Source organism: Urocampus carinirostris, chromosome 18 (genome assembly GCF_059441175.1).
Source record: "Urocampus carinirostris isolate Australia breed hairy pipefish chromosome 18, RoL_Ucar_1.0, whole genome shotgun sequence".
In the NCBI taxonomy this organism is placed as follows: Eukaryota; Metazoa; Chordata; class Actinopteri; order Syngnathiformes; family Syngnathidae; genus Urocampus; species Urocampus carinirostris.
Window position 1 is genome coordinate 21,232,511 of NC_142366.1, and position 995,713 is coordinate 22,228,223.

Here is a 995,713-nt window from a genome sequence, read left to right on the forward strand (position 1 = left end):
GTTGGGGTTAACCTAACACAACCCCTGCTCTATATTTGAGAACAGTGAAATGTGAAGGTTTTCCTGTAGCCCAACCAAGACCCTAGCTCTGGCGGCCCCCAGGTAAATTAAGTTCTAGACCCCCTCCTTTAAAGTGAAGCCCTTACCAAACATGCTTACAAAGCTAAAATTGAGCTTTTTCTGAAGGTCATTTCGAAGCCAGAAGCTCGTGAAACAGCAAGGCGTCTGCTCGCAGTCAGTTCTACGTTATAGCGCGGCAAAATGAGTTTTGATTTGTGCACAGTTTGACATTTATTGGCATTGCTGGAGGGGGCAGTGTGGATATTTGTTGTATGTTTTCAGTCTGTTGAGGGTTGCTCAAGGGCCGGGTGGAAAATAAGACATATCTGGATCTTAATTGCTACTGTGCAGGTTCAGAGGCCCAACCACAAAGCAGCATTTGTCAGCATGTTTTTACGGGTGAAGAAATGTGTTTGTGCATAGGTGTGTATTAAAATACAGATTTTTCTCTTAGCAGACCTCCATCCATCCATTATCTGCACCGCTTATCCTCAGTAGGGTCACGGGGGTGCTGGAGCCCATCTTCGGGCAGTTGGCAGGAGACACCCTGAAGTGGTTGCCAGCCAGTCTCAGGGCACACAGTAAAGGACAACCATTCACTTGCTCATTCACACCTAGGGAATATGAGGAAACCCATGCAGGCACAGGGGAGAACATGCAAACTCCACACGGGGCGGCTGCGGTAGCTGGACTTGAACCCTGAACCTCTGCACCATGGGGCTGTGCGCTAACCACCCACCCGCCGTGCCGCCCTGAGCAGACCTGTACTACAAAAAAATCGAATTCTAATTCAAATACCAATAAATAGTAAAAGGTAAAAAAGTAAATTGTTCTTAGTATTTTTCCTCATATACATTATTGATTCATTTATTGATTACTATATTTTAAAATGTGTCAGATTTCCCCCTCTGAATTTTATATTTCAATGCTTGTAATGTGTTGATCTAAATGGCACCTCGTAACATTTGAGCGCTAAATGTCGCTGTATTGTGTAGTGCAATCAAAAACGAGTGCTACAAAACAAGTGTTTTTTTCCAGCCATCCTTTCACAAGGTTTATGGGGTTACCCGTTGCAGCAAGATGGCAGACAATCACGAGTATTTTAAGCACATTTACACGATTATATGATAGTTCATGTATTTTTGCTTATTATTCAAATCAATATTCAGATTCAGATTCAGATATACTTTTTTGTCATTCTTGTACACGTGTCTACAGAACGAAATGTCGATACATCCGACCCGTAAAGTTTCCTTGAATGTACAGATATAAATAAAATGTTGTATTGGGTTGGAGTATTGAAATACTAATAATATACTAAATAATTATAGCTATGAGTATCATACAGTAGTGCAAAGAGTGCGAGAGGAGCAGCTAACCAGATGTGCAAAATGGGCAGTCAGGTAAACAAGTCACTATACAATAACAATAACACTGGAGTACGATAGTGCAGAGGAGAACAGATGTGCAAATATAATAATAAATAATATATTAAATAAACAAATAATAAATAAAAATAAATATAAAAATAAATACATTTTAATGGAGTTTTTTACCAATGGGTGCGCTAAAAAAATACACATTGTCTCTGTAAGGATGTTCAACAAAAAATGAAAATATATTTTAAAATATATTTTACCACTTTCACAGTTCAAACTTAAAAAAGATTAAAAAGCAAAAATAAGTCACAATGTTGCTATTAATAATGTTCATCTAAATATAGTAGGGGCAATAAAGGTTCTTCTCCCCCCTCTTGCCTCTCTCCATTTCCTATTTTGATATGCTTTTAACATTTGCATAACTGTCTTTTTGCAGATAACGCCAAGCCGTTTAATATGCAAATTTAGTGTTTTTATCGTATTATTTTATGAAAAACATTGTCTTGTACAGGTACACCTGTCATGATTACTGATGCGGGGCCCCTGAGACTGCTCCTTTGGCGCCAAGGGCCTTGGACGCTGATTGGCCGCTCATCTCTATTTAAACCCCCGTCTTACTGTCAACAAGTGTCAGTCCGTCTGCAAATCTCAGCCCCACCCTAGGCAAGCACTTTGCGACTCCTGACTCAATTCTGTCCTGATTCCCCGTTTGATTCCCGGCGCCGACCCTGTTTCTAAACCCGATTACGTTTCTGCTCCACCGTCCCGGCCAATGACCTGTTCTTTCTCCGTTTTCGACACTGCCTTCGCCCGCCACTTCAGCGTTCCAAGCGATCAGCTACACGTGACTGATGATCACCGGATCTAAAAAATCTGAGTAAAACGAATGCAAGTGGGACCTGTCTCCGTTTCTGGTCTCTGACAACACCTGAGTTATAGTATTAATTTATAAAGGAAAAAAAATGGTATACAGTGGTACGAGATGCTCACTGGGTACGTTTCGGAAGCGGTGAAGTAGAAATGAATGATATTGATTTTGAGATACACTTAAAAATATCAGTTTTTCAGTCAGTGCAAAGGCAATAGAGGTGTTTGTAGTTGTTCTTGTTGTCGTTTATTCTGAATATGCATAATAAGTACTGCAAGGCTTCCTGATTATTGTCAATTCATCAAAACAAAAACGTAACATGGAAAACAAATGAGGAAGCTACATATGCCAGAAATACCATGAACCGGAACAGGATCAGGACCCAAACGCGTGACGTTTCTCACTCAAGCCTTTTATTTTACAGGGAATGGGGAGTCTTGTACATTAGGCAGCAGTCTGGCGTGAAATGTTAGGAAGCCAGAGGCTGACGAGATCGATACCAATTGCTCGAGTAGATATTGGACAGATGCGGTCGATGCCGGACAGGACGGGACAGACAGGATTGATAATGAAACAGGATATCGAAATTAAACAGGACAAACTAGACGGGAACAAAAACTGGAGAGAATAATAAACAGGACAAAAATAGACTGGTACGAAACTGGAAACCGATATTAAACAGGACAAAATAAACGGGAACAATACCGAACAGGAAATACCAACAGGAAAACAGGAACGAGTCAGAACCCACGTCTTGCGAGGCAGAGGTCCGTTGACGGACTGACAAAGGAAGAATGAAAGCACCGAAGTAGTTTTTCACCAGGTTTGGACACACTGCGGGAGGGATCTTGGCCTATTCCTCCACAAAGATCGTTTCTAGATCAGTCAGGTTTCTGGGTTGTCGCTGAGAAACATGGAGTTTTTTTAAACATGGAGCCAAAAAGTGCAACAACAAAATAAAAATGTTTAAAGCTCAAGGAAGAATACAAACTACGGAGACTCAAAATGACCAAACCGCATCATTTTATCACTAGTAAGCGCCATATAATTCACACGCCAGGGGACGCGTTTGGCCCCAGGGTTGCGAGGTTCAGCTCCCTAGATATCTACTTTCAGAGTAACGTGCTATTTTTTCATACCTGTCAACCTGTACGTTTTTCCCGTACAAAATATGTCTATTATGCATTTTACGACGTGTACGACATACAAGAAAATCTGTACGGAAAAACGCAAATTTGTCAATTTTGGGTACCTTCCGGTATACACCGACAATCACGAAACGGCAAATCAATCAAGTCAAACGAGTTCGCCGCGGAAGCCTCTATCTCGGTATCGTTTTTTTCATTGCAAACGAAGCGAGCGGTTTGATGTAGTGAAAGGAAGTCCGTCTCTTTTTAGAGACCCGGCTTTTTGGGCTCAACTCATTAAAGAGAGCCGGCTCTCAAACGGCTCACTTGCTTTTTATGCATTATATTACGAACGATTATGTTGTATAAAGAAGTTAAAAAAAAAGGAAGTATAAAATGAAAAAAAATAAAAAAGACAGGTTTGTAGTTATCCTTTAAATCAGTATACTACCAACAATAATTTAATGCGGAAAATGAATTCATAATTTGAATAAGAATATGTATTATTCTACTTAATTACATTTGCATGTATTTTTTCCTTCTACAGTGAACGTCCAAGCGACTTCATTTTTGAACTTTTTTTTATAAAAAACCTCATTCATGTCGAGCAACTCACTATCTCACAACAAAATGTTAATTAACAATATATATGATATCACGAAAACATGTTCAACATAACATGTTAAACGACATAATAAAATATAGTGTAAGATTATTTTGTATTTTGTAAAGGAAAATACAACAGTTTGTAAGGGCATGGAGCCCTGGAGATTGACAGGGATGCTTTTTGGTGTCAGTTAATCGGGCGGATCACTGAATTAGATGAAGTAACTAGTAACTGATTACTCTTTTGATTATCAGGAACTACCGCAGAACTGTTAACATGACACCACATGGGAGGCGTTCCTTCTCTCTCTCTTTTTTTTCCCCATTTACGAGCTTTAGCACGCGTGCTCCCCACAGAAGGCGTGGGTAAGTCAGAGAAAGAAGAAGGAAAGGAGAGAAAAAGAAGAAGGAAGGTGCAAGAATGCCCCGTGGCACTGAGTGCACATTGGGACCTGAGTGATTTTTCCCAGTTTGTTCTCATCAGACCGCAGCAGATATGGAATGTACTTTTCCTTCAAGGTGGATATTCCCTTGTTTGATGGCATGCATCCTGGTTGCTCTCCATGCACAGGCAAGATACTTTTTTTTATCGATAATGTATTCTTCTAAATCTGTGGAGTCGAAACCTTCTTTTGTGCAATTATCAAACAATTAAATTCTTTTTACTCAATGAAACCAGAGAACAAAACTCTTCACAGGTTCAAGAATTTGTTTAACTACTAAAAATACTGTATTCATGTTTTTTAAGTACAAAAAACTACTGTATAAGTCAAGTCATGTTTATGTGTATAGCCCTTAATCACAAGGATTCTCAAAGCACAGATCACAGTCTATTACAGACTATAATGACACCCTCCCCTGATCTTAAACCTACATGAGGGCAAGGAAAAACTCAAAAACCTCAGCATGAGGAAAATGAAGAAACCTTGAGAAGGGACCAAATAAGAGGTCATCCCCCTTCCAGGATGACCAGGCTGCAATGGATGTTGCATTAACAAACAATACAATTGTAAATACAGTACAAAATAATTAAAGTATAATAAAAAATAAGATTTTTTAGCCAATCAGCTTGCAGAACACACTGCACAATGCAAATTCTTGAATTAACGAAACCGAGAAAAGCAAACCACGCTACAGCGAGGGACTACTGCAAACAAAATGTTGGCTTATACATTTTTTTACATAGTCATCTATATTCCAAAAATAACTATTTTTATTTTGGCTTTTTTCATTGTAAACCTTTAATTCATGCAAAAAACTGACAAAAGGGCAGAATAGTGAAGAGGGAGAATAGCAGCACCCATGTGCATTTATGAATAATAATAATAATAATAATTTCCTTTGTATTGTCATTCTTTGTAACAATGTACACAGAACGAAATGTCGATACACCTGACCCGTTGTAGCGAGCCGATGCAGCCGCAGCCAACAGAGGGCGCCGCCATTTTACCAATGTTATAAGTCTTAGGTATGACTCGAATATAAATATATTATGTATATATACATCTATATATAATTTTTTGTTCTTTAAAAAGATAAAACAACAATTTAATTCATTTCTTCTACAGTTTTTTTAACTCAAGGAAATTGATATAGTCCAGAAAGTGAAAAAAATAGCATCTAACATCTAATTTCAATGATTGATTTAATTATTAAAAAATATTCGGCTTTTAATTTTCATCTTTTAAGGAAAATGTTGACCTAAATATGATAACTTCGCTGTTAGATCACCTATCTATTATAACAAAGGGACTAAAGCTTCTTTAAACTTCTGCAAAGACCCCTATGTGCTATATTTGTTTTATTTTTGAGATTTTTCATATTGCCTTAAATACAGGGTTGGGTAGGGTTACTTTAATTGGATTACTTTCAATTACTTTTGGATTACTCCAATACCAAATATGCTAATAGAAGACAAAATAAACTAAATATGAATAAAATTACTACATTTTGTGCAGGCTTGGAATACATGGAACGGCAAAAATGATGTTGGCAGGCTGTTTGGATTCATTTTCATTTTGTTTCTGTGGCATTTTATGTTAGTTTTGCCGGAGATCAAAGAGATCAAAGCAGGAAAGAAAGCTTACCACGTGTTGTGAGTCATCATTTCATTCATATTTAGTTTCTTTTGTCTTTTATTAGCATATTTGGTATTGGAGTAATCCAAAAGTAATTGAAAGTAATCCAGTTAAAGTAACCCTACCCAACCGTGCTTAAATAGCACAAGTGTGACTTTAATATTAATTGAAATGATATCGGGATGGGTTTCTCTGGTTGATTAATGAAATCAGCAAATATAGCTACAGGGAATGCTTTGCACATGGAACTTGGTAACATCCAGTTTCTTATTCTTATTCAGTCATATATATATATATATATATATATATATATATATATATATATATATATATATATATATATATATATATATATATATATATATATATATATACATCTACAGTGAAGAAAATAAGTATTTAAAGACACTGCTATGTTGCTATTTCTTCCAGTTAGAAATTATAGAGGGGTCTGAAATTGTCATTGTATGTGCATGTCCACTGTGCGGAAGATAAACTGAAAAGAAAAATCCAGAAATCACAATGCATGATTTTTTTTAACGATTTGTCTAATATAGCTGCAAATAAGTATTTGGACACCTGAGAAAATGAGTGCACTTGTTGTGTCCCATGTGCAGAAAAACACCCCCAAAGCATGATGCTACAACCCCCATGCTTCACAGTAAGGATGGTGTTCTTCTGATTGGTGTATTTTATATAGCTTATATAAGAATAGAGGGATGCTGGTTACTAGGCACCCGTTATCAATTATTGCGTTCCAGTATCCAACGTCATTATGACTGTTTGGTGACCACAGTTCCGTACACTCCCTCAAATTCCTCCACAGCATCTTTGTAAGAACAGTTTTTGAGTAAGTCACACAATTTGGAATTCAAAAACATCCCGGGAAAAAAACAAAACGAATTAGTGGTGCGGGGAACGCTTTCTGGAGAGTTGTTTTTGCCTGTGTTTTGCAGTGACGCTGCAAAGTTTTGGCTTTGGGTTTTTTCTCACCATAGTCGTGCAATCACTGACTCACAGGATCCCCGAAGAATTCCCCTTCGTTTTTTGGGTTATTTCAGCCGCTTCGTGCAATTTGTTCCGTCTTGATTCGGGGCCACATTTGGAAGACCTAGAAAATGCGGAGAGGAATTTTAAATGCTCCTGACTACAAGCCACCAGGCTCTTTAATCCTGCACGCTGGACAAAAATGTTAAAAATAAAATGATAATATATATAAAGTGGGATCTTTTGACTAGTTTTAAGTAAAAAAAAACACTCAAAATAAGTTGTAAGAACAGGGGAGAGAGTTGAAGTGGATCTTCCGTAGCGATGGCGGTGTCAGGGCTGGAAAAACTGGTCAGTAGCCGGGACTGGGACAGCAGAGCGTGGTTGGGGTCAGAAACTGGTCGTAAGCCAGGATGGGAGAGTAGAGGTAGTCGGATCAAAAATGGGTCGTAAGCCAGGACGGGAGAGCAGACGTGGAGCAAAAACGGGACAGGCGGGAGTCAGGGTCGAAAAAGGCTTGCCTTGTATAAACAGAGGTTCGCAGACGGAATGACAACAGGGGATTGACAGGACAGGGTTTAAGTCGAGACAGGGAGCCAATCAGAGACCGCACCGGTTGGCGCCAAATGAGCGGGCACAGGTGGTTCACATCGGTAATCATGACATCAAGAGGTCCTCCTCCGTGGTAAAAAGTGGCCGAAAAAAAGCGTTCTGTCCATTTTCTCAACCGGATCAAGCTTTCTTATTCCACTTTCGTTTCAAAAGAAACGGCTCGCCTCTTTACACTTTACACCAACCATACTGAATGGATGAACGAAATATTAAACAATAAACACGTCAAACTTCTTAGCATCCTAGAGATACAGTGCAGTGTGTACACACACAAACCAGGAAGCAGAAGCTAGATTTATTCTTCGGGGGTGGATTCTGGGTGACCTCCCACAGCGCCACACGGCGGTAGTGGCGGAAAGAAGAACTACAGTAATGTCGTAAGTAGGGGAGCGTCTGAACTAACTTTCTCCCCATAAATTGTGAGGTATAAGCTCAAGACTTGTATCAGGTTGAGACTTGGTATCAGCAGATACAAAAAAAATGCTATCAATCGGTTAATTTTTCTCCTGGTCCGCCCCTCTGCGTTATCTTTTAACCTGATGTGGTCCATTACTCAAAAAATTGGCTAATCCCTATACTAGAATTTCTGTCACGGTTGCCCTGGCGCCCAATTGCTGCAGCTTGTTGACGGATTGGCTCCCTGTCAGTATTTAAACACTGTCCTGTCAGTCCCCTTTTGTCAGTCCGTCTGCGAATCTCTGTTTTTACACGGCAGGTCCTTTTTTGCCTGTTTTTTTGTTCCTGTTTTGTTTCCTGTACGTCATTGTTGTGATCTCGACCACGTCTGTTCTCCCGTTTCGAATAACGATTCGTTTTTGTTCTCGACCACGTCTACTCTCTTCTCCTGGCTTTTGACTTTTTCCGTTCCCGACATCGCCATCGCTCGCCACGGAAGACCCAAGACTCCCCGCGACCAGCAATCTCCGAATCATATGTGCATTCCTTTTACTTCTTCCCCAAAAAACCTTGAGAAACGTTACGCGAGTGGGTTCTGTCTCCTTTCTGGTCCTGTCAATTTCACCAATTCAACATATAAAAATGCAGGGTGAAAAAACACTGTTTCCGTTCATTTTTGTTTTTTTTAAATCGTAGGTGTGATGTTTAAAAATATAGACCCAATGAGTCAGGTTTACTCTTCAAGGTGTTGATTTTCCCGCAGCCTCAAGAATCTCAAAGAGGGCAAAAAGTCAAAGAGTGTTTTTGTTGGCTCCCAACACGGATCGCTCAGGCCGTTATGCAAATCCTCCACTGGCTTTGCTCTGATGCTATCGCAAATGAAGGCTGTGTTTGGTATTTTGCACAAAGCTGTCAGAAAGGTGTTCAAAGTCTTTTTATGTGTTCTTATTTGTATTTTTTGGGGCTCGTTCGTTCCAACAGTTCTCACGGTGCGTGACCACACAGAGGTAAAATTGAACTCTGAGGTCGGCCCCATAAATGTTAAATATAATCATACGAGCTGACAAACTACTTACAGAAGTGTGCGGTGTATTTAGTGTGTCCAAACAAACCACCTGGTTCATGTACAGTTATGCAACTGTATGGCTTTTCTTCTTTCAATCATGCTATTTCCAGGATTCCTTCCTTTGTGCCTTCCTTCCTTCCTTCCTTCCTTCCCTCCACCCTTCATTTCTTCCTTCAATTTTTCTTCCTTCCTTCCTTCTTTCCATTCCTACTTCCTTCCTTCTATCCTGCTTTCGTTCTTTCTTTCTTTCTTTTTTTTATTCTTTCCTTATATCATTCCTTCTTTCCTTCCTTCCTTCCCTTCCTTCCACTCTCTTTCTTTTTCTTTCTTTTTTCTTTATTTTATTCTTTCTTTATGTCATTCTTTCTTTCCATCCTTCTTTCTTTCCTTCCTCCCCTCCCACTCTCTCTCTTTTTCTATTTCTTTCTTTCTTCCCTCCTCACTCACTCACTCACTCACTCACTCACTCACTCACTTCCTTCCCCCTTCCTTCTTTCCATTCCTACTTCCTTCCTTCTATCCTGCTTTTTTTCTTTCTTTCTTTCTTTATTTAATTATTTATTTATTTTATTCTTTCCTTATAGAATTCCTTCTTTCCATCATTCTTTCTTTCTTTCTTTTCTTCCCTTCCTCCCTCCCTCTCTCTCTCTCTTTCTTTCTTTCATTCTTTCATTCTTTCCTTGTATCATTCCTTCTTTCCATCTTCCTTTCTTTCTTTCTTTCTTTCTTTCTTTCTTTCTTTCCTTCCTTTCCTCCCACTCTCTCTCTTTTTCTTTGATTTCTTTCTTTCTGTCTTTATTTTATTCGTTCCTTATATCATTCCTTCTTTCCAGCCTTCTTCCTTTCTTTCTTTCTTTCTTTCTTTCTTTCTTTCTTTCTTTCTTTCTTTCTTTCTTTCTTTCTTTCTTTCTTTCTTTCTTTCCTTCCTTCCTTCCTTACCTTCCTCCCATTCTCTCTCTTTTTTGTCCCTCCGTCCTTCCGTCCTTTCTTTTGTCTATCCGTCTGTCCTTTGTTTCTTTCGTCCGTTCTTTCTTTCCTTTGTCCGTCCGTGCTTCCGTCCTTCCGTCCTTTCTTTCTTTCGTCCTTCTGTCCTTTCATTCTTTTGTCCGTCCGTCCTTCTATCCATCCGTCCATCCGTCCTTCTGTCCTTCCTTTCTTTCTTTCGTTCTTTCTTTCTTTCTTTCTTTCTTTCTTTCTTTCGTCCGTTCTTTCTTTCTTTTGTCCATCCGTGCTTCCGTCCTTCCGTCCTTTCTTTCTTTCGTCCTTCTGTCCTTTCATTCTTTTGTCCGTCCGTCCTTCTATCCATCCGTCCATCCGTCCTTCTGTCCTTCCTTTCTTTCTTTCGTTCTTTCTTTCTTTCTTTCTTTCTTTCTTTCTTTCGTCCGTTCTTTCTTTCTTTTGTCCATCCGTGCTTCCGTCCTTCCGTCCTTTCTTTCTTTCGTCCTTCTGTCCTTTCATTCTTTTGTCCGTCCGTCCTTCTATCCATCCGTCCATCCGTCCTTCTGTCCTTCCTTTCTTTCTTTCGTTCTTTCTTTCTTTCTTTCTTTCTTTCTTTCTTTCGTCCGTTCTTTCTTTCTTTTGTCCGTCCGTGCTTCCGTCCTTCCGTCCTTTCTTTCTTTCTATCTTTCATCCATCTGTCCTTCCATATTTCTGTCCTTTCTTTCTTTCTTTTGTCCATCTGTCCTTCCGTCTGTCCTTCCGTCTGTTCTTTCTTTCTTTCTTTCTTTCTTTCTTTCTTTCTTTCTTTCTTTCTTTCTTTCTTTCTTTCTTTCTTTCTTTCTTTCTTTCTTTCTTTTTTCTTTCTTTCTTTCCTTCCTTCCTTTCATCCTTCCTTCCTTTCACCCTTACCTATTTCTTTCATTTATCACCCGGTCCTTCCCGCGGGCTACACGTGGCTGGCCCAAACATGAAAAGGAAGACAGCCAAAAGAAAACTATATATCTTTTATTGTGACTTTTATAAGCAAGAATATTCATGCGAAAGACGAACTTTTTGAAGCAGTAGTGTGAAAAGCTGGCTATAGCTTGTATTTTTACACTGTTTGGATCTGCCTTTGTGGTTTTGGCATGGCTAGCGTAAAAACAAAGAGACTCAGCGCTTCAGCAATGCAGCAAAGAATTCACCGCCGGCACCAAAGTATATGTTTTCGTGTGTGAGACGGGGGCCCTGGTTTTTTTTACATCTCGCCGTTTGTCTTCCTCAATGAGGAAATGTGTGTACGCTAGCCTATTTTATTCTTTCCTTCTATTCTTCCTTCCTTCCATCCTTCTTTCTTTCTTTTGTCCCTTTCTTCCCTTCCTCCCACTCTCCGTCTCTTTTTCTTTCTTACTTTATCTCTTTCTTTCTTTCTTCTGTCCTTCTTTCTTTCTTTCCTTCCGTCCATCCTTCCTTTTATCCTTTCTTCCATCTTTTTATCCTTCCTTCCTTCCTTTCATCCTTCTTTCCTTCCTTCCTTCAATTATTCTTTCTTCCTTCATTCCTTCCTTCCCTCCTTCCTTCCTTACTTCCTTTCCTCCTACCTTCCTTCTTTCCTGCTTTATTTATTTGTTTATTTATGTATGTATTTATTTATTTAATTCTTTCCTTCTATCCTTTCTTCCATCCTTCTTTTTTTCTTTCTTTCCTCACTTCCTTCCCTTCCTCCCACTCTCTCTCTCTTTGTCCTTCTTTCTTTCATTCCTTCCATCCATCTTTCCTTTTATCCTTCCTTCCTTCCTTCCATCCTTCTTTCTTTCTCTCTTTCCTCCCTTCCTTCACTTCCTCCCACTCTCTCTCTTTTTGTGTTTCTTTCTTTCTTTCTTTCCGTTTGTCCATCCTTCCTTTCTTCCTTCCTTCCTTTCTTCCTTCCTTCCTTCCTTCCATCCTTCTTTCTTTCTTTCTGTCTGTCTGTCTGTCTGTCTGTCTGTCTGTCTGTCTGTCTGTCTGTCTGTCTGTCTGTCTGTCTTTCTTTCTTTCTTTCTTTCTTTCTTTCTTTCTTTCTTTCTTTCTTTCTTTCTTTCTTTCTTTTTTCTTTCCTTCCTTCCTTCCTTCCTTCCTTCCTTCCTTCCTTCTTTCCTTCCTCCCTTCCTTACTTCCTTATTTCCTCCCTCACTCACCCACTCACTCACTCACTCACTCACTCACTCACTCACTCACTCACTCACTCACTCACTCATTCACTCACTCACTCACTCACTCACTCACTCACTCACTCACTCACTTGACAAAAGGACAATCAAGAAAAATGACCGAATGCGGTGAGATGCCGATACTTTTACGCCGAAGTATGAAAAATGAGAGTGTTGAAAGCGAGACTGGATCGTGGCCCCGTGCTACATGGCGGTAAGCGTTCCTGCAGATTATTCATTGTTCCCGACACAAAATGGCAACGCTTCACCTCAAATATGAATGTGAACCCGGGTCGTCTCCAATAACCGAAAAAACTCTCCTCACCGCAAATACTTCGGCGATTGACGCCTTGAATCAATTAATCTGTGTCACAAAACGAATTCATTGTAAACTTTAAAAGAGAAACTTCTTTAGTGTACCCTAGAGGACAGGAGACATAAAGGGAAACGTTATTTTTATCACACTGAGAAAATATTTCCCACTATGCAGTGAAGAAAACAAGTATTTGAACACCCTGCTATTTTGCTATTTCTCCCACTTAGAAATCATGGAGGGGTGGGAAATTTTCATCGTAGGTGCATGACTACTATGAGAGAGATAAACTAAAAAGAAAAATTCTGAAATCACAATGCATGAATTTGTAACGATTTATTTGTGTGATATAGCTGCAAATAAGTATTTGAACACCTGAGAAAATGAATGTTAATATTTGTTACAGTAGCCTTTGTTTGCTATTACAGAGGTCCAACGTTTCCTGTAGTCTTTCACCAGGTTTGCACACACTGCCAGAGGGATCTTGGCCTACTCCTCCACACAGATCTTTCCTAGATCAGTCAGGTTTCTGGGCTGTTGCTAAAAAACACAGAGTTTGAGCTCCCTCTTAAGATTTTCGATTGGGTTCAGGTCTGGAGACTGGTTTGGCCATGTTAGAACCTTGATATGCTTCTTACGGAGCCGCTCCTTGGTTTTCCTGGCTGTGTGCTTCAGGTCGTTGTTGTGTTAAAATCTCAGCCATGACCCTTTTTTAATGCGCTGACTGGGGGAAGGAGGGTTGTTCCCCATAATCTCACAATACTCTGCCCCAGTCATCCTCTTTTTAATGCAGTGCACTCGTCCTGTCCCATGTGCAGAAAAACACCCCCAAAGCATGATGCTACCACCCCCATGCTTCACAGTAGGGATGGGGTTCTTCGGATTGTACTCTTCATTCTTCTTCCTCTAAACATGCTTAGTGGAATTATGACCAAAAAGTTTTATTTTGGTCTCATCCGACCACAAAACTTGACTCCTCTGTATCATCCAAATGGTCATATGCAAACTTAAAACGGGCTTTAACATATGCTGGTTTAAGCAGGGATACCTTTCGTGCTATGCATGATTTTAAACCATGACGTCTTAGTGTATTACCTACAGTAACCTTGGAAACGGTGGTCCTATCTCTTTATGGGTCATTGACCAACTCCTGTTGTGTAGTTCTGGGCTGATTCCTTAGCTTTCTTAGAATCATTGAGACCCCATGAGGTGATATCTTGCATAATGTGCCACTCGAATTGAGGTTGACCGTCATGTTCAGCTTCTTCCATTTTCCAATGATTGCTCCAACAGTGGACCTTTTTTCACCAAGCTGCTTGGCAATTGCTCTGTAGCCCTTTCCAGCCTTGTGGAGGTGTACAAGTTTGTCTCTGGTGTCTTTGGACAGCTCTTTGGTCTTCGCCATGTTACAAGTTCAAATCTTACTGATTGTATAGGGTGGACAGGTGTCTTTTTGCAGCTAATCTCATCATCGTTCTATATTTTACTCGCGGTACCAGAGACAAATGTCAGAATGAAAAAGGGAAATGTAGTGAAAGATATAAAATAATGTATAAAAGCAGACTTTGAAGAACATTAAACTAATACAATGTAAATCCCATTTTGTTTCCGTGTTTACTTTGTCAATACACTTTTTAATCGTGGCCCCACATATTCAATAAAGCTGTACCATGTTTAAAAATAATGTGATGATTAGATCAAATTAATGTTTTCCTATGTCGATTACATCCCTAGAGATCTAGTGGCGCTTTCCTTCCTCGTGGTCCGGGTTCAAGTCAAGTCAAGACATTTTTATTTGTATAGCCCTTAATCACAAAGAGTCTCAAAGGTTCAATTTCTGTTGCATTAAATGTGGTCATCAATAGTCTTCAACCGATCAATTATTGCTCAAATATTGTATTATATAAAACTACTATAAAAACCTGTACCCAAACTTTAGGTCCAGAATAAGCTTAAACTAAGCTAACTTTTTTTCGCTTTCTGTGCAGCGGACTGGTGTTTTTGTGGATCATCGCTATAAAACACCCTCTGTTTTTTTTTTAAACAAACCCAGAAAATTGGGTCAAATTGACCCAAATATGTTCATTTTTAACCCAGTTGTTTAAGAAGTGCAGGAACACAATGAACAGAATTTCTGTTCAATTGACTTTGACGGCATATGAGAGGAAAGAAATCATAAATGCCTGAGAAGAATCCCTTTCCGTCATTGAAGCCAAATTGAGTTTTTCTTTTTTGTCCGATACCAGATGGCTCCTCTTCTAAGTGGGTGCCACTAGTTTGGTTTGATGGTCTGGATTCTGGTCAGGTACTTCTGGAAATAATTCCATGTCTCGGAAAAAAACAAAAAAAAACTTTTGTCCTCTTCCTCTCATTACTCACCGCCATATCCAATGATCATGAATTTAGAGAAAGAAGCCTTTAAAATAAAAAAAATGTCATCTCGCATTGGCATGATTTGAATTCTTTTTATTGAAGCGTCTAGACGGGAGAGTGGAAAAGCTGACATTTTGGCTGTTCTGATGTCTGCAGGACGGAACCTCCAAAGTTCTTCAATGTGGCGAACAGCAGTACCTAAAAGGAGCCAGGTGCTGCAATAAGTGCAAACCAGGTAACCTGTCATATGTTTTTACAACAATTCTTTCACAAGATTTTCATTTTTTTCCCCCTGGTATCTTTTGACGCATAATACTAACATTTTGGGGGGCTTATTTAGTCGGTTGCACGATACAGAACTGTATTTGATCACATTTTTTTAGTGGAAGAACAATGTTGGCAACAAGATTGACTTGGTATAATTGGAAATTATTTGAATGCAACACAAACTTTTTCATCTTTTTCACAGTTTTTTTTCTATTCTTTTTAAATTCCTTTAAAAAAATCTAATTGTGTTTATTTTTTACTAGCTGTTACTTTTTTCCTTTGTTTCTTTCTCTTCCCTTTTCTGGCTTTTTTTCCTGAATTTTTCCTTCTTTTTTCTCTTCCTTTTGTATCTTTTTTCTCAGCTTTTCACTACTTTTTCATTTTGGTATTTTTTTCTTTTTTGTTCTATTTCCTCCCCTCCCTTTAAGTCATTTGGTGCATAATTTTACGTCGTGTAGGGATTAAAGAAGCAAAAACAACCTGACGAGCCGTTTGGGACCCGAAAGAGCCGGTTCCTTTTAGTGACCCGAGCCGAAGAAGCCGGTTCTCGAAAAACTCTATTGATTTTACTCAACTTCGTTCTACTTCGACCTTGACTTCGAAATACCGCATTTAGAACACAACGTCAGGGGAACCCGTGTATTTTTACCTTCATGCACTGTAACTTTGACTTAAGTCGCCTCTTAATAAGTAATTTTGAGCCCTCATTTTTGTGCGCTGGCTAGATTTTCTTGTGCGCTGAGAATGTGCAGGCTGTGCGCGATTGCGCACGCACGCAGCTTAGAGGGAACATTGGCCATAACCTATAAATGCGTTTTTTGGGTTTTATTTTAAAAAACAAGGCGCCTCTGATCAGTTGCTATCAAGCCTCTAGGAATGATTTCAGTATGATAAATCGCTACTATAGGGCAGGAAGAGCTTTGATGAGATCTTTGTCCGCACATCGAGGAGCCCCCACTTCTTGGTGTTGTTTTTGCTTACTCTATCCAGCGATTAAGATGTCTGGGTGATTGAAAACCGTGTCATAACGTCACCAGAAACATCGGGCGCTGAAAAGATCTGGCAAATTTCATGCATCATTCATTTTAAGGAACTTAAAGTTCAACTGTTGTTTGCTAAATGATGATCATAAACTAGAAACTGTCAAGAACCAGGAACGGAGACGGAACCCAATTGCATTCGTTTTACTCAGCTTTATTTAGAAGCAGGACAGGACTTGCACTCACGATCCGATGATCGTCGGTCACGGGTAGAAGATAGATTGGAACGCAGAAGTAGCATTTCCGTGTGGCGCGAAGGCAGTGTCGAAAGCGAAAAAAAAACGTGTCGAAGGCCGGGACGGAGGAGCAAAAACAAAAACGGGTCCAGAAAAGAGGTCGGGAATCAGACGGAAAACAGGGCAGGATAGAGTCAGGAGTCACAAAAGCTTGCCTAGCGTGTAGCGTAGGTTCGCAGACGATCTGACGAATGTCGTCAGGAAGACGGGGGTTTTAAAAAGAGTACGGCATAAATGATCTGGGTCTTCCCATTTGAGAGAAACATCTGACATTGAATGAGTTAATGGCACTGAATGTTTTTAAGCAATATCATCGAAATGAGCTCACATTCACATGAGTAATTTTTTTTCTCTTTTCTCTCCCCGGCAGGTCTTCGTGTATTTGCAGATTGCAATGAATCCCATCAGACAAAATGTGTAAAATGCGGACATGGGGAGTACCAGCCTTACTGGACCGAAGAGACGCGCTGCCTCCAGCAGAGAATATGTGATGCAGGTATGGAAAGCGAAAATCTATGGAGGATACACACCCATGTGTTTTATATGGTGTGCTTTAGAGAATCCACCCCCAAAGAAAGAACGAAAGAGAGAAAGAATTAAGCGAAGGAGAGTGAGGGGGAGAGAAGAAAAGATAGAATGAAAGAGAGGCAGAGACAGAGGGAGACAGAGGTAGAGTAAGGGAGAGTGAAAGAGAGCGTGATAGAGAGAGGGAAGTATAGAGAGAGGTAAAGGGTCTGTCTTCTTCTCACCTTTTGCTTCTCCTCTTCTTCTTCTGATCCTATTCTTATTTTCTTTCTTTCTATTATTATGTTCTTCTAATCCTTTTTTCTTCTTCATTTTCTTCTTCTCCTCTCTTACTCTTTTTTTCCTTCTTAGTTTTTTTTCTTCCTTTCTTCTTTCCTTCTTTCATTCCTTCCTTCCTTCCTTCGTTCCTTCCTCCCTCCCTCCCTCCCTCCCTCACTCACTCACTCACTCACTCCCTTCCTTCCTTCCTTCCTTCCTTCCTCACTCACTCACTTGCTCACTCCCTTCCTTCCTTCCTTCCCTCCTTCCTTCTGTCCTTCCTCACTCACTCACTCACTCACTCACTCACTTCCTTCCTTCCTTCAATTCCACTCACTCACTCACTCACTGCCTTCCTCACTCACTCACTCACTCACTCACTCACTCACTCACTCACTCACTCACTCACTTCCTTCCTTCACTTCCACTCACTCACTCACTCACTCACTCACTCACTCACTCACTCACTCACTCACTCACTCACTCACTCACTCACTCACTCATTCACTCACTCATTCACTCACTCACTTCCTTCCTTCAATTCCACTCACTCACTAACTCACTCACTCACTCACTAACTCACTCACTCACTCCTTCCTTCCTTCCGCCTCTCCTCCTCCTTTAGGTCTTCTCTTCTTCTCCCCTTTTGCTTCCCCTCTTCTTCTTCCCATCATATTCTTATTTTCCGTCTTCTCATAATGTTTTTCCTCTTCTTTATCTCGTCCTCATTTCTTCTTCTTCCTTTTCTTCTTCTTCTCCTCTTCTTTTTTGTCTCCTTCCTCTTATTAAGGATCTTCAGCATCATTTTTATACCAATACTGGAATCTTGAGGATACACATACCACATACTGTACCAAAACCATTATTATATTAAATTGCCTTTCTTTGCAGAAAATCACCTGCTTTTGAAAATAAATATCTTGAAGCATAATATATATATTTTTATGTATATTATATATTTATATATGTATATTTGCATTTATTCAAAGGCAATTCACTGTTCCTTTAATTTCAATTTCCTAATAGTTGAATGGTCACTAGATTCGGCTGCAATCGTGAGTACCGATAAACCCATCATAAAGCTACGACATGCCAACTTATTATTATCATTATTATTATTTTTTCTTTTTTCAAAGCTTTATTGAACAAACACAGATACATTTCTATACATTTCCACTCTCTCTCTTTTTCTTTCTTTTTTTCTTTATTTTATTCTGTCTTTATATCATTCTTTCTTTCCATCCTTCTTTCTTTCTTTCCTTCCTCCCCTCCCACTCTCTCTCTTTTTCTTTTTTTTCTTTCTTTCTTTCCTCCTTGCTTCCTTCCTCACTCACTCACTCACTCACTTTCTTCCCCCTTCCTTCTTTCCATTCCTACTTCCTTCCTTCTATCCTGCTTTTTTTCTTTCTTTCTTTCTTTCTTTAATTATTTATTTTATTCTTTCCTTATAGAATTCCTTCTTTCCATCCTTCTTTCTTTCTTTCTTTCTTTCTTTCCTTCCCTTCCTCCCTCTCTCTCTCTCTTTCTTTCTTTCTTTCTTTTATTCTTTCCTTGTATCATTCCTCCTTTCCATCTTCCTTCCTTTCTTTCTTTCTTTCTTTCCTTCCTTTCCTCCCACTCTCTCTCTTTTTCTTTGATTTCTTTCTTTCTGTCTTTATTTTATTCGTTCCTTATATCATTCCTTCTTTCCAGCCTTCTTCCTTTCTTTCTTTCTTTCTTTCCTTCCTTCCTTCCAAACAGTGCATTCAAATTGTGCAACAATTCCAAATACCAATAAAGAAAAACATTTAAAATAAACAAAACAAAAAACAGCAACATAAAACATGCCAGGGCGGGAACAGAAAGTTACATAAAAGTGCCAAAATCTTTGCAAATATTATTTGTGTTAATCGAGATTCAAACCCTCACCACAAAACACCAAAACAACCAGAACCAGGCAAAATCTAGAATCAATTCAGGAACCATATACTGTACTAAATCTCAAAATGTCTGACATCTCTCCTTTATCACAAATTCCAGGTAAAGGTTTTATGTCAAGGCCTGAAAATCTGGAAGCGGAGGAGCCTTGTCGCTGTCTTCCAAACTTTCAGTGCTCTCCCATCAACTGCGAATTCTGCGAGAAGATTCCCACATGCCGACCCGGATACGGACTAGAGGTAGAACCAGGTAAAGAAAAACCGCCTACTTTGGAAAATATGAATAGTGTAGGCAAAAACATTAACTCATTCTCCTCTAGAAAGGCGTCATACATTTTTCAGACGTCAGAGTTTAGTTCTTAGAGCAAATGCCTATGTAAATGAGCAGCTCGCCCAAGGGTGATCCATTATCACATTTTTTGTCTTTTCCTCTTATAAATACTACATTTTTCTGGACCAGAACACATAGCTGTTGTGTATGTAGTCGGGTTGCAGTCGGATTCAGAGACAGGCACGGACGGTACAGTCATAGAGTGTTTACTCAACTTCTTCTTCGGTAGTTCTCTAGCACAAGTACAAGGCTGCGCATAAGTATACAGTGACACCGCAGGAAGGGGAGTGTATTACACGACACCACATATTCCCTTTTTGTTAGCATAGGACACAACAGTAGCATTAATCTAAAATACGCAATAACTCTTCGGTAAGTATGAGCTTGTAGAAAACATACATTTCAATATTCATTACCAGATTAGAGGTAAATATTTATCAGAGGTAAGCAATAACGTAAGGAACTATACTGTCAATATCGGTAAGCAAAAGTGTGTAAACCTTGTAAACTTAAGCAGACTGTATGAAGATCACATCATAAACAAACATGACAATTTTTTTTAACAATGAACATTCATCATGTCTTTTTTTTTTTTTTTTTTTTTTTTTTTTTTTTTTTTACATCATCACATCTTTTCTGTATTTTTTTTTTTTTTTTTTAAGTCACATAATCTTGAAGCCATGCAGGAGCATGTCGTATTCTCGGTGCACTAGGAGAGGGATGTGTTGAGGGCACAGTTTCAGTTTCGGGTGGCTCAGCAACTTGGTCGCTTGGCAGGAGGCAAGCATCATTATCAGGAGACTGTGGCGCTGAAACAGCAGCACAGGTGGAAGAATGGGCAAGGTGGAAAGCATTCCACACCTTTCCATCAGACAGCAGATAAGTGGCTGGACCCTTTTGAGCTACCACTGTCAGTGGCTTGGTGAACCTTGAGTGTCCTTTCGCAATGATTCCAGGTTTGCGGATGCGAACCGCAGAGCCAATCTGGAAGCTGGGTGATTTTGCACCGCGACGTTTGTCGGTGTATCGTTTGGACTTCCGTTGTTTGTTTTGTATGTTTTGTAGCATGTTGCCTTTGTCAGCAGTGGGACGCATGGAGTGAAGACCTGTGATGTGAAGCTTTGTATTCAGTGGTCTACCATGCAACAGTTCAGCGGGGGATACTGAAGTCACAGCATGTGGTGTGGCTCTGTAAGTCTGTAAAAACTCAGTGAAGAAGGCTTTCAGTGGTTTACCTTCGATGTTGGCTGTTTGTAGACAGTCCTTGAAGACTCTGTTGAAACGCTCAATTTCACCGTTGGCTTGGGGGTAGTACACAGAGCTGCGACGGTGTGTGATGTTCCTGTCACTAAGGAATGCTTCAAACTCGGTCGACACGAACTGAGGGCCATTGTCAGTAACAATTTCCTGTGGATTACCTTCTCTGCTAAACACAATAGAAAGAAAAGTCATAACAGAGGCAGAAGTAACATTTGAGCAGAAGGCAATCTCAGGCCATCGGCTGTAATAGTCAATGAGGGTGATGGCGAAGCGGCAATCAGCAGGCGCAGAGTGAATAGGACCAACAATGTCCACAGCAACTTTTTCCCAGGCAGCAGTTGGGGTAGGCACAGGCTGTAATGGTGCAGTACGCGTGGTTGCGGTTTTGTCATGCTGCAAGCAGGTGGTGCATGATTTGATGGCGAGCTCAACGTGAGAATCCATTCCAGGCCACCAGTACAAGTCTCTCAGTCTTTGTTTTGTGCGAACTATCCCTTGGTGTGTAGCATGAGCAAGTTGGATCATTTTCCCCTGTAGCTGTTGTGGTATCACAACACGATGAGTGCCACGCACAATGACACTGTTCTGCAAGGCAAGCTCATTTTGCACACGGAAGTATGGCACGATGAGGGGGTCAAGGCCTTTTGCAGTACGAGGCCATCCCTTCTGCATGTACTGTCGCACCTTCTGTAGCACTGGACATTCCTCACATGCACTGGAGAGCTCATCAGCAGTGACTGCAGCAAAATCAGGAGACACAGCAGCCACCATCTCCAACTCCATCTCCTCGTGGTCGTCTGTGATGGGTAGAGGCAAACGTGACAAGCAATCTGCAGTAACATTCTCATGTCCCGGTTTGTATTCGATTGTGTAGTTAAAACACAGCAGTCGGGCAGACCAGCGAGCTACCCTCATACCTGCACGTCCAAGGCCTTTGGATGTGAGTAGAGTGGTCAAAGGGCTATGATCAGTCCGTAAAGTGAAGTGATGGCCCCAGAGGTAAGTACGCCACTTTTCAGTCGCCCAGACGCATGCCAAAGCCTCTTTTTCGACTGTTGAGTAATTTCGCTCGCATGCAGTCAGCGTCCTGGAAGCAAATGCAATGGTCTGCTCTATGTCACCTTTCGTTTGTGTCAACGCAGCACCGATGCCATAGTCTGATGCATCTGTTGTCACGACAGTTGGCAGGGAAGGGTCGAACAAGGCGAGTGCAGAGCTAGTAGCGATGATCTCCTTCACTTTGGAAAAGTTTGCTTGCACCTCTTCAGACCAGTGAAATGTAGCAGACTGTCTGAGTAGAGCACGGAGGGGTTCCACAAGCATGGCGTAGTTGGGGATGAACTTTGAGTACCACGCAGTCAGGCCTAGGAAAGATCGCAGAGATTGAGCGTCGTGTGGAGGTGGAGCTTCAACCACAGCCCGTACATGGCCAGGATCTGGATGTATACCAGAGGCAGAGATGAGATGCCCAAGGAAGGACAACTCTGTTTTCCTGAAGTGGCATTTTGCAGCATTGAGCTTCAGCCCACTCTCCTGTAAACGTTTGAGGACATCGTTCAATCTGGCGTCATGTATTTCAGGCGTCTCCCCACTAACAATGATGTCGTCCAAATAGCACTGTACACCCTTTTGACCAGCCAGGATCTGAGACATCATGCGTTGAAAGGCACTGGGTGCTGATGCCAGGCCGAAAGGCACTCGTGTGAAACGAAACAGTCCATCTTGTGTTATAAACGCTGTAAGATCTCTGCTGCTTGGATGTAGCTGCACTTGGTGGTATGCATTTTGTAGGTCAATCGTGGAAAACATTGTAGCGCCACGGAGCTCAGTGAACACTTCCTCAATGTGTGGCAGCGGATGACTGTCGATCACCACAGCCTTGTTTGGTTCACGTAAGTCCACACACACACGAAGGCCACCTGTTTTCTTGCTCACGACCACCAGAGGCGACACCCAGGCAGACGCGTCGACTCTCTCGATGATGCCATCATTTTCCAGTTTTTCCAGCTCCTCCGACACCTTGTCACGCACGGCATATGGGAGTCTGCGTAGCTTTTGCTGGACTGGAGGGACGTCTGCACGCACTTTAACTTTGTGTATAAAACCTGTAGCAACGCCTAGAGCATTTGTAGTGTTGACAGTGTAACTCATCTCCGATGCGGCAGGTGTTGCAATCTGCCCATCTTGTATGTGGAGGCGAAGTGCAGTGAACAGGTCCATTCCCAGTAGTGGAGTACCGTCAGGAACTATGTAGAAGTCAGTATGTGCACTCTGGTTGCAGTATGTAGCAGTAAGTTGAAGACAGCCCAACACTGGAATTGGCTTCTTCATGTAGGTCACCAGACGCACAGTAGGCTTTGAGAGAGGCAAGTGCATGAATGACTGTCTGTAAATTCTCTCTGGCAGAATTGAAACTGCTGAACCAGTGTCCACAAGCAGGTCAGTAGTAATTGACTGTTCATCATTCGCATGGAGAGCAACTGTACACGTAAGGCGCTTTGGGACTGCAGCTGTAGGGGCTACATGACACACAGTAAGTTCTGGGACAGTAACTTCTCTTACTGATCGAGTAGGAATTGCGCTGCGGCACACTTTACTAAAATGTCCAATTTTTCCACATTGGTTGCATTTTGCATTTTTAGCAGGGCATTTGGGGTCATTTGCTAGATGAGAGTTGGATCCACAACGGTAGCAGGTTTTGTGTTGATTCCTTTTATCTCTCGAGCGCTGTGTATGTGTACTGCTCTGATTCCTTTTATCTCTTTGTTGCACAAACTTCACAGGAGTGTCGGACACGTGCACATGAGTAATAGCATTAGCTTCTGAAATAGCAGATTCGACTTGTGTAGCAATAGCGATCGCTTTGTCAAGCTTTAAGTCCGTTTCCAGCAGCAAGCGCTCTCTGATTCTCGAAGAGGACATCTTCTCAATGAATTGATCCCTAATCATATCATCAGCAAACGTGCCAAAGTCACAGTTAGCAATTAATTCCCTCAATGCGGCAATGAACTGAGCAGTGGTCTCGCCCGGTCTCTGAGCACGCTGACGGAACTTGGTACGCTGAGCAACGACATTAATCTTCGGTACAAAGAAAATTTCTAGCGCATCACAGGCGGATTTGTAAGAAGTGCCAGTGTCAGGAAGGGAAAGAAAAATTCTCTGCCCTTCTGTGCCTAAACAGTGCAGCAGTAGTGCGCGCTTTCGTTTGTCCGGCATTTCGTTAGCAGTCAATGCTAGCAGGTAATTTTCGAACATCTGAATCCACGTGGAGTACAACATCGTAGGCTCACCCGGGGTTTCAAGCAAAGCAGGGGGTTGTGAAATTCCGATCCAAGTCATCCTCGTCGCCAATATGTTGTGTATGTAGTCGGGTTGCAGTCGGATTCAGAGACAGGCACGGACGGTACAGTCATAGAGTGTTTACTCAACTTCTTCTTCGGTAGTTCTCTAGCACAAGTACAAGGCTGCGCATAAGTATACAGTGACACCGCAGGAAGGGGAGTGTATTACACGACACCACAATAGCGGTGAGTGATATGAACAAAATTAATTTGCAGCGTATTTTTCAAATAATCTCTGTTGAATTTATTTGTTTATGTATTTATTTTTAATCTTTAATTGTATTTATTTTAATTTCTGTATTTATTTTAAAATAAATTTACATTTGCTTGTTACCGTTCCTTAAGAATTAAAGGAAACTTCAACAATCAAGATCGAGAATTAATACATAATTATTTAATAAAACTAAATTAATTGAAATATTTTATATTTCATTCAGATTTATGTTATTTCGCTACTTCTACCAAATACCATCACAAATGTGACTTTTTGGAGCAAATTTTCCTGCAAAAATAAAAAAAAGATACTTGAAATTCACGATTTTTGATCTTGTTTTTATTCCTTAAATTCTCTTGAAATTTAATAGAATTTTGTTTTTTAAATATAATTTTGTATTTGTGATATCTTCCACTGCTATTCAATTAAGGATGAATCAAGGACTTGAATTTTTCGAGAGTTCAAATATCGTGAGTATGTTGTAAAAATTGAATAAAGTACTGTCAAACATTTGGTTTCGCTACTTTGATGATCTCATCTCATTAGCTGCACCGCTTATCCTCAGTAGGGTCGCGGGGGTGCTGGAGCCCATTCCAGCACACATTGGGCAGTGGGCAGTGGGCAGGGGACACCCTGAACTGGTTGCCAGCCAATCGCAGGACACACGGGGACAGACAACTCACTCGCTCATTTGCACTTAGGGACAATTTGGACCGGCCAATTTACCTGAAATGCATGTTTTTGGAATGTGGGAGGAAACCGGAGTGCCCGGAGGAAACCCACGCAAGCACGGGGAGAACATACAAACTCCGCACAGGAAGTCTGGAGCCTGAATTGAACCCACGCAGGAGGTTCCCAAGACATGAACTGTGCCGCACATGCGCTAACCACTGCCCTTTGATGATTTCATTAATAATTTTGGGAAATTCATGGACTAATTCAGATGGTTCCAAATCTCACTGTGGGGTTTTGCATTTAAAACACATGCATTGTGGAAAAGAGCAGCTTGCTGTTTTCCTTGTTAAAAATGCAACAAAAAGTAGCAGTTTGTAACTCATAATGTATGCTGTTTTTCTATTCCAGATTCCATAAACGGAAGGAAAATTTGTCTTCCGTGTAGGAAAGGATTCTTTTCTCCAGACCACGACAGCAAAATATGCAAACGCTGGACCGAGTAAGTGCACAACGGCCATCTTGCTTCAAACTTCCATAAGGAAATATAGATTTTTTGGGGGGAGTGTGCTCAACCAACACGCACACATATGTTGTAACTCCTCTGGTACCCTGAATCACACATGCATCACTTTCCACTTGTGTTCTTGTCCAAAAGTAGAATTTTTTCCCTCCGTTAATCTCCGCACAGCTGGCTAGCGACATAGTGACACATGGACAAGTAGTAAAATTTTATGAACTGCCCACACATTATTTATTTTTCGACTTTGAACCACGTCGAGGTTGGTTTCAAACGGAAAAAGGAATTAAATTAGCGAGTAAGCGAGCGTAACATTTTGAGAAAGATGCAGTTCTGGGTTTCGTATTACATGGTATTAACGACATGTACCATTATTGAGTAAAAATACGTGGGGTGAGGTTTGTTTCTGGTGAGGCACAGTCAGATTTACGAATACATGAATGTCCATCTTATTCACCATTGATGGACTGAGCAAGAAAGCAATATATAAACTGTAGCATTGTAAAAAGAAAGTATATGGCTCTTCTCATGAGTACATATGACTCAGAGAGTCTGCTCAGCACACAAGAAAATCTAGCCAGCGCACAAAAATGAGGGCTCAAAATTACTAATTAAGAAGCGACTTCAGTCAAAGTTACAGTGCATACACGTGTTTCCCTGACGTTGTGTCCTAAATGCGGTATTTTGAAGTCAATGTCGAACGAAGTTGAAAATTAAAGTCAGTAGAGTTTGTCGAGAACCGGCTTCTTCGGCTCGGCTCACTAAAAGGAACCGGCTCTTTCGGGTCCTAAACGGCTCTTCAGGTTGTTTTTGCTTCTTTAATCCCAACATGACCGAATATTATGTAAAATTATGCACAAAATGACTTGAAGGAAGGGGGGAATAGAACAAAAAAGAAAAAAAATACCAAAATGAAAAAGTAGTGAAAAGCTGAGAAAAAAAAGAAACAAAAGGAAGAGAAAAAAAGAAGGAAAAATTTAGAAAAAAGCCAGAAAAAAGAGAAGAAAGAAATGTAGGAAAAAAGTAAATAGAGAACAAAAAGAATTAAGTAACACAATGAGATGTTTTTTAAAGGAATTTTTTAAAAAGTAGAAAAAAAAACCACGGAAAAAAGAAGAAAAAGTTTATGTTGCATTCAAATAATTTCCAATTATATCAAGTGAATCTTGTTGCCAACATTGTACTAAAAAAAATGTGGTTAAGTACAGTTCTGTATCTTACAACCGACTAAATAACCCCCAAAAATGTTAATATTATGCGACAAAATATATCAGGAAAAAAAAAGAAATGGATATCTTGTGAAAGAATTGTAAGAAAAAACGGCGTTTGTAGGCCGTACAACCTTTGCAATAGTACATGAGTCAATTCATTCAAAAGAGAAAAATAATTTTGCATTGCCGGAAACTCAGCAAAATGTAACTTGATGTCAAGTTTTGGGCCTGTTTGATAATGAATTATCTTGCCACACTAGGGATTATGGTTGCTCACTGTTGTTTCAAGCGTTGCTCACCGACTTTGCGTGAACGCTCAGACCCGAGGAAAATTACAGGGAACATTGCTCAGAGATACATTTGTATTCATTTTTTTGCCTATTATAACTTAAAATCGGCAAAATTATACTTTTGTCTTCTGTATTGCATCCTTTTGCTCATTTTAAAGGTGTTCTTATTTAACAAAAAATAAGTGAAGGAAATATATCAAACACCCCAAAAAAAAATAGGGTACTTTGTCGAAAATAAGGTTAAACGTCAGTAAAATAAGGGACTGTAAAAACATACTTGAGAAAAGAAAGAAAATCTGTCATTTTAAAAAGAATTTTTTTTGTCATTGTTCATATACTTATTGAAAAATAATAGCCGTTCATGTATAACACACAGTAGATTTTATGTATAGTACAAAAAGTCACGTACCTAAAATAATTTCAAAATTCAAATAATAACACTTACATTTATTTTCATGCAAATTATTTTTTTAGGATTTTTTGTTTGTATTCACGTACCCCCAAATCTTTCAGGGGTACATGGACCTTCCATTAGAAAACTACTCTTTTATAACAATGCCATATTAATATGTTTTTTTATAGAGTTTCTGGTGGTAGGAAAAATGAATCAATAAAATAATACAGAAACAAAAAAATGTGGAAGTTTTATATACATTTGGTTTTTTTTTTTAATCTGAATTTTGGCTGTTTTTGTCAGTAACAAAATGTATATAAATATATACAAACAGCATAAATTATGAATGATAAACTGCTACTTTTTGCTACATTTTAAACACTACGGCGTATTCTTATATTCTTATATATATATATATATATATATATATATATATTGTTACTGACAAAAACAGCTAAGATTCTGAGGGAAGATAAAAGTTTTTAGGTACCAAAGTCCTTTCTCATCTTTAAATTCCACAGCACATTTTTGTATGTATTTTCGTATTTAGGTATTGACTTAGTGAGGTCCCATTTTTTACGGTAAAACGAGAATGATGTAACTATGTTTACGGGTACCAGGTACTGGAGATACAGGAAAAATGTGTCATTTTCTTGGATAAAGGTAACATCATATAGTTACTACATACACATGAAATGAAATGATCTGCATTTATATAGCGCTTTTCAAGTCAATGACTTCCCAAAGCGCTTTACAATGTGCTCCACATTTTCCCAATAGCGGCCTTGCAGCCATGTATTAGGGGTTCAGTGTCTTGCCCAAGGACACTTCGACATGGAACGCGGACGAGCCGAGATACGAACAGGGATCCCTTGATCCCAGGACGAGCGCTCTACCTCCTGAGCTACTGCCGCCCTATAGCTAGTATTTTTGTGGCACTTTAGTCACAATAGCATCTCGACGCCACAACAGCAATTTTATAGCATTACGTAGTATTTTGGAAACCTAAAAAAGTATCAGTTTGCATTTTTGTGTGCATCCCTGCATTTTGGGGGCTGTGCATAGCATTTTAATAACTTAATAACACAGTTTTGTGGTATCGCTGGTGTTTCTGAGACTATTGGTATTTTAGAGCAGAATAACATTTTTTGGTCATGCCGAATGTCATTCTTTTTAAGCAATACTGTCTTTGAAATATTTTACAAATAAAAGCTGTTTGTAGTGGATTATGTTTTATCGATCGATTGAGTGTTCGGTTTTAGTAATTCATGGCACTCTTGGTAATCGACTGAGCGAAAAAGACCGAATGTTTTTTGAACCATCGCCTTGGAAAATGTTGCTTTTTTATCTAAACAGTGTTATTTCATGGGAAATATATGTTTATGATGAATCACATAGCAAAGATTTTTCCATTCTCATTTTATTCTGGAAATAACATTTTTTTCTAGAAATACATTATACCTTATTTTACGGATCTACAAAAAACTGAAAATTTGCCAATACTCCAAAGGTGCACCCTGTAGTCCGAAGCCTTATATACAAAACTATCATTCGCAAAAGACTGCTTTTTGAAGATGTGCCTTTTATTTTTGTACACCTTACAAAGTGGAAAATACGACGGATAAAATTGGAAATGCATACCTGTAGTAACAATTAAATCATTCTACAAATTGTAACTACTCATAAAGAAGTAATCTTCATGGTTTATATTTCATGAAATCCTATTTTTTTTGAGGTTTTTTGATCCAGCCCTAGCTCTTAAGCAATGTTCCCTGTAATTTTCCACGGGTCTGAGCGTTCACACAATGTCGGTGAGCAGCGCTTGAAACAACAGTGAGCAACCATAATCCCAAGTGTGGCAAGATAATTCATTATCAAACATGTCCAAAACTTGACATCAAGTTACATTTTGCTGAGTTTCCGGCAACGCAAAATTATTTTTCTCTTTTGAATGAATTGACTCATGTACTTTTGCAAAGGTTGTACGGCCTACAAACGCCGTTTGTTTTTACAATTCTTTCACAAGATATCCATTTATTTTTATTTCCTGATATATTTTGTTGCATAATATTAACATTTTTGGGGGCTTATTTAATCGGTTGTAAGATACAGAACTATACTTAATCACATTTTTTAGTGGAAGTACAATGTTGGCAACAAGTTTCACTTGATATAATTGGAAATTATTTGAGATGCAACACAAACTTTTTCTTCTTTTTTCTGTGTTTTTTTTACTACTTTTTTTTTAAATTCCTTTAAAAAAAATCTCATTGTGTTTATTTTTTCAGAGCTGTTACTTTTTTCTTTTTGTTCTCCATTTACTTTTTTCCTACATTTCTTTCTTTTCTTTTTTTCTGGCTTTTTTTCTAAATTTTTCCTTCTTTTTTCTCTTCTTTTTGTTTCTTTTTTCTCGGCATTTCACTACTTTTTCATTTTGGTATTTTTTTCTTTTTTGTTCTATTCCTCCCTTCCTTTAAGTCATTTTGCGCATAATGTTACATAATATTTGGTCATGTTGGGATTAGAGAAGCTGTCATGATTACCCAAGTGGAGTCACCTGGGGTAATCATGTGGCGCGCTGGAATGTGCTTCCTGATTGGTCAATGCTCCCCTTTTAAACGCGTTACGCGGAGAACTCCTTGTCGGAGGAGTAACATCTGTACCCCGTATGACGCTCCCGATTACCTGTGCCTTGTTTACCTGATTCTGCCTCCCTCCGATCCGACCTGCTTCCGTTCCACGCTACGATCTTCTCTTCAGTCCCGGTAAACTCGACCTGCTTCCGTCCCACGCTACGATTGGCTACGTGTCCCGAAGCTGTCTTCACGGCGTTGCTGCTGACGTTCGACGGTCATCGCGTCTCCCGCTAACCCTGTACGCTTCCCCAAATAAAAGTATTGTACGAACGCTCTGGGGTCTCCTGCTCTGTTCTGGTAATCCCCGTGACAGAAGCAAAAACAACCCGTAGAGCCGTTTAGGACCTGAAAGAGCCGGTCCCTTTTAGTGAGCCGAACCCAAGAAGCCGGTTCCCTGACAAACTCTACTAACTTTACTCAACTTCGTTCTCCTTCGACTCGACTTCAAAATACCGCATTTAGGACACAACGTCAGGGGAACCCGTGTATTTTTACCTTCATGCACTGTAACTTTGACTTGAGTCGCTTCTTAATTAGTCATTTTGAGCCCTCATTTTTGTGCGCTGGCTAGATTTTCTTGTGCGCTGAGAATGTGCGAGCAGTGCGCAATTGCGCACGCGCGCAATTGCGCACGCGCACACCGTAGAGGGAACACTGCTCTTAAGGTAGTTTTAATTCAATGTGTCTTATTGTCCGGTGGACCTTATATATCAAAATGTTTTGCCAGAGATTTCTTTAAAGTGAACCTTATATTTCGGTGCATTTATAGCAGTGTTTTGAGTGTTTCTCTAGTTCAAGACCTGTTTTCAGGTCAGTTACATTCCCAACAGTACTGATAATGCCCCACAAAGGCAAATTGGCACACACCATTTTACACCACATAGAAAGACCGATAAAGTTTGTTTTGACGTGTTAAGCATGGCAAAACCCACAAACTATAATCTGTTTATTATGGTTAAAGGGGACCAGAACCCCTGGCGACATATGTACATTTCACCAAGTAGCCCCCAACATGCACTCTGCCGGCCACCGCTCGCATCAATAGTCGACAGGAGATAACGGATCGCAGCCACTTGGGTGCTGTTAATTTTAAGCAGAAAAAAAAACTGGAAAAATGGTTCTCATTGAACATGTGTACAACACAGTTGGTTAATAGTTGTATTTTTTTCTCCAGTTTCATGAACATAAGAGACGTTTGTTTCGAATTCCCGAATAGAACAACAACAATGTTTTGAAATCTTTCTTTGTCATTTACCGTATTTTCCGCACTATAAGGCGCACCTAAAAGCCTTTATTTTTTTTCAAAAGATGACCATGCGCCTTATAATACAGTGCGCCTTATATATGGATCAATATTAAGTCGCAAAGTCTTGCAACTAAGGCAAGCGGCCGCCGACTAGATTTTCCCCCGAAGGCAAAGTCGTCCGCGGTGTATGCTGGGATTTATATACCGGCGTTTCATTTCCTAACCAATGTGTCAATCATCATTTGAATCAGTCACTATTGGCTAAAGTTATTAGGAGGTAAAGGGGGTGGATCTTTTTTATCATTTACAGGCTCGCATAGGCTGAAGGGGCAAAACAAAGCTTGCAATTGGCCGAAAAAGATGAATGTGAATCACACGTTGGGTTGCACTACGGCATAGAGAAAACATTTCTTACTATTCTGTACTTGTAAATATTTTACTCTCCTGGATTTACTCACGGTTGAAAGAACACCATGGTTACATATCATTATTGAACGTGATGGCTGCAAGAGAACTTAGGTGAGCTATGCGGCTTTGTATTTTCCCGGTATCTTGTTTTAGAACGATCTTGATGTTTCTGTGATGAGTCTATTTTCAAACTAAATTCAATTCAAAGTGTTTATAGTCATATGCACAGTAAAGAACCCTGTTTTCCTGCACAATAAAATTCTTACTTTGCTGTCCACACAGTTGCCAGCAAACAATAAAATGGAAACTAAGAAATGTTTGGCATTTCTTGAATCCCAAGACTTTAACCTTCCGAATGATATTTGCAACGATGCATTTGAGTGATTGGTGACATCGTACAGACACTGTTTCCGTACATGTCTGAGACACGTATTTGCTTCTTTCGGAATGTTAAGGTGATAATAAGTTTGAGTGAACTATCTGACTGTTTTGTCGACGTTCCCATTGTAGCGCCTTATAGTCCGGTGCACCTTATGTATGGAAAATATAGGACCAAAAAACTTTTGGGAGGAGGTGCGCCCTATAACCCGGTGCGCCTTATAGTGCGGAAAATACGGTACTTAAAGCAGCTCCTTCTAAGAAAGACTTACTAGTAGAAATCCGTAACACTCGCTGGCAATTTGCAACGCTCAGCTTTATTTTCTGTATTATACGACTCAAAATTCTGATAATCTACGTACTCTGATACTATAACGTCAAGTGGTCCTTAATCTTTCACTTCATTGTCCTTTTCTAAGTTGCAAGGCAGAGGGCAGAAGTGAGACCAGACCTGGCAGTGTACAGGCAGACGCCGAGTGCGGACCTCCTGTCTCCAGTAAGAACCATTACATCAATTAATGCCTAAAATGTAATACATCAAGTAATTCAGTATTTACATTGTGGTCATCACTCCTGCAGGTACTGCCCCCTCCTGGGTGATAGTGTCGGTGCTTTCAGCTATCACAGTTCTTTGTCTCCTCATCCTGGTCCTCTTTTGCTACAAAGACAAACTCAAGTTACTCTCTTGTAAGTTGCAACTGTGTAAGCTTTGGAAAATGTCCATTATCGCTGTGTTTCTCTACTGTTTTTGAGCCAAGGAATACTTTTTTTCATTGTGGTATATGGTCTGGATTTGTATAGCGCTTTTCAAGTTATTGAAGACCGCCCAAAGTGCGTTACAATGTGCTTCACACTTACCCATTCACACACACCCAAACACCGATAGCAGCGTCAGCCATGCAAGGCAACTACCCGCTTATTGGGGGCATTAGGGATTCAGTGTCTTGCCCAAGGACACTGACAGTGTCTCAAATCCGATATTTCTGTGTTATATGACTATGGTAAGAACCATACACAGGGTAGGATATTGGTATCATACTAATATTTTATTCCTGCAGTCCAAATTATTAAAATTGACTGATTTAGTAACTTTTCTCACTTCACAACTGCTATTAAAGGTCAACAAAAACATCCAAAAATGATTCATTCAGAAAGAGGGAAATTATTACTTAAGGGGCTGTAGTGAATTCATAATCCCAAAGGTGAGAACAACTAGGAAAAGTATGTGTGTGTCTGTGTGTGGAGTCAAACTTTGGAACAATTTACAAGATAAGATCAACTATTCACTTGTTTAAATTTAAATACAAAAAAACATTACTGGCGGAATACAGAGATGAAGAAAATGGGGTATGAGTGATACGAGAGATTGAGATAAGTGCATCTACAACTATGGTTAACTTTGTTGTTATTGTTGCTATTGTTATATTATAACTGTTATTATTATTAATATTATTACTAATGTTGTTATTATCATTGGTGTATTTAATAGGGAAGATAAAGGGGTAGGGAAAATAGGCATCTTCTTACTACCCCTTTTCGAACAATTTAGGTAACATTATTTTGTTGTTGAGTTATTGTTTTTGTTCTGTTTTTATTTTAATGTTCGAAATAAAGTTTTCATTCATTCATTCAGGAACAACGGGGACAACAGTAGCTCCAAAACAACTTTTTAAATTGTTTTAATAATAGTACTTTTTTTACTATTATAAGTATTGCCAGGATAATTTTACCATTTACCTTTAGCAGGTCGGATTACCAAGCCTGCAGTGGTTTGCCCACCCCTGTTTTTGAACAATAATTCCAATAATACTCTAAAATTAGCAACAATTATCTGCCACTGGACCAAAAAATCTGTTTACCATGTTTTCGTTTTTTTTTTTTGGCGAGATACGATAATAATAAACTTTCAACATTCCGTTCAGAATCTAAATGTCTTTGTTTCTTTATAGTTTATTTGCTGATTCATCAAAAAAAATATGCTAATGAATATATTTTCTCTATATTTATTTAATGTACTCATCAGTGGAAACTGCAATGTCTTTAAGTGATAGCTTAAATTGTTTGACCACATGCTGTCCGCTACCAAAATGTTCAACATAGCAAACACATCGCTCTTTGCTTGTACGCTTCGTCAAACTTCCTTGTCTTTGCGGGGTAGACTTTTGTCTGTTTCTTTAATGCCTGACCCCCTATTGGTTTGTGAGTGTTTGTGTGAATGGGTAAGTGTGAAGCACATTGTAAAGCGCTTTGGGAGGTCTTCATTGACTTGAAAAGCGCTATATAAATGCAGACCATTTACCATTTACCAGCAGACATTTTCTATTTAAGTTGACCTACTCTTTTACGGATTTTTTTTGCCAATCAGAATGCAGAACAGAATTATGAAAATTTGTGGAGCCAAAAGACTGTGAAAAGCGAGGGATTACTGTATAAAGTAATCTGCTGCCACCTACTGATATGTATAAATCTTACAGTTACTTAGCTGAGCATCGGAAGAAAGCAAAGATACTGAACAATGTTTTTTTATTTTATTTTATTACTTTAATAATACCAACCAACCACCCATCCAACCAACCAATCATCTATCCTACCATATTACCAACCAATTATGTATCCAACCAACCATATGTCATGTCATGTCATCAGCCGTACCGCTTATCCTCATTAGGGTCGCGGGGGGGCTGGAGCCCATCCCAGCCATCTCCGGGCAGTGGGCAGGGGACACCCTCAACTGGTTGCCAGCCAATCGCAGGGCACACAGGGACAGACAACTCATTCGCTCATTCACACCTAGGGACAATTTGGACCGGCCAATTCACCTGAAATGTATGTTTTTGGAACGCGGGAGGAAACCGGAGTGCCCGGAGGAAACCCACGCAAGCACAGGGAGAACATACAAACTCCGCACAGGAAGTCTGGAGCTGGATTTGAACCCACGACAGGTTCCCATGACATGAACTGTGCCGCACAAGCGCTAACCACTGCGCCGCCGTGCTGCCCCAACCAACCATATATCCAACCATATTACCAACTAATATACCATATCTTCAGACATATTACCAACCAACCAGCCAGCTAGCCAACCATGTGCCTATTATCAATCATCCTACCATTCTATGATTCATGATTTTAATTTAAATTTGTGCAATTTTCTGCAGCATACGAGAAAAACTCTCACGGCACACTAGTGTACCGAGGCACAGTGGTTAAAAAACACTGCACTATCCTGTGTAATATGTATTTTTTTCCTTTTTTAGTCAATTTGCGGTCATGTGTTCAGAATCTGAAAAGGACAAGAATCCAGCAGGTAGGATGGAATTACTATTACGAAATGATCCTTTTTAAAACCAAGATAAACTGAGTTTGATCTATTTGCTGGTTTAGGAGACCTTGGCCCCCCTTTACCACAGCGGGGTAGGTGGTGGTCTCAAACACATCCCATGTGAGACCACCAAACTCTTCTGCCAACCTCCTCACACCAACAATGGCAACCATTCCCCATGCACTCCAACGGTTCAGACCTTGGAAACAACCATGAAACAAAGTCTGATGTCAAAGGAACAGAGAGAAGCTTCCGGCGGGCCAGAAGAAGTCTCTGAAGAGGACGGGCTTACCAGCGTCTCTCCACTGTTACCGGTTTCCTGCGTGTGCAGCGTCCAAGTCCAGGAGCCTCTGGAAGTCGGGGAGAACGAGGACTGCAGCCAAGCTGTCAGTCCGGCAACCTCCAGGACTTGCTCCTGTGGTGGTCTATCTACTGAGAGTAGTAGTCCACAGGAGATCAGAAACGCAACCGTGACAAGGAGCGAAACAAGCATCGCGTCTCTCGTCTCCTTTTCGCCTCCTCTCCTCCGCTCTACATCGGTTAGTCCGGCGTCTGGCCCGGTTCCTGAGCTCTGCTTACCTTTGAGCAAGGCGAGTACAGAGTTCAAAGATCACCTCAGAGACATGTCACCGGCCAAGCAGAAGGGATATCACAGACTGGATAGCGCAGATTCCTCGTCACCGGACGGCAGTGGACCCTCGATTAGTCCTTTAAAGACTCCGTCGTCGGTGGGACATCTCTATTCAGAAATGCCTCGGGAGAAGCAGAATCTCGAAGGTTGCTGGGGCAACAACGGAGGAAAAACGCTACTGTCAGCCGAATCGGAGCTTGAGTGCACTCCAGGAAGTCTACAAAGTCAGCTTGCGGAGCCAACTCTTACCTCAGGTATGTACAAAGAACAAGAATGTCCAATAAATTAGATTAAATTAAATTATCATTACCCACAAAAAAATAAAGATCAGGCTTCCAAAAGGAAAACATTCTCAAAACAGAACAAAACTCAGAGGCCCATACAATTAAAACAGCCTGTACAGCATACATGCTGAGCCATGCGACTAATCTTAAGCTCTTTACAAAACGTCTCTCTACAAAACGCCTCCCCCCGGGTGGCCAACAACTTTTTCAAGGGAAAAAAAAAAAAAAGATATTTTTTTCAAATCAAACGTTTGCTTTTTTTTCCGATTTCGATATCTTCGTTCGATTTGGAAATTTCGGAATTTCGGTTCGTTTGGCAATTTGAATACTCGGCAGCCGATCAGAAGCCTGCATCGAATAATTTCGTGCTTCCGGACTTTCCTGAGCGTTATAAGAACGTGCATTTGCATATTGTTTTCCAAAGTAGACGCACAGAGAACAAAAGAAAAATGGATTAGTGGTTAGGAATCAAGCCACAACCTCAGCCCCAGAAGAAAGATTCAAAAGAAGCGAACAAAATGTATGACGCTACAAAACGTAAACTTACATTAGAAGCATCGTGGAAAGAGGAGTTCACGTGGCTTGTATCAGACGACGCAACGCAAACATTGCATGAATGAAGATGAGTAAATACAGGTACATACATATATATACATATATATATATATATATATATATATATATATATATATATATATATATATATATATATATATATATATATATATATATATATATATATATATATATATATATATATATATATGAGTATATGCGTATATATATGTTACATAAAATGCGTTTTCAAAATACCACTTTATAATGCTATAATACAAAACACTACCAGAAAAATAGTACTACATATGTATTGCTACAGAAATACTGCAAAACTACAGCAATACTATAACAATTCTACTATAGAAACACAACAAAAACACTCCAAAATAATACTACTGTAATATTTTATGACAGAAATACTACAGATATAAATAACATTTTTTACTATGGAAATACTACAAAATACAACAGAAATAGTGCAAAAATACAAAACAATAATAATGGAGTATTACTAAACAAACACCAAAACTATAATAGTCCTGTAATACTACAAAAATACTACAAACATAATTAAACATCTACTATCGTAATACAACAAAATACTACAGAAATACTAAGAATTTACTCCTATGGAAAAAATCCTAAAAAAAACTACTGCAGAAATAGTACAAAAATAAAACTAGAGTAATACTACAAAAAACACTGAACTTCAACAAAAATCAGACTATGGAAATACTAAAAAAAATATTTTCAGAACATTACAACTACTATAACGCTTGAAAACTAAATATCAAATGAAGTGCTTAAAACTGGGACCTTATATATTATTTTGCTTTAATTGGGATAGTTTTAAAACCAATTCGACGAGACTAATCTACTTCAAAATAACTATACCATGCAAATATCTGCATGTATATTTATTCTCTTTCCAAGATTGGCCCCTTGGCCAAAACTTTTGAACCTGATGCTGCCCCCGACTCCAAATTTTTGCCCACCCCTGGAGTAGAGCATGGAATGAATTCTTGTCGGTATGCAAAACAACAAAGTGAGAGCTTATGTATTTAAGGTTGAGGCTCCGATCTGTTTTTGTAGGCCACCTTACTTTGCTGCCACGCGGTCGCACTTGCACACAACCTAGATACACTCACAGTTTTGAATTTCCACGGGGGAAAAATAGAAGAGGCCAGACAGGAAATGTATGTTGGGCTTTACTGGAAAGTTGCAGCGTCACACCAAGCCGCTGTTGAATATTTCTCACTGAAACCAAAAACACATTTGGGATCACACAGAATGGTCGTAGTAGTTTTCAAATATGAGTACAGCATGTGTAAGGCTACGGAATTTTACTGCACATTTAGATAGATGACGGTTTTCAATACTTGGGGTGCGAAACAAGGACAGTTTAAATGGAAAGACAAAAAATGTCCAGACTACAGACTATTATTAAACCATTCCTTGATCTAAACTAAAAGAGGTTTTCTTCTTCCTATGGGGGTAATAATAAAAAATAATTGAAAAGCACTGGTTTAAAGGGACGGCACAGTCTTGGTAGGTTTGCAGTTGTTTTATGCTCTCTCCATTTTGACATTGTTGCTAGCACAGTGCTCCAGGAGACGTGTAAATGTTGCATAATCTTCTTGAATCTCATTCTTTTTCATAACTCCATCCTGGAACTTCCTGGTGTGTTCTTTGGTCTTTATAATGCCTTGTGTTCTCCAGTGTCTTCTTTCACCGACTCCTGAACCCGTCACTAAGCAGGTGCATTTAAACTAAGCTATAGTTCTTTTTGGTCATTGATTAGTCATTTAGGTTGACGTTGGATCATTCAGAAGACATCAGGGAATTTTTGGAGTCAGTTGGCTGCTGTGAGAGTCACCTCTTTTTGTAGGCGGTGAACCAGATATTAAAAAATAGGACGGCCAAAGCAGGGGTTTCAAATTCGGCCTGGAGGCCAATTGCGGCCATCAGGATGAGTTTGAGGCCCATGCCTGAATATCACAAACGAATGAAAAAGGTAAAAGAAAAGGGAAAAATGAAGAAAAAAAGAAAAATACCAGTGAACACATTGAAAGAAAGAAAATAAAAACAAGAAAATACATAGGGAAAAACTAAAAAAAAGAGAAAGAAAAAAGAAGATAGGAAAAATGAACAGATAAGAAGGAAAGGTTAAAAAAAGAAGAAAAAGATCAAATAAAAAACAATAATGTTGCAAAATCTTCTTGTATCCAATTCTTTCACATAACTCTATCCCAGAACTGCCTGGTGTGTTCTTTGGTCTTTATAATGCCGTGCGTTCTCCAGTGTCTCCTTTCACCGACTTCTGAACCTGTCACAGAGCAGGTGCATTTAAACATAGCTATAATTCTTTTGGTCATTGATTAGTCATTTAGGTTGACATTGGATCATTCAGAAGACATCAGGTAATTTTTGGAGTCAATTGCCTGAGCTGAGAGAACAGGGGGGCAATATTTTTTCATTGTAAATATAATGTAAGGGCCCGGTCACACAGCCGTTTACGCCTTTCTCCCCGTATATACAGCGCGATTTGCCGAGCACACGTCAGTTGTGCTCGAGACTTCAAGGGGTGAACATGGATCCCCGTCACCGTAGTGACCTCGTCTTAATCCATTTTTATTTCTTGACATTTCTTTTCATTTCATAACAAGATAATAAAATAAAAATGAAAAACTATTACAATAATAACATATTGGCTTCTTCGGTGCCATAGCTTGAAATTTTGATCTTCACGGGACTGTGTCTTGAGCGGTTATGATTTCTACAGCCCGGTGTTATGCCGAGAAATACATCCCTGCCGAGATTTGCATCCCCTCGCTACTACAACCACTTTTACCTCGTTTTATCTCACTTTTAGGGAATGTAATGGCGAACATATAACCAAAACCACTTCGTCTTGCATTTGTTGGGAATGTAATACAACTTAAACCATTACGTCTTTGTTTTTTTTTTTTTTGTTTTTTGGGGGGGTTGCGTAGTAGTCGGATTTGGGCACAACACCGGCTCGGGAGCTTTTATACCCGTGGTCCACACGAGAAAATGACGCAGAAATGACGCGATGAGGAAGCGGAACAGTCGCCGGCGTCTGTTTTGCGGGCATACCACCGATGAACAGCGGGTTGGCCAATTTTGCGCATTTTCCATCGCGGGCAACCGCGGGCAAAAAAAAAAACGCAAAATTTTAGCCGTGATTCAGCCGCAAACGGCTGTGTGACCGGCCCCTAAAATGTTGAAATAATTTGTTTCCGTTTTAGGATTGTGTTCATTCTTAGAAAAAATGTTTATTTTTTAGCTTTAATAAAGTTCGAAGCCTGAAATGTGGCAAAATGATAAACAGTTCTTAGGGAGGGGGGGGCAATACTTTCACTTGTCACAGTGTTCGAAGTGTGCAACTCATACTCCAGCTTCGGCAAATGCTAACATAGCAGCTGAGTTGTCTTGAATGGCGTCCAACAATATCTTGCAACGCAAATGTTTAAATAAAGTTGGACTTCCATTTTGAACAGCGGGCGACCATTTTATTAAAGGGGAAAATATTTTGTGTTTGTTTAAATAGAGATTCCTTGTAAGACAATGTCAAACACCTACAGGGAATAAAATAGGGGTTACGTTCCAAAAGTAGCTTTTCTTCACAGTATGTTGCTCAAAAGTAATGAGGGTTGGCCCTTACAGAATATTATATGATTTTCTTCTTATTTTAATTTTTTTGTGGACCACCAGAACCTTACCCAGACCCACAACGTTGTGTGTGTTGGTCTGAGCAGTGCCATTGACGGAGTTCCTGTTTATCCAGCCTTTAATAAGCTAGCGTGAAGTTACCGCAGCTTTAATTGTAACAAGATGTGCTCAGCTTGAGTAATCCTTTTTTAACGTCAACCATCCGAACCACATATGGACGCTGAAAAATGTGAAACTCTCGCTGATGATGGGACCCCGTAGTTACTCATTTGAAACTCATACCAATTCCCATCACGCTTGCATTAAATGGGATTCCCGTAAATGCTATTGGAAGTCCGAGGTCACTTGTCTGCTCCGTATAAATCGCGGATCTTATGTTTTATGGAGGCGGACCCAGGCGCAGACACACACGCTGAGTGGTGAGCAGGGTTGGGTAGGGTTACTCTAACTGGATTACTTTCAATTACTTTTGGATTACTCCAATACCAAATATGCTAATAAAAGACAAAAGAAACTAAATATGAATAAAATTATGACTCACAACACGTGGTAAGCTTTCTCTCCTGGCTTTGATCTCCGGCAAAACTAACATAAAATGGGACAGAAACAAAATGAAAACAAATCCAAACAGCTTGCCAACATCATTTTTGCCGTTCCATATATTCCGTTACTCCCCAAGCCTGCACAAAATTTAGTAATAGTATCCATATTTAGTTTCTTTTGTCTTTTATTAGCATATTTGATATTGGAGTAATCCAAAAGTAATTGAAAGTAATCCAGTTAAAGTAACCCTGCCCAACCCTGGTGGTGAGACTATTCTGGGGGAAAATGTATTGCCCTAAAGAACGGATTACAGAGCGCAACTGATTAAATGTTGTAAATTTAAGGAAGAAACTTAAGTTTGTTTTCGTACAAACTACACAAACGAATTCTTGTCAATTTCCTATATCTGAAAAAAAAATCAACGGGGTAATGTCGAATACAGTAAAGTAACACATTGTGCTGCTCTATCCGCAGCAGTCCATATTAATTGAATTGGCATTAACATATACACAGGAGTGTGACAAAAAACATTATACATAAATGCACCAAATCTTCCAAACAAGTAATGTCGATTGATTTAATATTTTAGTGTGGCAGCAGGTGACCGATTTTTGTGTATATTTTTTCGATAGGGCCGAAAACTTTGATGTTAAATTAGGCTGTTATCAGTTCGATAACTGTCAACCTGATAATTATCCTGTACCCCCTCTTATTTAGTAACTAGTATCAGCATGTATAACAATTTTTATGTAGTCATGTGTGCCAAGGATGGGAGAGCTTAAGGTAACCGGCATGGCTCATCATGTGTACAGGTTGTTGTGATTGTACGTGCTTCTGAATTTGAGTAAGTACAGTACAATGAGTTTTCTTTTGGGATGTTTTTGTCGCATTCCTGCGTATACAGACGCTCCCCTACTCACGACCATTCGACTTACGTAAAATGGTAGATACGAACATTTTTTCAGGATGTCGAAAAATATCCGGACATTGCTGTAAGTTAGATTTTGTATTTTTTGCACCTTTTTCTGAGTAGAGGACATTACTGTAGTGCTTCTTTCTGCCAGTACGGCTCTGAGAGGTCACCCAGCATCCACACCGAAGAAAAAAATCGGGCTTCTACTTCCTGGTTCCTTTGTAAACATGGCAACATGTACCGTATTGCTAGCACGCTAAGGACTTTGGCGTTTTTATTGTTTAGTATCTCGTGCATCCATTCAAGATGGTTGGTATTAAGTGTAAAGAAGAGGCGAGCCGTTTCCTTTGAATTGAAAGTGGAATAAGAAAGCTTGATGCGGTTGAGAAAGGTCGAAACGCTTTTTTTCGGCCACTTTTTATCACGGGGGAGGATTTCTTGAAGCGCATCTTCCAAAAGTAAGTTAAACTCAACTTGATTTACCTTTATAGAGCACATAATTGTATTAAATGTTTATATTTTAGTACACAACAGTACAGGTTACTTATACAAGCCTTAAACATACTTATATAAACCTTAAACATACAAAATATTGCACTGAAGCAACTTACGAACAAATTCAACTTACGAACGATCGTCCGGAACCTCGTTCGTAAGTAGGGCAGCGTCTGTATGCGAATACCAATTTAATCAACTTTTGCTTTCAATGGCAGCGAACGTGTTAAAAACATGTTGCGATCTCTTTAAAAAATAAAAGAAGAGTAAAAACTGGTTTAAAATGACAGTTTGTTGCTTTTGATGGGCATCCAGAGAAAATCAGTCAGATATTGGAAAAAGTGAGGACAGGCGGATTCCAGCGAGCTTTGTTTTCAAACTTGTGGTTTAAAGGACATATTTTCTAGTAAAACTTCTCACGCTACTCTTCCAGGAAAAAAGAATGTTATTTGTCTGCGTTGGTCTGTGTTTTTTTGCTTTTTGTGTCGATGCATTTAAGTGCATCCTTGTGAGAGTCACCTCTTTTTGTTGGTGGTGAACCAGATATAAAAAAATAGGACGGCCAAAGCAGGGGTCTCAAATTCTGCCTGGAGGCCCATTGCGGCCCTCAGGGTGATCAGTTTGAGGATCATTACTAAATATCACAAACGAAAGAAAAAGATAAAGAAAAGGGAAAAGAGAAAAATAAAAACGAAGAAAAAAAGAAGATTATCAGTGAACACATTGAAAGAAAGAAAATACAAGCAAGAAAATACATAAGGAAAAACGAGAGACTGAAAAACAAAAGAGAAAGAAAAAAAAGAAAGGAAAATGAACAGATAAGAAGGAAAGGGGGAAATGCAAGGTTAAATAAAGAAGAAAAATAGAAAAGAAATAACAATAAATAGGAAAAAGGAAGGTTTTGGTCTTTGGTAGCAGCAAGATGACTATGTCATATCCCTCTTAGTGGGTTTCACGGTATATTAAAAAATACTTATTCCTCCACCTCTGAGTACACAAAACTTGGACATTCATATAATAGTTTATGTTATTTTTTTGCTCATTATTTCACTGATTCATTGACTTATTGATTTTCATATTAATTCTCCACATTTACATTTTTATTTTTCAATCTTATGCTGATAAAGGAATTATACAGGCGATATTTTAGAACAGTTCAATGCTTTCATCAGAACTTTTCTGTGGCGAACCTGATTTAGCACAACCTTACTTAGACCCTAACGCCAGGGCCCCCCCAAGACCATAATTTTCAGACCACTGCCTTAAAGTGAGAAAAAAAGCTTCCAAATAGTCAATTCAAGTCATTTTTATTTGTATAGCCCTTAATCTCAAAGGGCTGTACAGACTATAGACTATTATTACACCATCCCCTGATCTAAAACCTACACAAGGGTAAGGAAAAATTCAAAAACCTCACCATGAGGAAAATAAGAAACCTTGAGGTAATCCCTGTTCAAGGATGACCAAGTTGCAATGGATGTTGCATTAACAAACAATAAACAGAAACTGTGAACATGAATTATAGATCATTCATAAGCTATAGAATATAAGTGTGTTCCAAGCCGAGATTTAAACTGTTCCACTGAGATTGCAGATCGAATCTCAGAGGGCAAAAATTCCACAGCACCGGGGCCCGAATGGAGAATGTTTTCGACAGCATCAAACAGATTAGCTAAAGAAAAATTCCACCCGGTAGTGGGGACCTATCAGGGGGGGAATTAGGTTGGGGAGTGATAATAATAATATTCTGTACGAAAATAATCACAATGATTTAGTATAGATATACCAGTATGTGTTTAAGCCCTTTTGGTTAAATATTTGCAGGGTTGGGTATGGTTACTTTAACTTGATTACTTTCAATTTCTTTTGGATTACTCCAATACCAAATATGCTAATAAAAGACAAAAGAAACTAAATATGAATAAAATGACTAAATTTGGTGCAGGCTTGGGGAGTAACGGAACACATGGAATGGCAAAAATGATGTTGGCAAGCTGTTTGGATTTATTTTCATTTTCTTTCTGTCGCATTTTATGTTAGTTTTGCCGGAGATCAAAGAGATCAAAGCCAGGAGAGAAAGCTTACCGCGTGTTGTGAGTCATCATTTTATTCATATTTAGTTTCTTTTGTCTTTTATTAGCATATTTGGTATTGGAGTAATCCAAAAGTAATTGAAAGTAATCCAGTTAAAATAACCTTACCCAACCCTGAATATTTGTTAGCAAATATAACGAGTGTCATTACTGAGTCTTTTTTTTTCCATTATTTTTTTATTTATTATTATTGTTCAGCCATCAACATGATATCTACCGGAAATCATTTTTGTCACGCGAAGCTATCGACGTGACTCGTCGCCTTCGATCGGCGCCGGGTTTTTAGACCCAACTGCTGTGTTGGGAGTCATTAGCCTAGATGGTAGTGTGCCCGCTTTGAGACTGGGAGGTCGCTGGTTCGCGCCTCAGCCGAGTCATACCTAATTGGTAAAATGGCGGCGCCCTCTGTTGGCTGCGGCTGCATCGGCTCGCTACAACGGATCAGGTGTATCGACATTTCGTTCTGTGTACATTGTTACAAAGAATGACAATACAAAGGAAATTATTATTATTATTATTATTAGGTGAGCAAACCCCCCAATTCCAACCCTTATTGCCGAGCGCCAAGCAGGGAGGCAATGGGTACCAATGTTGTAAGTCGACCTCCCAGTCTCGGAGCGGGCGCCCTACCATCTAGGCTACCGAGCTGGTAGCCTGAGTCGGCTCCTTTGGTGCAAACTGCCTCGGACGCCGATTGGCTGCTGGTCTCTTTTTAAACCCCCGTCTACCTGTCAACCGTTGTCAGTCCGTCTGCAAACCTCACCTCCAGCTAGGCAAGCCTTTTCGACCCTGACTCTCTCCTTTCCTGATTCCTGTTTGATTCCCGGCTCCGACCCCTTTTTCTGAACTTGACTACGTTTTTGCTCCCCGTCCTGGCCATAGATCTGTTTTTCCCCGCTCTCGACACTGCCTTTGCCCGCCACGGGAATACCACTTCCGCATCTGAGTAACCTGCGACCTACGCATCCTGTATACTACCCTTTCCCTTCTTCCTAATAAAACGAAGAGAAACTCACGCAAGTGGGTCCTGTATTCGTTTTGGTCCTGACAAAGAGTGGAAAACATACAGAGACACTTAAGAAAACAAGTTGTAATTATAATTGTATCCATCCTTGAGCTCAACCACCATGTATTTCTTAGTCTCAAACATATAAGTGTTGTAATAAAATCATAAAAACATGGAAAATAGGTTTTACATATTTTTTTATTTTTTTTTTCCCAAAAATCATGACACCGAAATGTTGCTGCGAAAAAAGAATCACTCATGTAACAGTATTTGCTGTTCGGATAAAACAAATTGTGTTTGTCTGTTCGGATGCAGCCGCCAGTTGTGTAAAAATCTGTTTTGGATTGAAGTTTCATCAAACGGAACAATTTGGCGGACATTTTTAGACATCTCGCGAGGCTCATTTGAAAAGTTGGTGAAATGTTTTGTTGCTGGAGGTCTTCGATTTCCCTAACCTTAATCAAGCACATCTGTCATAATAACTGCTAAGCGCCAAGGATATCGAGTACAGCGGGGTAAATTTGGCTATTTAGCTATTTTCTCAATGCTCAGTGACCAAAATATTACAGTAGGGGGTATGATTGATAATTGCATGAAAAAAACTTAAATAAATATTATTTCTTTCTCATAGAAAATATACATGTTAGGACCAGAACGGAAACAGGACCCAATTGCGTAACGTTTACCACAAGTTGTATTGAAGGAAAGAGGAAGGACTGCGCCTACGATCTGGTGTTCGCTAGACGGGGAAAGCAAGTTGCTCTCACACTTGTTATCCGAACACGGGAGAGGGTCTACCGTAGCGAGCGATGGCGATGTCAGGGACGGAAAACCTGGTCGGTAGCCGGGACTGGGAGAGCAAAGCGTGGTCGGGGTCGGAAACGAGTCGTAAGCCAGGATGGGAGAGTAGACTTAGTCAGGATCAAAAATGGGTCGTAAGCCGGGACGGGAGAGCAGACATGGTCGGGATCAGAAATGGGTCTTAAGCCAGAGACAAACGGGAGCAAAAACGGGAAAGGCGGGATTCAGGGTCAAAAAAGGCTTGCCTTGTATGAACAGAGGTTTGCAGACAGACTGACAACTTGGGAATGACAGGACAGGGTTTGAATAGGGACAGGGAGCCAATCAGAGCCCACAGCAGTTGGCGCCAAATGAGCGGGCACAGATGATTCACATTGGTAATCATGACAATACAGGGTTACCAAATACTAAGACTCCTCTGTACTCTATTACTACTTGTAAATGCGTTACCATATTTTTACAATTAATAATTGTGAATAAACAAAATGGATAACAATGGTGAGAACGCCGCATCCTAACTACCAGATCACTAAAACTTGGGATGCAACGGAAATCGAGCGCGGATTGCGGTAGGGAGAGTGGCGCATCCTATCTACCAGACCACTAGGGATACAGACAATATATGAAAAGGTGTTGTTAGTTTGCATATCATTATCCCACTATTCTTAATCACAGTACCAGGTATGCTACAGAAAGGAGTAAACAGAAAGTAATTAACATTTGGTTTCACGTTTTCTAAGCTCAACTTAACCATTGTAAGCGACAAATGTTTTGAATAGGAGTGGCCATGTGTTTCAGGACGACTGAAGTATTTCCCACAATGCCTTTCTCTTCATTCAGTTCAGAATCTCAAGCTTCTTCATAAAGACTTTGCGAGTCTGCGATAGAATACGGACATGTTTAACATCCGACAATATTCCCGAGGCCTGTCCCAATAATAATATCAGAAATTTGGTTGGATGACTAAAAATAGAGTGAAGATAAGATATAACCTAATGCCTCTTCATATGTCGTTTGCTTCCCTAGTGTCCGAGTGGATATGATTTGACGTGTTCCCTGCTCCAATTTACATTCGATTTTCGTTGCTTCAAATGTTATACAATTGTGATCAGTAATCTATTTTAACTGATAAATCATTTAACAAATACTTTGTTATCTTCTGTGCAACTCTAGCCCTTAATTCCATGCACCTTGTAGTTTGGTGCGCCTTTTATATGACACAAAAAAAAATCACAAAAGATTATTTCAGAGTTCAAACAGGTACTTAAAATCCTTAAAAATGCTTGGATTTTAATGCTGTGTTTTCACAGAATTAAAAAGTGCTTGAATTTTGGGTGAATTTCGTGTAAATGCTTGAAATTGTTGCCATTTTTCTCAACAAGTCTGCTTTAAAATGATGCAGACACTGCTCTTTGTTGGCTTTACCATTGCATACATTTTCCCCTCATAATTTACTGCACCTGGCATTAATTTATACAGCAATGTTCTATGGAGCGTCATCGCCCTCTATGGGTCGTACCGAGAGGACAAACGCATGCTACACCTAAACAGAGCTCTATGAAATGTGTACTAGTGCAAGGATTAGGTATCAATTATGTATATTTATCATGGGCAATGCAAAATATGAAGGTAGTGTTTCCCGGCGACAAACTGTAATGGGAAGAAGTTACTACATATTACTCGTTTCCACCCAACACCTATATGGGGAGAGGTTTGTCTCAAAAACAAATATATTCCAGCTTTACTCAATATCTGAAATTTCTTGACATCTTGAATTGAAAAATCTTGATAAATGCAAGATTAAAAATTGCATATGTAAATCACAAGTATATTTGTGCCTCTAAAAATACATGGTTCTCACGAGGAAAAAATGGCAAATTGGCCTTAAAAGTCCTTAAAAAGTGCTTGAATTATGTCATTAAAACGTGAAAGAAAGGAGTGTGCAGCGTTCCCTCCAAGCTGCGCGCGTGCGCAATTGCGCACTGCTCGAGCAATTTGAGCACACAAGAAAATCTAGCCAGCGCACAAAAATGAGGGCTCAAAATTACTCATTAAGAAGCGACTTAAGTCAAAGTTACAGTTCATGAAGGTAAAAATACACGGGTTCCCCTGACGTTGTGTCCTAAATGCGGTATTTTGAAGTCGAGTCGAATTAGAACGAAGTTGAGTAAAGTTAGTAGAGTTTGTCGAGAACCGGCTCTTTCAGGTCCTAAACGGCTCTTCGGGTTATTTTTGCTTCTTTAATCCCAACATGACCAAATATTATGTAAAATTATGCACAAAATGACTTAAAGGGAGGGGGGAATAGAACAAAAAAGAAAAGAATACCAAAATGAAAAAGTAGTGAAAAGCTGAGAACAAAAAGAAACAAAAGGAAGAGAAAAAAATCCAGAAAAAAAAAGAAAGAAATGTAGGGGAAAAATTAAATAGAGAACAAAAAGAAAAAAGTAACAGCTTGGAAAAAATAAACACAATAAAATCTTTTTTTAAAGGAATTTTTTAAAAAGTAAAAAAAAAACACGGAAAAAGAAGAAAAAGTTTGCGTTGCATTCAAATAATTTCCAATTATATCAAGTGAATCTTGTTGCCAACATTGTACTTCCACTGAAAAATGTGATTAAGTACAGTTCTGTATCTTACAACCGACTAAATAAGCCCCCAAAAATGTTAATATTATGCGACAAAATCAGGAAATAAAAAGAAATAGATATCTTGTGAAAGAATTGTAAGAACAAACGACGTTTGTAGGCCGTACGACCTTTGCAATAGTACATGAGTCAATTCATTCAAAAGAGAAAAATAATTTTGCATTGCTGGAAACTCAGCAAAATGTAACTTGATGTCAAGTTTTGGACATGTTTGATAATTAGTTATCTTGCCACACTTGGGATTATGGTTGCTCACTGTTGTTTCAAGCGTTGCTCACCGACTTTGGAAAATTAGAAGGAACATTGGGAGTGTGCTTTATCAGCCAATGCACCTTAATTTTACCATTCATCAAACCTAGAACTAGTCCAGTATATTTTCTTCCCCCCTGCTTAATAGCAAAGGTGCTAAACGATCGAACTGATCCAATTCATGTAATGTAACCATTAACCAACAATTTTTTTTTACCCCAATTTTTGTCCACCAGGTCAAGTGTCGGGAAATCACAACACCACCTTCATTTCCAGCGGCCAAGTTGTGAACTTCAGCGGTGATGTCATTGTGGTTTACGTGGGTTCTACATCCAGCGAAAACGACGAACCGCCGCCATTGGACGACGATTTTTCCAGGCCGGTGCAAGAGCAAGCCAACCAGACCGCCTTATTTTGTCAGACGTCATCCAGGGACTCCGTTACCCAGGAGTCTTTGCGGGAAGATCCAGCGCCAGCTAAAGAATTGAAGGCATGAACGTCATTGATGAAACCAAAGCAGTAGAACACTAGTCCTGGTTTTAAGCGGGGAGGCGGAGCTTCCCCTTCCTTGGTCCAATTGCCAATCCTGAAGTTATTTCAGACTGACAACATTTCATTTGTGTTTTCGAAAGGATTATTTGACATTCAGGAAACTGAACATGGAGGACTTTTGTGGGAAATGTAGGACATTTAATCTGCCAGTGCAGGCATGTAAAACTCAGTTTGCCTTGATGGCCGGATCCAGATCGGTAGAAAAATGTCAAGACCAAATATTTAGATTTGTTTTTTTAGTACCAGGCTTTATCATTCAGCCTACCTCACATATTATAACCATGGATGAACATTGATATTTTCGAAGCACAACACATGTATTCACAAGCAATGGAACAAACAATTTTCACGCTAGTCCAAAAGTTCGACGTCCCTGCAGCAGGTGGAAATCTTTGTGCCCAGGGTTACACCACCTCGTGTTCACGTAGATAGCGAGTTCGCATCCTCTCCGCTTCCCGCAGGCTTTCGTGTCTCTGTCTAACAGCGCTGAAGCCAGGTAGCTCCGGTAGCTCCGGGCAGCTCCGGGTTGCTCAACGTTAGCGTCCGGGATGCTAGACGTGATCCACGTTTCCGTAAAACACTGCAAACTGCACTCCATGTACACTTTGATGTTTTTCACCAGCACAGCCAGTTTGTCGGTCTTATTTGGTAGAGAGTTCACATTTACCATGATTACAGACAGTACCGAAGACGTATAACGCCACTAGCCGCTTAGCCAGAATAGGGCCCCCTCATCACGCCGGCACGAGAATTCTTCAGGGCAAGGAGCTGATTCCTCGAATAAACGCATTTTTGTGCGTGAAAACCCATAACGATAGGATAGAAAGTAATCCAAAGTAGTTGTCAATTGGGACGAAAAACACTCAAGATAGAAGCGTCGCTTTGATCTAGCAGTGAGAAGGAGCATTTCACTTGTATTTATTAAACAAAAAATCATAACGGCAGTAGCTCAGGAGGTAGAGTGCTCGTCTTGGGATCAAGGGATCCCAGTTCGAATCCCGTCTTGTCCTTGTTACATGTTGAAGTGTCCTTGGGTAAGACACTGAACCTCTAATACCCCCAATAAGCAGGTTAGCGCCTTACATGGCTGCAAGGCCGCTATTGGGAAATGTGGAGCACATTGTAAAGCGCTTTGGGAAGTCATTGACTTGAAAAGCACTATATAAATGCAGATCATTTCATTTAATTTCATTTCATTTCATTTCATAACTTCTGATACAAATGAGCCAGAAACTAGCTTAATTCCTTGACATACTCATGAAATATACAGATGGCTGGATTAAATAATCAGATCCAAAGTTTAACATGCCTGTACTTGTGGTATTTAAGGTGACGTGACGACTTGTTGAAGAAAAAAAACCCTCACATTTCTAAGAGTTACTTCAGAAGTGTTTTTAATGGGTAGAATAAAGAGACATGTCCAGTTTTGGTACGAATCTTTTTTTTTTTGTATTTTTCTTTTTCATACTGCATTATTAGTGCAGTTTCTCTTGGAAAATGCTATGCATTTGATACGCTATTCTTATTCTGAGTATGTTTAAACATGCAGCCTTTGTCAAAATGGACAGTGTGTATTATTTAGCACCTCCAAGTGGTAAAGAAAAGGTAATTCGTTAAAAAAACATTTATTTAAATCATGAAGTATGTTATAAACATGCTTTGTTTAAAATGATCGCAGGTCAAGAAATTTAAATTTATTATAGATACTATGAACCTCACATAAAGGGGTACCCTAAAACCTCAAAATGGCTGGGCAAAAAACAAGTAAATTGGTGCGGTTTGGCGAGTATTCTTCCTTGTGTTTTTTACGATACGTTTTCAGTTGCACTGACCCGCACAGTGACATTTGGTCAAATAAAACACACTGTCCCTTTAAAGAAAATGAATTTGTGTTTGTAAAGAACGGTGTACTGCATTTACTTAGGTCGTTTATTTTTTTTCAAGAGTATTTTTGTATTGTTTTTAATGTTCCTTTTTATTGGATTTGTGGGTTCCTAATCTTAAAAAAAATGTTTTTTTATTTTTCAAAATATATTTTGAAAAAATTTGGGAAGATATAACTGGAGCTGGAGGTTCTGGAGTTTTTCTGTGTTTACTTTATTTCCAATAAATTAATTACAGACTCACAAATACCCGAAATTCCACACGATACTGCAATCATGAAAGTAGCTGTCATAAAGTATTAATGCACTGCTCAAAACGAAAAAAAAATAAAATAAAACAATCGCCAGGTCAAAAGGACAAATTTCCTGAAAAACAGTAAATAATAGGAGAAATGAGGAAAATGTTAGCAAAAATTGTAAAAACAGAACCTAAGATAATCAGAAAAACAGTGTTAACAGTTTAGTAGACACTCAAAATAAGGAGAAAAGACAACAATGGGTTTTGAACTTGCAAGGAGAACAGGGAAAGCCAAAACCTTAGATAAGATATTTAAACCTGCTCTAAAGGCCTTCCCCTCAGACGTTCTTTTTATTAAATTTACTAGGTTACAAAAAACAAATCCGCCCTAATGGGTGTGAAATTCCAAGCAACATGATTGGCCGATATTCACAGTGATGTAAAAAGTGCACAATAGTCCAAACAATAGTGTGCAATAATAGTCGAAATAACAGAGTGGAATCCTATGCAATCTCTTTTGCAGGTGTTAAATACTAAAAACAGAACATTGGGAAAACATTTCCAAAAAAACAAAACAAAAAATAGATTTCATCAGAATGAAAAAAAAAAAATATTACAACATTGAAAAAAAAAACAGCCCTACCCACTAAAGTGAAAATTCTCTTTTATTTTTTTCGCCCCTCAGGTGAATGCAGTACACTATCACAATGAAGAATTTGTTTGAAACAAATGCTAAAAGTATTGTTTATATTTCTTTTTTACTACAAAAAAGTATATTGTATATGTGAAGAATGAAGCCATCTATGTTTGCAGCAGGGACAATCGTAATCATTGTTACGGGTGATGAAATGAAACATTTTGCCTGAAATGATGGCTGACGCCCATCGTGTGTCGTGTGGCTTCTTTTTGCTATTCCGGGACTGGCAAATGACTAGCAGGGGCACATTTAGCGCGGGCAAATATTTTGGTAGGCTGTTAAATTATACGTTTTTGAGGATTTTGAGCAGCTGCGGTGCGCTGGCTAGCATCGCAAAGGGGACCACATGAGAGAACAGCTGGGCTGCTTTCATGCGTGACACTATAATGCTGCACCCTCGTATAATGAAGGTAATTGTGGGAAAACTTCAGAATTCTTATTATGTAAAGAAAATACAGTATATGAAAGTCAAGGTCCAGGATGAGCTCAATTCATTATTGTATCATAAGCCAGGAACCTTATTTTTTTTTTTAGTAGCACGTTATTGGTTGCATTACACAATACAGTGACACCTAGTGGTTGAATATTACACAGTGTCCATTGAAATGTTTTTCATGATTACTGATGTGACTCAGCTCTTTTGGCGCCAACTGCCGCGGATTCTGATTGGCTCCCTGTCAGTATTTGAACCCAGTCCTGTCTGTCCCCTGTTGTCAGTCCGTCAGCAGACCTCAGTGAACACTTGGCAAGCCTTTTTCGACCCGGACTCCCACCTGTCCCATTTTTTGCTCTAGTCTTTCTCCGGCTTCGACACGTTTTGATCCTGACCATGCCTGCTCTCTCGTCTCGGCTTACAACCTCTTTTTATCCCCGTCTACGTCTACTCTCCCGTTCTGGCTTACGACTCGTTTCCGACCCCGACCACGCATTGCTCTCCCAGAGTGACCTGTTTTTTTCCGTCCCTGACACCGCCATCCCTCGCTACGGAAGATCCACTTCCGCGTTCGGAGCACCATCCGAGTACAAGAACGACTTGCTTCCCGGGTCCAGCGAATACCGGATCGTCGGCGCAGCCCTTTCTCTTTCCTCCAATAAAACTTGTGAGAAACGTAACGCAATTGGGTCCTGTTTCCGTTCTGGTCCTGACAATGTTATTCGTTTTCTGGATGACTTATCTTCACTAGGGTTGCCGAGATTGTGGGAGTAACCTGGAATGTCCAGGTAAAACCTATACAGTCCAGTGGGCTGGAATTAAACAAGGGACTAACCAGTCTTTCACCGTGCCACTACTTCTACTTACGCTTATAACTAACTTTTCTGGAACCAGTTCAAATGGGCATAAAATGCAGAAAAAGGCAATAAAACACATTAAAATGGGATGTGGTCCCCTTACATTTCAATCAGGACTGCCATGATTGACTAAACAAGAAAAAGAGATCGGGCATGAGGAATACACTGTGTGGCAATGCCTATTTGTGTTTATTTTGTTTATGTGCATTTTGACCTTTTGCACTCGTGTGACTTAACCACGTGTCGGCACCATGACGGACGGCAATAAACCATAGTAAACATGACGCCCTGTGGGTGAGGCCAGTAGACAGGGGACCATAACGACAAAAAATCTTCATTATTCAACACCATCGGCAATGATTAGGCAAACGAATATTGTGCAGCTGTCGGATGAGGGGGGTCACCATGTTGGAAAGCACAAAGAGCTCTATTTAGAGAAACTGATGATAGCATCAGACGTGCTAGCTACCGACCCATTCCTCATTTTCCTGACATATTCATATATCTAAAAAAGTAATAAAAATATAAATATTGCATTTAATCATAGTTAATATTTCAGTGTCTGACATGCAGTCAGGCGAGGCAATGGAGACTGTGCCTCGCCTGGCATCACGGAAAGAGAACATTTAAATATATATTAAATTGTTACATTATTAGTTTTAAAATTGTTTCTTAATCAACTTTTGGGGTTTAATTTTCAAAATCAATGAATTTTAATATACTATTATAGATATCATTAAGATAGATAGATAGATGGATAGATAGATAGATAGATACTTTATTCATCCCCGTAGGGAAATTCACACTTCCAGCAGTATCCTTGTGTTGAAAAATAAAATGATAAAATAAAATAAAATATATAGAATACAAAAATACCCAAAATAACGTGTTGATATAGAGTATTAAAATAGTGCTACTTAAAATACACACTGTAATTAAAAATAGGGTAATATGCAAGTGTAGCGGTGGGTTTTAATGTGGGCGTTTACTCCCACGGGTGGAGTTAAAGAGCCTCATGGCATGAGGAAGAAATGATCTCCTTAATACAATAAATGTGAAATATGTTCGTGATGCAGAGTGAGGCACACAATCCTCTTGCCTCATGGCAGAGGACGATAATGAAACCGAGGATTAAGACAGTAAAAGGTAATATTTTTACGGTACTTTATGTATTACTTTCTTACTGTTCCAATCAAATAATGAATGAATTGTCACGACCCAGAAATCGAATCTCGGACCCAATTGCGTTCGTTTTAAAAGGAATCTTTATTGGATTGAGCTGACAGAGCTGGCTTTGGGAGCCTGATGGTTGTCGGTCGCTAGCAGCGTTGGACGGAATGGCAGTTCCGTGACAGGTAGGCAGAATCGCTTAGCGGGCAGGTCGATGGCCAGGGCAGGATAGCAGGTCGCAAACGTGGGACAGAAACAGGTCGAAACCGAAGACCGGCAGGAATCAAACAGAAGAAGTCTTTGGTACTGGAATTTGGCAAAATACACAGAGAGACACAAGTACGGTCTGACACTCTCCTCTGGGCGCTGACAGCTTGAGAGGAGAGTGCCGGCCAATCAGAGACGATTGCCCCAGGTGTCTTCATTTTGTCAATCATGACATGAATAACATTTATGCTTTTTTGTAAAACTGACCGTGCCTCACCAGAAACAAACTTCACTGCACGTCACTGGTAACTAAGTTGGCAGTAAATGGGTTAAAATGTAAAACCTTCGTAGTAAGAGACATCTTTTAACCTTCCTTTCTGACGATTTTATTGCAAGAATGTGTTACATAGTACTTAGTCAACATGAGTATCAAGCGTCTCATTGAGGCTTGGATTTATGTGCACCAGCATTACTTCCTGGCACCCAAAGGATGCACTGCAAAGCACTTTTTTGCATATTTGGGGTCTTGAGCAATGAGAAGAAGCACGTCCAACACCACAAGATCTGTTTAGATCATCATCAAGTTCACCGAATGTCTTCTTGTTTTGTTCCATCAGCATGTCAAGCTTTTTTGTGATTTAACTCTACGTTAGGAGTCGCCAACTCAGTTTAACTGGGGTCTGAAAGAGCTAGGGTCTGTTCGAATCGTGTTTTCCTAAAAGAAATATCAGATAAATTATAAATAAAGTATTAATTTTTCTAAATTCCCTACATAAAATATATAAAACTAAAAAAAAAAACATTAAGGTTTTGTATGAAAATAAATCAATCAGTAATAAAATACCATATTTACCACAATATAAGGTACAGGATTATATAAGCCACACTAGACTATAAAACAGAAAGCGCCTGTACTTCCTGCGGAGGGTGAGGAGAGCCCACCTGCCCCCACCCTCCCTCATCACATTCTACAGGGGCACCATAGAGAGTATCCTGACCAGCTGTATCTCTGTGTGGTGTGGAGGCTGCAGCGCTACCGACTGGGGTAGTGTGAGGAGGGTAACGAGGACAGCAGAGAAAATAATCGGGACTACACTTCCCTCCATTCAGGACATTGGCCAGAAGCGCTGCCTATCCCATGCTAAGAACATTACCGGGGACCCCTCTCACCCCCATCATGGACTGTTCACTCTGCTAGCCTCTGGGAAGAGGTTCTGCAGTGTGCGGTGCAGGACCACCAGGCTCCGCAATAGTCTAGTCCCCCTGGCCATTAGACTGTTAAATGGTCAATCTAACATATAGTTAACTTAAATCTAAACGGCTGCTAATCTGTCTTTTTGCACTACTGGCAGTTTTTATAGCTTGCCACTCATTGCACATTGCTCTCTGCACTATGGTAATTACAGCGTTATTGTTACAGTGTTAATGTTACTGTGTACCTGACTTGTTAACCTGGCTGCCCATTTTGCACATCTGGTTAGCTACTCTTCTTGCACTATCGGCACTATGGTAAAATACTATACGTAGCCAATTACAATACAACTTTATTTATATCTGTACATTCAAGGAAACTGTGGGGGTCAGATGCATCGACATTTCGTTCTGTATACACGTGTACTAGAATGACAATAAAGTAGATCTGAATCTGAATCTGAATCTGAATCTGGTATCATTTCCGTCTATCTCGTCCTGGACTCCAGTCTCCAGTGCCTGATATCAATCCTGTCTGTCCCGTCCTGTCCGGTATCGACTCCTTCTGTCCGATATCTGCTCGTGCAATTGGTACATTAGATCTGTGGGTACACAGTCCCTTCATTATCATCATCATCACTACTTCCATCACTTTTTTTTAACCATCATCATTATCATCATTCCTATTTCCATATACAGCATATTGTCAAATTACAGTATTATGATAACAGAGTTCTCTTGGGTGCTGCTATGTGGTGCGTGTTGTCCGTCATACAAGTATCTTTGGACCTGCTACCATAGGGGGTCCGCCTCCAGGTAGCCGGACCACCATTCTTGAGTGTCCTGATCCGTGCATTAAAAAGACAAGATACGGGAGCTTGAGCGGATGCCTCCAGTATCAAACTCCCACTTGTCTGCCCTAACTCTGAGATGTGAAGCTTAAGTCTGTTTTGTGTTCTTTTTTAGATGTATTTCTATGTTATTGAATCCCCATTTATTTAGTTTTTGTTTGTTTTTCACCATCCAGGTCCAGATTTTCATTCTTACTTGTGATTTTCAGCACTCGTTTTCGGCTGCACGACATAATACTACCACTAGTGGTCAAATAACACACTCTGGTCCTTTCATTTTTTTATCAAGGCCTCGAATTATCATCCCGAGGGTCGCAAATTGCCCTTGGGCAGCAAGTTTGAGACCCCAGCTCTATGTGCTTACACATATTTAAACCAGGAGCATATGAATAGTTCTCTGTTTTTCAGGCTTCTTATGAAAAACTCATGTGACTATTCCTCTCGATATCCCGATCGAATCGATTCGTTTTAATCACAACGAAGCAGTCTTAAAAAAGCGGTTCAGTCTCATTTTTTTGTCTGCCGTTCATCTCCTAGTGAATCACTTTATCTTTGCATTTCAAGAGCATCAGGATGCAAGCGATAAGGTAAGAAACTACACACTCAAACACAAGTAAAAAAGACTGAAAATCAGTCCATAAAAGTGGAGGAAAAACAGAATAACATTTTTTTTAAATGCAGAAGTCAAGTGGGGAACCATTTTCCAAGTAAGAATGTAATGTTCGATTGGCTGGTATTTTTGTTCATTTTTAATTATATTTTTCCTATCTACTAAATTTTTCACAATTACTCAAAATACTTCAGTTTTTGCACTATTTTGGGAGTACCACATGAAAAAAAACAAGTTGAAAATAAAATACATATATGCATGCACAATAAAATCAATCTAGATTCTAGAATGTAGTAAAAAGCGTTTTTGTTCCAACGGCAAGTAATTTTGTAGAAAATCTAGATACGAATTTAGTAAAACGCGAAACAATAGTTAAAAATCCAAAGTTACTTGTACCCAAATGAATAACCTGTATTATGTATTACCCCCCATGCCACAGTGAGCACAATTCATGATGGGAAAAACTTTATATTGTCAGTTAAGGCAACATGATAATTTAAGCTTTTAAAAAAGGATATGAAATATCGTAATTTCAAATAAATTTAATGAAGTAAAAATGTTGCGCTTGATTTCACTGATTTTGATGATCACAAAAAAAACAATAAAAGGTTATAAGGTAGCAAAAACATTTTCTGTTCCACTGGCATGTAATTTTTTTCGTTATTTTTGTAGAAAAAAACAAGATAAAAATATAGTATAACAGAAAAGGGGTTAAATATATAGCATTTAAAAATAAATATAATCAATTCAAACTGTTTTACTTAATTTAACTTATTTTAAGAATTTTCTTATTTCGCGGAATCACTAGCGTTTGTGTTCACGCGCATGACTTCCCCATTTCCGTGAAATAAAGTTTGTGTGAAAACGTTACGCGTCTGGGTCCTCCGTCTGTTCAGGTTCTGACACCACTGGCAGGTAATTTTAGCTCATTTTAAGTAATGTTCTTGTTTTTTGTAGGAAAACGGGATAAAATATGGTAAGCCTGAAAAAAATGTTTTAAAATAGAACTAATGGAGCAAAAATGTTGCAACTAGATTTTCTGATTCGAATAATTATTTTTCATATATTTCTTAACAACAAAGAAAAAAGAGTCAAGAGTAAGAACACACTAGAAACACTTTTGTTTCACTGGCAGGTAATTATTTGCTAATTTCAACTTACATGATTATTTTTGTGGAAAAAAAACCAAGATAAAATATAGTAAAAGGTGAAAATAAGTGAAAATGTATTAAAATCCAAAATAACAGCATAATCATGAACCAAAATGAATAAGCTGTATTACCACCTGACCACCAGTAATGATAGGAAAAATCAATATTGTTATTTTCGAAAACATGATCATTTAAGCTTTAAAAATGATAGTATTTAATTAAAAAACACATGAAAAATGATCCTGGAATTAATTTTTAAACAATTGCTTTGAGGTTGAGAAGGACCTGTAAATCTATGCCTTTTCTCCGTATTTTATATAATGCGATTTTTTTGGATCATTTTTGTAACCATTTTGGTTTGAAACATTTAAAAATATATATATATTTCGGCTCTAATCCAGATCGTCTTGGTCACTGGTGGCAGACGACAACATCACCATAAATTGCTTGTTTTTTTCGTGGTATTCTGCATAGTCTGTCTTGTTGTGGGTAAATAGGTGCCGCGTTGTTTTTGTATGGTTTATTATTGTTTAATAAGGAGAATTGCAACCATTAATACAGGGATCAATTGGCTACTGGTATGTCCTAGACTAAAAAAAAAAGTTATGAAACTGTCATGATTACCGATTGGGTTCCGCTCATTTGGCGCCAGCCGCTGCGGGCTATTTGATTGGCTCCCTGTCCCTTTTTAAGCCCAGTCCTGTCACTCTCCTTTTGTCAGTCCGTCTGCAAACCTCTGTTGTTACAAGGCAAGCCTTTTTGACCCTGACTCCCGCCTGTCCCGTTTTTGCACCCGTTTTTCCACCTGTCCGTTCCTGATCTCCCTGTCTGTCTCCGGCTACGACCTGTTTTTTGATACTGACCAGATCTGCTCTCCCGTCCCGGCTAACGACCTGTTTTTGATCCGGACCACGTATTTGCTCTCCTGTCCCGTCTATCGACCTATTTTTCCGTCCTTGACACCACCATCTCCCGCTACGGAAGATCTCCCTCTGTATTCGGATCAAGATCCAGCGAGCACCGGCTCGCGGGCGCTGCCGTTTTGAATAAAACTTTATTTCAATAAAACTTGTGGTTAAACATTACGCAATTGGGTCCTGATTTGGTCCTGGTCATGACAGAAACACTGCTTTTGTGCAAACAGTGTTCAAAACGTGTATTTTCTCTACCCCTCAGGTCTTTTTTTATCCCGAAATGGTCGTCAGATGCCCGTCTCGACGGAAAGACAGCCGTCATAACGGGTGCCAACACGGGAATCGGCAAAGAGACGGCAAAAGATTTGGCAGCCAGAGGCAAGATAGTGTTTAGGATTCATGATTTAGGGAACAGGTGTGAAACTCATGGCCCGCGGGGCAAATCTGGCCACATGGTCCAAGTTAACACTAGATAGCTCTAAAACACACATCTTCCTGGTCACTAAAAACACACTGAAATAGTAAGTGAACATAAAAATACATTAATACAATAAATAGGATGATAATAATATGACATTAAAGCCCTGGTCTCTAGTGGTAACGTCTGGAAATTCTTGTAACTTGGATCTTCACTTGTATATCAGGCAGAATTTTTGCTGGAAGAACATCTCAGAATTCCTCTTGATATGTAAGGATATCACTGTATTCAATTTAGAACAGTATTATACTGTAAAGTGTAGTAACATTTTTTTAACGCAGGTTTGTGGCTTGAACATTTAATAAATATGAAGTCGAGTCAATTCGTGTTTATTTGTGAGGCCCTTAATCACAAGGAGTCTCAAAGGGCTGCACAGAATGCAAATTATTGCAAACTACAGACTATTATTACACCATCCCCTGATCTAAAACCTACATGAGGGCAAGGAAAAACCCAAAAAACCTCAACTCTAGGAAATGAAGAAACCTTGAGAAAGTACCGCACATGAGGTAATCCTTCCAGGATGACCAGGCTGCAATGGATGTTGCATTAACGAACAATAAAATAAAAAATACAATATAAAATAATTTCAGTATAATATAGAATAAAAATGAAATAAAAAGGATGACCACGCTGCAATGAAAGTAGCATGAACAAACAATACACAGAAATATAGGCCAATTATAAGCTATAGAATAGAAGTGTGCTTTAAGCCTTGGTTTAAACAGTTCCACTGAGTTGCAGAGCATTCCACAATCTATCTATCTCTTCTTGGCTCTTGGGATCACTAGTAGACCAGCATTTTCGGACCGTAACATAGGGAGAAATTAAATCTGAAAGATATAACGGAAGCAAGTCCATGTATGATTTTGTTTAATACCAACAGAACCTTAAACTCACATCTAAAGCTAACAAGGGAGCCAATGCAGGTTGGCTTGAATCAGGGTTATGTGATCAAACGTTCTTGTACCAGCTGCAGGCCCTTGATTTTTCGGGAGACCAGGGAGTGGGGCATTACAGTAATCGAGACGGGAGGTAATAAGCGCATGAATTCGAACCAGAATGGGATAGCGTAGGGTGAATTTTTGCAATGTTGCGAAGATGGAAAAAAGCTGTTCTAGCATCAGACATGTCAAATATACGGCCTGTGGACTGAGACTGGCCCATTGGATGATTTATTCCAACTCAGCATACATTTCTGAGTATGTCAAAAAGGGAAGCGAGACTCCAGGTCATTGTTATCAAAGGTTAAATGGTAAATGGTCCATATATGGTAAATGGTAAATGACATTTATATAGCACTTTTCAAGTCAATAGACTTCACAAAGCGCTTCACAATGTGCTTCATACTTAACCATTCACACACACTCACACACCAATAGCGGCTGTGCAGCCATGGGGGCATTGCCCAGTGTCTTGCCCAAGGACACTTCGACATATAACACGGAGGAGCCGGGAATCGAACCTGCAATCTCTTGATCCCAAGACGAGCGCTCTAACTTCTGAGCTAATGCAGGTTAGAGGGCGGTGTTGAGTTTGTATAGAATGCTGTGTTGTACTGAGTTGGTTCAGGTGTAAAACTGCTAAAATAAACCAGTTAACACTGCCAAACATGAGAATCATTTTCCCCATTGTTTGTGAATAAATGTGTTGTGTTTAGAAAAGATCTGTCATCCATAATTATGATATGTGAGTTAGGCTACCAATGTAGGCTGAATGATAAAGCATAATACTGACAAACCAAGCTAAAAATTTGGAGTTGACGTTTTACAGAAGATCTGGATGCAGCCCAAGAGCCAAACTGAGTTTGACATCCCAGCTTTACATGAATGAGAAGTTACATTTATTTTACATACCAGTTACATTTAATTACATTAATAAGACACAACAGACCTTTTGAGGACAGCCATGACGCCGATGTCTCCCTGGGTGAAAATGAGTTTGACACCCCTGCCTTGGAGCCATCAGATTTTAACGCGAAATGAAAATCTATCTCTTCATGGAACATTTTCCAGGTGCCAAAGTGATTCTGGCTTGCCGGGATATGGCAAAGGGAGAGCAGGCGGCCCGAGATATTTTTAGAGAGGTGCCGGGCGCCAAAATTGTCGCCCGGCAGTTGGACCTGGCCGACACCAAATCCATCTGCCAATTTGCCGAGAACATCTATAACAGTAGGTGACAGGCTAGCTCCGAAGTAGATGTTGTGAACGGTGATAAAAATGAATTGTTTTTTCAGCGGAGAAGGTTCTGCACTACCTGATCAACAACGCCGGTGTGGCTCTTTGCCCTTATGCTACCACAGTGGACGGATTTGAGACACACTTTGGTGTCAATCACCTCGGTAGGAAAATTGCTGTTGGTCTATTTTCTTGACACGAATGCAAGACATATTACACTGCTGACATTAAAGTAGTCCCTCATTTTTCACGGGGGTTACGTTTGAAAATGTTCCAGCAATAGTCGAAACCCACGAAGTAGAAACCATTAATTCATTTATTTATTTGTTAAATACTCGATACTTTAAATACAGTGGAACCATGGTTCTCGACCATAATCCGTTCCAGAACCCTGTTCGAAAACCGATTTGTTCAATCACCGAAATCGTTTTTCCCATTAAAAGTAATGTAAAATCGTTTTAATCCGTTCCAACACCCTGAATGTTTACCATGAACGTAAACATGAAGCTAACCCAGGCTAATCGTACGCTCCGTACGAAAGATTACGCTAACATGAACGTGTAAAAATAAAAACTAAGGATTATGAATAGGATTTCTTACTTTTGTGGTGGACGGTGGGGAGAGAAAAATCATCAAAAGTTTTTCAACCTCTTCCAAAACTTGCGGCAGTTGCTTGCTTATAGCGCTAACTTCCTTAGCCGCATCACTCGATTTCACAGCCTCCTTATTCTTTACTATCCTACTGATAGTATATTTAGCCATGCTGTAATCGCTAGCAAGATCGGAAATTCGTACACCTCTTTCATATTTAGCTATTATGTCTTTCTTAAAGGCAATAGTTGGACAAACAACTTGTTTTTTTTTCACCTGTCCTGCGTGCACCGACCTTCTTCGGAGGCATAATTAGGCGCTAAAACACCCGTACGCCGCTCAGCATCGCACCCTAGCGTACCGGCGTTCGAACTCCGATTTTTTGACCGAACAGCGATGCAAGAATTTCTCGAAATTTTTGGTCGAACACCGATTTGTCCGAACTGAGAGAACGTTCGAAAACCGAGGTTCCACTGTACATTAAAACAAGAGAATAAATCCAATTTATAGATTCAAGCTTTTATTTTACAAATAACTTTACAAAATTAAAAACGATCTTGCTACTTTATTGCACTACTGTACTGATTCAGGACACGATCTGCTTTACTTCAGATACTATTCTATCGCCATTGTGTGGACATTATCGGAAAACTAATATGTAGCGTGAAACAAACATACTAAAGTCAAGTCATGTTTATTTGTATAGTCCTTTATCACAAGGAGTCTCAAAGGGCTGCACAGACCACAGAATATTAATAAACCACCCCCTGATCTAAAACCTACATGAGGGCAAGGAACAACTCAAAACCTCAACATGGGGTGAATGAATATGAATGAATACTTATTTACAGCTATATCACACACATGAATTGTTAACAAAAAAATTGCATTGTTAATTCTGGATTTTTCTTTTTAGTTTATCTCTCTCACAGTGAACATGCACCTACAATGACAATTTCATGGTTTTTAAGTGGGAGAAATAGCAAAATAGCAGTGTGTTCAAATACTAATTTTCTTCACTGTATACATATATTCTTCTGTGCATAAAACTAGCATATTCATCTTCTATGCTGAAAACTAGTGTCTTCTTTTACGATGAAAACGTGCATTTTCTCCCAAGCGGAAATCAAGTGGACTGTCACTTGTTATTCTGCATCAAAATTTAATATGATGCAGAATAACCAGTGACAGACCAAAAACGGGACAGGCGGGAGTCAGGGTCAAAAAGGCTTGCCTTGTAACAACAGAGGTTCGCAGACGGACTGACGGATGGGAATATGGTAGATTGCTAACCAGCAAACTCAAATAAGGAGGGCCATGTTTTGACTATTTATGTTATGTTATGACTATTTTTGACACTCTCGCAGGTCATTTTTTCCTAACCTTCCTGCTGCTGGACTTGCTGAAGCACTCGGCCCCGTCCCGGGTCATAAATCTCTCGTCCGTCACACACTCCATGGGGAGAATCGATTTCAATGACCTGTGCGGGGAGAAAAATTACCACCCTGCACGGGCCTACGCTCAAAGCAAGCTAGCCAACGTTCTGTTTACCCGAGAGCTAGCCAAGAGGACCGAGGGTAAGAAACCTGTGCGGCTTTTGAAATCTCTCTGTGTGCCTCATGGCCTCGTTCGCTTGCTTGAAAGGAAAATAAAAATTGAAAAAATAAAAAGGGTGAGCTTGTTTTCCAACGTGAGCGTCTCATGCGTCGACCGCAAAGACTTTTGGCGAGGAGAAGGACTCAAGCAGCCTTTGAGGATACAATGTTTGTCTTTGACTGGGGACACTGTAAACGTTTTAGGGAAATTATGTGAGGAAAAGGGTTCCCTTGTTTTATGTGCTTTTACGGGGCAGAAGAGTGTGATTGAAGGGGATGGGAGCAATGTTCCCTCTATTTTTCCACGGGTCTGAGCGTTCACACAAAGTCAGTGAGCAACGCTTGAAAGAACAGTGAGCCACCACAATCCCAAGTGTGGCAAGATAATTAATTATCAAACATGTCCAAAACTTGACATCAAGTTACATTTTGCTGAGTACAGAAATCTGTACGGAAAAACGCAAATTTGTCAATGATGGATACCGTCCGGTATACACCGACTATCACGAAACGGCAAATCAATCAAGTCAAACGGTTTCGCCGCGTTAGCCTCTATCTCGGTATCGTTTTTTCCGTTGCAAACGAAGCGAGCGGTTTGATGCTACTGCGCGCATGCATCTGCCGCCTAGGATTTCATGTGGTAGTTATGTAGTGAAAGGAAGTCCGTCTCTTTTTAGAGAACCGGCTTTTTCGGCTCAACTCATTAAAGAGAGCCAGCTCACAAACGGTTCACTTGCTTCGATGCATTATATTACGAATTATGATGTTGTATAAAGAAGTTTAAAAAAAAGTATTAAAGGAGAAAATGAAAAAAGACAGGTTTGTGGTTATCCCTTTAACCAGTATATTACCAACAATAATTTAATGCAGATAATGAATTTATAATTTGAATAAGAAAACTCTACTTAATTCTCATCTCATCAGCTGCACCGCTTATCCTCAGTAGGGTCGCGGGGGTGCTGGAGCCCATCCCAGCAGTCATCGGGCAGTGGGCAGGGGGATACCCTGAACTGGTTGCCAGCCAATCGCAGGGCACACAGGGACAGACAACTCCCTCGCTCATTCACACCTAGGGACAATTTGGACCGGCCAATTCACCTGAAATGCATGTTTTTGGAACGTGGGAGGAAACCGGAGTGCCCGGAGGAAACCCACGCAAGCACGGGGAGAACATACAAACTCCGCACCCACGTAGGAGGTTCCCAAGACATGAACTGTGCCGCACATGCGCTAACCACTGCGCCGCCGTGCTCTACTTAATTCTATTTGCATGTATTTTTTCCTTCTACAGTGAACGTCCAAGCTGGTTAATTTTTGAACTTTTTTTTTATAATAAACCTCATTCATGTCGAGCAACTCAGTATCTCACAACAAAATGTTAATTAACAAGATATATAACGAAACACATGTACAATATAACATGTTTAACTACATATATAAACATGTTTGAAAAAAAAAATGTGGTGTAAGATTATTTTGTATTTTGTAAGGGAAAATACAACATTTTGTAAGGGCATGGAGCTGTGGAGCTTGACAGGTATGTTTGTTACCTGACTTAAACGCAGAAAATCTTTCGCCCTCCAGCCCTCGGAGTGACGGCTTACTCGGTGGACCCCGGCATTGTCAAAACAGACATAACGCGGCACGTCGGGTGGCCGTTGGCGAACATCATCCCAACAATTTCCAGCCTGATGAAAACGTCGGCCGAGGGGGCCTACACTACAGTTTACTGCGTGGTCACCCCTGAGAATGAGCTGCCCAACGGGGGCCACTACAGGTGAGTTACGTGCCATGGATCACGCTAACTGTTAGCGGCTAACATATCGGATGTCTCCTGGCAGGGACTGTGCCTATTCCAAGTCTTGCAGGGCTGGCCGGGATGACGGCACCGCTTTGAAGCTGTGGGCTGCCAGCTGCCATTTGCTCAGCATCCGCTGGAGATAAACACGTGCGGAGAAATGATCATAATTGAATGCTAATGAAGGCTGACGTTGTAGAAGACTTCAATTATTAAAAGATCATACGGCGAAAAAGTTCTGTCTGTCTGTCAGTCCATCTATCTATCTATCTATCTATCGATCTATCGATCTATCGATCTATCGATCTATCGATCTATCTATCTATCTATCTACCTGACTGTCGGTCTATCTATCTATCTTTCTATCTATCTACCTGACTGTCGGTCTATCTATCTATCTTTCTATCTATCTACCTGACTGTCGGTCTATCTATCTATCTATCTATCGATCGATCGATCGATCGATCGATCTATCGATCGATCGATCGATCAATCGATCGATCTATCTATCTATCTATCTATCTATCTATCTATCTATCTATCTATCTATCTATCTATCTATCTATCTATCTATCTATCTATCTATCTATCTATCTATCTATCTATCTATCTATCTATCTATCTATCTATCTATCTATCTATCTATCTGACTGTCGGTCGGTCGGTATTTCTATCTATCTATCTATCTATCTGACTGTCGGTCGGTCGGTATTTCTATCTATCTATCTATCTATCTGACTGTCGGTCGGTCTATCTATCTATCTATCTATCTATCTATCTATCTATCTATATATCTATCTATCTATCTATCTATCTATCTATCTATCTGACTGTCGGTCGGTATATCTATCTATCTATCTATCTATCTATCTATCTATCTATCTATCTATCTATCTATCTATCTATCTATCTATCTATCTATCTATCTATCTATCTATTTATGTCTACTTCCTGATTGTGAAACAGACACTAAAAAGCAGTCAATACAGGTATCAGGCAACATTTACAACTCTTTCAAAATGTCTACAACATTGGCCAAAGTAAAATACACAGTTGCAGAGTTTTTATAGCTGTAAACTGGTTGTTTCCAAATGGCCACTTTAGGAAATGCCTAGACCTACTCTCAGGAAAATGTGTATGTTTCAGATTGTGATGATTAAGCGACTGTCTTCCCATATTTTAACTTTTCTTATCGAACAAAACACTAGTTAGAGTGTTGTTTTTGCTATTTTGCATTAAATGAGATTGGAAAAAAGGAAAATACGAGAAAAACGTACTTTAAAATAAGTTTTATTTTACTGGAAAATATCTCACTGTCTTTCTCTCTCTCTCTCTTTCTATCTATCTATCTATCTATCTATCTATCTATCTATCTATCTATCTATCTATCTATCTATCTATCTATCTATCTATCTATCTATCTATCTATCTATCTATCTATCTATCTATCTATCTATCTATCTATCTATCTATCTATCTATCTATCTATCTATCTATCTATCTATCTATCTATCTATCTATCTCTCTGTCTCTCTTGGCTGAGGCTGACCTCAAGCGGCGAAAAGGCGTACTGTTATTTCATCGAGCAGTGACAGTACAATTAAACTGAGTGTAGCATAAAATTAAATTTCGAAACACGTTTAGAAATAAGTCATTCACTTGGAATCACTCAGACGGAACTAATAAAGAAGGTTGGGTGTGAAATCTGCAGGAATTAAAAAGCGTCTGCTTCACAATTTGGAGTTTGGGAAATGGAGTGGAGTGGTGATGGATAATTCGCGAACAAACGGTTCTGTGAGCCAACTCTTTGAAGTGAGAGAGACAGAGACGGTTTCCACAATTCTCCGACTCTTTTGAAGGCTCACTCGCTCTCTTTCTGTGTCCTCCCTCTCTCTGTCTCTCTCTCGCTCTGCCCCTCTCTTTCTCACTTTTACTCTTGCTTTCTCTCTCTCTCTCTCTCTCTCTCTCTCTCCCCCTCTCTCCCCTTCCCTCTCTGTCTCTCTGTTCCTCACTCTTTTTGCACTGTGTCTTTTTTCTCTTTCTCAATCTTTCTACTGCTCTCTCTCTCTCTCCTTCCCTCACTCCCTCTGACTTTATTGCCCCCTCTCTCTTTCTCACTGTCTCTCTTTTACTTAACCTCTCTTTCTGTCATTCTTTATATTCTTTCTCTAACATTCTTTTTGCCCCTGTTTCTCCCCCCCTCTCTCTTTCTCCTCTCTCTCTATCTCTCTCCTATCTCTCTTTCTCACTCCGTCCCCTGCTCTCTCTAATTCTCCCTCTTTTTCTCTGTTTTTCTCACTCTATCTCTTTCTTATTCATGCTCTCTTTATGTCATTTTTTATCTTTCTCCATTTCCCTCCTTTTTTTGTCTGTTTCTCACGCTCTCTTGTCCTCTCCCTTTCTGTATCTTGTTGTATCTTTTCATTGTCGCCCTGTTTTTCTTTTTTCTCTCTCTTTCTCTTGTTTTCCCATTGTCTTTTTTCTCTTTCTCATTTTGCTCTTATCCTCTCTCTCTCCTTTCCTCCCTCTCTTTTTCTTTTTTGTTCTCTCCTTTTTTCTATATTTCCCTGTGACACTTTCTCTTTCACTCTCACTTTCTATCATTCTATTTTCGTCTCTCTCACACAGTTTCTTTTTCTCTCTCCCCTCTCTCTTTCTCTCTCTCTCTCTTTTTTGACTGGTCAACTTAAATAGCGTATTGTTTTCCCATTATAAACAATATGAAAGTTTGAATGAGGTACATGTTCTCGTATTTCGAAACAAAATAGCCAATCATAATACAGGAGCATAAAACTAATTAATTTGGAGCATAATGTTTCATTAATAATGGTAATATTTTATTAAAAACAACAAAAACGTCAAGTGCCAATTGGGGGCCGAAAAAGCCGGTTCTTTAAAGTCAGCCGAGCCAATTTTCTTAAAAAAAAAAAAAAAAAAAAGCCGTAATTCAAATCATCATAGCTCGCTAACAATTGGCTGAGAAATGATGACGCAAAAGAGTAGGCGGGGCTATGAGGAGCTAGAAGGATGATGAGGAGGATGATGCTGTTGCAAAGTGCAAGAGGACCGATTGTTGCTTTCTCCTTCAAGTTTCGCCAATCGGTAGCAATTGGAAAGATGAACTGCAGGTAGGTCAACATATTTACAAATTGACAAGAGTAGATTTAAAAAAAAAATGAAAAAAAGAGAGAAAAAGAATCAGAAGTATTTAACACTGCTTGATCCTGAGCTATGTGCTTATTAAGTACTTTAGAGCTAAAGCCTGGAGTTGATTTCTCGCAAGTCTTTTGGAATAACAGTGTGATTCATACATTTTATCATGGTCAAATTTAGTTATAAACGTGTTTTAACTCATCTACATGGATTCCAGCCATATTTTTACCGTATTCATTTGTGTACAAAGCGCACTAGTGTATAAGACGCACCCCTGATGTTTGATCATGTACTAAAAAAAGTTTGTTGTGTAAGGGAAATTTTGGTTTAAATGTGTCTTTTATACTATATTCTATTTAACATATACTTTTATAGTATTCTTATATCTCTACGGGGCGGCAGTAGCTCAGGAGAAGTGCTCGTCTTGGGATCTAGGGATCCCAGTTCGAATCCCCGGCTCATCCGTGTTACATGTCGAAGTGTCCTTGGGTAAGACACTGAACCCCTAATACCCCCAATAAGCAGGTTAGCGCCTTACATGGCTGCAAGGCCGCTATTGGGAAATGTAGAGCACATTGTTAAGCGCTTTGGGAAGTCATTGACTTGAAAAGCGCTATATAAATGCAGAGCATTTCATTTTCATTTCATATCTTTATACATTTATATTTATTTGGCAGACGTCTTCAGGGTCGGGATAGTAGGTTTCCCAAGCCAAAGGAACTTTGTCTCTACAACTTGGAGGCCACCGGTGGGGTTCCTATCTGTTTTTAAACAGCTGCAAAACCCGTACAACTTGAAGGCCACTGTAGGGCCTGCTGGGTAGCTCATCAAGATGACCTTAATACTGCCGAATTTCATGCCGAGAGCTTGCATTGTGTTTAGAAAGTTTCCTCATTTATTATACTTGCACGCCATCTAGCGAACAACATTATACACTGCATTTAAATATGCTTTCTCTGTCTAAACCAATCAGATTCATTTCCTGTGTTCATATAAACTAATCAGATGTGTAGTTTCCTTTTTGTGTTCTACAATAAATTTCATGAACCGGAATAGGAGAAGAACCCAAATGCTTGACGTTTCCCACACAAGCCTTTTATTTTACGGTAAATGGGGCACTCATGCACGTTAGGCAGCAGTCTGGCGTGGAATGACAGGAACCCAGAGGCCGACGAGAATGATACCAAATGCCTGAGCAGATATCGGACAGGTGGGGTCGATACCGGACACAACGGGAGAGACAGGATTGATATCAAAACAGGATATCGAAATTAAACAGGACAAACTAAACAGGAACGAAACTGGAAACCGATATTAAACGGGACAAAATAAACAGGAACAATACCGGACAGGAAATCTCATTAGCTGCACCGCTTTTCCTCAGTAGGGTCGTGGGGGTGCTGGAGCCCATCCCAGCAATCATTGGGCAGTGGGCAGGGGACGCCCTGAACTGGTTGCCAGCCAATCGCAGGGCAGACAGGGACAGACAACCCGTTCGCTCATTCACACCTAGTGACAATTTGGACCGGCCAATCCACCTGAAATGCATGTCTTTGGAATATGGGAGGAAACCGGAGTGCCCGGAGGAAACCCAAGCAAGCACGGGGAGAACATACAAACTCCGCACAGGAAGTCCGGTAGCTGGATTTGAACCCACGCAGCAGGTTCCCAAGACCTTAGAACTGTGCCGCACACGCGCCGGACAGGAAATACCAACAGGAAACAGGACAGAGTCAAAACACAAGTATTGCAGGGCAGAGGTTCGTTGACGGACTGATAAAGGGTGGGTGAGAGCACTGGGCCTAAATAGAAGGGAAGCCAATCTGTCAACGAGCCACAGCTGGCGCCACATGGGCGGGGCCAATTGGGCGCCCCGGCGACAATGACAATAAGAGGAGGAGTGTGTTCTTCTGCCTTGAGTCGATTCTGGAAGCACGTACCTCCGATGGAAGGGGCTTTCAAAAACATAAGTTTCTGGCTCGGAGTGTATTCTTTTCTTCTTTCCACTACAATCTCACGTTTTAACCTTGACAGGTTTTTAGATATAATGTCATGCCTTTTCATATGTCATCTGGTGGTCTAGTGGATACGATGACTCAGGTTTGATTCCTGTTGTATGCAATGTTTTGCCATTGTGGTAAGTGATATTTTGAGTTTAGTTTTTAGTCGTTTTTTATCTGAAACATTATGCGTTATACATGAATAAATACAGTAATTGTTCATATTTTTAAATATATTCAATGGGTATTTTATTTGCTTGTGGCCCAGAACCATGTGCTGTAACCGTTGGTCATCTGATGAGAGGCTTGACAACAAAACAGTGATCATCACAGGAGCCAACACCGGCATAGGCAAAGAAACAGCCCGGGACCTGGCAGCAAGAGGTACAAATAAATTGAGCCTGTCGTTTAAATTGTCCAAAACAAAAGCAAACTTCCAAAGCTTTCAGTATTGATACCAGGTATCTTGGTAAATTGCTTGACATTGGTAGAGACACGACATCTCCATGCCAAATCTTAGCCTTTCGTCACATTTTCGCAGGAGAAATCCTTTAGCTTGATTGGTACGGCAGGAGACTTTTGTTAGTCTCTTTGCCTGCATGTCTGTGCATCTGTGTTAAATGTTTTCATGGGGTCACTGAAGGGCCTGCTACACTTTATGTCTACACTTCATACTCAATGCTTATACTCTGTGTTGAATACACTGCATGGAGGCAAAATATAAAAAAAACAGTCTGCCACTGCCCCCTAGTGTAGTGGAGGTTCAATTGCACTTAATTAGTTATAAATGATAGTTCGCTGAAGTTAAATGTGACCCGCCTTCCTATTTGAGGACCAAGGGCATCGACAGTCCGTTTCTCGCTGCATGTTAAATTCCGGGATTCTGACCAGAGTATTTGGACGAAGAAATAAGCGCCGAAAAGAGCAGTTTATGAGTTTTATTATCAATGAACAAAATAAGAGATAAACAGAATATTCTGTGCTTGGGGCATCAGGACAAGGTCCTTCCTAGACAAGTATCGACTACTGGTTGACCATTGTTTCTAAAGGAAAGGGGAGAGGATTGACAAAAACAAAACGTAGTTGGAAAATGAAACTTACTAATATGGGATTTTTCAATCAGTAAGAGAGTCACATCTTTCACAATAGCCTGAAACTGGTAAAAGTAAGTAATGTTGTTCTTGAACCGTTTGGAGAATATGGACGGTTTGGGTCTCTTTTGAAAGGAAACACTGAAGTTTCAATCAGTGCTACTAGCATTGAGTAACCAGAGTTGGAACACAAAAAAATGGATTCTCTCCTAAATTTAGTTTTCCTAATAAATGTCTCCATCTTATCTGGAAACGGGTGAAACGGTAGCTTGATTGGTACCTTGTCAAAATTGATCACAATCTGAAAAAAAACCCATTGTATTTTACATATTTTCCTGAGAGTAGGTGTCGGCGTTTCCACAAGTGGCCATTTGGAGACAACCAGTTTACAGCTATAGAACCTCTGAAAATGTGTATTTTACTTTGGCTAAATTTTTAGACATTTTGGAAGAGTTGTAAATGATGCCTGATGCCAGAATTTGCTGCTTTTTAGTGGCTGTTTCACAATCAGGAAGTAGACAGATAGATAGATAGATAGATAGATAGATAGATAGATAGATAGATAGATAGATAGATAGATAGATAGATAGATAGATAGATAGATAGATAGATAGTGTCATGATGATGACAGATTTGAATCACCTGTGCCTGCTCATCTGGCGCCAACCGCCGCGGGTTCTGATTGGCTCCCTGTCACTACTTGAACCCAGTCCTGTCTGTCCCCTGTTGTCAGTCCGTCTGCGAACCTCAGTGTATACTAGCAAGCCTTTTCCGTCCCTGACTCCCACCTGTCCCGTTTTTGCTCCCGTCTGTCTTCGGCTACGACCTATTTTGCTCCTGACTACGTCTGCTCTTCCGTCCTGGCTTACGACTCATTTCCGATTTTGACCACGCCCGCTACCGACCAGTTTTTCCGTCCCTGACACCGCCATCGCTCGCTACTGAAGATCCACTTACGTGTTCGGATCCCAGTCCGAATCCAAAAGCGACTTGCTTCCCGCGTACAGCGAACACCGGGTCGTGGGCGCAGCCCTTCCTCTTTCTTTCAATAAAACTTGTGGTAAACGTCACGCAATTGGGTCCTGTTTCCGTTCTGGTCCTGACAGATAGATTAGATAGAGTGGATCATTTTTATTACCTAGTAGATTTAGTCAAAAGAAAGGGTTCAGTGGAGAGACATTAGGTTGGAATTTCTTATCTTGGGTTCTCCTGTTCAAAATATATTGATGTCTTCTCTCCTTACTTTAAATGTCTACTAAACGTTAAACTTATCAGATGCATGAATCATTTTACTTCCTGGACACGAATGACTATGCGTTCTCATTTATGAGCTTTTTTTTGTCAAACACATCCTAAACAATTCACACAGATATAGCAGTCATGGGCAGTAATTATGAAAATGTAAAGCGATGACTCAGTGGCTGGTTTTTGTTTCCCTCTTACCGGTGCCGTGTGGGAAAACCCAGTTCCTCCCACCCGGTCCCGGAGGCCAAGTTCACTTCATTAAAATCAAGCAGACAACAACAAGCCGTTGTCACCGTGTTAAATGCACCAAAGGCTCCATATTCAAAGACTAATGACTCGCTGAGATTTTCCTGTTGCATTTCAAGAGGCACGAAATAAGGGGTCGCCGGATGGACATAGAATGCAAAACGGTACACAAATGAAAACCAAGCGATGGAAGAGAGAACTTCCCCTCTAAATTTTTAGATGCCACTCTTGTATGTGTGTGTGTTTTGGGTTCATTCTCCCATCTTTCCTTTGTGTCCTGTCTCCGGAAGGGAACAGTACCTCACAATGGTCCCTCTGTCATGCAACCCCCTATCTCCCCCATCCCCTCATCATCTGTTTTTTGTCACCCGACTGGCAAAGTTGCATGCTTATTTTGGCCAAAAAAGAGGGGGAAATGAATATAAATCATGTGGTAATAAAGAGTAATTTAGTGTGGCGTACGGGGGGGGGGGGGGGGGGGGGGGGGATTAAACCCCTTCGGGTGGCTGAGAATGAGGGTCATGCTTTTTAGCTTTAAATCTGCTTACGTTGTGCAGAACTTGATTCATGACTGGAATGTAGAAGTCTCGCATTAGTTTGTGTGTTCATGTGAGTTTGTCATATAGGCTTTAAAAAGAAGAAATAGGTTGCAAAACAAAACTCAGATTGGCTCGCAAAACTCTGGACTTTGTACAGTCGTAAAATGAAGTCCCTTGGCTCGACCTTGGTGAATATTTACCGAATAGGTTCCTCCCAAAATGCAATGATATTGTCAGGACCAGAACAGAGACAGGACCCACTTGCGTACGTTTCTCTCAGTTTTATTGGGAAGAAGGGAGAGGATTGCACACACGATCCAGTGATCGAAGGCGCTGGAAGCCGGTTGCTCTGAACGTGAAAGTGGCACTTCCGTGGCGAGCGATGGCGGTGTCAGGAGCGGGGACAGGAGAGCAAAAAACGTGGTCAGGATCAGCAACGAGTTGAAAGCCAGGAGAGGGGAGTAGATGTGGTCAAGATCAAAAAACGGGTCGAAGACGGGAAACAGGAGTGAGTCCGGGTCGAAAAGCTTGCCTAGAATAAACTGAGGTTCGCAGACGGACTGACAACAGGTGACAGATAGACGTGGGTTTAAATAGCGACAGGGAGCCAATCAGAATAAATGTATAGAATAGATAAAAGATTACCCACGTACATTTATGGCATAATATATTCCATTTGAATAACTGATCATGGAAATAAATGCACTTTATGTCATATACAGTGTCAGGACCAGAACGGAGACAGGAGCCAGTTGCGGGGTCAGAAACGAGTCGTAAGCCAGAACGGGAGAATAGACGTAGTCGGGGTCAAACAGACGTCGTAAGCCAGGACGGGAGAGCAGACATGGTCGGAAGAAAAACAGGTCGTAGCCGGAGACAGGTGGGAGCAGAAATGGGACAGGTGTCGAAAAGCTTGCCTAGAGTAAACTGAGGTTCGCAGACGGACTGACAGCAGGTGACAGATAGACATGGGTTTAAATAGTGACAGGGAGCCAATCAGAATCTGAGGCAGTTGGCGCCAAACAAGCGGGCACAGGTGCTTCACATCAGTAATCACGATATATCTAATCCATTTCATCTAACTACATTTATCCAAACTACTTCATAAATCCCAATTCGTGTGTTTGTGTCTGTGTTTGTATGTGACTTATAGGCTCTGAAATCGCCGAACCGATTTTAGTGAAAATGTACACATTTGTACTTTAGGCCTCTGCAGGTGTATTAAGCTAGGTTTTGTGTCAAAGGACCCCCAATAAATAACAACAAAATAGATATACATCTTTTTTTGTGTGATCTGCTTTTGTAGGGTCTCTACTGCCACCTGGTGGCCTAATTACATACTGCAGATTCCGGCCACCGACTACTCTTAGCAGCTGATTGCAGTCTCCAATTGGCATGGCGATGCCAGGCCATTTTACCCGTCATATACATGAGCATTTTTTAAATTACTCGTAAGTTGAGAAATTTGCATTTATCTTACAGTACATGAAACTCATCCAAAAGAAATTGTCCACCATCTTGCTGCTACTGGTATCCAAAAACCTTAAAAAGGCTGGGCAAGGAAAGATTAGTAAAATTGTGCGATTTAGTCACCTTGAGTCTCCGTAGTTTATATTTTCCCCTGTCATTTGTAGCAGTCATTTTGGTTGCAGAAGACAATACAGTGACATCTTGTGGTCATGTATTACACAGTGTCCTTTTAGGGCAGATGTCTCAAACGTTGGGCCCGCAGGCACTATGCAGTCCCCTAAGACCACCTAAGTAGCTTGCGGACTGGTTCAGAGAACATATCATTTGTCATTGTGATTTTCTTGGAAATTTGATTTCTAACTGGTGTAGATTTATTCTCTGACTGGCTACAATACCCCCCCCCCTCTCTTTTTCTTCCTGCTACAGTAACTTCTTTCCCTTTTGCATTCTGTCTATAGACTCAAATGCCACACCCTACCCCCATCTCCAGGCTTAAAGTTATCAACGTTGAAGGGATTTTCAAGCTTTTATTTTGAAAATCGTGAGGGGCTAAAAGGAATTATTCTTTACTGCAATCAGTAAACAAATTTGCCTCTAGGTGTTGCTTGTGCGCCACCATAAATCTTTTTTTTCTCTGAAGGATGCTAAAATTTCCTACACTGATAAAAAAATAGACAAACAACATCATTCAAGTTCTTTGATTTCTGATATTAATTACTAATCCTAAGAAAATTGAATCAATGAAGCAGGCCGATTGAAATAGAACACACAATTCATTAACACAGAGAATTAATGATATAAAAAAAGAGGAGGGGAAGGTGCCACAGATTACGGGAGTTTTTGGCCGCTGAAAGTCTGCAAGTTAGAAGCACAAAAAGAAAGTTTCCGCTATAATGCTAGTTTTGGGGAGATTCTTTTGTACAGAAAAAAAACGTTCATTTCCCAAAACCGGCAAACAAGGAGTTAAATCTGAAGCCGTCACCTTACTTGCGTTGTGGAGGGGATTTGCAATGTATGGCTCACGTGCTGAACTCTAGGCCGCACTGCAGGTCGATGTGTGATGAGTCAGGTAGGTTAGAAAAAAGAGGACGGCTATCACTCAGCCAATCCTTTTTATATGGACCAGGGACACTCGACCAGATCATGCCTCTATGGGCGTTGTCTCAGATATCTGATACTCTCAGTATCAGGTGACGGTGTTTGAAATTGAAAAAATTGTTAGAAAGACAAAGAAGTGAGAAATTTGCGTAATGTTCCGCGTAATGCATACGGTGAGAACATTATTTTATCAATACATAGCCGTGGATGTTTTAATTACATTCAAAGCTTCATGTTATCAGGTTTCACTGTGATGCATGGCGAATTGGCACGGTACAGTTTAATCCATTTATATTTTGTTGATTTATTTTAGGTGCCCGCATAATTATGGCATGCAGGGATTTGGAAAGAGCAGATGAGGCCAAGGCGGATATTGTTGAAGATACCGGTAACGAAAATGTGGTTGTCCGCAAGCTGGATCTTTCTGACAGCATGTCCATTCGAGCCTTTGCCGAGCTTATTAACAAAGGTGGGTCTGATTCTTCAAAGATATTGTTTTAAAATTGTATTAATATATGGCTGAATTCCTTTACCAAGTATTAGTATCGGGCTGATTCTCGATATTAGTTTAAGCAGAGTTCGTACACCTTCTTCATGGTCAAATTCAAGCACTTTTTAGGGACTTTCAAAGCTAATTTCCCAATTTCTTCAGTATCATTAGAAAAGAAAATCCAGTGTGAATCATTTATAAATTTGTGATTTCCATATGCAATATTTAAATTTGAGTAAATTGGGAAAATATCTTTTTTTAGACAAATCTTTCCCATATAGGTATTGGGTAAAAAATGGCTCCTAATAAATGTCCATAATGTATACGTAATTCTTGCACTAATAAACATTTAATAGTGCCCTGTTTAGGTGTAGCATCCACCTGTCCTTTTATCAATGATGCTTCATAGGACAATGACATACAAACTAATTCCAGCTGCTGTTAATCACGAGGGAAGAAGAAATGCAATGGCAAAGTGACACTGGAGAGCAGTGTCAGTCTCCTTTTTAAGCAGTTTAGAAATATTGCAACAATTTAAAACTTTTACAAGCATTTTACTCAAAATTCAATCATTTTTATATCTTTGAGAACACAACATTAAAATGAAGAGTTTTAAAGGATTTCGAGCATCCATACAAACCCTCTTTATGGTATGGTACTGGACGGTGAGCGATACAGATACTCTAAGGTCAAATTTGCCAATTTTCCATGAGCTAAACTCTCAGTAAATACAACCAAACAATAATCCCAAAGGTTAAATAACCAAAGATCAAATCCATTTGCATTATGCTAGTTGTTCGACGACACTAATTATTTATTCATTATTATAAAATGTTGATGAATTGGCTAAAGCAGTGTTTTCATTTACCCATTTTTGCCAAGGCACACTTTTAATAAATTGTTTTAAAGACTTTAGAATTCATCCATGGAACCAGTCCACATGTTTTTGACTTCATTTATATTTTTGTTATATTGACAGTACGTGTACAGTTTTCGTATTTAATCTGTTTACATTAAAATCTATTTTTTTTCACATATTAATGAATCGGCTAACGCAGTGTTTTTAGCCAAGGCACACTTTATTTCCCATTATAAAATACAGTATCTTGAAGCAAACTGTCTGTGGAAACTGTTTGAAAAGTATTACCGGCACCAATTTTTTTTTTTGCGCTTAATGTATAATTTGACTACATTGACAGTATATGTCAGGGATTTTTTCTTGGCCGGTCCAAATTGTCCCTAGGTGTGAATGAGCGAGTAAGTTGTCTGTCTCCGGAGATAGCTGGGATGGGCTCCAGCACCCCTGCGACCCTACTGAGGATAAGTGGTGCAGATAATGGATGAATAATATAATATAATAGAGTAAAGTAGAGTAGAGTAGAGTAGAGTAGAGTAGAGTAAAATAGAATAGAATAGAATAGAATAGAATAGAATAGAATAGAATAGAATAGAATAGAATAGAATAGAATAGAATAAAATAGAAAAGTGTTTATTGCCTTTGATATCAATGTGGTGAAACATAGTATTCAATGAGATATGACATGGCACTACAGGGTAAACGTATGATAAAGACTCTAAAGAGAAAAATAAGATAGGCAAAAATATTTATAATGTAGACCAAGTGGAAACATATGTTAGCCTGGAAAAGGATGGGCGCCACCAGGCTGTGTTTGCCCAGAACACACCACAGGAAATCATGCCCCTAAAACCCTAGTGGTTAAAAGTTCCAAGCAACTATGCAACCAAGCAACCAACCAAGCAACTATGCAACCAAGCAACCAACCAAGCAACCAACCAACCAACCATCCAGCCATTCAAACAAGCGACCAAGCAAACAACCAAACAACCAACCAAGCAACCAACCAACCAAATAACCAACCAAGCAACCCACCAACCCACCAACCAAGCAAACCACCCACCCACCAACCAACCAACCAACCAACCAACCAACCAACCAACCAACCAACCAACCAACCAACCAACCAACCAACCAACCAGAGCTAAGACACTGCCCTGAGTTATAATAACAGTGCAATGAAAAATACAGCGCATATTAGTCCAATAAGTTAAAGGTACAATGACTAATATTTAGTGCCTCCTAGTGGTATAAAAAACCTTTCATTCAGTAAAAAGTAAACAAATATTGACTTGAATAATAGGCACAAATACTTCAACCATCATTCCAATGTTAATTTTTGAACAAAAGAATCATAAGTTGAGAACTTTCTATTTCTTTTTCACCGTGGAGTCCCCAGAAAACACAGTGCCATCTAGTGGTCAAATATTACTCATTGAGGCTTTAGGAGACGAGTCTTGTTATCTATTTAAAAAAGCGGCTTCAAAAAAATTACAAAAGTGGTAAACAGGGGTTTCGTTTTAGGAATAAAATTTTAAAAAATATGTGTCTGTTGATGCAGGATCTAAATCTTTTTCCTGGATTTTGCTTTTATTCCAGAGGAGAAACAAGTCAACATTTTGATAAACAACGCCGGAATCATGATGTGCCCATACTCCAAAACGGTCGATGGCTTTGAAATGCAATTTGGAGTCAACCATTTGGGTGAGTCTGAAAAACTGTCAACAAGCATGAAAAAAAATCCACTTATTCTCCCTATTTTAAATGGATGTATGGTAATAGGAAGCGTAAATGGGTCATTTAATGGAATATACCATGAGTTCGGTATTGTGTTGTGTGTGTGCTCATTAACTATGCATCAGTGGCATGTGTCAAGAACCGGAACAGGAGGAGAACCCAAATGCGTGACGTTTCTCAATCAAGCTTTTATTTTACGGGAAATGGGGCAGTCATGCACGTTAACACAAAATGCCAGTGTTTCGGCGATCGCTGGCCGAAAGAAGAAAGACAGAAGTCCGGCGTGGAAAAACAAAGCAACAGACTAACGAGATCGGTACCAGTTACACCAGCCAATACCGGACAGAACGGGATTGAAAGGATTGATAACAGATATAAGAGACTGGGGACAGATATCAGACAGGACGAGAATGACGGGCACGATACCAGACACTGGGGATCGGAGACCAAAATCAAAACAGGACAAAACAGACGGAATCCATACCGGACAGGATACACAAACGGGATACTGGACGGAGACAAAACCCACGTTTTGTGGGTACAAAGGTTCGTTGACGGACTGACAAAGGGTGAGTGAGAGTACAGAGCTTAATAGAATGGAAGCCAATCTGTCAACGAGCCGCAGCTGGCACCAATTTGGCGCCATGGCAACCGTGACAGCATGCAGTCAGGGGAGGCAAGTGAGCCAGTGCCTCACCTGTCATCATGGAAATATGAAATTTAAAACAGGTGAAAAGGGTTGAGAAAAACACTTACTCACAAAAATACTAAGCACATTTTATCGACCTAATAACAGCTCGGATAAATCTAGGCCTTGCACCAGAAATACAATTTTTTGCGCGAGACTGCCGAGCTACCATGTGTCATGAAGACTGATTTGGATCACCTGTGCCCACTCGTTTGGTGTCAGCGGCTGCGGGCTACCTGATTGGATCCCTGTCCTATTTAAGCCCAGTCCTTTTACTCGCAGGTTGTTAGTCCGTCAGCGAACCTCTGTTCTACAAGGCAAGCATTTTCACTCTGACTCCCGTCGGTCCCGCTTTTCGCACCCGTTTCTCCACCCGTCCGTTCCTGATCTCCCAGTTTGTCTCCGACTACGACCTGTTTCTGACCCAGACCACGTTTGCTCTCCCGTCCCGGCTTACGACCTGTTTTTTGATCCCGACCATGTTTTTGTTCTCATGTCCCGCCTATCAACCTGTTTTTTCCGTACTTCCGTATTCAGGTCACGGTCCGATTGTGTGAGCAGCTTGCTTCCCGCGTTCAGCGAGCACAGGATCGCGGGCGCTGCCCTTCCTCTTTCTATCAATAAACTTGTGGTTAACGCAACGCATTTGGGTCCTGATTGCGTTCTGGTCGTGACACCGTGTAATATTTTGTTTCAAAGAATGCATCTTAATTTCTGTGCCACCATAATATGATATTTACCAAAAAGGTTATTTTTGAGTGACATGTAGTCAAGGGAGGCACATGTAAAAGAAAACTATGTATTAAATGGTTACATTTATTCAGTATTACAGTATTTTTTTATACAACTTCACAATTTGTATTTCTCAAAATCAAATGAATATTATTAATGCAATTAATATGAGATTCATGACTGTGCTCAGCGTCTGCAGATGCTAAGTGAGGCACGGAGTTATTCTGCCTCAAAACAGAGAGCTATACCCCCACATTATACAATTAGCGATAATGTTAGCAGGCTAACAGTAATCAAAGTCAAGTTGGTTTTATTTTGTTACACGAATGTTTTTCATAAGGGAAGTTTACCTATTTATTTATACTTTTACTCAAGGGAGCAGTTTTTCACATTTTACTTTGCTGAGCGTCCGCAGATACAGAGGGAGGCGCGCAATTCTTTTGCCTCATGGAAGAGGGCGACACTGAGACCACGAATTCTGATTTGGCGCACACCTCAGCCCTAAATAGTAGATTTGATGATCGTATTCGCAAGGAACCAGCGATGGAGGATTACCTAACTATTGATGCTTTGTATTCAAATTAGCAACGCATAAACTTCATTTAGAAATTAAGCTAACATAATAAAATCTATTTTTTCAATATTACCGTTTATATATTCTTTCCAAGCTCACCAGACAACATATGGCATATCATGGCACCCCTCCGTCATAGCGCTTTTGGTATTTTTAACTCAAGATGATGAGCGCAAGAACAGGCTGTTCTTCACAAGTCAGCCTACATGCATATGCAAATCCAAAGATCCATTTGATGTAAGATAGAGCCGAACATAGCGAATTTCAAAATAAAGGTTTGCTTGTCAGTTAACTGCAAACCATTCAAACTTAAATGATCATTTAATGCGGCCCCTCTGGATTTTATTTATTATGACAATATATGTGTGTATATATATGTATATACAGGGTTGGGTAGGGTTACTTTAACTTGATTACTTTCAATTACTTTTGGATTACTCCAATACCAAATATGCTAATAAAAGACAAAAGAAACTAAATATGAATAAAATTACTATATTTTGTGCATGCTTGGGGAGTAACGGAATACATGGAACGGCAAAAATGATGTTGGCAAGCTGTTTGGATTTATTTTAATTTTATGTTAGTTTTGCCGGAGATCAAAGAGATCAAAGCCAGGAGAGAAAGCTTACCACTTGTTGTGAGTCATCATTTTATTCATATTTAGTTTCTTTTGTCTTTTATTAGCATATTTGGTATTGGAGTAATCCAAAAGTAATCGAAAGTCATCAGTAATACCACAATAAAGTATTGGAAATATCAATATCAGACTGCAGATATGCTATAAAATACTCAAAGAAAAATACAAGTACAGTGATACTACAAAACTACATATCAAATGAAGTGTTTTCAAACGGGAACCTTATGTCACAGTTGCCCATTGCCCTCACTTGGGCCCGTACATTTGGTGCCAGCTGCTGCCTGATTGGCTTCCCTCCTATTTATACTCAGTGCTCTCATTCACTCCTTGTCAGTCCATCAACGAACCTCTGCACTTGCAAGACGTGTATTTTGGCTCTGTCCGGTATCCTGCTTGTGTATGGTATCCTGCTTGTGTATCGAACCCGTCTGTCCTGTCCTATCCGGTATCTTGCTCCAGTCTCCAATATCGGTTATCGATCCCGTCTGTCGTCGTGTCCAGTATCTTGCTCCAGTCTCCAGTATTCGGATCGATCCCGTCTGTCTCGTCCTGTTGGGAATCTTGCTCCAGCCTCCAGTGTCCGGTATCTATTTTGTCAGTCCTGCCCTGTCTGGTATCTTGATTTTGTATCTGGTATCGATTCCGTCTGTCCTGCCCTGTCCGGTATCTTGATTTTGTTTCTGGTATCGATTCAGTCTGTCCTGCTCTGTCCGGTATCTAGCTCATATATCCGGTATTGATCCTGTCTGTCCCGTCCTCTCCTGTATCTTGCTCGTGTATCCGGTATCTGGTATCAATCCTGTCTGTCCTGTCCTCTCCAGTATCAATCCAGTCTGTCCGGTATCTTGCTGTAGTATCCAGTACCCTGTATCGATCCCGTCCTGTCATGTATCTTGCTCGTGTATCCAGTATCAGGTATCGATCCCGTCTATTCCGTCCTGTCCGGTATCTGGTATCGATCCTGTCTGTCCAGTATCTGGTATCGATCCCGCCTGTACGTTCCTGTTTCGCTCTCGTCTATCTCTGGCTTCCTGTTTTTCTGCGCCTGACTTCTCCGTCTCACTTCCACTCAGCGATTGCCGAATGACTGGCGATTGTGTTCCCACGCATAACTGCCCCATTCCCGTAAGATAAAGCTTGTGTGAAAACGTTACGCGTCTGGGTCCAATGTCTGTTCATGTTCTGACACCTTAGACCACAGGTGTCAAACAGGCGGCCCGCGGGCCAGATCAGGCCCGCTAAGGTATTGAATCCGGCCCGCGAGACAACACTCAGAGAAGCGCAATAGGAAAACGAGCTGCAGGTTGAAATATGTCAACTTGATGTTGCCAAAGCCAGGTGCCTCTCACAAAGACACTGTACTTGTCTTTATCTCTCTCTCTCTCTCTCTCTCCCCCCCTCTCTCTCTCTTTCTCTCTCTGTTTCTTTTCCACCCCTTTTCTCCCACTCTGTCTCGGTCTCTTTCACTCTCTGTGTCTCTTTTTCTCATCCTTTGTTGCTCTCTGTCTCTTTCTCTCTGTGTCTTTTAACCTCTTTTGCTCTAACTTCCTTTTTTCTTTTTCTCTCTTTTCTCTTTCTCTCTTCACACCCTTCGCGCTTTCTTTTCTTTTTTCTCTCCTTCTATCTTTCTATTTCTCTTTGGATTTCTTTCTTCTTCTCCCTTTCTTTTCCCCCTCTCTCACAACTTTTTATCTTTTGTTGCTCACGCTCTCTCCCTCTCTCTCTTTTTCTTTCTTTGTCCTGCCCTCTCTCCTTTAACTTCCCTTTTCCTTTTTCTTTCTCTTTAATCTACTAGTCCGGCCCCCGAGTTAAAATGAGTTTGACACCCCTGCCTTAGACTGTATATTATATTATTCTGCTTTGAATTTGGGTGTTTCAAAACCAATTTGATGACACTGTTTAAAAACAAATGAAAAGAAATATAACAGAGCTGTTTGCATGTATATTTATTCATGAAATCACACAATAGATAAGTGTCCTAGACTGGCCCCTTGGCCACATGTTTTAACCCAATACAGCCCGCCACTCCTAACACTTGTCCCACCCTGCTTTAGAAGCATTTTTTTAAAATAATGTGTCTCTCGTGTGCAAGCACTGCATCCTTTTCCTGCCCTTGCTTCCACTGGAAACAATAACCTCTGAGATTATGAACAATGGTATGGAAACTATACCATTGTTCCTAATTTCCTCTATACTATAGAAGAATTATGTCCAGGATGTGAGGTGAAGCTATATATATATAAAGCAACCCTAGAATAAATATTTACATTGTGTGACAGTCACCAAAATCCCGAAATGCACGAAAACTAAACCGGCCAATCATTTTTGAGTTATAATTATAATATTGAAATGATGTGTACACTGATAAATACATTCAATTGAAGTAAAATGGTGCATTTTGGTCACTCTGAGTCTCCGTAGTTAGTATTCTCCCCTGTGCTTTTTAGCATTCGTTTTCGGGTGCTACGCCGTATGATCCAGAGCGGCCATCTAGTGATGGAATACTACACACTGTCCCTTTAATCATTTCGTGTAATAGCTAATGTACTTATTCACTTTTTGTTTTATTCACTTGTCTTCACAATATATAAATTTGGTCGTTATAAAGTCTCTATCAGGGGTGTCAAACTCATTTTAACTCGGCCACACGGTGGTACAAACATTCTCTTGGGGGTCGGACTAGTTGATTAGAGGGAAAGAAAAAGAGAGAGAGAGAAATAAGGGAAAGAGAGGGAGAGAAAAAGAGAGAGTGTGGGACAAAGAAAGAGAGAAAGGGAGAAAGAGAGAGAGAGAAAAGAGAGAGAGAATGCGAGAAACAAAAGAGATAAAAAGAGAAATAGTGAGAGTGGGGGAAAGAAAGAGAGAAAGAAAGAAATCCCAAGAGAAATAAAAAGAGAGATAGAGAGGAGAGAAAAGAGAAGGAGAGAAAGAGAGAAGGGGAAAAGAAAAGAGAGAGAGAGAAAGAGAGGAAAGAGAGTGTAAATGAAAAGAGGAAGAGAGCGCAAAAAAAGGTAAAAAGACACAGAAAGAGAAAGAGACAAAGGAACAAAAAAGAAAGACTAAAAGAGAGACAGAGAGAGTGAAAGAGAGGGATAGAGAGTGAGAGAGAAATACAACTACAGTGTCTTAGTGAGAGGCACCTGGCTTTGGCAACATCAAGTGGACATATTTCAACCTGCAGCTCGTATTTTTCTTGCACTTTTCTGTATGTTTATTTTTTTTGCAGGGGAGAATGTTTTTGTCGTTCTCTTGTGTATATGCAAATGCCAATTTCATTAATATTCACTGCTGCGCTGGTTAATTAAGTTTGACCGGTGCGCAAACGAGTGTCTTAATCACGGCACACTGTGTTACTCTCTGTACTAGACATTTCCCCGCTGATTTTGAAAAAATTGTAATGTTGTATCAGTGTCTGAAATTCATGACAAAAAGTTACGGGACACCAGGGCAGACAACTCTGAAAAGTTGCCTGCCCAGCCATAAAGTTGCCTGCACCATTTTTCACTACTTGAAACGGAATAAATTTAAATTTAAGTTTATTATAAATCTACTTATAACATTCATTGCATGTGTATGACATCGCTGTTTTCCATCTGCCATCAATATGTACCCGTATTTACTCATCTTTATTATTGCAATGTTTGCGTTGCGTCATCTGCTACAAGCCACGTGAACTCTTCTTTCCACGATGCTTTTAATGTCTCATCTCATCTCTTCTCAATAGCTGCACCGCTTATCCTCAGTAGGGTCGCGGGGGTGCTGGAGCCCATCCCAGCAATCATCGGGCAGTGGGCAGGGGACACCCTGAACTGGTTGCCAGCCAATGGCAGGGCACACAGGGACAGACAACTCGCTCGCTCATTCACACCTAGGGACAATTTGGACCGGCCAATCCACCTGAGTGCCCGGAGGAAACCCACGCAATCACGGGGAGAACATACAAACTCCACACAGGAAGTCCGTTAGCTGGATTTGAACCCACACAGGAGGTTCCCAAGACCTTAGAACTGTGCCGCACACGCGCTAACCACTGCGCCACCGTGCTGCCCTACTTTTAATGTACGTTTACGTTTTGTAGCGTCATACATTTTGTTAGCTTCTTTTGAATTTTTCTTCTGTGCTGAGGTTTTGGCTTGATTCCTAACCACTTATCCAATTTTCTTGTGTTCTCTGTGCGTTTACTTTGGAAAATGATATGTAAATGCACGGCCTTATAAGGCTCGGGAAAGTCCGGAAGCATGAAGTTATTCAATGCTGGCTTATGATTGGCTGCTGAGTATGTGAGTTACCTAACAAACTGAAATTCCGAAATTTCCAAACCAAACAAAGATTTCGAAATCGGAATAAAGCAAACTTTTGATTTGAAAAAAAATAAAAATAAAAATGAAAGATTTTTTTTTTCTTGAAAAAGTTGTCGGTCACCCGGGCAGAGACATTGCGTAAGTTGTACGCCCGACATAAAAGATGCATGCCCCGTGCGTCCGGGCAGACATTATTTCAGACACTAGTTGTATGTTGTCCGTATACAACTTAGGCCGCAACGTTTTTGACGCACAGGCAGGCACAGGCAAGAAAGGGGCGGGGCGACTGTTTAGCCAATCAGAATGCAGAACAAAATCCACGATTAAAAATCCGAAGTATCGATTTCTTGAAAACTGAACGACTAGGGGTTATTGAAAATATCGTGGTTATAAAATTCCTTTTTATCGGTTGCTTTCATTTTGAAATGATTCGAATATATATTTGAGTGTCTTTGGAATGTCTCCACATCGAGACAACAGGTCACTTCCTGTTGACGTACCTGCTACTGGACCTGATCAAGGTATCGGCCCCGGCTCGGGTGGTGGTGGTGGCGTCGGTGGCTCACACTTGGACCGGCCTTCGATTGGACGACCTCAACAGCGAGAACGGCTACGACACCATGAAGGCCTACGGGCAGAGCAAATTGGCTAACGTCCTCTTTGCAAGAGCGCTAGCCAAAAAATTACAAGGTGAGTCTCTTTAGTATATGAGGTACAATTGAAAATCAATAACAGTTACTACATCTTAAACCAGCTAAAGCAACTATTGTTGGGAATTAAATATCAAAATGTACCGTTTACCAAATTTTTCGAATTAGTCATCTATCATCCAAAAACAACCTACATTCACCCAACAATTTATGCGCGCTCGTTTCTTGAGGGAAAAGATGAACAGGAAGCCGACATTTCCACACAGGGGCAGATTTAATTTCCCTAAAAATTTAACTAAGTGTTCTCTATCGAAAACAGCCGAATGGCGACGTTTGAGTCTGTGTGAAGCCTTCTTCTGAAGTCCTTTAGCTCTCTCCTATTGGCTATCTTCTCCCCGCATAATGGCGTGCCGACTCCTCCCATGGGCGTGCCAAGGAAGCACAAAAAATACACAAGAATATTTACATGACGAAATGCACGAAAAAAAGAGAATAAAATACACGACAAAATGAATGTTGAAATACAGTAAACCACAAGAAAACAAAAAAAAACCCACGACAAATTAAATGACTAAATACTCAAGAAATTAAATTACAAAGTAATTGATAAAATACAAGGCAGCACAGCGGCTGAGTGGTTAGAACGTGTGTGGCACATTTTGGAGGTCATGAGATCAAACCTCCCTGTTTGGAGTTTGCATGTGCTCGCCGTGCTTGCATGGGTTTCTTCCGAGCACTCCAGTTTCCTTCCACATTACAAAAACATGTCAGGTGGATTAGCCAATTCAAATCGTCCCTAGGTGTAAATGAGAGTGAGTTGTTTGCTCTGGTAACCAGTTCTGGGTGTCCCCTGCCCACTGCCCGAAGATAGCTGGGATGGACTCCAGCACTCCCGGGACCCTACTGAGGATAAGCCATGCAGATAATGGATAGATGAATCATAAAATACATGACAAAATATACTCCAAAATACGCAACAAAGGACGATGAAAAACACGACAAAGTACACAAAATACACGACAAGAAACACGGCAAAACCATGGCCAAAAAAACTATGAAGCACATGACAGAATACGTGATAAAAAAACACGAAATAATACACAGCAAAATAAATATCAAAAACATATTGAATTAAATGGCCAATTAAGTGACAAAATGCATAACTACTGTATGTCATGATTACTGATTGGCTCCCTGTCCCTATTTATACCCACTCCTGTCTGTCGCCTTCAGTCAGTCCATCTGCGAACCTCAGTTTACTCTAGGCAAACCTTTTTCGACCCTGACTCCCCCCTGTTTTATCGTCCCGTCCGACCCGCTTTTTGATCCTGACCACTCTCCCCTCCTGGCTTTCGACTCGTTTCCGACCCCGACCACGTTTTTGCTCTCCTGTCCCGGCTTCTGACACGTTTTTCTGCTCTCGTCACCGCCATCGTTCGCCGCAGAAGTCCCACTTCAGAGCGACCTGCTTCCCTGCACCCAGTGATCACCGGATCGTGGGTGCAAACCTTTCTTTTTTTCCAATAAAACTGAGAGAAACGTAACGCAAGCGGGTCCAGTCTCCATTCTGGTCCTGACACTGGATATGACATAAATTGCATTTATTTACATGATCAGTTATTCAAATGGAATATATTAATCGTATATTAATCCTGTTGCAGGAAGTGGAGTAAGCGTGTTTTCTCTCCACCCCGGAGTGGTGCAGTCGGACCTGTGGAGGCACCAGCACCAATGCATCCAAGTGGCTGTGAAGATCTTCGGGATCTTCACTAAGACCACCGTGGAGGGAGCCCAGACCACCATCTACTGTGCTGTGCAACCTGGCCTGGAAAGCCGGAGCGGAGACTACTTTAGGTTTCATTTCTTTGCTGATTTTGTTACCAGTGTTGAGCGCGTTATTGTAAAAAAGAAATTAGTTATAGCTGGGGTGGGGAACCTAAGGCTCGCGAGCCATATATGGCTATTTCTATGACTACATGTGGATCAGAGACAAATTTGATAGCATGCACATTTTCTCCATCTCGTTCAAAAATGTAGCCATTATTCCTGTCCAGATACACGCAAAGACAAACCAAAAATGTATTACAAAGCAGTACTTCGCAGAAGATATAGGGCACGTTTTTCACTACAATTTACAGTCAAGGTGTCACACCCAAAAAAACCTTGTTTTGGCTGTACAATGCTAAAGAATCCTTTATATAAAAGCTATATGATATGTGTTCAGTGTTCAGATACCTTATGATGAAATCCACAGAACAAACTGTAAATACGCCAAAACACCGGAAGAGAACTTAAAGTTATTTGATTTGGTGAGTGGGAGGGAGCTATGCAAAAAGTGCAAGCTCTCCCTCTCATCTCTCGCCCTACACCGTCTGCGCCAAAGGTAAGCACATCAGGCTCCCTGTTTGCAGAATGTTGTGACGTTTTTATAAAATAACTGCTTGCATCTGGTTTTGAAACCAATATGTATGAAAAAAAGGGTCAAAATGAGTTTAACCGATCTTGAGTAATTGCAAGAAAGGACAAGTTTAAAGTGGTACATTTGTTGATTTTGGGACACGGGCTCTGGCATTATTCTCTTTCCATAATTTTTATCAAATCATCAAAAATAAATGTGCTGAAGACTAAGATTTTGTCTGGGGCGCGGGTTTAGCAATTTAGTAAATTTGTCTCATAATATATGGTGTGGCTCTTTCCCAAAATAAAATTAATATATTTTGCTTTTATGGCTTTTTGAGTCAAAAAGGTTCCCGACCCCTGAGTTATAGTAACGAGTTACTTAATTTGAAAAGTAATCCTGTTACCCCCCGGGGAATACCAACAGCAGAAGTATCACTTTACTCAGAAAATAACTGTTTAGTCAAAAATTGTAATCGCATATAGGCCCACCCCCTAAAACTGCTTAGAAACAGCAAGATAATGAAATAGATAACAGAAAATGTGTACCACGACCTGAGGAAGCAGTGAGCCCTTCATGTTTCTTGGCTTGTGCAGACTTAAAGTTTAGACGAGATGCTCCATATCCATTTTGTCTTTAAACTACTCGAAGATTTCCTTCTCCGTTTCAGGGTAATGTCCAAGACGTTTTCTTTTCCCTTTCAGGCAGCGTGCATTTTAAAAATAGTTTTACAAATAAAAAGACACAGTACACTTTCTGTGCTAGGGTTTGCCTATTTGATTTCCTGTTCGTTTTTTATTCCTGTATAACTATTCGCTACCAGTGACACACAACCAAATATCCACAAGTAAACAGACTCCCCTGGTTTCAAAATTTGTAATTTGGCTTGGATGCAAGTATATGAACCTTATTTATTCGTGTGTAACGCCGATTCCCTCTAACTTTTGATTAAAAATCAGAAGATAATTTTGTTTCACTTTTTTTCAACTCAATATTGTAAATAGAGGTAAGATCAGGCCCGAACAATAATTCATTTGTGAGGACTCGGAAGGAGGAAGAGGGTTTTTTGGCCGAAAAATGTTCGTATTTACCGTTTTTTGTAACTCGAATCTTTGTAAGTAGGGGAGCGTCTGTTTCTCGCAGTTGAAGTCTATTTTTTTGTGGTTTCAGTGACTGCGCCCCAGCAAGGTGCTCCAGAAATGCATCGGATGAAGATTTGGCCCAGCAACTGTGGGAGAGAAGTTGCAAAATGCTTGGCATCACCTGGCAGTAAAATATGAATCCATTCTAAGCAATGCCAGGAAAGACTTTGTGTTAAGTGGGTATTTTTGTTTGTTTACCGTTGCTGGGAAGTTATGTCTACAATAATATACACAGGGTTGGGTAGGGTTACTCTAACTGGATTACTTTCAATTACTTTTGGATTACTCCAATACCAAATATGCTAATAAAAGACAAAAGAAACTAAATATGAATAAAATGATGACTCGCAACACGTGGTAAGCTTTCTCTCCTGGCTTTGATCTCTTTGATCTCCGGCAAAACTAACATAAAATGCCACAGAAGCAAAATGAAAATAAATCCAAACAGCTTGCCAACATCATTTTTGCCGTTCCATGTGTTCCGTTACTCCCCAAGCCTGCACAAAATTTAGTCATTTTATTCATATTTAGTTTCTTTTGTCTTTTATTAGCATATTTGGTATTGGAGTAATCCAAAAGTAATTGAAAGTAATTCAGTTAAAGTAACCCTACCCAACCCTGATTTATATACATCAATGTATTTACCAGTGTTCTGAATTGGTCTCCCATTCATTTACAGAAAGTGTGATACAAAATATAACACGTACACTTTAATGCAGTGACATAAAGATAGGGGATGCAGTTGAGGCGAATAAACTAAATTAAACAGTTGTATTTATTCAGTCATTTCTTGTTTAACTTCACAATGTTGGGAGTTTCTTTTTCAAAATTGCTGAATTTTCACGTTGTATTATGAATATCCTTTATGCAATTCGTATGTGATGTAGTACTGTGCTGAGCGTTCATAGAGGCAATGAGGCACGCCATTCTCTTGCCTCGTGGCAGAGGGCGATAGTGAGACTAAGGATTCGGAATAGGCGAACTCTGCCTCAAACAACAGAATAAGTGATAGCGTAGCAAGCTTAAGTCAAACCATCCAGTTATTTTTGTTGTTGTTGCATGGACTTTTTTCATGATAAAGGATTACCGTAATTATTGGTGTATAGCGCGCACCCAGAATGTTTTTTTTTTTTAATTAAAATTAATTCATTATTAAAAACGTGCATACAAATTTTCTCTTCAACTCGGCTCAAACTAATCATTGTGAGTGACAAACATTAAATATGTCCTGTCATGATAAAAATAATTTACAGACGCTGCCCTACTCACAAAAGAGGTTCAGGACGATCATTCGTAAGTTGAATTTGTTCGTAAGTTGCTTCAATGCTATATTTTGTATGTTTAAGGTTTATATACGTATGTTTAAAGCTTGTATAAGTAACCTGTATTTTTTTGTATGAAAAACATTTCATAAAATAATATGCTCTACAAAGATAAATAAAGTTGGGTTTAACTTACTTTTGGAAGATGCGCTTCAAGAAGTCGTCTTCCATGGTAAAAAGTGGCTGAAAAAAAGCATTCCTGTCTTAAACCGGAACAGGATCAGGACCCAAATGCGTGACTTTTCTCACACAAGCTTTTTATTTTACGGGAAATGGGTAGTCATGCACGTTAGGCAGCAGTCTGGCGTGGAAAGGCAGAAAGCCAGAGATCGTCAAGAACAATACCAATTGCTCACCAAACAATAAGGTGCCTATCTAAAGATGCTTTTATTCCAAAACACCAGCTCGTAGTGTCACTCCTGGTCAGTCCGTCAGCGAACCTTTGCATACGCAAGGCAAGCACTTTGACTCTGGCTCCCGTCTGTCCCGTCCTCATCTGTATCCTGCTTGTCTGTCCCTGATTTTCTGTTCGTCTCCGACTCCCTGACTTTTCCTTCCTTCGATAATGCTCCGATCTTCCGCTCCGGCTACTTGACCCATTTTTGCACATCGACCACGCTCCGATCTCCCGCTCCGGCTACTTGACCTGTTGTGGCACTTGCCTGGCGTTTTTTTCCCTGCACCTGACTTCCTCGATATCCCAATAAACTTTTGTGTGAAACATTACGCGTTTGGGTCTACCATCTGTTTTGGCTCTACCTTAACTTCATATATTAGTTAAGGTAGACTTAACTACTTCATATATTAGTTAAGGTAGACAATAAAACATGTTTTTTACATGCTTCAGTTTATAAATTGCCTTTTTGCTCTGGCTGCAGAAAAAACAACAACGAAACAAAAAAAGAAGAAGAACAAAACTGTTGTAATCTTAATCACATGAGAGATTAAAACTGTTGGAATGTGGTACTCGCAAAATGAGTTACCCCACAAACATATCTCCAATTACTCCAATTTAGAGTACATCTATAGTAATGAGCCAAGAGACATTTTTCCTACAAACGGAAAAAAATAAAACAATAAATCACAAGGCACGGTGTTTATTGAAAATTCTTAAAAAATAATTCCAGGCACCAGTTTTATGTTTATTTAAAAAAAGAATAAAACTTGAATTATCATGTTGCCTAAATTGACATATTAAATAACATGGTTTTATTATTTGTGGTCAACGTGGCTCAGGGGGTAATAGAGCTACAGGTTATTCATTTTGGTTCATTATTTTGCTGTCGTTTTGGATTTTTTGTAATGTGTTTTTGAAGTTTTCATCGTTTTTATGTCGTTTTTCGAGAACAAACAAAACAAAATCATACTTACAATGAGCAAAAATGTTCTGCTAGTAGTCAAGTAGAACATTTTTCCCTACGTTCTTACTTTTTCCAGTCTTTTTCTCTAGTAAAATAAGAACATACATTAAACCAGCAAAAGTACGTGCAAGATTTCGACCTTACTTGTTGATCTTTTTATGTTTTTGCAGTCCAATCTTAAAAAGCTTCATCGAAACAAATACGTAAATAAATATATCAACCTGTATTGCCTCTTGAGCAGATACTGATACTATAAAATAGTAATCTGCTGCCACCATCTGGAAGAAAGCAAATATACTAAAAGATGGCTTTTTTTACCAACCCAATTTTACCAAATTGAAAATCTATTGCGATGGTAGGAGCGGTTTATTGAGCGCAGAAGTCTCGCTTCAAATTAAAGCAGTTGTAGACAAATATAAATTATAAATTAATATATTTTGTCTATTTCAAATAAAATACAGTATTAGTCTAGTGTCAGGATTTGTTTTTAGTTTTAAATTTAAATAAATTGACGATTTATTTGTTCTAAAAAGAGGCAGCAAATATGTTTAAGGGGTAAAAGGTCCAACGCGAAAAATGATAGCGTTAGTTTTTTGGTTTTGCAAAGAAATCTATAGAACGAAGTACCGTGAGTATTCATCTATTTTGCAAACAAAGTACTGTGATGGGAATTTTGCATTAGAATAAAATAAATGCACCGGTAACCTACTCAGCCCTTTGTGAATTATTTTGCTTAAGGGCTATAGAAATAAACATGACTTGATTGGACAACAATACCCCATTACATTTTAGACTACTCACTTTTTCATCTTAAAAAATGCCTACTGAACCTTTATTTGTATCTTATTTTAAAATTGCGGGTTTTTTTTAGATAAAAAAAAACTTGACTGAGACTAAATCGTTGTTCAACTTTATTTTGAAGCGAGACCCGTTTTGGTGAAAGTTTGCCACTTCCGGTTTTTAACACGCAAATATTGTTTTTTTTATATACATGAGAGATATTATGTTTCATGAATAAAAACAGAGTGCCCGATAAAATATACTGCTTTTGAATCTCAAAAAGATTGGTGAGTATGAGTAAACAGAAAAAAATAATAAGAAAAAGATTTATTTATCAAGGCCTCATAGACGAGAGATTTCTCCAAGCTACTAGGTGGCAGTGTGTACAATGTGTGACTTTAGAGGATGAACGAAAAACAAAGTTTGCGCATGCGCGTGTTATGTATACGTCAGCCTTCTAACATATCCACAGAGCTACGTGGCTTCTCTTCGCTTCGTTCCTCTCAGTAAAATCCACTTTAACAAGGTAAGAGGTGAAATATTATATTATTTAGAACAGAAAAATACTTTCTAGAAATTACATGTTTCATTAGAAGAATTTGGGTCCTTTGATATTCTTTTTAAGGTTTATATATTTTTTAGTTTACGTCGATGCTATCGTTGTATTCACAGTGCTCGAAAATCAGACGATTCAAGAAATCGCTAAACTGCAAGTTTTTCTCCCTTAAAGACTGCAGATGAATAAAAACAGTATATAGTAGTTTCGTATTGTATGAAGTATGAATAAAAGTACACAGTTTATGTCAACGTAAGCACTCGATCGTTTTGTTAGCTTTGGTTTCGGCAACCCAAAATGTTGAAATGGCCATAACGAACCAAAACAAAGTATGTCTGGAGCATTTTTGACCAAAAGAGCCATTGTCGCAAAATCTTGAATTTAATATTCAATATTCTGAATATTTATAAACATTGAATATAGTTAAGAATGTTAGTGTCCCCCCCAAAAATAAATAAACATACGTATATAAATTTATATATTTTCCTTAATCATTTTCTAATTTCAACTTCAAACGCAGCTCTATTACGGACAATCGTTCGTAAGTTGAATTTGTTTGTAAGTTGCTTCAGTGCTATATTTTGAAATGGTAAATGGCCTGCATTTATATAGCGCTTTTCTAGTCAATGACCTCCCAAAGCACTTACCCATTCACACACACTCACACACCAATAGCGGCCTGGCAAAGCACCGACCAGCAAATTGGTGGCATTAGGGATTCAGTGTCTTGCCCAAGGACACTTCGACATACAACACGGAGGAGCCAGGAATCGAACCTGCGACCTCTTGATCCCAAGACTGGTGCTTAAGGTTTATATAAGTATGTTTAAGGCTTGTATCTGTAACCTGTATTGTTCTGTCCTGAAAAAATAAACATTTCATAAAATAATATGCTCCATAAAGATAAACAAAGTTGAATTTAATTTACTTTTGGAAGATGCGCTTCAAGAGGTCCTCCTCCGTGGTAAAAAGTGGCTGAAAAAAATGCGTTCTGACCATTTTCTCAACCGCATCAAGCTTTCTTATCCCACTTTCATTTCCAAAGAAGCGGCATGCCTTTTCTTTACACTTTGCACCAAACATACTGTATGGATGCACGAGATATATAACAATAAAAACGTGAAGTTTTTAGCGTGCTAGCGATACTGTACACGTTGTTATGATTACAAGAAGTAGAAGCGAGAAGAACTAAGCTTTCAGCCAAGCAATGCTTTTCTTTTTTCAGCCAAAAATGGATCAAGTCATGCAGTTTGTGGAGCCCAGTCGGCAGTTTGTTAAAGACTCCATCAGGCTGGTGAAAAGATGCACAAAACCCGACAGGAAAGGTCTGTGCAGCTTCTTGCTGTTGTCAGGACATTTGTTAGTTTGTGTGAAAGTGAATTCAACTTGTGCTTGTTTTTTCCTAGAATTCCAGAAAATTGCAATGGCCACTGCGATCGGATTCGCCATCATGGGCTTCATTGGGTTTTTCGTTAAACTCATTCATATCCCCATCAACAACATCATTGTGTAAGTCATATACATTTCCAACCAAGTGTTTTTATCGAGGTTTTTTGTTTTTATTTGTGGAAAAGAACATTGTTATGTACCATAATTTCTGGACTATAAGGCACATCTAAAACACAACCTGTCCAGAAATTTTAGCCTGGTGCACCATATATATAGATTACCAATGTGAATTGGAAATGTACTACACCAGTTTTTACGGAATACCACCGTATTATATAGATAGATGCTTTATTTATCCCCGTAGGGAAATTCACTCTTCCAGCAGTATCCTTGTGTTGAAAATAAAATGATAAAATATAAGATATAGAATACAAAAATACCCAATATAACGTGTTTATATAGAGTATTTAAATAGTGCTACGGAATATACACACTGTAATAAGAATAGGGTAATATGCAAATGTAGGGGTGGGGTTTAATGTGGGCTTTTACTCCCCTGGGTGGAGTTAAAGAGCCTCATGGCATGAGGAAGAAATGATCTCAGTCTGTAGCAGCAGTCTGTCGCTGAAGCAATGATTGATTAATGAAAAAAAGGGGCGGACCAAAATAACAAAACATTGTATGCAACAGGAATTGAACCTTGGTCGCTATAGCGCTGCAACTTAACCACGAAACTGTTGGTAATACAAATACAAATTTTAGAGAAATGTTAGAGATATAAATATATGAGCAAACATAAAGTCTGATTCATCATCAGATACACAGGAGTATCTTGTGTGCTGTGCTGTTTTGCGTATATTTATATCTTTCAGGTCGACTTTCTGTTTTCTTCATTTTCTGATATCTGTCCCTGGCACCATGGGTAAAAAATACTGTGACGATGAGATGATAATGCCTCTTCATGTGTAATCTGTATCACCAGTAGTCTAGTGCAGTGTTTTTCAACCTTTTTTTCCAGCTAGGGTATGTTTTTTTTTTTACAGTGGAAAATTTTTGCGGCACACCACTAAGCAAAAATGTTATAAAATGACACTGAACAATATGTTTAATTACAATATAATTTATAATACCCCCATTTTTTACATTAGACACTTGACAATGACATATGTGCAGAAAATGATTCATAAATGTTTTATAAAACTTTTTGATTTTAAAAAGAGACATTGGATAATTTCTCACGGCACACTCGTGTGTCGCGGCACATTGGTTGAAAATCACTGGTCTAGTGGTTGGGTTTTGACGCTCTCGTCTCAGCGACATGGGTTCGATTCCCCGTGCAAGCAATGTTTTGCATTTTGCTCCGTGACATTTTTCAACGGATCAATCATTGCTGTAATCTACAACATAAATGCGTAAAAAGCAGTAATACACAAATCCAGTAGCTCTTACTCTAGTTTTAATTCCATGCACCCTTATATATATTAAACATGTATCACAAAAGACGTGTCTCGGTCCAGGTTTTTGTTTTGTTATATTATTTTCTGTCAGAATTTTCTTTTTTTTTTGATAACAATGTAGTGAACATTGTTTAAAACAAGATGAGACATGGAACTTCTAAATATACATGCAATAAAGGCTTAAAAGATAAAAATAACACAAATATTTACAAGACCCTAGTTGTCAGTGCATCAGAAGATCTTTGATCTGATTCGATCAAAACTATTAGGATACAAGTGTGTGGCTCCTTTAATACAATTTAGTGGGACACTACAACAAAAATGTACCAAAAGTATTTTTCGTACCTGCTGCCATTTGATCAAGCTTTCACCTCCAACTGCACTTTAATCATTTCTTTCTCTTCTTTTAGTGGCGGTTAGATGCCCTAAATACCCAGGACCAGGAGATTGCAGCGCAGCAAAGTTGTGATGGAGGGAACTGAAAGGAGGACATTTTTACATTTCTGTTGACATTTCTCTCTCACTTTGTAAATAAAACTCATACAAATGCAGACGACTTTATTTTTAAAAACAATCATGAATGATAAAGATTATTGGTAACATTCTCCATAGCCAATGCAGAGCTTTAAAATACTACAAATCTTCTGTAGATTACTGTTCCAGTTTATGGCAAATTACAAAAAAGACGTTTTCTATGAAAATAAAGAAAATGGTCAAGAAAAAAATCAGGCAATGTTCATTTTTCTCCTAGGTTGTGCTCTTGGTTTAAACTAGGGGTTCTCAAATAGTGGGCTGGGCCACTCTTGGGGGGCGTGAGGCTCTGTCAAAAAGAGAGAAATATATATATATGGAGAAAGACAAATATAGAGAGGTAGAGAAAGATAGAGAGATGGATACAAATAGACAACGAAAGAGAATGAGTGCAAGAAAGTTACAGAGAGATAGGGAAAGAGAGAGAAACAGAAAGAGCAAGTAATGTAAAAAGAGAACTAAAAACACAAAGACATAGAGGGGAAAATAGAGAACATTAAGAAAGAGAAAAAGCAAAAGAGATAGAGGGAGAGAGAAAGAAGACACAGAGAGATTGAGACAGAAGGGGAGAGAGGTGGAGATAGTACAAGAGAGAGAGACAGAAAGACAAACCGAGAGATCGAATCAAATACAGAAAAAGAAATATAGAGAGGAGAGAAAGAGATACAAATAGAAAGAGAATGGGTGAGAGTAAACGATAGAAAGATAGAGATAGATAGTCAAGTCATGTTAAAAAGCAAGAAAAAGAGGCACAGAGAGTGGGGTGGATAAAAGAGAGTGAGAGGTAAAGAAAGATAGAGAAAGTTGGGTTGTGTTTGACCTCTATTTTTTAAACCGTCTTAGAATAACATGCATCTGCACCTCCACTACACTAGGCGGCAGTGGCACTCTCTTGGGGTACATGAGAGGTTTTCTTCCTAGGAGGGCATCTTTAGTCAAAGAGTGCCATCTAGAGGAAACACTTATCATCACAAGAGGTTTTCAAACCAGTTGTTAGTCACTATATTTTAACCACTAAAAATTGTTTTATTTGTATTTTTCAGTTATTTTAAGGCTATATTGTCTTAGAGGCACTTTTAACTTAAAATGCTCACAGGATTCTCTTTTCCAAATTTTCTTTTTTTTTTTATCCATTCTGAAATACAAGTTTCGGTATTAGACACCTCTTCCTGTGTGTGGTCAGTTAAGAGCAGGGGTCTTAAACTCATAATCATAATTAATTTTTTTGCTTCTCCCTATACCATTAAACGGTGAAAGCAAGTGTAGGTGTGTTTCAAGTACAGTCCAAAAATAGTTCATTCGAGCGTGTCTAAGACATGCACGTGCAAAATTGTGAGCTTGACAGAGGCTGCAATGAGGATACATGCCAAAAGATGACATCATCTGGTAAATCAGTTCCAAATTCCGTACAGCACCTTTAAAAATAAATAATTGTTTACATTGATTTGCAAAATGCATTTATGCTAGCTTTACCTACTACAGTGGAACCTCGGTTTTCGAACGCCTCTCAGTTCGGACAAATCTGTGTTCGACCAAAAATTTCGAGAAATTCTTCGCTGTTCGGTCAAAAAATCGGAGTTCGAACGCCGGTACGCTAGGGTGCGATGCTGAGCGGCGTACGGGTGTTTTAGACCCTAATTATGCCTCCGAAGAAGGTCGGTGCAAGCAGGACAGGTGACAAAAAAAACTAGTTGTTCATACAAATATTGCCTTAAAGAAAGACATAATAGCTAAATATGAAAGAGGTGTACGAATTTCCGATCTTGTTAGTGAATACAGCATGGCTAAATCTACTATCAGTACGATAGTAAAGAATAAGGAGGCAGTGAAATCGAGTGATGCGGCTAAGGAAGTGAGCGCTATAAGCAAGCAACTGCCGCAAGTTTTGGAAGAGGTTGAAAAACTTTAGATGATTTTTCTCTCCCCACCGTCCACCACAAAGGTAAGAAATCCTATTCATAATCCTTTTTCTTAATTTTTACACGTGCATGTTAGCGTAATCTTTCGTAAGGAAGATTACGCTAACGCGAACAAACGATTAGCCTGGGTTAGCTTCATGTTTACGTTCTTGGTAAACATTTAGGGTGTTGGAACGGATTAAAACGATTTTACATTACTTTTAATAGGAAAAACGATTTTCTGTGATGGACCAAATCGGTTTTCGAACAGGGTTCTGGAACAGATTATGGTCGAGAACCGAGGTTCCACTGTATTAGAAATCAATTCCAACTAGTTTGTTGACTACCAATGTCTATAGCCAGACTATACAAATAAATGTTACATTAAAAAATGACATCTCCATGAATCATTAACAAACACACTGCATGATATTAAATATTGATACAAAAATCTATTTCACTAAAAGAAAAAATGATAGCACCTGACCACATGAGGATTTCAAACTATTTAAAAGTAATAAGATGGTTCTCTCATCGCAGTCCTTTAAGGATGCCCATGCTCCAAAGCAAAGGCTGGTCATTGCTGACTGTTACGCACTTCCTGGCTTGTCCAGGAGAAACCGTCTCGTAAGTGTTGGATGTGCTCACCAGCTTCCCGAATTGCAGAATCTGATTATCTGAAAGACGGACACGAGGAAATGAAAGAAGCTTCAACTCAAAAGCATTTCGATTTAGACAAACATCTGAAAAACAGTGACCTCAAGTGGTAGAGATTGGAATGCCGGCTCTTTAGAGATGGGCTCGCTAAAAATAGCCGGGTTTTTCGGCTCCCTAACGGCTCTTGAGATTGTTTTTCTTCCTCTGCTTTAATGCAGGGGTGGGGAACCTTTTTGAACCGGAGAGCCATAAAAGCAAATTATTTAGATTTTTTTCGATGGAGCCAAACCATTTATCCATCCATCCATTTTTTTGCACCGCTTATCCTCAGAAGGGTCGCGGGGGTGCTGGAGCCCATCCCAGCTAACTCCGGGCAGTGGGTAGGGGACACTCGAACTGTTTGCCAGCCAGTCACAGGGCACAAAGAGACAGACGACTCATTCGCTCATTCAGACCTAGGGACAATTTGGACCAAAAACGGGGAGAACATGCAAACTCTGCACGGGGAGGCTACAGTAGCTAGACTTGAACCCTGACCTCTGCACTGTGGGGCTGTGCGCTAACCACCCTTCCAGCGTGCCTCCCCCAAACCACCAATTTAAGACAAAACTTCCGAACCTGTTCTCCAGACAAAATCTAATTATTCAGCGCATTTTATTTCACTGTGAGACATTTAACGATTTGATTAATATTATGAAATGATAATAATGCCAAAGCCTTTGTCCCATATCGATATAAATATACCACGTACAATATGTCTCCCTCCCACAGTAACTTAAGAGTGTTGAGGCTCATTTTTCATTTTCGTCCTAAATAATAGTTTCAAAACAAGTTGCAAGCAAAGTTCTATTGTAAAAATGTCACAGAGTACTGCAAAATAGGATTCCTACATATTTAGAGAGGAGCGAGTGCTTGCGCTATGTGTACATATCTCCACACATCTTTCTTTACCTTTCACCCAATCAAATTGCTCTAAGTGTGTTGCTGGCTTTTATGGGTATTGACATTTACAGTTTGTTCTTTGGGTTTTCATCATAAAGTGTAAATATTTATTGTTTAATGAGCTTCCATTTAAACGATTCCTTAGAAATGTACAGCCACAATAGGGTATGTTGGTGTAACACCGTGATTGGTAACTGTAGTTGGAACGGACCCTGATTATTATCAGTGTTATTATGGCTTTGCATGGTTAACAATCATTGTTGCCATATTCATATTTGGAACGATGCAAGACAATAACGAAGGTCTCATTTTTATATCCGAGCCGTATCTGGCTTGCGAGCCATAGGTTTCCGACCCCCGCTTTAATTCATCCATTCATTTTTTCAAATGACAGAAATTGAGCAGGGAGCCAAAAATTCACTGTACCAGAGACAAATGTTAGAGAATGGAGAAAACGTTAAGTTGCCTAAAAAGATGTAAATAAAAACCCCCAAAAGCACCATGTTAAAAACGGTTTGATATATATCTGATGATAAATCTAACTTTGAAAAACATTAAATAAATGTTAGAATAGTGTTCATATTTTACGTTGCCAATACATTTTTTTTTCATCCTGGCCGCCTGTATTCAACTACGTTTGTCATGTACTTAGTTGGAGGCAAGAAAAAGTGCTACAAATTTATAAACCAATTTCTAATCAGAAATAAGGGTTGCATGATATACACAGTGCACGAATAAATATGCAAATTTAAACTTTGAACCTTCATATACTGAGCCACTTTAAAATCAGGCAACACAGAATCTCTGAAAAACACACGACACAACCAAATGTAAATTGAAAACGTTCACTTTTCAGTCCAACAACAAATAAACTATGAAATATAAGCAAAATCTTGAATTTTGCATGGGAAAAAGCTAATCATGAAATACATTATCCATGAAAAACACAGGAAACATCCATCCATCCATTCAGATTCAGATATACTTTATTGTCATTCTTGTACTCGTGTATACAGAACGAAATGTCTATACATCTGACCCACACAGTTTTCTTGAATGTACAGAAATAAACAAATATTGTACTGAGTTAGAGCATTGGAGTACTGATAATATGCTAAATAATTTATAGCTATGTATAGTATTACACAGTAGTGCAAAGAGTGCAAGAGGAGCAGCTAAACAGATGTGCAAAATGGGCTATCAGGTAAACAAGTCATTATACAATAACAATAACATTATCTGCACCACTTATCCTCAGTAGGGTCGCGGGCGCGCTAGAGCCCCTCCCAGCTATCTTCAGGCAGTGAGCAGGGGACACCCTGAACTGGTTGCCAGTCGGTTGCAGGGCATACGCTCATTCACACCTAGGGACAATTTGGACAGACCAATTAACCTGAACTGCATGTTCTTGGAATGTGGGAGGAAACTGGAGTGCCCAAGCAAGCACGGGGAGAACATGCAAACTCCACACAGAAAGTTTCGATCTCATGACCTCAGAAGTGTGCCGCACAAGTGCTAACCACTGCGCCACCATGCTGCCACCCACAGAAAACATAAATACGAATATTGACAGATATATAAAAAATACATTAAAAACAAAGAAATTTTAATCTTTTAATTACTCAATATATATATAGTAAAAAAAAAACAAACAGAATTCATGGAAAGAATGCATATCCAACAATCGCACGAGGAAAAAAAAAGCGTCTCGAAGGGAATCGGCTCTTGATTGTTGGGGAGCCGACTTACAAAAACCGGCACATAAAGCTTGCAACAGCCGTTTCTAAGGCGAAGATTATTTCCAACAAATGTCGGAAATAACAGCGGATGTCCTTCACCGTGAGAGTAAATGGTGAAATATGAATTTGCACGTCAACATTCCATTTAGCATTCCATTTGTTCACGCATCATTTGCAACTAACAACTTGAGCAGAAAAAGTGGATGTGTTGGACTGTGTCTAATAGAACAAGGGCGAAACTCGGGAGACGATCGCTTTCATTAACTTTTTCGCCGTCTGCTGCAAATTGGCCGTCGAATAAATCATATCGAAGCTTAGTTGTGACCCCTGCAGTTCGACTGTTGAGTCAAATTAAATGCCGGGATCGGGAAGCGTTTAGGTTTAGTGGTCCAGATGATTCACTACGGGTGGACGGGCCATGGATTTAGCGCCAGTGTTTACCCGACTTAAGCCAAAGCCTAATGCTACCTCCATCAAATTGCAATTATAAAACCATCAATACAGTACAAAAATGCATTGTCGGGCTTTTCTGGAAAAGTCCATTTGTATTCTTACGTCAGCCGATTCAGGCATAACAACTTAAACATATGTGTAGATTGCTACAGTGAGGCAAAAGTAAAACAGTCAATGTTGAATATTAGCAAAAATCCCCTTTGTTGGTCCAAATTTGTCTTAATTTCAGAGGTGTCCAACCTGAATCCTCAAGAGTTGATAGCCAAAGCAGCGTTTGGAGCCTCACCTCCTTCAACATACCTTATTGTAAATATTAGTAGGACATACTGTGTTAAATATGGCGAAATGACATCTGAGCCCTTTAGTGTTACTTGTGGTGTTCTGCAGGGTTCAGTACTTGGCTCCTTTTTTTTCAGCATTTACGTGCTTCCATTAGGTGATAATATTCGTATGTAAAATATCAGTTTTCATTGCTACGCAGATGACACTCGACTATATCTTCCGATGGAGGAATCTTCCACGCTAAACAGTGGAAATTTGGAGGCCTGCCTCACTGAGGTAAAAGAATAGATGTCACTCAACTTCTTGCGCCTTAACTCTGAAAAGACTGAAATGCTAGTTATTGGTCCATCTAAATGCCGTGACTTGTTCTCAAAAACGGCTCTGAACATTGACCAATGTAATATCACCCACAGTGACTCAGTCAAAAATTTAGGTGTCATATTTGACCCCGATCCGTCCTTTCAAACACATATTAATATTACTACAACGGCTTTTTTCCATCTTCGCAACATTGCTAAAACTCGCCCTATGCTGTCTCAGTCGGATGCGGAGATTATAATTAATGCGTTTGTTACCTCCCGTCTCGATTACTGTAATGCACTACTCTCCGGTCTCCCGAAGTCCAAAATCAAGAGCCTTCAGCTGGTACAAAATGCTGCAGCGAGGCTTTTAACAAAGACAAGAAAGTTTGATCACATTACCCCAATTTTAACTAACCTGCATTGCCTCCCTGTTAGGTTAAGATGTGATTTTAAGGTTCTGTGAGTATTCTAAAAAATCATGCATGGACTTGCTCCATCTTATCTTTCAGATTTAATTTCCCCCTATGTCTCGGTCCGGTGTCTTCGCTCTGAAAATGCTGGTCTACGAGTGATCCCAAGAGCCAAGAAGAGATCCGCAGGTTCGATAAGCGTTCTCCATTTGGGCCTCGGTGCTGTTGAATGCTCTTCCCCCTAAGGGGCCGGTCACACAGACATTTGCGGCTGAATCACGGCCAGAAATTTCTGCCTTTGAGGCGGACGCCATTGGACGCATTAAGATCGTAATTCAGACGAGAAACAGCGGTGCTTAACACGCAGTCGGAAATTCGCGCGCGGGTGGCAGCGCGAAATTATTTAGCGCTGCTCAATTCTTCAGAGCGCGGGCACACAGCCCTTCACGAGCGTTTTGAGGCTGAACCACGGCCAGAAATTTCTGGCAGTGAAGCAGATGCCGTTGAGCGCTGTTGGACGTTTTGAGACCGCCATATAGACGAGATAGAGCAGTGCTTTACTCGCGGTCGGAAATTTTCACGTGATTGGCCGCGTTCAAAACTTTTGAGCTGCTCAAAAGTTTGAGCACGTGTTAAACCGCGTGCCGCACACGTGGTCAACACGAGGTAATGACGCGGAACGACGTGCTCTGGCCGCGGCCAGAGCGTGGTTACACATGGGCAGGACGGGAAATTTCAGCGGGTAATCGTGGGTGGAGCATGGTAATAGCATGTTCTGCGCCTGTATCGCGGTGTTATTACGTGAAATTAGCGTGTTACGCGTGTGACAGTCAACGCCTTTCTCCGCGTATAAACAGCGCGTATGCCGAGCACACGTCATTTGTGCTCGTGACGTCAAGGGGGTGAACATGGATCCCCGTCAGCGTAGTTTCTCTTCATTTCGAATAAATCTTTCGGTGCATTCGCAGCAAGACTTTAAATCTGGGACCTTAGCTTGGCCTTTTGGTTGAGAGTAAGAGTCCCGGCTCTTAAGCTTTGTAGCGTATTATGAACTGATCGATAATGGATAATGAATAAAGAAGATAGAACAATCTCCCCTAAACACCCTCCCCCGTCAGCTTAGTGTTCTCGACTTAATCCATATCTAATTCTAGGCATTTCTTCTCAGGATAACAAAATAAAATTGGTGCCATAGCTTGAAATCTTGATCCTTACGGGACTGTGTCTTGTGCGATTAAGATTGCTACAGCCCGGTGCCGTGATTTGCATCCTCTCGCTAATACAACTACCTTTACCTCGTTTTATCTCACTTTTAAGAAATGTAATGGCGTACATATAACTAAAACCACATCGTCTTGCATTTGTTGGAAATGTAATACAACTTAATCCATTCCGTCTTTGTTTTTGTTGTGAACGTAAACGAACAGTAATGCACACCGTATATAAAATCCTCCCCCCCTCGCGTGAACGCGCATTCTGCTGCGCTTCCAACGAAAGCGATCGTATTCTATATAAAACGCTTATTAAAACTATAAAGCGAGCTAATTATAACAATTGGGAGATCCTAGTCTATATAACGCGTTTATTTAAACAATAAAGTGCGATCGTATTCTACAAAATGCGTTTGTTAACGTGGATGAAAAAGTCACGCGGGGGGGTGGGGCGGTGTGGTTGTTGCGTAGGAGTCGGATTTGGGCACAACACCGGCTCGGGAGCTTTTACACCCGTGGCCCACACGAGAAAATGACGCAGAAATGACGCGATGAGGAAGCGGAACAGTCGCCGGCGTCTTTTTTCCGGCCATACCACAGATGAACAGCGGGTTGGCCAAATTTGCGCATTTTCCATCCCGGGCAACCACGGGCAAAAAAACCCCGCAAAATTTTAGCCGTGATTCAGCCGCAAACGGCTGTGTGACCGGCCCCTAAGATTCGATCTGCAACCTCAGTGGAAATGTTTAAATCTAAGCTTAAAACACACTTCTATTCTACAGCATATATTTCAAAGAATTGTTTTCCAATCAGTCGGTTGTAATTATTATAATAATTATAACTGTTGATAATATGCAAAATTTCATTTAGACATGCAGTGAACTAATTCCTGGCATGAACATGACACAAATATGCAGATCATTAATGTTTTGATTACATATAAATGGTAAATGGTCTGCATTTATATAGCGCTTTTCAAGTCAATGAAGACCTCCCAAAGCGCTTTACAATGTGCTTCACACACACACTCACACACCCATAGGGAGTCATATGAACACTTTAGGGCAGGGGTGTCAAACTCATTTTAACTCGGGGGCCACATTATAGAACAAACATTCTGTCGGGGGGCCGGACTAGTAGATTAAAGAGAAAGAAAAAGAGAGATAAAGGTATAAGAGAAAGAGGGAGGGAAAAGGAGTGAGGGCGGGACAAAGAAAGAGAGAGAGGGAGAGAGGGTGAGAAACAAAAGATAAAAAATCATGAGAGAGGGGGAAAAGAAAGGGAGAGAAAGAAAAGAAAAAAATCCAAAGAGAAATAGAAAGACAGAAGGAGAGAAAAGAGAAAAGAAAGCGCGAAGGGTATGAAGAGAGAAAGAGAAAAGAGAGAAAAGGAAAAAAGGAAGTTAGAGCAAAATAGGTTAAAAGACACAGAGAGAGAGAGAGAGACAAATAGCAACAAAGAAAGAGAAAAAGAGACACAGAGAGTGAAAGAGACAGAGTGGGAGAAAAGGGGTGGAAAAGAAAGAGATAGAGATAGAGAGAGAGACAGAGAGAGAGAGAGAGAGAGAAACAAATACAAGTACAGTGTCTTTGTGAGAGGCACCTAGCCTTGGCAACATCAACATATTTCAACCTGCAGCTTGTTTTTCTCCTGCGCTTCTCTGAGTGTTGTCTCGCGGGCCGGATTCAATCCCTTAGCGGGCCTGATATGGCCCGCGGGCCGCCTGTTTGACACCTATGCTTTAGGGTTTCAAATCTTTATTATACAGCTAGAGAGTCTGGTCATTTCATGCGAATGGATTGTTTTTTTGGGGGGAGTGGGCTGGGGGCATCATTCCTATAACCTTCTCCAACACATCTAATACTTATAATCAGGATCATTATTAGGCTTTTGCAGTCTTGTTTTGATTATTCAGGGTCAATATCAGACAGCGTTTTACAGCTTCCCCTCCTTTAAGATTCCTAACATTGAGATGAGTTGGGTTATTCGCATCTGCAAACACATCTGATAAGAATGATCTGGATAATCATCTGCCTGCTACAGTCTTAAAGATTTCCTGATTTTAAAATTATGATCCCGTTCATGATTCAGTAGATTTGGAGTTTCCCATTTTGCAGCATACCTTATCTTAATAATCAGAATAAGACTGTGTTGTTTTGTAGCATCCCCTCCTCCAAACCACCTGATTTTAACATCAGGACTGGAAGCAAACATTCAAAGTTTGTGAGCATTGCATCCTCCACCAAAGCTGATACAAATGATCAGGATCAGACTTCTCTGATTTTAGAATCAGGACTCTGATTAGACTTCCACAGATGTTTTTCTTTAACCAGCATAAAACTGATTCTAATAATTAGACTAACTATGGACAGTTTTGGAGCATCCACTCCTCCAACACACCTGATTTTGAAATCAGGATTAAAATCACTAGTACACATTTGGAGTTTCCCTTTCTTCATCATACCTGATTCTAAAAATATGACTCAGGATGTTCAGTTCTCTGGTTCCACCCCCTCCTTCCAACTCCCCTTATCCTTATGGTGAAAGTTACCATCATGTTTTCATAGTTTTGGAGCTTCCTTTTCTCCACCATACCCGATTCTCGTAATCAGACTCAGAAGGTGTGATTTGGTAGCGTCCCCTCCTCCAACTCACCTGATTCTAATGGTTGGAAGTCATAATCAGGCTTCCACTTTGGCAGCCTTCCATCCACTCTCAAAGCTAACAATACATCATAAATAATCAGATTCGGTTTCTCTTATTTCAAAATCAAAATCAAATGAACTTCAGCACATTTTGATCTTCTCTTCCTATAGGATACCTGATCAAGACAACAATACAGTGGAACCTCGGTTTTCGAACGCCTCTCAGTTCGAACAAATCTGTGTCCGACCAAAAATGTAGATAAATTCTTGCTTCGCTGTTCGGTCAAAAAAACGGAGTTCGAACGCCGGTAATGCGTGAGTGCGTACGCTAGGGTGCGATGCTGAGCGGCGTACGGGTGTTTTAGCCCCTTATTATGCCTCCGAAGAAAGTCAGTACAAGCAGCAAAGTTGCTACGGGTGAAAAAAGAAAAGTAGTGCGTACAACTATTGCATTTAAGAAAGAAATAATAGCCAAATATGAAGGAGGTGTGCGAGCGCCTTGCCTTCTGCTGACCACCACAAAGGTCAGAAATCCTATTCGTAAGATTACGCTAACGTACGATTAGCTTGGGTTAGCTTTAAGTTTACGTTAAACATTCAGGGTGTTGGAACGGAGCCCAACATTGAGGGTGTTGGAACAGAGCCCCCTTTCTAATGAACCGCTCACCACTTGTTGTGGAGACCCGGGTGCTAAATGACTTGTAAATGACCTGATTTTTTTATTTTTACACGTTAATGTTAGGGGAATCTTTCGTACGGAAGATTACGATAACGCGAATGTACGATTAGCCTGGGTTAGCTTTATGTTTACGTTAAACATTCAAGGTAAACATTCAGGGTGTTGGAACGGACTAAAACGATTTACATTATTTTTAATGGGAAAAATGATTTCGGTGATCGAACAAATCGGTGTTCGAACAGGGTTCTGGAACGGATTATGGTCGAGAACCGAGGTTCCACAGTACATAGATTTGGAGTTTCTCCCCCACCACCTAACACATTTAAGGAGCTTTCCATCCTCCAACACACCTAACTCAAATGATCAGACTAACAATATATGTCATTGCCAAAACAGAAAACTTAATCCAAAACCCCAATAATTCGATTAATAATCCAAACAAGACAAAAAAACTTTAATGGGTCATCAAATATTACAGCAGCCAACCTATTAGTAAACAAGCTTTCCATAACATTTACATGCTACTCGGAGGACTCAAAACAACGCTGGCTAATTCCATTATTTCCCTGTTCATGCATTGCATTGAACCAGACAAATTGTCGAGAATGATTAGGGCCCACTTGCGTGTTTCCTTCAACGCAGTAATAAAAAAAAAATAGAACAAAGTTAGCAAACAACAAAGACAATTTCTTGTTCACAGGCGTCTGAGCACCCATCAAACAGCCACAAGAACAGCTTCTTCTGCTTCAAAGGCTGCAAAACAAGCAACTGGAGCAGATTGACACAGCACGCAAAGAAAACAAAAAGAGAAAGTGCTACTCCGGGAGCTGCTTAATAATTGAACGAGCCAGGAAACGGAATCAAAAAGTGTAGCAGGGGAAATATTAAAACTGCTGGTGTCAAGGGAAACAGACCCTCGGCTGCATTGGGCCGAGATGGTTGCAATACTCCCAAAGACCACTAGGTGCGGCATTGCACCATCAAATAATGATAGCTCTCCCTCCCACTCCTGTACAAACCCTCTTCTCATGTCCATGCATACCTGCCAACACTACTGCTTTACACGTTAGACTTCTGCTTTTCACCCGTTAAAAACAGCTTAAAATGCTTTTTCAAATGTAAAATAAAAAAAGATATATATCTTGACTTAAACTAGTATACTAGTCTTTGTGCATAAATAAGACACTCCAATTAATGATGGGAAAATTGTCTCTTTTTAGAGAACTGGCTCTGTATTATGAAAAATGATGCACAAATTGGCTTTAAAAAGGAAAAAAAAAGGGAAAAAAGTAGAAAGAGAAAAAAAAAGAATTTTTTTGGGGGGGTCCCTTTAATTGGTGTGTTACTAATATTAATGTAACATAATGCACATGATTAGAATACTTTTAAAGAAATCTATAATTCTACTAAATTATACTAGCATTTATTTTCTCACTTTTCAGTGAAGTCTAATCTAATTTAAACTCATTTTTTCTACTAAGCAACTTTAAAGTGCAAAAACCAATAAACTATGAAATACAAGATACAAGGATCCTGATAAACCACAAGACATATACATTTGAAGGTAGGGTAGGTGCGGCAACGTTTGAAGTGTCCTTGAAAAGATGACTATCTGCTTTGGTCCTCTAACCTTTAGCAACGCTGTTTGGAACGCGCAACACATTAGATAGAAGGTAATTCAGGGTGGGGTGGGGCGAGGTTGAAGGTTGCAGAGTGACTTTACACTCATCATCACAGTTAGCATGAAAATGGTAAATTCCAGACATTAACCCAAACCCTGAAAAGATGGAGAGTTCGTTTGATCGTGTCTAAGAAATGCAGGTACTTGATAAATGAGCTGATCCTGACTTTAAGCCAGGAGATGGCAGCAGAGACAAACAAAGTTTCAGGTTATGCACTACTCCTTTAATCCCAATAGAAGAAAGCGTCTTGAGGGGAACCGGTTCTTGACTGGTGGGGAGCCGGCTCATTGAGTCGTTACATTCACAGATGACACATTATTATGCCAAGGGCACCAAACTTTCCTCCGAGGGACACATAATCTTTCCCTTCTCCGATGAGGGCTGGGGTAAGTTTGTAACAAAGCTGACTCGGCACTTTTGGTTTTGTTGACTCAGCATTTCCCCCCAGAAAGACATTCTACTCTTCTAGACCAAAATGACATTGAATACAACACCATATTTTACAGGCAGTTAAATAAGTTACCCGAGATGTGAAAATGCCCAAAAAGCTGACTCGGCATTTAGTCTGTGGTCTGTGCAGCCCTTTGAGATTCCTTGTTATTAAGGGCTATACAAATAAATATGACTTGACTTGAAAGTGTGTGTTTTCCAACATGTTAATGAACAATATGTTACGTTATATGCATGGGTGAAAAAAGTTATTAATTATTAACTAAGAATGAAAATAGTTCATAACTAAGGAAGATTTGATTGCATAAGTAAAACTTTATGATGAAATACACAAATGCAGCACAAAATTAAAAATGCTCTGTGGTATTTTCAGCAGGCAGGACCAAACGGAGAGGCGAGCCATAGTTTTGGGACCACTGCCTTGTGCTTTATTTTTCAGGGCACCTATCTGTCACAAGCCAGAAACGGAGACAGGACCCAATAGCGTTCGTTTTTACTCAGTTTTATTGAGAAAGAGAGCAGTGCTTGCTTCCACGATCCGATGATCGTCGGACACGGGTAGCTGCTGGCAGGAACGCGGAAGTAGCACTTCCGTGTTGCTTGAGGATAGTCTAGGCAGCGGGAAAACTGGTCGATAGCCGGGACGGAGGAGCAAGGGCAGTAACGAGTCCAGAAAAGAGGTCGGCAACAGGTATCAGGCAGGAAACAGGGCAAAATGGGTCGATGGCAGGGACGGAGGAGCAAGGCAGAAACGGGTCCAGAAACAGGTCGGCAACAGGTATCAGGCAGGAGAAAACAGGGCAGGAGAATGTCGGATAGCGCAGAGCTTGCATAGGTTCGCAGACGGTCTGACTGCTTCCTCTTGGAAGACGGGGGTTTAAAAAGAGTCAGGGAACCAATCAGCAATCAGGGCTGTTGGCGCCAACGGGGCAGCCGCAGGTTCCCCGAATCGGTAATCATGACACTATCTGCTTTTATCTTACACTTATCAGAGCTGTTCGCGGCGGAACACATTGAGTTTGAGTAAAGAAGGCTGGGGAATGCTCAAGAGTGACGTCATGACCCTAAGGTTATTTTTTCCGGTGCAGAATAAAAATGGTGAAAGTAAGAAAAGGGCTGATCTAGTAAAGTCCAAACATCAACCCAAACCCAGCAAATGATTAAATAAAAAGAAAAAACAAGTTTATTCGAGCGCGTCTAGGAAATGCACATCCTCGCATGCGCATCATGAACAAGCTGACCAAAGCTGCAATGTGGACAGAAGCCAGGAGATGGCAGCAGAGAGTAACAGAGATCCAAATTCCGTACAACTCCTTTAATATCAAAAGCTTGGCACATATGACACATGTCGGAGAGAAAATAAATCAAATACACCTAACGGAAACTTATTTATTGAGGTCAGGTAGATTTCAAATAGCTTCATTAGTAATCCCACCCCTGCCCCTTATGATCTGCATTTAGCTGATACCGATCAATAGCCACAGGGGGCGGAGAATGAGCGTCTCGCTCTCTAGTGATAACAATGGGGGTGTTTGCTGCCTGTAATTGAATTTCCTAGCGTGCCACAGCTGAAGGCGCACGCCGGCTGTACAGGGAGGGGGCGTATTTACACAACAAATTACCCAGAGGAGGACCGACTTTGCAGACGCTCCAAATGTCAAGAACGTATTATATTTTGGTGTTTTGATATCATTCCTATCAACTTATACATGTATTTATTATATTGTTCTCTAGGTAGGGTTATTTTAACTTGATTACTTTCAATTACTTTTGGATTACTCCAATACCAAATATGCTAATAAAAGACAAAATAAACTAAATATGAATAAAATGATGACTCACAACACGTGGTAAGCTTTCTCTCCTGGCTTTGATCTCTTTGATCTCCGGCAAAACTAACATAAAATGCGTCAGAAACAAAATGAAAATAAATCCAAACAGCTTGCCAACATCATTTTTGCCGTTCCATGTATTCCGTTACTCCCCAAGCCTGCACAAAATTGAGTGATTTTATTCATATTTAGTTTCTTTTGTCTTTTATTAGCATATTTTGTATTGGAGTAATCCAAAAGTAATTGAAAGTAATCAAGTTAAAGTAACCCTACCCAATCCTGCTTAACATATTGTGCAGAAGTCTGGGGCAATAATTACAAAAGTTCACTACAGCCCCTTTTTATCCTCCAAAAACGTGCAATTAGAAGCATACACAGGGTAGGGTATCGAGATCATACTAATATTTTATCCTGCAGTCCAAATTATTAAAATTAGATGATTTAGTAAAAATTTTTACTGCACAACTGCTATTTAAGGTCAACAAAAACATAGTACCAGAAAACATCCATAAATTATTCATTCGGAAAGAGGGAAATTATAACTTAAGGGGCTGTAGTGAATTCATAATCCCAAAGGTGAGAACCACCAGGAAAAGTATGTGTGTGTCTGTGTGAGGAGTCAAGCTTTGGAACAATTTGCAAGATGAGATCAAACGGTGTCCAACTATTCACTTGTTCAGGTTTAGATACAAAGAAACATTCCAGGCGGAATACAGAGATAAGGAGGGTGGGGTATGACTGATACGAGAGATTGGGAATAATGCGTCTATTTAACTTTGTGGTGTTGCTGCTATTCTTATATCATAACTGTTATTATTCATTACAATTGTTGTTATATCATTTGTGTATTTGGTGGGAGAGATGAAGGGGTAGGGAATATAAGCATTTGCTTCTTGCTGCCCCTTTTCGAACATATTATGTAGCGTTGTTTTGTTGTTGAGTTGTTGTTTTTGTTCTGTTTTTATTTTGATGTTTGAATAAAGTTTTCATTCATTCATTCATACATTTGCCCTGTATTTTATTTTTGCTTGTTTCAAATTGTGCTCGGTACCTGATACATAATTTTATGTGGCTAGCGAGAAAATGCAGAGAGATGCACAAGAGAACAATGAGCTGCATCTCATCAAACAATGACTTGTCGTTTTAAGCATCGTCACTGGATGTCACGTAAGCCTGGTGCCACTGGCAAAGCACCTACTAAAGACGCTCTCCTTACTTAACAACATTCGAGTTACGAAAAACGGTAGATAGGAACATTTTTTTCGGGATGTTGAAAAATACTTGGACATTGCTGTAAGTTAGATTTTGTATTGTTCACCTTTTCCGAGTAAAGGACAGTACTGCAGTGGTTCTCTCTGCCACTACCGGCGTGTGGCGCTGTGAGTGCTCACCCAGCATCCACCCCAAAGAGGAAATCCGGCTTCCTCTTCCTAGTTGGTGTGTAAACATACTATACTGTATCTCCAGCGTGCCAAGAACTTTGACATTTTTATTGTTTAGTATCAACAATCAACTGTTTGGAACCTTTATCAAACCATCACTGATTTTTACTTGTAATCCATTACCAGTAATGCTAAAATTTACACAATTATTTCTTGGTGGTGAAATAACACAATGTAAACGAAATTACTTGGCATCAATTCAATTAACTAGCTTAGCTTTAAAACAGTTAAAACTGTTTACAACCTTTCAGAAACCTGATAAAAATATTTTATATTAGGAGTATTAGTTGCTAGTAGATTAGCATTGAAATTTATATTTCAATTTTCAGAGTTCTAATTTTTTTGTATTAGCATTTAAGAGTGTCATTTTTAGGTCGAAAGCAGTTCGCGCACTCAGCCTGCTTTTACCGCAAGTGTCCAACAGATGGCACTAATGCGCAATAAATAAACAGTAGTTTTTCTAGAAATGCATATTTCGTATTTTTTTCTACACTGGATTATTAAACTATGGAAGATTAGAGTTAATTGGTTGCAACGTATAAGAAAATTGACTAAAATCCTGTTTTAGGATTATGAACTTGTAAGTAGAATTGTCATGATTACCAATTTGAATCACCCATGCCCGCTCATTTGGCGCCAGCCGCTTCGGGCTGTCTGATTGGCTCCCTATCCCTATTCAAACCCTGTCCTCTCACTCTCCTGTTGTCAGTCCGTCTGCGAACCTCTGTTGATACAAGGCAAGCCTTTTTGACCCCGACTCTCGCTTGTCTGTTTTTGCTCCCGTTTTTCCACCTGTCCGTTCCTGATCTCCCCGTCTGTCTACGGCTACGGCCTGTTTTTTGATCCCGACAACGTCTGCTCTCCCGTCCCGGCTTACGACCCATTCCTGACTCCGACCATGTTTTTGCTTTCTTGTCTCGGCTATCTACCTGATTTTTCATCCCTGACACCACCATTGCCCGCTACGGAAGATCTAATTCCGTACTCGAATTACTCTCCGATTGCGAGAGCGACTTGTTTTCCGCATCTAGCGAGCACCAGAACGCGGGCGCTGCCCTTCTTCTCTCTTTCTCAATAAACTTGTGAGAAATGTTGCGCAATTGGGTCTACCTTTTGTTCTAGACGTGACAAGAATTGTGCTTAGAATGAGACCTAACTTCTAAATTTGAATGTTGTTAGTGAGTAAATAATCACTTATTTCTTAATTGTGTTAAAAAAATCCATATTAATCTTAAGGAAAATCGCTCTGAAGTTAAATGAAATCCTGGCTTTTGGCACTATAACATTTTGAAAATCAGTTTCCTGGAAAATAATAGCATGCTTGTCATGGAGCAAAAGAATAACCCCTACAGGTCTTAAAATACTCTGATAACCTCAAAGCCAACAGACCTCCCTGGATTAAAGTGCTATTTTCATTATATAAAGAAATATTTCTCCCCTAGAACTCATAAACCAATAAACTGTAGCTTACATTTGTATGCGGTTTGCAGATGGCAGGGAAGCAAAATGTAAATGCACCGCCTCGCATTATTCACATGAGTCGAAATCATATTGAGGGAGAACAAATCTGGTTTGCATTTCTTTCTTCTTGAGTAAAAACATTTGGGTAGTTTTGAGATTCCATACTGTAAGTAATACATGGTAAATATTAGCCTAGAGCTAGCACTGGGATTAGCTGGTATTGAGTGACATCAATTCATACATAAAAGGATTTTGTAATACATTCAAAGGCCAAAAGTAGTAATATTTTAATAAAAAAATAATACTTTTAATTCACCACAAGTCTGTGTTGCATTTTTTAATAATTAAATGGAGAGTTTGTATTATTATTTGACCACTAGATGTTGCTGTGTTGTGTCATGCGACCAAAACAAGTGCTAAACAGCACAAGAATAAAACCTACAGAGATTAAAAGTAACCAAGACGCATCGGTTCACTTGTCATTTTTTTGCCCAGCCTTTTTGAAATTTTTGTGTACCTGTAGCAGCAAGGTGGCGGACAAATATGTCAGCTCGCTTTAAGTGAGACTTATGTCAGGGAAAATACATGCTAAGGGCATTTCCAGCAGCATCCCTGAGCTGAGAACAATACAATAATGAAGCAAAAAGAATACAATATACAAATACCCAGTGTGACGTGTAAATGCCCTCTGTAGCATGTTATATAGAATATCTAAATAGTGCTACACAGAATACATATTGCAATGAAATTCGGTAATATGCATTGTAGGTGGGGTGGTTTAATGTGGGCTTTTACTCTGCCGGGTAGAGTTAAAGAGCCTCATGGCATGAGGAAGAAAAGATCTCTTCAGTCTGTCCGTAGAACAAGACAGTGACAACAGTCTGTCGCCGAAACTGCTCTTCTGTCTGGAGATAATGCTGTGTAGTGGATGCGATAGATTGTCCATGATTGACCGCAGCTTTTCCAGTGCCCGTCTCTCAGCTACTGTTGTTAGGCTGTCCAGCTCTTTGCCCACAACAGAGCTCGCTTTCCTAGCCAGTTTATTGAGACGAGAGGCATCCTTCTTCTTGACGCTGCCTCCCCAACACGCTGTCGCATAGAAGAGGGCGCTTGCCACTACTGTCTCATAGAATATTTTCAGGAGCTTTTTGCAGATGTTGAAAGAGGCCAGCCTTCTGAGGAAGTAAAGTCGGCTTTGCCCTTTCCTACATAGAGCTTCTGTGTTGGCAGTCCAGTCCAGTTTGTTGTCCAGCTGCAAACCCAGGTATTTGTAGGTCTGGACAAATTCTACACATTCTCCTTTGATGGTTACAGGAACCGGGTGAGTTCTGGTTCTCCTGAAGTCCACCACCATCTCCCTGGTCTTGGTGGTGTTCAGGTGCAGGGGGTTTGCGTCGCTCCATCGGACAAAGTCCTGAATCAATTTCCTGTACTCCTCCTCCTGCCCATTTCTGATACATCCCACGATCGCAGTGTCGTCGGCAAACTTTTGCACATGGCAGGACTCAGAGTTGTACTTAAAGTCCGATGTATATAGAGTGAATAGGAACGGAGAGAGCACGGTCCCCTGCGGAGATCCTGTGCTGCTAACCACAGTGTCCGATGTACAGCCCCCCTGTTTCACATACTGGGGTCTGCCTGTCAGGTAGTCAGTAATCCATTCTATAAGGTGTGAGCTAACTCCCATCTCTGTCAGTTTCCTACTCAGTAGCAGAGGCTGTATGGCATTGAAGGCACTGGAGAAGTCCAAGAATGTAATCCTCACAGCCCCCTTAGCCCTATCCAGGTGAGAGAGGGATTGGTGTAACATGTACAGGTATACTATAGCATCCTCCACTCCCACCTTCTCCTGGTAAGCAAATTGCAGTGGGTCGATGGCGTGACGGACCTGTAGCCTCAGGTGGTGCGGCAGCAACCGCTCCATGGTTTTCATCACATGTGATGTCAGGGCGACCGGCCTGAAGTCGTTGAGTTCCTCAGGTCTTGATTTCTTTGGGACTGGGATGATGCAGGATGTTTTCCACAGATGACAGAAGAACTCAAAATGACCTGGAAGAGTTTTTTCTTGAACAAAAATTTCCTTTTAAAGGTTTCAATGTTTGTTAAGATGTTGTATCAACTATATTAAGTGATACCTCTTTCTTTTTGGTGGTCATGAGTTAGAACCCAGGTCAAACTTGACTCCCTTAGTAGTGCCAATCTATAACAAAACTTGAGGGTTAAGTATGAGATTCTTATTTGATTAAAATAGAATAGGAAATAAAATATGAAAAAAATAAACTTTAGAAAGAAAAAAAGTTAATAATACGGCAGTTGGAAGATTTTTTTTCCCATTTTTTAGTGTGTACAGCTTTGCTTATTTAAAGTGTGATTTATTTGGATTAAGTAAGAAAATAGTAATAAAATACAGTTAAAAAAATACACTAATGAAAAAAAACATATCTTAAATAGCAGATAGAACATCATTCCTTTGAGTGTATACATTATTGTCATGATTTGTCAATTGCCCTCACCTGCTCACTCTTTCAGCCCCAGCTACCACTCGTTCACTAATTAGTCCTCCTCCTATTTAAGCACGTCATTCTCATTCACTCCTTGTCAGTCCGTCAGCGAACCTCAGCACATGCAAGACAAGCACTTTTTGACTTTGGCTACCGTCTGTCCCGAACTGTTCCTGTATCCCGTTTGATTCCGTCCCCTGTTTCCTGTTCCAATCTCTGACCACGCTCCGTTCTCCCGGCTACCTTACTTGTTCGGATCTACGACCACGTTCTGTTTGCCTGTCCTGGCTACCTTACTTATTCCAGTCTCGACTACGCTCCGTTCTCCCGTCCCGGCTACCTTACTTGTTCCAATCTCCGACCAAGCTCCGTCTCCCGTCCCAGCTACCCGGTTTACTTCTGATCCCGGACCACGCTTTATTTGCAAGGGGTTCCTGCTCCTCCTGCCCAGCGAGCACCGGACCGCTGTTGTTTTTTCTTCTCACCCTGACTTCCCTGTTCCTTTAATAAAGCATTGTGTGGACCGTTATGCATTTGGTTCCACTGCTTGTTCTGGTTGTGACAATTAGTGCTTATTTTGAAGGGACAAAGTGTATTATTTAGAGGCACTTATTGGTAAAACAAACTCTATTAAATATATATATTTATTCGAGTAATAAGCAAGAATACTATCATAAATAACTATCATATAAACATCCATGATTTAAAACAGTCAAAAGTCGAGGAATTTTATTTTATTTTACATATCATGAGGGTCACCTACAAGAGGCTGACAACGCACCCCACCCCAACAACGCAGACAATTTTTTCTTGCTGCAACAGATTCCCCCCAAAAACACAAAACTTTTGAATAGCTGGGGTAAAAAGAGAAGAAAAATGGTGCAACCTCAGTGGAAATGTTTAAATCTAAGCTTAAGACTCCCTTCTACGCTATAGCATATGAATAACCTATACTTTTCGTGGACAATATCTCTTTATTATTTGTGATTGCAACATCCTTTGCTGTCTGGTAATCCTGGAAGGGGGATACCACATGTGCGGTCCCTTCTTAAGGTTTCCTCATTTTCCTCATGTTGAGGTTTTTTGAGGTTTTCCTTGCCCTCATGTTGGTTCCAGATCAGGGGATGGTGTAATAATTGTCTAAAACAATAGTCTGTGTAATAACCTGTGAAGCCCTTTGAGACTCTTTGTCATTAAGGGCTATACAAATAAAAATTACTTGACTTGACTTTGTGTTGCCACTTTTTGTATTCTTTGTGCTTTGTAGCACTCGTAATCGGTTGCACTACAAAATAAAGTGAAATCTTGTGGGCAAATATAACTCACTAAGTATGATTTTTCTTTTCAAACACAATTTTAAAATTGAGGATTAAATAAATGTCAATAAATAGGTTTTTCTTCCCGCGATAGGTAACTAAGATCTGATTTATAACCTCACAGGCTCAACTGACTGCAGGCTATATATTAAAAAAATCTGGTGAGGATCACATCATCAGCTTGACGCTGATACTTCCTCCCTTTATGTATTGTTATTTATTGTCCGTGACATATGCCGACACTGGCGCTTGCACCGTCAGCACCATCTGCTTCTGCAGGATATCCACTTCTATTAAATGTTTATGATGCTGCCACTGGATTTGTCCAAGAGTGTTGGGTGGATAACCGCACATTAAGTTGACCTTCGAGACGGGAAAAGTTTTTCGGTGTTGGGGCGGGGCTTCCGTCCGGCGGGTACGCTTGAAAATGATGTGGTGCGAGTGGGGGCGGCACTGAGAAAATGTCCTTGTGTTGCGCTTAATGGAGGGTTTTGAACATGGAGCGAGAGGACAAGGTCACAGCTAACAGGCACTCCGCTTCAAAATATATTTACATACACGACCGTTCGAAAGTTTGGGGTTGCTTTACTTGCATTTTTGCAGGTGACACTTAACTATAGCTTCCGATGGAGGAATCTGCCACAATAAACTGTGAAAATTTGGATGCCTGCCTCACTGAGATAAAAGAATGGCTGTCACTCAACTCCTTGCACCTAAACTCTGAAAAGACCGATATGTTAGTCATTGGTCCAGCTAAATGCCGTGACTTGTTCTCAAAAACGGCTCTGAACAGGGACAAATGTAATATCACCCAGAGTGACTCAGTTAAAAATGTAGGTGTCATATTTGAATATTTGACCCCAATCTGTCCTTTAAAACACATGTTAAGAATATTACTAGAACAGCTTCCTTTCGATCTTCACAACATTGCGAAAATTCGCCCTATGCTGACTCAGTCAAATGCGGAGATTATAATTCATGCATTTGTTACCTCGCGTTTCGATTACTGTAATGCACTACTCTCCGGTCTCCCAAAGTCCAAAATCAAGAGCCTTCAGCTGGTACAAAATGCTGCAGCGAGGCTTTTAACTAAGAAAAGAAAGTTTGATCACATTACTCTGATTTTAGCTAAACTGCATTGGCTCCCTGTTAGCTTAAGATGTGATTTTAAGGTTCTGTTGGTTGTATACAAAATCATGCATGGACTTGCGCCCTCATATCTTTCGGATTTAATTTTTCCCTATTCTATAGCATATAAATAGCCTATTTTTTAAAATGACAATATCTGTGTATTATTTGCCCTCATGTAGACTTTAGATCAGGGGAAGTGTCATAATAGTCTGTGGTTTGCAATAATCTGCGGTCTGTGCAGCCCTTTGAGGACTCTGTGATTAAGGGCTATACAAATAAATATGACTTGACTTAACTCTGCTCAACCCAAGAATCATTTTCTTCTTTGGAGAAGAAAGGTTCCAGTCCATAAATCTTATTAAGTCCATGAATGACTATTTTAGCTCCAAATGTATGTTTTAATGCATTATTTACGAAGTTGAATAGAGACCTATTTCCAGAATCCAGCACTCCAGTGTTCTAATTGTACATTGTGTTTGCTAATTGCTTGGATGATTAGAAAACCCTTGTGCGATGATGTTGCCAGAAAACAGTTTATCAAGTTGAAGAAGCTGTACAACTGATCTGACCTTGAGCTAATCCAGAATCTGGAGCATCACACTTAGTGATCAAACCTTTAGTATGGACAGAAAAAAAGAACTTTCATGTGAAAACCAAAAACATTTCTTTTTTCGAAGAAATGAAGGCTATTCCATGGAAGAAGCAGCAGGAAACTGAAAATCTCTCACAACGGGGTGTATTACTCCCTTCAGACAACATCACAAACAGGCTCAAACCAGAGTACAAAGAGTAGTGGTAAGTCCCGCTGCACAATCAAGGCAAGTGGGCAAGTAGACCAGAGTCTCTAGTTTGAGAAATAGATGCTTTACAGGCCATTAACAAGAAATTACGTTAAATAGTACTACAAAACACAAGTATTAACATCTACAGCAAAAGGTGACTCTAAGACGCTGGCCTTCAACGTAGCGTTGCAAAGAAAAAGCCACATCTGAGATTTGCCAAAAAAAGGAAAAGGTTCGTATTGACAAAAGAACATGGAAATTATTTAAAAACAGCAAAGAATAAATAATACTACATTGAAAAAAAAGTATCTTAAAAAGGTGGGGTGGCATTGTTTGGGTGTCCTTAAAATTAAATATTTTAAGTATGTGCCCAGCTGAGTTCAAAGAACCCCTATGACTCTTTTTGCACAGAACCTATCTGCTCTTACTTTCAGCAGAGCTATGTCTGTCAGGACCAGAACGGAAACAGGACCCAATTGCGTTACGTTTCTCACAAGTTTTAGTGAAGGAAAGGGGAAGGACCATGACCCGGTGTTCACTGGACGCGGGAAGCAAGTCGCTCTCGTACTCAGATTGTGATCCGAACACGGAAGTGGATCTTCTGTAGCGAGCGATGGCGGTGTCAGGGATGGAAAAAAGGGTCGGTAGCCGAGAATGGGAGAGCAAGGCGTGGTCGGGGTTGGAAACGAGTCGTAAGCCAGAACAGGAGAGCAGACGTAGTCAGGATCAAAACAGGTCGTAGCCAGAGACAGACGGGAGCAAAAACGGAACAGGTGGGAGTCAGGGTCAAAAAAGGCTTGCCTAGTATACATTGAGGTTTGTAGACGGACTGACTAGAGGGTACTGACAGGAATGGGTTCCAATAGTGACTGGGAGCGAATCAGAACCGGCGGTGGTTGGAGCCAAATGAGTGGGCACAGGTGAGTCACATCAGTAATCATGACACGGAAGACATAAGGGGAGGAAGAATGGGGGAGTGGGGGACGACTGACGAATGACGTCATGCTTGTCCCTGCAGGTTTTTGAAAAACTTCAATTTGTAAGTGCAGTATTAAATTACACTAAGAAAAATGAATAAAGAAGAGTTCATTCGGGAACGTCTAAGAAATTCACAAACTTGTATTATGAATAAGCTGACTAAGGCTGCAATGATGACAGAAGCCAGGAGATGGTGGCAGTGAGTAAGAAAGTTCCAAATTCCCTACAGCTCCATTAACAAAGCCATTTTTTTTGCGGTGTACACCTGAAAACAATATCTTGAATTTTGTCAATCCAAGTCGAGACACGGGGCGGCATTGCCTCAGGAGGTAAAGCGCTCGTTTTGGGATCAAGATGTCACAGGTTCGATTAACGGCTCCTCTGAGTTACATGTCAAAGTGTCCTTGGGCACACTGAATCCCTAATGCCCCCGATAGCAAGTAGTTGCCTTGCATGGTTGACGCTGCTTTTGGTTAGTTAGTGTGTAAAAGGGAAAAGTGTGAAGCGCATTGTAAAGCGCTTTGGGAGGTCTTCATTGACTTGAAAAGCGCGATTTACATTTACTTGCAAAGCCTTTAATCACCGAGTCTCAGAGCCCACAATCAAAACATCCCCTGAAATGAAACACGAGTTTTGCTGTTCTAATTGTGTAAAAGTTTTTCTACTTTGCTGCTTCAGGATCAGGACTTGCTGTGATTGAAAAAATCAGGAGTTCAGCTTTCACCCCCCCTCAGAGTTCTGAGGGAAAGTGTTCGGCCATAGTTTCGTGACCTTAAGCAGTAGCGAGGTCCAGTCTTGCGGCAGGACTACAATCAAAAACACGGCGGCATGTCAACTCTGAACGGCTTTGAAAATGAAGGTTCTTGGAGTGCCCTACTCCAAGGCGGCACTTGAATCCCATTGAAATGCTGTGGCATGACCTTGTAAATACTGCTGGATTAGAGCCATTCCACTTGGAACAATGGTTCGAAATATCTCCACTGAGACTCTTAGAAAAAAGGAGCGAGTCGAGGTTTTTTCGGCCTAATTAACACATCAACTTTCCCCTGAAATAGCATTAAGATAACTGATTTATAATAGTAATTATAATTCTAAGAATTTGCCCATCTGAAGGATGACCTTTCTTGCTTTTTTTATTTGAAACTTTTAATAGAAGATATATAACAAAGTTTCCCTTAAAATGAGAATAATATCTGATGGATGATGATTTTAATTATTTATAACTATATACAATTAAGTTGAGCCAAATTGTTGTTAATTGCCAAATTCATCCATCAATCCATCCATCCATCCATTATCTGCACCGCTTATCCTCAGTAGGGTCACGGGGTGCTGGAGCCCCATCGCAGCCATCCTCGGGCAGTGGGCAGGGGACACCCTGAACCGGTTGCCAGGCAGTTGCAGGGCACGCAGGGACAGACAATTCGCTCGCTCATTCACACCAAGGGACAATTTGGATCGGCCAATTAGCCCGACATGCATGTTTTTGGGATGTGGGAGGAAACCGGAGTGCCCGGAGGAAACCACCCCCGCAAGCACGGGGAGAACATGAAAACTCCACACAGGAAGTTCGATCTCAAGACCTCAGAACTGTGCCGCAGAAGTGCTAACAGGGTTGGGTAGGGTTACTTTAACTTGATTACTTTCAATTACTTTTGGATTACTCCAATACCAAATATGCTAATAAAAGACAAAATAAACTAAATATGAATAAAATTATGACTCACAACACGTGGTAAGCTTTCTCTCCTGGCTTTGATCCCCGGCAAAGCTAACATAAAATGCGACAGAAACGAAATTAAAATAAATCAAAACAGCTTGCCAACATCATTTTTGCCGTTCCATGTATTCTGTTACGCCCCAAGCCTGCACAAAATTTAGTAATTCTATTCATATTTAGTTTCTTTTGTCTTTTATTAGCATATTTGGTATTGGAGTAATCCAAAAGTAATTGAAAGTAATCCAGTTAAAGTAACCCTACCCAACCCTGCGTGCTAACCACTGCCGCCGTGCTGCCCTGGTTATACAATTATATTCCGATATATTTATTGATTTAGAAGTGATACCTTAGTTTTTCTGGGAATTGAATAACTTAGTTAAAAATGTGACACACAAAAAAACAAGTAGAAAATGATTTAGCTAGACGAATCCAAGACTTTTATGCTGCAGATAATAACTCTCAATTCAATACACCCATCATGATGATAAAAGGTTGCAGCTGGTGAGAGTCAAAACGGCAAATCCGGACAAAACAACAACCTTGGGGCACATGCTGGCCGTTTCAACTGCAGCTGCCACCGTTTTGACGGTGCGCCACATTGTGATTTGACGCCACTGGAAAATCCGGCAAGTTCATTTGGATGACGTAATTACCCGTTTTTGTCAGTCACAAAAACTGTTATTCACGATGACTGCTTTCGGAGGCACTCACTTGTAACTGATGGAGCCGTTTAGGCAATCAGAGCTATCGGAAACACGATAAAGCACGTGTACTTTAGGTCCGATAAAATGAATACAAATCCTGTAGGATTAGAAGTTCAGATGGAAGGAGAATTGTCGTGATTAATGATGTGACTCACCTGTGCCCGCTCATTTGCCGCCAACCGCAGCGGGTTCTGATTGGCTCCCTGTCACTATTTGAACCCAGTCCTGTCAGTCCCTTGTTGTCAGTCCGTCTGTGAACCTCAGTGTATACTAGGCAAGCCTTTTTCGAGGGGCGGCAGTGGCTCAGGAGGTAGAGCGCTCATCTTGGGATCAAGAGATCGCAGTTCGAATTCCGGCTCCTCCGTGTTACATGTCGAAGTGTCCTTGGGTAAGACACTGAACCCCTATGCCCCCAATAAGCAGAAAAGCTGTATATAAATGCAGATCATTTAATTTCATTTCATTTCATTTCATGACCCTGACTCCCACCTGTCCCGTTTTTGCTCCCCTCTGTCTCCAGCTACGACCTCTTTTGTCCCCGACTACGTCTACTATCCCCTTCTGGCTTACGACTCGTTTTCGACCCCGACCACGCTTTGCTCTCCCAGTCCCGGCTACCGACCAGTTTTTTCCGTCCCTGACACCGCCATCGCTCACTACGGAAGACCTCGGATGTGGTTCAGGTGAACCTTTTACCTCTAAGGGCTTTGAGGAAGACTTTTGAAATTTGGCGCTGCAAAGCTTTTTTGTGTAGTCCTTTCCTGTTCTCCTTGCCTGTTTAAAATGTATTGTTGTCTCTCCTTATTTGAAGTGTCTACTAAACTTTAAACTTATTAGCACCTTTATTTAAATTCCTTTTGAACACACACAACCACACGAATAGATTTTAAAAAAAGTACAGCTAGTGCAAAACAAAGACATGAGCAAGACCTTGAAAATCCGAGAGTGTAACCTCTATATTAGTTTGTTATGACGCAATGCTTTTGGTCATGGATGCATGTAACTGTTTGACAGGACCGTTATTCTAAAGCTCAAGACTCAGTGTCATCCAATGTCACAAGCACATGCTGGTGGATGATTGCAACGGCACTTGGTTGCGGGGTACATAAAGGGCAACGGAATTCACAATGAGGAGGAAAATGAGGCAGGCAAAAGCTTATTTCGCAAATAAATTGGCAGGGGTCTAAAAATGTTACTGTAGGCAGGGCCAATTAAACATGTGGAAAGAGGCCTGGAGGATTTTGTGCGGGTTCATGGCTGCCGTCTCGACTAATCAAGAGTGCAGAGAACTCAGCCAGGGTGTGCATAATCATTGGCATTAGCGGCAAAGTTTTAGCTGCAAAATAATTGAATTAAGTCAGTGTAAGTCCATTATGAAATAAATTATTAGTTTTCAATGTGGGATATAATTGGAAACATTAATTTCTTTTACAATTGTTCCTTTCTGCAAGACACATGAAAACAGGTCTGAAACCATTATGAATATCGTAAATTCCGGACTATAAGCCGCTACTTTTTTCCCTAACTTTCAACCCTGCGGCTTATTCAGTAATGCGGCCAAGTTATGTAATGTTTCTAACGGCCGCTAGCGGCGCTCGAGTGTTGCTACCATTAACTGCCCTGTCAAAACTATATTATTATTTTAAAAGCTTTGAAAACTCTCTCGGTGTACCGTCTTTCTTTGTAAATATGTGTAACCCATGTATAATATGTATTCGCAACTGTATATTTTTGTAATGTATTTATTTGTATTTATTTTAGACACTTATTCTGATATGTTTTGCACGTGTGAACGAAAAATGAGGGGCGGAACAAACGTGGGGTGCCGAGTTTAAGTGGGGACCACTAAAGAAGAGGGGGTAAAAAGTTGGTTAAAGAAAAAGGAGTTGCGTGAGCAAATGTGTTCATCTGATATATTTTTCCCACCCTTACCTTTGGAAAAATACACTTTTTTCCTTGGATTACTTTCAACGGGACCCGGACTCTGCAGGTCTGCATCCAACCTTAAGTACCGGTATCATTTTCCATTCATTTTGCCGGCTGTGATTTTTGGACTGTAGACTTTAATGAAGAACATTTAATTTCAATCGCGGGACTTGAAGTCGGATTAGGGTTAATTTTGTGTTTGTGTTACATGTTTAAATGTGGGCGCATGCGGCTTATATACAGGTGCGGCTTGTGTATGTTTAAAATCGGTTTACCTCTTAAAATGTGGTGGGTGCGGCTAATAATCAGGTGCGTGCTATAGTCCGGAATTTACGGTACACACATACACAAACACACACATAGTTTATATGTATATAACTTATATAATATAGAAGTGGGGGAGCAAACCCGTACCCCCAAAAATGGCCTGAAGAGGGATGTGTGCTGCCAGGCTGTACTTGCCCAAGACGCACCACGGGAAGTGGTGCCCCGACGGCCCTGGCTCTAAACTTTGGTGCTTCTTTTTTGGCATTTGGTATACCTCCACTATCTAAACCATGCTGTCCATTAACACAAGAAAATATTGCTGGCAAAAATGTCTTTTATAGCAAGAACACTGAACTGAGGAATGAACGATGCATGAACCTATGGTCACCATGGTGATTGCATTCACTCGGGCAACCGCGTTCCTGTGGATGTACATGAAAGGTCATCCCTCTCTGCCCGTGGGACTTTGTCATCTTTTTTTGAAAGAAATAAGCTCAGTTGAGGAGTTAACTGTCTCTTCCTATTTGTCCATATCACACGAATATAACTACACTGCTTCACTATGCTTACTCGCATTATAGAGCAGCTTACACACACTCATTCGCCGCTAAAAGGAAGCAACACTAGGACGTTGGGCTTCCTCGATGTGTGGAAAAAGACCTGATCAAAGCCACTCCTGTCATCTAATTGTGATTTTTCATATGGAAATACTTCTCAGAAGATTGATACTTACCAACGAGCAGGGCCAAGCCTTTTATAATATTTTTTTTTAAATAAAACAAGAAAAATGTATACTTTACGTTATGGCAGACCTGGGCCCTCCGGTCCTTTAGGGCCACATGTCCTGCATGGTTTTTGAGGTTTCTTTCCTTTTACTAAGGCAATACAGATCATCAGCCATCTAGCAGGAGCTTGTTAAGAATCTTTGTGATGGGAATCACCTGTATTGGAACAGGGAAACTCCTAAAATCTGGCAGGACATGCAGCCTTCGAGAACAGGAGGCCTGCGTTATGCCCAGGTCTGTGTTTTAGCATGGAATGAGTTAAGATAAACGATTACCGTAAATTCCGGACTATAAGCCGCTACTTTTCCCCCAAACTTTCAACCCTGCGGCTTATTCAGTGATGCGGCCAATTTATGTAATTTTTCTAACGGCCGCCAGCAGCGCTCGAGTAAAAAGGTAAGATTTAGACCGGTGGAATATATGCGCCGAGGAAGACTGCACCTTCTTGGCTTGTGCATACAGTAAATTAAATTAGCGTAAACATACCCTCATCATGCAAAATGCAAAAAGAAAGGGACATGACTCAGCTTTCAAGCTAAAAGCAATCGAGCAGTCCGATAAAGAAGGAGCGAGCGTGTTGCCAGCGTGTTTTGGAATAAGGGAGCGTGGGACGACGTCTATGTGACGAAGTTTCTTTCCGACACTTAGGAAGACAACTTTGACGGCTTCAGTTCTAAGGAGGAAGATGAGGACGGTTTACCGTGATTTTTACAAGTACGGTATGGTTTTTTTACCAGACCCGTTTACTGTGTTGCGAGCGTGTTGCTAGCGTGTTTTGGAATAAGGGAGCGTGGGACGATGTCTATATGACAGTTGCTTTTCGATGGCTTCAGTTCTAGGGAGGAAGATGAGGACGGTTTACTGTGATTTTTACAAGTACGGTATGTTTTTTTAACAGACCCGTTTAGTGTGTTGCTTGCGTGTTGCTCGCGTGTTGCTACGTGTCACAGGCACCGTTTGGGATGAAAGTTATTATTATTAAAGCTTTGAAAACTCTCTCGGTGTACCGTCTTTCTTTGTAAATATGTGTAACCATGTATAATATGTATTTGCAACTGTATATTTTTGTAATGTCTTTATTTCAGACACTTATTCTGATATGTTTCCCACGGGCAAATAAAAAAGAAGGGGCGAAAAAAAAGCGGGCTGACGGGAAATGGGGACCGGTAAAGGTGAGTGTTTGTGGACGAGGCGGACAATAGTGGATATATATACTTCCCACCCTTACCTTTGGAAATATGCACTTTTTTCCTTGGATTACTTTCAACGGGACCCGGACTCTGCAGGTCTGCATCAAACCTTAAGTACCGGTATTATTTTCCGTTCATTTTGCCGGCTGTGATTTTCTGACTGTGTACTTTTATGAAGGAAACTCAGTTTCAATCGCGGGACTTAGTCAGGTTTGGGTTAATTTTGTGTTTGTGTTACATTTTTTAATATGGGCGCATGCGGCTTATATACAGGTGAGGCTTGTATAAGTAAAAAATCGGTTTTCCTCTTAAAATGTGGTGGGTGCGGCTTATAATCAGGTGCGCTCTATAGTCCGGAATTTACGGTATACTCTCAACCCTCACTAACGTTGCCCTTCTTATTATCCGACATATCTACTTTGCCACAGTCTAATCTCTTCATTATTTAGTACGTTATTTCCTCCTTGCAGTCATTACTGCAGCGCAGTCCTTCTGTCATACAGCTGTCTCAACAAATCCCTTTGAGCCAAGTCAATCTCTGAGCTCTTGAAATGTCTGCTCTGCCCTCCCTCTTCTTTCTGCCCATCAGGCTTGATTCAACAAGTCAGACGTACCGGCTTGAACTTTGAGGTCAACAGACATAAAAGGTGCAATATGACCTGTTATATTTAAAGCTGTGTAACTACCTACTCCATTTGGCTAATTTCAAGTGCTATTTTATTCAAAATAAGAAAATAAAGGGGAACAAAACAGCTGCTAAATATTTTAAATATTGTTTTAGAATTAATGAAGACGATTTTCAGTTACTATTGTTTTTCCCTGGTAGTATTTAAGAGTATCCTTTTAGGTTGTTCCACCTGAACTTTTCTGGAGTGGAAGATCAGATTTTGAGACTGCAAGCTTACATTGAGCAGAAGTCCGGGGCTTGTGGAGAGTTTTGGGACTTACTCACAGAGAAAAGGTACCCTAGTATGAGGAAATGTGCTACCTACTTGACTGCATTATTATTCAGGTGAGTCAGCCTTCTCCCACAATAAGATTATTAGGTCCAAAAAACGTTCTACCATAATTCATGGTCATTTAGAAGCGTGCTCGAAACTGGCTTTCAGCAGCTACCGTCCAGACTGTGCTTTCCTGGCTGATTCCATTCAGTGGAAGGAATAACAGTAAGGTTGTGACAAAAATGTACTGTGTTGATTTGCAAAATATGGGCTTATGCAGTAGTACAAGATACATCAACATTTATGGTACAAATAAACAATAGTCAATGGGCTACATTTGTTAATAAATACGTTTTGCATTTTTATAGTAGTAGGTAGATCATTTTGACATGGCCATTTCATAATTCCCTCACATGCACAGGAGGTTCGTGCATCCATCGTTGTCAGTAAACTCCCCAAATATGTTAACCCACAAAAATATATGTTGTCAGTTTTTTCCCCCTACTACTAGTAACCATTGAAACTAGTAATACCTGTCATGATTACTGATGTGATGGACCTGTGCCCGCTCCTTTGGCGCCAAATGCCTCAGACTGATTGGCTTCCTGTCCCTATTTAAACTCACTCCTTTCTGTCACCTGTTGTCAGTCCGTCTACGAACCTCAGTTTACGCTAGGCAAGCTTTTCGACCCTGACTCACTCCTGTTTTGGCTACCGTCTGTTTCCCGGCACCGACCCATTTTCTGATCTCGGTCACGTTTTTTGCTCTCCTCTCCCGGCTACTGACCTGCTTTTTTCGCTCCCGACACCGCCATCGCTCGCCAGGGAAGTACCACTTCCGTGTTCAGAGCAACCTGCTCCCTGCGACCAGCGATCACCGGGTCTCGTGTGCAATCCTTTCCCTTCTTCCCAATAAAACTGAGAGAAACGTACGCAAGTGGGTCCTTTCTCTGTTCTGGTCTTGACAATATCTATTTCACGTGGGGGAGCAAACACTGTCCTGCCCAACTACGGTCTGGAAAAGGGATGGGCGCTGAAAGGCTGTACTTGCCCAATAGTTGGTGCTCTTACTACTCATGGGTCCAAGTGTGAACTATGAACAACCAAAATCAATTAAATGTAAACCGTCCTTCAACGCCTTCTCAGCCTTGAGAGTCAAATCTAGGCAAGTTTAAAACTGTAATTCCTTTATTTTACTTTATTCCACTTAAGTATTCACTAAATTTCATGTGTTTATATATTTCTATACTGTAAGTGAAGCATCATAAAGACCCAGATATGCATCTTGGACCAAAAGGCAAACAGATATTTAATTGTGCTATTTGGATACAGAGATGATAACAGCAAAATTATATAAAAGAAAGTAAGTTAAGAGGAAAAAAAATGAAATAAATAGTGGGACAAAAAAAACAAATCTTAATCAGAGATACACAGCAGCAACTTTAACAAAAATTTGAGCTGACGTTTTGCATCCTCAGAGCGGGAGCTGAGCTTCGTTCCATCATCGTTCTGGGTCTAATCTAAGTCTGCAACGATTTGAATTATTAAGGGAGGATGTCAAAAAGTGGACTGACTATAAAGTCACTGTGGTGTAAGAGTAATTCAGCAACTCGTGCACCAACAACTGCAAAAAAAACCTAAGAATCTAAACTCAAACTGAAGGTTTGACTGACAACATGATCTCATGCTGAACTTGATATTCTTAAAGCAAGGGTTTTTAATGAGTTCTTGATGTAAGCGGTCACAACATATCCGTGGGCCCGTCGAGGCTGTGATGAGAAAACCAAAACTCATGTATTTTTAATTGGCCAGACTTTGATCCAATGTCTAAATGATATCTTTAAAGGAGAAATTATGTATATGTGTCACGCACAGGTTTTAGAGAGATTCTAGACAAAACCACCAATAATACATCCACCAATGACATAACAGGAGTCTTGAAAAGCAGCATCCTGTTTCTCTCTATGCAATCAAAGCACCTAAACTAGAAGTAATATTTTCTTGAATTGTTTCACTCGGATCGAAGATCATCTCACAATTATACATTTTTAAAGATATTTAAAAAATGCACCGAAATAGAATACAATTTGAAGAACACATGATGTAGGATGTAGATTACTGGCAGTGGCACATGCTTGAGAGTATGTGTGTATTGGCGTTGTTGGCTGCATTGTAATTTGGGACATATTGCCAGTAGTATCACCCTGGGTCACCTGGGTCACTGGGCGTTTCCGCCCACTCTACGGGTGACTAGCCACTGGGTGATCAGCTGGGGCTTGGGTCTATCTTGTCATAAGAGAGTCTGTGTGTTGGGGAGCACACTTGTCATGGGACTATGCCTAAGCTGGCCACATACCTCCTGGCCTGCTACTTGGGGGCCCAGGACAGGTTTTTACTTATGATGAACAGCCATTGGGTGCTTTTTTGTGTGCCTCTGATGCAGCTTTGATGACTGCGCAGGGTTTGACCCCAGATTGCCGGGTCAACCAACAGTTTGGTGGCAGATCCTGCCACAAGGGTTCTCCAGCCCAACACACCAATGTTCCAGCCACAATTTTGTGCTTCAGCTGCTACTTGGCATACCATAGGTGTCTATGCTCAGAATCCCTATCCACAGAGTCCTTCCAAGGTACTATGAGCTAGATTATGAACACCTTTTTCGGTGAAGGGGACCAGAGCACCAAATCCGGTCTCAGGGTGGTTGTGGCAGTCTGTGGAATCACAAGCTGCTGGCCAAGATCAGCCAGCATCCTCCAGTCCCGTGTAGCTGGCCTTGCTCAGTTGGTATGGAGCTGACTTTGGCTATCTTAGCCCCTTCACGGACAAGAGTGCTTGCCTTCTGGTGGTTGAGTGGTTGTGGTGGTAGGGAGTTGGTGGCTGCTTGCTTGTCCTCAATGGTGGACGCAAGGAATTTTAAGACTTGGTTGTGATGCAATGTGTTATGCCCTTGGGTGAGACCGTTTTTTTCACCCTATGATAATGTGTTTGAGGGTGGTGGCATGGGACAAATGGCACACGCCGGGTCTTCATCAAACTGTGTTGCAGGAGCGTCATAAGTTAGCTTTGATAACAAACTCAACGGCCTTGCTTCCATGACCCACGTGTCCTTCCAGGTTATGTTTTTCCTTTCCACAATGTCCCATCTTATCATCTGACCCTGTTTGCCCCGAGAGACTGCATAGAATACTTAATATTACAGCAGACCAACATTAATCCTTTCCGGGGTGGGGACCACAAAGTGAAATTACTTTATAGCAGGGGGTCAAAACCGAAAGTAGTTGGCCATAATTTCCAGTCATTACAGGAAAAATCATTTGAGACAGTTTGTATGAACATCTGACCATTTGATGTAGCTTTACAGTGTGGTGCAACTGAAAACATGTGCTAAAGAGCACAAGGAAAAAAACAAACTATGGAGACTAAAGATGAGAATATGAACATAGAAAATAGCATTCAGTAAATACAACTTACAGAAGGTGTAACATATATACTTGTGATTAACTACCTTGATAAAAAAATATACATGCAAAGGAAATATTCAATTGTATCTAACTTTGGTATGACGTCACACACCGCCTAAAACGCCTGATTCACTCTGGGAAATCTCTCAATATCCTTCTCTCACCTCAAAACATTTTCTCCTCGGATCTTTACAATTCATGTAGGTCACCCTCTTTAACTTCAAAACAGTGAATTTCCCCTAAAAGTGAGGGATACTCATGCCTGTATTTAAGTGTCTTGCACTCCAATTCATAGACATAAGATGCACAAAGAAAAAAATATTTCGTAAAAATTCTGAAGAAAAACACTATTGTTATACCACGGCTTCTTCAACCACAAACAATAATGAACTAAAAAGAAGCTCTCAGACACCAATTCAAACATGTATACTGTGCAAACATGTCCAAGGACACACACAGCAGGCTTGCACAAGCGCGTAGATGCTCCGAAACGTAATCACAATATGAAGCATGCTGCAGACTCACAATCCCTTGACAGACGGCCCAGGTTCCCCTCAGGCGGCAGTGTGTTTCGTTTGTGCCAACTCATTAAGAACCCAGCTGGTTATGAGGCGAGGTCTGGGGATAAGTCCACAGGGCTCCTCAGATGAACATCTGATTGCATTTCCAGTGCTTAATAATTTGCTGCGTAATTTGCGCATGCAACCTTTCATATGAGCACATTTTCTATCCGGTGGAAACATACAAACCACTTGTTTGAAGACGTTTAGAGCGAGCCATGTTTTCCACTTTCATATTTTATTTGTGAGGACTCGGTAGGATGAGGGGTGAAATTCGGTTTGTTGTTAGGATATTAAATCTTATCTCTAATGAGGGGCCACATCGGTTTGTATTGGGTTTCTTTGAGCAACAGATAATGGAACTCAATTAAAAATTAGGCTCATTATAAAGGCCGCTACACATCTATGGTGATTAATGGTTCTTGATTTGACTATCAATCCATCCATCCATTATCTGCACCGCTTATCCTCAGAAAGGTCACGGGGGTGCTGGAGCCCATCCAAGCCATCTTCGGGAAGTGGGCAGAGGACACCCTGAACTGGTTGCCAGCCAATCGCAGGGCAAAAAGGGACAGACAACTCTCTCGCTCATTCACACCTAGGGACAATTTGGACCGGCCAATTAACCTGACATGCATGTTTTTGGAATTTGGGAGGAAACCCACGCAAGTACGGGGAGAACATGCAAACTCCGCACAGGAAGGTTGGTAGCTGGATTTGAACCCATGACCTCAGAACTGTGCCGTACACGCGCTAACCACCGCGCCGCCGTGCTGCCCATTGCTGGTTTGACTATGGAACGACTACCGTAAATTCCCAAACTTGCAACCCTGCGGCTTATTCAGTGATGCGGCCAATTCATGTAATTTTTCTAACAGCCGCCAGCGGCGCTCGAGTTCAAGGCACATGACGCAGCTTACAAGCTAAACGCAATCGAGCAGTCCAATAAAGAAGGGAACAGAGCTACTGCACGCATACTTTACCTTGCGAGCGTGTTGCTAGCGTGTTTTTGAATAAGGGAGCGTGGGACAAAGTCTATATGATAAACTCTCTTGCCCATACTGGGGAAGACGACTTTGATGACGTCGGTTGTAAGGAGGAAGATAAGAACGGTTTACCGTTGTTTCTGCAAGTATGGTGTGTTTTTTTTTAACAGACCGGTTCACTGTGCTGCCAGCTTGTTCCGAGTAGCGTTTTGCTACCCTTCACAGGCACGGTTTGGGATGAAAGTTATAATATTATTATTAAAGCTTTGAAAACTCTCTGGGTGTACCGTCTTTCTTTGTAAGTATGTGTAACCATGTAGAGGATAAGCGGTGCAGCTGATGAGATGAGATGACATGTATAATATGTATTTGCAACTGTATATTTTTGTAATGTATTTATTTGTATTTATTTTGGACACTTATTCTGATAAGTCTTGCACTGACCAATTAAAAAGAAGGGGCGTAACAGACGCGGGGGATCACGGGAAGTGGGGACCGGTAAAGGTGAGTGTTTGTGGACACGGCAGACAATAGTGGATATATATTTTTCCCACCCTTACCTTTGGAAATATACACTTTTTTTCCTTGGATTACTTTTAACGGGACCCGGACTCTGCAGGTCTGCAACCAATGTTAAGTACCGGTATCATTTTCCGTCATTTGCCGGCTGTGGTTTCTGAACTGCGTACTTTATGTTTAGTTAAGATCGCGGGACTCAAAGTAGGGTTTGGGTTAATTTTGTGATCATGTTACATGTTTTAATGTGGGCGCATGCGGCTTATATGCAGGTGTGGCTTGTGTAAGTACAAAAGCGACTATCCCCTTAAAATGTGGTGGGCGCGGCTTATAATCAGGTGCGCTCTGTAGTCCGGAATTTACGGTAATTCAATAAAGTAGACAAACATTGAATGATGGTATGGAATTAATACTGTTTATTTAAATTCATATCAATTATATAAACCTTCAATGTGAAAATAAGCATGTTTCTATTCCCAAAAACTTAAGGAGTAATGTAAATGTAGAGTGGAACAGTGTGGGATAACATAAATAAGTGGAAGGAATTCGGAAAGAATGAAAACAGGACAACCATAATTATTTTATTGGAGTGTATTTCCACCCCTTTTATATTATTATCTAGCCATGATGCTGATATTTATCAGCAAGAATAGCATAGTGTTTTTTGGACTTACTCAGGTTCCATTTGAGTCCAGTAGTGGTTGTTAAGCAGGGTCCCCCAATTGGAATAAGGCTGCACCAATCCCCTTCCAAGCCCGAGTTCACCTGGAGTTTATGGTTTCCCTGCAAACAGAATCCAGACATTTTCTATTTTGATGCATGTGCTCTTATCACGTGTGCGCGTCTTTCTATACACACATAAACCATACAAAAGAAAAAGACTATGACATGTCATGCATTTCTGCAGCTACTACTGCTCTCCCATTGGCACCAGTTCTCTCTGCAGTCAGGTTGAAAAAAGGTTAGTATAATGTTTTGGAGCAGATTAAATTCTATTAATGTCAATGGGAAATTATACTACGACTAAGTCATTATACAAACTAGATCAACGAATCATTTTTTTAAGTTTAAGTCTCTTGAACTCTGTGAAAAAAATGTATTTTAGTGCAGTGTAAGCATTCTGTAGGATAGCTGCCAAGGGTAAAGACCCAAAACACATGAACTGGAAATGGAACTAAAATAAGGGTGAAAGGGTGACCAACAGTGAAGCAGGTGAGGGTGTGGTCTGAGGGGGCTATGGAGGCACTACAAGACTGCTTTGAGTGCACTGATTGGGACATGTTTAAATCGGCTGCCACTTACAACAACAAAATAAATATAGATGAGTACGCCATTTCTGTGTCAGCCTACATCAGTAAATGCGCAGAAGACGTCAGCAATAACAAAACTATATGCACCCGTGCCAATCAGAAGCCCTGGATGACTGCTGAAATACGCAATCAACTAAAAGTACGTAACCTTGCCTTTAGATCTGGTGACAAGGAGGCGCTGTTATCAGCGAGGGCTAACCTGAACCGTGCCATCAGACTAGCAAAGCGAACGTACAGTCAAAAGATTCAGGAACGTTTCCTCAGCACAACCAACACCAGGGATATGTGGAAAGGCATCCAGGCCATCACCAGTTACAAGCCAAACACCACCCCAGTGCAGAACACTAGCATGGACTTTCTGAATGACCTCAACAATTTCTTTGGTAGGTTCGAGGCACAAAACAGCACCCCTGCAGTGAAAGCGGCTCCAAATCAGGACGAAAGAGCACTCCACCTGGACTCATCTGACGTGAGGAAGACCCTGAGAAGGGTCAACACAAGGAAGGCTCCAGGCCCGGACAACATTCCGGGGCGGGTACTTAGGGAGTGCGCTGATCAGCTGGCTTGTGTACTAACAGACATTTTCAACACCTCGCTAGACCAAGCCAAAGTACCATCATGCTTCAAATTTGCCAACATCATCCCAGTGCCAAAGAAAACCCAGATCTTATCACTCAACGATTACCGGCCCGTTGCACTGACTCCTATCATAATGAAGTGCTTCGAGAGACTGGTTAAAGAGCACATCACCTCCAGTCTCCCCTCTTCATTCGACCCCTTTCAGTTTGCCTACAGGACAAACCGCTCCACCAGGGATGCCATCTCCTCTGCGCTTCACCTGAGCCTGACACACCTAGAGGAGAAGAACACCCATGTGCGGATGCTGTTCCTGGACTTCAGTTCAGCATTCAACACCATCATCCCACAACATCTGGTAGACAAAATGGGGCTTCTGGGTTTCAACACCCCCCTGCGGAACTGGCTGCTGGACTTCCTCTGTGACAGACCCCAATCTGTGCGGATAGGTCAGAACAGTTCAGATGTCATCTACCTCAGCACGGGCTCCCCCCAAGGCTGCGTCCTAAGCCCCTTGCTGTTCACCTTGATGACACACGACTGCGTCCCTAGGTCCGCCACAAACCACATCGTGAAGTATGCTGACGACACAACGGTGGTGGGCCTCATCAGGGATGACAACGACCTGGCCTACAGAGAGGAAGTGGAGCAGTTGGTGGGCTGGTGCAAGGACAACAGCCTGGTCCTGAATGTTGACAAGACTAAAGAGATCATTGTCGACTTTAGGAAAAACCAGCCCAACCATGCCCCACTTTGCATCAACAACAAGGCTGTGGAGGTTGTCAGCAGTATCAAGTTCCTAGGGGTGCACATCACAAACAAACTCACCTGGTCCGTGAACACTGCATCTCTGGTTAAGAGGGCACAGCAGCGCCTGTACTTCCTGCGGAGGATGAGGAGAGCCCACCTGCCCCCACCATCCCTCATCACATTCTACAGGGGCACCATAGAGAGTATCCTGACCAGCTGTATCTCTGTGTGGTGTGGAGGCTGCAGCGCTACCGACTGGGGTAGTGTGAGGAGGGTAACGAGGACAGCGGAGAAAATAATCGGGACTACACTTCCCTCCATTCAGGACATTGGCCAGAAGCGCTGCTTATCCCATGCTAAGAACATTACCGGGGACCCCTCTCACCCCCATCATGGACTATTCACTCTGCTAGCCTCTGGGAAGAGGTACTGCAGTGTGCGGTGCAGGACCACCAGGCTCCGCAATAGTCTAGTCCCCCTGGCCATTAGACTGTTAAATGGTCAATCTAACATATAGTTAACTTAAATCTAAACGGCTGCTAATTTGACTTTTGCACTAGTGGCAGTTTTTTTTATAGCTTGCCACTCCTTGCACATTTGATCTCTGCACTATTGTTACTTACAGTGTTATTACTTACAGTGTTATTGTTTACAATATAATGGTACTGTGTACCTGACTTGTTAACCTGACTGCCCATCTTGCACATCTGGTTAGCGTCTCTTCTTGCACTATCGGCACTATGGTAAATAACACAATACAGCTTTATTTATATCTGTACACTGAAGGACACTGAGGGAAACTGTGGGAGTCAGATCCATCGACATTTCGTTCTGTATACACGTGTACTAGAATGACAATAAAGTAGATCTGAATCTGAATCTGAATCTGAAAGGAAAATGAAACCTCGTAAAATGATACAAAATATTTTTGCAACGATTGTTTGTTTTAAGATGCAATAGAATGAACCGTCAATTGAATGCAGTTCACCTTTAATGGTCTCACTACTTCATTGATTTGCATCGTGCGTTGTGTTCTGAATTTTGATTGGCTAAACTTTCTCCTCTTCTTCTTCTTGTGTATCAATAACATTGCAGTTTAACATGTCCTTGGTTCCTTAACTGACTTAAAACCGTACCCCAAAAACAAAAAACTTACAAAAGGCTGGGTAAAAAAAGAAAAAAAAAAGAAGACAAATGGTGCAGAATTGTCACTGTGAGTCTCCATAGTTTGTTTTCTTCCTTGTGCTTTTTAGCACATGTTTTCAGTTGCACCACACTATAAAGCTACATCAAATGGTCAGATGTTCATACAAACTGTCTCAAATGATTTTCCCTGTAATGACTGGAAATTACGGCCAATAAAATTTGATATACATATATATAATGGAATCCTAGGGTAGCCATTTATAAATAAACTAATTTGTTTTAATAGTGAAACAATATTCCAAAGTGATGTCATTTAATACATTTTCATTTTCTGATTTTTTTTTTTTTTAAATGCAACCCTGAGAGTAGGTTTAATTTCATGCGGTTTATAGTCCAGTACACCTTATGTATGACAATATTTTGCCAAAGACATATTTTGAGGATGCGCTTAAAAATAGTTTTACAGGATGGAAAATACATTTTTACTCCAAAACATTCCTTTATTGGTTGGATTCTATTAATTTGTCAATATGCTCAATATGTTTCCACAGGAAAATGAGTTGCACTCTGTGAATATTGCCGTACTGTGTACAGGTACGTAATAAACCTTGAAAAATATGCAAATTCTCTTGCAATTTCAAGTTTCCCTAAAACTCAACTTTGAAATTGTCTGCACTTATAAGTGTATTTAATTGTATAATGGTAACAAAAAATTTATATTTTTTTTACTTCACCAATTTCACCCATCACTGATTCTTTTGGAACGAACCCCTACAATAAACGAGGGTTCGAGGTACAAGTTGATAAAGTTTCAGCTACATCAGTAAAACAGGATAAGGCTTGATGAAGCTTCATTTTTCCAACGGAAAAATACAAGCACCTTTTGAAATATTTTCCTTAGTCTGACATCAGATTAGCCACTGAACATATTGTAAATCGAAATCCGAACAAAAGGAAGCAAGTAATTAGCCTTTTATGGTAAATTGGCGAGCATGTTGACTTCCAACTGGGAACCACTTCCATTACAAATGTAAACTCGCAAAATAGGTCTAGGCTTTTCAAAGGTCACACTCACCTTCATGTACAGGCACTTGCGTTCATCAGTTGCCGGCAAATTGGCATTGTGTTGACAAATGAGCTTAATTTACCCTAGCTGGAGTAAGATTAATTGGAGGTGTCGAGATATAAAGCAGCAAATGACAACCCGCCTTTGGAATAATGACAAGAAGTAGCAAGAGAGCACATGCGAGGCAATTACGTCAACTATAATACGGTTTTACCGAAAACGGGCAGCAGCCTTGCATGAAGATCTTAAGAATAAACAAAACGGGAGAAAATGGAAAGGGGATAGAGGCAAACAAAGGGGAAGTGTGCCGCAAATGTCGGCAGCGGGGCCTACTTGTGAAGGCAATCAAGGGCAGGGACACCAGCACGTGCCTGGCATTGAGGAAATTCAATTCGGGAAGCATCAAACAAGGCTCACTTTATCTCATACGGAGCAGCAAAGTGGGGCATCATAAGCGCACACAAGTGTGAATGCTTTTGATTATTTAGGGGGAGAGAAAAAGGTGGATGCTGGCAGTGAGACGGAAATGGATTTTTTGGACAGTCCGTCAACTTGGGTTTTTGAATTTCAGACGGAAACATACTTCAACTGTAAAGTCATTTGTTTGGTTAACATACTTTCTGGACTGTTTGTCACAATAGTTTTCAATGACAGCATTGTATATCGTGTAAAATCAAAATACGTTTTCTCCTTAGAACACGTTTTTTGCACCCTTTTTGGTGTTTGATATGTTTATTCTGCTTGCTTACAATAAAAGCTGTAGTTCTGTTTGAACACCTGGAGATTGCTTAGGAGTCCAAGGTTGTTTGTTATTTAGACAATTATGCACTGTTTACACCATTATCAGTTTTGGCAAATCATGTTGCTGTTCTTTGGATACTACACCCTTCAGGGCGCGTATGCTTTTGGTGACCTAGGACAGTGTTTTTCAACCCTTTTTGAACCAAGGTACACTTTTATTAATAAAAAAGTTCCGAGGCACACTGTCCGTCGAAAATGTTTGAAAATGTCAAATATTTTACTGTACTACCTCATAAGTAGGTAATTAGTATATAAAAATAAGAAAATAATCTCTCATCTCATCTCATCTCATTAGCTGCACAGCTTACCCTCAGTAGGGTCACGGGGGTGCTGGAGCCCATCCCAGCAATCATCGGGCAGGGGACACCCTGAACTGGTTGCCAGGCAATCGCAGGGCACACAGGGACAGACAACTCGCTCGCTCATTCACACCTAGGGACAATTTGCTACCTCATGAGCAGATAATTAATATATAAAACATATATAAAAATCTACTGCCACCTACTGATATAGATGACTATTACAGTTCCTCGTCTGAAGATAGCAAAAATACTGAATAAAGGCCTGATTTTTTGGAAGGATAAAATTGGGCAAATTCCAGCGGCACACTAGATAGGGTCTCACGGCTCACTGACCTAGGAGATTTAATGAGACTGAAGGGCTTAGGAGAGGACTTTTAAAACGATTTGAATTTTTGCATCAGCTGGTTTTTGTGCAGTCCTCTCCTGTTCTCCTTGCATGGTCAAAATTCATTGATGGCTTCGCTTTAATTTTGAGTACTAAACTATGTACTTATCAGTGTTGCATCCTCCAACTTGTATGGATTAATTATCATCTTAATTTTTGATGTAAACTACGCATCCCCCTCAGTTTACCATGTACCTAGCAAGCAAAAAAAAATGTTTTGTGCTTGAATTGCGTGCTGTGTCATGCTTTAGGCGCACTGAAAAACAAGCTGCATTTTCTTCTATGACCAGAAAAAGCTTCTCTGCATACAATAAGAAATTCAGAAATAAAAACACAATTTTGTGTTTGCTTTTCATGTGATGTTATGTTTTTAGCGCACCAATAACTGGCATTGTTTTCATCTACTGTGAAACAAGCTTGAAATTAACATATTTGCACAAAACTAGTATATGTAAATTAACATATTTTCTATCTGTCTGCCATACTATGTTAAACTTCACGTGCAACAAAAAAACGTCCTTTTCTTCTATGCTTGAAGAAAATACACACACCATACAACAAGCCTATCTGGTAAAAAGTAAAATAATATTTCAAGTTTGTGTTTTGTACTACATCATGTTTTCAAGTTTTATCCATCGATTAATGATACTAAAAACAAGCATCTTTGTACAGAACTCACATAGTGTCGCGGTTGTGAGGGAAAGACATCTCCAAAATTTGTTTTTCAGGGGGATGAAAAAAAACGCTTATTCATTAAAGCCCTAATGTGTCATATTTGACCACTAGGTGTTACTGTTGTCTAATGCTGCTACACTCTGCTCTGTGGCACTGGTTTTAGTTCTCAAGCTTTCAGATAAACATGGCGTTGACCTCTAGATATGGATTTCACTATGGGAAATAAATACAAATTTCTCAACCTACGATTTTTTAACATTGGTATGATAGTTCATGTATCATTGCCTAATATTCAAATCATTTTTGTACCACTAGGAGGCACAAAATAGTACACATTGTCCCATTAATATTAGCATTATTAATTAAAAATCCAGATATGTTCGTTTTTACATAGAAGCAACAATATTTGTAATGTTGACAAAATAATTATTCTTTAAATACCTCATTAATAAACCAATGAAGGATGATTTAGAGAATACACAAACAAAAACCCAATCCTGAGATAGTTTGACCAGCATTTTTTTCTTCTACACTTAAATAAAAAAAGTCTTCTACCAGGTGGAAACATGTGTTGGCCCTGAAAGGGAAGGGCGCCACCAGGCAGTACTTGCCTAAGACACACCACAGAAAATGGTGCCCTCGCGTTCCTGGGGGTGGCAGTAGCTCAGGAGGTAGAGCGCTCGTCTTGGGATTAAGGGATCCCAGTTCGAATCCCGGCTTGTCCGTGTTACATGTCGAAGTGTCCTTAGGTAAGACACTGAACCCCTAATACCTCCAATAAGCAGGTTAGCGTCTTACATGGCTGCAATACACGGCCGCTATTGGGAAATGTGAAGCCCACTGTAAAGCGCTTTGGGAAGTCATTGACTTGAAAAGCGCTATATAAATCATTTCATTTCCTAGTGGTTAAGAGATGAAAAAATCCACCCACCCACCATCTTCTTCTACAGTCTAAACTAGCATTTTTAAACAAAGCTAGCAAATGGAAACTATGTGTAGTGCTTTGTTTGTAGTGCTTTTTGAGAAGTGAAAACTAGCGTTGTTTATTGTACTAAAAGAAAAAAAACCCTCTGTGTTTCTATACTGTAAAGAAGAATCTTTGCTGAAAACCAGCATTGTCATCTTAAGCGCCTAAACTAGTGCTCTACTCCTACACAGGAAAAAAAACACATTATAACAAAGTCAAACATAATGAAAAATAAAGTATATCGATTCAGATAAGAAATAATAAAACTCACAGGTCTGAGTAGACAAGCCATGTTTGTCTCCTGGATGACTAATAGTGGGAGCTGTGTCATAGACAAAGCGTGATGGAGTGTTTCAATAGTAGCCATCGTCTGGTCAAATCTTCCCCCCAAACCGCCGAGGGTCACGATAGCATCCACCTGCATTAAAAGTATTTGAAGTTCACTTGGCTTGGTAACATTTTTAGTTGCTTGCACCAAAGAAATGTTGAAACAATAAGACTTTGACATTAGTGTTAGGACTAACACGATTACCTTTCTCTGTAACAGGAACCGTAATGCGTTAATTACACTTTTTGACTCTACTTTCATTATTACTGGGTTTTAAATGCAGATATTTAGTTAAAATGTAATGTTATAATTGAGTGCTCTTGCTCCACTTACTGGACACCCCCTTGACCAGAACAGTAATCACTGAAGTGTGAATATAGTTAGATCTTGAAGGGTTTGAAGAGCAGGGACAAAATGGATGGAGTGTCTCGGCTAAGAGTTTGTTTACAAGCTGTCAAGATTGAAAATCCAATGAGTATGAAGGCTTTACACGTTTTCTTCTATTTATTGTATAATGTGGGTATTTTAAAGCAGTTTAAGATAGCTTCTTATGACTTTATACCGTGTTTGTAAGAGGATAGTTACTTTCAGAGTAACACTCTACTTTTTGGTGTCAGTAATCAGGTTGGTAACTCAAATACTTTTTAGACAAAGTAACTTAAATCATTACATTTTTTTCAGGAATGCGTTCAACAATACTTTTAAGCAATTGTTTTCTTTGTAACTTAAAGCCGGGTTGCATTTCTCCCACCTCTTAGCAATTACAGCTTTATGCAAATTTCCAGCGTGGCTTAGTCACACCATTGCTGACAGCCTTGAAAACCCAAAAGAGTTAAGAGGGCAGAGGCGCTGTCAGAGGCTGACAGCTGCACTAGCACTCCAACTCTCCTCAAATACCGCCAGGATTTCTTATTGACTTAGTTTCTTGAGTTTTCCCTCCAAACACTGACCAAAGACAATGTGAAAACATACTTGTGTGTTCACTTAAATCTAAAGTTTATTTTACCTTTCTTAAGATAGCAGCACTGTGCATACATGACATTTCCAGCAGTACAATTTACAATTCAAAATAAGAAAAATGGAAACAAAACTAATGGCATAACAATATAAAGAAAAACATTGAAAACTGTGATAACGTTCTATATTTACTGTAATGCAATTAAAAAACAAAATGTCATTAAAACAATGGAAATATTGCAAGCGTTTTATTATTTTTGTATTGACAATGATGGCTAACAGTCTACTATCATACTTTTCCATGATATTCTAATATTTTGAGGGGGGATATATACAAAAAGTAAAGCACTTTATCACAAGAATGTAATGATCTGAACATTGACAGAGTTGCTTTAGGTTGTCTTACAATTATCAACCTATAGGTGAAAAATTGTAGGAAAAGGGTGGACAAACATGGCCTGCGGGCCACATGCGGCCTGGCAGGCTTTTTAATCCACCTTAAAAATGATCCTGAAAGGCACAGGGAGCCAATGCAGTGATTTTAAAACTGGTGTAATATGATCCCTCCTCTCAGTCTCCGGACGCAAACATGCTGCTGAGTTTTGTAATACTTGCAAGCTAGCAATGGTTTTTTGGGAAGAACAAAGAGCAGGGAATTACAATAATCTAAACGAGAATATATAGAAGCATGCATCAGTACATCCGTGTTTGCACAAGACAGAAATGGGCGAACTCTGGCTATATTCTTAAAATGATAAAATGTTTTAGTTCTAGTTTTGATATGTGGAATAAATTTTTTGTGGGTTTTCTCCGGGCACCCTGGTTTCCTCCCACATTCCAAAAACTTGCATGCTAGGTTAATTGGCCGTTCCAAATTGTCCCTAGGTGTGAGTCGTCTGTCTCAGTCTCTGCTCTGCGATTGGCTGCCAACCAGTTCAGGGTGTCCCCTGCCCACTGCCCGAAGATAGCTAGGCTGGGCTCCAGCACCCCTGCGACCCTACTGAGGATAAGTTGTGCAGATAATGGATGGATGGATGGATGGAATTAAATTGAGCTCAATGAGCCTGGAGTAGAAAATAAAGCCCACATTTTTATTGGAATCAAAAGGTCTAAATTCTTGAAGTTTTGGTAAAAGTATCACTCTCTAACTCCCTGGACCAATGACTAAGACCTCTGTTTTGTCCTGGTTGAGCTGTCGGAAGTTCTCTGCCATCCATGACTTCATATCTGAAATGCACTTTAAAAGGGTATCTGTAGGACTTGTGTCATCAGGGGACTCGGCATTGTAGAGCTGTGTGTTGTCAGCATAACTATGTAAGTTGACTGATGACAAGGGGAAGCATATACAGAAACAGAAAACCATGTATACCCTTACTCATACCTAGGGAAAATTTGGAGTCACCAATTCACCTGAATTTAGAAAGAATCTTTATCAAAAATGTAAGGGTGCATGCCATTTGTGTAGCACGCCGTTTGGACACTCCATGGTGGTTAGTTTTTTTCCGGTATAACTGAACTTTAATTGGGAATGTTTTGGCCAGGGCAATTGATATCACTACCATAAACCAGTGACACCAGACTATTTTTAATCATCTTAAATATCACTAGTCATTTTTGTTAAGTAGAGATGTGTGGAGAGGTGTTGTAAAAGGATAGTGGGATGTTTAGACGTGTTCTAAGGGATGGGCAGGGCACCCGTATCATGCGGCAGGGGTAAACAAGTGAAAGCTGTCGGGCCCTGCTGTTGAACAGAAAAGCGTGTTGTGTCACTCTGACCCGACCAAATTGGGTGCCGATGTGCTTAACTTGTTTGGGTGTTTGGGCATTTGGGTTGGCCATGGTCCAAAAAAATTTGTGTGTGTTTTTTGCTCCTTTTTTTCCTTTTTATTTTCTTTGTTTTTGTTTGTGTTTGTCTTGCTGTTGGTCACCCCTCTTGAGGGATATGACCAGGGTAGATAGATAGGATTTTTTGTTATGTAAACAAACACAGAGCTTCATTCAAAACTGCATAGTGAGTTTTGTTAGTTTGGCAAACTGTAGTGTAAATTGTTAAAACAAACATAATAGAAATTACCTATCGGATCGTTTAAAAGTAATTGATACACACATTCAGGAACATTTTAAAAATCCTGGGAAAAGCCGGGTGAGAAAAAAATGTTCCTGAGCTAATAGGATGAATCTTTTAACAGCCCAAACAACCTATAAATCACCTTGCTACGATTGAATCTTAGTGTTTAATCCGTTTTAACTGGCTGCAGGGATGCAAATTTACATGACCGTGCGTGAGGACAAAGGAAATAAAACTTTTGTTTTGATGTTGTGTCTTAGTTACAGACAGTTGAAAGGCACACAAAATCAGTGGGGGATACAGGCTGATAAAGACAAGCCGAAAAATCCTGACAAACAACGGAAGAGGTCGGTGTCAACGGCTATCAGAACAGCTTCAAAAAATGGATTGTTAGACTCCTATCTCTACCAAACAGACGGACTGACAAATACTCAGCAGAGATTCAAAAGCAGCTTTAAAAATCAGGGACAAAAAGCCATTGAGAGGAAGGGCAGAAGTGTATCTTATATTACAGCCCTGACACCTACAAAGAAAACTGAACATAAAATGTGTCGTTATTGATCAGAGCTACACTCACACGCAACAGGGACTCCAAAAAAAGAAGAAAAAAAACACACACACACAAAAAACATGTGGTATGCTTTTAAAAGGAAAACTGGTAAACAAACTTTTCTGATTTTGCTTTTCAAATAAAATCAAATCTAAATGACACATTTTCACAAAATACCTCATTTTAATATTGTATATTTTGGTGTAGACATGTAAACGGTCAATGGTCTGCATTTATATAGTGCTCTACAATGTGCTTCACACTTACCCATTCACACACACACACTCACACAGCTAAGCAAGGCACCTACCCTTATTGGGGGCATTAGGGATTCAGTGTCTTGCCCAAGGACACTTCGACATATAACACGGAGGAGCCGGGAATCGAACTTGCGACCTCATGATCCCTAGACGAGCGCTCTACCTCCCGAGCTAATGCCATGTAAAATACATTCACACATAAACTCGAAATCCAAAGCACTTTGGACACATAAAACCTAGAGAAATTGAATAAAGCAATTTGTGGACAAACAAACCTTAAGTTATACTTCAAAATGTTTCAAGAGAATATTCAGATTGTGAAACTGTTTTTGTAGTAGCGCCATTTTTAAGTAGAAAGTGGTTCAAAACCAAACCCCATACTAAACCTGCGCTTAATGCAAGTGTCCAGCAGATGGCACTAATGCACCGTAAATAACCAAGGAGCAATCAACATTGTCAATAGAAAAATGAACATTTCAATTTTTTTTCCAATTGTCGCAGTTTTCATAGAAAATGTGTATTTTGTAGTCTGTTATAAACTGGCGTTGTAAACTACAGATGACTCATATTTAGTAGCACTGAATGGATGAAGCTAAATGTTTTCAGAATTGAGGCTCACCCCCAAAAAGCCAGAATAACATGGTTACCATAATTATAATTAATAGTGTTTCATTATACTTACTGTACTAGGGACACACCATTTTACATTTTAGTTTTTGAAAACAGAATAACTCAAAAACACCACTGAAAATATCACATTGTGATGACTTCATAGTCAAACAAGAGCCAAGCCTGGCAAAGTTCACTTTCACCCAGAGGGAATTTTAGGTGGGCCTGGCTGCATATTTTTTTCTATTTTGCACATGAGAAAGATAAATATGGAGATCCCTATCAAAATGCAAGATCTGCCAAACGTATCCAAAAATACATTCTCTCCAAAGTTACGTTTGTCTCTGCCCTTAAAGTTTTGTTAGCCGCTAGCTGGACTTTGGCAAATGTTAAGACTGAAGAGCTTACTGACTACAATTAAGCCGTTTTTATTCAGAAGCAAGTACTTTTTGTGTGGCATTCAGTCAGTTTTTCCCAAAAGTCGATTGACTGGCGCTAAGAGTTTTATTTACTATTAATATTTTTTTATACGCACAAGTGCGTCTCGTTTGTTCAATTATCAATATCTTTAGTTCCATCCTCCTCCTGCTTTCTTGCCACTATTCACTCTCCTGGTAATGAATAAGCTAAAATGCACAAAGCATACTGTATTTACATAAAAAAGGGTGTGATATACTGTTCAGTGGTGCAGTTATAAGCTATTTACAGCATGTTTCATTGTGACTTTATTCAAAGTAGAACAAACTTACTCTTTTTATTCGGATGTAGATCTCTCACAAGTTTTACTTCTTTCGTATCAGTGTCTATAATGAATTATTTTAAGTACTCTGATGCCCTTTTTATTTAATGAGATTTTAATAAAATAAGTATTGATTGTCACGACTGTAAGGCACACCAAAAAGCCTTATTTTTTTTTAAAAGCTGACCTTGCACCTTATGTATGGATCCATATTGAGTCACAAGGTCTCGCAACTAAGGCAAGCAGCCGCCGCCGAGATTTTCCCCTGTAGGGGAAGTAGTCCGCGGTGTATGCTGGGATACATATACCGGCGTTTCATTTCCTAACCAATGTGTCAATCATCATTTGAATCAGTCACTATTGGCTACAGTTATTCGGAGGTAGGCGGGTCCATTTTAGCATTTACAGGCTCGCATAGGCTAAAGCGGGGCAAAACAAAGCCTGCAATTGGCTGAAAAAGATGAAAGTGAATCACACATTGCTACGGAGACTCAAAAAAAACACAAAAACATGTTTTACTAGTCTGTATTTGAATTATAGGGCTAAACAGACAGCTAACAACAAGCAACGTCCATCGATGCAGATGCTTCTCGGCAGATTTTTTTCTTCTATTTGTCTGCATTATTGCGTGTGTTGGAGTGTGTAAATATTTTACATGTTTGGATTTACTACACTCACGGATGTAAGAGGATCATGGTTGCGTATTATTATTGAACGTGATGGCTGCAAGATGACTTTGGTGAGCTATCACGGTTTTATATTTTCCCAGTATCTTATTTCAGACTGATCTTGATGTTTCTGTGATGAGTTTATTTTTAAATTCATTTCAATCCAAAGGGTTTATTGTCATATGCACAGTAAAAAAACATGTTTCCCTGCACAATGAAATTCTTTTTTTGCTTTCCACACAGTTGTCGGCTTGATGTGCAATTCAGATGCTCGAAGTTTCAAATTTTGCACATAACCAGGCTTGAGTATTTTTTATTGTTATTTACTTAACTCTGCTTTTCTGTGATTTATGAGAATGACTGTGATTAGTCAAAACACAGTATTTAATCTAGGGAGGTAGGTTAAACTGACTTGGCTGCTTTCATGCAAACATATCTGCGGCCAGTCAGTGTCAAGGCATCTTCAAACATCTTTGGGAGCTGTTATAAGATTGCCTCAATCTTTTAATATATTTTTGATAAACAGCCTGATTATTGTTTGTTTCTTTTGGTCACCATATGTAAACTTTAACTGGTGATGTTTTGGAGCAATTTCCTTTACTCAACATAGTTCTGATGAAGTACCGTAAATTCCGGACTATAAGCCGCTACTTTTTTCCCAAACGTTCAACCCTGCGGCTTATTCAGTGATGCGGCCAATTTATGTAATTTTTCTAATGGCCGCCAGCGGTGCTCGAGTACAAAAGGTAAGATTTAGACCGGTGGAATATATGCGCCGAGGAAGACTGCAACTTCTTGGCTTGTGCATACAGTGGAACCTCGGTTCTCGACCATAATCCGTTCCAGAACCCTGTTCGAAAATCGATTTGTTCGATCACCGAAATCATTTTTCCCATTAAAAATGATGTAAATCGTTTTAATCCGTTCCAACACCCTGAATGTTTACCTTGAATCTTTAACGTACGAAAGATTACGCTAACATGAACGTGTAAAAATAAAAAAAAGGGCTAAAACACTTTGTACACCTATGTTAAAAGCGAAAGCAAAACAAAGCACGTTATATTATTATTATTAAAGCTTTGAAAACTCTCTCGGTGTACCGTCTTTCTTTGTAAATTTGTGTAACCATGTATAATATGTATTTGCAACTGTATATTTTTGTAATGTATTTATTTCAGACACTTATTCTGATATGTTTTGCCCGGGCGTATAAAAAAGAAGGGGCGAAAAAAACGCGGCCTGGCGGGAAGTGGGGACCGGTAAAGGTGAGTGCGGACAAAAGTGGATATATATTCTTCCCACCCTTACCTTTGGAAATATACACTATTTTCCTTGGATTACTTTTAACGGGACCCGGACTCTGCAGGTCTGCATCAAACCTTAAGTACCGATATCATTTTCCGTTCATTTTGCCGGCTGTGATTTTTGGACTGTGTACTTTTATGAAGGACATTCAGTTTCAATCGCGGGACTTAAAGTCGGGTTTGGGTTAATTATGTGTTTGTGTTACATTTTTTCAATGTGAGCGCATGCGGCTTATATACAGGTGCGGCTTGTGTAAGTACAAAATCGTTTTCCTCTTAAAATGTGGTGGGTGCGGCTTATAATCAGGTGCGCTCTATAGTCTGGAATTTACGGTAATTGATGGTTTCAGGAATTCTTTGACATGAACCTCAACCCATGTCTCGTTTCTGAATAGCGGGGAGGACTTTACCTTACTTACTTTTATCAATAAAACTGTTAATGAATTGCTCAACACAGGTCCTGAGTATTTTCGACAGGTGTTTTATTGGAATTGGAGTTCATATTTTGTATTTTGAAGTCAATATCCACAATGTTTGTTCGCCTATCCATCGATATTGGGTTCAACAGTCCACAGCCCTTAGTGTACTTAGGAGGTGAGGAAATTGATTGAACTAAGTTGGAAAGGATGGAGAAAATGTTGTTGTCAGGGTTGATGACAGGTGATTGATTAGTCTCCGCTAAGATGAAGGGGAACTTTTATAAAGCAAGGCTGACCATGATGAACAGATTAGAGACATTGCAACTGAAAATGAAATGAAATGAAAATGAAATGATCTGCATTTATATAGCGCTTTTCAAGTCAATGACTTCCCAAAGCGCTTTACAATGTGCTCCACATTTCCCAATAGCGGCCTTGCAGCCATGTAAGGCGCTAACCTGCTTATTGGGAGTATTAGGGGTTCAGTGTCTTACCCAAGGACACTTCGACATGTAACACGGATGAGCCGGGATTCGAACTGGGATCCCTTGATCCCAAGACGAGCGCTCTACCTCAAAAAAAGCGACAGGAAGCAGATATGGAGGTAGAATTATAATATAAGTGTGGAAGTTTTCTTTAAGAGTTCCAGGTTAGATAGGGTAAGAAATGAACTCATCAAATGGGAGAAAGTTAGTGAGAGCCGACAGATGGTTTGGACAGGGGAGAGATAGTGAGCATATCAGTCGAAAATTGATGAGGATAGAGATGCCAGGGAAGCGAGAAGAGGAAGATCCTAAGGGAAGGACGATGGATGAAGGGAGGGAAGGTATGAGGCAGTCAGTGTAAGGAAGAGAGAGATGCACAACATAGACTTTGATGAATAAAAAAATGAAGAAAAATCAACAAAATTTGTTTGTCAAGTTAAATGCAGGTTACTTCCTTAAACATTTTAAATGCATTTTTCTCGCTAAATCATCAAATTGTCACCTACAGTTTTAAGGTAACAAACTCTGACATTGACATTGGAGAGCTATGCAAAGTCATTGGAAACAGGACCGCTGCATAAATAGTCTTACTCCTTTGGGTTTATCTTTTGTACATTAACTTGGAGTTGGTGCCAGGAAAAGGTTGGCTCAGTTTAGCATTGCACACAGTGGAAGACTGGAGGCGGGAAAAAGCCCAAAATCGATGAAGACAGGCAAAGTGCACTTTTCACATAACTCTAGCTATTTATGGTAACGTGTTCACTTTTGCATTCCGTGCACAGGCAAGCCGGTTTAAGAAATATATAAATAGTGATATATTTCAATGCATTTTTGTCATGAAGTTCAAGTCATTATCACCACATATTTACAACAAAAAGGAAAACCATTTTAAAGCACTAATTCACGGAAAAACGTTTTTTGTTAGGAGGTTTTGGTACCCTCAATGAACAACATATAATATTGACAGGAAGTAATTATTTAGTCAATTGAGGTTTGCGCTAGACTTGTTCGATTACGTTAAAACCCAATTTGTCCGCCAGCTTGGCTGTGTCCCAGTAAACAAAACAATGTCTATAAATGTGACTGGCTCTGGGTAAGTGGTCCTCACTGGTCACATACATTAATAAAGAGAAGCCTTAGAAACAAACTTAGAGTTGGTAAGGGATAAGGTGAAAGCAGCTAAGAGCATTGCATGTAAAGAATGTATTCAGCTCGCATGTTCTATATCCAATTATTTGTAGAGCTGCAACTGCTTACTGCTGTTTTGAGGAAGGCAATAGGGCTACATGATTTTAGAAACATGGATAAGCTTCGCTTGGTTTTCCAGGAAAATCCAACTCTTTCTAAATGAAAATAAATCTTCACCTTTGAAATGGCCATTTACTAATCGAACATGGACAAAGATAACTCAACATTTGCCAAAATATTGTTAACTAAGATTGTGCTATTACAGTCACCTGCAGATTTTTTTGTTGAATCTCCTCCAACATGATGACCAGACACTTTGTATAGTCTGTAAGATCCTGGTCACTTGTTTCGATCAGCCGGCACCCCTGCATCCAAACAAAAAATATAACCGATCAGGGGTTCAACAAAATATGTTTTTAAATAACCAATTCATCTCTTGCTTGCTTGCTCCCTGGAGAGTGATGGGTGCCATCAGGCTGTACTTGCCCAAGGCACACCACAGAAAATAGTACCCTACGATCTTAATCGTTAAGGGATCCACCAACCAATGCTAATGTGTTGCCGCTAAATAGCATTGTGTCCCTACAGAAAACAAAGCAATGAAAACAGCGAACAGTGATCTACCAATACTACTTCTGGGATTTACTAGTAGATCGCGATCTACATACTGGGCACCTCCAACCTACAGGAAGCTTACATGAATGTCTGCCATTGTGCTTCTAAGGGTACCCCCCAAAACCTTGGAAAAAAAGAAAAAGAGAAGAAAAATTGTGTTGTTTTTTTTCTGAGTCTCCGTAGCACTCATTTATTGTTGCACTACAGAATACAGCGACATTTAGTGGTCAAATACAACAAGGTGGCCCTTTTAAGCTTCTTTGACTCATGGGTTAATGCTTTGAAACTGCTTTAATACTTTTATCCCATCAATGTAAAGCTTTTCCAGTCTAAAAGTGTATTTTCAACTTTATCTTCGATTTGAAGCTTACAGATTTGAATTCTTGACAACATTAGCAAATACATGTTGGGAATAAGTGGAAGTCTTGTGCTCTGAATAATTCGGGGGATGTTACTATGGTTAGCCATAAGTACCCTATAGCCTGACTTGCCAACTTTCAACCTAAATTGTTCCAAATTACTCACTAAGAGATTAAGTTTATAAAAATGAGGCGAGCTTCGCTCATTGATTATAGATCAACAGGTTAATGTCAATATCTGTCTCAATAGTGTAGCATATTTATGTTCATTTCTACCCACCTTACTCGAATAGAAATCTCGAACTTCTGCGGTAATGGAATCAAAATCACCACTGATGTAGTCGGGGCATAAACTGGATGGAGGGAAAACCGAAGAGAAAAAAGGTTGCAAATATTTCAAGAAAAACAGTGATAGCAAGTACAGTATGTGAGAGCAAGACAAGCAGAATAGGGAACAGACTTTCCATATTCCATAAATATTTTCATAGGTATGTAGCCAGTACTGTGTGCTCTTTAAGATGATAATGTATTTCAAACTCAAACAATTTCATCTCCCATCTCATCTTTTTATTTATTTTTATTTTTTTTTTTGCTACAATGTTATCACTCATGATGCAGATGTTATTGTTTTGGAGTTTGTATAATTCTACGTGCATTATTGTCACGTAAATTGTATGTTGTCACATACATCATTATTCTGTTATCTAGAACACTGCACTACCCTATACAGTACAGACGCTGCCCTACTTAAGAATGAGATCCAGACGATCGTTTGTAAGTTGAATTTGTTTGTAAGTTGCTTCAGTGGTATATTTTGTATGTTTAAGGTTAATACAAGTATATTGAGGCTTGAATAAGTAACCTGTATTGTTTTGTACTACGAAATATACATTTGATGAAATAATATGCTTCTCTAAAGATAAATAAAGTTGAGTTTAACTTACTTTTGGAAGATGCGCTTCAAGACCACCTCTGTGGGAAAAATGGCGGAAAAAAAGCGTTCGGACTATTTTTTCAAGCTCATCAAGCTTTCTTATTCCACTTTAATTTCAAAAGAAACTGCCCGCCTCTTCTTTACACCTTACACCAACCACATAGACGAGATATTAAACAATAAAAATGTCAAAGTTCTTAGAGCGCTGGAGATAGTATAGACATAGACAGTATAGAATGTTTACACACGAACTTATTTTTCCGGGTGGATGCTGGGTGACCTCTCACAGTGCCACACGCCAGTAGCGACGGAAAGAAGCATTACATTAATATTCTCAGTAAAAGGTGCACACAATAGAAAATCTAACTTATAGCAATGTCCGGATATTGTTCCACATCCCGAAAAAAAAGTTCGTATCTACCGTTTTACGTAAGTCGAATGGTTGTAAGTAGGGTAGCTACTGTAATCGAATTACATTACCCCTCATCCATACTCTTCAATGTAATTTTTTCAATTTGAACAATTTCATTATATCATATTCTAACAATATGAGGTTTGAACAATTTTCATCTTTCTTCAAGTTTCACATGTTCTTTTTTGCAAGCATCTTGCTCTCTCTGCTCTTTCAATTAAGGTTTCTTGACATCAAACCCGCTCAAGGTTGTACATCAAGGTTCTTCGTCAAGGTTTTCTGGCTCTGTTGAGCATTCCTTATGGGTAAAGTCGCACTTTTCTAAAATGAGGATAATAATTTTAAAAGGATCAGTACTATATGAAATCGGCAAATGTTATAAGGGTGTTTGAAAAAATGATATCCATTGAATATCAATAAATAATTGTTAAAATAATTAGATGTACTTCCCTGTACTAGCCCAAGACAGAAATGGGCTATATATATATATATATATATATATATATATATATATATATATATATAGTATATTAATATATATAAACAGTTTTCTGCTGGAGACAGTTACCCTTAATATGCTTAAGTGTGTTTGGCAGGAGCTGGATTACCGATTTGACTTATGCCATATATCAGGCGGTGCACATTTTGATTCCATTTGTGAAATTGTTAACATAACCCACGTAATATTGAATTCCTCATTCAGATTTGGAAAAATACATTTTATGATCTTCAACTTTTTAATTTAATCTGCCTTACTTATGTACTTTCTGTGATATTTATATTTCAATGGATATCACAGTTTTCTGTCATCTTATTACGAAAAAAACCCAAAACAATGGAATATAAATAAAGCTAAAAATATTTAAATATAAATCTAAAATATAGAAAAATACTTAAGGACAGGAATAAAAAATCTAGTTTGCAGAATAACGTTACGAGAAAAATATAGTAAAATAATAATGAATTGACTTTAACATGTATGATAATGATGTATGGTTCTTAATATGAACAAATACATTTCAGATGAAAAAAGACATACAGTTTTGTTTAATAAATGTTTATTTCTGTTAATTTTCCTTTTTTTCCAGGGTAACATTTTTATTTATTTGTAGTCAAGTCATGTTTATTTGTATAGCCCTTAATCACAAAGGGCTGTGTTTTCCCTTATTCTCGTAAAAACCAACAACAATTATTTCTAATCAAAAGATAACTTTGCTCATTTTGCAGCTCTTCTTTAACTTAAAATAAAAATCAATAAATGTGATAAAAGAAAATACAAAACTGATCAGAGTAATTAAAATAAAAACGATTATCCAAAAGCATAACATTTTTCCTCAATTATTTATGTTCTTCTTCTGAAAACAAACTTGAAGTTATGGTCAAATGAAAAGAAATAATAGAACAGAGTTCATTTTACTTCTGAAAAGTGATGGGTCCCGGGGACTCGCATGCTCAAAAATCTATGGGTCCCAACAGAGATCTATGGGTCCCCAACATTTAGTGTTATCGCGGTTGAAATTGTAAATCGGCGACAAATATATAATATAAATCCATATATTCATTCGGTTTTAATCATCACAGTTAATTGGTAATACAAAGCAGTTATCACTTCAGATTTTTCAGTTCACAAAAATATTGTACATCGTACAAAATACTATTGCTGAAATATTTGTCTATATATTCATGCACTTTTAATCATCACAGTTAATTGGTAATACAAAGCAGTTATCACTTCAGATTTTACAGTTCATATATTCTTCGTGGTTTGTTATCCCGCCTCAGTTGTAATGCCTTCTCAAGGTCCAATCCATTATCATCATCCTCATAGCGTCACCAGGAATATAATTTAGTCCATTTTGGCATAAAAGTCCTTTTCTTGCTAGGAGTATTCTTATGTTTATTTTCTGTCGTCGAATCGTTCGCTTCAACACACGTGTTTTCCTTGCCTCCGCGATCTTCCGAATAATTTCTCTGCCGTTTTTTCGTGCCGGAATTATTGCCGTTGTATCACTTCCTGCATCATGTTTCTACTTATTACTGACACTGAAGAAATTACCAATTTTGTGTTGATTTTCACCTAATACTAACTGTTTTTTCGGGGGCATACTCATACCTGTCAACCTCCACGGCTCCATGCCCTTTTCAACTGTCGTATTTTCCCTTACAAAATACAAAAAAATCTTACATGATATTTTTTTTTCAAACGTGTTTATTTAAGTACTTTAACATGTTATATTATACATGTGTTCCCGTATATCACACTGAGTTGCTCAACATGAATGAGGTTTATTATAAAAAAAAGTCAGCTTGGACGTTCACTGTAGAAGGAAAAAATACATGCATATATAATTAAGTAGAATACTACATTTTCTTATTCAAATTATTAATTCATTTTCTGCATTAAATTATTGTCGGTAATATACTGATTAAAGGGATAACCACAAACCTGTCTTTTTTTTCATTTTCTTCTTTTTTAATCCTTTTTTTCTTAACTTCTTTATACAACATCATAATTCGTAATATAATGCATTAAAGCAAGTGAGCCGTTTGAGAGCCAGCTCTCTTCAATGAGTTGAGCCTAAAAAGCCGGTTCTCCAAAAAGAGACGGACTTTCACTACACAACTCGAACTCGTTTAACTTGATTGATTTGCCGTTTCGTGATAGTCGGTGTATACCAGATGGTACCCATAATTGACAAATTTGCGTTTTTCCGAACAGATTTTATTCTACGTCGTACACATCTTAAAATGCATAATAAATGTACTTTGTACAGCAAAAACGTACAGGTTGACAGGTATGCATACTTAACCTTCCCTCAACGACAAGCACCACAACAACGACGTAGTCTCAAAGCAACGAGATCTCGTTTGCCGAGATCGGCGAAAACTCGAACCGCAAGACCAAAAGAACAATGGCGGATCTGGCTGACGAAAAGTTTGGAGTGCGGTAAATCTTCGGGTATGCACGTTGATTTGACACGACACGTCCCCAGCAAAAATCATGCGTCTAGGACGCAGGGACACGGGCAAACGAGAACACTGATACAAGAAATTATTTTTCTCCAGATTCGACATCAAAGGTAGTCCAAAGTTCAATTCCAGGACCTCCTTTGTGTTGAATGTAAATATGTCTTTGTTTGTTTGTGTTTTTCTTTTCATTTAGGCACATCACACCCTGTTATTTTCTGTTCATAATGGAACTCCTTCCAATTTTCAAAACATGCACCGTGGGTCAATTCACAATTGTACCTGCGAAATGAAACAACCTTAATGCTATCAACCTAGCTGTAAAATCAACTTCCCCTTTTCATTTCAGATAACAATTTAAATAGAGAGAATTGTAACAAACGGAAGCAATATATGTTTAGTACACCAAGTTTTTTCTTTTTAGTACATACAATAAAGAGAATTACAACTGGTAATTAAATCAGGCAGGAGGCTTGGGCGCAGACGTGTACTTTGGTGTTGTGCTCTGTATATTAATTTGATTCAACAAACTCCAACAATGTTTCTTGACAAGATTCATTTCCATGGTATACAAATTGCCAATGCTTAAAGCGAATATCAGTCAAAAAACAGAACCAGCAGAGTGGAATATTTGTCACACAAACACAGATAACACGTCTGTTCATTACGTTTAAGGGTGTGTGTATTTGAACAAAGCAAGCCCACCCAAGAATGCTATTGCTGCTATCTCGAGCTCTGCACAAACGATATGATTTCATGGCTGGTTGGATAGCACGTGTACACATATTTGTACAGCTATTCTCCCGGGGTCCAATTTCGGTTTGACATCTGTAAACTCCATGAGCAGAAGGGATACCTTATTTCAGGTCCTCTTCTTTTTGAGAACCCTCAGTGACAATTTACTCATGGAATTTAGTTAAAATTTAAACATTTTGACATTTTCCTGTTATGATTCGTGTGGGATTGGGGACCCCTTTGATTGACAAAAGCATTAACAATTACTGTCATGTTATATCTTAAATGAGATGACCATTACAGCAATTTCTACTTAAGAGTGTTCACCATGAGCCAAAGAAAGTCTCATTCCTCCACAAAGCATAGTGTAAGGTGGAGGAGTGAGAGACAAAATCCCTATTTTACTGAGGTCAGGAGTTCCCTAGCTTCTCCCTAGCCACGCCCCCATGGAATTACTATCAAGCAATAAACAATCATAAGGGAGTTAGAATTAGGATTAGAATTGTCTTTATTGTCATTAATAACTATGTAGTGAACATTGTTTACAATAAGATTATACAGGGCACTCCAGAATAAATAAATAAGAAAGACTTTAGAAAAGGGATAAAAGACTATGAGGATAAAGCAGAAAAATTAGCATTAAATGATATGGTGTCACTAGAAATCGTTAGAGTATGGCTGTTCATTATTTTATCCGAATATACTCTACAATTTTCGGTTTATCCTGCAACCCTAGTGAGAATAAGTGGGTCGGAAAACGGATGGATGGATCTCTGCACCTACAGTGCTGTTCAAAATAATAGCAGAGCAATGTGACTAACATGATTATTTTGGGTTTTAGTATATTTTTTATCGTTACATGTCAAACAAATTACAAGTAGGTGCAGTAGATTCTCAGAAAATAAACAAGACACAGCATTCATAATAGGCATGTTCCGAAGGCTGTACAATTGGGCAATTGTTCATGGGGTGTGTTAAAAAAATAGCAGTCTGCTGTTGACATTTCTTGTTTTCGCTTCACAAACAGCATTTTTGATATCACCGCACAAGTTCTCAGAAGAGTGAGGTGTGGGGATTGGGCTCACCACTCCAAACCATTAGTTACATTGGTTTGGAACCAAGACTTTGCTCGTCTACTGGTGTGCCTTGGGTCATTGTTTTGTTGAAAAACCAATTTTAAGGCCATGAACTCTTTAGCATAAGTCAACATAACCTCTTCAAGTATCTTGACATACACACTGATCCTTGATCCCTGGTATGCAATAAATGGGCCCAATACCAGATTAGGAGAAACATGCCCAGAACATAATACTTGCACCACCATGCTTCAGTGTTTAAATTCAGTTTGGCGGTCGTCTCATAATTCGGTCGGTAGACATAAATCCGTTAATAAACCTCTGCCCTGTTAGATTAGGCCTCTCACAGATTAGATAGAAGACTTGAGCTGTTCAGCTAGGTTGCTGTGACCTCCCTTCTTTTTGGCAGCTTCCTATCTGAAAACACTCTTGCACACGTAATCCAGTTTGAACCAGTTAAGACAATTGATTCATGTCGCGACCTGTTTGAACAACTGACATTTCTTCTTTGCACTGCATGCATTTCAAATATATTTGTCAGGCACAGTCTGGAATTATGCTCAAGCTCTCTTTTATGGATAAAAGTATATAAAATGTATTTTGCATGTCATCAAAACCATATTGGCTTGAACGTTACTTGAATCTTACAGATGCGAGTCAGACTCCGTTTTGTACAAATGTCCCATGTGCCCTTTAAGTGTTCATGCGTCAACAAGCTACTGCTAAGCTATGCAAGATCTGCTTTGCAAACTTTGCATGTAGTCTTTTTAATTGCTGTATCCAGGCTAAAACGCTCCCAAAACTTATTGGATGTTGATGCCATCATTTTTGTAAGTTACTGCTCGAGACAGAGACGCTATTGCACATGAGCAACTCTCAGTAGTGATTATATTCATTTAGAAATATCTCACTCCACTGGTGGTAATAGTTGACATATATTCTATTGTTGACTATTTCTTTAAGCGTTTTTTTTTATGTCGACCTTGTCGACAACCTTAATTGTTGCAACCCTACTAAGAGTAAACTGGACTCTGTAAAACCAGGTCTCATGAACAGTACAGGTTACCGGTGGTAATCATTGCAATTTCCTTGAAATATTGTTCTGAGGTTGGGTAGAGATAGAAATAAAATTGGATTGGTCCCAACTAAGAAGTATTTCAATCAAAGTAATTATATGTAATAACAGATTTGTGAAGTTTATTTGATCACATTTGCCCAGATTGCGCATGACTTTTTTGTCTTTAATTGTATTTTCCTGCAAAATCACCGTTGAAAAATAGCGATGCAGGACCTAGGCCTGGCATTTGCTCTTATCCGAATTCTCAGTTAGTGTTGCTAAGCAACTTAGCACTCCATTTATGAAGCAAGGCCTGTAAGTGCTCGTCTTAATTTGCTAAAAAGGTCTTTTAATTGCAAACATATCAATTAAACAATCCAGTAGTTATAGCCCACATAAACAATTCCTGATCGCCAGCCAATTCAACACCTCGTGCTGGGCAAAATATGAACGTGAGAAAAAATTGAAAATCGATTTATGCATACTTTTTCCACGTTGTTGTTAAATTTATTCTTCAAAAAAGATAACCCAAGTAAAACTATTTTACTTCCCTTTTGAATTAGATAGAAACAGTCTGACAGAATCATGACTGTTCATGGCATTGACAAACACATGTCTAATTACATGATGTTCTACATTTTCACACATAACCTGATTTCTTATACTCACTTTGAGGGTTTGATCGAACACACTGGTCACTTATATTCAATTTTCCAATGACTAATTAGGACAGATACAATGCTTGAGTCATATAAGCACCGCAGGCATCAAGGATAGACTATTCTGAAAATACCTGATGCCCCATAAAAAAAGTTTTATTACAGCAATATTATAACAATTTACCAGTTTACGATACTGGGGGAAACGTTTAGTGTATGTTCCAGTTGTTGATTGCACCATTTGTAGTCAAGCTCAAAGCATTCAAAGGTATCCAACAGAATGTTTGGTGTATTATTATTATACTATTTTCACTTTTGAGCAGCTCTATGACAAAAGACTGGGAAAGTGTGGTCGTGATGACGATAACAAATAAAAAAACATACTCTTTGGAACATGGCATAATGGTGTTTCAATCACATTTGGAAGATGTAGTGCACTGAGCTAAAGGTATTATAGATGAAAATTATATTCTCTATCAGTACAGAAAATGAGCAGATTCTGAAACCAAGATCTGAGTGTTAGAAGGCTAGAGGATGAGACATATTTGCATAGACATATGGAAAAACCTTCATGCAAATACTGCACTAAGCATACACGAGAATCTGTTTAGAAGAAAAAATAAACAGTGAGATGAAAAAAAGGATAGTTTGATGTGCTGCATGTACACTACATAATTTAAATGATGCTCAACATTAGTGTTTTCATTTATTCATTTAATTGCTGTGTCACCAATGCCATTTAGTTTTCAGCCAAGTACCTCCCTTTACCAGTGCGTCATTCAATAGATACTATAGATCTCTATCTATCTATCTATCTATCTATCTATCTATCTATCTATCTATCTATCTATCTATCTATCTATCTATCTATCTATCTATCTATCTATCTATCTATCTATCTATCTATCTATCTATCTATCTATCTATCTATCTATCTATCTATCTATCTATCTATCTATCTATCTATCTATCTATCTATCTATCCATCCATCCATCCATCCATCTATCTATCTATCTATTTATATACCCTGGTCATATGCTCAGTAGCCTAGATGGTAAGGCGCCCGCTTTGAGACTGGGAGGTCGGTGGTTCGCGCCCCGGCCGAGTCATTCCTAAGACTTAAAAAGTGGTCGGCGGCGCCCTCTGTTGGCTGCGGCTGCATCGGCTCGCTACAACGGGTCAGGTGCAATCGACATTTCGTTCTGTGTACATTGTTACACAGAATGACAATACAAGGAAATTATTATTATTATTATTATTATTATCCCACGAGAGGGATGACCGACAGCAAGACAAACACATACACATAAATAAAGAAAATTAAAAAAAGAAAAAAAGAGACCGCAATGGACAGGTAAAATAATAAAAATCTGTTCCACTGGTAAATATTATAATCATTACATTTCTTAATTTACAATATGTTTACTTGCTTTATAGTGTTTTTTTATATTTTATGTTTTACCTATACTTCCATTAAAAAACATTTGAAAATATCCTTTTGTATTTTACTATATTTTTTCACCTTTTGCCTAGCATTAGAAGAAAACATATTGTAAAGGAGCGTTTTCTTTTACTACAAAATTTAGTTAAATATAGTAGTATCCTGTCCTAGACTATTATATCAATTCCGATTGCATGCGTGTGTAGGTGATTATATGTGGCCTATAGTCTCCGAAACGGCTGAACTGATTTGCGTGGAAATGTACGCAGTAGTACTTTAAGACGTTGGGAGTGTCTTTATCTAGTTTTTGTGTCAAGGCGCCCCGATAATACCCCAAAACAATCGATAAACATCTGCTTTCGTGTACAAGCAGCTCTGGAACTGCATGCGGTCATACTGGTCTTTGGCACTTCCTAGTGCAGGGGTGTCCAAACTTTTCAGAAAGCGGGCCAGATTTGGTAAACTGAAAATTTGTGAGGGCCGAACATTTAGCCTGGCATTCTTTGAACAGTCTTTAATAAATCTACTCCCCGTCAAAGATTTGCAGTGCTTGGCGATCAGCCCAGCGGCCTCGTAACTCGCCTTGGTAGCATCTTCATCTGACTCACAGAGTAGCGTGAAAAAGCACTGCTGTGTCGTTAAAACAGTCTCGTTGCTTCAACTTTTCACTGCGTTCGTTTCCAGTAAGCTTATTAAAGCCGGCATGGTTTCTCTGGCAGTGCCTCTTGATATTTGTTGAAAACAGCCACAGTCTCTTTGCAAATTAGGCAAATGCAGTTGTTACAGATTTCGGTGCAAAACATACTCCAATTTCCACTTGTCCTGGAGGTCGGCGGCCCTCACCATCAACTTTCCTTTTTTTTTTTTTTTTTTTGGTTACAGTAGCCATGTCGGAAATGGGGTGGGCAAACATTCTCACAGAAAGCTAAGAGCAAGGTGGCCAATGGGCTACCGCCATCATCTGGTAAAATGGTGATTTTTTTTGTACAAATTAATTTTATATTCTTGTTAAAATTACTGCAGGGTCCCATATATTATTCATTTTTCAACATTAAAAACATGATCACAGGCTATAACTAGGCCCTGGTCCTGACTTCGGACATGCCTGCCCTCGTGGCTCCCTGGCTCTTTTTTCAACAAACCACTGCCCCAACAACCTTGCTGAAGTAGAATGCTCCAAACGCCAAGCCTTTCGACGCCGGGCCATTTCGCTTGTACTGTATCTATTTCTAACCTTATTTTTGTAGTAAAATAGAATTAAAATGACTGTTTTATCTGACGGGCAACTTGGCGGCTGGCTGGTTAGTGCGGAGGCCCACGGTGAGGCGGTCCAGGGTTTGATTCCAGCTACCCCAGCCTGCCTGTGCGGAGTTTTGCATGTACAAATTAACTGTCCATGTAGGTTATGTAAAATAAAACAAAACAATGAAAAACGTAGCAATATTGTGCGTTAGTGATATCATTTTAACTTAAATGCTTCAACTTTTGGAGGTCATGAAACTGTCTTGGCAAACTGTGTTAATTTCACTGTATAAGTTCCACATAAATGCAACTTTAAAGGATATAGCTCCTGCGGAATGAGTGATTGTGATTTGCATTTCACAGAAATATCCATTCATGTTTGTCCTTCAGAACGCAATATTGCAGGTGTTGTATTTCAGTGGGCAATTGAAATGCCATAAGTCCAGCAAATATGCAACATAACGTCTATCCTCCCCAGCATAGATGCAGCACTTCTTACGCAGAGAGCGTAATTTTCTCAGCTATTGACTTGCTTGCTAGGATTTTGCAGCATACTCATTTCTGACATACTTTGTGTGCAAGCGAACATTTAGAGCCTCACAGGTGATTTGTGTCAACCATAGGACACTTGCAACTCCAAGATTAGTTGGGTTTCGCTAAAAACACTAAATATGACAAAATAAGGTATCTCAGCACAAATTCAACCCAGAATTAGCATTTATAGCTTTGTGATACAAGCTAGTAAAACAGCTGGCAAAAATATAAATATATTTTCGATATTATAACAGTTGGTTTAGCGTTATGTTTATTAAGTCTTAAATAACTACCACATTTTTCTTTAAAGTACCAGGATCTCTTTGCATTGAACCGCTGCACAACTACCCTGTGACTTTTCTTTGACGATAACGATTTTCATGCACTTCAATTTCGAGAAAACTCTTAATCCCTGCCCCCAAGCAAAGTTTGTCCATTAATGTTTTACTTTTAACCTTTCACAGCAAATGCACCTGCAGCTTGTCTAATGTGTCTTTGAACACTTTGCTTGGTTGCTGTAGATTTGAAAGGAAGAGTGTCACTTAACTGTTAACAGTGGAATACATTATCTAATTAACACGTAATACTTATAAACTAAACTGTCCCTGGATTTTAGCCGAGTATTTATATAATGAATCACAGTTTGGTGTTAGATTCATAAGTATACACAAATATTTTTTTCTAAAACGGTTGGTAATGCATCAAACCTGATGTAGAAAACATTTACCGAAACGGAAATCTAAAATGAGCGTTGGAGCGGTTTATCCGGGCATAAAGACTTCAAAATAAAGTAGCCATTAACTAAGATACTAGTCTTAGGTCGAGATTTGTTTTTGTTGATTCTATTTGAAAAATCGGAAGATTCAAAGTAATTAATTAGACGAACCCGCAGCCGTTTTTAAAGGAAGTAACTTATGAAGCGGTAGTGTTTCTTCATATTTGCGGAAAACAAACGTCCTCTTTATGTACAACAAAATAACTAGCTTCTTTGCTGAAAACTAGCCATTGGCTTTTTCTGTTCTACGGATAGCTCGGCTTATCTATTTTTACTCTGAAATAGAGCAAAATACTTCTTTCACACTAAATAATTACTTGGGATTTTTTAATATTTCAATGCATTATTACATATGCTGCTTGAAAAGCAGACCAATCTCTTGGGATTCTTATTTGTTTTTTGTATCGTTATGCATTTTGACCTCTTTTCTAAGGAGACACTTAAAATTGGGTAAACAAAAAACTGATTAGACTGATCTAGAGTAGTCTATTTTTCACCCAAACGACGAAGACAATAATATATATTTTTGTTTTTCTTAATCAAATTTCTCTGAAAGGATGAATCTTATTGTTCCCACTACAGTACCAATGTTTCAGACCTCAAAGGACACAACAGCTCGTGGTACGATATTTTCTCAAATATTTGATCACATGAGCTCCACACCCAATACAATCATGACATTCATACATCCGAATCATACATGTTAATTACGTTTAAAATGACTCACTTAATCCTGCGATTGCAGATCTTATTCTAAATGTTTCAGGTACAAATTGTACTTAAAAATTGTTGCAGATTTTTGAAATGATTCCCTTCTGAAAACTGTCTTTTCCAGTCCTCAAGTACCAATTTAAAAAAAAATAATGATGATCTTTAAATGTATTAGATAAACTAATCAGCTCCCATTCATTTTTGCACTTCTAATCCTCACTAGGGTTGCGGGGGTGCTGGAGCACATCCCAGGTATCTTTGTGTAGTGGGCAGGGGACACCCTAATCTTGTTGCCAGCCAGTCACAGGACACCCAGAGACATTCAACTCACTTGCTCATTCACACGTAGGGACAATTTAGAGCCGGCCATGCAGGCACGGGGAGAACACGCAAACTCCACAACCGGAGGCAACAGTAGCTGGAATTTAACCTGTAGGGCTGCGCACTAACTACCCAGCCCATTTTCTTTCTTATTTAAGGGGTCTGGTCCTATGTCGACTTAACTATAAGTAGATCACTGCTGCTTAATCTATTTTAGTCATGCTGTGGAAACATCAGTAAATCTGGGTGCGTTGGTTTATAATGATAATGTAGATGATTGAATAAAGGATACAACTGACCTTGATTCCTAAAATGAGCCCTAAAATGACTTGTTTCCCATTGCAATTTCAGAAAACGAAAGGTCAAATCCTCATTTTCAGGCTTAAAAAAGACGCTCTCATGTTCATACTCTAAGTGTTAATGTGAAAGCCTGAACACTTCAGGGACCACAGAGCCCCCAGATCTATCTCAGTGGTAACAGCAGTTTTCCATTAGCAAAGTATTCATAAAGCATTTGGGTGCAAAATGCACAAAAATGCTTTGGTCTCATTTTCTTGGGTACACATACTGGTAAGTGCACTAGTGGGGTGCATTCTATTTTTAACATTGGACACGGAGTTAAACCAAAAAGAAACCCAAGGTCACTCTTAATGGTGCATTTTCTAAGTGAAGTGTTTCGGCTAGCTGAAGCCAGCGACACGTGGATAACTCAAGTTTTATTTCATCTTGTATCCTGTTTATTTCGGTCTCATACTATTGAGTATACAGATAAATGAGGTCAATGGAGGGCGTGAAATGATTCCTGCTGTTGTTTGACTGTCATGTTTTGCATAGAAATGCAATAAAGCCCTGGTAAGTGTATAAACATTGTTTACACTTTCATTGACAAGCAGTGTTACGGGTAAGACGTTACAAAGAAACATGTTATTGTTCTCAATAATGAAAACTGACATGCATTATTTATTACATTTTGTAACTTAAATATTGTTAAGACATAGTGCAATTCTTTTTAAAAGTTATAATAAACTACAATGATATCTTGTATTCGACGGTTCCACTTTAGCTTAAGTAGTTGACTACAATCCACGGTCCACCAGCAGCACAACGCCGCATACTAATGATGGGTAACGTGGCATGTTTATAAATACAGTATCAACAAAATAAAACTAAATACAGTAGCGGTGGCACCATTCTAAGCGCAAAGTATGAGAGAATGTAATTTATCCTGACTCATATTGTGATATTCTCCCTACCCAAGTCACCCAAGTCGTATTTACAGCTTAAAAAAAACCACTGAAATAAGGAGGTCAGCTTATATCAGCATCACCAGTAGCAAATGGCAGCAGCACATGGGGATTGGGTGTGGCTTATACAGGAACAACAAAATCAATGAGCTTGTAACACAGTTTCGTTTCAAATAAAATAACTTGTAACTTTGAACTACCACTTTTTTAATAACGCGTCAAAACTCGTGATAAGTGTAATTTTTGTATTTTTTATAAAACAGCTAAAATGATGCATCTTCAGTGTCAGTTTTATTGCTATTGTATATGTTTAATTCATTCCAAGGAGAACATTCTTATAATTCAGCAGGTTTTCTTCAAACCCTTTAAGAATAATGTCCACCAAGCTACTATCAAATATAGTTTGGCTGGGAGAGACACTAAGTTATTCAATGTGTAAGGGCAGATCCGATTGTTATTACATACAGCAGTACACAGGAGGGAGTTATCAAATACAGATGAAAAAAAAGGCCGACTGACCTGTCACTATTTCCAGTGATGTTATACAGATGATTGGCAGCGCCGTCAGCACATGCCGTCAAAAGAGCTATGAAAAGACAGAAAGATAAAGATAGATATGAGAAAGAAACAGATAATTTGATGTAAACAGGACCCAAGTGTGTCATGATATCACATAGTTAATGTCACATGCCTTACAATGGATGATGAAATATACTGTATGGTATTACTGGTGGATATATTGCAATGCGATATGGGCAATATGTATGTAGCATATGTTAGTCCAAGGCTTTGATGTATCTTCCAGCATTAATGGTGTCTTCACAGATATGCATATTATCCCTGCTACAGTTACCAACACATACCATCATAGATCGTGGTGTTTGATATTTGCAATAACATTTTCTTCTTTTGGACAGATGTTTCCCCCAGAATTACAATATTAGAAAATTAGAAAAACTAATCAGACTTAGCTGTGCCTGCTCATTTGGCGCCAACCGCCGTGGGTTCTGATTGGCTATCTGTCAATATTTGAACCCAGTCATGTCCCTCCCCTGTTGTCAGTCCGTCTGCGAATCTCAGTGTATACTAGGCAAGCCTTTTTTCTACCCTGACTCCAACCTGTCCTGTTTTTGCTCCCGTCTGTCTCCGGCTATGACCTTTTTTGCTCCTGACCACGTCTGTTCTCCCGTCCCGGCTTACAACCCTTTTTTTGTCCCCGACTATGTCCACTCTCCCGTTTTGGCTTACGACTCGTTTCTGACCCCGACCCCGCCTTGCTCTCCCAGTCCCAGCTACAGACCAGTTTTTCCGATCCTGACACCGCTATCGCTCGCTATGGAAGATCCACTTCCCTGTTCCGATCCCAGTCCGAATCCGAAAGCGACTTGCTTCCCACGTCCAGCGAACACCGGATCGTGGGCGCAGCCCTTCCTGTTTCTTTCAATAAGACTTGGTAAACGTCAAGCATTTGGGTCCGCTTTCCGTTCTGGAAATAGTGGTCATGTCTGAAAAAAGTAAATTTTCTTATCTCATAGAAAGAGAGATTTAAAGTATAGTAAAAAATAAGATACTTTAAATTAAAAAAAACAAAACATTTTCAGAGGATGAAAAATGTGATTTTTTTTATCTTTGGACATTAAACCCAATCATTTAAGAATATACAATTCCACATAAACCATTCTTATGATTAAAATTAACATTATTTGTATGTTAATTAAAAATAGTCGGTGGGCCGCGACTGACCCACAGGCCATATTTTGGGCGCAACTGGTTTTGACCTTTGTGATTATCCTGACCAGAGAAGTAAATAAAAATAATTCAAATCCTACTTTTTGTTTAAAATATTTGCACTTCCCATTATAAGAGTGAGGTATTTTCCGGGCTTAGAAGCCCAAAAAAAATTATATTTTATGGGGCAAAGTTCCATTAACGCGTTGTTTGGAATCCACCTAAAACACAATTCAACCATAAGAAGTCAGACATATTTAGCTGTAAAGGTCTCGTTTTTTTTAACATAATGGACTTTTACTTTTAAAAGCAGAGAAACATGTTTGTTTGCTGCTGTTGTTTTCTTTTTAATGAATGATATGCAGCTCCTCAAATGAGATGCAAAGCATTTGCTAATGTATTCTCTTTCATGGCTTCTATTCAATTCAAACTGAAGAGGCAGACGATTTTAAGAGCCCTTTTATGTTTGGGGCCGTTAAGGTGCACACAAGGGAACGACTTCAAAGGTCTAGAACTGCTTTTTCCACTTGTACCTTGTGCAAGTAACTGTGGCCCGAACCAAAGAGAGGGTGTAACGCTTGTTCGTCTGTCTGCTTCAGTTCGTACTTTGCTTTGCCCATTACTATATCCGGCTAGAAGAAGGGGCACATTTTACAAGAGGTAAAAGTGTAGACTTAGTAACAGTTCAAGGATTAAACATTGAAATTTGAAAGTTATATTTATTTGTATAGCGCTTTCTCACAAGGAGTCTTAAAGGGCTGTACAGACTATATACTATTGCAAACTGCAGACTAATAATATACCATCCCCTGATCTAAAACCTACATGAGGGCAAGGAATAACTCAAAAACCTCACCATGAAGAAACTGAAGAATTAAGCCTATTCTCCAAGTCTGCAACTATTTGAATCAGATTGTTATTTCATTTACTGGTTTCATAATCTTGTTAGAATGATCCACTATCTGAAAACTAGAGAACATACTGTCCCTTTAAAATACATTAATATTTTCTTTAAAATGTAAAGGGGATCATATTTTTCACTCATTTTCAACCTAGTTCATGATTTTATATATATATATATATATTTTTATATATATATATATATATATATATTGGGTCATCAAGGCCTTCTCTGTTGGCTTAAAAAACATTTGACTCATGTAAAATAAATAGTTCCAAAAAATTATCAGCATTGCTTTGTCCCTGGTTGCTTCCAGATTTGTACTTTCGTATTTTTGTATTAAACCAATCACAAATCAGGCATTAGTTTATACCAGGTTCAGAAATCTAACAGCAGGCCTTCACAACAGTTCTGCATTCTGCAGGCCCTAAAGCATAAAATTGGTGTAGATAGAGGTGTTGGTTTAGCCAATCAGCTTTCGAGTTGGCGCAGCCAGGGCCTTCTAGCTGGCGTAGGGAAAGGTGAGTGGTTTCACAAACTATGATTGGCTAGGCTGCTGTAACAGAAGTATCGCAAAATTACAAAAGCAAAAAGGTGAAGAAAGACATTCCTGTGTCCACTGTTTCTGTCGAAAGATATTTTGAGCCCTAAATCAGATGAAAATGTATATTAGAAATACGCCAGGACAGACTCAGCATTAAATTTGATGGCGACAGAAAATAACTTCTTGGTGGAACTGAAACGCACGGATAATCTGTACGACAAAGTAATTTTCTTGAGGGAAGAAGGGTGGATGATTTCATACACAAAATGCTAATAAGCGTGTAAATGTGGCTACATTCCTAAATAGTGCTCTAATTTTAGGAGGTTGTTATCGATGCTTTTTAAATGTGTCGCAGCTGTAGTAAATATTTTATAGCCATAAAATAGTTATTGAGGGTTGGGATAAGCCAGACGTAGGACCACTGAAGGGTATGAGTGAAATGCACACCGATACACACACACTCTCTCTCCTCTCTCTCTCTCTCGCTCTCTCTCTCTATATATATATATATATATATATATATGTATATATATATATATATATATATATATATACACAAAACATGTAGAAGGCATGGGAAATAAATTAGACTAAATCCGCAATTGTACCTAGCCATTATTGATAACAAGCTCAAGCTTTGTTGCTCTGATTAAATGGAGGGTTCATCCACAATTTTGATCTAATTCATGGTGTCATCAGACCCGACTGTCTCATTAAGTTGCTGTGCCGTGTCTGACTGAAAGTAAGTCAATGGGTGAGTGATTGAAGTAGAAAGAGGGTGACTGATGGACTAGATGCAGGTAAGAAGGTGCGAGAGTGAGATAAGCAGGAGCTTCCACTTCACATCACTCCCGGCACCTGTTTTGAGTTTCCCTTTGATCGCTATTCCGCACTCTACCTTTCCGTAGCTTTATGGAACCCTGATGCTCGATACCTCCCTGGGGTGATGAGGGTAGCTAAGGGGCAGCACATCACAAGATGAAATGTATTCAGTGAGTGTGTGTGTCATCAGGTCGGTGAGATTTGCGGTAAAAAGCATGTGAACTACCACCTAAAGAGTGACACACACGCACCCACCCTATCATATGTTCAGCCTATAAACACTTTTAAAAATCCTTGCTGGGACTGACACATTACAAGTCAAGTCAAGTCCGGTTCATTTGTGACGCCCTTAATCACAAGGAGTCTCAAAGGGCTACACAGAACACAGATTAATGCAAACCACAGACCATTATGACACCATACCCTGATCTAAAACCTACATGAGGGCAAGGAAACTCAACAACCTCAACTTGAGGAAAATTAAGAAACCTTGAGAAGGGACAAAGGAACATGTTCCTGGAACAGAATTACTTTTTTCGGTAATGCGTCATCAACCTGTTTAGTGCCAGACGTTAGTGTCAAATGGGAAGCGCTGGTGCCCGACATTTTTTCCCACTTTTACTAGTTTTTGAAGGGCTACAGAGAATTAGGCTCTGTAGTAATATAGTCATATGACATATCAAAATAAAGGTTGAACCCTCATCTTGCATTAGAAAAACAAGTATGTACCATTGTGTAGCAAATAGCAGTTGAACATTGCAAAGTTTCTTGAAAATACTCATTTTCAAACTTGAGAGAAAAACGAATGCATTTCAAGCAGAAATTTTACTTTTGTGCTTTTAATACACTCACATATACACAACTAGATAAAGTGGCTTGCAAAACTATTTGGCTCCCTTGAACTTTGTGACCTTTCGCCAAATTTCAGACTTCAAACATAAATATATAACACTGTAATTACGTGTGAAGCAATAACAATAAGTGGGACACAGTCATGAAGTGGAACACACTTTTTTGGATATTTTAAACTTTTTTAACAAATAAAAAAATAAAAAGTGGGTGTGGAAAATGATTCAGTTGAGTTAATACTTTGTAGTGCCACCATTTGCTGCATTTACAGCTGCAATTACAGCTGCAAGTCTCTTGGGGTATGTCTCTCAGTTTTGCACATCAAGTAACTGATATTTTTGCCCATTCCTCCTTGCAAAACAGCTCGAGCTCAGTAAGGTTGGATGGAAAGTGTTTGTGAACAGCAGTTTTCAGTTCTTTCCACAGATTCTCAATTGGATATAGGTTTGGACTTTGACTTGGCCATTCTAACACCTTACTTTGTTTTTTTGGTGAACCATTTCATTGTAGCTTTTACTTTATGTTTTGGATCATTGTCATGTTGGAAGACAAATCTCCTTCCCAGTCTCTTCAGTTTCTTCCATAATGGTCCTGTATTTGGCTCCATCCATCTACCGGGTAGATTCTACCCTGTCCCTGCTGAAGAAAAGCAGGCCCAAACCATGATGCTGCCACCACCATGTTTGACTGTGGGGATGGTGTATTGAGGGTGATGAGCTGTGCGGCTTTTACGCCAAACATAACGTCTCACATTGTTGCCAAAATATTCGATTTTAGTCTCATTTGACCAGAGCACCTTCTTCCACATGTTTGGTGTGTCTCCTAGGTGGCTTGTGGCAAACTTTAAACAACACTTTTTATGGATATCTTTAAGAAATGGCTTCCTTCTTGCCACTCTTCCACAAAGGCCAGATTTGTGCAGTATCTCATCTCATCTCATTAGCTGCACCGCTTATCCTCAGTACGGTCGCGGGGGCGCTGGAGCCCATCCCAGCAATCATCGGGCAGTGGGCAGGGGACACCCCGAACTGGTTGCCAGCCAATCGCAGTTGAGCAGTATACGACTGATTATATGTATATAAACTTTTGGGTTTTAGTAGTCTGGGTGGTAACTGAATTACGTTTTAAATTAAGTATCTAGTAACTGTAACTAATAACTGAATTTCAGTAATGCGCCCATCACTGTTGAGCCATCACCTGAATAGTGACACACAGACACCCTAACATCTGCTTAGCCCATAAACACCATTAAAAATACATCCTCTGTCGTGATAGAGGTTTTCACTTTCAAGCTACAAAAGAAATGTGATCTGTCGTCGGTCTCATCAAACCATCTTGTGGTCCCACGAGCAACAACAAGCCAGCGGCAAAATTGACAAGAAAAGCTTCAACTTCAGCATCGCTCATGGCACTTCAAAATCACACCCCAACATTCCCACAAACTTTATTAGAAAAGATGACTTATCTTCGAGGAGATAAATCTCCAAACTTGACACATTCCGACATCAAGCCGCTTTGCAAGTTTGATGGGTTTAATCTATCCCACTGTGGTCCTGATTGTATACAAATTTAATCTTCTGTGACTGGCAGTATTATTTTAATTACATCAAGAGTACTGCTTTCATCCGAGCTTTGCCTAAATTAGGAATTCAAAGATGAGGAACAGATGCTAGAAATAATATGTCATTGTGTGAAATTGTGAAAAATGACGGTGGACTGACAAAATATGATTTTAGTTTAATAACATGACTGGTATAGCTGGGAACAAGGGATACACCAACAATGTTTAGGCCAAAAATGATCAAAAAGTACATTTTTGGTTTCTGAGGAAAGAAAACCGGAGAATATGCAATAGAAAAATGTTGTGCGGACATCACATCAAACATTAGGCGAGCTTGCTTTTATTCTGCGGGGAGTTTGAAATTGACACCGTGCAGTTTTTTCATTTTAGACACAAGATGGAAGGAGATGCGCCATCAAAACGGGAGCTCTGACAAGATTTTACCAGCAAGATATTTTTTCTGAAGTTTGCGTTTCCATCAGCTTTCTCATTTCAAGAACCTTTCAGCTGAACTGCGGCTATTGTTTTGAATTAGAACTGTCTTTATTGTCATTGATAACAAAATAATGATCATTGATTGCAAGATTAAACACGGCACTCTATTGAAATAATAATTAAAGACTTAAAGGAGAAAACTAAGGTCCAAAGTCAGGAGAAATAGGCAAAAATATTTACAAAGTAGTGCTTGGAGACACAACATTCTACATGATACAAGCTAACACCTCAAAGCTATCTTACTACAGTTCAACAGTTTTAATTGGGCCTACGTTTTGTATGCGGGATTCGTACATGTTTTTGAACGCCAAATAAAGCCCTTTTTAATGACTTTCAAAGTCAATTTTCCAGAGCCACGAATATGTCTGTGATTTGCATATTTGATTTAGAATCTTATGTCTACATTTATTAGGAAATATAATTTTTCAAATTTAGAGTAAATTAGAGTAAATAATAGTGGATCCGAACAATATGTGCGTAAATGTTTTTGAGACAAAACTATGTACTATGTAGCATACATTTTCAGGAAGTACTTCCCGTTAGAAGTGACCACTGGGAAATGCTACCTTTATGTTTGCATGGCCCATGGCAAATCTCCATGATTTCTACGTAATCCTTGCACTAATACACGTTTTAAAGCATCCTGTTTAGGTGTACAATACACCTGCCCTCCTGGGCACGACCTGTAGGTGGCGATGTCACTTCATGGGACAATGTCATACAAACTAAAAAAAGCTGCCGTTTATTAAGAGGGAAGACCAAACACTTCATTCATACCCTTTTTATTATTTAAGACATTTTCAACTTCTTTATCTATTTTGTCGTAATTAATTAACCCTAATCATGTAACATTAATTTCGTTGTAATAACATGAGTTCCAGATTATTCATTTATTTGGCCATTATTATTCAGCTCTTCCAGTCACCGGTTGTTAGTCTGTCTGCGAACCTCAGCTTACGCTATGCAAGCTTTTTGACCCTGACGCTCCCCTGTTCTGATTTCCTTCTGTTTCCCGGTTTCGACCCCTTTTCTGTTCTAGTCAAGTCAAGTCATTTTTATTTGTATAGCCCTTAATCACAAATAGTCTCTAAGGGCTTCACAAGTTATTACATATAAGAAGTTTAGGTTATTCGTATGCTATAGAGTAGAAGTGAGTTTTAAGCTTAGATTTAAACATTTCCACTGAGGTTGCAGATCGGATGTCAGGGGGAAGAGCATTCCACAACACCTCGACTACGATTTTTGATCCCCCGTACTGATCTGTTTTTTTCCGCTCTCGACACCGCCATCGCTCGCCATGGAAATGCTACTTCCGCGTCTGAGCAACCTGCTCCCCGCGACCAGCGATCTACGAAAGGTGTGTACTATCCTTTCCCCTCATCCAAATAAAACTAAGATAAACACACGCAAGTGGGTCCTGACTCCGTTCTGGTCTTGACACTTCCATTATTTCATCTGTGGGTTTTTTTTTGGCACCAGAAAGTGGCCATCAATGTTGTCGGTACAGGTTTGGACAAATTTATTGTTTGAGGATTTTTCACTTCCGCTATTAATGTTTTGTTTTTATTTATGGACCGCCCTCCCAGTATAGAAGTACAGAATTGTCTCCAGTATAAGGCACACCAAATTATAGGGCGCACCCCCAAAAAATAGTCTTTTGTCATATATTTTGCATGGATAATGCGCACCAAACTATAGGGCGCTACAGTAGGAACGTCAACAAAACAGTCAGACAGGTCAGTCAAACCTTATTAACCCCTTGACGACCGGAGGGCCTGCCGACAGGCCAGCTTACTGTTGAGAAGCAAATACGTGTTGAAGGATTTTATACATTTTACTATAAAGGATTTTATACGATTAAACACAAGTTACATTTATCGAGTGCAATGAAAATTTTCACTGAGTGGGCTTCAGGTCAAGCTGTTCCAAATTCGGAATGTTTTGGCTGAGGAATTTTGATAACAGGACTCAGACGAAGGACGTCAGGCATTGTTTTGATAAACGCTCTGTGTTGTTTTTAGTTTCTCCAGACATCGAGGCGAGGGGGTGGACCCCACGTGGGGGCTTTCATTGGCACGCCCATGGGAAGAGCCGGCACACCAGCTTGCGGAAAAAACGTGGGCAGAGGAAGGAAGCAGGAGATTGAGAGTGGAGGCTTGAAGGAGACTCGTGCGACACTAATTCGGCTAATTCGGCCATATATTCGATTGAGTTCACTTAGTTAAATTGTTTAAGAAATTAAATCTGCCCCCGTGTGGAAATGCCAGTCTCTTGTTCATTTTTCCATCAAGAAACAAGCACATTGTTAGGAGAATGCAGGTTGTGTTTGGTTAATGGAGTCAGATAACTAATTCGAATAATTTGGTAAACGGTACATTTTAATATGTAATTCCTAACAGTGTCTCAGACACGTACAGGCACCGTGTCTATACATTGTCACCAGTCACTGAAATATGTCAAGGCACATCTTATTGGAAAGCCTTAACACTTGGGATTTTATATTCTGACCATTTAAAAAAATACTCATTACAGAAACATCATGATCAGTCTGAAACAAGATAACTGAAAAATATAAAGCGGGAGTAGCTCATTAAAGATGCCGTCTTGCAGCCATCACATTCGATGAGAATAAGCAAACATGGTCTCCTTACATTCATAAGTGTAAAGAATCCAACCACATAAAATATTTACGTCCTCCAAAACACGGGATAATGCCGACAGATTAAAAAATTCCGCAGAAAAACAGCTCTGCACCCATGGATGTTGCTTGTTGCTAGCTGTTTGTTTAGCCCCATAATTCCCGTTCAAAAATAGACCAGGCTGTAGACCAACTTAACTTGTTATTCAGATCTTTTTCAATTGCAGGCTTTGTTTTACACCGCTTTAGCCTATACGAGCCTGTGAATGCTAAAAAGGACGCGCACTCGTTACCTCTGAATAACTTTAGCCTATAATGACCAATTAAAATAAAGATTGACGCATTGGTTAGGAAATAAAAGGCCGGTATATATTTCCCAGCATGCATCGCACACTAAATCTTCTATGGGGGAAATCAAATCGGCAGCTGCTTACCGTAGTTGCAACACCTGTTGTGACTCAATATTGAGCCATATATAAGGTGGACCGTATTATAAGGCGCATGGTCAGCTTTTAAATCACTTGAAGGCTTTTAGGTGCACCCTATACTGTGGACAATACGGTAATTGTCAACAATGTTAACGTTGCACCTGTGAATTTAACAGTAGCTCATTTGTGCCTGTAATATTCTCTAATAAAACCTCAATGGGAGTGGTCAATTTTACTTCTTATTTTGACTGACCTGTCATCATATAACCAGGATATAGACAAACACGCATGGTAAGGAAAAAGTCGTTCCTCAGCAGGGCCCAACAGCTTTCACTGGTTTACCCCTGCCGCATCATACGGGTGCCCAGCCCATCCTTAAGAACGCGTCCAGAATCCCACTATCCTTTCACAACAAAAGACACACCTAAATTATATAAAATAGAAAAAAACAAATACATAAAATAACAACATGCAGGGCTCTAACATAAAAATGATAATCGATAATGATACAAATTTTCTTATAAATATTCAAATATGCAATGTGCATCTTTTTTCAAGAAAGTCGCGGTAGAACTGTGTCTCAAGGCAAGCTAGTAATGCTGAATATTCAGCCAATGTCAGCACAGGGGGATTTCATATTGTATCAAATTAGCACTGTTTTGAATATGATAATTGTTGCCGTCGAGGAGGCACAGAAGTATTAAAAAAAGTTTACCATGTAGAAAGGTGGGTTATTTACGATGAATATATCATGAAAAGGTTTCACAAAGAGAATACAATCAGTGGCCAGGGAAGGGGTCATGTTCAGTGACAAGTTAGCACATTTTGCACAACAGACTTTGAAAAAGCTTCAGAGAACGTTTGAGCAAAAGCAACAAGGGAGCACAACCTCAGCACTAATGAATGCAGAGGACTGAAGTGAGGCGGCGTGCAAATAAAGAAAATTCAGATCAAACTGAGCATCAGAGCAGAGACAAAGTCAATTTACTTTGACTTTTGAATGGAGAGCAACAGTGACACTTGATGCAAAAATCTTGACACAACAAGAAGTGTTGGTTGCAGTCCTTTAGAACAGTGTCCCGCATTTTTCTTTAAATAAATCTCAGATAATTATTTGTATTCAGATAATGTTAAGATAATTATAAACTCATGTCTGTGATTAGCTATTAACCAGTACGGGGTGTCTCCTGCCCACGTCCCAGAGTCAGCTGAGCTTAGCTCCAGCGGCACACATGAAGATAAGGTATTGGACTCTGAATGAACAAATGAATAATAAATGTCATTATTTTAGAAAAAAATGGTAATGCACATAAAATGAATGTTACAGTGCTGTGAAATATTTTTTGCCCCTTTCCTGGATTCTGTGCTATTTGCAAATGTATCACTTGCAAAGGTTTCATATCATCAAGCTAATTTGAATATCACACAGAGACAACCCAAGGAAATACAAAATGTTTTGAAATGTTGATTCCATTTATTGAGGCACAAAAACTAGACCTATCTGGCCCCTTCCTGTGTTGAATTAAAGAATGACTTACATTGAAACTGTTAGGCAAAGTGAGGGAGGCTGCAAAATCTTAAAAACACAATTGTAATGCAACGATCCATAAAAATTCCAGAAGAAATTTGAAAAAAAGTGACAGAAATGTATTAGTCCGGAAAAGGTCACAAAGCCATTTCCAAGGCTTAGGTAGGGCTCCAGCAAATCACTACAAGAGCCCTTATCCACAAATAGGGAAACTTGGGAACAGTGGCAAACCTTGGTTAGGAAATCTTTGTTCGTGTGACGACGGCTGAAATTAGAAAAGAAGCTCAAAAAACATCTAAGGAACTGCAGGCATCGCTGGCCTCAGTTGAGGTCAGTGTTCATGACTACACTAAAAGAAAGACAGGCTAAAAATTGTATCCATGGGAGGGTTCCCAGGCAAAGAGTACAGTCGCTTTTTTCAGAAAATCTGATTTCAAATTTCATTTTTCCATTCAAATAAAATAATTTGAGCGGTATAAATATGCTACAAAAATACCTCATGCTGTTAGAGGATAATATTGCTCATTTTAATTATTTTATTCCTCATTTTAAACATTTTGCTAAACTCTTTCTCTTTATTTTATTTTACTAAAGCTATTGATAATAATGATAATTTGACATTTTTGGGGGGTAAAATGAGAAGAAATATGTCAGACATATAATGACCATTATAATGGTGTCATAATCATTAATATACATTATTCCTATTTTCATAAAGAATTGAACAAAAAATACTATGAAACAAGTTAAATGATATTACAAATCATGTTATCAAGTGTATGATTTAATATTTTACATTTGGCTAAAATGTTTATTGAAGAAACATGTAAAACAAGTGAAACATAATTAAGGATTTCCGAACATAACAAGAGCATCCAATAAAAAGAAAAACTCGGATACTAATGAAACAAATCGATTTGAATCAGGTCAATTACAATAATTTGTTTTATAATAATATTTTTTGATATCCCCAACACGAAAACTCGGGCTGCTAAGTGAACATTCACAAAGAGTTAATGACTAAAAATCGTTTGTGAATTACTGCTTTAGATCAAATGGCAAAGGGCTGCAAAGTCTGGTAAAAAAATTTAAAATCTGACAAAAACGATACCTTTATTAATATCAATGTACATTGAAATACTATACCTTTACTCCACAATATGTGAAGGTAGTCCTTGTCTAAAGGCTGGTTCAGGATGATCAGGCCAATCCTCTGTTTACCTGAAGTCAGACAAAGTGAAGAGCATGAATATGAAAATGCTACATTGATAAAATAGAATAGAATTGTCTTTATTATCATTGATATCAATGTGATGAAACAGTGTATGCAACGGGATTGCACTCCAGGGTAAACATGTAAAAAAAAGACTTTAAAGAGGAAAAAAAGAAAAAATACTGTCAGAATAAAAAGGCACAAATATTTACAACATAATGCTTAGCGACTGGCTTAAGTTATAATACTGAAAAAATAGAGCATCGTAGCAAGAGCACAATTAAAGGGAATGCAATATCATTGGCAGCAACAAACATTTACTAATAAGTTGCAAGACATACACTAATGTTCAAAAATTATAGTTTTGCATTCTTGATGATGGCCTGGAGGAAGAAACTGCATGTGAGGCTGTTTGTCCTTGTTTTAAGGGGCCTGTAGCGCCATGCATCCCTATTTAACTGATTAGCCACACTATTTTAAAACACCGGGGTAGTGTTCATTTGTTTCCGATCTGCTTTATCAACACACGCACAAAAAAGGCTTCTAAACCCGAGAGTCAATCGTCCACCGGCTTTTGATGCTTTTGTGTCGCACAATAATGTGTATGACCCTCATGGCCTGTCAGTGCCAAGAACTTGTAATACCATGACCTTGTGTGGTACACCATCTCCTACTTTAAAAGCACCACGAAAACAACAAACACAACAGACATGTCAGCTTGTCGTCTCCCTTTTTCCTAGCTGAAAATGTCCATGCTTCACTGTCAAAGTCCCTGTCCTGGGATTAATCATTTCACAAATCTAGTTCGCCTCCTTCCCCGAAATCCCATCCATCTTTTTCCTCTACTCGTTTTTTTTCCCTAGTACTTTTGCTCCACTGCTAATGCAGATCTCCCCACTGCTACTTTGCAATTGCCATTTTTCTATCTGCAGGAGAGCAAAGAAATTATGGGAAAGTCTGCATCCTTGACAAAGTAAAACTCAAACTGTTCCAAAAGTATTAATGGGCCAAAGATTACAGCACCAGCTCTGCTCTCACTTTTACATTGCTTTCCATTTATCTTCCACCTTTGTGTTTTCCTCTATAAATCATTTTCCATGCATTTTTAATATTGCTCGTTGTGTTAAAATAAAGAATTATTGAAAAACGTTTTGTGATAGCCATTTTTCTCTTACCTATATGAACGTTGGGTGAGTTGTGAGTTTTTTTTTCTAATATTTGGAATACATTGTACGAACAGACTTATAATGGAATCGGTTAGCTTTCATGATTGGAATATGCAAAGCAATGCCTTTGCCATGTGTTTTGAAAATCAAAATAGTCTGATATTATACACACTAACTCTGTGACACCTTTCTTCTAGAGCAAATTGAAAATTAACAAGAAAAACCTTGAAAATTGATAAAATCCTGCATGTAAAACTTTTACGGGTTAAATCTACTAGTGTCCGGACAAAAGTGAGCACCAAATTCAGTGACTCATAGGTTGAATCATTGGTAAACTAGTAACTGCTGGTTTAGGGGTATAGGTTTAGAGGAGGGGTCTCAAATTCAAAGCCAGGGGCAAATTGCGGCCCATGGGATGATAATTTGAGGCACCCGCTTTATTATCAAAAGTTCAACGGGATAGTGTGTATTTCTAACACCTCCTAGTGGTAGAAAAAAAGAATCATCATAGAATACAATATATATTTATTTTAAAAATCATATTATATATTAAACTATAATACAAACATGCTTTCAAAAAATACTCGTACGTCAAGGAATTTGTATTTATCTGACACAATGCAAACCTCTGCCATCTTACTACTACGGGTACCCCCCCCCAAAAAAAAAAACATCACGACACAAAAAGATTAAAAGAACAATGGTACAGTGATGCAGTAGAGTAGTTTGTATGCTTCCTTGTTCTTTGTAGCACTTGATTATAGTTGCACTCCATATTACCGTAACATCAATTGGTCAAAAGATACACACTTTTATTGATTGATTGGTTATTTTTCCAATTCATTCTTAATGTTTTTCTTAATCTTTTACATATTATTTTGAGTAACAATTTGGCGCATACCTAAGCCCCAAAGAATGAAACTGATTATAGTATTAGCAAACTAACCCTAAGTTGAGCCATCCAGTAATTTATTTTCTCGTTGCATGGACTTTTTTTATAATATCGATTTTATTTTTAGTTGATGCCTTCATTAAACATTTGCAGTAACATATTACTGTGCTGAGCATTGCCTTTTTCCATCTGCCATCAGTATGTACCTGTATTTATTCATCTTCATTCATGCAATGTTTGCGTTGCGTCGTCTGCTACAAGCCACGTGAACTCGTTCCACAATGCTTTTAATGTACGTTTACGTTTTGTAGCGTCATCAATTTTGTTAGCTTCTTTTGAATCTTTCTTCTGGGGCTGAGGTTTTGACTTGATTCCTAACCACTTATCATTTTAATTTGTGTTCTCTGTGCGTCTATTTTGGAAAATGACATGCAAATGCACGAACTTTTAACACTCGGGAAAGTCCGGAAGCACGAAGTCATTCGATGCAGGCTTCTGATCGGCTGCAGAGTATGCAAATTGCCAAACAAACCGAAATTCCAAAATTTCCGAACGGAACGAAGATTTCAACATCGGAATAAAGCAAACGTTTGATTTGCAAATAAATCTTTCGGATTTTTTTTGTTTTTTTGGGGGGGAAAAGTTGTCGGCCACCCAGGCAGAGACGTTTTGTAAGTTGTACGCTCGACGTAAAAGATGCACGCCCCGTGCGCCCGGGCAGACGTTATTTCAGACACTGCATGCACACATATACCCTCTCACACAACCTTCTTTTGTGCAAGAGACCAAAACGTCAAGACAAAAGAAAAACAATGACAGTTATCACTTTTTTGTGTGTAAAATAAGTAGCTGGGTAAATCTTGAGTTCCAAAATAAGCACCAGAGCCAGAGAAAGAAAAAAATAAAACTGTTCTAAGATGAAACTTTTTGGCTTCATGTTTACTATACTAAAGTTCATTCAAGAACAAAAAGTTTGCGCCTACAGAGGAAATGCGGATGGAGGACAAGCAGTAATAAATATATGACAAGAAAAAAAAACTAGGTGAAGGTAGAACAGAGAAGTATATTTTTTCAGCCTTGTTTCTTAATTAGCAAAAGGTCTGCGCATAAGGGCAAACAAAATTAAAAACACTCAACCTGCCATGACTTCACCAATAAGTTTTTGAAAATGCACAAGAAGTAGCACAGCCCACCCTTGCGCTGTTACCTTAAGAAGACCGAGATAGCATTAACACCACAAATGCACATGCACAAATTCACAGCTGGAGTGTCGACTTTAAGAATCGGCGTTCATAGCTAAATTGGTGAATTTATAGGTCTAGCGCTCCACACCAGGGATTTTAAAATTCATTCGGGGAGCTTCTTTTATATTCTCCACCAGGAGTCCCAACGACGATATCCTTAGAGAGATTAAACTAAGAAAGCAACAGAAATGCATTTTATTTAGAAAAACGTCTCAATCCAGAGTGTGAGTGAGAAGGGGGAGTTGGTAGACTGTCGTAGGAACACAACATAATCTCACATGAGAGCAAGTTACAAACCTTGCATGTTTGCGAGGGGACAACAGTCCTGATTTTTGAATCTTTCAAGAGATTTCTAGCACACATACACATTAGCAATTCCAAAGGGTATTAGAAAGCCTCTCATAAAGTGTTCTCATATTTGAATAAAATCTATAGTCCTTCCGCCAAAAGATACAATGGGCAACTACATACAATATCGAAAAGCCTATTTTAAAAATATGTATCTTGAGTTAATAATAAGAATCGATCATGTATGTCACGTGTCAGAATTCCACCCACAAGGATATGTTTACATTATTTCCTCATTAAAATCAAGTGGATCACACAAACACTATTTCTAGTCAGGTTTCTGCAGAGCTTGCAAGAGTGTGTGGACAGGGTAATGATTTGTGATAAAGTGATGAAGTGATTTTAGCCCACTTTTGCCAGGTTATAAAATATAGGCTACCAATGGTGTCTGAATAATAATGGCTTTTTTTCATTCAATGTTCATGTAATGGATATGTTTATATTAAGGAAATGTGTATTTGATGCTTGTTTAAAATGAAGTTTACTGACAGTCATAAAAAAAACGGTTGCTTTATTCATCTGAACATATTGGGATATATTCTCATCTCATCAGCCGTACCGCTTATCCTCATCAGGGTCGCGGGGGGGCTGGAGCCCATCCCAGCCATCTCCGGGCAGTGGGCAGGGGACACCCTGAACTGGTTGCCAGCCAATCGCAGGGCACACAGGGACAGACAACTCATTCGCTCATTCACACCTAGGGACAATTTGGACCGGCCAATTCACCTGAAATGCATGTTTTTGGAACGTGGGAGGAAACCGGAGTGCCCGGAGGAATCCCACGCAAGCACGGGGAGAACATACAAACTCCGCACAGGAAGTCTGGAGCTGGATTTGAACCCACAACATATTGGGATATATTTAGCTTTTCAATTAGGTTCACTAGACAATTAGGTTCTCGAAGGGTCTGATTTGAGGACCCACTATTCCAACGTAATGACATGGTACAACCCAAATTAAGAAAAAAATCCACTTTTCAAATGTATTTAATAAAAAGTTTGTGCCGTGTGAATCAGAGATAAGAGAATATATTCTCCTTTTTTTATGAAAACAAAATGACCAGCCAAACGACTTCAAGCACAGTATATACTCACATATAAGCCCAGATAGCATGTAAGCAAATGCCTAAAACTGCTTTAATATAGCCATGTACTTAAAGAAATATGTGCCCAAAATATAAATAAAATGTGTGCTTAAACACAATACTTATTGAATTTTGTAAATAAGGATTAATATAGTGTTCAAAAAAGCTGAAAAAAACCATTTGAAACCATTTACTGTACTTTCAAGCAGGGCTTCGAAAGCAGACAATTATACAAAAACTTGTATTTCTCAATCATTTCCCTCATCATCGACTCGAACACTGTTGCTGTTTTCCACTTTTTCCTCCGATTTTCACCATTTTTTGGGGGCCTATTATTATAGGCAAATAAAGCATTTGAACATACAGTGGAACCTCGGTTCTCGCCCATAATCCGTTCCATTTCTTTGTACGAAAACCGATTTGTACGATCACCGAAGCCGTTTTTTCCCATTAAAAATTCTTTTAATCCGTTTCAACACCTTGAATGTTTATCTTGAATATTTAACGTAAAGCTAACCCAGGCTAATCGTACGTTCCGTACGAAAGATTACGCTAACATGAACGTGTAAAAATAAAAAAATCAGGTGGTTTACACGTCATTTAGCACCCGGGTCTCCACAACAAGTGGTGAGCATTTTAAGGATAAAGAAAAGAATTATGAATAGGATTTCTTACCGGTTGGCAGAAGCCATGCTGTATTCCTGAAAGAAGGGAAACTCGCACCCCTTCTTCATATTTTGCTATTATTTCTTTCTTAAATGCAATAGTTGTACGCACTACTCCTCTTTTTTCACCTGTAGCAACTTTGCTGCTTGCACCAACCTTCTCCCGAGGCATAATTAGGGGTTAAAACACTCCCTTCACCGCTTTTGAAAAACGAAAACAGAAAAGGAGTGCGCGTTGCCGTGACAACAGTTCTTCACGAGGGGTGGGGGCAATCTACACTCGTACGCCGCTCAGCGTCGCCCCTAGCGTACCGGCGTTCGAACTCCGATTTTTTGAACGAAAAGCGAAGCAAGAATTTCTCGAAATTTTTGGTCGAGAACCGATTTGTTCGAACTGAGAGGCGTTCAAAAACCGAGGTTCCACTGTACTAGAAAACAATACAATAAGATGCGGTCCCTCTTGAACACAACTGGGACAGCTCAGATTGACTGAACAGGAAGAACAGATCGAGCAGGGTTGTATCAAGTCAAGTCAGGTCATGTTTATTTGTATAGCTCTTAATCACAAGGAGTCTCAAAGGGCTGCACACAACACAGACTATTGCAAACGATCGAATATTATGACACCATCCCCCGATCTAAAACCTACATGAGGGCAAAGAAAAACTCAAAAACCTCAACATGAGAAAAATGAAGAAGCCTTGAGAAGGGACCGCACATGAGGTAACCCCCCTTCCAGGATGAGCAGGCTTCAATAGATGTTGCAATATCAAATAATACACATATATTGTCAACAGGAAATATAAGCCATTCATAAGCTAGAGAATATAAGTGTGTTTTAAGCCTAGATTTAAACAGTTCCACTGAGGTTGCAGATCGAATCTAGGTTAAAAAAATTGAATATATTTTGTTTGTATATAATCCAATATTGATTCATAAAATTATGGATTATTTAGCTAAATATGCATCCTCAATATATTTCAGAGGAAAATGTATTTCTACAGGATTACATATTTGGTATTGTGCAATTTTCTGAAGTTTATGGTTGACAAAATGTTATAGTATTTTATTACATTAATTAAAGAACTAAGATACTGCACTTGACTACAGTTAGAAAAAAAATCATGAATCAAATGGAGGTTTTACTTAGGTTGCACACACCACACGAACTAACTTGCAAATATGTCGCAGCGGCCGATTGCTTTCCAAAGTGTACCAATGAGACGGCGGTTTTGAAATGAAGCACCTGAAGGCAGAAGAAACTCTAAAGGGGACAGCTCTTCATCCATGACCGCAGGAAAACGTCTTCAATCAGGCAACTCGCCGCGACCTGAGAAAAGGAGTAAAATTCTTGTATTTACTTTTGTATTTCTTGTCTTTTGATTTAATGCTTTTGGTATCGGAAAGATAAAACTGACAAATTGAACATCTCAAATTTGAATAAAAAAAAAAACAATTTGATGTATTGCCTTGTTGGTCCAACCATAATGTCAACATAAAAAAATATATATATATTTAATTTCCTACTGCCACTGTGCTGTAAAGGCCCTTTACATTTGTGGCGCAGGCGCAGGTTGAAGGCGAAGTGTACGTGATTGCCTGTAACAGTATTTTTTAGACCAGTGTTTCGTGAGACCTTGATTAGTGTGCTGCAAGAAATAGGCAAATTTTATCTTTGCAAAAAAAGCATGCCAATTTTTTAGAACCTTGGCTTTTTTCCAATGATCTGCTGAGTAACTAACATGCACCCATTTCAGTGTGTGGTCGCAGATTACCATTATTTTTCTTCTGAAGGTAGTACAGGGAAATATATTAAATAACTTATTTTATTTAAAGGGACATTGTGTATTATTTTGCTACTCCTAGTAGTAATGAAAACTTTATTTGTTAAAAAAACAATACTGATTTGAATAACATGCAAAAACATCAAATAAACACAAATTGACATAAACTGTGTAGGTTAGAACCATCTATCCATCAATTATCTGCGCCACTTATCCTCAGTAGGGTCGCGGGGGTGCTGGAGCCCATCCCAGCTATCTTCGGGCAGTGGGCAGAGGACACCCTGAACTGGTTGCCAGCCAGTCACAGGGCACACAGGGACAAACAATTCGCTCGCTCATTCACACCTAGGGACAATTTGGCTAGGCCAATTAACCTAACATGCATGTTTTTGGAATGTGGGAGGAAACCAGAGTGCCCAGGGGAAACCCACGCAAGCACGGGGAGAATATGCAAACTCCACACAGGAGGTTCAATCTCATGACCTCAGAACTGTGCCGCACACGCGCTAACCACTGCGCTGTGCTGCCCAGGTTAGAACCCAAAAAGCTTAAATATTGGCTGCGTACAACGCTATTTATTATTTTCAGCCAGGGAAGATAAGCATGTAAGCAGAAAAATTGTTGAAAAGCCAGCGGGAGTCTGTCTTTTTTATGCTCCTAAAGAGCTCTCCCACATTGCACATTTGGAAATAGAATGTGTAATGAATTAAAACTGACAGACTAATTTTGTGTACTGCACACATCTGTTGCATCAACCGGCTCTGCCTTTTTCTTTAGTAGAGTTACAAAATCTGAAAAGCATTGCAACCTCATATTGATGGATGGATGGATGGATGGATGGATGGACAGAAGGCCGGACGGACATGCAATTCAAACACAGCAACACAGAAAATGATGAAAATTTGATGAACAGAATTTCAGCCAATGGATGTGAATTGTATTATGTTGGATATAGATGTAGTATAGAACAAGGATTCTCAAATTGGGGTTGAAAACACTTGAAGAGGTATTTGAGATCTGTACAATATTGTTTTTAAAAAGTAGTGTCATTGAAATGATGCAGCACTTAGGACCTAACTGCACAAAGCCTGCAAAAAAAAAACAATCCGACATGCTTGTTTTCATGTCGATTCTTGTTTCCCTATTTTTAAGGTCAAAATCAAAATCAACAATTTTATGCAACAATTAAGAAAGACATTAAGAAAAAAAGGACGAATAGGAAAAAGCCACAGCTTATCTGTCCCCTATACATTCTAAACACTTTTCACAATAATACATTTGGGAAACAAATTGATTATAAGAGAATATAACATTAAAAAAATGAATTATATCTAATCATCATAGTTATAAATACTCATGATTCACATCAACAAAGTCACTCAACAATTTTGGGCGCGAGGAAAGTAAAACAAAATGAATGAATGGCGTAGTGTGAAAACAGATAAAATATGTAAAGATGGTACTTTTCTCAACACACAATCTGATTCAATATAATCACACACAAAGACAAAAAAGCAATTTGATATATCGGTATTTTTCCCAGTTTTTGTTTCCCCCTGCTTTCACATATAAACTTATATAATTATTAGAAGAAAATTAACACAATTATCATAAAATGTACCTTTTGTTGGACTATGTATTTTTGTGTTAGAGTTGCTGTTTTTTACCATCAACAATTTAATCAAGTAAAATGATAAAAATAAAATAATCTTGAAAATGAATGCTTATTTTACAAAAAAAAATGATAATAGTTTAAGGATAAAAAAGAAAATACTCTCAATAGGTCTGAACACGGAAAAAATACATTTCAGGTCTGTTAAGATAATTTTGCTCAAGAGTATTTTTGTTATACTATTTAAAAAAAAACAATAAGAAGAAAACATATTTAATATGACCTTTGTTTATTTAAAGCATTGCTATTTTTCCTTTTCTAAAAAGTAAGTCATATTATATGTCAGAAATCTTTTAAAAAATCAATTAAAAAGAAAAAATACAACAGCTGCCAACCAGACAAAAACAATTGAATGCTTTTACTTGTTTTCCAACGTATTTTCCAGACTAGTGTGAGCGGACTTTCTGCCGAGTACAGAGTCAAATTGTTGAAATTTTATTGTTTCCAAAATACAGTAGTTGAATAAGCATTCAAACAAAGGTAAATACTTCAAATTTAATAGCTTTCTCGGTCATATTTAATGTGGTTCATGGAATTATTGTTTTAACTGTAAGTGCATAAACTTGAAAAAAAAGGAAATCGGGAATTACTGTAGTAGAAAAATACTACCAGAATGAAACCTGAATAACAACTGTATGGCTTTAGTAAATTGCTATTGCAGGATGTGCCCAAGAAGCTGTTTAATACTCTTAATAAGATTGTTATCCTTAAATAAAAAAAAGTAATACTCACAAATTATAATATGTCCACTTTTCCAGCTATCGTGTTGGTACGTAAACTATCTCTCAGGTAGTCCCTCTGCCACATGTAAAACGCCACCTTGAAATTGATCAATCATTAAGCATATATGTTACCTATTACAAGACCAGTGGGCAAGTGGTGAGGTTACAAATGAATGAACCTACATCCATCCATCCATTATCCGCACAGCTTATCCTCAGTAGGGTTGCGGGGGTGCTGGAGCCCATCCCAGCTATCTTCGGGCAGTGGGCAGGGGACACCCTGAACCGGTTGCCAGCCAGTCACAGGGCACACAGGGACAGACAACTCAATCGCTAAATCTAACCTAGGGACATTTTGGACCGGACAATTAACCTCACACGCATATTTTTGGAATGTCGGAGGAAACTGGAGTGCCTGGAGGAAACCCACGCAAGCACAGGGAGAACATGCAAACTCCACACAGGAGGTCCGATCTCATGACCTCAGAACTGTGCCGCACACGCGCTGACCACTGCGCCGCCGTGCTGCCCTTGAACCGACATCTTATTCATCTATTGAGTGGCAGAGCAAGAAAGGATGTATAAGCTGTAGTATAGAAACACGTTTTATTGGCTTATCTCCCCTTAGAAATTAGGTAAATAAATATAAATGTAAATGCTCTGTGTTTCATTAGCCCTTTTCAAGTCAATGAAGACCTCCCAAGGCACTTTACAATGTGCTTCACACATACCCATTCACATACACACTCACACACCCATAACAGTGTCAGCCATGCAAGGCCTACTACCTGCTTATCAAAGGCATTAGGGATTCAGTGTCTTGCCCAAGAACACTATGACATATGACACTGAGGACTCGGGAATCGAACCTGCGACCTCTTGATGAGCACTATACCTCCTGAGCTACTGCCGCCTACTCTTTTTAAATTAAATCATCAAAAGATAAGTCAGAGGAAGAATTTCTGTAGTATTTCCATACAAATATATTTGTAGTATTTCTTTAGTATTTTGTAATATTACGTTGGTTGTATTTGGTAGTATTAATTTATTTTTTTGTCGTATTTACATAGTTCTATTTTCTAGTCTTTCTGTGTTATCATCCTAGTAAGTCTAATGTAAAGTTTTTGTGTAGTATTTTTGTACCGTTACATTTGTAGCATTTCTTTTGTTGCAGTATTTTTGTAGTATTTCGAACGGAATATTTCTGTAGAAGTATTTTTCTATTATAGGATTATTATATAGTCCCCTGCCTACTGCCCGTAGATAGCTGGGATGGGCTCCAGCACCCCCGCGACCCTACTGAGGATAAGCGGTGCAGCTAATGGCTGGATGGATGTTGTTGTTTTTTTAAACGTTTAATCCTTTTGGTGATCTTAAACTTTTAAATTGGTTTTACTTGCACTTAAAGGAGAAGCCGTCCAATTTTAGTGTTCTATAAGTATAATAATGGCCATTCACATTCATTGGTTCATTGATTCATTCGCTTATTCATTCAAATTGGTTTACACATACCGTAGTGACAATTAATCGTACAACCAGTAAAACTATTTAAACCGGTTGACAAACAAATTACCCAAGACTTTTAACTAATTAAACGGGTAGTATATGCCCCAAAATGTACTTCGGACTTTGGGGCAACCCACTACTCGCGTGCACTGCCGCGTTTGATATATGACATGCGCGTGCACGCTGGCACGTGAACTTTAAAAACAAAATGTATTCATTTATCAAATTAAACTCAATACTACTTATTTTTAAATAAACTAAAACTAAATCGCAAAAACGAATTTTATCATATGGAAAATACGAACTTACTTTTGAGACACTTCCGCCATTGTTGACGTCACTAGTCAACGAGTACAAGCGAGGAAGGCTCTCAGTGGACGGAAAAGTGGTGGTATTGTTCTGTAGTGATATCTACAGGACAAATAGAGAACTACATGTTTCCTTGTCCTCAATAGTGCGGTTTGATAGTGTGTCCAAACCATCGATTTTTTTTTTTTAATAAAAACACATCGTTGGACACACTGACCCTCAAACAAGTTTGAAAAAATAATTTATAGCACCAGGTTTACAATTATTTTACAGCTTATATGACCATGTCCCCTAAATTGGCAATATAACGTTTTATCTTATCAATTGTGATCAACATTGCTCATATGATTTAATTGATTTACTATGATTTTGTGTTTCACTATAATTTTAGATGTTTTTTCTTCCAAGGTTAACTCTATTGCTATCCTGTTTTTCGAGAAAAATAGCATTTTACAAAAGCCCAATGGGCAAACATGATAACAAAACAACCAAAATTAAAGAAAAAACACACCAAAAATAAAATCAATGTAAAAATAATAATAATAAAAATAATGATAATACTAAAATGGGCAGTGCGGCAGCGCAGTGGTTAGCGTGTCCGCGGCACAGTTCTGAGGTCATGAGATCAAACTTTCCTGTGTGGAGTTTGCATGTTCTCCCTGTGCTTGCGTGGGGGTCCTCCGGGCACTCCGTTTTCCTCCCACATTCCAAAAACATGCATGTCAGGTGAATTGGCCAGTTCAAATTGTCCCTAGGTCTGAACGAGCGAGTGAGTTGTCCGTCTCTGTGTGCTCTGCGACTGGCTGGCAACCGGTTCAGGGTGTCCCTTGCCCACTGCCCGAAGACGGCTGGGATGGGCTCCAGCACCCCTGTGACCCTACTGAGGACAAGCGATGCAGATAATGGGTCGATGGATGGATAATAAAAATCATAATAATAATAGACGCCCTCCTTGTTGCTGTCGCTATAAGTTCCATAAAGAAAAAACACAAACTGATTTACTGCACAAAGTGTGTTCTATTTTATTTTTATAATTTCAAAACTAGTCTTTTTTTATTAATTTATTTTAAATCTAATGTTAATAAAACATGTATTTGTGCCATTTTGGCAGTGTAGGGAAAGTATCTCCCATAGGCGCAATGGCTGATTAGTAAGGTTTAATGTTATTTCGTCATCAATCTGAAATAACATGAATCAGACTCCCATACAGGAAGTTTTGTTTAAATATACAGTCTGTATTATTTGACCACTTGATGTCGCTGTATGGTGAGGTCATTTATGTTAAATGTTGTCGATTGTCATTCAATTTCCGACTTTTGTTCAAATTAATTTTGACTTTCTTGTTTCAACTTTTAATATTGCAACTCACCAAACTGATTCAGAGAACTGATTCAGAAGTGTTTCTTCCCTCTGCCTAACAGCATAGGTGCTACACTTGCTTGACTTTAAAAATAATTCTTATAAAAACTTGAACTTTAAATCAGGTGTGAGCTCACGGTAGATTATAAAATAAAGGCTATTGGGATATAGCAACTTAATACATTTTAAAAAGCATCCAGCCATCCATTATCTGCACCGCTTATCCTCAGTAGGGTCGTGGGGGTGCTGGAGCTCATCCCAGCTATCTTTAGTCAGTGGGCACCCTGAACTGGTTGCCAGCCTGTCTCAGGGAACACTCAGACAACTAACTCTCTCATTCACACCTAAGGACAATTTGAAATGGCCAATTCACCTGACATGTATGTTTTTGGAATGTGGAAGGAAACCGGAGTGCTCGGAGGAAACCCACTCTAGCACGGGGAGAACATGCAAACTCCGCACAGGAAGGCTGATAGCTGGATTTTAACTCATGTCATCAGAACTGTGTCACAATCGCGGTAACCACTTAACTGCTGTGCCGCCCCGTTTTAAAAAGCAATTATTAATTGATTGTAGTCATGATATTTATGAGAAGGAAATTAAATGTTTTTGAGATGAAGTGTTTGAGGAGTATGTTAGGAGTGACAAGATTGGATAGATTGAGAAATAAAATTGTGAGAGAGAGAGCTGGAGTAGTAGCGGAAAAGAGCAAGCGTGTGGATAAGAGAGTACCCGGTTGGTTTGGACACATGGAGAGGATGGATGAAGAGCGAATGTTGAAGAGGATCTACAGAGCAGTAGTAAATGGAAGGAGACCAAGAGGAAGGCTGCGATTGACTTAGATGGATGGTGTTACGAGTGCACTGCAGGAAAGAGGTCTAAATCTAATGGAAGCTAGAGCTCTTGTTGGTGATCGGAATGAGTGGAGAGGTGTAAAAGGAGAGTGGGATGTTTGGAAGCATTCTAAGGGATGGGCTGGGCACCTGTATGATGCGGCAGGGGTAAACCAGTGAAAGCTGTCGGGCCCTGCTGTTGAACAGAAGAGTGTGTTGTGTCACCTTGACCTGAGTGACATGGCCGCTTTCTTGTGTCCCGTTTCATCTGGAGGGACGAAAGGATGACCAACTTAGGTGCCGAGGTGCCTAACTTGGGTGTTTGGGCATTTTGGTTGGCCATGGTCCAAAAATGTTTGTGTGAGTTTTTTGCTATTTTTTCCCCTTTTTTATTTTCTTTATTACTGTATATATTGTGTCTTGCTGTCGGTCACCCCTCTTGAGGGATATCACCAAGGTAGATATATAGATAAATATATAGTTATGATATTTCATCATCATTCGTGATATATAACAAAAAAAAAATCTCAAGAGCCCTTTCAGAACCGAAAGATCCTGCTTGTTTTATGGGCCGTCCCAAAAGATAAAGTTCTCCGAAAAGAGGCGAAATTCCCAATACTAGTAAACAAACAGCAGGAGCAGACAGATGCACTGTGGTGATGGTGCGCAGTTTAAATAAGTCGAAAAACGTTGAAAGCACGCAAAGTGTGGAACCAAATCCCTCTCAGGGTGAATCTACCGTTGGGGCTAGTTAAAACAAACTCTATCATCAATCAGCAGTTCTGGTTTCCTGACACACTGCACATGGAAGGTGGAGTGGCTTTAGGGGGGGGGGGTCAATACACACACAGGCAAGCATGCTCAAAGATGCACAAGGAGTCATTCATCCTTTAGCCATGCATTATAGATGTATCTATGAATAAATTCCCATCTGGCTGGATTAATCATTGCGGGTCATGTTTTTTTTTTCCCTCAAAGGTTTACCCCCTGCGGCTATTAGATCAGATCTTTTTCCCCTCCCATACATTTTTATGCCCTTCACTTAACAGTAATGATAGTGATTATTTTTTTCTTTGCATTTTTTGCATTCAACACAAATCTACATTTATTCTACTCAATATAATACATAATTAAACCTTCAGAATGGGTTCATGAATACATGGTGTATCAAATACAATCTGATTTGATGCCTCGATTTTTTTCCACAATTTGTTGGTGGATACGTAAGGATAATTATTAAGCAGCTAGGTCTCAGAGAATACCTTGGTTAATGAAGGCTCCCCGGAATATTTCACATAAAACACTTAAAAGGTCAAGCACAGTAAATATAGTCTGAAGTAGTCATCTTCAATAAGACTTTCTTAAATACTTAGAGACCCTTTTATTTCAAAGGTCACAATGGAGTATTTCAGTGGACTGAATGTACTCGAAAAAAAATATTTTGAAGTGAATTTAATTGTCTTTATTTTCATTAATATCAATGTTGTGAAACAATGTATGCAATGAGATTAGACATGGCACCCAAGGGTAAACATGCAATATAGACTTTAATGAGACTGTCAAGATAAATAGGTAAAACATATTTACAGCCTAGTGCTTGGAGTCTGTTCTAAAAATAATAACAATGAAAAAGAAAAAAAAATGTATATATATATATATGTATATATATACATATATACATTTTTTTTTCTTACAAGTACATTAAAAAAAACTTTGCATTATGTCCGATTCTCTTGAAATTTCCTGTTTTGTTAACTTCAGTTAATAGCTTAAGAATAGGACCCCGAATAGCAGTTTATTAGAGTTCTCCAACGTAATCAATGGTGACATTTCGATGTATAAGGTTCTTTTTCCAAGAAAAAAAAGAGGAAAAACAACTGCCTATCACTCTGTTTTTCTCTCATTGTACACCCCATCCTTTTCCATTACACGATGTTCCAAATACACATCCAAACCTTTGTTTTCATTTCATGCTTCCACCCTCACTCTTTTCCCTGCTAATAAAAACTGAATGTCATCTTTAATACATCTTTTCAATTTTCCTTTTGATGTGAGTTCCTTTTGCCATTACTAGGTTTTAAGATTGCATGTATGGTTGAACTCGGGGGACTAAGTAGGCCATTTTTCTCGTCCACTTTCCAGCAGTGACCCATTTAAGCTTGGCCTGAACAAGATTGAAGTTGAACGGAGTTGTTTTCAGCCCCTCTGTGCACGGCGTGTCGTTTGGAAGGCAATTTCCAAACCTAACAAATCGTCCAGAGTCTGAAAATATGGAAGCAAAATTACTCTCTGCATTTCAGAAGGTTTTGAAAAGTGGTCACAAGAATGACGAGAACATGATATGTGATTGAATATGTCAAGTTGGACATGGCAGGTCTTATCCAGTCATTTACTGCCACTGGATATTTGCTGTCTATAACCATCAATAACAGTGAATGTGTTAAGTCCCTGAGTAAGGCAAAGGGTGTGATAATATTCATACTGTCACGTAATATCTCCAAAGGATTTTTGTCACACATCCGGTGGATTTTTAGAGCTTCACAAATAAAAGATTACTCGGCTGGCATCCCTCATTTGTCCAGCAGCAGGGGTGCAGTGTGACCTTGATGAGCCCAACGGTGTCCCGATAGAATGAGACCGCAGGACTCTAATCTCAGGGTAGGATATATGGTTTGTTAATACCCAAGGCAAGGCCTGTGGATATGTACCCATGACCTAGCAAGAACAGAGGTGCACATTAAAAAATGATGTAATGAAGCCAGGGTGCATGAAACAGAGCAATACTGTAGAAGATAAAGCAGAAAATGAACACCTCTTGTGTGGATTACAACCCAAGGGAAGATATATGTGGCGGTCAGTAATACCTTGGAGATCACGGAACTGGACTGACATCTAAAAGGTTGGTGATGAGCTTCCAGGGGGGACAGTCAAATGGAAATGAGGAAATTTGGGGCAGGAGAGGGTGTATTTTTCGGGTTAAAAAGACCATTCACTTACTCGGTTGTTTAATCCATCCACCTATCTATCCATCTATCCATGCATCCAAACATTTTCCACCTCGCTCATCACTAAGGTTGCGGGCGGTGGCGGAACTCATCCCAGCCATCTTTGGGCAGTCAGCAGGGGACACCCTAAACTGGTCGCCAGTCTGTCACAGGGCAAAGAGAGACATACAACCATTCACATGCTCACTCATAACTAGGCACAATTTACATGTCAATCAATATGCCATACCTGTTTCTGAAGTGTGTAAGGAAACCAGAGTGCCCAGAGGGAACCCATGCGAGCATGGGGAGAACATGAATCTACCGAGGGCTGGTAGCTGGAAGGGCACCCTGGACCTCTGCACAGTTGGGCCGACGTGCTAACCACTCAGCCGCTGTGCTGTCTTGTTGAATTAGCATGATAATAAAGATATTCATTTGAAATAATCGGAAATGGATTTGTCTCCATGGTGAATGCAGTGTTCTCGTTTGCCCGCGTCCCCGCGTCCTAGTCGCATCATTTTTGCTGGGGATGCATAGTGTCGAATCAACGTGCGTCTCCGGGACGCAACTTTTTTGACACAAATATGACATAATTACCCGATTACTTTTTTTTTTTTTAAGAAAGATTTATCGCACTCCAAACTTTTCGTCAGGCAGATCCGCCATTGTTGTTTTGGTCTCGCGGTTCGAGATTTCGTCTGCACGGCGATCTCGGCAAACGAGATTTCGTTGCTTCGAGATTACGTCATTGTTGTGGTGCTTGTCGTCGAGTGAAGGTTAAGTATGCCTCCAAAAAAACAGTACAGTATTAGGTAAAAATCAACACAAAATTAGTCATTTATCAGTCTCAGTAATAAGTCGAAACATAATGCAGATAGCGATAACAACGGCAATAATTCCGGCAAAGAAAGCACGTGTGTTGAAGCGAACGATTCGACGAAAGAAAATAAACAAAAGAATACTCCTAGCAAGAAAATGACTTTTCTGCCAAAATGGACTCAATTATATTCCTTGTTATGCTATGAGGAGGATGATAATGGAGGCTACATGTTCTGTGATGCGTGTACCCAGCGTGACAAAAAACTGGATTGCATAAATCATTTCGCAATACGAACTTTCAGAAGAGCACATTCAATCGGCACCACGACAATGAAAACAACAAATTAGCTATGGAAATTCCGTTGCTGCAATTGGACCTTGAGAAGGCATTACAACAGTGGCGGGACAGCAAACCACGAAGAATATATGAACTGAAAACCTGAAGTGATAACTGCCTTGTATTACCAATTAACTGTGATGATTAAAACTGCATGAATATATAGACTAATATTTCAGCAATATTATTTTGTATAATGTACAATATTGTGAACTGAAAAATCTGAAGTGATAACTGCTTTGTATTACCAATTAACTGTGATGATTAAAACTGAATGAAAATACACATTAATATAATTATTTCAGCAATATTATTTTGTATAATGTACAATATTGTTGTGAACTGAAAACTTGAATTGATAACTGATTTGTATTATCAATATACGGTGATGATTAAAACTGAATGAATATATATATTCATATTTTATATTTGTCGCCGATTTACAATTTCAATTTAACACTATATTTTGGGGACCCATAATATCTGTTGGGACCCATAGATTTTTGAACATGCGAGTCCCCGGGACCCATCACTTTTCAGAGGTAAAATGAACACTGTGAATGTAGTGAATACGTTTTAGAATGAGATTAAACGGCTAAACATGTATTAAAATACTTGTTTTCACCCTGGCCACAAGCTCTTGGACCTGTTGCCCTCTGGTGGGCGCTAGAGGTCCCTTACGACAAGGACAAACAGGAATAAAGAAAGGCAATCTAGACCCCAGATATATTATAAAAATCCAGGAGAAACAAATTTTATTTTTTCAAACAATATAATCAGAAGGCAATATCTGGAGAGGAAACTAAATATAGAGTGTATAATTGCATACTATATTAGTGGCCAAAGAGATGCGGCACATCTTGATTTCCAGTGATTTTTTTGACAGTGTAATTTCTACCCTCTGTGTCATATTAATGTCATTGTAGGGGAATGTAGTGCGTTGAAAGTATTTTTTGTTTACGATTTCCAATGCCACTGAGATGGAGGCATCGGTGACCATTAAGAGTGCAAATCAAGCTCAAAATCACCCTCTGGGGCACTTTGCTGGCGTAGCAGGACCAGGATATGTTCTTGTATGCATGTAAAGGGACATAAGGCCGTTTTCAATCCCCGGTTTTTGACACAATGAATGGATCACTGACTCTGGCTCTGACTCTGAGCATACTTTATTGTCAATTAAAATACAACCAAGGGTTGAATATCCATTTGTAACAAACCTGTGTTGCAAGTTGATGAAAAAAAGGAAGATAAACATTAGATCGGAGTTTTGTGTTTACAGTTCGGGCCCCGGTGCTGTGGTAGGCTCTTCCCCCTGAGATTCGATCTGCAACCTCAGTGGAAATGTTTAAATCTATATTACCAAACCAGAACAGACCAGTGGACCCCAGAGCATTCGTTTTAGTTCTTTTATTAAGGAAGCGTTCAGGGCTTGCTGGAGACGTGATGGCCGTCAGACGTCAGCAGCGGCGCCGGGAGATAGCTTCGGATCGAGTGGTCAATCGGAGTGCGGAATTAGGCAGGTTGTGTTTACCGGGGCTGGAGAAGAGATCAAAACGTGGGACGGAAACAGGTCGGATCGGAGGCAGACAGAATCGGGTAAGCAGAGTTCTAAACGAACAGGATAACGGGAGAAACATACAGAGTTACAAGAATGTACACTGCTCTCTGGACGCAGGGCGCTTAAGAGAGAAGTGCCAGCCAATCAGAAGGCACCCACACATGCGCCACAAGATTGCTCCACAATATCTGTGTATTATTTGCCCTCATGTAGGTTTTAGATCAGGGGGTGGCATCATAATAGTGTGTGGTTTGCAATAATCTGTGTTCTGTGCAGTCCTTTGAGACTCTTTGTGATTAAGGGCTATGCAAATAAACATGACTTGACTTGACATGACAGTTTGATATGCACAGGTACTCAAAAGGAAAGGCCTTGAAACTCACTATACAAGTTTTGTGTTGTTATTCAGCCTAATCCTTCTCAAGGTTAACTGAATTGATGTACTTGGAAGGCCAGAGTTATTTGTAACGAAATGTGCTTTGAAACTTCAAAACTATACATACATTATACATCAATTTCAAAGCAAAACAGTAAGTCTGTTAGCACAGAATCTGCGCTTTAGTATTTTCATAAAACATATTCAGAGATTAATAAAATGCCATTTAAGATATGATTTTTTTTTTTGCATACTGTGATGCGTTCCTTCATTTTGAACATTTTGTGCCTTCTAAAGTCAACTTGATAATGTCACCACTTAGATGAGAGCAATGTTTCCTCTAATTTTCCACGGGTCTGAGCGTTCACACAAAGTTGGTGAGCAACGCTTGAAACAACAGTGAGCAACAGCAATCCCAGGTTTGGCAACTAAGTCATTATCAAACATGTCCAAAACTTTACATTTTGCTGAGTTTCCGGCAATGCAAAATTATTTTTCTCTTTTGAATGAATTGACTCATGTACAATTGCAAAGGTTGCAGGGCCTACAAACGTCGTTTGTTCTTACAATTCTTTCACAAGATATCCATTTCTTTTTATTTCCTGATATATTTTGGCGCATAATATTAACATTTTGTGGGGTTTATTTAGTCGGTTGCACGATACACAACTGTATTTAATCACATTTTTTAGTGGAAGTACAATGTTGGCAACAAGATTGACTTGGTATAATTGGAAATTATTTAAATGCAACACAAACTTTTTCTTCTTTTTCCTTGTTTTGTTCCATTTTTTTTAATTCCTTTAAAAAAAATCTCACTGTGTTTATTTTTTCCCAACTGTTACTTTTTTTCTTTTTGTTCTCTATTTACTTTTTTTCTTTGTTTATTTTTCTTTTCTTTTTTTCTGGCTTTTTTCTGAATTTTTCCTTCTTTTTTCTCTTCCGTTTCTTCCTTTTTTTCTCAGCTTTTCATTACTTTTTCATTTTGGTATTTTTTTCTTTATTGTTCTATTCCCCCTTCCTTTGAGTCATTTTGTGCATATTCTTACATAATATTTGGTCATATAGGGATGAAAGGAGCAAAAACAACCTGAAGAGCCGTTTAGGACCCGAAAGAGCCGGTTCCTTTTAGTGAGCCGAGCCGAAGAATCCGGTTCTCGAAAAACTCTACTGACTTTACTCAACTTCGTTCTACTTCGACCTTGACTTCCAAATATCGCATTTAGAAGACAACGTCAATGGAACCCTTGTATTTTCACCTTCATGCACTGTAACTTTGACTTAATCTGTTCTTAATTAGCAATTTTGAGCCCTGATTTTTGTGAGCTGGCTAGAGTTTCTTGTGCGCGGAAAAGCTCTGGGTAGCTCGCAATTACGCACACACGCAGCTTAGAGGGAACATTGCGTTGGATAGATTTTCTTGTGCTCTGAGAATGAGCGCGCAGAGCTTAGAGGGAACATTGGATGAGAGGATGGTGCAATGGTAGTCAGTCGTCCGTAGTCTCTACTGCACTTTGAGACTCCTTGTGATTCAGGGATATACAAATAAACATGACTGGACTACTCTTCTTTGATGCATGCATATTGTTAAGTCTTGCTGAAGTAGTGACAAGAGTGACGCTCTCAGGCGCTCCACTTTAACTCTTTTGTTGGGTGTAGTTGACTCGGTTTGGTAGTTCTTATATTTCTGTGTGAATTATTTTCTTGAAACAGTTTTACTTCAGTGCCAAAGTAAACTCAAATCTCTACTGGTTCCGTGTATACTTCGGCTTGGACGTGTGTGTTGTGGCTGAAGTACGCAGCTTCGGGTTTGCTTCGGGCCTGGTCAAGTTTGCACTTCGAACTGCTCCGCCTAAATCAGGGATGTCAAACTCATTTTAACTCGGGGGCCACACGATAGAACGAACATTCTGTCGGGGGCCGGACTTGTAGATTAAAGAGAAAGAAAAAGAAAGATCAAGAAATAAGAGAGAGGGAGGGAAAAGAAGAGAGAAGACGGACAAAGAGAGAGAAGGAGAGAGCGTGAGACAAAAGAAATAAAAAGAGAAGTCGTGAGAGAGGGGGGAAAAGAAAAGGAGGGGAGTAAAAAAATCCAAAGAGAAATAGAAAGACAGAAGGAGAGAAAAGAAAGGGTAGGAAGAGAGAAAGAGAAAAGGAAAAAATGAGGTTAGAGCAAAAGAGGTTAAAAGACACAGAGAGAGAAAGAAACAAAGAGCAACAAAATAAGAGAAAAAGAGAGACACAGAGAGTGAAAGAGACCGATTGGGAGAAAAGCGGTGGAAAAGAGAGAGAGAGAGAGAGAGAGAGAGAGAGAGAGAAAGAGAGAGAGGGAGAGAGAGAAATAAATACAAGTACAGTGTCTTTGTGAGAGGCACCTGGCTTTGGCAACTTCAATTTGACATATTTCAACCTGCAGCTTGTTTTTCTCTTGCGCTTCTTTGAGTGTTGTCTCGCGGGCCGGATTCAATCGCTTAGTGGGCCTGATCTGGCCCGCGGGCCGCCTGTTTGTCTCCACTGGCCTAAATGAACACTTTCAGCAGCAGCGAAATGAAGGTCTATTTTTGTCCTGTTTATTATTCTCTCCAGTCTTAGTTCCCTTCTATTTTGTCCTGTTTTATATCGATATCCTGTTTCATTATCATTCCTGTCTGTCCCGTCCTGTCCGGTATCGACCCCATCCATCCGATATCTACTCGGGCATTTGGTATCGATCTCGTTGGCCTCTGGCTTCCTATCATTTCACGCCAGACTGCTACCGAACGTGCATGACTTCCGTAAAATTAAAGGCTTGAGTGAGAAACGACACGCGTTTGGGTCCTGATCCAGTTCTGGTTCATGACAATATCAGTAATTAGCTCATCCTTGTGGTCCTTCTGAGTAAAAGGTCTGCACATAAAATTTGTCCTGGTTAGACCTTTGACATTTGTTTACCCTGCTTCCAAATAAAATCTTTTTTGGGGGTATTAAATGTTACTTCACTTGATTTTGCATATTTTAGTTACCCAAGGTTGAGACAGGAATTTTATATGTGTATTAGTGGTGTAAAAAAAAAGCTTTAACTTAAAGCTTTAGAGCATAGAGCAAATATATCATTCTTACCTAAAAAAACACAACATCTTGGACATCATTGGATAATTTCCAAAGTGATTCAACCTCGGTTCCCAAGGTCATGGTAACCATCTTTTACTTAGCTTAGCGCTGTCCAAATGTAATAGACAAAGGTATTAAGGGGGCAAATAGCATAGACCCGCAGACTGATTTTTCTCTCTTCAGTTTGGAACTTTTCTTTGCACATCGGCAAGAATATCTGTTTTCACTTGATACCCACACCCTGTGATATTGTTAAATCTCACATTCCAGGAATTACAAACTGATTCATGCTTTATTTTTACCCTTCGGTGGGTATTACACCCCAAAAAGGGGATTGGAACCCTACAAGCTGCCTCTAAATGTTTAATCGTGCTCCATTGCAATGACTTTGCTCCAGATGCTCAACAGTTGTACAATGATTTTGCCTCTAAGGTGTTTAGACACAACAAACACATGAAAAAAATAATTACTTGGATTCTCTCTGTGGCGCGGCAGATGCTTTTTGTTTATGCCTCTGATATCTGATGCTAATTAGGAAGACAATGACACAAGAAAATAGTTGGGGTGAGTAGTTGGAAAGTTGATTACTGTTTGCCGATACAACATGCGTCAGGTTCAATTGGGACCATACAAGCGAATCCCCTAAATGCAAAGACAAAGTAAGATTTTATCAAAGGATTTCTTTAGAGGACGAAAATTGGTGTTGGATTTTCAGAAAAAGAACAACAATGACGATGAGGATGATGATTATGATGATTATTATTATTGTCATGATTACCGATGTGAATCACCTGTGCCCGCTTGTTTGGCGCCAACTGCCGGGGGTTCTGATTCGCTCCCTGTCAGTATTTGAACCGAGTCCTGTCAATCCCCTGTTGTCAGTGCGTCTGGAAAACCTCTGTGTATACAAGGCAAGCCGTTTTGACCCTGACTCCCACCTGTCCCGTTTTTGCTCCTGTTTGTCTCCCACAACCTGTTTTGATCCCGACCATTTCTGCTCCCCCGTCCCGGCTTACGACTCGTTTCCGACCCCGACTACGTCTTGCTCTCCCAGTCCAGGCTACAGACCAGTTTTCCGCCCCTGACACCGCCATTGCTACTACGGAAGATCCACGTCCGTGTTCAGATCACAATCCGAGTACGAGAGCGATTCGCTTCCTGCGTCCAGCGAACACCGGATCGTGGATGCAGCCCTTCCTCTTTCTTTCAATAAAACTTGTGGTAAACGTCACGCAATTAGGTCCTGTTTCCGTTCTGGTCCTGACAATTTTTTTTTTTTTTTTATCAGATGATTCCAATATAATTTACCACCTCCTTCCCTTTAGATGGTGTATACAGGATTACGCCATTTTGCCGTGAATTTGTTAAAGATTCAATTGACTGCAAACGTTATTGTGACACTGCCGGCTTAACAAAATTCCATATCCCACTATACTAAGTATTCATCTTATCTGCAGAGGAAGGGCTGCCCCTTTTTTGGGATTCAGGATGGAAATAAAACACTTCTGAAATAGACTTACTATGGATTCCAGTTCTAGTTCACTCATGGCGTGTCATGATTGCCAAAATTAAGACACCTGGGGCAATCGTTTGGCGCGCAGTAGCGCGCTCTCTGATTGGTTGGCACTCCCCTCTTAAGCTGTCAGCACCCAGAGGGGAGTGTCAGACCGTACTTGTGTCTCTCTGTGTGTTTCGCCAGATTACCAATACCAAAGACTTTTCCTGCTTGATTCCTACCTGCCTCCCGTATTGACCTGTTTCTGTCCCACGTTTACGATCTACTGTTCTGCCCTGGCCACCGACCTCCCCGCTAAGCTGTATCGATTCTGCCTACCTGTCACGGAACTGCCATTCCGTCCGACGCTGCTGATGACCGACAAACACCGGCGTCCAGAGCAAGCTCTGACAACTCATTCCAATAAAATATCCTTTAAAACGAACGTAATTGGGTCCGAGATTACGTCCTGGTTCCTGACATGGCGGCTCATCAGCGATGTGTCAGCAACATGATTTTTCCATCCAATTCGGTCAAAATAGCTGACGATGACTCCTGAATAATTTAGCTCTTTAGAATTCTTCTCAAAATGATGTATTCACGAGATGTGACTTTGGGTTCTTTGTCAGGCGGAAACAATTACCGTTCATTGTGGGCTTCCTCAGTGCTGCAGCCTCATTGTCACTACGGTAGCTTTACTTGATATCGGTTCAGTCAGCGGGCAGATTTGTCCCAGGATTTTGTGAATGTTATGACCACATATTACATGTGCAATATAGTTACTATTAAATATGAACTGTATTAGATATGGCTTAAATACGTAATAATTCAAAGCTATTTGAAAACTGATTGGATGTAATGCGTGGAAATGTCAATTTGGCAATGTAAATAGATGTGTAAGTAGGTTCGTAGGTCGGGAGGTAGATGGACTGACGTACGGACAGATAGTCAGAAGGACGGATGGACGAACTGACAGACACACAGACTGAAGGACGGACGGATGGACGGATAGATAGATAAATGGAAAGAGGGAGAGATAGCGGTGGGTGCATCGTTAAGGTAGGTAGGTAGATAGATAGATACTGAAGGATTTCATTCATTTGACTATAAAGGATTTTATACGATTGAATACAAGTTACATTTATTGAGTTTAATGCCGTAGTTGTTTACTGACTGTGTTTTTATTCAATGAGCAGTGAAAGTTCAGGGCACCCTGGTAGGAAATGTTGTTTACAGGAATGGCGGGAACGGGACGTAAGGCTGATAAGATAATCAGCACATCCAGACGCGGAAAGGCCCTGATGACGTAGAAACGCTCGGCGTTGTTTTGAGAACAAGGCGCTGTGTTGTGAAAACGATGGGCACAAAAAATTCCTTGGCACGCCCATGGGAGGAGTAGAGACGCCATCTTACGGAAGACATGGGCCAAGGATAAAAGAGAAAAAGGACTTTAGAGAAGGCTTCCCAGAGACTCCAACGACACTAATTCAGCCATTTTCAATGGAGTACACTTGGTTAAATTGGCAATGAAATTAAGTCTGCCCTCGTGTGAAAATGTTGGCTTCCTTGTTCATCTTTTCCATCAAGAAACGAGCGCGCATGAATTGTTGAATGTAGGTTGTGTTTGGTTAATGGAGTCAGATAACTAATTCGAACAATTTGGTAAACGGTACAATTTGATATTTAATTCCCAACAATACTTACACATTTTGAATTTACCTTCCTTCTCTGCTTACTTTCTTCCTTCCTTTCTTTTTTAATTCTTTCCCTCCAATATCTTGAACAAAATAAATAAAAATGCTGACAGCAGTACCCTACCTGATTCATCTCTATTTGACTGTAGGCAATAATGCATACATTATACATCATCGACCACCAAAAAGAATCACTTCTTTTCCATTTTGAATTCCTCCTTGAGGCTTTTCCAGTTTGTCCCCCCCCATTTTGCTCCAGACTTGATATACAGCATCATGATTGGCCAAGAGGAACGGTCATCGAAATACTTGAACAATAAAAGGAAATAATTTCATAACAGCCACAGAAATAGGACAGAAAACAAGACAAATAAGCAATGAAAAAAGATGATTTGATGTTTAAAATATTAAGCTTTGCTGCTGTCAGTGGCACACATATATCATGGCTGTAAGGAGAAGAGAATTATACAAATATATTGCACTGAGAACAATCCCCAACCAATAAGAGATTTCTTTCTGGTATCTTGCTACTAACAGATGGCATATTGGGAGAGCACAAGAGATAGCAGGTGCTCAATTTAATTATATGAGATTTAAAAGACACACATGGGAGGCAAACATATCAGGCCATTGCATAGGTCATACTTCTCAGAGAGGATGCATTTTGTTAGGTGATGTGAAATTGTCACGACCAGAGCGGAATCAGGCCCCAAATGCGTAGCGTTAACCACAAGTTTATTGAATACAAAGAGGAAAGGCTCGCTGGACGCGGGAAGCAAGTCGCTCTCGCAATCGGATCTTGATCCGAATACGGGAGTGGATCTTCCGTAGCGGGAGATGGTGGTGTCAGGGACGGAAAACAGGTCGATAGCCAGGACAGGAGAGCAAAAACGTGGTCGGGATCAAAAACGGGTCGTAAGCCCGGACGGGAGAGCAGACTTGGTCGGGATAAAAAACGGGTTGTAATCCGGGATGGTGGATCAGATGTGGTCGGAATCAAAAACAGGTCGTAGCCAGAGACAAACAGGGAGATCAGGAATGGACAGGTGGAAAAACGGGTGCATAACGGGACAGGCGGGAGTCAGGGTCAAAATGCTTGCCTTGTAACAATAGAGGTTCTCTGACGGACTGACAACCGTAGAGTGACAGGACTGGGCTTGAAAAAGGACAGGGAACCAATCAGGAAGCCCGCAGTGGATGGCGCCAAATGAGCGGGCACAGGTGATACAAATCAGTAATCATGACAGAAATGACCTCTGAGCCTTTTGGTGTTACCTGTGGCGTTCCGCTGGGCTTAATCTTGACCCCCCTCATTTTCAGTATTTATATAGTTCCGCTTGAAATTAGTATAATATTAATTTCCATTGCTATGAAGATGACACTGTATCTACCAATGGAGGAAACTGCTCCGTGAAGTTGTGGACATGTTGGAGGCCTAGCTCATTGAGAAAATAATGAAATAATCACTTTATTTCTTGCGTCTTAACCTCGAGAAAACTGACAGGTTAATTAATAGTCCAGGTCATTGTCATTCTCAAACCCTGCTCTGAACCTTGAAAAATGTAATATCACCCAGAGTGACTCGGTCGAACATTTTGGTGTCACATTTCACCCTAATCTGTCTTGTCAGTTTCACGTTGAGAATATTACTAGAATGTTTTTTTTTTACATCTTCGCGAAATTGCAGATTTGCCAGGTGGTGTCCCAGTCTTATGCTGTAATTATAATACATGTTTCCTTTTTCTTTTTTTTTTAAACTGTTTTTTTACTGTAATGTAGAAGAAGGCAATTGACTAGGACAAGAACATTTGATTATATCACCCCAATGTTAGCTAACCTGCACTGGTTACATATAAATTTAAGATCTGATTTTAAGGTTATGTTGCTAAAAATGTTTGCATGTACTAACTACCTCTTATCTTTTTGATTGGATTGCAGAGTTCTGAGGTCATGGGATCAAACCTTCCTTTGTGGAGTTTGCATGTTCTTCCTGTGCTTGAGTGGGTTTCCTACTGGCACTGAGGTTTTCTTCCACATTCCCAAAAACATGCAGTATTAAAGCTGGCATGATTACTATGCGGGGCACCTGAGCCGCAGAAGAGGGCACCCGTGCCCTATTGTGCAATACGCCCTGTATAGTGTTGAATACAGAAATAAAACTGTCATGATTATTGATGCAGGGCACCTGAGTCTGCTCCTTTGGCGTCAACTGCCTCGGACGCTGATTGGCTCCCTGTCACTTTTTAAACCCCCGTCTTCCTGATGCTCATTTCCGGTTCCGGGTTATCGAGTGGCGGGAATTTTGTGTTGCTCACGTCGTCGCGTCTACGAGATTGTTTCAGATTCCTACTATACCAGAATTCTGGATTGAGACTTTTTATCTTGAAAAGTTTCGGGTAAGTATCTCGGACGATTGGCGCAAGGTAAGTGCCGCGCACAATTGTTTTACAGTCGGAAGCTGCTGCCGATCGTTGTTGAAGGCTATCCCCTCCCACGGCTGCTAGGACGCTCTTGGCATCCGACGCTTACAAGTGAGTATGGGTTGCTGTAAAGGTTGCTCCCGTGTCCGTAGGCAGGTTGCCCTTCTAGAGGGACGTGTCCGTGAGCTAGAGCAGTTTAAACGGAAAATGTTAGGTGCCTCGGACAAAACTGTTAGCGTGGGTTGTAGCGAACCTGCTAGTCCGGTTAGCATTAGCCCTAAACGGCATGCTAATCGCGGTGAGCCAATTCAGACGCATAACAAGTTCAGCCCCCTAGCTAGTCCCACTCCACCCCGGTCTACTGGCTCCCGCACCCTAGTTATAGGTGACTCCATCACCCGTAACATAAAGCTTAGCACCCCAGCCACGGTTATGTGTATTTCTGGGGCCAGAGCACCCGACATTGAGGCTAATTTGAGGGAGCTGACGAGCAAACCTAGACACCAGGACAGGGCTAGCTACACCGATATAGTCATTCACGTCGGCTCCAATGATACTAGAATGAGACAATCTGAGATTACAAAGAAAAATATTGCTAGGACCTGTAATCTCGCCAGAAAGATGAGTCGGCATCGAGTAATTGTCTCTGGCCCCTTGCCTGCGAGAGGCAATGATGAGAGGTTTAGCAGACTAGTCTCGCTAAACCGATGGCTGGCAAGTTTTTGCAATCAGAAGGGATTTAGGTTTGTGGATAACTGGCCTGATTTCTGGGGCCGACCTGACCTGCTGAGGAGAGACGGCCTTCACCCTAACTGGGAAGGTGCTCTCACTCTTTCTAAAAATATAGATTACTGTTTAAGCCTTCCATGACAGGATACACTAGTGCAGGCCAGGTCACAGGTGATTAGTGAACCTGTTACCATGGGTGTGGAGTCTGTAACGCTAGAGCTAACTAGCGCTATGCTAGATTCATGCAATTCACATAGTTTTTCTAGTTTAGAGTGTTCTACTGACTGCACCATACACCCTGATCTATACTATTCTATAGCATCTTCTTCTGTGCCTCTTACCTCTGTTTCTCCCTTGTTAGGTGAGGAGGGAGAAGAAATAACATTATTTTCTACCAATAGTCATCCTGCTACTCCACCGGTCAACAATATTCCTGTGGTATGGAATTCGGGCCGCATCTGCCGTCATGCAAGGCACAAGACCCGGGACCGGCAGTCGAATCCTGTGGTGGTTACCACTAAGGTGCAAAACTCGCGAAAGGTTTCAGCTCAGTCCACAGTGCTGAAGCTTGGCCTTCTTAATATTAGATCACTAGCCTCCAAAGCTTTACTTGTTAATGACCTTATTAATGAACACAATCTTAACCTTATTGGCCTTTGTGAGACCTGGTTGAAACCAAATGAGTTTGTAGTGTTAAATGAGGCTTCTCCCCCTAACTTTGTGAGTGCGCACTTGGCACGACCATGCAAAAAAGGTGGAGGTGTTGCTCTTATATCGGAAAATAGGTTGAAATTTACTTCTAATACCCCTACTAGCTTTAAAACGTTTGAAGCACTTGTTATGAGGTCCTTAATGTCAACACCAATTTATGTAGTTGTTGTGTATCGCCCACCTGGACCATACTCAAATTTTTTTGGAAGAATTTTCTGATTTGTTAACAGACTTAGTTACGTATGCGGACAATGTTGTAATTATTGGTGATTTTAATGTTCACATAAACTCCCCATCAAATTCACTTGCAATTGCATTTAAGTCACTGATGGATACATTTGGTTTCAATCAAATAGTTGATGTGCCAACTCATAAAGATGGGAACACTCTAGATCTTGTCCTGACCCGTGGCGTAGTAGCCTCAAATGTTACAGTGTTACCGTATCCTAATGCCATCTCTGATCCCTATTTTGTTAAATGTGAGGTGTTGTTTAATGTTTACTGTGATAAGGAAAATATAGGCTTTAGCAGTCGCAATATCCGCCCTAAAACGGTGTTAGCCTTAAAAGAATTATTACCTATGGTAACTGCAGCCTTCCCTTCGTACACTGGGTCTGTTGACTCACTTACAAACAACTTCAATACTGCTTTGGTAAATGTTCTTGATTCTGTGGCGCCCCTAAAGTATAAATTCCGACCCAAGAAGAATACACCTTGGTTTACTGAAGAAACTAGGTTACTCAAACAAAGTTGCAGAAAAATTGAACGAAAATGGCGCACTACTAAGCTGGAGGTTTTTCGACTGGCCTGGTGTGACAGTTTGCTGAAATATAAAGTAGCTCTTGCCTCAGCTAAAGCTTCGTATTTTTCTAAGATTATTGTTGAACATAAGAATAATCCAAAATTTTTATTTGACACAGTGGCGAAACTTACCAGACAACAACTTAACCCAAATGGTTGCACTCATTCTGCTAATGACATTATGGAATTTTTTAATAAAAAGATTCAACTAATCAGGAATGAAATTTTAAAAGAACGCTCTGTTTCCTCCTCCTATATCAAAGATGTGGAGGTGCTAGGTATGGACTGTGTCAGCGGTTGTTTAGAAACATTCTCCAGTTTCAATGAATTGTCCCTTGATAATCTAACACAGATGGTCAGTAGGGCCAAACAAACTACGTGCCTGCTTGATCCGTTTCCAGCTTCACTGGTGAAGGATCTGTTTGAGATCTTAGGACCATCAGTTTTAAATATTATTAATATATCGCTATCCTCGGGTATTGTTCCTGTAGCCTTCAAGTCTGCCGTCATTAAACCCACGCTTAAGCGACCTAACCTTGACCCAGAAAGCCTAGGTAATTATAGGCCAGTGTCAAATCTGCCATTTCTTGCGAAATTACTTGAAAAGGTCGTTGCACAGCAGCTAAATGACTTCATGTCAGAAAATAACCTTTTTGAAACTGTCCAGTCAGCATTTAGAGCAAATCATTCTACTGAGACAGCCCTTGCAAAAGTAACCAATGATCTCCTTTTAACAATAGATTCTGGTGCCTCATCAATGTTACTGCTGCTGGATCTCAGCGCTGCTTTTGATACGGTCGACCACAACATATTATTGATTCGTCTAGAACGCATTGGTATCTCAGGAACTGTACTCTCGTGGTTTAGGTCCTACCTGTCTGACAGGATGCAATGTGTTAACTATGGCAATATGACCTCTAAACAATCTAATGTCCCTTGTGGTGTTCCTCAAGGCTCTGTACTTGGCCCCCTTCTTTTTAGTATTTATATGATCCCGCTTGGTGACATTATCCGCAAGTATAATATTAGTTTCCATTGCTATGCAGATGACACTCAACTGTATGTGCCACTGGAAAAAACTGGACATTTAAGTTTTAGAAATCTGGAGGATTGCCTTACTGAGATTCAAAGATGGATGTCAAATAATTTTTTACGCCTTAACCCAGAAAAAACTGAAATGTTGATTATTGGTCCAGCTCACTGTCGTCATTTGTTTTCAAACATTACCCTGAACCTAGACAAATGTAATATCACCCATAGTGACTCGGTCAAAAATCTAGGTGTTATATTTGATCCTAACCTGTCGTTTCAGTTACATGTGAAAAATATTACTAGAATAGCTTTCTACCACCTCCGTAATATTGCGAAGATTCGTTCAATGCTGTCCCAATCAGATGCAGAGATTTTAATTCATGCGTTTATTACTTCTCGGCTTGATTACTGTAATGTATTGCTTTCTGGTCTCCCGATGTCTAGCATTAAAAGTTTGCAGCTGGTTCAGAATGCGGCAGCTAGACTTTTGACTAAGACTAAAAAGTTTGAGCATATTACACCTGTATTGGCCAACTTGCACTGGCTCCCAGTCCACTTAAGATGTGACTTTAAGGTTCTCTTATTAACATATAAATGTTTGCATGGGCTTGCACCCTCTTATCTCTCCGATTTGATTTCCCCCTATGTTCCTGCACGGAGTCTGCGCTCGGAAAATGCCGGTCTACTTGTGACTCCGAGAGCCAAGAAGTCTGCTGGCTCGAGAGCGTTCTCCATCCGGGCCCCGGTGTTGTGGAACGCCCTGCCTCTGGAGATAAGATCTGCAACCTCAACGGAAGTTTTTAAATTGAGGCTTAAGACACACTTCTATTCCAAAGCATATGATTGATGCCCACCTTGTATTCTGTTTTGTCCTGTCTTTTTCTGAGGCCTGCCTGGCTGATACGAAGGAGAAGGATGATCTGGGATGGGTCAACGGACCGGGGTCTGACCTGCAGCATGTCAACCCCTGCATTTACCAGCTGGCGTCGTCGTTGATGTCATGCTCTTTCCGGACATTTTCAACATTTTACCTAGTGTTTACTATTCTGAATACAGTAATGCTAATTGTAATTCACCCTGTTCAATCCTGGAAGGGGGATTACCACATGTGAGGTCCTTTCTCAAGGTTTCTCTTTTCTCCCCACACTGAGGTTTTTGAGTTTTTCCTTGCCCGCATGCTGGTTTGCTGGTTTAAGATGAGGTAATTGTGTAATTTTGTAACTGTAATCCTGTGCAGTCCTTTGAGACATTTTTGTGATTAAGGGCTATATAAATAAATTTGACTTGACTTGACTTGACTTCCTGTCACCAGTTGTCAGTCTGTCTGCGAACCTCAGCTCACGCTAGGCAAGCCTTTAAACCCTGACTCTCTCCTGTTCTGATTCCCGCCTGTTTCCCAGCTCCGACCCATTTTCTGAACTTGACTATGATTTTTGCTCCCCCGTCCGGGTCACAGATCTGTTTTTTCCTGTTCTCGACACTGCCTTCGCTCGCCACGGATATACCACTTCCGCATCTGAGCAACCTGCTCCCCGCGACCGGATCATGTGTACTATCCTTTCCCTTCTTCCAAATAAAACTGAGAGAAACGCACGCAAGGGGGTCCTGTCTTCGCTCTGGTCCTGACAAAAGCAAAGTCTGTGCTGTACAAATACAAATCAAAATACAATACAATACAGGGAGTGCAGAATTATTAGGCAAATGAGTATTTTGACCACATCATCCTCTTAATGCATGTTGTCTTACTCCAAGCTGTATAGGCTCGAAAGCCTACAACCAATTAAGCATATCAGGTGATGTGCATCTCTGTAATGAGAAGGGGTGTGGTCTAATGACATCAACACCCTATATCAGGTGTGCATAATTATTAGGCAACTTCCTTTCCTTTGGCAAAATGGGTCAGAAGGGGGACTTGACAGGCTCTGAAAAGTCAAAAATAGTGAGATATCTTGCAGAGGGATGCAGCACTCTTAAAATTGCCAAGCTTCTGAAGCGTGATCATCGAACAATCAAGCGTTACATTCAAAATAGTCAACAGGGTCTTAAGAAGCGTGTAGAAAAACCAAGGCGCAAAATAACTGCCCGTGAACTGAGAAAAGTCAAGCGTACAGCTGCCAAGATGCCACTTGCCACCAGTTTTGCCATATTTCAGAGCTGCAACATCACTGGAGTGCCCAAAAGCACAAGGTGTGCAATACTCAGAGACATGGCCAAGGTAAGAAAGGCTGAAAAACGACCACCACTGAACAAGACACACAAGCTGAAACGTCAAGACTGGGCCAAGAAAAATCTCAAGACGGATTTTTCTAAGGTTTTATGGACTGATGAAATGAGAGTGAGTCTTGATGGGCCAGATGGATGGGCCTGTGGCTGGATCGGTAAAGGGCAGAGAGCTCCAGTCCGCCTCAGACGCCAGCAAGGTGGAGGTGGGGTACTGGTATGGGCTGGTATCATCAAAGATGAGCTTGTGGGGCCTTTTCGGGTTGAGGATGGACTCAAGCTCAACTCCCAGTCCTACTGCCAGTTTCTGGAAGACACCTTCTTCAAGCAGTGGTACAGGAAGAAGTCCGCATCCTTCAAGAAAAACATGATTTTCATGCAGGACAACGCTCCATCACACGCATCCAAGTACTCCACAGCGTGGCTGGCAAGAAAGGGTCTAAAAGAAGAAAAACTAATGACATGGCCTTCTTGTTCACCTGATCTGAACCCCATAGAGAACCTGTGGTCCCTCATCAAATGTGAGATTTACAAGGAGGGAAAACAGTACACCTCTCTGAACAGTGTCTGGGAGGCTGTGGTTGCTGCTGCACGCAATGTTGATCGTGAACAGATCAAAGCACTGACAGAATCCATGGATGGCAGGCTTTTGAGTGTCCTTGCAAAGAAAGGTGGCTATATTGGTCACTGATTTGTTTTTGTTTTGTTTTTGAATGTCAGAAATGTATATTTGTGAATGTTGAGCTGTTATATTGGTTTCCCTGATGAAAATAAATAATTGAAATGGGTATACATTTGTTTTTTGTTAAGTTGCCTAATAATTATGCACAGGAATAGTCACCTGCACACACAAATATCCTCCTAAAATAGCTATAACTAAAAAAGCCCCACTCCAACTTCCAAAATATTCAGCTTTGATATTAATGAGACTTTTGGGTTCATTAAGAACATGGTTGTTGTTCAATAATAAAATTAATCCTCAAAAATACAACTTGCCTAATAATTCTGCACTCCCTGTACTATACAAATTAGTCTGACCGTGGAACAAGACTGTGACAGCACTGGGGAGATCATTTCTTCCTACTTTAACTCCACCCGGGGTCTGTCAATCTATCTAGCTAAAAATAAAACCTTCTTTATATTTGTACCCCAAGATTTCTTAAAGGAAAAAGCATGGTTTAGCTCAAAAAGGGTTAAACAACACAAATACAATAGGGAATGGTTTGAGAGGAATTGGAGTGAACAAGTGAAAAATGATGTGAACTTGCCACGGGTGGTCCCGTCTGCAAGGTATTCATATATTGCATTAAGCACTAAGCCGTGGCCCCTCCATCTCGATGCTTTTTTTAGTCCCTTGTTCCTTAGAAACTATATGGGGGTCATCCTGGCGTAGACACTAAGCCCTGGAATCTCTCTCCGTGTCCCCTCTCTGCTTTTGTCTGCTTGCTGCTGAGGCAGCACCAATCCCTCCTTCCTGGAAATGGAAGGACATTATAAAGCATTAAAGAAAAAGTCCAAACGGGAATTGGAAAAGATAAAAGTTGAAAGTTTACACGCCGAGCTCCTTGCTATCTTTCCCCCATGTAAGGGATTAATCAAATGGGGTCGCGGATGCAGAAGCGTGTCATAATTCTTGCAGAGATATGATTTGATTGTCAAATGCAGTTTTACGACCATTTCCATGGAGTCGGTTGTGCCTCACCGATTTTTATGAAGACCCGAAGGGAGTTTAAGGGAGTGTTATACATGTCATGAAGAACAAACAACATCCCATAAATGATAATAAAGGAGAGGGACATATACTGTTGTTCGTGGAAAAATAATATCACGGATGGTTCAGACTCAGATTCAGATTCAGATATACTTTATTGTCATTCTTGTACACGTGTATACAGAACGAAATGTCGATACATCTGACCCGCACAGTTTCCTTGAATGTACAGATATAAATAAAATGTTGTACTGAGTTAGAGTATTGAAGTACTAATAATATACTAAATAATTATAGCTATGTATAGTATTATACAGTAGTGCAAAGAGTGCAAGAGGAGCATCTAACCAGATGTGCAAAATGGGCAGTCAGGTAAATCAGTCAGGATGGTTGAATCATTTGTGGTGAATTTAGGTTGTCAATACATTTTTTTCCAAAGTAACCCCTAAATGCCCTTTGTTTCACAAAAAAATATAATATCTAACAAACTTTCACGCCTTTCAAATACTTGAATTCAAGGTATCATTCTTTCTTTTTTTTTAACATTGCGATCATGTATTATTTCAGTGATACGTTCTTCTTGTGTTACCAGTGGTGTGAAAATAGAGAGAAAGAGAGAGAGAGAGAAACAGAAAGAGAAAGAAAGACAGAGAAAAAAAGAAAGATATAGAGAGAAAGAGAAATAAAGAGAGGGAGAGGGATAAATAGAGAGAGGCAGAGAGCAAAAGAAAGAGAAACATAAAGAGAAAAGAAGAAACAGTAAGAATGAGAGAGATAATCAGAATGAGAGAGAGAAACAAAAAAAAGAGTGAGAGAGAGAGAGAGAGAGAGAGAGAGAGAGAGAGAGAGAGAGAGAGAGAGAGAGAGAGAGAGAGAGAGAGAGAGAGAGAGAGAGAGAGAGAGAGAGAGAGGCATGAGCTGGTTTAAGCACGGGAACCTTTCATGCCATGCATGATTTCAAATCATGACGTCTTACTGCATTACCTACAGTAACCTTGGAAACGGTAGTACCAGCTCTTCTCAGGTCATTGACAAACTCATGTCGTGTAGTTCTGGGCTGATTCCTTACCTTTCTTAGAATCATTGAAACCCCACGAGGTGGTATCTTGCATGGGGCTCCTCTCCGTTTGAGATTGACTGTTTTGTTTAGCTTCTTCCATTTTCTAGTGATTGCTCCAACAGTGAACCTTTGTTCACCAATCTGCTTGGCAATTCATCCGTAGCCCTTTCCAGCCTTGTGGAGGTATACAATTTTGTTTCTGGTGTTTTTGAACAGCTTTTTGGTCTTCGCCATGTTACAAGTTCTTACTGATTATATGGGGTGGACAGGTGTCTTTATGCAGCGACCTCAAACAGGAGCATCTGATTCAGAATGATGCAAGGAGTGGAGATGGACCTCTAATGGGTGGACCAACTGGTGTTTCAGGGTCAGAATTCTAGATGATACACAGGTGATCCAATACTTATTTGCAGCTGTATCACATAAATATGATACAGCTGCAAATAAATAAATATGTGATACAGCTGCAATGGAAAGTAATATTATACTATTATACTATAGCAATGGAAAGTAATATTATACTTGTGAATATTAATTTCAAGCGGAAGTATATAAATACTGAAAATGAGGGGGGTCAAGATTAAGCCCAGGGGAACGCCTCAGGTAACACCAAAAAGCTCAGAGGTCATTTCTGTCATGATGACTGATTTGGATCACCTGTGCCTGCTCATTTGGCGCCATCCATAATATGTTTTCTTTTTAGTTTATCTTTCTCACAGTGAACATGCACCTACGATAAAAACTTCAGACCCCTCCATGATTTTTAAGTGGGGGAAATAGCAAAATAGCAGGGTGTTCAAATACTTATGTTCTTCACTGTAGGTGGTTGGGTCATTCAGGGACAGGAACAATACACATACATTCTCTCTTGAAAGATGAATTTATTGCTGGAATCAGAGTCATAGTCATTGTCTGGATGCACCTTAAATCATGCAGGACACTTGAACAACAAATGCAGGGATACACATTCTTGACATTAGTCCCTTTCTGGTGAGATTTACTATATGCCCACCAGCAACCTTGCCCTTCCACAAGACGACTAAAGAGATTTATAACATCTGTCAAATCCAGTATTTTCTCACCAGGGATCCAGATCCTGTCCAAGCCGCTGGCATTACCCTGTTGATGGTCCATGCACTTGTTATATGCTGCAGTTTAACAGCAATCAACCTTTCACGATACCTTCTTGTCACCCATAGTGCTGACAACGATATAAAGGATCCAGCAGGAGCATCACATCCCACCCTTAGGTGATGATGGCACATTATATTCCAGTTTTGCACTCTGTAGTCAATAGATACTGCGCTTTTTAGACCCTGCGGTGATCGGGCTATCAACAGTATGCTGGATCTTTCTCGTTTCCGGCCCCTTCTGTGATTAAATGATCTTTTCTGGCAGTTGCAAGACAGGGTTATTTGTCCATCCCTTCAAATGGTAAATTTTAAATTTGACGTTTGACATTGACATCACATCAGAGGTGGGTAGAGTAGCTAACATTTTTTATCGAGTAAAAGTATTGTTACTTCAGAATTAGATGAGTCAAGTATAGTTGTACCTCTACTTACAAATTTAATTTGTTCCGGGAGTAGATTTGTAACCTAAAATAGAGGCGCATTTTCAATTTATTATTTTTTTTAAAAGCATCAGAACATGAAACAAATATGTGTTGAAATTACAATACCACACAAAAGACCTAAAATGAGAGGCACAAAATGTAAAAAATGAAAAAATAACGTAAATAATAAAAATACTTTCTGACTTTTAACTTTTTCAGGGCTTCCTTCTGTTTAATACAGTAATTATGGCGATCATAGATGTATTACGGCCATACATTTGGCGACATCACAAATACGCATCCCCTTTCATATCGTTCAATTATTTCCTGCTTTGTTGTCCAGAAAAACTCTTATCTGTTCCTTTTCTCCTTGCTGCTCACTTTTCCGAATGTCGTTTTTGTTGTCCATCGTTGATGTTTCGTATCGCTAGCATATAGTAGAGTACAGTATCGTTTACAGAGCAGGGCTGGGACCGAAAGCAGACACAAAGAATAAGCGGTAAACACAAGAGCATGCTGACGCTAATGCATATGAATCGGGTTGCCAGGTACGGTACTGCGTATCCTGAAAAAAATATCGTACCTCGAGGAAATTATTTTACGCTCAGTTCACTCGTAACGGGAAAAAAACGTATGTAGGGACGTTCGTAGGTAGATGTATGACCATAGAAGTAAGAATAGTCATCCAAATACTTACTTGAGTAAAAGTAAAAAAGTACTTAGTGAAAAAAATACTCAAGTACAGAGTAAATGTAGCAACGTCGTATTTCTTTGATTTTCTTTACACAACCAATCAGATCATCAAATTATCAAAGTCCATCCGTTCAACTAAAAAATACATTTAATTTAAAAGTAGATAAAATTAATCAATGTAAATTCAAGTCTTTTTATAGATAATAAAATGAAAATAAGATAAATCAAACACATGATGAGGTTGCTAGGCTTAATTGGCGGAGTTCTGCGTCAAAATAAATGTGCCTTAGCGGAGACAGACAGACGCATACTCACATGGAAGGGATTTAATAAGTAACAAAGTAACAACTTTAATGTTGCCCAATGTAGCCGAGTAAAAGTAGAGTTCTTTTTTTCACAAATTGACTCAAGTAAAAGTAAAAGTATAGGGATTTAAATATACTCCTAGAAGAACAACATTTCCAAAACATACTCAAGTAAATGTACTCCGTTCCTACCCGACTCTGCTTATAGCTTACTGCATATCCCTCGCTAAAGTCGAATATGGTCACGTGACGAGGCTGCTACGTTTGATTGGTTAACATGGTAGAGCCTGCTGGAGGTCTCTGTCATGATGAAGACATAGGCGTACTTGCGCGGAGGGAAATTATTAAGTAACAAAGTAACAACTTCAATGTTGCCTGAAGTAGAGGAGTTAAAATAATGTTTGTCTTCACAAATTTACTCAAGGGAATAGTATTGGGATTAAAGGATTTTATACGATTGACTACAAGTTACATGTATTCAGTTTAATGCAATAAAGATATTCACTGACTGTGCTTTAGTTCAATGTACAATAAAAGGTCAGGGCAGGCTCTATGGAAGATGTTTTGTCTAAAACCTTTCTGATAACAGGAGGCCTGGGGGTGCTGACGCAGGACGACCTGAGATTTCTGGGCACAAAACAACTACCTTGGCACAAAACAACATTAAAGTTGTTACTTTGTTACTTATTAAATCCCTTCATGAAGCTTGGATGTGTTAGGAATTCACTGTTTGTGTCATGTCAAGTCAAGTCAAGTTTATTTGTGACGCCCTTAATCACAAAAAGTCTCAAAGGGCTGCACCACAGATTATTGCAAACGACAGACCATTATTACATGTCAAAACTTTAGTTTGTTGATTCAGATTAAGATTAAGATTAAGATTCAGATTCAGATTCAGATTCAGATATACGTTATTGTCATTCTTGTACACGTGCATACAGCACGAAATGTCGATACATCTGACCCGCACAGTTTCCTTGAATGTACAGATATAAATAAAATGTTGTATTGAGTTGGAGTATTCAAATACTAATAATATACTAAATAATTATAGCTATAAGTATTATACATTAGTGCAAAGAGTGCGAGGGGAGCAGCTAACCAGATGTGCAAAATGGGCAGTCAGGTAAACAAGTCACTATACAATAACAACAACAACACTGGAGTACAATAGTGGAGAGGAGAACAGATGTGCAAATTAGTGGCTAGGTATAAGAGAACAAAAGGACAAACAACAAAAAAACAAAAACAGATGTACAGATTAGCAGCTGTGCAGGCTGTGATGCCACTTAGAAGGAATTGGTGAACCAGAGATGGCGTTCACCTCCCTGCCTGGTTCCATTTCAAAGACGACGGGAAAACAATCAGACAAAGCCGTCACCCCGGGTTGAACTGTGAAAGTGACGCGTTCTTTTTTAGTTGTTGTCAATCACAAGCACTGTTTATTAACTGTCAACCGCTTGGTGTCTACACAAATTCTTTTTTGATACAGCTGCTATATGTGTGTCTATACAGAGATTTATATTTAGCAAGAGAACCGGTTTATAGCAAGCAGCTTTGGATTGAAGGAGGAGAAGAAGGGCCATGTGTTGCATAGAGTGGTCCTGGCGGCAAAAGTAGCAGAGAAATAGGTCAAGCTTTCGATTTGCCAGTCTTTTATCTCCCCGCCCTTACCTATTAGGCAGGGGTGTCAACCTAATTTTCACCGAGGGCCGAATCAGCGTAATGACTACCCTCAAGGGGCTTAATGTAACTTGGTAAGTAAAATATATGTAGTTAGTCCTTCATGAAACCTGATTATAAACTTAAGTCATGTTTCAAGTCATGTTTATTTGTGACGGCCTTAATCACAAGGAGTCTCGAAGAGCAGCAAAGGCCACAGATTATTGCAAACCACAGTCTATTATTACAACATCCCCTGATCTAAAACCTACATGAGGGCAAGGAAATACTTGAAAACCTCAACATGAGGAAAATGAAGAAACCTTGAGAAGAGACCGCACATGAAGTAATCCCCCTTCCAGGATGACCAGGCTGCAATGAATGTTGCAATAACAAATAATATACAGATATTGTCAACAGGAAATATAGAACATTTATAGGATAGAGAATACAAGTTTGTTTTAAGCCTATATATCCATTGGCACCGCCCGTTTGGCGTCAGCTGCGGCTTGTTGACTGATTGGCTTCCCTCCTATTTAAGCTCAGCGCTCTCACTCACCCTTTCTCAGTCCGTCAACAACCCTCTGCACCCACAAGAGATGTGCTTTGACTCTGTCCGGTATCCTGTTTGTGTGTCGTGTCCGGTATTGACCCGTCTATTTCGTCCTGTTTTGATATCGTTCTCTGGTCCCCAGTGTCTGGTATCGTTCCCGTCTATCTCCATCAGTCTGATCACTGTCTCCAGTCTCCTATATCTGTTATCAATCCTGTCAGTACCATACTGTCCGGTATCGACACCATCTGTCGGGTATCGGCTTGTGTAACTGGTATCGATCTCATCGTTCCCTGGCTTCCTGTTGTTCCACGCCAGGCTTCTGTCTTTCTTCTTCCGCCCAGCGATTTCTGAATCGCCCATTTTATAATAAAATGAATAAAAAATGGGCGGCAGTAGCTCAGGAGGTAGAGCGCTCGTCTTGGGATCAAGAGATCCCAGTTCGAATCCCGGCTCGTCCGTGTTACATGTCGAAGTGTCCTTGGGTAAGACACTGAACCCCTAATACCCCCAATAAGCAGGTTAGCGCCTTACATGGCTGCAAGGCCGCTATTGGGAAATGTGGAGCACATTGTAAAGCGCTTTGGGAAGTCATTGACTTGAAAAGCGCTATATAAATGCAGATCATTTCATTTAATTTCATAATAATGTACATGACTGCCACCTTCCCGTAAAATAAAGCTTGTGTGAGAAACGTTACGCATCTGGGTCCTCCTCCTGTTCTGGACTATATATATATATATATATATATATATATAGTAGTGTTTGTGAATGGATATAACATTGTCTGTATAAGGGAATAGATGTGCATGTGTGAGAGTATGAACTTCATGCGAGAGCAAGTACTAATTGTTTCTCTAACGGACTCTCATAATAAACCTAACTACTCCCTCGCTTTCGGCAGACATCAGCCACAAAGGTACTCTTAACACGGATTTCCTCTGGTGCTGCACTCGCCTGGTAATTTTTCGTTACTAAAACAGTATTTGCTCTTAATGCCTTGGCCGTAATTGTTTTGTAGTATAATGTCCCCTACAGCACACAACTAATTAGTCAACTGAATACTAGTCTGTCTGCTAGTTTAAGCTTGTGCACCAAATACATAATAGATCACGTACATTTCAACTCATTTTAACTGTTTAGCACCTTTTAGAGGTCCCATTTTCTTATTGATTAGCTCCTCCGCACGCCCTTCAAAATGACTTTAATTGTGATTCTGCACAAAGTGGTGCACTGGTGCAAAAAACATTATAAGTTAGAATCTTTACTCCAATTTTACCGTTTATTTTGCTTTCACGTGCGAGAAAAGAATGCTTGTTAAAAGGAAAATGCATTGATACTGTATATACAGGGGGTGGGCGGACTATGGCCCTTGAATCCGGCCCAAAAAATGAAAAAAATAAAAATGAAAAAAATCATAATACTTATTTAAAATGTTTTTTTCCTTCCTCACAATAATATGATTACAATTGAAAATAATAATAATAATAATAATAATAACATATATACACGTAAAATATTTAAAAATTACTACAAGTAAAACAAGTTGAATTGGTGCCACTATTGTGCCTAGAGTGTCAGGACCAGAACGGAGACAGGACCCACTTGCGTTGCTTTTCTCACAAGTTTTATTGTAAGAAAAAGCACTGCTCTCTTTTTCAATAAAACTGAGTAAAACGAACGCTATTGGGTCCTATCTCCGTTTCTTGTGACACTGACAGAAAAGGGGCGGTACAAAACTTCAGCCAATCAAATTGAAAGACACAATGCTAGATGAAAATCCGCGAAGTAGCAAAATCGCAAAAAGGGATGACTGTAAATAAAATCCCAAACTGAAATGGAGTCATAACTAATATAGACAAATTGCACAGTATAGGCATGGATTACAATAATCACTCTCTCTATACACTCGCACAAAGAGACCCTTGAGCTAAAGCTCTGTGCAAACACACTCACAAACACACACACGCCAGCACAGATTGAATTTCTTCTCTGTGTAGAGATAATTACTGCGGTTTGAAGCGTAGTGCAGTTTAGCAGAGGGAGGAAGAAACGTGACGTGGCCTGCAGTGCTACCTGGCTTTCATTCCTCTCAATAGAGCTTATGAAGACATTAGGCAGAAGTCATTAACTACAGCACAGATAAGGAGAGATGAGGACACGACCATCACACTCGCTAGGCTATAAAAGAACTGGAGCGTTGAGAAGTGGGGAGGGGGTGCGTTTTTACCATGTCCAGTGTATGGGTTTTGGCAGAGCAGTATTTATACGTGTGTAATGTCCATCTTTTATAGAAATAATGCAAAGTCGGGTTTCACACAAGGGTCCACAGTAAAATATTACTGTATTTCTTATTATTGAACAGTCTGTCACGGTTGCCCATTGCCCTCACTTGGGCCCGCCAGTTTGGCGCCACCTTCTGCTTGTTGCCTGATTGGCTTCCCTCCTATTTAAATTCTGCTCTCATTCACTCCTTGTCAGTCCGTCAACGAACCTCTGCACTTGCAAAAAAACTTGTATTTTGACTCTGTCCGGTATCTTGCTCGTGTATTAGGAATCCGGTATCGATCCCGCCTGTCTCGTCCTGTCCAGTACCTTGGTCGAGTTTCCAGTATCCAGTATCAATCCCACCTGCCTCGTCCTGTCTGGGATCTTGCTCCAGTCTACAGTATCCGGTATCGATCCCGTCTGTCTCGTCCTGTACCGTGTCTTACTCCAGTCTCCAGTATCCGGTATCGATTCCGTTTGTCCCATCCTGTCCGATATCTTGCCCCAGTATCCGGTATCGAGTCTGTCTGTCCTGCACTGTCCGGTATCTGCTCGTGTCTCACTTATCTGGTATCGATCCCCTCTGTCCTATCCTGTTTCGATCTTTTCTGTCCAGCGATTGCCGAATCGCTGGGATTTGTGCCTCGTTCCCGTAAAATAAAGCGTGTGTGAAACATTACGCGTCTGGGTCCACCGTCTGTTCGGGTTCTGACACAGTCGAAGAATATTGATTCCACAAGTGAAACATTGGATGCAATGGGAATCAAACCCAGGTACCGGTGGTGAGAGTGCCAAATCCTCACTAGACCAATGGTCGGCACACACCAGCTGCAGACCGGAACCAAACCGTGGTTAATTTTTTACCAAGCTGCAGAAAAACAAATATAAGTTCCATTAATGTTTACTGTAAGGGAAATTATAGTTTGATTTTCGTATGATTTTATCCTCAAAAGTCCCTTAACGAAGCCAATGATTATATCCAGGTGCTGTTTGTCTTCCTAAAACAATTTGATCATCTTGGGGTCCGCTAACTCTTAATAAAGATGTCCTTCACTTTAGTGCTGGGAAGCTTGCCTCCCCTAGTATACTCCCTTGAATTAACAGTAACACATTGTTCTTTTATCTTACAACATTTTTACTTTTCTTACTGTTCATTGTGCTCGCACGCCATTAAGCGACCAGCATTATATCGCTCATTTAATCATGTGATTTTGTTTAATCCAATCAGAAATCTGTCATGTATTCATGTTATCTTGTTTAAGCCAATCAGATGGGTTGTTTCACGCCTGAAGTTTGAATAAATGGGCTAGTAGTTATCTGATTTTTGGGGTCTTTTATCTCTGAGCCGATCTTGGAAGCAGATCTAGAGGAAAACTCAGGTGGGATGCGCCTCTGATTAAAGAGCGGCCCAAAATCAATCTCCGACTCAGAGTGTGTTGCCTTCTTTACTTTAATACAATCTGAAGTTTTAACCTTAACATTTACCTGTTTTTATTTTTCTGACACTGTTACCTCTCAGACTGATCTTGAACTGGGGCTTTAAAGGGGGTATGTTTAAATTAAAATCAGCGTAGTTTGCACGGGCGGGGGCAGCTGCCTGTCGAGCGGTGCAACTGTTATGTTGGAAACAAGGATTGCTGCCTGCCCAAGATACAGTGAAGGATAAATCAAACCAAACTTCAACGTTTTTAGCCAATCAGCATGAAGAATGGTCAACTGCAGTAACACTACATCATGCTACAAACTTGCCGCTATAAAAGAACTTGCATGGATCCCTAAGTCAAGGCCAACACAGGAAAACATAACACGAACAAACTTCTTGAGGTGTTCATTCATTTGTTGAATTTATGTGACATTTTGTGTTATACGTCACGGCAGAAACCAGAGTGTTTTGTTATTAGCACATCTGCCTCATGATTCAATTCCAGTGTTGGGACTAAACTATGAATTGAATATGTTTACACATAATGCTTTAGGATTAGTATTTTTGTCACGGTTGCCAGGGCGCCCGATTGGCCCCGCCCATGGACACCAGCTGAGACTCGTTGACAGATTGCTCCCTGTCACTACTTAAACGCTGTCCTGTGAGTCGCCTTTGGTCGGAGCGTCTGCGAAACTCTTTTTGACACGTCATGCCCTGAGAATCTCTATTTTTCCTGTGTTTTTGCTCCTGTTTGATTTTGAACACTTCCGCGTTCCGAGCAATCTACTCCCGTGACCAACGATCTCCAGATCGAGTGTGCGCTCCTTTCTCTTCTCACCGAAAAAACTGTGAGTAACGTTACGCGAGTGGGTTCTGCTTCCTGTCCTGGTCCTGACAATTTTAGTATCGACCTATTTTTCCACAGTTGTATGCAATCGTGTGAATAATAATTCAATGCTTTATATGTCTTATTTCATATTTAGTCCTTAATCACTTAAATTATAATTTTTTTTAGTGACCCTCTAATGACTTAGAACAGCGATAATGGGCTTTCCTTCCTGGGCTATAGGCATCACTGACAGAAGCAAGAGAACGCAAAGCCAAAATCATTTGGCTCATTAGTTTCAATGTTCGTTGCCATGTTTAGGACATGATGGGACATTGCGTCATTGACAGGCTGTCACTTGCAGCCATTAGTTACCAGTGAGTGACTTTGCCTTTGGACGCCAGCCCGTCATCCAAAATCGATAATTTTTTTATTATTATGTCGTTGAACAGAAATGATATGAACTGACCACCTTCTGTAAGAAAACACTGAAAAAAACACAGAAATTCATGAAAACACATAGTTTGCTTTCATCCAATTATCAACTTTAAAAATTGACTTTTTAGAGGTTGGCTCTTGAGAGAAGAACATAGCTGTTTAATTGGGGCTGGTGGGCTCCGATGCTGGTGTCACATAGGTGTCATGGCGTTTACACAAAAAGAATAAACGTTTTTCAATCTACTCAGAATTGTCATGATTACTGATGCGAGGCACCTGTGCCCGTTCCTTGGCGCCAACAGCCCTGGGCGCTGATTGGCTCCCTGCCTAATTTTAAACCCCCACCTTCCCGTCATCATTTTTTCGGATCGTCTGCGAACTTACGCTACACGCTAGGCAAGCTTTTGTGACTCCCTGACCCTATCATGCCCTGTTTTCCGTCTGATTCCCGTTGCCGACCTCTTTTCTGGACCCATTTATGTTTTTGCTCCTCTGCTCCGGCCATCGACCTGTTTTTGCCACTTCCGTGTTCCCAGCTATCTGCTACCCGTGACCTACGATCATCAGATCGTGGGTGCAAGTCCTTTCCTCCTTCTAAATAAAGCTGAGTAAAACAAACGCAATTGGGTCCCGTCTTTGTTCCTGGTTTGTGACAAGAATCTCAAAAGACATTCCTTCTCCTGACCATCAATGTTACATTATGTGACGCGCATCCCTGTACAGTCCTGTCATTGTTTACATGCCTTTTTTCTTACACGAATCATATTTTCATTTAACGTATGATTTTTGTTACCTACAATGCAGATACAGTATCCCCGCTCTTAAACATGCAGTGCCTCTGAGAGACAACTCAATGATATCACTGCTTTTCCTTTTAAGGGACGCTGTGTAATATGTGAACACTGGATATCACTGTTTATGCAACTGAAAAGGCGTGCTTCAAAGCACAAGGAAGATTCAACACTCCAGTTGACCAAACAGCACCATTTTTTTTCCATTTTTTTCCCAGCCTTTTAAAAAAAAAGACAAAGGGGGAAAATAGGAGTGAGAAACAATTAAAAGGGAAAAATAAAAATATGGGAGGAAAAGAAAGAAAAAATGAAGGAAAAAAGGTAAACAAGTGGAAAAATTACATTAAAAATGGGAGTTAGGAAAGATAAAGAAAAACGAAAGGGAAAAAGGAAAGAAGAGGAACTGTCACGATTGCCAAAGTGAAGTCACCTGGGGGCAATCGTTTGGCGCTCTCTCTGATTGGCTGACGTCCTCCTTTTAAGCGGTCAGTGTTCAGAGGAGGACGTCAGACCGTAGTTCTGTATTCCTGTGTGTTTTGTCAGATTACTAATTACCAAAGACTACTCTTGCTTGATTCCTGCCTGCCTTCTGTTTTTGACCTGTTTCCGTTCCACGTTTTCGACCTGCTTTCCCGGCCTGGCCATCGACCTGCCTGCTAAGCTGTACAGATTCCACCTACGTGTCACAGAACTGACCGGAGCGGCTGATGACCGACAAACGCCGGCGTCCAAAGCCAGTTCCGACCACTCTCTCTAATAAAGATTCCTTTGAAACAAACGCAATTGGGTCCGGGATTCCGTCCTGGTTCATGACAGGAACATGTGAAAAAGAAAGGTATCGATATTATTGATATCGATCTGCCCACTTTTATTTCAATCTGGATGAAGGACTAGTGTGAAGCCGGTGCCTTGGGGGTTTTCCACTAATATCTGTGTTCTACACCTTTGTTATGTCCATAAACGATTCTCAGGCATTTAGAAAGCGCACCATCACAGCCATGTTCTGAACTTACAAGTCCAGAATATTCTGTTTTATTTATTTCTGTTTTATTCGAATAACAACCTAAAACTACTCACTCTAGTGCTGTTTTGCCTCACAAACTTGAAGTGGATTCAATAACTTGGATTAAAAAGTCCATCCCCCTTCATATTTTTTGCAAGACTGATAACTTTTCAGTCGCAGAGTTTTTTCCAATACTGTATTTTGGGGGTGGTTAATCTCCTTCAATGCAAAGGGGGAACATTGCTTTCTTTGGTGGTCTGAATATCAAATGTGGTGTTAAAGCTGATCCTGTCAGCTAAAGGGGAATCTATAAGAGGCTTTATTTGTGCTTTGGATCTGTTGTCAACTGGTTCATTTTTCCGTTAAAGGCTGAAGGAAAGACCGCCAAAGTATGTCAGATAAAAAATTATTCTTCTGTCAAATAAAAAAAGAGCATCAAATATGATTTGATTTTTTCGTTTGATACCAGGATTATGAGAGCGTCGAAGGACCATGGGGAGGGCGGCTCAATGTTGATTTACTAACCAAACAGTTGCATCTTCTCCACTTTGTTTCATTTGTTTAGCTTAAAGATGGGTGGTCAAGTGTGTGTCTGTGTGTGTTTTGTGTGTATGTGTGTGAGTATAAACGCCCTCATTGGAAACTGGTTCCAAGCTGTGTGACAGATTGTCCAGACAATTGCTTTTAACATGCTCGAGGGGAAACTAGGCCGAAAAAACTAATGTCTCGCCTCACTGATCCATTCCAACTCAATACGTATTAGTTTCTCTTGCGACCATTTATAAGTAAAAATGTGTCACATGGACTCATCTTGGCCACCATGGACAGAGTTTTTGTTTTATTTTCTTTAATTCGTGAGAGGGGGTTGCATTGAATGAATGTCCCTGGTGGAAAACAAAGTTTTACACCGTTGATGTGCGGGGATTTTTCTAGCTTTAACTTTGAAAATTGTTAGGAGTGAAGTGAATTATTCTTGACTGCAATCAGTAAACAAATTTGCCTCTAGGTGTTGCTTGTGATATACCATGTCTTTTTTTTCTCTGAAGGATGCTAACATTTTCTACACCGATAAAAAATACAATTACGTTATTACTTTGAGTTCTTTGAGTTCTGATATCAATTACTGATCTCAAGAAAATGGATTCAATGAACCAGGCTGATTGAAAGAGCACACACATTTTTTTAACACAGAGATTTATGATAGGGAAAAAAAAGGGGAGGGGAAGGTGCCAGAGATTATGGGAGTTTTTGACCGCTGAATGTCTAGAAGTTACTCGCACAAAAAGAACATTTTTCGCTACAGAAAAAAATGCTCATTCCCAAGAACCAGCAAGCGTGGTGTTAAATCTGAAACCATACTTTGATTTGTTGTTGCGGAGAGATTTGGTCATGTACTCACACGGTCGTAACGTGTGGCCCATGTGCAAAAGTTCGCAGTGCAGGTCCGCGTGCAATGAGTCAGTCAGGTAGGTTAAAAAGAAGAGGTGCTATCGACAGCTACTCTTTTTATATAGACCAGGGACGCTTGACCAGATCATGCCTCTTTAGACATGGTCTTAGATATCTGAGACCATCAGGATCGGGTGACGGTGTTTGAAAGTAAGACATTTGCGTAATGTTCTGTACTTGAGAATGTCCCTCCAACCAAGATAAAAACAACAGTGAGAACATTATTTTATCAAACATTGCCTTGGACGTTTACATTAAATTTAAAACTTCATGTTATCAGATTTCATTATGGTACATGGTGAATTGGTACGTCTGGGAACAGTCCAAAAGGGCACGCAGTCGTTCCATCCATTTCAAAGTTTTGAGTTACTTGAAACAAAGAATGTGGAAGTCATTTTTTTGCTGGGCTTATTTGCTCTACAGATGTGTGGTGGGGTTCTTGTGAGGCACAGTCAGATTCACAAAAATATGAACCTACATCTTATACAGCATTTGATTGACAGAACCAGAGCACAGTATAAACACTGTAGCATAAAAAACCCAATGTCTTAATTTAACTTACACATGATATATATGCACTGCTCCTTTTGGATAAAATCATCAATAATTAGGTACGCCTCTGTTATTAAAAAAAGTCTATGGAACCAGACAACAAGCACCCAATGGCTTGATGTGCTGTTAGCTTGCTAATACTCAATAATAATAGTAATAATCAATAAACCCACCTCCCCCTGGACAGTTTTATTATGTTTTTTTTTTGAATAATTTCCTGCAAAACACTAGACAAAGTTTCACTGTCATGATTATCGATGTGAATCATCTGTGCCCGCTCATTTGGCGCCAACCGCTGCGGGCTCTGATTTGCTCCGTGTCCCTATTTAAACCCAGTCCTGTCACTCTCCTGTGGTCAGACCGTCTGCGAACCTCTGTTGATACAAGGCAAGCCGTTTTTTACCCAGACTCCCGCCTGTCCCGTTTGTCTTCGGCTACGACCTGTTTTGATCCCGTCCACGTCTGCTCTCCCTTCCCGGCTAACGACCCATTTTGGATCCCGACTACGTCAACTCTTCCATCCTGGCTTACAACTTGTTTCCGACCCTGACCACGTTTTCGCTCTCCCTGTCGCGGCTACCGACCAGTTTTTCCGTCCCTGACACCGCCATGGCTCGCTCCGGAAGATCCACTTCCGTGTTCGGATCACAATCCGAGTTCGAGAGCGACTTGCTTCCCGCGTCCAGCGAACACCGGGTCGTAGGCGCAGCCCTTCCTCTTCCTTTCAATAAAACTTGTGGTAATTGTTACGCAATTGGGTCCTGATTCCGTTCTGGTAGTGACATTCACAGTACACAAATGTGGCACACTGGTTGGGAAACATTATTTTCGGTATGTTTGATTCCCAGCCACTGAAAAACTTAATTTTGATATTACTTAGTTACTTTAAAAACCAAGTCATCAGTGACAAAATATTTATTATTTTTACAAGAAAATAATCAGTCACTATTTCCAAAGTAGCAGTGCCAAAGCTGATTACACATTCTCTTCATCAGAATACAATTTTTATATTCCAATTCCTGAGTTTTCCATCAGCCTAATGATAATGCAAAAGGCTGCCAGTGAATGGCTGCAAAATGATTCTCATAATGAAACACAAAAGCAACTTCAGCAGAGGCTATTCATGGATCACATTTTGTCTACCACCTTGTATGAAAAAAGCTAATGCAATCTGTTTTATTGAAAAAGCAGTAATGGAGTACGAAGTCCACAGGTAAGCTCATTTGGTGCAAAGCAACTGTGACCATCAATAACTACTTTGTGCCAAGAAAAACTATTGAAAAGATTTGCCCCCCAAAAAATTTTGAAAGTAAGGGGAAATTACCCAATTTTCTACCATGGTTATTGGAAAAAACGAAGAAAAAAAAACAACATGGATGTTTGGTACAGCGTTTTCTCAGACTGAGAACGATATTGCTACCCCTAATTTACGAAATAAAATTTAAAAAATGGCTGCACTCTACCCATTCTGGAGAGTATTGCTGTCTTGCAATACCGCAACAGAGCCAACAACCTTAATGAGGGCTCTTCTCACCCCGGCCACCACCTGTAGTACCGACAGGGCTCTTAAAACAAGGACTAATAGGCTTGGAGAAAGTTTCTTCCCCAGAGCCACCACCACCCTAAACATGGTTGCAAAACTGTGAAACCTATTTATTTTGTCAGTTGCATTGAAAAATGTGTGCTCATAACGTTACCTATCGACCCTACTTTTCATTGCGTCATTGATATTATGAACTATTTTTCATATAACTATTGTTGCTATGGGTTGCCGATAGAGGGATTTCAGGTATCAATCTGATCCAAGTAAATACAGGATAGAATCAATCAATACCGATTCTTAAATGATACTTTTTCCCTGGAAATGCCATAATCTTTGAATAATTGACAAAACCTTGGGTTATCTTACATTTTTTATGAACACTGCACAAATACTTTGGCAATATATATATATATATATATATATATATATATATATATATATATATATATATATAGATCCAACTTAGAAATCATGGAGGGGTCTGAATTTTTCATTGTAGATGCATGTCCAACGTGAGTGAGATAAACTAAAAAGAAAAATCCAGAAATCACAATGCATCATTTTTAACAACTTATTTACTGTTTCAGAACAAAAGTGAATAGGGTCAAAATCAAAAGAAGCAGCAATATAACAAACATACAATGTCAACAGGACACCAAAAGTACCTTCCATTGCACAATAATTTCAAAATAAAGTCAACAACATAAACATCAAAATACCTCTACCATGTACATGACTACAATGCAAATTTTAACCCTTTCCAAAAGTATATAAATATTACTGTTTCAGGACAAAAATAAACTAAGTCAAACACATAACCGTAAGAAATGTAACAAAACTACAAATACTGTGTAACAATGTCAACCACCCCTCTAAAATACCTTCCATTGCACAATATTTTCAAAATCTGTGCAAATCAAGTGTGAACACAAATTGGATCTAGTTAAAATTTAGGTGTACATTATAGTTTTTTTTAACTAGATCCACTAACAACAGTTTAAATGGGAGGAAAGTATCTTTCCCAGAACAATAGTGTCACTTGATCCATGTACTATCTCAGTATTGCTAACATCTACATTTGTATCGATAAGCCCACCCTTAATTATTTAAGCCAGTGTCCAAGCACTACCTTGTAAATATTTGTATTTTAATTTAAATGACAATTTACCTTTCCTTTGTTTTTAGGTTCCTGATTTTTAAATAACTGCTAAAAAGGCAGCACTGGTATCTGCTAGAAAACTGGTATCGGCACAAATATTGGTACTTAATCATCTTCAACAAAAAGTAATACTCCAACAACAAAACTTTACAATCACTTATGAAAGACAATAACCTTTTTTTTTAACAATTTTGCAGAAAAATATGCTGACATTAGTAATACGTGGATGGATTGTAAAAACAGAAGAGAGAAGAGAGAAGATAACTGGCTTCAAAGACCAGACACTTTGAAATTGTAATTAGTCACAGGGCCTTCTTATTAAAATGTGACTAACTATAAGATGGTTAAAGCACTGCCTGAGTTCATGACTTGCTATTGGCTACAATTTTGAATTTAATTAGGCTGAATCAGTGTTTTTTAACCAGTGCGCAGGGGCAAATCAGTGTGCTGTAAGACCTTGTCTAGTGTTGCCCACTTTTATCTTTGCAAAAAAAGGAACACAATTGTTAAGTATCTCTACTTTCGTCCATCAATTAACCGATTATTTGTACTATTAGTGTCAGCTGATTATTATTATTTTTTTCTTTTTATAAACCAACTATCTGATGATGACAATTTGGACTAAGAAACCAGAGCTGAGGAGAGTATTTGTTCTGTTTTCTAAATATCACAAAACCAGAACAGACCAGTGGACCCCAGAGCATTCGTTTTAGTTCTTTTATTAAGGAAGCGTTCAGGGCTTGCTGGAGACGTGATGGCCGTCAGACGTCAGCAGCGGCGCCGGGGAGACAGCTTCGGATCGAGTGGGCAATCGGAGTGCGGAAATCAGGCAGGTCGTGTTTACCGGGGCTGGAGAGGAGATCGAAGCGTGGGACGGAAACAGGTCGGATCGGAGGCAGGCAGAAACGGGTAAGCAGAGTTCTTAAATGAACGGGTTATCAGGAGAAACACACAGAGCTACACATGTACACTCTGACACTGAACTCTGGGCGCAGCGCGCTTAAGAGAGAAGTGCCAGCCAATCAGAAGGCGCCCACATGATTGCTCCAGGTGATCAGAGTTAGTAATCATGACACTAAACGGTTGCACCCCCGAATGCAAAGAGGTGAGCCTGAAGCAAGAACTGTTGTGGAAAATAGACTTGCATTTGTAGAATAGAGTTGCATACATTTAGAAATGTAGAAAGACTTGCTTACATTGCTTACAGTAGTGAGGGAATGTTGACATCATTCGAGAAGATCCTTGGCAAGACAGTTGAGTTTCCCTAAAAGGGCATGAGACCTGCAAGGCCCCTCTTCAAGGACCCTCTGAGCAAACTGAGGCGAACAACATGTCCTAATAAGGGTACGACAGCATCTTCCTGTTGTTACTGTGGACTAGGGCCGCCTTTTGTGTTGTACTCAAACTGAAGCTATAAAAGCATTGTTATGTCTGGAGTTCTCTGAATTTCTTTGGGATGACGAAATAAAGAGCTCCCCCTCATGGCAAGCCCTGGTGTACTTTATTAAATCACGTAAGAAGACTTAAAAGATTATCGAACCTACATTTTCTCCTACAGAACATAACATCAATTCCGTTGAGGACAATTACAATGTCAAAAAAAAAAAAAAAAGAGAAATAAACAGAATATTCTGGGCTGGTCTACATTAAAAAGTCCTTCCCAAATAAGAATCAACAAAATGGCTGATTAATTTTTTAGGAAAAGGGCGTGGTTTGATAAGAATGAACCTTAAGGGAAGGGGTATGTTCCAGACGAAGTCAGGAAGACCAAGCTTCACAACAGACCTTTGTTAAGACTTGATCTAAAAGGATTTTGCAGGTGGTATGAAAAGATCAGGGCAGACTCAAGGCCTCACTGTCTTAAACACTTGAAACAATGTTGGAAAAGTATAACCAATGAAAGAAAGGAGCCAGACGCTGCCCTACTTACGAACAAGATAAGGTCCGGATGATGGTTCGTAAGATGAATTTGTTCGTAAGTTGCTTCAGTGCTATATTTTGTTTGTTTAAGGCTTGTATAAGTAACCTGTATTGTTTTGTACTAAAAAAAAATCTCATAAAATAATATGCTCGATGAAGATAAATAAGGTTTAACTTACTTTCAGAAGATGAGCTTCAACAGTTAGGAGACTTCCTCCTCCGTGGTAGAAAGTGGCCGAAAGAAAGCGATATAACCATTTTATTAACCGCATCAAGCTTCCTTATTCCACTTTCATTTCAAATGTAGCAGCTCGCCTCTTCTTTACACTTTACACCAACCATATTTAATCGATGCACGAGATGTTAAACAATAAAAATGTTAAATTTCTTAGCGCGCTGGAGATACGGTATAGAATGTCTACACATGAACTAGGAGGAGGATTTTTTCTTCGGGGTGGATGCTGGGTGACCTTTCACGGTGCCACACGCCGATAGCGGTGGAAAGAAGCACAACAGTACTGTCTACTCGGAAAAAGGTGCACACAATACAAAATCTAACTTACAGCAATGTCCGGATATTTTTCGACATCCCGATTTTTTTTCTTTCTTATCTGTCACGGTTGCCATGGCGCCCAATTGGCCCCGCGCTTGTGGCGCCAGCTGCGGCTCATTGACAGATTGGCTTTCCGTCTTTTTAAGCTCGGTGCTCTCATTTTTCCTTTCTCAGTCCGCCAACGAACTTCTGCCCCGCAAGACGTGGGTTTCGACTCGGTCCTGTCCCTGCTGGTATTTCCTGTCCGGAATTGTTCCGGTTTATTTTGTCCTGATAAATATCAATTTCCTGTTTCGCTCCCATCTATTTTAGTCCTGTTTGTTATTCTCTCCAGTTTTCGTTCCTGTGTAGTTTTTCCTGTTTATTTCGATCTCCTGTTTCAATATCAATCCTGTCTGTCCCTTCTGTCCGGTATCGACCCCATCTGTCCGATATCTGCTCGGGCAATTGGAATCAATCTCGTCGGTCTCTGGCTTCCTGTCTTTCCACGCCAGACCGCTGCCTAATGTGCACGACTCCCCATTTCCCGTAAAATGAAAGGCTTGTGTGAGAACGTCACGCGTTTGGGTCCTGATCGGGTTCTGGTTCTTGACATCATCTCCCATTCTTCGTAAGTTGAATGGTCCTGAGTACGGGAGTGTCTGTACATTGAAATGTCAAGTGAATAGAACAGGAACTAGAACAGGAACTACCGTTAATTCTGGACTATAGAGCACACCTGATTATAAGCCGCACCCACCACATTTCAAGAGGATAACCACTTTTGTACTTACACAAGCCGCACCTGTATATAAGCCGCATGCGCCCACATTAAAACATGCAACACAATCACAAAATCAACCCAAACCCGACTTTGAGTCCCGCGATTGTAACTGAATGTAAAACACACAGTCCAAATACTACAGCTGGCAAAATGAAACGGGAAATGATACCTGTACTTAAAGTTTGATGCAGACCTGCAGAGTCCGAGTCCTGTTGAAAATCTCATCTCATCTCATCTCATCTCATTAGCCGTACCGCTTATCCTCATTAGGGTCGCGGGGGGGCTGGAGCCCATCCCAGCCATTTCCGGGCAGTGGGCAGGGGACACCCTGAACTGGTTGCCAGCCAATCGCAGGGCACACAGGGACAGACAACTCATTCGCTCATTCACACCTAGGGACAATTTGGACCGGCCAATTCACCTGAAATGCATGTTTTTGGATCGTGGGAGGAAACCGGAGTGCCCGGAGGAAACCCACGCAAGCACGGGGAGAACATAAAAACTCCGCACAGGAAGTCCGGAGCTGGATTTGAACCCACGACAGGTTCCCATGACATGAACCGTGCCGCACAAGCGCTAACCACTGCGCCGCCGTGCTGCCCCCCCTGTTGAAAATAATCCAAGGAAAAAAAATGTATATTTCCAAAGGTAAGGGTGAGAAAAATATATATCCACTGTTGTCAGTCGGAACAACAAACTCGTCTCACCTTTACTTCACTTCCCGTCAGCCCGCGTTTGCTCTGCCCCTTCTTTCTTATTCGCCTGTGGAAAACATTACAGAATAAGTCTCTAAAATAAATACATTACACAAATATACAGTTGCAAATACATGTTATACATGGTTACACATATTTACAAAGAAAGACGGTACACCCAGAGAGTTTTCAAAGCTTTAATAATAATATTATAACTTTCATCCCAAAACGTGCCCGTGAAGGGTAGCAAAACGCTACTAGCAACATTACATAAATTGGCCGCATCACTGAATAAGCCGCAGTGTTGAACGTTTGGGAAAAAAGCAGCGGCTTATAGTCCGGAATTTACGGTATATACTTCATGGATACAACAAATGAAGATGATGCTCAAAATAAGGATGTCACATTTAAATAATAACACAAATATATCTGTAAAACCCATGTAATCAAGAACCTGTGTTCATATACATGTAAAACAACCCAATCCAACATATTGTATCCAAACTATCAATAACGAAACTGCTCTGAGCTAATTTTGTGTGCTTATTTTGTGTAAAAAATGCATGACTAAGCTTCACTCCTCCACAATATGTCTAACAAACATAACTGCAACACTATCTGTAGCCAACCTTGTTATTATTGTTTGTAATAATCCCCAAAATAAGCATATGTGGCGCGGTTAGTAAATACAGCAAAAATAATCACCAATTAAAGTTGCTGGCGAGTGACATCTGCGGCAACACCTGCAGTTGTAATGCAGAAATACAAAGTGCATCATAAAGCGTTACAATGCCTTAAGCTTCCACGACACAAAATCCAAATATCATTCTAATTTATTTTTATACATTTTATTGCTGGTCTGTGAAGTTCTTATTTCCTCTTATAACATTTGTAAATCAAATCCCGGGAAATGAAGCGGCCTGACTCGAGGAATTAATGACTAATGCAGTTTAAATATTGCTGTTTATTGGCTCATAGAACTCTATGATGAATAGTTCAATTTGATTTTCTCTTCTGTTTGAATAACTATAAGAAATTATAGTACTAGTGCGTATTCATTGATTATGTTTTCATCCCGGCGCAGTCATTTAATGCATCTTGAATACCGTGACTGGGCTCATATGTGTTTCTCTCCAAAGGGTTGGGGAAACTTTTGGTAAATAGAAAAGTATAAATATGTCTAAAAAGTCAAGTGAGTCAAATCAAAAAAGCAGCACTGTGATGATAATACATGGTAAATGGGAAAAGGTCTGCATTTATACAGCGCTTTTCAAGTCAATGAAGACCTCCCAAAGTGCTCTACAATGTACTTCACACTTGCCCATTCACACGCACACTCACACACCAATAGGGAGTCAGCCGTGCGAGGCAACTACCTGCTTATTGGGGGCACTAGGGATTCAGTGTCTTGCCCAAGGAGACTTCGACATACAACACGGATCATATACAAATACAGTACAAGAATGTCAACTAAACAACTGAAATATTGTGTTTTTATGACCACAGGGCACACTGTGTTAAAAGGTGCAGTGTCCGTAGCTGGTTTCATTTCTGTATTTAACACTACACACGGCGCAACGCACAATAGGGCGCGGGTGCCTTCTTCTGTGGCCGCGTTGCAACAACACAGACAAGCATACGAGTGTGCGTGTTTAAAAATACAACGGAAGCAAAACTGAATTTCGTAGTGGTTTATGTAAGTGTTGATAAAAAAGTAAAACACACAAATAAAACAAAACTAAAAAAAAAAAAAAAATGGTGCATAACAGTTTGGTGCTCACATTTTCTTTTATGGGTAATTCATACCAAACAAAACTGTCTAAATAATTGTCCCCTGATTCTGATCAGAACGGCTATACTAGATATGTATTAAAAGGTTCACTTTCAGAGTCAGAGTCCCTTTTTGAAAGCTTGAAGAACAGTCCTGGCAGACGCGTTAGCCTATGCCCCGGCAATCCATTCTTTTTATTATTAATTTTCCTAGTTCTGGTGGAAAAACGACACAGTTTCATGAATCAAAAGCACCAAGACGATAACAATAAGTTTCAAATTGCTGGATAAATGACGATCCATGAGTACTTCCGCAGACAAAGCATTGTAGGATGTGGTTCCGTTAACATAGGAGACACATAGAAGTCCCTGGAGATCCCATACTATCTATCTATCTATCTATCTATCTATCTATCTATCTATCTATCTATCTATCTATCTATCTATCTATCTATCTATCTATCTATCTATCTATCTATCTATCTATCTATCTATCTATCTATCTATCTATCTATCTATCTATCTATCTATCTATCTATCTATCTATCTATCTATCTATCTATCTATCTATCTATCTATCTATCTATCTATCTATCTATCTATCCCCAGCGCGCAAAGAACTTTGACATTTTTGTTGTTTAATATCTCGTGCATCCATTCAATATGGTTGGTGTAAAGAAGAGGTGAGCTGTTTCTTTTGAAATAAAAGTGGAATAAGAAAGCTTGATGTGGTTGAGAAAATGGTGGGAACCCTTTTTCGGCCACTTTCTACCACGGTGGATGAAGTCTTGAAGCTCATCTTCCAAAAGTAAGTTAAACTTAACTTTAATTATTTTTATTGAGCATATTATTTTATGAAATGTTTATGTTTTTGTACGGAACAATACAGGTTACTTATACAAGCCTTAAACATACAAAATATAGGACTGAAGCAACTTAACTACAAATTCTTTACTGTAAGGAGGGCAGCGTCTGTAAAACATATTAAAAACTTAAAAGTAAATTGTCACTCTATAGTAGCAAGCTGCAAAGTAGGAAAACGAGTTGATAAAGTTTCTTTTCAACTTCATTGGTAAACTCTTCTCGGTTTGACCTTCTCCGGCGCCTTGAATTTTTTGCTAGACAGTAGAATAAGACTGCAAATTTACTCCGGTCTCTCGCCTGACCGACGAATAAAAGTGTTACTTCCCATTATATATTGGTTTCTGTGTGGATATATAGAATATGATGCACTTTCACCTCAGAAATAATTGCAAAGGCCTTCATCTTCTCTCACTTTTCCATTAGCCCTATGCTGGATTGACTCCTCAGACCTTTAATGTGGAAGCACAGAGGACAAACAAATTACTTTCTTCACTTTAAATATTCCGAATAATAAAACGATGTGCGAGCAAGGTGGATATGACGGGGCGCGGTGTTATTATAAGAAAAAGTGTAGGGTGATTTTGGGCACCTGGTTGAAATAATGAGGACGTGAATGAATATTTCGGGCTTGGGTGAGCATTTGAATGTGGGAGCGACCATGTAAAAAATTCCTTCCTTGGAAATGTCTGCGTATATACAATAGAATGTACAGTATAATAGTGTGACAGCTTACTTGTGGAGAATAGAGATTATTATAATGTGATGTCTACAATTCTTGGGCTTTTTCCATTCTGCACATTTGGGGGCGGAATTCCTTGTCTTTTGCACTCTATCAATGTCAAAAATTGTCCTTTTAACCCAATTATCCTACCAGTATTATGTATCTCCAGTATCCTCTGTGATGTTGTGTCCTATTAGGTGGTTGTACCTAAATTTTTCTCGCCCAATATCCGATGAGTCTTGTCTCTGATATAGCAAATAAATTCAGGGCTCAATCTATTACAGTGGAACCTCGGTTCTCGACCATAATCCGTTCCAGAACCCTGTTCGAAAATTTGTTCAATCACCGAAATCGTTTTTCCCATTAAAAGTAATGTAAAATCGTTTTAATCCGTTCCAACACCCTGAATGTTTACCATGAACGTAAACATGAAGCTAACCCAGGCTAATCGTACGTTTGCGTTAGCGTAATCTTCCGTACGAAAGATTACGCTAACATGAACGTGTAAAAATTAAAAAATCAGGTCGTTTACACGTCATTTAGCACAAAAAGTGGTGAGCGGTTAAAGGATAAAGAACATAATTATGAATTGGATTTCTTACCTTTGTGGTGGTCTGCAGAAGCCATGCTCTATTCCCTCGAAAGAAGGGAAACTTGCACACCTTCATATTTTGCCATTATTTCTTTCTTAAATACAATAGTTGTACGCACTACTCTTCTTTTTTCACCTGTAACAACTTTGCTGCTTGCACCGACCTTCTTCGGAGGCATGATAAGGGGCTAAAACACTCCGTTCACTGGTATTAAAAGCGAAAGCGAAAAGAAGCAAGTGCGCACGTGATAACAGTTGGTCACAAGGGGTGGGGGCAATCTACACGATCTACACCCGTACGCCGCTCAGCATCGCACCCTAGCGTACCGGCGTTCCAACTCCGATCTTTTGAACGAAAAGCGAAGCAAGAATTTCTCGAAATTTGGGGTCGAGAACCGATTTGTTCAAACTGAGAGGGGTTCGAGAACCAAGGTTCCACTGTACTTGAATACATCATCAATTGACTAATCAGTGAAAGTATTGCTCCCCCCAATAACTTTTTGTCATATTCCCACATTTCAGGCTTCAAGCTTCAAACTAAAACTGAAAATACTTTCTAAGACTCGACAGTATATAAGACACAGTTGCAATGTTCTCGTTTGCCTGCGTCCCTGCGTCCTAGACGCATCATTTTTGCTGGGGACGCATTGGGTCAAATCAGCGTGCGTCCCCGGGACGCAACGTTTTTGACCCCAAATTGTCATTATTAGCCGATTACTTTTTAAAAAAAAATTTTAACAAAGATTTACCGCACTCTAAACTTTTCGTCAGGCAGATCCGCCATCTGCCATTGTTGTTTTGGTCTCGTGAGATCTCGTTGCTCCGAGATGACGTCATTGTTGTGGCGGTTGTCGAGTGAAAGAGAAGTATGCCTTGGAAAAAACAGTTGGTATTAGGTGCAAATCAACAAAAAATTGGTAATTTCTTCAGTGTCGGTAATAAGTCGAAACATAACACAGAAAGTGGTAAAAACGGCAATAATTCCGGCACGAAAAAACGGCGGCGAAATTCTTCAGAAGACCGCGAAGGCAAGGAAAACACGTATTTTGAAGTGAACGATTCAACGAAAGAAAATAAGCAAAAGAATACTCAGAGCAAGAAAAGGACTTTTCTGCCAAAATGGACTCAATTATATTCCTGGTGACGCTATGAGAAGGATGATAATGGATTGGACCTTGAGAAGGCATTACAACTATGGCGGGACAGCAAACCACAAAGAATATATGAACTGAAAAATTTGAAGTGATAACTGCTTTGTATTACCAATTAACTGTGATGATTAAAACTGAAAGAATATATAAATATTTCAGCAATATTATTTTGTATAGTGTACAATATTGTGAACTGAAAAATCTGAAGTGATAACTGATTTGTATTACCAATTAACTGTGATGATTAAAACTGAATGAAAATATAGATTAATATAACTATTTCAGCAATAATATTTTGTATAATGTACAATATTGTTGTGAAGTGAAAAATCTTGAAGTGATAACTGGTTTGTATTACCAATAATTGTGATGATTAAAACTGAATGAATATATAGATTTATATTATATATTTGTCGCTGATTTACAATTTCAACCGCAATAACAATTTTCAGAGGTAAAATGAACACTGCAGTTGTGAACTGGAACCAAATTATTTCAACATTTCATATCATATTTGCAACCAAAAAACTGAAAAGTAGGTGATCCAACTGGCCTCGGAAGTTCCCTGATGACTTCTGAATGATCCAATGTTGACCTAAATGATTAACAGAGTCCACCTGTGTGTTATTAAGTCTCATTTTAAATGCACCGGATCGGACACCATTATGAAGCGTGATGAATACCAAAGATTACACAAGGCATTTCCTGGATAAAGTTGTGGAAAAGTTTAAAGATGGTACATTTACTCTTCTCCCAGAGCACTGTGCAAGCTATACTATCAAAATGGAGAGAGTCTTTTTGTGTGTTTGTTTATCTATGCCAGTGCATTTCAGAAGATGCAGGGTTAAGAAGGTGGGGATCATAGACTTGATAGCTTTTGATGCTCAGGGTCAAGACAGGCTCCTGCCCATGTTTGCTAGTAGCAGCTAGGAAGCTAATAAGGATGGATTATGAAGCATCACGACCTCCAGAATCAAGTTGAAATTACAGTCTTTGTAAAGACAGCAATAAGAAAGTGCAAATAAACAGACCAGTGAGAGATCTCACTTGCGACTGAAAGGCCACCTTCTGAATTGCTTACACCGGGTACGAGAAATGAAAATCAGATGAATATTATATGAATAGGAAAGTGCAAAATGAAATAAATGCATAGATCAGTGTCACCAGGGAGCTTTGGGGAAAAAATGAATCCAATTTCTTTTTATTCACAAAGGAGCAAAATCTGAACTTTCATTCCTGTGTGTGAGTGTTTGTGTGTTTACACTGATATTAACATTTCAGCAAAAAACGCCACTTTTTAACTAAAAAAAAAACATTTTACTTTGTTGCTAAACTTCCGTTGTGTTATTTAGTTTTTCTTCGTGGTAAAGAAAACCTCCTTTGTTGATTTACTGATTTGAATAATACTTGAACTATCTATTGCATAATTATGCATTTTTTAAAATACTCATACATAAAAAAAAAATGTATTTACATGTTTTTTGCGATCTTAGTGTTAAGAGTACCGTATTTTCCGCACTATAAGGCGCACCTAAAAGTCTTAATTTTTTTCAAAAGCTGACCATGCGCCTTATAATACAGTGCGCCTTATATATGGCTCAATATTAAATAGCAAGGTCTCGCAACTTACCAACAGCCGCCGACTCGATTTTCCCCCGAACGTGGAGTAGTTTGCGGTGTATGCTGGGATTTATATACCGGCGTTTCATTGGCTAACCAATGTGTCAATAATCATTTGAATCGATCGCTATTGGCTAAAGTTATTCGGAGCCTCAGATAGGCTAGAGGGCCGAAACAAACCCTGCAATTGGCCGAAAAAGATGCGTCAATCATCAGTTAAATCGATCGCTATTGGCTGAAGTTATTTGGAGCCTCGGATTGGCTAGAGGGCCAAAACAAACCCTGCAATTGGCCGAAAAAGATGTGTCAATCATCCGTTAAATCGATCGCTATTGGCTGAAGTTATTCGGAGCCTCGGATTGGCTAGAGGGCCAAAACAAACCCTGCAATTGGCCGAAAAAGATGTGTCAATCATCCGTTAAATCGATCGCTATTGGCTGAAGTTATTCGGAGCCTCGGATAGGCTGGAGGCCCAAAACAAACCCTGCAATTGGCCGAAAAAGATGACTGAATAGCAAGCTTGCTAAACTACGCCATAAAGAAACATGTTTCATTAGTCTGTATTTGTAAATATTTTACTCTCCTGGATTTACTATACTCACGGTTGTAAGAAGACCATGATTGCGTATCATTATTGAACGTGAGAACTTAGGTGAGCTATGCGGCTTTATATTTTCCCGGTATCTTGTTTTACAACGATCTTGATGTTGCTGTAATGAGTTGAGTGAATTAAACTCAATTCCAAGTGTTTATTGTCATATGCACAGTAAAGTTGCGAGAGAAAAGAAAATAGAAACTAAGGAATGGTTGGCATTTCTTGAATCCCAAGACTTTAACCTTCTGAATGATATTTGAAATGATGCATTTGAGTGACATCGTACGGACACCGCATCCGCACGTGTCTACGACACGTATTTGCTTCTTTGCAAGCTTTGGGAATGTTAAGGGGGTAATCAGTTTGACTGAATCATCTGTTTTGTCGACGTTCCCATTGTAGCGCCTTATAATCCGGTGTGCCTTATCTATGGAAGATATAGGACCAAAAACTATTTTTTGGGGGTGCGCCCTATTACCCGGTGCGCCCAATAGTGCGGAAAATACGGTACCCCCCAAATTTTGTTAAAGGCTCAGGAAAAATTGAAAAAATAAAATAAAATTGGGGTTTTTAGTTTTTATTCTTCCTTGTGCTTTGCAATCTTTATTTTCAATTGCGTGACACAATACGAAGACATGTACTGGGCCAATATTACACAATTTCCCTTTCAAAGTTTCAACAACAAAACATTCCAATATTTTTAAATAGATTTTTTAGACTCCTTCAGATTCAGATTAAGATATACTTTATTGTCATTCTTGTACACGTGTATACAGAATGAAATGTCGATACATCCGACCCGCACAGTTTCCTTGAATGTACAGATATAAATAAAATGTTGTATTGAGTTAGAGTGTTGAAGTACTAATAATATACTAAATAATTATAGCTATGTATAGTATTATACAGTAGTGCAAAGAGTGCAAGAGGAGCAGCTAACCAGATGTGCAAAATGGGCAGTCAGGTAAACAAGTCACTATACAATAACAATAACACTGGAGTACGATAGTAGAATATCATGAAATATCATCTATAAATAAAATGAAAATAAATCAATCAGAAATAATTTAATCCATAATCTGCTACTGCTTGGGCTCACACAGATCTTCTCACACAGGAAACACGGTAGGGAAAAAAATCCTTGAAGAGATACGCCATTGTTTTGCATTAAAGATAAGTTCTCCATTCAGGAGTTTATGCCTGAGAGCCACGACTTAACATCATATTTTATGACTGATGCGTTTAAAGTATCCTGTATCCTGTGTTTTTACAACCTGATACCAATAAGAGAGCAGCAGTCATACCTCTCACTTCCCACCCGTGAACTCGTACCAGCTGATCTTCCCTCTTGTCTGATAGTTACAAGGTTACACCCCTACTTGAAATGTAATATTTATTCTCCCTTTTTTTTCCCGCATCGGAAAATGTTCAAAGTGGTTGGGTCATGTTTGTCTTTATACATAAACGATGTTAGGACAAAGAATTGTTTCCCTTCCCTATCTTGTATACATTTTTGGAAAACCGCAAGGAAGCCACTGTGCAGGTCAAAACCCTTGTTTTAGGCTTTGGAGGACAGTGGGATAAATGACTTATTATATCCAGCTTATTTCAAAGGAGTGACTCCGTTAGTGGTTAGCGCATGTGTGGCACAGTTCTGAGGTCTTGAGATCGAACCTCATGTGTGGAGTTTGCATGTTCTCACCGTGCTTGCTTGGGTTTCCTCCGAGCACTCTGGTGTCCTTCCACATTCCGGTTAATTGGCCGGTCCAAGGTGTGAATGAGCGAGTGGATTGTCTGTCCCTGTGTGCCCTGCGATTGGCTGGCAACCAGCCTACTGCCTGAATATAGCTGGTATGGGCTCCAGTACCCCCGAGACCCTACTGAGGATAAGCGGTGATAATGGATGCATGGATGGACTCTATTTTGATTATTTTACCTAACGATATGTCAAGTTTTCTGGGGTGTCTGTTTCCAATACCAGTACAAAGTGTTGTTGCCTAAAAGAAGAATCCCCAGCAGGTATTCTTTGAGAACATAGCAAAATAAGATTACAGGGTCAACCAGAAGTCCTTGTCCACATGAGACTTTGTGTCAGCGCATTTTCACAGTTGTCCTTTAATCAAATTAACATTTTGTCGACTGAGCCGACAATCTGAGTGTCTGAAAATAAATATGTGGATTATGGCAATTAAACGACTTGGGAATGGATGGGAAGTACAAAGAGCTGGTAGAGAAATTCATGGATAGACCAGAAATTGTACTCAGGAGTACTCTTGAACGATAGATTGGAATTGTAAATGAATGGAGTGTCTTCCCTCAGGAAGTACATTGCAAGCACCGTACAGTATTGGAGATCCCCTATGGTTAGAAAGTGCAATCCACTTTGCTGATGCATGCTAAAGGGAGCAATACATTTGTCAAGGATGCAAAAAGAGACATACATTATAATCAATGAACTCATTAAGAAGACTGCTGATACCAAGGGACCAAAAATGGAGTTGTTTGTATCAGTTTAGGACCAGAGATCACCTAGCCAACGTCTCACCATCACAAAGAATCCTTCAGAATCTCAATTCAGTATATATATTTTAAACATTTTTTTCATTTATCGGCCATTCACAGCACCAAATATCTGTTAGACAACGAAGTATACAATTTACGAGGAGAAAATCTTAATTAAAAAAATAAACAGGAGAATGAAATATGGATGAACAAAGGGAGGAAAGTAAAGAAAACCAAATAAAGCAAAAGCAAAAGAGAAAAAGAGGGAAAAAAAGAAAAGCCAAAGGGCTGCAAAGGAAAGAAAAAAGACATCAAAAAACAATGCAAAGAAGACAAAAAATAAAGAGAATGAAAGTAGAATTAAAGGAAAAGAGTCAATTAAAGAAGAAAAAAATAGTAGAGAACATGAAAGCGAAGAAAATAAAATTGAAAAAAAAACAGTGAACATAAAAAAAACGTAAAAGTAAGGTAGAAATAGAAATAAACAAGGAGAAAAAAAAACAAAAAAGGGGGAAAACACAAAAGAGAAGTATAAAAGACGAAAAAAATAAATGGGAAACAGACAAAGTAGAAAGAGAATAAAAGAAGAAATGGAGTACAAAAGAAGAACAAAGGGAAAAAAGGAAAAGGCAAAGAAGAACTAGAAGAAAAAACAAAATTTTTGGGCGGGTTAACCTTGGAAGCAAGCTGGCTGACAAATATCTAAGCACCCTATATGTGACACCAACGCAAAATCAATGTAAATTTCTCAACCTACTGCTGATTTTTTAAAAATGAACATATCTGTCAAAGTTTTTATTTTTGCTTGTTATTATGGTTTTCTTATAAATGCATGAAGTTGTTTTTACCACTGGGAGGCACTAAATAACACACGCTGTCCCTTTAAGTGATGCATGCAAAATTTTTCACATTTCTAGTTTTCTTCAGTCCTTGTTAGAGGGCAGAGTGAGTAAGCAATATGAGTCTTTAATGGGGACTGCAATCTGCAGTCAGATGTCTAATTCCATTTTGATTACCTGATCCTTAATGGCTCTTCCACACTTGCTTGGACAGTATCACCATACACATTAAAGTGAGAATATTCTGTCATCAACGAGATGCTCCGGTCATCATAGTGACCCAGTAACGCATCCCCTAAATATTTCATCAAGCAGTAGCACATGTGGATCATTATATGACTACTCATCAATTACAAAGCAATGTGATTTTCTGGGTGTGGGGTCACTGTGGCACTTGAAATGATGAAGGCTGTTCTTTGATGCGACCGCCTATTATCAAGGATGTAGGCAGCGGAGATAAAAAACACAGACCATTATTGCCATATATCAGGGAAGTGGAATTTAGTCTGGCCCTGGGGCTGGATTCAGACTCTCTGTTCTCAGACGGGCCAAATTAGTAAAAGAAATTCCTCTTTTCTAAAATACGTCGCACAGCAGTTGAATGACTTTCGGTTTGAGAATAATCTTACTGAATTTATGCAGTCAGGATTCAGGGCAAATTGCTCATTGAGATAACTGGTTAATGTAACCAATAGTCTTCTCCTGGCAAGGGACTCTGTTGCTGCTGCTGTCTGTCTCCAAGGTGAGGAGAAAGCTCCTTGGCTGGTTCTTGTCTCAGCGGCGAGGAAATAAGCCCCTCGGCCGGTTCCTGTCTCTGCGGGGAGGAGAAAGCCCCTCTGCCGGTTCCTGTCTTGGCAGCGACGAGAAGGCCCCTTGACCAATTCTGGTTCCTTTCTCGGCAGCTTCTGGTTTTTGTCTCACCTGCGAGAAGCAATCCTTCTGCCGTTTGGTTCCTGTTTCAGCAACGAGAAGCAAGGACCATTTAGTAAGGGATATATGAAGATCCTGCATGCCACTTTCCATCCGAAGAGGCAAAATAGTGACACCTGAGTTAAATTTCCAAACACCCGACCCTCTTCAAAAACATGACAGAAGAACCCAACCACAGATAAACTCAGCAGGACGCGTCCATCCCCTCTGTTCCTGCTTCACTTACTCAGGTACACTTATGAAAACCTTAACAAAACCAGTCCACTGTGTCCTTTACCTAAACCCTGAAATCAGCTGGAATAGACTCCAGACTCCCTTTCCAATTAGCAATTGAACTACGAATCAATGAAAAGCCTAAAATATGATATCATATAAAGGCAAATGCTTAAGTGACTGATTTTCAGGCCGACAATGGCATTAGCGCCGATATTGATCAAAGTTATCGGTAAACACAGCTTTGATAGTAATCAGACCTCCCAAGTTTTAAATCCGTTTTGGTGAGTTGGCAGTGAATGCATGAAATCATTCAGAAACATTCTAGACATAAAATATTTTTGAATATTTTGATTCTGAAATAAAGGATTTTGAAAGCCATCTATTTCCCCAGACAATTTATTCTCAATTTTCTGACAATAACAGTTTTCTTTGTGGGGTGTTCTGTTTCATCACAGACTAACAGTGCAATATGTTTTTCAAGAGATGTTTCTCAGGAAATGCACTATGACCACAATCAAATAGAAAATAATACATTTTTATATTCATATCCAACACATTCAATATATTGAAAAAAGCAGATGAGATGGATAAAATCATGTGCAAAATTCCAGAGCTATATCACTGGCTGAGTCGTGGTGCAGACTATCATTGTGCAGCTCGAGTGGGATTGATTCCCACTAAGTGAAAATATAGTGGGTGTAGTCTTGTGTAATGTAACTGGAAGCGATAGAACATACATCTTGATAGAAAACAACTGATTGGATTTGAAAAATACCAAAAATGACCTTAAAAAACAGTTTTGGTCAAGTCAAGTCATATTTATTTATATAGCCCTTAATCATAAAAATGTCTCAAAGGACTGCACAGGATTACAATGACACGATTACCTGATCTTAAACCAACATGCGGGCAAGGAACAACTCAAAGCCTCAACGTGAGGAAAAAAAGAAACCTTGAGAAAGGACCTCACAAGTGGTAATCCCCCTTCCAGGATGACCAGGGTGAATCATAATTAGCATAACTATACACAAGCATAGTAAACATGTTGAATATTTGTCTGGAAAGTGCATGACAGCAGCGACGCCCCCGACCTGTAAATTAGTCCAGAAAGTCTATGACGGCCACGACGCAGTTTCCCATCTCTGCCAGCTGGTCCATGCAGGCGTTCACATGCTTCAGGTCAAACGCTAGTCCGCTGACTCATCTCCAAATCGTCCTTCTCCTTCGTATCACCACCAGGCAGGCAGTCGGAAAAGGACAGGACAATACAGAAGATGAGGTGGGTATCAATCATAAGCTTTGGAATAGAAGTGTGTCTTAAGCCTTGATTTAAAAACTTCCATTGAGGTTGCAGATCTTATCTCTCTCTGGTATATCTGATATCAAATGTTTCTTCACTAACATCTTAGGTGAGTGCTGATACTGGGCATTGGTGGTGCCACTGTCCTCCAGAGAGCTCTCCTGGAGGACCCCCACACTTACCTCTCAACTCCCCACCTGACCTTCATTAAGAACCATCTACATAACGACTGTGCCAAGCGCAGAAGCCGTTAAATTGTTACTTTCAATTCTGATATCCCGTCTAAGGTTGTTTCCTGACATCTTGATGCTGTATATGCCTGACTCGGGGCTTACTGTATCCAGCCAGCTGTGATTTTGTTCCGGACTGTGTTCTTTGTTTCACGTTTTGTGCTGAGAGCTTTTTGTTAAATCCTTTGACCCCCTCAATAAACATGTTACTCAGCTTGTTTGTCTGCGCCTGAGTCTGCCTATGGAAGCATGACAATTGAGCCTTATCTCAACGTTTTCCTTTAAAAACTTCGAGCAGCATTGTACTTGTAATCCATCTGAAACACACAGTTTAGGTTTTAATTCTTAAGACAATAAAATATTTTAAATTAAAGGTGTTTTTATGACACACTGATGCTTTCTTTGAAATTCTTTTAATAATTTTAAATAAATAAATTCCTACAAATTATGCCATATCAATAATGAACACATGATACAAAAATATATGACATAATTAAATTAATTTATTTTTTCATGCATAATGCCATTTATGGTCATTTATTTATTTTGGTGTGTATTTTGTCACAACAAATTATTATTCAAATTAGTTTGCCTGAGCTTTTCACCAATTGGTTCATCAGTGATGAAAGTATCGGATGTAGGTAAAAAGTTCAGCCAGTTTAAGAAAAGTACAAGACAAAATAGATAAAATAGGACACAAAAATACACAGAAAATACACAATAAATAAAATAGAAAGTAAAAGAAAAAAAGACAAAATCAATTTTAGATTAAAAGTAAAATGCATAAATATATAAAATAAATGCATTGATGTCATATATTTGTCATGATTACCGATGCGAATCACCTGTGCCCGCTCATTTGGCGCCAACCACTGTCAGTCCGTCTGCGAACCTCTGTTTTTACAAGGCAAGACTTTTTTGACCCTGACTCCCGCCTGTCCCGTTTTTGCAACCATTTGTCTCCGGCTACGACCCGTTTTGATCCTGACCACGCCTGCTCTCCCGTCCCGATTTACGACCCGTTTCTGACCCCGACCCCGTTTTTGCTCTCCTGTCCCGGCTACCAGGAAGTTTTTCCATCCCTGACATTGCCATCGCTTGCTACGGAAGATCCACTTCTGTGTTCAGATCACAATCCGAGTACGAGAGCGTCTTGCTTCCCGCGTCCAGCGAACACTTCCCGATCGTGGGCGCAGCCCTTCCTCTTTGCTTTTATATAACTGGTGAGAAACGTAACGCAATTGGGTCCTGTTTCTGTCCTGGTCTTGACAATATTTAGTTATTAAATCATTTAGTTATCTGTTCATTTATATGTATTGCATATATTTGTAGGTATTTATTCATTAATACATTTATCTATTTATTTTTTCCTCCATATAACATAATCTGACTCATATATCACAATGCTAAGAGTTTGAAAATGTTAAGGGCGTTTAAAGTGCGCCTCACTTTTAACAAAAAAGGTCTAACCCTCTTAGTCAGCAAGTGATAAAGGAGGTTAATCAAATTTGTGTTAAAAAATCTATTCATTGGGAGTAAAGAAAAGAATGCAGGACACTCCCGAATTATGGTCTCACTGGAGAGCGAAGGTGTGAAAGGGGAATGTTTTTTCTCCTATTCTTTCTCTGCCTGGACTTTTCTTCTTTTTTCAGTTTTCAATTCCCCGAGGCTCTTTGGGTTAAGTCCACCGAATGCTCCGTTAAGCAGTGACATTATTAAAAGGCCAGACTTGCTTGTAAGAGGAGATTGTGTCTCCTCGGTTTTTCCAAGAGAATTCAAATTTGAACAGGTGTCCTAAAACATGATATTCATTTAGGCTTTAGATGAAATAACGTCTCAAACCGGGATTTTTTATTTTATTTTCTCAAATGAATAACATTCAAAGAAGTGGACTCACTCTCAATAAGGTCTCTTTTCAATCTAGAACATGTAATGGGATTGACTTATATACTATCCTGTAGCGAATGTGGGTGGTAAATTTATTTTTCTAACAATTTATTGTCACAAAGTGGGTCGGGAAGCAGGAAGTTAGAACTCATTTGCGTAGACGATCTGTCACTTTAAGTGAGAAAGAAAAGTTGTCCAACACACAAACGGACCAAAAACAAAACAAAGCAGGCTCAAATGCAGGCAAAACTACAGACTAGGCATTTAACGGGATTAAACAGAACTTGCAGGAATCTCTCAGAATGGTACACCGGAGTGCAACAATGTCCAACAAGCAAAACAAGAATAAACAGGTATCAACAAGTTTTCAACAAGGGTAAACAACGATCTGGCCAAGGGCAGTTCCAAAAGGCGTTTAAGTTTTCCTGATTACCCCTATGGGTATAGGGGTAATCAGGAAATGCATGTCAGCCGGTGTCAAGGGGCGGGGCCAGCTGGGCGCCATGACAACCATGCAGGTCATGACATTTATTGCCCTATTTGATTAAAGAGCGGAGTTTATTATTTTCAAAACTCACCACATACATTTTTAGATCATTTTTTTCAGGAAAACGGATTAAAAACCTTGTTTAGTTGTTCTGAAATGGTGGCTACACACACTTTACCGTTTTGATCAAGACACACACTATTTTGGATTTATGGACTTTTCTTTTACATCTACTGAAGAAGGTTAAATAGAACATAAAACAATAATAGGAAAATAAAACAAAACAAAACAAGAAGTTGAGAACTTAAATTGGCACCATTCGGATGGACAACAACGTTGGCTTGATTACTACGTGATTGTATTTTGATAGAATCCCCCCTTTTACGTCACAACAATACCAAAACCTAGCAACAACGAGATGTTCTGCAAAGTTCTGCGTCGATGAAGATGACGGGCCAGTCTTTATGCTGAAGCGCGATGAGGAATCCTCATAGGCTTGAGACCCCGTTGGGTTGAGGACCACAGAATGCAGGGCGTTGAAGCAGAGGTTGACTGCTGGTGGCTTGAGGCTTCTCTGAGGTCGCTGGATTCGTCCCACCGGTTTGGACGCTAGCTTAATTTGCACGGTTCTTTGGCTGCTTGTTGAGCTGAGACTTAGTCAGGAACAGCCAGGGTTTTGGTCCAGTTCTTGTTAGGAAACACCCTCTTGCCCTCTGGCTGGGCAAATTCAGACTGCCCCTGTGAGGTGAGACGTGTACCAGCTCTGGGTTCCGGTCTCCTGGGAAGGGTGGACTCCCTGTGGTGGAGTTGTCAAGGCAACTTTTTATGTGGAAATGCAATGTAACGCCCCCCCTCTCCGACCTCACATTCCACCAGTATCAGTCAGATAACATATCTGTGTGATCGACTTAAAACACAGCGTTAACTTTACATGTTTGATCATTTTCTGACATTACAAAACGTAATACAGACCGAACGTTCAATATTCTACAATTCTTATGATTTTAAAATTTGGAAAACCATCTTGTCAGTCATTCTATTTTTAATTTTGGACAACTGTTTAAAAAATTGCACAGAATGCAAGTTTGTTTTTTTGACTGTTATAACTTACTGTTGTTTGTTGTTTTGACTGTGAAGCACTGTTTATATCATTATCACTATTGGCCAATCATGTTGCTGTTCTTTGAATTCCACACCCTTTAGTGTAGATCTACTTTTGGAATCCGGGACATTTCATTAAAAAAGAGCTCAGGGAAGCTCTATACTGATTAGAAGAGGTGGGAATTTATTTAGATTTGGGTGCTCTCCTGTCCTCCTTGCAAGTTCAGGTCTTCTCTTCTTTTATTTGAGTGTCTACAAAATTATGATTTTTCACTATCCCAATGGTTTTCAACCAGTGTTCCAGGGTACATTAATGTGCAGTGAGACCTTGTCTAATATGTTGCAAGAAATTGCCCAATTTTGTGTTTGCAAAAAAGGATGCCATTGCTCAGTTTAGTAACTGTAACATTCATTCATATCAGTAGGTAAGAACAGATTTTGACTTTTTTTTTTTTAATAATGATTTGCTCATGAGGTCGTAAAGGGAAATCTATTACATAACTTATTTTGTTTGATGAAGCTGTTTAAGATTGCACTGCAAAAAATCTGAATCAGAACCCGCGGCAGCTGAGTCATATCAGTCATCATGACAACATCACTCATTCGATGGCACAATTAATTCTAAAAAGAATGCTCCTTTAGTCCAGAAGACAATGCAATCCTCATTTTAGTGCGTTATACCGGCATGGCTATGATGTCAAAGAGTGTTGTTTATTCACACTGAGCCATCAAGATCTTCTTTCAAGTTACTGTATATAAAAAAAACAACAACCTTGAAACAAACCATGATAACATTTTATCATAGTATGAGGTAAACATCCTCTATGACATAGAATTGTTGTTTTGACTGTGAAGTCTATGTAATCATACCATTGGTAGTTTATCAGAACAGATTTTGGACAGGAGTGTTGATCAGCGATCCCTTCGCTGTCGTATAATGTCATCTTACCCAGTTTGGTGTTCCTGTCTGTGTTTTCCCTTTAAAGGATTTGTAGCTTCTGAGAGAACATTGACCCGTTTGAACAAATCTGCATATGCACTATGTTGGGATTTGCATGCCAAGAGGCGTTTCCCCGAGAGGTTTGAGATCCGTCAGATCAAAACATAGCAGTTTCTACACAGACAGAACCCAAAGAAACTTTCCCATGTTAATGAACATGCTGCATAAGTCATAGTGATTTGTTAAAGATGCGCTGCGTTTGTTTTTTAAATCACATAACACAATATTTGTTTGAGGATGAATATTTACCCGACAGTGTTCTCTTTCGAGTGCATGCAAATGTTCTCTGCAACAATTGACAACAGAGGTGGTTAATTAACACAAGGTTTTTTCTTTTGTTCATCTTATCACATGTACAACTGAATATGTATGTTTCATGAGGCTGGAATAATTCAGTTCGCGAAACCCCTGACACCAAACCAACGTTAGGGTAAGAAAAACAAATGAAAAAAACAAAAACAAAATTACATTCAGGACTGCAAAGTACGTTTAATTAAAAGCCTCATGAACACATTTAAAGGGACATTGTGTCAAATCAAGTCAAGTCATGTTTTTTGTGACACTCTTAATCACAAAGAGTCTCGGAGTGCTGCAAAGATCACAGACTCTTGCAAACTAAAGACCATTATGACACCATCACTTGATCTAATGTAACGGGTGTAATAATAACTTTTGTTTTATTGAAATTCCTGCTGAAATATGTTGTATAGTTTCTGTATAAGTGTCCTGCAACGATGAGTCCAACAGTGCCACCTGCTGGTATGTGGTAAGGTTTGGTTTGGCTTCAGACTTTGCAACAGGAAGGGGAGGATTTTTGGCAGTCAACAAAGAGCTGCCAACGGTAAGACGCAATCTTTTGGTGCTGCGCAAAAAGTTAATTTTAATAATTAAAACCACAGCTGACAAATGTCTCAACATGCACAGTAATGTGATCGATGTTGTCAAGCTGTTTGGATTTATTTTCGTTTTGTTTCTGTTGCCTTCTATGTTGGTTTTGCCGGACGTTGCATATTGGCTAAAATGTTAATTACCCTTATAAAGCCAGCAGAGAAGCTTACCACTTGTTGTGTTGTGACTCAATCACTTGCAGGTAAATTGTACCCGTTTTTATACTCATTATTGTTATTATTTCTATTTTCTCATATATACAAAAAGGATGATGTTAGTTAAAATTCAGACTAAAGAAAAATATGTTGAATTCATTATAAACGTTAAAAAAGCCACTGTACGATCTCTTGTTAAAAGTATCTTGTTAAAATGGATGTAAACATGTATTGTGATGGTTGATATTCTAAAATTTATTTTATGTAAACTGAAAATCCCTTCAATTGTGGACTCCCAAATCTACTAATTGTGGACTGAGCGATTCGGAGGAACGCTGGACTGTGTAATGTAAGATCAAACATCCGGGAACTCTGTTTGACCCTCACAAGAGCCATACCCCCACCTTTGGAAGGGACCGCACAGGATGACCAGGCTGCAGCGAATGTTGTAATAACAAGTAATAGACATATATCGTCAACAGGAAATATAAGTCATTCATGAGGTATAGAATAGAAGTGTTTTAAGCCTAAATTAAAACAGTTCCACTGAGGTTGCAAATCATATCTCAGGGGGCAGAGCATTCCACAACACCGGGGCCCGAATGGAGAACACTATCGAATATATATATATATATATATATATATATATATATATATATATATATATATATATATATATATATATATATATATATATATATATATATATATATATATATATATATATATATATATATATATATATATATATATATATATATATATATATATATATATATATATATATATATATATATATATATATATATATATATACCCTAACCCATTTAGATCATTTTTTGGCCAGCCTTTCACAAGTTTTTACATGTTTATATCAAGGACCAGAACAGGAGGAGAACTCAAATGCGTGACGTTTCTCACACAAGCTTTTATTTTACGGGAAATGGGGCAGTCATGCACGTTAACCCAAACGCAAGATATTCGGCGATCATTGGGCGGAAGACGTGAGGCACCAGTCTGGCGTGGAATGACAGGAAGCCAGAGGCTGACGAGATCGGTACCATTTGCACAAGCAGACATCGGACAGATGGGGTGGATATCGGACAGAACAGGACAGACGGGATGAATATCAAAACTAGATATCAAAATTAAACAGGACAAACTAGACGGGAACGGAAATGGAGATCGATATTAAACAGGACAAAATAGACAGGAACAATACCGGACAGGAAACACAAGCAGGAGTCTAATCCCACGTCTTGTGGGTGCAGAGGTTTGTTGACGGACTGACAAAGGGTGTGAGAGAGCACTGAGTTTATATAGAAGGGAAGCCAGTCTGTCAACGAGCTGCAGCTGGCACCACATGGGCGGGACCAATTGGGCGCCATGGCAACTGTGACAGTTAATGGGCAACTGTAGCAGCAAGATGTTGGACAATTTAGGTCGGCTCTCTCTAGTTATGAAAAATAAACTCAAATTTCTCAACCTATGACTATTCTAAATCAAAGTAAGTCTATATGACAATTCATGTGTTTTTGCCTATTATCCAAATGATATTGTTTTTCTAATGTAGTGGTCTTTTCAACACTATGAGGCGCAAAATGATACAAAAAGTCCATTTAAGCCTTTCAACTGGTGCTCATTACCTGCACTGATGTCATTCCGCTTACAGCATTTTTTTTTTCGTCAACACTAAAGTTTCATTTTGTGTATTTTTTTTTCCCTGTGGGGAATTGCGTTGTTTGAGTCTTATTCCCCTTTTCATGTCTGCCTCTTAATCGCTAATAGTTTGCCACTCAAGTGTGCGTTTTCAGTTTTATTTGAAGTGTTTCTTTTTGTTTCTCATATAGTTTGCTTTACCTCCCTGTGATTTTCTCTTTATTTGTCCTGCCCACCCATGCCTCTTTAGTTAATGCCCCCCTGTGTAAATTTGTTATGTGTATATTGTTTGTTGTTGCAGCTTTGTGAGCTGGCGGGGACTCTGTATTTTAACTTTCAGAGGATTGGAGCAGTTTTATTTGGATTATCGCCTCCCCATTGGAGACTTGTTTACTGGACTTGGGTGTGCTGCTTGAGCGGGTGCAAGTTGTGGTTTATTTCTTTCCAAATAAGAAACCTTCTTCATGGGTGCTTTGGGGATAACCACTTTATACAGTATACAGTCAAAATCACAGTAAATTACCCAATAACCCAAGATGTGGTGCCAAACAATGATAATACTTTAAACTGAAAAAACAAAGGAAGACCTTAATTGGAGTCAATACTGCCTCTGCTGGTTGCGGTAAGGAAGTTTACCCCATCTTTTTTTTTATCAGTCAAACATCTTTGAATGAGAAAAAAAGGGTCATTCCTTGATATGTTGACTATGTTGACTATTTTCTTTGCACTATGATGACTATTTTTTGCACCAAATGCATATGTTGACTATTTTTTGCACTATGATGACTATTTTTGCACCAAATGTATAATTGCACAAACCCTTACGATACCAAACTGTATTACGATACCAAACTGTATGTAACATCCCACATGCCGACATTTCTTGTGTAAATATTGTGTAAATTATAATTATAACCTTATCCTCCTTGTTTTATAACCTTATCTTCTCTGTTCCTTTCTCTTCTTGGCTTTTTTACCTCACTGTGAATGTGTGAAACTGGAGTGTCATGCCCAATTTCATTGTCACAATATGTTAACCCATTTTGTAACAATGACAATAAAGGTATATTCTATTCTATATTCTATTCTATATGTTTATTTCGTTTTGATAAAGGACACCTGCATAGGATATCAGTTCGTTAACTTTGACTATTATTATTGTTTACGTCATTGTCACTATCGGCCAATCGTGCTACTGTTCTTTGATTTCCAGACCCTTCAAAACAGATCTGACTTTGTAACCTAGATGATTAAATGTCAAGAAAGGAGGAAGTTGGAATTTGTTATCAGAAATGTTGGCTCCCCTGTTCGTGTCCTCTCTCTTTATTTTGAATGTCTATAAAACATTATGCGTATAATTAATACATAACATTCTCTCTGTATAATACTTCCTAGCTGTGATGTTGGGTTTATAGATTGGTGAGTACTTATACAGGAATGATGTTAGGATGATAACGATAAGAGTTTTTGCAAAGAACAGGATGCCCAGGAAGTCTCTTTACCACTTCAAATGTATTAAAAATGAAATCGATTAGGTATCTTTATCTCTTATTCAGATTGTTGTTCGGATTGCAAGTGTTTATTAAGGTTTTTTTGATTCAAGATTCAGGAGATGGCACAGTATGTCTCATGGTTTATTGAAACAAAATTGGATATTTAGATTAAGAAAAACTGGAATAGATTCACTATCACGTCGGTCAAGAAAAGTGAGGTTAATTTGTTTAAATAATTGAATTTGTCGTCTAATGCCACGTTTTTACACATTTACCAACCCCCACAAGTGAGTCTTTATCTGGAGAAATGAAAGGTATATTGTAGTCATATGTTTAGTATGTAGTCAACTCAGGAGAGCATAACAATTTTTGTATAATAATGTGTGGTGGTCATTTTTGGTAGTATTCATGAATTCGATCGATCTGTTATACCTCTTCAGGCCTTTTTTTCTTGTTCAATACATTTTATTGATCATCAAGGAGCGCAATTTCTTCTAAAATAGCTTCTTGATTCCTTTTTGTTGCAAGCCACTACTTGTCGATCAGACGACTTCAGGGCAGCATTTACTTATTTATTTATTTTTCTTCAAAGTGTATTCATGAAATATCCATTCACTCATGGGAAAACAGGTATTTAGGGGAGCATTATTGATAGTAATAGTAGTTCCAGTAGTAATGCTGTTATGCATTTGTCCATTATCTGCACCGCTTATCTTCTGTAGTGTCGCCGGGGTGCTGGAGCCCATCCCAACTATCTTTGGACAGTGGGCAGAGGACACCCTGAACTGGTTGAAAGCCAGTCGCAGGGCACACAGGGACAGACAATTTACTTGCTCATTCACACCTAGGGATAATTTGGACCAGCATATCAACCTGAAACACATGTTTTTTGGAATGTGGGAGGAAACCCACACAAGCACAGGAAGAACATGCAAACGCCACACAGGAAAGTTTGATTTCCACTGTGCTGCTGTGCTGCCCTGCATTTGTACATCTTTTTTTTTTACATTAAAATTGAATATATATATATATATATATATATATATATATATATATATATATATATATATATATATATATATATATATATATATATATATATATATATATATATAGGGCAGCACGGCGGCACAGTGGTTAGCGCATGTGTGGCACAGTTCTGAGGTCGTGGGAACCTCCTGCGTGGGTTCAAATCCAGCTCCAGACTTCCTGTGTGGAGTTTGTATGTTCTCTCTGTGCTTGCGTGGGTTCCCTCCGGGCACTCCGGTTTCCTCCCACATTCCAAAAACATGCATTTCAGGTGAATTGGCCGGTCCAAATTGTCCCTAGGTGTGAATGAGCGAGTGAGTTGTCTGTCCCCCGTGTGCCCTGTGATTGGCTGGCAACCAGTTCAGGGTGTCCCCTGCCCACTGCCAGATGATTGCTGGGATGGGCTCCAGCACCCCCGCGACCCTACTGAGGATAAGCGGTGTAGCAAATGAGATGAGATGATATATATATATATATATATATATATATATATATATATATATATATATATATATATATATATATATATATATATATATATATATATATATATATATATATATATATATATATATATATATAGTTTTTTTTTTGTTTGTTTTGTTTTTTTTGTTCTTTGTTTCTGTCAGGGACCCGCTCGCGGTGGCATGAAAGCAAAATGCAAAAACACGGATCGTACAATGTTTTTTATTTCAAGCACCGAAGTAGAATCTTCACCACCAGAGGCAGCTGCCGTGGTAGAGAAAGGAGGCAAAGATTTGGTACACTGGAAATAAACAAAAAACAAATAAACCTAGGTACGAGATTAACAAGAAGGCTTTGAACGTTGTAAAAGAGGCAACAAACCAGCACCGAGCCCAAAAAGAGGAGTGTAGTGAGCAGCGGAGGTAATGAGGGAGCAAGGTGTGAGTGGAAATTAGACCCAAGGAGGAAGTGACCAAAAAAGACAAGGGGCAGCAAAAGGGTGAGGGAGAGAGAAAACCAAAACTGACAGCTTGACTGTGACAGTTTCAGTCTATATAATAAAGAAAGAAAGGTGCAAAATACAAAGTGGGCTCTAAAATATTTTGTTTCTTGAATTTGAATGCATTCTAGACTATTTCAATACCAAATATTTGTAAAAAAAACAAAAAACGAAGGCTTCTACTTCACGCATTTTTCCTATCAAAGGGTTATTTTTGGAACCGGTTCTAAAGGAGAGATTGTGGTACAATGATTTGCAGTATATATGTATATAATCATAGTATTAGAATGGCGGTTGTTCTCGAGGTGTCCTATTCTAACCAGCTACCACCGCTTGAGGGAGGGGACGGGGGGCTGCACTATGAGGCTGGAAGCGGAGGTATTTGAGTGAGAGAGGAAAAGGAGGGCGGCGGGGAAAAAGGAGGGAGGGAGATAAGTTCAGCACCACGGACAGCGCACCGGAGCGCCGCTATCAGCCGCCAGCCGACACGCTTCCTCGAAGCACTGAAGCTGACGCGTCTTAACTCTTCTTCGCCTCAGTTTCTTCCCTTTTTTCAGCATTCTTGCTTGTTTTTTCATCGGAAAGTCGGGAGGGAAGCAGTTCAGGGAAAGCATCACTCTCCTCCAGTCTGCAACTGCAGATCCGGACGGACCAGGCAAGACAAGAGCCAAGAGTGGCAGTGCCGAGTGCATTTCCCCTCCTTACCTCCGCGTCCACGCCGCCAGGGAAGATGCACCGTCTCGCTAGAGGACCGATATTGCTTCTGCAGACCGTTTTGTGGATTTTCTGCAACGTCAACTGCGCGCAGGGAGCTTTGTCAACAAGCCGTAAGTTGAGCTTTTTATTCGGGAGTTGCAGTGATGGATCGTGTTGGAGATTGGAGTCAATCGGCGCATTTATTTATGCATTGCCACTGATTGACTTGTTCTTGCATGCCTTTTTCATACTTGTCAACCTCAGACAATGTCTACCTTTAGTAATGATTGCACTTCTCCTTATTAAGTGAGGATAACACAAACAAAACGCAAGGAGTCATTCACTCACAGCAAGGCAGACTATGTATAAAACATTTCTCAAACTGGATTTTTGGGTAATGCTGTTGGACCGTGGTTCTCGTTGAGCTTGGGCTTTATCAGGTTTCATTAAAATATACCAATCTCATATATATTTTAGGAAAAAATATCTAAACAAAAACTTTGAATATTAAAAATAACTTGTTATGACTTTCACATCTATCAAATTCAGCAAATGCCCTCCTTATTACTATTGATATTCCACTTATTAAGCGATAATACACCTAATAAACACGACTCCGCACCAATTTACTCACAGCAAGACATACTATGTTGAAAGGGGTCTCAAAGTTGATTTTCCTTTGGGGCTGCTGGACCTTGGGTTCGGGTCGTGATGAGGCACATCAAGTATGATACAAGTATACCAATATCAGATGTATTTTAGGGGAAAAGATCTATACAAAACACGTTCCAAAACTAAAAACTTAAAGATTAACTTTTTTCGTGACTTTTTTATACAGCCAATGTCTCCCCTTATTAATGATTAAAATTCTCCTGATTAAGCGATAATAAGCAATGCAGCACAAAAAGACTGACAATGTAGAATTGTAGTCTCAAACTTTATCTTCTTAGGGTCTTGTAGACCTTGGGTCTGGGTGATGTTGGAACACATCAAGTTTGATAAAACATATACCAATTTTACAGACTTTTTAGGAAAACAATGCATACAAAAATACTAAAAATACAAAAATCATGTGGTTTGATAAACATATATAACCTCAAATATATTTTAGTGACAAAAATCTAAAGAAAATAAAAAAATAAGTGATCAATAAATCATCAATCATGGAAGACTAGGTATGTGAGTGGAAAAATCCAAAATCCAACTATTGCAATTCAGATTCCAATGCAGGGGTGGCTAACCCAGTCCTGGAGAGCCGCATGTCCTGCATGTTTTGGAGGTTTCTCTGCCCCAATAAAGGGGAATTCCAATCACCTGAATCGTTCTCAAGCTCTAACCAAGCCTGCTAACAAGCTGAAAATTGATGTCACCTGTTTTGGAGCAGAGAAACCTCCAAAACATGCAGGACGTGCGGCTCTTCAGGACCAGGTTAGCCACCCTATGTTCTAATATATGTCTCTAGACTTCAATCTCTTTCACACAAACTGTTCTGAATATGGATTCTTGCAAAACAACTTAACATTCAACTGTGACGTATGAGAAAACAAATACAGCCATATTGTATTTAAAGACCATGGGCAAGCAGATAAAATGCGTTACACATACGGCAGAAACTCACACTTATTTGCAAGGTGCATCCACTGTCCTTTAAGCTTAATTCCAACAGCAGATGCAAACTACTCTCTGAAGAGTGAACATCCATATTGTAACCCTTACTTGAAACCTTTATATTAAGGTTGGTGCTTCAGAGTATCATCTCGCGGCTTTGGGGGACATGTTTAAGACCCTTAATATAAAATTAAAAACAAAGATACTCTGTGCAAATAAATTCATTTTATTTACTGATTAAGCAGCATATACAGTTATTTCAGTTCTTTTCCAACTTGCAGTAAATGTTACACTTGTTTTTATTCCCATAAAACAATTGTTGTACAACATATAGAATTTGAAACGATTGAAAAAACATTTGACCAATGGGAAAAACATTTGAATTGATGTGTATGCTTTTAATTGAGCCAGAACAATGTCAATATAGATCAGAGCATGCCGATTTATGCAACCCTCTACCACCGCCTCCATGCATGTATTTTTTGTGTTAATTTGCATTCTCATCTCCATATGACACGTTTTTTTAATGCGTGTGCGTGCTAATCCTGGTGCGCGCGTCAGTTTTTGGATGCTTTTTCCCGTCACTTAATTGGCTCCTTCAAGTTTATCAATTGTGCAATCGGTTGCGCTCCATCAACGCTAGTCTACATGCTTCAGTGTACACATCTTGTTAAAAGTGTGCAAGAGGTGGGTGGAAAATATTGAAGAGTCTCACGAAACGCAATACCCGGGGTCTTTTGAACTCCGCTCATTACTTATAGCGAGTTGGTGAGTTGTCATTGTGGATCACGGTTTATTCAGAACACTTGTCCGTGAAATAAAAACACAGCTCTCATTAAAAAAATATGCATGCGAAAACCTTCACTCTTGAAAAGAATGAATCAATTTTCCTTTTAAGTTTTTTTTGTCAAACAAGATGTAACCGCAATGTCTAGGCTTGCTAGAACTGCATGCCAAACATAAGACCCAGCAGTCCCTCAGTAAATTCTATCAAAAATTATGAAATGAATGAAATGAAATGAAATGAAATGATCTGCATTTTATATAGCGCTTTTCAAGTCAATGACTTCCCAAAGCGCTTTACAATGTACTTCACATTTCCCAATAGCGGCCTTGCAGCCATGTAAGGCGCTAACCTGCTTATTGGGGGTATTAGGGGTTCAGTGTCTTACCCAAGGACACTTCGACATGTAACACGGACGAGCCGGGATTCGAACTGGGATCCCTTGATCCCAAGACGAGCGCTCTACCTCCTGAGCTACTGCCGCCCCAATGAATTTATGAATTTTGAAAATAAATACAAACCGAATGCTCCCTCTGGCCACTAGAGGACAGTAAATTATGCTTTCTCAGGTGTAGTAGGCCTAGCCTAGTGGATTGGTCGGACATAGCCTCATCATAATACCCATACAATGCTAAAACTTTCATTTTGTGTTTGTGTGTCTATCAATTTCAAATCTGTACGAGAATTAAGGCAAATATTATTCCTTTTCAGTACTCCCACTTGAGTATGTGTAGCTATGTATAGCTTGAGTTGGTCCAGGTGTAAGACTGCATTTACTCAACTGTCAATGATTATCCTCAGACATATTTGCACTTTAATATTGACTTATTGATTTATGCTGGTGTTAAGTTTTTATGGTACCATGTCTGCACTTTTAATGTTCATATCAGGTTATGTATGGGTCTTGGGGGTTTTACGGATAGTTACACCGGTTATCTATTCTGTAATTTTGTATTTTCTTTTGGTTATTGGAGGAATTGATTCTTCAAATGTTTGGGCTGTTGTAAATACAATGAACCAATCTGATTTGATTTTTTTTCAACCAATATATCCTGTGTTAAGCAGCAGATATATCCATCCATCCATCCATTATCCGTACCGCTTATCCTCAGTAGGGTCACGGGGGTGCCAAAGCCCATCCCCGCCATCTTCGGGCAGTGGGCAGGGGACACCCTGAACTGGTTGCCAGCCAGTCGCAGGGCACACAGGGACAGACAATTTGCTCGCTTAGTCACACCTAGGGACAATTTTGACCGGCCAATTAACCTGACATGCATGTTTTCGGAATGTGGGAGGAAACTGAAGTGTCCGGAGGAAACCCACACAAGCACGGGGAGAACATGCAAACTCCACACAAGAGGTTTGATCTCACCACCTCAGAACTGTGACGCGCATGCGCTAACCACTGCGCTGCCGTGCTGCCCGCAGCACATATATATATTTTTATTTTTCATTATATTTTTTTCTCCATTTTGCGCCTGTGAGTGACATTTAAAGTTAATTCAATACAGTATTTCCTTGTTTATCGCAGGTGTTACATTCAACAAAACAAACTGGGATAGACGAAATCTTTGAGGAACAAACTTTTGTTTTGATTTTTATTTTTTAAAAATTATTAAACAAAATATTCTATTATAAACTGAAACATGAACAAACGTTTTTTTTTAAATTTTGCATTGTTTTGCAAATAACTATGTACCATCAAATAATTAAAAGCGGGGAGACTATATTAATTCATTATGCAGAACAAAATGTCACGAACCAGAATGGAATCTCGGACCCAATTGCGTTCGTTTTAAAGGAATCTTTATTGAATTGAGCTGACAGAGCTTGCTTTGGAAGCCGATGGTTGTTGGTCACTAGCAGTGTTGGACGGAATGGCAACTCCGTGACAGGTAGGCAGAATCGATACAGCTTAGCGGGCAGATCGGTGGCCAGGGCACGGGAGTAGATCATAAACGTGGGACAGAAACAGGAGGCAGGCAGGAATCAAGCAGGAGAAGTCTTTGGTACTGGTAATCTTGCAAAACACAAGGAGAGACACAAGTACGGTCTGACACTCCCCTCTGGGTGCTGATTGCTTAAGAGGGGAGTGCCAGCCAATCAGAGAGCGCGCTCTTTAGCACCAAACGATTGCCCCAGGTGTCATGAGTTTGGCAATCATGACACAAAATGCACGATGCATATCCCTGAAGTAGCATAACCATGGAAATCAAACCACGTTAAATAAGGGATTACCTTATCCTAATTTTGCATATTGTCACTGTTTAAACATCAACAGGGAATTTTATCCCGCAACCACTACATTTGGGGAGTCTGTGTGCGCGTGGGATTATGTGTTTGTCATTGGTTTCTATTGCAAAATGGCAGGATTAAGATCTGGGTTATTTGGGTAAATCTTTATGAAAATGTCCATTGCCGAATGCATTAAAAAAACAATTGTATATTCCATTTGGGTTAAATACTCAATTTTTTAATTGAGAAGACTCCTCCACCCCTTTTTTTTTACCCCACAAAAAATGTTTTTTTGGTGAAATTGCCACTGGTCTGTGGAGTAGAATACGTCGGTGTGCTGGCAGCTCAGTGGGTGGCTAAATAGGATGCCCCTAGCGCCTGTCTGATATAGAATCAGATTAGCCTTTTCTCATCCCATTAAGCATGCCAGGTCATTTGACAAAGACATCAGTCTGCTGGTACCTCCAGGGCAAGCCTTCTTCTGTAATATTCATTTTATGTGCTGTCAAACTAAATGAGATTATTTAGTGGCATCCTGTCGCCCGTTTTAGTACCAAGTATGTTTTTTGTCTTATTTAACTGGCTGCTCTCTGGATGTTTTAATTGGTTGCAGGAAGAGCTGAGATCGGAGTGGTGTAGATTTCTAAAACATACAATTGTGAACCTTGTTGCGGGGATTCTAACAGTTCTTTTTTATGAGGCAGAGGATTAGAGTGGAAAACAGCCTGGTTAGTGTCAGATTAAATTGAACCAATACATGCTGCTTAGGCACTATTTGCATATACAGTGGAACCTCGGTTCTCGACCATAATCCGTTCCAGAACCCTGTTCAGAAAACGATTTGTTCAATCACCGAAATCGTTTTTCCCATTAAAAGTAATGTAAAATCAATTTAATCCGTTCCAACACCCTGAATGTTTACCATGGACGTAAACATGAATCGTACACTCGCGTTAGCATAATCTTCCTAACATGATTGTATAAAAATAAAAACAAGGATTATGAATAGGATTTCTTACCTTTGTGGTGGACGGTGGGGAGAGAAAACTCATCAAAAGTTTTTCAACCTCTTCCAAAACTTGCGGCAGTTGCTTGCTTATAGCGCTAACTTCCTTAGCCGCATCACTCGATTTGACAGCCTCCTTATTCTTTACTATCGTACTGATAGTAGATTTAGCCACGCTGTATTCACTAGCAAGATCGGAAATTCGTACACCTCTTTCATATTTAGCTATTATGTCTTTCTTAAAGGCAATAGTTGTACGAACAACTTGTCTTTTTTCACCTGTCCTGCTTGCACTGACCTTCTTCTGAGGCATAATTAGGGGCTAAAACACCCGCACGCCGCTCAGCATCGCACCCTAAAGTACCGGCGTCCGAACGCCGAACAGCAAAGCAAGAATTTCTCGAAATTTTGGGTCGAACACCGAATTGACCGAACTGAGAGGCGTTTGAAAACCAAGGTTTGTCATGTCCAGCATGGTCGCCGTGGCGACCGGCTGGCCCTGGCTGGAGCAGATCGTCTAATTTGCGTGTGGGTTTCTTAAGAGTGGGTTGTGGGTATTGCGGGTTGCTGGTTCATTGCATTTTCTGTTCTGCATTTTCTGTTCTGTTTTGCTCTGTCCTGTTTTGTTTGATTCGGAGGAAAACTGTGTTTGCACGTTTTGAGTAAAAGCCTGTTTTGTGAGTATCCCTAGTCTTAGTTCCTGTTTGCCTGTAAGCCTGTTTTTGTTTTGTTTTGTCCCTAAGTGTTGGACGACTTTTATTTCTTAATAAAAGTATCTGATCGTTCACGCGAATGAGTTCTCCCTTCCTGCCTCCTGCCTCCGAACTGTTCCGGTACCCTGACAAGGTTCCACTGTAGGTGTAATCGTGTGAGGTTTTGGTGCGAGAGTGAATCAGTGTTTGGATTTACAAGGTTAAGTTGTTAGTTGTGCTGCTTTATAGATAACGTATAACACTTTCATTTACTCACTCCATGTTCAACTGATGATGATTACCTTATTGGGTACAGAAGCCCATTAATGGAGGATCACGTCTAATTTTGTGCCCTATTTAGTCTAGCAGTCCTTGAGTTTTGTCATCAATGAACCCTGATGATCACTTTTCTCCCCTGCCATTCCCTGTGCCCTCATTACACAGCCCCTGCCAGTCTGTTTCCCTCAGACTCATAGGAATTAGTGTCGCCCGCCAACACTTCTTTCAAAAGAACCAATCTTTTTGTTAAAGGCGAATGAACAGATCAATTCTTTAAGTGGTTTGTTCCTTTTTCAGTTCCTCTGAGCTCAGCTTTGCACATCGTCCATTTTCACAAATGGCCAATCCGTAGCCAGGATGTGATGAGATATAACTGTAATCATTGACGGTAAAAATGACAAAAAACGAGTTGACATTTCTGATTCTGTAAGTGATTGGGCTGACATTTCTGGTTTAATTTTGTAAAAAAACAAAACAAAAAAAAACCTTTTTCATTTATTTTGGCTCACTAAAAAGAGACAACTCTTCCAGCACCCAAAAGGCTCTTCAGGTTTTTGTTGTTGTTTGAATCTATATATTATCAATAAAAATCTAACATTATACACAAAATGAATTCACGATTCATTAAAAAAAATCTACTACTGTTTTTTCATAACCTGTTTTTACTCAACATTGAACCTTTAAAAAAAGAACTTTTTGTCATGAACCGGAACAGGAGGAGGACCCAGATGCGTGACGTTTCTCACACAAGCTTTATTTTACGGGAAATGGGGTAGTCATGCACGTTAACCTAAATGCCGGTGATTTGGCGATCGTTGGGCGTAAGACGTAAGGCAGCTGTCTGACGTGCAATGACAGGAAGCCAGAGGCTGACGAGATCGATACCAATTGCACGAGACAGATGGGGTCGACACCGGACAGGACGGGACAGACAGGATTGATATCAGGTACTGGAGCCTGGCGTCCGATAACGAGCAGGCCAAGATAGACGGAAATGATACCAGACACTGGAGATCGAAATTAAACAGGACAAACTAGACGGGAACACTACCAGACACTGGAAATCGATATCAAACAGAACAAAATAGCAGGAACGAAACTGGAGATCGATATTATAAAGGACAAAAATAGATTGGAATGATACCGGACAGGAAACACAGGCAGGAAACCAGACAGAGTCAAAGCCCACGTCTTGCGGGTGCAGAGGTTTGTTGACGGACTGACAAAGGGTGAATGAGAGCACTGAGCTTGAATAGGAGGGAGGCAAATTAGTCAACGAGCCGCACCTGGCGCCAAACGGGTGGGGCCAATTGGGCGCCATGGGCAACCGTGACATTTTTGTCCAAACAAGAAAACAATATCTCTGATAAACACACAAAACATGTACATTAAAATATTTAGATTACAGTTCATCAAAGAACAATAAAATACAGGAATACTCCTTTTTTATACATAACAAATTTAAAGTGAAGTGTCCCTATGACTAAAAAATGCAAATATAAATGAAATGACTAAAAATGTCTAGACCAGAACGGACACAGAACACACTTGCGTTACGTTTCCTTCAGTTTTATTTGAAAAGGAAAGGGTTGCACCCACGATCCGGTGGGCGCGGGAAAATGGTCGCTCTGATGGCGGAAGTGGGACTGTCAGGAACGGGAAACGGGTCAGTAGCTAGGACGGGAGATCATAAACGTGGTCGGGGTCGGAAACGAGTCGAAAAGGAGAGGAGAGCAGACAAGGTCAGGATAAAAAAAACTGGTCGAAGCCGGGGAACAGACGGGCGCAAAAACAGGTGAGAGTCAGGTTCGAAAAAGGCTTGCCTAGAGTAAACTGAGGTTCGCAGACGGACTGACCACAGGTGACAGAAAGGAGTGGGTTTAAATGGGGACTGGGAGCCAATCAGAGTCCGAGGCAGTTGGAACCAAAGGAGCGGGCACAGGTGCATCACATCAGTAATCATGACAGAAAATCGACAAAAAAAGCAAAATATTTTTGCTTTTTACATATTTGATACATTTGAAGTTAAACACAGTATCCTGAAAAATTGGCAAAGTACCAAAATATCTAAATGATTAACTCTTTGGTGCTATAAATAAACTATAAAAATACAAAACGTTTCAATCATTGCAATTCAACATTTAACCAATATAGACCGAATCAACACATACCAACTAAAAACATGGACAAATAGATTAAAATGTGTAAAACACGAATGAAAAGATCAGCTATTTTTAATGAATATTTTATAAGTGACTCAGCTTTTCGGGACTGATACGGCTTATTTTCCTACTTTGACAAACTTGTCTCTATTCACTCTTCTTTGGTCCTCCCTAGATGATGCCGTCCTTTTTGACCAATCACATAGTATACAAAAATGGAGAAAAAAGATGTCTAGAAAGGAGCCGGCTCCTGATTGGTGAGGAGCCACTTCTCGTCTTTCACTTAAAAGAGCTGTCTCAAAGAGCCGTTGCGTTAGCAAACAACACATCACCAATGTCAATGCTGCCATTTCCAATTTGTGGACAGATCAGGGAGCGAACGCGCCGACAATCATGGCTTGCAAACGATTCAGTGATTGAAAGATTCAGTGAGTGAATGTGCTGACACATCCAGAAAATGCAGTGAGAGTTGATGTTGAAAATTTCTGTGATTGAACGATTCATTAAATGAACCCAATGCTTTTTTAAAAATGATTCAGTGATTGAACAACCTCAAATATCCGGCCCAATTACATTTCTATGAACGAAGCATTCATTGAATTAATGAGCTTCCATTCCCCGATGTTTTGTTGAGAGAACATGCTGACATTCCTCATTCAAAGACAATCCAGTGAGTGAACAGACAGCGAATAAATGTGCTGCCATTTCCTGACATTGCGATACAGTACATGAACATCCTGAAACTGTTCAATGGATATTTTATTATGATCGATTCAGTGAATGAATGAATAACTGCCTTTAGAGGAAAATACCTAATATTTTCAGACCATGGATGATTCAGTAAGTGGACAGTAAATGATGCTCCTTTGGCGCCAACTGCTGCGGGTTCTGATTGGCTACCGATCAGTATTTGTACCCAGTGCTGTCTGTCCCCTTTTGTCAGTCCGTCTGCGAACCTAAGTAAACACTAGGCAAGCCTCTTTTGACCCTGACTCCCACCTGTTCCGTTTTTTGCTCCCGTCTGTCCCCGGCTTCGACCAGATTTTTGAACCTGACCACGTCTGCTCTCCCGTCCTGGCTTTCGACTTCTTTTTGTCCCCGACAACATCTTCTCTCCTATTCTGGTTTATGACTCGCTTCCGACCCCAACCACGTTTTTGCTCTCTGTCCCAGCTACTGACACGCTTTTTCCGTCCCCGACACCGCCATCGCTCGCCACGGAAGATCCACTTCCGCTTATCCGAGTATCAGAGCGACCTGCTTCCCCCGTCCAGCGAACACCGGATCGTGGGCGCAACCCTGTCTCTTTCTTCCAATAAAACTTGTAAGAAACGCAACGCTAGTGCATACCTGTCAACCTGTACAGTTTTGACGTACAAAGTACGTTTTTTATGCATTTTAAGATGAGTTCGACGTACAAGGAAATCTGTACGGAAAAACGCTAATTTGTCAGTTATGGGTACCATACGGTATGCACTAACTATCACGAAACGGCAAATCATTCAAGTCTAACGAGTTCGCCGCGGAAGCCTCTCTCGGTATCGTTTTTTTCGTTGCAAACGAAGCGAGCGGTTGATGCTAATGTGCACCTGCGTCTGCCGCCTGGGGATTTCCCATCATGCATCATTCCGAAAAATAAAAAATACGGTGTACGGTAATCTTGTATTTTGTACAGGAAAATATCACAGTTTGTACAGGCATGAAGCCTTGGAGGTTGACAGGTATGCTAGTGGGTCCTGTTTCCGTTCTGGTCCTGAAAGGAAAATTCATTGACATTTTTTAGATGATTCAGTGAATAAACATCCTGAAATCGTAGGTTTAAAGATGACTAAATGAGTGAATGATTCATGGAATGAATGTCCTACTTTTTTTCTGACAATTCAGTGAGTGAGCATGTTGAAGGTTTAGGTCTGCTGAGGATCTAGTCAGTGAATGGTTCAGTGAATGAATTTTCTGTTACTTCTAGATTATTCAATAAGTAAACATTCTTCTGATTCATGGAAATAATCAGTGTGTGAAATAACTGAAATTTCTGCTTCATTTCTTTTTGATTAATGATGATACTGATTTGATTTACTCAAATTTACTGTCATTTATAGGAATGGTCAACTTTGCATCCCCTTGCAGGGAACACAGCCAACCTGACACAGCACCACTACTGCACTTTCGTCTTTCAGTTCCTCATATTTTTTAAATTTAGCTAGCTTCTCTCATTATCATATGAATATTTTACCCCACCAAAATCTTTGAACGCTGCTTGGGGCACACAAATACTTGACTTATACGTTTCCTCTTTGAAAAAAGATAACACTCTGTTATTATTATCGAGCAAATACTTTATTTAGACACTGACTGTCAGGACTGGAACGGAAACAGGACCCAATTGCGTGACGTTTACCACAAGTTTTATTGAAAGAAAGAAGAAGGGCTGCGCCCATGATCCGGTGTTCGCTGGACGCTGGAAGCAAGTTGCTCTCGGATTCGGATTGTGATCCGAACACGGAGGTGGATCTTCCGTAGCAAGTGATGGTGGTGTCAGGGACAGAAAAAGCGGTCGGTAGCCGGGACTGGGAGAGCAAAGCTTGGTCAGGGTTGAAAACGAGTCGTAAGCCAGAACGGGACAGTAGACGTAGTCGGGGACAAAATGAGGTCGTAAGCCCAGACGGGAGATAAAACGTGGTCAGGAGCAAAACAGGTCATAGCCGGTGACAAACGGGAGCAAAAACGGGACAGGTGGGAGTCAGGGTCAAAAAAGGCTTGCCTAGTATACACTGAGGTTTGCAGACGGACTGACAACTGTCACAAAGAGTGACAGGGAGCCAATCAGAACCCGCGGCAGTTGGTGCCAAATCAACGGGCAGAGGTGAGTCACGTCAGTAATCATGACACTGTCTATGCTTAATAGATATGAATTTCACTTTTAAGGAATATAAAGATGATGGAATGAACTAATGCCTGAAACTGATGCCTCCTTTGGAGAGGAGAAAGTCATTAGCGATTAAAATGTAATCACTTACTGTCATCCAAAATTAGATCAAAGAGACTGATGATGTTTACTGTGGTTTGTCTATTGGTGCCCATAGATCCATTGCGGCCTGGTCAACGCCGAAAAGGGATTACCTCATTTGTGACCCTCTTTTCCAGGTTTCTTAATTTTCCTCATTCTCAGGTTTTTGTCACAAGCCAGAAACGGAGACAGGACCCAATAGCGTTCATTTTACTTAGTTTTATTAAGAAAGAGAGCAGTGGTTGCTTCCAGGATCCGATGATCGTCAGTCACGGGTAGCTGATGGCAGGAACACGGAAGTTGCACTTCCGTGTCGAGCGAGTGTAGTCGTAGGCAGCGGGAAAACCGTTCGATGGCCCGGACGGAGGAGCAAGGGTAGTAACGAGTCCAGAAAAGAGGTCGGCAACAGGTATCAGGCAGGGAACAGGGTAAAACAGGTCGATGGCCGGGAGGAGAAAAACAGAACCGGGTCCAGAAACAGGTCGGCAACAGGTAACAGGCAGGAAAAAACAGGGTAGGAGAATGTCGGATAGTACAGAGCTTGCCTAGCTGAAAGCATAGGTTTGCAGACGGTATGACAGGTTCCTCTTGGGTTAAAAAAGAGTCAGGGAGCCAATCAGCGACCAGGGCTGTTGTCTCCAACGGGGCAGTCGCAGGTGCCTCAAATCAGCAATCATGACAGTTTTTGAGTTTTTCCTTGCCGCAATGTAGGTTTCAAATCAGGTGATAAACTGTTGGTTTGTGCAGCTCTTTCCTGATTAAGGGCAAGAACGTGACTTGACTTGACAAACATTGGTGTTGCAGTTCTTGTTATTTGCTTGGCTTTGTTCCGTAAATATTGCAGAACACAAGCAATTCTTAGATGTTTTAAAATATAGATATACAGACATGACATATTTACCAAGCACTCATGGTATCCCTCCTGACATCAGATGACAGACTCAAGCAAAAATCTGTAAAATCAATATTGGCCCAAAACTTTTCTGCTGAGCTGAGTGTTAGCACTGCGGTGGAAAATTGTTGAAGCTGTAATATCACTTTAGCACACACAGCACAGTGAGATTTTACTTTAATACATTTGCGTGGAAATTACCCTCTTAACTGGTGTGCTGCAGCGAGGCTATCCATGTTTCATTGTGGGGACAGGGCTGTGTTGATTTAAATAGGAACTGGCAAGTTGTGCTGCAATATTAACCAGACAATGTTGGCTCTGGAACATACAAGTCTTTTTTTTAATTGGCACTGGGCCACACGATAGAACAAACATTCTGTCTGGGGCCGGACTAGTAGATTAAAGGGAAATAAAAAGAGAAAGAGGGAAGGAAAAGGAGAGAGGACAAGACAAAGAAAGAATAAGAGAGAGGGGGAGAGAGCATGAGAAACAAATGATAAAAAGTCGTAAGAGAGGGGGAAAAGAAAGGGAGAGGAAGAAAGAAATCCAAAGAGAAATAGAAAGACAGAAGGAGAGAAAAGAGAAAAGAAAGCACGAAGGTTATGAAGAGAAAAAGAGAAAAGAGAAAAGGAATAAAGGAAGTTAGGGCAAAAGAGACAGAGAGAGAAAGAGACAAAGAGCAACAAAGGAAGAGAAAAAGAGAGACACAGAGAGTGAAAGAGACTGAGATAGAGTGGGAGAAAAGGAGTGAGAGAGAGAGAGAGAGATAGAGAGAGATAAAAGTACAGTGTCTTTGTGAGAGGCACCTGGCTTTGGCAACATCAAGTTGACATATTTCAACCTACAGCTTGTTTTTCTCTTGCGCTTCTCTGAGTGTTGTCTCGCGGGCCGGATTCAATCCCTTAGCGGGCCTGATCTGGCCCGCGGCCGCCTGTTTGGCACCTGTGGTTTAAGGGGTGTTTGGGTTTTTGGGCTCCCTCATTCTTTTAAAATTCCGTTCCATACTACGCCCTTGCTTTCAGATATCTGACAATGTCAGGGTTGTAAGGATTGAAGTAAGAGAAATAAGAAGGAAGAAAACAAGGAAAATATCATATAAAGAAGTAAAAGAGGGGATGCAGGAAGAAATGAATTAACACAGGAAGTTAGGAGATAAAAAAAGTAAGATGAAAGGGAGGCAGGGAGGAAGGGAGAGAGGGAGGGAGGGAGAGAGGACTGAAAATTATGCCAAGAGGTAAAAATAAGGAATGCAAGAAGGAAAAAATAAAGGAAGGGGAGCTAGAGGTGAGGACAGAGAAAAGAAACAAGGAAGAAGTAAAGGATGGAAGAAGAGAAAGAAAGAGGGGATGAAGGATGAAGGGATTCATTTAAGGGTTGAAGTTCGGAGGGATACATTGAAGGAAGGAAAGTCATAGAAATGCTATACAAAATTAAGTAAAACACAAGGGGTGAGCGGAAGGAGTGATGCGAGGAAACAATTGATGTAGCAAGGACGTAAGAAAGAAGGAGGGAATGAAGGAAGTAAAGAAGGGTGTAAGGAAGGAAAGAAAGGAGGAGAGAAGGAAGGGTGGAAGGAAAGGTGGAAGTAAAGAAGGGTGGAAGGAAATGAGAGAAGGAAGGGTGGAAGGAAAGAAGGAAGGAGAGAAGGGAAGGAAGGAATAATATACAACATTAATTGAGAGGAGAGGAAGGAGTGTTTCATGGAAACAACACGGGTAGGAGGGATGAAGTAAGGAAGCAAGAAAAGATGAGGAAGAAGAAAGGGCATGCAGAGGGAATTGAGTAACGAAGGAAGAGAAGAGATCCGGGCCCCGGTGCTGTGGAATGCTCTTCCCCCTGAGATTCGATCCGCAACCGCAGTGGAACTGTTTAAATCTCGGCTTAAAACACACTTACATTTTATAGCTTATGAATGGCAATATCTGTGTATGGTCTGTTAATGCTACATCCATTGCAACCAGGTCATCCTTTTTATTGTATTTATATTATATTTTGATTTTTTCATATATTTTTTGTTAATGCAACATCTATTGCATCCTTTGAGGTCCCTTCTCAAGGTTTCTTCATTTTCCTCATGTTGAGCTTATTGGGGTTTTCCTTGCCCTGGTGTAGGTTTTAGATCAGGGGATGGTGTCTTAAAAGTCTGTAGTTCGCAATATTATGTGGTCTGTGCAGCCCTTAGAGACTCTTTGTGATTAAGGGTTATGCAAATAAACATGACTTGATTTGACTTGATAAATGTCAGGGTTTTTTTAACCACTAGTAGGCGCTAAATAATACTCAATGCCACTTTGAACCAGCCCTGTGATATATTTTTTATTTATTTATCAGTATTTAACATCCTGCTCACGAGTTACAAAGAACAGATTGTATATCAGGGAGCCTCGGTCTTCATTAATATTATTGTTGAAAACAAATAATCCCAAATGCAATTTCTGCATGTCTCAATCGAAAGTGTTCGTGCTATTTTGTTCAGAATCATTCATTATTATTGAGCGTGCGGCGTTAACAACTTTGTACCGCAAACAGGTTTGACCTTTACGGCTAATTTAACAAAAGTAAGTATAAAGCAATATACAAGATAACTTCATCGGACGGTGTCGAAATGCAACTCAGCGTTTATTAAAAAAAACATTTATAAGCGCTCTTTAAATGATTTATAGACGTTTAAAAAAACAAAACAAAAGATGGATTTAAATCCAAATCAATGACAATGGAACAACTTCAATCAGGGGTGGTCAAAAGTTTTCAGCATGCTGCCCACGTACAAGATGATCAAATCCTGTCATGATTACTGATTAGCATCACCTTATTGGTTCCCTGTCCCTTATTAAACCCAGTCCTTTCACTCTCCGGTTGTCAGTCCATCAGCGAACCTCTGTTGTTACAAGGCAAGCATTTTGACCCCGACTCCCATCTGTCACCTTTTTGCACCAGTTTTTCCACCTGTCCGTTCCTGATCTCGTCGTTTGTCTCCAGCTACGACCCGTTTTTGATCCTGACCACGTCTGCTCTCCCGTCCAGGCTTACGACCCATTTTTGATCCAGACCACATTTTTGCTCTGCTGTCCCGGCTATCGACCTCTTTTTCCGTCCTTGACACCGCTATGTCCCGCTACGGAAGATCCACTTCCGTATTCAGATCCTGATCCGATTGCATGAGCAGCTTTCCTCCTGCGTCCAGCGAGCACCGGATCGCAGGCGCTGCCCTTCCTCTTTCTATTAATAAACTTGTGGTTAGCGCTACGCATTTGGGTCCTGATTCCGTCCTGGCCGTGACAAATCCTAATTATCCCATCCACCCAAAAAATAATATATGTGTGTTATACATAATAAGATCTGAAAAAAAAAAAAACTTAACAATTTAAATGAAACAAATGAATCAAATAGTGAAAGGTGTGATTTAACTGTATTGCATATCACAACTTAAAATAAGTGATACAAAGCACAGAGAAGGATACAGACTATGGAGACTCAAAGTGGCAAAAACGCAGTGCAAAAATGAAACAAAATGTGAAAAGGAAAATCGAAAGGAAGAGGAAAAAAAGGAAAAGAGGACGAAAAGCAAGCGGAAAAAACAACAGAAATACAAGGAACAAAACAGAAAAAGGAAATTTAATGAAAGATAATAAAACATGAAAAGGGGAAATCAAGAAAAAAATCAAGAACAGAGAAAATAAAAGTACCAAAGAAATAAGAAAAATATGATTAAAAAGGGAAAAGAATAAAGAAAACAATAACGAGAAAAAATAAAGAAAAGGACTAGGGAGAAAAAGGTTTTGGCAGTAGCTGCAGCAGCAAGATGAAAAACAATCATGTTAGCTCCCTCGGCTAAGCCTCATCTTATACCTAAAAAATTAAAAAAATAAAATAGTAAAACAAATAAATAAATTTTTTCGACTTAAATATTTTTTTTAAAAGTACATTTACTTATATTTACATTATAGTTCATGTATTGTAGTTTCTCAATCAATGTTGCACTAGGAGCAGGAAATAATACACATTGTCCCCTAAAACTTTTGTATTAAGGGAAAAGCCTCAAATAATCGTAATACGGGCTGACTCTAACCCCTTCATTTCTTCTCATTTTCCCCCCCAACATTTTTTAGGTATTTGGATACCCGTAGTAGCAAGATGGCGGACAATCATGTTGGCTACCTCTAAGTGAGGCTCATGTTATGTAAAATAATGTCAGGACGAAAACAGGACCCAATTGCGTTACATTTCTTACAAGTTTTATTGGATGAAAAAGAAAGGGCTGTACCCACGATCCGGTGTTCGCTGGACGCGGGAAGCAAGTCACTCTTGTACTCGGATTGTGCTCCGAACACCGAAGTGGATCTTCCATAGCGAGCGATGGCGATGTCAGGGACGGAAAAACGGGTCGATAGCCAGGACTGGGAGAGCAATGCGTGGTCGAGGACGGAAACAAGTCGTAAGCCAGAACGGGAGAGTAGACGTAGTCGGGGACAAAATAAGTGTTGTAAGCCAGGACGGAAGAGCAGACATGGTCAGGATCAAAACAGGTGGTAGCTGGAGACGGACAGGAGCAAAAAACGGGACAGGTGAGAGTCAGGGTCAAAAAAGGCTTGCCTAGTAATCACTGAGGTTCACAGACGGACTGACAAAAGGGGAAAGACGGGACGGGGTTCAAATACTGACAGGGAGCCAATCAGAACTCACGGCAGTTGGCGCCACAGGAGCGGGCACAGCTGTAATATGTAATCAGTAATCATGACAAATAAAGAAAACAAAACGAATGTCTAGCTATGAGTATTTAAACAAATCCACATTTATATGATAGGTTGTGTATTTTTGCCTTTTATTAAAAAAAAAAAAATATATATATATATATATATATCTCATCTCATTAGCCGTACCGCTTATCCTCATTAGGGTCGCGGGGGGGCTGGAGCCCATCCCAGCCATCTCCGGGCAGTGGGCAGGGGACACCCTGAACTGGTTGCCAGCCAATCGCAGGGCACACAGGGACAGACAACTCATTCGCTCATTCACACCTAGGGACAATTTGGACCGGCCAATTCACCTGAAATGCATGTTTTTGGAATGTGGGAGGAAACCGGAGTGCCCGGAGGAAACCCACGCAAGCACGGGGAGAACATACAAACTCCGCACAGGAAGTCTGGAGCTGGATTTGAACCCACGACAGGTTCCCATGACATGAACTGTGCCGCACAAGCTCTAACCACTGCGCCGCCGTGCTGCCTATATATATATATATATATATATATATATATATATATTTACGAAGTTTTCCCTCACCTGCTAAATATTACGTAATGCCACTTTGAAAAATGATGCATGTATTATTAAGATATCATTCTCAACAGCATTGCTTATTAAATGACATAAAATACTATCACAAAGGAAATCGTGTTTGGGTGTAACCTAAATTCAGTATTGTTAGCCCGGGCGTAGCCCCCGCCGGATGGGATTACGGGTAAAAAGCGGGGGCGCAACATCTGTTCAACTCGTATCGCAAAACCTCGCTAATTCCCACCATACAATGACCTTACTGTCAGGACATCACAAATTGTAACCAATGAGAGTGTTTGAAAAAAAATAAAGAAATCAGGTGTGTTGGAGGCAATGTTCCCTGTAATTTTCCACGGGTCTGAGCGTTCACACAAAGTCGGTGAGCAATGCTTGAAACAACAGTGAGCAACCATAATCCCAAGTATGGCAAGATAATTAATTATCAAACATGTCCAAAACTTGACATCAAGTGACATTTTGCTGAGTTTCCGGCAATGCCAAATTATTTTTCTCTTTTGAATGAATTGACTCATGTACTATTGCAAAGGTTGTACGGCCTACAAACGCCGTTTGTTCTTACAATTCTTTCACAAGATATACATTTCTTTTTTTTTTCTGATATATTTTGTCGCATAATATTAACATTTTTGGGGGCTTATTTAGTTGGTTGTAAGATACAGAACTGTACTTAATCACATTTTTTAGTGGAAGTAAATGTTGGCAACAATATTAACTTGATATAATTGGAAATTATTTGAATGCAACACAAACTTTTTCTTTTTTCCCCCGTGTTTTTTTCTACTTTTTAAAAATTCCTTTAAAAAAAAATCTCATTGTGTTTATTTTTTCCAAACTGATACTTTTTTCTTTTTGTTCTCTATTTACTTTTTACTTACATTTCTTTATTTTCTTTTTTTCTGGCTTTTTTCAAAATGTTTCCTTTTTTTCCTCTTCCTTTTGTTTCTTTTTTTCTCAGCTTTTCACTACTTTTTCATTTTGGTATTTTTTTCTTTTTTGTTCTATTACAGCCTTCATTTAAGTCATTTTGTGCATAATTTTACATAATATTTGGTCATGTTGGGATTGAAGAAGTAAAAACAACCTGGGGACCCGAAAGAGCCGGTTCCTTTTAGTGAGCCGAGCCGAAGAAGCCGGTTCTCGACAAACTCTACTAACTTTACTCAAATTTGTTCTACTTCGACTCGACTTCAAAATACCGCATTTAGGACACAACGTCAGGGGAACCCGTGTATTTTTACCTTTATGCACTGTAACTTTGACTTAAGTCGCTTCTTAATTAGTAATTTTGAGTCCTCATTTTTGTGCGCTGGCTAGATTTTCTTGTGCGCTGAGAATGTGCGAGCAGTGCGCAGGTGATTACTGATGTGACTCAGCTGTGCCCGCTCATTTGGCGCCAACAGCCATGGATTCTGATTGGCTCCCTGTCAGTATTCGAACCCACTCCTGACTGTCACCTGTTGTCAGTCCGTCAGCGAACCTCAGTGTATCCCAGGCAAGCCTTTTTCGACCCTGACTCCCACTTGTCCCAATTTTGCTCCCGTCTGTCTCCGGCTATGACCTGTTTTGATCCTGACCACGTCTGCTCTCTCCCGTCCCTGCTTACGACCCTTTTTGTCCCTGAGTACGTCTACTCTCCCGTTCTGGCTTACCACTCGTTTCCGACCCCGACCATGCCTTGCCCTCCCCTTCATTTGTCCCGGCTACCGACCCGTTTTTTCGTCCCTGACACCCTCATCGCTTGCTACGGAAGATCCACTTCCGTGTTCGGATCACGATCAGAGTACGAGAGCGACTTGCTTACCTCGTCTAACGAACACCGGATCTTGGGCGCTGCCCTTCCCCTCTCTTTCAATAAAATAGTGAGAAGGTTTACCCTGTGTGCTGGTTGTGACAACTTAAAATAGCCACATCATCAAATACATTCCTATCAATATAATAATCCAAGTTGTACCTCAGAATCATTGATTATTTAAAGGTGTTGATAATATTGACTAGTATACTGCTAAAAAAATTAAAAACATGTTTACTGTACCTTTAAGAGGCTTATCAATATGTTCATTGATTAAGTATTTCACAGTGATTTCCTTCTTTGATTAGATGATTGTTGTCGAAAAAATCTATTCACAGTGGAACCTCGGTTCTCGAACGCCTCTCAGTTCGAACAAATCTGAGTCCGACCCAAAATTTCGAGAAATTCTTGCTTCGCTGTTCGGTAAAAAAAATCGGAGTTCGAACGCCGGTAATGAATGAGTGCGTACGCTAGGGGGCGATGCTGAGCGGCGTACGGGTGTAGAACACTCTTTTCCTGACCAACTGTTATCGCGTGCAGACGGGCTTCGTTTTGCTTTTGCTTTTAATATAGGTGTACGAAGTGTTCTAGCCCTTCTTTTTAAATTTTTCACGTTCATGTTAGCGTAATACGTACGGAAGATTACGATAACGCGAACGTACGATTAGCCTAGGTTAGCTTTATGTTTACGTTAAACATTCAAGGTAAACATTCAGGGTGTTGGAACGGAGCCCCCTTTCCAATGAACCGCTCACCACTTGTTGTGGAGACCCGGGTGCTAAATGACTTGTAAACGACCTGATTTTTTTATTTTTACACATTCATGTTAGCGTAATCTTTTGCACAGAAGATTACAATAACGCGAATGTACGATTAGCCTGGGTTAGCTTCATGTTTATGTTAAACATTCAAGGTAAAAATTCAGGGTGTTGGAACGGATTAAAACGATTTACATTATTTTTAATGGGAAAAATGATTTCGGTAATTGAACAAATCGGTTTTCGAACAGGGTTCTGGAACGGATTATGGTCGAGAACCGAGGTTCCACTGTATTCAAGTTTGTTCACTGGACAATATCCATCATTTTAAATGTTGTTCCCATTCAATCAGGCTAGACCTCAGCTCAGAGTTTAATTTTTGATTCGGCCCTTCCATCCGTTTGACTTTGACACCCTAGTTATAAATAATACAGGCGTAAACATATTCCTTCCTGATCCCTCACCGCTTTAGTCCTAGTCTTTTCATGTCGAGTATGCTCGAAAGTGTGCCCAAGGTGAATGTTGACATATGTTGACATGCAAATCATCCATTTTCCTTCGATGGCGTGTTGTGTTTTTGTTTGGCAAAGAAATGTCGCCTATAACCTGTACATAAGATAACCTTGGATTGAGACCCAGCGGGATTTATGTGCAGGTGTCAGTAAAGAAATCGGAATATGTTTGAATCTCTATGAAGGAGGAATGAAAGAAGGTACTTGAATTTGAATGTGACACAGACTATCTCTATGTACATCGGTTCCTCTTTCTACGGGCACCTCCATACCCGAGTATTTCAAAATATGAGTTTTATTTGGAAAAAACAATCTTGCTTGCCTTACAAAGGAAAATCCAGGTCATGAACAGTCCCAGAGACAACCACTAGACACCACTCAAGACCATTCCCCTCCAGCGTCAGCTCATCCAGTTTGCGCGTGAAAAGGCCGAGGAGATCGATAGCAGATATCGGACAGGACGGGACAGGAATGATATCAGGCACTGGAGACTTGAGTCCGATAACAAGCAGGACGAGATGGACGGAAACGATACCAGACACTTGAAATCGGAATTAAACAGGACAAACTTGAGGGGAACGCTACCAGACACTGGAGATCGCTAACAAACAGAACAAAATCACCGGGAACGAAACTGAGGATCGGTATTATACAGGACAATAATAGATGGGAATGATACCGGGCAGGAAACCGGACATAGTCAAAACCCACGTCTTGTGGGTGCAGAGGTTAATCGACGGACTGACAAAGGGTGTGTGAGAGCGCAGAACTTAAATAGGAGGGAAGCAAATCAGTTAACGAGCCGCAGCTGCCGCCAAACGGGCGGGGCCTTTTGGGCGCCATGGGCAAAAGTGACAGACTACAATTTCAAGCATTTACAAGCACTTCACCTAAAATCCAAGCACTTTTCGTCTTTGAAACATACAACATTAAAATTCAAGCATTTTCAAGGATGTTAAGCACCCATACAAACCCTGTTTGTCACACCTTTTTTACCTTTATTACAGTGACTCCCACCTCAATAAGTGCTCATAGTAAACTCACATTTTACTCTGTTAATATCATCCCATTTATTTTATCACGGTACTTTTTATGTTTGATTACAAATTGAATGTGTTTTTAGTGATTAGGAGAATGTGTTTTATAGTTATTCAGTGTACACTTAGATGCTTTTAGGAATACGGAAGCGGACCACTTAGTTATTCATGAGGAAAATACGCTTGTTACACGAACAATTCAAACTACTCTCATGAAGATGTACTACTGTATATTGTAAAAAATGATGTGAGAGAGTGTTAACAGTGGGGGTTTTAAATTGCTATTGCTCCATACGTACGGGCAAAAGCCTTGACATGGATTTGGTGTGGTCCATAAAGCTCGGTTCCAAGGTAGCACGTCCCAGTCAGACACGGGTCAGCGGCTCTTCTCTTAACCCTTCCCCATCGTGCTCGCTCTCAACAGTCAAGCCTGTGTTGTTTTAATTCAGTGTTTACTCCGTGTCTTCCCCCCTCTATTGGTCCCCATTTGTCTTCAGCAGTGGGTATGTGTGAGGACTTCATGAAGGTCTGCCTCCTGCTCCTTTTCTCTCCTTAATGTCACCAAAGGATTTATTCACTCGGGTTTGTGCTCAATTTCTCCTTGTTCATGTTTTTTCCCAGCTTTGTCACTGTAAAAACAATTGGCTGAAAAATAACTCCATTTGGAACAACAGTGAACCAATTCACTGCTTGGATCAAATTGGATCCACGTATCTAGGAGGTTTTGTTGAAACCAACATGTTTTGGTGGTGTAACCACCAAGAACAGAGATGCTCATTTATTTTAACTAACATCACAATTTGCATGCTCAGAATGACTGTTTATGGTATTCTTATGTTTATCTTTCACAGAAATAGAAGCCTCTTTTGTTGGACAGTAAGAGGGGCTCTCAGATAAGAGAATTCCATACCTTCCTAAAGCCATCAGAGCCTGTTTTTTATTAAATCTTCAAGTTTACACAAAAAAAAAACATGATGAGAATAAAGGGTGTGGGATTTCAACGAACAGCAACATTATTGGCCCATAGTGACAATGATTTAAGAGTCAAAACAACAAACAATGGTCAAAATAAAGAACTAGCATGCTATGAAATATCCTTAATTGTCAGGACCAAAACGGAGACAGGTTCCACTTGCATGCGTTTCTCTTAGTTTTATTGGGAAGAAGGGAAAGGATATCACACATGATCCGTAGATCGCTGGTTGCTGGGAGCAGGTTGCTTAGATGCGGATGTGGTATTTCTGCGGCGAGTGATGGCGGTGTCGAGAGCGGAAAAAACAGGTCAGTAGCCGGGACGGGGGAGGAAAAATCGTGGCCAAGATCAGAAAAAGGGTTGGAGCCAGGAAACAGACAGGAACCGGAACAGGAGGGAGTCAGGGTCGAAAAGCTTGCCTAGCGTAAGCTGAGGTTAGCAGACGGACTGACAACCGTAGGACAGGAAGACGGAGGTTTAAAAGTGACAGGGAGCCAATCAAAGTCCAAGGCGGTTGGCGCCAAAGGAGTGGGCTCAGGTGCCTCACCTCAGTAATCATGACATTAATGTTAAAAACAGAAAAAAACAATAATGCTCATTTATGCACCGGGGCCTAGTACCCCTCGTGAAAGGTGACTTGAGTCAAGTATACACTCACATTATTGAACATTTCTGGGAGATTTGTACAGAAAAGTGGATTCCCAGCCTACTCTCTCAAACCAACAAATGTGTTGCAAGATCAACTATATACCATATAGTTGGGCATCATTAGGTGACCAAGCACCCCTGTTTCCAACCCCCAATGCTAAGCAGGTACCAATGTTGTAAGTCTTAATTATGACTCAGTCGATGTCCAAAACCAGCGTCTTCTCAGTTTCAGGGCAGTGGTCCTACCCCTGTGGACACCAAACTGTTTAAAAGTTTACAAAATAGGCAAATGGAGAGTTATTTGAGAAGTCATTAGATGAACACACAAGGAGAACAAGAAAGAGAAGCCGTCTGATATGAAAGTCCAACCTGTTCTAAAGGCCCTCCCCTGAATCCTTTGATTTTATTAAATCTCCTAGATAACAAAAGCAGATCCGCCACAAAGTGTGTGGAAATCAAAGTACAGCAATGATGTAATAGTCAAAACAACGGACAACAGTGCACACAAATTTTCCAAGATCATTTTCCAAAAAACAAACTGGCATCCGATGTAATTTCCTTTGTATGTCTTAAATGTTAAAAAACGAATAAACCTAACACTATCCAACTGATTTGTCCCACACAAATGCTACAACTACTATCAATCTCCATTCCTTGCGACTCATTTATCTTGAACTTTCCTCTCCGGTCTGTAATAATCCTGGTTAATCCTGACCTTTTTTGAAAAGAGGTCAAACATTTAATTAGTAAAAGCTGTATTAACAATCAGATCAATTTGTAGATTCTGGAAAGGCAACGTAGAAAATATTGAAGTCGACGGCACCGACACCCAGGCGGGTCAATCCTTCGGCAGTGCAGTTGATTAATTTGAAATTGAATTAGTTCTTAATTAAAGTTACGGTTAATCTGTGTTGGGCATCTTAATGCGGGCTATACTTGACATTTCCAAACGGGAATTCCGAGTTTGCTTCAATATCATTGGTTTCTTTTCAAATTCACGTCCTGTCCGCCAGGATCGTAAATGAAACGATGACAGCCAACATGCAGAGGAACGCAACACGGCTGAGCATGGATCTGTTGCGCCTCTTTAATCTGTGTTGGACAAGAACAGGCACACTAACATGCACACCATTTACCATTGCGGACGGGAAACATCACATTCGATTTATAGATTTATTGAGTCAGTCAGCACCCTGTCAGAGTTGAGGGAACAATCTGTTAATTTGTGTTGTGAGCAGTGTTGGGCGTGTTACTGGAAAACAGGAATTAGTTACGATCACTGGTTACATTAATAGTATTTCAGCTAATACCCAGATGACTGACATCAAAGATTAGCACGTTACTCTGGAGTTGTATTTAGTTACAAATGACCGTAAATACTCGCTTTAAAATCGCCACATGCTTAAATGAATGGTAGATAATATGTTTAACAGCTCGTGTAAGCAGATAACCCTTCATATTTGTTGTGTAATCTTGAGAGCTTGCAAAGGAACACTTAGATGAGACACTCCGTATCAATGTTGCCTCTGGGATTAAGACCACTCGAATATGTCAAGTCAAGTCATGTTTATTTGTATAGCCCTAATAACAAAGAGTCTCAAAGGGCTGCACAGACCACAGATTATTGCAAACCCCAGACTATTACTACACCATCCCCTGATCTAAAACCTACATGAGGGCAAATACTACACATATATTGTCAACATAAAATATCGGTTATTCATATATAGAATAGAAGTGTGTTTTAAGCTTAGATTTAAACATTTCCACTGAGCTTGCAGATCGAATCTCAGGGGGAAGGGCATTCCACAACACCAGGGCCCGAATGGAGAATAATGCTCTGGAACCTGTGGATCTCTTCTTGGCTCTTGGGATCACTAGTAGACTAGGATTTTCAGAGCGAAGGCTCCGGACTGGAACATAGGGGGAAAATAATTCTGAAATATATGAGGGAGCAAGTCCATGCATGATTTTATATACTACCAACAGAACCTTAAACTCACATCTTAAACTAACAGGGAGCCAATGCAGGTTAGCTAAAATTGTGGTAACTTTCTTGTCTTAGTTAAAAGTCTCTCTGTGGCATTTTGCACCAGCTGCAGGCTCTTGATTTTGGACTTTGGGAGACCGGAGAGTAGTGCATTACAGTAATCGAGACGAGAGGTAACATGAATTATAATCTCCGCATCCGACTGAGACAGCATAGGGCAAATTTTAGCAATGTCCTTCTCCATTTCTGTTTTTAGTAGACGCTATAAATAAGGAGCACAAACATCGACACTTCTTGAACTGAATATAGCTTTATATTTTTATATTCAACTTCACATTATATTTTCTATTTAATATATTTTCCATAGGGCAGCACGGCGGCACAGTGGTTAGCGCGTGTGCGACACAGTTCTGTGGTCGTGAGATCAAACCTCCTGTGTGGGTTTCCTCTGGGCACTCCGGTTTCCTCCCACATTCCAAAAAACATGTATGTCAGGTTAATTGGCCGGTCCAAATTGTCCCTAGGTGTGAATGAGCGAGCGAATTGTCTGTCCCTGTGTGCCCTGCGACTGGCTGGCAACCAATTCAGGGTGTCCCCTGCCCACTGTTCGAAGATAGCTGGGATGGGCTCCAGCACCCAACACGACCCTACCGAGTGTAACGGTACAGATAATGGATGGATGGATATTTTACATTCACATATTTTGCCAATTGTAGTAAAACTCTAATTTCCCCATTGCAACACAATGATAGCAAATGTGATTCTAATTCTGAACTTGCAAGTAGAACAGAAGAGGTCTATACAAAATTCCTCGAAATAAGAACATTCCAGTCTGGTCTGAAGGGCCTATCCTGAGCCCTTTTTATCAAATCTTCAAGGTATCAAATCTTGAAGGGTGTAGTAATCAAAGAACAGCAACATTATCGGCCAATGGTGGCACTATATAAACAGTGAATAATAGTCGAAATAATGAACACAAATGAGGAATAAAAGTCAAAATGATGAAGAGCCCTGGCTGTAAATACACTTATCATAAATGTTTAGATAATTCACTATCATTTTTCAATGGAATTCACTTAATAAATGCAGTGTGTATCACTATAAAGAGCATGGCTGAGAAAAAAAAAATATTTGAAATGAAATGATCTGACATGATCTGCATTTATATAGCGCTTTTCAAGTCAATGACTTCCCAAAGCGCTTTACAGTGTGCTTCACATTTCCCAATAGCGGCCTTGTATTGCAGCCATGTAAGACGCTAACGTGCTTATTGGAGGTATTAGGGGTTCAGTGTCTTACCTAAGGACACTTCGACATGTAACACGACAAGCCGGGATTCGAACTGGGATCCCTTGATCCCAAGACGAGCGCTCTACCTCCTGAGCTACTGCCGCCCCTATATATATATATAGCGTAGGGCCAAAATTGTGGACCCTGTTGGCGGTGATTGGAAACAAATCACCACACTGATTGTATTTGTTTGTGTAAAGTTAGCATTGTAAAGGCCACACACTCCCAAAAACTGACATAACTGTTGTTTCGTTAAGATACCATACATTAAAAACAAAAAATCAAAAAACAAAAAAATATATCTATATGGGTTGGACAAAACAGGGACGGATGAATCCCAATACGACACATTCGTACTTGCGATGGCAGCTGATACTAATATCAGCTTCCCAAAATAGGCATTTTCCAACCAGGAAGTAAAAATTACAGAAATACTAAATGGTCAAACTGAAACACGTAAATGGTGTGGCTCATTAAACAGTTTAAATGTGATATGATACAACCATGTTCGTGAGACGTACATACCTTCCCCCCCCCTTCTCTGCCATTTTCTCCAGTTGCATCCTATCCATAATTTATAACTGCTAGGGGCGTCACAAACGTAGTCAGTAAGGACTTTTTCCTTGGAATCCAAGGGCATGGTTCAAATTCCCCTGTGGACAAAAAAGGTAAAATACAATATAGAAACTGGAGGGAAATGCTAGCATTCTTCAGTGATGGCTACTGTTTCAGTGAGCACGGATTATTTAATGGTGTGAGTAGCCATTTTGTTGGAAAATACAAAGACAGCAGACAGGCTCATTCGTTGTATTTTTTCTGCCAGAAGAATGTGTTAGTCAGCTAATGGACAGCCAGGCCAAAGACCAACCCTGGATGGTATCCAAGGCCATTAGCACCATATGAACTTCGAGGGTCTGGTAATGGGTTCTACTGCTAAGGTACGTTAATGCAGAGTAAGGGCTGTTATTTACCACTGGAGGACATATTGTGAAACTTGGGATCAAGATATCACAAGTTCGATTCCTGGCTCCTCTGTGTTATATGTCGAAGTGTCCTTGGGCAAGACACTGAATCCCTAATGCCCCCAATAAGCAGGTCGGTGCCTTTCATGGCTGACTCCCTATTGGTGTGTGAGTGTGTGTGTGAATGGGTAGTTGTGAAGCACATTGTAAAAGCTCTTTGGGAGGGCTTCATTGGCTTGAGAAGTGCTATATCAATGCAGACTATTTACATTTACTGTCTGTTACTGTTAAAGAGGAGTACCATAACAAGTAGGACAATAAACACACGTGAGACATAACAATTCATAGCCAAACTAAATTAGCTGATTCAAAGTATTCCCAAATTCTTAAACATACACGATGCAAGGAAATAGTACATCGTTTTTTAATAAAATCCTTATATTTATCGGCATATTCCAATTATTTTCCAAGATAAAGCATTTTGAAGACAGCATGTCGTGTCAATGGCATCCTGAGGTGTGACCAATGTTCCCCCTAATTTTCCACGGGTCTGAGCGTTCACACAAAGTCGGTGAGCAACGCTTGAAACAACAGTGAGCAACAGCAATCCCAAGTGTGGCAACTGAATCATTATCAATTAGTCCAAAACTTGACATAAAGTTACATTTTGTTTCCGGCAATGCAAAATTATTTTTCTCTTTTGAATGAATTGACTCATGTATTATTGCAAAGGTTGTACGGCCTACAAACGCCGTTTGTTTTCAGTAATTCTTTTTTTCCTGATATATTTTGTTGCATAATACTAACATTTTTGGAGGCTTATTTAGTCGGTTGCAAGATACAGAACTGTACTTAATCACATTTTTTAGTGGAAGTACAATGTTGGCAACAAGATTCACTTGATATAATTGGAAATTATTTGAATGATACACACTTTTTCTTCTTTTCCCGTGTTTTTTCTCCTTTTTTTTTAATTCCTTTAGGAAAATCTCATTGTGTTTATTTTTTCCTAGCTGTTACTTTTTGTTCTCTATTTACTTTTTTTCTTTGTTTCTTTCTTTTCTTTTTTTCTGGCTTTTTTCTAAATTTTTCCTTCTTTTTCTTCTCTTCCTTTTGTTTCTTTTTTCTCAGCTTTTCACTACTTTTTCATTTTTTTTTCTTTTTTGTTCTATTCCCCCTTCCTTTAAGTCATTTTGTGCATAATTTCACATAATATTTGGTCATTTTGGGATTAAAGAAGCAAATAAAACCTGAAGAGCCGTTTAGGACCCTTTTAGTGAGCCGAGCCGAAGAAGCCTGTTCTCGAAAAACTACTGACTTTACTCAACTTTGTTCTACTTGGACCTTGACTTCAAAATACCGCATTTAAACACAGCGTCAGTGTAACCCGTGTATTTTTACCTTCATGCGCTGTAACTTTGACTTAATTCGCTTCTTAATTAGCAATTTTGAGCCCTCTTTTTTGTGAGCTGGCTAGATTTTCTTGTGCACGGAAAAGCTCTGGGTAGCTCGCAATTAAGCAGACACGCAGCTTACAGGGAACATTGGCTGTGACGTCATTGATTGAAAACCAGAACCCTAGCAAGAACCCCCATTATGCTGTATATGTTAATTACTCGAAGACGTTTTGAGTTTTTTCAGCCAAGTTTTTGGTAGTTTTGTGGAGAATGCCCAGGTAATGTGCAGGTGGACACAGTAATGGTATATCAAAGGGCGACCAGCCAAACAAGGGCTAACCGGGAAAAATGCCACACAATGAATTGCCAACAGAGGCTAAGCTAGGCGGATCAATGAAAGGAGTCCACAGGTCGGCGAGAAAAATTCGAGGCTGGCCAAACAAAAAAAAAAACGCAGTGAGAAGCCAGGCCAACCAGGAACCAACAATGGAAAGCAGCAACGGCTGCATACGTCGAGACGGCAGGGAATGAATCAAGGGACACAGCAAAATCGGCAACCGGGAGCAAACAAAACAAGAAATCCCTCAGCAACCACAACTCAGCTAGCCAAACAAAATTATACCAACTGTGACACCCACTGCGAAAACCCACAATCACCTACCTAAAAGAAGGCAAGACAAACAAAGAATCCATGGTTGGGCTGAGAGAAGTCCTTTATATAGTTAAAAAAACTGATCGTGATTTCCCAAATTAAATTCCCTTCCATTTCACACAAGAGACTTGAACACAGATTACTAATTCAATTATGCAGTCCCCAAGACAAGACAAGATACTAAAATGTGAGCGATGTTGCCAGTTTCTGTGAGATACTAAGGATCTGACATATCCCTTATCCTCTTTGGATCTATAAATATTGTTGAACAATAATAACAAAAAGACCTGTCGGGATTCCTTCTATCTGAAATGTTAAATGTCATGTCAGAGTCCATTTTTGCCACCTAGAATCCCACAGGCAATCTTAAGGGAGAGTTAGCTAAGTATTAATATGAATCTCCCTCATGCCCCTGGTCACCTTGTAATCATTTTAGAACCTGTCACTGCCTCTTTTATAATTTTATGGCTTTAATAATTACTCCTCCCTGTGCATTCTCGACTATGCACCCTGTTTCAATTTCCATTTTCAAACTAAATCAGGAGCTGTATCGAATATGGACCTTTGCCGCAGTTATTGTACCTCATCATGCGGTTTATCACATCTCTGTCACGAAGCGGAGCGGGAAGCAGGAAGTAAGAACTCATTTGCGTGGACTTACTCACACAATTTATTGGAGAAAGCAAAGTTGTCCAAAAAAACAAATGGACCGGACCAAAAAACAAAGCAGGGTCAAACGCAGGCAAAATTACAAACTAGGCACTTCTCAGAATTAAACAGGACTTTGAGGAATCTCACAGAAGGGTTACCCAAAGTTTAACAAAGCTTAACAAGTATAACAAACACTCCGGCAAAGCACAGTTCAAAGGAGCGCGTTTAAGTACCCAAAGAAGCAATCAGTCAATGCGAGTCAGCCGGTGTCCATGGGCGGGGCCAACTGGGTGCCATGGCAACCGCGCAAGACGTGACAATCTCATCGCGACCGTCATTTTTAGGGCGCAAGTTCTATGAAGCTGTCGTCAACATTTGCTTTTCGGAGTGATTGGCATGCCTGTCGCCATGCACTGCATCCACTTGGCACATGCAGCCCTTGATCCGTCTGCTCTGTCGCTTTTCTTTCAAATTCTTTTTGGCTTCAGGAAGTCAGAGAGTAGAATAGCATAGCGCACAATAAATGTCACATATCTATAATAGTCCCAACTCCTGAGGGATAGAGTTTGGTAGTAACAAATTACATTGACTCTGTTACATTTACCTGAGTAAATTTTGGGACATTTTGTATGTTTGGGAGTATTTTGAAATCAGTATACAAATCAGTGTGTTTAAGGATTGTATAAGAAAGCTGTATTGTTTTGTACTAAGGCGGACCAGAAGGTCGCAGGTTCGATTCCCGGCTCCTCTGTTTTATATGCCGAAGTGTCCTTGGGCAAGACACTGAATCCCTGATGCAACCGATAGCTGGTAGTTGCCTTAAATGGCTAACGCTGCTGTGAGTGTGTTTGAATGGGTAAGTGTGAAGAACATTGTAAAAACTCTTTGGGAGGTCTTTAATGACTTGGAAAGCGCTATATAAATGCAGACCATTTACATTTACTGGCTTGGTTATTTAGTGTGTAAAAGGGAAAAGTGTGAAGCACATTGTAAAGCGCTTTGGGAGTTCTTAATTGACTTGAAAAGCGCTATATAAATGCAGACCATTCATTCATTCCATTCACTAAAAAATATATATATTTCTTAAAATAATATGCCCAATGATGATAAATAAAGGTGAGTTTAGCTTACTTTTGGATGATGCGCTTCAAAAGGTCCTCCTCTGTTTTAAAAAGTGGATGAAAAAAAGTGTTACGACCATTTTCTCAACCGCATCAATCTTTCGTATTCCACTTTCATTTCAAAAGAAAAGGCTCTCCTGTTCTTTACACTTTCGACCAGCCATATTGAATGGATGACGAGATATTAAACAATTACAATTTTAAAGTAGTTAGCGTGCTGGAGATAGTATAGACATAGGCAGTATAGAATGTTTACACACACACTAGGAAGGGGAAGCAGATATTTTTTTTTCGGGGTGGATGCTGCGTGAACTTTCACAGTGCCACACGCCGGTAACGGCACTACAGTGCCATCCTGTTCTCGGAAAGAGGTGCACAATACAAAATCTAACTTCGAGCAATGTCAAAGTATTTTCCGACATTCCCAAAAAATTGTTCTGCTGCTTTACATACATGTACAACTGTGTCTGCAACGTTAATGGCGAACAGGCAGACACAGGTAGAAAAAGGTAGGGATGACTGTACGTAAACTGAATGCAATACATCAGGGGTGTCAAACTCATTTGAACTCAGGGGCCACACGATAGAACAAACATTCTTTCGGGGGCCGGACTAGTAGATTAAAGAGAAAGAAAAAGAGATATAAAGAAATAAGAGAAAGAGGGAGGGAAAAGGAGAGAGAGCGGGATAAAGAAAGAAAAAGAGAGAGAGGGAGAGAGCGTGAGAAACGAGAGATAAAAAGTCGTGAGTGAGGGAGGAAAGAGAAAGGGAGAGGAAGAAAGAAATCCAAAGAAAAATAGAAAGACAGAAGGAGAGAAAAGAGAAAGGAAAGCGCAAAGGGTAGGAAGAGAGAAGGAGAAAAGAGAGAAAAAGAAAAAAGGAAGTGAGAGCAAAAGAGGTTAAAAGAAACAGAGAGAAAGAGACAAAAAGGAACAAAGGAAGAGAAAACGAGACACAGAGAGTGAAAGAGACAGAGTGGGAGAAAAGGGGTGGAAGAGAGAGAGAGAAAGAGAGAGAAAAAGAGAGAAAGAGAGAGAGAAAGAGAAAGAGAGAAAGAGAAAAAGAGAGAGAAAGAGAGAGAGAGAAATAAATACATAAATCAATAAATACCAGTAAAGTGTCTTTGTGAGAGGCACCTGGCTTTGGCAACATCAAGTTGACACATTTCAACCTGCAGCTTGTTTTTCTCTTGCGCTTCTCTGAGTGTTGTCTCTGTTTGACACCTGTGCAATACATGATGAAAATCTGTGGAAAGTAATCTGCGATACAGCGAAGGATTGCTGTTTTCTCTTTAATTGTTTTATGTGGTATTATCATAATAAAACCATCAAAGAAACTGCATCACTCTGGCGTCTGTAACATCCATCACCTCTCCCAACCCTGATGTTGATCTGAACATGCAGAGGAAAACAACTGTTCTCCTTCACTCATAAATCTATATTATGATCGTATTGTGTTATGCAAGCCTCGTCCGCAGCTGCAAACCATACAATAAAAATGCAGACAGACCCGCCCCGTCTTGAGTTTTCCCCACGTTTTAGATCGAGCCTGAAGATCCAGCAGGGGGTAATGAAGCACATGAATGAGGAGGAGTACACTTGTTTTGAAGATAATTGTCCTTGGGATAAAATGTAGGGAAGTAAATTATTGAGTGTGCAACATGGGAGTATGCTGGTTACAGACAAGAGCAATGAGCAAGAAGAAGCAAGGGCATTGCAATGAAATCCAACTTTGGGTATTGGAGTACCGTAAATTTTGTACCACAAGCCTCTACCTGTTGCTACATTTAAACAGTTTGGCTTTAAATAATTATTGATAATAATTTCTCTTTTTTGTACAGGCACCAAGGACAATGGTGATCTGCCCTTTTCCAAAATGCATGCATTGTCAAAACACCGCAATGACATCTGTAATCATTCATGAGGCCCTTCTAGAGTAAAATTCACTCCATGGTTTTACCAACACTATTCCTATAATACAAAACAGGAACAAAGCGGGACAGAGGAGCAGGAGCAGAAACGAGTCCAGAAAAAAGGTCGGCGACAGGTATCAGGCAGGAAACAGGACAAAACATGTCGATTACTGGGACGGAGGAGCAAAACAGAAACGGGTCCAGAAACAGGTCAGCAACAGGTATCAGGCAGGAAAAAACAGGGCAGGAGAATGTCGGACAGTACATAGCTTGTCTAGCTGAGAACATAGGTTTGCAGACGGTCTGACCGCTTCCTCTTGGAAGACGGGGGTTTGAAAAGAGTCAGCAACCAGGGCTGTTGGCGCCAACGGGGCAGTCGCAGATGCCCCAAATCAGCAATCATGACAAGCTTATTAAAATTGAATTTTTATATAGCCTTGCATTTAAAAGTTCAGTGTTCCTAAAGCTTGAAATGTCTTTCACTTCAAAGCGAGTCTTTGCCTGCAAGCCCAGAAAGCCTTGTCCAAACTCAGGCTTTATAGTCACCTAAAAGTGTCTAAACAACCTTTTTTTCTACCCCCCTCTGTCGGTTTTAGTTTACCATCAAGGCCAATCTTGCCTGAAACCAGTTTCTTTAAATGCGCTCACGTAAGTCAGCCTGTTGCTCGGTGTATCCATCATTCCCGGCTTTGAACTCCGGTAATGCGTTGCCCTGGCGCTCAAATTGAAGGGTCAAGGTTGATGGACAGAGATTGTCGCCGGTTCGCATGAGTGTGAGTTGCGAGGATAATTGTTTGGGGAGCAAAGAGGGGAGTATTTTGATCCGGAGCTGGGAATAACATCCAAGCGATCGTTGCTTTTGTTCGTCTGTCAACTTTGGAGCCTTTGGCGTTCGATCACGAAGTGACAAGCTCATCCGTCTCATCGCTTATAGCTGTCCTTGTCTCCTCCTTAGTCGTTCATCTGCTTCCCATCACCCGGACTCAACTTTGTTCAGGAGAGGCAAGGAAGAAACAGACTTATTTTAGTAAAATAAAAATAGATATGACACTAATACCATATATAAATACAGTTATACATTCCTGTATTGCGGTTTGCTTTTTGCTGTTTTGCTATAAAATGTTCAATGTCAACAAGACAACTAACATATCTTCCATCAGACAATATTTTTAAAATAATACATTTTAATTGGACTTTTTATCTGATCCTGACTGTAGACTCATGAACTTTGAGAAACCAGTGATACCAATGGATTTGGAATACCCTAATTCATTACTACTGAAACTGTCATGAACCAGAACTGGATCAGAACCCAAACGCGTGACGTTTCTCACACAAGCCTTTTATTTTACAGGAAATGGGGAGTTATGCACATTAGGCAGCAGTCTGGCGTGAAATGCTAGAAAGCCAGAGGCCGACGAGATCGATACTAATCGCCCGAGTTGCTATCGGACGGATGGGGTCGATACCGGACATAACGGGACAGACAGATAATGAAACAGGATATCGAAAATCAACAGGACAAACTAGACAGGAACAAAACTGGACATAATATTAAACAGGACAAAAATGAACGGGAAATGTATGGACAGGATATTCCAACAATAATGGGACTGAGTCAAAACCCACCTCTTGCAGGGCAGAGGTTCGTTGACGGACTGACAAAGGAAGAGAGAGCACTGAGCTCATATAGACGGAAAGCCAATCTGTCAATGAGACGCAGCTGGCGCCACATGAGCGGGGCCATGGCAACCGTGACAGATATGTGTTTTCCATGCTAATTTGATGAAAATCTGTCTTTCTCTGCGTATTTGATGAATTTTCACGTCATTCATATGAATAGTCATTGACATTTGATGTGTATTATTGTGTGACTTCAAATTTTTAAAGATTTAGAGTGTGCATTTATGAATAAACTGCGATTGGCTGGCAACCAGTTCAGGGTGTCCCCTGCCCACTGCCCGATGATTGCCGGGATGGGCTCTAGCACCCCCGCGACCCTACTGAGAATAAGCAGTGCAGTTAATGAGATGAGATGAGATGAGATTGATGAATAAATCTTCTCAATTCCACTGAAAGCCCAATTTAATTGTTCCATTTTGGTGGTCTTGTTGTAGGAGCAGTGATGGTTCAGGCACAATATTCTGAGTTATGCATCGTGCTCAGCACCAAAGGAGTGATGTACTTACATAGTGATAACAAGTTGTTAGTTTACTAAATGCATATCAATCTGGGTGCCCTTTGTGATAACTAGTACAAAAAAGTAGCTCACGTCTTGAAAAAGTTTGAGGACCCCTGGCCTAATGTAATGGACTTTTTGAGTCCAGTTCTTACCTCTAGCACTCCAAGCAAACAAACTCCTCTTCTTAACAGTGTTCCAGCGCAGTCAAGAAACTCATGGAGAGAGGTCAAAACCCAAACACACTACGCTTACTTTTTCCCCTCCTGACACATATTTTTTTTTAACTTTTTGTTTTCACAGTTCTGCAGTCTGGAGTAACATTGACGTACTTGTATGACCTACTGAACAGGAGGATTAAGTCCATCATCTGCATGCAGCCTGGGTTTAAGTTGCCACGCACTTAGCCAGCTGTCGAGCCCTCCCCCACATATCATATGCAGCCACAAAATCAAACCAGATAGGATGAGGTCAAGCTGTGTTAAACTCGCCATTCATGAGCTGTCATTTAGACCGAAGCATTAGCATTATGAACGTGTATCCGAAGGCTTTTGGGGCTTCGCTTCCCTGCCGCAAAAGCATCTTAGAGTCCCCATGCAAATTGCAGGAAGTTATCTATGAAAGGGGTCCTTTTTTTCTAGCCCTCTGCATAACACTATCCTGAATACCATGTAAGAAAAAACAGTAAATAAAAAAAGAGTACAGTATTAAAAAACATGAATATATATAATGTATTTAGTGCAGGTTGCTTTTAATCAAAAATATTGTCTGTATTATTGGCTGCAATGAGTACGTTTTGCATTACGTATAAACAGGGTTGGGTAGGGTTACTTTAACTTGATTACTTTCAATTACTTTTGATTTACTCCAATACCAAATATGCTAATAAATGACAAAATAAACTAATTCTGAATAATATTATGACTCACAGCACGTGGTAAGCTTTCTCTCCTGGCTTTGATCTCTTTGATCAAAACTAACATAAAATGCGACAGAAACAAAATGAAAATAAATCCAAACAGCTTGCCAACATCATTTTTGCCGTTCCATGTATTCCGTTACTCCCCAAGCCTGCACAAAATTTAGTCATTTTATTCATATTTAGTTTTTTTTGTTGTCATGTCCAGCATGGTCGCCGTGGCGACCGGCTGGCCCCGCCCCCTTGGCACCGGCTGTAGCAGATTTTCTAATTTGCGTGTGTGCTTCTTAAAGGCGGGTTTTGGGGATTGCCGGTTGCGGGTTGATTGCTTTACTTTGCATTATTCTGTTCTGTTTGACTTGAGGAAACCTGTACTTGCCCGTTCTGAATAAAAGCCTGTTTTGTGAGTATTCCTAGTCTGAGTTCCTGTTTGCCTGTAAGCCTGTTTTTGTTTTTGTCCCTGAGTGTTGGACGAATTTCCTTAATAAAAGTAACTGATCGTTAAGGTGAATGAGTTCACCCTTTCTGCCTCCTGCCTCCAATCTGATCAGGTCTCGTGACACTTTTGTCTTTTATTAGCATATTTGGTATTGGAGTAATCCAAAAGTAATTGAAAGTAATCCAGTAAAAGTAACCCTACCCAACCCTGCATATAAAGCTTTTTGAAATGAAAATTGCGCCAGGATATCATTCCTCTACCATTTCTTTAACCTCGGTCTTTGATTGTCAATGGCCACTAAAGGACAACCATTACTTATATTGGGTACCATCCCAAAAACAGGTACCAGAAAAAAAAAACACTTTTATCAACCCCTGGTTTCTTTATAGCCCTAATTAAAAACATAAAAAGGCACTATATAGGACTTAACACACCCTAAGGGCTAACTATAGTACATCTTGAAATTTGGAATTTCTCTGCATCCCTATGGAAGATAATTTTGGTTGGAACGAAACACAAACTGTCTTAAAACTAGATGTATACTTAAATATAAAAATAAGAAAATGGAACTACCAATCAGATAAACACTTTGCAGAGTAGTTGCTAAGCAATACTATTCACATTAGTGGCACTTGATCTGCCGTTAAACACAATTTTAATGCAATTAAGTCGTTTTTTTTAGCATCCATAATTATTGATTGTTTTTAAGATGAATCTCTTCCTAACAGCGAACACCAATTTACTCATTTGTACAATGCCGCTGCTCTTAGACTATTTGTGACCAGTGTTGAGACTGAAGCCTTACAAACAAACCTGTTCCTGGAACACAATTACTTTTTTAGTTACAGGTACTGCATTTTTTGTAAATCTACTGTCATTACTACATAGTGCGGTGCAGTGTTATCTCGGATACTGATTAAATGTTTGATGATACGGATTAAATAAGCATGGATTACAATGTATTCTGATTGTTAAATACAGTCAGTTACAGCTCTTTATTTATCAGTGGGGTAGGCCTGTTTATTATTACCTACCAAGTACAACTCAATACAGTTTTGTTGGCGCTGTTTCAAGCACATAGTACAAGGAATCTGAGTCTCCCCTCAAGGATATATTTTCCCTACAGTATGTACTTGCATCAAAGAGAACTGTAGATTTAAATAATAAAATCAGGGGGTCAGCTTATATGTGCTTACTTGGTTGTGTGCCACCAGAAGTGAATGTTATGGAGCATGTGGGGAGGGCAGAATTGCTTATAAAGTAACAATAAATTAACAGTAAATCAAATGTGAGTAAACAATATCTGTAAAAGTGTGCTTGATTTTGGTATTTTTATTTGCAAAATTATTTTTTTTAATGCACCATGTCCAGAGGAAAAAAAAAATAAGAAGAACGTCTTGGAATGGAGAAGGACCTCTAGTTGTTTTGAAGCCCAGGTACAAAATGGATATGGAGTGTATTGGCTTAGTTTTTATTTGCAAGCTCTAAAGATTGTACATGCCAGGAAATATGAAGGGTTCACTGTTTCCACAGGAAGTAATACACCATTTTTTCGATGTATTTTATTATGTGGGTATTTTAAAGCAGTTTTAAGGGGCATGCTTCAATGCTAGACTATACGGTAATTTGCAACTAGATTGTTACAGTAGTTTCGGAGTAAGGTGGTACATTTTGGCATCAGTAATCTGGTTGGAAAATGAGTTACCTTTTAAATTAAGTAACTAGGTACTGTAAATACTATTTTTCATTAACATCTTTACCTTTCTTGTTATAACATAGTTTCTACAGTTTCTGTTATGATCATTTGTTTTATGAGCGAAAGATAAATTGGCCCAAGTGTTAATTTTTCCAACTTCCTTTTAGACGTGGCACCGGAACCACCGTATTTGGCGGCACTCTGAAATTGTTACTGATGTTTCATATCAAAGAAAAGGTTGGTGCACATGCTGTTTCCTGTCACAGAGTAGTGCAGCATTGGAGATGTGCCAAGAACAAAAACAAAAAAAAATCCAGGGAAAGGAAAGCAAACTCAAATGTCTTCAAGCTTTTTAAAGCTCTTTAATGAGTCATTCAGTGCCAACAACATAATATTCGACTTTCGTAGGAAATATTTCTTGATATTTGTGTCATGATTACCCAAGTGGAGTCACCTGGGGTAATCATGTGGCGCGCTGGAATGTGCTTCCTGATTGGTCAATGCTCCCCTTTTAAACGCGTTACGCGGAGAACTCCTGGTCGGAGGATTAACATCTGTACCCAGTATGACGCTCCCGATTACCTGTGCCTTGTTTACCTGATTCTGCCTGCCTGCCTCCGATCCGACCTGCTTTCGTTCCACGCTACGATCTTCTCTTCAGTCCCGGTAAACTCGACCTGCTTCAGTCCCACGCTACGATTGGCTACGTGTCCCGAAGCTGTCTTCACGGCGTTGCTGCTGACGTTCGACGGTCATCGCGTCTCCCGCTAACCCTGTACGCTTCCCCCAAATAAAGAATTGTACGAACGCTCTGGGGTCTCCTGCATTGTTCTGGTCCTCCCTGACAGAATCCTCAGACCAGAATGGACCCCGCGTTCGTACATTTGCCCCCTGACCACTATCAAAGCCTGAATCAGCGGCGCAATTCCCCTTCAGAATGCGCAGTTCGGCAAGTCCTTTCCGACATGGCGGAATTGGCTGAGGCACCTCCGGCCGTATGACTGCGCAATGACTCCCATGCCTGCCTGTTCGACTCCCATGCCTGCCTGTTCGACTCCCATGCCTGCCTGCTCGACTCCCATGCCTGCCTGCTCGACTCCCATGCCTGCCTGCTCGACTCCCATGCCTGCCTGCTCGACTCCCATGCCTGCCTTGAGTCTGCCTGTACTGATTTTGTCCCGTCTTTCCTCTCCTGTCTTGTCTGTTCCCTTTCCGCTCCCCAGAGTCTGGACTCTTCTGAATCTGACCCCCCCCCCTGAGTCTGGACTCTTCTGAATCTGACCCCCCCCCCTGAGTCTGGACTCTTCTGAATCCGACCCCCCCCTGAGTCTGGACTCTTCTGAATCCGACCCCCCCCTGAGTCTGGACTCTTCTGAATCCGACCCCCCCTGTCTGATTCTTCCTGTCCTGAGTTGACTCTCCTGATTTTCCTGTGTTACTCTGTGATGTGTCGTGGGTTTATTTTTATTTTTTTTCCTGGGGAACTTCTGGAGCCGTTCCTTGAGGGGGGGGTTCTGTCATGATTACCCAAGTGGAGTCACCTGGGGTAATCATGTGGCGCGCTGGAATGTGCTTCCTGATTGGTCAATGCTCCCCTTTTAAACGCGTTACGCGGAGAACTCCTGGTCGGAGGATTAACATCTGTACCCCGTATGACGCTCCCGATTACCTGTGCCTTGTTTACCTGATTCTGCCTGCCTGCCTCCGATCCGACCTGCTTTCGTTCCACGCTACGATCTTCTCTTCAGTCCCGGTAAACTCGACCTGCTTCCGTCCCACGCTACGATTGGCTACGTGTCCCGAAGCTGTCTTCACGGCGTTGCTGCTGACGTTCGACGGTCATCGCGTCTCCCGCTAACCCTGTACGCTTCCCCCAAATAAAGAATTGTACGAACGCTCTGGGGTCTCCTGCATTGTTCTGGTCCTCCCTGACAATTTGAAAATCCAAACCATTTTCCGGATAAAATATCTTTACTTTTCTTGTTTTTTTAATTCTATGTTGTTTACTTCATGATAATAAGAAAATAGAATAGCTAAAAAACATAGAAACATTTCTCTGGCATTGGGTAAATTTAGACATATTTGATATATTTTTAGATACACATCTCTATAACGTTTCACAAAAAGCTTTATTAAGGGATTGGGGAAGTCAGGGCGAGAGGAAAAATACAGCGATCTGGTGCTCACAGGACAGGAGGAGCGGGAAGCCCTCGCGAACGAAGCGTGGTTAAGGATTAGAAGCAAGTCGGGCAGCCGGGACGGGAGAACGAGCGTGGTCGGAGATCGGAACGAGTTGAGTAGGCGGAGCAAGATAATGGAGCGTAGTCGGAGACTACAATAGGTCGGGTAGCCGGGACAGGAGAACGGAGCGTGGTCGGAGATCGGAACAGGAGACAGGGGGCGGAATCAGGCATGATACAGGAACAGGTCGGGAACAGAATGGCAGCCAGAGTCAAAAAGTGCTTGTCCTGCATGTGCTGAGGTTTGCTGACGGTCTGACAAGGAGTGAACGAGAATGACGTGCTTAAATGGAGAGAGGGCTAATTAGGGAACGAGTGGCAGCTGGGGCTGAAAGCGTTAGTGCGGGTGAGGACAATTAGCGGGCAAGTGACAGAATTGTGACATTGGTAGCGTGTGTATGGGGTATAGTAGTTAGTATGTGTAAAACAGTATATCCATGTGTGTATGAGGGCATAGTAGTAGGTGTAGGAGTTTAAATTAGTGCATATGAGAAAGTACAGTAGTGGTTGTGCGTGGGTGTGACTGTGTCTGTAAGAATACAGTTCTGCATGTGTAAGAGTATATGTCACAGACCAGAAGCGGACACAGGACCCAATAGAGCTTGTTTTCTCAGTTTTTATTAATAAAGAGGGAGGGCTTGCTTCCACAATCCGATAGCTGACGGATAAGGGGAGCGGGTGATGCAGAAGTGTCACTTCCGTGTCAAGCAAGGAGGATCGGAGACAGGCGGGAATTACAAGTCGCTGGCTGGGACTGGAGAGCAAAGGTTGTGTCAAGTTTGGAAATGAGGTCGGCAACGGGAGGTAGGCAGGTAACAGGGCAAAACAGATCAGGTTAACGGCAGGCAGAACGGGGCAGGGTAAGGTCCGGAAACAGGTTGGCAGCGGAGATCAGGCAGAGAAAAGCAGGGCTGGAACAGAATCGGACGTAAAGGCTTACTGAGCTGGTGGCAAACAGTTCGCATAACGATCTGACTGCTTCCAGGGAAGCCAGGGGTTTAAAAAGAGACCATCAGCCAATCAGCTGACCAGGTTGTTGGCGCCAATTAACAGTCACAGGTGCTCTCAAATGGTAATCATGACAGTATAATATTATATGTGAGAGCAAGTACGATTTACCTCTCAAACGGCCTCTCATACAATTCACTTAGAAGTGCAACATAAGGAGCTTGAAATAAGCTGCACGATGACACAAGCCGAAAAATGGCATCAAATAGTACAAAAAGTTACAAATTCTATACACCACGTTTAACTCAATTCAATAATTTCTTGAAGGGTGATAGTGCTAGGACATTTTCACTCATCGCTTCATTAGACCAGTAAGAAAAACTCAAACATCCTAATCATACATTGAGATAAAACTCAAAGTCTTGCCACTGCCTTTTACCACTGCCACCCACCGACCTACTCTAATCCCCCAGCCGACTCGCTCTCGCTGGGATGTGATTAGACTCGTCCCCCCTGCAGTCGAGCTCGCCCTGAGGACACGCGAGTAAAAGACGAACGAGTGAGAACTACAAGCGGCAGTGAGCAGGGCGCAGGGAGCAAGAAAGAGGCAGAAGTGTGCTGTTATAAATCACTTGAGCGTACGTGTCAAAAAGAAGAGGAAAACATCACCTGCAGCCCCCAGGGGAAAGGAAGTGAACGCTTGATGCAATGTGGTGATGAGAAAGATGAGTGTAGAGACATAAAACATATTCCAGAGATATAAAACGTATTCAGATACAATATATTCAAACATATCATAGGCACTCTATGTATACAGACATCAAAATACACCATTGAAATGCCGAAATCGTGCAACAAGATTGTTATGATACTTATTGCCTAATTAACTCATTTATGAACCATTTCCATACCCACCCTTGCTCAGTGACCTGTGGTGAGGTTCCTGTTATAGATAGATACCGTAAATTCCGGACTATAAGCCGCTACTTTTTCCCCAAACTTTCAACCCTGCGGCTTATTCAGTGATGCGGCCAATTTATGTAATTTTTCTAACGGCCACCAGTGGCTCTTGAGTACAAAAGGTAAGATTTAGACCGCTGGAATACTGTATATGCGCCGAGGAAGACTACAACTTCTTAGCTTGTGCACAAATTAAATTAGCGTAGACATATCCTCATCATGCAAATTACAAAAAGAAAGGCACACGCAATCAATCAGTCCGAAAAGGAAGGAAACAGAGCTACTGCACGTGAACTTTCCTTTGCGAGCGAGTTGCTAGCGTGTATTTGAATAGGGGAGCGTGGGACGACGCCTATATGACAAAGTCTCTTTCCCATTCTGAAGGAAGATGACTTTGATGACGCCAGTTATAATGAGGAAGACGAGGACGGTTTACCGTGGTTTCTACATGTACGGATTGTTTATCTTAACAGACCCGTCTACTGAGTCGCGAGCGTGTTGCTACTAGCGTTTTGCTACCCTTCACAGGCACGTTTTGGGATGAAAGTTATGATATTATTATTAAAGCTTTGAAAACTCTCTCGGTGTAGCGTCTTTCTTTGTAAATATGTGTAACCATGTATAATATGTATTTGCAACTGTATATTTTTGTAATGTATTTATTTTAGAAACTTATTCTGATATGTTTTGCACATTCAAATGGGAAAGAAGGGGCGGGGCAAACGCGGGCTGACGGGAAGTGGAGTAAAGGTGAGACGTGTTTGTGGACGCGGCCGACAATAGTGGATATATATTTTTCCCACCCTTACCTTTGGATATATACACTTTTTTCCTTGAATTGCTTTCAACCGGCGCTCGGACTCTGCAGGTCTGCATCCAATCTTAAGTACCGGTATCATTTTCCGTTCATTTTGCCGGCTGTGATTTTTGGACTGTGTCGGGTATGGGTTAATTTTGTGTTTGGGTTGCATTTTCTGAATGTGGGCACATGCGGCTAATATACAGGTGCGCCTTGTGAATGTACAAAATCAGTTTTCCTCCCAAAATGTGGTGGGTGCGGCTTATAATCAGGTGCGCTCTATAGTCCGGAATTTACGGTAGATACTTTATTCATCCCCGTAGGGAGATTCACACTATGGGAGAAACAGCCAGATTTACAAGTAAATGAACCTACATTATCTATCATTTGATTGGCAGAGAAGACAAGCAATATATAAACTGTAGCTTACAATAAGAAATTCCATGCAACAAGAAAAAACAAAAATAAAAAACACTGGTTGGCATGACTTGTTTTGATGACTACCGGACATATGGTAGTTAGCCCATCCATTTATATTGACACCTTTTCCATGATGAGGGTCTGATTATGCTAGTTTTATTTATGCACAAAGAGCAAAGTTACATTAATCTTCCTTGAAACATATATTCCACATGTCTTACTCTTACTTTTACTGCTTGGACGTCCCTCGTGGCCATTAGAAAAAATGCATACATTAGCCGCATCATTGGATAAGCCGCAGGGTTGAAAGCTTGGGAAAAAAAGTTACAAGTTATAGTTCCACTGTGGGTTTCTAGAAAAAAAAATATGAATAGCAAAGGGCAGCACGGCGGCACAATGGTTAGCACGTGTGCGGCACAGCTCTGAGGTCATGAGATCGAACCTTCCTGTGTGGAGTTTGCATGTTCTCCCCGTGCTTGTGTGGGTTTCCTACAGGCACTCCGGTTTCCTCCCACATTCCAAAAACATGCATGTCAGGGTAATTGGCTGGTCCAAATTGTCCGTAGGTGTGAATGAGCCAGCGGATGGTCTGTCCCTGTGTGCCCTGCTGGCGACCAGTTCGGGGTGTCCCCTGCCTGCTGCCCGAAGATAGCTGACCCTACTGAGAATAAGCGGTGCAGATAAGGGATGAGTAGAGAGATGTATAGCAGAACTTAAAAAACAGGTTGAAAATGTAGTAAAAAAATAAAATAAAAATAAAGTAAAAATATACCAACATGAATCCCCCGTATTCTTTCCTGAGTCACCGTGACCATAGATAAGAAAAATGTTATGTTGTTATCTTAGACACAAATACACAATAATCTGGTGCTGAGAATTAATTTTTTAACACTATCAATAGACAATGGGCCCCAGGATTTTTCGATAAAAAAAGTGTGCCTTGGTTGCAAAAAGTTTGGGAAATGATGACATAATACACACTGTCCCTTTAAGTACTTTTTGTCTTAAAATAGTATATTTTGACCTTACTAAAACATACTAGCAAAATCACATAAAGTTGCAGTAACATACAACAATACTACTCAAATCAAGTTTATATTGAGGCGATACATTTAAAAGTTTGGTCACTTTGAGTCTCTGGTGTTTGATTTCAGTTGCACAACACGATACAGCGACATCTAGTGGTTAAATGACACACACCCTCCTTTTAACTTGTCTGTAGCAAAAGGGAAATTTTATCAATTCAAAACTCCTGTCAGCCAAATATAATGCATTGAAAGCAAAATGTTTTGCTGGCGCTGTCGTATCGGTTAGGCTGTAGGATGATTCCTGACCGTAGAGAACCTTTCTGTTTTAATTGCATTATTAAATACGCATTAATGCCGAACCCCCATTTGCTGTCCTGATCCTCCAAAGTGTGCTGACTTGCTGGACAAATCCATCATTAGCATAAATAAAACAACTAGAAGCGCTGCACAGTGGATAATAACAAGGACAGGTAAAAATTGCACCGCCATGGCTATTTAATCGTCAGGCCTTTTGGGCTTCTCTGAACTCAGTTTAAATGGACAGGAAACTTTAAACATCACATCACTCTCAAGTGAATTCTGATGACCTACAATCAAATAGGTGAGGCCTGCATTGACATTTTGGGAGTAATGCCATTCCCCACTTGCTCATTTTTTATCCAAAAAATGACTTAGAAACCTGGTAGGGAGCAGTGTTCCCTCTAAGCTGCACGTACTGCTCGCACATTCTCAAAAATGAGGGCTCAAAATTACTAATTAAGAAGCGACTTAAGTCAAAGTTACAGTGCATGAAGGTAAAAATACACGGGTTCCCCTGACGTTGTGTCCTAAATGCGGTATTTTGAAGTCGAGTCGAAGTAGAACGAAGTTGAGTAAAGTTAGTAGAGTTTGTCAAGAACTGGCTTCTTCAGCTCGGCTCACTAAAAGGAACCGGCTCTTTCGGGTCCTAACCGCTCTTCAGATTGTTTTTGCTTCTTTAATCCCAACATGACTAAATATTATGTAAAATTATGCACACAATGACTTAAACGAAGGGGGGGATAGAACAAAAAAGAAAATAATACCAAAAAGAAAAAGTAGTGAAAAGCTGAGAAAAAAAGAAACAAAAGGAAGAGAAAAAAAGAAGGTAACATTTAGAAAACAAGCCAGGAAAAAAAGAAAAGAAAGAAACGTAGGAAAAAAGTAAATAGAGAACAAAAATAAAAAAGTAACAGCTCGGAAAAAATAAACACAATGAGACTTTTGTTAAAATAATTTAAAAAAAGGTAGAAAAAAAAAAGAAAAATTTTGTGTTGCATTCAAATAATTTCCAATTATACCAAGTGAATCTTGTTGCCAACATTGTACTTCCACTAAAAAATGTGATTAAGTACAGTTCTGTATCTTGCAACCGACTAAATAAGCCCCCCAAAATGTTAATATTATGCGACAAAATATATCAGGGAAAAAAAAAGAAATGGATATCTTGTGAACGAATTGTAAGAACAAACGACGTTTGTAGGCCGTACAACCTTTGCAATAGTACATGAGTCAATTCATTCAAAAGAGAAAAATCATTTTGCATTGCCGGAAACTCAGCAAAATGTAACTTGATGTCAAGTTTTGGACATGTTTGATAATGAATTATCTTGCCACACTTGGGATTATGGTTGCTCACTGATTTTGTGTGAACGCTCAGACCCGTGGAAAATTAGAGGGAACATTGGTGGGGAGTGCTTGTACTTTTTTTTTTTCGTACCTCAAGACCAACGTTTCTTACTAGATATGGATGCATGTTCCTTCAGAACCCATGGAGTTTAATGTGGGTCTACCCAAAGTTCAAATGCTTTTTAATCTGTAGATGCTTTCCCTTGAGGATGTCATGAGGAGACACGGCATCAGTTTCCATGTTTAGGCAGATGACACCCAACCTTGTTCCCTGATGACACAAATCCTATGGATACTTTTTTAAAATGCATTTTGGATATTAAGTTATGGATAGCAGATAACTTCCTACTCCTCAACCGGAACACATTTCAGGGTAATAGCTGAAAATCCTTTCCTTGAGGCCATACGCTGCCATCCCTATCTGTGTGGATGAGGCTCCCTCATGTCCCCTTCCTCACCTGGTTGGTGTGTGCCTTGCCATCATTTTTATTATATGCATATTAATTTTGATTTTATTTAACTGTTGTGTTTATTGCATGTTCCTGGTTCTTTGGTGGTGAGTAACATTGGAATTGGATTGTTTTATTGTACATGCACACTAAAGGTTTTAAGACAGGACATTGAGTGGTAAAAAGTTCTAAAAAGCTAAATAAAGACCAAAAATAGAGTTGCTCTAAGTATCCAAACTTTGTTCAGTCAAACCTTTTACAACGTTTCTTTGTATTTTTCTCTGTACTTACTAGTTTTTGGTTGCACGACACAACAAAGTGACATATAGTGGTAAAAAAATACACACTGCCCTTTATATACTTTTGTCACGGTTGCCCATGGCGCTCAATCGGCCCTGCCCGTTTGGCGTCAGCTGCGGCTCGTTGACTGATTGGCTTCCCTCCTATTTAAGCTCAGGGCTCTCACTCACCGTTTGTCAGCAAGACATGTGTTTTGACTCAGTCCGGTGTCCTGTTTGTCTATCCTGTCCGGTATCAATCCTGTCTATTTCGTCCTGTTTTGACATCGGTATCCGGTCTCCAGTGTTTGGTATCGTTCCCGTCTATCTCGTTCTGTCTCATCTCTGTCTCCCGCTCTTATATCTGTTATCAATCCTGTCAGTCCCGTTCTGTCCGGTATCGACACCATCTGTCCGGTATCGGCTCTTGTAACTGGTATTTGGCTTCCTGTTGTTCCATGCCAGACTTCTGTTTTTCATCTTCCACTCAGCGATCGCTGGGAATGTGCATGACTGCCCCAAAGCTTGAGTGAAAAACGTTACGCATCTGGGTCCTTCTCCTGTTTCGGTTCTTGACAAAATTGTTTGCCATTTATTTGAACATTTTTTATTAAGTAATTTAATTCCTGGAACACTCCACACAACAATAGAACAAAAACGTTGGAAAATTATTTTATGTATACCAGGCCTTTAACTTTTACTGTGAAACATTTTTAAATATGAAGTTTAACATTCATGATTATTCCTTATTTTCAATGGATAAGCTGTCACTATTTTTGACTGGAGCAGGAGTAGAGGCAGGCATGCTCAAATCAGGTTTGGCATTTAAATGTGGGGTTTGTTGTGTCAGGTGTCCTTAAAAACTTGGGAATATAATACTTTCTATTTTAACTAGGTGTTAACGATGCCCAACTGAGTTCAAAAAGCTTAATACTTTATCGTACTTCTACAATGTTGTTTGGGATGCTAACACATTAGAGTGCATGAATGGGAGATGAGGGGAATGCATAACGATGTCATGCTCGTCTCTGTGTTCTTTTGTTTGTTTTTTGTTAGTGTAGCATAAAAAGCCTGTTTTGAAATCTGTCCAAACGCTAACCCATGAAAAACAAAGATGCATTTGACCGAGCACATTGAAGAAATGCACATAGTTACAGTACATGTGCTACATAAGGAGCTGTACAAAAGCTGCATTTAGATAGATAGATAAATAGATACTTTATTCATCCCCGCAGGAAAATTCACATTTCCAGCAGCATACCTGTGCTGAGAACAATACAATAATAAAGCAAAAAGAATACAATATACAAATGCCCAATGTGACGTGCTAATACCCACTGTAGCGTGTTATATAGAGTATCTAGATAGTGCTACACAGAATACACATTGCAATAAAATACAGTAATATGCAATGTAGAGGGTGTGGTTTAATGTGGGCCTTTACTCCGCGGGGTGGAGTTAAAGAGCCTCATGGCATGAGGAAGAAAATATCTCTTCAGTCTGTCCGTGGTACAAGACTGTGACAGCAGTCTGTCGCTGAAGCTGCTCTTCTGTCCGGATATAATGCTGTGTAGTGGATGTGATGAATTGTCCATGATTGACCGCAGCTTTTCCAGTGCCCGTCTCGCAGCTACTGTTGTCAGGCTGTCCAGCTCTGTGCCCATTTATGACTAAAGCTTAAAGATGGCATCTGCAAGGAGAACATTTTTAAATCCCAGACAGCGCCTTTTAGAACAAAACCCACAGAGTAACAAAAAATCGGAGATTTCAAAACCGCTAACACAATATCTAAAACAAAACCATCAAACAAAGTAAAGAACACATGACATAATAGCAGTGAAGGTCAATATAAAGGATTAGGGTGATGAGAGTCAAGAGATTGGAAAGAGGTGTGCGCAGTATAGCCCACCTACCTGCAAGTTCGCACACTCTGGGGGAAGGTGACATGCCTAATCCTGAAAGTCCCGACATAAGCAGGTTTCAAGTTTTGTGCCAATGACCCACACAGATAAAAATACTTAAAACATTGTTGCAAATTTGATTTTAAAGGGGTCGCTTCCATTATTTTAGAATCAAGTCCCAAACAAGTCAATTCTACTTTGCTCTTTCTGAGTTCCTCTTTTCTTCTCACACCCGCCCTTCCTCAGCATCCATCTTTACGTGAAGTTCCAACTATTGACTCAGCAGTATCTACTCTCTGCCTGAAGATCTATCTCATGCTCTCAGATTGGCTACAGGAAGTTAAAGCCACTGATCAATAAGCCAGCTTCTCCGTTATCATGTTTCATGAGAGTTTGTGAGCTACCACAGCAACCACAACTGTTTGAATTCTTCGTTAGCCCGTCTTCTCAATTTTTGTGCTGGCTGCACTCATGGAAACTAGCGTATATTTAGAAGTGCCCTGTTGATAACACAGGTGGCCATGCTTCTGTCCTACTATGCGCTGTCGTAGGCCACCTAGTCTTCCTCTTTGCAAGCCAGAAAAATAATCAAGACACTTTAAGGGCCAACACATGCCTATGTAATGTGCCACGAACTGTAAAAGGTGGTTATAAATTTGCTTAACACAAATAATTTTTTTCACACACTCTAAGGCAGACTGGATGATGATGTGCTCTCGGAAATATTATTTTCAGAATAGAATAGAATATAATAGAATAGAATATACCTTTATTGACATTGTTACAGAAAGGGTTAACATATTGTGCCAACAAAATTGGGCATGGCACTTCAGTTTCACACATTCACAGTGAGGCAAAAAACCCAAGAAGATAAAGGAACAGAAGATAAGGTTATAAAACAAGGAGGATAAGGTTATAGTTATAATTTACACAAAATTTACGCAAGAAATGTCTCCATGTAGGATGTGACATACAGTTTGGTATCGTAAGGGTTTGTGTAATATGCATAAGGCACATGGAATTGAGACCAAAAGATGATTTTCTGTGTCTATCAATGTTGGAATTTATATACACTTACTGTACCTGTGTTGCATATATATGAGTGGCGCTGACCATCATCACATAACATTGTATGGAATGGAGTCGAACTCAAGGAGGATAACGAGGACAGCAGAGAAAATAATCGGGACTACACTTCCCTCCATTCAGGACATTGGCCAGAAGCACTGCCTATCCCATGCTAAAAACATTACCGGGGACCCCTCTCACCCCCATCATGGACTGTTCACTCTGCTAGCCTCTGGGAAGAGGTACTGCAGTGTGCGGTGCAGGACCACCAGGCTCCGCAATAGTCTAGTCCCCCTGGCCATTAGACTGTTAAATGGTCAATCTAACATATAGTTAACTTAAATCTAAACGGCTGCTAATCTGACTTTTTGCACTACTGGCAGTTTTTTTTATAGCTTGCCACTCCTTGCACATTGCTCTCTGCACTATTGTAATTACAGCGTTATTGTTACAGTGTTAATGTTACTGTGTACCTGACTTGTTAACCTGACTGCCCATTTTGCACATCTGGTTAGCTACTCTTCTTGCACTATCGGCACTATGGTAAAATACTATACGTAGCCAAAATACAATACAACATTATTTATATCTGTACATTCAAGGAAACTGTGGGGGTCAGATGCATCGACATTTCGTTCTGTATACACGTGTACTAGAATGACAATAAAGTAGATCTGAATCTGAATCTGAATCTGAAAGTAGACTCTCGACCACTTGACAGCCAGTGATTGTAGGTGACACTCTGTTTCTATGGTGCATTCTGCTAGGTAAAACAGGCCTTTGACTTCTTCACATGTGCGTCAATAACCTCTTGGTATAGTATGTATGTGTACGTAAAAAAGCTTGAATAGTCTCATCTCATATCATTAGCTGCACCGCTTATCCTCAGAAGGGTCGCGCCGCAGTAGGGTCGCGATTAAATTGGACTCTAAGGAACATCATAAAAATGCAAAGTAATGATGACCAACATTGGGTGCTTCGTGGATTATTATCAGGTTGCAGAAGCAACTTTTGGTGTTTATTACTTGCTTGTTTTATTGTTGTTTTATTGTTGCTTGTTGCAGCGACCTTGGGATGTCCTGTGAGGTGCTTCGTACAAGTAGAATGTGTTTTAATATTAAGCTTGTATAATATTTTGCTGAGGGCAGCACGGCGGCGCAGTGGTTAGTGCGTGTGCGGCACACTTCTGTCTTGGGAACCTCCTGTGTGGGTTCAAATCCAGCTAACGGACTTACTGTGCGGAGTTTGTATGTTCTCCCCGTGCTTGCGTGGATTTCCTGCAGTCACTCCGGTTCCCTCCCACATTCCAAAGATATGCATTTCAGGTGGATTGGCCTGTCCAAATTGTCCCTAGGTGTGAATGAGCGAGCGAGTTGTCTGTCCCTGTGTGCCCTGGGATTGGCTGGCAACCAGTTCAGGGTGTCCCCTGCCCACTGCCCGATGATTGCTGAGATGGGCTCCAGCACCCCCGCGACCCTACTGAGGATAAGCAGTGCAGCTAATGAAATGAGATGAGTATTTTGCTGAAATACTCTCTGTTGTCTCCATTCGCGACTATTTGTTGGTGAAGAGGTGGAGAGTTTTTTGAACTAATCAGAATGTATAATACAAAACAGTTTTCCTGCCACGGCAAAAATGTGATAATGGGATAAGCTCTAATGTCTTACCACATTTCATCGGTACCACTGGTGGAGTAGTGGTAACGTGTCTGTGCTCTCACCGCCTTTACTTGAGTTTGATTCTCGTTGCATGCAATGTGAGTCATTAATGTTTATTGATTTCAGCACTTTCTTCTTAGAATAGAATAGAATATACCTTTATTGTCATTGTTACAACATGGGTTGAGTATATTGTGACAACGAAATTGGACGTGGCACTCCAGCTCCACATTTTAGGGTGAGGATAAAGAAAACAAAGAGATAAAGGAACAAAGAAGATGATTGTACTGTCCTTGATTGCATAGGCTTTGTTTTCCTCCGGAGGGGTGTGTGTGAGGGGGTGAGGGACAGACAGAGATGGCCGGATCCAACTATATGTTTTATCTTACTGTACCCACGGTCCAGTATTTTTTCCCCAATTGTCAGTCCACGTATTGAATGAATTTGGGAAGTACAGTTCTTAATTTTTTTTTTATTATTATTCAGCCAGTATCAACTACAACATGATATCTACCGTCACGCGAAGCTATCGACGTGACTCGTCGCCTTCGATCGGCGCCGGGTTTTTAGACCCAACTGCTGTGTTGGGTGTCATTAGGTGACCAAACCCCCCAATTCCAACCCTTAATGCCGAGCGCCAAGCAGGGAGGCGATGGGTACCAATGTTGTAAGTCGTAGGTATGACTCGGCCGAGGCTTGAACCAGCGACCTCCCAGTCTCGGAGCAGGCACCCTATCATCTAGGCTACCGAGCATGCCCGATTTCAGTCGCCGGCGACAATAAAAGCTCCGTCGGGGTGTGCGAGCTGCTGTTTATTGATAGCAGCGGGCAGGAGATTTAGCGCTATGCTAACGTTAGCATCCGGTGGAACGTAAACAGCAACCACAATGACCATGGTTAGCTCGCTCAGTAGATAGAAGGGTTTACACGACACTGCTAAAAACTCTATATCGGGTGAGCAGTGTGTGTAAATGATTCGGCGGTTATTTTAGCGCATAGTCCCCCACCCCTGTTTTTACCGGAGTCTCCGTCTCATTTGTTACGGTGAAGCGTGCGTCCTGCTAGTTGCACTGCGACGTCGGGGAAGCCAAGACTCCGTGATGACAAAAAAAACCTCCAATTTCGGACGAAGCTGTTGGTGGCAATCCGCAGCTCAATTTCACTTATTTTGTGGACGATGGATCTGCCGTTGGTTACGGACATGCTTGGGAGCACTGGTCCATGTTGTCATCTTCTTGGCCTAGGCCCGACCGGACGAACTGGAGCCCCTGAAGCCGCTGCACTCGCGCGCGCCGCCATCTTGGAAAAAAGATGGCGGCCTGTGAGAGTTCATGAGAGTTTGTGAGCTACCACAGCAACCACAACTGTTTGAATTCTTCGTTAGCCCGTCTTTTCAATTTCTGTGCTGCCAGCACACATGGAAACTAGCGTATATTTAGAAGTGCCCTGTTGATAACACAGGTGGCCATGCTTCTGTCCTACTATGCGCTGTCGTAGGCCACCTAGTCTTCCTTTTTGCAAGCAAGAAAAATAATCAAGACAATTTAGGGGCCAACACATGCCTATGTAATATCCCACAAACTGTAAAAGGTGGTTTTAAATTTGCTTACCACAAACAATTGATAAGCCTTTTTACGTACACATACATAAAAGAGGTTATTGACGCACAAGTGAAGAAGTCGAAGGCCTGTTTAACCTGGCAGAATGCACCATAGAAACAGAGTGTCACCCACAATCACTGGCTGTCAACTAATAGTCAACAGTACTCACTTTGAATGAGAGTGAAATAGTACGCTTTGTTTTCCTCCGGAGGGGGGTGTATGAGGGGGTGAGGGACAGACAGAGATGGCCGGATCCAACTAGATGTTTGATCTTACTGTACACACGGGAATTCTTAATAGGTTCCCTAGGTTAGAAAAAACACAGTAATGCCCCAAAGGCTCTGGGAGTCAAAGAACAGCAACGTATAATCCGATAGAGAAAATGATGTGAACAGAGCACAATAATAAAAATAACAAACAACAATGAGCAATAATCGTCAAAATATCCAACATCCTTAAAGAATCGCCTTTGCAGATCTCCCATGGTAAAAAAACTGTAATCCATTCTTTCTTTTAAGCAAACAGAATAAACGTATCAAAAAACTCAGTTTTCATCTTAACTGGCATTAAGTGTGCCCTGTTTTTGGTCCAAATATTAATTGATCATGGTGGCATGACTTTATTCATCCTCAGTTCTGAGGTCAACAGTATTCACTTTGAATGAGAGTGAAAAGTGTTCCGGTTGTAACCTTCAAAAGGAAAACAGTGGGTTGGAAATAGACCAAATGTAAAAAAAAAAGTCAATTTTGGAGAGGAGAATAAGCAGCGAAAGGAGCTCAGGGAAGTGAAAATTTCTCAGTGAGAGGAGCAGAATTTTGCAAGAAGGCGAATAGGAGAAGAATGTTTACAGAATCCAGAATGGTTATCCCCTTCAAAATTATCATCAATGTTTTGGAGAAATGCTATTTTCTCTGATTACAACATGAACATTGGTTGCAAAGACTTTAGATATACGGCTCCAGGATAAACATGTAATATAGACTTATTACATAAAAAAATAATGTCAGGATCAATAGAAAACATAATTATGTAGGATAACCTAATTAGAATGCAACTTTGCAATAACAATGCAACGATAATGTTTTTTCTATTGAATGTTGAGGCAAAAAGCTTAGACTAATTATGCAACTTGGTCCGAGAAAATATGACTTTGTCTAAAGGGCTTTTAGTCTGCTATATGATTATACACCCAAAAAAGTTCCTGTGGGCTTATTTATAATGATGTCCTCCACGCTAGATGATACCATCATTCTCAGAGGGCACCTCTTGAGAACTGTGGCTTGAGACAAGAAACGAGCACAAAGATATAACTTGCAGAAATAATCACGCAGGGGACCCAGTGTGAAACTTTTGCCCAAGCACTCCGACTTAATGTCAAACCATTACACACATAGACATTGTTTTTATATTAGTGTGGTTTTATGATTTGAAGACTCTACCTATAATCTAAGTAATCATTATTTGGTGAAAGCCAGGATAATACAGTAATCCCTCGGTTATCGCGGTTAGTGGGGACCAAGACCACCCGCCAAAACTGAAAATCCGCGAGGTAGCGGCGCCCCTTCAAAAATGCTTAAAAAAACGTATACAGGTATACAGTATTACCCCCCTGTATACAGTACACCATATAGAATATGGGAAGAGAGATAAAGCGCGAACTAGCGAGGTTCCACTGTATGTATTGTATGCTTCTGATTTGGTACACACCTCACACCCAAACAATTGAAATAGCGATATTGTAAGAAAGTTAACGGCAAGTCAAGGCATTCAGTATTTTTTTTCATAGCTTGGACTGAGAAAACAGAGTCATATAGACGTCGTCCCACGCTCCCGCAGCCTCACTCGCGCGGTCACTGTCACTGGTGTGCCCTCCTCTCCGTCACGCCTTTTCGCAACCCGTTGGTGATGGTGGATTTTTTGATGCTGCCCCACGCTGTCAAGATCCACTAGCGGACTTGCGAAAAGGTTGTCTTTCGCATGCGGCCAGTTTTAGTGAAAGATTTATCGCCGCTAGTCAAGCCAAGAAGTTGCAGTCTTCCTCTGCGCATATATTCCACGGTCTAAATCTTACCTTTGGTACTCGAGCGCCGCTGGCGGCCGTTAGAAAAATTACATAAATTGGCCGCATCACTGAATAAGCCGCAGGGTTGAAAGTTTGGGGAAAAAGTAGCGGCTTATAGTCCGGAATTTACGGTAGTAATACGTTATGTATTGCAATCAATTGATGAATAGGAATTGCCTCACCTGACACGAACCTCATCCCACGTCACCGGAATGAACATTTTAGTCTTTCAAAATGGGCACCAACTGAAACTAAAATTCAGACAGGAAAAGTAAATCCTTTGAAAGCAAACTTTAAAGAAATGTGAGGGAGACTGTACCAGCGCAAGGTCAAGTTCTGATTGCATGGGTGTGAAGAGGTTCTGTAGAGAGACGGCGTCTTGGATGATGGCCAGAGTGAAATAGCTATGATATTTTGAATAGAAGTGAGAATTAACCAATTCCTTGTACCAAGGCCATTAAAGTCTCTTTAATTCCATCACACCATTTTCCTTTCACGTTTTCACACTTGAGTGCCTGTTAGACTGCAGTGCTTAAGTTTTGATTCGGGCTTGTACAAATCAAAAATATAACAGTGTGATTGCAAACACAAACAAATCTGGAACCTTATCCAACCTGAATGTCGTCTTCAGAAAGAGTAAAATTGCAGACTATCATGATTACTGATGCGGGGCACCTGAGCCTGCCCCGTTGGCGCCAACAGACACGGACCCTGATTGGCTGTTGGACTCTTAAACTCCCGCATTCGTGAAGACACTCGTCAGATCTTCTGCAAACCTATGCTACCTGCTAGGCAAGCTTTTGTGAGTCTCTGACTCTCTCCTGCCCTGTTTTCTGTCTGATTACCGTTGCCGATCTTTTTTCTGGTTCCGTTTATCCAACTCTCTGATACCCTGCGTGTCATGTCCAGCATGGTCGCCGTGGCGACAGGCTGGCCCCGCCCCCTGGGCACCGGCTGTAGCAGATCGTCTAATTTGCGTGTGTGCTTCTCAAAGGCAGGTTTTGGGGATTGCCGGTTGCTGGTTCATTGCGTTTTCTGTTCTGTATTAATCTGTTCTGTTTGACTTAAGGAGACCTGTGTTTGCCCGTTCTGAGTAAAAGCCTATTTTGTGAGTATTCTTAGTCTGAGTTCCTGTTTGCCTGTAAGCCTGTTTTTGTTTTGTTTTGTCCCTGAGTGTTGGACAACTTTTATTTTGCTAAATAAAAGTAACTGGTCGTTACGCGATTGAGTTCATCCTTCCTGCCTCCTGCTTCCGATCTGGTCCGGTCTCGTGACACTGTGTTCTGTCTGATTCCCGTTGCCAACCTCTTTTCTGGACACGTTTACGCTTTGTTCCTCCGCCCCGCCATCGACCTGTTCTTCTCGCTTTCAACAAGTACCTTCGCCCGACACGGAAGTGCCACTTCCGCCTCCCAGCTACCTGCTATCCGTGACTGACGATCGTCGGATCGTGGATGCAAGTCCCTTCATCGTTTTAAATAAAGCTGAGTAAAAGGAACGCAATTGGGTCCTGTTTCCGTTCCTGGTCTGTGACACAGACAGTTTTAGTCGGCTTGCCATGGAATGAGTATTAGCAACGGGTTGTATTTGGCAAGCGCAACATGAAGAATGAACATGTTTGTTTCTGTTTTGGAGTCTACTTAGATCAACACAACACACCAACCCGTATTGATTTCTTAATCAAAGACGAGATGACAACATTACACTCGGATAAACAAGTGAGGTGCATAAATGTGCTGCAGGGCAACCAGAACCAAAATAAACAAAAACAGGAAGCTGTCAAAATCATTTTTTTTGTTAGTCTTGTTTGTCAAACACCCTTTCAACATTTTGATGGTTTGGCTCCTATGACAATTGAACTGTCAATGTGTAAACATTCCGTGAGTACCGGATATACGTTTTCTTGCATACATTTTCGACTATAATACCACTTAAGTCTATTTTTATCTTTATTTTTAATATGTTCAAGATGTATGCACATTTATTCTTGGTGTATTTGGAAGTATTTTGAAAGATATTGTAATTGTGTAATTTCCACAAATTGCAGTGAAAAAAATAAGTATTTGAAAACCCTGCTCTGCTATTTCTCCCGCTTAGAAATCATGGAGGGGTCTGAAAATGTCATTGTGGGTGCATGTCCACTATGAGAGAGATAAACTAAAAAGAAAAATCCAGAAATTACAATGCATGATTTGTGTGATAGAGCTGCAATTAAGTATTTGAACACCTGAGAAAATGAATGTTAGTATTTTGTACAGTAGCCTTTGTATGCTATTACAGAGGTGAAACCTTTCCTGTAGTGTTTCACCTGGTTTGGACACAAGGCAGGAGGGATCTTGGCCCTACTCCTCCACACATATCTTCTTTCGATCAGTCAGATTTCTGGGCTTTCGCTGAGAAACATGGAGTTTGAGCTTCCTCCAAAGATTTTCGATGGGGTTTAGGTCTGGGGACTGGCTAGGCCATGCGAGAACCTTGATATGCTTCTTACGGAGCCACTACTCGGTTTTCCTTGCTGTGTGATCTGGGTCGTCTATTCTATTCAGTTTTTTGGAGTGTTGGAGGAAACCGGAGTGCCTGGGGAGAACATGCAAACTCCACCCAGGAATGCTGCAAGCTGGATTTGCCATATATATATATATATCATAACATAAACTGGGGTTGCCCTATTGGATGATAAAAACTGCAAAGTTCAAAGGGGTTATACGACGAAAATTAAAACAAGACACATTTGCAATTTTCTTATCAAGCCCGTTGTACTTTAAATGGTTGAGCTTGAAAGGCGTATTAAGTAGTTAAAGAGAATCTAATCTTTTGTGGTATGGTCACAGGCAGTCTATGCTTTGCCTTTTGAACCGTATCATTGCTATTGATTATATGTGTTAAAATTCTTACTCTTCACTGAGTTTCCAGTATATGTGTTTGTCTTTTTTACTTTAAATCTGAGGGATTTGGCAGCTTTTTCTCAAGCGAGGCAAAGGTGACCGGCAGCATTAATGACTTCAACAAAAGCTGTTAGTAGTTAGCATTTATTTTCACTCTTACCTGATACTTTGCCCTCTTTATTCACATGGGTTGGGATAAGTGAGATTAAAGCAGTGCTTCTCTATTATTTTCTGTCACACCCCCCCCTCTGAAGAAGAAGTCAAGTCAAGTCATTTTAATTTGTATAGCCCTTAATCACAGAGAGTCTCAAAGGGCTTCACAGGATTACGCAGACTATTTTTTCAGACTATTATTACAACATCCCCTGATCTGGAACCAACATTAGGGCAAGGATAAACTCAAAAAACCTCAACATGAGGAAAATAAAGAAACCTTGAGAAGGGACCGCACATGAGGTATCCCCCTTCCAGGATTACCAGACAGCAGATGATGTTGCAATCGCAAATAATACAGAGATATTGTCCACGAAAAGTTTAGGTTATTCATATGCTATAGAGTAGACGTGAGTTTTATGCTTGGATTTAAACATTTCCACTGAGGTTACAGATCGGATCTAAGGGGGAAGGGCATTCCACATTACCGGTGCCCAGATAGAGAACACTCTCGAACTAGCGGAACACTTCTTGGCTCTTGGGATCACCAGAAGACCGGGGCTCTCAGAATGAAGGCTTCGGAACGGAACATATGGGGAAATCAGATCTGAAAGATATGAGGGGGCAAGTCCATGTATGATTTTGTATAATACTAAGAGAACCTTGAAATCACATCTTAGGCTAACAGGGAGCCAATGCAGGTTAGCCAAAATCGGGGTGATGTGATCGTACTTTTTTGTCCTAGTTAAAAGCCTCGCTGCAGCATTTTGTTCCAGCTGAAGACTCTTGATTCTGGTCATCGGAAGACCGGAGAGTAGTGCATTACAGTAATCGAGACGGGAGGTAACAAACGCGTGAATTATAATCCCCGCATCCGACTGAGACAGTTTAGGACGAATTTTAGCAATGTTACAAAGAAATCCTGTCGCTCCCCCTTTCTATGGCTTTGGCACAATTTTGCTGAAAAAAAATTCTCAGTGTGCCCCCCTTGACGAAGAACCCCTGTACTATATAAGAACCACTTGGTTAAAGTAACACATATTATATTATCACAGCTTACTATTTCCACACTTGCTCTAAATACTGTTTTGTATCCTTGGCTTTTAGCAAGGCATCTTCAGTGTTATCCCTATTTGACTGAAGGACGCATTTTTCTTCCTATGCACGCACAAATTAACATCCTATTTGCATGATATCGGGTAAAAAAACAACACTGGAGTGAACAGTCAAAAGTGTCCACGACAATAAAGCAAATACAATAAATAAAACTGAATATTCTGGTCTCATGATTACAAAACAAAACTGAAATCGTTTTACAAACGCACTTTCAAAACAACTGACATACACCTATTTAAAAAAGGGTTGGGACACAGAATTTGGTGAAAAAAGCTCAAAGCACCTTCTTCTTGACCAGGGATGGGCACACACTTCAAGTTGCAGGCCATATTTGCTTACAAAAAGAATAATCTGAGTGGCAGGTTTGTGAAGAAAAACATTATTGACTGATTGGATTTTTGTGTGTCTGCCAATGCAGAATCTCAAATACAATACATAGGCCAGGGGTTGGCAACTCTTTAATGTTGCAGAGTGGTTTTCTGGCGCTTTACCAAAAATGTTTGTTTCCTTCTCTCCCGTGTATCCTGTGTTAGAGGCTTCAACTTGAAGCTAAGCGTAGAACAACTATCGACTCTTTTAAAGGGGCGGTATCACATTTTTTGTTAACTACTCACTATAGCCCAATTTAAAAATAGAAGTCAACCTTAACAATGGCACTTTTCAGTAACAAAATACATGTCTTTAGTAAGTGATTTCTGGTTTTGGCAGATTATATCTTGAATTACTTAAGGATAATATTTTTGTTTTGTTGTTTAGGCCCAAGAATAGATGCATTGATTTGGTATCAAAAGAAAGAGAAGAGGATGCTGCTGCGTTATACCCATGCACCTACTTGTTACATCTGCCCAAATATCAATTTCAATTCATCAAGCTTTTCAAAAAGCTGCTGCTTTAGTGTTATGCATCCATGCTGCATTTTATTGCACTCTCTATGTTTCTGAGATAAGCAGAATTTAATAAACGTTCCATTGTGTTGTTTTTTTCCAATCCTCCCAAATAAAATGACATAAAAAAATTTGGTCACTTTTTTGTATTTCTTTAATTTTATCAAAGCAATAAACAATTATTTAATTCAGTAATATCGTAATAAAGGTTTATATGGATACATACAGATTTGTTGTTTTCATTAAAAGGCTCATATAAGGGTTTGCTTTTTTGCAACTCAGGAGGAATTTGATTTTTGTAGTTTTTTTTTTTTTTGTCCAACCTGACTCTTTCAACATTTTGGATTGGTTGGTAACCAGTTCAGGGTTCCCCCTGCCCACTGACCAAAGGTGGTTGGAATGGGCTCCAGGAGATTATGAATAATAGTATTTTTAAATTTTAGACAATTTTCCATACAAAAATCCCACCCCAAGCAAACTCAAAACAAGGGTAATATACATTTACATATGCACAGTGACACAGTTTGTATCCAAAATGGATTTTGTAAATGGATAGAAATCTAGCACTCCTGCCCTAAAGCTGCACATTTCAACCAATAGCGAATATCCAACCTTTACAATATAACTAGGTCAACGAGACAATGATGCAATTTAAGTCCCCTACTATTTACTATATTTTTAGAAGCTTGGGCCACTGATCAGAGCTGAGCCATAATAAAGGGAATCATCTGAGGAGGCAGAGAACATGAGTTATTACTAAATGCAAGAACCAGCAAGTTCTGTACCAGCTCTGTTTAATGTAATTTCCACCTTCTCCAAAGTCTCCAGTTAATGCATCAATTGGCAAGAATCTGAAGTTATGCTGATTAAAAACCTGGTAGGGTGTATAGAATTTCTGTTGATCCATCCATTATCTGCAAATGGAGACAACAGAGAGTATTTCAACAAAATTCTCATCTCATCTCATTTCATTAGCTGCACCGCTTATCCTCAATAGGGTCGCGGGGGCGCTGGAGCCCATCCCAGCTATCTTCGTGCAGTGGGCAGGGGACACCCTGAACTGGTTGCCAGCCAATCGCAGCGCACACAGGGACGGACAATTTGCTCGCTCATTCACATCTAGGGACAATTTGGACTGGCCAATTAACCTGAAATGCATGTTTTTGGAATGTGGGAGGAAACTGGTGTGCCCAGAGGAAACCCACGCAAGCACGGGGAGAACAAACAAACTCCACACAGGAGGTTCGATCTCTTGACCTCAGAACTGTGCCGCACACGCGCTAACCACTGCTCCGCCGTGCTGCGCCAACTCTGTTGATAAATACGCAAAATAGTTTGGAACCAAATCCTTTTGGACCATTTCTGATGCATATTTAAGCAAACCCATCCATCCATCCATTATCTACACCGAATATCCTCAGTAGGGTCGCGGGGGTGCTGGAGCCCATCCAAGCTATCTTCGGGAAAACCTTCAACTGACTTGCAACTTGTTCAGGGTGCCCCCTATCCACTGCCCAAGGACAACTGAGATGGGCTCCAGCACCCCTGGCCTATAGAGGAATGGGTGCCGCCAGGCTGTACTTGCCCAAGCCAGAGCACAGGAAGTAGTGCTCCGACGCTGCTGGTTGGTGAGGGATGTGGTTGTATTTGTATCATTTTTATTTGGTGAATAAAAAGGCAGACGGACGGCTTGTGGCCATAGTTTGTCCACCCCTAGTCTAGACTGAATCATGCATGTGGCAAGGCCTCCCAACATTAAATCAGAATGAATTGAAATTATCTGCATTTATATAGCGCTTTTCAAGTCAAGACTTCCCAAAGCGCTTTACAGTGTGCTTCACATTTCCCAATAGCGGCCGTGTAGCCTAGTATGGCGCTAACCTGCTTATTGGGAGTATTAAGGGTTCAGTGTCTTACCCAAGGACACTTCGACATGTAACACGAGGACCTGGGATTCGAACTACGATCTCTTGATCCCAAGACGAGCTCTCTACCTCCTGAGCCACTGCCGCTCCAACTTGGAACATACAGTAGAGATTGGAAAACAATTAGATACGTAAATGTATTGTGGCGGTCACACATTTCAATATTGAGACACAGCCTTAACATTAAGTTCAGTTGATGGTATATTTAACACTTTTTACCGACAGATGGGCAACAGAAGTTGTGCCACTTGGAGGAAAACGCTTGCATCAACTCTCAACACTTCATTTACTTTGATTGCTGCATAACAGCTGGAGGGTATTAACCTGTTAAACCCTTGTTTGCCACTGAATGACCGTACAACCCACTTTTTTGGTGACCTGAACACATAGTGTACCTCTGGCACTTTAGCAATGTACCATGTAATTGAGTGGACTTTAACTTCTAAACGGAGAGCTGTCATAAAATGTAACATTGCAGAGCTGGCTAACAGTAACAATAAAAAATGATGGTCTATAGCCTCAACATCCATGCCTGCGAGTACTCATGCTCGATGTCCACTATTTCAGACCAATCCCAGTTTTGACATTTTTGAATCAGTGATATTGATGTCAATTGGCATGTGCAGATATTCTGGCGGGCAAGTGCTCAAACAAAGAATAGGTGCATGTGTGCATTTACTTTAGCATATGGTATGAATGATTGATTTGCTTGTTGTAAAATGCTCAGAAGTTTTTTTAAGATGGAACGCATCAAGTTTACATGAGAGATGCCTGTCAACCTCAGCCTATGGCTTCTTTTATTATTGCAATTCCAATTATTAAGCGATAATAAACAGAACGCAGGACCCATTTACCCAACGCGACAATATTAGCAATCAACGATGACTTTTACAGAACATTCTCAAACATCTTATCTGTGGGATTGGGTTGTATGTCTTTAAGTGACAGCTATATGTATTTGGCTTTGTGCTGTCTGCTGCCAATATTTTTGACATAGCAAGCATACAGTCTGTGTTCATCTCCCTCTGTTGTCGCAGTGACGTGTAATCATCTTAGCTTTTGAGATACAGTAATACTTTAGTTTGACTCTTTACCCTGTCTCTCTTTGCCCGTCCCTGCATTTGTGTTAAATATTTATTTTATCGTGTTGCTTGAGAGTCTGCTACACTTTGTTTCACACTTCATACTCAATCCATATACTCTGTGTTTAATGCACAGCTTGGAGGCCAAATGTAAATACATACTCTGCTAAGAAGAACACCACTGCACCCTAGTGTAGTGGAGGTACAATTACAATTTATCCTGGGATAGTAAATAGATAATAATAGATAATTTCCTCAAGTGAATTTACCTGTGGCCCCCTTGACAGAAAACCACTGTACTATTTGAGAACCACTTGGTTAAAGTAACACGTTTAATTTTATTTACAGCTTACTATTTCCGCACTACAAGTTAAAAACCCTTTGCTTTTGATTCAAATACTGTTTTGTATCCTTGGCTGTTGGCAAGGCAACCTTCAGTGTTATCCTTATTCAACGCTGGACCCATTTACCCAATGCGACAATATTAGCAATCTACGATGACATTTCCATCTGGATTCGAGCTGGAATGGGCAAGATGAGATTTGTCTAACAAATAATGTTTTTTTTCCTCTATAAATTTGTTAAACAGCATACACAATATAAAATGGTCAAAATGTGGATAAAATATGGGGAAAATGTGTAAATTGGCGGGTAAGATATATATATAAAGGACATTGTGTAATATTAAGCGTTTCCTGGTGGTAAAAAAAACTTAATTAATTGAACAATAACAATATTTAATTGTATAATAAGAAAATATTAAATAAACAGGCCTTATTAAAATACACAGTTTGATTTTTTTTAAATGTATTTTACGTATTATGAGGCTCACATAGAGGGAGCTCACTTAATAGTCTGTATTCTCGCTGCAACATATACCCCCAAAAAACAGAAAAACAGACGAAAAACTGTGAAAGGCAGGGCAAAAAGATGAGAGGAAAAGTGATGTAGTTTGGTCACTTTGAGACTCCGTAGTTGGTGTTCTTCCTTGTGCTTTGAAGCACTCATTTTTGGTAATACTATGCAATACAGCGAAATCTGGTGGTCAACAAATACACAGTTTCCATTTAAGGAAATACAAATTGAATCAGTAAACTTTGTAATTTAACTGCAGTCTTCCAACATAATTTCATTTTATTTTCCTTCTTTAAGTGATTAATCCAAATTCTGATGCAAGCTAAACAAAACAACAAATGATCTCTTGTGTTTGATCTTAGTCCAGAATAAAAATGAATACAGCTTAATAGTCAATTAGTCTCTGTACACCAATGTAGGATTTTTTAATGGATTGCAATGTAACTGGACCGTTTCAACAGCCAACAAAGGCTAACTATATAAACGTAAAACAATGGGGGGAAAACCCAAGGGAATGCAGATCACAGTCCTTGTTTTTCCCTTCCCTGCAGATTCTTTAGTTAATAATGTTGGACTACTAAATTTCTTGGAAGGAAGCAGGTCAGATACACTGAGGGGATTTTTAAGTGGGATTTTTCAGCTCAATAAGATACCTCTTCGAGACATCATTTCATAAGATGCATACGTAGTAATAAATAAAGAAATATTCCATTCGAGTTAACATGAGGAGCTTGGGGTGGCCTCTCTATATGATGCGGAAAATAGTGACTGCACAACATCTGTAAGAGCATATAGTCCAGGGGTGTAAGGGTAAAATGGCCCAAGGGGCAAATCCAAAATGTGACTGCAAGACAAAGGCCAGACTGGTGGAATTTTGAATACACTTCAAATAATGCATGAAGACTGGTAACCCTAATTAAACCTACATTCAACTTTGTTTTAAAAAAAACAAAATGACCAGCAAAAGCAAAAGTACTTCTAGTACATTGCAAACAGGGCAGCACGGCGGAGCAGTGGTTGGCGCATGTGCGGCACAGTTCAAGTCATGGGAACCTCCTGCGTGGGTTCAAATCCAGCTCCAGACTTCCTGTGCGGAGTTTGTATGTTCTCCTCGTGCTTGCGTGGGTTTCCTCCGGGCACTCCGGCTTCCTCCCACATTCCAAAAACATGCATTTCAGGTGAATTGGCCGGTCCAAATTGTCCCTAGGTGTGAATGAGCGAGTGAGTTGTCTGGTCCCCGTGTGGCCTGCGATTGGCTGGCAACCAGTTCAGGGTGTCCCCTGCCCACTGCCCGATGATTGCTGGGATGGGCTCCAGCACCCCCGCGACCCTACTGAGGATAAGCAGTGCAGCTAATGAGATAAGATGAGACATTGCAAGCAACCCCCTAAAACTGCTCGAAAAAGTCCACATACTAAAATAAGTTCGGACCTAAGATTTTAAAAAAGTGTGCACCTAAAAACAATAAGTACCTAATTGTGTCAAGTAAACTCAGGTAATATTTATTTGTAAAGCCTTTAATGGCAAGCAGTCTCAAAGGGCTTTACAGACCACATACTTTTACAAACTACAGACTATTTTTACACTATCCCTTGATCTAAATCTTAGATAATAAAGATGTATATACTGATGGAAAAAAAGCTAGAAATACAATATTTTTAAAACCATTTACTTTAACTTAAAGCAGTGGTTCAACTCATACAATACATTTCACCATCTTTTTCGTTTTTGACTCGCTGTTGTCCGTTGTTCTTCCCCTTATCACTAACATTCTTAGAACCAATTACTATGGGACAATTTGGACCGGCCAATCAACCTGACATGCATGTTTTTGGAATGTGGGAGGAAACCGGTGTGCCTGGAGGAAACCCACGCAAGCACGGGGAGAACATTCAAACTCCGCACAGGAAGTCTGGAGCTGGATTTGAACCCATGATGGAGGTTCCCATGACATGAACTGTGCCGCACATGCGCTAACCACTGCGCCGCCGTGGGACGCGACCTGTTGACTGAAAATCAAGAAGAGATGCAACAGGGCATTATTGCATCTAATGCATAGTTCATCCTCCATTTTTTTTTTTTTCTTCATAGTGTTATTTTGCCAGGGCAAAGGCCCACAGCCCAATGAAAACTGGTCCATGACCCATTTTTTGGGTCCGGACCCTCCAATTGAGAAATACTAAAATAGGAAAGTAGAGTTATTGATAGAACACCATAAGAACTTCATAGTAGCGGCATAACAACTATTAGAAATGAATAATAAGTAATATGACATGAATAATGGAATACCATAGCAAATCAAAGGCGTTATCATAGTCAGAATATTCATAACAACAGGAAACTAAGAGCGGCTAATACAAAATGGACAAAAAAAAGTTACAAGATTCAACTCAAACATCTTTCAAAATATAATAGCTTTTAATGTGATGAAAGCTATAACCTTGACCAAATGTGTTAAAGTGAAAGAAGAGAAATAATAACTGAATATTTTTTGCCCGCAAGACATTTGAAAAACTAAAAAAGAAGGGCCACCGGTGTATTGGATTTAATTTGAAGTTTGGAGGTTAAATTGAAAATTGACGTATACATTACAGTTGGTCTCTGTCGTAAAGGGCTTAAGTGCCAATCCTGTCTTTTATATTTAATGACGGCACGGCTGAGGTGCTGATTCTGATTCCGACTGAGACAACATTGATCACATGAATCAATATTTTGAAAAAGAAAATCAAATTAAATAAAAATGAGTGAGGCAGACGGCACAGCGGCCGGGAGTAAGGGCTAACCCCACAGTGTGGAGGTGCAGGGTTTGAATCCAGCTACCGCTGCCTCCTTATGCAGAGTTTGCATGTTCTCCCTGTGCCTGCATGGGTTTCCTCCAGGAACATGCATGTCAGGTTATTAAATCGGTGACAAATATATAATGTGTGACTAAGGGAGAGAGTTGTTTATCTCTGTGTGCCTTGCGACTGTCTGGCAACCAGTTTGGGGTGTTCCCTGCCTACTGCCCGAAGATAGCTTGGATGGTAAGCGGTACAGAAAATGGATGGATGGATGGATGGATGAGGGTGGCACAATAACTTAGAAGTCGAAATCCTAATTGGGAAGATTGACAACTTTTTAACATTAGCATGCACATCCACGATCGGCATACAATGAGCACACAAATAGGGATTTGATCAATGAGCAATAATAAAAAAGTATTATAATTCATGTCATACACTGGAATCCATTTTCACATAAATATAGGATGGATATTGAGTTTCATATTTCCATTTAAAAAACACATTTGCTGAAGCCTTTATTATATCCCACCTATTTGTCATGATTACTGATTCGGGGCACCTGCGGCCGCCCCGTTGGCGCCAAAAGCCCTGCTCGCTGATTGGCTCCTTGCCACTTTTTAAACACCCCGACTCCCTGTTACTGTTGTCAGACTGTTTGCGAACCTATGCTCCCAGCTAGGCAAGCTCATACCTTCCGACATTTTCCTGCCCTGTTTTCTCCTGCCTGATACCTGTTGCTGATCAGTTTCTATAATTTGTAACTAGATAATTACTTTCGGGGTAACATGTTACCTATGGTGTCAGTAATCTTGGTGGTAACTGTGGTACATATTAAGCAGTTCCTGTAACTACTTAGTTTGAGTAACCCAACATTGACCTAGTCTCCTATATATTTAACAACATCTACTGGAACGTCCCTCATCATTGATTCATTTTAGCTACACATTTCACATGACAGCAGATTCATAAGATGTTATTTTGACTTTCCTGGTTTCTCTCAACCTTGTGGTAGGATGCATATTAAGAGAACGGCGGCTTCAGTCATGTACAACACGTGTGTAAGGAAAGGGAACCGAGGGAATTATGCCGGAACCTTCCTCTTCTATCTGGCCTCCGGCAAGGCACAATGTAATGAAGACAGGCGTGAATACAACTGGATGCAACAAGCACAAACGCATATTTTCCTTACTAGGTGATTATATTGTATCCAAGTGGGATGCAGGACTTGATTATATGACGTTATAGAAGATATAAGATGGGGAGTAGTAATGTGTCTTTCTGAGCTGACACCCAACAAATAAAGAGCCGAATCAGGACCTCAAAACTGAAGCACTTGGTGATCTTAAATACCATCTTTTAGTCTACTGTTGATCTTTTAGTTTTACATGTTTACATTTATATTTTCTCTGTTTTTCAAGGGGTTTTGTGTTGTTTTATTTTAAATTAGTTAAAGGTTGTATTGTAAATAGTCAAAAGTTCTTGTTTTTTATAGTTTATGCATAGCACTCAAGGGTTAATAATTCGAATTAGATTGTATTGTTTTGCATTGTTTCAGGGATTCTGCGTTGTTGTCTGACTTTGAAAAAACTGTTTTGTCTTTTTTTGTTTTTTTGGGCCTGCATTTTTGTGGTCTCCAACGTGGTGCCCACAGGCACGAGTGTTGTCAGGACCAGAACAGAAACAGGACCCAATTGTGTTACGTTTCTCACAAGTTTTATTGAAGGAAAGAGGAAGAGCTGCGCCCACGATCTGGTGTTCGCTGGGTGCAGGAAGCAAGTCACTCTCGTACTCGGATTGTGATCCGAACACGGAAGTGGATCCCTGCCATTGCTCGTAGCGAGCAATGTCGAGAGCCGGGACTGGTCAGGGTCGGAAACGAGTTGTAAGCCAGAACAGGAGAGTAGACATAGTCGGGAACAAAAAGGGTCTTAAGCTGGGACGGGAGAGCAGACATGGTCAGGATCAAAACAGGTCGAAGCCAGAGACAGACGGGAGCAAAAACGGTGACAGGGAGCCAATCAGAATTCGCGGCGGTTGGCGCCAAATGTGCGGGCACAGGTGAGTCAATTCAGTAATTATGACAGAATTTTCATAAGTAGGGAAGCGTCTGTATATTTTTTTTTAACTTATTGCCTGCATAATGTTGAATTTTAATTGTCAATATATATCAGTTTAAATAACAAAATAACCTGAAGAGTCCTTCGGGAACCGAAAGAGTCAACTTTTTTTAGTGAGCCCGGCCAAAGGAGCGAATCTTCAAAACGTTGGATTCACAAAATGCTGTCTGTATTAAGAATTAGGGAACATCAAGTACAGACACAAGGTATTGGCGCCCATACCATGATTTTGTACTAGGTATTTGTACTTGCTATGGTAGCAAATATCAGTGTTGTTTTTTTGGGGGGGGGCCACTTCATGAGAAACTGGATATCAAAGAAATGCCATATTGTTGAATTTCCACTACATTATAGTATAATAAATCAATTAGTAATGGCAGTCCAGGATAAACACGACGAAAGACTTAAATAAATACATTAAAAAATGTATAAAAATAGTATTTACAATGTAGTGCTTGTACACTTGCTTGATTTGTAAGTGCGGAAGAAAATAGTATAAAGAAAAACAGCAGCAACATTGTGCAAAAATAAACATGAATCCAATATACATATTAAATGTTCAATGCACAGGCAAAGACATATACTTTCACTGTGTGTACTTGTTTAGGGCACTAATGCCTCTGAGGAAGAAACTGTCTTCTGTTTTTCTGCTCATATAATTGTTCAGGTTCACCTCAAAGGTTTTCACTGATTTAGGTGCCCGTTTGAGTAATAGGGGATCAGGACTGATTTATGCACCTTACTTAGTCTCATAAGACTCCTCTAATTCCAGGTTAAGTCAGGGCCTAAGCTTCTGTGGATGGTGAGCAATTTCAAAGTGGAACAAATATATACCGGTACTTTTACGGACAGTTCTATTTCCTTTATTGCAGTGATTAGGAAAACAAAAGTAGGCCTACTTTTCTATCCCATAACATTATAAATAAATCAGGTGTGACAGTGATCATTCAACACGATAATAACTGCTCAATTTGATTCGGTTAAGCAGCAACAAATGTTAAAAAAAAGTGGGGAGGAAAGGAACAAATAACACACACGAGTTTAAAAAGTAGAATCTGTGTAAGATATGAAAGAAAACCCCCTGACTATTAACTACCGTGTAGAAAAACATTGTGAGTTAAGTGTCTTATTCACTTCAAAGTGATTGCTGTCAAGTCAATGGTTTCCCTACGAAGTAATACATGAACATATGTATTTTTTATCATACTTTTTAAGTACATTTTACGAATGGAAATACTCAGTGATCTCACTCACCCTTTGTCTGTCCGTCAATGAACCTCTGCACCCGCAAGACGTGGGTTTTGACTCTGTCCAGTTTCCTGCTTGCGTTTCCTGTCCGGTATCGTTACCGTCTAATTTGTGCTGTTTAATATCGATCTCCAGTTTCGTTCCCGGCTATTTTGTTCTGTTTGAAATCAGACTCCAGTGTCTGGTAGCGTTCCCGTCTAGTTTGTCCTGTTTAATTTCGATCTCCATTGTCTAGTAGTGTTTCCGTCTATCTCGTCCTGCTGTTATCGGACTCCAGTCTCCAGTGCCTGATATAAATCCTTTCTGTCCCGTCCTGTCCGGTTTCGACTCCATCTGTCCGATATCTGCTTGTGCAATTGATATTGATCTTGTTGTCCTCTGGCTTCCGGTCAGTCCACGCCAGACTGCTGAATTACGTGTTCCGCCCAACGATCGCCAAATCACTGGCGTTTGGGTTAACGTGCATTACTGCCCCAGTTCCCTTATAGTAAAGCTTGTGTGAGAAACGTCACGCATCTGGGTCCTCCTGTTCCAGTTCTTGACAGCCCACCGTTACTAAACACCAAAACAGGATTATAACTATCCTCTTTTTCCCGCATCATATCCGAGTTTTAAATCATCAGTTATTAGGTTACAATCTATTTACTTCTCTGTGAAGTTATCAAGCAACAGCCATAGTATACTTTGATAAGCTTTGTTCAAATAATTCATCCGCTCATTCATTTGCTCACCTAGACTCCTAACACATTTTCTTCCAGGCAGTTCTGGAACGCCAGAAAACAGCAGAAGAGTCGAAAACATGTCATTAAGTGAGATTGAGTTTCTGTCACATTGTTGGCCAGAGTCTTGTTTTTACATCTTCCCCCGCCTTGCTGTTGTAGGTCGCCCTTCTCATCAGCATCCCATCATTTCTACAAAAGTGTGAAATTGTGTGTACATGCTCTACCAAATCCAACAAAGGAACTCTTCGCACTTTCCCAGATGAACTTCTACTTTCCCCTGTGACATGACAAAGCTTTTCATACATGCAAAGATGTCCTCGTTTGTCTTTTTCATTATTTTTCTTTTCTTTTAAAATGATATTTCCTCTCAAATAAAAGATCATAATTCTTGGTCACTGATTAAATTGGAAACTAACGCATGGATGGGTGTAGAGATACATAATTGAGTTGTTACGGAACAGTGAAATGCAGTCAGGATAGGCAGGTGAGCTGTGTCTCACCTGTCATCAAAATATCAACTTAAAATATATTATATCGATCACATCCCTCAAGAAGGGTGACCGACAGCAAGACAAAGAAAATAAAAAAGGGAAGAAGTGGCAAAAAAGACACACAAAAAATGTTGGACCATGGCCAACCCAAATGCCTAAACACCCGAACAAGTTAAGCACCTCGGCACCCAAGTTGGTCATGCTTTCGTCCCTCAGGATGAAACGGGACACAAGAAAGCGGCCTTGTCACTCGGGTCAGGGTGACACAACACACTCTTCTGTTCAACAGCAGGGCCAGACAGCTTTCACTGGTTTACCCCTGCCGCATCATACAGAACACGTCTAAACATTCCACTATCCTTTTACAACACCTTTCCACTCATTCCTATCACCAACTGCCGTTTGTAGCTCAGGATATTTAATAGAAGAAAGGACTTGAGGAGGACGTTTAGAACAGGTTGGAATTTCTGCATCTTGAGGGTTTTTAAGAGTCCCTGCATGTTCTCTTTGCAAGTTCAAAATTCATTGAGGTCGTCTGTCCTTAATTATAATATCTACTAAACTTTAAACGTCTCATCGCCCAATTATGCCTGACCATCAAATCACTAAAATGAAGAAAACTCCATCAACACACGTATTTGATTTATGTATAAATGACAATCACACCCTGTGTACGAGCACTTGCGTGTTTTTCCTGTTGTGGTTTCGCTATGACTTAACAAAAAGTTACTTTTATTTTGTAAATGTTAACAAAATAGTATGATACTAGAGTAATCAATTAATTAAACAATGGTCATTTATGTCTTACGGATATTTTTCAAATATAGAAGGGGAGAGTTTTCACTGAACCACAAGTTGTCTGGTTTCCATCCCTCAAAGTCTCATAATGGTGGAAAACAACCAATCCTAGCTGCACTAATAAAATAACTAAATAAATACCTTCAACTACACACACATTCAAACCACATTGGATGTGACAATCAGATGCAATTGCCACCTCTTTCGTCTAAAGGCAAACTGCAGTCAAGACTATTTGTTATCTTGGTAATTGATGTGTGTGGCCCAGCAGGATGCAAGGTTTAATTCCTCTGCGTTAACGAACGATAAATCACAGTGCACACCAACTTACAGTGAAAAAATAAAAAAACTAAATCAAAGACTTAAGGATTTGCCACTGTAATAGTGTCACACTCTGTCATGAAACGGACCGGGAAGCAGGAAGTCGGAACTTATATGCGTAGATGATCCGTCACTTTAATTAGGAAATAAAAGTTGTCCAACACACAAACGGACCAAAGACAAAACAAAACCGGTTTAAAGGCAATCAAAATTACAAACTAGGTATTACTCAGCTCAAACAGGCATGAACAGGTCTTCAACAAGGTAAAGCAATGGTCTGGCCATGGGCAGTCCCAAAAGGGGCGTTTAAGTACTCCATGTTCTAGAAGGGCAAGCAGAAATTTGGTATACTGGGAGAACAAAAAGCTGGGGCAAGAGGGCTTGGGATGTAACGAGTAAGACAACTAACTAGCATGAAACCATGGGAACAGGGTCATGATAAAGGAAGAGGACAAGTTGTGATAGGAGGAAAAACTGAGGGCAAATTACGACAAGTGACCAAAAGCTAAAAATTGAACCCATAAGTGAGTGGCCCAAGAAGAAAGGTCAAGGGAGGTGAGAGAGAGGAGAGAGAAAGGGAGGGAACCCACAGAGAAACAGGATCGTGACACTTACAGTATACTCTAATATAGTGTTTAAACCTGTGTGATACACTATGGTGCCGCGAGACTTTGGTGTTGTTATGGGAATTTTGCGATTTGTTCTAACTAGTGATAACAAATTGATGATTATTCTAGAAAAGCATTTACATTGTTGATTATTTTAGCCTTATCTTAGTAACTAACTGAATTGCTAAGTTTTGGGAATGATGGATGATGGAGAAAGCAAAAACTGGAAGCTAGCGTGCTATAAAAGAGGGAGGGTATTTAATAACAAAAGCAGGTACAAAGTGACAAACAAACAAGGTTTCACCGAAAAAAAAGAAAAAAAAAGAAAAATAATGTCCCAACCTGACAAAGTGAAATACCAGAAAAGAACACCAAAAACTGGAATTAAAAAATGCAAGTAATAAAGTAACAAACTAAGAAGTGGGAAATAAATCACGAACACAATTTCCAAACAAGAAACCGGAAACCAAAAAAAAAAAAACAGACCTAACATAGCAACAAAATGCAAATGACACGACAACATTTCCTGTCCAAAATATGTTGGTAGAAGGCGCACCAAATCCTAAAATGAGTAACTCTAATATTCTTCTGTATTGATAGTTGACGGCAGATCTGTAATATTTCGGATTGATAGCAGGAATTAACGGTAACATTTCGCGCATTGTTCAGCAGAACATGAAAAAGGTCCCTAGGTCCGAGAACGGGTGGGAGCATTTGTTGGCCTGGAGAGGAATACTTGCCCAAGACACACCACAGGAAATTGTGTTCCTACCACCTTTGTGGTTGAGGGATCCAACCACCATGCATACATACAATTTGGAACTAGAGAAATCCTTTAAAAGAAGCAAAAGACAGGAAAACCCGAACGCTTCGGTGCTGGCATTGAGACGGTTTAATGGTAAGTGATGGACCCATGTGGGGGAGGCGGGAACTGGAGGGGTTCTCAAACAGATGTATGGTATTTATTAACATAAGAAGGAACCGAGTCCCCAAAACAAACACGGGTTTATTGTATGAGGAAATGTCTAAATCAGGAAAAAAGACCAAAATCTGGAACTGGAAAATACATAGATCCAATTCAAGTCAAGTCAAGTCATTTTTATTTGTATAGCCCTAAATCACGAAGAGTCTCAAAGGGCTTCACAGCTTATTACACTATATTACACAGACTATTTTTCAGCCGACGAGAAGAGTAGGTTATTCATATGCTATGGAGTAGAAGTGAGTTTTAAGCTTAGATTTAAAATTTCCACTGAGGTTGCAGATCGGATCTCAGGGGGAAGAGCATTCCACAGCACCGGTGCCCGGATGGAGAACGCTCTCGAACCAGCAGAACACTTCTTTGCTCTTGGGATCACCAGAAGACCGGCACTCTCAGATCGTAGGCTTCGGACCGGGACATAGGGGCAAATCAGATCTGAAAGATAAGAGGGAGCAAGTCCATGTATGATTTTGTATAATACTAAGAGAGCCTTGAAATCACATCTAAGGCTAACTGGGAGCCAATGCAGGTTAGCCAAAATCGGTGTTATGTGATCGTACTTTTTTGTCCTAGTTAAAAGCCTCGCTGCGGCATTTTGTACCAGCTGAAGGGACTTGATTCTTCTGAGTTAGTAAAGAAACCAGAAACTATCACAAACAAACCTAGCGTGGCAGTGAAAGTGAAAATGACACATACCCAACAGTGTGCTTTTTTTATTTCCAGTTTTGGTCGTTGTTTCTAGTTTAACCATTGCCAGGTTTGGTTTTTGTTTATGGTTTATTTTGGGGACATTATATTATTTGTTTCATAGCCACTTCCTTATTTGCTACTTTGATCCGAGTGTTTGAATAAATACCACCTTGTTTCGAGCACCTCTGCCTCTAGTTTTCACCTCCGCAGCATAGGTCCATCCTCCACAACCAGAACGTAACCGGCGTGAGGCAATATAGTGAAAAATATTGCAATCTCTATTAACTTTAACTGGGGATGCAATAAAAACAACTTTGTCTTGTTTGGTTGGTTGTGGAAAGCTAGCCTTCAGTGTAATAACAAAATACTGCAATATGTCAAGTTGGAGAAACAAAGGGAAAGCATACATAGCCATTTTTTAGGATAGTAGGTTAAATAGCCATTTAAATTAGCACATATATATATATATATATATATATATATATATATATATATATATATATATATATATTAAGGAAGCAAGTAGTATTTGTGGTAGCTACTTTTATTTTGAAAGGGGGGTTTGGCATGAAAAGCAAAACAAAATCTTATCAGTTTTGTTATTTTTTTCAAAAACATGTACATGAAAACAATAATTCTGTGAGACCAGAACAGAGACAGGACCCACTTGCGTTGCGTTTCTTACAAGTTTTATTGGAAGAAAGAGAAAGGGTTGTGCCCACAATTCGGTTATTTCTGGATGCGGGAAGCAGGTCGCTCTGATACTCTGATTGTACTCCGAACGTGGAAGAGCGATGGCGGTGTCTGGGATGAAAAAACCGGCTCAGTAGTGTTGTGGCAAATACACTTGCAAATGTAGAATAGACTTGCTTACAGGTAGAAATGTAGAATAGAATTGCTTACATGTAGAAATTTGGAAGGACTGCTTACGGGTGTGGGAAACGGCTGTGGGAAAAGGCTGGGTAGACATCCTTGAAGATACTCTTGGCAGACATTAAGTTTCCTTGAAGATAGCGTGCAAGGGACGGGACGCTCTGTACTTGATACGTGATACAGGACCGCCTTTTGGGGTGTACTCAATCGAAGCCTAATCGTCACTACCAGCTTTAAATACATTGTCATTTTCCCTGCTCTGTGAGATCTTTATTGACGCATCAATAAAGTGACATCTCCCTCCATAACGAAGCTGGCTCCTGTCTATTTCTTTTATCCACTTATGAGAAGACTTTCTCTCGATTATCGGACCTCCAATTTCTACAACAGTAGCCGGGACATGAGAGCAAAAACGTGATCGGGGTCGGAAGCGAGTCGTAAGCCAGAATAGAAGAGAAGATGTGGTCGGGGACAAAAAGAGGTTGAAAGCCCGGACGGGAGAGAAGACGTGGTCAGGATCAAAAACGGGTCGAAGCCGGGGAACAGACGGGACCAAAAAACGGGACAGGTAGGAGTCAGAGATGAAAAATACTTGCCTAGTGTTAACTGAGGTTCGCAGACGGACTGACAAAAGGGGACAGACAGGACTGGGTACAAATACTGATCGGGAGCCAATCAGAACCCGCGGCAGTCGGCAAAGGAGCGGGAGCAGCCGAGTCACATCAGTAATCATGACAAATTATCTGAGTAATGTATGACTCAAATGAAGGGAAGCTAAAGACAGTGAGCTCAAAAGGAGGTTTAAAAGTGAAAAATGCGAACAAACTGCAAATGTAAAACAATATAATCCAAAAACAAGGTACAAAGTAACAAACAAAACCCTTAAATGCCTCACGTGACTTAAACGACAAGTAGTAACATGAAAGCAACAACCTAATATAAAGAAACCAAGAAAAAAAGACATCAAAGGGATAACAGGCCAACATAAAAGAGACTGTAGAGCTGATTTGCTCACACACAGAGAAATAACAAGATACGGGTGGAAAAGATGAAGTTTTTTATAGATATATACATATAGATAGATATAAATCATTTCATTTGAACTCCCTAGAGAACAGTTGATACTGGAATTGGCTACAATACCCAGTACGATATCTTAATTAAGGTTGGTATCAGCGCTGATATCTAGTAATGTTACTTCTGGAAATCAAGTCAAAGAGGAACTGGTGATCAAATTTAGTTTTTTTCGTTAAAGCATGAATGTTAAAGGGACATTATGTATTATTTAGCGCTCCTTTGTGATTTTAAAAAAATATATTGATTAATTGAAAATAACTATATTTTTCTACCAATTATTACAAAGTATATGTACTATATAAACAGATACTCTACATATTAACGTGCCTCATCTTAATAAGATTGATATATTTGCATTTGTGTAAGATATCTCACCTCGAGGTAGCTGATATGATTGGCCGCCATCTTGCTGGGGAGGATATCCCCAATATTAAAATACAAACTTGTGAAAGGCTGGGCAAAAAAGGAAAAAAAAAGAAAATAGAAAAATGGTACAGTATCGTCTCTTTGAGTTTCCATTGATTGCACTCTGCCTTGTGCTTTGTAGCACTCGTTTTCAGTTGTACTAATAAAGCGACTAATACGGTTAAAATATTACACAGTGTCCCTGTATAAAAAACAAAATGTCGGAAATTGCACATAAACAGTGATGACTGTCATGATTATCAATTGGAATTACCTGTGCCCGCTCATTTGCTCCCTGTCCCTATTTAGACCCAGTCCTGTCAATCCCCTGTTGTCAGTCCGTCAACGAACCTCTGCGCCACAAGATGTGGGTTTTGACTCGGTCCTGTTTCCTGTTGGTATTTCCTGTCTGGTATTGTTCCCGTTTATTTTGTCCTGTTTAATATCGGTTTCCAGTTTCGTTCCCGTCTAGTTTTTCCTGTTTAATTTCGATATCCAGTTTTGATATCAATCCTGTCTGTCCCGTCCTTTCCGGTATCGACCCCATCTGTCCGAAATCTGCTCAGGCAATTGGTATCTATCTCGTCGGCCTCTGGCTTCCTAACATTCCACGCCAGACTGCTGCCTAACATGCATGACTCCCCATTTCCCGTAAAATAAAAGGCTGGTGTGAGAAACGTCACGCATTTGGGTCCTGATCCTGTTTCGGTTCATGACAATGAGAAGTCTTGGGGTCTTTGTTCTTGTACATGTAATGTCTTTAACTTAATTTTCATCTTCCCTTTAATTGATATGTAGAATCCACTCTCCCACACCGCATACTAATCTCAAAAGGTGCATAGCACGCAACGTTCCACATTGCACACCTGCAGAGTCCTCATCTAGATCTTTACATGCCGTGCAACGCAATATATAATTAAGCGTGTAAATTGAATTTCCCCTCGGGTGATTATAATCGGCATAATAAATTAAACATGAACATTTAATTTAAAAACAAATGGTGGCACTGAAAGAAAGAGAGAAGAGGTCACTGTTTTAAAACACCTTAAACTACTCATGAAACGGAAAGCTGATTGGTGAATGATTTTGAAAATGTCTGCTTTATTGTTTTATGCAACTGAAAAAGAGTGCTAAAAAGTGTGAGGAGGAAAAAACAAAAAAACTACAGGGACTCAAATCAGCCAAAACACAACATTAATTTTCTTATCTTTCCCCCTTGTTTTTGTCAGGGTTTTTGTTTTTTACCCAAGGAGGCAAGATGGCCACAGTGTCAGCTCTCTCTTGATGAGCTTCATGTTATATACTATAAATACAAATGTCTTGTGTCATGTCCTGCACGATTGTCATGGCGCCCAGCTGGCCCCGCCCCTTGACACCGGCTGACCTGCATTTCCTGATTACTCCTATGGGTACTTAAACGAGCCTTTTGGAACTGCCCTTTGCCAGATCGTTGTCTACCCTTGTCGAAAACTTGTTGATACCAGTTTATTCTTGTTTTGCTTGTTGGACTTTGTTGCACTCCGGTGTACCATTCTGAGAGATTCCTGCAAGTTCTGTTTAATCCCGTTAAATGCCTAGTCTGTAGTTTTGCCTGCATTTGAGCCTGCTTTGTTTTTTTTGGTCCGTTTGTGTGTTGGACAACTTTTCTTTCTCAATTAAAGTGACAGATCGTCTACGCAAATGAGTTCCAACTTCCTGCTTCCCGACCCGCTCCGTGACAGTCTTGACCTATGAGTATTTAAAAATATGCACAATTATATGGAAATCCATGTTTATTTTCCTATTATATAAATAAATCTCATCTCATCTCATTAGCCGTACCGCTTGTCCTCAGTAGGGTCGCGGGGGCTGGAGCCCATCCCAGCAATCATCGGGCAGTGGGCAGGGGACACCCTGAACTGGTCGCCAGCCAATCGCAGGGCACACAGGGACAGACAACTCATTCGCTCATTCACACCTAGGGACAATTTGGACCGGCCAATTCACCTGAAATGCATGTTTTTGGAATGTGGGAGGAAACCGGAGTGCCCGGAGGAAACCCACGCAAGCACGGGGAGAACATACAAACTCCGCACAGAAAGTCTGGAGCTGGATTTGAACCCACGACAGGTTCCCATGACATGAACTGTGCCGCACAAGCGCTAACCACTGCGCCGCCGTGCTGCATAAATAAATATATATATATATATTTTTTAATAATGAACAAAGTATTTGTTACTACTAAGAGGTGCTATATAATGCATACCGTCCCTTCATTTTTTTTTTTTTTTTTTTTTTTATTGTATTGTTTAAAGAAACATCCACAATTTTTTTTTTTCCAAACTCATTGTGTCAGGAACAGAATGGAAATAGGACCCTATTGCGTTACGTTTCTCACGAGTTTTATTGAAGGAAAGAGGAAGGGCTGCGCCCACGATTCGGTGTTCACTAGGCGTGGGAAGCAAGTCGCTCTCGTACTCGGATTGTGATCCGAACACGGAAGTTGATCTTCCGTAGCGATGGTGGTGTCAAGGATGGAAAAAGAGGTCGATAGCCAGGACAGGAGAGCAAAAATGTGGTCAGGGTCAGAAACGGGTCGTAAGTCGGGACGGGAGAGCAGACGTGGTCCGGATCAAAAGATGGATTATAAGTCGGGACGGGAGAGCAGACGTAGTCTTGATCAAAATGGGTCGTAGCCGGAGACAGACGGGAGCAAAAACGGGACAGGTGGGAGTCAGGGTCGAAAAAGGCTTGCTTAGTATTCACTGAGGTTCGCAGACTGACTGACAAAAGGGGACAGACAGGACTGGGTTCAAATACTGACCGGGGGCCAATCAGAACCCGTGAAAGTTGGTGCGAAAAGAGCTCGCACAGCTGAGTCATATCAGTAATCATGACAAATTGTCTCTATCTTTTTACATTCCTTTTAAAGTTTTGATTGGGTGCTTCTAATGGATTTACACACATTTTTGTTTTGTTTTTTCTTAAAATGTTTGCAAACTGTTATGTAAAAAATAAAAGGAGAAAAACATTGACATTTTATTTATTATTAATTATATTTTAGTGAAAAAAAACTAAATTGGTAGGTAATTAATAAAAACAAATGAGTTTTTTTTTCTGCACTTGACTCATAAACTAGCAGTTTTTTTTTAGCAGACTCTAGCAGTATCGTGTACACCCTTCTATCTACCGAGAGAGCTAACCATGGTCATTGTGCTTGCTGTTACGTTCCACCGGATGCTAACGTTAGCATAGTGCTAAATCTCCTGCCCGCTGCTATCAATAAATAGCAGCTTGCACACCCCGATGGAGCTTTTATCGTCGCCGGCGACTTTAATCGGGCATGTTTAAGGACTGTACTTCCCAAATTCATTTAACACGTGGACTGAGCAATTAGGGAAAAAACACTGGACCGTGTGTACAGTAAGATCAAACATCTAGTTGGATCCGCCCATCTCTGTCTGTCCCTCACCCCCTCATTCACCCCCCCCTCCGTAGGAAAACAAAGCCTATACAACAAAGACAGTTAAAACATATTCTTTGTTCCTTTATCTCTTTGTTTTCCTTATCCTCACTGTAAAATGTGGCACTGGAGTGCCACGTCCAATTTCGTTGTCACAATATATCCCATGTTGTAACAATGACAATTAAGGTATATTTTATTCTATTCTATTCTTCTATTCTAAACGGCAGCCAATGGGTCTATCGAAGTGGCGGTCCAGATGTGGAAAATGAAACAGGTTTGGTGTCATTTTTCATTTTCAGATAGCTAATCACCTGCTTTGCGGTCTGGGCATATATCACCTACAAGGGTATGATGGATAAGATGGAGCACGGGGTAATAAACAAACAATAGCCTCAGGTGTACTGGGAGAGCTATTTGAACGCATAGAGAGATTCCATGTTGCAAGTTTAAATGTTACTAGGCAGGGCCTGCTAAAAATGATTCATCCCAGGTAATAAACTCATGATTCATGGTTCAAGGTTTTAAGCAGTGTATGAGGACGAAGCAATCATTTTTTTTGAAGGCTGTGGCACTGAGTGGAGGTGGGATAAAGGACTAATGCAAAGAAAACTACTTTGGTTTAACCAGCAAGTCTCAAATGAAGGAAATAATTCGCAGAATAGAAATTCAGCTGAGATGGGCTCCATCACCCTCGTGACCCTACTGAGGGTAACCGGTGCAGATAATGGATGAATGGATAACAAACCCCCATTGATGTCTTCTTATAAAAGATACATTAATGTAGCATGCATACAAGATTGAGAGGACTAGCAAAAACAATTAGAAAACAGGGAGACAGAAAGAAAACTGGAGTAGAACTATATCCGAGCATCCCTTCATCATGCATCTATTTTTGCTAAGGATTCAAATCAACATTGTTTTTTGTTTTAATTGATTAAATTTATATTACTCTAGGAGACACTAAATAAAACAGAATGTCCTCATACATACTTGTATTCTGCATAAATAAAACTTTGCTAAATGAATACTGTCTGTATTGCATTTCCTTCCCCTTCTTTCTCTGCTCTATAAATCCAACAAGCTGCAATTAGGCCTTTCAAAGGTATTCAATAGTTTATGATGTCCAGATTATTTTTCTGCAGAAAATCCTGTCAGCATCGATCCGGCACAGTTGTGCCGTGTCCCGATCCAAACACGGGACTGGAACCTCAAGCTGAACATTGGCAAATTGACAGAATATTCATAGCTGAGCTTGGTTTTATTATCCACCAGAAGAAGGTTGTGATATTTTGGAACTGAATGACAAAAGCTGTATGTTTACTCAGCTAAAATGGTGGTGTTTTTTATCACAATATAGTTGTTTTTATTACTCATTTATATATTTTAATTGCATGGAATCAATATATTTAGTTGGGGCTGGCTTTGCAAGGTCTGAGTCATTCCCACTAGTGCTGTAAGCGCTGAGTTGAATGGGCCCATTGAAAATGTTCTTACACGGTGTAATAACACTGTTATTACTCTGTTATTACTATGCATGTGTTTTTTTTTAATACTGCCCCTGAATGCAACTCCTTATTGCTAACACCTACATGCCAGCGACTACATGCTAACAACTTTATGCTACCGGTTTCATGCTAACATCTTCCAGATCAAGCCCCAACTCTCACAATTTTCGAGGAGATTGTTTATTGGCTGTTTAATGCCCTGTGCCCAGTGATGTATGAGATGCAATAGTTTGTATACTAGGAAATGGGTGTATTATCACTTTTCTAAAGTAACTTGTTTGTAATATGCAGATTTGTGCATATTAATGAAACAAATAACTAGGAAGTTAGTTGGTTCATTTGAAAGGTATTGCAGTAACACACCGGATTACTGACATTAAAAAAGTAGAGCGTTATTATCAAAATAACTCGTAACAAATTAAAGCATATACCTGGATTGAAGTCGACAATTTAAACTGTTGTAAAAAGACACAAACAATAGAAGAAAAGGTGTACAACGACCTGTGTAAGCAGTGAACCCTTCATATGTCTTGGCTGGTGAAATTCTGAGAGTTTCCAAGTGAACACTTATTCGAGACACTTCACATCCATTTTGTCTCTGGGCTTCAAATTGTCAAGACCAGAACGGAGACAGGACCCACTTGCGTTACGTTTCTCTCAGTTTTATTGGAAGAAAGGAAAAGGGTTGCCGCCACAATCCGGTGATAGCTGGGCGTGGGAAGCAGGTTGCTCTGAACGCGGAAGTGGGACTTCCGTGGCGAGCGATGGTGGTGTCGGGAATGGAAAAACGGGTCGTAGCCAGGACAGGAGAGCAACAACGCGGTCGGGGTCTTAAGCGAGTCGTAAGCCAGGAAGGGAGAGTAGACGTGGTCGGGGACGAAAAAGTCAAAAGCCGGGACGGGAGAGTAGACCCGGTCGGGATCAAAAACGGGTCGAAGCCGGGGGACGGACAGGAGCAAAAACAGGTTGAGTCAGAGTCGAAAAAAGGCTTGCCTAGCATTATCAGGAAACCAGAACAGACCAGGAAACGCCAGAGCATTCGTTTTAGTTCATTATTTAAGGAAGTGTTCAGGGCTTGCGGGAGACGTGATGGCCGCCAGACGTCAGCAGCGGCGCCTCGGAGAACACTTCGGAACGAGTCCGGAATCGAAGTGCGGAAGTCAGGCAGGTCGTGTTTACCGGGACTGGAGAGGAGATTGAAGCGTGGGACGGAAACAGGTCGGATCGGAGGCACGCAGAAACGGTTAAGCAGAGTTCTTAAATAAACGGGATATCAGGAGAAACACACAGATATACCAAATGTACACTCTGACACTGAACTCTGGGCGCAGCGCGCTTAAGAGAGAAGTGCCAGCCAATCAGAAGGCGCACACATAATTGCTCCAGGTGATCAGCGTTAATAATCATGACAAGTATAAACTGAGGTTCACAGACGGACTGAAAACCGGGGACAGGAGTGGGTTTAAATAGGGACAGAGAGCCAATCAGAGTCCGAGTCAGTTGGCGCCAAATGAGCGTGCAAAGGTGAAGCATATCGGTAATCATGACCTTAATATCCCCTTCTCTATTTTGGGGTACTTTCCAAGACATATCATTTTATTTCTCCAGGTATAGTATATTCCAAAAATAATTTTACAAATGAGCACATTTTGAGTGTAAATTCTGTGCCTAAGTAAGCCCCTTTTCGTCCCTCCGGACTGCCTTCCATTCGCTACTGGTGACACAAACCCACATATGGTATGTGCATATAAACTGACCCCAATATTTTGAGTTTTTTTTATCCTACGTGTGTAACTGATTACAATTTTCAGCTACACAACCAACACAGTTACTATTTTTTCATCATTAGCACGAGCAAATTAAAATTCAGCGCACTGGGCGCAAAAACCTTCACGTTCACACAAAACAACTTTTCACCCACGTTCCTTTGCTCCTCGTCACACTATTCTTAATTGCACTCGACCCCGTCGCTGTTCATTTTTCGCTGTCTGGGGTCCATCCTGATGGAGCTGAGGGCAATGGCGCGGCATTCCAATGCGTCCAATTAAAATGCACAGAATGGCAGGCAGGGGAGGTGACATCTAAGACAGCTTCCACTATGCTGGTTTCTGTCTTGTATGTTTTTATAACACAGCACAGCAGGGGTGTCAAAAGCCGAAGGACGATAGGGACAATTCGGAAATTTGACAAAAAAGCGGAGGGCTTGACTGATCAAATGTTGAAAATGACAGAAGCTGCTAATGCTAGTTGCTAATGTGCAAGTTGCAGCTAGTGAGCCCCATGGGATTGCTAGACAATACTAAAGCTAAAAGCTAACCGCTAAAGCTAAGTATGTGATTAGTTTAGGCTGAACACATTCAATGCCAGATATTTTTCTCAGATGGGAATAGCCAATTTTTCCATTTTGACTATTTTTTGAAGGCCTACAGAAAATGTAGTTATGTTGTTGTATAGGAATAGTACATATATATACATAATCCAGTTAAGGTAACCCTACCCAACCCTGGTCTCAAGATCATCTCAGGGACCGTAAAATATATTTGTTGAGGGCCACACATAGCCCATGAACCTTGACTTTGATATGCATACGAAGTACATGCAAAAGAATTCTAAAAATGGCCGGACTAATTGTAACCAAGAGCACACAATTGGATACTGCGGCACACAAGCAGAATACAAGTATTGCTTGCGTCTGACTCACTCAATGCAATTATTTTCACCCATTGTGAAAACTTGGCTGCGATAATAAATGTGAAATTGAATTAACACTTCCTGGAAATGTCAATTAAATGGAAGATGACTTTTATGAAGGCAGTGTTTTGAAATGTAAGTTTTCATTACCAATAGTTTAAAGAACTGTACATTTAATTGTGTTTGACTTGTATCGAATAGTATACAACAACAGTGAAGATCCTATCCCACTGGAAGAACATTTTCATTGTTTTAAGAGCATTTTTCCTGTAATTTCTTAAAAGAAATAATGAAAAATATGAGTAAAATAACCAAAATGCCACAGATGATGAATGAGTTTATTCATTTTTGTCTGAACCAGAACAGACGGAGGACCCAGACACGCAACGTTTCCACACACGCTTTATTTTACGGGAACGCCAGTGATTCGGCGATCGCAGCTCATTTTTCTCTTGTGCTTTCCTCAGCGTTGTCTCGCGGGCCGGATTCAATCCCTCAGCGGGCCTGATCCGGCTCGTGGGCTGCCTGTTTGACACCTGTGCGCTAAGGGGTGTGTTAATACAAAAGCAGCAACATAAATGGTTCATAATGGTAGGTGTAAACAGTGTAAACTAGTCAACACAATGAACACCAAGGAATACCGTAAATTCCGGACTATAGAGCGCACCTGATTATAAGCCGCACCCACCACATTTTAAGAGGAAAACCGATTTTGTACATACACAAGCCGCACCTGTATGTAAGCCGCATGCGCCCACATTTAAACATGTAACACAAACACAAAATTAACCCAAACCTGACTTCAAGTCCCCCGATTGAAACTAAATGTCCTTCCTTAAAATCCAAAAATCACAGCCGGCAAAATGAACGGAAAATGATACCGGTACTTAAGGTTTGATGCAGACCTGCAGAGTCCAGGTCCCGTTGAAAGTAATCCAAGGAAAAAAGTGTATATTTCCAAAGGTAAGGGTGGGAAAAATATATCAGATGAACACATTTACTCACGTTACTCCTTTTTCTTGAACAAACTTTTTACCCCCTCTTCTTTCCTCGTCTATGAAATGATCTGCATTTGAATGAAATGAAATGATCTGCATTTATATAGCGCTTTTCAAGTCAATGACTTCCCAAAGCGCTTTATATTGTGCTTCACATTTCCCAAAAGCGGCCGTGATCTGTGCAGCCATGTAAGGCGCTAAACCTGCTTATTGGGGGTAATTGGGGGTTCAATGTCTTACCCAAGGACACTTCGACATGTAACACGGACAAGCCGGGATTCGAACTGGGATCCCTTAATCCTAAAACGATCGCTCTACCTCCTGAGCTACTGCCACCTTTAGCGGTACACACCCCGCGTTTGTTCCGCCCCTCATTTTTCGTTCACCCGTGCAAAACATCAGAATAGGTGTCTAAAATAAATACAAATAAATAAGTTACAAAAATATACAGTTGCAAATACATATTATACATGGGTTACACATATTTACAAAGAAAGACGTTACACCGAGAGAGTTTTCAAAGCTTTAATAATAATAATATAGCTTTGCCAGGGCAGTTAATAGTAGCAACACTCGAGCGCCGCTAGCGGCCGTTAGAAAAATTACATAAATTGGCCGCATCACTGAATAAGCCGCAGGGTTGAAAGTTATAGTTCGGAATTTACAGTAATCTCATTTGCAGGTGTTCAATATAAAAAAAAAAACAGGCAGAATTCACCTACCCGCAGTAGTATATATTTAGTGAAATACACTGGGATTTTTTGCAAGAGCTTCATTCTTTTAGTTAAAAAAAATAGTAGTCAGCTCCATCCACTTGTTTCTGTGTGTGGGCTTTTCTCCACACTTTCCAAATCCCATGGCCCTCCTTTCCCGCAAAAGCACTCGTGTAGGAAGGTTTCCAACAGTCCTAACCCACCTTCGGCACCCATCCATAGGGATTCTCGCTCTCCATTTGCAGGGGGCTTGCATCATGCGGCTCCTTGTAACCCATAGGTCTTTGCAGTGCCTGATTCACAGCAGGGGGCAGACATGATGAGAAGCCACTAGCCTTTAAGAGCTTAAGTTTGAGGAGAAAGACCAGACCTAATTGGAAAAGTTAAGACTTTGAAATCCTGTTGGCTTCGCTCTCATAAAAGAAGCAATTGTTTGAGTGTACTCTGGCTAGTTTGGATGCCTTCAAGGTTCAAGTCGGGGCTAGCTGGTAATAGCTAATTCGAACACATATTTGGATTTTTCTAAACAGGTATGGACAGAACGATAACTCTGTACAGAAAATGATTGTAATTAAAACTTACTACCAGAACCAGAGTTATGAAAAGCCCTTGAAAATGACATTATATGGCCACTCAATGCTAACTTTAAAGGGACATTGTGTATTATTTAGCGCCTCTCAGTGGTAAAAAAGCTTTAATTTACAAATAATATTGATTTACCGTAAATTCCGGACTATAAGCCGCTACTTTTTCCCCAAACGTTCAACCCTGCGGCTTATTCAGTGATGCGGCCAATTTATGTAATTTTTCTAACAGCGGCCAGCGGCGCTCGAGTACAAAAGGTAAGATTTAGACCGGTGGAATATATGCCATGAGAAAGACTGCAACTTCTTAGCTTGTGCGCAAATTAAATTAGCGTAGACATATCCTCATCATGCAAATTGCAAAAAGAAAGGCATATGACGCAGCTTTCAAGCTAAACGCAATCGAGCAGTCCGATAAAGAAGGAAACAGAGCTACTGCAGCGGACAATAGTGGATATATATTTTTCCCACCCTTACCTTTGGAAATATGCATTTTTTTTCCTTGGATTATTTTCAACGGGACCCGGACTCTGCAGGTCTGCGTCAAACCTTAAGCACCGGTATCATTTTCCAATCATTTTGCCGGCTGTGGTTTTTGGACCGTGTACTTTATATTCAGTAACAGTCGCGGGACTCAAAGTCGGGTTTGGGTTAATTTTGTGATTGTGTTACATGTTTTAATGTGGGCGCATGCGGCTTATATACAGGTGTGGCTTGTATACAAAAGTACAAAAGCAGTTATCCTCTTAAAATGTGGTGGGTACGGCATATAATCAGGTGCGCTCTATAGTCTGAAATTCACGGTAAGCACTTCTCCTGGGACCGAGAGGTCGGAGATTTAATTCCCGGGTCCTCCGAGTTAATTTCAAAGTGTCCTTGGGCGAGACACTGAATCCCAGATATGCAGGTAGGCACCTTGCATCGCTACTTCGAACCACTGGTATGTGAGTGTGTGTGTGAATGGGTAAGTGTGAAGCGCATTGTGAAGCACTTTGTGAGGTCTTCAATGACTTAAAAAGCTGTATTGTCACAGTTGCCCATGGTGTCCAATTCGCCCCGCCCGTGTGGCGCCAGCTGTGGCTCGTTGACGGATTGGCTTCCCTCCTATTTAAGCTCAGTGCTCTCACTCACCTTGTGTCAGTCCGTCAACAAACCTCTGCATCCGCAAGATGTGGGTTTTGACTCTGTGCGGTCTCCTGCTTGTGTTTCCTGTCCGGTATTGTTTTCGTCTATTTTGTCCTGTTTAATATCGATCTCCAGTTTCGTTCCCGTCTAGTTTGTCCTGTTTAATCTCGTTCTCCAGTGTTTGGTATCGTTCCCGTCTATCTCTTCCTGCTTGTTATCGGACTCCGTTCTCCAGTGCCTGATATCAATCCTGTCTGTCCCGTCTTGTCCGGTATCCACCCCATCTGTCCAATATCTGCTCATGCAATTGGTATCGATCTTGTAGGCCTCTGGCTTCCTGTCATTCCACCCCAGACTGCTGCCTTATGTCTTCCGCCCAACGATCGCCGAATCCCGTAAAATAAAGCTTGTGTGAGAAACGTCACGCTTCTGGGTCCTCCTCCTGTTCCGGTTCTTGACATATATAAATATAGACCGTTTACCGTTTGAATAATTCGCAAAACGACATGAGCAATAATATATAAGTGTAATTTTAAATACCTATAAATCGATACCTATGTATTTATTTTACATAACATGAGAACTCAACATGGGCAGCACGGCGGGGCAGTGGTTAGCGCGTGTGCGACACATTTCTAAGGTCTGTGGGTTCAAATCCAGCTACCGGACTTCCTGTGCGGAGTTTGTATGTTCTCCCCATGCTTGCGTGGGTTTCTTCCGGGCACTCCGGTTTCCTCCCACATTCCAAAGACATGCATTTCAGGTGGATTGGCCGGTCCAAGTTGTCCCTAGGTGTGAATGAGCGAGGGCGAGTTGTCTGTCCCTGTGTGCCCTGCGATTGGCTGGCAACCAGTTCAGGGTGTCCGCTGCCCACTGCCCGAAGATTGCTGGGATGGGCTCCAGCTCCTCCGCGACCCTACTGGGGATAAGCGGTACAGCTAAGAAGATGAGATGAGAACTCAACATGATTGCCCCCCATTTTGCTGATACCAATACTCACAAAAAACATTTTGCTAGGCTTAACGAGAAAAAGAGGAGAAAAGTCATGCTGTCTCGTCACCTTGAGCCTTCATAGTTCATAATATTCCTTCTGATTTGTAGCACTCATTACATAATGCAGCGACATGTAGCAGTCAACAAAAGGTCCCAACTTCCTGTCAGGTGACAGGAACTTCCTGATAGACAGCCTTCAAACCCAAAATGTGCTTGAGTTACAATGCAGCAAATGTTAGTCATGAAGAATCTACCACCACAATCTTCAGGTTGATGGTCAAACTGAACTGGTAGGACATTGACTTTATTAAAATACTTGCCTTGTTGATGAATGGAGAAATTAAGAGATTGTATTTAGCTTTTGATCTCTGATGTGGAAGATGTGTGTTCAGTGTTTGTTTGCAATTGGTTACTTGAGTTTAATACTATAAATAGTTCACTTATCTTTGGTTTGCAGTTTTACTGACATGTTTAGTTTAAAGAACTGGTACTACTTGACTGATGGCTCTGATTTTTTAAGATTCTTGAAAGTTGTGGTCAGCGAGTAGTTATGTATATAATATATAATCAATTGAGTTGCTTTTATGTCATTTCAGTAGATTAATGATGCTTATGTTTAATTGTTATTTGCTTTCAAGTTTAGTTCAATCTCAATCCTCACATGTCCGTCATGAGCCCACTTGATGGTAAGCTGTGGATATTAAGCTGTTAGTTTTTTTTTTTTTGTAATGACAATAATTAGTAATTTATTTGTTTTTATAAAACCTAAAGCTATTCGTAATATTTAACACAGTTGGTTTTCCGCTCTTGTGTTTAAGGTTTTCAACCTGATAACTGCTAACTCCCTGTTAACCTGCTGATAAATCTGTCAATTACTCTAAACCTAGAACCCCTTCATCACCACCTTGGATTTCAATTAAAAACAAAGGAAAGACGAGTAGTCACTTGTACGAACAAAACTCTTGCAATATGGAGCACAAACTGAGGTCAAAACTAAACCAAACCATAACAATTTGTCAGACGCTATTGGCTTAAGTTATTCGGACGTAATGGAGGCATGTTTTAATCTGGACAGTACAGGCCCAGAAGGGCAAATCTGGGCTGTGGACTGTGAAACAACGCTTGCAATTGGCCAAACAAGATGTCAATCAGGAGTTCAGAGGGTAAAGACATATAGGAAACAATTTAGTACATTTATCAACAGGAAGTATGGGGCAAAATGGACAAATAACAACAAGCAACACCGATTGATTCAGAGATACTTTTTGGCAGTTTTTTTTTTTTTTTTTTTTTTTAATCTGTCTGTATTACCGTGTGTTTTGGGGTAATATTTTCCTCAGTAGCATTCTATGGATTATTTGTGATGTAACAAATACATTTAAATAAGTTATACAGGTGAGTCACCTCGGCTTTATAGTTTTTGAGTATCTTGATTCAGATTGAATCCGATAGTTGTGAGGTCATTTTTAAATGGTCAGCATATCTTGAATCCCAGGAGTTTAATGATATGTGACACGACACATTTCAGTGACTGGTGACATCGTGCAGAAAATGTTAGGGGTTAAAATATGGAAACGTTCTTATTTATCAGCTGGTAGATAATTTTCCGGTAGTTTTTGCCATTTTGGTGGAAAATAATCTTCAAAATACTGGATTATTTTTCTCATTTTAAGGAGGAATTATGTTTGTTAAAATGTTCTATAATATAAATGTTTTTTTTTTTACATTTCATGAATGTTTGCAATCTTGCTGCTACCAGTTACCCCAAAAAACATGTTAAAGGCTGGGAAAATAAATATGAAAAGAAATCCTGTGCTTGAGTCACTTTCACTTTTCTCTGTATTACTCGCTTTCAGTTGTACTACACAATTTTGCGACATCTAGTAGACAAATATTACACAGTATTACTTTCAAAAAAAGTTTGTCAAGCTGGATAGGCTGGTCAGGTTTTTCTTATGTTTATGTTGACGTGTCCTCTAAAACGAACTGTGATTCAGAGCTTTGTTGGCGTCTGGGGATGTTTAGCTTCCTGCGCAAGTAGATTGAGAGATCACAATGAGAAAAAAGATCCAAGGTCGACAAAGGGCTAAAAAATATGACTGAGGATTTTTTTCTCGGATGAACCGACTCAAGCACATCTGAGTATAAAGACTAGGGGAGAATCAAGAGCTTTTGAAGTGAGGCTCACAGATGTAATTTTCCAGCAATCGAGACCATTAGGCCGTCTCATTCTTATATATTGTAGGTGCTGATCCGGGAAGAGTGGAGCCTTTTTTGCCCCCTTTGATTAATGAAGGGCAACTTCTTTAGTTGGAGAGGCTACCTCAGTTTTGTATGGTGCATAACCACTTCATCCAGGAATAATAAGTGATGAATCCCTTTGAGAAGAATATTGTCTAACTTAATTAGGGACCAATCATTTGAGGACAAGAAAACGGCGTAATGTTAATGAAGATATTTATTTTATTCTTCATTGTATCAACAAAATGACCAATTCACTTGGCAATTTTGCACTGCTTTACTTGTCATTGAACAAAGCTGACGATAGTCCGTTCATTCAGCTAATGTATTCATCTCATGAGTGAGTCATAATTCACCCAATCGATAATAAGTTGTGTTAACATAAAAGCAGCAGTACGACAAAAAGATTAATGATAGGTTGTCGTTTTGGTTGTAATATTTCTCAGAATTCACTGTGTGAATATAACTTGTTTTTATATTTCCAAATATAAAAACAATCTTTCACACACACACACACTTGAAGTAACGTTTCAATAATCAGTCTAATTGCATCTCTTGAACGTTTATCAGTCTTGTACTCTTTTATTTTGAAGTCACATTTCCGTTGTATTTTTCTGTTTCCTGTGTGAATAAAGTTAGCTTCACACACGGGAGGAGTCAGTGCTGCCGAAGTCCTGGCCCGGAAGGGCTACCCGACAGTGCTCTCCTGCTTGGGAATGTTATTTACCTTAATGCTTGTTCTTATTTGAGTAATTCTGCCAACATAGAGTTTATATAAGTATTAACTTTAACAATTATCCAAACAAAACTATGTAGTTCACGTAGTAGTAGCAATACTTAGTTCCGTTTTTGTCACTTTGTCATGTGCACAAAAGATGGGAGAGCTTAAGATCAGTCGAATGGCTCTGCTTGTACACAGGCTGCTGTGACTGAACAGCCTTCTGAATTTTAGTTAGTACAATACAGAGGGAGAATGTTTTTGTCATACTCTAGCATGAATGGTAATGGAGATTTATTTACTACTGACTTATGCGCTAGTTTGTTAGACTTGACAGCAGTAAACACAGTTTGCAAATCAATGTCATGATTGTGTTACTTTTCTGTACTAGACATTTCCCCGCTGATTGATTACATGTGTTTTTAGTGACGAAGTGTTTTAAAGCTATTTAGAGTTAACTTAGGTGATTTTGGGAAGCCAGGATGGATTAATTGGTGACAGCTATTTCTGAAGGTATGTGTCTCAAACTCATGGATGGCGGGCCAAATTTGGCCCTGTCATTGTATGTCGCTTCAAATGTCTGAGCGTTTGTGAATAAACGGGTCTTTTGCTAAAAAACATATTTTCCACAATGCCTGTTGACGATGCCAGTATATCCGTATCGATGAATGGAATTCAGAAAAAAGGGATCTGAAATATGTCCACGAAAATGTTGTTTTTTGACATGTATTTGTTCCCCGATTGTGCTTATATCTAGAATTGCTCGTATTTTGAACACATTTTCCTGAAACAAAAAAATAACAGCCATTTAACTTATTCCCAGCCTCCCAAAAGCATCTAAGTTAACCCTAAATAGCTCTAAAACGCACCTCGGTGATCATTAAAAACATATTAAAATAGTAATTGGACATAAGAATACAGTAATGAGAACGATGTGATAATGAAAATAATTCAAGCCTGGGCTTCTTAGGTTAACGTGTGGAAATTCTCGTAATTTTAATTCCCCCTCGCATCTCAGGCAAAATCTTTTCTTGAAAGACATCATTTCTCGAATTTCTTGCACAATAAAGAAGCTAAGGTATCACTGTATTTGATAACAACATATATGTGTATTGACATTTTTTCAAAGCAGCGATTTTGTGACTTGACTATCCAATTAATTCAGAGTTACTTTCCATATAGCATGCATTTATATTACATACCAATTACAGTTAGTAGCATTAATAGGTTGCATAGGGCCCTTTGAGGTCAGCCATTAATTTGACGTGACCTTCAGAGACAATTACCGTAAATTCCGGACTATAGAGCGCACCTGATTATAAGCCGCACCCACCACATTGTAAGAGGAAAACCGATTTCGTACATACACAAGCCGCACCTGTATATAAGCCGCATGCGCCCACATTTAAACATGTAACACAAACACAAAATTAACCCAAACCCGACTTCAAGTCACGCGATTGAAAATGTGTGTGTGTGGGGGGGGATTTTGTAAGGTTTATTGTTCTATATTCTTTATCATTTATCATCGATTATCGGTCAAATCTTAATGCGCTGCAAAGTCAAGGGGCCGAGACACTTGCTCTCAGCCAAGAGGCCGAGTCAAGATCCTAGCCACAGAGCCATGCAGCGATCAGTTTGAATGCACCGTTCCCGGAGGTACTGCAATACCGGGCCGATGCGTGGAGTGGACAGAGCAAGCTCTTATTCCATTTCCAGATTGCAAAAATCAAACGTCACAGTGACCGTCACAAGCCGACATATCTAGATTCTCGTGATCCACATGCCGACACTTTTAAAATCTTACATGCCGACACTTTTAGAATGTCACAGTCCTTCATTAAAGTCCACAGTCCAAAAATCACAGCCGGCAAAATGAACGGAAAATGATACCAGTACTTATGGTTTGATGCAGACGCGCAGAGTCCGGGTCCCTTTGAAAGTAATCCAAGGAAAAAAGTGTATATTTCCAAAGGTAAGGGTGGGAAAAATATATCGGATGGACACATTTACTCACGCAACTCCTTTTTCTTTAACCAACTTTTTACCCCCTCTTCTTTCCTTGTCTGTCCCTCACCTTTAGCGGCCCCCACTTAAACTCGCCACCGCGCATTTGTTCCGCCTCTCATTTTTCGTTCACCCGTGCAAAACATATCTGAATAAGTGTCTAAAACAAATACAAATAAATACATTACAAAAATATACAGTTGCAAATACATATTATACATGAGTTACACATATTTACAAAGAATGACGGTACACCAAGAGTTTTCAATGCTTTAATAATAATAATATAGCTTTGACAGGGCAGTTAATGGTTGCAACACTCGAGCGCCGCTAGCGGCCGTTACAAAAATTACATAAATTGGACGCATCACTGAATAATAATAATAATAATAATAGCCGCAGGGTTGAAAGTTGGGGAAAAAAGTAGCGGCTTATAGTCAGGAATTTACGGTAGTCTGACACCACTGTCTTATCGGGAAAATGTTTTCAACATGAGATGAATTCAAGATACGAACAAATCAATCTCGTTTTTAGAGAGGCCACTGTATACCAGAATGCACAAAAATGTCTTTCCCTCGAAAATAATTTTTTCGACCGTGTATTCTACTGCCTTCTCTTGACTTACTGACAATTGGATAGATCTCTACCATTAGATCACCTTAAACTTTATTTTACCTCAATCAAAAGTCGCCCAAAGCTGTCAAAGAATGACAAATTGTCTTCATAAAAGGGAAATGCCCTCTTCACCCTATGAAGTTTGTCACTAGGCTGTTGTCTTATTATCATTTTCCCCAGAGAGTCTGACTCTCAGGAAAAAAAAATCCCTGTTTTAACGCAATGCTCATACTTTATCTCTGCTGGCCAGCACAAGGCGGGAATATCACCAACAGGTAGCATTTACTAAGGTCAGCCTCAATGGTTGGCTACTTACCGCATTTACATATGACATTTCGAGTGATGCAATAACATTATTTTACTGAATAAGCGTCCGATGAAATTGAAGATATTTGGCAGCCCTTTTTAATTAAAGTTGCTCTGTCTGTTCCATAAAGGTTATTACCAGCGGTTTCATATTGATGCCTGAGATTAGAATTTAACAAGCAGGTATGATGTGTCATAATTCTTGAAAGCCAATTATATTAACTGTTTCACGTGTAGAAAAAAAATGCAGTTCAATTATTACTTATGATTCACCAATTTTCCGTTTACTTTGTCAGTTCCAAGAGGATTTCAGTGTGTAAATGGTACAACTGAGATTGATTAGCGGCACCGTACAGTGATGTATATATCAGGAGACCAGAACAGACCAGGAAACCCCAGAGCATTCGTTTCAGTTCTTTATTTAAGGAAGCGTTCAGGGCTTGCGGGAGACGTGATGGCCGTCAGACGTCAGCAGCGGCGCCGGGAAGAACACCTCGGAACGAGTCCAGAGTCGAAGTGCGGAAGTCAGGCGGGTCGGGTTTATCGGGGCTGGAGAGGAGATCGAAGCGTGGGACGGAAACAGGTCGGATCGGAGGCAGGCAGAAACAGGTAAGCAGAGTTCTTTGACGAAGGGGAAATCGGGAGAGTCACACAGAGTTACAAATGTACACTCTGACGAGGAGGTCTGGGCGCAGCGCGCTTAAGAGCGAAGTGCCAGCCAATCAGAAGGCGCCCACATGATTGCTCCAGGTGATCAGAGTTAGTGATATGCCTGACATAAAGACGAACACTGGAAGAAAAAAACACTTTCTTCCATAGCTTGTATCCAAAAATTGTCGTTTCTTCATCCGAAACAACAGCGTGAGAGGTAAAACTTTCACAATCTCTCGTTTCTGGCAGAAATCCGATTAAACACTTTGATCGCCCCGCTGTTTTTAAAATAAGATCCATAACATTTTGTTTGAGAGATCAAAGAGGCTACACGGCTTATTAATATAGCTGTCGGAACGGCCAAGATGCACTGTATGAACTTTCAAATCAGTATGCGGTTTGAAAAATCCATCATGCTGCGATGATGGTCTCACGTGGCTTCAGTAGTTTTGTCTCTGTCAAACTAGATTTGGTCAGGAACTCATTTTTTACCTTGTGCCTCAAACCGTAAGAGGGGAGCAATTTTTCAGTTTAGGTTCGGTGTGCGAGTGAGGGAGCATGACGTGTAAAATCCCACTAGCCTATTCCCAAAGCAATTTAGAATGTACTTTCCGAGTAGGTATGGTTAGACTAAAATATGGTGGACAACACACATAAAAATTGTCCTTCAATAGAAAAGACCAGACTTGATTTTTAGGTCGTGGCGCGTGATAGGGGAGTAATTATGCATTATGCATATAATTGACGGTAGGTATTTACTTATGTACTTCCTGTTTCATTTTCAGTCTCTGTTGTTCAAAGTAGTGTAGTAATTTACTAATTAAAGGGTCTTGCCTTGAGTCTTGTCACACCACTTGCAGGATTTTATCCGGACACAATATTGGTGTGAAGGAATGCAGCAAATACAAGTAATTTTAAAACAAGAGAAACATGATCAAATACAGTGATGTGCTTAACCTACATTTGTTTCCTTTTTTTCACTGCTCCTGGTGCATGGAAAAACTAGGAATAACAGGCTAACAGGTCTTTCAGGGTCCGAATTTTGGATGATACATAGGTATTCAAATTCTTATTTGAAGCTGTATCACACAAATCAATTGTTAAAAAATCATGCATTATGATTTATGGATTTTTCTTTTTAGTTTATCTTTCACAGTGGACATAAACCTGCGATGAAGATTTCCGACCACTCAGTGATTTCTAATTGGGAAAATAGCAAAATAGCAGGGTGATCAAATTGAGTACTAATGTTGAGCTGGACGGAGAATCTAGACAATTTTGGTCTCTTTTGAAGGGTAACACTAAAGTGTTGTCCCCAACTGAAATATATACTGCAATTGCTACTAACATTGAATAATCTAAGTAAAAAAACATAGAAACACATGCATTAGTATAGCATGGGCAGCCTAGCTGAAAAGGAGCTGGAACAATAGCATGAAGCCTTACCTGATCACAATCTGAACAAACTAAACATTAGTATTTGACATTTTCCGAAGACGTTTTCAAAAGAGGCCGTTTGGAGACTGCAAAAAGACCAATGACTGGTGACATCACACAAACACGTCTTGCTTTTTCACGGTCTTGACGGTCCGCTAGCAGGCTGTTGGAACGTTAATGGGTTGAAGGAGGACAGACACCTTTTTTTCCCCCCACACATTTTCGTTTAGCATTCGTGTTGGGAGAGTGAAGCAGTATCGTTGAAGATTTTATTTGAATAAAACAAATACCGTAAATCCCGGACTATTAGCCACTACTCTTTTCCCAAACTTTCAACCCTGCGGCTAATTCAGTGATGCGGCCAATTTATGTAATTTTTCTAACGGCCGCCAGTTCGAGTACAAAAGGTAAGATTTAGACCGGTGAAATATATGCGCCGAGGAAGACTGCAACTTCTTGGCTTGTGCATAATTTAGATTAGCGTAAACATACCCTCATCATGCAAAATGCAAAAAGAAAGGCACATCAAAAAAATCCACCATCACCAACGGGTTCCAAAAAGCCGGTCTGCTGCGTGACGGAGAGGAGGGCACAGAATCAGGAGTGGATGAGGGTTCCAGCGACAGTGACAGCGCGAGTGAGGCTGTGGAGCGTGGGACGACGTCTATATTACACTGTTTCTTTCCGACACTGAGGAAGACGACTTTGATGGCTTCAGTTCTAAGGAGGAAGATGAGGACGGTTTACTGTGATTTTTACAAGTACGGTATATTTTTTTACCAGATCTGTTTACTGTGTTGCGAGCGTGTTGCTACCATTAACTGCCCTGTCACAGGCACCGTTTGGGATGAAAGTTATATTATTATTATTAAAGCTTTGAAAACTCTCTCTGTGTACCGTCTTTCTTTGTAAATATGTGTAACCATGTATACATGTATTTGCAACTGTATATTTTTGAAATGTATTTGTATTTATTTTAGATACTTATTCTGATACGTTTTGCACAGGCGAATGAAAAAGAAGGGGCGGAACAAACGCGGGGTGACGGAAAGTGGGTTAAAGCGGAGACCTGTTTGTGGACGCGGCGAACAATAGTGGATATATATTTTTCCCACCCTTACCTTTTGGAAATATACACTTTTTTTCCTTGGATTACTTTCAATGGGACCCGGACTCTGCCGGTCTGCATCAAACCTTAAGTACCGGTATCATTTCCGGTTCATTTTGCCGGCTGTTATTTTTGGACTGTGTACTTTAATGAAGGACATTCAGTTTCAATCGCGGGACTTAAAGTCGGGTTTGGGTTAATTTTGTGTTTGTGTTACATTTTTTAATGTGGGCGCATGCGGCTTATATACAGGTGCGGCTTGTGTAAATACAAAATCGGTTTTCCTCTTAAAGTGTGCTGGGTGCGGCTTATAATCAGGTGCGCTCTATAGTCCGGAATTTACAGTAACAACAAGTAAAACATAATATTTTGGGTTTGTAAGTGCTAATCAAAGACTGTAATAGGTTCACAAACACGGTTTCAAAATTGCTGACAATAATTTATATAAACGAGGTAGGGCATCTCCTGGGCTATAACAAAAATAAAGAATAATTCAACGCAAAATACCCTAATCCCAGCTTCACACCAATCTTGAATCCTGCAAGTGGGGTCATAAAAAAAAAAAAAAATTCAAGGCAAGACCCTTCAAATAGTAAATCACAACACTACTTTAAACCATGTAGAGACTGTATAATGCCTAGATTAATGGATACATTTAGATGGCAAATGAATGAAACAGGTAGTAAATAAGTAAACACCTACCTTTAATTATATGCATAACCATTTGGTGCATTGACTAAATAAGTGAAGGAGATGTAAACAACTGAAATAATATAAATGTTACAACTGATACCTCATACACGCACAAGTTTAAATGCAGTGACATATTTCAATTTTACAACATTGTATAGCCCTTGATCACAAACTCTCTCAATGGGCGACACAAGCCTCACATATGGTAAATACAACATCCCCTAATCTCAAAACTCTTTGACGGCGAAGAAAAACAACTTCTTCTGAATATAAACAAATCACTGAATTACAGTAACTTCAATTGCTTTGACAACAATAAAGAAATCCATCACAGGCAGTCAAGTATTCTGCGCTTAATGTCTTTGACTTGCTGTGTTTCGCTTGCAATTTTAACTCCCCATTACTTTTTTACTGGAGAGAGGCATGTATTCATTTATCTCCAGTATTTAAGTTTTTTTATTGAAGTCTGCAAATATGTGTTCTGATATCTTGAGTGATTATTTTGTGTGGTCACCATCTGTGAACAGTTTTCCCTGTTTACAGGGTTGGTAGGGTTACTTTAACTGGATTACTCTCAATTACTTTTGGATTACTCCATTACCAAATGTGTTAATAAAAAAACAAAATAAACTAAATATGAATAAATTATGACTCACAACACGTGGCAAGCTTTCTCTCCTGGCTTTAATGTCTTTGATCTCCGGCAAAACTAACATAAAATGCGACAGAAACAAAATGAAAATAAATCCAAACAGCTTGCCAACATCATTTTTGCCGTTCCATGTATTCCGTTACTCCCCAAGCCTGCACAAAATTTAGTAATTTTATTCATATTTAGTTTATTTTGTCTTTTATTAGCATATTTTGGTATTGGAGCAATCCAAAAGTAATTGAAAGTAATCCAGGTAAATTAACCCTACCCAACCCTGCCTGTTTATCACCTGGGTTTCAACAAAATTTGCGGCATCAGTGTCGTTTGGATATGGAGTCCACTTTGTGAATCTATTTTTGCACTTTTTGTGGACAATATCTCTGTATTATTTGTAATTGCAACATCCTTTGCTGTCTGGTAATCCTGAAAGGGGGATACCACATGTGCGGCCCCTTCCTTAAGGTTTCTTCATTTTCCTCACGCTGAGATTTTTGAGTTTTTCCCTTGCCCTCATGTTGGTTCCAGATCAGGGGATGGTGTAATAATAGTCTGAAATAATAGTCTGTGCAATAACCTGTGCAGCCCTTTGAGACTCTTTATGATTAAGGGCTATACAAATAAAAAATGACTTGACTTGTCTAATTTCTACAGAGGTGATGCAATCACACTTTTCTCACTTCCGACTTTGTATTCCCCCTGCAAATGTAACATGATTTCCCTGAAATGTTCGAAAGTTTTCTCTAGGGCGGCACGGCAACTATGTGGTTTGGGCGTCTAGCGCACAGTTCGCAGGCAATGGTTTCAAATCCTGTGAGGAGTTTGAATGTTCTACCCGTGCTTGCGTGGGTTGCCTCCGTGCACTCCAGCATGTTAGGTTAATTGGCCAGTCCAAAATTGTCCCTACGTGTTTTCTGTCTCTGTGGGGCCTATGACTGTCTGGCAACCAGTTCAGGGTATCTCCTGCCGCGCATTTTTTTGAAAAATTGATCCAATGATGTCTTCTTTTTCCGGCTTTTGACAATACGTCGGAATTATGCAAAGCAGAGATCATAATAAAGCATAGCCCAATTTGTGAACACTTAATCCAGGTGATTTATTTCCATCAATTCCCGAAACTTCATGGACTTTGGCTAAATTGTCTTTGATATGGGCCGATTGAATGATGGCTGCGTCCTCCTTCCCGCGGTTTCGCTTGAACCCCTCTTCCCCCTCGTCTCTGATCCCTGAAAAGTGATGGTGACACAAAGAGTATTCTTGGATACACCCATTTGTCAACGTTCGTAAAACTCTCACAGCGGATAATAGCAGTGCGCACTGTTCTGAATTGTTGACTTTGTATCCTGAAACACCTTTGTAACTAGAGGCAATGTTTTCCCATTCAGGTACTTTGTTACCTGAAACTTTTATATGTAGAGAAATTTGTTAGTAGAGCTGCCACTGTAATTTGGTCCAATGAACGTCAAATCCTCTGTTTTTCTCAGGTATATTTATCTTCATACTTTTGCGATTGAAAACAGCCGCCTGCCTTGCTGGTGATGCTTCCCCTTTAAAAGGGGTGGAGTTTGGGCTACACAGCCACAAGAGATAGTGGAGAGAGAGAGTAGAGCAGTGGGTAAATACCCCGGAGTTCAGAACTCGTATTAGCTCCTCACTGAAATATAATATCCATTCCACACATTTTTTTACAGCACTGGGAAATGATAAGTGTTTGTATTGCATTTATTCTTCTACAGAAACCATATTAAAATACAAATATATTTCTTCCCCAATTTTTACATTTTTAAAAAAGCGCTCCTTAGCGACATGTTGCCGGCCCCGGATTTAACGTCTTGAACACATTTTTTTGCTAGATGGGATTACAGTTTAATTCAGCTTCACATAAACAATGAACTCATAATGAAAGTAAAGTAATGAGAGTAAGGATGCTCATGACTAAAGCCAGCAAACATTTAGAAAAATCCCATTTGAATTACTTTGTTTCTTTGAACTGAGACACCGATTTTAAGGTCACACATTTTCAGAGAACAATTACAAGACAGAATTCCCTGCAAACAAATCAGACGGCCTATTGAAGAAATGCCCAGTGTTTTGCCCTTGTTTTACTTCAGGTTGTTCTTTTCTGAAGAGTAAGCACCCAATTAGCACTCATTTAGCTGTTTAGATTATAAATGGAGTCTTAAAGTGGGACGGAGGACTTATTCAGCTGTAGCATGTAGGCAGGATTCTGCAAAACTCCAACTAAATGGATTTTCTAAAACCCATTTAGCACTAAAACATAAATAAATTGGAAGTGTCAAACACTATAATTCACTTTGGCTCATATGATGGGTGCATTTAAGGTAATAATGACTGTTGACTCTGGAACTTATTTGCAAACAATTTAACTCATATTAGTAGGTGAATGCAACTTTTCTAATACAAAAACAACAATCATTGATATTTTGATTTTTTTTTTTTAGGTCAGCATTTTATTCCAGGAAGAAAACAGTACAATGTATGCAATATTTATAGAATAGTCAAGTCATATTTGTTTGTCTAGCCCTTAATCACATGGAGTCTCATACGGCTGCACAGACTATTGAAAACTAGAGAAAAGACAAATGATTCAAAAACAAAAAAAGGGAAAATCTTATTATTCTTTAAAAATTGACTTTGATCATTGCACGATGAGTAGTTTTTTTCTGAATGATATGGTAGGGAAACAGCACAAAACCTTATATTGAATATTGTTGTTCCGATTTGTGTTCCATAATGCACAGGGCTACAATTCAATACAAAATGGTCCAAAACACATGTGGAATTTTTTTGTTTGATTTTCATTCGTGATTTTACTCTTCATTTTCCTCATACCAACGTTTTTTGAGTTTTTCCTTCCCTTCGTTTAGGTTTTAAACTATAGGCAAAACATGTCTAAATTGGATGTTTGACCATGAATGCAATCGTCAATAACAGGTTCAGTGATGCTTGTGAAATCCTCAGATTGTTTAATTTACACCTGGCACTCCTCCACAATGCTAAGGGGTCCTCTTTTGTAGCGTTTTACGCCAAGCAGCTAAAGGGCCCTAAAAAGGGGATGAATTGAGTCCTTAAAGGAAATATGACATGGTTGCCAACAACGCATTGCAATAGGAGTACTATCCAAGCTAATAATGATTGAACTCATTTGACACCTTCTGTATATTCTATGCCCCAACCCGAAAAATTTGAAGCCTGATGATTGTTCTGACCATGTCTGTATCATGAGTCCTAAACCATCAGCGATGGAGTGCCCCTAAAGGGGTTGTGTCAAACTAACCTGGGCTCAAATGGGGAAATAGAGTAAACAGTTTGACTACTGGAACATCAATGTGTGCTAGCATTGAAATGTATGCTACTTGGTTCAGAATATCTTTTAGCAGTAATTCTTTACTGTATTGCTGTTTAGCTACATTGCGGATTTTCATCGTGGACTGTTTTCTGCATTTGGATTTGCTTAAAAGTCGCCCCCCCCCTTGTTTGCCTGTGCGCCAAAAACGTCGATGTACATAAAACAATTGGGCAGACCTACTAAACTTGCACAAATTTGAACTCCTAGTACTGTTTAACGGAAGGTCAAAGCCTTTTGTAATAATTACCGGTGAAAATCACCTGTGCCCGCTCTTTTGGCGCCAACCGCCGCGGGTTCTGATTGGCTCCCTGTCCCTTCTTAAACCCAGTCCTGTCAATCCCGTTGTCAGTCCATCTGCGAACCTCTGTGTATACTAGGCAAGCCTTTTTCGACCCTGACTCCCACCTGTCCCGTTTTTGCTCCCGTCTGTCTCTGGCTACGACCTGTTTTGATCCTGACCAGGTCTGCACTCCCATCCCGGCTTACGACCTCTTTTTGTCCCTGACTACGTCTACTCTCCCGTTTCTGGCTTACGACTCGTTTCCGACCCCTGACCCGGCTACCGACCAGTTTTCATCGCTCGCTACGGATTATCCACTTCCGTGTTCGGATCACAATCCGAGTACGAGAGCGACTTGCTTCCCGCGTCCAATGAACACCGGATCGTGGGCGCAGCCCTTCCTCTTTCCTTCAATAAAACTTGTAAATAAAACGCAATTGGGTCCTGTTTCCATTCTGGTCCTGACACCTTTTTTCACCAGATTCTTGTTTTTCAATAACATCCACTTGACGGCGACAAAATATGATCTGAAGTAAAACGTAGTGTCTAGTTATAATATCCACCACTTTTTGGAACCTATTATGCAATATAGTATATCACATGCGTCAGGTACATTTTTTTTCTTTAAAGAGCCATCCAAGCAAAATATAAAATATAAATAAAATAATAGTTGGAGCCACACCATATATTTCCAGATAAATTTAAAATCACAAAAAACACTTCCCACACAAAAGCTAGTTCTTCAGCGCATTTTATCCAACTTTTGACGTTTGATGGTTTGATACAATCTTTGAAAGCATACTATTGCGAGAGCCCGTGTAACATATCAGTGGATATACCACTTAACAATTGTCTCCCTCCCTTCTCACGTTCCCGGAGGTAAACCCAAACGCTGGGAAGTTGGGCTGGCGGCAGATACGCTCAACAAAGGATGATATTGTTAAACAAAAACCATGATCAAACAAAAACAAGCCAGACCTTAAACCGATGAGCAAAGTGTCCAAACCAGAAACAAGAACCAAACCTGACATGGAAACAAAAGATTGGATGAAAGTAGCAAGGAAGCAGTGCCCTTTATGGGGCGGCAGTGGCTCAGGAGGTAGAGAGCTCGTCTTGGGATTGCAGGTTCGATTCCCGGCTCCTCCGTGTTACATGTCGAAGTGTCCTTGGATAAGACACTGAACCCCTAATACCCCCAATAAGCAGGTTAGCGCCTTACACGGCTGCACGGCCGCTATTGGGAAATGTGAAGCACACTGTAAAGCGCTTTGGGAAGTCTTGACTTGAAAAACGCTATATAAATGAAATCATTTCATCATTTCATTTCATTTATCGAATGCAACCCCTGCCAAAAACGAATGATCACTGTACATGTCAATACCAGTCCCGCACAGGGAGTTAAATCAACATTCTTCATTAAGTTCTATTGTTATTTTAGAGGTGCCATATTTCATTTAATTGCAGTGTGTCTGCTGCAGAAAAAAAAATGATTGATTTGACAGTACATCACTGTTAAATGGTTTTTGTTGATGTTTTTTTTCTTTGTATTCTTTTTTGAGGTGTGAGACAGAAAACGCATTTGACAGCAAAATAAATGTAATTACACTTATTGGCTTTTTTAGGAAATACAACTCTGCAGCTAGGGTAAGGCAGCCTTTTTCTGTGAGCCTGTCCAATTTGAAAAGCCGACATTGAAATAATAGAAGAGTTAAAGTGGTAAATTCTGCTTCCAATCTACTTTGGAAAATACAAATGTGAGTCACCTGTCATCTTTTGACTTCTATTAATTTGGTTTTGATATTTTGTTTTTTCCTCCTGAGCACATTCATCATTATAATTCCGTTCCGTATTTTGAAATCCATCAATAACATTCATAAATGCTTCCTCAATAAACAGTCGGCTAATTATAAGATCATTACCAGTAGAGAAGTAAGGCTTCTAATTAAGAAAAACAAAAACATGGAAATAAATAACTGAACTCGGAAGGTGAAGCAACAGTAAATCAAATGCCATTGAACACTTAGTCCAATTCAATACTTGTTGATTTTTGAAGTCAATATAAATAAAGGTTGACAAGAGGGAGAATAATTAGTACCTAAGTGATCAGTTCCTGTAGGCTAATAGATTGAAATTTCAGAAGTTGCATTACTTTTTGAGCAATCTTTGTTTATTTTGAAAAAAAAAGACAACTATTTTGACTTCTTCTGTGGTCGCGGTTTTACACGATCCTCTTTCTCGAGCTTCTTCACCTCGTGCCTGATGATCTTCTTCCTCATCCTCCTGGCTTTCATCACCTTGTAGCGGTCAAAGTCGGACATTTTGGCCCTCTTCTCTCGTGCCACAATCTTCTTGGCCCAACTACTTCCCACTTCTGATTGACCTCAGCCTTCTCCCAGGCACGGCGCACAAATTTCTGACGGGCACCGTGAGGAAATTTGATGACATAATCAGTGAGCTGCATGCACTTGAATGGCATGGATTGCCTATTCACACCCGTGCATGGACCATCAACAATAGCCCTATTTTGGTCGATGACATCTACAATGGCCACCAGTTTGCCGGAATAAGGAGCGAAACCGATGTAGGCAACACGGCCGATCTCAACAAAGCGTTTGAACACCGCAGGCCGTGAGCAATAATTGTGATGTTTTATATTAGTGGTATCCAAATGATGACCTTGGGGACATTAGTGGATCATCGTCCAGTTTTGAGATCATACATTTAGTTTGTCAACTTTTTCTAAAAATGCAAAATACATGTTCATCCTTAAAATTACCGTGCGTTATTCTTCTTAAAAGCAACCTCCTACAGTGATATCATCTTACACGCCAAAACCCATCGTTTTCTATGCCAGTGTTTCTTAACTGGTAGGTCGTGACCCAAAAGTGGACCCACTTTCAGTGAGTCGCTGGCCTTTCCGACACATATTTCAGGCTTCAAATTTACAGATTCAAAAAAAAAAAAAAAACTGCCCCCAAAAATCTAAGAATCAACAACATGTAAAGCTCTATCTTGAAAATGAATAAAAGCAAATGTATTCAACTCATTATGTTGTTCCTGTAAAGGGAAATATGAAAAGTGGTTGCATATTGGGCCCTCTTGAGTTTATACTTTGTACAACGTCCCTTTTTTGCAAACACCACCACGAGTTTTTTTGGGTGTGTCTCTAACTTTTGCACATCTTGAAACAGATATGTTAGCCCACTCTTCCCTACAAATCAATTTTCCTCAAGTATTGGTTGTGATAATTTATGCAGAGCATTGTTCAGATATTTCCACAAATGCCCTTCAGGATTGATGTCTGGACTTCCCATTGTATATTTTTCCTATAGCTTTAGGGTACCTGTTCAGTTAGAGGTAAACTTCCGCCCATGCTCAGATCTCCTGCAGATTCCATTGGATTTTCTGCCAGAATTGACTGATATTTGGCCCCATCCGTCTTACTATTAACTCCAACAATCTTCCTAGTGCCTGCTGAAGAAAAAGCAATCCCGGAGCATGATGCTTCTACCACCATGTTTGACAGTGAAGGTGTTTTCAAGGTTGTGTGCAGTGTTTCGCTATACATTCAGCCCATAAAGTTCAAGTCCCATCTGACCAGAGCACCTTGTTCCACATATGTGTCTCCCATGTGGCTTCTTTTTTCATGGAAATCATTTATAAATGGCTTTCTTCTTGCCACTCTACCCGAAAATACATATGTATTCATAGTATGGCTAATAGTTGTCTTATGCGCACAGTGTCCCACCTCAGCTTTGTATGCCTGCACATCATCCAATGTGATCACAGATCCCTTGGTTGCTTCGCTGATTAGTTTTATCCTTGTTCGTTCGCAAAGTTTAGAGGAACGGCAAGGTCTTGAAAAGTTTGCAGTGGATTTTTTGCGCTCTCCTTTTTGATATTATTGCTTGCATAGTGCTCTGGGAGATGTGTAACGTTGCAAAATCTTCTTGTATGTCATTCCTGTTTTAAACTTGTTCACTACTTTATTCCAGACCTGCCTGGTCTGTTCTTTGGTCTTCATAATGCTGTCTCCTTTCATAGACCTCTGAGCCTATCACATAGCAGGTTCATTTAAACTAGGACTTAATAAGGGACTTTTCAAGTTTGCGTCTCTCATGTTGTTGATTCTTAAACATATATTTTTAGCTTTGGTTACTTTTGATAGGCACTGTATGTAAGGCTCTTCAAGCAAATTAAACACTAGGTAGTTAACCAAGTTTCCTCTCCGTCAAAATGTCCTTGATTGAATCTGGCATCGAGTTAAGTTCAACACATTGAGGTATATTAAAGGCTTTGATTTTTACCCTCTTTACCATTGCTCTGTTGGTGTCCATACACCTTCACTTACACTCAAAGCAATTCAGGTGCCTCTAGTTTCAAACGCCAGAGTTGACATTTTCTTCACTATCACCTTTCTTGACATGAACACTCTACACCCCAAGTGAGCTTTTAAGAATTCAAAATGACACAGGAAAATCTATAATTCATATAGGACAACAAGAAACACATCTCAGGATACTGGCAAGTAATTCAACCCGTTTGATGATAATCGACACACACCATGCAAGGCGTGTTTGAAAAATAAAAGGGAATTATGCAAAACATTTAGAATGTCACCTTGTTAAATCACATATCTGCAGGCATGTTTCCTGCTGTGGCAGAAGAGGAAGAAGCATGAATATTATGGGTGGGCGATACTGGTACTTTGGTACCGATCCAATCCAGTTGAAAACAGTATAGAATAACTTAATACCGATCTGATGCTAAAACTTTTTGCGTGGAAATCAAATGTTTATTGATCGATTGAGCTCCGTCTTTAAGGGTATACTAAATAATTATACATATTTGCATTACAACTTTTTGGGAACAAAAGTCAAGTGATAGAAACAAAATAAACACTGATATAATGAAAATACAAATATACCTATAATGCCTTCCATGTTCACAATATTTTGAAAATGAAGTCAATATGCCAGAAGGTTGGGTAGGGTTACTTAAACTGGATTACTTTCAATTACTTTTGGATTACTCCAATACCAAATATGCTAATAAAAGACAAAATAAACAAAATATGAATAAAATTATGCCTCACAACACGTGGTAAGCTTTCTCTCCTGGCTTTGATCTCTTTGATCTCCGGCAAAACTAACATAAAATGCGACAGAAACAAAATGGAAATAAATCCAAACAGCTTGCCAACATCATTTTTCCCGTTCCATGTATTCCGTTACTCCCCAAGCCTGCACAAAATTTAGTAATTTTATTCATTTTTAGTTTCTTTTGTCTTTTATTAGCATATTTGGTATTGGAGTAATCCAAAAGTAATTGAAAGTAATCCAGTTAAAGTAACCCTATCCAACCCTGCAGAAGTGTAAACAATACGGCGTAAAAACCCTAAAAGTGTAAAGGACAAAGTTATTTAACAGAATAAGAGTCAAGAGGGTCAAACACCAAAAGCAGTATTGTAACAAAAATACTAATTCTGGCAGATTTGATGGATACCACATCTCATTTTGTTATGATTTAGTTGGTGTTATTTCCTTTTTCTGTCCATAACATGGAAGGATAAGTGGACTGATTAGTCAAAAATTTAACTTTTTGGTACAGCCCGTTGGAGTAGCGAAGTCAAAGTCCTTATTTGATTCCAAATGCTGTGGTGTGACCTGAAATGGGCAGCTCATGTTAGAAAACCCTCATTTATGGCAGATTTGAAATAGTTTTGTAAAAAGTTGGGCATATTTTCTCCACAGCGTTGTGAAAGACTCATTACCAATTATCGTACATTTGATTCATGTTATCGCTGCCAAAGGTGGCCATCTTCTCTAATAAGTTCAGGGGGCAATCACTTTTCAAATTTGGCTGGATAGGTATTATTTTGTGTCTTAGATGAAATCAACATTTAAATACTGCATTTTGTATTTTCTTGGGTTGTCGTTGTGTGATATTAAAAGTGGCTTGATGATCGGAAACATTTGTGAGTGATGGGTATGAAAAAACAAAAACATAGACAACAGGATGGGGGCAAATATTTTATACACAGTGCAGGGTTATTTGCATACTTGAAGATATTTTTGTTTGCTAATAGTTTTCACTATTGTTTTTTGTTTGGGAAAATATATTCTATTTCTACTTGAAGCTGAACAATCAATTATTTGGATTCATTTGAGGAATGATCATGTTTTTGTCAGGACCAGATTGGAAACAGGACCCACTTGCGTGACATTTACCACAAGTTTTATTGAAGCAAAGAGGAATGGCTGCGCCCACGATCCGGTGTTCGCTGGAGGCGGGACGAAAATCGTTCTCGTACTTTGATTGTGATCCGAACGTGGAAGTGGATCTTCCGTAGCGAGCAATGGTGGTGTCAGGGACAGAAAACCGGTCGATTGCTGGGACAGGAGTGCAAAAACGTGGTTGGAATCACAAAATGGGTCTTAAGTAGGGACGGGAGAGCAGACGTGGTCGGCATCAAAACGGGTCGTCGCCGGAGACAAACGAGAGCAAAAACGGGACAGGCGGGAGTCAGGGGTCAAAAGAAGCTTTCCTTGAAAAACAGAGGTACGTAGACAGACTGACAATGGGGGATTGGCAGGACTCGGTTCAAATACTGACAGGGAGCCAATCAGAACCCGCAGCAGTTGGCGCCAAATGAGCGGGCACAGGTGATTCACATTGGTAATCATGAGTTTTCTTGATTTGAGTCGCAGCTTGTCATAAGGATGGAATGGTGAGTCCTGAAGTCAGACTGTTTGAGAACCACTGTACTAATAACCTTCAACGTATCCTTTCTTTATCAAAAGGGAAACCAAATACTACATTTGAATATTGTTATACACCAATAGATACAACCATACTTTCGTCAAGGAAATTCAAACAACACGCTTGCATTCAAAAGGGTTCTAAATTGTGCCAAATTCTGTCTCATTACGTATTGGAACTAGTCTTAAGAGCTCCAGGGGAACGTGACTCAAGTATTGAATCGTGTCCATGTTTTAAGATCAAGTGGCAAATCTGTGCTCGGCAGCTATCAACTTTTTCTGGCAAGCGCATTTTGCAAGATGAGTGTCTTTCAAGTCGGTGAGACCCATCGATGTTAAATGATCTTATTAATGCAAAGGAAGATTCCCCATTAATGCCAAGACTCTTGATAGTGCTGCAGCCTCTGGGTAGAGATGAATGGCACTCATATTTTAGCACTGCCCTGACAAGCGGCCCCTCACATATCTGTGACATTTCCACCAGATAAGGCAGTAATTTCCAGAGTGACATACCACATCCCTCACTCTCTTATCTGTACTGCATTTTTTTTTCACCCAATCATTCATTACTTACTAGTTTTTTTGTTTTTTGTTTTTCTCCAGCATTGCCCTTTTCCCAAGTTTTCCCTCTCAGGTTCTAATTTTGTCCATCATCATTTCCCCCGACCTTTTTTCCTGTCTATTTGCTATTTTTGCTTTTCCTCCACTTTTCTTTGATTGTTGCATTCTCACGCAAGAATGACCTCAGCTAAGGGCGTACGATAACTGTTTTTCCATGCCGAAACCCGTAACTATCCCTGCTTCTCGAAAGCAATAGCAATACGGATTACAATTATAGGCTGTGTCCATATGTATGTAGACATATATAAATGTTTCACACAATACACTGTAATATGGATGATTATCCATAGCAGACTAAAAAACAAGAAAAAAACAGAAGGCCGGAGATGTTAAAACATTACAAGCCTTTGTAATTCAAGACAAAAAGAGAAAATCCATCAAATAAATTACATACTAAAAATGAGCAATATTTGTTCCCTAGGCGTGCAAGTGTATTTTTTTGCTATTAAAAAAAATGTATTATTGTTATTAATTGTGTCTTTAGTTTTATATACATATTAATATAATTTCAAATCTCGAGTCATATCTCCCATTGAATATATACCATAGCAGACAGTTTTGCCAAACCTGTATATCATTTTTTTCTTTGTTGAACAATAATACTGTTACTTAAAAGTCCATTACTAGGGCAATACAACATGATAAAATAAGATCTATCTACCCTGCTCATATCCCTCGAGAGGGGTAATACATGCTTAAAACGAGTAGAATCTTCTGCCAAGGGGTGAAAGAAAATGTAGGATAATGTCATGAACTCTCCGCGGATGGTTCATAAGGACAATGCAAAATCCCAGATTAATACAATCAAACTATTCTTTATTTGGGCAGTGTTTGTCACAAGGAAAGTCAGGCGGCAAGGGAACAGTGTCCAGAGCACCAGAGGCAAACACGCATAAAGTTTCCATATTTACAGGCAGAAGGTTCTTGGATCTGGTTAGGCCAAGCAGTGAAGTCAACAGTCTAAAGATTCATCAGGCGGTATTTCAAGCACGTAAGGTCAGGCAGGGGTTTGGTACAATCCATTGACAAGAGTGCTGTGACATGGTTGCTTGGAATGTGACACAAAAGGTACCGGACTAGTAAGCAACCAAGGGGACTGAAACAATAAAAAGGTAAAGAAGACGAGTTGTGACAGGTGGAAAAAAAAAAAAAAAAAAAAAAAAAAAAAAAAAAAAAAAAAAAAAAAAAAAAAGTGAGTGACCAAATGAGCTAAGTTTGTGCAAAAGAGAGGAAGAGAGGGAGGTACAGCAGAAAAACAAAACTCAAGAATGCAGGAATGTGCAATATTGTTATGTGTTTATTTTTGTTTGCATGTATAATAACATTGTAAAATTCAGGAACAATCTCCAAGTGACCAGTTTTTGGCACTTTTCTGTAATTGGACCCATATTATAACCCTTTTCATTACATTTTGATAATATAATACCCTATCTCATATCGCTCACCAATCCGCATATCCTTTCCACCTGTCATGATCCGCACGCAAGCGTCACCTCAAACTCTCGTCGGGGGTCACTTGACTTCATCTCTCCATTTTCCGGCCACGCGAGTGCTCTCCTCGCCGTTCAGCTTTGTTTAGCACCCGGCATACAAGGCTGCTGACAAAGGTGAGCGAGAGCAGATTTAAAATGTCACTGGCAAAGTAGCAAAAGGTCACGTGGAAAGTAAGAGACTCCCAAAAGTGTTGGGGCTGACTGCTAAACAGGCATTCGCAGTTTGGTTGAGTGCACTCATGAGCTTGCAGGCCAGTATACACGAATTATGCATGGGTGCATCCATCCATCCATTTTCTGCGCCGCTTATACTCACTAGGGTCACGGGGGGGCCGGAGCCCATCTCAGCCATCTTTGGGCAGTGGGAAAGGGACACCAGGACCTGGTTTCCGTTTAGTTGCAGGGCACACAGACACTGACAATTTACTCCCTCAGTCACACCTAGGGACAATTTTGGACTGGCCAATTAACCTGACATGCATGTTTTTGGAATGTGGGGGGGAAACTGGAGTGCCGGGAGGAAAGCCACGCAGGCATGGGAGAGCATGCATACACCACATGGGGTGTCTGTGTTAGCTGGAAATAAATCATGGACCTCACCACCGTGTCGCTGAGAGCTAACCACCCAGCCGCCGAGCAACCTGCATGGGTGCGCCCATGTCTTGTTTTCAGTATTGTGATTCACGCGTTGTGAAAATGATATCCTGATACGCAATACATTTTTTCAGTAATGAGTGGCGAAACGCATTTTTAAAAACATTTTGTTGTAACTCTCTCCATTACTAGGTGCATTCATATGTTAGTCTGAGACTATAAATTCAGAACAGCAATTCCCGTGTCCACTGATTGTTGAATACTCTTGCTTATTTGCACTGTCACTTCCATCCCTCGATCTGTTGGGGACCATGCCCTGAAAGTGTTTATAATTACCTAGAAATGACAACTAAATACCGGACAGCCCAAAAGAAAAAAAAAGGGACAGCTGAAGGTCCTTGCCGGAACAGGAAGCCCGAGTGGTCAGGGACTCACCTCTCAGCCAGGGGCCTTCCTCTCAGGGAGCCCAAGTGACTGGGGACTCTTATTCTTTGTGTTTAACTGCTCTAATAAATTCGCCAACAATGAGGTACCAAGTCCTTTTAGTAAAGTTTGTGCGAGTGACATATGATAGGGGTGGAATACAAGATGACTTGTGTTATTTTGCAATTGGACTTTATCAGATGAACCCCTGACCAAAATGCAACTTATACTCCAGTGCGACTGATGTGACTTTTTAAATTAATTATGCATGATTTTTCTGGAGCGATTTATAATCCGCAGTGATTAATAGTTAAAGAAAACGGTAGTTTCTTGTTTTGGTAACACACACATCGCAGGTTGTGTGAGCAACTAAGAAAAGGACAATGAATGGTACTCAAGGTTTACTGCATATGTTGATGATTGTAGTGTGTGTGTGGGGTTGCCTGATATTTGTGTGTAATTGTGGTCATGTTTATGCGGCTTTTACTTGAGTGCTGCTATCCGCCTGGGGTGAAGCCTTGAGCACCTGTCAGTCTGATGAAGCTGCTTCCAGAAAGAGAAAAAAATACGGTTCCAAGCCCACCACACAGTAGAATTTTAAGTATGAGATTCTATGAATGTGCATGGTTGACCGAGAGTGTTGCGAGGATATCAACATAGGAATACTGTTGTAACGTATAGCTCATACTAAAATCACGAGGTGAAATTGTATGGACCCTCATCATCTAACTGAATATAGAAACTTATTAGATCATTGAATTACCTTATATACACGCATACGAGCCAAATTTACAACTATAAAATGCAATAATGATATCAATGGTTTGGCTTTTATGTTCCTGAAACAAAAAAAAAACCCAGGTGGGTAAGACAGGAATAGCCAACAGACGTGCAATATCCATACCCTTCTTCCTGTTCAGTAATTTTGGCACAGTCTGAATTCCAGTGTATTTTATTCCCTTTTGGCCAATTATACTGGGTTCAAAGGAACTTGGTGACAATGGGAAAGAGCAGTGGGAAAACAGAACAAAGATCGAGTGAAAGAAGGAAACAAATATGAAATACAAAACTGGTATACACGTGACACCATCGAAGCACTGTTTAATGGTACAGTAAATAGTTTAAAATGGTTTCATTTATATCCATCCATCCATCCATTATCTGCACCGCTTATCCTCAGTAGGCTCACGGGGTTCATTTATATCTTCACATTTAAATGGTCATTATTGTACACATTTCATTAATAATTTGGATACATATTTCTTGTAGTATGTGGTCATTTACAGCAGTTTTAGGGGGTCAGATTGTATGCAATCCAGGCTTCTATGCGAGCATGTACAGTGCAAATAATTCGACCTAAAATATAACACTGGTAGACAGCGATGATCGTTTATTTAGCGTCTCAATGTGTTTTTTTTTTTTTCAAATGAGGCTTCTTTGTGTGTTGAACAATTCAACTTTATTATTTACAAGACAAATAGTTCCATCCATCCATTATCTGCCCCGCTTATCCTCATTAGGGTCGCGGGGGAGCTGGAGCCCATTCCAGCTTCGGGCTGTGGACAGGGGAAGCCCTAAACTGGTTGCAAGCCAGGGGCAGGGCACACAGAGAGAGACAACTCACTCACTCATTCACATTTAAACAATTTGGACCGGCCAATTAACATGAAATGCATGTTTTTGGAATATGGGAGGAAACCGGAGTGCCCGGAGGAAACCCACGCGAGCACGGGGAGAACATGCAAACTCCACACAAAAAGGTTTTATCCCATGACCTCAGAACTGTGCGGCACACGCGCTAACCACTGTGCTGCCATGCTGCAAGACGAATAGAATCGATTAGCATTATTTTTGTTTTTATGAGTAGCAATATTATTATTAAAATTATTATTTCTATTATTATCAATGATCAATTATATAATTTTTCACAATTAATTATTCCTCTAAACTGTAATTTGAAATTGTTAAATCAGCTGATACATGTATCAGTATTCTGGATTCCTTTTTTATCATTACCTACTATAAATTCCTTACTACAAGCCATTTTTTTCTCAAAATTTCAAACCATGTTTTCTATAAGATGCACCTACAATTTATCATATTATTTTTTTTATTTTTTCGCAAGGCATATGGATATAGCGTTGATGTAAGATCAGTATACTTGCCCACACGAGTTACTAATTAAGGAAGGACACACAATAATCATCAGGGTGACAATTTTCAGACTGATAACAATGCAATATGACGTCATAGATTTCGGCCTGATGGGAAAAATATTCCTGATACTTTGTCACCTGTTCCTAGACTAAATTTTTCAGTCGACACTACGTATTAGAAAGATTCCAAGTTTTTATGTATAAGGGTTGTTTTAATGTAGTAGTTACAATACTTGGTCTCCTTTCTTTGTCGTGTGCGCAAAGGATGGGAGATCTTAAGATAATGGATCCGCTTATATACAGGCAGATGTGATTGTACAGGCTTATACATTTTAGTCAGTTCAGTACATTGAGTTTTTGTTTGAGAATGTTTTTTGTCAAACTCCTGCGTACATGTTATTTATAATTTAGGTATAATTAACAGACTGCTGCAAGGACAGGTTTTTTTACTCCCGGCTCTATGTGTCATTTTAATTGTCTTTACTAGACATTTACCCTTCTGATTGCTTTTAAAATGAAAAAAAATGATGTGAATGAGTTCATTTTCCTGACTGTTCCATTGTTGTTTGTACAAAAACAAAGTTGATTGTGTTTTCCTTAATTTTCCACATGCACTCTTAATCAAGGATGCTCTTTAGTACAGAATATACTCTACTGGACGTATTACTTTTGGTCTTATGTTTTATGTTCACATTAAACTGCCCTGATCGGATGCAGCATGGTCTCGCATGCATATCTGTATTGGATGCCTTTTAATACCAGACCAGTTTTCCTGCGCATCAGGGGAGCTTGAAATACTCCCACTGAGCTTGTGTGTATTGCGCTATTTAGAAGAAACGCAGCCAGCCAGAACAAGATTTGTGAGGGCACCGGCAGAGAGAGCAGAGCAGAAATTATTAAACATACACACACACAAGCAGCGTATTGTGGTGTATCAGCAATATTGCATTGAAGTTGGTATCTGTGAAGGAAGGACAAACCCGTGAGGAAGGGATCCAATCACTAATAGGAGAAGACAGGACAGGACATGGGTAGTGACCCAGGAACTGTTACTGGTGTTTGGTAGGAGTAGCTGTGCGGTGCCAGAACACCTGCATGGACTCTTCAGTGCAAAACGCAAGGCAAGATGTAAATTGTAATACAGTGCGTGTCATTGTATTGTCATTGTCATTCAGCGGCAGACTGCTGTCACTGTCTTGTACCATGGACAGACTGAAGAGATATTTTCTTCCTCATGCCATGAGGCTCTTTAACTCCACCCAGCAGAGTAAAGGCCCACATTAAACCACACCCCCTACATTGCATATTACCGTATTTTATTGCAATGTGTATTCTGTGTAGCACTATCTAGATACACTATATAACACGCTACAGTGGGTATTAGCACGTCACATTGGGTATTTGTATATTGTATTATTTTTGCTTTATTATTGTATCATTCTCAGCGCAGGGATGCTGCTGGAAATGTGAATTTCCCTGCGGGGATGAATAAAGTATCTATCTTTTGGTCTATCGGTCTATCTATCTATTGTGGGTGGCCAAACGTCTTGCAGCAGTGTTTATCAACCGCCTGCTATTGATAAGAGTGAAGAGTGGACCAATCTATATCAAAATGTTGATGTTGTCGATACTAGGTGAGTTCTTTTTTTGGATCTATACAATATGAAATGGAATGAAATTAAATTATCTGCATTTATATAGCGCTTTTCAATTCAAGACTTCCCAAAGCGCTTTACAGTGTGCTTCACATTTCCCAATAGCGGCCATGCAGCCATGTAAGGCGCTAGCCTGCTTATTAGGGGTATTAAGGGTTCAGTGTCTTACCCAAGGACACTTCGACATGTAACACGAAGGAGCCGGGATTCGAACTGCGATCTCTTGATCCCAAGACGAGCGCCCACTGCCGCCAATCGTCTTGGGATCAATACAGACGCTGCCCAACTTGCAGACGATCGTTCGTATCATGATTACTGATGCGGCACCTGGGCTTGCTCCTTCTTCTTATGCCCCCGTCTTCCTGTTACCGGTTGTCAGTCCGTCTGCGGACTTCAGGTTACGCTAGGCAAGCCTTTCGACACTAAGTCTCTGCTGTTCTGATTCCCGTCTGTTTCTCGGCTCCGACCCCTTTTCTGATCTCGACCACGATTCTTGCTCCCCCGTCCCGGCTACTGATCTGTTTTTTCCACTCTTGACACCACCATCGCTAGCCGCGTCTTAGCAACCTGCTCCCCGCGATCAGCAGTCTACAGATCGTGTGTACTATCCTTTCCCTTCTTCCCAAGAAACGTACGCAAGTGGGTCCTGTTTCCGTTCTGGTCCTGACAGTCCGTAAGTTGCTTCAGTGTTATATTTGTATGTTTATGGTTTATATAAGTATGTTTAAGGCTTGTTATTATTTGCTTATTTTATTTTGTGCATAAAGAAAACACATTACTATAACACAAGACAAACAAAAACAATAGTTAAAATGAGACTAGCATGCAAATAAGCTCATGTAAGGATGAAAAAAATCTAAAAGAAAAGTGAATGTAATGGGCTTGTTTGTGATATAATGCTTTCTTTTTCTGTAGTATTCTGCCAATTTAACAATGATTTATTCCTCCATTTTTTTTGAATAGTTGGAAAGGATTGAGTTGAGATTTATGCTTCATTAGAGGAAGCATATTATTACCTACTATTACTACTTACTATTACAGCTCAGGAGGTAGAGCGCTCGTCTTGGGATCAAGAGATCGCAGGTTCGATTCCCGGCTCCTCCGTGTTATATGTCGAAGTGTCCTTGGGCAAGACACTGAATCCCTAATGCCACCAATAAGCAGGTCGGCGGCTTTGCATGGCTGCATGGCCGCGATTGGTGTGTTTTAGTGTGTGTGTGTGTGAATGGGTAAGTGTGAAGCACATTGTAAAGCGCTTTGGGAGGTCTTCATTGACTTGAAAAGCGCTATATAAATGCAGACCATTTAACATTTACCATGTATCTGTTTTAAAAGGTGGTATTTGTACCCCCTTGTTTAAAACTAATGTCTGATAGAATATGATTTTGAAGTAGATTTATGACTGACCTAAAACTATCAATATCTCTTCACTCAAAAATATTTATTTTTTAATTGTTGCATGCCTTGATCACGATATGTAACAACAAAGTATATTTTTACCTGGCGGGTGTTTCGAACCCCAAAATAGATATTTACATTCACACCTAATCCACTGTGTCATGCAGAGCATTTATTTCATCTTTCCACTGATAGAAGTAAGATGCTGTTAAATATTTAAATACGCCGAGTTCAAAGAACTCACTGAAGAGGGTAAAAGCAGTAACTCCCGCATAGTTCTTCAGGAAAATTGTATCCAATTGACTTTGATATGGACTGCATGAAAAAGGAAATTGTACTTTGGGTGTTGCTCTGGAAGAAACAAATGCATCAATTCCTGTAAAATTATGTCTTCTGATGATGCCTTGAATTGTGCAAAGTTGAACATTAACATGGGAAAGCTGGTTATGCTGCATCAGCGAGAAAAATACTGGCTAGCTAACATCTCTTATTTTTAATTTAGACACTGTAACTGTAAACAAAAACTAGCTTGAGCAAAATGTAGATAAAAAAGGATGGAATGAAAATTGATAGAAATAAAGAAAACCGGAACAAGAAAACACGTGACAAATAAAGAACCAAAAAGGAAATATAATGAGTAGAAATAAATGAGTAAAAGAGGAAAGACAGAAAGGAGAAAACGAACAAAAAAAAACAGAGAAAAATAGAATAACTGAAAAATAAAAAGAAGAAACCCGAAAAAGATAACAAAAAAGAAGAACCAAGAATATATAAAAAAGAAGTGGGAGGAATAAAGAACGAAAAATAAAAATAAAACATAATTATAGGTGGCTCAAATGTGGCCATAATCAATGCAGAATATTCTTGGGATTTATTTTAAATGACTCCAAAATGAAATTCACAATTTAACAGCGTCAAAATAAAAAGAAAAAGGAAAAAGAACGAAAAAAGAACAAGAACCAAAAATATATAAAAAAGAAAAGGGGGAAATAGAGAAATAACAAAAATAATAATACAATATAATTTAAGGTGGCTCAAATGTGTCTATAATCAATGCAGAATATTTTGGGGGATTTATTTTGAATAACTCCAAAAGGAAATTCGCCATTTTACAGTGTCAGATCTAAAGTGTTAATGAGTCATTTTATTGAATTGACTGGTTTAATGTCCGTCCAATTATTGATAATATGCATTTGGGACAATCATCAATTTTGGCTATCTATTGTGTTAAAATTTTAAAGGTCACACACATTTTTAGGCTGCTACAGTGTGAGAAGACTGTGCCTCCTTCGTGTGTTTGAAACAACATCCAGGTATCTACATTATGGGTAAAATCCAGCACGAGAGAGAAGTTCTGTTAAGCTTTTTATTACAAGAAAATAAAACTAAATTTTCTCTGCTTGTGAGTCCATAATAAGGCTGTTACGGTTTCACAAGTTTGCATTCAACATTGCTGACAACAGAGAGATGGTTCCTGGTGGGCTACTACCAAAATGAAGCATCCCTAAATCCCGACTTAAACATGCAAGTGGTTTCATAAGACCCGAGGCAAAATCCCTCCCACAGTATATCAGAACACCACTTATAAAAATGTAGACACTGTATGAGGATTAATATATGGATGCATTCAGAATTAAGAGAATAAAACAGACATCTGCAGACACTCAACACAGTGACATCTTACATACAATATAGGATATACTTGGAAAAAGCATATATTTATGAATATACACTACCATTAAAACAATCGGGGTTACATTTTGGGGTTGCAAATCATTTTTTTAAGGAAAAACACAGTTGTCTTTTCAAATAAATATAATATTAAATTAATCAGAAATACACGCCATACATCGGTAACATAGCAAATGACTGCTTTAGCTCCAACCAACCATGAATAATATTTTTATTGTGAAAATACACAAGTTCCAAAAGAGAACATCTAACAATCCCAACGGAAATTGAGAAAGAACTCCTAGACTGAATATATATTACCTCATAATATTGTTTTTTATTTTATATTTCCATGATGTCACCAGGCTTGGCCTCACATGCTTCCTCTGAATGCAGTTAGGTGCAGTTAACAGTGTTCTCGTTTGCCCGCGTCCCTGCGTCCTAGACTCATCATTTTTGCTGGGGACGCATCGTCTCAAATCAACGTGCGTCCCCGGGACGCAACTTTTTGGTCACAAAGTTGTCATTATTACCCGTTTACTTTTATTTTTAACAAGGATTTACCGCACTCCAAACTTTTCGTCAGGCAGATCAGCCATTGTTGTTTTGGTCTCGCGGTTCGAGTTTTCGTCTGCACGCCGATCTCGGCAAACGAGATCTCGTTGCTTCGAGATTTACCTCATTGTTGTGGTGGTTGTCGTCAATTTAAGGTGAAAATCAACACAAAATTGGTAATAATAAGTCGAAACATAATGCAGAAAGTGATAACAACGGCAATAATTCCGGCATGAAAAAACGGCGAAGAAATTCTTCGGAAGATCACGGAGGCAAGGAAAACACGTGTGTTGAAGCGAACGATTCGAACAAAAGATAATAAACAAAAGAATACTCCTAGCAAGAAAAGGACTTTTCTGCCAAAATTGACTAAATTATATTCCTGGTGACGCAATGAGGAGGATTATAATGGATTGGACCTTGAGAAGGCATTACAACTATGGCGGGACAGCAAACCACGAAGAATATATGAACTGAAAAATCTGAAGTGATAACTGCTTTGCATTACCAATTAACTGTGATGATTAAAAGTGAATGAAAATACTGGACTGTCTCAGAAAATTAGAATATTGTGATAAAGTTCTTTATTTTCTGTAATGCAATTAAAAAAACAAAAATGTCATACATTCTGGATTCATTACACATCAACTGAACTATTTCAAGCCTTTTATTATTTGAATATTGCTGATTTTGGCTTACAGCTGAAAAAAACTCAAAAGTCCTATCTCAAAATATTAGAATACTTCCTCAGACCAAGTAAAAAAATAATTTTATAACAGCAAAACTAAATCAAACATTTGAAAATGTCCATTGATGCACTCAGTACTTGGTTGGGAATCCTTTTGCACGGATTACTGCATCAATCCGGCGTGGCATGGAGGCAATCAGCCTGTGGCATTGCTGAGGTGTTTTTGATGCCCAGGATGCTTCGATAGCGGCCTTCAGCTCATTTGCATTTGTAGGTCTGGTGTCTTTCATCTTCTTCTTAACTATACCCCACAAATTCTCGATGGGGTTCAGGTCAGGGGAATTAGCAGGCCAATCAAGGACAGTGATGCCATGGTCAGTGCACCAGTTACTGGTGGTTTTGGCACTGTGGGCAGGTGCCAGATCATGCTGGAAAATGAAATCCTCATCTCCATAGAGCTTTTCAGCAGATGGAAGCATGTAGTGCTCTAATATCTCTTGGTACACAGTTGCATTTACTCTGGACTTGATGAAACACAGTGGACCAACACCAGCAGCTGACATGGCTCCCCAAACCATTGCTGACTGTGGGAACTTCACACTGGATTTCAAGCAACTTGGATTTTGCTCTTCTCCAGCCTTTCTCCAGACTCTGGCGCCTTGACTTCCAAATGAAATGCAAAACTTGCTTTCGTCTGAAAAGAGGACTTTGGACCACTCTGCAACTGTCCAGTGCTTCTTCTCCATAGCCCAAGTCAGACGCTTCTTCCGTTGTCTTGAGTTCAGAAGTGGCTTGACCATGGGAATACGGCTATTGTAGCCCATTTCCCGGACACGTCTGTGAACTGTGGCTTTTGATACCTGGACTCCAGCTTCAGCCCACTGTCTTTGAAGCTCCCCCAAATTCTGGAAGCGGCTCTTCTTCACAATTTTGTTAAGGCTGCGGTCATCTCTCTTGGTTGTGCAGCGTTTCCGGCCACATTTTTCCCTTCCAACAGACTTTTTGTGGATATGCTTTGAAACTGCACTCTGTGAACAGCCTGCTCTTTGAGAAATTTATTTTTGTGTCTTACCCTCCATCAGGAGGGTATCAGTGATGGTCCTCTGGACAGCAGTCAGATCAGCAGTCTTCCCCATACTTGTGATTTAGTTTACTGAACCAAGCTGAGTGTTTTAAGGCTCAGGAAACCCTCGCAAGGTGTTTCGAGTTAATTAGATGATTCAGGTGATTAGTTGAATAGCCTACTTGTATACTTTTTCATGATATTCTAATATTTTGAGATAGGATTTTTGAGTTTTCTTAAGCTGTAAGCCAAATTCAGCAATATTAAAATAATAAAAGGCTTGAAATAGTTCAGTTGATGTGTAATGAATCCAGAATGTATGACATTTTTGTTTTTTTAATTGCATTACAGAAAATAAAGAACTTTATCACAATATTCTAATTTTCTGAGACAGTCCAGTATAGACTAACATTTCAGCAATATTATTTTGTATAATGTAAAATATTTTTGTGAACTGAAAAATCTGAAGGTCTAACTGCTTTGTATTACCAATTATCCGTGATGATTAAAACTGAATGAAAATATAGATTAATATGATTATTTCAGCAATATTAATTTGTACAATATAAAATATAGTTGTGAACTGAAAAATCTTGAAGTGATAACTGATTTGTGTTCCCAATAATTGTAATGATTAAAACTGAATTAATAAATAGATTTATATTATATATTTGTCACCGATTTACAATATCAACCTCAATAGCACTATATTTTGGGGACCCATAGATTTCTGTTGGGACCCATACATTTTTGAGCATGCGAGTCCCCGGTACCCATCACTTTTCAGAGGTAAAATGAACACCGAGTTACAGTTGAAAAGTCAGTTTTTTTTTTAAATCATAGACTTTAATCTCTTTCGTTTCTTCATATCTTACTACGCGATTTCTCATCTTCTCTCTGACGGGATTCTGTATTTGAACGTCTACGTTAGACAGATTTGCTGACAAATGAAGGCAGGGAGAGACTGAAATATGGCAAGGATGGATGGATGGGCGCGAGGGACAATGTGGGGCGACGGGGGACGCTGAGGCAGAGGCGGGAAGTACAAGAGAGCTGACTCAGCACAGGGAAAGAGAGGCCGACGCATATCCTTCCCATCGCTCTTCCCTATCCATCTCTCTGTACTTTCCATCTATCTGGTGTCACTGTCAGTTAATCCCGCTGAGGTTGGGACATGACATGACATTCAGAATAAAGGGGGCTTCCTTTGCAGTTTCCTTCTTTTCCTTTGGGATATTTTCAAAGCAAAGTTTGTACCTTTGCATAATTTCCACTTTATAAACCATTCACTGGACCTCTATTGGAAGCCATCCAATAGCTAATCATGTATAAATTGATGGTTATTCGGTTGATATGTATTACTCCGAAAATTGTAAAAAATATGATGTCATAACATAGATAGATAGATAAATACTTTATTCATCCCTGCAGGGAAATTCACATTTCCAGCAGCATCCCTGTGCTGAGAAACAATACAATAATAAAGCAAAAGGAATACAATATACAAATACCCAATGTGACGTGCTAATGCCCACTGTAGCGTGTTCTATAATAGAGTATCTAGATAGTGCTACACAGAATACATATTGCAATAAAATTCGGTAATATGCAATGTAGGGGGTGTGGTTTAATGTGGGCCTTTACTCTGCCGGGTGGAGTTAAAGAGCCTCATGCCATGAGGAAGAAAAGATCTCTTCAATCTGTCCGTGGTACAAGACAGTGACAGCAGTCTGTCGCTGAAGCTGCTCTTCTGTCTGGAGATAATGCTGTGTAGTGGATGTGATGGATTGTCCATGATTGACCGCAGCTTTTTCAGTACCCGTCTCTCAGCTACTGTTGTCAGGCTGTCCAGCTCTGTGCCCACAACAGAGCTCGCTTTCCCTGCCAGTTTATTGAGACGAAAGGCATCCTTCTTCACGACGCTGCCTCCCCAACACGCTGCCGCATAGAAGAGGGCGCTTGCCACAACAGTCTCATAGAATATTTTCAGGAGCTTTTTCAACAAAAACAACAAATACAGCAATGATAATTACACTTGGAGCAATAGCATCTAGTTCCTCACAGTGACGTGCAGTCACAGGAGGCAGGTGAGGTTGTGCTAATTTAAATACTCAAACATATTTAATTGGAAAACAACTATATTCGTAAAGTTACACTACCCCTCAAAGGTTTTGGGTTGATTTGGGGATTCAAATTCCCTTTGTATTAAGAGAAACAACATATTTTTCTTTTTCAACAAGGATAGTATTAAACTAATCAGAAATACAACGGTAAAGTTGCTAATGACTGTTAGCTGCAAATGTATTTTTCTTTAATGCAATATCTAAACACCATAAAATGTGGACTATAGAGCACATCTGATTATAAGCTGCACTGAGTACATTTTTAAACAAAAATAACATTGTGTACATACATACGCCGCACATGACTATAAGCCACATGTGCTCACATTGAAACATGAGATATTTAAAAAGACGCTACACAGAAGGAGAAAGAGGAAGAGGTGGACTCGCTATCTACATGAACACGAGGTGGTGTAACCCTAGGTACAAAGGTTTCCATCTGCTGCAGGGACGTCGAACTTTTGGACTAGCGTGTCACGTCATCCACTCCGCTGTTGCTAAACTACAACACAGCACCCCGAGGCCATCCTGTTAATACATAACAAAGGATACTACTGGAAGTGTGAATTTCCCTACAGGGATGAATAAAGTATCTATCTATCATAATAATACATAGTACCTTAACCCCTTAACGTTCTACCAGTGGGCTGCCAGACTTTTGATAAACACATACTTGTCCGTACGATGTTACCAGTTGATGAAATATGCCACATATCATAGGGAATTCAAGATATAACTATTTCAGAATATACTTATCAGAGAAACATAACATTTAGTCTGAAAAGAGATACACAAAAACTATAAAGCCGGCGTAACTCAACATTCCGTCCTCAGGCCGTCTTCAACTTCTTTGGATGACCGTGGAAATGGCTTTGTTATGCCAAGCACAAGCCATAGGATGCAAGCGTGTAATATATTTACTCTGAAACACACAGTAGCGTGGACGGATACATTTGAAATGCCTTCAACATGTCTACTTCGTCGGACGTTGTTCCTTGTAATCAATGTTTTCCCCACATTATGTCCGTTTACAAATAAACAGACACGTAAAATGATTCCCAATATGGTAGTTAGCCCTCTCCTTCCAATTGCCATTAAACTTGTGTCTTCCTCGACACAAAAATTCCACATGTCTCACTATTACTGCCCCTTGCAATCGTTCAAAAATTCAAAAAATAGCCGCATCATTGCTTAAGCCCCAGGGTTGAAAGCTTGGGAAAGAAGGTGGGGCTCATAGTCTGAAATTTACAATAGGTGTTTGGATGCCCATTATCAGCAACTGTCACTCCAGTGTTCTAATAATACATTGTGTTTGCTGACGTTCCTTCGAGATAGTAGAGTACCTGGAGTATTACATTTTTGGGTGTAATTACATTTTGACAATGGCCTGTTTATATGAAACGCGACGGACGATTCTTGTCAGGGAAATGAAAGCTATTCCATGCGAGAAATTATCAAGAAACTGAAGATACCTGTCAAGGTTAAAACTTGAGATTGGGGTAGAATGAAGAAAAGAACACACTCGCAGTCGGAGATTTAGGTTTTGATGGCCACTTCCAGGATTGACTTAAGGAAGAACACGCGCCTCCTTTTTCAGGAGGCTTATTTATTATAAAACTTGAGAAGAAAACTGCACCTATGATTTGTTTTTATGAACACAGGAAATTAATCTGATTTGTACAGACAGGAATCACATATCTAAATGCAGTGTATAATCTTGTTTGCTAGATAGCGTGCGAGTATAATAAATGCGAAATAGGGATAGTGAAACTTTGTAAACGCAATGCATCCCTGAGAAAAAAGGCAAGCTCTCGGCTTGGAATTTGGAAGTGTCAAGGTCATCTTGATTAGCCAGCTAGCAGTGTGGCTTTCAAGTTGTAACTTTTTAATCAGAGGCACATCACTTGGTGCCTGAAACTTATTCTCCTGACCACGGAGGTGTTTGCGAAATCATAAAACCACACACTTATTTAGCACTATAGAAATCTCATTAGCTGCACCGCTTATCCTCAGTAGGGTCGCGGGGGTGCTGGAGCCCATCCCAGCAATATTTGGGCAGTGGGCAGGGGACACCCTGAACTGGTTGCCAGCCAATCGCAGGGCACACAGGGACAGACAACTCGCTCGCTCATTCACACCTAGGGACAATCTGGACCGGCCAATCCACCTGAAATGCATGTCTTTGGAATGTGGGAGGAAACCGGAGTGCCCGGAGGAAACCCACACAAGCACGGGGAGAACATACAAACTCCGCACAGGAAGTCCGGTAGCTGGATTTTGACCCACACAGGATGTTCCCAAGACCTTAGAACTGTGCCGCACATGCGCTAACCACTGCGCCGCCGTGCTCTATAGAAATATAAACGTATAAAGATATGAGGTATAAAAGTATATATTGGGTATATAGTATAAAAGACACATTTAGACAGACATGGGACCAAGTCACACATGTGCAAGTCTCAAGTAAGTCTCAAGTCTTCACCTTCAAGTCCCAAGTAAGTCCCAAGTATTTTTTTCTTGGGCAAGTCAAGTCACAAGTCAAGTCCCGAGTCTTAGATTGCCAAGTCCAAGTCAAGTCACAAGTCATAAAAACAGCGACTCGAGTCGACTCGAGTCCAAGTCACTAAGTCTCAAGTCCCCATGTCTGCATTTAGACCATAATTTCTCCTATAATACTGACAACTGACTCCCTTTGGAGAACATAATATAAAGGCTCTAACCAGAGTAGAAAGAGAAGTGGGAAGCTCTGTTTCAGAACAAAGCAATATGACAAGTACTTCAGTCTCTATTTCTCAAAATAGATGCCTTGCAGATCTTCAACTGGCAGCTTTGTTAAATAGTTACCAGGAAAACCCCAGTGTCAACGTATTCTCTGGGACGCTGGCCTTCAAGGCAGAGTTTTAAAGACGACGTCAGATCTGATGAGAAGGATAAGACTGAGGTCAATCATGGACAATCCATCGCATCCACTACACAGCATTATCTCCAGACAGAAGAGCAGTTTCAGCGACAGACTGCTGTCACTGTCTTGTACTACGGACAGACTGAAGAGATCTTTTCTTCCTCATGCCATGAGGCTCTTTAACTCCACCCGGCAGAGTAAAGGCCCACATTAAACCAAACCACCTACATTGGATATTACCGAATCTTACTGCAATATGTATTCTGTGTAGCACTATTTAGTTACTCTATATAACACGCTACAGTGGGCATTTGCACGTCACACTGGGTATTTGTATATTGTATTCTTTTGGCTTTATTATTGTACTGTTCTCAGCTCAGGGATGCTGCTGGAAATGTGAATTTCCCTTAGGGGATGAATAAAGTATCTATCTATCTATCTATCTAAGACTAATATTGGCTAAAGAACACAGACATTGGACATCTCATTTAATAAGAGAAAGTGCTTAATTGTAAAATGGAAAACACAAAATATTCTGGGTGACCCCAAAGTTTTTAACCATAGTGTATATGAAGCGGCGTTTGACTGCACTATAACGAAACCATCATTTTTTCAATAAAAAGCTGTCTTAGAGAACGCCACAGACTTGTATGTTGCTCTTTAATTGGTCCCTGGGGACAAACATAAAATCCAAGCAGTTATGATTGGGTAACCCGCTGGTTGTCAGAGACATTGTTTGTCCGTGACTCTGATCGCTTAGCGCATGGAGGCGGCGGTTCCAAATTGGCTCTGACTGGCGAGTTTTCATGTGGGTTAGCGCTGCCTATGTTGATCCCGCTGTTTTGCTGACCGATAAAACAACAGAAAAACACCCTCAACTACCCTTCATGCTCCAGAGAGCTGCAGCAAACGGACACAAGGCTCGTTTTATTTATTTTTATTTTTTTTTTAATTCTGGAGAGAACAAAATCCAGCAATACTCAACACTGACTTATTTTTCCTAGAGCCAATGGCGTCTCACTATGGTTAACCCAGCCCAGATTTCTAAACGTGTTTCCTAGACCGCAATTGTTTTTTCTAGTCAGCAGTTGGAATTCTTGGGAGATGCCATGTTTGATAAACCGCTATTTCTGTAGGAGGTGGCACGATGAATGATGAATGGGACTTTGAAACAGTGCTCACTTTTACAAATTGCTCGCGCCAGTGGTTGCACAACTGCCATCACAATCTGTTACTCAGATCCTAAACAGGATATTTTACAAGGGCAACTATAAAAGTATTATTTTGAAATTGGACCTGTTGATTACTTTGTAAATCATTTAATGAATCTTCCATTTGGTTACACTAAAGGGACAGTGTTTATGATTTGACCAAAACATGTGCCTGTATGGTGTCGTTCGACCAAAAATGAGAACAAAAAGCACAAGGTAGAATGGAAACTACAGCGACGCAGAGAGACCACTAGTCATTGTTTTGCCCAGCCTTTTTGAGAGTTTTGGGTACCCATAGCAGCAAGATGACAGAAAATTATCTCCCTGTCTGTCTCTGTGCACGACCTGTTTTTGATCCCGACCACGTCTGCTCTCCCGTCCCGGCTTATGACCTGTTTCTGACACCAACCAGGTTTTTGCTCTCCTGTCCCGGCTATTGACCTGTCAGTTCCCTCTAGGTTAGGCTCATGTTATGTTTAATAAAAACACATTTCTCAACCAATGTGATAGTTCATGTATTTTTGACCAATATATAATTCAATATTGTTTTTTTTTTCCTATGAAGGAAGTGTTTGTAGCACTAAAAACCGCCAAATGATACATGTCCCTTTTAAAATAAGCAACCATTGCTAACAGGGCCAAAATTGCATTTTTTGCAGTGTGATGTGTGCAACATTTAAATTCTTACCTCTTTTTTTTTTCAATGGTTGCTAGTTTTGAGTGATTTTTGATATTTTATCATGTTTTGAGAAAAAAATAGAAAAACAACTCATCCTTGGTATTGGCTAAGTTGATTTGTCAATTGGATAGTATACTGGTTTGCCCATTCGAAGAAAATACTCAAAAAAAATTATTGTCATGGTTGCCATGGCGCCCAATTGGCCCCGCTCGTGTGGCGCCAGCGGCGGCTCGTTGACAGATTGGCTTCCCTTCTTTTTAAGCTCAGTGCTCTCACTCACCCTTTGTCAGTCCATCGACAAACCTTTGCACCCGCAAGACGTGGGTTTTGACTCTGTCCAGTTCCCTGCTTGTGTTTCCTGTCTGGTATTGTCACCCGTCTATTTTGTCCTGTTTAATAACGACCTCCAGTTTCGTTCCAGTCTAGTTTGTCCTGTTTAATCTTCATTTCCCTCATGTTGAGGTTTTTTTGAGTTTTCCTTGCCCTCATGTTGGTTCCAGATCAGGGGATGGTGTAATAATACTCTGAAAAAATAGTCTTTGTAATAACCTTTGAAGCCCTTTGAGACTCTTTGTGATTAAGGGCTATACAAATAAAAATGACTTGACTTGATATTCAGTTTTGATATCAATCCTGTCTGTCCCGTCCTGTCCAGTATCGACCCCATCTGTCCGATATCTGCTTGTGCAATTGGTATCGATCTCGTCAGCCTCAATCACTGGCATTTGGCTTAACATGCATGACTGCCCCATTTCCCGTAAAATAAGAAATTGTGTGAGAAACGTCCCGCATTTGGGTTCTCCTCCTGTTAGGGTTCTTGACAATTATACAAAATACAAAAGATATTTCTTAACATTCATAAGAATAGGGTGGTCAAACCAGTTGAAGGATAATTATATTTTTTAAATACAAATATTTTTTCCATCCCTCTCAATGTATCGACTATACATTTTTTGTATTTCGTTATTTATTTTTCATTCGATTCATCAAAAAAGGCTGACTTTTCATGGAAGACTCAATATTGTCTAGGTGACCACAAACTTTTGAACGATGGTGTATCAATAATCAGGGTCGGGTAGGGTTACTTTAACTTGATTACTTTCAATTACTTTTGGATTACTCCAATACCAAATATGCTAATAAAAGACAAAAGAAACTAAATATGAATACAATTATGACTCACAACACGTGGTAAGCTTTCTCTCCTGACTTTGATCTCCGGTAAAACTCACATAAAATGCGACAGAAACAAAATGAAAATAAATCCAAACAGATTGCCAACATCATTTTTGCCATTCCATGTATTCCGTCACTCCCCAAGCCGTCACAAAATTTAGCCATTTTATTCATATTTAGTTTATTTTGTCTTTTATTAGCATATTTGGTATTGGAGTAATCCAAAAGAAATTGAAAGTAATCCAGTTAAAGTAACCCTACCCAACCATGTCAATAATGTATAGCATCTTGTCTACATATAGTGTCATACATAGCTTACTTACATATAAAATGAGCCTTGGCTAAAATAGTATATGTGTTAAAAGGGAGAAGCATTGACCGGAATGGTGTGAAGTACCTTCAAGGGTTAGCAATCCACATTTTACTGTTTGTTCAATTATCTGATGATAATCATAATGGTCTTTGAAATGCTAACAAAGAATTATGATCTGTTTAAAATAATTGGAGGACCACTGCTAGGCTATTTTAGGACCATCTTCCATCCGGTCTTAGTGTTTGTTTAACAAACTGGATCCATCTCCTTCTTGACAGTTTCCTGAAACCTCGCTTCAAGCTGAGAGAGAGTGCAACCTCCGAGATATATATATATAAATATCAGTGTTCATTTTACCTCTGAAAAGTGATGGGTCCCGGGAACTCTCATGCTCAAAAATGTATGGGTCCCAACAGAAATCTATGGGTCCCTAAAATTTAGTGTTATCGAGGTTGAAATTGTAAATCAGCGACAAATATATAATATACATTTATATATTAATTCTGTTTTAATCATCACAGTGTATTGGTAATAAAAATCAGTTATCACTTCAAGATTTTTCAGTTCACAACAATATTGTACATTATACAAAATAATATTGCTGAAATAATTATATTAATCTATATTTTCATTTAGTTTTAATCATCACAGTTAATTGGTAATACAAAGCAGTTATATCTTTAGATTTTTCAGTTCATATATTCTTTGTGGTTTGCTGTCCCGCCACAGTTGTAATGCCTTCTCATGGTCCAATCCATTATCATGCTCCTCATAGCGTCACCAGGAATATAATTTAGTCCATTTTGGTTGAAAAGTCCTTTTCTTGCTAGGAGTATTATTTTTTTTATTATCTTCCGTCGAATCGTTCGCTTCAACACATATGTTTTCCTTGCCTCCTGGGATCTTCCGAAGACTTTCTCCGCCGTTTTTTCATGCCGGAATTATTGCCGTTGTTATTACTTTCTGCATTATGTTTCGACTTATTACTGAGACTGAAGAAATTACCAATTTTGTGTTGATTTTCACCTTAAATCGATTACAACCACCACAACAATGACATAATCTCGAAGCAACGAGATCTCGTTTGCTGAGATCGGCGTGCAGGCGAAAAATCGAACCGCGAGATCAAAACGACAATGGCGGATCTGCCCAACGAAAAGTTTGGAGTGCTGTAAATCTTTGTTAAAAAAAAAAAAAGGTAATCGGGTAAAAATGACAATTTTGTGTCAAAAAAGTTGCGTCCCGGGGACGCATGTTGATTTGAGACAATGCATCCCCAGCAAAAATGATGCGTCTAGAACCCAGGGACGCGGGCAAACGAGAACACTGATATCTATATATATATATATATATATATATATATATATATATAGCACGGCGGCGCAGTGGTTAGCGCATGTGCGGCACAGTTCATGTCTTGGGAACCTCCTGCGTGGGTTCAAATCCAGCTCCAGACTTCCTGTGCGGAGTTTGTATGTTCTCCCCGTGCTTGCGTGGGTTTCCTCCGGGCACTCCGGTTTCTTCCCACATTCCAAAAACATGCATTTCAGGTGAATTGGCCGGTCCAAATTGTCCCTAGGTGTGAATGAGCGAGTGAGTCGTCTGTCCCTGTGTGCCCTGTGATTGGCTGGCAACCGGTTCAGGGTGTCCCCTGCCCACTGCCAGATAATTGCTGGGATGGGCTCCAGCACCCCCGCGACCCTACTGAGGATAAGCGGTGTAGCTAATGAGATGAGATGAGATATATATATATATATATATATATATGAAATTAGCAGTTCGTTTTTGCAATGAACATAGTGTTTATCCTCTATATTTTTAAATATAATTATAATAATATAAATATTTTTTTTAAATGAACATTTCTACCATAGTCCATGTATTTTTGCATGTCATCTAAATTATTTGTATTGTTTCCTTTATGAGTGATTTTTAACCAATAAGACAGACTAATTAATGCACACTGTCTCTTTAAGTGCAGATGACACAGTTTCTAAACTAATTTTTTACTGATTGATTTTCATATATATGGGGCAGCATGTTAGCGCAGTGATTAGCGCGTGTGCGGCACAGTTCTGAGGTCATGAGATCGAACCTTCCTGTGCGGAGTTTTCATGTTCTCCCCCGCGTTAGCGTGGGTTTCCTCCGGGCACTCCGGTTTCCTCCCACATTCCAAAAAAGTGCATTTCAGGGCAATTGGCCGGTCCAAATTGTCCCTAGGAGTGAATGAGCAAGTGGGTTGTCTGTCTTTGTGTGCCCTGCGACTGGCTGGCAATCAGTTCAGGGTGTCCCCTGCCCACTGCCCAAAGACAGTTGGGATGGGCTCCAGCACCTCCGTGACCCTACTGAGGATAAGCGGTGCAAATAATGGATGGATAGATATTTTCATATAATTATTCATAATTCAAAACAGGAACATTGTTATCCCTGCTTTGTTTTTAGAACACCCCATTCGGCCCAACCTCACCCAGACCCTAGCTCCAGCGGTCCCAAAGAAAATTAAGTACAAGACCCCTCATTTTGATTAACCAGATTAATATGTGTCACTTTTTAGATAATGATTGATTGATTTAATGACCGTGTTTTCAAAAACTGGAAGCCGAACCTCCGCCCAAATCCCCTCCAAAAATATACTTGGTTTACAGTGCCATCCATAAAAATGAGAACCTTGAATGGACACGGACATCATTGATAGATAGCGCCACGTCTAATAAATATCGCTTCCATTAATCTTCTGTCAGTGAAAAATGAGCGGTGATATTCAAACCCCGCCCTTTCGTGCCTTCTCAAATGTGTACTTAGCATTTTTGTGAACAGTTTGAGCTGGATCTTAAAAGGTCTGTCATTTTTTGGAAACCCAAGCACGGTCTAGCAAGGTGATCATTGGGGAGTTCATAGAAAGCCTCTATTAAAGCTTGTGGGGCAGTAACAATTACTGATTTGGGTTCCTGCCTGCAGAAAATGCAAATACACTTTTTGGTTTTTAGCAGGGAATTTCTTAAATTTTGTGGTATTAAATTGAATTTCTTTTTTTTGCATGCTCCCATTGGATTGAAAACTCCATGTCCTCTGCAGGTAAGTTTATTTTATCTTCATGTGCGTGTGTCATTGAGGTTGGCTGCACTTGCTGACATTATGTGTTTTTGTTTATATAGCTAGAGGTCTTTATTTGGAAATAGACTATTGAGTCTCTTTGATTGAAGCGATTCGTGTTAAACTGACCTTAATACACAATAATATACAATAACGAACTCAATTGGGTCCAAAATTACAAACACATTACAGTGGAACCTCGGTTCTCGACCATAATCCGTTCCAGAACCCTGTTCGAAAACCGATTTGTTCGATCACCGAAATCATTTTTCCCATTAAAAATAATGTAAATCGTTTTAATCCGTTCCAACACCCTGAATGTTTACCTTGAATGTTTAACGTAAACATGAAGCTAACCCAGGCTAATCGTATGTTCGCGTTATCGTAATCTTCCGTACGAAAGATTACGCCAACATGAACGTGTAAAAAAAAAAAAAAAAAAGAAAATAATTATCAATAGGATTTCTTACCTTTTGTGGTGGTCAGCAGAAGGCGCAGGCAAGATCAGACACTCGCACACCTCCTTCATATTTTGCTATTATTTCTTTCTTAAATGCAATAGTTGTACGCACTACTTTTCTTTTTTCACCTGTAGCAACTTTGCAGCTTGCACTGACTTTCTTCAAAGGCATAATTAGGGGCTAAAACATTTTGTACACCTATATTAAAAGCGAAAGCAAAACGAAGCACGTCCGCACGCGATAACAGTTGGTCACGAAAAGAGCGATCTACACCCGTACGCCGCTCAGCATCGCACCCTAGCGTACGCACTCACGCATTACCGACGTTCGAAATCTGATTTTTTGACCAAACAGCGAAGCAAGACTTTCTCAAAACGTTTGGTCGGACTCCGATTTGTTCGAACTGAGAGTCGTTCGAAAACCGAGGTTCCACTGTACTAGAAAATACCCATGACCCATTTTCAAAACAGGCTTGTGAGCACCTCTTCTGTCCTGAAGGGGCACAATGCTGTAGACCCCCGATGTAGAATTTAACATGCAAAAGAAAATATGCCACTAAATGAGCACTGCCCTTCACTCTTGTTTATTCCTCTTCATCTTCCCTGCAACTGGTTCTTCTTGTCTCGTGTGCCATTTGTAGATATTCACATTCCATACCATAATGCAAAATAAATGCATATAAGGGATTAATTCACCCAATTGGAGAGAAACTAGGGCACTCTCAAATGGACTTGGTGAAACCGAGCCTGTGACCCTCACTCTTCTAACTCCCTATGCTTTGTAAATGGATGGGTTCGGTTTGAACAATTTTATTGACACTAGTAACAGCAAATAAACAATGTGAGGTTTGAACAATTTTTCTCCACAATCTTAACAGCAATTAAGCATGTTCACAATTTCGTTATTCACAATTTCGTTATATCTGACAATATGACGTTTTAACAATTTTTTTAACAGCAATTCAACACACAATTTCATTAAATCATATCCCAACAATATGACTTTGTATCGACACTTTTAACAGCAATTAAATACTTCTTTTTTTTTTTTTGGGGGGGGGGGGGGTTTAGCAAACAAACAATGTGAGGTTTGAACAATTTTTCCGACAATCTCAACAGCAATTAAGCATATTTACAATTTTGTGACGTTTTAACAATTTTTTCAGACATTTTTAACAGCAATTAAACACACAATTTCATTATATAGGGTAAACTGCTGGAAGTGTGAATTTCCCTACGGGGATGAATAAAGTATCTATCTTATCTATCTTATCTATCTTATCTATCTTATCTATCTTATCTATCTTATCTATCTTATCTATCTTATCTATCTTATCTATCTGCATATCTTAACTAGCTGCCTATCTTAACTAGCTGCCTATCTATCTTATCTATCTTATCTATCTTATCTATCTTATCTATCTGCATATCTTAACTAGCTGCCTATCTTAACTAGCTGCCTATCTATCTTATCTATCTTATCTATCTTATCTATCTTATCTATCTTATCTATCTTATCTATCTTATCTATCTTATCTATCTTATCTATCTTGTCTATCTATGTCTATCTATGTCTATCTATGTCTATCTATGTCTATCTATGTCTATCTATGTCTATCTATCTAGACATCTATCTAGACATCTATCTAGACATCTATCTAGACATCTATCTCATATCCCAACAATATGAGTTTTTATCGACACTTTTAACAGCAATTAAACACATTCACAACTTCACCACATCAGATTTTAACAACATGAGACTTATTTTTGCCTTGTCCTGAACACACTTTCCTAGATTAAGGGACAAGATTGAAGGGAAGAGGGAGTAATGGGATTGAGCCTTATTCTGATGGTTGCAAGCCTGGCAAGCCACCAACCTATTAAACGTAGGCTGGAAAACTCAATGTTTCTCCCCTCGGATTTTATATGCACACCTTGTTGCTTAATTGTTGTCTGAACATGCCTGCTTTGTCCTAATACTTGTCCTCCATGTTCCATGAAACTCCTTGAGCTTGTCTCCACACTCCCTGAACGACATTATACATTTACGGGTGTCAACTCGTCTGCAACTGATTAGCCAGATCGCAAGTGCATATATTGGTGTATGACCCTATCACCTTCCCCGCCTTCTTCCCTATTAATGAGCCTCATTCGGTACACACCACACTCTGCCATCTGGTCGAAGAATAAAGTGAGGTTTTGAAGATGAGTGAATGAAAGAGTTGTGGATGAAGAAAGCACCCAAGGTGAAAAGCATCAGCAAGAACTTTTCACACAAAAGGATCAAGTGCTATTCGTTCTGCAGCCCATTCACACGTTCTATCAATGAGCCTTGAAAATCTCCAATGATGGCACAAGGCGAAAAGAGCCACACAATACAATGTAATGTAGCCCCAGAGGTTGGATAGCTTCATAGATATATTCAACTTAACCAATGTTCCCTGTGATTTTCCACGGGTCTGAGCGTTCACACAAAATCAATGAGCAACGCTTGAAACAACAGTGAGCAACAGAAATCCCAAGTGTGGCAACTAAGTCATTTATAAACATGTCCAAAACTTTACATTTTGCTGAGTTTCCGGCAATGCAAAAAAAAAAAAATCACTTTTGAATGAATTGACTAATGTATTATTGCAAAGGTTGTACGGCCTAAAAACTTCATTTGTTTTTAAAACACTTCTTTCACAAAATTTTCATTTAATTTTATTCCTGGTATCTTTTGTGGCATAATACTAACATTTTGGGGGGTTTATTTAGTCGGTTGCACGATACACAACTGTGTTTAATCACATGTACAATGTTGGCAACAAGATTGACTTGGTATAATTGGAAATCATTTGAATGCAACACAAACTTTTTCTTTTTCCCTGTTTTTTTTTTCATTTTATTTAATCCCTTTAAAAAAAATCTCATTGTTTTTATTTTTCCCTAGCTGTTTTTTCTTCTTGTTCTCTACTTTTTTTCCCTTTGTTTCTTTTCTTTTCTTTTTTTCTGGCTTTTTTCTGAATTGTTCCTTCTTTTTTCTCTTCCTTTTTTTCCTCAGCTTTACACTACTTTATCATTTTGGTATTTTTTTCTTTTTTGTTCTATTCCCCCTTCCTTTAAGTCATTTTGTGCATACATATTATTTGGTCATATAGGGGTGAAAGAAGCAAAAACAACCTGAAGAGCCGTTTAGGTTCCGAAAGAACCGGTTCCTTTTAGTGAGCCGAGCCGAAGAAGCCGGCTCTCGAAAAACTTTAAAAACTCACACACGCAGTTTAGAGGGAACTTTGCGCTGGCTGAGAATGTGCAGGCAGTGCGCGATTGCGCACGCGCACAGTTTAGAGGGAACACTGAACTTAACCTACATATAGTACATTTTTTGGGGGCCCAATGGTCTCAAATTCACAGCCCGCGAGCCAATCTGAGGCCCCCACCTTAAAATAAATGTTAGAGGGGTAATGCAATGTGTATTTTTTGACCACTCGAGGTCACCGTCTTGTGTAACACAACTGATAACCAGTGCTAAATAGCACAAGGGGTATTACAAACTAGAGACTCAAAGTGACTAATATGCAATATGCATCATTTTTATTTACATTTTCACCCAAAAAAAGGAAACAAGGAAACGAGTAAAGAAAAAAGGATTAAAATGAAAACAAAAGAGGGAGAAAGACACATTTTGAGGTTTTTGGGGGTACCTGTGGCAGCAAAAGAGAAGACAATCATGTGAGCCTCTTGTTATATAAATTAAATGGAAATGTTTCAAACTACGAGTGTTTGGAAGAAAATGCATTACTATGATAGCTCATGCTTTTGCTTATAATTCATATCACTATGTATTTTTAATGAATGCCATGTTAATAAGAAGTGTTTTTTATTCGACTATAAAGCACCAAATTGGCAATGTGTCTATAAGTCTCTATTTGATTTAGAAATGCAACATAATAATTGTAATAGAATCATGTAGTGTTTAAAACATTTCTTTTTAGTCCATGCATTTCTCTATTTTACTTTGAAATACTTCTTTATGCTCCTGATAGAAAAAAAATGCCCAGTTTCGGATTACTCTTCTTAGTGGTATTAAAAAAATCCTTATCCAACTGACAATTTTTTTTTTTCTCATGTTATCCATCATTTTCAACCAAGATTTGAAACAATGTACCATATTGAGTTATTGTGTCTTGAAAAAAAAAAGAAAGAAACCATCTCAGTTTGTAGAAAGTAGGTGATTTTGCAAATTTTTTTAAGAAATATTTTGCAAAAATATACTTCAAATCAACACAACGGTTGATCACTGGACAAAACAGTTTTTCTTAAAGTTTAAAGTAGATGTTGTTGTTTCCTTGAAATATAGTAATAATTCATAATTTAAGAAATACTGTACAGCTAAAACAAGCAAAATGGTCCGCACGTGGGATCAGATTCTGGTGTCGCATTTAAGTTCTTATTTTACCCAAAAATAAGTCTTTATATCATAAACAAATCCACTAAAAATAGCCAATTATTTTGCAGAGCATATCAACAAAATGCAAATCTAGTACTTGATCTGAAGGGATGCAATTCATATGCATAATGGAAGGTTGAGATATGTGTTGGACATAAAGGATATAAACTAGTCGGCTGATGCTTAAAAACTGGAAACATTATTCCAGAATTCCTTTTCCGGGCGTAAACAAGGATAATTACACTTTAGAACATGGTTGATATTTGCATAAGAACAAAGCACTGAGGTACTTCTGAAACGTGACTGCATTGTTTACCTAATAAGTTTGCATCATTTAGCATTAAATCTTCCCTTAGAGAATGTCAAGAAATAGTTTGTCCATGCAAATATTGTATATGTATTTTGAATCTGCATACAGTCAAAGCTTTTTAAGTTTCGTAAATCACAGACTACAAGCTGCTAATTTTTTGCTGCATTTTAAACACTGCACTTTTAAATACGGTGCGGCTTCGTCTTATTTTTCTCATGGCCGCACCAAGGAAAACAGAAATGTGCTCTTTTCTACAACACTTGCGCTCTAACTTTAAAACACTGCAGTGACATCTCTGAACATTTATGCTCTTTGAGAGAAATCAGTCCAAGTTTTTGCTGACTACAATCATATAATGCATATCACACGCGAAACAGGAAGTCTAGCAGCTCCTTAATCAATATTCACTGTATACTTGTGTAACGGGTGTAATAATAACTTTTGTTTTATTGAAATTCCTGCTGAAATATGTGTATAGTTTTTGTTAAGTGTCCTGCAATGATGAGTCACAACATTAGCTTCTCTGCTGGCTTTGATCTCTTTGATCTCTAGAAGGGGAATTAACATTTTAGCACAACATAAACAAAACGAAAATAAATCCAAACAGCTTGACAACAGCAATCACATTACTGTGCATGTTGAGAGATTTGTCAGCTGTGGTAATAATGTTTAAAATTAACTTTAACAAGAAAGCGTTAGTTAGCTCAGTAACAAAGCATTTTGATGAATAGTGACGCAGATGGGTGCCAAAGCTAACCTTTATCCATACACGATTCATTAAAACACACCAACTACCCAATAGGAAATAACAGCAGGAATTTCAATAGAACAAAAGTTATTATTACACCCGTTACACTTACGATATTTCAACCATAAATAAAGTCCTCATTGTATTAATCTGAAATAAACAGCAGTACAATTTATCCATCAAAAACGCAAAAACACAAGAATGAAACAACACGTCTGATTGGTTCAAATGAGATTATATGAAAAGAGGAAACAAATCTGATTGGTTTAGACAGGAATCACATGTTTAAATGCAGTGTATAAGGTTGGTTGCAAGATGGCGTGCGAGTATAATAAATAACCAATAAGGAAAGTGAAACTTTGTAACACAATGAGTCAAACATGTAGGGAGGCAAGCTCTCGAGCGGGCTTGGAATGTGGGGAAACTAGTTCTCGAGCTGGATTCCCTGCACAAAAAATGAAGGCCATTTCGATTAATAGTTTTCAGGCCCAGAGAGGGTACAATTTTAGCAAGATTACAAGTAGCACCTGGATATAATATTAGGTTTTGTTAAGCCACTTTTGAGGATAACTACATACAAAGGCACATTCAAACAATAATCAAACTATAATTCCCCTAACATTATTTATTTTTACACAAAAGTAATATCCCTATGCCTACCTACAAAACATGATGCTGTCCAAAGTCCATGTACTTTTTACAAAATATAGGGCTTACATTTTACGCAACAGCCCTCATTCGCAGTTTCTTTCGGTGCAGTAGAACATATGCGCTCGTCTTTGTAGAGTTGTTTGGAATGGTCACATGATCCGAAAACACCTGATGTAAACAAATGATGTGAAAAAATAAATGGACGTGATTTAGTTACATTTTTGTGAGAGATATACAAGATATAAACTCTCTGTTGGCAGAATTACTCAGATGAAAACACTCATTTAGGTTTTAACCTCCCTCGCGAATGGAGCGAGCATGACAGAGCAGCCATCTTCCCAGAATCCCCGGCCGTATTGACTACATCCAGTCAGGAGGCGTGGTTTATTGACTTGACACATAAACAGGAAATTAAGTCACACATAAGCGCGACTTGACAAGAAAATGAAATAAAATTGAGGAACGTATTTACAAAAAAAAATGAATTAGACTGATCTTTGAAACGTGACCATGTGTATGTGTGTGATGATGGTTTTTATATTCCTAAATATAAAAACAGGTTAATTTCATAGAATGGAAGTCTGAGAAATACACATCCAAAAACAGTCAAGTTTACAATTGTATGGCTGTTTGAGCCTGTAGCTTAAAATCCTGTGGTAATTACACAGACAAAATAGAGTTTACTTTACTTTGGTTTATACGGATCAATTCAATTTTGCCCCAACCGGCATTTTTTTTCCAAAAGTTAAGTTCAAACAGAAACCAAAAGACCATAAGTATATGCGAGAAAACATATGGGAATAATGGTGTGAAGGGAAATGACGGCTGACTGGGTGATGGTGAAGCGAAAAGGGTGAAAAGTGGCTGTAGAGACACCAGGCAACCAGCAAATTATAAAACAAAGCAGAAAGGTGAAAATTGAAATAAGGGAGGGTTGGGATGTTTCGAGGGGATCGGTGTTGGGTGTGTTACTGAAAATCAGTTACTTCATCTAAAAAGTAATTGCATTACCTAACTGATTACTGACAACCAAAAAGTAATACATTACTGCAAAAGTGACTTTCTAGTTACTAATTTTATATTCACATGGAAGCCGGCCTCAATAACCGCTTCAAAATAGCCACATAATAAAAAGAAATATAATAAAAAGAAGCAATAAACCCTTCATATTTGTGTGCTTGATCAATCTTGAGATTTTGCAAATGAAGTATCTGATACACTACTTATTTTGTATCTGGGCTCTAAATTACTCAAAGATCGAGTTTTCCAATTCTGGGTATGTTCTGGGTAAGTTTTCCTCCAGGCATGGTGTATTGCACCCTTTCAGCACCCTTTTACTGTTAAATCCGTGTCCATTGATTTCACGTTGGCTTGCCCTTTTATAGGCCACGCCCCCTCCCAACATGCTGCTTACCATTTCTCATTGGTGACACACAACATACGCGCATAAAAACTGATACCGATATCAGTTGTGCATTTTGCAGTGTAGGGGTGGCATTAGCTCAGGAGGTAAAATGCTTGTTTTTAGGACCAAGCGGTCACAGGTTCAATTCCGGGTGTGTGTGTGTGTGTGTGAATGGGTAAGAATGAAGTGCATTACAAAGCGATTGGGGAGGACTTTAGTGATTGCTTGAAAACATCATATAATTTTTCTCAATTTTCCATTCTACCATCCATATATGATGGGGAGAATATATCCATTAGGAGAAATTCAACACCTCTGTCCATTTAGTTGTATTCTGAATGTGCAGAGTGAATGAATGGCATCTATCATCATTATACAAATATAACTAAATTTGGAGGGCTTCTCCTTTCATGTTAACTGAAACAAATTAAAAAGGTATACAAATGCAAATTAATACAAATATATATGATTGTTATATCATAAATATGTGCAAATTTACAGTGCAGTTGTAGAGATCCCTCAGTTATCGCGCTCAAAGGGGACTAGAATCCCCTGTGAAAAGTAAAAATCCACCCAGTAGCGTCGAACCTTCATTAAAACCTCCGAGGGTCAAACTTACATCGAGATGGCGTCCTTACCGAATGGGAATATACAACTGTAACAAAATAAAAACAAATATAAACACAGAATTGCTGTTCGATGAATGTCGTTTTTTGTCATGATACAAGAGTACAACTGAATTTGAGGGCTTTTCCTTTCAGTGCAAGAAAGCAATTTAGAGAGCGCCTGGCTAGCTGCACGCCAGCCTCGGGTGTCGTTGAATTGAATCAGGTTCCAGCGATGATTAAATACAACCGTCCCGAATTATAGCGGTTTCCAAGTCCAAGTTGCAAGTCTAGGTCATCTGTTTTCATGAGTATGGCATTTGTGTGATACAAACTCAGAAGGGGTAGCTTGGTAGCAGTAGGCTGGACCTGCAGCCCCGCTACTGCCTTCTTTCTCAACGCAGTCTCAGTCTCTTCCCGAACCCGATAATAATCCATGGAGCACCCACTGGTGATCGCCATTTCTTTGATTTAATGGAGGAATTTATTTTAATGTAACAGGCAGCTAACAGCTAGTGGTCACACTACTTTCTACAGACCGGCTCGAGACTTTCCAGTTCGTTTTGGTATGTAGAAATTCTCTTGGGGGCCCACCCCAGCAAACACCAACCTCACACACACACATACAACCTGCTCCTTGTGATAGCATGTGCTATGCGCTCTATCTAACCACAATGCATAATATATTGATCAATTACAATAAAGACTGTTCAAAACCTGTGAACCAGCGATAACTGCGGAGTAGGAAGGGGTCTATGTACATTATGTAGGTACAAATAAACATGACCACCTTCCGATTTGATGTTACCCAGGATTGAGAGTTGAAAAAGACTCATTGAGTGATGCTTGAGTAATCATAAATGAGGGGACACTTGTCACGGACCAGGAACGGAAACGGGACCCAATAGCATTCGTTTTACTCAGCTTTTTTTAGAAGGAGGAAAGGGCTTGCACCCACGATCCGGTGATCGTCGGTCACGGGTAGCAGAACACTGGGAACGGGAAGTGGCACCTCTGTGTCAATCGAAGGCAATGTCGAGAGCGAGAAAAAACAGGTCAATGGCCGGGATGGAGGAGCAAAAACGTAAACGGGTTCATAAAAGAGGTCGGCAATGGGAATCAGACAAAGTAAAAAAAGCTTGCCTTGTATGTAGCGTAGGTTCGCAGACGATCTGACAAATGTTGACAGGAAGGCGGGGGCTTAAAAAGAGGTCACCAGCCAATCAGCGTTCGTGGCTGTTGGCGCTAACGGAGCAGACTCAGGTGCCCCCATCAGTAATCATGACAACACTGTAATTTGTCATTTCCGTTTAATATGTAGTGGACAGGGTTGGGTAGGGTTACTTTAACTGGATTACTTTCAATTACTTTTGGAATACTCCAATACCAAATATGCTGATAAAAGACAAAAGAAAAACTAAATATGAATAAAATTACAAAATTTTGTGCAGGCTTGGGGAGTAACGTTATACATGGAACGGCAAAAAATTGTGTTGGTAAGCTGTTTGGATTTATTTTCATTTTGTTTCTGTCGCATTTCATGTTAGTTTTGCCGGAGATCAAAGAGATCAAAGCCAGGAGAGAAAGCTTACCACGTGTTGTGAGTCATCATTTTAATCTTATTTAGTTTCTTTTGTCTTGTATTAGCATATTTGGTATGGAGGAATCCAAAAGTAATTGAAAGTAATCAAGTTAAAGTAACCCTACCCAGCCCTGGTAGTGGAACAGTGCACCTTATAGTCACGACAGTAGAGTTACAGTTCATTACAGAGAAAAGTAATGCGTTCCAGGAAAGGGAACCTATGCAACTCGTTAGTCCGAACACTGGAAGAGAGATACAAGGCGGGTTTAGGTATCTTGCTTTAAAAAGACATCCGGGACAAAACCGGATTAAAAAAATGTAGTTTTTCCTCTGGCAAAGATTGTTCCATTTAAAAGAAAGTACGCTGCCTAAAGCCAAGCAACCTACATACTTCAAGGTAAATCAACAAAGTGGGATTGTTTGAGCTTCCATTCCCACTGAAAATGAACATTGTAATACCCACGCTGAGAGAAGCGCCCAGCAAAAAACAAACATCTCTTTCTTTACTCACATCAATTGATAATCTGTGTCGGGAAATGTCTCTGAGCGCTGCTCTCACCGTTTGAGCCGGCTGTTAAATTACATTTGGGAGAAAAATAATGGGATGTTTAACCTCCAGAAAATAGCCAGGCAAATTAAAGCTTGAAAACTAATAAGGAGTTGTTTTTTTTTTGCTTGTATTACAGATTAGGTTCGTTTCACCTGGATGAGCCAGTTTTGTTTATTTGCAATTGGTCTTTGCTCTATTTTGGCTGATATATGATGTACTATCCATGTTTTTTACGTGTCATGATCAGGGTTGGGAAGGGTTACTTTAACTTGATTACTTTCAATTTCTTTTGGATGACTCCAATACCAAATATGCTAATAAAAGACAAAATAAACTAAATATGAATAAAATTATGACTCTCAACACGTGGTAAGCTTTCTCTCCTGGCTTTGATCTCTTTGATCTGCGGCAAAACTAACATAAAATGTGACAGAAACAAAATGAAAATAAATCCAAACAGCTTGCCAACATCATGTTTGCCGTTCCATGTATTCCGTTACTCCCCAAGCCTGCACAAAATGTATTAATTTTATTCATATTTAGTTAATTTTGTCTTTTATTAGCATATTTGGTATTAGAGTAATCCAAAAGTAATTGAAAGTAATCAAGTTAAAGTAACCTACCCAACCCTGGTCATGATTACCGATGTGATTCACCTGTGCCCGCTCATTTGGTGGCAACCGCTGCGGGCTCTGATTGGCTCTCTGTCACTATCTGAAACCAGTCCTGTCAGTCCCCTGTTGTCAGTCCGTCTGCGGACCTCTGTTTTTACAAGGCAAGCCATTTTCGACCCTGACTCTCGTCTGTCTCCGGCTACGACCTGTTTTGATCCCGACCACGTTTTTGCTCTCCCAATCCGGCTACCGACCAGTTTTTTCCATTCCTGACACCGCCGTCGCTCGCTACGGAAGATCCACTTTTGTGGTCGGATCACAATCAGAGTACGAGAGCGACTTGCTTCCCGCATCCAGCGAACATCGGATCGCGGCTGCAGCGCTTCATCTTCCTTTCAATAAAACTGTGAGAAAACGTTACACGATTGGGTCTACCCTGTGTGCTGGTCGTGACATTATGCACTTATCTTATTTGTTTAGACAGGTAATTTTGCAGTTACTAATCATGTGATCAGTCGTTATTAGGGATGTAAAGATATGCCCGAAAAATAACAATATACCGATACTTGTATTTACAGCAAAGGTCTATTATTGATCCATTTACTTTTTTTTGTTTTTTAAATCTTATCGTGTATAATTTAAAAAATCTATTTGAGAACAGTTGAATATTTTCTTGAGGAAAACTCAATTCAGCCCAACATTACTGGGACCCTAGTTCCAACGGCCCCCAAGTCAATTGAGTTTCAGACCCCTGATTTAGAGTAGTGCTCTTTAGCATCTGGTTCGGGACCAAAAAGTGGCTCAGAGACACCTCTACAGTGGGTCATTGTCTTTGCTAACTAATGCTAAGAAGAAGAAACGGAGGATCAATTACTCCTTACCAGTAGATGGCGATAATGCATTGCTCTTCTTCCTGTTTAGCCCAATTGTGTTTAAAGTGACCACATCAAATTTTATTGTGATTTTTGGGGGTTTAACTTCCTTTTCAAGCCCATAATTATGGGTCCCAAACATGTTTGTGATACGTGAAAGAAAAAGTGGAAAACGTTGACAACAAAAGAAACATTTTTGAGATCTGGAAATGGTTTACGAGTGTCTGCCATTGAAGTGCTACTGGAAGGTATAGTAAATGGTTTAAACATTATCTATGTTCAGCTTTTTACCAGTATATGTCACGGTTGCTCATTTCCCTCACTTGGGCCAGCCGCTGCTCGTTGCCTGATTGGCTTCCCTCCTATTTAAACTAAGTGCTCATTCACTCCTGGTCAGTCGGTCAACAAACTTTTGCACTTGCAAGACTTGTGTTTTGACTCCGTGCGGTGTCCTGGTCGTGTATCCAGTATCCAGTATCAATCCCATCTGTCTCGTCCTGTCCGGTATCTTGCTCAAGTATCCAGTATCTGTTATTGATCCCATCTGTCTTATCCTGTCCGGTATCCTGCTCGTGTAACCAGTATCCGGTGTCGATCCCGTCCTGTATAGTGTCTTGCTGCTGTATCCAGTATCGATTCCGTCTGTCCTGTCCGGTATCTTGCTCGTGTATCCAGTATCAATCCGGTATCTCCTAGTGTATCCTGTATCTGGATTCGATCCCGTCTGTCCTGTCCGGTTTTGATCTCTTCTGCCCAGCGATCGCAGAATCGCTGGCATTTGTGTTCCTGCGCATGACTGACCCGTTCCTGTAAAATAAAGCTTGTGTGAAAACGTTACGGGTCCACTGTATGTTCAGTTTCTGACAGTATATGAATCAGTATTATCTAGAAAAATAAAACATAAATGTTTAGGTCCACATTTTAATAAAATTTAGTACGTGGCTATAGTAGTTTAAGGAGAGGCATAGTTCTGGCTTATTTGAGAGCACTTTGATTACAGATTACAAAACTTGAACTCATTTTGTTCTTGCTCGTCTGTTTTTTTTTTTTCTTAATCGATGAAGGATTACATTGTGTTTGAAGCAAAACAGAGACCAATACTTTGCTGCAACAGGTAGCCATGATCATGATTCTGTCGCACCTTAATGTGTTATAAATGTATGAATGAAACACATATTATTCATCATAATACTCCGTGTCATTAAACCTTTCGTTTTTCTCATGAATTCCCTTTTTCTCATTTCCCCTAGTTTTCCGTTGCTGCTGTTCTTGCATCAGCCTTAAAAGACAGTAGGCAGTGCCATCCTCTTTACTGTGATTGATTACTGTTATCAGCAATTTTTCCCCATGCAGAACAACAGAAGGTTGCCGAACACACGCACAAACATCCTACACAACAGCAACCTACAATAAAGCTTCTCAAATTGGAGGCAATTAAGAAGATTGTGGACTTTTTTTACACTTAAAAAAGAAGCATGATGAGTTCAATTTTTAGGTGACTCTCAAAATAAAGCGTGAAAATATCAATGGATTTTGAACTTGCGAGGAGAAAAGGAAAGCGAGCTTTCAGGAAGGAAATGCCAACCTGTTCTAAAGGCTTTCCCCTGAGCACTTTTTTATTAAATCTCCCCGTTACAACAAATCCACCCTAAAGGTTGTGGATATCAAAGAACGGCAACACAATGACAACAGTTACAATCAAATTAAAGCAACAAACAACAGTGCCCAATAATGGTCAAAATAACAAAATGGCATTCTATAAAACGTTTTACAGGTGTCCAAAATTAAAAACAGAATACAATGATCACACTCATATTAAAATGAAAAAGTCATTATCAGATTGTCAAGACGGGAACGGAAACAGGACCCAATTGCATTTTATTGGAGGGAAGAGAAAGGGCTGCACCCACGATCCGGTGTTCCCTGGACGTGGGAAGCAGGTCGCTCTTGTACTCTGATGGTGCTCCGAACGCAGAAGTGGATCTTCCATAGCGAGCGATGGCGGTGTCAGGGAAAGAAAAAATGGGTCGATAGCCGGGACTTGGGGAGCAAGGCGTGTTAGGGGACAGAAGCAAGTCGTAAGCCAGAACGGGAGAGCAGACGTGGTCAGGATCAAAACGGGTCAAAGCCGGAGAGAGACAGGAGCAAAAAAAACGGGACAGGTTGGAGTCAGGGTCGAAAAAGGCTTGCCTAGTGTTCACTGAGGTTCGCAGACGGACTGACAACAGGGGACACACAGGACTGGGTTCAAATAGTGACAGGGAGCCAATCATAACCCGCGGCGTTTGGCGCCAAATGAGCAGGCACAGCAGTAATCATGACACAGATGGTAATATACAATACTTTAATTATAAATTATATTAATTATATACAACTAGATTCTAAAAAAATCTTATCTTAAAAGGTTTTATTTTTTTATTTTAGTTTCCACTTATTTTCCTTCTAAAACAAGAAAACAATTGGAAAATGAGCCTTATAATAAGATGTGGCAAATTGGATGAAGCATTTTTTTTTATGTGAGAAGGATATATAATACTCACACACAGACATATATATATATATATATATATATATATATATATATATATATATATACATTACCGTTCATAAGATTTGGGTTGCTCAGAAATGTACTTTTTTCAAAGAAAGCAAAGTTTGATGGTCGAAGCCGTTTTTTCCAAATAAGAAATATTTAGTTCTAACCTTCTAAATGTTGCAACTATTTTTTATTTCTTCATTTTATTATATTATTTTTTTGCTGCTCATTTGATTAATTAAAAAAGGGTGACTTGTCATGAAAAACACAATATTTTTTTTCGGTGACTGCAAACATTTGAACAGTGTATATATACGCTATATACATATGTTGTATATAAATAATAATAATAATAATAATTTCCTTTGTATTGTCATTCTTTGTAGCAATGTACACAGAACGAAATGTCGATACACCTGACCTGTTGTAGCGAGCCGATGCAGCCGCAGCCAACAGAGGGCGCCGCCATTTTACCAATTAGGTATGACTCGGCCGAGGCGCGAACCAGCGACCTCCCAGTTTCAAAGCGGGCACACTACCATCTAGGCTACTGAGCTTACTTGCTTATATAAATTGCAGTATTAATGTATGTGTTCATTTATTTATTACAAAAATAGATGGTGTGAATGAGTGAGTGAGTTGGCAACCAGTTACTTGCTTATATAAATTGCAGTATTAATGTATGTGTTCATTTATTTATTACAAAAATAGATGGTGTGAATGAGTGAGTGAGTTGGCAACCAGTTCAGGGTGTCCACTGCCCGATGATTGCTGGGATGGGCTCCAGCACCCCCGCGACCCTACTGAGGATAAGCGGTGTAGCTAATGAGATGAGATGAGATGAGATTTGTGCTGGTTTGGGGTGCTTGGCAATAGCTCAGGAGGTAAAGCGCTCGTCTTGGGATCAAGGGATCCCAGTTCGAATCCCGGCTTGTCCGTGTTACATGTCGAAGTGTCCTTGGGTAAGACACTGAACCCCCAATACCCCCAATAAGCAGGTTAGCGCCTTACATGGCTGCACAGATCACGGCCGCTATTGGGAAATGTGGAGCACATTGTAAAGCGCTTTGGGAAGCCATTGACTTGAAAAGCGCTATATAAATGCAGATCATTTCATTTCATTTCATTGTCTGATATATTATATGTGGTACATTACTATATAAAGTACCTTTTAAGGGTTTGCAATCAATATACTGTTAGTTCAATTATCTGTTAATAATCCTAATGAAATGAAAAATGAAATGATGGGCGTTGCAAATATGGACAGATGATGTGTTTAGAATGATTGGATGACCACTGATAGGCTCAATTCAAATTATCTTTCATCCGCTCTTATTGTTTGTTTAACAAACTTGTACCATCTCCCTCTTGACAGTTTTCTGAAACCTCACTTCAGGTTGAAAGACAGTACACGGTCTCCCACTTTGTTGAGAAGCCTCCCAAGGATCCATTCTCATCTCTGTTTTATTCTACCTCAAAATCCCTTTTGATGTTCTTCCCAATCCATTTTGCCCTCGGAGAAGGATTCAAACATCATTCATTTCAAGTGAAATCGTATTTGTTTCAGTTTTCATATAAGGAAGTCTATTCCATCCATCATACATTTTTCATTTAACTGCACCTAAAAACCGCTATGTCAGGGACTACGATTGGAATCGCTTTTTTAGGCAATTTGCGAGTTTGCAAAGAAGCCTTGGTTTAATAAAGACTGGCATTTTAATGTGATAAGGTCAAAGAGTGATCCAACTCATTCAAAATGTATTTTTGTAGTTCACTGAAGACAAAAACCTTGCAAGCCTTCCAACCTATATACAAAAACACAATAATTTTGGTGTATGCTTTGATAGCTCAGTTGATAGAGCGGAGGGAATGATGTCAAGTACAGAGATTCCTGTCTTTGTGGGTAATGGTTGCCAAAATCAACCATGAAAAGTAAAAATACGTGAAGTTGTGTCACCACGTGTTCATTTTTGGCGGCATTCTTCGGGGAAACCTATTGACAGAGAGGTTGAGAGATAGAGAGGGAGAGAGAGAGAAAACAAAGAGTTTTGCAGATGCACAATTTAGGCAGCATGACAAAAGAAACGAGACACACTCTTCTCAGCAATATGCAGGAGAATGCAGAGTAGGTGTCCAGAAACGGTACAGTGCTGAAATGACATCTGAGCCCTTTGGTATTTCCTGTGGTGTTCCGCAGGGTTCAGCACTTGGCCTCCTTCTTTTCAGCATTTACATGCTTTTATTAGGTGATATTATTCGGAAGCATAATATCAGTTTCCATTGCTACGCAAATGACATTCAACTATTTCTTCCGATGGAGGAATCTGCCACACTAAACTGTGGAAATTTGGAGGCCTGCCTCACTGAGATAAAAGAATGGATGTTACTCAACTACTTGCGTCTTAACTCTGAAAAGACCGAAATGTTAGTTATTGGTCCATCTAAATGTCGTGACTTGTTCTCAAAAACGGCCCTGAACATTGACAAATGTAATATCACTCAGAGTGACTCAGTCAAAAATTTAGGTGTCATATTTGACCCCAATCTGTCCCTTCAAACACACGTTAAGAATATTAATAGAACAGCTTTCTTCCATCTTCGCAACATTGCTAAAATGTGTCCTATGCTGTCTCAGTCAGGTGCGGTGATTAGAATTCACACGTTTGTTACTTCACGTCTCGATTACTGTAATGCACTACTCTCGGGTCTCCCGAAGTCTTCAATCAAGAGCCTTCAGCTGGTAGAAAAGGCTGCTGCAAGGCTTTTAACTAAGAGAAGAATGTTTGATCACATTACCCCGATTTTAGCTAACCTGCATTGGCTCCCTGTTAGCTTAAGATGTGATTTTAAGGTTCTGTTGGTATTTTACAAAATTGTGCATGGACTTGCTACCTCATATCTTTCGGATTTAAAAGATTCGATCTGCAACCTCAGTGGAAATGTTTAAATCTAAGCTTAAAACACACTTCTACTCTATAGCACATGAATAACCTATATTTTATGTTGATAATATGTGTATTATTTGCCCTCATGTAGGTTTTAGATGAGGAGATGGTGTCATTATAGTCTGTAGTTTGCAATAGTCTTTGATCTGTGCAGCCCTTTGAGACTCTTTGTGATAAAGGGCTTTACAAATAAACATGACTTGACTACAGTATGAAACACTATGAAATAAATTGGCCAATCTGCCCTGGATATCTTAAGTCAAGAGGTACTGGCCAATCAGCTTCAATATCAGCTACCTGAAACGTTCCTCGGTCGCATAGGAAGCATCCATTATTTTTTAATTCAATATTTTTTTAATTGAATATTTTGTTTACTGCAAAGAAGTGAGTCAGCGATAACTGATGCAGGAAGTAGCGAGCAGTAGCTGTACTGAAATCCTTAGGACGTTGATTCAAGACACCTCTAACGACACGACCCACCTTTAGGCTTTTAACGATGCGTGTGCATAAAAAGTCTTATCTATTGGTTGTCATTACCATTATGTCACTCATCCCTTTGTAACAAGGCCCAAAGCCTATGTGAGCGTTTATGAATAAACCAACGAGACAAAATGTGACACACTATATTAAGCAGACCATGAACAGCATGTTTAAGAAGCTTCAATGTGTTCCTCTTTGGTGAGGAACAGCATCGAATCAGTGCAAATTTCCTGATGTCATTGATGACTACGCAGGTGGTAAAGTCAGAAGATGATAAGGATTTTGTCTTTCGTCCCGTAAAATTTGCCCGATACGAGTCGACGCATGTGGGTGAAAACGTTTTGGCTTTAATCCGTGCGTTGGTTGGTTTCTATGTTTCTCTATTTATTTCTTCTTTTTGAGCACATTTTCGTGCTGAGTCTGTCCCTTGCTCGCGTTTGCTCGTTCTGAAGCCGGCTGTAATAAAAGAAGCTGTCCTGCAGCACCCGTTTGCTGTTTGTTGCCGGAAAGCTGTCATAAACGATCTGCTTCAGCGAGCACGGCAGTGGCGGGGGCTCTATAGGCACCAAACCCACCCGCGCTAAATACGTCAGCCCATCTGTTTGAGACGCTCGAGTCGAAATGAGCATCGGATATTCCGTGTGACATTTGGAGAGAGTATGGGAAGGAAAACTGACCCTGGCAGGATTTGTTTTTGACACCCTATAGCAAAACATGTAGAGGAATTATTTGTAACTTTCAAAAAGCCGTTAAAGCCAGGTAATGCTTTGTTGTGTTCTTTCCATCTTTTATTGTTTTGTCACTTACAGGACTCCTACAGTCTTTTAGTTCTTGGTGAGTCAAAAATGCCGCCCTAGGCTTCCCCGATGCAATCGTGATTTCTCTAATTGGAGCTGTAGGGTAAATTAAACTATAAATACGTGTCTTTATGTCATGTGCTGAGGGTGATGTGACCTTATATTCAACCCATTAAAACAATGTAAGGTCTCCCTGACCGTCTGCTGATAAAACCCAAGGCCCGAACATATCTTGTTTCACACACTGTCTGAATGTCACCATTGTTCATTGTGTTAAAACTCATGATCCAGCCATTTTCAATGATTGATTGTCTGGTCATATTCTGCTTCGCACTCTCATGACTAGAACTGGATAAAAAGGCGAAACAACTGGTGACCAACACGCATTCGGCAGCAGGAATTCTGCCAGGGTGTCCTTCTAGCAAGAAGAGATGATAAAGTGTCACTCCGATCTGAACTTAGACTTCAGTCTTTTTATTTCACATGTGGGGTTTTTAAGGGTTATTGTTCTATCTCCGTTATTCATTATCCATTATCCGTTATCGGTCAGTTCATTATACGCTACAAAGCCTAGGAGCCGGGACACTTACTCTCAGCCAAAAGGCTAAGCTAAGGTCCTAGCCCTAAAGCCTTGTTGCGATCATTGCGAATGCACCGTTCCCGGAGGTACTGCAATACCGGGCCGATGCGTGGAGTGGACAGAGCAAGCTCTTATTCCATCTCCGGAATGCAAAAATCAAAAGGCCAAGCTAAGGCCAAGCTAAGGCCAAGCTAAGGACCTAGCATCAGGCCAAGCTAAGGACCTAGCATCAAAAGGCCAAGCTAAGGACTTTGCATCAAAGCCTTGCTAAAAGGCCAAGCTAAGGACCTAGCATCAAAGCCTTGACCTAGCATCAAAGCCTTGCTATTTCACATGTGGGTGGACTGAACCAATGTAATAGAAGTTTAGATCCCACAAGAGCTCCATTGCTGTTGTCTTTATATAGCACCGTGCTCTGTCTCTCTCAAGGTGACACAAATCAGAGATCAGTTCTTGTGGAATGGAATACTGTTCACCAACATACCTTGTCATTGTATGAATTGCCAAACCCAGCCAGTAACAAACTCGGCTGACAAAACGGATTTGTTAAAGAAATAAGCTTGCTCGTGGGTTGTATAATCGGTAACAAGAAAAACAAATCCGAACTGTTTTCAATCTGTCAGACATCAGTCACACAGTAAAAGTGGATAGTCAAAAGTTGCTGGTCCATTGTTGGCAAGCCATATTTATCTGCAACCATCAGTCCTTTGTTATATCTTATTAGTTCCATCATCACTTAGAAGAAACGTTTTCAATACCGGATTTTCTGTACTTATAGTCACAACTCTTTTGTACGTTCGCTAATGTCTTGACGTGTATACCCCTCTTCTTGTGTTAGCTTTAAGGTGGCACACCCCATGTTAGCGGGCCGGTGGCAATCTGTGTATTAAACCAGCTGTAAAATACACTGGAAAAACAATAATATATGATCCACTAGTTCTGTCATCTGTTGGTCATGTTGTTGTGCTTCCTTTTTAATGCAATTACTTTTTTTGGGAACTAGAAGATGTATGCTCGAATTAAAAAAATATATAATAAAATAAATAAATAAACAAGCTTAGGAGACAAATATTTGAGCTGAACAATCACCACTGACCATAAAGAACATTCCACTGAGTAGGTCTTTCTTAGTTTAAATTTTAAAGGCAAGATAAAGTATCTCAAAACAAAATAAAAATACACTTGAAATAAGGATATATTTCATGTAGTTTTATTTTTTAATGTTGTTTACCAGTACAAACAATATTGGTGTAATATTACTACTCATTGTACTGCTTCTGCATCCCTTAATGTGTACTATATGTTTTTATTTTTATTTTTTTTAGTATCCCTACATTAAATCAATGGTTCAAGGATTTAGACACTTGCTTGTAAATTGTTGACAAATTGGCAATATTTAAAGTCCAAGAAAAAGAGAAGAGGCAGCAGAACATTATATTTTCTACCAAACGATATCTGTGACACTGACAATCAATATTCTCCTTGAACGTTGCTGGATAAATGCTGGAGGGATTTTTGGTGGATCATTTAACATTGGTAATATGAATCAAGAAAGGTTTCACTTTGAATAAATCGTTGCTGCCTGGCTTATTCCCTTGCTAGAATGAGTTGATTTCAAAAAGACAATTGTGTGTGATATGTAAGGTGTTGCTGGGTAAAAATGAATGAACAAGACATGTAGAAAGATACAAAAAAGCAAACCATTGCCAAAGGATACTGTACAAAGAGTGCATTCAGAGATGTTGCCTATTGGATTATTTTAAATGAAATAAGTCCAAGGTAACAATGACAAGCAAGTTCCAAAGGTAGTTTATCACATGTGTTAATTTATTATGAAGAAGAAAAATTCAACCAACAAACACTCATGAGTCCCCACGCTACACTCAGGTTTCGTCGCTCTTTCCATTCACTGTCAACACAGACAAACTAAACTACCAACCAACCCAGCAACTCTTGAGAGTCCCCTTGATGCACCCAGGTTTTGTTGCTCTATACATTTACTACCAACACCAACTAACACACCTACCAACCAACCAACTCCCAAGAATCCCCACACTGCATTCAGGTTTTGTTGCTCTATCCATTGACTGGCAACGTCAACCAACCAACCCCAAGAGTCCCCACGCTGCACTCAGGTTTTGGCGTTTTTTTCCATTCACTGCCAAAACCAACCAACCAACCAACCTACTACTCTCTCTCTCCCTCTGTCCTTCTGCCTCTGTCTCTCTGTGTCTCTCTGTGTCTCTCTATGTCTCTGTGTCTCTCTCTGTCGATGTGTCTCTCTCTGTTGATGTGTCTCTCTCTGTTGATGTGTCTCTCTCTGTCTCTTTGTCGCTGTGTCTCTCTGTCGCTGTGTCTCTCTGTGTCTGTGTCTCTGTGTCTGTCCGTGTCTCTGTGCCTCTGTCTGTCTCTGTCCGTCTCTGTCTGTGTCTCTGTCTCTGTTTCTCTGTGTCTCTGTGTCTCTGTCTATGTGTCTCTGTCTGTCTCTTTCTCTGTCTCTCTGTCTCCCTCTCTCTCTCTCTCTCTCTCTCTCTCTCTCTCTCTCTCTCTCTCTCTCTCTCTCTCTCTCTCTCTGTGTGTTTCTCTGTGTGTGTCTCTCTGTCTCTGTCCATATACCATATCTAACACAATTAATAACAAATGTATTCTATTTTGATCCCATTTTAATGCTTTGCCTTATAATAATAATAATAACAACAGATCAGGTCAGGTTAGTGACCAGTTTGGTGAAAAGGGGCCATTTATTGTTTCAAAGGCAACTAATCTAACACATTTTCTTGCACAAACTACCGTATTTAGTCCAGAAAATATTCCAAGCAAAACAATGATAAGATTGATTTTACAGTCATATTTAACTGGAATTGTAGGCATGACATACATCGATTGGTTGATTCCAGGTAGCGAGGAGGTAGGTTTTCCAATTAAAGCTGAGAGACGAGCAGTCCCTTCGAAGTTTTTATCCAGATATTTTGGTCATAAATGATCTTTAGACTATAGCCGTAACAGTTCATCCATACATAGACTTACTGTAGGTAATTTAATATCACGCTAATGAAAAAAGGTCCATAAAGTGATTGTAAATCAATCACAAAGTTAAAACTTAAATCATTTAAAAAGGTTCCACAGTTAAAATACTGTTCTACTGATAATAGCCTTATAATCATTGGGGAAATATTGCTCAAACCCCTCAACATTTGCCTGTGGAAATCAAATGTATTTTTTCAATCAGGGGAAAAAGCTGGATTTCACTTAATGTGAGTTCATACATTAGCACTCAGGAATGTGCTTTTTACAAATCTAATGAGCTGTAATTGAGCTGCCCTGTCTCTTAATCTCTATTTCACTCATACAAGTAAGATGATAGACCTATCAATGGCGCTAGAAGCCACTTTTGACGACAGAATAAAACACAACTGAAGTAACATAATTACAACTAAATAAACCGAGGTATAAATGAATAAGTTATACAAGAATGACTCAATACGGGCGTAATAATCTGTGAAGCCCTTTGAGACTCTTCGTGATTTAGGGCTATACAAATAAAGATGACTTGACTTGACTTGTGTTATCACAATGTCAAGCCCTTTCTTACACACATTTTACCCAAACAGCAATGTCACCGTATGATACCATGCGACTAGTGTTGTGTAAAAAAGGATCTACTTGTGAGATTAACCTGCATGTCGTCCAATAATATTCAGTTTGATTTGCAAAACGTGTTTCTAACAAGAATATTAGAGGTTTTTTTTTTCTTTCCAAGTCTCTTTCAGAGCCTTTTTTTGTTTGTATTGTATAAAAAAAAGAATGTTTTGCCAAAGACTCCCAAGAGTCCCCACGCTGCACTCAGGTTTTGTCGCTCTTCCTATTCACTGACAGGAACACACACTCGCTATTTTCTCTTTTTTTGCCCCTCATTTGACATTTCGTATTCTGAAGAGTCTGCAAAATGCATTGAATGCAAAAACTGTGATGTGATGAAAAAGTCACATCTATATAGTCTTTTCTTCACTTCCCAACATAGGTCACTAAAATATTCTTTTGATGCTTACTAGAAACAATAAGTCTTATTTTATTTATTATTTATAGCACTGATGTTGCATCTTCATTTGAAGCATTTGTGATAAACAATAATAATATTAATATAAAACAAGAGGAAGAAAGAACATTATTGCTTTGGAAAACATACCTTTGATCGCAACGAGTTTGACATTTCAAATGTAATTTCCGTGTTTAATAATTCTCTCATATTTTCCATGCCTCAAATTCCAATTATGACTCTTTTTATGGAAATGGTATCACTGTGTGGACAAATGATCAAAGTGAACTTAATGATGACTCTTATTTTAATTAAACATAAAATCTGTCTTTATTATTTCAATGCTTTTACCTGGAATATTGAGAATTGCAGTTTTCAAGTCTAGCAGGAAGCATTGTTTTTCAATGTTTTTTTAAATGGGAATGCACAGAAATATGAGATTTGTATTCATAAATGTCAACAATGAAAAATTTAAAATCATATCAAAAAAATATAATTTTAAATGTCTGTTAACTTTTACACATGATTAGTAAGTTATAATAAAGTGCAAATATGTATAGAAATACTGGAATAAACATACTGGGAGGTCGCTGGTTCGCGCCTCGGCCGAGTCATACCTAAGACTTATAACATTGGTAAAATGGCGGCGCCCTCTGTTGGCTGCGGCTGCATCGGCTCGCTACAACGGGTCAGGTGTAGATAGATAGATAGATAGATAGATACTTTGTTCATCCCCGAAGGGAAATTCGACATTTCGTTCTGTGTACATTGTTACAAAGAATGACAATACAAAGGAAATTATTATTATTATATATGACCCACGGCTGATTTCTATATACTGATTATTTTTATGTATAATCTGAGGTGGCACGGCAGCTGAGTGGTTAGTAAGTCTGTGGTACAGTTCTGAGGTCATAGGATCAAATCTAGCTACCAGCCTTCCTCTGCAGAGTTTGCATGTTCCCCCAGTGCTTGCCTGGGTTTCCTCCGGGAACTCCGGTTTCCTCCCACATTCCAAAAACATGCATGTCAGATTAATTTGCTTAGGTATGAGTGACAGTATGAATAGTTGTCGGTTTGTGTTCCCTGCGACTGGCTGGCAACCAGTTCCCCTGCCCCAGGGATGGGCTACAGCACCCCTGCAACCCTACTGTGGATAAGCGGTACAGATAATTGATGGATATATAATGTGTTTTATCCCTTATTCTAGTAAAATTAGATTTTAAAAAAATCCCTAAAACGAGCATGGTGTGTGACCTTAAAATAACGGTACGTCCCCTGGTCGTCTTCAACAACTTTGAATTTCCATGAAAATGATTTTGTTTCATCAAAGACAATCCATATAATCCAACCCTTTTAAATATTTACTCCAAAACACATAATAATGCTGACAGATGAATAGGAATCTGTCTCTAACATTTATGCTTTGTTGGACGTTGCTTCTTGTAATCTATTTATATGGTCACATTAAGTTTGTTTATTCGTCAACGGATATAAATTATTCCCATTATGGTAGTTAGTGCTCTTTTTTTCGATTGGAACCATTTCCATGATGATGGTCTGTTCAGGCTAATTTCATTCATGCACAAAGTGCAAAATTATATGAAACTTGTGTGTTCCTCAACACAGACATTGTTTCTGCTCGGGCAACCCTGGCTGCTGTTAGAAAAAATGCACGAATCGTCCGCATCATAGCATAAGCCGCAGTGTTGAATAGTTGGGAAAGAAAATGTTCAATTTTACGGTAATCTTTATTATCGGTACTTTACACAACTAGTGTTGCTTTGGTACACGTTTAATCCAAATTTTGGTTGTGTATTTCATTTAGGATGAGGATATTTGAAAGTAAATTTAAGTGGTTTGCTCCCTTGTGATGTAGGCTTATATGCGAGTAATACGTAAAACAAAGTAAATAGGTTGGATATTGTTTTTTTTGTATTGTAGTAAAGATTGATTTGAAAGTAGTTTGGTTACTTCAAAAGCCAACCTCAAACTTAGGTGAATATGATTTCATTTGAAATATGACACCCCTGAAAAATGGCTGAAAATATATTGTGTGCGCGAAAGACTTTTCCTAGACTTTCAGTTTTACATCAATGCAGTTTTGCCTGGTCAAATTGTCGTGTCCAGGAAATTTTCCTGACGTGTTTATTAAACTTTGGACAAATGTCAAATGTTGAGCGTGTCACAAAGATGAAGAACACCATCAACTGTGCCCTTTCAGCCATGTGGGCAATTAATCATGCACCACTTGATCACAGTTGGTAATATTTGTGCCCAAGCCGTTGTCAACTTGAAGCCTCGTGTTGTCCAATAAACTGTTTCTCTTTCTGACAACTATTTTTTTCCCCATTAAATTTGACCCTGTTATTATGGGATAACGCTTGATAAGTAGTTTGTCAGGCAGAAATATTTTAATCCTTGAAAAAAAAAATACAGAATGCCCATTCATTTCACCAAAGATTATTGCTCAAAATCCCATTATCACAATAATTAATTTTAACTCAATTTCAGTGGTTGGTTCAATAGTCGTACTCCATGCAAAAACCTACTAAGAGCTGGCAACAAATCCCCCCACAATTAACAAGTTGACAATTGCTACAATCAGTAAGAATCCAAATTGCCTTCAGGTCTCAGCCAGGACTGTTGCAGACCGTGAAACGATCACCGCAAGAAACCAACGGAGTTTTAAATTTTAAAGTGGAATCCTATTAAGTAATCATTTTAGTTAATTCAATCATTTTTCATCTGTCCTTGTCCCAAGAAGAAGACTGAACCATGCTGCAAGACAAGACAGTTTTGAGTTGCAATTTTACATACCAAATGGTATAAATTGATGCAAAATGGGTTTTTGAGTGGTCCCCCCCACTCTCACATTGCTTTTTTAGGAAGCTTTTTAGTGATTCAGGTTCAAGTAAGTGTTGTTTGTTCATTAACTTATTTCTACTCTTATGTTTACTTAATTCTACATATTAACTTTAGTTACGCAACTCAACTTAAATGTTGTCAAATATGCCATATGAACACTGTAGGGATGTTTCTGGCTATAATTTCGAATATTGTTAGGATTGAAACCAATTATTCTTCACTGCATTCAGTTAAAACAATTGCCTTTTCTGCTCCACCATAAAGCTTTTTTTTTCTCTGAAGGATACTAAAATTTCCTAGACTGATAAAATGAAATAAAATACGCTATTACTTTGAGTTCTGATATGAATTACTAATCCCAAGAAAATCAATGAACCAGGGCGTTTGAAATAGGACACACAATTTATTAACACGTAGAATCAATGATCCAAAAAAATGGAGGAGGGGGCGGTGCTGGAGATTATGGGAGTTCGACCCCTGAAAGTCTGGAAGTTACTAGCACAAAAAGAAAGTTTTCGCTATAATGCCAGTCGATTTGGGTAAATTCCCTTGTACAGAAACAACACGTATTCCCAAGAACCCGCAAACATGGAGTTAAACCGTGGTGTAGATGTCCAGGAGCTGTGTTAGGGGAACACCAATGACCTTTTCCGCTGTTCACACGATGCGCTAAAGGGTCTTTTGGCAGGGCACAGTGGAGGCGCCAAACCACACGATGATGCAGCTGGTCAGAATGCTCTCGAGGGGGCCTCTGTAGAATGAGAGCATGATGGGGGTCAGGGCACTAGCTCTCCTGCGGTGAAAGTATATGCTTTGATGGGCTTTTTTGGGCCAGGGATGTGATATTATGGCTCCATTATAGATCCTCATTATTTGCACAATCAGGAACTTGATCATATTCACCCTATACACATGAGCTCAGTCAACGTGAGTGGGGCATGCTTGGTGTGTTCCTTCCTGCTCCCCTGCGTCTAATGGACATTCAGGTGGAGGTTGTTGTCTTTACACTACTGGGCAAGCCAGCTGACTTAATTCCTCTAGGTTTCCTCATCGCCATTGTTGAGGAGACCCACCACAGTTGTGTCGTATGCAACCTCAATGAAGAGGTTGTGATGAAGGTGTTGCTGCCGACTTGAACTGCCTGTGGTCTTCAAGTTCTAATTGTTCCATTTTCATAAATTCCCTTAGTACTAAACTCACACATGATTCCAAACTAATTGAGTACTTTTTGTTTGTGAGAGAGTCAATGAAAATGACATAGACTGCTAAAAGTGTACAAGGAACTCCCCTATATTGAGCCACGTCAAGATTAATGACTGACTACAAGGGTTTCTCATCATGAAACTGCCAAGGTCATGGTGAGTCTCCATAGTTTGTATTATTCCTTGTGCTTTCTAGCATCTTTTTTCTGTATCAATGCACAATACAGTTACCCCTGGTGGTCCAATATTACCTATTGTCCCTTTAATGACTGATTACGATGTGTTTCATCTGTTCTCCTGATAGAACTGATGTAGTGTTCTGAAAGGCAGGACGACCATCATAGAAATATAATAAACTCCTTCAGAAGAAGTATTCAATCAAAAAGTTATTTAACAACTACATGGACCTGAATATCCACCACAGTATTAACTATTGTCTCGTCACTAGCTCCAGTTTTGAGAATTTCCAATTTTTTCTTTTTTTTTTTCCTAGCTTTTTTTTAATTTTCTTCACTTTCTTTTTCTTCCTATTTTCTTTTTTCTCTTTACATTTTTAACTTGTTTTTATTTATTTAATCTTTATTCTTTATTTTTCCTTTTGTTTTTATTTTTGTCCAAGCTTTTCTTCTTTTACTTTTCATCTTTCTCCTTTCACATTTTCTTTCATTTTTTTTCTTTTTTTTTTTACATTCTTATTTTCCCCATATTTTAAAATGTTTTCCTTGTTTTCACAGTGTGTAATAATTAGCATATCCTGGTGATAAAAAAGAAAAACGTTTTTCATTATATACAAATAATCAAAGTACGTGGATTATCATACGAGTGTGTATTACTTTAAATACCTGTAAGTTGCATTTATATTACAAAACATACGCCTCTCTCAGAAAAATAAAACAACAAACTAGCAAATGGCCGGGCAAAAACATTAGAAGAAAATAAAACGTGCAAATTGGTCATGTTGAGTCTCGGTAGTTAGTCTTCTTCGTTATGCTTTTTAGAACTATTTTCTGTTCCACTACACTATACAGCGACAACTAGTGGTTAAAAAATGCACTCTGTCTGTTCTGCTCTACTTGTGTGTATCGTTAACAATATAACAGCAACTTAACCTCTCTTAGGACAATGTGGCAAGTCAAATCTTGCGTCCAAGCTCCATTGTATTCAAAAACAGAGTAAAACTGAATTACACAATACTGCAACATCTAGTGGTGACGGTACATACTGTCCCTTTAAAGATAATGTAGACATTTCTAAGAAGAAAACAACAGTGCATCCGTTCACGCCATTCTCTAATCCTCTACTTTGCTAGGAAAAGCAATAATCCAGACACAGCTCGTGTTAACATCGCTCGCTCCTGAAACATTTGCTAATAAGGGAGAAGCAAACACGCTAACTGCCACATCGCAAACAAAGGCAGCCGCCATAATCCTCATTTGGTATGTCCTGGCCATGAGCCCTTCTAATTCCTGCTACAAGCAGCCAGGTATTACTGACTCGAAGAACAATACTAAATCCTTGTCTGCAAACCCCTGTCACTGCGGAGCTTTAGTGAAGCTTGTGTTCCTATTAGCTAAGTGCTATACAGATGCAAACACAAATACACATTTAGTGACTCTCATTAACCTGCGGGAGCCCCTGCTCGGCTTCTGGAGAGAGGGCTAATTTGTCAGCCTGCTGTGGATCTTTAGCAAGTGGAGTTCACCTCTAATTACTTTTGGACTCTGCAAAGCAAAACAATTGTTACGGTTTATATTTGTGCACTTATCCGATAAGTACTCCGGTATGTGTCGTTGTGCACGTTCAAGCGTAAAACTGCACTTGTACACTGTACAAAACTTAGAGAAAGGTTTGCAGTGGTTTCACGCTTTCTAGCAAGACCTGGCCGTCCCTCCAAACCTTTGGCCCAAAGAAGGAGAAAACTAGTCTGGGAAGAACCAAGAGGCCCATTATCACATTGGATGACATGCAAGCTTACACAGCTGAAGAGGTACGGTTTATACATAAGACAACTATCAGTCATACTCTTAATTGAATATTCCCTTTATAGAAGTGGGGCAAGAAGAAATAATCTGAAAGAATACCGTAAAAAGGCCTGTTTAGTGTTTTAAGAAGCCACATAGGAGGCACAAATAACATATGGAACAAGGTTCTCTGGTCAGATGAGACCAAAGATTGAACTTTTTGGGCTGAATGCCAAGCTTTATGGTTTGGATAGGAGTAACATTGCACAGCACCCTGGAAACCACATTCCCATTGTCAAACATGGTGGTGGAATCATCGAGAGTTGATGGAAAGATTGATTGAGCGAAATAAAGGGTGATTCTGTCAGAAAATCCATTGGAGTCTGCAGAGACCTAAGAATGGGGCGCAGGTTGACCTTCCAACAGGACAGCGAACTTGAACATAAGGCGAATTATACACTTAACTTATAACGGCCCAATATTTTTACCCTCTTTTCAATGTTTAATTTATTTACCGCAATTTAATACGTTGAATGTGTTTATATTCCTACCACGATTGTTTATCACATGTTGATGATTCTTACAAAATATTTCGTGTGTTTTTATCTATAAATTTGAAGCATGAGATATGGCAACATATCATATAACTGGGGGGGGGGCAATAGTTTTGCAGGGCACTGCATACTAAATGCAATATTTTTTTTTCTCGTGGGGTTTGCTATCCAAAAAGGTCCCTTGGCAGTCAAAACTTAATTTTAATTACTTAGCTTTACATTTTTATACTTTTATTTCTGTTTTACTGCTGACTTTTCATTAGTTCTTAGAAATCGTTTAGTGCTTTTCATACCTTCAGTACTGTACTGTAGTACTTTTAATACGTTTATGTACTTATTGCACTTTTCAGTACTTTTTAGTATTTTTTTACTTTTCATAAACTTCCAGGACTTCCCACTAATTTTCACATAATGTCCATCTGCACTAGTCATTGTCAGGATCATATACTCTTCATTACTTTTCAATGCTTTTTTTAGAATCTTACTTTTTAGTGCAGACACTGCCCAACCTACGAACGAGTTAGGTTCCGGACGATCGTTCCTAAGTTGAATATTTTCGTAAGTTGCTGCAGTGCAATATTTTGTATGTTTAAGGTATATATAAGTATGCTTAAGGCTTGTATAAGTAACCTGTATTGTTTTGTACTAAACAATAAGCATTTCATAATATAAAGTGCTATATAAAGATCAGTTTAACCTACTTTTAAGGAGGCCCTCCTCCGTGGTAAAAAGTGGCCAAAAAAAAGCGTTTCAACCATTTTCTCAACCGCATCAAGCTTTCTTATTCCACCTTTGTTTCAAAAGAATCGACTCGCCTCTTCTTTAAACTGTACACCAACCATATTGAATGGATGCACGAGTTATTAAACAGTAAAAACATCAAAGTTTTTTACATGTCATTACTTCTCGTAAGTATTTCCATACTTTTTCAAACTTTTTTTGTACCGTAAATTCCGGACTATAAGCCGATACTTTTTTCCCTAACTTTCAACCCTGCGGCTTATTCAGCGATGCGGACAATTTTTGTATTTTTTTCTAACGGCCGCTGGCGGCGCTCGAGTGTTGCTACCATTAACTGCCCTGTCAAAGCTATATTATTATCATTAAAGCTTTGAAAACTCTCTCGGTGTACCCTCTTTCTTTGTAAATATGTGTAACCCATGAATAATATGTATTTGCAACTGTATATTTTTGTAATGTATTTATTTGTATTTATTACAGACACTTATTCTGATATGTTTTGCACGGGTGAACAAAAAATGATGGGCGGAACAAACGCGGGGTGCCGAGTTTAAGTAGGGACCGCTAAAGGTGAGGGACAGACAAGGAAAGAAGAGGGGGTAAAAAGTTGGTTAAAGAAAAAGGAGTTGCGTGACTAAATGTGTTCATCTGATATATTTTTCCCACCCTTACCTTTAGAAATATACACATTTTTCCTTGGATTGCTTTCAACGGGTCCTGGACTCAGGTCTGCATCAAATCTTAAGTACCGGTATCATTTTCCGTTCATTTTGCCGGCTGTGATTTTTGGACTGTGGACTGTAATGAAGGACATTTAGTTTCAATCGCGGGACTTGAAGTCGGGTTTGGGTTGATTTTGTGTTTGTGTTACATGTTTAAATGTGGGCACATGCGGCTTATATACAGGTGCGGCTTGTGTATGTACAAATCGGTTTTCCTCTTAAAATGTGGTGGTTTGCGGCTTATAATCAGGTGCGCTCTATAGTCCAGAATTTACGGTACTAATTTACTAAAAGGGAGAGGTGCTGAAGGTGTAGCGCCACAAGGTGTCCATCTGTCCTCACTACTGTCAGGATCATATGCTTGTCATTACTTTTCATACTTTTAAATCCTATGTCCATACTTTTACATAATTTTTAGTACTTTTCAATTATTGTGCTGGAGCTCTAGAATCACGTAGTGTCCATCTGAGCTCACCACTGTCGCGATCAAATGCAGCCGATCCTTCACAGCCAAAACGCTGACGGGCAACACATCGCCAAATAGTTGATCGGGTTCCGTTAAACCGCAGTTACACTTCGAGATCTTAACAGAGACAGCATGTCACAGTTTTTATTTCTCCCTGTGTGTCTCCGAGCATATTCCTGTCACATCCCTCGCTCTGTCGGCTTCAAAGTGCCATTCAGAACATATTGTCTCTCAGCATGACAGAGTTTAGAGCTGACGAAGGGGTTGGAGGGCAGGGAAGGGAGTGATATTATGGGCTTCTGTTGCCAGATTGGCAGCAAATCATCTTTACGAGTGTGGAACCAAGGCAAGAGATGGAGGCTCATGATTTCTTTCCCGACGTCTACAGGGGGAAATGACTAAAACCCGTCCACGCTCCTCCAACAACTCGTGATTCACCGATTGTTCCGTGACCGACCCGCAGTGCAGACGAGTCACAATGAAGAAAACATAAACTCCCCGGGCCTTTTTATTATGCGCCGTTTGGCCATGTTTTATCGTCCCTCTTTCTCGATCTGTTGCTCTATAAAAAGATGATGTGCGTGTAAAATGCATACATATGCATTTTTTGCACAACATACTCAGCGTATGAAACATGTAAGGGAAATATGATTGTCAATGTGTTTTTTTTAGTCTCTAAGAGTAGACAATACTGTATTTTCCAAGCTATTAGGTGCAGCCAAAACCCTAAATTGGGAAGAAATGGGAACTTAATAATCAAATGTGATAAGAATAGGAAATGTGTTCCTACACATGCTACCACAAATCCATAATACTAGTGGCATTGGGGATCCAACCGGTAGTAATGGTAAGAGTACCGTATCCCAACTACTAGTTTACTAGGGACAAGGATAGTCGTTCACAGTTGCAAAACATTGAATACAACAGGAATCAAAGCCAGATTGCAGCAGGTGGAATTTCACGTTCTATGCATTAGAAGTGGATGGGGTCAGGAATCTATAGCTTCATGAGAACACATGGCCCAGAGATAAAATTTGTACTGTGCAAATTTGTTCTAAAACATCTAATTCTGATAAGCACACAGTTGAGTCTTGTGCATACATAACTGGGATAACATAACTGTGATAACACTAGTATCAAAAGCAGCTCAGTTTAGTACAGAAAGGGCACAGTCCCAACTACAGTCAACGTGTCACACCAACAGACCCTGTTTTGGTTCTAGTACTCTTACAAAAGTCCCTGATATAGAAGCTCATCTATATTATTCTATATTATCTGCTGAGATACTTAATGATGAAAACCTACAGAACAAACCACAAACACCCGAAACATTAGCCAAGCACAGAGAACAATATGATTAGATGAGCAATACGGGTTTCTGGAGCTATGCACACAGTGTCCATACTCATTTCTCGATGCTCAGCGCTATCTGCACTGACATATGTCAGTATCCTTGTTGGCAGTATGTTGTGACATATTTACAAAAAAAAGCTTTGTTTTTAAACCATTATTTGTAAAAAAAAAATGAAGGTCAAAATGAGCCTCAATTATCTTAAGTTACTATGGGAGGAAGAGCCGTGTAAATAGGTGGTCAACAGTACTTGTTTATATGGGACACATGCTCTGGCATTATTCTTGTTGCATATATTTTATCAAATCATCACACTCTGCAAGTTTGGCGGTTTTGCTGAAATGTGTCTATTTTTATTTTTATTTTTATTTTTTTTTATACCAAAAGCAAAACAAATAATGACAATTAAAATAGTTTGTTATTATGGCTGTGTTCGACAAAAAGCTTTCCAACCACCTTGATAGGGTATTGGGTGTTATCTCACATTATTTTTAGTCACAGTACCAGATATGTTAGCGTACAGAGAATGTAGTTTCACTTTTTCACATTTTAAACGAACAATTGTAAATGGCCATGTGTTTATTTACATATTTTAAGATAAACAGATTACTTCCCACAATGCCGTTCTTCTCTTTCAATACAGAAGGAACTAATTACTTCCCACAATGTCCTTATGGCCAGTTCCCTTTTGGTATCGTTGGAGTCATTGTCCAGTCGCTGGAGTTCCCTTTATTCCTAGAGGAACAATGACAGGCAAATGGCAACCACCAATGACAGCGCCAGGAAAAAAAAGATTTCTCACTTCCCTTTTTTTAAACCAGTGTGCTATGGCACACTGTTTGAGTTAACACTCTGCTAATGTATTTAACATTATATTATTTTTAAAATGGAATCCAACCTGTTTGGCTGCGTTGGTTTGAGAATATAATAAACAATTGCTTTCATTTTGTTTTCCATTTATTATTTAGCACACATACATTAAATTCTGTCGTAGTAAATCTTTTATTGTGTTTATTTGTGACAATAATCTCATATAGAAATTTCAAAATGCATGTGCGCAACCTGTTTACGACTATCGTCAGCTGACCCATTAGTCTATGTGTAAAGCATACATAATGTCATGCTGGGACTACTGTGTTCCAGTTGCTTTTCACTAAAAATACAGTACACACTTACCACATATGTCAATAATTCTACCAAAAAAGCAACATGAATGTTATTTTATTAGAAAAACAAATGATTCCCACCGGATTAACCAATTAAAATGAATAAAATGTCACTAATTACATTACCTTTGGTAGAAACTCGAGACCTTCAACACAAGCTATTACCCTCTTCTTGGGGAAGAGGGAAACCAACAATGTGGAAAAGTATTCATCAAGGAAAAATCATTTTAATTATTTAATCTCTAATCAGAACATTTCATTCTGCGTTCTTGCAAGCGTTAATCTCTTGAACTCTTTGGTCCCGGTCGCTGATTGCTCAATGAGCTGCAGCATTGGTAAAAAATCAGCAGCTAATTGCATTCAGATTCTCAGTGCAAATTATTAAATGAAAGAGGTTTGTTGTGACATAGTCTCCTAACACCACTGAACATTTTTTTATAAGGCTTCCATGAGTTTTTCATCAATGGGATTCAAATTTTACTGACCAGGTGGAGTACAAATGGGGTTTAAAAAAAAAACATTACTTTCTCAGGTTTAGGACGCTCCTGGTGCGTAAAATACAATATCATGTCCAGCATGGTCGCCGTGGTGACCGGCTGGCCCCGCCCCGTTGGCACCGGCTGTAGCAGATTTTCTAATTTGCGGGTGTGCTTCTTAAGGGCAGGTTTTGGGGGTTGCGGGTTCATTGCATTACTTCGCATTATTCTGTTCTGTTTGACTTGAGGAAACCTGTACTTGCCCGTTCTGAGTAAAAGCTTGTTTTGTGAGTATTCCTAGTCTGAGTTCCTGTTTGCCTGTAAGCCTGTTTTGTTTTTGTCCCTGAGTGTTGGACGACTTTTATTTCCTTAATAAAAGTAACTGATCGTTAACGCGAATGAGTTCACCCTTCCTGCCTCCTGCCTCCGATCTGGTCCGGTCTCGTGACATACAAGCTTGTAAACAGTAACACAAATGCTCTCAATTCAAAATGCATGAAAGAGTGGAGGCTTATGATCCATGCTGTTTTGAACAGATTTATTGTAGTCTCGTCTGAGGCTTCACTGACTAATGCTGTTATAAATGGCGCGGCCCTGAGTGCAGTCTACAGGTCAACAGGTAGATAAAATAGAAGATGTGAATGCATACGGTAGTGAGAATATCTCCATTAGGAGGAAATTTGGGTTTTTGTAAATAATTAGATTCAATTCTACTACCTCTACCCTTCCTACTCATTTGGTGGCAGAATGAAGGCTGTGGGAGTGAAGAGGATTAGTTAGCAAATAAGTCGATTATAACTCATGATCTTCTTGTAACACATCCAGTGCCAGCCTTGCTGGAATGGATTTTTGATGTCTATAGTTGTCAATGGCAGTTAAGCTGGAATGGATTTTTTGACATCTACGGCAGACTACGGAGAATGTATCTTATGACATCTTTAGCCTTTAATGGCAGGATACCAAGAATGGACCTTTGTCGTTTATAGCCGTCTAAAGCAGTCTCTGGAATGGATTTTTGACGTCAGAAACTGTCAATGGTAGCCTACCCATAATGAATCGGCATCGTCTATAGGTGGCAATGGCAGCCTAGCTACAATAATTCTTTGTCTGTAGCAGCCGAGCGAGGATAAATCTTAGACGTTTAAAGCAGCCTATGGCAGCATACAGAGAATGGATCTTTGATGTCTATAGCTGCCTATGGCAGTCTAGCCATAATTCATATTTGACATATGTAGCCCTTATGAGCAGCTAGTTGTAATGGATATTTGATGTCCAAAGCCAACAATAACAGCCTACCTATAATTAATTTGCAACATCTATAGGTGCCAATCGCAGCCTAGCTGCAATAAATATGTCAATAGCAGCCAAGCTAAAATAAGTCTTAGATGTCCGAAAGCCTTCTATGGCAGCCTACCTAGAATGGATCTTTGACGTCAACTCGTCAATGGCTGCTAACCATAGTTGTATAGTTGTCAATTGCATCTTAGTATTAATCTTTTCCCATTGCAGCCTACCTGAAATTGATCTTTGACGTCAAAAGTAGTCAATGGCTGTCATCCATAATTGCATAGTCGTCGATTGCAGCTTAGAGTTAATATTGTCCTCCTGCAGCCTACCTAGACTGGAATTTGACAACTTTAACCGTCTATGGCAGCCTACCTGTAAATAGATCTTCGACTTCTAAATCAGTCTTTTACAGCCAATGAGTTAATAAGTAGCAAACTTGCGAACCATGTTGTAACAACCTTTGTGTTACATATCTGTATTAACCACACAAAGTACTCGTTACAGAGACAAGTAATTCCGTACCAGGAACATGTTCCTTTGTAACCCGTCAGCTGGTTCGGGAATGCATGTAATGGAGTTAACTAATTAGATTACAATAAATAATAATAATAATTCTAAATAATAAACTGATACTTAACTACAATCCGTTAGTTACAGAAAAAAACACACACACATTTACATTTCAGGTATATTTAGACAAAATAAAGAATACTTTTTATGATTTTAAACTATATTTTGTGTTCATAATGTGCTGATAGACAAATGTTGTCACGGTTCACAGAGAGAGATTAGGTGGATACATGTTGTCTGCAAGCTGTATCTGTTGCCTTATCCACCAATGGATGTTTGTCGGAACGTGTTGCAGGTAAAAACACATTTATTTTTGTCTGTATTTTATTTCCCCTACAATATAGCACTCATTTGGTTGAATTGGCACTCACCTGCAGTTTCTTGAGGCTGTTAACGCATGTGTAGGCAGCAAAGTTTCTTGCTAGTGATGCACTCAGGGACATTTAGTAAATGTGATTGATTATCTTTCTTTTTGGATTTTGTAGTCAATTGTTGTTCAAAATTTGCTATTTGATCACCTGGTTATGTTGTGAGAATTATTTATTTAGCCTGGTAAGCCTGAAGAGTTCCGCAGGTTCGAGAGCGTTCGCCATCCGGGCCTCGGTGCTGTTGAATGCTCTTCCCCCTGAGATCCGATCTACAACCTCAGTGGAAATGTTTAAATCTAAGCTTAAAACACACTTCTACTCTATAGCATATGATTAACCTACATTTTTGTTGACAATATATCTGTATTATTTGTAATTGCAACATCCATTGCAGCCTGGTCATCCTGAAAGGGGGATTACCACATGTGCGTCCCCTTCTCAAGGTTTCTTCATGTTCCTCATGTTGAGGTTTTTGAGTTTTTCCTTGCCCTCATGTTGGTTTCAGATCAGGGGATGGTGTCATAATAGTCTGAAATAATAGTCTGAAATAATAGTCTGTGCAATAACCTGTGCAGCCCTTTTAGACTCTTTGTGATTAAGGGCTATACAAATAAAAATGACTTGACTTGAAAATGACTTGAATACCTTCAAGGGGTTCGGCATCCCCACTTCAAACAAGTAAAACACACTCGGTGTGTTTAAAACAATATTGGGTTCCTAATGTCCTCTGAATACATACTTAAACAGAGCATATATTGTCTACCATGTGAAAGAAAAAGTTTCCCTAGTAAACTGTGCTAGTTGGTCCTCCATTTATTTTTCAGGGTTTCATCCTTGATGTCAAACAACATTCATTGATATATATTGTCAAGACCAGAACGAAGACAGGAAACCTCTTGCGTTGCGTTTCTCACAAGTTTTATTGGAAGAAAGAGAAAGGGTTGCGCCCACGATCTGATGACTGCTGGACATGGGAAGCAGGTCGCTCGGATACTCAGATCGTGCTCAAAATGCGGAAGCGGATCTTCCGTGACGGGGTCAAAAGCGAATCGTAAACCAGAATAGAGGAGAAGACTTAGTCGGGGACTAAAAGAGGTGGGAAGCCGGGACGGGAGAGCAAACGTGGTCAGTATCCAAAACAGGTCGAAGACAGACGGGAGCAAAACGGGACAGGTGGTAGTCGGGGTCGGAAAATACTTGCCTGGAGTTAACTGAGGTTCGCAGACGGACTGACAACAGGGGATTGACAGGACTGGTTTTAAATAAGGACAGGGAGCCAATCAGAGCCCGCAGCGGTTGGCGCCAAAAGAGCAGGCACAGGTGATTCACATCGGTAATACAGTAATGACATATCGATTATTTTGTCTCTTATTAACATATTTGGTATTGGAGTAAACCAAAAGTAATTGAAAGTAATCCAGCTGCATTACGCCAATATTATAGTATTTAGATTACTTAACTGGTTTCGTGTTTCAACAGGTAACTAGTTAATGTATCTGATAACATTTTTAAAGGTAATCTAACCATGCCTGTTAGTCCCAACGCTGTGTATAACCCGCATAGACATCGGTGCAGTAATTGCACTGCATTTAGATAAGTATTGATAAACACCACTAGGTGGTGATAACATCAAATGTAATCTTATAGATAGATAGATAGATAGATACTTTATTCATCCCCCTAGGGAAATTCACACTTCCAGCAGTCTACCCCGTTGTTTATTAACAGATTAACATGATGCCCTAGGGGTGCTTGTAGCGAAGTGGATGACGTCACGCCAGTCAAAAAGTTCGACATCCCTGCGGCAGATGGAAAACTTTTCAGGGATACACCACCTCGTGTTAGCAAGTCCGCCTCCTCTCCGATTCCCCCCGGCTTTTCTTTTAGCGGCGTTGAAGCCGGATAGCTCCGGGTAGCTCCGAGTGGCTACACGTTAGCGTCCGGAATGCTAAACGTGAGCCACGTTACAATCAAAACAGTTTTCAACTTAACTGTGATAATACTTAAAAGCAGCATAGGCCTCAACCAGCTAGCGTGAAGAAAATGCTGAGGAAAGTACTTTGATTTTAATAAATTAATCTTCCATATGGCTACAAAGACGTTGAACAAGAGATAGTAGAGACATATGGAGAGGTTTTTCCAATGTACAAGAGAGATGTATCGATAGAGGAAATAATAATGCAGTATTTCACCCTCGGGCTTGCAAAGATGGATTCCACTTGTACGCCATACGTCTTCGGACAGCAGCCGCGAGTTAGTGGGTGTAACTTATCGTTGTCTGGGAGACCCTTTGAAAAACAACTCATTTTTAGATCCAACCTTTCGGGGTAAAAAAAAAAAAAATCTAGAGATGAAAACATTAAATGGTCTATGTGGCTAGAATTCATCTCACTGGTGCATCTAGCATTGCATTTTCACACAACTCATTTCAAATTTAGGGAAAAAAATATATAAAATTTGGCACCTTATCATTGAGATAAATTGTCATTTTTGCCACCACGGGAGGTAGTGCGTGAATTGAAATTGGATAGTCGGCGCCTTCCATCCTTCCTGATGGATCCATTTGGGCAAAGATTCAGAATGTAACACTGTGGTACACAACCAGATGGACACACACTTGCAGGCCATAACATTAGATAGATAGATAGATAGATAGATACTTTATTCATCCCCTAAGGGAAATTCACATTTCCAGCAGCATCCCTGAGCTGAGAACAATACAATAATAAAGCCAAAAGAAAACAATATACAAATACCCAGTGTGACGTGCAAATGCCCACTTTAGCATGTTATATAGATTAACTAAATAGTGCTACACATAATGCAGTAAGATCCAATGTAGGTGGTGTGGTTTAATGTGGGCCTTTACTCTGCCGGGTGGAGTTAAAGAGCCTCATGGCATGAGGAAGAAAAGAACTCTTCAGTCTGTCCGTAGTACAAGACAGTGACAGCAGTCTGTCACTGAAACTGCTCTTCTGTCCGGAGATAATGCTGTGAAGCGGATGCGATGGATTGTCCATGATTGACCTCAGCTTTTTCAGTGCCTGTCTCTCAGCTGCTGTTGTTAGGCTGTCCAGCTCTTTGCCCACAACAGAGCTCGCTTTCCTAGCCAGTTTATTGAGACGAGAGGCATCCTTCTTCTTGATGCTGCCTCCCCAACACGCTGCCGCATAGAAGAGGGCGCTTGCCACTACTGTCTCATAGAATATTTTCAGGAGCTTTTTGCAGATGTTGAAGGAGGCCAGCCTTCTGAGGAAGTAAAGTCGGCTTTGCCCTTTCCTACATAGAGCTTCTGTGTTGGCAGTCCAGTCCAGTTTGTTGTCCAGCTGCACACCCAGGTATTTGTAGGTCTGGACAAATTCTACACATTCTCCCTTGATGGTTACAGGAACCGGGTGAGTTCTGGTTCTCCTGAAGTCCACCACCATCTCTCTGGTCTTGGTGGTGTTTAGGTGCAGGTGGTTTGCGTCGCTCCATCGGACAAAGTCCTGAATCAATTTCCTGTACTCCTCCTCCTGCCCGTTTCTGATACATCCCACGATCGCAGTGTCATCGGCAAACTTTTGCACATGGCAGGACTCAGAGTTGTACTTAAAGTCCGATGTATATAGAATGAATAGGAACGGAGAGAGAACGGTCCCCTGCGGAGATCCTGTGCTGCTAACCACGGTGTCCGATGTACAGCCCCCCTGTTTCACATACTGCGGTCTGCCTGTCAGGTAGTCAGTAATCCATTCTACAAGGTGTGAGCTAACTCCCATCTCTGTCAATTTCCTACTCAGTAGCAGAGGCTGTATGGTATTGAAGGCACTAGAGAAGTCCAAAAATGTAATCCTCACAGCCCCCTTCGCCCTATCCAGGTGAGAGAGGGATCGGTGTAACATGTATAATATAGCATCCTCCACTCCCACCTTCTCCTGGTAAGCAAATTGCAGTGGGTCGATGGCGTGACGGACCTGTAGCCTCAGGTGGTGCAGCAGCAGCCGCTCCATGGTCTTCATCACATGTGATGTCAGGGCGACTGGCCTGAAGTCGTTGAGGCAATATCAAATCTAGGACAAGACACCAGAGAAACTGAGAAACATGTACAGTATTCCTTTGTTTTCCATGGGGGTTGCTTTCCAAAAAGGCCGTGCACAAGTCAAAACCCATAAAATAGAAACCTTTATTAATTTATAAACGTCTTTATTATACATTGAAACCAAAGATCAAGCATAATTAAAAGGCTCTAACACAGACCTGGGCACTCCGGTCCTGGAGGGCCGCATGTTCTGCATGATTTTTGAGGTTTCTCTGATCCAGTACAGGTGATTCCAATCACCAGTATCGTTAACGAGCACTTGCTAGCTTGCTAACGAGGTTATAATATGTATCACCTGAGTTAAAGAAGAGCAAACTTCAAAATCTGGCAGGACGTGCAGCCCTCCAGGACCGGAGTGCCCAGTTCTACTCTAACAGTTGTTTAACAAATAAAAGTACTGTACTTTATATACATTTTACAAATAACATCTGTACTGTCAAATTATCAATATCAAATACAATTGTTACTAAATTGCACTATTGATTAAGGACATAATCTACTTTCCAAACCGATTCCGTAAACCAAATAATACTACTGTACTATAAAAAAGTTTTCTTTACGAATAATCTTAGTAATGTCTGTCAAATAAGAATAACCACATACGATGTTGCTGCCATGTTATACTATTAATTGGTTATCTAAAATGTGATTGGTTGACTGGCTTTGGCACTTGTAAAGATAAAGCAGCGTTCTTTGGGAACCTTATTCAGGCAAAAATCTCAATTTGGCCCCAATAAGTGAGTTATGTATTAATTGTATTGGCTTGACGATATATTATCCATATATTATTGGCATTTTTGTTCAGTATGCTATGTTAAAAATGTATTAAAAATGATTTTCCGAACAATTCAAGACTGCCCACTTTATTTCAGATAGTAATGTTTCACAATAATGTGGATTTTTGGGAAAAAACATAGGTGGCGTGAAAGTGCTTTTATTGTGCTTTAGCCAAGGAGTAAGGAACCTACAGCTCACTAGCCAGATATGAGTCAGAGACAACATTCTGGTCATGCAATATTTGTTCTATAGCATTCCTTCCACCTACAGTTTACAGTCAAGGTGTCATACCAACAGAACCCATTTTGGCTGTGCGTTGCTAAGGAATCCTTTTTATGGAAGCTCAATGAACAATGCATGTTTACAGTTGAGACACTTTAGGATGAAAACCCACAGAACTAACTGTAAACACCCAAATATACCCACCATGAACACTTTGCAATTTGATTGGGTGAGCGGTAGGAGTGGGCGAAGATTTGCACTCAGACTCACTTCGCAATGCCCGGGGCCATCTGCACCAAAGGAAAATGTATCAGAATCCTCGTCTGCAGTATTTTATGACATTTTTTACAAAATAACTGTCAAATTGATCCTCAACGATATTAAGTGACTGCGGGAAGGTGGCAAGAGTGGTATAGTTGTTGATATGGGACACAAGCTCTGGCAATATTCTAATTGCATACATTTTCTTAAATGTTCTAACATCACACAGTGAAATAAAAAAGTGCAGAAATTTAGATGCTGTCTGGAGAACCTGTCTGCTGAATTTTGTCGCAAAATATATTATATGGCGCTCTCTCTCAAAAAAGAAAACAGATCTAAATATTTTGCTCTTATAGCTTTTTGGGGCCTGGCCCCAGCACTTTTAGCATGTCCAGAAGTCCAACTTTGTCAACGATAGCAAGCATCTTCCTTTGCCCTTTGGTGCTTTTACTGGTCCGGAGCATTTTGTTGACATAATGGCTTTTAAATAAAGTCGACATTGAAAAAGATTTGCACATTCTTAATGTAGGTTTGACAATCTATTGAATGTGTGTGTACAACTAAGACCACAAGAGTATTATCACAAAGGCAGTCACGGGCAGAAAAAAATGATTGGTTAATGTTTAGCCAATCAGAATCCAGAACACAATGCACAAGAACAATACGCGAAGTAGCAAGACTGGAAAAAGTAAATCGCAATACTGCGAGGGATGATGTTCATGAAGTGTCTATTAATGTCAAAACTTGAAGCCTGAAAAAAACATGAGCAGTACTGTGAAAATGTCTCACCAGTGTAGGTAGGACTCCAAATCTTGATTCTTATTTACTTACCAGTGCATCTTAACTATATGTTTATGTTTTTGAACATTATACAGTACTTGAAATACGGTATGGTCTTGCATAGCTATATATATCTGCATTAGCAATTCGGAGAGCTCTCTAGATGCGGTGGACCATCTGTTAAATTGATGTGCTGTTCTTTGAAGTCTACCTAAGAGTTGCTGTCCTGCCACCCAAGTGCACAGGTTAGCATTCCTGTGTGGCGTATTGCTAATTAGCAAGTTTCTCTTTGCATACATATCTCGTGAAAAAAGTTCAAACTGCTTTTGAAAGTCAGCGTGGAATCCAATAAAAGTCCATCTTTTTGGCATTGCATCAGTAGCTGGAAAGGGGATGTCAAAGGAGTTCAGACCTGTGCAAAATTACTGAGGCATCTGCACGCCGGGTAGAGTTTGGCTGACGCTCTTGAGTGGCGTTATTTAACCATAAGTGACTGAGGAGATAATTATTGTTGACACTGAATGATCTAAAGTAAGGACGCTTGAAGTAACTAAAACAATTGTCTTTCTTCTACTCAATGGCCTTCACACGGCATATACAGTATAATTCCAAGAAATAATGAACAAGCCCGGTTAGTGTAGCGTTCTAGCTCAATGGTAAAGCAGTTAAAACTGTTCATATAGCTGCCTGACCACACAAATGTTCCTACCTTTAGACGAATAAATGTGCGCCACCCCATTGAGTAAACTACAATAACATCCACAACATCCCGAGGGATATAAAGAGACCACCGGATCTCCCTGGGTGATCTGCCTGCCGACAACGACGGAGCAAAAGAAAAAGGCTGCCGGTCGGCCCTGGGCTAAGAAGGCGACCACACAGACCAGCGCTCCCAAGCATGTTCCTAACCCACGCCAGATCCATCGTCCACAAAATGAGTGAATTTGAGCTGCGGATCGCCACCAACAGCGTCCGAAATTGGAGTATTTTTGTCATCACGGAGTCTTGGCTTTCCCGACGCAGCAGTCCAACTAGCAGGAACGCACGCTTCACCGGCACGAACGAGACGGAGACTGTGGTAAAAACAGGGGTTGAGGACTATGCGCTACAATAACAGCCGAATCATTGACACACACTGCTCACTCGATATAGAGTTTCTAGCAGTATTGTGTTAGCTCTCTTCTACCGAGAGAGCTAACTGCTGTCATTTTGCTTGCTGTTTACGTTCCACCGGATGCTAACGTTCCACCGGATGCTAACGTTAGCATAGCGCTAAATCTCCTGCCCGCTGCTATCAATAAACAGCAGCTTGCACACCCCAACGGAGCTTTTATCATCGTCGGCGACTTTAATCGGGCATGTTTAAGGACTGTACTTCCCAAATCCATTCAATACGTGGACTGAGCAATTAGGGAAACAAACACTGGACCGTGTGTACAGTAAGATCAAACATCTAGTTGGATCCGCCCATCTCTGTCTGTCCCTCACCGCCTCATACACCCCCGCTCCGGAGGAAAACAAAGCCTATACAACAAGGACAGTACAAACATCTTCTTTGTTCCTTTCTCTTTGTTCTCCTTATATCCTCACTGTAAATGTGGAACTGGAGTGCCACGTCCAATTTAGCTGTCACAATATATCCCATGTTGTAACAATGACAATAAAGGTATATTTTATTCTATTCTATTCTAAACAAGAATAACATTCAATGACAGAAGTACATTTTGGCTTCTACAGGAGAGATGTGTCCAGGCAGTGAGGGCATTATCCTAGTTAAATAATGAAATATCAATAAAAAGGCAAAACTGTCTTCTTCTTGCACCAGAATACGCAGATGGAGGAACTCGCCCACTCTTTGAGAAAGTCTGCATGTACTTTGATGGAGCCGATGGTGCTTTTGACAAGTTTCACTGTGTTCATGGACAGAGTCCAGAAAAAAACAAGGTCCTCAAATTTCAGCGGTCCTGTGTAATATCAGAATTGGAGTTTGAATGGTGGGCCGGAAGAGAACATTGAAAATGCTGCCCCGTGTTCCCGCTAAACTGCGCGCGTGCGCAATTGCGCATTGCTCGCACATTCTTGGCGCACAAGAAAATCTAGCCAGCGCACAAAAATGAGGGCTCAAAATTACTAATTAAAAAGCGACTCAAGTCAAAGTTACAGTGCATGAAGGTAAAAATACACGGGTTCCCCTGACGTTGTGTCCTAAATGCAGTATTTTGAAGTCGAGTCGAGGTGGAACGAAGTTGAGTAAAGTTAGTAGAGAACCGGCTTCTTCGGCTCGGCTCACTAAAAAGGGTCCTAAACGGCTCTTCAGGTTGTTTTTGCTTCTTTAATCCCAACATGACCAAATATTAAGTAAACTTATGCACAAAATGACTTAAAGGGAGGGGGGATAGAACAAAAAAGAAAAAAATACCAAAATGAAAAAGTAGTGAAAAGCTGAGAAAAAAAGAAACAAAAGGAAGAGAAAAAAAAGGACAAATTTAGAAAAAAGCCAGAAAAAAAGAAAAATAAATGTAGGAAAAAGTAAATAGAGAACAAAAAGAAAAAAGTAACAGCTGGGAAAAATAAACACAATGAGATTTTTTTTAAAGGAATTAAAAAAAAAAAAGTTTGGGTTGCATTTAAATCATTTCCAATTATATCAAGTGAATTGTGTTGCCAACATTGTACTTTTCACTAAAGTACAGTTCTGTATCTTACAAGCGACTAAATAAGCCCCCAAAAATATGAATATTATGCGACAAAATATATCAGGAAATAAAAAGAAATGGATATCTTGTGAAAGAATTGTAAGAACAAACGAGGTTTGTAGGCCGTACAACCTTTGCAAAAATACGCGAGTCAATTCATTCAAAAGAGAAAAATCATTTTGCATTGCCGGAAACTTGATGTCAAGTTTTGAACATGTTTGATAATAAATTATCTTGCCACACTTGGGATTATGGTGGCTCACTGTTGTTTCAAGCGTTGCTCACCGACTTTGTGTGAACGCTCAGACACGTAAGGAAAATTAGAGGGAACATTGATGCTGACCTTCTAATCCACACATGCTCGTTTAACACATTCTCAGCGTGCCATTTGTGAATTATGCATCTCTTGATGCATTTATGCATGGAAGTTGTGAACCTTTGCAGCAAAAACACATAGACGTTAGGTCAGTTCGGCCCGAGCCGACTTTTTATTGAGCGGATGCCATTCGCTTGATGTGCCAAACTGATTTTAGTCTCCTATTACATTCCGACTCTAGAGAGAGCCGGAGATGTTCCATGAACGAAAAGCCATTTGAGAAGTAGCCAATTGTTGGCAGGCAGCTCCAAGCAGTTTCCCGCTTTCTATTTTGCCACGTCTTAATTATTTACCTGACTCAAAGTGTCAACATGAAGATGTTGGTCCCCGGCCATTTTCATTTGCTCCTTGCATCTGCTTCCATTCTCTCTCCCTCTTTCTTCATGTTCATTCATGTTTTATTCCACTCTGTCCTTTTTGTTACTGCCTTTTGTGTCCCCCTCTTCTTTGTTCAATCAGACAATTGTCTATAAAATACCTGTGTGCTGGCTTTTTTTGGAAAAGGATGACATCTGCTGAGCCAAAAGTGCCTGAACATACTAAATCTTTCTTTGCACTTCACAACAATCACGTAAGAACCTGAGCTCCAAGAACCATTTGTACAATGCCTTTGGAGGTAAATGTGTTAACATTGAGAATGCAGATAAACTGTAATTTATTTTGTTCACGCTTTACCTGTAAAACAATATAAAATATCTTAAAGTACTATCAATTTAGTGAGAATGGGCAAAATGATCAGCCATCAGCTGGAAAATGCTTTTTTTGCAGATATTTTTTTCACATTTCAGTTGGAAAACAAGATATTTTATCTTAAAAAGAAAAAAAAAAAATAAGTTGAAATGGGCAAAACAACCTGCCATCTGCTGGATAAAATATATTTTGCTGATTTTTCTATCACATTTCACTTGTAAAACAAGATTAAATATATGAAAATGCGTTAAAATACAGTTGAAATAGGCCGAAAAATCTGCCGTCTGCTGTGTCAGGACCAGAACGGAGACAGGACCTAATTGCGTTGCGTTTCTCACAAGTTTTATTGGAAGAAAGGGAAAGGGTTGAGCCCACGATCCAGTGATAGCCGGACACGGGAAGAAGGTCGCTCTGAACACAGAAGTGGATCTTCTGTGGCGATCGATCGCGGTGTCGGGAGCGGATAAACGGGTCAGGAGAACAGGAGAGCAAAAACGTGGTCGGAAACGAGTCGTAAGCCAGGAAAAGAGAGTTGACGTGGTCGGGGACAAAAAGAGGTCAAAAGCCGGGACGAGAGAGTAGACGTGGTCAGGATCAAAAACGGGTTGAAGCCAGGGAACAGACAGGAGCACAAAACGGGACAGGCGGGGATCACGGTCGAAAAAGGCTTGCCTAGTGTTAACTGAGGTTTGCAGATGGTCTGACAAAAGGGGATAGACAGGAGTGGGTATAAGTACTGATTGGGAGCCAATCAGAGTCCGGGGCAGTCGGCGCCAAAGGAGCGGGCACAGGTGATTAACATCAGTAATCATGACATGCTGTAAAATATATTAAATTATGATTTTTTGCAAATTAAATGAGTCATTGAGAAATTTGGAAAAAACATTTCTATTCGAGAAAAAAAAAGTCATCCTTCAAACTTTCTTTTTGACAAAAAAATGGAAATTTCTATGCGAAGCAAACCTTCAAATGGTAGTCATACATTTTTAGATAGCCCTGGTATGAGAAAAAAAAAATGATGCACCGGATTGCCAACCGTATTGGTAGATACAAACAACGTCAAATCCATATACTTTTTTTTCCTTTTGTCCGGGTCTTACTGCGAATTTTTTTAACCCCATGTGGCCCACCAATCACAAAATTTACCTAACCCTGTTCCAATGTTTTTGATCCTGCAGTGAGTTATCCCCAAAAGTATAGATCTGGGGTTACATAAAGTAGAATTCTAATGGTTAATGCTTTCAATTGTGCAGCACTCAACTTACCCCGGTCTAAGCAAAGCAATTTATTAATCGCTTAGCTGATGAAATCTTTAATCCTAGAACAACATCTTTTGTATTGCAAATCTTATTTTAATAAAATATAAGATATAGCCCATGAATATATTCGACTGTTCCTGATACCTCCTTGCTATGTATGCACACTTGTGTGTGTATCACAAAGCTCTAACCAATGGAAAAAAAAAGTATATATATAGTGTATACACTTGCTCGCCATGAAGGACACTGCAGGCTATTTCCCTAGCAGAAAAACACACAACTTATTGAGCCTTGCCGCTGTTTATTTATTTATTTTGCTACTCTGTTGGGTGCACTTTTGACACTGCATAATATGTCTTACCAGCCAACTGACCGAGCTCTCTCTACGCCGTTGTAAACATTAACTCATGCACAATGCACAAAATAAAAATAAATAACCCTAACCCTAAATAAAAACGGTACCCAATTTTAATTTGACTCTCACACATTGGTGCACCTAGCCAATGACAGAGAGCTTCATCTACTTGGCCTGACGGACCACATTTCTCTTGGCATGAAAGCTAATCTACTGGAAGAAATGAGTGTGTTTGTTGCTTTATGTATGTTTGTATCATCATGATAAGGTTCTTACTGTCCTTGTATGGGGAGTTGTTTTGGTCTCATTTAAGAGCAAAAAAATGTGTTTTTTATCTGTTTTTTTTTTATGTATGGAGAGGTGTATTGATCATTTTAAAGATTACTACAGTGTTTGGAAACCTAAAGGCTGGGTCATTTGGTATCTGGTCGCACAGAGAGAATACAAATAAAGCGTTTTTTTTCCTAAGACCTTATTTTGTCACGGTTGCCCATTGCCCTCACTTGGGCCTGCCCATTTGGCACCAGCTGCTGCTTGTTGCTGTATTGGCTTACCTCATATTTAAACTCAGTGCTCTCATTCGCTCCTTGTCAGTCCGTCAAGGAACCTCTGCACTCGCAAGACTTGTGTATTGACTCTGTCAGGTATCCTGCTCGTGTATCCGGGATCAATCCCGCCTGTCTCGTCCTGTCCGGTATCTTGCTCCATTCTCCAGTATCCGGTATCGATCCCGTCTGTCCTGCCATGTCCGGTATCTTGCTCGTGTATCCAGTATCTGGTATCGGTTCCTTCTGGCCTGCCCTGTCCGGTATCTTGCTACAGTATCCGGTATTGATCCGTGTGTCCCATCCTGTCTGGTATCTTGCTCGTGTATCCTGTATCTGGTATCGATCCCCTCTGGCTTCCTGCTTTGCCACGCCTGACTTCTCTGTCTCACTTCTTCCGCCCAGCGATCGCCGAATGTCTGGTGTTTGTGTTCACGCGCATGACTGCCCCATTCCCCTAAAATAAAGCTTGTGTGAAAACGTTACGCGTTTGGGTCCTCCGTCTGTTCGGGTTCTGACATATTTAGCCGTGTAAAAACACATTTTTTGTGTGGGTTGCCAAGGTTTTATGGTCCTATATCATCGTAACTGAGCTTGTATTGATTAATGGACAAATGTCACTGACCTCATTTGGTCAGCATTGGATGCTACAGGAGTCAAACCCGGATTGCGGCGGTGAGAGCGCCTGACTACTAGGCTCCCAGGATTGGAGATGACCGGAGAGAAGGCATTCCAGTTCATCTCATCATTACACTATTTCTTTTTACTCCTGGTTCCATATCGTACAAAAATGTAATGGATCATTATGGCAAATAGTTTTGATGAAACAATGTTGTACAATGCAGTTGGTGGGTTGTTTGAATCCCTTAACCACTAGGGTTGTAGGGGGCACAATTTATTGCGCTGTGTCTTGTGCAAGTACAGCCTGGTGGTGCCCATCCCTCTTCAGGGCAACATATGTGTCCACCCATACTCAAACCGGGGACCTTTCGCGTGTCAGGCAAACGTGTTAACCGCTGCACTACGGACATGCAACTGTCTTTTTTTTTCAGTAATGTTGGTGTCAATAGTTTCCATACTACAAGCAAATATTTTACAGTTGAGTAATGCACAACTAGCATCACTTTGTTCAGGTAACTACTGAATGATTCATTAGCTGATTGGTGACTGATAAAGGGGAATCTCTAATGACATGTGAAAAGTAAAAGTTGGCAGATTGATTGTATTATTGATATTATCGATAATAAGCAAGTACTGTATCAGATTGATATTACTGTCCTGGGATTGATAGTTTGCTTTGCCACCATTTTCCTCAAAGTGCCTCTTATCTACAGTATGTAGATGGAGCAGCCCCTCTCTCACACCCTGCACCCTCAGCCACTTTACGTAAATGTCTGAGTGTGTAACTGACAGGCACACTTTTAGCAACTCTCCCTACCTGGCCTGCTGATGCATCCTGCCTGCTAGGGTTAAATCTATACGTTTATCCTGACAAAAAAGTAAAAACGACCGAGGGAAACTGGAAGCGGAGATCGATGTGGTGTTTTTTTTTTTTTCAATTGCATTGCCAGGTGTAATGTTGGAGGTAAAGTGGTCTGTTACTGTGGCTGCACCATACATTTACATAAACACCTAAAAAAGAGAGGGACGTGTTGCAATCAAAAACATCTTAATGTTCCTGACTGAACTTGTAAATCTGTTGTCACAAAGGCAACAGTAGCAATGAAAGACAATTAAAACTTTATTTATATTTGTATTTCTCTTTTTTTTTTCCTTTTCAGTCATGTTGCAACAAACATCACATCTCAACATGAACAAATTACCTGAAAATAAAAACGTGATAACAGGTTGAAATCAAAGGTTTAGAAAAGCCCCATCCCTAAAATAACCCTTCTTCAATCATATAACAAAATCATATTTTACATCATCGTACCAATTGTCTGTCAATCAATTATTATTGAATCAAAATATTTGCAGTATTCTACCGTTTTCTTAACATTTAATTCTCCTCTTGACTCTCTTACAACAATAAAATGTGTAAAACTGGATACAAATCTGCATTTTCTCATGAAAATAATGACGTGCATTAAGAGTTAGCCAAACCAGGTGACAGCCTGTGCCTAGGTCCCATTGACTTTATTTCAAAAAAAAAAATCCCCTGGAAGGTGTTATAGTTGTCTAGTTGCAATGTTACGCAGTATTTGCATTTTGGTCGCCTATTTAGTTTGAGTGTCTTGGCTTTTTTTCTGTAAAAGTTGAGACTCTCAAGGCTGTTCTATCATGCTCCCCCAGTCATTGTTCTTTCCATTGGGTCATTGTGTCATTTCTCTCTCCACAGCAAAATGTGATGAGGCCTTGGCCTCCCCTCTGCCGCACACCGCCTTCTCCAGCTCATCTGTCCACTCCAACGGCTATGCTCCCGGGTATGCCAAACTCAACAGGCGAGGAGGTAAGGTGGCACATTAGCTCACTGAGACTTGCAACACAGAGAAAGTGAAAACGAGTGGTAATAGAGCTGTTTAATTATGATTCCATGATTTGTTTTTCATAATTTTTTGATTCATATAAAAGCAAAGCCGAAAATTGAATGTGTACCATATATTCCCGGCTACAAGCCTGTGCCTTTTTTTGCTACATTTTAATTACCGTAAAATCCGGACTATAGAGCGCACCTGATTATAAGCCGCACCCACCACATTTAAAGAGGAAAACCGATTTTGTAAATACGCAAGCCGCACCTGCCCACATTTAAACATTTAACACAAACACAATATTAACCCAACCCGACTTCAAGTCCCGCGATTGAAACGTAATGGGGGGGGGGATTTTTTAAGGGTTATTGTTCTATCTTCTTTATTCATTATTCATTATTCATTATCCGTTATCGGTCAGTTCATAATACGCTACAAAGCCTAGGAGCCGGGACTCTTACTCTCAGCCAAAAGGCCAAGCTAAGTTCCTAGCCTTAAAGCCTTGCTGCGATCATTGCGAATGCACCGTTCCCGGAGGTACTGGAATACCGGGCCGATGCGTGGAGTATCAAGGTACTGACCTGACCAACACATGCCGACACTTTCAAAAATCACAGCCGGCCAAATGAACGGAAAATGATACCGGTACTTAAGGTTTGATGCAGACCTGCGGAGTCCAGGTCCTGTTGAAAGTAATCCAAGGAAAAAAGTGTATGGTGGGAAAAATATATCAGATGAACACATTTACTCATGCAACTCCTTTTTCTTTAACCAACTTTTTACCCCCTCTTCTTTCCTTGTCTGTTCCTCACCTTTAGCGGTCCCCACTTAAACTCGGCACCCCGCGTTTGTTCCGCCCCTCATTTTTTGTTCATCCGTGCAAAACATTTCAGAATAAGTGTCTAAAATAAATACAAATAAACACATTACAAAAAATATACAGTTGCAAATACATATTATACATGGGCAACACATATTTACAAAGAAAGACGGTACACCGAGAGAGTTTTCAAAGCTTTAATAATAATAATATAGCTTTGACAGGGCAGTTAATGGTAGCAACACTCGAGCGCCGCTAGCGGCCATTGGAAAAATTACGTAAATTGTCCGCATCACTGAATAAGCCGCAGGGTTGAAAGTTAGGGAACAAAGTAGCAGCTTATAGTCTGGAATTTACGGTATATCCACAAATGCAAAACACCGCGTGACATCTGAAATAATTTATGATGCCCTTCGAGAGAAATGAGTCCATGTTTTTTCAACGTTATTCATATAACACATAATAAAAGCACAACTGGAGTTTGACAGTATTATATTCATTATTAGTAACCTACACACAATATTTCACTCATCTTCCCTCAAATCAAGTCCTTAATTTAGACACCCGAATTGAACACTAATGGAAGGTATCCTTCAAAAATGTTACATTTCTTTTTCCGAATCACCGGCGTCATTCTCAGGTTGCTGAATTTTTCTTTAATACTCAAGGATGGACTACAAGGAATGCAATTCATACATCTGACAAAGAGCGCTACACCACGCTCACCCTGGCTACAGTATCCATGTAACCAAGGAAATATGGTTGCTTGAATAACAGACTCATTAGTTTATATTCCTGATAGCATAACTATATAATTGATCTCGGATTATGCACATTTATTTTAAAAGTCAGTAAAAATTGGTCTCAATTATTATATTCACGGCATCAAGGTGTACAAAGTCGCTAACCTTGTTAGGGTGAATGCAAAATGTTGGAGATCTATGAGGAAGTCAGAATTCCTGTACCAACTACACATAGATTCAGATTTGTGAGCTCTGAAAGACTTTCTAACAGACCTTCATGAGTTTTATGTCACCTCACTCTTATTTGTTGGCACATCTAATCCTATAAAAGAAGTACCGTATTTTCCGCACTATAAGGCGCACCTAAAAGTCTTGTTTTTTTTCAAAAGCTGACCATGCGCCTTATAACACAGTGCGCCTTATATATGGCTCAATATTAAATTCGCAAGGTCTCGCAACTACGAGAAACAGCCGCCGACTCCATTTTTCGCGCTGTGCATACTGGGAAATATTAAACGATTGGTAGTTGCCGGGGCTCGTGTTGTATTTGTTTACTAAGTGGCAAAATGGCTACCCCATTAAACTGCTTAATTCATATTCAACAAATACAGTATTTGTCTGAATCCAGGGTTATGACTGGTGAAGATGTAAAGCACAATTTACCTTAAACAAACGCAGAATTATTCAGAATGTCACGTTTGAGAGAGAGAGAGAGCGAGAGAGAGAGAGAGAGAGCGAGATTCTCTTTCATACGTGCATTTGTATAAGAAAATGGCTCCTGTTAAGAGACACGCGTACAACGCCGAGTTTAAACTCAAAGCGATCAGTCACGCAGCACAACACGGCAATAGAGCGGCAGCGAGAGAGTTAAACTTAAATGAATCGATGGTACGGAAGTGGAGAAAGGATGAAGATAAGCTCCGCCAAGTAAGGAAAACTCAACAAAGTTTCCGTGGCAATAAAGCAAGATGGCCAGAGTTAGAGGAGACACTTGAACAGTGGGTTGTTCAACAAAGAGCGGCAAGCAGAAGTGTCAGTACGATAACTATACGTATGAAGGCAACAGCGCTGGCACAAAAACACCGGACGTGTTGTATGGCCCATTCACTGAGATATGGTCAATTCGAACACAGCAGAAGAAGAATTCGAGGGATTCGTCGATGAGGAGCTTATAGAGTGATCTTTGTTTTTCTTTTGTGTGTTTACGTTTTACATTTTACAGTTATTATGTTATTGCTTTGCACTCGTTGTTTTTGCACATTACGAGTGTCACTTTATTGCGATTGCACTAACGTTTCATTTAAAATAACAGTATCAGACGTATTTTTCTTTGCGTGTTGACTAAATGGACAAAAAATAAAATGATATGTCGATGTTGTTCAAAGATGTGTCACGAAAATGCTTTACCTCAGAGAAAATAATAAAACGGCTGTTTATTTATTTTGGGAGTGAATGGAGTTGTGGAAAGCTTGTTTGTTAATAAAGTTTGACCTTTTTGAATATTTTGTTGACATTCCCTTGAGCGTGGCAACATCTAGAGGTTGCATAAAGTAACTACATTCTCTACTGTAGTCAAGTCGTCACATTTATTTACCGTAAATAGCCCTTAATCCCAAAAATGTCTCGAAGGACTGTACAGGATTACAATTACAAAATTGCACAATTACCTGATCTTAAACCAGCATGCACTTATAGCGCCTTATAATGGGGTGCGTCTTATGTATGGCATAAGTTTTAAAATATATCATTCATTGAAGGTGCGCCTTATAACATGGTGCGCCATATAGTGCGGAAAATACGGTAAAGTTGACTTTAGGCTGTTTTTGCAGATAACTATGGATTCATAATCAGAACAAACCCATTCTGGGCATTTTTAAGACGTTTTCAGGTTTGTATTTAACAGTAATATACCAAATTAAGAGCTACTTGTCATGCTTTGAGGCTGATAAGGTTCTGTGTTATAAGGGATTATTTGGTATGACAACTGATGTTCCCATATTGTTACTGTTAATATAGTATATAATGCGAACGTTCAGTTTGTTCTGTCTGTGGTAACAAGAAAAAAAAAAACACGCACAACCAAAAAGGGTGGACGGAAAAATAAAAAGGGGAAAACATGATCCCGACGAAACGGGCGTACATACGTGGTCTGATAATCCAGAAGGAAAAGATAAGAAGGATATTCTTTGAAAAGAAAAAGGGGAAAGGTCTTGGAGGTAAGGATGTGTCTTTCGGGTCTGCAGCCAAACATAAAAAGGGAGAAAAAGAATGGAGTAGTCGTTGTGATGGGCTTATTTGCCCTACGACGCATTACTGAGAAGAGAAACTAGCTGACTCCCTAAAAGTGCTTTAAAATAGCCAACTAATAAGACAAATAGGAGACAATGTGTATTGTACACCAACCTGTGGACGCAACGAACCCTTCATATTTCTTGGCTCGTTCAATCCTGAAAGATTGCAAATGAACATGTACCTGAGACACTCCATATCAATTTTGTCTCAGGGCTTTAAACCACTTAAAGATCTCTTTTTATTTCTGGGTACTGTCCAAGACATGTTTTTTTCCTAAAGGCGTGGCCTATTGCAAAACTATTTTACAAATAAAAAGACCAAAATTCAGCACACTTTTACCTTTCCTTCTATACTCAAGTTTCCCCCGTTCAACTACCATTTGCTGTTTGTTCCAGTTTAAGCCACACCCCCATCGTATGCTTATTTTCTATTGGTGACACACAATCAAATGTACCACTGATTTCAGTCTTTTATAGTTGCAAAATTGTCTCTGATGTGAGTGTATATACGGTCGGGGGAATATCACCATAAGAAAATTGGCACTTTCTGGTTGAAACAGCACCACCATAACTGTACTTAGTGGTACATTGTAGGTAAATCTAAACATGCTTTGGTAATTGTCGTTGGTGGATGAGTCGTGTTGACGTGAGTAATGGATATTTTAGCATTATTACTTGTATCAGTACTATTTACAGAGAAAGCACTGAACTTCTGAACTGTAAGCCACACACAAAAACTCAAATTAGCCAACAATTCTAACATGGGCCTTATCGTCCTGTGTGCCTTATATATAGACAAAATTAGAAATGCAATACCCTGTTTCTATTTATAGCAATGGTAAGATCTCGACACATTATTCACCAGGCCAATAGAGTCATTGATGTTGATCACAATTATAGAATATTCATTCCAACAGGAATCGAACCTAAAATGTGCCATTAAGATTGCCAAAACTGTAAAATAGACCACTAGAGAAATGACACATCAAAATGTATTGGGGCTTATCTCATCACTACTTTAACTCATGATTGAGGAGAATGTTGTTTCACTTTTCCACAGCTCAAACTAAGCATCGTAAGGAATAAGCGTTTTAAATATGTGTGGATATGCAATTAGTCATATATTTCAGGATGACCCAATAACTTCCCACAATGCCTTTTTCGTCATTCTGTGCGCTCCGGAGATACTTTGCGGGATGGCTGTACCACGGACTGGTTTTATGTCTGACAATATCCTTATGGGCCAGCCAAATAATAACACTTTGGTACTGTGGCTAAAAATGGAGTGACAATGAAATACGTCCTGTTTATGTGTTGACATCCCCGAAAAAATGTTTGTATCTACCGTTTTTCGTAACTCGAATGTTCGTAAGTAGGGGAGCTTTTTTAAATCACCAAAGGACAATATTTAGGGGGTGCGCCTTATAAAGTGGTGAGCCTTATATATGAGTTCAGGAACGCTTGCCTTTATAACACTTTAGTCCAAACACTGGCTCTCACTTATCAACAATCATGAACAATTCACCACATCCACTACACAGCATCATCTCCAAACGGAAGAGCACTTTCAGTGACAGACTGCTGTTACAGTCTTGTTCCATGGACAGACTGAGGAGATAATTTCTTCCTCATGCCATGAGACTCTTTAACTCCACCCGAGGGTGTAAAAGCTCACATTATACCACCCCCCCACATTTGCATATTAGCCTGTTTTTATTACAGTGTGTATTTTATGTAGCACTATTAAAATACTCTATATAAACACCAATGTTCCCTCTAATTTTCCACGGGTCTGAGCGTTCACACAAAGTCGGTGAGCAACGCTTGAAACAACAGTGAGCAACCATAATCCCAAGTGTGGCAAGATAATGAATTATCAAACATGTCCAAAACTAGACATTTTGCTCAGTTTTCGGCAATGCAAAATTAGTTTTCTCTTTTGAATATATTGACTCATGTACTATTACAAGATTCATTTGATATAATTGGAAATTATTTGAATGCAACACAAACTTTTTCTTTTTTTCCATGTTTTTTTCTACTTTTTTGTTACTTTTTTCTTTTTGTTCTCTATTTACCTTTTTCCTGCATTTCCTTCTTTTCTTTTTTCTGGCTTTTTTTTCTAAATTTTTCCTTTTTTTCTCTTCCTTTTGTTTCTTTTTTCTCAGCTTTTCACTAATTTTTATTTTGGTATTTTTTCTTTTTGTTCTATTCTATCCCCTTCCTTTAAGTAATGTTGTGCATAATATTACATATTTGGTGATGTTGGGATTAAAGAAGCAAAAACAACCTGAAGAGCCGTTTAGGACCCGAAAGAGCCGGTTCCTTTTAGTGCGCCGAGCCAAAGTAGCCGGTTCTCTACTAACTTCGTTCCACTTCGACTCGACTTCAAAATACCGTATTTAGGACACAACGTCAGGAGAACCCGTGTATTTCTACCTTCATCCACTGTAACTTTGACTGAAGTTGCTTCTTAATTAGTAATTTTGAGCCCTCATTTTTTTGCACTGGCTAGATTTTCTTGTGCGCTGAGAATGTAAGAGCAGTGCGCAATTGCGCACGCGCGCAGCTTAGAGGGAACACTGATCAACATGTTACATTGGGTATTTATGTATTCTGTTTATTTTGTTATTATTTTATTTTCAACACAAGGATACTGCTGGAAGTGTGATTTTTTTCCTAGGGGATGAATAAAGTATCTAACAAATATCGCTCTCTATCCGTCTTCTGTGAAGCCTTTTTCATGTCTTGCTTGCCCTCTTCAAGAGTTGTTTGATGTCTTGAGCCATAGCACTCATCCATCGATAATGACGGGCCACTTCTAATTGAATGACGCCGTTTCCATGTGCTGTGTGTGGTCCGTGACACAAAGATGAAGTGCTGACAGAGGGCAAAGCAGCTGTTAACTCTCTGCTGAATTTCAATGCAATTTATTTCCCATGATGACTCCGTTTTAATATTGATATGCGTGGAACTTTCGGAAATACATTATTTTTCCCCGCCGAAACAAATGAAAAGAATCTTACCGGCACAAAAACATTTTACATGCTCGCCCACTCTCCCATTTTTTATTGCACAGACAGTGGAGGTCTGCTTCTCGATGAAATGACAGAATATGAATTACTCACCTGTGAATATTTTGGATGAGTGTATTTCTTCAACAGAGATAGAAATACAAGATTTTTTTAATAATACATTCGGGGAAACTCATTATTGCCAAGCCTCACAAAGAGCTACCAATTACGACAAATTTGGTGCGATTTACCGTAAATTCCGGACTATAAACCGCTACTTTTTTCCCAAACTTTCAACCCTGCAGCTTATTCAGTGATGCAGCCAATTTATGTAATTTTTCTAGCGGCCGCCAGCGGCGCTCGAGTACAAAAGGTAAGATTTAGATTGCAACTTCTTAGATTGTGCACAATTTAATTTAGCGTAGACATATCCTCATCATGCAAATTGCAAAAAGAAAGGCACATGACGCAGATTTCAAGCTAAATGCAATCGAACAGTCCAATATAGAAGGAGACAGAGCTACCGCACGTAAACTGTACCTTATAAATGAGGGAGCGTGGGACGACGTCTACATGACAAAGTCTCTTTCCCAGAAGAAGACGACTTTGATGGCGTCTGTTAAAAGGGGGAAGATGAGGGCGGTTAACCGTGCTTACTGCGTGTACGGTATGTTTTCTTAACATAGCTGATTACAGTGTTGCGAGCGTGTTTCTACTAGCGTTTTGCTACCCTTCACAGGCACGGTTTGGGATGAAAGTTATAATATTATTATTAAAGCTTTGAAAACTCTCTTGGTGTACCGTCTTTCTTTGTAAATATGTGTAACCATGTATAGTATGTATTTGCAACTGTATATTTTTGTAATGTATTTATTTTAGAACCTTATTCTGATATGTTTTGTACAAGCAAATGAGAAAGAAGGGGCGGGGAAAACGCGGGCTGACGGGAAGTGGAGTATAGGTGAGAGGTGTTTGTGGACACGGCCGACAAATGTGGATACATATGTTTCCCACCCTTACCTTTGGAAATATACACTTTTTTTTCATGGATTACTTTCAACGGGCACCCGGACTCTGCAGGTCTGCATTCAATCTTAAGTACCGGTATCATTTTCCGTTCATTTTGCCGGCTGTGGTTTTTGGACTGTATCGGGTATGGGACTTTGGCCTGGACAGATCTATTGACACTAACAGAGATGTTAAAAATGTCAGAAAAAAATATTAAATCGTCATATTGTCAGACATAACGAAATTGTGAATATTGTTGATTGCTGTTAAGATTGTCGAGAGGGGTCGTTCAAACCTCACATTGTTTGTTTGTTGTTATTAGTGTCAATAAATTAGTTCAAACCATGAGTTAATTTCGAGTTTGTATTGCGCTTTTTTCAATGTGGGCGCATGCAGGTGCGGCTTGTGTATGTACAAAATCGGTTTTCCTCCCGAAATGTGGTGGGTGCGCTCTATAGTCCGGAATTTACGGCACTTCACCAGTTTAAAGGAGATTACACATAATAATTATTATAATTATATTATAATTGGAATAAATCAAGATGCTGCCCTTGGTTGAAAAAAAAGCTAGGTTATTTAATTTCTATGATATTTTCTGTCAAAACGAGCAATCAAGCAAAATCAGTTCTCCATCACGATTTGCATTTTAATCATTAAATCCACCGGTTGTTACAAATATAAACCCTTATGTTGTGTTAGCATCTCCAGTGACTCGTTTCAGTTTGATCAAAGGTAATAACTGATGTTTATCAGGGGCCATAAAATGAAATTGCAATGGGGATACATGGTTATGGATGCATACTATGCAACTATAATGAGCAATGCTTCTTGCTTTTTGGTGATCAGGACTAAGTTAGCTACAAATTGACCTGCTAAAAACCGATAGTGGTAAATTAAGTGGTTAATAGTTGCTTCTTTGTTATTTGCAGTTTTTAGGTGATAACATTGTGTAATAAGCATGTTCCACCTAAAATGGCTCTCTTTAATGCTACTAGGATTTTTTTTTTCTCAGAATCAGAAAACTTGTTTCATTAAATCAACCACTATCAATGTATGGCAGCTCTGCTGTTGTCATACTACCCAGGACTGTTAACGGATCACTGATGATTACCTTGTCGTCGAGGCACCATTTCTTGTGGTGTGTATTGGGCAAGTACAGCCTGGTGGCGCACATCCCACTCCAGGCCGTATTTTTCTGATGGAGATGAGTTTCCCCCCCGATAAAACCGATACTGGTTTCCATGGTTACCAGTAGCAAGAGAAGCCTCCTGTTCTGACTAGATACAGCGTCTTTATCATATGGTCACTGGTGTTTTTCAGAGTAAAGCCTTATCCCGCTCAACCAAAAAAAAGAGTACTGGAGAGTACTGACTAGTGTAAATATAAACAGAGGTGGGAAGAGCAGCCGAAAATGTTACTCAAGTAAAAGTACTGTTCTATCTATCTAACTATTGTATTTGTCCGTCTTTGTCTTTGGGTCCCTGTGTCTCTGTGTCTCTGTCTTGATCATATCCCTCAAGAGGGGTGACCGACAGCAAGACAAACACATACAATAACAAATAAAAAAGGGAAAAAAGTAGCAAAAAACACACACAAACCTTTTTGGACCACGGCCAACCCAAATGCCCAAACACCCAAACAAGTTAGGCACCTAAGTTGGTCATGCTTTCGTCCCTCCAGATGAAATGGGACACAAGAAAGCGGCCATGTCACTCATGTCAGGGTGACACCACACACTCTTCTGTTCAACAGCAGGGCCCGACAGCTTTCACTGGTTTACCCCTACCGCATCATACAGGTGCCCTGACCATCCCTTAGAAAACGTCTAAACATCCCACTATCCTTTTACAACACCTCTCCACTCCTTTCTATCACCAACAAGAGCTTTAGCTTCGACTAGATTTAGATCCCTTTCCTGCAGTGCACTCATAACACCATCCATCCACGTCAATTGCGGACTTCCTCTTGGTCTCCTTCCATTGACTTCTGCTCTGTAGATCCTCTTTAACATTCTTTCCTCATCCATACTCTCCATGTGTCCAAACCAACTGAGTATTCTCTTATCCACACACTCGCTCAGTTCCACTACTACTCCAGTACTGTCCCTCACAATTTCATTTCTCAATCTATCCAATCTTGTCACTCCTAACATACTCATCAAACACCTTATCTCAAAAACATTTACAAAAACATGTGTACCCAAAATATTGATAAAACATGTACCTAAAAGACAATAATTATCTTAACGTGCCCAAACCAACAGAGTACTCTCATCCATACGGTTGCTCAAAAGTACTGTTACTTCAGAATAATATTACTGAAGTAGAAGTAGGCATCCAAATACTTAATTGGGTAAAAAGACTTGGTGAAAACTATTTCAAAAACTATTCTAAAATGCAAACTTTTTTTGGGTGAAAAATGTTCCCAACCCATTCTCTATCGATCGAGAGTGACAGAAATCATGTCACTGGATACATCAGGTGGTGAGAAGTTCCTGCAAATCTCATGCATACGTTTAGTGTTCTTGCAACAAAATAGTACATTGCAAGGAAAGTGCCCTTGTGTTTATGGAAAGCATTGCTTAGATATTGGATGCATCAGAAATGCATTGAGAAAATAAAATAAAAGGAAAGAAAGCACCAAAGTGAAAGCTCTTCTTGAGAAAGCTCTTCCTATTTACAAAAAGCTATTTTCATAGAAGTTTTCTTGTAATTGAGTGTTTTTATAAAAAAAACTTGTTCAATTGTTGTTTAATAAACAATGGTAAATCTTTGGGTTCAACCTTTCCTATGCCTCTATACTGTAGCTACAAACCTAAATTTTCTGTAAGCACTTCCCATTTGAGAGAAACTGTAATGAACCAGAACAGGATCAGGACCCAAACGCGTGACGTTCTCACCCAGGCCTTTTATTTATGGTAAATGGGGAGTCATGCACGTTAGGCAGGGGTCTGGTGTGGAAAGACAGGAAGCCGGACCAACCAACGAGGTTGATTCAAATTGCCCGAGTTAATATGGAACAGTTGGGGTTGATACCGGACAGGACGGACAGACAGGATTGATAATGAAACAGGATATTGAAAATAAACAGGACAAACACGACGGGAACAAAAACTGGAGGTAATTATAAACAGGACAAAAATAGACGGGAACGAAACTTGAAATCAATATTAAACAGGACAATAATAAGCGGGGACAATGCCTGACTGGAAATACCAACAGGAAAACAGGAATGAAACATAACCCACGTCTTGCCGGGCAGAAGTTTGTTGACAAACTGACAAAGAGAGAGCGCACTGAGCTTAAAAAGACGGAAAACCAATCTGTTAATGAGCAGCAGCTGGCGCCACATGGGCGGGGCCAATTGGGCGCCGAGGCAACCGTGACAGAAACGTCTGACATTGAATGAGTTAATGGCAATTTTTACCAAGAGGAGAGTAACTGGAATCGAACCCATGCCCTCTGCACTGAACTAAATCAAATTGTAACACATTTAACTCATCTCCACGCGTCTGCTGACCGCCAGATCAGGTTTCAGCTGATGCCTTCCAAGTTCCATGCTCTTGAAAAAAACATGTTGTTTTCCTCACTGTGGAGTCCGATAATTAAAGGACACATGTGAAAAAACTTCACAATTGGACTTGCCCTATTTAATCAATGCTCTTTTACCTCATTCTTCTCTGCCGGAAGCTTTTTCTGCTCTGTGATTTGTTGTTTTGGGTTCGCTCCGGTCATTTCTCTCACACAAGAACAAAAAAGAAGGGAGTCGGTTTGACAGCCTAACAAGAGATGAACAAAGGCAAGAAAAGCCGGTGGTGAAACACGCCGAGGCAATGGAACGCTGTTTGATTCCAGTTGAAAGGGAGCAAAGGCAGCTTTCATAGCTTTCCTTGAGGTCGGCTCTAATGACATAGCCGAGGGTTTATTGAACGCTCCGAATTGAGATATAATCATGGCGGATGTGGCCTCGCTCTCTTGGCTGTCAATTTTTGGGATGATCCCGTAGAATTCCGCTTTAATAATCAAACCTCATCTGTATTTTTTTTAAAGTCTAATCCGTCAATTTCGCATTTTCACTTTTGCATTGCTGTGATCTTCAGTGATAAGCAACTGATGTTGTTCGTATTGGTAGTTAGGAGCTTGTGGACCGAACCCAATATTGGTATTATCGAAACTAAGGTACTTGCTTCAATCGGATTGATACTATTGTGTCACAGTTGCCCATTGCCTCTAATTGGCCCTGTCCGTTTTGAGCCAGCTGGTGCTAGTTACCTGATTGGTTCCCCCTCCTATTTAAGTTCAGCGCTCTCACTCGCCCTTTGTCAGTCCGTCAACAAACCTCTGCACCCACAAGACGTGTGTTTTGACCCTGTCCGGTATCCTGCTTGTATATCCTGTCCGGTATCGATCTCGTCTATCTCGCCCTGTTTGATATCTGACTCCAGTCTCCAGTGTTTGGTATCAATCGCGTAGTTCTCGTCCTGTCTGATACCTTGCTACAATCTCCACTATCGGGTATCGTTCTGTCTGATATCTGTCTCCAGTCTCCTGTATCTGATATCAATCCTGTCTGTCCCGTCCTGTCCGGTATCAACCCCATCTGCCCGGTATCTGCTCGTACGTGTAACTGGTATCAATCTCGTCGGCCTCTGGCTTCCTGTTGTTCCACGCCAGACTTCTGCCCTACTCCTTCCGCCCAGAGAGAGCCGAATCACTGGAGTTTGTTTTAACGTGTATGACTGCCCCATTCCCGTAAAGTAAAGCTTGTGTGAGAAACGTTACGCATCTGGGTCCTCCTCCTGTTCTCGTTCTTGACAGATTACAAGAATTACCATATGAGTTTATACTTCAGTATGCATTCAAAATATCCATATTTTTTTTCTAAAAATATATAATTGGATGATCAACTTTCCAGGCTAACAGGAGAGGACCCACCTTCAAATCAAGGATATTCCAAACTGCTCTAAACGGTGCTTCCACAAGACTTTTATTCTCATTAAATATCAGAGAGCATATGTTGTCATGATTACGGATTGGAATCACCTTTGTGGCCAACCGCTGCAGGTTTTGATTGGCTCCCTGTCCCTACTTAAACCCAGTCCTGTCAATCCTTAGTTGTCAGTCTATCAACGATCCTCTGCCTCGCAAAACGTGGGTTTTGATGCGGTCCTGTTTTCTGTTGGTATTCCTTGTCCGGTATTGCTCCCGTCTATGTTTGTCCTGTTTATTATTCTCTCCAGTTTTCGTTCCCTTCCAGTTTGTCCTGTTTATTTTCAAAATCCTGTTTCATTATCTATCCTGTCCGTCCCGTCCTGTCCGGTATCGACCCCATCTGTCCGATATCATCTCAGGCAATTGGTATCGATCCCGTCGGTCTCTGCCTTCTTATTATTTCACGCCAGACTGCTGCCTAACGTGCATGACTCCCCATTTCCCGTAAAATAAAAGACTTGTGTGAGTATTGTGACACGCTTGGGTCCTGATCCTCTTCTGTTACATGACATATGTGCCCTAAAGAATGAAGAAATCAAAGAAAAGTTTTTGGGCCTGTTGTAACAATGATTGAAAAACATAATAGTCATAAATAACGTTCAACAGTGAGAAATAATAGTCCAAATAATGAACTATGCAATCTCTTTTGCAGGTGCCTAATATCAAAAAAATAATAAACTTATCACCTTACTTTAAGGTCTCATCTCATCTCATTAGCTGCACCGCTTATCCTCAGTAGGGTCGCGGGGGTGCTGGAGCCCATCCCAGCAAGCATCGGGCAGTGGGCAGGGGACACTCTGAACTGGTTGCCAGCCAATCGCAGGGCACTCAGGGACAGACAACTCACTCGCTCATTCACACCTAGGGACAATTTGGACCGACCAATCCACCTGAAATGCATGTCTTTGGAATGTGGGAGGAAACCCACGCAAGCACAGGGAGAACATACAAACTCCGCACAGGAAGTCCAGTAGCTGGATTTGAACCCACACAGGAGGTTCCCAAGACCTTAGAACTGTGCTGCACATGCGCTAACCCTACTTTAAGGTCATTCAGTGTAATTACTTTTTCTTCTGTGCGTTGTTTATTTTATTTTTTTATTGATCTTTTGTATTTTTTTTCTCTCGACGAAATCTTAGTCATTGTCGCCTTAAAGGCTTACACACATTGCCGGTGTCATTCCACAAGAAAACAAGCCTCAATCACAACCGTTTTTTTCTGCGGCAATTTCACATTTTCCATCTCTATGGTTAAAATGCTTCATCATATATTTATAAATACATTGCGCTAGTATGTGCTTGTGTTGCGTCACGCACTGGGAATATTGTAGAGAAGAAGTAAACACACATGATTACACAGCAAGGAGACATAATGTTGGACACAAAGGAGAAGTAAGCAGAACTCGGCAACCGGATCAAAATGTTGCACTCAATGAATTTCACTTTCAAATGACCGTATATTTTTAAACACTAAATGAAAGTGTCAAATAATTTAATGTTTGTTCATAAATGTTTATATTTTTTTTAGCTTACCATGAAGAATGTTGTCACGACCAGTACAAAGGGCAGACCCAATTGTGTAACGTTTACTCACAAGTTTATTGAGATAGAGGGGAAAGGCAGCACCTGCGATCCGGTGCTCGGTGGATGCGGGAAGCAAGCCGCGCACAGAATCGGAGTTCGGAATGCGGAAGTGTCAATCTTCCGAAGCGGGAGATCGTGGTGTCGAGGACGGGGGGAAATAGGTCGATAGCCGGGACAGGAGAGCAAAACGTGGTTGGGATAAAAAACGTGTGAGAACCGGAGACAAACGGGAAAATCCGGAACGGACCGGTAGAAAACTGGTGCAAAAAAGTGGGACCGACTGGAGTCAGAGTCAAAGTGATTGCCTTGTAGAAACAGAGGTTTGCTGACGGACTGACAACCGGAGAGTGACAGGACTGGGCTTAAAAAGGGACATGGAACCAATCAGGTAGCCCGCAGCGGCTGGCAAAGGTGATACTAATCGGTAATCATGACAAATGTGGTTCTGATTTTACTAAATGACACCTGCAAAGTAGATTGCTTATAGTGATGGAACAAAAAAGCTAGATGAGCCAGCTCTACATGGTCTCTCTCGCTCTCTCTCGCTCTCTCTATCTCTGTGTCTCTGTTTCTCTGTGTATCTGTCTCTGTGTCTGTCTGTATCTGTCTGTTTCTGTCTGTTTCTGTCTGTCTCTCTGTCTGTCTGTCTCTCTGTCTCTGTCTGTCTTTCTCTGTCTGTCTTTCTCTCTGTCTTTCTCTCTCTGTGTCTCTCTCTCTCTCTTTCTTTCTCTTTCTTTCTCTCTCTCTCTTTCTTTCTCTCTCTCTTTCTTTCTCTCTCTGTCTTTCTCTTTCTCGCTTTCTTTCCTTCTCTCTCTTTTTTTCTTTCTTTCCTCCTCCTCCTCCCATCGCTTGAGACTGGTGAAAATGAGTCGCGTCGTCTGAGGTTTTTGCCTAGTATGAAAACATTGAAAGTGTAAATGAGATACAAGTGCACTGTAGATTGTAACATAATAGCATAATACATTTTCAAAACGAATTAATTAGGTGGATAATGTTTCATTATTATTGGTGATAAACAATCTGAAGAACCATTCGGGAGCCAAAATAATAATAATAATAATAATAATAATAATAATAATAATTTCCTTTGTATTGTCATTCTTTGTAACAATGTACACAGAACGAAATGTCGATACACCTGACCTGTTGTAGCGAGTCGATGCAGCCGCAGCCAGAGGGCGCCGCCATTATACCAATTAGGTATGTCTCGGCAGAGGCGCGAACCAGCGACCTCCCAGTCTCAAAGCGGGCACACTACCATCTAGGCTACTGAGAGACGGTTCTCTAAAAATATCTGGAATTTCCATGACTCATGACTTAGGATTCCAGATTTGTTCAAAATTATAATTATCATTGCACGCTGTTTCTCATTATTTTGGCTCACAGTTGTTAATTTGTTATCTGCTGTAATGCACCGTTTGCATCATTGTCACTATTGGCCAATCAATTTGACTTGGTAGAAAAAGTTATTTTCCGCATGTTTTTAATTTTCTCCTAACCGCGTCTCGCATCAACAGTGGGGCAAATAAGCATTTAGTCAACCACCATTTGTGCAAGTTCCCCTACTTGAAAAGATTAGAGAGGCCAGTCATTTTCAACATAGGTTAACATCAACCATGAGAGACATGATTTGAAAAAAAAAGAAAAAAAAACGTAAATCACATTAATTTTGAAAGAAATAATTCCAAATTAGAGTGGGAAATAAGTATTTGGACACTTATGAACAAGCAATGTTTGTGGCTGTCAAAGAGGTCCAACTTCGTCTAATGAGGTCTACTTGTTTTAACTCATTATTGATATAAAAGACACTTGTAAGCAACTTCAGTCAGTCACACTCCAGATTCCACCTATGGCCAAGACCCAAGTGCAGTCGAAAGGGACAGAGACAGATTTGTAAACCTGCACCAGGCTGGGAAGACTGAATCTGCAATAGGTAAGGAATCAATTGTTGGAGCGATTATTAAAACATGGAAAACAAACATGATCATTGGTATCCCTCAATTTGGGGCCCTATGCAAGATCTCACCCTATAGCGTCAAAATGATAACAAGAATGGTGAGAAAAAATCCCAGAACCGCAGGGTGGGACCTAGTGAATAACCTACAGAGAGGTGGGACCACAGTAACAAAGGCTTACTGGTAACACTATTCGCCTTCAGGCTGCACTGGCTGAATTGTCCCCCTGCTGAAGCCAGTACATGTCCAGGCCCATCTGCATTGGCTAGAGAGCAATTGGATGATCCAGAACAGGACGGGGAGAAAGTGTTACGGTCAGATGAAACCTAGTTAGGACTTTTTGGTAGAAACACAGATTCTTGTTTTTGGAGGTGAAATAATGCTGAATTGCACCCGAAGAACACCATACTCAATGTGAAGCATGGGGGTGGAAACACTGAGCCAGTTTTTCTGCAAAAGGACAAGGATGATTGGTCTGTGTAAGGGAAATAATGAATGGGAGCATTTATCGAGATATATAAAATGAAAATATCCTTCCAGCATGGGCATTTAAGATAAGATGTGGCTGGGTTTTCCAGTATCCCAAACACACAACCAGGACAACTAAGGGGCGGCTTTGTAAGAAGCATTTCAAGGTCCTGAAGTGGCCTAGCTAGGCTCTAGATTTCAACCCGATAGAAAATCTGTAGAAGGAGTTTAAAGTTCGTGTTTCCCAACAAAAACACCAAAACATCACTGTTCTACAGGAGATATGCATGAGGGAATGGGCCAAAGTACCAGCAACATGGTGTAAACAGCTTGTGAAGAGTTATCAAAAGGTTTTTGTCAACAAAGTATACATTGACAAAGTACTTATTTTTGACCATGATTTGCGAATAAATTAATAAATATGATTTTCAGTTTTTCTGCGTTCGGTCTCACATTGCCATACTTTGCCCATAATGACAATTACAGGCCTCTGTAGTATTTTCAAGTGGGAGAACTTGCACCATTAGTGGTTGACCAAATACTTATTTACCCCGCTATATGTACAAACGCTGTTGCTGGAGCAGAATACTTGTGTTGAATGTGTTCACCACAATAAATCCAAGTACAACAAAAAACACATAATGTAGACAAAAATACATTTTTTTCTGGACTTGATCAGGAGAGCATGCCTACCCCCAAAATATCCGGGAAACTCACGGGCAGGTATTTTATAAAACATGGGCGTGTTTTGTAAGCTGAGCCTCTGTGCATAGTAAATGAGCCTCTGTGTATAGTGGAAGTTTACCGAGATCAGTTTATGTCCAACCATTGGCAGAACAGTCATTCAGTACATAAATAATCATGAGCTCACTCGAATACATTGATAATCATAAAGTATATAAACTGCAACAAAATGAATAATGTGACAATTTGAATATTCAACTATTATGTGCGGTCCTTCTCAAAGTTTCTTCATTTTCCTCATGTTGAGGTTTTTGAGTTTTTCCTTGCCCTCATGTTGGTTCCAGATCAGGGGGTGGTGTAATGATAGTCTGAAAAACACTCTTTGTAATAACCTGTGCAGCCCTTTGAGACTCTTTGTGATTAAGGGGCCGGTCACACAGCCGTTTGCGGCTGAATCACGGCTAAAATGTTGTTGTTTTTTTTTTGCCCGTGGTTGCCCGCGATGGAAAATGCGCAAAATTGGCCAACCCGCTGTTCATCGGTGGTATGCCCGCAAAACAGACGCCGGCGACTGTTCCGCTTCCTCATCGCATAATTTCTGCGTCATTTTCTCGTGTGGACCACGGGTATAAAAGCTCCCGAGCCGGTGTTGTGCCCAAATCCGACTCCTACGCAACACATCCACCCCCCCACCCCCTCGCGTGAACGCGCATTCTGCTGCGATCGCTTTTGTTGTAAGCGTGCATTGACGTTGGTGACTTTTTCATCCGCGTTAACAAACGCATTTTGTAGAATACGATCGCACTTTGTTTAAATAAACGCGTTATATAGACTAGGATCTCCCAATTGTTATAATTAGCTCGCTTTATAGTTTTAATAAGCGTTTTATATAGAATACGATCGCTTTCGTTGGAAGCGCAGCAGAATGCGCGTTCACGCGAGGGGGGGGAGGATTTACCGTTCGATTACGTTCACAACAAAAACAAAGACGGAATGGTTTAAGTTGTACTACATTTCCAACAAATGCAAGACGAAGTGGTTTTGGTTATATGTTCGCCATTACATTCCCTAAAAGTGAGATAAAACGAGGTAAAAGTGGTTGTAGTAGCGAGGGGATGCAAATCTCGGCAGGGATGCATTTCTCGGATAACACCAGGCTGTAGAAATCATAACCGCTCAAGACACAGTCCCGTGAAGATCAAGATTTCAAGCTATGGCATCATTTTTATTTTATTATCTTGAAAAGAAATGTCAAGAAATAAAAATGGATTAAGACGAGGTCACTACGCTAACGGGGATCCATGTTCACCCCCTTGACGTCTCGAGCACAACTGACGTGTGCTCGGCAAATCGCGCTGTATATACGCGTAGAAAGGCGTTTGACTGTCACACGCGTAACACGCCGAATTCACGTAATAACACCGCGATACAGGCGCAGAACATGCTATTACCATGCTCCACCCACGATTACCCGCTGAAATTTCCCGTCCTACCCATGTGTAACCACGCCCTGGCCGCGGCCAGAGCACGTCGTTCCGCGTCATTTCCACGTCATTACCTCGTGTTGACCACGTGTGCGGCACGCGGTTTAACACGTGCTCAAACTTTTGAGCAGCTCAAAAGTTTTGCGCGCGGCCAAACACGTGTGAATTTCCGACCGCGAGTAAAGCACTGCTGTATCTCGTCTATATGGCGGTCTCAAAACGTCCAACAGCGCCCTACAGCATCCGCCAGAAATTTCTGGCCGTGGTTCAGCCTTGATACGCTCGTGAAAGGCTGTGTTCCCGCGCAAAACTTTTTTGCGCTGCCACCCGCGCGCGAATTTCCGACCGCGTGTTAAGCACTGCTGTATCTCGTCTGCATTGCGATCTCAAAGCGTCCAATAGCGTCCACCTCACAGGCAGAAATTTCTGGCCGTGATTCAGCCGCAAATGCCTGTGTGACCGGCCCCTAAGGGCTATACAAATAAAAATGACTTGACTTGACTATTATTGCTGTATATGCACTGTCAATAACAATCTAGCATTGTCCACAGCTTTCCTGGATAATCTGCATTTTGTAACATAGGGTATGAAATTAAGTCTCAGGAGAGGACCTTAAGAACACGTTGACATTTTTGTATATTGGAGGTTTTTGTACAGTCATCTCCTGTTCTCCTGGCTTGCTCAAAATACATCAACTTATCTCACCTTATTTAGAGTGTCTACTAAACTATAAACTCATCAGAAAACATAAAGGCAAACTATGTACAGAAAGGTCTTTCATTCAAGAACTTATTAATCTTTCTTCACTAATTAGTAGGTGCACATAACACGGTTGACCTTTCCAGAGCTGTCGGGGATGTAAAAATATCCACAGGTGGCGGTATGACACCTAAGAACTGTCTTGATACACTAATTATCACCATACAGTATTGTGCATAATCAAAGTTATTTTATTTATTCAAACGTTTCCCATCATGCTACTGATTTACTGAGTTACCTGATTAAAATGCAATTTTCTGTACGAGTGTTTAACTGGGTTTTTTTCCCAGGACAGATACATAGCAGATGTGTTAAAGTCAAATAGACCGAGGGCCAAATGACCAAGTGTTGACATTTTTCAAAATGACTTAGGTAGTCTAGCGGAGTGGTTGAAAAACACTGATCTAGTGAACCTAATTGAACCTACTAAAGACCTAACAAATACAGTGTGTCCCGACAAAACTATACAAACTGAGAAAAAAATAGCCTTTTGTTTTTTGTATTTGAAATTTGATTTTGGCTTATTTTTTCTCCCAAATAAAATTGTTTTGAAAACATCCTGAACACAACAAAATACAGCTGTCACAAGCCAGAATTGGAGACAGGACCCAATAGCGTTCGTTTTACTCAGTTTTTATTGAGAAAGAGAACAGTGCTTGATTCTACGATAGCGATGATCGTCTGTCACGGATAGCTGATGGCACTTCCGTGTCGAGTGAGGGTAGTCGTAGACAGCGAGAAAACAGGTTGATGGCCGGGACGGAGGAGCAAAGGCAGTAACGAGTCCAGAAAATAGGTCGGCAACAGGTATCAGGCAGGAAACAGGGCCAAACGGGTCGATGGCCGGGACGGAGGAGCAAAAGCAGAAACTGGTCCAGAAACAGGTCGGCAACAGGTATCAGGCAGGAAAAAACAGGGCAGGATAATGTTGGATAATACAAAGCTTGCCTAGCTTAGAGCATAGGTTTGCAGATGGTCTGACAGCCTCCTCTTGGAAGACGGGTGTTTAAAAAGAGTCAGGGAGCCAATCAGCCACCAGGGCTGTTGGCGCCAACGGGGCAGTCGCAGGTGCCCCGAATCAGCAATCATGACAAAAGATGAGATGCAAATAGTTTTGCATACAGGATACCCTAACATTCCGTTGCGTAAATTGCACATATAAAATAGAAAAGTATTTTGGCTCGAGTAAAAAAAAATAAGTATATTGGCTATTGAAAGTCAAACATGGACACGGTATTGGGACACCCTTTTATAGCACATGTATTGAATATGGGTGGTAAATAAATTATTCTAACAAATGTATTGACCAATTGAATTAAATAACAGAGTTTGTTATTTAAAAAAATCTTGACTCACCTTTATGGAGCACCACATTTCGTTTTTAGATCATTATGTCTGGAAAATGGATTACAACCCCTGCTTAGTTTGTCATGGTTGCCATGGCGCCCAATTGGTCCCTGCCGTGTGGCGCCATGTTCTGTCACGGTTGCCACGGCGCCCAATTGGTCCCCGCCCACTGACACCAGCTGAAACGCGTTGACAGATTGCTGCTGGACTACTTAAACGCGGTCTTGAGAATTGCCCGGTGCGAAACTTCTGCTAGACTCTGTGTGATATGCCAAGTCCTGTGAAATTGCCTGATTTTGATCCTGTTTTATATTTGGTCCGATCTGTTTGATTTCAATCTACTTCCGCGACCATCGATCTCCGGATCGAGTGTGTGCGCATTCCTCTTCTCCCCAATGAACTGTGAGTAACGTTACGCAATTGGGTTCTCATTCCTGTTTCCTGACCTGGTTTGTGACATAGTTATTCTGAAGGGTGCTTACACACACGTTAGGTGAATTATTTTTCCTGTTTTGGCAGTTCAATGTACTTTAATCAACACACACACACGCACACCCTTGGGTTATGGAATTTTCTTTTACTAATTATCTAGTCAAGTCAAATTTATTTATATAGCCCTTAATCACAAAAATGTCTCAAAGGACTGCACAGGATTACAATGACACAATTACCTGATCTTAAACCAACATGCGGGCAAGGAACAACTCAAAACCTCAGCGTGAGGAAAAAGAGAAACCTTGAGAAAGGACCTCACAAGTGATATCCCCCTTTCAGGATGACCAGGGTGAATTTAGCGTTATAGTACACAAACATAGTAAACACTAGGTAACATGTTGAAAATTTGTCCAGAAAGTTCATGAAAGCAGCCTGCCTGTAAACTAGTCCAGAAAGTCTATGCCGGCCACGACGCAGCTTCCCATCTCTGCCAGCTGGTCCACGCAGGCGTTCAGATGCTTCAGGTCAAACGCTGGTCCGCTGACTCATCTCAAATCTGAAGATGGCGCTGCACCTATTGGTCCATCGATATTCCGTCCACCCTATCCCCACCCGTGAACAACACCCTGATATATTTGAACTCCTCCATTTAGGGCAAGATCTCATACGGAACCCCGAAGGGGCATGCCACCCTTTTCTGGTTGAAAACCATGGTCTCAGACTTGTAGGGGCTGATCTTAACCCTGGCTGATTCATACTCGTCTGCAAACCGCTCCAGTGAGAGCTGAAGAGCATGCTTGAGGAAGCCAATAGCATCACATCATATGCAAAAAGTAGAGATAAAATGCTAAGGCTTCCAAGTCCGACGCCTTCCCAGCCAAGGCTGTGCATAGAAATTATGTCCATAAGTTATGAACAGAATCAGTGACAAAGGTCAGCCTTAGCGGAGTCCAACTCCCGCTGGACACTAATCTGACTTAGCCGGCAATGCAGCCCAAACTCTGGCACTGGCCATACAGAAACAGCACAGCCTAGTGTATGATTGATACGTTTATTTCAAGTCAAGTTGTGTTTATTTGTATAGCCCTTAATCACAAAGAGTCTCAAAGCTGACCAGCTGTATCTCTGTGTGGTGTGGAGGCTGCAGCGCTTCCGACTGGGGTAGTGTGAAGAGGGTGACGAGGACAGCAGAGAAAATCATCGGGACTTCTCTCCCCTCCATTCAGGACATTGGCCAGAAGCGCTGCCTATCCCAAGCTAAGAACATTATCAGGGACCCCTCTCACCCCCATCGTGGACTGTTCACTCTGCTAGCCTCTGGGAAGAGGTACTGCAGTGTGCGGTGCAGGACCACCAGGTTCCACAATAGTCTTGTCCCCCTGGCCATTAGACTGTTAAATGGTCAATCAAACACATAGTGAATCTAAACTGCTGCTAATCTGTACACCTGTTGGTTTTGTTTGACTTTTTGCACTACTGGCAGTTCTTTATAGCTAGCCACTCCTTGCACATCTGTTTCTCTGCACTATTGTACTTACAGCGTTATTGTTACAGTGTTATTGTTACTGTTTACCTGACTTGTTTACCTGACTGCCCATTTTGCACATCTGGTTAGCTGCTCCTCTTGCACTATTTGCGCTACTGTAAAATACTATACATAGCCATAATTATTTAGTATATTATTAGTACTCAATACTCCAACTCAATACAACATTTTATTTAGATCTGTACATTCAAGGAAACTGTGCGGGTCAGATGTATCGACATTTCGTTCTGTATACACGAGTACTAGAATGACAATAAAGTAGATCTGAATCTGAATCTGAAAGGGCTGCACAGATCAAAGACTATTGCAAACTACACACTATTATGACACCATCCCCTTATATTGTCAATATAAAATATAGGTTATTCATATGCTGTGGAATAGAATTGTGTTTTAAGCTTGGATTTAAACATTTCCACTGAGGTTGCAGATCGAATCTCAGGGGGAAGAGCATTCCACAGCACCGGGGTCCGAATGGAGAACGCTCTTGAACCTGCGGATCTCTTCTTGGCTCTTGGGATCACTAGTAGACCAGCATTTTCAGAGCGAAGAAAATAGGGGGTTGATTAAATCTGAAAGACATGAGGGAGCAAGTCCATGCATGATTTTGTATACTACCAACAGAACCTTAAAATAACATTGTAAGCTAACAGGGAGCCAATTCAATTTAGCTAAATGTGATCAAACTTTTATGTCTTGGTTAAAAGCCTCGCTCTAGCATTTTGTACCAGCAGGCTCTTGATTTTGGACTTCGCGGGAATTTCCCAGGATTTTATTTTTACTTGTGTTGCGCATTGTTATTTAGAAGAGGTTGGGATTTGTTATCTCTTATCTGAAGGTTTCTTTCCCCTGTTTTACTTGCATATCCAAAATCCATTAAGTTTTAATCTCCTTATTTTGAGTGTCTCTTACAATTCAAACCCAACATTAATAAATCAAATACCGTATTTTCCGCACTATAAGGCACACCGGGTTATAGGCCGCACCCCCAAAAAATAGTTTTTGGTCCTATATTTTCCATACATAAGGCGCACCGGATTATAAGGCGCTACAATGGGAACGCAAAGAAGCAAATACGTGTCTCAGATATGTACGGAAACGGTGTCTGTACGATGTCACCAATAACTCAAATGCATCGTTCAAAATATAATTCGGAAGGTTAAAGTCTTGGGATTCAAGAAATGCCAAACATTTCTTAGTTTCCATTTTATTTTTTGCTGGCAACTGTGTGAACAGCAAAGTAAGAATTTTATTGTGCAGGGAAACGGGGTTCTTTACTGTGCATATGACAATAAACACTTTGAATTGAATTTAGTTTAAAAATAGACTCATCACAGAAACATCAAGATCGTTCTAAAACAAGATACCGGGAAAATACAAAGCCGCATAGCTCACCTAAGCTCTCTTGCAGCCATCACGTTCAATAATGATACGTAACCATGGTCTTCTTACAACCGTGAGTGTAGGAAATCGAGGAGAGTAAAATATTTACAAATACAGAATCGTAAAAAATGTATTCTCCATGCCGTAGTGCAACCCAACGTGTGATTCACAATTATCTTTTTCGGCCAATTGCAGGCTTTGTTTCGCCCCTTTAGCCTATGCGAGCCTGTAAATGATAAAAAGGATCCGCCCCTTTTACCTCCGAATAACTTTAGCCAATAGTGACTGATTCAAATGATGATTGACACATTGGTTAGGAAATTAAACGCCTGTGTATAAATCCCAGCATACACCGCGGGCAATTTCGCCTTCGGGGGGAAATCTAGTCGCCGTCTGCTTGCCTTAGTTGCAAGACTTTGCGACTTAATATTGATCCATATATAAGGCGCACTGTATTATAAGGCGCATGGTCAGCTTTTGAACAAAAATAACGGCTTTTAGGTGCGCCTTATAGTGCGGAAAATACAGTACATCAAAGGGGCCATGGAAAATATTATCATGGGCCGGATGTGGCCCTCTGGCCTTTACTTTGAAAACAATGTATAGTTAAGATTTCATTTTTGTTGTTGCTCCCTCTCATATTCTAAGATCTTACCATCCGGTCCTCTCCTTGATCTTACCCAGCCAAACTAGTTTCTCTAACCTTCTCTGCTCTGTCTTTTTCACACCCCATCGTCCTCATCCTTCAGGCCCCGAACATCTGTGCATGTGACAGGCGGGGGCCGATGGTGACAGCGGTCCCCGGTTGCTCCTTCAATCCTGTGCTCTCTCTCGCCTTGTACCCGTACCTCAGCTTCCACCCTCCTTCTTTTACAAGCCTCCTGTATCTCCCCTTTAGTCTGTCAACTTCTTGTCACTTCCCTCTAACCTCCCCGTGGCGCTCGCCTTTGACCGTGCCTTTTGGCTTTTCTTTATCTAGACCTTTTTTTTCTTTTTTCTCATGACAGTATTTGCCCATCCTATTCTGCAGTGCTTGATTTTGTGTGGATTTTATGTCTCCTACACATCCCTCAAAATGTCTTTCTTGCGTGACCTAGCGGTCAATACCTCTTCCCTATCCAGGTTTTGACTTACAGTACATAGTCTTTCTTTTTTGCTCTATAGGTCACTCTTCAAACTGCTATATATGAATTTCCCTGCGGGGATGAATAAAGTATCTATCCATCTATCTATCTATTTATCTATCCATCTATTCATCTACCTATCTCCTTACCCCTCTATCCATATATATATATATATATATATCCCTCTATCTATCTATCTATCTATCTATTATGTTTATCTGTGTTTATCTATCTATTATGTTTATCAATCTATCTATCTCTATCTATGTTTATCTATCTATCTATCTCTATCTATGTTTGTCTATCTATTTATCTCTATCAATGTTTATCTATCTATCTATCTCTATCTATGTTTATCTATCTATATGTCTATTTATCTCTATCCATATATCCATATGTCTATCTACCTATCTATCTCTATCTGTGTTATTCTATCCATATATCTCTATCTATCTATCTCTGTCTATCTATCTATCTATCTCTATCTATCTGTGTTTATCAATCTATCTATCTGTGTTTATCTATCTATCTATCTCTATCTATCTGTGTTTATCAATCTATCTATCTCTATCTATCTGTGTTTATCAATCTATCTATCCATCTATCTCTATCTGTGTTTATCTATCTATCTATCCTTCTATCTATCTCTATCTGTGTTTATCTATCTATCTATCCTTCCATCTATCTCTATCTGTGTTTATCTATCTATCTATCCTTCCATCTATCTCTATCTGTGTTTATCTATCTATCTATCCTTCCATCTATCTCTCTGTGTTTATCTATCTATCTATCCTTCCATCTATCTCTATCTGTGTTTATCTATCTATCTATCCTTCCATCTATCTATCTATCTATCTGTGTTTATCTATCTATCTATCTCTATCTATCTATCTATCTGTGTTTATCAATCCATCTATCTTTCAGTTTGTCTATCTATCTATCTCTATCTATCTATCTATAACCCAAGCATGTAAAATAGAAAGTAGAATCTGATACCAAAATATACAAAAACTCCCCAAGATGTTTCAATTCAACTCAACTGACCTTTGTTTAGAAAGCACCTAAAGGGATGTTGTGTATCATTTGACCACTAAGTGTCGCTTTATTGTGTTGTTCAACTAGAAACGAGAGCAGCAAATCACAAATTCTATAAACTACGGAGACTCAAGGTGACCAAACAGCACATTTTTTTCTCACATTTTCGCTCGCTCTAACCTTGTAGCTTTGTAGCCCTAGCAGCATGATGACAGACAATCGTGTCAGCTCCCTCTAGGTGCAATTTAAATACATGTTTCTTAACATACAAGACCTTAAAAATGCAAGGGGTGCTAAATAATACACACTTAAGGCAACCATCACTGTGTGTTAAGTGCTAGTCCAATCGTAGAAATAGAGATGGGTGATTGAGCACTGATACAGGGTATCAATCCTGATAATAAACCTTACTTTGAAGTATTTGTACTGACAACAACCAGTGATAATATTGTGAAAATATAACATTACTTAATAGTGGTATTGATACCAGCTATTGATAATGATCATTTCTATATGTGGTATCGTGCATCTCCAAAATAAACAGTACATACAATCGGTCAATTTGAAGTTAGATACTAAAAAAAGCAGAATGAATAAAACATGCTACATCAGCCGTAAGCAAATACATTTTAAAGCCCCAATGTTTGGCATTCGACCACTAGATGAGCTTGCTTTTGTACTTTGTATTTATTTTACGTCGGGAAAAAAAACTACAACCAATAAACAAAAGTAACAACAAAAATGGGAGAGAAACACAAAGCAAAACAAAAATAGGTAAAATAAAATGAAAACAACATGGATCATCTTTTTTATACATCTTTTATTTATTTGCCATTACAGAAAATACAGCCTTCTAAATTATTTGTTTTGCTTTGGTATATAGTGGAACTTAATTATATTCTTACAGGGGCTTATTGTAATATAAAATAACCAATTTTCCAAATCCCTCACTGTTTAAAATAAAGTAAAGGAAACCAAGTTTTACTGTGATCCAGTCAGGGTTGGGTAGGGTTACTTTAACTGGATTACTTTCAATTACTTTTGGATTACTCCAATACCAAATATGCTAATAAAAGACAAAAGAAACTAAATATGAATAAAATGACAACATTTTGTGCAGGCTTGGGAAGTAACGGAATACATGGAACGGCGAAAACGATGTTGGCAAGCTGTTTGGATTTATTTTCATTTTTTTCTGTCGCATTTTATGTTCGTTTTGCCGGAGATCAAAGAGATCAAAGCCAGGAGAGAAAGCTTACCACGTGTTGTGAGTCATCATTTTATTCATATTTAGTTTCTTTTGTCTTTTATTAGCATGTTTGGTATTGGAGTAATCCAAAAGTAATTGAAAGTAATCAAGTTAAAGTAACCCTACCCAACCCTGGATCCAGTGTTTGTTTACCACTGAGGCGCATTTACAGAAAGACCCCATGTTGACAACACATACTGCATGAAAACAATGTCTGGCACCCCCTTGAGCTAACACTGTGTGCTGCAATATTATGTGAGTTTGACAGCGGTTATCCATATTTTAAAAGACAATCGATACAATCTGTGTCAAAGTATGTCCGTACAGATGGAAACAAAAGTAACAACAAAAATGGGAGAGAAACACAAAGCAAAACAAAAATAATTAAGATAAAATGAAAACAACATGGAGCATCTTTTTTTATATAGTATGTTAGTTTGCAATCTTTAATTCATTTGGCGGCAGTAGCTCAGGAGGTAGAGCGTTCGTCTTGGGATCAAGGGATCCCAGTTCGAATCCCGGCTCGTCCGTTTTACATGTCGAAGTGTCCTTGGGTAAGACACTGAACCCCTAATACCCCCAATAAGCAGGTTAGCGTCTTACATGGCTGCAATACAAGGCCGCTAGTGGGAAATGTGGAGCACATTGTAAAGCACTTTGGGAAGTGATTGACTTGAAAAGCGCTATATAAATGCAGATCATTTCATTTCATTGTCAACAAGAAAAATGACGGGAAATGTATCAGTGGCTGCTAAAAAAAACCCACTGTAAATTCCAGACTACAAGCCACTACTTTTTTGCAAACATTATTTATTTCATACATAGCAGGAGTTGTTAGAGTACTTGTCATGTCCTGCACGGTTGTCATGGCATCCAGCTAGCCCCGCCCCTTGACACCGGCTGAGACGCATTGAACTGATTGCTTGTGGAGTACTTAAAAGCTCCTTTTGCCAAAAAGTTTCCATGAAAGTAAGCTCAACATTGAATGAAAAGGCTTTAAACTCTTGCCGCAGCCCTCCATTTATCATCACCTTTTATTGAACAGTGAGCAGTCACGCTTTATGATTTTCTGCTTCTGTCTTTTGTCCTGACTCATAGCAAAAACGGACGGTGTTTTTTGTACAGCGTTTCATACGATTAGAAGCAAATGTCTCCTCTTCGACGTAAGAGTTTCGGTCCTTCTCATTCACCTTCTCGTTCTTTCATTTTTCTTTTCACCCTCTCTCCACTTTTGCTCTCATCCATCACTTTACCATAACAACGCTCCTTTCTTTGCCCCTTCTACACTATCCCCTTGCTATCTCATCTTTAAACCAAAGCCATTAAACCTGCTCCCATCCCTCCCTCTTTCCCAGCACTCCTCATTCATCTTTCTTAGTCTTCCGTGTCTTGGGCTTCCTCAACCATGCAACATCTTGTCATTCACACAAACACTCTTCCTAGCCCCAAAGTGTCGCATTGCCTCCCCCAATGTCCACTTTGCTTGTTTACTCTGTCAACCCACCTCTGTTTTGATACGGGTTGATCTCAATGGAACAGCTCTGCTGCAAAGGGGTTTAGAGGTGCTGCATTGACATTCCACAGATCCTGGTCCGGTTTATCTGTCTGGGTTTGTCTGTCAGCCGGAGCATAATACCCGTGCAGAGGGATAAGCTGTCAAATTGTTGTCAGGAGGGTGGAATACAGTAATCCCTCGGTAACCACTTTAGTTGAGACTAGAACAACGCGAAAAAAGTGAAAATCCATAAAGTTGCGCCCTGATGGGTCAAACTTACCTCAAGATGTCCTAACCGACTAAGAGTAAAAAACTGTTGGAAAATAACTTGATACACAAATAAAATGAATGTTCTTTAGTGTCATTCTACAAAAGTACAATGGAAATGGAAGGCTTTTACTTACAGTGCAAAAAACAATTTAGAGATTGGCTGGCTAGCTGCACGCTAACATCAGGTCTCTTCGGACTGTGCCAGGCCTCCGCAGTGATTAAAATATCACCAGCCCGAATGTAGAGGTTTCCCATGAGTTGTAGCTCCAGGTCATCTGTTTCATGGTTAGTGGATCTAGCGTTGGTGAGATACAGGCTCAGCAGGGGAGAATTAAGAGAGTTGTTAGCCTATATGTAGCAGTAGGCCGGGTTTGCAGCCTCGCTGCCTTCTCTCGCATGGCCGCCTCAGTTGCTTCCCAAATCCAATAACAATCCATAGAGGACCCGCTGTGATCACTATTTCTTTGCATGCTTCTAACTTTCCTCAGAGTGATTTGCATACATCAATTTTGTCCACCACTTATCCTAACTAGGGTCGTGTGGGTGCTGGAGCCCATCCCAGCTATCTTCGGCCAGTGGGCAGGGGACACCCTGAACTGGTTGCCAGCCAGTTGCAGGGCACGCAGAGACAGACAACCACTCGTTCATTCACACCTAGGGGCAATTTGATTCCACCAATTAAACTGACATGCAATGTGAGAAGAAACAAGAGGGCTCAGATAAATCCCACACAGCACGGGGAGAACATGCAAACTCCAAATGAGGAGGCTGCGGTCGTTGGAATTTAACCCTGGACCTCTAAACCGTGGGGCTGCGGGCTATCTACTCAGGTGCCGTGCTGTAGAGTCTGATTTAATTGAATTTGATTTGAATGTAACGAGCCGCTAAAAAACAGCTATAGCTGTGTGTTTGCAGTTTGTTTTAGGTGGTTGTACATATTGACTTGTGCAGCAAACATCAGCCTCTCAGTCGCACACTTGTACAGTCACAGGCACCCAACACACAAAGCCCTCCCTAACCTGCCTGTGTAATGGCATATGCTGTGTGCAGTCTCGGAACACAATGCAAGATACGTTGATATCAATGACAATAAAGACAATTCTATTCACAATCCACAAACTAGTGAACCAGCGATAACCGTAGTACTAAGTATTAAGGTGTACACAGGGTTGGGTAGGGTTATTTTAACTGAATTACTTTCAACTACTTTTAGATTACTCCAATACCAAACATGCTAATAAAAGACAAAATAAACTAAATATGAATAAAATGATGACTCTCGACACGTGGTAAGCTTTCTCTCCTGGCTTTGATCTCTTTGATCTCCGGCAAAACTAACATAAAATGCGACAGAAACAAAATGAAAATAAATCCAAACAGCTTGCCAACATCATTTTTGCCGTTCCATGTATTCCGTTACTCCCCAAGCCTGCACACAATTTAGTCATTTTATTCATATTTAGTTTATTTTGTCTTTTATTGGCATATTTGGTATTGGAGTAATCCAAAAGTAATTGAAAGTAATCAAGTTAAAGTAACCCTACCCAACCCTGGGTGTACATCACTAACAGTATTTCATCATGTCTTATCATCACTCAGGCCAACATGTGCCATGCTTAAGAGTTACTCCATTCCCTGTATTCTCTTTGCCACCTTTTTAATTTCACAAACACCCTTTTAAATGTTTTTGGTTTGTTTCAAAACTGGTACATTGTTTTTATGACAACATTTTTTACAAAGCAAAATCCATCCCCAAAGAATTGAGGTGATACGGACCAGCTTGTAGTGTATCCACTTCTCACTTATGTGTCTCCTGATGTTGTGCCTGTTAATCTCTGTACCCATTCTTGTATATTCCCTATTTGGTCTAATTCACTTATTGGCTAAGAACCAAACCCAGAGGCGCCCATCTGTTGGTCCAACCTACGTAAATTAAACAGTAGTCCAAATATACAGAGAGCACATTGGTTCACAAAAATAAAATAAACATAGGTTGAGACTTATAACATTGGTAAAATGGCGGCGCCCTCTGTTGGCTGCGGCTGCATCGGCTCGCTACAACGGGTCAGGTGTATCGACATTTCGTTCTGTGTACATTGTTACAAAGAATGACAATACAAAGGAAATTATTATTATTATTATTAGATAGTAGAGAGGGAATAACGGATAACTTTTAAATTAAATGGAATACTTAGGCCAGGGGTGTCGAACTCAATTTACCTTGTGGGCCACAAGATAGCACAAACATTCTCTCGGGGGCCGGACTAGTAGATTAGAGAGAAAGAAATAGAGAAAGAAATAAGACAAAGCAAAGGAGAGAAAAAGAGGGTGGGACAAAGAATGAGAGAGAGAGAGAGAGAGAGAGAGAGAGAGAGAGAGAGAGAGAGAGAGAGAGAGAGAGAGAGAGAGAGAGAGAGAGAGAGAGAGAGAGAGAGAGAGAGAGAGAGAGAGAGAGAGAGAGAGAGAGAGAGAGAGAGAGAACGTGAGAAAAACGAGATACCAATAATGAGAGAGGGGGAAAGAAAGATATCCAAAGAGAAATGGAAAGAGAGAAGGAGAGAAAAAAAGGAGATGAAGATATAATAGGAGAAGAAGAGAATGGGAAAGCAAGAGAGAGAGAAAGAGACAGGAGAGAGAAGGAAAAATGGAAGAGAGAGCAAAATAAGGTAAAAAGACAAAGAGAGATAGAGAAAAAGACAATTAGAAACAAAGAAAAAGAAAAAGAGAGACACAGAAAGTGAAAGAGACAGCGAGAGACAAAAAGGGAGGGGAAAAAAGAGTGAGTGAGTGTGAGAGTGAGTGTGAGAGTGAGTGTGAGAGTGAGTGTGAGTGTGAGTGTGAGAGTGAGAGTGAGAGAGAGAGAGAGAGTGAGAGTGAGAGAGAGAGAGAGAGAGAGAGAGAGAGGGAACGTGAGAAAAACAAGATACCAATAATGAGAGAGGGGGAAAGAAAGATATCCAAAGAGAAATGGAAAGAGAGAAGGAGAGAAAAAAAGGAGATGAAGATATAATAGGAGAAGAAGAGAATGGGAAAGCAAGAGAGAGAGAAAGAGACAGGAGAGAGAAGGAAAAATGGAAGAGAGAGCAAAATAAGGTAAAAAGACAAAGAGAGATAGAGAAAAAGACAATTAGAAACAAAGAAAAAGAAAAAGAGAGACACAGAAAGTGAAAGAGACAGCGAGAGACAAAAAGGGAGGGGAAAAAAGAGTGAGTGTGAGTGTGAGTGTGAGAGTGAGTGAGAGAGAGAGAGAGAGAGAGAGAGAGAAATAAATACATACAAATACAGTGTCTTTGTTCGAGGCACCTGGCTTTGGCAACATCAAGTGGACATATTTCAACCTGCAGCTCGTTTTTCTCTTGCGCTTCTCTGAGCCTTGTCTTGCGGGCCGGATTCAATCCCTTGGCGGGCCTGATCTGGCCCCCGGGTCGCATGTTTGACGCCCCTGACTTAGGCTATTGATTTCACCTTAAAAACCTTTGCTGGTCTAGAAATTCAGTCAACTGGAAACGGAGCATAATTGTTAATATTTGTGTCTAATACATTTAGCAACCTACACGAGTTGGCTACACATTTTAGAGTGTTCAAGTTTTGCAATTTAAGCTTTAAGGAACTATTACAGCTGCCACCACTTCACTTTTTAAATACTTAATATAAATAACATTTATATTATGTATAAAATATTTGAAAAAAAAATGTCGCTAACATGGGTGATTTTTTTTTTTATTTAAATGGTGTTATCTATAAATGTGTTAGTAAATTTCACACATTAATATTTGGGATACAATATATGCACAGTAAGTAAACCGTGACATAAAAGTTGATCACTGTATTTAAATATCCATTTTTGTAGTCTTTTTACATGACTTACAAAGTTGATTTGTGTCCAAGGTAGACATGGATGAGTGAATAAGAAGGACTCAAAATGGTGCCCCCACGTTCTAAAATTGCTATCCAGCGTTGTATTTTATAATGTACCCCTGTTTATTTATTATTAGAGTGGAACCTCGGTTCTCGACCATAATCCGTTCCAGAACCCTGTTCGAAAACCGATTTGTTCAATCACTGAAATCGTTTTTCCCATTAAAAGTAATGTAAAATCATTGTAATCCGTTCCAACGCCCTGAATGTTTACCATGAACGTAAACATGAAGCTAATCGTACGTTTGCGTTGAGATTGCGCTAACATGAACGTGTAATGAAAAAAAAAAAGGATTATGAACAGGATTTCGTACATTTGTTGTGGACGGTGGGGAGAGAAAAATCATCAAAAGTATTTCAACCTCTTCCAAAACTTGCGGCAGTTGCTTGCTTATAGCGCTCACTTCCTTAGCCGCATCACTCGATTTCACAGCCTCCTTATTCTTTACTATCGTACCGATAGTAGATTTAGCCACGCTGTATTCACTAGCAAGATCGGAAATTCGTACACCTCTTTCATATTTAGCTATTGTCTTTCTTAAAGGCAATAGTTGGACGAACAACTTGTCTTTTTTCACCTGTCCTGCTTGCACCGACCTTCTTCGGAGGCATAATTAGGGGCTTAAACACCCGTACGCCGCTCAGCATCGCACCCCAGCGTACCGGCGTTCGAACTCCGATTTTTTTGACCTAACAGCGGAGCAAGAATTTCTCGAAATTTTTGGTCGAACACCGATTTGTCCGAACTGAGAGGCGTTCGAAAACCGAGGTTCCACTGTACTAGTTTGTGGTCATATTCTAAAGAATAGATCAGATCTAAAAACATCTTTCAAAAACGAGGTTAAGGATGTAAGGTGTGTTACAGGATAGTCTTTTCTTTTCCTTTCTTGTCCTTTACGTGTTCATCTAATGTCAGGTGATATGAATGTTGGAAAAAACTGAGGCTGGAAATGAACTTGTTCTTGCGAAATTTAATGGCAGAATATACCGAACACAATTGTGATATAGACAAAGGCTGCATTCTGACAAAGTGTCTAATTAACATTAAAGCACGCTTTTTATACATATTCTGAGTTCTCGCCGATAGTTTCACAAAGCATTATCAAGCAGCTGTTGCAGTTCCGGTTTATTATTAGTATTATATTTTTATTGTTGCTTTTCAACCTGTTGCAGACCATTTAGGGGCGGCAGTAGCTCAGGAGGTAGAGCGCTCGTCTTGGGATCAAGGGATCCCAGTTCGAATCCCGGCTTGTCCGTGTTACATGCCGAAGTGTCCTTGGGTAAGACACTGAACCCCTAAGACCCCCAATAAGCAGGTTAGCGCCTTACATGGCTGCACGGCCGCTATTGGGAAATGTGAAGCACATTGTAAAGCGCTTTGGGAAGTCATTGACTTGAAAAGCGCTATAGAAATGCAGATCATTTCATTTCATTTCATTTAAACAGCGTGTGGATAAAAGTACTCGGGTGGTTTGGGCACATGGAGAGGATCTACAGAGCAGAAGTAAATGGAAAAATACCAAGAGTAAAGCTGCGATTGACGTGGATGGATGGTATTATGACGGCACTGCAGGAAAGGGGTCTAAATATCGTGGAAGCTAGAGATCTTGTTGGTGATAGGAATGAGTGGAGATGTGTTGTAAAAGGAAAGTGGGATGTTTACCTGTATGATGCAGCAGGGGTAAACCAGTGAAAGCTGTCGGGCCCTGCTGTTGAACAGAAGAGTGTGTTGTGTGACCCTGACCCGGGTGACATGGCCGCTTTCTTGTGTCCCGTTTCATCTGGAGGGACGAAAGCATGACCAACTTGAGTGCCGAGGTCCATAACTCGTTTGGGTGTTTGGGCATTTGGGTTGACCATGGTCCAAACATTTTTGTGTGTGTTTTTTTGCTACGTATTCCCTTTTTTTATTTTCTTTGTTTTTGTATGTATCTGTCCTGCTGTCGGTCACCCCTCTCGAGGGATATGACCAGGGTAGATAGATAGATCGATATATTTTTAAGGTTTCACTTTGAGTGTGCTCCCACTTTTCTGTGGTCTTAAACTCCGTTGAATCTCATGCCTTGATTTGCAGTCACGAGGCACTCTGGCAGTTTGCACAGTTAGTCCAACTTACTGTTTGTCAAAGTGCCTTGCAGTTTGCACACAATTATCCATTGATACAAAAGCTCGATATACTTCATGTATAGTACAGTTTTCAAGTGCAAATAAATACATACATACTGAAAGACGTGTTTTGCAGCCTAATATCCCCTTCTGACAACCAAAGGAAGACCCATTTATCGCAAGTCATATTAGGTGTTTTAGGCCTGTGACACCGTAGCATATAAATTAAACCAAACAACCATATTAAATAGGTCAATTGCAAGATGTTGAATGTATTTACAACTTAAAATGTGTATCTGACAGCCAGTACTTCACCTTCAGTACTCTAGAAGTAGCTCTCAATTTGTGTTTTTGGGAGGCTAGTCCTTAGTGAACAGTGATTCCTGCATCCCAAGGATATTTTCAACTAGCACCCACTTGTGATAATTGACAATCACAATAGATTTGCTACAACTTACTATGTCATTTTATATTGCTAGATGGCATTGTGTTTTAAGCTATGAGCTGATGACTGTATTAAAACTATTTCTGTATCTGATTTCAAATTTAGTACAACTGGAAGCAACTGGTATACTCCTGCACAATACATATATTGTTTGCTGTCTCTAAAATTCGTAGTATTATTGAGTTTTGTGCAAATGTGTTATAGTGGCCCTTTTGCAAATTGCTGTGATTTAGTTAAGTTTTATATATATATATATATATATATATATATATATATATATATATATATATATATACCGCAGCCATATCCCCGAGTGGGAGGTGGCTAGAGTCATTTCTGACTCTTTTTGTGAGATTGATAAAGAGGAGGGGATTCCCAGCCCCCTCGCTCAACCCAACTGAGGTGTTGGGAGTCATTAGGTGACCAAACCCCCCAATTCCAACCCCTAATGCTGAACGCCAAGCAGGGTACCAATGTTTAAGTCTTAGGTATGACTCGGCCGAGGCTTGAACCACAACCTCCCAGACTCGGGGCGAGCGCAATACCCCATAGGCTAAGTTTTATAAGTATCCTAATTTCCATGAGTGACGCATCTTTCAGCCAAATATGACAAAATCAATAACAACAGTATCTTCTGCATGCATTGAATGAAATGTGCTTTGTGGTAATTCTCTATAAATAAGTACATATATCAAGCCCTACTAAGAAGTTTTCTGCATTTTATGTTATTTAGAATGTCGCCGTAAATGAAATGGATGCTCTCTATTTTATAATGAATGGACACAATGGGAGGGCAATGTGTTCACACATGCTGTGTGGCTGACAGTGGCAGAACCTTCCATATGTCACTGAGCTATGAATGCAAATATCAGAAAGGAATCCATTCTAAAATGTCTTGCATACTAATGCCGTTCTCCAAGATGTACAGGTATAGGCCTCACAGCCCTCACCTATGCATTATTACATATCATTTAAGCAGAAACAGCACTACTCACCACAATGGAGCCAGAAGGCTCTGCATGTAAGAGCTAAATAAAACATGACTTAGCCCACACTTTGCCGCTGTCTGTCTTGGTGGAGAAACTAGCTTCTGGACACTGACCAAGAATAAAACGACACTGTATAACTTTGGAAAAGCACACACTCAATATGAAATGGTATTATGAGAATATTAAGTTCCTTCTCAGGTAGTCCTCAGGTGGTGTTGGGGGATTTGGAACTGAGCTCATCTGCTTTTTAAAATTTAAATTCCCACTGCCTTATCTCTCTACATATATATTTTTAACTACAGGTAAGTAGGAAGGTAGGTAAATGGATAGATAAATGGGTAAATGTCATTCAGGACCCACTCCTTCGTTTGAATAATATTTGATTGACAAAATATACAACAAAATCCATAGAAAACAAATGACAAAATACAAGACCAAGTAGACAACAAGATACATGACAAAAAATGACAAATTGCATAAATATATGAAACCATTGCTTTTATGCCATAAATCCAGGCGTTGCATTATTTATTTATGTGCTGACTTATTTAAATGACATGCACTTGTAGGTGTTTACTTATTAATACAGTTATTTTTACATATGTCAGGAATGGTCCTCCATATTCTTCATCACTGCCATAATCCTTTACACAAAATAACAATGACATTCTACCTACCTACATACCTACCTACCTACCTACCAAAAGCCCTAACACCCAAACAAGTTAAGCACCTCGGGACCCATGTTGGTCATGCTTTCGTCCCTCCAGATGAAACGGGACACAAGAAAGCAGCCATGTCACTCGGGTCAGGGTGACGCAACACACTCTTCTGTTCAACACCAGGGCCTGACAGCTTTCACTGGTTTACCCCTGCCACATCATACAGGTGCCCTGCCCATCCCTTAGAACGCAAGTGTAGGCTTTGCAGATGATCTGACAAAGGTAGGCTGTAAGGCAGGGCTTTAAATACAGAGCTTTGGTAGGAAATTCAAAACAGCTGGTGGTAAACAGGAACAGCCAGGTGGAACAGATCAGGTTGCGGTGACAGAATAGGGAGGTGATTGGTGCTGGTTACCGGTAGAGAGAGAGCTCATGACAAACTTACCTTGAGATGACATCCTTACCGACTGAGAGTATATGATCGTAACTAAGTAATGACTATACATCTACAATCAAGAAAAACAAAACACGTAATTTTAGTTGATTGGATGCTCTTTATTGTCATTATGCAAAAGTACAACACAATCTGAAGGCTTCTCCTTTCAGTGAGAGAAAGTTATTGCCTGGTTTATTGACATTTTAGAGTGTTCCCTGCCCACTGCCTGAAGACAGTGGGATGGGCTCCAGCACCCCTGCGATCCTAGCGAGGATAACCGGTGCAGAAAATGGATGATTACATTTGAGAGTTCTTGCAAACTTCAACTTTTTGTTTGTTTTCAGGTGCCGGTGGATGGTCTCCGCTCGACAGCGATCACTACCAGTGGCTGCAGGTGGACCTGGGCTCCAGAAAGCAACTGAGCGGCATTGCCACACAAGGTCGCTACAGCAGCTCTGACTGGACAACACGGTACCGTCTTCTCTACAGCGACACGGGGAGGAATTGGAAACCTTATCACCAAGATGGCAACATTTGGGTGAGTGCCACATTGTTTGTTTGTGTCATTTTGGTCCAAGAAGTCGTTTCCAATAGTTGTCATTTTCCTGGCAGTGTTTGCACTGCAAACTGGGCTGCTTGCCTTTGCAGCTTCGGGGATGTTTTAGCTAAGCCAAGTCTTGGTCGGAATCCCAAACGGTTATTGTCGATTTTTGTATAAAATCATAGTAAATGAATAAACAGAACGGACATGAATCAGTCACTAGGGGACTTTAGTTAGTGTAAAATAAAAAGTCCTAGTATATTTAAAACGAAACGTTTATACACCCTAAATTCTGCACTATTAGATGCATAGGAGCATTCAATTGAAACTTGGTTTTCAAATCTGGCACTTTTTACCAATGTTACCAAATCTGGCCCGCTTTATGTAAAGTGTGGACACCACTGATAGCAACCAACGGTTTTACTAATGTAATTTGTATCTCTATATGCGGTGCCTTCCCTACGTGATCTGGATTTAATTGCCATTACATCCAATGCAATTAAAACCTAAGCAGCTATTCGGTGTTCTTACCAATGGTATTCAGCTCGATCCCCGTTGCCCACAATGCAATACAAATGTGGTCAGCAAATTTTATAGACTGATTACCGTAAATTCCGGACTATAGAGCACACCTGATTATAAGCCGCACCCACCACATTTGAAGAGGAAAACTGATTTTGTACATACACAAGTCGCAACTGTATATAAGCCGCATGCGCCCACATTCAAACATTTAACACAAACACAAAATTAACCCAAACCCGACTTCAAGTCCCGCGATTGAAACTAAATGTCCTTCATTAAAGTCCACAGTTCAAAAATCACAGCCGGCAAAATGAACGGAAAATGATAACGGTACTTAAGGTTTGATGCAGACTTGCAGAGTCCAGGTCCCGTTGAAAGTAATCCAAGGAAAAAGTGTATATTTCCAAAGGTAAGGGTGGGAAAAATTTATCAGATGAACACATTTACTCACGCAACTCCTTTTTCTTTAACCAACTTTTTACCCCCTCTTCTTTCCTTGTCCGTCCCTCACCTTTAGCGGTCCCCACTTAAACTCGGCACCCCGCGTTTGTTCCGCCCCTCATTTTTCGTTCACCCGTACAAAACATATCAGAATAATTGCCTAAAATAAATACAAATAAATACATTACAAAAATATACAGTTGCAAATACATATTATACATAGGTTACTCATATTTACAAAGAAAGACGGTACACCGAGAGAGTTTTCAAAGCTTTAATAATAATAATAATATAGCTCTGACAGGGCAGTTAATGGTAGCAACACTCAAGCGCCACTAGCGGCCGTTAGAAAAATTACATAAATTGGCCGCATCACTGACTAAGCCGCAGGGTTGAAAGTTAGGGAAAAAAGTAGTGGCTTATAGTCCGGAATTTACAGTAATTGCACAAATATGGTAATGCAGATCCAGTTCTGTCTGCATATAAGGTGCGCTGCATGATAAGGCGCACGATCAAATTTCTGGCAAATGTTTTTTTTTTTTTTTTTTGGGGGTGAGCCTTACACTCCAGAAAATACAGTAATTGAGCAATGCCACTGTCAACTCGTTTACTATGGAAATGTTTGTACCATGAGAGACTTCTTTACTTTACTATGTGTTACGTTCTTAAAGTCTAGGACACAACAAATAAAAATACATTTTGCTTGCTGGTGAGAGAGCATCAGCGATATGTTTTGTTTTTTTCTTTTGTAATGGTTACTGTAAGCTCCGGTCGTGGCCTCTCAGGTTATATCAGGATGGAACTTTAAAGGAGCAAAAATAAATGAAGCTGTTGTTTATGAGTCCTGCTTCATAACTATTAGTCGTGATTATATATTTCAGTGTTTGTGTTTTCGTATTAACCCTGATTCATTGCCTCTCTCATTTCTGCAAACGGTCCAAAACACATTATTCTCCCAGGTGTTTGCGGGAACTACCACATACTTTTATGGAATGGCACATCACACAATGAATGTACACGTTGCTTTTTATACGTATTTCCTCCTACATCTGAGAAAATGTATTTAATATAAGAAGTAAAGCGTGATACGCACCCAGAACCACACACACTTTACCTTAGCACTAGTTGGGATACAACACCAATGTCTCTCTGAAATTAACAAGCAAAACATCAATTCATTTCTTGATGCATTCATTCATTCATTTCCCCAACGTCCTCTGTTTATCTGGGACACCAGGCTTTGCAGGGTAGCCCAAACACCTTTATTTCAAGCCACTCCGCCCAGCTCATCTGAAAGGATCCTAGAGACGTGGTCTTACCATTGTGTACTGGGTTATCCCTGGGGCCCCCTGCTGGTGGAACTTGCCCGAAACACCTCCTGAGGGACACTTCCAGGAGCGGCAGTACTTATTCCCTGCCGGATGACTAAGTTTCTTGCCTTATCTCCAAGGGATAGCAAAGACACTCATTTTCAGACACATGTAATTGGGGTATATTTTCTGTCATAATCCAGAGTTATTGATCAAAGGTTAGGTGTAGAACATAGATTGTCTACTAAATCAAGCACTTTCCCTTTTTCCTCTGCTTGTTCACCACAATGGATGGGTACAGGGTCAGATTGATTAGTTGCACTGATTCCCGTTTCGATCTACTGCTCTAGCCTGCCCTAACACATGAAGGAGACCGCTGATTTTTGATCTCCTACACTTGGGGGCTGATCTCACCCCCGATCGGAAGTGGACCTTACACCCTTTTCTGGCCGGGGACCATGGTATCAGACTTGGAGGTGCTGATTTTCAAGCCAACAGCTTCACATTCGGCTCTGAACTGCTCCAGTAAGAGCTGAAGGCCAGAGTGAGGAAACTAACACTACCACATCACCTGATTAAGAGAGACTGAATGGTAAGGCCTGAAACCGGGCCTTTCTATGCCTCGAAGCACATAGATTCTAGTTATAAAGGTTATGAAAATAATAGCGACCTCATTGGCAGAGTCCAACCCTCATTGGAACGGCCTGTATCTGACTGTCTAGTACCCCATACAAAGAGCACACGCCACAGGTCTCCCTACGGACCTTGGTTGAATACCTTTTCTGAGTCCACAAAACACATGTAGACTGGATCGGCAAACTCCCATGCACCTTGCAGAGGTTTTGAAACTGGTCAACTGTATAATGCCCAGGACCAAAACCACTAAAGATTTGATTTCCTGACGGAATTTCATCTCCAGTACCCCTGAATAGACCTCAACAGGGTAAACTGAGAAATGCGATTCAGCTGTAGTTGGAACACACTCCCCAGTTCCCTTTCTTAAAAAAAGGGACCACCACCTCGTTCTGCCAATCCAAAAGTACTGTTCCTATGTCAACACAATGATGCTTAGGCCTATCAACACCAACAGCCTAAACACAAGTAAAACACAACGGATTGTACTGTTTGCAAGGATATGAGATCCTGGAGGGTGAAGTAAGCGTGTTTAACCTGAAAAGAGAAACTTAGCATAAATCAGCGCTGATGCATTAATGTGGCGTATAATAACCCAGCTTGGTGGCCTTGGGGGTGTGGCATCCGCCCCGAGACTGTGAGGTTGTGGTTCAAGCCTCGGCCGAGTCATACCTAAGACTTAAACATTGGTACCCGTTGCCTTCCTGCTTGGCGTTCATCATTAGGGGTTGGAATTGGGGGGTTTGTTCACCTAATGACTGCCAACACCTCAGTTGGGTTGATCGAGGGGGCTGGGAATCCCCTCCTCTGAATCAATCTCCCAAAAAGAGTCAGAAATGACTCTAGCCACCTTCCACTAGGGGGATATGGCTGTGGTGTGTATATATATATATATATATATATATATATATATATATATATATAAATGGCAAGATGAATGGCACCATTAAGAACAATAAACATGCTAACTACTACTGTGAACTACTGCAACCTCAATCACTACACTACACAGTCAATCATGCCACTCTACACAATTTATTTTGTTATATTGCTATAAGTTGGTGACCCACTTAACTTGTTGCACATGTAGTGTTTGCATACAAATTGAGGGAGGGGGGTCTGTTTAATTACCATGCTAACCCAGACCATGTGTCTCCCCCTCTGCCAATCAGAAGTGAACCAGATAAGGAAGCTTTCCTCCCAAGGAATGATTGTCCTTTCCTAAAAACAATGTCACTGTATTCGCTCAGTGATTCCCTCAGGAAGATCACTGATAAACAGTTTATAATTGGTTTTGTGAAACTGCAGTCATAATGACATTGACGGATGTGTGTGGTAATTTAAACACCATTTGCAACATTGAGTAGGTTGTCAAGGCCTTACAGTTATCATTTTGCTTGATGAGAAACTAAATTTCAGCTAAGCGCAATACGAAAAAGGTTGGCTAGAAGCATATACATATTTTGCCGTGCTCAAAATATCGTAAACCAAAAAGCACCATACACCATTGATTGCCCTCTTATACTACCTTACATAATTCGCAATAAAAACAATTTATAGAACCAGCTAGAGAGCACATACAGCTACAAATTCCAATCACCCGGATCATTATCCAGCTTCCATGCAGCTTACTAACAACTGAATATTTGCATCACCTATGTTGGAGCAGAGAAACCTCCGAAACATGCAGGACATGCGTCTCTCGAGGACCGGGTTGGCCCCCCCTGAGCGAGAGAGAGAAAGAAAGAGAGGGCGGATAAGAAAGTGACACCAAGAGATGTCGCATGAGAGAGAGCTCGAGAGTAAAATAACGAGAAGGCAAGTGAGAGAGAGAGAAATAGAGAATGGCATAGAGGATGAGGGAGAGAGATAGAGAGTGACATAGAGGGCAAGTGAGAAAGAGCAAAAGAGTGACAGAAAGAGAGGGCAGGTGAGAGCAAGCGAGAGAGTGACGGAATGAGAGGGAGAGAGAGAAGAGAGAGAAAGTAAGATTAAGAGAATCTAAGAGAGAGGGAAAAAGAGTAATGCAGAAAGATAAAGAGAAACAGAGTAAAAAAAACGAGAGAGCGAGAGAGCGAGAGAGCGAGAGAGCGAGAGAGAGAGAGCGAGAGAGCGAGAGAGCGAGAGAGCGAGAGAGCGAGAGAGCGAGAGAGAGAGAGAGAGAGAGAGAGAGCTAGCGAGTGACAGAAATAGATGGCGAATGAGAGAGCGTTAGAGTGTGACAGAAAGAGAGGGAGAGAGAGAAGAGAGCGATAGTAAAATTAAGAGTGTAAGAGCGAAAGGCAAAAAGAGTAATACAGAAAGAGATGGAGAGAAACAGAGTAAACTAATAACAACATAGAGATAATGAGAGTGAGAGCGAGAGAGAAAGGCTGCGTCCCATTCTTCGCACTTTCACTCGCTATGTGCCCTAGTCACTCGGTTTGCGCGTTCACGTGAAAATGGGGTGTGTCCCGATACTCTCAAGACCGAGGCAGAAGTGCCCTCAAACCAAGTCGTAACCACTTCAAGACCGAGGGGGCTCTCGACCTCACTTGGCAGCGAAGTGACTACCCAGAAGGCTTTGCGAATTCTCAATATCAACAAAGATGCCCGAAAAGGAACCACACAAATGTAAGTAGTTTTCCACAACCACGCATGTATTTGCAATAAAATGTATTGAGATATCTTAGTTAGACGTAAATGCAATAGAAAATCGTATTTTCGCGTTAAAACACGAACATTGCAAAATCGCTACTTTACGAAGTGCACTAATCTACCAAGGGAGCTGGCAAAAAAAAAACCTTCACGCTACAAACTGTAAAGTAGGATAACTGTGCAGAAAATCACGGTTCAGCCCATCCCTGTTTTTATCTTAAACGAGTCGTGCTTTTCATGTACATGGCCAGTCGCTAAAGGAGCATAGTCAGAATACCGTTCTGGACATAAGCGCTTGTTTACTGCACACAATTTCGGGTGTCGTGTTTTATTTACAATATGATTCTTTCATGTGAGATCAGAATGCATTAGTTTTCATCATGCATTACGAGTAATGTCTCCGAATTTCACGTGGAAATACAGTTGAAACAAACTACTATCACATAGTTCACTGTCTTCTCTGTAAACACATATTAAGTGAACGAATTACCTTCTCAAAATGTTGTCCAAATGTGGAGACAATTCTAAAGCATATGTGATGCTGGCCAATAGAAGGCTCATACAGCCATAAGAATAACATGTCAATTTCATGTCTCACATCAACTAGTTGAGCATCGTATACACAGTTGTTTTTGTACAATACATCAGCATTAAGTAATTCTTGTTTTTTCCACCCAACCTAAAGGCCATTGTAGAACGTCCCGTGGAAGAGCTGGTCACCATCACAGCTACCACGCCATCCACACCACCGGGCACGTCGTTGGCACCTTCTAATCCGGCGCCAAACCCCAAATCACCCAGAAAAAAAAGGAAGCACGATACACTCCTTGACTTTTTGAAAGTGGAGTCTGCCGGAGTGAGGATAAGTCTCGAAGAAACTGTGGCCAAAACTGAGCGGTTCCCGTCCTTTTTGGGAAGCTCGTGGACAAATTTCCAGAACAGTGACATCTCTGCAATGTTTCCCTTTGTTTTATAAAAGGAAAATATTTTTTTTTATTAAGAACTCAATGAAGTTCCAGTTTGTGTTTTCCAGCTTCATGGAAGTATTGGTATATTTTTGTTAAAATTTGTGACACATTATTTATTTACTATTATGTATTTTGGCCCAATGTGAGTTTGTTTTTCTGAAAGTAAAGTATTATTTAAGCTGGAGTGATTTGTAGTTGTTTTCTGTCCAACAGTCACATAGTTCACACGCAGTATCTCACATCATTATGAAATAAACCACCAAGGTGTTACTCAAAATGAAGATGTTTATTGAATAGTAATGCAGAAAAGCACATAATGCAAATGTGGGTCTGACTTAAAGAGCCTAAAATATGGCTTTTGGGCAATTTATTCCATATTAACTGTGGACAATTCTTTGTACGGTGGACCTGGGAACCCTGAAGACCCGTGACACCACACGGTAGGACAGAGCGTGGGCCAGCCAGTACACGTAGATCAGGACCTCCAGCCATGGCCCTGTTCCCTCTTTAGCAGCTCCTGCAGGGCCCACATAACCTTCTTGCTCAACCTTAAGTCCTGAATGAGTTCTGACTCCACATTCAACCATAAGCACAGGATGGGAACATTCCTGTCCAACCTGTCCATGCTTATGGGACAGCCACTCTGGAACACAATAGAAAACAAACATTTTAGACATAAATGTGGGCATAGAAAAGAAAAAGACCGCTTTAACTGTGATGTAAGCATCATGAAAAAATGTTGAAATTTTTTTGGTTTGAACAAATTTATTGACACTAATAACAAAAAAAAACAATCATGACAATCACAACAGCAATCAAGCACATTCACAATATTATATTCCGATATGATGTTATTAACAGCAAACACAATGTGAGGGTTTGAACAACCCTTCTCGAAAATCCTATTTGCAATCAAGCATATTCACAATTTCATTATATGATATCTTTGTTAGTGTCAATAGATCTGTCCAAGCCAAAGTCGATTGTCTTTTTTGGTCTGAACAAATCCCTTGACACCAACAACAGAAAACAATCATGACCAAACAACAGCAATCAAGCACCTTTTTTATATCCAATGACAACTCTTTTGAATTAAATTCCTTATGAACTAAGGTTTTTGGGTCGTACAGGGAAGTTTGGTGACGATATTATGTCAGCTTAAGGGTCAGGTGGACTGTTCTTGTGTTTGTTTACTTTTCGTCATGTCACACATTCAAGACCCCTACTATGTGTCATAAAATGGCATTAAGATACTAATAAGTAGATTGCCATTTATGTCTACACAAACATAGGGTATTATGTGAACGTGCATTGTATGTTTACTCTTACTGTATTTGACCGAACGGGTCATTTTTTTACTGAGTGTACGTACCTTGTAAAGGTGAATCAGCACTACATAGCGCCGAAGCTGTCTTCAGTATAGCACATTTCTCCTCCGTTGATTGGAGACACGGAAAAGATGATGAGCTTTCAGGCAATCGGTAATAACACAGCTGTAGCGGGCATTTTTAACGTTGCACGAAATCTCCAACTGACACACTACTGAACACGCCTCAGGTTGAGACTCGAGTTGTTTACATGTGACGTAGGCCTATACGTCACTAAGGTCTACAGCCAATTAATATTACCGCCATCTCCTGGACAGGGGTGGAACCTTGCAAGTCTTGTCCAAACCTTTTCCACTTTGCACTCGACTCGATGAGGGCACTCCTCTATCGAGGGACCTCACTGGAGGGTTCTCGGGGCCGAGTGAGAGAAATGGGATTGGGCCAAAGAGTCAAACAAAGAGAAAGCGAGTGAGAGAGAGCTAGAGATTGACATAAAAAGTGGGCAAGTGAGAGAGCAGAAAAAAGTGACAGAAAGAGAGGGTAAGAGAGAGTTAGCGAGGGAGTGACAGAAAGAGAGTGAGAGAGAGAAGAGAGCGAGAGTAAGATTAAGAGTGTAAGAGAGAAAGGGAAAAAGTAATACAGAAATAGATAAAGAGAAACAGAATAAACTAATAACAAAATAGAGGTAATGAGACGGAGAGCGAGAGAGAAAGAGTCAAACGAAGAGAAAGCGAGTGAGAGAGAGCTAGAGAGTGACATAAAAAGTGGGCAAGTGAGAGAGGGTAAAAGAGTGCGAGAAAGAGAGGACGAGTGAGCGAGAACTAGCGAGTGACAAAACTAGAAGGCGAATGAGAGAGATTTAGAGAGTGACAGAATGAGAGGGCGAGTGAGAGAGAGCTAGAGTGTGACAGAGAGAGTGGGCGAGTGAGAGATAATTAAAGAGTGACCGGAATAGAGGGCGAGTGAGAGCGATCTAGAGCATGACAGAAAGAGAAGGGATAGTGAGAGAGAGCTAGAAAGTGAAAGAGAGGGTAGGTAAGAGAGAGCTAGTCAGTGTCAGAAAGAGCGGGCGAGTGAGAGAGTTGAAAAGTGACAGAAAGAGAGGGCAAGTGTCAAAGAGCTAGAGAGTGACATAAAGAGAGAGAGAGACTGAGAAAGAAGTGAAGTTACTAAAAATAAATCAGAAAAAATAGCGCAGGAGACAGACAGATGGAGGGAGGGAGAGAGATAAGAGACAGACAGCAATGTAGGGTGTAAGAGTAAAAGAGAAAAAAGAGAGAGAAAAAGAAGGATATAGAAAAAGATAGAGAGAAAACCAGAGTAAGAAAGATAGCGGAACAGTAAACATGAGAGAGGGAGAGACGGAGAAAACGAAAGAGTGAGAAGCAGAGAGCGAGAAAGGGGTGGGGGGCTGTTTGGATAGGAGTTAGCTCTTGATTCATGTGGAGCCGCTGCGGGCTACCTGATTGGTTCCCTGTTTTTTTTTAAGCCCAGTCCTCTCACTCTCTGGTTGTCAGTCCGTCAGCGAACCTCATTTGTTACAAAGCAAGCATTTTGACTCTGAGTCCCGCCTTTCCCGTTCTTGAACCCGTTTTTCCACTTGTCAATTCTTGATCTCCCCGTTTGTCTCCGGCTCCGACCTGTTTTTTGATTCAGACCACGTTTGCTCTCCTGTCCCGGATTACGACCAGTTTTTTGATCCTGACCACGTTTTTGCTCTCCTGTCCTGGCTATCAACCTGTTTTTCCGTCCTTAGCACCGCTGTCTCCTGCTCCAGAATATCCGCTTCCGTATTCGGATAATGATCAGATTGCGTGAGCGAGCACCGGATCGCAGGCGCTGCCCGTCCTCTTTCTATCAATAAACTTGTGGTTAAGGCTACGCATTTGGGTCCTGATTCCGTTCTGGTCATGACAATTACTTCTTTGAGATGCACAAATAACTATACCGGTAGAAAGTTTCAGGCATCTGAGTGTCCTTGTTTATCTTGTCAGCAGGCCCCTGATCCATTTGACCACGCTATAAAATAAACAGCGCAAAAAGCAAGTGAATAATAGTTAGCATGAAATCTCTCAGCATTTTCCAAACAAGCTTCAGTGCAACTAATGTGTGTGCCGTTGCTAGATGCACACTGTAATTTCCACTAATTCACAGGTGGTCCATAAACTGCGTCCCTGAATCCATAAGTGTTAGCGTTTATGTAAGAACTCCAGAGGCACAGCAACAAAGTAATCCTTCTTTGTATTGTCATGACATGAAGATGCTTTGTGTACTTTTGTGTATACTGTATATTTTTATTTCCCTAAACATATTGTACTGCATTTTAAATCAATGTGGATCTTTGATTTGATTGGTTTGCAGTTTGCATGACCAGGTGTGAACACAATATACACATTTTACATCTCCCACTGTACCTTTTTAATGAAAAACTTTACATACCGTAAATTCCGGACTATAGAGCGCACCTGATTATAAGCCGCACCCACCACATTTTGAGAGGAAAACCGATTTTGTACATACACAAGCCGCACCTGTATATAAGCCGCATGCGCCTACATTTAAACATGTAAGACAAACACAAAATTAACCAGAACCCGACTTCAAGTCCCGCGATTGAAACTAAATGTCCTTCATCAAAGTCCACAGTCCAAACATCACAGCCGGCAAAATGAACGGAAAATGATACCGGTACTTAAGGTTTGATGCAGACCTGCAGAGTCCAGTAATTCAAGAAAAAAAGTGTATATTCCCAAAGGTAAGGGTGGGAAAAATATATCAGATGAACACATTTACTCACGCAACTCCTTTTTCTTTAACCACCTTTTTACCCCCTCTTCTTTCCTTGTCCGTCCCTCACCTTTACCGGTCCCCACTTCCCGTCAGCCCGCGTTTGTTCCGCCCCTCATTTTTCGTTCACCCGTGCAAAATATATCAGAATAAGTGTCTAAAATAAATATAAATAAATACATTACAAAAATATACAGTTGCAAATACATATTATATATGGGTTACACATATTTACAAAGAAAGACGGTACACCGAGAGAGTTTTCAAAGCTTTAATAATAATAATATAGCTTTGACAGGGCAGTAAATGGTAGCAACACTCGAGCCCCGCTAGCGGCCGTTAGAAAAATTACATAAATCGGCCGTATCACTGAATAAGCCGCAGGGTTGAAAGTTAGGGGAAAAAGTAGTGGCTTATTGTCCGGAATTTACGGTACTTTAATTTCTAATTCAGTTGTCAATCTATTCCAGCTTCTAAAAATGAGGTAATGGTAGTTAAAGATAAACAAAACATGAAGTACTAGTTTGCTAAAGGTGTACTGTGTTTTATTTGACCACTGGACATTGCTCTATTGTGTGGTGCAACCAGAAACAAGAACTACAAACTTTGGAAACTCAAGTTACCCAACTGCTCCGTTTTTCTTCTGATTTTTTTTTTTTTTTTGCCCCTTCTTTCACAGGGTTTTTGTTTTTATGGGTTTCCGTAGCAAGGAGATTGGGGACTATCATGTTATGTAATAGAAACAAAAATAATTATCAATCCAGAACATGCACGCTGGTATGATGTTTTTTTGTTTTTTTCCATTCAAATCAATACTTTTTTTTTTTTAATTGAGTTTTTTTTAACTACTAGGTTATGCTGAATAATACACAATGTGCTTTTAAGATGATACCCTTTTAATATTGTAAAGAAATATTTTGAACTATCACCAACTCTTCTAGTTGACTCGTCCATTTGTACAGACAAACAACATTTATATTGATTTCCTCACTCAGAAAACTGTTTTTGGATTAAACTTGGATGTATAATTATTGTTTCAAAATCTTAAATGGCCTCTTTGTATTGCCTTAGACAGCACATCAGTTACCTTATTTTGAATTAAATGACGGAAATTTAATTCAATTTTCTCTGGTTAATGATTAATTGTCAGAAAATACAACTACAGCGGGTGCTTTAAGATTGATGTTTAGCTTTTGCAATATATAGTGAACATTTTTCACTTCAAGTCATTGTTTGAGTTATTTTTCTCTTGTACTTTTCTCAGTATTCTCTCGCAGGCCAGATAACATAATTTGGCTTGCAAACAAGAAGTTTGACATGCGTGCCATTTGGTGTCCTAAAAGACCAGAACTAGTTGACTGAAGAGAGTAGAATTTGGCTCTTAAATATGGAATTACCAATGTTTGTCCCATTTTCTTTGCACAACATAACCTACAAAGCCATGCTCGGAGCTTCACAAAAACAGCAATTTCTTCTATGGCCCCTGCTTTGTGCTGTACACTTGTCGATAAAAACAAAAGACCAGACCAGGCCACCTTGATTTCCCCTGGCACGGTTGGGGAAGGTTACACACAATAGGCGCTTGTCCGTTGCGCTCTAGAGCGGTTGGCTGGTTCAACAACAACAATCAAATGCCAGGAAAGGACGTTCAGTCTTGTTTTTCTGCTTCGGCTTTGAGAATCGGTCTTACTTTAAATGAAAACACACCAAAATTTAACTTTTTACGCACACACACACACATTTATAAATTGAAATCTTGTTGAAGAGCAAGGGTAAGTTAGAACGGGAGATCGACATGAAAAAGGTGTAATAATAACTTTTGTTTTGTTGAAATTCTTGCTGAAATATGTTGTATAGTTTTTGTGTAAGTGTCCTGCAATGATGAGTCCAACAGTGCCACCTGCTGGTATGGAGTAAGGTTTGATTTGGCTTTTGACATGTGACCAGAAGGCGGGGTTTATTGACGGTCTGACAGCGAGCTGTCAACGGTAAGACACGATTTCTTGGTGCTCCGAAAAAAAGTTAATTTAAAACATTAAAACCACAGCTGACAAATCTCTCAACATGCACAGTAATGTGTTTGATGATTTATTTTCGTTTTGTTTCTGTCGCCTTTTATGTCAGTTTTGCCGGACGTTGCATGTGGTGCTAAAATGCTAATTCCCCTTATAGATTAAAGAGATCAAAGCCAGCAGAGAAGGCTAACCACGTGTTGTGTTGTGTCTCATCATTGCAGGACACTTACAGAAAAACTATACAACATATGTCAGCAGGAATTTCAATAAAACAAAAGTTATTATTACACCCGTTACAGACAGACTGATCGGCGTCTACAAACCCTGTTGCAGTATGTTGTGGTGAAGACAGAGATTAGCTGAAAGGAAAAGCTTTCAATTTACTGGTCGATCTACGTTCCTACCCTCACCTTAGGTCATGAACTGTAGGACATGAAGGACGGATCAAAATCCTGGATACAAGTGGCTGAAATAGGATTGTTCCGCAAGGTGGCCGGGCTCCCCCTTAGAAATAAGGTGAGAAGCTCGGTCATCCAGGTGGGACTTCCGCTGGTCTTCCGCATTGAGAGGAGCCAGCATAGGTGGCTCGGGCATCTGGTAAGCATTCCTCCTGGATAGTGGCTCGGGCATTTAATAAGGATGCCTTCAGGCATGACCTACCAGCAGAAGGCCCCGGGGACAATCCAAGACACCATGGAGAGACTACGTCTCTAGGCTGGCCTGGGAACGCCTCGGGATCCTGTCAGATGAGTTGGATGAGGTAACTAAGGATAGGGACGTCTTGGCTTCACTGCTTAGGCTGCTGCCTCTGTGTCCTGAATCCAGATAAATGAAAGATGATGGATGACTTGATCCAATAGATACAACAGGTATCGAGCCTGAGTAGTGGTGGTGAGCGTGCCAACACCTTATCACCAGTGGAACAAATTATATTCTACGAGGCAATGGAAATTATCTCATTGTCACATGATTTTACCCATGGTGCCTGGAACATTGATTTTTATAGTGCATGCTGATCGGTTAGACAGACTCTTCACTTTTTCACCAGCGATTGTTAAATAATTGAGAAAACGGAAAATGTCCTTGGGCGAGAAACCCCTAATGCCCCTGATGTGCGTCTTGGATGGCTTTCATCGCTATCAGTGTGTGAGTGTGTGTGAATGAGTGTGAAGAACATTGTAAAGCACAGAGGAATCTGGACATTGACCTTTGAACATAATGCTCTACAAGCTATGTTACCTACGTAGTGCAGTTGTTCGCACATTTGCCTGACACACAAAATGTCCCCGGTTCGAGTGAAAACATATGTTTACCTGAAGATAGATGGGCGCCACCAGAATGTATTTGTTTAAGACACACCACAGGAAATGGTGCCCCTACAACCCAAGTGGTTGAGGGATCTAAAACCAACACACATGCATATTAAAACCAAGAGGTTTACCCAAAGGTGAAGAAGTGAAGAGACTGTTCAGAATTCACTGTGCAAATCTGTGTTGCTAGCACCGTTAACAAAAAAACAAACCAAAAAAAAAAAAAAAGTGTAATCATTAAATAAGCTGTATTCGTTTTTTAAGTGTCACCTGTACCACTGGTAGCCTTATTGTAAAGTGTCAGCAGTCACATCGCCACGACTTGGGTTTGATTCTCATTGCATACGATGTTAGGTGGTTATAGTAGGACAATCTATGTATTAATAGTAAGAGTTTTATGTCATGATCACTGTTGCGGGGAACCTGAGTCTGCTCCGTTGGCGCCAACAGCCACGAACGCTGATTGGCTGCTTCCTCTTATTTAAACCCCTGCTTTCCTGTCAACATTTGTCGGATCGTCTGTGAACCTACGCTACACGCTAGGCAAACTCGTGTGACTCCTGACTCTATCCTGCCCCGTTCTCCGTCTGATTCCCGTTGCCGACCTTTTTCTGAACTCGTTTGTTTTTGCTCCTCCGCCCCGGCCATCGACCTGTTTTTTTTTTTTTTTGCTTTTAACACTGCCTTCGCTCGACACGGAAGTGCCACTTCCGCGTTCCTAGCGATCTGCTACCCGTGACCGACGCTCCCCGGATTGTGGGTGCAAGCCCTTTCCTTCTTCTAAATAAAGCTGAGTAAAACAAACGCAATTGGGTCCCGTCTCCGTTCCTGGTTTGTGACTGTTTTACACAGATGATAGCTGTTACTGTAGTCTCAATTTCAGAGGAAGGTGCACCTTATGGATGAAAAATATGGGGGTTCACCATATAGAGTCAACTCTTTTGACTAGTTGTGTAGATATCCATTTGTTTTATATGAGCACACAGAGAACAAGAGCTTCCTTGGGTGTGCTTTGTGCTGCAAGGCATTTATTTTTTTATTATTTTTAACAGGTTCTCATGGTTGACAAACCAATTCCTTACGTTTAGAAAGTGTTGGTAAATGATTCGACTTTGGAGCAAGAGCAATTAAACGGCTCACTAAGCACACTTTCCTGAAAAAGTGACTTCTCTCCTTTTTCTCATCTTCATCATCCCACTCCTCAGTCCTTTTTTTCCCCTTTCTTTGCTTCGAAGTTGAATTGTTCATTCAGCCATGCGTAGATAAGTGCTGAATCCTGGGATTGACATAATAGACGAATAAAGGAAGGAATCGTAGGAATTCTGAAAGCGAGGGCTGTCGCCTTTTGAGGAGAGTTTAAAAAAATAAAACGTTATTTTCCGTTCTACAATGGAAGAGTGGTCTGGACAAAAAAGATATTTTGCACAGCCAAACTGCAAATGTAGAAATCATGTATTTCAAACTGGAAACAGGACTTTCTGGGATTCATTGCTTGCCTTTTTTGCCTTAAGCTAAGTTTACATGCAGGGTCAATTAATTTATTTGAAGTATTGTGGACAAATGAAGCTAATTATTTCACTTGTTGACACTAACATTCAGCTTTAGTTTAAAAGCAACGCATATAGATCTGTCTGATTCGGGATTAGACAACTTAGTGTTTAAATTGTAATGTTTAGACAAGTGTTTTAAAAGCTTTGAAGAAGGGGTGTTAAAATTGAATGGACAGATGCGGCGGCAGTAGCTCAGGAGGTAGAGCGCTCGTCTTGGGATCAAGGGATCCCAGTTCGAATCCCGGCTCGTCCGTGTTACATGTCGAAGTGTCCTTGGGTAAGACACTGAACCCCTAATACCCCCAATAAGCAGGTTAGCGCCTTACATGGCTGCAAGGCCGCTATTGGGAAATGTGGAGCACTTTGGGAAGTCATTGACTTGAAAAGCGCTATATAAATGCAGATCATTTCATTTCAGAGGGTCAAACAATTCGGTAGAAACCGAGCACCATTTTGAAAATGGTACATATAGTCGAGTTAACCTTATTGAACCCACTGAAAAGCTAACCAATATATTCCAATATACCGTAAATTCCGGACTATAGAGCGCACCTGACTATAAGCCGCATCCACCACTTTTCAGGTGGTTTGCCACTTTTGCACCTACACAAGCCGCACCCATGTATAAACCGCGTGCGCCCGCATTAATACTTGTGACACAATCGCAAGTTCAACCCAGACCAGGAGTAAGTTCCACGATTGTAACGACATATACAATACACCATTCTGGAACCAGAGTTGGCATCATAATTGAAAAATGATACCCGTAATTAACGTATGATGCAGACTTGTAAAGTCCGGGTCCCATTGAAAGTAATCCATGGAAACAAAATGTATATTTCCAAAAGTTAAGGGTAGGAAAAATATATATCCACTATTGTCCGCTGCGACAACAGACAAATCTACCGGTAACTAAGCTTTACACCAATTCCCACCAGCCCGCGTTTGCTCCGCCCCTTCTTTTTGATTCGTCCGTAGAACACATAACAGAATAAATCTCTAAAATAAATACATTACAAAAATATACAGTTGCAAATACATATTATACATGGTTACACATATTTACGAAGAAAGACGGTACACCGTGAGAGTTTTCAAAGCTTTAATAATAAAAATATCACTTTCATCCCAAACCGTGCCTTTGAAAGGTACCAACACGCTAGTAGGATCACGCTCGCAATGTGGTAAACGTGTCTGTTAAGAAAAAGCATCCCGCAATTGTGGAATTAACGGAAGATCGTCCTCAACTTCCTCCTCATTACTATCGCTATCAAGGTCGTCTTCCTCATCATCGGAACGTACCTTAACTTTACAGACAATGTATGCTTAAACTTAGAGGATGCAGTCTTTCTTGGCGCACATATTACACTGGCCTTGATCTTACCTTTTATACTCCAGTGTCGCTGGTGGCCGTTAGAAAAAAATCCATAAATTGGCCGCAGGCTGAACATTTGAGAAAAAAGTTGCGGCTTATAGTCCGGAATTTACGGTAATCAGATAAAAAGGCTATTTTTTCTTAATACTCCATTGGTACTGTTAAGATTTCAACAGGGACAATATACACATTTATTTTATAGAGAAACCCCCAAAACATGGGACAATGAAATAGACTGGTATGATCATATAGGCATCAAAAGTACTGTAAAATCCGGACTATAGAGCGCACCTGATTATAAGCCGCACCCACCACATTTTAAGAAGAAAACCGATTTTGTACTTACACAAGCCGCACCTGTATATAAGCCGCATGCGCCCACATTAAACAAATTTAACACAAACAAAAAATTAACCCAGACCAGACTTTAAGTCCGGCGATTGAAACTGAAAGTGCTTCATTAAAGTACACTGTCCAAGAATCACAGCCGGCAAAATTAACGGAAAATGATACCGGTACTTTAGGTTTGATGCAGACCGGCAGAGTCCGGGTCCCGTTGAAAGTAATTTCTCGGCACAACACCGGCTTTTCAGAACCCGTTGGTGATGGTGGATTTTTTGATGCTGCCCCACGCTGTCAGGATCCACTGGCAGACTTGCGAAAAAGTTGCCTTTCGCATGCGCCCAGTTTTAGTGAAGTTGCAGTCTTCCTCGGCGCATATATTCCACCGGTCTAAATCTTACCTTTTGTACTCGAGCGCCGCTGGCGGCCGTTAGAAAAATTACATAAATTGGCCGCATCACTGAATAAGCCGCAGGGTTGAAAGTTTGGGGAAAAAGTAGCGGCTTATAGTCTAGGATTTACGGTAGCCTGTTTAAGAAAAAGTGGGTGAAATTCTAAAGAAAAAATACTAGTAAATTTCTACAATTTACTCAACTCAAATCTTTAAAACATCTGTAACTGGATTGAAAATAAGAGAGGGCAACATTCTAATACCCAAAAGCACAGTAATCACAATAATCAGATCAAAGCGGCGCCACCATCGAGCGGCTGCCTTTCCAGCAGCTCCCCTGTTATCTCTCACTTTTTGTGATTTATTGTTTTATTGTCTGCTCCTATCTTCGGTGTTTTTCTTCCCGTTTGACAACTACACTTTGGATGACTTTCTATCCTATGGACATGGGTTTTAGCGCACAAAAAATGCGTTTATTCGAGGAATCAACTCCCTGCCCTGAAGAATTCTCGTGCCGGCGTGATGAGGGGGCCTGTGGTGGAAGAAGAGCCGGAACTAGCTAAGCGGCTAGCGGCATTATAAGTCTTCGGTACCATCCGCAATCATGGTAAATGTGAACTCACTACCAAATAAGACCAACAAGTGCTGGTGGAAAACATCGAAGCGCACAGGGAGCTGTGTTTTGCGGAAGCGTGGCTCACGTTTAGCACCCCGGACGCTAACGTGTAGCCACCCGGAGCTACCCGGAGCAATCCGGCTTCAGCGCCGCTATACAGAGACACGAAAGCCTACGGGAATCGGAGAGGAGACGGACTCGCTAACACAAGGACACAAAGAAAAAGATTTCCATCTGCCGCAGGGATGTCGAACTTTTGGACTGGCGTGTGACGTCATCCACTCAGCTACAAGCACCCCTAGGGCATCATGTTAATCTGTTAATAAACAACAGGGTAGACTGCTGGAAGTGTGAATTTCCCTACGGGGATGAATAAAGTATCTCTCTCTCTCTCTCTCTCTCTCTCTCTCTCTCTCTCTCTCTCTCTCTCTCTCTCTCTCCAACTATCCATCTATCTATCGGTCTATCTATCTTTTTCTCTCTTTCTCTCTCTGTCTCTGTCTCCATCTATCTCTCTATCTGTCTCTCTCTCTCTATCTATCTCTATGCTCTCTCTATATCTCTATGCTCTCTCTATATCTCTATCTATCTATCTCTCTATCTATCTAATCCACAATGATTCTTTTGGTGTTGCATGCAACAATGAATCAAGGGCGGTAGAGACACTTTGATATTGAGATAGGTGCTTTACAGCTTTCATTCCACCTTTATTCATCTAAATATACACACAAACAACATAACGTTCATAAAAACTAAACACAAAAAACACCACTTGAAGTTGAAAATACCACAACATCTACCCTTAGCAGCTCTACCCCAAACATTATTATCATTTTCATCGTCTCTCCAAAGAATAGCACGATATTAACCCACAACACACATCCACAAAGACAAAGGGGAATGACTGGGAACACAGACAAGAAACAATTGAAGTCATACAAATTAAAGAAAATCTGTGGGTATTATGTTCTCCCCACTGAAGCATTTAACCATTTATTAGAAAAACAAATGTTTGAAAGAAACACCAGTTGTCATGTGTGCAACTAGTAGGCCTGAAAAAGCCAGTCATAACATTGAATAGACTCGCTTTTTGTAAGTAAATACTTCACTAACACCTGCCTTCAGAAATCATCCTTTTACTATGTACTCACTAGCTTAGCATTATTATACATTCAAGTTATCTCTTGAAAAATGGTATTGAAATATATAAATATTAAGGTGCCAATGGAAAAAGTACGTTGACACAGAATGTACATGAGCTTATACAGTATTCCTTCAATTTAGATTTCTATGATGGCAGGTAATGCACATAATTTATTTTTTTAATATTATTTTTGTACATGAGCCATTGTACTACAGTAAGACCTCGGTTATCGCGGTTAATGGGGACCAAAACCACTCGCGATAAGTGAAAATCTGTGAAGTAGCGGCGCACCTTCAAAAAGATATATATATATTTATGTTTTTGTTTTAATTGTTATTTTTTTAGACCCGGTTAATGGGGACCAAAACCACCTGCAAAAACTGAAAATCTGCGAAGGTATTTGTATATTGTATTCGTTTTGTTTTATTGTTGTATTGTTCTCAGCGCAGGGATGCTGCTGGAAATCTGGATTTCCCTGCGGGGATGAATAAAGTATCTATCTATCTATCTATATCTATCTATCTAACGTATTTACAACCGTTTTTAGCCTTGTCTTACATTTTCAACATACTAACTTATTGAAGAAAAGCAGCTCTCGTAAGGGAATCACACCCGTGTTTTGTATTAAGCTTACATCAGCAACATTTTAATTTCTCCTCATCAGAATACACATTTTGATTCTCGGTGATCAAATGTTAACAAGTTGCTAGCAATTCTGATTCTCTCTGTCGGAGTTCCTCCGAGGGGGAATTGAAACCGTTCACTTAAACATACAGCATCAAACATCCCAAGTGCCTCCCTAAAGAGCCATAGGCAGCGACGGGTATGTGAAGCAGGGCACTAATATACAATTTGGGTGCATTTGTATGCTCCGTTAACCTTTCCTGGGTAAATAAAAACGTTCTGAATAAAAGAGAAGGAAAAGCTCCCGGGGAATAGGAACAGAGAAGCTTCAGTTCTGTTTTCAGGAAGCGTAACTGTGAGCTGAGTTTGGACTTTTTTTTTTTCAGTTTTTGTAGAGGTTATCTATTAGGGAGCTTGCAAACACTGTACATGGATCAGTGTGGAGTCATTTGACTGCAAACTGTCGGTCTCACTATTTTCATTTCCTACCATGAATCTTATCGGTGAAAACACATGGCTTTCTTTTGAGGTGCATTTTCAGCCACTGTGTTTTTACAACTGCACTCAACCAAAACTCTTCGAGTTCATGTGTTCAAGAAAAAGAGAATGGAGATTGGCAGGTGTTTGTTTTTAAAATATGTTTTTTTTGTAGTTTTCATAGAGATTTGTTTATGTATTACCCTATGTATGCCAATGACTCTTGTTTAAAGGTTTATTTTAAATGGACGGTGTGTGTCACGACCAGCACACAGGATAGACCCAATTGCGTAACGTTTTCTCACAATTTTATTGAAAGAAAGAGGAAGGGCAGTGCCCGCGATCTGATTCTTACTGGACACAGGAAGCAAGTCGCTTTCGTACTCGGATTGTGATCCGAGATCGGAAGTGGATCTTCGAGCGATGGCGGTGTCAGGGACGGAAAAAACTGGTTGGTAGCCGGGACTGGAAGAGCAAGGCGTGGTCGGGGTTGGAAACGAGTCGAAAGCCAGAACGGGAGAGTAGACTCAGTCGGGGGACAAAAAGGTCGTAAGCCAGGACGGGAAACAGGAGCAAAACAGGTCATAGCTGGAGACAGACGGGAGCAAAAACGGGACAGGTTGGAGTCAGGGTCGAAAAAGGCTTGCCTAGCATACACTGAGGTTCGCAGACGGACTGACAACAGGGGACAGACAGGACTGGGTTTAAGACAGGACAGGGAGCCAATCAGAACCGGTGGCGGTAGGCGCCAAATGAGCGGGCACAGGTGATTCAAATCTGTAATCATGATAGTGTGTATAATTACAAAAAATGGCTGTATGGTGTGATGCAACCGGAAAACAAGCACAAGGAAACTCAAAGTGACCAAACAGATACATTTTCCGTCCTTTTTTTCTTAGCCTTTCGCAAGTTGTTTCTTTTTCTTTTTCTTTATTGGGGTCCGCTTAGAAGATAGCTGACCATTATTTGATTTTCCTCTAGATGAAGTTTGTGCTACATACATTTAATGCTAATGTATTGACCTCTAATAAACTAAAAAATGTTGATGATAGTTTATGTATTTTTCTTTTTTCTAAAGTTTGTTTATTTTTCGAAAAAAAAATCTTCATCACTAGGAGGTGCTAAATAACACCCACTGCCCCTTTAAGGTATTATTACACCGGGTGGTAGGCACAACAATATACGCTGCTTCCGCACAGCTGTTTTACAATGTGGGACTAGAAACCACAGCAATATTATGTCGTGATTCAATTTTAGGCAAAAAAAATTGTATTGGTATTTTCAGGGTTTTTTTCTGTCATTTTTTTGCGGAGAAGAGTAGGGATCGTACATATGTCTGAAATCGGTATTGATGAGGACCTAAAAATTGAGTACTGGTATAATGCTAATAAAAGATCTTTTGAACATCCCTAGTTGTTACCTATCTCAGGGGCAACAATTTTACCATTTTCACTAGGGTTGTGATTAAAGGCTGAATACTAATATTTTTTCTCGTATGTCTGGATATGTGTTTCCCCGAAAGACTTCTCATATCTGGGATATCTCGTAGTGAGAGAAGCTCGTATGTAGAAGGGCCACCGTATACTTAGTCTGCAATATATTCTTAAATTGTTCAACTATCTAAATGACGAATGATATTTTTTTCTTTTCAATGTTTGAGTTATCATGGATGACGGTATCCTTCTGTAAACAATTAACCCATTGTAAGCAATAGAGTAACTTAGAGGGGCCACTGTTTGTGTATACACACACATACATATATATATCTCATCTCATTAGCCGTACCGCTTATCCTCATTAGGGTCGCGGGGGGGCTAGAGCCCATCCCAGCCATCTCCGGGCAGTGGGCAGGGGACGCCCTGAAATGGTTGCCAGCCAATCGCAGGGCACACAGGGACAGACAACTCATTCGCTCAATTACACCTAGGGACAATTTGGACCGGCCAATTAACTTAATGCATGTTTTTGGAAAGTGGGAGGAAACCGGAGTGCCCGGAGGAAAACCCACGCAAGCACGGGGAGAACATACAAACTCCGCACGGGAAGTCTGGAGCTGGATTTGAACCCACGACAGGTTCCCATGTCATGAACTGTGCCGCACAAGTGCTAACCACTGCACCGCCGTGCTGCCCCATATATATATATATATATATATATATATATATATCCATTATCCGCACCACTTATCCTCAGTAGGGTTGTGGGGGTGCTATCTTTGGGCAGGGGACACCCTGAACTGGTTGCCAGGCAGTCGCAGAGCACAAAGAGACAGACAATTCACTCACTCATTCACACCTAGGGACAATTTGGACCGGTCAATTAACCTACTATGCATGTTTTTGGAACGTGGGAGGAAACCGGAGTGCCCGGAGGAAACCCACGCAAGCACGGGGAGAACATGCAAACTCCACACAGGAAGTTCGATCTCATGACCTCAGACCGCACACGCGCTTACTACTGCGCCGCCGTACTGCCCACACATATATATCTCATCTCATCTCATTAGCTGCACCGCTTATCCTCAGTAGGGTCGCAGGGGTGCTGGAGGCCATCCCAGCAATCATCGGGCAGTGGGTAGGGGACACCCTGAACTGGTTGCCAGCCAATCGCTGGGCACACAGGGACAGACAACTCACTCGCGCATTCACACCTAGGGACAATTTGGACCGGCCCATCCATCTGAAATGCATGTCTTTGGAATGCGGGAGGAAACTGGAGTGCCCAAAGGAAACCCACGCAAGCACGGGGAGAACATACAAACTCCGCACAGGAAGTCCGGTAGCTGGATTTGAACCCGCACAGGAGGTTCCCAAGACCTTAGAACTGTGCCGCACACGCGCTAACCACTGAGCCGCCGTGCTGCCCACACATACATATAAATTATGAATGTTGTCACTATTATCAAGTTTAGTATTATTACTTTGATAATCACATTATTCGATTTACTTGTTGTAAAGGCACATCATATTTCTCCACATATTTTTGAGAAGTATTTCTGAATTTGTGTACATTCACAGCAATGGTCTTATCGTACAACCTTGAAGACTCAGCAATGTGCAGTACTTATCTTGTACAAGGAGTTCCTGTTTTTTTGCTTTGTACAATAAGGTCTGAATTCTGAGTGTCTGTAATGCGGCATGTGGAAGTTTTCATTATAAGAGAGAGGAAGGTACATTCTTGCATGCCTTTTGGGGAGAGAATGCGTCTCCATCAATTGGTCGGGAGTGCACTCTGATTTCATTTTTATTTTTTTTAACTATGTATTAAATGCCCTTCACTCTATTGCTTCTCTCCAGCTCTTTTTTTTCAAAGTTGGAATACTCAGTCCGGTCCCGGAAAACAACATGTGGCGAAACGTCGGAATGTATTTTGCCTATATATATATATATATATATATATATATATATATATATATATATATATATTTAATGATTTTATACATTTGACTATAAAGGATTTCATACGATTGACTCATAATGCAATGAAAATTTTCACTGAGTGGGCTTTAGTTCAATGAACAATGTGAGGGAAGGCTGTTCGAAATGCATAATATTTTGCCTAGGGAATTTTGATAACAGGACTCGTGGAGGCGATGTTGTTTTGGGAAGCCAGACATCAAGGGGCTGTGTTGTGAGAACGATGGGCGCAAAAAAATCCTTGGCACGCCCATGGGAGGAGCCGGGACGCCTTCTTGCGGGGAGACGTGGGCCGAGAAAGCTAAAGGAATTCAGAAGAAGGCTTCCCACAGATGCCAACGTCACTTCTTCTTCGGCTGTCTCCTGAGTGCACTTAGTTTTGATGTTGTGAATAAATCTGCCTCTGTGTGAAAATGTCGGTTTTCCTGTTCATTTTTCTCTCAAGAAACGAGTGTGCATATATTGTTGGATGAATGTAGGTTGTGTTTGGTTAATGGAGTCAGATAACTAATTCGAACAATTTGGTAAATGGTACATTTTGATAATTAATTCTCAAGAGTTGGGTAGGGTTACTTTAACTAGATTACTTTCGATTACTTTTGGATTACTCCAATAGCAAATATGCTAATAAAAGACAAAACAAACTAAATATGAATACAATTACTAAACTGTGTGCAGGCTTGGGGAGTAACAGAATACACGGAACGGCAAAAAAGATGTTGGCAAGCTGTTTGGATTTATTTTCATTTTGTTTTTGTGGCATTTTATGTTCGTTTTGCCGGAGATCAAAGAGATCAAAGCCAGGAGAGAGAGCTTACCACGTGTTGTGAGTCATAATCGTATTCATATTTAGTTTATTTTGTCTTTTATTAGCATATTTTTTTATTGGAATAATCCAAAAGTACTGTAATTGAAAGTAATCCACTTAAAGTAACCCTACCCAACCCTGTATATATATATATATATTTTTTTTTGAGCCTAAAATAATTTATGCACTGGCGACAGTGCCCTAATTATTGATAACAAAATCTCAAGTGTCCCACTGTGCTATCAAACACGTATCACAGTATTAGTTTCTCCAGGCAAATTATAACAAAATGTTGAAAACAGTTTCTGTTTCCTTTTAGGTTAACATAATTTACATGATGTTCACAGTGAAATAATTGTGCAGCTATATTCAGTTGATTTAAAGGTCTCGCTGCCCAGACCGAACACTTAGGTCTAATGGGCAAAGGGAACTGTCAAGCATGTCAACTATGGGCACCCATTTAGTCTGCAGCATTCCATCCTAAGTCTGGTACAAAGACAAGAGTTTCTTACACGTACTTTGAGTTCAACAAAGGACAATTCCCTCTTCAATTCCTCTGCAGTCCGACAGTCTGATGGCATAATAATGCTAATATAGACTAATAATTATGTTGTTTGTTTTGTGAATGTGTGCCTCCTCAGGGCAGGATGTGCTGAGGAGAACAAATACTTTTTGATTCTATTTCCCCAAAGCATCTTGTTTAACCGTAGGCACGGGTCTTTGATGTACTGTATTTAATTTCATCATTTGTGCTTGCGTTTGTGTTCGCAGGCTTTCTCGGGTAACTCAAATTCCGAGAGCGCGATCCGGCATGAGCTCCAGCATGGAATCGTGGCTCGCTTCCTGAGGATCGTCCCTTTAGAATGGAGCAAAGAAGGCAGGATCGGCCTACGTATCGAAGTCTATGGATGTGCATATTGTAAGTTCAGGTTTGAGACACAAGCATGCACGCAGAAGATATGTTTTTGTATTATTTCAATCATTTGTAGAGTGTATTCAAACATTCATTTTAGTTGCCAGGTAACGACATTGGTTTGATACCTAGCAGTCGTCCAAGGTTTTTATACCGCATGCCATTTTTTGTTTTATTTCTAAAATTGGACACCTACAAAGGAGACTATTGGATGCCAGGGATGTTCGTTATTTTGACCATTGTTGCTCACTGTTGTTCGTTGTTTTGACTTATGCACAGTGTCAATCATCGTCATTGGCCCATAATGTTAGCGCGGATGTGCTTATCGCATCCTCAACGATTTAATGGTGAATAAAGGGTTCAGGGAAGGACCGTTAGAGCAGATTTGGAATTTTGCATCGGAACATTCTTGTACAATATTCTTCTGTTTTGTAAGGTACTCTCCTGTTCTCCTTGCAAGCTTGAAATTCCCTGATATCTTCTTCTCGAAACCATAAACCTGTCAGTCACTCTGTTATTTTTCTATCAAAAGTTCAATTAAATGTAAATGTTGTACTTTATTTGATTTAATCTGACAATGATCAGATATAACAATATATTATTTTACTATTCTTATATATTAAGGCACATGTGTCAAATTCCCGGCCCGCGGGCCACGTCCGGCCCACCGTGTAATCATATCCGGCCCGCAAGACCATTTTACATTATTTTTATTAATGGCCCGTCAATATGAACAACGCCGTCTCATCCCTGGACATCATATTATGACGTTTTAGTCACTGTACTTATCCCTTCATATATGACGTACACTTTACCATATACCAGGGGTCGGGAACCTTTGGCTCGCGAGCCATATATGGCTCTTTCTGTGAGTACCTGTGGCTCAGAGACAAATTTAATTGCATGCAAATTTTCTCCATCTCGTTCAAAACTTGAGTCATTAATCCTGTTCAGATACACGCAAAGCCAAACCAAAGCTGAAATACATTGCAGTACTATTCAGAATATATCGGGCACGTTTTTACTACGATTTTCAGTCAAGGTGTCACACAAATAAAACTCATTTTGGCTGTACAACGCTAAAGAATCCTTTATGTAAAAGCTCACTTTATAATCTGTGTTCAGTGTTCAGATACATTTTGATGAATCCACGGAACAAATTGTAAATACGCCAAAACACCGGAAGAGAACTTAGTTATTTGATTGGGTGAGTTGAGGGATGGGTGGAGCTATGCAAAAAGTGCCCTTCTCCGTCTGCGCCAAAGGTAAGCACATCAGGCTCCCTGTTCTCAGAATGCTGTGACGGTTTTACAAAATAATTTGTGTAGCATTTTCATATTTCTACTTTTGACAGGAGATATATTAAGGAGAGCAAAATCTTTTGGGATATTTAAGGGTTTTTTTTTAATATAAAAATTGACATAGGAGCAAAGGAATTTGAATGTTATTTTAATGTTAAGTTGTTTAAGTTAAGTTCTAAGTTGTATAATTTAACAAGCTATTTTTATTTAGAGCAAAATAATAAATACTGTATAAGTGATTTAAGGTTTACATTTAATATTCTTGTCTGTTTTTATTTATATTTATGTTCCAAAAACATTCATTTTAAGTGTGTTCAATAAATGTTTATCCTGGTTGGCCCGCGACCTTAAGTGTGTTTTGAATTTTGGCCCCTTGTGTAATTGAGTTTGACATACCTGTATTAAGGGCACTATAGCAAATCATTAAGCTCCACCAAGTCTATTTGAAGACAGTAATGGTTGGTTTACTTGTTTTGATTATAACAACGTCCTGTAATCAATTGTTCAACAAAGATTGCCATGATTCATATTTTTAATCGAATTATTGCAAATATTCAGTAAATTAAAAAGATCAACTCCAATTAGTATGGTGGTTGGTGGATTTAAAACCATATCAGGCTTAATAACTCCCTCATAGGTTCTTGACGAATGACTTGTAATAAATGTATCGGGTAATCAGTTTAAGTAACTAATCTGGGTTTAGTAACTCTCGAGAATACGTAAAACAAACAAATACATAGTTTTTTAATTTGCCTACTCAAGTATTATTGTACAACCCTACTTATCAGTATGTAAAACGGCTTGAGTCACATATGTTACTGATTTTAATTAAAAACTGTTATCTGTTTGATCATACTAAAGAGTTGTTTTGATTCTTGTGTCTATCTACCCTGGTCATATCTCTTGAGAGGGGTGACCGACGGCAAGACCACGTACACAATAACGAGGAAAAAAAGGAAAAAGTAGCAAAAAACACAATAAATTTGACTATGGCCAACCCGAAATGCCCAAGCACAAGTTAAACACCTCGGCACCCAAGTTGGTCATACTTTTGTCCCTCCAGATGTCTTACAACACAGTATGATAATAATAATTCAGGAGGCATCGTGCAATTCTAAAATTCCTACAGTGTTTGATTATATGATTGCAACACACGGTAGAGTAGTCCAGCAGCAGTTTTTCCACAATGGGTGTATGACTAGCTTTGCTTGAAGTCAGAGAAACAATATATAACAATATATTTTTCACGGTCCACAGCCTGCATTAACCTTGATAAAACTGATATCACCCTTTTAGGCTTTGAATATCTTTACCCAGTAGTGACCAATTCAAATGATGATTGACACATTGGTTAGCCTATGAAATTCTAAGATTCAAATTAGATCCCCAAATGATCATGCTTAATGCCACTCGTGATCTATTTTCACTCATCAGATTTTACCCGCAAGTGTGCACAGTCATTAAATGACTCCAACAAAGAGAGGTCACACATTTACAACTTTTTCAAAATGTCTAAAATAGTGGCGAGAGTAAAATACACAGTGGCAGAGGACTTGCCAGAGTGCTGTGCAGTGGGCGAGAATAAAAACTTTCTGATCTGTGTGTTCCAACTCAGATTATTCAATATTAGTAGTGCGTGAAGTGATTATTTTAGTATGATTTAGCATTTCATTTTGTCACCTTTCAAAAGAGACCAAAATCATCCATAGTATCAAAACGGTTCAAAAACAGCATTCAGTTCTATATTAAACAAATAATATTTGTATTATAAGGCATGCCCAATTTGAAATGATCAAAAACGTATAAAATACAGGGGAAATAGGTATATGCATTGATAGATAGGCAACATTAACATGTTAAATAAGCTCATAAAAATGAAGGCTCTTTTACAGAAGATAAGTGGTTTAAGATATTTTATCATTCACATAATACTGTGTGCTAAATGTCTATGGGCTAGCTAAATCACCTGATTTCAGAATTCCTCCCAATTTATAGCTCTTAAGGCAATAGTACAATTCTAGTTCTCCCAGTTCAACATTTATGATAAGAATAAAACCGCAAACCAATTATTGAGCTAAATCCCTCCATTGAGTGTAAAGGTTAAGGCTCTACACAGAAAAACGTGTAAAAGGAAGTAAGAAGCCAACTGAGTGGCTGGAGTCAATGCAGGGAGAGAAGTACCCCTGGGGCAAGTATGTTGACTCTCTTCCCAACAACGCAGAAAGTGCTTGTCCAAAAGCTTGCTAGATTTGTCACCAAATCGCCAAAGGCCTCCAAAACGTCAATAAATCTCTTTCAAAGTTGGCAAGACTATTTCTCCTGCCGCTGTCTCCCTCCCCCTCCGCGAGGAATCGAAACCGACTTATTCCAAATCGAATACACTGACTGTGTTTGCTAGAAGCATAATGATCGTTTTGCTATACAGAATAAAAGGAAAAACAAAACATTTCAAACCCGAAAGTCTTAGATGGACTTACAGGGAGACTCATAAGCCTAAATAAAATCTATCGCCTGTTCTTAAGGCTGTGGCGATCAATAATGTACACAAAAGTGGAGCTGCGTGTCAAACACATGCAATTTGGGGAGTGAAAAGTTGGAAAAGCATGCCTGAAAAACAAGGCATTACCAGAACAGTGGTATTCATATTCTGCTCTCTCAGTTCCACTGTTTTCTTGTTATTGTGATCAAAAAGTGAGTGATGTCAGTAAGTTAAAACAAGTCATGATAACATAGGTTACAATCAGGGTTGGGTAGGGTTACTTTAACTGGATTACTTTCAATTACTTTCTGATTACTCCAATACCAAATATGCTGATAAAAGACAAAATAAACCAAATATGAATACAATTATGACTCACAACACGTGGTAAGCTTTCTCTCCTGGCTATGATCTCCGGAAAAATTAACATCAAATGCGACAGAAACAAAATGAAAATAAATCCAAACAGCTTGCCAACATCATTTTTGCCGTTCCATGTATTCCAAGCCTGCACAAAATTTAGTAATTTTATTCATATTTAGTTTTTTTGTCTTTTATTAGCATATTTGGTATTGGAGTAATCCAAATGTAATTGAAAGTAATCCAGTTAAAGTAACCCTACCCAACCCTGCTAATAAAAGAAAAAAGAAACTAAATATGAATAAAATTATGACTCACAACACGTGGTAAGCAATCTCTCCTGGCTTTGATCTCTGGCAAAACTAACATAAAATGCGACAGAAACAGAATGAAAATAAATCCAAACAGCTTGCCAACATCATTTTTGCCGTTCCATGTATTCCGTTACTCCCCAAGCCTGCACAAAATGTAGTCATTGTATTCATATTTAGTTTATTTTGTCTTTTATTAGCATGTTTGGTATTGAAGTAATCCAAAAGTAATTCAAAGTAATCCAGTTAAAGTAACCACACCCAACCCTGGTTACACTAATGTAAGTTAAAAATGAAAAGATAAATAAAAACATACAGAACATTTTCTATTCAGGAGGTATGTTACCAAATTAGCTTCAAGCTTGGGTCTATATTACAAAGGAGGTTTAACTAACGCTGAAAGAAAGGGACACACATACAAGATTAAAAAAATAAAAATCAGAAGTACAGATTAAAAAAACGAAAGACAGAATAAAGAAAGAAAGAAAAAAAGTGGAGGGAAAAATAAATGGAAGAGAAAGAGAGAAATAAAGAATGAAAAAAATGAAAGTGACAAATAACTGATAAAAGAAGAAAATGAGTAATTGCAGAAAAAATAATGTGAAGGAATGAAGGAAAGAGGTAAAAAGAGAGGAAAATAAAGAAATTAACAAGGGAAGAAATAAAAAGACAGAAAGAGAGAAGGAGAGAAAGAAGGAAAGAAAGAAGAAAGTAAGAGCAAAAAGATGCTAAAAAGGAAAGAAAGAGGAAAAATAATAGCAAGGAGGAAGGGCACGAAAAATGAAAGAAGGGAGGGAAGAAGAAAGAGCAAGAAGGAAGGGCAAGAAAATTGAATAGAGGAAGGGCAAGAAAAAAAACGATGGAAGGGCAAAAAAGGATTGAAGGGGGGCAATAAGAAGGGTTGAAGGGAGGGCAAGAAGAAAGGGAATGAAGGAGGGCAAGACAAAGGAAAGAGCAAGTGGAGGGAATGCGGGAAGGGCAAGAAAAAAAGGAATGAAGAAAGGACAAGAAAAAATAGGAATGAAGCAAGGGCAAGAAACAAAGAGAAAGAAAGAAAAATAAAGACAACAAGGGAGAAAAGAAGATATAACAAGAGAGTACAGATAATTAGCATGCAACCTGCATTTGTAATTACAAATAGCATATGTCAGTTATCAATAGCAATTTAAGCACGTATTATAATTGAGTTATGTCGCATATTGTGACTCATCCGCAATGAATAGTGGATCTTTGTGTGTGTGTTGGTGCTGGCGGCTAAAAAGAAGTCATGATCCACCGTGCTGTGAAATGCTTATTTGCATTTTGATGAACGAATGATCAGCCAAAAATCAATTATGACACGGACTCATCAAGAAGTCGGAAGAAAGGAAAGGGAGCTGAGGAAAATTATTATTTGTATTAACACATTGCAAGTGACATCTTGTGAGAAGACCTTAAGGGAGTCTTCTTAACTCATTCACTGTGAGCCTTTAGACGTCAACGGCAATGAATGATATGATATAAATAGAATATAAATAAGATATCTAAAATAAATGATTTATCAAAACCTTTACACTTCCCTTTCTGTATCATCGGTGTATATGTCGGGTCGCTGAAACGTCTTTTAATCTTTGAAGGAAGATGACAAGCGGATGCAATGTAGTCCATTACAGGCGCAACCGCCACAACAACACAAATAGACACATATGTGTTGCAATCTGGCACGATTCTCCACAGTATGATTGTCCTGGTGCTTTTGTCGAAAATAATAGGTCTCACATTTTATGCAATAGAGCCCTCATTCACGTGTTCCACTGGCGCAGGGGTAGATAAGTGCTCATCTTTGTAATCACCATCTTGAATAGTCACATGATCCGAATAGTCGAGACATAAACAACACGGAACAGAACAGAAAACAACACTGGTGGAAATGGTAGGTAATTCAATGCCCCCTTAGCATGCATGCTAATATATTCCCGGACTGATCAAGTATCACATTTTTTTCTCATATTTCGAATTAATTGTCCCCATAGGAAATAACTGAAAACCAATTAATCTGTTCCAGTCTTCCCAATATAGTCTTGATCGACCCTACATAACTAAAAAAAACAAAAAAAAACATTTTCCTCATCACTTAAGAACACATTCAAGAAAGAATTGGACATAAATGTACAGTGATAAGATACATACCATTATATTTACTATATGTTCAACACATTACATGAGGGGTGGGCAAACTACGGGCTGCGGGCCACAAGCGGCCAAGCCGGCGTTTTCATCCGGAAATAGTTTATAAAGTATAACAATTAAAATGTTTTTTTGTTTTTTTGCTCACAACTTCGTCCCAATTGTCCTTTTGTGTGTCTACAACATAAATAGTATGACAGAAATCCTACAAAAAACGAGAAATTTGCTACTAAAATATATAATTCAATGCTTAAAAACAGGAACCCGATGTGTTGTTTTGCTTTCATTCTAAAAAGAAAACAATACAATAGAAAGTACTAATACAGTAATACTGTACTACAGAAATAATACAAAACAGAAATTATCCAAAAATACAACTACAGTAATATTACAGAACACTAAACAAATACTACTATAGAAATACTACATAAATGCAACATGAATACTACAAAAATACCACTATGTAAATCCTACAGAGATAATAAATACTATGAGTGCAGCACGTCAGCTGAGTGGTTAGCGGGTCCGTAGCAGACATGCTACAAAATATTAGTATGGAAGTACTTCAAAAACACTTCTACAGAAATACTACAAAAATAGCATTATAATAACACTATAATAAAAAATACTACTAAATAGATTTCACTCCTAATACTACTACAGAAATATTGCAGCAGAAATACTACTACAGAAGTGTTACAATAAAAATAATACACATGCAGTACACAAATTATACTTTAGAAACACTACAAAAATACTATGGAAATGCTACAAAAATACAATGGAAATACCTTAAAAATACTACTAGAGAAATACTACAAAATATTACTGCAGTAATACTATAAGAAATAATATGAGAACAAATGATACAAACATATACTGTACACAGTGGTATTAAAAAATCCTACAGATATATTTCAAAAATGTTTTATATGGAAATATGATATTTTAAATGAAATAATACAAAAATACTACAAAAATCTGACCACATAAACACCACACAAATACTAAAAAAGAACAGCTCCAGTAATACTACACTACTACATTTCATATTTAGTGTTTAAAACAAGGACATATATATTTCAATTTGCTTTGATTGTGAATGTTTCTAAACCAATGTTTGGGGCGGCAGTAGCTCAGGAAGTAGAGCGCTCGTCTTGGGATCAAGGGATCCCAGTTCAAATCCCGGCTTGTCCGTGTTACATGTCGAAGTGTCCTTGGGTAAGACACTGAACCCCTAATACCCCCGATAAGCAGGTTAGCGTCTTACATGGCTGCAATACAAGGCCGCTATTGGGAAATGTGAAGCACACTGTAAAGCGCTTTGGCAAGTCATTGACTTGAAAAGCGCTATATAAATGCAAATCATTTCATTTCGTTTCAATGTGATCGTATTAATAACAAATATAAAAATGAATATAAGATATAGATATCTGCATGTATACCCATTCATTAATTAACAACTTGGACCAACATCTTGGCCAAATTTGTGAAGGAAATGCAGTATCCGAACCCAAATATTTTTCCACCACTGTGTTATATGATATCAGTGATCCCCCTTCTACTCAATGGCAGGGCAACATCTTTGCCCCTTACACATTCTCTATCATCCAGAAATCGGCAGTTTGTAAAATTACCCATTAAGTTCCTGAACCGTCATCCCTCAGTTGAGTTGAATCTTCACCAGCTCATGTCGCCTTTGAAAAATTGTCACCTGCTGAGGCTGCTCTGTAAACACAGGCGAGATGGATGATGAGGAGAAACTGGCGTAAAGAGTCGTAAGAGATGAAGAAGAAAAGGGAATGGGAGCTGCGGTTGTCATAGAAATGAAAGGAAACAGTGAAAAAAAAACGGTTTAGAACATAAAAATGAGATTATTTTGAAGAAACTCGTTATAAACGTGATTGCCAAGGTTGAGAAGTTGCTGCTTCTTTGAGTGTTATTTAATCAGGAAAGTATGCAATTAATTATTTCCAAGACATGTGCTAACATTGGGCTGTTGGAAAAAAAATTAAAGGGAATAATGTCATTTCTTGTGGGTTTATGCTTTTCTTATCAATGAGACAGAACCTTTTTCAGACAGAGGTCTCCATTATTTTTACAATTTTTTGAATTAGTATGTCTCCTCATTCGGCTTCAGCACATCGAGTGTATGGTGACATCTGGTGTGGTTAGCGTCTGGTGAGGCACAGTCAAACATTATATAAACAGTAGCATAAAAAAATATGATTTGATGTCTCAGAGGCGGCAGTAGCTCAGGAGGTAGAGCGCTCGTCTTGGGATCCCAGTTCGAATCCCGGCTCCTCCGTGTTACATGTCGAAGTGTCCTTGGGTAAGACACTGAACCCCTAGCACCCCCAATAGGCAGGTCAGCGCCTTACATGGCTGCAAGGCCGCTATTGGGAAATGTGGAGCACATTGTAAAGCGCTTTGGGAAGTCATTGACTTGAAAAGCGCTATATAAATGCAAATCATTTCATTTCATTTCATTTGTCAATGCGTTTCTTCTTTGGAATAAAAGTGTCAGTACATAGGTAATCCTCCATGGTGAAAAAGTCTATGCAATGAGGATAAAAATCCATCATGGCTTGACTTGCTGTTAGCTAGCTAATACTAGCACTGATCATAACGCTTGGGGATGATGTGTGCACCAAATCACAATCAATGGTCTCTCCATCGCCCTCTGTCATGAGGCAAGATAATTGCGTGCCTTACTCTGCACATTGAGAGGATCAGCAACATATTACATTACAAACTGCTTTTTTTGGATAAGAGTCGAAATGAAAAAAATGTACATGCAAAGAAACATACTGGAAGCCTTGAATTGTTTTTATATTTCTATTATCCCTAATCTTAATATTTAGGGCTCAGGTATGTCCCAAATCAGAATGATTGGTCTCACTATCGCCCTCTGCCATGAGGCAAGAGAATTGCTCGCCTCACTCTGCATCAGCTCAGCACAGTAATATGTTACATTCTAATTGTAATAATATTATTTATATATGGTGAAGATTCAGAGAGCTTGAAGAAATGTCTAAATTAAATGGGAAACATTTTAACACGGAATACATATAGCCATTTAATATAGTTTTAATTTTACACTTCCATGAAAGCAGGCACAGCCTCACCTGCCTCTTCTCACACACTTGTAGCAAAATACCCAAACACTCACACACACAATAGTAAAAAATACATGTGTACCACAGTCGTACTTTTCAAAAATAAATAAGTACAAATTTAAATGTATTACTGTTCGAATCATACAATATACAATTATACAACATATGTTCATCCTAAAAGAATATGATATGACAGCGTGTGGATATTTTGCTAGAACTAACCCAAAAACAGAACATAATCACATAAGTTTTTATTTCTGTTTTGTTTTGCTGTTTGTCTTCTTTAAGGTTGAAAGTATCAGAACAAATCGTGACTCATGTCATCTATTTGCTAGTTTATTGTGTATTATTTTAACCCACTAAGTGTTAAAATAACTATTTTGTTGATTTGAATAATAAAAAAATGCATGAACCAGCATGTACACATGCATTTTTTCGTATACCTGTAGGTATTTATTTTTTTAGATTTAACTTAACAAGAGGCCCACCTAGAAGGAGCTGACATAATTGTCTGCCATCTCGCTACTACGGATACCCCTTAAAACCCAAAACCTTGTGAAAGGACGGGCAAAGCATTGGTTTGGATTGGTCACTGTGAGTCTCCGTAGTTTATATTCTTCCTTGTGCTTTGTGCACTTGTTTTTGTTTGCACTACACAGCGCAGCAACATCGGGCGGTCAATTATTACACAGTGTCCCTTTAAATTAGGAATAAAAATAATATTGGAAAATTCGTAATGTATTGTATGTATTGAAATGTATTTGTTTGATATTGTCAGGGTTGGGTAGGGTTACTTTAACTGGATTACTTTCAATTACTTTTGGATGACTCCAATACCAAAGATGCTAATAAAAGACAAAAGAAACTAAATAGGAATAAAATGATGACTCACAACACGTGGTAAGCTTTCTCTCCTAGCTTTGATCTCTTTGATCCGCGGCAAAACGAACATTAAATGCGACAGAAACAAAATGAAAATAAATCCAAACAGCTTGCCAACATCATTTTTGCCATTCCATGTGTTCCGTTACTCCCCAAGCCTGCACACAATTTAGTCATTTTATTCATATTTAGTTTATTTTGTCTTTTATTAGCATATTTAGTATTGGAGTAATCCAAAAGTAATTGAAAGTAATCCAGTTAAAGTAACCCTACCCAACCCTGGTTTATAGTTTTAATAGACACTAAATCAAACTAAACTTTTTTTATCTTTTTTTTTTTTTGTTATTGTTTGCAATAATGGTTTAATAGTAATTAGCATGCAAAAATTATTATTATCATTATTAAAAATATCAGTGACCAATGCTCTCCATCCAAAACACAGCCACTTAACACTACTTTTCAGCTAAAAATATCACAGCTGTTTACCATCTGTGGCTTACCTAATAACTCCCCTCGCTACTTGGCTGGGGGATTTCATATCAGTTTCATATCAGTTTTCTGTTGATATGCAGACGACAACCTTCCCACCTTTCCGAAAGCCCGCTGTGACTCCCCGCTCAATATCTTTTGAGTTTCCTCAGCAGCTAAAAATATAATACACTTGCATCTAGCCCCTCATCAGACCCACAGCACCCTAGCCGACTGCATGAACAGACTGCATGGTCATCTTAAATTCAAGACTACTTCAAACGCATAACTTCATCTTGCTGAAGATCTCAAAATTGTGTCCCAACATCACTCTTGCCCATCTTATCTTCGTATAAATCTACCCGACGGATAGAAATACCTTTTCCACGAATTCAGTTTCCAAGGCAAGAGAATGTGTATTGCATACAATATTCATACGGTGTATATAACGAGTCAATGGTGTATTTGGGATTGACTGCTGCGAAGGACTGACACGAAAAGAACAGGAACTAAGAGATGTGGTCAATTGCCTGGAGAAAGGATCAACTCAGCATAGGATGGAAATCAAGTCAAAGAAAAACAAAACTAGTCAGATTAAAAAAAAAAAAAACGACATTAAGGAATGGACTGGTAGTGGTACCAACTTTGCCATGACCCAAACTTAGGCCAGGGACTATCAGCAGTGGAGAGAGCTGTCCAGAGTCATGTCCTCAGTGGTGCTTTAATGACCCAGGTGGTTATTAAGGGATATGTGTGTCACAAGCCAGAAACGGAGACAGGTCCCAGTAGCGATCCTTTACTCAGTTTTATTCATAAAGAGGGAGAACAGTTCTTGCTTCCAGGATCCGATGATCGAGGGACACGGGTGGCAGGTGGCTAAAAAGCGGAAGGGGCACTTCCGTGTCGAGCGAGGATAATCGTAGGCAGCAGGGATACTGGTCATTAGCCGGGATGGGGGAGCAAGGGCGGTATCGAGTTCAGAAAAGAGGCCGGCAACAGGTATCAGGCAGGAAACAGGGTAAAAGAGGTCGGTGGTCGGGATGGCATATCAGGGCAGAAACGGGTCGGCAATAGGTATCAGGCAGGAGAAAACAGGGCAGGAAAATGTCGGAAGGTATGAGCTTGCCTAGCTGGGTGCATAGGTTCGCAAACGGTCTGACGGCTTCCTCTTGGAAGCTGTGGGTTTCAAAAAAGTCTTTGAACCAATCAGTGCTCGGGGCTGTTGGGGCCAATTGAGCAGTCACAGGTGCCCTGAATCAGCAATCATAACAATTGTGTTATCTTATAAACTCTCTCTTATTTTGATCTATTTCAGGGGCGGACATGATCAACTTTGATGGACAGGGTGTGATCTCGTATCGTTTCAAGGTATGAATAGCTTGTGAATTTTGTCTTTTAAACACGACCCTTGTGTGAAAGTCAACTGAAATGCCTCATTCTCATCTGTATCTCTAGGTGAAAAAGATGAAATTGATCAAGGACGTGATTGCGCTAAGGTTCAAGACGTCGGAGAGCGAAGGGGTGATCCTCCATGGAGAGGGGCAGCAAGGGGACTACATCACCTTGGAACTGAAAAAGGCCAAGCTGCTCCTGCAAATCAACTTGGGTAGGCAACTTAGCAAACCTTTGTTTTCTGTATATACCTGTATGTAGGTCCACATTGCACCTAAGCTGACCCCTCTAAAAGCCCTTTACAACCTACTAAATGAACACTTACCCAATTTATTGATAACTTATGTGCCTAAACAATGATAATACTGCACCTTTTGAGTAGCCCTTGGATGACAGACACTCGTTCATCATTTACGTGCTTCACACTAATTTAATTGTTTGACTTGATAGTTGTTGTCACTGTTTCTACTTTTCCTTCTCTTTACTAAATTTCTTGGGACCCATTGTGATGGGCAAAAAGGCAATAAAACACATCACATCACGATAAAATGAGATGTGGGAAAAGCATGTGCATACGGTAGAGCCATTGGATGGCTCTGCCTGTCTTACACCCCCTCATGTTGATTATCTTTTATGTACATATACGCCGACTCCTTGATTACAGTTTAGGGCCGCACGGCGGTTGAGTGGCTAGTGCCTCTGTGGCACAGCTTTGAGGTCACGAGTTTAAATCCACCTACCGTTTTAGTTTCTATTTAATGAAACAACTAGATGTATAACGAAAGAACAGTAAAGCTTTTTTTTTTAACCTAAAATATCTGAGTGTAATCAGATAATTAAAATAAAATAAGATATGTTTCAACAAGTTAATTAAAATAAACAGAAAATGGCAACACACTATTTGCATTTTACCCTGGTGAACAAGCCGTGGATTATAGGATTGAATCCTAAACTCATTAAGTCAAACCAAATTGATTAATTCCTCATTCTAAACGAATCATTCTTGAATCGGTTAACACCTTGCGTTTCAAAAAAACAATCGAGGGGCTGGTCTATGCTACAAGCAATAAAAATCAATGCATTTACCGAGTACGATAGAATTTGATAAATATTTCTTTATTTGTGTATTAATCATTATAAAAGTAAACTTAAAAATTAGGGTATATTTCAAATGAAAAATTGAATTACGATTCAGTTGCTGGGTTGGTCAAATCATATTAGATAGATAGATAGATAGCTGGATAGATACATACTTTATTCATCCCGGTAGGGAAATTCACACTTCCAGCAGTGTCCTTGTGTTGAAAATAAAATAATAATAAAATAAAATAAATAGAATACATAAATACCCAATATAACATGTTGATAGAGTATTTAAATAGTGCTACATAAAATACACACTGTAATAAAAATAGGGTAATATGAAAATGTGGGGTTGGGGTTTAATGTGGGCATTTACTCCCCCGGGTGGAATTAAAGAGCCTCATGGCAGGAGAAAGAAATGATCTCCTCAGTCTGTCCGTGGACCAAGACTGTGACAGGAGTTTGTCGCTGAAGCTGCTCTTCCGTTTGGAGATGATGCTGTGTAGTGGATGCGATTAATTGTCCATGATTGACCGCAGCTTTTTCAGCGTCCGTCCCTCAGAAAGGTGTCAAACCAAATTGGATGTTTTTCTTTCAATTAGAACTAACTTGACTCATGTTACGCATTTTATATTCAAACTATCAGTGCACATGACGTATATAGATTTTGTAAATGTCTCAATAACTTGTAAAACAACATCTTAACGTCAAAAGTCCAAAAGTAAAGATTTTGGAAAAAAAAATCACTAAGCTATGCCAAATTAATGATTGCTGTCTCTGCCTAATGTTTTGTTTGTTTTGATTCAAGACAAATATAGTCGATCCTTTCAGAGGACAAATAAATCGGTCAATATTTATGATTCTTAAAATGAAATTATTGGAATATAGGCACACTCTCATTAGAAACACATCTAAATAATAATCAAATCTAGACATATCCGATGATTGATTACCTTGATAAATTAACGATTTGTTGGTACTTAAATGTCCGACTCTACATTCACCAGCCAATTTCTTTTTTTTTACATTTATTGTAAGAAATAAGCGATTTCTGAAAGCATTTCCATTCATAAATTGTAGGCAGCAACCAGTACGGCTCGATTCTGGGTCATACGTCAGTGACAACGGGAAGCCTCTTGGATGACAACCACTGGCACACGGTGGTGATCGAGCGTTACCGCCGGAATGTCAATTTCACACTAGACAGACAGACTCAGTACTTCAGGACTAACGGGGAATTCGACCATCTCGATTTGGACTATGAGGTAATATACACATACACGTCCACACCTAAAAATACTAATATGTATACATATGAAATAAGAGGGTGATTTTGAATTGTCTCTCTGGACCTTTGTTTTCAAGTGTATTAGTAGTGGGAACTCTGCCAGAACTTCAGTGCTTTGGGGCTGGTCCTGCCCTGCATACAGATATAGGCTTGACTTCTACCTTTTTGTTTTTGTCTGTTTTGGCTGAGTGGAAAAAAAATAAATACTCATTTCAGCCACTGAGGTATGCAAAACATGAATTATGCCATATTAAAAACACTATAATGGTAAACCCTAGGAATACTTTTAAAACCCTTGTGTCAGGCCCAAACCTTTGTTCGAAACCACAGCGTAAAGCCCTCTGAACGCTTTACAGCACTAGTTTAAGGTGCAAACCTAAGTTCGAAACCCTAGCGTGAAATCCTAGGAATCATTGAAACCCTAGTTTCAGGCCCAAACCCTAGATTAACTCCCAAGCATTAATCCTAGAAACGATTGAAACACTAGTTTTAAGCCCAAACCCTAGATTAACACCCTAGCTAGAAACCCAATGAACACATTAACACCCTAGTTTTTAGGCCCGAACCTTAGTTTGAAACCTTGCGAAGCGTGAAGTCCTGGGAACACTTTAAAACTCTATTGTCTGGCCCAAAATCATGTTCCAAAGCCTAGCGGTAAACCTTAAGAACCGTTAAAACCGTAGTTTAAGGTGTAAACCCAAGATTGAAACACTAGGAAATCCTAGGAATGATTAAAACCCTAGTTTCAGGCCCAAACCCTAGATTAACACCCTAGCTAGAAACCCAATGAACACATTAAAACCCTAGTTTTTAGGCCCGAACCTTAGTTTGAAACCTTGGCGTGAACCCCTGGGAACGCTTTAAAACTATAGTGTCTGGCCCAAAATCATGTTCAAAAGCCTAGCGGTAAACCTTAAGAACCGTTAAAACCGTAGTTTAAGGTGTAAACCCAAGATTGAAACACTAGGAAATCCTAGGAATGATTAAAACCCTAGTTTCAGGCCCAAACCCTAGTTTAACACTCCGGCCAAAAACCCTATGGACACTGTAAAACACAATTTTTAGGCCCAACCTAAGTTTGAAACCCTAGCGAGTACACATAAAATGATTAAAACCCTAGTTTCAGGCCCAAACCCTAGATTAACGCCCTAGTGATTATCCTAGAAATGATTGAAACCCTAGTTTCAGCCCAAACCCTAGATTAACACCGTAGCTAGAAACCCAATGAACACATTAAAACCCTCGTTTTTAGGCCCGAAACTTAGTTTGAAGCCCTGGGAACGCTTGAAAACTCTAGTGTCTGCCCCAAAATCATGTTCCAAAGCCTAGGGGTAAACTTTAAGAACCGTTAAATCCCTAGTTCAAGGTGTAAACCCAAGATTGAAACTCTAGCATGAAATCCTGGGAATGCTTAAAACACTAGTTTCAGGCCCAAGCCCTAATTTAGCCAAAAACCCTATGAACACTTTAAAACACAATTTTTAGGCCCAAACCTACGTTTGAAACCCTATCTTGTACACTTAAAACTGATTAAAACCCTAGATGCGCGCAGTTTAGAGGGAACACTGGTTTGAATGTACTGGGACTCTTAAAGCAAAGTTCAAATTATGGAATGTATGTATGTAAGAGTCCCGGAGAAGGAATTAATAGAAAAAATCGATGCACCGAGGATGTGAATGTTAAATCACGATATGGCAAGGGAACACTGTTTGTACTGTATATTTACAAATCGTCCAACTTTTTCTCCCCGTTGATGGAACTGCTATCTCAAGAGCGAAATGATATCTCCGCCAGGAAATTATATATCGGCTTCCCCCTGTGCTAATATAATTTAATCCATAACATTCACATAATTAATGTTGTTTAGTAATAGAAGCCGGCACAATAGGTTTGCATAATAATGTGGCACAGGAAATTGACTTTTCTTGGGACGTGTAAGTGGGAGGATAGCTGTTTGTGTGTAATGTGATTACAGGCTTGCTGGTGTTTGCTTTTGTGCACCTTGTGTACTCTTGACCTGTGTGTGGACGTATTGATGTGCGTCCGAGTGTTGTGTGACCTTAACCGGCTACTGCTGATAAAGCTGATCTCTTGCACCGTCAAGTCGGACACGGAGAACCACGACAGGACAATTAAACCGAAGCCGTTCAATTAAGGGATCTTAGCGGAAATCCATACGACAGAGTCCGCGTGGTCAGGGTTGGGTAGGGTTACTTTATCTGGATTACTTTCAATTACTTTTGGATTACTCCAATACCAAATATGCTAATAAAAGACAAAAGAAACTAAATATGAATACAATTATGACTCACAACACGTGGTAAGCTTTCTCTCCTGGCTTTGATCTCTTTGATCTCTGGCAAAACTAACATAAAATGCGACACAAAATGAAAATAAATCCAAACAGCATGTCCCCTGCCCACTGCCCAATGATTGATGGGATGGGCTCCAGCACCCCCGCGACCCTACTGAGGATAAGCGGTGCAGCTAATGAGATGAGATGAGATGAGATGAGCTTGCCAACATAATTTTTGCCGTTCCATGTATTCCGTTACTCCCCAAGCCTGTACAAAATTTAGTAATTGTATTCATATTTATGTTCTTTTGTCTTTTAATAGCATATTTTGTATTGGAGTAATCCAAAAGTAATTGAAAGTAATCCAGTTAAAGTAACCCTACCCAACCCTGCGCGTGGTCATGTGCAAGGCCTCAAAGATGCCTGTCCAATGGAAAACCTCCGGATGGAATGCAAGCCTGCATATGTGGCACTGATTCAAATCAAACTTTTTTCATCTCATCTCATCTCATTAGCTGCACCTCTTATCCGCAGTAGGGTCGCGGGGGTGCTGGAGCCTATCCCAGCAATCATTGGGCAGTGGGCAGGGGACACCCTGAACTGGTTGCCCTCCAATCACAGGGCACACAGGGATAGACAACTCGCTCGCTCATTCACACCTAGGGACAATTTTCAATCCACGTCTTTGGAATGTGTGAGGAAACCCACCAAGCACAGGGAGAACATACAAACTCCGCACAGTAAGTCCGGTAGCTGGATTTGAACAGGAGGTTCCCAAGACCTTAGAACTGTACCGCCCAAGCGCTAACCACTGCGCCGCCGTGCTGCCCACTTTTTTCATCGTTTCCCCTTTTTTTCATCTCTCTAGTTAAGCTTCGGAGGAATGCCATACAGCGGAAAACCACCAGGCGGTGGGCGGAAGAACTTTAAAGGCTGCATGGAGAGCATCAACTACAATGGAGACAACATAACTGACTTGGCCCGGAGGAAGAAGCTGGATACTTCCAGCTTTGTGAGTGACATGTGACAGTAGAATTAAAAAATAGAAGTAAATGTCCAGGTAACAGTAAAACTCAGGGGAGACATTTTATCACAGCGCCACGCCACCAAATATACTCGATTGCATGACGTGTTTGAGAGTAAATTTGCAGAGTATTTGCCAAATAGAATACTAATGTTTTGAAATTTTGCCAGTGCTCGTTCTTTCAATTGGCAGGGCATATCGTCCTCAGCAGGGTTGGGTAGGGTTACTTTAACTTGATTACTTTCAATTACTTTTGGATTACTCCAAAACCAAATATGCTAATAATAGGCAAAAGAAACTAAATATGAATAAAATGATGACTCACAACATGTGGTAACCTTTCTCTCCTGGCTTTGATCTCTTTGATCTCCGGCAAAACTAACATAAAATGCAACAGAAACAAAATGAAAATAAATCCAAACAGCTTGCCAACATCATTTTTGCCGTTCCATGTATTCTGTTAATCCCCAAGCCTGCACAAAATTTAGTAATTTTATTCATATTTAGTTTATTTTGTCTTTTGTTAGCATATTTGGTATTGGGGTAATCCAAAAGTAATTGAAAGTAATCAAGTTAAAGTAACCCTACCCAACCCTGGTCCTCAGAAATTGAATTCTCACATGATCGACAGAGGATCATATGGTTTTGTTCTAGTCCAGGCCACAATTGTCATGGACCAGAAAAAAAAAAGAAAGCAAAGAAAATATATGTTTTTCTCATTGTCAGTCACAAATTTTTACCATATATATAGAGAAAATATAGTTATTTTGCACCCAAATTTAATTATTCTTCATCATGTCTTTGATATTGAAAAAGGATGGGTTTTGGAATCAGTTGCTTTGAATAAAATCAAATATAAATTTAAAATTATATGTTTTTCTTATTGGCAGTCATTTTTTTTACCATATATAGAGAGAAAATATGGTTATTTTGCATCTATCTATCTATCTATCTAATTCTTCTTCATCATGTCTTTGATATTGAAGAAGGATGGGTTTTGGAATCCGTTGTTTTGAATAAAATCAAATATAAATTCAATATAAAATTACAAATTCACATATAAGTATTAGTATCGATACCCATCCTATTGATATCCTATGTATGTATTTTCAAGCCTATTTTGTTTGTATTTTTATTCATTTTTATGTCACAGATGCCATGGCGCCAAATTGGCCCCGCCCGTGTAGTGCCAGCCGTGGCTCATTAATTGATTGGCTTCCTGTCCCTATTTAAACCCACTCCTTTTTGTCACCTATTGTCAGTCCGTCAACGAACCTCTGCCCCGCAAGACGTGGGTTCTGACTCGGTCCTGTTTTCATGTTGGTATTTTTCTGTCCGGTATTGTTCCTGTTCATTTTTGTCCTGTTTAATATCGGTTTCCAGTTTCGTTCCCATCTATTTTTGTCCTGTTTATTATTCCCTCCAGTTTCCGTTCCCGTCTTTTTTGGCCTGTTTTATTTCAAAATCCAGTTCCATTATCTATCCTGACGGGACGTCTAGTCCGGTATCGACTCCATCTGTCCGATATCAAGTCAGGCAATTGGAATCGTTCTCGTCGGTCTCTGGCTTCCTGTCTTTCCACGCCAGACTGCTGCCTAACGTGCATGACTCCCCATTTCCCGCTTGTGTGAGATACGTCACGCGTTTGGGTCCTGATCCGTTTCTGGTTCTTGACATTTTATTCTTGTTTTTTCGTTATGGGTGTCTGTATGTAAAGTACAGTACAGTATGTTTCCAGAAGAGGAGGTATTACAGTTTTCTATTACAGCATACAGGTGCAAAGCAAAGTACAATTTGAATGGAAAGAAAAACGATTTTGGAAGGTTTGACTCGAGTGAACTCAGATTTGATAGTACAATTAGGTATCACACAATTTTCTTATGTTTTTATAATTGTTTACTTTAAATAAACCCTCCAAGTAAATATGCCCTTAGCCTCTTTGAGATACACAACAATTCCCAAAAAAATGAAGGGAAATTATGTTTAGTTCATTTTAGTTCTGTCAGGAACCGAAACAGGATCAGGACCCAATCGCATGACGTTACTCACACAAGCCTTTTATTTTACGGGAAACGGAGAGTCATGCACGCTAGGTAGCAGTCTGGCGTGGAATGATGGGAAGCTAGAGGTTGACGAGATCGATACCAGTTGCCCGAGTCGATATCGGATGCATGCGGTCAAAATCGGACAGGACCAGACAGACAAGACGTATAATGAAACAAGATATCTAAAATAAACAGGACAAACTAGACGAGAATGAAAACTGGAGAAAATAATAAACAGGACAAAAATAGCCACAAACAAAACTGGAAAACGATGTTATAAAGGACAAAAATAAATGGGAACAATACCGGACAGGGAATCCCAACAGGAAACAGACCGAGTCAAAACCCAAGTCTTGCGGGGCAGAAGTTCGTTGACGGACAGACAAAGGGAGAGTAAGAACACGAAACGACAACTCTCTGCCCAAAGCATCGCCTTCAACCTGAAGGACAAAGTCTTCGGTTTTAATAGAAAGGAAGCCAATCTGTCAATGAGCCGCAGCTAGCGCCACAGGGGCGGGGCCAATTGGGCACCTTGGCAACCGTGACAAGTTCATTTTTACACCCTTTACATTGAAATCATCCAGTTCAAAGTGTTCTTAGTTTATGTTAGTGTTTCTGGACCTCCATGTGTTTTTTATAAGGAGTAGTAGTAATGTTGAAATAGTACTAAACAGCAATGGTTTTATAGTACAATGATTGGCATCCTTTTCTTATCTTCACAGCGCAACCTGTCATTTTCCTGCATGGACACGCACACCTTCCCGGTCTTTTTCAACGCCACCAGCTTTTTGCAGCTCCCCGGTCGTGCCGCTCACAACCTGATATCGGTTGGTCTTCAGTTCCGTACTTGGACTCCGCACGGGCTGCTCCTCTTCAGTAACCTTGAAGATGGAACCCTGGAAGTGTCACTTGAAGAGGGCAAGGTGGTGGTTCGCATTAATGTGACCACGGCTGCCAGTCACTACCTGGTGGGCTTAACGTCAGGTGAGTTGACGCGTGATATTCAATTATCAGGGTTTGTACGGGTGCTTGAAATCCTTAAAAATGCTTCTATTGCAATGATGTGTTTGTAATGGTTGAAAAGTGTTTGGAGATAGGATGAAGTGCTTGTAAATGGTTGACATTGCTTTCAACAAGTCTGCTCCTAAATGACACTTTTTGGTAACTCCTCTTTGTATTTTTCCCTTATGGTTAACGGCAGCTGATATTAGTTTGTACGGTATGGTCCTGAGCAATGTTCCCTGTAATTTTCCACTGGTCTGAGCGTTCACACAAAGTCGGTGAGCAACGCTTGAAACAACAGTGAGCTACCATAATCCCAAGTGTGGCAAGATAATTATCAAACATGTTTTTATTACAGTTGCTGTAAATCAATGAGTCACACACAACACGTGGTTAGCTCCTCTGCTTGCTTTCTACACATTAGCAGCGCGCTGCAGACTGCCCAATACATTTTCTTTACAGTTGAGATACAATACAAGTTCAGAAAATCAACCATGACAATTATTTTTACAAGATACTTTTAACAAGAGATATTTTTTTTAACGTTATTAATGAATTCAACATATTTTTCTTTAAACTGAATTTTAACCAGCATCATCCTTTATATATATATATATATATATATATATATATATATATATATATGAGAAAATATAAATAATAACAATAGCTCCTCTGCTGGCTTTCAACACTATAAGGGGAATTAGCATTTTAGCACAACATGCAACCTCCGGCAAAACTAACATAAATGGCGACAGAAACAAAACGAAAATAAATCCATCAATCACATTACTGTGCATGTTGAGAGATTTGTCAGCTGTGGTTTAAATGTTTAAAATTAACTTTTTGCAGAGCACCAAGAGATCGTGCCATACCGTTAGCAGCGCGCTATAGACTGCCAACGGCATCCGCCTTCCGGTCACAAGATAAAAAGCCAAACCAAACCTTACCCCATACCAGCAGGTGGCACTGTTAGACTCATCATTGCAGGACACTTACACAAAAACTATACATTATATTTCAGCAGGAATTTTAACAAAACAAAAGTTATTATTACACCCGTTACATTGTATCTATCCCCCCTCCCACCTTTGATTCAATTTCCAGCTTGCTGAAGATACTCATGTATTCCGTCCACTGCTGCTTTAATAGGCCGACGCCCAGTGGTAGGGATTATTTCAGAGTTACCCTCTCGGCTAATTGGTCTTGAGCCTGTGATTACATCACTATTACTAGAATACACAGATACATAAGCTCATTGGCACACAGGAGCACACGCCGCCCGACTTTGATTCTGTTATTAGTATGGCAGAAAGACACAAGTCATGCTGACTTTGAGCTTCAGTGTCACCGTGGGAGCCTGCTAGACTTAAAATTAAAAGCTTTGTGTCATTTTAGAGTGAGGCATGATGGGAAGTGGCATACACACACACACGCACACACACATTAAGATATATGTATCTGCAGAGTTGGGTAGGGTTACTTTAACTGGATTACTTTCAATTACTTTTGGATTACTCCAAAACCAAATATGCTAATAAAAGACAAAATAAACTAAATATGAATAAAATTACTTAATTTTGAGCAGGCTTGGAACACATGGAATGGCAAAAATGACGTTGGCAAGCTGTTTGGATTTATTTTCATTTTGTTTCTGTCGCATTTTATGTTAGTTTCGCCGGGGATCAAAGAGATCAAAGCCAGGAGAGAAAGCTTAGCACGTGTTGTGAGTCATAATTGTATTCAGATTTAGTTTCTTCTGTATTTTATTAGCATATTTGGTATTGGAGTAATCCAAAAGTAATTGAAAGTAATCCAGTTAAAGTAACCCTACCCAACCCTGTGTATCTGTCTTTTTCACTTAGTTGTACTAATATTCTAATAACGTCTTATCTACTTAGCACAGTATTATATATTATGTTTTTTTCCCCCCAATGTTTTACTAAATAGAGGCCTGGCTGGATATGTAGATTGTATTGACAGATACATTTAGACGGACGGATATTTTGACAGACGGACGGACTGACATTTAGTTTACAACGTTATACAAAGTGACCAGGGTTGAGTAGGGTTACTTTAACTTGATTACTTTCAATTGCTTTTGGATTACTCCAATACCAAATGTGCTAATAAAAGACAAAAGAAACTAAATATGAATAAAATTACTATTTTTTGTGCATGCTTGGGGAGTAACGGAATACATGGAACGGGAAAATGATGTTGGCAAGCTGTTTGGATTGATTTTCATTTTGTTTCCGTCGCATTTTATGTTAGTTTTGCCGGAGATCAAAGAGATCAAAGCCAGGAGAGAAAGCTTACCACGTGTTGTGAGTCATAATTGTATTCATATTTAGTTTCTTTTGTCTTTTATTAGCATATTTGGTATTGGAGTAATCCAAAAGTAGTTGAAAGTAATCAAGTTGAAGTAACCCTACCCAACCCTGAAAGTGACATTGTGTAAAGATAGTATGATCATAAGATAAACTTGCTTTCCTGAAATCTATATGGCCTATTGGTTAGTGTTCGGTGCTCTCACCGCCGCAACCCAGGTTCGATTTCCCATGTATCCTCTACCAAGCAAAGAGGTCAGGAAAATTGGTCAACTGACCATTTATTGCTCAGTTATGATGATGTACTTTCATAAAACATTGCTATAACCCAAGCTTGAGGTTTTTTTTTGTGCTGTACGGCCAATTTGCACAGTCGGTATTTCTGAACTGGATGAAGAGAACGCATGTTGGGAATTAATTCAGTCGTCCTGAAATATATAAACGCATGGCTGTACGTAATAAAAATGTGTGTTACTATGTTTCTAAATTTACTATCTTATTATTTGTTGATACATTTTCTTGTAAAAGAGAAAGATAAACAAATTAAAATGATAAAAAACAGTAAATAGTAATACTTAGGTCACTACAGTGTATAGAATATGTAATGTTTTGTTTAGATGGCTTGTAAAACAAATTATAAACCTGAAAAGAAAATTAATCTGATATGTCAGATGTGAGAGAATAATTACATCAGATACATTGGCACATTTCAAGTGTTAAAATATTTTGGCTCCCAATTCCAATTTTATTCAATTATTGATATTTTTCTTAAAATAATTAGTCTGCTTAAAATGGCTGGGAATTGTTCTAATTTTAAGATGTATCTTCCCTAAATGTGTGCTATTTTTAGTAAAGGGATTGTAATTAGCGGATGGCTAGAAAAATGTTTTTCTACATCTGCCTTTTCTGGTAATGTTGCCCAATATAGAAATACTATCTTCTCATTTTACCAACCAGGAGATCCGCATTGAATGATTTGCAGGCATACTCCGCTGAGGTGGGAGAATGTGTGGATAAGACAACTATTTATTTGCATAAAACTGCTCTATAAGGAAACGTAGCAAGAAAAAAGCCCTTTCTGAAAGAATGCTATAAAAAGCCCTGTGTGGCTTCCCAAGAAGCCACAAAGGAGACAGAAAATGACATGTGGAACAATGGGGTGTGGTCAGATGAGACCAAAATTTAACTTTTTGGACTGAATGCAAAGTGTTATGTTTGGCCTAAGAGTCACACTGCACACAGCCCTTAAAAACACCACCCCTCTGTCAAACATGGTGGTGACAGCATCATTTTCTGGTGTTATTTTTTTTTTTTTTTAAGACACTTGAATGATCATTAAAGTTAATGGGAAGATGGATGGAGCCAAATACGGGGCCATTCTGTTGAACATTTTGTAGGAGTCTGCAAGAGACCTTATGTATATGTATAAATTTGGTGTATTTTCACAATTGTGTCTCACACGTTGGTAATTTATGAGCTTTTTATCTACAAGTTTAAAGCCTGAAATATGGCAGAATGTCAATTTCAGGCTTTAGTTATTGACGGGACCAATGCATTTGCAGGACACTGTCACATTCAGTTGAGTTGATATAAGTTTTTGCTATCTTTATGAATATGTCATTACACGATAACCATTTTTTACCCTAGATTGATCACTTTGTATGCACTGAAACAACCTGCTTGTATTTTCTGAATTCTATTTAAAGCAAAACCCACGGGGCCGTCTCAATCTTGTAAAGGAAAATGAGGAGGTGTGTATAAAAGACGGGAGGCGATGAATAAAAATCCCAACATTTCTGATTACATCCAATCAATATGTCTTCATAACTTCACTCTCGCCCCTGTGTGGCCAATCGCATTAAAGTGGTTGTCACTAGAGGCAGAACCCAAGTACGGAAAATCTCCTTCCCCGCTAACACACACAACACAATGTATTCATGTATAACATCATCAAAATGCAACCACTATGTGTTCTTACCCGGTGAAGGACTAAACGTTTCCCCCTCGGGGCTGTTTGTGACCTGCAGAAGGCCGCTTTACTCCAAGGGGGAAAAAGATTGTGCGAGTGCATTAATAGAGGGTACCATGATTCCAAAGGGAACTCTGTCATTGTCATCCCCTGTTTACTTACTCATTAACTAGACAATACACTCCTCCTTTCCCAGGGCATTGGTCCCATTTTAGAAACTGTTGAATTGACTTTCAGGCAGTGCAATGACCAGACATCAGTCTTTGGGGGTGTCATGATGTAGGAGGTGGACCCAAATGCAGAGAAGTCTGAGGCAGGTGTGCTCAACAAGGGATTTTTTTCTATCTATCTATCTACCTTGGTCATACCCCTCAAGAGGGGTGACCGGCAGCAAGACAAACACATACAATAACAAAAAAAATAAATAAAAGGGAAAAAAAAAATAGCAAAAAAACGCACAAAAAACGTTTTGGGACCATGGCCAACCAAATTGCCCAAACAAAGTTAGGCACCTCACACCCAAGTTGGTCATGCTTTCGTCCCTCCAGATGAAATTGAACACCAGAGAGCGGCCATGGCACTCAGGTCAGGGTGACACAACACACTATTTTCTTCAACAGCAGGGCCCGACAGCTTTTACTGGTTTACCCCTGCCGCATCATACGGGTGCCCAACCCATCCTTAAGAACGCGTCCACAATCCCACTATCCTTTCACAACACCTCTCCACTCCTTTCTATCACCAACAAGAGCACTAGCTTCCATTATATTTAGACCTCTTTCCTGCAGTGCACTCATAACACCATCCATCCACGTCAATTGCGGACTTCCTCTTGGTCTCCTTCCATTGACTTCTGCTCTGTAGATCCTCTTCAACATTCACAACAAGGGATATTTACTAACAAAAATTAGGAACCAACAAACAAGATCGTAGAAGTGTCATAACCATAGAAAAACTGACTTTGTAACAGCAGCAAAGACAAAAGTGGTGTGGAATGACAATGATCCGACCAATAATGGAGTTCTAAAAGTCATATATGAAAGACTAGAAAAACTATGGAGAGTTGCATGGAGATATTACACACTTGTGCCCGGTTCCGAACGTGATTGGGGCCCGCAGGGGGCACAACAGCTCGTTACATTACCCCCCCCTCCAGGGCCGGATGCCAGATGGACCAAAATAACGAAACAAATACAAAAAGATAGTCGCTGCATCAAAAAATCCTTAACTAGAACAGGGGAAGGGTCAATCATCTAAAAAATAAGGCAGTATACGGTAAAACTTCCTATAGTAACATACATGAATAAATACTGTGTGCATTTCCAATTTTATCCACCAGTGCTTTGCAGTATGTAAGCTCCACTGGGCTATGAGGCACCGTTTCAAATATCTGACCAAATTAGCATTTGGATCTGCTCTTATAGTCCAGAAAATGCAGTTATTTTTTTTCTGCTCAATGTTATTTTCATTTCACATTCATATAAGTATTTATTAAAAAAAAACACACCTATTTGAATAGCTTCTCCTTTTGTGTGGATAGCTCGATAATGTGAAATAATCAAAAAAACAGTGTTAAAAGTGCACATTTAAAAAGGTCAAGCACAATGTTCCCTCTAATTTTCCACGGGTCTGAGCGTTCACACAAAGTCGGTGAGCAACGCTTGAAACAACAGTGAGCAACCATAATCCCAAGTGTGGCAAGATAATTAATTGTCAAACATGTCCAAAACTTGACATCAAGTTACATTTTGCTGAGTTTCCGGCAATGCAAAATTATTTTTCTCTTTTGAAAGAATTGACTGATGTACTATTGCAAAGGTTGTACGGCCTACAAACGTCGTTTGTTCTTACAATTCTTTCACAAGATATCAATTTCTTTTTATTTCCTGATATATTTTGTCGCATAATATTAACATTTTTGGGGGCTTATTTATTCAATTGTTAGATACAAAACTGTACTTAATCACATTTTTTCGTGGAAATACAATGTTCTCAACAAGATTCACTTGATATACAGTAATTGGAAATTATTTGAATGCAACACAAACTTTTTATTCTTTTTTCGGTGTTTTTTTCTACTTTTTTTTAAAATTCCTTTAAAAAAAATCTCATTGTGTTTATTTTTTTCCGAGCTGTTACTTTTTTCTCTTTGTTCTCTATTTACTTTTTTCCTACATTTCTTTCTTTTCTTTTTTTCTGTCTTTTTTCCATTTTTTTCCTTCTTTTTTCTCTTCCTTTTGTTTCTTTTTTTCTCAGCTTTTGACTACTTTTTCATTTTGGTATTTTTTTCTTAATTTGTTCTATTACCCCCTTCCTTTAAGTCAATTTGTGCATAATGTTACTCAATATTTGTTCATGTTGGGATTAAAGAAGCAAAAATAACCTGAAGAGCCGTTTAGGACCCGAAAGAGCCGGTTCCTTTTTAGTGAGCCGAGCCAAAGAAGCCGGTTCTCGACATACTCTACTAACTTTACTCAACTTCCTTCGACTTCAAAATACCACATTTAGGACACAACGTCAGGGGAACCCGTGTATTTTTACCGTCATGCACTGTAACTTTGACTTAAGTCGTTTCTTAATAAGTAATTTTGAGCCCTCATTTTTGTGCCCTGGCTAGATTTTCTTGTGCGCCGAGAATGTGCGAGCAGTGCGCAATTGCGCACGCGCGCAGCTTAGAGGAAACACTGGTCAAGCATCAATTGACTCACACTCAATTCCTCATTAACAACTTCCCTGACATGATTGGAATATTTTGATTGCATGGGAGCTTTGTGATAGAAATTATGTTTCAGAGAATTGTTCCTGAAAGTGCACTTGCGTCATATTGAAGTGGTTTGCTAATTAAACACAATTCAATGCAAATGTGTATCCAAATGGTGGAAAATTCCATGAGTAGATAAATAAGTGGAAAAGTATGCAAAAGGATAGCTCAAGTATTAAGTTAAGTTTATTATTTGACCGCTATATGTCGCTGTATGGTGCCAAAAATAATAGAAAACATGCTCAAAGAAAACTACAGAGACTCAAAGTGGATAAAACACAACGTTTTACTTCACATTTTTTAAAAGTTTTTGGCTACCTGTAGCAACAAGATGATGAAAGTCATGTTATATAAAACGGATACTAATTCTGAGACCCACGCGTGTTTTGAAAGTGCGTGTTTGTGCTATTTTTTCTTATTTTGCTTATTATTTTAAAAAAATAGTTTGTTTTTTTAAACAATGAACGAAGCACCCTGTCCCTTTAAGAGTAGGTTTTAAGTGCATATTATGTCCAAACCCAAACACGAAGGATTATGTTTTGTCCCGAGCACAAAAATGTCCTTTGCATAAAAGAAAAGATTGTGAAAAATGCCAATGAAAAGTGCAAGAGCAGATTTTGTAAATTATTTACCAAAAATCCCACTCAAAATGATATTACTATTCTAGTATTGTGATTTATGTGCATATTTTTAGGTAATAGACAAATGTTTACATGATTTTGACCAAGCAATTGCCGTTATTTTGGTTAAGTAAGAATTGTTAACGTGCACAGAATGTCAGGACCAGAACGGAAACAGGACCCATTTGCGTTACGTTTCTCACAAGATTTATTGAAAGAAAGAGGAAGGGCTGCGCCCGCAATCTGCTGTTGGCTGGACGCGGGAAACAAGTCGCTTTCACACTCGGATTGTCATCTGAACACGGAAGTGGATCTTCCTTCGCGAGCGATGGCGGTGTCAGGGACGGAAATACTGGTCAGTAGCCGGGACAGGGAGAAGGGAGAGCAAAACGTGGTCGGGGTCAGAAACTGGTCGTAAGCCGGGACGGGAGAGCAGACGTGGTCAGAATCAATACTGGTCGTAGCCAGAGACAAACGGGAGCAAAAACAGGACAGGCGTGAGTCTGGTTCGAAAAGAAGCTTTCCTTGTAAAAACAGATGTTCGCAGACGGACTGACAACAGGGGATTGACAGGACTGGATTCAAATAGTGACAGGTAGCCGATCAGAACATCAATGGCTTTTTCATGAGTACGTATGGTTGGGAGATAAAACGAGTCCATATCAAACTTCAAGTGGTCACAACCCAATTTTGGTATTTGCAAGAAGCAATACTAAGGTGAGCAATTGGCTGAGGTTGACAGGTATGTTATTGTTTTTTGTGTGAATGGATATTTGTCTATTTGTGGCCTGTGATTGGCTGCAACCAGCCCAAAGTGTGCCTTTACTAATTGCCCAATGTCAGGTGAAATAGGCGTAAGCACCCTTGTGAGAAAAATGTATTATTAATTAATGACACTATTTGATAAAAATGGGCTGTCTGTGAAGCAAACGAAGCAATACTAATGTGATTATTGCATATTTGTGAAGAACCGCAGAGCTAGGCTGTGTACGACAACCTGTTTATCCCTCATCTTGCATCAGTTCTCAGGTAACCTACCCCATGTTAGCATGTCCTGGCGACCCATGTCTTGAATCGGCTGTAAAATCCACTAAAAGCAATATTACACAATGCATTTTTTTCTCGTCAATTGGTTACCTTGTTTGACTTCCTTATGCATAAAAATGGAGTAAAGGTGAGGTCTTAGGCCTGGGCCCGAACCCAGCCCGAATTTCAGGTCGGGTCAGGCCTCAAATGTCAATCATTAACTCTAGTTTGGGAAGGGGCCGGTCTTCTCTCTTGTGAGCGATGTAGGAAAGGGCGAGAGTGGAAAACTCATCCTTGTCGCCTATGTTATGTTCAATCAGGCAATTGAAAGCCGGCTCTGTGCTCATGATTGTTAAATTACAGTAGCCATTTTTATCATCACACTTTTCGGCAAACGCAAACCTTATGGCAGTGACGTCATACCAGTGTAACATTATGCTGTGGCTGTAAGTTTTATTTCAAACACTTGTCATGCGTTCTGCAGTGTTCTCATTTGCCCGCGTCCCTGCGTCTTAAACACATAATTTTTGCTGGGGACGCACAGTCTCAAATCAACGTGCATCCCCGAGACGCAACCTTTTTGCCACAAATTTGTCACTATTACCCGATTATTTTTTTTTAACAAAGATTTACCGCACTCCAAACTTTTCGTCAGGCAGATGCGGCAGATGTTGTTTTGGTCTCGCGGTTTGAGTTTCCGTCTGCATGCCGATCTCGGCCAACGAGATCTCGTTGTGTAGTGAAAGGAAGTCCGTCTTTTTTTAGAGAACCGGCTTTTTCGGCTCAACTCATTAAAAAGAGCCGGCTCTCAAACGGCTCACTTGCTTTGATGATTGATGTTACCAATTATGTTGTATAAAGAAGTTAAGAAAGGAAGTATAAAATGAGAAAATAAAAAAAAAAGGTTTGTGGTTATCCCTTTAATCGGTATATTACCGACAATAATTTGATGCAAAAAATGAATTCATAATTTGATGATTAAAACTGAATGATTATATAGATTTTTATTATATATTTGTTGCTGATTTACGATTTCAACCTCGATAACACTAAATTTTGGGGACCCATAGATCTCTGTTGGGACCCATAGATTTTTGAGCATGCGAGTCCCCGGGACCCATCACTTTTCAGAGGTAAAATGAACACTGGTTCTGTGTTTCCTTTTCTTTGTAGCGGCAGCAACATGCACTCTTGTGGTGTGTCCGCGGCGTGCTCGTGCCCCCGCTGCACTGTGTTCGACGGTGCCGGCATGCTAATTGGCCCGTGCACACTTTAATCCTCATCCCCCTCGTCCTCACAAATATATGTATCCATTATCCATCATCTGCATCGCTTATCCTCAGTAGGATTGAAGGGGTGCTGGAGCTCATCCCAGCTGTCTTCGGGCAGTCGGCAGAGGACACTCTGAACTGATTACCAGCCGGTTGCAGTGCACGCAAAAACAGAACACTGACACCCTCATTCACACCTAGGGACAATTTGGTTCGGCCAATTAACCTGACATGCATGCTTTGGGAATGTGAGAGCAAACTGGAGTGCCTGGAGAAAACCCAAGCTAGCACTGGGAGAACCTGCAAACTCTGCAAAACAATATGCAAATTCTGGTTTTCTATGGTTTTGGTCCCTCAAATCCTAATTTTTCGGGCTTGGAAAGATTTCAATACCCTTGGGGCAGGTCGGTTCAGATTTTTTAGGCCTGATCTTAGCTCTACCCTGGGATTCATGTCTAATCTCGTTGCATTCAATGTTTTTGCACATTGATGTCAATTGCAAGAAAGACAGTTCACTCCAGTTCCATTATTTCAATTTTGGAAGCTAAAGACCCATAAATCGTAAATGTGGCAATTTTAGTTAAAACATTTAAGGGTGGAGTGATTGTTTTTTTAACGTGATTCTGTTAAAAACCCCAAACACAAGAGTAGTGTTATACTGTAGCAAATCCCTGCAAAACAACCTGTAACCTTGTTATTTCTCACTAGAGTGTTTGCGGTTGAATAAATCCTTCCTCCTCCTCCATTTTGTTTTCAATCCAGAAGTCATCCAGCGTGTTAATGATTTAGGTTTTTGTGTTTGCGGTGCGTTCATGCAGCGATGAACTCACGCTGCCGTCACTGATAAGCTCATCATTCAAAGGCGTTGCAGGTGATGTAGAACAGATGAGGGGACACGAGGTGACACGGTATCTCTTTTCCATTACATTCAAGAGGTGGAAGGATGCAGCCAAGCCTGATAGTCATCCCATCTTAAAAATAGACAGGGGCCCATTCAAGGGCCACATACGACATTTTTTCCACGTCATTCAACTGAAAAAATATGTTCACATTATTTCTTGTCAATGTAAGACTCCCCAAGTTCAGAAGTACTGAAAAAACACGATAGTAAATGGAGTGATTTTATCAAGTAATGTTTGTTGCACAGCCTCACCTGTCATTGTGGAAATACAGTAATCCCTCGTTTTTCTTGGGTGTTGCGTTCCAAAAATGACAAACTGTAGTCAAAACCCGTGAAGTACAAACATCTATGGACTTATTCATCAAATGTTCTATTAAAGTGGTTCTCAAGTGGTCCGACCTAAGTACCCATCGTGTCACCCTATTAGAGAGCTACCGAAAAAATAAAAAAATCACTACTCAAATTGTTTGAATGAAAGAATTGTGCAGTTTAAAGCTGATGTAGTATAATATATTCACCTTTAAAAAAACAAATTGAGCAGCAAAGATAAAACAACTTCAAGTACCGTATATACTCGCACATAAGCCTACATCGCATATAAGTGACTCCATAAAACTGCTTTGAAATAGCTAAATACTAAATTAAATATTAATTTGTGTTCCTAAAGATTGATAATTACTTAACTATGTAGATAATAAGATGGATACACTCGTAAAAAAGCTAGAACTATATTTTTTAAAGCATTTACTGTACCTTCAAGCAGTACTTCATGGCAGACACTCATACAGTAGTTTCGTATTTCGCAATAATTTCCTTCTTATTCGATCATTGTTGTCACTATTTTTTACTTTCCCTTCCGCTAATCTCTAACTTTCTTGGGACCCACTATTAAAGGCTGAAAAGCAAAATAAAACAAACACAATGAAAGATTTGGTCCCTCTCAAACTATACAATCGACTCAGCGTTTTTTTTTTTTTTTTCCCGATTTTCTCAGCATTACCAAAAACTTAGCTGAGTCACTTTATATCAATTTTGTCTCTGGGCTTCAAACCACTGGAATAGTTTCCTCTCCATTTCTAGGTACTGTTTTTTTGCCTCCTGTTATGATATATTCCAACATAATTTGCCAAATAAAAACACAAAAATGTAACACACATTTACAGTAAATTATATGCTTACATTTGCCCCATTGATTTTGTTGTTCCTGTACAGACCATGTAACCTCCCTATGTGCGTCCTACCATTTGCTACTGGTGGCACACAACCAAATATGCGCATATAAACTGCTTTGAGTATTTTATTTTATTATTTTTTTATTTTACAGCTTGGATGTGAGTAAATTTAAAAGGAAGAATGTATCATTGAGGGGAAAAACATCCTCGTACCCGGTGCTTGAGACGCCGTCCGTTCCTGTATTCAGTTGTACCTTGTGGGTAAATATAAACACCCACAAGAGTCCTGCACCATGTTGTAACAACAATTGAGTTACACATGTGTATTATTAACACATTAAAGTTATCATTACTGAGAAAAGTAAGTGTGACCAGCCATGACATGTTAACATGGTGAGAAATCTACCAGAGGCATTCATAATCAGTTCTGCAGGCCTTGAGGCATAAAATAAGTGTTGATAAAGCTGTTGGTTTGGCCAATCAGGTTTCAAGTTGGCAGAAGCAGGGCCTTCTAGCTGGTGTAGGAAAACGTCAGCGGTTTTGCAAACTAAGATTGGCACAGAGGTGGTAGGGGAAGTATCCCCACGTCCACTGTTTCTGTCCAACCGACATTTTCGGACCTAAATTAAATAATAACTTATCCCAAAAATACAAGACAGTACTTTCCTGGATTAGCTTTGATGAAACAATTTTACAGATAATCTGTATGACGGATTATTTTCTGAATGAAAGAAAGAAGGATACATTATGTCTACAAATAAAAATGACTTTTTGGTGAGTAAAATCTGGCTGTATTCCTCAATAATTTAGCAATTTTGGGAGGTTATTACTAACACTTTTGTATATCCGCGTAGATGTAGCTGCAGTCAATATTTTATAGCCATAAAATAGTTATTGAGGGTCAATAGAATCAGACATAGCCACACTTAAGGCCTAGGTGTGAAATACACTCACTGCCCACCACTTTTTAGTCCTTACAATATTTGGCACACTGGTTGAAAAACACTGCAATAATAATACACAAAGCTTCTCATTTATTCGTTCATGGACAATTCTGCCTAAAATAGAGGGGTCAGAATATGCATGCATCATCACCGCCAAGTCTCAAAGTTTTCTGGTACTGTGTTTGAACCTGTCCGGACCTTGAACCTCGCCACAGAACCACCTGCTGCCGCTCTCTAAATAAATGGCGGTCAGTGAAGCGGTGAACCGGCCCCATTCAGAAGACAGACGCAGAGGCAGAGCGTTGTAAAGTGAAGTGAAATGCGGGAGGACAGCCGAGAAGGATATAAAGATAGGGAGACGGGATCAAGAATCAGGGACGGTGAAGGAGGGAGGGAGGCAAGCCCGGAAGGATGAGCTGAGATTGGTGTCACTAGGAGGTGATGTATCGAGGGATAGGTGATGAGAGTGAGCCGGCTTCTCCTGCAGCTCTGCTGGTAATATCCCTTTCCAAAACATCGCTCATATTTAATGGTGCGCGGCTACAAGGAACGAAGGTAGGGATGGAACAAAAAGCCGTAGCTGGGAAACAAACATCTTCGGTGACATACAGTATGCAGACTCTGCATACTAGTGATGGGAAATCCGGCTCTTTATACATAAGCAATTATTTCAGCTTGGCTCACTGAAAAGAGCCGAGAGTTTTTGGCTCCCAAATGGTTATTCAGTTTTTGTTTTGTTTTTTTGTTTTTTTAATGATATAATACAAATAATAACGAAACCATATTCACCAAAATGATTGATTTTGAAAATGTGTTATGATAGTATATTATAATAGCTTTTGCACTATTCCACAATTGAAACTAGACGGACAGACGGATAGGGGAGTGGGAGTTGACGAGGGCAAAAGAGAGAGAACAAGAAAGAGCAGAAGAGAAAGGTACACAGGGATATACATAGCAGAGAGAGAGAGAGAGAGACAGAGAGAGACAGACAGACACATACATGGAGAGAAAAGAGAGACAGACATACACTGAGAGAAAAGAGACAGACAGACACATACATGGAGAGAAAAGAGAGACAGACAGACGCATACATGGAGAGAAAAGAGAGACAGCCAGACAGACACATACATGGAGAGAAAAGAGACAGACAGTCAATATTATGGAGAGTAAAGAGACAGACAGACAGACAGACAGACACATACATGGAGAGAAAAGAAAGACAGAAAGACAGACAGACAGACAAATACATGGAGAGAAAAGAGAGACAGAAAGACAGACAGACAGACAGACAGACAGACGCATACATGGAAAGAAAAGAGAGACAGACACACATACATGGAAAGAAAAGAGAGACAGACAGACAGACAGACAGACACATACATGGAAAGAAAAGAGAGACAGGCAGACAGACAGACACATACGGGGAAAGAAAATAGAGACAGGCAGACAGACAGACACATACATGGAGAGAAAAGAGAGACAGACAGACCGACAGACACATACATGGAGAGAAAAGAGAGACAGACAGACAGACACATACATGGAGAGAAAACAGACAAACAAACAGACACATACATGGACAGAAAACAGAGACAGACAGACAGACACATGGAGAGAAAAGAGAGACGTAGAGATACATGGAGAGACACAGAGAGAGAGATACGGAGAGAGACCCTGAGGAACACGACGAGAGACCGAGAGAGAGACACGTAGAGAGACACCGAGAGAGAGAGGGACACGGAGAGAGAAACACGTAGAGAGACACCGAGAGAGAGAGACACACAGAGATATGGTGAGAGACACAAAGAGAGAGATACACGGAGAGAGAGAAAAACATGGAGAGAGAGAAAGACACAGAGAGCCAAATGGACAAAAAGAAAGCAATAGAGAGCAAGATTTTGAAATGTAAAGAAACATACACAAAAAGAGAGAGGGAAACATAAAGAGAGATAAAAATAAATGAATCAATACATCCATTGATGTATAAAAATGACATAGAGAAATAAACAAATGGTAGAAAGTCAGAGATTGAGAGATGGATACAATGAGATGGAAATAGAGGAAGAGAGAGAAAAGGTGAAAGGTAGTCCGCTCCCTATTAATAAGGAGTGCACTCCATAGCCCTTCTGTTTACGAACAACACATCACCACTGCGTACAAATTCTCCGAGTGGAGTGCAGATGGAGTGCGTGGACTGCGCTGTCCTAAAGGCAATGAGGTTATTTGAGAGTTAATGGACTCCAGGCTCGAGGTTAAAAGGGGGGCTCCACTGAATGTGGGAGGACAACAAACTGTTTTAAAAAATTAACTATTAGGGAGCGGTAATGGACATTGTGAATTTAAATGTGCTCCAGACCAGAGCTTTCTCTCCCAGGGAACAAGAAGATAGACAACATCAGGGAAATAAGGACACAGGACTGTGCACTTACCAAAAATAACCAACCAGAAAATGCATGGCTTTCAACTTGATGAGATAATTCCATGTTTCCTTGAGTGATGCGTGCTGGGTTTCCGGTTTGGTGAGCCAGTCTGATTTATACGTAAAAGCACCTACATTAATCATTCAATTGGCAAAGCCAAAGAGCAATTTATAAAGTATAGCATATAAAACAAAATGTGGTCCTACCTTAACTTGTAAATAAAGTCAATGCGCTGTTCCCTTTGAGTAAAAGCATCATTAAATAAGTAATGCTTCATTATAAATTAAAGTCCATTCAAAAGACCAAAAAAAAAACCCAACTACTGGATGGTTTGATTTGTTGTTAGCTTGCTAATACTATCACTGATTCTACTGTTTGGGCTAAAGTATGCGCCTATGTGGGATCTAAACCTCATTATAGGGGTGGCCAACCTGATCCTCGAGAGCCGCAGGCCCTGCATGTGTTTGAAGTTTCTTTGTTCCAATACAAGTGATTCCAATCAACTGAATCATTATCAAGCTCTCACAAAACTTTAGAACGCTGAACATTGGCATCACCTGTGTTTTGAAGCAGAGAATCCTCCAAAACATGCAGGACATGCGGCTCTCGAGGACCGGGATGGCCACCCCTACTTTAGTCTGTCCATATATGAAATAAAATGACAGAAGTCTGAGTTCGGATCGGAGTGACACTTATTTAGCTTCTTACAAGAAGGACACGGACGAAATGCCGAAGTGTGTGTCTAGTCAATGTTTGTCACACCTTTTTATGCAGTTGCAGTCGTGAGTGAGAGAAACAGGATATGACTTGAAACTTAACTAGAAAAGCAATCATTGAAGACAACTGAATCGTGAGCTTAAACTAAATGGTCACCCTCACACAGACTGCAAAACAAGATATATATGTTTGAGAACAACAGAGCTCATTTAAACTCAAGCGCAGATTTGCTATTTTGCTATCTTGAAGGAACTTTAACTAAAAAAAAATCAATCATCGAAAACTGGAGGATATTTTTTTGGACCTTGGGTTCTATCAGCAGAAGTGCAGTGAGACCGTACATTGTTCTTATGGGTTGAATGTACAGTTGTATCACCCTCAGCAAATCTGAATTGATAACCAAAAAAAATACACACATTGATAGTTTAATTCACCCTACAGTCTAATCAGAACTTTTGGTCTTACACATGCCCTGCACCATGAGGCAAGAAAATTCCATATCTGACTCTAGATTTGCAGACACTTAGCACAGTAATATATTACATAATGTTCCTATTGAGAACGTCTCAAATGATAAATAGGTAATTTTCTGTTATGAAAATAATACGGTTCAAGTGCCAATCACTAATCAAATAATTGTGGGGAGGTTGGCAATATTTAAATAGTCACACAAATCCAAAACAATTCTGTAATATTGTGGTATTTAATTCAAATCGAGCGATTTTCTACATGAATAATTTAACCCTCACCCCCTTACTGACAAATGCAAGCACGCATACACCGTACAAGAATACCGCGAGTGTATCCGTTCGGATCGGAGTGACACTTTATTTAGCTTCTTACAAGAAGGACACGGACAGAATGCCCAAGTGTGTGTCTAGTCAATGTTCGTCACACCTTTTTATGCAGTTCCAGTCATGATGATTAAGGTGTTTCTTAAATGTGTTATGGTAATTGAATTATCAGCATTTATATAGCGCTTTTCAAGTCAATGACTTACCAAAGCGCTTTACAATGTGCTCCACATTTTCCCTTGCAGCCATGTATTAGGGGTTCAGTGTCTTACCCAAGGACACTTCGACGTAATTAAAATACACTAGGATTTAAATGACATGGGATATAAGATATAGCTTAGGGTAGTTTTGTATTATAATTGTATTTATTTATTAATTTCTACTGACAATATGGATTGAATTCTATAATCGTATACTAAATCACACAAGCAATACAGGATATTAATTTCGGGGGGAAGTAAAAATCAGATATTGCGGCTCATCAAGAATTCAGTACTTGTGTTATCATGAGTCATAAAAATACCCTGACAGACATCCCTATTTTGTATATTTCTGCTTCTTGATATTTATTCACAGATATCGTAATTCTCCAGCATTGCAGTCTGTTTGGATTTAAATATCGATTTGTTTTCATTGCCACACAGGTTCGGATCTGAACGATGGACAATGGCACGCTATTCGTTTGGTTGCAAAGGAGAATTTTGCCATGCTGACAGTAGATGGCGACGAGTCTTCTGCTGTACATTCGGTCTCACCACTATCGATCACTACTGGAGGAACATATCATCTTGGAGGTAAGAAAAAAAATGCTCTTATTAGAAAAATAATATATATCTAATATATATGCCCCCAAGACTGATCTGATCTTCAGGCTCTCTCGCAGACTTTAAGCGCATAGTTAGATAGAAAGATATAATCTGAAACTGTGGATATTCAAAGAAAATATCGTGATCGATATCAGAAAATGGGTCGAGGCCGGGAAAACAGATAGCCAAAACAGGAGTGAGTCAGGTTTGAAAAGCTTGCCTAGCGTAAGCTAAGGTTTGCAGACGGACTGACAACAGGTAATTATGACATCCAATGTATATTTACTTGTCCTAAAAAAACAGCAAAAATATTGTATATGTTCAGAAAGAAAACATTTCTGGAAAATATAGTCGAGTAAAAACCGTCTTAGTAATGTTTTCTCATCTCATCTCATCAGCCGTACCGCTTATCCTCATCAGGGTCGCGGGGGGGCTGGAGCCCATCCCAGCCATCTCCGGGCAGTGGGCAGGGGACACCCTGAACTGGTTGCCAGCCAATCGCAGGGCACACAGGGACAGACAACTCATTCGCTCATTCACACCTAGGGACAATTTGGACCGGCCAATTCACCTGAAATGCATGTTTTTGGAACGTGGGAGGAAACCGGAGTGCCCGGAGGAAACCCACGCAAGCACGGGGAGAACATACAAACTCCGCACAGGAAGTCTGGAGCTGGATTTGAACCCACAACAGGTTCCCATGACATGAACTGTGCCGCACAAGCGCTAACCACTGCGCCGCCGTGCTGCCCTAGTAATGTTTTGACAAACCAAAATCCTCTTTGCTTGCAAGAACACATTTGAATCATTCCATTTTCCTCAAACACGACATAAACCAACAAATTCGGTCCCCTCGGTTTTAGCATTTATCTTAATTTGCAGTCCTTGGCTCAGTCATCATAAACATAAAGATAAAACCAAAACAAAGTGTTAGTATTTCAGAGGAGCTTGGCTATCTCTGACTTATAGTCAGGCAAACAAACCTCACCATTACTGAATCATGGCTTTAAGGTGACAATTGAAGGATAATTTGAGTGAGAAAACGTCTGCACGTTAGGGTAAATGGTTTTCATGAAATAATTAGTCACCTGCGTGAAATGAAGTATGGACATTTGTGTGCCTGCGTTTGCATACTGTATAACTAAACAAATCGATTGCACAGCTTTGTAATTAAAGTGCATCAGCTTTAAAATGAGACGATGTCACGTCCTGAAGGGGTAATGCTTCAATCAGATTAAACAATCTCTATACGCCATGTAATTATTTTTTCAAAGGGGCTTAAAACGCCTACTCTTTCTTGGCATGAAGATTTTTTTTTAACATAAATGCAATTTGAGTGAGTTTCAAACCATGTTTGAGTCATGAACCGGAACTGGAGGAGAACCCAAATGCGTGACGTTTCTCACACGAGCTTTTATTTTACGGGAAATGGGGCAGTCTTGCAAGTTAACCCAAACGCCAGTGATCCGGCGATCGTTGGGCGGAAGACGTAAGGCATGACAGGAATGACAGGAAGCCAGAGGCCGACGAGATTGATACCAATTGCTTGAGCAGATATCGGACAGATGGAGCGATACCGGACAGGACAGGACAGACAGGATTGATATTAAAACTGGATATTAAAATTAAACAGGACAAACTAGATGGGAACAAAACTGGACATCGATATTAAACAAGACAAAATAGACGGGAACAATACCGGACAGAATACACAAGCAGGGAACTGGACAGGGTCAAAACCCACGTCTTGCGGGGCAGAGGTTCGTTGAAGGACTGACAAAGGGTGAGTGAGAGCACTGAGCTTAAATAGAAGGGAAGCCAATCTGTCAACAAGCCGCAGCTGGCGCCAGACGGGTGGGGCCAATCGGGTGCCATGGCAACCGTGACAGTTTACCTTCATAGTCTAGCTGTGAGTAGGGGCATAACTTGTACAATGGGTCTCACATGTCAAAAACCCACCCCCGGCAGGTTCAGTAGAAGGTAATTCAGATAGCGAAGCAACAACCGTGGTCCAAGATGCATGCAAAAGGGTAGGTGTTCTGGAAATAGCAAAGGCGACGGTACAAGAGTTCACCAGGCGGTACTCATGATCCAGTAGGACAGGCAAGGTTCTGGATACAGGACTAACAAGAGAGTGCTTGACACGGGACATGTAAGACAACAAACTAGCACAAAGCCAAGGAGATAGATAGATAGATAGATAGATAGATAGATACTTTATCTAATTCAGGGGGGGCTTGTGTAGTGGTTTTTACATAATTCACCCACGGAACCATTGTTTAGTTAGCGAGTTCCTAGGGGGACTCTTAATTCGGCCGGCTCGGGCCACTCTCGTGTTTGTTTTGTTATTGCAAGTTTAAATGTCATTAAAGCAGCTTTCGTTGGCACCTTTGTTTGACACTCCACCTACGACTCCCGTCTCTGCTCGCTACAAGGAGACAGTGTTTAAATAATGACAAGGGAGAGTAGGGATAGGAGGAGAAAAAATCAAGTCAAATGACCGCTGTGAGGAGAAAATTAGTGTAAAACAGATTTGCCTTCACGACACAACCTGATTATTTTCTCTTTTATCCACCAACTTTGTCTTTTATATCTTCTTTTTACTTCTTGGAATTATGTGGTGAGGGCAAGCAAAAGATCTGTAAGAGTCACACTTAAACACGTGCTAATGTGCCTTTCTTACTCATCAAATTTTCAATTTTCATTTTATTGTCATGAAGAATGCCTATTGTTTAATCTGCAAGAAAATTTCGCAGCATAGGTCAACAACTGCTCGCTTCAAGAATTATCTCTGGATTTCCCCCCCGTGTTTTCAAATAGTTTTTTTTTCTGTTGAAATGAAAACAATAAAACACACAAATGGGCGATTTGTACCATAGCGCGGAACGATGGTGGAACGTCAACCTCACAGAGATTGCTTCCACGCTTTAGACTACAGCTGTATGCGGTCTTTAGGGGAAGGGTAACCCGCAGTAACGTTTTCCAGCTCCCCCTTTATTATCAAAAGTCATGAAAACACATGTAAACATAAGAATTGGCCTGGCTAGAACCGTGACTGAATTTTTTTTTTTTTTTTATTATCTACAGAGTATCGGATCGTCGAAATATCCCTTTAACAAAATTGTAGCATCAGTCACATCAGACTGCCAAGCAGAGGGGTTAGAATAATAATGTTGATAAAAATGGTCTTAGCACTGTTGGTCACAAAGCAAAATATTTTGATCGTAACTAAGTATTATCTGTCACAGACCAGGAACGGAGAAAGGACCCAATTGCGTTAGTTTTATTTTATTAAGAAGGAGAACAGGACTTGCATCCACAATCCGATGATCGTCGGTCACGGGTAGCAGATAGCAGGAACTTGGAAGTGGTACTTCCGTGTCGAGCGAGGGTAGTAGTTGACAGCGAGAAAAACAGGTCGATGGCCGGGGCAGAGGAGCAAAAACAGAAACGGGTATCGGGCAGGTAACAGGGCAGGATATACTGAGAGTACAAAAGCTTGCCTAGCTGGGAGCATAGGTTCGCAGACGATCGGATGAGTGTGTTTAGGAAGGTGGGAGTTTAAAAAGAATACAACAGCCAATCCGGGTCTGTGGCTGTTGGCGCCAACGGGGCAGCCTCAGGTGCCCCGCATCAGTAATCATGACAGTATCATGCCGTGAGGTTTGTGTCTGGGGAAGCACATATTCACAGATAAATTAACCCAATTCTTACTATTTATTTGATTGTCAGAGCACAAAAGTAATATCTGAACTACAGCATAGAAAAAAAAAGGTTTTGTTGTCTTACCATAGCTTATAAATTAATCATATGCACTGCTCCTTTTGAATAAAAACATGAATAGAAAAGTAAATCCTCCATGTGTCAGGAACCGGAACAGGAGGAGGACCCAGATGCATAACGTTTGTCACACAAGCTTCATTTTAGGGGAATAGCGCAGTCATGCACATTAACAGAAAACGCCAGTGATTCGGCAATCGCTGGGCGAAAGAAAAAATACTTAAGTCTGGCATGGAACAACAGAATGCCAGAGACCAACGAGATCGATACCAGTTACACGAGCCGATACCGGACAGATGGTGTCGATACCGGACATAACGGGACTGACAGGATTGATAACAGATATAGGAGATCGGAGACTGAGATCAAAACAGGACGAAATAGATACCGGACAGGATACACAAACAGGATACCAAAGTTAAAACCCACATCTTATGGGTGCAGAGGTTTGTTGACGGACTGACGAAGGGTGAGTGAGAGCACTGGGCATAAATAGGAGGAAAGCCAATCAGTCAACTAGCTGCAGCTGGCGCCAAACGGGTGGGGCCAATTGGGCGCTATGGGCAACCGTCACACCATGATGGGAAAAAAAAAGTCGTTGTGACAAGAAAACAATCCTCTATGGGTTCGACTTGCTTTTAGCATTCTAATGTTATCACTACTTTTGTGGGGCTAAAGTGTGCGCCAAATCACAATTGGTCTCATAATCGCTCATTATTACTCGGCAGAGTAATACATTACACACTAATTGTTATATAATGAGAAAATTCAGTGATTTTGAAAAACAAATTGTCAAGTCGAAAGAGAAGGAACTTGAAAACATACCTGTACATATAATATATTTACAACTTATTTAAATCCATGATGGCAGGTGAGGCACATTTAGCAACAAGATGACAGACAATAATGTTAGATCCCTATAAGTGAAGCCCATATTTTGTCTTAAAAAATGCACTTTTATATGATTTTAGCTTTTTCATTATATCAGTATTAGTTCTTTTTCAACAAATACAGATTAAAAAGTGATAAATAATGCACACTGTCGAAGGTAAACACAAAGGGAAAGTATTCCAAACCCCGCATATTCTTTTTGGGGGTTATTTTTTATTTGGTGCCCTCTAAATGACTCTGAATCCTCAGAAGATCCTCTGACTTACAGCTGTCATTATGCAAATTTTACTGACGATAATCCTTTATTTGGCTCTCTGTCATTCTTTTTAATGCGACTATTTCAATGAACGTCACATCTCCTCCTCTTCTTCCTGTCTAAACATTGCAGCTCTGTCGCAGCAAAATGTGTGTTGCGTAACCGACTTGTGTTGATTGTGGAGTGCAGGAACGGTATCTTGTATAAATATATTTGTTATTCACTCAGGACAGGAACCTTGCAACACATAGTGGTCTAATACTTCAAGTTTGCGGCCGCTTCTAATACTATCCCTGATGTAAAGGTTTGGGAAGTAATGGATTATACAAGATGCTTATCTCATCTCATCTCATTAGCTGCACCGCTTATCCTCAGTAGGGCCACGGGGGTGCTGGAGCCCATACCAGCAATCATCGGGCAGTGGGCAGGGGACAACCTGAACTGGTTGCCAGCCAATCGCTGGGCACACAGTCACAGACAACTCGCTCGCTCATTCACACCTAGGGAGAATTTGGATCGGCCAATCCACCTGAAATGCATGTCTTTCCTCTGCCTTTTGGTGCTTTGGTTAGTCCAGAGCCATTTTTTTACCTGATGGTCTTCAGAAAAACTAAAAAATAAAAAAAATTAAAAATGCGCATATGTAATGCAAGTCCTTCAAGCTATTTTGTGTACCAGTACAACTTATACCGCAACATTATTGGCGGACATACAGAAACAGGGAGACAAGGGGCAATGAACTGTAAACTGTCTCCGTTCCAGGTTTGTGACAAAACAATGAAAAGCAAAACATGGCATAATGAGGTATTACGGTATTTTTCTTTCAACAGGATGCTTCCCCTGCAGTTTCTTGCATTGAAAAAACAAACCCCTTCCATCACCCTTAATCTTCTAGTGGGCGGATTATCCATCCACTAACAAATTATCCTGCCGATTGTTTCCTTATTCCTGCCAAGCTGTCACCTAAACTGTTTTGGGGGGGACATTCGAATGCTACTCATTGGACATAAAGTGTGCTGTCAGGCAACTGTAGTGCGTGTGTTCCCATTTCAAACTCATCTCACCCTTTCCCTTCCCCGCTGCTTTCCTTATTCTCGCCGTATGTCTACCGCCTCGGCTATACGCTAGACAGATGCGGCAGGAAGCAATCAACACAGATGGCAAGTCGGAAGTTTTGGAAAATGCATACGGAAAGTAAACAAAATCGGCTGAGCGTACTGTGTCAAAGTTTTCCTTTAAATATATTGAGCACACAGATTTTATATTTCAAAATGTCAAGCTCTATAAAGAGCCCGAGAGAGGGAATGCTAGATTGTTAGAATGTGTCATTGAGTATGTTATCACTATTGCATGAGTTTCCATTACTTTGACAATCACATTCTGAATTTAGCTATGAATGCACCGTGTGCTTATCCACATATTTGAATGAAGTATTCACTTCTTGTAGATTCAAGGAGTCCATTTATTACGGGCTCCTGGCCGTGTTTCCAAGTGTCCTTGAGTCTGCCATATGTTAGATCCATCCATCCATTATCTGCACCGCTTATCCTCAGTAGGGTCTCGGGGGTGCTAGAGCCCATCCCAGCTATCTTTGGGCAGTAGGCAGGGGACACCCTGAACTGGTTGCCAGCCAGTCGCAGGGCACACAGAGACAGACAATTCACTCGCTCATTCACACCTAAGGAGAATTTGGACCGGTTGCTTAACCTAACCTGCATGTTTTTGGAATTTGGGAGGAAACCGGAGTACCCGGAGGAAACCCACGCAAGCACGGGGATAACATGCAAACTCCACACAGGAGGTTCGATCTCAGGACCTCAGAACTGTGCCGCACACACGCTAACCACACCTCTGCCGTGCTACCCATGTTAGATCTAGTTTTAACAAATATCTGTTTGTGATTATGTGACTTTCCTTTTTGTGCCTTTTAATATTCAGTTTCCAATTGTAAAATCCCCGATTTTTTTTCCCATGAGACATTATTGCATGCCTTTTGGAAGGAGAATGCTCTCCTGAACAATTGGTCCGGAGTGCACTTTATTTTATTTTGTATATTTGTAATTAATGTCCTCAACTGAACTTGTCAGGACCAGAAGGGAGACAGGACCCACTTGCTTTGCGTTTCTCTCAAGTTTTATCGGAAGAAAAGGAAAGGGTTGCGCCCACGATATGGTGAATGCTGGACGCGGGAAGCAGATTGCTCCAAACGCGGAAGTGGATCTTTCGTTGCGAGCGATGGCGGTGTCGGGAACGGAAAAACGGGTCAATAGCCGGGACGGGAGAGCAAAAACGTGGTCGTGGTCGGAAGCGAGTCGTAAGCCAGGAAAGGAGTGTAGACGTGGTCAGGGACAAAAAGGAGGTTGAAGCCGGGGGACAGACAGATTCAAAAAACGGGACAGGTGGGAGTCAGGGTCGAAAAACGCTTGCCTAGTGTTAACTGAGGTTTCCAGACGGACTGATAAAAGGGGACAGACAGGAGTGGGTACATGTACTGATCAGGAGCCAATCAGAGTCTCAGTCAGTTGGCGCCAAAGGAGTGGGCACGGGTGATTCACATTTGTAATCATGACAGATCTGCTGTCTTCAGCTTATTTTTTCTTTGTCCAAATACTCAGTTTGGTCCCGGAAGTTGAACACGCAGCGATACACGGATTGTCTATGCCAACAAAATCAAGATGAGACGGATACATGCATGCTTCGCGAAGAACAGACATTGTATTCTTGGTTTTTTTTTTCCCTACTCTGCATAACTCTCTGCATAACTCTCTTAGGTTTAATAAGAGATGCATCCCTAACGTAAACTTAGCTGGATGTAATTGAGAAATATTATTAACACATTGCATGGATAAATGTTGTGTTGAAATACAACTAAAAGCAGAGTGAAGCAAAAATATTTGTCTGGAAGTTCATACATTTGCTTAAAGGGACAATGCATAGTATTTGACCACTAGAGGTCGTTTTATTCAAGCATGAGGAAGAATACAAAGTATGACTACACCACAACATTTTTCTTCTTTTTTGTTTTGTTTTTTTTAGGGGGCAGGGGGTCTGGGCGTGTGAGTTTATCTAATAATCATGATAAGATAAATTATGAACTATGATATGTAGCTAAAAAGTCCTAAAAGACATTAAAATGCACAGATGTATTAGCCACAAAAGGGTGCAGGAAAATTTGCAATCATATGTTTTATAGATTGTCATATTGGGACATGAAGATATAATATTGTGGCTATTTTTATACCACACTGAGAACATTGCACGGGCAGCACAGCGGTGCAGCAGGTAGCGCGTGTGCGGCACAATTCTGTGGTCATGCGATCGAACCTCCTGTGTGGAGTTTGCATGTTCTCCCTGTGCTTGTGTGGGTTTCTTCCGGGCATTACGGTTTCCTCCCACATTACAGAAACATGCATGTCAGGTTAATTGGTCGATCCAAATTGTCCCTAGGTGTGAATTAGCGAGCGAATTGTCCCTATGTGCCCAGCGACTGGCTGGCAACCAGTTTAGGGTGTCCCCTGCCCACTGCCCGAACATAGCTCTGATGGGCTCCAGCACCCCCGTGACCCTATTTGAGATAAGCGGTGCAGATAATGGATGGATGACAATAATTCCATATGTGTTACATCATTACAATGAACCATAGCCAATTGTATTTGTTATAGTAGCTATGGATGGGTATAATTTTGTTCACCAAAATTATATTGTCCTGATTGGTAAGCCGGCAGCACGGCGGAGCGGTGGTTAGCGCGTGTGCGGCACAGTTCTAAGGTCTTGGGAACATCCTGTGCGGGTTCAAATCCAGCTACCGGACTTCCTGTGCGAAGTTTGTATGTTCTCCCCGTGCTTGCGTGGGTTTCCTCCGGGCACTCCGTTTTTTTTCCTCCCACATTCTAAAGACATGCATTTCAGGTGGATTGGCAAAATTGTCCCTAGGTGTGAATGAGTGAGCGAGTTGTCAGTCCCTGTGTGCCCTGCGATTGGCTGGCAACAAGTTCAGGGTCTCCCCTGCCCACTGCCCGATGATTGCTGGGATGGGCTCCAGCACCCCCGCGACCCTGCTGAGGAAAAGCGGTGCAGCTAATGAGATGAGATGAGATGAGATGAGGTTGGTAGGCCCTTTATTTTTATTAAATCTCCTAGGTTACAAAATGGGATCCACCCAAAGGGTGTGGACAATAAAACAGCTCCATGATTGGTCAATAGTGGCAATGATGTAAACAGTTTATAATAGTCAAAACAAGACACAGCAGTAGACAATAATAGTCAAGAAGACCAACTGGCATCCTATGCAATCTCCTTTGCAAGTGTCCAATGATCAAAACAGAATATACTTATCGCAGTTGGAGGCAAGAAAAATAAAATAATGCGATCATCAAACAAAATATGCCTGCTGCCAAAATGTTGCAGAAAAAAAGAAAAAAAAAACCTCCCTCGACCGAACATTGCAGTCGAATGGCGGCGATCCAATACTATAAACAGTCATGATGGCACAAAAATCAAACGCTGACATTCTCCTGCATTGGATATCATGCTAAAAACGGTCCACCAGAGCTCTGCAAGTTTGGAGAAATGACATGTCCATAAAATAGGCCTGGCTTTCCCTGGAAAAAGTCCCTTTTTTTAACTGTAATTCTTGGTGATTGTCATAGCCACTTCAATTGCCATTATCCTATTGTCAAGCAGTGCATATCTACACCATAATAAGCACTTTTAATCTTCTAGCCTTGACAATGAATTGCATGTAAGTGTATGACTTTTGAATTGCATCCAGATTATAGAGATGTCCTTGAAGTATGGGTGCTTTATATTTCACTTTGTAACGATGCCTTGAATGAATGAATGAATGAATGAATGAATGAAAACTTTTATTTCGAACATTAAAATAAAAACAGGACAAAAACAATGAGTCAACGACAAAATAATGTCACATAACATGTTCGAAAAGGGGTAATCAGAAGCAGATGCTTATTTTTCCTACCGCTTTATCTTCCCTATTAAATACATTTTACAAATTATCCTTTCCTCTTATGTCTAATATAACAAAATCTCATGGATATACTTGTTAAATAGGTCAGATATCAATAATTATAATACCGTATTTTCCGCACTATAAGGCGCACCGGGTTATAAGGCGCACCGGGGTATAAGGCGCACCCCGGAAAAATTGTTTTTGGTCCTATATTTGACATACATAAGACGCACCGGATTATTAGGCGCTACACTGGGAACGTCGACAAAACAGTCAGATAGTTCAGTCAAACTTATTACTCCCTTAACATTCCGAAAGCTTGCAAAGAAGCAAATACGTGTCGTAGACACGTGCGGATGCGGTGTCCGTACGATGTCACTCAAATGCATCGTTTCAAATATCATTCGGAAGGTTAAAGTCTTGGGATTTAAGAAATGCCAACCATTCCTTAGTTTCTATTTTCTTTACTTTACTGTGCATATGACAATAAACACTTGGAATTGAGTTTAATTTAAAAATAGACACTCAATTCCATCCATTATCTGCACCGCTTATCACAGAAACATCGAGTTCAGTCTGAAACAAGATACAGGGAAAATATATAGCTCACCGAAGTCGTTGTGTTCAATAATAATGTGCAACCATGGTCCTCCTATATCCGTGAGTGTAGTAAATCCAGGAGAGTAAAATATTTACAAATACAATACAGAATAGTAAAATACTGTCTCTATGCCGTCAACCCAACATGCTATTCACATTCATCTTTTTGGGCCAATTGCAGGCTTTGTTTTGCTGCTTTAGCCTATGCCAGCCTGTAAATGATAAAAATGATCCGCCTCCTTTACCTCCGAATAATTTTAGCCAATAGAGATCGATTCAACTGATGATTGACACATTGGTTAGCCAATGAAACGCCGGTAAATAAATCCCAGCATACATTGGGACTATTTCGCGTTCGGGGGAAAATTTAGTCGGCGGCTGCTGCATAAGTTGCAAGACTTTGCGACTTAATATTGATCCATAAATAAGGCGCACTGTATTATAAGGCGCATGGTCAGCTTTTGAAAATAATAAAGGCTTTTAGGAGCACCTTATAGTGCGGAAAATACGGTAATTACAATAATCCCAGATTGTATACACTAATCTTCGCAATACCCATCCCTCAACGTCTTAATGCGCCTAGTTACCAAATGTCACTGCTGCACCAATGATAATAACAACAATAAAAATAAACAGGACATTTATAATAACAGTTCTGATATAATAATAGCAACAATAACAAGAAGTTAACCATAGTTTTAAACGCAGTATTTCCAATCTCCCTCATCTCCCATTTTCTTCATCCCTGTATTTCACCAGTAATGCTTTTTTGTATTTAAATTTGAACACATGGATAGTTGGACATTGTTTGATCTCATCTTGCATGCCTTGCAAAATATTTATTTTATAAGTTATATAAGGTAATAGTCACGCACAGAAAATGCGCAAAGTGTGGTTTAATCAGTGCAACCCATTAGTGTGCTGCGGAAAATTGTTCAATTTTATGTAATTGCTGACATCAAATTGATAACTATTAGCAAAATGGGTTTGAATGTCTGGCACAGGCATGGGAAAACAGCAGCCCACGGGCCTCATAGGGCGTGTTAGGCTTTTGAATCCAGCGGAGTGAATGAAAATAGTAAAAATATAATGTTAAAAAAGTACTACTATTTGTTTTCCTTTTGCTGGAATTGTCAGGACCAGAACTGAAACAGGACCCAATTGCGTGACGTTTTTCACAGGTTTTATTGAAGGAAAGAGAGGAAGGGCTGCTGCCACGATCCGGTGTTTGCTGGACGTGGGAAGCAAGTCGCTCTCGTACTCTGATTGTGATCCGAACACGGAAGTGGATCTTCCGTAGCGAGCGATGGCGGTGTCGGGGACGGAAAAATGGGTCGGTAGCCGGGACTGGGAGCGTAAGGCGTGGTCGGGGTTGGAAATTAGTCATAAACCAGAATGGGAGAGAGGCGGGACGGGAGAGCAGACGTGGTCAGGATCAAAACGGGTCATAGTCGGAGGCATACGGGAGCAAAAACGGGACAGGTTGGAGTCAGGTTCGGCTTGCCTAGTGTACACTGAGGTTCGCAGACGGACTGACAACAGGGGACTGACAGTGACAGGGAGCCAATCAGAGCCTGCAGCAGTTGGCGCCAAATGAGCAGGCACAGGTTAATCACATCGGCAATCATGACAGGAATGTCGATATTTCCCCAAAAGACGATGCACTCGAACCACATTGTTGGCAGTACACAACCCGTTCCCAGCTGCTTCGAAACTGTAGTCAAGCTATCGCGCATGGAACACATAGTACCCTCAAAGCTTCCCTTTTATGTATTTATTTATTTTTAATATTCGGTCATATTAACACGAAGGCCCTTCATTAAAAACGAGCTGATGAATAAAACATTGGACAGATAACCGAAAAGATTGGAGAGGTTACAAAACGATCATGACGGCAATTCATAGCTGTGATGCAAATAGCTTTGAATGTTTTTATCAATGACTAATTAATTTACGACAAACTAGCAATTTAATCACATTTTTAAAAAATGGATGCAAAATATCATTTTAATTTATATCTTACTGTTTTAAAGCCAATGTATCGGATCCAGACACTATCGATAGATACTTAAAATCAAATAGTGCAAAGTTGTATTACACAATATGGCTTGCAAGGCAAAAGGTTTACCCAACCGCAGTATCGATGGTCTGTCCAGTCTTGAAGGCAATGCCAGAGTAAATGTTATATTATTTTATGTCCAGTAGGAGGCAGCAGTTTACTCTTTTTATAATGATGTCGTGAAGCGGCAGTTCATGTATATTATTTTGTTAATTAAATCTAGTATGAGATGACATTTCTACTTTACTGGGTCTTCAATAAAAATGATTCTTTTATAAAGTATTTGTATTCTGATTTTAACCACATAGAAAACAATAGATATTTAATTTAAAATATCGTTAAACTGGCAGACAAAATGAAACAAAAAGAAAAAGTTACATAAAGTATTAAAAATAGGAAAAGATGAGGTAAAAATAAAATTACAATAAAAAATAGTTATCAAAATTACTGTAATTCCCAGTATTTAACCCTGAGTCAAAAATGTGACAGTGTAAAGAACCAGAACCGGATCAGGACCCAAATGCGTGACTTTTCTCACACAAGCCTTTATTTTACGGAAAATGGGGAATCATGCACGGTAGGCAGTGGTCTGGTATGTAAAGACAGGAAACCAGAGACTGACGGTATCGATTCCAATAGCCCGAGCAGATATCGGAAGGATGGGGTCGATACCGGACAGGACGGGACAGACAGGATTGATATTGAAACAGGATATCGATATTAATCAGCTGACTAGCAAACTAGACGGGAACAAAAAACTGGAGAGAATAAATAGCAGGACAAAAATAGACAGAACGAAACTGGAAACCGATATGAAACAGGACAAAATAAAGGGGAACCATACCGGACAGGAAATACCAACAGGAAACAGGATAGGACAGACAGGATTGATATCAAAACTGGATATTAAAATTAAACAGGACAAACTAGATGGGAACAAAACTGGAGATCGATATTAAACAGGACAAAATAGACAGGAACAATATTGGACAGGATACACAAGCAGGGAACTGGACAGAGTCAAAACCAGCGTTTTGCGGGGCAAAGGTTCGTTGACGGACTGACAAACGGTAATTGAGAGCACTGAGCTTAAATAGAAGGAAAGCCAATCCGTCAACCAGCTGCAGCTGGCGCCACACGGGCATGGCCAATTGGGCGCAATGGCAACCGTGACGGACGGAAAAATGTACCTATCTAAAGTGCTTTTATAAAAAGAACTGTAAAATGTCAACTTTTTCTTCATTGTTGTTTGTTTTTCCATAAAAAAAACATCTTCCTGATCATTAAAAATACATTATATTAATAATCTAACATGCACATACAGTAATAGGATGAATCAGACGAATCAAACATATAATGAGGGTGTATAATGAGCACCTACACGGAGGAAATAATCGGTTGTAACAGTAGTTTGTGTGTGGTGGTGGTGGAGGAGTTAGGGAGCACGAGAGACAGGATAAGGTAGGTGCTTACTGGAACACACTGATGAGCATTCAGTAGTACTCTACTCTGTAGTGGTAGCGCCCGGAAATTCCCATAACTTTTATTAATGCTGAAGGAGGGGCCAAAATAAATAAAAACAATGAATTCTTCTAAAATTGATCAATGTGGTACCTACAAGACGATCACGAGGTGCCATAATCTTCTTAATTTGCTCTTCTTGCAGGATATTTTCTCCAGACGTTGTCGCCGCCCTCCCAGCGCTTCTTCCAGGGTTGCATGCAAGCAATCGTTGTGGATGACCAACCGGCCGATTTGAACGCTGTAGAGAAAGGAACAGTTGGAGCTTTTGAAAATGTCAGCCTGGACATGTGTGCTATTATAGACAGGTAAGATATAAAACTATAAGGTTATACAGTTATCCCTCATTTTTTGTAGGATTCATTTACAGGAAGGGAATACCGTAAATTCTGGACTATAGTGCACACCTGATTATAAGCCGCTCCCACCACATTTTAAGAGGAAAACCAATTTTGTACGTACACAAGCCGCACCTGTATATAAGCCGCATGCGCCCACATTTAAAAAAGTAACACAAACACAAAATTAACCCAAACCCGACTTCAAGTCCCGCGATTGAAACTAAATGTCCTTCGTTAAAGTCCACAGTTCAAAAATCACAGCCGGCGAAATGAACGGAAAATGATACCGGTACTTAGGGTTTGATGCAGACCTGCAGAGTCCAGGTCCCGTTGAAAGTAACCCAAGGAAAAAAGTGTATATTTCCAAAGGTAATGGTGGGAAAAATATATCAGATGAACACATTTACTCACGCAACTCCTTTTTCTTTAACCAACTTTTTACCCCCTCTTCTTTCCTTGTCCGTCCCTCACCTTTAGCGGTCCCCATTTAAACTCGGCACCCCGCGTTTGTTCCGCCCCTCATTTTTCGTTCACCCGCAAAACACATCAGAATAAGTGTCTAAAATAAATACAAATAAATACATTACAAAAATATACAGTTGCAAATACATATTACTCATGGGTTACACATATTTACAAAGAAAGACGGTACACCGAGAGAGTTTTCAAAGCTTTAATAATAATAATAATATAGCTTTGATAGGGCATTAATGGTAGCAACACTCGAGCGCCGCTGGGGGCCGTTAGAAAAATTACATAAATTGGCCGCATCACCGAATAAGCCGCAGGGTTGAAAGTTAGGGGAAAAAGTAGCGGCTTATAGTCCGGAATTTACGGTAAACTATTGTGATCCTCGTTTAACTTTTTTTTGGCGTGAGACGGTAGAATGTCTTTCTGGGAAAGCTGCTGAGTCTACACAAACAAAAATGCAGAATAATCTTTTTTCGGTAGTTTTCACATCTGATTAGTAAAGTATTTTTTGGGTTCTTAAATAAGCACTCCTTATTGGGGTTTAAGCCAGTGCTTAACGTCTTCTTGTGTCCTGCATTTGGGTTTGTCCAAGACCTCTTGACAGTGCTAGCCAATACAAGTGTCAGCTATCTCCTAGTGGTAATTTAAAAGTAAGGAACCTTAAACTAAAAGAATGGTACATTCCCGTTAAATAAGTGCAATATTAAGAAAACAAGTTATTTGTGATTAGAAAGAATATATCCAAAAAATATATTTTTTTTGATAAAGGGGGAATATTTAAAGGGTGTTGGCAAATGGCATCTGTATCAATGACCACTAAAGATTTTATGTCGAGATTGGTCTGAAAAAAATTGGTATCAAACATCCCTTCAAATCAAATAAAAGTGTGTAAAACTATAATTAAATGTAGCACATTGATTAGTAAATAATGTCATATTTGTTTGAATTTTTTTTTTGTACTGCAATAAAATCTACTTATTTATTTTTTGTTGTGACATAAAATAGGGGGTAATATGTGATACATGAATCATTCAGATTGCCTTCGAATATTTAATAGAACAACAAGGAAAAACATTGTTTTAAAGCTGTTTATTTTGTGTAGAGCTTATATAGCAGAGTAGATTATTTTTTCCCATTAAAACAACACAAAACATATCCATCAATAACCAAACCCCTGGCAACAAAAGTGAGTACACCCCAGAGGAATTGCACTCATATATGTCCAAACAATGCACTCCCTGTCATTTTCCCTCAAAAATACCATGTGACTTGTTAATATTTCTAGGTCTCAGCAAGTTGAATAGGGAGCAGGTGTGTTCAATTTGAAGTATGCTCTGTCATACTGGTCACAGAAACTCCCAATATGGCACACCATGGCAAATAATTCTCTAGAGACCTAAATAAAATGAATTGTGACACTACATACACAGTTATAATAGCTTTACACAGACTACCTTTCATTGTGTCAAAGTAATGTTTCTTCAGTGTTGTCCTACTTAATACGATAATTGGATCTGCATGGGTGTTAAGGGGTGTATTCACTGTAGTAGTAACAAAAACAAACAAAATGTGTATGTGACCCCTTTACTAAACTGTGAACATCTAACACAAAACAAATCATGTCATCAAACATAAAACGTGATTGACAAACCTAAAGTACCTTATTTTCCGCACTACAAGGCGCACCTAAAAGTCTTTATTTTTTTCAAAAGCTGACCATGCGCCTTATAATACAGTGCGCCTTATATATGGATCAATATTAGGTCGCAAAGTCTTGCAACTAAGGCAAGCAGCCGCCGTCTAGATTTCCCCCTGAAGGCAAAGTAGTCCGCGGTGTATGCTGGGATTGATATACCGGCATTTCATTTCCTAACCAATATGTGTATCATCATTTGAATCAGTCACTATTGGCTAAAGTTATTTGAAAGGGAAAGGGGGCGGATCCTTTTTATCATTTACAGGCTCGCATAGGCTAAAGGGGCGAAACAAAGCCTGTAATTAGCCGAAAAAGATGACACGTTGGGTTGCACTACGGCATAGAGAAAACATTTTTTACTATTCTGTATTTGTAAATATTTTACTCTCCTGAATTTACTACACTCACGGTTGTAAGAAGACCATGGCTACGTATCATTATTGAACGTGATGGCTGCAAGAGAACTTAGGTGAGCTATGTGGCTTTATATTTTCCCGGTATCTTGTTTTAGAACGATCTTGATGTTTCTGTGATGAGTCTATTTTTAAACTAAATTCAATTCAAAGTTTTTATTGTCATATGTACAGTAAATAACCTCGTTTCCCTGCACAATAGAATTCTTACTTTGCTGTCCACACAGTTGCCAGCAAAAAATAAAATGGAAACTAAGAAATGTTTGCCATCTCTTGAATCCCAAGACTTTAACCTTCCGAATGATATTTAGAACGATGCATTTGAGTGATTGGTGACATCGTACATACACCGTTTCCGTACATGTCTGAGACACGTATTTGCTTCTTTGCAAGCTTTCAGAATGTTAAGGGGGTAATACGTTTGACTGAACTATCTGACTGTTTTGTCCACGTTCCCATTGTAGCGCCTATTAACCCGGTGCGCCTTATGTATGGAAAATATAGGACCAAAAACTTTTTGGGCAGTGCGCCCTATAACCCTGTGCGCCTTATAGTGCGCAAAATACGGTAGTCAAGTTTCATTACAATAGTGTTGATAATCCAGCGCCCAAACGGAGGACATAGCGTGGTTAAGGTTGAAGTAAGGGTTTTTCTTGGATGTGTTTGCTGTTTGCCTCACTCAAAGTGAAGAAGCATTGATCAAACGTGGGTCGGGCAGGCCTATTGAGCAACCTTCAAAGACGTTCTGATTAGTTTTATGCTTGTGCTCCACTCATTCCTCCTCCTCCGACCCAGCACAAGTGGAACGGGAACAACATTTTAAAGGAATCAAAAGGGACCACTCTGTGAATAGCAAAGGCAGGACATTTGTCGGGACATTTTATGACAAACGTTCTTCTTTGTTGTTCGTCCTTTAAAGTCAGTGGATGCTGGGCTATACAACCATTAAATGTACGGCTTCAGAATAAAAATACTTTTTTCAAATTTTTATCGAAAAGAAAAAATGTTTTAGTCCAGCCACTGTTGTCATGATTACTGATGTGACTCGGCTTTGCCCGCTCATTTGGCGCCAACCGCCGCGGGTTCTGATTGGCTCCCTGTATCTATTAGAACCCAGTCCTTTCTGTCCCCTGTTGTCAGTCGTTTTGCGAAACTCAGTGTGTACTAGGCAAGCCTTTTTTGACCCTGACTCCCACCTGCTCCTGTCTATCTCCTGCTACAACTTGTTTTGCTCCTGACCATGTCTGCTCTCCCGTCCCGGCTTATGACTTTTTGTCCTCGACTACGTCTACTCTCCCGTTCTGGCTCATCCGTATCACATTGAATGACCTGCAGGCATACACTGCTGATATGGGATAATCCGTACATAAGACAATTATTAAGTCATACTCTGCGTAAGTCTGTTGTTAATGGAAGAGTGTCATAAGAGATCCCTTTTGTAAAGAATACAATAAAAAAGGCCCCTTTCACATTTGTGAGAAACTACATGGAATTCAGAAATAACATGTGGAACACGGCACTCTGGTCAGAGTGTGAATGAGCGAGCGAGTTGTCTGTCCCTGTGTGCCCTGCAATTGACTGGCAACCAGTTCAGGGTGTCCCCTGCCCACTGCCCGATGATTGCTGGGATGGGCTCCAGCACTCCCGCGACCCTACTGAGATGAGAGAATTAAATAGAGTACATGTTAGGAAAAAATGGCTTGCAAGCTAGATATGGGTCTTCTCATGAGCACATGTGCAAATTCCCCCTGCAGCGTTCCAATCCCGATAATCTCATAATCGATTTTGGTGCGTGTATAGCTGAAACAACTCTGACAAAATGAGCTGTTCAGTCCAGTATATAAACGGCATAGTCTTGTCTACAGTTTACAGCCAATTGCAATATTTTATGACATTTTTACAAAAGGACCATGCTTGCACCTTGTTTTCAAACCATTATTTACTAGACAATTGTAGGTCTAAATGAGCCTCAATGATCAATGAAGTACAAAAGTCAATTCCATTGAAGTTGGGAAAAAGTTTAAAATGTCAGTAAAATTAGAATAGAATGACTTGCAAACCTTTTCTAACCCATATTTAAATGAATACACCACAAAGACAAGATTATCCATGTTCAAACTCATAAACTTTATTTCCATAAGCAAATAATGATAAACTTAGAATTTTATAATTGCAACAAGTGCCAAAGTAGTTGGGAAAGGGGCTTCTTCACCATTGTGTTACATCACCTTTCCTTTTAATAACACTCAATAAACGTTTAGGAAGTGAGGAGACTAGTTGTTGAATCGTTGATAGTGGAATCCTTTCCCATTCTTGCTTTATGTACAGCTTCAGCTGTTCAACAGTCCGGGGTCTCCTTTGTCTTATTCTGCGCTTTATAATGCGCCACACATTTTCAATGGGAGACAGGTCAGGACTGCAGGCAGGCCAGTCAAGCACCCGCACCCTCTTACTACGAAGCCACGCTGTCGTGAGACGAGCAGTGTGTGGCTTGGCATTATCCTGCTGGAAGAAGCAAGGGCGCCCATGGTAAAGATTCTGTTTGGATGGCAACATACTTTGTTCCAAAACCTGAATGTACTTTTCTGCATTAATGGTGCCTTCACAGATGTGCAGGTTACCCATTCCTTGGCCACTCATGCACCCCCATACCATCACAGATGCTGGCTTTTGCACTTTGCGTGCATAACAGTCTGGGTGGTTCTGTTCTTCTTTGGACCGGAGGACACGACGTCCACAATTTCCAAACACAATTTGGAAAACTGACTCATCAGACCACAGAACACTTTTCCACTTTGTATCAGTCCATTTTAGATGGGCTCGGGCCCAGAGAACCCTGCGGCGTTTCTGGATGTTGTTGATGAATGGCTTACGCTTTGCAACATAAAGTTTTAACCCACACTTACGGATATAGCGTCGAACTGTATTGACTGACAGTGGTTTTCCAAAGTGTTCCTGAGCCCATGTGGTGATGTCCTTTACACATTGATGTCGGTTCTTAATGCAGTACCGCTTGAGGGCTCGGAGGTCACGGGCATTCAATAATGGTTTACGGCCATGCCGTTTACGCACAGTGATTTCTCCAGATTCCCTGAACCTTTTCACAATATTATGGACTGTAGATGATGATATCCCTAAATTCCTTGCAATTGTACTTTGAGGAATGTTGTTTTTAAACTGTTCAACAATTTGCTCACGCAGTTGTTCACAAAGAGGTGAACCTCGCCCCATCCTTGCAGGTGAATGACTTAGCTTGTTCGGGTCTCCCTTTTTTATACCCAGTAACAACTCTCACCTGTTGCTAATTCATCTGTTCACCTGCAAATAGTTGGTTGATTTCCATTCATCCACTTTCTGAGTAGTTATTGACACCTGTCCCAACTATTTTGGCACGTGTTGCTGTCATCAAATTACAGAGTTGATGATTTTCTCCCAAAACAATAAAGTTTATGAGTGAAGACAATAAATATGTTGTCTTTGCTGTACATTCATTTAAATATGGGTTGAAAAGAATTTGCAATTTACTTGGATCAATTTTTATTTGTAATTAACACACTTTCCCAACTTCATTGGAATTGAGTTTTGTAATTGTGGAAGAGAGACAAGTTTAAAGTGGTATATAAGATGGTATGGGAGTCAGGATCTGGCATTATTCTTTTTTCATAAATATTATCAAATCATCTTACATCACAGAGAAAATTAAAATAGGCCGAAAAATTGGGTTTTGTCCAGAGAGACGGTTTTAATTTAAGACATATTTTCGCAAGGCACTGTCCTTTTCTGTTGTAACATTTTATTTTACTTCGGAGACTAAAACAACCACTTTTCACCTCTTCTGCAGGTGTATGCCTAATCATTGTGAACATGGCGGCCGGTGCAAACAGATGTGGGACAGTTTTAGCTGCAATTGCGATGGAACTGGATACACTGGCGCCACCTGTCACACTTGTAAGTATGAATCACAAAAAATAAGTTTAATCTCGAAGCACACCGTACGCCTATACACTTTGTTTCCAGAACCAGTTTCATGATTGTTTTAAATGTTAACATAGTGTGTTGGTAAAATTGACATTATATCCATCATACCCATATACTATGATATTTTTCTTATCCTTTGTGGTCACAGTGGTTTAGGTTATTAATTTTGGTTCTGATTGTTGCTGTATTTTATCTTTTACTCTATGTTTAACCACAGAAAACTCCAAGCAGCCAAATCCAATCTTGTTGGTATATAAGACAAAAAATAGTAATCTGCTGCCACCTTGCTATAAGTGTTATTTTACATTTTTGTACCTTGTAAAAAAACAGAAAACAATAATGATAATATATCTAGGCCAATGGGGCTAGTTTATTGTTATTAGATAGATGTGGAAATGTTTTTTTGTTAGATTACATACACCCACAGCCATATATAATACATCTCTCTATCTCTCTATCGATATCCATTTATCTTTCGCTCTCTCTCTCTCTATCTCTCTCTATCTCTATTTATATCTCTATCTCTCTATATTTCTCTCTATATCTCTCTCTCTACATATCTCTCTCTCTCTCTATATATATATCTCTCTCTATATATCTATCTCTCTCTCTCTATATATAATATATATATATATATATATATATATATATATATCTCCTCTATCTCTATCCATCTCTCTATCTCTATCTATCTATCTTCATCTATCTATCTCTATCTATATATAGATAGATAGAGATAGATCGATATCTATATATCTCTATATATAGTTAGATAGATAGAGATAGATAAAGATAGAGATGGATAGATATCTATATAAATCTATTTATATATAGATGGACATAGATATAGATATAGATAGATGTAGATAGATATGTAGATATGTAGCTAGACAGATATATTACTAAAGATGGATAGATAAATGATTATATATAAATAGATACAAATAGAAATAGAGATGTAGATATATAATGATTTGGAGCAGAAGATTGGTATAGGAAAAAAGCATAACTACTTTCTACAGTTCTCAAGCACATCATCAGGCAGTGCTTGTTGGACCAAAAGCGTGATTGCTTCATGACAAGAAAAGCGCCTGCGAGACAGGAATCCTGTTCAATAAGGAAATCATTCGAGGGTAACAAATAAGAAAAGACAGAGCAGAAGCGTAAACCATCATAAAAAAGAAAGGAAAACAGGCTCTATCATGAAGGTTTCACGCCAAGAAACACTCCTACATCTCTGGTAATAACTCTTCTCCTCATCCGTATCCTTTCTGTGTATGTGTGTGCAACGGATCGTCAAAGTGTGTCGTAGTGATTGCCAGAATATGTCATACAAACACATTGTGTTAGTTTCGATAACTTAAAAATGCTATCTAATGAAAACTTCATTAAATGTGGACAGTTGAAGCTTCCATACCAAGGATGAAACTTACCTCAGGATGATATCCTTACCGAGAGTATATGACTGTAAAATATATTAACTTTAGATCTACAGATGAAAACACAGAACACGGATCTGCAGTTGAATGGATGGTCTTTATTGTCTGTTATCATACTAAAGTACAACTAAATTGGATTTCAGTGCCAGTAAGACATGGTTAGCTGCATGCTAGCATTGGGTAACCTTGGCCTGAGCCAGGTCTCCACGATGATTTATTTTCAACTATCCCGGATATAGGGGTTTCCCAGGAGTTGCAGCTCCAGGTCATCTGTTTTATGGGCAATTGATCTGTCGGTGAGATACAGGCTGGGCAGGGGTGGCTTGAGACAATTATCAGCCTAGCCATAGCAGTAGGCCAGACATGCAGCCTCACTCTTGCCTTTTCTCCTGACGCGCCCCTCTGACAATGATCTATGGGGACCCTTCGGTGATTAGCATTCTTTTGCACTATTCTGACCTTACACAGGGTCCACTTTTATAGATTATTTTCAATGTATTGAGCCGCTAAATTTTTGCTCAGTTGTAGCTATGCTTCACAGTTTGTTTTGAGAGTTTTGGGGTGGACATATTGACCTGTGGGCCACATTCCCGGTTGTTTGTTTGACAGCGTATACCAGCCAATTACAATCGCACACACAGACAGTCACGCCCACCGAACACACAAAAGCCTCCATGATCTGCCCAGTAATAGCATTTGCTGCATAATGTCTGCTCAGAACACAATGCACGATACATTGATATCAATGTAAAAAAAAAAAAAAAAAAAATCTGCTAAGCGGTGAACCATCGCTAACTGAAGCGTGATATAGCAAACGGTCTCTCTATAAACACGTTTTTTTTTTCCTGTCAAATGCGCATTACACCGAGGTTTTACAGTGGTATACCACTGTAATTGAGCAATGGTTGAAGAGTCGACAAGTTTCGCTGTTCTAATTTTCTAGGCATTAGATGCAGCGGGAATCAAACCAGCAACCAGCTCTCCAGTGTTTGCTAATTGCATTAGAATGCTAAATTATGACTAGAAAACAGTTAAGCTAGTTACAGAAGCTACCACACTGACTTTCCTCTGACTTAGTTGAGTATCCGGAGCATCCCATTTGTGAGTGTGATTTAACTTTACTGTGAAACTTTAGTTTTAATAAATTAAGGCCATTCTAAACGAGAAAATAACAAGGAACTGAAGATCTCCGACAATAGTGTGTACTACTCCCATTGAAGATCAAAGCAGCCCCGACTAGACAATAAAGATAAGTGAGAGGCCTTGCTCAAAACCATGCAAAAGGACAAGCACATTTGTGTCTAGTTTGAGAAATAGGTCCCTTGCTGGTCCTCATCTAGCAGTTTTGTTAAACACTAACCGCAAAATACCAATTTCAAAATCTACAGTGAAGAGATCCAGGCCTTCAAGGCAGAGTGGCAAAGAAAACACCATATCTGGTGAAAATCATAAGATGAATATTGGTTAAAGAACACAGACATTGGACGACTCATTTCAATATTAAAAGTGTGATTTTTGTCATTGAAAACACAAAATGATCTGGGTGTATGTGTAGGTTTCTTTGGATTGCTACTTCATAAATGCAACTGCAATATTATTTCTGTTATCCACAGCTATCTATGAGTCATCATGTGAGGCCTATAAACATTTGGGTCGGTCCTCTGACACTTACTGGATAGACCCCGACGGCAGTGGACCTCTGGGACCCTTCAAAGTCAACTGCAACATGACAGGTTTGTGCAGGACCGCCTCTGTAGTACACAAAAAACAGGCTCACACAAATTATATATTAGGTTGAGTTTTACAAATCCACTCCTTGGGTTATTATGACCCAACATTCAAGGTGCTCTAGCGGTTGGCGATACTGGGAATGGTGGTATTGTTCCAATCCCGGTTTGCATGGTAGCAGTTATTGATACCAATCCAATAGAGGGACTTTTTGCTCAGAAATGTCATCATCATTGATGAATTGAGCCCCTCCTGCCTTGGGTTGTTTTATGATTACGATTAACACGGCACAAAGATTTTCACCACTCCAAATATTAGATTTTTGTATTAAGAGACCAAATGTCAATCTTTAACAGTGTAAAAAATCACGAGAATCATTCCCATTATAACTGTTTCCGAACAAGAGAGTCAAACCCAAAAAGCAGCATTGTAATGAAAATAAGAATACTGTATAACAATGCCAACTACAGAACTTAAATACCTTCCATTGCACACTGTTTTGAATATTACGTCATCAATTCAAATAAAGTGTTGATTGCCTCCCTATGGCTCTGTTGTAATGTATTGCGTTGAAATGAGAACGGATTTTATACTGTCAAAAGTATGCGATTTCTAACAAGAAAATGCACAAAATGCGAAGTGAATTCAACATATTTTCAATTTTTCCATAATGTCAGGTTAGGCACAGCCTTACCTAACTCCCCTGACTACATGTCACTGAATATAACATTGTGACTTTTGTTATTATAATTATTTCTAATACACATACCTGCAGTAATGTTGTGTTCATATTTTCATGTCTGTGTAGAGGACAAAGTGTGGACTGTAGTCTTGAACAACCTTCCAACTAAAACAACCGTGACTGGTTCCAGTCGCGAAAGACGGACCATCCTCCAAGTCAACTACAGTGCTTCTATGGACCAGGTACCAAAAAAAGACTTATTGGCAATTTGTTCAAGCTTGTCACCTTGTTAACACTGTTTTTCTTCATTTCACTAATTGATGTTTGTCTGAATCTTTCAATTTAGCTCTATTAACTATTTTATTACCAAGATGACAAAACATCATGTCATTAGCAAAAGAAAAACAGGTTGATTTTAGCAAATGTGTGTATTTTGAAGCAAATGATATAGAGGCACGTTGGTGGATAGCTGTGTGGGTATGCGGGTGGGTAGGTGGGTGTGCAGGTGGATAGGTAGGTGGCTAGTAGAAGTCAAATCTAGCCTGACCCGACTTGTCCCGCGGTTATATATGCCTGAACCAGCCTGAGCACAACTAAATAACCTAATTTGAGGGACCAGGCCCGAAGTAAATCAGAAGCTGCGCTTCCGCGTCACAGTGCAGCCCCAAGGTTCGGGCCCGGGCCCAAGATCTTATAATAAACATTTTGCCCTTGGTAGATTTTTGTATGTACATCTCGTCTGTTTTTCCGACCCCAAATGATTTTCACATTAAAGCAAAGCCATACATTTTAAAGTGGCCTTTTATTGTGGTACGCCGAAGGCATGCCTTTGTAATATTCATGCTATTTAATCAGGGTATCAATATGTCACATATATACGGTGGGATGGATTACCCTATTAAAGAATAAGTCACAGTTTTAAACCTCTTTGTGGACAATATTTAAAGCGACAATGTGGATTATTTAGAGCCTCCTAATGGTAAAAAAAGGTATATGCAATTAAAAAAACAATATTGATTTTAGTTATAAGAAACATACATGAACTATCATATAAACATGCATTGTAAAATAACTCGTGCGTCAAGAAATGTGTATTTATCTAGCAATACATGAGCTTCACCAAGACTGGCTGATGACATAATTATCCGCCATCTTGCTGCAACGGGTTCCCAGAAAAACCAAAAGCAGGTTAAGCGAATAAATAAAATGATAACTTTGAGTCACTTTGAGTCTTGTAATCTTCCTTGTGCCTTGTAGCACTCATTTTAGTGAAAAAGTGACGGTGTACAGGGGGACAACCACACCTCCCCCTTAAGCGGTGATGTCCACTTCACTCTCTAACAGCTTCATGCAGTCCTCAGCTACATCCATCACCTTACATGACACACAGGGGACACCACACTATAGGGCGCATCGCACAATTTGAAGAAAATCTGAGGCCTATGTGGGCTTTGTGGTAGTGAAAACACGACACATCATTATATACAGTATATATATATATATATATACATACAATATACACGGGTATGTATTGTATTTTAGTTATATTTCCTAAATACTCAGTTCTCACCCTGCAAAATCATTTACAGAAATATTGTAAATCAAGTGATGCGTGAAATTAAAAGAATATATTTTCATGAGTATGTTGAAAAATGTCTTTTGTTTATTTATTGTTTTTTAGCGTAATATAATTTCGAGGAGGGATGACAAGTGAATTACCTGAGAATGCATAGATGTTTTTTGGACAACTCAGAATAGTCATAGATTTTTGAGAAAAGGTATGTATTTATCTTAAGCCATGTTATGCCATTTACGCTAATTGTATCAAGGGCATATGTTATTGTCTTGTTTGGTTTTCTATCGGTATTATTATGTTTTTTTAAGTGGGTCAAAAAGTTTGTAACACGTTGCTGGCAATATAATATATGTGGCTTTCAAATAAATTAGAAAACGTAATCAGCATTTATATCATTGTGATATTATGAATATGCCTAAAACTTTAGACACATACTGGTCAGTAGAAAATGGCCAGCTCATGAATAATATGCTAGAAAAATCATATTAATATATGTTTGTGTGTGTGTTATCAAACAGTATATACATTTCCACACACTATGCATTTGTTAGCAACACCCACCATTGGTTTGAACTGGATAGGATTTGAACATTACAAAAAATCGCTTTTATTATACTGGCCCCTGTTTTATATTTTGCGCAAACCCAATCACAACAGTAGAATTCCTTCTAAAAATCACTTTTACATGATTGTAACCTCCCTAAAAACATGAATATACAGACATCTCTGTGTGTTCTGAAGACAATACAGTACATAAAATAGATCAGCTTTAGAAAATGTATGGATATTATGCACAAACTCGAAATTTAAACTAATGTAAATAACTTTAAACCCATTATAAGAAGTTCAAGTTAGCATCAAGATTTACAAAACTAACCACAATAGGTCTGTTGGCGAATTTTTCAAACGACTTACAAAACTGGATGCTGTTCAACTTGGGAAGATGAGAGGGGTCACATCTCATTTTGGGGAGATTTTGTGTGTTTTATTGCCTTTGGTTGCACATAATAATGGGTCCCAAGAAAGTTGGGATATGGAAAAGTGGAGATAGTGACAACAGAGATCGAGTCATAGACAATTTTGCGTCTAGCAGAAAATTAAATGAACCCAAATGTTTGAACTTCGATGATAACACGTAAAATATGCAAACGATAGACAGCAGAAGACTGCAGTTGCGGTTTCCTGTGGACTTTTGCATCGCCTCCGAAAAAGTATAGGCTCCCTTCCTTTAAAATTTCACTGACATATTCAACTGCAAAGAATGATAGATTGAAGACTTGTCTTGCAATAGTTTCCAGAATATTTTCTGCCGATAAAAAAAACTTTTCGAGAAGCAAATCTTCTCCAGCCCTCTGATTTCACCGACATTCTCCTCACCAGATAGTCAACAATTGCCGAAGGACAAGAGATGAGTACTGCCGTCCTTCCTCTTTTGTATTTTCTTTTGCAGGTGACAGCCATCACCACCAGCACGGAACACTGTGAGCAAAAAATCACCTACACTTGCCGCAGTTCGCGACTGCTCAACACCCCAGGTATGCTCTCGCTATAGATGGGTTTCAATGACGTCAGGGCAGCTGTGAGTTCTTTTATTTGACATGTTGTCAGGAAGACACAAGCAAGCTATACTGTTTATAAGTTTAAGAAACACGCCCCTTCTGTCCACAAAGATGGTAACTTGTGCGTGAGTTGGGGCTGAACTACCTGCTTGGCATAGGAAGCTTTTCAGTTCTGTGATCCTTTGTGAACTTTGCACTCTGTACTTTGTGGCATCAGTGCATCATGTGATGAGAAATATAAATTGTACATTTCAAACAAGCATTCAAACCTTAGTGCTCACTCTTTTTTTTGCTGTCATTTCCGCCTAACGTGAACTGCACTTGTGTGGCTGTGTTCCATTATCCCCAATCCCCTAAAGCTGCAAACAATGATATCAAGTGCACAGTTGTACCCACCGTATATTATGCCTGGTTAACTGTTTTTTGTTATCCTGTACACCAAAAAGTGAACTGCACTTGTGCAGTTATGATCCATTTTACCCTATTGCATTTTGCTTCGAGCCGGACCGGGGAAAACGCAATTTGTTTGGGTCTGGCAGCTCTATTTTGGCCAAGATTTCCAACTAAAATGAAGTGCACAGTTGTAGCTGTGATTCATTATCCCTTGTTGACTTTTTTTAGAGCAGGAGCCATAGGAGGGCTTTTTGTGGCTTTGTTGCCCGCCTAAGATGTAACAGCACTGTTTTGGCAGCGATCCATTATCCTTAGTCAACTATTGCTGAGAGCTATGGCCAAGCGAGTGGATTTGTGCTATGTGTGGCAGCTCTCTTCTCTTTCTGTCTGGTCCACCTAAAAACGGGAAGCACCCAGTTACTCTTGACCCAACTGTTATACTAGTGTGGAATCATTACCTCCTTGAGTTAAATACAAGCTAAACATGAATTTAAAATTGTCTGCCTGTTAGCATTTGCGTTAAATCAAATGTTTTAAAGTTTCCAACCACGGTTGGATTAACTCTGATTACATTGTTTGCGTTTGTTTTGTTTTGGATTTGGCTGCTGTGTAAGAAAATCATCAGCTTGGAGTCAGTTTGATTTAGATTAGCAACTCAGCGCTGCTTGTGAATACGATATCAGGGTTTGTGTTGTAACTAGTTTTGTAAAATGAACCTGACAACGTATTTAACGTATTAAGTGCATTACAATCTCACAAGCATCTTGTGTGCTTCCCACTCTCACATAAGCACTAATACAAACACAGACGAGCATCAGAACAGTGCACCCAAAGCCCCCGTGTGGGGTATTGCTTCATACAAACACTGCAGCATTTGGATGGAGCTGAGAAGATGTGTGTGTTTGCATGGAGAAGGAAAAACTAAATATACCGTAGATTCCGGTCTACACCTGATTAAAAGCCGCATGCTCAAGTTTGAGAACAAAACTCAAATTTGTCTTTGTACAAGCCACATTAGATTTTAGATTCTAACAAGGCATACAATTAAACTAATCCATGTCACTTCTTACATTTTAAGCCCACTGAACACCTTACACCATTTTCAGCTGTGTTTTTCAGTCCTGCTCCGAGTTGTTTACGTCACGTGTTTTCGTATCTAAGCGGATATTACCAAGATGAGGACATATTTACTCCTGTGCAAAAAAGAAAATGTGAGTGAGGGCTGTATCACACAGAATGTGAGTCAGGGCAACCATACAAGGGTGAATAGTGCCAGATTGCAAAACATATGTGTTATTTTGTGTTTTGGTCAATGGTGGTTTCTACGATAATGGACCAAATTGCATTCGCTTACCATCGTTCCTCGTGAATTAAAGTAAATTTCAACAACCTTACATTTACGCAGATGATATGGAAAGAGAAGCGCAACATTTTTTGATTGACAACTTTCACTGCTGTTCAATTAGGACTACATTTGTGGGTGAAAAGTTAAAATATAGTGAGCCTGTTGTGAATATTAAATGAAGTACTTTAAGTTAAACCTTCTGTTTTACTCTTGTTATGTGTTATATGAATCTTGTGACTAAATTTTGCTCTAGAATTGTGTCATAAATGTTTTCAGGTGTCGTAGCTGTTTTGTGTACTCAGAGCCTATGCGTTGTGGACAAGGGCAGCTCCCTGTTACCTCGGTGCTGCCAGGAAAAAACAAAAAATAACCTGTACTGCATTTAAAGCCGCTATGTACAAAACAAGGGTCTCTTCCATTTGTTGAAGCTGAGAGTTAGTTTTTGTTAAGAATTTGCATAAAGGGCTTACAGTTTGATCTGCATTTCTAAAAAAAAAATAACTCATAATGTTGTTACTATGTTTTTAAAAATGTACCAGTTTATGGCAGTAGTTTAAATAGACTCAGTAAACCACTAAAAATAAGAATTTTAAAATAATAATAATAATAATAATAATAATAATTTCCTTGTATTGTCATTCTGTGTAACAATGTACACAGAACGAAATGTCGATTGCACCTGACCCGTTGTAGCGAGCCGATGCAGCCGCAGCCAACAGAGGGCGCCGCCGACCAAAATGACCGAGCACTAGAGAGATATATTCAGAACTGGTCTGCATTCTACTCAGTTGTCGTTCAGGGGCTACCTTGTGCCTGCGGGAACCATGTTGAAGGCCCCTGTTTTAAAATTTGGCACGAGAGTCGCGGCTTGTAGTCTGGATTTTGCAGAATATAAGTGTGTTTTATGGTGTGAAGTTTTAAATTTACAAAAAAATCCAGTCCACAAAGGCATTACCGTAAATTCCGGACTATAGGGCGCACCTTATTATAAGCCGCACCCACCACATTTTAAGAGGGAAACCGATTTTGTACATACACTAGCCGCACCTGTTTATAAGCCGCATGCGCCCACATTTAAACATGAAACACAAACACAAAATTAACCCAAACCCGACTTCAAGTCCCGCGATTGAGACTAAATGTCCTTCATTAAAGTCCACAGTCCAAAAATCACAGCCGGCAAAATGAACGGAAAATGATACCGGTGCTTAAGGTTTGATGCAGACCCGCAGAGTCCAGGTCCCGTTGAAAGTAATCCAAGGAAAAAAAGTGTATATTTCCAAAGGTAAGGGTGGGAAAAATATATCAGATGAACACAACTACTCACGCAACTCCTTTTTCTTTGACCAACTTTTTACCCCCTCTTCTTTCCTTGTCTGTCTCTCACCTTTAGCGGTCCCCACTTAAACTCGGCACCCCGCGTTTGTTCCGCCCCTCATTTTTTGTTCACCCATGAAAAACATATCAGAATAAGTGTCTAAAATAAATACAAATAAATACATTACAAAAATAAACAGTTGCAAATACATATTATACATGGGTTACATATATTTACAAAGAAAGACGGTACACCGAGAGAGTTTTCAAAGCTTTAATAATAATAATATAGCTTAGACAGGGCAGTTAATGGTAGCAACACTCGAGCGCCGCTAGCGGCCGTTAGAAAAATTACATAAATTGGCCGCATCACTGAATAAGCCGGAGGGTTGAAAGTTAGAGAAAAAAGTAGCGGCTTAAAATCCGGAATTTACGGTAAATCTGCCAAAGACAAAAAGCACACACTATATGAACTCATTCGCTGACATTGACGCCGATAGCCGTCAACAGCAGTGAAAGATTTAACACCAATGACGTGTGCAGCCGTCAATGGCAGTGAATGAGGGTGCTTTTACTGACATTCACACACAGCCCTTCATTGACTAGTTCACTCTAATTGACCGCCTCGCAAGTGGGAGAAATCCAATTACCCGTCTACAGTGACTGAAAAGTTGCGCCAGGAAAAATCATTTACCCAAAATTTCCCTCTATAAATTAGCTGTCAGCTTTCATCAAACGGCACCGTTGACAGCATTTCCATTGTGTACCCGAGGCGTAAGTAGGCACCGACCCACTCACACACACACGCATACCGCTTTCATTCTGGACTTCCGACTAATGCACCGGGGGAGTACGGTATTCCGGAGCTAAACGAAGCGTTAAATGGGAATTATGGTGTGCCGCTAGTGACATCTCTCGATTAGGACCTTGCAGGAATAGTTGTAATTGTCTTACACTCCCTCTCATGTTCTAGACTTGTCTCGCTTTGTGTAACAAGACCCACACATTACTCATGCATACATTTGATATCACTTCATTAAGGGTGGCAAAGTTGTATTTAACACAAATAATGCCAGACGTTTTTTCCTAAATGGGAAAATGTAGATCTGTAGCTATAAAAGCATAAGGAAAAAAAGCTTGAACCCATTTCATTTGAAAAACATTTTTCTAACTTTGAGGAAAAAACAGTTGAATGTCGGTAAATCTCTTGAAATAAATTAGCATTAGCATGAAAACTAAACAGCTTTTGCAAGAAAACCTAAATCATGCATGCACGATGCATGAACATTTCAAGATATTCTCAGCGCCTGACGTTTCCGGGGAACGCTGGATAGAGCAAGCGAAGCAACACGAGAAAGTGGGGGCTCCTCAATGTGCGGACAAATATCTGATCATAGGCACTCCTTCCACCTAATGAAATGAAATGATCTGCATTTATATAGCGCTTTTCAAATCAATGACTTCCCAAAGCACTTTACAATGTGCTCCACATTTCCCAATAGCGGCCTTGCAGCCATGTAAGGCGCTAACCTGCTTATTGGGGGTATTCGGGTTCAGTGTCTTACCCAAGGACACTTCGACATGTAACACGGACGAGCCGGAATAACTGGGATCCCTTGATCCCAAGACGAGCGCTCTACCTCCTAAACTACTACCGCTCCACCCAGAGTCTTAATACTTACTGATAATAAACACCAATGCCTTTAGTTTAGTTTATTAAAAAGAATAATGGAGAAAAAAAAAATACATTTTGGCACTCATGGACAAATTAGCACGAGCTTAAAAACTAAACGGCTTTTTTAAGAACACCTAAATCATGCATGCACAATGCATGAACATTTCAAGATATTCTCAGCGCCTGACGTTTCCGGGGATTGCTGGATAGAGCAAGCGAAGCAACATGAGAAAGTGGGGGCTGCTCGATGTGTGGACAAATCTTTGATCATAGCCACTCCTGCCACTTAATGGTGATTTATCATCCTGAAATCACTCCCAGAGTCTTAATACTTACTGATAATCAACACCAATGCCTTTGTTTAGTTCATTAAAAAAATAAAGAGAAAAAAATAAAAATACATTTTGGCACTCATGGACAATGCTTTGGAAAACGTATTCATATTGTATTGCTCAGAATTAATTAATAATATGTTGCTTAATGTTAGTAAAGGTCTAATGCAAGGCTGTCAAAATGTTTTAATCGAATGTTTACCAACGTCACCACAATCTGATATCATGTGGGCCGACCTGCGGGAACCAAATGAATCCAGTGTTTTTCAAGCAGTGTGCCGTGGCACACTAGTGTGCTAAGAGACCTTGTCTACTGTGCCGCAGGAAACTGCCCAATGTTGAACTCATGCCTTCCAGAGCATTTTTGTTTGATTCCATTGATCAGCCAATAACTAACTTTCATCCATATCAGTAGGTGGCAGCAGACTAATATTTCTTAAATGCTAATTATCTGCTCATAAGGTAGGACAGGTAAACGTATTTTGTTTGAAGTATGTGTTGAGAATAGTACTCTGATAAAAAATAAAAAATAATTAACTTTGACTATTATGTTAAATGTGTCTTCCACTAGCACATGATTGCTCATTTCAAGTTTTATTTATTTTGTTATTGTTCTAGTAAAAAAAGATGAAAATGAAGTAAAACTTGAAAAAATTTGTCAGAAATCCATAATTACATCCAAGTCAAGCCTTCTGTGTGTTTAGCACCGCCGACTTCAATTTCCTTAAGTCTATCACGCCGACTCAGGTGCTTTGCGTGCCCCCCTATCTCAGCCCTCCATCTTGTATCCTCAGCCCAATCTTTACTCACTATTCAGTCAATCGGTGCCGTCCCAATCGTGTTTGAGAGGGATCACATCTCATTTTGGGGATATTTTGTGTGTTTTATTGCCTTTGGTTGCACATAATAATGGGTCCCAAGAAAGTTGGGATATGGAAAAGTGGAGAAAGTAACAAAGATCGAGTAATAGAAACAAATTCTTGAAAAATATAAAAATGGTGTACTAGTATACCCAAGTGTTGCTTTAAAGAAGAGAAACTGGTTGAAAATGGTTTTATTTTTATCGTAATACTGGTATAGTTTTGTAACTGGTATATAAATCATTATTATTTACTAGGTACAAGTTTTATTAATATTTTGGCTATGTATTTATTTTTGTATGCATCAATTTTAAAGCAGCTTTTAGGGGTAGGCTTATTTGCAGTTGTAGTGTATGAATATACAGTATGCAAGTACTAGTGGTGTTTGTACTAGTGTTAGTTTTAATAGCATTATAAGCAAAAAACAAGCATCCATAGGCAGCATCCGGCACGAAAAAACGGCAGAAAAATTCTTTAGAAGACCGTGAAGGCAAGGAAAACACGTGTTTTGAAGCGAACGAAAGATAATAAACAAAAGAATACTCCTAGCAAGAGAAGGACTTTTCTGCCAAAATGGACTCAATTATATTCCTGGTTACACTATGAGGAGGATGATAATGGAAGCTACATGTTCTGTGATGCGTGCACCCAGCGTGACAAAAAAACTGGATTGCATAAATCATTTCTCAATACAAACTTTCAGAAAAGCACATTGGATCGGCACAACGACAATGAAAACCACAAATTAGCTATGGAAATTCCGTTGCTGCAATTGGACCTTGAGAAGGCATTACAACTGTGGCGGGACAGCAAACCACAAAGAATATATGAACTGAAAAATCTGAAGTGATTAAAACTGCATGAATATACAGTGGGACCTCGTTACTTTGCGGTTCGACGTTCGCGGCTTCAGAGCTTCGCGGACTGTAATGGTTAAAAAAAAAAAAAAAATCTGTTGGAACCCCCATTTTTTTTTTTTTTTTTTGTGAAGGGGCGTCGCTATTTTGCAGATTTTCACTTTTGAAGGAATCCCCCTTGGCCGACGACCCTAGCACGGCGCGCCGTTCTCGTTTCCCGGCGCGCGGTTTCGGTGCGGCTTCCGCTTCACCGCCCCCTAACCCCACAGGTCCCCCCCTACCCCTTTCCCCCGCAGCCGCCCGTCCGTCTGCCGGAGCCATCGGCGGCCGTGTAGCGCCATGTAGAGCCATCGCGGCCCGGGTGGAACACTCGGATCGTGCGTCGATGAAGAACACAGCTAGCTGCGAGAACTAATGTGATTTGCAGCTGCGATTGGCTGGCAACCAGTTTAGGGTGTCCCCTGCCCACTGCCCAGGGATGGCTGGGATTGGCTCCAGCCCCCCCGCAACCCTAATAAGGATAATGAGATGAGATGAGATTTTTTTTTTATTTTTATCTTTGGAAGGGGCGGCGCTACTTCACAGATTTTTACTTTTTGCGGGTGCTTTTGCTCCCCATTAACCGGGTCTAAAAAAAAAATAAGATTTTTTTTTTTTTTTTTGGGGAAGGTGTGCTGCTACTTCGCGGATTTTCACTTATCGCGGGTGGTTTTGGTCCCCATTAACAGCGATAACCGATGTCTTACTGTATAGACTAACATTTCAGCAATATTATTTTGTATACTCTACAATATTTTTGTGAACTGAAAAATCTGAAGTGATAACTGCTTTGTATTACCAACTAAGTGTGATGATTAAAACTGAATGAATATATAGATTCATATATTTATTTATGTTTTTGTCGCCGATTTACAATTTCAACCTCGATAACACTACATTTTGGGGACCCATAGATCTCTGTTGAGACCCATAGATTTTTGAGCATGCGAGGCCCCGGGACCCATCACTTTTCAGAGGTAAAATGAACACTGTTAACAGTAGACAAATGTGACACATCAGCTTATAGTATGAGTGCTTGACAGTGATGAGCATCACTAAATGCCAATGACTTCTTCATACTGCAATACTGCACTCATCCGCTTATTTGTTTTCTCTCGTTTGTTTCCATGTTCATCATTAACCTTTTCAAATGCTTGGACAAGCAGAATTCCCGAGTTCTCACTCTCCCGCTCACTCTCTTGCTCACTTTCTTCGCATTTTTCTATATCGGGCAATTGCTCTTCAGCATTTTTGAATCTTTAAAGTTTATAAGGTTATTTTTAAGTTGTTTAAAATATGATCACAGGCCTATAAATATCATATGTTCATAAAATATTTCACTTTATTCAATATTCATCACAGTCAATATGTTTTCTGGTGGCAATTATGAATAAGTTAACCCAACAGAGTCCTGAGTAGCATTGTGGCACTGAGGCACATTTTCCACCAAGGGTGGGTGGATTGATCCAAATATCGATATAAACGATACTGAGCAAGTGCTTGAATGGCATATTTTCTTGGGATTGATGCTGTCTTCCCATTGTAACCATCACTATAATAATAAAATTACTAAATTTTGTGCAGGCTTGGGGAGTAACGGAATACATGGAACGGCAAAAATGATGTTGGCAAGCTGTTTGGATTTATTTTCATTTTGTTTCTGTCGCATTTTATGTTAGTTTTGCCGGAGATCAAAGCCAGGAGACAAAGCTTACCACGTGTTGTGAGTCATAATTGTATTCATATTTAGTTTATTGTGTCTTCTATTAGCATATTCTGTATTGGAGTTATCCAGAAGTAATTGAAAGTAATCGAGTTAAAGTAACCCTACCCAACCCTGGTTAGTTGTCTTGTTGACATTGTTATACAGTATTTGCATGTTCTTTACATTGATGCTTTTTCAGGATTGACTCTCTTGTATTTTGTATTGAATCAGGTGTTAATATAAGACCCAACAATATAAACGTTTTTTAATATTGTATTTTTTGCACCTTTTCCATTGTCCGACTTAATTTTGAAACTATTGTGCAGTGGAAGCTGATATATTTGTCATGTGACGTTCTTATACTGTATTTGTGTTTTAGTTCCATTGCTGCTTATTTGGTTAGACGGTCTTGACTTGTGTTCTGGAAGAGTTGTAACATAGTTATATCTATTTTTTTACTAATTACGTTTTTCATTAGTTATTTACTAATATAAGAAACAAGTTACTGCCTAAAGTATTTATGCTGTGTTTATCGTAATTATGAATTCATGCAATGGGAGTCAATTATTCAATGATCTGTTTAACTACTTCAGACCATTGTGGTGAAATTACAATAGTACGTATTGTATTGTATTGTATTGTATTATTCAGCCAGTATAAACCATAAATATGATATATACAAGAAATCATTTGACATGTGAACACTCGATAATGATAAAATAATAGATTTAAAAGAATAAAAAGAATAGAATAAACAAGATATTGTAGTGTATAATACAAGGTAATTCTATAGAATAGTTTAAAAAGAAAGAATATGTAAATAACAAGACTAGAGTAGAATAGGTCGGAGGAACGCCGTTGGCATAATAATACTATACATAACAACCTAAATCAATTCCCGTTGAACATACGGATAGCGGAAGGGTAGAAACTCTCTTTAAGACATGAAGTCTTGCTCCCAATGTAGCGAAGACGGCGACCTGACGGCAGGTAATCAAAGTACCTGCGAGCCAGGGTTACTGGGATCGTCTATAATTGTTAGTGTCCGTTTTCTAGTTCGATCGATGTGGATACTTTGCAGGGATAGGAGGCCAGTACCTATTATTTCCTCTGCCATCCTCACTACTGATTCCATCTTTGACAATTCTTTCTGATTGACGCGACCAAACCAAACTGTGATTGACTTAGTTAAAACGGATTCAATGATAAAAATTAACTAAAATGGATTGAAGGACTCCGAATTATTTGAGTTGACGAAGGAAGTAGAGCCTTTGTCTGGCTGACTTTAGAATATCAGTAGCATTGACGGTCCATGTGAGGTCAGCTGACAAGTAAGTACCCAGAAACTTGAATGAATGGACCAGTTCCCCCTCACAACCATTAATTGACAGTGGGACATGCGGGGGAGGCTTTGTACGGAAATCTATTTTCATCTCCTTCGTTTTACCTACATTCAATAACAGATTACTCTCATGACACCAGGTGGAAAGTGAATCAATTTCTGCTCAGTATTCAGTTTTGTACTTACAAAAGTCTCTAGATACAAGTGTTTCAGGTTACAAAGTACCTGAACAAAAAATATGTATTGTAGTTACAAAGGCGTGTTAGGATACCAAGTCAAAAATACAGAACAGTACGCTTTGCTATTTGCTGCTCCTAGAGTTCTACATGGCAAATCGATGCATCTTTGCAAATCCCGGCATGCTCTTTGTGTCCCCTTCCCAGCATACTCTTCATGTCCCCTTCCTGCTCTTTTAACAGTCTACTGTATGTTACCACTACAAGCAGCTGTGTTCACAATGGACCCCACAAAAGACATGCAAAATAGTGGAGAAAAGAAGACGAAGAGACTTTTTCTGGAAATCGAAACAAGGCAAAATATAACAGAAAGGTGTGAGAATACACACGAGAGGATGCAGCCATCACTCCATCAGCCCAAACAATACATTTTGGCAAAATTCCATCAAGTGTCAGAATTTGTGGAAATGAATCACCCAGAAAAACTGTTGATAGGTCGGTCTATCGCTCACCATGATGGCGTTTACCTCACGCATTCCTGATGGATTGTCAAAAGCTGGCAGAAACAGACGCCATTGAATCAGTTTTTCAAGAAACATGAGGCAAAAAACACTGCTGAGGACCAGTAAAAAAAGAGTCCAGTTAAAATATTTTGAATGTTTGTTTTTTTTTTCTTTTTTTTTTCTTTTTAGTCTCACTTTAATATGATTTTTTTTTCATGCTCTGATGCTTTTTAACGATTTAGTAAAACAAACATCATACTTTTGCGGAGCTTGGAACGGATTAGCGCATTTACATTCAAAAGGTGTCTCTACTTACAAATGTTTCAGGTTACAAAGCAGCTCCCAAAACAAATTAAATCTGAATGTAGAGGTACCACTGTACAGCATAGTCAGGAATATATATTTTCTCCCAATTGAATGCAATACACTTCCGTACATAGATTCCAATATGGTTAATTTTGTGAAATTCAGCCCAGAGTTCCTTCACCAATATTTGATGGACCAAAACATGAACTCATACCTGTTGATGTGTGTTTGCAATCACAGGAAGAGTGTCATTACCTTTTAACTGTTTGGAATTGTGTCATTAAGTTTAACTATCACTTTATATTTGCCGTGCTATTTCTTTACGTTGATCTGTCGAGGAGATACATTGTTGCCCAGCTTTCATTACCCGACTAATGTTCAGGCTACATTGTCATTAATTTGCCACGGTACGTCAGGCATGAAAAAAGGTGGGAGTAGGGGGAGGGTAGGGGCAGGACTTAATACTGAATATTCAAATGATAGAGGAAGGTAAAGTGTAGCCGGGGTCTTTGGATTTAGTGCAGACCGGAGTTAGTTCATTTTACCGTTATTGTCAAGAGGCTAATTAACATGTCAGAATTCACTATGGCAATGTGACTAATTAAAGACATGGGAAGTGGGGGGTCTGTCCTGCTTTAGGGTGGAGAGCATGGTTCCCTCTAAGCTGCGCCCGTGCGCAATTGCGCACTGCTCGCACATTGTCGGCGCACAAGAAAATCTAGCCGGCGCAAAAAAAAGAGGGCTCAAAATGACTAATTAAGAAGCGACTTAAGTCAAAGTTACAGTGCATGAAGGTAAAAATACACAGGTTACCCTGACGTTGTGTCTTAAATGCGGTATTTTGAAGTCGAGTCGACGTAGAATGAAGTTGAGTTAAGTCAGTAGAGTTTGTCGAGAACTGGCTTTTTCGGCTCGGCTCACTAAAAGGAACCGGCTCTTTCGGGTCCTAAACGGCTCTTCAGGTTGTTTTTGCTTCTTTAATCCCAACATGACCAAATATGATGTAAAATTATGCACAAAATTACTTAAAGGAAGGGGGGAATGGAACAAAAAAGAAAAAAATACCAAAATGAAAAACTAGTGAAAAGCTGAGAAAAAAAAGAAACAAAAGGAAGAGAAAAAAAAAACATTAAGAAAAAAGCCAAAAAAAAAGAAAAGAAAGAAATGTAGGAAAAAAAGTAAATAGAGAACAAAAAGAAAAAAGTGACGGCTCGGGAAAAAAACACATTTTTTTTTAAAGGAATTTTTTAAAAAGTGGAAAAAACAACAGAAAAAAAGAAGAAAAAGTTTGTGTTGCATTCAAATAATTTCCAATGATATCAAGTGAATCTTGTTGCCAACATTGTACTTCCACTAAAAAATGTGATTAGGTACAGTTCTGTATCTTACAACCGACTAAATAAGCCCCCAAAAATGTTAATATTATGTGACAAAATATATCAGGAAATAATAAGAAATGGATATCTTGTGAAAGAATTGTGAGAACAAACGACGTTTGTAGGCCGTAAAACCTTTGCAATAATACATGAGTCAATTCATTCAAAAGAGACGAAATAATTTTGCATTGCCGGAAACTCAGCTAAATGTAACTTGATGTTAAGTTTTGGACGTGTTTGATAATTAATTATCTTGCCACACTTGGGATCATGGTTGCTCACTGTTGTTTCAAGCGTTGCTCACCGACTTTGTGTGAACGCTCAGACCCGTGGAAAATTAGAGGGAACATTGGTGGAGAGTAAAGTAATTCTCCATAGAAACCAGGAATTGAAAAAGCATGAATTGCCCGCTCCTTTTGTGCAAATCCGTTCAAGCAGAGACAGCAAACAAAACCCAGGACCTGTCAAGCAATACCACCCAAAGCATTCCCGCATAGTGACGTACCCCGACGTGTCATTACCCGGGATAGGATTGTCTATGTTGTGTTGACAGAGTTGGGAGCTTTCACTGCCGCTTCAGCGTTCGTGTACCTGAGTGCTGTGATAACTGCTATTGGCAATGCTGGCCTATTGTCAGTTTAGACTGAGCTCCCCTTTCCACAACATTAAGCTCGCGCCACAGAGTTTGCAAAGACAGCATCTTGCTCTTCGCTTCCCCCTCACAGATTTTATCACACTGTGGAGATGTATCCCTTTTTTGCATTCAAGGAGTTCTCTTCGAAGAGTCTCTCTTTTTCAGATCGCTAGACCTCTAGGGGCTTTCAAAGCAATCTGACGTAGTTGCACAGTTGCTCGAAGTCAAAAATCAACTATCTTGTTTATTTATTGTTGCTTTTTTGTTGTTTTTCCTCAAATTAACTGATTTGGCTGTCAATATAATTTTGTCCATGGATGGATGGATGGGTAGTACTGAATGGGTGCATAGGGCTGGGCATAGTTGGTTCTATTGTATGTAAATGGTAGATGGTTTGCATTTATATAGCGCTTTTCAAGTCAATGAAGACCTCCCTTTACAATGCGCTTCACACTAACCCATTCACACACACACTCACACAACAATAGGGAGTCAGCAAGGCGCCTATCTGCTTATTGGGGGAATTAGGGATTCAGTGTCTTGGCCAAGGACACTTCGATATATAACACGGAGGAGCCGGGAATCGAACCTGCGACCTCTTGATCCCATATATGTCAGTTGTGTTTATTTCAGTATCCCCTAAAAATACACTTTTTTTTTTAGATGTATTTTAGGTCAGGACTGTTCCTTGCATTTGGACTTGTCAATTGTTGTCGGTGCATGGGAGAGTGGAAAACTGATTTTCGGTTTCTTGTATGTGAAGTGGGCAGCACAGCGGCGCAGTTCTGAGGTCTTTGGTTCAAATCCAGCTACCAACCTTCCTCTGCGGAGTTTGCAGGTTCTCCCCGTGCTTGCGTGGGTTTCCTCCGGGCACTCCGGTTTCCTCCCACATTCCCAAAACATGCATGTGAGGTTAATTGACCAATCTAAATTGTCCCTAGGTGTGAATGAGCGCGCGAATTGTCTGTCCCTGTGTGCCCTGCGACTGGCTGGTAACCAGTTCAGGGTGTCCCCTGCCCACTGCCCGGAGATAGCTGGGATGGGCTCCAGCACCCCCGTGGTGCAATCGACATTTCGTTCTGTGTACATTGTTACACAGAATGACAATACAAGGAAATTATTATTATTATTATTATTATAAGCGGTACAGATAATGGCTGGATGTATGTATGTGAAGTACATTTGAGAAATAGACGAATACAACTGAATTTAAATTTGAAATTGACTTTGGTTACGTGGGTTGGTCTATTAAGTTGGTGGATGGATGGATGGATGGAAATCTACAGCTCTCTTAACTAACTAATCGAATAATGTAATGTTAATGAAATAGAATTTTAAATGTCTTTTTTTATCATTACTAATAAAAACGTGGTGGACATTACTTAAAACAGACATGTCGCTCCAGGTTGGTCACTTAAAATCAAAAGAACAGCAACAGGATTGGACAATAGTGACAATGACATAACAGTAGTCAAAAGAATAAACAACAATGAGGCAAAATAATAAACAACAATATGCACCAATAGTCAAAATAGCAAACAACCCTGGCATCTTAAACAAACTATTTTGCGGTGGTCTAATAGTAAAAACAGAACTATATTATTCATTGTAAGCAAGCACAATAAAAACAAATTTGAACAAACATTAAGTGATATCCTTTTCACACATAAAAGGTAGACAATATTTCTGAAAATAAGTCTTGACTGGATTTTGCTTTCATACAAAGATGCATCCACTTTTCTAATCTAAAATACAACAGCAGTCAATACAAAAGGGCAGAAAAAATTATTAACAATGAAGTGTGAATCCGAATTTGTGCATACACAAGCCGCACCTGTATACATTGAAAAAATGCAACACAAACACAAAATTGGGGTTTTTAAGGGTTATTGTTCTATCTTCGTTATCCATTATCCGTTATCGGTCAGTTCATAATACGCTACAAAGCCTAGGAGCCGGGACACTTACTCTCAGCCAAAAGGCCAAGCTAAGGTCCTAGCCCTAAAGCCTTGCTGCGATCATTGCGAATGCACCGTTCCCAGAGGTACTGCAATACCGGGCCGATGCGTGGAGTGGACAGAGCAAGCTCTTATTCCATCTCCGGATTGCAAAAATCAGTCTTACAACTACGGCTGTTAAAATTAACCCATACCACAGTCCAAAAATCACAGCCAGCAAAATGAACGGACAATGATACCGGTACTTAAGGTTTAATGCAGACCTGCAGAGTCCAGGTGCCCGTTGAAAGTAATCCAAGGAAAAAAGTGTATATTTCCAAAGGTAAGGGTGGGAAAAATATATATCCACTATTGTCGGCCGCGTCCACAAACACGTCTCACCTTTACTCCAGTTCCCGTCAGCCCACGTTTGCCCCGCCCCTTCTTTCTCATTTGCTCGTGCAAAACATATCAGAATAAGTTTCTAAAATAAATACATTACAAAAATATACAGTAGCAAATACATATTATACATGGTTACACATATTTACAAAGAAAGACGGTACACCGAGAGAGTTTTCAAAGCTTTAATAATAATATTATAACTTTCATCCCAAACTGTCCCTGTGAAGTGTAGCAAAACGCTACTAGAAACACGCTCGCAACACAGTAAATGGCTCTGTTAAAAAAACATACCGTACTTGTAAAAATCACGGTAAACCGTCCTCATCTTCCTCCTTATAACTGATGTCATCAAAGTCGTCTTCCCCAGAATGGGAAAGAGACTATGTCATGTAGATGTAGTCCCACACCCCCTTGTTCAAATACACGCTAGCAACACGCTCGCAAAGTAAAATGTACGTGCAGTAGCTCTGTTTCCTTCTTTATCGGACTGCTCAATTGCATTTACCTTGAAATCTGCGTCATGTGCCTTTCTTTTTGGTGAGGATATTTCTACGCTAAGTTAATTTGTGCACAAGCTAAGAAGTTGCAGTCTTCCTCGGCGCATGTATTCCACCGGTCTGAATCTTACCTTTTGTACTCGAGCGGCGCTGGCCGCTGTTAGAAAAACTACATAAATTGGCCACATCACTGAATAAGCCGCAGGGTTGAACGTTTGGGAAAAAACTAGCGGCTTATAGTCCGGAATTTACGGTAGTTTTAATTTTGTTCAGTCAACAGCAGACACTGCTTTTTTGTCGAACACACCCCTTTGAACTATTTGCCCAATCGCACAGTCTTCGGAGCGTGCCTTTTATGAATTCTGGGTCTTGTTTGTTTTCAGGGAATCTATTGGTAACTTGTTTGGCATGTAAAAAGAAAATATACACTAAAACCCGAGATACTGGTAAGTCAAATTACCCTAGTTCACTGTTACAAATGTGAATGATGATAAGCTTCTAACTTCATCACTGCTCTAAAGTGTATCCGCTTCTTATATTACAGTCTGGAGATCATCGCCCCGCAGCACCATTAAATTCAAATCCCCCTTAGAAAAACCTGTGTCTGGTTAGAGGTCATGCGGGTAAGATTACAGACCGATTGCTGAAAAATAAAATGATCTGCTATGGGTCTCTGTTGGGATATTCTTGTTTTAATTCCAGCAGAGAATCAGTTGGACAATCGCAAATATTGTTTTTGAATACCCAGCAGGCATTGACCTAATTTATTTGGTGGGAGGTATTCTTTATATTAGAATATTGCTGTATTGTTCCTTAGCAGATAAACCAACTTATTTTAAAGACCAGTTCCAGTACAAGGGTTCTTGTCTTGATAAGTCAATGATACCAATACCAATTACTTAGACTTTTTGTATTTTTGAAATAATACAATTTCCCTGTAAGATGACAAAGACCGATAGACAAGGAAAACAAAAAAAATCGGCTTTTATTGGCCTTAAAACTTTTTTTTTTTTACAATCTCTACCAATATCTTGGAATAGAACCTGTTTTGTTAATAGTTTTTAGGTATAGTCTGTTATATTTGACGAATTATGATAATTGTGATGTATAGTATAGTTAATTGTGATGTATAGTATAGTTATGGTGTACTGTAAATGTATACAGTAATCCCTCGGTTATCGCGGTTAATGGGGACCAAAACCACACGCGAAAAGTGAAAATCCGCGAAGTAGCGACGCCCCTTCAAAAATGCTTATTTTTCTATTTTTATTATTATTTTTTTTAATTATTTTATTTTATTATTTTTTTTTTTTAGAACCGGTTAATGGGGACCAAAACCACTCACGAAAAGTGAAAATCTGCAAAGTAGCGACGCCCCTTCAAAAATGTTAAAAAAAATAAAAATAAATAATATATCATTTTATTTTATTATTATTATTATTATTTAGACCCACGAAGCTCTGAACCCGCTAACGTGAAACCGCGAAGTAAGCGAGGTCCCACTGTAATTGCCACTTTTTGTCTTTCTTCATTGTGTTGTATTACAGTCTATGCTGTTACGATGTTTATGATAATAATGTTGCCAGTTATAATAATAAAAATACACTGTATTTCAAAACTCCTTTCAGGGCACCCAAAATCTCTGTACATATAGTAGGACACAAAAAAAAGCAAGAGTAAAACGAGTAAAACAAGCAAGTACTAAATAGCCAATAAAACACATTAGAGTTAAAAGGGGCGGTATGTGAGGCAGATGGTCCAGAAAAGGAACATCTGAAGAGGTGAGATTTGAGTCTGGATATGAAGATGGACATAGTCACAGAATGTATGCAATGAGTTCCAGAGCTGTGGGGCAGAGCGGCTGAGAGCTCTGCTCCCAATGGAGCTGAGGCGGCCAGGGGTAGAGCAGGATTTTGTAAATGATTCTATGGTAGACTGGGAGCCAGTGGAGTTGCTGGAGGACAGGGGTATTGTGATGGCAACAGGGGGTTTTGGTGATGATGCGTTATTCAGCAGTTGTATTAGTAGTCTGCATGTTGCCATGGTTTTTCTAGACACTATTATTTATCATATTTTCCTCTGTTTTTCTTATATAATTTTTCATTGCTCTCACAAAGGTTACTGAACAACTGAATCCAGTGCTATTAAATGTTAATTGGAATGAGCCTAATACGTTTGTAAATATTTTCTTATTCCTATTCTTTCTTGGCGATTGAATACATGCTTAGTTTAAGTCATGTATTTCTTTGAAAAGCTCTGAAACATTCACAAAAAGAAGAGCTCCATTTAACCTTATATTAGTCTTTAGGCTTCAGTTCATTTGGAATACTCATGGGATGTCCATACTGTGTTGCCTTCAGCATTTTAATGGTATTGTACCAAAGAACAAAGTACCATTCATTTGCTGGGGTACATCAGTCTATTCAGACTTTTTGAATCAATTGGTAAAACTGAGTACATGAGCAAGATGGGATTGTTCTCCCTATTTTGCCCATTTGCTTTATCTTAGGAGGTAATATTGCCCTTCACATCAAATCCCAAAATACACATGCAGCGACTCAAACTGCAGAGTGTGGCAAAGGGCAGCTAGGGAAAAGAACACATAGTCAAAACAGGGGATAAAGCATGCTGATGAGAAAGAGTGATAGAGACAGACTGACATGTAAGACTTGTGATTGATGAGTGACAATGGGAGAGTCAAAGGAGAGGGGGAGAGAGAGTACTGGGGTGGAAGCTGATTAGTTTGTTTTTTTATGAAACTTGCCCTTGCCACTGAGTGATCTGCTTCCAGCAATGTGCCACAAGTTTTGATACCCCCCCAAATAAACACATTTTCCTCTCAATAATCCTGAGAATAATACATATTCACATACTGTGAAGTGGTCCCTCTATACACGAGATAACAGTTTTCCAGGATCAAGCTCGTATGTAGATTTTCTCGTATGTTGAGCGAATTTTCCCTATTAGAAAACTTAAAACCAATGGTTCTGTTCCTGGCCACCGAGAAGCATCCACGTTCTCCCTAAATCGCTATAAAACACATCTTCCTGATCATTTAAATATAAATTGAAGATAAATATTCAGTAGAGGCATATGATGAATAAGAAATTAACACAAAATGTGAGTTAATGATGAGCATTACAAGAGGAAGACAGAGATTGCTAGCGTAGCGAAAAGATGTATGCGGAGTGCATTAAAGACTGTTGAAGCACCTACTATCTAACTGAAATTACAAGTTACTGTGACTTTAAATTAACGTAGGATCAACCTTTTTTTTTTCCCCGCGCAATTTTATCATATTTCCATTTTTGCCTTTACTCTTTAGCTGCAATCGCTTTCACTTTCTAAAGGTATTATGATTATGCAGCGTTTGATAGTTTTATGATTCGATGTTTGCCTATTACAGTTACCTTAGATTACTGAGAAGAAGATGCCAAAGCTCCGCTCTAGAAATGAAACATCGGTCTCATACTTGTGAAAGAGCTACGCATTTATTATTAATTTGCAGTTTATTAAGAGCTGTTGCACAACTAGTTGTCATTTATTTCATGGCCTCAAGTGGTCCTAGTGGTAGTTTTTGGAAATTCTTGTAACTTGAGTTTTCTTTTGTATGCCAGGTGAGATTTTTGCGTGAAAGACAGTTCAGATGTAGAATTGCTTGTATCGTGTATGTAAAAGGGGCTCTTGGAATGCACACCAACACTCATAAACAATTGTTCATTACTGATAATATGGCTGTTAGAAAGATAAAATGCCAAAGAGAACTTTTGAATAGTATAAAATGTTTTTTTACTTCAAAATTGTAAGTGGGGATCTCAATTAAGCCATATCGGGCCAATATTCCCTTGCCTTTAAGTCTCGCTAGACCAGGGCCCTCAAAATAACGGCGCTGGGGCCAATTGCGACCCCAATGATGATAGTTGAGGCGTCTGCCTTAATATGAAAGTTGAATGGACAGTGTGAATTATTTCCCACTAGATGTCACTCTATTCTGTTGCCCCACTGAAAATGGACAGACAAAATATGAAGGCTCAAAATGACAAAATGCATCTTATCACTTTTGAAAAGAATAGAATTAGGAAAATAAAAGAAAATAAAAAGCATAGAAAAAAGAAAAGAGAAGAAAAAAATGAAAAAAAGAAATACGACAAAGTAAAACTCAAGATAAATGGAAAAAGGAAAATTGAAAAAAAGATGTAAAATTCATGAAAAAATGAAAAATACAAATAAAAAAGAGAAAAAAAATGGCTTTGTCCTTTTTATTTTATATTCTTTTTTTCGGGATTTCAATTTTTCTTTCTTTTTATTCATTCCCTTGTTTTACCTTATATTACCCTACTTTTCTTTGTATCCCTGTTTTTCATTTTTCCCTCTTTTTCCTATTTCTTTTTCTCTACCTTTTATTCCTTTGAAAACAAATCCGTATCCCCTCTTTTTGTCTTTCTTTAAGAAAGGCTGGGTAACCATTTCCAAAATAAGGGTTATTTTGGCTCACTTGCAGTCTCCTCAGTTTTTTGTCTTCCTCTGAAATAAAAATACCACTAAAGGATGAATATAACACACTGTCCCTTTTAGAACACTGTTTTTTATCAGTGCTGTATTTGTGGGAAACCCCATTTGGCCCAACATCACCTGGATCCTAGCTCTCAATGTACCAAAGTGTGTGCTCATGACCGCAAACTGCTCATCAAAGTGTACTCCCCCTGATGGATCACTCACACAATAGACATTCATTTACATCCTGGGTAATGGAGAGCCTTTTTACCTGTCTCCATCTTTACCTCTGTGCTTTCAAACATCATAAAACAAGTTTATTGTTTTGCCTGTGCAATCGTTTAAGGCAGTTTGAACAGACAGATTAAAACAGCAAATTAAACCAGAGATTAAACTGGGAAAATGACAGGAAACAAGCTAGCGTAGCTATCATTCTGTGGTACTAATTATGCAATATACACAGGGGGTTAATTGAGGATAAACTGCAGTTGATTGTAACCAATCATCTATACTTATCATTACGACAATAAATCATATTTTTCCCCATGAGTATGCTGTTCCTTTAAAGCACAGGTATCAAACAGACGGCCCGCGGGCCAACACTCAAAGAAGCGCAAGAGAAAAATGAGCTGCAGGTCGAAATATGTCTCGCCAAAGCCAGGTGCCTCGAACAAAGACACTGTACTTGTATTTATTTTCTCTCTCTCTCTCTCTCTCTCTCTCTCTCTCTCTCTCTCTCTCTCTCTCTCTCTCTCTCTCTCTCTCTCTCTCTCTCTCTCTCTCTCTCTCTCTCTCTCTCTCTCTCTCTCTCTCTCTCTCTCTCTCTCTCTCTCTCTCTCTCTCTCTCTCTCTCTTTTCCACCCCTTTTCTCCCACTCTCTGTCTCTGTCTCTTTTAATCTCTGTGTCTCTCTTTTTCTCTTCCTATGTTGCTCTTTGTCTCTTTCTCTCTTTGTCTTTTTAAATTATTTTGCTCTAACTTCCTTTTTTCCTTTTCTCTCTTTTCTCTTTCTCTCTTGCTACCCTTTGCACTTTCTTTTCTCTCTTCTCTCCTTCTGTCTTTCTATTTCTCTTTGGATTTTTTTACCCCTCTCCCTTTCTTTTCACCCTCTCTCACGACTTTTTATCTTTTGTTTCTCACGCTCTCTCCTTCTCTCTATTTTTCTTTCTTCGTCCCACCCTCTCTCCTTTTTCCTCCCTCTTTCTCTTATTTATTTATCTCTCTTGTTCTTTCTCTTTAATCTACTAGTCCGGCCCCCGACAGAATGTTTGTTCTATCGTGTGGCCCCCGAGTTAAAATGAGTTTGACACTCCTGCTTTAAAGCATAATCTGAAAGAGCACCCTCTTTAATATGAATTTCTAAGATTAAAAGCCATTTAGATAGACGGATAGAAAGCTAAAAAACAAAACAGAATAGCTAGCTTTAATGGAAGCCAAAATTTTGCCTAATAACTAAAAAAAAAGGTCTAATGTTAGCTACAAAGCATGTAAAATATGTAAAATGCTAGCTATGTAGCTTGCTATAACGCAAAAAAAGGTAAGAAGATAGCTAGCTACAGAGCTAAAAATTAGCCAAATAGTTAAAAAACTGCATACTTTTTTTGTTTATTAGCTTTACAAAACCTATCAACTGGAATTTAGTTTGTTGTGTTTCCTTTAAAATAGGTAAATAAAAATATAAATAATTGCATGTGTTTAATACATAAATTAATTATTATTGTACTCTCTTATTTAATTGCTTAAAAGTAATCATCAATACTTGAAATGTGTTTTGTCCGTGAAGCCCATGAACTGGAATGTATCTATTTTAAATTCTAAAACAACATATCGTGTCATTACTATGTTGTTAATATGTTATTACTAGCTTAATTTTTAAAAATTAGGGCTAAATAGACTCATTCAACCAATAAAAATAACATTTACAGGAAAATCACATTGACCCAGCACCGGAGAGCTATTTTCAGCCCCCTTAACTCTCCTCTAGGGGCACCCTGGTGCCCATGGGCACCACGTTAGCGACCCCTTATGTAAAAGATAACCATTTAATTTCAAGTAGATCTACTTGAGAGAAGACGAAGCTTCCCATGGACTGCAGCACAAATTACTGTGGTGGTTCGGCTCCCTTTTGTGTCACGATTTGCAATATAAATAGTGCCTAACGGCAACGAAAGCTTAGCGATAGCATCACTGGAAGTAGAAATTAGCAGGAAAATTTAGCGTGACTGCAAAATTCACATCGAGGTATAATACGATCCACTTTCATAGATATTAACTGTCGGTATTCGCTAATGGCTAGTTTTATTTTTTTATCTCTGATCAAATAATCCCTACACCGAGATTCATATCGTTTATCTATATAAAGACATAAATAAAAGAAGAAAATATCAAAGCATTTTGTACGGTTCTCCCTGCTTTTCAAACAGCACAAATATTCCGAAGCTAGTAAAAAAATAAAAATACGTGACTCTTCAGGGTAGATTTGCATGACGAGCTGAATTATATTTAAATGCAATAAACGATGGAAACGGTCAAAAATTTCCATTAACACATGAAAAATGTATTTTATACATAATACACACACACACACACTCACATTATATATATGTATATAAAATAGGGCAGCATGGCGGCTGAGTGGTTAGCGTGTCTGCGGCACAGTTCTAAGGTCATGAAATCGAACCTTTCTGTATGGAGTTTGCCTGTTCTCCCCTTAACTGGCCGGTCCAAATCCTAAGGTGTGAATGAGCGAGTGAGTTGTCTGTCTTTTTGTGCCCTGCGACTGGCTGGCAACCAGTTTAAGGTGTCCCCTGCCCAATGGGCGAAGATGGCTGGGATGGGCTCCAGCACCCTTGTGACCCTACTGAGGATAAGTAGTGCAGATAATGGATTGATATATATGTAACCGCGGTGTACCTGTCCCACCAAAGATCCACATTCACGCTGGACTGGATGATGAGGTTTTTATTATAGTTACTGCAAATGAATGAGTCACAACACAACACGTGGTAAGCTTCTCTGCTGGCTTTGATCTCATTGGCAGCTCGTTGTAGATTGCCAAAAAAATATCAAAGAGCCTTCTTTTCAGTTCACACAAAATACATTTTAGAATATCAACCATCAAAATGCATTTTTGCATCCATTTTAACAAGAGATCGTATAGTGTTTTTTTAACATTTACAATGAATTCAACGTATTTTTCTTTAGTCTGAATTTTAACCAACATCATCCTTTTTATATATATGGAGTGAAATAACAACTGATTTTTGGAATGATCTCATGCCGCCCCCCATGTGTCATGATAAAAACGCCTCTCCTGTCCCTCAAACCGCCACTGACCAAACACTCCCTCTTTCTCTTTCTCACTAATTTCTACCTGTCTCTCATTTTGTCTCTCGTTCTATCCCTCACTCTTTCTCTTTCTTTTTATATATATATTAACCGGTCGGAGCCGAGAAACAGACAGGAGCCAGAACAGGAGAGAGTCAGGATCCAAAAGCTTGCCTAGCGTAGCTGAGGTTCGCAGACAGACTGACCAAAGGTGACAGAATGACGGGGGATTAAATAGTGACCAAGAACCAATCAGAGTCCGAGGTAGCCAAAGGAGCTGGCACAGTTGCCTCGCATCAGTAATCATGACAAAATGTGATAACATACACTGTAAAATTTCGTGTTTAACCGAATATTTGAAGGTTTTTTTTCGGAAAAAAATGTGCGTTATACACAAACAAATACGGTATTTAATCATTTATCTTTCATGCAACTGCTACTATCTTTGTAACTATGTGTTATGATACGTGCAATTCTAAAAAATGGCTTCAGTGGGACAGTTTATGTTGGAAATCTCCAATTACAATAAAAGGTATTTTTTGGCACCTTTAGGTGGAAAAAACAGTCAACTCTATTCCCTGTGCTGTGCTTTGCATTCAGGGTTGGGTAGGGTTACTTTAACTTGATTACTTTCAATTACTTTTGGATTACTCCAATACCAAATATGCTAATAAAAGACGAAAGAAACTAAATATGAATAAAATGACAAAATTTTGTGCAGGCTTGGGGAGTAACGGAATACATGGAACGGCAAAAATGATGTTGGCAAGCTGTTTGGATTTATTTTCATTTTGTTTCCGTCGCATTTTATGTTAGTTTTGCCGGAGATCAAAGAGATCAAAGCCAGGAGAGAAAGCTAACCACGTGTTGTGAGTCATCATTTTATTCATATTCAGTTTATTTTGTCTTTTATTAGCATATTTGGTATTGGAGTAATCCAAAAGTAATTGAACCCTACCCAACCCTGCTTGCATTCGAGTCTCAGAGGGTAGTAACTCTTTGGGATTGTGATCCGATTGCCAGAATAATATTACACAACACAAAAAAAAACAGGGCATTAGCTTGGCAGTTTTACAGCTAGCTATAGAACAAACACCTCCGGCAAAGTGTTTGTGGGCGATGGAATGGAGATTGGGCGAAAATCTTAATTTTGCCCCGCCGGCTATGTTGACTAAGTGGTTGTGTGCCAACAGGCTCACGTAGTGAAGAGATAAAAGAGGGGAGGAGATGCTGTGATGCTCATTAACCTTCTGGAGGGGGAACAGCTGGATGGCTGCAACCATCTGCAACGCGTTTCCGCTCTTAACTGCAATCTTTAGCCACCATAAATTTCAGACGACAACATCTCCTTTTATTTCTTTACATTTTAAACACTGCAGCTTTAAATTCATTGTGGTGCCAAATTTGCCATGACCCAAACGCAGGCCAGGAACCATGAGCAGTGGAGAAAGCTGTCCAGAGTTGCGTCCTTGTCAGGACCAGAACGGAGACGGGACAAACTTGCGTTGCGTTTCTCACAAGTTTTATTAGAAGATAGGGAAACAGTTGCGCCCACATTCCAGTGATCACTGGACGCAGGAAGCAGGTCGCTCTGAACGCGGAAGTGGAGCAGCCGTGGCGAGCGATGGCGGTGTCAGGAACGGAAAAACGGGTCGGTAGCCGGGACAAGAGAGCAAAAACGTGGTCTGGGTCGGAAGCGAGTCGTTATCCAGGAAAGGAGAGCAAAAACGTGGTCGGGGTCAAAAAGAGGTCGAAAGCCAGGACGGGACAGTAGACGTGGTCAGGATCAAAAGCAGGTTGAAGCCGGGGGGCAGACAAGAGCAAAAAAATGTGACATGTGGAAGTCAGGGTCGAAAAAGGCTTGCCTAGTGTTAACTGAGGTTCACAGACGGACTGACAAACCGGAACAGACAGGAGTGGGTACAAGTACTGATCGGGAGCCAATCAGAGTCCGAGGCCGTTGGCCCCAAAGGAGCGGGCACAGGTGATTCACATCGGTAATCATGACGGTCCTTAGTGGTGTCCTGATGAACCGTGGCTTTCTATTTTGTCTTGATGGCGGCACCAGAAAAGAAAGCGAGCTGCTCTTTTCCAGAAAGTTTTGGCTCTAAATACAAAACACCGCGGTGACATCTGGAATCATTTATGATGCCCTCGAGAGAAATTAGTGTTGTTTTTTTTTATGTTTCAGTTTCAAGTCAATGAAAAGCGCCTTACAATGTGCTTCACACTTACCTATTCACACACACACTTACACACCAATAGCGGCAAAATGAGTTGTTTAATGTTTTTATTTTCCTGGAAACCCCGATTTGGCTCACCATCACTCAGACCCTAGCTCAGACGACTCCTGGTTTACTTCACTCGTACCATATATTCTGGACTTAAAGCTTCTCCTTCTATGCTACATTTGATATATTGCGGCTTTAAATACGGCGCAGCTTATTCGTTTTAGTGGTGGCCCTAGGAAAAATGGCAAACTGATTTTTTCCACAACGCATGCACTTTAAATATAAAGGGCCGCAGTGACACTTTGACCACCCTTTTAGAGGAGAAAAAGTCAATGTTTTAACCAAAATCAGTCAAACAATGCGTAACCGGAGGTTTTTCAGTACTTTATGAATATTTAAAACAAGCTTGTGATAATTAAACATTGTCACCGACAAAATTGAACAGCAATGATCATTATTTATTAAAAATGCTCCACTTCTCTGTCTGTGTCATCAGTGTCAATGTCAGATCACTGAAGTTTCCTTTACTCCTCAAGGAACGATGACAAGTGAATGCAATTTGGTCCATTTCAGTAGAAACCACCAATGACCATGACACAAAAGGACACATCTGTGTTGAAATCTTTCACTCTTCACCATGGTATGTTTGCCCTGGCACTGTCGTGTAGAACAGTCTTTATCAATTGGCGGACCTTTTTTTAATTGGTCGTGGGCCTCTGTCTTGGCAACATAGTGACAAGAAAACAATAACTTAGGTCTGATTACACTCCTTAGCAGTAGATGGTGTTGGAAATGCTCTGCAAATGCCAGTTGTCACTCGCTATATGACACAACAGAAAAGGGCTAAATTTTGTCATACACATGGACACATACAGATAAAACAGAGGATATATATAATATGGATTTTGAGATAAATCAACTGAAAAAAAACACTTTAGACTTAGTTTAAAATTGAGTCTTTGCAGTTAGCACATCCGCAGAACAGTTCTTAGGTAATGGGTTCAGATCCAGCTACCAGCCTTCCTGTACAGAGTTTGCATGTTCTCCCTGTGCTTGCATGGTAATGCTCCAGGCAGTCCAGTTTCCTCCCACATTCCAAAAATGCATGTCAGGTTGATTAGCCGGTTCAAATTGTCCCTAAGTGTGAATGAGCGAGTGAGTTGTCTGTCTCTGTGTTCCCTGCGACTGCCTGGCAACCACTTCATGGTGTCCCCTGTCCACTGCTTGAAGATAGCTGGGATGGGCTCTAGTACCCCCGTGACCCTACTGAGGATAAGTGGTGTGGATATTGGATGAGTGGAGTCCTGGTCTGGGTAGCTCGCCTCTCAGATGCCCGTTATGTTAATCGCCCAAGAAACACGTTTTTTTTTTTTTTGTCTTTCCTGAGCGTGCGCTCCGTTGGCCGGCAATTACAGTAGACGATACACATAGCCCCAATCTGTCCGTCCACTTTTCTTGCCACACTGAGACCTCACTGTCTTGCTCTCCCTCGCCTCACATGTATCATTGTGAAAAACACGCACACTTGCACACAAAAACTGAACCTTGTCACCCCCTCTAGTCTTTAATTTTCCACTTGTGTAGGCTAGCAGCACCGGGCACTTTGTCGCTTTGACAAGGGTCAACAATCCAGGGAGGGAGAGCTCTCCATCTCTTCCCAGACCACAGAGTGAGGCGGGGGCCGGCCCACGGTCGAGACCAAAGTGAGGCTGGAGTCGGAAAGGGATGGAGTGGGGTCAGCTGGGCAGCCTCGCAGGTTAGAATTGTGGATTAGTTGCAAGGCATTATGGGATTGAAGCGGGTCAAGAAAGCCCTGGTGTGATTCATCACGATGCCGGTGGGTAGAAAAAGAGTTTAGAGGCGGCAGTAGGGCTTGTCGAGAGCTGGTTTTTGTCAGGGGGCAGGCCACATATGTCCTCAGACACATACGAGCTGACAGAATAACAGGAAATTAAGAGAGAGCGACACAAAAAAAGGCTTGTATTAAACTGATAAATGCATTCTGTTTTTAATATTGGAAACCTGCAAAGAATATAGCTTAGATGCCAATTTCTTATTTTGACTATTAAACTGTTGTTTGTTATTATGCATTGTCTACATCAGGGGTCGCAAACTCGATTTACCTGGGGGCCACGCGAGTTAAAATCTGGGTGAGGTTAAGCCAAATCACATTTTCCACAAAACAGTCAAAATAAAAACATTCAATTGTTTTTAAATGTTATTGTTTTAATCCCCTAAAAAATAAGAATAGAAAATAAAAATTGTTGAAAAAAATATATATTTCACCAGGTGATAGCACCTTGCCTTCAGCATTTTGTGAGTTATATCCAATCTCATTTCCAACATAACAAATGTAAATTTAAAAAAAAGGAAAGTTGACTCTGAGGGCCCCGCTTCCACCACAAGTGGGAATTGAAGCTTTTTTTCACTGAAATCTGATACAACTGTACCTGCCTAATTTGCTAAGAAATTGTGCCTCTCTTCAAAGAATATAATATCAAGAGACACTGCCAGACGAAACATGACTACAAAAAGCTAACTGGAAACAAACGTTGTGAAAAGGTGAGGCAACTAGAAGCTGTTTTGATGGCACAGCGAGAACCTGCGGGCCGAATGAAAATGCTACAAAGGCGAACTACGAGGTCTGAATGCTGTTTTCTAAGCCTTTCAAGAGTGTACATTTATTAAAGAATGCCAGGCTGAATAAACAGTCCTCCCACATTTTAGAGTAACAAATCCGACCGGCTTTATGAAAAGTTTGGACAACCTATCTATTTTAAAGACTACTGAACATACTCGCTTTGAAGCTGCTTAAAAATAGCCGCATTATAAAATAATGTTTAAGAAAAACGTGTACTCCAATCCGTGGTTGCGGTGTAGCCTCCATTTCTTGTAAATGAACACTAAGCCAATACACTCCATATCCATTTTGTCAATTGGATTTCCTTTTCCATTGCTGAGTACTGTCGAAGACGTCTCATTTTTTCCCCAAATAATTTTAAAAATAAGAAAAAAACAAAATTTAGAACATGTTTACCAAAAATTGCCTCGTTGATTTCCTGTAAAGCCACGCCCCCTCCCAACCCGCTGCCTACTGATTGCTACTGGTGACATACAAACAAGTCCATGCATTTGTGATGACCCCCTGATTTCAGTATTTTATTTCATATCTGTAAATACAGCTTAGACGCGAGTGTAGATATTAAGGAGAATATCAGTACGGAGGATTCTTGCACTCTGTGCTTGACACGGTTCCAACAGAACTGTAGGACTATATTTCCAAATTCACAAACTTTTTTTACGACTTTAGAGTTATATTGGAAATATGCTTGATAAAGAAGTTAATAAGTAGATAGACACATTAAGTGAGTGAGATAGTAGAGTTTTATAGCCTGCTGTGTTCGCCCCCACGGCAGCAAAAAATATGCTGACATCGATTGCATGGCCTTCTTGAGTGTCTAACACTGGGCAGTCCAAACTGCAGCCCACTGAACATCAGCAGTTCAGATTGTAAAATACAATTTCATTTTTACACAAAAGTATTTTTTTTCTAACTCAATCAGTGTTAATTAATGGATTTTACTATACATAAAATGTCAGAACCGGAACAGATGGAGGACCCAGACGCGTAACGTTTTCACACAAGCTTTATTTTATGGGAATGGGGCAGTCATGCGCGTGAACACAAACGCCAGTGTTTTGGCGATCGCTGGGCGGAAGAAGTGAGACAGAGAAGTCAGAGGCAGACGAGATCGAAACCGGACAGGACAGATAGGATCAATACAGGACAAACGATTAGATAGAAGGCAGGACGGATCAGACGGGATCGATACACAAGCAAGATCCTTGAGAGGACGGGACAAACGGGACCAATACTGGAGACTGGAGCAAGATACCGGTCAGGACGAGACAGACGGGATCGATACTGGAGACTGGAGCACAAGACAGGACGAAACAGGCATGATCAATATCGGGTACTGGAGACTAGAGCACGATATCGGACAGGACGAGATAGGTGGGATTGATACCGGATACTGGAGCAAGATACCGGTCAGGACGAGACAGACGGGATCGATACCGGATACTAGAGACTGGAGCATGAGACAGGACGAGACAGGCGGGATTGATTCCGGTTACTGGAGACTGGAGCACGATGTCGAACAGGACGAGACAGGTGGGATCGATACCGGATTCTGGAGACTGGAGCAAGATACCGGACAGGACAAGACAGACGGGATGGATACCGGATACTGGAGATTGGAGCAAGATACTGGACAGGGCGAGACAGGCGGGATCGATACCGGATACTGGAGACTGGAGCATAATACCGGACAAGACGAGACAGGCGGGATCGATACCGGATACTGGAGACTGGAGCAAGATACCGGACAGGACGAGACAGGCGGGGTCAATACCGGATACTGGAGACTTGAGCAAGATACCGGACAGGATGAGACAGGCGGGATCGATACCGGATACTGGAGAGTGGAGCATAATACTAGACACGACGAGACAGACGGGATCAATACTGGATACAAGAGATTGGAGAAACATACCGGACAGGATGAGACAGACGGGATTGATACCGGATACTGGAGATTGGCGCTAGATACCGGACAGGATGAGAGAGACGGGATCGATACCGGATACTAGAGATTAGAGCTAGATACCGGACAAGGCGAGACAGGCGCGATCGATACTGGATACTGGAGACGGGAGCAAGCTACTGGACAGGACGAGACAGATATTCGATACATGAGCAGGATACCGGACATAGTCAAAATACACGCCATGCAAGTGCAGAGGTTCGTTGACGGACTGACAAGGAGTGAATGAAAGCATTTACTCTAAATAGGAGGGAAGCCAATCGGATAACAAGCCGCAGCTGGCCCCAAACAGGCGGGCCCAAGTGAGGGCAATCGGCAACCGTGACAAAAAAGCGAGTTTGAAATATATATTTTATGAAATTGACCGCGTTCATAAAATGGAATCGTATAAACCCAAATTAACGGAATCAACAATGGTGATCGCTGCACACGGTTGCAACCGTGCCACTGTAGCTGCAGCAAATGGTGATTAAATGGTGCTTTCAAACCGAAAGTACTCTTTCCGCTCCGGCAATGCATCAAGAAAAATAGTTAACGTGGAATTTCTTCCTCAGGTTATGATATTATGCCAGCAATGTACCACGACATTAAGCAGAACAATGTAGTGTGAGATCCAAAATTTGCATAGAAATATGACAAAAATAGCAGTTACTTGTGATTGATTTCGTCAGACCTCTGTATTTCAATCGTTTTATTCCCTCCAAGTGATTAAACGACATCATTATAGAAGACACAATGGTGATGTGGCGCAGTTCGATGCCGCTGCAAACTACAAGCGCCGTGATGAAGAGATAGTTAGATTAATACCGGCAGTAATTTTGTAAAGGCAGCCTTTTGACAACAGCTGCATCCGAGGCAGTTCTCTTAATGTTTTCTGCGCATGCTTATTATCATCATTATTTTTAGTACATCAACGCTGTTTGGATTTTTCTTTTTCATTGAGGGCTTTGACTTCTGGCTCGGCGAGTGTATTTGACTCAGGATGTTGTTTGTTTCCGGCTTTGTGAAGTGGGCAAATGGCAAAGCATCACAGCAATCAGATTGACACTCAACATCCTGTTGGAGTATGAAACGCTGCCTGAAAACATTTTATTTTCCTGGCTATTTTTTTCTCCTGGTTGTGAAGTGTATTGCATAGATACACAAGTGCTTCGCCACTTAACTGTTGTCATGGTAAGAGTATTTTTTTGCTTCCCAGTTATTTGTGCGCATGCACTGGGCATGTTTATTATAATTCAGGTTTGACTGATTATCTAGCAAGGGAAGAAGTCCAAATATATACCGGTTCAAATCCAGGTACAAAACAATATACTGACAAAGGACAGAGAGGACAAAAATGTGTTTTGAATGATATGGCAAATGGATGGCTTCAGCAAATAAATAGCTTTGTTATTACCGTAAATTCCAGACTTTAGAGCGCACCTGATTGTAAGCCGCACCCACCACATTTTAAGAGGAAAACCGTTTTTGTACATACACAAGCCGCACCTGTATATAAGCCGCACGCGCCCACATTAAAAAATGTAACACAAACACAAAATTAACCCAGACCCGACTTTAAATCCCGCGATTGAAACTGAATGTCCTTCATTATAGTACACAGTCCAAAAATCACAGCCGGTAAAATGAACGGAAAATGATACCAGTACCTAAGGTTTGATGCAGACCTGCAGAGTCCGGGTCCCGTTGAAAGTAATCCAAGGAGAAGAGTGTAGATTTCCAAAGGTAAGGGTGGGAAAAATATATATCCACTTTTTTCCGCCGCGTCCACAAACAGGTCTCACCTTTACCCCACTTCCCGTCAGCCCGCGTTTGTTCCGCCCCTCATTTTTCGTTCGCCCGTGCAAAGCATATCAGAATAAGTGTCTCAAATAAATACAAATAAATACATTACAAAAATATACAGTTGCAAATACATATTATACATGGGTTACACATATGCAATCGACATTTCGTTCTGTGTACATTGTTACACAGAATGACAATACAAGGAAATTATTATTATTATTATTTACAAAGAAATACGGTACATTGAGAGCGTTTTCAAAGCTTTAATAATAATAATACAACTTTCATCCCAAACGGTGCCTGTGACAGGGCAGTTAACGGTAGCAACACTCGAGCGCCGCTGGTGGCCGTTAGAAAAATTACATAAATTGGCCACATCACTGAATAAGCCGCAGGGTTGAAAGTTAGGGAAAAAAGTAGCGGCTTATAGTCTGGAATTTACGGTAAGTTTGTTATAAAACATGTGCTTTTTATTTTTTGCACTCAAGGGAGCGTTATTTTTCTGAACATTCATGACAAGTTGTTTCCTTTCCTGTCTGGCTGCAGTTGAGCGCAGGGCTTTAGTGTCTCTTGAGTTTCCTGGAGGATGAGGATGCTAGAGGAGACAATCATTCCCACCTTTTCACCTCCATGACATCCCGCTTCATCCCAATAAGCCCTCCCTGTCTTCCTTGAGCTCTTGTGTCATGTATTTGTGAAGATGTATGTGACAAGACTGTTTTAAAACAAAACGTATATTTTTATACCTGCTGCAGAGGGAATGCAAGAAGACCATTCTTCATTTTACTGTAGCACTTACTCTTACCAGGTTTTAGGTTGACAATGGTTAAAGGTGGGTTTTTTCTGCTGATCATAGTAGCAGGAGTGCTGCAGGGTGAAGATGTAACCTGGTTTTGGTGAAGCATACCTACAAGTTGAGCTTTTTTATCCCATTTCCCTCACCAAAACAGCTTTCAGTGTAACAACCACGTTGGGCACAGGTCAAGGCCTGTGGGACAAATCTGGGTTTCAACACCCCTTGAGATGTTCTTGATACATTACTGTATCATACAGCTGTCATGATCACTGATTCGGGACAGCCCTGGTCGCTGATTGGCTCCCTGACTCTTTTTAAACCCCTGGCTTCGAAGAGGAAGGTGTCAGACCGTCTGCGATCCTATGCTTTTAGCTAGGCAAGCTGTGTACTATCCGACATTCTCCTGCACTGTTTTCTCCTACCTGATACCTGTTGCCAACCTTTATCAGGACCCGTTTCTGCCTTGCTCCTCCGTCCCAGCCATCGACCTGCTTTGCCCTGTTTCCTGCCTGATACCTGTTGCCGACCGCTTTTATCGACTCGTTACTGCCCTTGCTCCTTTGTCTTGGCTATCGACCTGTTTTCCCGCCGCCTAAGACTAACCCAGCCCGACACGGAAGTGCCACTTCCGCGTTCCTGCCATCAGCTATCCGTGACCGATGATCATCGGATCGTGGAAGCAAGCACTGCTCTCTTTCTCAATAAAACTGAGTAGAACAAACGCTATTGGGTCCTGTCTCCGTTTCTGGCTTGTGACAACAGCAGGAACCTTTGCATATTTGTTTTAACTGTATAATAATTCTCCTTGAAGAAAGTGTTGTGTATGTTTAGTAGATTTGTACGCTTTATGCTGTTAGGGCCTGGCGCGTCTCCATCCACCAGAGGGTGCCTAATCGGTTTGTAATTGGGAGAGGTGTGTCCAATCACCCCACGCGTGTTCCTTATTAGCCTGACACTTCATAAGGACATTTTGGATACCACTCTGTGTCGGGTGATTTTCATTTTCCACCTTCGTTTTCCACCTTTCTCCAGTGTCGTCCTGCTTTTTAGTTTCCGTTTCAGACAGTTTTATCATATTGTTTGGCCATCTGACCATCATTTTTGGGCACCTTACTATGTGTCCTGCTTCCTGCGTTTAGGTCCACCGCAAAATAACAACGCAATAATCTGACCATAAAGTGACCCAGCGGGATGCGCCCCGGCTGCGAGGGGACCCTCGGGCCGCTTTAGTTTCCTGCCACGGCTGGGAGGAGGGAATCGGCCGCTTCGGCTCCCTGCTCCAGCTGTGAGGAGTGTCCTCGGCCGCTTTGGATCATTGCCCCGGCTGTGCAGGGAGTCCCCGGCTACGAAAAGTGTGCTTAACCACTTTTAGCTCCCTACCCCGGCTGGGTGGAGGGAATCTGTCACTTCGGCTTCCTGCCCCAGCTGCGAGAAGAGTCCCCGGCTGCTTCGGCTCCCTGCCCCGTTTGCAAGCAGAGTCCCTGGCTGCAAGGATAATTCCCAGTAGCTTTAGCTCCATGCCCCGGCTGCGAGGAGAGCCCCTGATCCTTGCTCTCCCTGCCCCTGCAACGAGGAGACCCCAGCCACTTCGGCCCCCTGTTTCGGCATAGTCACTGTGGAAGCTTTTAGCATCATTCTTAATCATTAAAAAAATGCATAAAATACATCACAAAAATAACCATTTTTAAGTAGATAACTAATGTTGCTTAGGCAGTCAGCTGTTAGCTTTAATATCTGATTTGTCAATGTTTTAGACCAGGGGTCTTCTACCTTTTTCAAGCTATTTGCTACATTTTATTACTAAATGTAAAATGTATTTCTAAAATTACCAATAATTATGTGATTTCCATGTTGTAACTATGTTATTACCAGGTTACTTATTGGAAGTAGATAAATAGACTTGGTCAACAACTAAAACAATGATTCTACTAGAAAATCACAATGATCCAGCACTGGTGAGCTCTTTTCAGAAGAAGTCTCAGCGCACCTAGGGTGTCCTTAGGGGGGCACCCTGCCACCAGTAACTAGGTTGTAGACCCTTCTTAAGATTGCATTAGCAACTGGATTTGCTCATGCAGCTGTCACTAGCTGTATTAGCATTGACAATTACCATTAACGACTAACATTGGCATCTCGCACTCAATTAAAATATTGAAACATTCAAAATTAATGTACTGTTCAGATATTATTTTATTGTTTTTGACTGTTGTTAGCTTTAGTGGTTAGCTTTAGTTATGTCTAGCATTGCTTTAGGAGTCGCCAGCTGCACTAAGCACATCATTAACAACTAGCATTAGCAGCTTGTTTAACCCTTTTTTGACCAGGTATCCTCCAGGCCACTTGTCATTTTTCTGCTATTTTGGCCTTGAAAGAGTCAGAAATCATGTTAAATTAAGTCATGCTTATTGGCATAGCCCTTAATCACAATAAGTCACAAAGGGCATTATACATGGTCACCTGATCTAAAACCTACATGAGGGCAAGGAAAAACTCAAAAACCTCAACATGAGGAAAATAAGAAATCTTGAAAAGGGACTGCACATGAGGTAATCCCCTTCTAGGATGATCAGGCTGCAATGGAAGCTGGAATTGAAAATGAACACATGGTAAACAATATAAACTGAAAATATGCATTGTTATAAATACCTGCAAAAAGTGTTTGAGTCTTTCTCTCTCATATATTGTCAAATATTATTCACCATGAACAGGCATTTTGTGGGCCTATGTGATAAATGGTGAAGACATTCCTGTAGACAGGAATCATGCGCGACCCATCACTACCCAGAATGAATTGCCCCTTTGACAATAATCACTAATAAAGTAATGTATACTTTGAACATTGCCTTTAAATTGGCTACAGATAACAAAAATGCTTTACCTATGACCCGTATCTTTTGTTTCTTGCCTCTGAAAGTCTGCTGAAACCTTGCGGGTGTTTTAGAGAAAATACTTTGATTTCATTTGCCCAGCGGTCGCGGAGTTACGGTGATTTAAATAGCACTTGTTAACCAGGGGCTCCGGCGCCCCTATGATAATAAGAGGGTAAATTTTCGACAATCGATCGAGCTGGCCTTCGGCTAGTAGTCAAATTTTTGATTCGGTCCTCTGTCCTTTTGACTTTGATACCCCTGATGTAGGAGATTAAAACTAAATGAAGCACCATGCGTTAAAACCAAAAAAGGAAAATAGCTTCATGCTAAGCATGGTACAGCATTGGCCAAAGTATTTGAATCTCTCAATTGCATACCTGTCAAGCTCCAGGGCTCCATGCCCTTACAAACTGTCGTATTTTCCCTTGCAAAATACAAAATAATCTTAGACCTTTTTTTTTTCAAACATGTTTATTTATGTAGTTTAACATGTTATATTGTACGTGTGATATATCATACATATTGTGATTTGATTGTTTTGTTGTGAGATCCTGAGTTGCTCGACATGAATGAGGTTTATTATAAAAAAAAGTTCAAAAATGAAGTAGCTTGGACGTTTACTGTAGAAGGAAAAAATACATGCAAATATAATTAAGTCGAATAATACATTTTCTTATTCAAAATATGAATCAATTTTCTGCATTAAATTATTGTTGGTAATATACTGATTAAAGGCATAACCAAGAACCTGTATTTTTTTAATTTTCTTATTTTATACTTCCTTTTTTTCTTAACTTATTTATACAACATAATCATTTGTAATATAATGCATCAAAGCAAGTGAGCAGTTTGAGCGTCGGTTCTCTTTAATGAGTTGAGCCGAAAAAGCCGGTTCTCTAAAAAGAGACGGACTTCCTTTCACTACATCAAACCGCTCGCTTCGTTTGCAACGAAAGAAAACGATTCCGAGATAGAGGCTTCCGCGGTGAACTCGTTTGACTTGATTGATTTGCCGTTTCATGATAGTCGGTGTATACAGGATGGTACCCATAATCGACAAATATGAGTTTTTCCGTACAGATTTTCTCGTACGTCGCACACGTTTTAAAATGCATGATAAACATACTTTGTACGGCAAAAACGTACAGGTTGACAGGTATTATGACTCACCCATTGACACATAAGTGAAGGCAATCTTCTAATCATGGACAGTTTAACGGAGGAATCGTTTCCTGTGTAATGATTCGGCTTTGCAGAACAGAGCGGATTTTGTTTGGATCAACACCAACATCTATGGATTTGGAATGAAAATGTGTGCTGTAACGCTTTCTGTGCACTGCTATTTTGTCTAATGACTACCTGATCGGCTCAGTCGGTCAATACTTTGTCGTCCATATTTCCTAGCCTGATGCTTTTGTACATGACTATACACGGCTTGGGTAGAACGGCGGTTGGGTGGTTTCCGCACAGCTCCACGGTGCGGTGGCTCAGGGTTCAAGTCCAGCTACCAGCCTTCCTATGCGTTGTTTGCATGCTCTCCCCGTGCTTGCCTGTGTTTTTTCCAGGCACTCCCACATTCCAAAGAAATGCCTATCATGCTAACTGGCTGGTCCAAAATGTCCCTAGGTGTGAATGATTGAGTGAGTAGGCTGTCTCTGTGTGTACTGATATTGGCTGGCAACCAGTTCAGGGTGTGTCCTGAAATATATATAAATTGAGCCGAATGATATGATATCCTGTATGTAATGTAAATATTTTTGGTAATTGTGTCCTACTTTTAGTTCATCTTCTTAAAATAAATATGAAAAATCATATATTAAACAAATATGACTTGCAGAGCTATTGTGTCTAAACTCTGTAAAACTATTTTTGAATTGTTTGATACATACATAATCAAACATATACACACTAACACAAAAAGACTGTAAGCATATTTGTTGTTATGAACTGTTTTAAAAGACACATTTCAATATTTCCTTTTTATTATGAAATTTAAAGGAGACATTGTGTATTGTTTAGCACCTCCTATTGAAACAAAACCGTTCGTTAATAAAAAAAAAAGAACTATTGATTTTAATTATAGGCAAAAAGCATGACATTTTACAAATCTTTAAATACTCGTAAGTCAATATATTAGGTTGATATGAGACAACATGAGCCCCACCTGAAAGGAACTGCGAAGGGTACCCTCAAAACCCAAAACCGTGTTAAAGACTGGGCAAAAAGGAAAAAAAGAAAAAGAAATATGGCGTGGTTTTGGTCACTTTGTTGTTTGTATTATTCCTTTGTGCCTTGTAGCATTCATTTCTGGTATCACTACACGATAAAATGACCTATAGCAGTAAAAATGTGCTCCAACCAGTGTTAATTTATGGGCAGGGACTTCCATTCCAGGACCAGTTACAGGCTGAGAAAATAAGCGTTTGAATACATTTTTGTATTTGATCAACCATATATTTTATGAAATGAAATGATCTGCATTTACATAGCGCTTTTCAAGTCAAGACTTCCCAAAGCGCTTTACAGTGTGATTCACATTTCCCAATAGCGGTTGTGCAGCCATATAAGGCGCTAACCTGCTTATTGAGGGTATTAGGGGTTTAGTGTCTTACCCAAGGACACTTCGACATGTAACACGGAGCAGCCGGGAATCGAACCTGCGATCTCTTGATCCCAAGACGAGCTCTCTACCTCCTGAGCCACTGTCGCCTGGCATACGACCGCACTCGCTTCTCTGCAGGCCCAGTGACACTAGAAAGGACAGAAATACTATTAAATGAAGTATCAGATGAAGTATAAGATGACTAAAAATGTTGTTTTTTAAATCCCTGTTTGAATAATACATGAAAACATCGTTAGTTGAAGGCGTAACTAAAGATATTTGGAATTCTCTTTTGAAAAATGTCAACAATTTTTGAAGTGATGCACTCACAGTTATGAAAGCAGTCTCACATGAAAGTAAACATGCCAACCAGTTGTATGCTTTGGCTTAATAGATTATACAGAATATGTTTTAGTTTGATATTTATGTCCAGAGGCTTTTGATCTTATCCGTAGTAAACAAAAACTTTTCCAAAATACAGGGTAAAAAAAAAGAAAAGGTAGACAGCAATCGTTACTGTATTTTTCCAGTACAAAGATGTTCATTATCCATTGTGTTTTGTATTCTCAGTGGCTAAACAGTCACCCCTTTTCAGCCTGTGTCTGCCTGTGCGTCTATAATTTTGGGATCTAAATTGTACACGTGCGTAAAACAGCTTGACAAACCAGCATTATACACGCAACTCTTTCTCAATTTTGAGATTTTATAAAAGCCACCATGTCGCGCTGGACCGATAAAAACACAAAAAAGTAGTGGAAGATGCTTTGTGTTACCCACAATGTTGGACTTCTCCATGTGTTTAAGGAAGGTAAAAGCCTTTTTATGTCACATTTTCCCCAAAATAATGGCCACATGATGACAAAATATCATCTGAAATAAAAAAGTGCATTTATTAAAATTATTAAATGACAGTACAGAGTTTTTTTTGTTAAACACAGGGTAGACCCAATTGCATAACATTTTCTCACAAGTTTATTGAGATATAGGAAGAGGAAGGGCAGCGCCCGCGATCCGATGCTCGCTGGATGCGGGAAGCAAGTCGCTCTCGCAATCGGATTGTGATGCGAATACGGAAGTGGATCTTCCGTAGCGGGCGATGGCAGTGTCAGGGATCGAAAAACAGGTCCATAGTCGGGACAGGAGAGCAAATAAGTGTTCGGGGTCAAAAACTGGTCGTAAGCCGGGACGGGGGAGCAGACGTGGTCGGGCTCAAAACGGGTCGTAGCCGGAGACAAACGGGGAGATCAGGAACGGACAGGTGGAAAAACGGGTTCAAAAACGGACTGACAACCGGAGAGTGACAGGACAGGGTTAAAATAGAGACAGGGAGCCAATCAGATAGCCTGCAGCGGCTAGCGCCAAATGAGCAGGTGATTCCAATCGGTAATCATGACAGATTCTCTTAAATTATGTTCTGAAAAAGTTTTTGTTGTAGAAGTATAGTCAACGTTTTTATTATGGTATTGTTTACACTATTTTTAAAATATTTTGCAATGGAAGATAACACAGCACGGCAGAGCAGCGGTTAGCGCGTGTGCCCTGCGACTGGCTGGCAACCGGTTCAGGGTGTCCCCTGCCCACTGCCTGATGATGGCTGGGATGGGCTCCAGCACCCCCGCAACCCTACTAAGCAGTGCAGATAATGGATGGATGTTGGATTGCTACTTGTGTTTGACTATCTTTACTTTTGTTCTGAAAAACTTAAATAATAGTAATAGAAATATATATACATACATTTTTTTATAATGCTCAAGTTTCCATTGTAGATACTTCATAAAAAAACGGAACATTTAAGTGCCTAAAATATTTTTGCTGGGTTCATCCTAATTATAAACTATTTCAAGTGGGGAAGGGTTCAGTTATTTAATGATTATGACATATTTATCACATAAGTAGTGATCTATACAGTGGAACCTCAGTTCTCGACCATAATCCGTTCCAGAACCCTGTTCGAAAACCGATTTGTTCGATCACCGAAATCATTTTTCCCATTAAAAATAATGTCATCTCATCTCATCTCATTAGCTGCACCGCTTGTCTTCAGTAGGGTCGCGGGGGTGCTGGAGCCCATCCCAGCAATCATCGGGCAGGGGACACCCTGAACTGGTTGCCAGCCAATCGCAGGGCACATGGGGACAGACAACTCACTTGATCAGTCACACCTAGGGACAATTTGGACCGGCCAATTCACCTGAAATGCATGTCTTTGGAATGTGGGAGGAAACTGGAGTGCCCGGAGGAAACCCACGCAAGCACGGGAGAACATACAAACTCCACACAGTAAGGCCGGGAGCTGGATTTGAACCCACGCAGGAGGTTCCCACGACCTCAGAACTGTGCCGCACACGCGCTAACCACTGCACCGCCGTGCTGCCCTAAAAATAATGTAAATTGTTTCAATCCGTTCCAACACCCTGAATGTTTACCTTGAATGTTTAACGTAAACATAAAGCTAACCCAGGCTAATCGTACGAAATATTACGCTAACATGAACGTGTAAAAAACAAAAAAAGGATAAAGAAAAGAATTATGCATGGAATTTCTTACCTTTGTGGTGGTCAGCAGAAGGCGCAGGCAAGATCAGACACTCGCACACCTCCTTCATGTTTTGCTATTATTTCTTTCTTAAATGCAATAGTTGTACGCACTACTTTTCTTTTTTCACCTGTAGCAACTTTGCTGCTTGCACTTTCTTTGGAGGCATAATTAGGGGCTAAAACTCTTCTTACACCCATATTAAAAGCGAAAGCAAAACGAAGCACGTCCGCACGCGATAACAGTTGGTCACGAAAAGAGCGATCTACACCCGTACCCCGCTCAGCATCGCACCTTAGCATACGCACTCACGCATTACCGGCGTTCGAACTCCGATTTTTTGACCGAACAGCGAAGCAAGAATTTTTCGAAATTTTTGGTCGGACTCCGATTTGTTCGAACTGAGAGGCGATCGAAAACCGAGGTTCCACTGTACTACCCTGTATTTACTGGGACTGGATACCTCAAACCCCGGTATCGCCCACACCCACTCTCAACTAAACGCTCGAGCATGGATGTCGCAATATTCATGAGCTTACGATTATCGATGCAGTTTGGGCGTATAAGTATCGATGATAAAAAGCCAAAGGATGGCACAACGACCTGGAGTTGCATCCTCTGCACCCCAAGGAGACCCCTAGGACATTTCTCACTCTTAGCTTGTCAACGTTAATCTTCCTCGGGATTATGTACTCACGCGGGAAAAGTATGAGCTTTACTGTAACCGGGATTCGTGTCCGGCAATTCATCCTGCTCATATTGCACCGCTCCCCTCAGGTGTTAGAGGAAAATTGTGTTTTTCTTTTGCTGCAAAGGCTTTGATGCATTGCCGGTAGTTGCACCTACGCTTATAATCTTATACGATCGCGATTACATCTTTCATTACACGAAGCACATGGCACATAATACAAGAAGATAATAGATTATACATTGTATAAGAAGTCCTACCAGAGGTACAAAGTCTGATTTCACCCATGACCCTGTTTGTAGTAAACAATCAAAATAAGGAGAGAAGACATCAATTGATTTTTCAACAGGAAAGGACAGTAAAAAAAAATACCCTGATGCAAAAATTCTAATCTGTTTTATAAGCCCGGACGCTTTCTTCTGTGTCACGTTCGCTCCGTCAAAACCAAAATAGGTCCAAACAAGTGATATACCGCCCTTCTTCGGTGCGAGCTTTGTTGCGTTCTCGTTTGTTGACTCTGGGACTATGTTTATGGAGTTGCCATGACACGGTGGGTGTGGCATAGTGTGGTGCTTGCAAATTTTGAATCATGTTTATTGGCTTGTGCTATTATTAAAACTTGCCTCTGATTGGTCAGCGCTTTTGAAACTCGAACAGTAACAATTTTGGCTGGCCAAAACTCCATCACGCACTACAAAACCTTGAAAAAAAACACAGTGCTTTGCAGTTTCACAACCGCACTACGTTCAAACTTCTGACTTCGACTTTGGACGCCCCCCACCCCCCTACAGCCCCCTTACCGCCTTCTTCTTCCTCATCGCCCCTCAGATCTTTCCACTTCCCCCACTTTGGTAACCACTGCTTTCAAGGTAACATCTTAATGGGACAGTGTGTATTATTTAGCACCTCCTAGTAGTCAAAAATATTCGTATAAACAAATATTACATTGATTTAAGAAAAAGGTAATGTATTTTTGCCCTTCATTTAAAAACTATTTTTCAAATACTTCTAAGTTGACAAATGTATATGACATAACATGACCCTCACCCAGGGGGGTCTGACATCCGACCATCTTGCTGCTACGGGTACCTGAGAGAAAAATAATAGCCTTCAAATGGCTTGGCAAAAAAATGAGAAAAAAATGGTGGGGTTTGGTCATTTTGAGTTTTCATAGTCACTTTTCTTCCTTGTGCTTTTTAGCACTCATTTTTGGTTGCTCAACTCGAAGGGTCTCCAACGTAGTGCCTGCATGCAACAGGTTCCCCCCTGAGGACAGCTGAAGTGCCCCAGCTCACCAGTATTGGGTCATTGGGATTTTCTGGTGAAATGATTGCGTTAGTCATTGATTGAGTATATTCAACCCGACTTTGATTAACCTGGTAATGTCATAGTAACACCATAGTACTAACATGATTAGTTGGAATTAGAAATACATTTTAAACTGGGTGCCTGAGCACTATTTAGTGACAAAAGGTTGGAGACCTCTGGTCTGCACAATACAGTGACCTATATTGACCCTTTAAATAAATGTTTTGGCTATAAAACAAAGGACAGTACGCTTTATTCACATGGTGTAACCCTTTCATTCATTATTTACATTGGTAAAATATTTAATTATGTTCAAATATAAACCCCACAGATTCTTAAAGAGACCTGTAATTGAGGCAGGAGCTTTAGTACCACCTAGTGTCTATCTGTGCACACCCCAAGACCATGGTAGCCGATTACTCCGCCCTCCCTGCAGTTAAACAGACTGATGCGTACAAGCCCCTTGAGTATAAAGTTTATGTGTGGCTTGGATGCTGGATTTCACTTTCCCTCCCTTCAGTCTACTAAGGGCTGATCACGGACTTCCCGTGCATGGACATTAATCATCCTGCTTGTGTGGTCACATGTGATGATTGCGCGTATGCATTTAGCTCCCAGCTTGCGTTTGTGTTAACGTCGTCCCTCAAGGAAGGTCAGGGACATTAGCAAGATCAAGCGAAGCAGTCTTGTTCATTTTATTAACTGCTTTCCTGATTACATCTCGCCCAGGGGTATTCCGCCTCCATTAGCCAGGTCAAAGCCCGATCACAAAGGCGTACATCGGGGTCTTGATTCGCTCAGGAGAAAAAGGCTCCTCTGATGATTCCAGGTAAACAAAAGGGGTACTTCCAATCTAGAACACAGCATTTTCCAATTTATTTTGGGATTTCGAGAGATTAATTTGCCTCAGTATTGTTTTGAAGAGTTGTATCTGATTTACGACTTGAAGTGTGATTACTGTAATAAAACATCGGATAGTGTTCTTGTTCTAAAATATCCTCCGGTTTGATACTGTAGCCCCCAAACCGCCCAACAATGTCCTTTGCTTTGCTTTTGTCACAGCACTCAGCAAAGATGAATGTGTCAATAGCAAGTTTCTGAAGGGGAAAATGTGAACATTTTACAGCGAACTGGAGCTTTTAGAACATCTAACAAATGAGCAATTTCTATAGTCTGGAAAACTGTCTACGTTGGTCCTTCCAGGGATGCAAGCTAAGAAACGGTTTTATTCGTATGGCTGGGTGATATGGAATGGAATGGCGACCCTTGCCTCTGGAGCCTAGGGAGCTGGGGTTTGCACCCCCTTCTCTTGAAATTTTGCCGGAACCAAGAGCAAAAAACCCCAGTCGAAACCCGTACTGAGAGGTACTCCCGACCCTTGTTATACTGTAGGCGTCGCATGAAAACCGATGTGGCGAAGCCTCCGGGACCCCCATTGCCGGAAAACTAGGATACCTCGGAGCAACCCGGTTGGGCGCTACTACCGCATAGCGGCGGTGCTGGGATGTCGGCCCCTGGCTCTCCACCCCCACCGTTGAATCTGATGCAGTCGATCCGGGTGGGCGCCTGAAACGTGACTTCTCTCTGGGAGGACTCCCGCGTACCTCTTTTCTCGGGACCTAGCCCAGTCTGGTGTTGCTGTCGCTGCCCTATCCGAGGTTAGGAGGCCGTACTCCGGTGAGATCGGCGGTGGTGGATACACCTACTACTGGTCTGGCCGGAGAGGCGGTCGCCATACCAAGGGGGTGGCGGTTGCCCGAAGTCTGGTCCCCCAGGTTCGGGAGGTGTCACCGGCCTGTGAGCATATTATGCGACTGAGAATTGCCCACTCTATGGGGAATGTCTCTCACGGGCAGTGTATGCTCTCACTGGGGTGAGTGATGACTACGTGAAAGAAGCGTTTTACACCAAACTCCAATCGGTGCTAGATGCGGTTCCTAGAGATTCCCTTATTGTCCTGGGAGACTTCAGTTCCTGCCCAGGACCCAGCTCATCAAATCCTTTCTGTTTGGGATCCGAGAGGCGTGTGTATTGTGGCTCTCGCAGCTCGGAGGATACATGGATGGCTGGGGCATGGGCTGGGCGTCTCCCAGGTCGATGGCCCGAAGGAGGCCGAGGGAGTGGAGGGGTAAGGTGAGCGTGGTCTGACCTGACCTGACCTGGCTGATATGGATCCATAACTACAATTTCATCAGTTTGTCTGGAATGCTTATATATTTTTGGGGTTTTTAAGAAATTAACCAAGTACCTTACCCAACACACATTTATTCAAATGAAAATAGAAAAAAAATAGTGTGTATTAAGACAATTAACTGATTTTAAATCAGTTTAATTGTAAGAACATCACCCTAGCTAAAAATAGTTAGTCAAAGTTGTACTTCATGTTTTCAAATGAAATGGTTGAGAATGAAAATAATCAGTTCTCATATTTTCGAAAGCAGCATTTTTCCTTGTATACTGCAAATTCCGGACTATAGAGCGCACCTGATTATAAGCCGCACCCACCACATTTCGTGAGGAAAACCGATTTTGTACATACACAAGCTGCACTTGTATATTGGCCGCATGCACATTGAAAAAAACGCAAAACAAACACGAAATTAACCCATACCCGATGTAGTTTAAAAAACACCGGCAAAATGAATGGAAAATGATACCAGTACTTGCAGACCTGCAGAGTCCGGGTGCCCGTTGAAAGTAATCCAAGGAAAAAAGTGTATATTTCCAAAGGTAAGGGTGGGAAAAATATATATCGACTATTGTCGGCCGCGTCCACAAACACGTCTCACCTTTACTCCACTTCCCGTTAGCCCACGTTTGCCCCGCCCCTTCTTTCTCATTTGCTCGTGCAAAACATCAGAATAAGTTTCTAAAATAAATACATTACAAAAATATACAGTTGCAAATACATATTATACATGGTTACACCTATTTACAAAGAAAGACGGTACACCGAGAGAGTTTTAAAAGCTTTGATAATAATATTATAACTTTCATCCCAAACCGTGCCTTTGAAGGGTAGCAAAACGCTACTAGCAACACACTCGCAACACATTTAACAGCTGTGTTAAAAAAATATACTGCTCGATTGGGTTTAGCTTGAAAGTTGCGTAATGTGCCTTTCCTTTTTGCAATTTGCATGATGAGGATATGTCTATGCTAATTTAATTTGTGCACAAGCTAAGAAGTTGCAGTCTAAAACTTACCTTTTGTACTCGAGCGCCGCTGGCGGCTGCTAGAAAAATTACATAAATAGGCCGCATCACTGAATAAGCCGCAGGGTTGAAAGTTTGGGAAAAAAAGTAGCGGCTTATAGTCCGGAATTCACGGTAACCGTTAATTTTAACCTTGTTTTGTGTATCACAAGAAATATACATTTATGTGAGGTAATTTGCTAAAATTAACCATTTCCAAGTCGTTGCATTTTAAATGCAATATTGTTATCTCTGATGGTAGATTTATAGGAACTTTGTCATAGCCTCCCATTAAATTTTAATGAACTATAGAGTGATCTATTATTAAAACTCTGCCTTGCTAAATTCCTGCTCAACTTGCCTCATGAAAAATGAATAACACCCCCGTTCGCCCCTGTTGACTAAACTGTTCAACCTTTGATTGATAAGTGGTGTCAAAGTGCTACATGCCCTCCACCAGCGAGGATTTTATGATTCAGGCTTGCAATTGATATGCAAGGGATGTTCCTTCTTTAATATTCAATTACCGACAACGCCGCCTCGCCTCCTGCTCGCAGTGAGCCTGCATAACTTTGTGATGGTTGCGTCAAATAAATGATAAACGGCTGTGTCTGGAATTGATTGAAGTGTATTCAGAATTTGCACATGAGGCTTTTCCAATGCAGACTCAATCAAATCAGCAATCATTAGCAGTGGAGGAGCACGCGAAAACTGTGTACCTGGCACCCTCCAGTGATTTAACATGAATAAGAGCGATTGATAGCTTTATTCTGATCCCTCACTGATAACGGCTTTTGTCATAAATGCAAAATTTCTAAACAATAGTGCATTGTTTTTCAACCACTGCACCATCGGTAGGGGTGGGCGATACTGAGAATGTTTGTATTGATCCGATCCAAATAAATTCAGGGTAGTATTAAGCGATACAGATCCAATACTGTTACTTTTTGCATGGACATGTCAGGATCATTGAATAATATTAGGCACAAAAAGGGCTCAATATTTTTATGAACTACAAAATGAAACAGTATTAAAATAGAATGTAAATATTTCTAATGCAACTGTTTCAGAGCAAATGCCAAGAGAGTCGAACTCAAAAGTAATGTACCTAAAATACAAATTCGGACAATAAGAGGTACCTGATTATAAGCCGCACCAGTACATTATTAAAGCAAAAATCATTGTGTACATACGCATGCGCCCACATTGAAACGTTTCTGTCACGGTTGCCATGGCGCCCAATTGGCCCAGCTCGTGTGGTTGCCATGGCGCCCAATTGGCTCAGCCTGTGTGGTGCCAGCTGCGGCTCATTGACTGATTGGCTCCCCTTCTATTTATGCTCAGTGCTCTCACTCACCCTTTGTCAGTCTGTCAACGAACCTCTGCCCAGTAAAAGGTTGGTTTTGACCCTGTCCGGTTTTCTGCCTGCGTTTCCTGTCCGGTATCGTTCCCGTCTATGTTTGTCCTGTTTATTATTATCTCCAGTTTTTGTTCCCGTCTAGTTTGTCCTGTTTGATTTTGATATCCTGGTTTGATATCAATCTGTCTGCCCGAGAATGAAATCAGCATGGACAGATTGTTTGCCACAGATACCGGTATCACCTGAATAATCTTAAACACGGCGGCGCAGTGGTTAGCGCGTGTGCCGTACAGTTCTAAGGTCTTGGGAACCTCCTGTGTGGGTTCAAATCCAGCTACCGGACTTCCTGTACGCAGTTTGTATGTTCTCCCCGTGCTTGCGTGGGTTTCTTCCGGGCACTCCGGTTTCCTCCCACATTCCAAAGACATGCATTTCAGGTGGATTGGCCGGTCCAAATAGTCCCTAGGTGTGAATGAGCGAGCGAGTTGTCTGTCCCTGTGTGCCCTGCGATTGGCTGGCAACCAGTTCAGGGTGTCCCCTACCCACTACCCTACTGAGGATAAGCGGTGCAGCTAATAAGATGAGATGAGAGGATTATTCTTCCTTAACATGGTTAGTGATGGTAGAGCTCAAGCAATGGTAGAGATATTTTTGCTGAATTTAATGATTTTCTTATTTTACTAAACGATAATAAAATGTACGTAATTGTGCCTTTAGAATCTGCATTAAGAGAAAACCCCAATGGTGTATTTCTGTCATTATGTATTTATCCAAATGATCCCTCTGAGTGCTTGTTACGCTAATGTGCATAATAGGAGTTAAGCAATAATCGAAGCACCCTGCTAGCTCATCATTGAGGCAATTAGATTTAAATGTCACATAAACTCCCAACCGTAAACGTATATTTATATTTAAAATGAATATAGCTAGAACCAGTCACATGCATTGGGTGCAGTCAGATTTTCCCCAAAAATGTACCTACACCTTATCATCATTTTAGCAAAATAGCAATATATATACTCTAGCACAGAAAAAAAATTGCATTGTCTCTACTTATAGTGCTTCTTTTAAGTAAAATTATTGATGAATAGGTAATATTCCAGTACAAAAAAGGCCCTTACTTGCTGTTAGCTTGCTAGGACTATCAGTAATTATGTTGTTTGGTGCCGAGGTGTGCACAAAATTGAGATCATTGGTATTACTATTGCCCTCTGCCTCGAGGCAAGAGAATTGCATGCCTCACTCAGCATCTGCAGATGCTTATAGAATAGAGAATATAATAAAATTAATTTTATTGTCATTCTTTGTAACAATTCACACAGAACGAAATGTCGATACACCACATCCATTTTAACAAGATTCTTTTCACAAGAGATCGTATAGTGGTTTTTTAACATTTACAATGAGATCAACATATTTTTCTTTAGTCTGAATTTTAACCAACATCATCCTTTTTATATCTCATCTCATCTCATTAGCTGCACCGCTTATCCTCAGTAGGGTCGCGGGAGCCCATCCCAGCAATCATTGGGCAGTGGGCAGGGGACACCCTGAACTGGTTGCCAGCCAATCGCAGGGCACACAGGGACAGACAACTCGCTCGCGCATTCACACCTAGGGACAATTTGGACCGGCCAATCCACCTGAAATGCATGTCTTTGGAATGTGGGAGGAAACCGGTGTGCCCGGAGGAAACCCACGCAAGCACGGGGAGAACATACAAACTCCGTACAGGAAGTCCGGTAGCTGGATTTGAACCCACGCAGGAGGTTCCCACAATCTCAGAACTGTGCCGCACACACGCTAACCACTGCGCCGCCGTGCTGCCCTCCTTTATATATATATGAGAAAATAGAAATAAGAACAATAATGAGTATAAAAACGGATACAATTTACCTGCAGATGAAATGAGTCACAACATTAGCTTCTCTGCTGGCTTTGATCTCTTTGATCTCTATAAGGGTGACCCGTACAGTTAAACTGTAGCGAGCAGATTATCACAGTAATATGTTTAATACTTACATATTTTTTTGGACTGTAATTCACCAGTTTCCCATAGTTTGGCCGTTGGGCGATTTACACTCCATTGAGACGTATTTGTGAAATATTTGACACGTTATTATCGGGTATACCGGCTCACATGTTGTTTTCTCAATTTATCTGCAAGAGGGCTCTTCTAGACCTGTGTTATGATTTCAACCTTGCTGTGTTTTGCCCAGAACTATTCAACATGTTTTTATTTATATCTATACCATATGTGGATCCAAATTCATTTCAATTAAATGGTAAATATAGTATAAGTGGGCCACGAAGTATTGCGTGAGTACTTCAGCGTAAAACAGGGATTTTTTTTAACGGATATAAACAAGGGAATCTTGTTTTGCTCTCCGCATAAACTCCACCTGAACCCTCAAATGTCGCATCCAGTAAGGTGCTCCTCAAATTTTGCAGATAAAACTTTCGAGCTGTCTGACCGAAAAACAAACAAAACATTCATGAGAGCTACCAACCTAACAGTTATCTTTCCTCATTATGGTGAAAATAATGTTTGTATGTAATTTTCTAAAGCTTTATAAGATCATGTATAATAAGCTAGCACAAGACAGGTGCAAACTCACCTGTCAACCACGTTGCCAGATTCCCTAAAGCGCTAAAAACTAGCTATTATGAAGGCGAAGAAACACAGCGGAACCAATTAACTTTTAATCTGATATTCGCAGCCGTCGCCCTACGGACAAATTTCGGCATTGTTGTGCCTTTTAATTAGCCCCCTATAAAAGTATACCCGAGTCCCTTTCGATTTGAAAGATTGTTAAAATGAGTCAACTGTCACAGCAGTTGACAGCGTGGGTGTTTCTCTCCGTCTTTTTTTTATCACAATATAAAGAATTGTTTGGAATATGTAAACCGAACCAGCCATGTCATAGCATATTGAGTTTATGGTTGTGCTGTAAATCCATTCAAATAGGCAATAAATGAATAAATAGACTAGCCTGCTGTTTAATGCAATCCATGAATCCTAATTCACAATGCCCTTGTGTCATCTATCATATTTCAAACATCAGCTCATCAGTTACAACTTAATTTCACACTAAACGTGGTTTTTATTTGCTGTTGCTAAAGCGGATGAAACACTCCCAGGCAGAGGTTGTATTAACACAACATGCTTGCTTAAATGGCCGAGGCGTGTGCGGTAATAATCAATCATGGTGTTTGATTTAATACCATGCATGTACTGCACGACTCTTCTCCAAAGTACAGCATATGTGTGTTCTGTGAAGTCGCCCGTAATAATGTGTAGCTGGCATTAACACGGGTGTTGTGTCATTTTGCATTGGATTTTGAGACTGCTAATCACAGTCCGTGCCACTGAATTACATTAAAATGATGTGGATGGCTGTTGCACACCATTAAGGTTTGATTTTTGGAGGGTTAGGGTTTGTTTTGTTTTTTTGCACTACCGGCAGTTCTCTTATACCTAGCCACTCCTTTGCACATCTGTTCTCCTCTGCACTATGGTACTCCAGTGTTATTGTTATTGTATAGTGACTTGTTTACCTGACTGCCCATTTTGCACATCTGGTTAGCTGCTCCTCTTGCACTCTTTGCACTACTCTATAATATTATACATAGCTATAATTATTTAGTATATTATTAGTACTTCAATACTCCAACTCAATACAACATTTTATTTATATCTGTACATTCAAAGAAACTGTGCGGGTCAGATGTATCGACATTTCGTTCTGTATACACGTGTACAAGAATGACAATAAAGTATATCTGAATCTGAATTATAATTTATTCCACATCATATATGCAGAGCTATGAAACACTACGAATCAGCCGTAATTCACGATGAGACTTTATAGCAAATTACAAAATACAAATTTTCTATGAATGGTCGGTTGGTTGGGCCCCACGGTGCGGAGGTTCAGGGTTCAAGTCCAGCCACCGCAGGCCCCCCCGTGGGGAGTTTGCATGTTCTCCCAGTGCCTGCGTGGGTTTTCTACGGGCACTCCCACATTCCCAAAAAACATGCATGTCAGGTTAATTGGCTGGTGCAAATTGTCCTTAGGTGTGAATGAGCGAGTGAGTAGTCCGTCTCTGGGTGCCCTGCGACTGGCTGGCAACCAGTTCAGAGTGTCCCCTGCTCACTGCCTGAAGATGGCTGGGATGGGATCCAGCACCCCGCAACCCTACTGAGAATAAGCGGTGCAGATAATGAATGGATTGATGGATGGTGGATGGGTTGGTTGGGTCACTTAACTAACCACCATGGTCATAGGGGCACCATTTCCTATTGTGTGTCCTGGGCAAGTACAGCCAGGTGGTGCCCATTCCTCTCCAGGCCAACATATGTTTCCACCTGGTCTGGAGCATTATGAAAGGTACAAAAATTAAAAAAGTAAAAAGCAATTGTCAAATTTATTTTTTATATTCTGCTCTCAGTTTAAATATAAACTCTAATTCAATACACTTCCCCTGTATGTTTGTCATACAGAGGAAAATCACAAGCGCCGTACGAAAGCAGTTGTCCATTACTATTTCCATTTATATCACTTCTTCTTACACATTGTAAACAATTATCTTCAGACCAAATGTGTGCAATAAAGGTATTCATAGTTTGTACTTTGTTATTTATAGTTTTTCAAAGTATTAACATTGCCATTTGAGGTTAATGGTGGCTATTAGACACTTATTCATCTCATCTCATCTCATTAGCCGTACCGCTTATCCTCATTAGGGTCGCGGGGGGGGCTGGAGCCCATCCCAGCCATCTCCGGGCAGTGGGCAGGGGACACCCTCAACTGGTTGCCAGCCAATCGCAGGGCACACAGGGACAGACAACTCATTCGCTCATTCACACATAGGGACAATTTGGACCGGCCAATTCACCTGAAATGCATGTCTTTGGAATGTGGGAGGAAACCGGAGTGCCCGGAGGAAACCCACGCAAGCACGGGGAGAACATACAAACTCCGCACAGGAAGTCTGGAGCTGGATAGACACTTATTGTTTTGCGATAATTTGATTAACAGCTGGGAATTGAATCTATTTTTTGCTTGCTAGAGATTGTTTGAATGTATTTCACGGCCTCAGATTGAAGTGTTTTGACTCCACACACTACTGTAAGTCACCAAAGGTGGTTACTTTCTTAATAATGTCACTGCCACCTGGAGCATAATGCCCCGCCCATGGTAAATAACCCTACAAATAAAGATGCACAGGAGAACTGAGTTGTGGTTTTTGTGCATGGAGAAAAAGAGAAGGGTTTGAGAACAAACCCTGCCAAGAAGATGGTGAAAGATATTGAACCAGGTAACAGCAGGGAGTTTCAAAAGAAAAGCCTACCTTTACAAAAATCAATAGCAGAAGTGAAGATGGAGACAGTAGCAATGCTGGAGAGAACAGACCGAAAATACTACCATAGAGCAAAAGAGCAGGAAAATAAAGGCAAATCCAGAGTTGAGCATTTACAAAAGCTACGATGATGATGATGGTTAAGAGGTGTTTGGGTGCTTAGTAGACGAACCACTTGGCTTTGGTCGCTCCCTCTGAGGTCAGGCTCCTTACCTATGAATTGAGTACAAATAAAGGATGACGCAGAGAAGGCCTATGGAGTGGAATCAATGAGACAAGAGTGCCAAAGGTTATTTTTTTTGTTTTTCTGTGAAAGACACACAAGGGACTTTTTAAATATCTACTTGTCCCTAAGCCACCTAACCTTTTCCTCTTGTTTTTGGAAACACTACTCAACAGGTTGCATTGATTTTTATTTGTATGAGACAGTCTCATTGGTATTGAGTCCAATACAGACAGAATCGGGACTGATTGCTTTTATTTGACCCAATCCATTGATTCAAACTATATCGTATATCTTCAAATGCACGTTTTTTTTCTTCTCATTTGGAACTGCTGATCCTTCTTGTTAGCATTTTGCTCCTAGGGTTTAGGAATTGGCACATGTGTATCGCTAATTTTGGAGGTCCATAACAAGTATATTAACTCTACAATTAATTGCTCACTTTTTGGGTGACAAAAAATGGAAGAATAATAATTGGCTTGGAAAAGGATAGGTTCCATGATATTTTAAGATTCATGTACTCAAAGAAATTAGTGTAATGCTATTCTAAAAATAATCAAATAGAAAAACGGAATTGGGATTTAAGTAAGAACAGAAGATGACAGAAAAAAAGATAAAAGCTAACAAATTAAAGGTGGAAAGACACAGTCAATTTGATTTAAAGATGATAGGAGTTTGCCAGTAGGCAAAGATCTTGTAATCAATCGTTCTGTTGTCACAGCAATTTATACAAGTTTGGGACCAGAATTTGTCTCTTTGAGTTAGAAGGGAGAGAGCAGCGTATTGGGGTTGGGGGAGAACTGGGTAATTGATACAGTGGAAGTACCAGATCCAGGAGGTTTGTGGAAAAATCCTTTTTTCTGGGCGTAAGATTGCAGACAGCAATCTTGTTGTCCACTGTGTTGGTAGAACCAGATTTTCCATGTCGAACAGTGAACTCAACTGTTGGCTGCTAATGGCACATATTTCTATTCTTCTAATTGACCGTCAATCTCTGGTAGCTGTTTCAAGCATTTATACGCTGAATCACTGTTTTTTAACGACAGTAATGTGCCAAGGGTAATTATCCATCGTGTGTGCCTGTGCAGTCTGGCAAAATACATTTTATTTGGACTTACTTTTTTACAGGAGATGCAACAGCACCAACTGGTGGTTGCCTTCAGGAATTTTCAATGGAAAAATACGCGCCTTGGCTCAAAAAAGGTTAAAAAGCACTATGCTAAACTATAGCCAAAAGGAATGTTAGCAGCACATACTGAAGAATTATACAAAATCATCAGAAAAAATTAGGGGTTTAAAAAAGCTAGAACAGTTGCACCTAGTACACACCACATTCTAGCAATTAGAAACTTCATTCACTGTTTAACTAAGAACAGGTTTAATCAAGAGCTCTTGTTGGTGATAGAAAGGAGTGGAGAGGTGTTGTGAAAGGATAGTGGGATTGTGGATGCACTCTTAAGGATGGGCTGGGCACCTGTATGATGCGGCAGGGGTAAACCAGTGAAAGCTGTCGGGCCCTGCTGTTGAACAGAAGAGCGTGTTGTGTCGCCCTGACCCGAGTGCCTATTGCCTCCCGCCACCACCTCAGTTTCTTCACTAACCTGATGATAATCCACATAGCACCAGCTGCTGTTTAGCATGTTTGCGCTCTTCTGACTTTCCCCAGAGTCTGATGTAGTTGATGATTCATTTTCAATGTAAAAGCTAGCGGTCGCAGTGCTTCCCAGTGAGTTTTGATTCGGATATGTTGACTGCGCAAACACCTGCCTATCACAGTGGTGCACGCAGACAGTCATCCCCACTCAATACAAGTACAGGGTTGGGTAGGGTTACTTTAACTGGATTACTTTCAATTACTTTTGGATTACTCCAATACCAAATATGCTAATAAAAGACAAAATAAACTAAATATGAATAAAATTATGACTCACAACACGTGGTAAGCTTTCTCTCCTGGCTTTGATCTCTTTGATCTCCGGCAAAACTAACATAAAATGTGACGGAAACAAAATGAAAATAAATCCAAACAGCTTGCCAACATCATTTTTGCCGTTCCATGTATTCCGTTACTCCCCAAGCATGAACAAAATTTAGTAATTGTATTCATATTTAGTTTATTTTGTCTTTGATTATCATATTCTGTATTGGAGTAATCCAAAAGTAATTGAAAGTAATCCAGTTAAAGTAACCCTACCCAACCCTGTACAAGTACACACAATCTGCCCGTGCAGCACATTTCTGAACGAAATGAAAGATATAGTGATATCCATGACATTAAAGACAAATCAATTACACAGATAAATTCAAATTCCGCGAAGGAGTGAACCAGCGATGGTAAATGGTAAATGGTCTGCATTTCTATAACGCTTAACAATGTGCTTCACACTTACCCATTCACACACACGCTCACACGCCAATAGCGGCCATGCAGCCATGCAAGCCGCCAACCTGCTTATTGGGGGCATTAGAGATTCAGTGTCTTGCCCAAGGACACTTCACATATAACACGGAGGAACCGGGAATCGGACCTGCGATCTCTTGATCCCATGACGAGCGCTCTACCTCCTGAGCTAATGCCGCCCAAAGCACGAGATACCGAGGCGTCTCTGTATTATAAGCACCCCTCACTGCAAATCACAGCCTTGGATATAAAAAAGGCAGTCAATACAGATCTTGAGAACAAAAGAAAACACAACATGCTTGTGAATAAACAGCTAAAATCCATCATGTGACAACAAATATGGCATCAGAGCAAGTGAAGCTGCCAATTGTCAACTGATGCGCATCCTTTCATGCCAAATACAAAGCAAAAATCATGCATGTGATTTTTTTTGCTTCGACGACTGACAGGCACATCAAAGGAGTGTTTTATTTGAATGTTTTGTTTTTTTCCTTTGGAACCAATTTCCGTTGTGTGAATGTGTGTGAGTGTGAATACTTGAGTCCTGCTGTGCAGTAATTACGTGGAACTCAGAGCACTTGTGGTGAATTGACTCAGCCAATAGCATAGCTTCACATTTTTTCGATATGTTGCAAGTGGCAGTCAATGTCAGTACCAATTGCAATCCCAAGGACTAATACTTCGAAAGATTGCTCACTATCGACCTGATAACCTACTATCTCTACTCTTTTTTTTTTAATTGTTGGTCAAGATGGTGATGTATGAAAAGTGGCTATTTCATAAGACTGACTTTTGTCAATGATATGAGCAGAATTAATAGGGTTGCTATTACATAGATATTACAGATTACGATGGGGTTGAGCAGTTCCGTTCATAATATTTAGACTATCCATAAACAGAATATTCTGGGCATGTGAGTATAGAACAAGGCTGTTTTTTTTGTTTTTGTTTTTTTTTCTTCACAAAATGCACAGTCCAAACGTCTGATAATCACTTACATACCAAGGGTGCGAGCTGTGACATAAGTAAAAAAAACCTTACCGAACACCAGCCCAGATCTGATTTCCCCCTATGTTCCGGTCCAAAACTTTCGTTCTGAGAGCGCCGGTCTTCTGGTGATCCCAAGAGCCAAGAAGTGTTCCGCTAGTTCGAAAGTGTTCTCCATCCGGGCTTCGGTAATGTGGAATGCCCTTCCCCCTGAGATCCGATCTGCAACCTCAGTGGAAATGTTTAAATCTAAGCATAAAACTCACTTCTACTCTATAGCATATGAATAACCTTTACTTTTCGTGGACAATATCTCTGTTTTATTTGTGAATGCAACATCCTTTGCTGTCTGGTAATCCTGAAAGGGGGATGCCACATGTGCGGCCCCTTCTCAAGGTTTCTTTATTTTCCTCATGTTGAGTTTTTCCTTGCTCTCATGTTGGTTCCAGATCAGGGGATGGTGTAATAATAGTCTGAAAAAATAGTCTGTGTAATAACCTGTGAAGCCCTTTGAGACTCCTTGTGATTAAGGGCTATACAAACAAAAATGACTTAACTTGACTTGGTCTAGACTGGCTCTGGCAGTGTAAAGTGGTGCCCTTTTAGTTATTTCTCCTTTCTTGCAACAGACAGGGGTCCAACAAAACGACTTGCGCCTGTCTCAGTTCGACTGCCTCCCTCCCCAATGGACGGAACTACACATCTCTTTCTATCTCTAATGGGCAGAACTACCTCAGTCCCTCTACGCTCCTTAATAGACAGATCTTAATCATTCCTTTTCTCACGGATATACCCACACAACTCTCTCTCTCTCCTTCTCCTTGATGGTTAAAACCACACCCCTAAGTATCTCTGATGGACAGAACTTCAAAAGAGCTACACAGTTTGTCTCCCAATACACTTAACTCCCTGATGATTGTGATAATAAGGTCCCCTGATAGACAGCTTCCAGATGCACACAAGTCATTCATCAAATATGCATCAAAACTGCGCCAAATAGAAACCAGCACAGAAAAAAAACACTAAAATAATGACCAACAACCCCCAAGGTATCATCACAAATATCTCCATCAACCACCAAGAGCTTGAACAGAATATTAGATAATTTGAGCTGTCATTTCAAAAAAGAGGTCAGAAGCAGATCTCATGGTCAGGATAACTGAGACCACAGCCGCGCTTTACCAGACACTCACACAGCAGTTGCGAGACATAGACTCTCTTAGCAAAACTGGAATGGAAAATCCTGGAGATGCAATGCTACAGGAAATTTCTGGGCATCAGCTACAAAGCCCATGTGACAAATTTTGTGCAACACCATGAGAGGTTGCATTGGACCGTTCAAAGACCTGAGCACAGGCAAAAACTGCAGTGATGGTCATGTCACAAGTTCTACAGGTCTGGCCAAGATCATTCTTTGGGGCACAGTCCAAGGGCATAGGAGGACAGAAGAAGAACCAAGCCTGCAACATCATGGAATGGACTGATTCCAACTTTGCCCACAACCCAAACTCAGGCCAGGGACCTTCAGCAGTGGAGAAAGCTATCCAGAGTTGAATCTTCAGTGGCGCCCAGACTCCCCAAGTGGTGGTGAATCGTGAATAAAGATAAATATTGCCCTGTCACAGACCAGGAACGGAGACGTGACCCAATAGCGTTCATTTTACTCAGTTTTTATTAAGAAAGAGAACTTTACTTGCAACCACGATCCGATGATTGTCTGTCACGGGTAGCAGATAGCAGGAACGCGAAGTTGCACTTCCGTGTCGAGCGAGGGTAGTCGTTGGCAGCGAGAAAAACAGGTCGATGGCCGAGACGGAGGAGCAAAAGCAGAAACAGGTCCAGAAAAGAGGTCGGCAACAGGTATCAGGCAGGAAACAGGGCAGGATAGTGTAAGAGAGTACAGAAGCTTGCCTAGCTGAGAGCATAGGTTCGCAGACGGTCTAACGGTTCATTTTGGAATACGGGGGTTTAAAAAGAGTCCTACAGCCAATCAGGTCCCGTGGCTGTTTGCGCCAACAGGGCAGCTGCAGGTGCCCCGAATCACTAATCATGACATGCCCAAGTGTTTGAATGAAGTTTAAAGACCAATGGCTATGTTCTTGTCATTATGTGATGACTGATTTATGATTCCTGATTGCAAAATGTTTTATTTTGGGATATTTTTCATACATATGTGTCTTGTCAAAAACTAGAAAGGGTAATTCCTGTACAGAACGTGATAACCCAAAGAATACATTTTTCCCACCTTGACTGCGAAATCTCACCCACTTGTTGTATTGACAAGTTCTCCTTCCTCCGTGGCCATCCGTCACATTCCTTATCTTGCTTGCCACGTCCATATCTTAGATGTCCTTCAATTCATATTCCGAGGCCCTGACTTATAAGTCGTTTTCCTTTCTTGTTGCGTTTTTTTAATCTGACACTATAATCCTTATTTATAGTCATGAGCGCTCTTGTATTATGTCTCCTTGTAGGATGTTTCCAATGTACATGTATGTGTTGGTAAACAAAATGAAGGATAAGAACAAATCAGTATGCTTCGGCAGAAGTCAGTTCGTTGAGATCTCTCCGTCTATTGGCTTTGACCTGGGGGTAACACACCAATAAACACACTGAGATGACTCACAGATAATGATGAGTATGCTTGTTTATGGTCAGCAGACTTTTCTATGACAATGACTGCCGGAGGTTTGGAGTGACGTTTGCGTAATAACTGTATTGGAATGGGGGTGCTATTGTGTCCTTTCTCAAAAAGACAGGCCAACTAGGGGCATCACGATTCTTATTTATTTTCCCTCCGCCTGCAATCTCTTTTCTCCTCTCCCTGGTGGTGTGTTCATCCCGGCATCACTCCAAGATGACCGTGTCTGTGTGTGTATAAATTGTCAGGACCAGAACGGAAGCAGGACCCAATTGTGTTACGTTTTTCATAAGTTTTATTGAAGGAAGAAAAAGGGTTGCACCCACGATCCGGCGATTGCTGGACGCGGGAAGCAGGAACGGAAAAACGGGTCAGTAGCCGGGACAGGAGAGCAAAAACGGTTGAAAGGCAGGACGGGAGAGTAGACGTGGTCAGGATCAAAAACGGGTAAAGCCGGGGGACAGACAGGAGCAAAAAAAGGGCTGGCCTAGGGTAAAATGAGGCAGATGGACTGACCACAGGGGACAGATAGGAGTGTATGTTTGCATGTATTTATTCAGCCAGTACAAACCATAAACATGATATATACAGGAAATCATTTGACACACGAACCTCTCAACGTGACGCGTCGCCTTCGATCGGCGCCGGGTTTTTAGACCCAACTGTTGTGTTGGGAGTCATTAAGTGACCAAACCCCCCAATTCCAACCCTTAATGTTGAGCGCCAAACAGGGAGGCAATGAGTACCAATGTTGTAAGTCTTAGGTATGACTTGGCAGAGGCTTGAACCAGCGACCTCCCAGTCTCGGAGCGGGCGCCCTACCATCTAGGCTAATGAGCTGGTCAGAGCTTACAGCACCTGGTATTCCCAGGCGGTCTCCCATCCAAGTACTAACCAGGCCGGATCGGTTGTGTTCAAGGTAGCCAATCAGAGTCCGAGGCAGTTGGCGCCAAAGGATCATTATCAGTAATCATGATATAAATGGGGTAAATTTATGCAGAGAATTTATTGGAGCAGGTGTTCTGAAATAGAGCTAGTTGTACCTCAGGGTACTAAAAAGCACTTTGTCGTTTCTAGGGACAGTGTGTATTATTTAGTACCTTTAATAAAGATTAAATTATTGATTAACATAGTGAGCAAAAACATGATGTATCATTTAAATGTGATATGCGAGGATAGACAAATATGCATAACAAACATAATTACCCGCCCTCTTGCACCCACGGGTCTCCAATAGCTTCAAACAGGCTGGGCAAAAAAATGATAAGTGAAATGGTGTTACCAATAAACTGTGATGATTAAAACTGCATGAATATATAGACTAATATTTCAGCAATAGTATTTTGTATAATTTACAATAATGTGAACTGAAAAATCTGAAGCGATAACTGATTTGTATTACCAATTAACTGTGATGATTAAAACTGATTGAAAATATAGATTAATATAATTATTTCAGCATTATTATTTATATACTGGGTAATGTACAATATTGTTGTGAACTGAAAAATCTTGAAGTGATAACTGATTTGTATTACCAATAAACTGTGAGGATTAAAACTGAATGAATATATAGATTTATATTATATATTTGTCGCCGATTTACAATTTCAACCTCGATAACACTAAATTTTGGGGACCCATAGATCTCTGTTGGGACCCATAGATTTTTGAGCATCCGAGTCCACGGGACCAATCAATTTTCAGAGGTAAAATGAACACTGGTAAAGTGAGAATAATAGCGAGCTATTATTATTATTATTATATATTTTTCCCATTTAAAATGTTAATGATCTTCAGTGAAGTACTTATTTATATGGAGGACAAATCACGTAGATACATCTATAAATAAATTGCATTAATGCTGTACATCTAGGTACTGGGTATATTTGTGTCAGGACCAGAATGTAGACAGGACCCACTTGCGTCGCGTTTCTCACAATCTTTTATTGAAAGGAAGAGAAAGGACTGAGCCCACGATGCGGTGTTCGCTGGTCGCGGGAAGCAAGTCGCTCTGGTACTCGGATTGTGCTCCGAACACGGAAGTGGATCTTCCGTGGCGAGCGATGGCGGTGTCAGGGACGGAGAGCAAAAACGTGGTCGGGGTCGGAAGCGAGTCGTAAGCCAGAAAAGGAGAGAAGACGTAGTTTGGGACATAGAGGTCGGTAGCTGGGACGGGAGAGCAGATGTTGTCAGGATCAAAAACGGGTCGAAGCTGGGGACAGACGGTAGCAAAAGAGCGGGACAGGTGGAAGTCAGGGTCGAAAAATGCTTGCCAAGTGTTCACTGAAGTTCGCAGACAGGAATGGGATCAAATACTGATCGGGAGCCAATCAGAACCCGCGGCCGTTGGCACCAAAAGAGCGGGCACAGCTGAGTTACATCAGTAATCATGACAATGTGATTTATTTGTTTGTTTATTCCTATGGGATATACTTAGATGTATTTCTGCATTTATTTCTACGTATGGCAGTCTTAGTCCTTCATATTAAAAGAGGGGTAAAATAAATGATAAAATTTAGAAAATAAATGAATACACTTCTTTTAACTCCTATGTTTAGGTATTGGGTGATATACGTATGTGTTCCTTTATCGATATGATGTCATTTTGTCGGTATTTCTTTCTTCATACATGTATTCCTACATGTGGCAGGAACAGTCCTCCACTATTTGCTTCACTGGGGTACTTGGCTGAAAAAAGCATAAGATCAGCAAAGGGAGGAGGCACATCCTGTGAAACATCAGGAAGGTTGATCGGTGCAGCCAGGTTGAAACTATTGGAAAAACTCATTATTCTTGCCACGGCGCTTCCGCATCATAGACAACACAGACGGTTGGGTTTAAAATACGAGCGTTGCAGGCAGCCAGCCACTAAATTGGACACTTGGCACAATTGTTTCTCCTTAAAATTCACTTTTCGAGGCTACAATTCAATGCTTGTGATCCAATTAGTTCAGCAACAGCTTATTACTCTTTTTTCCAGACTCTCAGTCAACCTGAGTATAAGTCACGTGACTCAAAATTGCATAATTAGGTACTTTAAAAAAGCAGATGAATTACTCATGATTATAAATCGAATGTGATGCCAAAATTATTCCCTGTTCCTCCTTCAAACCTTACTAGCACCCCTCACACACACAAATACAGCTAGGGATGTTCTATAACACAGTTTCCGCATCTTTTTTGTACCACAGTTTATTGTCTGACAATATTAGTAATTGATAATAACGATAATAATGATAATGATAATTTTAATATTCACACTAATTTTCCTAAATCCGCGGTGTAATTCTTAGACTACTGAAGATCCCATTGAGTTAGGAAAAGGCAATCAATTTTATCTCATTATTACACTATTTTTACTCATGGTACCGCATTGTACAACGTTCTTTTGGCTGAACTCTTTCCCATAATGCCCCATTACAACATTGTTCAGCTTGGCTCCATGAGATGAGATCCAATCATTTTCCTGTGTTATCTACATGGGTTTAGTAATTGCCTAGGTGCCTTTACTGCAATACGGGTTCAATTCACGTTGCTGAGCAAATATGGTCAGTGTATTTGTCGATTGATAAATCATTGCTCAAATACAATAATATACTACCGTAAAACCTTGTGTAAAACATCATCCCACATTTTGAGTGTAACGGGGATAAAAAAATATGTTTATGGACTAATAAATATGGTATACGAAAAATATTAGGCAACCTTTTTTTATATATTTCTCTGTGACCCCGTACCAAACGATCCATGGCCCGGTACAGATCTGCGACCCCATGGTTACTGAAGATTGTAATAACGGAGACTGGGCGTCGCCCCAAAATATACGCAGAGAGGCGATATGGCAAAGAGGGAACGCTCTTTATTTGCATTCGGGTCACGTTCAAAGTTCCAGACGTTCAACATTGGCCTTTATATTGTTCTCAAATAAAGTTAAGATATCTTGTGAAAGTCGTCCGCCCCGGCTCCCCCAGCATATCAGCTTGTGATCTCCTGCAACAACGTGATCCCATGACCTTCACCAGATGCCTACATACTTATCAGTAGTTATTATTCACATTCAACAACAATACTTAAGTAGGCATCAATAGAGTGACCACATAATATACCATATCAAAATCCCCTTCCTTAGATACAGTATATAGTTTTCATATAGTTTCAAAGAAATACTAATTAATCACAACAATTATACCTTTTTTATTTGTGTTTCTTATTATAATTACCCATTCTTCACTTGTGAATGTTCACTTTATGGCCAACCCATAAAAAGGCTGGTATCGATCCTGGTGTCGATACCTGGTGTTGAAACTCACACAATAACACAATTTTGAAAATAATTGGGCTGATTAATGTTGGTCGAAACGTCTTTGTAAAAAAGAAAAGGCAATGTATGTGAAAAAACAAAACAAAAACACATATTTGCCAGGTACCTAATTATTCACCGGGATAGGGCTTTACTTGTAATAACATTAGTTGCTCAATTTGTAATTTTAAACAAAAAAAAAACTAAATTTAAAAAATAATTTGATATTTGCTGGTATCATTGCTAAAACTGTTACTGTTACAGTATAAGTATTACAATGAGTTAGAATTTAACAACAATTGTCTTTACTATTATTTATAAAAACAGTGTTTACAATAAAATTATACTTGACACTGCAGAATAAACATGTAATAAAAACCTTAGAATGTATTTAAAAATGTTCTTGTAAAAAACAGTAGACAGTTACAAAGTCAAAACATGTTCAATTCCATTTTATCTGTTAATCTGGTCGGTTAGGGACCCCTGGTTTACGGAGTTTACATATTTCTGATATTTAGTCAGGCAAAAGCTACAAATATCTATTCTTTTCATAAACGATTATCCTAAAATGTACGTTAAAACTGATTGCACAAAATGTTTTTAACCCAGTCAAATGTTTCTTTAAAATAATTGTAATATTTAGTTTGAAATAAACTATTGAACGAGCTAAACAAATGGGGTTGCTCAACAACACCCCTAGTGGTTAAAAGAGCTACACTGAAATGCTAAGTAACCCTTTGCAGCTAGTCTACAAGGGAATGTGACTTTCCAATACGGCCCTAGATCTTGATCAGAGCAGGGAGAGTTTGCCAAATAGGATTAAAGAGCAGATTAAATCAGGACAAGATTGGATGCCAAGCAAAAATCACAGAGACATAGCATAGCCTGGCAGAGGCTCTACTGGCGGACGGAGCGAGTGAGGAGCCAGATAAGTGAGACCAAATCAGACCTGAAAGCAAGAAGTGAGATAACAAGTAGATGGATAAAGATTAAAAGAGCTTCAGAGGGCAAGGAAAAGGGAACTCCTAGTACCGAAAGGTCTAAATATGATGGTGTGATGCAGCTTGAAAACATAGTACAACGGTCGTGGTACCCATGAGTTAAGAGATTAATGGGTGGTCTTTAAAGAAAGGGGAAAAGGTCAGAAAATCCTCTGTTGTGGTTTCTCCTACAATGCTGATGTCTGATACTGAAATTCTCAGGCACTGTGGCTCCCAAATCCTAGAAAAAAAACAATAAAAAAAACAATGAAGAGCTGCTAGTTGTAAGCAGAGTGACAAGGCTCAGCACTCAACGGACAAAGACATGACCTGACAAGAAAAAACAGGAAAAGACGCTCTGATAAAGACAAATGTATGCTTGTGAATGCTAATGCTAACAATGCTATGTGAATCTGTCAAACTGAACATGTGTTTGTTAGCTCTTTGGTCATGATTATTACACACTGTGGATGCTTAATGATTCTAAATCTATGAAATATGTATTGCAAAAAACAAAGAGACAACCAAAAATTAAGCAAAAGCATTTTTATATGTATGTTTTGGGGAAAATAATGTCCATTATCTGCACCACTTATCCTCAGTAGGGTCGCGGGGGTGTTGGAGCCCATCCTAGCAATCTTCGGGCAGTGAGCAGGGGACACCCTGAACTGGTTGCCCTTCAGTTGCAGGGAACACATAAGGAGACAACTTACTCGCTCGGCTACACCTAGGGACAATTTGGACCGGCCAATCAACCTAACATGCATGTTTTTGGAATGTGGTAGGAAACTGGAGTGCCTGGAGGAAACCCACGCTAGCACGGGGAGAACATGCAAACTCCACATAGGAGGTTCGTTCTCATGACCTTAGAACTGTGCCGCACACGCGCTAACCACTGTGCTGCCATGCTGCCCGGAAAATAATGTATTTTCTTCTCTTTAATTAACCAGTGGAATTAGTTTTTTTATTCACTTACATTATCTGCTTGTCCTTAAAAATTTCCTGGAAGTTGTGTAGAGGGAGTGTTTTGGAGAATGCTTGATTGGTACCTGTTTACCGGCAATAGGCAGTATACACCCAGGGCTGGTTGCCAGGCACATCCAAAGAAGAAGATTATTTTTTGGATGAAGGTGGTTTGGTGCGGGAATGCTGCGATATATACATTTTGCCATGTCCTCGAAAACTATGCATTAGGATACATACTGCATTTTCACGACCATAGGGCGCACCGTGTTAAAAGGTGGGTTCTATTTCTGCCCTGTACAAAAGGGGACTGGTGCTCTATGTTTCGGCTGTTGTGCTTGAATCCGACTCCCTTTCGTGTGAACTGTGCTTCTCACGGTGTTGGTGATGTTTGCTAATGTTCAGGGTTGGGTAGGGTTACTTTAATAATAATAATAATAATAATAATTTCCTTGTATTGTCATTCTGTGTAACAATGTACACAGAACGAAATGTCGATTGCATCTGACCCGATGCAGCCGCAGCCAAGAGAGGGCGCCGCCGACCACTTTTTAAGTCTTAGGAATGACTCGGCCGGGGCGCGAACCCGAACCTCCCAGTCTCAAAGCGGGCGCCTTACCATCTAGGCTACTGAGCTGGTGACTGGATTACTTTCAATTACTTTTGGATTACTCCAATACAAAATATGCTAACACAAATATGCTAAGACAAAATGAACCAAATATGAATAAAATATGACTCACAACACGTGGTAAGCTTTCTCTCCTGGCTTTGATCTCTTTGATCTCCGGCAACTAACATAAAATGTGACAGACAACAAAATGAAAATAAATCCAAACAGCTTGCCAACATCATTTTTGCCGTTCCATGTATTCCGTTACTCCCCAAGCCTGCACAAAATTTAGTAATTTTATTCATATTTAGTTTCTTTTGTCTTTTATTAGCATATTTGGTATTGGAGTAATCCAAAAGTACTTGAAAGTAATTCAGTTAAAGTAACCCTACCCAACCCTGCTAATGTTTTAAGAAAGAAATTATATGGACTACGATTGCTTTTGCTTTTTGATCACGCCAATCAATATCCCTTAATAAAATGCAACTCAGTGTCGGAGACAATCGTGCCCGTTCATACGAAGGGGAGTCGGATTTTTGGACATGTCTCGCGGGTGTCTACAAAAACAAAAACATGGAAAGCATCCAATGGTGGGCAAAGGGAGGTTTTGGATGTATTAATATGTGGGGGGACTCTGTTCAGCATCTGATAGCACAATAACTTTGAATTTGCTAGACACGCTACACTGTTAGCATTCATGAGTACTTCCGCCAACAAGTATTTTATGTGACGTCACGTGTCCATTTCTGCACAATCGAGAAGCTTATGGACTCCAAACAAGAGTAGCTCAAAAGTCACAGGAGATTGCATACAAGTTGCATTTAGTTGGAAACGTGAACGATCTCACAGAAATATTGGATTTCACACAAAATAAGTCTTAGGACTTTGGACTCTGCAAGGCTTGAACCTATGACCTCCAAGTTTAAGGGCGGGCACCCAACTTTAAGGCCCCCGCTTAACCTGAGACACAGGGTGCATTGCACGATAAGCCGCACCGCAGAATTTGAAGAAAATCTGATACTTTTATGTGCGCTTGATGGTCGTGAAAATACAATATATCCATTCACCAGTGTTTCAAACTGCTCATTTTATTGTTCGTGAGTTGGACTGTCATCGAGTGAAAGGTTGCCCATAAAGAAGCCAGTTATTCCCCTCTTACATTCCATCTGCAATCTGTCTGATGGAAGTTCAAACAAGTTGAGCTCAACACAGGCCTCATGTAAGGCGACAAAAATCTATATGGCGTTGTTCCGAGTCGACCTGATAAGTGTAATTAAAACAGCAAAAGTGGACTACAACAATCAGATTGAGTCGGCTACTGGTGTACTTGGGATGGTGCGCTAATATATGCTCACCAGATGTCCAAGGTCTTCTGCGAGATCTTTAACCTTTCACTGGCAGTCATACCCACCTGCTTGAAGTCTGCCACAATCATGCCAACGCTGAAAAAGTCACTTGCATCCAGCCTCAGTGATTGCCCTGTCGCCCCTATGACCCCCATTATGAAGTGCTCTGAGAGACTAGTCCTTCAGCCCGTGAGAGACTTCCCCCCTGGACTCTACCCACACCGGTCTGGATACTGGGTCAACAGACCCTCAGTGGACACCATTGCCATTCCCCTGCTCACGGTGCTAAACCACCAGGAAAGACAGCACAATATGCCAGGATGGTTTGGGGGATTATGATCCATCTATTAATACAATTTTCTGGGACATACTGATCACAAAACTAGACACCCGAGGCCTCCCCCACCTCACATGCAGCTGGATCATAGACTTTTTGACCAACAGGCAGACTACCTCTACACTTACGACTGCAGTCCGGCCCATGTGGATAACTTCACTGTCAAATTTACTGATAACTCCACAGTGGACAGGCTGATCTCACAAGGCAACAAAGAAGCCTACAGAAAGGAAGTCTGGAGGCTACCAACCTACTACTCTTAAAATAACCTGACCATGATCATCATAGACTTTAGTAAGAACAGAAGTGACCCCAAACCCCCTTTACATCAACGACGAGTGTGCGAAAAGGGACTCTTATGAAGGTGTGACACTACTTCGTAGATTTTCACTCTTTGCAGGTGGTTCTGGTCTCCATTAACTGCGAAAACCAAGGGATCTCTGTATTTGTACAATGACAAAAAAGGCCAATTATTCAGACTATTGGTTCAAGTCAACAATGAGCGTTTATACTAAGTTTACTGAAAAGAAAACCCCACAAGCCAAATACTTAAAACCTCTTTCTTCCACAGCAAAATGTGACTTTCTATCCTCATCCCACTAACATCCACGCACACCCACTGCGCTAAGCTTCTCAGTCGAGTAACACCGTGACCTCTCTCTTTATGGTACTCCATTTGAGTCCTCTGTCAGTATGGTTCCACCTCCATCCTCCTCCTGCATGTCTCTTTCCATCCGGGCTGTCATTCACACCAACCCCCTCTCTTGCTCGCTTCCTCGCCGACTCTTACCCTCAGTCGGTTGGTCTTGGCAGAGCTTAAACGTAGGCTCGCATGAGACTTCGAACTGGCATGCTTTCTGTTTGGCCCTGTGCCATGCATATACTCCTGCTTTTGTTTAGCTTTTCTTTCTCAACCCACCTGCATTCCTGCTGAACTGTTATATACAGGGGGCGTTTTGCTTTGAGAAATAAAGTATATTCATATAGTTCGTAATATGCGAGGTGTCACAGAAAATGTATACGCACTTTGACATTAAATAGCCAACAAACCTTTTTTTTCTATTTCATAATCAATTTTGGAGTGAGAATCACAGATAATTCCAGTATTTGCTGTCCAGGAGAGATCATCAGAGATTAGGACCAGCAGGAACCCATACCTGTCAACCTGTACGTTTTTGCCATACAAAGTACGTTTATGATGCATTTTAAGACGTGTACGACGTATAAGAAAATCTGTACGGAAAAACGCAAATTTGTCAATTATGGGTACCACCCGGTATACACCGACTATCACGAATCGGCAAATCAAATCAAGTCAAACAAGTTCGCCGGGGTATCGTTTTTTTCGTTGCAAACGAAGCGAGCATTTGATGCTACTGTACGCATGCATCTGCCGCTGTAGTGCCTAATTTCGACTCCCCTGCAAAAATATCATATTATTATAGATTTTTTTTTGTATTTTGTAAGGGAAAATACGACAGTTTGTAAGGGCATGGAGCCCTGGAGCTTGACAGGTATGGGAACCCTAATGTGTGGACCCTTTCCACAAAGTTGTCATTGACGTAGAGGGGGGCGGGTCACTCTTGACACTCAGGCTTTCATCCCTGGAAAAAAGTCCTCATTGCATTCTGGGAATGTGAAAATAAATCTGAAGTGCAAAGAAAGGTTGCAGCATCTGTGTGTTGAGCTCTTAGCACTTCAGCTTTATTTTCACAAGCGTAAGTCCATTTTCCATTATGCCATCCATAACCTCATAGAAAATAAAAAATAGGTATTTTGGTTATTTAAAGTCAAAGTGTGTGAACAGCGTTCAGGGACCACCTTGGTGGCCTTAAGGTTGGCTGCCCACTCCCGAGAATGGCAGGTCACAGGTTTGACTCTTGGCCGATTCAAGTCTTTCAGCATTTTTGGGGTGAAATCTGATGTTTTGGTGAGATTGTTCACATTTCCGACTAAATTCGACCACTATGCGTCGCTTGTGACTTATGAGCATTTCTTGTTTGATTCCGCTCATATCACCCTTGCACGGAAGATGAAGCAAGATGTCACACGCAATGCATTGTTAACGGAAGTTGTCATGGATGCTATCGCCGTAGCGTATCGAGCAATTTGAAAGTTATTGTTCTACCAGAGACTCAACTAAGTTGTCCCTCGAAGGTTTGCATGTTGGAGGGAAATTGAAACAAACAAGTTTTTATCCGTTTGTTTTACGTTAACGAATACTTACATAAACCACAAACAAACTCAGTTTTGCTATCACTGTATTTTCATATACATTGCCGAAAATGGGGCAAACGTAGCAATGCTTGTATTTTTTTTTTTCAGGCCATGCAACATACTGAGAGACCATAATAGATCAAAATAACTCTTCAAATTGTTATCTGATTCATCTCTGAATTCAATCCATGTTTTAGTGATTCATCAATTGTAGGTTGTTTGGGATTTTTTTTTGCCAGTCCGAATTTTTGCACACACGTGTTGCAAAGGCCAAAGCTCAAAAAGGCCAATTACAGATATGATTTATGCTTTAGTGAGCCATCCAGCAGTGTAAAATATATTAAACGAATAAATTACGGACAGCACTCTGCGGCAATGTATGAATCCCATGAATGATTTCCAGCTTTTCTCGGAAAGTCCGGCTAGAAAATGGCTTTGATAGTACTGTATATCTGCGACAAAATACGCTATTAAATCAACACAAAATACTGTATTTGCATGTACAGCGGGTTAACAGTGGGCTGTTGGCACGATCGTTTTGGTGAATTACCGCTCCCTAAGATGTATAAGCAGCAACATTTTTCCAGGACATAACCATTTTGGGGGGCCGCACGGCGGCGCGGTGGGTAGCGCGTGTGTGGCACAGTTCTGAGGTCATGGGTTCAAATCCAGATAACAACCTTCCTGTGTGGAGTTTGCTTGTTCTCCCCGTGCTTTTGTGGGTTTCCTCCGGGCACTCTGGTTTCCTCCCACATTCCAAAAACATGCATGTCAGGTTAATTGGCCGGTCAAAATTGTCCCTAGGCGAGCGAATTGTCTGTCCCTGTGTGCCCTGCGACTGGCTGGCCACCAGTTTAGGGTGTCCCTTGCCCACTGCCCGAAGATGCCTGAGATGGGCTCCAGCACCCCCGCGACCCTACTGAGGATAAGCGGTGCAGTTAATGGATGGATGGATGGATAACCAATTTGATTTGGCCGAAATTTGATTTGCTAAACCAACAGCAATTTCACACCTACAGTATGTTATGCTACAGAACGCCTTCACAAAAAAATATCGAAGGCCTCTGGGTAGATTTCTCGGCCTGGCAACAATTATTAGCCAAAATATGATTGGTTAAATGCTTAAGTATAAAAGCACACATTTGGAAACAGCACAAGCAGGAGAGAAGCTATGAAAGGTCGCTGACAGACAATTTGAATTGACTGTGTTTGTCATGTGTGTTTTTTTTTATAAGCACAAAACAAAAAAAAGCATCAATCATTAATTAACAAATATTGATGAACAAAATATTAACAACACATGATTCACATACAGTATATTATAGGCCAGCAGAGAAGGATTTGCAAGCCCTCAAAGCCCACCTCTGCTACCTCATGAGAATATACCAGCTCAGTAGCCTAGATGGTAGTGTGCCCGCTTTGAGACTGGGAGGTCGCTGGTTCGCGCCTCGGCCGAGTCATACCTAATTGGTAAAATGGCGGCGCCCTCTGTTGGCTGCGGCTGTATCGGCTCGCTACGACGGGTCAGGTCTATCGACATTTCGTTCTGTGTACATTGTTACAAAGAATGACAATACAAAGGAAATTATTATAATATTATTATTATTATATACTATAAGGCGCACCGTTTGATAAAGCACGCCCATAAAAATAATATGATGTCACATATGTTTCATATGAGGTGTACTCCAATAATAGTGATGGTTTCATAAAATAAAATAATCTTTTTAATAAAACACCAACCTTATTACAACTGGTTTTAACACTAAAAATAATTGCATCATCAATTAACAAGTAACCCACAAGAGGACAGTTAAATACCCCGTTATATAGTTCTCAAAAGTAGAACAGTTATTACTGTATGCATTATTATTTAACAACAATTTAAACAAGAGTACACAATTTGGTACAAAACGTAACCATAAAAGGAAATTTCCATTGAAGTAATCTCAACAAGTTCCATACTTATGGACAATTATTGTCCAAGGAATCAACAAATGAAGATTAGCAATGAGGGTTTGAAAGTTAGCATCTGAGCTGTTATCGAAGTTGTACACTTCTCTTTTGTTTCTTTCAGAAACAAACAGTTACCATGATAGACAGTACTTGAAGAACAATCTACCATATATGTTTCTCATATGCAGAACAGTCACTGTATAAATTTGTATTTAATTGTAACTGTGCATTTCCAATTTTATTCACTATATTTTCCGGTATATAAGGCGCACCGGATGATAAAACGCTGTTTAGCAGTTCTGGCCAATTTGGGATTTTTAGGTGGGCCAGATATTCTGGAAAATATGGTAGGATATAATGGAATCTGCTGCCACTTATTAATTTGGATGAATGTTAGTTACTCGACCAATCACCGGGAAGAAAGCAAATATACTGTTCAATGGCGTGCTATTTTATAAATGCTGCACATTTTTGTAGCACCACTGGTTAAAATTTACTGATCTAGTTTCACCGTCTTATGACTTTGTGTTTTGTTCTTCCCCAGACGGGACACCCTACACTTGGTGGGTGGGCAGGGGAAGCGAGAAGCACTTCTACTGGGGAGGCTCGAGTCCCGGCATCCAGAAATGTGCCTGCGGTATCGACAGGAACTGCACCGATCCCAAGTATGATTGCAACTGTGATGCCAACCTCCCGCAATGGTAAGTTGGACCGTGGAGTCTTTTCAAGTTCATTATTCGTGCAGCAAACAACACATAATTTTACCCATTGACCTAAAGATTTTAAAAAGATTGTTAAACCTGCAATGGAAGTATTCCAAAATGACAGGAATGAATACAGTTACTAGTTACTTCATTTAAAAACTAATTGAGTTTACCCTCAGATTCCAGACCCCAAAAAGTAGTGTGTTACTCTCATCTCATTAGCTGCACCACTTATCCTCAGTAGGGTTCCGGGGGTGCTGGAGCACATCCCAGCAATCATCGGGCAGTGGGCAGGGGACACCCTGAACTGGTTTCCAGCCAATCGCAGGGCACACAGGGACCGACAACTCGCTCGCTCATTCACACCTAGGGACAATTTGGACCGGCCAATCCACCTGAAATGCATGTCTTTGGAATGTAGGAGGAAACCGGAGTGCCCAGAGGAAACCCACGCAAGCACCGGGAGAACATACAAACTCCGCATAGATAGTCCGGTAGCTGAATTTGAACTCACACAGGAGGTTCCCAAGACCTTAGAACTGTGCCGCACACGCGCTAACCACTGCGCCGCCGTCCCAAAGGTGACAATTTCAAATTCCCAGTGCAGTTGGCCGCTGTGCACTGTGTTTAAAATGTAAAAAAATGGACCTGAATTAGTTCATTTTCATGGCTATTTAAGCCCTTTAAATCTGGCGTGGCTTGTTCAAAGACAAAATTATGTTCGGTTCTTAAATTTGATCATGGGGCTTTTAATCCGGTGCTCTCCGTGGTCCTGAATTTATGGTAAATTTGACCTTGTCCTTTGAACTATCAATCAATCAATCAAAATGGATTTGTCAACAGTGTCAGCAACCTGGAACACATTGACAAGCTAAAATTCTTGCAGTTTTTATAAGATCATAATATATTTAACTGTTCGATTGATCCAACATATTTTTATTGCAGACCTCCTAATCACAGGATTGAAACTCTCTTTAACCTCCTAAAAGCATCAAGCAGGCTGTTTTTTTTTTCCTTTAACATGCTTCAAGTGTTATAACAGCATTGAATTGAATCCATTTATTGAATTGAATTGTCTTTACTCTCATTGATAAGAATGTTGTAAACATTGTTCCCAGTTAGAAAAAATATAAAAGTATGTCAGAATAAGTATTTACAAAGTAGCATTTGGACACTGGCCACAGTTGTATCAACAGTGCAATGAAAAGTAGTTTAATAACATCCAAGTTTAAAGTTGGAGTGGGTCGTTTGAGGTGTCATTAAAAAAGTTGAAAGTTAAATATTATCTCTATTAAGTATGAGTTAGCAATGCCCGACTGAGTTCAAAGTGCCCTTATGCTTATTTCTTAATTGAATCGTCTTTATTGTCATTGATATTAACATTGTGAAACATTGTATGCAACATTTTTTGTCATGGCACTCCAGGGTTAACTTGTTATTAAGACTTTGAAGAGAAAAGAAAGAGAAAAGCTGGTAATCTCATATAGACTGAGCAGAGAACTGTCAAAAATTGGAACAGGATCAGGACCCAAATGCGTGACATTTCTCACACAAGCTTTTTATTTTACGGGAAATGGGGAGTCATGCACGTTAGGCAGCAGTCTGGTGTGGAATGACAGGAAGCCAGAGGCCGACAAGATCGATACCAATTGCCCGGGCGGATATCGGACAGATGGGGTCGATACCGGACAGGACGGGACAGACAGGATGGATATCAAAACAGGATATTGAAAATAAACAGGATAAACTAGACGGGAACGAAACTGGAAACCCATATTAAACAGGACAAAATAAACGGGAACAATACCGGACAGGAAATACCAACAAAAAAAACAGCACTGAATCAAAACCCACGTCTTGCGGGGCAGTGGTTCGTTGACGGACTGACAAAAGGGGATTGAAAGGACTGGGTTTAAGTAAGGACAGGGAGCCAATCAGAGCCCGCCGCGGTTAGCGCCAAATGAGCGGGCAACTGTGTTTAACATTGGTAATCATGACAGACCAGCCAATTATCTTTTCCTTTCCAGCACACCTCGTGACATTAAGCTCACCCCTGCGTTTTTTTTTTTTTTTGGGCTTTCAAATCGTTAGAGTATGACAAGTGATTCATCATCTACTCTAAGTTTGCTTGAAATGTATTTTAAAACTTTACTTACAAGAAAGTAATAAAAAGTATAACAACAATGTGATAGCTATCAAGTTAATATTGGTATTTGTGGACAGTTTAGCATTTTGCACGCTACCACCGTGTGATTGTAGAAACTGTGGAAAAACAATTACTAAAACGTTTTCCCCAGATAGTTCATATATTTGAGAGTACAGTACTTTCTTCAATATTTAGAACATACTCGTGATATTTCTACTTTTTTCACCCACAAATAAAGTCCTAAATTCTTGCATCCGAATTAGCCAACAAAAACATGACACTGTGCTGTCTGTATCACTTGCATTAATCTTACCTGTCTAAAGTTTTCTTTAATCCTCAAGGAACGATAACTGGCAAATGCAATATGGTCTGTTACCGCGGGAACCACCAATGACAACAACCCTGAAAAAGACAGTGTCTGTGTTGCGATCTGATACTATTCTCCACAGTATGTTTGACCTGACGCTGTCATCTAAAAATATAAGGCTTGATATTTTATGTGACGCAGCCCTCATTCAGGTTTTAGCTTTTCGGCGCAATAGTAAATATGTGCTCAATTTTGTAATCTCCATCTTGAATGGTCACATGATCCGAAAATCACAGGACACTGAAAAATGGATGTGAATGAGTTATTTTCAAGGCTGTTCAAGCCTGTGGCTTTAAATCTGGTGCGGTTTGTACAAAAACAAAAATGGAGTTTGGTTCTTAAATTTAAACATTCATGCAGCTTTTCATCAGGTGTGTTCCTGTTGTCTGGAGTTTACTGAGCTGGTAACCGGGGACCTTATCTACATAACAAATCAACAAACTTAGTTCTGGTAATGGCGCCCAAGTCTAAATTGTTTCGACGGGTTCCCCCTTCGAGTTAATTCTAAGGTCACTCAGAAAAATATTTAACAAAACTTTTTTCTTCTTCAGAAGTTTGGAAACAGCTCATTAATTCTGGAACTTAAGTAATGAAGGTCAAGGGCCCCATTAAGCAGACATTTTGTTTCATGGGCACACCTTCCATTACTGAGTATTGCTAGTGGATTAGGCTGTCGCTGAATACATGAATCTCATCTTTTTGCTCATCTATTGTCGAGCTATTGTAGTGAGGCGTCTTAAATTCAAGAGCAATTTTGACAGAATGATGAATGTTTCAAAGATTATTTCCCACTTCCAGCTAAATGAAATATTCAATCTTAATTTAAAACGTCAGTTGAAAAGAAACTCTGATATATACTGTACATATAATAAGGCAACCTATAAATGTATTAATTTGCCTGCTATAATTGATTTTCTTATTAGTACATTTTTAAAGATAAATTCATTTTTTTTTGTTCATTTCATTGTATTATATTCAGACAAGTTCCTATATAGTTGTTGAAAAGCATGAAAAGTCATTTTAATAACACTAAAATGATTACCTTATCACTATCACTATCACTATCTCTGATTTTAAGATAACAGTACCAGAACTCCCCTCTATGGGCTGTTTTACAAACAGGAAGTAGAAATCAGAGGAGGCTTGAGCAAACCAAATTCGATTAGAGACAAATGTAACATGACCGATGCAGTTTTTCTCATTTGCAATTATTAATAGATATACAAGCAGACATTGACAAAATAGATTCATTCGTATATGTCAGGACCAGAACGGAAACAGGACCCAATTGCGTAACGTTTACCAAGTTTTATTGAAAGAAAGAGGAAGGGCTGCGCCTACGATCCGGTGTTCGCTGGACGCGGGAAGCAAGTAGCTCTCGCATTCAGATTCCGAACACGGAGGTGGATCTTCCGTAGTGGCGGTGTCAGGAACGGAAAAACTGGTCGGTAGCCGGGACTGGGAGAGGAAAGCGTGGTCGGGGTCGGAAACGAGTCGTAAACCAGGACGGGAGAGTAGACGTAGTCGGGATCAAAAAGAGGTCGTAAGCCGAGACGGGAGAGCAGTCGTGGTCAGGATCAAAACAGGTCGTAGCCGGAGACAAACGGGAGCAAAAACGGGACAGGCGGGAGTCAGGGTCAAAAAAGTCTTACATTTGTATTACATTGATTGTGAGCACAATTAACTATTAGGTCCAAGCATATATTTGATACTACGAAAGTAAAATTGCTATAATAGATGGGTCATCTGTAGGATTTGTAGTATTGCTGTAATATTCTTTTGTAGAATTTCTCTAGCAGTATTTTCTATTTTCTACTACATAGTAGTATTTTGCTTGTATTTCTGTAATATCTTGTTAGTAATGCTGCAGTTGTATTTTTAGCATCGCTATAGTAATGCTACGAGCATATACGTAGCATTTGTTTAGTATTCCTGCAGTACTTTTTTTATTGTTGTATTTTTGTAATATTACTTCAGTAGTCTTTCTTTAGTACTATTTTTGTAGTCATATCTTTTGTATTATAGTCTTTTTTTTATTTGTGTTCCTGTGGTATTTTATTTTTATTTTCAGAATTAACGCATCATAATAATTTAGAGACCTGTTTTTTAGCACTAAATTTGATATTAAGATTTGTAGGAACTTTTATCCTAGTGCATTTTTGAAGTATTTTTGTAGTAGTACTTCTGTTGTAGACACAAAACCAGCACCAAAAATGTAGTAATTTATTTATTATCATTTTTTGGCTGTATTTTACCCACCAATGAATTAGAAAAAGAACAAATTTCCAATAATATCACCCATCATTGTTTATTTTTTTCCTTCATGACATGTTTGTGGGTGCTTGCATTGAATATATTTCAGTAATATCCGTTTTAAATATTTCTCAAGTTTATTATCAGCATCAATAACAGAATAGTAAACAGACAAAACAAATATGAAACATAATGGCTGCAGGAATTGTCATGGTTGCCATGGCGCCCAATTGGCCCCGCCCGTCTGGCGCCAGCTGCGGCCCGTTGACAGATTGGCTTTCCGTCTTTTTAAGCTCAGTGCTCTCACACTTCCTTTGTCAGTCTGTCAACGAACCTCTGCCCCGCAAGACGTGGGTTTTGACTCGGTCTTGTTCCCTGTTTGTATTTCCTGTCAGGTATTGTTCCCGTTAATATTGTCCTGTTTAATATCAGTTTCCAGTTTCGTTCTTGTCTAGTTTGTCCTGTTTAATTTTGATATCCTGTTTTGATATCAATCCTGTCCGTCCCGTTGTTTAATATTGGTTTAGTTTTGTTCCAGTCTAGTTTGTCTTGTGTAATTCAATATCCTGTTTTGATATCAATACTGTCTGTCCCGTCCTGTCTGGTATCGACCCCAGCCGTCCAATATCTGGTCAGACAATTGGTATCGATCACGTCGGTCTCTGGCTTCCTGTTTTTCCACGCCATACCGCTGACTAACGTGTATGACTCCCCATTTCCCGTAAAATAAAAGGCTTGTGTGAGAAACGTCAAGCATTTGGGTCCTGATCCTGTTCTGGTTTTTGACAGGAATTAAAATTGTACAAAACAATTGTGTTTTTTTCTTTACTGTTAAAGGAAAGAGAAAAAGAAGAAAATATTCCCCAAATATACATTAAAATATAGTAATTGAGCGATATTTTGTTACTTGTGAATCAGCATGAACAGAAGGACCAATGGTGGACTAATATATCTCAATACAATATTTTCAAAACACAATTTAAACTCAATGTTTTTCTACTCTTTTTTAATTAATATCTATGTTTACTTTGAATGCACTGTGTTAGTAAAATATAAAACCATATTTGTATTTTCCTCTTACACACGTTTATGATTAATTAAGTAGAAAAATTGTGTATTTTCCTTTTATTCAACATTTTATTGACTAAATGTACATATTTTATAAATGTAAGTCTGCGGCATGCAGTCAGGGGAGGCAATAGAGGATGTGCCTCCCCTGTCACTACGGAAATATAAAATATATTAATGGGTATATTTATTCAATATTACCTTTCTTTCAAATTTCACATTACAATTTTTTGATTTTTTTTTTCCCTAAATTTCTTATATTTCACTTTATAAATATTATTAATACAATTAGTTTGCAACTAATTACAGAGCTGACCTTCCGCAAATGCAAAGTGAGGCATGTAAATCTCTTGCCTCATGGGAGAGGGCCATGGTGAAACAAAGGATTCCTATTTGGTACACATTTCAGCCTCAATCAATAGAGTCAGGGGTAGTATTAGCAAGCTAAGCCTTCCAGAATTGTATTTCTTGTTGCATGGATTTGTTTTTCATCACAGAGATCATTGATGTTTTTATTCAAAAGGAAACGTGCATAAATATAATTTATAAGCAAGACAATAACACATTTATTTTTTCCATGCTACAGTTTAGTTAGACAAGGGCAATATTTTTTCTAGGCTGCATTAAAATCATTAGCGTAAAATACAGACTATAAGGCGCACCTAATTATAAGCCGCACCCAGTTCACTTTTAAAGGAAAACATTTACCATACAGTAGCCGCACCTGACTATAAGCCCACATTGAAATATGAGATATTTACAAAGGAAGACGGTACACAGAGAGCGTTTTAATAAAATATTGTAACACCTTGATGTCGGTGGGCTGCCGGAAAGATTAAACTCTTGGGATTCAAAATATGATGACTATTCCTAAATAAATGTATCAGAGAAACATCAGCCAGAAACAAGGTACCTGAAAATGTTACAGCCGAGGTAACTCACCGTTACGTCCGATGGCCGTCTTCAACTTCTTTGAATGTCTGCGAAAATGGTTTAGTTACATCAAGGACAATCCATTGAATCCAACAATGTAAAATATTTACTACGAAACACACGATAATGTTGACAGATAAATAGAATACATTAGACTCGCGTCTCCCTCGACACATATATTCCAGTTGTCTCACTATTACCTTTACTGCTTGTTATTAGCTACATCATTGCATAAGCCGCAGGGTTGAAAACTTGGGTAAAGGTTGGGGCTAAATTTGACGGTCAATTGGCCTTGCTGAAAACTTCATATTTGACTTTGACCTCCAGGAAAGAAGATTCCGGTCTCTTGACGTTTAAGGAACATCTGCCGGTGAGCCAAATCGCAGTTGGTGACACAAACCGAGCTGGCTCCGAAGCTAAATTGACTGTTGGACCTTTGCGCTGCCAGGGAGATGGTAAGTGATGTTTGTGCTATGATTTGCACCATAAGACAATCCTTTGTATTTACTAAGCTAACATCACACAACTTGTATTGCTGAAAGTTGATCAATTTAATCAAAACGAAAGGGCTCGATAAGCATACAGTGGTTTTATAAGTAAGAATTAAGTGAACAGGTTCTAGTCAAGGTTAGGAGGTTTTATTCAAAGCAAGTTAATAGGTCACCACTCAAAGCCTAAGCACTAGTGATAGCTCTTTTTCAAGAATAGGCTCTTTTTCCACATCGCACTAATCGACACTTCATATTTTCTCTTGTTGCTTGAATCCATTCATCCATTATCTGCACTGCTTATCCTCAGTAGGGTCACGGGGGTGCTGAGCCCATCCCAGCTATCTTCCGGCAGTGGGCAGGGGACACCCTGAACTGGTGGCCAGCTACACAGAGATGGCCATCCCACTCACTCATTCACACCTAGGGACAATTTGGACCGGCCAATCAACCTGACATGCATGTTTTTGGGAATGAGGGAGGAAACCCAAGCAGGCACAGGGAGAACATGCAAACTCCATGCAGGGAGGCTGCGGTAGCAGGACTTGAACCGTGATCCTCTGCACCGTGGGGCTGCGTGCTAATCCCCCAGCTGCTGCTGCTGCTGTTGTTGTTGTTGTTGAGTCACTCAAGGAGCCTAAGGTAATCCTTAGTAGCGCTAGACTCGCTTGTGGGAGGCTCCGTAGTTCTCCGAAGGGGAGGGGGCTGCGACTGTCCTGTGCCGCCAGGCCTGACGGGGTGTGACTCAAGCAAACCAAGCATACGAAGCCTCTGAAGTCCTTAGTACGTTCGGACAGGCCGGTGCATGATTTATGGAAGCCCCGTGGGCAGGTAGTACAGGTGATAGGGGTGTGGTCGCAGCGAACGGTTCGAAACCACCACTGGCATTTGGACTGGGGGCCAGGGTTGCTCTCGATGTCGCCCGCCCTAAGAAGAACAGAGAGAGGAGAGTAGAAGAGAGAAAGAGAGAAGGACAGATAGAAAGCGAAAGAGACAGACAGTGTAAAACGTAAAAAGGGGGAAAAGAGAGTGAGAGAGGTGGGGAGAGAGTAGGAAAGAGAGGGATAGAGAAAATGAGAGACAAGAGTGTAAAGGGGGAAGAGAGAAAAGGAGAGACAAAGAAGGAGAGAGGACCAAGAAAGAAAGAGAGAGCGAGTCTGAGTGGATCGAGTGGGATTCGTAAGGCAGAGAGCCCTTCGCAGGACACCACGGGAAGGTTCCTAGTCTTTGTCCTGCCCCAGCTGCTGTGCCGCCCTGCTCAAATCCATATGTTTCCAATTATTATCTAACATTATGCACACAATTACTTTAAAAATGTGAAAAACAAAGCAAGTAAATTTGGATTCCTTTGCTAGCTGCATTAACCCACAATAGATTTGGGTCAATGGCCCATCAACCTTATTTATTTTACTTTGTGTCTTTTGTCAAGATTAATGTAAACACTCTCTCCATCCCGGCATTTGTTTTATAAGTCAAATGAGAATAAATGGGTCATGATCCACCCTGGCCAATGAAGCAAATCCTATAAAAGAAGACACACAGTAAGGATTTTGGAAAATTATGTATTTCTAGAAAAATGACCAATATTGGAAAGTGTACAGAAACAAAACATCAACATTTACACGGATCTACATAATCCACTGAATTAAAACTACTCCAACAAAGGCTTGACGACAAATCCCTGCTACAATGAGTCGAAACACGAACTAGATTTAAATGAACAAAACATGAAAGGGAGAAGATTTAAATTAGGCTCGAACTCGCTCACACTGAACAAAACATGAAAAAAGACAAAGTGGGATATGTTTGAATCCCAATTATTTTAACTGAACAAAACACAAAAGCAAGAGAATAAAGGGAACATATTCACATGATAATAGAACAACTAAATAACGTTTCAACAACAAGTCTAACTGAACAAAACATGTAGGGAGAACTAAGGGAACATACTCACTACTGGACAATGTTTCAACACCAGAGCTGCTCTAATAGAACACAACATAAAAGTAGGACGACCAGTGTATGTTGGAATAAAATCGTACTAGCACTAAACAAAACATGAAAACAAGACAACACAGGATATGTTTGAATACCAGCTGGTTCTAAGTGAATACAAAAACAAAAGCAATAGAACACAGGGAACATAATCACATGTGGATAGAATAACTAGATAATGACTCAACACCAAAAAAGTCTAACAGAACAAAACATGAAAGTATAAGCATCAGGGGGTGGTGTAGTAGGAGCATGTAGTCTTTACAGCCCTTAGATACTTCTTGTGATTAAGGGCTATTCAAATAAACATGACTTGACTTGACAGGAGATTAAGAAAAAAAAGAAAAAATAAGTAAAAACCTAGAAAAATGTATGTTAAAAGAAAAACACCTGGAGAGAAAAAGTAGAACATAAGACAAAAAGCAATATTTAAAGAGTATAAATCTGAAAAAGAGATAAAAGAAAAACAATTAAGGACAAAAGGAAAGGAGGAGAAAAAAATCTAGCAAAAATAAAGAAAAAAGGAACGTAAAGGAACAAATGAAATAAACAGAAAAGGAAGAAGTAAAAGATAAAAAGGAAAAAAAGAAAGAAAAACAAAGAAAAAAAGATAAAAGGAATAAAAAAAATGGAAAAAAAAAGAAGTAAAACGATAAAAAAATAAACTAGAGAAGAAAAAAAAATAAAAGAAAAAAAGGAAGATGAGACAAAATAAAAAAGAGGGAAAAAAAGCTAAGAAAAATAGATAAAAAAGAGAATTTTGGGTGGTTCCCTTCAATTGGCATATTGCCAATAATGTACAGTTCATGTCATGGGAACCTGTCGTGGGTTCAAATCCAGCTCCAGACATCCTGTGCGGAGTTTGTATGTTCTCCCCGTGCTTGCGTGGGTTTCCTCCGGGCACTCCGGTTTCCTCCCACGTTCCAAAAACATGCATTTCAGGTGAATTGGCCGGTCCAAATTGTTCCTAGGTGTGAATGAGCGAATGAGTCCCTGTGTGCCCTGCGATTGGCTGGCAACCAGTTCAGGGTGTCCCCTGCCCACTGCCCGGAGATGGCTGGGATGGGCTCCAGCCCCCCCGCGACCCTAATGAGGATAAGCGGTACGGCTGATGAGATGAGATGAGATGAGATGAGAACGTAATACACAATTTTTTTTTTTTTTAATCAATGATTCTACTGACTACCCACCACTAGCGAGCATGCTACAAAAGCTTTATAATGATCAATCGAAACTTCAGTCTACCCACAAGACCTGTTCAGGAAGACCAAGCACAGAGCGAACCGGCAATAGCCAAGAAAACATTTTGAGTGAGATGCGGGATCGGTGCAGCGGCGACGGCCTCATTAATCGAAAATATTCGTGTTGAAGACCTGAGCCGCTGAGAAGACCATCGTTTCTTTAATTCGCAGCATGTTGTAGAGCCAGGCGGAGTAACCTTTTTGTGAAGGGCTCTGCAAAGGTTGGATCAAAAGACCACCTCGGGTCTTGTTATCCCGCTTATTAAAAATGCTCCTGTTGACAGAGCGCAAAGCTTTTTAACGGTCGGGGAGAGCAAATGGCAACTTCGTTTTGGGTGTTAATTCGGAAACATTTGCGGACCGGGCGAAATTTAAATTGTTCGACCTTCGGATGAATGCATTTTAGGATGATAACAGATTTTTTAGAGAAGGGAATATCTACTAAATAGACCAGGCTGGATTAAAATGCTAACATAATAATTAGCTATCTCTGATAATCTAGCTAGTACCTGTATATAAAATTATCCAGCACATCCTAGTGATAAAACGTAATTCATTAATTTATATACCTGAGCCATATCCCCCTAGTGGAAGTATACAACCACATCCTTGACTCCTTCTGTTACAAAGGAGAGGATTCCCAGCCCCATCACTCAACCCGACATATGTGTCGGAACCAGGGTTGGGTAGGGTTACTTTAACTGGATTACTTTCAATTACTTTTGGATTACTCCAATACCAAATATGCTAATAAAAGACAAAAAATAACTAAATATGAATAAAATTATGACTCACAACACGTGGTAAGCCTTCTCTCCTGGCTTTGATCTCTTTAATCTCCGGCAAAACTAACATAAAAACAAAATGAAAATAAATCCAAACAGCTTGCCAACATCATTTTTGCCGTTCCATGTATTCCGTTACTCCCCAAGCCTGCACAAAATTTAGTGATTTTATTCATATTTAGTTTCTATTGCGATTGGCTGGCAACCAGTTCAGGGTGTCCCCTGCCCACTGCCCAAAGATAGCTGGGATAGGCTCCAGCACCCCCGCGACCCTACTGAGGATAAGCGGTGCAGCTAATGGATGGATGGATGGATGGATAGTTTCTTTTGTCTTTTATTGGCATATTTGGTATTGGAGTAATCCAAAAGTAATTGAAAGTAATCAAGTTAAAGTAACCCTACTCAACCCTGGTCGGAACACATGTCATTAGAGGTATTTAGGTGACCAAACCCCCAAATTTCAATTCCAGGGAGGCAACAGGTACCAATATTGTAAGTTTTAGGTAAGACTTAATCGAGGCTCGAACCAGCGACCTACCAGTATCGGGGCGAGCGCCCTGCCCTCTGTTCCACCGAGCTGATTCACTATTATTTAAATAATAGGAAACAAATATAAGAACTATCGAGTAAACACGCATTATTTCGAGTTGGTTGATTATTGGTTGGTTGGTTGTTTCCTCGGTTGGTCAATTGCTTGGTTGGTTGGTTTGGATTGTTTGGATCCCTTAACCACTATGGCCGTAGGGGCACCATTCCCTGTGGTGTGTCTTGGGCAAGTACAGCATGGTGGCAGCATTTACGCATATATAGGAGGTGATATATGGGAGGTGATGGAATGATGATAATAATTGTTATTAATGACAACTACGGAAATCAAGTTCGCGGGGGTTGGTTCCAAAAATATCCCGTGATAGTCAAAACCTATGAAATACTTTCTTATAAACTGTGTTCATTTTCAGCATGTGTTTGAAACATAAAAGTAAAACACCGTCCAATTGTAATTGTTCTACAGTATTGATTTAGGACACAATCCAATTTAATTGGTATTATATTGTATCGCCATCATGTGGACGTTATTGGACAACAAAAATGTAACGTTAAAAGAGTGTTCCAAACTGAAAATACTGTACTGAAATTTACTTTAATTTAATTTTAATATTGATGCACAGATAGATAGATAGATAGATAGATAGATAGATAGATAGATAGATAGATAGATAGATAGATAGATAGATAGATGTATTTATTGTTCTTACAAATAACCTTCTACTGTCAAATTATAACTTTAAAATATTGCTCTATTGATTGGTTATCTGATTGGCTGCCAGACTCGGGCACTTGTGCAGATACTTTGGCCCAAAGTGTGTTATACACTTACTTTATTAGTGTGACATTATTGTATTTTTGACATTTTTCCACTATACTTGAAATGATATTTTGCCATGTTCATGTAGACGTTATTTGGAAACAAAAATTTAATTGGAAAATGCGTTTAGTTTCCTTTAGCACATTAAAAAGTCCAGTTTTGTTGGCGCTAGAAAGTATCTTCTTTTTGCCTTTAATAAATGTGTTGGCTTTTAGAGAAACTCAAAGAGTTAAGCTATTTCAGTACTTGTACAACTTACAATGCAACATTATCAGGGTTGGGTAGGGTTACATTAACTGGATTACTTTCAATTACTTTTGGATTACTCCAATACCAAATATGCTAATAAAAGACAAAAGAAACTAAATATGAATAAAATGATGACTCACAACACGTGGTAAGCTTTCTCTCCTGGCTTTGATCTCTTTGATCTCCGGCAAAACTAACATAAAATGCGACAGAAACAAAATGAAAATAAATCCAAACAGCTTGCCAACATCATTTTTGCCGTTCCATGAATTCCGTTACTCCCCAAGCCTGCACAAAATTTAGTAATTGTATTCATATTTAGGTTATTTTGTCTTTTATTAGCATATTTGGTATTGGAGTAATCCAAAAGTAATTGAAAGTAATCCAGTTAAAGTAACCCTACCCAATCCTGAACATTATTGTCGCACAGGCAGTCACAGGTAGAAAAGGGGCGGAGTGAATGATTACACCAGGGGTGTCAAACTCATTTTAACTCGGGGGCCACACGATAGAACAAACATTCTGTTGGGCCGGACCAGTAGATTAAAGAGAAAGAAAAAGAGAGATAAAGAAATAAGAGAAAGAGGGGGGATAAAGAAAGAGAGAGAGGGGGAGAGCCTGAGAAACAAAAGAGATAAAAAGAGAAGTCATGAGAGAGGGGGAAAGAAAGGGGGAGGAAGAAAGAAATCTAAAAGAAATAGAAAGACAGAAGGAGAGAAAAGAGAAAAGAAAGCCCAAAGGGTAGGAAGAGAGAAAGAGAAAAGGAAAAAAAGGAAATTAGAGCAAAATAAGTTAAACAGACAGAGAGAGAAAGAGACAAAGAGCAACAAAGGAAGGGAAAAAGAGAGACACAGAGTGAAAGAGACAGAGAGTGGGAGAAAAGGAGTGGAAAGAGAGAGAGAGAGAGAGAGAGAGAGAGAGAGAGAGAGAGAGAGAGAGAGAGAGAGAAATAAATACAAGTGCAGTGTCTTTGTGAGAAGCACCATTCTTTAGCAACATCAAGTTGACATATTTCAACCTGCAGCTTGTTTTCATCTTGTGCTTCTCTGAGTGTTGTCTCGCGGGCCGGATTCAATCACTTAGCGGGCCTGATCTGGCCCGCGGGCCGCCAGTTTGACACCTGTGGATTACACATTCAAAATAAACACAATGCACTATGAACAAATTCAAAGAAACCAAGCTTGGTACAACAAGGGATTACTGTCCATGAAATGTTGCTCATTCTTTATGAAGTTTCTCTTCCTCTGCCCGTCAAATCAATTCAGTCTCTATAGCTTTTTTTTGAAAACACCTACTGTTTTTGCAGCTCTCGCCCTATTGACCGTCTTTGCAGTTGTCCTGCACCGTGTTATTTTCCTACCTGCGGCGTTTCAGGGCTGTTGATTAATTACAACACTCGCCCGTCACATCAGTCATGCCTGACGATCTTTTCACTGTCGATAATGGAAATAAGGTGCTCACACAAAGGAGGAGTTCTGAGACAGATTTTTGTTTCAGTGGAATACAGTACCGTTTTGAAGGTTATTGCATATAAAGGAATTCCAACTACAGTGTCAAGTCAAATCAAGACATTTTTATTTGTAGTCTCAAAGGGCTGCACACAGTGTTCCCTCTAAGCTGCGCGCGTGCGCAATTGCGCACTGCTCGCGCATTCTCAGCGCACAAGAGAATCTAGCCAGCGCACAAAAATGAGGGCTCGAAATTACTAATTAAGAATAATAATAATAATAATAATTTCCTTTGTATTGTCATTCTTTGTAACAATGTACACAGAACGAAATGTCGATACACCTGACCCGTTGTAGCGAGCCGATGCAGCCGCAGCCAACAGAGGGCGCCGCCATTTTACCAATTAGGTATAGGTATGACTCGGCCGAGGCGCGAACCAGCGAAGCGACTTAAGTCAAAGTTACAGTGCATGAAGGTACAAATACACGGGTTCCCCTGACGTTGTGTCCTAAATGCGGTATTTTGAAGTCAATGTCGAACGAAGTTGAAAAGTAAAGTCAGTAGAGTTTGTCGAGAACCGGCTTCTTCGGCTCGGCTCACTGTAAAGAACCGTCTCTTTCGGGTCCTAAACGGCTCATCAGGTTGTTTTTGCTTCTTTAAACACAACATGACCAAATATAATGTAAAATTATGCACAAAATGACTTAAAGGAATGGGGGAATAGAACAAAAAAGAAAAAAATACCGACAAAAAAAAGTAGTGAAAAGCTGAGAAAAAAAGAAACAAAAGGAAGAGAAAAAAGATGGAAAAATTTAGAAAAAAGCCAGAAAAAAAAGAAAAGAAAGAAATGTAGGAAAAAAGTAAGTAGAGAACAAAAAGAAAAAAGTAACAGCTTGGTAAAAATAAACACAATGAGATTTTTTTTAAAGGAATAAAAAAAATGGAAAAAAAACACAGAAAAAAGAAGAAAAAGTTTGTGTTGCATTCAAATAATTTCCAATGATATCAAGTGAATCTTGTTGCCAACATTGTACTTCCACTAAAACATGTGATTAAGTACAGTTCTGTATCTTGCAACCGACAAAATAAGCCCCCAAAAATATAAGTATTATGCGACAAAATATATCAGCAAAAAAAATGGATATCTTGTGAAAGAATTGTAAAAACAAACGACGTTTGTAGGCCGTACAACCTTTGCAATAATAAATTAGTCAATCCATTCAAAAGTGAAACTCAGCAAAATGTAAGTTGATGTCAAGTTTTGGACATGTCTGATAATGACTCAGTCGCCACACATGGGATTGCCGTTGCTCACTGTTGTTTCAAGCGTTGCTCACCGACGTTGTGTGAACGCTCAGACACGTGGAAAACTACAGGGAACATTGGCTGCACATTAAAGGGAGCTAGAAAGCTAGCTTAAAAAAGTAAAAAGTCAACTAAAAAGCCAGATTGAAAACTAAAATAAAATAAAAAAGCTAGTCCTTGGTGCTTTATGTTTCTATCTTATGGTAGGGAGGTTCATATAGACTTGTCCCCGTCAGTCAGCTTGCAGCAGCAGGCCAAGTAGGAAGAGTTGCTAATAGTGTTCCTGTCAGTCACATACCTAGACATTAACTTGGGAGTCGTGAGAAAGTGAAGGGCAGCAGGCAGTGAGTGTGGCGCTTTGGCAAGGGAGAGGGGCGGATTGATAGTGGAATTTTACTTTTTCATATTAACTGTGAGATAAAATGTTAAATATATTTGTCATGAACAAAACAGGATCAGGACCCAAACGCGTGGCGTTCTCACACAAGCCTTTTATTTTACGGGAAATAGGGATTTGTACACGTTAGGCAGTGGTCCGGCGTGGAAAGACAGGAAGCCATAGACCGATGAGATCGATTCCAAGATAGATAGATAGATAGATAGATAGATACTTTGTTCATCCCCGAAGGGAAATTCACATTTCCAGCAGCATCCCTGAGCTGAGAACAATCGAGAACAATCGAAAATAACACGGGAGCTGCTGGAGTGGCTGCCATTCGTGACGGCGCCGGAAGAAAAGATTCAATTTATATCATGTACAAACAAACTAACAATTGAATCATGTACAAACAAACAAACAAACAAAATATTCATGAGCCCGAGTTGATATCGGACATCATTGAATGTCATAGCAAGTGACTGTTGAGCAATGTTCCCTGTAATTTTCCACGGGTCCGAGCGTTCACACAAAGTCGTTGAGCAACGCTTGAAACAACAGTGAGCAACCATAATGCCAAGTGTGGCAAGATAATTAATTATCAAGTTACATTTTGCTGAGTTTCCGGCAATGCAGAATTATTTTTCTCTTTTGAATGAATTGACTCATGTACTATTGCAAAGGTTGTACGGCCTACAAACTTCGTTTGTTCTTACAATTCTTTCACAAGATATCTATTTCTTTTTATTTCCTGATTTTGTCGCATAATATTAACATTTTGGGGGGCTTATTTCGTCGTTTGTAAGATACAGAACTGTACTTAATCACATTTTGTAGTGGAAGTACAATGTTGGCAACACGATTCACTTGATGTAATTGGAAATTATTTGAATGCAACACAAACTTTTTCTTCTTTTTTCGGTGTTTTTTTTTCTACTTTTTTTAAATTCCTTTAAAATAAATCTCATTGTGTTTATTTTTTCCGAGCTGCTACTTTTTTCTCTTTGTTCTCTATTTATTTTTTTTCCTACATTTCTTTCTTTTCTTTTTTTCTGGCTTTTTTCTAAATTTTTCCTTCTTCTTTTCTCTTCCTTTTGTTTCTTTTTTTCTCAGCTTTTCACTACTTTTTCATTTTGGTATTTTTTTCTTAATTTGTTCTATTCCCCCCTTCCTTTAAGTCAATTTGTGCATAATTTTACTTAATATTTGTTCATGTTGGGATTAAAGAAGCAAAAAAAAACCTGAAGAGCCGTTTAGGACCCGAAAGAGCCGGTTACTTTTAGTAAGCCGAGCCGAAGAAGCCGGTTCTCGACAAACTCTACTGACCTTACTTTTCAACTTCGTTCGACATTGACTTCAAAATATCGCATTTAGGACACATCGTCAGGGGAACCCGTGTATTCTTACCTTCATGCACTGTAAGTTTGACTTAAGTCGCTTCTCAATTAGTAATTTTGAGCCCTCATTTTTGTGCGCTGGCTAGATTTTCTTGTGCGCTGACAATGTGCGAGCAGTGCGCAATTGTGCACGGGCGCAGCTTAGAGGGAACACTGCTTTTGAGTCTTTTTTTCTATGGGGCCGATAACTGCTTACCGTATGTGAGTCATAATACACACTGCCCCTTTAAAATAATATTTAAGGATTCAGCTCAATGAAAGGGATGCAGTAGAGGGTTACATTTACAAACTATCAGCTGTGTTCTGGAAAGTAATAACCCAAGCGTGAGAAAAGCAAGCGTAGATTTAATCTGGGGCAGCTTGATCATTACGATAATATTGCTTTCTGTATCATCTTGTTGACTGCACATTTTTCACACTAAGGGAGATAATGGAGTGGACCGGTGAAATCTCATCGCCCAGCACGTGTAGATTCGGGCCTTTTAACGCTCGCCGAGATCCATTTAAAAAGCGTCCAGGCACAAGATGATAAAGTAGCCTACTGTTAAACCTTCAATATGTCCGACAGGAAGTGTCCCAGTTCTGTTCAGGATGCTGAACATGACAAACCACCTGGTGGGGTTCCTCGCTGGTTTCATAGTCAGTATTGGGCCCTCATCAACAATCTGGTGGCGCTATTGCTAATGTCTCATCACCATGGAGCTGCCAACATGAAAACCAAACGTTTTTTAACAGTTTGTGACATCACATCTGGTTCGATTCCGCAAAAACCGATGCATTCTCACTCGATGAGGGGACGCATTTGATTATTTCCCACTATACGAGTGATTCTTAACTGCTCTGACTTGCATGTTTTAAATACAAAATGACCAGCAAAACCAAAACAGCTTTAAATAGAAATATTCCCCTCGTTGCTCAATTAGCTTCATTTTTAACAAAATCGGAAACACATTAAGCGCAACTGAAAGGCATGAATTTGTCAAGAACCGGAACAGGATCAGGACCCAAATGCGTGACGATTCTCACATAAGCCTTTTATTTTACGGGAAATGGGGAGTCATGCACGTTAGGCAGGAGTGTGGTGTGGAATGAAAGAAGTCAGAGGCCGACGAGATCGATACCCAATTGCCCAAGCAGATATCTGACGGATAAATAAACAGGACAAACTTGACAAGAACGAAACTGGAAACCGATATTAAACAACGGGACGGACAGAATTGATATCAAAACAGGATATCGAAAATAAACAGGACAAACTAGACTGGAACAAAACTGGAAACCGGTATTAAACAACGAGACCGACAGGATTGATATCAAAACAGGGTATCGAATGTAAACAGGACAAACTAGATGGGAACGAAAATGGAAACCGATATTAAACAGGACAAAATAAAAGTGAACATACCGGACAGGAAATACCAACAGGAAACGGGACCGAGTCAAAACCCGCATCTTGCGGGACAGAGGTTCGTAGACAGACTGACAAAGGAGAGTGAGAGTGAGAGCACTGAGCTTAAATAGACAGAAAGCTAATCTGTCAATGAGCCGCAGCTGGCGCCACACGGGCGGGGCCAATTGGGTGCCCTGGCAACTATGACAGAATTTAAAAAGTGCAATATTTTCGGGGGGCATGACAGTTGCTCTGCTCTCCACCAAAACGCGAACTGCCCTCGTGGGGCTGCGATCTATTATCCAGGATCACGTACTGCTGAGAGTGGGAGAAAACTTGTGTCATGAATGGCAGGTCTCCTTTTTTCCCTTCTTTTCGCCTGAGATGAACAGCCACAATATTTTACCTCCAGGGGCCGGCAGTGCGCGTTTTTAAATAGAGCATGGGTCTACTTGGAGGATTTTCAGATATCGCAGAGGATTCAGGTCCCCATTAGCCACGATGCACAAATTACAGTATCTGGGTTTCGCCATCATTCCATAGATCATTATTTCGTTTATCATGATGAATGATCACGATCGAAATTTTCAAAACATTCGACTCTGGTATATTCATTTCGGTAACATACAGCACTGCAATTAAAATATCTATTAGGACCAGAACGGAAACAGGACCCAATTGCGTTACGTTTCTCACAAGTTTTTTAAAGGAAAGAGAAAGAGCTGCACCCACGATCCGGTGCTAGGCGCGGGAAGCAAGTCTCTCTCGTACTCGGAGTGTGATCCGAACATGGAAGTGGATCTTCCGTAGCGAGTGATGGCGGTTACAAGCACGGAAAAACAGGTCGATAGCCGGGACAGGAGAGCAAGGCGTGGTCGGGGTCGGAAGCGAGTCGTAGGGCAGAACGGGAAAGTAGACATGGTCGGGGACAAAAAGAGGTCTTAAGCCGGGACGGGAAAACAGACGCGGTCAGGAGCAAAACAGGTCGTAGCCGGATACAGACCGGAGCAAAAACGGGACAGGTGGGAGTCAGGGTCGAAAAAGGCTTGCCTAGTAATCACTGAGTTTCGCAGACGGACTGACAAAAGGGGACAGACATGACTGGGTTCAAATACTGACAATCAGAAGCCGCGGCAGTTAGCGCCAAAGGAGCAATCATGACAATATCATTAACTGGATATCAGGAGGTACAGTGCTCGTCTTGGAACTCAGAGGTTGTAGGTTCAATTCCTGGCTATTTCAAGTTAGATGTCAATGTGTCCTTGGGCAATACACCACAAAACTAATGCCCCCGATAAGCAGGTAGGAAGTAGCCTTGCATGGCTGACGCTGCTATCGGTGTGTGAGTGTGGGTGTGAATGGGTAAATGTGAAGAACATTATATCGACCTTTGGGAGGTCTTCAGTGACTTGAATAGCGCTATATAAATGCAGACCATTTACTATATCCACAAGCAGATCTCATTTTATTATATTTTTAGCTCGATTCGGTCCCTTCTCAAGGTTTCTTCATTGTCCTCATGTTGAGGCCTTTGAGTTTTCCCTTACCCTCATGCTGTTTTAGATCAGGGGATGGTATAATAATAGTCTGTAGTTTGAAATAAGCTGTGGTCTGTGCAGCCCTTTGAGACTCGTGACTAAGGGTGTCACAAATAAACATGACTTGATTTAACTGGTGTATTCTAACAGTTAAGTGAATGCAGTTCTAAGCCTGAACCAACTCACCAAGCTATGCAAGGTCATCACTGCCGTCTAGAGAAAATTTGTTTTGCATTTGTTTTTTGACAAAATCAGAAATTAGTGGTGTTATGAGTGCACTGCAGGAAAGAGGTCTAAATATAATGCAAGCTGGAGCTCTTGTTAGTGATGGAAAGGAGTGCAGAGGTGTTGTGAAAGGAGAGTGGGATTGTGGACGCGTTCTTAAGGATGGGCTGGGCACCCGTATGATGCGGCAGGGGTAAACCAGTGAAAGCTGTCGGGCCCTGCTGTTGAACAAAAGAGTGTGTTGTGTCACCCTGACTCGAGTGACTTGGCCGCTTTCTGGTGTGCCGTTTCATCTAGAGGGACGAAAGCATGAGCAACTTGGGTACCAAGGTGCCTAACTTGTTTGGGTGTTTGGGCAATTGGGTTGGCCATGGTCCAAAAATGTTTGTGTGCGTTTTTTTGCAATTTTTTTTCCCTTTTATTTTCTTTGTTATTGTATGTGTTGTCTTCCTGTCGGTCACCCCTCTTGAGGGATATGACCAAGGTAGATAGATAGAAATTAGTGGCAGGATTAAATCATCCCATGGGCGAGATCCGGCCCTTGGGCCGAATGTTTGACATGCCTGTCCCAAACCTTCCCAAGATTCCACACACAATCAGGAACTATATATAGTCCAGTATATATATATATAATAATATAATATATATATATATATATATATATATATATATATATATATATATATATATATCAGTGATGTAGCTCAGTGTTCTGTTTATTGAGGGGGTTTAAATATTTGATTTAGAGTGAGTTTTTCCATAAACGTCAACCTGGATTATTGAATTTGTGGACGGTCTCTAACACTTGATGGTGGTATATGTGAGTGAGCTTTGGAAAGGTTTATTGTTGTGATATTTTCTTGCCTGTGTGTGTTTTGGGGATTTTATGATGTCAATATTGCAGAGCAGAAAAAAATGTGTTTTATTTATTAGATCCTCCAAAACATCCTTGAAGTAAATGAATACTGAGGCAGCTTGAATCATGTCTCAAAATATTGCTACTTAAAGGGACATTGAGTGTTATTAAACACCCCCTAGCGGTAAAAAAAAACAATATTTTATCATTAAAATTAATACATTTTTAAATAAATAATAAAAAAGACATGAACTATCATGCATTTTTAAGGTACTCAAAGATTATATCCCAAAATAACGAATCCCAAAACAACATCGATACCATCGATCGATACCAGATACAGGATACACGAACAGATACCGGACAAACGGGATCGATACCGGATACTGGATACACGCGCAATATACCAGACAGGACGGGATAGACGGGATCAATACCGGATACTAGATACGACAGCAAGATACCGGACAGGACGGGACAGACAGGATCGATACCGGATACTGGATACAGGAGCAAGATACTGGACGCGACAAGTGGGATCGATACTGGATACCGGACAGAACGGAACAGGCGGGATCGATACCGGATACTGGATACATGAGCAAGATACCGGACAGGGCAGGACAGATGGAATCGATGCCGGATACTAGATACAACAGCAAAATACCAGACAGGGCAGGACAGATGGAATCGATGCCGAATACTAGATACAACAGCAAAATACCGGACAGGACGGGACAGACGGGATCGATATCGGATACTGGATACAGGAGCAAGATACTGGACGCGACAAGTGGGATCGATACTGGATACCGGACAGAACGGAACAGGCGGGATCGATACCGGATACTGGATACACGAGCAAGATACCGGACAGGGCAGGACAGATGGAATCGATGCCGGATACTAGATACAACAGCAAAATACCGGACAGGACGGGACAGACAGGATCGATACCGGATACTGGATACACGAGCAAGATATTGGACAGGACGGGACAGATGGGATCGATACTGGATGCCAGACAGATCGGGCCGACCAGATTCGTACCGGATACTGGATACACGAGCAAGATACCGGACAGGGCAGGACAGACTGAATCGATGCCGGATACTAGATACAACAGCAAAATACCAGACAGGGCAGGACAGATGGAATCGATGCCGGATACTAGATACAACAGCAAAATACCGGACAGGACGGGACAGACGGGATCGATACCGGATACTGGATACAGGAGCAAGATACTGGACGTGACAAGTGGGATCGATACTGGATACCGGACAGAATGGAACAGGCGGGATCGATACCGGATACTGGATACATGAGCAAGATACCGGACAGGGCAGGACAAATGGAATCGATGCCGGATACTAGATACAACAGCAAAATACCGGACGGGACAGGCGGGATCGATACCGGATACTGGATACAACAGCAAGATACCGGACAGGACGGGACAGATAATAATAATAATAATAATAATAATAATAATTTCCTTGTATTGTCATTCTGTGTTACAATGTACACAGAACGAAATGTCGATTGCACCTGACCCGTTGTAGCGAGCCGATGCAGCCGCAGCCGACAGAGGGCGCCGCCGACCACTTTTTAAGTCTTAGGAATGACTCGGCCGGGGCGCGAACCACCGACCTCCCAGTTGGGATCGATACTGCATACCGGACAGAATGGGACAGGCGGGATCAATACCGGATACTGGATACACGAGCAAGATACCGGACAGTGCACGACAGACGAAATCGATGCCGGATACTGGATACACAAGCAAGATACCAGACAGGAGGGGACAGACGGTATCGATACCGGATACTGGAGACTGGAGCAAGATACTGGACAGGACAAGACAGACGGGATCAATGACGGATACTGGATACACAAGCAAGATACCAGACAGGATGGGACAGGCGGGAGGATACCGGATACTGGATACATGAGCAAGATACCGGACAGTGCAGGACAGATGGAATCGATACTGGATACACAAGCAGGATACCAGACAGAGTCAAAATACAAGTCTTGCAAGTGCAGAGGTTCGTTGACGGACTGACAAGGAGTGAATGAGAGCACTGAGTTTAAATAGGAGGGGGCAGTGGGCAATCGTGACCGTGAAGTTGTAAACCTTTACAGTTTCAATTCTAAACGTGTTTGTGTAGTAAAAAATATACAACAGAATAGGTCAAATATGTTTTTCCGCGCCATCTGCTTATGCTGTCCCTCACCATGTAACGTTTTTTCAGAGCTATTCTGTTTATAAATGTAATCCAACACAAAAGTGTCCCTAAAGAAACACAATACGGCGTTTGAATCGTTGACTTCCACTATCATTATTACCAAATAAAACTCAAACAACAAATAATAGAAATTGAAGGGCAGTGACATGTCTTAAGAGTCTCTAAGTAAATGTAAAAAAAAAATAAAAAAATATATCAAATATGTGGCTGGTTCTCTTCAACTTGAAGGTTACAGTACTTTGACTGAGCGGTAAGGCTGCAGAGAAAAAGCACAAACAGAATTGCCATTTCCATGTGCACCTTGAGAACCAACTCGACCGATAAAACGGCTTGTCAAGGAAAGTTTAGCAGATAACTAGATTTGAATATCCCTGAAATGCACTTGGCTCTGTTGTGTGTTGGAATGCAACATAAAAAAAATGTCCGTGCAGGCACAAAAGAGTTCAGATTAGCAAATTCTTTGAATATATAGTTCTTTCTCTCTTCACCATGAACGAAGTTTGTCTGAAAGACTTGTTCAAAGTCTTTATTAAATGGATAGCATGAGAAGACCGAGTATATTCATGCTAGACTATAGGTAGAAGGTGAAATAATGGAATACTGCTATTTAAAATTGTGATTCGTGATCTCTTAATCTCAAAATGTCAAGGAAAATAAACATACCACAATTAATAACCCAATTTCTTGAAATTGTACATTTTAACAGCATGGATGAAGAATATTTCATGTGAAATGCCATTTCAGGTATCATTGTCACTAAGTTGTTTATAGTTTAATCGGCGCTTACAAAGAGGAGAGAAGACATCAATGTTTTTTGAACTTGCAAGGAGAGCAGGAGAGGACTGTACAAAATCCTTAGATAAGAAAATGTCAACTTGTTCTAAAAGGTTCTCCCCGAGCAATCTATTAAAATCTATAAAATCTATAAAATCCCCTCTGTTAAATAAATAAATAAATAAACTTTAAAAGTGAGAAAATCAAAAACGAGCAACATGATTGGCTAATAGTAACAATGCTGTAATAACAAACAATACAATGAAATAACAGTGAGACAAATTAACAAAAAACTGCAGTAAAATTCAAAATAACAATCCACCGTAGTAGTTGAGGACGCAACGTTATTTGCTGGTATTTAATAGTAAAAAATGGATATATTATTAACTCTTAATTTCCCTGTTTTACATCTCAGAAACAAAATAAATGACGCAGTTTTTCCTTGTGTCCCCTATTTATCCTTTTTCGTATTTATTTTTCTTTTTTTCAGCATTGTTTCTTTCATTTTTTTCCATTTTCATTATTTATTTTTTTTTTGTTTTATTTTAATTTCCATTTTTCCAGTTTTTTCGATAAGTTTTTCTTTGCTTTCAAAAGACTGGGCAAAAGATCATGTTACTATTCAAAAAATCACTGCCGTAGTTATTGCAGTAATAGTATTCACTCATGCGCCCGAATTTGACTTTAAATTTGTTGAGCGCAAAAAAGGGTTAAAAAAAAAAAAATGTTTCCATCTTTTTTTTGTAGCTTCATACATATTTGAATGTGTTTTTATAAAAATGTCAAGTTTATTATTTCTTCTTTTCTCTTTTTCCTTTGTTATCTTTTTTCCTCATTTATTTTCCATTCAATTAATTAAACTAACTTTATATTGTTTACCACTAATAGTTATCTTATTACATTGTTTACTGTTAATAATTATTACACTTTAGGTGTAGGTTTAGTCTCTTGCAGGTGAGGGTGTCACGTTGCCATGGCGCCCAATTGTCCCCGCCCGTGCGGCGCCAGCTGCGGCTCATTGACAGATTGGCTTTCCTTCTTTTTGATCTCAGTGCTCTCATGTTTCCTTTGTCAGTCCGCCAATGAACCTCTGCACCGCAAGACATGGGTTTTGACTCGGTCCTGTTTCCTGTTGGCATTTCCTGTCCGGTATTGTTCCTGTTTATTTTTGTCCTGCTTAATATCGGTTTCCAGTTTAGTTCCTGTCTATTTTTGTCCTGTTTATTATTCTCTCCAGTTTTCGTTTCCGTCTAGTTTTTCCTGTTTTATTTCGATATCCTGTTAGATTATCAATCCTGTCTGTCCTGTCCGGTATCAACCCCATCCGACTGATATCTACTCGGGCAATTGGTATCAATCTCGTCGGCCTCTGGCTTCCTATCATTCCACGCCAGACTGCTGCCTAACGTGCATGACTCCCCATTTCCCGTAAAATAAAAGGCTTGTGTGAGAAACGTCACGCGTTTGGGTCCTGATCCTGTTCTGGTTCATGACAGAGGGTCAATACATATTACAAGGTGTTTTATCACAACTCCCTGTTCTTCTGTATTCAACTGACTCAAGTATTGCTCATAAAACTTCAAATTATTTGACATACAGTACAACAAGTTATTTTTACAGGAACGGAAATAGTTATGTTCCCTGGTAACTAATCACTTTCATGATTACTCATTGCACTCGCCTGTGCCTTGCCTGTTTGGCGCCAGCTACTGCTGGTTACCTGATTGGTCCCCCCTCCTATTTAAGCTCAGCGTTCTCACTCACCCTTTGTCAGTCCGCAGGGGAACCTCTGTTTTCACAAGGAAAGCATTTTTGACTCTGACTCCCGTCGGTCCCGTTTTGTCACCCGTTTTCCACTCGTCCGTTACTGATTTCTCCGTTTGTCTCCTGCTACGACCCGTTTTTTGACCACCTACCACGTTTTGATCTCCTGTCCTGGCTAATGACCCGTTTTTGTCAACCGACCACGTTCTGATCGCCCGACCAGTTTTTCCCGTTTGACCATGCTATGATCTCCTGCTCCGAAAGATTCACTTCTGCATTCCGAACACGCTCTGATCCCGTGAGCGACTTGCTTCCCTCGTCCAGCGAGCACCGGATCGCTGGTGTTTGTTTCCTTGATATTCCAATAATCTTGTGTGTGAAACGTTACACGATTGGGTCTACCATTTGTTCTAGTTCTGACAATCACTGTTTTTAATTCAGTTCCTAACTCAGTTACTTTTCAGAAGAAGTAATGAGTAACTATAACTAATTACTCTTTTAGAGTAATGAGCCCAACACTGGTGTTAATCATTTCATGCATAACCCTCACCTGTGTATAAGTCGCACCCTAGGCCAAATTACGACTAAAACTGCAACTTAAAGTCCAGAAATACGATTCTACTTTTCTCCCCCCTAAGAACAGTCTAGAGGTTCTCCAACAATGCTTTCTTCCCGGCATCCATCTTGATTATCCTGCACTTCAGACCTGAGATCTTTTGATCTCTTTCTTCAATAAACTCCTTTTTTCCCTTCTTGTTGTCTCGCTTCATCCTCCTGTTGTGCGACTCAGCCTCAGGCTGTACTTCTTTGTCCTGGTGTCCTTCCTATGTCTGGATGTAGCTGTCGGACTTTCCGCCTCCATTCTTGCTAGCGGCTTTTGACATTTAGTGAGACGCGAATCAATATCCTACCATCTTTATTCTTTACTTAGTTTATGGTCTTTTGTGAGAAGTGATGTTTATCTGTATAGCCCTTAATCACAAGGAGTCTCGAAGGGCTGCACTGACTATTTCAAACTACAGACTATTATGACACCATCCCCTGAACTAAAACCTACATGAGGGCAAGGAAAAACTCAAAAACCTCAACATGAGGAAAATGAAGAAACCTTGAGAAGGGACCGCATGTGTGGTCATCCTGCTTCCAGGATGACCAGGCTGCAAGTTTGTTGCATTAATAAACAATAATGTCAGGTACCAGCACAGAAAACAGGGAGCAGAACCCACTCGCATAACATTACTCACAGTTTATTGAGGAGAAGACATTGGTCTGCCCTGTTTTCTCCTGCCTGATACCTGTTGCCAACCTGTTTCTGGACCCCTTTCTGCCTTGATCTGCCATCCCGACCACCGACCTGTTTTTACCCTGTTTCCTGTCTGATACCTGTTGCCGACCTCTTTTCTGAACTCAATACCGTTGTTGCTCACCCATCCCAGCTAGTGACCAGTATCCCTGAAGTCTACCATTATCCTCGCTCGACACAGAAGTGCCACTTCCGCGTTCCAGCCACCCGCTACCCGTTTCCGTCGATCATCGGATCGTGGAAGCAAGCCCTACTCTCCCTCTTTATCAATAAAACTTAGTAAACGAATGCTACTGGGTCCTGTCTTTGTTTCTGACTTGTGACAATAATTCCAAATACAATGTATACATAAAAATGGAAAATACTGTGCAGAGAACAATAATATATTATAAACTTATCTAGTATATCCAGCTTATCCAGTGTTCTCGTTTGCCCGGGTTCCTGCGTCCCCGGGACGCAACGTTTTTGACACCAAATTGTCATTATTACCCGATTACTTATATTTTTTTTAACAAATATTTACTGCACTCCAAACTTTTCGTCAGGCAGATCCGCCATCCGACATTGTTGTTTTGGTCTCGCGCCGATCTCGACAAAAGAGATCTTGTTGCTTTGCGATGACGTCATTGTTGTGGCGGTTGTCGAGTGAAAGAGAAGTATGCCTCCGAAAAAACAGTAGGTACTAGGTGCAAATCGACAAAAAATTGGTAATTTCTTCAGTGTCAGTAATAAGTTGATAGGTTGGTCGTTTTGGTTGTAACATTTCTCAGAATTCACTGTGTGAATATAACTTGTTTTTATATTCCTAAATATAAAAACAATCTTTCACACACACACACACACACATGAAGTAACGTTTAAATAATCAGTCTAATTGCATCTCTTGTATGTTTATCAGTCTTGTACTCTTTTATTTTGAAGTCGCATTTCCGGTGTATTTTTCTGTTTCCTGTGTGAATAAAGTTAACTAGACACACGGGAGCGGGCAGTGCTGCCGAGGTCCATCTGGGCCACGGGACAGCGCTCTCCTGTTTGGGAAATGTATTTACCTTAATGCTTGTTTTTATTTGAGTAATTCTGCCAACATAGAGTTTATATAAGTTTTAACTTTAACATAAGTCGAAACATAACACAGAAAGTGGTAACAACGGCAATAATTCCGGCACGAAAAAACGGCGGAGAAATTCTTCAGAAGACCGCAAAGGCACGGAAAACACGTGTTTTGAAGCGAACGATTCGACGAAAGAAAATAAACAAAAGAATACTAGCAAGAAAAGGACTTTTCTGCCCAAATGGACTAAATTATATTCCTTGTTACGCTATGAGGAGGATGATAATGGATTGGACCTTGAGAAGGCATTACAACTATGGCGGGACAGCAAACCACGAAGAATATATGAACTGAAAAATTTGAAGTGATAACTGCTTTGTATTACCAATGAACTGTGATGATTAAAAATGAATGAAAATATAGATTAATATAATTATTTCAGCATGTATAATGTACTGAATGAATATACAGATTTATATTATATATTTGCCGCCGATTTACAATTTCAACAGCGATAACACTCAATTTTGGGGACCCATTGATCTCTGTTGGGACCCATAGATTTTTGAGCATGCGAGTCCCTGGGACCCATCACTTTTCACAGGTAAAATGAACACTGCATATCACACAACCACACACATTCGAAAACACACTGAAGAAAATGTAATTGCATTGCTGACTCCCTATTAGTGTGTGAGTGTGTGTGTGAATGGGTAAGTGTGAAGCACATTGTAAGGCACTTTGGGAGGTCTTCATTGACTTGAAAAGCGCTATATAAATGCAGTACATTTACCTTTTTGGATTTCTTTGATGCAAAATCCTTTATAATATTGTCATAAGCAGTCTACTCCCCTACTCCGGGATTAGTGCTGATGACAGTGAGACCAGTGAGCAGTTCCTAAAACATGGTGGAGCTAAGGTCCGACTTTATCAACTTCAATTTTGAAACACTCCTCTCTGCTCGACAGGCAGAATGAGTGCAATCCTGAGGTAAGTCCAAAAGTTGGGGACCCCAACTTTTCTAAATTAGGTCCCGGATGGCTTAGTACGTTTTCTTTCCATGTCAGTTTTTTTTTTCCACTCGTCTTGAACGTGGACCTCCGCACCGTGGGGTTGCTCGATAATCACCTAGCTCTCTAACTCTATAACTCGAGCATGAATGACATGCTGACCAAACTATCAGTTTCACTCTAAATCACTCAATCCAATGTAATGTTCATCCTCAGTGTGAATGTAAACAATACGCCACTTCTGCTTTCTGCTTCCACGTTTTCGTCAGACTCTTATTCCCCTACTCTCAGCTTCTAATCTGCAGAATATGATGTTTTTTGTTCAGTTGTTTTTATAAATCACCAGTGTCCGCTTGTGCTTCACCATAACTATTTTTTTCTCTGAAGGATGCTAGAATTTTCTACACTGACAAAAATTAAATTACGTTATTACTTTGAGTTCTTTGAGTTCTGATATGAATTACTGATCCCAAGAAAACGGATTCAATGAACCAGGCTGATTAGGACACACAATTTATGAACACAGAAAATGAATGATAGGAAAAAAAGGGGAGGGGAAGACGCCGGAGATTATGGGAGTTTTTGACCACTGAAAGTCTGGTTACTAGCATGAAAAGAAAGTTTTGATTTGGGGAGATTCCCCTATTGTTTTTATAAATCCCCGGTGTCCACCCACAAAAAGGTTTCCCCTCGCGGGAAATGTCCCCCCCTAGCTGGATCATGCATACGCCACTAGCACAAACGTCACAAAAACGACTTCATATCTCATTTTGGGGGGAATGCACTTGAATATGTAGCACGGCAGCTGAGTGGTTAGAGCATCCGGGGTACACTTCCGAGGTCATGGTATCTAATCAGACTACTTTCCTATGTTGAGTTTGCATGTTCCTCCCGTGCTTGCGTGGGTTTCCTTCCACATTCCAAAGACATGCATGTCAGGTTAATTGTCCGGTTCAAATTGTCCCTAGGTGTGAATGAGCGAGTGAGTTGTCTCTTTCTGTGTTCCCTGCAACTGGATGGCAACCAGTTCAGGGTGTCCCCTGCCCCGGGGATGGGCTCCAGCACCCCCGCGACCCTACTGAGGATAAGCGGTGCAGATAATGGATGGATGGATGTAATAGAACAGTAAAGCACAGATAATTTGTCCCCTGTGTAGAAATCTCTTGACCAAGTTGAAAATATTTACTTTGGAGAAATGACAGCACCTTCCCTTATCAATCGGAACAAGAATGTTCAGAAGATAAGGCATCTAATCGGTCTCAAAATGGTGTCATTTCCCCAAAGTAAATATTTTCAGCGAGTGATGCTAGGGTTTGGGGGAAGCGGGGGTATATGTCTCTCACAGGGACATTTTTCGTCATGACTTGGCAGGATTTAAATAATAAACATGGGCCTAGAGCTCCATCTTGGTGTTTAGTGTGAAAATAACATGTAAAATGATATTCTCCACAATATTAGCTGGTATAAGTCGCATCTTTGGCTAAACTATCAAAAGAAGCTTCACCTTATAGTCCGTAAAATACGATACTTAAAAAAATGAATTTTTAGGTTCCAATCTCACGTGGAGCTACCCGGTTTCAGCGCTGTTAGGACAGACAGAGACACAAAAGCCTGCGGGAAGCGAAGAGGTGCTGGACTCGCTATCTACGTAAACACGAGGTGGTGTAACCCTGGGCACAAAGATTTCCATCTGCTGCAGGGTTGTCGAACTTTTGGCCTAGCGTGTGACGTCATCCACTCCGCTGTTGTTAAACGACAACACAGCACCCCGAGGCCATCCTGTTAATCTGTTAATAAACAACAAAAGTATACTGCTGGAAGTGTGAATTTCCCTACGGGGATGCATAAAGTATCCATGTAGAACATGTACACTCCACACAGGAAGGCTAGTAGCTGGATTTGAACCCATGACCTCAGAACTGTGACGCGAATGGGCTAACCAATCAGCTGATGTGCCGCCAAATTTCTATGTTGTTGTGTTTGAAATATTCTGTTGCATTGATTATTCATCAGGATCGATATCTCACGTCGCCGACATTTTAACTGACTTTGCTACTTTTTCTATCGCATCACTTCTTAGTTTTTTGTACTTTACAAAGTCAACCCCTTCCCCTTCCCCTTGCCCTTCACCTCCCACTTGACAAGGTCCACTGAGCTATCAGTGCATACCCAAGAAAAGGCAAAGAAAATGGCAGGGTGACAGCAGCGTCACTTCATCAAGCACACTCTGATAATTCATCAGAAGGTGTTTAGCAAGAAACTACTTTGTCTTCATTAGCTGCCGCTTCTTCAGCTTCAATCACAAGTCGTTAAAAAAAATCCTAATGAAAAGTAGAGCCTGACTCCAACCGCCCTTGCCTCGGCGGCTCGCGCATTCCGAGAGAAAAGACGTTATCTGATTGCGCTGCAGGTTTTTAGATTATAATCAACCGTTCGTTAAATTTGACTGAACCTGCGGAAAATGAAAAGTTCTGCATTAAAAACCTCACCATAGAAAGTTTGGAATAATGAAATATGGGACATAAAAGAGATAGTTGCACGTGAAATAATGAGTTTGATACAATTGAAAGACCAATTAAATGTGTGTATAGATATTAGTAATGGGGAAAAGAGGATAGAGAACTGGATATACTGAGTTTTCTGTTACCCACAAAACAACCTAATAATTAAGTTAAAAAATCTATTATACTATTAAATTATAACAACATTTATATCACTCTACCATGAACTTTTCTTTGAAATTCAAGAATGGATTTGATTTTACGTAAAAAAAGCGAGTAATGAACCACAGTATTCCTGACAAACACAGAAAATATCAATTAAAATATTTACAGATCTACAAAAATCAAGTAAGACAACTTGTTTATATACATTACTCAACATGTTAAAAGTTAACAGCATAGAATCCCTGAAAAATTCTATATTGACCAATTACATCCGTGGGGATTTTCCTTGCTTTTAATTTTGAAACAAATTATTCTTTACTGCAATCACTAAATTACTTTGCCTCTAAATGTTGCTTGTGCTTCACCATAAATATTTTTTTTTCTCTGAAGGATCCTAGAATTTTCTACACTTATAAAAAATTAAATTACGTTATTATTTTGAGTTCTTTGAGTTCTGATATGAATTACACATCCCAAGAAAATGGATTCAATGAACCAGGCCGATTAAAATAGCACACACATTTTATTAACACAGAGAATGAATGATATGAAAAAAAGGGGAGGGGAAGGCGCAGGAGATTATGGGAGTTTTCGACCACTGAAAGTCTAGAAGTTACTAGCACAAAAAGATAAGTTTTGATTCGGGGAGATTCCCCTGTACAGAAAAAAAGCCTCATTCCGAAAAACCAGCAAACATGGTATTAAATCTGAAACCGTCCTCTTACTTGTTGTTGTGGAAAGATTTCGTCCTGGCTCCGGATGGTCGCAACATATGACCCACGTGCTAAACTCAAGGCCGCAGTGCAGGCGTGGTGTGGCCGTCATGCGAGACAAATCACCCAGTCAGAAGAAAAGAGGACGAGCTATCGATCAGCTCCTCTTTTTATATGGACCAGGAACGCTTGACCAGAGTCTGGGCTTATTTGCTCTACACGTCCATCTTTGAAAGAATCGTCTTCCTGCCATTCAAGAGGCAGCTAATAGAAAACTAAAAGATATCAAAGGGACTGTTTTGTATTATTTAGTGCCTCCTAGTGGTAAGAAATAAAAAATTAAAAAATATGATGTTGATTTGAATATCATAAAATCTAAAATAATAAAAGTAATAATCGAATAAAAATAAAAACACACGAAGTATCATACAAACATGCATATTTTTTAATTGCTTGTAGATCAAGGAACTTTTTTATCTTAAATTACATTGTCTGTCAACTTGCTTCTACGGGTACCACCCAAAAAAAAGACCTTCTGATAGGCTGGGCTAAGTAATGAGAAGTAATAGGGTGCATTTTTGTCACTTTGAGTCTCCGAAGTTTGTAGACTTCTTTGTGCTTTTAAGCGCTCGTTTTCTGTTGCACTCCACCATACATCGATATTTAGTTGTCCAATTATACGGACTGTCACTTTAAATCTCTGGCTTCCTCTCATTCGCGAAAAGATATTTTAGACCTTGCCACGAAATCCTCAATTAAAGCGTCTTAATGAGTCCCCAAAGGGGTAGGCTAGAGATGACGCAACTGTTTGGAAACATTTATGGTTTATGTCCCTTAAAGGGCCAGTGTGCATTATTTATTGTTATTGTGTGGTGCAACCGAAAACAAGAGCTGGCAAGCACAAAGGAAGAGTACAAATAATCGTGATTTAAAGTGAACAAATAGCCATTTGCCTTTTTTTCTTTTGCCCAGCCTTTTTGAGGTTTTTTGGGTACCTGTAGCAGCAAGATGACGGACATTAAGTGAGGTACAGGTTTCGTAAAATAAATGATAATTTATCAAAATATCTCATTTTAAAAAAATCATGTTCATGAGATTGGCCATTTATTTTTGCTCATTTTGGTTTAATATTGTTTTTTACTTAATTAGGTTTTTTACCACTCAAAAGTGCTAAATAATACACACTGTCCTCTTCAAAATATTAGCTGAACCAACATATTTGATTAAAACAAACAAAAGAGCTTTTGTGAAAAAGTGAAACCATTGTCTGCCATCTTTCTACGACTGGTACGGCCAAAAACCTTGTAATAGTCTGGACTAAAAAAAGAAAAATGGTGCAGTTTGGTCACTTTGAGTTGAGATAGTTTGTACCTCTCTTTATTGTATGTAGCACTCCTTTTTGGTTGCTCTACCCCATACATCAACATTTAGTGATCAAATAATACACACTCACCCTTTAAAGGATTTTTTTTTTTCAATTCTGCACAGAACGTGCGAGATCCAAAAGAAGCAAAGCGCAGACAGCGATTTTAGTAATTAATGATTGCACAGCACTCATTTTCACTTGGAGTAATTGGAACTTTGCTCGGTCCTCATCACTTTTTTGTCCACGGAACTTGCTTTAATCTTCTCAAGCTTTGGCAGTAAGTTTACTTGCTGTCTTGTACAGCGTGCGTTCCTTTTTTGCCTTAGCCACCTTTTAGGTATGTGATTGTGACTTTTCCTTCCTTTTTTTTGCTGTGTGTCTTGCAGTTAATATAATATTGTCAAGATAGCTCCCTGTTAGTGAGCGGGCTCCTTAAGGCTTCCAGTTTTGTTCGGCGTAGTTTAGCCCCGTTTGCAGACGGCTAGCTGGCTTGCCAGGCATGCTCATTGTTTTTTCTCGGGTGGGTTCGTATTTGTTGCCGTTGTAAATTTTTCTTTTCCTTGGCTCAAGTTTATCCTGGCTGCTTACTGCATGTATTCTGTCAGCCATCCTCCCGTTTATTTGCTGATTAGCCATTTTAAGCAGCCGGCTAGCCTGCCGTGTCCCGGCTGGTTTAGCGCCTGTTAGCTCTCTGTGTTATTTTTACCAGTTCGTCCCATTTTAGCTGCTCGCCATTTGTTGTACCATTGCTTCACTCACCTGCGACACAACGTTTAGGCATTCTCCACAAAAACTACCAAAACTTGGCCTAAAAAACGTAAAACCTTTTGGACTGGTTGACATGTTAACCATAGAGTGACTGACTTGCTAGGGTGCTGGTGTGCTTTACATGACGTCAGAGCTAAGGAAGTCAAAGACGAGACAAACTGTCTTCAAAATTTGTTTTGGGGGAAAATGATAAGAATATAGAATGGAGCATGGAATATACAGATGACATATATATATATATATATATATATATATATATATAGTCCTAAAAATATGTACTGTTTGCTCACACTTTGTATGTTTTAGAATTTAGGTATCCCTTTAAAAACAACTGTGTATCCTGTGGACAGGTGCTGAAAATAGTACACCACTGATGGGTTTTTGCGATTTTCTGGGAAATTTGATTTCTAACTTGCATGATGTTTTTGTGGTTGACTGATCCTATTTTACCTTTATGTCTATTTGTTACAACCAAGTAATAGCATAATAACAACATAGTAGCCCTTTGCACCAGTAAGTAACAAAATGTAGCTAACCCTGGATATCCTTGCACTACACTATACAGTCACATCTACTGGTCAGATATTGTCCCTTTAAGTTTTTCATTGTTTAACAGTTAAAGGTTAAAATTGTATTTTAATATATATTACTCTGTTTTATTTTACAGAGAACTACTGGAACGCGGCTTCATTTACCACACCATCCTCCTATCTTCACTTTGCCACCTTCCAGGGTGAGACCAGTGCTGACATCTCGTTCTATTTCAAGACCAGTGCCCCCTACGGGGTCTTCCTGGAAAACCTTGGGAACACTGACTTCATACGGTTAGAGCTAAAATGTAAGTTTTGCTCATTATATTGTAGATTTTTGCTCAAGGTTTGAACGTGATGATAATTCCATTGTCTTTGAATGTTATCACAGCCTGTTCAATGCAAATGCAAAAATATATGAAAAATATGATAAATAGGTTCCATGTGATGACACAGACGATTGTCACTGACAATTGTGTATATTTTTGAAAACGGGAAATCTTCACATTGTAATGAGGTCATATCAAATAGCCTATCCACTACTCCGTTTTGTTTTTTTTAAATCGCAAAGTAGTTTTATGAGTAGTTTTATTTTAATTTTGATTATATTCCCCAATGCGTTATCCATAATTTACTATATGAGAAGAAAAAAGCCCAGACTTCTGGGTTTTGACTACAACTACCATTTAGCACAGAGATCAGTACTTTTTTTTTTCAAACCGCGGGCCAATTTGGGTTAACAAAATGATAGATGGCTGTGGCAGCTACTTTTTAAAAAGAGATTCCAATATGAGTACGTTCGGTTATTTGTAACTGGATGGATACTTTAAGAGTAACGTGCTACGTTTAGGTGTCGGTAATCTAGGGGTTAACTGATTAATGTTTTACCCCCGTGGCATGCAGGTGTATTTCATGTAGATTTTTATGACAAATCAGATAGACAAGGACCAAAATTCCGTCACTTTAAGAAAGTTTACTTAGGGATGGGGAAACTGGAGAGAGGGTCTTGGAGTGAAGAGAAATCTTAAAGAGATTTGGGACTACCTTTAAGAAAGATGGCTTGAAAGCTGGAACAAAAAGGAAACTGAGCAACAAGGTAAGTGTGGCTGGTCTTGGAGTAGGTAAAACACGAGTCTGGAAGAACGGGGTAGAAGAGAAGGCAGAAGGGTCAAACAGGTACAGGTTCAGATTCAGAAGAGGCAGATTCCGGGTGTAGGCTTTGCAGACGATCTGACAAAGGTAGGCTGTAAGGCACGGCTTTAATTTCAGAGCTCGATTGGCAGGGATTTCAGAACAGCTAAACGAGAACAGACGGGTAGAACAGATCAGGGTGCAGTGACCGAGCAGGGAGGTGATTGGTGCTTGTAAACGGTAGAGAGAGAGCTCAGATTTTCATGTTTTTTGTATTTCGAATCAAAGAGAGAGCATTGAAAAGTAAAAATGGATCTGTGCTATGATTTAAATGTCATTGTATTTAGGAGCCGACCACATACTATACGCAAAGTGGGCTATGTACCTTATTTGGACTTATAGACATCCATTATAATTCGTAATCTTTAATTTATTATAAGCCTGGTGTAAGAAACATCTGCAAAGCATTGTAAAATAATGATTATGACTTCTGCCTTGTGGTAAAAAAATGTGTCATGTATTTGACTTGCGTATCTGCCTCTTGGCACAGCCAAAGCATTTGTGGACGTATTTGAGCATATCGGTAATCATGACAGGCCTAGTACAAAAAAATCAAAATCCAGTTTGATAAAGCGTCGCCGAATCCCAAATCTCTAAATATTGCAGTGCCAACTGTTGCAAGGAATCGAAAGCATTATTAATGGCCGCTCAATGACAAGACATCTGTGCATCGTCCTCTTTCCGAGTCTCTTTACTTGTCATGCAGCAGGTTGCCTTCACCCGACCCCCTCGTAGCTTCAGTGGATTTCACTCTGATTAAAAGTGTTCAAATTGCAATTAAAATGGCAATCTTCAGTTTAATCACGACGTGTGTCCTGGCGCAAACGATGCATGCAAATAGATGACCGTTTCGTTGGGATTCAAAGTAGATTTGAACATTTGGTGTCAAAGGCGACTCTCTGACCGTGCCCTGTTACTCTGCCAGGCCTTGTTTTTGAGGCAGATGCCAACCAGGGAAATTATTTTGGAGAATTAAAAAAGTGTTGTTTTTTACACGATGGCCTTCTTACACATCTTATCACACAATCTTCACCAAATAGTTATTTTCCATAAACAGGTCCATCTAATGAATTGGGCTGCAAATAACGACTATTTTAATAGTCGACCTGTCATCAAAAAGATAGAAAGGATGAGTTGAAAACTATTCATTTGTTCTTAAATTAGGATGCCATATATTTAATTATGTGGCAAATGATATTAACACAGCACAGATTTCTACAACAAAAAGTACTGAATATAATGACAATATTCTATTGAACATACTGCCCATCTGTACAATAGAGCAGTTTTCTCGGTTGCCCTGGCGCCCAATTGGCCCCGCCCGCATGGCGCCAGCTCTAGCTTGTTGACAGATCGGCTCCCTGTCAGTATTTAAGCTCTGTCCTGTCAGTCCCCTTTTATCGGTTCGTCTGCGAATCTCAGTTTTTACACGGCAAGCCCTTTTTTCGCCTGTCCCCTTTTTTTTCCTTCTGTTTGCCTCCCGCTACAATCTGTTTTGATCTCGACCACGTCTTCTCTCCCGTCCCGAATTACGTCCTGTTTTGATCTCGACCACGTCTGTTCTCCCGTCCCGAATAACGATCTGTTTCTGAACTCGACCACGTCTACTCACCTCTCTTGGCTTTCGACTTGTTTCCGTTCCCGACCACGTTTTTGCTCTTCTATCCCGGCTACTGACCCGTTTTTTTTCCTTTCCCGACACCGCCTTTGCTCGCCACGGAAGTCCCACTTCCGCGTTCAGAGCGACCAGCGATCACCCGATCGTGTGTGCAATCCTTTCCCTTCTTCCCAATAAAACTGTGAGAAACGTTACGCGAGTGGGTCTTGTTTCCGTTCTGGTTCTGACAGAAGTGCAGTGTATGAATAGCGCCGCCTACCCTTACCGCTCGCTCAATCAAATATCATGCATGCTTGGCTGGCGCTTCTATCTGTTTACAGTTTTTCTGTGGGTTTTCATCATTTAACTTCTCAACAGTGAACCTATATTATTGAATGGGCTTCCATATAAAGGATTATTTTGCGACTTGCAGCCAAAACGGGATGTGTTGGTGTGACATCTTGACTGTCAACATTAGTGGGAAGTATTCTCTTTATATACTGGACCAAACCTTTCTTATTATTAGCGCTACGTCAGCTATCCGCAGATAGACCTCACTCAGAGTCAGAATCAGAATTAGAACTCTGTAGGTGAGAGTTAAATAAGTATTATCTAATCTCTGAGCCATACCTATTTATGAAAGCCATAGGTTCTCGACCCCCAGCTATAAACCAAGACCAGGCTCATTAGCAGCAGTAGAACAGTAAATAAAACAAATATGATGGGAATTTATAAAGTGCATTCAGTGGTTAACCACAAAATCTGTCACAAACAAACCTAACAATTCTCTTCAGTTTGAAATGAAACGATTTTAGCAACTGACCTTTGGTCTTCGGACTGCACGCATTGAATTTCAGTCTGGCATAACACTGAAACTCTCTATTATATCAAAATACAGACACTGGCGTATTTACGAATGGGATAGGTTCCGGACGATCGTTCGTAAGTTGAATTTGTTCGTAAGTTGCTTCAGTGCTATAATTTGTATGTTTAAGGTTTACATAAGTATGTTTAAGGCTTGTATAAGAAACCTGTATTGTTTTGTACTAAAAAAATAATATGCTCTATAGAGATAAATAAAGTTGAGTTTAACTTACTTCTGGAAGATGGGCTTCAAGAGGTCCTCCGCCGTGGTATTAAGTGGCCGAATAAAAGCGTTCCGACCGGTTTCTCAACCGCATCAAACTTCCTTATTCCACTTTCTTTTTAAAAGAAACGGCTCGCCTCTTCTTCACACTTTACACTAACCATATTGAATGGATGCACGAGATATTAAACAATAAAAACGCCAACATTCTTAGCACGCTAGAGATACACTACACGTTATTATGTTTATTCACGAACTAGAAAGAGGAAGCGGATTTTTTCACTTCCGGGGGGATGTTGGCTGACCTCTCACAGCGCCATCACAGTAATGTCCTGTACTCGGAGAAAGGTGCACACAATACAAAATCTAACTTACAGCAATGTACGGATATTTTTCAACATCCCGAATTCTTTTTTCGTATCTAACGTTTTACGAATGGTCGTAAGTAGGAGAGCAATTTATAAAATGTTCAACGCGCGTCATTAAAACTGTATGGGTTGATTGCAGGGTTGGGTAGGGTTACTTTAACTTGATTACTTTCAATTACTTTTGGATTACTCCAATACCAAATATGCTAATAAAAGACAAAAGAAACTAAATATGAATAAAATGACTCAATTTTGTGCAGGCTTGGGGAGTAACGGACTACATGGAACGGCAAAAATGATTTTGGCAAGCTGTTAGGATTTATTTTCATTTTGTTTCTGTCGCATTTTAAGTTAGTTTTGCCGGAGATCAAAGAGATCAAAGCCAGGAGAGAAAGCTTACCACGTGTTGTGAGTCATCATTTTCGTTAAATTATTTTCAAATTTTCTCGCACCGTGAGGTCTGTTTTGCAAACTTTGGAATCAGGAAAAATGTGTCCGGCGACAATAGTCACCAATTGAATTCATTGTCGATTATTTCTATTAGCGACTTTTGTAGTCAATGTCGACTAATCGTTTCAAACTTACCCAAGCACTGTAGATTGACCTTGTTGGTCATACTGCTGTCAGGTGGATGCTATTTATCTGAATTCCAGCACAAAAAATTCCATGGCCATAATCAAGAGGTTACTGCGGGAACTAACTTAAAGGCTTGCTGCTAACCGGATTTGAGGCAGAGTCAAATGTTGTTAAAAAGCAGGAATATGTTTCCTCTGGGTGCCTCCATGGCTACACATGTGCCATCTGAGACTCAAGGACCTTTCTCGCCCCCAAGGTTATAAACATCCCAGCTCATTTTCAGATCAGAGGAATACACTCCAGCAGCAGGAATATACTCGACCAGATTGGGGCTTATAAAATGAGATGAATGTCCATGTTGTATGAAAGGCTTACAAGACCTCGGGTGTGTGATTTTTTTGTGGTCACCAGTTTTGGACCGTATCTTGGAATGAATAAGTAGCTGAAACTAATAAGAGGATTAAAGAGTTTTCTAAAGAGTGTCAGAGAAAGTTGAACCGAGCGGAGGAAACATGCACTTCCAGTTTAGTGGTATGAATGGAAAGCATTGAAAAATAAGTTCAAGAACTTAGAAGTAGAAACTTTACATGAATTGTATCTCACTAGCAAAAAAAGATGCTTATTTTATAAACTAGAGTGAACAATGAAAAACTAGTTTTTAATTGCAATGTTCCTCAATGTTCCTCATTAAAGGGGGGCATTACAGTATATACCGTATTTTCCGCACTATAAGGCGCACCAGGTTATAGGGCGCACCCCCAAAAAATAGTTTTTGGTCCTATATTTTCCATACATAAGGCGCACCGGATTATAAGGTGCTACAATGGGAACGTCAACAAAACAGTCGGATAGTTCAGTGAAACGTATTACCCCCTTAACATTCCGAAAGCTTGCAACGAAGCAAATACGTGTCTCAGACATGTACGGAAACAGTGTCTGTACAATGTCACCAATCACTCAAATGCATCCTTACAAATATCATTCGGAAGGCTAAAGTCTTGGGATTCAAGAAATGCCAAACATTTCTTAGTTTCCATTTTATTTTTTGCTGGCAACTGTGTGGACAGCAAAGTAAGAATTTTATTGTGCAGGGAAACGGGGTTCTTTACTGTGCATATGACAATAAACACTTTGAATTGAATTTAGTCTTAAAATAGACTCATCACAGAAACATTAAGCCCGTTCTAAAACAAGATACCGGGAAAATATAAAGCCGCACAGCTCACCTAAGTTCTCTTGCAGCCATCACGTTCAATAATGATACGTAACCGTGGTCTTCTTACAACCGTGAGTGTAGTAAATCCAGGAGAGTAAAATATTTACAAATACAGAATAGTAAAAAATGTTTTCTCTATGCCGAAGTGCAACCCAACGTGTGATTCACATTCATCTTTTTCGGCCAATTGCAGGCTTTGTTTCGCCCCTTTAGCCTATGCGAGCCTGTAAATGATAAAAAGGATCCGCCCCCTTTACCTCCGAATAACTTTAGCCAATAGTGACTGATTCAAATTATGATTGACACATTGGTTAGGTAATGAAACGCCGGTATATAAATTCCAGCATATACTGCGGAATACTTCGCCTTCGGGGGAAAATCTAGTCGGCGGCTGCTTGCCTTAGTTGCAAGACTTTGCGACTTGATATTGATCCATATATAAGGCGCACTGTAATATAAGGCGCATGGTCAGCTTTTGAAAAAAATAAAGGCTTTTAGGTGCGCCTTATAGTGCGGAAAATACGGTACATAAAAGGGACGAGGGACCAAGACAGGTATGAGTACCCTCCTTGAAGGAAAATGTTGTATCATTTTGCGCCTCCTAGAGTTAAATGAAAAAACACGGGAATGTATTCATTAAAACAATAATGTTTAAATAATAAGAAAATATGCTTAACTATCATATAAACATGCTTTTTTAATTTTATTTAATACCCATAGTTGACAAATTTGTATTTATTCTATATAACTTTCTGCTGCTGTTGTTGTTAAGGTGAGCCTCAAGACATTAACCGGTCCTTGATACACAAAAAGGCTGTGGACCACTATTCTACGACATAAACTAGTGTTCTTGTTTATCGAAAACTTGCATCGTCTTTTTGACACTCAAAAATAGTATCTGCCTTATTTTTTGCAGACTACTGTCATGTTGTATGCTGAAAACTATTGTCCTTAACTTTATCTGCTCTGCAGTCTTCTTTGCTAAAAATCAAAATATTCTTCTGCTCTGTGACAATCAGGATTACTCATGTTAAGTTTTGGGGGTGAAGGACCCATGTGGGGGAAGCAGGAACTTAGGCACGGGTGCTCAAGACAATAATGGTATTTATTATTAAAACCAGGAGTAGTAGTGTTAAAGTTAGTCATTATTAAGACTATTTCGTAGCTATATTTACACAAATAAAATACATATATATTGTTAAACACTAACCGTAATACCAAGAGTAGGATTACTCACGTCCTCCATGATGTTTTCAGAGAGAAGGGAAAGAGACCCCGCCCACAATGTGGGCGTGATTTATTATACGTCAGGGAGAAACAGCACCCATGAGCACTTCACAATAAAAGAATATAAGATTGATAAAAGTACAAGAGATGCAATTAGACTGATTATTGAAACGTTACTTCATGTGTGTGTGTGTGTGTGTGTGTGTGTGTGTGAAAGATTGTTTTTATATTTTGGAATATAAAAACAAGTTATATTCACACAGTGAATTCTGAGAAATATTACAACCAAAGCGACCAACTTATCAGTAGGAACAAGTAACAAACAAATTTATGGGCACATAGTAAATAACAAAAACCCCAAACAACAAACCAGGAAAAAAAACAAAAAAGACCAAATCAGAAACCAAAAATGGAAACATAAAATGCAAGGGGTAAAATGACAAGGAAACGGAGACTAACCTGACATGGAGGTGGAAATGAAAACGACCCGACAACCTGTGATGTTCAAAATTCCCAAAAAGGGTACAGGATCATTTGGCGCAAGTGTATGGTGATTGGACATACCTCTACCCAGTTCAAACCCTGGTTGGGGCTCTCTGGCGGAAGGAGGTGTACCCTAATGTCTCCACTTTGATTTATGTTGTTTTTCCAGCATAATTTGAATTTTTATGCCCAGAAATGTCAAGAACAGTTGGAAGGAACTACAAATTGGAATGCCTTTGTGTTATTTCTTTGTAAATGTGTGTGCATGTACCAGAAGTGATAGCTTAAGAGAAGCCAAATGTATTTGTTCATTATCTCCACAAATAGAAAATCTGGTAATCACTGCTGATTAGATTGTGGGCAGGATGACTTTTTTTTTTCTTCGTTTTTTTTTTAGAATTTCTAATATCCTTGATTTCTGTTCTTATGTCACGGTCATGGTAAATTCCTTGCATATAAAAGATGCGAGTAGATTTGACGGTGTGCAATTTGGTGCTGATCCAAATAAGGATTGTTCATCTTTGGCAAAGATCCGTGCCCAACTGAGCGCCAACCTCGCTTGATTGTTTTCTGCCGCCTGGCTCCTTTAGCTTCCGTATCCAAAGATAAATAGAGAATGCACAATAAGGAGATGAAGATCAGGTGGCATTTCTCGAGGCCAACGTGCAAGTGTTTTACACGCTCAATATAATCTGCGTGCACATATTTTGGCAGTACAAACCTCGTTGTTCTTCGCAGATGGAAAGAAGAAAATCTACCGTAAATTCCGGACTATAGAGCGCACCTGATTATAAGCCGCACCCACCACATTTAAAGAGGATAACCGCTTTTGTACTTACACAAGCTGCACCTGCATATAAACCGCATGCGCCTACATTTATCATGTAACACAATCACGAAATCAACCCAAACCCAACCTTGAGTCCCGCAATTGTAACTGAGGGCGGGTTTTGTAGAGGTTTATTGTTCTATATTCTTTATCAATTATCCATTATCCGTTATCGGTCAAATCATAATACACCACAAAGCCAAGAGGCCGAGACACTTGCTCCCAGCCAAGAGGCTAAGTCAAGGTCCTAGCCACAGGGCCAAGCAGCGATCAGTCAAATGCACTGTTCCCGGAGGTACTGCAATACCGGGACGATGCGTGAAGTGGACAGAGCAAGCTCTTATTCCATCTCCCAATTGCAAAAATCAACTGAGCATGGTTTCTACATGTACGGTATGTTTTTTATGCAGTTCAAAAATTGTAACTGAATATGAAGTACACAGTCCAAAAACAACAGCCGGCAAATTGATCGTAAAATGATACCGGTACTTAAGATATGACACACACCTGCAGAGTCCGGGTTCTGTTAAAAATAATCCAAGGAAAAAAATATATATTTCCAAAGGTAAGGGTGGGAAAAATATATATCCACTATGTCCGCTGCTTCCACAAACGCGTCTCACCTTTACTCCACTTCCCATCAGCCCCCGTTGTATTCGCCCCTTCTTTTTGATTCGCCCGTGGAAAACATATCAGAATAAGTCTCTAAAATAAATACATTACAAAAATATACAGTTGCAAATACATATTATACATGGTTACACATATTTACAAAGAAAGACGGTACACCGAGAGAGTTTTCAAAGCTTTAATAACAATATTATAACTTTCATCCCAAACCGTGTCTGTGAAGGGTAGCAAAACGCTACTAGGAACACGCTCGTGACATAAGGAAACGGGTCTGTAAAAAAAAATACGGTATTTGTAAAAATCATAGTAAACCGTGCTCATCGTCCTCCTTATAACTGACGTCATTAAAGTCGTCTTCCCCAGTATGGGAAAGAGACTTTGTCATATAGACGTCGTCCTACGCTCCTTCATTCATAAACAGGCTAGCAACACACTCGCATATATTCCACCGATCTAAATCTTACCTTTTGCACTCGAGCGCCGCTGGCGGCTGTTAGAAAAAATACATAAATTGGCCGCATCACTGAATAAGCCGCAGGGTTGAACATTTGGGAAAAAAGTAGCGGCTTATAGTCCGCACTTTCCGGTATTCATACCGGACAAGAGTTTATAACGCTCAGAACGTCAAAATAAATGCTGTTCCTCAGTGCCCTGCAGACCCGCGCCATTCGGCAGCGATCGTTATTTCATCCTACTAAACGCCATCACGTCGCTTGAACGCTCGGCTGTTTGTCTCCTAGGCGTTACTTTTTCAAATGTATCTTAGGAGTTAATGCACTCATCCTAACCCGGCGACGCCATTTGTCTTGCAAATAATCTAAACAGAAGATTGTGTAAGTGAAATCAAGTGAGCTATAAAAGGAGACACCAAATAGAGCCTGAGAATGGGCTCAGTGTTAAAATAAGAAAGCTACTCTCTATTGACTCGATACAATTAGCCTTCTTAATATATGAAGCAAATGATGCAAAAATAGAGGCGAAACATGCATAGTATAGATCACTGGTGGCAAACAGGCGGCCCGTGGGCCAGTTTCGGCCCGCTAAGGGATGGAATCCGGCCCGCAAGACAACACTCAGAGAAGCGCAAGAGAAAAACAGGCTGCAGGTTGAAATATGTCAACTTGATGTTGCCAAGGAAAGGTGCCTCGAACAAAGATACTGTACTTGTATTGGTCTCTCTCTCTCTCTCTCTCTCTCGCTCTCCCCCTCTTCTCAACCCCTTTTCTTCCACTTTCTGTCTCTGTCTCTTTCACTCTGAATCTCTTTTTCTCTTCCTTCGTTGCTCTTTGTCTCTTTCATCTCTGTGTCTTTTAAACTTCTTTTGCTCTAACTTCATTTTTTCCTTTTCTCTCTTTTCTCTTCCTACCCTTTGTGCTTTCTTTTCTCTTTTCTCTCCTTCTGTCTTTATATTTCTCTTTGGATTTTTTCTTCCGTTCCCTTCCTTTCTCCCTCTCTCACGACTTCTCTTTTTATCTCTTTCGTTTCTCATGCTCTCTCCCTCGCTCCATCTTTGTCCCACCCTCGCTCCTTTTCCCTCCCTCTTTCTCTTATATCTTTATCTCTCTTTTTCTTTCTCTTTAATCTACTAGTCCGGCCCCCGACTGAATGTTTGTCCTATCGTGTGGCCCCAAAGTTAAAATGAGTTTGACACCCCTGGTATAGATTCTCTACTGCCTGGTGTGTCGAAGGAGGCAAAGAAGCCTTTTATTGTGTCAGGCAGGTTGGAGATGTGGCTGACGAGCTGGGGTGTGGACTTGTAACCCTTGTGGTTCTGATGCCTTTCTACATGTTGCGAGGGTTATTGTGGTTGAAATGGTCCTCAATTCTGTCCTTATACTGGAGCTTTGCCTCATTGATGCCTTTCTTCAGCTCAGCCCAGGCCCTGCCGTAGGCCATTTTGTCAACTGATTTGAAAGTTGTGTTACAGGCTTTCATCAGGGACCGTACATTGCTGTTCAATCATGGTTTCTGGTCAAGGAACAGAGTGCTAGTCTTCACAGGGAGAACAGGGTCTGTGTAGAACCAAACATAGGACAGGAATGGTGATGTATACTCCTCCAGGTCCCTATACTTGCTAAACACAGACCAGTCTGTGTGCTCAAAGCAGTTCTGTAGTGCGAAGGAGGCCTCGTCAGTCCAAACCTGTACTGTCTTGGTGGTTGGCTTTGTCAGGCACACCCAAGGCAGGAAGGTAGGTGGGTATGAGCTCCACATTACCGGTGTGGGGCTGCTTCAACCTTGTAAGCAGCCGGGAAGCTAACCCAGGCTAATCGTACGTTCGCGTTATCGTAATCTTCCGTACGAAAGATTACGCTAACATGAACGTGTAAAACTAAAAAAATCAGGTCGTTTACAAGTCATTTAGCACCACAAGTGGCTAGCGCTTCATTGGAAAGGGGGCTCCGTTCCAACACCCTGAATTTTGGGCTCAGTTCCAACACCCTGAATGTTTACCTCGAATCATAAAGCTAACCCAGGCTAATCGTACGTTCGCGTTATCGTAATCTTCCGTACGAAAGATTACGCTAACATGAACGTGTAAAAATAAAAAAATCAGGTCGTTTACAAGTCATTTAGCACCACAAGTGGCTAGCGCTTCATTGGAAAGGGGGCTCCGTTCCAACACCCTGAATTTTGGGCTCAGTTCCAACACCCTGAATGTTTACCTCGAATCATAAAGCTAACCCAGGCTAATCGTACGTTCGCGTAATCGTAATCTTCCGTACGAAAGATTACGCTAACACGATTGTGTAAAAAAAAAAAAGATAATGAAAAGAATTATGAATAGGATTTCTTACCTTTGTGGTGGTCAGCAGAAGGCGCATGCTGTATTCCCTAGCAAGATCGGAAACTCGCACACCTCTTTCATATTTAGCTATTATGTCTTTCTTAAAGGCAATAGTTGTACAAAAACTTTTCTTTTTTCACCCGTCCTACTTGCACCGACCTTCTTCGGAGGCATAATTAGGGGCTAAAACACTCCGTTCACCGATATTAAAAGCGAAAGCATAAAGAGGCAAGTGCGCACGTGATAACAGTTGGTCACGAGGGGTGGGGGCAATCTACACGATCTACACCCGTACGCCGCTCAGCATCGCACTCTAGCGTACGCACTCAGGCATTACCGGCGTTCGAACTTCGAATTTTTGACCTAACAGCGAAGCAAGAATTTCTCGAAATTTTTGGTCGAACTCCGATTCGTTCGAACTGAGAGGCGTTCGAAAACCGAGATTCCACTGTACTTCATTTCTTTCGTTACGTTTGATTTTGAACACCAGAAAGGTTTGTCGTCATTGCTGCTTTGTTTCCTCCTTGGATAAAACATGAATGGCTTCCTAAAAGTACAAATGATTAAGCTGTCATTTATTTAAGAAGATAAATTTGTAGTGGATAGCTTCATATAGACTTTTTTTACTCCTATGGATGCGTGGTCCTCAAAGGTGGAGACTGGGTGGGAAAATGTGTTGGCCTGAAGAGGGATACCAAGACACACCACAGGATATGGTGCCCCTACGACTCTAGAGGTTGAGTTTTTATAGCTTGGTATGCTGGTTCAGGTGTAAAACTGCCTTCAACTGTTAAAATGAACCAGTTAAAAAAAAAAAAACATTTCCAATTCTTTGTGAATGCCATTATCATTTGTGATTATACTCTGTAGAGGAGGGTACCTTTCTTTTTTTTTTTTTCATACATCGACTGATGCAAGCTTGACACATCATCAGTGGTGTTACATGGAGTCACAGATCTATCAGTTCACCCGGGTGCCACCCGGTCTTTCAAACATCATACACCCTCACCCAGGCGACCCAGCTGGGGTTGATCAGACCCCAACCTGTGCCCATGTAGCGCTACCTCACCCACGGTGTACTTCTCCTCAACCAGAGCCACCTTAAGGGAACATCTGCTGCCTATGTGACCTCCTTAATGGCCCTTTGCTTGTTGGCCCTGTGATGCCCAAGATGTTGCAAGCCCTGCAGAAAGACTGGCCAGCGAACCCTCAGCATCCCACCTAGATAAGCTTACCACGTGCTTTCCACCCATTTTTCAGTCACTCCTCTACTGGCTCAGCATATTTAGCCCTCTTTCTCTTATTGGCCTCCTCCATATGGTCCTCCCATGGTATCGAGATTTCCAGGAGTACAATCTGCACAGAAGCCTGACAGATATGCAGCACTTTGGGCAGTTTTGGTGGCAATCGATTCAGTTGCTTCCCCTGGTCAACTTTCATATCCCAGTCCTGTGCTGTTGCTGCTAGCCAGGTGAGGTACCTCTGGGAGCTGATGGTGGCTTCTCCTCAGCCCGGAGTTTGTAGGCTGAAGGAAAGAACATTACACTGAAAAACAATCCTAAAAAGATTTGAGTTGACATCCGGCCTGTCTGAGAACAGAAAGTGTGAATTTGGCACCAGAACCTAACTGAAATTGACATCCCTGAGCTAGTCTAACGGACATTGTTTACAATTTCACTCCAATTTTAAAGAAATATTCTCATCTAAAAAGTCAGAAAACATCATAAATGCTTCATTTTCTCATCATTTTGAATTCAGGATTAAAGACTGATTAATGAGTGTTAAAATGTTTCATCATCCTTCCGATCGCCTCCTTCTTCCACTCAGTCGCTTTACTTCCACATCCTCTCACATTTAGTGACCCTATAACTAGGGTTTTCGAAACCTTTCGGTCTCCCGTCTCCCTTTCTTTGTCTTGCTGTCTCTTCGGAGTGAGATAGAGAGGAGAGGAAAGCATGACCAACTTATTTGCCAAGGTGCGTAACTTGTTTGGTGGTTGGGCATTTGGGGTGGCCCTGGGCCAAAAAATTTTGTGTGTGTTTTTTGCTATTTTTTCCCTTTTATTTTCTTTATTATTGTATGTGTTTGTCTTGCTGTCGGTCACCCCGTTTGAGGGATATGACCAAGGTAGATTATAGATAGAAATGTATCACTGTCACAGTTTTTTTAGCATTTAAAAACTCTGGATCTAAAAAAATAAGCCTTAAAATGGTCTTCAAACGTGACACAACGCCTCCTGTTGAGATGTCGGTTTTCCAACTCTTGTAACTATTACCCACTCATTTGGCTTCAATCCCTCCAACACCCACACACACACTAATCTGATCATAACGAGAATTAATCATGCAGCCAAACAAGGTCATCGTGCTCTATTAAATATTGCTGTCTTCCTCTGCTGCTAATTTGCAAACGCTGTCATTCGTCTTCATACATTTGACTGCTTCTATTCGGGCCCCCCGGCCTCGCCTTTTTGCCAATGAATGCTCGCAAAAGGCGTGCATTCTGAAATAAATACATGTGACGCTAAATCCAACAGTTGCCGGTGCTTATCGACCTTGCCTGTGAGATTAGCGCTTGTCCACATCCGTCACGTATCACGGGGCAGAAATCTATACGCGCCAAATGAATTGCTTTGAAATAAATGAGCCATTAGATTAGAAATTGAGTGCACATTTACCTGTACAGATGACTGCAGAAAAGGACGTCTAGGGGGCTTTTGAATGAGTCACTTTAATTGCTGAGAGACTGTTGTGAAATGGAGAGTTGAATTATTTTAGGCCGGGCGTCTATTTCACAAAGGACATTTTATGACAATCCTATTTTTAACTGAGGGAAATACTGGGTTGTTCGTTTCACTGAGCATAAGTCAAGTCGGGTCGAATTTATTTTCATAGCACTTAATCCCAAAAGTGGCAGCATGGCGGCTGGGTGGTTAGCACAAAGCCCCGCGGTGCTGAAGTCCAGGGTTGAATTCCAGATCCTGAAGCCTCCTTGTGTGGAATTTGCATGTTCTCCCCGTGCTTGTGTGGGTTTCCTCTGGGCATATCCCAAAAACAAGCATGTCAGGCTAATTGTCCGGCCCAAATTGTCTACATGTTCCCTACGAATGGCTGGAAACCAATTCATTGTGTTCCTTTCATAATGCCCAAAGATGGCTGGTATGGACTCCAGCACGCCCGGGACCCTATTGAGGCCAAGTGGTGCAGAAAATGGATGGATGATTAATCACAAAAGTCTCAAACAGATGGACGGACCACCATTACAACCATTACAAAACCTACATCAGGGCAAGGAAAAACTCTGAAAACCTCAGTCTGCGGGAGATAAAGTAACTTTGAGAAGGGGTCCATAGTTAGGAAAAGATTATTGGATACTTAAACCAGGTCTATCTCAGTATACTGATCCTGACTGCACAAAGTGAAACAGATTATTTTCCAACCTAAAAGCATTCAGCTGCTGCTGTGCAAAGACCTTTCCACATAGTTTTGACAGAAACGGTAGATTTGACACAGATCTACCGTAAATTCCGGACTATAGAGCGCACCTGATTATAAGCCGCACCCATCACATTTTAAGAGGAAAACCGATTTTGTACTCACACAAGCCGCACCTGTATATAAGCCGCCTGCGCCCACATTAAGAAAATGTAACACAAACACAAAATTAACCCAGACCCGTCTTAAAGTCCCGTGATTGTAACTGAATTTTTGGTTTGAAATCACAGCCGGCAAAATGAACGGAAAATGATACCGGTACTTAAGGTTTGATGCAGACCGGCAGAGTCCGGGTCCCGTTGAAAGTAATCCAAAGAAAAAAGTGTATAATTCCAGAGGTAAGGGTGGGAAAAATATATATCCACTATTGTCCGCCGTGTCCACAAACACTCACCTTTACCGGTCCCCATTTCCCATCAGCCCGCGTTTGTTACGCCCCTTCTTTTCAATTCGCCCGTCGAAAACATATCAGAATAAGTGTCCAAAATAAATACAAATAAATACATTACAAAAATATACAGTTGCAAATACATATTATACATGGTTACACATATTTACAAAGAAAGACGGTACACCGAGAGAATTTTCGAAGTTTTAAAAATAATAATATAACTTTCATCTGGGCAGTTAATGGTAGCAACACGCTCGCAACACAGTAAACGGGTCTGTTAAAAAAACATACCGTACTTGTAAAAATCACGGTAAACCGTCCTCATCTTCCTCCTTAGAACTGAAGCCATCAAAGTCGTCTTCCTCAGTGTAGGAAAGAAACAGTGTCATATAAACGTCGTCCCACGCTCCCACAGCCGGACTCGCGCCGTCACTGTCGCTGGAACTCTCATCCACTCCTGATTCTGTGTTCCCTCTCCGTCACGCAGCAGACCGGCTTTTCGGAACCCGTTGGTGATGGTGGATTTTTTGATGCTGCCCCACACTGTCAATATCCACTGGCAGACTTGCGAAAAAGTTGCCTTTCGCATGTGGCCAGTTTTAGTGAAAGATTTCTCGCCGCTAGTCAAGCCAAGAAGTTGCAGTCTTCCTCGGCGCATATATTCCACCGGTCTAAATCTTACCTTTTGTACTCGAGCGCCGCTGGCCGCCGTTAGAAAAATGACATAAATTGGCCGCATCACTGAATAAGCCGCAGGGTTGAACGTTTGGGGAAAAAGTAGCGGCTTATAGTCCGGAATTTACGGTATTTTAACAGAGGCTTTCCGAGTCAAGTTTAGGTCATGTAAGTGTATGTTTAATGTAACTCAAACCAAAGAGAGGTAACTTACAGTTTCAGGGGTCTCTAATGTTTAATTCAGTATTATAAGACATAAACCGACTCATTGTGACCCAACTTTTGGAGTAGAAACCAATTTGAATCTTGTCCATAATAAAAAAACGAATTATTTTGTTGATATTTAAAGAGGCAATCCGTCAAGGACCGAAACAGGAGAAGGACCCAGATGCGTGACGTTTCTCACAGAAGCTTTATTTTACGGGAAATGGGGCAGTCATGCACGTTAACCCAAAGCGCCAGTGATTCGGCAATCGTTGGGCGGAAGACGTAAGGCAGCAGTCTGGCGTGGAATGACAGGAAGCCAGAGACGGACGAGATCGATACCAATTGCACGAGCAGATATCAGACAGATGGGGTCGATACCGGACAGGACGGGACAGGCAGGATTGATATCAGGCACTGGAGACCGGAGTCCAATAACAAGCAGGACGAGATAGACGGAAACTATATCAGACACTGGAGATTGAAATTAAACAGGACAAACTAGACAGAAACGCTACCAGACACTGGAGATAACAAACAGAACAAAATAGCCAAGAACGAAACCGGAGATCGATATTAAACAGGACAAAATAGACGGGAACGCACCGGGCGGGAAACACAAGCAGGAAACCGGACAGAGTCAAAACCCACGTCTTGCGGGTGCAGAGGTTCGTTGACGGACTGACAAAGGGTGAGTGAGAGAACTGAACTTATATAGAAGGGAAGCCAATCAGTCAACAAACCGCAGCTGGCACCAAACGGGCAGGGCCAATTGGGTGCCATGGGCAACAGTTACACGATCAATATTATTTAGCACCTTCTAGTGGTAATAAACACCCAACAAAGCTTCATTTATTGAATGAAAACAATATTGAAATGAATAAAAAGCAACAATACACAAACTACTTGCTGTATTAACATTCAGGTACCTCAAGAAACCAAAGACCTTGTGGACAAGATGAGAGACAAAATGAGAAACTAAATGTTGCGTTTTGGTCGCCTTGAGTCGCTGTAGTTTGTATCCCCCTTGTGCTTTGTAGCACTCATTTTCAGTTGCACTGGATAGCACAGTGCCATCTAGATGTCAGATGTAACAGTTTCCCTATCAGTAGAAAGATGGTCTCTATTTTAATTTAGTTTTAAACATTACTTTGTATTTTTTTTATTTATTATATTTTAAATTAATGTATCGTTTATTTTGAATTGTATATTTTGTTATTGCAAGTTCTATTGCAGCCTGGTCATTCTGGAAGGGGGACTACCTCATGTGCGGTCCCTTTGCAAGGTTTCTTCATAGAATAGAATAGAATAGAATAGAATATGCCTTTATTGTCATTGTTACAACATGGGATATGCTGTGACAACGAAATTGAACGACTCCAGTTCCACATTTACAGTGAGGATAAGGAAACAAAGAGACAAAGGAACAAAGAACTAACTGACTTTGTTGTCCTCCGGGGGGGAATGATGAGGGGGGGGTGTGAGGGTCAAACAGAGTTGTCGGATATCATGTTCAGGGTTGGGTAGGGTTACTTTAACTGGATTACTTTCAATTACTTTTGGATTACTCCAATACCAAATATGCTAATAAAAGAGAAAATAAACTAAATATGAATGAAATTATGACTCACAACACGTGGTAAGCTTTCTCTCCTGGCTTTAATCTCTTTGATCTCCAGCAAAACTAACATAAAATGCGACAGAAACAAAATGAAAATAAATCCAAACAGCTTGCCGACATCATTTTTGCCGTTCCATGTATTCCGTTACTCCCCAAGCCTGCCCAAAATTTAGTAGTTTTAGTCATATTTAGTTTCTTTTGAGTAATCCAAAAGTAATTGAAAGTAATCCAGTTAAAGTAACCCTACGCAACCCTGCTTTTTGGAGTTTTTCCTAGCCCTCATGTAGGTTTTAGATCAGGGGATGGTGTAATAATAGTCTGTGGTTTGCAATATGCTGTGGTCTGTGCAGCTCTTTGAGACTCCTTGTGATTAAGGGCGTCACAAATAAACATGACTTGACTTTGCTTCTTTTCGAAAGAACACGTCGACTCGAACAACACTCGCAGTTTCTCGAAGTTTAAAGTCCTTTTGAAAATCTAATGCCGTAAAAGCATTCATGGCCTTTTTTTGTTGCTTGGCTGAGTCAAAGCTATAAAAGCCCAGGAGAAGCTGTTAAAACTTTAGCAGTGGTTGTTTTCTTTCATGTGAAACGATATTCAAGTTCTTGAGACACTGTTTCAAAAACGTTCGATACACCACATGATGTCCTCTAGCCGAAGGCCAAGCTCCACTGTATTTGTTTATGAAGTGAACTATGAAATTAGGTTTTATAGCACTTCTTTAAAGTTTAAAAATATGTCTAGATATATTTCCACTAAGCGAGTATACACCTAAAAAGATATATGATTTGTTTTTTTGTCCATGTCCTTTCTCCAAGGGCGCTTAGATTTACAAAAAAATGAGCTTACATCTTATTCATCATTTGACTGGCAGAGCAAAAAAAGCAATATATAAACTGTGGCATAGAAAACAGGGTTTAGCCTTAACTTAAAAAATATAAGTGTAATTTATGTACTTATTTTTTCAATGAAACCATTAAAAATAGTTGCAATGCAATTAGAAAAAAATAGTGGATGGTTTGAAATGCTATTATCTTGCTAATACTATACAGAATTATTTTTTTGGAGCTTGGTTATATGCCAAATCATAATTATTTTTCTTACTATTGTTCTCTAAAATGAGGCAAGAACATTGCATACCTCATACTAATTGTCATGATTGCCATGGCGCCCAATTGGCCACGCCCGTGTGTGTCACGGTTGCCACGGTGCCCAATTGGCCCCGCCCGTGTGTGTTACGGTTGCCATGGTGCCCAATTGGCCCCACCCGTGTGGCGCCAGCTGTGGCTCGTTGAGAGATTGACTTTCCGTCTATGTAAAGCTCAGTGCTTTCTTGCTTCGGTTGTCAGCCTGTCGTGGGTTCTGACACGGTCCTGTTTTCCTGTTGAGCTCTTCAGTCCGGTATTGTTCCCGTTTAATTTTGTCCTGTTTAATTTCAAATTCCGGGCAGCACGGCGGCGCAGTGGTTAGCGCGTGTGCGGCACAGTTCATGTCATGGGAACCTCCTGCGTGGGTTCAAATCCAGCTCCAGACTTCCTGTGCGGAGTTTGTATGTTCTCCCCGTGCTTGCGTAGGTTTCCTCCGGGCACTCCGGTTCCCTCCCACATTCCAAAAACATGCATTTCAGGTGAATTGGCCGGTCCAAATTGTCCCTAGGTGTGAAAGAGCGAGTGAGTTGTCTGTCCCCGTGTGCCCTGCGATTGGCTGGCAACCAGTTCAGGGTGTCCCCTGCCCACTGCCCAGAGATGGCTGCGATGGGCTCCAGTCCCCCGCTACCCTAATGAGGATAAGCGGTACAGCTGATGAGATGAGATGAGATTAATTTCAAATTCCAGTTTTGTTTCTGTCTGTTTATGTCCTGTTTGTTAGTTTCTCCAGTTTTTGTCCTGTTCGTTAGTTTCTCCAGTTTTTGTTCCCGTCTAGTTTCTCCTATTTATTTTCGTTATCCTGATTCGTTATCGATCTCGTCGGTCTCTGGCTTCCCATCTTTCCACGCCAGACCGGCTGCCTAACGTGCATGACTCCCCATTTCCCTTAAAATAAAGGCTTGTGCGAGAACGTCACGCGATTGGGTACTGTAACTGTTCTGGTTCTGACACTAATTGTATTAAAAATATCCATCACATAATAAGAAAATGTAGTGGTTTGACAAAGAGAATCTTCAGAATATGCCATTGAATGAGAAATAAATATAAGACTGGATAAGTATAACCATTTCATATAATTTAATTGTAAGTTTCTGCATGTCACATGGCTTTTTTTTCATTCACAGCTTAAAAAAAATGTAATCGATTTGAATAAGAAACAAAAATACACCTATGTGAAATAAATACAAATGTATTTTACATAACCCTAGCTTCACATTGAGGGCGCTGGCAGGATTGTCTGGCATTTTGCTGCTGTGACTGTCCCGATGAATCTAAAACCAAGGGAAAGACCGGGCAAAAAAATTAGAAGTTTGTCCACTTCGCCCGTCTGTACTTTGCAGTACCGTAATCGTTTTCAGTTGCATTACACAATACGGCAAGATCTTGTGGTCAAATAGTACACAGTGTCCCTTTAGGGCAGCACCAATACATTACCAATACCAAGTACTGATACCATATGGGAGGTCGGTGGTTCGCGCCCCGGCCGAGTCATTCCTAAGACTTAAAAAGTGGTCGGCGGCGCCCTCTGTTGGCTGCGGCTGCATCGGCTCGCTACAACGGGTCAGGTGCAATCGACATTTCGTTCTGTGTACATTGTTACACAGAATGACAATACAAGGAAATTATTATTATTATTATTATTATATGTACTTCTGATCAATAAGATCTCCCCAAAAGTAGTGATCGAAAATGTACACAGTGTCCGTTTAAGTCAAGACTCAAAGCAGCTCCAACTTAAAAGTTAAAGCAGTTTCAATTCAATCGTTAAAACATTCTTAAATCAAGAGATGTTTTATATTTCCATGATAACAAGTTGAAAAGAGTCTCCTCTGACTACAGTTCACTGCTTTTCTCTCCGTCCACAGCTCCAGAGGTCATCTCCTTCTCCTTTGACGTGGGAAATGGTCCGGTGGAGTTGACGGTGCATTCGTCTACGCCCCTCAACGACGACCAATGGCATCGCGTGATGGCCGAACGCAACGTGAAGGAGGCCGTCCTCCAGCTGGACCAAATCTATCGCGTCTCACGCCCGGCCCCGCCACAGGGACACACTCGGTTAGAACTGTTCAGCCAGCTCTATGTGGGTGAGTCTAATTGGTCCATTTCAAAATGCGTTTGAAAGCAGAGGTAAGATCTGGCCAATAAAAAAAAACAGCCTGACTCAGACTGAACCCGACTAAGTAACTTGATTTCCTGTTAGTTTGTTGTTCCTGTATAAGCCACACCCCCTACCCACGTGCTGCCGACTCAGTGATTTCAATATTTTATTCTACAGTTGTACATTTGGCTTGGATGGAAGTATACATGGTAGGGAATATATCTCTGTGAGGAGAAATTCAGTGTTCTCATACTCTGTTCTTGAAACGGTGTCAAAAGAACTGTATTCAGTTGTATTTTGTGGGTACTACTCAACAGCTACATCTAGTGGTCAAATTGTACGCAATGTCCCTCTAAAGCACAGGTGTCAAACAGGTGGCCCACGGGCCAGATCAACCCTGCTAAGGGATTTAATCCGGCCTGCGAGAAAACAACCAGAGAAGCGCAAGAGAAAAACAAGCTGCGGGTTGAAATATGTTAACTTGATGTTGCCAAAGCCAGGTGCCTCTCACAAAGACACTGTACTTGTATTTATTTCTCTCTCTCTCTCTCTCTCTCTCTCTCTCTCTCTCTCTCTCTCTCTCTCTCTCTCTCTCTCTCTCTCTCTCTCTCTCAACCCTTTTCTCCCACTCTAAGTCTCTGTCTCTTTTACTCTCCGTGTCTCTCTTTTTCTCTTCCTTTGTTGCTCTTTGTCTCTTCCTTTGTTGCTCTTTGTCTCTTCCTCTCTCTGCGTCTTTTTAACTTATTTTGCTTGAATTTCCTTTTTTCCTTTTCTCTCTTTTCTCTTTCTCTCTTCCTACCCTTTGCGCTTTCTTTTCTCCTTTCTCTCCGTCTGTCTTTCTATTTCTCTTTGGATTTCTTTCTTCCTCTCCTTTTCTTTCCCCCTCTCTCATGACTTCTCTTTTTATCTCTTTTGTTTCTCACACTCTCTCCCTCTGTCTCTTTCTCTTTCTTTGTCCTGCCCACTCTCCTTTTCCCTCCCTCTTTCTCTTATATAGTTATCTCTCTTTTTCTTTCTCTTTAATCTACTAGCCCGGCCCCCGACAAAATGTTTGTTCTATCGTGTGGCCACTGAGTTCAAATGAGTTTGACGCCCCTGCTCTAAAGTGTCTCAAATCTTGGAGTTGGTTAAGAAAAAGGAACAAAATAAAAAACATTAAAAGAAGGGTCTCCTTTACACCCACATTGGCTTACTTTAAACCCAAATGTTTTCAGAGCGAAGGGATTTGAAAGAGTGGAAATGCTCTCTGCAATTTGTTTCAGAGTGCAACTAAATTTGATGGCACATGGGTTTGTATCCTGCTTCCAAATTGGCTGGCAGTGCGTCAAACGAGAGCCAGTGACACAAAAAATAATGAGAGACGAATTAAGAGGACGAGTTACAGCGCCCCCAAGGGAACAGCTTGTTCTGACCATCAGTTAACCACCTGCGGTATTTGCCAAATCCTACTCTGGGTTCTGAATCTTTCAATGCCAGGGACAGTTATAAATGTCAAAGTCTTGTTCCAACTCAGCTAGTAGTGGTCGAATAACATCCGATCCAAAGCGAACCGGTTACCGTAAATTCCGGACTATAGAGTGCACCTGATTATAAGCCGCACCCACCACATTTTCAGAGGAAAACCGATTTTGGACTTACATTAGCCGCACCTGTATATAAGCCGCATGCGCCCACATTAAAAGAATGTATCACAAACACAAAATGAACCCAGACCGGACTGCAAGTCCCGCGGTTGAAACTCAATGTCCTTCATTAAAGAACACAGTCCAAAAGTCACAGCCGGCAAAATGAACGGAAAATGATACCGGTACTTAAGGTTTGATGCAGACCTGCAGAGTCCGGGTAAGAGTAATCCAAGGAAAAAAGTGTATATTTCCAAAGGTAAGGGTGGGAAAAATATATATCCACTATTGTCCGCCGTGTCCACAAACACTCACCTTTACTGGTCCCCACTTCCCGTCACCCCGCGTTTGTTACGCCCCTTCTTTTTAATTGGCCCGTGCAAGACATATCAGAATAAGTGTCCAAAATAAATACAAATAAATACATTACAAAAATATACAGTTGCAAATACATATTATACATGGTTACACATATTTGCAAAGAAAGACGATACACCGAGAGAGTTTTCAAAGCTTAAATAATAGTAATAATATAACTTTCATCCCAAACAGTGCCTGACAGGGCAGTTAATGGTAGCAACACGGTAGCAACACGCTCGCAACACAGTAAACGGGTCTGTTAAAAAAACATACCGTACTTGTAAAAATCACGGGAAACCGTTCTCATCTTCCTCCTTAGAACTGAAGCCATCAAAGTCGTCTTCCTCAGTGTCGGAAAGAAACAGTGTAATATAGACGTCGTCCCACGCGCCCGCAGTCGGACTCGCACTCTCATTGTCGCTGGAACTTTCATCCACTCCTGATTCTGTGACCTCCTCTCCAGCACGCAGCAGACCGGCTTTTCGGAACCCTTTGGTTATGGTGGATTTTTTGGTGCTGCCCCACGCTGTCAGGATCCACTGGCAGAAAGTTGCCTTTCGCATGCGGCCAGTTTTAGTGAAGTTGCAGTCTTCCTCTGCGCATATATTCCACCGGTCTAAATCTTACCTTTTGTACATAAATTGGCTGCATCACTGAATAAGCCGCAGGGTTGAAAGTTTGGGGAAAAAGTAGCGGCTTATAGTCCGTAATTTACGGTACATAAATGTTCCCGTCTTGTATTTTTGGTTCACAGATCCATTGGTTCACCTGGGTGCCACTTTTGGTCAGCAATTAGCTTTTGGCATCACTTTTTGAAGGAAAGCAGCATGTCGCCAGTGGAGTTGAATATCAAAAATTGTTTGATCATTTTGTCATTCGGTTGCCAAATTCCTCACGTTTGCCGGGTACAGAGGAAAATGGCGACCTTGCCTTTTCCACAGGGCATGCGCTTTAAATAGAAAACACTGCGGTGACGTTGGTGACCAGTTTCCTTTAACCCTCGAGGAACGATGAGGAGTGAATGTAATTTGAAACCACCAATAAAACAGCAATGACGCTGTCAAATATATGGTTCACATTTTACGCATCATAGCCCTCAATTGGGGGGGTGGGTTCAGCATGGTAGTAAATATGTACTCATTTTTTTAAATCACTATCTGACTCTGTGGCCTTATTTAAAGGGCATGCATCTCAACCTCAGTTAACTGCCCCCCCGCATAATGATTCTGTCACGATCAGAACGGAATCAGGACCCAATTGCGTCACGTTAACCACAAGTTCTAATGAAAGAAAGAGGAAGGGCTGCGCCCACGATCCAGTGCTCGCTGGACGCCGGAAGCAAGTCGCTCTCGCAATCGGCTTGTGATCTGAATATGGAAGTGGATCTTCCGTAGCTGGCGATGGCGGTGTCAGGGACGGAAAAACAGGTCGATAGCCGGGACAGGAGAGCAAAAACGTGGTCAGGGTCAGAAACGGGTCGTAAGCCGGGACGGGAGAGCAGACGTAGTTTGGGATACAAAAAACAGGTCGTAGGCGGAGACAAACGGGGAGATCAGTAATGGGCAAGTGGAAAAACGGGACAGGCGGGAGTTGGGGTCAAAAAGGCTTGCCTTGTATCAACAGAGGTTCGCAGACGGACTGACAAAAGGAGAGTGACAGGACTGGGTTTAAAAAGGGACATGGAGCCAATCAGATAGCCAGCAGCGGCTGACGCCAAATGAGCGGTCACAGGTGATCCAAATCAGTAATCATGACAGATTTTAATTTCCCTTATTAAGCAAAATTAAACTGTACAAACACAATTCTGCACCTATTTACTTTCAGCAGGACTATGTAGAATACCTCAACCACATTAGTAATCTATGATGACGTTTTCGTTTGCTAACAGTGACCGAGGCGATCCGGATTGGAGCCGAAATGGGCAAGACAAATAAAAAAAATAAGAAATCAGTAAAAAAATTGTTATGAGGCATACACAATTTGAAATGATCAAAAAAAGTGTGAAATACCGGGAAAACATCAAATGACAGGAATGTAATAGTCATATGAGAAAACATGTAATCAAGGCAACTTGGAAGAGAACCAAAAACTCCGCAATCAGGGGCAGCTGAAAACAGCTTGCATTTTCGGCTCTTTTTGTCACCTGTTTTCCACTCACCCTTTCCTGACTTCCCCGTTTGTCTCCTACGACCCGTTTTTTGACCTCGACCACGTTTTGATCTCCCGTACCGGCTACGACCTGTTTTTTTCCGTCTAACCACTCTACGATCTTTGGAAGATTCACTTCCGCATTCAGAACACGCTCCGATCCCATGAGCGGCTTGCTTCCCGCTTCCGCGAGCACCGGATCACTGGCGCTGACTTTCCTCTATATTTCAATAAACTTGTGAGTAACGTTACGCATCTGGGTCCTCCCTCTGGTCCTGACACTTTTGGATGGATCGAGAAAGAGCAAAAAAACATCAAAACACCTATAACACAACACAAAATACACACAAAAAGTCACCAGTAGAGCTTTGGAGTTTACATAAATACCCTTTAAAGCTTAAAAGAAGGAAATCCGCTCTGGAAAGACATTTGATTAGGTTGTCACGGAATAATCATGGCTTAAAGTGCTCTTTGGTGTGTGTTTGTGTCACTTCGCACCAAACAAATAACGTTCCTGTTATGTGTTCCTGTGACATCTCCATCTTTTTCCCTCAGAGTCAATACTCTCCCCATCAAGCCTTTGATTGCTTTAGTGTTTACTGAGCAGTGGTTCATTTGCTTGAACGGCCCAAATGGCCCCGCACTTGTGGCGCCAGCTGCAGCTTGTTGACAGATTGGCTTCCCCACTTTTCAAACCCTGTCCTGTCAATCCCCGGTTGTTGGTCCGTCTGTAAATCTCTGTTTTTACACAGCAAGCCCTTTTTCGACCCTGACTCACGCCTGTCCCGTTTTTTGCTCCTGTTTGTCTCCCGCTACAACCTGTTTTGATCTCGACCACGTCTGCTCTCTCGTCACGAATAACGATCCGTTTTTGATCTGGACCACGTCTGCTCTCCCGTTCCGGCTTACGACTCGTCCCCGACCAGGTCTTGCTAGCCCAGTCCCGGCTACTGACCCGTTTTTTCCATTCCCGACACCGCCATCGCTCGCTACGGAAGATCCACTTCCGCGTTCGGAGTGACCTGCTTCCCGTGTCCAGCAATCCCCGGATTGTGTGTGCAACCCTTTCCCTTTCGTCTAATAAAACTCTAATGAAACGTTACGCGAGTGGGTCCTGTTTCCGTTCTGGTCCTGACAATTTCTTTATTTATGAATAAATATGCATGCAGACATCCATATTTATTTTTTAAATGGATTAGTTTCATCTAATTGTTTTTTAAAAACTCACAATTAAAACAAAACCATATATTAGAACCATGTTTTAGGCAATACATTTAAGTTTTGTAGTATCACGGTTGTTGTGTTTTTTAAGGGTTTTTGTAGTATTTCTGCAGTCGGATTTTGTATTATTTCTGTAGTAATTTGGTTGTATGACTAGAGTTGTATTAGTGCAGTAGTATCTTTGTGTTAGGAACCAGAACAGGATCAGGACCCAAACGCGTAACGTTCTCACGCAAGCCTTTTATTTTACGGGAAATCGGGAGTCATGCACGTTAGACAGTGGTCTGGTATGGGAAGACAGGAAGCCAGAGACCAACAAGATCGATTCCAATTGCCCGAGCTGATATCCGACAGATGGGGTCGATACTGGACAGGACAGACAGACAGGATAGAAAATGAAACAGGATATCTAAAATAAACAGGACAAACAAGACGGGAACAAAACTGGAGAGAATAATAAACAGGACAAAAATAGACGGGAACGAAACTGGAAACTGATATTAAACAGAACAAAAATAAACAGAAACAATACCGGACTAGAATTACCAACAGGAAAACAGGACCGAGTCAGAACCCACGTCTTGCGGGGCAGAGGTTTGTTGACGGACTGACAAAATAAGAGAGAGCGCACTGAGCCTAAAAAGACTGAAAGCCAATCTGTGAATGAGCCGCAGCTAATTGTAGTATTTTCATTGTATTTCTGTAGTGGTGTTTTGTAGTATTTCTGTCATAATATACCTGTAGTAGTACGGTTGTGTTACAGTATTCTGAAGTGGTATTTTTCTTGTATTTCTGTAAAAGTATTTTTGAAGTTTTTCCATGGTAGTATTTTTGTATTATTTTAAAGCAGTTGCGTAGTATTTTAATCGTAGTATTGTTTTTCTTTTTTTTTTCTTTTTTTTCCGTTGTAATAGTTCGGTAATGATAAAAATATATTAGGTCTCTTTTTCAAAACAATTGGTAATATGGCGGCGCCCTCTGTTGGCTGCGGCTGCATCGGCTCGCTACAACGGGTCAGGTGTATCCACATTTCGTTCTGTGTACATTGTTACAAAGAATGACAATACAAAGGAAATTATTATTATTATTATTATTATTTGATATTTATTTTTGGAGTAATTTTGTAGTATTTCTGTAGTAGTATTTGAAATTTAGACACACAAAGGGACAATGGGTGAAAATTTGGCACACAAAAAATATTTTTTATTAGTAGTACTTTATTTACTATTATATATGCCGTAGTCTCATTATATTTTGACTTTTTTCGTTATGCGGACTAGACTGCATGTGGCCCACGGGCTATATTTTGCTCACCTCTAATTTGGACCATCATTTCCTGCAGTCATAAAACGTTTAGCTCCCCAATTTGCTTAATACACTTTTATCGCTCTCAATCTCATATTTCATTCATTTATCTGTTTGATGCCGAACCCTCAGGTCATGTTTTCATTTATGATTTTGCATGCTCACATCTCTCTTTTTGCATGTTTTCTTGTCTTCCATTTTTGTTTTCTGGCTTCCGCTGGATCGACATCTTGCTTATCGGTACTCCCTGCACGCTTCACAGGGAAGCCTGCCTCTCAGACCTGCCAAGACAGTAGGTATCATTTAATGAGTGCAATCAAATGTGAACGTGAAGGCGCCTTCGACGCAATCTCGCCTCCACTAATGTTAGCGAGGACGGATGCGCTTTCTCATCAGAGCTTGTTTTGATTCATTCCCGACATTGACGCGGGGAATTGCAAAGAAGCCCCTTCGTTACTGTGCATGGGGGGAGTGTTAACAGCGGGATCCATCAGGGCCGGGACTGTTGAGTCTTTTCTAACGAGGCAATGCATTCAATGTTCCCTGTAATTTTTCACGGGTCTGAGCGTTCACACAAAGTCGGTGAGCAACGCTTGAACCAACAGTGAGCAACGGCAATCCCAAGTGTGGCAAGATAATTCATTATCAAACATGTCTAAAACTTGACATCAAGTTACATTTTGCTGAGTTTCCGGCAATGCAAAATTAGTTTTCTCTTTTGAATGAAGTGACTCATGTACTATTGCAAAGGTTGTACGGCCGACAAACGTCGTTTGTTCTTACAATTCTTTCACAAGATATCCATTTCTTTTTATTTCCTGACATATTTTGTCGCATAATATTAACATTTTTGGGGGCTTATTTAGTCGGTTGCAAGATACAGAACTGTACTTAATCACATTTTTTAGTGGAAGTACAATGTTGGCAACAAGATCCACTTGATATCATTGGAAATTATTTGAATGCAACACAAACTTTTTTTTCTTTATTCCGTGTTTTTCTTCTACTTTTTTTTAAGTTCCTTTAAAAAAAAATCTCAATGTGTTTATTTTTTCCAAGCTGTTACTTTTTTTCTTTTTGTTCTCTACTTGTTTTTTTCCTACATTTCTTTCTTTTCTTTTTTTCTTGTTTTTTTCAAAATTTTTCCTTCTTTTTTTCCTCTTCCTTTTGTTTCTTTTTTTCTCAGCTTTTCACTAATTTTTCATTTTGGTATTTTTTTCTTTTTTGTTCTATTCCCCCTTCCTTTATGTCATCTCATCTCATCTCATCTCATCAGCTGCACCGCTTATCCTCAGTAGGGTCGCGGGGGTGCTGGAGCCCATCCCAGCAATCATCGGGCAGTGGCCAGGGGACACCCTGAACTGGTTGCCAGCCAATCGCAGGGCACACAGGGACAGACAACTCTCTCGCTCATTCACACCTAGGGACAATTTGGACCGACCAATCCACCTGAAATGCATGTCTTTGGAATGTGGGAGGAAACTGGAGTGCCCGGAGGAAACCCACGCAGGCACGGGGAGAACATACAAACTCCACACAGTAAGTCTGGTAGCTGGATTTGAACCCACACAGGAGGTTCCCAAGACTTTATAACTGTGCCGCACATGCGCTAACCACTGTGCCGCCGTGCTGCCCTCCTTTAAGTCATCTCATCTCATTAGCCGTACCGCTTATCCTCATTAGGGTCGCGGGGGGGCTGGAGCCCATCCAAGCCATCTCCAGGCAGTGGGCAGGGGACACCCTGAACTGGTTGCCAGCCAATCGCAGGGCACACAGGGACAGACAACTCGCTCGCTCATTCACACTGGATTTGAACCCACACAGGAGATTCCCAAGACCTTAGAACTGTGCCGCACATGTGCTAACCACTGTTCCGCCGTGCTGCCCTCCTTTAAGTCATGTTGTGCATAATTTTACATAATATTTGGTCATGTTGGGATTAAAGAAGCAAAAACAACCTGAAGAGCCGTTTAGGACCCGAAAGTGCCGGTTCCTTTTAGTGAGCTGAGCCGAAGAAGCCGGTTCTCTACTAACTTTACTCAACTTCGTTCCACTTCGACTCGACTTCAAAATACTGCATTTAGGACACAACGTCAGGGGAACCCGTGTATTTTTACCTTCATGCACTGTAACTTTGACTTAAGTCGCTTCTTAATTAGTCATTTTGAGCCCTCATTTTTGTGCGCTGGCTAGATTTTCTTGAGCGCTGAGAATGTGCGAGCAGTGCGCAATTGCGCACGCGCGCAGTCTAGAGGGAACACTGGACACGAGTCAGGCGAAATCGCTAAAATCGAGCCCATTGTGTGTTTGTGCATCCCGGATTTATTCTCCATCGGCCTGAGAACCTCGTGTCCATTTAATCAAAGACGAGTTGGAAATGAAGTAAACAGGCGGCGGAACCCTCCAGCCAATCCGTGGCACAAAATAGATTAATTAACAAGTGCCGGGGTGTGCGGAAGTGTGAAGCGGGTGAAATCCGCCGAGGAATCGGAAAACGGATGAGGAAACGTGCAGAAGCCCTGCTGCATCCCGACATGAATAATTTATGAAGATAAAAGATTTGTTAGTAATCTTAACATGCTAGTCTGCGTGGTTTACCTGCGTGTTTGTGTTTGTGCGCTCGTCTTTAAACGGCCACTTCCCTGTAATTGAAGGGATGCATCTCAGAGATTTTAATATTCAAAATGCCCCGCGGCTTTTGTTAACAGCAGAGCGCTGCGACTGTTTACCGCAGTTGGGTTTTGAATCCGGACCTTTGGGTGTCGTTTTATGATCGCGTTAAGTGCTGTGGGCATTAAATCACATTTCCATCTATCATAAACTCATTCTCAGGCTATGTTAGTTATGGATACTGCCATAGGTAGAAAACAAAGGGATGAATAGGTAAAAATATATGCCATATAAATGAATAAATTATCACCTAATCAGGTTTGGGTAGGGTTACTTTAACTGGAATACTTTCAATTACTTTTGGATTACTCCAATACCAAATATGCTAATAAAAGACAAAAGAAACTAAATATGAATAAAATGACTCAATTTTGTGCAGGCTTGGGGAGCAACGGAATACATGGAACGGCAAAAATGATGTTGGCAAGCTGTTAGGATTTATTTTCATTTTGTTTCTGTCGCATTTTAAGTTAGTTTTGCCGGAGATCAAAGAGATCAAAGCCAGGAGAGAAAGCTGTTTTGCAAACTTTGGTATCAGGAAAAATGTGTCCGGCGACAATAGTCACCAATTGAATTCATTGTCGATTATTTCTATTAGCGACTTTTGTAGTCAATGTCGACTAATCGTTTCAAACTTACCCAAGCACTGTAGATTGACCTTGTTGGTCATACTGCTGTCAGGTGGATGCTATTTATCTGAATCCCAGCACAAAAAATTCCGTGGCCATAATCAAGAGGTTACTGCGGGAACTAACTTAAAGGCTTGCTGCTAACCGGATTTGAGGCAGAGTCAAATGTTGTTAAAAAGCAGGAATATGTTTCCTCTGGGTGCCTCCATGGCTACACAGAAGAAACTAAATATGAATGAAATTATGACTCACAACACGTGGTAAGCTTTCTCTCCTGGCTTTGATCTCTGGCAAAACTAACATAAAATGCGACAGAAACAAAATGAAAATAAATCCAAACAGCTTGCCAACATCATTTTTGCCGTTCCGTTACTCCCCAAGCCTGCACAAAATTTAGTCATTTTATTCATATTTACCGTAAATTACGGACTATAGAGCGCACCTGATTATAAGGAAAACCGATTTTGTACTTACACAAGCCGCACCTGTTTTTAAGCCGCATGCGCCCACATTAGAAAATGTAACACAAACACAAAATTAACCCAAACCCGACTTCAAGTCCCGCGATTGAAACTGAATGTCCTTCATTAAAGTACACAGCCGGCAAAATTAACGGAAAATGATACCGGTACTTTAGGTTTGATGCAGACCTGCAGAGTCCGGATCCCGTTGAAAGTAATCCAAGGGAAAAAGTGTATATTTCCAAAGGTAAGGGTGGGAAAAATATATATCCACTATCGCCCGCCGCGTCCACAAACACGTCTCACGTTTACTCCACTTCCCGTCAGCCCCTGTGGTTTTCGTCCCTTCTTTTTGATTCGCCCGTACAAAACATATCAGAATAAGTCTCTAAAATAAATACATTACAAAAATATATAGTTGCAAATACATATTATACATGGTTACACATATTTATAAAGAAAGACGGTACACCGAGAGAGTTTTCAGAGCTTTAATAATAATAGTCTATCTTTCTTTCGGGCAGTTAATGGTAGCAACACGCTAGCAACACCCGCTAGCAACACCCGCTCGCAACACAGTAAACGGGTCTGTTAAAAAAACATACCGTACTTGTAAAAATCACGGTAAACCGTCCTCATCTTCCTCCTTAGAACTGAAGCCATCAAATTCGTCTTCCTCAGTGTCGGAAAGAAACAGTGTCATATAGACGTCGTCCCACGCTCCCGCAGCCTCACTCGCAGCAGACCGGCTTTTCAGAACCCGTTGGTGATGGTGGATTTTTTGATGCTGCCCCACGCTGTCAGGATCCACTGGCAGACTTGCGAAAAAGTTGCCTTTCGCATGCGGCCAGTTTTAGTGAAAGATTTCTCGCCGCTAGTCAAGCCAAGAAGTTGCAGTCTTCCTCGGCGCATATATTCCACCGGTTTAAATCTTACCTTTTGTACTCGAGCGCCGCTGGCGGCCATTAGCAAAATTACATAAATTGGCCGCATCGGTGAATAAGCCGCATGGTTGAAATTTAGGAAAAAAAGTAGTGGCTTATAGTCCGGAATTTACGGTAGTTTCTTTTGTCTTTTATGAGCATATTTGTTATTGGAGTAATCCAAAAGTAATTGAAAGTAATCCAGTTAAAGTAACCCTACCCAACCCTGCACCTAATTGACTTGGAAAGTATCTAAATATATGACATGAATGCAATTTTTTAATATATTTATGTGTATTTTGTCATTTATTGATTTGAGTCAATACAGTATTTTGTCTTTTAATGTGTCTTGTATTTCGTCGTTTGTTTTTTGTGTAGGTTGTCGTGTATTATTTTGTAAATTTTGTCATTCATTTTGTAGTGTGTTTTTTTGAGTATTTTATCATGTAGTCCGTCACGACAAAATGTTGTTTAAATGAGAGGTCAAACTGGCTTTTATCCATAGTTGATTTGTTCATCACTGATCAACCAATATGTTGAAAGCTCGGGCAGCTCACCGCTACCTCAATTATTTTGATAAAAAACATGTCGAAAAAAAAAAAAAGAAAATATATTCATATATTTGACAAAATACGCTTCAAAGTAGACAATGAAATACACAATAAATACACGATAAAATAAGCAACAAAATACAAGACAAAATTCACAATAAAATACATGACTTAATACATTACAAAATACACAACAAAATTAATGACAAAATGATGATTAAATACACCAAAATACCAGACTAAATACGAGACAAAATAAATGACAAAATACGTCACAAAATCCACGATAAAAACATGAGTAAATACACTACAAAAATAAATGATGAAATTCAGAGCAAAATACACGACAGAATAATTGACCAAATACATGATAAAATAAATGACAAAATGCACCAAAAAAGACTACAGGATTAAAAACACAAGATACATGACAAAATATATGACAAAATAAAAGAAAAAATACACAACAAAGTACACAACCGAATACACAATGAATTGCACAACTAAATACATTATCAAATATGCGACAAAATACACCGGGAAGAAAAATACCTGCCAAAATAAATGACAAGATGCACAACAAAATACATAATTAAATACACGACAAAATACTGTACATGACAAAATACATGTCAAGATATTAGACAAAATACACAACAATGGACACGACAAAATACACGACGAAATACGTGAAAAAATTGTGACAAAATTTGTGAAAAATATGTGACAAAATAAGTGACGAAATACAAGTCCAAATGCATGACAAAATTCACAATTAAAAAAAACAATGCAAGACAAAATAAATGATAAAATACACGATAAAAACATGACTAAATACGCAACAAAAATAAATAACGAAATTCACAGCAAAATACCCGACAGAATGATTGACCAAATACATGACAGAATAAATGACAAAATAAAAGACAAAATACACAAAAAAGGACACGACGAAATACACAACAAAATACGCGACAAAACACTCTACACGACAAAATTCAGGTCAAAATAGATTACGAGATATAAGACAAAATACACTATTAATTAATTGACGGAAACCATGACAGAATAAATGACAAAACCCGAAAAAATATTGTACACAACAAAATTCATGTCAAAATAAATCACAAGATATTAGACAAAATACACTACAGGATAAAAGACAAAATACATAATTAAATACATGACAAAATACATGGCAAAATACACGACAAAATACTGTAAACGACAAAAATTAGGTTAAAATAAATTACAAGATATAAGACAAAATACACAAATAAAGACACGACGAAATACACAACAAAATTTTCGTCAAAACACAAAACAAAATACACCCCCCCAAAAAACTGAATAAAATAAATGAATAATTTGCATTTATTTAATATATTTATACCACTGTGGTTTATTTGCGTTCATTTATTTATACGGCATTAATTTGTATTTATCTACATTTTATTCTACATATGGCAAGATTGCTCCTCGATAGTCTTGGGAATTAAATATCAAAATGTACCATTTACCAAATTGTTCGAATTAGTTATCTGACTCCATTAACCAAACACAACCTACATTAACCCAACAATTTATGCGCGCTCGTTTTCTAAGGGAAAATATGAACAGGAAGTTGACATTTCCACACGGGGGCAGATTTATTTTCATTAACAATTTAACTAAGTGTATTCCATCGAAAACGGCCGAATTAGTGACGTTGGAGTCTCTGGGAAGCCTTTTTCTCAAGTCGTTTCGCTTCCTCCTATCGGCCCTCTTCTTCCCGCATAATGGTGTGCCGACTCCTCCCATGGGCGCGCCAAGGAAGCGTCCCGATGTCTGTGGTTCTCAAAACAACGCAGAGCGTTTCTCAAAACAACGCCTGCCGTCGTCCGTCAGAGTCCTGTTATCAACACAACTTGACAAAATATTCTGCATTTGGGAACAGCCTGACCTTTCATTGAACTAAAGCCTACTCAGTGAAAATCTTCATGGCATTATGAGCCAATCGTATAAAATCCTTTATAGTCAAATGTATAAAATCCTTCAATAGTTAATGACCAGTTAATCACAAACAGCGCAAGGCCATAAGGACACTTGGATGAATGGCTTCAGAAGCCTCGAGGCATAGTAGTTAGTTAGCATGGAACAATATTTCTTAGCTCGTGAGATTTCCATAAAGACGTTGTGTTTATTGGGCCTCTCCAATTAGTGAGAAAGAAGGTTATTTCAAGAACAACAGCTCAGTCGGGGGGAGATTTGGCACCAAAGCCATGCATCTCCTCCAGGCGATATTACGTTTCTATCCCATTAAAAAGAACCCTCTCGAAATGACTCATCTGACCCTGATTTAAAACTGTTTGGTTGTTAGCCCCGGCTAATCGCTTCTCCTTTATTTGCAGGCGCAGCGGGGGGCCAGAGGGGCTTCCTGGGCTGCATCCGAGCCCTGCGGATGAACGGGGTCACCCTCGACCTTGAAGAGAGGGCCAAGGTGACGCCCGGGGTTAAACCCGGTTGCCAAGGCCACTGCACCAGTTACGGAGTGTATTGTCGCAACGGAGGGAAGTGCGTGGAGAAGTACAACGGCTACTTGTGCGACTGCAGCGACACCGCTTTCGACGGTCCTTTCTGCACTCGGGGTGAGATCGAAAATGTCTCATTTCATTTCGTGCAATGTTTCACGATGTTGATATCAAAGATAATTTAGGCAATTCAACTCAAAAACATGTCAAAATATGTCAATTCAAGTCAAGTCATGTTTATTTGTGACGCCCTTAATCACAAGGATTCTCAAAGGGCTACACAGACCACAGATTATTGCAGACCACAGACTATTATTACACCCTGATCTAAAACCGACATGAGGGCAAGGACAAACTCAAAAACCTCAACATGAGGAAAATGAAGAAACCTTGAGAAGGGACCACTCATGAGGTAACCCCCCTTCCAGGATGACCAGGCTGCAATGGATGTTGTAATAACAATTAATACATAGATATCGATAGATAGAAGTTTGTTTTAAGCCTGGATTCAAACAGTTCCACTGAGGGTATAGATCAAATCTCAGAGGGCAGAACATTCCTGTCCGGTATCTTGCTCCAGTCTCCAGTATCCGGTATCGATTCCGTCAGTCTCATCCTGTCTGGTATCTTGCGCCAGTCTCCAGTATCCGGTATCGATCCCGTTAGTCCCGTCCTGTCCGGTATCTTGCTCCAGTATCTGGTATCGAGCCCGTCTATCTCGTCCTGTCTGGTATCTTGCTCCAGTCTCTAGTATCCGGTATCGATCCCGTTAGTCTCATCCTGTCTGGTATCTTGCGCCAGTCTCCCGTATCCGGTATCGATCCCACCTGTCTCATCCTGTCCGGTATCTTGCGCCAGTCTCCAGAATCCGGTATCCGGTATCGATCCCGTGTGTCTCATCTTGTCCGGTATCTTCCTCCAGTATCTGGTATCAATCCCTTCTGTCTCATCCTGTCCGGTATCTTGCTCAAGTATACGGTATCGATCCCGTCTGTCTCATCCTGTCCGGTATCTTGTGCCAGTCTCAAGTATCCGGTATCAATCCTGTCTGTCCCGTCCTGTCCCGTATCGATCCCGTATGTTCCGTCCTGTCTGTTATCTGCTCATGTATCTGGTATCGATCTTGTCTGCCTCTGGCTTTGTTTTCCCAAGCCTGACTTCTGTCACCCCTCTTCCACTGTCTGTTTGGGTTCTGACACTTAACGTGCGTTTGAAAGGACAGATTGGGGTCAAATGTGACCTATGATTGTGTATTGTGTATAATTTTGGACATTAGAATAACATTCGAGTGGCACGGCGGCTTGGTGGCGAAGCCCTACCGTGCGGAGCATCAGGGTTCAAGTCCAGCTACCGCAGGCTCCCTGTGCGGAGTTTGCATGTTCTCCCTGTGCTTGCGCGGATTTCCTCTGGGGTTTTCTCCCACATTCCAAAAACATGCATGTCAGGTTAATTGGCCAGTCCAAATTGTCCCTAGGTGAGTTGTCTGTCCCTGGGTGGCCTCCGACTGGCTGGCAACCAGTTCAGGGTGTCCCCTGCCCACTGCCTGAAGATGGCTGGGATGGGCTGCAGCACCCCCGCGACCCTACTGGGGAAAAGTGGTGTAGATAATGGATGGATGGATGATGACATTCTATGTTGACCATTTTTTGCACTATGATGACTATTTTTGCACCAAATACATATTGCACAAACCCTACGATACCAAACTGTATGTAACATCCTATATGCCGACATTTCTTGGGTAAATTTTGTGTAAATTATAACTATAACCTTATCCTCCTTGTTTTGCAACCTTATCTTCTCTGTTCCTTTATCTTCTTGGGTTTTTTACCTCACTGTGAAAGTGTGAAACTGAAGTGTCATGCCCAATTTCGTTGTCACAATATGTTAACCCATTTTGTAACAATGACAGTAAAGGTATATTCTATTCTATTCTATTCTTCTAAAATCTTAAACCACAACCCCAGTCTGAGCGCAACAGCCTAAGATGTCAATCAAACACTTGAAAACCATATGAGAAAGTATTTGGGTTTTTTTTGTTGCTTTTTTTTTCTAGTTTTGTCAAAATGCTCCACAAAGAAATTTGACGGGCACCATCGGAGTCTGTGTGCTAGCTCACACTCTGACGTGATCCCTGACATGTGAATTAATTTGTTTCCTCAAGCTTCTTTTCCCCCTGTGGTCTTGGCAGAGTTGTGACAACATGACAGGGAAACTGTTTTCCCGTGTGTGTGTTACCCCAGCAGTTTCTGGTGATGCGCAAGCGCCTTTGAGTTCTGTCAAAGGCGACGAAGCATTCCGGGGCTTAGAGTGGAAGATAAATACAAGCTTTTGCATAAAAGAGGATCACTCTCCTTTTGCATGTTGCTTTGTGCTCATGACATCAGTTCAATCTTTCTTCTTTTTTCCTTTTGCCCATGTTCAGTGATTTTCTGTCACTCCTCCTAGATGTTACCCATCCCTACCACCTCCTCTCATCTCCGCTTTTCTTCATCCGTTTCCCGCTATTGTTTTCTACCCCGGACGTAAGCATCCGTCTCACTTTTCTTCCACCGTTATTGGTAAGATCCTTCTTTTTTCCCCTCTTGCTTCTTACATTCTCTCTCCTTTAATGCTTCCTTGACCCAAGTGGGGAATCAAGAATGTGGTCCTGAGTTGTGAAACACGATATATAATGGCATATAAACCCAGAAATCGATATAATTACACTGATTCAATGAAACTGTTCTTATTATTATTCATACATTATATTCTTGATGGAATAAAAACTGTAAACAGATATGGCTGAGCGGTGTGGCCCAAAACTAAAATCTCAATTTTATCAGTCAGTCTGGAGGATTGCAATTTGAATCTATTTCAAACAACAAACTTCACAAGATACACCATTACTCATAGAAAGTTGTAACATAGTTAGGAGTCACAGCTTTTACTAGTACTGAAAAGCACTAAAATAACCGAAATTAAAAAAAGGAAAATCTGGATTAAGGTATGAAAATGTAAAACAAGTGTTACGTTTTTGAGTTTTTCCTTGCCCTCATGTTGGTTTCAGATCAGGGGATGGTGTAATAATAGTCTGAAATAATAGTCTGTGCAATAACCATTGCAGCCCTTTGAGACTCTTTGTGATTAAGGGCTATACAAATACAAATGACTTGACTTGGTAGTGAAGGACCCATGTGGGGGTAGCAGGAACTTAAGCAGGGGTGCTCAAAATAAGGATGGTATTTATTAGCAAAACCAGGACCAAAGTAACAAACAAAGAAGTGGAAGAAAGAATAAAACGGAAACAAAACCCAATCTTGACAAAGTTCAAAGTAGAAACAATGGCCGAAACTAGAAATGGGAATTGCAATAAGCAAAGTAACAAAGAAACACCAGAAACAAACAAACCTGGTGTGGTGGTGGAATAGATAGATAGATAGATAGATAGATACTTTATTCATCCCCGAAGGGAAATTCACTTTTCCAGCAGCATCCCTAAGCTGAGAACAATCGAAAATAACAGAACAATCGAAAATAACACGGGAGCTGCTGGAGTGGCTGCCATTCTGATATGACATGAAAACTAGGATGACTATGGCAAACTGAATTCCAAAAATGTCCGTTTCGAAGGTTCTGGAGAATTGGGCACAGTTGTGTCATTACCTGATGTAGGCAAATGTTTTGAGTGTGACGATATAATATCATCATATTTTTGCCAGTTTTGTTTGGCCAGCCTTATTAAAAATTAATCAATGATTATTTCTCAACATTTTAAAAAGATGCTCTTTACTTCAGTTGATATTTTGTCGCCATAGTGTGGATGACTTAAAACAAAAATATTGCGTGGTGATGATTTTACCTTCCTTTATCATGTGAAGAAGTCCAACTTTGTTGGTGATAGAAAGCATCTCTCTCTTGTTGGAAATTAATGTCACAATGTACTGTTTACCTAATTGTTCGAATTAGTTATCTGACTCCATTAACCAAACACAACCTACATTCACCCAACAATTTATGCACGCTCGTTTCTTGAGGGAAAAATGAACCCGACATTTTCACACGGGGGCAGATTTATTTTCCCTAACAATTTAACTAAGTGTACTCTATCTAAAACGGCCAAATTAGTGATGTCGGCGTCTGTGGGAAGCCTTCTTCTGAAGTCCTTAAGCTTTTCCCTCTTCGCCATCTTCTCTCCGCATAATGGTGTGCCAGCTCCTCCCATAGGCGCGCCAAGGAAGCCCCCTGGGCTTCACCATCTCGTAGACGAGCGTCCCGATGTCTGGGGTACTCTAAACAACACCAGCGTCAACAACATCAGAATGTGCTGATTATCTTATCAGCAGTACGTCCCGTTCTTGTAAACAATCTCTTCCACCACTTATGCCTGACCTGAACTTTCACTGCTCATTAAATAAAGGCACAGTCAGTAAATAACTATAGCATTAAACTCAATAAATGTAACTTGTATTCAATCGTATAAAATCCTTTATAGTCAAATGTATAAAATCCTTCACTCTCCCTTTCGGTGCTTTTGTGGGTCCAGAGCGTTGAAATTATGTTTTTTATAGAAATTTGACATTGAAAAATATTTGTGCGCAGGGTGGTCAAGTCTTCTACATATATGTACAATTTAGACCACAATGCTATTGATGCACAGGGTGACACAGGCAGAAAAAGGGTGGGGTGACTGTTTAGCCAATTGGAATGCAGAACACAATACATGATGAAAATCTGCAAAGTATCGAAACGGCAAAAAGTAAATGCGATGCAACAAGGAATTACTGAGTCTGAGAATGGCTCTAGCCCTAGCTAAGGCAGAATTGAGATTGTTGTGTCGGTCTTCTCCACAGATGTTGGGGGCTTCTTCGAGTTGGGGACCCTTGTTAGGTACAACCTCCTCCCAGAGAGTGCAGCAGGAGCCATGAGGGACTCCAAGGTCTTTGCGAGCCGCCTGGCTTCACAGGAAGTCAACTCAACCAAAGAAGAAGTTACGTTTAGTTTCAGCACTTCCAGTGCTCCGGCCATTTTGATGTACGTTAGCTCAAGGACTGAGGACTACATGGCAGTTGTGTTAAGGCACAATGGTAAGAGCCTGTTTGGAGATTGCGTGACATGTACTATATGTTTGAATCTAAAACGTAATATTTCTAAGTTGGACCCAACTTCTAGAGCCATGGCTATTCTATCTCAAATTAGTGTCATCTTCACCAAAAACGAGCCCTTTTTGAAAAGTGGGTAGCCACATCATTACACGCACAGTAGTGTTTCAAATACAATAAGTAAAGATCTTTGCTGCTCACAACCAGGGTTGGGTTGGGTTACTTTAACTGAATTACTTTCAATTACTTTTGGATTACTCCAATACCAAATATGCTAATAAAAGACAAAAGAAACTAAATATGAAAAAAATTACTCAATTGTGTGCAGGCTTGGGGAGTAACGGAATACATGAAATGGCAAAAATGATGTCGGCAAGCTGTTTGGATTTATTTTTATTTTGTTTCTGTCGCATTTTATGTTAGTTTTGCCGGAGATCAAAGAGATCAAAGCCAGGAGAGAAAGCTTACCACGTGTTGTGAGTCATAATTTTATTCATATTTAGTTTCTTTTGTTTTTTAGTAGCATATTTGGTATTGGCGTAATCCAAAAGTAATTGAAAGTAATCCAGTTAAAGTAACCCTTCACAACAAAGAAACGTTATTTTAATGGCATGCAATAATAGATGTTGATAAATGTATTCAAATTCTACCATTTAGAAAAGTTATTCAGTTGTATATTACGACAATGTTTATCGGGGGATTCTCTCTTTTCATATGGAAAAATGATCAGTCTAAATCTTGAGACCAGTTTTTAAGCTCCATCTTCACATTTCTGCAGGTTCCTTGCAAATCCGCTATAACCTGGGAGGCCTACAGGAACCGTTTGTCGTTGATCCAGACCAGCGCAACCTGGCCAATGGGCAGCCGCATAGTGTCAACATGACGCGTGTTGACAAAAGCCTCACCATCCAGGTAACAGTCAGCGTTGGGCACGTTACTGGAAAAGAGTAATTTGTCACTCGTTTCTTCATACATCCAAAAAGTAGCACTTAACTCCAAAAGTAACTACCGTAAATTCCGGACTGTAGAGCGCACCTGATTATAAGCCGCACCCACCACATTTTAAGAGGATAACCACTTTTGTACTTACACAAGCCGCATGCGCCCACATTAAAACATGTAACACAATCACAAAATTAACCCAAACCCGACTTTGAGTCCCGCGATTGTAACTGAATATAAAGTACACAGTCCAAAAACCACAGCCGACAAAATGAACGGAAAACGATATCGGTACTTAAGGTTTGATGCAGACCTGCAGAGTCCAGGTCCCGTTGAAAGTAATCCAAGGAAAAAAAAAGTCTATATTTCCAAAGGTAAGGGTGGGAAAAATATATATCCACTATTGTCCGCTGCGTCCAAAAACACGTCTCACCTTTACTCCACTTCCCGTCAGCCACCGTTGTTTTCGCCCCTTCTTTTTGATTCACCCGTGGAAAACATATCAGAATAAGTCTCTAAAATAAATACATTACAAAAATAAACAGTTGCAAATACATATCATACATGGTTACACATATTTACAAAGAAAGACGGTACACCGAGAGAGTTTTCAAAGCTTTAATAATACTAATATAACTTTCATCCCAAACCGTGACTGTGACAGGTAGCAACACGCTACTAGCAACACGCTTGCAAAACATTAAACGGGTCTGTTAAATAAATATACCGTATTTGTAAAAATCACGGTAAACCATCCTTGTCTTCCTCCTTATAACTGACATCATCAAAGTCATCTTCCTCGGTATCGGAATGAAACAAAGATGTCGTCCCACGCTCCCCTATTCCAAAACACGTTAGCAACACGCTCGCAAAGTAAAGTTTACGTGCAATAGCTCTGTTTCCTATTTTATCGGATTGCTCGATTGCTTTTAGCTTGAAAGCTGCGTCATGTGCCTTTCTTTTTACAATTTGCATGATGAGGGTAAGTTTACGCTAATTTAATCCGTGCACAAGCTAAGAAGTTGCAGTCTTCCTCGGCGCATATATTCCAGAGAGAGAGAGAGAGAGAGAGAGAGAGAGAGAGAGAGAGAGAGAGAGAGAGAGAGAGAGAGAGAGAGAGAGAGAGAGAGAGAGAGAGAGAGAGAGAGACGAGAGAGAGAGAGAGAGAGAGAGAGAGAGAGAGAGAGAGAGAGAGAGAGAGAGAGAGAGAGAGAGAGAGCGCGCCTTGCGCTGTGTGTAGGGATCCGCCTACCTGTGCTGCTGACCCAATCAAATTCGTTTGCCAGCGTTTTTATCTAACTTCTGCATTAGGTTGCTTCGGCTTTATATGGACCAAAATCTGGATGAAATCACTTGACTTTGGAACGACACAGAGAGATGTACAATAGTGACATTTTATTTCGGAGCCATATGTACTCATGAAAAGAGCCATATATGGCTCCCGGGCCATAGGTTCCCTACCCCTGATCTAGTTTCTGTGTATACTAGGGCTTGAGGATTAATCGACATTTAAATGTGACCTAGTGTGAATGTGTAGTCGTATGACACCTCGTTTTTTTTCCAAGGATTTATGGACAGCAACCCTAACAATGATCCCCAAAAGAGGGCGCTATAACCAGGGTTGGGTAGGGTTACTTTAACTGGATTACTTTCAATGACTTTTGGATTACTCCAATACCAAATATGCTACTAAAAAACAAAAGAAACTAAATATGAATAAAATGATGACTCACAACACGTGGTAAGCTTTCTCTCCTGGCTTTGATCTCTTTGATCTCCGGCAAAACGAACATAAAATGCGACAGAAACAAAATGAAAATAAATCCAAACAGCTTGCCGACATCATTTTTGCCGTTCCATGTATTCCGTTACTCCCCAAGCCTGCACAAAATTTAGTCATTTTATTCATATTTAGTTTCTTTTGTCTTTTATTAGCATATTTGGTATTGGAGTAATCCAAAAGTAATTGAAAGTAATCCAGTTAAAGTAACCCTACCCAACTCTGGCTATAACCCCTTAACAATTCTGTAAACTTCACATTCAATTTCAATCCAAGACGTACCCAAAGTAGGATTTTGACTGGAATTTGGCCCCAACAGAAATAATCACTGCAAGTGCTGCTAAATATTTAGTAATATATGCTAGAAAACACAGAAATAATTAGTTTTTACTCTCGGCTGAATTTATTTTAGTTTTTTGGGGTTTTTGCAATCACATGCAAGATGAGTGTAGCATTAGCATTTTGGCTGGAAAACCGCTGAGCCAATACCATGAAGCCTTACCTGGTCCCAGGTCAAAGTTGATCACCATTTGTGTCATGGTGAGTCATGACTTTCCCCTGTGCCCGCTCGTTTGGCGCCAGCTGCTGCTGGCAACCTAATTGGTTCCCCGTCCTATTTAAGCTCAGTCCTTTCTCTCGCCTGTTGTCAGTCCGTCAGCGAACCTCTGTTTCCACAATGCAAACATTTTGACTCAGACTCCCGTCGGTCCCGCTTTTTACCCCGTTTTCCACCCGTCCTTTCCTGATTTCCCGGTTTGTCTCTGGCTACGACCTGTTTTTTGACCCCGACCGCGTTTCATCTCCCGTCCCGGCTAACGACTCGTTTTTTCATCCTAACCACGTTCTGCTCTCCTGTCCCGCCTTTCGACGTGTTTTTTCCGCCTACTACGCTACGATCCCCCGCTCCGGAAGATCCACTTTCGCATTTGGATCACGCTCCGATCCCGTAAACGGCTTGCTTCCCGCGTCCAGCGAGCACTGGACTGCTGGCGCTGCCTTTCCTTTACATTTCAATAAACTTGTGAGAAACGTTACGCGGTTGGGTCTACCCTTTGTGCTGGTCGTGACAATTTGAAAAACTAAAGAGGATTATTTTATACATTTTTCAACGGACATCATACAGACTCGTCTGCTTCTCAACAGTCTAATAGCCCTGTCACTAGTATTAAATCTCGTCCTGTCCGGTATCTCGCCCCGGTCTCCAGTATCAGCGAACCTCTGTTTCTACAAGGCAAACATTTTGACTCTGACTCCCGTCGGTCCCGCTTTTTACCCCGTTTTCCACCTGTCCGTTCCTGATTTCTCCGTTTGTCTCCGGCTGCGACCTGTTTTTTTACCCCGACCGCGTTTTCATCACTCGTCTAACTCCGAGTCATGGTCCTCGAACCATTTATCCTTTGCTTAGGATTGTTAGAAATAACGTTCCTGATGGCTTCCTCCCCACTTTTTGAGAGCCACAGTCTTAAGATATCAACACTTGCAAAATGATTAGGTCAAGTCATGTTTATTTGTATGGCCATTAATCAAAAGGAGTATCAAAGGACTGCACAGACCACAGACTAAGTATTGTTAAAGTTAAACATTATAAAAACTCTTTGGTGGCTGTATTACCCAAATAAAAACAGATATTACGTTATTAAACTACTTCGTGGTAGCTGCAGCGCCATGCTCACGTGGCTGTGTCTCTCGGCGAACAGGACCTACCACTCCGTAGGCGTGGTTTATTATTCGTCAGTAGAAAACAGGAAAAGGAACACGCACATGGGCACGACTTCACAATAAAAGAATATAATGTATCGATCGAAGCGGCGCTGCCACGAGCGGCTGCCTTTTCCAGCAGCTGCCCTATTGTTTTATTGTCTGCTCCTATCTTCGGTGTTTTTCTTCCCGTTTTGACAACTACACTATGGATTACTTCTATCCTATGGACATGGGTTTTAACGCACAAGAAATGCGTGTATTCAAGGAATTTCAACTCCTTGCCCTGAAAAATTCTCGTGCCGGCGTGATGAAGGGGCCTACTGTGGAAGAAAAGCCGGAGCTAGCGAAGCGGCTAGCGGCGTTATAAGTCTTCGGTACCATCCGTAATCATGGTAAATGCGAACTCACGACCAAATAAGATCATCGAGTGCTGGTGGAAAACATCGAAGCGCACAGGGAGCGCAGTTGCTGTGTTTTGCGGAAATGTGGCTCACGTTTAGCATTCCGGACGCTAACGTGTAGCCACCCGGAGCTACCCGGAGCGATCCGGCTTCAACGCCGCTAAACAGAGACACGAAAGCCGGGGGGAATCGGAGAGGAGGCGGACTTGCTAACACGAGGTGGTGTATCCCTGGATTTTCACAAAGAAAAGTTTTCCATTTGCCGCAGGGATGTCGAATTTTTGGACTGGCGTGACGTCATCCACTTCGCTACAAGCACCCCTAGGGCATCATGTTCATCTGTTAATAAACAACGGGGTAGACTGCTGGAAGTGTGAATTTCCCTACGGGGATGAATAAAGTATCTATCTATCTATCTATCTATCTATCTATATATAAGGTTGATAAACGTATAAAAGATGTAATTAGACTGATGATTGAAACGTTACTTTATGTGTGTGTGAGAAAGATTGTTTTTATATTTAGGAACATAAAAACAAGTTATTTTCATTGCATTGAATTCTGAGAAATGCACATATCCAAAACGGCCAACTTTTCAATATAATATAAAATAAAAAAATTATAGAATAAAACGAATGACCAGGTTGCAATGGACGTAGCATTAACAAACAATACACAGACAGTGTAACATGAAATATACTGTAGGACATTCATAAGCTATGGAATATAAGTTTGTATTAAGCCTAGATTTAAACAATTCCAAAACAAAATAAAACAAATACAGAAGTATTTGTGATTCGTTACCTCCCACCGCTGACAATTTACCTTCCCTCGTTTTATAAGCGTAAACATCCCCGGAAGGTGATGTTTGAACGAGCATTAAGAGATGCCGTTGGGCTCACTCTGGTGATTTGGGATTTTTAGGAGGGAATATTTGCAATTTGGAGGGACTATTCTCCACTTGATGGTTGTACATTCATAGATATTTTTGTCTATACTTTTGTGGTTTATTATCTATATAAACAGGAATTTTAGACCGACTGGGGAGATATTTGTGGCTCATCACATCGGCAATGCTAAAGTGGTGTCAGTTTTGTTCCTCTGCTGCCCTCAAGCGGCCATTAAACACTCACTCAGTTGATGTGTTGGTTTTTTTCCTTCTTTTTGCCTTGAAAAGATGAGTGAGGCTGGCGGGTGTGCCAATTGATCACAAAAAACTGGAACAAAATAGGAGAGTCTCCTTGAGCCTCCAAAGCATCAAGTCAAACGCCCCCAAGAGCTGTCAAATGCTGCTTAAATCAGAAAGTAATGGGATTTTTCTCAATAAGAGGAGAGCTAAAACTCACTAAACCCAAAAATTGTTTCCTAATGACTTCCACTGTGTCCTCCTTAAAGAGACAGTGTCTACATATTGACCACTAGATATAAATGTGTAGTTCAAAAGAAAACGAGTGGTACAAAACAGAAGGAAACATACAAACTTAAGAGACTCAAATGACCAAACTGGACTATTTTATTTTAGTTGTTGTTTGTCCAACCTTCCACAGAGACAGAATAAAGGAAATAGAAAGAAGAAGAGAAGGTAAACCATTGAAAAAAATGGAAAGATAAAAAGAAGGAAAGGGGAAAAAGAAGAGAAAATGGGAGATGAAAGGAAACAGGAAAACATAAGGAAAAAACAAGAAACAGGGGAAAAAAGGAAGGAAGGAAGGAAGAAAGGACAGGGGAAGAAAGATGTGAAGGAAGGAAGGAAGGAAGGAAGGAAGGAAGGAAGGAAGGAAGGAAGGAAGGAAGGAAGGAAGGAAGGAAGGAAGGAAGGAAGGAAGGAAGGAAGGAAGGAAGGAAGGAAGGGTGGGAGGGAGGGAGGGACAGAGTGAGGGAGGAAGGAAGGAAGGAAGGAAGGAAGGAAGGAAGGAAGGAAGGAAGGAAGGAAGGACAGGGGAAGAAAGATAGGAAGGAAGGACAGGGGAAGAAAGATAGGAAGGAAGAAAGGAAGGACAGGGGAAGAAAGATAGGAAGGAAGAAAGAAAGAGGAAGGAATAACAGGGACAGAAAGAAATGAAGGAAGGAATAACAGGGACAGAAAGAAATGAAGGAAGGAAGGACAGGGGAAGAATGATAGGAAGGAAGCAAAGAAAGAAAGAAGGAAGGAGGGAAGGAGGGAAGGAAGGAAGGAAGGAAGGAAGGAAGGAAGGAAGGAAGGAAGGAAGGAAGGAAGGAATGACAGGGAAAGATAGAAATATTGTTAGGAAGGAAGGAAGGAACAGCAGGGAAAGAAAGAAATAAAGATCAGAAGGAAAGATAGAACGAAGCAAGGAAGGACGGAAGAAAGGAAGGAGAGCAAGAGGAAGGAATAACAGGGACAGAAAGAAATGAAGGAAGGAATAACAGGGACAGAAAGAAATGGAAAAAGGAAGGACAGGGGAAGAATGATAGGAAGGAAGCAAAGAAAGAAGGAAGGAAGGAAGGAGGGAAGGAAGGAAGGAAGGAGGGAAGGAAGGAAGGAAGGAAGGAAGGAAGGAAGAAAGGAAGGAAGGAAGGAAGGAATTAAGGAAGGAAGGAAGGAAGGAAGGAAGGAAGGAAGGAAGGAAGGAAGGAAGGAAGGAAGGAAGGAAGGAAGGAAGGAAGGAAGGAAGGAAGGAAGGAAGGAAGGAAGGAAGGAAGGAAGGAAGGAAGGAAGGAAGAAAGAACAGGGAAAGAAAGAAATAAAGATCAGAAGGAAGGATAGAAAGAAGCAAGGAAGGACAGAATAAAGGAAGGAGAGAAAGAGAGAGAACCAAGGGAAAGATCCAAGAGAGAGAGAAAGAGATCCGAAAGAGAGAGAACAAAACAGAGAAAAAAATTTGAAATGTTGAGGAGGACAATAATAAAAAGGTAGAGAAGAAAAAAATAAGAGAAAAGAGGAGAAAGAATGATTTAAAAAAAAAGGAAATAGAGAAGAAATAAGTTAAAAGGGGTAAAATAAAGATAAAGATGAAAAAAGGAAGGAGAAAGAAAAAAGCTCAACTGAAGGAAAAAGAAAGCAAAAATGGTTTTGAAAAAGAAGCAAGAGGGGGGTAGACAAATAAAAATTAAAAAAAATATATAAAGGGAAGATAAAAGGAAAAAGAGAAAGATTAGAAGAACAAAAACAAGCTCATTATATCGGCTTCCTCCATGTGAGCTACACGTTCTCTAAAATACATTTTTTTCCTACGAGCATATTTAAAAAATGCTTGCTTAGATTCATTATATTCAAGTATTTATGTTCATTATTCAAGTTAACTGTTTATTTTTAATCAATGAAGCTTTTTTTTCCACCAGTACGAGGCCCTAAATAATACACACTGCCCCTTTAAGAAGCTTCCCATGCATTCATCCCCCCATCTTCTCAGCTGAAACTTTTATTCATAGCACGATCGGAACAATAATTCCGTTTTTGTGCTAATGATCTTCTATTGTTTCCAGGCAGCGACACTAATGGTGTATCCGCCAGGAGACTATTGCCGTCCCGTAGTTATAATTAGAGAAACAAATAATAGAACGGTTCCGTGCGTGCAATTTCCCAGAACGGATACATTCCAGGCTCATAGTTAAGAACTCTATTTGGAGTTAGTTCCCTTGGCGCCATTAGACAAAAGAAGAGTTTCCCCCTCATTGTGACCCAAATGGACAAAGGATGGTAAAACTGGATTGTGGATTTTTCCCCGGTGGGCTGTTTTGTTGGGGTTTTGGGATCGAGGCTACCCTCGTTTTTATCGAGATAAAAGTAAATAAAGCGCGTGCAATTAAATCCTGGTTCGTTATCCCACCCTGCAGCCAGCACAGGAAACAAAACATTCTCAGTTCTCCACAGAGACCACCAGTTTGGGGGTGGGAAGAAATCGGAGAACTAGCAAGTGTTTTAGGATTTTTCCTGATGAGGTGACCAAGCCCCCTAGTTCTAACCCCTAATGTCAAGCGCCAAGCAGGGAGGCTATGGGGACTGAAGTTGCAAGTTTTAGGTATGACTCGGCCGAGACTTGAACCTGCGCCCAACCCTAAGGTCACCTAGCTGGTCGGGGAACTATGAAGTGTGTATTGGGCATTTTGGTGGGCAAGTTCTGAGACAGAAGGTTGGTGGGTGGGTGTGGCCGGCAGAATTTGTATGTTGGTTGTGTCGGTTGGTTGGTGGGGTTGGTGGGATGGTGGATGTGTGTGTCTTGGTTGGTTGTGTCGTTTGGTTGTGTCATTTGGTTGGTTGGTTGGTTGGTTGGTTGGTTGGTTGGTTGGTTGGTTGGTTGGTTGGTTGGTTGGTTGGTTGGTTGGTTGGTTGGTTGTTTTTGTCATGTGGTTGGTTGGTTGGTTGGTTGTTTTTGTCATTTGGTTGGTTGGTGGGTGGTGTTTGTGATTGTGTCAGTTGGTTAGAGGGTGGGGTGTTTGTGATTAGCTGGGTTTGTTGGGTTGGTCGGTGGGGTTATTGGTTGGTTGCTTGATTGATTGGTTGCTCGGTTGCTCGGTTGCTTGGTTGCTTGATTGGTCAATTGGTTGGTTGGTTGGTTGGTTGGTTGGTTGGTTGGTTGTTTTTGTCATTTGGTTGGTTGGTTGGTTGGTTGGTTGTTTTTGTCATTTGGTTGGTTGGTGGGTGGTGTTTGTTATTGTGTCAGTTGGTTAGAGGGTGGGGTGTTTGTGATTAGCTGGGTTGGTTGGGTTGGTCGGTGGGGTTATTGGTTGGTTGCTTGATTGATTGGTTGCTCGGTTGCTTGGTTGCTCGTTTGGTCAATTGTTGGTTGGTCGGTCGGTCGGTCGGTCGGTCGGTGGGTGGGTGTTTGTGATTGTGTCGGTTGGTTAGAGGGTGGGGTTTTTGTGATTTGGTGGAATGGTTGAGTTGGTGGGTGGGGTTATTTTTTGGTTGCTTGATTGCTTGGTTGCTCAGTTGCTTGGTTGCTCGATTGTTAGTTGGTTGGTTGGTTGGTTGGTTGGTTGGTTGGTTGGTTGGTTGGTTGGTTGGTTGGTTGGTTGGTTGGTTGGTTGGTTGGTTGGTTGGTTGGTTGTGTCGTTTTGTTGGTTGGTGGGTGGGGTGTTTGTGATTTGTTTTGTTGGTTGGGTTGGTGGTTGGGGTTATTGGTTGGTTGCTTGATTGCTTGGTTGCTCTGTTGCTTGGTTGCTCGATTGGTCAATTGTTAGTTGGTTGTACGGTTGGTTGGTTGGTTGGTAAGTGGTTGTTTGTGATTGTGTCGGTTGGTTAGAGGGTGGGGTGTTTGTGATTTGGTGGAATGGTTGGGTTGGTGGGTGGGGTTATTGGTTGGTTGCTTGATTGCTTGGTTGCTCAGTTGCTTGGTTGCTCGATTGTTAGTTGGTTGGTTGGTGGGTGGGGTGTTTGTGATTTGTTTTGTTGGTTGGGTTGGTGGTTGGGGTTATTGGTTGGTTGCTTGATTGCTTGGTTGCTCTGTTGCTTGGTTGCTCGATTGGTCAATTGTTAGTTGGTTGGTTGGTTGGTTGGTTGGTTGGTTGGTTGGTTGGTTGGTTGGTTGGTTGGTTGGTTGGTTGGTAAGTGGTTGTTTGTGATTGTGTCGGTTGGTTAGAGGGTGGGGTGTTTGAGATTTGGTGGGATGGTTGCGTTGGTGGGTGAGGTTATTGGTTGGTTGCTTGATTGTTAGTTGGTTGGATGGTTGGTTGGTTGGTTGGTTGGTTGGTTGGTTGGTTGGTTGGTTGGTTGGTTGGTTGTGTCATTTGGTTGGTTGTTGGGTGGGTGTTTGTGATTGTGTCGATTGGTTAGATGGTGGGGTGTTTGTGATTTGTATCGTTGGTTGGGTTCGTGCGTGGGGTTATTGGTTGGTTGCTTGATTGCTCCGGTTGGTTGCTTGGTTGGTTGTTTGGTTGGTTGCTTTGGTTTGTTGATTGGTCACTAAGTATTTCCAATTGTATCCATTGTATTTTCCGGTATAAAAGGCGCACTTTTGAATTTCTGGCCATTTTTAATTGATGAATTTTGGGGTTTCTTATAGTCTCGACAATATGGTAACTATAGTATGAGGATAGTATGAGTAAATATATTAAGTAATTGCTATTTTTCGATGAAGCTATCGATAATAGGACCTTTAAAAATGATAAAGTAAATCAAATATTGCACATCATTTTGCTAATTTTCTTTATTATTTTCTTATTTTAGAGTTAGGACTAAAGGAAAAATTGCTCACTTTGATTAAGGGGTGTCAGAATAATTTAACCATTATCATCGGGGCTGGACCAATAAGTGAATGGCATAAAAAGTGTGCCTTAGCTTGAGGGCTGGGAGTCTTTTGCTGGGAGTCTTTTCAGAGGCTCAGTATTATATTTTTAAAATTTAATTATGGATCTATTATTAAGGTTTTTCGCCTCAATATTTTTCCCATCACTGAAATTAAATCACTTGTAGTGTTTATCAAATGTGCCTTTTTGAAAAGAATAATAATGATAATAATAATTCATTTCTCCTACAGCTTATTTAACTCCGAGAAACTCATGCAGACTAGAAAACGATGAAACTAGCAAACAAAACTAGTTTTTTATGAACTCTATCGTTAGATTTTATATCTCTTATTGAAAGGAGCTCAGACTTCTGCAAAAACATCGAGGTGCTATTTTTTTTCTGTATTTTTGGTAATTGCCTTAAACCAAGCGCCCATGACTTCTATCTTAAGTCAAATATAATTGTTGTGGTTGTTAAGTTTAAAATTGATAAGCCCTCAAAATAAGGAGAGCAGGCATCAATGGCTCGGAGGTCCAAGGGAGGTGCCTTCAGAGAGGAGAATTCCATCATGTCCTGAAGCCCTCCTCTGAGCCTCCTCTTTTTATAAAATCTTTAAGTTAGAGAAAAATGATCAGCCCTAAGGGGTGCGGAAAATTAAATAACCGCAATATGATTGGCCGATCACGACAAAGATCTAATAGTCCAAACAACAAACAACAGTGGATGATTATTAGCAAAATAAGGAACCGGCATCCTATTAAATCTCTCTTGAAACATAAAAAACGTTTCAATGGATTTCCTCAATGTTCTCTGGTTGATTAACAGTAGTCATCAAATACAGCTATGGTGGGTGCTTTGCGAGTGGCGCCTGGGCAAAAAAATTGAGTTTCAGTCACTTCAATATCTAGTTTGTATTCTTCCTTGGACTTTGTAGCACTTGTTTTCAGTTGCACTAGACAATACAGTGACATCTAGTGGTCAAATATTACACATGGCCCCTTTAAGCCAGCATTTTTAATCAGTGTGCTGCTGGAAATTATCTAATGTTATACTTGTGAAAAAAAGCAAGCTATTGTTCGAGATCACAACACAGCGCCATCTAGTGGTTAAATGTTGCAGGGTCTCTGAAACAAAATGCTAAATTATGTTTCAAATGTACACAAATGTGCCTTTTCTTATGTTGGTTTCAGCTGGATCATTATTCGGCAGTCAGCTACACGCTTCCGGATGCTTCGGACACCAAACTCAACCTGGTCAAGACTCTCTTTTTGGGAAAAGTTTATGGTGAGTTCAAAAACTCCCCCTCTTAAATTTGAAGCTGGTATAAAAGCCACAAAAATCAAGAAATCCGTGTGTGTATTTTCTATGCTATTTCTCAAGGACAATTTTCTTATTTATGAGGTTTCTCTTTGCAAGCAATTGGCATCTGGGCACGTGGTCTTTGCCCACACAGCATCATAAATAGGTTTTAAATGAATATATTTAATATTTCCCATCCCATCCCATTAGCTGCACCGCTTATCCTCAGTAGGGTCGCGGGGGTGCTGGAGCCCATCCCAGCAATCATCGGGCAGTGGGCAGGGGACACCCTGAACTGGTTGCCAGCCAATCGCAGGGCACACAGGGACAGACAACTCGCTCGCTCATTCACACTTAGGGACAATTTGGACCGGCCAATCCACCTGAAATGCATGTCTTTGGAATGTGGGAGGAAACCGGAGTGCCCAGAGGAAACCCACGCAAGCACGGGGAGAACATACAAACTCCACACAGTAAGTCCAGTAGCTGGATTTGAACCCACACAGGAGGTTCCCAAGACCTTAGAACTGTGCCGCACACGCGCTAACCACTGCGCCGCCGTGCTGCCCCATATTTAATATTTATCCATTTAAAATTATTTCTATAAATCAAAAAATGCTTAAGAATTATAATAAAAAAATGAAGAAAGCGCCAATTTAATGTTTTAAAACTGTCATTTAAAAAATTGCATTTTATTATTTTTATTACTGTTCATGGTACTAGAAGTGGTATTGATGTAATTCGTGCTATTGGTAATGTTTTATCGTTGTTGTTGCGATCATGCTATTATTTGTTTTATTAATTTAAAGAATTATATGAAAAATGCAAATTAATTATAATAAAAACTCAAACTAATATTTTAGTTTCTTAAAACTGTAATCAAAATTGCATCTTATTATTAGTACTAGTAGTTGTAGAAGTGTTATCATCAGTGCTCCCATTAAGATGTCAAGAACCGGAGCAGGATGAGGACCCAGATGCGTGACGTTTCTCACACAAGCTTTATTTTACGGGAAATAGGGCAGTCATGCATGTTTACCCAAAACGCCAGTGATTCGGCGGTCGTAAGACGTAAGGCAGCAGTCTGGTGTGGAATGACAGGAAGCCAGAGGCTGACGAGATCGATACCAGTTGCACGAGCAGATATCGGACAGATGGGGTCGATACCGGACAGGACGTGACAGACAGGATAGATATCAGGCACTGGAGACTGGAGTCCGATAACAAACAGAACAAAGTAGCCGGGAACGAAACTGGAGATCGATATTAAACAGGACAAAATAGACGGGAATGATACCGGACAGGAAACACAAGCAGGAAACCGGACAGAGTCAAAACCCACGTCTTGCGGGTGCAGAGGTTCGTTGACGGACTGACAAAGGGTGAGTGAGAACACTGAGCTTAATTAGGAGGGAAGCCAATCTGTCAATGAGCCGCATGGGTGCCACACGGGCGGGGCCAGTTCGGCTCCATGGGCAACCATGGCATAGAGTGTTTTATTATTATTGTAGTTTTTATTGTTACTATTGAGAAAATGTTTTTTTTATCAATAAAAACATTCAAGTGGAAATAAAATAGGAGTAAATAAATAGAGACACAGACCTACCGGTGCCAAACAGTAATTGACTCTACAGTATTAATAATTTTCAATACCGTTTTTGAACACTAGATGACAGACGTGGCCTTGTTGCGGGTGTACATTTAATTAATTGTATTTTGTTTTATTGTGTTTTAATGCAGAGTTTAGTTTACAGTCAAGTAGTCTTATAATTATAGTATTTTTTAATACTACTGAAGTATTTTTTGTATTTTGTATATCTCTATTGTATTTTGTAGTGTTTCCATAGTACAACGTTTATTGTATTTCTGTTTTTATTGTACAGTGTTACCGTAGTTTTATTTTTGTAGTTCTTTTGTAATATTTCCATTGGAGAATTTTTGTAGTATTGCTAGGTGTAATATGCAGTATTTCTGTTGTAGTAGTATTTTTGCAGTAATATATCTCTTGTAGTTTTTTATATTATATTATAATGTGGTACTTTTTTGTATTTCAGTAGAAGTATTTAATAGTATTTTAGTAGTATTTTGTTAGTTTTTTGTAGTATTTTCACAGTAGTAGTTTTGTGAAATATCTTTCGTATTTTTGTATTATTAATGTAGTTGTCTTTCTGTAGTATTTTTTGAGCAAATAATTTTGTAGTAGCATTTTGTAATATAGTATTGTTGTTGTAGTAATTTTGTAGTAATTCTATACTATTGTTTTCATTTTCAGAATAAAAGCAAAATAAGAGACGAAGTCCCTGTTTTTAAGCACTATATTTGATATTTAGTTCTACAGTTATCGTGTAGTATTTTGTTGTATTTATATAAACCAAGTTTAAAGGTATTTCACCATAACCAAAGCAGCAATTTCTTTACACAAACAATATAAAATTGTTTTAATTTACCGCAATAAAGTGCATTTCCGCAGTAATCCGCTAGAGAGCGCAAAAAAACACAGAAAAACTGCTGAACATTTACTGTATATATATATATATATATATATATATATATATATATATGTGTGTGTGTGTATAGTTTTTGTTTTTTTCATTTGAGCTCGAATGAAAATAATTTATCAGCCTCCAAGTTTTTTAAAAGATCCATGTATACCGTACACGTTAATTCATGTACTTTGATATTTGATTACCGGGAAATGTATTTGGGGATTTTTTATTTATTTTTTATGTTATTTTCATAATAACTACACTATGTCTCTTTAAGGGGGGTTTTATTTAAATATTGTATTTAATTTTCTATTTCATTGAATAATTTGTTTTCAGTCATTCAGTTTCGTTTTTTTCTAAATAATTTTCAGAATAATTTGTTTTTCGTGTTTTTTCTAAATATTCGATTCTATAGTTGTCAGAATAGTTTTTCATTTTTTTTGTCAATTTGGGAGCGAACAACAAGAATTTCTCAACCTATTTTGTTTTTATTGTAGGTTATGTATATAGATGTTATGCAAAAAACCTTTCTCACATTTTTGTATGTTTTAGAATTTTTTTTTTTAAGGGTTTTTATTTGTACATTATCTTTGATGTTCTGTTTTACTGATTTTTTCCAGTTTTTCTTTCTAGGTCTTTTTTTCTAGTAATTTTGGAAATAATTCGTTTTTCGTGTATTCTGAATATTTAATTTTTTAGTTTTTCGTAATAGATTTTCTTTTGCTTTTTGGAATCTTTTATTTTCAATTGAGAGCAAACAACAATAGTTTTTCATCCTACAAGTATTATGAAAATACATGTTTATTTAGATAGATGGAGTGATGGATAGATAGATAGATAGATAGATAGATAGATAGATAGATAGATAGATAGATAGATAGATAGATAGATAGATAGATAGATAGATAGATAGATAGATAGATAGATAGATAGATAGATAGATAGATAGATAGATAGATAGATAGATAGATAGATAGATAGATAGATAGATAGATAGATAGATAGATAGACAGATACTTTATTCATCCCCGTAGGGAAATTCACACTTCCAGCAGTATCCTTGTATTGAAGAATAAAATGAAAGATATAGAATACAAAAATACCCAATATAACATGTTGATATAGAGTATTTAAATAGTGCTACGGAAAATACAAAAGATATTTGTCAGTTTATGTATTTTTGCTTGATTAAATCAATAGTTTTTTTAATTAATTTTGTGTTTTGGGGGGAGGGATTTTTACCGGAAGCGCTAAATACTAACACTATGTAGAGTAAGTTGAAATCAGACCCCAAGAAAAATAACAAAAAAGAAAAATAGGAAAAGATTGTGAGCTGAACAAGCTAAAAAATGCACATCGAGTTGTTTTTATCGGTTCTTATCTATTTATTCAGTTTTTATTCCTGGCATGACCGTCCTTTATTCTGTGTACAGCAAGCTTGGTGTCCTGTAAGGCGCTTCAAAATAAAATATTTTATTATTATGATGATTCTTAGCCGGTTCCATCTCTTCTAAATTTGTCCCGAAGTCTTGGAGACAAAAGAAGTGATTGATCGGGCTGAACATATTTGCGAAACAGAGATGCTTTGTTTGATGCCGCGCTTTTTCGCGTACAATGAGTGATGTCGCCTCCATTGACGCTCACTCAAACATTTTTTTTTCTAAACAATAAAAATCACACAATCTTGCGGAATGCTCATGTAAAATTGGGCCTTGTCCACAAATAATAAACGGGAAAACAACTATACTTGCTGACGGTCGTTCGTCAGTTGAATTTGTATGTAAGTTGCTTCAGTGCTGTATTTTGTATGTTTAAGATTTATATGATTATGTATATATTTCATAAAATATTATGCTCTCTAAAGATAAATAAAGTTAAGTTTAACTTACTTTTGGAAGATGCGCTTCAAGAGGTCTTCCTCCGTGGTAAAAAGTGGCCGAAAAAAAGTGATCCAAACATGTTCTCAACCGCATCAAGCTTTCTTATTCCACTTCCATTTCAAAAGAAACGGCTCACCTCTTCTTTACACTATATACCAATCATATTGAATGGATGCATGACATATTAAACAATAAAAATGTCAAAGTTCTTAGCGGGCTGGAGATACAGTATCGAATGTTTACACATTAACCAGGAAGAGAAAGTGGATTGCTTCTTTGGGGTGGATGCTGGGTGACCTCTCACAGCGCCACACGCCGGTAGTGGCGGAAAGAAGCACTACAGTACTGCCTGTACCTTGAAAAAGGTGCACACAATACAATATCTAACTTACAGCAATATCCGGATATTTTTCGTCATCCCCTATCTACCGTTTTTCGTGTGTCGAATGGTAGTGAGTCGGGGTGCGTCTTTATAGCATACAGAGGTGGGTAGTAACGGAGTACATATACTCCATTACATTTACTTGAGTAAGTTTTGGGACATTTTTTACTTCTAGGAGTATTTTGAAATCCCAATACTTTTACTTTTGGCAACATGGAAGTCGTTACTTAAAACATATCCGCGTGAGTACGCGTCTGTCTGTCTCCGCTAAGGCTCTACCATGTTTAACCAATCATACATAGCCGCCTCGTCACATGACTATATTCAACTTCAACTGTTTACAGATGAACAGATCAAAAATGGCGCTTAGCAAAATCGACTAGGAGAACGCAGAAGAGGAGTCGCGCCCATGGCCTCACATCAAAAGCATGTTCCCCTTTAAAGAGTCCCAAACACCAGCTACAATACGCAATGTCTCCTTCGTTCGATTTCATGGGCAAGCTTGTTGTTCTGCTTGTAGAGCATATATATATATATATATATATATGTCATAGTTGGGGACAAAAGGAGGTCGGAAGCCGGGACAGGAGAGCAGACATGGTCAGGACCAAAAACGGGTCGAAGCCGGGGACAGACGAGAGCAAAAAACGGGACAGTTGGGAGCCAGGGTTGAAAAAGGCTTGCCTAGTGTTCACAGAGGTTCGCAGTCGGACTGACAAAAGGGGACAGACAGGACTGGGTTCAAATACTGACATACCAGCAGGTGGCACTGTTGGACTCATCATTGCAGGACACTTATACAGAAACTATACAACATATTTCAGCAGAAGTTTAAATAAAATAAAAGGTAATATTACACCCGTTACATATATATATATATATATATATATATCCATATAATGCACATATGATTATTCTGAAAAGAACAATGATACCACTTAAAAGAGGCTTATACTGACCACCATATTATCATAATTGTTCAGTTTTTAAAGCTTTTTTTTCATTGAGCATCAAATAATTACCTCTGTCTGCCTTTTTGTATCAGACTTGAAAAATATATGTATCAAGCCGAGGTGTGGAGTGCTTTTGTATTTACTGTAAATGCACGTCCGCCTTTAGATTAAAGCATCCGCCCAACCGCACTTGTTTAGGGTGGTGATAGCTTTGGAGAACAGTCCTTGATCTAAGGGACCTGCCATAGGGCAGCAGGTCAAAGAGGCGAAGGGTGAGAGAAATCTTCAATAGGGTTGGTAGCTCTGCTGTGCTATTGCAATATGTCAATATCCTAGAGACTAGGTAGAATCAGGCAATGATTTTCTGGTCTGTGTTGATGACTCTCTTTCCGTGCTGTTTCAACAACAAGTGCTTTTAACATCATGGACATCATAATTCCATATCTGTTCCTTGCTAAGATAACTTCGTTCAATTTAAGTGTCCTTTGACTATTCGATTTGATAAGAAGCTGCTCAATATTTGAACTGACACAAGCATCACGTTGATTCTGTTATCGGCCTTTGCAAAGTCTTCTATCCAAATACACGAATGTTACCTATACTTTCTACACTGATGGGAAATTGATTTACTTGTCTTGAGTTGAGAAATAAATGTTGTTTTTAAGCTTTTAGAGTCAAAAGTCCGACTCTAATCTGAGAAAGTAAATCTATCAATTGATGCTGTTATGTTTTTCCACAGCACAATGATGTGTGGTGAAGTTCATGTCTGGTGAGGCACAGTCAGATATACATTTAAATGAATCTACATCTCATTCATTTGAATGGCAGAGAAAGAGATATATAAACCGTAGTATCAAAAAGAAGAGATTTTATTGTCTCACCTTAACTGTCAGGACCAGAACGGAGATCGGACACACATGCGTTGCGTTTCTCACAAGCTTTTATTGGAAGGAAGAGAAAGGGCTGCGCTCACGATCCGATGTTTGCTGGACACGGGAAGCAAGTCGCTCTAGTACTCGGATTGTGCTCCGAACGCGGAAGTGGATCTTCCGTGGCGAGCGATGGCGGTGTCAGGGACGGAAAAAGCGGGTCAGTGGCCGGGACAGGAGAGCAAAAATGTAGTCGGGGTCGGAAGCGAGTCTGTAAGCCAGAAAAAGAGAGAAGACATAGTCGGGGACAAAAGGAGGTCGGAAGCCGGGACAGGAGAGCAGACATGGTCAGGACCAAAAACGGGTCGAAGCCGGGGACACACGAGAGCAAAAAACGGGACAGTTGGGAGCCAGGGTTGAATAAGGCTTGCCTAGTGTTCACTGAGGTTCGCAGTCAGACTGACAAAAGGGGACAGACGGGACTGGGTTCAAATACTGATCGGGAGCCAATCAGAACCTGCGGCAGTTGGCGTCAAAAGAGCGGGCACATCCGAGTTGCATCAGTAATCATGACATTAACTTGGAAATTAAGTCTAGGCACTAATCAGTTGAATAAAAGCATCAATAGATAAGCAATCCTCCCTTTCTTAAAGAAAATCTTAATAACTTTGTCACAAATTAATTTTTTTGAGGGCTGGGGTAAGCGTAAAATCAGTGGTCTCAGTATCGCCCTCTGCCATGAGGCCAAAAAATACCATGCCTCAATCTGCATCTGTTTTGCTATGATTATTATTTTTTTATTTTATTTATTGTTTATTATTCATTATCTTAATAACAATAACAATTCAATAACAATGTAATGTGGGGATTGTTATCGTTGTTTTGTTTATACTTACTTTTACAAAAATAGTTGTCAGTACTGTTCATAATAGAAATAATAGTCTGATAAATTATACATTATACTAAAATATTAAATATTAAAAACATTCAAGTGGAAATAAAAGAGGAGTAAATAAATAGAAAAAATATTGGATGGCTTGACCTGGTATTAGCGTCCTGATACTATTAATGATGCTATCGTTCGAGGCTGAGGTGTGCCCTAAATCAGAACGCTTGTTCTCACTATCGCCCTCTGCCTTTAGGCCTGAAAATTGCATGCCTCACTCCGCATCTGCATACGTTCAGCACAATAAACTTTTACATACTCATTGTATTGACAATATTTATCATGTAATTCGAAAATTCAGCCATTTTGAGAAAAAAAATCCCCAATTTATGAAATTAAATGTCAGGTAACTTCAACTCAGAACAAATATAACCATTTAAAACCATTTTCAGTTTAATATTTCCATTATGACAAGTGAGGCACAGCTCCACCTGCCTCTTCTGACCGCACGTCACTGCCGCGGCATATCTATAATAAAATGTATTAAAAATCCTCAACCATTTTCAATCTTGAGGGGGATTATCCCGGCAGTTTTCATGTTTTCCATAAATCCAGATCCACTCTGGTGTCAATTCCAATCGCCGGGGTTTCGACCAGCTGCTATCAGAGCGGGGGGTGGTCCGCACTGCAGTGTCAGGGAGGGAGAGGGATGAGAGAATGGCAAAAAGGGGGGGAAATCCCTGCCAACACTGTGTACTGAGATCTGCTACCAAAGGAGAGGTAAGCAGGACAGCGCCATATTTTTACTCTGTTATTACAAGTGTGAGTTGATATGTGGGTGTATGTTATCCAATATCAGTTTAACCAACCTGTGTAATGTCTATTTTTCATCATGTAACAGCAATGTTTACTTAGAATCTCACTTGTCTCCTTAACTTTGTTATTATAGATTTATAGCTTAATATCACTTTAGTATTATACTGTATGTATTGTTATATTATATATGTTTTTAGTTTGTTTTAATTTTGTATGTGAAAATTGTTGAGGGATAGAATAGGATAGCATAGGTTAGGATAGGACAGGACAGGATAGAATGTATTGTCATCCGATGGTGCAAGAAAATGTATAAAATACCACAATTTGGAAAAGGTTAAGGGTAGAAGTATAAAAATAAATACTATCATAACATCTCTGAAAAATATTATTTTAATTTTGCTTATTTTATTGATGCTTGTTATTGTGTTTTTCACTATTATTTTTTATTATATTTTGCTGTATTATTCCATTTTAACTGGATTTTTTGCAATATGGAGCTCTAAGCATAAATGAAATCGTATCTGTTTTTTTTATTATTACTTTACTCGTTTTTTCTTAATGTTCAGCTGTACTTTATGCATTGAGAAGCTACAAGTATTGTTTGGATAGAAAATTTATAATTACAAGATATTGTTACTTGGAGAAAAAAACAATAATAATAAATTGTATGGATAAAATATTAAATTATTTATTTATTTATTTTAAAAAATGATTTGAGTGGTAAACAAATTCATGAAATAATATATTATTTAGTTTTATTAAATGTATTTTTGGAGATGTCGTATTGTGTAGTGGAACTGAAAATTATATTCATAAAACGAAAGGAAGTATGCAAAATAGGGTGATTTAAAGTGACCAATTCTCATTATTTTGCCCAGGTTTTTGTTGTTTTTGGGGCAGTAAGATGGCGTACAATCATGTCAGCTCCCTTCAGGTGAGCCTCATATTATGTCAAATAAATACTAATTTCTCAACCTACAAGTAGGTTAAAATGCACATTTATGTGATAGTTCATGTATTTTTGCTTGATATAGAACTCAATATTATTGTTTTAGATAAATGAAGTTTTTTTAGCAGCTAGGAGGCGCTAAATAATACACAATGTCCTTTTAAAAATGTATTAAATTGTTATATTTATTCAGTGTTAAAGTTCTTATTTTTTACTATCACAATTTCAATAAAACAATTAGTTTGAAAGATATTTCTTTGCTGTGATGAAGAGTTAGGCACGCAATTTTCTTGCCTCACGGCTGAGGGCGATAGTGAGACCAAGAATTCTGATTTAGCTTATACATCATCCACAAATTACAGAATGAGGGATAGTATTTGCAAGCTAACTGCTGGTCAAGCCATCCAATAGATTTTTCTCATTGCATGGACCTTTGAATTGTATACTGTATTTTAAATAAATTATTTTCTTTTTACAACTAGGAGGCACTAAGTAATACACAATGTCTCTTTACGTATGAAGCTGGACTGTGTTTCCAATTTCATATTTTAACGTATAGTCTCATTATTGAGGTACTTTCATGTCCCTCATAAATGTGTGACGTAATTCTCATTTTGATTATCAGCACCTTCTTTCATCCCTGCCTCAGCTTCCTTTTGTTGCCATGGAAACAATTTGATCTTTGCTCTTGTTCTCATCTCTTTCACACGCATCTTATCAACCTATTGCATTTCCACTTTCACCACTGCAGAAGCAGCCACACCCTCTCTGCAGATGTCTCCATCTTCCCTTCTTGCTTGACCCACATCTTTATGCCCCACCTCGCTAAAAATAACGGCACATCTCCAGAAATCTATCCCCTACCTGTGTATTATTCTCTGGCATTAATGATTCATGCTACTCCGGTGACTTGCAAGCTTGCAGGGTGAATTTGACTGCACAGCATTCTGACCTTGGGGCTATTGTGCGCATATGTTTCGGTGCAGTTGGATCTCAACGCAATTATTTTGTTATGATCCATTGCAAAGACACAATCTCCTGCCAAGTGGATTGAAAAACTGAATTGTGTATGTTGTATTCACTGTAAATTCCAAGACAACAAGCCTTTATTTTTTGCTATCTATTTCAAATACGGCGACTTTTTTTATTTATTTTTTGTGCTCTTTTCCACGACCCATATGCTCTAAGTAAAAAAACACTGCAGTAACGTCTGGAAACATTTATGAGGCCCTTCTAGAGGAGAAAAAGGTAAATGTTTTTGCCAGTAGTATTCTTATAATACATAACAGGAGCAAAAGGGAAGGTAATATTGGGGGTGGCAGTGGTTCAGGAGGTAGAGAGCTCGTCTTGGGATCAAGAAATCGCAGTTCGAATCCCGGCTCCTCCGTGTTACATGTCGAAGTGTCCTTGGGTAAGACACTGAACCCCTAATGCCCCCAATAAGCAGGTTAGCGCCTTACATGGATGCTAACGGCCGCTATTGGGGAATGTGAAGCACACTGTAAAGCGCTTTGGGAAGTCTTGACTTGAAAAGCGCTATATAAATGTAGATCATTTCATTTCATTGTTATACATTTACATACATAATCACATTACTACAACTTTATCACCCACAATTTATAGATTCGAATTGAACAGCAGTGGAATTTATGGATCAAAAACCCTACACTTCTCTTTCCTTATCATCGGCGTCAATATCAGGTCGCAGAAAATTCCCTTCATTCTCAAGGAACAATAACAAGTGAATGCAATTCGTTCAAGTGCAGCTGTAACCACCAATGAAAACCACACAAAAAGACGCGTCTGTGTTGCAATCTCTCACTTCACCTGAGTTGCGTTAGTCAAAACCTGCAAAGTGGAAACATGTATTTATTCATCAAATACTCTGTTGTACATTAAATCCAATGAAATAACCAATTTCTAGGCTCAAGCATTTGTTTAACAAATACCTAGTACTGTACTTGATAACCCTTTTGTTTACAAATAACTTCTAGCATTTTAAAAATAATCTTGCTGCCATCATGTGAACGTTATTGGAAAACTACAAATATGGCCCAAAAAATGCTTTTACTTTCCTTTAACATGTCGAGTCTAACTTTATAGGTAATAAAAAGCCTTTTGGTGCTTTTGTCGGTGTTTAGTTGACACGATGGCTGTTCCATAAACACAAAATTGAAAAAGATTCGTGTGTACTTAATGTAGGTTTGTCAAGCCATTATTGCCGCATAGGCAGACACAGGCAGAAAAGAGGTAGGGCGACTGTTTAGTCAGTCAGAAGGCAGAACACAATATCCAGCAAAAATCCCAAAAGTAGTCAAGACGCGAAAAGTAAACCACTATACAGCAATACAGGGATTACTGTATCGTACACAGAAATGTTGCACTGCTGCTGTCTTCTAGAAATATAGGAGCCAAATTTTACACCATGCAGTACTCATTCGCGTTTTCTTTCAGTGCAGTAGTAAATACATGCTTGTCTTTGTAATCACCATCTTGAATGTTCACACGATCCGAAAACGCGCTACGTAATCAACTCAGAGCAGAACGTACGTAGTTGAAAATTGTGTTAGTTGTGCGCCGGGTTTAAAATGTAAGAAATGGATATGAGTAAGTTCATATTCATGTCTGTTTAAGCGGTTTGCATGAAGCCAAATTTGAGTTTTGTTCTTGAATTGGAGCATGTGACTTTCATTCAAGTGTGCTCTGTAGTCCAAATTTACAGTTTGGAGTTGCAAAATCTCCTAAAGGAGTAAAAACGGGACAAAGTAGCAGATCGCAGACCGCCAGGACATATATCCACGATGACATTTAATGTGATTGGCTATAATATGCATGATCCCCTGCAAATGCTGGATTTTGAAGGTTGTATGATGAGTGAAGGCAAAAGACCATTGCTGGGAAAGTAATGATAAGAAAGGATACAGCTAGCAAATACTGGTTAAAGGAATGCATGGATGGATGGATGCAAGAAGGAATGCATGCATGGATGGATGGATGCAAACAGGAATGCATGGATGGATGGATGCAAACAGGAATGCATGGATGGATGGATGTATGGATGGATGCATCAAGGAATGCATGGATGGATGGAAGAAGGAATGCATGCATGAATGGATGGATGCATGAAGGTATGCATGTATGGATGGATGGATGCATGAAGTACTGCATGCCTGGATGGATGGATGGATGGATGCCTGAATGGATGGATGGATGGATGGATGAATGCATGGAGAAATGCATGGGTAGATGGATTCTTGAAGTAATGGATGGATGCATGCATGAAGGAATACATGGATGGATGGATGCATAAAGGAATGCATGGATGGATGGATGGATGGATGGATGGATTGATGGATGGACGGACGGACAATGTCGTAATCCTTGACTAGCCTCACCCAAATCCCAAATACAGTTAGCCCAGTAAAAAATAGATGACTTTCGGGGAAATTGCTGATGAGCATTCCATGTGATAACTGCAATAAAAGGAAACAGAAACAGGAAACATCTTTGACCATTTACTGAACCCCTGTTCCAAATGCAAGGCAGAGACTTCCCTGGAGACTCGTCTTATTAGTATTCCGGGCCACACCTATGCAACACATGCACTGGCAACAGATTTCTATTTATCAGTATTTATATAAGTACTTGTTTGTATTCTGCATGTGTGCTTTCTGCACCAACATATCCTCCATATTCTCAAGACGTAAAGGATCGAAAAGCACATTGCTGCCCTAAGACTCATAAGAATGTTGCTGAGCAACCATCAAGGTCATTAGTATGCAGACCGTTTCTTTTGGTTTCTGCCCTCACATATATACCCTAGACATAATGTCTGTGGGTGGCAAGGATAATAATGATGTCGATATTCCTAGCAGCATAATCAATATCGGGCCTACACACTCCTGTGTTGTTCACATCTGGATTTAAATGAAAATGATGAAGTTCTGCTCAATAATACTGCTGTTTTACTGTTTCAGCATTATGGTTTCAGTTATCGTTGTGTTCTGTTAAGGGTGGGTTCCACTCATGCAGCTGCAATGCATTAAATAACTGCATGATGTCATAGTTTGGGATGGAAGATGGATGACGCTTAACACTGAAAAACAATGGTGGCCAAATGATATATGTGCTGTATGTGAGTCACATCGGGAGGCTTATCCTGCTTCTAGTAACCTTGGAAACCAGTACCATGTTTCCACCAGGCTGTACTTGCCCAAGACACACCACAGGAAGTGGTGCCCCAACGACCCAGCTGGTTAAGGGATTTGCGTACTGTAACAGAATTATCCCAAAGGTTCTTCAGCTAATTTTGCAAAAGCTAAAAGCAAAGTTTTTGCTTCAACCTAACTGACTAGCTTCTCGTTTACTGTGCATTTGAGTCACTATGTTGTATTTTGCTGGAAATTTTTCTTGATTTTGCATCATATCATGTATTCATTCTCCTCTTAGAAACGGGCTACGTTGACCCAGAGTTGATCGAGCATTACAACACACCAGGCTTCATTGGCTGTCTGTCGCGGGTGCAGTTCAACGGAATAGCCCCCTTAAAGTCTGCTTTGAGAAGCAACGCCCCCACAACACTTGTGCAAGAAGGGCACCTTGCAGCTAGCTTACCTGCGTCTTACCAGGGGAAATTGGTGGAGTCCAACTGTGGGGCATCGCCTCTCACCATCCCACCAATGTCGGCTGCAACGGACCCCTGGAATCTGGACAACACAGGTCAAGATTTCTAATGTAGCCTTTGTTAAAATGCAATCAGAACATTTTGCCAACACGTGGTTTTCTCGTACATCAAGGAAGTTCTTGACCCTCGTGTACCTGTAAGTGACAATGACTTATGAATAAGGTCAAATGTTTTGAAGAGGTCTAAGTATTTAAGAAAGAAGTAGTCTCTGAATAAAAAATATATCTTAGTCCGCATTTTTCCATTCCAGTTTTCCAGACTAGGTGGATCATTGTATAGGTTGTTACGTCAGGTCAGTTAGTAAGTAGGTGGGTAGTTTGGTGAGTTAAGATAATAATGGTAGGTCAGTCAGTAGGAATGTACAGTACATAGGCATTGTAGGTACGTAAGTAGGCAGGTGGCTAGGAAGGTAGATCGGTAGGTGGGTAAGTGAGTGAGTCTGTAAGAGGTAGGTTGTCCGGTAAGATAGCTGAGTCAGTAGGAATTACATTAGGTAAGTACTGTTGGTAGGTAGGTTGGTGGGCGGGAGGGCATACAGGCGGGCGGGCAGGTAGGTAGGTAGGTAGGATGTGTGCTGGGTTGTGTTGGGTAACTAGGTTGATAGGTGGAAAGATTGATGGATGGATGGATGGGTGGTAAGTAGGGGTGTATGTAGCTAAAAATTAAGAAGGTCAAAATGCATATTTCCAAATTTGTATTAAGGGGTATATAACCAATTAAAGCATTGCATTGGCGGAAATGAAATCAGTTTAGCCACGTATGTCTTATTATATCTGTCAGCAAAACCGGCAATGGTTAAGGTCATTCATTTTAGTTTTGCTCTACTCGTCCCTTAAAACAAGGGACACCACAAACCTAAACAAGTGGACGAGACTGTTAAATTGCCTGCATAGAAAAATGGGAATTCATATCTTAATTATACTCATTTTGGAATTATGTCACTGCTAAATGTTACTGTGCAATTCTTTTATTGCACTACTGTACGGCAGCAATTATTTCTTAGGCCAGATTTAAGTTTAAAGTTTAGTAGATCTTTAAAATAAGTAGAGAAGATATCTACGTACTTTGAACTTGCAAGAAGAGCGGAGAGACCTAACTTTAGATAATAATTCCATTCCGTTCTAAAAGCCTTCCTCTGAGCTCTTTCGATTTATTAAATCTCCTAGGTTACAAATACATATCCGCCTTAAAGGGTGTGGATATTAAAGAACAATCCCCTAATCTTATACTGTCTTTGCTGCCAAAACACGAAAGGGTGTGACTCAGCCTCATCAATGTGCTAATGTGGGACCCAATGCTCTTAACTGGTTCAAAGTAGATAATGTTTGCAAGAATGCTTGTTGATAGGAATGCACAAAGCAAGGACAGTCACAGCAACCCGGTGAGTCAGTTCTAGTCTTTAATTAATTATCTGAGAGGCCTGAACCAACAATCCAATCCAAGCAATATCTTGAAAATATATTTTCCTTTTTATCCTGAAATTATGTTTAGTTTTTTGTAATAATTGTTTGCAATAGTCTTTGATCTGTGCAGCCCTTTGAGACGCTTTGTGATTAAGGGCTATACAAATAAACATGACTTGACTTGACTTTATCCTGGAATTCTATGTCTCTTATTATCTTGTTCTTATTAAATACAATCAAGATAATACTAACTCTTAATCCCCCTCAGATCCAGAATTCCCATTCAATGAAGAAAGAGTCATTCCAGACGGAGTCAATCGAGACTCGGCGATTATCGGAGGTACGGTTAATCCACATGGCATCTACCCTGTCTCTTGTTGCATCGCTTCCTACGTCTTTCTGCCTTTTCCATCGTAGGGATCATCGCCGTGGTGATCTTCACCATCCTGTGCACTCTGGTGTTCCTGATCCGCTACATGTTCCGTCACAAAGGCACCTACCACACCAATGAAGCTAAAAGCACAGCAGAGCCCCCCAGCGAGTCGGCGGACACGGCCATTATCGGCACCGAAAACCCGGAGGCCATCGAGGAGTCTAAGAAGGAATGGTTCATCTAACGTGACTCTGACAGAGGACGTGAGGACACGAAGGAGACGGTTCACGGAAAGGACTTGTGGTGGAAAAAATAACAAGTCTTTAAGTAGGACTATAATCTCCCAAAGACAGAGAGAGAGACCTGTAAAAGGTTTTTGTTTTGCTTTTTTATATATTCTGTATATCTTTATTAAGTGTGGAAATTATGAGGGACTCAGTCGAGTGTTGCTGCACAAGACTGTCAATGTAAATACTAACTGGCTTGTCCTTTGTATTGTGCTTGGGAGTTTACAGAGTCATTTGAATACATTATAAGACAAATAGTTCAATTTACCAGGTTGTGCAATAGGACACAGCCTATGTTTTTTTGTTTTTTAACAAATGATATATCTATTACGAAAAATGATCAAATTATCATGCCATTTGCAGACTGTGGTTGCACCAGCCTGCCTCTGTGAATTCTTGTTTATTTTAGTAAAAGGTTTATTTCCAGAGTCCATTACATAAAAACCTATCTTTGAAGGAGTGTTATTGCATCTCTTGTGAGGAATAAACGAAGGAGTATTTGATGAGTGAACTAAAAATACTACAACGCTAATTTATCAACCACTGTGTCGTTCTATGGATGTGCAATAAATATAGGGTTCCCTGAAGGTGGGGTGCGTAGTTTGAGGTGTCCTTAAAAAGTTTAAAATTCAATATTTTCTCTATTAGGTATGTGTTAACAATGCCCAACTGAGTTCAAAGAGCCTTTATTTTATTTTAAATCACAGCGCCTATCTGATTTTATCTTACTTTTTCATCGGTGTTTCGGCCACAGAGCGCATTAGGCTGGAAGAAAGGAGGCAGGGGTGCATGGGTTTGAGTAGTATGATTTCAAATGTGTGTTTGATGTTTTCATTTTTCTCTAGGATGAAAATGGTGAAAGTAAGAAAAGGACAAATGCCATTTTAAACCACAAAAAGATGAATAAAAAGAGTTTATTCAAGCGGGTATAAAGAGACATGTACGTGCACGTGCCATACAAGCAGGCTCCCATGATGATTTCAGCCAGAAGATGGCATCAGAAAGTAGAATATTTTGAAGTTACAGTTACCGCCTTTACAAATGGGGTATATTGTTTGAGGTTGAGCGTTAGATATTTTCTGTAATAGGTATGTGTTAACAAGGCCCAACTGAGTTCAAAGAGCCCTTTTGCTTTATTTTCCATCGCGCCTGTCTACTTTTCTTAATTTTTGCAGAGCTGTTCAGGGCGGAACACATTGGGTAGGTAGAACAGGGCCCGGGGGAACTGCTGCAGTGACATTATGCTCGTCCCTGCATTTTCTTTGTTCATATTTGACAGTGTAGCTTCAACAAATCTGAAAGTAAGAAGAGTCCTGTTTCAAGTACAGTCCAAATGCCAACCCAAACCCCAAAGAACATGAAAAAAGAAATGCACATCCTTGCACGCGCATCATGAGGAAGCTAAGAGATGCTGCAATGATGACACAAGCCAGTAGATGGAGGCAGCGAGTAATAAAAAAAATCAAATTTCCATACAGCTCCTTCAAGTAATGTAATCGTAAAGTATCGTATCTTTTTAGGAATTTGTTTCCATTCTATTTTCAGAAAAGTTAATCCCTCTGTTATGTAATTATAACTCACCCAACTAGATTCTTACAAATACTTAACATCGATCTTCAAACGGTTTCTTTTTGGATTTTTAAGACTCCCTATATGCCAACAAAGTCGTGGTATAAACAATCCAAACTGACTTTAAAATCCCCAAATATCTTCATATCTGCAAAGAAACTTGCTAATTATTTTCGGACAGTAGCTATATCCTGTCTTTTTTCCACAGTACCCGTTCTCTACACTGATGCATTACACTTCTTGTGTGACAAACTGGTCTAACAGACTTCCTTGATGGAACCACCTCCAAAGAGGTTCTGTTCCAGCCTCTGTAAGGTGATGTCTTGGGATTTGCCAACAAAATTGGGAAGAGATTCTGTGTCAGGACCAGAACGGAAACAGGACCCAATTGCGTAGCGTTTACCACAAGTTTTATTGAAGGAAAGAGGAAGGGCTGCGCCCACGATCCAGTGTTGGCTGGATGCGGGAAGCAAGTCGCTCTCGTACTCGGATTGTGATCCAAACACGGAAGTGGATCTTCTGTAGCGAGCGATGGCGGTGTCAGGGACGGAAAAACTGGTCGGTAGATGGGACTGGGAGAGCAAGTCGGGGCCGGAAACGAGTCGTAAGCCGGGACGAGAGAGCAGATGTGGTCAGGATCAAAACAGGTCGTAGCCGAGACAGACGGGAGGAAAACGGGACAGGTGGGAGTCAAGGTCAAAAAAGGCTTGCCTAGTATACACTGAAGTTCGCAGACCGACTGACAACAGGGAAGTGACAGGGCTGAGTTTAAATAGGTACAGGGAGCCAATCAGATAGCCCGCAGCGGCTGGCGACAAATGAGCGGGCACGGGTGATTCAAATCTGTAATCATGACATTCTGTCTCTGCAGCATACCCGTATTTTGGTGAAGAAACCACGGCAAGAGATTTGAGTTTTCTAATCAGCAATTGCAGTGCAATGCCAAACTCAGCGATCATTATCCAGGCAATGACGAGCTTTCAGTGTTTTTAAACATTTGGGGGGGGGGGACAAAAACCAACAGCAGCTGTTTAGAGTCATGCAGAATCCCGCCCACTTCATACCCGTCGTCTGTTGTATAATAGAAAAACAAACTTTTCTTCCTCCGTGTGTTCTCTTTGGCATAAAACGTTTGACGGAAAACAAACAAATTGTAGTCAAAATGGCTGACAATTCCTTAAATTCTAAGAGGCTGGGCTACGGCAAAATAGTAAGTAGTTAAAAAATCTCTACGTCACGCCAGTCCTTTGTTCAAACAAGGTCTGGTGAGTACTTCTACCAACTGCAAACTAAAAACACCACTCGAAACGATGTAAAGACTAAACAAAAACTGAATGAATGGAATATTTACCAACAAATAAATGAAGAAAACCCCCACAAGCACGGGGAGAACATGCAAACTCCACACAGGAGGTTCTATCTCATGACCTCAGAACTGTGCCGCACACGCACTAACCACTGCTCCACCGTGCTGCCCCAGTCTATATTAATTATGATATTAAATTAACAAAACGTGTGGAAAAATAATACATGTTTAATCCCAATATTACACTGTTCTGTTTAAACAAATGTACTTGAGAATACTGTATATTTTTTTCTTTTTGGTGATAGAGCCATAATACTCCTTCAGCCTGATCAAAATATTTATCATGAATTTGCCAATGTATGTAAATGCTTTATTTTCAAAAACTTCGATTGTTCGAGTCGTGTTGGTTTTTCGTCAAGCATGATTAGAAAATCGTCGATTGTTGCTTTTGTTTAGCTCAACACCTTTTATAACCTATTTTGATTGACCAGACTTTTTCACACTTATAAGCTAATCATGTGTCTTAAATCAACTATGTCAAATTTGCATATTAGGTTTTTCTTTTCAGGGATATTCAATACTAATTTTTCTTACTAATACCGATACCCAAATCTTTAGGGTTCTTTGATTGGAACACCACATACCTTTGACACTGGTGCATAAAATTCCCTTGTGCCAAAGAAAATACACTCACTAACCACTTTATTATGTACACCTGTCCACTTACTCGTTACAATTTCCAAACAGCCAATCACATGGCGGCAACTCAGTGTAGGAGTGCAGACATTCTCCAGAGGATCTCCTGCAGATCAAACCGACCATCGGTATGGGGAAGAAAGGTGATTTAAATGACTTTGGACGTTGGTGCGGTAAGGGCTGGTCGGAGTATCTCAGTAACTGCTGATCTACTGGGATTTCCACCCACAACCATTTCTAGGGCTTACGGAGAATGGTCTGAAACAGAAAAAATATCCAGTGGGTGGAAATGCCTTGTTGATGCTAGAGGTCAGAAGAGAATGGCCAGACTGGTTCGAGCTAATAGAAAGGCAACAGTGACTCAAATAACCACCAGTTACAACCAAGGTTGGCAGAAGAACATCTCTGAATGCACAGTACGTCAAACTTTGAGGCAGATGGGCTACAGCAGCAGAAGACCACGCCGGGTGCCGCTCTTTTCAGCTAAGATCAAAAAACTGAGGCTACAATTTGCACAAGGTCATCAAAATTGGACGACAGAGTGGAAAAACGTTGCCTGGTCTGATGAGTCTCCATCTGCTGCGACTTTTGGATGGTAGGGTCAGAAGTTGGCCTCCACAACATCAACGCATGGATCTATCCTTCCTTGAATCAATGGTTCCGGCTGGTGATGTTGGTGTTATTGTGTACACACCTTGAACATTGTTGCAATGCCACAGCCTACCTGAGTATTGTTGCTGACCATGTCCATCCCTTAATGACCACAATGTACCCAACTTCTGAAGGCTACTTTCAGCAGGATAATGCGCCATGTCAAAAAGCTGAAATCATCTCCGACTGGTTTCTTGAACATGACAATAAGTTAATTGTACTCAAATGGCCTTCACAGTCACCAGATCTCAATCCAATAGAGGATCTTTGGGGTTGTGGTGGAACGGGAGATTCACATCATGGATGTGCATCCGTCAAATGTCAATATGGACCAAACTCTGAGGAATGCTTCCAGCACCTTTTTGAGTCCATGCCACGAAGAATTGAGGGAGTTCTGAAGGCAGAAGGGGGCCCAACCCGTTACTGGCATGGTGTACCTAATAAAGTGGCTGGTGAGTGCATGTTTATTTCATTAAATACCAATAAAATATAAAAATAGTTTTATTTTATTTAGTTATTGAGACAGTGTGTGTTGTTTAGTGTCTCTTAGTAGTAAAAGACTTCATCCATTAAAAAAAACATTGATTTAAATAGTACAACATATTGTATAAACATGATTTTTTTTTTAATACTCGTCAGTTGAGAAAAAAAGCATTTCATTTAGATAAACTTCACCTAGAGGGAACTGACCTAATTTTCCGCAATATGGCTACTACGGGTACCCAAAAAACCTCAAAAAGGCCAGGTAAATAGTTAAATGTGAAATTGTACATTTTGGTCACTTTGAGTCTCGGTAGTTTGTATTCTTCCTTGTGCTTTGTAACTCTCAATTTTGGTTGCACTACACAATCCAGCGACATCTAATGGTCAAATGTTATACAGTGTCCCTTTAAATGGACAGTGTATTAATAATAAGCATAAATACAAGAACTCATTTAAACATGTTTTGTTTTTTTTATACTGAGAAATATAGGTTTTTGTTTTTTAGAGACTCAACTAGCGGGAGCTGACGTAATTGTCCACCATCTTGCTAATAAGGGTACCCAAAAACCTTAAAAATGCTCAGCAAATGATAAAGGAAATGGTGTGCTTTGATCAGTTTGAGTCTCCTTAGTTTGTATTCTTCCTTGTGCTTTGTAACTCTCATTTTTGGTTGCACTACACAACAGTGACATCTAATGGTCAAATAATATACAGTGTCCCTTTAAATGGACAGTGTGTATTATATAGTGTCTCCTAGTGGTAGCAAAATATTTCCTTCATTACAAAAAACAATTTTCATATTAATAATAAGCAAAAATACCAGAACTATAATATGAAGATACTTTTTTAATACTCGTAGGTTGCAAAATAGATATATTTTACGGATCATGAGCCTCACCTTGCTGGAGCTGATGTAATTGTCCACCATCTTGCTACTACGGGTACCCAAAAGCCTCGACAAATGATAAGTGAAATAATGTGTTTTGGTCACTTTGAAACTCCGTATACAGTATTTATTCTTCCTTGTGCTTTTGTAGCACTAGTTTTCAGTTGAACCACACAATACATCTAGTGGTTTAATCATACACACTGTCCCTTTATTGGCAAATTAGTCATACAGTTGTTTAACGACCAATACTCGTCCTGGTATCTGTATTCGTCCTTCCCAAGTTGTGTATCGGTCATGATTTCACATAACGAACTATAAGATGTGGGGTTGTTACTATACATCAAACATAATAACTGAATGTTGAGGTTTTTGCTGAATTTGGAGGTCTAGCATTTAGTCATTATTTTGTTTCCAAATCATTTGTGCCTTTGAGCCATTCGGCCTCCAGATGTATGAAATCTCCTCAAATCATGCATGCACTTTGATGCTGGTTTGAATGTAGCTGTGCCCTGAACATGTAATAGGTAGTATCAATTAGTTATACGGTTGTTATACAGTATGGATAAATGAAATGGAAAAAATTGTGCCATTTTTGTATTCATTTCTAAACGATGGACTAACATTTCACGTTATGTGTTTCCCTGTTTGTGTTTTGAGTTTTTATTACAATTGGAGAAGATGCCAAATGTGTTCGATCAAACTGTACTATTGTAATGCCACAGAAACCCGGCTGCCTTTTTAATTTGATCACAAACGAGATTTCATCCATTAAGTCAATCTGCGAAGTTGCATAATTACGCTCTTTTATCGAATTCACTCACTTTGACGTATATAGACGTCAACGGCACTGAACGTTTTCAATGGCAATGACATGTCGCCGTCAATCGCAGTGGATGAAGTCAAGTTTTGTGAAAAGAAGAATAAGGTTACAGTAAATTAAGTCATAACCTAATGCTTTTTGTGTGTTTTTTTTTAAGATCTGTTGAGTTCAATAAAGGGTGTTTGATCTTTTATTAAGCGGTGCAGATGATGAATGATGGCTTATTTTCAGTAGGGTCATGGGGGTGCTGGAGCCCATCCCAGCCATCTTCGGGCAGGGGACACCCTGAACTGGTTAACAGCCAGTTGCAGGGCACGCAGAGACAGATAACTCACTCGTTCATTCACACCTAGGGACAATTTGGACCGGCCAATCAACCTGAAATGCATGTTTTTGTAATGTGGGAGGAAACCGGAGTGCCCGGAGGAAACTCACGCAAGCACTGGGAGAACATGCAAACTCCACACAGGATGGTTCGATCTCATGACCTCAGAACTGTGCCCTTGATATGCAGGTAGATGCCTTGCATGGCTGACGCTGCTATCGGTATGCGAGTTTTCTAAGTGAGTTTCTTCGAAAAAGATGAGAAATAAGCAAACGATAAAGGTATGCAACTAGTTTTCTTTATGACTACGAATGGCCGGTATTCATATGATGAATGAAAGGCTGATGTTAATTTTGTCGTAAAAGTCTGTTTTCCTCCTTGTTATGCTTATGATACTAATTAATTATTTTCTATTATTATGTATATAATGTATTTATATTGTTATTTAAGCATTTGTGCAATTGACAAATATATGTCCCCCCACAATGGGGACTCTAGCCAATCAGAATGCAAAACGCAGTGCATGCCGAAAATCCGTGATGCAGCAAGACCGTGAAAGGTGAACTGCGTTATAGCGAGGGATTACGGTACTTGGAATTTAATATTAATATTTAAAATCATTTTAAGTGGACAGCATGTATTATCCAGCGCCTTCAAATTGTAAAAAATATTAATTCATTTAAAAAAAAAAAAAAATATATATATATATATATATATATATATATATATATATATTGATTTAAATAAGGAAAAATGCATGAACTATCAATAAAACGTACAAATAAAAAACCTTGGTCAATAAATTTGTCCCTATTTGATATAACATGACGACACATTGAGGGAACTGACATGATTGTCAGCCATCTTGCTGCTATGGGTCCCCAAAAACCTTGCGAAAGGCTGGGTTAAAAAAAATGCGGCTCGGTCACTTTGAGTATCTGTAGTTTGTATTCTTCCTTGTGCTTTTAGCCGTCGTTTCTTTTTTTGGTTGTGACACCTTGTCATAAATTAAGGATTAGTTACAGACATAATGAAGTTGATGACCTACTACAAATTCTAGTTATAATGACCCTAACTCATTCGCTGCTTTTGATGGCTTGAAAGATTTAACTATTGCCATTGACTATTATAGACATCAAAGGCAATAAAATAAATAAATAAAACGCAGTACAATAAATAAATACTACAAAATTATCTTTTTATTGGCTTATGGGACAGCAAAAGTAAAATCAGCAGTTAAACAGAAAAAAACACAGTTTCAACACTTGCTGTTCATGTTTGTTCTATTGTAAGCTTTTGAAATGGAAATACTTGGATGCAATTTGAAGTGGATTTTCATGATGACTTCATCAGTAGATGAAACTTCAGGCCTCGGGACACTCGGCTACAACAGGAAAAAAATCTGACTTTAAATGTTTGATCATAACAAACAATGTTGTACAAAAAAATAGCAGTACTATGTGACTAACCAGAATATCTCAGATGCCAAACAAGTGCAGTAGATTTTCAGAAAACAAGCAAGACCCAGAATTCCTAATAGGCACGCTGCAAAGGCTGTGCAATTGGGCTAATAGTTCACCCAACAAGTTCTCGATTGGATTAAGATCTGGGAATTGGGCTGGCCGCTCCATGAGATTGATTTGATTGGTTTGGAACCAAGACTTTGCTCATCCACTGGTGTGTTTGGGGTTACTGTCTTGTTGAAACACCCATTTTAAAGACATGTCCTCTTCAGCATAAGGCAATATAACCTCTTCAAGTATCACAAACTGATCCCTGGTATGTGATAAATGGGCCCAACACAACAGTAGGCAAAACATGCCCAGACTATGATACTTGCATCACCATGCTTCACTGTCTTTAATGTGTACTGAGGTTTCAATTGGAGTTTGGTGGTCATCTCACACACGGTCTGTGGCTCCTGGGCCCAAAAAGGACAATTCTACTTTCATCAGTCCATAAAATGTTCCTCCATTTTTCTTTAGGCCTTTTGATATGTTCTTTGGCGAATTGTAACCTCTTTTGCACATGCCTTTTTTAACAGAGGGGGATTCTTAAAAAGATATTTGCTTCACACAGAAGTCTTTTAACTGTCACAGCACTTACAGGTAACTGCAGACTGTGTAAGATCGTCCTGGACCTGATCAATAGCTGAGCCTTTGCCATTATTCTCCAGTCCATTTTACTAGTTCTCTTCCATTTCCTTCCACGTGTCTGTTTTTTCTACCCATTTTAAGGCATTGGAGACTATTTTAGCTGAACAGCCAACATTCTTTTGCACCTCTTTATAGGTTTATCCCTCTCCAATCAACTTGAAAAGAAACCTGTTCTACGGAGCAGCGTCTTGAATGACCCATTTTCCTCAAGCATATAAACAGGCGCAACCCGGTTCACACTTGAACCCGAACAGTGTTTTTCTTCCCCCAAATTGTCAGCGATCGGTTGCCACCAATGTTCCCTGTATTTTTCCACAAGTCTGAGCGTTCACACAAAGTCGGTGAGCAGTGCTTCAAACAACAGTGAGCAACCATAATCCCAAGTGTGGCAAGATAATTAATTATCAAACATGTCCAAAACTTGACATCAAGTTACATTTTGCTGAGTTTCCGGCAATGCAAAATTATTTTTCTCTTTTGAATGAATTGACTCATGTACTATTGCAAAGGTTGTACGGCCTACAAACGTCGTTTGTTCTTACAATTCTTTCACAAGATATCCATTTCTTTATATTTCCTGATATATTTTGTCGCATAATATTAACATTTTAGTGGAAGTACAATGTTGGCAACAAGATTCACTTGATATAATTGGAAATTATTTGAATGCAACACAAACTTTTTCTTCTTCTTTTCTGTGTGTTTTCCTACTTTTTTTATCCCTTTTAAAAAATCTCATTGTGTTTATTTTTTCCGAGCTGTTGCTTTTTTCTTTTTGTTATCTATTTACCTTTTTCCTACATTTCTTTCTTTTTTCTTTTTTTCTGGCTTTTTTCTAAATTTTTCCTTTTTTCTCTTCCTTTTGTTTCTTTCTTTCTCAGCTTTTCACTACTTTTTCAATTTGGCATTTTTTCTTTTTTGTTCTATTCCCCCCTTCCTTTAAGTCAATTTGTGCATAATTTTTCATAATATTTGGTCATATTGGAATTAAAGAAGCAAAAACAACCTAAAGAGCCGGTTCTTTATAGTGAGCCGAGCCGAAGAAGCCGGTTCTCGACAAACTGTACTAACTTTACTCAACTTTACGCGACTTCAAAATACTGCATTTAGGACACAACGTCAGGGGAACCCGTGTATTTTTACCTTCATGCACTGTAACTTTGACTTAAGTCGCTTCTTAATTCGTAATTTTGAGCCCTCATTTTTGTGCGCTGGCTAGACTTTCTTGTGTGCCGAGAATGTGCGCAGCTTAGAGGGAACACTGGTTTCCACACTATTTTTGGACACACCCCTTTTGAACTATTTCCCCAATAGCACAGCCTTCGGACCGTGCGAATTATGAATGCTGGGTCTTGTTTCTTTTCAGCAAATCAAATGCACCACTGGTACCTTGTTTTGCATGAAAAAAATGCTAAAAACCAGGGAAATGCAGATTGGTCACATCGCACTGCTATAATTTTGAACAGCACTGTATAAAAAGTCTGAGTCAAAAACACATACCAGCAGGTGGTAGGATGGCAATGTTTTCAGCCTGGACGCCAGTCCCCAAGGAGAAGTTTGTGAATTGCTCTTGCAAGGCCGCACTGACCTGAGGAGTACGGGCTGCAAAAGGAAACACCCACCGTTATACTTTTCAGCAAAACAAAACACAGAACAGTATGACTCACAGTAGAGTTTGTTCATAACTTGAGAGACGCCGTCTTTTGTTTTGATGGTGTGGATGATCGCAAACTCGTCATACTGGACGCTCTCCACGCGCATGTCGTTGTCGTTGTTCCAAACTGGAATAGGAGTTTAAAGTTTATTGTTAATAACAATGTAATAAGAATATTGCACACTTATTTACTTTATATTCCTCTTCTTTCTTTTTTTATTCATTGTGTCATCCTTGTATATTTTTTGTACACACCTTGACTGTGGAAGGTAAAGCGTCCTGGAGTGTCTGTCTTTTTGGCCAAATGAGTCATTCTCCAGCAACTTCCATCGTCCCTTTATAAAACAGGAGAGAAGATGAGCAGTGGCGGTATTAATGCGGTTACTTTTCACTGTGAAGAGTACTGTAACGCGTTACTGTATTGATAAAATTTCGTAACTGTTGGTACATGGTGCACATGTATTGCATTTTGCGAACTACCATGTCCTTTGACAATTACAACCTTCGATCTGCCACCAACATCTTCTGACTGGTGGTCATGTTTATATTGACCTACAAAGTACACATGAATACAGTTACAGTGGCGCCATCTTAAGAACAGAGTATGAGAAAGCTCATTACTGTATATACTTCGCCTTTTTTTCAGCCCCTTTTTATCCTGCAAAATGTGCAATTAGTACCATACACAGGGTAGGATATCGAGATCATACTGATATTTTATTCCTGTAGTCCAAATGATTAAAATTGGATGATTTAGTAAAAATTTTTACTGCACAACTGCTATTTAAGGTCAACAAAAACATAGTGCCGGAAAACATCCATAAATTATTCATTCGGAAAGAGGGAAATTATAATTTAAGGCGCTGTAGTAAATTCATAATCCCAAAGGTGAGAACCACCAGGAAAAGTATGTGTGTGTCTGTGTGTGGAGTCAAAATTTGGAACAATTTACAAGACGAGATCAAACAATGTCCAACTATTCACTTGTTCAAATTTAAACACAAAAAAACATTACTGGCGGAATACAGCGATGAAGAATATGGGGTATGAGTGATACGAGAGATTGGAAATAGTGCGTCTACAACTATGGTTAACTTTGTTGTTATTGTTGCTATTGTTATATCATAACTGTTATTATTAATATTATTACTATTGTCGTTATTATCATTGGTGTATTTAATATGGAAGATGAAGGGGTAGGGAAAATAAGCATCTGCTTCTTACTACCCCTTTTTGAACATATTATGTAACATTATTTTGTGGAGTTATTGTTTTTGTTCCGTTTTTATTTTAATGTTCGAAATAAAGTTTTAATTCATTCATTCATACTTGCATCCAAGCTGAATCCGCAACTATACAACAAAAAACTCCAATCGGAGTCAGCTTTTATGCACATATTCGGTTGTGTGTCACCAGTGGCGAATGATAGGCAGCACAGAGGGGGCGTGGCCTTTACAGGAACAACAAACAAACCGGATATCAATGGGGCAAACGTAAGCACAGAATCCAGGGTAGACATCTTACAATGTATTCAGAAATAGAGAAGGAGATCTTCAAGTGGTTTGGGACAAAATTGATATGGAGTGTCTCGGCTAACAGTTCGTTTGAAAGCTCTCAAGATTGCACAAGCTAAGAAATAATAAATCACGTCTTCTGCTTGGTGTACACCTTCTCTTTCATTTATTTTATTATTCTTTATATCTGTGTATTATTTGTTATTGCTGCCTGGTCATCCTGGAAGGGAGATTACCTCGTCTGCGGTCCCTTCTCAAGGTTTCTTCATTTTCCTCATGTTGAGGTTATTGAGTTTTTCCTAGCCCTCATGTAGGATTTAGATCAGGGGATGGTGTAATAATAGTCTGGGTTTTGCAATAATCTGTGGTCTGTGCAGCCCTTTGAGACTCTTTGTGATTAAGGGTGTCACAAATAAACATGACTTGACAATTATAAAGCTAATTATTAGTTCAGTAAAGCACCCAACACTGAATATGATTGACTCACTTAATGTTGGCGTATGTGAGGTCCAAGTCCCCCCCTTCGGTGGGCACCATGAATGTAGTCCCCACTTTCATGTTTTCCCTGTGGTTAACGAACCACGCAGCATCACTGGCAAGTCCAACCATGTACCACTTGCCCGCCATCTGAAAAAAATGAAAGAAATTTAGAAGTCTGCATTTCAAATCCCCCTCTTCAGATAACTTCTTCTACTGATCACCACAGGATGTATGCGCATCGTTGACCCAAAACGGCACGAGTGGGTGTACGAGTTTGAATAGAGCGAGGGAAGATTTGTATGATGAGTTGCTATTTAGAGTCGCAATTAAAAAAAAAAAAAAAAACATGCCCAACTGTTGTGTGTATGTGTGCACGAATCAGTTTTTAGGAACACATCTTTTTCCCTGAAATTATTTTGAGGAAACTGGTGTTTTTAAAAGCCCTTTAAGGAACAAACTGGACAGAGGACATTTTTAGGAACGCATGCGTTTTCTGTGTTAAATCTGGTAAGTTATCATGGAAATGTGGTTTAGAGTTACTTGACTGATGAATGCCTTAGTAGGTTTAAGTAGGATAAGTAAAGGGTAATCGAATGTGTTTGCTCCCAGTAAGCTTTTACAATAATAATTATAACAATAATAGTAACATTAGTATTGGTGTATATTCTTTATCATAGAAAATAATCCAATATTGATATTAATAATAATGATTAGTGATTGCTGTCATCATTATTAGTATTATTTATTCCAACAAGACTAAAAATATATTTAAGTTGGTACCAAAGTCATTCAATTCTTATAAAGTTTAATTATGTGTGAACTAAGCTAATAAAATATGAGCTGGTATTTTGAGCCACTACTTTATGCCCATTTAACTGACAGGCTTAAAAATGTATTTTACTCAGTATTTAACCGATATGGACTGGCGTATATTTATATCAGGCGAAAAAGTCAAAGGCTCCAAGAAGTGGCCTATCAAAATAACTAAAATAAAGTCTTGCTTCTTGCACATTCAGTGTGCTTATTTGAGTTGTCACTATTTACAATCTTTTTCTGCTAATAAACTCGTATAAACTGATATGCATCCCTGCCTCAATTTGCCTCCGTGCAAGGTTGTATTTAGTCACCACTCTGGATGTTTTTCTGGCTTACCCTTTGCAGATCAAAATTCTCAACAGGCATAACTTCGGCGTATGCACCCAGCAGGCACATGAGTGCAGTCAGCGTCCTCAGGATTGTGTCCATCGTGATGTCGTCTTTAAGTCAGCTCTTGTAGTTTAGTGACGAGATCAGCGGTACCAGGCAAGTCCATGAGGCTTATATACAGCTTTCCCCCCTTCCCTGTTTTGAGACTCCTCCCATCCGCCTTATAAAACATTTTGGCCTTCTTCCACTGCAACGAAACTGCTGTTACACAAGTGCACCAGCAAGAAGGGTGGGGGGCGCTTTTGGGGTTTGGTCTCCCGTATTGTCTCAGTCACCACAAGGTTTTAAATGCAAGGCCTGTTCCACATGTTTTGCAACAGTGCAAAGTGCTGCAAGATGGGGGAGTTTTTTTGTTTACTTCTTGTAGCATAACTCTTGCTTATGAGGAGAATACATTTTTCATCAGAGTTGTGGTACTCTTAAAAGTCAAGTGAAAATATCAATCCCAGGTTGGGAAAAAAATGCCTTAGGTGCTCAAAGTAGGGGTGCTTCGTTTGAGGTGCTTTTAAAAAGTTGAAATCAGAATATTCTCTAATAAATATGAGTAAACAATGCTCAACTGAGTTCAAAGAGCCTTTATACTTTGTTTTCTAACTGGCCTACCTGCTTTTATCTTACTTTTAGCTGTTCTGTGACTTGCGTTAGGGATCAGTAAAGGGGTAGGTGGGGTAGGGGTGGATTTCATGCTATTCTCTGGGGTTTTTGTTAGTGTAGCCTGAAAATGGTGGAAGTAAGAAAAGGCCTGTTTCATATCCAGTACAAAAACCAACCCAAATCCCCAGGAAGATGAAAACAGAAGAGTTTATGAGTACTTGAGGAATGTGCTGACTAAGGGTGCGATCATGATTTTAAGCTAATAGGTGTAAATTTTCCGGTCGCGGACATCCACTTTAAAGTTAATGCTTTATTGTTGGATTTAAAGCTTAGGAGTTACATATGTTAAACTGCTTGGACAGTAAAAAATAGTCTTAAAAACCCCAATAACGGCAGTTAAAACATTTTCTGTGTGATACTGATCTTTTACTTGGGAAGAAATCTTGAAAATTGATTTTAAAAGCAAAGTTAAAGCTTAAAAACTATGTTAACACCCAGGTGAAGGGTTAACTTGAAGCTCTATTTAAAAGTTGAAATTTAAACAAGAGGATTTAAGGAACATTGTGTATTATTAAGTGGCATGAAACCGAATTCATTTGAAAAACAATATTGAGTTAAATAATAAGCAAAAAGCAGATATCATATGACTATTGTAGCTCAAGAATCTTGTATTTATTTAAGATAATATGAGCCTCACTGAAAGGGAGCTGTCATGGTTGTCCGCTAACTTGCTGCCATGGCTATCTCAACTTTGCTAAATCATGAAAAGGAAAACAGTATAGTTTATTCACTTCGGGTCTCCATAGTTTGTATTTTTTCTTGTTCTCTTTAGCACTTATTTTTGGTTGCACTACACAATCCAGCAACATACTGGTCAAATAATACACACTGTTCCTTTAAGCCAAAATTTCAGGACGTTTTAACAGCAAAAAACAAAGCTCGGATGAGTTTGGCGTTGAGTTAATGTTGTGTATAATCCTGAGTAAATGTTTTACCTCTAGACTTATTTAAGAAATTTGTTATGTTAAAGCTCTATATTTAATTGCACATGTTTTGGTGTTAACTCTATAAAACTCATTTTAAATCAAACTTTAAGTTTGAAAACTTTAACTGCTGAAAGTTAAAGCATTAACTCTTTCGACAACATGGCATTATTAACTCTGGAGTTAACATATGATTAAAGCTTTGAGTCGATAAACTAATCACGTTTTAACTCCATAGTAATCCCACAATTATCCTGTAGATGAGGGGTGTCAAACTCATTTTACCTCGGGGGCCACACAATAGAACAATCATTCTCTCAGGGGCCGGACTCGTAGATAAGAGAGAGAAAAAAAATAAGAGAAAAAGAGAGGTTGGGACGAAGAAAAATAGAAAGGGAAAATGAGACGGAGAGAAAAGAGAGAGAGAGAAGTTGAGAAACAAAATAGATAAAAAGAGAAATAGTGAGAAAGGGAAAGAAAGAGAAATAAATAAATCGAGAGTAGGAAAGACAGAAAGGGAGAAAGAGAAGGGAAAATCAAGAGAGCGTGAGAGAGAAAGAGAGAAAAGAGAAAGCAAAATAAGGTAAAAAGACACCGAGGCAAAGAGGAACAAAGAAAGAGAAAAAGAGCGACAGAGACAGTGAAAGAGAGAGACAGAGTAAGAGAGAAAAGGGAGGAAGAGAGAAATACAAGTACAGCTTTTGTGAGAGTCACCTGGCTTTGGCAACATCAAGTGGACATATTTCAACCAGCAGCTCGTTTTTCTCTTGCGCTTCCCTCAACGTTATCTCGTGGGCCTTAGCTGTGCTGATCCGGCCCGCGGGCCGCCTGTGTGACACCCCTGCTCTAGATTGAATGTATTTAAAGGGACAGTGTTTACTTATTGACCGTCACTTCTCACTCACTGTATTTTTTAGTGCAACCGAAAACGAGTTCTAAAATGCACAACAGAAAAAAAAAAACCATGACGACTCAAAGTGACCAAATTATTCTTATTACTTTTCCCGACACGTTTTTTGTGTTTTTTGGGTACCCATAGCACCAGGATAAAGAGAAAATTACCTCAGCTCCCTGTGGGTGAAACTTATGCTATGTAGATTAAATTCAGAGTTTAAACCTATGAGTGTCATGATTCACCTGTGCCCGCTCATTTGGCGCCAACTGCCGCAGGTTCTGATTGGCTCCCTGTCCCTATTCAAACCCAGTCTTGTCAATCCCTTGTGGTCAGTCCGTCTGCGAACCTCAGTGAACACTAGGCAAGCCTTTTTCAACCCTGACTCCCACCTGTCCCGTTTTTGTTCCCATCCGTCTCCGGCTACGTCCTGTTTTGATCCTGACCACGTCTGCTCCCCCGTCCCGGCTTATACCTCTTTTTGTCCCCGACTACGTCTACTCTCCCGTTCTGGCTTAAGACTCTTTTCCGACCACGCCTTGCTATCCAGTCCCGGCTACCGACCCGTTTTTTTTCCGTCCCTGACACCGCCATCGCTCGCTCCGGATGATCCACTTCCGCGTTTGGAGTGACATACCTCCCGCGTCCAGCGAACACCGGATCGTGGGCGCAGCCCTTTCTCTTTCCTCCAATAAAACTTGTGAGAAACGTAACGCAATTGGGTCCTGTTTCCGTTCTGGTCGTGACAATGAGTAGTATTTAAAAACCAGGGTTGGGTAGGGTTACTTTAACTGGATTACTTTCAATGACTTTTGGATTACTCCAATACCAAATATGCTAATAAAAGACAAAAGAAACTAAATATGAATAAAATTATGACTCTCAACACGTGGTAAGCTTTCTCTCCTGGCTTTGATCTCTTGGATCTCCGGCAAAACTAACATAAACTGCGACAGAAACAAAATGAAAATAAATCCAAACAGCTTGCCAACATCATTTTTGCCGTTCCGTGTATTCAGTTACTCCCCAAGCCTGCACAAAATGTAGTCATTTTATTCATATTTAGTTTCTTTTGTCATTTTTAGCAGATTTGGTATTGGAGTAATCCAAAAGTAATTGAAAGTAATCCAGTTAAAGTAACCCTACCCAACCCTGTTAAAAATACACACACTGTCCCTTAAAGAACTTGGTTTAAGACTGATAGTCAAAGTCACTCTAGTTATATAACGAATTACTGTTATTATTCAAAACCTTCTTTGTGCTGTTTCCTAAAATATGACCACCTTTTCGTTTTCTAATAAAACAAGTAACAATTTTATGAAAATGGGGAATTGTTTTTATTCATTTATTTGTTTATGTGCATTTACTTCCCCCCAAAACTTTATTAACCCAAGCACGCACCAAACTCGTCCTCAAGTGCTTATGTAATCCACACACTTTGTATTTTGTAAGTTCTAGTTGTATAACCAAAACTCCCATGAGATCTCACATCTGCTTTTTAGAACTAGTACATGTGCCAGAATTGTGCGTCGGGAGGAAATAAGCATAAATTATGATGATAAAGAAGACAACTGAGTTTTCCCTTTTGCTTTCTTGAGCCTGACTCCGATTTTACGATTCAACGTTCCGAGGAGGGGAGAAAAAAGCATGGCTTCAGCACGTGGGGATGCAGTCTGCAAGGAAAGGGAGACAATTTTGTGCTAAAAACACACAAAAAAAACATATCAGCAGCTCTTGAGTAACACGTGTTGACTTGATTGATTGGTATGATATAAGTGATTGATTGTTGCACAAGCTAACACTCAGAAATGGGATGTTTTGTGGTGTTTTTGGAGGAGTTTGCACGGCATGAGTCAGTTCTCCCATGATGTACGCTTATATAAAATGGATATACTGTAAACACTTCTACACAGAGGTGGATCGGAACAGAGTACATTTACTCCGTTTCATTTACTTGAGTAATTTCTGAGAAATATACTCCAGGAGTACTTTCAAAACACCTGTAGTTTTACTTGAGTAAAATTAAAGCTCGTGGGCTAGCTTGTTGTTCTGCTTGCATAGCCTGTTAAGTATTGGAGCTTTAAATGTGCTACTTGGTGCGAAGTGTGATTAATTTATTTATTCTTTATTAAAGCACTTGAATTTACGTTGAATATTTGAATGTACTTTGTAATTCAATGTATTTTTTTCGCGGATTGGATGGATTTTGATAATTTGATGATCTGATTGGTTGTTTTCAAAAAAATCAATAAATATGATGTTGCTACAGCTACTCAGTACTTAAGTAACTTCTTCAACAAGTACTTTTCACTTTTACTGAAGTAAGTATTTGGATGACTAGTTTTACTTCTACTTGAGTAAAATTATTTGTCACGGTTGCCATGGCGCCCAATTGACCCACGCCTTGTGGCGCCAGCTTCTGTCACGGTTGCCATGGCGCCCAATTGGCCACGCCCATGGGCACCAGCTGAAGCTCGCTGACAGATTGCCCCCTATCACTACTTAAATGCTGTCCTGTGAGTCGCCTTTTGTCGGAGCATCTGCGAAACTCTGTTTGGACAAGTCAAGCCCTGAGAATCTCCGTTTGTTCCTGTGTTTTTGCTCCTGTTTTCCTCTCGCCACAATCTGTTTGATTTTGACCACTTCCGCGTTCCGAGCAATCTACTCCCCGCGAGCAATCTACTCCCCGCGACCAACGATCTCCGGATCGAGTGTGCATCCCTTTCGCTTCTCCCCAATAATCTGTGAGTAACGTTACGCTAGTGGGTTCTGCTTCCCGTCCTGGTCCTGACATTATTCTGAAGTAACGGTACTTTTACTTGAGCAAATTTTTTGGCTACTTTACCCACTGTGCTCATACAGTATAAAAGTTAAAAGAATAAATTAATTAAAAAAACAGTAATCTGCAGCCACTTACTGGAATGAATGAATGTTACAGTTACTAAGCTGATGACTGCATAAGCAATGATACTAAAGAATGGCATGTTTGTTTTGTAAAGAAGACATTGTGGCACTCAAGATAAGGTCTCAAATTGGTTTGCCCCGTCACACTGGTTGAAAACGAAGCTCTAACAACATTTTATTTTGTCCGAAGGAAAAAACATACTTGTTCTTTGAAATCCATGAATGTGTCATAAACTTTCAAAAGCATTAGCAAAGCTTACCCGCCTCTAATGCAATCTCACCTATTTGGTGATCCTGATCCACATCACCACAGTGACCTAAAAAAATAATTAAAATAAAATAAAGGTTTTTTTTTAATTTCATAGGCAGTGATCAAACCACATTAACAAAATCCACTTAAACTAAAAAGGTAGTTGGACTTATTTATGGATTGTGTATTTATGTATTTATTTATTTTTAAAATTGTAATGACAAATACATATAATCAATATATAAGCAACGGTAGATATAATAGCAATATGCTCATGTTTAATTCATTCATTTCAATTTTATAAGCAAATAAATGTGACGAAAACAATGTCAGATAAAATGGCAATATAGAATAGAATAGAATATAGCTGTATTGTCATTGTTACAAAATGGGTTAATATATTATGACAACGAAATTGGGCATGACACTCCAGTTTCACACATTCACAGTGAAGAATATAAAGGAACAGAGAAGATAAGGTTATGAAACAAGGAGGATAAGGTTATAGTGTTGTAATGTGGTAAGTCATGCATGTTTTTTGCATATTGTAAAAAAACTAAAGGGAAAGCTGGCTTTCGAAATGGTGTATGTCTTTATCTATACACGGTGCTTTTTGATTTGTACCTTTAGTTTTTCTACTGATTCATCTTTTGCTTTTTGGATTTGTACTTGTAGCTTTCGACCCATAGGTTTTCCCTTTGCTTTTTGATCGATACTTGTAGCTTTTTGACCCATAGGTTTCCCCGTAGCTTTGTCATTTGTACTTGTAGCTTTTCCACTGATAGGACTTCATGTAACTTTTAGCTTTTTAATGTGTACCTATAGCTTTTCGACCCGTAGGTTTTCCTATTACTGTTTTGATTTGTACTCGTAGCTTTTGGACCCATAGGTATACCCGTAGCTTTGGGATTTGTACTTGTAGCTTTTCCACTGATAAGACTTCATGTAGCTTTTTGATTTGTACCTGTATTTTTTCGACCCATGGGTTTTTCCTTTGCTTTTTGATTTGTACCCGTATTTTTTGGACCCATTGGTTTTTCCTTTGCTTTTTTATTTGTACTCGTAGCTTTTTGACCTATAGGTTTTTCCGTAGCTTTGTGATTTGTACTCGTAGCTTTTCCATTGATTGGTCTTCATGTAGTGTTTTGCTTTTTGATTTGTACTCGTAGCTTTTAGACCCACAGATTTTCCTATTACTTTTTTGATTTGTACTCGTAGTTTGTCGACCCATAGGTTTTACCGTGGTTTTGTGATTTATACATGTAGCTTTTTTCTAATCAAACCTGGGACCTCTGAACTGCAAAGCAGACACGCTAACCAGTCACTACCATTCCACCCAGTTGTTTCTGTTTTTATATATGTATTTATTTTTCATATTTTTTTAAATTTTAGTATTCATTTCTTTGCTTATTTATTTATTTTTGCATGCAGACGTACTGTAGGTTGGGAAGGGGAAGAGGAAGGCCAGTCCAAAATCTTGTTTTTCAGCTAGTTGCTCAAACTTGGTTAACAACGGTTCCGACAGATTGTCCACAGACCTGCCTGACGAAAGAAACCCCAAAAAATATTTATACAATGAATAATGCTACCAAAAGAAATCATATTTTCAGTCATACAGACGTTGCCCTGCTAACGGACGATCGTTTGTAAGTTGAATTCTGTTCGTAAGTTGATTCAGTGATATATTTTGTATGTTTAAGGTTTATATAAGTATGCCTAAGGTTTTGATAAGTAAAAGTATTGTTTTGTACTAAAAAATAAACATTTCAGAAAATAATATGCTCTTTAAAGATGAAGTTAAGTCTAACTTACTTTTGGAAGATGGGCTTCAAGAGGTCCTCCTCCGTGGTTAAAAGCATTCCAACCATTTTCTCAACCACATCAAGCTTTTTTATTCCACTTTCATTTCAAATGAAATTGTTCGCCTTTTCTTCACACTTTACACTAACCATATTGAAAGGATGTGCGAGATATCCAACAATAAAAATGTCAAAGTTCTTAGCGTGCTTGAGATACAGTATAGAATGTTAACACACGAACTAGGAAGAGGAGGCCGGATTTCTTCTTCGGGGTGAATGCTGGGTGACCTCTCACAGCGCCACACGCCGGTAGTGGCGGAAAGAAGCACTACAATACTGTCCTGTACTCGGAAAAAGGTGCACACAATGCAAAATTGAGCTGACAGCAATCTCCGGATATTTTTTGACATCCCGAAAAAAAAAATTGTTTCTACCATTTTTCGTAAGTCGAATGGTCGTGAGTAGGGGAGCGCCTGTACTTACCTTTTTATACTTACCATAGAGTTTGATGGTAATCTTGCCCTGTTTCTGGTAATACATGATGGCATAATTGGTGTAGTCTGTTTCGCTGATCACAATGTCGGTATCCAGCTCTGGTCGAGATCCTTATGGGAGTCATATAGGTGTTTTCACGTTAAATCTCTTTCAAAATAAGTCATAGTAACAACAACAAAAACCTTTAAGTGTCAAGCGCCCTGGGGTCGGGGTCAAATTGTACATCTGCAGTATCTCCCAACACTGATGATTACTGAAAAAGGGACAAAGGTAGTTTGTATGGGATTGAGTCACTTTGTTTGGATAGCAAATTGGGAAATTGTGTCTTTGAGTTTGTTGATATTACTTACTGACGTGTTTTAGTGCTGACCATTAGCGATTGCTCTGAAGTACTGGACAACGTGAGTTTCATGACTGTCGGTTCCACTTTGGTTCCGTGATTCATTAAAAAGGAGCATTTGGAAGCAGTGTTGAGTAAGTACCATGTCCCTGTCATCTGAAACACAATACATATATTGAATGAAGTGTTTCTCAACTGGTCTGACTTCAGAGCCCACCATTGGATGAAAAGATTTCGCAGTTTAAACAAGATGTAGTGAGAAGATATTGACATTGTTTTAAGTCAAGTTTATTTGTATAGCCCTTAATCACAAGGAGCCTCAAAGGGCTGCACAGACCACAGGTTATTTCAAACTACGGACTATTATTACACCTTCCCCTGATCTAAAACCTACATGAGGGCAAGGAAAAACTCAAAAACTTCATAATGAGGAAAATGAAGAAGCCTTGAGAAGGGAAAGCACATGAGGTCATCCCCCTTCCTGGAGGACCAGGCTGCAATAGATGTTCATGTCATGATTACTGATTTGCCAACTGCCTCGGACTCTGATTGGCTCCCTGTCCCTATTTAAGGCCACTCCAATCCGTCCCCTTTTGTCAGTCCGTCTGCGAACCTCAGTTAACACTAGCAAGCCTTTTTCGACCCTGACTCCCACCCGTTTTCTGCTCCTGTCTGTCTCCAGGCTTCAACCCATTTTTGATCCTGACCACGTCTACTCTCCTTTCCCGGCTTTCGACCTCTTTTTGTCCCCAACCATGTCTACTCTCCTGGCTTACGACTCGCTTACGACCTCCACCACATTTATGCTCTCCTGTCCCGGCTACTGACCCGTTTTCCGTTCCCAACACCGCTATCGCTCGCCACGGAAGATCCACTTCCGCGTTCAGAGCGACCTGCTTCCCGCGTCCAACAACCACCGGATCGTGGGCGCAACACTTTCTTTCTCTTCCAATAAAACTTGTTAGAAATGCAACGCAAGTGGGTCCTGTGTCCGTTTTGGTCTTGACAGTTGCATTGACAAACAGTACAATTAAAAATAAAATACAAAATAAATAAAGTATAATATAGAATAAAAAATGGAAAATAATACGGATGACCAGGTTGCAATGGATATAGCATTAACAAACAATACACAGATATTGTCAACATAAAATATAGGTTATTCAGATGCTATAGAATAGAAGTGTGTTTTAAGCCTAGATTTAAACAGTTCCAACAGGCATTTTTTTTTTCCAAATAACAGCATACACTTTGAATGTCCCTGCCTTATATTTAAAAGACAAAGTGAGCCAAACCAAAACAACGCCAAGATTAATATATACTACCCTCTAGTGGTAAAAGAAAAATATATATATTTTTTAAAACCATATTGATTTAAAAACAAAAAAAATAAAAACTCATACAAAGGTGCATTTTTTTAAAAAGAAATTTGCTTGTATTTTGAGGAACATGAACCTCACCTAAAGGAGCTGACATAATTTTCTGCCATCTTGCTGCTACAAGTTCCCCAAAATCGTAAGTCTTGCAAAAGGGCAAAAACATATAATAACATTTTGCTTTCTTGTCACTTAGAGTCTTCAAAGATTGTGTTGTTCCTCGTTTTTGGTTGCATGAAGGAAAACTACGACATATAGTGGTCAAATGATACACACTGTCCCTTTAATCTGGATATTATTAGCTAAAATGAAGTAAGTATGACCAACGAATAATGTTACACAGTCTACGGGGAAAAAACTAATGGTGTGTTGACTAGTGGTTTTAAACAAAAATGATACAGAAATCTTTTTGCAGGTAGGCGCCTTGCATGGCTAACTCCCTATTGGTGTGTGAGTGTGTGTGTGAATGGGTAAGTGTGAAGCACATTGTAAAGCACTTTTGGAGGACTTCATTGACTTGAAAAGCGCTATATAAATTTCCCATTTACTTAAAATTTAATAAACCATTATTTTTTTCTTATTTTTCCAATACTTTTAACATATCTTTCCGTATTTTCAGTTTTTAAGGAATACATATTTTCCTTATCGGCGCAGTGGTTAGCGCATGTGCGGCACAGTTCATGTCTTGGGAACCTCCTGCGTGGGTTCAAATCCAGCTCCAGACTTCCTGTGCGGAGTTTGTATGTTCTCCCCGTGCTTGCGTGGGTTTCCTCCGGGCACTCCGGTTTCCTCCCACATTCCAAAGACATGCATTTCAGGTGGATTGGCCGGTCCAAATTGTCCCTAGGTGTGAATGCGCGAGCGAGTTGTCTGTCCCCGCGTGCCCTGCGATTGGCTGGCAACCAGTTCAGGGTGTCCCCTGCCCACTGCCCGAAGATAGCTGGTATGGGCACCAGCGACCCTACAGAGGATAAGCGGTGCAGCTGATGAGATGAGATATTTTCCTTTTTCCAACAATATTTTACAAAGTACTTTCCCAGTAAAATTAAAAATACATCAACATTGCTAATATATATATATTTATATATATATATTTATTTTATTTTTTTTAAATAATGAAATCCCATAATATACAATTATTTACAGAAAAGTAAAACAAGTCGATATAAACCTAATGATGCAGTTTTGTGATTTACATACTATATACACTATTTCCACAATATTTTTTTTTTCAAAATACCTTGTGCAAAATACTATTGGGCTTAGATAAGTGATTTTATTTGTATAATATTTATATAAATCCCCATGATTCAAGTTGCACAAGCTGGTGGTTTTTGTTGACCTCCGTACAAAGCAAAGTGCATGTTTGAGGTACTGGCTTTTTTTTTTTCAGAGGTGTTGTGTTTTGCAACTCTGGCAATCCATGTCAGGTTTAAACATGTTCAAGATGGAAGCCGTTTTATATATTACAGCCTTTTTTTTTTACCTTCTTCAATGATCTGATACATTGAATTCCTAGTTTTTCTCTCTTACAGAATGTAAGGCGCACCTAAGCCAGAAATTTGAAAATGCGCTTTACAGTTCATACAGTGGATAGAATTTGAAATAGTTCAAATTTGTCATGAACCGGAACAGGAGGAGGACCCAGATGCGTAACGTTTTTCACACGAGCTCTATTTTTACGGGAATGGGGCAGTCATGCACATTAACACAAACGCCAGTGGTTCGGCGATCGCTGGGCGGAAGAAGAAAGACAGAAGTCTAGTGTGGAACCACAGGAAGCCAGAGACCAAGATCGATATCAGTTACACGAGCCGATACCGGACGGATGGTGTCGATACCGGACAGAACGGGACTAACAGGACTGATGACAGATACAGGAGACTGGAGAAAGAGATCAGACAGAACGAGAATGACGGTAACGATACCTGACACAGGAGATCGGAGACGATATCAAAACAGGACGAAATAGACGGGATCGATACCGGAGTCAAAACGCACGTCTCGCGGGTCGAGAGGTTCATTGACGGACTGACAAAGGGTGAGTGAGAGCACTGAGCTTAAATAGCAGGGAAGCCAATCAGTCAACGAGCCGCAGCTGGTGCCAAACAGGCAGAGCCAATTGGGCGACATGGGCAACCATGACAAAATTAAATTCTACTGCAAAGGGTAACTGTTCTGCCTTTGAGAAACACATAGGGCAGGGATGTCAAACAAGCGGACTGGATCAGGCCCACTAAGGGATTGAATCCGGCCCGCGAGACAACGCTCGGAGAAGCGCAAGAGAAAAACAAGCTGCAGGTTGAAAGATATTCACTTGATGTTGCCAAAGCCAGGTGCCTCTCAAAGGTTGTACTGTGTTTGCATTTCTTTTTCTCTCTCACTCTCCCTTCCTCCCTTTTTGTCTCTATCTCTCTCTCTCTTTCACATATTTTGTTCCTCTTTGCCTCTTTCTCTTTGTGTCTTTTTACCTTCTTTTCCTCTCTTCCTTTTTTCATTTTATCTTTCTCTTGCTTTCCTCTTCTCTTTCTCTCCTTCTTTCTCTTTCTATTTCTCTTTGGATTTCTTCCCTTCTCTCTTTCACCCTCTCCCACTATTTCTCTTTTTATCTCTTTTGTTTTGCTCTTGCTCTCCCTCGCTCTCTTTCTCCCCTTTCCCCTTTCTCTCTCTCTTTCTCTTTCTTCGTCCCACCCTCTCTACCTTTCTCTCCCCCTCTCTTTCTCTTATTTCTTTCTCTCTAATCTACTAGTCTGGCCCCCGAGAAAATATTTGTTCTATCGTGTGGCTCCCGAGTGAAAATGAGTTTGACACCCCTGATATAGAGTGTTCTTTAAGTGCCCTCTTGTGGTTAACATGTAAAGTGTTTTTTGCTAAACAGAAACAAAACAGAAGTGCGGAACTTCGATAGCAGCTCAGACGCCACATTTCGATTTTCACTTCATTTTCAATTTTATTATCAATTGGAAATCTTTAAATACCAAAAAAGTTTGAAGACACGGGAATAGAAAAGTTCCGGTAAATATTAAAATATAATTCCTTTGAATGTTGATATGAGTATAAACAAAACCAAGTAAGAATTTTGCTCATTTTATGTAAGATTTATTTCCCCAACTAGTGTGACTAGAAAAACGGCAAAATGATGCCATCTTTGATATATTGATAGACCGGTGAATAAAATTGGAAGTAACTCTTCTGCCTTTGAGAAACATATAGAGCGGTCTTTGAGTGCTTACTTGTAGTTAAAGGGAAAGAAAAGAGAATGCGCAGAAATTCGACAACAGCAAATCTTTTTTTGCTGTTGCTTTGGACGATAATTGTCCGTAAGTATGAAATGTATTGTGATTACTTCTCTAAAGAGTATTGTTTATGGTGACGTTTTGTACAAAATTACATAATATTGTTTGGATTGTTGTTAGCTTAGCCTAGCTTAGAATGTATCTGTATAGCTAGCAAGCTAACAGGACTTTTTTGTACTTTGTTTTTAGTTTTAGAGCAACTTTATAAGACTAATGGATGAGGACATTGTCCGAATAAACAGCAACTAAAGAAAGGAAGTCTGGTTATTCTGTACGTCGTTAGCTAGTTATTTTAGAGTGAAAACAGCATATTTATAAACGAATGAAATATTATTTGTGCTGAAACCAGATGTCATCGTGTTAAATTATGTTCCATAATATAAAATATTCCAATTAAAAAATTATCCGTCTGTCTCTCTGTCACGGTTGCCCATGGCGCCCAATTGGCCACGCCCGTGTGGCACCAGCCTTGGCTCGTTGACAGATTGGCTTCTCTTCTATTTAAGCTCGGTGCTCTCACTCACCCTTTGTCAGTCCGGCAATGAACCTCTGCCCCGCAAGACGTGGGTTTTGACTCTGTCATGTTTCTTGCCTGTGTTTCCTGTCCGGTTTGTTCCCGTCTATTTTTGTCCTGTTTTTTATTGATTTCCAGTTCCGTTCCCGGCTATTTTGTTCTGTTTGTTATCGATCTCCAGTGTCTGGTAGCGTTACAGTCAAGTTTGTTCTGTTTCATTTCAATCTCCAGTGTCTTTTATCGTTTCCGTCTATCTCATCCTGCTTGTTATCGGACTCCAGTCTCCAGTGCCTGATATCAATCCTGTCTGTCCGTCCTGTCCAGTATCGACCCCATCTGTCCAATATCTGGGTTCTCCTCTTATTCCGATTCCTGACACTCTCTTTTGTTTATCAAAAGCTGAGCTACACTGAAATGGACAAAAATGCTTAAAACAGCTTACGTTCATTATGATTAAAATTAAGGGTCACAATTATGGATGGTTACTATGGTAAATCTTTGTTGAGGTAACTGTCACTTGCTAAATTAGCAATACTTCTTAGCAACTGTGAATACTACTTTCTCTTGTTCCTGTTCTAGTTTTTCTATTACCCTCAGTGATTATTTTGTGCTTAATATTATAGAAATACTTAATCCCAGCTGGATTAACAATTAAAAGCTTTACAGAATAACTATTTGATGTGTAAATTCATTTTGTGCTATATATTTAAGCGACTGTCATGATTACGATTTGAATCACCTGATTGGCTCCCTGTTCCCTTTTAAGCCCGGTCCTGTCACTCTCCATTTGTCAGTCCGTCTGCGAACCTCTGTTGATACTAGGCAAGCCTTTTTGACTCTCACTCCCGCCTGTCTCGTTTTTGCTCCCGTTTATCCACCTGTCCGTTCCTGATCTCCCCGTCTGTCTCCGGCTACGACCTTGTTTTTGATCCCGACCAAGTCTGCTCTCGCGTTCCGGTTTACGACCCGTTTTTTATCCTGACCACGTTATGTTAAACTAGGGACTAGTTGACTCCAATGCTTCCTTTTTAGCATGCTAAACAAGCTATATAATGTTGTAGTACATCTAAATTAGCATTTTTCACACAAACCGCAGTTCTTACTGTAGTACTATTTCCATGCGTCTTATAGTGCAGCACGCATTATAACGAAAGTCAATTCTCTTTGTTAGTGCAATCCATAATCCGGTGTGCCACATAGTGCAGAAAACACTGTCAACAAAATACCCTACCTGTTGTATTTCGATATTTTTCTGAGGTTCCGTCAGGTCTACAGGTTGGACCTTCGGCTTCTTGCGAGGTCGTCTTTGGGGCCGGGGCCGACTCTTGGCTCCGCCTACAGCTTCTGTCGCTCCCCAGAAACACGCTAATATCAACAGTGCCAATGTAAGCGTAAACCTCCATGCTCCTGCCATCTTGTTTTGCTCGTTTACGTCGACGTTTGCTTCCTCTTCGCGGTGTGTAATGTCCGACCAAACTCTTATACTCCAAATGACTGTGACAGTTGATGGCAGAGACAAACAGTGGCCAAAAGAAGTTAAATATTAACTGTGAGATGATTCTTTCTTTGGGGGAATGCACGCATTTCAATATGTTGTCGGTTTATATAGATGGGTTGGTCTTAAGTGGGGTATGTAAGATTTCATGTTTTAAGTTTTAAAGTGAGAGTGTGTCACATAGACCACTAGATGTCGCTTAATTGTGTGTTACAGGGGTGCCCACACTCTATCCTCTAAAGAGCTATGTCAAAATTATCTACCAACTATAAAAATGCATATTCATTTATAAATAAAGCCTAATCTTTTCTTCCTCATCCATCTATCGGTGTTTATCTATCTCTATCGGTGTTTATCTATCTATCTCTATCTATCTGTCTCTGACAAAACGTGACCGACGGGATCTGAGTCAAAAATGCTTACCTAGTGAAAACAGAGGTTTGCTGACGGACTGACAACAGGCGAGTCAAAGGACTGAGCTTAAGTAGGACGGGGAACCAATCAGGGAGCCAGCAGCAGCTGGCGCCAAACGAGCGGGCACAGGTGAAATAAATAGGTCATCATGACAATTTTAAATAAACAAATGTATCTATTAACCATGTGAAGCACAGTTCATGTCATGGGAACCTCCTGCGAGGGTTCAAATCCAGCTCCAGACTTCCTGTGCGGAGTTTGTATGTTCTCCCCGTGCTTGCGTGGGTTTCTTCCGGGCACTCCGGTTTCCTCCCACATTCCAAAAACATGCATTTCAGGTGGATTGGCCGGACCAAATTGTCCCTAGGGGTGAATGAGCGAGCGATTAGTCTGTCCCTGTGTGCCCTGCAATTGGCTGGCAACCAGTTCAGGGTGTCCCCTGCCCACTGCCCGATGATTGCTGGGATGGGCTCCAGCACCCCCGCGACCCTACTGAGGATAAGCGGTGCAGCTAAAGAGATAATAATGATCTATTAACCAAACAAGAACATTATACTTGGAAAGAAGCGTGTTTTATATTTATTTTTTCTTTCTTTTCACGTTGAACTGGACAGATATTTATAGTTTTTATTGGCCTGTCCAAATTGTCCCTAGGTGTGAGTGAGCAAGCGAGTTGTCTACCCCTGTGACTGGCTGGCAACCAGTTCAGGGTGTCCCCTGCCAACTGCCCGAAGATAGCTGGAATGGGCTCCAGCACTGAGGATAAGCGGTGCAGATAATGGATGGATGGATATTTTTAGGGGGTAAACGACATTAGTTGGTAAGGAGTTTGGCTGAAAAATAGTATAGGGGTACGTTGATTAGATCAGAGAGAACAATTCATGAAATATTTTGAATAAGGACACACACACACTAAAAAACAAACCTCAAAATATGAAACGATTTATTCAAATTAAGAAATAAGTAGAATTCAGTGACACAAACAGAACAACAGAAGATTATGAATGCTTCAAAATCCACCAAATAATTCCTTAATTGCTTGGAAAAGTTTCGACTTAGTTTGAAATGTTGTTGCTGCCAAATGTCGGAGCATTACAGACGCTGCCCTACTTGCGAACGAGATTCGGGACGATCGTTCGTAAGTTGAATTTGTTCGTAAGTTGCTTCAGTGCTGTATTTTGTATTTTTAAGGTTTATATAAGTAGATTTAAGGCTTGTATAAGTCACCTGTATTGTTTTGTACTGAGAAATAACGGTTTAATAAATAATATGCTCTATGAAGATAAATAAAATTAAGTTAAACTTACTTTTGGAAGATGGGCTTCAAGAGTTAGGCAAATTCCTCCTCCGTGGCAGAAAGTGGACGAAAAAAAATCGATCCAACCATTTTCTCAACCGCATCAAGCTTTCTTATTCCACTTTCATTTCAAAAGAAACGGCTCGCCTCTTTTTTACACTTTACACCAACCATAGTGAATGGACGCATGAGATATTAAACAATAAAATTTCTGGGGATTCAGCACTGTATGTTTACACACAAACTAGGAAAAGCAAGCGGATTTCTTCTTCGGGGTTGGATGCTGGATGACCTCTCACAGCGCCGCACGCCGGTAGAGGCGGAAAGAAGCACTACAATACTGTCCTGTACTCGGAAAAAGGTGCACACAATACAAAATCTAACATACAGCAATGTCCGGATGTTCGTATCTACCGTTTTTTGTAAGTCGAATGGTCGTAAGTAGGGGAGCGTCTACTTTTTATTGCACTATTTCGAGAAGAGTTTCCGATGCACCTCCAGCTTTTGTTTATTTATCCTCTTTATCCACATATATCAATTTTCTTCACTTGTTCCAGGTTTGTTGCCGTCTCTGGGCTTAAAGGTGAGGGCCACGCTGTTAATACAGAAGCGCTGACCTGTCGGGTCTGGCCCATCCTCAAATATGTGACCCAAATGGGCATCGCACTGTGAGGAAAAAACAGTACACACTCAAAGTAAAACGTTTGAAATGAGTTGGAAATCTTTGAGTGATGTAGTACTCACATTTTTACAAATGACCTCCACGCTGGCGCTCCCCAAGCTGTTGTCGGGGCGACGAAGGATGGAGGAATGACTTTCGTCTCGCTCCCAAGTGCCGTGGGCTTCTTTGAAAGCCGGCCAGCCTGTCCCAGAGTCGTACTTAGCTTCTGAGCTATAGGGACGATTTAACACAACGTTATTGTAAAATGTATCAAATATTAAGGGACATGTTTGCACGGACTGGTACCCACAAAAAGGAGACTAGAGTTGAAGTAGGTCAAACCAAGTCTAAGTCCTGGTGCAGGTGACGTTATGAAGGATTTGATACATTTGACTATAAAGGATTTTACACGATTGAATACAAGTTACATTTATTGAGTGCAAATTAATCACTAATTATTCATTAGTAATTTTGAGCCCCCATTTTTGTGCGCTAGCTAGATTTTCTTGTGCGCTGAGAATGTACGAGCAGTGCGCAATTGCGCACCCACGCAGCTTATAGGGAACATTGCTTTATAGGTTAAGTAAGACAATATAACATTGTTTTTCTATGCACCAGTTTATATATTGATATCTTGCTCTGCCAATGAAATAATGAATCAGATATACAGTTGGTTCATTTAGTAGTAAACCAAACTGTGCCTCCAGACACCTCAATGCACGCCACTGGCCGGGAGACGATTTGTGAAGTGTTTGAACAAACATTATATATGATACAGAATAGAATAACCTTTACTCAAATAGGAATTAAAGATGTTAACATTCAACCACAGACTTACCTGAAGAGTGGAGAGTCACAGCAGACACAGTGGTACATTCCTTTTTCAGAGTGGTTCAGGTAGATTCCGCTAAAGGGCTGGGAACAATTGCAAATAAAAAAACGGGGAAAAGAAGATGCAATAAGAGTTATTGTCAGGATTACTGATGCGAGGCACCCTGAACCTGCTCCTTTGGCGCCAACTGCCTCGGACGCTGATTGGCTACCTGTCACCGTCTAAACCCCCGTCTTTCTGTCACCGGTTTTCAGTCCGTCTGCGAACCTCAGCTTACGCTTGGCAAGCTTTTCAACCCTGACTTTCTCCTGTTCTGGTTCCTGTCTGTTTTCCGGCTCCGACCCCTTTTCTGATCTCGACCACGATTTTTGCTCCCCCGTCCCAGCTACTGATCTGTTTTTTTCCGCTCTTGACACCGCCGTCACTCGCCATGGAAATACCACTTCAGCGTCTAAGCAACCTTCTCCCCGTGACCAGCGATATACGGATCGTGTGTACTATCCTTTCCCTTCTTCCCAATAAAACTAAGAGAAACGCACTCAAGTGGGTCCTGTTTCCGTTATGGTCTTGACAGTAATTCATAATCTTTTTCAAATTATACTCACTGAAAACGGGACAGAAAAATGCTCGGTAAAATTGATGTTTGTCGTCTACACACATTAATGGCAACAAAAAGATGGCAGGCATTATTAAGAGTAATGCAAGAAAATTAAAGAGCAAAATGATCATATTTACCTAAGTAACAATTATACTTAAATGAGTTAAATTGTCTAAGACTTGCCAAATTAGAAAATGCAGCATCATTTAAATAGTATTGTTTATCATTTTAATAAAAAAACAAGTAAAAATTGTCACGACCAGCACACAGGGTGGACCCAATCGCGTAACGTTTTCCCACAATGTTATTGAAAGAAAGAGGGAGGACAGCGCCCGCGATCCGATGCTCGCTGGACGTGGGAAGCAAGCCGTTCTCGCACTCGGATTGTGATCCGAATATGGAAGTGGATCTTCCGTTGCGAGCGATGGTGTCAGGGAGGGAAAAACAGGTCGGTAGCTGGGACATGGAGAGCAAAAGCGTGGTCGGGGTCGGAAACGAGTCGTAAGCCAGGACGGGAGAGTAGACGTAGTCGGATCAAAAATAGGTCATAAGCCGGGACGGGGGAGCAGACTTGGTTGGGATCAAAACAGATCGTAGGCGGAGACAAACGGGAACAAAACGGGACAGGTGGGAGTCATTGTCGAAAAAGGCTTGCTTTGTATAAACAGAGGTCCGCAGACGGACTGACAACAGGGGATTGACAGGACTCTGTTTAACAAGGGACATGGAGCCAATCAGAGAGGGAGGAAAAAGGAGAGAGGGCGGGACAAAGAAAGAAAAAGAGAGGGAGGGAAAGAGCGGGAGAAACAAGAGATAAAAAGAAGTTGTGAGAGAGGGGGAAAGAAAGGGAGAAGAAGAAAGAAATCCAAAGAGAAATAGAAAGACGGAAGGAGAGAAAAGAAAAAAGAAAGCGCAAAGGGTAGGAAGAGAGAAAGAGAAAAGAGAGAAAAGGAAAAAAAGGAAGTTAGAGCAAAAGAAGTTAAAGAGTCACAGAGAGAGAAAGAGACAAAGCGCGACAAAGGAAGAGGCAAAGAGAGACAGAGAGTGAAAGAGACAGAGAGTGGGAGAAAAGAGAGAGCGAGAGAAATAAAAACAAGTACAATGTCTTTGGGGCAGCACGGCGGCACAGTAGTTAGCGCGTGTGCAGCACAGTTCTAAGGTCCTGGGAACCTTCTGTGTGGGTTACAATCCAGCTAACGGACTTCCTGTGCGGAGTTTGTATGTTCTGCCCGTTCTTGTGTGGATTTCCTCTGGGCACTCCGGTTTCCTCCCACATTCCAAAGACATGCATTTCAGGTGGATTGGCCGGTCCAAATTGTCCCTAGGTGTGAATGAGCGAGCGAGTTGTCTGTCCCTGTGTGCCCTGCGATTGGCTGGCAACCAGTTCAGGGTGTCCCCTGCCCACTGCCCGATGATTGCTGGGATGGGCTCCAGCACCCCCGCGACCCTACTGAGGATAAGCGGTGGAGCTGATGAGATGAGAGATGAGACAATGTCTTTGTGAGAGGCACCTGGCTTTGGCAACATCAAGTTGACATATTTCTCCGGATTCAATCCCTTAGCGGGCCTGATGAGGCAAAACTAACATAAAATGCGACAGAAACAAAATAAAAATAAATCCAAACAGCTTGCCAACATCATTTTTGGCGTTCCATGTAGTCCGTTACTCCCCAAGCCTGCACAAAATTGAGTAATTTTATTCATATTTAGTTTCTTTTGTCTTTAATTAGCATATTTGGTATTGGAGTAATCCAAAAGTAATTGAAAGTAATCCAGTTAAAGTAACCCTACCCAACCCTGTGGATTGGATGAGTCATTTGGGCCTGTTGTTTAAAAGGGTGATGGCAGAGGGGATCAGGCTTTTCCCAATGCTGGCCTTCCTAAATCTTATTGTCCTGTATCAGCACGTGTTAGTGTTTTGGGTATCCTGGACTATTCTGGTCTCTCGTTGGATGATGGACCTGTTCTTTAGGTTTATGAGGCTGGGGGGGTGTAGGCCAATGATTCAAGCCGCTATGTAAAAGATAAGTTTGTTTTGGTCCAGTTTGTGACAGAGAGCATAGTGAAAAAAACTCATGCAGCAGTACAGGAACAATGCTTTGGTGACAAGAGGATAGGTGCAACATATAATCCTGGGAATTTACGGATTGTTACTTTCAGAGTAATATGCTACATTTTGGCGTCAGTAATTTGGAGGATTTAACTCAATTACCGTATTTTCCGCACTATAAGGCGCACCTTAAAGCCTTTTTTTTTTCTAAAAGCTGACCATGCGCCTTTATAATACAGTGCGCCTTTTATATGAATCAATATTAAGTCGCAAAGTCTTGCAACTAAGGCAAGCAGCAGCCGACTCGATTTTCCCCCGAAGGCGAAGTCGTCCGCAGTGTATGCTGGGATTTATATACCGGCGTTTCATTTACTAACCAATGTGTCAATCATCATTTGAATCAGTCACTATTGGCTAAAGTTATTCGGAGGTAAAGGAGGCGGATCCTTTTTATCATTTACAGGCTCGCATAGGCTAAAGGGGCGAAACAAAGCCTGCAATTGGCCGAAAAAGATGAATGTGAATCACACGTTGGGTTGCACTTCGGCATAGAGAAAACATTTTTTACCATTCTGTATTTGTAAATATTTTACTCTCCTGGATTTACTACACTCACGGTTGTAAGAAGACCATGGTTACGTATCATTATTGAACGTGATGGCTGCAAGAGAACTTAGGTGAGCTATGCGGCTTTATATTTTCCCGGTATCTTGTTTTAGAACGGGCTTAATGTTTCTGTGATGAGTCTATTTTTAAACTAAATTCAATTCAAGGTGTTTATTGTCATATGCACAGTAAAGAACCCCGTTTCCCTGCACAATAAAATTCTTACTTTGCTGTCCACACAGTTGCCAGCAAAAAATAAAATGGAAACTAAGAAATGTTTGGCATTTCTTGTATCCCAAGACTTTAACCTTCCGAATGAAGCAAGAAATTATACTATACCAATTTATTACATCATAACAAAAGTAATATCAAAGGGATTTGGGATATATTAAATAGTATAATAAAAGGAAAGAATGTAAGCAATGCATATCCAAACTATTTTATTGATAAGAACAGTGAAAATTATAATTTAAATCAAGTTGTGGAGAATTTTAATAGTTATTTTGTAAATGTTGGACCAGAGCTCGCTGCAAATATCCCAGAGTGCAGTGGTAAACAATTTGAGTCACTGATAAAAATGAACTCCAAGACCATGTTTTTATCCGGGGTTACGGAATCAGAAATCTTAGACGTGGTTAACAACTGTAAAAACAAAACGTCTATGGATTGTTTTGACATCGATATGGTACTAATTAAGCAAATTATAAACAGCATTGTGAAACCATTGACCTACATCTGTAATCTATCATTTCTAACAGGCACATTTCCAAATCAAATGAAAATAGCAAAAGTTATACCAATATACAAAAATGGGAACAAGCACATTTTTACAAACTATAGACCGATATCTCTGCTTCCTCAGTTCTCTAAAATATTAGAGAGACTTTACAATAATAGACTAGAACAATTTGTAGATAAACATAAATTGATTAATGAAAGTCAATATGGTTTTAGAGCAAACAGATCAGCAACAATGGCAATTATTGATGCAGTAGAAGAAATCACCCACAGTATGGAAAAGAAGAGATACGCAGTCGGGGTATTTATTGACTTAAAAAAAGCATTTGATACCATTAATCATAATATACTATTAAAAAAACTGGAAAGATATGGCATCAGGGGAGTGGCTTTGAAATGGATTCAAAGTTATTTGACGGGGAGGAAGCAATATGTAAAAATGGAAGAGTTTTCATCTGAATATTTGGACATCTGTTGTGGAGTACCACAGGGTTCTATCCTGGGACCAAAGCTATTTAATTTATATATTAACGATATTTTTAATGTTTCAAAACTATTGAAAATAGTAGTATTTGCAGACGACACTAACATTTTCTATTCAAATGATAACTATATGGATTTGGTAACCTGTATTAATCGTGAACTAATTAACCTAAAAGTATGGATGGATATAAATAAATTATCTTTAAATTTAAATAAAACCAAAGTAATATTCTTTGGTAATCGTAAGGCAAATCAAGATTTAGAAGTAAAAACGGATGGTGTCACGATAGACATTGTATCAGAAATTAAGTTTTTAGGGGTCATAATAGACAATAAATTAAGTTGGAAAACACACATCAGACACATACAAACAAAGGTATCTAAAAGCATTTCAATAATTAATAAAACCAAAGTTCTTTTACATTTTAATGCATTGTATTTATTATATTGTTCTCTAGTTCTGCCATATTTAACCTATGGTGCAGAAGTCTGGGGCAATAATTACAAAAGTTCACTACAGCCCCTTTTTATCCTTCAAAAACGTGCAATAAGAACCATACACAGGGTAGGATATCGGGATCATACCAATATTTTATTCATGCAGTCCAATTTATTGAAATTGGATGATTTAATAAAATTTTTCACTTCACAACTGTTATTTAAGGTCAACAAAAACATAGTGCCAGAAAACATACAAAGATTATTCACTCGGAAAGAGGGAAATTATAACTTGAGGGGCTGTGGTGAATTCAAAATCCCAAAGGTGAGAACCACCAGGAGAAGTATGTGTGTGTCTGTGTGTGGAGTCAGACTTTGGAATAATTTGCAAAATGAAATCAAACAATGTCCAAATATACATGTGTTCAAATTTAAATATAAAAAAGCATTACTGGCGAAATACAGAGATGAAGAAAATGGGATATGAGGGAGACTGGAAATACTGCACTTCAAACTATGGCTAACTTGTTGTTATTGTTCTATTATCACATCAGAACTGTTATAAGTATTGTGTTTATTTTTATTGATATTATCACTGGTGCCGCAGTGACATTATGCGCATTATGACGTTGAGGGATGGGTATTGCGAAGATTAGTGTATAAAGTATGTGATTATTGTAACTATTATAATTATTGATATCTGACCTATTTAATAAGTATATCCATGAGATTTTGTTGTATTGGACATAAGAGGAGCTATATATAAAATGTGTTTTATAGGGAAGATAAAGGGGTAGGAAAAATAAGCATCTGCTTCTGACTACCCCTTTTCGAACATGTGTGACATTATTTCGTTGTTGATTCATTGTTTTTGTCCTGTTTTTATTTTTATGTTCGAAATAAAGTTTTCATTCATTCATTCATATTTGGAACGATGCATTTGAGTGATTGGTGACATCGTACAGACACTGTTTCCGTACATGTCTGAGACACGTATTTGCTTCTTTCGGAATGTTAAGGAGGTAATAAGTTTGACTGAACTATCTGACTGTTTTGTCGACGTTCCCATTGTAGCGCCTTATAATCCGGTGCGCCTTATGTATGGAAAATATAGGACCAAAAACTATTTTTTGGGGGTGCGCCCTATAACCCGGTGCGCCTTTATAGTGCGGAAAATACGGTAACTTTTTATTTCCAGTAATGCGTCTAACACTGGTTATCAGCACTTGGATACGTGTGGCTCCATAGGATCAATAAGGGAAAAGCAAAGTCCATATAACTCGGCTGACGTGTTTATAAAATGTGTTGTTCTACTTACCACCTCAGTTCCCCTTTCTCTCGTGACCACGTATTGCTCAGGCGAGAGTTTTTTTTGCCAGTCTGTCGTCTCATTATATCGAGTGAGAGATTTCAGGCCTGAGTAGAGTTGCGGAATTATTCAGAAAGATGACTTTTACCGTACCGATCAAAGTTGGCGACTTCAGAGCAGTGATGTCAAACTCGGATCCAAACTTTCTGTTTTGAGGCGGGCCAGATCAGTAAGAGAATATCAACTTCAAATTGTTAGCTTTGTTTTTCAGTATTATGCTGTATCGTTTGCCTACGCATCAATCAAATCAAATTAAATCAACTTTATTTGTAGAGCACTTTTAACAAATTGCTTCTCAAAGTGCTAGATAAAAACGTTCAGAGTACAATAAGACAATATAATCCCTTTCTTTATCCCCACCCAACAACCCGAAACACCTAAATTAGTACCCTACCCTACATAGACGAAGTTAGGTTCCGGAGTTAGGTTCGTAAGTTGAATTTGTTCTTAAGATGGTTCAGTGCTATATTTTGTATGTTTAAGGTTTATATACGTATGTTTAAGGCTTATATACGTATGTTTAAGGCTTGTAACCTGTATTGTTTTGTCCTAAAAAAATAAACATTTCCTAAAACAATATGCTAACTAAAGTTAAGTTTAACTTATGCTTGGAAAATGGGCTTCAAAACTTAGGCTACTTCCTCCTCCGTGGCAAAAAGTGGCCGAAAAAAAACCTTCCGACCATTTTCTCAACCGCATCAGGCTTTCTTATTCCACTTTTGTTTCAAAAGAAACGGCTCGCCTCTTCTTTACAATTTACACCAACCATATTGAACGGATGCAAAAGATATTAAACAATAAAAACGTCAAAGTTCTTAGCGTGCTAGAGATACAGTGCAGTGTGTATGCACACAAACAAGGAAGTAGAAGCCGGATTTCTTCTTTGAAATGGACGCTGGGTGACCTCTCACGGCGGAAAGAAGCACTGCAGCACTGTCCTCTACTCGGACAAAGGTGCACACATTACAAAATCTAACTCACAGCAACGTCCGGATATTTTTAGATATCCCGAAAAAGATGTTCGTATCTACTGTTTTGCGTAAGTCGAATGGTCGTAAGCAGTGTTCCCTCTAAGCTGCGCGCGTGCGCAATTGCGCACTGCTCGCACATTCTCGGCGCACAAGAAAATCTAGCCAGTGCACAAAAATGAGGGCTCAAAATTACCAATTAAGAGGCGACTTAAGTCAAAGTTACAGTGCATGAAGGTAAAAATACACGGGTTCCCCTGACGTTGTGTCCTAAATGCGGTATTTTGAAGTCGAACGAAGTTGAGTAAAGGTAGTAGAGTTTGTCGGGGAACCGGCTTCTTCGGCTCGGCTCACTAAAAGGAACCGGCTCTTTCGGGTCCTAAACGGCTCTTCAGGATGTTTTTGCTTCTTTAATCCCAACATGACCAAATATTATGTAAAATTATACACAAAATGACTTAAAGAAGGTGGGAATAGAACAAAAAAGAAAAAAATACCAAAATGAAAAAGTAGTGAAAAGCTGAGAAAAAAAGAAACAAAAGGAAGAGAAAAAAGAAGGAAAAGTTTAGAAAAAAGCTGAGAAAAAAAGAAAAAGAAATGTAGGAAAAAAGTAAATAGAGAACAAAAAGAAAAAAGTAACAGCTCGGAAAATAGAGGGAACATTGGTCGTAAGTAGGGAGCCCCTTTTCTACACACAATAATCCATAAACAATTGAAAAAAAAGCATGATTAAATGAAGATTTACACCTGATCCAACTCATCATACTATAAAAACTCTACACTGCCCTCTATCGGCGGGAGAGAGTATTTGGTTTGCAATTACAGTCTTTTAAAAATCACAATTTTTGATAGAAATGACTTAAAGACTTGCTTCTTTTTTGTTTTTTTTAACATGATCAGAAATTCAAAGTGTATCGGACAAAACCAGTGTATCGGAGCCGTTTGTTTGACATGCCTGCTTCAGAAGTTTCATCCTCACATTTCAATTAACTTACCTGCACTTGTGTGAAGGAAAGCTGAGTTACTCCGTCCTACCGCCGATAACGCGGCCCGAGACCGCTTGGATAAGACAATGATCCGTGAGACTAAACGAGACATGTTTGCAGGACTTGGAGAGTCTTAGCGCTGCTGTTCCGAAACTGTTGAACCTATGATATGTTTTTCTATAATGTAGGTCAGAGTCGACTGGGTTCGCTCCTTTTAATCGCTGGCCAATGTCCAAAGTGTGAAGTTTCTGGGTGGAATGTTGCACATAGGTTGGATATTTAACAGAACTATAGGGTGTCCTGTAAAAAACGGATATGAACTTTGTCCTTAAATAACCAATAGACTACTTTTTCTATTTCAGAATAGATTTTGGAGCGAGGTGCGGCTGTTTTGTGTAATGTCAAAACTAAACTGAAATACTCATACCTGTCAACCTGTATGTTTTTGCTGTACAAACTATGTTTATTATGCATTTTAAGACGTGTACGACGTACAAGAAAATCTGTTTGGAAAAACGCAAATTTGTCAATTATGGGTACCATCCGGTATACGCCGACTATCACCAAACGGCAAATCAATCAAGTCAAAGGAGTTTTCCGCGGAAGCTTCTATCTCTGTATGTTTTTTTTTTGTGGCAAACAAAGCGAGCGGTTTGATACTACTGTGCGCATGCATCTGCCGCCTCGGATTTCATGTGGTAGTTATGTAGTGAAAGGAAGTCCGTCTCTTTTTAGAGAACTGGCTTTTTCGGCTCAACTCATTAAAGAGAGCCGGCTCTCAAACGGCTCACTTGCTTTGATGCATTATATTACGAATGATTATGTTGTATAAAGAAGTTAAGTGAAAAAGGAAGTATAAATTGAGAAAACGAAAAAAGACATGTTTGTGGTTATCCCTTCAATCAGTATATTAGCAACAATAATTTAATGCAGAAAATGAATTCATAATTTGAATAAGAAAATGTATTATTTTATTTAATTATATTTGCATGTAGGCAGCACGGCGGAGCAGTGGTTACACAGTTCTAAAGTCTTGGGAACCTCCTGAGTGGGTTCAAATCCAGCTACCGGACTTCCTGTGCGGAGTTTGTATGTTCTCCCCGTGCTTGCGTGGGATTCCTCCGGGCACTCCGGTTTCCTCCCACATTCCAAAGACATGCATTTCAGGTGGATTGGCCGGTCCAAATTGTCCCTAGGTGTGAATGAGCGAGCGAGTTGTCTGTCCCTGTGTGCCCTGCGATTGGCTGGCAACCAGTTCAGGGTGTCCCCTGCCCACTGCCCGATGATTGCTGGGATGGGCTCCAGCACCCCCGCGACCCTACTGAGGATAAGTGGTGCAGCTAATGAGATAAAAGAGATGAGATATTTGCATGTATTTTTTTCCTTCTACAGTGAACGTCCAAGCGAATTTTTGAACTTTTTTTATAATAAACCTCATTCATGTCGAGCAACTCAGGATCTCACAACAAAATGTTAATTAACAATATATATGATATAACGAAACACATGTACAATATAACATGTTAAACTACATAAATAAACACGTTTGAAAAAAAAAATATGGTGTAAGATTATTTTGTATTTTGTAAGGGAAAGCACGACAGTTTGAAAGGGCATGAAGACATGACACTTTCATGAAGACATTTGTTTTTGCACAGAGGTAAGCCCACAATCCCTCCGTTCTTACTCAGAAATGAAAAGAAATCTGAAATAGAAAAGAAATCTATTGGTTATTTAAAGTAAACTCTGTACAACATCTACATGAATCTTATTACACCATTTTTGTAACCACATTTCTGTTTGGACTTAAATCTATTCAAAGCTTCAAATCACCAAATCCAAGTCCATGTGATTTGGGCACTTCTCACCCCTCTCGCATATAATGACACCACTGAAAGATTATTCAAACATTTAAATAGATTTAAGAATTTAATAAATGTCTCATTTAATATGTTAAATGATATCATAAATCTAATCAACAAATGACTCATACAAATTTCTTGATTCAGAATTGTTGCATTATTTAACACTCATGTTTTTATCATCCATCCATCCATTATCCGTGCCACTTATCCTCAGTAGGGTCGCGGGGGTGCTGGAGCCCATCCCAGCTATCTTTGGGCAGTGGGCTGGGGACACCCTGAACTGGTTACCAGTCGCAGGGCTCACGGAGACACATTTCACTCGCTCATTCACACCTAGGGACAATTTGGCCAATTAACCTGACATGCATGTTTTTAGAATGTGGGAGGAAACCGGAGTGCCCAGAGGAAGCCCACACAAGCACAGGGAGAACATGCAAACTCCACACAGGGGGTTTGATCTTTTTATCATTTTACAGTTTGAAATCGGGGCCATGGTTACACAACAGAGACATTTTTGGTCATTTTTAAAGGCTTTAGGCATCGTTGCTGTCGTGCACTTTCTGGACAAATCATATTACCCGTCAGGTTTCAAACAATGTCAGGATGAGATAAGACTCTGAGTTACAAATGTATTTATTAAAGAAAAGCAAGTACATTAAAAACAAGGCAAATTTCACTCTTAAATTGCCATTAAATGAGATCTCACTGACTGAAGCGTGTGCGCCTTTCTTATTCCGTCACATGGAATCTGACTGGAGGATAGAATAAACCACGTGCACGTAAGAGTAATCTAATTGGAAAGTTTCTTTGGTTACATGGTGTGATATACACTGCGGGCCACTAAAGGGCACTCTAACCTAACAATAAACATGGAAAGAAGACAGTACTCTCTTCCACTGGGGTGCAAGTTAACATAATATACCGTAAATTCCAGACTATAAGCCGCTACTTTTTTCCCAAACGTTCAACCCTGCGGCTTATTCAGTGATGCGGCCAATTTATGTAATTTTTCTAACAGCTGCCAGCGGCGATCGAGTTCAAGGCACATGACGCAGCTTACAAGCTAAACGCAATCGAGCAGTCCGACAAAGAAGGAAACAGAGCTACTGCACGCACACTTTACCTTGCGAGCGTGCTGCTAGCGTGTTTTTGAATAAGGGAGCGTGGGACGACGTCTATATGCCTAAGTCTCTTCCCCATACTAAAGGAGGAAAACTTTGATGACAACAGTTATATAGAGAAAGATGAAAACGGTTTACCGTGATGGGGTTTTTGGGGTTTTTAAGGGTACGGTATGTTTTTTTTAACAGACCCATTTAACTGTATTGCGAGCGTGTTGTCAGTAGTGTTTTGCTACCCTTCACAGGCACGGTTTGGGATGAAAGTTATATTATTATTAAAGCTTTGAAAACTCTCGGTGTACCGTCTTTCTTTGTAAATATGTGGAACCATGTATAATATGTATTTGCAACTGTATATTTTTGTAACGTATTTATTTGTATTTATTTTGGACACTTATTCTGATAAGTCTTGCACTGACCAATTAAAAAGAAGGGGCGTAACAGACGCGGGGGATGATGGGAAGTGTGGACCGGTAAAGGTAAGTGTTTGTGAACACGGCAGACAATAGTGGATATATATTTTTCCCACCCTTACCTTTGGAAATATACACTTTTTTTCCTTGGATTACTTTTAACGGGACCCGGACTCTGCAGGTCTGCATCAAATCTTAAGTACCGGTATCATTTTCCGTTCATTGACGGCTGTGGTTTTTGAACTGTGTACTTTATGTTGGGTTAAAATTGCGGGACTCAAAGTAGGGTTTGGGTTAATTTTGTGATTGTGTTACATATTTTAATGTGGGCGCATGCGGCTTATATACAGGTGCGGCTTATATACAGGTGCGGCTTGTGTAAGTACAAAAGCGGCTATCCTCCTAAAATGTGGTGGGTGCGGCTTATAATCAGGTGCGCTCTATAGTCCGGAATTTACGGTACTTGAAGGCTACCTTTTTTAGAAGATTCCTTTCCCAGGAGCAGAATGATTCATGTGATACACCACAGTAGTTTATTGTTTGATAACAGATAAGAGTCGCCTGAGAAACTTGCCAGTAGCCTTCAGATCGTAATTTTTTAATTAAGGACAAATTATTTTGGCGCTTAGGAAGTTATTCTATTGACCTTGAAGGCGCCTGCCCCTGAAAACAACTCGAAATACACGTATTGTGTATAAACGGATGAAGATTACAAAAGCAAGATTATATATTGGCTATAAGAGTATAGAATATAGTATAAAAGGCAGACTTAGATCATAATTTCTCTTACATTACCTATTTTTTCGTTTATTGATTTGCTCAATGTTTCGTGTACCCAATGCTAAATCTATTGCACCCTGGGCATCCTGGAAAAAGGATTACCACTTGTGAGGCCCCTTCTCAAGGTTTCTCAATTTCCTCGCTTTAGGTTTGAGTTTTTCCTCGCCTGCATGTTAGTTTAAGATCAGGGGATATTGTCATTGTAACCTGTGCAGTCCTTTCCAGACATTTTGTGATTAAGGGCTGTACGAATAAATGTGACTTGATTCGATTTAACTTCAAAACATGTGATCTGAGGATGTTATCTATTTCTTTAATGCATTCCTCTTTTTGGATTTTTAAATACACAAATTCACTCAATTAGACCCTTTGTCAGTCCGTCAACAAACCTCTGTTTGTGTATCCTGTCCGGTATCGATCCCGTCTGTTTTGTCCTGTTTTGATATTGTTCTCCGGTCTCCAGTGTCTGGTATCGTTCCCGTCTATCTCGTTCTGTCTGATTTATGTTTCCAGTCTCCTATATCTGTTATCAATCCTGTCATTCACGTTCTGTCCGGTATCGACACCATCTGTCCGGTATCGGCTCGTGTAACTGATATCGATCTCGTTGGTCTCTGGCTTCCTGTTGTTCCACGCCAGACTTCTGTCTTTCTTCTTTCGCCCAGCGATCGCCGAATCACTGGCGTTTGTGTTCATGTGCACGACTGCCCCATTCCCGTAAAATAAAGCTTGTGTGAGAAACATTACGCATCTCCTGTTCCGATTCTTCAAAGACAGGGATACAAATGGTTTTTTTTTATTTTGAAAAAATAAATACTAGAGGGGCAATTCTTTTATGATGTTACATGCTATTGTGTACTTAATCCTGGCCAGGAAGTCAAAACCTGATATAAGGATATTTATCTGATTTTTCTTTTTTTAATACAAATTATTTTTGGAAGACAAATCACAAAATCTTCTATTACACAAATGTCATTCAATTACAAACAGGTTTCCTACAAATTTAATTTTTCAGAATCGATGTGCAAATTAATAATATTAATATTCTAATTATTTTACATGTTATTGTGTAAATTAACCTTGGCCTAGATTTCAAAACACCTGATATAAGGATGTTTTAAAAATATTTTTGGGAATTTACATTATCTTCGTTATAGTTAGCAGAAATTTCACCCTAAAAAATAAGATACTTATGAACAATGTTCCCACTAATTTTCCACGGGTCTGAGTGTTCACACAAAGTCGGTGAGCAACGCTTGAAACAACAGTGAGCAACGGCAATCCCCTGTGTGGCAACTAAATAATTATCAAACATGTCCAAAACTTGACATCAAGTTACATTTTGCTGAGTTGCTGGCAATGCAAAAACAAATTTCACTTTTGAATGAATTGACTCAAAAGTTGTACGGCCTACAAACGTCATTTGTTTTTACAACAATTCTTTCACAAGATTTTCATTTTTTTCCCCCCTTTTCTTTTGACGCATAATACTAACATTTTTGGGGGCTTATTTAGCCGGTTGCACGATACAGAACTGTATTTAATCACATTTTTAGTGGAAGTACAATGTTGGCAACAAGATTGACTGGAAATTATTTGAATGCAACACAAACTTTTTCTTCTTTTTCCCTGTTTTTTTTCTATTTTTCTTTTAATTCCTTTGAAAAAATCTTATTGTGTCTATTTTTTTCCTAGCTGATACTTTTTTCTTCTTGTTCTCTATTTACTTTTTTTCCTTTGTTTCTTTCTTTTTCTTTTTTTCTGGCTTTTTTCTGAAATTTTCCTTCTTTTTTCTCTTCATTTTGTTTCTTTTTTCATGTGGGGATTAAAGAAGCAAAAACGACCTGAAGAGCCGTTTGGGACCCGAAAGAGCCGGTTCTCTTTAGTGAGCTGAGCCGAAGAAGCCGGTACACGAAAAACTCTACTAACTTTACTTTTCAACTTCGTTCGACATTGACTTCAAAATACCGCATTTAGAAAACAGCATCAGGGGAACCTGTGTATTTTTACCTTCATGGACTGTAACTTTGACTTAATTAGCAATTTCGAGCCCTGATTTTTGTGCGCTGGCTAGATTTTCTTGTGCGCTGAGAATGTGCAGGCAGTGCGCGATTGCGCACGCGCGCAGCTTAGAGGGAACGTTGCTTATGAATGGTTAGGGTTTTCTTTTGTTCTGTGTTAGGAACATATTGGCAGACTTGTTGCCAGTATTATTAGCACCATCTAGTGGTAAGTTCATAATTAATTTTAAAAACACTAGTTTCATCATGAGAAAAAAAAACTTAATAGGATTTTTTTGCTTCTTCCTAGAAGGGCTTTTTTGCAGTGTATTCCGGAAGACCCGATGCAGCCCCACCTTACCTGGACCCTAACTCTGGCGCCCCCCAAAGGAAATTGAGTTTGGGACTCCCGCTTTAAAAGATGCATAGCTCAGGATCTTGAGGACTGGATTCTGACACGTTTTCTCTACACGTTGCAATATAAAAATGCAGCAGGTGTATGCGTTCTGTAAAAGGTTCCAGGCTGGTGCATGAGGTCCACAATGTAGTGACAGGGCTTTTCGTTGCTGGATGGATCTCCCTTGCTCAGAAGCACTTCATTCCATGCTCGATTGTGGTCGCCTCTCACCAGAGTACAATTCAGGCCGATGCTATCAGCCAAGTACTGCGTAAAAGGCACAAGGTGTCAACGTGTTTGGAAGAATTCTAAAAAGGAATGAGGCGAGCTTAACCTTGAAAAGAAGTGCCCTGTGACAGAAGAAGCCTTTGTTGATCAAGCCCAGAGGGATCACGTTACACTGCGTTTTGCATTTAATCAGACAAATGTGCAGCAGCCACCCAAATGTGTGCAGATCTTCTTTCTCGATCGGTCCTCCCATGACGTCACTCACTTGCCTGTTCAGAATCCCGCTCATTTAAAAAATGAAACACTTGGGTCAAAAGTAAGTCAATTTTGAGTTGAAAAACGGCCGATCCACTTGCTTTTTTGCGCTTAAAAGCAAATATCGTGGTTTACTTTTTGCAATTTAGATTTTTTTGCATTTCTGCATTCTCATAGGCTAAATGGTCACCATTTTCTGCCTGTGGCTGACTGTGCATCAAAGTTACACATGTACGTAAACAGTTAGGTTTGCGCATATGTTGTCATGATGACTGATGCGACTCACCTGTGCCCGCTCATTTGGCGCCAACCGCCGCGGGTTCTGATTGGCTCCCTGTCACTATTTGAACCCATTCCTGTCAGTCCATCTGCAAACCTCAGTGTATACTAGGCAAGCCTTTTTCGACCCTGACTCCCACCTGTCCCGCTTTTGCTCGCGTCTGACTCTGGCGACGACCCGTTTCGATCCTGACCACGTCTGCTCTCCCGTCCCGGCTTACGACCTCTTTGTCCCCAACTACGGATCACAGAGTACGAGAGCGACTTGCTTCCCGCGTCCAGTGAAGACCGGATTGTGGGCATAGCCCTTCCTCATTCCTTCAATAAAACTTGTGAGAAACGTAACGCAATCCCGTCCTGTTTTCGTTCTGGTCCTGACATATGTAGGTTCGGCTTTTTTCAATTTGAAGGTTTATGTCTACAAAACACCATGGACCAACAAAAGCACCAAAAGCAGAGAAAGATACTTTCCATCACCAACAAAATTGGACTTCTCCAGATTTTTTTCAAGGGACATTTTGTATTACTTAGTGCCGCCTAGTGTTAAAAAAATAATTTGTTAAACAGTATTGATTTAAATAATAAGCAAAAACACAAGAAAACAATACAGTGACATCTAGGTGGCAAATATCATTACACAGTGTCTCTTTAATTGATTACTATTTTTTGGGACAATTTTCAAACGAAATGACTCAGTTTTTGTGTTGGTGGTTGTAGTATGAGGCCAGTCTTAAAAACAAAATCAAATGTATAGATCAACCTTATTTTTAGATTTAAGATGACTAAACTTATGGGTGTGTTCAGCCTATAAATGTGTTTCATAAGCTTTTGTTTTTGAGTGCCAAAACATAAACATATATTTTTTTCTCTTGTTTTATTTTAACTATTGAAATGGGTTTGGCACTCCTCATCAGTACGTATAAACCCGTATCAACCATTTAAGAATAATTTCATTATGATGTATCACCATTAGATCCCTGTCCACACTTCGAGGGAGCGCCCACTTTTACATGTTGTTCCTGTATCTAGCAATTGAAGTGTGTAGTTGGTGTGGTAGTTAGCTAATTGATCGATAAGTACACACTGAGCTTAATTCTTTCTAAAAAAGTCAGGGCTGGAAAGTGTTTTGTTTCGTGCACGTCCGCAAGAACGCGATCGCCATGGTGACCGAAAGTGTGTGATCACGTCACCAAAAATATCGTGCGCTGAAAAGTTCTTGCAAAGTTCATTCATTGTTTATGCACAAGTACAGTGTTCTTGCAACCTTTATCTATAATGAAAGATGAGTGTTTGTCATGATTACGCCCGTTCCTTTGGCGGCAAGTGCCTCGGACTCTGATTGGCTCCCTGTCCCTATTTAAACCCACTCCTTTTTGTCACCTGTTGTCAGTCCGTCTGCGAACCTGTTTACTCTAGGCAAGCTTTTATCGACCCTGAATCCCACCTGTGTTTACTCCCGTCTGTTCCCCAGCTTCGACCCGTTTTTTGATGCAGAACACATCTACTCTCCTGGCTTTCGACTCGTTTCTGATCCCGACCACGTTTTTTTGCTCTCCTGTCCCGGCTACTGACCCGTTTTTTCCGTTCCCGACACCGCTCGCCACGAAGTCCCACTTCCGCGTTCAGAGCGACTTGCTTCCCGCGACCAGCGATTACCGGATCGTGGGTGCAATCCTTTCCTTTCCCAATAAAACTGAGAGAAACATAACGCAAGTGTGTCCTGTCTCCGTTCTGGTCCTGACAGTTCAAGCTTTCTCTTCATATGCCCTATGCCTATACAACTATGAACTACATTTTCTATAGGCCTTCAAAAACAGTCAAAATGGCAAAAATTGGCTGGCACCAGCTATTCCCATTTGAGATAAAACCTCAGGCATTGAATGAGTTAAAACAAAACAATTCAATTTTTAGAGGTAGTTAACTCAAAGCAGAGTCAAATTATACCATTGCAGTGGATTGGTCCGATAGTTCAAAATTGAATTACATTTTGACCCACTGGTTTGATTGAATGTGCATAATAGTTAAAAAGTTAAATGCTTAAAGTATTACCTGGCCAAGGTGATATATTGTTCTTCTTTGTTATCCAAGAGAGGAATGGATTCTTTTACATCTTTGACTAAAAACCTCAACGCCACGTCGTTCATCAGTTTCCAATATCGCTCGGTTTGTTGCCCGTCATCGGAACTCTTCGTATGTAGATAAATCCTTGGACGGACATATGTCAGTTTTTAAACATAGAATTTAAAATATTTGAAGCGAATTTTACATACTCAATTGATGCGTTGACGACTACGATGGGCAGGTCTTCGTTCACTGGCTCCATGAAATGTTCCAGTAATGTCATTACTTTTTGATCAAAACACACCTGAAAGAAACACGGAAGGTTTAAAGCCTTATAGTTTAAATACTCTTAGTTATTTAAAGGGACAGCAAGTATTATGTAACACCTCCTAGTGGTAAAAAAAAACTTTGATTTGAATATTAAACACAATTACCGTAAATTCCGGACTATAGAGCGCACCTGATTATTAGCCGCACCCACCACATTTTAAGAGGATAACCGCTTTTGTACTTACACAAGCTGCACCTGTATATAAGCCGCATGCGCCCACGTTAAAACATGTAACACAATCACAAAATTAACGCAAACCCTACTTTGAGTCCCGCGATTTTGACTGAGCATAAAGTACTCAGTTCAACAACCACAGCTGGCAAAGTGAACAGAAAATTATACCGGTAGTCAAGATATGATGCAGACCTGCAGATTCCAGGTCCCGTTAAAAGGAGTCCAAGGAAAAAAAGTGTATATTTCCAAAGGTAAGGGTGGGGAAAATATATATCCACTTTTGTCTGCCGTGTCCACAAACAATCACCTTTACCGGTCCCCACTTCCCGTGATCCCCCGCGTCTGTTACGCCCCTTCTTTTTAATTGGTCAGTGCAAGACTTATCAGAATAAGTGTCCAAAATAAATACAAATAAATACATTACAAAAATATACAGTTGCAAATACATATTATACATGGTTACACATATTTACAAAGAAAGACGGTACACCGAGAGAGTTTTCAAAGCTTTAATAATAATATAACTTTCATCCCAAACCGTGCCTGTGAGGGGTAGCAAAACGCTACTAACAACACGCTCGCAATAGAGTTAATGGGTCTGTTAAAAAAAACATACCGTATATATAGAGATCACGGTAGACCGTTCGTTCTCATCTTCCTCCATATAACTGTCGTCATCAAAGTTGGTCTCCTTCATTATGGGAAAGAGACTTTGTCATATAGACGTCGTCCCACGCTCCCTTATTCAAAAACACGCTAACAACACGCTCGCAAGGTAAAGTGAGTGCAGTAGCTCTGTTTCCTTCTTTATTGGACTGTTCGATTGCGTTTAGCTTGTAAGCTGCGTCATGTGCCTTGAACTCGTGTTAGAAAAATTACATAAATGGGCCGCATCACTGAATAAGCCGCAGGGTTGAAGGTTTATGAAAAAAGTAGCGGCTTATAGTCCGGAATTTACGGTACATGAATTGATCATATGAACATGCATTTTTTAAATACTCATAGGTAGAGAATTTTGAATTATTTCACCTAATATGAGGATCACCTAGAGCAGGGGTGGCCAACCCGCGGCTCTCGAGCCGCATGCGGCTCTTGAACTAGTTTCATGCGGCTCTTTAGGAGCTGTTATAAACTTGTTTAATGCGGCTCTTTCGAAGCTGTAACATGACATGCATCAAGAATGTTTAGCCGGCACTGTAATTTGCCTTCCCTACAGCTAGATGGCACTCCGACAATGAATGTCTGTTTTAGTGACGTAAAACGAGCGACGAGAAAATATTTGTTTGACAAAATGTATTGTAGTCAATTTATGTGAAATTACCTCTTGAAATGGCAGGTAAAAAGGCACAGCCAAACTAAAATATGAAGAAGAACACAGGACGTTTTTGCCAGAATGGGATAGTTCATATTATTTTATTGAACGTAATGGCAAGCCTATCTGCCTTATACGTAACGCGGCATTAGCACATTCAAAGCTTCAAATCTTCAGCGTCAATTCAGCGCACTCCACCCTAACATCGAACAGGAATTTCCAAAAGGGACTGAACTTAGTAAGAAAAAGTTGTTGACTACGAAAAGCAAAGCAGAAAAACAGTTGCATTTCTTTCAAAAAAATTATGAAACACTCTGAGACCGTAACGCTTGCTTCGTATCAGTTAGCTTGGAACATAGCACGGGCTAAAAAGCTATACAACGAAAGAGAATTCATTAAAAATGCGTCATTGACGCCTTTGAAATCTTGGCTCCTGTAGACAACAAACTAAAACAGAGCAAATCAGATGTTCAACTGTCTCGCCACAGTATGGAACGAAGAATATCCGATATTAATGCAGCTGTTGAATAACAGTTGCACACTGACCTGCAAACAAACTAACTGCAAGAGCTACGGATGGAGCGCCAGCCATCATCGGATCAATGAACGGGCTTGTGGGACTGTACAAAGCTGATCAAACATTTCCAGACTTTTGGGATTTCCACTGCATCATCCACAGGGAGCAACTCGTGTCTAAATCACTCAAATTTGACAACGTCATGAAACCTGTGATGGAAATCGTCAACTTCATCTGCACACATGCGCTTAACCGGAGGATATTCAGGAATATCATCGCTGAACTGGACCAAGGACTTCCAGGTGACCTGCCGCTGCACTGCACTGTGAGGTGGCTGTCAAAAAGCCAGGTACTATCTCGCTTCTTTGAGCTTTTGGATCCAGTGAAACTGTTCATGGAAGAGAAGGACAAGGACTATCCCAAGCTCTCAGACCTTAAGTCGATAATGGATCTGGAACAGTGCTCACAATGTTAACTGTTGAAAATTATTGATATTATCATGTTGGTGTGGTTATTTTCATCAGATCTAGTCGAGTAGAGATTTGTGTATGCGTGCGTACATGATTAAAAGATGTTTATGTGTATAATGTGGCATTTTTAGTAACAAAGAAAAAAAATAATCAACTCGCCCCCGTTAACAACTATGATGTGGCTCTTTGTAGTAACACAGACGAAAAATTGGCTCTTAGTCGCTAAATGGTTGGCCACCCCTGACCTAGAGGGATCTATCATGATAGTCTTGCTGATAAAGGTACAGTTGTGGTCAAAAGTTTGCATACACTTGTGAAGAACATAATGTCATGGCTCTCTTGAGTTTCCGGTTATTTCTACAACTCTGGTTTTTCTCTGATAGATTAATTGGAACAGATAGTTCTCGTTCGTGACTTTTAATGTTTCCTGGTTGATTAAAAGGATAGTGTGTAATATACCACCTATTGGAACAAAAAAAACATGTATTTGAATACTACGCAAAACTACTTGAAATATCATACCAATGCTAATTTTATATAAAAATACAAAAAAAAATCATAGTTTGAGAAATTTCGATTCCTTTTTACACCGTTGAGTCCCCAGTTAAGTAGGTGCCATGTTTGTCCGACATCTTGCCACGACGCTATGCCATGTGCCATTGTACCTTGCTCGAACCAAACAACACAGTGCCATCTAGTGGTCCAATATTACACATCGGGGCTTTAATGGTAGTAAATAAAGCTAAAGTGGGTGCTCTGCAAGTAATGCATGGCTTGGGAAAAATCCAGTGGACACAGTACAGTGGAACCTCGGTTCTCGACCATAATCCGTTCCAGAACCCTGTTCGAAAACCGATTTGTTCGATCACCGAAATCATTTTTTCCATGAAAAATAATGTAAATCCTTGAATGTTTAGCGTAAACATAAGGCTAACCCAGGCTAATCGTACGTTCGCGTTATCGTAATCTTCCGTACGAAAGATTCCCCTAACATGAACGTGTAAAAATAAAAAAAATCAGGTCGTTTACAAGTCATTTAGCACCCGGGTCTCCACAAGTGGTGAGCGGTTCATTGGAAAGGGGGATCCGTTCCAACACCCTCAATGTTGGGCTCCGTTCAAACACCCTGAATGTTTAACGTAAACTTAAAGTTAACCCAGGCTAATCGTACGTTCGCGTTATTGTAATCTTATGAATAGGATTTCTTACCTTTGTGGTGGTCTGCAGAAGGCGCTCGCACACCTCCTTCATATTTGGCTATTATTTCTTTCTTAAATGCAATAGTTGTACGCACTACTTTTCTTTTTTCACCTGTAGCAACTTTGCTGCTTGCACTGACTTTCTTCGGACACATAATAAGGGGCTAAAACACCCGTACGCCGCTCAGCATCGCACCCTAGCATACACACTCACTCATTACCTGCGTTCGAACTCCGATTTTTTAACCGACCAGCGAAGCAAGAAATTTTTGGTCGGACACCGATTTGTTCGAACTGAGAGGCGTTCGAAAACCGAGGTTCCACTTTATTCAAAACTGCAAGTCACTTTTCAAGGGGCTCATTTCACTCTTGAGCTTCTCTCAGCATTGTCTCGCGGGCCACATTTTGCCCACAGGCCATGAGTTTGTGCTCTACAAAATACAGCAACATCTAGCGGTAATATATTCCACAACGACCCTTTCAGCATTTGACAAAAAAACAAAGGCACACACCTTTCCCGCGTCATAGAATCCATCAGTGATGATATCGGTAGAAGCCAAATGATTTGTCAAGCCGTATTTAAGAGACAAGCTGGTTTCTAATAATCTGTTCATGGCGAACTCACTGAACTTGCTCTTCATATTATCCGCCAGGTTGATTTCATTCAGCATTTCCAGGGCACTAAAACACAAAAAACATGGATCCATGAGCAGGGTTGGGTAGGGTTACTTTAACTTGATTACTTTCAATTACTTTTGGATTACTCCAATACCAAATATGCTAATAAAAGACAAAATAAATTAAATATGAATAAAATTACTAAATTTTGTGCAGGCTTGGGGAGTAACGGAATACATGGAACGGCAAAAACGATGTTTGGATTTATTTTCATTTTGTTTCTGTCGCATTTTATGTTAGTTTTGCCGGAGATCAAAGAGATCAAAGCCAGGAGAGAAAGCTTACCACGTGTTGTGAGTCATCATTTTATTCATATTTAGTTTATTTTGTCTTTTATTGGCATATTTGGAATTGGAGTAATCCAAAAGCAATTGAAAGTAATCAAGTTAAAGTAACCCCACCCAACCCTGTCGATAAGATAGGTGCTCTCTTTCCTACTATCTCCATTTAACCAGGACGTCAACCCTAATATCACTATTTGTTAAATATGCAGTCAATCTAAAGGTATATACGAGGAGTCTGCAACCTGTGGCACGAGAGGGATTAACCAGTGGCACGCGAGTGCACGGCAAAATAATGATTTATTTTTTTCATGCGCATTTTTAGGTAAAATTCTGACATTTTCAGTTGCGCGCTGTGTTATTTAGAGGCTTTACGGTATCGCCCCTCCTCCTCTGCTCCGTGTGTGAGCGTGTCTGCGCCGCGCCTCGCAGAAGAGGAAAGATCTGTGTTTTAACCCACCCACAGAAACACCGGCGTGTGATAAATGAACAAATCACAACAGCTCCTCCAGTGAAAAAAATCGCATTGTTTTGAGCAAGCGTGGACAGATGACTGAAGCTTTGTGCAAAAAAATAACCGTGCTGATTGTGCATTATGCCTCGAGATTGTTGTATTTCGCACGTCAAGTGATAAACGTCATTACGAGACGAAACATGAACTTGAATTCAAGGACGAGTCTGGAAAGGTGGAGACATTAAAACGCGTTGTGTCCAGGTACGGCAAACAAACAGACCCTGAAAACATTTGTCACTGCTACAAACGCCACCACTGACGCAAGCTATCACATTGCTCACTACATGGCAAAGCACGGAAAACCATTTAATGATGGCGAATATATTAAAGGTGTATGTGTGTGTGTGTTTCAAGTTTAGATAGTTTCTAAAATAAGATTTTATTGTTAAATGGTATGATAGCTGTCCATATCACTTGACTTTGATTATAGTTCATTGTTGATGAAGAATAGTTGAAGTCATGGATGTCTACAGGCCTTTCCACATGTTGCTCACAGTCATTTTTTTAGTTTGTTGATGAACAAGAATAGTGGAAGATAAATTGCTCAGTTATACAATTTCAATGTATATCCATGTTGTATATTTGGACTGGTGTAAAATAACAGCTCTGTTGGATATAAAATAAATTGTTGCGCGAGTCATTAATCTTGGTGTGGCACACTGATCTACAAGGACATTTAAAAGTGGCTATCCAAAACGAAAAGGTTGCTGACCCCTGGTCTATACTCTAAACAATTCAAATGAATTAAGTCATAAAAAAATAAAAATCTTAGACATGTAATGGTCTGCAATATTCTGAATGTTTGAATGTCCTGAATTGTGCATTCAATGAGCTCTAAATCCAAAACTATTTTTTAAATGTCTTACTTTAAAGCCCCATTCGTTCATACTTCCTGTTAAATATAAAAACATTTTAATTTTGATCCCTCTTAATTAGATAATGTTTTTATTTATTTTATTTGCCTATATTTGAAGCAATTTGCATATAAATTCATGTTTTTGTCCTTAACAGTTATGTGCTCTTGAATTGCCTTTGAGATTATAATAATAATTTGGGTAACTGCGGACAAAATCTAGTTGTGTAAAGTTGTCATTTTGAGCCAATGTGCTAAACAATAAGACAAAATTTTCTTGAATGTCTTACCCATATTTGCACATTTCTACAGACGTGGGCTCCTCCTTTGCACAAACACTGATTGCCATGCAAGTGCAGCGCAACACCTCCATGTTGGTGGAACGAAGCAAATTGACCAATGGTTCAAGACCTCCAGCGTTCTTCAACTACAAAAGAAAAAACTTTCATGTTTAAAATAGGAATATTTCTTTTCTCATATTTAGTGGCCAGTCTTTAAGGTTTTTGGTTCTTGGTGGTGCCCGTTGCGGAAAAATGGCGGACAATCATGTCAGCTTCCTCTAGGTGTGTCACAGTTGCCATGGCGCCCAATTGGCCCCGCCCATGTGGCGCCTGCTGCGGCTTGTTGACAGATTGGCTTTCCTGCTATTTAAGCTCAGTGCTCTCACTCACCATTTGTCAGTCCGTCAACGAACCTCTGCACCTGCAAGACGTGGGTTTTGACTCTGTCCGGTTTCCTGCTTGTGTTTCCTGTCCGGTATTCTTCCCGTCTATTTTGTCCTGTTTAATATCGATCTCCAGTTTCGTTCCCGTCTAGTTTGTCCTGTTTAATTTCGATCTCCAGTGTTTGATATCAATCCTATCTGTCCAGTCCTGTCCGGTGTTGACCCCATCTGTCCGATATCTGCTCAGGCAATTGGTATCAATCTCGTCGGCTTCTGGCTTCCTGTCATTCCACGCCAGACTGCTGCCTTACGTCTTCCGCCCAACGATCGTCGAATTACTGACGTCTGGGTTTACGTGCATGACTGTCCCATTTCCCATTAAATAAAAGCTTGTGTGAGAAACGTCACGCATTTGGGTTCTCCTCCTGTTCCGGTTCATGACAAGGTGAGCCTGATGTTATGTAAAACTAATACAAATGCCTCAACTTATTTTTTTTTTTAAGTGAATGTTTATATCATAGTTCATGATTCCTTTTCTGGTACCGTGACTAAAAATAGTGTGATAATGAGATAAAATTGAATGCCATTTTGTATGACATCTATATTCCTGGTGGTCCAATTGTTAGGATTCTACACTCTCATTGCCACGACTTGGGTTCGATTTCCATAGAAACATATGTTTTGCGATATATGTCGACTGATCAAGTATTGCGGACAAATACAGTAAAAAACTACTTTGGATTTTCAAAGCCATTTTCCAAATTCCCCAGTACCGTTTAAAGAAAAAAAATCCGTTGTAAATCGTGTATTTTGCAGAACTACAAATATAACATTTTAATTTTCAGTTACATTACAATTTACCACTGGGAAATACTAGCTTTTTTTTTTTTTTTTGCATGGCCTGTCACGGTTGCCATGGCGCCCAATTGGCCCCGCCAGTGTGGCGCCAGCTGCAGCTTGTTGACAGATTGGCTCCCTGTCAGTATTTAAACTGTCCTGTCAGTCCCCTTTTGTTGGTCCGTCTGCGAATCTGTTTTTACACGGCAAGCCCTTTTTCGACTCACGCCTGCCCTGTTTTTTGCTTCTGTTTGTCTCCCGGTACAACCTATTTTGATCTCAACCACGTCTGCACTCCCGTCCCGAATAACGATCCATTTTTGATCGACCACGTCTGCTCTCCCGTCCCGGCTTACGACTTGTTTCCGACCCGACCACATTTTGCTCTCCCAATCCCGGCTACCGACCAGTTTTCCGCCCCTGACACCGCCATCACTCGCTACGGAAGATCCACTTCCGCATTCGGAGCAGACTGCTTCCCGCGTCCAGCAATCCCTATATCGTGGGCGCAACCCTTTCCCTTTCTTCTAATAAAACTTATGAGAACCGTTACGTGAGTGGGTTCAGTTTCCGTTCTGGTCCTGACATGGCCCATGACAAATGTCCCGATTTTATACCCAATCCTTGCACTAGTACACATTTCGGAGTGTCCTGTTTAGGTGTAGCATTCACCTGTCCTGTTGAGTTCCACCCGTAGGGGGCAATGAAGCTTCATAGGACTATAACATACAAACTAATACCAGCTGCCGTTAATCACAAGGAAAGAAATGCAATGGCAAGCAAAGCCAACAAAGAGCAGTGTCGGCATCCTTTTTAAGCATACGTGAGAAACATTGCAACAATCTCAAGCATTTACAAGCACGTTTCGATCCTTGAAAACGCAACATTAAAATGCAAGCATTTTCAAGGATTTCAAGGCCTGAACAAGTACACTAACCTGTGCCCTGGCATCGGCCTCAAACGCCAGCTCACAGATGCACAATGTGGAATTGATGAGAACCTGAGAGTCTGTGGAACTCAAGGGCCCCACCAGTGCCCGCATAGCGCCTTCGGCTAATAAATCACTTTGAATGTCTTCCTGGCATGTAAACCTGCAAAGCATGCCCGCAGCGTTGGCAACAATTCGAGGACAGCTGTCGCAAAGACGCCGCACGAGAATCTTATGTCCTCCGTCGTCACACATTGCCCTAAGGAGGCCGAGGGAACAAAAAGGAAAGAATGGAAATCTGGTCAACGAGCATGTAAAACAAGGGTGTCAAACATACTGCTAGTGGGCAGCATCAGGCCCGCCAGGAGACTGAATCCGGCCTGCAAGACAACACTGAGAGCAGACTGAGGGGATCATTTCTTCCTCATGCCATGAGGCTCTTTAACTCCACCCGGGGGAGTAAAAGCCCACATTAAACCCCATCCCCACATTTGCATATTACCCTAATTTTATGACAGTGTGTATTTTCTGTAGCACTATTTAAATACTCTATAGCAAAACGTTATATTGGGTATTTTTGTATTCTATATCTTTTTTTTTATTTTTCAACACAAGGATACTGCTGGAAGTGTGAATTTCCCTACGGGGATGAATAAAGTATCCATCTATCTATCTCTCTCCATCTCTCTCTATATATCTATCTATAGCTCGATCTACTGGTATCTATTACTCTATCTATCTCTATGTCTATCTATATCTATCTCCACATATATCTCTATCAATCTATCTATCTATCCATCTTTATCTATCTATATCTCAATACATCTATCTAGATCTATCTACCTATCTATCTATATAGATCTATCTAAAAGCATTGTGTCAAAAAATGCTTTTAGGACATGGTTCTATAACTACTACTTCTCTAAAACTGCACTTGTTACTAGTTAGCATAAAATGCTACCTGTGAGATAAGCATTTCTATGATAGCAACTTGGTGGTGTTGCTATCTTGTTGTTTTGTTACCGGTAATTATTGGAAGTAGGTTTAAATAGACTCAGTCAAATACTAAACAATACTTTTTCATACTTTTCATTCATTTTCAGCACAATTACAGAAATGTTTATATTTTTGCAGTACTTTTACATACTTTTTAGTATGTTTTTTACATTTCTTTTTTTTTGTACTTTTTAGTAGTTTTACATACGTTTAAGGACTTTAACGTTTGAATACTTTTAGAACTTTTATATCCTTGTAAGTACATTTTTCTCTTTTTTTACATTTCCGTTTTTTAGTATCTTTCAGCACTTGTTCATACTTTTAATGTACAGTTCAATAAGTTTGAATAGTTGTAGAACGTTATCATAGTTTTAGGTACATGTTACACGTATTTACATTTAAACCTTTTAGTACTTTTTGTACTTTTTTATACTTTTTAAGTATGTTTGTATACTTTTATCATACATTTCAGTACGTTTTACTTTTTCACATTTCAATTTTTTACGTTGGTAACTTTCAATACTTTTTCGTACTTTTTACTACTTTTAATTACTTTTTCATACTGATCTACTTTTTGTGTATTTTTATACTTCGTACTTCAGACCGTTTTCATATTATATACGTTTTCGTACTTTCTAATGCTTTTCAATATGTTTTAATACCTTGCAGTATGTTTTCAGTCCGTTCAGACCTTTCCAGCACTATTTTGTACTTTTCAATACTTTACTTTATATGTTTTTCAGTAGGTTTGTATTCATACTTTTCAGTACATTTTCATACCTTACAGCACATTTCGTACTTTTTCCAGTACTTTTTCATACTCTTCAGTTTCCCTCAGTACATTTTTATACTAGTTAAGACTCTTAAGGAAATCAGAAGTGTTTCAGAATTGTTTAGTCATGTCATGGTTATTTGTATAGCCCTTAATTACAAGGAGTCTCAAAGGGCTGCACAGACGACAGGATACTATTATGCTCGCAGTTCTTCTTGGCTCTTGGTATCACCAGTAGATCAGCATGGTGTGAATTTTCCGATACTATTAAGCTCTCAAACCTGCGGAGTTCTTCTTGGCTCTTGGGATCACCAGTAGATCAGCATGGTGTTAATTTTCCAACCCTATTGTGTATTCTACTAAGCTTTAAAGTATTGAAAAGCATACAATTCTAATGTTGCCTACAATTTTCATTAAGATGTTGGACACGTTTTTAAGTTATTTTCCATTCAAGGAAGGTCAGACATCTGATCTTTCGGGAATGTTCATTCCATTTCTACATTTTTTTAAATGTTTTGTTCTTTCAAAGGACAAAGGACAGACATGAGATTTTGGTTGTTAATAGCAGAGCCTGGTATCATTTTTGTGATCTGGCCCACTTGATATCTACAAATGTGAAACGTGTTTGACACCTCTTACTTGGAATTCTCTTGATGTCCAGCCGTGAGGTTGTTGAGGGCCTGGATTGCTTCCCCTCTCACTTGTAAACTTTCACTACTTAGTAATTGTATCAAAGCAGGTATACCACCTAAATTTAACCCCCCAAAAAATGGAATTGAGTGTTAATGTCAATGTATTTTATAACATCAATGTCAGTGAACGAGTTAATGTTAAATTTTGGGGAAAATACCTATATCTCGAATGCGTTCTTTGCTGGATACGTAGGAGCTCATGCTAGCCATCGTTTGGCAAGCGAATGCTTTCACGGGATCGTTATTACCGGAGAGAAGCTCCACCAGAGATTCCTCGATATTGAATTCGTGGAGCGCTCTGTGACTGTCACCTGCATGCGAGAATATTCAAGATTCAAAGTGTTTATTATGCACTGTAAAGACGCACAATGAAATTCTTACTTTGCTGTCCACACAGTTGCCAGCGTAAAAATAGAAACTAGTAAACTATATACACCTATACATAAAAGAATATTACGAATATGAAAGATAAAAATACAAGATTAACTCTAGTGTGCATGAGTAGTCAAGTGTAGTCAAGTTTAAAGTGTCTGTAGTGTATTGTTCGAATATGGAACAAATGAAGGAATAGTGATAATTTTATTTGGACACATGCAAAGGAGATTGCACAGGATGCTGGTTTGTTATGTTAGACTTTAAAACCTCATTGTTGCGATATTTTGACTATTATGCACTGTTTACATCAGGGGTGTCAAACAGGCGGCCCGCGGGCTGGATCAGGCCCGCTAAGGGATTGAATCTGGCCCGCAAGACAACGCTGAGGGAAGCGCAAGAGAAAAACTAACTGCTGGTTGAAATGTCTACTTGATGTTGCCAAAGCCATGTGCCTCTTACAAATGCTGTACTTGTATTTCTTTCTCTCTTTCTTTCTTTCTCTCTTTCTCTACCTTTCTTTCTTTTTCTCTACCTCTCTCTCTTTCTTTCTCTCTTTCTCTCTTTCTCTACCTCTCTCTACCTTTCTGTCTTTCTCTTTCTCTCTCTCTCTCTACCTTTCTCTCTCTACCTTTCTCTCTCTCTCTCTACCTTTCTCTTTCTTTCCCTCTCTACCTTTCTCTCTTTCTCTCTCTCTCTCTTTCTCTCTCTCTTTCTACCTTTCTCTACATTTCTCTTTCCCTCTAATCTAGTAGTCCGGCCCCCGAGAGAATGTTTGTTCTATCGTGTGGTCCCCAAGTTAAAATGAGTTTAACACCCCTGGTTTACATCATTGTAGCTAACGGCCAATAATGTTGCTGTTCGTGATTTCAATACCCTTTAGGGCGAAACTGCTATTTATAACTGATACTTTTATTGTTTTTAAAGGGACAGTATTATTTGACCCCTAGATGTCACTGTATGTTGTATGTAGTGCAAGCGAAAAGAGTGCTGAAAGCACAAAAAAGAGAGTACAAAGTACGGAGACTTAAATTGACCAAACCACCTTTTTTTCCTCTCTTTGTCCGCAGCCTTTTATAGGTTTTAGGTACCCTTAGCAGCAAGATGGCAGACAATCATGTCAGGTTACTCTAGATAAGCCTCATATTATATACGAAAAATACTAATTTCTCGACTAACAAGTATAATAGAAAATACACGTTTATATTATAGTTCATGTATTTTTGCATATTATTTTAAAAAATGTTGTTTTTCTCAAATGAATTAAGTTTATTTTTCACCACAAAGAGGTGCAAAATAATACACAATGTCCCTTTAATAATGGACACCTGCAAGATTGCATCGGATGCCAGTTTGTTATTTTGACTATTATACCTCACTGTTGTGCGTTACTCTGACTATTGCACAATAGTGTTACAATTGGCCAGTTATGTTGCTGTTATTTTAGTTATACACCCTTTAGGGCAGATCCGGCAACTTGTATTTAGAAGATTTAGGACCTTTAGAACAGGTTGGAATTTTTGAGTAGTTTTGTACATTCCTCTCCTGTTCTCCTTGCGAGTACAAAATGTCTTTATAGCTTCTCTCCTTATGTTGAGTGTTTACTAAACTATATGCCTTTCTTTTTTGTTTAAAAGGGATAAAAGGACTGAATTTGTACAGAATTTTCTAAAGGATATGACAGATACAAGTGTATTTTTATCAAGAAAATTCAAACCATACATAATGCAATTTATTTTGCATCTCCAAGAGAACTTTCTCAAATGTGCCAATTATGTCTAATGCGTTAGAAGTGAACTTTAGAGCTTGGGGGAGGACTTTTAAAACAGATCTGGAATTTGGAATTGAGGGTTTTATTGTACACTCCTGTTCTCATTGCAGTTTCAAAATTCATTGATGTCTTCTCTCCTTATTCTGAGGGTTTACTAAACTATATATTTATCAAATAGCTAGTAATTGCCATGATTACCGATTTGAATCACCTGTGCCCACTCTTTTGGCGGCAACCACTGCGGGTTCTGATTGGTTCCCTGTTTCTATTTTAACCCAGTCCTGTCAATCCGTCTGCGAACCTCTGTGTATACAGGGCAAGCCTTTTATCGACCCTGACTCCCACCTGTCCCGTTTTTGCTCCAGTTTGTCTCCGGCTACAACCTTTTTTGCTCCTGACCATGCCTGCGCCCCCGTCCCGGCTTACGACCCATTTTTTATCCCGACTACGTCTGCACTCCCGTCCTGGCTTACGACTCGTTTCCGACCCCGACCACGTTTTTGCTCTCCCTGTCCCGGCTACCAGCCTGTTTTTCCGTCCCTGACACCGCCATCGCCCGCTATGGAAGATCCACTTCCGTATTCGGATCATAATCCGATTGCGAGAGCGACTTGCTTTCCGCGTGTAGCGAGCACTGGATCGCTACACTATCTCAATAAACTTTTGAGAAACGTTACACGATTGGGTCTACCCTTTGTTCTGGACGTGACAGTAATATATGAATGGACGCTTACAGTTCTGAGCGGCTCTGGAGAAGCATTCAGCAGCACCGGACTGGACTTCATTAGTGTTGCTTTTAACAGGAAGTAAATCAACTTTCATCGTTTCGGACATTTTGGGAGGAAAAGCCCGTTCCAAAAATATGATTAGGCCTCCTCCATTTTGGATGATCTGGAAATTTTCACTGTCACCCACACAATTAGAGAGAACCTGCAAGGCCTCAACATGAAGGTCATTGAGATCCTTCAAGAAAAAGAAATTATTAGAGATTATAAAATATTATTACCGTATTTTCCGCACTATAGGGCGCACCGGGTCATAGGGCGCACCCCCAAAAAATAGCTTTTTTAGCTTCCATACATAAGGCGCACCTGATTATAAGGCGCTACAATGGGAACGTGGACAAAACAGTCAGATAGTTCAGTCCAACTTATTACCCCCTTAACATTCCCAAAGCTTGCAAAGAAGCAAATACGTGTCGTAGACACGTGCGGATGCGGTGTCCGTACGATGTCACTCAAATGCATCGTTCCAAATATCATTCGGAGGGTTAAAAGTCTTGGGATTCAAGAAATGCCAACCATTCCTTAGTTTCTATTTTCTTTTTCACTCGCAACTTTACTGTGCATATGACAATAAACACTTGGAATTGAGTTTAATTTAAAAAAAGACCCATCACAGAAACATCTATCACTCTGAAACAAGATACTGGGAAAATATATAGCCAGAGTAGCTCACCGAAGTCGTTGCGTTCAATAATAATGTGCAACCATGGTCCTCTTATATCCGTGAGTGTAGTAAATCCAGGAGAGTAAAATATTTACAATTACAGTACAGAATAGTAAATTACTGTTTTCTCTATGCCGTCAACCCGACATGCTATTCACATTCATCTTTTTCGGCCAATTGCAGGCTTTGTTTTGTCCCTTTAGCCTATGCAAGCCTGTAAATGATAAAAAAGGATCCGCCCCCTTTACCTCCGAATAACTTTAGCCAATTGTGATCGATTCAACTGATGATTGACACATCTTTTTCGGCCAATTGCAGGGTTTGTTTTGCCCCTCTAGCCTATGCGAGCCTGTAAATGATAAAAAGGATCTGCCCCCTTTACCTCCGAATAACTTTCACCAACAGTGATCGATTCAAATGATGATTGACACATTGGTTAGCCAATGAAACGCCGGTATATAAATCCCAGCATACACCACGGACTATTTCGCGTTCGGGGGAAAATCTAGTCGGCGACTGCTTGCATTAGTTGCAAGACTTTGCGACTTAATATTGATCCATACATAAGGCTCACTGTATTATAAGGCGCATGGTCAGTTTTTGAAAAAAATTAAGACTTTTAGGTGCGCCTTATAGTGCGGAAAATACGGTACTATTATTTCAATGCAATAATGTCTCAAGAAATATTGGAGAAAAACAAAATACCAACTGCGTTTTTGACGATATCTAATAGTTTATCAAGTCCGAGCTCTTTCCTGAATGCGGCATGTGTCTCCTTATCAGCCGTGACAAACTGCAAAATCTTTAACGCCAGCAGTTGGATGACAGCGTAGTCGGAATTAAAGAGTTCCAGGATTAAAGGGATGCCGCCGAACTCCAGCAATTGAGGGCAGAATTGGCTGTTCTGTATTGGGGAAAAAAGGAAGAGGAATCAATTTAAATACATATAATACATGCAAATATTTAAAGAGTGGGTAATGAGAACCCTCCTACTATAGCTGTGCCATACTTGAGATTTTACATCAAGGATAGGCAAACTAAAGCCCGTGGGCCACATGCAGCCCGTCAGCCATATTAATCTGGTTCATCAAATAAAGATGGGAAAATATCATAACAATAGAAATGATTGTTAATAAAGTATTACTCCCATTTTTCCTTGTACGGGCTTTGTCCCCATTGTCCCTTTGTATGTCTTCTACATATATACTACAATAGAAATACTAAATATCATATTTAGTGCTTAAAAACAGGGACTTAATATTTAATTTTGCGTTGATTTTGAAAAGAAAAAAAAATACTACAAAATATTACTACAATAGCACCATAATACAAAGTTACTCCAGAATTACAACAAAAAAATCGACAGAAATACAACAAAATAGCTCTACAATAATACTACAATTCTACAAAAATGCTACTAAAAAACAACAATACTAAAAAAAAACACTGCTGCTAATATACTAGAAAAGTACTACAAAAATACAGCTACTTAAATACTACAAAAATACTACAAAACTACTACAAACGCACAAACGCAATAATACTACAAAATGCTCCAGAAATACTACATTTGAAGTACTACAAAAATACTACACCAATGCAACAACAATACTACAATATTACAACAAAATACTACGAAAGTAGAACTACAATAATTCTTTAAAAATAAAACTACAATAATACTATAAGAATGCTACAGCAATAGTACTACAAAAATACTATAAAACGGCTACAATATTGCTCCAAAAATACAAGTACAAAAATACAAAAAAAATCCAACTAAAAATAATATAGGACTACAATAATACTAATAAAAATACGATAGAAATACCACTACCGAAATACTACAAAACTAAATATCAAATTGGGTGCTTAAAACATCAACAATATCATTTTGCCTTGATTGTGAGGATTTTTTGGCCCGATCTTACCTCTATTTGGCATCAATCAATACCTGGTAAATACTAGTGGGCAGGCGGCAGCTCAGGAGGTAGAGCGATCGTTTTAGGATTAAGGGATCCCAGTTCGAATCCCGGCTTGTCCGTGTTACATGCCGAAGTGTCCTTGGGTAAGACACTGAACCCCCAATACCCCCAATAAGCAGGTTAGCGCCTTACATGGCTGCACAGATCACGGCCGCTATTGGGAAATGTGAAGCACAAGGTAAAGCGCTTTGGGAAGTAATTGACTTGAAAAGCGCTATATAAATGCAGATCATTTCATTTCATTTCATTTCACTAGTGCCTGTATCACCGATACCGCACACTTCGCCTCCAGCTGGTACAAAATTTCTGCAGCGAGGCTTTTGACCAGGTTAAGAAAGTTTAATCACATTACCCCGATTTTAGCCGACCTGCATTGGCTTCCTGTTAGCTTAAGATGTGATTTTAAGGGTCTGTTGGTAATACAATATCCTTCTTGTGATTAAGGGCTATACAAAAAAAAACAACTTGAGATGAACTATTACATTTTTAATATGCAAATTAACTACCTCGTGTTGAGATGCGTATTATATACAATATGTGTACCTTGTTTTACTGAGCTGGAGTAATCAGTTCTCACCTCAACCAAGTTGTACAGGACCTCCAAAGAGTTTTTCTGAACATCTGGCGATAGACTGGAGAGGAGTTTTATTAATGCCGGAAGGCCTTTGTTTTCAAAGATCTGAAGCTTACAGCTGGGAGCCAGGGACAGATAAGATAGACACAAGGCCGCGTACTCTTGAAGAATGAAATCTTTCCAAAGGAGAAAACAATGACAGTCTGATTTTAGATGTACGGTAAATGTACAATTACCGTATTTTCCGGACAATAAAGCACACCTAAAAAGCCCTATTTGGCCAGAATTTTGCAAATGCACCTTATAAACCGAAGCGCCGTAAACTGTATACTGCAGAATACGGAGTATACAATTGCAAATGCATACAGTATTTGTAGGTGTGCACTCCTACAAAGTTTTATGGTATACCATTGTATTAGTGCAATAATTGATCAATCAATTGTCACGGTTGCCATGGCGCCCAATTCACCCCGCCTGTGTGGCGCCAGCTGCGGCTGGTTGACAGATTGGCTTCCCTGCTATTTAAACCCAGTCCTGTCACTCTCCTTTTGTCAGTCCGTCAACAAACCTCTGCCTCGCAAGACGTGGGTTCTGACTCGGTCCTGTTTCCTGTAGGTATTTTCTGTCCGGTATTGTTCCCGTTTATTTTGTCCTGCTTAATATCGGTTTCCAGTTTCGTTCCCGTCTAGTTTGTCCTGTTTAATTTTGATATCCTGTTTGGATATCAATCCTGTCCGTCCCGTTGTTTAATATACAATAATTTGTTGGCCTGGAAAGACCCACTTTGTTTTACTTGCCCAAGACATCCCACAGGAAATGGAGCCCCTAAGACCATATTGGTTATGGCATCCACCTTATCAGCTACCCATTCAAGTTTTCATACAGTCTAGGTTAACTTTGATTTGTAATAAAAGACAGGTTTTATTTGTATTCATAAATAACCTCTCCTCCTCCCGAGTCCTCGCAAATAAAAATGTGAAATTTCGGGTTTGCTTCCGGCCTGATCCTGTACATCAAGTTACATGCAGCCTAGGTTGGGCTGAATTTCTTTGGGGTGAATCTTATCACTGTGACAAAAAACTATTTTTGGGGTGTGCGCCTTATAACCTGGTGTGCCTTATAGTGCGGAAAATACGGTACAATTACTGCAGCAAACTAACCATCAAGTGCTAGTTTTTCAATAATAGTCGGAATTATTTCCATTTGTTGTAGAACAATTCGTACAGCGCCTTGAAGAGACAAAATAATATGACTTATTCACAGAATTACTTGGCAATGAGTGTGCATTCAGGATGCTTTAACATACTGTGAGAGGACATGGCACCCAAAACCATAAATGCATTTCGTCTGACTAGCTCATGAGTGTGAGTGATGAGTTGACACAAAGGCTGCAAAACTCCAAGTTGCATCAGGTGAACCTTGTTTTCGTCTGACAGCAGAGGGAGACAAAGAACGACAGAAATGAAGGATACGAGTGATTTGCACGGACACAAAACACCAGGGGTGGGCAACTACTACGTCTGGCGAGCCACATTGGAGACATATACAGTTTTTCTCATTGATGGATAAATATACATGCAGACGTTTACGTGACCTTTTTATTTTTAGACTAGTTTTCAGAATGATGAGTCTCTTAACCAGTGTTCCCTCTAAACTGCGCAATTGCGCACTGCTCGCACATTGTCAGCGCACAAGAAAATCTAGCCAGCACACAAAAATGAGGGCTCAAAATTACTAATTAAGAAGCGACTTCGGTGTCCTAAATGCGGTCGAATTAGAACGAAGTTGAGTAAAGATAGTAGAGAACCGGCTTGTTTGGCTCGGCTCACTAAAAGGAACCGGCTCTATCGGGTCCTAAACGGCTCTTCAGGTTGTGTTTGCTTTTTTAATCCCAACATGACCAAATATTATGTAAAATTATGCACAACATGACTTGAAGGAAGGGGGGAATGGAACAAAAAAGAAAAAAATACCAAAATGAAAAAGTAGGGAAAAGCTGAGAAAAAAAGAAGGAAAAGTTTAGAAAAAAAGCCAGGAAAAAAGAAAAGAAAAAAATGTAGGAAAAGAGCAAATAGAGAACAACAAAAAAAGTAACATAAAAGTAGAGAAAAACACGGAATAAAGAAGAAAAAGTTTGTGTTGCATTCAAATAATTTCCAATTATATCAAGTAAATCTTGTTGCCAACATTGTACTTCCATTAAAAATTTGATTAAGTACAGTTCTGTATCTTACAACCGACTAAATAAGCCCCCAAAAATGTTAATATTATGCGACAAAATATATCAGGAAAAAGAAAGAAATGGATATCTTGTGAAATAACGACGTTTGTAGACCGTACAACCTTTGCAATAGTACATGAGTCAATTCATTCAAAAGAGAAAAATCATTTTGCATTGCCGGAAACTCAGCTATATGTAACTTGATGTCAAATTTTGGACATGTTTGATAATGAATTATCTTGCCACACTTGGGATTATGGTTGCTCACAATTGTTTCAAGCGTTGCTCACCGACTTTGTGTGAACGCTCAGACCCGTGGAAAATTACAGGGAACATTGCTCTTAACATTGCTTTTGAAACACTCAAAATTAAGGCAAAATAATAGAATGGAATATATCTTTATTGTCATTGTTACAAAATGGGTTGAACATATTGTGACAATAAAATTGGACGTGGCACTCCAGTTTCACATTTTACAGTGAGGATAAAAGAAAACAAAAAAAATATAATCAGGTCCCGTTTTTCAAGCACTTAATTTCATGTTTTGTTTTGCAGTATAACTGAAGTTCTATTGTTGTGGTGTTTCTGTAATATTTTGTAATATAACTGTAGTTGTATTTTTGTAGTATTTTGAAGCAGGTAAGTATCTTATGATACGTAAAGAATTTTACTTTAATTTCAATGTAGCTTTAGAAATAAAACATGTATTCGAAACGGTTGCCAAATTCGCTCCATCCACTAGAAAGCGCCAGCGATTCGCCATAAATTTTAGAATGATCAGTCTCGTATTTGGAAAGGAAAACTTACTGAGGCTTGAGATAAAAAGATGCATGTCACTTAACTTATTGCACTTCAACCCTGAAAAGAGCCCATCCCAGCCATCTCCGGGCAGTGGGCAGGGGACACCCTGAACTGGTTGCCAGCCAATCGCAGGGCACACAGGGACGGACAACTCATTCGCTCATTCACACCTAGGGACAATTTGGACCGGCCAATATATTTTGATTTGTAGTATTACTATAGTTGTATCTTTATAGTACAGTATTTCTGTCATATGATTTTGTTATTAGTATTTTTGCAGTGTTTCAGCAGTTGGATTTTTGTAGTTTTTCCGTAGTTGAGTTGTTGTGGTATTTCTGTAGTACTTTTGTAGAAATTCTGTGGTATTTTGTAGTACTTCTGTAGTAATATTTATAGTATTACTGTAGTAGTATTTTTTTGTATTCAGAATAAAAAAATATATATATATTAGGTTGGCAGCACGGCGGCGCAGTGGTTAGCGCGTGTGCGGCATAGTTCTAAGGTCTCGGCAACCTCCTGTGTGGGTTCAAATCCAGCTACCGGACTACCTGTGCGGAGTTTGTATGTTCTTCCCGTGCCTGCGTGGGTTTCCTCCGGGCACTCCGGTTTCCTCCCACATTCCAAAGACATGCATTTTAGGTTGATTGGCTGGTCCAAATTGTCCCTAGTTGTGAATGAGCCAGCAAGTTGTCTGTCCCTGTGTGCCCTGCAATTGGCTGGCAACCAGTTCAGGGTGTCCCATGCCCACTGCCCGATGATTGCTGGGATGGGCTCTAGCACTCCCGCGACCCTACTGAGGATAAGCGGTGTGGCTGATGAGATGATGATGATAATATATTAGGTTCCTGTTGGAAGCACTAAACCTAGTTTTCTAGTGATTTAGTAGTATATTTGTAGAAAGTTACAATGAGGACAAAGCTTGCCCCCAATAAAACCTTTACGAGTAGTAAATTACTTACTACTGTTAAGATTATTAAAATGTGTCACTGAGGATGTTGCATGAGCTTTTCAGCTTTATTAGTTTTACTATTTAATCATCACAACATTACTTTGATAATAACATTGTCAATATAATTCTTATTAATGCACCTTATGCTTATCCACATATGTGAATGAAGTAAATGTTTTTTGTATACCATGTTTGAAGTTTTACCATCAATAATGGTCTTCTGATTAGTCAGCCATACTCTTATCATACAACCTTGAACACCCGGCTGGGTTTAGTCTTAACAAAGGTCTGTTTGTGAATAAGTGACTTTCTAACTTTGTCGGGAAAATCCCATCCTAGAAAAATTCCTTTTAAATTTTGTCAAATCCACGCCTTTTTCCTATAAGAGAGGGGCCTTTTTTCTTGCTCTTCGGTGGGAGAACACTCCCGATCAATTGCTCCAGAGGGCACTCTGTTTTTTTATTTTGTAACTTTGTGATAGAAGTCCTTAGCTGAACTGCTTCTTTGCAGCTTTTTTCTTCGTCAAAATACTTGGTCTGGGTCCCAAAAGTTGAACACTGCATGTTTACGGCAACAGTATTAATTAATTGTAATATTATTTTGACCATTTTTGTTCGGTGGGTCAGCTTAAATAGCCTGCCATGCTTTGTGTGGCTCGCGGACCGTAGTTTGCCCACCCTGGATAGCATTCTCACCATTAGCTGCAGATTCAAAGATCGCTTCACACGCGACGACGATCACTTCTTCTTCTGGAGAGTTTAGCAAAAGAACTGCGGTTGTTGTTTTTCTTGTTTTGACGTCGACGCGAAGCGGTTCAAACTAGGACAATTAAAAGTATCCATAATGGAAAAGAATTATGTGCATTTTATTCGAATTATCATTGAACATGGATCTTACCGCGTCCTTGCAGGGAGTGGAACACTTTGATTTCTTTTCTTTCTTATCTTTCTTGTCCATTTTGAAGCAATGGCGAATTTATACCACCTCATTAATAGAGTTTGAGCCTGTAAGTACACAATAAAAACAGAATTTGGGGGCATTTTAGTGCTGTTCGCATAAGAAAATATTCACGACCAAAAGAGGATTTCTAAATTGAGCTGCCGTAAAACGACAGCGAGTATTTTCAAGCTTCTGGAAATAATACACCATACGATGACGATGTCCTTTTACTCTTTAACGTTTTAAATGTGACTAAGAATAACGTGACGAATGTGATTTCAACTTGTCCAATACCGATTATTAAAAAAAACGTATATTATACGTTTCATAGAACTTACCTTCTATTTGAGTCCATGTTGTTTTGGAGGTGAACTTTAACCTCTTTGAATGAGAGAAAAAAATGTCCATTAGGGCGTTTTTTTAATTGTACATTTGAAAAATAGTGACGACAGAGGCACTTCTTGAACGTCTTGATCTTTAACTTCGAATGTTTTCTAGAAAATCTTGAACATGTTACAAACTATTTTGTCTCGTGGACCTGCGTGAGGAATTGTTCACCGGTTGCCCTGGGCAACCAGCCACAAGGGAGACCGTCAACAAAGTCAAAGACGGAAAAGTATTCATCATTTATAAATTAAACAAATACATAAATTGAATTAAGCCCTCTTAAAAAAATAGTGCTTGAGCTGCAGCTGTTTAAAATACACAATATCAAGCAACAGTTTAAGATAGAATTGGTCATACAGTATAATACTTTACACAGGGTTGGGTAGGGTTACTTTAACTGGATTACTTTCAATTACTTTTGGATTACTCCAATACCAAATATGCTAATAAAAGACAAAAGAAACTAAATATGAAAAAAATGATGACTCACAACACGTGGTAAGCTTTCTCTCCTGGCTTTGATCTCTTTGATCCCCTGCTAAACTAACATAAAATGCGACAGAAACAAAATGAAAATAAATCCAAACAGCTTGCCAACATCATTTTTGCCGTTCCATGTATTCCGTTACTCCCCAAGCCTGCACAAAATGTAGTCATTTTATTCATATTTAGTTTCTTTTGTCTTGTATTAGCATATTTGGTATTGGAGTAATCCAAAAGTAATTGAAAGTAATCCAGTTAAAGTAACCCTACCCAACCCTGACTGTACACAAGTCAAATGTTTTTTGAAAGTGCTTCCTTTGATAAATCCTCTTAATACCGTTTGTCCTTATTTGTTTTTTCTCAAAGGCAATTATTCTGGATGGGTCAAAACACGTTTTCATTTAGTTTTAAATGGTATTGCATTTTATCAATGTAGTTCTTTTGAGATAGTTAATATTAAAGGTTAAAAAAAAGTATATTGGTATTTACTACTATATTTAAAAGCCGGGTGTTAACTATTGGGGTCTTCAGAAAATTGATTTGTGAATTATTTATAACCACAAGGGTGTGCTAAAGCTGCTGCCTATCCTCCTTTTCTACTATACAGTAGAGGTAAGATCGGGCCCAAAAAAAGCACCCGAGCCCGACGCAGGCCCGAGGGGTATTAAACCCGACCCGGACCGAGCCCGACTAATTAACTGGATTTGCTGGCCCGGCCCGAGGGGGCCCGAAATTACATATTTTATTTATAAGGAGGGGTGATTTATGATAACAAATTAAACTCTGCCTTTTGTTACAACATCTAGGCCTAAGTTAAATAAAACTGTATAAACATTTACATCTTTTATATTTCTGTGTCTGCACTGCAGATGTTACATTAAGCGACAATCTGTCATTGACGGGTTTTTTTTTTTGAGGTAGCGAAAACATTTAAGGGCGTCCGTCATTTTGACGACTTGATCATTGGGCCATAATCCACAGCAGCAGTAGTAGTACGTCCTTAAGATTTTAGCGCAGCACTTTCATTCAGGGGGTGTTGACGTGTTGTGCCCTTTTCCGACTCCTATGCAAATTCCCCCCGCCCCTGATCGTATTCTATATAAAACGCTTATTAAAACAATAAAGCGAGCTAATTATAATAATTGGGAGATCCTAGTCTATATAACGCGTTTATTTAAACAATAAAGCGTGATTTTATTCTGCAAATTGCGTTTTTTAACGCGGATGAAAATGTCACCAACGTCAATGTACGCTTCCGACAAAAGCGATCGTATTCTATATAAAACGCTTAATAAAACAATAAAGCGAGCTAATTATAAGAATTGGGAGATCCTAGTCTATATAACGCGTTTATTTAAACAATAAAGCGCGATCGTATTCTACAAATTGCGTTTTTTAACGCGGATGGAAAAGTCACCAACGTCACTGTACGCTATGATTTCCGCAATCACAACTAATTGTACACAAATAATATTTATTTGATTTACTATATTCCTTGGTCTAGTATCCATACATAGTTTAAGTATATATTTTTAATGAACATATATTTATAATTATTAATTAATTTTAAAAAAAAAAAGCAGGACCGAACCCGACCCGACCCGACCGTATGACTGACATTTCAGGCCCGACCCGGCCCGAAATTGCCTCGGGTTCGGGCTCGGGCTCGGGCCATAAATCTTAGGTCTACTATACAGTACTTGTTAATTTTTTTGTGGGTTTTTCCTATTTATTTCTATAGACACCGTAATTAATGTCTGACAGGGTATTTGTGAAAAAGTTGCACTGAGATGTCCGAAGTCGTCTTTATTTTCATTTACATCAAATAAATATAAGGAAGGGCAGCACGGCGGAGCAGTGGTTAGCGCATGTGCGGCACAGGTCATGTCTTGGGAACCTCCTGCGTGGGTTCAAATCCAGCTCCAGACTTCCTGTGCGGAGTATGTATGTTCTCACCGTGCTTGCGTGGGTTTCCCCCGGGCACTCCGGTTTTCTCCCACATTCCAAAAACATGCATTTCAGGTGAATTGGCCGGTCCAAATTGTCCCTAGGTGTGAATGAGCGAGTGAGTTGTCTGTCCCCGTGTGCCCTGCTATGGGCTGGCAACCAGTTCAGGGTGTCCCCTGCCCACTGACTGATGATTGCTGGGATGGGCTCCAGCACCCCCGCGACCCTACTGAGGATAAGCGGTGTAGCTAAGGAGATGAGATGAAATATAAGGAAGAACAAGACAGTGCCACGGTTGCCCATGGCGCCCAATTGCCCCGCCCGTTTTGCGCCATCTGCGGCTCGTTGACTGATTGGATTTCCTCCTATCTAAGCTCAGTGCTCTCACTCACTCGTTGTCAGTCCGTCAACGAACCTCTGCACCTGCAAGACGTGTGTTTTGACTCTGTCCGGTTTTCTGCTTGTTTTTCCTGTCCGGTATCGTTCCCGTCTATTTTATCCTGTTTAATATCGATCTCCAGTATCATTCCCGGCTACTTTGTTCTGTTTGATATCGATCTCCAGTGTCTGGTAGCGTTCCCGCCTAGTTTGTCCTGTTTAATTTCGATCTCCGGAGTCTGGTATTGTTTCTGTCTATCTCGTCCTGCTTGTTATCGGACTCCAGTCTCCAGTGCCTGATATCAATCCAGTCTGTCCCTTCCTGTTTGGTATCGATCCCTTCTGTCCGATATCTGCTCGTGCAATTGGTATCGATCTCGTTGGCCTCTGGCTTCCTGTCGTTCCACGCCAGACTGCTGCCTTACCTCTTCTGCCCAACGTTCGTCAAATCACACGTTTGGGTTAACGTGCATGACTGCCCCATTTCCCGTAAAATAAAGCTTGTGTGAGAAACGTCACGCATCTGGGTCCTCCTCTTGTTCCGGTTCTTGACAGACAGGGAGCTGAAATTGCCTAGTTATTTTTTAAATGGCACTACTGTGTCTTTTCAAAACCATTGCAGCTGGGAGTCATCATTTTTAATCTTTTGTTAATAAAAATGATGGTAAAACTTAACTAAGAATTCTCCCACAAAAAACACTCAACTTTTTATGTTTTAATTTTAGAATGATTTTGTTGTATATATTCTGTTCAGTTATGTTGAATGTTATTGTTACCCTTTATGTTTGTAAAAATGGCATTTTTAAAAAAAACAACAAACGTAATTCAACTGATTAATGAATATTTTCCTTGATGGCACAAGAAAAGACATGCAGAAATATAGATATAGATACTTTATTCATCCATGTAGGGAAATTCATACTTCCAGCAGTATCCTTGTGTTGAAAATAAAACAATAAAATAAAAGGAATATAATACATAAATACCCAATGTAACGTGTTGATATAGAGTATTTAAATAGTGTTACATAAAATACAACCTTGAAATAAAAAATAGGGTAATATGCAATGTGGGGGTGTGGTTTAATGTGGGCTTTTACTCCCCTGGGTGGAGTTAAAGAGCCTCATGGCATGAGGAAGAAATGATCTCCTCAGTCTGTCCGTGGAACAAGACTGTGACAGCAGTCTGTCGCTGAAGCTGCTCCTCCGTTTGGAGATGATGCTGTGTAGTGGATGTGATGAATTGAAAGTGATACAAGAATGTAAATTCCACCTCTTTTTATGGAAGAGACCGTATGGAATTTATTTATATTCGCCAGTTTGTATATGATCATTTTTTTACTACTTTTATAGCTAAATGTGCAAAATACTTTTTTTTTAGCTCCGAATGTGCTAAAAGATTTCAAATTTTTGGGGTCCGAGTACCTGACCCTCCCCCACCTCAAAAGAAAATCTATGTATGTTACTGGAACTAGTGAACAAAATACACACTTTATTAAAAATGACATGTATTTTAAAATCAACCACTGTGATAAAAATCCATTCATCAATTTTCTGCACCCCTTATCCTCATTAGGGTCACAGGGCTGTATGAGCTTAAACGCACATAATCATAATCCCTAAAGGCAGCTTTATTTGCAAACTTATATTGACAGCCAATTAATTTTATTCTACTGGGATAATACAGGTTACAGTATTGTAGTGTGACATCAGGTTAACATCAATGTCTTGTAATAAACATGGACAAAAACTACAACTTAAAAATGTACTTCCTATAAGTTTTCATATTCAAAAGCAGCAGCACTATCAGCCTCCAGGAAGGTTCCAGGTTGGTGCATAAGGTCAATAATGTAGCAAGACGGCTGTGAGAAGTTTTCGTTGCTACCGGGATCTCCCTTAGAGAGGATTACTTCATTCCAAGCTCGGTTGTAGTCACCTCGAACCAGGGTGCATCTCAGGCCGATGCAATCGGCCAAGTACTGCAGGAATAATTACAGATAACTTTGGGTGAGTGTAACAAGGCATGAATATCATACCTTGAAAAGAAGCGCCCTGTGGCAATGGAATCCTTTGCTGATCATTCCAATGGGGATGACGTTACACTGCAGTTTCCAACGGAGTTCCTCCAGATGCTGCACCCATGCAAATGAGTCTAGTTCTTCCTTTTCTACCGCTCCGCCCATGACTTCGTTGACAAACCTGATACCACAACAGATTGAATTCAAATTGGGTAAGAGTCCTCTGTTTCCTTAATCACTGCAATGTTTTTTACAAAATAGTCACCTAGCCAAAGCAACATATTGTTCTTGTTCTTCATTCAAAGGCTCAATGGACTCTTTCACCTCTTTAACCAGAAGCGGTAACGCAGTGTCATCCAGCACTTTCCAATTTCTCTCTTGACTACACTCTGACTGGGCATCATCTTTCTGCTGCACCTCATCACTCATCCTAAAGTGATAAAAATATGAATATAAGAACCCTTTTTGGAGTACATCATACCTGTCAACCTCCACGGCTCCATGCCCTTACAAAATGTTGTGTTTTCCCCTACAAGATACAAAATAATCTTGCACCATATTTTTTTGCAAGCGTGTTTATTTATGTAGTTTAACATGTTATATTGAACATGTGTTTCGTTATATCATATATATTGTTATTTAACATTTTGTTGTAAGATACCGAGTTGCTCGACATAAAAAAGGTTAAAAAATTAAGTAGCGTGGACATTCACCGTAGAAGAAAATAATACATGCAAATAGAATTTGCAATTAGAAGTTTTCTTATTCAAATTATGAATTCATTATTTGCATTAAATTATTGTTGGTAATATACTGGTTAAAGGGATAACCACAAATCTGTCTTTTTTAATTTTCTCCTTTTATACTTTTTTTTTTTAACTTCTTTATACAACATAATAATTCGTAATATAATGCATCAAAGCAAGTGAGACGTTTGAGAGCCGGCTCTGATTAATAAGTTGAGCCGAAAAAGCCGGTTCTCTAAAAAGAGACGGACTTCCTTTCACTACATAACTACCACATGAAATCCAAGGCTGCAGACGCATGCGCACAGTAGCATGAAACCGCTCACTTCGTTTGCATCGGGAAAAAAACGATACCGAGATAGCGGGGAACTCGTTTGACTTGATTGATTTGCCGTTTCGTGATAGTCGGTGTATACTGTATGGTACTCATAATAGACAAATTTGCGTTTTTCCGTACAGATTTTGTTGTACGTCATACACGTCTTAAAATGCATAATAAACGTACTTTGTACGGCAAAAACATACAGGTTGACAGGTATGAGTACATCTTTCCAAATGTTTTGGTTAAACTGGACTGGACACTGCATAATGGCTTTTACCATTGGTCACCAACCTTTTTTAAGCTGAGAACTGCTTCTTCATGACTGATTATTGCAAAGGCCTACCAGTTTGATATTGATATTTAAAGTTCAGTCGACAGTCAAATAGGGATGGAGGACATTAATGGATTTTGAACTTCTAAGGAGAACAGGAGAGACCTAACCTCAGATCAGATATTCTAACCTCTTCTATTGACCCTTTGCACACACACGTGACCACACCGTGACGGACGGTAGTAAACCGTAGTAAACAGTGGACGAGGCCAGTAAACAATAGACAACAACAAGATCAGTTACACTATTCAACATTGACTGGTCAAATGACTATTGTGCAGCCGTCAGATAAGGTGGCTCACCTTGTCAGAAAGCACAAAAGGCGCTATTTGGAGAAATTGATGATAGCATTAGCAATCAGTGTTCCCTCTAAGCTGCGCGCGTGCGCAATTGCGCACTGCTTGCACATTCTCAGCGCACAAGGAAATCTAGCCAGCGCACAAAAATGAGGGCTCAAAATTACTAATTAAAAAGCGTCTTAAGTCAAAGTTACAGTGCATGAAGGTAAAAATACACGGGTTCCCCTGACGTTGTGTCCTAAATGCGGTATTTTGAAGTCGAGTCGAAGTAGAACGAAGTTGAGTAAAGTTAGTAGAGAACCGGCTTCTTCGGCTCGGCTCACTAAAAGGAACCGTCTCTTTCAGGCCCTAAACGGCTCTTCAGGTTGTTTTTGCTTCTTTAATCCCAACATGACCAAACATTATGTAAAATTATGCACAACATGGCTTAAATGAAGGGAGGAATAGAACAAAAAAGAAAAAAATACCAAAATGAAAAAGTAGTGAAAAGCTGAGAAAAAAAGAAACAAAACGGAGAAAAAAAGGAAGGAAAAGTTTAGAAAAAAAGCCAAAAAAAAAGAAAAGAAATGTAGGAAAAAAGCAAATAGAGAACAAAAAGAAAAAAGTAACAAAAAAGTAGAAAAAAACCACGGAAAAAAAAGAAAAAGTTTGTGTTGCATTCAAATCATTTCCAATGATATCAAGTGAATCTTGTTGCCAACATTGTACTTCCACTAAAAAATGTGATTAAGTACAGTTCTGTATCTTACAATCGACTAAATAAGCCCCCAAAAATGTTAATATCATGTGACAAAATATATCAGGAAATAAAAAGAAAGGGACATCTTGTGAAAGAATTGTAAGAATAAACGACGTTTGTAGGCCGTACAAGCTTTGCAATAGTACATGAGTCAATTCATTCAAAATAGAAAAATTATTTTGCATTGCCGGAAACTCCGCAAAATGTAACTTGATGTCAAGTTTTGGACATGTTTGATAATGAATTATGTCGCCACACTTGTGATTATGGTTGATCACTGTTGTTTCAAGCGTTGCTCACCGACTGTGTGAACGCTCAGACCCGTGGAAAATTACAGGGAACATTGTTAGCAATGCTAGCTACAGAGTGATGCAGTCTTTCTCCTGACGTATTCACACATCTAAAGAAACTGTCCAGTCTGCCTGACTTCAGTCCACACGATCTGCACCACTGTATTGTACATGCAGTATTCCCATGCACCGGTGCTGATCTATACACTTATAAAAGTCTGGATGCTTACCAGTTCTTTGTATCTGGTATGTGTTGCTGTTCTTCGTTTTGCCGCTTCGTTGTACCTCCATCCTAAATTGTCTAACTCGTGGAAACAATAATAAAAGGACTTTGTCTTTAAATTTTAAGGGAATGTAATAGAACGGATTTTGCTCTTTGTATAAAAATCACTTTTGAACATGTTGAAAATATTTAATTTGGCGAAAGGACATTTTATCTTCTGAACATTTTTCTCTCATTTTATACGTTGATAATGCTTTATGCGAGAGCACGTAACAGTTTTCAATATTTGTGATATTTGGGAGATAACTGTTTCAAATCCTTTGTTAATCACAATAAAAGCAGTAATTTACGTAGTATGAAATGGCAACAATATGCCACAAACTTGGCTAATTAGCACTAGCTAACTTATTATTTTGATTGTCTTTGACGTGACTCGTACGTACTTAACATGAAATTGCCGGAATCATACATACTTTGTATAAATGTTCACTGCAAATCCTAGAATACTGGAGGGCTGCCACCAGTCTTCTGTCTTCATCAAAAGTCAAGTCAAGTCAAATTTATTTATATAGCCCTTAATCACAAAAATGTCTCGAAGGACTGCACAGGATTACAGTTACAAAATTACACAATTACCTGATCTTAAAAGGGATACAATTCCAAATCGGGCTTAGAAGCTTACCCACCGCACAGGAATAGATCACCATGGTAAAATATGGTGGTTATGTTCTTCTGTCGTAGTTATTGTTTTTTGTTTCAACTCATCTACTTATTCAACTGCCGTGCACTCAAGTGATCCTTGCCGTCCATCTTTGCTCTTATTCTGCCGGAGAAGGCAACGTGATGTCACGTGCAAAGGGTCAATAAGCCCTCCCTGGGGCCTTTTTTGTTACATCTCCTAAGTTACAAAAGACACATCTACCCCAAAGGGTGTGGATATTAAAGAACATGATTGGCTGACAGTGACAATGATGTAAACAGTGCATAATATTCAGAACAAGTAACAGTGCACAGTAATAATAACAAACTGGCATCCAATGCAATCTCCTTTGAATGTGTACAATAATAAAACAGAAAAAACTGATCAGATATATAGTTCTGAAATAAAAAATCTAATGTTGTTTCTGTTATTACAACAGTATGTCCTTATTAGGTTCTTACTATAAAACAATAGGAGTGGGGGTAATAGGCTTAGCCAACCACCAAAGCATTTGTTTATATTCTATGTACAGCGACCTTTGGTGTCCTTTGAAATAAACGGTATTATTAATACAATTTCCTAAAATAGGCAGCTAAGAAATTATAAATATACTTAATAAACCAAATCTTAAAGGATGTATCCGCAGTATTAATAATGATTTACCACATGGGTAAATACGATTTAAGATGCCAGTTAGAAATCATGCTACTGCTTAAAATCTCTATAAATCATTTTTAATTGTTTACATTTTCAAATTTTGTAGGAATATCACATTGATCACAATGATTGCTGGTGAGCTATTTTCTGAACAGGTCCTCGGACTGGGTGCTCTTTAAAGGGACACTGTGTAATATTTAACCATTATGTCGCTGCATGGTGTAGTGCAACTGACAATGTTGCTGCAAAGCACAAGGAAGAATACAAACTATTGCGACTCAGTTACAAAAACGCACCATTTCTCTTCCAATTATTTTGTTTTGCACAGCCATTTGCAAAGTTTTTAGGTACTCTTGAAAGTAAGATAGTGGACAAATATGTTGGCTTTCTTTAAGTGAGGCTCATGTTATGCTAAAAAAGAAAAGAAAAAAAATAAGGAAATTTCGATGCCTTCGAGTTTTTATATGTATTATGTATTTATGCTTATCATTCAAATCAATTCTGTTTTTATAATAAATTACGTTTTTTTTTTTTCAACACTAAGAGGTGTTAAATAATACACAATGCCCTTTTAAGGGACCACCGGTGCCCAATTGGTAACCGCTGGCTTATACAGACACGTTTTCATAGTGATTTGGGGTTCATACTCGCTTGCGTTGACAACTATGACGGGACGGAGTTGGTTCACTGGTTGCATGCACAACTCCTCTAAGGTCAAAAACTTCTGACAAAAGCTAACCTGTAAGAGGCATTGTGTTTGGCATCAGTAAGCTAATATATACATAAGTAATATATATGATGCACACACCTTCCCAGTGTCGTAGAAGTTATGCGCGATGAGATCAGTGGTGGCCAAGTATCCAAGAAGGCCATATTTGAGAGAAACGTTGTATTTGAGCAAACAGATCAAGGCAAACTCTGTGAACTTGTTCCTTCGATTAATTGACTGGGTTATTTCTTGAAGGATGTCTAAAGCTCTGAAAAACACAAACACATAAGATGGTACTACACTGCCCTCGGATGGCAAATGAAATTGTCAAAACAATCACAAGGGATTCAACTGTGAATATTCTCCATAGGTACTTTTGTCATAAAAATACAGTAAATTCCAGACTACAGAGCACACCTGATTAAAAGCCATGTGCGCAAATTCAAGAAAGAAACTTTGTTTTTGTAAAAGCCGCACCTCGTTCAAGTAAATTTCTTATATTTTTTTAAAATCAGCTGGAAATTGTCTAGTCCAAAGAAATTAACACACTATGTTGTAATTAAGACACACGTTTGCGGACTGTATCCACTGCTGTCAATCTTTATCACCTAGCTCAACAGTCAATATTGATTACATTCGCACTGCAGGAGTGCGCCAAAAACATTCTCTTAACAAAACTTGATGTACCGTACTGATAAAATTAAGAACCCTATACAATCAACAGCCTGTAGACATTCAGAACCATAAGACTGATCTCCAAACCCTTGCACATATGAAGAATTGATAGGAGACCAAGTATTGCTACTACTACATAAAAAATCATGATACATACATTCCTGGAATATTTATAACAAGTAGCGTCGACTGATTGAATGTTTGAGTGTGGTAGCAGGTGACTGAATTCAGGCCATAGCGGGCCAAAAACGTCATATCAGGTTGTTATCAGTCCGATAACTGTCAGCCCGATGAGTACCCCTCCTTCTTTAGTAACTAGTGTAAGGATTTTTTTATGTACTGGACTGTCTCAGAAAATTAGAATATTGTGATAAAGTTCTTTATTTTCTGTAATGCAATTAAAAAAACAAAAATGTAATACATTCTGGATTCATTACACATCAACTGAACTATTTCAAGCCTTTTATTATTTGAATATTGCTGAATTTGGCTTACAGCTTAAGAAAACTCAAAAATCCTATCTCAAAATATTAGAATATCATGAAAAAGTATACAAGTAGGCTATTCAACTAATCACCTGAATCATCTAATTAACTCGAAACACCTTGCGAGGGTTTCCTGAGCCTTAAAAACACTCAGCTTGGTTCAGTAAACTATATCACAAGTATGGGGAAAACTGCTTATCTGACTGCTGTCCAGAGGACCATCATTGATACCCTCCATCAGGAGGGTAAGACACAAAAATAAATTTCTCAAAGAGCAGGCTGTTCACAGAGTGCAGTTTCAAAGCATATCCACAAAAAGTCTGTTGGAAGGGAAAAATGTGGCCGGAAACGCTGCACAACCAAGAGAGATGACCGCAGCCTTAACAAAATTGTGAAGAAGAGCCGCTTCCAGAATTTGGGGGAGCTTCAAAGACAGTGGGCTGAAACTGGAGTCCAAGTATCAAAAGCCACAGTTCACAGACGTGTCCGGGAAATGGGCTACAATAGCCGTATTCCCATGGTCAAGCCACTTCTGAACTCAAGACAACGGAAGAAGCGTCTGACTTGGGCTATGGAGAAGAAGCACTAGACAGTTGCAGAGTGGTCCAAAGTCCTCTTTTCAGACGAAAGCAAGTTTTGCATTTCATTTGGGAGTCAAGGCGCCAGAGTCTGGAGAAAGGCTGGAGAGGAGCAAAATCCAAGTTGCTTGAAATCCAGTGTGAAGTTCCCACAGTCAGCAATGGTTTGGGGAGCCATGTCAGCTGCTGGTGTTGGTCCACTGTGTTTCATCAAGTCCAGAGTAAATGCAACTGTGTACCAAGAGATTTTAGAGCGCTACATGCTCTATGGAGATGAGGATTTCATTTTCCAGCATGATTTGGCACCTGCCCACAGTGCCAAAACCACCAGTAACTGGTGCACTGACCATGGCATCACTGTCCTTGATTGGCCTGCTAATTCCCCTGACCTGAACCCCATCGAGAATTTGTGGGGTATAGTTAAGAAGAAGATGAAAGACACCAGACCTACAAATGCAAATGAGCTGAAGGCCGCTATCGAAGCATCCTAGGCATCAATAGCACCTCAGCAATGCCACAGGCTGATTGCCTCCATGCCACGCCGGATTGATGCAGTAATCCGTGCAAAAGGATTCCCAACCAAGTACTGAGTGCATCAATGGACATTTTCAAATATTTGATTTAGTTTTGCTGTTATAAAATTATTTTTTTACTTGGTCTGAGGAAGTATTCTAATATTTTGAGATAGGATTTTTGAGTTTTTTTCAGCTGTAAGCCAAAATCAGCAAAATTCAAATAATAAAAGGCTTGAAATAGTTCAGTTGATGTGTAATGAATCCAGAATGTATGACATTTTTGTTTTTTTAATTGCATTACAGAAAATAAAGAACTTTATCACAATATTCTAATTTTCTGAGACAGTCCAGTATATACCATGTTGTGGAAAATAGACTTGAATTTGTAGAATAGAGTTGCATACATTTAGAAAGAAATGTAGAAAGACTTGCTTACAGTGTGACAGAATGTTGACATCATTTCGGGAAGGTCCTTGGGACCTTCAAGGACTCTCTGAGCAAACTGAGGCGAACAACATGTCCTAATAAGGGTACGACAGCATCTTCCTTGTTGTTACTGAGGACTAGGGCCGCCTTTTGGGTTGTACTCAAACTGAAGCTAAAAAAGCGTTGTTATGTCTGGAGTTCTCTGAGTTTCTTTGGGATGACGAAATAAAGACCTCCCCCTCATGGCAGGCTTTGGTGTACTTTATTAAATCACATAAGAAGACTTAAAAGATTATCGAACCTGCATTTTCTCCTACAACCACAGCCATATCCCCCGTGGGAGGTGGCTAGAGTCATTTCTGACTCTTTTTGGGAGATTCAGAGGAGGGGATTCCAGCCCCCTCGCTCAACCCAACTGAGGTGTTGGGAGTCATTAGGTGACCAAACCCCCCAATTCCAACCCTTAAATGCTGAGCGCCAAGCAGGGAGGCAATGAGTACCAATTTTTTTAGGTTTGACTCGGCCGAGGCTTGAACCAGCGACCTCCCAGTCTCGGAGCGGGCGCCCTAAAATGTTTTACATTTTTTATGTAGTTGTAGCAAAACCTGGTCTTCTAACCTCAGTGGAACTGTTTAAATCTAAGCTTAAAACACACTTCTATTCTATAGCATATGAATAACCTATGTTTTATGTTGACAATATCTGTGTATTATTTGCCCTCATGTAGGTTTTAGAACAGGGGATGGTGTCATAATAGTCTGTGGTTTGCAATAATCTGTGGTCTGTGCAGCCCTTTGAGACTCTTTGTGATTAAGGGCTATACAAATAAACATGACTTGACTTCTCTCTAGAACTTTGTCATGTGCACAAGGGTTGGGAGAGCTTAAGATCGTTCGCATGGCTCTGCATGTCTACAGGATGTTGTGATTGTGTGGGCTTCCGAATTTTAGTCAGGACAGTACTTTGATTGAATGTTTTTGTCACAACCCTGCGTTAATACTACAGTAAATTTAATTGAAATTGACTGCAGCGCTAGTTGACTAAGAATGCAGCGCTTAAAATGTAGAGAGAAAATAGCAGCTTGTAGTTCGGAATTTTTAGGGAGGTTGAATGCATATTTTGCTGAGTCGGTATCTTACCCAAATTTGCACATCTCCATAGCTGTTGGCTCATCCTTTGAGCAAACACTGATTGCCATACATGTGCAGCGTAACACTTCCATGTCACTGGAATGCAGCAAAGTGACCATTGGTTCGAGACCCTCAGCCTCTCGCAGCTATGTTGAAAGACATTCGGATTTTAGTTTGTGTATTGTACTGCAATGCCATTCATAAATTAATGTTTATTCCGGCATTGGGTATTTTATTCCATTCGGTCTCTTCGAATTTACAAGGATTGTTGTATGAAGAAAACTGAAAGCCAGGTGTCTTAACTAAATCAGACCCATAAAATTTTCTTTGCATTGTGAGCATACATCAAAGGCACAAAAAGTAAAAATATGAACGAAAATGGGGTAAGCCTTTTTTTTTTTTTGCACATGGCAGTAACAATATTCTCATTTTGGGTGTAAAATCTGCAAGAATCACCCGTTTTTGCCCAATTCAAGGTTAATAACTAAGAAACTTGGCAAACATTACAAAGTGTGTCAACATAGTTATGGATCTTGGAGTTTTTTAGCCGTTGACGGCAAGCAGTCAATCATCAGTGTAAAATACAAGGCAAAAAGTCTATCTTTTTTAAAGAATATGTGTGCAGTGCATGTTCAAACTCATGGCCTATGGGCAAAATGTGGCCCGCCACATTATTTTATGTGGCCCGCAAGAGTTTAAACTGTATGAGCCTCTGAAAAGAATAGTACTTCAATATAAATGTCAAAGAGTGGAATTGAGAAATGAGACTGATAATAATGTCCAAGTAGATTGTCATTTTGTTACACAGTGATACCTCAATGCATTACCTTAATCTTTTAATTTGCAATATGAAATCACCCCAAAAACACTTAATTTGTTCCTGGCCCCCCCAAAAATTTCAAATTAACCCTATATAACTTTAAAACACATCTCACTTACAGTTAAAACACATCCAGATAGTAATTGAACATAAATATACAGTCATAAGATACATAAGATAAATAATGTCTGTAAATTATCATAACTTGTATTATCTGTCGTATGTCGGGCAGAATTTCGCATCTCAAATTTATCGTAGTTCGAGTAGCACATGTTAGAGGTATCACTGTATTTATTTTTAGTATATTTTATATGTGTGGTGACACTTTTCAATGCAACTGTAAATTGTATAACATGCATTATTATATAACTAACTTGTGTCCTTGCGTCTTCCTCAAATGCCAGTTCGCAGATGCAGAGCAGGGTGCTGATCAGAACTTGCGTATCGGGCGATTTCAATGGCTCCACCAGCGCCGGCAAGACCCCCTGTGCAATGACTTCACAGCGAATGGCTTCCAGTCCCCCCAACCTGCCGAGTAACGTTATGGTGTTGGCCAGGACTCTGGGGCACGTGTCTTCAAGCCTCTGCACGAGCGCCTCAGGTGCCCCCGCATTAAATACTTCCCTACCATAGCGATACAAAAAAATGATTAATGCGCACATACCTGTAGGATATTCATGCTTACTATAACATTCTGAGGGAATAAAAAAGCCATAGGGTGACAAATCTCTTTACTCAGAACTCTGCAAAGGAAACTGACAAAAATTAAACCTATAAAATACCATAAATTCCAGACTACAAGCCGCTACTTTTTCCCAACATCTTAAACACTGTGGCTTTAAATATAGTACAGAATAGTCTTTTTTTTCCGTGGCAGCACCGAGATAAATGCGAGCTGATCTTTTCCACAACACATGCGCTCTAAATACAAAACACCTCGATGATATCAGAAATTAATTGACGTTACTGCCAACATTATTCCTAAAATGCGTTGTAGAATCCAAACGGGAGGTTTTTGTACTGTACTTCATTAAGTATTTACAATGTACTCACTAACAATCACAAAGTTGTTGCACGGTGCATGCGTTTCACATCATTGAGCACCTGGACTTGTACGCAATCTACTATTACCTAAACATGACTTGACTATTTCAGTTTTTTCACCCACAAATCAAGTCCTGAATTTATATGTCCGATTTGAAGAGCAGTGGGACGTATCAAAAAGGCTACACATCTCCTTTCGTATAATCTGCTTGAAGTTTCCTTTAATCCTCATGAAACGTTAACAAGAAAATGCAATTTGGTCCATTACCGCAACAACCCCCAATGACAACAACACAAAAATACATGTCTGTGTTGCAATTTGGCACTATTCTCCACAGTATGCTTGCCCTGGTGCTGCAGTCGGAAACTATAGTGCACACATTTTATGGTACGCAAGAAGTAAATACGTGCTCGTTTTTGTAATCGCCATCTTGGATGATCGCATGATCCGAAAACACGTGACGTAACCACTCAAAGCAGAACTGAAAACGATAACAGCGATAGGTGTTAGTTCCAAAACTTCCCCATGCAACCGCGGCAGGTGTGCGCCAGGCTTAAAATTTAAGAAATGGACCAGAAGGAATTCATTTATATGGCTTTTGAAACCAGTGGCTTAAAATTAGGTGAGGCTTGCACAGTACAAATACAAAATTGAGTTTCTTTTTTAAATTTGAGCATGCAGCTTTTAATGCTTTGGGGCGGCAGTGGCTCAGGAGGTCGAGCGCTCATCTTGGGATCAAGAGATCGCAGTTCGAATCCCGGCTCCTCCGTGTTACATGTCGAAGTGTCCCTGGGTAAGACACTGAACCCCTAATACCCCCAATATGCAGGTTAGCGCCCTACATGGCTGCACGGCCGCTATTGGGAAATGTGAAGCACACTGTAAAGCGCTTTGGGAAGTCTTGACTTGAAAAGCGCTATATCAATGCAGATTATTTCATTTCATTGCTCTCTGTAGTTTGGTATTTACGGTAATCTTGTCAGGCTCTTACATAGTATTAAACTGGTCTCCAGATGTTAGGTTGACAAGTCCCTGCATTGCATGCTCTATAGTCACCGGACACTTACTCTTCAGTAACCTAACCACCACAGGTATGGCACCTGAAAAAAAAGACCAAAATCAAATAGGCACTTGAGGTCGTCAGTTTCATTGAATTACCTAAATCTCTGAAGAGGTCCTTGCTGGGCTGAAAGGAGCTCAAGAAAGCAAAGGCTTGGCAACTGAATGCCTTCACACTATCACTGCTCAAGGACAGAAGGTCTACCAGAATCTTCTCGATCCTCTGCTCATGCAGGAATGGGTGGATGGCAGCTATAGACATTTAGTGATGCAAAACACAGATATGAACAAAATGTACTCAAGGGGGTCGATAGTTTTTGTTCTTACGGTTCTGAGAAGCACTGGCTATGCACTTAATAGCGAAAACCTGGATTTCGACTGTGCCGTTTTTAAGTAAAGCGGCTGCTTGGCTTTCAGACCATTTGTAGTTGAGAAGGAGATCGATAACAATTGAAAGGCCGCCTCCATTTTGTATCACGCGGAAGCTCTGGAAGTCGCACATACAGTTGGAAAGAACCAGGAAGGTCTCGACGTGTAGGTCAGATAAATCCTGGCAGATTTAGAAACACAAGAGATACCATTCCAAAGGTTTGTGTTGATTTTGGAAGAAATTATGTCCACTAAAGTATTAGAACACAAAACACTTAGGCAAAGGGTCACTAAATCTGGTCCTCAATGTTTTCCTATTCTCTACCCTTTGAGCCAGTAGTCTCAAACATGTGGCCTGGGGGACACTTGTGACCCACGAGATGATAGTTCAAGGGCCCCGCCTTAATATGAGAATTTAAAGGGACAGTGTGTATTATTAAGTGCCTCCTGGTGGTAAAAATACTTTCAAGAGCAACATTGATTTAAAAGAAATAAGCTTCAAAACACAAACAATGACATAAACATGAATGTTTTAAAATACCCATAAGTCAAGATATTGACTTTTTTTAAAACATATATATGCGTGGTGACACTTTTCAATCCAACTGTAATGTATGAGACTTGAACTATTTGTGTTCTTTAGTCTTCACAATGCTGTCTGTTATCCCGCGTTTGCTTATACAGATGCTGCCCTACTTACGAACGAGATGTTCCGGACGTAGTTGAATTTGTTCGTAAGTTGCTTCAGCGCTATATTTTGGATGTTTAAGGTTTATAAAAGTATGTTTAAGGCTTGTATAAGTAACCTGTATTGTTTTTGTACTAAAAAATAAACATTATGCTCTATAATGATAAATAAAGTTTCACTTACTTTTAGAAGATGGGCTTCAAGAGTTAAGCTACTTCCTCCTCCGTGGTAGAAAGTGACCCAAAAAAAACGAACCAACCATTTTCTCAACAGTACCAAGCTACCGTATTCCACTTTCGTTTCAAATGAAGTGGCTCGCCTCCTCTTTATACTTTAAACCAACCATATTGAATGGATGCACAACATATTAAACAATAAAAATGTCAAAGTTCTTAACGCGCTTGAGATACAGTATAGTATGTTTACACACGAAGAGGGAAGAGAAAGCGGATTTCTTCTTCGGGGTGGATGCTGGGTGAGCTCTCACAGCGCCACACGTCGGTAGCGGCAGAAAGAAGCACTACAGTTCTGTCCTGTACTCGTAAAAAGGTGCACACAATACAGAATCTAACTTACAGCAATGCCCGGATATTTCTCGACATCCCGAAAAAATATCCGTACATCTGAGCCCATCACAGAGCAAGTGCATTTAAACTAAAACTTGTGCACTCTTGTCAATGTTAGTCATTTAGGTCGACATTGAATCAGAAGTCATTGGGGAACTTCTGGGGTGAGTTGGCTGAGCTGAGAGAACAGGGAATAGGGCAATTTTTTTACAACTTCTACTTTTTGTTTTATACTTCACATTTGTGTCTCACATATTGTTGATTGTTGAGTTTTTAGCTTTAATGTTTGAAGCCTTAAAATATGACAAAAGGTCTTGGGAGGACAATACTTTCGCTAGACACTTCCAATTAAGTATTTCACTTGACCCATCCATCCATTATCTGCACCGCTTACCCTCAGTAGGGTTGTGGGTGTGCTGGAGCCCATCCCAGCTGTCTTCGGGCAGTGGGCAGGGGACACCCTGAACTGGTTGCTAGCCAGTCTCAGGGCAGACAGAGACAGACAACTCACTTGCTCATTCACACCTAGGGACCATTTGACACGCATGTTTTTGGAATGTGGGCGGAAACCCTTGCAAGCATGGGGAGAACATGCAGACTCCACACAGGAAAGCAGGTAGCTGGATTTGATCCCATGACCTCAGAACTGTACCGCGGATGTGCTAACCACTCAACCACCGTGCCGCCCTTACTCAGCCCGACAATTGTAAAAAAAAAATTCTGGTTTAAAATCAGAAAAGACCTCAAATTCATAACTTCCTCTGGAACTTGATGTTTTTGAAAATGAAAATAACACAAAATATATGTTTGAAGCCTGAAATATGGCATTATGTCAAAAGGTTCTTGCGGGGGCAGTATTTTTGCAAAGTATTGAAGGCCATTTGTCGTAATTATTTTGTTATAATGTCAAAGCGATAGCAGAAGGGAGTGAATAAGGGAAAAGTCCAGAGCAGGTGAGACCAATGTTCCCTCTAAATTTCCACGGGTCTGAGCGTTCACACAAAGTCGGTGAGCAACGCTTGAAACAACAGTGAGCAACCATAATCCCAAGTGTGGCAAGATAATTCATTATCAAACATGTCCAAAACTTGACATCAAGTTACATTTTGCTGAGTTCCCGGCAATGCAAAATTATTTTTCTCTTTTGAATGAATTGACTCATGTATTATTGCAAAGGTTTTACAGCCTACAAACGTCATTTGTTTTTACAACAATTCTTTCACAAGATATACATTTCTTTTTTTTTCTGATATATTTTGTCGCATAATATTAACTTTTTTGGTGGCTTATTTAGTCGGTTGTAAGATACAGAACTGTACTTAGTCACATTTTATACTGGAAGTACAATGTTGGCAACAAGATTCACTTGATACAATTGGAAATTATTTGAATGCAACACAAACTTTTTCTTCTTTTTTCCGTGTTTTTTTTTCTCCTTTTTTTAAATTCCTTTAAAAAAAAGTCTCATTGTGTTTATTTTTTCCGAGCTGTTACTTTTTTCTTTTTGTTCTCCATTTACTTTTTTCCTACGTTTCTTTCTTATCTTTTTTTCTGGCTTTTTCTAAAATGTTTCCTTCTTTTTTTCTCTTCCTTTTGTTTCTTTTTTTCCCAGCTTTTCACTACTTTTTAATTTTGGTATTTTTTTTCTTTTTTGTTCTATTCCCCCCTTCTTTTAAGTCATTTAGTGCATAGTTTTACATAATATTTGGTAATGTTGGGATTAAAGAAGCAAAAACAACCTGAAGAGCCGTTTAGGACCCGAAAGAGCCGGTTTCCTTTTAGTGAGCTGAGCCGAAGAAGCCGGTTCTCGACAAACTCTACTAACTTTACTTTTCAACTTCGTTCGACATTGACTTCAAAATACCGCATTTAGGACACAACGTCAGGGGATCCCGTGTATTTTTACCTTTATGCACTGTAACTTTGACTTAAGTCGCTTCTTAATTAGTAATTTTGAGCCCTCATTTTTGTGCGCTGGCTAGATTTTCTTGTGCGCTGAGAATGTGCGAGCAGTGCGCAATTGCGCACGCGCGCAGCTTAGAGGGAACACTGGGTGAGACCACAATCTTTTTTCGTAAATCTACGTAGGGACTCTGATGACTTTACCAACCTGATTCTTAAGGATCCCAATCAGGTCATCAAACACCCGTTCTTCCCTGAAGGTGCCTTGTGACTTTTCCCAAACAGCGAGTGCCTGCAGTGTTCTTAAAGCCAGGTGCTGAATGGTATTGAAGTCAGACTTAAGCAGTATGAGAAGTTGTCGTACCCCCTGTAACTCGATGACCGTCGGGCAAACTTCCGTATCCTTCGTAAACATGAGATCATATTAAGCATTGAAAGCAGTTAGTCTTCAAATCCCATCTCAGATTTCTAAGTGAACCACCTGAACCAAGTTGAGGATTGTATCCAGAGAGTTCCTCTGAACATCTGGGTCTGCACTGGACAGGAGGTGGACTAATAGTGGCAGACCCTTGTTGTCAATGATCTGCTCCTGGCAGGATGAGTTTATGGATAGAGAAGACAGGCACATGGTCCCAAATTCTTGGACAACGGTGTCTTATTGACAGAGAAAATGTAACATTAAGAATGCAAAGTTGGTAAGTTAAGGAAAGATTCATGATTTGAGAGTGAAAACTTACCACTGAGTGAAATCTTGTCGATGATTGATGGAATAACATCCATGTTTTGTAGGGTGCCCCTGGCTACGGCTTAAAGTGATGACACAACTGGAATTAAAGACCTTTTCAGACTGCACTTAGTCATTGTAGATGACTCAATGCCATGCTTGTTCATTAGGAAAGATTTTAGGGAAAAAATGATTGCCAAAAGGAAAATGATTTTTTTTAATGGGGAAAATTAAAAAGTGCTGGACAGTGCATAATAATGGAGTCCGATTGCCCTGGCGCCCAATTAGCGGCTCGTTGACAGATTGGCTTTACGTATATTCAAGCTCAGTGCTCTCACTCCTCCTTTGTCAGTCCGTCAACGAACCTCTGCCCCGCAAGACATGAGTTTTGACTCTGTCCTGTTTTCTGTTGGTATTTCCTATCCGGTATTGTTCCCGTTCATTTTGTCCTGTTTGAAATCTGTTTCCAGTTTCGTTCACGTCTCGTTTGTCCTGTTTATTTTCGATATCCTGTTTTGATATCAATCCTGTCTGTCCCGTCCTGTCCGGTATCGACCCCATCCGTCCGATATCTGCTCGGGCATTTGGTATCAATCTCGTCGGCCTCTGGCTTTTTATTATTCCACGCCAGACTGCTGCCTAACGTGCGTGACTCCCCATTTCCCGTAAAATAAAAGGTTTGTGTGAGAAACGTCACGCATTTGGGTCCTGATCCTGTTCCGGATCATGACAAATGGTTAAAGAAAATTGGCAACCCTGGTGGAGTCGTGTCAACGGTATTTACAATTTCTTACAATTACTAGCTAATCCATCATGTTTTGAGTATTTAAGAAATAGCATGTTTATATGACAGTGAATTTATTTTTGCTTATGATTTAAAAGGACTATGTGTTATTTAGGGCATCGTAATCTTCATCCATTAAAAAAAACAATGAATAAAAAGCATAAATACATGACTATCATGTAAATGTGAATTATTTTAAATACTGGTAGGTAGAGAAATTTTCATTTATTTTACATATCATGAGCCTAACCTACAAAGACCTGACAAAATTGTTCACCATCTCCTAAGTGTACCCCTAATTTTCTTCTATTTTCCCCTTTTTTTCTTTTTTCATTTTTTCATTTTTCTCTTATTATTCACTTCTTTTTTTCTTGCTTTTATGTTTTAGTTTTTCTTTTTTTCTCTTTCAACTTTTTTTTCTTATTTTTTACCTTCTGTGATTTTTTTCTCCCTATTTTCATTTTTTTTTTCATTTTTTCTTTTCTTATTTTCGTTTTGCCCAATTTTCGATTTTCTTTCTTTTCTTTTACTTCATTTTTTTTTCTTTTTTAACAAACGGCTCAGCAGAAATATGTGAAGAAAAATGGTTCACTTTGGTCACTTTGAGGTTCTGTAGTTTGTATGCTTATTTGTGCTTTGCAGTACTAATTTTCAGTTTCACTTCACAATATAGTGACATCTAGTGGTTAGACATTACACACTCTCCCTTTAAATCGATATTGTTTTTTTAAAAGGTTCTGTACAGAATTTGGAACTTTTCTCCTCGCCGATGCCATCATCTGGCTTGTGTCATCATTGCAGCCTTTATCAAGCTCGTTCATGATGCTCGTGCGAAGTAAATACGCTAGAATAAACTCTTCTTTTTGGGGGTTTGGGTTGGCGTTAGGAAAGTATTTGAAACAAGCCATTTGCTACTTTTAACATTTACATGTAACATCAACAAAAATTTACGATGACTTGCATAGTCACTCTCCAACCTCCCCCCATGTCCTCCTACCTTATGTGTTGCGCATCCCAAACAGCTCTGCTAAAAGATAAAGCAGATAGGCCCAGTGAAAAAAATAATTATAAAGGGTCTTTGAACTTAGTTGCGCATGGCTAACACCTACTAATGGGGTAAAATATTCTACTTTCAACTTCTTAAGGACAATTCAAAGGACGCACCCCATCTTTAAAACGCATTAAGTTATTTTTCCCAGTAGGAGGTGCTAAATAACACTTTCTTTTCAATATCGCATAAGCTTTGTTCTTCATTTCACCTTCAAAGGTTTGATATTTTTTAGGTTTTTTTCGGGGGGGATTTGTTTTTTGTGTGTTATGTGCTCATACCTGTCAACCTGTACGTTTTTGCCGTACAAAGTATGTTTATAATGCATTTTAAGACGTGTACGACGGACAAGAAAATCTGTACAGAAAAATGCAAATTTGTCAATTATGGGTACCATCCGGTATACACCGACTATGACGAAACGGCAAATCAATCAAGTCAAACGAGTTCGCCGCGGTAGCCTCTATCTCTGTATCGTTTTTTTTCCGTTGCAAACTAAGCGAGCGGTTTGATGTTGTGAGAGGAAGTCCGTCTCTTTTGAGAGAACCGGCTTTTTCGACTCAACTCATTAAAGAGAGACGGCTCTCAACCGGCTCACTTGCTTTGATGCATTATATTACGAATCATTATTGTTGTATAAAGAAGTTAGGAAAAAAAGGAAGTATAAAAGGAGAAAATGAAAAAGACAGGTTTGTGGTTATCCCTTTAATCATTATATTACCAACAATAATTTAATGCAGAAAATGAATGAATAATTATAATAAGAACATGTATTAATCTACTTAATTATATTTGCATGTATTTTTCCCTTTACAGTGAACGTCCAAGCTACTTAATTTTTGAACCTTTTTTATAATAAACCCCATTCATGTCGAGCAACTCAGTATCTCACAACAAAATGTTAATTAACAATATATATGATATAACGAAACACATGTACGATACAACATGTTAAACTACATAAATAAATACGTTTGAAAAAATAATGGAGTAAGATTATTTTGTAAGGGAAAATACGACAGTTTCTAAGGGCATGGAGCCGTGGAGCTTGACAGGTATCTTTTTTTTTTAAGTGACGTGATTTGACTATCAAAACTAAAATTAAAAATATTTAACAATTTCCACGCATGGGACCACGTAAACAGGGTTGGGTAGGGTTACTTTAACATGATTACTTTCAATTACTTTTGGATTACTCCAATACCAAATATGCTAATAAAAGACAAAAGAAACTAAATATGAATAAAATTACAAAATTTTGTGCAGGCTTAACGGAATACATGGAACGGCAAAAATGATGTGGGCAAGCTGTTTGGATTTATTTTCATTTTGTTTCTGTCGCATTTTATGTTAGTTTTACCGGAGGCAAAGAGATCAAAGCCAGGAGAGAAAGCTTACCACATGTTGTGATTCATAATTTTATTCATATTTAGTTTCTTTTGTCTTTTATTAGCATATTTGGTATTGGAGTAATCCAAAAGTAATTGAAAGTAATCCAGTTAACCCTACCCAACCCTGCACGTAAGCCTGTGTGACGTCATAAAACGATGGCTTACCGTTAGTCGACAAGACTCCTATTCCAATCATGGCATTGCGTCTAATGTTGCAGTTGGTGTGATTGATGAGCTCACAGAGAGAAACTAATGCCCCCTGCTCCGTCAAATAAACTTTGTTGAAATCTCCTAAACATGAGGAGAGAAAGGACACAACTCAGAACTAACAGACGTCCACGAGGATGGTTAATATCGTTTGCGGATACCTTCCTCCGCAAAAGCATAAACGGCTTCGCATGCTTTGATTAAAATGTTCTCTTCTGGGGATCTCAGTAGAATAACCGCAGTTGCGGGTGTCTTGAAGCTGACTTGACGGGCTTCAAACTGTGAGATATCAAAGTAAGACAAGACTCCATTGCAGGGGGAAAAAAATAGAATTAAAATAGTGCCTCACCTTATCCACAGACTCGGAACTACATGACGTATCGTTTATCTTATCTCTCCTCCCCATTGTGTCACCTGTAAATGTGCATCTTTGATTTAATTAAGGTCATATTTTTCATTTTCTTTTTTTCGTATGAATATTAAATAATTGATTTTCCGCCAGTCGCCCTTGCTTTAAGCGTTCACGATTAAGAAGCAGTGTAAAAATACGACCGTGACGATTGAGTTTGTGTGACGTCATCACGCTACCGTGGTGACGTCGAAATGTCATTTAGCGTGTTTTTGATTTTGAATTCTTCGTTTGTAATTACTACAAAACATATTTACAGTAAAAGTGAATATATGTATACATATACCGTAAAATTCAGACTCTGAGGTGATTATAAGCCACACCTAGTACATTTTGAAAAGGAAAAAAAAGCATTTAGAGAGAGAGAGAGAGGAGAAAAGCTTTTTGTACTAAACAAGGAGAGAGAGAGGTGGGGGGGAAATAAAAAAGAGAGAAAACAGTAAAGAGCGACAGGAATACAGAGAGAGAGAAATAAAGAGAGAGAAATAAAGAAAGAGAGAGAGAAGGAAATAAAGAGAGAGGGGGAATGAAACAGGAGAGAGAGAGAGACATTAAAAGAGAGTGAAATAAGGAGAGGGGGGAATAAAGACAGAGAGAGAGTGAAATAAATAAAGAGAGAGGGGGAAATAAAGAGAAGCAAACAAGGAGAGAGAGAGGTGGGGGGGATAAAAAAGAGAGAGAAATAACGAGAGAGAGAAACAAAGAAAGACAGAGGGGGGAATGAAAAAAGAGAGAGAGAGAGAGAGAGAGAGAGAGAGAGAGAGAGAGTAATATAAGGAGAGGGGGGAATAAAGACAGAGAGACAGTGAAATAAAGAAAGAGAGAGCGAGGGGGAAATAAAGAGAGAGAGATGAATAAAGAATATGGGAGATAAATAAAGAAAGAAAGAGAGAGAAAAAAAGAAAGAGAAGGGAAATAGAGAGAGGGGATAAAGGAGAGAGAGGGGAGGGGGGGAAGAGAAAGGTATTTTGTACTAAACAAGGAGAGAGAGAGGTCAGGGAAAATAAAGAGAAATAAAGAAAGAGGGGAATGAAAAAGGAGAGAGAGAGAGACGGCAAGAGAGAGTGAAATAAGGAGAGGGGGGAATAAAGACAGAGAGAGTGAAATAAAGAAAGAGAGGGAGGGGGAAATAAAGAGAGAGGCAGAGAGAGAGTGAGTGAGAGAGAGGAAAATAAAGATGGAGGGGGGAAATAAAGAGAACGAGGAATAAAGACAGAGGAAGGGGGAAATAGAGAGAGAGATGAGAAAATTCATGTTTAAATTTAGACAAATCTTCTGCTATATTTTAAGAAATATTTACCCTCAACTTTATTTCAAACTCAGCAATGGAAAAATGTTCTTTTCATTACATATTTTCATTATTTTTACTGTCATAACATGAATGGTAAATTCACTACACTTGTTTCTTATGTAGGTTAGTAAATGTCATTATCTTAAAATTATCTATTTTTCAGTAAAATGGTTTTAGAAAGATTTACACAAATGTCTTCATTATCTTTTCTCAGCAAGATGGTTTAAACCAAAATTAGGTTGAAACATTTTTTTGAGATTATTCTAAAGGATGAATTCTAGGTGATATCAACGCAAATGTTTCAAAAAATAAACATAAATAAATCTTACCATATTTTGAATAATGAATAATCTATTTTTTTATATTTATATATTTCGTTGTTAGATCTTTTTCTATTTCCAAAAACGTCCATTTGCAAAGGACCTTTCAAATTTTAAGTCAACTTGAAATGTTTTGCTTTTTTTTTTATATTTTACAAAACTATCCAATCAATGTATGCATGTATTGATGCTCGTATTGATGCTCGTAGCCATTTTCTTTCTGTGAAAACTAAACAAAAACAACATACAGTTTATTGACCGTCCAACCAAATAACAATGTTTTGCTTTCAAGCCTCTGAAATCCCTAATACACTTGGATTGAAAGCTGAGGTTCATTTTCATATGGAGCAGCTATAAATCAGAATGAGGGGTTTGAGGCAAACAGCATGATGTGGCTCCTGATGTAACCGTGGTGTACCTGTCCCACCAAAGATCCACATTCACGCTGGACTGGATGATGGGGTTTTTATCACAGTTTCTGCAAATGAAAGGAGTCACAACACGTGATTAGCTTCTCTGCTGGCTTTGATCTCTTTGATCTCGTTGGCAGCTCGCTCTGTAGACTGCCAAAAGCATATCAAAGAGCTTGATCTCTATAAGGGGAATTAACATTTTAGCACAACAGAAACAAAACGAAAATAAATCCAAACAGCTTGACAACATCAATCACATTACTGTGCATGTTGAGAGATTTGTCAGCTGTAGTTATAATGTTTAAAATTTACTTTTTTGTGGAGCACCAAAAGATGTGTCTTACCGTTGGCAGCTCGCTCTGTAGACTGCCAACAAACCCCGCCTTCCGGTCACATGTCAAAAGCCGAAACAAACCCTACCCCATACTAGCAGGTGGCACTGTTGGACTCATCATTGCAGGACACTTACCCAAAACTATACACATATTTCAGCAGGACTTTCAATAAAACAAAAGTTATTATTACACCCGTTACAGTGAGATGCGGATCTTCCCTCCATCGGAGTGCTCTCTTGGCTGACGGAGTTTTTCATTTTATTCACATTTAGTTTCTTTTGTCTTTTATTAGCATATTTGGTATTGGAGTAATCTAGTTAAAGTAACCCTACCCAACCCTGCCTGCGACTGGCTGGCAACCAGTTCAGGGTGTCCTCTGCCCACTGCCCAAAGATGGCTGGGATGGGCTCCAGCACCCCCGCGACCCTATTGAGGATAAGCGGTGCAGATAATGGATGGATTGACTCAGACGTAGCGCTACTAAAGCGCACAGGTCAGAAATATCAACAACCCCCCCAGGAATGACATAAATCACATCGACTAAAGGTTGTGACGGCAGAATGTGGGGGGATATCGCCTGCTCTTGACGCTCATGGAAGCTGCAGCGAATCAGGACACAACCCCTGCAAATCTCAAGCAGCCGGAGTGTCAACTCCCCTCTATCGAGCTGTCACTTGACAGCGGCAGCTAGCAAACAGCACACATGAGCCAGAGTGGCGCGCACGGATTTCGCTCTCCTCTCCCCTTTACTCTAAAGGCGTCGCCTTGGTGGCGTTTTCGACATTAAAGGACGACGGCTTTGGCATCCGAAGCGTAGGATGAATGCTAAAGCTAATCGCTAGCCATAGCAGGTGCCCGGGTGTACTTAGCTGGCGAGCGAAGGTCGGACGAGCTAACTTTAGCCGGTGCTCCAACAATATCCTTCGAAAGAATATAAATGTGTATATATTTTTAGGTAAACGCTAACACGTCAATGCCGTTTTATGCTCATTCGTCTAGTTCCGCTGACGCTTTTATAAAGTAAAATACATCGTTGCTAACTAGAATGCTATGGCTATGTTAATGCTAGCTTAGTGACGCTTCACGTCGCAAGGCTGCAGAGTTCCTCCGACGAGGTGCTGGATAATGCAGGCTGAGGCGCTCGGTGCACCGTTAGGCGAAGGAGAACAACGATATTGATTTTAAAAATCGCCTTTTAACCCGCCCCTATTAGTCCTTGTCAATATTAGGGCCATATGGTTTCTACCAGGCTGCGGTGGATATTTGATGAAGAAAGGGATTAGCACGTTTTGATCAGACAGCTGACTAAATGAATAGCGCTGTCATCCATTGAGTTGGGAGGTTGGTGGCCGCTGTGCCAGATAAGGGAATACATTTGCAAGATTTACCCACCGACTGCAGTACTCAAGGACAGCCTGCAAAACGATGGCTTCGGCAGGCAGTAGTATCGCTGCAGCCATTGCAAGCAAAACCAAGACCAAAAAAAAGCATTTCGTCGCTCAGAAAGTGAAGCTTTTCCGTGCCAGTGACCCTCAACTCAGCGTGGTCATGTGGGGAATCAATCATTCGGTAAGTTTGACAGCATTTTATCACGAATTATATACATACCTGTCATCCGCATCCTATTGCTTTCCTTCTTGATTGCTGATCTCTTTATTAAACGATAATAAACCTTATGAACATAACACAGCACCTATTAACTCACAGCAAAACAGGCTATGTCGAATAAAATCAAATACATTTTGTGAGCTCAAGTTCATCTTATTTACTTATTAAATGATTGATGGAGGATAACATTTGGTATTGTACCGCAACAATTTTAGCAATCTACAATGACATTGTCGTGTGCTACCAGTGACCGAGACGATCCGGATTAGAGTCGAAGTGGGCAAGATGAAATCGGTCTAATAAAAAGTTCTTTTACCAAAAATGTTGTACGGCGGACACTATTTAAAGTGATCAAAAAGCATGAAATACAGAAAAAACATATTCCTTCAAAGTTAATTATTTATACTTATATATGTTATTTATAGGTATATTATTCATATTTATCTAGACGACAGGCAGGTTGAAATAGTTCATGCATGTAAATGGGTGCAGGTTTTAAACTGTTCTAAAGGGACACTGCGCAATATTTGACCAGTAAATGTCGCGATATTGCTCAGTGCATCCAAAAAAAAGTGCTACATGACACAAGGAAGACTGCAAACTAAGGAGACTCTGAATGACCAAACATCTTTTTTTGCCCTGACATCTACAAAATCTTTGGTTTTGGCGGTACCCGTAGCAGCAAGATTGCTAACAATAACGTCAGCTCCCTCTGGGTGAACCTCATGTCATGTAAAATAAATACTAAATTCTTGACCTACACTTATTTTAAATAAACACACGTTCACATGATCGATCAATATATTTTTTTCATGATTTAAGTTTTTCTTTTGCCTCTAGTGGCAATAAATAACACACAATACCCTTTTAAGTGAAACAATTTACTGTTCTAGAAACATATTTTAATTTCATGTATCAAATGGAGTGTGCTTTGAGCTGTCTTCATTCCCATCGTTTCCTGTCATGCTAACGTAAGATAAGATGCAGCAAGTGTTGACTGTTATGAAATACGATTTTACGCAAAACCTAAGTTGTGCAAAACCGGACTGTTAATGGTAACATGGGAAATATAGAAGTAAAAAAACCCTCAAATATTGCTGATATGTTTCTACCCTTTGACATGGGAGTTTTTAAAATGTGTCAAGGAAGATTTTTTTTTTTTTTTTTTAAGTGGAATGGAAATGCTTTTTTTCACGTTTTCAACCACAGGCGACCCAGTTTATTGATCTACATGTGTCTGTAGTCATGTCAAACTGTCTTATTTTGTTTAATACTTTCTTCCACAACAATATGAGTGTAACACTTGCGATGTAAACGTAGAAGAATAGCAGTCCTTTTTGTGTTTTTCAAATCATGGCCATGGTTTCATGGTACTGACTTGGCACGGACAAGAGATTTCAGATTTCGCACTGGAACTGGCATTTCGCATATTTGTGTAAAAATGCAAAAGTAGCAGTAACTTACATGAGAAAAGGTGGTGTGAAAACTTTACAAAGGATTTGTAACAACAACTAATACCGTCGCCCATCAATGCAAGTGCAACTTCTGTTTTTCATGGCCATTACCTTGTTCTACGCTTTGTTGCTAGTGACAAACTATTTGTTTCCATTATTTCTCCAACATGTTTTATTGGCCTGTGCGGATCCAAGAATATGTTGTCTAATTTTTGATACTGGTTGGACCTTATGTGCATATTGTTTGTTTTTTACTATACTAAAGTGTTGCATAACATCACTCAGGATGTAGAATTTTAGAGTCATTTGTTCAAAAAATGATAGTGACAGGCCTAACTGCTTACTTAATCACTTTTTTTCCAAATGTCTTATAAGTGATTAAAAAAAGCATCTTATTTAAGCTGCAAACTTCCACTCTCCATTCCGAATCATTGCATATCATCAAACTCTAAACATAGAATTACAGAATCATTTGTTTAAAAATGAACAGTGACATCCCCAATTGCTCAGTTAATTGCTAGTTGGGGAATCAATTGCTAGTGGTTTTCAAATGTCTTTGAACCGATTAAAAGAAGCATCTTACTCAACAATTCATTTTCTCTTAGACAGGGCAGGCAGAGCTACGGGAACTTGTCCAACTTATTTTCAACACCAAACGACTTGTCTTTTTGTACACAAAAGTAATACAAATTAAAATATAAAGCTTGCATTTTCATATTTTCTGGTGAAATACACGGACCAAAATTGAGATCATAAATAATATATATAATAAATGCCACCAAGTGGCCGATCTAATTTCCTTGCAAAAGCCATGAATCACTGCCACGGGTGTAGGGGGCTGAGGGGTAAGCCTTCAGAAACTTTAAAATATTTATTAAGGATAAAACCATGTGATCATTTCTAAATTGACTAACAAATGAACGTTATAATGACGTAACTCATGTTTTTTTGTTTTAATGATTGAAGGAAGAAGCGTCCAAAGTTATTTTAGGAACCCGTCATCCTTTTTATTCTTTTTAGGTGATTTGTTCATTTTATGACGGGATGTAGGCTGCAATGTGATAGTAATGAAAAACATAAATGTGAAAAATACAAAGACTACAAGTAACCTTGATCTGAGGTGACAGATCTTGAAAGATCTTAACAAGAATCCAGCCAATCTACATCCACGAGAGTATCACCAAGACCAAAAAAAAGCGTTTCATCGCTCAGAAAGTGAAGCTGCAGCCAGTTATTTAAACATGAAAGAGTTTGACTAAAAGTCCGTTAGTCAAGGAAGAAAGTTGAGTGAATTTTTGGCGCATATTTGTGAAGTAAAAGCTGACCCATGCATTTTGTGTACTACGGTCTATTTTTCGCTTTTAGATCTGGTATTTGCTTAATAGTTTTACGTATGCACAAAATATCTCTTAATTTGTTTACAATTCAGGTGGCACAGATTACCTTCAATTATACCTGTCTATGTGCTCCCATTCTATTTTTAACTCTGTCCTCATTATATCTCAACCCTGTGGTTAGGAACAGAAGGATGCCGCAATCCCCACTGATACAACAGTTTTTCCTACCAGCTAAAAATGGCTGCATATGGCAAGTCATTCCCCAAATCCTGTCTAGTATAAATATGGTTTGTTTGAGCAGCTATGCTCGTTATATAAATCAACAGCGAAGAGCCATATTGAAATTCAACGATGAGTCACAAAAAATAGACCTGGAAACTTTTAACAGTTTTCATTTTAAAATGGAAATGTTATTGTTGTAGCAAGGGACAATAATTTACCATCAATAAAAAATACAACCCTGGTATTCTGCTCATACTAATTTCGAGCACAAAAAAGGTGTTTCATTGCTCAGATGGAGGAATACCTGGTACCATGCTGATTAATAGTTAATTTTCAGGTCTGGTTCTTTTTGAAGTTGCCTGAAGCATAAATTTAAGTAGAAGCTAGGCAAAACCACTGTTTTATCATCTTTGAGATGAAAAGAATGACCATCTTGCCCAGATACCCCTGGTGAACACCTGATTAGTAAAACTTAGTGTGGGTTTCACATATTAAACATAACATGCATTTTTGGTCATTTTTGGCTTAAAAATCTAGTGAAAAAAAATAAACACTATAAAGAATTCAGGAATACGAAATACTTACTTTCTTTTGATTTTTCTTATGTTAGCCTATTCTATTATTGTTGAGTTTCCATCTGTGAGTTATTCAGCCATGTCCTTTTATTTGGGTTCTGTTGTGCTTTTATTTAATATTCAAACTATGGCTTTGAGAGCCCCTCTTCAAGACACGGGACAGTGCAAGCACACACGTTTTAACACCATTCCATCATTTCTATAACAATTGGGCCGTAGAAATCGGAACAGTTTATCATTGGGCCAGTGACGTCATAGCCGAGGGAAATTCAACATGAACATAAGAACTTCAGAGGATTCCTGGGCCGATTTATATATGGTTAGGACGCTGAGATTCCGCAGATTTGAATGATGGCAAACATAAGATATACGATAACATTTGTATTTTGAAGCATTCCAGTATAGCAGCCCTTTTTTGAAGGGTCGCCCAAATGGCATACTTTTGGTTTGCCTAGATATTTCTTTGGGAAACCTTGTGGAAAACCGCTCATTTTTTGTGATATAGTTGTTCAATTTGATGTGGTGCTCAAGAAGGCTACAGGCTTTAATCCTGTTGTGTTATTCAGTCCCATCACCCTGCTACCTAATTTTCCAGGTTATGTATAGAGAGGCAAAGAATAGGCGCTCACATTTTTTTTTGTGTGTGTGTATTCAAACTTTCACAATTTAGCGTGAGTAGTACCTAAACAGATTTTTACTGGAGATGAGAAAACTTCAGAGTGTTGTCTTCGAAAAGAGACCAAATCTTTGGTTCAAGTATAGATTCAGTTTTACTTTGGGTTCCCTTTTTAGGCTTATATTAAGTCAACAGAGAAGACACAGGAGGCATGATCACCTCTTCTCTAATTTCATTAGATAGAGCGATTGAGGGTCTAATCTTAATAGATTTGAATTGCTGGTTGAAGTGCACAAGACTTGCAAAACTCCAGCCGGCTAAGAAGACCTGAAGTTCATATGAAACAGAGCCTACAGTTCACTGAGAGGCTTTATGAGTGTCAGTTGGGTCAGGTTATGTGTTTGTGAAAAACATGACTTTTAAATTATATTAATAGACAATTTCAAACCGTACAGTTAGAACAGAATATTAGGAGAAATGCATAGTTATTAACACAGCCAAGAAATTCACTAGATGCTCTCTACCCAGTCTAGAGGACATTGCCGGCTTGCAATAACGCAGCAGAGCTAACAACATTAAAAAGGATTGGTAGGCGCTACAAATGAAAAAGGATTGGTAGGTCCTACTGGTCCTTTAGAACAAGCACAAATAGGCTCAGAGACAGTTTCCTCCCTAGGGCATTCACCAACCTAAACAACCGCAAGACTGTGAAAAACATATTTTGCCTATGTATAGAGAAATAAGTTCATATCTATGGATTTTTTGGGAACTTTGTTGCTGCAACTGGTATTGTACTGTAGCGCATTCAACATTGGGTCAGAATTCCGTTTTGTACTGTCAAATTATGTGAACTGAATGGTATGCTTTAATTCAATTTTTAATGGTGACTGGGTTACCTGAGAACACCGGGGCGTGATATTTGTTATCTTGCATATGGGGCGCTGGGCCATGACAAAGTTTTGTATAGCCAAAGGTTTTGTTTTTTTTATCCGTTTTGCCTGATGTAATGGTTTAGGGATATTAAAATATTTGAAAAGAGAATCATGATGAGATTCACATAGTGATTTCTATTTGAAAAAAATACGATGTATTTCTTTTTTCCATCTCGCCCACCCTTACTTGAAATTTTATTTTTCATTTTTGAGACACATACAGGGGCAGCACAACGGCGCAGTAGTTAGCGCGTGTGCGGCACAGTTCTAAGGTCTTGGGAACCTCCTGTGTGGGTTCAAATCCAGCTACCGGACTTACTGTGCGGAGTTTGTATGTTCTCCCCGTGCTTGCACTCCGGTTTTCTCCCACATTCCAAAGACATGCATTTCAGGTGGATTGTCCCTAGGTGTGAATGAGCGAGCTGTCTGTCCCTGTGTGCCCTGCGATTGGCTGGCAACCAGTTCAGGGTGTCCCCTGCCCACTGCCTGATGATTGCTGGGATGGGCTCCAGCACCCCCGCGACCCTACTGAGGATAAGCGGTGCAGCTAATGAGATGAGATGAGACACATACAGACTTAAAACATTTCGTATTATGTGTGTATAGATTCTTTTTTTCTGATTTTTTTTGTTATTCACATATTAGCCCGTACACATCTATTAAAACAAACGGGCTTCTGTGTTTTTATGCACTCAATTTTGTAAACTGCTAGTGTGATAGTTTTGTCGAATTGTCACCAGTGATTCATCAGTTTGTGTTTGTTTGTAGTGGGTTAAGTGATGTAATGGGCATGAACACAGTCTGTGTTATGTTAATTCCAGATTGCACCCATCAAATGCAATTCCTCTATGATATTCTTATCCAGGCAATTCAGCAAAGGTCAAACATCCATTCCATAGGATCACAGTGTTAAATGATTGTGTGGTTTATGGACACCATCTGTCCATCAGAGCAGCAATGCTGACTCATTCATACAATGGTAAAACTTTGAATCTGGTTATTTTTGGGGAAATATTTTGAATTTTTAAAACATTTTTGGCTGCTGGGTATTTTGGATCACTCAATATATTTTAGAATGTGCTTTGTCCCTCCGTAATGGGGAAAATTTTGCAGGCTAGCATTCAATAATGTATGAGTCTTCATGTAGCTGGAACAGGCATTAGAGCTGTGTTATTTACTGTCATTTAAGGGAGAGTTATTCTCCATTTTGATAAATGTGCATACAGTATGTGTTCATGCCTTTTAATTCCAAATGATATTCCAGTTGTTTACCATCTTGAAGATCACATTGTTTTGATCAGTTCTAAGACATTCAACTCTCTATTTTAACTTTGTGTGTTCAGTCAACACTACTTTTTTTGACTTGTCATCAGCAAAGAGCAAGTCATCATTTTGACAAAGTTCAGAGATAACACTGTGCCACGCTGCTGACAGAGCACTCGCTTGCTTCCTGTCCAATGGAGCAATAGCACATACTTACTCCAGAGTGGGCCGGAAAAGTAGTGTGCATCACCATGGAGACAAACAGGACATGGTGGTATGAAATTAGTTAGCAAATGCAATAGTTGTAAACCGATTAACTATAAGTAACTAATGTCATACTGAAAAAGCTTTGGCTAATAAGTACAATGTTTTTCTTAAGGAAAACAAACATGTTAAAATAATGGGAAAAAAATTAAAGGTGACACTTCCTTCCTTGTTAAATCCTTATATTTTCTCATGTTTTTTTTTCATTATTACCAATACACATGTGCACTTGAGAAATATTTTGTTTCAAGGAATAATCATTGTAAAGAATGACCATTGTACCATCTGCCAAAAATTATACGTTTATCTTATTTTGAAGCCATACGCTGATTTGTATTGTACCGTTCTGCCCGAAAAATGTATTGTTACATTGCTAAATACAAAATAAGTTTATAACGATCATTCATTGTTCCAGGGTTCTTACAGAAGTGCACGCCTATTAAATAAGAGGAAGCATTGTAAACTTCATGGTGACGTCTTTGTGCCGATGACCCACAATTCAATAACCTCTTGGTCGGTGCCTGTCACGCCAGTCCTTTTTAGTCCAAGAAAAAACTTGTTACTTCGATTTAGCATGAACAAAAATCTTTTTATTTTCACAAAAGCTTCTTTAAAACATTGTCATTATTCATACTTCTTTAAATTGATAATACATTTACAAAATGAAAGTTTTCTACTACTTAATTCGGTGTTGGGAATAAAGGGTAAAAAATGAGATTCAAAAGCAATAAAGTTAACTTTGGCAACTTAAATCTTTGCTAAAAATATACTTAAAACTGAATCATGTTTGAGATTTAAAAAAACCCAACTAATAGTTGCAATCATACAACACTTCATTTCAAATGTAGATATTTAAAGAGAATATCTTCAGTTGGCCTGGAGAGGCATGGGCGCCACCAGGCTGTACTTGCCCAAGACACACCATAGGAAATGATGCCCCTACAACCCAAGTGGTTAAGGGATGCAATCAACAAAATCACCAACACTATTTTTATTAATAAAAATAATCAATGCTGTTAGTTTTATGCAATGCTGGCATTATTTTTTATAGGCGTCACCATCAAAGCACAAAATGCTAAATTTAGACAATTTTACTTTTAAAAAAAAACAAGGTTGTTGCACACATTGTATAAAGGAAACCGATAAAAGCCTAGTCTTCACAAAATCAATTCATATCCAAACATAAGTTCGCTTAGAAATAAATTCCCTGTAAATAAAATCCTCTCATGACCTCAATTGGTCAAGGAGGTTGATGTTGACACAAGCGCCATATTTGAAATTATTCGACCTGATAAAAATCATTGGAGCACTCGTTTAGGTAACGGTCATTAAGTGCAATTGAAGAATAATCTGAACTGGAAGATCTCAAAAGAAAGAAACAATGGTGAAAGAAAGAAGGCAACGTTCAAGAATAAAATCTGCAGTCTATTCTTTCTGCATACTTATGAATTGATTAAAATGAGCATTTTCATTGCATTCAACGTGAATCCAGGGGTGGTTTACCTCTTGAGAGTCATATATTCTGTTGTTTCTGCCATGCTTTATGAGTCACTTTGCAAACTCTGCAATTGCGTGGGAAGGACTGGAGAAACTTTGCCTGTGGTTTGATTTGTGGAGTCATATGTTGGTTACATTGGATAGATAATAGTAGCGATTTAATTCTAAATTTGTCTTGGGTGGCCTGGCAATGAGTGTCCCAACTTACTGCTTGATCCAAAATCCATTGCATCGCCATGGAATTCCCGTTAAGAGGGCGGCCATGAAAGTGGATCTTTTGGGGTGGCGTCCGCACCAGCTCACTTATTTGTAATACACCATTTCCCACAAAATTCACATTACTTTATCATTTACTTCAATCTGTGTTTAGGGATGTGTTGACAAGAATTCCCTCAAGATGTGTTAGTCATTTTACACAGATTTGTTTTCATCTTCAACTTTTCTAGTTATGAAAATCAGAAAAACGACAACCCTTCTACAGGGAGTGCAGAATTATTAGGCAAGTTGTATTTTTGAGGATTCATTTTATTATTGAACAACAACCATGTTCTTAATGAACCCAAAAGTCTCATTAATATCAAAGCTGAATATTTTGGAAGTTGGAGTGGGGCTTTTTTAGTTTTAGCTATTTTAGGAGGATATCGGTGTGCGCAGGTGACTATTACTGTGCATAATTATTAGGCAACTTAACAAAAAACAAATGTATACCCATTTCAATTATTTATTTTCATCAGGGAAACCAATATAACAGCTCAACATTCACAAATATACATTTCTGACATTCAAAAACAAAACAAAAACAAATCAGTGACCAATATAGCCACCTTTCTTTGCAAGGACACTCAAAAGCCTGCCATCCATGGATTCTGTCAGTGCTTTGATCTGTTCACGATCAACATTGCGTGCAGCAGCAACCACAGCCTCCCAGACACTGTTCAGAGAGGTGTACTGTTTTCCCTCCTTGTAAATCTCACATTTGATGAGGGACCACAGGTTCTCTATGGGGTTCAGATCAGGTGAACAAGGAGGCCATGTCATTAGTTTTTCTTTTTTTAGACCCTTTCTTGCCAGCCACGCTGTGGGGTACTTGGATGCGTGTGATGGAGCGTTGTCCTGCATGAAAATCATGTTTTTCTTGAAGGATGCGGACTTCTTCCTGTACCACTGCTTGAAGAAGGTGTCTTCCAAAAACTGGCAGTAGGACTGGGAGTTGAGCTTGAGTCCATCCTCAACCCGAAAAGGCCCCACAAGCTCATCTTTGATGATACCAGCCCATACCAGTACCCCACCTCCACCTTGCTGGCGTCTGAGGCGGACTGGAGCTCTCTGCCCTTTACCGATCCAGCCACGGGCCCATCCATCTGGCCCATCAAGACTCACTCTCATTTCATCAGTCCATAAAACCTTAGAAAAATCCGTCTTGAGATTTTTCTTGGCCCAGTCTTGACGTTTCAGCTTGTGTGTCTTGTTCAGTGGTGGTCGTTTTTCAGCCTTTCTTACCTTGGCCATGTCTGTGAGTATTGCACACCTTGTGCTTTTGGGCACTCCAGTGATGTTGCAGCTCTGAAATATGACAAAACTGGTGGCAAGTGGCATCTTGGCAGCTGTACGCTTGACTTTTCTCAGTTCACGGGCAGTTATTTTGCGCCTTGGTTTTTCTACACGCTTCTTGCGACCCTGTTGACTATTTTGAATGTAACGCTTGATTGTTCGATGATCACGCTTCAGAAGCTTGGCAATTTTAAGAGTGCTGCATCCCTCTGCAAGATATCTCACTATTTTTGACTTTTCAGAGCCTGTCAAGTCCCTCTTCTGACCCATTTTGCCAAAGGAAAGGAAGTTGCCTAATAATTATGCACACCTGATATAGGGTGTTGATGTCATTAGACCACACCCCTTCTCATTACAGAGATGCACATCACCTGATATGCTTAATTGGTAGTAGGCTTTCGAGCCTATACAGCTTGGAGTAAGACAACATGCATAAAGAGGATGATGTGGTCAAAATACTCATTTGCCTAATAATTCTGCACTCCCTGTAGTTATGATTTGTAGCCTCATTTGAATGTGCAGACTGAGCTTTTGTCATCGGTCTTCCATCATTAGAGATTGTAGTTTTGGAATCGTGCGCATCTGCTGCTTTTCCTAGTTAAATATTGGTTAAGAGAGAAAACATCGTCACAGATGGTAGATCATTTTGCTCATGAATTATTTTTTTTTACAAAAGAAAAACCCCAAAACTTGATGCTAGAGTGGTTATTTCTGCATTCAAATGAAAACACATTAAAAATAGTTGTCATGGGTTTTGAAAACTAGTGTCAGCCAGAAAATTATGTCATAGCGCCCAATTGGGGGAGTTATCGGACCAGTTACTCATGTGTAATTTTTCTGCCATTATCCGATCATTGTGCATCCATAGAAGAAACGATTTTTCATGTTTGTTTTTGAAAAAGTGAGACGATGATGACTCATCATGACTATCGCATAGTTCTGACAAGATTGGAAACCACCTTTTCTCCTACAGCTGTCCTTCAAATCCATATTACATCAGCACGAAAGGCTCATCTCTAAATGGCTTGTGTTTTGAAATATGCTGACATTGAAGTCTTTTGCAAGACCAAAGCTCAACAACATTTACAAATTAGCACTAGCATGGTCAAAGGACTAACTGATGCTTCTGCAGTGAGATTTTGAAACACATCACTTTAGTGGGCTGCTTTTACAGACTGATTCTAATTTATATAGTTAGTAAACAGAATATCAGTTTCTCATCGCCATTTTCCTGTTTTTATTGCAGATAAATGAATTGAGCCATGTTCAGATTCCTATTATGCTCATGCCCGATGACTTCAAGGCCTACTCTAAGATTAAAGTGGACAACCATCTATTCAATAAGTAAGATACTTTGTGCATGTGTGCCTGTGCTTATATTTGCATCCTGTTTGCATTTATGTAAATATGTAGACTTAGAAAGTGAATTAACTATTATATTTTTTCCCTCTATAGGGAAAACATGCCTAGCCATTTCAAGTTCAAGGAGTACTGTCCCCTTGTGTTTCGAAACCTCAGGGAGAGGTTTGGCATCGACGATCAGGATTTCTTGGTATGGAAATGTCTATTCAATATGATGTATTTATTTGTATGGAACGCAAACTGCATTATTATTTTGAAAACTAAACAAGAATCATGCAGCTCCTGTGATAAATGGTATTATTGAAAATCACAACTAGCTCCAAAAATGTTATCAGGAGTCGGAATGATTTGATTGAGCCCACTTCTGTGATATTTTTATCACCCACTTTCCTACTCCAGGACAACCCCCACTGGTCATGCTGCAGTGAGCTACTAGAGCTTGGAGGTCATTGTGTCCCAGCTTAGTGCAGCTGTCTATCTCAAATGTTTATATTAGTGTTTAACATGCTTTAAATGGGCAGTTGTGGGTGTTAAATTTGCTTTTAAGCGTAAGGGAATTTTTGTAGAATTGAATTGCCTTACCAAATAATGCATCAATTTAAATCCTTTTTGATATTTTTTCTTTTTCCTTGTGTGATAACAGATTCAGATTCAGATCTACTTTATTGTCATTCTAGTACATGTGTATACAGAACGAAATGTCGATACATCTGACCCGCACAGTTTCCTTGAATGTACAGATATAAATAAAATGTTGTATTGAGTTGTAGTATTGAGTGCTAATAATATACTAAATAATTATGGCTATGTATAGTATTTTACAGTAGCGCAAATAGTGCAAGAGGAGTAGCTAACCAGATGTGCAAAATGGGCAGTCAGGTAAACAAGTCAGGTAAACAGAACAATAACACTGTAACAATAACGCTGTAAGTACAATAGTGCAGATGTGCAAGGAGTGGCTAGCTATAAAGAACTGCCAGTAGTGCAAAAAGTCAAACAAAACCCACAGATGTACAGATTAGCAGCAGTTTAGATTTACTATGTGTTTGAGTGACCATTTAACAGTCTAATGGCCAGGGGGGACATTGCATCAAATTATTAGAATTAGCTTCAGTGCTGCCGTTTGCCCTCCCCCACCATCCCTTACTGCAAATCTACAGTATTCCAACTAAGATCTTGGTTCGGTGCGCCCGAATTATGTGTCAACCCTTTCTGTATATGAGGTAATCTATTTTAGGTCCTGCTGTGAAGCATATGTTATGCCATGTGTTTCAAAGCTTATTCATTTGCGGCAAAAGATGACAGGACTTTGAAGGGAAGGTCGAGGTAACCAGGGCCGTAGGACATCACAGGTTCTTGAAGAATGAGACTCAGAGACTGGATGATGGGATCATATTACTACTGGGAGACTTTTCCAAAGCCTGGACAGCAGCTGCTTGTGTCTGTGTATATCTTTGGTCAGGCGCAGTGTGTGGGGGTTAGATGGCCACAAGGTTATACCGACTTTTTGATTAAAAGACTTAAGAATACGGGACTTTGATTTTTAAGTATGGCTTTTCGTTTTTCATGCTAGTTATTTGCGTTTTCCATATCTTTTTGTGTGGATTTTGTAGAATCAAAGATGGGTGTCCCTATCGATTAAATGAGTTGGGGTTTTTTTTTTTACCCCGTATATTATATTTTCCTCTCTATAAGCCCCCCGGAATATAAGGCCCACCCCCAAAATTAGTATTTTGTGATTTTTTTTTCATATATGTAAGAGAACCTATAAAGCGAATGGAATTCAAAATACAGTAATTGGGGTTGCGCTAATCATAAATGAGCACCATAAATGGCGGCAGTAGCTCAGGAGGTAGAGCGCTCGTCTTGGGATCAAGGGATCCCAGTTCGAATCCCGGCTCGTCCGTGTTACATGTCGAAGTGTCCTTGGGTAAGACACTGAACCCCTAACACCCCCAATAAGCAGGTTAGCGCCTTACATGGCTGCAAGGCCGCTATTGGGAAATGTGGAGCACATTGTAAAGCGCTTTGGGAAGTCATTGACTTGAAAAGCGCTATATAAATGCAGATCATTTCATTTCTTTTCATTTCATATTGGAGCATCAAATGGTTAGACACTCAAAATATACAACATAAATGATCAAATGGTTTCAAAAACTGATTGCAACAGGGACCAGCTCAGTAGCCTAGATGGTAAGGCGCCCGCTTTGAGACTGGGAGGTCGCTGGTTCGCGCCTCGGCCGAGTCATACCTAAGACTTATAACATTGGTAAAAATGGCGGCGCCCTTTGTTGGCTGCGGCTGCATCGGCTCGCTACAACGGGTCAGGTGTATCGACATTTCGTTCTGTGTACATTGTTACAAAGAATGACAATACAAAGGAAATTATTATTATTATTATTATTATTATTAAACCCGGATCACAGCAGGTCCTATTCACTAGATAGGGATACAGTCGCCACATGAAAAGGCCTTGGGTTTTATCTAATCATCACACTATTTTTTTGTCACAGTACCACGTTGTTGATGTAATAATTATTGGCCTGGGCTGCGAGATTATTGACAGAGATTAGGCTGGTCTCTGGTACAGAAAAGGTTGGGGACCACTAGAATACAGTATTTGTAGCTTTACGAAGAGCAAGAAATTCTGAATAAAATGAAGAGAAAGGCATTGTGGGAAGTAATCTGGTTGTCCTGGAAGATGAAAGTAAACCGATGGCTGCATGTATTCAACATCGTTAGTCACTTGCACTGCTTAGTTTGATCTGAAAATTGAAACAAAATCTTCTACAGATTTTTAATCACTTCCTGCTCTCTTTTTTTTTCAAACATTTGTATCTGATACGTCTGATACTGAGATAAACCTAATGCCTTTTGCCATCCTTTCTATGTCCGCAAATGGCCTGATGGTTAGGATTCGGCGCTCTTACTGTCACTATCCGGGTTTGAGTCCCGTTGCCACCTCTGTTTTGTAATTGTGGTCCGCGATAACGATCAACCAATCAATAATTGCACAAATATGGTTAGATCCAGGTATGTTTTTCCAATTGTTTACGTGTATAGGGCGCACCAGAGTATAAAGTGCACGTTCGCATTTCGGGCCCATTTGAGGTTCTTAGGTGTGCCTTACTTAGTCTAGAAAATACAGTATATTACCGTCTGGTTCTGATCAAATAATAAACAATCTCTTCTTTCATCACAGAATTCCTTGACTCGTAGTGCGCCCTTGAATAGTGAAGCCCAGGGACGAAGTGGGGCCCGTTTCCATACCTCATATGACAAGCGCTACGTCATCAAGACCATCAGCAGTGAAGACGTTGCGGAAATGCATAACATTTTAAAGAAGTACCATCAGGTGACTTGAACACCCTAACATAATTTGGTTGTTAGATTTTTTTTTATTATTCTGTCTTTGACACAAAATACCCTGCACTAGGATTTGATGTGTTTCTCATTTTGCAGTTTATCGTGGAGTGTCATGGAAACACACTGCTGCCTCAGTTTTTGGGGATGTACCGGCTCACCGTAGACGGGGACGCAACTTACATGATTGTTACGCGAAACGTCTTCTCACACCGCCTCTCTGTCTTCAAAAAATATGATCTCAAGGTACAAGGAAGAGCCCGTAAAAATACACCGATGTTGTGAAAGTAACTGATTGTAATGGTGAAAATATTTTTGTTTCCAGGGTTCCACTGTTGCACGAGAGGCTAGTGACAAGGAGAAGGTACAGTGCCCACATGTGGTTTTCTTTGTTTGGTTTATTATTGACAGCATTTTGATAAGCATAGGATTTAGACTAAAATAATTTAAGACTCCAAAAATGGGTGCAATGCTTTTGTCTATTTTTTGTTCAATTCCTTCAATAATGTACAATGGCCCAAGCACAGTATCTTGTGTTGCCATAGAAAAATCAATAGACTTCCTTATAATTCAAATAGCATTTGTTTTTTTGTCAACAAGAAAGAGTACCCTTTCTATCCTTAACCATAATTAGCACTATTGAGACATTGGGTCAGTTAGATTTTCTTCAGTCCAGCTTCCATCACCCAAACATAAAATCACCAAATTGAAGAATGTGTTTTTGATGACGCTGACAGTCAATTACTCGTTCTTTCCAATTAGGACCTGTTCCATTGCTCCATTCTTATGGTGTCTCCTGCATGCTTTTTGTGTTTCTTAGTTTGCTTGAACATCAACCTTGCTTCTGCTTCTCCATTATTGCCCCACCTTGTTGTCTGTGAGCGAAAGATGTGTGTTGTTTTTTGGTGTTTTTATCAGACTATCTGTATGTGTATTGTGGTAATGTATCTTTTGCGGTTGAACGTTGTGACAGTTTGCTTATTTGTATGTATTTATTTTTAAACCGGCAATGTGTAAGAAATTATTTGTGACAATGGTTGATTTTGTGTGAAACAAAATTGAGAGATACATGGAGAAATTCACCCTCTTTGGCATATGACACGTTTGCAACTTGAATCTAGTTTTCCAGATGTTTCATGAAGAGTTTTAACAAATAAGAAATTAGTTGGATGAATTTTCCGAGCATTTTTATTCAGTTGCGCTCTATTATGGCTAATAATCATTTCCCTGAACTATGATCCTTGGGTAATTTGTTCAGATTGTGAACCTAGTAGATCTTGGCGTCATAATCATGGATCATTGATCATTTTACCAAAACTTGACTATCTCAGGACACCTTAGATATAAAGAATACAATGTAGTTGTTTTGCTCAAACCATACACTTCATATTCTGCTCGTCCTATCCTGATTCTTCAATCAGTCTTGATTAACTAAGAACTCATGAGGCCTCTTTTTGTTTTACCATTTAGGATAGAGGATTCCTCAATGTCCCTAGTTTGACTGTTTGCTTCGCATTTGTTTGTTTTTTGTCATTACATAAGAAATTTAAAGCAGAGATCACCATTCCATTGTCTTTTTTTTTTTAAGTGTAAGGAATTTTTTATGTTTTTTTTTTAAACTAACCAGGGTTAAAAAAGTTTCTATTTGGCTTTATGCCTGCTTAATTGTCGTGCTCCATCGCAGTGGTTGAGATGCAGTGAGGTGTGTCAGACCTCGGGGACTCCTTGAGTTAAATTTAGCCTCATCAGTGGCTGACAAAATACACTCCTGGTCTTTAATTACTCGAGATTTTCTACCATGACCAATGCATATCTCACCACGCAGAACACATAACTACAGCATTGTGGGGAATCAAGTATTGATTTTACGTTCTGCAGTAATTGTTACTTAGTTTTCAGTGTTCATTCCCACTCACACCACTCGAACCATAAAAGGTGAAGGATATACTGGTACTGGATTACTGGACTTTTTACTGTTAAACAATTTAGGGCTACATATTCTTTTTTTATGATTTGGAAGTGTTTATTTGTTTGAGGTCTCAGTGATAGCATTAAACATCTTGTTTGGTTTTGTTGAGCTTTTGACTTTAAGTTGTCCCAAAATTCCATTTTGAAATTGAAACTGAAACTTGCATATTTAGTTTTGAACCATTTAAGAATGAATCTGGTCTTAAAATTAAACAGAAATTAGAAAATTCCAGATCGTTGCTCTTGCGCAGAAGGCATTTCGCCGTTTCCATCTTTGTTTGTTTTTTACATGCTATGCGCTTTTATTTTATTTATTTTTTATATAACTTACTGGCTGCTTCCCTTGAAGCGAACAGTGTGCATCACTAAAAAAATGGGAGTTTCAAAACAATTCCTCAACTGCCAAAGGGTTTATAGATCACACTGAATTTATAAGACTACTGTAAGATATTTGCTCATACTACTAATTATTTTGTTCAATGCTGTTTTTTTTTTCTTTTCAATCCAAAGAAGAAAATAAATGATTTTTAATTTTTTTTTGCATATATTCCTAATCTTATTAAAAGTTATATTGCAAACAAATTACATGTACAGTTAAAAGATGAAATTGACCCTTGAATTTCTATGTATGTGTGTTCTAGAGAAAAGGTTTGGACACCTATAAACAGAATATAATCTTATGTTCGAGTGTCTCATCAGCTCTATGTATAATATTTAGATTTTATTCTATAATTTCTTAGATTTAATTATTAGAACAATATTTGAAATTTTAATTAGTCTACTGAACACTCCCATTCTTCATCAAAGAGTACGTTTACGTGAAGGCAATATTCCGTCTGGAGCAATCAAAATGAATCATTTAAATGCTCACAGACAAATAACCCCGTATACATGCGTTTGGGCATGATGCAATATACGAGCAAAGTTATTACGCAAATAGACATAGTTAACTTATGATTTTAAAGGATGACTTCATTTGTGCCACTTAACAAATTCAACAAAGTACCCTGCGAGTTTCCTCCAGGCTCCAAAAGTGAACTCCATTGCTGTGTTTCGTGTGTTTACTAGATTTGTTCGTAAATGTCTAGTCAAATGCATAGACTTACAGTATCTATAGATGGATACAACTGTGGCATCCACTTCATATAGGTGGAATCACCTGTGGCATTTTTGCATGAGGCTTTTTCAGCGAGTAAACCAGACTTTGTGTGTATTAGTTGTCTCTTGGTTACAAGTCCCAGAGTGCTTTGCGGGAAAAATACCACAGCTAAAGGAAACCGTGCGTGTGCTCGATCAATCGGAATACGGGAGTGCGAGTGATCAGAAAATGAAAGCACACACGTTAAAACTAATACAATCATCAAACTCACTTGTTTTAAGACCTTAATGGTATTATTGTGCACGTTTCCATGGCTTTTTTATAACTAGAATACTGGAAATATCCCGTTTCTGATCAGAGTATTTCCTGCCTGTAAGCATACTAATTATCTTTTCCTTTTTTTATTATACAGAACAATGTGATACATTTCTTTTGACACTCTAAATAATATGACTATTTTATGGTAGTTGATATACTAAAGCACTTTTCTTTAAAACAAGTGACCGATGCCAATTTCAAGTGATTCTGTATTTGCGAAAGGATACTTTTTCAATTTCGGAGACCTTTACTTTGCTATTGTGAATGTTGAGCAAGTGAAAGATGGAAATTTGTGTTTGTTTAGGTGCAGTGTGTGTTTTACAATGGCTTCAAATATTCACACTACAAGCATGGCGGGATACTTATTTGACTGCATGACTGTTTGCCTTTCATGCATGTATCTGCATGATGTATGAAGTTCTTCTGCATCTTTCAATAGATCTGTTCTACGACTAACTCATTCCAGTGTGAACACTAGACTCATTCTGTTCCACATGGTTTTTGGTTTTCAATCCATACTGTACGTCATGATTACTGGTAGTTTTCAATTATGTTTTTCATAACGTAGAGCTGGCAGGGTAATAGTGTGAGTTCTTTATAATTAAACGGCAATAATAGGTCTCAAGAAACGCCTCTTTGAATGTAAGTGCTGAGTGGGCTGCCTTGATTAGTAGATTCACATCTGCAGGTTGTAAATGTATCTTCACACCTGAAGAGTTTGTGCAGCTGTTGAGTACAAGTGGAGACTTATAATACATTCAGTGGAGATTTCAAAGAGAGTTGACTTTTTTAGAGAGATGTAATATAATTTGAGTTTGCTAGATGCAGTTCACCAATCCAAACAGTTTGACTGGCATCAGCTATTTTCCACACTATGCCCTTTCCGACCCTCCAATTTTGAAAAAAAATGTTCATTTTACAATTTTAGTACTTTGCCTTTACTTCCAACTTGCTCCCTCCCTTCCTCTCTCCTTTCTTCTTACCTTTCCTCTACCCTGACTACCCCCTTCCTCGCTCCCACCCCTTTTTCTAGCAGCCGCCCCCACCAGAGGATGTGCCCCTGCGGCCCAAATCTGGTAACGTTCAGCAAAGGCTGCAAACACTGCGGATCGCTACGCGCTTTTACTGCGCCATGAAACACGTAAGAGATGTAAGACAACCAGGGCTCATATACCAGGCATGATCTATCTACTCAATCTTCCTTTGTAGTTATTTTTGTTGACACCGGGATTCCTTTCAAGGTCACCCTTCATCCTCTTACGACATGCAGGCACATTCTTAATTTCATTCAAGTAATGGCACCAAATTGCAACTAGAAATAGCAACAACCTCTACTGATTCAACTATAAGGTGGTATATTGTGAATTAAATATCTTCAACTTAAACTATACATTACAAGAAAAATTTCGCTCTGAAAACAGTCAGAAATGCATTACTGTCTCTCTTAGAAAGTCTTGGCGGTGTTGTTAGGAAAGGGAGAATGTGCCTTAAAAGAATCCACGCACTAATGAGATTTACTGGCTTCGTGCCCATCTGCTGGCATTGGAAATCCGCTTCAATGTGAGGGGAGAAAAATTGGCACTCGACAATCCCTTGCCTTCAGTACTATAGTAAAAAGGATATCCAACAGATGAATCGGATTGGACAAAGTACAGCATGTGCTGTTCATCTAAAATTGCAGTGTGACTCCAGACTGTATTCAGTATGTACTGTACTTAGAGCGCTTTTTATTACCTCCTAGTTCGAGATGATACCTCATAGCCTACCGTTTCAATGAATTGTATAGCTTCTTTGAGTACTTTCACATGTCTGTTTTCTTATTTGGTAACTGATAGGGGTTTTTAACAGCTAAACTGTGAAGCAAAGTTTATTTTTTTACCTTGTACTTTTTTTTCCCGTCAAGTTTTAGTTTTCTGAACAGTTCATTCAAGGCTCAAACGCCAACATCAAGACATATTGATAATATTCTCATTACCCAATATATTGATGTGACTAGCCAATTTTATTGCTTATTTGAGGTCCATGTCTGTATATATGTGTTCAGTTGTCCAATCAGGGTTGTTGTCTATGATGATCTTCGTAAAAGTGTACTTTATTAGTGTGCGTATGTATGCGTTATGTCTGAGCTATTTCTACTGCTCTAAGTCTGCTTCAATGTGTTATGTGTTGCTGCTCTTATGCTACCATAAAAACGATGTAGTATATAGCCAAACTGCTGCTAAACCCTCTCTTGTTACCTCATTTCCTGCTGTCTATATCCTAAACATTAGGCTCCATCTTCACTTAAACACCTCTTCCTCCCACAGGATGCTGCAAGGTTTACTAAATGAATCAGTTAATCGTTATCTATCTTAAATGCTGACAAGTGTTGTCTTAAACCGGGTTATATACTCCAGCCGAATGGCATTTCTTGGCTTTGAGTTTAAGATGCAAAACCTGTGTATGGATCTATCCGATGCTGTTAAAACCTTAGACAAAATTATGTAAAATAAATTGAAAGAGAAATTTGAAATACTAAGAAGGGAAAGAATGAAAGATTATCTGATCACTTGTGGTCCCTGCATCAGATGGGTCTGTGCATTCCTTACGCATGCCGCATGCATTGGATTACACAATTGACTTGACGTGTGGCTTGAAAAGAAGTGGAACTTGGTTTGGACAGACTGCCTGAGCTCGTTGCCTGGACGGACAGGCATGTCTCGCAAACCCCTGGTTCAAAAAGCCTCACTTTGAAAGCTAAAGGGTGTTTCAACATGCAAAAGATCAACTTTCAAATTCCTGGTTGACGTTTCAAAGAGAACGGACATTTTGAAACACCCGAGTAAAATATGGAATGACGTCTATGCTATTCTTTAAACTACGCTGGGGAAAACAAAACGAGAATACTGATGCTGGTGTTCTATCTAAGGCAATTCTTACCACCAACAGTTAAAATTGTTGAACTGTTATGATTCTATCGTGTGGAATTGGATTGTATTACAGCGTTTACATGGAAAAAATGACTGTTTGCATAGCAACAGAATTTTTGAATGTTTTTCCCCAGTTTTCTGATTCTGATTGTTGTTGCTCTGGCCACTAATTTCTTATGCTAATGGGTAGGCTAAGGAGCTGCCAACTTACAAGGACAATGACTTCATCAACGATGGCCAGAAGATCTGCATTAACGATGAGAACAAGAAAATGTTCTTGGAGAAGCTTCGGAAAGATGTTGAGGTACGTATTGCACGCACCATTTTCTTTTCACTTGCAAGCTTGGCTTAAATAGCTATGAGCACTGTTTTCTTAAAGCGTTATAACTATTTGCTACACCTAGTTCACTTGCATTTTCAAAAATATCTTGAAAACATTGCAGGTTTCTGTTAAAAGAAAATATGCTGGCATAGTATAGTTTTTTAAAAAAAATATGTTTATATAAATGTATACTAAAACAATGTGTTGATGCTAAACTAACATCACAGTGCGCTGAGGCGTAATGAGGCCTTGACCAGTTTTGGCCACTAAAGAGTGTGGTCTGTAAAAAAACAGAAGTCGCATTATCACAACACTTACTGTACTAAACTCTTGCAATGTCAATTCAAAGAACTCAATTATCCACCCGTCATTGTTCCGTTTCTCTCTGCTTCTCTCTCTTAAAGTTCTGTGCTAGATTCTGAGGGACGTACTGCTCATGTGATTTACTGCCCAATTTTCAACCCATCAAAATAACAGACGGCATTAAAATGTTCCCGTCAATGATGGAAAATTGACAGTTCATGTAACCTCTGCAGACAGAAATGTAAATGGTTGTATAGTCTTTTTTAAGTTAGATTTTGCTACAAAAGACGGGCTTTACCTTGTTACCATAAATCACCTCTCCTCCTCCCGAGTCTTCACAATTAAATTGTGTAAATTTCGGGTATGCTTTGAGCTCAGTCATGTAAATCAAGTTACTTGGTAGGGCTTGGCCAGGGTCAGGTCGGGATGGATTTTTTAGCTCTGATATGATGCAGCAAATTTGCACAACATCACCTTTATTTCCATGTCAAGCATTCGCTTGTGCAACAGGAAATTGCACGTAGAGCATAAGCAGGTTCTTTTAACGTGCGATAAAAAAATGGCCATGAATAAATTCCTCTGTTACCGCAAGATTAATGCGTAAATGTGCCGAGGCCTTTAAAAAATTGTATTTTTCTATTACCTCCCATGCCCAACACACTGCCATGCTTGTCCCATCCTTAGTTCCTGGCACAGCTGAAGCTAATGGACTACAGTCTGCTGGTGGGCATCCACGATGTGGAACGAGCAGAGCAAGAAGAGGTGGAGAGCGAGGACAACGATGGTGAGGAGGAGGGCGGGGAGAGCGATGGCGGGGCCATCGGGACCCCGCCCGACAGCCCCAGCAACACCCTTGATAGCAACAAGCCTTTCTGCCCTGGAGAGTTTGACCCTACCATTGATGTCTATGCCATCAAAAGCAATGAAAGTGAGGCCCTGCATGGTTCTCCTTCAACAATGCCCTAACTGGAGCTCCCCCTATCGGACGTTTGTAGATGAGGTCTTTGTTTTATCCTCCAGGTGTTCCTAGGAAAGAAGTTTACTTCATGGCCATTATTGACATCTTGCAACATTATGATGCCAAGAAGAAAGCTGCCCATGCCGCTAAGACGGTCAAACACGGAGTAAGAAACATTTGTTGTTGCTACATACAGTACCTGTCCTCTTAAATCAAGTCAAGTCAAGTCATGTTGATTTGTGATGGCCCTTAATCACAAGGAGTCTCAAAGGGAAGCACAGTCCACATACTATTGCAAACTACAGACTACACATCCCCTGATCTAAAATCTACATGAGAGCAAGGAAAAATTCAAAACCTCAACATGAGGAAAATAAAGAAACCTTGAGAAAGTCGTTAGATGGTATCTATTAGCATGTACTCGTTAGCATCCACCCGTAAAGAAATTGATATTTTTTTAACTTTTTAAAGTCACACCTCTAACGACTGTAAGATCTAAATATTATATAAACTCTTTGTTGGCAGAATTACTCAAGTAAAAGCAGACATTAAGTTAAATAATCTCCCTTGCGGAGGAGAGAGCACTGCCGGGAGGCCATCTCGCCAAAACGTCTCCGACCGAACTGCCTACTTCCGGTCGGGGGTGTGGTTTTATTTCTCGTCAGTAGAAAACAGGAAAGGGAACACACACACGAGCGCGACTTCACAATAAAAGGAAAAACGTATAGACATGAAAAATGAAATTAGACTGATGTTTGAAACGTGAATATATGCGTGTGTGTGAGAGAGATTGTATTTATATTTAGGAATATAAAAACAGGTTCATTGAGTTCTAAGAAAAGCACATATCTCTAAACAGTCAACTTTACACTACCCACTCCACTTTTAATGCATAATTCCTTTTAGCATAAGATTATAGTCAAAGAACACTCTTAATGCACTTGGTTTAGGGTTTTGGATGACATAATCTAAGATTGGTTAATATTGTTTTAATAATTCTCTTTTCTTCTATTTCATTTTCATGACCAGTCCTGTACAAGATTGATAAACCTATTATCAGTCGGAAAAAATGTACTTTTATGCGCACCGATAGGATTTCAGAATCAACCTTAAACTATTTTCATATTAATGATTGCAATGATAATCCTCACAAACAAAACGCGGAACCTATTTACTCACAACAAGACAGACTTTGAAGAATAAAAACAAAGATAATTTTTGTAAGCAAGTTGATATTATTTACCAAACAAACAATACAAACAATTATTTCAGTAGCTTTCCTAGTTTTTACCCCGCAGCAAAATTAGTGTAGCTTATTATACATAGCTGTGCAGGATTTCTCGGACTCCATCTTCATGAGCAATCTTCGACGATTTTGTCTGCTACCAGTGACTGAGATAATCCAAATTAGATTGGAAATGGGCAAGACGAGATCAGGCTTAATTTTTTATCCCATACAAAAATTGTAATACAGTATACACAATTTGAAATAATTAAAAAAAACGTATTAATTGACAGGTATGTGGTTAATCCAAATTAGAGTGAAAGCAGTGTTTATCGACCAGTTTGCCGTGAAACCTTCTTTAGTGTGCCACAAGAAATTGTCCAAAAATAACTGATAATAGTTAAAGGGACATTGTGTATTATTTAGCGCCTCCCGATGGTAAAAAACTTAATTTACAAGATAAAAACGATATTGATTTAAATAAAGTCAATTCATATGAAACTATCATATGATAATGCTTTTTTTAAAGCCCCCATTTGTAATATTTCACCACTAGATGGCACTGTGTTGTCTGCTACAAGCAGTTCGTGTTTTTTTGCCCTGTATTCAAATCAATGTTTTTGTTTTGTTTTTTAATGGATTAACGTTTTCTGTACAGCTAGGATGCACTAAATGTTACACACTGTCCCTTTAAATTATCTGCCATCAGTCATATCAGAGAATTTGTTTTTTTATTTTGTATTGTGTTGCCAAATTATTTGCTCAGCAGCAATGCTGGTAAAACCTTTAGTGACAATTTGTGTTTGAAGGCTGCGTTTGAGATCACTGCAAAAAAATCGTAATTAGAATCTTCTAGAAAAATAATTTTGCTCATTTGAGATTTATTACAGATGAATGATGAAAAATAATAATTTATTCATATTTATTTTATATTTTCAACTTCAAATACATTGCCTGGCTTGATAATCCAAATCTTAAAAGGACACTGCGGAGTATTTCACCACTAGATGTCGCTTTACATTGTGGTGCGACCAAAAACAAGTGCTACCAAGCACAAGAAGGAATGCAAACTACAGGGACTTAGAGTGACCAGACCTCACCATTTTACGTCTTTTTTTTTTTTTGCCCAGCCTTTTTGAGGTTTTTGTGTACCCGCAGCAGCAAGATGGCGGTCAATTGTGTCGAATTAAGTCTAAATGTATTAGTAAAACACTTTTCAGACAATCAATTGACTGTCTGACACGCCACTATTGCGTTTGATAGATGTGTTGTCCGCATTTATTCTAATTTCCTGAATAGATTTGATTTTGATTCACAAGAGTTTAATTTGATCTGACTGGTAATTTTGTTCAGTTTAATTTACTAAAAACTTAATTTAGTTATTAATTAAATACAATAAATGGTCTTAAAATCCATCCTTTATTATCAAGGTCTTGATAAAAACGTATTAAACGCAAATTTGTCAAATCTGTGTAGGGACGGGCAAGGATTTGTTTTCGTTTTTGTATAATATCGTTTTCTATATTACTAAATCTATAGTTGAAATAAATACGAATTTTCCCAAAATTTTAAGGGAGATGTATAAAATTGTCATCAATAAAATTAAACTCATCCATCCATTCATTTTCTGCGCCGCTTATCCTCAGTAAGGTCGTGGGGGAGCTGGAGTCCGTCCCAGCTATCTTCGGGCAGTGGTCAGGGGACACCCTTAACTGGATTCCAGCCGGTCATATTAAACTTTTTTTTATTTTCTATTTTTCAAAAATGATATGATTTCTAATTACTTAAGGTACATTGTGTATTTTTTGACCCCTAGGAATTGCTATTCGGTATAAGATCAGGCGATGGTGTAATTGTAATCCTGTGTACTCCTTTGAGGCATTCTTGTGATTAAGGACTGTACAAATAAATGTGGAAAATGAGGAAATGAAATCTTCAATCCAAAAACAAACCGTTCATAGTTCATAAATTTTTGCCTAGTATTCAAATCAATGTTTATTTAATTAGATGAAAATGTTTGTACCACTAAAAGACAAGAAATATTACACCCTGCCCCCCTGAATGAATTCATTTTTATTTTAACTTTTTCCACGGGCATTGTGACTCGAGGTGTATTCAAGCAAAAAAGGTTGATAAACACTGAGTTAATGGATGTTTCAAACAATGTGCTCTGCAGGCTGGAGCTGAAATCTCAACAGTGAACCCTGAGCAGTACTCCAAGAGGTTTTATGACTTCATCACCACCATTCTGTCATAGCCACCCGCAAGCACCAGGAGGCGCTTAGGTGCAGAAAAATGGGGTAATAGGTTGGAGAAAAACTTACAGGGAATGAAGGTGCTTCGGTGTCTTGTATGACTCTCTTTAACCTGTTTCCTCACCTTTTCTCTCCTTGAGGAGGGGGCAAGCCCCGCAGCAGCTAAAACATCGTTCGTTTACATTCAACCTCTCCTCGAGATATTGGGATGAGGCAGTTGTCAAAGCTTTTTCTCGCAAACGTACACATTAGTCTTCTGTCTTGTCATTGTGGTGGAAATGTGGCTTTGAAATTGCCTGGCATCATTTTGTTGTGCTTGTGTCCATCCCCACAATTGCAGCGGGGGTGAGAGTGTGCCCGTGATCTGCAGAAAACAAAGTCTTCCGTGGATGATAGATTCCCCGCCTCTGTCCCCCACCCAAAAACACCCCAATTCTGCTGGGTTTGTTGTTTTTAGTACCGTATTTTCCGCATTATAAGGCGCCCCCCCCCAAAAAATAGGATTTAGTCTTATACATTTCATACATAAGGCACACCAAACTATAAGGTGCCTGAAATTGACAGTACAATAAGAGCTACCAATATTATAGTGTAATGATTAATTGGTCGTTGACCAAATTTGGATGAGATTGTAAGCGAGGGAAATCAAACCCAGGTCACAGCATTAAGAGGGATGACACTACTAACCACTAGACCAGTGTTTTTCGACCAGAGTTCTGTGAGACCTTGTCTAGTGTGCCGCTAGAATTTGCCCGATTTTATCTTTCCAAAAAATCAGGCCATTATTCAGTATTTTTGCTTTCTTCAGACGAGGAACTGTAATAGTCATCCATATCAGTAGGTGGCAGTAGATTTTTATATACTAATTATCTGCTCATGAGGCAGGACAGTACATTTAATAACTGAATTTAACAAAGCGGTTCAAGATTGCACCGTAAAAGATAAATAAAGCACATCATTCTTTTGTATTTTAAGTATTATACTTTTTAGATACTAATTATCTGCTCATGAGGTAGTACAGTGAAATATTTGACATAACTTCCTTTTCAAACATTTTCGACGGACTGCGTGCCTCGGAACTTTTTTATAAATACAAGTGTACCTTGGTTAAAAAACACTGCACTAGACTACCAGTGATACAGATGACATATGAAAAGGCATCTAATTTTAATTCTCATTTTCACTGTTTTACTCACGGTCCCAGAAACTCTGATTTGCTAGTAGACCTTGTTCTATACTTCACCAATAACGATGCGGTTAGATATGTAAAAAAATCTTGTGTAGTATTTTGTTGAAAGATTTTCATTTTTTTTCCCTGCTCTCTGATTCGCCTCTGGCACCGTGAGTATAAGTGTAAGAATTAGATAAGCCCCAATGCCTTTTCATGTCATCTGAACAAAGGCAGTTCTTGTGGTAAAGTGTCAACGCTGTCACTGCCACGACCCGGGTTTGAATCCCGTTGCATACAAAGTTTTGCGATTTTGGTCAGCGATGTTTATTGATCTGTCAATTATCACAGTAGTTTACTATGAAACCTAGTGTAGTAACACATACCTATGAATTTTGGATCTTATGTACCGTATTCTTACGATTTATAAGGCGCACTTTCGAATATCCGGGCCAATTTTAGGTTTTTTAGGTGAGCCCTATAGTCCGGAGAATACAGTGGTTTAGAGTCTTGTCGTATGTTGATTACGGTGCTTCTCTTCATCCAATACAATTTGTCATATTGTTGCAATGCTGACTGAAAATGAATAGAGGGAAGCACGGTTTTAATACCGCGATCGGAATGATGCCGTGCACATGTCACACCATTTTTCAAATCTTCTTAAAATAAGCAAAAAAAAAAACATCTGCTCCATCGTCAATGGCAGTGGATCGGTTCATATGAATTAAGTTAAAGGGACACTTTGTAGTATTTAAGCACTAGATTTTGCAGTATTGCGCTGCGCAACTGAAAACGAGTGCCAGAGGGAAAAATACAAACCACAGAGGGTCAAAGCGACCCGATTGGACACATTTTTTCTTATTATTTTGCACAGGGGTAGCAAGATGGCAGACAATCATGTCAGTTCCCTCTTGTTGAGCCTCACGTTGTGTAAAATACAAATTTCCCAACCTACGAGTTTTAAAAAAAAAAATGCGCGTTTATATAATAGTTCATATAATTTTGCATATTGAAATCAATACTTTGTTTTGCCACTAGGAGACGCTCACTAATACGCAACGTCCCTTTAAGAATGTTTCATTCTTTTCGGAGACGAGATCAAAAATAAAAACCAGACATCTGCAGAAAAGTTTGCTCATTTTAAGAACTTTTTTTCTTGTTTTAAGATATTTAACCATTTACTTTTATGGGAAGTAGGAAAACCTGTATTTCAAATTGGTAGAATGGTTTTGCTTAGCAGAAGACAATTTGCTCATTTAAGTACAAATTTCTTATTTTGTTAGAAAACAAATTCTTAATGAGCGAAATGTTTCGCTATTTGGCGAAGAATTTCTTGCCACCAGCACATAACGTTCAACTCATTCGCTGCCAAAATACCTAAACGGAAAAAGGTTTGACGTCCAAAGACGTCAATGGCACTGAATGCGTCGGAACGAAAACTGAATTTTTGCACTTTTTGTTATCGTCGTTCCATAACAAGCATCTGACTTTTTAATCACATTTGTTTGAACATTGTGTGTAAAAGCTGCAGGGACAACCAGAAAAGTATTAGATAGGGACAAATTGCTGCAAGATCGGAAAATCCACTCCCTGCACACAATTCTGTAAATCTCCTGTATGGAGTCACAATAAATACCTTGTTTTTTTTCTATCCCCTCCCTTCTCACTGCTGCTTTTCACGAGCTGCACCTTAAGGGAAAATGTTACTGCAATATTTGAGCTTTTTTGTTTACATCTCAAAAAGAGGAACCTTGCCCAGTCAGCAGTCGCGAGATGAACATTCACTTCCTGCGTTTTTGTGCGGCACATGTCGGGCGAGCGCTCGACCTTCCGGGAAAGCGTTCTTGCCAGATGGATGATTTCAAAGGGGGAGGGTTTCCATTTGTGTCGGGAAAGTTTTTGTACATTTTGCACACAAGGAAAGGAACCAAATGTTACGAACAACAACCCCCGTTTATTTGAGGCGGTCTTAAGAGGGAAATGCAATATCCGTGTGTGTGTGTGTGTGTGTTAAAGTGAGATGTGGTTGTGCGCGTGACGTGTAGTACTTGGGTGTAACTAAATAAAGCGAGCGACGTCGTCCTATTTGACCTATTTTAACCGCTTTCCATCACAATACGTGTAGATATCAGATTTTATTCACATTTATATTTTTACATCGGATTCCTGTCATGAATAGTTGTATTTAAAAAGAAAAATCGGACGCGCGAATGAATGACGGTGCTGTGGTTAATGAAGAATAATTATGCTTGAATTTCTGTGCTAAAAAGGAAAATGTATCGTTAAAAAAAAATTGCATGTCACAGGACTAAGTTTCCTTTTTTTTTCTTCCCAGTAGTCAAGTCTTGTTTGTTATTTCTGTGTCCTTAGAGTTTGGATGTGTGAGCCGTTTTGTGTTATGTAACGACCCCTTCCCCGCCATGCTTTAACTCTTTTCATTGTTACACTGTGCAAGATGTGTGCCTTTTATACTCCGGGAAATTATTTAATTTTATACTTTGTAATCTTTTTTTTTTCATTTTTTAATAAATGTTATTTTAAGAATAGGGTGTTTACTTTGCTATGTCCAGAAACTTCCCCTAAGTCGCTGTTTGGTTGGACTTTGTTGAATCGTTTAAAAAGGAGGATGAGATTCAATGGTAATTTTGTCTCCCTCCCTTCCAAATGCCTACCCTGTCTTTCGCCCTGCGCGCATGTGTGTTGACGTGGTTGGTGCATCTTTGTGCGTTGTCTTCCGCTTTTTCTTTTCTTGCTTCCGCGTGTTGTGGGAATGCGCGTTGTCAGATTTGCAAATCGTCCCTGTAGGCTTGTTTTCTATACGATTGTTAAAAGGGTGGAGAAGAAGCATCTCAAATCTGGTCTTGGAGGCTTCCGTTTCGGGGTACCTGGATATGGTGTTGCATGCAAGGTGGTGACTTTTTTCGTGCTTTTAGTCCGTGAAGTCGTTTGAGGGACATGTCAGATGCCAGTCTGCTCCTTCAAATGTCACCTTTGATTTCTTAGGTGGCAGATTTTCTCCGGTGGACTGACTCAACATGTCAAAAAAGCATTTTTCAGTTCACCAGACCATATGAGCCCAGGGGGAATTTGTAATGTTTCAAATGTCCATTTTTGTCTGGTAATGTAAGGAACAGGGATGCTATGTGTTTATGTAAATTGTTAAATGGCACAAATGACTAAGAGTCGGACTGAATTTTCTTCTTTTGGAATCAATATTTCATCATTTCTGAGGACATCAGTGTCCAAACAATTTCAATAACGAAACAAAGAGAGCAGGCCCCAGGCAATACACCTACATTGTTTCATTGTGTATGTATGTATGTGATTTTGTGTCTGTGTGAATGTGAGTGGTGCCTCCTAATGGTTTGTGAAGGTTAAGAGGCATCATACCCACAAGATGAATTGTTCTTAACATGTAATGAGGATGATAATACGCATTCCTTAAAATTTCACTCAACCCAATTAAAACACTTGTTCTGCTTGAAAAAACACATGGCTTGTCCTTTTTTCCCCATTTATTAGATTCTGAACTGAATGGGGAGGAAGGCATTGTGGGAGGTAATTCACTCACTGGCATATAAACATTTTTTTTAAACAAATAGCATTTTATATGACGTCGACCAATGAGCATCTTATGGACTTATAGGCACTTTGTCATATGAAACAATGCGTAACATGATTTTTTTCAACATTTTTGAGTTTGTGAAATAATTGGTTCTTGGTGTAGGGTAGAGAGCAAAATGCTGTTAAAAGGGGTCAAAAAACATTCCACAGTAAAGTGAAAATGTCTAAACAGGGTTGCGTATCCCAGTGGTGTATTGAATTTTCATTGGTGTTTTGGAATTTGCCAACAATAGTTTATTGATCCCCAATATTATGCAGGGGTATTCTAATCAATCAAATGTACCATACATAATTGAGTAAATGCTTTTACATTATTGGGTCATTCTAAATAAGTGAAGTAAGTAATTGAAAGTAATCCAGTTAAAGTAATCCTACCCAACCCTGGGTGTTTAGCACCTTTTTAAGGGGAACATGCTTTTGAGGTGATGCCAGGGGTGCTCCTCTTCCGTGTTATCATAGTCTGTATTGCTAAGCGACATTTTCAATCTGGTAGAGCCTGGCAGAGTTCTGCGATAAAATAAATGCGCCTTAGCGGAGACAGACAGACACCTACTTACGTGGAGGGGATTTATTAAGAAACAAAGTAACAATTTCAATGTTGCCTAATGTAGCGAAGTAAAAGTACAATTTTTTTTCTTTACAAATTTACTTAGATAAAAGTATATGGATTTAAAAATACTAGGAACACAAAATTTCCCAAAACTTACTCAAGTAAATGTATGGAGTAAATGTACAGTGGAACCTCGGTTTTCGAACCCCACTCAGTTCGAACAAATCGGAGTCCGACCAAAAATTTTGAGAAATTCTTGCTTCGCTGTTCGGTCAGAAAATCGGAGTTCGAACGCCGGTAATGCGTGAGTACGCTAGGGTGCGATGCTGAGCGGCGTACGGGTGTAGATCGCTCTTTTCGTGACCAACTGTTATCATGTGCGGACGTGCTTCGTTTTGCTTTCGCTTTTAATATTGGTGTACGAAGTGTTTTAGCCCCTTATTATGCCTCTGAAGAAAGTCAGTGCAAGCAGCAAAGTTGCTACAGGTGAAAAAAGAAAAGTAGTGCGCACAACTATTGCATTTAAGAAATAATAGCAAAAGATGAAGGTGTGCGTGTCTGATCTCTCCCCACTGTCCACCTGCGCCTTCTGCTGACCACCACAAAGGTAAGAAATCCTATGCATAATTATTTTCTTTATCCTTTTTTTTAATTTTTGCAGTTCATGTTAGCGTAATCTTTCGTTTGGAAGATTACGATAACACGAACGTACGATTAGCCAGAGTTAGCTTCATGTTTACGTTAAACATTCAAGGTAAACATTCAGGGTGTTGGAACGGAGCCCAATATTCAGGGTGTTGGAACGCAGCCCCCTTTCCAATGAACCGCTCACCACTTGTTGTGGAGACCCGGGTGCTAAATGACTTGTAAACGACCTGATTTTTTTATTTTTACACGTTCATGTTAGCGTAATCTTTCGTATGAAAGATAACGCGAACGTACGATTAGCCTGGGTTAGCTTTACGTTTACATTAAACATTCAAAGTAAACATTCAGGGTGTTGGAAAGGATTAAAACGATTTATATTATTTTTAATGGGAAAAAATGATTTCGGTGATCGAACAAATCGGTTTTTGAACAGGGTTCTGGAACGGATTATGGTCGAGAACCGAGGTTCCACCGTACTATGTTACTACCCACTTGGATACATGATTTTTCTACTAATGATAATGGAGATATTGAAAATGTGGCTATGAAAGTCCTTAAAAAGTTAGTAAGTTTGGCCATGAAAAAGGTTTACGAACCCTGTCTAAATCCCCTAATTTAAACTCGATTAAATGGCAATTTTACATTAGTATTTTTGTAGCTGTATTTCTGTAGTATTTCTATAGTTCTATTCTGTGTTCTATCTCTGAGGTCAAAACTGCCTCTGGAAACAATATCGACGTCAAGATCTCTAATAGATGCTAATCTTGGATTTGTTCAGAGCGCTGTTGCATCTCAGCTGCAGTGAGCAGCGCCAGCCACCAGAAGGCGCTGCGTAACACCTAAAAGCACGTTCTAATGATGGGAAGAGTTGATGATGGCATTTTCTTTTATAGAATATTTTTATTCTTCTCTATAATCTACAACTTTGCAACCATGAGCATACAGTTCATGACATTCTTAAATGATAGTTTGTATTGCATCGTTTGTCTTATAAAACATCCAGCTGGAATGAGGCCTTTTTAAAGCACCAGGTTTCGGTGATGGAGCATAAGGACGTCGGCTGACTTTACGATATTTTGAAGTTCTCCAAGCGCTCCAGTAACACTTCTGAGTAGCCCGGTGAGTAGTACCTAAAACAAAAAAAAACGTAAAAGTGTGCTTTAAAGTGACACTGTAATATTTGACCGCTAGGTGTCATTTTTCTGTATGGTGTGGGCTAAAACAAGTGCTTCAAGGCACAATGAAGAATGCAAACTACGGAGACCTAAGTTGACCAAGCGGCACTATTTTTGTTCTTAAATTTCTTCCCAGCTTTTAACAAGGTTTTGGGGTACCCGTAGCAGCAAGATGACAGTCACTTCAGCTTCCTCTAAGCGAAACTCATGTTATGTAGAATAAATGCTAAAATCCTTGACTTACAGTTAAACACAGAAGAAAAATAATGCCAAAATGCATTATGTATTATGTGATTTGTATGTATCAATCTAGTTAAATGTCATACATTTGCAAGAAATTATTTCTATTTCTACAAGGACACCAGTCTATGCTCGTCTCCCTCCAAGGTGGCAGTGAAGTGCTATGGGAAGGGGCATTAGATAATGCACCTTATGGAGCAACCTGGACACATCATCAGTGACTCTCCCAGGGTCATCGGGTGTTCGGGTCTTGGTCGGACACCCTCACCCCGCCAATGGTGATCAATCCCCAAACTTGTGTCCGGGTAATGCACTACGCCACGTCTCCCCCCTCCTTAACCAGAGCCAGCGTTGAGCCTTTTCAGCTGCTCCTAAAATGTGGATAATGGCTCTTCACCAATTCCCAAGACCCTGAGGACATGGTGTAAAGACCTGCCACCAAAGCCCCTGCTGGCAGCGGGCCCTCCACCCATTCCTCTGGCATTCAGACACAAATCTGGCATACTTTGCCCTCTTCTTCCCCTGAGCTTCATCCGTTCAGTCCTCCCAGGGGACTGTCAGCTCATGGAGAACCACCTGCTTGCTGTCTCCAGACATCAGCACCACGTCTGGACGGAGTGTTGTAGCTGTGTTGATGACTGGAAATCACAAATGCTTTCCTATGTCAACCACAGGCTCCCAGTGCCTTGCAGTTGTGAACAGGTTCCCCGGAGTCTACTCGGAGGGTTGAAGTTTCTCTCTTCTTCCCCTGAGCTTCATCCGTTCAGTCCTCCCAGGTGAATGTCAGCTCATGGAGAACCACCTGCTTGCTGTCTCCAGACATCAGCACCACGTCTGGCCGGAGTGTTGTAGCTGTGATGATGACTGGAAATCACAACTGCTTCCTATGTCAAGTAGAAGCAGGCAGTGCCTAGCAGTTGTGAACAGGTCCCCTGTAGTCTTCTTGGAGGGTTGAGGTTTCTACTCCTCAGACAAGGGAAATTGTGCTCTTGGTTTGATGTTGCCGCTTGCTGGTGTCGATGGCAGTGCCACCAATACCTGTCAAGGTCTTGGAGCTACAGCCTAGGATGTGTTCTAATGATCCTCTTTTCTGACAAAGCTAACATCCAGCTGAGTCTATTAGGCTGCAGGTGAACCGGTTGGCAGGGTTCAGGAGGACATCAAACACTGATATAACCAGGAATCTGAAGTGGTGCGAAGACTTTTGTTTGTTTCTTTACCCTGTCTCCGCATCCGTTTTAATATTTTTTTCATGGAGTCGCTTGAGGGTCTGCTACACTTTGTGTCAACACTTACTCAATGCTTATATTCTGTGCTTAAAGGCTTTCTTAAATCCCCTTTTTTTTCAACTTGGAAAAGAACATGTAGTGTTCCTCCCCTCAACACCTCTATGGCAGCCGTCTAGCATGCCATGTCCCAGCTGGTTTAGCCTATGCTAGCTCTCTGTCTTATTTTTGTCAGTTCGCCCCAATTTTGCTGCTCGCCATTTGTTGTACCATTGCTTCACTTACCTGCCACACAACTTCTAAGCATTCTCCGCAAAAACTAACAAAACTTTGCCAAAAATCTCAAATAGTTAACACGTAAACCAATAGGGTGACTAGATTGCTAGGGTGCTGGTGTGCTTCACATGACAACAAATATATATATAATATATATATATATATAATGCAAAAAACATGTACCGTATTTTCCGCACTATACGGCACACCGGGTTATAGGGCGCACCCCCCAAAAAATAGATTTTGGTCCTATATTTTCCATACATAAGGCGCACCGGATTATAAGGCGCTACAATGGGAACGTCGACAAAACAGTCAGATTGTTCAGTCAAACTTATTACCCCCTTAACATTCCGAAAGCTTGCAAAGAAGCAAATACGTGTCTCAGACATGTACGGAAACAGTGTCCGTACGATGTCACCAATCACTCAAATGCATCGTTCCAAATATCATTCGGAAGGTTAAAGTCTTGGGATTCAAGAAATGCCAAACATTTCTTAGTTTCCATTTTATTTTTTGCTGGCAACTGTGTGGACAGCAAAGTAAGAATTTTATTGTGCAGGGAAACGGGGTTCTTTACTGTGTATATGACAATAAACACTTTGAATTGAATTTAGTTTAAAAATAGACTCATCACAGAAACATCAAAATCGTTCTAAAACAAGATACCGGGAAAATATAAACCCGCATAGCTCACCTAAGTTCTCTTGCAGCCATCACGTTCAATAATGATACGTAACCATGGTCTTCTTACAACCGTGAGTGTAGTAAATCCAGGAGAGTAAAATATTTACAAATACAGAATAGTAAAACATGTTTTCTCTATACCGTAGTGCAACCCAACGTGTGATTCACATTCATCTTTTTCGGCCAATTGCAGGCTTTGTTTCGCCCCTTTAGCCTATGCGAGCCTGTAAATGATAAAAAAGGATCCGCCCCCTTTACCTCCGAATAACTTTAGCCAATAGTGACTGATTCAAATGATGATTGACACATTGGTCAGGAAATGAAACGCCGGTATATAAATCCCAGCATACACCGCGGACTACTTCGCCTTCGGGGGAAAATCTAGTCGGCGGCTGCTTGCCTTAGTTGCAAGCCTTTGCGACTTAATATGGATCCATATATAAGGCGCACTGTATTATAAGGCGCATGGTCAGCTTTTGAAAAAAATAAAGGCTTTTAGGTGCGCCTTAAAGTGCGGAAAATACGGTACTTATTTTCTCACATTTTGTCTGTTTTAGAATTTCAGTATGTAAACAATTGTAAACAAAGCACTCTGCCACTGAGAACACCACTGCCCCTAGTGTAGTGGAGGTGCAATTGCACTTTATTCTGGGAAAGTTGAAAAAAATCTCCAAAGTTAAAAGCTCCAGCACCCACCCGTCTTGATGGAGCCCCGCGCCCCACTATTTGAGAACCACTACTCCTATCGTGTGGCCAAATTCTGAATATCGCATACCTGACTATCTCCTCCGGGAAGCAGCTGTTAATGGAATTAATGTGCTCCTGAAGGACGGAACCCGGTTCGGCCTGGATCTCTTGGACTTTCTTCAACCCTCCGCTGGTGACGAATTGACGACGAGCCTGGCTGTCGTGAGGTAAGACCTGGAAAATCGAGGGGAGGCGTAGAATTCAATTTGGGGACGGGCGATCGGCGGATTTGCCGTGGTTTCGAGGAAACTGACCTTGCTGAACTGGCAGACGACGTGTTTGATGATGTTGCTCGGCGCATCGTAGAGGAGGGACTCGAGCGCTGGTAGGGAGGTGCACTTTTGTAGGATCATTTTCAGGGCTTTTTTACTCTAAAACAAAGGATTGTACTGGCTTTAAAGCTAAGGTCCTACTGACTTTTCATATTTGTACTCCACAGCAATCACTCATTCCTCACGAGCGACCCGTTTTCACAACGTCCCGAGATATTGGAAACCACAAAGTAGAAATTGTCATGGTTGCCATGGTGCCCAATTGGCCCGCCCCTGTGGCGCCAGCTGCGGCTCGTTGACAGATTGGCTTTCCGTCTATTTAAGCTCAGTGCTCTCACTCTTCTTTTGTCAGTCAGTCAACGAACAGGGATGGGTAGGGTTACTTTAACTGGATTACTTTCAATTACTTTTGGATTACTCCAATACCAAATATGCTAATAAAAGACAAAAGAAACTAAATATGAATAAAATTGTGACTCACAACACGTGGTAAGCTTTCTCTCCTGGCTTTGATCTCTTTGATCTCCGGCAAAACCAACATAAAATGCGACAAACAAAATGAAAATAAATCCAAACAGCTTGCCAACATCATTTTTGCCGTTTCATGTGTTCTGTTACTCCCCAAGCCTGCACAAAATTTAGTAATTTTATTCGTATTTAGTTTCTTTTGTCTTTTATTAGCATATTTGGTATTGGAGTAGTCCAAAAGTAATTGAAAGTAATCCAGTTAAAGTAACCCTACCCAACCCTGTCAACGAACCTCTGCCCCGCAAGACGTGGGTTTTGACTCAGTCCTGTTTCCTGTTGGTATTTCCTGTCCGGTACTGTTCCCGTTTATTTTTGTCCTTATTATTCTCTTCAGTTTTCGTTCCCGTCTAATTTGTTCTGTTTATTTTCGATATCCTGTTTCATTATCAATCCTGTCTGTCCCGACCTGTCCGGTATCGACCCCATCTGTCCGGAATCAACTCGGACAATTGATATCGATCTCGTCGGCCTCTGACTTCCTATCATTTCACGCCAGACTGCTGCATACCGTGCATGACTCCCCATTTCCCGTAAAATAAAAGGCTTGTGTGAGAAACGTTACGCGTTTGGGTCCTGATCCTGTTCTGGTTCATGACAGAAATATTGATTTGTTTATTTACTAAATGCTCAATTATACATTGAAACCAAAGAACAAACCTAGTTTACAGGCTCTAGCATTTGTTTAACAAATAAAAGTACCATACTTTACAAACAATTCTACATTTAACTTCTATACCGTCAAATTACAATTTTAAAAATAATCTTGCTGTTGTATATCACTACTGTACCTGTAAAGGACAATATTTACTTTACTTCACATGATATTTTGTCTCCATCATGAAGACAACAACAATGTGGCGTAAAAACAACATTCCAAAAAGATCCGCAGAGGAAGCAGCTTAGTATGGGAATTTGATGTTATGCACTTCTGTTAATCATGTGACAAAACATTGTCTTTATAATATTGCATGTTTTGTTTGTCAGTCTCTATTGAAAATTGGATAAATATTAATTTATTCTGTTGATGTCATTGGTTGCTTTGGAAATGGACCAAATTGCATTCACTTGTCAACATTCCCTGAGGATTAAAGGAAACTCCAGCGATCTGACTATCATACAGAAAGAGAAAGTGTAGCATTTTTGATAAATAACGTTCAATGCTGTTCAATTCAGATGTATAACTTGAGGACTTTTTGGTGCGTGAAAGAGTTAAAATATGTTGAATATTTTGTCATTTTTTAACAAAGTACCCTAAAATCTCCTGTTCTTTTTCTGTTTTGTATTTGGCACAGTTATAAGGTCTTGGGAACCGCCTGTGCGGGTTCAAATCCAGCTATCGGACTTACTGTGCGGAGTTTTTATGTTCTCTCCGTGCTTGCGTGGGTTTCCTCCGGGCACTCCGGTTTCCTCCCACATTCCAAAGACATGCATTTCAGGTGGATTGGCCGGTCCAAATTGTCCCTAGGTGTGAATGAGCGAGCTGTCTGTCCCTGTGTGCCCTGCGATTGGCTGGCAACCAGTTCAGGGTGTCCCCTGCCCACTGCCCGATGATTGCTGGGATGGGCTCCAGCACCCCCGCGACCCTACTGAGGATAAGCGGTGCAGCTAATGAGATGAGATGGGTGTCGTAAATGTTTCTAGACGTCACTGCAGGGTTTTGGATTTAGAGCGCATGCATTGTGGGAAAGAGCAGCTTGCTGTTTTCCCTGGTGCCAACACCAAAAAAAGAAAAATTTAAAAAAAAAGTGACGCACTGTTTTTAAAGCCAAGGTATTTAAAATGTAGCAAAAAAGAAGCAGCTTGTCGTCTGGAATATACAGTGACTTGTTCATAACCAGGGTTGGGTAGGGTTACTTTAACTGGATTACTTTCAATTACTTTTGGATTACTCCAATACCAAATATGCTAATAAAAGACAAAAGAAACTAAATATGAATACAATTACTCAATTGTGTGCAGGCTTGGGGAGTAACGGAATACATGGAACGGCAAAAATGATGTTGGCAAGCTGCTTGGATTTATTTTCATTTTGTTTCTGTCGCATTCTATGTTAATTTTGCCGGAGATCAAAGAGATCAAAGCCAGGAGAGAAAGCTTACCACATGTTGTGAGTCATCATTTTATTCATATTTAGTTTCTTTTGTCTTTTATTAGCCTATTTGGTATTGGAGTAATCCAAAAGTAATTGAAAGTAATCCAGTTAAAGTAACCCTACCCAACCCTGTTCATAACTAAGGACAACTGCGGGATACAATAACAGTGAATGGGTTTACCAGAAAACACATACTTTAGTCTGCAAGTCTTCCGAGCTGTTGGCGTCCATGTAGAGTTGCAGCAACGTTGGCAGCAGGTTAGCGTTGGCAACGGCTTTGGCGTGCACGGGGGTGTGATGTCCGATTTGGCCGATGCACCAGGCTGTCACAGCCTTGATGTGATGCTGAGTTTCCTCCGATAGACACAAATCCAGCTGGTGTAACCCCTGTAGGGATGGCAAGACATAAATATTTGGACTCTTTAAAACTGCATCTGGAAGCATGCCTTTGGTGACTCCATTAGTATTGGATGTGGTTCAGTCAGAGGTGGGTAGTAACGGAGTACATTTACTTTGTTACATTTTCTTGAGTAAGTCTTTGAAAGTTTTGTACTTCTAGGAGTGTTTTTAAATCCCTATACTTGAGTAAATTTGTCAAGCAAATTTTGAGAGCCAGAACTGGAATAGTAGTGGAACTGAGCAAGCGTGTGGATCAGAGTACTCGGTTGGTATGGACACATGGAGAGGATGGATGAGGAGCGAATGTTGAAGAGGATCTATAGAGCAGTAGTAAATGGAAGAAGACCAAGGGGAAGGCCGCGATTGACGTGGATGGATGGTGTTATGAGTGCACTGCAGGAAAGAGGGCTAAAAATAGTGGAAGCTAGATTTCTTGTTGGTGATAGGAATGAGTGGAGAGGTGTTGTGAAAGGATAGTGGAATGTTTGGCTGCGTTCTAAGGGAGGGGCAGGGCACCTGTATGATGCGGCAGGGGTAAACCAGTGAAAGCTGTCGGTCACCCCTCTCGAAGGATATGACCAGGGTAGATAGATAGATAGATAGAATAAAAATCAGAAGCCTGTAAAATGACAACAGCTCGGACACATACAGAGCCATATGACTGATCTTAAGCTCTCCCATCCCTTGTGCACATGACAGAGTGAAAGAGAGGAGACAAAGTGTTGCAACTACTACATTAAAAAAAAATCATTATACACGAAGACACTACCGTAAAATTCAGACTATAAGCCGCGACTTTTTTCCTAAGCTATTCAACCTGAGGCTTATACAACAATGTGGCCAATTGGTGCATTTTTTTCTACCAAAAAAACTACTTTTATTCCACTACAGAGTGAAAGAGAGGAGACAAAGTGTTGATACTACTACATAAAAAAATCATTATACACAAAGACACTACCGTAAAATTCAGACTAAGCCGCGACTTTTTTCCTAAGCTATTCAACCTGAGGCTTATACAACAATGTGGCCAATTGGTGCATTTTTTTCTACCAAAAAAACTGTACTTTTACTCTACTATATTGGGCAAAATTAAAGTCATTACTTCGTTACTTAAAAAAGTCTTCTCCACCTGACTACGTGTCTATGTCTGTCTCCGCTAAGGCTCTACCTTGTTTAACCAATCGAACATAGCAGCCTTGTCACATGACCATATTCAACAACAGCGGGGGGAATTGGTTTACGGGTGAAAAAGATAGAAAATGTCGCTTAGCAATACCGAAGAGGAGAAGAGGCGCACCCCTGGCCTCACATAAGGTCAAGTCAAGTCATTTTTATTTGTATAGCCCTTAATCACAGAGTCTCAAAGGGCTTCACAGGTTATTACACAGACTATTATTTCAGACTATTATTACACCATCCCCTGATCTGGAACCTACATGAGGGCAAGGAAAAACTTAATAACCTCAACATGAGGAAAATTAAAAGCATGTTCTCCTTAGAAAGGGTGTTACAATAAAATTTTCAAAGGATATTTAAAAGTGGTGTATAATTTGACCAATACGTCATTGTACAGTGTAGTACAACCGAAAACGAATGCTGGAAAGCACAAAAAAATACAAACTACGAAGACTCAGTGACCAAAACGCACAATTTTACTTTTTTTTATTTTTTTATTTTTTGCCCAAGTTTTTTGAGGTTTTAGGGTACCTGTAGCAGCAAAATGGCAGACAATTATGTCTAGGTAAGGCTTGTGTTATGTAAAATAAACACTAATTTCTCAACCTACAGGTATTTTAAAAATGCATGTTTATATGAAACCATGTATTTTTGCTTATTATTTGAATGAATATTGGGTTTTTTTTCAATCAAAAAAGCATTTTTTACTTTGGCACTGTGTGTCTTATTTAGTGCTTCTCGTGATGAAAAATATATTGATTTAAATTATAAGCAAAAACACATGAAATGTCATATAAACATGCATTTTTTTTAATACTCACAGATAGAGAAATGTACATTTATTTCACATGAAATAAGCCTCACCTGGAAGGAACTGACCTCTTGCCATCACCATTTGCTGCTACAGGTACCTGAAAAAAATGGAAGAAAACTGAGGTAGTTTGGTCACTTTGTATTCTTCCTTGTGCTTTTTAGCACTCGTTTTAGGTTGCGCTGACAAATGAGTGTCAAAGAATACACACTGTCCATCCGTTGCAGCTTGGTCATCCTGGAAGGGGGATGACCTCGTGCGGTCCCTTCTTAAAGTTTATTCATTTTCCTCATGCTGAGGTTTTTGGGTTTTCCCTTGCCCTCGTGTAAGTTTTAGATCAGGGGATGGTGTGTTATTAGCAGGGTTGGGTAGGGTTACTTTAACTGGATTACTTTTGGATTACTCCAATACCAAATATGCTAATAAAAGACAAAAGAAACTAAATATGAAAACAATTACTAAATTTTGTGCAGGCTTGGGGAGTAACAGAATACATGGAACGGCAAAAATGATGTTGGCAAGCTGTTTGGATTTATTTTCATTTTGTTTCTGTCGCATTTTATGTTAGTTTTGCCGGAGATCAAAGAGATCAAAGGCAGGAGAGAAAGCTTACCACGTGTTGTGAGTCATAATTGTATTCATATTTAGTTTATTTTGTCTTTTATTAGCTTATTTGGTATTGGAGTAATCCAAAAGTAATTGAAAGTAATCCAGTTAAAGTAATCCTACCCAACCCTGGGTGTTTAGCACCTTTTTTAAGGGTAACATGCTTTTGAGGTGATGCCAGGAGTGCTCCTCTTCCGTGTTATCATAGTCTGTATTGCTAAGCGACATTTTCAATCTGGTAGAGCCTGGCGGAGTTCTGCGATAAAATAAATGCGCCTTAGCGGAGACAGACAGACACCTACTTACGTGGAGGGGATCTATTAAGAAACAAAGTAACAACTTCAATGTTGCCTAATGTAGCCAAGTAAAAGTACTATTTTTTTCACAAATTTACTTAAATAAAAGTATAGGGATTTAATAATACTAGAAACACAAAATTTATCAAAACTTTTTCAAGTAAATGTATGGAGTAAATGTACTATGTTACTACCCACTTGGATACATGATTTTTCTACTAATGATAATGGAGATATTGAAAATTTGGCTATGAAAGTCCTTAAAATGTTAGTAAGTTTGACCCTGATTATTAGTCTGTAGTTTGCAATAGTATGTGGTCTGTGCAGCCCTTTGATACTCCTTGTGATTAAGGGCTATACAAATAAACATGACTTGACTTTAAGGCTATGTTAGCGAGACATAGTAACTGTGCATTGTGAAAATTGTCCTGGGCAACTCGGTCCGGGGCTACAGCCACACCTACTTGTGATAGAATTACTGCCATGGCCAAGTTCTCACTGTGTGCTGCCACATATCCCAGCATCATGATCCCTGGCAACCGAAGACTACCGCGGCATTCGCCAAGGTAGGTGATGACTTCAGACGTCCCGCCACAATTCACGATCACCTGAGACAGCTGCCGAAACGGTGACACGTTTTATTCATTTTATGAAAAGTTTTACTGTATATAGATGTTGAATCATTACAGTAATCCTTTGCTGTATCGTGTATTACTTTTCGCGGTTTCGCTACCTCCAGGGTTGGGTAGGGTTACTTTAACTGGATTACTTTCAATTACTTTTGGATTACTCCAATACCAAATATGCTAATAAAAGACAAAAGAAACTAAATATGAATAGAATTACAATTTTTTTTGCAGGCTTGGGGAGTAACGGAATGCATGGAATGGCAAAATTGATGTTGGCAAGCTGTTTGGATTTATTTTCATTTTGTTTCTGTCGCATTTTATGTTAGTTTTGCCGGAATCAAAGAGATCAAAGCCAGGAGAGAAAGCTTACCACGTGTTGTGAGTCATCATTTTATTCATATTTAGTTTCTTTTGTCTTTTATTCGCATATTTGGTATCGGAGTCATCCAAAGGTATTTGAAAGTAATCAAGTTAAAGTAACCCTACCCAACCCGGGTCGTGATTTACTTTGTCATAAATACTTTATTAAGCCACAATCAAACTCATTTTTAAAATCTATTTTTTTTTATACGCACACTTGTTTGTGTTTTTAATGCGGGCGCCTGAGATTCGCATTTAAAAGGTCAGTGGGCCGGAGCGGTCGCATCCAATAATCCACTGCGCCATATGAGCCGCCAAAAAATAATTCGAACCAAGGAGAGTGCGCCCTTTAAAACAGTGCGTCAAATGGGTGCGCCATATGCTTCATCTTGTTTCTTTTTTTCTTTTCTCCGCTCCAGATTCTTGTTGCCGTTTCGAGGCCATGTTTGGACAAGTGTTCACCAAATTATGAATGAGGCATACTATCGCCAGACATTTTCGGAACACAATTCCCGCCAAAAACAAGGGATTACTGTATAAATATATATGTAAACATAAATGTATACCATATCCTACCTCAGGCGTGTGTTTGACCACCTCTCTCATAAGAATGGTGACATTATTTTTAACGCATTCGTCCGGATCCCGAAGGCACATCATGGCCGCCGGGAAGACGTCGGCCTCGATCACCATCTCGGCCAGGCACACCGAGTGTTTGCTGATCTGACCCAGAGCCGAGAAAACTTGCCGCTACGCAAGCAGATATGTCACCGTTTCAACCATCGGCTCGTTGATTTTCAAGAATTTGGGGCGCTTACTCGAAGTTTGGTGTCTGGGTTGAGGATCATCTGTGCCAGGTGAGCAATGGCGCCAGCTTCCACCACGATTTGCGCCAGTTCAGGCGTGTGCTTGGCGATGTCGCTGAGCACGGAGGCCGCGGTGCGTTTGAGAGCAATCTCGGGTTCTAAGAGGCACAAAACCAGCATGGGAACCGCACCCGCATCCACGATGGACTGCGACAAAGCTGGAGGGGAAAATAGAATATGCATTTTATATCCGAACATACGAGTTGCTCGAGTTACAGCGGATGCTTACTGTGAATTTCGGACTACAAACCGCACTTGATTCAAAGGAAGAAACTAACGCGGAGAGACCGCCGGGACTGTCTCATACGTATTCAAAGAGAATGCGAGAATCGATGACGTCAGAGGGATATTTCATTTATTGAAGCAACAATCTCAAAAGCAAAAAGCAGAGATCTCAAAGTCTCTCCAGATATGAGTGGCTCTTGATCTTAAGCTCTCCCATCCCTTGCGCAGATGACAGAGAGAAAGGAGACAAAGTGTTGCTACTACTATATAAAAAAATCATTATACACTTAGACACTACTGTAAAATTTGGACTATAAGCCGTGACTTTTTTCCTACACTTTTCAACCTGAGGCTTATACAATGATGTGGCCGAATGGTGCATTTTTTCTAAGAACTGCCAGGGGTTGCCTTAGCAATAAAGGTAAGAGTAAGACACGTGGAATATATGTGTTGAGGAAGACGCTGGTTTAATGAAACTAATCATGCTTTGTGCATGATTAAAACTAGGATGAACAGACCCTCATCAAGGTGAAAATTGTACTGGGAATAATTTTAAGAGTCTGTTTGTTTGTAAATGGAAATAATGTGATGAAACGAAAGGATTACAATAAGCAATGTCCAATGAAGCGGAAATGTTTAAGGAGGATTTCTATTCATCTGTCGGCATTATTATTTTACACGGTTTGATTCCATGGATTGTCAATGACGCCATTTTCGCGTACATTCAAAGAAGTTGAAGACGGCCAAGGGACGTAATGGTGAGCGACGCAGGTTTTACAGTTTTTGGGTATGTTGTTTCAGACTGATCCTGATTTTTCTCTAATGAGTATTATTAAATGGTCATCATATCTTGAATTCCAAGAGTTTAAGCTTTCCAATAATATGTGGCATGACGTATTTCAGTGACTGGTGATATCGCACAAACACGTATTTGCTTTTTAAAAGTCAGACGTTAGAGGGTTAGGGTAACATATACCATTAAAACTCTTTCTGTGTACCGTCTTTCTTTGTAAATATCTTATGTTTAAATGTGGACACATGCGGCTTACAGTCAGGTGCTCCTTGTGTATGTACAAAAGTAGTTTTTCCTTTCAAAATGTACTAGGTGCGGCTTATAATCAGGTGCGGCTTATAGTCCAAATTTTACGGCAGTTACTAAACAGGGGGCAAGTCATAATAATCGGGCTGACAATCATTGGACTGATAACAGCCCAATTTGACCTCACAGTTTTCGGCTCGATAGAAAAACATACAAAATAATTATCCACCTGCTGCTACACTTAAATATTCAATAAGCAGACACTACAGTTCAGAAAGATTCCAAGCATTTATGAATAATGATGATGTATGTTACTTTTCTCACCCTAATAAGAAAAATATAAGAAACGGACGTGAAGGAGTTAATTTTTGTGGCTGTAGCTTCAAATCCAGTGCGGCTTATACAAAAACGAAGTTGAGTTCTTCCTTAAATTTGCGCATGCAGCTTTTAATCAAGTGCGCTCTGTAATCCTGGAATTTACAGTATTGAAAATATGCAGAAATGATAAAAAAATATTCAAAAATGGCGAAAAATAGAGAGGTCTTCTTCACATGACAGTAACGATTAGAGGTAAGATCAGCCTTAAAAATCTAGCCCAACATGGCCCGTGAGCATTAAAGCCCGAGCCCGAAAAATTAACTTGATCTGAGGGGCCGAGCCCTTAGCAGACCTGAATATTCGTATTTTATTTGTTAGAAGGAGGGAAGAGAGGTGTGTTTTTGGCCTAATCAACAACCCCCCATTCCACCACCAACGCCTAAGCTAACAAAACTTAAATGGGATCAAGATAAACATATCTCCTATCTCTCACCATCGTTATGCCGTGCAATGAATCCCAAAGCCAAGGCGGCGGCTTCCTTCACGCCGGGGTCGAAATCTTCCAGGCAGAGAACGAGCGCGTCCACTCCCCCGCTCGCCACGACCGCCTGAGCCAGTTCCGGCGAATGTTTGGAAACGGCGCGAAGAACAAAAGCTGCCGCTTTCTTATACAACCTCTGCATGGAAAGAGACCGAGATGTGTTATTCTTCTTTATACCTGCAGGAAATCATTTGACTTATTAACAACCAATGTTTCCTCTAATTTTCCTTACGGGTCTGAGCGTTCACACAAAGTCGGTGAGCAACGCTTGAAACAACAGTGAGCAACCATAATCCCAAGTGTGGCAAGATAAGAAACTATCAAACATGTCCAATACTTGACTTTAAGTTACATTTTGCTGAGTTTCCGGCAATGCAAAAGTATTTTTCTCTTTTGAATGAATTGACTCATGTACTATTGCAAAGGTTGTACGGCCTACAAACGTCGTTTGTTCTTACAATTCTTTCACAAGATATCCATTTTTTATTTCCTGGTATATTTTGTCACATAATATTAACATTTTTGGGGGCTTATTTAGTCGGTTGAAAGATACAGAACTTTACTTAATCACATTTTTAAGTGGAAGTATATGTTGGCAACAAGATTCACTTGATAAAATTGGAATTTATTTGAGATGCAACACAAACTTTTTCTTATTTTTTCTGCGTTTTTTTTCTACTTTTTTTTAAATTCCTTTAAAAAAAATCTCATTGTGTTTATTTTTCCGAGCTGTTACTTTTTTCTTTTTGTTTTCTATTTACTTTTTTCCTACATTTCTTTCTTTTCTTTTTTTCTGGCTTTTTTCTAAATTTTTCCTTCTTTTTTCTCTTCCTTTTGTTTCTTTTTTTTCTCAGCTTTTCACTACTTTTTCATTTTGGTATTTTTTTCTTTTGTGTTCTATTCCCCCCTTCCTTTAAGTCATTTTGCGCATAAGTTTACATAATATTTGGTCATGTTGGGATTAAAGAAGCAAAAACAACCCGAAGAGCCGTTTAGGATCCGAAAGAGCCGGTTCGTTTTAGTGAGCCGAGCCGAAGAAGCCGGTTCTCGACAAACTCTACTAACTTTACTCTACTTCGTTCTACTTCGACTCAACTTCAAAATACCGCATTTAGGACACAACGTCAGGGGAACACGTGTATGCACTGTAACTTTGACTGAAGTCGCTTCTTAATTAGTAATTTTGAGCCCTCATTTTTGTGCGCTGGCTAGATTTTCTTGTGCGCCGAGAATGTGCGAGCAGTGCGCGATTGCGCACGCGCGCAGCTCAGAGGGAACACTGATCCCAGCCCATTAAAAAAGAGCAGACACAAATAAAATAAAACATGGATGGTGGACCAACAAGATTGGAGAGGTGATAGGACGATCAAGAGGGTAATTAGCAGTACCCTCTGGTGGGGCTCTCACTAACTGCCCTATATTCACATGTTGGGTCTACATAGGAAGGAAATCAAAGAGTTTTTGGTGACGCACTCACATTCTGTATGGTAAGCGATCGAATAAGTTGGGGCAAGATGTCTTCCTTCACCAAATTGTCAGCCAGGTCAGCGTTGTGGACCGCCAGGCGGCCCAGAGCTAAGGCGGCCTTCTGCTGGATCCCAGGGACTACGTCCAGCATCAGGGGCCTCAGCATCGACATGACACCTGAAAAAGCGGGGCCACGTCGAGCGGTTCTTGTATACAGGTCATTGTACTCGTGTCTTACCTGCTTTTTGGAGGATTTCGATGTTTTGCGGTCGGTCCGCCAAATCCGCAACTGTTTGCACGAACTGCATCCTGGATTTATTGTACTGCTCGAAAACTACGAGGCACACAAAACACCATACTTTTATTTTATGTATTTTTGTATTTTTTGATTACAGTGGAACATCGGTTTTCGAACGAGTCCGACCAAAAATTTCGAGAAATTCTTGCTTCGCTGTTCGGTCAAAAAATCGGAGTTCGAACGCCGATAATGCGTGAGTGCGTACGCTAGGATGCGATGTTGAGCGGCGTACGGGTGTAGATCGCTCTTTTTGTGACCAACTTTCGCTTTTAATATAGGTGTACGAAGTGTTTTAGCCCCTAATTATGCCTCCGAAGAAAGTCAGTGCAAGCAGCAAATTGCTACAGGTGAAAAAAGAAAATTAGTGCGTACAACTATTGCATTTAAGAAAGAAATAATAGCAAAATATGAAGGAGGTGTGCAAGTGTCTGATCTTGCCTGCGCCTTCTGCTGACCACCACAAAAGGTAAGAAATCCTATTCATAATTCTTTTCTTTATTCTTTTTTTTTATTTTTACACATTCATATTAGCGTAATCTTTCGTACGGAAGATTACGATAACGCGAACGTGCGATTAGCCTGGGTTAGCTTTAAGTTTACGTTAAACATTCAAGGTAAACATTCAGGGTGTTGGAACGGATTAAAACGATTTACATTATTTTTCATGGGAAAAATTATTTCGGTGATCGAACAAATCTGTTTTCGAACAGGGTTCTGGAACGGATTATGGTCGAGAACCGAGGTTCCACTGTATTTCAAAACGTGTATGCCATATTACAATTTTTTGCACATTTTTGTTTATGTAACAATCTGTCCAATTTCTGTCTTCTTATGTCCATATCTATTTCTTTTGTAAGCCAGTCGGATCGGGCATTTTCTAGTTGCATTACTTCCACATTTTTTTCTCTCTTTGGAGCCTCTATGTGCTGTTCTCTCCAGGGAGTAGTACACAATATTGTCAGAGATCTTCAGGTTGTTGGCAACCTCTCGCATGGAATCATTTTAATTTCTTGGAACAAGAACAGACTGTCGAGTTTCAGGCGAAAGTTACCTTTTTCTGGCCATTCCGATGGTTTAATCACACCCTGCAAATGCGATGCTCCAGAGACTTGACGAAATCAAAGGTGAGTTTTATCGCTCCTCCAACCAGCTAAACAGTTTTAAGTTATGCAAACATCACTGCACAAAGGTTTATTATCTTTCATTACCCTCTTCACGCAATTAGCACACAAAATGTACTAATAGAACACTGTAGTGCTGGTTCCTTGAAAATAGCTTCTACAGACCTATATAGATATTGCATTAAAACATTTGAGGCTATAAGTCGTTTAGCACATTTAAAATGTATATGGTGTGTTTCTTGTTTGTGTCTTGTGTTTTTCGTTGAAATAAAACGATACTTTTTTTAAAAATAAGAACAGTTCTCTTACTTTTTAAGCGGTACTGTATGTTATATTGTATTCTAGTCAGGGTTGGGTAGGGTTACTTTAACTGGATTACTTTCAATTACTTTTGGATTACTCCAATACCAAATATGCTAATAAAAGACAAAAGAAACTAAATATGAATAAAATGACGACATTTTGTGCAGGCTTGGGGAGTTGCGGAATACATGGAACGGCAAAAATGATGTTGGCAAGCTGTTTGGATTTATTTTCATTTTGTTTCTGTCGCATTTTATGTTAGTTTTGCCAGGAGAGAAAAGCTTACCACGTGTTGTGAGTCATCATTTTATTCATATTTAGTTTATTTTGTCTTTTATTAGCATATTTGGTATTGGAGTAATCCAAAAGTAATTGAAAGTAATCCAGTTAAAGTAACCCTACCCAACCCTGGTTATATTGTATTCTAGTCTATGTAGTCTGTCTTGCTGTGAGTAAATAGGTGCTACCTTATGTCTGTAAGGTATATTCTTGTTTAAAAAGGGGGAATTGCAATCATCAAAAAGTATACAAACACAAATCCACAAAAACTCACCTTGAACAATCTGCCTTTGAGTCATGGTGCCGGCCTTCAAATGGGATGAATCCAAATTTAAGATTTAAATCTGTGGAAAATGGAAATACCAGTGACGTCATTCAGCGTCTCTGTGTCGTCGCTTTTCATTTTATTTCTCAAAATTTTGTTCCTGATCTGAAAAAAAGTGACGAGGGCGACGCCCAAGCGCAAGAGGATCTTCGCGTCAGCGCATCGCGCATTTTATGACAAAGAGAGAGCGTCAAGGCAACGAAAGTGTACATTCAAATTATGCGTGTTTGTTTACTCTTTCTCGTTCTTAACGCTTAAAACCAAAACAAGGAGAGTTTAAAAAAAACTGCCATCAGATCCGACTAAAAACTCACCGATAAATCCTCTTTAATTGCACTTCGACTTGGAGGTGAGTCTGTAAACGGAGGAGAAAGTGGTTGTTGTTCACTGTCGCCATGACGACAATCAAGATCGTCTATTCAGATAAAAGTTGTTGCATTTGCTGCGGTCAAAGTGCGAGTTTTCCTAAAGTTTTTTTTTAAATTTACTTTAATTATTATTTTAAGGTCCGACAAAAAGGACAAGCAAGCACCTTATAAGATTTGAAGACTCGTTCTTCCCGAGTGACGTGAGATTAAGCATATTTTCGCCATGTCACGTGATCATACAAAAAACTCGTTAGCTAGTTCCGGCTGGAGTAACAAAAACAAACACTGGATTAGCTTTGATCAAATAAATCTTTTTTTTATTTAATTAGTCGTGATGGCTTCCACAACAATCCACTGCCACTAGTGCTGTAAATGTGCTAACTGCTTCTTGCCTACAAATTATTCTAACAGCTACTTTGCTAACAGTTAACACATGTCTTTTTATCTATCTATCTATCTATCTCTATCTGTGTTTATCAATCAATCTATCTCTATCTGTGTTTATCAATCCATCTATCTATCTATCTATCTCTCTGTTTATCAATCTAACTATCGCTCTGTGTTTATCAATCCATCTATGTCTATCTGTGTTAATCAATCCATCTATCTATCTAACTATCTATCTATCTCTCTGTGTTTATCCATCTATCTATCTCTCTGTGTTTATCAATCTATCTATCTATCTCTATATGTGTTTATCAATCTATCCATCTATCTATCTCTATATGTGTTTATCTCTATCTGTGTTTATCAATCCATCTATCTATCTCTATCTATCTATCCTACCTTTTCATTTATCCATCTCTATCTGTGTTTATCAATCAATCAATCTATCTATCTCTATCTGTGTTTACCAATCAACCTCTATCTATCTCTATCTGTGTTTATCTATCTGTCTATCTATCTCTCTATCTGTGTTTATCTATATATATCTCTATCTTTGTTTATCAATCCATCTATCTCTATCTGTGTTAATCAATCTATCCATCTATCTACCTATCCATCTATCTAGCCTACTAGTTTTTCATCTATCTATCTCTATCTGTGTTTATCAATCAATCAATCTATGTATCTATCTCTATCTGTGTTTATCAATCAATCATACTATCTATGTATCTATCTCTATCTGTGTTTATCAATCTATTCATCTATCATCCATTTATCTATATCTGTGTTTATTTATCTATCTATCTAATGTATTTTAAAGGCCACTGTTTATAAACGGACACACGAGCGCCCTCTACCGACATCAATAAAACTGCAGGCAATCGACGGTAGAATGCCGGCCAAAGAGCAACTGTCACCGAGCGAATCACGTGCTCATCGACCCACGGTAGTTTTATCGTTTTTTGTTTGTTTGTTTGTTTTGACGAAACTCAACCGATGAATGTCGTGTTTTTCTTTATCGTTTTAGAGCCAACTCCCTAAAGAAGACCACAGAAAGGAAAAACTGGACCTGAGGAGAAAACCTTACGTCGACGACGTCTTGCTGCTCCTCAATTTATGGCTTTGAATCCAATTTCACTCGTTTATTCGTTACTCAAAGTGAGTTCTCTTCAGTGGTTGGTTTTACAACGCAAGTGAACACGCCAAAAAGAAGATGGAATTTATGATTGAATTGACTTTATTCTGTTATAAATATTCACTTTTTGTAAACAGTGAGCTTTGTGAAATAGGCAGCCCACGGGCCGGATGAGGCCCGCTAAGAGTTTTAATCCGGCCCACGAGACGACACTGTGAGAAGCGCAAAAAAAGAGATGCAGTTTGAAATTTGTCCACTTGATGTCACCCAAGCCAGGTGCCATTCGCAAATGAAATGTAGTATTTCTTTCTATCCCTTTATTTATTTTTTCTCTTTTTCTCCCTTACACTTTCTCTGTCTATTTTTCAATCTTTCTTCCCCTCTTTCTTTATGTTCTCTCATTTTCTCGCTGATCTCTCTTTTTTCTTTCTTTCTAACCCTCTTTCTCTTCCTTTTTTTCTATTACTCTGTATCCATCTTGCAATTTCCTTCTCTCTTCCTTTTCTTTCTCTTTCTCATGCTCACTTTTTTTCTGTCTCTGTATCACTCTGTCTTTTTTCTTTTTGTCATTCTTTTGATTTTTCTCTTTCGATTTATTTTTTCTCTGTCTACTTTTCTATCCTTCTTCCCCTCTTTCTTTTTGTTCTCTCATTTTCTCGCTCTATCTCTCTTTCTTTCTTTTTTCCTTTCTTTCTAACCCTCTTTCTCTTCCTTTTTTCTTTTACTCTCTATCCATCTTGCAATTTCCTTCTCTTTTCCTCACTCCTTTTCTTTCTCTCTCTTTCTCATGCTCACTTTTTTCTGTCTCTGTATCACTCTGTCTTTTTTCTTTTTGTCCTTCTTTTGATTTTTCCCTCTTTTGATTTATTTTTTCTCTGTCTACTTTTCAATCTTTCTTCCCTTCTTTCTTTTTCTCTATCATTTTCTCGCTCTATCTCTCTTTCTTTTTTCCTTTCTAACCCTCTTTCTCTTCCTTTTTTCTATTACTCTATCCATCTTGCAATTTCCTTCTCTTTTCCTCACTCCTTTTCTTTCTCTCTTTCTCATGCTCACTTTTTCTGTCTCTGTATCACTCTCTTTTTTCTTTTTGTCATTCTTTTGATTTTTCTCTCTTTCAATTTATTTTTTTCTTTTTCTGTACCTTTCTTTCACTTTCTCATTTGTTCTCCCTTTTCTTTATTGTGCTCTCTATTTCTCTCACTTTTTCTCCCTTTATCCATTCTCTCTCTCTCTCACACACACACATGCACACACTCTGTTTCCCTTGTTCTCTCTTTTTATCTCTGTCTTTCTTTCTCTTTCTTTCTCTCACTCTTTCTCCCTTTCTCTTTCTTTCTCTCGTTCTTTCTCACGAACCTACCAATAATGTATTTGATTTGCAAAAGGAAAACTAGATTGTGTACAATATGCCTCCTGGTTTGAAAATGCTACTTAGATAGTTTGTATTGACATTGTGTATTTTTAGCACCTCCTAGTGCTAAAATATAGCGCTCATTCATTGAAAAATAAATAATCAATTTGAGAAAAACACTAAAAAATACTTGAATTATCATATAAGCATGGTATGTCGAGAAATTTGTATTAATTTTACCTAACATGAGCCTCACCTAGAGGGAACTGACATAATTGTCTGCCATCTTGCTGCTACGAGTGAAACGAAACTTTGTAAAAAGCCTGGGCAAAAAAAATACATAAGAAAAGAAAAATGGTGCGGTTTGGTCACTTGGAGTTTTTGTAGTTTGTATTCTTCCTTATGCTGTTTATCACTCCTTTTTGGTTGCACTACGCAATGCAGTGATATTTAAAAGTCAAATATCACACGTCTCTTCAAGCCAGTGTTTTGAATCAGTGTTATCTTTGTAAATAAAACATGATATTGTTCAATATGTTTGCTTTCCTTTAGTAGTAAACTGTAACATTCTTCCACACCAGTAGGTGGCAGCAGATGATTATTTTTACATATGACGGAATAAATTTAGCGAGACGAGTACTGTGTGGCTGCAGAGGCGAGCTATCTCCTTGGACTCTTTCATTTGAACAGTCATCGATCATTTCCTGTGCGCTACCAGGGTTGGGTAGGGTTACTTTAACTTGATTACTTTCAATTACTTTTGGATTACTCCAATGCCAAATATGCTAATAAAAGACAAAAGAAACTAAAAATGAATAAAATGACTACATTTTGTGCAGGCTTGGGGAGTGACGGAATACATGGAACGGCAAAAATGATGTTGGCAAGCTGTTTGGATTTATTTTCATTTTGTTTCTGTTAGTTTTGCCGGAGATCAAAGAGATCAAAGCCAGGAGAGAAAGCTTACCACTTGTTGTGAGTCATCATTTTATTCATATTTAGTTTCTTTTGTCTTTTATTAGCATATTTGGTTTTGGAGTAATCCAAAAGTAATTGAAAGTAATCCAGTTAAAGTAACCCTACCCAACCCTGTGCGCCACCTATTGCAATTTAGCAGCATTACACTCATATATGGGTCCTCTTTAAAAACGAAGTAGGAACGAGTATGTTAACAAGGCCATTGTTTGGAGATTCGCTGGCCAGCAGGTGGCCACAGAGAGCCAACACATTTCAAATAGAGCATATAGGATAGTTTTTCACATAAGCATTGTCAAAGCGTTGTGACAATTGTCCGTTTTAAAGGGGCAGTGTGCATGAGCTAATAATCACCACCTGGTAATAACGTAGTAATGACACAGTAATAACATAAGTTGTTAATAGCTTCCAGCAACAAAGAGGTTAAATGAGGTAAAACGGATACTTAATAGATTTTATTCAGAGCGAAATCTCGTTTTATTTATGTTTACTCCATCTTGAGACACCCTTTAAAAGCGAATATTGTCAATGAGAGGACACAAGTCAGAAATTTCCGAATTGATCTTTTACGTAGTAAATCTCTCTCTCTCTCTTTCTCTCTCTCTCGTTCTATCTCTCTCTTTTTCTCTCCAGGCTTCTGCTCGCTAATGCTCTTAAAACGAATAAAATAGCTATAAAAATAGTATCGTATCTCCAGTCATTTGAACAAAGAACATGTTAATTCTTTAAAATACAAACATTTCTCTCCATCTCTTTCTCTCTCTCTCTCTCTCTCTCTCGTTCTCTCTCTCTCTCTTTTTCTCTCCAGGGTTCTGCTTGCTAATGCTCTTAAAACGAATAAAATAGCTATAAAAATAGTATCGTATCTCCAGTCATTTGAACAAAGAACATGTTAATTCTTTAAAATACAAACATTTCTCTCCATCTCTTTCTCTCTCTCTCTCTCTCTCTCTCGTTCTCTCTCTCTCTCTTTTTCTCTCCAGGGTTCTGCTTGCTAATGCTCTTAAAACGAATAAAATAGCTATAAAAATAGTATCGTATTTCAAGTCACTTGAACTAAGAACATGTTAATTCTTTAAAATACAAACATTTATCAAACTCTCTCTCTTTCTTTCTCGTTCTCTCTCTCTCTTTTTCTCTCCAGGCTTCTGCTTGCTAATGCTCTTAAAACGAATAAAATAGCTATAAAAATAGTATCGTATTTCAAGTCACTTGAACTAAGAACATGTTAATTCTTTAAAATACAAACATTTATCAAACTCTCTCTCTTTCTTTCTCGTTCTCTCTCTCTCTTTTTCTCTCCAGGGTTCTGCTCGCTAATGCTCTTAAAACGAATAAATAGCTATAAAAATAGTATCGTATTTCAAGTCACTTGAACTAAGAACATGTTAATTCTTTAAAATACAAACATTTATCAAACTCTCTCTCTTTCTTTCTCGTTCTATCTCTCTCTTTTTCTCTCCAGGCTTCTGCTTGCTAATGCTCTTAAAACGAATAAAATAGCTATAAAAATAGTATCGTATTTCAAGTCACTTGAACTAAGAACATGTTAATTCTTTAAAATACAAACATTTATCAAACTCTCTCTCTTTCTTTCTCGTTCTCTCTCTCTCTTTTTCTCTCCAGGGTTCTGCTCGCTAATGCTCTTAAAACGAATAAAATAGCTATAAAAATAGTATCGTATTTCAAGTCACTTGAACTAAGAACATGTTAATTCTTTAAAATACAAACATTTATCAAACTCTCTCTCTTTCTTTCTCGTTCTATCTCTCTCTTTTTCTCTCCAGGCTTCTGCTTGCTAATGCTCTTAAAACGAATAAAATAGCTATAAAAATAGTATCGTATTTCAAGTCACTTGAACTAAGAACATGTTAATTCTTTAAAATACAAACATTTATCAAACTCTCTCTCTTTCTTTCTCGTTCTATCTCTCTCTTTTTCTCTCCAGGCTTCTGCTTGCTAATGCTCTTAAAACGAATAAAATAGCTATAAAAATAGTATCGTATTTCAAGTCACTTGAACTAAGAACATGTTAATTCTTTAAAATACAAACATTTATCAAACTCTCTCTCTTTCTTTCTCGTTCTCTCTCTCTCTTTTTCTCTCCAGGCTTCTGCTTGCTAATGCTCTTAAAACGAATAAAATAGCTATAAAAATAGTATCTTATTTCAAGTCATTTGAACTAAGAATATGTTAATTCTTTAAAACACAAACACGCCCCCCCCCCTCTCTCTCTCTCACCCTTGCAATTTACGGGTACGTTGTCCATAACAAATACCAAAAAAAGAAGATAATTTGTCCCATTCCCCCGTTTCACGATGCAAGTTAACTACCGTATTAACAATTTAAAAGTTTTCCTTTTCAATCAAAAAGTATTACTCTTTTTAATGGACTGAGAATCCATGTTTCAACCACCGAGGGGCAAATTTGACTGGACTTCCTGGGTAGTTTTGAACAAATTTATGTATAAAGATGGTTTGAAATAACAAAATAAAAAGTACAATTTTTTGAAATGTTGACTCGCTAAAATCGCTAAAAAATGAACGATAATTTACGCCCCCCTTGGAAACTACACAAAAATGGGTTATTTTGTTGTTTATATATATATATATATATATATATATATATATATATATAAAAACACACAGTGGAACCTCGGTTCTCGACCATAGTCCATTCCAGAACCCTGTTTGAAAACCGATTTGGTCGATCACCGAAAATCGTTTTTCCTATTAAAAGTAATGTAGAATCGTTTTAATCTGTTCCAACACCCTGAATGTCTTCCGTACGAAAGATTACGCTAACATGAACGTGTAAAAATAAAAAAAGGATTATGAATAGGATTTCTTACCTTTGTGGTGCACGGTGGGGAGAGAAAAATCATCAAAAGTTTTTCAACCTCTTCCAAAACTTGCGGCAGTTGCTTGCTTGCTTATAGCGCTAACTTCCTTAGCCGCATCACTCGATTTCACAGCTTTCTTATTCTTTACTATCGTACTGATTTTAGATTTAGCCATGCTGTATTCACTAGCAAGATCGGAAATTCGTACACCTCTTTCATATTTAGCTATTATGTCTTTCTTGAAGGCAATAGTTTTACAAACAACTTGTCTTTTTTCACCTGTCCTGCTTGCACCGACCTTCTTCTGAGGCATAATTAGGGGCTAAAACACCCGTACGCCGCTCAGCATCGCACCCTAGCGTACCGGCGTTCGAACTCCGATTTTTTGACCGAATTTCTCGAAATTTTTGGTCGAACACCGATTTGTCCGAACTGAGAGGCTTTCGAAAACAGAGGTTCCACTGTATATATAATAAGATAATATATATATATAGACAGGGTTGGGTATATATATATATATATATATATATATATATATATATATATATACAGGGTTGGGTAGGGTTACTTTAACTGGATTACTTTCAATTACTTTTGGATTACTCCAATACCAAATATGCAAATAAAAGACAAAAGAAACTAATTATGAATAAAATTATGACTCACAAACGTGGGAAGCTTTCTCTCCTGGCTTTGATCTCTTTGATCTCCGGCAAAACTAACATAAAATGCGACAGAAACAAAATGAAAATAAATCCAAACAGCTTGCCGACATCTTTTTTGCCGTTCCATGTATTCCGTTACTCCCCAAGCATGCACATATATATATATATATATACAGCATACTGGAAGATATATATACATATAATTAAATGATACAAATCATCTCTTGTTTTAACGAAAGCATTTTCTAGAACAACCTAAAAGATTGGGCAATTTTGCCCGAATCAGCCCAGGAAATTGAATTGAATTCATTTAGTATTGAACCACTCTACGTTCGACCCAATTTGTGCTGTCTTTTAATTGTTAAGTGTTGTGTTACAAATAGTTTTAAGGTAGCCTTGTAAATTAAATGATTAAGATCATAAAACGTATTAAAAATGACGCTGTCGGGCCACAAATTAGGCCTCTCGGATCATTTGAAACGTCTATCATTTTTGTCTGACAAATGAACAGTTTTTGTGGTCGTAGAATAGAATATAGACATAACAAATAGCCAAAATAAAAAGGGAAAAATAAAATAAATTAACTAGGTATTAAATTAATGGATTAGAAATTATAATCCTAATCAGTGACTAAAGAACACATTTTTTTTGAGGAATTATGATCCATTTTTGGTATTGATTTTCTATTCAAACATTATTGGGTTGATGTTAAATAAAATAAGTTAATAAAATAAAGTAAAAGGTGCTAAAATTATTAAATAGTGCATCTAAAATAAAATACCTGTACACAAAAAAACCCGTTTCATTTAGTATTTTTATATAATACTATGCAGTATTATTTGATTTTAACAATACATATATTTAGGACTATGAGCCAGAATGTATTTTGTATACAAAATAAAACTTTGTGTAATAAAAAAATGATGCGTTGCTTTTTTGTACAAGAAAATAATAATTAGAAGTACGACCTAAAAAGTATTTTTTGAATACAAAATAAAACAAGTGAAGCGATGTGCTTACGTATATAAATGATTATGTTGCTTATTTTATTTCGTTTTTATTTATGACAAACCTTTTCAGTGGAAATTAATATCCACCGGGTTATTTTCTAGGGAAAATGGCGATACTTTAAGGGTCAGTGTGTATTATTATATTATTTATAATATTAATTCAGATTTCTCGGCCTAGGGAGATTTTTTTAAATGTACGTTAATATGATAGTTAATGTCTATTTGCATATTTGTTTTAATCACCGTCTTTTTTGTTTGTTTTTTACCCTTAGAAGACGCTAAATATTACACACTGTCCCTTTACTTTTTTAATGCATCCTTTGGCTCCACTTCAATAAATGATCGAACAAAAATATCAAAAGTTCAAATACTTTGTTTGAAAAAAAATAATCGGGGAATATTATATTTTAAAATGGAAATTGACAGTTAATGTGAGTACTTTATTTTGAAATCAGTGACACAATTAACATGAAAACCATTTTTTAGTGGAAATGAATCCGCTAAACGCAATCGTACCGAAAGGAAATTTTGTAAAATGTCGTTGGCTCTATTTGAATTAAATTCTACATTTAAAGAACGTTTTTAATTGAATTAATCGCCATTTTGGCACGAGTGAAGGTCGTGACGTCATCAGAATGTGAAATTGTATAAAACATTTATTGTAGATACATAAAATTTCCGTTGTCATGACATCTCTGCTTGAATTTCGGGCCTTCTGGCGGCGCTGCGGAGCACAAGGAAAACAAAAATAAATCGAAAAACAATTTCGATTTTCGAGGCAATTTTCTTAGAATTGAATTTCACACATTATTTTATTTTATTTTCGTAGGAAACGAAATTCAATTAATCGACTTTGTATGCCTTTTTTGACAAATTAGCAGGTGTTTTTTTCCGTGTGCAAGACGCTTCCATTTTCTTTTTTTTCTTTAAAAAAATAAATATAAAAAAGGCAAAAAAAATTTGAAATTGGCACAAAAAGAAGACTTCTGTAAAAATAAGGCCTCACAAGCATGCATCGAAAATATTCACACGAGAAACAATTATAACCAAACTGTTTTGTTAAGCGGGCAAATGAAAACGAGCCCGTTTTTGTTTATAATACAAGGAAAAAAAACAACAATTAAAAAGGATAAATGCTTTACTTCCTCCACGCCCCCCAAAAATCTCCCCATCCAAGTTTCCCCTTTTATTTTAAAATACACTACAGAAATGACAAGACTATACAATGGAACTCTACGTTGGCATGGTGACGCAGTGAGAGGGCGTGGTCGAAAGACGTCACCCGGAACCGTTCAGCGAGACCTTCCGGGGTTTCTGCGTGAAAGGGCGGCCTGGGGTCCCGATGACGTCACTCGGGATGGGCGGGGCCACCACTGGATTTCTGCTTTTGTCGCTGGCGGAGTCGTTGTCGGGTAGGGAGCGGGAGGCGGGGCCGTTCTTAGAGGCGGGGCTTTCCTGGGACACGTGACCCGCCTTCAGCTTCTTGCAGCTTGGCCTGACCCTGTACTGGAGCGGGAGGGGGCCCGTCTGCGCATGTGCAAAACAGTCGAGAAGAATGACGTCAGAGTTGCCATTTCGTTTACGTTGTTTTATAGTTATTAAACGCAATTTGCACTATATCGTGAAACTTCTTGCCCGTAATGAAAAATAGTAACCATAAATAGTGTAGAGCAAAGCTGGGCAAACTACAGCCTCGCGGGCCACATGCAGACAGGAACGCTTTTTAATCTGGGGTTGGATGAAAATGGTTAAAGCATAATGAGACCATATATACAATCGTAAATAAATACTACTAATAAAAAGAAATGTATGTTTTGGGCTGCAACTTTGTACCCATTGTCCCTTCTACAAAAATACTACAGCAGAAATAATACAAAAATATTATAGAACCACTACAAAATTAAATATTTAGTTCTTAAAACAGGGGCAGATCATTTTGCTCTCATTTTGAAAAAAGAAATACTACACAGATGACAAAAATACTACTTAAGTAATAGTATTATATAATAAAGAAATTCTACTACAAAAATACATCTGCACCAGGTATGAGCGGGCCAAATGGCGTTGTCCAAAACAAAGTCGGATAAAACATTCCACTGTTCCACTTAAAAGATGAGTTATGAAATTAAAGAAAACAGTTTTAGAATTAGTAAGTGATAAATAAAATCAATGATTCAGCAAATAAGTTCATTTTCTACACTAAAAGAGATCTAAGAATATTAAAATATAAGCATTAAAAATAGAATGGATCGATTTTACTTAAAATAAAATTCATACTAAGGCGTAAACTACAAACTATTATTCCTGTGGTCAGAAATGACCCACAGGCCACACGTTTGAGACTGAATGCTGATCTACAGTCAATACTACAGGAAAAACTACAAAATTAATACTACAGAAATATTGCAAAAACACTACTAAATACAACCCCAGTAACAACAAAATCGAATATCAAATTTTGTTCTTAAAAAAGTGACCTACTAATATAGTATTATTCAAATTTCATTAGCAAATATAAAAAAAAAATCTAAAATGCTTACGCGTGTTTATCAAGTCCTAAATAAGAGAAATTGGATATGTCTCCAGGACCAGCCCCCTGGTCAAATTTTCCAACCTAATGCGGCCCGCGATTCAAAGTTTGCCCACCCCTGCTGTGATTATATCAACATAGAAATAGTTTGTATAATTAAAAAGTATACTGTAATTTATACTGGAATTTAGTATATTATTCAAACCGATTTTTTTAAGCACTAGCCACTATTTCTATACAGGAAAACAAAAACACATTTCAATGCTTTTTTGAAATGACCTAAATGTTTATTATTACAAAGGACAGCACGTATTAGGGCACTAGGTGTCGCTGTATTGTGTTTTGCAATGGGGTACGAAGAATAGAAGAATCCAAACTATAGTGACCAAAACGCATCAATTTGTGTATTTTTCTTGGCCAGCCTTTTTCAGGTTTTCGGGTTACCCCTAGCAGCAAGATGGCAGAAAATGATGTCAGCTCAGGAGTATTTAAATTTAATATCAGTATTTGAGAAACAAGCATTTTTAGATGATAGCTAATGTATTGATAGCATTTGTGTGTGTGTGTGTGTAAGTATATTTAAATCAATATTAACAAATTAATTATTTCTTTTACCACAAAACGGCGCTAAATCATACACTGTCCCTTCAAGAACATAATTCAAAATAAATAAAAAGGACCAAAACTTTTTCAACAAAAGTCCCCTCCAAAATAAAATTTGGACCAATCCTTAACCAAGTGTTAGTATTTGTTAATAGGTTTATTCGTTAAAAGTACAATAAATATACATTATCAAATATACATGCACTTAATGATTATTTTTTAAATAAAATAAAATGTATATCTCTCTCTCATGTACTCATTTATAAACGAAAAATGATTCCTCGTTTTTTTTTTGAGTCCTTGTTTCAAGTCATGTTTATTTATATAGCCCTAAATCACAAGGAGTCTATTTTTTAGGACACAAAAAATGAGAATATATATAAAACAATTTGGAAATTGTTTTACGATTGTTGAGGGTTTCATTTATATTCTGGCTATTGATTGGTTTTAAATAGCGCAGATTAATTCAATAATAATAATAATTGTAACAATAATATTAATAGTAATAACAATAACAGTACTAATAAAAAAACAAATATTAACCCAAAATGTGTGTTTCTTTTTGTGATTTTTCATTCAACCGAAACATTACCGAATAGAGTTTTACCAAAATGATTTCAGCACGGAATAATTGGTTAAATCAACAAAGCACACGAAATTAGGGGGTTCTTTAAATAGTCATTTGACATGACTGGATACAAACATTTTATTCAATTAACCCAATGTAATCGCTTTAAAAATTGGATTTAATAAATAAAGCAGCCCAATTTTGGAGCTGGTTCGTTTGATGAAACTATTATATAATATGTGAATTTCCCTGCGGGGATGAATAAAGTATCTATCTATCTATCTGTTAAAATGACTTGCATTAAATAAGGTAACACCAAACTTTTTATGAAAACGAATGTGTGTCTTGTTGAGCTCCTGACAATTCAACCCCATTTTTGGGTTACTTATTATACTTGTGTGTTTAATTATATTTAATTAAATGAATGGTGACAATTTGCTTAATTAAACCTAAAGGATACACAAAAGAACCAATTGATAATCCACTGAGCAACACGTTTTTAAGCCTTTTTTCCTGGGCTGGGGGACATTGGGCTTCATTAAAGCAGTCGAATCATTGACTAAAGTAACAGTTTTGAGTTTTTAACGAATCATTTTAGCGCTCAAATTAGAGAAAAAAATAAATCAAGACTTTTTTTTGCAGATTATTCATTTGACCAGAATTTGGAACTAATCAAATAAATGCAAACAATTCTTTGGATCACAATATTTGTGGTTTAAAAGATAACCAACTGAATTCCGGGGTGAGAGGCAGCTTAAGGAAATTGGGTCAAAATGAATCCGTATGAGACCTTTTTTGTGGGTTCTATATTTTAGCAGGCTTTTGAATTAAATAGAATCAAATAAATATAACTACACGAAAATAAAATTAATTACCTAAAATTACCCAAACAAATTAGATTGATAACCCACAAAAAAAGACATTATTGTGGCTTATTCGTTTGGCACAACTAAAGAAAGTAAAAGCAAATAAATGCATGTACAGTATTTGTATTTGATATAATTGACCGTCAAGATTTCAATGGCTCGAGATATAACTGAAACAATTAAAAAGATTAAATTAAACTATTTCTGAAATTTGGATGAATCTCCACTTTATCCTAATTCGAGATAAGTTTTAAGTTGTTGTTGTTTTCATTAAAAAAGCAGAATTTGATGTGTGCTTTTTTTAAGTTCCCATTAACGTGTAACCTAAATATGAGTCAATAACCTTTTTGACCCTTTTGAGTTAATTTTTTAAGTAAAATTTGAAATATTTGTTTGTTTCCACCTCTTTTCTTAACCCTTCTTCAAGTGAGTAAGCCACATGTATCCCCCAAAATGGGCCAGTCCCCTTCTTAACCCAATTTAAGTTATTTCGAATTGTTTAAAGCAAGTCAAACGTGTGTGCTTTCATTTCTTGTCCTCACCCTTCTCCAAGTGTAAATGTATGCTATGTCCATTAACGTGTAGTAATCTTTCAGAGGTTCGTCTTCATACATGACTTCAACCTAAAAAAAGAGGAGAAAAAGTTAAAGTCGTTTGAGTTGTTAAATACATCGGAATACAATTCGAGGGAAGACCTGGTATGTGTTTGGGATGTCCATTTTGCTGCGCAGGAACTTCCTGAGATGCATGATGGTCATCGCAGCTGGACACTGCAGGTACCTTTTATTCGCCATCTGCGACACAATTAAAGGTGAGTCTATCTGAGGATCAAAATCGAAGGTCCCGGTCTCTAGAATTAGGTGCAAACCTGATCTTTGCTTGAATTCTTGTCTTCGAGTCCTGCAGTCAGTCTGCGGAAAATCGAAAAAAAAAGCATGCATTTACGATCAATTATTTGCTGGAGTCACAACGTGTAACCACTGTTTACCTGGCGCTCAGGTCAAAGAACTCAATAGAGAGGCTGATGATTTCATCATCAGTGATTATTCTCTTGTCCTCATCTGCCACCTCTCCTCGGTCTTCGTTGGAGCCATTGGAGGCTAAGTATAGAATAAAAATAAAAACATCGGGGTTTTTTTTAGTTAAAGTTATCCTTTTTTAATTTATGGAGTGTTTACACTGTATAGGAGGACAGTAAAAACGTAGTTTTTTCAAGATTATCTTTATTGTCATTAACATAAAACGCCGATAAAATTATCTTTGCAACCCTGGTGTAGAGTGTTTCTAAAAGAACTTCGAAACAGTATTCAAAAAAGTATGCAATCAAAGGAAAATACAATGTACATCAATTCTGTGTTGTTTATGTTCTTTTTCAAACACAATATTGAGTGCTCACCTTCGACAGGATGGTCAGCATAAAAGTCTCTTCTCCTTTTCATCTCATCTGTCCAAAGAAATAACAGTATATCTAAATTGGTTCTCAAAAGAAAATATTTAACGTTAGGAAACATACGTTTTCATAGTTATTTTCTCAAATTCAATTTTGCAGATTAATTTGTATATTGGTTTTCCGATTTCAAAAACATAAAAAAAAATATTACACTGAATGTCCTTTCGGAAAATGAAGTACATAAATTGTTACCCTCGTTTTAAATATTTCATATGGTCATTTTGTCGGATTAATTCAACATCGTTAGTTTTTTTTGCATGTGGCTTTCCTTGGAATATTTGCAAGATAAATTGGACAAAAAAGGGAAATTAAAAAAGAAAATCCTACATTGTATGTAATAAGTTATGCTCGTTTTAAATATATTTTGACTTTCACAATTATAAAGTTTAAGAAAAAAAATACTTCAAATAATTATACCCCATCACATAACCAAAAAAAAACACTAAATATTAAAGATAAATAAAAATAGAACTAGACATATTTGGCAAAAATAAAATAGTTTAGTTAAAATCAAAATGTGCAAAATTATCCTCCACATTTTCAGTCTAAACATAAAATTAATGTTTACTACATATTAAAACATAATACAAATGATCTCACTGTAGACTTTTGTTAACAACTTTAAACAATATATTTATAAACACCATTAAATAAATGCTTCTCAATGTTTTTCGCGTGTTGTCTTCGTTTTGAATTTCAAACCCCATTTAAGAAGCATACCACGTATACAGTTTTTTCCACTTTGGTTGAAGAAAAAAATAACTATGCCCTATTAGGTGATTTCATTACAATATTAAAAAGGGTAAATAAAATAATCCAATAGAACTGGAGACATTTTAGCAAACGTAACATATTTTAAAAAAATATTAAAATGTGCAAAATGAGCCTCAATATTAGGCGTAAACATACAATTAATGTTTACTACATATTATAATATAATCCTGATAATAATAATAATAATAATGATAATAATAATGTTCTCCTTGTGGGTCCAGATCGAACGTTGATTGTAACCCTTCATTTTAGTGAAGTAGTCATATTTTCCTAATTAAAACACTATTAAATAGTTTGGAATATTTTAATCAATGATGGCTTCGTATTGAATTTTTAAACCCATTTGAGAAGCATGCTGAGGAAAATTTGGCAACCAAAGCTATTTAGTGTCATTTATATGAACGTGGCAAAACATTGTGTGCAACGAGATTAGACACGGCACTCCAGGGTAAACCCGTAATGAGGACTTTGGAGAAAAAATACAGAAACTGCCTTAAATGTTATCATAAAAGTGCAAGGAAAATGGTGCATTCTAACTAGTGCAATCCCTTTTCGTGATAACCAGTTTTCGTATTCCCTTTTTCCTAAATAAAAACAGTATTAAATGATTTAAAATATATTTGATACGGTGGCTTCGTTTAATCATTTTAAAAGTAAATATGGCAACCATGAAACACGTGCATTTAAACGCACGTACAAACTGTAAAAGTTCTTACTTTTAAACAGGCCCGGGACCAGTTTGTACACTATGTCCTGCAGCGTTTTGTCAGACCTGCAGGCAGAAAAAGAAAGGGACTCGGTACAAATTTCAAACCACCCCGCAGACTTTATGCATTTCCCTTTTAACGCACCTGATATTTAGCAGTGGCTTGGTTTTGTGCACTTGCACGTCACAGATCGGGCAATATTTGCTGGTTTCCAGGTAACGGACGATGCACATTTTGCAGACTGCAAAACCACAACATTTGGAATGAAAAATCAAAAAAATATCACATAAAAGGGGATACGGGCACCGCCTTACATGAATGCAGACATTCGATGATAGTTGTGGCGTCGATGAAGTAACCCCCGCATAGGACACACCTGAGATGCGGGTTGAGCTCCGTAATCTTTATCCTCGTCGTCCGATGCATGATGAGAAAAATGGTGGCTGAAAACCGACGCACACAGAAAAAAAATAATGATCGACAGCCAGGGCACCATTTGGAAGAAAACAGTGTTTGCTTAACTTGTGTTAAAGCAACATAATCTTTTATGCTAATTTGATCATAAACGTCATAAATCTTCTTTACAAAAGCTTTTGGGACGTCCCCCATCGAGTTAAATATTTCGGAAAGGTTACGATAGGTCAGTAGGAGAACGCATGCGACACGCAAAAAAATACGTATTTTGTATCTAGTTTATGAACTTTGTTATCCAAAATAATTAACTCAACGCGTCAGCGAGTAGCTGTGCGTTTCCGTGCTGACCACAATCGTCAATTAAACCCGATTCCCATGCATGGAGAAAATCACCAACGACAAAATAAATATATTTCAAAAAATATATGAAGAAATAGTAGCGCGTATGTAAAAGAAGAGGACGAAAACCCAGATACGCGTCTGCGATATTGTGTCGGGGGGAGGAATGTGTTTAAATTAGATCTCAATTAAATCGTGCATTTTTTTCCCTAAGTGTTTATTCTCACCAAATTTTAGTAAAAGAGAAAAGTAAAAATAATTTAATCACTTTTGAAATTAAAAAAAAAAAACAATTGAGGCGGACGTGGACTTATCTTTGGCGCATACTCTCAAATTATGTTTCTACGGTGTCCCCACCAATATCAAGCAATAATTGCTTTGTCCCCACCAAATTATGTGATTGGCTATAAAAACAAATCCCCAAGTCTCAATCGAAGATCGAGGAATCATCGTTTTCCCCGCCAATATTACGCAATCACTTAGAAAATGCGCAATGCCCCACCAATGGCAACACTAAAACTACAGCTTTGGGTTATTGTATGCATGTATGGAAATTCGACGTTTACAACTATAGTTAACCTTGTTGTTATTTTTACTATTATCATATCTTAACAGTCATTGCTATTGTTGTTATAATTGGTGACACAATGATTTTTAGTGCGTCTAGCATTATCCCGTTAATAGATGGGTACTACGATGATTAGTGTGTAGAATATGTGACTATTGTTATTAGAATTATTGATATCTGACCTATATAATTTGTATATCTGAGATTTTGTTATATTTAGACACAAAAGAGGAGCTATCTGTAAAATGTAATCAAAAGGGAAGATGAAGGGTTAGGGAAAATAAGCGTCTGCTTCTTACTACCCCTTTTCGAACATGTTATGTTAACATCATTTTTGTTTTTGAGTCATTGTTTTTGGCCTGTTTTTATTTTATAATGTTCCAAATAAAGTTTTCATTCATTCATTCAAGATGAAATGTTACGCGTGGAAAATTGGAGTGAGAGCAAAGAATAAATACGTAGAATTTGCAGTTTTCCCCCTTTCAAAAGAACTCAAATCTGCAGGGGGGACAAAAATGCACCACGGATAAAAGGACAATAATTTATAATTGGCTGTCAAATTCTGGACAGAAAATGCAAAGTGAGAACATTACTAATTGCAACACACGCATTTAATCAGAAATCGTGAAAACGCAATTTTCTGATTATTTTGCCAGCTTGGCAACTCACACAACTTATCCTATTTCAAGATTCATTTCAATCAAAAATAGATCGATATTAAACACTGCACGGTTTACACAAACCATAGCTAACAAAGGCATTCGTTTCCAAGCAAGAATTGCAAACACTTCCATGGATTTTAAGTTAAAAGGACAAATACTATGTCACATAAGGACATATGGGGACCACGTCGCGAGCACAACCTCCCAAATTTCATTTTTCTATAACATAAAAGTAATCTCCGAGTAAACCCTTTAGGTTATTAACCCATCTGTCGCCTTTCACCACAAACCCGCATACAACGCACACAAAAATCATATTCCACACAGTTGTCTTGTTAGAAAGGTCTTAAAAGCCTGCACAAGCATACAAAAAAAATGCAGCACGGCGTGTGGCCGCATTCCACGCTGCATATGACAACAATAAACATTAGCTGTCAAAGATGAAAACTCAACTTGCATTTAACGGCACCAAATGAGCCGCGAACTACCAATTTCTGATCATTTTGGCAGCTTTGCAACACACCCAGTCTTTTATGATGGATTTTAATAAAACGATAAAATAAACACTGCACAGTGTCCACCAGACCAACGCAATCAAAGGCAATCGATTCTGAACCATCTCTAAAGCTGAAACGCTCGAACACTTTCATGCAATTTAACTTTAAAGAATAACGTCAAACAAGGACACACGGGCGACCATGCCGTGAGCAGATACTTCGAAACTTTATAATTCCATAAAATGATGAAATTTGGAACAAATGCGACCTGTTGGAGTCTCAGCCGAGACAACAAATACGGGCAAAAACACACACACTAAACAATACCGTCCCACGCATTTCTCTCGTTAAAATATATATATAAAAAACTGCAAACACAAATAAAATGCACCACGAAGTTTTAACAGTACATCACACTCTCATAAAAATCATTTGCTGCCAAGATGAAAAGAGAATATTTAAAATTGCGTTTAACAGCATACCACGCGATTTGGATGATTTTGGCATCTTTTCCACACTCAAATTGTATTTTATAAAATTGCAAAATGTCAAGATTCCTTCCAATCACCGGATTGGAATAAACACTGCACATTGTCAACCAAAACAACACTAACAATCGGTTTTGCGTATACGAGTGCAAACACTTACATGCAATTTCAGTCAAAAAGTCGAAGAATCCGTCAAAAAAAGACACACAGAAGCCCACACTTCATAATTCAATAAAATGAGGATTCCAGCAGCAATCCCAGCCCGGATGAAAGCCACGGAACGTGTTAGTCGTCAGCAGAGTCCACAAACCCCAAAATCCACGCACAAAAATCAATTTTCACGCAGTTTTCCCTCATAAAAGGCTGCACAAACAAAAATTGCGTGTGAAAGCACTCCACGCTCAAATCGAGTGACAATAAAGTTGTCAATTCGTGGACGCATAATGAAAAGGGAGAACATTTCTAATTGCGGCACACGCGTGGAATCGGAGCTACTGCAATTTTCTGATTTTTTGGGGGGGTCAGCTTTGCAACACACACAATCAGAATTATAAGAACTGTTTTCAATCAAATGATAAAATTAAACACTACCTGGTGTCGACCAAACCGACGCAAACAAAGCCAATCGCTTCCGAACCCTCGAAATCTCAACCGCATGAACACTTCCACGCAATTTAAGTTAACAAGTCAAATATTAAACCAGATAAAAACACACAGGCGCCCACGTCGTGAGCACAACCGTCCAAACGTCACAGTTCTATAAAATGAGGAAAATCAGAGCAAACCCTTTCGGTTGAAAGTGTCGGTCGTGCCGACAACTCAGAGACTGACGTCTTCTACGGATTATAAAAAAAAACCCACAGAATCCCTATTGACGCAGTTTTTTTCGTTGGAAAGATCGTAAAATGATGCAACAACAAGAAAAAAAAATGCAGCACGACGTGTGACAGCACTTCTTAAATAGAACGACAATAAACATTAACTGTCAAGTCCTGGAGATGAAATGAGAAGTGAGACACGCGCGCTGAATCAGCGATACAGGATTTAAGTTTTATGAATATTTTGCAACACACACAATCTTTTATAAAATGTCAGAGTTCATTTCAATGAATAAATAGAAATGAAAGACTGCACGATGTCAACTAAACCAACGCTAACAAAGGCAATCGGTCTAGCGCACGAGTGTGAACATTTCCATGCATTTCAAGTTAAAAAGTCAAAGAACACGACAATCAAAGACACACGGGTCACCACGTCGTGATCATAACCTTCCAAACTTCACAATTCTATAAAATGAGGAAAATCAGAGCAAACACGCCCGGTTGCAAACCTTCGAACGTGTCGGTCGTGCTATTATCCCGGGAGAGTGAAGGATTTTATACATTTGACTATAAAGGATTTTATACGATTGAATACAATTTACATTTATTGAGTAGTTATTTACTGACTGTGCCTTTATTCAATGAGCAGTGAAAGTTCAGGGCAGGCACGAGTGGTGGAAGATGTATAAAATCCTTCACGAGTCGACCACAAACCCGAACAAAAACACGCAAAACAATCCCCAAACCACGCGAATGCAACGCCCGCTCCAGATCCCTTGCGTGTATACGTCTTTCCACGGCTTTCAACCCGAATCGGGAACCGTTTTCCACGGTAAAGCCAAGTAGAAAGTGCGCAGACACATTTCGCTCCACGTCGGTTGCGAAGCCTCAACATCCGCCGCTGGATCGGCGAAGAGGGTGATGGGGGCGGGGTGGGGGTGGATGAAAGACCCTCACTCATTAAAAGAAAAAAACACACACGACGGAACCGTAAAGGGTTCCGTTTGGGAGCAGCGTACCTGCGGTGCCGGCTTCGTCCGCGTTCGTCTGCGAGACAATGAAAGTTGCGAAGGCGAATCAGCAGCGGAGCCCAGCCGCCATCTTGAAGCAGGCAACAGACGCTGTCAGCGGCCGAGGCGAACGCATATCACGCGGGGGAGGCAAGTAAGCCAACGCCGCCCTCCGCGGGGCCCCCCGCGTACTTTGTTCCGGCGACGCGGTTCCAAATAGTCCGGTGTCGGTTGGGTTCCGTCGGCACTTGTCCGCGGTAAGTTTGCCTCCAAAATAGCCCGCTTTTGGCTTCGCTTTTGGCCCCTCGCCCGCCTCCTCCGGAGTGGAAAGCAGCCGCTGTAGTGGGCGCGCGTTCTCCTGTGCGGGTGCGCGCGCTCCCGTGAAAACTGAAACCTTTCCCAAAATGCTTTGCGCTGAGACCGCCCCCCTCCTCTTAAGTCACGTGACTGAGAGTTTAAGGGCGCGTTGGAATTACTGTCGGCTGCTCTTATTTGTAAAACCCTCAAAATAAAAGTACGAATTCCCGATAAAGTACATTTTGAATAAAGTGTAAATATGAAAAATTTAAATGTCTGAGCACCTTTAGAACACCACCCGTATTTTTGGGTTGGAATTTGCGTTTTATGGCAGGATCTTTCGCAAATATGCAGTGTCCCTTTAAGGTTGAATGAATGAATGAAAACTTTATTCGAAAATCAAAATAAAAACAGAACAAGGTTAGCATAAAGGGCTATGCTACATACTTCAAAAAATACATTATACTCAATTGGCAGGCATTTTGTAGTTTTTAAAGTATTTTTTTCTTGTTCAAACATAGTTTTTTGGGAAAAAAAATCCTAAATCTGGCATTGAGATGTAATACAAATTTTGTCACCTTTTTTTGGGTAGTCTTACTCTTTGGGTTTTCCATTCTGGCTTGGGAGAGTAGAATGTCTTTCTGGCAAAGCTGCTGAGTCAGAAAAATAAAAAATGCCAGGTCGGTTTTATTTGGTCGTTTTCACATCAGGGGTAACCTACTGACTGCCTTTAAAATATGGTGTTGATATTCAATGTCATTCTGGGAGAGTGGAATGTCATTCTGGGAAAGCTACTGAGTCAGCAAAATCAAAAAAGGCCTAGTCAGCTTCAATTGGTCGTTTTCACATAGGGGTAACCTACCTGACTGCCTTAAAAATATGGTGTTGATGTTTAATGTCATTCTGGGAAAGCTATTGAGTCAGCAAAATAAAATAAAAAAGCCTAGTCAGCTTTATTTGGTCGTTTTCACATCCGTGGTAACCTACCTGACTGCCTTTAGAATATGGTTTTGGTATTCAATGTCATTTTGGGAGAGTGGAATGTCATTCTGGGAAAGAATGTTGAGTCAACAGACCAAATATTCTAAATCAGATTTATTCAGACATTTTTCACATCTAGTGTAACCTACCTGACTGCCTGAAAAAGGCGGTGGTCATGTCTCAACTCATTCCCCCTTTTCTTGAGTGGACAGACAAATATACTGAATCACAAACAAAAACATTAGCACCACTCTCAAAGAATTTAAAGGCTTTCTCACTTATTGTCGACTGAAAATGACATCACAAATCACTCAATCAATTTGAGCATGTAAACATTCTGAATATTAGATTTTGGGAGTAGAATAAGAATATTTAGTTGTTGTTTTTTTGCAGTGTTAACTGGCGGTAAATTAATTAATTTCTTATGCTTTTTACAAATAAAATTAGCATTAAACAATCAAACCAAAAAGTTAATTTTTAAGTAAACAGAAAGCTGCAGAAATTACCATTTTGTTGAGAAGATAAATGGCAAAAACACACAAAAAAACTGACAAAATGAAAGAAAAAAAAGAAAAAGAAATATATTGAGAAAATTAAAAAAAAAAAGAAAAGAAGAAAAGGGACAGTAAAAAGAGGAAAATGTCCACAAGAAAAAAAAAGGACAAAAACAAAGAGAAAAAGACGGGAAAGGGAGGGGAAAAAAAGGAGAAAAAAGGGGGGGAATATCATAGTTCATGTATATTTTCTCAGTTTTTAAATACATTGTCTAAATGAATAGATTTGTACCACCAGAAGGCGCTTCATAACACACTCTGATCCTTTGAACTTTCAAGTGAAGGCAGGGGCCTCAAACTTTCATCCCGTGAGCCACGATAGGCCCCGGGCGGCGCGTTTAAGACCCTAACATTCGCTAGTTTCGTCTGCTCCTGAACGCAACACAATTAAAGATCTCGACGTTAAAACAAATATTAATGGACCGAAAACACAACAGAATCGGATTCCTCCACAAATGTCTACAAAATAACTTTTATTTTTTTTTAACTTCTTTCATCGTGATTACAACTGACTGGCTTTTTCCGCACTCTTCGCCGCGTCCTTCAATTTCCCCAGCATGTCCTAAAAAGGAATAAAGCACACGGAAAGTATCACAGGTGATCAGAACACCGCTTGTATTGCATTGTAAATAGAAAAACAACCAGGAAATGAGCATTGGGGGTAAGCGAAACGTGGAATTTTGATATCGATCTGATCCAAGGAAATACAGGGTAGTATCGAGCACAACTTATCTGATACCGATGTTTTATATCTCGTAAATGTCATCTTTAAAAAAAAAAAAAAATTCCTTAGTTGTACTTTTTTACCGCTTTATACAAATTATCATCATATTTTTAACATTTTCATTTGGCGGGCCGTGAGAATTAGACTGATGGGCCTAATGAGGCCCACGGGCCGTAGTTTTCCCACCCTTGGCATAAAGTATCGCAAAAGTATACCGATTGTTTCTATATTTTTACATAAATATCTATATTTATATGTGTATTTTATATACATCACAATGATGAGTTAATTCTACATGCAATTGAATGATATTCATAATTATGTATATATTTTTAATTGTATTTGTACTTTTCACATTTATGAAGTATTCAGTCATACGAATATACAGTAGGTTGTGTACAATCTCAAAACCCGTACGTTGAAATACCCACAAACCTTGATTTCTAGTAAATGCAGTATGGTATCAGTCAATACCAATCTGAATCATAAATCATTGAATAGTTCAGTCCATTTGTCTTGCCTTGAGTAGTTCATATTTACGATAAACGCATCCTATAGGCTAAAAGTTTCTTTGTTACAAACTACAATACAGACTTTAACAACTTCATATACAAATATTTGTATACCGACTTTTTCAGAACAAAAGTCAAGGGAGTCAAACCTAAGGAAGCAACGTTGTAACGAAAGTACTAATACGACAATAGCAAGATGGCGACTAAAACGTTGCAAAATACTTTGAAATGAAGTCAGGAGAAGCAAATGGTGTAAAAAAAAAACTAAAAAAACGATGATTGGAACCTGTAACACTAGAACAGATAAAATACTTCGACTAAACAAAAGATTCAGAGTAAAAACGGCAATATAACGGAGATTTAACTACTATATAACACAGACAACAAACACACAGGCTTAATTGATCAACTAGTGTTGTGATAAGAGCTAATGTATCAATTTCCAGCTGAACATGCTTCCCTAACACAAGTTACCTAAACTTTGTACGCTATCTCTTAATCAGACACACACTTTTCTACCATTTTTAAAACTCAAAATATTATCAGCAGTCTTGTTGGGACTCGGGAGTTAGCAGAGCTGCTACCGTTTGCTCAGCTCTAACGTTATTCTTCCTGCTTCAATGGCTCCGCCCCAGGTGGCTCATCCAATCAGGAGGCGCGAGGTGGCTAGCATCCGAGACAGTGGGAAGGAAGGGAGGGAGAGATTCTTGGCTGTATCTGAGCCTGAATAATCGTCCAGTCAAATACATAAAAGTTCCGATCCAGATTTCGGCCAAATTCTCAAATATCAGTGGCAATAATCAACACGCCCGATAATCAGCGGTGTTTCCCGCATGATCAATCATTGCCAAAATTTGATTTAAAAAAAATAAAAAGTACATTGTACGTGAATAAAGACGTTATTTGTAATCTAACGACCCAACAAAAATATATTATATTGATAGTAAAAAAAATGGAAAGACATTATCGATCCCCAGCCAATAGTATAGATAGGATCCAAGTACTCGCCCAGTATCTATGATATCGATATTTGGATTGCCATGTTTTTCTCGTTTACCTGCAACTGTTCCATACTGCAGGTAAAGTTAACATCTTCAGGACGACCTTTATTCTAGTAAAAAAAAAAAAAAAAAGAGAAATTAAAAAAAAGAGTCATGTTTTGTGTATATTAAGAGAAAAATTCATGAGACATTTGTTTTACCTCCGTGTTGAGGGATATTAGGTAGAAGGGCTGGTTGATCTTATCCACCTGTCCATTCTGACATAGAAACAAAGTAACAGTGTGATAAATATATATATATATTATATATGTATATATACATTATTATTGTTATTTGCCATAATTTCATGAGGTACCTTCACGTGATATTGAAGGCGCCATGACGCGTCGGTAATGTGAGCTGGTTGCCTTCCGATGCTATTTAAAAAATAATAATAATAATAAATAAATAAATAAATAAAACACTCAAAAGATTTCATGACTATAAACTTCGAAAAAAATGGAAAGGAAAAAGAGAAAAAGATTTGAAATATCCTTAAAAGAAAAGGGGGGGAAAGAAAATGAAAGAAAAACGGAAAAAAGAGAAAACGAAAGAAAAGAAAGAAAAAATTAAGGAAAAAGAAAGGGGGACAAGTAAACAAGAAAAAAATGGGTCAAATGAATAAAAGAGAACATAAAAAGGGGAAAAAAAATCAATAGGCAAAGAAAGGCGGAAACACCAAGGAAAAAAGAAAAGAAAAAGAAATAAGAAATTCAGTAAAATGTAAAGACAGAAAAACATTGAAAAAAAATGAAAGGAAATAGAAAGATTGAGGAATAAAATACAAATTAAAAAATGAGAAGGAAAAAAGAAAAGGGAAAAAAAAGAAAAGAAAAGAAAAGGAAGGATGTAATTAAAGAAAAATTACAGACAAAAATGAAGAACAAAAGAAAAAAAAAGATAAAAGGGGATTAAATGAAAAAGGAAGACAAATGAAAAGAAAAAAAAGGAAGGAAAAAAGAAAGAATAAAAATTTGATTGCATTGAGTGTTTTGGAGTGAAAATAATAGTAAGCACGATCCTCATGCTAAAATGTTACTGAAAATTGCCTTTCAAGACGACATTATGTTTTTAATATTGGGTTTCATCAAATAATTTTCCCCCCGAAATGCGACTTATACTCCGGAGCGACTTAAAGTCCAGAAAGTATGGTAGGGCTTCTTACCTTGCTAACAATTGTTGCAACTCCTTTTTGTGTTTCTGTTTCAAAAAAAATAAAAAAATTAGAATGAAATACAATTCTTGTCGACAACATATAGTGTTCTGCTTGTCACCTGATAACAGCAACAGAATATTTCGATTCTTTCCGAACTGAAAGAAAGATCCTCAAGGCAGGAGCTAAAATGAGAAAAAAAACATTCTTAAAGGGACAGTGTGTGTGTTGTTTCGTTTTAAAGAAAAACAATACATGAAGTATTATCACTCTTAAATGGCCATTTTCTAAATATTTTTAGGTTTGCATGAATTGTACACATGAGGGTCACCTAGAGCCAGCTGATGTCACTTATTTTTCCCTTTCCATAGTTGTTCTTTCCATTTTCTTTTTTTTCTTTATTGTTTACCCCTTTCATTTTTTTCTATTTTCCTATATTCTTTTTTTTATTTATCCATTTTACATTTTCTTTTCTTTCTGTTCATTTGTTTTGCCTTTTAATTTTTCCCTTTCCCATTTCTACTCTTTAATTGTTTTCAGGGATTTTTCTTCTTTCTCTTTCTCCCCTTTTTCAATTTTTTACTTTATTTTATCTTCTTCATTTTTATCATTTTTTAATTTTTTTTGTTTCTTTTTTCACCGACCTTTTCCCTATTTTCTCTTATTTTCATACACTCATTATTTCTTTCCTTTTTTCCTTTTTTCTTGCCCTTTTCTTTTTTTCCTTTGTCATTTCTACAATCAATGTTATCCTTCTTTTACTGTTCTTTAAAAAAGAGAACATAAAAGGGGGGAGATAAGTCTTTCCTTTTCTTTTTTTACTTTATTTTTCCTTTTTTCTTTTTTCTCCCATCTTGTCTTGTTTGTACTGTATTTTCTTGTTTGCTTTCTTTATCTCCCTCCTTTTTCCTTCCCCTTTCCTTCCTTTTCATCAAGGGCTGTACAAAAAAGTGAAAAAATGCTGCGTTTTGGTATCCTCAAGTCTCTGTAGTTTGTATTCTTCTTTGTGATTTTTAGCACTATCATACATAGCTACAACAGGGGTCTCCAACGTGGTGACCCCAAAATATTTACCCGAGTAGGACGCAGACAGGTTCTCAAAATGGGTCATGGTGATTTTCCTGGAAATTTGATTTCAAACTGGCCTGTTGTTTTAGTGGTTGACCAAGTCTAATTTTGTACTAATTACAACCCAGTAATAACATAGTAACAACATAGTAATGACATAAGATATTATTTTAGGAATGTGAATCATAATAGTAACCATTTAAGCTAATCAGTAACAAAATGTAGCCCTCAGCTTGAAAAAAACAACACAACAAAGAGACACCTGTTGGTCAAATTAATGCACATGGTCCTGAAAAATGCTGTCTAAATGTATTACTGACCTTATGGTTGAATCATCTGCGTTTTGTTTGATGGCCTCTAGGATGAAAGTGGTGGTCGCAGTGTGAATCAGCTTCAGCAGGACTTTGTCCACCTGATTCAGTTCAGGCTCGTCTGAAATGACAAAACACAGAAAAACCGTGTGAGACCCTCAAACATGGATGATATAACTTTATTTTTGGGGAGAAAGTCAGAACTTTATTTTGAAAAGTATTGATCGCCATTTCTATCGTTTTATTCATTCAAAAATGAATCACTATTGGTATTACGCACACTAATTACCAGGTCTAGTTTGAATACAATAGGGACATCCTCATATTAATTCATTCAGAATTTCATTGGATAACCAATGTGTCAATCATCATTTGAATTGGTCACTATTGGCTAGTCATTCTAAGGTAAAGAAAGTGGGCTATTTTTAGTATTCACCGGCTATTAGGGCTAAACAGACGGCTAACAACAAGGAACTTCCATTGATGCGGAGATGCTTTTTGGCGGATTTTTATTTTCTATCTGTCGGCATTATTGTGTGTTTTAGAGTAAATGTTTTACACAGTTGGATACACTAGACTCTTGCTCCTCCACAGCTACTTTAATGGGTGAGTAGTATTGGATTTTCTCTTGCCTTGCATTCTCCAATACCAATTCCTCCATTTTGTATCTTATGGTAACATCAATGACAAAGGCTAGGCAGCCTTTTAAGCATACCAAGTCCAGTATTTGGAGGGTCTCGTCCGGCAGGGTGACCCTGAACTCTCTTGTAGTCACCCAACCAGCATTTGCCGCTACATTTCCTGACATGTCACGAATCTTGTCGTGCTTAGCAATTCTCATTTCTTTCACGGCGTATTCACAGAATGTGGGAAATGGACTCCAGAAGAGCTCCACATCTCCTTTAGAATGCATCTTTCTTAGTTTGTCCTCTCTTTGCCAACTCCCTCGTGGGAATCACACTAGCCCGGAGCGCTAACCCCAGCAGCCAGTGTCTCGGTTAGAACCAGTGTTCCCTCTAAGCTGCGCGCGTGCGCAATTGCGCACTGCTCGCATATTCTCTGCGCACAAGAAAATCTAGCCTGCTGACGTTGTGTCCTAAATGCGGTATTTTGAAGTCGAGTCAGAGTAGAACGAAGTTGAGTAAAGTTAGTAGAGTTGGTCGAGAACCGGCTTCTTCGGCTCGGCTCACTAAAAGGAACCGGCTCTTTCGGGTCCTAAACGGCTCTTCGGGTTGTTTTTGCTTCTTTAATCCCAACATGACCAAATATTATGTAAAATTATGCACAAAATGACTTAAAAGAAGGGGGGAATAGAACAAAAAAGAAAAAAATACCAAAATGAAAAAGTAGTGAAAAGCTGAGAAAGAAACAAAAAGAAGAGAAAAAAGAAGGAAACATTTAGAAAAAGAAATGTAGGAAAAAAGTAGAGAGAACAAAAAGAAAAAAGTAACAGCTCGGAAAAAGTAAACACAATGAGATTTTTTTAAAGGAATTTAAAAAAAGTAGAAAAAAAACACGGAAAAAAGAAGAAAAAGTTTGTGTTGCATTCAAATAATTTCCAATTGTATCAAGTGAATCTTGTTGCCAACATTGTACTTCCACTAAAAAATGTGATTAAGTACAGTTCTGTATCTTTCAACCGACTAAATAAGCCCCCAAAAATGTTAATATTATGCGACAAAATATATCAGGAAATGAAAAGAAATGGATATCGTGTGAAAGAATTGACGACGTTTGTAGGCCGTACAACCTTTGCAATAATACATGAGTCAATTCATTCAAAAGAGAAAAATAATTTTGCATTGCCGGAAACTCAGCAAAATGTCACTTGATGTCAAGTTTTGGACATGTTTGATAATTAATTATCTTGCCACACTTGGGATTATGGTTGCTCACTATTGTTTCAAGCGTTGCTCACCGACTTTGTGTGAACGCTCAGACCCGTGGAAAATTAGAGGGATCATTGGTTGGAACCCTGCCTTGGTAGGGTCCCAGATCAACAATCTACTGATACTGACACCCTAGGAACAGCCAAGTGCCAAATATGAGTATATCAATGATAATATTATTGTAATGTATAGTTTATACTCAGGTAAAAAACTAAAAGGGAGCTGGATAGCTAGCTAAAAGAGTAAAAGCCATCTAAATAGCGGTTCAAGGTTCGTATGGGTTCTTGTAATCCTTGAAGATTTTGATGCATTGGTTTTTTTTAACATTCCATGTCTCAAAAGCCAGTTTCTGTATCTGGGGATCGAGACCCCTCCCTTGGCCGCTACCCAGCTCTCTGCGCACCCGACCCCTTTGGCCCCTCCTACAGGTTGTGAGCCCATGGAGGGTCCCACCTCGTCCCTTCGGGCTGTGCCCGGCCGAACCCCGTGGGCAAAGGTCCGGCCACCAGGCAATCGCCAGAGGACCCCGCCTCCAGGCCTGGCTCAAGAGGGGGCCAGGCCTGGAACCGGTGTGCCATGGGTGACCCTAACAGGGGCTTAAAGCCCCCGACAACATAGCTCCTAGGATCATTGGGACACACAAACTCCTCCACCACGATAAGGTAGCAGATCAAGGAGGAGCAGCGTCTGCCGTCATTCGGACCCCGTACCGGTCCGTCGTGATGAAGAGGGAGCCGAGCCGAAAGGCAAAGCTCTCGATCTACGTTCCTACCCTCACCTATGGTCATGAACTTTGGGTTATGACCGAAAGAACACCATACCGGATACAAGAGGCCGAAATGAGCTTCCTCCGCAGGGTGTCTGGGTTTACCCTTAGAGATAAGGTGAGAAGCTCAGTCATCCGGGAGGGACTCTGTGTAGAGCCACTGCTCCTCCGCATTGAGAGGAGCCAGTTAAGGTGGCTCAGGCATCTGATAAGGATGCCTCCTGGACGCCTATCTCGGAAGGTGTTCCGGGCATGTCCCACCGGCAGGAGGCCCCGAGGGCGACCCAGGACACGCTGGAGAGACTATGGCCCAATCCCATTCCTCTCACTTGGCCCTGAGAACCCTCCAGTGAGGTCCCTCCATAGGGAAGTGCCCTCGGTGAGTGGAGTGCAAAGTGAAGATGGTTTCCTAAGAAATTGGACGAGACTTATGTCTCTCAGCTGGCTTGGGAACGCCTCGGGATCCCGTCGGATGAGCTGGAGGAGGTGGCTGGGGATAAGGACGTCTGCGCTTCCCGTTTAAGACTGCTGCCCCTGCCACCCGACCTCGGATAAGCGGAAGATAATGGATGGATGGATAGTATTTTTTTAAGAATTTAAATGGCTTGAATCCTGGTTGAAGTGCATGTAAATGCACGCCTGGAAAGGCCGTTTTTGAGGGGGATCTGCCTTATAGTTTGGTGCGCCTTTTGTGCGGAAAATGCAGTGATTGTTTTGGTTTATGGTTACGTTGTTTAGATATTTGACTTGTAGATGGAGAATGTTTGTGACTGAATATGTAAGTACATCAAACCGGTGAATGGAATGGAGACCAGAACTATGCAGCCTCGTTTCAGTCCGAAATTTAGCTGTTTTACAGAAGCACTTTGAGGGCCAATATGGAACCCGGTGTAGACGCAGAGGAATTGATTGACGTGCAGAATGGAAATCAATGGCTATTAGCATGTGAATGCAAACCTTCAGCTCCAGTAAAAAAGGGCTGGGGGGGCTTTGTTTGGGTGAAATGAAGTTATTCGGGCTAGCTTAATGCTAATATCAAAGAACGCACATTTAATATTTGAATTATAGAATTGGAACTTCCGGTGTGTTTGTTTACTATGAGGACAACGCGAATTTCGCCATTGACACAAGGAGGCGAAAGGAAAAAAAGAAAAACGTCTCGTAACTCACCCAGCGGGCTGACGTCCCGACTAGAAGAACGCAAAGAGCGGAAGCAAACGTCCACAAGAGTCGGGAAGACGGAGTCGTCGACGGAAGACGCCTCGCCGAGGGACTGGAGTCCTCTCTGCACGGAATCCGTCAACTCCATTTTGAGAGTGGGCGAGGCTAATGTGATAGGGTTGTGTCGATTGCGAACGGAAGGGTGCAATGAGACGACTCCTGGAAGTGAACGAGAGGAGCCGGTTTTCCTTTTTTTGTCGTGCGATTTGATTTCTTTCTCTTTCTCTCTCTCTTTCTCGCTCTCCCTCCCTATCTTTATCTATTTGTCTTTCTCTCTTTTTTTTCTATTCTCTCTCTTTATTTTCTATTTCTCTCTCTCTCTTACTCTTTCTTTATCCATTTCCCTCTCTCTCTCATATCTCCCCCCCTCTCTCGTTATCTTACTTTCCTCCCTTTCTCTTTCTATATCTTGCTCTCTCTCTTTCACCCTCCCATTGTCTATTTATCTCCCTGTTTTTCCTCCTGTGTTTTTCTTTCTCTCTTTTTTCTATTTCTCTTTCATTTTATCTATTTTCTCTCTCTCTCTCTTTATCTATTTCCCCCACTTTATCTTTTTATCTCCTTATCTTTACTTATTAATTTTTATTTTTCTCTCTTTCTTGATCATCCCTCTCCTCTCTCTTCCTCTCTCTCTTTTACTCTCTCTCCCTCTTTCTTGATCTATTTCTCTCTCCCTCTCTCTCCCACACTCTCTCTCCACCTCTCTTTGTTTTATGTAAAAAAAGATGAAAATTGTTTTGTATCTTCTCTTTTTTGTGTTTTGTAAAAATTCCAATATATGTTGACAGTGTTTTTTAGGGATCAGGTTTTTCCCGATGAGCTTTTATTGCACTGAATAGTCTGTATTTGTTGTTTTGGGTGTTTTTGAGAAATTCTGAGTAGCTTGGCTTAAAAGATGAATAGATTTTGTGCATAGTTTTACATTATTATTGGTATAACACTTATTAAAATGAATGACTTTTTTTTCAATTTTGTCTTTTTTTCTAGTATTTTTCTGACTTTTTCCTCTTTTTCTCTCGTTTTCTTTTGTCTTTTTATTTTTTTCCTTCAGTTTTGACTTTTTTTCCCTCCATTTTTTGGCGCTGTTTTTATTTTTCCCAAGTTTTTTCATTTTCCTGCTTTATTCATTTTTTCTTGCTTTACTTCTTATTTTTTATTTTGTTTCTTTTTTCCAGAACGTTTTTGTTTTTGTCTTTCTTTCTTTATTGTCTTTTTTCTTTTTCTCCTTTTCTTTTTTCTTTTTTGTTTCTTTGTTTTTAATTGGATTTTTCTTCCAAAAAATCCCTTCTCTTTTCTTTATCTATTTTATTTTATTCTTCTTCTGTTTCTATTCTCCCAAGTTTTTAATTTTTATTTTTTAAACTTTTTTTTTGTGATTTCTCTCTTTCCCTTTTTCCTTTTTCTATTTTTGTTGCTTTTTTCTTATTTTTCTCCCTTGTTTTTTACTGTCTTTTATTTCTTTTTTCTATCGTTCCTCCTTTTTTTCTTGCTTTCTCTTTGTGTTCCCCCCTCTTTTTCTTTCGTTTTTCTGTTTTTTTCTTTTCTTTGTTCATCCAAATCCACCCACCCTATTTCGCCCTCGTTAAGTTATTTTGTGCTTAACATTTCATAATAATTATTAATAAATAGGTTAAAGCAACAAAAACTATCTGAAGAGCTGCTGGGGAGCCGTAGGAGCCGGCTCTCTTTAGTGAGTCGAGCCGAAAAAGCCAGTTTGCCAAAAAGAACCGAAATTCCCATCACTACAATATGTACACGTGACAAACCAGCTTAGGAAAAGAGGGAGGAAGGGGAAACTGGGTGGAAATATCACATGTCCAGTATATAAATACAAATCTAATATTACATTTTTTATGTTAAAATTAGAGGGAAAGGGATAATTGTAAAACATTTGATACAAAAAAAGAACAGACAGACTCTACAACGCTAAATTTAAAAATAAACGCCTAGAAGTCCGAATTTACCTGTAGTTGTAGTTTCAAAAAAATGTCATTTAGCTTGAAATTCCGTCACAAAATAGACAAATAACGACCCCCCTCCCTCTTTCTCTCTCTTCTTAACTGATTTTAAGTATAGCTTTTACATCCAAACTGTCCGAGTTTATCAAATGTATCAATCAAATCAAACTTACGAATAAAACACGGAGCAAAATCTAATTTCCAAGATAGCAGCTTTCAATAAGAAAATAATTCGATGATTTGATCACAATTCAAAACATAAAAACACCCATTGTTTGTTTTTATAACTAAATGTGAGTTTTTTAAACACTACAACTAAAAAAGGAATATTTTCCTTTGCGTCAAACGACTTGTAGGTGGGATCTCCAATGACATTTGAACGCAACACATGAGAGTGCAGGTGAATGATCGACAAGACAAGTTAGGTATTAAAGAATAAAGTTATATTTTCAGAGACTGTGAAAGATAAAAGCTTGCAAAATGGTTTGATTCATCCAACAATTTTAGTCGTTTTTATGTCACAATTTCGGGTTGTCTTAAGGCACACGCGATGAATTACGTCACGTAATTATTGGCTGACCTCAAAATGGGAAAAAAAAAAATCCTTTTTCTGAATTAAGGGACATTCCTGCGTTTTACTTATTAATAAAGTGGATTTAAAGAATGTACATTTTATGATAATGCCTCAGTTGTCGGTGCACTAAAGCCAGAAATCCATTCTCCCTGCTCCTTCGATTTGCGTTTTATGAAGCGAAGTGACGTCATCAACTTTTTGCTGATCCAACAAAAACAGACAAACTGCCACTGCAGCATCCTATAAAAACACTTTTTTATTTTTCTCTTTATTGTATTTAAAACGAAAACATGCCACGTGCGCTGTAATGAGGTCATGGGAGCCATTTTTTAATAAACGACATCCTCCAAGTTTTCATATGAACACTTAATCAAACACGATGAGATGTACCTTTTTCCCGATTTTTTTTTTAAATTATTTCAAATTTTCTACGTCATATAACATCATTTTTACGGGATTTTTTAATATTTAAATCCACTGCGACGTATATTAAACAAAACTGAATTAACTGTTAATGGGGAAAGACTTAAGAAAGACGCTGAAAAGGATTGTTTGTGTTGTTTATTTGGTAAATAAATCAAACTTGTTTATAACAATAATGCTTTTTTTTCTTGCTGTGAGTAAATAGGCGCTGCCTTGTGTTTGTAGAATTTTATGATCGACCAATAAGGAGAATTGCGATCGTTTATAAAGGGTTGACAGGTAATATGTCATTCAGAGCTTTGTTAAAATATTTATCGAATGAGAAGTCGTAAATAAGAAAATCTCATCCCTTGGCAAAAAAAATGCGCAATTTCATGGTATTTTTTCTAAAATCATTGTTTTTCCCCTAGCAAACATAAATCAGACTTTAAATATGTAAAATGATCCTTCTCATCGTTAACAAACCGTTCCTCTCATTCTAAGCATTTTTAATAGACGACGGGTGATAAAAGTCCGCCTTTTCTGAATAATAATACGAATTAAATTGCGTATATTTATGTATATTTCTTCAAATGTTCTATTTTTCATAACCCTTTTTATTCAGTGTCTAGTTTTTTTGCTATTTAAATGTAGTTCGTAATTTGTTTTGTCTTTCTTGGTTTTCATTGAATCACGTGACCAAAACAAATCGATAATCAATCAACAAAAGGAAACTGTAAACAAAATTTTGCAGAGAAATAACTGTAGAGTATAATACTATAATATATAAAATCAGTTGTCTGAAACTGAGGCTTTTATGTACCTTACCCCTATATTCCATTTTTTTCCTTGAGGGTTACCCCAAAAAAGAACATTATAAATAAATTAGATTTGAAATTGATCATAGAATCACTAGTTAATGATACCCCAAAAATCTATTGATATTTTCGAGTATATTTATCTAAAATAGCCTCAATTGTATATGATTTTTTTTAATCTTTAATTGTATCTATTAAATTGAAATGTATTTATTGTCATTTATAAAAACGTAGTGAAACATTGCATGTCAAGAGACAGAACAGGATCAGGACCCAAATGCATGACGTTCTCATACGAGCTATTATTTTACGGGAAATGGGGAGTCATGCACGTTAGGCAGCAGTCTGGCGTGAAATGATAGGAAGCCAGAGGCCGACGAGATCGATACCGATTACCCGAGTTGATATTGGACGGATGGGGTCGATACCAAACAGGATGGGACAGGCAGGATTGATATAGAAACACGATATCGAAATTAAACAGGACAAACTAGGGGGGAACGAAAACTGGAGGGAATAATAAACGGGACAAAAAATGACGGGAATAAAACTGGAAACTGATATTAAACAGGACAAAATAAACTGGAACGATACCGGACAGGACATACCAACAGGCAACAGGACCGAGTCAGAACCCACGTCTTGCGGGGCAGAGGTTTGTTGAAGGACTGACAAGGGGAGAGTGAGAACACTGGAGTTAAATAGAAGGAAAGCCAATCAGTCAACGAGCCGCAGCTGGCGCCACACGGGCAGGCCAATTGGGCGCCACGGCAACCGTGACATTGCATGCAACGAGATTAGGCAGGATACACACGTATTAAGGACTTTAAAGAGAAAACAACATTTTAGAAATATGTCAGGATATATAGTCAAAACATATATTTACATTATAGTGCTAATGGACTGGACCAATTTGTAATAATAATGATATTAGTAAGTCTCAAGATACATGGTTTCACAGTTTTGCGTGCTTGTTTAGGGTGGTGATGGCCCTGTGGGAGTATATGTGTCAGAGCCTGTTAGTACTTGATGTGGGTTGGGGGTCAGCAAACTTCAGTTTGAGAGCAATATGTGGCTCTTTAGCGCTACCCTAGTGGCTCCCTGGAGCTTTTAAAAAATGAACAATTGAAAAAACGGACATTCGTAAGGTTTTTCAAGTCCTTTAAATCTTTTAGAGTATACATCAAATGATACATTTTTAAGTATGAATACTGTTTTCAAAGCACAATTATATATTACATATTTGTATTTTTGTTTTCTTTAGTCTTTCTCCTCTCTGTCTCCTCTCTTTCCTTCTCTCCACCATTTTATCTTTTTATCTCTTTCCGTCTCTTATCATCTCTTTCTCTCTTTACATCTCTCTCCCTCTCTCTTTTATTCTCTCTTTTTCATTCTCTCTCATTTTTTTCCCTGCTCTTTCTTCCTTCTCTCTCTTCCTCTCTTCCCCTCTTTCTATCATCCCTTCTTTCTATCTCTTTCTGTCTCTTATCGTCCCTCTTTCTCTCTTTTATTCTCTCTCTTTCATTCTCTCTCTTTCATTCTCTCTCTTTCCTTCTTTCTCTCTCTCTTTCATTTTTTCTGCTCTTTCTTCCATCTCTCTCTCTCTTTCTCTCTTCCCTTCTTTCTATCATTCCTTCTTTCTATCTCGTCCTGTCCCTTATTGTCTCTCTTCCTCTCTTTACTTCTCTCTCTCTCTTTTATTCTCTCTCTCTCTCATTTCCTCCTGCTCTTTCTTCATTCTCTTTTTCTCTTTCCCTCTTTATATCATTACTTCTTTCTATCTATTTCTGTCTCTTATAGTCTCTTTCTCTCTTTACTTCTCTCTCTATCTCCCTCTCTCTCTCTCCCTCTTTCTCTCTTTCTCTTTTATTCTCTTTCTCTCATTCTCACTCCCCCTCTCATTTCTTCCTGCTCTTTCTTCCTTCTCTCTCTTTCTTTCTCTCTTTCCTTCTTTCTATCACTCCTTCTTTCTATCTCTTTCTGTCTCTTATCGTCTCTCTTTCTCTCTCTACTTTCTCTCTCTCTCTTATTCTCTTTCATTTTCTCTCTCTCTCTCTCTCTCTCTCTCTCTCTCATTTTTTCCTGCTCTTTCTTCCTTCTCTCTTTGGATCATGAGGTAAAGCGCTCGTCTTGGGATCAAGATATCTCAGGTTCGACTCCCGGCTCCTCCGTGTTATATGTCGAGGCGTCCTTAGGCAAGACACTGAATCCCTAATGCACCCAATAAGCAGGTCACCACTGTCTTGGTCAAGGGCACTCAAGTGATGAGTAAAAAATGATTGGGAGATTGATTGTGATTGGGGAAACCAAGATTCAAGATTGTTTTAATTATAATTAATACAAAAATGCCATTGAATTTGCATGTACAGCTTTATCACCACACCAGCAAATACGATGATTCGAGAGAAAAATCCCCCATTAGATTATTCAGGTGTTTATTTTGGTGTTTTTGGCTAACAATCTGCCTATGCCTATTTAATTCTCATTTCCCTTTTAGCTTCTTCGGAATATAGGCACTGGCCTCGGTGAAACTACATCTGGTTAAGGAAATTGGCAAATCAGGGGAATACCACGTGCTTGTGAGACCCACCACCTAAGACCCCCCCCCCAATTCTTTTGCCTTTTCTGTTTTAGAGAGTTGATGAGGATAAAGTCAGGTATCACACTGCTACATTTGCTATTCACCTCTGCTGGTTTCCTGTCTGCTTGAATCAGCTAGGAGTTGAAAAATTGTGAACGGCCAGAGTATTATGAGGAGATATAATGTACTGAAGAGCACAAACACAAACAAAATATTCTTTAAAACCCCGGTGTACAATATTGACAAAATGAATTTAAAGAAACAATGCAATAAAATCAAATATGTATACACAAAAAGGAAAACACTATGTACATATATTATTTCCTCTGTCTGTATATGTTATTGCACTTTTTTTCAACGGACTATTGTTACGATGTACTAATATTTTTCAGTGCACTTTTAATAAAACTTCGGCCAGTCCCTAAACACAACGTTTTAAATGTTTCGTGTATTTATTCTGATAGTATTCTTTTTCCTCATTGAAATATGTATTAAATGTTTATCTTGGAGTGCCATGACTAATCTCGTTGCAAACAACGTTGATATAAATGACAATAAATAGCAGTCTATTCTAATCTATTCTATTCTAGTGTAGTCTATTGTCGAGTGTATTCTCTTCTGGTCTAGTGTAGTCTTTAGTCTAGTCTAGTGTATTCTATTTTATTCTATTCTAGTGTAGTCAATAATCTAGTCTAGTCTAGTTTAGTCTGTTCTTTCCTATTCCATTCTTGTGTAGTGGGTTGTATTCTATTCTATTCTCATCTCATCTCATCTCATCAGCCGTACCGCTTATCCTCATTAGGGTCGCGGGGGGGCTGGAGCCCATCCCAGCCATCTCCGGGCAGTGGGCAGGGGACACCCTGAACTGGTTGCCAGCCAATCGCAGGGCACACAGGGACAGAAAACTCATTCGCTCATTCACACCTAGGGACAATTTGGACCGGCCATTTCACCTGAAATGCATGTTTTTGGAACGTGGGAGGAAACCGGAGTGCCCGGAGGAAACCCACGCAAGCACGGGGAGAACATACAAACTCCGCACAGGAAGTCTGGAGCTGGATTTGAACCCACGACAGGTTCCCATGACATGAACTGTGCCGCACAAGCGCTAACCACTGCGCCGCCGTGCTGCCCTCTAGTCTATTCTATTCTATTCTAGTGTAGTGTGTTCTATTTTATTCTTGTGTAGTGTGTTCTATTCTATTCTATTCCATTCTTTTATAGTGTGTTCTATTCTATTCTAGTGTAGTGTGTTCTATTTTATTCTTGTGTAGTGTGTTCTATTCTATTCTATTCCATTCATTTATAGTGTGTTCTATTCTATTCTATTCCATTCTTTTATAGTGTGTTCTATTCTATTATATTCTATTCTATTTTATTCTATTCTAGTGTAGTGTGTTCTATTCTATTCTTGTATAGTGTCTCATCTCATCTCATTAGCTACACCGCTTATCCTTTGTAGGGTTGCGGGGGTGCTGGAGCCCATTCCAGCAATCTTGTACAGTGTGTTCTATTCTATTCTATTCTATTCTATTCTATTCTATTCTAGTGTAGTCTATAGTCTAGTCTGTTCTTTTCTATTCCATTCTTTTGTGGTGTGTTGTATTCTATTCCATTCTTGTGTAGTGTGTTCTATTCCATTCCATTCTTTTGTAGCGTGTTCTATTCTATTCTATTCTATTCTATTCTATTCTATTCTATTCTAGTGTAGTCTATAGTCTAGTCTGTTCTTTTCTATTCCATTCTTTTGTGGTGTGTTGTATTCTATTCCATTCTTGTGTAGTGTGTTCTATTCCATTCCATTCTTTTGTAGCGTGTTCTATTCTATTCTATTCTATTCTATTCTATTCTATTCCATTGTAGCGTGTTCTATTCTATTTTATTCTATTCTTAAGTAGTGTGTTCTATTCTATTCTTAAGTAGTGTGTTCTATTCTATTTTAGTGTAGGCTATAGTCTAGTCTAGTCTGTTCTTTTCTATTCCATTCTTGTGTGGTGTGTTGTATTCTATTCCATTCTTGTGTAGTGTGTTCTATTCCATTCTATTCTTTTGTAGCGTGTCCTATTCTATTCTATCCTATTCTATTCTATTCTTTTGTAGCGTGTTCTATTCTATTTTATTCTATTCTTGTGTAGTGTGTTCTATTCTATTCTTGTTTAGTGTGTTCTATTCTACTTTATGTGTAGGCTATAGTCTAGTCTAGTCTAGTCTGTTCTTTTCTATTCTATTGTGTAGCGTGTTCTGTTCTATTCTACTCTATTCTATATCAAGGTGTGGCTGACTGTTAAAAGTGCGTTCTGCAACTACTATGCCATGCAATTTGTAGTCCTAACTCATAAATGACTAGTTATTAAATATTACGTTGGTCATAGCGTACAAAGAGTTAATGATATTTACTGAAATGCAACATGTGCAGATTTTCGCAAGGACTCAATGAAATGAAAATAAACGGCCGCTAGGTGGCAATGTCGGGCACGTGATGAGCTCAGAAGGAGAACAAAGGAAGCAAAGCGTAAATAAAGCGAATGCTTTTTGGGGTATGTGACGAGCACGATAGTCATAGGGGAATTATGTACAATTTTAAATATGTACACAATATTTGCACCAACCTTCTGGTTTTGCTAACGTGGTGTTTACTAAACTATTTTTTTGTGATTTTGATCGCTGGAAAGGAGGACGAGGTTCTCTAAAACCATTTGCGAACATCAAAACGTTTTAGAGGTTCCGTGTGATTGTTATTCACTTCATATATTTTTCTTCACTTGCTACATACCTTAAAACTAGTTAGAACGTGATTGAGTAAGAGTAAGAACATTTTTTAATAGTTCATTCTTAAAATAGATTTTAACAATATAAATATACAGTTGCTCTTGACAGTTATTTATCTCATGTTTTTCTCTTTAAAGTATTTACGTGTTTACCTTGGAGTGCCACGTCTAATCTCGTAGCATGCAATGTTTCAATACGTCGATATCACGGATACTAGAGCCAATTCAGTTTATTCTATATTTATCAAGTTGTTTGTTGAAGTATACGTTAGAGTTTACGATTAATAATTCTGAATTCATTATGAGAATAAAAATATACAGTTGTAGTATTTTAATTGTGTATAATGACTTATTTAATGTTTTATCGAAATTAATAGACAGACTCACAAACACTAACGTTCTATGCGTTATACTACCGCTTTTCTTCCCTGAGGGACACATACAAATTCAGAAATATATATATATATATATATATATATATATATATGTATATATATATATATATATATGTATATATATATTGTATACTGCTTTTCAAATTCAAAGAGCGAAAAAATATCCTGACTCTAGTATTTTAGTCCAAGGCTGCTTTATTTTGAAGGGAGACTAAATCTTTGTGCGTGACTAAACCACATCAGATTTAGATTTTGTAAAAGTTTGCCACTTTGGATTAAAAAAAATGACCATGTCTTTATTTTATTTTAATATTCTGGAGACAAATTATGTTTGGCGATAATATCTATTGAATTATATGTTAAAAGGTTGGCAAGTATGTCAAATATACGTTTTAATATTTATTAAGTAGATGTATACTATGTTATATGTTTATACTACAAAAATCCTACTGCAGAAATAGCACAAGAACACTAAAAAGAGATATACTACCTCGCATACTACAAGTATACTACGAAAATCCAACCAAGGCATGAATACAAAAAATACTAGAAAAATACTACAACAAAAAATACATCAAATTTACAACTAAAGTAATCCAAAAAATACAACAGAAATACTACCAAATAATACTGCAGAAATACTACAAGATAACTGAAAAAAATACTACCTCGCAAATATAACAAGTATACTAACAGATACTACAAAAAATACAACTAATGCATGGATATAAAAAATCCTAGAAAAAATACTACAACAAAAAATACATCAAATTTACAACTAAAGTAATACTAAAAATACAACAGAAATACTACCAAATACTACTGCAAAAATACTACAACTGAAAAATACTATCTTGCAAATATTACAAGTACACTATAGAAATTCAACCGAGTTATAAAACAAAAAAATGCTAGAAGAATACTACAACAAAAATACATGAACTAAAGTAAGACTAAAAGTACAACAGAAATACTACCAAATAATACTGCAGAAATACTACAAGAATACTGTAAAAACACTACCTCGCAGATATTACACGTATGCTACAGATACTTCAAAAATCCAACTAAGGCATGGATACAAATCTCCCAAATATATTAATATTAAATATTAATGATTTATAAATAAGTATACTACAGATACTACAAAAATCCAACCAAGGCACGGATACAAAAAATACTTGAATAATACTACAACTAAAAATACATCAAATTTACAACCAAAGTAATACCAAACAATACAACAGAAATACTACAAAATACTACTGCAGAAATACTACAAGAATACTAAATCTCACAAATATTACAAGTATACTACAAATACTACAGAAATTCAACCAAGGCGTTAATATAATACTATTAATTACTACAAAAATACTACAACCAAAAATACTTTAAATTTAGGAATAAAGTAATACTAAAATACAACAAAAACACTACTGCGAAATTCTACAAGAATACTACAGAAATATTAAAAAAATCCTACTGTGGAAATAGTCTTATATCCATCCATCCATTTTATGCGCCGATTATCCTCACAAGGGTCGCGGGGGTGCCGGAGCAATAATATGATATACATTTTTAAATTTGCATATATTTCTATTCCCTATTTTTGTCAACCTCAGGCAAGTGCTCTCCTTACTAAGTGGTATTACAAACACACTTGGCACCTATTTACTCACAGCAAGGCAGACTATGTAAAATAAAAATAATTCATACAAATAAAATGATTTTATTCACAAAATAAAACACACAAACGGTATTGTCCTTTCCTTGCTTGCAGTAAATTTAGAGTTGCTTATTTATTTAGAATAATAAATCAATCGGGGATAACATTTACGAGTGCACTACAACCAGGGTTGGGTAGGGTTACTTTAACTGGATTACTTTCAATGACTTTTGGATGACTCCAATACCAAATATGCTAATAAAAGACAAAAGAAACTAAATATGAATAAAATGATGACTCACAACACGTGGTAAGCTTTCTCTCCTGGCTTTGATCTCCGGCAAAACTAACATAAAATGCGACAGAAACAAAATGAAAATAAATCCAACATCATTTTTGCCATTCCATGTATTCCGTTAACCCCCAAGCCTGCACAAAATGTAGTAATTTTATTCATATTTAGTTCATTTTGTCTTTTATTAGCATATTTGGTATTGGAGTAATCCAAAAGTAATTGAAAGTAATCCAGTTAAAGTAACCCTACCCAACCCTGACTACAACAATATTAGAAAATCTCCGATGGCGTCTGAGCAACCGAGACGATCCAAATTGGACGAGTTTAAACAAATATCCAGGATGAAAATAGTTAAACGGAGGACATCATTTGAGATGAACAGAAAATGTGAAATATAGAAAACGCGGAAAAAAATCCACGCGTGTTTTTTGAGCGTGAAACACCCAGGAGAACCGCACCGGCTGTTCCTTCTCACTCCGCCGGGGAAAAGCAGCTTCCTGTCGGTTGCCGCTCCCCCACGCAACCGCCCAGCGTGACTCATCCACAAACTCGAACACGCGTCGGGAATTTTACACGCTATTTACTCGTGTTTATCCGTGGATTTAAATGTTTAATTTTAATTTGATTTCATATTTTATATGCTCGTTTTCGCCGTGCACGTGAATATAATTTTCAACCACGACGCCCGGAGCCTGAACGCCTCACTGTGGGTCTTTTGTTGTGGTCTCCACTTCGCCGAAATTTGAATTTAATCTGTAAATGTGCTCTCAAATTAAGATTATAATGTTTTATTCCGGATTTTGTCTTTCTTTAGTGTGCGCAAAGGGTTGCTTTTTACTGGGGGGAAAGTTATTTTAATTCAGCTTTAGAAATCAATGGTTGCGGTAATTTTAATTTATGGATTTCGAAATATAAATAACCCACCGAATAATTGTACGATTGATAAAAAATGAATATGTGCAAATAAATATATTTGAAAAGGGTTGTATTAAGCACCTCACAATAAGAAAAATAAACAATTACAGTAAAAAAAACATGAATATGTGAACGATCAAATTACCGTCTGTTAAAAAAAAACTATTGAATTATTGTATATAACACGAGGCTCCTCGCTGCTAAGGGTACCCAAAAAGCTCAAAAAGGATGGACAAAAAAAGAGCAGTAAAATGATGTGTTTTAGTCACTTTGAGTCTCTGTTGTGTTTTCTTCCTTGTGATTTGTAGCATTCGTTTTGGTTGCTTTACACCATACATCACCATAACCCCCCCTTGTTTCTTCTTTCTTTTCTTAATCTCTTTTTAATGTTTTTTCTTCAGTCTTTTTTCATTTTCTGCCTTTTCCATATTTTCTTTCATTTTCTGTTATATTATCTTTTTTTCCTAGCTTATTGTTTTCTATTTTTCCATTTGTTTTAATCTCTTTTTTACCTTTTCCCCTTTCTTCCCTTTCCTTTTTTTCTCCCTTTTTCAATTATGTTTCTTCCTTTTCCATGTCCCTATTTTTTTCTTTACAAAAGGCAGGGCAGGAAAAAAGAGAAGAAAACTGTTGCTTTTTGGTAACTTTGAGACTTTGTAGTTTTTTCCCCCTGTGCTTTGTAGCGCTCGTTTTGGTTGCTTACACCATACATCACCAAATCCCCCTTGTTTCTTCTTTCTTTTCTTAATCTCTTTTTCCTTGTTTTTCTTCTTTCTCTTTTCGTTTATCCGCCTTTTTCTTATTTTCTTTCATTTCATATTATTTTGTCTTTTTTTTCTCCTCCTTACATTTTTCTATTTTCTATTTCTTTTAATCTCTTTTTTACCTTTTCCCCTTTCATACATTTTTTTCATGTGTAAGCTAAATGACATTAGATACAAATGCGATACTTTATGCCAGGGGGTCCAAACTACGGCCTGTGAGGCACATGTGGCCGAAAATGTTAAAAATACAATAATAATATGTATTAAAAGGTGGATAATAGTACTACAAAGGAAAATTTGTTGATTTGGTGCCACTTTTGTCCCCAGTGTCCCCAACCCTGAAATAATTTTCCCTAGCTATTCTTATCATGTATGTATTTTATTGATAAATATATTTATCAAATATAATCGTATAAAGACAACTTCTGAGCCTGCCTTTTGAGTTTTTCAATGCCTATTATGAAATGTTGTGATTTTTAAAAGGGACATCATGTATTATTTTGCTTTAATCTTGAGTGTTTCGACACCTACTTGATTCACTGTTTTATAGATAGACAAAAAAAGAGAAGAAATACGGTAGCTCTAGCATCACTTAGTGCCTATTTGTGCACATCACCGCTTTTTCTTACATTGCAAGCAATGTTCCCTGTAATTTTCCTTACGGGTCTGAGCGTTCACACAAAGTCGGTGAGCAGCACTTGAAACAACAGTGAGCAACCATAATCCCAAGTGTGGCAAGATAATTCATTATCAAACATGTCCAAAACTTGACATCAAGTTACATTTTGCTGAGTTTCCGGCAATGCAGAAATATTTTTCTCTTTTGAATGAATTGACTCATGTACTATTGCAAAGGTTGTACGGCCGACAAACGTTGTTTGTTCTTACAATTCTTTCACAAAATATCCAATTCTTTTTCTTTCCTGATATATTTTGTGGCATAATATTAACATTTTGGGGGGCTTATTTAGTCTGTTGCAAGATACAGAACTGTACTCAATCACATTTTTGAGTGGAAGTACAATGTTGGCAATATAATTGGAAATTATTTGAATGCAACACAAACTTTTTCTTCTTTTTTTCCGTATTTTTTTTCTACTTTTTTTAAAAATCCCTTAAAAAATCTCATTGTGTTTATTTTTTCCGAGCTGTTACTTTTTTTTGTTCTCTATTTACTTTTTTCCTACATTTCTTTCTTTTCTTCTTTTCTGGCTTTTTTCTAAATTTTTCCTTCTTTTTTTCTCAGGTTTTCACTACTTTTTCATTTTGGTATTTTTTTTATTTTGTGTTCTATTCCCCCCTTCCTTTAACTCATTTTGCACATAATCTTACATAATATTTGGTCATGTTGGGATTAAAGAAGCAAAAACAACCTGAAGAGCCGTTTAGGACCCGAAAGAGCCGGTTCCTTTTAGTGAGCCGAGCCGAAGAAGCCGGTTCTCGACAAACTCTACTAACTTTACTCAACTTCGTTCTACTTCGACTCAACTTCAAAATACCGCATTTAGGACACAACATCAGGGGAACCCGTGTATTTTTACCTTCATGCACTGTAACTTTGACTTAAGTCGCTTCTTAATTAGTCATTTTGAGGCCTCATTTTTGTGCGCTGGCTGGATTTTCTTGTGCGCAGAGAATGTGCGAGCAGTGCGCAATTACGCACGCGCGCAGCTTAGAGGGAATACTGCACACAGTATATCAGTGAACAAGGAGAACACCATTGTTTACATGTGGTGTGAACCCACATTTTTTAAAAGAGGAATAAACCATTCGAGCGTGGGGAAGTAAATGTAACCGGGGTAAAACTCCCTATTGTCATGATTACTAATGCAGGGCACCTGCGGCTGCCCCGTTGGCGCCAACAGCCTGATTGGCTGTTGGACTCTTTGTAAACTCCCGTCTTCCGAAAAGAACTCGTCAGACCGTCTGCGAACCTATGCTCTCAGCTAGGCAAGCTTTTGTACTCTCCGACATTCTCCTGCCCTGTTTTCCTGCCTGATACCCGTTGCCGACCTTTTTCTGGACCCGTTTCTGTTTTGCTCCCCCGTCCTGGCCATCGACCTGTGTACCCGGTGTAAACGACTACACTCGCTCGACACAGAAGTGCCACTTCCGCGTTCCTGCCATCAGCTACCCGTGACCGACAATTATCGGATTGTGGATGAAAGCACTGCTCTATTTCTTAATAAAAACTGAGTAAAACGAACGCAATTGGGTCCTGTCTCCGTTCCTTGTTTGTGACACCCGTAAATATATATTAAAATTTTACACTTCTACCTACATTTACTCCACTATTTTTACTGTGTCCAATTATTTTAAAATTACATTTGAGATCATTATGAGACATAAAGAAATAGTTGTTTGATTCACATTTGTCTCAAAAATTGTTTTTGGGGATCAAGACTTTTCGAAATTTTTGACAAAAAAAAGATTTTTTTTTCTTATTTTTTGTTAAAGTGAAAAAAATAGTCTACTTTAAATAAAAAGTATAAAAGTTAGGTTTCGTGGATTAGGAAGCTGAGCAAGGTAATCAAGAGACGAGAAACAAAATGGTCACTTTTTCAAAAATGTGTTTTATAGCTATACTGGTCAAAACACAACTGCTAAAATAAACGATGGTGCTGAAATATGAGGATAAACAAACTTTAAAGGGACAAATATTTATTATTTGACCAATGGATGTCGCTGTTCATGGTCGTGCAACCAAAACAAGTGCTATAAAGCAAAAGGAAGGTTACAAAATACAGAGACTCAAATGTCCAAACCATACCCTTTATCCTCGTAAAATGTTTTTCCTATCTTTTCACATCGTTTTTGGACGTACCCATAAAATGAAGGTGGCAGATAATTGTGTCAGCTTTCACTAGTTGAGCCTCGTTTGAAATATACAAGAAAAATGGCCCAGCCGTGGCGATAGAATTTTGGATTGGGCTGCTTGGATGGGTCTGGCCTTGATGCGGCGAGGGGGCTTGCGTGTTCCAGTGACCCTGGAGAGCGATACCGTCGGGAGCTTGCTCCTGGTAGGGTCACCCATGGCGGGCCGGTCTCCGGGGTAGGTTCCAGACAAACAAAGACCCCAGCGTGTCGGTACGCTGTGAGGTGGCAGCCCCACCAACCGACTATCCTGCGGAGGGCTAACAACTCACCCAGGAGAAACACACTTTGTTACGAAACTGACCAGAGAAAGAAGCCGGACTGACCAACACGGTAACGGACCCCAGCCTGCCCCCGACCAACGAGTACGGATCGATCTTCGTCATAAGACCCGTGTCGCCACCTGGAATGTCCAGACACTCCTTCGCCCCGGAGCTGCCACCCTGCTGTCCCGAGAGCTCTGTCGCTATAACATCACCATGGCAGGGCTCTGTGAAGTACGATGGCAAGGCAATGGTGAAACAACAGCTGGCAACCATTGCTACATCTGGAGTGGCCCCGAGAGTCGGACCGGCCTTTACGGTGTGGCTCTTGCCATTCCAAAAGCCCTCCGGAGGTCCCTCATCAGCTGGACACCAATAAGTGACAGACTACTGTCTGCTCGATTCCTCCACCATCACGGCAAGATGACAGTGATCGTCGCCTACGCCCCCACCGATGTCGCTGATGAGGATGCGAAGGACGCGTTCTTTGACCAACTCCACCAGGCTGTCAACCAAGCCCCACCACACGACGTCACCATCATCCTCACTGATGCCAACGCCACTCTATCCAGCATTGATCGGTCCCCCGGCTCACCTGTCGGCACCACCTTCGTTGACAGCACAACAAACGACAATGGCAACCGCCTCCTCCTCCTCTGCCACCAAAACAACCTTTGTGTTGCTGACACCTGGTTTCCCCGGAAATGCATCCATCACTGGACGTGGTACAGCCCAGATGGCAGAACCAGGAAGGGATTGGACCACATCCTGATATCACGACGCTGGAAGTCGTTTGTAACCAACTGCCGGGTGTTCAGAGGAGCACAGCTTGGCAACACAGACCATCGTCTGCTGGTGGCCCAGCTCAAGCTAAAGCTCCGAGCCAACCAGCACAAGACTCTGCCTCGCCCCGACTCCTCCCGACTCAGCGACCCCAACATCGCCAGAGACTTCAGTTGCTCCATCCGCCGCTCTCTTGATACCCTGGCTCCTGACAAGCTGACAGACTGGGCGGCCTTCAAGGAAAGTGTCCTCCAGTCTGCTCACAATGTCCTCGGACGCCCGCGATCCTCCCCGAGAAAGCCCTGGATATCAGAGAGGACACTAAACATCATAGACCAGCGGCGTGAGGCCCGACTCCGAGGCGACCTCACAGAGTATCGGAGACTGAATCGCCTGCGCAATGTGGCCATTGCTGAAGATAGGGAGAGGTTTTGGCAGGCAGAAGCCCAACAGCTTGAGTCCGCGGCCAACAACAACAACATGAGCCGCGTATTCAGTCTACTACGCCAAGCCCGTAGCGGCCCACACATAAAGACAGCCCTGGTAAAGGACTCAGACGGCAACCTCATCATGACAGAAGCCAACTGCCTCGAGCGCTGGAAGGAGCACTTTAGCCTCCTCTTGCAGCACAGCACCATCCCGGCTGATCCCACCCTCCTACGGGCTGCGAGCACAGCACCTCCTAACGACACCTGCTGCACAGACCCCGTAACACCCGAGGAAGTGAGAGCTGCTCTGAAGAAGCTGAACACCAAGAAAGCCCCCGGCATCTGTGCCATTACCGGCGAGATGCTCAAGGCCGGCGGTGATGGCATGGTGGAGTGGCTAACCCGCCTATTCAACCAGGTGTGGGAATCGGAGCAGCTGCCCACCGACTGGACCAGAGGAGTCATCTTGCCCTTCTGGAAATGCAAGGGCGACAGGCTTGTCTGTGGAAACCACAGAGGCATAACCTTACTCTCCATCCCGGGCAAGGTCTTTACCAGGATCTTGCTCAGCCGTGCCCTTCCAGCAATCAGAAGCTGCCGCCGTCCCCAGCAGGCTGGCTTTATGCCCAACCGCTCCACAACGGACCACATCTCTGCCGTCCGTTTGCTGATAGAAAAGACCCGTGAATTCCGTAAAGATCGCCATCTATATATCGGATTCATTGATCTGAAGGCCGCCTTTGACACCGTCTGCCACTCTTCACTGTGGAACATCCTCCAAGCTCTCAGAGCACCACCCAAGATCATAGCCCTGTTCAAGCTGCTCTACAGCAACACAGAGAGCTGTGTCCGTATCAACGGCATTGACTCCGACTGGTTTGCTATCTCCAGCGGCGTTCGCCAAGGCTGTGTGGCTGCTCCCGACCTTTTTAATTGCATCATCGACCATCTGATGTTCAGGGTTAGTGAGCGCATCCCCGGAGTGTCTTTCGGCAACTACCACCTGACTGACCTGGAGTATGCTGACGACACCATCATTCTCAGCACTTCCTACAGCCAGCTGAGAGACGCTCTGGGCATTTACAGCGAAGAGGCAGCGCGGCTTGGCCTGCAAGTGAGTTGGACGAAAACCAAGTTCATGTATGTCGGTGATGGACCAGATCCACCTCCCATCCAAATTGGTAGCGACATCGTAGAGCCTGTCAAGAGCTTTGTATATCTGGGGTCCATGGTGACAGACAATGGGGACCTAAAACCAGAGATTCTCCGCAGAAGAGCCCTGGCAGCATCTGCTCTGCAGTCTCTCTGGAAACCACTCTGGCGGCACCAGACCATCGCACGCAAGACGAAGCTCCGCATTTACAACCTCGCCGTACTCCCTATCCTGCTTTATGGCTCAGAAACATGGCCCCTGAACGACACCCTGGCCACAAGAATCGATGGTTTTGATAGCAGGGCTCTCAGAACCATCGAGAACATCAGGTGGCCCCAGCGAGTCTCCAATAAAGAGCTCAGAGCCCGCACGTGCCAGCCCCAAGCATCTTCCTTGGTCGCACAACGCCGCACCCGCTGGTTTGGCCATGTCCTTCGTCTACCACCAGACCATCCGACACGAGCCATTCTCCAGTTTGACCCAAAGGCCGCAGGCTGGAGACGACCACGAGGGAAACCCCGCACTCGATGGCTCGACGTCGTTGCGGGCGACCTCCAACAACACGGAGTTGCCGTAGAGGATGCAGAACAGCTGGCACAAGACCGCCAGCATTGGAAAAACCTGGTTCATCTGGTCGGCTCAACGCACAGGGACGGGACCCCCCGACCTTCGCTGGAGCAATAAGTAAGTAAGTAAGTGCTTGGAGTGGTTGGCGGTAGGAGCTGCAATACCCAATTTGAGATCCCATGAAGACAGACCACCAATAAGTGGATGTTTATTGAATTTGTTGGTATTTATTGGGGGTGCCTTCACACTAGCTAAAGACACTCGTGGAGGCCTAAAGTACAACTGTGTACATTTTCACGAAAATCGGTTCAGCCGTTTCGGAGTCTATAAGTCACATACAAAGACACAAACACACACTAATCCTGATTTATAAAGTATTTTAGATGGATTCAGATTAAATAAAAAATTCTTGACCTAAAAGTATTTAAAAAGATGCCAATTTATATGACAGTTCATGTATTGTTGCTATTTAAAACAATATTGTTGGGGTTTTTTTTCAAACAAATGATATTTTTAACCACTAGGAAGCTCTATACAATACACAGCGTCGCTTTAACCCACTCAAGTGATTACCTGACCATAAGTTATCCTAGCCAAACTCTCAAAGCAAGTCTTTGACACTGAGATTGCAAAGACACAAAGATGATCAGCGATCCCAAAATTCTAAACAAAATCAGGCACTGCGACGGACAGCCCGAGGCTTCCTGGTTTTCTTACTACTGAAGGGAAATTGGGAAGGGAAGACTGAACCTTGGATCAACTTTCTCGTGTGCACTCCTAAAGAAGGATGTCCCTTTGTTCCGTCGAGAACTTGGTTCGCTTGACGTCAGCAGCTGATTGCAGACACATGACTATTTTGCACAACGTTGCCTTCAAGAGAACGCGGAGATCTTGTGACAATTTGGGGAAGGAAGGGACACAAAATTAAGAAGAATATTTGGTTTGTGTTGGATTTTTTTTTTTTTTTTAATTCCAAGTGTGTTCACATCATTTTTTCACCTTTTCAGAGTCCTGTCCCAGTGTGTTGCTTCTTTTTGATATCAGTTTTTGTCATGATTACCGACTCTGGGCACCTGCGGGTGCCCCTTTGGCGCCAACAGCCCTGGTCGCTGATTGGCTCCCTGCGACTTTTTAAACCCCCCGGCTCCCTGTTACCAGCGTCAGACCGTCTGCAAACCTATGCTCTCAGCTAGGCAAGCTTTTGTACTATCCGTATGTTTTTTCCTCCCTGATACCTGTTGCCGACCTGTTTCTGGACCCATTTCTGTGTTGCTCATCCGTCCTGGCCATCGACCTGTTTTGCCCTGTTACCTGCCTGATACCTGTTGCCAACCCGTTTCTGGACCCGTTTCTGTTTTGCTCCTCCGTCCCGGCCATCGACCCATTTTGCCCTGTTTCCTGCCTGATACCTGTTGCCGACCTGTTTCTGGACCCGTTTGTTTTGCTCCTCCGTCCCGGCCATCGACCTGTTTTGCCCTGTTTCCTGCCAAATACCCGTTGCCGGCCCGTTTCTGGACCCGTTTCTGTTTTGCTCCTCCGTCCCGGCCATCAACCTGTTTTGCCCTGTTTCCTGCCTGATACCTGTTGCCGACCTGTTTCTGGACACGTTTCTGTTTTGCTCCTCCGTCCCGGCCATCGACCTGTTTTGCCCTGTTTCCTGCCTGAAGGTTGACATTTTTATTGTTTAATATCTCTGGCATCCATTCAATATGGTTGGTGTAAAGTGTAAAAAAAGGGGATCCGTTTCTTTTGAGATTTAAGTGGAATAAGAAAGCTTGATGTGGTTGAAAAAATAGTTTGATCCCTTTTTTCTGCCACTTTCTACCACAGTGGAGGAAGTCTACTAACTCTTGAAGCTCATCTTCCAAAAGTAAGTTAAAAATAACTTTATTTATCTTTAGCATATTTTATGAAATGTTAATTTTTCAAATACAAAACAATACAGGTTACTTATACAAGCCTTAAACATATTTATATAAACCTTAAACATACAAAATATAGGACTGAAGCAACAAATTCAACTTATGAACAATCTTCTCATTCGTAAGTGGGGCAGCGTCTGTAGTTTCTTGACTCTAAGGCGCACCCAAAAAACCACAAGAGAGTGCACCTTAAAAAAAAAACACAATTGGCCAGAAATTTAAATGTTAACCTCCTAATCCAGCGCATTTTATATACCAGAAAATACAGTGGTTAAATTTAGAAATTAATAGTTACAATTAAATTATACTGCATACGGTAACTGTTCTGCTTTCAGTAACTTATAGTTGTCTTACAGTGCCCTCTTGTGGTTAACATATTCCATCATGTTAATTTGTGTTTTATGAAAGAAACCATTTTGCGTAGGGACCAGGACGGAAACAGGACCCACTCGCGTAACGTTTACCACAAGTTTTATTGAAGGAACGAGGAAGGAGTGCGCCCATGATCCAGTGTTCACTCCCGTACTCTGCTTGTGATCCAAACACAGAAGTGGATCTTCCGTAGCGAGCGATGGCGGTGTCAGGGTCAGAAAACTGGTCGGTAGCCGGGACTGGGAGAGGAAGGCGTGGTCGGGGTCGGAAACGAGTCGTAAGCCAGAACGGGAGAGTAGACGTAGTCGGGGACAAAAAGAGGTCGTAAGCCGGGACGGGACAGCAGACGTGGTCAGGATCAAAACAGGTTGTAGCCGGAGACAGACGGGAGCAAAAACAGGACATGTGGGAGTCAGGGTCGGACGTGGTCGGAAACGAGTCGTAAGCCAGAACGAGAGCAGACGTAGTTGGGGGCAAAAATGGGTTGTAAGTCGGGACGGAAGAGCAGCAGTGGTCGGAATCAAAACGGGTCGTAGTTGGAACGGGAGAGCAGACGTGGTTGGAATCAAAACGGGTCGTAGCCGGAGACAAATGGGAGCAAAAACGGGACAAGCGGGAGTCAGGATCGAAAAAGGCTTGCCTTGTATCACATAGATTCACAGACAGACTGACAACCAGAAAGTCTGAAACGGGTCGTAAGCCAGGACGGGAAAATAGACATAGTCCGGATCAAAAATAGGTCGTAAGCCGGGACGGGAGAGCAGACATGGTCAGGATCAAAACAGGTCCTAGCCAGAGACAGACGGGAGCAAAAACGGGACAGGTGGGAGTCAGGGTCGGAAAAAAGGCTTGCTTTGTAAAAACAGAGGTTCGCAGACAGACTGACAACATGGGATTGACAGGACTGGGTTTAAATTGGGACAGGGAGCCAATCAGAGCCAACAGCGGTGGATGCCAAAAGAGCGGGCGCAGGTGATTAAAACCAGTAATCATGACATTTCGATTTGAATGTATTTATTATTTTTTATCCAATCCTATAACTCTTACTGTTTTTTAAATTCCGTGCACCTTATAGTGCAGAAAATACGGTATGTTTGGTAAATATATCAGTTCGAATGAATTAATAGACAAAATGCTGACATTTTTGTACAAAATCCTACTAGTGTTCTGCCTTTTTCCCTACTGACAACAATAATTCACATTTCAGAACAAATATAAGATCGTTTGAGTCCGCTGGAATCCCATAAACTCCCTCCCTGGACATGTTCAGCTTGATACTTGCATATACGTGTAAGTATTTTTTCCCGAAAATGTCGCATTAAAGGAAGACCGAGGCAATTATGGCGGCAAGCATGGAAGCAACACAAAAGAAAGGCAGAGAAGTGTCAATCTTCACCTGACTGGGAGCCTATTACAGGGTGAGAGAAGAGACACAAATGTGCGTGAGAGGTAACCACGGGGTGCGAGAGAGGGGGAATGCGAGAGAGGGGGGAGCTCATCCCATTCACTGCCGTGTGATTAGCGGCCATTACCGAGGCTTCTCGGCCATCGCGCCCGATTATTCCGCCGCCGACTGACGCTTGTTTTGCGGACAAACCCAAAGTTCAATTTCATTTCCCAGCCTTTCTGTCATGCTATCCATTGATTGGCTGCTGTGCTTTCATCTGTGACCTCTCCTTTGTCAAGACCACCCTGCTTTTTTTGGAGTATTCTTTACTTTGCTGCATTCTGCGGTTAAAAAAAAGGTAAGTACCGTAAATTCCAGACTATAGAGCGCACCTGATTATAAGCCGCACCTACCACATTTTAAGAGGAAAACCGATTTTGTACATACACAAGCCGCACCTGTATATAAGCCGCATGCGCCCACATTTAAACATGTAACACGAACACAAAATTAACCCAAACCCGGCTCCAAGTCCCGCGATTGAAACTAAATGTCCTTCGTTAAAGTCCAGTCTAAAAATCACAGCCAGCAAAATGAACGGAAAATGATATCGGTACTTAAGGTTTGATGCAGACCTGCAGAGTCCGGGTCCCGTTGAAAGTAATCCAAGGAAAAAAGTGTGTATTTCCAAAGGTAAGGGTGGGAAAAATATATCGGATGAACACATTTACTCAGGCAACTCCTTTTTCTTTAACCAACTTTTTAACCCCTCTTCTTTCCTTGTTTGTCCCTCACCTTTAGCGGTCCCCACTTAAACTCGGCACCCCGCATTTGTTCCGCCCCTCATTTTTCGTTCACCCGCAAAACATATCAGAATAAGTGTCTAAAATAAATACATGACAAAAATATACAGTTGCAAATACATATAATACATGGGTTACACATATTTACAAAGAAAGACGGTACACCGAGAGAGTTTTCAAAGCTTTAATAATAATAATATAGCTTTGACAGGGCAGTTAATGGTAGCAACACTCGAGCGCCGCTAACGGCCATTAGAAAAATTACATAAATTGGCCGCATCACTGAATAAGCCGCAGGGTTGAAAGTTAGGGAAAAAAGTAGCGGCTTATAGTCCGGAATTTACGGTAGTTATATATGAACAGGGTTGGGTAGGGTTACTTTAACTTGATTAATTTCAATTACTTTTGGATTACTCCAATACCAAATATGCTAATAAAAGACAAAATAAACTAAATATGAATAAAATGACTAAATTTTGTGCAGGCTTGGGGAGTAACGGAATACATGGAACGGCAAAAATGATGTTTGGATTTATTTTCATTTTGTTTCTGTGGCATTTTATGTTAGTTTTGCCGGAGATCAAAAAGATCAAAGCCAGGAGAGAAAGCTTACCACGTGTTGTGAGTCATCATTTTATTCATATTTAGTTTCTTTTGTCTTTTATTAGCATATTTGGTATTGGAGTCATCCAAAAGTAAATGAAAGTAATCCAGTTAAAGTAACCCTACCCAACCCTGTATATGAAATATCGTCATGTCAAAAGAAAGGTATCTCCGTTTTTGTCTTTTGCACTAATGGAATGATTTTATTATAACATAATAAAATCCATAATTGCAAATTGCCTGCATTTAAATAGCGCTTTACAAATCAAGACCTCCCAAAGCGCTTTACAATGTGTTCACACTTACCCATTCACACACTCACTCACACACCGATAGTGGCGACAGCCATGCAAGGCGCCTACCTGCTTATCGGGGGCATTAGGGATTTGTTGTCTTGCCCAAGGACACTTCGACATATAACACGGAGGAGCCGGGAATTGAACCTGCGACCTTTTGATCCCAAAACAAGAACTTTATGTCACGGTTGCCCATTGCCCTCACTCTTGTTGCCTGATTGGCTTCCCTCCTATTTAAGCTCAGTGCTCTCACTCGCGTGAAATAAATGTAGTCATTTTGTGAAAAAAAGTGTTAGAGCACCATTATATAGATACATCAATTGACATTTAACCCCGAAACAGTGAAAATTGTATTATTTCAAAATGATAAATTTTGATCTCCAGTGGTCTTGAACTGCCTTCTTTTGGTTAACATATTGTTTCTTCAAGAATGTCATGATTACCGATGTGATGCACCTGTGTCCGCTCCTTTGGCGCCAACTGCCTCGGACTCTGATTGGCTCTCTGTCACTATTTAACCCACATCTTTCTGTCCCCTTTTGTCAGTCCCTCTGCGAACCTCAGTTTATTCTAGACAAGCTTTTCGACCCTGACTCACTCCTGTTTTTGCTCCCGTTTGTTTCCCGGCTTCAACCCGTTTTTTGATCTTGACCACGTCTACTCTCCTCTCCTGGCTCTCGACTCGTTTCTGATCCCGACCACGTTTTTTGCTCTCCTGCCCCGGCTACTGACCCGTTTTTCCCATCTCTTGCCACGGAAGTGCCACTTCTGCGTTCAGAGCGACCTGCTTCCTGCGACCAGGGATCACCAGATCGTGTGTGCAATCCTTTCCTTTCTTCCCACTGAAACTGAGAGAAACGTAACGCAAGTGGGTCCTGTCTCCATTCTGGTCCAGACAAAGAATAGAAAAAAGGAAAAGAACTTTAATAGCAGCAGAGACGTCAACTTTTGAATACTTCTTGCGAATCTTTTTTGTTTTTGCATGTTGTTTTGCGAGCTGTCTAATTAGCGAAAAAAGGGGATACTGTTAGGAAATAAATATGAAAATGTACCGTTCACCAAATTGTTCTAATTAGTTATCTGACTCCATTAACCAAACACAACCTGCATTCTCCTAGCAATGATGGGAAAAGACGGACAAGAGACCGACATTTCCACACGGGGGCATATTTAATTTCTTAAAGAATTTAACTAAGTGAACTCCATCGAATTAGTCGAATTAGCTGAATTAGTGTAGCTCGAGTCTCCGTCAAGCCTCCTCTCTCGATCTTCCTCGATCTTTTCAATCTTCTCCCGGCCCACGTTTTTCTCCACAAGCTGGTGTGCCGGCTCCTCCCATGGGCACCCCAGGAAAACCCCCACGTGGCTCCACCACCTAGGAGAAGAGCATCCCGATGTCTGAAAAATCTCATGACAGTAGAGCGCTTATCAAAACAACTTCTCCAAACAATGCCTGCCGTTCTGCGTCAGAGTTCTGTTATCAAAATTCCCCAGCCAAAACATTCCAAATTTGGATCAGCGTGACCTGTCATTGAACTTCAGCCTACCCGGTGAAAACCTTCATTGCACTTGATAAATGTAACCTGTATCAATCGTATAAAATCCCCCATAGTAAAATGTATAAAATCCGTCAATACTTTGGAGTGAGTAAACATTTAAGAAATAATTAAACATAGTGGTGAAATTAGCTCATAATATTAATTCATGTTATAAATTATTTTGATTGAAATGTATATGCCGTATTTTCCGCACTATAAGGCGCACCGGGTTATAGGGCGCACCCCCCAAAAATAGTTTTTGGTCCTATATTTTCCATACATAAGGCGCACTGTATTATAAGGCGCATGGTCAGCTTTTGAAAAAAATAAAGGCTTTTAGGTGCGCCTTATAGTGCGGAAAATACGGTATTCATTTTTTATGCAGCTCTAGCTCTTACTGTAGTTACCTATGCACCTTACAGTCCAATGTGCCTTGTTTATGTAAAATAGATTAAAAAAAGACTGTTTTTCTGGGCTGAGCCTTATAATCCTGTGCGCCTTATAGTGAGTAGAATACGGTAAATGTAATTTTTCACACTACGGCGACAATATTCCCATTTAGTGGCATTCACAGATATTTGAGAGGGAAAGTGCTCAAAAGAAGAAAGGGGGTGGTTATGCACATTTCCTTATAAAAGGAGGGGGATGGACGGGGTAAAGAGGGTGATGGAGCTGGGTCCAGTGGGGGGCCATGTGGGTTGGCTGGACTGGGGGCGGCTTGTCGTCCCCGGGGGCGCTCCGGGACCAGCTCCCTGGCGAGCGCTGCTGCCAAGAATGGGAATGGCATGCCATGGTGCTGCCTGGGCCTCAGGGAGTTAGTTGGTTAGGGGTTTGAGAGGGAGTGTCGCCCTAACGGACCTTGGGTAACTCTTCGAACGTTTTGGACGGCTTTCTTGCATGTTCGAACACACCAGCACTTACCATGATTCGCGAATAAAACCTCCCTGATAAGTTTATAACGAGTACTGTAAATTCCGGACTATAGAGCGCACCTGATTATAAGCCGCACCCACCACATTTTGAGAGGAAAACCGATTTTGTACATACGCAAGCCGCACCTGTATATAAGCCGCATGCGCCCACATTTAAACATGTAGATAGATAGATAGATAGATAGATACTTTGTTCATCCCCGAAGGGAAATTCACATTTCCAGCAGCATCCCTGAGCTGAGAACAATCGAAAATAACACGGGAGCTGCTGGAGTGGCTGCCATTCGTGACGGCGCCGGAAGAAAAGATTCAATTTGAATCATTTACAAACAAACAAACAATTGAATCATGTACAAACAAACAAACAAAATATTCATGTTTCAATAAGTGGAGTGTTAATAAAATATTTCTGATACTGATATAACCAGATAAAACTAATTTTAAGTAACACAAACACAAAACTAACCCAAACCTGACTTTAAGTCCCGCGATTGAAACTAAATGTCCTTCGTTAAAGGCCACAGTCTAAAAATCACAGCCAGCAAAATGAACGGAAAATGATACCGGTTTTTAAGGTTTGATGCAGACCTGCAGAGTCCGGGTCCCGTTGAAAGTAATCCAAGGAAAAAAGTGTATATTTCCAAAGGTAAGGGTGGGAAAAATATATCGGATGAACAATTTTACTCAACTCAACTTTTTACCCCCTCTTCTTTCCCTGTCTGTCTCTCACCTTTAGCGGTCCCCACTTAAACTCGGCACCCCTCATTTGTTCCGCCCCTCATTTTTCGTTCACCCGTATCAGAACAAGTGTCTAAAATAAATAAAAATAAATACATTACAAAAATATACAGTTGCAAATACATATTATACATGGGTTACACATATTTACAAAGAAAGACGGTACACTGAGAGAGTTTTCAAAGCTTTAATAATAATAATATAGCTTTGACAGGGCAGTTAATGGTAGCAACACTCGAGCGCCTCTAGCGGCCGTTACAAAAATGACATAAATTGGCCGCATCACTGAATAAGCCGCAGGGTTGAAAGTTAGCAGCTTATAGTCCGGAATTTACGGTAGATACTCAAAATAAGGAGAGAAGACATCAATTAATTTTGAACATGCAAGGAAGACATGGAGAGAAGCCTTTAGATAAGGAATTCCAACCTATTCTGAGTCCTTTCTTTTTATTAAATCTCCTAGGTTACAGAAGCAGTACGTAGGCATCTGGTGAAAGTCGTGGGATGACGTTGTTGCAAGAGGTCACAAGCTGATACGCTGAGGGAGCCAGGGCAGACGACCTTCACGAGATATCTTAACTTAATTTGAGAACACTATAAAAGCCAATGTTGAACGTCTGGAACTTTGAACGTGTCCCGAATGCAATAAAGCGCGTTCCCTTTTCGCCATATCTCCTCTCTGCGTATTTTTTGGGGCGACGCCCAACGCCGTTCTCTCCAAAACGTGTCTCCAAAGCCAGGCACCACTGGCAAAGCACCCACTGTAGCTGTATTTGCATACTACCGTCAATCAACCAGAGTACGTTGAGGAAACCCACTTGGATGTTACTTTACTTAAAATAAGTCAGCTTTTTAAGGCAATATGAAAAAAAAATGGGTGTCTTTGCAGAAGCGTTGGCTCCTTTCTATGAGAGACACATTTATGTGATTCTACAAGTGTTTCTGTGTGTCTTTGTTGTGTGAGTGTGTGAAAGACTTGAAGAGCGGCGGCAAGCTGCAGCCTGATCCATGCTAATGTTCATTGATAGGAAAATCAATGGCGCATTGATTCAGGACTTGGATCAAGCAAGGGGTGAGGAAGTGCGAACACGACAGTGAAAACGTGAAGAATGAAGATTAGAATAAATAAATAAATAAATAAAATACTATGCCAAACAAGGGCAGCACGGCGGCGCAGTGGTTAGCGCGTGTGCGGCACAGTTCTGAGGTTGTGGGAACCTCCTGCGTGGGTTCAATTCCAGCTCCCGGCCTTACTGTGCGGAGTTTGTATGTTCTCCCCGTGCTTGCGTGGGTTTCCTCCGGGCACTCCGGTTTCCTCCCACATTCCAAAGACATGCATTTCAGGTGAATTGGCCGGTCCAAATTGTCCCTAGGTGTGACTGAGCGAGTGAGTTGTCTGTCCCCGTGTGCCCTGCGATTGGCCGGCAACCAATTCAGGGTGTCCCCTGCCCACTGATTGCTGGGATGGGCTCCAGCACCCCCGCGACCCTACTGAGGATAAGCGGTTCAGCTGATGAGATGAGATGAGACTATGCCAAACAAATCCTGCATCTTTTCATGTCCAATTTGATACCCAAACAGAGGTGTGCAATTGCAAGAATGACCTAACGATTGTCATTTTCTCAAACCGGTTTTTAGATAGCGTGAACGAGCCGCAAATGCAACCTCGGAAGAGCGTGAAAATGAAGGAACGGCGGTTGAAAATCAATTTTCCCAGAAAGATGCCGGTTGGTCTAATGGAGGTTCGAAAGGCGAAGAGAAGGAGGAAGACATATTTCTCTCTGCCTACATCATGTAGTCCTCTTGGATAGCCTTCAAAGCTAGCTACAAAGGATGGCTGATCCTGACCTTTCTGGGAATAAAAGCGGAGTCTACAATGCTTCTTCCAGTCGCCACCAATCAGACAAAGGGCCACTCGTAAAAGTCGAAAATATTTATTCTAGATCTGCCACATGGGCCTCCTATCTTAATTTTCCTCATGTTGAGGTTTTTGAGTTTTTCCTTGCCCTCATGTTGGTTCCAGATCAGGGTATGGTGTAATAATGGTCTGTGTAATAACCTGTGAAGCCCTTTGAGACTCTTTGTGATTAAGGGCTATACAAATAAAAATGACTTGACTTACTATCAGTGTCTGAAACACATGACAAAAAGTGAGCGGACACCAGGACAGACAAATCTGAAAAGTTGCCTGTCCAGCCATAAAGTTGCCTGCCCCATTTTTCACAACTTGAAACATAATGAGACGAAAAATCGCAAAAAAAATCTGTTGTTGCCAAGCAAGTATTAAAGATTGATTATCAGAATACCTCTTTAAAATTAGGTCTATTATGAATCTACTTATAACATTCATTGCATGGATATGACATCGCTGTTTTCCCTCTGCCATCAGTATGTACCCGTATTGACTCATCTTCATTCATGCAATATTTGCTTTGCGTTGTCTGCTACAAGCCACGTGAACTCCTCTTTCCACGATGCTTTTAATGTACGTTTACGTTTTGGAGCGTCATCAATTGTGTTAGCTTCTTTTGAATCTTTCTCCTGGGGCTGAGGTTTTGGCTTGATTCCTAACCACTTATCCATTTTTCTTGTGTTCTCTGTGCGTCTACTTTGGAAAATGATATGCGAATGCACGACCTTAGAACGCTCGGGAAAGTCCGGAAGCACAAAGTTATTCGATGCAGGCTTCTGATTGGCTGCCGAGTATGCAAATTGCCTAACGAACCAAAATTCCGAAATTTTCAAACCGAACGAAGATTTCGAAATCAGAATAAAGCAAACGTTTGATTTGAAAAAAAAAAAAAAAAACTTTGTTTTTTTTTCTTGAAAAAGTTGTCGGCCACCCAGGCAGAGACGTCCTGAAAGTTGTACGCCCTGGGCGTCCATTATTTCCGACACTGCTACTATACATAAATACAAATTGCGCGCTACCTACTAAAAGCAAAGCCTTTTCCTTTCGGCGAGGATGAAACATTTATAAGGCACGAAGAAGAAAAATGGCATCGGGGCAAATAGCATAAGTGCTGTTCAATTTCCTGAGTCATGCTTGACCACTCATTGGAGATTGAAGTAGACATTGGGCATCTTGGTGGAAGAAACGCAAATTTGTTACACATTGAGCTTCTGAGTGCCTTAAGGCCCTTGGTGAGTTTAATGGAAAACAATAAAAGAAAAATGTAAGATTGTATTCAAAATTGGCATTCGACTATAATAAAACACCAATGAACGAATGTAATGATGATGAAGTGAATGGCGCTTTACGACCTGACGAGGCCCTTAAAGCGCTTTACATTGGAATACTCAATGGCTGATAACGCAGTATCAGGAGTTCATTACCTTGCTGTGGAATTGTCAAAGTGGAAGGTGGCATGGATTCTAGTCAATTCTCTCAAACAATGTCAAAGGCTCAATGAGAAATTGACAAAGATGGAAACAATCTGTTTATCACATAGTATTAACATATTGTCATTTTCGAAATGCTCCTTAAACTGGTATCTTTTAATGCCAATGAGTAACAAAAAGTAGCCCTCGGCTTCCAAAAGGTTGGTGACCCCAGCTCTAATATATACAGGTCTCAGGAAACCTCCATGCTCATTGCTTCATCTTAGTGGTGGCCTTGTATCTAGAATACTAATGCCTCTTTGGCGGTTGAATGAAAATTTCCGAACCTTTCTTGTCATGAACCGGAAAAGGATCAAGACCCAAATGCGGGACGTTTCTTACACAAGCTTTCATTTTACGGGAAATGGGGAGTCATGCACGTTAGGCAGCCGTCTGGCGTGGAAAGACAGGAAGCCAGAGACCGACAAGATCGATACCAATTGCCCGATCAGATATCGGACAGATGGGTTCGATATTGGACAGGATTGATCTTGAAACAGGATATCAAAATTAAAGAGAACAAACTAGACGGGAGCGAAAACTGGAGAGAACATACCTGTCAACCTGTATGTTTTTGCCGTACAAAGTACATTCATTCTGCATTTTAAGACATGTAAGACGTACAAGAAAATCTGTACGGAAAAACGCAAATTTGTCAATTATGGGTACCATCCGGTAAACACAGATTATCACGAAACGGAAAATCAATCAAGTCTAACGAGTTCGCCGCGGTAAACTCTATCTCGGTATCGTTTTATTCGTTGCAAACGAAGCGAGCGGTTTGATGCTACTGTGCGCATGCGTCTGCCGATTTTCCATCATGCATCATTCAAAAAAAAAATATATGGTGTAAGATTATCTTGTATTTTGTAAGGGAAAATTTTGTACGGGCATGGAGCCGTGGAGGTTGACAGGTATGAGAGAATAATAATCAGGACAAAAATAGACGAGACCAAAACTGGAAACAGATATTAAACAGGACAAAATAAACTGGAACAATACCTGACAGGAATTACCAACACAAAACAGGAGTCAGAACCCACGTCTTGCGGGGCAGAGGTTCGTTGACGGACTGACAAAGGAAGAGTAAGAGCACTGGGCTTAAATAGACGGAAAGCCAATCCGTCAACGAGCCGCAGCTGGCGCCACATGGGTGGGGCCAATTGGGCGCCATGGCAACCGTGACATTTTTTACTGTATATCAAGATGCATGCGCCAGGTACTCTCATAAAGCAGTTACGGAGAGAGGAAATCAAAAACCTCACCAAGTCAGGTCGAGATTTGAAGAAATAATTTGCTTCACCAGCACTTTGTGTCTACTCCCTATGACAACGAGTGAAAAAAATTGGACTTTAACGCCGAGGTATGAAAGAAAATCGTTTCGACGCATGATCGTGTGTGTTTTGAAAACGTCTCTTCCTGTTACTATTATTTGTTCATCTTGCTCTTTGTCCCCTCCTCGTCTCTTTCTAGGGCCTAGGAGGTGAAAGCGGCTTCCATGGTAACGGCACATTCTGTTTATGCCACCACCTCTCACTTCATCACAAGCTGTCGATGGCTGTGATTTGCATGTGCGGACCCTCCCACACTCTGCTGGTGACACTGGGCTTCCCCATCCCCCCCCCGTGTATACAGGTATTTTATATCGCGCGCAATTACCATCCTTGCATTTAACGAAATTGCATCCGGTGCTTGTTTTTTTACGCCGGTTGCACTTTGTTCAAAATGCTCACAAGGTGTTCTTGTTAACTGTGTAAAATATATGGTAATGTAATCACAGCCTTGACAGATCCCAATTTACACTTAACCACTGACATGGGTAATAGCAACAATGATCATGACTTCTTTCTCCCTAAACCAGTCTAAGGAAGAAGGGGGTGGGGGGGTTCTGGCCAATCAGACCCCCTGCGGTGGAGAAAGGGTGAGGCGTACTGTAGATTCCATATTAGAAAATCCATTAGGGCAGAGGAGGCTTGTTGGGGCCGGCATGCGCACCGAGGGCCGCCGCCGTGTCTATTCTGAACAAATCCTCATTAGGTGTCGTTTCGAAATGACAATCAGCGAGCAAGGGCAAGGAGAGAAATGCACGCTGACTCCAATTACCATATTTTCCGCAAGCGATTAGAAGGTGCACCCCCCAAAAATTAGGATATAAAACTACAGTAAGGATTACAATGAATGAATAATACCGTATTTGTGCATTAATTGATCAGTGTTATGATTACTAAAGCCGGGCACCTGAGTCTGCTCCGTTGGCACCAACAGCCGCGGACGCTGATTGGCTGCTTCCTCTTTTTTAAACCCCCGCCTTCCTGACAACACTCGTCGGATCGTCTGTGAACCTACACTACACGCTAGGCAAACTTTTGTGACTCCTGACTCTATCCTGCCCTGTTCTCCGTCTGTTTCCTGTTGCCGACCTTTTTCGGAACCCGTTTACGTTTTTGCTCCTCTGTCCCGGCCATCGACCTGTTTTTTTCTTGCTGTCAACGACTACCTTTGCTCGAAGTGCCACTTCCGCGTTCCAGCTATCTGCTACCCATGACCGACAATCATCAGATCGTGGATGCAAGTCCTTTTCTCCATCTAAATAAAACTGAGTAAAACGAATGCAATTAGGTCCCTTCTCCGTTCCTGGTCTGTGACAATCAGTTGGAATATATGACTGATCGCGATTGTATTAAATTGGATGCAAAGAGAATTGAACCTAGATCGCAGCAGGGAGCGTGTCAGATTTTATCCACTAGACCACGAGGGATACAGATGAAACATAAAAGGGTATCAGCTTGTATCTCATCATCACACTTTCTTTAATCACTACAGAATTGTTAATGTTATTATTGACCCAAGCAACGGGACTATGGTTAAGAAAAGGTTGGAGACAACTGAAATACATCTTTGTTCCGCCGACTCACAAAGTCAATACGAAGCACACAAGAAGAGAGAGTCATCCTAGGAAGTAATTCCGGTCATTCTGAACTGAATGAAGGAAAAGGAATTATGGGAAGCTATTCAGTTGAAAGATATAAACAAACTGTCAGGACCAGAACGGAGACAGGACCCACTCGCGTAACGTTTCTCACAGTTTTATTGGGAAGAAGGGAAAGGAGCGCATACACGATCCGGAGATCACTGGTCACAGGGAGTAGGTTGCTCAGATACGGAAGTGGGACTTTCGTGGCGAGCAATGGCAGTGTCGGGAACGGAAAAAAATGAGTGAGTAGCCGGGATAGAAGAGCAAAAACGTGATCGAAAACAAGTCCGAAGCCAGGAGAGGAGAGTAGGAGTGGTCGAGATTAAAAACGGATAGTTATTCGGGGCGGGAGAGCAGGCGTAGTCGAGATCGAGATCAAAACAGGTCGTAATTCGGGACAGAAGTCAGATGTGGTCTAGCTCAAAACAGATCGTAGCGGGAGACAAACAGGAGCAAAAAAAAACAGGACAGGTGAAAAAGGGCTTGCCGTGTAAAAACAGAGATTCGCAGACGGACCGACAAAAGGGGACTGACAGTACAGGGTTTAAATACCGACAGGGAGCCAATCTGTCAACAAGCTGCAGCTGGCGCCACACGGGCGGGGCCAATTGGGCGCCATGGCAACCCTGACACAAACCCATTTCTACACTTATTGAGGACGGTTGTGCCTTACAATGCTTTGTTTGAGCTGTCCAAAAGAGAAACGAAAGTTTATACCGACTGTTTTGTCCAATACTGAACTACTGAGCTAGGCAGACGCGCTAGATGTGACCTGAAGTGACTGGAGCTACTTATTGTGGAATTAATATGATATAAAGTAACAAAGTCTTCAGGTCACCTTAAACAATCTTTACCTTACTTACAGTCTGTTAAAATAAGCCAATTACAAAAGACACACGAGTCAAAGGGACAACAACAAGCCCGCTTCCGTGTTAGCATTGCATAGCTTAGCTGAGAAAACCTTTTGTCCTTTTGGGTCAGATACCTGACAAAAGCATTCCTACCTTTCCACCTCTAAATTTAACGTGCGCCAGACCATGTATAAAACAAGAATAACAGTGAATGGCACACTTACTTTTGGCTCATACACCCACTTTTAATCACTTTCTGGGTTGTCGTTTTTCGAACATCAAGTCCCATTCATTTCTATAGCCCATCATCATCATCATCAGCTGCACCGCTTATCCTCAGTAGGGTCGCGGGGATATTGGAGCCCATCCCAGCAATCATCGGGCAGTGGGCAGGGGACACCCTGGACTGGTTGCCAGCCGATCGCAGGACACACGGGGACAGACAACTCACTCGCTCATTCACACCTAGGGACAATTTGGACCGGCCAATTCACCTGAAATGCATGTCTTTGGAATGTGGGAGGAAACCGGAGTGCCCGGAGGAAACCCACGCAAGCACGGGGAGAACATACAAACTCCGCACAGTAAGGCCTGGAGCTGGATTTGAACCCACTCAGGAGGTTCCCACGACCTCAGAACTGTGCCGCACACGCGCTAACCACTGCGCCGCCGTGCTGCCCGATTTCTATAGCCCTTAATAGCAAAATTCCTCAAAGGACTGCACAGGTTATCATGGATATATATATATATATATATATATATATATATATATATATATATATGTGAATTTCCCTGCGGGGATGAATAAAGTATCCATCTATCTATCTATCTATCTAATACACCAACCCCTGATCGTAAACCAACATGCAGGCAAGGAAAAACTCAAAAGTGCATGACAGCAACAACGGCTCAAGCAGTGTCTGAAATAACGTCTGCCCGGACGCCCAGGGCGTGCATCTTCTACGCCAACAACTTTTTCAAGATAAAAAAATTGAATCAAATAAAATCAAACGTTCGCTTCATTCCGATTTTGAAATCTTCGTTCGGTTTGGAAATTTCGGTTCGTTTGGCAATTTGCATACTCGGCAGCCGATCAGAAGCCTGAATCAAATCGTGCTTCCGGATTTTCCCGAGCGTTCTAAGGTCGTGCCTTTGCATATCATTTTGCAAAGTAGACGCACAGAGAATACGAGACAAATGGATAAGTGGTTAGGAATCAAGCCAAAACCTCAGCCCCAGAAGAAAGATTCAAAAGAAGCTAATACAATTTATGACGCTACAAATTGTAAACCTGCATGAAATAGAATCATGGAAAGAGGAGTTCACGTTGCTTGTAGCAGACGACAATAAGCAAACATTGCATGAATGAAGATGGGTAAATACAGGTACATACTGATGGCAGATGGAAATCAGCGATGTCATACATGCAATGAATGTTATAAGTAGATTTATGATGAACTTCATTTTAAAGTGTAGTTCTGTTATATATTCTGATTATCAATCCTTAATACTTTGCAACAGTAGTTTTTTTTGTGATTAGTCGTCCTATTATGTTTCAAGTTGTGAAAAATGGGGAAGGCAACTTTGTGGCTGGGCAGGCAACTTTTCAGAGTTGTCTGCCCTGGTGTACAGTAACTTTTTGTCATGAGTTTTAGACACTGACTCAAGCCTGTAAAATTGTCCAATTATGTAAACGACTTAACTGGTACAGTGACTAAACATAGTGTAATAACGAGATACGACCGTTTAATGTGTCGTCTGTATACCTTGTGGTCTAGTGGCTGGGGTCATGCGCTCTCCCCACCGCGATCCGGGTTCTCTTCCCGTTGCATCCAATGCTATGCAATTGTGAACAACCATCCATGTCCCCAGCTGATTTGTGGTCAGGATTCTGTCCTCTTACCGCTGCTATCCGCTACAATTCCGTCGCCTCCACTGTTAAGCAAATGTTGTCAATGATAAAATGTGTCGACTGATCAATCATCGCACAAATATTAGTAACACAAATCCAGTTATGTCCGCATATAAAGGTGCACCAGACCTTTTTATTCTTATCTTTACTTGGGTGTTGTCGGGCTGTGTGTGCTAGGACTGTCACTTTTGGTAAAAGGGGACCGAAAAGGCATATAGGTGGCGCGGAGGAAAAAGCAGGAGGGGTGGAGGTGGGGGTTTAGGTTAATTTGCACATATTAGACAGGGCAGGATTTTTCATTAAAAAGAGATTGAAGTTGATATATGCCTGTGTGCTCCTGCCACACTGTACCCTCCAATTGTGTTAAGTCCTTGACAGAACAAAGGACTGTTACCCCCCTCTCCTCAAGTCACCTTTTCTGCACTGTTCTTTTCCCTTTCCATCATGGACACGGAAGCCGATCAGAAGATCAAAAGAATCAGAAACAAAATTATTTAAAAATACACACATTTTTAGCGTTACACCTTATAATCCGACATATAGTGCAGAAAATATGGTAATTGCTAAACCTGTTGGGCAGGCAAAACTTTTGTCATTTGCGGCAGGTCTTTCCCGCTCTTCCTGAGTTGCAGGGTGGAGGGGGGGGCTACCCAATTTTATCAAGCATACCATCTCTTTGTGCAGATGTACTTAATTATGTGGCCAGTGAGGTTTTACCCTCCTCGGGTCATCAAACCTACGCTGCAAAGGGTAGAAGCAATAACAACTGCTCCTTGTCTATCTGCGATGGGCCATTTTGGACACACACCGCTGGCATAAATCTCCCCTTTTTGCTTTGTTTAGCGCCCCCATTTTTATCTACTTTTACCTCGGGCCACGTCTGTCATTCCAAGCTGGAGTTATACATGACCTTTGAACTGACTGAGCACAGCCCACGGACCTGTTTGGTACACAGACACACAAACAGTGGAGATATTGATTGCTGATAGATAGAGCAGGACGGTGCCCTGATAAGAAGGCCATATTTGATGTTTGCTCAAGAGCAAGAAGCGAGATTAAATCACAATGAACAGTTTGCTCTGTCCTTGGCTCTCTCGCCACTTGAGGCTTTGCGGCAGTACAGGAGACTCCATCTCAAGGGATGAGGCCAGACAAGGGGTTCTCGGTCTGGCCACGGGAAGAGCCATTGATTAACACAGCCTTTGATGGTATTCAAAAGTGTTTTTTTCTCATTATAAAAACCAAGGTTTATATTATCTTGAGCTTTTGGGTGACACATTTAAACTACAGACTGAAGGAAATACATTGTTGCTGTTGGTCGGCATTAGCTCAGGAGGTAGAGCGCTCGTCTTGGGATCAAGGGGTTGCAGTTTCGATTCCTGGCTCCTTCATGTTATATGTGGAAGAGTCCTTGAACAAGACACTGAATCCTTAATGCCCCCAATAAGCAGGTAGGCGCCTTGCATGGCTGACTCCCTATTGGTGTGTGAGTGTGTGTGTGAATGGGTAAATGTGAAGCACATTGTAAAGCGCTTTGGGAGGTTTTCATTGACTTGAAAATATACAATTGTGTTAAGCAGCATTTAATGTTCTTTATTTGACCAATCTATCTATCTACCCTGGTCATATCCCTCGTGAGGGGTGACTGACAGCAAGACAAACACATACAAAAACCAAGAAAATAAAAAGGGAAAAAGTAGCAAAAAACACACACTAACATTTTTGGACCATGACCAACCCAAATGCTCAAACACCCAAACATTTTAAGCACCTCGGCACCCAAGTTGATCATTCATTCCAGATGAAACAGGACACAAGAAAGTTGTCAGGGTGACACAACACACTCTTCTGTTCAATAGCAGGGCCTGACAGCTTTCACTGGTTTACCCCTACCGCATTACACAGGTGCCCTCCCCATCCCTTAGAACACGTCCAAATATCCCAAAATCATTTTCACTCATTCCTATCACTAAAAAGATCTCTAGCGTCCACTATATTTAGACCTATTTCCCCCAGTGCACTCATATTCTATGAGACAGTTGTGGCAAGCGCCCTCTTCTATGCGACAGCGTGTTGGGGAGGTAGCGTCAAGAAGAAGGATGCCTCTCGTCTCAATAAACTGGCTAGGAAAGCGAGCTCTGTTGTGGGCAAAGAGCTGGACAGCCTAACAACAGTAGCTGAGAGACGGGCACTGGAAAAGCTGCGGTCAATCATGGACAATCCATCGCATCCACTACACAGCATTATCTCCAGACAGAAGAGCAGTTTCAGCAACAGACTGCTGTCACTGTCTTGTACTACCGACAAACTGAAGAGATCTTTTCTTCCTCATGCCATGAGGCTCTTTAACTCTACCCGGCAGAGTAAAAGCCCACATTAAACCACACCACCTACATTGCATATTACCGAATTTTATTGCAATATGTATTCTGTTGTAGCACTATTTAGATATTCTATATAACACGCTACAGTGGGCATTTGCACGTCACACTGGGTATTTGTATATTGTATTCTTTTCGCTTTATTATTGTATTGTTCTCAGCTCAGGGATGCTGCTGGAAATGTGAATTTCCCTTCGGGGATGAATAAAGTATCTATCCATCTATCTATAACACAATCTATCCACGTAAATCGTGTCCTTCCTCTTTGTCTCCTTCCATTTACTTCTGCTCTGTAGATCCTCTTCAACATTCGCTCCTCATCCATACTCTCCATGTGTCCAAACCAACCGAGTACTCTCTTATACACACGCTTGCTCAGTTCCACGACTACTACAGTTCTGTCTCTCACAATTTCATTTCTCAATCTATCCAATCTTGTCACTCCTAACATACTCCTCGAAAACTTCAAAAACTCTCAAAAACATTTCATTTTCTTCTCAAATCTGCGTTCAGGCTCGAAGTCTCTGCACCATACAACACAGTCGGCACAATCACACTCTCATACAGTCCCCTCTTAACATCCATACTCTTGTTGCTCATCACTCTACTCAGAGCACCCAAAACCTTGCTTCCTTGATTCACTCTGTGCAATACCTCGCACTCCATTCCACCAACTACAGCCACATCACAGCCGTAGTACCTAGAGCTTTCAACTTCTACCAGCACCTGTCCATGCAACCTTATTTCTAACGCCATGCCCACTCCATCACGTGAGCACTTCATCACCTTACTCTTCTCAACATTCACACATAACTTACGCCTATCACAGTCTTCAAAACTCCATTACCAACCTTCTCAATGTTTCCTCAGATATTTTTAGTATATTTTTTGTATTTTACAAATATAATTATATATTTCAATTTTTACATGTATTCATATTTAGTAATGTAGTTTGTTTCTTAGAATTGTCTTATAAAATGAACATCACCCCTTAACCACACAATGTTGGATATGATGATGGTCAATGATTTTTTTCAAACAATCTGCCATCTGCTAGAAAAAGTAGTAAAAAAATAGTCATATAAACTCACATTTCTACCAGTGGAATAAGATTTTTTACAGTTTATTTCAGAGTGAAATAGATAAAACTGATAAACTGATAAAACTCCACTATGTCAAATAATTTTCAAATGAGCTATTTTGTGTGTATTTGTAAAGGTGTTCCTCTATCTACTTTCTTTCTATATAGCTATTTCATCTTTTTTTCTTACCTTTGAAAAGCAGATTTAGGGATTGAAGTATTCATTTTAAGATTCAAAAATGCATACCTTTCAATAATTTAAGACAATAATCCGCCCTTCCTAACAAGTAGTGGAGCCTGATTGAATGTTATAGCTCTAAGTGACTATGGGGTGTATTGTTATTCATCAGACAGATAACTGTGACGTCATATTTGGCCGTTAACTGTCAGCCGGATAATTATCGAGCATTCCTACAAATGAGAGAGGTGCACCTTCTATAAAATACAAAAGTGCTCCCCCACTTCTTCACACATGCACTAAATAAGTGCTCACACGTGTCAGCCCTGCAGACATGCTCACTCTCCTTTCATTTGCAAATCTGCACAGGTGCATTTTTTTTCCCTCCGACGAAACTAAAGTCCAACCTGCAAGGTGTGGTACTGCGACCCATGCCGGATCCGGAGCGCCGTGTGCACGCTTGAGAGGTCACGTATGTTGGCCAGAGTGCGCATGGTCTCAAGGGTCGAGAGATTATGCAGACAAAAGGTGCACCTGGTGCTTTAGATTGAGTTTCTCTCCTCCCCTTCCACCTTTTATACAGCGTTTACTTCCATCCCCCCTCTCTGTATCTCCTCCGGCCATTTCCAACGTCACCGTGGGACTTTTAAAAGATTAGCTTGAAGAACCACACTGCTAATGAGTGTCAACCGCTCAGGAACCAGGGAGATTTGTTGAGAATGTGTTCTTCATATGAAAAGCTAAAACACTACGTATACTGTATATGTTTGAGAGCTATGTTCCAGGTATTTACTCAAGGTACTGTGTATTAGGGCTGCAACGACAAGTCCACGTTGTCGACAAAAAGTGATAATAGAAACAATCGACAATGAACTGCATTTTCAACTATAGTTGCCGGACACGTTTCTCAAACAGAGTAAGGCATCTTCAGGGTTGGGTAGGGTTACTTCAACTGGATTACTTTCAATTACTTTTGGATTACTCCAATACCAATTATGCTAATAAAAGACAAAATAAACTAAATATGAATAAAATTACAAAATTTTGTGCAGGCTTGGGGAGTAACGGAATACATGGAACGGCAAAAATGATGTTGGCAAGCTGTTTGGATTTATTTTCATTTTGTTTCTGTCGCATTTTATGTTAGTTTTGCCGGAGATCAAAGCCAGGACAGAAAGCTTACCACGTGTTGTGAGTCATAATTTTATATATAATATTTAGTTTCTTTTGTCTTTTATTAGCATATTTACTATTGGAGTAATCCAAAAGTAATTGAAAGTAATCCAGTTAAAGTAACCCTACCCAACCCTGGGCATCTTATATGATTATAATCTCTGTTGAGAGTCGCTAGTGCGCAATAGCGTCTCTGTCTCGAGCGGTAACTGATAGAAGTGATGGCGCCACCATCAAGTTGTGTACCGAAACTTTATAGTTTTGGAGCATTTTAGCCTGGATACAGTGAATAAATAGACTACTTGGAAAGTTTGCAAAGCAGACCTTGCATACACCTAGCAACACAACTTTTAGCACCCTGTTAGTGCTGTGCTACTGCCATTTTATGGGCACTGTTTGTAAAGAAAACTTAAGGTGCATTACTAAAACCTTGAAAACTCTATGTACTGTCTTTAATGTACAATATGTATTTTCCTTTGCAAAAGTAATGGCTTATAACAAGGTGCGCCTTATATTCCATTTTTACAGTACTTCTGGTGCAGCAGTCTTCGTTTCGACTTTGTGATCAGCTTTGTGTTCCTTGTGCTCTTGTGGGCATCCAATAGGACCAACTGCCAAAATTCTCTCCCTTTCCTTCCCCAAAACCTCCCAAAACAGATGCAACAATCTTCTCCTCCAGCCCGGTGCATAATAAATAAGTCCTTTGGATAGGTGGAAGAAATACGGGGGTGCACTCTGTCTCATAGCACACAAATACCGACAGATCGTACCATTTCAATCCTACTTTGATTCAAATTTTGTGTAAAACACTGGTGCATCTTTCCAGTTTGATAGTCAAAACAAAACTAGACTAGACTTTTGATCATTAAGTTATGACATTCCATGAAAAAGTAATTTTAGCAATTACTGCTTCTGATTTTATAGTGACTGAATGAGTACCAAAATACAAAGAATCATTCGTAAAACTAAGAAATTGTCTGCAAAAATGGGCAATTATTTTTCAAATCTGCATTTGTGTTACACATTCTATGCTTCACTGTGCTATGCTAAAATGCAAAACTCTCATTTTAGTTTGTCAATTTTAAGTTAGCCTTTTTACACTGTACTGTACTATACTGTAATATACTGTACTTTTAAAATTTCAAAATAGTTGATCCATTTACAGTAATAACATAAAAAAATTCATCCACAAAATTATCAGCTTTTTTTACACCTGATGTTTTTAGATGGCTGATAAATTTGTTCATAGTAATATCTGTTGAGATGAGATGTAATTGCTTATATCAAGCGCAAATTGTACATATATTATCAGAGAAACAAGTTAAAATATCTTAAAAATTGTTACGATTGCCCATTGCCCTCACCTGTGCCCGCTCGTTTGGCGCCAGCTGCTGCTCGTTGCCTAATTGGCTCTCCTCCTATTTAAACTCAGTGCTCTCATTCAATCCTTGTCAGTCCGTCAATAAACCTCTGCACTTGCAAGACAAGCATTTTGATTCTGTCCGGTATCTTGCTCGTGCATCCTGTATCCGGTATCGATTCTATCAGTCACGTCCTGTATCCGGTATCGATCCCGTCTGTCCCGTTTTGTCCGGTATCGATCCCGTCCTGTCCGATATCTGCTCGTGCATCCTGTCCGGTATCTTGCTCGTGCATTCTGGATCAGGTATCGATACCGTCCTGTCCGATAAATGCTTGTGTATCCTGTATCTGGTATCGATCCCGTCTGTCCTGTATCCTGCTCGTCTGCCCCTGGCTTCCTGTTTACCCGCGCTTAACTTCCTGGCCCCACTTTATGCCCAGCGATCGCTGGGGTTTGTGTTCCCGCGCATGACTGCCCCGCTTCCGTAAAATAAAGCTTGGTGTGAAAACGTTACGCGTTTGGGTTCTGACAAAATAGAAAAACTACACTCGAAATTGGAAAAATTGCCTGACAATAATGGAAGATTGTTATGATTAATATTTTGCAGTGAATCCGTCCGTTTATTGTGTCTGATACGTTTGACACAAGAAAAGCAAATTCAGGGATTAAAGTTCCATTTCAATTTAGTTTTTAGTTTTACTTTTGTATAATCTAATTCAATTATCTGTGCACATATGCAAACTTCCATAGCAACATACAGTAGATTTAACCATTCTGAACATCTAGGAAGCTCAGCGGACTATAAACCTTAAGTGGTTGCAACCTCCCTGTGAGCCACTGCATTGTCGCTAAGCAAAGCACGCTTATTCATAAGCTGTTTTTTTACACGGGTCATGTAAGAGTGTAAAAATCCTCCCACCTCCTGCAGCTCCTTCCCTGTTTTTATTAGATAATCAGAAAAGGGCACACAGACACACATGAACAGGTGGTTGCGTGGAATAAGAGGAGAGGGTTTCTTAATAATATCATATGCATGTGCAAGCAGCTGCTGTTTGATGAATACTAAAATCAAATTTCTCAACCTGACAACACTGGCAAAAAAGAGGAGGGGGTAATTAATAGCACATTCCTTTTTGCCCATTGTTCATGCCGAGGTGTTGTAGTGCAGACGCATACGCGAGTGAGCGTTCCTCAGCATGCATGGCCTGGAAGAATAAGAATAGAGCCCACATACGGCCAATCGCTTGGAAGTAATTATCAGTAATGATCTGCCCGTGACTGATCTATTTTTACTTGATCAAAACCAGAGCTCATCTTACATCTATATCCCGTCACATTCATTAAAGACCAGCGCGCTTATATTCATCTCTGCCAGCACTACGTCTTCATGCATGGAGCTCCTCACCTGCTCCATTCACCTAAATGCAGGAAAGGAAACACAAAATGATTATATATTTATATATATATATGTCTAGTTCAATTATTTTCTAAGAGCTGTCATCATGTGTAAAATATATGATGGAAAGAGCGGTTAATTACAAAACTAGGGATGCAACTATTAGTCGACGTTGTCAAAAAAAATCGTTCCTACAAATAGTGGACAATGAATTCCATCGGCAACTATTATCGCCAGACACGAGTGAGGCATTTTACACAATCTCTGTTGAGAGTAGCTTATGTGCGATAGCGTCCCTGTCTCTAGCGATAACATACAGAAATGGCAGCGTACCAATACCCATAAAGTTTAGGAACATTTTAGCCAGGATACGGAAAATAAAACACAACTTGCAAAGTTTGCAAAGCAGACTATTATGGCAGTATCTCGGTAATGCTTATACATTTAAAGAGAGGTCAGATGGTTGAAAGAAGCGGAGTCTAACTAGCCTGAGTAAAAATCAAGTAACATTTCAGTTAATTGGGTTTTGATGACAAGCATTGTACATTTTATATGTATATAATTCGCTATGAAAGAAAGTTTGACTGTTATGTCACAGTGTGTCAAGTCATGTTTATTTGTATAGCCCTTTATTACAAGGAGTCGCAAAGGGCTGCACAGACCACAGACTATTATTGCACCTTGCCCTGATTTAAAACCGACATGAGGGCAAGGAAAAACTCAAAAACCTCAACATGAGGAAAATGAAGAAACCTTGAGAAAGGACCGCACAGGACGTAATCCTCCTTCCTGGATGATCAGGCTGCAATGGATGTTGCATTAACAAACAATCAAAATAAAATAATTAAAATATAATATAAAAATAAAAAATAAAATAAAAAGGACAGCGCGTGACAAACATATTTGAAAATAAATGCATCTAGTCCGAAGAGCAAATGTCAGTGGTTAAAATTTTAAAAACGACAAACATCAGTTGTTAAACCCGTTTTTTTTTTTGTTCTTTTTTGTCATGGACTTTGCAGTTGACCACTGAGTGAACCGAATTCTCCAGACTAAAGGGCACACACCAAAAACCCTTAGGTTTGCGAGAAAACCAAAAATGTGTTTTATTATTATTAGAAATATATTCGGTAAAGATTAGAGATTCATGAATGCAATGAAATGCTAGGACATATGGTCACCATTTATGAATTTAGCAATTCAATTTAGTGGAAAAACTAGTTTTCATAATCTATTTACTTTGTTTATTGACGTTTTTATGCAACCTAAGCTCTTGTAGTTTTAATACCATGCACCATATAGTCCAGGGCGTTTTATGTATGAAAAAATATTTCACAAAGGCTGTTTTGTACAGTGTATTATAATCCGGTCCGTAAAATATGGTACTTCACAAAATGTACATATTTGTTTTATTTTCTGTACTACTACTGCTAATGAGCATGTTTTGTATAGCCCTTTTATCACAAGTAGTCTCATAGGGCTGTACAGACTACAGACTATTATTACATTATCCCCTGATCTAAAACCTACACGAGGGCAAGAAAAAACTCAAAACCTCAACATGAGGTAAATGAAGAAACCTTGGGAAGGGACCGCACATGAGTTAATCCCCCTTCCACGATGACCAGGCTGCAATGGATGTTGCGATAACAAATAATACACAGATATTGTCAACATAAAATATAGGTCAATTATAAGCTATTGAATAGAAGTGTGTTTTAAGTCTAGATTTAAACAGTTCCACTGAGGTTGCAGATCGAATCTCAGTGGGCAGAGCATTCCGCAGCAACGGGGCGCGAATGGATATATCTATAATGTTTACTTGATTTTGATTTGGTATTTATTTGACTAGCCCTAAAAAATTGAAAGATATTTATTGATGAATTCATCTCCCTAGTGACTGGTTTGTTATACATAGGGCATGTTTAGATCAATTTTGAAAAAATCTGCTGTAGGTACAATAAAATATGTATTTATCATTGTACCAATTTTACATGAGTTTATAATCATTTGCCACGTGATTATCTAATCTACTTCATGCTAAATTTAAGAAAGAAAATGACAATTATCCTATCATTTCAATAGTCAATGACTAGTCGACTATTGAAATAGTCTTTAGCTGCAGCCAAGACACACCATTTCAATATGGCAATGATAAAAAAAATCTCCCTCGTTAAAATAAATCATTGAAAATAAAGCTTGCGGTTGAGTTTAATTGAATTAATATATAATTCAGTGGCTTTCTGCTTAGGGGGTGGGTCAGCATGCGGCTTGACTGCCCTTCTGCTAGCTTGATGGTCCTCAAAGCAGACAGCAGGTCGCCATTAAAGACAGCAGCAATACGTCTTATTCACATTGCCGGGATAAATTTCGAATACGACAAAACCTCAAAATATTTATAAAATATGTTTTAGTTTGTAATTTGCAGCACCCTGGAAATGAACAATTAAAAAAATTGTAGTACCGTTCGTGTATTTTACTGATTTGAAACCGACAGTGAACTCATCATAGATAAAACTATGAATACGCTAATAAATAACTATGTTTTTTAACAATTATAAAAAGGTTTAAAAATATTTGTTTTTCCTACGATTTATTTTCACTTTCTTTCGACAACAGACTCCAAAAGAGGGAAGCCGTTTGCTGCATTTCCCTTCGAAAAAGGGGAAAAGCAGACGACACTAAATTACACGACGAAGTCCTCTTCGAGTGTTTGTTTTATAAATAATTGAATTAAATCCTATTTTCTCACCTATTACTTTTCAATTCGCTGTTGTTTTGACGGATTTCTTCGAGTCCGAAGTCAGCGGGAGACAGACGGCACTCTACCAGGCGAGGGCTTCCCTCCACGGGCAGACGTAAGCGACACACACCGCTCGAAGAGCTCCGGAGAACGCCGCTGCCCAATTCGAACGAATGAATCCAAACTTCTCGGCAATTATTTGTAATTGTCATTATCATATTCACATACAACTATATTTTCAAATAATAACGAGAGAATTCAAATGTATTTTCTTAATTTTAGTCTTTTAGGAAAAATGGACTGCTTGTGTTAGGAAAGAAAATCAATGCTACAATATCAATACGAGCTACGTTATTATTTCTTCAGAATTAACACTAACATAGTCACCTAACTATAATTTCACGTAAATTCAAGGGAATTTTAGTTTATTTTCTTGATAATAAGACTGTAGACAAAAACTGCTTGGGTTAAAATATATTATTTAAAAAAAAAACAATGCAAAAATATATATATATATATATGTATATTGCAATTAGATCCCTTAACCACTAGGGTTGTTGGGACAAAATTTCCCCACCTAGCAAAAAATAGTTAAAAAGACGTTAAAAAAACACCATGGCATCATACAAAACGTCTTTTAAAATGGTCTGTTTCAAGGTGATCAAAAGTCGACTTCCAAATATCTATATTATTGATACTGAGCAAGTACTCTGATCAAATCGATACTATTTACCTGGGATCGATACTTAACGCCTCTGCCAATTTCCTTAGAGTCGCGTATATGTGGATAGCGGCAGTCCTTTTCTCTCTCACCGAGGGCCCTTGGCATAGATACTGAAAAGGAGGGGACCAATTACTAAGCCCTGTGGAACGCCCCTGGTAACACTAAAAGGCTCAGAGGTCATATTACTGTATATCTTCCACAATGCATCATATCTGAGAGGTAGGATCGAGGCAATGAAAAACCAATCAATTTTTCCAGCCCCTTCTTATCATAAACGTGACTTGACTGTTTTAAAAACTAAATTTGGAGCCCATTGGACAAGAGTAATGCAACGATTATTACTATCTTTTGACTAAATTTGGCCTCTGTTGGATGGGCTCAATCCAATTTTTCTTGTGGATTTTTATTTCGATACAGCGCAAAACAACACCAACCGATTTATGAATACCTCTCCATAAAGAAAATGTTTTTGGTAAATAGATTATTTGCACTTTCTTGTATCTCAATCCATTTTTAAAAATATATCTCAATTGAGAGAATGATATAAAATTATTTTATCCCACTCTTAAATAAAACGACTGTACAAGACAATGATGTAATATAAAAAAATGTGCCCGAAGGGGGCTAGAGTCAAACTTCTAAGTGCCTACCCTGATTTCACGTTTTACATTGCAGGGCATACATACTCAAAATCAAAACGATAGATCAGAATTTTACCCACAAAAGAGGGTAAGCAGCGTTAAAAGGGAAGCCCAGACGTCCCTATCCCCAGCCACCTCCTCCAGCTCATCCGACGGCACCCCAAGGCGTTCCCAAGCCAGCCGAGAGACATAGTCTCTCCAACGTGTCCTGGGCCGCCCCCGGGGCCTCCTGCCGGTGGGACATGCCCGGAACATCTCCCGAGGGAGGCGTCCAGGAGGCATCCTTATTAGATGCCCGAGCCACCTCAACTGGCTCCAACATCCAAAAATGATGGTGGATTATCTAAAATTTTCTAATAAAAAATATATACATATATACCGGTACTAAATACCAGTTTGGTGCCCCCCACCTCCCCCAAAAATCTATGTGCATGGCACATTAGCTGTTTAATTTTGCAAAAAAATACAAGATGTCCGCAAATAAAGAGAGACCAAGAGGGATCCTGCTGCTTCTTTTGGCCTGCATTCATCCTACAGGAGAGGGACCTGTGTGGGACGCATACACAACTCCCTGGGAATTACCTCAGCTGTTCCAACCCCCCCCAACCCAGAGCTTGTTCTGGTCTTTTTTTGCCTCAGCCCAAAAGCTTTATCCTGTTCCTCAGGGCGCAGTACCGGGGCCCCTGGCAGCTGACTGTAGGTTACAAACCCGGATTAAGCCTTTTAATGATGATTTACGCTGCATTACTGCACACACCGCATCTTACTAATGGTTTCTTTAGCCTGAGCCTATTTCCCTTTTGTGTTTATTCTTCTTTGCTTCCTTTTTTTTGAAGAAGTGATCTAATTATATATTATTGCACTACAGTCACTTTCAACTGTGTTTTATATTATTGCCTTCACTCATCTTGAGTTAATCTTGTATTTTTATCTTCTTACTGTTTGTAATATCCTTTTATGTATGCATTTATATCGTTTCTTAGTTCTATTACGCTGGCAACTGTGTGGACAGCAAAGTAAGAATTTCATTGTGCACTTAAACGTGGTTCTTTACTGTACATATGACAATAAACACTTTGAATTGTATATATATATTATGTATACCGTATTTTCCGCACTATAAGGCGCACCTAAAAGTCTTGGTTTGTTTCCAAAAGCTGACCATGCGCCTTATAATACAGTGCGCCTTATATAAGGATCAATATTAAGTCGCTAAGTCTTGCAACTAATTCAAGCAGCCGCCGACTAGATTTTCCCCCGAACGCGAAGTAGTCCGCGGTGTATAAATCCCAGCATTTCATTGGCTAACCAATGTGTCAATCATCATTTGAATCGATCACTATTGGCTAAAGTTATTCAGAGGTAAGGGGGGCGGATCCTTTTTATCATTTACAGGCTCGCATAGGCTAAAGGGGCAAAACAAAGCCTGCAATTGGCCGAAAAAGATGAATGTGAATAGCAAGTGTGGTTGTCTAGGGCATAGAGAAAGCATTTTTTTCTATTCTGTATTTGTAAATATTTTACTCTCCTGGATTTACTACACTCACGGATATAAGAGGACCATGGTTGCACATTATTATTGAACGCAACGACTTCGGTGAGCTACTCCGGCTATATATTTTCCCAGTATCTTGTTTCAGAGTGATGGCGATGTTTCTGTGATGGGCCTTTTTTTAAATTAAACTCAATTCCAAGTGTTTATTGTCATATGCACAGTAAAGTTGCGAGCCCCCAAAAAAAATAGAAACTAAGAAATGGTTGGCATTTCTTGAATCCCAAGACTTTAACCTTCCGAATGATATTTGGAACGTTCCATTTGAGTGACACCGTACGGACACCGCATCCCCACGTGTCTACGACACGTATTTGCTTCTTTGCAAGCTTTCGGAATGCTAAGGGGGTAATAAGTTGGACTGAACTATCTGACTGTTTTGTCCACGTTCCCATTGTAGCGGCTTATAATCCGGTGCGCCTTATGTATGGAAGATATAGAACCAAAAACTATTTTTTGGGGGTGCGCCCTATAACCCGGTGCGCCCTATAGTGCGGAAAATACGGTATATAAATGGAGCGGGATTACTCAAGGGATGACAGTATAATTCTTTTTGCGGAATGATTTCTTTATAAAATTGGAGGCTTGTGATTTATGTGTATTGGAGAATGCTGGCTGTCTAATTACAATGTATAAGAATAATAATAATAATACATTCTACTTCAAAGCGCCTTTCAGGACACCCAAGGTCGCTGTACACAGAGTACTAAACAACAATAAAGCAAGAACAAAACAAGTAATAAATAGCAAATAAAAACAGTAGATTTAAAAGGGGGCGGTATGTGAGGCAGATGATCATGAAAAGGCAAATCTGAAAGAGGGTTTGGAGTCCGGATTTGAAGGTGGACAGGGTGGCAGAATTCCGGAGGTCAGGCAGGTATGAGTTCCAGAACTGGGGGGGAAGATCGGCTGAAAGCTGAGATTTAGACCACATGTCAAAGACAAGGCACAAGGGGCCTGCTGTGGGCCGCGAGGTTTGCTACGGTCGCTGAGATGATCTTAATTCATTATTGTATCATACACCAGAAATTGTTGAGTATTTATATCACTGCACAATACCTCCCCATGAAGAAAATGTTTGTGGTAAAAAGATGTTTGCACTTTATTATATTTCAATCCAATTTTAATTCTTTAAAAGTATTTCAATTGAGAGAATGTTATAAAACTGCATGATTTTATCCGACTCTTGTTAAAATAGAAACTAGAGGCTACTGGTGGTGCCTGAATAATAGTCACTAGGTGGCTGAAAAATAATACTAGCTTTTCTATTTTAAGTAGTGAACACACATTTATCTTTAGCATTTAGCTCGGGGGTGGGAAAGCACGGGCTCTGGAGTGGCATGTGGCTCTTCAACAGTCCCAAGTGGCTCCCTGGTGCTTTTTCAAAAATGTTTGATAATGGAAAAATATACGGAAGACAAACATGACAAAATTAGTCTTAACCTTTTCCAATGACTATACAGGATAAAGTATGTGTTAGATTCCTTAAAAGGCTGATATGAAGCTTATTTTTCTGCAGCTCCAGACCTGTTTTTGGGAGGAGGCCAATATGGCTCTTACAACATTTAGATTTGCCAAAGTAAATTCTAGGGGAGGGGTCTCCAAGGTTTTTTGAAGTTGGCAGGAAACACATGTTAATGTGCATTTCTAAAATAACAACTTATGTTATTACTATGTTTTTACCAGGTTCATTATTGTATGTATGTCTATTTATTGGAAAACTAAGAATGTTTGTTTCATGTTTATCGTTCTACAGCAGGAGAATCAGACACATGGCCCGTGTGCCGGATCCGGCCCGTCGAATGATTTGAATGCATTCACTCGACTGTTAAAATAAACCAGTTACCGCATTCAAGGACATACAGTGGAACCTCGCTTTTCGAAGGCCTCTCAGTTGGAACAAATCGGAGACCGACCAAAAATTTTTGAGAAATTCTTGCTTCGCTGTTCGGTCAAAAAATCAGAGTTCGAACGCCGGTAATGCTGAGTGCGTATGCTAGGGTGCGATGCTGAGCGGCGTACCGATGTATTTCGCTCTTTTCGTGACCGACTGTTATCGGGTGCGGACGTGCTTCGTTTTGCTTTTGCTTTTAATATAGGCGTACGAAGTGTTTTAGCCCCTAATTATGCCTCCCAAGAAAGTCAGTGCACGCAGCAAAGTTGCTACAGGTGAAAAAAGAAAAGTAGTGCGTACAACTATTGCATTTAGGAAAGAAATAATAGCAAAATATGAAGGTGGTGTGCGAATGTCTGATCTTGCCTGCGCCTTCTGCTGACCACCACAAAAGGTAAGAAATCCTATTCATAATTCTTTTCTTTATCCTTTTTTCTTTATTTTTACACGTTCATGTTAGCTAATCTTTCGTACGGAAGATTACGATAACGCGAACGTATGATTAGCCTGGGTTAGCTTTAAGTTTACGTTAAACATTCAAGCTAAACATTCAGGGTGTTGAAACGGAGCCCCCTTTCCAATGAACCGCTCACCACTTGTTGTGGAGACCCGGGTGCTAAATGACTTGTAAATGACCTTTTTTATTTTTACACGTTCATGTTAGCGTAATCTTTCGTACGGAAGATTACGATAACGCGAACGTACGATTAGCCTGGGTTAGCTTTAAGTTTACGTTAAACATACAAGGTAAACATTCAGGGTGTTGGAATGGATTAAAATGATTTACATTATTTTTAATGGGAAAGATGATTTCGGTGATCGAACAAATCGGTTTTCGAACAGTGTTCTGGAATGGATTATGGTGGAGAACCGAGGTTCCACTGTACATGAAAATCTTTTCCCGACAATGTTTCTGAATAAATGTGTTTTGGTTAGAAAATAACCTTCATCATCTGTGATTATGATATGTAGAGTAGGTAACTAATGTAGGCTGAATGATAAAGCATAATACTAAAAAACAAAGCTAAAACTTTGGAGTTGACATTAGTTTACTGATCCAGCCCGCTTTAGAACAGAAAGTCTGGATCAGACCCCCGAGTCAAACTGAGTGGAATCTACAGAATACATATCATTTTCCGTATTGAAGATTTTTGGAAAATCTGCCAGGGAGCCAAAGAGACGCATGCGGCCCAAGAGTCCCCTTGTCCCTGAACCCCGTTCTAGTCAAGTCAAGTCATTTTCATTTGTATAGCCCTTAATCACAAAGAGTCTCAAAGGGCTTCACAGGTTATTACACAGACTATTTTTCAGACTATTATTACACCATCCCCTGATCTGGAACCAACATGAGGGCAAGGAAAAACTCAAAAACCTCAACATGAGGAAAATGAGGAAACCTTGAGAAGGGACCGCACATGTGGTATCCCCCTTTCAGGATTACCAGACAGCAAAGGATGTTGCAATCACAAATAATAAAGAGATATTGTCCAAGAAAAGTATAGATTATTCATATGCTATAGAGTAGAAGTGTGTTTTAAGCTTAGATTTAAACATTTCCACTGAGTTTGCAGAACGGATCGAAAGGGGAAGAGCATTCCACAGCACCGGTGCCCGGATGGAGATTGCTCTCGAACCAGCGGAACACTTCTTGGCTCTGGGTGATCTAGGGCTTTACCCTCTCAGGTAAACATCTCCAGTTCCCCTTTTGCGGGGGATTAGTCATGTTTTGACTTTGCGATCAGGCTTCTGGATAGGCAACACACAGGGGTCCTTCGTCAGCTGGTGCAACCCAGACCCCCCTTGGTAATGAGGGGGTAGGGAGTCCTGATGATGGACAGAGTGGCTATACTTTGTTAGGAAGCAGCTTAGAAAGGAGAAGGTCCGAAGTGCTGCTGGTGCTAGTGTTATTTAAACAGGCCCGTTTTGACTGACAGGCCTGATACTGTGTAAAAGCTGGGGGTTGGGGGTATTTTGGGGTGAGTAGTACTCAGTAAAGAGAGGCCAAAATAGGGGCGGT

General features: G+C 39.8%; 15 protein-coding genes, 4 long non-coding RNA genes and 5 pseudogenes across 38 annotated transcripts; 8 read left to right on the forward strand and 16 right to left on the reverse strand.

Moving 5' to 3' along the window:
* Nucleotides 1-4,437: 4,437 nt before the first annotated feature.
* Nucleotides 4,438-49,847, forward strand: tnfrsf11a (tumor necrosis factor receptor superfamily, member 11a, NFKB activator). Its single transcript, XM_088322324.1, has 10 exons — nucleotides 4,438-4,611; nucleotides 15,129-15,207; nucleotides 16,886-17,011; nucleotides 19,318-19,464; nucleotides 25,444-25,534; nucleotides 32,535-32,611; nucleotides 32,695-32,802; nucleotides 35,373-35,422; nucleotides 35,500-36,322; nucleotides 49,588-49,847. The coding sequence occupies exons 1-10, from the start codon at nucleotides 4,537-4,539 to the stop codon at nucleotides 49,845-49,847; spliced, it is 1,836 nt and encodes a 611-aa protein (XP_088178450.1). The 5' UTR covers nucleotides 4,438-4,536.
* An 8,104-nt stretch (nucleotides 49,848-57,951) lies between these two features.
* Nucleotides 57,952-66,940, forward strand: LOC148348632 (retinol dehydrogenase 12). Its single transcript, XM_088322077.1, has 7 exons — nucleotides 57,952-58,017; nucleotides 60,368-60,483; nucleotides 62,599-62,754; nucleotides 62,820-62,924; nucleotides 64,719-64,928; nucleotides 66,531-66,723; nucleotides 66,788-66,940. The coding sequence occupies exons 1-7, from the start codon at nucleotides 58,004-58,006 to the stop codon at nucleotides 66,888-66,890; spliced, it is 897 nt and encodes a 298-aa protein (XP_088178203.1). The 5' UTR covers nucleotides 57,952-58,003; the 3' UTR covers nucleotides 66,891-66,940.
* Nucleotides 66,941-69,749: 2,809 nt separating this feature from the next.
* Nucleotides 69,750-92,565, forward strand: LOC148348633 (retinol dehydrogenase 12). The gene is made up of 7 exons (XM_088322323.1): nucleotides 69,750-69,872; nucleotides 72,166-72,281; nucleotides 77,900-78,055; nucleotides 80,532-80,636; nucleotides 88,085-88,294; nucleotides 89,916-90,108; nucleotides 91,823-92,565. The coding sequence occupies exons 1-7, from the start codon at nucleotides 69,772-69,774 to the stop codon at nucleotides 91,923-91,925; spliced, it is 984 nt and encodes a 327-aa protein (XP_088178449.1). The 5' UTR covers nucleotides 69,750-69,771; the 3' UTR covers nucleotides 91,926-92,565.
* Nucleotides 92,566-95,639: 3,074 nt separating this feature from the next.
* On the forward strand, nucleotides 95,640-99,210 carry sec61g (SEC61 translocon subunit gamma). 2 transcript variants are annotated; one of them, XM_088322393.1, is made up of 4 exons: nucleotides 95,640-95,783; nucleotides 97,039-97,138; nucleotides 97,220-97,322; nucleotides 99,070-99,210. In XM_088322393.1, the coding sequence occupies exons 2-4, from the start codon at nucleotides 97,045-97,047 to the stop codon at nucleotides 99,077-99,079; spliced, it is 207 nt and encodes a 68-aa protein (XP_088178519.1). In that variant the 5' UTR covers nucleotides 95,640-95,783; nucleotides 97,039-97,044; the 3' UTR covers nucleotides 99,080-99,210. The 2 variants fall into 2 exon arrangements, with proteins under 2 accessions (XP_088178519.1, XP_088178520.1); XM_088322394.1 differs by lacking the exon at nucleotides 99,070-99,210 and having other exon boundaries at nucleotides 97,220-97,326.
* Nucleotides 99,211-100,400: 1,190 nt separating this feature from the next.
* On the reverse strand, nucleotides 100,401-193,807 carry tpk1 (thiamin pyrophosphokinase 1). 6 transcript variants are annotated; one of them, XM_088322390.1, is made up of 10 exons: nucleotides 193,775-193,806; nucleotides 191,970-192,056; nucleotides 189,028-189,111; nucleotides 182,316-182,390; nucleotides 170,195-170,261; nucleotides 155,847-155,919; nucleotides 154,862-154,957; nucleotides 145,289-145,435; nucleotides 137,714-137,822; nucleotides 100,401-101,765 (listed from the first exon to the last, which is right to left on the reverse strand). In XM_088322390.1, the coding sequence occupies exons 3-10, from the start codon at nucleotides 189,068-189,070 to the stop codon at nucleotides 101,620-101,622; spliced, it is 756 nt and encodes a 251-aa protein (XP_088178516.1). In that variant the 5' UTR covers nucleotides 189,071-189,111; nucleotides 191,970-192,056; nucleotides 193,775-193,806; the 3' UTR covers nucleotides 100,401-101,619. The 6 variants fall into 6 exon arrangements, with proteins under 6 accessions (XP_088178516.1, XP_088178513.1, XP_088178514.1 ...); XM_088322387.1 differs by having other exon boundaries at nucleotides 188,956-189,111; XM_088322388.1 differs by lacking the exon at nucleotides 193,775-193,806 and adding an exon at nucleotides 192,143-192,285 and having other exon boundaries at nucleotides 188,956-189,111.
* Nucleotides 193,808-263,619: 69,812 nt separating this feature from the next.
* On the forward strand, nucleotides 263,620-765,809 carry cntnap2a (contactin associated protein 2a). Its single transcript, XM_088322778.1, has 26 exons — nucleotides 263,620-263,977; nucleotides 450,228-450,338; nucleotides 488,945-489,138; nucleotides 514,610-514,757; nucleotides 527,153-527,205; nucleotides 527,293-527,443; nucleotides 529,393-529,577; nucleotides 532,765-532,908; nucleotides 535,688-535,949; nucleotides 553,540-553,689; nucleotides 567,923-568,085; nucleotides 574,540-574,646; nucleotides 577,729-577,848; nucleotides 578,652-578,767; nucleotides 581,552-581,636; nucleotides 654,034-654,190; nucleotides 661,288-661,415; nucleotides 689,955-690,125; nucleotides 711,208-711,426; nucleotides 725,721-725,957; nucleotides 730,673-730,906; nucleotides 731,700-731,833; nucleotides 743,126-743,219; nucleotides 756,905-757,174; nucleotides 758,811-758,882; nucleotides 758,960-765,809. Exons 1-26 carry the CDS (start codon nucleotides 263,881-263,883, stop codon nucleotides 759,157-759,159), a joined length of 4,002 nt encoding a protein of 1,333 aa, XP_088178904.1. The 5' UTR covers nucleotides 263,620-263,880; the 3' UTR covers nucleotides 759,160-765,809.
* LOC148348637 (U2 spliceosomal RNA) lies at nucleotides 358,466-358,555 on the reverse strand (annotated as a pseudogene).
* Nucleotides 370,109-371,454, reverse strand: LOC148348638 (large ribosomal subunit protein eL14 pseudogene; annotated as a pseudogene).
* LOC148348639 (U2 spliceosomal RNA) lies at nucleotides 418,144-418,278 on the reverse strand (annotated as a pseudogene).
* On the forward strand, nucleotides 494,424-495,839 carry LOC148348640 (uncharacterized). Its single transcript, XR_015847732.1, has 2 exons — nucleotides 494,424-494,663; nucleotides 495,373-495,839. It is a non-coding gene; the product is annotated as an uncharacterized LOC148348640 (long non-coding RNA).
* Nucleotides 495,923-497,428, reverse strand: LOC148348641 (uncharacterized). Its single transcript, XR_015847731.1, has 2 exons — nucleotides 497,028-497,428; nucleotides 495,923-496,298 (listed from the first exon to the last, which is right to left on the reverse strand). It is a non-coding gene; the product is annotated as an uncharacterized LOC148348641 (long non-coding RNA).
* Nucleotides 596,543-596,656, reverse strand: LOC148348642 (U2 spliceosomal RNA; annotated as a pseudogene).
* On the reverse strand, nucleotides 698,665-698,788 carry LOC148348643 (U2 spliceosomal RNA; annotated as a pseudogene).
* A 1,309-nt stretch (nucleotides 765,810-767,118) lies between the features above and the next one.
* LOC148348644 (lipocalin-like) lies at nucleotides 767,119-773,066 on the reverse strand. The gene is made up of 6 exons (XM_088321897.1): nucleotides 772,898-773,066; nucleotides 771,753-771,892; nucleotides 770,007-770,086; nucleotides 769,765-769,878; nucleotides 769,598-769,699; nucleotides 767,119-767,325 (listed from the first exon to the last, which is right to left on the reverse strand). The coding sequence occupies exons 1-6, from the start codon at nucleotides 772,988-772,990 to the stop codon at nucleotides 767,306-767,308; spliced, it is 549 nt and encodes a 182-aa protein (XP_088178023.1). The 5' UTR covers nucleotides 772,991-773,066; the 3' UTR covers nucleotides 767,119-767,305.
* A 3,667-nt stretch (nucleotides 773,067-776,733) lies between these two features.
* Nucleotides 776,734-787,923, reverse strand: c8g (complement component 8, gamma polypeptide). Of its 3 annotated transcripts, XM_088321895.1 has the most exons (7): nucleotides 787,626-787,918; nucleotides 781,219-781,364; nucleotides 781,051-781,121; nucleotides 780,871-780,978; nucleotides 780,012-780,116; nucleotides 778,606-778,641; nucleotides 776,734-777,093 (listed from the first exon to the last, which is right to left on the reverse strand). In XM_088321895.1, the coding sequence occupies exons 1-7, from the start codon at nucleotides 787,806-787,808 to the stop codon at nucleotides 777,074-777,076; spliced, it is 669 nt and encodes a 222-aa protein (XP_088178021.1). In that variant the 5' UTR covers nucleotides 787,809-787,918; the 3' UTR covers nucleotides 776,734-777,073. The 3 variants fall into 3 exon arrangements, with proteins under 3 accessions (XP_088178021.1, XP_088178022.1, XP_088178020.1); XM_088321896.1 differs by lacking the exon at nucleotides 780,012-780,116 and having other exon boundaries at nucleotides 787,626-787,923; XM_088321894.1 differs by lacking the exons at nucleotides 776,734-777,093; nucleotides 778,606-778,641; nucleotides 780,012-780,116 and adding an exon at nucleotides 780,161-780,714 and having other exon boundaries at nucleotides 780,857-780,978; nucleotides 787,626-787,888.
* Nucleotides 787,924-789,232: 1,309 nt separating this feature from the next.
* msrb2 (methionine sulfoxide reductase B2) lies at nucleotides 789,233-800,669 on the reverse strand. Its single transcript, XM_088322786.1, has 5 exons — nucleotides 799,339-800,669; nucleotides 797,325-797,422; nucleotides 791,100-791,176; nucleotides 790,345-790,492; nucleotides 789,233-790,266 (listed from the first exon to the last, which is right to left on the reverse strand). The coding sequence occupies exons 1-5, from the start codon at nucleotides 799,439-799,441 to the stop codon at nucleotides 790,135-790,137; spliced, it is 558 nt and encodes a 185-aa protein (XP_088178912.1). The 5' UTR covers nucleotides 799,442-800,669; the 3' UTR covers nucleotides 789,233-790,134.
* Nucleotides 800,670-801,809: 1,140 nt separating this feature from the next.
* Nucleotides 801,810-831,480, reverse strand: LOC148348647 (armadillo repeat-containing protein 3-like). The gene is made up of 17 exons (XM_088322785.1): nucleotides 831,346-831,480; nucleotides 830,966-831,072; nucleotides 830,764-830,887; nucleotides 827,404-827,526; nucleotides 827,258-827,326; nucleotides 826,101-826,273; nucleotides 824,248-824,442; nucleotides 822,824-823,052; nucleotides 820,105-820,257; nucleotides 819,894-820,002; nucleotides 817,496-817,745; nucleotides 815,348-815,484; nucleotides 813,244-813,412; nucleotides 808,938-809,032; nucleotides 808,717-808,872; nucleotides 806,240-806,402; nucleotides 801,810-806,172 (listed from the first exon to the last, which is right to left on the reverse strand). The coding sequence occupies exons 2-17, from the start codon at nucleotides 831,023-831,025 to the stop codon at nucleotides 805,975-805,977; spliced, it is 2,403 nt and encodes an 800-aa protein (XP_088178911.1). The 5' UTR covers nucleotides 831,026-831,072; nucleotides 831,346-831,480; the 3' UTR covers nucleotides 801,810-805,974.
* Nucleotides 831,481-835,663: 4,183 nt separating this feature from the next.
* Nucleotides 835,664-856,200, reverse strand: LOC148348648 (armadillo repeat-containing protein 3-like). 6 transcript variants are annotated; one of them, XM_088322780.1, is made up of 16 exons: nucleotides 855,997-856,199; nucleotides 855,809-855,926; nucleotides 855,681-855,731; nucleotides 852,231-852,299; nucleotides 851,975-852,147; nucleotides 851,702-851,896; nucleotides 848,296-848,518; nucleotides 848,068-848,220; nucleotides 847,901-848,009; nucleotides 846,239-846,488; nucleotides 845,054-845,190; nucleotides 841,335-841,503; nucleotides 841,174-841,265; nucleotides 836,485-836,649; nucleotides 836,238-836,400; nucleotides 835,664-836,180 (listed from the first exon to the last, which is right to left on the reverse strand). In XM_088322780.1, the coding sequence occupies exons 1-16, from the start codon at nucleotides 856,051-856,053 to the stop codon at nucleotides 835,974-835,976; spliced, it is 2,331 nt and encodes a 776-aa protein (XP_088178906.1). In that variant the 5' UTR covers nucleotides 856,054-856,199; the 3' UTR covers nucleotides 835,664-835,973. The 6 variants fall into 6 exon arrangements, with proteins under 6 accessions (XP_088178906.1, XP_088178905.1, XP_088178908.1 ...); XM_088322779.1 differs by having other exon boundaries at nucleotides 855,606-855,731; XM_088322782.1 differs by lacking the exon at nucleotides 855,997-856,199 and having other exon boundaries at nucleotides 852,231-852,317; nucleotides 855,809-855,886.
* A 2,711-nt stretch (nucleotides 856,201-858,911) lies between these two features.
* On the forward strand, nucleotides 858,912-890,475 carry pip4k2aa (phosphatidylinositol-5-phosphate 4-kinase, type II, alpha a). 5 transcript variants are annotated; one of them, XM_088322024.1, is made up of 11 exons: nucleotides 858,912-859,984; nucleotides 870,981-871,078; nucleotides 871,190-871,286; nucleotides 874,299-874,451; nucleotides 874,559-874,705; nucleotides 874,785-874,823; nucleotides 878,878-878,985; nucleotides 880,944-881,057; nucleotides 882,063-882,306; nucleotides 882,399-882,502; nucleotides 885,738-890,475. In XM_088322024.1, exons 1-11 carry the CDS (start codon nucleotides 859,841-859,843, stop codon nucleotides 885,816-885,818), a joined length of 1,329 nt encoding a protein of 442 aa, XP_088178150.1. In that variant the 5' UTR covers nucleotides 858,912-859,840; the 3' UTR covers nucleotides 885,819-890,475. The 5 variants fall into 5 exon arrangements, with proteins under 5 accessions (XP_088178150.1, XP_088178149.1, XP_088178151.1 ...); XM_088322023.1 differs by having other exon boundaries at nucleotides 878,881-878,994; XM_088322025.1 differs by having other exon boundaries at nucleotides 878,881-878,985.
* A 2,206-nt stretch (nucleotides 890,476-892,681) lies between these two features.
* On the reverse strand, nucleotides 892,682-910,223 carry spag6 (sperm associated antigen 6). The gene is made up of 11 exons (XM_088322647.1): nucleotides 910,058-910,223; nucleotides 908,021-908,116; nucleotides 907,793-907,959; nucleotides 906,268-906,451; nucleotides 904,145-904,350; nucleotides 903,903-904,076; nucleotides 902,802-902,954; nucleotides 899,245-899,436; nucleotides 896,412-896,528; nucleotides 896,186-896,331; nucleotides 892,682-892,936 (listed from the first exon to the last, which is right to left on the reverse strand). The coding sequence occupies exons 1-11, from the start codon at nucleotides 910,080-910,082 to the stop codon at nucleotides 892,873-892,875; spliced, it is 1,524 nt and encodes a 507-aa protein (XP_088178773.1). The 5' UTR covers nucleotides 910,083-910,223; the 3' UTR covers nucleotides 892,682-892,872.
* A 49-nt stretch (nucleotides 910,224-910,272) lies between these two features.
* On the forward strand, nucleotides 910,273-912,427 carry LOC148348651 (uncharacterized). Its single transcript, XR_015847694.1, has 3 exons — nucleotides 910,273-910,457; nucleotides 911,684-911,809; nucleotides 911,891-912,427. It is a non-coding gene; the product is annotated as an uncharacterized LOC148348651 (long non-coding RNA).
* Nucleotides 912,428-919,961: 7,534 nt separating this feature from the next.
* On the reverse strand, nucleotides 919,962-931,548 carry bmi1a (BMI1 proto-oncogene, polycomb ring finger a). 3 transcript variants are annotated; one of them, XM_088322191.1, is made up of 10 exons: nucleotides 931,148-931,548; nucleotides 926,654-926,782; nucleotides 926,484-926,580; nucleotides 926,349-926,404; nucleotides 924,805-924,852; nucleotides 924,397-924,508; nucleotides 924,277-924,319; nucleotides 924,104-924,202; nucleotides 923,951-924,031; nucleotides 919,962-920,368 (listed from the first exon to the last, which is right to left on the reverse strand). In XM_088322191.1, exons 2-10 carry the CDS (start codon nucleotides 926,763-926,765, stop codon nucleotides 920,120-920,122), a joined length of 897 nt encoding a protein of 298 aa, XP_088178317.1. In that variant the 5' UTR covers nucleotides 926,766-926,782; nucleotides 931,148-931,548; the 3' UTR covers nucleotides 919,962-920,119. The 3 variants fall into 3 exon arrangements, with proteins under 3 accessions (XP_088178317.1, XP_088178318.1, XP_088178319.1); XM_088322192.1 differs by lacking the exon at nucleotides 931,148-931,548 and adding an exon at nucleotides 929,899-930,061; XM_088322193.1 differs by lacking the exon at nucleotides 931,148-931,548 and adding an exon at nucleotides 929,468-929,580.
* A 1,875-nt stretch (nucleotides 931,549-933,423) lies between these two features.
* commd3 (COMM domain containing 3) lies at nucleotides 933,424-941,774 on the reverse strand. The gene is made up of 8 exons (XM_088322184.1): nucleotides 941,604-941,774; nucleotides 937,788-937,899; nucleotides 936,521-936,584; nucleotides 936,412-936,446; nucleotides 935,563-935,623; nucleotides 935,408-935,464; nucleotides 935,264-935,317; nucleotides 933,424-933,532 (listed from the first exon to the last, which is right to left on the reverse strand). Exons 1-8 carry the CDS (start codon nucleotides 941,740-941,742, stop codon nucleotides 933,473-933,475), a joined length of 582 nt encoding a protein of 193 aa, XP_088178310.1. The 5' UTR covers nucleotides 941,743-941,774; the 3' UTR covers nucleotides 933,424-933,472.
* Nucleotides 941,775-967,410: 25,636 nt separating this feature from the next.
* LOC148348654 (uncharacterized) lies at nucleotides 967,411-989,189 on the reverse strand. Its single transcript, XR_015847724.1, has 3 exons — nucleotides 988,895-989,189; nucleotides 978,425-978,593; nucleotides 967,411-967,619 (listed from the first exon to the last, which is right to left on the reverse strand). It is a non-coding gene; the product is annotated as an uncharacterized LOC148348654 (long non-coding RNA).
* Between the last annotated feature and the right edge of the window lie 6,524 nt (nucleotides 989,190-995,713).

Excerpts from the sequence above, each read along its gene's own strand:
- LOC148348648 (XM_088322779.1), bottom strand. The coding sequence starts at position 856,053 with ATGGGGAGGAGAGATAAGATAAACGATACGTCATGTAGTTCCGAGTCT. Across the intron at positions 836,401-836,484 it reads CAATATGTTGCTTTGGCTAG|GTTTGTCAACGAAGTCATGG; the intron begins GTGACTATTTTG and ends TTGTGGTATCAG. Across the intron at positions 836,181-836,237 it reads ACAGGGCGCTTCTTTTCAAG|TACTTGGCCGATTGCATCGG; the intron begins GTATGATATTCA and ends TTATTCCTGCAG.
- bmi1a (XM_088322191.1), bottom strand. The coding sequence starts at position 926,765 with ATGCATCGGACGACGAGGATAAAGATTACGGAGCTCAACCCGCATCTC. Across the intron at positions 924,509-924,804 it reads TGCTGACCATCCTGTCGAAG|CCTCCAATGGCTCCAACGAA; the intron begins GTGAGCACTCAA and ends TTCTATACTTAG. Across the intron at positions 924,032-924,103 it reads ACATCCCAAACACATACCAG|GTTGAAGTCATGTATGAAGA; the intron begins GTCTTCCCTCGA and ends CTCTTTTTTTAG.
- sec61g (XM_088322393.1), top strand. The coding sequence starts at position 97,045 with ATGGATCAAGTCATGCAGTTTGTGGAGCCCAGTCGGCAGTTTGTTAAA. Across the intron at positions 97,139-97,219 it reads CACAAAACCCGACAGGAAAG|AATTCCAGAAAATTGCAATG; the intron begins GTCTGTGCAGCT and ends GTTTTTTCCTAG.
- spag6 (XM_088322647.1), bottom strand. The coding sequence starts at position 910,082 with ATGACTCAAAGGCAGATTGTTCAAG. Across the intron at positions 907,960-908,020 it reads CGAAATCCTCCAAAAAGCAG|GTGTCATGTCGATGCTGAGG; the intron begins GTAAGACACGAG and ends CCGCTTTTTCAG. Across the intron at positions 896,332-896,411 it reads TCGTCTGCCAGTTCAGCAAG|GTCTTACCTCACGACAGCCA; the intron begins GTCAGTTTCCTC and ends TCGATTTTCCAG.
- LOC148348644 (XM_088321897.1), bottom strand. The coding sequence starts at position 772,990 with ATGGACACAATCCTGAGGACGCTGACTGCACTCATGTGCCTGCTGGGT. Across the intron at positions 771,893-772,897 it reads AGAATTTTGATCTGCAAAGG|ATGGCGGGCAAGTGGTACAT; the intron begins GTAAGCCAGAAA and ends CATTTTTTTCAG. Across the intron at positions 769,879-770,006 it reads CTTTACCTTCCACAGTCAAG|TTTGGAACAACGACAACGAC; the intron begins GTGTGTACAAAA and ends CTCCTATTCCAG.
- c8g (XM_088321894.1), bottom strand. The coding sequence starts at position 787,808 with ATGGCAGGAGCATGGAGGTTTACGCTTACATTGGCACTGTTGATATTA. Across the intron at positions 781,122-781,218 it reads GTCAGCACTAAAACACGTCA|TAATCATCAGTGTTGGGAGA; the intron begins GTAAGTAATATC and ends TCCCTTTTTCAG. Across the intron at positions 780,979-781,050 it reads AGGGCGCTTGACACTTAAAG|GATCTCGACCAGAGCTGGAT; the intron begins GTTTTTGTTGTT and ends GACTCCCATAAG.
- tnfrsf11a (XM_088322324.1), top strand. The coding sequence starts at position 4,537 with ATGGAATGTACTTTTCCTTCAAGGTGGATATTCCCTTGTTTGATGGCA. Across the intron at positions 17,012-19,317 it reads GCAGAGAATATGTGATGCAG|GTAAAGGTTTTATGTCAAGG; the intron begins GTATGGAAAGCG and ends CACAAATTCCAG. Across the intron at positions 25,535-32,534 it reads ATATGCAAACGCTGGACCGA|TTGCAAGGCAGAGGGCAGAA; the intron begins GTAAGTGCACAA and ends TCCTTTTCTAAG.
- LOC148348647 (XM_088322785.1), bottom strand. The coding sequence starts at position 831,025 with ATGGACAAGAAAGATAAGAAAGAAAAGAAATCAAAGTGTTCCACTCCC. Across the intron at positions 824,443-826,100 it reads TCCTGTACAACTTGGTTGAG|AACAGCCAATTCTGCCCTCA; the intron begins GTGAGAACTGAT and ends TCCCCAATACAG. Across the intron at positions 809,033-813,243 it reads GATTCTATGACGCGGGAAAG|GTGTGTTTTGATCAAAAAGT; the intron begins GTGTGTGCCTTT and ends TGTTTCTTTCAG.
- msrb2 (XM_088322786.1), bottom strand. The coding sequence starts at position 799,441 with ATGTCTCGTTTAGTCTCACGGATCATTGTCTTATCCAAGCGGTCTCGG. Across the intron at positions 797,423-799,338 it reads TTTCCTTCACACAAGTGCAG|GCCTGAAATCTCTCACTCGA; the intron begins GTAAGTTAATTG and ends AACTCTACTCAG. Across the intron at positions 790,267-790,344 it reads TGGAGGTCATTTGTAAAAAT|TGCGATGCCCATTTGGGTCA; the intron begins GTGAGTACTACA and ends TTTTCCTCACAG.
- cntnap2a (XM_088322778.1), top strand. The coding sequence starts at position 263,881 with ATGCACCGTCTCGCTAGAGGACCGATATTGCTTCTGCAGACCGTTTTG. Across the intron at positions 654,191-661,287 it reads GATGCCAACCTCCCGCAATG|GAAAGAAGATTCCGGTCTCT; the intron begins GTAAGTTGGACC and ends TTTGACCTCCAG. Across the intron at positions 743,220-756,904 it reads CTTTTTGGGAAAAGTTTATG|AAACGGGCTACGTTGACCCA; the intron begins GTGAGTTCAAAA and ends TTCTCCTCTTAG.
- commd3 (XM_088322184.1), bottom strand. The coding sequence starts at position 941,742 with ATGGAGTTGACGGATTCCGTGCAGAGAGGACTCCAGTCCCTCGGCGAG. Across the intron at positions 937,900-941,603 it reads TCGGGACGTCAGCCCGCTGG|ACGAGCCTGAACTGAATCAG; the intron begins GTGAGTTACGAG and ends TTGTCATTTCAG. Across the intron at positions 936,447-936,520 it reads TATTCTGTTGCTGTTATCAG|AAACACAAAAAGGAGTTGCA; the intron begins GTGACAAGCAGA and ends TTTTTGAAACAG.
- tpk1 (XM_088322387.1), bottom strand. The coding sequence starts at position 189,070 with ATGGATGAAGAGCTGTCCCCTTTAGAGTTTCTTCTGCCTTCAGGTGCT. Across the intron at positions 155,920-170,194 it reads ATCACTGGAAATAGTGACAG|TTTATGCCCCGACTACATCA; the intron begins GTCAGTCGGCCT and ends CCCTCCATCCAG. Across the intron at positions 154,958-155,846 it reads GAGATTTCTATTCGAGTAAG|GGGTGCCGGCTGATCGAAAC; the intron begins GTGGGTAGAAAT and ends GTTTGGATGCAG.
- LOC148348633 (XM_088322323.1), top strand. The coding sequence starts at position 69,772 with ATGATGAGGAGGATGATGCTGTTGCAAAGTGCAAGAGGACCGATTGTT. Across the intron at positions 69,873-72,165 it reads ATTGGAAAGATGAACTGCAG|AACCATGTGCTGTAACCGTT; the intron begins GTAGGTCAACAT and ends CTTGTGGCCCAG. Across the intron at positions 88,295-89,915 it reads GCTAGCCAAAAAATTACAAG|GAAGTGGAGTAAGCGTGTTT; the intron begins GTGAGTCTCTTT and ends ATCCTGTTGCAG.
- pip4k2aa (XM_088322022.1), top strand. The coding sequence starts at position 859,841 with ATGGCTTCGGCAGGCAGTAGTATCGCTGCAGCCATTGCAAGCAAAACC. Across the intron at positions 871,079-871,189 it reads GACAACCATCTATTCAATAA|GGAAAACATGCCTAGCCATT; the intron begins GTAAGATACTTT and ends TTCCCTCTATAG. Across the intron at positions 882,503-885,737 it reads CTAAGACGGTCAAACACGGA|GCTGGAGCTGAAATCTCAAC; the intron begins GTAAGAAACATT and ends TGTGCTCTGCAG.
- LOC148348632 (XM_088322077.1), top strand. Across the intron at positions 60,484-62,598 it reads AAAAGATTTGGCAGCCAGAG|GTGCCAAAGTGATTCTGGCT; the intron begins GCAAGATAGTGT and ends AACATTTTCCAG. Across the intron at positions 62,755-62,819 it reads TGCCGAGAACATCTATAACA|CGGAGAAGGTTCTGCACTAC; the intron begins GTAGGTGACAGG and ends TTGTTTTTTCAG.